At 45.8% G+C, this 1153433-nt stretch overlaps 7 protein-coding genes and 1 pseudogene across 27 annotated transcripts in view; 4 read left to right on the forward strand and 4 right to left on the reverse strand.

The window, feature by feature from the left end:
* Window positions 1-4063: 4063 nt before the first annotated feature.
* ppid (peptidylprolyl isomerase D) lies at window positions 4064-63122 on the reverse strand. Its single transcript, XM_038792307.1, has 10 exons — window positions 62957-63122; window positions 36883-37023; window positions 35992-36098; window positions 34708-34896; window positions 14874-14993; window positions 9872-9978; window positions 6963-7125; window positions 5717-5803; window positions 5527-5569; window positions 4064-5409 (listed from the first exon to the last, which is right to left on the reverse strand). The coding sequence occupies exons 1-10, from the start codon at window positions 63039-63041 to the stop codon at window positions 5321-5323; spliced, it is 1131 nt and encodes a 376-aa protein (XP_038648235.1). The 5' UTR covers window positions 63042-63122; the 3' UTR covers window positions 4064-5320.
* A 30672-nt stretch (window positions 63123-93794) lies between these two features.
* On the forward strand, window positions 93795-214661 carry LOC119963329 (folliculin-interacting protein 2-like). Of its 4 annotated transcripts, XM_038792308.1 has the most exons (19): window positions 93795-93996; window positions 126415-126444; window positions 129621-129747; window positions 151398-151517; window positions 152053-152153; window positions 152535-152606; window positions 164263-164363; window positions 164463-164552; window positions 175243-175314; window positions 175761-175896; window positions 181266-181467; window positions 181972-182060; window positions 185836-185982; window positions 191598-191767; window positions 195082-196531; window positions 203300-203456; window positions 203659-203856; window positions 205533-205648; window positions 206742-214661. In XM_038792308.1, exons 1-19 carry the CDS (start codon window positions 93908-93910, stop codon window positions 206818-206820), a joined length of 3546 nt encoding a protein of 1181 aa, XP_038648236.1. In that variant the 5' UTR covers window positions 93795-93907; the 3' UTR covers window positions 206821-214661. The 4 variants fall into 4 exon arrangements, with proteins under 4 accessions (XP_038648236.1, XP_038648238.1, XP_038648237.1 ...); XM_038792310.1 differs by lacking the exon at window positions 164463-164552; XM_038792309.1 differs by lacking the exon at window positions 126415-126444.
* Window positions 214662-237673: 23012 nt separating this feature from the next.
* Window positions 237674-277122, reverse strand: LOC119963330 (uncharacterized protein C4orf45). Its single transcript, XM_038792312.1, has 5 exons — window positions 276905-277122; window positions 262935-263167; window positions 254183-254241; window positions 243869-244028; window positions 237674-238085 (listed from the first exon to the last, which is right to left on the reverse strand). The coding sequence occupies exons 1-5, from the start codon at window positions 276963-276965 to the stop codon at window positions 237993-237995; spliced, it is 606 nt and encodes a 201-aa protein (XP_038648240.1). The 5' UTR covers window positions 276966-277122; the 3' UTR covers window positions 237674-237992.
* A 67234-nt stretch (window positions 277123-344356) lies between these two features.
* rapgef2 (Rap guanine nucleotide exchange factor (GEF) 2) lies at window positions 344357-906565 on the forward strand. Of its 14 annotated transcripts, XM_038792314.1 has the most exons (31): window positions 344357-345052; window positions 470592-470662; window positions 479437-479493; window positions 516036-516119; window positions 580751-580826; window positions 591766-591933; window positions 700678-700809; window positions 725728-725896; window positions 739074-739210; window positions 754881-755039; window positions 756179-756331; window positions 756507-756671; window positions 762838-762945; window positions 763063-763266; window positions 766807-766915; window positions 772732-772975; window positions 784279-784436; window positions 811221-811461; window positions 816034-816417; window positions 825183-825394; window positions 826773-826896; window positions 828176-828199; window positions 829480-829703; window positions 834937-835119; window positions 835378-835530; window positions 837723-837839; window positions 839799-840033; window positions 843022-843596; window positions 845305-845625; window positions 860995-861070; window positions 888791-890522. In XM_038792314.1, the coding sequence occupies exons 1-31, from the start codon at window positions 344984-344986 to the stop codon at window positions 888795-888797; spliced, it is 5139 nt and encodes a 1712-aa protein (XP_038648242.1). In that variant the 5' UTR covers window positions 344357-344983; the 3' UTR covers window positions 888798-890522. The 14 variants fall into 14 exon arrangements, with proteins under 14 accessions (XP_038648242.1, XP_038648246.1, XP_038648244.1 ...); XM_038792318.1 differs by lacking the exon at window positions 516036-516119; XM_038792316.1 differs by lacking the exons at window positions 860995-861070; window positions 888791-890522 and adding an exon at window positions 906172-906565 and having other exon boundaries at window positions 344984-345052.
* A 54660-nt stretch (window positions 906566-961225) lies between these two features.
* Window positions 961226-1012899, reverse strand: zgc:86764 (uncharacterized protein LOC797431 homolog). Of its 2 annotated transcripts, XM_038792333.1 has the most exons (14): window positions 1012737-1012899; window positions 1012371-1012503; window positions 999361-999483; window positions 997913-998143; window positions 993427-993597; window positions 993166-993306; window positions 986208-986355; window positions 984512-984648; window positions 982158-982253; window positions 981915-982055; window positions 981602-981691; window positions 978920-979003; window positions 977534-977650; window positions 961226-961991 (listed from the first exon to the last, which is right to left on the reverse strand). In XM_038792333.1, exons 1-14 carry the CDS (start codon window positions 1012748-1012750, stop codon window positions 961926-961928), a joined length of 1692 nt encoding a protein of 563 aa, XP_038648261.1. In that variant the 5' UTR covers window positions 1012751-1012899; the 3' UTR covers window positions 961226-961925. The 2 variants fall into 2 exon arrangements, with proteins under 2 accessions (XP_038648261.1, XP_038648262.1); XM_038792334.1 differs by lacking the exon at window positions 977534-977650 and having other exon boundaries at window positions 1012737-1012898.
* A 50-nt stretch (window positions 1012900-1012949) lies between these two features.
* The window catches only part of idua (alpha-L-iduronidase), a 328554-nt gene continuing 188070 nt past the window's right edge, over window positions 1012950-1153433 (forward strand). Inside the window, exons 1-4 of one of the 2 annotated variants that reach the window (XM_038792331.1) lie at window positions 1012950-1013500; window positions 1042521-1042661; window positions 1145366-1145448; window positions 1151362-1151469. In XM_038792331.1, coding sequence (XP_038648259.1) covers window positions 1013334-1013500; window positions 1042521-1042661; window positions 1145366-1145448; window positions 1151362-1151469 — 499 coding nt within the window. In that variant the 5' untranslated portion in view covers window positions 1012950-1013333. Of the gene's footprint in view, window positions 1013501-1013524; window positions 1013763-1042520; window positions 1042662-1145365; window positions 1145449-1151361; window positions 1151470-1153433 lie in introns of those variants that run through there. The other variant, XM_038792332.1, reaches the window with a different exon arrangement.
* Window positions 1053306-1120074, reverse strand: slc26a1 (solute carrier family 26 member 1). Of its 3 annotated transcripts, none has more exons than XM_038792329.1 (6): window positions 1120060-1120074; window positions 1084188-1084372; window positions 1068897-1069022; window positions 1068037-1068122; window positions 1061138-1061819; window positions 1053306-1056590 (listed from the first exon to the last, which is right to left on the reverse strand). In XM_038792329.1, exons 5-6 carry the CDS (start codon window positions 1061771-1061773, stop codon window positions 1055067-1055069), a joined length of 2160 nt encoding a protein of 719 aa, XP_038648257.1. In that variant the 5' UTR covers window positions 1061774-1061819; window positions 1068037-1068122; window positions 1068897-1069022; window positions 1084188-1084372; window positions 1120060-1120074; the 3' UTR covers window positions 1053306-1055066. The 3 variants fall into 3 exon arrangements, with proteins under 3 accessions (XP_038648257.1, XP_038648256.1, XP_038648258.1); XM_038792328.1 differs by lacking the exon at window positions 1120060-1120074 and adding an exon at window positions 1105047-1105187; XM_038792330.1 differs by lacking the exons at window positions 1084188-1084372; window positions 1120060-1120074 and adding an exon at window positions 1105047-1105160.
* Window positions 1106449-1106596, forward strand: LOC119963973 (annotated as a pseudogene).

A 1153433-nucleotide genomic window follows, 5' to 3' on the forward strand; every position in this document is an offset into this window, starting at 1 on the left:
CTCAGCGAATTTGGGGGCTTTTCTGGGTATAAGCTCAACCTGGGTAAGAGCAAGCTGTACGTTGTGCACCCGGGGGATCAGGAGAGGATTGGTAGGCTCCCGCTGAAGCAGGCAGGGAGGAGCTTTAGGTACCTCGGAGACCAGGTGGCTAGGAGCTGGGGGGCCCTGCACAAGCTCAACCTCACAAGGCTGGTGGAGCAAATGGAGGAGGAGTTTAAAAGGTGGGATATGTTACCGCTGTCACTGGCAGGGAGGGTGCAGTCTGTCACGATGACGGTGCTCCCGAGGTTTTTGCTCCTGTTCCAGTGCCTCCCCATCCTTATCCCGAAGGCCTTTTTTAGGAGGGTCAACAGGAGCATCACGGGGTTTGTATGGGCACACAGGACCCCGAAGGTGAGAAGGGTGTTTTTGGAGCGGGGCAGGGATGGGGGGGGGGGGGGGGGGGGCTGGCGCTGCCCAACCTGTGTGGGTATGACTGGGCTGCCAACGCAGCAATGGTGCGTAAGTGGGTAATGGACGGGGAGGGGGCAGCATGGAAGAGGATGGAGATGGCGTCCTGTGTGAATACGAGCCTGGAGGCGCTGGTAACGGCACCGTTGCCGCTCCCTCCAACGAGGTATACTACGAGCCCGGTGGTGGTGGCTACCCTGAAAATTTGGGGGAAATGGAGACGGCATAGGGGGGAGGTAGGGGGCTCGATGGAGTCCCCGATATGGGGGAACCACCGGTTTGTCCCGGGGAGCGTCGATGGGGGGGGGGTTTCTTAGCTGGCACAGGGTAGGTATTAGGAGGTTGAGGGACCTGTTTGTAGATGGGAGGTTTGCGAGCCTGGGTGAGTTGGAGGGGAAGTTTGGGCTCCCCCCGGGAAACATGTTTAGGTACATGCAGGTTAGGGCGTTTGCCAGGCGGCAAGTGGCGGGGTTCCCTATGTTGCCCCCGCGGGGGGTTCGGGACAGGGTGCTCTCGGGGGTGTGGGTTGGAGGGAGGGAGGATTTCGGACGTGTACCATGTTATGCAGGAGGTGGATGAGGCCTCGGTGGAGGAGCTGAAGGGTAAATGGGAAGAGGAGCTGGGTGAAGAGATTGAGGGGGTGACGTGGGTGGATGCCCTGGAAAGGGTGAACTCCTCCTCTTTTTGTGCGAGGCTTAGCCTCATACAGTTCAAAGTGCTGCATAGGGCTCATATGACTGGGACGAGGATGAGCAGGTTGTTTGGGGGCGAGGATAGGTGTACTAGGTGCTCGGGGAGCCCACCGAACCATGCCCATATGTTCTGGGCATGCCCAGAGTTGGGGGACTTTTGGAAGGGGGTAGCAAGCACGGTGTCGAGGGTGGTAGGATCCAGAGTTGAGCCAGGCTGGGGACTCGCGATATTTGGGATAGCAGCGGAGCCGGGAGTGCAGGAGGCGAAAGAGGCCGGTGTTCTGGCCTTTGCGTCCCTAGTAGCCCGGCGTAGGATTCTGTTTCAGTGGAAGGATGCGAGGCCCCCAAGCGTGGAGGCCTGGATCAATGACATGGCGGGGTTCATCAAGTTGGAGAGGGTGAAATTCGCCCAGAGGGGGTCGGTGCAAGGGTTCTTTAGGCGGTGGCAGCCTTTCCTGGACTTCCTGGCGGAACGGTAGGGAAATAGGCCGGCAGCAGCAGCAACCCGGGGGGCGGGGGGTTTGGTTCGGTGGGAGGGAGAATTCTGTACATGGGTTTGTTGGATGTAGCGGGTGTTATCTCTCCTTTTTGTTGTTTTTTGTTCTTTGGTTTTTACTATGGTTGTTTTGTTAATATCGTTTTGTTTATATTTTGTGAAAATCTTGATAAAAATTATTTTTTTTTAAAAAGAACTTGGAAACAGAGGAGGAGGGTAGTGTAGAGCTTCAAAAGGGCAGAGACAAGTTGGTGGAAAGGGTAGACAGATGGCAGACAAAGTTGAATGCGGAGAAATTTGAAGTGATTCTTTTTGGTAGGAACAAGATGGTGAGACAAGATAAAAGAAAGGGTACATCTCTAAAAGGGGCTGCAGAAACAGAGGGGCCAGGATGTACTTGTAAATAAAGGTAAAGTCGTCATAGTCCCAGATGACCAAAGACTGCTTTCCCCTTTGAGGGGGAAGAGCCGACTGGTGGTGATTTAACCTGAGGATCACCACACCTCAGGCGAGGGACAAGACTGAGAAGTCGAGCCTTCATGAATAAGCCATTGAAGATGGCAGGACGAGGGCGGCACAGTGGCGCAGCAGTGGTTAGCACTGGTTTACAGAAAGTAACCAAAATCAGTTAACTGAATTGGCAGATAAATTGGAATTACCTGCAGGGTAAGTAAAGCTAAGATTATTGAACGCATAGTGAGACATTTAAAATTGCAAGAGTTGCCTGATAGTTCAAGTTCTCTGAAAATTGAATGAAACAAAATGCAATTACAAATAGAAATGAAGAAATTAGAAATGGAGGAAAAAGAGAGCGAGCTTTTCAAAAGGAAATGAAGAAACGTGACGTGGAAATGGAGAAGTTCGAAATGGCAGAAAGGGGAAAAGAGGAAAGAGAGCAGTTCAATTTTAAATGCTGGAAGTTAAAGCAGACATTAGAAAAGGGTGAGTGAGCAAGTAATTCTCATGAACCTAGTGTTGGGGGGGGGGGGGGGGGGGGGGGGGGAAGAGAGGAGAGAAGAGGCGTTTAGATTTGTACAGGCGCTTCCAAAATTTGACAAAGAGGACATGGAGGTATTTTTAATTCATTTGAGAAAAATAGTGAGACAAATGAAATGGTCACAAGATACTTGGATAATGCTCTTACAAAGTAAACTTGTAGGGAGGGCTAGTGAAATCTATGCATCTTTGTCAGAGGAAAGATCTGGGGAGTATGATACAGTGAAGAAAGCTAGATCGATTGCTTGAGTTAGTACTGGAGGCTTAGAAACAAAAGTTTTTAAATGTAAGAAAACTATCTGGACAGACTTGTATTAAGTTTGAAAAGGTTAAACAAAGTAATTTTGATGGGTGAGAGCATTAAAAATAGAAGAAACCTATAAGGCTCTTAGAGAAGTAATTCTGTTCAAAGATTCATTACCTGGAGTGATAAGAACTCATGCGGAGGAACAAAGTTAAAACTGCAAGGCAAGCCACAGAGTTTGCAGATGATTATGAACTGGTTCATAGATCAAACCCTTTCTTTCAACACACTTTTAAATGAGAAAGATAGAAAATGGGACAGTATGAGAAAAGGCAAGTCACGCACGTGAGGGGTGGTTGTAAATTCCAAGGAGGATTCACATCAAATTAAAAAAGATGGTCCTGAGGGAATGAGAGATAAGAGGGAAGTTAGATGCTTCTATTATAATAAACTGGGACACCAAATCGTTGTGCTGGAACTTACATAGAAAGCCGGTTGGAGTTATAAGCCTTCAGAAAGGAAATAGTAAATCAGAGACTGGAGAAGAAGAGAAACTGGTAGGATTCACACACAGAAAACAAACAACAGGAGTGAATTAGGGGATTAAAATGCGTGCACAACTTTTACAGAAGCAGAGTTAACAGCAGGTGCCGAACTGTTTAAGGATTTTGTATGTGAAGATAAAAGGTTTTTCAAGTTTACCGAATGGAGGTAGATTTTAGAATTTTAAGAGATACAGGAATACATTTGGAAAGTGCTGCTTTCCTTGACAGTGCATCTAAGAAATGGTACACACACTGCTGAAACTGTCTGCTGGTTGTAGAGAGAGTAAATGTTTAACGTGGAAGGAAAAATTGGCTGTGAAATAAAAATGTTTTCAGAATAAGTTGGCAATTTATTTTCCTTTCCAACCCACTGGTTGGTGCAGTTGAACACTTTTATCGCAGCTGGGTCTGGGCTTTAGGCATCCCTCCTAATAGCCTTTCACTGTCAATCTCAATGCCAAATCACCACTTAGTGTATGGTGCTGGCTGTGGGCAACAAGCCGCTGCTGATGGATACAAGAATGAAGATGATTAATTACTGAGGGAGTAGTTTTAAGATAACAGGCACAACTTTGCAAAATAAAATTACCCTTCAATGGAGTATTCAAGCTTCTAATTTAAATTCTAAACTAAGCAAGTCTTTTATTGAAAAGACAAACATTTATTCATTTATTAGCAGATACATTGGTCAGACGTCTAAACAATGGAGTTTGTGGTAATCAGTGTTGAACATTTTTCAGTTTAACTTCTTGTAAACAATACACATCAGACTAGAGGGCAAAATATACATCAGCTTCAACTGGTGCTCTGTTTGCAACCTATGTGGGTTTAATTTGACTTTAGAAACAGTCTTTAAATAGAGATGGCCTAAATTCCACCCTGCCAGTCATGGCAAGAAGTGCAAGTTTGAACGGATTGTACATCTACTACAATACCTGCAAAAGAATAGTTTGATATCAATAAACCCTTTGTACCGACCAAACAAAATATTTTCCTTGTTGAAATGCTGATAGGGTATAATATCTCACTTGGTGTTCATCTAACTGTTGTAATATGTCTTAAGGGCTTTTTATTTTGTGTTTTTGCAGAAAAAGAGAAATGGAAAAGTTTCAAGAGTTGAGGAGCAACTGGATCAAAATTAAAGATAATGTCATCTTCAAAACAATAAAATTGAATAGCTGCAAGAGCAGAGTAGAAAAAGTCAGTTTTCAATAAAAAGGGATAATTTTCCCGTCTGTACTCAAAGCATAACGAGAATGTTAAAATTGAATGAATTCATCTTTAATCATATTTCATTCAATTTACAACTAAATTGGATCAAATTAATTTTTGGACAAACTGTGCCAAATGAAAAAATATCATACAATAGGTATAAATTTTAAACACTGTCCTCCACATATGAACTGAATAACCACAGTAAGCTTTGCTTATGAGCCATATGTAATGTAGCCCTTTGCACTCCATCAGCATCGTAGAAACACAAATAAAGACATAGTAGCTAAATTTAAAGACAACAGTTCTTCAAAGACAAGAACAGTGATTCACACATAGTATTACCTCTGCCCTATATTGCTTCGGCCACATGTTTAAGTGGGGGGGGGGGGAAACCTATAAATAGAAACATCAATATATCTTTGCAGGGAAAACAGATCAGACCTTAGTTCTTGATATTTATTATAAACGGTGATATCTTTAACAGCTCCATTGCAACAGATACTTTGCAAATAAGGTGTCAGCAGCACAGCTGAGTTGCAGTATTTGTCCACCCTCTAGTCTCTATAATTTTCTTTAAATCGTGTGCACTGGTCTGTGAAACAGTTTATATATCCAAACAAACAACCCAACACTGTTCTCAGAAGATTAAGACAAAACAGCAGTAGAAAACAAAATCATTTTATCAAGCAAACATTTTTGCATAAGTTGCCTTTTCTTTCTCTTTCTCTTCCTTTTTCTTTTGTTTCACTCGGAGTATTTCATTGCTTATAGCTGGAAGAATATAAAAAAGCAGGCTTAATACTGGTGTGCTAAGCAGATTCCCATGTTATTTTTCCAGTTATTCTTGCATGCATTGGAAGCAATCTCACTGGTGATTTTACAACTTACCTTTGTCTTCAGGTGTAATTTCCTGAGCTTTCTTAAGATCATCCTGTTTAAACAAAAAAATTTTAATTACTCTTTCCACTTTTCCAACTCATCATGGATTTATTTGAGTTCTTCAGCGTCCTTTGTTAATTTTCAGTTCAGGGTATGAAAGGATGATACCAAACCAATAGAATTTAGGATGCTACAGTACCAGTGCTTGATCGTAATCCTTCTTTGCTTGCCAGGCTTGAGCCCTTCTGTAAAGCGCCTTTGTGTTTGACTGATTTATTTCAAGAGCCTATTCAAAAAAGAAATTATGTTAGATGTGAGATGTGTTCCTCGCAGTATTTGCTAAATATTTTGCTTTTCAGTCATGGTAAAAACAAGGCATGGAAATCTAATTCACTTTTCCAAGATCCAGCAATAGGGATAAAAACAGAAAAATGTTTGAAAAACTCAGCAGGGCAGGCACATGTGTGGAGAAACGGTCAATGATGCAGGTGGTCAGAACCAACATGGAACATACAACAGAACCCACCCAATTTTATCTCTCAAATACCTGTATTTTATTATGTACCTCCTATCATCCCCGGTGACTCTCATTTCAGCCATTCAATTTTTAAAAAATATAAATTTAGAGTACCAAATTGTTTTTTGTTCCAATTAAGGGGCAATTTAGCGAGTCCAAACCACCTAACCTACATATCTTTGGGTTGTGGGGGTCAAACCCATGCAATCACGGGAAGAATGTGCAAACTCCACAGACAGTGACTCAAGGCCAGGATCAAACCCGGGCCCTCAGCGCCGTAGGCAACAGTACTAACCACTGAGCCACCGTGCCGCCCTATTTCAGCCATTCAAATGTCTGCCTTTCTCTTGTAACACAAATACTCAGACCTGCTGTGTTTCTGCCCCTTTGTTCAGCCAAATTGAATGCTGTTCATTTCAAATATGTCCAGTCCTGATGAAAGCCATTCAACATTTATAGGATTTCTTCTGTATTTTCTATTCGTGTTAAGTGGAAATAATGCTCTTTCCCTGTAAAATGGCCATTTCTAAGCAGAAAGCACCCAAAATCATACTGTGATTCAACACAAAAATGTTTTGGACCATATAGATAGAGGTTCTAAAATGTTACAATTATATAAAACAAATAAAATACAAATAACACAACCCTTCCATTGAAATTCCTACACTGTTTAGAGATATCATGGGAGTTTCACAGATCCACGGTATAAATTTTCAAATAAGTAATGTATTATAAAAGGATTTTTTAATGTGTCTTTAATATCCACAAGTATAAAAATCCCCAATGCATCCTACAAACAATGCTGGTTATCTTGAGCCATTCTATCTTGGTCTAAACCGTTATCAAATATAAAAATGTGTTAGCAATGACTTCACTTGGGTACATGAAGATAAGGTTTTGTGGTTTTAATTAAATATCAGATACTAACCTCATTGCAGCTTTCAATAGCAGCATTCCAGTCAGAGAGCTTCAGCTTGCATGCGGCAATGTTTAGATTACAACTTAACAAAATAGGTTCCAGATTTTTAACCGAGTCCAACTTCACTGTTGATTTTCCATCATCAATTTCATCTCTTAAAGTAGCTGCATATCTTAAAGGGAATATTTTAAAAGTTTAAAACCTTAATTTCTCAAGATACAAATTTCAAAGGCCAGGGCTCCTGGCAAGGGGCAGTACCAAAATCAGATACACTGGCAAACTAAAACTCCTCATAACAAAGTAGCTGTCTGGTTTAAAACAAGTTGGTTATGATTTCCTGCGACACTCCTACTCATTTTCTCTGTTGAACACAATTTCTGTAATGCTATTCTTCCCCCCCCCCCCCCCCAACCCAATCATTCTGCACCCAACCCCACCCACAGACAATTCATCCCCTATCACTTCGGGGATTACAATGCAACAGGCACCGAACGATATCCTACCAAAATAGCAAATTGTGATCCTAAACCCAGTGTAAAGAAAGAATTCATCCACAGGGGCGTTACAATCAAGACTGACCCTGTATTCATCCTCATATTAGCACATGGAAACTTCAAGTATTTATCACTGGATAGTAAACATCAATGAGGATCTTGCTGATCTTCAACCACTAGATATTGAGATGAACTCCAGCCACCAGCATTGACTCAACTAACTCAACAACGACTGGACTGGTCATGAGACTACAGTGGCTTGTATGGCTCATGAGGAAATCTATGGAATTATACACTTAAATGTCCACACTATTGAATACAGACTTGAAACATTTTATATCCATTTGGTATGGGGGGGGGGGGGGGGTGAGCTTGGGAAACAGAATCCATATTAATACGTGTAAAATGCTAGAATTTCAGTTTATAAAGTATTTATACTTTCCTATCACAACGATGAGCTAGATTTCATCATTATGGAGGAACCTCACCACTCAGGTAGTAGGTTGATAATATAATGGTCCATTGCATTAGGCCATTGAACCTAACCACAATGTTTATAAATATCTAGGAGTTAAGTGCTTTCACTTCCTCTTTTTCTCAGCAGAAAACACTGAAAATTAGGTCAGCAGCTGTCAATCATAGCTCCATGTTTATAAACATTGAGGTTATGTTCAAAGCAGGGTACTTGAGATGCATTCAAGCTTGAAGGGAATGAAAATAAACAATCCAGACACCTGGCTGACTTGAAGCTATTACCCTGCTGATTACAGCTTTCTAAAAGCTTTTTCTCTTTGAAAGTGAACAGAAGCATTGCAGATCAAAGGATCTGAGGGGGTTGAAAGCCTTGTGAAGTGATTTTGGCTTTCTATGGACAGCTGCTGTTTTGTCCACCCAATGTCTGAGGCAGCAGTTTAAAAGGACAGGTGAGTGAAAAAGCAGTGATATTTCACTGTTTCTGTCTGGACTACTCTTTAGCTTCCAGGAAAGGGTGACTGATTGGGTGTGTGTGTGTATGTGTGTGTGGGGGGGTGGGGTTCTGGTGGGAGAATTCTTCTGAATAGGAAATCCAGCCCGCTATCTTAAAAGCTGCAATGCAGTTTATCCAAATGTCAATAATAATGAAAAACAAAACATGGACATATTTCAATGACATTTTAGAGGTTTGCATGAAAAAGGTTTACTGATTTGATGATACTAAGTATTAATAATAATACCAGTTTGTTATTCACTTACCATCAGAATGGGTTTGATCAATAAAAATTGGAAGTCACACGAGTCCTTAATGAGCCACATGCAGTTCCAGAGCAAATGATTGCTGACCCCTCACCCAAAAGGACAACAGCAGCTGGCGCATGGGAACACCACCATTTGCAGGTTCGTTTACATGTCACACACCATCCAGTTTGGACATCTATCACCATTCTTTCTTAATTTCTGGGTCTAAATCCTGGAATTCCCTACTCCACAGCATTGTGAAGTACCTTCTTCACGACATGGACTGCACCGGCTCAAAAGGTCAGTTCACAAACACCTTTTCATGGGTAATTAGTGATGGGCTAAAAAATGCTGGTCTTGCTAAAGAGAAATAAGCATTGTACTGAGAGAGAAAACTTAAATGAAAAATTTAACGTGACTAAAATTGAACATCCGAACGAATGAGAGTCTACTATTGTAATGGTTTACAATTTATTTGAGGTTGATTTGCAGTCGTTAATACTTACCACATCTTTAAAACTGTACTCACACTTGAAATGGCAAGACTTAACTTTGTGGCAAGTTTAATGAGCAAATGCAGCAAAATCACAGGGAAGCTAAGATGACATAGGAACACAACTTTTGAGTTGCATATGCTCTTCACCAGAAGGTGCTGCACCATTTATGCATAAAAACAGTGAGCCATTACTTTAACATCAAATCCTGATACAACTGATCATTTACTTACAACACCACAGGCCATTTAGCTCCTCAAGTCTATACCGGCTCTCCGTGCAGCAATGCAATTGGTCCCATTCCTTTGCCCCATCCTGTAGGCTACCAAGATCATTTCCTTCAAGTGCCCACTTAATTTGTCATTGAAATCATTGATATCCTCTACTTCCACCACCCTTGTAAACAACAATTTCTAGCTCGATGCCACTGAATACAAAAATTCTTCGTCACATCCTCCAATTATTGTCCAAAATCTTAAATGTGTTCCCTACTCCTGATCCATCTTTCCCCAATGCTCTCCATCCCCTCTCCTAATACCTCTACCACATCTCCATATCGCATTCCATCCCCCTTCTACCTCATTGATGCTTCGTAGTCAACTCTCTTATCTCATTCTTTCTCTATCCCTAAAGACCCTCTTCCCACACACTTTATTGGTAGCTTTTGTTCTTGCCCTCGATTTGTGCCCAGTATCATCACTGGATCCATAACTACCTTAAAGCCTTGGTGTATTTCTTGTCTGCCATTGTCCAGTTCTGGGATTTAAAGAGGTTATTCCCAAGGTTCTTTAAGTCTTCTGCAATCCGTACAATTGTAGCCACCTGTTTAACAGAAATATATATTTTTTTAAAATGCTTTGTCAGTCAAAAAAAAGGTTAAGATAATCACGGTTTCCTGCAGAAGAGGAAAAGCTCACATGATACTCCAATTTTGATTTCAAATTACTAGTTCAATTTTTGTCACCTTCTTGATCCTTTCAGCAATTTTAAACAGCTGGATCTCTTCTGGCAGAAAGGTCAAAGGCAACCCAGTAATAGAAGGCTTGGCTGCCTTGCCAACAAAACTGGTAAGGAATGTGGTTTTCACCAGTTATTTTCTATAGAATATGGTACCACCATCCAAGTTAAATGACTCCTGCACATCTACGGCCACTTAATCTTGCATCAATTTTTCCACTGAGCAGGTCCATGCTCAATTTCAACAGCATTGGAACCAACCTAATCATCTTCTGCAAAACATACGTACCATTTAAAAGTATTGTATCTAAATACCTAGAGTGAAGCTCTAAAATTTAACATGTTGCAGCAGATAGGATCCACACTCTCCCAAATGTCTGACTTAAGTGTCCTGCACCTAGTTCTTAAGCCGAACATACTGTACTGGTACAATGCACAGCAAATACAACTCTCTGTACACCGAACTTGGTTCGGCTATTGTTTTGTATTGTAAAGCTGTTGAAAATTTGTTGAATAAAAATACATTTTTTTAAAAACTTGGTTCTGTAGCCATCTGGGATGGCCACTTACAAAGGATCCTGGGAAAATGGTACCATTCTTTACTTATTGAGCTTATTCCTGCAGCCAATTAGAAAGTCGGCAATTTAAAAGTGTGGTTTTGCCGGTCAGAAAAAAACTACAATAGAAACTATATAAACACCAGGCATCTTCTCCACTATTTTCAATACCACACTCTGGTTTCCCACGGACACACTGAAAAGGAAAGACGAGGCTAACTGTCCCTCCTTTCTTAACTTCCTTAATCAAGGTGACATTTGAAGGTTAGCACAGGCATACTCGGCACGTAGGCCACAACTTTCTTGTTGAAGCCACTACGAAACTACTTTATGATGAGAACAGAAATCATACATAGATCATACAATTTACAGTGCAGAAGTCTCCTGGCCCTGATGGAATGCATCCCAGAGTGCTAAAAGAGATTAATAGGGAAATTGCAAATGCACTAGTGATAATTTACCAAAATTCACTAGATTCTGGGGTGGTCCCAGCCGATTGGAAATTGGCAAACGTAACACCACTGTTTAAAAGAGGAGGTAGGCAGAAAGCGGGTAATTATAGGCCAGTGAGCTTAACTTGGGTAGCAGGGAAGATGCTGGAATCTATCATCAAGGAAGAAATAGTGAGGCATCTGGATTGAAACTATCCCATTGGACAGACGCAGCATGGGTTCATAAAGGGCTGGTCGTGCCTAACTAATTTAGTGGAATTTTTTTAAGAACATTACCAGTGCGGTAGATAATGGGGAGCCAATGGATGTGGTATATCTGGATTTCCAGAAAGCCTTTGACAAGGTGCCACACAAAAGGTTGCTGCATGAGATAAAGATGCATGGCATTAAGGGTAAAGCAGTAGCATGGATAGAGGATTGGTTAATTAACAGAAAGCAAAGAGTGGGGATTAATGGGTGTTTCTCTAGTTGGCAATCAGTAGCTAGAGGTGTCCCTCAGGGATCAGTGTTGGGCCCACAATTGTTCACAATTTACATAGATGATTTGGAGTTGGGGACCAAGTGCAATGTGTCCAAGTTTGCAGACGACACTAAGATGAGTGGTAAAGCAAAAGTGCAGAGGATACCGGAAGTCTACAGAGGGATTTGGATAGGCTAGGGTCTGGCAGATGGAATACAATGTTGACAAATGTGAGGTTATCCGTCTTGGTAGAAATAACAACAAAAGGGATCATTATTTAAATGATAAAATATTAAAACATGCTCTGTGCAGAGAGACCTGGGTGTGCTGGTGCACAAGTCGCAAAAAGTTGGTTTACAGGTGCAACAGGTGATTAAGAAGGCAAATGGAATTTTGTCCTTCATTGCTCGAGGGATGGAGTTTAAGACTAGGGACGTTATGCTACAATTGTATAAGGTGTTAGTGAGGCCACACCTGGAGTATTGTGTTCAGTTTTGGTCTCCTTACCTGAGAAAGGACGTACTAGCGCTGGAGGGTATGCAGAGGAGATTCACTAATCCCAGAGCTGAAGGGGTTGGATTACGAGGAGAGGTTGAGTAGACTGGGACTGTACCTGTTGGAATTTAGAAGGATGAGGGGGGATCTTATAGAAACACATAAAATTATGAAGGGAATAGATAGGATAGATGCGGGCAGGTTGTTTCCACTGGCGGGTGAAAGCAGAACTAGGGGGCATAGCCTCAAAATAAGGGGATGTAGATTTAGGAGTGAGTTTAGGAGGAACTTCTTCACCCAAAGGGTTGTGAATCTGTGGAATTCCTTGCCCAGTGAAGCAATTGAGGCTCCTTCATTAAATGTTTTTAAGATACAAATAGATAGTTTTTTGAAAAATAACGGGATTAAGGGTTATGGTGTTTGGGCCGGAAAGTGAAGCTGAGTCCACAAACGATCAGCCATGATGTCATTGAATGGCGGAACAGGCTCGAGGGGCCAAATGGCCTACTCCTAGTTCTTATGTTCTAGAAGGAGGCCATTCGGCCCATCGGGTCTGCACCGGCCCGTGGAAAGATCACCCTATCCCCGTATTCCAGGAACCCCATCTAACATTTTTTGGACACGGGCAATTTAGCATAGCCAATCCACCTAACCTTCACATCTTTGGACTGTGGAAGGAAACCGGAGCATCTGGAGGAAACCCACGCAGACATAGGAAGAACGTGCAGCCGCTCAGGACAGTGACCCAATACATTTCTCTTTGTCCCATCTAACAAATTTATCAATGAAACAGCAACAAAGGGATGCAAATTCTCCTGGTGCATCAATACATATCAGTGAGGACATCCAACTTGGTCTCAGTGCCCCTTGGCGAAAGGGAACTATAAGGCTCCTATTCATAATTGTCATCTAGGGACCCCTGCAGGATATTGTGCAAGAATATAATCACACACGGGTTTGTGCTCCCTCCAAATTAACTTTCAGTGTTGTTTGTATACAAACAATTTTATTGAGGTATTTTAGGCATATCGAAAAAGGTGACATTGTACAGTACAAAAAAAAGTCAAGACACAAATTAAACATAGTGTAAACCACGGCTCTGAACACGCACGGACCTGCCTCAATATCCCCCTACTCTACCCTAGCGCCCCCCCCCCCAACCCGCTTACTCCTGTGCAAAGAAGTTAATAAATGGCTGCGAACCTCTCAAGGTGAACTTAACATTCTTGAGGCCAAGAAAGCTCGCCATGTTGGGCAACACGGCAGCATGGGTTGGGCAACACGGTAGCATGGTGGTTAGCATAAATGCTTCACAGCTCCAGGGTCCCAGGTTCGATTCCTGGCTGGGTCACTGTCTGTGCGGAGTCTGCACGTCCTCCCAGTGTGTGCGTGGGTTTCCTCCGGGTGCTCCGGTTTCCTCCCACAGTCCAAAGATGTGCGGGTTAGGTGGATTGGCTATGCTAAATTGCCCATAGTGTCCTAAAAAAAAAGTAAAGGTTTTGGGGGGGGGGGGGGGGGGGGGGGGTGGGGTGTTGGGTTACGGGTATAGGTTGGATACGTGGGTTTGAGAAGGGTGATCATTGTTCGGCACAACATTGAGGGCCGAAGGGCCTGTTCTTTGCTGTACTGCTCTAAAAAAAAATGTCCGATAGTCATACCTCAGCCCTCGGGTGCTTTGATTCCCTCCATGCTAACAGTATTATTCGCTGGGTTACCAGGGAAACAAAGGCTGGAACGTCGGCCTCTCTCTCTTCCTGGACTCCCGGGTCCTCCAAAACCCCAAAGACTGTCACCTATGTGCTCATTACCACCCCAGTTTTCAATACCCGGGACATGACATCTGCAAATCCCTGCCAATACCCCCCGAGTTTAGGGCACGACCAGAACATGTGTACATGGTTAGCCGGCCGTCCGGCGCATTTAGTACACTTGTCCTCCAGCCCCACGGTCGATACCCCCCCGTCCATGTTCCCCGGGGCAAGTCGGTGCTTGCCGCAGATTGGGGCCCACACCGATGCTCTTACCTCCCCTACATGTCTCCTCCACTGGCCCCAGATCTGAAGAGCCGCCACGATTATCGGGCTGGTGGAGTACCGTGCCGGCGGAAGTGGCAGAGGCGCCGTGACCAGGGCTGCTAAGCTAGTGCCCCTGCACGAAGCAGCCTCCATCCGCTCCCAAACCGACTCCGCACCCACCATCCATTTCCTTATCATCGCTATGTTGGCCGCCCAGTAATAGTTGCAGAAGTTCGGCAACACCAGCCCCCCTTCATCTCTGTTCCTTTCAAGCACCACCCTCTTCACCCGCGGGGACTTCCCTGCCCATACAAATCCCTGAATCATTTTATTCAGCCTCTTAAAGAAGGACCGCGGGATAAAGATGTGGTGACACTGAAAAACAAACAAGAACCGCGGGAGAATCGTCATCTTAACAGTCTGCACCCTCCCCACCAATGACAGCGGGAGCGCATCCCACCTCCGGACCTCCTCCCTCACTCGTTCCACCAGTCGGAACAGGTTGAGCTTATGCAACTTGTCCCAGTCCCGTGCCACCTGAATCCCCAAATATCGGAAACTCTCCCCCACTAGCCTGAATGGCAACCCCTTCAGCCTACTCTCCTGAACTTTCAGTGTTGTTAATCTAGACTCGTACAGTAAATATAGTCACTGAAATGAGATACTGAAGGAGCAGCAAGGAAATGCATCCCAGTGTGCTTTTAAGGGGAAAAAAAGTTTGTCGCACAGATTCCTTCGCTAAACCACTTGAGATGAGGCAGAGAAACCATACATTACTTACATCATTCATATCTCCATCAATGTCTTCAGGAAATTCTGGATATGCATCCCCCGATCCATCAACAGGAGCTAGACCCCAGTCATCTCCTTTAATCTCTCCGCAGTTTTCTATACAACATTGCTGCCAAAGATAATCACACTTTTAGCAAACAGCCCAATATTGTACATGCTACGGTTGACCCTACATTAGGAATATCGGCAAATGAAAGAATCTACTTTTATCACAACCTCACATGTTTCCAGAAGCAAAATATTGTAGGTGCTGGAAATCTGAAATTGAACAAAAAATGCTGGAACCACTTAACAGGTCAGGCAGAGTTAATATTTCAACCTTTCATCAGAACTGGGAAGAATTAGAAATGCGATTGGTTTAGAGCAAGTAAAAGTAGGGGGAAATAGAACAAAAAGGATGGTCTGTGATAGTGTGGAAGGTAAGAAAGCTGAAGTGACAGAAAGGTTCGCAGTACAAGACCTGAGGGAATGGTAACAAATCAAACAAACAGGAGTTCTGGTGAAAGGGTCATTTATCTGAAATGTTGACTCTTGTTTCTCTCTCCAGAGATGCTGCCTGATGTGCTGAGTGTTCCCAGAATTTTCTGTTTCTATTTCAGATTTCCAGCATCTGCGGTATGTGACTTTTATGACAGAAAGAAGAAAGTGTCCAGAGGAAGCATGAATCTAGAGACGACAGTTTTACAAATATCTGCTTTCTGAAAGCAAGAGAGAGAAAAACAAGAGTGAAAAACAAACTCAGCAAAAGAAGAGAAAAGTCACAATCTAAATGGCCAAACTCAAATACTATGTCTGGAAGGCGGTAAAGTGCTTAATTGAAAGACGACGTGCTGCTTTCTAAGCTTACATTTAGATTCATGTGGAACACTGCAAGAAGCCACGGTTAGAGGACTTCCGGTTGCGGCTATGCGGAGCTAAGCCGCACGTTCGGCAGCTCCCGCCAGGAATGGACTTTTGGGCTCTTTTTAGGGCCCCCAGCGGTACTTGATCGACGGTTCCCGACGTGGGAAGGTGTCAGCAGCAGATCCCCAGTGTTCTATGGTCTGGACCAGGAGTGGGGCGAGCAAAATAGCGGTGGCAGCGCCTAGGAAAAAGCGGGGGGAAGAAAAACAAGATGGCGGCCGGCGGAGGCCTCGAGGAATGGAGGCAGATGGCGCAGGAACAGCAGGAGACTCTCCAGCGCTGCTTTCGGGAGCTCAAAGTGGAGCTGCTAGACTCGCTGAAGGCTACTACTGACAAGCTGCTGGAGACGCAGACAGCCCAGGGGGTGGCAATCCGGGAGCTCCGACAACAAGCCTCCGAAAGAGAGGATGAGGCCTCGGCCCTTGCGGTAAAGGTGGAGATGCATGAGGCGCTCCATAAGAAGTGGCAGGAGCGGTTCGAGGACATAGAACATAGAACGATACAGCGCAGTACAGGCCCTTCGGCCCTCGATGTTGCACCGACATGGAAAAAAACTAAAGGCCATCTAACCTACACTATGCCCTCAATGTTGGCGAGTTCACTACTGTTGCAGGTAGGGCATTTCCACGGCCTCACCACTCTTTGCGTAAAATACCCACCTCTGACCTCTGTCCTATATCTATTACCCCTTAATTTAAGGCTATGTCCCCTCGTGCTAGCCACCTCCATCCGCGGGAGAAGGCTCTCGCTGTCCACCCTATCTAACCCTCTGATCATTTTGTATGCCTCTATTAAGTCACCTCTTAACCTTCTTAGACAAGAGGAGATGGAGAACCGGTCAAGGCGAAAGAATTTGCGGATCCTGGGCCTCACGGAGGGGCTGGAGGGGTCTGACCTGGGGGCCTATGTGGTCATCTTGCTGAACTCGCTGATGGGAGCTGGGTCCTTCCAGGGGCCACTGGAGCTGGAGGGGGCCCACAGAATACTGGCCAGGAGGCCCAAGCCGAATGAGCCGCCACCGGCGGTGCTGGTGCGGTTCCACCGGTTCGTTGACCGAGAGTGCGTGCTTAGGTGGGCCAAGAAGGAGCGGAGTAGCAAGTGCGAGAACACGGTGGTGCGGATCTAGCAGGACTGGAGTGCGGAGGTGGCTAAGCGGAGGGCCGGGTACAACCGGACGAAGGCGGTGCTCCACAGAAAGAGTGTGAAGTTTGGCATGTTGCAGCCGGCGCGTTTGTGGGTCACCTACAAGGACCGTCACTTTTACTTTGAGTCCCCGGAGGAGGCATTGGCCTTTGTGCAGGCCGAGAAGTTGGACTCTAACTGAGGGTCGGGGGCGGGGGTTTGTATGTCACTGTGTTAATTTTTGGTGGCGGGGTTTTTGCGTGGGTTCGGTGGATGAGCTCGAGTCGGGGGGTAGATTTGGAGTGTCGGGACCTAGTGGTGGGGGCCGACAATGGGAGCTACCCTAGAGGAGGTGGGGTCGGGTAGGGTGAAAGTGCGGGTTTTTCTTTTGTTTCCCGCGCTGAGGGTGGATGGGGGGCGGGGTCGGAGCTGAGAAGCACGGGCTTTTTTCCCGCGCGAGAGCGGGAGGGGGAAGAGGAGAGTCTGCCGATGGGCATGGGGGAGAAAAAGTAGCCCCACGTTGGGAGGGGTCGGAGGTGTGGCGGGAGCCGCCAGGGTCAGCAGGCTCATGGGAGTGCTATGGGGGGAGTAACGCGGCTGGGAGGGGTCCTAGCCTGGGGGGGGGGGGGGGGGGGGGGGGGGGGGGTACCGGGGTTGCTGCTGAAATGGCCAGGAAGGAGCTGGAGTATGCAGGGGGGGCTGGGGTGGGGGTTTGCCGCCGTGGAGAACGGGCCGAGCGGGGGGCACTGGCCTGGGATGGGTTATGGCTAGTCGGCAGGGGAGGGGGGCAGGGAGCCCTCTGATCCGGCTGATAACTTGCAATGTGAGGGGGCTGAATGAGCCGATCAAACGGGCCCGGGTGTTTACGCACCTGAAGGGGCTGAAGGCGGACGTGGCTATGCTCCAGGAGACGCACCTGAAGGTGGCGGACCAGGTTAGACTGAGGAAGGGATGGGTGGGCCAAGTGTTTCATTCAGGGCTGGATGCAAAAAATCAGGGGGTGGCGATCCTGGTGGGAAAAAGGGTATCGTGTGAGGCGTCAAAGGTGGTGGCTGACAGTGGCGGGGGGTATGTGATGGTGAGCGGCAAGCTGCAGGGGGAGTGGGTGGTGCATGTCTATGCCCTGAACTGGGACGATGCGGGTTTTATGCGGCGCATGTTGGGCCGCATTCCAGATCTGGAGGCGGGGGGCCTGATATTGGAGGGGGTGACTTTAATACAGTGCTGGATCCCCCATTGGATCGATCCATGTCCAGGACGGGCAGGAGGCCCGCGGCGGCTAAGGTATTGAGGGGGTTTATGGACTAGATGGGAGGGGTGGATCCTTGTAGGTTCGCAAGGCCAAGGGAGTATTCATTTTTCTCCCACGTGCATAAAGCCTATTCCCAGATTGATTTTTTCGTTCTGAGCAGGAGGCTGATTTCGAGGGTGGAGAATGCCGAGTATTCGGCCAGAGTCATTTCGGATCATGCCCCGCACTGGGTGGACCTTGAGCTGGGGAGGAGAGGGACCAGCACCCGCTCTGGCGCCTGGAGGTGGGGCTGCTGACGGATGAGGTGGTGGGCGGGCGGGTTCGGGGGTATATCAAGAGGTACTTAGAGACCAATGATAATGGGGAGGTCCGAGTGGGGACAGTTTGGGAGGCATTGAAGGCAGTGATTAGAGGGGAGTTGATTTCCATCCGAGCCCATAGGGAGAGGGGAGAGCAAAGAGAGAGGGAGAGCTTTGTGGGGGAAGATGGTGAGGGTGGACAGGAGATACGCGGAGGCTCCGGAGGAGGGATTGCTGGGGGAGCGGCGTAATCTTCAGGCCAAGTTCGACTTACTGACCACCAGAAAGGCGGAAGCTCAGTGGAGGAAGGCACAGGGAGCGGTGTACGAATATGGGGAAAAGGCGAGTAGGATTCTGGCGCATCAGGAGATGCCGTGCGTATACTTCGTTGACCGGCCAAAGAAATTGTCCTTTCAGGATATCCATGGCCGCATCATAATCAGTTTTGTCCTTAATCATTGAATATACCACTGTGCCCACGCACGAGTGGAGACCGACGACCATCCTGCGCAGGTGTGCACGTAATTCGACCACTGCGCATGCGCATTGGCGCACGGAACGTGCTGACGTTGGTGTCATGACGTGTCCGAACTGTGGCTCCGCCCATTATAAGCGGCAATGTCCGGCAAAATCTCGACGGTGTCTACAGTGAGGGATACGGGAGGGAGTGTGGTGCAGAGGGGGGGGGGGACGTTAATGGGGTCTTCGGGGACTTTTACGGGGAATTGTACCGATCTGAACCCCCAGTGGAGGGGGGGGGGGGGGGGGGGGGGGAAATGGGGCGCTTTTTGGACAGGCTGAGATTTCCGAAGGTGGAGGAGGGGCAGGTGGAGGGGCTGGGGGCGCTGGAGGAGCTGGTAACTGGGATAGGCAGCATGCAGTCAGGGAAGGCGCCTGGGCCGGATGGGTTCCCGGTCGAATTTTATAAAATGTACGCAGACCTGCTGGGCCCCCTGTTGGTTAGGACCTTTAACGAGGCAAGGGAGGGGGGGCTTTGCCCCCGACTATGTCACGGGCACTGATTTCCTTGATCCTTAAACGGGACAAGGACCCCCTGCAGTGTGGGACATATAGGCCGATCTCGCTGTTAAATGTGGATGCCAAGCTGTTGGCGAAGATCTTGGCCACAAGGATAGAGGACTGTGTGCCGGGGGTCATTCACGAGGACCAGACGGGGTTTGTGAAGGGAAAGCAGTTGAACACCAATATACGTAGGCTTCTGAATGTTATAATGATGCCGGCGGTAGAAGGGGAGGCAGAGATAGTGGTGGCATTAGATGCGGAGAAGGCCTTTGATAGGGTTGAGTGGGGGTACTTGTGGGAGGTGCTGGAAAGGTTTGGGTTCGGGGAGGGGTTTGTCAGTTGGGTGAGGCTGTTATATGAGGCCCCGATGGCGAGTGTAGCCACGAACAGGAGGAGATCTGAATACTTTTGGTTGCACTGGGGGACGAGACAGTGGTGTCCCCTGTCCCCTTTGCTCTTTGCGTTGGCAATTGAGCCCCTAGCCATGGCGTTGAGGGAGTCGGGGGAATTGGAGGGGTCTGGTGCGGGGTGGGAAGGAGCACCGAGTGTCACTTTACGCAGATGACTTGTTGCTGTATGTGGCGGACCCAGTGGGGGGAATGCCGGAAGTGATGAAGATTCTCAGGGAATTTCGGGGCTTTTCAGGGTACAAGCTCAACCTGGGTAAGAGTGAGTTGTTCGTCGTGCACCCGGTGGATCAGGAGGAGGGGATTGGTAGGCTCCCACTGAAAAGGGCGGGGAGGAGCTTTAGGTATCTGGGAGTCCAGGTGGCTAGGAGCTGGGGGGCCCTACACAAACTTCCTCACAAGGCTGGTGGAGCAAATGTAGGAGGAGTTTAAAAGATGGAACATGTTGCCGCTGTCGCTGGCGGGCAGGGTGCAGTCAGTCAAGATGACGGTGCTCCCGAGGTTGCTGTTCCTGTTCCAGTGCCTCCCCATCCTTATCCCGAAGGCCTTTTTTAGGAGGGTCAACAGGAGTATTACGGGATTTGTATGGGCGCATGGGACTCCGAGGGTGAGAAGGGTGTTTTTGGAGCGGGGCATGGATAGGGGGGGCTGGCGCTGCCCAACCTCTGTGGGTACTATTGGGCTGCCAACGCAGTGATGGTGCGCAAGTGGACGGGGAAGGGGCAGCATGGAAGAGGATGGAGATGGCGTCCTGTGTGGACACGAGCCTGGAGGCGCTGGTAACGGCGCCGTTGCCGCTCCCTCCAACGAGGTATACCACGAGGCCGGTGGTGGCGGCTACCCTCAAAATTTGGGGGCAATGGAGACTGCATAGGGGAGAGGTGGGGGGCTCGACGGAGTCCCCGATACGGGGGAACCACCGGTTTGTTCCAGGGAGCATTGATAGCGGGTTTCTTAGCTGGCACAGGGTAGGTATAAGGAGGTTGAGGGATCTGTTTGTAGATGGGAGGTTTGGGAGCCTGGGTGAGTTAGAGGGGAAGTTTGGGATGCCCCGGGAAACATGTTTAGGTACATGCAGGTTAGGGCGTTTGCCAGGCGGCAAGTGGAGGGGTTCCCTCTGCTGCCCCCACGTGGGGTACGGGACAGGGTGCTCTCGGGGGTGTGGGTTGGAGGAGGGAGGATTTTGGACGTGTACCGCATAATGCAGGAGGTAGATGAGGCCTCGGTGGAGGAGCTGAAGGGTAAATGGGAAGAGGAGCTGGGTGAGGAGATTGAGGAGGGGACGTGGGTGGATGCCCTGGAAAGAGTGAATTCCTCCTCTTCTTGTGCGAGGCTTAGCCCAGGGCTGTTTAGCACAGGGCTAAATCGCTGGCTTTGAAAGCAGACCAAGCAGGCCAGCAGCACGGTTCGATTCCCGTAACAGCCTCCCCGAACAGGTGCCGGAATGTGGCGACTAGGGGCTTTTCACAGTAACTTCATTGAAGCCTGCTCGTGACAATAAGCGATTTACATTTTTTTCATTTCATAATACAGTTCAAGGTGCTACATAGGTCTCATATGACCGGGATGAGGATGAGCAGGTTCATCGGGGGCGAAGACAGGTGTGCTAGGTGCTCGGGGAGCCCAGCAAACCATGCCCATATGTTCTGAGCATGCCCAGCGCTGGGGGTATTTTGGAAGGGGGTAGCAAACACGGTGTCGAGGGTGGTAGGATCCAGGGTCAATCCAGGCTGGGGGCTCGCGATATTTGGGGTAGCAGTGGAGCCGGGAGTGCAGGAGGCGAAAGAGGCCGGTGTTCTGGCCTTTGCGTCCCTAGTAGCCCGGTGGAGGATTTTGCTTCAGTGGAAGGATGCGCGGCCCCCAAGCCTGGAGGCCTGGATCAATGATATGACGGGGTTCATCAAATTGGAGAGGGTGAAATTCGCCCTGAAGGGATCAGTGCAGGGGTTTTTTAGGCGGTGGCAGCCTTTCCTTGACTTCCTGGCAGAACGGTAGGAAAATAGGCCGACAGCAGCAGCAACCGGGGGGGGGGGGGGGGGGGGGGGGGGAATCTCAATAAAAAAATTTTTTTTAAAAAAAAGCCAAGGTTAGAAATATCAGAGTGGAAGCAAGTTGGGAACTAGAAGATGACTTGAAGCTTGAGGATTATGCTTGCAGACTCCAGATGTTCCACAAAGCGGTCACCCAATCTGCTTTTGGCTTCCCTAACAGAGCCTGTATAGTGAGCAATGAATCATAGAATTTACAGTGCTGAAGGAGTCCATTCGGCCCATCAAGTCTGCACCAGCCCTTGGAAAGAGCACCCCCACATAGTTTTGATCAATGTTATTCTGGCAAAGTAGACCCCATGAATAAGTGCAGGAGAGCCAATTCTTTTTTGGAAAAAAAAGACGGCAAATAAAATGCATGAAGGGCCTTGCAGGCTTAATTTTTAGATTACAACTATTGTATTCCTTATAAATTAATGACTTGAAAAAATGATTGCAAATATGGTGGACTGAATTTGCAATGCACAACCTGCTTGCTGGGGGCAGAAGAGGAAGCCATCTGTGGACCATCATTGAACCAGAGACATTTAGAGCTCACATTCAGCCTGGTGTCTGCGATGGCGTGGAACTAACCTGCCGGTCAGGATGCTTGCGTGTCCGCAGCCGCCCTGGTTGGGGGGTGAGGGGGGGGGGGGGGGGGGGGCGTTATGGGCGGCCGGGAAGTGCTTGTTGGATCTTCGGGCGCATGGCTGATCGTGGGGGGGGGGGGTACATCTTCCAGCTGCCTCCGCGGTCCGAGTCCGCCATGGCGCTCGGCGTGGCTGCTGGAGGCCGCCGCCATCCATATGCTCGGACTCGAAACCGGAAGTGCGGAAGCCCGTATCCGCTGCTAAAGCTGTGTGAAGAACTCTTGGTCCCTGCTAGCCCCCGGAAGGCGAGTGAATCAACTGTTATTTTTTTTTTTGAGGAAACTCGGGAGTGCAATGCCAGCGTTTTTACGCCGCCGTTGGGACCTAGCCCCATATTGGGAGAATCCAGTCCCCTGTCTTTAGATCTCATGGGTACATACCTAGCTTGCACTCTATTCATCTCCCCTTTGAATGTCTCCCATTTTTTATCCATTATTTTATCCACCAATCAACCTGCTCCGGGTCATCTTAAGACCCCTAAAATTTGCCTTTTTCTAGTCTGGGAACATGATCTGTGACTGATTTTTTACCTTTCCCAAAATCATATTGAACCGTATTGTATTATAATCACTATTTTCTAACTGCTCCCCCTCGGATGTTCACCACCTGGCCGGTCTCATTTCCTAGGAATAGATCCAGCATAGCTTCCTTCCTGGCAGGACTGGAAATGTACAGTTCCAGAAAGTTCTTCTGCACCCACTGCAGGAATTTCTACCCTTCCGTGCCCCACACTCTCCCCTTCTCCCAATCTACCTTAGGGTAATTGAAATCCCCAACTATCACAGCCCTACTTTTTCTGCAGATTTCCATAATCTGTCTGCAAATGCTCTCTACTACTTTCTCCCCACTATTTGGAGGTCTATAGTACCAACTAGATAACCACTCTCTTCCTGTTTCTCACATCCAACCATATAGATTCTAATTCAGGAACTGCATCCTGCCAGGAGAAGGCCGCACACAACCGCTGGGAGCAGGAAAAGACAGGAGAGGGACCGCCGGACTTGCGGTCCCTCACTGTGGCAGAGAAGAGGGCGCTGTACGTGGTCGGTGGACCGTAGGAAAGGGGGGTCACCGAGGTGGAGTTCTGCCACGGGTGAGGAAGTGAGACCTTGCTTAGTTGCGGTTCCCCATGACACGTATCAAGCCCCCCACAAACACCACCCTTACCCTCCTCGCCACACCACCCCCACCCCCAATCATGCATCTTGCCTTGCGTCTTACAGGACCTGGTGATGGGGTAGGTCCACCAGGCACCACCCCCCCCATTGAGCCAAGCAGTGACAGGGATAACAGCTCAGACACCAGTCCTCCGTCCGAGACCCGGGAGACCCCAGAGCTCGAATCGGAGGATGACACGGGTTTCCCATCATAGCTGTCTCCAACAATCTCCACCATTCCAGAGATACTCACCTCGGTTGGGCACTTTAGTAAAAGGCTCCTGAGGCACTATCTGGTGCTCACCACACGGCTGATCCGGTACAGTAGGTAGGAACACCCGAGGGGGCGGACGGTCGGAGGGCAGGACAACCCCAGGGACTAGCTGCCGTCCAGACAGGTTTCGGGCTTCTGGAACCAACAATCCCATCTACAGTGGAGATGCAGTCGCAGAGCCAGGGACTACGTGAGGGGTTCACGGTGGAGGCATTGGGGGCAACGGCCGTACTAAAATTCTGAAAGGAATGGACAAGATAGAAGCAGGGAGTTTGTTTCCGCTGGCGGGTGAAACTAGAATTAGGGGGCATAGCCTCAAAGTAAGGGGGAGCAGATTTAGGACTGAGTTGAGGAGGAACCTCTTCACCCAAAGGGTTGTGAATCTGTGGAATCCCCTGCCTGGTGAAACAGTTGAGGCTACCTCGTTGAATGTTTTTAAGACAAAGATAGAGAAGATTTTTCAACAGTAAAGGAATTAAAGGTTATGGTGAACAGGTGGGTGAATGGAGCTGAGTCCACAAAAAGATCAGCCATGATCTTATTGAATGGCGGAGCAGACTCGAGGGGCCAGATGGCCTACTCCTGCTCATAGTTTTCATGTTCTTATCGCTGGAGTCGACCTCGCTTGTTAACTGGTTTTCCATTTTGGATACTGCTGAGGGCAAAAGTTCCTCAGAGGAACACAGCAAGAACCAATTTGGTGATAACATAGATGGCTCAGCAGCACAAGAGACAGGAAAGAGAAATAGCAACAGGAGATTTGTCAGTTAAGAGAGCAGACACGCATTTCTGTGGCCATGGGTGCTATGTGCCGCCCTGGTGTCAGGCCATGGGTGCTATGTTGCCGCCCTGGTGTCAGTGTCAAGGGTGTCATAAAGTGGCTGCGGAGCATTCTTCTAAGAGAGCCACAGTCGTGGTCCACATTGGTACCAACGAATTAGGTCCTGAAAGCATATTTTAGGTTGTAACGAAAGAAATTTAAAAAAACAGGACCTCAAAAGCAGTAATCTCAGGAATAAGACGACGGAGCGATTAAACATATAGCTGGAGAACTGATATAACAGGGATGGCATCAGATTTCTGAGGCATTGGGACCACTTCTGGAGCTGGTGGGACCCGTGCAAGATGGACGGGTTGCATCTTAACAGGTATGCGGCGAACAACATCTCAAGAAGAAGTGTACAAAATTATGAGGGGAAGAGATCAGAGTGGACAGGATGAAAAAAATTTCCCTTGGCAGAGAATTCTAGAACCAGGTGACATAGATTCAAGATAAGTGGCAGAAGGTATTGAGGGGGACAGGAGGAAGAACCTTTCTACGCAGAGAGGAGTGGGAGTCTGAAAATCACTGCGGGTAGAGGCAGGGACCCTAAATTTAAACAGTACCTAGATCTGTACCTTAAGTGCTGTAAGCCATAGGGTTATGTGCCTGATACAGGAATGTGGGATTAGAATTTGATACCAAGCTCATAAAGAGATGGTCGGATAGGCCCCAGGTCCTAGACCTAGCTATCTTCAGCTTCTTCACCAATTGCTGATGATTGCGGTATCCAACACCGCAAATACTAAATTTGTTCATGCCTGCATGCAGCTGATTAGCAAGTTTGCAGATGACACTAAGATTGGTGGAGTTGCAGATAGTGAAGGGGACTTTCAGAGAATACAGCAGAATATAGATAGATTGGAGAGTTGGGCGGAGAAATGGCAGATGGAGTTCAATCTGGGCAAATGCGAGATGATGCATTTTGGAAGATCCAATTCAATAGCGAACCATACGGTAAATGAAAAAGCCCTGGGGAAAATTGATGTACAGAGAGATCTGGGTGTTCAGGTCCATTGTACCCTGAAGGTGGCTGCGCAGGTCGATAGAGTGGTCAAGAAGGCATATGGCATGCTTTCCTTCATCGGAAGGGGTATTGAGTACAAGAGTTGGCAGGTCATGTTACAGTTGTATAAGTCTTTGGCTCGGCCACATTTTGAATACTGCGTACAGTTTTGGTCGCCACATTACCAAAAGGATGTGGGTGCTTTGGAGAAGGTGCAGAGGAGGTTCACCAGGATGTTGCCTGGTATGGAGGGCGCTAGCTATGAAGAGCGGTTGAGTAGATTAGGATTATTTTCATTAGAAAGACGGAGGTTGAGGGGGGACCTCATTAAAGTCTACAAAATCATGAGGGGTATAGACAGGGTGGATAGCAAGAAGCTTCCCCCCCCCCCCCCCCCCCCCCCCCCCCCCCCCAGAGTGGGGGACTCATTTACTAGGGATCACGAGTTCAAGGTGAGAGGGGAAAAGTTTAAGGGAGATATGCGTGGAAAGTTCTTTACACAGAAGGTGATGGGTGCCTGTAATGCATTGCCGGCGGAGGTGGTAGAGGCAGGCGCGATAGCGTCATTTAAGTTGTATCTAGATAGATACATGAATGGGCAGAGAGCAGAGGGGTACAGATCCTTAGAAAATAGGCAACAGTTTTAGATAGAGGATCTGGATCGGCGCAGGCTTGGAGGGCCGAAGGGCCTGTTCCTGCGCTGTAACTTTTCTTTGTTCCAAAACCTGGACAACATTCAGTCTTGGGATGTTAAGTGGAACTTAGGCCACACAAATGACAGGCAACGATCTTCTCCAACAAGAGAGAATCGAAGCATCTCCCTTTGATATTCATAGAATCCCTACAGTGCAGGAGCCCATTTGGCCCAACGAGTCTTCACCAACCCTCCGAAAGATCACCCTTCCTCGGCCCATGTCCCTAATCTATCCCATAACCCAGTAACCCCACCTAACATTTTGAACACTAAGGCACCGTGTTCTCAGGCTAGCATAGACACGATGGACTGAACGGCCACCTTCTGTGTTGTAACTTTTCTATGGTCATAATAACTGCTTGTGCAGTTGAGGAGGGTTTAAACTAGATTGGCAGAGAGGTGGGAACCCGAGAGGGAGCTCAGGCTGGAGGGAAGCAAAGCTGATAGCAGGAAGTGTAAAAGTAGTAAGTGTGGATTTCTAGTAGCTCCCGCCGAGATCAGACATCTGGACCCTTTAACGGAGCTGTAGCGGCACTTCGGCAGTGATTTCCGGCGTAGCAAGAGGCGTTGGAGAGGTTCCCCTTATCGCTGCATGGAGGGGACCAGGAGCGGGGCCGTGAAGAGAGAAATTGCGGTGAAGCAGGTGGAAAGGGCGCAGGAGGACAAAATGGCGGCCGGCGCGGACAAGGCCCAGTGGTCGAGAGAGCAGCAGGAGTTCCTGAGAAGCTGCTTCGCAGAGCTGGAGACGGAGATGCTGGCCCCTATGAAAAAGATGGTGAGGATGAGATCCTGAGCCTGGCGGTCAGGGTGGAGGCACATGAGGCCCTGCACAAGAGATGGCAGGAGAGACTGGATGACCTCGAAAACAGATCTAGGAGGCAAAACCTGTGAATTCTGGGCCTCCCTGAAGGTGCGGAGGGGTCGGACGCGAGCGCGTACGTGACCACGATGCTGGTGACGGTGAAGGGCGCGGGGGCCTTCCCGCGGCCCTTGGAACTGGACAGGGCGCACAGAGTCCTCGCGAGGAAGCCGAGAGCGAACGAACCACCGAGGGCGATAAGATTCCACCGCTTCACAGATAAGGGGCGGAATTCTCCCAAAGGCCCGACGCCGTCGTGAAACCCGGAGAGGTTCACGACGACGTTGGAGGCCTCTCCTGGCCCCCTATTCTCCCCCCACCGGGGGGCTAGGAGGGCCGTGCCGGGAAACTCGGCCGCGGGGCCTTGTCACTGGCGTCAAGGCCCGGCGCGCCTAGAATGACGCGGCTGACGCGCCTAATGACGTCAGCCGCGCATGTGCAGGTTGGCCGGCTCCAACCCGCACATGCGCGGTTGCCGTCTTCCCCTCCACAAGACATGGCGATTTGATCTTGCGGGGCGGCGGAGGGGAAAGAGTGCGTCACATTGAGACGCCAGGCCCAACGATCGGCGGGCACCGATCGCAGGCCTGTCCCCTCCTGAGCACAGTCGTGGTGCTCAGGCCCCTCTAGGCTGCCCACAAGCCCCAAACAGGCATCTCACGCCGTGGTCACGACGGCAGCGACCAGGTGTGGTTGCCGCCGTCATGAAACGGTCGTGAACGGCAGGCCGCTCGGCCCATTCGGGTTGGAGAATCGCGGGCCGCCGTTTTAGCAGCGTGTCACAAAATGCGACACGCCATTTTGGTGAGGGTGGGAGAATCTCAGGAGGTGCGAGAGCGGACCTCCCGCAATTCTCCCACCCGGCGTGAGGAGCGGAGAATTCCGCCCAAGGAGCGTGTCTTGCGATGGGCAAAGAAGGAGCGGAGCAGTAAGTGGGAGAACTGTGAGATTCGTATATACCAGAACCTGGGAGCTGAACTGGCTAAGAGACGTGCGGGATTCAACCGGGCTAAGACGGCCCTCCAGAACAAAGGGGTGAAGTTCAGTCTGCTACATCCGGCGAGGCTTTGGGTTATGTACCAGAACCGGCACCACTATTTCGATACACCGGATGAGGCGTGAACATTTATTAAGCATGAAAAGCTGAACTCGAACTAAAGGACAGCTGTACGTTGGCGAAATGCCCTGTTGGGGATGTTTAACCGATTGTTGTCCTAATGTAAGATTGGAAGCAGAATTGAGGCTGGAGGGGGCTATGTGATGGTGAGTCGTTCTTTTCGTTTTTTGTTTCACCCTCTGGGCCCTTTTGCCACGTTCACTGATCTGGCGGAGCTCAGCCACAGAGGGGGGAGTGTGGCCCAACGGTTAGGGCTGCTCTCCAGGTGGGGGGAGTCGTTCTTTTTTCTCGGGGCGGGGCAACGTCCGGGGTGTGTTTCTTGTTTCTCGGGAATAATCTGGTTGGCTCTCTCTCTCTTACCTTTTGGGGGAGGGGAGTTGGGGGCCTGAACAAGGAGACAACAGTAAGGTTGGAGATAGAGGCAGGAGCGGCTGGGGTCAGCATAGGTCAGCTGACTTGTGGAAGTGTAATGGGGGAGAATCAGTGTTAAGTGGGGGCTTGACATGGGGGGATTGGGATTGGGGGGCCGCCGGCGGGAGGGCTCGAGTGAGCAGGGAGAGCGGGCCCATGGCTGGCCAAAAAAGGGAGATGACTAGTCGGCCATCCAGGCTAATCACGTGGAATGTGAGGGGTCTAAACGAGCCAGGCAAGAGGGCCCGTATGTTCCCGCACTTAAAGGGATTAAAAGGCGGACGTGGCCATGCTACAGGAGACACATTTAAATCTCGCTGACCAAATGAGGTTAAGGAGGGGATGGGTGGGCCTGGTGTTCCATTCGGAGCTGGACTCAAAGACCAGGGGGGTGGCAATCCTGGTTAGCAAACAGGTGGCATTCGAGGCAAGGAGTATTGTGGCGGACAAGTGGGGGGGCAGGTACATTACGGTGAGTGGAAGGCTGCAGGGGCCCGGCTGGTGCTGGTGAACGTCTATGCCCCGAACTGGGATGACATGGAATTCATGAGGCGCATGCTCGGTAAATTTTTTGTGTTGAGCAGGGCGTTAATCCCAAGGGTGGAGGGGTCGAGTATTCGGCCATTGCAGTCTCGGACCATGCCCCGCATCCAGGGAGGGTAGCGTCCTCTCTGGAGACTGGACGTGGGACTGCTAGTGGATGAAGAGGTCTGTGGGCGGATAAGGCGGAGCTTCCAAAACTATGTGACAACAAACGATATAGGGGAGGTAACAATGACTACTGTCTGAGAGGCTATGAAGGCAGTTGTCAGAGGGGAGTTGATTTCTATTAGGTCCCACAGAGAGAAGAGGGAGAGGGTGGAGAGGGAGAGGCTAGTGGGAGAGATACTTAGAGTAGACAGGAAGTACGCCCCCCGAGGAGGGACTGCTGAAGGAGTGCCGGAGACTGCAGGCGGAGTTTGATATGTTGACCACAGGGAAGGCGGAGGCGCAGCTGAGGAAGGTGAAAGGGGCAGTCTACGAGTATGGGGCAAAAGCTAGTAGGATGCTGGCACACCAACTTCGCAGGAGAGAGGCGGCCAGGGAAATTGGGGGAGTTAGGGATAAGGCAGGTAACACGGTCTCGGGCCCAGAGAAGATCAACAAAGTCTTCAAGGAGTTTTATTGTAAGCTGTACGAGTCAAGAGCCCCCGGTGGTAGGGGACGGGATGAAACAATTTATGGACCATTTGAGGTTCCCAAGGGTGGACGAGGATCTGGTAGAGGGACTGGGGACCCCTACCAGGAGGAGATAGTTAAGGGCCTGGATAGTATGCAGTCGGGCAAGGCCCCGGGACTGGATGGCTACCCTGTACAATTCTACAAGAAATTCTCGGAGCTGCTGAGCCCACTCCTGCCAAGAACCTTTAACGAGGCAAGGAGAGAGGAGCCCTCCCCCCGACGATATCGTGGGCCGTGATCACGCAAGGGCGGTGGGAGGATCCGCTACAATGTGGGTCCCACAGACCAATATCGCTCCTAAACATAGATGCCAAACTGCTGGCCAAGATTTTGGCTACTAGAATAGAGGACCGTGTCCCGGGAGGGATTGAGGAGGATCAGACAGGCTTCGTCAAGGGCAGGCAGCTGAACACAAATACGTGAGGAGGCTCCTAAACATTCATCATGATGCCCTCAGAAGGAGGGGACGCAGAAGTAGTGGCTGCAATGGATGCAGAGAAAGCCTTTGACCGGGTGGAATGGGAGTACCTGTGGGAAGCATTAAGTAGGTTTGGATTTGGTGAGGAATTCATAGGGTGGGTCAAACTACTATATCAGACCCCCGTAGCAAGTGTGTCTACGAACCGGCTGAGGTCGGAGTATTTTAGGCTACACCGAGGGACGAGGCAGGGGTGCCCCCTATCCCCGCTACTATTTGCCCCGGCGATTGAGCCGTTGGCTCCGCTTTCCCTGGCGGGAAGGGTGCAGACCGTGAAAATGACGTTCCTCCCCAGATTCCTGTTCGTTTACCAGAAGATTTGTCCCGGGCAAGATAAACGAAAGGTTTCAAAGTTGGTGCAGGGCAGGCATCAAAAGGCTGGGGGACCAGTTCATAGATGGGACTTTCTCTAGCTTGAAGGCGCTGAAGGAGAAATTCAGTCTGCCCCCTGGAAACACCTTCAAATACCTCCAGGTCCGCGCCTTTCTCAAAAAACAGATGGGGACATTTCCGTTGCAACCCCCTCGCAGGATACAGGACGGGGTGGTCTCCAGCATCTGGGTAGGGGAGGGGAAGGTGTCGGACTTTAACCATGAACTGCAGGAGGCGGAGGAGGCCCCAGTGAAGGAACTGAAGGGCAAGTGGGAGGAGGAGCTGGGCGTGGAGCTGATGAGGGCCTGTGGGCTGATGCCCTAGGCAAGGTGAATTCCTCCTCATCGTGTGCCAGGCTCAGCTTAATTCAGTTTAAGGTGGTATATCAGGCACACATGACCACGTGAATGAGCAAGCTCTTTAGGGTTGAGGACAGATGTGCGAGATGTTCAGGAAGCACAGCAAGCCGTGTCCTTATGTTCTGGGCATGCCTGGCGCTTAAAGAATTCTGGCAGGGCTTTGCAAAGGCTATGTCCAAGGTCTTATAGAATCATAGAATTCACAGTGCAGAAGGAGGCCATTAGGCCCATCGAGTCTGCACCAGCTCTTGGAAAGAGCACCCTACCCAACCGCACACCTCCACCCTATCCCCATAACTCAGTAACCCCACCCAACACTCAGGGCAATTTAGCATGGCCAATCCACCTAACCTGCACATCTATGGACCGTGGGAGGAAACCGGAGCAGCCAGAGGAAACCCATGTAGCCATCTAAGATGGCCACTGGTAACACAAAATGGAAGACTGCAAAGAGTGCAGGGTAAAACGGACATGGTCAAAAGCAAACAGTTTGCAGAAGCTTTCAGCATTGAGACACTTGCAAAAACCGGTTTCCCGACAGCTGCAGAGTTCAGGCAGCGCTGTAAATGGGAAAAGTTTACATATTAATGAGGTGATACCGGGACAGTCCCGGGCACAATAGATACACTCAAGTATCAATCGATACTTTCAATAGCGAAGCAGACACGATGGAGCCAGCGAAGCCAGGACAATGAGTCCTAAGAACCGCCCCAGCCATCAAGGAACGACCCTAGGATAGGGGGGTTCAAATCATATCAATTGGGAAAAGGCCCAATCGATCCCCAGCAGGTGAGGAAGCCCGCCCCAAGGGGCACGGACCCCCTGGGACCTATAAAAGAGAGGTTCCGCACATGGTTCAGTCTCCTGTCTCCAGCTCCAGCCTCCAGAATCCTGTCTTTTACACCAGCCGTCGAGCAGCAGCCATCCATAAGTAAGTGCCAAACGACGATCGCTACTTGACCCAGGCATTACTTATACCCTTGCCGACTGATAGTAACCCGAAGACCAGAACGGAACGAAGGCCTTGTTCCCTGACCTTGCCTGTTCCTTCTTAGATAAGTATTAGTCGTTTAATGGTAGAAGTAAGTTAGTCTTTAGCGTGTGCATGAGTGTTATTATAATTGTTTTGGACTTACTAATTGGTGGAGAGCTTTATTGCTTTGAACTTGACCTTGATACTTGTGACGGTGTCTTTTACGGCACCTGGCGACTCCAGAGCATAGAAAGAGAAACAGAGCCAAGTGAGTGTTAAGCACACTTACTCAGAACGAGCAACACCCACGTACACGGGGAGAACGTGCAGACTCCACACAGACAGTGACCCAAGCCGGGAATCGAACCTGGGACCCTGGAGCTGCGAAGCAATTGTGTTAACCACTATGCTACCGTGCTGTCGTGCTTGGACGCTCGGGTAAAGCCGAGTCCGGAGATAGTGATATTTGGGGTGTCAGAAGATCCGGGAGTGCAGGAAGCAAAGGAGGCCAACGTCCTGGCCTTTGCCTCCCTGGTCGCCCGGAGATGGATCTCGTTAATGTGGAGAGGCTCGAACATGGCTGGGTTTCTTAGTCTTGAGAGAATAAAGTTTGCCTTGAGAGGGTCCTTGCTGGGGTTCGCCCAGTGGTGGCAACCGTTCCTTGACTTTCTAGGCGAGCGTTAAAATGTCAGCAGCAGCAGAAATCCAGGGGGTGGGGAACTGTTCATTTAATATATATTCTCTTTGTGTATAATGAAAATAGCCAACTTGTTTTGTTTATTATTATTATTTTTCTCACTGGTTATGTAAAAATTCTGTTTGAGAAAAGCCTTAATAAAAACAAAATTTTTTTTTTTTAAAGTAGTGAAATTAGAAGGCAGATGAAGCGAAGGCAAGCATGAAATAGGATAAGAATGTGGAATAATGTTAAAAAGACAAAGTCAAGGGCACTCTTATCCGAAGCATTACACGGTAGCTGATTTGCAGATGCAAATAGAGGTAAATGGGCATGGTTCCCTTGTGACTTACAGAGACACGGTTACATCTTGATGTAGACAGGGCACTCAATATTCAAGGATGTTCATCATTTAGGAAGGATAGGCAAAAAGGAAATGGAGGTGGGGTAGCACTGTTAATAAGAACATTAGTGAGAGAGGATCTTAGATTGAAGGATTAAGAAGGAACCTAAAGTAGAGTAAAATTGGATTCAAAACGTTAACTCTATTTCTCTCTCCTTAGATGTTGCCAGACCCGAGTGTTTCTAGTATTTTGTTTTCATGCCGCGTGTGACATGTTTGACTCTGAACCACCCTCTGCAAGGACCGATCAAGCCACTGGGTTATACTAAACTGCTACATATATCAGAGAGACTTGGAATGCAGAGGTTAAAGATCACGGTTCACCATCACCCTCTCAAGGGCAATTAGGGATGGGCAACAAATGCTGACCGTGCCAGTAATACCCAATCCCACAAAAATGTTTTTAAAACCCCACTTGATTTGCACCCCATCCACCACCTTAAACATCCACTCGTTGCTATGGACAGAATTATTAAGTCCGCCAAGGTCATGAATGGAGGCACAGGCACTGGCCAGCTCACCTGTTTTCCAGCACACATTCTCAGTACAAGCCATTTTGGGGACCCAGCAAAACTGCCCACCCCATGACACAGGAAGCAAATTAGGCTCATTAAGAGTTTGGTTAACGGTAGGTAATGGAGGCTGACTGAGATATTCCCCATTAGCCTCCAGCTTTCTGACGTGACGGGCAACATTTCAATTGCCTGAAGGCGGCCATCCAGTAGCAATGATCCAGTTAAGCCTACAGGTCCCTACTGTCTGCCTGTGTGGGCGTGCAGCCAGAATCCGCCCAGTGTAGGGACTCTTCCCAACAGTGGTGGCCTGACTGCTTTTTTCTGTTCTTCAATAAAATCTTTTTTTTTAGTTTCCACGAAGGCACCCACATGTTTACGTCTTTTACTTATCGTTCATTGCTGACAGCTGCTTCTTTAAAGGTGGGAGGCCTCGAATTGGCCCTCCGGCTTCACAAGCCAGCCATTGGATTGGGAACCCATCTCCATGCCAATTCACCACCGTGGAAATTCCAGAGAGTGACAGCTTTCCCTTCGGAGGGCAATTTCAGGACTGGAAATAGTCCCAAAATCCTGTTTTCTGTCCCCAAAGCAAAAATTCAAACTCTCACCTTTATCACTAAATCCTAAAGAACATCTCATCTCAGCAACCAACTTCACTCAAAAGATAATGGTTAAATATAAAATTATTCAAAACACAGCAACAGTTAAACATCAGGCTCTAACCTAAAGTAAAATACAAGCAATCAAAAATCCCAAAGGATACACCTGAAACGATGATTAATTTTCTATATTTTTCCCCTCTTACCTTAACAGGCTTCTCATCTTTCACTTCTAAATTTTCCAGCATCTTTATTACTCCCATTCCTTTGATCACCTGACCACAAATCACATGTTTGTTGTCCAGGTGAGGAGTAGGCACGGTTGTAATGAAGAACTGCGAACCGTTGGTGTTTGGTCCTGCGTTGGCCATGCTAAGCAGCCCTGCCTGATCATGCTGCAAGGGTACAGACAGAAAAATCTTGTGTGAAGAATAAATACCTACATCTTAACCTTAAATTACGCAGAATTAAGATAGAAGGAACCTATTAAAAAAATGTAGTTTTAGCTATAATGACACTTCTCATATCGCACGGGCACGGAATCAAATGGAATCAATAGTTCACAGAGCAAAATCGTTTTGCATTTGCATTTCTATGCAAGTATGTTTGTCAGCTCCATTTACTTGATGAAATGTAACCAAATCTTACATGCATGTGGTTGAGAAAATCTAGGGATTTTTTTTTAATGTTCATGTGTAACCACCAGGGAGAGTTGCTTTAAGCATCTCAGGCAGCATGCATGCCAGTAATTATCTGTATAAATGAGTAACGGCTCATGTGAGAACAGCTGCACTGGTTTGAAAAAAAATCAAAAATGTACAGAGCTCTGTGCTCAATGTCAATTAACAACTGTGTAAATATTCACAGGTCAGGGTATTGCACGATCAGAAGAGTAATATTCCCTCTCGTCTCCACAACGTGGTTCAGCTCCAACCTCAGGTCAGTTACTTCTGCATCGGTGCGAGAGCTTACAATTGTCAGTTGGTGTAAAGGTATACCATGGGTCCATGCACATTGATTAAAGCCAGACTCTTCATGTATGACCCCTGCAGACAAAGGAGACTTTCATCTCTGTTTCAACTAGATTTGAACCTTTGCCCCAGAGGCAAAAAAAAGTAGCTAATCTCATCTGGTTATGTTACCATTGATCAGTACAAACAGCTATTGTTACGACAGCATGATGGTCCTTCACATTGTGCTGCGGAAAATTATGTAGCATTTTACATGTCCACTTGGAAAATATTTCTATAATCACAAAATCCATTATCTATCACCATTGATTCAGTCACTATTCCAGTTTCTAGACAAGCATTCACTACCAATTCCCTAGGGCTGGTTTAGCTCAGTGGACTAGACAGCTGGCTTATAATGCAGAACAAGGCCAGCAGCGTGGGTTTAATTACAAGCGCCAGAACGTGGCGACTAGGGGCTTTTTACAGTAACTTAGTTGAAACCTATTTGTGACAAAAAGCAATTATTATTATTTTAACCTTGTAATGAAAATTTTCGTCGTCAAATTTCTCTCCATAGATACTTTCTCCTCCAGTTCCGTTCTGGTTGGAAAAATCTCCTCCCTGTATCATAAACTTCTTTATAACTGTAAAGATCAGAAAGAATTATCAAGTTTTTTTATTTGAATGCATGGCCATTTTAAAGCAGCAGATTAAAATATTGATGGCGACACGGCCCAGCAATTTCATAAAAATTTATTTTATTGCAAACATGTATCAAAACAGGTTACAGCGAACAGACACCCAGGGAAATATGCTTCCCTACAATCAACTATACAGTCTGTACAGATTTTTCCCTCTTTCACCCCCCCCCCCCCCCCCCTCACCCGCGGCGAACAGCCCCTCAAACACTGTCACAAACATCCCCCACCTTTCCTCAACCCCCCCGCCCGAAGAGCCCCTTATACTTTTTCTTCTCTAATCGAAGGAAGTCGTACAGGTCACCTAACCAAGCTGCTACCCCCAGTGGCGATGCTGACCGCCACTCCAGCAAAATTTGCCACCATGCAATCAGAGAGGCGAAGGCCAAGACAACGGCCTTCCTCCTCTCCATGAGCTCCGGCTTCTCTGAAACCCCAAATATCGTCACCAAAGGGTCCGGGGTCCATCTCCTCCACTATCCTAGCTAAGACTGCAAACACTCCCGCCCAGAATCTTCCCAATTTTTCGCAACCCCCAAAAACATGTGCGCATGATTTTCTGGCCCCCACCCACACCTCTCACATTAATCTGCTACCCCCTGAAAGAACCCACTCACTCGCGCCAAAGTCATATGGACCCTGTGCACCACCTTAAACTGCATCAGGCTAATCCTTGCACAAGAGGAGGTCCCTTTTACCCTACCAGTGCTCGGCCCAGCAATCAACTTACTCCTATGGAAAGGGCAGCCTTTGAAATGCAGAGGTTTTCCAGTGGTTGGTCCAATTCCCTTCTCTCCAGTGCACAAAGCACGAAAATTTTCAGCTGTTTTAGGACAGACATCAGCAAACAGCTCTAGAATGATCCGTCCGGCTGCAATAAACATATCGTACATTAGATTTCAGATAAATGGACTTTTGCAAGATTATGCTGATTAAAAATATTTCAGTCAATGAAATTCCCAAGGAATCAAATAGTTGAACTAGCCATCATCAGCAGCCTACACTTTTGTACACCCATGAGCATTTAGCTTTCTTCAAAAGGTGTCCCTGAAAGAAAAAAGGACCCACCAACCATGTTAATCAAAATTTGGGTGACAAAAATATTGCCTCGTTAATGTTACTGAAACAGATTACATGAATTTATACCAGTGATGGGAAACCTAGGCTAGTGAGTGGGTTGCATGAGTGACCTTCCTTCATCTCAGTGGAACGCAAGATTCAAATCAGGCTTGCTCATGAACCCATGATTAAGATTAAGTACATTTAATACACGCCAAATATTTCATAACAAGAGAAAATGTGCAATCATTTATATATTAACAGAACTATCAACTTCAAATGGTAAAAATAAAATAAATATTTCCACTTTTGAACGCAGAGGGAGCACATGGCTTTCACAGTCAACGTTGTGTGCAATTAGCACGCACCTCACTTCATTTGACCTTGTTTTACAGGTGATAAAATACCACGTGGATGGAAAACAGTGGATTGTGGCACTGCTAAATGTGGGCAACGGTCAACATAATGTCTTGTGGGCCGCACTCAGAACCCAAAAGGGGCCACATGTAGTCCCTGGGCCGCAGGTTGCCCACCACTGATTTACATTATGCTCCTTAATACTGTACAGAATCATACAGCACCACACAACTATTGGTAAAGAATCTGAGAGATTAGCTGTAACATTTTTCACCTAATGTCAACAACCCATAAACAGATCATATGAATCCCGCAAACCAGAGTGTGGTTAATATAGAAAATGCAGCAAAGCCGAGGGAGTGAACAGAGTACTACAGTCACTTGCACTGCAGCTTACTGGACAGAATGGATACTTTAACTTAATATCAGTGGGTTTAAAAGTAATACTCTATCAGACTACGATTCAGCCTACAAACTAGGAACAAGACTATTTATCAAAAAAAAACTTCTAATTGCTTTCTCCTTTTCTTTTCCTGCTTGATCAGGTATCTACCAAAAAACTCTGAAAAGATCATTTATAATTTAGCAGTGTATATTTGCAATGATTACAAATTTCAGTAAGTACAGCTACCATTTTTGAAAAATTATGCTGCAAACACCAAAACAGTCTTGCAACTTCGGGGGTGTCTGAATAGTACAATTCTCAAACAACAGCCGCAAGTGGCGCACTATAAATCCAAGGGCCAGGTGATGAAGCCAACAAACAATTAACACAAGGTCTGGTTTAATTTCTTCTTCACTCTCTGTGGTTATCAGCTCCTTGATGTCGCACAACCCTCTGATTTGTGTAGCTAGCTCTTCTAGTTTATGGTGTTGATGTTGAAAGTTCTCAGATAAGTCTCTGATCCCAAGACATTGTTGGCCCATCAGTCTCAAAGCATGTACAACTTCTCCATGTCAAAGGTCCTTTGGAATATGCACATCTTTCTTCAATGTAGATGACAGGACGGCACGATAGCACAGTGGTTAGCACTGTTGCTTCACAGCTCCAGGGTCCCAAGTTTGTTTCCTGCTTTGGTCGCTGTCTGTGCGGAGTCTGCACGTTCTCCCAGTACCTGCATGGGTTTCCTCCCACAGTCCAAAGACGGACAGGTTAGGTGGATTGGCCATGCTAAATTACTCTGTGTCCAAAACGGTTACGTGGGGTTACTGGGTTACAGGGATCGAGTGGAGGTATGGGCTTGGGTAGGGTGCTCTTTCCAAGGGCTAGTGCAAACTTGATGGGCTGAATGGCCTCCATCTGCACTGTAAGTTCTATGACTTTGCCTCCACAGATGTCCAGTGTTCAATACACGTAACAGAAATTTTACAAACTTTAATATTCTTCAGAAAATGTCAAAATCAATTACTTGTGCGTTAGCCCTCAACATAAAAAACTGACTCTAAAAGCAAAGTTCCTCATGTGACTGTTTGCCAACATAGAACCCGAGGCATCAGAGGTAAATGCTAGTGACAGATCGCAGGTTACATAGCATATACAATAGAGAAAATGGTAATTTGGCCCAACTAATCCCTTCCAATATACAAGCTATGTCAGCCCTGACTCAGTTGAGAGCATCCACGTCTCGAAGTCAAAATGTTCCAGATTCAGGTGCCGTCCCCTGCAGGAATTGAGCATCAGCATTGATTTTTGTGCCGTACTGCAGTATTGAGGGAATGCTGCATTGTCAGAGGAGCTGCGTTTCAGATGAGATGTTAAACTGAGGCACTGTTTATCTTCCAGGTGGACGCAAAAAATTCCAAGGTACTATTTAGAAGGGGAGTTCTGCCTGTTGGCATTGCCAGTATCTCCCCCAATCAACATCACAAAAAACTAATGATTACCACATTGCTGTCCATGAGAATTTGCTGGACACAAATTAGCTGCCATGTTTCTACTCCACAACAGTGGCAAAACCTTTTTAAAAAGTACTGCTTTGTCAAGCAGTGCTCAAGAGATATTTGATGAAAATTGTTATATAAATACAAGTGTTTCCTATTTTTTTGTTTTTTCTTTCGGAGACCCTTCAGCTTCCCCTCTTCAACTTAGCTTAACAAATCCTTCTATTCCATTTTGTGCTTATGTATGTTCCCCTTAAATGTATTTATGCTACTTGCTTCAACTGTTCCGTGTGCGAGACTTACAATCTAATAACTCTGGATAAAGAACGTATTCCTGAAATCCCTGCTGAATCTACTGGTGACTATCTTACATTTATGTCTCTTAGTTTTGATTGCCAAATATAAATCCAAAACTCCTGACTACAAGGACAGTTTGCCAAATAGACCAGAGAGTTATGGCCACCCCACACACAAAGCTAACAAAGTGTCAGCTCAGACAGAGCTGTCAATCAAAACTCATACTATAAATACATCTACAGGTCATCAAATGCACAGGACGTTGACTGGTCGGGGAAATCTTTGGCAGCCTTTCAAGATCAAGGCAATTAACACATCCAGACAATTAAGAGGAATCCAATTAGAACACATCCCTGATAAAAAAAAGGGGCTGATTTTCAGACAGTAGTTTATTAATTACTGAAAACAATTGCATATTTGTGTCCACGATTCACTGCCATGTAACAAATCAGCTGTGAGCACTTCAATTTAACCGTGTTTGCTATCATTAGCAAGAAATAATTATCAATAATCATCTATAGTCCCTATTTAATCAGTCCTTTTTGACTATCAAAAAAAAACAGCTATACTGTTGTTGCACAGTACATGCCACAAACCTATTACAATAGCAAAACAGAACATATGAAAAATGACTTGGAGGAACTGTTTTGAAAGATTGGGGAGAATTTTGACAGCCTACAGGCCCAGGTGGGGAAAGAGTTGTGACAGATCAGCTCCCCAACCTGTCCCACAGCCAGTGAATTTTATCAATGGTAAGTAAGGGAGGGGCAGGCTGTATCATCAGGAGATGGAAACCCAGTTTGAATATGCAGTGGTCTTAAAATCAGCAGCGTGGTGGCAAATCACCCTCCTCTACCCCACCCTTCCTGCGCCAATGGATGGGGAGGCTGCCAGCTAAATCTAGGCAGCCGTCCAGGACCATAGGGAGGGGTTTTTTTTCAAATCAAAGAGGTGGCCGCCAGCAGGGAAGTAACTCACATGCTCTCCTTGCATCAGAGCAAATTTTGTTTTCAAGCAAACTGCAGGCCCCTTCCATCATCAGAAGGTAGAATGCCAAGGCTTGTGAGCTTCTGGCCACTCCGATTGGCTGGCTGCTCTCCGAGACAGGAGTTCCTCCCAAGTTAGGGGTAGAAATCCTGTCTCCAGCCAATTACTTATTAATGGGCTGCAGGACTCCCTGATGACATTTTTGGTGCCTCGATCTGAAAAGCCCTTCCCATTTAGTCAGCAGGCACAATGTTTCACGCCATGGTTCATGTGACATACTTGGATTAGTGATCCAGGACCTAAGCAAGAGAATAAAATTTCTACAGTGCAGAAGGAGGCCATTTAGCCCATCGGAACTGCACCGACCTTCCAAAAGAACACTCTACCTAGGGCCAGTACCCGCCCTATCCACATAACCCCACCTAATCTGCACATCTTTGGACACTGAAGGGTAATTTAGCATGGCCAATCCACCTAACCTGCAAATATTTTAACTGTGGGAGGAAACTGAGTACTCGGAGGAAACTCACGCAGACACGGGGACAACGTGCAAACTCAGACGGTGACCCAAGTTCAGGATTGAATCAGGGTCCCTGGTGCTGTACAGCAGCAGTGCTAACCACTGTGCCATCATGCATAGCTCACATTGCATTGCGCACAGCAAGTCTAGATCACTTCATTTCAAAGACATCTTGTTTTGCAAAGGAACAAGACTCACATGTCACATGTCTGTTTAGCAATGAGGCATTAAAACAAATGATCACATGCATTTGTATGATTTGTGCTGATGAATGAGCGAATGAGTAATCACCAGCTGAAGCTTGTGATTTTCACCAGTCTCCTAGAAGAGAACTGCTCACAGTTTGGTTCAGGCGAACAATTACATCATTCTACTGCCCTAATAATGTGGCAGCATTACTTCAAGATACTGGCAAGATACCGTTGTAACTGAATCTTAATTATAAAATAATAATCTTTATTATTGTCACAAGTAGGCTTACATTAACACTGCAATGAAGTTACTGTGTTGAGAGCAAAGCAATGTATTTGCTATGTCAAGGTATCTGCTAACCTATCAGAAGAACCGCTAACTGAAACAAACCATTCTTGTTCCTTCTGAATCTAGAGTTGAATGAAATGAAATGAAATGAAAAGAAAATGAAATGAAAATCGCTTATTGTCACGAGTAGGCTTCAATGAAGTTACTGTGAAAAGCCCCTAGTTGCCACTTTCCGGCGCCTGTCCGGGGAGGCTGGTACGGGAATCGAACCGTGTTGCTAGCCTGCTTGGTCTGCTTTAAACGCCAGCAATTTAGCCGAGTGAGCTAAACCAGCCCCTGGTTGGCTAACACTCAGCTCAGAAAACAGACAGGTGAATGTGGAATTGCAAAAATCAAATTTCTCTTCTGTAAAAATACAGCTATTTCTAGAAATTTTTCTGCTTCAAGTAATTTACATCCCACCATGCTTGCTCAATATACTTTCCCTTCATTGATCACATCTAACCAGTAATCACAAGGATTGGTTCACTGTCTTATGAACCGAGGAGTTACATAAGTAATGCGTGGCCGAGTGGTCTAAGGTGCTGGATTTAGGCTCCAGTCTCTACGGAGGCGTGGGTTCAAACCTCACTGCTGCCAGCACGTCAGCTGATTTGCATTTCAATCTCTTGAGCAAATTATAAAAGTGTGTATTGTGTATCTACAAACTAAGTCACTGAGCACATTGGCTTTGGGTTCAATTTGGTGGACACTCAGTAGTTGTGTAAACCAAAATCTTCAAACCTAGTCAGTTTCCTACCCATTTTGTTTGTCATCCATCTATTCCTGTGTATGAAATTAATAAATTATTTTTGCTGCAAGATGACTTTCCCATGACGACTAGTCTATAACTTAATTGTGTTAATTTACTTTTTTGAAATGGAAGTCCATTTATTTCTGACATTCTTACCAACCCTTCAAATTATTTTGTCAACATTGATGAATGTCAATGGCAGCACAACAAAGTTAGCTTAATAAATAGCTTATGTATGAAAATAAATATTTTTTCCAGAAACCTTTTGGCGCAATCCAACAAAGAGTTTGGAATCTCTAAACTCCTCACCAAGCGACCGACCTCTCGTTATCACCCCAAAAAAAACCTCAGCTAAACCTAGACTGATCCAGTTTCCTAGCAAGATGGCACTGGATAAATATCAAAGAAAAAATCCTGGCTGCTTTCTTCTGACCTAAACTCAAGATTCTAAAGCCAATTATGCTACTTCTGCCGTTATCCTCACATTTGATTAGCATTAGATGATCAAAACTGCAATATTGCAGGTCTGTGTTGTAGCCATGCTGGCCACGCAAAATGGACACTGAGCCAAACTAAAATGGAAGACAGAAGGAAAAGCCTGTTTAGTGAGAACAGACAGCCTGCTCTCAACTAATTAGCATTTTGCAAGCAGCAAACCAGTTTTCTGGCCAGGTGCAAGATCTCCAAGCCAAAGGTGTTAATGGCAAAGCGCTTAGCATTCTGATGAGGCAGCCCAGATCCAGGCACAAACAATGGCAACATTTCCATCTCAATGTAACACTTAATTGGTTGTGCAGGCAGGATGGCACCAGAGTAACGAATATCGAAACCACCCCCAACATCGAGGGAAGCCCCCACATTGGAGGATTTCGAAGGTAGCCGTTTGGAAACGCTCCAATCGGTACCGAAAGGTAGAGCCCGCCTAGAAGGGGGCAAGGACATTAGAGAGGGGTATAAAGGCAAATTCCCCACAGAGCCCGGTCTGTTAAACCCGTGCTCCGGCCCTGATAGACATCTTGCATCCTGACTCCAGCCGTTGAGCACCAGCCGCCGAAACCGTAAGTTCAACGCTCGCTACGCGATCCAAGCCCACTAGACCCCCAGTACCAGAACGCTTGCTGAAGGCTGCAGTACAAGACCAGGACGAAGGCCTCGTTCTCTGACCTTGCCTGTTCCTGTTAGATAAGTATTCTGTTCACTTAAGTTTAGTTATAGCTTAGTCTCTTAGTGTGCATGAGTATTTATTATAACTGTATAATAAATATTGATCGTTTGAACCTTATTAATCGGTGTATCGTCTTTATTACTTTGAACTTGACCTTGGAATACTTGTGACGTTGTCTATACGGCAACTGGCGACTCCAGAGCTAAATAATTACATACAACAGAGCCTAGTAGTGTTAAGCACACGTCGAACTCGGAGGCGTGTTAATACACTCCAATAAACGCGTTTTACGCCCACAGTAAAACGTGCAACAGTGTAGCTCAGAACTGAGCCATAGAGTGCATTTACTCAGAGTAAGTCTCCAACAGAATTCTTCAGCTTTGAGACGCTCGCCATAGATAAAACATACACGTAACAACTGATATTTCCAATTCAGGCAGAGGAACTTGCATTTATAAAGCACCTTTTGAGGCCTCTAAATAATCCAAAGCCCCTTTTAAACAATGAAGTACTTTTGAAGAATAGTCACTGTGATAATGCATCAAACGTGACAATTTATTTGTACATAGCAAGATCTCACAAACAACAATGAGTCAACAATGAATCTGTTTCAGTGATCTTGGTTGGATATAAAGGTTGGCCAGGATACCAGGGTAAACTCGCCTTCTCTTCTTTGAGACAGTGTCATAGATTCTTTTATGCATACCCAAAAGACACATGCAACCTCAATCTACCTTCTCATCTGAAAGACACCTTCCGCTCAAGTGTCAGCCTAGATTTTGCACTCTGAAATGGGACATCAACACACAACCAATGGATCAGTTAGTGTAACAACTGCTGTTGGGAAATGACTAGTCTTTATAATTAAGGATTGAGTGAATGATGTTGTGGGGGAATAGCATGGGAGCAAAAGGCTAGCATGGGAGGGGTGAAGACAATGATGGAACTGCTGCTGATGTATACTCATGTGACCACAAATGTTCTGTAAGTCTTTGCTAGTTTATTATATAATTATGTTTAGTGTTGAGTGGTTAAATAATTAGTTAATGAGATCTGGTATGATAACATTGAAGTTAATTTAATTGAGGATAACATTATTTAAGGGCTCTGAAACGTCAATATATTAGAGATAAATAATAAGAAAGATTTAAGTGCAATAATGAAGTCAATGAGCGGATTAGAAACGTATGGGGAGATAGTGGAGTAGTGGTAATGTCACTGGGCTAAGAATCCAAAAGCTTAGGATAAAGCTCCAGGGACAAGGGGTAGAATTCCACTAAGCCAGAGGGTGGAAAATAAAACATACATGGTTAGGGAAGAAAATCTGCCATCCTTACCCCATCTGGCCTCCATGTGACTCCAGACCCACAGCAACATGGCTAAATCTTAAAAATGCCATCTAAATGGCGAAGAAAATCACTGAGTTCAAAGTAAATTAGACACAGTCAACAAATGCTGGCTTTGCCAGAGATGCCCACATCCAATGAAAGAATACAGGAAAAAACAAGGAGCAGAGTAAAAGAATAGGAAGAGGAGCAGTTTAAAGTGCTGCCCCTAATTTAAATTAAATAATGGGGATGGCTATAACTACAGCATACAAGAGTTTGTGCAGCAAGTATTTGCATCTCTAACATCTTCAGGTCAAGAGCTGTTGGGCTAAAGTTTGAAATACAGATGCTGCAATGCAACAAGGGGAGAGTTGAGCGGACAGCTTAATCCAGCAGGTAGTCGCACTTTCTAGGTTAGGTAATGGTGCAGGTCTGGTTAATGGTAAGGGACAAGTAGGACTGAGTAGTTAAGGGACCCTAGGTGCAGTGCTGGAGGAGAGTTTGCCCTAATCTAATAAAGCTGAGATTCTTGCTGCCTGTTTGGAAGGGAGAAGCTTACAGAGTTGATTGCAAACTGGCCACAACACTGTGGTAAATGGCAGAGACTTTAAACAAGAACAATGGCAGAAGTAGTTGGGAATCTTGGATCAAGAGAGAAGGGTAACTTAAAGAAATAAGGATAAACAAACCAAGGTGCAAACTGGCCACAACACTGTGGTAAATGGCAGAGACTTTAAACAAGAACAATGGCAGAAGTAGTTGGGAATCTTGGATCAAGAGAGAAGGGTAACTTAAAGAAATAAGGATAAACAAACCAAGGTGCAAACTGGCCACAACACTGTGGTAAATGGCAGAGACTTTAAACAAGAACAATGGCAGAAGTAGTTGGGAATCTTGGATCAAGAGAGAAGGGTAACTTAAAGAAATAAGGATAAACAAACCAAGGGAGCATTAGAAAAAGAAATAAGGATAAATAATGAAATAGTACTGGAGAAATTAATATGATTAAAAGTCAACAAATCCCATGGACCTTATGGTCTACATTCGAAGGTTTTAAAAGAGAAAGCTACAGATAACTGACACATTGGTTTTCATCTTCCAGAATTCCATAGATTCTTGAACAATTTCCATGTACATGGGTTGGTTTAGCACAGTGGGCTAAACAGCTGGCTTGTAATGCAGAACAGTGCCAGCAGTGCAGGTTCAATTCCTGTACTGGCCTACCGAACAGGCGCCGGAATGTGGCAACTAGGGGCTTTTCACAGTAACTTAATTGAAGCCTACTTGTGACAATAAGCGATTATTATTATGTGTTGGAAGGAAACAAATGTAATCATGCTATATAGGAAAGACGGAGAGAAAATGAGGAACTAAAGTCCAATTAGCCAGATATCAGTAACAGGGAAGAATATTAGAAACATGGTAACAGGGTGCTTGGAAAATCATACCTTTGTTAGTCAACATAGATTTATGAAAAGAAAATTGTGTGTGAAAAATCTATTCAAGTTTGTTGAGATTGTAACAAGCAGAGCAGATAAGAGGAAACTGTAGGTTTAGAGTAATTGCATTTGTCTTTATTCTTTTACGGGATGTGGGCGTCGCTGGCTAGGTTAAACTTTATTGTCCATTGCTAATTGCCCTTGAGAATTAGGTGGTGGTGAGCTGCCTTCTTGAATCATTACAGTCCCTGTGGTGTAGGTACACCCATAGTGCTGTTCGAGAAGGAATGCCAAGATTTTGCCCAGCAACAGTAAGGGAGCAGCGATATATTTCCAAATCAGAATGGTGAGTGACTTGGAGGCAAACGTGCAGGTGGTGATGTTGCCATGTGTCCGCTGCTCTTATCCTTCTAAAAAAAAGGTGGTGGTCCAGGGTTTAGAAGGTGTTGTCTAATAGTTCCTGCAGTGCATTTTGTGCACAACGTACACACTGCCTCCACTGTGCATTTGTGGTGGAGGGAGCAAATGTTTGTGGTGCCAATCAAGCAGGTTGCTTTATCCTGGATGGTTTCAAAAAGCATTATACAAGTTGCCAAAAGAGGTTATTGGAACCCATGGGATTGGGAGTAACACATAGCTTGAGAATTGGTCAACAGTTATTTTTGGTTGACAAGCTGTAACCCATGGAATACCTCAAAGATTAATGCTTAGGTCTCAGCTATTTACAGTCTATATCAATGACTTAGATCAGGAGTAAGTATTTGCTGATGATATAAAGTTAGGTGTGGAAGTAAGTTGTGAGGAGCACACAGGGGACAGCACGGTAGTACATTGGTTAGCATCGTTGCTCCACAGCTCCAGGGTCCCAGGTTCAATTCCCGGCTTGGGTCACTGTCGGTGTGGAGTCTGCACGTTCTCCCCGTGTTTGCGTGGGCTTCCTCCGGGTGCTCAGTTTTCCTCCCACAGTCCAACGATGTGCAGATTAGGAGGATTGGCCATGCTAAAATTGCCCTTAGTGTCCAAAATGGTTAAATGGGGTTGTTGGATTATAGGGATAGGGTGCTGGAGTGGGTTCAAGTAGGGTAGGGTGCTCTTTCCAAGGGCCAGTGCAGACTCAATGGACCGAATGGCCTCCTTCTGCACTGTAAATTCCAAATTCTATGATATAGATAGTGTGAGTCTGTGGGCAAGAAATGGCAAATACAATATAATGTGGAGGGGGAGTTATCCACTTTGGAGCAAAAAAATAGAACAACATATTTTTCTAAATGGAGATATTGGAAATGTTGCTAAACACTAGGATCTGGATGTCCTTGTACATGATTCACAGAAAGTTAGCCAAGCACATACAACAAGTAATTAGGAAGGCAAATTTGCACGTTAGCCATTATTATTAAGGAATTGCAGTATTAAGGAACAGTGAATAAGTCTTCATATAATTATGTGAGATCAAGGCGAGACCACACCTGGAGTATGGTGCACAGTTTCGACCTCCTTATCAAAGGAAGGACATACTTGCCTCAGAGCGAGTGTTATGAAGGTTCACTAGACTGATTCCTGGCATGAAATTATTGTCCTAAGAGGAGAGACTGAATAAACTGGAACTATATTCCCTAGAATTTAAAAGAATGAAATAGGATTTAAACTTAAACATATAAAATTATTCAGGGACTTGACAGGGTAGAGGCTTGGAGGCCGTTACACCTGGCTGAGGTAAAATGAGGAAGAGTTCACAGTATCAGAATAAGGGGTTGGCCATTTAGGACTGATGTGAAAACGTTGTGAATCTTTGGAATTCTTTACCCCAGAGAGCTGTGAACATTCAGTCAGCGAGTGCATTCAAGACAGAGATCAAAAGATGTTTGAATACTAAGAAAATTAAGGGATACGAGGATAGTACAGGATGATGGAGGGGAGGTAGAAGATTAGCCACAATCTTATTGAATGGTTTACTCCGGCTTCTACTTCCTCTGATCTTATATCATTCAATAAAACTGCGGCTGAGTTTCCTCCTTTCCGAAAGCCAAACAATTACATTGTTCATCTTTTTGACCTTCAATTCGTTTGAGTGGAAACTATTTCTGATATAATGTAATCAGAATGATTCAGTATGCTTTTTTGAATGATGCAAACACACTGTTCCACTAAGTACTCCATGCACATTTAATCAGAAAGTTCAGAATTTCAACTAAAATTCTAGATACAAAAAAACTATTCCATTGGAAATGTTTCTTTAAAAAAAAGACTGCATGGCTCATCAAAATTAAGTTTTGCACATATTAGAGGCTGCTCTTCAATTTGCTCTGAATATTCGAGTATTTCATTGTACAAAAGAAGGGATCAATATTCCAAGGAAAGAGATTCCAAGACAATTTGTTTTTCAGCGGCTGCTGTATCCAAAATAATGTTATTTCAAGAGTCTATTTCAAGAGTCGTCAGCTTTCAGTACTCTGTATGTAATTAATTGAAAAGGTTCATCCTTAAAAGCTGCAGCCAACTAATAAAACGGCATTTACTGCTATTCCTGGTGGTAATGCAATCTTTATATGTAAATATTCTGCAAGGGAACAGTGTGAGCGAGGAGCTATGGCCTGTATTGGGAACAACAACATAGAAAGGACAGGCTTTGAGGTCTTTGAGCGAGGGAGGAAGCAAGGCCTCACATGTAGTAATCTCTGGATTATGGTGCATGCCCTAGCCAGAGCTGAAATAAGGTGCATGAAGGAATGAAAGTGTTGGGCAGCACGGTGGTGCAGTGGGTTAGCCCTGTTGCCTCACGGCGCCGAGGTCCCAGGTTCCATCCCGGCTCTGGGTCACTGTTCGTGTGGAGTTTGCACATTCTCACCGTGTTTGCGTGGGTTTCGCCCCCACAACCCAAAGATGTGCAGGGTAGGTGGATTGGCCACGCTAAATTCCCCCTTAATTGGAAAAAATGAATTGGGTACTCTAAATTTATTTTTAAAAAAGGAATGAAAGTGTTGGGATAGTTCTAGAAAAGAAAGTATTTCCATTTTAGATGGGAGTGGACTAGGAAGGAAGACAGGAATGCAAAGTCAGGATTATAATATATGTACGTCAGTGCAAAACATATGTTGAATAAGGTTGGTGCGCTACAAGCATGGTCATGTGGGAATATGATTAGCGGCAATGACAGCCTTCCTGCTAGGACTCCTTCTCCCACCCCCGAATAGTCAATCAGTAAAAACGAGAATCTGGCAACCTCACCTCTGAAGAGGAAATCGGAAGTTAGTGCTCAGGTCTCCATCACCCTCCAAAATGCCAGGCAGAGGGAGTAGCGGAGTGGATGGGGGGGGGGGGGGGGGGGGGGGGGGGGGGCAGATAAGTTCAACGGTGCCGGGGGAAGGGGGTAATCGCTCGCAGGCAATCAGCAGCCCTTCATGGCTGAAAACCTCTAGGTTTAAAGGGGTCCAACGGCTGGTAGGCAGGCAGCGCATCTAGTGTCCTCTTTGCTGAGCTCGTTGCGGTATCACCACTGAGGGATTGCTCTTCCAGAGTGACAGCTGTAAAGTGGGTGACAACAGGTGAATCTATAGGGCCAGTATTGGTAACACCCATGGGTGGGTTTCTATGGCATGCCACGTTGCATGGGCAGAGTGGGAAAGTCTAACAAGAGGTGTTTCCCAGCCGCTTGAGGCCCCTCACGCAGGCAGGGGCAGGACACCTGCAGTGAGAATAAACTCCTAAGCTCAGGCAGCACTGTGATGCCAGGGGCGTATGGAAATTCAAGTCCACTGGTTATGGAGGCCAAACTGTCAGGGATTAGGGTGTGGATGCAGAAGGCTCATTTAATCCACAGCCCTTCAAAGCTGGGAGAATGAGGGTGTCTTCTCGGGATGAGGTTGACCTGCTAATTTCAGTCTTCACAAGCATCAGGTGAGCCTCGCCTGCCACAAAGGGAAGCCAGGTGCCTAACCAGGTATCTGACCTTTCCTTGACGAGTCAACTGTGCCAATTTAGTCAGCATTGCAATGCTTGAGGGTGCCACTGATTTAATCAACTGAAAAACTGGGTGCCAAAATACCTTTGTGTTTGCACTTCAGCCCCATGCTCCTGATCTATGGGTATCCAATGCGGAGAGGGGCAGGTAAGGAGGACGTCCTTGTGAACCTGCTGCTGGGACAGGCCATACTTGCCACCAACAGATCCAGGCAGTGGGCGATTGAGGTGGCTGTCCAACCCCGACTGTCTGCCCCTCTACCCCGGCTATATTTACGGCCGGGAGTTCTTAAGAGAGGGAGCATGTGGTGTCCACTGACACCCTCAAAGCCCTCCATGCCAACTGGGCACTGCAGGGGCACGAGTGTGCCTTAATGAGCCCTTTAATCACATTTTGGTTTGATGTTTAAGTTTCATTTGTGTTTAGTTTATTGTTTAAGGCAGTTTTCCTTCAAGGGACTGACCCTTTCATTTGTCCCTCAATTTATTGGATTTGGTTTACTTGGGTTATTTGTGTGGTTCAAAATAGCTGGAAGCCTAGCTCCCAATCATTGAACTCCAAGGCTTATACTCACGAAGGATTGTGGATAGAGCACCATGGGCTGTGGAGGCTCTCAATTCCATTGCTGAAAGACTGCTACAGGCATTTGCAAGCATGAGAGAGAGAGAGAGAGAGAGAGAGAGAGAGAGAGACAAGAGCAGAACATTCTGCTGGTAAGATCTGGCCTGAAGTTCAGCCTGAGACTGGATTTAACAACTGCCTGCCTCCCTTTCTGCTTGTTTGATGGACTACTGCTGCTGACCCTTGGGAGGCAGGAGAAGGGTGGTGGCTGGTTCAACTGACTGCCTTTGGCAGGAGAGGGAGGAAGTCAGGTGTTGTGCTGCTGGTGAGGAGGGTGGCAGCCTGAATCAACTGCATCATGCTGGAGGTTTGGAGGACTAATTTACCATCTGATGCTGCTTTTGTTTGGACTGCTGTTGACAGTTTCAATGTTTGATAGCCATATGTTGTTCCTGCCGTTCCTACTTTTGTGGCCGGACCACGGGCTGGCTGGAGCAAGTGACCGGACAGTGGGACTACAGGAGGAGGGCGGTGGTGGCTCACGTCAACAAGACACCTTGGAGGCTGTAATGGCAGGTTCTTGAAGGCTGTTGGCCGCTTCCGTGTAATAATGACTGTTTCTCGTTCAAGTTTGGAACGCCATGTTAATGGCTGGTGTCTTTGTACTGTTGCATATTGTCGTTTACCGGCTTCTCATATGCCTTTTAGTGTATTTGTGCTGTTTTTTGTCTACTGTCTGGGCTGGTGTCTTCGCTATGTTTCTATTGTTTTTTGTGTTTTCTTTTGGTGCACGCTGCTGATGCTGGTGGGATATTCCCTCTCCTCCTTCCATTACCCCGCGTCAGTGAGACCTTTTCTCGGAGTGCCGTTCCACCAATGTCGAACTTAAGGACTTTTGGGCCGATACTCCCGCTACTTAAGGACTTTTGGGCCGATTTGAGGGCCCCAAACGGCGTGTTTCGACGAATCCCGGTGGGGGAAGGTGTCTAGAGGAGCATTCCCCATAATTTATGGTGCTCACCCGGAGTGGGGCAAGGGAAAAAGCTGCAGCAGCTCCCCAAGAAAAGTGGGGGAAGAAGGACAAAATGGCGGCCGGTGGAACACCCGAGGACTGGTGGAAGTGGGCGCAGGAGCAGCAAGCCTCTCTTCTGCGCTGTTTTGCGGAGCTGAAGGCTGAGTTGCTGGACTCCCTGAATGCGACTACCAACAGGCTGCTTGAGACCCAGGCGGCCCAGGAGGTATCCATTCGGGAGTTGCAGCAGCAGGCCGCTGAGTGGTAGGAGGAGGCCGTGGTCCTCGTGGGGAAAGTGGAGTTGCACGAGACACTTCACAAAAAGTGGCAAGACCGCTTGGAGGAGCTGGACGTTCGCACAGGGCGAAAGAATTTGAGGATCCTAGACCTGGCGGAGGGGTCGGATCTCCCGGCGTATGTGACCACGATGTTGAGCTCGTTGATGGGGGCGGGGTCCTTCCATTTGCCCCTGGAGCTTGAGGGAGCTCACAGTGATGGCCAGGAGGCCCAAGGCAAATGAACCCCTGCTGGTGCGATTCCATCGAATCAGCGACCGGGAATATGTGCTGCGCTGGGCGAAGAAAGAGAGGAGCAGCAAGTGGGAGAATTCGGTAGTGAGAATCTACCAGGACTGGAGTGCGGAGGTGGCTAAGCAGCGGGCCGGGTTCAACCGGACGAAGGCGGTGCTGCATGCCAAGCAGGTCAGATTTGGAATACTGCAGCCTGCACGCCTGTGGGTGACATACAAGGACCGGCACCACTACTTCGAGTCCCCGGAGGAGGCGTGGGCCTTTGTACAGGCGGAGAAGCTGGACTTGAACTAGGGCCTGGGGACACACTATGGCTGTTGCTGTTTTTCGCTGTTGCTGTTCTTTAACTTTCACATGTGTGTTTTTTATGCTGGTTTTCTTTTTGCTCTGTTTTCGGGTGGGTCTGTCTGTTGAGTACGAGTGTGTGGTATATGGGGAATGTTGGGGGTTTTGTATTTTATATGTTCTCTTCTGTACGGAGCTGGGGGTTGGGGTGAAACTGGATTTTGGGGAGCTGCGTCAGAAGGGTGGGGTGTGGCAGTGTGAAAGCGCGAGCTTTCCTCTCGTTTCCCACGCTGCGGGGCAGGGGGGCGGAGCTGGCGGTGGGGGCGTGGCAAGAGGGGGATGACCCCATGCCGGGAGGGGATGGGTTTTGGCGGGAGCTGCCGGGGTCAGCAGAAGTCAGCTGACTCACGGAAGTACCATGGAGGGTGCATCGCGGCTAGGAGGGGTCCTAGCCTGGGGGGGGGGGATACCAGGTTGCTGCTGGAGTGGCCAGGAAGGAGCTGGTGTGGGCCGGGGGGGTAGAGGAGAGGCGTTATCGCCATGGGGAACGGGTCGGGCGGGGCGAGCTGGCCTGGGGCGAGCAGTCGATAAGCTATGGCTAGCCGGCGGGGGAGGGGGGCGGGTTGCCCTCTGATCCGGCTGATTACCTGGAACGTGAGGGGGCTGAATGGGCCGGTTAAGAGAACCAGGGTATTTTCTCATCTGAAGGGGTTGAAGGCGGACGTGGCTATGCTCCAGGAGGCCCACTTGAAGGTGGCGGACCAGGTTCGTCTGAGGAAGGGGTGGGTGGGGCAGGTTTTTCACTCAGGATTGGACGCGAAGAACCGGGCGGGGTGGCAATTCTGGGGGGGGAAAGAGGGTGGCGTTCGAGGCGGCTGAGGTGGTGTCAGACAAGGAGGGCAGATATATTATGGTGAAGGGTAGGCTGCAGGGAGAGAAGGTGGTGCTGGTGAATGTATATGCCCCGAATTGGGATGATGCTGGCTTCATGAGGCGCTTGTTGGGCCGCATTCCGGACCTGGAGGCAGGGGGCCTGATCATGGGGGGAGACTTTAACACAGTGCTGGATCCCCCACTGGACCGGTCCAGTTCAAGGACGGGTAGGAGACCGGCGGCGGCCAAAGTACTGAGGGGATTCATGGACCAGATGGGAGGGGTGGATCCCTGGAGGTTTGGGAGACCGAGAGCGCGGGAGTATTCCTTTTTCTCTCATGTCCATAGGGTTTATTCCCAAATAGATTTTTTCGTCCTGAGCAGGGGATTGATCCCGAGGGTGCAGGATGCCGAGTATTCGGCCATAGCGATTTCAGACCATGCTCCGCACTGGGTTGATCTGGAGATGGGGGAGGCGTGGGACCAGCGCCCGCCCTGGCGCCTGGATGTAGGGATGCTGGCTGATGAGGAGGTGTGTAGGAGGGTCCGGAGAAGTATTGAGGGGTATCTTGATACCAATGACACGGGGGAGATCCGGGTGGGGATGGTCTGGGAGGCTCTGAAAGCAGTGATCCGGGGGGAGCTGATCTCCATCCGGGCCCATAGGGAAAGGAGGGAGAGGAAGAGACTGGTGGGGGAGCTCCTGGATGTGGAGAGGAGATACGCGGAGGCACCGGAGGAGGGGTTGCTGGGGGAACGGCGTAGTTTGCAGGCCAAATTTGACTTGTTGACCACCAGAAAGGCGGAGACACAGTGGAGGGCGCAGGGCGCGGTATACGAGTATGGTGAGAAGGCGAGCAGGATGTTGGCGCATCAGCTCCGTAGGCGAGATGCGGCTAGGGAAATTGGTGGAGTGACGGATGGGGGTGGGAATGTAGTGCAGAAGGGGACAGAAGTAAATGGGGTCTTTAGGGACTTCTACGAGGAACTGTACCGGTCGGAACCTCCGATGGGGAGAGGGGGGATGGAGAGCTTCATGAACAGGCTATGTTTCCCAAGGGTTCAAGAGGAGCTGGTAGAGCGGCTGGGGGCGCAGATAGAGTTGGAGGAGCTAGTCAGGGGGATCGGACAAATGCAGTCAGGTAAGGCCCCGGGGCCGGACGGGTTCCCGGTGGAATTTTATAAAAAGTATGCATATGTGTTCCCCACCTACCCTCGATGTCCAGCTCGCCTGTGACCATGCGACGCATGTCATGCAGGTGTATGCCCTTTTCTCGGGGAGCGTCTACAATGGCTACATCTTGGGACCCTCGCAAATCACAGCAATTTGTGAGGGAGAGCAATGGCTGGAGCGATGGCTCCTTGAGGACAAAAGGTACCCACTAAGGAGGCGGCTGACGAAGCCAGTGCGGAGGCCACAAACTACGGTTGAGATTCGCAACAAGGCTCTTGCATCATTGCAAGCACTGGACGAGCAGGCGATTGGATGACTCAACATGCAGTCCTGGTGCCTGGAGGGGGGGGGGGGGGGGGGGGGTCCGCCTCCAATGCAGTGTGGTGTCCTGCATCATAGTGGCCTTCTGCGCTCTGCAACCTGTCACTGCAGCAGGGCAGAATGAGATGAAGGAGCGCCACATCTCCTTGGATGAGGGAAATGCCGAGGAGGGCTGCAAAGGAAAAACCAGGAAGATGAAAGTACCTTGGGCGATGGCTCAGGCCCGAATGGGGAGCAGGGCTAGGGACGCCCTCACGGACTCTTGGTTTTGTGACCACCAGGACTAAGGTGCACAGGCCTCTCCCAACAGGGTCTCACTTCTTCTCATGAATGTGAAGCCCCGGGTGGAGGTGGTGGCTGAGTGGTATCTGTATCTTCACTGGACTAGTGAACCAGAGGCTCAGGTTCAAATCCTGCCATGGCAGATGGTAAGATAAAAATTAAGAATTGTCATGAATGTGAAGCCTGTGGGAGGACTTCGACATGGTCACTCCATTCATGAGCAGGGCACAAAAACAACTGATCGGATGCTGCAGGAGAATGATGATAACTTGCAATAAGGGTAAAGATGCGCTCATCTAACCATCTGAGAGAGAGCAGTTGAACACATGGCTACAGGGATGGTGCAGTAGGGAGGGTTTCAGATTCCTGGATAATTGGGGCTCATTCTGGGGTAGGTGGGACCTCTACAAACAGGATGGTCTACACCTGGACCAGAGGGGTACCAATATCCTGGAGGGGAAATTTTCTAATGCTCTTCGGGAGGGTTTAAACTAGTTCAGCAGGGGACTGGGAACCTGAATTGTAGCCCCAGTATACAGGAGGTTGAGAGTAGTGAGGTCATGAGTAAGGTTTCAAAGTTGCAGGAGTGTACCGGCAGGCAGGAAGGTGGTTTAAAGTGTGTCTACTTCAATGCCAGGAGCATCCGGAATAAGGTGGGTGAACTTGCGGCATGGGTTGGTACCTGGGACTTTGATGCTGTGGCCATTTCAGAGACACGGATAGAGCAGGGACAGGAATGGTTGTTGCAGGTGCCGGGGTTTAGATATTTCAGTAAGCTTAGGGAAGGTGGTAAAAGAGGGGGAGGGGTAGCATTGTTAGTCAAGGACAGTATTACGGTGGCAGAAAGGATGTTTGATGAGGACCCGTCTACTGAGGTAGTCTGGGCTGAGGTTAGAAACAGGAAAGGAGAGGTCACCCCGTTAGGGATTTTCTATCGGCCTCCGAAAAGTTCCAGAGATGTAGAGGAAAGGATTGCAAAGAGAATTCTGGACAGGAGCGAAAGAAACAGGGTAGTTGTTATGGGGGACTTTAACTTTCCAAATATTGCCTGGGAACGCTATAGTTCGAGTACTTTAGATGGGTCCGTTTTTGTTCAATGTGTGCAGGAGGGTTTCCTGACACAGTATGTAGATAGGCCAACGAGAGGCGAGGCCATATTGGATTTGGTACTGGATAATGAACCAGGACAGGTGTTAGATTTGGAGGTAGGTGAGCACTTTGGTGATAGTGACCACAATTCAATTACGTTTACTTTAGTGATGGAAAGGGATAGATATATACCGCAGGGCAAGAGTTATATCTGGGGAAAGGCAATTATGATGCGATGAGGTATGACATAGGATGCATCGGATGGTGAGGGAAATTGCAGGGGATGGGCACAATGGAAATGTGGAGCTTGTTCAAGGAACAGCTACTGTGTGTCCTTGATAAGTATGTACCTGTCAGGCAGGGAGGAAGTGGTCGAGCGAGGGAACCATGGTTTACTAAAGTAGTTGAAACACTTGTCAAGAGGAAGAAGGAGGCTAATGTAAAGGTGAGACGTGAAGGTTCAGTTAGGGCGCTCGAGAGTTACAAGTTGGCGAGGAAGGACCTAAAGAGCGAGCTAAGAAGAGCCAGGAGGGGACATGAGAAGTCTTTGGCAGGTAGGATCAAGGATAACCCTAAAGCTTTCTATCGATATGTCAAGAATAAAAGAATGACTAGGGTAAGAGTAGGGCCAGTCAAGGACAGTAGTGGGAAGTTGTGCGTGGAGTCCGAGGAGATAGGAGAGGTGCTAAATGAATATTTTTCGTCAGTATTCACGCAGGAAAAAGACAATGTTGTTGAGGAGAATACTGAGATACAGGCTACTAGACTAGATGGGCTTGAGGTTGTAGCCACCTGGGGTGGCCACGTCCCGATTTCAAAATGGACACTCGTGAGGAGTGTAGGGAAAATTGGCCAGCTACAGGGAACACAAGCAGGTACAAGGTTTCCTGTGTATTAAGATTTGCAGAACCCAGACAGAACCGAAACCAATAGCCATTTACATATTAATGAGCAATCTCCAGAAACAATCAGAGACATTGAAACAATCGGGACCAAGACAGACTCCCCGGCGCCAGTGGGAGCTAGGACAAAGGCAGGCCAACGAACACCTAGGGCCCGCCCAACGATCAGGGAACAACTCCAGTATTGGAGAAAATCGATGAGAACGATTGAGACCTGGTCCAATTAATTGGGACCAAGTCCGGGGACCGCCCAAAAGGGCGCGAAGCCCCTGTGGCCTATAAGATAGCGTCCCCAAGTTCAGTTCCTTCTTCTTGGCCTTGGCTCGCAACGAGGAGAGACCTGCCTAGAAGCTGCATCAATCAAGTAAGTCTTAGATCAACGCACACTACGAGATAGACGCTCCTAGCTACTATTCTGTACCAGCTCGAAGCCAACAGATTCAAAACCGGACAACGGCCATTGTTCCTCTGACCTGGTGGGCCATTCGAAGCTAAGTATAGGCTTTTAGTAATAGTGATAGTTTAGTAAGTAGAGTTTTATGCATGAGTAGTGATTGACTGTGTGTATAATAAATGTGTATTGATTTCAAACTTACTAACTGGTGTACTGAGTTATTGATCAGTACTTGGCTTTGAACCTCGTGGTGGTATCAGAAAGGTACCTGGCAAATCTAGAGCAAAGGTTATTAAAACAGAGTAATTAAGGAAAAGCATAATGAGCAACAAGGTTCATAAGGAGGAGGTGTTAGCAATTCTGGAAAGAGTGAAAATAGATGAGTCCCCTAGGCCGGATGGGATTTATCCTAGGATTCTCTGGGAAGCTAGGGAGGAGATTGCTGAGCCTTTGATTTTTAAGTCATCTTTGTCTACAGGAATAGTGCCAGAAGACTGGAGGATAGCAAATGTTGTCCCATTGTTCAAGAAGGGGAGTAGAGACAACCCCGGTAACTATAGACCAGTGAGCCTTACTTCTGTTGTGGGGAAAATCTTGGAAAGGATTATAAGAGATAGAAAGGATAATCATCTGGAAAGGAATCATTTGATTAGAGATAGTCAACATGGTTTTGTGACGGGTAGGTCGTGCCTCACAAACCTTATTGAGTTCTTTGAGAAGGTGACCAAACAGGTGGATGAGGGTAAAGCAATTGATGTGGTGTATATGGATTTCAGTAAAGTCGGAAAAAGACAAAGGGTGGTGGTTGATGGGAAATGTTCAGACTGGAGTCCAGTTACTAGTGGTGTACCACAAGTATCTGTTTTGCGGCCACTGCTGTTTGTCATTTTTATAAATGACCTGGAGGAGGGCATAGAAGGATGGGTGAGTAAATTTGCAGATGACACAAGTCGGTGGAGTTGTGGACAGTGCGGAAGGATGTTGCAGGTTACAGAGGGACATGGATAAGCTGCAGAGCTGGGCTGAGAGGTGGCAAATGGAGTTTAAGGCAGAAAAGTGTGAGGTGATTCATTTTGGAAGGAATAACAGGAAGACAGAGTACTGGGCTAATGGTAAGATTCTTGGTAGTGTGGATGAGCAGAGAGATCTCGGTGTCCATATACATAGATCCCTGAAAGTTGCCATCCAGGTTGAGCGGGTTGTTAAGAAGGCGTACGGTGTGTTAGCTTTTATTGATAGAGGGATTGAGTTTCGGAGCCATGAGGTCATGTTGCAGCTGTACAAAACTCTGGTGCGGCCGCATTTGGAGTATTGCGTGCAATTCTGGTCGCCGCATTATAGGAAGGACGTGGAAGCATTGGTAAGGGTGCAGAGGAGGTTTACCAGCATGTTGCCTGGTATGGAGGGAAGATCCTATGAGGTAAGGCTGAGGGACTTGAGGCTGCTTTCGTTAGAGAGAAGAAGGTTAAGAGGTGACTTAATAGAGGCATACAAGATGATCAGAGGATTAGATAAGGTGGACAGTGAGAGCCTTTTTCCTTGGATGGTGATGTCTAGCACGAGGGGACATAGCTTTAAATTGAGGGGAGATAGATACAGGACAGATGTCAGAGGCAGGTTCTTTACTCAGAGAGTAGTAAGGGTGTGGAATGCCCTGCCTGCAACAGTAGTGGACTCGCCAACACCAAGGGCATTCAAATGGTCATTGGATAGACATATGGATGATAAGGGAATAGTGTAGATGGGCTTTCGAGTGGTTTCATAGGTCGGCGCAACATCGAGGGCCGAAGGGCCTGTACTGCGCTGTAATGTTTTATGTTCTAAATGTCTTACTCCTTGTCCATGTGGAATTTGCACCTTCTCTTGTGTCTGCATGGGTCTCACCCCTAAAACTCAAAAGATGCGTAGGGTAGGTGAATTGGCCCCTTAACTGGATGCCTGACAGAGCTGAACATGACCTGGCACTGAATGGTGTGATCTAGGGGCCCATGGAGGCAGAATGACACATCTCAGCTGCTACTGCCTCCTCCAAGGTCTGGAGTCCTGGTGTATTTCACCACCCATGGTTTCAGCTGATGGCATCCTCATAACCAGAGGATACTGGCATACGTGGGAGGGGGCTGGGTGAACATCCATGGATTGTACAGGGGGATGGGCAGGCTAGGGGGCTTGCGCCAGGAGCAATGTGGCATGACTGCGTTATCAGTGTGGGAAATGGGAGAGACATTCTCACGCTGCACAGGGAGGAAACGTCGAGTCTGTACAAGGGTTTGCAGAACATGATGACCCGACAGTGTTTGGCAAGGTACTAGATAAAAGGATAACAAAATTGAGGCTCAAAAGATACGAGGATCAATATCCAATTGGATTTTTTTTTTTTTTTTTTAAATTGGCTTAAGGACAGAAAACAGCAAGTCATGATAAATCAGGGGTGGGCAAACTTTTCCGTGCAAGGGCCGCATTCAGAAATTCACAATTCACAAAGGGCCGCATAGTATATTAAGTAAAATAATTACTTCACCCGGTTATGATTCTGGGCGCCTCATATAGAACATAGAACAGCACAGAACAGGCCCTTCGGCCCTCGATGTTGTGCCAAGCAATGATCACCCTACTCAAGTCAACGTATCCACCCTATGCCAGTAAGTAACCCAACAGCCCCCCCACCCATTAACCTTTAAAAAAAAAAATTTTAAAAAAAAATTTTTAAAAAAAAACAATTTTTTTTTTTTTTAAATGACTTGGTGGGCCGCAGAAATACCTTTGGCGGGCCGCATGCGGCCCGCGGGCCGTAGTTTGCCCACCCCTGTGATAAATGGTTATTTAAAAGCTTGGATGATAGTAGACAATGATGTTCTCCAAGGGTCAGCATTGGGCCCATTTTCTTTTGTTGCTCTATGTGTATGACTTGGATCTTGGAAAACAGTAGTCTTTCAAAATTTGTCAATGATACCAAACTTAGAGAAGTGGGAAACAGTGAGAATGACTTGAATTGCCTAAAAAATGATATAGATAGCAGAATAAGCAGGTATGTAGCAGGTGGAATTTAATATAGCAAAGAATGAATTGATTCATTTTGGCACACGGTAAGAGAAAACGGTGGGTCGCGAAGTTCGGCCGGCGTGGGTCCCGAAGGTTGGTCGGTTGGTAAAAATAGGCCCCGGAAAAAAAATTTGAAAAATACTGCATTAGCTAATAGTGCAAGGATCAGGGACACAGATTTAAGGTTTTGGGTAAGAAATGCAGGCAGGAAGAACTTTTTTTTTTTTTTTATAAACGCCGTGAGTGATATGCCCTGGAACTGACTGCCCATGAGGGTAATGGAAGTGGAAACAATCAATGATTATGAAAGGAAATTCAATGGACATTCGAAGAAAATAAACGCTCTGGGCTACGGAGATCAAGCAAACACATGGAATTACCAGGATTGCTCTGCGGAAAGCCCAACTGGACTTTCAGGTTTGTGCTGTTGAGTGGCAAGTAATATTCACATCACAAGTGTCAGCCAATGACCATCTCCAACAAGAGAAAATGTAACCATCTCCCCATGACATTCAATAACATTACCATCTCAGAATCCACCACCATCAACATCCTGCGGGTTACCATTGAACAGAAACTGAACCAAACCAGCCATATAAATACTTTGGCTACAAGTGCAGGTCGGAGGTTAGGAACCGTATGTTTAACTCACCTCCTGATTCCCTAAAGCTTGTCCACCATCTACAACGCACAAGTCAGGAATGTGATTAAATACTCTCCACTTGCCTGGAAGAGTGCAACACCAACAACACGACAAACTTGACCTAATCTTTTGGGGGTCATTTTTCACACCATGTCTGAGGTTCTAAATGTGGGTTTGGAGCCCATATTCAGGATATCAGGCCGGTCGGAGTTGCAGGCTGATGCGGGAGTAGATGTCTTAGCCTTCACCTTGTTAATCGCTCACAGGCGCGTCCTGTTGAGGTGGAAGCTTCTCCCCTCTGTGCCTTGATGTGGCTGTGGAATCTAATGGAATTCCTGTATTTGAAGGTGAAATTTGCTCTGAGAGAGGCAGACGAGGGGTTCCACAAGAGGTGGGGTTTGTTTTGCTCACACTTTGGAGATCTGGTTGCTGTCATGGGGGGGGGGGGGGGGGGGGGGTAAACGTTGGGGTTGTTTATTTGTTGGAGAAATGTTGAAAATTTGAATTAATTATTCAAAAAAAGCTTGACACAATCCAAGACAAAGCAGCCCATTTGATTCATCCCATCCACTACCTTCAACATATGCTCCCTCCACAACTGATGCACAGTGCACTGCAACTTCTCACGAAGGCTCTTTCGACAGCACTGCCCAAATCCATGATCCCTACCATCTAGAAGGGCAACAGATGTTCTCCTCCGAGCCACACACCATCCTCACTTGGAATTGTATCGCTGTTCCCTCTCTATCACTGGGTCAAAATCCTGGAACTCCCTCCCCAAGAGCTCCGTTAGTGTGTCTACACCACATGGACCGCAGTGGTTCATGAAGGCAGCTCACCAGCACCACCTTCTCCTGGGCAATAAATGCTTGCCTGGCCACCACTCGTGAAAGAATAGAAAACACTCCCCGATTCTTCTCCGTGGCCTGCAAATTTGTGTTTCAAATAGATATCCAATTCCCTTTTGAAAACTGCAACTAAATCTCATTCCACTACCCTTTCAACCAAATCATAACTGCAGAGAGAAAAAAATCTTTCATACTGTGCCAATGATCTTACATCAGTGTCCTCCTACCAGTGAAAAAAAAACGGTAACTAAGTATAAACTGAATGCAGAAGCAGAGGGGGAGTCAAATGCTGACTGATAAATGCACAATTAACCTGTCTGACAAAGGCCTCATCCACATTTGATTGGGAATAGAAAGGACACTAATTATTTCCGAAACTTGGTTCAGGGCGTCCTGGAAAGTTCCACGGATAAGAACGGTGATAGCAGAGGAGTAACAGAGGAATGGTTTTGTCTGCTGGAGGGTTAAGAGTGGGAGAGGGTGCATGCAGATCCGAGTGGGAACCCCAGCCGGACAAAGGGTGGGCCGGAGCCCTCCGGCCGTGCGCTGACCCTGACCTCACCCTGACCCCTGATCCGGCCTACCTGTCTCCCCCCCGATGTTGACGTCCAGGTAAACCCGCGGGTTGGCCGCGTCCGACGGCTTGGCTTTCGGAGAAGGGTTCGCCATTGCCGGCCGCTTTCACTTCACACACACACACACAGAGAGAGGAGGGGACAAGACTATAAACCGACTTCCGCTCCCGGTCGGCCGCACATCCGCTCGATGCATCATCTGAGCGACCGGCGCTCAGTTTAAATTTAAAACGGTCACAGCGTGTTTAACCTCCCCCCCCCCCCCCAAAAAATAAAACATCGCAACGGTAATTTGCAGTTAATTTAAATTCAGTCACTTGATTGGTGCATCTAATCTGTGGAATCCAGAAAGGAGGGTTGCCCTGCCATCACAAATCTATTCCACCTTAACTCTGTTATCACTCGATGTGGTGATGCCGGCGATGGACTGGGGTGGGCACAGTAATAATAAGTCTTACAACACCAGATTAAAGTCAAACAGGTTTGTTTCAAATCACCAGCTTTCGGACCACTGCTCCTTCCTTAGGTGAATGAAGAGGTACGTTCCAGAAGCATTTATGCAGACAAAGTCAAAGATGCAAAACATAACACTTTACATTTTGTAAATTGGAATATGAGAACACTCGTGGATAATCTCAAGAACAACCATCCGGAAAGAAGAAAATTACAATCCTATTGTGTGAGCTATCAAGGCTCTAAATCGACATAAACACCCTCAGTCAGACCTGGGATGATGGAATCTGAAATAAGGACAGAAAATGCTGGGAAAACTCAGCCGGCCTGGCAGCATCTGTGATGACCTATCGTCTTGCATCATTGACTTTGTCTATATAAATGTTTCTGGAACGTACCTCTTCATTCACCTGAGGAAGGAGCAGTGCTCTGAAAGCTAGTAATTTGAAACAAACCTGTTGGACTTTAACCTGGTGTAAGACTTCTTACTGTTTTCCCTCCTCACAGATGCTCCCAGCATTTTCCGTCCTTATTTCAGATTCCAGCATCCCAGGTCTGACTGAGGGTGTTTATGTCGATTTGGAGCCTTGATAGCTCACACGATAGCACTGTATTTCTCTTCTTTCCAGATGGTTGTTCTTGACATTATCCACGAGTGTTCTCATATTCCAATTTACAAAATGTATAATGTTATTACTTTTACCACAAACAGGGTGATCCCGTAGGGATCTGTTCTCCAGCCAGGAGAGGGTGGCACAGCCAACTTTTAAAGCACCTTTTCTAGCCCCGGCCACATTTGGGATGAGCAGAGGGTGTCCTGAAGAAGACTGCTCAGTCACAGACGCTGCTGCCCAAAGATAACACAGGTGTCCAATGGCCTTCATACTTCAACTGCCTGAGTATTGATTCTTTCTTAAAATAAATGATGCACTATCAATTACGACAAGACGAGAGTAGAGAGTAATTCAGCCGCATTTGGAGTATTGTGTGCAGTTCTGGTCGCCACATTATAGGAAGGATGTGGAAGCATTGGAAAGGGTACAGAGGAGATTTATAAGAATGTTGCCTGGTATAGAGGGAAGATCATATGAGGAAAGGCTGAAGAACTTGAGGCTGTTTTCGTTAGAGAGAAGAAGGTTAAGAGGTGACTTAACTGAGGCATACAAGATGATCAGAGGATTAGATAGGGTGGACAGTGAGAGCCTTTTTCCTCGGATGGTGATGTCCAGCACGAGGGGACATAGCTTTAAATTGAGGGGAGATAGATATAGGACAGATGTCAGAGGTAGGTTCTTTACTCAGAGAGTAGTAAGGGCATGGAATGCCGTGCCTGCAACAGTAGTGGACTCTCCAACACCAAGGGCATTCAAATGGTCATTGGATAGGCATATGGACGATAAGGGAATAGTGTAGAGGGACTTTAGAGGGGTTTCACAGGACGACGCAACATCGTGGGCCGAAGGGCCTGTACTGCGCTGTAATGTTCTATGTTCTATGTGTAGCCTCCTGCAGCTGCTGCCGAAATGGCTGCAGCTCGGTGAGCACACACATTTATACTCTGCCTACTGGCCGGATCCGGCCAGCAGGCAGGGATCTACCCCCGTACCTGTAGTACAGGAGCCTTACCGTATTACATCTCATGTAGGTGATATATACAACAGTGGTGACTACCACATTCACCCCCTGTTAAAAAAGAGTCCAGCGGGGGTGGTGGAAAAACTAGTTACATGTATGTGAGCATTTTAAAGTGTACATTTTGGGGAAAGTTCACAAATTTAGCCAGTCGGGTGACTTGATCCTCCGTTGTGAGCGCCGGTGGCGATGCAGGCGCCAGCTCGGTCACTGGTGACTCCGGGAGCATGTAGACCTCATCTTCATCCCCGGGTGGATAGTTTGCACATTCTCTCCGTGTTTGCGTGGGTTTCGCCCCCACAACCCAAAGATGTGCAAGGTAGGTGGATTGAACACGCTAAATTGCCCCTTAATTGGAAAAACTGAATAGGGTACTCTAAATTTATTTTTAAAAAGAATAGAGAGAAATCATTCTGTCAAAACTATCGAGGTATCTCCCTCTTGTCCCTAGCAGGGAAAATCCTAACATGCATTCTCTTGAATTCCTGTGGCTGAGAAACTCCTCCGAGAGATAGAGTGTGGTTTTAGATCTTTCTGAGGAACCTCCAATGTGGTCTGTGATGCCAGACAATCCAGGAGAAATGTCAAGAACAACACCAGGAACTCTTATTTGCATTAATCAACCTGACCAAAGCATTTGGCTTAGTAAACCATGAGGCTGTATGGATTTGAATGTCCAAGAAATTTCAGCACAATCCTGCAACTGCTTCTCATGATAGGACTGCAATTGTATTGATGGAAAGATCTGAAACAGATATCTGCAAAATTCGAACTGGGGTCAAGCAAGGCTGTGTGATGGCCCCCAGATATTTACAATCTACTTGACAATGGCTGTCAGCATTAAGTAGTTTAGATGGTGTCCGTGTGGAGTTTGCACATTCTCCCCATGTCTGCGTGTGTTTCACCCTCACAACCCAAAGATGTGCAGGGTAGGTGGATTGGCCACACTAAATTGCCCCTTAATTGGAAAAAAAAACAATTGGGTCTTCTGAATTTTTTTTAAAAGGAAAAAAAAAGTAGTTTAGATGGAAAAAACTTTAATTTCCATGCCAAAACAAAATTGACCACCATGATCTGCATTTTATAGATGACTTCAGTATCACTGCCCACTCTGCACCAGATTTGCAAGCCACTCTTGATCTTTTCAATTCTGTATATATAGAACATAGAACATAGAACAGTACAGCACAGAACAGGCCCTTCGGCCCTCGATGTTGTGCCGAGCAATGATCACCCTACTCAAACCCACGTATCCACCCTATACCATACAACCCCCCCTTAACCTTACTTTTTAGGACAATTTAGCATGGCCAAATGTTGCCAAAACAGAACTTATATATCAACTCACACCTGGTCAGCCAAATATTCCAGTCCCCCACATATTTTGAAGAAGAGACTCCCATACCTGGGCAGCTACCTCTCTCAAAAGGCCACCATTGACAAGAAGACCTCACACTGACTGGATCAGCAATGCCAGTTCAGCCTTCTCCAAACTACGGCAGTGAATATTTAACAGCAAAGACCACCACAAGTCAACAAAAGTCCTGTTGTACACAGCAGTTGTCACCACACATCTGTACTGTAGTGAGACCGGGCTGTATATCAGCGACTCATAAGAGCAATAAAAGAACTCCATTAGCAATGCTTCTGCCGCATCATCCGGATTCAATGTGAAGACCACCAAACAAACTAGTGCCCTTCTTGAAGCCAGCTCCAAAAGTATTCAGGCAAGGCTCCTGCAAAATCAACTTCAATGGACTAAAAGTTGCATCCAGGTGCATCCTGTTTTCTCAATTCTAGAATGGCCAATATTTCAGGCAAGAAGAAAGAAACCCCTTTAAAGACACTCTGAAGCTCTCCTTGAAGTGCAGCAGCATTGATATTAATGACTCAGGATCTTGCTACCAATGGTTCATAATGGCAACAATTTGTCCATGAAGCTTCAACATGCTTTGTATCACAACGCCTTAAAGATGAAGCCAAATCATAGAATCATAGAATTTACAGTGCAGAAGGAGGCCATTCGGCCCATCGAGTCTGCATCGGCCCTTGGAAAGAGCACCCCACTTAAACCCAGTAACCCACCTCACCTTTTTGGATACTAAGGGCAATTTAGCTTAGCCAGTCCACCTATCCTGCACATCTTTGGACTGTGGGAGGAAACCGGAGCACCCGGAGGAAACCCATGCAGACACAGGAAGAATGTGCAGACACCACACAGACAGTGACCCAAGCCAGGAATCGAACCTGGGACCTTGGAGCTGTGAAGGAGCAGTGCTAACTACTGTGCTACCGTGCTGCCCAGGTAACAGAGAAGGAAATAAAAGGAAGCAAAACCTGCACTGTGGATCCCAGTACCATGTGGGACATCCTCCTTCATATGCCAAATTATAAGCAGATTGAGAATCATTCTGTTCAGTCACATAAAGACCCATGGAAGAAACTCACGACCATGAGTAGATTTCATCCTAGAGTCCAGGGACAGCTGACAATGACAAAGGAATATCTATCTCTTCTGACAAGTGAGTCACGAGCCAGAGGTCACACATTCAAAATAATTAGCAAAGGAGGGGAAATGAGGAGAATTTACTTCACACAGAATGATTACAATTTGAAATCCACCACCTGAAAAGGTGGTGGAAGCAGATTACATTGAAACTTCGAGAAGGCAAATGGATAAATACTGGAATAGGACCAGTTTGTAGTATTACAGGAACAGTTTTGGGTGTCGGACTAAATCGAACAGCTCCTTCAAAGAGCCGACACAAGCACATAAATTGAATATCCTCCTTTTCTGCTATCAGATTAGAAAGAATCCATAATCTCGCATAACACGGCAGAGTGGTGTTGGTTTATTTGGAGTGCTGCATTTCAGGTTCCCCATTTGCTTGTTGTGCTGGACATTGCAATCACGAAAGATCAATAATAGAAAAACAGCAAATTTCCGAATCATCCCTGTTAACATTCCTTTAACCAACACCAGAAAAGCATTAACTGTTCATTACACTTTGTGATGAATGTAGGAATTTCAGATATATTGTTTTATAAGTGAAGTAAGGATTAAAAGCCTGGGTTAGAGTGTGTTTGACTGCTGAAATCATATTTTAAAAGATTCTCAGGTTGAAAGACAACAAAGCTTTTGGGAGCCAGAGGTAGAATTAACCATTGTAAAAAGCTTAGGCTAATGCTGTTTTGTTTTGATTTAGGGGATTTCCTGGGGAGTTAATCAGCTTTCAGCTTGGTGAGATTATGCCATTGCTGGGTGGAGCTAAGGCATTGGACTTTTTGAGAAAGCATTTTCCGTTCAGTTCTGGATGAAGCTGGGATCGCAAGTCATGTTTTGCTCTCTGCAGTTTAGTTAAAAAGATGAACAATCTTTAAAGCAATGCAGACTTGTCTGAGAACAAGGGGGTATGGTGATATGTACAAATCAATGTATATAATTATCGGTTCAACGTCCGACCAGCAGGTGGTGACAGCAATCTACTATGTGACTTGAGACATCCGCCCGTTGGTAGTAAGTCATACAAGAGGATTGTCGCACATAGAGTAACCCCAGGAGAACTCACTGAACTCATTTAGTAGCCATTGTCTTTATTATAGTTGTTAGTTATCTTTCCACGTGTTTGTTAATAAATCAACCTTCTCATTAAAAAACTAGATGTTCTATGGACATCATTACCACAGTCATAAGAGAGAGCACAACAGGGGGAGCTAAAACAAGTCAGTTGAAATAGCTTTTCAAGAAATACAGCCAAAGTTCTGCATGGGTCTAACCGGAGTTAGATCTTTACTGGAAAGCAGTGTCAAAAGATTTCTCTCTCAAAGTATATCTCTATAAATCAAATATTCCTCTGTGCCATTGGTAGTTGCAATGGATTGAAGGCTGAGATATTTTTTCCTTGTTGTTTAAGTGGGAATAAAGATATTCACGGGTATTAAGTAGTATTGTTTTAGGGGAAATTATAAACTATTTTCTGATGCAATTTTAAAGATTTTAAACTTAGTAACGAAGTTTGTTTTAATATACCATATCCCTATTTCTTTGTGAAATCACTCCTGGGGTGAAGTACCCTTTCCTCACAGTCTTACAAAATTAAGGTAAAACAATGGGGCTTCTGTCCAGTATTCTAGCCGTTGGTGGGGTCTGATCTGGGATCATAATACACTCATTGCCTTTTATTTTTTTATTTTATTTTTTTTTAAATTTAGAGTACCCAATTCATTTTTTTTTCCAATTAAAGGGCAATTTAGCGTGGCCAATCCACCTGACCTGCACATCTTTTTGGGTTGTGGGGGCAAAACCCACGCAAACACGGGGAGAATGTGCAAACTCCACACGGACAGTGACCCAGAGCTCATTGCCTTTTATAAGGCCATGCTGCACATACATGCCCACAGAGCAGTCACTGTCATCTTTTTATAATGATACAAAGCCACCAATTACTCATAAGGGATTGTGTAAACATGTTGTGCTCTTATTTATTTAAACTAGGCAGATGAGCACATATATACATGGATGGAAAGCTAGACAACATCAGCAGCAGAGCTATGTGTGTGCTGTATTCTGCTTGCAATCCAAAGTGGAACTCAGTAGATCACATGACACACTTCTCCTGTCATGATGGCATGCGGCAAAGTCTGAAAGGCATATTACAAAATCCCCTTTTCTTTTGGAAGATATTTTCCCCCTTCCAAGGAGATGTAACTACTTACAATACACGTTCATGTTTACTTACCATTACATAAATGTATAGAGCTGATGAACCTATGATTCTCTAAAACAGAAGTAATCTGCTGATACCCCAAATCTTGTAATGGTAACCTTATCTGAAGGTGTGTTTAAATGTTCACAGTGATTTGTACGATTGTCATTCTTGGATGTTCTTTATTCTGGTTGTATTTTGGATCTTGTCGTAGATGCAATCGGAGTGAACAGTGGTTGATGGATCTGATTTGTCCTTGGTAACGTCTCACTGTTGCGCACATGTATGTAATGACTTAATTGGACTTTGGGTCCAAACAAATCATTGTCACCTTAGCTGGTTTCCCCATACATTCTGTGGGATTCTGAATTTAAGCTTGTTGTCCCAACTCTAAACGTGCAATTCTGTACCTGCATTTTTATCATGCACTTTGGTCATCTTCGCTTGCAGTTTTAAAAGGAATTCTCCAGTTTATAGAAGTGTAGAATGGGTACAAGAAGGTAAATTATTATGACCTGTCTGCCGGTGATTGAATAGTTGCACTTAATCGTCTCGCTGTCAGATGTAACAATGTAATGTATAGGTCTTGTTCGGTTTGTCTACGTTTTAAAATAAGGTATTTTACTGTGTAAATCATTCATTCGGGATGGCACGGTCACACAGTGGTTAGCACTGTTGCTTTACAGCGCCAGGGTCCCAGGTTCGATTTCCTGCTTGAGTCATGATCTGTGCGGAGTTTGCGTGTGTTTCCTCCGGGTGCTCCGGTTTCATCCCACAAGTCCTGAAAGATGTGCTGTTAGGTGAATTGGACATTCTGAATTCTCCCTCCATGTACCTGAACAAGCGTCGGAATGTGGTGACTAGGGGCTTTTCACAGTAACTTCATTGCAGTGTTAATGTAAGCCTACTTGCGACAATAAAGATTTTTTTTTTGAATTATTCAGCTGGGCCTTTAGGTCTAGGGTAATGAGGAGAAGTAGTAGTGTGATCGATATTCCATTTATCACACATATCCTGAAATGGCTTACCAATAAATACCAAATCTCTAGGCACATCGTATAAACTGAAAATAGCTCTCAGAGTTGTGTGAATGTAGACATCCTGAAATGAATCAGACTATCCTTCAATGATAAAATTTGCACAGGAGTAGTTTTGCCTTCCATGTCTACTAGAATTTGTAGGGGTAGTATTTTGGCACTTACCCTTGTGTTCATCTTGGCCAACTTTCTTAGGACAGATTGAAACCTGAAGAACTTGGGGTAACGCATCGCAGTGTAAGATGTAACTCCAATTTGGGATTGTAGTGGACCAGCAGCTGACTTCTCTTTTACCACATTGTCTGCCATTTTGCATTCTTCTCACCAGTACTATACCTGTTTGGCACATAACAAGGTGTGTAAAGGCTTTCATCGTGTTGCTAAATTCGGAACGAATTTGCCCTAATAATTGATTAATCCCAGAAATGACCGCTGTTGTGTTACATTTTGAGGGCGTGGTGCTTCTAAGATTGCTGTCATCTTCCAGTGTAAGATCTTCCTCATGTAAGCCAACTTTATAAATGATGTAACCCAAATAATTTATGGATGTCTAGAAAACGTTGCACTTTTCCTTTTTTAATAACCTACAATTAATAACCCACACTTCATCTTTATGCTGCTTTGTTCCTGTTTTCAGCTTCTTCTTCATGGGTTGTTCACAAGAGGCGCTGGAATTCACACCAGCACTGCTGGCAGCTGCAAGATGGAGGAATCTGTCTTCCATCTGAAACACTTCACGTCATTGTACGTTGCTTACTGCCGTTGCTTCAGGCAGGAAGACTGCATTGAATTTTTTTTAGATCTTCTCCTGGGTCAGCGTGCTGACGTCAGGAGGAGGCGGTCTTTCTCGCTGGGCTCCGGGCCTGCGCACTAATGAGCAGACACACATGGGCGGCACGGCCAGCATTCTGAAAGCCAGTCGCAGCTGACATTTTTAAAAGCCGGCTGCCACTACTTCCTGTGATCGTGAACACTGCGATGCATGGCTCCGCGACTCTCCAAACAACCGCCCATGACCCACTTGCGTGTCGTGACCCTGACTTTGAAAATGACAAATCTAGCATAGTATTTGAAAAACGCTGATCTTGGTGGCATTGCACTACATTTAGCCCACGCAAAATTTGATTCATGGATGACTGAAAAAGAGCAGAAACATCTGTTTTCGAAAGGGATGTCCCCTGTAATGGAACAGAATTAAGTGCGTCACAATAGTGAGTAGTGGCTGTGATTTTGCAGCCACATTCATTTGAAAACAGGCCTGTGATAGATCAATTTTACTGACTTTCTGAACAGATTGTTGGTGATGGTGACCCCCAGAAACCTAAAGCTATTGACCATCTCCACTTCGGAGTCATTGATGCAGACAGGAGTGTGTGCCTTGCTACGCTTCCTGAAGTTTGATGATCAGTTCCTTGGCCTTTCCGACATTTAAAGAGAGGTTGTTTTCGGTACGCCATGCAGCCAAGTGATTTATCTCCCTCCTGTAGTCTGATTCATCATTGTTTGAGGTACCACCCACCACAGCCGTAAAGTCCGCAATCTTATAGATTGAGTTGGAGTTAAATCTTGCCACACAGTCATGTGTATAGGGAGCATAGTAGAGGACTGAGGACACATTCTTGCGGGGCCCCGGTGTTGAGGACTATTATGGAGGAGGTGCTGTTTCCCACCCTGACAGATTGCGGTCTGTTGATGAGGAAGTCAAGGATCCAGCTGCACAGGGAGGGGTCAAGTCCCAAGATTGCAGAGTTTGGTTATTAGTCTTGTCGGGATATTGGTGTTGAAGGCGGAGCTGTAGTCTCTGAACAGCCGTCTTACATAGGTGTCCTTGTTGTCGAGGTGTTCGAGTGTTGATTGTAGAGCCAGGGAGATAGCATCTGCTGTGGACTGGTTGCGGTGATCGGCAAACTGCAATGGATCGAGACTGTCTGGGAGGCTCGCAGTGACTCATCTCATGACTCGCTGCTCGAAGTATTTCATGATAACAGACATCAGGGCCACCAGTGGGGTAGTAGCTGAGGCAGGCTACCTTGTTCTTCTTTGGTACTGGTATTATGGTGGTCTTCTTGAAGGTGGGGACCTCAGAACGGAGGAGTGAGGTGTTGAAGATTCTCATTGAGCCATTGCATTTCAATTGTCATGTGAGAGTTGTTGTGTTATGCTCTTGATGTAGCATAAGCGGCTTCCTTGATGTGCACTCTGACAAAAGAGGTTTAGACTTGGAGATAGATTTAACATATTTATTGAACTGTTAACGATTCTCCTACTTGGATTCGACTCTCCTGTTAATCCTGCTATAGCTACTCAGACTGACGAACCAGTCTGCTACAATCCACGTGGTGGGTGTGATGTGTTTCAATCAACTCTGTGTACTCGCTAAATGTCTCCACTGGAACGAGGAAGATCACGTGTGCTGTGTCCTTATATATGGGTTGGTGTAATGCCCTCCTGTCGTAGTGTCACCTCTGTGTGTGTCTTGAATGCCCATTGGTCGTGTCCTATCTTATTGGCCTATTGGTTGAATGCCTGTGTGTCATGTCTCTGGTGCTCCCTCTAGTGTCTAGCTAGGTGTAGTGTTCACATTAACCTCTTGTGTATTTACAGTGTCCTAGTGTATCTACATTAACTCCTTGTGTATTTACAGTGATGCATATCACCACAAGAGTACCTTTAAGAAATGGGTGTTTATCAAATAGCTGCAGTGATGCCAGAGTGTGGGAAGAGCTGGTCTGTCTGTCTGTTTTACTTTTGCTTTGAGCTAGCAGCTACAGGGTGTGTTTAGTTTTGTTCTGCAGATTGGGAGGTGCATCCAGCAAAACCAGGTGTAATTCTGATTTCTTTCTGCATGAAAGGAATGTCTTCAAATAACTTGCTAATTTAAAAGTGATAACTGCTCTCAGTAGAGAATTTAAACCAGATGTCTGTGTTAAAGAGGGTATTTGTCTTATGGATGTTGCAAGGAAAGATTAAGAGTTACTTATAGAATACTGTATCTGTGGGGATTTATTGGTGTTGATAGTTGTTAATATGTTTACTGTGGGTTTATAAAGTGTTAACTGGATTCATAAATAAACATGGTGTTTTTAAAAGTACTTTAGATCTCTGTTGCATCCCTGTAAAAGGCCCTTGTGCTTTTGACAAGGTGCCACACAAAATGTTGCTGCATAAGATAAAGATGCATGGCATTAAGGGTAACGGAGTGGTATGGATAGAGGATTGCTTAAATAATAGAAAGCAAAGAGTGGGGATTAATGGGTGTTTCTCTGGTTGGCAGTCAGTAGCTAGTGGTGTCATTCAGGGATCAGCGTTGGGCCCGCAATTGTTCACAATTTACAAAGATGATTTGGAATTGGGGACCAAGTGCAATGTGTCCAAGTTAGCAGACGACACTAAGATGAGTGGTAAAGCAAAAAGCGCAGAGGATACCGCAAGTCTGCAGAGGGATTTGGATAGGTTAAGTGAATGGGCTAGGGTCGGGCACATGGAATACAATGTTGACAAATGTGAGGTTATCCATTTTGGTAGGAATAACTGCAAAAGGGATTATTATTTAAATGATAAAATATTAAAACATGCTCTGTGCAGAGAGACCTGGGTGTGATAGTGCATGAGTCGCAAAAAGTTGGTTTACAGGTGCAACAGGTGATTAAGAAGGCAAATGGAGTTTTGTCCTTCATTGCTAGAGGGACAGAGTTTAAGACTAGGGAGGTTATGCTGCAATTGTATAAGGTGTTAGTGAGGCCACACCTGGAGTATTGTGTTCAGTTTTGGTCTCCTTACCCGGGAAAGGACGTAATGGTGCTGGAGGGTGTGCAGAGGAGATTCACTCGGTTAATCTCAGAGTTGAGGGAGTTGGATTACGAGGAGAGGTTGAGTAGACTGGGACTGTACTCATTGGAATTTAGAAGGATGCGGGGGGGAATCTTATAGAAACTATAAAATTATGAAGGGAATAGATAGGATAGATGCGGGCAGGTTGTTTCCACTGGCGGATGAAAGCAGAACTAGGGGGCATAGCCTCAAAATGAGGGGAAGTAGATTTAGGACTGAGTTTAGGAGGAACTTCTTCACCCAAAGGGTTGTGAATCTACTGAATTCCTTGCCCAGTGAAGCAATTGAGGCTCCTTCATTAAATGTTTTAAAGATAAAGATAGATAGTTTTTTGAAGAATAAAGGGATTAAGGGTTATGGTGTTCGGGCCGGAAAAAGGAGCTGAGTCCACAAAAGGTAAGCCATGGTCTCATTGTATGGCGGAGCAGGCTCGAGGGGCCAAATGGCCTCCTCCTGCTCCTAGGTCTGATGTTCTTATAACCACAATCTATTGAAAGTTGTAGGTCAGGTGAACTCCATGATACACTTTGGGCTTCTCTAAACCCTGGCCCATAACAAATTGGGGGCTTGAGGGGGATAAAAGCCTATCTCTTGGGTTGGCTTTGTGAACTTAAAGACAGCGAGGGGTGAGCATATTGTGGTTGCTTTTCAGGTGTGGTATTTCAGTTTAAGTAGCGAGTGGGTTGTGGATAATGACTCTTTCAGAGGCTCGGATGTTTTGGGGGGTGGATAAGGTCACACGCAGTACCGTACGAACAGAGACTAAGAGAAGGCTTTTAGATTTGGCAAAAATACTGCAGTTAACGTTACCTGACAGCATGCGAAAAGAAGAGATACTTATGGTGCTAGCTGAGCATTTAAAATTGCCTGAGATACAGTCTGACTCATTAGAACTGGCAAAAAATGCACTTACAAATCAAGCAACTTGAACATGACAAAGAATTAAAGCAGCTTGAATACAAAATTAGGGAAAAAGAATGAGAAAAGGAGATACAGATCAGGGAAAAAGAAAAAGAGAGTGACGAAAGAGAAAAAGAGAGAGAAAGGGAGATACAGATCAGGGAAACAAAAAGGAGAGAGAAGAAAGAAACGAAGAAAGACTAGCCCGAGCAGAACAAAAAGAAAGAGAAAGGAAGAAACAAATCAGGGAAAAAGAAAAAGAGAGAGAGGAAAGTGAAAAAGATAGAGTTTGAACTTCAGAAAATGGCCATGAAACATGACAATCAGTTAAAATTGCCGGATGTAAAGGGAAACGTACAGTTGGAGGATAGTGATGAGGATAAAGAGAAAGAGCGTCATAGTCGAAGGCTTGGTTGGTATCTATTTAAGAAGCCTTTTTCATTTCATTTGAGAAGGTGGCTAAACAAATGAAATGGCCACCGGACATGTGGATATTATTAATTCAAACAAAGCTGGTAGGTAGGGCTAGTGAAGTGTTTGCATCACTACCACAGGAGGTATCAGGGACGTATGAGGAGGTGAAAAAATCCATCTTTGGTGCATATGAACTAGTGCCTGAAGCCAACAGACAAAGGTTTAGAAATTTAAGGAAAGAACCTGGTCAAACATACATGGAGTTTGAAAGGCTGAAACAGAGTAATTTTGATAGGAGGATAAGGGCTTTGAAAATAGACCAAACGTATGAAGCTCTCAGAGAAATTATACTTTTGGAGGAGTTTAAAAATTCAATTCCTGATATAGTGAGAACTCATGTGGAAGAGCAGAGGGTTAAAACTGCGAGGTTAGCAGCAGAAATGGCAGATGATTATGAATCAGTTCATAAATAAAACCTTGGTTTCCAACATCAGTTTCAGCCTGTGAGGGATATAAACTGGGGAAAAGAGAAATACTCAAGTGGTAGAGGTAAAGGAGATCTGATAGGAGGTAAGGAGAGTGTACCTCAGATTAAAAAAGAAATCCAGGATGGTGGTTGAGAAATTAAAATTTCCCTGTAATAAACTAGGTCATGTAAAGTCACAGTGTTGGTGGTTGAAGAAAAGCACTGGGTAGGCTGATGTGGTAAAACAGGATAAGACAGTGGGGTTTGTTAAAGTGGTAAAGGAAAGCCCAAGTGAAGTGAAGGAGGTGCAAAAGATTGTATAGAATGATAAAGGGATGATTGATAAAAGGTGCCAGATCTCTTTAAAGAATTTACTTGTGTGGGAAAAGTTTACTCATGTGTATCAGGAGGAGTAGGTAAAGAAGTCACAATTTTAAGACATACGTGAGCTAGTCAATCTTGTATGGTAAGAGATGAGGAGTTATGTAGTCTGGGAAGAATATTGCCAGAAAAGGTGGTAATATGTGGAATTCAGGGTGTGAGGAGTAGTGTTCCATTATATAAGGTAAGGTTGGAAAGTCCAGTGAAGAGTGGTGAAGTGGTAGTAGGAGTAATAGATAAACTATCTTGTCCAGGAATACAGTTTATCTTGGGTAATGATATAGCTGGATAGCACGTGGGAGTGATGCCTACTATGGCTGAAAAGCCAATGGAAAATCAGACAACTGAAGTGTTGAAGGACGAATATCCTGGGATTTTTCCAGATTGTGTAGTAACAAGGTTGCAAAGTCACAGGTTCAGACAAGAGGAGAAATCAAAGAATGAAGATAAAGTTGAAGTTCAATTATTAGAAACGATTTTTGATCAGATGTTGGAAAAGAACAAGAACAGGTGGAGAATGAGGCGGAATTATTTAGTTCGGGAAAATTGGCGGAGTTACAGCAGAAAGATATAGAAATAAAACAGATGTATCAGAAAGCATACACGGAAGAGGAATCTGAGTGTATACCAGAATGTTATTACCATTAAAAAATGATGTCATGATGAGAAAATGGGGACCTTTACATATGCAGGCAGATGAAAAGTGGGCAGAAGTTCATCAAGTAGTATTGCCGGTAGGGTACAGAAAGGAGGTGTTGTGGGTAGCACATTAGGTACCAGTGGGAAATCAGTTGGAAGTAAGGAAAACTCAAGCTAAAATCCAAAAACATTTTTATTGGCCTGGACTACATAAAGATGTAGTTAAATTGTGTCACTCATGTCACACATGTCAAGTGATAGGGAAACCTCAAGCAGTGATAAAACCAGCACCCTTAATACCCATTCCAGCATGTGAGGAACCTTTTACATAGGACCGCTTCCTAAAATGAAAACTGGGAATAAGTATCTTTTGACTATAATGGATGTGTCTACTAGGTTTCCAGAGGCCATTCCAGTATGCAATATGGCAGCTAGAAAGATTGTGGAGGAGTTACTTAAATTTTTTACTAGCTATGGACTACCCACAGAAATACAATCAGGATCAATTATCAAATTTTACCTCAAGGTTATTCAAAGAAGTCATGGATAGCTTTGGAATAAAACAATTTAAATCAACTGTGTACCATCCAGAATCGCAGGGAGCGTTAGAAAGGTGGCATCAGACATTAAAGGCAATGTTGAGGGCTTATTTTCATGATTATCCAGAGGATTGTGATAAAGGAATTCCATTCGTACTGTTTGCAATTAGGGATGCACCAACTCAGTCAACCAAATTCAGTCCTTTTTAACTAATTTTTGGTCGGAAAAATTGGTGAGTGAGGAATCGGAACTTACATTATTGGATTACGTGTCAAATTTTAGGGAAAAATTAAATAGAGCAGTTTAATTGGCTAGACAGCATTTAAAAATTACAGAACATGTGTTGAAACAGGTAGCGGTCAAGAAATCGAAAGTTCGTAGTTTTGCCAGTGGAGATAAAGTTTTAGTATTATTTCCAGTGGTAGGTGAACCTTTAAAAACTAGGTTTTGTGGACCTTATCAGATTGAAAGGAAATTAAGTGAGGTGAATGATGTGATAAGAACGGCAGATAGAAGGAAAACTCACCAAGTGTGTTATGTGAATATGCTTAAAAGGTACTTTGAAAGGGAAGGAGAGCAAATGGAGGAGGTTTTAATTATTCTAACTCAAAGTGAAGAACCAAATCCAGATGACTTTGAATTGGACATCCCTCGAATTAAATTGGAAAATGAGGATATTCTTAAAAATTGGGATAAATTGTTGAGTTACCTTCCAGAGGAAAAACGAACTGACCTGAGATATTGATATCACATGGGCAAGTTTGTGGAGATACGTTGGGAAACAATAAATGGCTAGACATGATGTAGATGTGAGAAATGCTGTTCCAATTAAGCAACATCTGTAGCCATCTGAGATGGCCACTTGCAAAGAATGATGGGAATATGGCCAGGTTTGGGACACAGACAAGCTGCAGCTTGTATCTTTGCAAACGACAGCCCAGAAGTATGCAGGATATTCACACCTTCAAATGGGCCATTCAATGCAATTAAAATAACAATGGAACCACCAGGTCCATCGCATCATCTTCCAGACTAGGCAGCACTGAGATCCTGCTCGGAGCCCTCCCAGGATTGGCCACTGATGCCCACCCCAAAAGTGATGTGGCAGCCCCTGATTGGATGTGGCCAATCAGAGGGTGGAGCCCTGAGGAATTGACTGGCAATGACCCAGAAACTGCCCACAAAAGGGGCGGGGAAAACTCAAGCCAGTTAAAAGACAATGCAGCCATGATTTCGGTCTCTCTTGGATCTGGCCTATGCCAACCCAAGTGCAGCATAACGACCAGACAGATAAGTTCAAGATTAACGATCGCTACCAGACGGATGAGCCCAACAGAAACAGAGCCACTTCTTCCACCCAGCCACACAAGATCCGGACAAAGGCCTTGTCCATCTGCATTGAGCCGGTTGCCCTGAAGTTAAATATAGGTTATTGTAGTTGTTAGGTGTAGTTTAACTAGTAGTGTTTGTGCTGCATGTCAAAGTAATCCTTGTGTGTAAATAAACCATCTTTGAACTTGAACTGACTAACTGGTTGTGTGGTCCTTTGATCGATATCTGCCAAAGCCTTGTGGTGATATCATTTGATACCTGGCGACTCTGAAAAGCAATATTATCATTGATAACTGCCATATCTAGTTAATTTGGCAACGTTATTGGCAAACTCTGACGGGACTCAAATTAGAAGTGATTTTGTCACTCCGAGAGAACCCACAAACTTTGAAATCCAATTATGTGAAAGAGAAAGAACCACAAGTACAAGCCCATATCGGCCAAATCATTGAATTTCGGAAGTGTGCACTAACCCGCATGCGTACTAACAGGGATCTAAGGTAAACTCTTTAGATTGTGTCAAAACTATCGAGGGAACTGTGAACCGGAAAATAGCTTAGGCCATACCCGCAGTTGAAATCGCCGCCTTATCCCATGTCCCAAATTAATGATAGGAAACAGAGATTAATGGTAGGAACAGAGATATTAGAAGCATTGACCACAAAAGCGATGAAACGTTTAATGAACCCACAGGAACCCGAGGGTGCAGCGAGCAACAAAGCAGAGCAGTGCCCCATATGGGAAGAAGAGTTGAGGAAGTATTGAAAGGGGAAAGGATGGCCCCTTTGGTCCGATTTTTGTTCAAATGAAGAGTCAGGTCCAGGAAGCATAGGACAAACTTGGTGGGACAACCTAACCGAGGTACATAAGAAAAATGCAACGAAAGTGTGAAAGCTGATGGCAATAGTGTCCTGTTTGGCACAGTTGCGAGGCACAGAGGAGGTCGTGAGGACGCTCCGCAGACAGCTAGTTGAGAAAGAGGAGAAGAATGAGGGAAACTATAGTGAATGTGAAAAGATTAATGAGCAACTCCGGGAACAGTTGGCAGCTAAAGATGAAGAGATGGCTGATGTCAAACGGGCACACCAATCTTGTTTAGTTCACCTTAGCAGCTTTCAGACCCAGTACGATAAAGCCTACCAAGATACACAGCGCACAATTTTGGTACGAGAAGCGACAGAACAGCAGGTAGCAGAGTTAACAAGACAATGCGCTGATTTAAAGGCAGCTTTACAAGCCCTCCAGAGCTCCACTACAGAACAAAGACAGAGCACAGTAGACCACGCAAAATGTAGACGACAAATAGAGAAGTTGCAGTCACTGCTTTCAGTGCAAAATGGCTTCAGAGTTATCTTTGGACAAGATTTAGATGAGAATGGCCCGAATTGGCAAGAAATAAATGAAACCGCCCAGAGATACGAAAATCACAATAGAGCCGCCCTGGTCCCGAAAAGAAAAGCACCCGCACCACCAACTGCACAGGCAGCACACACCCCCATGAATCTGGTCACCACACAGCGCAAGTCATCGGGTCGGGCACAGAGTCTCGCTCTATGCAGATGACCTGCTGCTCTACATCTCGGACCCACAGAGCAGCATGGACGGAATCATTGCGCTCCTGAAAGAGTTTGGAGCCTTCTCGGGCTACAAACTCAACATGAGCAAAAGCGAGATCTTCCCAGTACACCCGCGGGGAGGCAGCACTAAAGGGGCTGCCGTTCACACAAGCCCGACACAAATTCCGCTACCTGGGGATCCAAATAGCCCATGACTGGAAAGGGATCCACAAATGGAACCTCACCAGTCTGACGGAGGAAGTAAAAAAGGACCTGCAAAGATGGAACACACTCCCACTCTCCCTCGCGGGGAGAGTCCAGACGATCAAAATGAACGTATTGCCCAGGTTCCTCTTCCTGTTTAGATCCATTCCGATCTACATCCCCAAGGCCTTTTTTAAAGCGCTGGACAAACTAATCATGGCGTTCGTATGGGGGGGGGTAAAAATGCTAGGATCCCAAAGAAGGTCCTACAAAAAACAAAATCCAGGGGGGGCTAGCCCTCCCAAACCTACAATTCTACCACTGGGCGGCAACAGCCGAGCGAGTAAGGGGATGGATCCAGGAGCCAGAGGCCGAGTGGGTGCGTGCGGAGGAGGCCTCCTGAATGGGGACCTCCCTCCAGGCCCTCGCCACGGCAGCACTCCCATCCCCACCCAAAAAACACTCCAGCAGCCCAGTGGTGACAGCCACCCTCCAATCCTGGAACCAACTGCGGCAGCAATTTGGCCTGACCAAAATGTCGGACAAAGCCCCATCTGCAACAACCATAGGTTCACACCAGCACTGACTGACGCCACCTTCAAAAGGTAGAGGCAGGACGGAGGGACACTGAAAGTCAGGGACCTATACACGGACGGCAGGATCGCAACACTGGACGAACTGACAGAGAAATTTCGGCTAGCCAGGGGGAGCGAGCTACGGTATCTGCAGCTCAAAAACTTCTTACGAAAGGAGACAAGGACGTACCCACAGCCGCCACAACAGACACTACTGGAAGACCTACTGGACGCAAATATCCTAAATAAAGGGAAGTGTAGCGACATGTATGACCGACTGGTAGAAAGGGACGACACCGCACTGGACGCAACAAGAAAGAAATGGGAGGATGACCTGGGGATTGAGATAGGGTGGGGACTCTGGAGCGAAGCACTGCATAGGGTCAACTCCACCTCCACGTGCGCAAGGCTCAGCCTGACGCAACTAAAAGTGGTACATAGAGCCCACTTAACAAGAAACCGTATGAGTAGGTTCTTCCCGGAGGTGGAGGACAGATGTGAACGGTGCCAAAGAGGCCCGGCCAACCACGCCCACATGTTCTGGTCTTGCCCCAGACTTGTGGAGTACTGGACAGCCTTCTTCGAGGCTATGTCCAAAGTGGTGGGGGTGAGGGTGGAGCCATGCCCGATAGTGGCGGTCTTCGGGGTTTCAGATCAGCCAGATCTATTCCTGGGGAAGGCGGACGCACTTGCCTTTGCCTCCCTGATCGCCCGCCGTAGAATCCTGTTTGGCTGGCGGTCAGCAGCACCACCCAGAGCTGCAGACTGGCTGTCCGACCTCTCGGAATCTCTGCAAATGGAGAAAATCAAATTCGCCATCCGAGGGTCAGACGACGGCTTCCACAGAACGTGGGAGCCATTCATGCAATTGTTCCGGGACCTGTTTGTGGCCAACGAACAAGAGGAAGAATAGCCGGGTGGCCAAGAATCAGGGGAAAATGGACGGGAATCGGGGGAAGGTAGCGGGGGGCGGGGGGGGGGGGGGGGGCGGCTACGGGTTTGTTATGGGGGTTTGTTCATGGTTTTATGCTTATTTCTTTTTCTTGTTAATTTATTGTTTTTGTATTGGAGGGGAGGGGTTACTGTTTTTCTCTGTTGTGATAAAATTTGTTGTTGAAAACTTGAATAAAAATTATTCAAAAAAAAAAGGAAGGACAAAGCCACAAGCGATAGGCTGATGGCAAGCTAAGGCCCAAAACCAAATTGTAAATAAATGCCTATAAACATGTGCCTCGGCCATATTGGGGAATGTAAAATATGTATGCCGGTTAAAGGGGGTGGCCACAGTTGTTATTATGAAGATGCTTGACTGTAAATATACATGTTAATTTTTGCGTGTTTTTTTCTAATAATTTGTAATTTGTTGGATATAAAATATGAAAACTCAATAAAAAAACATTTCCAAAAAAAAAGTAATTGGATCGGGAGGAGCCCGATTGCGTTTATCCCCCATTATCCATCACCCAATAAAGAACAAAAGAACAAAGAAAAGTACAGCACAGGAGGCCCTTCAAGCCAATGCTGTCCATGCTGCCCGTCTAAACTAAAATCTTCTACACTTCCTGGGTCTGTATCCCTCTATTCCCATCCTATTCATGTATTTGTCAAGATGCCCCTTAAATGTCACTATCGTCCCTGCTTCCACCACCTCCTTCGGCAGCGAGTTCCAGGCACCCACTACCCTCTGTGTAAAAAACTTGCCTTGTACATCTCCTCTAAACCTTGCCCCTCGCACCTTAAACCTATGCCCCCTAGTAATTGACCCCTCTACCCTGGGGAAAAGCCTCTGACTATCCACTCTGTCTATGCCCCTCATGATTTTGTAGACCTCTATCAGGTTGCCCCTCAACCTCCGTCGTTCCAGTGAGAACAAACTGAGTTTATTCAACCGCTCCTCATAGCTAATGCCCTCCATACCAGGCAACATCCTGGTAAATCTCTTCTTCACCCTCTCTGAAGCCTTCACATCCTTTTGGTAGTGAGGCGACCAGAATTGAATACTATACTCCAAGTGTGGCCTAACTAAGGTTTAGCTCACTCAGCTAAATCGCTGGCTTTTAAAGCAGACCAAGCAGGCCAGCAGCACGGTTCGATTCCCGTACCAGCCTCCCCGGTCAGGCGCCGGAATGTGGCGACTAGGGGCTTTTCACAGTAACTTCATTGAAGCCTACTCGTGACAATAAGCGATTTTCATTTTCTAAAGCCTCCGCATCCTTCTGGTAGTGGCGACCAGAATTTTTTAAAATTTAAAAACAAATTGTTAAAAAAAAAGTTTTTAAATTTAGAGTACCCAATTAATTTTTTTCCAATTAAGGTGCAATTTAGCGTGGCCAATCCACCTAGCCTGCACATCTTTGGGTTGTGGGGGCGAAACCCACGCAAACACAGGGAGAATGTGCAAACTCCACATGGACAGTGACCCAGAGCCGTGATCGAACCTGGAACCTCGGCGCCGTGAGGCAACAGGGCTAATCCACTGCGCCACCGTGCTGCCCTTGTGGCGACCAGAATTGAACACTATACTCCAAGTGTGGTCTAACTAAGGTTCAAAACAGCTGCAACATGACTTGCCAATTCTTATACTCAATGCCCCAGCCAATGAAGGCAAGAATGCCGTATGCCTTCTTGACTACGTTCTCCACCTGTGTTGCCCCTTTCAGTCACCTGTGGACCTGTCCACCTAGATCTCTCTGACTTTCAATACTCTTGAGGGTTCTAGACGAAAGGGAGGAAGTTAAACTTACAGTAATGAGCCTTGACCAGTCCATCAGCTCAGCTTTGCCAGAACCCCAGAATGTAGCAGGGGGAACCCTGCAGGAAATTAAAACGGCCATTTTAGATGCAATCGGGTACAAGAGAGATCCGGTAGAAGGTTTAAATCACTGTAGGCAAAAGAAGGGAGAGCATCCGACCACATTTGCAGGTCACCTTTGGATCTATTTTAAGGCAGTATTTGGGGATTTCAGGCGTGCAAACTTAAATGAGTACGGCACCACTAAATGGTCCCGCACTTTAGTCTCCCACACCACAGAAGCAGGTCAAAAGGCTTGTGTGAATTACGACCCCACAGATAATGAAGTTTGGGTTTTAAAGAGACTTTCCAGAGTTTAGGAACAATCCCTACACAGACAGGCAGATCAGGAACAGATAGAAGCAAATATGCACCCAGTTAGAACTAACCAGGGACCCGCATGGATAAACAAGGGTAGAGGAGAAGTCCAATATCCCAGGGAACCATACCCAAGGGAGAAATACACCAGAGAGCCTGCTCCACCCTACATGCCCCAGGGGTCATGTTACAACTGTAGGCAGTCAGGACACCTCGCCCGAGATTGCAGGAGACGCCCACCACCAGCTAGACTAGCCCCCAGATATGAAAGAGAACACCACCCACAGCAGCTACAAGGTCCCAGATGCCCCATGCAAACTGTGAGCGCTTACCCACCACTTCTCATAGCAGGGACACCTCAGCATTTTTGTTTCTCTCCTCCTTCCTCTCTTCTTCGGTCACAGTACACCCGCTCCATTTGCTAGTTACACCCCAGGCCAAATGTGATTGTGGCTAACAAATATATAAAACGGGCCGCCCTGAAATTCGGCTGGTTAAGATAAGCCTCAACCTCCCATGGTTGTGATTTAAGAAAGACTGGTTGAAGAAACTGTCCACCCACTCCAAGCATCGACCACAAGCTGCGAGAGTCTCTGTACTTTAAAAATTTGCATTTCTTGTCTCTCCAAAATGATATTTCAAAAAAAAAAATGAGGGAGTCACACATGGTGACAATCATAACAGGTAATTGGAGTAAGGAGAGAAGGACTAATAAAATGAGATATTAACCAAAGATAATAACAGATATTTGGGGCAGCAGGGTAGCATGGTGGTTAGCATAAATGCTTCACAGCTCCAGGGTCCCAGGTTCGATTCCCGGCTGGGTCACTGTCTGTGTGGAGTCTGCACGTCCTACCCCTGTGTGCGTGGGTTTCCTCCGGGTGCTCCGGTTTCCTCCCACAGTCCAAAGATGTGCGGGTTAGGTGGATTGGCCATGCTAAATTGCCCGTAGTGTCCTAAAAAAAGTAAAGGTTAATGGGGGGGGGTTGTTGGGTTACGGGTATAGGGTGGATACGTGGGTTTGAGTAGGGTGATCATGGCTCGGCACAACATCGAGGGCCGAAGGGCCTGTTCTGTGCTGTACTATTCTATGTTCTATATTATGCTTGCACCCCTCGGATCACACGGAACACAGAAGACAAAGTGAAGCAAGGACCACTGACATACGTTTTGATCTTCGCTGGACTTCTGGAACTGCGCGTGCAATGGGCTATTTTAATGTACACCACACCAGGCCCGAACACTACCACACATGACACCCCTAGCCCGGACACCACACCACACACAAAGACAGACACCGAAACCCCCACTTGGTGCGCAAACATTGCCAAATGGAACCCTTTCATACACAGTAGAGGCCCTTCTAGTAATTGCAATAATCTGCAGTGTCATTCAGACACTTCGACTCCGTAAATGGCGAGCAAAACCCTCCGGTCCCCGACATATACAGTTCGAGCCCCCTTTTTCGGCATTCAACAAAACTGAATTACCTGCTATAAGAATTATAACTATGTATCTCTGTAAACTTTGTGAGATTAAGTAGAAATGTAATGCTGCTGTTTAAAAAATGTTGTACTGTACATACGTTCTTTTTGATATTCACCAGCAGCATAAGAATAGTTTAGATAGTGTTAGTTAGCGATTTAGCTGTACGGATAAGTTAAATGTTTAATAGTGAAATGTTTTATGGTGACCCGTTAGAAATTAGTAATTTGTGATGTGTTAATAGAATTAGGTAAATGCCCCAAAATATAGGACAGAGAAGTGTAGAACCTTGCCTTGACCAAGGGTGACCTGTACACCGAGGATGGATAGGGATCAACTCTTTAATCCACCACGCTTCGCGTTCAGGATCAAGAGGGCGGGATGTAGTCATCTGAGATGACCACCTGCAAAGAATGATGGGAATTATGGCCAGGTTTGGGACACGGACAAGCTGCAGCTTGTATCTTTGCAAATGGCAGCCCAGAAGTATGCAGGAATTCACACCTTCAAATGGGCCATTCAATGCAATTAAAATAACAATGGGACCATCAGGTCCATCGCATCATCTTCCAGACTAGGCAGCACTGAGGTCCTGCTCGGAGCCCTCCCAGGATTGGCCACTGATGCCCACCCCAAAAGTGATGTGGCAGCCCCTGATTGGATGTGACCAATCAGAGGGTGGAGCCCTGAGGAATTGACTGACAGTGACCCAGAAACTGCCCACAAAAGGGCGGGGAAAATTCAAGCCAGTTAAAAGACAATGCAGCCATGATTTCAGTCTCTCTTGGATCCGGCCTATGCCAACCCAAGTGCAGCATAACGACCAGATAGACAAGTTCAAGATCAACGATCCCTAACAGACAGGTGAGCCCAGCAGAAACAGAGCCACTTCTTCCACCTAGCCACGCAAGATCCGGACAAAGGCCTTGTCCATCTGCATAGAGCCGGTTGCCCTGAAGTTAAGTATAGGTTATTGTAGTTGTTAGGTGTAGTTTAACTTGTAGTGTTTTGTGTTGCATGTCAAAGTAATCCTTGTGTGCAAATAAACCATCTTTGAACTTCAACTGACTAACTGGTTGTGTGGTCCTTGATCGATATCCAGTAAAGCCTTGTGATGGTATCATTTGACACCTGGCGACTCTAAAGATCATCATCATTAATTGGCAACATTATTGGTGACTCTGGTGGTGATTGGCAACACATCCATATCGACTTAACCCTTTAAATTTGGCACAGGTTAACAAGGAAATTGAAAGTATGCTTAAACAGACATAATTGAAGAGGATTACTGCCAACGGAGCTCACCCATACTGATGGTACCAAACCGGACGTACACAACGGTTGTGTGTGGACTATAGAAAGGTTAATGCAGTTACAATAACGGATTCTTATCCTATCCCACGCTTGGAGGATTGCATTGAGATGGTGGGACAAACAGCTTTTATTTCCAAATTGGATTTACTTAAAGGTTATTGGCAGGTATTTATCCAAAAGGGCGAAGATTTCAGCTTTTGTGACTCTAGATGGTATATACCCATTCAAAGTTATGCCATTTGGCATGAAAAACACCCCAGCTATATTTCAACAGTTAACTAACAAAGTTGTTTCAGGATTACCCAATTGTGCGGTATACATCGACGATCTGGTAATTTTTAGCCAGACATGGAAAGAACATTTAAAGCATTTGATAGAGTTATTCGATCGACTTTAGGACGCGGGTTTGGTGGTAAACCTAGCCAAAGTGAATTTGGAAAAGCCCAAGTCACCTTCCTGGTCCACAGGGTCGAATGGTCTCACGGGTTGTGAAAATGAAAGTTATTGGGGAGTTTCTAATACCCTCGACACGAAGGGAAATAATGCAATTTCTTGGCATGAGTGGATTCTACTGGAAATTTGTGCCGAACTTTAGCAGTGTGGTTCCTCCACTGACAGACTAGCTAAAGAAATGTAGCAAATTTAAGTGGACAGAGGAGTGTCAACAGGCATTTGACTGCCTGAAGGCTGTGTTAACCACTGCTCCTGTGTTAGCCATCCCATTTTATACAAAACCATTCAAAGTGGCTGTTGATACAAGTGATGTGGGCATAGGTGCGGTGCTTCTGTAAGACGATGACAAAGGACTAGAGCGGCCTATTGGATATTTTTCAAAGAAATTGAATTCTCAGCAGAAGTATTCAACGATTGAGAAGGAGAGTTTTTTTTATTTTTTATGATGTGGAGATGCCGGCGTTGGAGTGGGGTGAGCACAGTAAAAAGTCTTACAACACCAGGTTAAAGTGTAACAGGTGGAGCACTGCTCCTTCCTCAGGTGAATGAAGAGGTATGTTCCAGAAACGTATATATAGACAAATTCAAAGATGCAAGACAATACTTAGAATGCGAGCATTTGCAGGTAATTAAGTCTTTACAGATCCAGAGATAGGGGTAAACCCAGGTTAAAGAGGTGTACAGCAGACCGAGAGATCTGCGGTGCGGCGCAGCAGAGGAACCGAAGAGGAAAGAGTCGAATTGGACCCCTCCGAAGGCCGCTTCCCTAGACTCGACATGTATGCTGAAGCCATCAGAAGTCGTGTCAATGCCAGATTCATCAGTCGCAATTACAAGACAGCCCCGAACGTCACCCAAGCACAACGCAACGCCATTCGCGCTCTCAAGACCAACCGCAACATTGTCATTAAACCAGCAGACAAAGGAGGGGCATTACTGAACAGAACGGACTACTGCAAAGTATACTGACAACTCAACAACCAGGAACACTACAGACAGTTACCCGCAGATCCAACCATGGAACGCATCCGCCAACTCAACAGACTGATCAAGACCTTGGATCCAGACGTTCAGAGCACCCTACGTGCTCTCATCCCACATACTCCCCGTGTTGGAGATCTCTACTGCCTCCCGAAAATACACAAGGCCAACACACCAGGCCGTCCTATCGTTTCAGGCAATGGAACCCTGTGTGAGAACTGCTCTGGCTACATTGAGGGCATCTTGAAACCCATCGTACAAGGTACGCCCAGCTTCTGTTACGACACAACGGACTTCCCACAAAAACTCAGCACCCATGGACCAGTTGAACCAGGAACATTCCTCGTCACAATGGATGTTTCGGCACTCTACACCAGCATCCCCCATGACGACGGCATTGCTGCAACAGCCTCTGTACTCAACACCAACAACTGCCAATCTCCAAACATAATTCTGCAACTCATCTGCTTCATTCTGGATCACAACATCTTCACCTTCGGTAACAAGTTCTTCATCCAGATGCACGGAACAGCCATGGGGACCAAATTCGCAACTCAATATGCCAACATCTTCATGCACAAGTTTAAACAAGACCTCCTCACTGCACAGGACCTTCAACCGACGTTATACACCAGATACATCAATGACGTTTTTTTCCTTTGGACCCACAGCGAAGAATCACTGAAACGACTACACGATGACATGAAAAAGTTCCATCCCACCATCAGACTCACCATGGACTACTCTCCAAAATCGGTTGCATTCTTGGACACACTCATCTCCATCAAGGACTTTCACCTCAGCACTTTGCTTTACCGCAAGCACACAGATAACCTCACGATGCTCCACTTCTCCGGCTTCCACCCTAAACACATTAAAGAAGCCATCCCTTATGGACAAGCCCTCCGCATACACAGGATCTGCTCAGACAAGGAGGAGCGTAACAGACATCTACGTACGCTGAAAGATGCCCTCGTACGAACGGGATATGGCGCTCGACTCATCGATCGACAATTCCAACGCGCCAAGAAAATGCACCGATCTCCTCAGAAGACAAATACGGGACACAACCAATAGAGTACCCTTCGTCGTCCAGTACTTTGCCAGAGCTGAGAAACTACGACATCTTCTTCGCAGCCTTCAACACGTCATCGATGAAGATGAACATCTTGCCAAGGTGATCTCCACACCCCCACTACTTGCCTTCAAACAACCACGTAACCTCAAACAACCATTTTTTGCAGCAAACAACCCAGCCTTCAGAACAGCGACCACAACACCACACAACCCTGCCATGGCAATCTCTGCAAGACGCATCAGATCATCGACATGGATCCCATCATTACAGGTGAGAACACCACCCACCAGGTACGCGGTACATACTCGTGCGACTCGGCCAATGTTGTCTACCTCATACGCTGCAGGAAAGGATGTCCCGAAGCGTGGTACATTGGCGAGACCATGCAGACGCTGCGACAATGAATGAACAGACATAGCGCGACAATCACCAGGCAGGAATGTTCCCTTCCAGTCGGGGAACACTTCAACAGTCAAGGGCATTCAGCCTCTGATCTCCAGGTAAGCGTTCTCCAAGGCGGCCTTCAGGACGCGCGGCAATGCAGAATAGCCGAGCAGAAACTTATAGCCAAGTTCCGCACACGTGAGTGCGGCCTCAACCGGGACCTGGTATTCATGTCACATTACATTCTTCCCCCATCATCTGGCCTGGCTTGCGAAATCCTACCAACTGTCCTGGTTTGAGACAATTCACACCTCTTTAACCTGGGGTTACCCCTATCTCTGGATCTGTAAAGACTTAATTACCTGCAAATGCTTGCATTCTAAGCATTGTCTTGCATCTTTGAATTTGTCTATATATATGTTTTATTTTTTAGAGTACCCAATTCAATTTTTTCCAATTAAGGGCAATTTAGCATGGCCAATCCACCTACCCTGCACATCTTTTGGGTTGTGGGGGCGAAACCCATGCAAACACGCGGAGAATATGCAAACTCCACATGGACAGTAACCTAGAGCCGGGATCGAATCTGGGACCTCGGCACCATGAGGCAGCAGCATTAACCACTGCGCCACCGTGCTGCCATGAAGAAGGAGACTTTGAGCTTGGTGCTGGCTTTGAAACATTTTCAACTTTATGTGACCAGCAATCCGTCTGACACAATTATATATACTGATCATAATCCATTGACGTTTTTGGAGCGATTCCGAAATAACAATGCACAATTATTTCGATGGAGTTTATTGTTACAGCCATTTCATTTAAATATAATAGTAAGAACTCTTACAACACCAGGTTAAAGTCCAACAGGTTTGTTTCAAACACTAGCTTTCGGAGCACTGCTCCTTCCTCAGGTGAGGAAGGAGGTTCACCTGAGGAAAGAGCAGTGCTCCGAAAGCTAGTGTTTGAAACAAACCTGTTGGACTTTAACCTGGTATTGTAAGACTTCTTACTGTGCTCACCCCAGTCCAACACTGCATCTCCACATCATGGCTACCATTTAAATATAATACATGTGGCAAGACAAGAAAATGTGATAGCCGATGCTTTGTTACGAATGTGAAGAGAAGCAGGTTCGGTGGAGGAAGAAGAACTAAAATGGACTATGTTATTATAAATGTTTGCATGTTTTGTGTTGTTAAAAATAACGTATATTCATTGTCAATATTTCTTAAAGAAAAGTGAAAAGGTGAAAAATGAAACCATCTTGAAGTTGATGGTTTATTTCTTTTTCTTGAGGGGAGGTGTCATGTGAGAGTACCTTTAAGAAATGAGTGTTTATCAAGTAGCTGTGGTGGATGTACCTTTAAGAAATGGATGCTTATCAAACAGCTGCAGTGATGTCAGAGTGTGGGTGGAGCTCGGCTGTCTGTATGTTTTATTTCGCTTTGAGCTAGCAGCTACAGGATGTGTTTAGTTTCATTTTGCAGATTGGGAGGTGCATCCAGCAAAACCAGGTGTAATTCTGATTTATTTCTGTGAGCGGCACGGTAGGACAGTGGTTAGCACAGTTGCTGCACAGCTTCAGGGTCCCAGGTTCGATTCCCGGCTTGGGTCACTGTCTGTGCGGAGTCTGCACGTTCTCCCCATGTCTGCGTGGGTTTCCTCCGGGTGCTCCGGTTTCCTCCCACAGTCCAAAGATGTGCAGGTTAGGTGAATTGGCTATGTTAAATTACCCTTAGTGTCCAATATAGGTTAGGTGGGGTTACTGGGTCACGGATATAGGGTGGAGGTGGGGGCTTAAGTAGGGTGCTCTTTCCAAGGGCCGGTGCAGACTCAATGGGCCGAATAGCCTCCTTCTGCACTGTAAATTCTATGATATGATTCTATGAAAGGAATATGTTCAAATCACTCGCTAATTTAAAAGTGATAACTGCTCCCAGTAAAGAATTTAAACCTGATATCTGTGTTGAAGAGGGTATTTGTCTTATGGATGTTGCAAGGAAAGATTAAGGATTACTTATTGAATATCGTATCTGTGGGGATTATTGGTGTTGATAGTTGTTAAGATGTTTATAAAGTGTTAACTGGATTCATAAATAAACATGGTTCTGTTTTTAAAAGTCCTTTAGATCTCTGTTGGATCACATCTGTAAAGAGCCCTTGTGCTCCCCATAACCACAATCTATTAAAAGCTGTGGGCTAGGTGAACTCCATGATACACTTTGGGGTTCTCTAAACCATGGTCTATAACACAGTACAGGAACTATCAGTGTTGCCCAATCATTTGCAGCAACTGTTCAATGACTCCTATTTGGACTAGTATTTTGTGTTCTTTTTTACTTTTAGCCTGGTGGTGTGTGGCACGGTTCTTGCTTCGAGACATTTAGTTGTACTGTTCGGCTTGATTTAAAGTTGAACTTCAACTCCTGTGAATGAGCCCAATGAATTTTCAAACACCTTTGTATACATCTCTAGAAGTTGTTGTTGGTCACTCTATGAATCCATTCATTGATTTACTGCTCCCCAGTTGAGTTTGATTTTCTCCAAACAGGCTCTACCAAATAAAGCAGGATAATTTCCACAATGTGAAGAGACAACCCTTCTGTCTTTCCAGTTATTTCTCATTCCACCATAATGCATCCTTTTAACGGCACAACCTCTTCTGTGTATGTCCTCAGGAAAACATTTAATAATAACATGATGGTTTTAAAGGCAGATGCTTCAACTTCTAATTATAAATTGTCTCAGGTATCAATGATACAGCTGCACCCATATCAACTTCCATTTTGACTTGGTTACCATCAGGTTTTGGGAATGCCCAGAAACATTGTTGATCACCCCAAACCGTCAAAGTTGTTCGGGAAGTCGTCTCCTGAATGGTCTCTTTCTCCCCATCCTGTCCGATTCATCCTTCACTTCCCCGTTCACAGTTCCATTGGCGTCACCAAAGGTAGTCAGTAACTCTGCTTATGCCCTATGGTTTCACAGAATAATCTACTTTCAGTTCCATTCTTCCTTTGACTACCTTTTTTCTATTATTTATATCTCCAGCGGATCAGTGCCAGTTAGTGGCTGCCAGCGTGCATGCACCTTGCACACTGGCTCACCGGGTGGGCGAGCAGCTTGGAGCCCAGCCCGAGTCTCTCCCTCCTCACCTTTCAGCGGCCACGTGGGAAAGGCATGCTCCAGCTGCGCGCCGCCGCGTCGTCCAATCGCGCTGACTGTGGGACGCGTGCGTGGTGCGTTCGGGGCATCGGTCCAATGACAGCACGTCCGTTTGTCCGTTCCTGTCCAATTAGCGGGCGCGTTTCCCAGACCACGTCCAATCGGGCAGTCGCCAGCTGTCGGGCGCTAGCCAATGGGAGCGCGCGCGCCCGCGCCTGGCAGCCGCGCGCCAGTCACATGACGGCGAGGGTCTAGATGGAGTTGTTTAACTTTTACGTACAATGCTGCCGAACGCTCTTATTTTGTACCAGTAAAATGGTACAAAATGGCTCCCACCCTGCTGCAGAAGCTGTTCAATAAAAGGGCTAATGCGGCACCGCCTTCTAAAAGTTCCAAGGAGGGTCCAGGCTTTAGGTAATGTCGAGTGAAATGCCTGTGTAAGGGGAGCTGGAGCAGGTATTTGGGGACATACATGGCTGGAGGGAGGGAGCTGGGGTCTCAGTAACATTTGGTATCAGAAACAGGAGGCGTTCCCAAATGTGTTGCTATGGTCGTGAAATTCCCTTGAAGGCAGTAATAAGTGCGGGTTTATTGGTTTTAGTTTATAGTTAATCGTTGTTGCTATACAATGCTGTTTATAGCTACAAGTATTTGCTGTGATCATATAAGAGTGGTCAATATTTGATATATATGTATATAATATGCATTGTTTCTGTACGTTGATAACCACTTTTGAGTTTTCTACTTTGTGTTCGAAAACAGTGGACTGAAATATTAATTGCTGTTGCCTACCTCGAGAAATTTGATCTTTCGCGATATTGTAATAGATGTCAGTTAGCAATTAGAATGAAGATTGTTGCTTGTTGATGACATAGGAGGTTAGATTTTAATTTTCCAAAATTGGGTTGAAAATGTGTTTCTCATCATTGTATGTAATGTTTAATTTTGTTACTGTGCTACCAATCCCAAAGAAACCTTCTACTTTATCTATTGTAGGACAGTTTTGTAAATTCCTCTGTAACCCTGCAGAAAATGTTTCTTTGGAGTTCTGCAAACAAACTTTACTGAAATATAATCTTTTATTGCCACAAGTATGAAGTTACTGTGAAAAGCCCCTAGTCGCCATATTCTGGCGCCTGTTCGGGTAAGCTGGCATGGGAATTGAACCCGTGCTGCTGGCCTTGTTCTGCATCACAAACCAACTGTAGCCCACTGAGCTAATCCAGCCCATAACAGAGATTGCTGGAAAAACGCAACAGGTCTGGCAGTATTTATGTCGGGAGATTACATTGGGGCTGCAAGGTGGCACAGTGGTTAGCACTGCTGCCTCACAGCTCCAGGCTCCCAGGTTCACTTCTGGCCTCGAATGACAGTCTGTGTGGAGTTTGCACTTTCCTTGTCTGCGTGGGTTTCCTCTGGGTGCTCTGGTTTTCTCCCGCAGTCCAAACATGATTAGGTGGATTGGCTATGCTAAATTGCCCCTTAGTTTCCAAAAAGTTAGGTAGGGTTACTGGGTTATGTGGAGTTGTGGAGTGTTCTTTCCAGGGGCTGGTGCGGACCTGATGGGCTGTATGGCCACCTTCTCTACTGTTGATTCTGTGATTATGAATCTGAAAGTTTGACTCCATACTTGTAAAAGGCCTTGAATTTGTAGTTTCTCTTTGGTAGTGTTGCCAAAAATTGTAAGTGCATTTTGTGAATGGGTATTGATAATAATAATAACAGTAATAATCTTTTATTGTCACAAGTATGAAGCTACTGTGAAAAGTCCAAGAATTGTGTACATTAACTTAACAAGTACAGTTTTCATTAGTCCATGAAAAGTGGAGGCATTGACCTGCTGGTTCACTGGTGTCGCAAGTTTCATTGGCTAACTGAGGGCATTTTAGTTAATGTCCAGACACGGGTTGACCCATAATTCCCAGAAAAGCATTTTAAGGGAGCAATTTGAAGGATTTAGAATTGAACCTGTTGATGCATCAGGCCTGAAAATATTACACACACCAAATAAATTGCTAGCTTCAAGGTTTTGTGCTTAGTTTTTCAAATACGCTTGTCTGTAAAGATAAATTTATATGAGGAATTGCAGGCAAATTGTATTATATGTAGTTCAAGGCAGTAACTGTTGTTTTGTATGGCACCTGATTTTTATTCAACAGGTGACAGGAACTTAATTTTATTTATAGTTTATTAAATGGTTAGCTCTGTGTGTATTGGGGGTAGGTCCTTCATGTTCAACGTAAGATATTTAGAACATAGAACATACAGAGCAGGAGGCCATTCGGCCCATCGAATCTGCACCGACCCACTTAAGCCCTCACTTCCACCCTATCCCTTTGACCCAATAATCCCTCCTAACCTTTTTTGCTCACTATGGGAATTTATCATGGCCATTCCACCTAACCTGCACGTCTTTGGATTGTGGGAGGAAACCGGAGCACCCGGAGGAAACCCACGGAGACACTGGGAGAACGTGCAGACTCCGCACAGACAGTGACCCAGCAGCGAATCGAACCTGGGACCCTGGTGTTGTGAAGCCACAGTGCAATCCACTTGTGCTACCGTGCTGCCCTCATCTATAAGATGATGTTTCTCGCTTTTGCTGTGGTAGAGAAGCCAAGATTGCAAGATTGTGTTGAATTCTGCAAATTCTCCTGTGCCTTTTGATTCTTCCTCCCAACTCTGGGGAAGATTTTCTGGGAAAATATTGGGATTTTGTATTCGTATGTAGCATTTGACAATTTTGTTTGCTGTTAACTTCCTTCTCCCCCTCCTGAAACTATTATTCCTTTCCTGTGACTTGTGATTTCAAGAGTAACTCAACCCTTTTCTTTCTCCCACACGGCCCCAGTCTCCCTCTGGAACCCTGCTGAAGTGGCCATAGTTTGAACATCGTCATTGTTATCAGTACATTTTTCTCTAAGCGCATCATAACTCGGCTCAATGTCTATATTTTTGTTGCAAATCTTTTATTCTCCCATTCATTGCGACCCTGTACATGCTGTCATTAAAACATCTCCAATTAAGTTGTATTTGGGTTAGCTTTTGAGTTCTGATTTGTCTTTCATCTGTTGTAACAATCTTTTTATGATAAGCTTCTAGACATAGACATAGAACGTACAGTGCAGAAGGAGGTCATTCGGCCTATCGAGTCTACACCGATCCACTCTATCCCCGTAACCCAATAACCCATCATAACCTTTTTGGTCACTAAGGGCAATTTATCATGGCCAATCCACCTAACCTGCATGTGTTTGGACTGTGGGAGGAAACTGGAGCACCTGGAGGAAACCCACGCAAACACGGGGAGAACGTGCAGACTCCGCACAGACAGTGACCCAGCAGGGAATCGAATTCTAGCTCTACTAAAAATCTATCCTTGGTCACCTTCTATTTCTTATCCACATGCTGTCTTTTGGTGAATTATCTAGGTTATCACACAACATACAAAAGGTGTCCACATGTATGTTGAATGCAACCTCACCTCCACATTTCTCAACCCCTTCAATGTCTCTAAATTGTCGGACTGCTTGACGACATTGTGTTGGATAAGCAAAAACTTCCTCCAGCTAAATACTGTGGAGACCGACGCCATTATCCTTGATTCTCATCGCAAAAACACATCCTGGTCACTCATTCCATCTTTCTTTGAAATGACCTTGGGCAGAACCAGACTGTTCACAACCTCTGTTTGATCAAAGATAAATTTTCAACCACTAATCCATGCCATCACTATGACTGCCTATTTTCACCTCCATAAAATCCCACAACTTCACCCCTGCCATCTGCTGCAACCATTCTCTCTGCCATTATTATTTCCAGATTCTATTTGCTCTCCATGCTGGCTTCCCATGCTTCTACCCTTTTATAAACCTGAGGTCATCCAAAACTCTGCTGCACAGACTTCCTTCCTGCATCAAATCCCCCTTCGTATCACCCCTCTCTCCCAACTTGCATTGGCACCTCGTCAAACAATATGATGATTTTAAAATTCTCATCCTTGTTTTCAAATCCCTCCATGGCTTCCTTCCCTATCTCTGTAATCTCCAACCTTTCATCCCTCATATATGCGCTCCTTTAAATATAGCCTCTTGAGCATCTCTCACTTTTAATTGCAACAACATTGGTTACACCTTCAGTGCCTGGACCCTAAGCTGTGGAAATTTCTCGCTAAAATATTCCGCCTTGCTTTCCGTCTGCAAAATGCTCTTAAAACTTAAATCTTTCACCACAAACCTTTGGTCATCTGCCCAAATATCTCCTTTAGTAGGTTAGTGTCATATTTTGTTTAACAATGCCCCAGTGAAGTGCCTTGCAACATTTTTATTATGTTGAAGATGGTATGTAAATATAAGGTGGTCTGTTGTACTGTAATCAAACCTGAACCTGTAGGATAGCTGCCATTGTGAGCTAATGCCCAAGTATCTTTTTTTATCTCTATCTTTTTCTCCTTTAGTTGTTTGCACAAGAGTCTTAAATTATTTCATCTTTAATAAGCAAGGTTTTTTTTTAGCTGCGAATGATCTAAAACATTTTTTAAAAATCTTAAATGACGGGTGTGACAAACCTACAGTTTCAACACTCAGCGCTCTTGGACATGTTTCTGGCCTGGCAACGTTCCATTTTCTGTATAAGGGGAAGAGCATACTGTGCCTTCCTCCTGCTTCACTGTGCATGCTGATGAAGTTATGTCATGAGAAATGTTTTACAATTATACAGTGCTTACATCTGGGTTATCGCACAACATACAAAAGGCAATCTCAAGTAAAACTTTGAACAGCAATGTGGAAGCAGCGTCCATTAAAGCTGTTTGTAAGATACTTGGATCTCCAGTTCAGTTGACACTAGGGTAGGAAAGAGGGGGGAACTCGATGCGGTTGAGCAAATGAGAAAGTTATTTTCTAGCAATAGCAGAGCTGTTCTGGCTGTATCTGTGGGAATGGTTATAAGCTGATTCATGTTCCTGATTCAAAATTTTGAAATCATGGTTGCCTTTTTATTAAACAGCTTTAGTGCAAATTGGCTCCCAGGTTTTGTGATTGGCCAATTTTTTAAAGTTTGAATTAGAAACGTTTTATTTGTGACTTTCTGTGAACAATCTACAAGTAAATTGCGTTGAAACCCAGCGAATTTAAAAACATATTTAATGGACTAAATAAATAATTCAAGTATGTGCCAATTTGAGCTCTCATGTTATGAATTTTAGTATTGTATTGAATGCCTGAAACTGTTATCTGAAAGATTGTAGAATGAGATATGGAATTTCATCCCTGTTTTTCCCCACTCCCACCTTGGACTTCATGGTGCCAAAATAGAGCAGGGGAATTATCCCAATTGTCTTGGTCGATATTTAGTCGTCATCCAACACCTAGTTAGTCACATTCCTGGTCGTGGGTCCTTGCTCTCCATAGATTTGCTGTTGCAACTCTGAAATTGCGGTAGTGACTACTCTTCCAAATTACTTAATTGGCTGCATAGGGCCTTGCGACAACCTGAGGTGGTGACAGCCACTATATAAATTCAAGCATTTTATTTCTGAACATTCTGTACAAAGTAGTATCCAATCTGGCACGTATTATTTAGGTGGTGCTGTAACACAATTACTAATTGTTCTCAATTTTATGTTTGCTTTCACTAAAGCAAAGAATTTCTTCTTGGCCAATAACAGAGCAATTTCTTTGATTTGACTTCTTGAAGGTGCATGACCACGAAGTAGTCTTCTGATAATTTTCTTAGTCACATGCTGAGCCTACTGGGCCTCTAGTGTTTTTTTTAAATTTTAGAGTACCCAATTATTTTTTCTTTCCATTTTAAGGGGCAATTTAGCATGACCAATCCACCTTACCTGCTCATCTTTGGGTTGTGGGGGTGAAACCCACGCAGACATGGAGGGAATGTACAAACTCCACACGGACAGTGACCCAGGGCCGGGATTTGAACCAGGGTCCTCAGCGCAGCAGCTCTACAGGTGTTTTACCTGAGGCTCTTAGCTTGCTATTAGTATTTGAAGTATCGTGAACTAAATTTATGAACAATTTATTGCATCACCAGGCAGTGTCATAAGACAACTTCTCTAAGATTTGGATTTGATTTATTGTCATGTATACTGAGGTACAGTGAAAAGTACTATTCTGCGTACAGTCCAGACAGATTGTTCCATACATCAAAAAACATACAACATACAAAAATACATAGACACAGAGATCGGGTGAAGCATTCGGAGCGTAGTACTACTCAGTAGAGTATGTGTGAAGAGATTATTCAGTCCATAAGTGGATCATTCAGGAGTCTGGTAACAGCGGGGAAGAATCTGTTTTTGAACCTGTTAGTGCATTTTCCTAGTGCATTTTCTCAGACTTTTGTATCTCCTGCCCGATGGAAGTGGTTGGAAGAGAGAATAACCTGGGTGGGAGGGCTGCCCACTTTCCCAAGGCAGCGGGACGTCGATGGATAGGAGGCGGGTTCATGTGATGGACTGGGCTGTGTTCACAACTCTGTAATTTCTTACGGTCTTGGGCCGAGCAGTTGCCATACCAGGCTGTGATGCAGTCGGATAGGATGCTTTCTGTGGTGCATCTGTAAAAATTGATAAGCGTGAATGTGGACTTGCTGAATTTTCTTAGTTTCCTGAGGAAGTATCGGTGCTGTTATGCTTTCTTGATTGTAGCATCGACGTGGGTGGACCAGGGCATGTTGGTGATGTGCACTCTTAGGAATTTGAAGCTGTCAACCATCTCCACCTTGGCACTATTGGTGCAGACAGGGATAAGGGTTTCTTCATTTAAAAAAAAATGAAAACCCTAAAATACTTTGTTTAATTCCACAAACTAAAAATACAATTTGGTTTACCCTGTACTGGCTGGACCTGATCATACAGATACTTAAGACATTTTCCAAACCAGGAATAGTGACTTTGTTCAGCTGCACTATTGATTCATACCTATGCTAATGACCCAAAATGAACATTTTCAGCTCTGTTCTTACAAGGTTCCATATCTATATCACACTTTTCTGTTATCGTTGCTAACGATCTGCAGTATGTTAAATTCAATTCCCATGGAAACTAGTTTTTACTCCTTGGGGTGAAACAAGCTGGTGCTATTAAGTGTATAATGAAAGCACATCCTGTGTATTACATACACGCAAACCAGCTGCAGTCTGGAGTTTATTTTTAAAAAAAATAAATTTTAAGGATGTTGCCTGGTCTAGAAGGTGTTGGCGATGTGGAGAGGTTGAATAGACTCTGACTTATATTTAGAACGATAGAGGTTGAGGGGAGAGGTCTACAAGATTTATGAGGGGCATAGACAGAGTAGATGGGCAGGCACACTTTCCTAAGGTGGAGGAGTCAGTCACCAGTGGGAGTAGGTTTAAGGTCCGTAGGGCGGAGGAGATGTATGAGGCAGATGTTTTTACACAGAGGGTGGTGAGTACCTGGAATGTGTTACCAGGGGAGGTTGTGGAAACAGATATATTAATGACGTTCAAATGACAATTCGACAAATACATTGATAGGATGGGTATGGCACAAGGAAGTGCTGAGGGATTTGACCAAGGGTGGTATCATGACCAGTATAGGCTTGGAATGCCGAAGGGCCTGTTCCTGTGCTGTATTGTTCTTTGTTCTTTAAAGTGCACAATTCTTTTTTTTCCCAATTCAAGGGGCAATTTAATGTGGCCAATCCACCTACCCTGCGTATCTTTGGGTTTGGGGGGGGGGGGGGGGGGATTTAACTCGGCTCCTTGGTGCTGTGAGGCAGCAGTGCTAACCACTGTGTCACTGCCGCCTGTGGAGTTTTGTTATTAAATAATGACTTTAAACTGTTTCTTCAAGCAGTACCTAAAAATCCCATAAATGTTGTATTTGCACAGTTGCAAATTGTTGAATTGTAGGGCTCATGTACTAAGAGAAGATTACAAGTGAATGAGGCATATTCCTTTGTGTGAGGAAGACCACAAATTCAGTGCCATTGCTGAAAGTTTAGATTCCCAAATTTTATGTATTTGCAGCTGTAATTCCAAACTGGCTATCTGGTTTTCACATCCTTAGTCAAAACAAGCTAGTGATGTCATTCTTGAGGGCATCCCTCATTTCTTTTTTCTTGGGGAAAAGCATTCAGCTTGGAATGGATTTTTTAATGCTGTTTTAGAATGCTTTTATGAGGAGCTGGCAGTGCTGCACATTTTACATAGATACATACATCGAAGATAGGAGGAGGCCTTTTGGCCCTTCGAGCCTGCTCCACCATTCATCACGATCATGGCTGATCATCCAACTCAATAGCCTAATCCTGCTTTCTCACCATAGCCTTTGATCCCATTCTCCCCAAGTGCTATATCCAGCCACCTCTGATCATCCAACTCAATTCCTAATCCTGCTTTCCCCCCAAAGCCTTTGATCCCATTCTCCCCAAGTGCTATATCCAGCCGCCTCTGATCATCCAACTCAATAGCCTAATCCTGCTTTCTCCCCATAGCCTTTGATCCCATTCTCCCCAAGTGCTATATCCAGCCGCCTCTTGAATATATTCAAAATTTTAGCATCAACTACTTCCTGCGGTAATGAATTCCACAGGCTCACCACTCCTTGTGTGAAGAAATGTCTCCTTATCTCTGTCTGAAATGGTTTACCCTGAATCCTCAGGCTGTGACCCCTGGTTCTGGACATACCCACATTGGTAACATCTTCCCTGCATCTACCCTGTCTAGTCCTGTTAAAATTTTATAAGTCTCTATGAGATCCCCCCTCATTCTTCTGAACTCCAGCGAGAACAATCCCAACCTAGTTGATCTCTCCTCATATGACAGTCCTGCCATCCCTGGAATCAGTCTGGTAAACCTTCGCTGCACTCCCTCGAGAGCAAGAACATCCTTCCTCAGAGAAGGAGACCAAAACTGCACATAATACTCCAGGTGTGGCCTCGCCAAGGCCCTGTACAATTGTAGCAACACATTCCTGCTTCTATACTCAAAACCTCTTGCAATGAAGGCTAACATACCATTAGCCTTCTTTACTGCCTGCTGCACCTGCATGCTTACCTTCAGCGAATGGTGCACAAGGACACCCAGGTCCCACTGCACACTCCCCTCTCCCAATTTACATCCATTCAGGTAGTAATCTGCCTTCCTGTTTTTTGCTTCCAAAATAAATAACCTCACACTTATCCAAAATTATACTGCATCTGCCATTGGTTTGCCCACTCACCCAACCTGTCCAGATCTTGCTGTAGGATCCCTGCATCCTTGTCACAGTTCACCCTCCCACCTAATTTGGTATCATCTGCAAACTTTGAGATGTTACATTTTGTGACGAAAAGCCACCTGTTTCAAATGATCAGCAAAGAGGCTGTTTTCTTTCTGTGTGTAGCTGACAAGACAGGTCTCCAGACATCCGATAGTAGTTTAAATTTAGCATTTCTTGTAAGAAAGGCTAGCATTTAAATAGTGGCTTATCGCATCTGAGAACTATTCAGTAAGAGTACCACACATGATTTTTTGAAGTAGTCATTGTTTGCAACTTCTACAGTAAGTGTCCAGAAAACATGCATTCCCGAACACTTCATTAAATAAATGATCAGTTAATGTTTTAATGCTGTTGGCTGAGGCAAGATTATTGAGATTTATTCCCACCTCCTCTCTCTCTCTCTTTTTCTCTTTTTTTTTCTCTCTCTCTCTCACTCTCTCTCTCTCTCTCTCTCTCTCTCTCTCTCTCTCTCTCTCTCTCTCTCTCTCTCTCTCTCTCTCTCTCTCTCTCTCTCTCTCATATAATCCAGTGGTTCCCAAATTGTGGGTCGTCTTGATAGCGGGATCTACCAGAGGACAGGACCGAACATACATTCCAACAGCAAGTGACCCTAGTGACAGTGTGAAAAGATGCAGTTGTGACTGGAAGAGTGGCAAAGCAGGAGAGAGGGAACCTGTAATTGCAGAATTAGAGAGGCGGAGGAAACCTGTGATTGGAAATAGGACATCACAAATTCCTAAATGTATTACTGAGCCCGTGAATAACATTCTTTTGCTCCTCTTTGGAGTGTCGTGTATGGGTCTCGTAATCATAGTGCAGGAAGCACATCATGACACCAAAAAAGCTAGCTACAAATGGCTGGCTTTCTGATACGGCATCAAAAATCTGAGCTATACAGGGAAAGTATGGAGCATGTCTTTAGAAAAGAAAATTGAGATGGTATTTTATTAAGAGATTGATGATCCTTCAGGATAGTGGCAAGTTGAACTTTAGAAACTAAACCATGGCCCTGAGAATGAGCGAGGTGACCAGCAGCTGAACCTCGGTGAGTAGGCGAGTAGATATAACATTTTCACATTAGGCAATATGTCTCGAAAGGAATGTACAGCGACAATATGGGTCAATAATATCAATTATGTTAATAATTTAAAGAGGAAATTGGGCAGATCAGTGCTTACTGCCCTGCATTGAATCCTGGTCTGAAACACTGACTGTAAAGTTGTGGGGTTTTTGTCTTCATTTCCCTCCATGGCTTCACTGCTTCTTGTCATTGTAATCTTCTCTGGCCCTAGAAACCTCCAAGATCTCCTCCATTTCTGATTTTCTGCACGTCCCTGATTGTAATCACTCCTGCATTACAACTATGCCATGAGCCGTCGTGATTCTAAAATCTGAATACAGGAATTCCCTGTCTAAACTGCTGTCTCACAACCTCTTTTCCCTTTCAAGGAACTCCTTAAAGCTTCCGTGACTCAGTATTTCATCTGTGAAATTCCTTGGGATGTTAATGCAACAAATTGTGGGATCACTTGAGAGATTTAGGCATTGACCTGTGCATTTTGTTTCTGAGCTCTAAGCCTGTGAACTGAAATGTTTTTTTCACGTTTTTTACTGTTCGATAGCAGACAGGTAACTTACACTTTTTTGTTTTGTCTAAGTTGTTCTCAATGTGTTCGGATCCAGGTGAGTTTTTTTCCCTCCTGGTGTACATTTCTCTCCCACGTTTTTGATAGTTTTCTGATCACCTGCAGGAGCAGACTTTTTCTGGGTGTTGCAAAAATACCCAAGGCTAGGACATTGTAGAGATTGATTTTTAAAATGTCTTCTACCAATACCTACATCCTTGGCATGTTCATATAATGCAGAATTAGTTCCATGACCAGCAACATTTCCAACAAAAGACAGTGTTAGAAAGTTGTAATACACAAAATGCCTGCAGTGACTTTCCACATAGTTTACCTGAGCTTGTTTTCAGTTGTTCCTGACATGATTAAGATATTGGACTGAATTTTGCTGCAGTAATAGGCTCGGCTATTCATGTTCGCCATTATTACAGGGTAAAATCTGCATTCACAATCTGTACAATAAGAATTCTTACAACACCAGGTTAAAGTCCAACAGGTTTGTTTCGAATCACTAGCTTTTGGAGCACTGCTCCTTCCTCAGGTGAATCGCCTCATTCACCTGAGGAAGGAGCAATGCTCCGAAAGCTAGTGATTCGAAACAAACCTGTTGGACTTTAACCTGGTGTTGTAAGACTTCTTACTGTGCTCACCCCAGACCAACGCTGACATCTCCACATCACATATGTAGTTAAAGATGGAAATCCAAAAGTAGCTATCGGAGATACCCCACTCTTTCACAGGATAGGCTTGACACTGAATCACTAATAAATGAACCTGGGGTATTTAACCACTTTCCCCACACTCTCTTTGTCTTTCTTCCTTTATCACATCTGTTTTTCGCAACCATTTATTTTGTTTTCTCCATATAATAATTCTAATTTATATTTTCTGGTTTGGACTCTTGAGCACCTTGTTTCAGCTTGGTTGACTAAACCTGATGTTGCTTGCCTTGCTCACAAACGTAACAGAATCCTAGAGGGCCCTGTGCTGGAAAGGATAGCAGCTTAATGGAAGTTTCTGTTGATAACTTGTGAAAAGTCTTTGGGCAGTTGTTAATTAGGTGATGGCAATTGTCATTCCTTCGCCACTGAGAGCCAATCTGACCCCTTGAATTCTGTAGAAGCATTCTCATAGATATTAGTTAGATGTTAGTTTTTATGTTTTTTTTTATGTGTTTCATACGGAATGTGACAATGGTCCCGATAGAATTAGTATTCTTCCAACTAACACCAGAGTGCGAAGTAGAAGGATATTAGTGGTACTTCTATAATCTGTGCATTCAATTATCTGTATTTATAGACACTTAAAACCTCTCATGCTAAATCCAGTCTGGGGTAATCGTAATGCTCCAACAACTTTGTTAATACTATATCCTGTATCAAGATTATCACCAGTGATTATTAACTTTACAAGATCTATTTTTCGAGGGCATTTTAGGTTTCAATTAACTGAATGTACAGTTAAAAGTTAATGTGTAGTTAACTGTTAATTTATTGTTTCATACCTAGGACTTGTTAAATATTTGATTGCAGGAGTAATTTTTTTTTTAAAAGTGAAAGTTTACTGATTTGCTCTTGAGCAATTAAAGTATATAACAATAAACTTCCAAGTTTGATACCTATTCTGTGCTCAGTTAAGTGAACTTTGGTTGCTTAAACTCTCTTTCCTCGGGGTAGTGTCCTGGGCCCAACCATCTTCAGCTGCTTCATCAATGGCTTTCATTCCAACATGAGGTCAGATGTGCTGATGTTCACTGACTGCATAATGTTCAGCATCATCGCAGGTTACTGAAGCAGTCCATGTGCAAATGCAGCAAGACCTGGACACCAACCAGGCTTGGGCTGACGAGTGGCAAGTAACATTCGTGCCACACAAGTGCCAGGTGATGACCATCTCCTACAAGTGAAGACCTAAGCATCGCCCCATGACATTCAGTGGTTATCATCACGGAATTCCCCACGATCAACATCCTTGGGGTTACCATTGACTAGAAACTGAACTGGACTAGCCATATAGATACTGTGGTTACAAGAACAGATCAGAGGCAAGGAATGATTCATCTCCTGACTTCCCAAAGGCTGTTCACTACCTATCAAGCGCAAGTCAGGAATGTGATGGAATACTCCCGACTTGCCTGGATGAGTGCAACTCCAACAACACAAGAAGTTCGACACCAGGGCGGTACAGTGGCACAATGGTTAGCACTGCTGCCTCGTGGTGCCACGGATCCGGGTTCAATCCGGCCCTGAGTCACTGTCCATGTGGAGTTTTCACATTATCCCCGTGTCTGTGTGAGTCTCACCCGCACAGCCCAAAGATGTGTAGGGTAGGTGGATTGGCCATGCTAAATTGCCCCTCAGTTGGATTTTTAGTTTAAAAAGAAGCTCAACGCCATCCAGGACAAAGCTGCCTTCTTGATTGGCACCCCTTTAACAAACATTCACTCCCTCCGCTCCATGACTAACGAACAGTGGCAGTCATGATTTCCATCTACAAGATGCACAGTAGGAATTTACCAAGGTTCCTTAGGCAGCACCTTCCAAGCCCACAACCATTAGCATCTAGAAGGACAAGAGCAGCAGATACCGGAGAACACCACCACGATGTTCCCCTCCCAAGTCACAACATTCTGACTTTGAAATATATTGCTGTTCCTTTACTGTTGCTGGTCAAAATTCTGGAATTTCCTCCCTAACAGCACAGTGGGTGTATCTACACCACCTCAGGAAGACACACTATTTTCTTTTTTGTGTGGGCGCGAGTTCTGTTTCGTAGTTACCCTATTACGGGTGACTTTGATCAAAATGATTCTCAATAGGCAGTGCCATTTGGCTAATTTAATTCTATCCAACCCTCCATCTAATGTCCACAGACATGTATTCCTGATTAGCTACCCAATCCTGCTGATGTCTCTTCCCCCACCCTGCGCCAAAGATTAGCAATATAGGTCCCTCAAACTAATTATAAAGTGACTTTGGAAGAGAGACCAGTCCCCATACCCTTTGCTTCTTCTAGATATTGTACATCAAAATTTCAATTCAAAAATAGAATTTCCATGTAGTTGGCGTTGTCTAAATTGCACCATCATAGAGGAAGGTGTGAGGTCCTTTGGGCCATTTGGTGTCGTGATGCACTTTCAAGAACTGAATAACGTCGAATATTAGTGGTGGTGGGGGGTGCAGATTTGGGAGAAAATGTGAAAAAGGAGAATAAAAATATATTTTTTTAAAAAGTCTAACACCAACCACCAAGCATCAGGTAACGAATCAGGAGAAATATGTTGGTACTGAGATTGTGGCCATTTTAATATATTTATCTGATCCAATCCATGTTGCAGTACAATTATAGCATTGCCATATTTCGCTTCTGCCTCCTATACTTCCTGTTTGTTACAACAATAGACTCATGTCATAAAATGTTTAATGCTCTGGATTATGAATCAGAACACCTAAGACGGCTTTTATTTCTATAATGGGGGAATTCAATGGTGGATTAATGCACCTATGGAAATTGGAGCTTTTATGGATGCTACTTTGGATTTTGATCCCTATAGTGAGTCACAAACAACATGAACTTTTGGCTATGGGATTTCTTTTTCATTTTTATGGGATGTGGGCTTTGTTGGCTAGGCTAGCATTTGTTGCCCATCCCAAATTGCCCTTCAGAAGATGGTAATGAGCTGCCTTCTTGAACCGCTGCAGTCCGTGAGGTGTAGGTACACCTACTGTGCTATTAGGGAGGGAGTACCAGGACTTTGACCCAGTGACAGTGAAGGAACGGAGATATATTTCCAAGTCAGGATGGTGAGTGACTTGGAGGGTAACCTCCATGTGGTGACCTACCCCGAGGAACTGCAGAAGTGTCCTGCGACTGAGATGACTGACCTTCAACAAACACAATCCTCTTTGTTCCCTCTGATTCCCATTAACCCCAGTTTTGCTACGGCTTCTTGATGCCATTCTCAATAAAATGCTGCATTGTTGAGGCCTGTCACACTCTCCTCTACTCTGGAATTTAGTTATTTGTCCATGTTTGAGCCAAAGGCTCAAGGTAATTGGTCGGGTAGGATTTGTCCTGTTTCTTGTGTACAGGACATACCTAGACAATTTTTCACAGTGCCGGGTAGTTGCCAGTGTTGTAGCTGTACTGGAACAACTTGGCTAGGGGTGTGGCAGGTTCTGGGGCACAAATCTTCAGTAATATTGCCGGAATATTATCAGGGCCCACAGCCTTTGCAGTATCCAATTCCTTCAGCTTCTCTTGATATTGCATGGGGTGAATCGAATTGGCTAAAACTGGCATCTGGGATGCTGGGGACCTTTGGAGGAGACCGAAGTGGATCGTTCACTCGGCACTTCTGGCTGAAGATCATTGCGAATGCTTCAGCCTCGGCTTTTGCACAGATGTGCGGGCTCGTCCATCATCAAGGATAGGGATATTTGTTAAGCCTCCTCCTCCAGTGAGTTGTTTTAATTGTCCACCACCGTTCACAGCTGGATGTGGCAGGACTGCAGAGCTTGGATCTGATTCATTGGTTATGGGATCCTTAGTTCTGTCTGTCACTTGCTGCTTATGTTGTTTGGCCTGCAAGTAGTCCTGTTTTGTAGCCTTCACCAACTTGATACTTCGTTTTTTTCGGTAAGTGGGTGATATGGCAGGCCATGAGATAACAGATTGTTGTGGAGTGCTGCTGCTGATGGCCCACAGTGCCTCATGGATGCCTGGTCTTGAGTTGCTAGAACTGTACTGAATATCCCATTTAGCACAATGGTAGTACCGCACAGCATGATGGATGGTATCCTTAATGTGCAGACGGAACTTCACCTCCACAAGGACTGTCCGATACTATTATGGACAGATGCATCTGCGGCAGGCAGATTTGCGAGGATGAGGTCTAGTATGTTTTTCCCACTTGTTGGTTCCCTTGCAGACAGGTTCACCTGTCGCAGACCCAGTCTGTTAGAGCTCGGCCACTCTTGGTGATGGACATTGAAGTCCTCTACCCAGAGTAAATTCTGCGCCCTTGCCACCCACAGTGTTTCTGGGTTTTCACATGAAAGAGTACTGATTCATCAGCTGACGGTGGTCAGCAGGAGGTTTCCTTGACCATATTTGTGATGAAGACATGAGACTTCATGGGGTCCAGAGTCTATGTTGAGGACTCCCAGGGCAACTTCTACCACTGTGCTGCTGCCACCTGTCCTGGATCTGTCCTGTTGGTGGGGCAGGATATATCCAGGAATGGTGATAGTGGTGTCTGGGATGTTATCTGCAAGGTATGATTCTGTCAGTCTGAAAATGTCTGAGTCAGGGCATTAAGTGAACCAGCTAGGTTTTTTACGACCATTGACAATAGTTTTATGATCATCATAGAATCATAGAATTTACAGTGCAGAAGGAGCCTTTCCCCCATCGGGTCTGCACCAGCCCTTGGAAGGAGCACCCTACTTAAGCCCACACCTCCACCCCTTCCCCGCAACCCCATCTAACCTTTTTCTGGACACGAAGGGCAATTTATCATGGCCAAATCGCCTAACCTGCACATCTTCGGACTGTGGGAGGAAACCCACGCAGACATGAGGAGAAAGTGCAGACTCCGCACAGACAGTAACCCAAGCTGGGAATCTAACCTGGGACCCTTGTGCAGTGAAGCAACAGTGCTAACCACTGTGCTACCGTTCCGCCCTTAGATGTTTAATTCCCGATATATGTTGGATTCAATTCCCACCACCTGCTGTGGTGGGATTTGAACCAGAGTCCCCAGAGTATTACATTGGGTCCCTGGATCCCCAATCTAGTGACAATACCATAAGTCAGTGCCTCCCCATGTGATAAATTACAACATGTGATAAAGGATAGTCACGGGAAACCACAGGAATATAGCTGATGGTGTGATTTTGTTTTAAAATAGTGATTCTGCTTTTCTTTTTTGTCTCAAGCTGAGCTTTCTAATGGGAAATTCAAATTTCTGATGAGTTCAATGAAATAATTAGACTTCCAAGAGCATCCGATCTAGGCATTTTTTCAGTCCACATAAAGTGTGTTTGAATGCAGTGGCTTAATTTCAAATTAAAACTTTATGGCTCAAGCGGTGAATGCAACCACTGGGCATTGTGCATTAGATAGTAATTGTCCTCTTCTCAATAGTGTGTATTGCAATGAAGAAAAAGATATGCCTGGTAACATAGCTGCTTTATTTAGCTGTGTACTTGAATTAGATCATATCTCGTGCGTTGGACCTTGAATGCGAGGCCTGAAAGAAGGCAATGAGCAGGTTTTTCAAAGTGCTGGTTGCAATCCATGCGTAGGTCATGTACAAGTGCCAGAAGGGTTGTGGAGCTGAGGGTCATATCGGTGTTCCGGAAAGATCCCGGCAATATTGTTGAAGACTAAAGCTCAGCAGCACACAAGCCGAGCTGTTCTAACTCAGCTGCAACACTGCTATCTACCTGTAACTGTGAACAGCGATGCCCACATATCAGAGGGGCTCTTTTTGTGAGTGAGTTGTGGAGCCTTGTTAGATTCTGTTTCCACTCTGCTGGGCAGTACTGCAGTCTCTTTGGTTTCCGAAACGTAGGATTAAGATTTTCTCGATACTGATGAATGACTAGGCATTTGGAAAGCAACGGGTTCATTTCCCTTTTACTGCACTTGGGCACTCTGGTGCCACAGGACAAAAAAAGTCTTAATTTTAAAACTGCAGCTGTACCATAAATAAACTGTTGTGAATCTGTCCCACGCCAAACATAAGGTGACAAATAAGGTAAAGTGACAGATACTTAAAATGGGGCAGGTAGATTTTGAAGTACTCCATGTTTGAGTTTTAAATTATTATCAAAAGGGAACAGCCTAACTTCAGTCTCTCTCTGTATCACTACTTCTCCATATCTCTATCAATCTCCCTACATATCTTTGTAACTCTAATTCTATTTTGATATACGAGAGCACTGAAGTCAATGAGATCGGCATGATGGTGGGAGAAGTAAAAGAAAATTGTCTGACAGACGCACAGAAAATTGAAAGTCGTTTGGGAACAGGGGAAAATGAAGTGGGGGAGGGGGAAGAGTGGCTGGGCCGGATTGGAACAGAAAGTGAAACGAGCAAAACAAATTGGTGTGGCAACTGCTTTGCCCAAGACCGTAAGAAATGACAACGTTGTGAACACAGCCCAGTCCACGACGCGAATCTGCCTCCCTTCCATTGACTCTGTCTACTCCTCCCACTACCTTGGGAAACAGTAAGAAGTCTTACAACACCAGGTTAAAGTCCAACATGTTTGTTTCAAACACTTCAAACAGGTTCACCCGAAGAAGGAGCAGTGCTCCGAAAGCTAGTGTTTGAAACAAACATGTTGGACTTTAACCTGGTGTTGTAAGACTTCTTACTGTGCTCACCCTAGTCTAGTGCCGGCATCTCCACATCATACCGTGGGAAAGTGGGCAGCATAAAAGACCCCTCCCACCCAGGTTATTTTCTTTTCCAACATCTTCCATTGGGCAGAAGACACAAAAGTCTGACGGGTTCAAAAACAGCATCTTCCCCACTGTTGCCAGATGCCTGAATGATCCTCTTGTGGACTGATCTGACCTTTTCACACATCTTCTCTATTGAGTAGTACTACACTCTATGCTTCGCCCGATGTATGTCCTATGTTTTTTCATGTATGGAGTGATCTGTCTGGACAGTACGTAAAACAATACTTTTCACTGTTCCTCGATACACCTGACAAATCAAATCATATCCAAGTAAATTCCTGGTGATAAAGGGAAAATCTGGAAAAAGAATCATACATAAGGAGAAATCCAGGAGGCTTGCAGCGTGCCGGAGGCTAGCAGCGTGCGAAAAATAATATCACTGGCATGGAGATAAAAGAAAATCAAATTATGGTGGGAGATGCAGAGTAACTTGTAGCGAGATGAGCATTGATGGGGAGAGAGTGAAACTGAAATGATTATGGATAGCCCAGACATATGGGGAGGGGAGAGGACACCAGGAGTCGGATGGGGAGGACACGGGGCATCAAAGTGGCACAGTGGTTAGCACTGCTGCTGATGCCGCTGAGGGCCCGGGTTCGAATCCCGGCTCTGGGTCACTGTCTGTGTGGAGTTTGCACATTCTCCCCGTGTCTGCGTGGGTTTCACCCCCACAACCCAAAGATGTGCGGAGTAGATGGATTGGCCACACTAAATTGCCCCTTAGTTGGAAAAAAATAATTGGGAACTCAATTTTTTTTTTAAATGGATGGGGAGGACACAGGAACAGGAGGGAGAGTGAAGGGCGTAAGTTCTATGCTGTCCAGTTACACTCCACCAATGTCTATGCATGCTCCCTCCTGTCTTGCCCAACCTCAGACAAAGCCCGTGGAGTGAGATCATGAGGACCAAGCAGGCGCACCTGTCACATTAAAGATAAGCGAATGTGGCATCGCTCCTGTAGATTGACCGGTTTGGCTCCTGGGGGAAAAAAGTTTGAAAAACACGGGTATAGACCAAAAGTTCCCAAGCATGTTTTGATGAGCGCCCCTTTTGTTTTTAAGATATTTACTTGCCTAAGCTCTTTCTGTGGGTCAGTATTTGGAGAAAAGAACAGTTCAATTATTATTCCTTTTCAAAAAGAAAAAGTGGGAGGCAAAATTGTGAAGCTCAAAATGCGGTCATACAGGATTGTGCGCCTCAATAGTCAACTGCTTCAAGGATCTCCACTTTCACACACAGCATTCAGAATATTTCGCAAATGTCTTTCATCTTTCTCTTTAATGCAACCTGGCATTGTCACAGATGATAAATTGTGGAGTAATTATAGTGTGCAGAATGTTTGAATCCCTGCTGATTTCTAGAAGTGGACATTGGACCAATCTGATCTGTTTCTGGCTAAAAGTAGATGATTGCTGGCAGGAACTCTTGTCAGTCCAGTGTCCAATTTTAAAAATTGACAATTATTCTGTGCTACACTAAGCTAATAAAGGGAGGGGAACTAGTGAAAGATAGGAATATTTTGGTCATGGTGAAATGCACAAATGATTGAGGAGCCAGCAGAGAGAGCCACTGAATTTCAATGAAACCCCCACCCCTCAATGCTGTCTGCAATTTGTGATCCCTTTCCCTGTCGCACAATCCACCATCTCCCATCTGAAAGGCAAGAGGACCAGAAGGTAAACGCGGAGAGAAAAACAGCATCATCCATCTGCACGTCCCTGTACAGCTCTATAGGAAATCAGCTAATGTTCGTCTCCACTGACTTCCTGTCAACCTTTTCCACCTTTTTGTGTAAATTGTCCATATCGACTTGCCACACTAATTGCACCTCTCGAGGGAGGTCCTTTCCATTGTAATGTAAGTAGAGGAATCTGTACAGAAAATATAAAAAATAAGGGCAGAGTGGCGGTTGGCTTTAAAGTTGGGAATGATTAATATTGTCTTGCCTGCTCTAAATATCCCACAGACCCTGACCCCATTTGGTTTGAGATTGCACTGGGTGGTTACTCTGCAAGTTCAGTGTCATGGATGGTCATGTGGCTGTAATTCATCTCCAGCGTGAAGAAGACAGTTCGCATTTTTGAACTGGAATGGTGACAGTTCCCAAACAACAAAAGTTAGCATGGAGGGTAGGCCATGAAAGGAGTGCTAATATCACAATTTCAGCTCGCTACACAAATTTGCTAACACACTGATATGCGGAGCTGGCTCACTGGAAAAGTTTTACAGATGTAGTTTATATAGAGCATTGGTGAGAACACACCTGGAATATTGTGTGAAGTTTTATTCTCCTTTATCTGAGGAAGGATGTTCTTGCTATAGAGCAAGTGCAGAGGTTTACCAGACTGATTCCTGGGATGGTGGGATTTGGACTTGAGGAGAGTTTGAGTAGGCTAGGATTATATTCCCTGGAGTTCAGAAAAATGAGGGGGGAATCTCATAGAAATCTCAAATTCTGACTGGGTAGATGCAAGAAGGATGTTCCCAATGCTGGGGTATCCAGAAAAAGGGGGCATAGTCTAAGGATACTGGGTAAATCTTTTAGGACAGAAATGAGGAGAGGTTTCTTCATCCAGAGAGTGATGAGCCTGTGGAATTTGCTATCACAGGAAGCAGTCGAAGGCAAAACATTGAACATTTTCAAGAAGAAGTTCGATATGGCTGGGGCCAAAGGATATGGGGGAAAGTGGGAATAGGTTATTGAGAAGAATGATCAGCCATGGTCATATTGAACTGCAAAGCAGGCTTGAGGGGCAAATGCCTACTCCTCCTATTCCATGTTTCTATTTCTGTGCCTGCATGCTGGCACAGAGGTCTTTGGCAGGTGAAAGAAGAGCAAATGTGAACCCATTTGATGCCATTTACTTTCACACTACCACTGACCAAGTATTTATGATTGCACTGGTGTGAAACTGACTCAAATATATTTTAACTGCATTAATTCTTATAGAATCCTCTGCATATTGATGTTCAATCATGCCATCTGAGAACTTTTATGTTTATGGCAATGATCTCTCAAACTGTCACTGGGTCACAATCCTGAGCTCCCTTCCTAATAGCACTGTGGTGTACCTACACTAAATGGACTACAGTTGTTCAAGTAGGCTGCTCACCACCACCTTCTCGAGAGGACTTGGGGATGGGCAAGAAATGCTGAACTACCCAACAATGCCCACATCCCATAAATGAATATAAAAGAGCCGGGCAATATGGAAATGAACCATCATATTGAAGGTCTGGACATATGGTCATGAGCGGAAATGGGAAGTTATAGCGATGTCTGGAAGTGCGGTCAGAAGCTCATTTCAGAGTCACATATGACTTAAGGCTGTGAAGTAACCGTCAGTTGCCAGGTGAGGGGTGGAGTTTGTGGCAGAGACCGAAGACAGGTGTGGAGCCTTGTTCTTAATTTTTTGGGAAGATTTTTAAATCGACCCTTTTCAAAACAAACTTTTTTCTTTTGTCATTCTACTTCTTCGGAATCTTTCCCTCCATTTATATCTCTTTCCATGTCTAATTTGGCATAGAATTCACCCACTCTAACGCGGTAGCATGGTGGTTAGCATAAATGCTTCACAGCTCCAGGGTCCCAGGTTTGATTCCCGGCTGGGTCACTGTCTGTGCGGAGTCTGCACGTCCTCCCCATGTGTGCGTGGGTTTCCTCCGGGTGCTCCGGTTTCCTCCCACAGTCCAAAGATGTGCTGGTTAGGTGGATTGGCCATGCTAAATTGCCTGTAGTATCCTAAAAAGTAAGGTTAAGGGGGAGGGGTTGGGTTACGGGTATGGGGTGGATACGTGGGTTTGAGTGAGGTGATCATGGCTCGGCACAACATCGAGGGCCGAAGGGCCTGTTCTGTGCTGTACTGTTCTATGTTCTATACTTGCATCTTTTTGCTATTTATTCCCACTCTTGGTTACGGTGATATCCTGTCTCTTGCCCTGGCCACTAACATCTTTATTGTCACAAGTAGGCTTACATTGACACTGCAATGAAGTTACTGTTAAAAGCCCCCTAGTCGCCACATTCCGGCACCTGTTCGAGTACACAGGGAGAATTCAGAATGTCCAAATTACCTAACAGCATGTCTTTCCAGACTTGTCGGAGGAAACTGGAGCACCCGGAGGAAACCCTTGCAGACACGGGGAGAACGTGCAGACTCCACACAGACAGTGACCCAAGCCAGGAATCGAACCTGGGACCCTGGAGCTGTAAAGCAACAGTGCTACCCACTGTGTTACCGTGCTGCTCTATGGCCCAGGGTGCTAAGTTTCCCTTATTGTACACTTAACAATAGTTGTTAACAGAGAATTTTAAGCTAAAGTGTAGGAGTAAGTGTAATGAACATACACTGTTAGATGCTCTATGCTATAGCAGAAACTGCCCCAGTATTTACAATTTGACTTATTCTTCGGGAATGATCTGTGAATGCAGTTCATCTGTGTTCGCAACCATTAATTATTAAAAAGGTTTTATTGGGAAAAGATCCAAAATGCTTTGAGTCACAGGTTGTGAATAGCAAGTTTCTTTGAGACTTAATCAGTTTCCAGGTGATGAAAATCAAGCAAAACAATTTTTCACGTTTGAAAAGAAGAAACTCCGATCAAAATTTAAAAATACAATTCTACTTTAGAGATTTTCTCTCCTCCCCTCATTTCTAAAATCTGTACGTTATTCTGCAAAAAGTGCTTTTCAGGCAATAGTAAAAATAAATTAAAGGCGAAAAATAAAAAAATCTGAGAACTGCAACAACACAGTCCATATGTGTAACGATTTGAGTATGTAATCCATCATCAAAATGGGCTAGTTTGTGTATGCTGGAGAAAGCAACTCCCATTTTCTAAGCTATTTATTTTCCTTTTGCCTTTCTTTCATCTCTCAGCACAACATGCCTTCCCTGGCTGAGGTGGGCAAATGGCTTGCCACTTACAGCTGTGTTAAAAGTGAATGGTCCATCTTCTTCCATTTAGGGAATCACTTTACCCTGTTTTATTGCCTTCCAAACCTCACCCAAATCTAACATGTACCAAGCCCCAGTTAACCTTCACCCATGTGCTCACTGGCCTACGTTAGCCCCCAGTCAAGTAATCCCTTGATACAATTCTTGTCTTTACTTCAAGGCCTGCTCCTTCCTATATTTGTAACCTCCTTCATTGATACAACTCTCTGCAATCCTTCAATTCTGATCCCTTGCACATCCTCTATTTTAATTGCTCAATCATTGGTGAATGCCTTCAGTCTTCCAGGCCCGTAGCTCTAGAATATATTTTCCCTTCTCCAACTGTATCCACCTTTTTTTTTTCCTCCTTTAAGACACTCTACCGATATCTTTTGCCACGCTTTTGGTCATCTGCCCAAATCTCCTTGTGTCTTGTGTGTCAAATTTGTTAACATTTCTATGAAAGACCTTGCGATGTTTTACAATGTTTAAGGCACTACATGCAAGTTTCTAGAATTAAGATTACTGGCTCATTATTTGGAGGTCAGTACTTGCAAATTTAATCTCAGAATATTCTCTGGCACAAGGGTCCAATGGAATGCTGACGGGCATCAAAAAATACACCTAGGGGGAATTACTGATCGATTTTGTGGTCTACTCTTGTTTGAAGGACATTTCCGTTTTATTCTCATCCTTATGTTCAAACCTTTTATGGTGATGTCCTCCTCTATCTCCAATGTAAGGTAAGGGAGTGAAGCAAACTTTTAAACTTCTCTGTAGTAGCTTGTGGGCATTTTATTCTGCGATGTCAGCCAGCATTCTTTCCTTCAAGTTAAGATGGTCATGAATCTCATTGCTAATTTTGAGACTTGTTTGGAAATAGCTCCAGAATTTGTCAAAGTAGAATGTTCCGAGCTGTGATGAGGTGTTGTTTAAATACCAGTCTTTCCATGTTGACTGGTGGGTAGCAGAGTGAAGTGGCGCAAGATTAATCTTCCAACTCATTTTGGTGAAACTTTTTCAACATTTAAGCTAAAGTTCTTTTTACTTTAGAACATAGAACAAACAGTGCAGAAGGAGGCCATTCGGCCCATCGAGTGCACCCACTCACATAAGCCCTCACTTCCACCCTATCCCCGTAACCCAATAACCCCTCCTAACCTTTTTGGTCACTAAGGGCAATTTATCATGGTAAATCCACCTAACCTGTACGTCTGTTGACTGTGGGAGGAAACCCACGCAGATATGGGGAGAACAGACTCCGCACAGGCAGTGACCCAGCGGGGAATCGAACCTGGGACCCTGGCGTTGTGAAGCCACAGTGCTACTTGTGCTACCGTGCTGCCTGATACTTTGAGCAATTAAGCTTTGCAACATTCTCCAATCCCAAATTAGCTTTATTGCTGTAGCAGTTTCTTGCAAGATTGTCACAAGTAGAATATAAATTTATTTTTTTCTGGTTTCATCGTGAAGTCTATATTGAATCAGAGTCAGATTCTTTATGGTGCAGAAGGAAGCCATTTGGCCATCTGCATTTGCCCTCTGAAAGAACATTCTACCCAATCCCACAACCCTGCATTATCCACATAACTCTGCATATTAAAAAAAATATATAATCCAGTTCCCTTTGTTTTGAATACCTTGATCAAACCTGCCTCCACCACCTTTTCATAAAGTTCGTTCCAGTTCCAACTGGCCTCTGGGTGAATATTGTTTTCCTCACATAACCTTTACTCCTTTTGTCAATTTGAATCTGTCATTTAAAAAAATAAATTTTTATTCTCCTTTTTCACATTTTCATCCAAATTTACACCCACCAACAATCTACGGTAACAAATACAATCCCCTGGCCAACACTTCCTCCATCCCACCAACTCCCAAACAATCCTCAACATTTTAAATACAAACATCAAAGAAAAGGATTCAAGAATCCACCATCCACCCATACATACTCGCCAACAACGTACACAGTCCAATCCCCCCCCCCCCCCCCCCCATGTTCGATGTCATTCAATTCTTGAAAGTGCATAATAAACAAAGCCCATGAATTGTAGAACTCATCTTTCCTCCCTCTCAACGAATCTGTCATTCTTGATGCTCACTTCAGCAGGAACAGTTTCTCATTCTTTACTCTGTCCATATCCTTCAGAATCATCAATACTTCAATCAAGTCTCCTCTCGGCTTTCTTTTCTTCAAGGAAAGCAGACCCAACCTCTCCAACCTATTCTCATAGCTACAGTTCTTTATCCCTCAAAGCATATGAATCTCCTCCATTCCAATGCCTTTGCATTCTTCCTCCAGTTTGCTTGCTGTTCACTCCAATTTCTCCCTCTTTGAAGTGGGAGTAGTCCGAATCTGTTGCCAAATGCAGAGACTCATGGTAGCACAGTGGGTAGCACTGTTGCTTCACAGCACCAGGGTCCCAGGTTCAGTTGCCAGCTTGGGTCACTGTCCTTCTGAACGTTTCCCCCCTCGTGTCTGCATGAATTTCCTCTTGAGTGCTCCAGTGTCCTCCCACAAGTCTCGAAAGACATGCTGTCAGGTAATTTGGACATTCTGAATTCTCTCTGTACCCAAACAGGCGTCGGAATGTGGCGACTTGGGGCTTTTCACAGTAACTTCATTTCAATGTAAGTTGACTTGTGACAATACAATTATTTTTTTTTAAAATGTGAGTACACAGTATTTTTATCTTGTGCTCCTTGCTGAGCCAGTGTAGGCTTTTTGTTTAATGCAATGTTGATTTTAAAAGGGTTACTCTTTGAGTCCATAATCCATTTCAGCAGATTGATGTTTGTTGCTACAGTGTAGTTTAAAAAAAAAACAAGTTTGATATATTTGTATTGTGTGTGCCCTGCTGAGATCAGCAAGGTTGCTAAGAGCTATCAGATGATAGCTACTCACATGACAGCAGTTAGAGACTGCTGTTGTAGCCAATGTTTGAACAAGCTTACAGGGCCAGTCACAAAAGCATGTGTCTACAGGAGCCATACAGAAAGCACCATGTGATGCTGTGATTAGCTATTAACTGGTGACAGGAATATGCTGTGGTTTAACACTGGTTTAACCAATGAAGTGCAAGGAACACTGCAGAAGCTTAATTCATTTTAGATTTTTTTTGCCCAAATATTTATGGACATTGCAATTATAGCTTTTACATGTCTTGAATAGCGGAATCTTAAAATTATTGAATGGTATCGTTTTTTATTTTTAAAAACTGCAATTGGGTGCATTTGCACTAAAATATATCTTTTGCAAAATTAACTAGCCTTGGCTTCATCATGCAGCTTTCATTTGAGGAAATGCAACATGCGATGTTTCGGCACAATAAAGCAAAGAGATGATTGAAGGTTGGAAAGCAGATGAGAATTGGCTGTTTAAAGGATTTTTTTTGGAAAAAATGAGTTTAGGGAAACGGGTGAAATTGGCAGAGGCAAATCGGTGCACTATTGCAGCCGTGTAAAGATAGTTGAAAAAGATGAAGAGTTTCCTGTTACATCAAAATTTTAACTTTTTTTCTTGAAGTGCTGCAGCCTCTGGTACCTTGTCTACTTGGCTATCCTCCATGTGTGTGCTCTTAAAATGTACCACAAAGCTTTTTTTTTTAATTGGGTGCAATTTAGCATGGCCAATTCACCTACCCAGCACACCTTTTGGGTTGTGGGGGTGAGACCCGGAGAATGTGGAAACTCCACACGGACAGTGACCCGAGGCCACAATCAAACCCGGGCCATTGTCTCATGAGACAGCAGTTCTAACCATCGTGCTGTCCGTACCTCCAAGTTTTTTGATGAATTGAGCGCGACTGCCAAGCTTGATCCTGTTCTTGCCTAATGTCCAAAAACTGACTCAACAAGGAAAATGAGTTGAACCAAAACTGTCATATGCTAGCTAAGTTAAACTAGTTGGAGACTGACTGGATTCACACCTCGCACCATGACGTGTATGGCTTGGATCCACTGTAAGTCTTGCACTTCCAACTCAGTCGTCAGAAGATCTCAGTTGTCCATTTACTATCTGGACAACAACCAACTTGAAATGTCGAAAGCTTTATAAAACAAAACATTGAGCCACATAAGGTGGTATTAGGGCAGATGACTAAAAGCTGTATCAAACTGGTAGATTTTAAGGTGAGCCTTGAAGGAAAATGGGGTTTAGGGGGAGACTTTGGAGCTGAGGAAGTTGTAAGCATGGCCACAATACTAAAGGGAGGAGTGGAGATGTACTGAGACCTGCAGGGCTGGAGGCAATTATAAAGATAGAGGGGAGCGAGAGCAATGGGTGGATTTGAAAACGAGGAACTTCAACTGAGACATCACTTAACTAGGAGTTGATGTAATGTCAGTGAGGACAGTTGAATGAGGTGAGTTGAGAGATGGATATTAGAGTTTTGGGACCTCCAGTATTCCTTCCTATCCTCACACTTTTACTTTAGAACAAGTCACTGAAGTAAAAAAAGTGAGAAACTTGGTTGAATTTTTTTAAAACTCCCCCAGCATATGGACACACAAGCCAATTGCAGCACCTTTTTGTCATCTAGGCTTTGATGGACTAACTTAACAAAGATCAAAAATCATACTTGATACCCAAGACTCGATTTTTCACTGGCTCTTTGTCACTGTGATGGATCAGGGAGCTCCATTCTGTGATTACTAACTCACCCATAATTGGGTCTCTTTTGCATGTTTTTTAGTTTGTGAAAAAATCGTGACTAGTTTTGTATTTTTCAAACTTTTTGATTTCTTCTGGTCAGCAGTAACCAGAGACAAAATAAACTAATATTCTGCAGTATTTAGTTTAATACAGATGATGTGTTAGTTAATGTCAGCTGGAATAGCCAAAACGAACCAAGTGTGAATGTGATAACTTTATAATTCGAGAACTGCTGAATCCTATTGATGTACTTTGAGTATGCAAAGTGATTTGCATTTTGTAAGCGCCCCTGTTAACCAGATTATTTGCATGTAATTTGAATAGAAATCTGAACATTTGCTCAGTTTGATTATTTACTGTTTTGTGTGATTGTTAAACTTCTGATTTTGAAGCATTTCATCTGCCTTCCTTGGGCCTTTGTTGGGCATCGGGCTGTAGAAAACAACTCTCGACCTATTGCCAAAGTTCCCACGGCTGTTTTGAAATTGTATATAAGAACAACTCAGGACATTTTGTTGAGTATTCCCTTTCCATTTCTGAGAACATAGAACATAGAACATAGAAAATACAACACAGAACAGGCCCTTCGGCCCACGATGTTGTGCCAAACTTTTGTCCTAGATTAAGAACAAATTAATCTAAACCCATCATTCTACCATAATCCATGTACCTCTCCAATAGCCGCTTGAAGAAGATGCTTAACCTGTAACTAGTTTTCAACATGCTATGGAACTATTGTGGTGGAGCGAGGAACACCTAGCTTATATGTGGAAGGAGGCCATTCGGCCCATCGAGCCCATACCCCAGCTAACCTACACATCGTTGGATTTTACGTAAAGTATCCCATCGTGCATCACCGCATTATTACTCAGAATTATTAATCAAAGAGTTGGAGCAGAGGAAAGGCCCTATATTATAGGGCCTAGGCAGCTCAAGACATGGCTCTCAATCTTAGAATGTGGAAATCTGGAATGCACAAGAGACCAGAATTGGATGAGCACAGGGATTTCGGGAGTGTTCTAGAGCTGAAGGTAGTTAAAGGAAGAGATGAGGCCATGGAAGGGTTGGTGGGGGGGGGGGGGGGGGGGGAAGAAATGACCCCCCCCCGTATATACATATGAGGGTTTTGCAGCAGATAAAGTGAGGCATGGGCAGAGAAGAGTGATATTACAGAGGTGGAGGTAGATAGTCTTAGTGATGGAAAGGATGTGGGATTGGAAGCACATCTTGGGGTAAAACCCATTACCTGACCAGTGTGTTGCACTGTGGGATTGTATTGTAGGGAGCATGCACCACAATGGAAGTTTATGTCATTAATTTCTACAGATGGCCATATTTTTACATTCCGGAATGGCATAAAATGGTATTTGAAAGGAGGAAAAATGTTTAAAATTAAATTTAAGTTTGAGGTTGGAAACCAGCTCCTAAAATCCTTTAATTCGTGTGATGATGAGACATACACCACTGCTTGTATGGTGGCTAGATCATCCAGACCAGAACAAAATCCTGTTTTAAAATGAGTAACAGGATCTGCCACAAATCATCAAAACTATCATGTCGCTTCCTGTTGGTCAAGGTCTGTATTGGATCATTAATTGCTTCCACAATTCAGATTATTTTCCTAATATAACTCTGCTAATCTGCTACTTTAGATGGGGAAATTTTTCGCTGGGATTTATTTTGCAAATTTCTTTCCTGCCACTTGTGAAAATTAAAATAATAGCATATAATTGTAGTCTGTAAGATGAGTTGCATTGCATAATAAATCTAATTTTGATATGGGTATTAAATATCAATGCAACTAGTCAACAATACATGTCTGGATTTATACTTCAGGAGCTTTGTGTGATTTTAAACTTTTTCCCAATTTTATCCTGAAGCTTTTCTTCTGGGGAAAATTCACCTTTTGGGTTTCAATGCAAAGAAAGTCACATTGTTTGCATTCTGCAAGATATGAGCCAGATTGACTAAATTACTTTTTATTTTGCCCTTTCTTTGATAAAACAATTGCAACAGGTCAAGGGTACATAAATATGAATTTGAAACAAAATATTTTCATTATGCACCTAAATTTGTGGTAATCAAAAATCAAAGACAAGTGTTAAAATTTTCAGCGGTAAAGAGACTGTTTGAATGATAACAAGTGTGTGGGGGAAAAACAAAATGCACTAAATTATTTGAATTAAAAGCATTACCTCTTGACTATTCTGAAACATTCCCAGCCAACCTTTTAAATTCTATACCCCCATAATTTTCATTCATAACTCAAATGCCTGTGCCCTAACTTGCATCAAATGGTGGCCAACTATCACCCCTAAACTTCCAGACTCACACTCAGTCCCAAAGCCGCACTGCCTCAGTTGCATTTTTATTACATATTATCCATGTGAAGCGACTTGGGACATTTTGATATTTAAGGTGCTTATGTACAATGTGTTAAAATGGCATTGGGCAATGTTATTTCACATAATTGAATTAAGTGATAACATTTCAGCGCACTCTGGAGGAATGGGGCTAAGCCACGTTTTCTGGGGTGTTTCCCATAGAGAAATGTCTGTAGATTTATCTTTATCCATTTTACATGCCCGCACTTCAACCCCTTTCCCCAAAGATTCCCCATGAGCATGTGTACTTTCTCTGACCGAGTAGCACCAGCAGTCACAGCAGCTAGTTATATAGAACCATTTATTGTAATAAAACATCCTAAGGCACTTTACTGGAGCATTATAAAACAAAGTATGACACTGAACCGCATACGATCAGATGATCAAAAGTTTGGTCAAAAAGGTAGGTATGAAGAAGGGAGGAAAATGAGTTGGAGAGGTGAAGTGTAGCAAGGGTATTCTAGAGCTTGTGGCCTAGATAATTAAAATTATAAGCGTTCTTCAAGGCAGCCTTCAGGACGCGCGACAACGCAGAATCGCCGAGCAGAAACTTGTAGCCAAGTTCCACACACGTGAGTACGGCCTCATCCGGGACCTTGGATTTGAAGCTGGTGATTTGAAACAAACCTGTTGGACTTTAACCTGGTGTTGTAAGACTTCTTAGTGTAGATAAATAAAGGTATGGCTGCCAGTGGTGGAGCAATTATGATTGGGGATAATCAGCAAATCAAAATTAGTGCAGATAATCTTTATTAGTGTCACAAGTAAGCTTACATTAACATTGCAATGAAGCTACTGTGAAAATCCCTGAGTCGCCACATCCTAGCGCCTGTTCAGGTACAATGAGGGGGAATTTAGAATGTCCAAATTACCTAACAAGCACGTCTTTTGGAACTTGTGGGAGGAGACCGGAGCACCCGGAGGAAACCCACGCACAGGGAGAACGTGCAGACTGCACAGATAGTGGCCCAAGCCAGGAATTGAACCCGGGTCCCTGCCGCTGTGAAGCAACAGTGCTAACCACTGGGCTACCGTGCCGTCCATATATGTGGTTGTGGGGCTGGAGGAGATTACTGAGATAGAGAGGGGCAAGGCCAAGGAGGGATTTGAAAACGAGGATGGTAATTTTAAAATTGAGACGTTTCTTCACTTGGAGACATGGAGATCAGCAATTACAGGACTTGCTGTGCATTAAGACATGGGCAGCAATGTTTTGGATGACCTCAACTCTACAGAGGGAGTCGAGCCAGGAATGCATTGGAATACTCTAGATGTAACAGCAGAGGTAACAAATAATATGGCGCTAACTATTTTTAATTTGTATGTCATGTTCAAACGAATGTTTTACACGATGTTTGGAAGCTTGTGTAACATTCCCTTAATGTCTAATATTTTGAGTTAGCAACGTGAATAAGCAAGCGAAAGAAGTTTCATGCACAATGAGTAATTATAAACGTAGTGCAGAAATTAAATAGTTGGTGACTTGGGTCGGTTTTTTTTATTTGAAATGAAACTACTGCCTTTCTTGTTTGCATGGGCATAACACAAGTGATTTTATTGTTGAACTCTTAGACAATGTTCTGTAATTTAACTTCACATGAAATTCACACATTCAAACAAACCAGCTCTTAAGTGTGTGCTTGTTTTAGGTTGAAATCATTGAAAGAAAGGATGTTATGATCACCCCTAGCCCCAATTCCAGTGTTAAACTAAGTATTTTACAACAAAGTATGCAATACTTTTATGTGACTCATGTGACACTGAGCCATGCACACCAAAAGGTCCCATGTTCAAAACCCAGTCTATGCAAAAATATCTTCTACTGGGACAATAGTTAAACGCTATGATCAGTTTCAGCATATCCCTTCTGGGCATTGGGGGAGAAAATAATGGGCCTTTTTGATGCTCATTATTATGATACTCATTATTATGATACTTAGCAGTATACTGTCTAGTCTTGGATGTGAATGATGGGTACAGGGAAATTAAATTAAAGATCTCGGTTGACTAGAGACCTACCCTTGCAAGATTCTGCTTTGAGACAGTTGAAAGGGAAAACATTTATTGTGGGATCGGATCATAAGCAAAAGCTGTGCTGATGAACTGGTGAGTAAGTCAGTGAACTGTAGATGCTGCATTCTCATGACATTGGTTAAAAAATAAAAATCAGCGTGTTTTTGAGTGTTTGTGACATGCAGGAACTTTGGCAGATGTCAGCAGCCCAAGAATAGAATGTAAATGTATACAGTAGCTGAAGACTTTACTCTAGTAGCTTTCTGCCCTAAGCTATCGTCACGCTCCAGGCTCTTTGCCACTTCAGGATGGTATTGTAGCCTTCCACTGGGAGTACCATACTGGACTGTGCAAAGTGGAGTGCTGTGCCTATCGGTCAGATTAGCAGCAGGAGCTTTGCAGAGGAAGTCATCTGACAGTCTTGTGCTTTGGGATGGTTGAAAAAGCTAAAATAATAACAGCAGTGCACTCAAGGACATGTTTCTTGTGGTTAACTATAGGTGTGGAAAGATGGAGCACAGCCGCTTCAGGTAAAGTACTGGAGAAGGCTTGATGGGACAAATTTGCCAGTATAATAAATATTCTAATACATTCTGACATTGTGCACAAAATAAATTATTAGCCGGTGAAGAGTTCGTTGCTAATCTTTTTTTTTTCTCCTGCATCTTGCCTTGATTTTTGCTTGCATTGATGTATTGACTGAAAATGTTCATTTCGCTTGAGGTTTATATTTTGCTGTCGTTTTCAGATTTTACTTTACTAATGCTGCTGTGATTATCATGGTTCTGTAACTTTAATATAGCAATTAATTAGAGAATTGGTTTGAAAGCTAACATTCGGATATCACATTTGATTTTGGTGTTAGTTGCGAAGCTCTCAATTCGCGGTGAAATGATCTAGAGTAGCAGTGGGATGAGTCGAAGTTGTTAATACAACCTCTTGGTAACGGCATACATTTTAGTTGGTTTGCATGTTTTTGTTATTGGTCCAAGATGTATGTAAAGGATACACTCAATTGTGGAGCTTCTGGTATGTTGGGCAGTGAATCTGATTTAAAATTGTGAGGGGTTAGCAGCAGTAATGTTGAGGGAAGTTGCAAACAGTATTCAGGGGTATGTGATAAATGAAATACTTTAAATTCAATTTAATTTAAAAAAAAATCAGATTTTGATTTATTTCCGTATTCATGGGTTATCTTTCATAGCTTGTTTTGGGACAAACCAAACAGTAAATAGTGTTAAAGAATCGGGGAGATACTTTATGGGTTATCATTCATAGCTTGTTTTGGGACAACGCAAGCAGTAAATAGTGTTAAAGAATTAGGGGGATACTTTTAAATTTTAAAAATTGAGTTTGGTACAGTGGCACTAAGCACTATATACTTTGAAAAATTAGCTTCCATTTATATATTGTCTATTACATCCTGAAAGCACCTCAAAACAAAACCTAACGACAGAATTGTTATTGGGATGTAGTCATATTTGCATAGGCAAGCAGTGAAATATATGAGCTATCCGTCGGCTTCTTTTTGAACCATGCCAAGCCGTGGGTGTCGAGCATAAACTGCAGGGTGCCCCAACAACAAAGTGTAAATTGTAAGGGAGGATCTTGCCTAGTTCCCTTTATATATAGGTCATTGTTCGCAGGTCGTATGTCTACTCTCTTGGTTACATGTGGTGAGCCAGACAGTTAAAATTACAGGAAAAAATAAGATAAAATTATAAGAGTATGCCAAAAAATATCCCACAAAATGAAGCAATGTTAATTTATGGTGTGTGAAGAAATTTCAGGTATATTTGCTATTCCCACCTCTGCATGCAAATATTCATTTAAGCTTTAATGCAATAATACTGTGGATGGAACGCCTTTGACCATAACTAGTGTATGGCTAATTTTAATTGGTTCCACTGCAGGAGTGTAAAGTTGTGAACTTTGATTTATCATTTTGATCAGATATTTTTAAATTACATTATCGTTCATTGAAATTACATCTGTAATCCATTCTTTATACAATAGTTATACCATTTTGATGCAAATGGCAGGCTTGGGGAAGGCAAAAATGAAGTTATGTAAATAGGTCAGCATTTGTTCCTGATAATCCAGTACCTCTAGCGACGGCATCATTACATGAGTGGTCAAGGTGTTCACATCCACTGCAGATTGACCAGTGAAGTAGTTTTGCAACATTTGGTTTACTTGCTTAGCTATTGGTAAATGTGCTTTCCCCGATAGTTGCAAACTGTTCAATTTTTAAACTGGATTTCACTGAAGCAGCAATCATTCCAATATAACCTGTGCAGCTTCTTCAGTGCTGTAGTTGTTTGTTTCTCAAATTATCTTGGTCTCTCAGCGTGGTGTCCTGGGCCCAACTATCTTCAGCCGCTTCATTAATGAGCCTCCTTCCACCATAAGATCAAAAGTGGAGATATTTGCTTGCATAATGTTCAGCTTCAAATGTAACTGCTCAGATACTGAAGCAGTCCAAGCCCAAATGCAGCAAGACCTGGACATTATCCAGGCTTGGGCTTTAAGTGGCAAGTAAAATTTGTGCCGCCACAGGCGTCAGACAGTGACCATTGCCAACAAGAGAGAATCTGACCCATCGGCCCCTGACATCCCATGGCATTACCACTGCTGAATCCCCACTATCAACATCCTGGGCGTTACCATTGACCTGAAAACATAAATCCTGTCCCACCATCCATAAGATACCAGTCAGGAATGTGATGGAATACTCTCCATTGCCTGGATGAGTGCAGCTCCAACAACACAAGAAGCTGGATACTATCCAAAACAAAGCAGCTCACTTGATTGGCACCCCACCTGCAAACATTCACTCCCTCCCCCGATGTACAGCAGTAGCAGTGTGTACAATCTACTAGATGCACTGCACAAATTAATCGAGGCTCCTCAGACAGCACCTTCCAAATCCATGGCCACTGTCTTCCACAAGGACAGGGCTGCAGTAACAATGGGAACGTCACCTGCAAGTTCCCTTACGTGCTGCACACCATCCTGTCTTGGAAATATATCACCATTCTTCAGTGCCACTGGGTCAAATTCCTGGAACTCCCTTCGTAGGTGTGCCTACGTGCGTGGATTGCAGTGATTCAGGAAGGCAGCCCACCACTGCCTTCTTGAGGGCATTTAGGGAAGGGTGATAAATGCCGCCCTAGCCAGCAATCACATCCCGTGAACAATTTTTTTAAAAAAAATGCATTTCTATAATTTTATAACTGCAGTTCAAGATGGCATTTATACAGCTAATTGAAATTGTTGTAAACTACCGTACTACGCCTTAAGTGCTGCAATATTATGTACAAGCTTGATGAGGGTGGCTTATGTGATGTATTCTGAGTCCATGACATCTTTACAATTGACTTGTGTAGAACAAAATACAAAATTAAGATTGCAACCTTGAGTTCATCTCCAAAAAACATTTGACTGTCCATGTATCTCTGAATGTTCCCTAATATTCTCCTGATTTTTGGCTAAACGGGGAGTAACTACAGTTGAGCATTAAACCACATTGCACCACCCATAAATGTTCACTTCCAATCTGCAATTTCAGTCCCTCAAATTTGAAAACTATTCCTGTGGGTAACCCGTATTCCATTGTCAGTCTTCAGTTCCCTCTGCTTGGCTGAGTTGTTTGATATGTATTTACTCTGCTTTTTTTCTTAACGTCTTGTTTGCCCCATTGCAGCTGGACACCTGTGGAGTTTGAAGTTAACCAGATTCGGCTGATTGTTTACCAAGATTGTGAAAGGCGAGGCAGACATGTTCTGTTTGATTCTAAAGCTGTACGAAAAGTTGAAGGTGCCTCAGTGCAGGTAACTTTTTTTCAATAAATTTAGAATACCCATTTGTTTTTTCCAATTAAGGGGTAATTTAGCATGGCCAATTCACCTACTCTGTACATCTTTGGGTTGTGGGGGTGAGACCCACGCAACGTGGGGAGAATGTGGCAAATTACACAAGGACAATCCCGGAGCCGGGATTGAACCCAGGTCCTCGGCACTGTGAGTTCAGTGCAGGTAGCTAATGCAATTTGAAAATTTCTCAAGCTATTAAAAATGTTGAGCATCCACAATAAAACATTTTTGAGTAGGAGATGCCCATTCAATGAAATGGTAGGTACAGTATAATTGATCCAAATCATGTGTTTGATTTCCAGTCATCTCTAATGCTAATGTGTGGACATCAAATTGTTTTTAAAAATACTTCAACAACAAAGTGTCATGTCTTTGTTGCGTGAGCAAATGGATGTTTTGAACAGTGAAGGAATTGAAACATAACTAGTCGTACAGAAACAGTCTCACTGTGTTTGCATTGGTTCATTGAGTATTATGAACTGGAAAGAGTTTTTTTTAAAAACACAATCCTCCGCAGCTTTTTTAAAAAAAAGCGATCAGCCTTGATTTTTGAAGCTTTAGAATTCCTATTTTACCACCATCTGTGAAGTTGCCTGAGCAGCTGCAATTACGCAAGTCTGTTTGCATATAATTTTGAATGGTTGTACGCCCAGTTATAATCTTTTTATCAGTGATAAGATTCCGAAGTTTTCCTGTCACTGGAAACTAGTTAGGAAAATCTATCACATGTTGAGCCTAGATTAAATGAAAGTATCTCATGGTGAGTTGATTGAGAGTCAGCTGAGGAGAGAACTAGTTTTTCAAATCACTGGAGTGTTCAGTGTTTTTCTTTGTTTCCAAATGTAAATTTTTGATAAGTTTGAGAAGTGACAGGCATATACCAGGCAAAATGTTTGAGGTGGCTTTTTATATTATCAAATCTTAAGGCTTGCTTGTTAGTCACCTCCTGAAAATGCTTCTTCAATAATTTGCATTTATGTAAAACCTTTAAAGCCAATTTCAGAATCTTGCAGGAAAAACTTGTATCAAGCTGGAAAAGACTAACCAAAAGCTTACCAAAGGAATGGGAGAGTCTTAAAGGCGATTGAGAATAGTCTGTGGGTTAGGTAGAAGATTGGAGAATGGGACCTCGGTGGTTTAAGGCACGATGGAAGGAGGACCATTTGGAGAAGTGAGCACACAGCCCTTTCAAGGCAGTTTAAAAACAAAAGAGATTATGCCCATCAAAAGCATAGTAACAAAATGGGCAGCACGGTAGCACGTGGATAGCACTGTGGCTTCACAGCGCCAGGGTCCTAGGTTCGATTCCCCGCTGGGTCACTGTCTGTGCGGAGTCTGCACGTTCTCTCTGTGTCTTCGTGGGTTTCCTCCGGATGCTCCGGTTTCCTCCCACAGTCCAAAGACGTGCTGGTTAGGTGGATTGGCCATGATAAATTGTCCTTAGTGACCAAAACGTTTAGGAGGGGTTATTGGGTGACAAGAATAGGGTGGAAGTGAGGGCTTAAGTGGGTCATTGAAGACTCGATGGGGCGAATGGCCTCTTTCTGCACTGTATGTTCTATGTATCTATGTACAATTAGGCCATTCAACCCTGTGGTTTTTGTGCCATTCGGCTGGTCTGTGATGTGGAGAAACACCATCAATGTACATTCCATTCCCATACCAGCTGAAGTTACCTGAAGGCCTGCTGCCTCAACCTTGCCCCTCGCCTGAGGTGTGGCGGCCTCTGGTTAAATCACCACCAGTAAACTCTCTCTTAGTAGGATTCCTTACCCCCAGTTGGTCCTCCTCTCTCGGGTGGGTCTATTGAAGGAAGACTATGTCGGCTTTCAAACTTCTCAAGTGGTTGAAGATTCTGGATCTTTTCTCTGCGCCATTAAGTCCCCTGATATACTCGGTGGTGATCCTGGTAGGGGTTTCTGACCCCACCGGCCCTGCGGGATCAACCATACTTATCTGGTGGATATGCCCCTGCACTGGATGTGCCCCTGCACTCCGAGGTTTTCCTTTGTTAGGGGGCCGTCCAAAACGGCCACGGTCGCAGTTCTCACCATGAGGTTGGACCCCCTGTGCTCCAGTGTTTCCCTTTGTCCAAGGGGAACCCAACATGGCTGTCAACTGTATACGGCATGTGGCCATCTAAAATTGCTGCCTGCAAAGGATAATGGGAATTGTAGTCAGATTGGGACACAGACGATACACAGCCCCTGTGTATCGTGCAGAGGAAACCAGACCTACACAGAAACTTGCCCCTGCTAAAGGTCAATCACCGATCTCCCCAGGACAATGGGACTTGGATTGAAACATTACAGCAGTAACAGATTCTGAGGGGGGTGCCTATTCACCTTATTTGGGAGTGCATACGTGCCTTGGACAATAACAACTCCGACCTGCCCAGCTATCAAGGTACCCGTCCCTAATTGGCCAGAATTGATTTGGGTGATCAAAATCCTATCGATCCATTGGTTCCCGCGTTAGGACCGGCCAAAAGAGCGCAAAAGACCGGAGGATAAGTGGAACTGTGCGACCAACATTCTGTATCTTTTGGGACCGGCCTCTGCCCCACCAACTGCAGCACATTGACCAGCCAAATTCTAAGAACCGTGATCACTACCTGAAGGACGAGCCGCACCCTAGACATACCTGACAACTTCCAGCCGCCACAGGTGGGGATTCAGATAAAGGCCTTATCTAACCTGCACAGAGCCGGTTATTTGAAAGTTAAGTAAAGGTCATTTAAGCTGTTGGGTATAGTTCAGTGTTCTTCAAAGTCGGGGGCGCGACCCGCGGGTGGGTGACGAGGGCGGGTGTCTGCAACGCTTCCGATCACGGAAATCCCCGCGCAGCAGCCGGCTTTTAATAACGCCGGCTGCATGATGACTGGCGCGCATGCGCATTCTGCGAACATGCCAAAAAAAAATTTTTTTAATCGGCCGCATTGCGCATGCGTGCCCTATCATTATGCGCGCATATGCAATGTGGCAGATTTTTTTACATGTTCGCAGAATGCGCATGCGCGCCGATAATCGGGCACACATGCGCAGTGCGGCCGCTATTTTTAAAAAACCGTTGCAACTTTTTGTTTTACAAGTTCTGCAGTGGTTTTTATTCATTTTTTCATTTATTTTATTCATTTAATTTTTTTTCCATTTATTTTATTCATTTAATTTGTTGTTCATTTTATTTTATTTTTTTTCATTTATTTTATTCAATTTTTTTTTATTTTATTCAATTTTTTTTACAAATTCGGGGGAGGGGTTTATTTGATAAAAAATTACAGGAAAAATATGCAGAACTTTGGACTGGTGGAGACTCCATGTTTTCCGACACCGGAAGGCTTCACCTTCATCCAACAGGTTCCATTGGAGAAGCGTGTACGAGGGCCAAAGGGACCCAAAACCATTTCCTCCATTTTTGTCAGCAGCAAACAAGATAAGAGAAAATGGTGGGTCGCGCAGGTCGTCCGGCGTGGGTCGCGAAGGTCGGCTGGTTGGTAAAAATGGGTCCCCGGAAAAAAGTTTGAAGAACACTGGTATAGTTTAATGTGTAGCCACGTGTAGATTATTACACATAGAACCAAGCCTATGTTTAACAATAAACAATAATTGAACTAATATACTGGTTATGTGGTCATTTGTCCAGTACACGGAACGTACTTCCACCATTCTGTTCCCTTAACCTGCACCTTACCTGATGAAGCCAATTTGAAACTTGTTAATCCAGCATTTTCTTATTTTATTTCAGATTTACAGCATCTGTAATATGAAACTTGTCTCTTATCCTTTTGGTCCTCCCCTCCCCCTTATAATCCCCATCCCTCCCCTTGTGCCCCCACCAGATGCTCGTTCCCTGTCAGGAGGGGCTTCGGTTGCAGTGATCTGTGTGCCCTGTTGATCTCCAGCGGCTTGGGGAAGCTCTACCCTCCTGACTAGGATGCCCAGCATCCATGGGGTACCTGCCCTCTGGCAGACCCATGATCCAGATATTTTGGCACCGAGACTGATTCTCCTGGTCCTTGACCGTCCCGTCCAGACTCCTCGGGTTGCCACCTCCCTTTTAATTTTGGCCTACAGAGCAACAATCCTGTTGCTCTGGTCCGTCAATGCCTTTTCCAGCTCTAGGATAGTCTTCCCCACTCCATCGATCATCGTCTGCATGGCAACCTACGCCTCCGTCACAGCCACCATGACGCCACCTGGATCTCCACTTTTATCACCTCTCTTATCACCATCAATTCCTTCGTCAGGAATGTATTCCATCCAACTCCAAGTGTTTATATTCTGGAGGAGAGTCACCTGATTTGTGGCTGTTCACATCACCGTTATCAGAAGTCAAAATAATTCCAGAATAGCAAATTTGTAATGGGGGATAAGGAAATGGCAGTGAAACTAAATAAGCACTTTGTGACATAAAAGCAAAATATTACAGATGCTGTAAATCTGAAATAAAATGAGAAAATGCTGGATTAACTCGGCAGGTCTAGCAGCAACTGTAGGGAAAGAGAGACAGTTAACCTTTGAGTCCATATGCTGAACAAAAATGTAATATATATTTGGAGATGGGGCAGAACAGAATGTCAGGGATAGGTCGGAGCTAAGGAGAGATTGATGAGGGTGGTGTTAATGGTGAAATTAAGGACTGAAGAAGTGCTAACAGTGGTATAAAGGTAAGATAGAATGTGTTAATACGAGGACCAAGATCAGTGCTCGGTGAAAGTAAAACTGAAATCACAAGGGACAGATGGCCGTGTGGGGAGTGAAAGAGTTGTAATGGGACAAACCAAAGAACACCAAAAACAAAAATGGGCTCAAGATGGAGGGTAAAGTTCATGGTCTTATATTGTTGAACTCTATGTTGAGACCGGAAGTCTCTAACGTGCCTAATCAGAAGATGAGTTGTTCTTCGAGTTTCTGTTGGGCATTGCTGGAAGATTGCAACAGGCATGTGGGCATCAGAGCAAGATGCTTAGTTGAAATGGCAAGCGACTGGAAAGTTGGGGCCTACTTGCGAACTGTGCAAAGGTGTTCTGAAAAGCGGTCACCGAGTCTGCATTTAGTCTCCCTAGTGTAGACAAAACTGCATTGGGAGCAGCAAATACAGTAGACCAAATTGAGGAAAGTACAAATTAAATACTGCTTCACCTGAAAGGAGTATATGGACCCTCGGATAGTGAGGAGGGAGAAGGTAAAGGGGCACGTGTTGCACCTTCTGTGATTGCATGGGAAGAGAATGAAGGGTTGGGGGTGATGGTGGAGTGGACCGGATTATCATAGAATTTACAATGCAGAAGGAGGCCACTCGGCCCATCGAGTCTGCACCAGCTCCCGGAAAGAGCACCCCACCCAAGGTCAACACCTCCACCCTATCCCCATAACCCAGTAACCCCACCCAAATAAGGGCAATTTTGGACCTAAGGGCAATTTATCATGGCCAATCCACCTAACCTGCACATCTTTGGACTGTGGGAGGAAACCGGAGCACCCGGAGGAAACCCACGCACATACGGGGGGGGGTGCAGACTCCGCATGACAGTGACCCAAGCCGGAATCGAACCTGGGACCCTGGAGCCGTGAAGCAATTGTGCTATCCACAATGCTACACGGAGAAATGCTTGGAGGTGCAGGGGGTGCAGACCCGAGAGATTGAGAGGGTGATATTGGACCACAGCGATCGAGTGGTGGCATTGGGGGCGGAGGTGGGGCTCCGACATTTGCAAGACGTTGAGTGCAAAGGTGGAGGAGCAGGAAGATAGGTCGAGGAGGTGAAATCTGCGGATAGTGGGCCCGCCTGAAGGAGTGGAAGGTGCGAGTGCCACAAGGTACATTTTGAGAAATCTGGCGGTGCTGGTGGTGGACGGGGTCCTGGACAAGGCCCCTGAGGTGGACAGAGCGCACAGGTCTCTGAAGCAGAAGCCTAGGACGGGGGTGCCACAGACTGCGGTGATCGTGAGACTCCACAAGGTAATGGAAAAGGAGAAGATTCCCCAATGGACCTGGGGGAAGCACAACTGTGAATGGGAGGGGAACAAGATCTGAATATACCAAGACATTGGAGCTGAGCTGGCAAAACGCGTGCAGGGTTCAACATGGCCAAGGCTTTGCTGTATCAATAACGGGTCAGGTTTGGGGTGATGTACCTGGCGGAACTATGGGTGATCTATGGGAATACTATTTTGAAACCTCAGAAGCGGTCAATGACTTTATCAAGGAGCATAAACTGGGGGAGAACTGAACAATTTTGGGAGACGGAGGTGCTAACACTTTTAATAATAATTATTATTGTCACAAGTAGGCTTACATTAACAATTAAGTTACTGTGAAAATTCCCCTAGTCACTAGTAATTGTGAACATCGGTAGAGTGGGGGTTGGAGGGAAGGGATGTTTTTTCTATTCCTCTGAGTGTTTTTCCTTTTTTACTGTCGGGTTGACAATAGGTAGCAGGGGTGAAAAAAATTGTAAGTGGACGGCTGTCTCCACCCTCCTCCTGCCTGCGGCTGTGTTTTTTCTTTTTGTTTGTCTTTGGGTGAGGTGACCTACGGTTTTTGATTTATTATTGTCATATGTATTAGTATACAGTGAAAAGTATTGTTTCTTGCATGCTGTACAAACAATGCATACTGTACATGGGGAAAGAAGGAGAAACTGCAGGATATAATGTTAACAGTTATAGCAAGGTGTAGAGAAAAGATCAAGTTAATGAGGTAGGTCCATTCAACAGTCTGATGGCAGTAGGGAAGAAGCTGTTCTTGAGTCAGTTGGTACGTGACCTCAAACTTTGGTATCTTTTTCCTGACGGAAGGAGGTGGAAGAGAGTATGTCCAGGGTGCATGGGGTCCTTAATTATGCTGGCTGCCTTTCCGAGGCAGCGGGAATTATAGATAGTCAATGGATGAGAGGCTGGTTTGCATGATGGATTGAGCTACATTCACGACCTTCTGTAGTTTCCTGCGGCCTTGGGCAGAGCAGGCTCCATACCAAGCTGTGATACAACCAGAAATAATGCTTTCTATGGTGCATCTGTAGAAGTTGGTGAGGGTCGTCGTAGCTGACATGCCAAATTTCCTTGGTCTTCTGAGAAAGTAGAGTCATTAGTGGGCTTTCTTAACTATAGTGTCGGCTTGGGGGGGGACCAGGACAAGTGGTTGGTGATCTGTACACCTAAAAACTTGAAACTCTCGACCCTTTCTACTTTGTTCCCATTGTTGTAGACGGGCATGTTCTCCACTCGTTTCCTGAATTCTTGACATTGAGGGAGATTATTGTCGTCGCACCAGTTCACCAGATTCTCTATCTCATTCCTGTATTCTGTCTCGTCGTTGTTTGAAATCTGACCCACTACAGTGGTGTCATCAGCAAATTTGAAAATCGAGTTGGAGGGGAATTTGGCCACACAGTCATAGGTGTATAAGGAGTATAGTAGGGGCCTGAGGACACAGCCTTGTGGGGCACTGGTGTTGAGGATGATCGTGGAGGAGGTGTTGTTGCCTATCTTTACTGATTGTGGTCTGTGGGTTAGAAAGTTCAGGATCCAGTCGCAGAGGGAAGAGCCGAGGCCAAGGCCACGAAGCTTGGAGATGAGTTTCGTAGGAATGATGGTGTTGAAGGCTGAGCTGTAGTTGATAAATAGGAGTCTGACATGGGTGTCTTTGTTATCTAGGTGTTCCAGGGGAGTGCAGGGCCATGGAGATGGCGTCTGCTGTGGACCTGTTGCAACGGTAGGTGAACTGTAGTGGATCAAGGCAATCCGGGAGGCTGGAGTTGATTCGTGCCATGACTAATCTTTCGAAGCACTTCATGATGATGGATGTCAGAGCCACTGGACGGTAGTCATTAAGGCGAAATGAGCCTTTGTTTGGGTGGGGAGGGGGAGGTCAGCGGGGAGCCGCCTTCACCAGAACAGAAAGGTGAGGGAGGGGTGGGGTTTTGAAGGAGTTGCAGCGCTGGCAGGTAATGCTGGTGAACGGAAGTGAGGTGGGGGAGAAGGCTAAGAGATGTGACCATAGAGGGAGAGAGAGAGGGGGGGGGGGGGGGGGGGTTGTGTGTGATGCGACAAGGTGAGTTCACGTGTACTGAGGAACAGTGAAAAGTATTTTTCTACGTGCAGCTCAAACAGATCGTTTAGTACATGAAAAAAAAATACATAATAGGGAAACACAAAGTACATAATGTAAATACTTAGACACCAGCATCGGGTGAAGCATATAGGACTTTAGTAATTGTCAGATCAGTCCATAAGAGGGTCATATAGGAGTCTGGTAGCAGCAGGGAAGAAGCTGTTTTTGAATCTATTTGTGAGTGTTCTCAGACTTCTGTATCTCCTGCCCGATGGAAGAAGTTGGAAGAGTGAGTAAGCCGGGTGGGAGGGGTCTTTGATTATGCTGCCCGCTTTCCCAAGGCAGCGGGAGGTGTAGATGGAGTCAATGGATGGGAGGCAGGTTTGTGTGATGGACTGGGTGGTGTTCATGACTCTCTGAAGTTTCTTGCGGTCTTGGGCCGTGCAGTTGCCATACCAGGCTGTGATGCAGCCAGATAGGATGCTTTTTATGGTGCATCTGTAAGAGTTGGGGAGAGTCAATGTGAACATGCCGAATTTCATTAGTTTCCTGAGAAAGTATAGGCGCTTGGTGGTAGTGTCGACGTGTGTGGACCAGGACAGATTTTTGGTAATGTGCACACGTAGGAATTTGGTTAGGGGCAGAGAAAGGGGCCATCTTGGCTGGGCCAGGTACAGGGTGAAATTAATGAGAGTAGAGCTACAAGGTGAAGATGGTGGAAGGTAGAGGGGAATGGAGGCGTAAGCCTCCAGTATGGCTGATAACATGGGACGTGCGAAGGCCTCAGTGGACCGGTGAAGAGATCTCGTGTCTTTGCGCATCCTAAGGAGTTTAAAAGCGGAGGTGCTCTTTCTGCAGGAGTAAATGTACCACGCTTCAGGGCATCCTTTCCTGCAGCGTATGAGGTAGACTACATTGGTCAAGTCGCACAAGTATGTGCCGTGTACCTGGTGGGTGGTGTTTCCACGTGTAATGGTGGTATCCATGTCGATGATCTGGCATGTCTTGCAGAGATTGCCCTGCCCGATGGAAGTGTGGTGTCGTGGTCGCTGTTCTGAAGGCTGGGTAATTTGCTGCAAACAATGGTTTGTTTGAGGTTGCGCGGTTGGTTGAAGGCAATTTGTGGGGGTGTGGGGATGACCTTGGCAAGATGTTCATCTTCATTGATGATGTGTTGAAGGCTGTGAAGAAGATGTCGTAGTTTCCCCAGGAAAGTACTGGACGACGAAGGGTACTCTGTCAGTTGTGTCCCGTGTTTGTCTTCTGAGGAGGTCAGTGCGGTTTTTTGCTGTGGCGTGTTGGAACTGTCGATCAATGAGTCATACAGAGCATACAGGCTCCTTAACAGTAACCACTATGTTGGACAAAGTATGCAAGAAGAAATGTAGTGATAAATGGACAGCAATAATCATGGGTAATTTTAATCTACATATAAATTGGAAAAATCAGATTGGGTGAGGAGTTCATAGAATGCTTTCTTAGACCAGCACGTTCTGGAATCGACCAGAGAGCAGGTTATATTTGACTTGTACTATGTAATGTGACAGATTAATTAATTACCTCAGAATAAAGGCACTCCTGGAAACAGTAACTGCAATATGATTGAATTTTACAACTAGTTTCAAAAGAAAGCAGTCTTGAGACTAGTATTTCAAACTTTAAAAAAAAATAAAAAAATTTTTATTGGTTAGTATTTCAAACTTAAATAAGAGCAACTATGTGGCCATGAAAGCTGGGCTAGCTGAAGCGAACTAGGATATGAGGCTAGATAATCGATCAATTGAGAAGCTGTGGCAGACATTTATGAGGATATTCCCACCATAAAGAGGCAGCCCCATCATCCATGGGTAACTAAAGTTAAAGAAAACATGAGGAAAAAACATATAACTGTGCAAAGATGAATGGCAGGTCAGATGATTGGTCAGATTATAAAGAGTGTCATAGAATGACTAATCAGGAGGAAGAAATTATGGGTGGAAGCCAGCTAGAAATGAGTTACTCGAGGTATTTAAGAAGGAGAAGAGGAAGTAAAGTGAATGTTGATCGTATAGTGACTGACAATGGGGCGTTAACAGTAAATGTAAGACCATAAGACATAGGAGCAGAATTTAGCCACCCGGCCCATCGAGTCTGCCCCGCCATTAAATCATGGCTGATATTTTTCTCATCCACATATACACTCATTAATCAAGAACCTATCAATCTCTGTCTTAAAGTCACTGTGATTTGGCCTCCACAACCTTCTGTGGCAAAGAGTTTCACAGATTCACCATCCTCTGGCTGAAGAAATTTCTCATCTTTTTTAAAGGATCATCCTTTTAGTCTGAGATTGTGCCTCTGGTTCTAGTTTTTTCCACAAGGGGAAACATCCTCTCCACATCCACTCTATCCAGGCCTTGCAGTATCCTGTAAGTTTCAATAAGATCCCCCCCCCCCCCCCCTCATCCTTCTAAACTCCAACGAGTACAGACCCAGAGTCCTCAACCGTTCCTCATATAATGAATAAGATGAAACGAAGAAATATTTTCCTCCTATTTTAACTGTGGAAGATACAAAAAATATTCCAGTAATAGCTGTAAATTAGGAGGTGGGAAGGAGAGAGGAACTTGGTGATATTGCAATCATTAAGGATGCTGTAGTAAGCAAACTGATGTAACTGCAGGCTGACAAGTCTCTGTGTCCTGATTGAATTCATTCTAAGGTCTTCCAGAAGGTGGATAATGAGGTAGTAGATGTGTTGATAATTTTCCAAAATACATCTGGAAAGGTTCCATCAGACTGGAAAGTAGCTATTATTAAAAAAATGTTTTTTTCGAGTACTCAATTCTTTTTTCCAATTAAGGGGCAAAAGAGCCAATTCACCTACCCTGCACAACTTTGGGTTGTGGGGGCTAAACCCACACAAATATGGGGAGAATGTACAAACTCCACACAGACAGTGACCCAGAGCTGGGATCAAACCTGGAAACTCGGCGCTGTGAGGCAACAGCACTAACCACTGCGCCATCCTGCTGCCTGCAAGGAGCTATTATAACTCCTGCTATTCAAAAGAGAGAGAGAGACAGGAAACCATAGGCCAGTTAGCTTGACATCTGTTATGAGGAAAGGGATAGAATTGATTATTGAAGAGCTGTCACTAAGGAAAAATAGGTAATTGTGAAGAGTCAGCGTGGTTTTGTGAAAGGGAAATTTTTTGATGGAGTAACATGTGCTGTGGATAGAGGTTAGTCTGTAGACAAGAACAAAGAATAATATAACACAGGAACAGGCCCTTCAGACCTCCAAGCCTGCTCTGACCATGGTACCTCCCTAAACTAAAACCGTATGTACCTACGGAGTCCATATCCTTCCATTCCCACCCTATTCATATATTTGTCTAGATGCCCCTTAAATGCCGTTATCGTAACTGCTCCCACCACCTCTATAGGCAGCGTGTTCCATATATTTACCACCCTCTGTGTAAAAACACTTGCCTTGCACATCTAAACCTCGCACATCTAAACCTATGTCCCCTAATACTTGACTCTCCTATCCTAGGAAAGAGCATCTGACTATCCACTCTGTCCATGTCACCCATAATCTTGTAGACCTCTATCAGGTCGCCTCTCAATCTCTGTCGTTCCAGTGAGAACAGACTGAGTTTATCTAACCTCTCCTCATAGCTAATGCCCTCCATACCAAGCAACATCCTAGTAAATTGCTTCTGCACCCTCTCCAAAGCATCCATATCCTTCTGGTAGTGTGGCGACCAGAATTGTTCACAATATTCCAAATGAAGCCTGACTAAGGTCCTGTACAGCTGCAACATGACTTGCCAATTTTTATATTCAATGCCCTGAGCGATGAAGGCCAGCATACCTTATACCTTCTTGACCATCTTATCCACATGTGTTGCCACTTTCAATGATCGGTGGACTTGCGCATCCAGATCTCTCTGCCTGTCAATACTCGCAAGAGTTCGACCATTTACTGTGTAATTCCTCCTTGCATTGGACCTTCCAAAGTACATTCCCTCACACTTGTCTGGATTAAACTCCATCTGCCCAAGACTCCAACCAGTTTATATCCTGCTGTATCCTCTGACAATCCTCTTCACTATCCACAACTCCACCAATTTTTATATTGTCTGCGAACTTACTAATCAGACCAGCTACATTTTCTTCCAAATCATTTATATACAGTACGAACAACAAAGGTCCCAGAACTGATCCCTGTGGAATGCCGCTAGTCACGGCTTTCCATTCAGAAAAGCACTCTTCTACTGCTACCCTCGGTCTTCTGTGCTCAAGCCAGTTCTGTATCCAACTTGCCAGTTCTCCTCTGATCCCATGTGACTTCATGAGGTACCTTGTAAAAGGCTTTAGTAAAGTCCATGTATACAACATCTAATGCCTTTCCCTCATCTATGATCTTTGTCACTTCCTCAAAAAACACGATCAAATTAATGATGCACAACCTCCCCTTCACAAAACCATGCTGTCCATCACTAATAAGTCCATTTGTTTCCACATGTGAGTAAATTTTGCCTCTTAAGAATTTTTTCCAACAATTTCCCTACCACTGACGCAAGGCTCATTGGCCTATAATTTCCTGGATGATCCCTGCTGCCCTAAACAACAATGGAACAACATTGACTACTCTCCAGTCCTCTGGAACTTCACCTGTAACCAATGAGGATACAAAGATTACTGTCAAGGCCCCAGCAATTTCCTCCCTTACCTCCTTCAGTATTCTGGGGTAGATTCCATCAGGCCTTGGACTTATCTACTTATAATGCTTTATAAGATGCCTAACAGCTCCTCTTTATTAACATATAGATACACTACCCTATACTCCTCATCCACCAAGTCCTTCTCGTTGGTGAATACTGACACAAAGTATTAATTTAGTATCTCTCCCATTTCCTCTGGTTCCATACATAGATTCCCTCCAATATCCTTGAATGGACCAACCCTTTCTCTCCCTCTTCCTCTTTATATATGTATAAAACACCGTAGGATTTTCCTTAATCCTGTGTGCAAACAACATTTCATGACCCCTTTTAACCTTCCTAACTCCTACCTTCAGTCCCTTCCTTCCTACTTTCTTTATATTCTTCAAGGGCTTCATCTGTCCTAAGCCTTTTAGACCTTTTTCTTTTTGACGAGGTTCATAATATCCCTCGTTATTCAGGGTTCCCTATACTTGCCACTGTTATCTTTCGTCCTCACAGGTACATGCCGGTCCTGAATTCTATTCGACTGACATTTGGAAGCCTCCCACATGCCAGATGTTGATTTTCCCTCAAACAGCCTCACCCAGTCAACACTTTCCCACTTTCCAGACTCTGTCTAATGCTGTTGTAATTAGTCTTCCCCCAGTCTAACACCTTCACCTAAGGACCACTCTTGTCCTTCTCCATAAGCAGCTTAAAACTTAGAGAATTATGATCACTGTTGCCGAAATGATCTCCTACTGAAACATCGATCACCTGGCCGGGCTCATTCCTCAGCACCACATCTAATATGGCCCCTTCCCAAGTACATAATTGTACTTGGATTTCCAGAAGACATTTTGATAAGGTGCCATATAGACTGTTATTGCATAAAATCATTGTGTAGGGGGTAACAAAGATACAAGATTGGCTGGCTGCAAAAAACAGAGTATGCATGCATGGGAACTTTTCTGATTGGCAGAATGTGACAAGTGGAGCCCCACAGGCGTGCTGCGGCCTCCAACTTTACAAGTTATTAATGACTTCAATGAAGGAAGCAAAGGAATGGCAGCTAAATTTGCAGATGACACAAAGATAGGTAGGAAAGTTTATGTTGTGGAGATGACATGAGATGTTTGAAAATGGATATAGATGGGTAAAGTGAGTGGGCAAAAAAATCTGACAGGCGGGGTATAGTGTGGGAAAATGTGAAGTTCAGTTTAGCAGGATGAATTCAAGAGTTGAGTATTACTTACATGGAGAACACTTGCACAATTCTAAGTACAGGGGATTCTAGTGCATGAGTCACAAACAGTTAGTATGCAGTTACAGCAAGTAATTAAGAAGGCTAATGGAATGCTCTCCTTTAATACAAGAGGAATCAAACATAAAATTAAGGATCTTATGCTTCAGATATACAGAGCATTGGTGAGATCAGACCTTGAATACTCTTTGCAGATGTGGTCTCCTTATTCAAGGAAGGATGTAAATGCATTGGAGGTGGTTCAGAGGAGGTTTACTGGATTGATAACTGGAATCATCAACTTGTCGTGTGAGGTAAGGTTGGACAGATTTGCTTCTTCACACTGGAGTTTTGAAGAGTGACTTGATTAAAGTAGATAAGATCCTGAACAGTCTTTTCAAGATGGGCGTGGAAAAGGATGTTTCCTCTTGTGAACTAGGGGACACGTTTTAAAATTAGGGGTCGCCATTTTACGACTGAGATGAGAAATCTTTTGAGGGTTGTACAGCTTTTGAACTGTCTGCCTGAGAAGACAGTTGAGGTAGATGGAATTTTGTTAGTCAAGGGAATTAAAGGTAATGGGGAGGGTGGGGGGTAGATGGGAATGTTGAATTTGAAACGCGTCAGCCATCATTTTGAATAATGGAGCTGGCTCGAGGAGCTGAATGGCATACTTCTCCTATTCTGTACGTTTGTATAAAGGTTCACGAGACTAATCCCTGGTATGGCGGATTGTCCAATGAGGAAAGATTGAGGAGGCTGGTCCTGTATTCTCTAGAGTTTAGGAGAACAAGTAGCAATCTCGTTGAAGTATACAAAATTCTTCGAGTTCAACAAGGTGGATGCAGGACGGATGTTTCACTGGTTGGGTAGTCTAGACCCAGGGAATACAGTCTAAGAGGTAGGCCATTTAGAACCAAAATGAAAAGGAATTTCTTCAGTCGGAGGTGCTAAATGTTTAAAATTCTCTGCCCCAGAGGATGGTGGAGGTTCAGACATTAAGTTGTGTTCAATTTGATAAGATTCCTAGATACCAGTGACCTTCAGGGGTCATGGGGATAGTGTGTGAAGATGATGTTGCAGTACAAGATCAGCCATGATCTAGTTAAAGTGCAGAGCAGGCTTGAGGTGCTGTGTGGCTTACTCCTGTCCTTGTGTTCCTAAATAGTGAATGGGATCCCACCTTCCTACTATATGAAGTTATGTTGTCCAAATTCAGGTACTCTTTTGAATACTTGTAGTGATTCCACTCTTGCTGCACTCCATATTTATGTACCTCATTCCTTCAATGCCTTGAATGAGATTGGCAAGAAAGGTAATGAAAAGGTCCCTGTGGGACACACTTGTGGTGGTTGGTTCTCCTACATAACCGTTGCCTATCTGGAGAATGCAATAGAATCCTTATGCTGCCCACCAAACAGACGGTACTCTTTTATTTAGTAATCTATTATGTAGCACCTTGTCAAAGTCTAGGATACTGTCAGGTGGACTGTCTGGATTCACCTGCATAATAGCTTGCTCAAAATATTTCACCACGCTATGGAGAACCAATTTTTTTTTATTCAAGACGCAATACCGAAAACTTCTAGTAGCCCTCCCATTTAAAAAAAATACAAACCTCAAGTTTTTGTATATGAAAATCCATGAATAAAAAGGCAGTGTTAGCATGGCTCTATATATAAATTAGGAGCAGGCATAGGCCCCCTGGAGCCTGTTCCACCATTTGATAAGGTCATGAGTCATGACTGATATATGGCAGGAACCCTACTGTCAACTCCTCATGCCTTTGACTCCCTTGTCAATCATGAATCTTATCAAACTCTGCTTTAAAAGATATTCAATGATCTAGCCTCCGCTGCTCTCTGGACAAGAGAATTCCACAGACCAACAAACCTCAGAAAAAATATTCTCTCCATCTTAAATGGAAGCCCCTTATTTTTGAACTGTGTCCATGTTCTAGCCACTCACAGGAGGGTAAACATCCTCTTGGCTTCCATCCTGTCACATCTCAGAACATAAGTTTCAAATAGTGCTTGATAGTCCTGGGTGTATTACTGAGAAAACAGACATGCTGTCAAAGACCATGTTCACACATGCACCTTTTTCAACAGAACCTAAGTTCAGGGCAGCCTTCCCCTGGTTTATTCTCCATGCAATGCTTTGACCAATCAGTTTTTCTTTTATAACTTTGGAGTACCCAATTCATTTTTTACAATTAAGGGGCAATTTAGCTTGTCCAATCCACGTCTTTGGGATGTGGGGATGAAACCCACACAAACATGGGGAGAATGCTCAAACTCCACACGGACAGTGACCCAGAGCCAGGATCAAACCTGGGACCTCGGTGCCATGAGGTAGCAGTGCTAACCACTGTGCCACCGTGCTGCCCTAGACCAATAGAGCAATAGAATATTCCAATGCAGTACAGGCCCTTCGGCCCTCAATGTTGCGCCGACCTGTGAAAGCCCATCTACACTATTCATTAACATCCATATGTTTATCCAATGACCATTTAAATGCTCTTAATGTTGGTGAGTCCACTACTGTTGCAGGCAGGGCATTCCACGCCCTTACTACTCTCTGAGTAAAGAACTTACCTCTGACATCTGTCCTGTATCTATCTCCCCTCAATTTAAAGCTATGTCGGGCAGCACGGTGGCTCAGTGGTTAGCATTGCAGTCTCACGGCGCTGAGGTCCCAGGTTCGATTCCAGCTCTGGGTCACTGTCTGTGTGGAGTTTGCACATTCTCCCCGTGTTTGCGTGGGTTTCGCCCCCACAACACACAGATGTGCAAGGTAGGTGGATTGAACATGCTAAATTACCCCTTAAATTGGTAAAAAATGAATTGGGTACTCTAAATTTATAAAACAAAACAACAACAAAAAAGAAGAAAAATTTAAAACTATGTCCCCTCGTGCTAGCCATCACCATCCGAGGAAAAAGGTTCTCACTGTCCACCCTATCTAATCCTCTGATCATCTTGTATACCTCTATTAAGTCACCTCTTAACCTTCTTCTCTAGTCCCTCAGCCTTTCCTCATAAGATCTTCCCTCCATACCAGGCAAACTACTGGTAAATCTCCTCTGCACCCTTTCCAATGCTTCCACATCCTTCCTATAATGTGGCGACCAGAACTGCACGCAATACTCCAAATGCGGCCACACCAGAGTTTTGTACAGCTGCAACATGACATCATGGCTCCGAAACTCAGTCCCTCTACCAATAAAAGCTAACACACCGTACGCCTTCTTAACAACCCTATCAACCCGGGTGGCAACTTTCAGGGATCTATGTACATGGACACCGAGATCTCTCTGCTCATCCACACTACTAAGAATTTTACCATTAGCCCAATACTCTGTATTCCTGTTACTCCTTACAAAATGAATCACCTCACACTTTTCTGCATTAAACTCCATTTGCCACTTCTCAGCCCACTTCTGCATCTTATCTATGTCCCTTTGTAACCTGCAACATCCTTCCGCACAGTCACCGACCAATCAGAGTTGACCTCGGTTTGAATTTAAATAAAAGTTTGGAGTTACTTTCTCGCTGGTACATTCTCCATGGCAATGACTCTACCAAGTCCACTTGCTAGCTAATCTGCATTCTTAATAATAATCTTTATTGTCACACGTAGGCTTAAATTAACACTGCAATGAGGTTTGTGTAAAAAGCCCCTAGTCGCCACATTCCAGTGCCTGTTCGAGTACACGGCAGAATTCGGAATGTCCAGATGACTAACAGCACGTCTTTCGGGACTTGTGGGAGGAAACCAGAGTACCCGGAGGAAACCCACGCAGACACAGGAACGTGCAGATTCCGCGCAGACTGTGACCAACGTCGGGAATCAATCCTGGGACCTCGGCACTGTGACGCAACAGTGCTAACCACTGTGTTACCGTTCCACCCATTCTTCTCGAGCAGGATAAGTTGTTCTTCCTTTTAGAAATGGTCCTCTTGCAAATCTGTCCTGATGAGTGCAAGATGAACACCTTCTACAGCTTGTCGCTTTTCTCAGCAATGATATGTTTTAATCAGATCTGTGTTAATCAGATCATCTCACTACTTTTTTTGAATATTTTTAATAAAGATAATTTCATTTATAACAAACCGTGTACAATGTCAACATGAAAAAGGGATGTTACAGAGTGCAATATTAAAAAGGGGGGAAAAAAAAGAAGCCTCACTTTTCTGAACTCCCAACAGATACAAGCCCGACCTGTTGAATCTTTCCTTGTAAGATAGCCCCATCATCCCAGGAATCAGTCACGTGAACATTCTCTGAACTGCTAATGCAATTATATCCTTAAGTTAGAGGTTGGGGCAGCACGGTGGCACAGTGGTTAGCATTGCTGCCTACGGCGCTGAGGACCTGGGTTCGAATCCCGGCCCTGGGTCACTGTCCGCGTGGAGATTGCACATTCTCCCCGTGTCTGTGTGGGTTTCACCCCCACAACCCAAAGATGTGCAGGGTAGGCAGATTGGCCACACTAAATTGCCCCTTAATTGGAAAAAATAATTGGGTACTCTTAAAAAAAATTGTTTTTTTAAATAAATAAATAAATAAAAAAGCATACACTACTCCAGATGTGGCATCACCAGCAAGCACACTGATCAACTGTGGCAAAATTTCTCTACTTCTATATTCCATTTCCCTTGCAGCAGAAGCTAATATTCCATTTATCTTCCTAATCTCTTGCTGTATTTGCACAATAATTTTCTGATTCGTGTGCAAGGACATCCATCTGTACCCCAGAGTTCAGTAATTTTTCTCCATTTGAACAATATGTTGCTTCTCTATTCTCCTGCCAAAGTGGGCAAGTTCACATTTTCCTACATATACTCCCATCAGCCAATTTTTTGCAGACTCACCTAACCTATCTATATCCCTTTGCAGACTCCTGATGTGGACTTCACAACTTGCTTTCCTACCTATCTTTGTGTCATCAGCAAATTTCGTAGTCATACCTTCTTGAGGGTTCTAGGCCTTTTCTCATTAGAACGGAGAAGGATGAGGGGAGACTTGATAGAGGTTCCTAAAATGATCAGGCAGATAGATAGAGTAGATAGTCAGAGACTTTTTCCCCGGGTAGAACAAACCATTGCAAGGGGACATAAATTTAAGGTGAATGGTGGAAGATATAGGGGGGGATGTCAGCGGTAGGTTCTTTACCCAGAGAGTAGTGGGGGCATGGAATGCACTGCCTGTGGAAGTAGTTGAGTCGGAAACATTAGGGACCTTCAAGCGGCTATTGGATAGGTACATGGATTACGGTGGAATGATGGGGTGTGGATTATTTTGTTCTTAATCTCGGACAAAAGGTCGGCACAACATCATGGGCCGAAAGGCCTGTTCTGTGCTGTATTTTCTATGTTCTATGTTCAGTCCCTTCACCAAGTCGTTTATCTAAATTCTGAAAATTTGAGGCCCCAGCACAGATTCGTGTGACACTCCATTCTTCGCACTTTGCCAACCCCAAAATGACCCACTTTTGCCTACTTTTTTCTGTTTGGATAACCAATCCTAGATCCATGCTACTATGTTAATCCCTACATTGAGCTCTTGTTTTGCAAAGTAACCTTTTGATGTGGCACCATGTCAAATGCCTTCTGGAAATTTAAGTACACCACATCCACCGGTCCCCCCCCCCCCCCCCCCTTTACCATGTTGCTTATTACTTTCTCAAAGAGCTCCAATAAATAAATTAATCAAACATGACATCACAAGGCTATGCCCCTTTATTTTTCTAAAACAATAAAGACCTTCAGTGGGATGTAAAATAAAAGGACATTTCATATAATTAAAACATCGATTGAAACGCATAACTGTTTACAAGAGAGACATTAATGCAAAGTGCTGGATATTGAAACAATGGCTGCTCGAGACAGACCCACAGACCCTTTGGAAATAACACAACATATCAAATATAACAGGCCAGGGTACTGCCATTGCAGAGAGATTGCAAGTGACCCAGCTAGTGTCAAGGTTGTTTTCAGCAGAGGAAACCGACTGAAAAGCCATGTTCTCTTCCCCTTCTCACTTTTTTCCAAAAAATGAATGTGTCAAGAAGTCAACAGTCAGAAACCTACCAGCAAAACAAGATCTTGGAATAATGACAACATCTTCCACATCTGACTGCATCCAAGAAACCAGTTAACCTGAATCAGCCACAATGTTTAAGGCCCATGCCACAAAGGAAGTCAAAGGGCACTTAAGCGCATATTCTTTTAATTCTCATTTCTGATACCTGTTGTGAGACGGCACGATTTTATTATTTTTCTCTGGTTCAGTGGTTAATAAGTTTTATCTTTAACTTTCGAAAACCTTGTTTAATTGAGTCCTTATTGCACACTGCATGAATAGTTAAATACATTTTGATTTGGAAATGACACATCTTCGTGAAAAAGAAACTTGAACTTTTGTTGTGACCAACTGAGGAGGTGGAATAGAGGGAAGCTAGTTCGCACCTTCACACCTGGTCACAGTACGATTTAGAATAGTCCATCGAGTCCACACCGACCTCCTAAAGAGCACCCCACCCGGGTTCACTCCCCTGCCCTATCCCTGTAACCTCGCCTAACCTTTGGACACAATTTAGCATGGCCAATCCACCTAACCTGCACATCTTTGGACTGTGGGTGGAAACGGGAGCACCGAAGGAAATCCTCACAGACACGAGGAAGAAAGTACAAACTCCACACAGGTCACCCAAGACCGAATTTGAACCCAGGTCTCTGGCACTATTGAGACACTCCTTTTTATAAATAAACTTTCCCTTTTACAAAACCATGTTGACTATGCCTGATCAAATCAAACTTTTCTCAGCATCTTGCTATAACCTATTTATTTTGAATTGTAGATTGCGAATAGAGTTCATTATAATTTTTATAAAGTTTCATCCAAATATTCAGAACTTTTGTTGAGCTTATCCAAAGACAAATGATTAGCCTGCAGTTTGGAGGGGAAAGTCAATGTTTTATTATTTCTCTCCCTTTAGGTAAGTCACTCATCACTGGCCATTCTGAAAAATTTTCACTATTTGAGACGAGAGGTGATCCCTGCTTTCACCTCAGCATTGTTCTATTTCTGGAAGTTTGTAATATATTGTCGCTGCATTGTTTTGTGGACTTTTATGTTCTGAAGAGGATATTGACAATGAAGATTAGACCAGGTTTCCATCTAATCCAACCTGGGGTATTTTGAATCTAGTTCCAGCATAAACCTAATACAAAGTAAATTTACCTCCTGCTCTGCACAAAGTGAGCCTTGTGTTTAAATCCAGAAGCACAGCCCATGGTGTATAAGTGTGAATTTCCCTAATTCTCAAACCAGCCAATCTTGTGATTGTACTGTCTGTTTAATGCCAATTTGCTGGTAACGATATACAAGTGTTAAATCAGTGAACATTCTGACTGTAACAAAGTTTAAGGATTGAGATTGTACAGAAAACTCAAAGTTGTTTTGATAGATAATCTATGTTCATTCCCTTCTGCCCGCCCAAAGGTTTTATGTTAAATATACTGGAGTGTACATCAGAAAACTTATGGATTTATAAACCAGCAACATACCATACATGAAAATCCTGAAGTTAATCTTTTGCATTGTTTTCTAGAAACGTTCAGATGGTCTGTCCAAGTTACAAGGAAAATGCAACCCCACAGGTAGCAGTGGTACCTGCACCCAAAATTCCTCTTCTGCCTACACTTTCAAAGAGCAATTGCCTAGGTATCAGGTAAGCAAATGAAATTTCTACCCAACACTATTGTCATTGTCACCATTGTCGTCTTCATCATAAGGCCTGCAGTAGTTAAAGGAGAAGGACACAACCACACTTGCAGTGCGACTCGTGATGTATGATATATGTGGCCCTGCTAGCATTGCCCAGAACATCTGTTTAGAATTACTGAATTTGTTTGGTTGTCAATGCCCAAGTTTTAAGCAGCCTTCAGAAATGGAAGTAAAAAGAGAATAGCAATTTGTTTGACTATTATCCTTAAATATTGAGAAATAAAGTCCAGATTTACTTTTCATTAAATATTTGCTAAACTTTTATGGTACTAATTTCCTTTTGAATAGCGACTGATTAAGAAAACACCTCCTCACTTGGTTACATCCACTGGCAAAAACAAATAATGGGAGTTTCTTCACTCCTGATTTGGGCTTCATTTGAGCCGAAAGCAATATTACAGAAAACTTATTTCTGCTGCATTTTCTAACCCACATGAGTGATGTACAGTAATGTTCACGGTGGGGGCTTTTGTTTTCAGTATTCTCGTCCTGCTTCTGATGTCAACATGCTTGGGGAAATGATGTTCGGCTCTGTTGCAATGAGTTACAAGGGATCTACATTGAAAATACATCATATCCGGTAAGAAACATACTTGAAAGGCATTCTGATATGCTGCATTTACAATAATGGAGCACTGCATTCAGTCAAATTAAATTGATTTAATTATTTTTGAGATATTAAGATGGTTACAAAACTGTTCGCTGGAAATGGTGCACTATATTTTGGTAGCATGCTGCAAATTAATAAAGGTGGTCGATTCCTTGGTCACATCAGTGTGAGTGTTTCTGATAATTTGATTTAATATATTGATTGTTGAAGATTCTTCAGTAAACTACAAATTGTGGAGTGGTGAACATTATAGCTGAAAAGTGATTTGTTTTTAATGCTGTTAATTTCTGGCAGACCGTATTATCGATGACATTTCAGTGACGGAAATGTGTTTTTTTTCTCCCTTTTCAGCTCGCCCCCTCAGCTGATGATCACTAAGGTTTTCTCTGCCAGAATGGGCAGTACTGGCGGAAGTTCAAATATGTAAGGTTCTACTACTTGTGACTCTACTTTAAATAAAGTACAAGGGTTTTTTTCTTTTTAAAAAAAACATAGTTTTCCTGAATATATGGTTGATTGCAAACTTTCTTTCTCGTATATTAGCACAACGCGTATATGTTCAAACATCGAAGCTTTGTGAATCACTTTGTAATTTTAAGAATAAAAATTTAGCATGGTATGCATGTGCTCGGAATTTCTTTTTCTCACCTTAGGCCCTTACACCCACAGACATCTTTGTGTCATCCACAAATGCGCAAACTACTACATTGATGTCTTCATCTATCATTGATAAAAATTAAGAACTGCAAACCTAACTCCAATTCCTGAGGACTCCCCTACAATTCATTACCTTCTATGGAAATGCAATAATTCCTTTTCCAATCTAATATCTGCACTCATTCCTCGGGTCGCCACCTTATCTAGTCGTCTCTTTGAACCACCTTGTCAAATGAGTTTTGAAAACCAAGATACACAGTATCAGCTTGGCTTCTACCTACCAGCTTATAACTTCAGCAAAAGATTTAATGGTTGAGTAAGACAGAATCTTCTTTCCAAAAGCCATGTTTACATGTTATACTTATCTCCCGTCCAGATTTTCTTATTCAGAGTCTCTACAATGATTCCATCATCCTCGGCTGATTTCTATAACTAATGCAAAATCAATGGACTTGTAATTTCCTACTATTGACTTACTGCCCATTTTAAAATATGGGTACTTTTTAGGCCTCTGTCCAATCTATGTGGACAATTATATACCTCAGTGTGTTATTGAAAGTATGGGAAACTGACTCGCTGAGCACGGCAACATCTGGTGACTGGTGCTCAGATCAGCTACCTGATTCATTCTGAGATCAGTAATTGTATCCAGAAGAACATCTGCATCTAATTTTGACCTTTCAATTATAGTATCAATCCTATGATTTATTGGTCCAGTCCTATCTTTGGTAGCAACAGCTGATGCAGTGTTGCCATTTAAAAGTCTGCTGCATCATGGTAGTACACTTGAATGTACCTGGAAAAATCCCCCAATAACCTTGAAATAGTCCATGATAGCACTCTTACTTCTAACATAAAGAAGATCTTGCTCTCGTTATCACATCTAACCCCTGAATTTTTCAGTGCCCTTACTTGTTGCTAAGATAGCCACGTGCATTGCCTTCAGGTGATTTTGAGATTAACTTTGTTCTCCTGAGTATTTTCCTTAGGCCTGTAAGTATTTTTGCTCAAGTCTAGTTTGTCTTTTTGATAAAATTTGTTTTATCACCTACTCTTGCAACTTGAGCCATACATGGCTTCCCTTTGCACAGAAATAGCAGGGGGATGGTTCTGGAGAGGGAATACATAGCCTTAGCAAGCAAAAGGATATGGCAGCATTAGAAGGCAGCTTTTTAAGTAAAGATGGCCAGTGCGACAGGAAGGGATCGTGTACACAAACATTTTTTTTAAAAGCAAGTAGGGCAGCATGGTGGCGCAGTGGTTAGCACTGTGACTATGGCACTGAGGACACTGGTTCGAATCCTGGCCCTGGGTCACTGTCCGTGTGGAGTTTGCACATTCTCCCCGTGTCTGCGTGGGTTTTACCCCCACAACCCAAAGATGTGCAGGGTAGGTGGAAATTGCCCCTTAATTGGAAAAAATTTATAATTGGGTACTCGTAACTTTTTTTTTAAAAGCAAGTACAGTCAAAGGGAGAAAAAATTGTATCACAAAATTAATGGCTCTTTACTTAAATTCACACTGTATTTGGTACAGAATAAATAAATTAATGGCACAAATTGAGGTTAATTGGTATAACTGGTCACTACAGAGACTTGGTTACAAGGAGATAAAAGCAGGAAACTAAATGTTCAGGCGTATGTGACTTTCCATAAGAAAAGGCAGGAAGGAAAGGATGGGGGGGGCGGGGGGGGGGGGGGGTAGCTTTGGTACAATAACAAGAAACTATCTTGGATCGGAAGGCGTAGATTCCATATGGGGGAAATAAGAAATTACAAGGGGATGAAGACACTTGTGGGAGTAGTCAATAGGTCCCCTAATAGCCATACGGTAGGAGAATAATTCAGGAGATAATGAGAGCATGTTTTTTTTTTTAATCAGTACGTTAATCATGGGTGACTTTAATTTTCATGTGGATTGGGAAAATCAAATTGGAAGAGGTAGCCATGAGGAAGAATTCCTAGTGTATTTGTAGATCCAAACACAGATCAGGCCGTTATAGATCTGGTAATGTATAATGAAGCAGATTTAATAAACAATCTCAAAGTAAAAGATCCCAAGGAAACAGTGACCATAACATGGTAGAACTTAGCATTCAGTTTGAGAGTGAGAAACTTATGTCCTAAGCATAAGATAAAAATGAATTGCTGTGGATGCTGGAATCCAAAACAAAAACAGAAAATACTGGACAATCTCAGCAGTTCTGACAGCATCTGTGGAGCGAGAAGGGAGTTCAGAGTCTGGTTAACTCTTTGTCGAAGCTGGAAAAAGGGTGAGATTTATACTATTGGGTGGGGGGGGCTAGTGAATGTGTTGAGCAGTGGGCTGGATAGAGGGCCAGCGATAGGTGGAGATTGACTAAGATGTCATGGACAAATAAAAATACAATAACTATAATCAGAAAAAAAGTACAAGGGGAAACTAATGGGGCTAAAGTCTGATAGTCTCCTGTCCCTGATAGGTTGCATCCTAGGGTACTTGAAGAAGTAGCTAGCAGTGATAGTGGATGCATTGGTAGCAGTCATCCATAAATTCTGGAAGGTCTCAGAAGATTGGAAAACTGCCAATCTAACACACATTTATTCAAAAAGGGGACAAGACAAAAAACAGCTAATTATAGGCCAGTTAACTGAACATTTGATATTGGGGAAAACGTTGGGGTCCATTATCCAGGATGTAATAGCAGGAAAACATAATATAATCAAGCAGATTCAGCATTGCTTCATGAACGGAAAATCGTGCCTGATAAATTTATTAAATTCTTTTGAGGTGGTAACGAGCAGGATAGATATGGTGAACCAGTAGATGAGATGTAATTGGTTTTTCAAAAGGCGGTCGATAAAGTACCACACAAAAGGCTACTTAATAAGATAAGAGCCCATGGTGTTGGATGTAGTATGTTAGCATGGATAGAGGATTACCTAACTAATACCTCTTCATTCACCTGAGGAAGGAGCAGTGCTCCGGAAGCTAGTGTTTGAAACAAACATGTTGGACTTTAACCTGGTATTGTAAGACTTCTTACTGTAACTAATAGAAGACCAATTTGGGATAAGAGAGGGCTTTTCACAGTAACTTCATTTGAAGCCTACTTGTGACAATAAGCAATTTTCATTTCATTCATTTTGGGGATAGCACTAGTAGAGTGCCACAGGGATCAATGCTGGGGCCACAATTATTTACAATATATGTTAATGACTTGAACAAAAAATGCATGTATGATTGCCAAGTTTGCAGATGAGTTGAGAAGGCAAGTAGTGAAGATGACACAGAATCTACAGATAGAAGCAGACATGTTAAGTGAGTGGGCATAAACTTGGCAGTTGGAATATAATTGATGAAAATGTGAAATTATGCAGGTTTGGTAGGAAGAATAAAGGAGTTGAATATTATTTAAATAGAGGAGGACTGCAGAGAGCTGCAGCACAGAGGGATTTGGGTCCTCTTGCATAAATTATAAAAAGCTAGTCCTGCAAGTTCAGGTAATAGGGTAGGCAAATAGAATGTTGGTCTTTATTTCAAAGGGAATGGAGTATAAAAATAAGCAAATCTTGTTAAAACTAGACAAGGGACTAGTTAGACTACACCTGGAATATTGTGAACAGTTCACAGAATTACAGAATTGTTACGGCACAGAAGAAGGCCATCATGTCTGCACCAGCTCTCTACATGAGCATTATGGCTTACTGCCATTCCCTGCCTTTTTCCTGTACCTCTGAACATTGTTTCTACAGTAGTCCCCCTTTATAACGCGGGTGTTGGGGTCCAAGACAGCCACCCACGTTGTATCCGAGCCGCGGATATCCATGATGGGGGTTTTAAATTTATTTAAAAATCTATGCTAGCGCTTCCCATTGTGAGTCTACGGGGGGCGGGGGGAGAGGTCAGACCCCCGTAGACTCACAATGGGAAGCTCTAGCATAGATTTTTAAATAAATTTAAAACCCCCATCGTGGATCCAATTAAAATTTCAGCGGCCGGCTCACTTTGATCCGGAGAAGGAAGCTGCTCACTCACTGAAATCAGCCGGCCGCTGAAATTGACACTGCCCGCTGCTCTCTCCCTCCAACCCAACTTTTAAGTTTTAATGTTTCTGATTGGAGGGAGAGAGCAGCCGGCAGTGTCAATTTCTTTTTTTTTCCTCCGGCTTGCCCCCTCTCCCCCCACACCCTCCGGTCCGCCCCCTCTCCCCCCACATCCTCCAACTAGACCCCTCTCCCCCCCACACCCTCCGGCTCGCCCCCTCCCCCCCAACACCCTCCGGCTCGCCCCCTCTCCCCCCACACCCTCCGGTTCGCCCCCTCTCCCCCCACACCCTCCGGCTCGCTCCCTCTCCCCCACACCCTCCTGCTCTCCCCCACAGCGTCCAGCTCGCCCCCTCTCCCCCCACACCTTCCGGCTCGCTCCCTCTCCCCCACACCCCCTCTCCCCCACAGCGTCCAGCTCGCCCCCTGTCCCCCACACCCTCCGGCTCGCCCCCTCCCCCCCTCTCCTCCCCCGTCCCCCAACACCCGCAGGGCCCCCCTCTCTCCCCCAACACCCGCAGGGCCCTCCTCTCTCCTCCAACACCCGCAGGTCCACCCTCTCTCCCCCACACCCACAGGGGGGTCTCACCCACACCCACAGGGGGGTCTCCCCCACACCCCGCCCACACCCCGCTCCCCCCCCAACACCCCCCCCCCCCCCCAACACCCGCAGGGCCCTCCTCTCTCCCCCAACACCCGCAGGACCACCCTCTCTCCCCCACACCCCCCAGGGGGGTCTCCCCCACACCCGCCCCCTCCTCTCCCCCCCAACACCCGCCCCCCCACACCCGCACCCCCCTCAACACCCGCCCCCCCCTTACACCCGCCCCCCCCTCTACACCCGCCCCCCCCTCTACACCCGCCCCCCCACCTCTAACACCCGCCCCCCCCCTCTACAAACCCGCCCCCCCCCTCTACAACCCCCCCCCCCTCTACAACCCGCCCCCCCTCTACAACCCGCCCCCCCCCCAACACCCGCCCCCCACCCCCTCTTCTCCCCCCCCCAACACCCGCCCCCCCTCGGCAGTGTCAATTTCAGCGGCCGGCTGATTGTTTCAGTGAGGGAGCAGCTTCCCTCTCCGGATCAAAGTGAGCCAGCCGCTGAAATTGACACTGCCGGCTGCTCTCTCCCTCCAATCCAACTTTTAAGTTTTAATGTTTCTGATTGGAGGGAGAGAGCAGCCGGCAGTGTCAATTTCAGCGGCCGGCTCACTTTGATCCAGAGAGGGAAGCTGCTCTCACTGAAATAATCAGCCGGCCGCTGACATTGACACAACTGACAGTTGGGGTCCATAAGCCCCCCCCGCGGTATATCGCGAACCGCGGTAGTGCGGAGCGCGGTATAACGGGGGACTACTGTATTCAAATAATTACTTAATGCCCCCTTGACTGTCTCAATCGAACCTGCCTCCACCACACTTCCAGACAGTGCATCGCAGACCCACACCACTCGTTTGTAAAGTTTTTCTCACATCACAGTGCTTCTTTTGCAAATCACCGTAAATCTGTGCTCTTTTTTGTCATTGATCCTTATTTGAAGGGGAACAGTTTCTCCTTATCTACTCTGTCCAGTCCCCTCATGATTTTGAACATCTCGATCAAATCTCCTTTGTCATCTCTCCAAGGAGAAAAGTCTCAACATCTCCAATCTATCCTCATAACTGACGTTTCTCATCCCTGGAACCATTCTTATAAACCTCTTCTGCACTGTCTCCAATGTATTCACATCCTTATAGTGTGGCACCTAGAACTGTACACAATATTCCAGCTGAGGTCTAACTAGTGTCTTGTATGAGCTAACCATAACCTCCTTGCTCTTGTACTCTATGCCCTCCTAATAAAGCCCAGGATACTATATGCTTTATTAACTACTCTCGCCACATGTCCTGCTACCTTTAATGACATTTGCGCATTTATACTTTGGTCCCTCTGCTCCTCCACCCCATTAAGAATTTTCCCCTTTTTTTTAATATTGTCTCTCCATGTTCTTCCTGCCAAAATGCATCACACTGCTCTGCATTGAACTTTATCTGCCACCTATCTTCCCACTCCACAAATATGTCTCTGTCCTTTTGAACTTGTATACTTTCCTCTTCAGTTTACCATACTTCCAAGTTTTTTAAATCATCTGCAAACTTTGAAACTGTTCCCAGGACACCAAGATCTAGATATGAATATATAGCAGCAAAAGCAAGAGTCCTAATACCAACTCCTGGGGAACACCACTACAAACCTTCCCCCAATCTGAAAAATATTAATTGACCATTACTCTGTTTCCTATTATTCAGCCAATTTCATATCCATGTTGCTACTGTCCCTTTTATTCCATGAGCTATAAATGTTCTCAAGTCTGATGTGGCACTGTGTCGCATGCCTTCTGAAAGTCCACGAGGACCACATCAACAGCATTACCCTCATGGACCCTTTCTGTTACCTTAAAAAAAAACATCAGTTAGTTGAGCACGATTTCCTCTTTAGAAATCCATTTTGTTACTTCGTTAGCAACCCACATTTTTCCATATGACTGCTAATTTTGTCCCAAGTGATTGATTGTTTCTAGAAACTTGCACACTACTGATGTTTAACTGACTGGCCTGTAATTGCTGGGGTTATCTAACAACCTTTTTAAAATTCCGGTGTAACATTTGCAATTCTCCAGTCCTATGGCATCTCCCCCGAGTCTAAAGACTGGAGGATTATGCCCAGCGCCCGCTGCAATTTCCTTTCTCACTTCCTTCAATATCCTTGGATGCACCTCATCCACTCCAGGTTCCTTGTCAACTTTCAATACCTTTCAGTCAATCTATTCAACGCTTGCTCCTTATCAATTTTGAACCCTTCTGAGAAAGAATTTCCTTGACTGTCACTATGGCCTGAGTAGCATCTACCTCCTTGGAAAGACTGAGGCAAAGTATTCATTTAATACATCAACCACGCCCCCTGCCTCCCATGTGTGAATCTTCTTTTAGAACTCATCAACCCTACATCTTTTTTACCACCTTTTTACTACTTGTATGCCTATAGCAGGCTTTGGGATTCCCTTTTATGTTGACTGTCAGTCTATTTTCATAATCCCTGTTGCTTCTCTCATGTGCTTTTTCACCTCTCTGAACCTATATTCCTCTTGTTTCTCACATCTGCCATAAGCACACCTTTCCTTTATTTTAATTTCCCCCTCCTTTTTCATCCAGGGTGCTCTGGATTTGTTTACCCTACCTCTCCCTTTTAAAGGAATATACCTTGACTGCGTCTGACCCATTTCTGTTTCGAAGGTAAGCCCTCTCGTCTCAGTCTAACCAGCCCAGCTCCGTTCTTGCCCCATTGAAGTCGGCTCTCCCTAAGTTAATTATTTTGATTTTGGGTTGCCTATTTTCCATTTCTATCATCATCCTAAACCTTACAATACAATGATCACTGTGACTTAAATGTCCCCTGACTGGCACTTGATCTACCTGGCTCACCTCGTTTCCAAGAACCAGATCCAACAGTGAATCCTTTCTTAGTGGACTGGACACATGCTGTAGAATTTTTGCCCCTCTTTGACCTTTACACTACCACCGTCTCAGTCTACATTCAGGCAATTGAAGTCCACCATTGGAACTCTTCTATAATGTTTGCATCTCTCATCTTTTTCACCACTTTTAATCTATAGAATACACTGAGCAATATAATTGCACCCTTTTTATTTCTTGGCTCCAGCCAAATTAATTCTGTCCTTGAATCCTCTGGGATATCTTTCTTCAGCACTGTAATGCTCTGCTTAACCAATACTGCCTCCCCTCCCCCTTTCCCTTCATTTCCTGAGCCACATCTCTGTTATCGCCACAACATCATATTGCCACATGCAATCTGCACCTGTAACTCACCAATCATATTTGCCATATTTCGTCCATTCATATACGTGCACAATAACCCTGATCTCAACAACATTACTTTTTCCCTTACTCCAACTTCACTTATTAACTGACTGTATACTAGCGCTTTCTGTCCTACCCGGTATTTTGTGCATCCTGGTATTCCTCTATTATTTCCTCTGGTTCCCACACCCCTGCCGAGTCACCCTGCAAGGAACTCAATCCCAGCTCTGTTCAGATGCAACCTGTCCAGCTTGTACTAGTGCCATCTGCCCCAGAGCATGTCCCAGGAATCTAAATTCCTCCCTCCTGAACTTTATTTCCAGCCACTAATTTACCTGCTTTACCCTTTTCTTTTTCTGTACTCACTTTCATGTGGTGCTTTGAAATCCTGCTTGCTAATCTTCTGCCTAGCTCCCTAAATTCTGATTCCAGGATCCCATCCCCTCCCTCCCCCTTCCTGCTCGAGTCATTGATACCAACGTGGACCATGACCTCTGGCACCAGGGAGGCAACATACCATCCTGGAGTTATATCTATGGTCACAGAAGTGCCTATCTGTTCCCCTCTCTAATGAATCCCCTATTACTGTTGCTCTTCCCCCCTCCTTCCTTCACTCCTGTACAGCCGAGCCACTCTTAGCACGAACCTGGCTGATTGAATTTCTCCTGAGGAACCAGCACACTTGCCAGCTTCCAAAACAGAAAATCGATTTCTGAGCAGGCCCCCCACGAACCTTCTGCATCAACTGTCTAGTTCCCTTGGACTGCCTGGTGGTCGCCCATCCCCTCTCTGCCTCCAGGTCTTTAAGTTGCTGCGTGACCACCTCTCTGAACAAGCTGCCCATGTAGCTCTCGGCCTCACTGCGCCACAGTGCCTGCAGCTATTGCTCGAGTCTGAAACCCGGCGTTCCAGTTTCTGCAGCTGGCAATACTTCCTGCACATGTGATTGTCCAGGACACTGGTAGTATCCATGACTTTGTACATATCTCAGGACGTGCACTCCATGGCTGCTTGCCATGTCTTGACTTCTCTTGCGTTAACTCTCTTTTCGATTATTTGTATAACCTTACCGTGTAGGGTCTAACTTTCCCTTATTTCAGACGCTAGTTTTTCCACACACTTCCCCTCACACAGAGTACTTACTGGCCAACCCACTTACTGGTGTCCTGCGATGTCACGGTTGTATTTTTCTTATCCGCGGCTTCCTCACAACAGCTGAAATACTCGACAAATAACCAAGCAGGTTATTTACCACCTGTAGCAGGGCAAGACCACTTTCTGAAGATGAAAAAGTTAGAAAGCAAAGGAGCACCTCTTCCCCTCTGCACTGAATTTCCACTTTGCTCCAAATTCCCAAATATACTTAAACGGATTGTGTTTCACTCAAGTGATGACACTCCCAGTGCTTGAGTGCCCACTTGCTGACCATGCACTTGGGACTGTGCCTTTCTTAACTGGTTTGATCTCCTTATCTGAGGAAAGATGTATTGGCATTGGAGGCAGTCCAGGGAAGGTTCACTAGATTGATCCCGGGTATGGAGAGATTTTCTTATGTGGGACAGGTTGAGTAGGTTGGACCTGTGTGCTCATTGGGGTTTAGAAGAAAGAGAGGCAACCTTATTGAGAAATATAGGGTTCTCGGGGCTTGCTGAGAGGGCATAATCAAGAGTAAGGGATGACCCATATAAGACTGAAATCAGGAGAAATTTCTTCTCAAGAGGGTAGTAAATCTGTGGAATTCTGCAATGGGCTATTAAGGCTGGGTCATTGAGTATGTGTCTTGTAAAGTTCACCATAACCTTGGTGCAGACTCAATTGGCTCAATGGCCTCCTGCGCTGTAGGGATTTTATGATTTAAAAATCTGCCCATCACAGCACTGACCATTCTGGAGTTGAGGATCATCATATCCAATTAGCCACTGTCTAATAGATTGGAGGAGCAGACTCTGGGCCTGATGGCCTACATCTTCTGGTAACTTTAAAAACTTTCTGTATAATTTCAACATTGACAGTTTTACTGAGCAGGAATAACACCTGTATAACATCAGTCATCTTTAAATCACCGGCCATCTGGGTAGATCTGCAGTAAATTTTCAGTAACTTTGATTTGTCTGACCAAGTTTAAATATTACAATGTGGTCACTATTGCCAACCCAGAGATCTGATAACGGATCAAAATTAGGTGCAATATTCAATTCTGACTTATTTCCTTGCTTGCATGCAAGGAAACAATTGTGCATAGTATTTACAGATCCTTCACTTATCCTCATAGAATCATAGAATTTACAGTGCAGACGAAGGCCATTCGGCCCATCTAGTCTGCACTGGCCCTTGGAAAGAGCCCCCCACTTAAGCCCACACCTCCAACCCATCCCCATAACCCAGCGACCCCACCTAACCTTTTTGGACACTAAGGGCAATTTAACATGACCAGTTCACTTAATCTGCACATCTTTGGACTGAGAGAGGAAACCGGAGCACCCGGAGGAAACCCATGCAGACACAGGGAGAACGTGCAGACTCCGCATAGACAGTGACCCAAGTCGGGAATCGAACCTGGGACCCTGGAGCTGTGAAGCAACTGTGGTACCGAGCTGCCCTCCATGCTAGATGGATCACCATAGGATAATTGAATACCTAGAACATTAAAATTCCCTGATTGCACCATACATTTTTCATTTCAGTTACTTAAAATTTGTGGTCCGATTGCTTCACTGGGAATTGTTGTTACAGTTTGCTATAAAGCAAATATGGCTGACGATTTCAGCACAACAACATTTTAGCCTTTGCTGAATCAATTAGCATAACACTCAGTTCAAAACATTAATGTTGAACTATGCAATGGATAGTCTTAAGTTTGGCAACAATGCAATACTATTAATATTTCTAAGCCTATTCTGTCGGTAGAGAAGCTTCTAATCATATTCAAAATCTCACAAATGGTCAAAGATGAATCCTGCTCTTCAACAAAATGTTTCCATCTTGCCACTGTTTTAGTTACATCTCTGTGCTGATTATGGTATTGTGGTTGTATTTTCTATGAATCCTTCACAGTTGTCCCCAATTTGTAGACTTTTCTATTCCTTTGTAACTGTTATTGTGATTCTTATGTTTTGAATATTTTTGTGACTAAATTAAATTGTTATTCCTAATAAATCTCTTTGAGTTTTTATAAAGTTTACAAATTTTTTAAAACTCCCTTTCTTATAATCTAAGTGTGTACGAAACTCACCTGTCATTCTCCATTGATGCCTCAAATTTAGAATACTTTATTTTTCTTAAAAGTTGTCTTGGTGATCTTAAATGCATCAGCCACTAATAATAGATTCTATCCATCTCCAAGATAATTCCACATTTTAATTTTGTAAAAAAGCAATTCTAATTCGGTATAAATTGTGATTCAATCTTTCTGACCTATGTAGATCAGTTGCACATACAAGTATCATTCGGCGAATCTTTTTGATGAATAGCTAAACAAGTTTTGAAATATGCTTTTATCTGCTTTTCTACATAATCCTGATATGGATCAATGTTTTGCAGGCTGCAAGATAGTCTTGAATACATCAACCAAGAAAACATTACTGGAAAACCCTGCCCTGGTCAGAATGGTAACAACAACTCTCGTGCTGGCTGTAACCTGGGTAAGGGTGGATACAAGCATTTTAATTGCTACTATTGAAATTTTTGTGTGTAGTTATTATTGTAGTCACTTTTTTTTTTACCCCCACTATTAATATTAGGTCGTTTGCTGGTTTGTGGTAGCAAACTGCTACTGTGTCCCACTGACCCAGGCCCACTCCAACTCATCCGGAGTGCTTCTTTCTTTGCAGGTTTGTGTGGAATGCTGAGCACAGTGTGGACCACACAAAAGCACTTTGTTGTCCGTTTTGTTGTGATGTAAAGCAGAATACAAAGGCAGAAGGTTTTCAAATTGTTGCTTCAGTTTATAAATTTTGTTCCTAATGTGGTGATTGTTTTTCATGCACAGAAGATATTGCCAAGAATGACATGCATCTGTGAGCCTGTTCTAAATGATTGGCAAAACATCATCCTTTTTCATTTTTTAATTAATTCTGCCTATGTATTTATCAGCTATGCATACACAGTAGTTTAAGCTGGTGGATTGATTAATATTAATTTTCAGATTTTGCTTTTAAATAACAGTGCTCTGCTTCGCTGTGCATAACATTTAAATTTGCAATAATTGCTGTGTGACTAACCAATTCAACAAGTTGTATATTCTGCATCTTTAGGATAGGGGAGGGAACAAATTTGTATTCATCAATTGCACTGCTTACATTTGGGGAGCTTCACTTAATGCACTTAATTTGTAAAAGACTTGACACCGTTTTGAAAACTTCATAAACCCTGCATGTTGATTGCATTTTCTGTTGCTGGTTAAATTAATCAATTTGTTTAGTGAATTGTTGACTAATACAAACTTCTCCATAGAAGAAGGCCATTTGGTATATCATGTTTATGCTAGAGCAAGCACTATTTGGAGCAATCTATAATCCCATTTTCCTTGTATCTTTTACATATTCCCTCCAATTATTTATCAGATTCCGTCTCGTTCTGCTTGTTTCAATGGCTATCAGTGTTGTGTGCTTCATATTCTAGTAACTGGTAGATGCTACCAAAGCCATGGAGCCAGACATGGAAACTGTCCCTGGAAGGGTTCAAAAATGATGAGGAGGAAGTGTTGAATAGACTGTTGCTACTTAAAAGTTGAAAAGGCACCAGGGCCAATTGAGATCCATCCAAGGATATTGAAGGAAGTGAGAATGGAAATTGTCGGAGTGTTGTCCATAACCTTCCAGTCTTCTCTAGACTGTGGGTAGGTGCCAGAGGACTGGAGAATGGCAAATCTTATGCCCTTGTTCAAAAAAAGGTTGTAAGGATAACCCCAGCAATTGCAGACCAGTCAGTTTAACACACTGTTTGACAAGCTTCTAGAAACAATTCTTCAGGATAAAATTAGAAGTCGCATGGAGAAAAAAAAAAAGAGTTCCATGTTGTGTACATGAACTTTCAGAAGGCGTTCTATACAGTGCCACACAACAGACTTGTGAAAGTTATAGCTCCTGGAATAAAAGAGACAGTAGCAAAGATGATAAAAAATTGGCTGAATAAAAGCAAACAGTAATGATAAGTAGATATTTTTCAGGCGGGAGGCAGGTCAGTTGAGGTTTTATTGTTGGGACCCTTGTACTTCCTCACGTGTATTAATGATCTATATCTTGGAGCGGAAGGCACGGTTTGAATGTTTGCAGATGACACATAACTTGGCAATATTGTAAACTGTGAAGAGGACAGTGTAGAACTTCAAAAGAACATGGGGCAGGTTGATGGACTGGGCAGATAGGTGGCAGATGAAGTTCAATACGGAGAAGTGTGAGGTGATCATTTTTGTAGGAAGAACATGGAGAGACAATATAAAATGAAAGGTAAATTTTTGGAGGGGTGCAGAAGCAGAAGGACCTGGGTGTATATGTGTATAAGTGATTAAAGGTGACAGTGCAGGTGGAGAGAGCAGTTAACAAAACTTGTAGTAACCTGGGCTTTATTAATAGGGGCATAGGGCAAGGAGATTATTCTGAATTCATACAAGCCACCAGTTTACTTTAGCTGGAGTATTGTGTACAGTTATGGACACCACACTATAGGAAGGATGTGAATATATTGGAGAGTGTAAAAGAGGTCTACAAGAATGGTTCCAGGTGTGGGACACTTCAGTTGCTAGATTGAAGAGATTGGGACTGTTCTTTTGGAGAGAAGAAGACCAAGAGGAGATTTTATAGGGATGTTCAAAATCATGAGGGGGGCTGAATAAAGTAGATAGAGAGAAACTATTCCTGCTCATAAAAGGATCAAGAACAAGAGGGCACACACATTTTCACGCAGCGAGTGGTTGGGGTCTGAAATGCACTGTCTGGCTGGTTCAATCAAGACATTCAATAGGACATTAGATGATTATTTGAATAGAAATAATGTACAGGATTATGGGGAAAAGGCAGGAAATTGGTACCAAATTATGATGCTTGTTTGGAAAGCTGGTGCAAACATGATGGGTCAAATGGCCTCCTGCATTGTAACAATTCTGTGAACTGAAAATATTTCCTCAGATTGCTTCCTCCTTCAATAACTTGGAAGCAATCCTAATTTGCTGCCCAAATGAAAATAATCATCTCATTATTTTGAAACTATGAGTAATGTTACGTACTCCTATGGCCAAAGCTTTAAAAGCAATCTATTCCTTCACCCTGATATTCTTGGCTTCAGCAGCAGTCAGTTGTAGCATTTAAAAGTTGAGCATTTTTTGGCCTTCTCGGTTGCCCAGAAAGAGGTGATGAGCTCTCATTGGAGCACTGCAGTCTTTGGTGGAAGATCATCTCTACAATGTTGTCTGATAGGGATTTCCAAGATGTTGCCCCATTGACAATGAAGAGAGAAATCACACTTCTATTCATTTCAGGGCGGTGTGACTTCAAGGGTAATTTGAAGGTGACCATTTTCCCCATGACATTGCTGCTCATGTTCTTATAAGTGGTAGAGATCACGGGGAGTGAAAGGTTCAAATCGGATCAATATTTCCACTAAACAGCAGGCGTGCAAGGCGATGCTTCAGGCTGGGAAATTCCGCTCAGACCTTGATCCAAGTTAAATACTGTACGTGTGGGGGGAGGCATGTGGTGCAGTAGTTAGCACTGCTGCATCACAGCACCGAGGACCCGAGTTTGATTCCAGCCCCGGGTCACTGTCCATGTGGGGTTTGCACATTCTTCCCGTGTCTGCGTGGGTCTCAGTCCCACAACCCAAAGTTGTGCAGGGTAGATGGAATGGCCATGCTAAATTGCCCCTTTATTGGAGAGAAATACAGTATTGCACATGGAGTAGTGATGCAGGAAAAATTAGGTATTGCACATTTTACAAAACTGCCTCTGCACAAGGAAAAACATTTGCAGGGAATATTGATTGTCATTCTGCACATTTTAATTAATCGAGTGTCGTGGGGAAGTGCTATTGAACATGGATATTGAAATAAACTTGGTAAGTTAAAGTGTAGATCCTGCATACAGCAGCCTTGCCATGGCATGAAGGGTGGGGATCTCAGATCCAGTGGCCAGCATATCAGAAAAGTAAACTGCTCTGTTCTGAATGGTGAGCTTGTTAGATGCTGTTGTGGCTATACCCTTCCAGGTGAGCATCACTCCTGATGATCCCTCTAGATGATGGAGAGGTTTTCGGAGGTCAAGGGGAGCCAATTGACAGTGTACCCCCCTCTCTGTCCTTTTATTTGTAACCACGTCTGGTGCAGTTCAGCTTCTAAACAGTGGTGTTCTCCAGAATGTTGGTCGTGAGGGACATAATGGTGGTGCTTCTGTTAAAGGTCTGAGGACAATGAATCCCTTGTCAGAGATGATCATTGTCTGATACTTAATTCAAATTTCAGCTGCTAATTTCACAACAAATCTGGATGTTATCCAAGGGCTACTAAAGACTGGGGTGGAAAGCTTTGTTATTGAACAAATTGAATGGGACAGAATGCTATAGAATTTTCAGCAAACCATTCTACCTTGACTTTACAGAAGGAAAGTTATGGGCTAAAATACTTGATGGTAGATTAACTGATAAAGCGTCCCTGAGGAACACCTGCAGTCACTTTGAAACTGTGATGCCTGGTCTTTGACAACTGTAACGTTTTCTTTTAAGTTGGGTCTTTAACCACGAGAGAGACTTTTTGTTTGATTTCTCCTGACTTCAGTTTTACTAGGGCCCCTTAGAGCCATAATTAGTTGGATGCTGCTATAATATTCAGGGCAACCATTCTGTTGGATTCAGTCTTTGCATTTATTTGATTTTAATATTATTATTCAAATAGGACATACTTAACAGCATACAAACAATCATTCAATTACAAAATAAATACAATGCAATCCTCCTAATTTGAGATTTTGTTTTCTTTATTTCTATTAAAGCTTTGCCTTCTTCCCTCCCCACTTTTCCCACCTCCCCTTCTCCCCCTCCCGTTACCCACTGGTAACAAACAGATTTGTAAATAGAGACAAAAACAGCTTCCATCTCATCCAGAACCCCCCATCTGAGCCACAAAGGACAAAACTTAATTTTCTCAAGTTTAAGGAATTCCACATTATCCCCCAACCATGTTGATCCCTTTGGTGGATCTACTGACTTCCATTCTAATAAAATTCTCCTCTCGGCGATCAACATGGCAAAAGCTACAACATCTGCTCCTTTCTCTTCTGTTAGTCCTGGTACTGTTATGGTATCTATTTTGCTTTACCTGGAAAACTCTGATGCGTAGCATTGAATAAAGAAAAGCTTTGTTAACGAACAAAACTATAAATTTATTACACTACTAACTAAGATCCATTCACATTCCTAAAGTAGAAGGTTTCTATATTAAACTATGCTATCTCTAACTACAGACTTCTCATATACAACTGCTCCTAGGCCTGGCACTCTTCCAGCTGCCTTCTAACTCCTAACTCTCAAGATTCCCCAAAGTCACATGAGAGAGATATATATATATATATATATATATATATATTTATATTTATATATATATATATTATTTATATATATTTATATATATTTATATATATTTATATATATTTGTGTATATTTGTGTATATTTGTGTATATTTGTGTATATTTATATATATTTGTGTATATTTGTGTATATTTGTGTATATTTATATATATATTTGTGTATATATATATATATGTGTGTGTATATATATGTATATATACATATATATACATGTGTGTGTGTGTATATATATGTATATATACATATATATACATGTGTGTGTGTGTGTGTGTATATATATATATATATATGTGTGTGTATATATATGTATATATACATATATATACATGTGACTTCTGTAGTTCCCTCTAGTGGTAAGAAGCATTATCATTAACTTGTTAACTCTTTACATCCCAGTCAATATACATATCATTACACTTACGACACCCCAAAAATTGAGGTCCTGGTAATATTTCCACCTCCATAATTTTTGATAGTGTTTTAAATACAGAGACCCAGAACCCCATTAATCAGGACATGACCAGAACATGTGGACATGGTTAACTGGTCCTTCTTTCCACCTCTCACATTTATCTTCTGCCTCTGGAGAACCTGCTTATTCGATTGTGTGTCATATGGGCATTGTGAATTAGTCTTTGCATTTATGTCTGGTGCTGTGTTCTGCCAGAGCTTGAACTAAGAGCAGTGAGTAGGTTAATGGCAATTGAGTGTTATTGTTGACGTTATTAATGATTCCTTCATTTCCTTGATTGGCTAGAGGCTGATGATCAGTCATTTTCAGAGTGTGATGAATGTAGGAATTTCAGTTATAGTATTTTATGTATCCGGTGCAGGAATAGTTAAAAGCCTGGTTAGTGTGTGTATGTATCTGCTGTAGTAATGTTTTAAAAATCCTAGTTTAAAAACAGGCAGACACTTTGGCTATTGAAGGGGTAATTAAGGCTTCGTAAAAATGAGAGAACCTTATTTCAAACTATGTTCGTGTGTAAAAGGACAAGCCTAATGGATTTTTGTTATGATTTCTGGGGAGAAGGTAATTAGAGATGCTGTGTTTGAACTTAATAATCTTTATTATTGTCGCAAGTAATGACTTACAGTAACGCTGCAATGTGAAAATCTCCTAGTCGCCACATTCCAGTGCCTGTTCGGGTACACAGAGGGAGAATTCAGAACGTCCCATTCACCCAACAGCACGTCTTTTGGGACTTGTGGGAGGAAACCGGAGGACCCAGAGAAACCCACGCAGATACTGGGAGAACCTGCAGTGACGCAAACTTAGAATCGAACCTGGGATCCTGGCGCTATGAAGCAACAGTGCTAACCGCTGTGCTACCGTGCAGCCTGAAAGTAATCAGGTCATGGGATTTGAGTGGGATAAGGATGATGTAATTAATGGAGGACCCAGGAGCTGAAGCAATCAGGTTTTGAGTCGGTCAGCTTACATTTGGCTGTGAACAAAACAGCAGCTTTAGGAAATCCCCTGCTCCCCCTCCCGCTCTCGCCAAGACATTACTAAACAGCAAGTATTCCTGTGGTTGTTAACTGGATTTAAAAATGGGTTTTGACCCGAGATGGGTTTTTCTTCATTGGCGATAAAGAATGTAGCTGTTTGGAATTGATGTTTCATTTTATTGTCAAGCATTGTTTAATTGGTCATTGTAAATTTTTTATTTTATCATGAAGTTAGTTTAATACTGCGTTAATTATAAAGTTTGTTTCAATGTACCATATCCCTATTTGTGCACAGAGTCATTACTGGAGCAAAGTATCCTTTCCTCGCAGCTTTACAAATTAAAAAATTGGACATTTCTGTCCGGTAGTCATAACCAGGCCATATGATTTGATTTGGGTGAGAAAGGCCTAACAATTAAATTGATCTAATCCTTCAAGGATTTGAGATCTATCATGTACCCAGTGACTTCTTAAAAGAGAATGCATCCTACCTTCCTGGAAAACCTTTATGGATGTTGATCACTTTCTATAGCGAAGCACTACTCCGGCAGAGCTGAGAAGGAGCAGAGTTCAATGTTATGTCAGGGAAGGAGACCCGGTTGGCGAGGATATTTGGTTGAAACTGCATCTCTGGGTCAAAGACATTATCCACATTGCAAATGGTCTTGTTCACCCTTGGACAGCTGTGAGGGACAGACTAAAGTCAGCAGATTGGAGCAGAGTTTCTGTGGGGACCAAAGACCATGACTCTCAATATTTAATTGGAGGAAATCTCGGCTCAAGTACCCTGTCGAATAAGCAATCTAATGAATCAAAGCCAATGGCAGGGTCAACAGAGGGTTTTGCTGGGTTTCATCAAGTGTACCTATGGGAACTGAATGGTGTTGCTGAGGAACATCTTGCAGATGGGGTATAGGAGCAGGACAAAATGGATCCCTGGGGGACACCAGAGGTAGTTGTGCCGAAGTGAGAAGCCATTGCAGATGATTTTTCTGGCTACAATCAGCGTTTGTAACTTCGGGCAGAGGCATTAGAAGAAGGTGATGTGGTTAGCTATATCAAAGGCTGGCGACAAATGGAGAAGGATGAGAAAGGATAGTTTCCTTTTGTCATGTAGAATATCATGTTGACTTTATGATAGCCATTTAAATGTTATGAGCAGATACCTGATTCAAGGGATTAAACCAAGGCATTACAAAAACAATGGGGAATGAATTTGGAGGCAACAACTCGTTTGAGGACTTTGGAGAGGAGAAGGCGGCTAGAGATTGGACAGTATTTTGCAAAGTGGGGCAATGCAGATTTTAAAATGTATTTCTGGCTTATTACTGAGCCCAACAATTATTGTCTGTCCCTAATTGCTTTTGAGAAGATGGCATTGAACCTCCTTGGGCCTAGTTACCAAGGAAACACCTGCAGCAGTGACCGGCGGCGGATTGGCCTCCAACAACCACAACCATCTTCCTTTTTGCTAGGCAGGAATCTAACCAATGGAGAATTTTCCCCAATTTCCATTGACTTTGATTTTGTTGGAGTTTCTTGATGCCACACTCTGCGAAATGCTGTTTTGATATAATGAGAAATCACTCTCACCTCCCCTGTGGAATTTAGCTCTTTTGTTCATGTTTGGATTGAGGCTGTAAGTTGCTATGGTTTTGACAAATGCACCATGTTTGACAAATGTAGTGTTTGATGGATTTAAATGGGGTGAAGCAAGAGTGGAATGTAAACACCGGCATGGACTAGTTGGGCGGAAAGACCTGTCTCTCTGCCATATATCTTATTTAATCCTTTTTTTAAATGTTTTTATTAGAGTTTTTCATTTTATACAAAATAAAAAAATCTATGCAAACCAAATGCAACTTGCAAAAGACTAATATTAGGAATAAGCCCCTGACCCTCTTCTTTTTTTTTTATGATATAGAATGTTTTATTTATTGAGTTTTCATTATCATGCATAGCAAGGCCGTATAATGACACATATATTACATAGTGATAAATTAATCCTAGTCAGCTGCCCGTATTTACAAACATTCAGCGCCCCCCGCACAGGGTGCGATCAGCATATGTCTCCCTATTTTCTCCCCCCTTCTCCGCTTTTGTCAGTGCTGGTGGTGTCTCTGTGGGCCACTCCTCCTCTTTGCACTGTTGACTACAAACAGGTCCTGGAAGAGGTTGGTGAATGGCCTTCACGTCTTGTGGAAGCCCTCTTCCAAACCCCAAATGGTGAATTTGATATTCTCCAGTTGAAGAAATTCTGACAGGTCGGCCAGCCAGTCTGCGGATTTGGGTGGTGTTGATCACCAGCCGAGCAGGATTCTTCAGCGGGTGTAGGAAGGCAAAGGCTAGGGCGTCGGCCCCCCTCCCCATTGAGTCCTGGCTGGTTTGATACTCCAAAAACTGCCACTTTTGGGCATGGCTCCACCCTTACGCCCAAAACCTTGGGCGTTACCTCGAAGAAGACAGCCCAGTACCTGACGAATCTGGGACATGCCTAGAACATCTGGATGTGGTTGCAAAAAAAAAAATGCTGGAAATCTCAGCAGATCTGGTGGCATCTGTAGGGAGAAAAAATAGCTATCGTTTTGACAAAGCGTCACCTGGACTCGAAACGTTAGCTCTTTTCTCTCCCTACTGATGCTGCCTGATCTGCTGAGATTTTCAAGCATTTTATTTTTGATTTCAGATTCCAGCATCTGCAGTAATTTGCTTTTATCTGGATGTGGTTGCCTCCCTGGCACCGTGCACATTTGTCCTCCACCTCCGAGAAGAACCTGTTCATTCGGGTTCTAGTTGGGTGTGCTCTGTGCACTTCCTTCAGCTACATTAGGCTTAGCCGTGCACATATGTAGGTGGAGTTGACCCTGTACAGTGCTTCACTCCAGAATCCCCACCATATTTCAATCCCTAGCTCTTCCTCCCATTTTTCTCTTGTGCCTTTCCACACAACCGCCCCCACAAATCCCTGTAGTCATACCCCCCTTGACCCCCGTCCCCTGTCTCTCTTTCCCCCCCCCCCCCCAAATTGCTCAAGTCCCAACAATTCTTTTAGTAATGATTGTCCCATTGGTGTGTTGTTGGTTCCCTACGGAGGAAGCTTTTGACTTGCATGTGTCATAACCTGTTCCCCTGGTCAGTAGGAGCCCCTCTGTCACTTCTTCTAACGTTATCAGTCTATTGTCCGTGTAGAAGTCACTGTCGGTGTCTCTCTCTTTCCCCCCCCCCCCCCCCCCCCAACCCTTCCTGTCTCCACCGTTTAAAGGCGGCGTCCATTTTGGCTGGCAAGAACCTATGATTGTTCAGGTGGGGGCCATAGCGGACGTTTTGGTCAGACCAAAGTGTTGTCTTAGTTGGTTCCACATCTGGAGCGTGGCTATTACCACTGGGCCTGTTGAGTGCTTGGATGGTGGGGTAGGAGTGCTGCTGTGGCCAGGGCTCAGAGGAACGTCCCTGTGAGGGAACTGTCCTCTGTTTGTTTTTACCCATTCAGCTTCTGCCCCCCCCCCCCAATTCACTCCTGAAGACAAGGACGCTCAGCCATCAGTCCGTAACTACCTGTAGTAGTTCCCCAACTGTGAGCTTGGCCAGTGAGTGAATGGCTCTCTGCTGAAATTATCCAGCCAAAAATCACGGCTCTCTGCTGAAATTATCCAGCCAAAAATCACGGCTCTCTGCTGAAATTATCTAGCCAAAAATCACAAGAGTTGACTTCATCAGGGGTTTGGAAAAGGAATTATAGCCATTTGTTTGTTCCGTTTTCTGTGGATGGCTTTGCTTTTTACAAAAATAGCAGTTTTCTGTGCCAAGAAGAAAAGGCACAAATGAGCAACAAAGATTTGGGCGGCACGGTGGCGGAATTGTTAGCACAGCTGCCTACAGCGCTGAGGACCCGGGTTCGATCTGGCAACCCGGGTTCAATCCCGGGCCCGGGTCATTGTCTGTGTGGAGTTTGCACAATCTCCCCGTGTCTGCGTGAGTTCGTGAGTTTCACATTCATAATCCAAAGATTTGCAGGGTCGGTGGATTGGCCACACTAAATTGGCCCTTAATTGGAAAAAAATAATTGGGTACTCTAAATTTATTTTTAAAAATGGGCAACAAAGATTTTCAAAAGGAACGATGGCATGAACAATTTGATCAAGATCATTCCACTACAGGAGATGGGCAAATACTTTTTGTACATTCTACAGCATATAATTGACCTGATACCTTGACTAATGGTGAAACATCTTGTGATTGCATTCCGGCTAGATGTGTATGTTCTAACTGAGATATTTGTGTGTTAAAGATTAGTATTAAAAATTAGACAATTGTTCTGGAGATCTGAATGATGTTGCACCCATGTTTGATCTAAAAGTCTCTTATGTTATTGCTAGCAATTCTATTTAATTGGGATTCAACTTCTGACAACAAGTGAACTATGATGAGAAAATTACAATTTATTTGGAGTGCAGCAATGTGGTGAAGATCCTAATTAAACTTTATGCTTACAGCTCATAGTACACCTGTAGATATGCCAAGCCGAGGTCAAAGTGAAGATGGAGATAGTGGAATAGCACGGTCAGGTATTTATTAAATTTTTCATTTACTTTTCAAACATATGAATCCAAGTTCAGAAATCTATTTAAAGTTAATGTATTAATAGACTATTGATATTTTAAACACTGCCATCAATTGGATTTAAAGAAATGAGCTTTTCGCCAGATTTATTTGATTCATTAAAGCTGACGTTGTCTGAAACTCCTAAATTCGAAGCAGAGAAAAGGGAAAAGGTATCATGCTCAAATTTTAATCTTTTAGAGTATTTTCCTGTTTCTGAGGTTGGGAAGTTCCTTATTTTCATAACCAGTTGGATGGAATTATTTTCTATTTCAGAAGCTACGTTAGTGCAGTTGGAAAGGGACTAGATTTGTAGTACAATTATTATGTAATTTGTATGTTTGTGTTATCTTTATGAAGCACTCCATGGTTGAGGTGCATCTAATCTGTTTTTGTATGTTTTGTCCTGCAGCATCCCTAAGCAGTCTGTTAATTACACCATTCCCTTCTCCAAATTCCTCTTACTCCAGTAGCTGTGCCAGTAGTTTCCAAAGGCGCTGGCTACGCAATCAGACCACCAGTCTTGAAAATGGCATTTTTCCCAGGTGGTAAGTGTAAAGTTTATAATGTAATCAAGACATTATTGATCGAGAAGGCAAAAACAAAATATCTGAAGGAAGAAGCTGATAAAGGGCAAGAATGGCAAATCAAAACATTTTTTTTAACTAATCAAATTGGCAGGCATCTTGTGATAAAGCCTGCAGATTAAAAATGCTTACAAATCAGTGATCTCATTCAGATTGGGGAGTATATAAGAATGGCTTATGTGGAAATTGGTGGTAAAACATAGTTCTACCAGTGGGAAGGGAACCTCAAGGTATTGTTTTTAAGAGAGTGGGAAATATTTTCACTATCTGCATGGTTTATGAAATCTGACCTATAAAATAGCTTTTTGATACTTTGAGATCTTGGAAAGTGTAACGATCCATCCCGTTGATTCCCTTATTTCCTATTTATATTTTGTTATCATTTTTGATCCAAGGATTTTTAAATAGACTTGTCTTTAAGTTGAGCAGAAGAAATGCAGAAGTTGCAAACTGCAAGATTTTTGAACAGTCAAACCCAGACTTTATGGCACATGAGAGACTGGAAAGATTCACTCTGGTCGGAAGGTGGCGAATAGATTGGCCTGACAACTGACAGTAATTGGTTCCTGACAGGTGGGGTTTCAGAGGACCCAGCAGAAAACTTCAAGACTCTGAAAGGAGAAGCTGTGTTTCTCTCGCTGTCGCTCTTTCACTCTCTCTCTGCCACTGGATTCTCAAGATGGAAACAGCTCTCTCTCTCCTCTCTCCCTTTCTCTTTCTCCTCTCTCTACCTGTTGCCTCCTGTCAGAAGTCTCTGGACCCTGAGGAGTCTACAGTGAAAACATTACAGACTGAAGGCAACGGTATCATCCAACAGTAGGCCTCGACTGAAGAAAGAATCTAGCTGGAAGACGTCCATCTGAAACAGAGACTTATCCTTTTACTTTCAGTATTTTCTTTACACCTCTCTTTCCGCCCTATTTGTTTCTCCTGTATTTGTATAGAGGGTGGGACGAGTAAAAGAGGGGTGGTTAGAAATTAGATAGTAGTTAACCAGGTGTATTTGTTGCCTGTTTAGTTAATTTCAACTGTGTTGCGATTCCGGGCCAAGTGGGTCAGAATTAACTGTGCATAGCCCAGGGCGTCATATCAAGAATAATTCCAGTTGTTAAGGGCGTTAGTGACAGCCTCACTGCCGTTTCCGCTGGTGAAATATTCAGCGAACCCGGTGGTGGTCTCCACGTTGAAGATATGGAGACAGTTTCAGCAACACTTCAAAGTGGAGGGCGGTATCAAAGTTGGCAACAATCTGTGCGAACCATTTGTTTGACCCAAAGTGGCTGGATGCTAGGTTCAGGGGGAGTGGAAGGGATGAGGGATTTGTTTTTAGAGGGGCGATTTGCAAGCGTGGAGTTGTCGGAGAAATTTGGACTTTCACAGGCTGATGTTTTAGGTACCTATTGGTTCGCAACTTCGCAAAAAAATCTTCCTGACATTCATTCCCTTTGGTGCCTCCTTCCTCATTGTTGGAGAGGGTTTTGTCACTGGCAGAGACATAGGAGGGGAGCACACAGGGATTCATGGCAGGATTATGGCGGAAGAGGCAGTGTGAGTGGAGGGGGGTGAAGGGTAAGTGCGAGGTAGAGTTAGGATCAGAGATGGTGGATGGGGTGTGGTACGAGGCCCTGGGTAGGGTGCATGCAGCATTGTCATGTGCCAGGTTAGTGTTGATACAGTTGAAGGTAGTGCATAGGTCCATTTGACCAAATCCAGACTTAGTAAGTTATTTGTGAGTGTGGAGATAAGAGTAGGTAATGTGGGAGAGGCCCAGCTAATCATGTGTATATGTTCTGATCATGTCCTAAGCATGTGGACCTCTGGGTCTCCTTTAGCACTATGTAAGCGTTTCTATAAAACTGAACTGAACCCGGTCCCAGGGCCATATTTGGGGTGTCGGACCTGCCAAAGCGAACCCGGGGCTGGGGCAGGGGAAGATGTCCTGGCCTTCTCCACCCAGTACCTCCGTGTGGCTGGGAGATCTTATGGAATTCTTATATCTCGAGAAAGTTAAGTACACCATGAGGGAGGATATTGAGGGGTTCTACCAGAACTGGCACTGTTTATTCTGTGCTGTAAAGAGCTGGTCACTATTGGATGTTAGGTAGTGAGGGGAAGCTAGGGCAGGTGGGGGAACTAGGGGAGAGAGTGTATTTTTCTGTTGAGGGTGTGCAACATGGGGTGGTTTCTTATTTTATTGTGTTCCTGTTTATGTATGAAATGTAAATAAAAATACTTTTTAAAAAAAATAAATAAAAGGAATAATTCCAATCATTGCTGTTGTGATTGTGCTTTTGGTCACCTGCTGAATATCTCTTTTATGTGGCTTGGTGTCAAGTGTTTGATACCACTCTAAGCAGTGCCTTGGTGTTTTACTATTTTGGAGGTGCCATATAAGTGCACGTTATTGTTTTTGGATCTGCAAGTCATAAAATGGTTGCGGCACAGAATGAGCCTGTTATGGCTGGGCCAGCTGTATGCAAGATCGACTTGGCTACTCTGACTCCCCTTTCTTTCCCTCATGCCCCGCAGAATTTTTTCCCCCAGCTGCTATCCAGTTCCCTTTTGAAAGCTGTATTTGAATCTACCTCTACTAGACTCGGACAATGCATTCCAGCTCGAGTGCATTCCACAGCAAGTGGTTTTTCCCTCATCTAGCTGTTGAATCTTTTACCATTCACCTTGAATCAGCGTCTTCTGATTCTTGACCCCTTATGCCAGTGGAAAAAAATTCTCCCTTTATACTCTGTCCTGGCCTCTCTTGATTTTGAACACCTCACTCAAATCTCCTCTGCCTTCTCTAAGGGGAGCTTCCCCAATCTATCCCCATACCAAAATCTTTTATTCGCAGAACGATTCTTTTGCTTGAAATGTAGTGCCCAGAAATGAACATGTTACTCCAGTTGAGGCCAAACGAGTGTTTTATAAAGGTTCATTTTAAACTCCGTTGCTTTTGTACTCTATTTAGAAAGCCCGTGATTCCATAAGCCTTATTAATTGCTTTCTCAACCCACCTGTCATCTTGAGTAATTTGTGCACATATACGCCCCAGGTCCTTCTGCCCCTTTAGAATTGCAAAATTAGAATTTAGAAATGTAAAATTTTAAAGGTAACCAACTCTGGAGTGTTTCCTGAGCCATACACCTATTGGCATAGGGTCAAAGAAATTGGGGAATTAAACGCATGGCTCAGAGTGTTGTGGAAAAAATGGATTTCAATTCATTGGGGCAAGGCTGGTTTAGCACAGTGGGCTAAACAGCTGGCTTGTTAAGCAGAACAAGGCCAGTAGCGCGGGTTCAATTCCCGTACCAGCCTCCTCAAACAGGTGCCGGAATATGACGACTAGGGGCTTTTCACAGCAACTTCATTTGAAGCCTACCTGTGACAATAAGCAATTTTCATTCCAGGGAAGAGGGAGCTTCTCATGTTGGGATGGGCTGCACTTAAACCAGCAGAGACCAGTGTCCTGACCAGTCGTATAACCAGGACTGTGAATCCAACAGCAGGGGGTGGGTTCAGTAGAAGTGAGATTTCAAAATCCATAGTGAGATTCGGGCAATAGAATACTGTAGTGATGTGAGTTTAAAAACAAGCAGAGTGAGACAGGAAGGTACAGCAAGCTTACTGTAAATTGATTTTTAAAAATTAATATATGGGATTTGGGCGTTGCTGATTCAGCAAACATTTATCGCCCATCCCTAGTTGCCCTTGAGAAGGTGTAGTGAACTGCCACCTTGAACTTCTGCAGTCCTTGAGGTGTAGGTACACCCACAGTACTGTTAGGGAGGGAATTCTAGGATTTTGGCACAGTGACAGTGAAGGAATGGCGCTATATATCCAAGTCAGGATGGTGAGTAGCTTAGAGAGGAATCAGTGAATAACATTATTGCAGGGAAATGAAATTTAAAATTTTTTTTATCTGAATGCGCAAAGCATCTGTGATAAGATAGATGAATTAGTGGTACAATTAGAGGTAAATGGTTTAGATTTAATTGCCATTACAGAGACATGGTTGCAAGATGATCAGGATTGAGAAAGAAATATTCCATGCTACACAATATGTCACAAAAACAATGGTTAAGGGATGGGGTAGCCCTGATAGTAAAGGATGACATAAGGACATTAGTGGGAAAGGATCTGGTCTCTGGAGATCATTAAGTAGAATCCGTATATGTGGAAATTAGGAATCGCTAGAGTCAGAAAATGGTGGTGGGAGTAGTTTATCGGCCCCCTAACAGTAATTATATGTTGAACAGAGCATTAAACAATAAATTATTGGAGCTTCAAATGAAGTCAGTGTAGCAATTGTGGGAACTCTAATCTTGATATAGACTTGGGCAATCAGATTGACCAGAGTAGCCTAGAAGATTAGTTTGTAGAATGTTTTTGAGAGTTTCCTGGAATCGACTCGGGATGAAGCTATCATCAATCTAGTATTGTGTAATGAGGCAAAGTTATAGTATTGTGTAATGAGGCAAAGTTAATTAGTAATTTCTTAATAAAAGGTAGACTTGAAAATAGAGATCATAATACAGTGAATTACATGTTAAGTTCGAAAGTACCATTCCCCAATCACAAACAAGAATGTTATACTTAAAGCTAATTACAGAGGTATGAGGAGAGAATTGGCTAAGATAGATTGGGTAAGTAGACTAAAAGATATGGCGGTAAAGGAACAGTGGAAAACTTGAAAAATAAATTATTCAACAGGTTCGACTTAAATACCTTGCTAACTTTCTGTTTTTCAGTGAAATGAGAACAGTATCAAGTGGTAAATAGTGAGTAGGATAGCCTTGGATCACAGAACGATGTAGACTGGCTGGTCAGATGGGCTGATTAGTGGTAAATGGAATCTGGATAAGTAGGTAATGCACTTAATAGAGTGAAAGCTGAGCAGTTTTTCCTGCTGGTCAGGGGATCTAATACCCAGGATGGGGAAGGGCACATTCTTAGGATGGGTCGATCAGTTAGGACTGATGAGGAGAAATTTGTTTACTCAAAGGATTGTGAATCTTTGGAATTCTCCAGCCCAAAGGGTTGTGGATTCTCCGTAATTGAATACATTTAAGGCCAGGACAGACAGATACTTGGTCTCTCAGGGAATCGGGGGTTATGGGGAGTAGATGAGAAAGTGGAGTTAGTCCAAGATCAGCCATGATCATATTGAATGACAGAGCAGACTCGATGGGCCATATGGTCCTCTCCTGCTATTTCTTGTGACCAAACATTGGGAGCCCCTGCTGACTAGTTCAGAAATTACTAATATGCACATATATTCTTCTCATTATGATTGATTTTGGTTTGTTTGTGTTTAATGTTTCCTTATTTACAAGGTCAACTGAGGAGACATTCAGTATGGCAGATGAGAGCTTTACTTCGAACCCTCAGATGGTCCGGAGGAAGAAGATTGCTATCAGTGTTGTTTTCTCTTTGCCAGAGAAGGAAGATGGGAACAAGACTTTCCAGGAGTTCTTTTTCTCACATTTCCCTCTCTTTGAGACTCACCTGAACAAGCTAAAGAGTGCAATTGAGAAGGTACCAAACAATTACCGTTTTATAATCCATTTTTTCTATCTATTAATTTTATTAGTCTTTTCAAGCCTGTTGATTAGCCCAAGTTTGCATTTTTAAGTGCATTTTCTCCCTTGTTAATTTTGGTGCAGTTACAATGTGAGATATGTACAATATTGAATCCATTCTGGATTTATTGAATGAACCTGTCTCCCTCTTCTAAGGTCTTGCACAACTTGTTGTTCAGGTGGTCTCAACTGCATTTTCCAGACTTCATCTCCTGGACCTACTCATGGTTTGTCACAATTGGAGCTATGTTGACAGCAGGTGTAGGAAATAACATTTCCACCATGAAGGCCTCTTTCATAACTTGAGACAAGGTTGAAGTGTCTTAATGCAAAATGAAGTGTCTTGCAGACTTCTGAGCAACAAAATTGGGGGTGTTCTATTCATAAGCGTTTTGAGTACATAGTAATGCAGCAGGTCTTAATGTGTATTTCTTAAAACCTTTTCTTTTTCTCTTGGTAGGCAATGATTTCCTGCAGAAAGATTGCAGAATCTAGTCAGAGAGTTCAGGTTTACATCAGCCAGGTAATGGAAGGCCTGGGAGAATTCAGGTGAGACATGAAGGTATTTGTATAATTTTGTTCATCTGCAGTTGAGTACTAATGAACTCTTTGAATTACTAATGAATGAACTAATGAATTACTCATTACTAATGAGTAATGAACTCTTTCCCCACCAACCATTAAGTGTTGAAGGGTTGTAAGGCTAGAACTAGATTTATTACTGTTGTATGATTTCCTGCATTGATGAATTTGTCCACAGTACCAGAACTACTGTTATCATGGTTACAAATGACATCCCATGTGACTTTGACAAAAGTAAACCATCTCTGCTTGTCCTTTTTGACCTGACTGGGACTGGAGCCTATGATACAGCTGACCACACCATCCTGCTTTGATCCTTCTCCACTGTTGTTCACTCATTTGGTTCCGTTCTTAACTAATCGGAGTCCATGGAATGGGTTTTCCTCCTGCTCCCACGCCATTATCTCTTGTACGGATCTATCCTTTGTCCCTTCCTACTTAACTTGCAGGATACTGTGAGGCCTGGATAGAGTGGATGTGGAGAGGATGTTCCCCTCGTAGGAAAAACTAGGACGAGAGGGCACAGCCTCAGACTGAAGGGACGATCCTTTAAAACTGAGATGAGGAGGAATTTCTTTAGCCAGAGGGTGGTGAATCTGTGGAACTCTTTGCCACAGAAGGCTGTGGCAGCCAAATCACTGAGTGACTTTAAGACTGATAGGTTCTTGATTAAGGGGATCTTGGGGTATGGAGAGAAGGCAGGAGAATGGGGATGAGAAATCTATCAGCCATGATTGAAGGCGGTGCAGACTTGATGTGCCTAGTGGCCTTAATTTCTGCTCCTATGTCTTATGGGCCTATGGTCTTATCATCTACATACTACCTTTCAGTGACAATATCCAAAAACATTGTTAATTTTCACATGCTCACTGATGACACCCAGTTCCACCTCACCACCACCTCTTTTGACCTCCCACTATCTTTAAATTGTCAGACTGCTTCTCCAATGTCTAATACTAGATCAGCAGAAATTTTCACCAATTAAATATTGGGAAGAAGGAAACCATTGCCTTTGACCCCTGTTACAAACTCTGTTTTCTGCCCACCCATTCTACCCTTCTCCCTGCAGCTGTCTGAAGCTGAACCAATCTGTTCATAGGCTTGATTGTCAGATTTGACACCAGGATAAGCTCTGGACCACATTAATGTACCATCATCATTTCAAACACATCTAGCAAATTTCCTTTAAACATCTCTGCTCCAAGGAAAACCACCCCAGCTCCTCCATAGAACTGAAGTGCCCCATCCCTGGTACCATTCTTGTAAATCTCTTCTCCACTCTATTAGGCATTGATATTTTTCCTAAATTATGGTGGCCATAATAAACTACTGCAGCTGAGGCCAAATCGGTGTGTTTTGTAAAGGTTTTGCATAACTCCCTTTTGTATTATACCATTATTAAAAAAACATACCCTATGCTTTTTTTAACAGCTTTCTCAACTTGTTTAGCATTAACATTAATGAGTGGGAGGAGCTTGCTACTAATTGTTCAAAATGGCGACAACATGTCCATCAAGCTGCATTAGGCTTTGAGTCCGAACTCATTGAGGCAGAGCAGTGGCAGAGAAGGAAAGAAAAGGAAGCAAATCCTACTACCTCATGGGGCAGCCATTTCAACTCACTGTCCTGCTCTCCTGTCCACATGTCTGTCCTTGGCCTGCTGCAAAGTTCCAGTGAAACCCAGCACAAATGGGAGGAAGAGCCCCATATATTCCAATTAGGCACGTTACAGTCTTCCGGATTTAACATTGAGGTCAACAACTTCAGACTGTGAATTCTCCCCTCCATCTCTCTCTCTCTCTCTCTCTCTCTCTCTCTTCCCCCCCCCCACCCCCAAACCATACTTGGGCCATCTGTTTCCTGTCCCAGGTTGTCCTTTGACACTGCTCACTTTTGTTCTTCCATAAACACAGTCTGATCCCTTAGTGTGCCACTATCAGCACCCTTCTTTGACTTGATCACCACCATTTACATTCCCCTTTATCTTTTTGTCCACGGCATCATTGTCAATCTGCACACATCGCTGATCCTCAATCCAGTCCCATTCCTCCCGCCTTCCCCGCTCCACCCTGCGATCTTTCACCTACGGCAGTATGAATCTCATCCTATTTCCAGTTCTCTCTAGCTTTGACAGAAGAGACATCTAGACTCGCGTTAGCTCCGTTCACTCTCCACAGATGCTTTTGGACCTGCTGAGATTATCCAGCATTTTCTGTTTTTGTTTACCTCGTGGAACATCTTCCCTCATGTGCCCAAAGATTTGTGGGTCCAGAATCAGCCTGTTTACTCATGTGAAGACTCATGGCAGGAAATTATCACCCTGAGTAGATGTCATCCCAAATCGAGGGACAGCTGCCGACATCCTTAGTTAGCCATCCTTCTCAGAGTCTTTTGTCTCTTTTTTAATAAATTTTAAGAGTACCCAATTATCTTTTTCCAATTAAGGGGCAATTTAGGGTGGCCAATCCACCTAGCCAACATATCTTTAGGTTGTGGGGTGAGATCCACGCAGACACGGGGAGAATGTGCAAACTGTGCTGTATTGTTCTATGTTCTATGTTCCACACGGACAGTAACCCGGGGCCGGAATTGAACCCAGGACCTTGGCGCTATGAGGCAGCAGTGCTAGCCGCTGCACCCCATGCTGCCCTGGTGTCTTTTTTTCTAACTTGTCTATATCTTTGAGAACATTGGTCAAATTTCTCTTTCTTAATCCATGTACACCGAATGGATCTTCCTGGACTCTGGCTCGATTGCCCACCTGTTGAGCTGTCGTGTGTGTGTGTGTGTGTCTATTAATCTCTATTCATGTATTTTTAAGAGCTATTTGTATTTTAGAATTCATTGCGGCCAGTAATTAAATGAACTGTAAAATGTATGGTACGAGAAGCAATTTGTAAATGAGTGAATGATAGAATCCCATGTACTGTGTATTTACATTTCCTTGTCCCTTGTATGTTGGGCATCAAATCATTCTGTAGTCAGTCTTCTTTCCTGTTTAGATGTTCTTCATCTTTCACTAAATAGTTGTTTTCTACTTTTGTTAATTATGTAAAATCAGTCCAACAAGATACCTCCCTACCCTGGATCACCGAAAGTGATCAAGCGCAGACATCAAAATGTTAACAAATCAGAAAATATCCTGTGTTCCTATCCCATTTCGCAATTATTCCAACATGTATGATTCCAGTCTCCCTCATAGCACGTAAAAATTTACTGTGATGTAAACCAGCTCCTGTACATCACAGCATGGTTCCAGGCCCTTTGTACTCGCCAGCAGCCCAGACTCCACACCAGCATTAACTCCTAGTTGAACCTAATCTGATTTACAAGTTGATTTACCAGCTCTAGTTGATCTGCTTTCGTGCCCAATGTAAGTCCCCAATCTCGACATAACCTTTCCCTGCTTGAGCAATGCTTCCTGCTTTAGCCTCTTGCCCTGCTTAAGCCATGAACTCAGCCTCTTACTCCCCACTCATTTAGAAATATGCACTGGAAGTATTAACTGCTTCAATTTGTGCTGTTAAGGACTAAGGCCCATAATGTAAAACTTTATGCACGTGTGAAATATAAGATCAATTTTACATTTGTTCACAAAGCCATGATCTTTTTGCAGTAGGTATACTGTAGATTGAAAGCAACTATATTACAGCTAATTAAGGGGTTGTGCGGGTTATATGTAAGGTTCTGTGACCAGAAAATGCCTCGAGGCATGGCTCATGTTTTTTTCTTTGCTTTGTAGGACCACTATATGTAATCTTTACACAGTCCCAAGGATCACAGAACCTGCATGGCTTACCATAATGTTTAACACATCAGAGAAGAGTCGGTTATGCCGTCACTTTGTCAGAGAATTCACCTTGCTGATAGAACATATGTCAAAGAATCAGTATGTATATGGTACTCTTACGATATGTCTGTAAACTTCAATATTTTCTGACTCTATGACAATGTATTTCAAGTTTTCGAAAAGTTCTTTTGTATAGTGGTAGGCACTTGCAGCTAAATTTTCAATGTTGTCCATTTTTAACGAGTTCTGCCATCTATTCCAATATGGTTACAGCATTGGTCATATTAAACATGTTATTTTGGCTTCTTTGGCTGAGATACTGAACAAAACTCCATGAATTTGAAGCATTTAAATTTTCTCTAGCAGCAGCGTTTTTAAAAAATTAATTAATGTGATGTGAACATCACTGGCCAGGCCAGCATTTCTTGCCCATTCCTAATTGCGTTTAAGAAGGTGATGGTGGGCAGCACGGTGGCCTAGAGGTTAGCATAACCGCCTCACGGCGCTGAGGTCCCAGGTTCGATCCCGGCTCTGGGTCACTGTCCGTGTGGAGTTTGCACATTCTCCCCGTGTCTGCGTGGGTTTCGCCCCCACAACCCAAAAATGTGCAGAGTAGGTGGATTGGCCACGCTAAATTGCCCCTTAATAGAAAAAATAATTGGGTAATCTAAATTTTAAAAAAAAAAAGAAGGTGATGGTGGTGCAGTGGTTAGCACTGCTGTCTCACAGCACCGAGGACCCGGGTTCGATCCCAACCCCGGGCCACCATCAGTGTGGAGTTTGCACATTCTCACCATGTCTTCGTCGGTCTCATCCCCGCAACCCAAAGATGTGCTGCGTAGGTGGATTGGCCACGCTATATTGCCCCTTAATTGGAATTTTGCTTTGTTTAAAAAAAGGTGATTATGAACCTCCTTAAACCACGGCAGTCTGTGTGGTGAAGATACTTCCATAGTGCTGTTGAGAAGTTACAGAATTCTAAGCCTGGGACAGTGAAGGAATGGCAATATGCTCTCATGTCAGGGTGGTCTATGGTTTGGAGAGGAACTTGCAGGTTTTGATCCCATTCATCACTACCATTGTCCTTCTTGGTGTTAGTTGTTTTATAGTCATGATGTGGAGATGCCGGCATTGGACTGGGGTGAGCACAGTAAGAAGTCTTACAACACCAGGTTAAAGTCCAATAGGTTTGTTTCTAATCACTAGCTTTCTGGGTGAAGGAAGGAGCCTGAGGAAGGAGCAGTGCTCCGAAAGCTAATGATTGAAAACAAACCTGTTAGACTTTAACCTGGTGTTGTAAGACTTCTTATGTTGTTTTATAGTGATTTGGAAGGTGCTGCCAAAGAAGGGTTGATGAGTTGCTGCAGTGCATCTTGTAGATGGCACAAACTGCTGCTTCTGCAGCAGTGGGTGGAGGGACTGAAGTTTAACGGTAGCAATCAAATTGTTTTTCTCCTGGATGATGTCATGCTTTGCTACTCTAAAGGAGGGTGCTAACACAAGCCTGGTACACACACAGCTTTATATTTTTGTTTAAATTACTGTTGGTCCACACGACTTATCAACTTCGCCAAGGCAGCAACTGTCTTAACCCATTTGCTGATTTCAGCAGGATGTGAAGCTGTCTATGAATTCCAGAGTGAAATTGTCATTGTTAATAATGGTGGAGTGTCTGCATCCTGGCCCATAACTTTGGTCTTTTTGACATTCTTCGTCCAAACTGCTTGCAGGTCCCGGAGAACTGATCTCCAAGCTATTGCAAGTCAACTTCAGTATGGGATGCCAGCATGGCACTGTCAGCAAACAGCATCTCATGGATTCGAACATGGCGCACTTTGGTCTTGGCACATGGTACAGCTTGCCATCAGCTATTTTTTTAAAATAAATTTAGAGTACCCAATTCATTTTTTCCAATTAAGGGGCAATTTAGTGTGGCCAATCCACCTACCTGGCACATCTGTGGATTGTGGGGCCGAAACCCACGCGAACACTGGGAGAATGTGCAAACTCCACACGGACAGTGACCCAGAGCCGGGATCGAACCTGGGACCTCGGTGCCGTGAGGCAGCAATGCTAACCACACAATGTCTTGAATTGCTTTCTGGACAATTAAATACTTTTTGAGTTATAGCCACTGGTATAATGTAGGCAACGTTATTAAACGGTGGATAGGTTTGGGTTATTTTCCTTGAAACAAAGAAGGCTGAGGGGTGACTTAATTGAGGTGTACAAAATTATGAAGGGAAGTTAGAGTGGACAGAATAAAATTATTTCCCTTGGTGGAGAATTCTGGAACATGGGGACATAGATTCAAGATAAATGGCAGAAGGTGTAGAGACATGAGGAGGAACTTTGTTATGCAGAGGATCTAGAATTCGCTGCCCAAACTGTTGGTGGAGACAGAGACCCTAAACACTCAAGAAAAAAGTACCTTAATCTGCACTTTTAAGTGCTGTAAGCTACAGGGCTATGGACTGAGTGCAGGAAGGTAGGATTAGAAAGAGCACCTGGGTGTCCTCAGGCTGGCATGGACAAGAGGGGCCAAATGACCTCCTGTGCTGTGACTTTTCTATGGTTGTATTTTGTTGGTGGAAGCTTACTGTGAGTAGGCTTTGTGTGGTGAAGTTGCCAGTAGTGAGTAAAGGGCTTCCATAGTTAATCAGCAATCTGTTTACACTGCACAGGATTCTCAAGTCTATTTCATTAATTTCAATCTTGTCATTTTACCAACCTAAGTTGTTGATTGCAAATATATTGTAGTGAGAAGCAGCAATCAGCAGTCATCAAACGCGCTGATCAAGCAAACATGGTTCACAATTGTGTCCGTTCAGTCTTTGCCCTCTGGTCTATTAAACGTTGTGTCGCAGAGAGCGACTTTTTTTGCTCAGGAGTCCTTTGATCTTACTACTATTATGGCCAAGGTTTAGAGAACACCAAAGTATATCATGGAGTCCACCTGACCCACAATTTTTAATAGACTTTGGTTATGAGGAGCACAAGGGCCCACTTTACAGGTGTGATGCAACAGAGATCTAAAGTATTTTTAAACAAAACAATGTTTATTCTATGAATTGTTATGGGCTAGGGTTTAGAGAACCCCAAAGTGTATCATGGAGTTCACCTGATCCACAACTTTTAATAGATTGTGGTATAGGGGGCACACGGCCCACTCTACAGCAGAAATGGAAAAGTATTTTTTAAAGCAAAACAATGTTTATTCTATGAACTCAAGTTAACCTTTTTAAAACATACAGTGAACATCTTAGCCACCATCAATTCAAATATACCCCCCAAAGAATACAACGCTAAGTAATCCTTAAGCTGTCCTTTTAACATCCATAAGACTTATAAAAGAACTTTTAACAGAAGTGCATCAGGTTAAAGTCACTACTGAGAGCAGTTATTAGTTTTAAATCACCAAAGGATCAATTTACAGTTTTTAGATTTAAAGAGAGAGAGAGACTAGTACCCCTTCTGGCTGTGACTGCAGCGATCCAGCTCTGAAAACTAAACTAAAACACCCTGCAGCAAACAGCCTAAAACTAAAGTAAAAAGCTGACAGACAGCCCAGCTCCCCCACACTCTGACATCACTGATGAATACGCATTTCTTAAAGGTACTCTCACATGATAGAATCCAGTTAACATTTTATAAACACACAGTAAACATCTTATCAATTACCAACACTGATACCCCACCCCCCAAAGATACAGTACTCTATAAGTAACCCTCAGTAACTTTCCTAACAACATCCATAAGCCAAAGACCCTTTTTAACAAAGGCAGTAGATTTGCATTCCTTACAGAAACAGGTATTACTTTGAAATCATCAAGTGATCTGGAGACCTTCTTTAGCATGCAGAGAGAGACACCAAAATACACCTCCTTGGTTTGAATGCAGCTCTCCAACTGCAAACGAGACTAAAGCTCAGAGCCAAAAACAGCTTCCAGCTCAAAACTAAAGTAAAAAGCAGAGCCAGAGCCCAGCTCCACCCACACACTTACATCACTGCAGCCACTTGAGAAGACAAACATTTCTTAAAGTGACATTCCCATGACACTACCCTGTGAGATTGCTGATGAAATACAATCCAATGACACCGTTTCTATGAAATACAATCCAATGACACCGTTTCTATGAAATAATTATATTGAATAATAAGATCTTCTACAGAATGGAAAAATCTTGTTAGTTTTATCTGGATGCTAGATTGGATCTTTGCCCAGATATGAGTTTACTGCCACCGTGTTCCTATGGTGCAATGTGCAGGACAGTTAATGCGGCAGTACCGAAATCAATATTATTGTCTGCGCAGTGTTGTAAATAACTAATGAGATATTTCCATGGCAAATTAACAATATTGCACAATATTGCACAATGTTGATAAAGTCATGATGGAATCACGTTATCCCATAATATTGTTGCTGCTTTTAATATTAATGAGCCATGCTGCATATATATCGGACGGTATTTATAACCAGCTGTCATTTTACCAGGATTTTTCTGTGATTCGTGAACCCTGAAAGGGGGAAAAAGTGTTATGCATGATTGAAGGTTAAGTGGGAGTACATGGGGAATAAGAGAGACAGAAGTACCAGGGCTCCTGATCTCTCTCCCCATGGCCCTGAGGCGTATGGCCGTTGCTGTATCCTGTGCTCTAAGCCATTTCTTACTCTTGTGGTGTAAATCGAATTGGCTGAAGACTGGCATCTGTGATGCTAGAGAGTTTTTATTCATTTATGGGATGTAAGAATCACTGACTTGGTCAACATTTGTTGCCCATCCTTAATTGACCTTGCGATGGTGAACTGCCTTCATGAACAGCTGCAGTCCATGTGGTATGATTACTGATCTCTGGAGGAGACCCAGGTGGATCATCCTTTCAGCACTTTTAGCTGGAAAAGATTGCCTTTTGCACTCGTGCTTGCCATTGAATGTGATCTATTGGTTGAGAGATTGTTTAGCTCTGTCTAGAGTATGCTGCTGCTGCTGTTTAGTCCCTCGCTGTTGTTCACCAGGTTCGCACCTCCTTTTTAGATATATCAGGTGCTGCTTCAACATACTCTCTACATTTTCATTGAACAAGGCTTGATAACACTGACTGTTAATGAGGAATGTGCCAGGCTATGAGGTTGAGGAATGTGGTTTGGAAATATTCTGTTGCTGAAGGCCCAATGGCACCGCATAGATGCCCACTTCTATGCTGTTAGATAAGTCTTTGTTTCTAATTTTTGTATAATGGTAGTGCCACAGAACACAGTTGAGGGTGGCATTGGTTTGAAGACATTATGCCTCCAGAAGGACCCTTCGGTCACCGTTACTGATACTACAATATCGGAGAGCAAAATCTTTTGCTTATATTGGTTCGTTCATCACTTGTTGCAAGCCCGGTCCAGTAGCTATGCCTTTCAAAACTCAGTCAGTGAAGCTATGGTGCATGGTGATGGGCACTTGAAGTCTACAGCCAGAGTACATTCTTTGCTCTTGCTGCCTTTGATGTGTCTTCAGAATGGTGATCAGTGAAGGAGGACTGACCCGCCAGCTAAGGTTTACTCAGTCTTTTAACACAGTAAACAATTTATTCAAGGGCGTCATATGGTGATACATTATTCTGTTGTCACCTATCCAAGTGTTAGAGAAGCTAGTTTGCTGGTGTGATCAGACTGTTTTCAAAACTTTTTGTTTCTTTCCTTCCTTTCCCCTCACCAATTCAGATTCCTTTCAGCTTTGCTGACAGCTGTGCTCACATATCACCTTGCCTGGGTTCCCACAGTTATGCCAAATGACCATCCACCTATAAAGGCTTTTTATGAGAAACATGCATCACAGAATGTGGACCTGTTGGGAAAATCACATCCATACAATCCTCTCTGGGCACAACTCGGTAAGGTTCCCTGATATTTTTCACACTTGAATAACTTGACCGTATTGGAACTGTCTTTATGTATAGCAATTAGTCCCAAATGGTAAAATGGTGAGCTGTTTTGATTAATTATAAAGGATGTACAATGCAGAAAGAATGTTGTGGATAATCTTAAATTTAGACTGCTTCCCATTGACAGCTCAGCCATAATATTTATAGCAAAAATCTGTTCGAAGAGACCATTCTGCACAACATGATACACACCCCTGTTGAGGAGCAGAGGCATGACTAGCACTCATCTCATGTCAGGTACAGAATCCAATCTACACAGTCTTCAACTGGCTGTTCTCCTGTGGTATTCTCACTAATCGATCAGTTCACTTCGAAACTTGTGAATGGAAATTGGGTAGAGTAGTCTGTGTGTGGGGTGTGTGTGTTCTTATAATCTATGCCACGGTTGATGAAGGCCAGTGTCCCATATGCTGCCTTAACTACCCCATTAACCGGCTCTGACGCCAAGCACCCCAAGGTTCCTCTGAGCTTCCTAGTTTCTTGGCATTCACTACGTACTACCTTTACTCCTTCCAGAGAGCATCACTTGCACGTTTCAGGGTTGAATTCCATTTGCTACTGATTTGCCCATCTGACCAACCTGCTTTCTGCAACCCAAGACCACCGTCCTCACTATTAACCACCCTGCAGGGTGGCACTGCTGCCTAGGCGCTACGGACCCAGGTTCAATCCTGGCCCCGAGTCACTGTCTGTGTAGGTTTCACCCCCACAACCCTAAGATGTGCAGGTTTGGTGAATTGGCCACGCTACATTGTCCCTCAATTGGGAAAAAAAATAATTGGGTACTCTAATTTTATTTTATAAAACCACCATCCGCAAACTTACTTATCGTTCCTTTCCCCACCCCGTTCCCTCCCCCCACATTTTCATCTGTATCATTTATATATCACACAACAATAAGGGACCTTGCACTTATGCCACTGGACACCAGTCACACAAACACCCTTCTACCGCCGCCCTCTATCTCCTGTCACTAAACCAGTTTTTGTTCCAACTTGCCAAGTTACCCTGGATCCCATGTGCTTTTACCTTTTATCAGTCCTTATCAAAGGCTTTGCTGAAATCATATAAACTCCATCAACTATGCGACTCTCAACTACACACCTCCGTAAAATTCAATCAAACCTGGTAGGCATGACCTCCCTCTGACAAAGCCATAGGGCTGGATTTGCCATTTCTGGGGCAATGTCCCCACACCAGCGTGGGAACGGTGGTGTTTTATGCCAGAAAAAATGGCGTGAGACGACCACCGATTCCCCGTTTTACTGGGGGCTAGCATGCCGGCAGTGTAGAGCACCCAGCTCTAGCTGCTGATATGCCCCGGAGAATTGCCTGGTCTGTGGCTGCTCATGTGCACGACGGCGGCCTGCAGCGGCCATGCTGTGCTACATGGCGGAGCCCGCTCGCGGACCAGGCTCGCAAAAGTGCCCCCCTTTGTCCGGGTCACGCGCCCCTGACCACTCCCCCACAGTGCCCCCAGACCCTAATAAAGTGTCTACCCCCCCAGCCCCCGGCCTGCGGATCAGCCCTCCCCCGACTGTGGCGGCGCTGGACTGAGTCCGCAGCCTCCGCGAGTTCCTGACAGGATGGGACCACGCACGGCCCACGCCGTCGGGAACCCGGCCAGTCGGAGGCGGAGCATCGGGGGCGGGCGGGCCTGAGGCCATCGATATGTGGTGCGGCATGCTATGGAGGGGGCGGAGCGTCACGAAAGCGGCGCCGCCCCCAGTTTGGTCGGGAACTCTGATTCTCCGGCTGATCGCCGAACGCGATTACAACGCCGGCTATTAAAGAATCCAGCCCATGATAACTACTTTAGAAAAAATGTTGAATTTATTTTGTAAATGATCCTTGTCCCATGATGTACTTTTCAGCATATCATCATGATTAACTCAACAGTTCACCTTGTAACTTTGATAACAGGCCAAAATAACTGCAGGATGTTAATGCTATATCAGATCAATTACCTTTTAGCGGTGAACGGTGGTGTTCCTCCTTTAATACTTCATGCAAGTAGCAACTGTTCCATCAGCAAAATATTATTTTAAAATGCTACAATGTTGACCCCGGCTGTTAAAATGTGAACTTTAAAGGAATTTAACGCAATGCCAATCTTCATATTTAGTACAGAAACAAGTTTGGAAGCAAATGTGGAATTTGAGTTTCTCAGATTTAAAATCTTGTGACTATGTAGAAGGAGATTGTAAAGGCTGTAGTTTTTCTTTGCAGGATTCAGATAATTATCCAGGGGTTTGGAGGAAAGTAATAGAATGCAATCATAATGCAGCAGGCTTAAAGTATAAGAGCAACTATGGCACTTTATGCAACAAAAAAGAACCCCCAGGATGGAGGCAGAGCAGCTGGAACTAGAGAAAGAAGTATTGACTGTGGTGTCAGCGGCAGGAGAGCAATCTGAAACAGTCTGAGCGAGTATGAGCTATTAACACATAGGAAAAAATGGAGGCTGTTTTTAAAATAAAAATGAATAGCAGCAGTAAGTTTAGCAGGAACAGAGATAACACCGCTAGGCAGTGTGCAGGTATCTCTTTAATGATTTTTATGATTATGGATCTGGGCAGCATGGTGGCGCAGTGGTTAGCACTGCTGCCTCACGGCGCTGAGGTCCCAGGTTCGATCCCGGCTCTGGGTCACTGTCCGTGTGGAGTTTGCACATTCTTCCCGTGTCTTCGTGGGTTTCACCCCCACAACCCAAAGATGTGCAGGGTAGGTTGATTGGCCACACTAAATTGCCCCTTAATTGGAAAAAATTAATTGGGTACTCTAAAAAAAATTTTTTGATGATTATGGATCCGTTCAACCTAGTATGCTTCCCTGTTAGATTGTAGAGTCTTGGGTCTGTGCAAATTGTGTGGTCTGATGGAAGAACCTGACTTGATCTGTGCCAAAAATCCATCCTTGTTTTCATGCTTCCAGATGACCTTCCATTTATTTACCTTTCATGTCATTGGGACATCCCAAGTGCTTCACAATCAGTGAATTACTTTCAAGTGTTATGTAGGGAACACCGCGGCCAATTTGTGCTCGGTAAGGTCACACAAACACCAATGAGTTGATCTGTTCTGCTGGGGGTCAACTGTTGCTTAGGATACGGGAGAACTCCTTGTGTATGTTTCATTAATGCCTGGCATTTAAGATGAGGCAGGTTTATTTTCCAAAAGGCTGTATGATATTTTCAGCGTACCTCAGAATATTTTCTGTTTTGGTATTTATAATTGTTAGCAATTCTGTGCCTTTCTTTCAAGGTGATCTATACGGAGCAATTGGTTCTCCCGTGAGGCTCACCAGGACCGTAGTGGTCGGAAAGCGTAAGGAGCTAGTTCAACGTCTACTTTATGTCCTTAGTTACTTCATACGGTGTTCCGATCTTGAAGAGAACCAGCTATTGTGCAAGGGGAATCTACAGGAAGGTGAGAACATACAGACAGGAACTAAGATCTCCACTGCACTGGAGAAGGGAGAAGTGGAAGAATCGGAGTATGTAGTGGTCACTGTGCATAAGGATGACTCTGCTCTCATGACTCCAGTTCGATCTCTGACAAATGCTGGAAAAGGAAACATCACAGTTTTAGATAAACCAACACAAATAGATTTCAAATCCAAGACCGTCAACATCAGAAAGACTGAATCTGATGGCTATGAGAAGTGGGCTTCTGGACAATGCAGTGAATCTTCCTCAGTTGTGAATGGAGCCAAATTTGATGCTGCTAATATTTGCAGAGAAGTAACAGTTTTGGTTCAGGAGAACAGAAGAGAGGCAGTGCCGGCTGTGCAAGAGACTGAATTATGTAATGCAGAGATACAAATGCTTGGGCATGAGGCGGTCGGGTTAACTGAAGGATCTTCTTATTCTGCATCACCAACTGTAGCTAAGCTGGCAAGCAGTCCCCCAATGGAAACGTCTCCAGCTTCCAGCATCACCTCTGGAATAAATTGTCCAGACAGGTTTCATCAAAGGAGCTCACACCTGCAGGACAGAGTTCTCTTTCAGATTGGGTGTTCATTGTCACCTGATTCAGACCTTGAAATTAGAAGGAAGGAAATGGAAGAAAAGCTAGAACACTTCAGGGGTCACCAAGGTGGAGAAAATAACCATAATCAAATGCAGAAGGGTATTGACTTCTCAGAAACAGATGGAGAAGGCCAACCTGCTGAGGACCAACTGAAGCTGACTGAGGTTACAGGAAGAATGCCAGAAAAGCAGAACCGTTATGTGAGAATTCCTTCCTGCGAAGGAAGTACAAATATCTTTGAATATTTCACTGATGACAATGACATTGAAGCAAGCACAGTGGATGAGCTAGCTGACCAGGTTGCTAGCATCACCATTGATAAGGAAACACTCAAATCTTCTCGATCCTCGAGAGAAGAAAACAACTTGGCGACTATTGAAAGACTGAGGACTTTGTGCTGTGACATTGTGGAAATACCTCCTCATGAATTGGTTGACACTCGTTCTGAAAATCAGGACTATGGGGCCAGGGCCTCTGCTGATATCCCATGTGGGGAAGAGGAGAATTTGGGGAAGAACGTTAACTTGAAGATAGATGGTGACATTCCCAGAAATGAAAGTTCTGATAGCGCTCTTGGAGATAGTGATGATGAGGATGTGGCCCACGACTCACTTGCACAAGGACCTCACTGTTTTGGTGAGAGACAAGACACCATGGAGGAGTTTGAACTTCCAGCACCAAGGTAAGAATATTTATAAATTTATCGTGACAGAAGATTGGCTTGATAGAAAATTCCCCCAAAAGAGGCCATATATTGGTTCTTATAATTGTACATCAATGTATTGTCTGCCATAGATGTATACAGTCCAAGAAGATTCTTGCTTTGTGGTGAATTATTGTATCTGACTAGATCAAGTTTTCTGATGTGACTCCTTTTAGCCACGCTTTCTTCAAATTGAATAACTTAATCCATGCTGTCTTGGCTAACAGTTTAGGGCTGCAGCTTGAGTAAGCAATAGAGCACCGACAGTCCATAAGGGGTCATTGTTCTAACTTCAGGAGAGAATTTAAATAAAAGTTGGGAACATAGCAACAGAAGCGTGCCATTTAGCCATTTGTTCGTCATTTGATTAAATCATTGCATGTCTGTCATGGAGCTCTATAGATCCTTCTTTGCCCAAATCCTGAATACCCATAGTCAACAGAAATCTGTCAATCTCACCTAATGTCAATTGCTGTTTACGAAAGAATGTCCAAAATATCTGCAGCCATTTTGATGTAGAAATGTTTCCTAACTTTATTCCTGAAAGTTTCCTAACTTTATTCTACATTTTAGGTTCTAAATCTGGTTCAAAATGTTTAGGTTCAAAATTTTTTTTTAAATTTAGAGTACCCAATTATTTTTTTTTTCCAATTAAGGGGCAATTTAGCGTGGCCAATCCACCTAACCTGCCCATCTTTGGGTTGTGAGGGGTGAAACCCACACAGACACGTGGAGAATGTGCAAACGCCATATGGAGAGTAACCCAGGGCCGGGATTCGAACCCGGGTCCTCAGTGCTGTAGTTCCATTGCTAACCACTGCGCCATGTGCCGGCCTCTGGTTCTAAATTTTAGACTACGTTCCTTAGTCCAAGATTCTCCTTCCAGTGGAAATAGCTTCTTTCTCTACCCTATCTGTTCCCCTTTAATGTCTTGAAAGACTCCAGTGCATCCTTGTGGACCCCAGAAGTCGCATGCTGCCCATTGCCTCCTGCCGCTCAGGCAATCTCCTAACTAGATCAATAACTTGTCCTCACCTTCAGGAGCTTCAGCTATAGTTATCATTGTGTTAGGAGGGACTTGATCTCTATAACATATAATATATATCCCATTTGGGGAATCTAGAACTAGGAGGTACAGCTTAAAACCAAGGGCTTCTCCCATTTGAGATGGAGAGGAGGAATTTATTTTCTAAGGTCATTAGTCTTGGGAATTCTGTTCTCCAGAGAGCAGTGGAGACGTGGTCATGGAATATATTCAAGGCCGAGTTGATGTACACCACAATTGAGGCTTGAGTGTAAGTAGAAAAATGGAATTAAAGCCACAACCAGATAAGCCATGGTCTTATTTAATGATGGGCAGGTTTGATGGGCCAAATGACCCACTCCAATTTCTTATGATCTCATAAACACATGTACTATTCTGGTCCCGGACCAGACCTCAACAGTTGCTAGGATGCTGGACAGACATCCCAATATTTTATTTAATTTGTGAGAAAATGATACTTCGCTCCAGGAGTGATTCCATATAGAAATAGGGATATGATGTATTAAAACAAACTTTATTACACTAACTTTAATCTCATAAAGAAAAATGGCTTACACTTACCAATTAAGCAATGCTTAACAATGAAACACAAAATCCTCACTGCTATCTTTTAACTCCACTCAAGCAGAACCCAACTCGGGTCAAAATCCACTTTTAAGTACAGTTTTTAAAAATGTATTTTATTACAAACATGTATCAAAACAGGTTACAGCGAACAAACACCCCGGGAAACATGCTTCTACAATCAACTATACAGTCTGTACAGAATTTTCCTCTTTTTCACCCCCTCCCCTGTGGTGAACAGCTTCTCAAACACGGTCACAAACATCCCCCACCTTTCCAAAAAACCGCCTGAAGAACCCCTTAACTCATAATTTATCTTCTCTAATCTCAGGAAGTCGTACAGGTCACCCAACCAAGCCGCTACCCCCAGTGGCGATGCCGACCGCCACTCCAGCAAAATTCGCCACCGTGCAATCAGAGAGGCGAAGGCCAAGACATCGGCCTTCCTCCTCTCCGTGAGCTCCGGCTTCTCTGAGACCCCAAATATCACCACCAAAGATCCACCTCCTCCTCCTCCACTATCCTGGCTAAGACTGTGAGCACTCCCACCCAGAACCTTCCCAATTTTTCACAACCCCAAAACGTGCGCGTGATTCGCTGGCCCCCGCCCACACCTCTCACACTCATCTCCTACCCCCTGAAAGAACCCACTCATTCTCGCCCGAGTCATATGCACCCTGTGCACCACCTTAAACTGTATCAGGCTCATCCTTGCACACACTTTTAAATACAATTAGCCAGCCCAGGAATACTTGCTGTAAAGAGATGCTTTGGCTAAACCACTTTGAGAAAGAGATCCTCCAGGAAATGGCTTGCAGATTCTGCCCTGTCTCAACTCCTGTTTAAATTGCCAGCCTCGCCATCCCAGGGGCTGACGAGGGCTTCCATAAAGCATGGGGGCTATTCATCAGTCCGTTCCAAGACCTGTTCCCTGGGGGCTGGGTAGGTGCCAACAGGACCACACAATGTCAACAGGAACTGGGGTGCGGGGTGGGTGGCGGCACAAGGGTGGAACCCAGGGAAATATCAGGAGGTGACATGGGAAAAGAACGAAGAGGGGCCAGACGTGCCCCCCCAACAAAGCCATAGGGACAACAACAACAATACAAGACGAAAGACAGACTATAACATCTGGCATTGCAGCCATTCCGCCTTTGTAGCTGCTTCTTCAAGCTTTAGTGTATCCCTCCGCATGTAGTCATGGGCTTAGTAATGAGCCATCTGCAACACTCGATGGGGAACAACTGTTTGTACTAGAAGACTCGCATGTTGCAGGCAGACCAAAGCAAATCTTTCACCTAGTTGACAATCCTCCAGAAACAGCTGATGTTTGTCCCTGGGAACAACCCGTCGAGCAAGCTTATCAGCTTTTGTCAATTTATCCATTAACATATTTAGCTTTTACTGTTGTAGATGTTAGTCCCGCCCCGCCCCGCCGGGGTCGGCCTCGTCCCCTGCCCCGCCGGGGTCGGCCTCGTCCCCCGCCCCGCCGGGGTCGGCCTCGTCCCCCGCCCTGCCGGGGTCGGCCTCGTCCCCCGCCCCGCCGGGGTCGGCCTCGTCCCCCGCCCCGCCGGGGTCGGCCTCGTCCCCCGCCCCACCGGGGTCGGCCTCGTCCCCCGCCCCACCGGGGTCGGCCTCGTCCCCCGCCCCGCCGGGGTCGGCCTCGTCCCCCGCCCCACCGGGATCGGCCTCGGTCCCGTCCCCCGCCCCGCCGGAGTCGGTCCCGTCCCCCGTCCCGCCGGAGTCGGTCCCGTCCCCCGTCCCGCCGGAGTCGGTCCCGTCCCCCGCCCCGCCGGAGTCGGTCCCGTCCCCCGTCCCGCCGGAGTCGGTCCCGTCCCCCGTCCCGCCGGAGTCGGTCCCGTCCCCCGTCCCGCCGGAGTCGGTCCCGTCCCCCGTCCCGCCGGAGTCGGTCCCGTCCCGCCGGAGTCGGCCCCGGTCCCGTCCCCCGTCCCGCCGGAGTCGGTCCCGGCCCCGGCCCCCGTCCCGCCGGAGTCGGCCCCGTCCCCCGTCCCGCCGGAGTCGGCCCCGTCCACCGTCCCGCCGGAGTCGGCCCCGGCCCCGTCCCCCGTCCCGCCGGAGTCGGCCCCGGCCCCGTCCCCCGTCCCGCCGGAGTCGGCCCCGGCCCCGTCCCCCGTCCCGCCGGAGTCGGCCCCGGCCCCGTCCCCCGTCCCGCCGGAGTCGGCCCCGGCCCCGTCCCGCCGGAGTCGGCCCCGGCCCCGTCCCCCGTCCCGCCGGAGTCGGCCCCGGCCCCGTCCCCCGTCCCGCCGGAGTCGGCCCCGGCCCCGTCCCCCGTCCCGCCGGAGTCGGCCCCGGCCCCGTCCCCCGTCCCGCCGGAGTCGGCCCCGTCCCCCGTCCCGCCGGAGTCGGCCCCGTCCCCCGTCCCGCCGGAGTCGGCCCCGTCCCCCGTCCCGCCGGAGTCGGCCCCGTCCCCCGTCCCGCCGGAGTCGGCCCCGGCCCCCGTCCCGCCGGAGTCGGCCCCGGCCCCCGTCCCGCCGGAGTCGGCCCCGGCCCCCGTCCCGCCGGAGTCGGCCCCGTCCCCCGTCCCGCCGGAGTCGGCCCCGGCCCCGTCCCCCGTCCCGCCGGAGTCGGCCCCGGCCCCGTCCCCCGTCCCGCCGGAGTCGGCCCCGTCCCGCCGGAGTCGGCCCCGGTCCCGTCCCCCGTCCCGCCGGAGTCGGCCCCGGCCCCGTCCCCCGTCCCGCCGGAGTCGGCCCCGGCCCCCGTCCCGCCGGAGTCGGCCCCGGCCCCCGTCCCGCCGGAGTCGGCCCCGTCCCCCGTCCCGCCGGAGTCGGCCCCGTCCCCCGTCCCGCCGGAGTCGGCCCCGGCCCCGTCCCCCCGGAGTCGGCCCCGTCCCCCGTCCCGCCGGAGTCGGCCCCGTCCCCCGCCCCGCCGGAGTCGGCCCCGTCCCCCGCCCCGCCGGAGTCGGCCCCGTCCCCCGCCCCGCCGGAGTCGGCCCCGGCCCCGTCCCCCCGGAGTCGGCCCCGGCCCCGTCCCCCGTCCCGCCGGAGTCGGCCCCGTCCCCCGTCCCGCCGGAGTCGGCCCCGTCCCCCGTCCCGCCGGAGTCGGCCCCGTCCCCCGTCCCGCCGGAGTCGGCCCCGTCCCCCGTCCCGCCGGAGTCGGCCCCGTCCCCCGTCCCGCCGGAGTCGGCCCCGTCCCCCGTCCCGCCGGAGTCGGCCCCGTCCCCCGTCCCGCCGGAGTCGGCCCCGTCCCCCCGGAGTCGGCCCCGTCCCCCGTCCCGCCGGAGTCGGCCCCGTCCCCCGTCCCGCCGGAGTCGGCCCCGTCCCGCCGGAGTCGGCCCCGTCCCCCGTCCCGCCGGAGTCGGCCCCGTCCCCCGTCCCGCCGGAGTCGGCCCCGTCCCCCGTCCCGCCGGAGTCGGCCCCGTCCCCCGTCCCGCCGGAGTCGGCCCCGTCCCCCGTCCCGCCGGAGTCGGCCCCGTCCCCCGTCCCGCCGGAGTCGGCCCCGTCCCCCGTCCCGCCGGAGTCGGCCCCGTCCCGCCGGAGTCGGCCCCGTCCCCCGTCCCGCCGGAGTCGGCCCCGTCCCCCGTCCCGCCGGAGTCGGCCCCGTCCCCGTCCCGCCGGAGTCGGCCCCGTCCCCCGTCCCGCCGGAGTCGGCCCCGTCCCCCGTCCCGCCGGAGTCGGCCCCGTCCCCCGTCCCGCCGGAGTCGGCCCCGTCCCCCGTCCCGCCGGAGTCGGCCCGTCCCGCCGGAGTCGGCCCCGTCCCCGTCCCGCGGAGTCGGCCCCGTCCCCCGTCCCGCCGGAGTCGGCCCCGTCCCCCGTCCCGCCGGAGTCGGCCCCGTCCCCCGTCCCGCCGGAGTCGGCCCCGTCCCCCGTCCCGCCGGAGTCGGCCCCGTCCCCCGTCCCGCCGGAGTCGGCCCCGTCCCCCGTCCCGCCGGAGTCGGCCCCGGCCCCCGTCCCGCCGGAGTCGGCCCCGGTCCCGTCCCCCGTCCCGCCGGAGTCGGCCCCGGTCCCGTCCCCCGTCCCGCCGGAGTCGGCCCCGGTCCCGTCCCCCGTCCCGCCGGAGTCGGCCCCGATCCCGTCCCCCGTCCCGCCGGAGTCGGCCCCGGTCCCGTCCCCCCTCCCGCCGGAGTCGGCCCCGGTCCCGCCCCCCCTCCCGCCGGAGTCGGCCCCGGTCCCGTCCCCCGTCCCGCCGGAGTCGGCCCCCGTCCCGCCGGAGTCGGCCCCGGTCCCGTCCCCCGTCCCGCCGGAGTCGGCCCCGGTCCCGTCCCCCCTCCCCCGTCCCCCCTCCCCCGTCCCGCCGGAGTCGCCCCCGGTCCCGTCCCGCCGGAGTCGGCCTTTCCTGCAACGAGGATGTTAACAAAATCTGGCTCATTGCTTATTACATCTAATAAATTCTGCCCCCTTATTAGCTCTGGGACATATTACTGCAAAAAACTGTCCTGAACACACACAAGGAATTCGTCGCCTTTTTGACATGAAATTGTTTGCTTATCTTTTCATTTCCATATATGCATATTGAAATATACCACATCATGGAGCCTATGCACAATTACTACACAATTCATAAAGTTTCTACAGCTTGCTTGTCCCTCATTATATCCCGTTTCATGTTGATTGCAACTTAAACATTTTATTGATGAAACAGATCATCAGAGGACTTGTGATTCAGGGTGTTTTACCATATGCTTAAAGTGCTGCAATCTGAAAGGCCCCAGTTTGATTCGCAGTTGCTTGTATAGCTGATCTTGGATGTGACAACAACTCGGGTGCAATAATTAGTCCAATTAGAGAAAAGAAAAATTAGCCTCTGCTGATTATTGCTTAGTTATTTCTGTTTAAAAGTGTGTATGTTGATAACTGGGTGAGGAGCAGATGCAGTTGGCTTTGATGTCCTATAGGATTGAAAAGGCTGCATACATTTGGAGAACTCATGGATGAGTAATGACAAATCTAGCATCTTTGAATGGATGTACCTTTTGAAAACAAGTTGGAGAATTGGACAAAAAGACCCAAAGAAGGCAATCAGTATTCAAAGCTGTTTGTGTGTGTTGTCAAGTAAACATTTAAAACATTGAGCAATATATCCTACATAAGGATAAGTGAATGGTGCTGTTATGTGCCTGTCTATATGCATCAAATTATATATTTTATAAATGCAAACTTTTCCCCCTGGTTGTGTTACAGCATTAAAATGAGCAGCGGGCCAAGTATTAATAACTTTGGAAAATCTTTGTTTGGTGGCTACTGTTCTCAGTATGTCCCAGACTTGGTCTTACATGGAACTAGCTCTGATGAGAAGCTGAAGCAGTGTTTAATGGCAGATTTAGCTCATGCTGTGCAGGTAAGTGTTTTGTTAAATGTAGTATCACTAGAAAATGCTGTTTTACCATCTCCTGCTAACATATTGATTGCACTTTTCAAATTGTTTCTTATTAGCTTCCATATTTTTGAGTGGAGTTTGATTATTTACATTGTTTTCAAATGATTGTCAAGATGGAAATATGAAATGCCAGGTAATGAACATTTTCCCCTGTCTGCTTTAGCACCCTGTTTTCGATGAACCCATTGCAGAATCTATCTGTATTATTGCAGACACAGATAAGTGGTCAGTCCAAGTGGCGACAAGCCATAGGAAAATGATGGACAACAAACTGGGCAAAGAGGTGTTGGTCTCTAACCTTGTTTCGTCCCTGCTCCAGTCTATTCTTCAACTCTACAAACTACAACTTCCACCTGATTATGTAAGTAGAAGGTTACGACCAAACAATGTGTTGCAATTTGGCTGGCTGCATGGCCACAACAACCTGTGCGATAAAATAAGGTCCATTGCATTACATGAATTTACTTCCCTGGAGACAAAAGGGCAGAGCTAGTGCTAATTGACTTTTATAAGAATGCAATTGCTGTCTTGTGAGTTCACAGACTCTCAGATTTGTTACAGCGGAGAAGGAGGCCATTTGGCCCATTGTGTCTACACCAGCTTGCCAATCGATCACTATGACTTAGTGCCGTTTCCCTGCCTTTTCCCCATACCCCTGTACATTATTTCTATTCAAGTAATTATCTAATGCCCTCTTGAATACTTTAATTGAACCTGCCTCCACTACACTTCCAGGCAATGCATTCCAGACCTGAAGTCACTTTAAGTCTGTGCCCTCTCATTTTTCAATCCTTTTATGAGAGGGAACAGTTTCTCCCTATCTACTCTATCCAGCCCCTCGTGATTTTAAACATCGCTAAATCTCCACCCCGCTGCAGCCTTCTCTCCAAGGAGAACAGTCCCAACCTCTCCAATTTGTTCTCATAACTGAAGTTTCTCATCCCTGGAATCATCCTTGTAAACCTCTCATGTACTTTCTCCAATGTGTTCACATCCTTCCAAAACTATGATGCCAAGAACTGTGTGCAATATTCCAGCTCAAGTCTAACTTGTGCTTTGTATAAATTCAGCATAACCTCCTCGCTTTTGTATTCTATGCCCCTATTAATAAAGCCCAGAGTACTATATGCATTCATGTATTTTAGAAGAATCTGGAGAAAATAATGGAAGCCCTACCAAAGGAAAGAATATAAAATTGTCTAGAAACAAAAAGTACAGTAATGAATAGTAAGCATAATTCTCAAAAGGAAAAAATCTTATTTAACCAATATTATTGAATGTATTGAGGAGCTGACCAAGAAAGTCAACAAATATCATGCAGTAAATGTAATTTACCTCTATTTTCAAAAGACCTTCAATAAGATGTCCCAAAATAGACACTCAAATAAGATTAAAGAATAAGGAGTTGGGGATATCGCAGAATTGATTATGAGTTGGTTTCAAGAGATAAGGCAGAGTATGTGAATAAAGGATCGTTATGCAGTGGCTAATAGTGGGCAATGATGTTCCGCAGGAATCTGTGCTAGGAGCACTGCTGTTCATGATTTACATTAACTCTTTGGACTTTGGAATCAAAAACACAATTTCTAAATTGGCTGATGACACCAAATTGGCTGGATAGTCCACACTGAAATGGACTCTACAAATTACAGGAGAACATTAATAAACTTGCAGAATGGTATATAGTTGGCAAATGAAATTCAACACAGGTAAATGTGAGTTGGTACATTTTGGAAGAAAGAATAGGGAGATCACTTATTCTTGGAAAGTGCAAGTCTTGGTGAGATTGAGGAACAAAGACACCATGAGTACGAGTACACTCATTACTATAAGTTGTGCCACAGGTTATCAGGGCCACTTTTTGAAAAAAAAAACAAGCACCAGGCTTTGGTTATCTAGAATAATGTTAAACCTGTATTGAACCTTGTTTTATTTCGTATTACGATACATTAGTATTTCGATACATTTCCCAGCATTTATTTTTGAAATTAAGAGTTGAAGCAATTTCTGGCATTTCTTTCCTCTTTCGATTTACAGTGTGTAATCCATCTTGAGGACAGACTTCAAGAGCTTTATTTTAAAAGCAAGATGCTGTCAGAGTACCTGAAAGGCCACACTAGAGTCCATGTAAAAGAACTGGGAGTGGTGCTGGGGTAAATCAGAACCTTTGAATTAATCTGTATATTATACTCATTGACTTTAAACCTGTTGTGTCTTTGTTAAATAGTTTTCACTAAACTTGTGAAAATTATGGCGCTGTAATTTTTAAACGTATGCAGATTGTTGTGCTGAATTTTACATTTTCTTGAATTGTTTGTGTATCCTAATGAAAATTGATTTTTCTTTTCCCTTTCGCGCTACATTTACTGTTTTCAAAAGGACGTAGTCATTGAGTCATTTGTAGCACAGAAGGGGTTCACTTGGCCACTCGAATCTATGCTGGCTCCACGCAGAGCAATCCACTCTATCCCGCTCGCTCTGCGAGTTTCTTTGCTTCAAGTACTTATCCAATTTTCTTTGAAAACCAGTGACAAATATGTTTGGTTTTCCAAGTTACTGTATTACTATAAAGTTCCAGTACTGAACTACTTTTGTGTGTAAAAGAAAAAAGATTGTTCTGATGTGTCAGCCATTGATTCCCAAATTGGCAGTCTGTCTCACAAATAATGCTTACGCTCTTGTCAAGTCTGGAGCTGATCTTTTGTACCAAGTTTGTTTCAGGGTTAACATTGGGGGAATTTAGTTCCTGCACCTTTTTGTTTTTGCAGTACTCATCTAGTTTTTTAAAAAGTTTATAATGTGTGTAAATGGTCCCAAAAACTGTTCCTTGAGAAAGCGCCTTCATAAATTTGGGAGGAAGAATTACTTCAGTTTAGCAAAATGATAAAAGCTGTTTCAAATATATTTTCCTTAGTGCATTAGAATAGAATATGGTATGTTTTTTTGGTCAGGACTATTAACTCAGCCTCCAGTTGACCTTACTTAATTTGAGCCCTACAGTCCTGCAACGGTCATCTTGCCAAATTGTATACATGGCACACCTTACATAAACAAATTGATTTTATAGAAACAGGCCCCGAGAGGTGACTTGTATGTATTGTCGCTCGAGCCTATTATTTGAGATGTCATTCTATGAATTGCTATACTTTCTTTAGAATTATATATTTTCATTTTGGCTTACCGCAGAGAGTTTTATACACTCAATGTTGTTTACAGCAACTTAGCAGTTGTACTTTTCTCTTTCAGGATTGAATCAAATGACTTGCCTCTGTTGGCTGCTGTGGCAAGTACTCATTCTCCATATGTTGCCCAGATACTCTTATGAGCAAAAACCTCAGAACAGCTTTTGTCCAGAAAGGATTTTTAAAAATCAGACTGAGAGCATTGGATAGCACTGAGTTGGAAAACTTCATTGTGCACATTGACGGTTACAAGTATTACACAGAATGATGACCCGATCGGTGCTACATTGTGCATTCGGTAATCTTCTCTATGATGGTATCCTATAAACTGCAAATGTTTCCTCATCTTTCGGAAAATTTCTGGGATACATGTCCATCTATCCGTGAGGAATTTTAATGGCAAGTGTTTCAGGTTTGTTTTTTTTTAAATAGAATTTTAAGTCTGCCAAACAAACTCATCAAGAACTAAGAGTGGTTGCAATGAAAGCATGTGTTTCATACGAAGCAGACTTTTTTTTAAAAAAGAAAACGACCAGGTGCTCTCGCTATCTTGAATGCTCGCTTCTGTGGTGTTTTTCATTTCTGAGACACTTCAAATGTTGCCTTATCTGGTACATAATTATACATAGCATTCCTATTCAGAAGAATTTGAAATGACATCTATCGATTTTACATTTCTGAATCGCTAGGATACCTTACAATCCTGCAACAAAAGCACAGCAAAAAAGCTATCTGATTTAGCAGTTTACTTTATACAAATGGTTTGGTGATTTGTTTTGTGAGTTTAGTTGTCTATTCATCTTCAAAGGGACATATTAGGCAGAATTATATTTTTAAAAACTTTTACGGGGTATCTTCTTTAAACGAGCATTGTTTACAATGATTTCTTAACTTATGCAAGTTTCTGTTAGACAACATATATGGAATATTGGGGCTAACCTTGTGGCATCAGCTTTGTACAAAAAGAAACACTGCTCTTTTGCAGTTAATGAATAAGGTTATGTCAGCAATGAGGTCATGTGGAATAATTTCTGGATGGACATTTTAGAGAAGAATTCCAAGATGTTGTGACAGGAACAATGACAATTGGGGTGGAGGGAGAGAGAAGGAGCTGTATTCTTGTGTAAATGCGTATGGTACAATCTCAGCTAGTAAGAATCTCATCAGAAGTCTTATCTAGTGATACAAGTGCATTTTGAAAACCAACTGGGAGAATGTTCCAATTAAAAGCTACAAAGAATTCAATCAATGATTATCCCAAAATATGCTTTACCCTGTGAATGGGACAGAAAGGACCTATAGTATACCCATGCCAATAGTGTTCCCTGTAGAACTGGATAGTCATCTTATTGATAACTCAGCTTTGCGAAATAATGCACAGAAGACCATGGAAATGATCTTTCTGCCATTAATTTCAGCAAAATACACTAGAGTTCGCTACCTTTATACATATGTTGGCTCTATTTGTAAAATTAGTGGCTGGAAAACGTCACCTACCCTGTTCCTTAATCCAGCTTTTGCTCAAAGAAAAATCATCTCTTTAAATGTTTTATATTTTACATAAAAAGACAGGATATTTTCACTTTTTAAAGTTTTAGTTCTGAATAAACTGACGGGGCTTCTGTTAACACACAATTTTAATTTAAGTACATAGTTCATTGTCACGTAACTAGAGAGGGTCATATTTCAAGACGAGAATTATGGTGGGAATAATCCTGAAATCTCTTATCAACACGTGAGTGAAGGTTTGACGCTCATAAGCTGTTACATATTTGCGATCCTTAATGCAATACTTCCAGTTTTACCTAGAGGTTACATTTTTGACATTCTGGAAATCAGAAAAGCAGAAGGTATTAAATTTAAATTATAGCATTCCAATAAATTAACATCATACCTGAACATGAGAATATTTCTAATATAAAGTGGGTTGCTAATAATTGCTAATTATTTGGGAGAAATTGGAGACTTGATTGTTTAGGTTTTGTCCTTGAACTTTAAAATGACGCAGAAACCAGAAATGTTGTGTGTGCCACTTTCTGCGGGCAGCATACCACATTGCCACAAGCATTAGCAGCGCACTGATGTATATAACTCCACTTCTAATATTTCTTGGCGTCGAGCAAACATAAATTGACTTTTATTTTAATATTCCACCAAGTTTTTAATTTAATTTATTTCATATACTAAAGCCATGCAACTTCTCCTTGTTATAAACTAAATTATTTAAGTCTGGATATTTGCATTTCTCACTTGTTGCATAAATATGACTTTTATGTTATCCAGCATGCTTGACACCATGCTCCACAGTTTGAATATCGCCCTTGATCCCACCTTTGTTTCTTGTGCAGCAGGCCCACTTTTATTTGTAAAACCCACTGTAGCTGCGATGGAAAATGAAATACGTGGATCATGTCATCCCTAAATAGGACATACCACAGCACAGACACGAAGCCAGGGTGAAGTTTCAGCTGCCTGACTCAAAGATTAAGATCAGGATTTGGCTCCTAGATGGAATTGACATTTGTTGCTGCTTAGGCTCGCTGACCAGTAACCACACACTTTGATTCCTTGTTGTTTGGTGGCTGGACTCGGATGAAAAGCATTTTGTCAGCATTGAGTCATGGAGCTAAATCTCATCACTCTGCTGTTCGCTGCTCCAGTACATTCTGTTTCGAAATGCAGTAGCCAATGCGGTTTATTTTTCCCTATTATAGATTTTAATATCATCATCCCCTTTCTGTCAAAAGCAGATCACAAATCAATTGAGAGTATTAAAGCAGCCTTGACTACGCTCTTTCATTTTCCTGAAAATGCTCTTAAAGGAGTTAAATGCTGAATTATTCAAATTTGTGACAAAGCATTATGTAATTGCAGTTGGAACTCAAAAGTGTAAATAAAATTTAAAATGAATATCATTTAATTTTAAATATGAATAAAGATGCTGCCAAGTTGCTGGTGTTCCTAATTCTTTAGGAAGATTGCAGTTTAATTAGTTGTGGTTGCACACTTGAGCTACAATTGATCCTGTTTCCAAAATCACTGTTGTCGGCTCACTATCTTTTACAGTGGATCATGGGCAAGTGGGGAAGTATCCAAATTGATCTGACATTTTCTGACATTGCCAAGATTTTTCTACTGGACTGCCTAATTTGCTAGAATCAACTGTATTTTGCAGTTCCTTGAATGTCCTTATGTCATTGTTTAAATGCTTAGCCAACCCATGATCTTCCAAGCTTTCTGGTCATAGAACAGTGGATGACCTTGTTGTTGGGAGTTCTGGTTAAGCCAGTCTTTAATGTTGTCCAGCTGCATCCTTCCCTGTCAGCCTCTTGTTCTTCTGATAACCCTTCTTGTGGTAATCAGGCACTCCAACCCTTCTGCACAAATAACTTGCCCGATTAACTCCATTTGTTGTCTTTTATTAGTTAAGACTTATCTTGTTCGTTTGGCCTCACTCAATACCTCTTCATTTGTTCCGTCCTCCACCCACCTTACCCGTGGTATACTTCTGAAGCACCACTTTTCAAAGCTATTGATGGTCTTTTCTTCCCTTTCTCTGCTCCAAGTTTCACATCCATAATTCATCGCTGACCAGATGTAACATTTTAGTATGCACAGTAATATTTCAACACCAAAGCTGACATTTATTAGAATGTTGCTTAATTTCGTAAAAACACTTTTGGCTTTTCCAATCCTTTTTGATTTCAGTATTGCTTTTGACAAGAGATGTTACTGTGCTCCCTAAATAATTGAATTGATTGGGCTGTTCCAATTATCTTCTATGTACTGTGATGCTGCACACTGGAATGTCTTTCTTTCTTTGTCATTACCATAGTGAATATTTTCTTTCAGTGGAGTGGGAGTCCATATCTACATCCTTTTATGAATGTGTTGATTAATTTTTGCAATCCTTCATTTGTTGTAAGCAGCGTCGTCCGTTTAGTGTGGATGTTGTTGAGAATCTCCCTCTCGCCCTTTAATTACCCATCCTTCAATTCCTAAGAATGCGTTCGGTGTATAGGGAGATAGGGAGTCCTATGAGAGAATGCAGCCTTGTCTAATCCCTCTTGATTATTTGCCAGTCATAGAGTTCTTTCTCATATCTGATCTTACTACTTGATTCCAATAAATATTCCTGATGAATCAAAGATTTTTTTTCATTGATGTCTTCCAACATGATTTGGCTGTGTTGGGCTTATCAAATGCTTCAGTGTAATCAATAAAATATAGTTGGAGGTCAACGTGACTTTCTTTCTGCCAAGATTTTTAAAAGTTGGATTGTATTTTGTTTTCCTTTATCTACAAAACCACATTTGAGTATCTGCAATCTCTAATTTAATTTTATCACTAGCGCTGATTATTGGCATTCTGAGAATTATTTTTGCAACATGCTTAATTGGGTTGATTGTTCAATGTATCTCACAGACCAGGATATTCCGGGATAATGCCAGTGTTGTGGATCTTGTTGATGATGATCAGTTTTTCAGCTCCTGGCTCTTCTGCTGCTTCAATAATCTGTTATTTCAACTGGTCCTGGTCTTTTCCATTTCTTGCAAAATCTCTGGATCTGTTTTCATTTTTGGTTGGTTGTCAAGGTCCTCTGGCATCATCTTACAGTTGTTCCATATATTCACTTAATCTTTTCCTGACTTTCGTCCTTTTCCATTAGAATTAAATCCCCCTTCACTTTCAAACATCCAATGGAGTTGTTCCCTTTCCTGAATTTTCAATAACAAGTTGATGAATTTCCTTAGGATGTGGGTTTTTTATTTTCTCCATTGAAATGTGTTTGTCATTTAGCCATTTTCTTCTTCTCTGCATTTCTATTTTATTCCTTGGTTCAGCCTAATACATTCTGTCTCTGGCCATTTCAATTTTCTCCTTTTATCAACGCCATGATTTCTTCTGTATTCATCTTTGCTTGAAATACTTTGCTTTTGTTGGAACTTTAACATTCGCACTTTCCGTTAAGATCGCCCTGAACATGTTAAACTCCTCTTCTACATTCATTGTTTCTTCCACTTGCAGTGCTGGAAGGTGGTTCTTTACCTCTACTAGGAATGCTTCTTTAATGATGGGATTTTTGAGTCGTTTAAGATCCAGTCTCCTTTAATTTCCTTTAATTTGATTCGGAATTTCCAACTTGACATTCATTAGTGGCAGCCACTAGTACTTGATCTCTGTCATAGTCTGTTCTGGAATATGATTTTGACTATTCAGCGAAGTTTCTCAAAGGTCTGTTTATTGTAATAAAGTCAATCTGATTTTTTTAATTGGTCGCCTGGACCTTTCCATGTTCATCTTTCCAATGGTGATGCTTAAACCATGTGTTTGGTGCTTTTGGAACAAAATTAACCCATATGTTAACTTGGTCTTCTCCAAGATCATCTGGGCCAGCGAACTGTACACAAAAACGTTCTAGCTTTGCATAGAGATCTCCCTTGATGATATCTTGAGCACGACATTGTTTTCTTGTTCTAGTTCTTCATAGAAAGCCTCACGGTCCTCATCTGACCTGCTTTAGGTCAGGGCAAATACTTAGATAATGCTCAAGTTGGAAAGTGTACCTGCTGTTCTGACAAGGAGGATTCTCATGGAAATAGCCCAATATCTTGAAAGGGACTTGTGATGTTTTTGATCAAGATCAACTACAGCTCCTTTTTCATGATTCACTCCAGCTGCGTGGATAATGACTCCATCGTTGTGTTGATACATCCCAGCTCCCATCCACTCTATTTCACAAACCAAGAATTGACTGACAATCGGCAACAATCTTGAATGACATTTTCTCCTTTCCCTGCTTGATATGTTCTAACGTTCCAAGCAACAGTTCCTTTTGTGTCAGTTTGTATTTTCTTATCTACTCCTTGAGTTTTTTGAGGATTATGCAGTAGCAGGATAGTCTGGTTGATAGATGTCCGTACCGGATAGGAATTAACACGAGCGGCAGCAACCCCATTCAAGCCGTTGTCTTGGTAAGAACTGTATGTACTGACCATATTTGATGAGGGAAAAGGAAACATGAGGTGGTTTCCCATTGGCTTCCTTACTTGTGTATAAAGGGAATAGAAACCGACCCTTCCAGGTACTACCAGCTGAATATGGGGTTCACAAAAGGGCAGGGTCGACCAGGGCATACCCTTGCTAGCTGCTAATACCCTCCATGTATTGAAAGTTCAAAACCTATGCACATCAAGCTTCAGAAGTTCTTGTCAGATTACTTGGAGGGTTAAGTATCGCAGAGGTAAATGGTGTTAGTTCTAAATTTATGTAATGGTTTTTATTAACCACAGTTTTTATTTGTAGCACCCACACATTCACCATTAGCTACGTAAATGCACTGTTGGATCAACGGATGCAGAATGTCAACCATTGAGTGAGGTACCTTTTATCCTGAGGTACAATATTAATTTGTTTTTTAAAATAAACCATTCAATCTAAAGCTTAGCTTTCAGTTGTCAGTAATATTCTCCCAGCATAGTTTGAGAAAAACAAGAGTGCAAAGCTTGCAAGCTGAAGTAGTAAGTGAGTTTTCTCAATGATTACACTCGTGTACAGTGCCTTGATTGTCCCTTTTTAAAATGTGCTCTAGTTAGAGCAGGTCGTGGTGTATTTATTGTTCAGTCAGTCTATTAATCTGCAAACTAATCTTGCGCAAGTGGCCATTTTAAAAAATTATTCTCTGTAACCTGTTTAAGTAGGAACAACTTGAGCAACTTTTTGTTTCCTTGCTTCTCCACTTAGATTATTGCCAGATCCAGGAAGAGTACTATTGATCTGTGTTGATTTTTGCTTGCACCCGAAAATGATTGCTTTCTCATTCACCCTGCTGCAGTTTCATTCTGCAGTAACTCAGCATATTAAGTTCTTGTATAAGTACCTGGCATTTAGCACATTAAGTGCTAAATTAAGCTTTTCTACATATTGTTAAAGTTTAGTATTGTACATCAATTTTTAAAAATGTAAAACTTGAGAAACCTAAGGATTTTCATAAGTTTTTTTATTTTCAAAAATAGAAAACTCTGAAGTATGTTTCTATTTTAACTGGGAATGAACTTGCTGGCAAATTCTGAGAACTGTTTCTTGTTAAAACTACCTCAGTTGACTGACAGGAATTCAAACCTCGAGTTCATTTATGTTTTGAATGTCTTACCTGTCTAGTTTTGTCCTTCTGTGTTTTTGAATTTTGCTGTAAAAACAAATTCCTAAATTGATAAATGGCGTATTAATGAAAAGCAAGTTTTAATTATGCTCAGCATAATTACTTTATGTAAGCCGCTTTTCTGTTGTAATACCTAATAAGTGGGTATAAGATGAATTTTGAAAACATTTCTGCATGAGAAACAGTTTTGGAATGTGACTCTAGAATAATAGATGTAGCTGACACAGATATCTTTTATTTGTCATTATTGTCCATTTCAGTGTTGATGTACTAGTTTTACTCAAACCACCTCCTTCAGACACTTGAATTGTATACATAAATCCAAGCCTGCTGGTTTGCAATTTATTCTGGAAGCCAAGCGATATGTGAGACTCTGAACGTGCACACCAAGATGCCATTTTGTGGTGCATCAAATTTTTGATCTTTGACTTCAGTATTTTAGCACTGTCAAAATCATAATTTTATTAAACAGGAGTTAAACTTATCTAATTTGCTCAGAAATAGTTTTTTTAAATTTCCTGTCAGTTTGTATTAAATAGCAACTTTGCAATGTAAAAAAGTTGAGGCCTGTGTACTTTTAAGAAAAGAAAGTAATTACAAAATGTATTCCACAGAATTGGAGCTTTCAGAGTAAAATGCAATGGACTTTTCAAGTGCAGGAAATTTTACACTACCCACTACTTTGTCATTGTTATCTATTCAGTTCCATGGTGCGAGGATTGAATAGCATGTCAGGAAGAGTAGTTGTGCAGATATTTTTATGTAAATATTCAGTGTATTATTTCTAATCTCTTTATGTGCAATAAACCATTGGATTATAAACCTGTGTATTGTTTTATTGGATCAATAATATATTTTCTGTGGTATGCATTTGGTGCACTTTAAGCCTACTTCCCATGTTATTTTTGGGGGCTGCCTCCCAGTAGTTACATAATTAAGGGATAATGATGGAATCATAGAATCACTACAGTGCAGAAGGAGGCCATTCGGCCCATTGTGCCTGCAATGACCCTCTGAAGGAGCACCCTACCTAGGCCCCCACGCCCACCCTTGTTAAGTATGATAGTTACTTCAACTGGTTAAGATGAGCTTGATTGCCTTTTTGTATCCTTTTTGATTATCTTCGTCTTTCCCTCTTCTATAAAGCGCCGTGGTATATATATTTTTTTAATAAACATTTTATTGAGTTATTTTTTGGCATTGTAACAGCAGCAATATAAACAATGTACATGAAAATATGAACATAGTGCAAATACCACCTCCCTCCCCAACAGGTTCCACCATTAATTAACCCCCTAATCTATGCTAACCTAACTCCTAACTCTTCCCCCCCCCTCCCCCCCCCCCCCCCCCCCCCCACCCCACGCACACACACACACAGGATCCATGTGGTAAGCTAAAACAATGGCTCACACCTCCATTGAAAGTAACTATCTCAGGAAGCATCTGGAAAAGCATGGATGAGAGTTTCAATTGAATTAAGTGACGAATGTTTAAAACAGGCAGGTCTTACAAGTCATAACCAAGTTAAATTTTAGCATACAGCTAAAAGCAAAGTTTCACACCTTAATTGAAATTAACTCTCTTAGTAAACAGCTGGAAAGGATGGATGATGCTCAGTCGAATTTGGTGTCAATTCTAAGTGTAAAATTCTACTAACATCAAGTCAATTAAAAGAAAATTGGAGACGACCTGTCTACGAGAGACATAATTTAACGTCAAAATCAAAGGCAAAGTTATGAGCTGGGGACAATTGGAAAATTAAACGATTCAAAATCACAGAAATAAAAGTAACACCTATTGAAACCAAAGCATTACTTAATCAGATCTGAGAGGTGACGTTATGCCCAAAATGAATAATTAGTTGTATTCAAATGTTTACATCAAAGATACTTTTTAACAATCAAAGTGAAACAAGCTCATTTACAATAAAGTCGTTAAAACTTAATAACTCTTCGAAAGAGAATATAAACCCGAAGAAAGGAGATAGCCAGCTCGGTACATGGGAAGGATAGGACACAGCAACCGAGTTCACCAGCGAATACATCTAAAGAAGACTAGATTTTAAAGAAGATTGATTGTCAAGGTGGGCCTGAAGGTCCCTTCAACCAACAGGAAGGATCCAGAATCAAGAAGCAACCTTTCTGTTAAGAAAGTTTACAGCTTTAAAAAAAAATTATAATAAAATAACTTAAATGTTTTAACCTGAAACAGTGGTTATTAGCCTACTTTACTTACTTAACAACGCAGGACCCAGGACATCGATGCTACTAAGGGGTAAGTAGATAAAATTCTTCGGTGAGGGTATGGGTTATACCGGGGGATAACTTGAAAATATAGTTTGACCTGAATAGCACCCACCGAAGCCGGCATCGGAGTCAGGGAGTGAGAATCCCTGTTCACCATTTAGAATATCGACCCTTTTTTGGTATAGGGGGAATTCTAAGAATAGTGGTGAGTTTTAACTTCAAACCCGAACAGTGACCCTCTCAAGAAGAACTTAATTTTCTCCAGACAGAGGAAGCCAGCCATGTCTGATAGCCAGGTCTCCGGCTTCGGGGGCTTTGAGTCCCTCCATGTTAACAGTATCTGTCTCCGGACTACCAGGGAAGCAAAGGCTAGAACGTCTGCCTCTTTCTCCCCCTGGAATCCCGGATCCTGCGACATCCTGAAAATCGCCACTTCTGGCTCAATGCCACCCTTGTTTTTAATACCTTGGACATGACGTCAGCAAACCCCTGCTTAAATCCCCTCCGCTTTGGACATGCCCAGAACATGTGGACGTGGTTCGCTGGTCCTCCCGCACATTTTGCGCACCTATCTTGCACCCTAAAGAATCTGCTCATCCAGGCCATTGTCATATGAACCTGGTGAATGACCTTAAATTGTATCACGCTGAGCCTGGCACAAGTTGTGGTCGCGTTGACTCTACTCAACGCATCCGCCCAAAGGCCCTCTATCTCTCCTCCCAGCTCCTCCTCCTCCCATTTTCACTTCAGCTCCTCAGTCTGTGTTTCCTCTGATCCCATAAGTTCCTTATAAATGTCAGAAACGCTCCCCTCACCTATCCATCCTCTGGAAACTACACTATCCTGAATCCCTCTTAGCGGCACGAGTGGGAAGGTTGGTACCTGTCTACGCAGAAAGTCCCGCACCTGCAGATATCGTAATTCGTCCCCCTCCCCCCCCCCCCCCCCCCCACCACCAATGCAAACTTCTCTTCCAGCGCCCTCATATTCGCAAAGCTCCTTTCTATAAACAAGTCCCTCAAACCCCGCTCTTCGTCACATTCTGAACCCCCCATCCATCCTCCCTGGGGCAAACCGGTGATTATTGCAGATAGGTGACCAGACCAATGCTCCCACACATCTCCATTGTCCCCAGACTCTCAAGGCAGCCACCACCACGGGGCTGGTGGAGTACCGTGCCGGCGGGAACGGCAGAGGCGCAGTTACCAGCGCCCCCAAACTTGTTCCCTTGCAAGAAACCACCACCATACGCACCCATGCCGACCCCCCCCCCCCCCCCCTTCCTAATCATGGCTATGTTAGCCACCCAGTAATAATTGCTAAAGTTCAGCAGCGCCAGCCCTCCCTCTGCCCGACTCCGCTCCGGCATTACTCTCCTCATTTGCGGGGATTTGCCCCTCACCATACAAAACCGCCGTGGTATATTTTTATACTAAAGGTGCCATATAGATAGATACAAATTGTACTTTTATCAGCGTAATTATCTATTGATTTTGTCATAGGGAGAATATCACAGCTGTACTACAGGAGGACACCTTGGAGGGCAGTGAGGCTATATGGATACAGATCAGGAATAAGAAGGGTGCAGTCACAATGTTGGAGGTTTACTTCAGGCCTCCCAACAGCCAGCGGGAGATAGAGGAGCAGATAGGTGGACAGATTTTGGGAAGGAGTAAAAGCAACAGGATTGTTGTGATGGGAGACTTCTACTTACCCAAGATTGAGTGGGCCTCACTTAGTACTAGGGGCTTGGACGGGGCAGAGTTTGTAAGGAGCATCCAGGAGGGCTTCTTAAAACAAAATGTAGATAGTCCAACTAGGGAAGGGGCTGTACTGGACCTGGTATTGGGGAATGAGCCCGGCCAGGTGGTAGAATGGGAGCATTTCGGGAACAGTGACCACAATTCAGTAAGTTTTAAAGTGCTGGTGGACAAGGATAAGAGTGTTCCTGGGGTGAATGTTCTAAATTGGCGGAAGGCTAATTGTAACAATATTAGGCAGGAACTGAAGAACCTAGATTGGGGGCAGATGTTTGAGGGTAAATCAATATCTGACGTGGGAGGCTTTCAAATGTCAGGTGAAAGGAATTCAGGACCGGCATGTTCCTGTGCGGAAGAAGGATAAATACAGCAAATTTCAGGAACTTTGGATAACGAGAGATATTGTAGGCCTCGTCAAAAAGAAAAAGGAGGCATTTGTCAGGGCTAGAAGGCTGGGAACAGACGAAGCCTGTGTGGAATATAAGGAAAGTAGGAAGGAACTTAAGCAAGGAGTCAGGAAGGCTAAAAGGGTCACGAAAAGTCATTGGCAAATAGGGTTAAGGAAAATCCCACGGCTTTTTACACGTACCTAAAAAGCAAGAGGGTAGTCAGGGAAAGGGTTGGCCCACTGAAGGACAGGCAAGGAAATCTATGTGTGGAGCCAGAGGAAATGGGTGAGGTACTAAATGAATACTTCGCATCAGAATTCACCAAAGAGAAGGAATTGGTGGATATTTAGTCTGGAGAAGGGTGTGCAGATAGCCTGGGTCACATTGAGATCCAAAAAGACTAGGTGTTGGGCGTCTTGAAAAATATTAAGGTAGATAAGTCCCCAGAGCCTGATACCCCAGAATACTGAAGGAGGCTAGAGAGGAAATTGCTACGGCCTTGACAGAAATCTTTGGATCCTCACTGTCTTCAGGTGATGTCCCGGAGGACTGGAGAATAGCCAATGTTCTTTTGTTTAAGAAGGGTAGCAAGGATAATCCAGGGAACTACAGGCCGGTGAGCCTTACGTCAGTGGTAGGAAAATTACTGGAGAAAATTCTTCGAGACAGGATCTACTACCATTTGGAAGCAAATGGAGTAAATGGACGTATTAGTGAGAGGCAGCACAGTTTTGTGAAGGGGAGGTTGTGTCTCACTAACTCTAAAATAGAGTTTTTCAAAGAGGTCACAAAGATGATTGATGTAGTTAGGGCAGTGGATGTTGTCTATATGGACTTCAGTAAGGCCTTTGACAAGGTCCCTCATGGCAGACTGGTACAGAAGATGAAGTCACATGGGATCAGGGATGAGCTGGCAAGGTGGATACAGAACTGGCTAGGTCATAGAAGGCAGAGAGTAGCAATGGAAGGGTGCTTTTCTAATTGGAGGGCTGTGACTAGTGGTGTTCTGCAGGGATCCGTGCTGGGACCTTTGCTGTTCGTAGTATGTATAAATGATTTGGAGGAAAATGTAACTGGTCTGATTAATAAGTTTGCAGACGACACAAAGGTTGGTGGAATTGCGGATAACGATGAGGACTGTCAGAGGATACAGCAGGAGTTAGATCGCTTAGAGACTTGGGTGGAGAGATGGCAGATGGAGTTTAATCTGGACAAATGTGAGGTAATGCATTTTGGAAGGTCTAATGCAGGGAGGGAATATACAGTGAATGGTAGAACCCTCAAGAGTATTGACAGTCAGAGGGTTTGAGGTGTACAGGTCCACAGGTTACTGAAAGGAGCAACACAGGTGGAGAAGGTAGTCAAAGGTAGTCAAGAAGACTTACTGCATGCTTGCCTTCATTTGCCTGGTTTAGCTCACTGGGCTAAATCGCTGGCTTTTAAAGCAGACCAAGCAGGCCAGCAGCACGGTTCGATTCCCGTACCAGCCTCCCTGGAGAGGTGCCGGAATGTGGCGACTAGGGGCTTTTCACAGTAACTTCATTGAAGCCTACTCGTGACAATAGGCGATTATCATTGGCCGGGGCATTGAATATAAGAATTGGCAAGTCATGTTGCAGCTGTATAGAACCTTAGTTAGGCCACACTTGGAGTATAGTGTTCAATTCTGGTCGGCACACTACCAGAAGGATGTGGAGGCTTTAGAGAGGGTGCAGAAGAGATTTACCAAGATATTGCCTGGTATGGAGGGCGTTAGCTATGAGGAGTGGCTGAATAAACTATGTTTGTTCTTAGTGGAACGTTGGAGGTTGGGGGTGACCTGAAAGAGGTCTACAAAATTATGAGGGGCATAGACAGGGTGGATAATCAGAAGCTTTTTCCCAGGGTAGAGGGGTCAATTACTAGGGGGCATAGGTTTAAGGGGCGAGGTTTAGAGGAGATGTACGAGGCAAGTTTTTTTACACCGAGGGTAGTTGGTACCTGGAACTCGCTGCCAGAGGAGGTGGTGGAAGCAGGGACGATAGTGACGTTTAAGGGGCATCTTGACAAATAAATGAATAGGATGGGAATAGAGGGATACGGACCCAGGAAGTGTAGAAGATTTTAGTTTGACGGGCAGCGTGGTCGGCGCAGGCTTGGAGAGCCGAAGGGCCTCTTCTTGTGCTGTACTTTTCTTTGTTCTTTGTTTTAGTTTGTTCATCTATCTAATTGGATAACCACTCCTGTGAACTATTTCATGGACAGACCTAATAGACATGCTAGCACAGTGGTAATAGTCCTGGATTAGTAATCCAGAAAGCTGGATTGATCCTCTAGCGACATGCGTCCAAACACCTGGTGGAATTTAAATGTAAGTAATTATTAAATCTGGAATTAACGACTAGTCTCAATAATTATGTTGAAACTACCGGATTGAAGAAAAACCCGTATGGTTCATCTATTGTCCTTCAGGGAATTGAGAGAGCTGTCCCACAAATGAATCGAGCAGCTGCCTAGCGTAGTCATATTCATCATACCTTGCAACTGATGGCCCAGATTCCTTCATCACCTTCCCTCAATATATTCTATTCAACCAGTAAGGCTTGGAGATGGGAAGAGGTGAGAGGAGCAAGAACGATTATTGGGCAAGATAGTTGAGGTGGACAGGGTGTATTCGACATCCCCCTCTGTGGATGGATTTGTGAAGAGAAAGTAATTACAGGGACAGTTCGATAGGCTGACGATGGGAAGGGTGGTTGGGTAGCTAAGGAGGGCAAGGGGGTATGAATATGGAGAGAAGGTGAGCCGCAGGCTAGCCCATAAGCTATGAAGGCAGGCCACATCCAGAGAAATCCTTAGGGTACGGGCATGGTAGTGTTGGAGCAGGGGAGGATAAATGAGGTGTTTTGGAAGTATTATGAGGAATTGTACAGGGCTGATCCAGGGGGGTTGAGGATGGGGATATGGGCCAGTCTGTAGATGGTGTGTGGGGAGGGACGGGCAGATGACCGCGAGTGTGTGTGTTGGTGGGGGGGCAGATCACCGTGCAGATAGGGGGAAATGATGACCGTGAGTGTGGGGGGGGGGAGGAGAGAGAGAGAGAGATTCAGGTTGGGGATTGTGGTTTCAGAGAACGGAGCCAAGAGTTTGTGTGTGGGATGCTTTATTGGGCATCCAGGTTGGGGAGTGTTAGATTTCAGGGACAGAGCCGGAGAGAAAGAGGCGCCAGGGTTTTGGCTGCAGGGGTGTGATATTGGGTATCCCGGTTGGGAATGCTGGTTTTGCAAGGGTGGGGCCAGCAAAAATCTGCAATTGGAGCAAAATGGATCACATTATAAATACATTGATTGGAGCAAGTTATCAGATGAGTAAGGCTGGGTCAGACACAGAAATCTAAATCACAGGAAGGTTAGATGTAAATTTAGCACGCATCTACAAAGGAATTGGTAAGATATGAATTGTGAATAAGGGATTGGTGCGCAAGAGGAAATAAATCTTTCTACTGTTACACGGGGGGGGGGGGAAACATTTGAAGATTACTATGATACAATCGTACCTTATACTGAAATTGCTGTAGTATGTATTGATATAAAGAAGTCACTATTTAGATTATCAACTTTATCAATACATTTTCAAAATTAGGTTTTGACATTTTGAAGTTCCAGTGAAATGTAGTCCAAAATACTGACGCTTGTGTACAAGAATGTGCCTAAATGTTGGCAGAGCAGGCAGAGGGGCTAAATTGCCTACTCCTGCTCCTAGTTCATATTGAATGATCCTTTCAGTCCCAAATTTGCAAATCTAATCGTGATGCAACAGCCACCATTTACCTTTCCAAATTCATCCAGTTCAATGTGATTCCTGGCCATTGCTATTGGGCAATTTATTTTACCTTCACCACCATACTAAAATGATGATATGATAAGTTAGTGATGATGGGAAACATTTCAAGCCAATTTCAGATTGATGTGGAAAGATTGCGGGAAATGTGGCGAGGGTATGCAAGAGCAGGTTTACATGAAAATTAGATTGAAAAGATTTTGCCACTTGATATCACTCCTGCGGTGTAAAACAAGAAGACCAGAAAATAATGTGGACTACTTTTTTTTAATGTTTTTATTCTCCATTTTCACATTTTCCTTCAAAATTTACCCCCCATCAACAAGCAGTAAACGGTAACAAATACAGAGTCAATACCCTTAACATCAACAACGATCCCATCCTCCCACCACCCCAACGGCCCACCTGTTAATATATGCATCAAATAAAACACCCTCCCACGGTGGAAAAAAAAAACAAAGGCGAAAAAGAGAAAGGAGTCCGGAATCGCCCCATGGGCACCATTAATCTATAGAGTCATCGTTCATGCGCCGCCCCCCCCCCCCCCCCCCCCCGGACGACACTCAATGCCATCCAACCTCCAAAAGAGTACCGTAAATGACATCCAAGAGTTGTAAACCCCCCCTCCCTCCCCAACCTCGGACCCTGTTCTGCCAGGCTCCGATGGCAACAGCCCCCCCCCCCACCCCCACCTCGCCTCCGTTCACTGGCCGGCTTAAACTGGTCAGCATGGAGGCCCCCGCCCGGGTCTCTTTCCCCCTTGCACGGCCCCAGGAAAAACCCAGAAGTCCCCTTTAGCACACAAACCCCGCAGCGACACCCACACCCCAAAGAACCCTCAATACGACTGAAAGTCCCATTTCTTCCCTTATCCAAATAGTTGGCTCCTGTAGCCCGTACACCAGCACGCAGTGAAACAAAAAAAAGAAAAAATACAGTCATGAGGCTAAATTGGTGCATGACCATTTCTCAATTCTACCACATTCCTTCTGCCTTCGCAAACTCCTCCGTTGCTTCCGCAGTCCCAAAATAAAAGTCCTTGAACTTGTAGGTCACCCTCAGCGCTGGATATGCAATGCCACACTGCTCGTTACTAATATACAGTGCCCCCTTCACCCGGTTGAAGGCAGCCTGCCTTCTCGCCAGCTCCACCGTAAAGTCCTGGTACACGTGTATAGCAGCTCCAGCCCATTGCACCACCCGCTTCTGCTTGGCCCAGTACAGGACCTCCTTTGCGCTGTACCTACGGAAGCACAGAGTCACTACCCTTGGCGGCTCACTCGCCTTTGGTACAGGCCTCCACGACCAATGAGCCCAATCCAGTTCATATCAGGAGGGATCCTTCCCCTCCCCCAATAGTTTCGCCAACATCACGGCAAAATACTCAGTCGGCCTCGGGCCTTCCACTCCTTCGGGAAGCCCCACAATCCTCATTCCGTCGCCTGGATCTGTTTTCTAGGTCTTCCATTTTGCCTCGCAGATCCTTGTTGATCTCTATCACCTTCCGCATCTCCTTCCCCATCGATGTAAGTTGATCACTGTGCTGCAATAATGTCTCTTCCACTTCCTTCAGCACCTCGCCTTGCTCCCGCATCTCCGCCACTGCGCTCGCCACCGCCGTCCTCACCGGGGCAATCGCCTCCTCCACCAGCACTTTCAAAACCGCGCCCATCTTCTTTCTCATTGCCTCCATATGTTTTGTGAACTGCCTTTCGACTTCCATGGCCATCACCTTAGTTATTTCTCCAGACGTAAGCAATGCGGCCTCCTCTGGTGCTCCAGCTTCCACTTACTTTACTGACCCCGCGGTGACCTTTCCACTCCCCGACGGACTTTCAGACGCTTTTATCACGGCCGTTTTTTTGCTGACCTTTGACATTTCCCCTCCCTGTGCTGTCTCCTGACTTTTGCTGCCTCCGCTGCCCTTGGGAGTAACAAAAACACTAGTAAATTAGACTGTTTAATCCTTGGGCGCTCCTTAATAAAAACATAGAAAATAGGAGCAGGAGTAGGTCGGTCTGCCCTTCGAGCCTGCTCTGCCATTCAAATGATCATGGCCAACCCTCCATCTCAACACCATGCTCCCACCCACTCCCCAGCCTCCTCGACACCTTTAGAGTCTGAAAATCTATTTCGCAGAGGCAACATCCCTGCATCCAGTCTGTCCAGCCCTGTTCAAATTTTATACGGTTCAATTAGATCCCCTGTAAGTTCCAGTGAATACAGGTCTAGTCGGCCCAATCTCTATCGTATAACAATCCTGCCATCCCAGGAAACAATCTGGTGAACCTTCGCTACATTGCTTCCATGGCAAGTTTTTTTTAAAATGTTCCAATTAAGGGGCAATTTACTTGGCCAATCCATCCACCCTGCACATCTTTGAATTACAGGAGTGCAATCCATGTAGACACAGGGAGAATGTGCAAAGTCCACACAAACAGTGGCAGGACCGGGATCGAACTCAGGTCCTTGGCACCATGAGGCACCATGCCACCCCTCCATGGCAAGTATCCTTTCTCAGATAAGGAGACCAAAACAGCACACTCCAGGTGTGGTCTCACAAAGGCACTGTGAAGCTACAGTCATATCCTTGCCCCTGTACTCGGGTCCTTTTGCAATGAAGGCCACACACCATTTGCCTTCCTAAGTGCTTGTTGTACCTGCTTGCTTTCAGTGACTGGTGTACTAGGACACCCAGGTCCTTTGTATTTCAACATTTCCCAATCTATCACCATTTAACTAATACTCTGCCATTCGGTTTCTTCGTCCGAAGTGGATAACTTCATCGACCACGTATTTGTCTACTCATTCAACTCCTCTAAATCATCTTCAGGCCTCTTAAACATCCTCCTCGCGAATCACAGTTCCACCAAGTTTTGTGTCGTCAGCAAATTTTGGAATATTACGTTTGGTTCCCTCATCCAAATCATTAATATATATTGTGAATAGCTGAACCCAAGCACCGACCTCTGCGGGACCCCACTAGTCACCTCCTGCCACTTTGAAAAAGACACTTTCTACTTTCTGCTTCCTGTCTGCTGGCCAATTCTAAATCCATGACAATATATTACCCCCAATCCCATGAGCTTTAATTTTGCACACTGACCTCTTTACTTGGCATTGTCACTTCACGGCGCCTGGGTCCCAGGTTCGATTCCCAGCTTGGGTCACTGTCTTTGCGGAGTCTGTACGTTCTCCCTGTGTGTGCGTGGGTTTCCTCCGGGTGCTCCGGTTTCCTCCCACAAGCCGCGAAAGATGTGCTGCTAGGTAATTTGGACATTCTGAATTCTCCCTCTGTGTACCCAAACAGACGCAGGAATGTGGCGACTAGGGGCAGCCAACACATCCACTATTTTCTTGGCAACCTCCTTTTGTACACTGGGGTATAGTGTGATGAATGTAAGAAATTATTATATTTTATATTTGTTGCAGTAATGTTATTTTAAAAACCTGTTTAAGATGCATACAGCCAGTCTATCTACTTAAGCTGCGATTAAGGGGTCGTAAAAGTAAGGTAATGAAATGAAAATCGCTTATTGTCACAAGTAGGCTTCAATGAAGTTACTGTGAAAAGCCCCTAGTCGCCACATTCCGGCGCCTGTCCGGGGAGGCTGGTACGGGAATCGAACCGTGCTGCTGGCCTGCTTGGTCTGCTTTAAAAGCCAGCGATTTAGCCCAGTGAGCTAAACCAGGTAATCATTGATTTTAACCATTTACTTGTTTATAGATAGTGGGCTAATAGAATATTGTTTTGGGTTTTGGAGGATCCATGGGGTGTAGATAATTTGAGGGATTCTATTTTGGTCCTGGCTCACCAGATCATGGGCCAAGGTGTTTATGTTTTGTCCCACATGGAGAGTTAGGGGTGGATGCTTGCATGGGGGGGGATGGCAGGGTGCATTGATGTCTACTCACTCGTGCTCAGCTGTAGTCATTGACTTTTTCCGGCACTGGAGGCCAGTCCTCCTGATCACACTCATGGCGCTCACAGCCTCTGCCACCTCATCCCAGGCAATACTGGCTGTCCTATGGCGGACCCTCTGGGACCCTGGAGGAACAGGACATCCCCCCCCCCCCCCCGGCCTCCACTGTGTTCAGGAGCCTCCCCAGATCTGCATCCCCGAATCTTGGGGCGGTCTCCTGCGCGCCATTGTTGTGAGCCGGCTGGGGTTGGCTGAGCAGGTACTCCTAAATGCTGCACAACCTTGTCAGCCCCCCCCCCCCCCCCCCCACTAACAAGTGCGGTACCGGCAAATCGGCTGGCGAGCCTTCATTTGCAGTGAGAAGCCCATGAGGCCTCGTTAAGTGGACCAATTAACATTGAATTGCATTACCGGCCTTGCTGGGCTGAGCGCCAGGAAGCTCGCGGCTATTCCCGCTCGCGGCTATTCCCGCTCGCTGCCACTCTTCGGGATTTCTAAGTGTGGGCTAAACCAGTGAGAAACTCCCCAGGGCCCAAAAAGTGACTTGCATGTCATTAGATGCGGAGGGGAACTCTCAGCAAAACCCGCCACAAATGACACTTGGAAACCTTTCTGTTAGATTGTGCCCGTACTCTTATAACATGGGGAAAGGCATCTGTCAAGTTTCCCAGAGCAAAGACCCACAATAAGCAATATAATAATCTCCCAATGATCATTGCTTGCTTTGATCTTTAATGGTGTTGCTTGATCTTTTACATTCACCTGAAAAGGCAGAAAATCTCATTTGAAAGGCAGCACCTGCGATAGTGCAGCACCTCCTCAGTCGTGCGCTGAGATGCCAGTGAGACGGCTCAAGCCTCTGTAGCGGGACTTGATTAAGAGGCAAAAATGCTACCACAAGGCTGACAGTTGAGATATGCTTTTTCCATCATTGGCAAAAGTATTGACATTATTCCTTCATAATAAACCTACTGAAAGTATTGTCAGCCTTGATATATATTAAAAGATTTGCTTGTCCATTAAACCTCCACGAGACAAAAGATTAATGTATCACATGGGCTTCTTTGGAAAACAAACCTGATGGGGGGGAAAAAAGCCAGGCGTGCAGATAGAGATCCAGAATGAGCAAAAATGAGTGTGACCAAATTCTGAAAACACTGTTTGAAACAGAAGTTTCAGCAAAGCGAGCAAATGGTGAATAGCAAAATAAAAGCAAAATGCTGCAGGTGACGGATATCTGAAATGAAAGCAAAATATGCTGGGGAAACTCCGCAGCATCCGTGGAGAGAGAAACAGTTAACACTTTGAGTCTAACATGACTTCTAAAGGTGAATACGTTGGCTCAGGAAGGTGAATGTATTAAAGTGTAACTTAGGCATTAAGGGGCTGGTTTAGCTCACTGGGCTAAATCGCTGGCTTTTAAAGCAGACCAAGCAGGTCAGCAGCACGGTTCGATTCCCGTTCCAGCCTCCCCGGACAGGTGCTGGAATGTGGCGACTAGGGGCTTTTCACAGTAACTTCATTGAAGCCTACTCGTGACAATAAGCGATTTTCATTTTCAATTAAAGTTGTACATTATTTTGAAGAAAATCTATATTTGTTCATCAACAAACCAGCCTAAGACTGGAAATTAATCATTTGAGAATGTATTATTACCATGCTCTAGTGTTTCCAATGAGGCCCATTCGAATACATAGTTACAAAGGATGAATCTGCAAAAAAAACACCAAATCAATGGCTTACCAGAATTGTGAAGTTTTAAAAGGGATTTCCTGCAGAATCTAATTCTCTCCTGGATTCAAAATTGTTGTTCCCTTGAAGGCATTAAATGAAGCATATTCGCGGGAAAACATCGTGTTAATAATAATAATCTTTATTAGTGTCACAGGTAGGCTTACATTAACACTGTAATGAAGTTACTGTGAAAGCCCCTTAGTCGCCACATTCCGGCATTTGTTAGAGTACACAGAGGGTGAATTCAGGATGTCCAATTCACCTAACAAACACGTCTTTCGGGGCTTGTGGGAGGAAACCGGAGCACCCGGAGGAAACCCATGCAGACACAGGGAGAACGATCCTGATCTTACTCACAAAAAGGGAAAAACTAATAGGGTGTGTCTTATTTTGTCCTCACTGATGATTGTGGACTGCCGATTGTTGAATTAAGTGTTTTCTTCTTTCCACTTAATTAAACTTGGCATGAAGACAAGTTACAGAGGTCAGAGTACAATCAAGTGTAGCCACATGCCCTTCACAGTCTTGTACTCTTGGGTCAGGTATTTTACAACTGAGCACCAGGCATCAAGGCCTGGTTATGCATTCCAGATCCCTCTTGCCACATGACCTCATATAGTGCTCCCCCTTCAGTAAGTTTCCTTCATGCAGAACTTCCTGCCAGTTGTACCGTAATCTATCCAACACAAAGGGTAATCGACCTAAAATGTTAACCCTGTTTCTTTCTCAGCATATACCTCCAGACCTCGAGTATTTCTGACATTTCCAGCATCTGCAGTATTTTATTTTTTCATTGATCCAATAGACTATTGCGAGAATTCCTGTTTTTGCACCATAGTTAATTAAATCATCTGCTATTAGGCCAGCGAGGTACATAGATTTTTTTGTACTTTACATACATTTTGATTTTCTTTTTGTTCCCTAACCTTCTGACCATCATGCCGCTTAAAAGTCAACAATGCCATTCCCTTCTCTTCAATTTTTGGTCAGTTTCATTTAAGTTCCATGTGTTCCTTAAAACCTCTTATCTTCTCTCAGATCAGAAATTATCACTGTTTCAAAAAGAGATTCATCTCCACTCAAAGATTTGCAAATTACCCATCCCACTTTTTAGTCTTTCTCAAGGTCCCTTTAGTTAATTCATGGCTTTGTCAATGTTAATTTTCGCTTCCAAAGCTGTTTGCATAAAAGCTAATTGTTTGGTTCGCAGTGCCAGTTCTTGTCTGACCCTAAGAAGTGCAAGAGCTTGTTCTTGCAGTCCACGATCACTTAACAAGTACAGAATATTTGGGATGTTGGTGTTGCTGGCAAGGCCAGCATTTGTTGCCCGTCCATAATTTCTCTTGGATAAGTGGTGGTGAGTCACCTTCTTGACCTGCTGTAGTCCATCCGATATCTGTACCCCTACAGTCCTGTTAGTAAGGGAGTTCCAGGGGCTTGACCCAGTGATGATGAAGGAATGGTGATACAGTCCCTAGTTGGGGATGGTGTGTGGCTTGGAGAGGACCTTGCAAGTGGTGATGCTCCTAGGTTCTGGCTGTCCTTGTTCTTGGGTTTCAAGAATTTGGAAGGTGCTGTTGCGAGTTGCTGCATTGCATCTTCTATATGGTACATACTGTTGCCATTGTGCATGAGTTGTAGGGCGACTGAATATTTAAATAAGCAGATGGGTTGCTGATCAAAAGGACTTGATAAAAATACAGCCATGCATCATAATGCAATTTTGAACAGGATGTGGTTCACAGAGAGAAAAGGCTCTACAATACACAAGCCTTGACTGTGACCATCGAGACTATGCCAGCTTAACTTGGACTTGTCCAATATTCACATATCTTTCTCCAAGAAAGAGACTTGCATTAAATCCATGACCTTGACAACCTCAAAGCACTTTACAGCCAATTAAGTGCTTTTGAAATGTTAGTTGCTGTGGCAATGTGGCAAACACGTTACAATTATGAGGTTTATGAGATAATGATGTTTTAGGACTCTGTCTTTAGTTGAGGGTAAAATGAAGGGGGTCATCTGATCTATTCTGAAATTTGCCTGACAAGTCTGGATAGTTTGAAGGCCCGGATTCTTTTCCTGGGAAGAAAGTGCAAGGTATTTATGCTTGGGGAGATAAAGGCAGCATCCTGTGTGCAAACAGTGAATAGACTGCGAGTCTCCAAATTTCCATAGGAGTACTGAAAATATTGGGTTGTAAAGAGTTATCCTTTAAATTATCCATTTACTTCCAAGATGAGAGTTGAAATAACAAGGATAGCTAATTAATATCTCTATCTGAATACAGGAACATGTGATTCATGTCACCATAGTGATGCGATTTGCGATGAGATGGGTAGAGAAGAAGTCATTGTGATATCAGGTTACAGGCTTTCCCAAAGTATCATAGACAGGATCTGTCATCTATCATGGTCAAGACATGATGGAAAATATATATATATTCATCAACTGGACTATTTAGTAAAGTCAAGGACAAGGGATCCAGCTAACTATGACCAAAGGAAAACCTTCAAGTCATAATCTCCCATAACGGTGCTAATGGCCAAAGTGTCAGCAGTCCCAACACCATGGTTTTGACAGAATGATAGGTAATTTAACCTGACACCAGTGTCTCCAAACACAACAGGACTCCAATGAGACACCTAGATTCCAGCTTTGGGAATACACATTCTGTGCCCAACATAGAGGAAATATGTCACATGTCCTCCCCCAAACTGTGCTATTTGTCTGTTGGAATTGAACTCCGATAGCAGCAGAAAGACCTCAGACCCTGATCAAACCTGGCAACCTGGAACTCGTGCTTCCAGACTAACTCAAACATAATGCCTTCTCCTGTCATGGAAGTCTCATTCTGGAAAGACGGGGGGCATTCTACAACCAGCTAACCTCCCTGCGGAATGTTCTGATTTTGGGCTTTGGACACATTTTAAACCAATATTTTATTGTGTTCATATCCTGAACCCTCTTCCTTTTTCCTTATCCTCATTTATTATGTGTGTAGGTGTAGAAGATTGGAACCTTTCCAAATGTAAGGATTGAGGAAAATATGCCACTATTTATAAAGGGGGAAATCAGGATAATACAAAAAACACTTTTTAGCTTACAAAGAGCAAAGAAAAGTACAGCACAGGTGTGGCGCTAACAATTGCACTCAAAGACAAGAGACAAGTACAATCTAGGCTTTATTGCTGTGTGATGCTATTCCTCCGGCTGCAACTGTAGACTAGGGTCTGAGTGACTCACACACATATTTATACACAAGTTCCCTGTGGGTGGAGCTAGCCGGCAGGGGCTTACCGGAGGAACCTGTATTACAGGTACAGCCATACATCCCCCTACTGCAAGTATGCATATCTACAGTGGTTATCACCACATTCACCCCTGTAAAAATGAGTCCGGCGGGGGTGCCGTGTAACTATAATACAAAGGATGATATATGTACAAACGGGTTCAAACAAAGAAAACCAAGAGTCCATCCGGTTAGAAGGTTACAGGTTGAGCCGAACCGGCGGTCAAACGTTCCGTTGAGATCGGCGTAGCTGTGGTGGCAACGTCGGTGCAGGTGCTGCCTGCTGGCGGGGTGACTCCGAGAGCGAGCCAAAATCTTCCCTGTCCTCCGGTGTGGGCAGGGGGACGAGGGATGGACCTGGTGGGGACGAATAGAGGGGCGCCAGGGAAAAGGAGGGTGGCGCGGTGAGGGGAAGGGGCGTGGGCATGGGATTGGCACCTGAGGGAGCCAGGTCCCGGAGCGAGACTGTGTCCTGGCAGCCGTCGGGGAACTCCACGTAGGCATATTGAGGGTTGGCGTGGAGAAAGTGTACTTTGTCCACCAGAGGTTCCACCTTGTGGTGCTGGACATGCCTACGGAGAAGGACTGGGCCCGGAGTAGTGAGCCACGTCGGGAGCGACACCCCGGATGTAGACTTCCTAGGGAAGGCAAAAACACGTTCATGGGGTGTACTGTTAGTTGCGGTGCACAGTAGTGACCGGATGGAATGGAGCGCGTCAGGGAGGACCTGCTGCCATCGAGCGGCTGGGAGGTTCCTGGACCGTAGGACCAGCTGGACGGCCCTCCATACCATCCCGTTCTCCCTCTCTACCTGCCCGTTTTCCTGGGAGTTGTAGCTGGTCGTCCTGCTGGAGGCGATACCCCTGCTGAGCAGGAACTGACGCAGCTCATCGCTCATGAACGAGGATCCAACGGTCACTGTGGATGTAGTCGGGGAAACCGAACAGGGTGAAAATGGAATCCAGGGCCTTGATGACGGTGGCAGACGTCATATCCGGGCATGGGATGGCGAAGGGGAACCTAGAAAATTCATCGACCACACTAAGGATGTAGGTGTTGCGGTCGGTGGAGGGGAGGGACCCTTTGAAGTCCACGCTGAGGCGTTCAAAGGGGCGGGACGCTTTCCCCAGGCACGCGCGATCTGGCCGGTAGAAGTGCGGCTTGCACTCGGCACGGACCTGGCAGATTCTGGTGACTGTCCGTACTTCCTCGACGGAGTAGGGCAAATTGCGGGCTTTGATTAGATGGTACAAGCGAGTGACCCCCCGGATGGCAAAGCCTCTCGTGCAAGGCACGGAGCTGGTTCACTTGTGCGCTGGCACATGTACCTCGGGAGAGGGCGTCTGGGGGCTCGTTGAGCTTGCCGGGGCGATACAAGATCTCGTAGTTAAAGGTGGAGAGCTCGATTCTCCAGCGCAAGATTTTGTCATTCTTGATCTTGCCCCGCTGCGTGTTGTTGAACATGAAGGCTACCGACCGTTGGTCAGTGAGGAGAGTGAATCTCCTGCCTCCAGTTACGCACCGCTTCAACGATTGCCTGGGCCTCCTTTTCAACAGAGGAATGTCGGATTTCGGAGGCGTGGAGGGTGCGTGAAAAGAATGCCACGGGTCTGCCGGCCTGATTCAGCGTGGCGGCAAGTGCAACATCTGAAGCGTCGCTTTCTACTTGGAAAGGCAGTGTCTCGTCTACGGCGTGCATCCCCGCCCTGGCTATGTCAGATCGAATGCGGGCGAAGGCCTGTTGTGCCTCGGCTGAGAGGGGAAAATGTGCGGACTGGATAAGTGGGCGGGCCTTGTCCGCGTATTGTGGGACCCACTGGGCGTAATAAGAAAAGAACCCAAGGCAGCGTTTGAGGGCCTTGGGGCAGTGGGGGAGTAAAAGATCCATGAAGGGGGCGCATGCGGTCGGGGTTGAGCCCCAGTAGTCCGTTTTGGACTACGTAGCCGAGGATGGCTAAGCGGTCTGTGCGGAACACGCACTTCTCCTTGTTGTACGTGAGATTAAGGAGAGATGCGGTGTGGAGGAATTTAGCAAGGTTGGCGTCGTGGTCCTGCTGGTCATGGCCGCAGATGGTGACATTATCGAGGTACGGGAAGGTGGCCTGCAGTCCGTACCGGTCAACCATTCGGTCCATTTCTCGTTGAAATACCGAGACTCCATTCGTGACGCCGAAGGGAACCCTAAGAAATTGGTACAGACGACCGTCTGCCTCGAAGGCAGTGTAGGGACGGTCCGATTTACGGATGGGGAGCTGGTGGTAGGCGGATTTCAGGTCAATAGTAGAGAAGACCCGGTACTGTGCAATCTGATTGACCATATCAGAAATGCGGGGGAGGGGGTACGCGTCGAGCTGCGTGTACCGGTTGATGGTCTAGCTGTAGTCCACAACCATCCTGTGCTTCTCCCCGGTCTTAACCACTACCACCTGGGCTCTCCAAGGACTGTTGCTGGCCTCGATGATACCCTCCCGAAGCAGCCACTGGACTTCGGACCTGATGAAGGCCTTGTCCTGGGTGCTGTACCGTCTGCTCCTGGTGGTGACGGGCTTGCAATCTGCGGTCAGATTGGCAAAGAGTGAGAGAGGCTCGACCTTGAGGGTCACGAGGCCGCAAACGGTGAGGGGAGGTAGGGGTCCGCCGAATTTGAGGGTGAGGCTCTGGCGATTGCACTGGAAATCCAGGCCTAGTAAGAATGACGCGCAGAGGTTGAGGAGAATGTACAGACGGAAACGGTCGAATTCCACGCCCTGTACAGTAAGTTTAACCAGGAAGAAACCCCGGATCGGGACAGAGTGGGAACCGGAGGCGAGAGAGATCTGCCGGTTGGCGGGATGGACTGCAAGGGAATAGCGCCTTACCGTGTCCGGGTGGGCGAAGCTCTCGGTGCTCCCGGAGTCGATGAGGCAGGAGGTCACGTGGCCGTTGACCAGCACCGATGTGTTAGAGGGTGCCAGGTTGCGAGGACGCTACTGGTCGAGCATAACGGAGACGAGTAGCGGGCGATCGGCGGTCGAGTCAGATGAGTCCGACGAGGAGCGGTAGCGACCCGTGTCCCGTGGCCCCGTACCGGGGGAGGACAAAATGGCGCCATCTGGAGTACCTGTGTGGGAGAAGATGGCGGCGCCCATGGAGCACACATTGTGGGGTCAGGACAAAATGGCAACACCCATGGAACGCACATGGCGGTGGGGGATGAAGATGGCAGCGCCCATGGAGCGCACGTGGCAGGGGCGGTGAAAGATGTCGGCGCCCACTGATCGCACGTGGGGTCGGGGGAAGCGGACGGCAGGGCCCATTGTGCGATCAGCTGAGGCGAGGGGAAAGGGGGCGCGATAGCGGCAACCGTCCGGGACTGACACACCGCTGCAAAGTGGCCTTTCTTGCCACAAGCTTTGCAGGTCGCGGTGAGGGCCGGGCAGCGTTGGCGAGGGTGCTTCTGCTGACCACAGAAGTAACAGTGGGGACCCCCAGGGAGTGTGGTGTGGCGAGCAGCGTAGGCGTAGTGCGCGGGGGCGGCTGCTGGGGGGGGTGGTTGCGGGGTCCACGAGGGGTAGGACGGATGGGCCTGGGGGCCCTGTGCGGGGTCCACGAGGTGTAGGACGGGTGGGCCGAGCGGCTAGCAGAGTAAGATCGCGCACTACGGGAGGCGGCCATCATGGAAAGCGCCAGAGTCTTTGCGGCCGTGAGGTCGAGGGCGGCCCCTTCCAGCAGTCGTTGCCGGATGGGGTCCGATGCAATGCCTGTGACAAAGGCATCACGTATGAGTAAGTCAGAGTGTTCCGTGGCTGTGAGGGCCCGGCAGTCGCAGTCTCGTACCAGAGGTATAAGGGCCCTCCAGAAGTCCTCAATCGACTCACCCGGCTGCTGGACGCGAGTAGAGAGTTGATGCCTCGCAAACAGGGTGTTTGTCGACTGTGCATAGTTCTCCTTGAGCAGTTCCATAGCTCTGGTGTAGTCAGTAGCCTCTCAAATTAACGGAAAGACACTGGAGCTAAGTCTCGAGTACAAGAGTTGCTTCTTCTGAACCTCCGTCGGGGGAGGGTTCGCTGAAGAGATGTAGGCCTCAAAGACTGCAAGCCAGTGAACAAAGTCTTTCCTGGCATGAGGCGACTGCGGATCCAGTTGCAGATGGTCAGGCTTGATTCTGATGTCCATGGTGAACGGAAAATCACACAGCAATAAATTGTGGCACTAACAATTGCACTCAAAGACGAGAGACGAGTACAATCGAGGCTTTATTGCTGTGTGATGCTATTCCTTCGGCTGCAACTGGAGACTAGGGTCTGAGTGACTCACGCGCATATTTATACACAAGCTCCCTGTGGGCGGAGCTAGCCGGCAGGGGCTTACCGGAAGAATCTGTATTACAGGTACAGCCATACATCCCCCTACTGCAAGTATACATATCTACAGTGGTTATCACCACAACAGGAACAGGCCCTTCGGCCCTCCGAGCCTGCGACGACCATGCTGCCCATCTAAACTAAAATCTTCTACACTTCCGAGATCCATATCCCTCTATTCCGATCCTATTCATGTATTTGTCAAGATGCCCTTTAAACGGCACTATCGTCCCTGCTTCCACCACCTCCTCCAGCAGCGAGTTCCAGGCACCCACTACCCTCCGTGTAAAAAACACTTGCCTCGTACATCTCCTCTAAACCTTGCCCCTCGCACCATAAACCTATGCCCCCTAGTAATTGACCCCTCTACCCTGGGGAAAAGCCTCTTACTATCCACTCTGTCTATGCCCCTCATAATTTTGTAGACCCTCAACCTCCTTCGTTCCAGAGAGAACAAACAAAGTTTATCCAACCTCTCCTCATAGCTAATGCCCTCCATACCAGGCAACATCCTGGTAAATCTCTTCTGCACCCTCTCTAAAGCCTCCACATCCTTCTGGTAGTGTGGCGACCAGAATTGAACACTATACTCCAAGTGTGGTCTAAGGTTCTATACAGCTGCAACATGACTTGCCAATTCTTATACTCAATGCCCCAGCCAATGAAGGCAAGCCAGCCATCTGCCTTATGGATGGGTTAGAGTGGGGGAAGATCAGGACAGTTTAAATTGACCCCCCCCACCCCCTCCACCCTCCTGTCCGTGACATATCCTTACCCAGACTGGTGTACATATTACAGCAATCTGGTTGGCTCTTAACTGCCCTCTGAAATGGCCGAACAAGAGAGTTATTTGCCTTTTCCAGGACAGTTTTATACAACTAAGGATAAAGCAGGATGGACCACCAGCACCAACTGAGGCATTGGAAACAGCTCTGCCCAGTTGAACCTGAAAAGACTGCCTCACTAACATTGTGTCACAGACCTGTGCAACAGACTGACATAGTCATACTCTTCAAATCATACCTGTTACAACTGCTCAGACCTCCACTGGCAGGATAGAGCCACCAGAGGTGGCAGCACAATGGTATACAGTCAGAAGGGAGTGGCCATGAAAGTCTTCAACAGGCACCCAACATGACCCTATAAAGCTGCATCAGGTCAAACATGGGCAAGGAAACCGCCTGTTGATTACCATTTAGAAGAAACACTAAGGGTAGCAAGTGTCACTTTGGGCGGTAAAATCTGTACAAATGATTTTAATGTGAGGATCAATTCTGATGTTTTCAAATTTTCTGATGACATAAAACTAGGCAGGAATGTGAAGAGGATGCAAGGAGGATTTGAGTGGATTTGGACAGGCTAAATTAATGGGCAGATGGAATATAATTCACTTTGGTAGAAAAAGACAGAAATGCAGATTATTTCTTAAATGGTGAGCAGTTGGGAAGTGTTGATGTCGAAAGAGGCCTGGGTTCATGAGTCATTAAAAGCTAACATGCAGGTGCAGCAAACAATCAAGAACGCAAATAGTACATTGACCTTCATTGCAGGGGGATTTGACGACAGGAGCAATGATGTCTTCCTGCAGTTGTATAGAACCTCGGTGAGAGAGCACCTGGAGTATTCTGTACAAAACTCTGTACGGTCTCCTTCGCGGGGGGGGGGGGGGGGGGGGGGGGGGATTTCCAGCACACCCCCACGGCGTGTTTCTCTGCAGCGGGAAGTGAGCCACCGCTGTCCAGCGGTGGGATCTTTTCATCCTGCCGCTGTCAATGGGGTTTCCCATTGAATCCACTACCCGCCACCAAGAAATCCGCGGCAGGGGTTTGCCGTCGGTGGGGCCACAAGATCCCGCTGGCGAGAACAGCCGGAAATCACCTCGTTCCTCGGTGAGGAGGGATTTATTTACCATAGACTAAGTGGCAACGGAGGTTCAACAGACTAACCCCTGAGATGGTGGGACTGTCTAATGAAGACAGATTGAGGAGACTGTGCCTGTATTGTCTAGAACTTGGACGAATGAGAGGTGATCTCATTGAAACTTACAAAGTTCTTATCGGGCTTTACAGGATGGATGTGGATCAGATGTTTTAGCACTGGGATGAGGAGGGATTTCTTCACTCAGTGGGTGGTGAATCTTTGGAATTCTCTACCCGGGAAGCTGTGGAATCTCAATCGCCACGTATCCTCAAGACAGAAATCGATAGATGTCTGGATACTCATGACATCCAGGGATATGGAGTATAAGCCATGATCTGTTTGAATGTGGCAGTAGGATTGATGTGTCTGCTCTTATAAGCAATAAATAAATTCTGGAATTGGCGATTTCATGGCAAAATGTAGCTTTATTGTTTTTGTTAGCGTGCCAGAAATATGAATGAAAAATATGTTGAAATACATTGTTGAAATTCAACTTGTGATCATTTAAAAGTAGAATTTGCTAAACAAATTTGCTTCTATCAAGATATATAAATACCAATGACTTCAAGGTAATTAAATTAAAGATATGTCACTAAGCTAACTCCCAATCGAATCACAATTGAGTAATTAGCTTGTAGGATCTCGCACTCGCCTGAATTTTCAGTTATAGTTGTGGGAAAAGTAATGAGTTGAGAAATGAATGGGAAATCCCAGATCAACGGGACTAAGAATCATTGGCGACTAGCCCATATTCTTCCTGTTCTTCGTTAAGCGGAATAACAGCTTCTTTTTCACCGATTTGTGTTTCTTCACCATCCTGGCAAAGAAAAGAAAGGAAAATTCAAATAATTCATTTTATTCCTAAAAATAGTAAGCTACCGAATCAAAAGAGTAAGTAATAATGGCAATCAAACAAGGGTACAATATTTCTGTTCACTTCCTTCCACATCTTTACAAAATGGTTTGTTGAAGGACAACATGGTGTAGAATATCAAAGAATCCACACCATAGCACATAGCTTATGAACAAAATTAACATGAGAATGGTCTAGGTTCAAGTAAAATTCTTTTTGGTTTCTGCTAGTTTTAGATTTTTGTTTTGCATTACACTCTGGCTTTTAACAAACTTTAGTTGCATATTGATGTTCAGAAATAGATTTTAACATTTAACAGGCAATTAATGAGTATTTTCAATAAGATTTTGGAAGATGGAGAGTTACTACCTCATTCTTTGCCTCCACAGGAATTGTTCTTGCAAGAGTCCAGGTATTATAAGGTTATTATAGGCACGTTATTTTTAAATTGTTTCTCTTTCACACAGGTCACAGAGGCAGCTTTCTCTTCTCATGATGCTGAATCTTACTGGGGTCAAGTTCTGGTTCTTTCAGCTGCAGGCCCTCACAGAGGGAAACATGGCACCACTTGACCAAGGGAGCGATCAAATGCCCTCTGAAATGGCTCAGCAAGCCAGTCAATTGCACAAAACCGCGATAGATGCCAGATGGACTGCAGCAGGGGGCTCACCACAACTTTCACGAGGATAGTTAGGAATGGGCAACAAATACTGGCCTTGCCAGCGATGCCCGCATCCCAAAAGAAAAAGGAAAGTCAAACTTAATTCAGCCTAACCTGGCCTCGTGACCACATACACGCAGATCACTGATTAACAATCGAGTAGAAATCCTGATTGAATGATGTACACGCTGGTCCAATGACATTCATGCCTTGTGTAACAGTAATAACCACGTTTTCTGAGATCAACAAACTTAGCAAAGATCTATGATAGGTGCTGTCTGCACGGGTTTTCTCTGGGTGCTCTGGTTGCCTCCCACAGTCCAAAGATGCGCAGGTTAGATGGAATGGCCATGCTAAATTATGTACAGAGATGTGCAAGTTGGGTTACCAGGATAGTGTGGGGGCGTACCTAGGTAGAGTGTTCTTTTGGAGGGTCAGTGCCGACTTAATGGGCTGAATGGCCTCCTTCAGCACTGTAGGGATTCTATGAAATCAATCTGAAAGGTGTTTTACATCTTCTAAGTTTGTTCCAAGAGATTTCCTTTTTGTGTCAGTTGTCTTTCATATGTTCCTGGTCTTTGGCCTTAGAAATACCAGAAGAGTCCAGATGAAGAGTAGCCATTTTTCTATCATTTGAAATAATTGAACTGGATCCTGGCTCTAATCAGGTTATGATAATCCCACAATTATTAGGAAGGTTTAAAAAGAAACACAAGTTATGAAAAATAGATTTTTGCACTCTTATTGTAGAAGTCTGATACTAGAGTGACATTCTGAATTCAACATTCAAGATTTCTGTTTCGGGAGCGCTGTTCCATGTAACATATGGCCATTTAAAATGGCCGCCCGCAAATGATAATGGGAATTGTGGTCAGGTTCGGACACAGACGATACACAGCCCTTATGTACTGTGCAGAGGAAACCAGACCTACATAGAGACTTGCACCTGCTAAAGGTCAATCACCAATTTCCCCAGGACAATGGGACACAGATTGAAACATAGCAGCAGTAACAGACTCGGGGGCACCTATTTACCTTATTTGGGGGTGCCTACGTGCCTTAGACAGTAACAACTAGGACCCGCCCAGCTATCAAGGTACCCGGCCCTAATTGGCCAGAATCGATTAGGGTGATCAAAATCCTATTGATCCATTGGATCCCATGTTGGGACTGCCTAAAAGAGCGTGAAAGATTGGAGGATAAGAAGAATTACGCAACCGACATTCTTTCTCTTTTGGAACCGGCCTCTGCCCCTACCAACTGCAGCACATCAACCAGCCAAGTTCAAGGACCTGCGATCGCCACCTGAAGGACGAGCCGCAGCCTCAACGTACCTGACGACTCCAGCCGCCACATGTTGGGTTTCAGACAAAGGCCTTGTCTAACCTGCACAGAGTCGGTCACTTGAAAGTGTTTTTTAAAATAAATTCAGAGTACCCAATAATTTTTTCCAATTAAGGGGTAATTTAGCGTGGCCAATCCGCCTACCCTGCACATCTTTGCGTTGTGGGGGTGAAACCCACGCATACATGGGGAGAATGTGTCTTGAAAGTTAAGTAAAGGTAATTTAAACTGTTGGGTATAGTTTAATGTGCAGCCACATGTAGATTATTATGCATAGAACCAAGCCTGTGTTTAATAATAAACAATAATTGGATTAATATACTGGTTGTGTGGTCATTTATCCAATACACAGGGCAGCATGGTGGCACAACGGTTAGCACTGCTGCCTCACGGCGCCGAGGTCCCAGGTTCGATCCCGGCTCTGGGTCACTGTCCGTGTGGAGTTTGCACATTCTCCCCTGGTTTGCAAGGGTTTCGCCCCCACAACCCGAAGATGTTGAAGAGCCGAAGAGCAAGAGTTATAGCTGGGGGAAGGGCAATTATGATGCCATTAGACATGACTTAGGATGTGTTGGTTGGAGAAGTAGGCTGCAAGGGTTGGGCACACTGGATATGTGGAGCTTGTTCAAGGAACAGCTATTGCATGTTCTTGATAAGTACGTACCAGTCAGGCAGGGAGGAAGGGGTCGAGCGAGGGAACCGTGGTTTACCAAAGAAGTGGAATCTCTTGTTAAGAGGAAGAAGGAGGCCTATGTGAAGATGAGGCGTGAAGTTTCAGTTGGGGCGCTTGATAGTTACAAGGAAGCGAGGAAGGATCTAAAGAGAGAGCTGAGACGAGCAAGGAGGGGACATGAGAAGTCTTTGGCAGGTAGGATCAAGGAAAACCCAAAAGCTTTCTATAGGTATGTCAGGAATAAAAGAATGACTAGGGTAAGAGTAGGGCCAGTCAAGGACAGTGGTGGGAAGTTGTGTGTGGAGGCTGAGGAGATAAGCGAGATACTAAATGAATACTTTTCGTCAGTATTCACTCAAGAAAAAGATAATATTGAGGAGGAGAATGCTGAGACCCAGGCTATTAGAATAGATGGCATTGAGGTGCGTAGGGAAGAAGTGTTGGCAATTCTGGACAAGGTGAAAATAGATAAGTCCCCGGGGCCGGATGGGATTTATCCTAGGATTCTCTGGGAAGCCAGGGAAGAGATTGCTGAGCCTTTGGCTTTGATTTTTAGGTCATCATTGGCTACAGGAATAGTGCCAGAGGACTGGAGGATAGCAAATGTGGTCCCTTTGTTCAAGAAGGGGAGTAGAGATAACCCCGGTAACTATAGGCCGGTGAGCCTCACGTCTGTGGTGGGTAAAGTCTTGGAGAGGATTATAAAAGATACGATTTATAATCATCTAGATAGGAATAATATGATTAGGGATAGTCAGCATGGTTTTGTGAAGGGTAGGTCATGCCTCACAAACCTTATCGAGTTCTTTGAGAAGGTGACTGAACAGGTAGACGAGGGTTAGAGCAGTTGATGTGGTGTATATGGATTTCAGTAAAGCGTTTGATAAGGTTCCCCACGGTCGGCTATTGCAGAAAATACGGAGGCTGGGGATTGAGGGTGATTTAGAGATGTGGATCAGAAATTGGCTAGTTGAAAGAAGACAGAGAGTGGTAGTTGATGGGAAATGTTCAGAATGGAGTTCAGTTACGAGTGGCGTACCACAAGGATCTGTTCTGGGGCCGTTGCTGTTTGTCATTTTTATAAATGACCTAGAGGAGGGCGCAGAAGGATGGGTGAGTAAATTTGCAGACGACACTAAAGTCGGTGGAGTTGTAGACAGTGCGGAAGGATGTTGCAGGTTACAGAGGGACATAGATAAGCTGCAGAGCTGGGCTGAGAGGTGGCAAATGGAGTTTAATGTGGAGAAGTGTGAGGTGATTCACTTTGGAAAGAATAACAGGAATGCGGAATATTTGGCTAATGGTAAAATTCTTGGTAGTGTGGATGAGCAGAGGGATCTCGGTGTCCATGTACATAGATCCCTGAAAGTTGCCACCCAGGTTGATAGCGTTGTGAAGAAGGCCTATGGTGTGTTGGCCTTTATTGGTAGAGGGATTGAGTTCCGGAGCCATGAGGTCATGATGCAGCTGTACCAAACTCTGGTACGGCCGCATTTGGAGTATTGCGTACAGTTCTGGTCGCCTCATTATAGGAAGGACGTGGAAGCTTTGGAACGGGTGCAGAGGAGATTTACCAGGATGTTGCCTGGTATGGAGGGAAAATCTTATGAGGAAAGGCTGATGGACTTGAGGTTGTTTTCGTTAGAGAGAAGAAGGTTAAGAGGTGACTTAATAGAGGCATACAAAATGATCAGAGGGTTAGATAGGGTGGACAGCGAGAGCCTTCTCCCGCGGATGGAGGTGGCTAGCACGAGGGGACATAGCCTTAAATTGAGGGGTAATAGATATAGGACAGAGGTCAGAGGTGGGTTTTTTACGCAAAGAGTGGTGAGGCCGTGGAATGCCCTACCTGCAACAGTAGTGAACTCGCCAACATTGAGGGCATTTAAAAATTTATTGGATAAGCATATGGATGATAAGGGCATAGTGTAGGTTAGATGGCCTTTAGTTTTTTTTTTCTCCATGTCGGTGCAACATCGAGGGCCGAAGGGCCTGTACTGCGCTGTATCGTTCTATGTTCTATGTTCTATGTGCAGGCTAGGCAGATTGGCCATGCTAAATTGCCCCTTAATTGGAAAAAATGAATTGGGTATTCTAAATTTATATATTTTTTTAATTATCCAATACACGGAACGTACTTGTGTCTTGTGGTTCTTTATTAATAAAGATAAAAGAGCAACAAACGCTACTGATCAGCTTCACTGAAGGTATCGCCGGAGGTATCAGAAATCATTTTCCCTCTGATTTGTGCTTTTTTTCCTCATCTAAATTTTGGTATTGCACAAAATTGAAACTAAACTATTATATGGCATTTTTTTAAAAAAATGCATCTCAAGATTAGCACTTTCCCAATAAACGTTACTCATTTTGGAACTGGTGGGACAAATGACAAGATTTTCAAGCTAGAACTCGTGACAATCCTTGTTATCACAAACAAATGCAAAATAGATGGTACAATAATAGTGAAGTATTCTGGGTGCGCCCACTTCATTATATTTGGAAGCTGCAGATAGATTATCCACGTATAAGGCCAAATTGTTTTTCAGCATATTGTCCATGTATTTATTCAAATTCTGAGCAATTTTACAAAGTTGCTTGCTTGCCAGTGGCCAGGAGTGAATATTGGGAATTCAGGCACAAATCTCCTGAGATGCCATGACCTTGGATCATGAAGCATTCCTTGACTGAGGAACTGAGTGGGAAATCCATTTCCAGCTGTATCTGTACACAATTAAAATATTAATACCAGAAGCAAAAAAATCATAACAATTGTGTCAACGCCCTACTCCCCCTGCCCCTATTTTCCTTCTCTCCTCCCTCCTTCAATCTAACTGTGATACAGGGTTCTGGTCACTGAAAATGAGCAAGTTCTTTTACTGTTTCAGTCATAATCAGGGCCATGGATACATTTTGACCAAATAAGCAAAATTCCATTTTTTTTTTTTAAATTCTGTGATTTTGGCCACAGTTTTTGGAATCAAGTTCTGAAATTCCATCCATTTTCCCATCAGTCATAAATCTGTGGATAAGCAAGCAAATTGACATTCTTCGTCATAATCAAATACGTACCTGAATTTTATAAAGTGGTTCATTTCCATTTTCGCAAAATGGGCTCACTGCAGCTTTTTTACGCCATACACATTCTCCACGCTCTCTCAACCTTTTAATGGGCCATGCCAGAAAAGCTCTTCCAAGTGTTTTCTGATCAAGGACAGGTGGAGGTGGTTGCCTGACAATTTAGAGATCAAGTTAGTATTTTTCAACAGCTGAATTTAAAAAATAAAATAGCTCATCCAATCTCAAATTGGGCAATATTTATCAAAATTGTATCATGACTGTAACAAGTGGGTGGCACGGTGGCACAGTTAGCGCTGCCTCACAGCGCCAGGGTCCTGGGTTCAATTCCGGCCTTGGGTGACTGTAAGTGTGGAGTTTGCACGTTCTCCCCGTGTCTGTCTGGATTTCCTCTGGGTGCTCTGGTTTACTCACACAGTACAAAGATGTGCAGGTTAGTTGGATTGGCCATGCTAAATTGTCGCTTAGTGCCCAGGGATGTGCAGGTTAGATTACAGGGTTATGGGGATAGGGAGGAGAGGTAGGGTGGAGTGGGATAGTTCTCTTTCAGAGGGTCAGTGCAGACTCAATGGGGCAAATGTTCGCCTTCTGCACTGTAGGGATTTTATGATTGCATGTTAGATAATTAGCTGTTTTCACTTTATTAGATACCATGGGGCCGGCCCGGCCGCATTATGCCTCTTGCGAGATCGACCCAGCTTGCCACGTCACTCGAAATCTAACGCAATCTTGTTGGACATTGCGATGTGAATCCCGCTCATTTCGGGCGGATCACTTGTTAGCAAATCTACAGGCAGCGCAGTGGTTAGTGCTGCTGCCTCACGGCGCCGAGGTCCCAGGTTCGATCTCGGCTCAGGGTCACTGCCCGTGTGTAGTTTGCACATTCTCCCCGTGTTTGCGTGGGTTTTGCCCACAACCCAAAAATGTGCAGAGTAGGTGGATCGGCCACACTAAATTGTCCCTTAATTGGAAAAAATGAATTGGATACTCTAAATTTTTTTTAAAAAGCAAATCTGCATATCAAAGTGAGACAGCTAGTCTCACTCTAATATGCATTCCCATGATCTAACCAGAGCATTGGGATCTAAACCCTTCGCCTTGGAGACCTTGAATAAGGTGCCTCGATGTTGACATGTATTTGAAGGACAGTTAAGTTTATTTTCCTTTTTTTTAAATATTTGATTCAAGGCATTTTCATTTTATATACAAAGCACGCAATGCAATACAACCATCTTTAGGCCATTTTCTCAAAACAAAAACCTGTCCACCTTAAACCCCACTTTCCGCATTTAATAGCTAAAATACAATAACACAAAAGAAAATTAACTAACAAAACCACCTCTTCTTCCCCCCCCCGCCCCGCCTTTGTAGCACACACACCCCCCCACCCACCCACTAGCATTTACCAGTCCTTAAAGAAGGAGATAAACAACCACAACCTCCACCGAGAAGGAGATGAACAACCTCCATCGAGTGAACCCCTCCTCTGACCCCCTAATGGCAAACTTTACTTTCTCCAGATGCAGTAATTCTGCCAGGTCTCTAACCCAACTCCCTGCCTTGGGCAGCTCCCCAGCCCACCACCCTAATAAGATCGTGCTATGGGCTATCAAGGAGGCAATGGCCAAGACCTCAGCCTCTCTCCCCACCTGTGCTCCCAGATCCTCCAAAACCCCAAATATCACCGTCCACGGGCTCAGGGCCACCTTACCCCTAAAATCTCCGACAAGACTCCCAAAACGTCACCAAATTCGGTCAAGACCCAAACATGCGTGTGTGGTTTGCGGGCCCTCTTGAGCATCGCCCACATCTATTCTCCACTTCCAGGGAAATTTAAAAAAAAAAAAATTTAGGGTATCCAATTAATATTTTTCCAATTAAGTGGCAATTTAGCGTGGCCGATCCACCTAACCTGCACATCTTTGGGTTGTGGGGGTGAAACCCACGCGAACACAGGGAGAATGTGCAAACTCCACACGGAGAGTGATCCAGGGCCGGGATCGAACCTGGGACCTCGGCGCCGTGAGGCAGCAGTCCTAACCACTGCGCCACCGTGCTGCCCTAACTCCGGGCAAAAAAAATGACTCGTGCGCAACTTCATTGCAGTGTTAATGTAAGCCAACTTGTGAAAAATGAAAATGAAAATCGCTTATTGTCACAAGTAGGCTTCAATTAAGTTATTGTGAAAAGTCCCTAGTCGCCGCATTCCGACGCCTATTCGGGGAGGTTGATACGGGAATTGAACCTGCGCTGCTGGCCTGCCTGGGTCTGCTTTAAAAGCCAGCTATTTAGCCCACTGTGCTAAATCAGCCCCTATTTGTGACACTAATAAAGATTATTAGTATTATTATTCACGACTTTGTCATGTGTGCATCCTGTGTATCACCTTAAATTGCATTAAACTCAATCTTGCACACGAGACGTCAAATTTATCCTAGCAAGGCCTCGTTCCAAACCCCCCTTCAAATCCACCAACCAGCTCCACCTTCTACTTCCATTTTATCTCCTCCAACAAGGCCTGCTCCCGTTCCATTAACTGCCTCTAAATATCGGAGACCTTGCCCTCCCCTATCTCGATCTCAGGCACAATCTTTTTGAGTAATAAAGGGGGCGGCAACTGGGGGAAAGTAATCAGCTCCTTCCTCACAAAATCCCTGATCTGCAGATACCAAAACACATTCCCCTTCGGCAATTGAAACTTCTCTACCAGCCCTCCGAACTCTGCAAACCTGCCATCCACGAACAGATCCCCTCCCGCTCCCAAGTCCTGAATGTTGAATCCGACTCCGCTGGGATAAATCTACAGCAACATTCCCTCTATTTCAAAATGTTGCCTGAACTGATTCCACACCCTTAAATGAGGCAACCACCATGGGATTTGTGGAGTATTTCACCGGCGAGAATGGAAGAGGTGCCATCACCAGTGCCCTCAAACCTGTCGTCCAGCATGAGACCTCCTCCACACCGACTCCTCCTCCACAATCAACTTCCAGATCTTCTCAATGTTCCCTGCCCAATAATTCAATAATAATTCAGCAAACTCGGCAATGCCATGCCGCCCGTCCGCCTGTCCCTCTCTAAGAATACCTTCCTAATCCTAGGTACCTTACCCATCCATATAAAGTCCAAAATCATTCTGTTTACCCTCCCAAAAAAAGATTTTGGCAGGAAAATCGGGAGATTCTGAAACATAAACAAACTCTTCAAGAGTACCATCATCTTCACAGTCTGGACCCGCCCTGCTAGTGACAGTGGTAGAACATCTCACCTCCTAAAATGCTCCTTCACCCCATCCACCAAATTAGCTAAATTCAAGTTATGCAACTGAGCCCAACTATGTACCACCTGTATTCCTAGATAACGAAAACCCGACCTAACCAACCGAAACGGCAACTTCTCCAATTCCCTCCCCTGTAGCTGGACATTGACCGGGAACGCGTCACTCATTCCCACATTGAGCTTATACCCTGAAAACTAACCAAATTTCATCAGTACTCCTATAATCCTATCTGACTAGAAACCGGGTCTGTAATATGCAGCAGATCATCTGCACATAGGGACATTTGATGCTCCACCTATCTCTATTCCTCTCCATTCCATTGAAGCCCTAAATGCCATTGCCAATGGCTCAATCACCAATGCAAAAAATGAATGGGACAGTGAACACCCCTGCTTTGTTCTCTGATGCAAACAAAATTATTCCGAATTCATAGTACTCATGCGCACACTTGCCATGTGGGCCCTGTACAACATCCTAATCCAGCCAACAAACTCCGGTCCAAAACCAAACAGTCTCAGCACTTCAAGTAGATACTTCATTCCATCTGGTCAAACGCCTTCTCCACGTCCATGGATGTTATCACCTCCATTTCCTGACCCATAAGGGAATCCCCACATTCAACAACCTCCTTATTTGATGGAAACTATCATCCGGCACACAATCCTCCAGGCATGTTGCCAACACCTTGCCTAAAAGTTTTGCATCCATGTTCAAAAGCAATATCAGTCGACAAGACCCACATTCCTCCGGATCTTCAAAATGAGCGAAATTGAGGCTTGTGACAACATGAGCAGGAGCTCCCCTTTCTCCAACACATCATTAAACATTTCCACTAGCAAAGGCCCCAACTCAGATTACTATGTAAAGTTAAAGTGCATGGGATTACAGATGATGTCTTGAGATGGATAGAAAGCTGGTTAGCAAACAGGAAGCAAAAAGTTGGAATAAATGGGTCTTTCTCTGATTGGCAGGCAGTGACTAGTGGGGTACCGTAGGGATCTGTGCTAGGGCCCCAACTGTTCACGTTATATATTAATGTTTTTGGACAAGGGAACTAAATGTAGTATCTCCAAATTTTCCGACGTTACAAAGTTGGATGACAGGAGGATGCAGAGATGCTTTAGTGGGGTTTGGACAGGCTGAATGAGTGGGCACATGCATGGCAGATACAGCATAATGTGGATAAATGTGAGGTTGTTCACTTTGGTTGCAAAAATACGAAGGCAGATTAATATTTGAATGTGTAAATTGAGAGAGACCTTGGTATCCTCGTCCATCAGTCGCTGAAAGTAAGCACGCAGATACAGCCGGCAGTAAAGAGGGCAAATGATATGTTGGCCTTCATAGCAAGAGGATTTGAAAAAAGGAAGAGTTTTTTTTACTGTAATTATATAGGGCATTGGTGAGGCCACACCTGGAGTACTGTGCACAGTTTTGGTGTCCTTATCTGAGGAAGGATGTTCTTGCTATGGGGGGAGTGCAGCAAAGGTTTCCCAGGCTGATTCCTGGGATGGCGGGATTGTCATATGAGGACAAACTAAGCCTCTTAGGATTATATTCATTGGAGTTTAGAAGAGTGAGAGGGGATCTCATAGAAACTTACAAAATTTTAACTGGATTAGGCAGCGTAGATTGAGAAAGAATGTTCCCGATGGTGGGGGAGTCCAGAACTAGGGGTCTTAATAATAATCTTTATTAGTGTCACAAGCAGGCTTAAATCAAAACTGCAATTAACTTACTGTGAAAATCCCCGAGTCGCCACACTACGCCGCCTTTTCGGGTAAACTGAGGGAGAATTCAGAATGCCCAATTCACCTAACAAGCACGTCTTTCAAGACTTGTGGGAGGAAACCGGAGCACCTGGAGGCAACCCACGCAGACACGGGAAAAGGTGCAAACTCTGCGCAGTGACCCAAGCCGGGAATCGAACCCAGGTCCCTGGCACAGCAAATCAACAGTGCTAACCACTGTGCTACTGTACCGCCCACTCATAGTTTGAGGACAAGCTGTAAATGTTTTAGGACTGAGGTGAGGAGAAATTTCTTCACCCAGAGAGTGGTGAATCTATGGAATTTACAAAAGGTAGTTAAGACAAAACATTATGTAATTTCAAGAAGGAATTAGACATAGCTCTTAGGGCTAAAGGGATCAAGGTAAATGGAGGGAAGATGGTATTGAACTTGACGATCACCCCCCCCCCCCCCCCCCCCCTCCCTCGGGCTCTGACCTATACAGCCCCCAGCAGAAGGCTTAAAACACCCCATTCACCGTTCTTGGCTCAGTGGTCAGCCTGTCCCTAGAGTCCTTTATCTGCCCAATCTCCCACGCCGTCGCTGCCAGCCACCTCAACTGGTGCACGAGCAATCTACTGGCCTTCTCCCCGTGCTCATAAAATGCCCTCTAATCCTACGCAACTGCCCCACTGCCTTTCCCATCGACATAAGATCAAACTCCATCTGGAGCTTCTTCCACTCCTTGAACAATCCTTCTTCAGGGGTTGTTGAGTACTGTCTGTCCACTGCTAAAATGGCCTCAACCAGCCTCTGCCTTTCTATCCTTTCTACATTATCCCTGTATGCCGTAATCGACTTTAGTTCCCCCACCCCCATTACCGCCTTCAACGTTTCCCAAAACACTGAGGGAGAGACATCTCCATTTTTCTTAAACTCGACTTAGGTACCTATAGGCACTCCAACCTTTTTACACGTGCCCCCTTATCACCAACAGTCCCACATCCAACCTCCACTGTGATCACTGGGAGCCCCCCTTCTCCACACATAGATCCACAATGCGCAGCACGTGGTTCGACACAACAGTTGCTGAATTCTCCGATCCTACCACCCCTGCCAACAACATCTTATCCATTACAGAAAAATCCATTCAGTAGTATATCTAATGCACGTGCAAAAACAAAAGAAAATTCCTTCCCCTCGGGCGGCCAAACTGCTCTGGATCCACTCCCTCATCTGCTCCATGAACCATAACAACTCCTTGGCCACCCCAGACACCTTCAAAGACTTGGGACATGACCGATCCAACTTAGGTCCAGCACAGTGTTAAAATTCTCCCCCCCCCCCACCCCCACCCCCACCCCCCACCCCCCCCCACCCCTCCCCCCACCCACCCCCACCCCTCCCCCCCTCCCCCCACACCCCCAATAATCAACTGATGTGTACCTACATCCGCTGTCGTCACTAGCATTTTCTTCACAACGTCCGCATCGTCCCAATCAGGAGGATAGACATATGCGTGGAGGCGTGGCATTGTGGTATTGTCATTAAACTAGTAATCCAGAGACTTAGGGTAATAATGCTCTGGGGACCGGAGTTCGAATTCCACCATGGCCGATGGTGAAATTTGAATTCAATAAAAATCTGGAATTAAAAGTCTAATGATGACCATTAAACCTTTGTCGTAAAAACCCATCTGGTTCACTAATGTCCTTTAGAAAAGGAAATTTGTCATCCTTACCTGATCTGGCTGACATGTGACTCCAGATCCCCAGCAATGTGGTTTACTCTGTCCTCAGGGATGGGCAATAAATGCTGGTCCAGCCAGCGATGCCCACATCCAATGAACGAATAAAAAAAAAGTTCCTCTCACCATTACATACCTACCCCTGAATGTTACTCACTGAGAAAGCCACCCTCTTGTTGATCAACACTGCAGTCCCCTTCGCCTTCATATGCAACCCCGTGTGGAATACTTGTCCCACCTGCCCTTTCCTCAATCTCATTTGGTCTTTAACCCTCAGGTGAGTTTCCTGCATACAAACAATGTCTGCCTTTGACCTCTTTAAATGGGCAAACACAGAGTCTCGCAGCGCCGAGGTCTCAGGTTCGATCCCGGTTCTGGGTCACTGTCCGTGTGGAGTTTGCACATTCTCCCCGGGTTTACCTGGGTTTCGCCCCCACAACCCAAAGATGTGCAGGGCAGGTGGATTGGCTACTCTAAATTGGCCAAACACACGACACCTTTGGATTGGCCCATTCAGTCCCCTCACATGCTATTTCTATGGAACCAGTCTGCACCCACCCCCTCCTTACATCAGACATATCCAAATCTCAATGGACTTGGCCGGCCCCCATCTTGCCCATCACCTGGGATTCCGAAGGTGGCCAACTCCATCCCCCTCCATCCAACTACTCCATAAAAAAACCTTCCACATGAGCAGCTCAACCCCTCCCATCCTCTTCCCCCATCCCCAACAAAGAAACTCCAGAGTTAATATCCCAACTCAAATCAAAAACAAATAAATCAAAAGACCCAACCCATTCCCCAAATAGCCAGCCGTGGATCACCCCCCCCCCCCCCCCCCCCCCCCCCCACTTCACTTCCTTTAACTAGCATTTCTGCTAACAGGGTGACCCCCACCTGAGGCTAAGAACAAACTACATTTATACCAGGACCACTGTATTCCCCCAGCCCCTCCTTGCAAACTCATAGTACCAAGCTCCTTCATCCCCCCCCCCCCAGTGCCTCCCACTATGCCTCACTCGTACTGAATACCCCCAATACCTACCTCCAAATGAGGGGTGGCAAATGTTACAAAATTCTACTTCTACACATTAACGGTACAAAATGAGTACGAAAGAACAAAAAATAACAACCGCATGCAAAAACATACAATCCCTCACCCCCTGAGCACGCTTCCACAGTCCAGCAATTGCAGGTGAACCCATCCAAAATCTAAAGTCCTCGAACACCACCCAGTCCATGATTCCTCAATCTGGCATGTTGAAGTAATAATCATTTCCTCCATGCGTGACCCACAGACACATCAGGTACATCATGCCAAATTATACCTTGCTCCTGAAAAGAGCAGGCTTGGCCTTGTTGGAAGTCTGCTGTCATGTCTTGGTCCATACAGACCGTGTGGCCTTCCCAGGTACATTTATGAGTCTTCTTTGCCCACCTCAGGATCTTTTCCTTATCCAGGTATTCATACGATGATTGCTCGTGGGAGCTCCCTGATTCTCAGCTTCCTCTAATGACCAATGAGCTCAATCCACTTCAGGAGGGTGGTCAAGGACCCCCTCTCCCACCAACTTCTCAAACATCTTGACCACATACTGCACAGTACTTGTTCCCTCAATGCCTTCAGGCAGCCCCACAATCCTCTGATTCTGCCTCCTTGAGCAGTTCTCAAGGTCGTCTACCTTCTCCTTCAGTTTCTCTGCCCCTCTGACATCAACTACATTTCTGCCTCCAAAAAGGTGATCCGATCCTCATAGTCAGCCACCATCTCCTCCACATTCTGGATCGACGCATTCTGCGCCTCCAGTCTCTGCTCCATCTCTCCAGGGTAGCTCGAATCGGCTCAGCCACTCTCGTCAGTTCCTCTGAAGCTGCCAACCTGTTTCTTAAATTTGGCCAAGAGAATTTTGATTAGCTGCTCCATCGACCACTGTGTGGGCAATGAAGCCACAGATCCCTCCACCATCTTTTCCCCTCCACCACGCGCGTCCTCCTGCTCCGAAGAGTGCCCCTTATTCGACACACTGCTTGTCTGGTAACTCTTTGACATTACCCACCGAAAGATAATACCTAGTTCTTCAATCCTATCATGTTTTCCACCTGCAATACCCCCGTGAAATGAGCAGCAAGGGCCAAAGAACTTTACCTCAAGCAGAAGCCACCTTATGTGCGATCGCTCAAGTTAATTTTCTTTGCTAAGCTGGGTCCAGACAGGTAGGCCCCAGTGATCAGAGGGTTGAACCCTCCAGCTGAAGTGTTGGAATGCAGGGAACACCCTATACCACCAATCCATGGAACGTGGAAGATTCAGGAAGATTCCTCATCCCAGGAAACCGCTAGGATCGCACCATGGTTTACCAGGTGACCTCATCGCCTAGCAAGGGAGGGCCTATTCCAAGGTCGATAAAATGTCTTAATTGGTTGAATTGGCTGCCTACCTCTACCTGGGGGGAGTTCACACAGCTACCCTTCCATTTATTGGAAATATCCTGTGGTAATGGTATGATGTCTGGCTTCTCTCCTGTCATCTTTTACTGCCATTTCACGAGTCCTTCCAGCTCCTCACCAGACACCAGAAAGCATGTAAAATTCAGTCATAGAGTCTGCGAACTCAAACGATTCGTGCTGGCTAAGTTAAATACTGCCTTGACGGGCAGATGCCAGTACTATAGCTGGAATTTGAGTCCAATACATTATGGATACCACGAGGAAAACCTGCATTTAAGTTTGGTGTTGCCAAATAATGATGCTGCTCTGTGGATGAGCGACAACAATGGGGAGAAATTGGAACACGCACCTGAAGCCATCAGCCTAAGGCCAATTTGGCAACTGCCACATTCAGACACAAGAGATGGTGCATGGAATTCTGGAGGGATTAAACTTGTCTATGCTACAAACACTGCACAGGCTTGTAGCAAATTGGCACCCTGTTGTACACTGCCCCAGTTTTTATTTTTAGTTGACTTGTAGGAGTATTGCCAAGATTTTCAACTTCAAGCCAAGTTTAAAAGGAAGCGAGTCTCCAAAAAGAATTTGAACTATCGTCCTGTCACATATAATGTGAAGACGATCTGATGCGGTGAAGAATCGGTTGCCAATTCGCTACTTTCATGCTAATCGCAGAAACAAGTTTCACCGATAACCTTTTGCCAAGGAAATGACTGGGAGGTGATGTCGAAATGGGGATAAATTCCAAAGCAGACAATCAATGATTTCTTCTGGTGTACTCAGAAACAAAAGGTTACACTCTTATTTCTCAAGTCTTACATGAAAACCAGATATGTTTCTCGAAGTGTGTAGATTATTTCGTACAGCTTCCAGAACACAGGGGTACAAGCGATGGATAAATATGACCCTGTCAATGCAAAATGGCAGTGATTCACAAACACCAATAAAATTACACTTCTTCCCGAGTAGGTGGTTGGGACTTTGACCCCCAATCTTGAGAATAATGAAACCCAAATCATTTTAGGTAAAACCTGTGGATCTGGTTTTTAGATAGCCTCATCCAAGGTACTAGACATGTTTATGTTGCATCCAGAAATACATACCATGGACTTTGGTACCGATGAGTCAATTTGTCTTGAGCCTGCTGTCGGAATTCCCCTTGCTAAAATTGAAAAGCATGAAAAAAACTGGTGAAGAATGCACTAATATTTGCTATGTTTCAAACATTTGGAGTTACACCTACCTCTCAAAGATGAAACGGCTTGGTGAACCTGAGAATATTTTCATGAAGTTAGAAACAAAAGATTTATCTATAAAAATTCTGAAATTCATATTTGGATTTTTTGTGTAGGGTTTGGGGGGGGGGTTTCCTGATCTGTCACCCGAAAAGTCAGCAGGGAACACATCCCAGCCAATACTGCCTGCCCTATAGCCTAAGGGGCTGGTTTAGCACAGTGAGCTAAACTGCTGGCTTGTAATGCAGAACAAGGCCAGCAGCGCGGGTTCAATTCCCGTATCGGCCTCCCCGAACAGGCGCCGGAATGTGACGAGTAGGGGCTTTTCACAGTAATTTCGCTGAAGCCTACTTGTGACAATAAGCGATTATTATTTAATGCCCCATGGAGCCTTAATTGGTCGGAAATGAGGTTCACTTAAACGGAAGTCCTGCTTTAGAGAGCTGCCAGCCAGGTGAGAATGGTGGCCACTGCTGGGACAACAGTAAGTCCCCAAAAGGTGATGAAGGCCGGGCTTCAGGCAAGTGTGGGGTATCAGCTGGCAAGCCCCAGCAAGGGGAATGAGGCAGATGGAAGGAAGGCCTGGAGGGGAGGGTCAAAGGTGGGGTAAACAGGCAGGGGGCACCTCTCATGGACACGGAGGACCCCCAACAGAATTTCCACCCTCCCACCAGCTCCCAAACTTGCTCGAAACCAGCTCACCCACTAAAAGCTGCACGGCTACACAACTGGCATAGGACTCCCCAGCTGCAGGGAAAATAGCAGCAGGGGCAGGATGAAACACATAAGTTGCCAGTAATTGGGGCTGCTCAAGGGCCCCAATAAGGTTTAAAACACCATCCTATAAAATGGGAGACAGATTGGTGTCAGGTGGCGAGTGGCTGTAAAATACCAGCAGTGAATTCCAATAGTATTGTTTAACAAATATATTTGCAGCATGCACATATTAACTATATTTGATAGAACAATGCCGCAAAGGACAATTCAATCAAAGTCAGTTTTCATTGTTTTCAAAGGCAGCATTTAATTGCCCCTGAAGTGTGTGTTATAAAATGTTAAATGCATCTTTGTAACAGTGATTCTGCGCTGAATTCTTTGTTCAGTGGTATCAATGAAGTCCAAATACTGCTGCCTCACGGCACCGAGGGCGTGGGTTCGATCCTGGCCCCCGGTCACTAACCGTGTGCAGTTTGCACATTCTCCCCGTGTTTGCGTGGGCCTCATCCCCACAACCCAAAGATGTACAGGATGGGTGAATTGGCCACGCTAAATTGCCCCTATTTGGAATTTTTTTTTAAAAAGTGAAGTCCAAAATAAGAATGTTTGGTAAACCAGTCAACAAACTGCAGAACTCAACACGATTTGAGAGAGAGTCAGGAGAATGAGAAGCACAAAGGGAGCAGACCCTAGAGTTTAAACAGAACCACAGAGCAGCAAGAGAGCACAAGGAAAATGAGAGCGTCAGACATGGAACCTGTAAAAGGAATAACTGTAGTTTAGGTTGAGATTTGCGAAAGTTGGAAAGTGAGGATTCCCTTCCCTCTACCCAACATCCCAAAGATGTGCAGGTAAGATTGATTGGCCACGCTAACATAGAACATAGAACATAGAACAGTACAGCACAGAACAGGCCCTTCGGCCCTCAATGTTGTGCCGAGCCATGATCACCCTACTCAAACCCATGTATCCACCCTATACCCGTAACCCAACAACCCCCCCCCCTTAAGCTTACTTTTATTAGGACACTATGGGCAATTTAGCCTGGCCAATCCACCTAACCCGCACATCTTTGCTAAATTGCCCCTTAATTGGAAAAAAAATAATTGGGTACTCTAAATTTATTTTTTTTAAAGATGCCCAGGGTACGTGGATTGGCCATGCTAAATTGTCCCTTAATTGGACATTTTTTTTAAAACTCTGCAAGTCTTGGTCCAGCCCATTGTGGGTGAGACCCAGATCGCGACATCTCATGAGATCTTGTTAGGTCTTTTGAAGTGTATCGACCATTGGGAATCCCAGAAGACACCTCTCACGGGATCTACTGGCCACGTCCTGTTCCGATTCTGGTGGGACGCAGCCGGTAAATGATGCCCTATATCTGCATACACTTCTGTAATTGCAATTTTACACTTATGTTCAGACAGTTGACAATTCAGCACGTTCATAAAAGATCATTCAAAAATCTAAGCGGTCTGGATACCTGGTGCACGATCAATCACTATTGAAGCGAGATTGTAGTCCAATTGAAGGCTTTAATGAACAAGTAGTTACCCCAGCAGCTCTGTTACAAAATAACTGCTGTGGGTGAAACACAGACTCTTATGCTCCACCTGCTGGGCGGAACCAGCTGGCAGGTTCTACCACTCATACTACAGTGTAAGGTACATCCCACCTAGGTACCGCAATACTTCTAATATAGCCGACCACATTCACCCCCTGTTTAAAAAAAGAGTCCAGCCCGGGGCGCTTGCTTTTACAGTGGTAGAGGTTACAGCAGTACCCTTTGGTGCCTTTACATGCAATACACATATTTACATACAGACAATTATTTACAAGTTCATTTACAATGAGACTATGTGCCGAACGGGGGCCCTGGTCATCCTCTTCGATCGTTGGAGTCCTGGCGGTGATGCTGGCGTCGGCATGGGCATCCGTGGCTCTGGGAGCGTGTCGTCTTCAGCTGCATCACATCCGGATGGGGCCAGTGGGAGGACGGATCCTCCTGGGAAGGGGGCTGCGGTGATATGCGCCGGTGAAAAACTGGTTGGGGTTGGGGTTTTGGGGGGAGGGGGGGGTGTGTGATGGTGGAGCTCCAGCGGGGGCAAGATCCCGGAGGGAGACCATGTCTTGTCGGGCGTTGGGGTGCGCCAGATAGGCATACTGGGGGTTAGCATTCTCCCCGTGTTTGCGTGGGCCTCATCCCCACAACCCAAAGATGTACAGGATGGGTGAATTGGCCACGCTAAATTGCCCCTATTTGGAATTTTTTTAAAAAAAGTGAAGTCCAAAATAAGAATGTTTGGTAAACCAGTCAACAAACTGCAGAACTCAACACGATTTGAGAGAGAGTCAGGAGAATGAGAAGCACAAAGGGAGCAGACCCTAGAGTTTAAACAGAACCACAGAGCAGCAAGAGAGCACAAGGAAAATGAGAGCGTCGGACATGGAACCTGTAAAAGGAATAACTGTAGTTTAGGTTGAGATTTGCGAAAGTTGGAAAGTGAGGATTCCCTTCCCTCGACCCAACATCCTAAAGATGTGCAGGTTAGATTGATTGGCCACGCTAAATTGCCCCTTAATTGGAAAAAAAATAATTGGGTACTCTAAATTTATTTTTTAAAAAGATGCCCAGGGTACGTGGATTGGCCATGCTAAATTGCCCCTTAATTGGACATTTTTTTAAAAACTCTGCAAGTCTTGGTCCAGCCCATTGTGGGTGAGACCCAGATCGCGACATCTCATGAGATCTTGTTAGGTCTTTTGAAGTGTATCGACCATTGGGAATCCCAGAAGACACCTCTCACGAGATCTACTGGCCACGTCCTGTTGAGATTCTGGTGGGACGCAGCCGGTAAATGGTGCCCTATATCTGCATACACTTCTGTAATTGCAATTTTACACTTATGTTCAGACAGTTGACAATTCAGCACATTCATAAAAGATCATTCGAAAATCTAAGCGGTCTGGATACCTGGTGCACGATCAATCACTATTGAAGCGAGATTGTAGTCCAATTGAAGACTTTAATGAACAAGTAGTTACCCCAGCAGCTCTGTTACAAAATAACTGCTGTGGGTGAAACACAGACTCTTATGCTCCACCTGCTGGGCGGAACCAGCTGGCAGGTTCTACCACTCATACTACAGTGTAAGGTATATCCCACCTAGGTACCGCGATACTTCTAATATAGCCGACCACATTCACCCCCTGTTTAAAAAAAGAGTCCAGCGGGGGAGGGCCTTGCTTTTACAGTGGTAGAGGTTACAGCAGTACCCTTTGGTGCCTTTACATGCAATACACATATTTACATACAGACAATTATTTACAAGTTCATTTTACAATGAGACTATGTGCCGAACGGGGGCCCTGGTCATCCTCTCCGATCGTTGCAGTCCTGGCGGTGATGCTGGCGTCGGCCTGGGCATCCGTGGCTCTGGGAGCGTGTCGTCTTCAGCTGCATCACATCCGGATGGGGCCAGTGGGAGGTCGGATCCTCCTGGGAAGGAGGCTGCGGTGATGTGCGCCGGTGAAACAATGGTTGGGGTTGGGGGGGGGGGGGGGGGGGGGGGGGGGGGTGATGGTGGAGCTCCAGCGGGGGCCAGATCCCGGAGGGAGACCATGTCTTGTCGGGCGTTGGGGTGCGCCAGATAGGCATACTGGGGGTTAGCATGAAGGAGATGTACCCTCTCGACCACTGAGTCTGACTTGTGGGCCCGCACGTGTTTGCAGAGTAGGACGGGTCCGGGGGCTGCCAGCCATGTTGGGAGCGAGGTCCCCGAGGAGGACTTCCTAGGGAAGGCAAGGAGACGTTCATGAGATGTTTGGTTGGTAGTAGTGCACAGTAGTGATCGGATGGAGTGAAGTGCATCAGGGAGGACCTCCTGCCATCGGGACACTGGGAGACTCTTAGACCATAGGGCCAGTAGGACGGCCTTCCAGACCGTCCCGTTCTCCCTCTCTACCTGTCCGTTTCCCCGGGGGTTGTAACTGGTCGTCCTGCTGGAGGCAATGCCCTTGCTGAGCAGGAATTGACGCAGCTCGTCACTCATGAAGAAGGACCCTCTATCGCTATGGATGTAGGCGGGGAAACCAAACAGGGTAAAGATGCTGTGGAGGGCTTTTATGACGGTGGCAGCCGTCATGTCGGGACAGGGGATGGCAAAAGGGAACCGGGAGTACTCATCAATCACGTTTAAGAAATACGTGTAGCAGTCGGTGGAGGGAAGGGGCCCTTTGAAATCCACGCTGAGGCGTTCAAAGGGGTGAGAAGCCTTCACCAGGTGTGCTTTCTCTGGCCTGCAGAAGTGCGGCTTGCACTCCGCGCAAATTTGGCAGTTTCCGGTTACGGCCCTGACCTCCTCGATGGAGTAGGGCAGATTGCGGATTTTAACAAAGTGGAAGAACCGGGTGACCCCCAGGTGGCAGAGGTTGTCATGGAGGGTCCGGAGTAGGTCTACTTGTACACTGGCACAAGTGCCGCGGGACAGGGCATCAGGAAGCCCGTTGAGCTTCCCGGGACGATACAAGATCTCGTAATTCTAGGTGGAGAGCTCAATCCTCCACCGTAAGATCTTATCATTCTTAATTTTGCCCCACTGTGCATTGTCAAACATGGAGGCTACCGACCATTGGGCAGTGAGGAGAGTGAATCTCCTGCCGGCCAGGTAATGCCTCCAATGCCGCACAGCTTCGACGATGGCTTGGGCCTCCTTCTCGATGGAGGAATGGCGGATTTCTGAGGTGTGGAGGGTGCGTGAAAAGAAGGCCATGGGACTGCCCGCCTGATTGAGGCTGGCAGCTAGAGCTACGTCTGATGCGTCGCTCTCGACCTGGAAGGGGAGGGACTCATCGATTGCATGCACCGTGGCCCTGACAATGTCTGCTTTGATGCGAGTGAAAGCCTGGCGGGCCTCTGCCGATAGGGGAAAAAACGCGGACTGGATTAGTGGGTGGGCCTTGTCCGCATAATTGGGGACCCACTGGGCATAATAAGAAAAGAAGCCCAGGCAACGTTTCAGGGCCTTGGGGCAGTGGGAGAGGGGAAACTCCACGAGGGGGCGAATGCGTTTGGGATCTGGGCCTTTGACTCCATTATGCATTATGTAGCCAAGGATGGCTAGGCGATCGGTGCTAAACACGCATTTGTCCTTGTTATAGGTTACGGTAAGGATTTTTGCGGTATGGAGGAATTTGCGGAGGTTGGTGTCGTGGTCCTGCTGGTCGTGGCCGCAGATGGGGACATTGTCGAGGTGCGGGAACGTGGCCCGCAGACCGTATCGGTCAACCATTCGGTCCATCTCCCGTTGGAAGACCGAGACCCCATTTGTGACACCAAAGGGAACCCTTAGAAAGTGGTAGAGCCGCCCATCTGCTTCGAATGCAGTGTACTTGCGGTCGTCCGGGCGAATGGGGAGCTGGTGGTACGCTGATTTAAGGTCTACTGTGGAGAAAACCTTGTATTGCGCTTTCTGGTTGACCATTTCAGATATGCGGAGGAGAGGGTATGCGTCGAGCTGCGTATACCTGTTGATGGTCTGACTGTAGTCTATGACCATCCTATGTTTCTTCCCGGTCTTTACAACCACCACTTGAGCTCTCCAGGGGCTGTTGCTGGCCTTGATAATGCCTTCCTTTAGTAACTGTTGGACTTCCGACCTAATGAAAGTCCGGTCCTGGGCACTGTACAGTCTGCTGCTGGTGGCGATCGGTTTGCAATCGGGGGTGAGGTTTGCAAACAGGGAAGGTGGGTCGACCTTGAGGGTCGCGAGGCCGCAGACAGTGAGGGGGGGGGGGTATGGGGCCGCCGAATTTGAACATTAAACTTTGCAGGTTACACTAGAAGTCAAGTCCCAGGAGTGTGGCAGCGCAGAGATGGGGGAGGATGTAGAGCCGGAAGTAATTGAACTCCACGTCCTGGACCGTGAGGTTGGCTATGCAGTACCCCCAGATTGCCACAGAGTGGGACCCAGAGGCCAAGGAGACCTTTTGTTTAATCGGGTGTACGGTGAGGGAGCAATGTCTTACCATATTGGGATGCATGAAGCTCTCCGTGCTCCCAGAGTCAATCAAGCAGGATGTCGTGTGCCCGTTGATGAGTACCGACGTCGTAGCGGTTGAAAGCTTTCGGGGCCGAGACTGGTCCAGTGTCACTGAGGCAAGTTGTGGCGGAAGCTGAGAGATCTCATCGGGCGATACACGGCCACCCGAGTCGGGGTCCTGAGATGTCATCCAAGATGGCTGCCCCCATGAATCGCACATGGCCGGCTGGGAGATCTCATCAGGCAATACATGGCCAGCCGAGTCGGGGTCCTGGGACGTCATCCAAGGTAGCTGCCCCCATGAATCGCACATGGCCTGTGAGGAGAGGAATAGCAGCGGGCCCGGTTCGTCTGTGGAGAGCGGCAGCCGACCGGGCCTGGCATACTGCCACGAGGTGCCCCTTCTTCCTGCAGCCCTTGCAGATCGGGCCAGGCAGCGTTGCCGGGGGTATTTGTTTTGCCCACAAAAATAGCATTGCCCCCCCCCCCCCCCCCCCCGGGGTTTCCTGGCTGCCGCACTGCACAAGCTTGTGGGGAATTTAGGGGTGCTTTGGAATCGGCCGCGGGTGGGGTCCACCCTGTCCAAGGGAGTACCGCGCGGTCGGGAACGTAGGCCTGGGTGTTGCGGGAGGCTACATCTAGAGAGTGCGCAGGTTTCCGTGCCTCTTTAAGCCCTAGCGTGTCGTTTTCCAGCAGTCGCTGGTGGATTTTAGAGGACAGCATGCCTGCAACAAAAGCATCTCATATTAAGAGTTCGGTGTGGTCATTGGCTGAGACTTGTGGACAGTTACAGTTTCTACCTAACACTAACAATGCGTGGTAAAAATTGTCTAGTGATTCCCCTGGGATCTGCCGTCTGGTAGCTAAAAGATGCCGAGTTAATACTTGATTCACAGTGTGCCCTCGAAACCATCCGCGTCTTCGATAAGTGTGTAGATTTCTGGGCTCACCCTTGAGTGGAGGACTGGCATTTTCTGTTCCTCCGTGGGGGTAGTCAGGGCCGTCCTGATGTACCCGTTAAAACATGCCAGCCAATGTTTAAAAGTTGCTGCTGCATTTGCTGCCGGGAAGGGGGTTGATTTGTAGACACTCTGGCTTGATGTGGAGAGAAGCCATTCTTCAATTTTGTTAATTAAAATGATGCATGATCAATCACTACTGAAGCGAGATTGTAGTCCAATTGAAGGCTTTAATGAACAAGTAGTTACCCCAGCAGCTCCGGTACAGAATGACTGCTGTGGGTGAATCACAGACTCTTATGCTCCGCCTGCTGGGCGGAACCAGCAGGCAGGTTCTACCACTCATGCTTACAATATAAGGTACATCCCACCTAAGTAACGCGATACCCCTAATATAGCCTACCACAATGATTGACCACAGTGCAATGAAATTCCTATGAGCTTTTTTGCACCCTACTGCAACTTTGTTTAACCATGGAAACATTGTTTCTCCCAAACTTCCAAATTTGATCCAATCTGTGCTGACACGATGAAACCTCCTCTTCTGTCACGTGTCACAGTGCTAACTGAAATGTCCATTAAATGCTGAGTGAATACAGGCTCACAAACCTATCTGCACATCATAATTCAGGAGAAGTTGGCAATCTCAGTTTCAGGACAGAATAGTGGTTGGTGTAGGAAATGCAAAGAGAAACCGATGTTGACACAAGTCCTGTTTTGAGATTTGGGTTGGAGTAGTGCCCCATCTGTGGTCCATCTGTGCACTGTGGATACTGATGCCTGGAAAAGTGTCCTTCTCTCCAGCATTAACATCCCCAAGTTTGATGGACACTAAAATCGACCATCAAAGACAAATAAAATAAAAAAGATCAAATGTGTTTTCAATAGTTATAAATGTAGTACCTTGAATTGCTTGCCACTTAGGAGATTGGTTTTGTTTAGTTTTGGGCCTAAACACCAGCCCCAGCCAATCTCGCCCACATAGCTTTGCTTGGGTAGCTGATATGAACCATAAGGTGCAGCACGATATAAATAGTTTAGATTTCCAGTACTTTCAGCAGATACATGTTGATTCTCACCAATGTAGTAAGGAAAGTCAGAGAATTTTGGTCTGAAATCTCTTGAATTATCTGGTCCTGGAAAAAGTAAAATGGAAGTGTTAACAGCAATTACTTGTCATAGAACCATAGAGTGGCTACAAGTACAGAGGATTCCACTTGACACATTGTGTTTATGTTGACTTTCTACACCAGCAATTCACCTGCGGCTATCTTTTAATATGTTTGATCTATTACTCCTATCTCACGGGAACAAGAGAAGGTTATTCCGCTCATCAAGCCTTATCTACTGTTCAATTAAATCACAGCTGATCTTTGTCTTAACACTGCGCCCGCCCCCGCCATGGCTCCATATCCTTTCATGTCCTTGGTAGGTAAAAATGTGTTGATTCCAAATGTAAATATTACTTGAGTTAGTACCTACTGCTTTTTTGTGGGAGAGGGTGCCACACTTATACAAGTGTTTTCCCAACTTCTCTACTGAATGGCCTGGCTCTGAAATATAGAAATGTGGAACGATGTTGGGCATTAAAGGGGGCCATTCAGCTCATTATGTCTGTGCCAGCTGAAAAAGAGTCATCCAGTTAAATCGCCATTTCCTCCCTCTTGATCTGTAGCCCTTAAACTTAGGGTTTACAGCACATTAAGTGCATATGCAAGTGGTGGTTTTCCCCAATACCACCCTTTCAGGCAATGGGTTCCAGACCCCCTGCTAACCTCTGGCTGAAAAGAATACTCTCCAATTCCCCTCTAATCCTTCCACCAATTTCTTGAAATCTTTCCCCTGGTTATTGACCCCTCTGCCAGTGGAAACTGGTCTTTCCTATCTACTCCATCTAGGCCCTTCATAATTATATGCATGTTAATTAAATCTCCCCACTAGCCTCCTCTGTTCAATGAACAACTTAGCCCATCCAACCTTTCCTCATAGTTAAAACACTACTTACATTCTGGCAACATCACTATAAATCTCTTATGTACTCTCTCTAATGTGATCTGATCCTTTCTGCGATGCAATGACCAGAACTGTATGTGACATGTGGCCTAACTAGCGTTTTATTCAGTTTTAGCATAATCTCTTACTTTCTGTGCTGTTCCCCTCTGGGCATTGGCCAGTAAGGATGTAGAGTCTACCTTGTAGACAGATAAGTGAGCGGCAAAAAGCTGGCAGATAGAGTATAATATGGGGAAATGTGCAATTATTCACTATTACCATCAGAGTAGAAAAACTAAACATTTTTACAAGATGTGAAAATTCTAAATGTTAATGTTCAGAGAGACTCAGGTGTTCTCATAAAAGAAACACAAAGTTATCAAGTCACCCCAAACTTTCTATATACCAAAGAATACAATGCTAACTTAGGTATTTCCACTTTAGGTGACCACTTCCCGGCCCCAGGTCACTGTCCGTGTGGTTGTAGTAAAAAGGAGTGGTAGTGGTTGTAGTAAAAAGGGAAAGCATTTGTCCAGAGTAAGTGTAAATGCCAGAATAATAAATAGTTCTGTCCAAAAGAAAAAAGGTGAGAAACATGATTAAGACCAGCACATAGCAAAAAAACAGAATCAAATGGGGAACAGAGTTCATGGCCTGAAATTATTGAGTCCAAAGGGCTGTGGAGTGTCTAATCCTGTTCCTCGAGGCTACTTTGAGTTTCACTAGAACACAGCAGCAAGCTGAAGACAGAAATGTGAGGGGTGAGAGAAAAGTGGTGAATTAAAATGGCAAGCAACCGGAAACTTGGCGTCACGTTAACAGACTGAGCAGAGGTGTTCCACAAAGCAGTCACCAAATCGGAGTGTGATCTCCCCAGTGAGTAGAGACCACATTGTGAGCAGTGAATACTGGTGACCACTTTGAGAGAAGACCAAGTAAATCACCTGGAAGGAGTGTTTGGGGCCTCGGGCGGTGAGTGGAGAGAGGAGGTAAAAGAGCTGAAGTTACACTTTCTGCGATTGCAAGGAAAGGCAATGAGGTATTGGGGTGATTAAAGAATGGACCAGCAGGGCAGCACGGTGGCACAGTGGGTAGCACTGCAGTCTCATGGCGCTGAGGTCCCAGGTTCGATCCCGGCTCTGGGTCACTGTCCGCGTGGAGTTTGCACATTCTCCCCGTGTTTGCGTGGGTTTCGCCCCTACAACCCAAAGATGTATGAGGTAGGTGGATTGAACACGCTAAATTGTCCCATAATTGGAAAAAATGAATTGGGTACTCGAAATTTATTTAAAAAAAGAATGGACCAGCGTGTCGCAAAGAAAACCATCTCTTCAGAATGCTGACAGGGGAGGAGAGGGGATGTTGTGTTGGTGGGATTGGGTGGCATGGTGGCGCAGTGGTTAGCACTACTGCAAAATGGTGCCGAGGACTGTGGGTTCGATCCCACCTCTGGGTCACTACCTGTGTGGAGTTTGCACATCCTCCACATGTATGCATGGGTCTCACCCCCACAACTCAAAAGGTGTGCAGGATAGGCAGATTGGCCACGCTAAATTGCCACTTAATTGGGAAAAAAAGAATTGGGGATTTTAATTTTTTTTAAATGCTAGAGGTGGTATAAATGGTGGAGATTAGTCCTTTGAAGGTGGAGGCTGGTCGGTGGAAAGTGAGGACGAAAGGAATCCTATCGTGGTTCTGGGAGGGAGGGGGAGGAATGAGAGCAGAAGAGTAGGTCATGGATCAGATTCCGTTGCAGGCCCTGTCAACTACAGTGGTGGCGGAAGGTGGAGGGGGTGCTCCTTGGTTGAGGAGAAAGAAAGACACATCAATATTGCTGTTGTGGAATGTTGCAACACCAAAACTGATTTGACGGAGATGGAAATTCTGGGAGAATGGAACGGAATCCTTATAGGAGGCAGAGTGTGAAGAAGTCTAGTTATGGATGTTAAGGGAGTGGGTGGGCTTTCTAGTGAATATTAGTAGACAGTCTATCCCTGGAAATGGAGACAGTGAAATCAAGGAATGAATAGAAGTGTCAGTGATAAGCCACATGAAAGTGAAAGTTGATGAAGTTTTCCAGTTCTGAGTGACAGCAGCGAGCTACATTGCTACAGTCATCAATGTACTGGAAAAAGAGTTGTGGGAGGGGCATTGAGCAGGACAAGAACAAGAAATGTTCCACATGCCCACAAAAAGGACCCATACGGGGACCCATAGCAACACCTTTTATTTGGAGGAAGTGAGATAAGTTGAAGGAAAAATTATTCAACGAGAGAACAAGTTCAGTGAGGCAGAAGAGAGCATGGAGGTTGGTTAGGCCTCTGTTCGAGGAAGAAGCAAAGAGCCCTCAGACCATCCTGTGGGTAATGAAGCTGTATGGTAAATTCTGGTAAATCTGTATTGCGTGCCTTTCAGGTCAATAAATTACCTTCAATTACATGAACTTTAATATACGTCTTTTATGGTATGATGTCTAGAACTGTACACAGTACATCAGATGTGGCATAACCTGTTTTTGTGTAGCTACAGTAAAATTCCCTTCTTTTTATATTCTAACCCTCTAGTTACAAAGGGTGAGATTTTCCAGCCTCTCCCAACAGCAGGTGTCGCTGAAACTCACCGCATCTGCCGCAGGGGAACCCGCCATGGTGGGCTGGACAATTCTGGCCAAAGTCTTACATTCCAAAAACCTTTTGATTATTTTTTGTAGCTCATTGCACCATTTTAGTGTTTTGTGTTCATGGACACCTCAACCTCTTTGGACATCCAATATTTTCAGATGTTCACTATTTACAATCAAAACACGCGGATCTATATTTTTGGTCCAAAATGGATGACCCCACACTTGCTTGTGTTAAAGTGCATCTGCCACAGTTTTACCCATTCTTAACCTAGCAATGCTTCTTTGTAATATTATGCTTTGGTTTATATTACTTACGTACCACCAATCTTTCTGTCATCAGCAAACTCTGTTACATTATCTAAGTCATTAATAAATATAATGAATAATTAAGGGGCCAGCACAAATGCTTTTGAGACACCACTGGTCACTTTTTAGTCAGATTGAGCACAAGCCCATTATCCGTACTCTCCGACTTCTACCATTTAACCAGGTCAATCATTTATCTTCAATGACATGAGCTTTAATTTTCATTCATAATCTCTAAGTGGAACTTTATTGAATGCCTCCTGTAAATCCATATAGATTACATCCACAGGCATTCCCCTGTCTACTCCTTTAGTTACTTGTTCAAAAAATTCAATTAGGTTCATTAGACATGGTCTACCCTTTATCACAGAATCATCATAGAATTTGCAGTGCAGAAGGAGGCCATTCGGCACCTCGAGTCTGCACCAGCCCTTGGAAAGAGCATCCTACCTAAACCCACACCTCCACCCTATCCCCGTAACCCAGTAACCCCACCCAACCCAACCATTTTGGACACTAAGGGCAATTTATCGTGGCCAATCCACCTAACCTGCACACCTTTTGGACTGTGGGAGGAAACCGGAGCACCCGGAGGAAACCCACGCAGACACGGGGAGAACGTGCAGACTGCGCACAGACAGTGACCCAAGCTGGGAATCGTACCTGGGACCCTGGAGCTGTGAAGCAACTATGCTAACCACTGTGCTACTGTGCCCCCCCCCCCCCCCCCCCCCTTGTATAAATCCGCAAAAGGAATACTTTGGTTGCTGGCAATCTAGGCTAAAAACAGAAAGTGCTCAAAAGGTCTGGCAGATCTGTGCAGAGAGAAAAACTTTAATTCTGTTTCTCCACAAGTGCTCCCAAACCGACTAAACATTTCCAGCATTTTTCCCTGTTTACAAATCGGTGCTTTCCGATCAGCTCAAATTTCTCCAGGAGCTCAGTTACTCCCCTTAATTATAGATTCCAATAACTTCCTCACAATAGATATTAGACTAACAAGTTTGTAATTTCCTGGGTTTCTTACTGTCACACCTTTCATAAATAATTGAGTAACAATTACAACTTTCCAATCTAAAGGGGTAATTCAGGAACCAAGAGATCTTTGGAAGGTTTTGTCTAAAACTAATTCCTTTAAAGCCCTTAACATTTTCCAATATTATTTTCCTGCTACTGTTAACTTTGTGAGTTCCAGTCCCACTATCAGTATCTGGAACATCAGATATATTAGCCTTTTGTTCTTGAACATTGACACAAAAACATTATTCAAAAAGTCTTCCATTTTCTTCTTTTCATTTTGCAATATTACCCGCGTACATTTTTAAAGGACCCACCTTAACCTTGATTACCCTTTTCTTCCTAGTTTAATTGTCAAAATCTTTTGCACAAAAATAGAAAGGCTTCTGAGGTTGAAAAGTAGCTGGCATCATGAGCGGCACAGTGGCGAAGTGGGTAGCACTGCTGCCTCACAGCGCCAAGGACCTGGGTTCGATCCTGATCCTGGGTCACTGTCCATGTGGAGTTTGCGCGATTCTCCCCGTGTCTGCGTGGGTCTCCCCCCCCCCCCCCCCCCCCCACCCCCACAACCAATAATGTGCATGGTACTGTCATGGATAGATGCATCTACAGTGGGCAGGTTGGTGAATTGCCCTTTAATTGGAAAAAATTTAAAAGAGAAGTAGCTGGCACCACTGCACAACATGTTCCAGGAATATCCTTTAGGGAAGGAAATCGGCCTTCACTACCGGTCTGGCCTACATGTGACTCCAGACTCACAGCAGTGCGGTTGACTCTTAAATGCCCTCTGAAATGGCGCAGCAAGCCACTCAGTTGTATTCAACCACTACAAAAACACAAAAAAGGAAATGAAAGCAGACGGGCCACCCAGCAGCGACCCAGACATGGAAACGACAACAGCAAACCCAGCCCTGTCGACCTGCAAAGTCGTCCTTACTAACATCTGGGCACTTGTGCCAAAATTGGGAGCACTGTCTCACACACTAGCCAAGCAACCGTCTAACATAGTCATACACACAGAATCTTACCTTAGAGTCAATGTCCATTCCTCGTGTCACACCGGCAAGACTACCCAGCAGAGGTGGTAGCCACAGTAGTTTACAGTTGGGAGGGAGTTTCCCTGGGTGTCCTAAACTTCATCTCTGGACCCCATGAAGTATCCTGGCTTCAGGTTAAACATGGACAAGGAAACCTCCTGCTGATTACCATGTATCGGCCACCCATCAGGACTCCAATGTGCATCACCAAGAGTAGCTGGGTAGTAGCACTTTTGACTGAAGTGCAGGCTGGGTCCGAAAGGACATAGCTGTTAGATTGGGACTGCAGCAGATGGTGAGGGAACCAGCTAAGAGAGAAAAACATACCAGACCTCATTCTCACCAACCTGCCTATTGCAGATGCATCTTCCATGACAATATCAATAGAAGTGATCATCGCACAGTCCTTGTGGAGACAAAGTCCCATTTTCACATTGAGAATATCCTCCATCGTGTTGTATGGCACTACCATTGTGCTAAATGGGACAGACTGAGCAGATCTAGCAACTCAAGACTGGGCATCCATGAGGCGCTGTGGCCCATCAGCAGCAGCAGAATTGTACTCATCCACAATCTACAACCTCATGGCCCGGCATATCCCCCACTCTACCATTACTACCAAGCCAGGGGATCAGCCCTGATTCAATAAGGAGTGCAGGAGAGCATGCCAGGAGCAACTCCAGGCATACCTAAAAATGGGGTGTCAACCTGGTGAAGCTACAACATAGGACTACTTGTGTGCAAAACAACGTTAGCAGCAAGTAATAGACAGAGCTACAACAAACATATCAGATCTAAGCTCTGTAGTCCTGCCACACCCAGCTGCGAATGGAGGTGGACAATTAAACAACTCACTGGAGGAGGAGGTGCCGCAAATATCCTGATCCGTAATGATGGAGGAGCCCAACCCACTATGCAAAAGACAAGGCTGAGGCATTCGCAACAAACTTCAGCCAGAAGTGCCAAGTGCATGATCCATCTCGGTCTCCTCTGGAGGTCCCCAGTGTCACAGATGTCAGTCTTCAGCCAATGCGATTTATTCCACATGATATCAAGAAATGACTGAAGGCACTGGATACTGCAAAGGTTATGGGCCCTGACAATACTCAGGCAATAGTACCCGAGGACTTGTTCTCCAGAACTTGCCGCACCCCTAGCCAAGATTTTCCAGTACAGCTATAACACTACCCGGCAATATGGAAAATTGTCCAGGTTTATCTTGTACACAAAAAACAGGACAAATCCAACCCAGCCAATTAGTGCCCTTTCAGTCTACCCTCCATCATCAGCCAAGTGATGGAATGAGTCATCAACAGTGCTATTAAGTGGCACTTAGCTATATACTGCTCACGGACACTCAATTTGGGTTCTGCCAGGGTCACTCATTTTCTGATCTCATTACAGCCTTGATTCAAACATGGACAAAAGAGCTGAATGTGAGAGGTGAGGTGAGAGTGACTGTCCTTGACATCAAGGCACCATTTGATTGGGTATGGCATCAAGGAGCCCTAACTAACCTGGAGTCAATGGGAATCAGAGGGAAAACTCTACTGGTTGGAGTTATATCTGGCATAAAGGACAACTAGCCATATTAATACTGTGGCTACCAGAGCAGGTCAAAAACGAGGAATTCTACGGCGAGTAACTCACCTCCTGCCCCCCCCCCCCCCCCCCCCCCCACCCACCCAGCTTGTCCACTGTATACAAGGCACAAGTCAGGAGTGTAATGGAATACTCTCCACTTGCCTGGCTGAGTGCAGCTCCAACAACACTCAAGAAGCCTGACACCTCCAGGACAAAGCAGCCCACTTGATTGCTCCCCTTCCACAAAAGTACAAACCCTCCACCACCGACAAACAGTTGTAGCCGTGTGTACCATCTACAAGATGCACTGCAGGAACTCGCCCAAGATTCCTTAGTCAGCACCTCCAAACCCACGACAACTACCATCTAGAAGGACAAGAGAAGCAGATATCTGGAGGTTTCCTCCAAGTCAATCACCACCATGACGTGGAAATATATCGCCGTTCCTTCACTGTCGCTGGGTCAAAATCCTGGAACGCCCTCCCGAACAGCACAGGAGTGTACCTACACCTTAGGGACTTTGGCGGTTCAAAAAGGCAACTCACCACTACCTTCTGAAGGGCAACTCAGAATGGGCAAGGAATGCTGGCCTAACCAGCGACGCCCACATCCTGTGAATGATTTATTTTTCACCCGAGGGTTCAGGAGAGTAGAAAGTGCATGGCTATTTATCACAGTACGAAGAGGCAGGCAGGGGAGCACTGAGAATGTGGCACTTTCAACCCTGAATAGCAGTGATGATATCAACACGTAGGGAGTGTAGTTTAGACTACATCAACACCACAGTGGGGCAAATAACTGTGTGGGGGTGAGAGGAAGAGGCACAATAAAGGTTAGGGATTAAGTGTCATTGAAGATTCGATCGTCAAAGGAATAGAAAGACATTTCTGCATTCTCTGATGTCAGTCCAGCAGGATGTGCTACCTCCCTGAAGTCAGGGTAGGGGATATCATCAAGAGGATGTAGAGGGGGTTAGTGGGGGAGGAGAATAGCCAGAAGCTGTGATCCATGTGGGAACCAATAACATGGGAAGAAAAATGTTTGAGGTATTGCAGTCAGAGTTTCAGCAGCTGGTTAAAAAGCAGAACTGGATTATTGTAATAGAATAATAGGATAAAACAGATTAACATATTACAGGAACAATGGTGCATGAAACTTCAGATTTTTGGAGCATTGGGATCATTTCTGGGGAAGAGAACTGTTGGACGTTGGATAGGTTGTACCTCACAAATCTTGGGTCTCTGTCCTTGCAAAATGGGTATCTGTGAGGAGCGTTTAAAGCAGGCTTGTCCATTGCAGCCTGCAAAGGCCCCAGAACTACTGCTCAAAAACCAGCAAACCAGACGGTAAGTTCCAAATGCCTGCTCCAATCAGAGGCCGTTCCTTTCCAGCATTTGCTGCCGCTCAACTCACGAGGATATGTGTGTTTGTGTGTCTGAGGGGTATATGTGTAAGGGGTATGTGTATGGCGGGGGTGTTTTGGGGGGAGTGAATGGGTGGGGGGGGGGGGGGGTGACTGGGTAAGGGAGTGAATGATTGGCCTACTTACCTACCTACCTCGCTCCCTTGAGGACGGGCGGACTTTGCAATACTACCTCCAAGGCAAGTATATCCTTCCTTAAATATGGAGATCAAAACTGCACATACAATTCCAGGCTGGAGTCAATTGAGACCAAAAAGTCGATGATCCAGTATGTGGAGGATGAGGGCATGGCTGAGGTTATAATTGATTACTTAACATTTGTCTTTACTAGAGAAGAGGATGCTGGCAGTGTAGGAATAAAGGACGAGGCAACATTAGGCATGATAAAAATGAATACAGCAGGTGTACTTCAAAGATTGGCACACCTCCAAGTAGAAAAGTCATCCAATCTGCATTGGCTACATCCTAGGTTACTGAGGGAAGTAAGAGTATTAGTGTCAGAGGCTCTGGCCACAATGTTCCTATCCACCTTGGCTATGATCCCATACCCTTATAGGATTACAAATGTTACACTCCTGTTTAAAAAAGGGAAGAGGGGTAAACACAGCAACTAATAACTAGTCAGCCTAATGCTGGTGGTGGGGTAACTTAGACAATAATTAACTGGCCTTTGGAAATGTATGGCCTAATAAATGAATGTCAATATGAATCTGTGGGAGGCAAATTTATATGTCTGACTAATTTTATTGAGTTCTCTGATAAAGTAACAAAGGGAGTTTATGCTAAATACATGGGTTTAAGTAGCAGTTAATAGATATGTGAGGAAATTGAAACCAATGGAATTAAAGGGACTGTGACAGCATGGATACGCTTTTGGTTAAGTGACAGGAGTAGTGAATGATTGTTTTACAGACTGGAGGTAAGTAATAAAGTGGTGGTCCCCAGGGGTCAGAATTAGGACCTCTACTCTTTTTGAAATATGTTATTGACCAGGACTTGAATATCGAGAACAAATCTCAAAGATTGCCAATACTTCGAAACTCAGAAATATAGTAAACAATGACAAGAATAGTAACACGTTTCTCAGGAGAACATAGAGAGACTGGTAAAATAAGCTTACATGTGGCAGATGAAATGAAACAAAGAGGTGTGAAGCCATACACTTTGATGGCGAGAATAAGTCAGGCAATATGAATTAAATAATACAATTTTAAAGGGGTTACAGGATTAGAGAAACTTGGGGTTAGATATACACAAATCTTTGAAGCTGGCAGGACAAGTTGAGAAGGCTGCTGAAGAATTTGGGATCCCCGCCTTTTCAGGAGAGGATTAGAATAAAATGGAAGTTATGTTAAACCTTCAGAAAACTGCTAGGTCTTGGGTGAAGTACTTTTCCAATTATTCGCACCACATATTGGGAATGATGTCAAGGCCTTGAGAGTGCAGAAGAGATTTACCAGAATGGGACGCAGGATTAGGATCTTCAGTTATGTGGAAAGACTGGATTGATTTCCTTGGAGCAGAGGAATAAAAACAAAAAAATGCTGGAAATATTCAGCAGGCCTGGCAGCATCTGTGGAAAGGGAACCAGATTTAAACATTTCAGCTCTGGGACCTTTCATCTGAACTGGGAAAAGTTAGAAACATGGTACATTTTGAGTAAGTGAAATTGGGAAGGGTGACTAAAAGAATAAAAAGGGAAGGACTGTGATAGGGTAGAGGACAGGACATGTTAAATGGCAAAAGGGTGTTTGGTGCAAGATGAAAGGGAGTGATAATGAGTTAAATAAAAAAATATGGTGCACCCAGAGGAGGTGTGATTGGCAGAATCATGAACTGCTGCCAATTGAAAGCCAAAAAAAGAAAAGAAAAGTAAGAGACAATAACTAAAACCAGGAAAGAAAAAAAAATGAGGGCAGAGGTTATGATCTAAAATTGTGGAGCTAAACGTTGAGAACAAAAGGCTTTAAAGTGCACGGTTGAAATATGAGATGCTGGATGAGCTTCGTCAGAAGACTGCGGGAGGTGAGCGACAGAAAGGTCAAAGTGAGGGCAAGGTGAAGAATTAAAATGATAGGGGACTGGGAGTTTAGGGTCACAAAGGCTGAATGGAGGCATTATGAAAAACTGTCACACAATTTGTGTTTGGACTTTGAGATTGGGAGCCATGTAGGGGAAGATCTCCAGAGGAGATGAAATCAGTGACAATCTGGAAGCAATAGCATAAGTTTCGGCTATGAGTTCATGGTCTAGGGGGAACATAGGAGGACGTGTCGGAGAGTTGGCGTTCGGCATCTTCTAGGTAGAAGTCCACATGTCAAACAAGATCCACAGTACCCCCGTCAGCAGGTATATTTTAAATATACATTTATAGTACCCAATTCATTTCTTTGTCACCCCCACTACCCAAAGATGGGCAGGCTAAGTGGATTGGCCACACTAAATTGCCCCTTAATTGGAAAAAAGTAATTGCATACTCTAAATTTATTTTTAAAAGTTTTAAAACTGAAAATAGTTTTTAAAAATAGTTAGCAGGCTCACAGAAAAGGAAGTCTGCCAGAGTGGACTGCCTGGCCCCCATCTACACTGCTTCTGCTGCTAATTCTGTACCATCACCCACAAGATTGATTAATCTTTCTGTTCCCATCTCATCGTATAAAGTCAATGGCATCAGAAAAGTGAATTCTATAACAACAGTTTTCAGCCAGCCCATCTCCATGAAGGAATATCTCATTGGACTTTACTCTGGAATCTATGTGAAATTATATTTCTTTTGTCTGTGGTCTCTGCACTGGTTGGGCCTAGGACACTACCCTGAGGAACTCCTGTAGTGATGTGCTGCAGATGAGATGATTAATCTCCAACCACCACAAGCATCTTCCTTTGTGCCAGGTATGACTCCAACCATTGGAGAGCTTTCCTCCTGATTACCATTGACTCCAGTTTTAGGGCTTCTTGATGCCATACTCGGTCAAATGCAGCCTCAATGTCAAGGGCAGTCACTCTCACCTCACCGCATGTTTGAACCAAGGCTGTAATGAGGTCAGGAGCTGTGACCCTGGCGGAACCCAAATTGAGCATCCGTGAGTAGGTTGTTGCTGAGTAAGTGCCGCTTGATAGCACTGTTGGTGATCTTCCATCACTTTGCTGATGATGCAGAGTAGACTGATAGGGCTGGGTTGGATTGTTCTGTTTCTTGTGTACAGGACACACCTGAGCAATTTTCCACTGAGCCAGGTAGATGCCAGTGTTGTAGCTGTACAGCTTGGCCAGGCGTGTGACAAGTTCTGGAGCACAAGTCTTCAGTACTATTGCCGGAATACTGTCAGGGCCCAAAGCCTTTGCAGTATCCAGTGCCTTCAACTGTTTCTTGATATCACATGGAGTGAATCGTACTGACTAAAGACTGACATCTGGACACTAGTGCCCTGTGGGGGAGACTGAGATGGATCATCTACTCTGTACTTCTGGCTGAAGATTGTCACGAATGCTTCAGCCTTGTCTTTTGCACAGATGTGCTTAGTTGAGGATGGGGATATTTGTGGCTCCTCCTCCTCCAGTGAGTTGTTTAATTGTCCACCACCATTCACGACTGGATGTGGCTGGACTGCAGAGCTTAGATCTGAGGCTTTTGTTGTGGAATAGCTCTGTCTATTACTTGGTGCTTATGTTGTTTGGTTGTTGCTTCACCAGGTTGACACCTCATTTTTGGTATGCCTGATGTTGCTCCTGGCATGCTCTCCTGCACTCTTCATTGAACTAGGGTTGATCCCTTGGCTTGGTGGTAATGGTAGAGTGAAATGAAATGAAATGAAATGAGTGGGGGATATGCCGGTCAATGAGGTTGCAGATGGTGGTTGAATACAATTCTGCTGCAGCTGATGGCCCACAGCGCCTCATGGATGCCTGGTCTTGAGTTGCTAGATCTGTTCAAAGTCTATCCCATTTAGCACAGTGGTAGTGCCACACAACACGATGAAGGTTATCCTCAATGTGAAGACGGGACTTTGTCTCCACAAGGACTGTGCGGTACTGTCTCTACTGACACTGCCCAAACAAATTAACGCCAAATACTTTGTTGGGGTTTGGTAATTTGCTTCCATATTGATCAAAAATACAACTTTAGCCAGACCCTGTGTCCTATTCAGTGTCCTATTAACCGTGTCCACAACTCTCCTACTTGTGCCCTAACCTGCAGAATGCCCGATTTACTCATAATTTCTGTGCAGCTGACCTATATTGATTCGCTGCCTGGCAACACTTCAATTTTGAAATTCTCATCCTTGTTTTCAAATCTCTCCATGACCTCACCCCTCCATAACCTCAGTAATCTCCTCCAGTTCCACAACTCACCTCCAATCATGGACTTTGCACCCGCCCCCGCCCCCCTCAATTTGTAGCACTCCACCATTGGTGGACACATTTGCAACTGTGCAGAACCCACATTCTGAACTCCCCTGCCAAAAACTCTTTATTTCTCCACCTTTTTAACACCTCCTTTAAAAACTCCTTAAAGCCATCTGTTATAACACCTCTATGTGCCACATTTTGCTCCTGTTATGAACTTTTAGACATTTTACTATGTTATAGTTGCTATATAAATATAAGTATTTAAGTTGTTGCAAATTGAAGGAGCTGGGGGGGTGAACTCGCCATTAAATCTATCAAGCAGAAAAATACAATAGGCCACTTTCTTTACGAACAGATAGCTAGAATTAAAAACGACGTTAAATGTTATGTTTATTTTATAAATACGTGCTTTTCAATATTTATTTGCATCTGTTTAACGTCCAACCGACAAATAATTCGGGGGATGTGGTGGAAACTGTAGTTTGAGCTTTCTATGTGAAATGAAAGATCTGAAAGCCACAATAATGAAGTTATTAAATACCTGTAAATACAACCGATCCTTTGCCTGGTTCAGCCAGTTTATTGCGTGTCCGGAGAGACATTTGTTCCCAGTGAGGATTTGAGGTGCAATTTAATTGGAGACACAGAGCCCAGTGGCGCTGCAATGTCAATGACCGCCGCGAGGCTGAGTTCCAAGTGGCATTGACACCCGCGTTGCTATGGACGTCCAAATGGTTGTAGTGACAGCCCAGTGACGAGGACCTTCAGACAAGAGACACCCCCGAGGATGGGAGAGAGTCGGTTCAGAGAGCGTGGATTCAGGGAGAACGGGTTCAAAGCGTGCAGATAGAGGGAGAACAGGTTCACAGAGCGCAGAGACAGGGAGAGCAAGTTCAGAGGGCGAGATTCTCCGGACTCACGACGGGTCGGAGAATAGCGGGCGTCGGAAATTTTTACGGCGACGCTGTTCCGACGCCCTCCCGCTATTCTCCGAACCCCGCAAATTGTCGGAGTCGCGTTTCCCGACAAACGCCTCCTTCCCGCCCCTGACACGACCAGAATCGCCACTGAGAGCCCCCCCGCTATTCACCGGCCCGGATGGGCCGAAGTCCCGACGTCATGGCGCCCTGTTTGGACGTCGTGAAACACACCTGCTTTTTAAATTCGTCAACCAGTCGGCCTGGCTGACGACTGCTTGGAGGAGGTCAGGGCACCACTCTGCGCACCGCTCAGCGCACCGTTCAGCGCACCGCTCGAGTCTGGCCACAACGGGGAAGGCATCCCTGGGAACGGGAGGGGGTCCAGAACGGGGGCGGTGGGGGGGACGGAGGGGGCAGTGGGGGAGACGGAGGGGGCAGTGGGGGAGACGGAGGGGGCAGTGGGGGAGACGGAGGGGGCAGTGGGGGAGACGGAGGGGGCAGTGGGGGAGACGGAGGGAGCAGTGGGGGGCGACGGAGGGGGGGGGTTAGGTAGAGAGTGAGCCGTCCAACCCCGTAACAAAATGTCTGCCACCATGCCATGGTGTGCAGGTGACGAGGACACGGCCGCTGGTTCCCCTGTGGCTTCCGGCCACAGGCCACTGACGCACCCGTGAGGAGGACATAGTTTACTGGCCGTTGGATGCAGGAAGTGACCAGGGTTAGGCTGACCGCGTGTCAGCAGCGCGACCAGGCCACCGGGACACACTGGTATCCCATGGCTGGCGGCTGCCGAGGTGTCGACTAACGTCCGTCTAACATGTCCCGTTTCTCTGCCCCCCACCACCCTTCTGTAGGTTAGCACGATGCATGGGAACAGAACGGCTATGTTCTGCGCAGTGGTTGGGGCAGCTCTACTGGATTTGGAGATGCAGCAGCATCCACACCCACAACCCGCAGTGGCTGCAGGGCCAGCTGCAGCAGCAGAGGGAAGGGCCGAGGAGTTGCCAGTCGTCGAGCAGCATGGGGGGAAGGAGGAGGAGGAGGAGGAGGAAGAGGAAGAGGAGAGAGTGAGGGTGCAGCCACGGCGTCAGAGGCGACGACCAAAGCCGAGGGTGTACCGTGTCCGGGTCTCTTTCCTAACAATGCCGGACATCACCTGCAGGAGAAGACTCCGGCTGAGTAGGCAGACGGTGATACATATCTGCGAACTCCTGTCGCACCTCGCCCCACGTGGAACGGGGGGAGGACACGCGATCCCGGTAGCCATCAAGGTGACGGTCGCTCTGAACTTCTATGCTACCGGCTCCTTCCAGTCTCCGAGCGGGGACGTCTCTGGGATCTCCCAGTCATCGGTGCACAGGTGCATCCGGGATGTGACCGACGCCCTCTATGCCATCGCCGATCGCTACATCACCTTTCCCGAGGACCGAGCAAGTCAAGACTCACGAGCCCGTGGATTTGCCAGTGTGGCCGGGATACCGAGGGTTCAGGGGTCAATCGACTGTGTTCACGTCCCCATGCGCCCGCCTGCTGTGGACAGGGACGTGTTCACAAACAGGAGGGGGACATACTCCATTAATGTCCAGGTGGTATGCGACCCCCACATGAGGTTCATGAACGTCTGTGCAAGGTTCCCAGGGAGTGTGCATGACTCCTACATACTAGCGCAGTCGTTCATCCCTGCGATGTTTGAGGGTCGTCCCCCCCGGCTGAGGGGCTGGTTGCTAGGTGACAGGGGTTATCCGCTGAGGTCTTGGCTGATGACGCCGATACGGAGGCCTCAGACCAATGCGGAAACACGATACAACGAGGCCCATGCAGCAACCAGGGGTGTGGTGGAGCGCTGCCTTGGCCTCCTGAAGATGAGATTCAGGTGCCTGGACCGCTCCGGAGGGGCCCTGCAGTACCAGGCCGACAGGGTCGCTCGCATTGTAGTGGTCTGCTGTGCGCTGCACAACATCGCGATGCAGAGGGGAGATGACCTGTTGCAGGAGGCGGAGGGAGAAGCTAGTGGCAGTGGTGCCAGCACAGAGGAGGAGGAGGAGGAGGAGGAGGAGGAGGAGGAGGAGGAGGACGCTGGCGGAGTGGCGGGCGCAGCACGCAGACACGACCCAGGTGCTGGTGATGTCCAGGAGGCGGCACGACGGACCCGGCAAGGACGGCGGGCACGCGACGCCATGGTGGCAGCACGGTTCACGCATCGCATGTGACGTCCCCGATGAACACCAAACCACCACCTGCATCGCTAGTCATGCAGAGGGTCACCACACAACTGCCACCACCAAAACCCCCCCCCCCCCCCCCCCCCCCCCCCCCCTCAGTGTACACTGCTCCACTTCGACATGACGCTTATCACTGGGTCCAGACGGAATGGCACAACATTGATGGCTGTGTCAGCGGGTGTGATCAGTGCCATGTGGAATGATGACAGCCCGCTCTGCGAAGAGCTGTGCGCTCAGAATCGTTAGAGAGAGTCTGACCCATGGCAATAGCTGAACCATCCACCTTGGTGGCCGCTGAGTTCGTCACTGACACTCCATCACGTGCCCGCGTGGGCTAGCTGTGGGAGGGGGGTAGGGGCAGGGACTGCACACCCGGCACCGAGGTTTCACCACCCGCCACCCCCAGCGACACTCGGTCACCATCACGATTCCTGTGGCTGTGGAACAATCACACGGTATTACAAGTAAGGTGGAACAGTGTGTTTAATATTAACAATTATTTACAGGTGCCCTAGCCCCTACAACTAAACTGTGCCCTTCACCCGTGCCAACTTACTCAGTGTCTATCTTAGTTGCCTTACGGGCCCTACCACTACGTCTAAGTGAATCCCCAGATGATACAGCAGGAGTGGAGGAGGATTGCTGCGAATCGCCCCCCTCGACTCGTTTCTCCTTGGCCAAGCGTTTCCTGGGGCGACCCGGCCTTGATGGGCCAGGCTGCTCTGCGGGCGTCTCGGGTGACATTGTGCCACCCTGCTCTGCCTGCTGCCCACCCGATGCACCAGGGATGGGACGGGGGGAGGCCGAGAATTCCGGGACGTCCCGTGATGGAGTTAATGGGACGGGCCCCGAAACCTCCTCCTCCCTCGGGGAGCCCGGTGGCCCCCGGGCCTCACTTTGGGACAGAGGTGCGAGCGGGGAGGTTCCCCGTCGCACCACCGACACCTGGCGCTGCCAGTCCTGGAGGCCTGCAACGGTATCCACCAGGATCCGAAGGTTTGCAGAGACGGAGTCCAGGGAGTTAGACATTCCCGCCAGGGACTGTGCGATCTCAACCTGATTGTGCACGACGCCATCCAGCACATGTGTCAGGCGGTTGATGCTCTCGGCGACTGACTGCTGCGACTGGCCAATGACCTGCTGAGACTCGGCCATGGCCCGCAGGGCACCGGCAATGTCGGTTTGGCTCTGGCACATTGCTGCCTGTGAGAGGGCAACCCTGTCCAGGGCCGAGGATGACGCGTGCACATTAATCCCAACGTCTTGCATAACCTGACCCATTGCCTCCACCGCGGATGCCACCCGTGCGGTGTCGGACTGGGTCTCTGCCATGAGCGGCACCACTCCCTGCTCTTGGACGCGGATCGACTCCTCTAACAGCGTCTGCAGAGTCTGGAAGGAAGCCCTCACCCCGTCATTGTTTCCCTGGGTTTCCTGAGGCATCGGCTGTGCGGGTGGGTTGAGAAACTCCAGGAACTCCGAAAACGTCTGGGAGCCAGCTGCATCCTGGGCCTGGTCTGGCCTCCGCGAGTCCGGGCCCTCTGTTGCTCCGACCTCCACCTGCTGTACCTGCTCATCTGTGATGTGCCAACCAGACTGTGCCCCAGGAGACTCATCACTAAATAGGCCCGCCGGGGTGTGTATCTCTGGGATGATGGAAGTGGTGGGAGAAAGCAGTGCCGCAAGCCCGACGCTCTCAATGGTTAGGTCCTCGTCCAGGGTGTGGGGCCGCTCAGCGACAGGAGGGTTGTCCCTGGCCATTTCTGGTGGTGGTGGTGGACCTCGAACCCTCTGTGCGTCCTGGTCCGCAGATTGGGTTGGGGCAGATAGGGCTGCCCGCTGATCGGGCACCCTCTGTTGTGAGGCCCCGGGTGAGGTGGCGGCAGATTCGTGTCTCCGTCTGCAGCCAGACGGCCCTGGTCGTTCGGCATCACGTCCTAGGGAAGAGAATGAGACGGGTTATTTCGATTTGCTCGGCAGGCCACTGGACGGTCCCAGTGGGCAGGGTGTGTGAAGGGACAGAGGATGGGGAGGTGTCCCAGTGGGCAGGGTGTGTGAAGGGACAGAGGATGGGGGGGGGGGAGGGTGTTTGTCAGGGAGGGTTGTCTCACTTGCTGCAGTTCCGCCAACCTCGCATTGCGCGATATCGCGGGTGGCAGACCCCCCAACAAGGTCCAGTGCCCTCTGTTCAAAGGTGCTGAGGGGGTGCATGTTGGGCGAACCCCCTCCAGTCTTGTGCCGCTCACGGTGGTTATGACCGGCCTTGGCCTGTTGGGGGAGGAAACATAGGTAGATCATTACAAAACGGTAGGTCTCAGAAGTCCGTTCTGATACTGGCACAGTTTGGGGGGGGGGCAAGTTGTCATCAGATGATTGCATCTCTCCTCGGGGCCAGAGCGCTGGGTCTGTGACAACTTTGTGAACCACCCTCAAATAACTCTGCCCCAATCCCTCTCCCCCCCCCCCCCGGGCAGTTAAGGGGGAGGGATGGTTGTGACTAGGGGGCACCCTCATGGCACTTACCCTGGCAGACCTGGTGAGGTCATGTAGCTTCTTTCGGCACTGCTCTGCTGAGCGAGGGGTCTGCCCCACAGCACTGACGGCAGCAGCCACGTCATGCCAGGCCTGGCGTACCGTGCTGGCAGGTTGGCGATGCCCTCTCCGCGGGCGGATGATGCCCCTCCTCTGCTCCACGGCATCGAGCAGCGCCTCGACGTCTGCATCAATAAAGCGAGGTGCAGCTCGCCTAGGCTCCGACATCCTGCCCGACAGATTCTGTGGTCGCCCGCGCCTTTTTACGGCGTCACATGGGCGGGTTCGTGTCGTCGTCGCGTTCCGTCGTCATCACGCACATAATTGACGTGGCCGCGCTGCTAGCCCATTTCCAGGAAGTGAATCGGTCGGGAAATGAAGCCTTCGCGACCGTCGTAAAACGGTCCCGATTTTTACGACCGTTTGTCGACTTTCCGCGGGTGCGGAGAATTTCGCCCAGAGAGTCCAGATAGAGGGAGAACGGGTTCAGAGAGCCCAGATACTGGGAGGACAGCTTCAAAGGGTGTAGATACTGGGAGAGAGGCGGTTCAGAGAGCGCAGAGACAAGGAGAGCAAGTTAAGAGAGCGCGGATTCAGGGAGAGCCGGTACAAAGATAACAGATACAGGGAGAATCATTTCAGAGAGTGCAGAGAGACAGGGAGAGAGCTGGTTTAGAGAGCGCAGATACAGGCCAGTTCAGAGAGTGCAGAGAGACAGGGAGAGAGCTGGTTCAGAGAGCGCAGATACAGGGAGAGGAGGTTCAAAGAGTGCAAATAGAGGGAGAACAGGTTCAGAGATCAAGATACTGGGAGAGTAGGTTCAAAGGGTGCAAGGCAGGGAGAGGTCCAGTTCAGAGAGTGCAGAGACAGGGAGAGCAGGTTCAAAGAGTGCATATTAAGGGAGAGCAGCTTCAGAGAGCACAGAGACAAGAGAAGAGCCGGTTCAGAGAGCATTGATACAGTGGGAGTAGGTTCAGAGATTGCAGACACAGGGAGAGGGCTGGTTCAGAGATTCAGTTCAGAGACCGCAGACACAGGTGGTTCAGGTCGTGCAGATACAAGCTGAGCAGGTTCAGAGATTGCAGAGACAGGGAGAGGGCCGGTACAGAGATGCAGTTCAGAGACTGCAGACACAGGTGGTTCAGGTAGCGTAGGTACAAGCTGAGCAGGTTCAGAGTGTGCAGAGAGAGGGAGAGAGCCGGTTTAATGAGCGCAGATACAAGCTGAGCAGGTTCAGAGAGTGCAGAGAGAGGGAGAGAGCCGGTTTAAAGAGCGCAGATACAAGCTGAGCAGGTTCAGAGCGTGCAGAGGGAGAGAGCCGGTTTAAAGAGCGCAGATACAGGGAGGTAGCCGGTTCAGAGAGTGCAGAGACAGGGAGATAGCCGATTCAGAGAGTGCAGAGATGAGGGGAGAGCCATTTCAGATAGCACAGATACGGGGTATGGGGGGGGGGGGGGGGGGGGGGGGTGGAAGAGTGCAGGTTCACAGAGCACAGGTCAATGGAGAACAGGTCCAGAGAGCCCAGACAGAGCCGATTCAGAGAGTTCAGAGATGGGGAGGGAGCCAATTCAGAAAGTGCAGAGATGGGGAGGGAGCCAATTCAGAAAGTGCAGAGATGGGGAGGGAGCCGATTCAGAGAGTGCAGAGACCGGGAGAGACTGTTTCAGAAAGTGCAGATTAATGGGGTACATGTTCAGAGAGCGCAATCAGAGCCAGTTCAGAGAGTGCAGACACAGAGAGAGAGCTGGTTCAGAGAGCATTGATACAGTGGGAGTAGGTTCTGAGATTGCAGAGACAGGGAGAGAGCCGGTTCAGAGATTCAGTTCAGAGACCGCAGACACAGGTGGTTCAGGTCGTGCAGATACAAGCTGAGCAGGTTCAGAGATTGCAGAGACAGGGAGAGGGCCGGTACAGAGATGCAGTTCAGAGACCGCAGACACAGGTGGTTCAGGTAGCGTAGGTACAAGCTGAGCAGGTTCAGAGAGTGCAGAGAGAGGGAGAGCGCCGGTTTAAAGAGCGCAGATACAAGCTGAGCAGGTTCAGAGAGTGCAGAGAGAGGGAGAGAGCCGGTTTAAAGAGCGCAGATACAAGCTGAGCAGGTTCAGAGAGTGCAGAGAGAGGGAGAGAGCCGGTTTAAAGAGCGCAAATACAGGGAGATAGCCGGTTCAGAGAGTGCGGAGACAGGGAGATAGCCGATTCAGAGAGTGCAGAGATGAGGGGAGAGCCATTTCAGATAGCACAGATACGGGGGGGGGGGGGGGGGGGGGGGGGGGGGGGGGGGGGGGGGGGAGAGAGTGCAGGTTCACAGAGCACAGGTCAATGGAGAACAGGTTCAGAGAGCCCAGACAGAGCCGATTCAGAGAGTGCAGAGATGGGGAGGGAGCCAATTCAGAAAGTGCAGAGATGGGGAGGGAGCCGATTCAGAGAGTGCAGAGACCGGGAGAGACTGTTTCAGAAAGTGCAGATTAATGGGGTACATGTTCAGAGAGCGCAATCAGAGCCGGTTCAGAGAGTGCAGACACAGAGAGAGAGCTGGTTCAGAGAGTACAGGTACAGAGAGAGCCGGTTCAGAAAGCGCAGACAGAGCCGGTTCAGAGAGTGCAGACACAGGGAGAGAGCTGGTTCAGAGAGCACAGGTAGAGAGAGAGCCAGTTCAGAGAGCGCAGACAGAGCCGGTTCAGAGAGTGCAGACACAGGGAGAGAGCTGGTTCAGAGAGTACAGGTACAGAGAGAGCCAGTTCAGAGAGCGCAGACAGAGCTGGTTCAGAGAGTGCAGACACAGAGAGAGAGCTGGTTCAGAGAGTACAGGTACAGAGAGAGCCGGTACAGAGAGCGCAGACAGAGCCGGTTCAGAGAGTGCAGACACAGGGAGAGAGCTGGTTCAGAGAGCACAGGTAGAGAGAGAGCCGGTTCAGAGAGCGCAGACAGAGCCGGTTCAGAGAGTGCAGACACAGGGAGAGAGCTGGTTCAGAGAGTACAGATACAGAGAGAGCCGGTTCAGAGAGCGCAGACAGAGCCGGTTCAGAGAGTGCAGACACAGGGAGAGAGCTGGTTCAGAGAGTACAGATACAGAGAGAGCCGGTTCAGAGAGCGCAGACAGAGCCGGTTCAGAGAGTGCAGACACAGAGAGAGAGCTGGTTCAGAGAGTACAGGTACAGAGAGAGCCGGTACAGAGAGCGCAGACAGAGCCGGTTCAGAGAGTGCAGACACAGAGAGAGAGCTGGTTCAGAGAGTACAGGTACAGAGAGAGCCGGTTCAGAGAGCACAGACAGAGCCGGTTCAGAGAGTGCAGACACAGGGAGAGAGCTGGTTCAGAGAGTACAGATACAGAGAGAGCCGGTTCAGAGAGCGCAGACAGAGCCGGTTCAGAGAGTGCAGACACAGGGAGAGAGCTGGTTCAAAGAGTACAGGTACAGAGAGAGCCGGTTCAGAGAGTGCAGACACAGGGAGAGAGCTGGTTCAGAGAGTACAGGTACAGAGAGAGCCGGTTCAGAGAGTGCAGACACAGGGAGAGAGCTGGTTCAGAGAGTACAGGTACAGAGAGAGCCGGTTCAGAGAGTGCAGACAGAGCCTTTTTTTTCTCTTTTTTTAAAATTCAGATTACCCAATTAACTTTTTCCAATTAAGGGGCAATTTAGTATGGCCTATCCACTTACCCCGCACATTTTGGGTTGTGGGGGCGAAACCGACGCAAACACGGGGAGAATTTGGAAACTCCACACTGACAGTGACCCAGAGCCGGGATCGAACCTGGGACCTCAGCACCATGAGGCAGCAGTGCTAAACGCTGCACCACTGTTCTGCCCTCAGAGCCGGTTTTAGAGAGAGCAGATACAGGGAGAGCAAGTTCAGAGAGCGCAGCTAGAGGGAGAGAGCCTGTTCAGAAAGCAAAAATATGGGGAGAGCAGGTTCAGAGAGTGCAGAGATGGGGAGAGTTCCATTTCAGAGAGCACAGATACAGGGGTGGGGGGCAGGTTCAGGGAGTCTAGAGACAGGAAGAGAGCCTTTCAGAGAGTGCAGAGACAAGGAGAGAACTGGTTCAGAGAGTACAGGGAAAGAAAGTCCAGAGAGCACAGAGGCAGGATGTGCAGAATCAGAGAGCACGGCTATAGGGAGAGCAGGTTCAAGGAGCACAGCTACAGGGAAAGCATGTTCAGAGAGCACAACTACAGGGAGGGTAGATTCACAGAGTGCAGACAGTTGGTTTCAGAGAGTACAGATACAGTGAAAGCAGGTTCAGGAAGTGCTGTTGGAAGGAGAGAGCCTGTTCAGAAAGCACACATATGAGGAGAACAGTTCTGAGAGTGCAGGGATGGGAAGAGAGCCATTTCAGATAGTGCAGATTCAGGGGGTAGGTTCACAGAGCACAGTTCCAGGGAGAATAGGTTTAGAGAATGCGGACAGAGCCGGTTGAGAGAGTGCAGGTCCAGGGAGTGCAGAGGCAGTGAGAGAGCTGGTTAAGGGAGAGCAGGCTCAGAGAGTGCAGAGACAGGGAGAGAGCGAGTTAAGGGAGAGCCGGTTCAGAGAGTGCAGAGACAGGGAGAGAGCTGGTTCAGAGAGTGCAGGTAGAATACGAGCAGTATCAGAGAACACAGACATAGCGAGAGCAGGTTCAGAGAGCACAGATACAGGGGGTGCAGAGTCAGTGAGCGCAGAGACAGGAAGAGAGAAGGTTCAGAGAGTACGGGGACAGTGAGAGCATGTTCAGAGAGTGCAGAGACAGGGTGCGAGCCGGTTCAGAAAGCCTAGATTTAGAGAGAGCAGGTTTGCAGAGTGCAGTGAAAGGGAGAGCAGGTTCAGAGAGCACAAACAGTGTTGGTTCAGAGTGCAGATACAGAGAGAGCCAGTTCAGAGAGTGCAGATACAGGGAGAACAGGTTCAGAGAGCGCAGAGACAGAAAGAAAGCAGTTTCATAGAGCGCCGATGCATCAATAGAGCCAGTTCCGAGTTCTCAGATGCAGGGAAACAGGTTCAGGGAGTGCAAAGACAGGAAGAGAGCTGGTTCAGAACATGCAGATACAGGGAGAGCATATTCCAAGAGCACAGGCACAGCCAGTTCAGAGAGTTCAGATACAGGAAAAGCCGGTTCAGAGAATGCAGAGGCAAGGAAAAAGCATCTTCAGAGAGCAATGACTAAGGGAGAGTAAGTTCAGAGAGAGCACGTTGCTTCTACTCTCTCCCTGTTTCTGTATTCTATGTATCTATTCTCTCCTGTGTCTGCTTTTTCTAACTTCTGCTCCATTTCTTTCCAACAGGCTCGCCAAACTGCTGCTTTCATTTCTACTGATTGCTTCCAGAAAATGGATCAGAGTGTTCAGACTGTATCAGACAATCCTTCAGATGCCAAACACCTAAGTAGTTTTTGCAATACTACCTCATCAACAATGCAATAGATGCAGAACACAGCAGCATTTGTATGTATGCGTCAAGCACACATTTCTTTCGTTAGTGATCTTGAAGACAAATGTGTGAGTGAGGCTGTTTATTTGGGCCAGCAGCAATAAATTAGGAAGTAACTTGGCAAAAATAAAAAGATAAATCAAAGCCACATCGAGTGGAGTTCACTCAAATCAGAGATCCTCTGCATCCAAATTTTCAGGTGCCATGTACCAGGCTGAGTAGAAGCAGTGGGTGCAGATGCACCAAAGGCATGAATACAGAGACCGGGCAAGGGCAGAAGACAGCGCAGGCATAAAAACAGAAGGTATATTTCTGGAGATGCAACAACTGCCCTTTTACCTCCTTCCTTCCCACTTTTAAAAATTATTTTCACTGGAAGTTGGTGTCGTTGGATAGGCCAACATTTTTATTGCCCAACCCTAATTTCCCTGAGAAGGTGATGGTGCGCTGTATTTTCTTTGACCACTGCAGTCCATGTGATGTAAAGACACCAAACACCCCTTCCAGGTGAAACAGCAATTTATGTGTACTTCTTTCAATTGTGGGCGTCACGGTGGCACAGCGGTTAGCACTGCTGCTTCACAGTGCCAGGGACCCGGATTCCATTGTTTGTGTAGGTTTTGCACATTCTCCCTGTGTCAGTGTAGATTTTCTCAGTTTCCTTCAGTGCTTCAGTTTCCTCCCACAGTCCAAAAATGTGCAAATTAGGTGGATTGGCTACGCTAAATTGTCCCTTGGTGTCCAATGATGTGCAGGTCAGGTTGGGTTACGGGCATGGGCAGGGGAGTGGACTTGTGTAAGGTGCTCTTTCAGAGGATCGGTGCAGACTCGATGAGCAAAAATGGCCTCCTTCTGCACTGGAAGGATTCTATGGTACTGCATTCGCTGCCCATGAGGTGATTTTCTCCATCTGAGGGATGCACATGCGGGTGATCACTTTGCGGAGCACCTTCGTTCAGTCCAAAAGCATGACCCGGACCTGCTGTTTGCCAGTAATTTTAATTCTCTGCTCTTAACACACATCTTGGCCTCTGTTTTCAGCCTCGAACAGCCTGTTCCAATGAAATTCAGTGTGAGCTTAAGAACAGCAAGTTGGGCAGCACGGTGGCCTAGTGGTTAGCACAGCTGCCTCACGGCGCTGAGGTCCTAGGTTCGATCCCGGCTCTGGGTCACTGTCCGTGTGGGGTTTGCACATTCTCCCCGTGTCTGCGTGGGTTTCGCCCCCACAACCCAAAAATGTGTAGAGTAGGTGGATTGGCCACGCTAAATTGCCCCTTAATTGGAAAAAAATAATTGGGTACTCTAAATTTATTTTAAAAAAGAACAGCAAGTTATCTTTCAGTTTGGTACCTAACTATCTTACTGACTCAAAATTGAGATCAATAATTTCAGAACATATGATCTGCCCCTTTATTCTTCTTTTGCATTCTTTGTGGATTTTTTATTAACGACAGCGATCTCTGAATCGCAGACCTTCCTTTTTGTCTTTTCCTGTCTCCGCTTCCCTACCTCTGTACTTGCTTAAAACCTGTTAAATCTCTAATATTGTTCAGTTCTGATGCAAATGACTGAAATCGTAACTCTATTCCCTTCTTCACAGATGCTGCCATACTTCCTGAATATTCCCACCGTTTTTTGTCTTTACTTTAGATTTCCTGCATCTATAGTATTTTATTTTTGTTGTAGTCAGTGCAAACACCAGAGGAGGGCAGCAGTGAGCGCAGAGCTCTGCAGACAGCATTGGGTACAAAGACCGGGAGAGGGCAGCAGTGAGCACAGACCCTTGCAGACAGCATTGCGTTCAGAGACCTGAAAGGGGCAGCAGTAAGTACAGCTACCTGAGGAGAGCAAGAGTTGGGAGTGCAGAGGCCTGGGTAAAATCTAGTGAATACAGTAGCCAGGGTGGAGTCATTATTGTGGGTCCAAAAGTAAAACACACATCAGTATGTGGAAATAAAAATTCAAAGAAAGGAATGTTTAGGTTTCTACCTTGGGTTCCATCCACTCTCCATTTTCAGATCCTTGCCTCTTTTCAACTTCACCATGCAAGGGCAGCACGGTGGCCTAGTGGTTAGCACAACCGCCTCACGGCGCTGAGGTCCCAGGTTCGAATCCCGGCCCTGGGTCACTGTCTGTGTGGAGTTTGCACATTCTCCCCGTGTCTGCGTGGGTTTCGCCCCCACAACCCAAAAATGTGCAGAGTAGGTGGATTGGCCACACTAAATTGCCCCTTAATTGGAAAAAATAATTGGGTAATCTAAATTTATAAAAAAAAAAAAAAAACTTCACCATGCTCTTCAACTGAATGCTTCACTCTGTGTCCATCTGTATCTTTAATATTATTACAAGTAGGGGGCAGTACGGTAGCGCAGTGGTTACCACTGGGACTATGGGGCTGAGGACCCTGCTTCGAATCCCAGCCCTGGGTCACTGTCTGTGAGGAGTTCACATTATTTGGTTGTGGGGCGAGACCCACGCAGACAGAGGGAGAATGTGACCCAGGGCCGGGATTGAACCCGGGTCCTCAGCACCATGAGGCAGCAGTGCTAACCACTGCGCCACCGTACCGCCCAGCAGCAGTTAACTTTTCAAGTCCAATATGTCTCTTCTTTAGCACTGGAGAAGAACGGTTGATGGCCACCAAGTAGATTTGCCTCTTCTGGAAAGAGTGTTTGTAGAATGACAGTGGTGTTGCATCTGCTATGGTTGTGTGAAGAAATATCTGAAGAGGAGAGGGAAGAGCAGGAGTGATAAAAGAATGACTGATTCCATCTTTGGACCATGTCTTTGTGACAATTTGTATCTGATAATTACCTGAGGCAAACTGTACCCCTCAGATCTTAACATTGAATTTAACGACTTTAGACCATTTTTTCGCTCGTCCATTTCATTGCCTGCTTCTCTCATTCAGTTTCACTTCCATCTATTTCAGAAACATTTTAGTTCACTTAAATTTTCCTCATCCATTGCCGTATATCGCATAACTATTGTTATGTTCTGTGTTATCATAGATTATCATAGCATTTAGTGTAGAAGGAGACCATTCGGCCCATCGAGTCTGCACCGGCTCTTGGAAAGAGCACCCTATCCAAGTTCAACACCTCTACCATATCTCCATAACCCAGTAACCCCACCCAACACTAAGGGCAATTTTGGACACTAAGGGCAATTTATCATGGCCAATCCACCTAACCTGCACATCTTTGGACTGTGGGAGGAAACCGGAGCACCCGGAGGAAACCCACGCACACACGGGGAGGATGTGCAGACTCCGCACGGACAGTGACTCAAGCCGGAATCGAACCTGGGATTATGGCCGTGGCAATGATATACACAGAACATCTAGTGCTTTAACAAGGTGTTTTATTAACAAACACGTGGAAAGATAACTAACAAACTATAATACAGACGATGGCTAATGGTTGAATTCAGTGAATTCTCCTGGAGCTACTTCTTGTGTGACTGTCCTCTAGTACGACTTGCTACCACTGGCAGGTGTCTCAAGTCACATGGTGTATCTCTCTCGCCACTAGCTGGTTGGAGTTTGCATTGCTAACTGTATACTTTGATGGACAACTATATACAAAACTGTGCACAGGCATATCACCACAACTATCACCTTGTGATCTAAATGTTTCTGTACCAATTCTTTTTTTTATAAATGTTTTTTATTCAGTTTTCATGTTTTATATTGAACAAATTACAAATTGTTAGAGAGAGAGAAAAAAAGAACACGCAAAAATCAACATATATATTTACAGGTAAGCATCTTCGTAGTAATAACTGTGGCCTCCCCCCTTTCGCCGGCATACATATTTTACATTCCCCAACATGTTTATTGGCATTTATTTAGTTTGGTTTTGGGCCTTAGCTAGCCATCAAACCCCCGTAATGAACCCGTAGCCCCCCCCCCCCCGGCTATCTTCCCCCGACTATTCTTCCTCTTGTACGTTGGCCACAAACAGGTCCCGGAACAGTTGCATGAATGGCTCCCACGTTCTGTGGAAGCCGTCGTCCGACCCTCGGATGGCGAATTTGATTTTCTCCATTTGGAGAGAATCCGAGAGGTCGGACAGCCAGTCTGCAGCTCTGGGCGGTGCTGCTGACCGCCAGCCAAACAGGATTCTACGGCGGGCGATCAGGGAGGCAAAGGCAAGGGCGTCCGCCCTCCTCCCCAGGAATAGATCTGGCTGGTCTGAAACCCCGAAGACCGCCACTATCGGGCATGGCTCCACCCTCACCCCCACCACTTTGGACATAGCCTCGAAGAAGGCTGTCCAGTACTCCACAAGTCTGGGGCAAGACCAGAACATGTGGGCGTGGTTGGCCGGGCCTCTTTGGCACCGTTCACATCTGTCCTCCACCTCCGGGAAGAACCTACTCATACGGTTTCTCGTTAAGTGGGCTCTATGTACCACTTTTAGTTGCGTCAGGCTGAGCCTTGCGCACGTGGAGGTGGAGTTGACCCTATGCAGTGCTTCGCTCCAGAGTCCCCACCCTATCTCCATCCCCAAGTCGTCCTCCCATTTCCTTCTTGTTGCGTCCAGTACGTGTCGTCCCTTTCTACCAGTCGGTCATACATGTCGCTACAGTTCCCTTTCTCTAGGATACTTGCGTCCAGTAGGTCTTCCAGTAGTGTCTGTCGTGGCGGTTGTGGGTACGTCCTTGTCTCCTTTCGTAGGAAGTTTTTGAGCTGCAGGTACCGTAGCTCGTTCCCCCCGGCTAGCCAAAATTTCTCTGTCAGTTCGTCCAGTGTTGCGATCCTGTCGTCCGTGTATAGGTCCCTGACTGTCAGTGTCCCCCCCGTCCTGCCTCCACCTTTTGAAGGTGGCATCAGTCAGTGCTGGTTTGAACCTATGGTTGTTGCAGATGGGAGCCTTGTCCGACATTTTGTTCAGGCCAAATTGCTGCCGCAGTTGGTTCCAGGATTGGAGGGTGGCTGTCACCACTGGGCAGCTGGAGTGTTTTTTGGGTGTGATGGGAGTGCTGCCGTGGCGAGGGCCCGGAGGGAGGTCCCCATGCAGGAGGCCTCCTCCGCACGCACCCACTTGGCTTTTCTGTACCAATTCTAAAGAGAGAGGTATACCACATCATGAAAATAAGCATGTTAATTACCACTTTCTGCTTGTACCATCATCTGAAGCCATTTGATAAGACACACATACACACATTTCTTAAAGGGACACTCCCATGACAGTATTTAGTCCTAGCTAAGCAGGTCACATGACATCTTAACATAAGAACATAAGAACATAAGAACTAGGAGCAGGAGTAGGCCATCTGGCCCCTCGAGCCTGCTCCGCCATTCAATTAGATCATGGCTGATCTTTTGTGGACTCAGCTCCACTTTCCGGCCCGAACACCATAACCCTTAATCCCTTTATTCTTCAAAAAACTATCTATCTTTACCTTAAAAACATGTAATGAAGGAGCCTCAACTGCTTCACTGGGCAAGGAATTCCATAGATTCACAACCCTTTGGGTGAAGAAGTTCCTCCTAAACTCAGTCCTAAATCTACTTCCCCTTATTTTGAGGCTATGCCCCCTAGTTCTGCTGTCACCCGCCAGTGGAAACAACCTGCCCGCATCTATCCTATCTATTCCCTTCATAATTTTAAATGTTTCTATAAGATCCCCCCTCATCCTTCTAAATTCCAACGAGTACAGTCCCAGTCTACTCAACCTCTCCTCATAATCCAACCCCTTCAGCTCTGGGATTAACCTAGTGAATCTCCTCTGCACACCCTCCAGTGCCAGTACGTCCTTTCTCAAGTAAGGAGACCAAAACTGAACACAATACTCCAGGTGTGGCCGCACTAACACCTTATACAATTGCAACATAACCTCCCTAGTCTTAAACTCCATCCCTCTAGCAATGAAGGACAAAATTCCATTTGCCTTCTTAATCACCTGTTGCACTTGTAAACCAACCTTCTGTGACTCATGCACTAGCACACCCAAGTCTCTCTGAACAGCGGCATGCTTTAATATTTTATCGTTTAAATAATAATCCCGTTTGCTGTTATTCCTACCAAAATGGATAACCTCACATTTGTCAACATTGTATTCCATCTGCCAGACCCGAGCCCATTCACTTAACCTATCCAAATCCCTCTGCAGACTTCCAGTATCCTCTGCACTTTTCGCTTTACCACTCATCTTAGTGTCATCTGCAAACTTGGACACATTGCCCTTTGTCCCCAACTCCAAATCATCAATGTAAATTGTGAACAATTGTGGGCCCAACACGGATCCCTGAGGGACACCACTAGCTACTGATTGCCAACCTGAGAAACACCCATTTATCCCAACTCTTTGCTTTCTATTAATTAACCAATCCTCTATCCATGCTACTACTTTACCCTTAATGCCATGCATCTTTATCTTATGCAGCAACCTTTTGTGTGGCACCTTGTCAAAGGCTTTCTGGAAATCCAGATATACCACATCCATCGGCTCCCCGTTATCTACTGCACTGGTAATGTCCTCAAAAAATTCCACTAAATTAGTTAGGCATGACCTGCCTTTAACGAACCCATGCTGCGTCTGCCCAATGGGACAATTTCTATCCAGATGCCTCGCAATTTCTTCCTTGATGATAGATTCCAGCATCTTCCCTATTACCGAAGTTAAACTCACTGGCCTATAATTTCCTGCTTTCTGCCTACCTCCTTTTTTAAACAGTGGCGTCACGTTTGCTAATTTCCAATCCACCGGGACCACCCCAGAGTCTAGTGAATTTCGGTAAATTATCACTAGTGCATCTGCAATTTCCCTAGCCATCTCTTTTAGCACTCTGGGATGCATTCCATCAGGGCCAGGAGACTTGTCTACCTTTAGCCCCATTAGCTTGCCCATCACTCCCTCCTTAGTGATAACAATCCTCTCAAGGTCCTCACCTGTCATAGCCTCATTTCTATCAGTCGCTGGCATGTTATTTGTGTCTTCCACTGTGAAGACCGACCCAAAAAACCTGTTCAGTTCCTCAGCCATTTCCTCATTTCCCATTATTAAAACTCCCTTCTCATCCTCTAAAGGACCAATATTTACCTTAGCCACTCTTTTTTGTCTTATATATTTGTAAAAACTTTTACTGTCTGTTTTTATATTCTGAGCAAGTTTACTCTCATACTCTATCTTACTCTTCATTATAGCTTTTTTAGTAGCTTTCTGTTGCCCCCTAAAGATTCCCCAGTCCTCTAATCTCCCAGAAATCTTTGCCACTTTATATGCCTTTTCCTTCAATTTGATACTCTCCCTTATTTCCTTAGATATCCACGGTCGATTTTCCCTCTTTCTTCTGTCCTTCCTTTTTGTTGGTATAAACCTTTGCTGAGCACTGTGAAAAATCGCTTGGAAGGTTCTCCACTGTTCCTCAACTGTTCCACCATAAAGTCTTAGCTCCCAGTCTACCTTAGCTAGTTCTTCTCTCATCCTCTTGTAATCTCCTTTGTTTAAACACAAAACACTAGTATTTGATTTTACTTTCTCACCCTCCATCTGTATTTTAAATTCCACCATATTGTGATCGCTCCTTCCGAGAGGATCCCTAACTATGAGATCATGAATCAATCCTGTCTCATTACACAGGACAAGATCTAGGACCGCTTGTTCCCTCGTAGGTTCCATTACATACTGTTCTAGGAAACTATCGCGGATACATTCTATAAACTCCTCCTCACGGTTGCCTTGACCGACCTGGTTAAACCAATCGACATGTAGATTAAAATCCCCCATGATAACTGCTGTACCATTTCTACATGCATCAGTTATTTCTTTGTTTATTGCCTGCCCCACCATATCGTTACTATTTGGTGGCCGATAGACTACTCCTATCAGTGACTTTTTCGCCTTACTATTCCTGATTTCCACCCAAATGGATTCAACCTTATCCTCCATAGCACCGATGTCATCCCTTACTATTGCCCGGATGTCATCCTTAAATAACAGAGCAACACCACCTCCCTTACCATCCACTCTGTCCTTCCGAATAGTTTGATACCCTCGGATATTTAACTCCCAGTCGTGACCATCCTTTAACCATGTTTCAGTAATGGCCACTAAATCATAGTCATTTACGATGATTTGTGCCACCAACTCATTTACTTTATTCCGAATACTACGAGCATTCAGGTAAAGTACACTTATGTTGGTTTTTTTACCTCTGTTTTGAATCTTAATATCTCCAGTTTTATTCCTTTTGTTATTATTGGGCCTATTCACTGTGCTCCCCTCAGTCACTGTACCTTGTACTGTCGCCCTTATGGATTTCTGACTATGTCTTCTCTGCCTTGCACTTTTCCCCTTACTTCCTTTTGTTTCTGTCCCTGTTTTACTACCTTCCAACTTCCAGCATTGGTTCCCATCCCCCTGCCACATTAGTTTAAACCCTCCCCAACAGCTCTAGCAAACACCCCCCCTAGGACATCGGTTCCAGTCCTGCCCAAGTGCAGACCGTCCGGTTTGTACTGGTCCCACCTCCCCCAGAACCGGTCCCAATGCCCCAGGAATTTGAATCCCTCCCTCTTGAACCATCTCTCGAGCCACGCATTCATCCTATCTATCCTGACATTCCTACTCTGACTAGCTCGTGGCACTGGTAGCAATCCTGAGATTACTACCTTTGAGGTCCTACTTTTTAGTTTAACTCCTAACTCCCTGAATTCCGCTTGTAGGACCTCATCCCGTTTTTTACCTATATCGTTGGTGCCTATGTGCACCACGACAGCTGGCTGTTCACCCTCCCCCCCCAGAATGTCCTGCAGCCGCTCCGAGACATCCTTGACCCTTGCACCAGGGAGGCAACATACCATCCTGGAGTCTCGATTGCGTCCACAGAACCGCCTGTCTATTCCCCTTACGATCGAGTCCCCTATCACTATAGCCCTGCCATTTTTCTTCCTGCCCTGCTGTGCAGCAGAGCCAGCCACGGTGCCATGAACCTGGCTGCTGCTGCCTTCCCCTGGTGAGCCATCTCCCTCAACAGTATCCAAAGTGGTATATCTGTTTTGCAGGGAGATGACCGCAGGGGACACCTGCACTGCCTTCCTACTCTTGCTCTTTCTTTTGGTCACCCATTTTCTATCTCCCTCAGTAACCTTCACCTGCGGTGTGACCAACTCGCTAAACGTGCTATCCACGACCTCCTCAGCATCGCGGATGCTCCAAAGTGAGTCCATCCGCAGCTCCAGAGCCGTCAAGCGGTCTAACAAGAGCTGCAACTGAACACACTTCTTGCACGTGAAGGAGCCAGGGACAGTGGACGTGTCCCTGAGCTCCCACATCGCACACGAGGAGCATGACACGGGTCTGGGATCTCCTGCCATGTCTTAAACCCTTGGTAAACTTAAATCTTGGTGGGATACAGGTGATGTAATTAATGGGAGGGGCCAGGTCTATCTGTCGTTTTGCAGTTTGCCATAGGATTTGAGTCTGACAAGGCAGAAGGAATTTAAGTTGAACAGTTTTGCCAAATGCTGTTATGTTGAGCAGAAGTGTACTGGATCTGCTTCTGAAAGGGTTGCTTAATTGGAGTTAGTAGCAGGTATAGATAGTAAGTTTAAGTGTTTTCTTGTGTTTAAGAACTGTTTAACTGAGAATTGTAGAGATATTTTCTTTGATGTTTAATGTGGTTAATTCCGTGTTTAAATTAAAATTTGTTTTAACATAGAAGATACCAATTGGTCAGAGTCATATCCTTTCCTCATAGTGTTACAAATTTTTAAAAAATTGTTTGGGGTTCCTTTCCAGTATCCTTACAAATGTTGGGGTCTGGTCCGGTATCCTAACACTAGGCATACATTATCAAAATCCTTTCCCCATGCAGCAACCCCTTAACAATGATATACCTTCTCCGATTGTCCTTCACACAGAAGTACACATTTTTATTAACTAAATAGGACAATGTATCCCCTGTAGATTCCAGGGGCAGATTTTAAAGTAGCCCCTCCCCCTCCATCACCCACCTACGAATCATTGCCACATTCGCGGCCCAGTAATACCCACACAGGTTGGGCAACGCCAGTCCACCTACCTCCCTGCCTCGCTCCAAGAATACCCTCCTCACTCTCGGGGTCTTCTGCACCCACACGAACCCCAAAATGCTCCTATTAACCCTCCGAAAGAAAGCCTTCGGAATCATGATGGGTAAACACTGGAAGAGAAACAAAAACTTCGGGAGCACCGTCATCTTAACCAACTGGACCCTGCCCTGTAGGGAGAGTGGCAACACATCCCACCTCCTAAACTCCTCCTCCATCTGCTCCACCAGCCTCGTGAAGTTTAACCTATGCAGGGCCCCCGAGCTCCTGGCTATCTGGACTCCCAAATATCTGAAGCTCCTCTCTGCTTTTCAGCGGGAGCTCCCCTATCTCTTTCTCCTGGTCCCCCATATGCACCACAAACAATTCACTCTTCCCCATGTTGAGCTTATAGCCAGAGAAGTCACCGAACTCCCCCAGGATTCTCATCACCTCTGGCATCCCCCCCGCCGGATCCGCAATGTACAGCAGTAAGTCGTCCGCATGCAACGACAGCTGGTGCCCCCCCCCCCCCCCCCCCCCCCACCGCATAATCCCCCTCCAGTTCCTCGATCCCCTCAGTGCCATGGCCAGGGGTTCAATCGCTAACACGAAGAGCAGGGGAGACAAGGGCTGTCCCCCGGGACAGCCGAAAGTCCTCCGACCTCCTCCCATTTGTCACCACGCTCGCCACCGGAGCATCATAGAACATAGAACATAGAACATAGAACAGTACAGCACAGAACAGGCCCTTCGGCCCTCAATGTTGTGCCGAGCCATGATCACCCTACTCAAACCCACGTATCCACCCTATACCCGTAACCCAACAACCCCCCCTTAACCTTACTTTTATTAGGACACTACGGGCAATTTAGCATGGCCAATCCACCTAACCCGCACATCTTTGGACTGTGGGAGGAAACCGGAGGAAACCCACGCACACAGGGGGAGGACGTGCAGACTCCACACAGACAGTGACCCAGCCAGGAATCGAACCTGGGACCCTGGAGCTGTGAAGCATTTATGCTAACCACCATGCTACCCTGCTGCCCATACAACATACATCATACAACAGCATCACCCAACTAATGAATCCATCACCAAACCCAAATCTCCTCAACACCTCCCACAGGTAGCTCCACTCCACCCTGTCAAAAGCTTTCTCCGCATCCATTGATGCCACTATTTCCGCCTCCCCGTCCACCGCCGACATCATCATGACATTAAGAAGCCGCCGCACGTTGACATTCAGCTGCCTCCCCTTCACAAAACCCGTTTGGTCCTCGTGAATGACCTGCAGGACCACATCCTCCACGCTCCTGGCCAGTATTTTGGCCAGCAGCTTCGCGTCCACATTGAGGAGCGAGGTCGGCCTGTAAGACCCACACTGGAGGGGGTCCTTATCCCGCTTCAAGATCAGAGAAATTAGCGCTCTGGACATCGTCGGGGGCAAAGCCCCCCCCCTCCCTTGCCTCATTCAGGGTCCTCACTAACAGCGGGCCCAGCAGGTCTGAGAACTTCTTGTAAAACTCCACCGGGAACCTGTCAGGCCCCGGTGCCTTCCCTGACTGCATACTCCCCAACGCCCCGCTCAGCTCCTCCAGCTCAATTGGGGCACCCAGACCCTCCACCCGCTCCTCCCCCACTCTCGGGAACTCCGGCTTATCCAAAAAGCGGTCCATCCCACCCAGGGGGCACCAACTGGTACAGCTCCTCATAAAAGGACCTGAACACCCCATTGATGCCCCTTGCACTCCGCACCAGATTCCCTCCTACATCTCTAACTCCCCCTATCTCTCTCGCTGCCTCCCGCTTCCGGAGCTGGTGGGCCAGCATCCGACTTGCCTTCTCCCCGTACTCATATACCGCCCCCTGTGCCCTCCTCCACTGCGCCTCCGCCTTCCGGGTGGTCAATATGTCAAACTCCGCTTGGAGACTACGACGCTTCCTCAAAAGCCTCTCTTCCGGGACATCTGCATACCTCCTGTCCACCCTTACCATTTCTTCCACCAACCTCTCCCTCTCATTTTCTCCCCCCTCTCCCTGTGTGCCCTAATAGATATCAGCTCCCCTCTAACCACCGCATTCAGCGCTTCCCAGACCACCCCCACTTGCACCTCCCCATTGTGGTTAGCTTCCAAATACCCCTCTATGCACCTACGGACCCTCCCACATACTTCCTCCTCTGACAGAAGCCACACATCTAACCTCCACAGCGGGCGTTGATCCTTCCCCTCCCCCAGCTCCAGGTCCACCGAATGCGGAGCGTGGTCTGATATGGCTATCGTCAAGTACTTCGCCCCTACCACCCTCGGAATTAGTGCCCCGCTGAAGACAAAAAAGTCGATCCGGGAATAAGCCTTGTCGACGTGAGAGAAAAACGAGAACTCCCTACCTCCTGGCCTCAAAAACCTCCAAGGGTCCACCCCTCCCATCTGGTCCATGAACCCCCTCAGCACTGTGGCCGCCGCCGGCCTCTTACCCATTTTGGACCTCGAACGATCCAGAATCGGGTCCAGCACTGTATTAAAATCTCCGCCCAAAATCAAACCCCCCCCGACTCCAGGTCTGGGATCCGGCTCAGCATGCGCCGCATGAAGCCTGCATCGTCCCAATTAGGGGCGTACACATTGACCAGCACCACTCGCTCCCTTTGAAGTCTACCGCTCACCATTACATATCTGCCACTGCTATCCGCCACCACACTCGACGCCACAAACGACAAGCTCTTTCCAACCAAAATTGCCACCCCCCGGTTCCTCACATCTAACCCTGAGTGGAACACTTGTCCAACCCACCCTCTTCTCAGCCTCACCTGGGGCGAAATTCTCCGACCCCCCCGCCTCTCCTCTCCTCTCCTCTCCTGCCGCCGTGGTTTGAACCACCTCTGGTGGCGGCGGGATCGGCGGCGCGAGCGGGCCCCCGGGGTCCTGTGGGGGCGTGGGGCGATCGGACCCCGGGGGATCCAAAGGCCCTTGGAAGGACCTTGCACCCATTAGTGAGTTCAGCATCAAGGCCACATAGGCCCCCAAGTCCGAACCAAGTCGCCATGAGCTTGTCCAATGAGGCCTTAAGCGGTTCCAGGAGCTCAGCTTTCAGCTCTCTGAAGCAGCACCGAAGCAGCTCCTGCTGCCACGCTGCCGGTTCCCCGCCCACCGCCATCTTGTTTTTCCTGCCTCGCACCTTCCTCTGCTCCAAAGCCAATTTTTTGACTGCCCCGCTTCTGGTCCAGTCCATCCACCGGCAGATGATCGCAGCAGATGTGTTCCCCCACCAGGAAAAGTCCAGCCAGCGCCGCTAGGGGCCCTTAAAAGAGCCCAAAAGACCGAAAAAAGCGGGAGCCACCGAACGTGCGGCTTAGCTCCGCATCGCCGCAACCGGAAGCCGAGTATTCCTTAACTAGAAGGAGCCCACTGAAGAATAATTTTCATTAAAGACAGAAGGAAGTCCCTGCCATTCTTAAGGATAAAATGTCACTGCAGCACTCAATTGCAAAACCATCCCTGTCAGAATGAAAAATACCAACACATCATCAGGAAGGGATTATAATGACAAGGGATAGAGTCCGAATTATTCAGTGAACTGCAATCTGTTACTTCAAATTATCGCTGTCCATAGAGTTCACAAAAGACAAAGCTTTAGCTGGATTGCCGAAAGTTTTTATAGATTTCTTTATTTTTATATATTATTTTATAATAATGTCACCCTTAGTGTAGCAGGATACAGGAGGGAATATTGCACTCCAGTGGCTTTCAGATGTCTACTAACTGCATCAAACCCCATGTGTCTCTGATATATCACTTCCAACGAACCAAAAACAAATAGATTTTTGCATTATACCTAACTGCCTCCAGTACTCTTTGGTGATCCTTGAATTTATGTAAACAATTAATTATGGGCCGGGGTCGCTGGTTATCCCTTGGCCCCAGACACAGGATCTGAAATGCCCTTTCTCACTTAATGTGCCCACCTTTTGTTTCTAATTTTTTTTTTCTTTGTTTTTAGAAATTTAGAGTACCCAATTAATTTTTTCCAATTAAGGGGCAATTTAGCGTGGCCAATCCACCTAGCCTGCACATCTTTGGGTTGTGGGGGCGAAACCCACGCAAACATGGGGAGAATGTGCAAACTCCACGTGGACAGTGACCCAGAGCCGGGATCGAACCTGGGACCTCGGCGCCGTGAGGCCACAGGGCTAACTCACTGCGCCACCGTGCTGCCCATTTTTGTTTCTAAATTAAGAAGATGTGGTAGCTAGCTCTCAAAGAATTTAACTGGAAGCTTAGCCTCAGCTCCTTGTGGTAAATTGACAATCCGTACAATCTTCCTCCAACTTCGACTTTCTAGGTCGTCAAGGCATTCTGACATATTAAGGAGCTGCTTTCCCAGGATTGGAAGCGGGCCTCTACCGAGGAAGTTGCATTTTCGACTGTACTGATTCTCTCGTCCCCTTCATCAAGAATTTTACCCGTAATCTGCCCTTCTATAGTATGAGCACTAATATATTGTGCTACCAGACCGAGTTTCTCATCAATTACCTTAATAATATTAGCAGTCATCAGTTCTAATGTCTTTAAGGTGCTGGATCGAGAACCTGTTCCTTCGCCAAGTCGCCATGTTCATGAGTCGGCTACACACCAGTTAGTTTTCTTAATAAATTTAGAGTACCTAATTTTTTTTTCTAATTAAGCGGCAATTTAGCGTGGCCAATTCAACTACCCTGCACATAAGTTCATAAGTCGATAAGATATAGAAGCAGAATTAGGCCATTCGGCCCATAGAGTCTGCTTCGCCATTCAATCATGGCTGATATGTTCCTCATCTGCAGCCTCCAATGTTACAGACCAAGAGCTGGATTGCAAATTCAGCCAGAGCATCTCCTCCCTGGAACACACGGCCTAGGAGCAGGAGTAGGCAATTTAGCTTCCCGAGCCTAACACCCTCAATGTGATCCTAGCTGATCCCATCCTGGCCTCAACTCCACCGTCCTGCCCGTTCTCCATAACCCTTCATCCCATTACCAATTAAAAATCTATCCAACTACTCCTTAAATTTACTCACTGTCAGGGCAGCACGGTGGCACAGTGATTAGCACTGCAGCCTCACGGAACCATGGTCCCAGGTTCGATCCCGGTTCTGGATCACTGTGTGGAGTTTGCACATTCTCCCCATGATTGTGTGGGTTTCGCCCCCACAACCCAAAAGATGTGCAGGGTAGGTGGATTGGCCACGCTACAATTGCCCCATTATTTGGGAAAAAATGAATTAGGTATTCTAAATTTTTTTTTTAAATTACTCACTGTCCCTGCATCACCGCACTCTGGGGTAGCGAATTCGACAGATTCACAACCCTTTGGGAGAAGTTTCCTCAAAATTGTTTTAAATTTGCTACCTCTTATTCTAAGATTATGACCTCTCATTTTAGAATGCTCCACAAGAGGAAGCATCAGCTCCACGTTTACTTTATCCCTAATCCCAAGTGATCTCACCTTGTGAACTAACCTTCTGTGCGGCACCTTATCAAATGCCTTCTGGAAGTCCAAGTATACTACATCTACAGGATCCCCAATATCCACTTTACTTGTTACATCTTCAAAGAACTCAAGCAAATTAGTCAAACATAATTTGCCCTTCATAAAACCATGTTGACTCTGAAGAATAGCACTTTGACTTTCCAAATGTCCTGATATTACGTCCTTGATAACTGATTCTAACAATTTTGCAAAAACAGATGTTCAACTAACTGGTCTGTAATGTCCCACATTCTGTCTCCCTTCCTTTGTTTTAATAACTTTAGAGTACCCAATTATGTTTTCCAATTAAGGGGCAATTTAGCGTGGCCAATCCACCTACCTTGCACATCTTTGGGTTTTGGGGGTGAAACCCACACAGACATGAGGAGAATGTGCAAACTCCACACGGATAGTGATCCAGGGCCATGATTCAAACCCGGGTCCTCAGTGTCGTAGGCAGCAATGCTAACCACTGTGCCACCGTGCTGCCCTGTCTCCCTCCCTTTTTGAATAAGGGCGTTCCGTTAACATTTTCTAATCCACTGGAACCTTTCCTGTGTCCACTGAATTTTGGAATATCATAACCAATGGATCCAATATCTTTGCTGCCACTTCCTTTAACACCCTAGGATGTAGGCTATCAGGCCCTGGGGAATTGTCTGCCCTCAATCCCAAGAGTTTGTTGAGTACCGTTTCTCTATTGATGCTGATTGCTGATTTTGATTCTGATTTGGGTTGTGGGGGTGAGACCCACGCAAACACGGAGCGAATGTACAAACTTCCCACGGACAGTGACCCGGGGCTGGGATCAAACCCGGGTTCTTGGTGCCGTGAGGCAGCAGTGCTAACCACTGCATCACCTTGCCACCTGTGGCCACCTAAAATGGTGTCCAGCAAGGGATGTTGGGAAAATTGGTCATGTTTTATGGACAAGCAGAACAGATCAAACAAAGGTGCAGCATAAGGTTTTGTAGACTTCAAAAGATTTCACAGGTTGATGCGAATAACATAAGCAAATTGCCATCTTCAGGCCATCTCAGGAACTATAGAATTGTCCTGTCATTCACATTATTTACCAGACCCAGCGGCACCTAAATTCCTTATTTGAAAAGCCTACATGTTTCCAACACCTTCAGGCTTGGCCACTGAGTGCACACCCCAAAATTGATGTGACAGCCCCTGATCAATTGATTGACAAATGAGCCAGAGACCGCCTACCAAAAGGGTTACAAAATTCAAACAGCAAAAAGTTATTGCACAGATTAATTCTTTCTCTTGGAGCAGCAGCAACCAACAACGATGACTTCCACCAGCCAACGAAGGAGGCCATCCACGCTACCAACAGAAGGAAGACCAGAGCCAGAAGAGAACCAGATTGATAACCAGATTGGAAATATTGGTGTATAATGTAACCTATGATTGGGACTGTGTCATTGAATAACCATCACCATTGTGTGCACGTGTATAAATATCGTTCTGTTTTATAACCTGAGTCTCATAGTCATTTTTCCACCGTATACGGGTTAAGACACGCTGTGATTTAGACAGGCGCAACATTGGCACCACCAGATAGGACGCGATTAGAAATAACAATTATAAAAAATGACGGTCCTCCCCAGATTTCTGTTTGTCTTTCAGTGCCTCCCTATCTTCATCCCTAAGGCCTTTTTCAAGCGGGTGAATAAGATTATTTCGAGCTTTGTGTGGGCAAGAAAAACCCCGCGGGTGAAGAAAGTGTTGCTAGAGCGCAGTCGGGGGGATGGTGGGTTGGCGCTGCCGAATGTCTGCAATTATTACTGGGCGGTTAATATAGCCATGATTAGGAAGTGGGTAGTGGGGGAGGGGTCGGCCTGGGAGCGGATGGAGGCAGCGTCATGTAAAGACACCAGTCTGGGAGCATTCATAACGGCACCTCTGCCGTTCTCGCCGGCCCGATACTCCACAAGTCTGGTGGTAGTGGCGGCTCTGAGGATCTGGGACAATGGAGGAGATATAAGAGAGTGAAGGGAGCATCGATTTGGACCCTGATTTATAATAACCACAGGTTTGTACCAGGTAGGCTAGAGGGCGGGTTCCAGAGTTGGCAGAGGCAGGAATTGGAAAGATGGAGGATCTATTTATAGATAGGAGCTTTCCCAGCTTGAAAGCCTTGGAGGATAAATTTAAATTTGCAGCAGTGAATGATTTTAGGTACTTGCAGTTGCAAGACTTCCTGGAAAAAGCAGGTGCCGGCCTTTCCGTGGCTACTGCCACAGGGGATACAGGATAGAGTAGTTTCCAGTACCTGGTGGGAAAGGGGAAGGTACTGGATATTTACCAGGAGCTTTCGGAGGCAGAGGAAACTCCTGTGGAGGAGCTGAAGGGCAAGTGGGAAGATGAGCTAGGAGGAGAGATAGAGGCGGGGCTATAGGAAGATGCCCTAAGCAGGGTTAATACCTCCTCATCATGTGCCAGGCTTAGCCTGATACAATTTAAGGTAGTCCACCGGGCAGACATGACAGCGGCTAGGATGAGTAAGTTCTTCGTGGTTGAGGATAGGTGTGCGACGTGCTCGGGTAGCCCAGCAAATCATGTCCACATGTTTTGGGCATGCCCGAAGCTTAGAGGATTTTGGCAGGGTTTTGCTAAGGTGATTTCCACGGTACTAAAATCACGGGTGGTGCCGAGTCCGGAGGTCGCGATCTTTGGAGTGTCGGAAAATCCGGGAGTTCAGGGGGCGAAAGAGGCCGACGTCTTGGCCTTTGCCTCCCTGGTAATCCGGAGACGGATCTTGTTAATGTGGAGGGACTCGAAGCCCCCCAAGTGTAGAGACCTGGGTTAGTGATATGGCTGGGTTTCTCAGTCTCGAGAAAATAAAGTTTGCCTTAAGAAGCTCAATGTTAGGGTTCTCCCGGAGGTGGGAGCTGTTCGTCGACTTTCTCGGGGAAAATTAAAATGTCAGCAGATGCAGTATTCCGAGGGCGGGGGATGGGGATGGGGATGGGGATGGGGGGAACGGGGGGGGGGGGGGGGGGGGGATGGGGGGGGGGTTGTTGTATGGTTGAGGTGCGTGAAGATTAGGCTGGGGGGGGGGATGTTTGTTTTGCCATGTTGATGTAATTGTTTATGTTACTGTTCTAAAAAATTTCAAAGACCTTAATAAAATATTATTTTAAAAAAGAAGTAACAATTATTGCTCCCAAAGATCCCACAAGCCTAATTAAAAATCAGAAACCACAGGTGTATACTCCGTATTGGACAAATCGCTAATTTTGGGTTGTACTAACTGATTGTCTTATTAACAGGGAGAATAGGATAAACTCGGTTAGTTTGCACACAAACTCAGAGGGATTAGGACTGGAAAATAGCCCATAAACCGTATTCGTAGTCCAATCGACTCCCTACCCCGCCCTGTAGCCAGAGATGACAGACCGGAGTTCGCAGGTAGCAAAGTGTTCCATATGGGAGGAGAAAATTAGAGTATATATATATAAATAGAAAAGGATGGCCCCTATGGGCAGAATTATGTGAGAATGCAGAGACAGGTCCCAGAGCAATAGGACAAACCTATTGGAAAGATCTGAATAACACGCAGGGAAAGCATGCACTAAAGCATGAGAATCAATTGTGCGCTGCTTGGTGCAGCTAGTGGGAACCGAGGAGGTTCTAGCGACAGTCCACGCACAACTAGCAGACAGAAAAGAGGAAGTAAGGAAATCACAGGAGGCATTAAAAGATGAAATAAAGCCTTTAAACGAAGCACATCAGCAGGAGTTAACTGAAGTAACAAATGCCTGGAAGGAAGAAATAGGGAAGGTAAGCAGCGTATGGCAGGGAGAGGTAGATAGAATAAAGAACGAATGGCAGGGAGATACAGATCGAGCAAATCTGCTCTGTGGCAAGGAGAAGTTGATAGGGTAAACAACGAGCAGTAGATAGCAAAGCTGCAGGAGGAGATAACAAAATTAAAAGAGGAAGGGCAAAAGGAGGTAGAGAAATTAAAAGATAACAGGCAGGAGGAGGTGAAGAAATTAAAAGAGGAACAGCAGACAGATAAAAAGGTTACAAAATGAGCAGCAGGAGAGATTTGATCAAATGAGAGCTGAAAAAGACAGGGAGATTAGTGATCTAAAACGTGCAAACCACGCTAATCTGGTGCATTTAGGCAGCTTTCAAACACAATGTGAAAAAGCTTACCAAGACACACAACGGGCTGCCTTGGTAAGAGATGAAGCCGGGCAGAAGGTCACCCGCTTAGAAGCAAAGTGAACCAATTTGCAGGCGGTATTAAAAGCGCTCCATAAGACCAGTCAGGGGCAACGGCAAGTGACCGCTGACCATTCTAAGTGCCAGCACAAATTTAATAAATTAAAATCATTACTCTCAGTTCAAGACAGTTTTATGTGTACCTTCGGGACAGTTGACTTAGGGGAGGAAGAGAGGGCAGATTGGGCAGATCTTCATGAAAGGGCAAAAACGTACGTCATGAAGAGCTAGAGTTGGGACCCACCACCGCAAGGCCCAGAGATAACCATAAGGGGCTATTTAGCACAGGGCTAATTCATTGGTTTTTAAAGCAGACCAAGGCAGGCCAGTAGCACGATTCAATTCCCGTAACAGCCTCCCCGAACACAGTAATTTCATTTGAAGCCTACTTGTGACAATAAGCGATTTTCTTTTTTTTTTTCATTTCATACCGACTGCGCTCCCATTAACCACAGAGAAAGTTGTACCCGTTACACCACCGGATCCACCCTGAGTACCAATTCACCCAGTCACCACCGAGAGGAGGGTAGGGGATAGCCTAAGCCCAACAATAACCTATACAACTCTGCTTACAGTGACCCAATTGAGTAATAAAATGTAATAAAATCACCACTTTTGAACCTACAGCGGATGCATACTGCTTCTTTGAGGAGATTAGACAGCTGAAAATAATGTATGGGTTAGACCAGTGGTTCTCAACCGGGGTCCACATGGACCCTGGGGGTCCATGTAACATTACTGGGGGTCCACACAAAAAAAATACCGAACTGGGGGTCCACGGTGATATTTTAGTGGTCCATAGAGCAATTCTACTTCAGAACAATTGTTATTACTGAGAATCAAGTAGAAGAAAAAAATGTTTGTTTTCATGATGAATATTCACCTTTCTCTCTCTCTCTCTCTCTATTTCGCACTGACAAAGGTCAAAGAGAGATTATAATCTATCTAATTTACCTTGAGGTAAATACCCACGGTTGACCTGACGCTTATGCCACGTTTCTTCTTGACAAGTTTAATGAATGATTTAACACAGTAATCACTAGAACTGTGTATATTTGATATGAATTGGTTATTTTTTAGAGTAATTTAATTCAATTTAGTCAGTAAAAAGTTTTTTCCATTACTTTTCATATTAGAATAAAATACCGCTAATCCGTTTCCAACCCTCACGGTAAGGTAGATGGACTTTAGGATTAGTTTACCACGCATATAAGAAGCTTTTTTTTCTGTGGAATGGCTATGGGGGTCCACAAAAAAAAATTAAGAGGAAAAGGGGTCCATGGGTTAAAAAAGGTTGAGAACTCCTGGGTTAGACGAAAGGGAGGAAGTAAAGCTCATAGTAATGTGCCTTAGTCAGTCAGTCAGCTCAGCTTTACAATCACCCCAAAACACGGGAGAAGGAACTTTAGAGGACATGAAGGAAGCCATATCAACAGCAGGAGGATACACTAAGAGGGATCACGTAGACGATTGAAACAAATGTAGGCAAAGAAAAGGGGAACATCTGACTGCCTTTAAAGGTCGGCTCTGGATTAATTTTAAAGGAATGTATGGAGACTCCGCATTAGATGACTCTGACTCCTCCAAATAGGCATGCACGTTAATATCCCACGGTACCGAGGCAGGCAAAAAGGCTTGCATAAATTTCGACCCCACCGACCTCACGCACAATGAAGCATGGGTTCTTTGGTGCTTATCCAGAGTTTGGGAACAGTTAGTTCAGGAACACCCACCAGCACGTATCAATAAGGAGGCAATTGTGCAACGTATGAGGGCTAACCAGGGTCGTGCGTGGTAAAATGAGGGTAGAGAATCCCAGGTCGCAAGGTAAGAAATTGCTGAAGCCTTGGCAGTAATCTTTGTATCCTCATTGGCTACAGGTGAAGTTCCAGAGGACTGGAGAGTAGCCAATGTTGTCCCATTGTTTAAGAAGGGCAACAGGGATAATCCAGGAAACTATAGACCGGTGAGCCGTACGTCAATGGTAGGGAAATTATAGGAAAATATTCTTAGAGATAGGATTTGCTCACATTTGGAAACAAATGGACTTATTAGTGATGGACAGCATGGTTTTGTGAAGGGGAGGTCGTGCCTCACTAATTTGATCAAGTGTTTCGAGGAAATGAAAATGAAAATCGCTTATTGTCACGAGTAGGCTTCAATGAAGTTACTGTGAAAAGTCCCTAGTCGCCACATTCCGCCGCCTGTTCCCGGCCTCACCTCACTTGACTCCCCCCCCCACCCACCCCCATTTCACACCTAATGTGTTGTTGTGGGGCAGAACTGAGGCTTATCTGATCTGAAAGTAAAAATTAAATAAATCATTAAAGTTTGTGTTTGAAACATTGTACATTTTCAAACATAAAATTAAGGTAAAACTGAAGCAAAATATTGCTGATGCTGGAAATCTAGAATAAAAACAGAAAATGCTGCAAATACTTAGCCAATCTGGCAACACTTGTGGAGGGAGGAACAGGGTTCATGTTTCAGGTCAATTGCATTTTGTCAGAACAGAAACGTTCAGCATTCATGAATATATAAAGGAACTATCCCATAAGTACTTTAGGCATGTTTGGATTTAATAACTTCTAAAGTGCATCAATTTTTAAGATTACCAGACCAGAGTGAATCAAGGAGACATTATGGCATAGAAGGAGATCATTAGACTCATCCTGTGCATGCATGTTCTCTGTAGAGCAGGAGTTTTCAAACTGCAGGTTGCAACCCATGGGCGGGTGTTGGGAGGATCGCGGACTGATCAGTCGTGGCATTCCCAATCATGGGCGACGTGCCCAACAGCCGCGGCCAGATTTAAATTGAAAATGCCAGCAGCAACCTGCCTTTAAATATAACAATGGAGTCTTCCCACCACAAGCAGCAGCAGAGAGTAGGTCACGCACCCGGCACAAACACTGATGTCACGCACCCTGTATGTCGTACTTCGGGCATGAAATCACAGAGGAGACATTACTCCATTTTGTAGCTGCCAGCAAGCAGACAACAGGACTGTGAAGAACTGAAGATGGATTGTTTTGTAATAAGGAAGAGAAGGCCTGTAATAAGGAAGAGACATTAACAGATCAGGATTTCACAACTGAATCTGCTGGAGAGAGCTGCTCAGGAGAGCCCATGACAGGACAATGCAGTGCTGGTGTGAGCTGTATACAGAGCTCCAGAGTGAAAAACCCATTAAGAAGCAACTGAAATCAGGAACAAAGCAGTTTAACGATGATTTCTTGAGGTATGGTCTTGTTAATTGTGCCAATGCAAATTAGGATGCAAAGTCCATGTGTGTTATATGCAGGGAAGTACTGGCAAATTAAAGTATAAAACCCTCAAAACGCCAAAGCATTTGAAGACTAAACATGGCAAGAACTTAACCTCAAAATTATCAGCTGAAGTCCTTAGCAGGAATGTAACATTGAATGGCAAAGCACAATTAGCCCCTTACATAGTAGTTTACTGTGTAGCTAAAGAGAAAATGCCCCACACTATAGCAGAGAGATTAATTCTCCCTGCAGCATTAGACATAATAATAATTCTCAACAATATTGCAAATTTGGTGAGCCACTGTGTTATCACTAAGAGGGATACATTTCAGTTTTTCAGCTGACTTCTCATCAAGGGCCATACAAGCCATCCTCCGGGTGCTCTGGTTTCCTCCCAAAAGCCCCGAAAGACATGCTGTCTAGGTGAATAGCCTACTTGTGACACTAATAAACATTTTATCCAATTCATTTACATATATCTAAAAATAGTAGTCCAAGCACTGAACCTGAGGTAACACCCACCGAGCACTGAACACTAGGTAGTGCCCCCATGTTGCCGGTTTGTTGAGGTGGAAATCGTGGCTGGCGGTAGACGTCCGACGTAATGCCATGCCCCAGTGCCTCGTCAGTGGCTTCAATGCATTCTACTCCGCGCGTACAGTAAACGCCGTTGGCATATTATTACTGTGCCTGACCCGGTATTCTCCAGGACCGCCACGATGCTCCGCCTCCGCCGGGAGGAATTACCGACGGCAAGTTTCACTTGTGGTTTCAAAAATCAGGAAACAGGCATTGTGGTTGGTAACAGAGTGCAAGGAGGTAGGACATGCAGAGGCGTGGCAGTGGCTACTGGCATGGGGGGGGGGAGGGGGGGTGGGAGGTGTCTGCCAGGCCCAGGTGATTGCCCTTGGGGTCAGAATGGCACCCCCGGAACCGGAGTGTCCAGGCATGGACGGCTATTGCCGCAGCCTGCAAGGCAGCCATTTTGCTGTGCACACCACTGACCACCCTCTGAGGCCCATGGTTGCGCTGAGTGACACAGGCCGCTGGCAGGGCATCATGTGGCCCACCCAAGGGCAATGTCCACAGTAGCCCCCACAAGAGGGCGGCGGATGAGGTCGCAAGTCATACCTCTAACATGGGTAGGGCCAGCCAACGGTACCCCAGGCAGCGGGGATGGGCATCAGGGCCAGAGGCCCCCATGGTGCTGGGCACCCACGGGGCCAATGGTGCAAGGGCAGGTCCCAGGGGGGAGTGGGGGAGGGCGGGGAGTGGGACATGCTGGGGCAGGGTTGGCAGTGCAGACCGTGTAGCCGTTGGATCTGGTTGGGCATGGGGGTATGCACCATGCTAACATGTCTGACTTTCCCCATCTGCAGACAATGGCTCTTGGAATTCAACCAGGAATGGTGGTGTTCATCCTGGTTGCCCTGGCCCTAGGGGATGCACTGAGGTTGTACGAGCTGGAGCTGCTCTAGGAAGACCCTGCAGCGGCAGAGCCTGCCCCAGAGGAACAAGAGGCAGCCGGTGAGGATGGAGAACCCAGCCACCCAACAGGCTGAGGGGGTGGGAAGGAGGCACCACATAAGGCCTCCTGTATACCCGTAGCGCCTGTCATTCGAGGTCCGGGCATGCTGTCAACGTCTCCAGCAGAGCAGGGGGACCATACAGCATATTTGCCAGATCATGGCGCACCTGGCATGTGGGGATATGCGGGAGGACACCCGCTCCTGGTGGTGTCGGTGACGGTCGCCCTGAACCTTTACACCATGGGTCCTTTCAGGTGCTGAGTGGGAACCTCTCTGGGATGCCACCAAACTCGGTGCACAGGTGCATCCGTGCCAATCACGGAGGGTCTATATGCCTGGTTGGCATACTACATCTATTTCAATGTGGACCAAGCCCACCAGGATGCCCGGGCAGCGGGGTTCGCTGTCATCGCCGAGATGCCCCAGATACAGGGGGTGATCGACAGGATACATATTGCCCTCCAAACACTCTCTGTTTCCCCCCCCCCCCCCCCCACCCCCACCCAAAAGACGGTGACATATAACCATCGGGAGGGAAAAGAGCAGAGGGGGACCGCTGGATCTGCGGCACCTCACTGCAGTGGAGCAGCGGGCACTGTTCCTGGTTGGTGGGCCCAGAGGGAGGCAGTCACTGAGGGAGAGGGCAGTCACTGAGGGAGAGGGCAGTTGCTGAGGCAGAGGTCAGCACGGGCGGGCAAGTGAGATCCCGCTGAGTTGCGGTTCCCATGGCACGTATGCCACCACCAACCCCCACCACCACCATCTGGTATCCCCAACCCCAACCCCAAGCGGATAGCAGTGAGGAAGAGGAAACCCTCAAACCGCAACCCGGGACACCCCGGAGCACCAATCCAGGGATGACACGGACTTCCCAACAGAGCTGTCTTCAACACTCTCCACATCCCAGAGACACTCACCTCGTTGGGCACGTTAGTGGAGAGGCTTCTTGGGCACTACCTAGTGCGTACCACACACATGTCATGGTACATCAGGTGGAGATAAGAACCCCCGAGGGGGCGGATGGTCGGAGGGCGGCCCGACCCCAAGGACTAGCTGCCGTCCAGATGGGTTTTGACTTCTAGAAAAGGCATCCTATCAATAGTGGAGATGCAGTCACACAGACAGGGACTGCATATGGGATTGTCAGCAATCATCCACATCTGCTGGTGTAGTTGGAAGAGTCCAACCACATGCAGAGGCAGGAGGCGGTGCTGACAATGCATGCCACCCAGGCCAACACTGCATGGGTGGTATCCACATTGGAGGCCTTGGGGGCCAAGCTATCGGCTGTGGTTCAGGGATAGATCCATCTAAACGTAGCGTTAGGGTCCATAAGGCCAGAAAGGTAGATATCAGTTAAGTTGGCAGGTAAACACATATATATATATCTTGCATCATTGACTTTGTCCATACCTGTGTTTCTGGAACCCACCTCTTCATTCACCTGAGGAAGGAGCTGTGCTCCGAAAGCTGGTGATTGGAAACAAACCTGTTGGACTTTAACCTGGTGTTGTAAGACTTCTTACTTTATTATTCTTGATATTACTGGTGCATCCTGTAAGCTTTTTTTGCTATAACAAAGACAAAATTATAACTATAATTTTTCATAATTGGGGTTCTGATCATGTGGCAGCTAGCTATTCACAATCCATACTAATGAAGGAGCGATGATCTTCCACTGTTAAAACATTCAAGGTTATATTTTGCAAAGATCTGTCAATGTCAGGTGTGAAGTCCATCAGTGGAACTGCCAAGCCATGTCCCCTGGTACACCTCATTCAGAGGTTTCTAGAAACCTGGTCAATTTGTAGATCAGATGATTTCTGCAACCATTATAAAACATAGTGTAATTGCAGTTCTAGCTGTTTCTTACCTTTTAAAAAAAATCCAAGGCATTACACCAGCCAATGAAACAATGATTAATATTCCACATTGCACCCGATACATCATCATGACAGCATTATGATTCACTTTTCCCGCCAGCAGTGCATCCCCGCCTGTGGGATTGCAGACGGTGTGGTGGTTGCTGCAATGGGAAATCCCATTGACAAATGGTGGGAGGAAAAAATCCCATCGCCAAAGAACGGTGCACGGCCGAGAAACATGCGGCTGGGGAATAGAAGAATCCAGCCCTTTAAATGTTCTGCAGCAATTCAGGAAGACAGCTCAACACAACAGCCTCTTCAAGGGCAATTAGGAGTGGGCAATATATGTCGGCCTTGCCAGAAACGCCCACATTCCTCAAGCAAATTAGAAAAATGTGTTTCCTAATTTCACTCCTAAAAGGTCTGGCTCTAATGTTTAGACTCCCCAACCAGCAGAATTAATTTCTCTTGATATATCCCATCTAATCTCCTTGATTTTATAGTGTTTCATACAAACCTATACACAACCTATCAACCTATACATATTTCACAGAATCCTACAGTACAGGTGTGGTATTATGTGAAGCAAATAATGGCATGATGGGAAAACTAGTCAAGTCTTCTTGGTACAATTGAATTTAACCTAAGACACAGATACAAAATACACAGATACAGCCAAGGTCAACATGACCTGATAACTGGGTGACTCTGAAATTCTAAGATAAGGCTTGTTCGTCATGAACCTAGAAGCAGTCTCAATAAATACCAAGCTGAAAAGCTGGCTCTTCCTGTTCGTAAACAAATTTGTCCCTTTCTTAAAACAAAGACAAGATAATGATATGAAACTCCATTCCCCTAAAGGTCAGCAAGGTGACGCCATTTTAACGATTATTACTTATGTTTTACTTTCGATTAAATTCCTGACCAAGTTGTATTCATGTTATCTTGATCCTATAATGTATAAAAATCGCCTTATTCTTCTGTACTATCGCAGACTTGGGACGGACTCAGCAGTTTGTATTTGACTGCCTTCCGACTTCAAATCTCAGCCATACTGCTAGCAGTCAGTTCTAATTCGGAAATAAAGTTCAGTTTTGCTTACCTAATGAATCATGTTTGTATTTCTCTATCACAGTCAAGAAGCGGGGAAAATATTGAATATGACACAGGAGGCCATTGTTGCTCGTTCTGGGTGAGTGTGCTTAACACTCAATTTGGCTCTGTTTCGTTACTTAGCTTTGGAGTCGCCAGGTATCGTTAAGATACCGCCACAAGTTTCAAGGTCAAGTTCAAAGCAATAAAACCATACACCAATTAGTAAGTTCAAACAAATGAGTTTATTATAATACAATTATAATCTACTCATGTACACGCTAAGATGACTAAACTATTCCTACCACTAAATAAACCAATACTTATCTTAAAGGGAACTACCGGATCAGGGGACAAGGCCTCTTGCTCTGCACGTGTCTGCAGACTTCAGGTTGGTACGGGTTAAAAAGGGGTCAAGAGTGTCTATCTCTGGTAGCGATTGTTGTGAGACACTTACTTGCTGGCGGCTGCTGTCCCAAACCTCTCCTCTCTCTCGGTCAAGGTCTCCTTCGGTAAAAGGCTGGTCGAGAGGGCTGGTCCAGAGAGGAGGGCTGGTCAAGAAGAACAAACTAAGTTTGGGACCTGTCTTTTATAGGTCCTAGGGCTTCGCGCCCTTTTGGGCGGACACTCTGTCTGCTGGGGATCAATTGGGTCTCTTCCCAATCGATTTGTTTGAATCCCCCCAATACTGAGGCTGTCCCTTGGCTACTGGGCGGGCCTTCAGGTGCTTTGTCTTCGAACCCCGCTGGTGCCGGGGTGTCTGGTATCCCATACAATGTTGCAATCACTTCCCTATTTGTGTCCATTGTCCCTGGGATCGTTCCATTACCATGTTAACTGTCCCGGAGATTGCCTCATTAGTATGCGGAATGTTCGTTTCGGTGCTGTCTGCTCTCTTAGCAGACAGAATACACATTGGCTTGGTGCAGCCTGCTTGTGCTGCAAACTTTGACCATTTTAACCTGCAAGCTTTGCGTTCCTCCATTTTGTATTGAGGGAATGGCCAACTTCGGTGGCTACACCATTCGGCCCCTTAAGTCTGCACTGACTTTTTGAATGAGCACTCTATCCCTGTCCACCCCGCCATATACTGGTAACACCACAACCAAACCTGCACATCCCTGGTCACGAAGAGCCAATTTAGCATGGCCAATCCATCTAACTCATACATCTTTGAACTGTGGGAGGAAACGGAGGACCTGGAGGAAACCCACAGAGACACAAGGAGAACGTACAAACTCCACACGGACAGTGATCCAAGGCCGGAATTGAACTCGGGTCCCTGGCGCTGTGAGGCAGCAGTGCTAGCCACTGTGCTAAGCACATTCATATTTATATTACTCTCCACAATTGAATTGTCATGCCATCTGACTTATCCATTCCATGCTGTATCCCCATGTACTTATTCCTGTGTGGAGTGAATGCTGTCATAAAATTTAATAATAAGATTTTGGAAAACCCATCAATAGTGTCTATCATTTACTCTTTCTCTCACTTTATATTCCTTTGTCTCCCCTTTTCTATTTGCACTCTGTTTCCCAATAATTTTTTGTCCTCATATCTTTTTATTTTTACGCAGCTGAAGCAGAGAAGAGGAGTGAAGCAATTGCTAAGTATTGATTGCTTCGATTAAAGAGCCTAACCATCTTTCCCCAGTGCGATGCCTTCTCTTCAAATGGGAGGGAAGAGCTTTTGACATCTGGGAATCCAGGTGGCCTGGAAATGGAAGGTACTACACAAGTTAAACCAATCCCGGTTGGTAAAACAAATGGAAGGGGATTTTAAGAGATGGGACATGCTTATCACTGGCGGGTAGGGTACAGATGGTGAATATGACGGTCTTCCCCAGATTTCTGTTTGTCTTTCAGTGCCTCCTCATCTTCAACCCAAAGGCCTTTTTCAAGCGGAGAATAAGATTGTTTCGGGATTTGTGTGGGCGGGTAAAACCCTGCGAGTGAAGAAAGTGTTGCTGGAGCACAGTCGGGGGGGAGGGTGGGTTAGTGCTCCCGAACGTCTGCAATTACTACTGGGCGGCTAATATAGCCATGATTAGGAAGTGGGTAGTGGGAGAGGGCTCGGCATGGGAGCAGATGGAGGCGGCGTCATGCAAAGACACCAGTTTAGGAGTACTGATAACGGCACCTCTTCCATTCTCGCCGGCCCGATACTCCACAAGTCCGGTGGTGGTGGCGGCTCTGAGAATCTGGGGGCAATCGATGAGATATAAGAGAGTGGAGGGAGCATCGGTTTGGACCCCGATTTATAATAATCCTAGGTTTGCACCGGGTAGGCTAGATGGTGGGTTCCGGAGTTGGCAAAGGGCAGGAATTAGAAGGATGGGGGATCTATTTATAGATGGGAGCTTTCCCAGCTTGAAAGCCTTGGAGGATAAATTTGAATTGCCAGCAGGGAACAAGTTTAGGTATTTGCAGGTGCGAGGCTCCCTGAGAAAACAGGTGCCGACCTTTCTGCTGCTGCCGCCACGGGGGTTGCAGGATAGACTAGTCTCCAGTACCTGGGTGGGAGAGGGGAAGGTTTCAGATTTTACCAGGAGCTTTCGGAGGCGGAGGAAACTCCGGTGGAGGAGCTTAAAGGCAAGTGGGCGGACAAGCTAGGAGGAGAGATAGAGGTGGGTCTGTGGGCAGATGTCCTAAGCAGGGTTAATACATCCTCATCATGTGCCAGGCTTAGCCTGATACAATTCAAGGTAGTTCACCGGGCACACATGACAGCGATTAGGATGAGCAGGTTTTTCGGGGTAGAAGATAGGTGTGTGAGGTGTGCAGGAAGCCCAGCAAATCATGTCCACATGTTTTGGGCATGCCCGAACCTTGGAGGGTTTTGGCAGGATTTTGCTGAGGCAATGTCCACGGTGTTAAAAACACGGGTGGTGCCGAGTCCGGAGGTCGTGATCTTTGGAGTGTTGGAAGAGCCTGGAGTTCAGGCGTCGAAAGAGGCTGACGTCTTGGCCTTTGCCTCCCTGGTAACCCGGAGACGGATCTTGTTAATGTGGAGGGACTCGAAGTCCCCGAGTGTAGAGACCTGGGTTAGTGACATGGCTGGGTTTCTCAGTCTCGAGAAAATAAAGTTCACCTTAAGATGGTCAATAGTCAGGTTCACCCGGAGGTGGCAGCCGTTCGTCGACTTCCTTGTGGAAAATTAAAATGTGAGCAGATGCAGTATTCCAAGGGAGGGGGGTGGGGGCGGGGCACGGATTGTTGTATGGTGGGGTGTGTGAAGATTGAGATGGGGGGGAATGTTTATTATACCATGTTGATGTCATTGTCTATGTTATTTTTATTAAAAATTTCAAATACCTTAATTAAAATATTTTAAAAAAAAGACAAAAACATTGTGGAGACATATAGCCAAAAGAGAGCTGATACAATGCAAGACCACAACAGTCGATTAGCTGCTCCTTGCAGCAGAGACCCGCAATGATGAAACAATCTTATTACATATTGGTGGACAAGATCTTGTCACTCTTTAAGTAATATATCAGAGCTGTACCAGGTTTCTTACAAAAAGCAGCAAGATGACCCTGCAGAAAGCAACCTCTATGAGAAAGGATATCGGTGTTTCTGTAATCTGGTTGTAGAGGGACGAAATTTAAAGAATTGTGAGGTGGGGGGGGGGTTATGGTATATAGCGATAGTCATTTCTATGGGTCGGTTATGGGGGTTTGTTCTTATGATTCTATGTTTATTATTTTTTCTTGTTGTTAATTTATTGCTTTGTATTGGGACGGGAGGGGTTTCTGTTTTTTCTTTTTTCTTTGTTGGGATAAAATTTGTTGTTGGAAAATTTGAATAAAAATTATTATTTTAAAAAAGAATTGTGAGGTCCCTTGAATGACAAAACTAAATTGTTTCTATAAAATTCATTTTGGAGGTAGATGGCATTGAAGCTGCCTCGTTACAATCTCAAACGAAGGATGGCCAAATCTCATCCCTTCCTAAAATTTCTCAGATCAACAAGAGCGATTGTGTCTTTGTTGAAGACCTTGCGACAAATAAAGTTGTTGAGGAGGCAGTCAGCCTTCAGAAGCAAGCACAAGAAGGACCAATGCAGACACAGATACCACTTGGATCCTGGAACCACAGTTACCACCAGTGTATCAGATTCAAACTCTGATTGCCAACCCATATATCATTCTGTACTGTCACCTGAGGCACTCAATTCAAATAAGAATTCAAATAATTCCTCCACTTAGATGATCACCTACTGCTGAGGACGTAACTCTAGACGCAGCAGGTACCTAATGAGCTGTTCAGTTTCCTTGCATGGACAACAGGAACAACAAGTGAGCTTCCAGATCTCAACTCACAAATCCCAGTAGATGAAATCAACAGCTGCAAGCATTCTCCTCCTGTCAGGACATCATGAACCTGGGATTGAATGGGAGGAGGCTCTTGCCAAGATATTTGGCTTTGGCAATATGTATCAAACATGTGACTGGCTCAGCGCAGTTATTTGGGCTTCTAAATGATTTAGAGAATTGCTCTTCAAACTCTCAAGCATTAAACCAGGCCACAGCGCTGGCTGAGCTTCAGATTTGATGAGGTAAGCGATACATCCTATAAAATATCAAGCCCAGTGTACACTTGACAAGACTGGTCTGGGATAACAATGACTTTGGAGAGGTGAAATTGTCAGGAAAGGGCACAACTCACAACACAAATGGCATAATAATTCAAAAGGATGAGTCAACCGCGACAAAGCAACTGGAAGCACCTGCTCTGAAGAAAACTAAAAATGTATCCCTACAATCACCCACCCCATCCATCCATCCCCCAAGAATATTGATTGTGTAATGGAGGACAAAGGATAGATTCCAGAACAGTTTAGTGAAAGAGTATAATGAGTGCTTGCTAATCATATGCACATCCAAGAGGATACAGGCAGCTTCAATAATGCATGCTTACTCAGCAAGTTGCCAGAAATGAATCATATTTTGCCTGGATGGATTGGTTTCAATACCCTGCTTCAGAAAAATTTATTCCCTCAGAAATCAAACATTGGCTAACTCCCAATCATTGATGCTAGCCTTGCTGAGGTCAGTGAAATGAACACAATCTTGCAACAAAGTGTTGATATTGAAGACAAACTCAGACTGGATCCGATTGTTAGCAATGGACCACATCCAGAAGATTCGTTGGAGGAACACCCTCTTCATGCAGAGATATAGGGGGCGATTCTCTGCTCCGCGGACCAACTGCCCGCACCATCGTGAAGGCCATCGCGTTTCACAACGGCACAAACAGGGCCCGGGCATGACCTATTCTGGCCCCGATAGGGGGCCAGCACGGCGCTGGAGCGGTTCACGCCATTCCAGCCTCCTTGGCACCACGCCAACCCGCACATCAGCAGTTGGGCCGCTCCATCCTTCAGATGCGCTGGCCCCGACGCAATATGGCGTGGGTGTTCAGGGGCTAGCTGCGGTGGAATGTAGGCCCGGGGAGGGGGGGGGGGAGAGGCCGGCCTGCCGATCGGTGGGCACCGATCGCAGGCCAGACCCCTTCGGAGGCCCCCCCCGGTGAAGGAGCCCCCCTCCCTCTCCACCCCACAGGCCGCCCCCCCCCCCGAGCGTTCCCACAGAGTTCCCACCGGCAGCGACCTGGGGTGGACGGCGCCGGCGGGACCCTGTCGTGTCGGAGCGGCCACTCGGCCCATTCGGGCAGGAGAATCGCTGCTCGCCGTTTGTGGCGATCCTCCGAGCGGCCCGGTGCGTTTCACGCGTCGCTGGTTTCGGGGGGTGGGAGGATCGCGTGCGGGGGTTGGGGCGGCGTGGCGCAATTTGTGTGGTGCCCCGGCGATTCTCCCACCTAGCCGGGGGGGGGGGGGGGGGGGATCCCGCCCATGATACTTGCCTGGGGGATGTTCACATTGCCCTTGAGAGAAATTTATAGTTTTGAAATTAAACTTTGAGTACCCAATTTTTTTTTCCAATTAAGGGCAATTTTAGACTGCACATCTTTTTGAGTTATGGGGATGAGACCCAGCAGACATGGGGAGAATGTGCAAACTCCACACGGACAGTGACCCGGGGCTGGGATTAAACCCGGGTCTTCGGCGCCGTGAGGTAGCAGTGCTAACCACTGCACCACCTTGCCACCTTTAGAAATTTATAGTTTTAATCGGCTTACCACAGGGATCAGTGCTGGGCCTTCAAATTTTTACAATTTATATAAATGACTTGAATTAAGGGATAGAAGGTGTGGTTGCTGAATTTGCTGATGACACAAAGATAAATAGGTAAGTTGTGAAGTGCACATAAGGAGGCTGCAAGATAGGTTAAGCGAGTGGGCAAGAATTTGGTAAATGGAGTACAACATGGACCAATGGGATATTGTCGATTTTGGCATGAAGAATAAAAAAAGCTTATTATCTAAATGGTGAGAAATTGCAGACCGCTGATGTTCAGAGGGATCTGGGTGCCTAGTGCATGAATCACAAAAGGCTAATATACAGGTACAGCAAATAATTCAGAAAGCTAAAAGAATGTTATTGTTTATGGCGAGGGGAATTGAATAAAAAAAGTACAGGTTATGCTTCAGTTAAACAGGACATTGGTGATGCCACATCTGGAATACTGTGTACAGTATTGGTCTCCTTATTGAAGGAAGTATGTAAATGTTTTGGAAGCAGTTCAAAGAAGGTTTACGAGGCTAATACCTGGAATGGGCAAGTTGTTTTATGAGGAAAGGTTGAACAGGCTAGACTTGTATTCATTGGATTTTAAAAGGGTAAGAGGCGACGTGATTGAAACATATAAGATCCTGAGGGGTCTTGACAGGGTGGATGTGGAGAGGACATTTCCTCTGGTGGGAGAATCTAGAATTAGGCGTCACTGTTTAAAAACAAGTAATTGCCAGTTTAAGACAGAGATGAGAAGGTTTCTTTTTCTCAGAGTGAGTCTTTGGAATTGTCATCCTCAAAAGGAAGTGGAAACGGGGTCTTTGAATGTTTTCAATGCAGAGGTATATTGATTCTCGATAAACAAAGGGGTGACGGGTTACTGGAGGTAGGTAGGAGGTTAAAATCAGATTAGTTACTACACCCTGGACAAGTATGTGGTCAATTCCAATCCCACTTGCCCCGAGTCACAACACAAATGAATTAACCAATAATTCTTATAGAAATACCTGCAGTCTTTGCCCTTGGCTGCCCAATAATTACAGTCATCAGGTTTGCAAGTTGAAACATAATTACTGTTTGTAACAAGAATAATTATGAAATATGCAGTAAATACCATAGAACCATAGAACCATACAGCACAGAACAGGCCCTTCGGCCCTCAATGTTGTGCTGAGCCATGATCACCCTACTCAAACCCACGCATCCACCCTATACCCGTCACCCAACAACCCCCCCTTAACCTTACTTTTTTTAGGACACTACGGGCAATTTAGCATGGCCAATCCACCTAACCCGCACATCTTTGGACTGTGGGAGGAAACCGGAGCACCCGGAGGAAACCCACGCACACAGGGGGGGGGACGTGCAGACTCCACACAGACAGTGACCCAGCCGGGAATCGAACCTGGGACCCTGGAGCTGTGAAGCATGTATGCTAACCACCATGCTACCCTGCTGCCCCAAATACAACTGGATAATAACAAACTAACCTGGATAATAACAAACTAACCTACTACCCCCTTTAACTGTCCCACCCTTTACCCACACACAGAACATGGAGGGTGGAAGGGATGAAAATGATAAGGATGAAGGTGACAAAATAAGGGGCGGGTTTCTCTGTCCCACCGCACCATTTCTGGTGCGGCACGTCGTGGGATTCTCCGTTTCTCCAGCTGGTCAATGGGGTTTCCAAAAGTCTTTGCTTCCAATGGTGGTTCTTTAGGATACTTTCCTCACAGCCAGCTTGTCGATCAAAGTCTTTGGTTCACAGCCTGGAATGACTTTCTCTGTAGTTTAGAAATGTATTAATCACACCTTTTCCTGGAAAGGCCCCTTTGCTTCACATCAAAAATCCTTACAGTTTGTGGTTTCTTTCCAGGCCTTTGCCTTTCCTGGAGAGAGATGTGGTCGGTTTACACCAGTCTTTCTGCAGAAAGGGTTGGTTGGTTCTGGACTCTGCTGGCACAGTCTATAATGTTTTGCCTGTATAGTGTGTCCTGGGAGTGTTCCTTTAAGAAATGTATGTTTATCAAATAGCTTCAGTGATGTCATTGTGTGGGTGGAGCTGGGCTGTGGCTCTGGGTTTTATTTTCATTTTGAGCTGGGAGCTGGCTGTGGCATTGGCTTTTAATTTTGGTTTACACAGTTGGGAGCTGGATTCAGACAAAGAAGGCTGCTCTTCTCTCTCTCTCTCTGCATGTTAAAAGGTGTCCAGATCACTTGATAATTTAAAAGTGATAACTGTTTTCTGTAAAGAATTCAAACCTTTTTTTTAATATAAATTTGGAATACCCAATTCATTTTTTCCAATTAAGGGGCAATTTAGTGTGTCCAATCCACCTACACTGCACTTCTTTGGTTTGTGGTGTAGCCACCTGGGGTGGCCACGACCCGATTCCAAAATGGACACTCGCAAAGAGTAAAGGGAAAATCGGACAGTATTAGGAAAACAAGCAAGTGCAAGGTTTGCCTGTGGATTGGAACTTTCAGCTCCCAGACAGAACTGATACTAAAAGCCATTAGCATAGTAATGAGCTATCTCCGGGGACAAAAGAGAAACATTTAAGCAATCGGTACCAGGGCAGACTCCCCGGCGGCAGTGGAAACTAAAACAAAGGCAGGCCAACGGTTACCTAGGGCCTGCCCAGTGATCAAGGAATGACCCCTTTATTGGTGAAAAACAATACAAATGATTGGGACATGGTCCAATTAATTGGGGCCAAGTTCAGGAACCGCCCAGAAGGGCGCGAAACCCTTTGGGGTATAAAGAGGAGTCCCCAAAGACAGATCGCTCTCTTCTTCTTCACCTTGGCCTTGGCTCTCAGCGACGAGAGGCCCGCCAAGCACCAGCCAAGTAAGTCTAAGGTTAACGCACGCTACGAGATAGGCGCTCCTAGCTACTATTCTATACCAGTTCGAAGTCGGCAGTATCAGAACCGGACAACGGCCATTGTTCCTCTGACTGAGTGTGTGCCCGAAGCTAAATATAGGCTTTTAGTAGTAGTTGTAGTTTAGCGAGTAGAGTTTATGCATGAGTAATAATTGACTGTGTGTGTAAATAAATGTGCATTGATTTCAAACTTATTAACTGGTGTATCGAGTAATTGGTCAGTATTCAGTTTTGAACCTGTAGTGGTATCAGAAAGATACCTGGCGACTCTTGAGCAAAGGTAATTAAAACAGAGCAAATTAAGGAAAGCATAACGAGCAACAGTGGGAGCGAAACCCACGCAAACACGTGGAGAATGTGCAAACTCCACACGGACAGTGACCCAGAGCCGGGATCGAACCTGGGACCTCGGCTCCGTGAGGCAGCAGGGTTAACCCACTGCGCCACTGTGCTGCCCATAAAGAATTCAAACCTACCATTTTGATAAAAAGGGTTGTTCTGGTTTTATTGGATGTTGTTTTCAAGTTGAAACAGCAGAAAGCGAAGTTGTTAAGCGTTGGAGAACAGTACCTGTATGGGGTATTTATGTTTCTAGTTGATAAAAATGCTTACTGTGTGTGTGTTTATAGAAATGTTAACTGAATTCATAGTATAGACTTTGTTTTTTGATCAAAAGTGCTTAAGAGGGACAGCACGGCGGCACAGTGTTAGCATTGCTGCCTATGGCACTGAGGACCCGAGTTTGAATCCCGGCCCTGGGTCACTGTCCGTGTGGAGTTTGCACATTCTCCATGTGTCTGCATGGGTTTCACCCCCACAACCCAAAGATGTGCAGGGTAGGTGGATTGGCCATGCTAAATTTCCCCTTAATTGGAATACAATAATTGGGTGCACTAAATTTTAAAAAATAAGTGCTTAAGGCCTCTGTTGAATAACACCTGAAAGGTAGGCCCTTATGCTCCTCATAACCAAAATATATAAACATTTGTGGGTCAGGTGAACTCCATGATATGTTTTGGAGTTTTCTGAACCCTGGTCCATAACAATAGATTCATCCAGGCTCCTTGCCAGATCAGAATCACAGCCTTTCTGGGGAAAAAATGGAGAGGGGAGAGGACAGCAATCCTTTTTCTGAGCAGCCAGGAGTCAAACTGAAACCAAAAGCTCTACCCTTGAAGGTCTGAAACATTCCAGTGAGATCAGGTCTAATCATCACCTATTACCAAGCAGAGCACAGCCTTTTGTGCCAATTCATTGGCCACCAGCTAAATCAATCAAACAGAGTCATTGTTGATGCTGGCCAGTCTGCAATCATCAATTTAAATCAGCACAGCCTTCTGGAGCCTTCTGTTTGAATTAAAGGTACAGGCTGCCTTAAAGACACATATCGATGGATCAAAAATGTAACGGCAAAAATACCAGATAGGGGAAATATGGGAATTAACAGGGAATAAACAAGAATAAACAGGAAGGACCCTTAGACTAGTAATGATCTCACTGAATGCTGGAGAAGGCCTGAGAGGCCAAGTGGCCTATGCCTGCTCCCAGTTCCTAAGTGTTTAAAATATTTGCAGGTACATATTTATTATTGAATCTGAACTGGTTGCAACAGGTTTTGTCAAAGATGATGTAAGGGGTCATTATTACAACACGGGTGTTGGAACTCACAATATTGTGTGAGACTCGACAAGAGATTAAGGTGGCAGGATCGCATCAACAATTTACCAGATTTGACTTCCAACCTAGCAGTTCAACTTCAGACTGTCTTCCCTAATGATGATTTCAGTTACATCTTCAAGTTCGAGAGATTAATTAATTGTGACAATACCTTTATCAATGATAGAAAAAACAGCTTGTTTTATCAATTTCTGAGCAGTTACTTCAATATGGTAGAAGACCATGGTCGAGAGTCCCAAAGGTTGTGTTGCCTTCCTGATGCTCAGGTTCTGGATATCTCATCTCGGCTGCAGAGAAACTTGGAGTAGGAGGGTAAAGGTCCAGTTATCGTGGTCTGCATAGGTATCAATGGCATAGGTAGAATAAGGACAGATTTTCTGCTAAGGGAATTTGAGCAGATAGGGGCTAAATTAAAAAGCAGAACCAAAAAGATAATAATCTCTGGATTACTACTTGAGCCACAAGCTAATTGGCATGGGGTCAATATGATTAGGGAGGTAAATGTGAGGCTTAAAGATTGGTGTGGGTTGCCAAATCTGATGTATTATTGGGCAGCGAACACCGAAAAGTTGTGGGACTGGGGTAGGGAGCCGGAAGCAATTTGGGTGAGGATGAAGGCAGACTCGTGTAGGGGTCAGGGTTGCTGGCTTGGAGGAGTTGACAGAAAAGTTTGGGATTCCACAGGGGAGGCCTTTAGCTATATGCAGGTGCAGGATTTTGCAAGGACGTTTTTCCCAACGTTTCCGGTGACACCGTCGTTCATGTTGTTGGAGGCGGGTCGTCACTGATAGGGTTGGGGGGGGGGGGGATCATCTTCGTGATTTATGGGAGAATTCTGGAGGAGGATCCAACGTCATTGGAGGGGGTTAAGCCCAAGTAGGAGAACGAGCTGGGGGTGGTACTGGAGGAGGGGTTGTGGTTGCAGAAGGTGAATGCCTCAAGTTTGAGTGTGACATTGGGTTAATACAGTTAAAGGTGGCGCACAGAGTGCACCTGATGAGGTCAAGGAGGAGCCGGTTGTTTGAGGGGGTGGAGGGCACTTGCGGGCAGAGTGCGAGAGGCCCAGCCAATCATGTACATATGCTCTGATTCTGTCTGAAGTTGGCAAAATTTGGGGGGTCTTTTTTCAGCACCAAGTCGGCGATCTTGCACTTGGAGCCCAGTCCCCTTAAATGGCCATATTTGGGACGTCAGACCTGCCAGAGCTGCTGACGAGGGTGGATGTTTTAGCCTTTGCCTCACTGATTGCTCCGAGGCATGTCCTGTCGAGGTGGGGGTCAGCTTCTCCGCCCTGTGCCTCAGTGTGGCTGGGGGACCTGATGGAGCATCTGTATCTTGAGAAGGATAACTTCACCTTGAGGGGGCCAATTGAGGGGTTCCATAAGAGATGGGGTCTGTTTATTTTTCACTTTAAAGAGTTGGTCACCGTCAGCTGTTCAGAGGAGGGGCAGTTTGGGAGAGGGATAGGGATGGTTATTCTTTGAGTCATGTGTGTTGGTTGGTGGAGTGGGGGAGGATTCTTCTGTTACTCTTTTTGTTTTGTGTTGTTTTATGTATAAAATGTTCAAATGTTAAAAATCAAATTAACATTTGGAACGGTTTTCATCTGAATCATGCTGGGACCAGAGTCCTCGCAAATCGCATAACTAGGGCCGTAGATAGGGCGGGGGGGGGGGGGGGGGGGGGGGGGGGGGGGGGGGGGGGGGGGGGGGAGGGGGGTTGAGGGTTCCGTTGCAGGGAAAATTAGAACACTAAAATTAAAGGAGGTCGGAGTGCAGGTTCACAAAGTGGTGGATGGTTACCAGAAAATAAAGATGAGGGACAGAACAGGTAAATGTCTTTTTGCAACAAGGATTTATAAAAGAGTAAGGAAATTTGACTATAGGACAAATTTAAAAGCTTTGTATCTAAATGCACAAAGCATTTGGAACAAAATCAATGAGTTAACGGCGCAAATAAAGACAAAAGAGTATGATTTGGTGGTGATGACTGAGACATGGTTAAAAGATCAGGTCTGGGAATTGAATATTCAAGGATACTCAGTATTTCGGAAAGTTAGACTGAAAGGAAAAGGGGGTGGTGTAGCTTTGCTGGTGAAAAAAGGGGTCAGTGCTGTAATGAGAAATGATATTAGCACTGGAGATTAAGATATGGAATCAGTCTGGGTAGAAATAAGAAATAACAAAGGGAAGAAGTCCTTGGTAGGAATAATCTATAGGTCCCCAAATAGTAGTTCCGCAGTGGGGCACAACATAAACCAGGAAATACTGGGGGCTTGTAAGAAAGGTACAGCAATAATCATGGGCGATTTTAATGGTCACATAGACTGGATCAATCAAATTGACAACGGTACCCTCAAGGGAGAGTTCATTAAATGTATTAGAAATTGTTTCTTGGGACTTCCGGTGGCGGCTATGAGGGAGTAGGTCGCACATTTGGTGGCTCCCGTCTCGGTCGGACTTTTGGACCTTTTCCCCCGACTTTTTTGCGCTTTTGAGCGTGGAACTGGAAAGCAATAGTACTCAGGCACAGGACCCATACAGAATTGTATGGACCTAAGAAGCCAGAGGGACCATAAACAGCAGAAGAAGTGGTCGAGTAAGAGCACAGTGGGGGCTGTGAGAGGGGCCAGCATGGCTGGTGTTCAGAGCAAGGCGCCGATAGCAGCTGCTGCAGACTATGCAGGAGGGCTTTTTGGCTCTGAAGCGTGACAACTTGGAGCAGCTACAGAAGTCGATTGACCAGATGGAAAAAAGGCTAGATGATCAGGCTGAGAAGCTCCAGCAGTTGGAGAAGTCAGTGGAGCAGCAGGCTGACTTTCAGACGGTGGCGGATGTGGAGATTCGGAGGTTGAGGGAGCAGCAAAAAGTGCTTCTGGAAAGGCTGGAGGACCTGTATAACAGATCTCGTCGGCAGAACTTGAGAATCGTGGGCCTCCCGGAGGGAGCAGAGGGGCCGGACGCTGCTGCGTATGTGGAGGGTATGTTTGCGAAGTTGCTGGGGAACGAGGTGTTTCCATGCCTGCCCGTGGTGCACAGGGCACACAGAGTGCAGATGAGGCAGCCGCGATGGTGGTACACTTTCACAGGTACCTGGACAAGGAACGGGTGCTGCAATGGGCAAAGAGCACACAAAGCTGTACTTGGGACAATACCACCCTGCGTGTTTACCAAGATTTGAACACTGAGGTGGCCAGGAGGAGGGGAGGCTACAGGCAGGTGAAGGAGATGCTGTATAAAAACAAGGTGAAATTCGGGCTGCTTTTTCCGGCGTGATTGTGGGTTACGTATGAGGGTCAGCACCACTATTTTGAGGAACCCGAAGAGGTGATGGACTTTGTTAAGAAGCAAGGGCTGTCCCTGAGTTGAGGGCGTTTCGACTCATGTTAGAACTTTTAAGTATATGTGGTGTCTCTCCCGTTTTGAAAATTGCCTGTATGTTTGGATCTGTTTTTGTTGTTTCTTTTTTCGACTATTTTAGGGGGTTGGAAGGTGGTAGGGATGTGTTTTTTTTGCACGTGCTTTTTGCGTGGTTTACCTGAATGTTTCCTTTTTGGGCTCTTTGATTAGTTGGAGCTTGGCTGGGGGGAAAATAATAAAGAGAACAGTTAAAAGGGTTGGGTTAAGACGGATGCTTCAGGGGAACTTTGTGCAATCTGTTTCAGTGTCTGTATGGTAAGGACTGAGAGTGCCTGTTATTTCTGATCTCTTTCTTTTTTTTTGTTTTGTTTAACTTGAATTGTGCTATTGTGGGGGTTGTTTATGACTTGCATGGAGTGTTTGCTTAAGTAGGGCTGATCTGGGGAAGGGGTATGGATGGGTCAAAGGAGGAGTGACTGGGAACAATGGGTGGGAGACGCGCTGGCGCCGAGGCTGGAAGCCCCAAGCTAGCAGAGTGGGGCGAGTCAACGGAAGCCGAGGTGGGGGTGTGCATATAGTTAGATTAGAGCAGGGGTTAGGGGATAGGATGGTGTTGCTGGGGGGGGGGGGGGAGCCGTTCTGCTGATGGGGGTGTAAACTGGGCATGGCAACAGTGAGGAGGTCATGGGTGGAGCTGGTCAGGAGGTGGGCCAGATGAAGCACGACACATGGCTGGGGGGCTGGCCAAGGGAAGAGGGTGGCTGTTCGGCAAAGGAGGGGGGGGGCGAAGTGCCCCCCAACCAGGCTGATCACCTGGAATGTTAGTGGGTTAAACGGGCCAGTGAAGAGGGCATGTGTATTCGTGCATTTGCGGGTTCTGAAGGCGGACATAGTCATGCTGCAGGAGACGCATCTGAAAGTGGCAGGCCAGGTTAGGTTAAGGAAGGGCTGGGTTAGTCAGGTCTTTCATTCAGGGCTTGATTCTAAGACGAAGGGGTTGCAATCCTGATTAATAAAAGGGTACAATTTGAGGCGGAGGGCACAGTCATGGATGGGGATGGCAGGTTAGTTATGGTGAGGGGCAAGCTCGAAGGGGTGAGAGTAGTCCTGGTCAGTGTGTATTCCCCTAATTGCGGCAATGTGGATTTTATTAGGAGGATGTTAGGGAAGATCCCTGACTTGGACTCGCGAAAGCTGATCATGGGCGGAGGCTTTAATACAGTCCTGGACCCGAGCCTGGACCGGTCATGTTCAAAAACAGGCAGGTTGCCAGCGATGGCAAAGGAACTGAGCGGGTTCATGGAGCAAACGGGGGGGGGGGGGGGTGGGGGGGGGGGGGGGGCGGCAGATCCGTGGAGATTTAGCCTGCCGACGGCGAGGGAGTTCTCGTACTACTCCCACGTCCACAAGGTGCATTCCCAAATTGACTACTTTGTTGTGAGTAGGAACCTGCTGGCCGGAATGGTGGGGCAGAGTACTCGGCAATTGCCATATCGGACCATGGTCTGCACTAGGTAAACCTGCAGTTTTGTAAGGACAGCTTTCAGCGCCCACCATGGAGGCTGGAAGTTGGATTACTCGCGGGACGAGGCGGTGTGTGAGAGGCTGAGGAAATGCATGCAGAATTACCTGCAGGTGAACGATACTGGAGAAGTCTCGGCAGCGGTGCACTGGGAGGAGCTGAAGGCATGGTGAGAGGGGAGCTGATTTCAATCCGGGCGTACAGGGACAGGACAGTCAGGGCAAAGACGGACCGACTGATTAAGGAAATTCTACGGACGGAGAGGAGTTACCGCGGAATCCCCGAGGCCAGAGTTACTCAGGAAATGACAGAGGCTGCAGGCCGAATTTGGGTGGGTAAATGGCACAATTTATGAGCATGGGGAGAAGGCCAGTAGAATGCTTGTGCAACAACTAAGGAAGAGGGAAGCGGCGAGGGAAATAGGGAGGGTAGTGGATGGGGAGGGTAATCTAGTGGGTGACCCGGCAGGGCTGAACAAGGTCTTTAGGGACTTTTATAGCAAACTGTACACTTCGGAACCCCCTCGGGAACCGGGGAGATGAGGCGATTCCTGGACGGACTGACCTTTCCAAGAGTGGGGAGGGGGTTGGTGGACGGACTGGGGGCCCTGGTCAGGATCGAAGAGGTATTGGGGGGGCCTGGAGGTCATGCAGTCGGGTAAAGCCCCAGGGCCGGATGGTATCCGGTGGAGTTTTACAAAAAATTTGCCGGGATAGTGGGGCCGGTGCTGGTCAGGGTCTTTAACGAGGCAAGAGAGAGAGGGAGTTTACCCCGATGATGCCGCAGGCCACCATCTCACTTATTCTGAAATGGGATAAGGACCCTGAGGCTTGTGGGTCATACAGGCCGATCTCTTTGATCAACGTAGACGGCAAGTTACTGGCCACGATCTTGGCAACTAGAATTGAGGACTGTGTGCCGGATGTAATTGTGGAGGACTCCTAAACCGGGTTGTAAAGGGGAGGCAGCTGGTGGCCAACATACGAAGGCTGCTCAACATGATTATGATGCCCCTGGAGAGTAGGGAGGTAGTGATAGTGGTAGCTATGGAAGCTGAAAGGCTTTTGACAGGGTCGAGTGGGATTATCTGTGGGAGGTACTAGGATGGTTCGGGTTCAGGGCGGGGTTCATCAACTGGGTTAGGCTATTACATCAGGCCCTGGAGACGAGTGTGAGGACGAACAGGACGACATTGGACTACTTTAGACTGCACCGTGGGACAAGACAGGGCTGCCCTCTCTCGCCTCTGCTGTTTGCGGTGGTCATAGAGCCGCTGGCAATTGCACTGAGAGCTTCTAGGGGCTGGAAAGGGCTGGTCTGGGGGAGGGGGGGGGGTGGGTGGGGATGGAACATAGAGTCTCGTTATACGCAGACGATCTGCTGTTATATATATAGGACCCAATGGTGGGGATGGACGGTATTATGGAAATCCTGAGTGAATTTGGCCGGTTCTCAGGATATAAATTGAACATGGCTTAGAGTGAGACGTTCGTAATTCAGGCGAGGGGGCAGGAGAGTAGGCTGAAGGGGTTGCCGTTCAGGCTAGTGGGGGAGAGTTTCCGACATTTGGGGATTCAGATGGCATGGGCCTGGGGCAAGTTGCATAAGCTCAACCTGTTCCGACTGGTGGAACGAGTGAGGGAGGAGGTCCGGAGATGGGATGCGCTCCCGCTGTCATTGGCGGGGAGGGTGCAGACTGTTAAGATGACGATTCTCCCGTAGTTCTTGTTTGTTTTTCACTGTCTCCCCATCTTTATCCTGCAGTCCTTCTTTAAGAGGCTGAATAAAATGATTCTGGGATTTGTATGGGCAGGGAAGTCCCCACGGGTGAAGAGGGTGATGCTTGAAAGGAACAGAGGAGAAGGGGGGCTGGCGTTGCCGAACTTCAGCAACTATTACTGGGCGGCCAACATAGCGATGATAAGGAAATGGATGGTGGGTGCGGGGTTTGTTTGGGAGCGGATGGAGGCTACTTCGTGCAGGGGCACTAGCTCAGCGCCTCTGCCGCTCCCGCTGGCACGGTATTCCACCAGCCCGATAGTGGTGGCGGCTCTTCGGAGCTGGGGCCAGTGGAGGAGGCATGTAGGGGAGGTAAGAGCATCGGTGTGGACCCCAATCTGCGGCAACCACCGATTTGTCCCGGGGAACATGGACGGGGGTTATTGACTGTGTGAGGATGGGGGATCTGTTCCTGGAAGGGAGCTTTCCGAGCATGAGGGCGCTGGAGGAGAAGTTGGGCTAGCGAGAGGGAACGACTTTAGATACTTACAGGTGCGGGATTTTGTACGCAGACGGGTGCCGTCCTTCCCACGTCTCCCGCCGAAGGGGAGGCAGGACAGGGCGGTGTGGTGAATGTATTATGCCAATAATCCACCATTGTATTTGTATCTGTGCTGTTGCCCTTGTATTTGTATCTGTGCCAAGCTGTTGCCCTTGTGGGCTTCTCCTATGGGCCATTGTATGGCATTATCCATAGAGAAACATGTTGGGGTATGTATGGGCTCCACCCATGGCTCCTCCCCTTGAAGGGAGGTATAAAGAGCAGTCGACCTATAGGCGGTTCTCAGTATTGGATCAGTCGCAGGCAGGCACTGTTATATGTTGATTAAAGCCACGGTTTACTTCTACTCTTGTCTTGAGTGAATTGATGGTCGCATCAATTTAATTTGATTAAATTAATTTAAATTAAATTAAATTTGGGCAGCACGGTGGCGCAGTGGTTAGCATTGCTGCCTTACGGCACTGAGGTCCCAGGTTCGATCCCGGCTCTGGGTCACTGTCCATGTGGAGTTTGCACATTCTCCCCGTGTTTGCGTGGGTTCCGCCCCCACACCCCAAAGATGTGCAGGGTAGGTAGATTGGTCACGCTAAAATGCCCCTTAATTGGAAAAATGAATTGGGCACACTAAATTTATTTTAAAAGAAATTAAATTAAATTAAATGCGTTTAACTATGGAATTGGCCCTCAAACCTGACTGACTGGACCTTGATCCGCAGGCTGCAGAGGCAAAATCATTTTTTTCGCACTGGCTCCGCTGCTTCAAGGCCTATCTCGCAGCCTTCTCCACGCCTTCCGTCACCGACAAACAGAAGCTGAGCCTCCTCCACGCACGGGTGAGCCATCGAATCTCTGTTCAACTCGACGAGGCCCCCTCCCACGCAGATGCCCTCGCGATGCTCGAACGCCTCTATGTACGGCCTATGAATGAGGTCTACGCGTGACACATCCCCACCACTCACCGCCAGCGTCCCGGGCAATTGCTAGAAGACTACCCACGCGACCTAAAGTCCTCGCACGCAGCTGCAACTACCAGGCCGTTACGGCCACTCAACATATGGAACTCGCCGTCCGAGACGTCTATGTGGCGGGAGTCCGGTCCAACTACTTGAGACAGCACCTACTCGAAAAGGGGGGCCCTGGACCTGGATCAGACGGTAAAGTTAGCTTCCTCTCTGGAAGTAGAGTTCCAGAGCCTTAACGCGTTTCCGGCTGACCACGCGACCCCCTTGTGGACCCTCGACCAAAGACTACCTCAGGCATGTGCCGCGCGGCTGCCCGCCCATCATGGGGGGCTACCCTGCTATTTCTGCGGACAGTCCCAACACCCCCGGCAGCACTACCCGGCCCGTAACGCGAACTGCAGCAGCTGCGGGAGAAAAGGATATTTCGCTAAAGGTTTGCCTGGCCAGGTCCAGAGAACTCTAACTCACAGGCCGATCCAGACTCACAGGCCAGCAGACCCCGCAGTGTGGCAGCGTGTCTGCCGACTCCGCCCCCTGCAGACGCATCATCAGCCTCGTGCTATTCGTGGGGGCAGCCATCTTCCAGCCCTCACAGCACGTGTGACTCACGGGGGCCGCCATCTTGGCCATCCTCCCCACATGGCCAGCCACGTGCGATCCATGGGGCCGCCATTCTTCCTCACCGCCCGCCACGCTCAAACCAACGGGGGCTGCCATCTTGGCCACCATCTGCTACGCGGCTCGATGCGTACGATCAACAAGGCAGTCATCGTGGAACCCCCCCCCAGCACCTCCGACCACGTTGGCTACCCGCAACTCAGCACGGTCACCCTGGACCAGTCGCGACCGAAGTACCTCCGGAGCTCTATGATGACCGTCCGGGTAAACGGGCACGACACGCCTTGCCTATTCGACTCCGGGAACACAGAGGGCTTCATTCACCCGGACATGGTAAGACGTTGCTCGCTCACAATTTTCCCGGCGCACCAAATCACCTCCCTCGCCTCTGGGTCACATTTGGTGCAAATCCGAGGGTGCACTACCGCAACCTTAGCAATACAGGGCGCCGAGTACGCCAATTTTAAATGATATGTGCTCCCAGACCTCTGCGCTCCTCTCCTATTGGGACTAGATTTCTAATGCAACCTCAGGAGCCTAACCCTGAAGTTCGGGGGTCCCCTACCCCCACTCACCATATGCATTCTTGCGACCCTAAAAGTCGACCCTCCCCCACTCTTCGCAAACCTCACCGCTGACTGCAAACCAGTCGCCACCAGAAGCAGGCGGAATAGCATACAGGACAGGACTTTTATCAGGTCCGAGGTCCAGCGACTCTTGCGGGAGGGAGTCATCGAGGCCAGGAATAGCCCTGGAGAGCTCAGGTGGTGGTCGTCAAGACCAGGGAAAAGAACTGGATGGTTGTAGATTACAGCCAAACCATAAACCGGTACACGCAACTCGATGCGTACCCCCTTCCCCGGATTGCAGACATGGTAAACCAGATGGCACACTATTGGGTGTTCTCCACGGTGGATCTGAAGTCTGCATACCACCAGCTCCCAATTCGCCCGGAGGACCGCCACTACACAGGTTTTGAGGCAGACGGCCACCTTTTCCACTTCCTCCGGGTCCCCTTTGGTGTCACGAATGGGGTTTCGGTGTTCCAAAGAACAATGGACCTAATGGTGGACCAGTACGGGCTGCGAGCCACATTTCCGTACTTGGACAATGTCACTGTCTGCGGCCATGATCAGCAGGACCACGACGCCAACCTCCACAGATTTCTCCAAACCGCCCAAACCCTAAACCTCACGTACAACAAGGAGAAATGCGTTTTCCGCACAACCAGACTAGCCATCCTCGGCTACGTTGTGGAAAACGGGGTTCTAGGACCCGACCCTGACCATATGCGCTCCCTCCTGCAACTTCCCCTCCCCCACTGCCCCAAGGCCCTGAAGAGGTGCCTCGGGTTCTTTTCAAATTATGCCCAGTGGGTCCCCAACTATGCGGACAAAGCCCGCCCACTAATCAAGGCCACCATCTTCCCACTGGCAACTGAGGCCCGCCAGGCCTTCAGCTGCATCAAGGCGGACATCGCCAAAGCCGCGATGTGCGCGGTGGACGAGTCCGTCCCATTTCCAGGTGGAGAGCGACGCATCAGAGGTCGCTCTCGCCGCTTCCCTCAATCAAGCAGGCAGACCGGTAGCGTTTTTTTCGCGCACCCTCACCACCCTCCGAAATTCGGCACTCCTCAGTCAAGAAGGAGGCCCAAGCCATCGTGGATGCCGTACGGCACTGGAGGCACTACCTCGCTGGTAGGAGGTTTACCCTCGTCACTGACCAACGATCGGTAGCCTTCACGTTCGACAATACGCAGCGGGGCAAAAGCAAGAACGATAAGATCTTGAAGTGGAGGATCGAACTCTCCACCTATAATTACGATATAGTATATCGTCCTTGGAAGCTCAACGAGCCCCCAGATGCCCTGCCCCGCGGCACATGAGCCAGCACGCAAGATGACCGACTGCGGGCTATCCACGATGACCTCTGCCACCCGGGGGTCACCCGGCTTATCCACTATATCAAGGCCTGCAACCTGTCCTACTCCACCGTGAAGGTCAGAGTCATGACCAGGGACTGCCAGATCTGGGCGGAGTGTAAATTGCACTTCTATCGACCAGATAAGGCCCACCTGGTAAAGGCATCCCGGCCCTTTGAGCACCTCAGTATCGATTTCAAAGGCCCCCTCCCCTCCAATAACCACAATACATATTTCCTCAATATTATTGATGAGATTCCCCTTTGCAATCCCTTGCCCCAACATGACGACGTCCACCGTCATTAAAGCCCCACATAGTGTCTTCACCCTGTTTGGTTTCCCCAATTATGTCCACAGTGACCAGGGCTCATCGGTCATGAGCGACAAACTGCGTCAGTATCTGCTCAGTAAGGGCATCGCCTCGAGCAGGACTACCAGTTATAGCCCCAGGGGAAACAGGCAGGTGGAGAGGGAGAACGCGACATTCTGGAAGACCGTCCTACTGACCCTACTGTCCAGGAATCTCCCAGTTTCCCACTGGCAGGAGGTCCTCCCTGATGCGCTCCACTCTATTAGGACCCTACTTTGCACGGCCACAAACGAGACACCTCATAACTGCCTATTTGTTTCCCTGGAAGATCCACCTCAGTGGCCTCGCTTCCGTCCTGGCTGAAGACACCAGGGCCAGTCCTACGCAGAAAGCACGTGAGGAGCCACAAGTCCGATCCTCTGGTAGAGGGTCCAGCTCCTACACTCCAACCCCCAGTACGCTTATATCGAACACCCCGATGGCCGACAAGATATGGTCTCGCTCCGGGACCTGGCACCTGCCGGTTCCACCACCACCACCGCCCCTCCACCATATCCCGCCCCAACCTACCATGACAAGCGCCCCTGCCCCTATATGGGCCTCCCCTGCGCTCCCTCCCGCCATCCCCCTTCACCGATCCACAGGAATGAAGCTCCAGAAGAGACGCTCCCGGAGTCCACGTCTGTACCCGCACCGGCGCCCTCACTATCGATGCCAGCACGGACGAGTTCGACACCCGAACAACGCCAGAGCTTCGGCGATCACAGCGCACAATCCCTACGCCGGACCGGCTAAACTTATGAACCCGTCACCCCCCGCCGAACTTCATTTTTTTAACAGAGGATGAATGTGGTGTATGTATTATGCCAATAATCCCACCATTGTATTTGTATCTGTGCTATGCTGTTGCCCTTGTGGGCTTCTCCTATGGGCCATTGTATGGCATTATCCATAGGGGAACATGTTGGGGCATGTATGGGCTCCGCCCATGGCTCCTCCTCGTGAAGGGAGGTATAAAGAGCAGTCGACCTATAGGCGGTTCTCAGTATTGGATCAGTCACAGGCAGGCACTGTTCTAAGTTGATTAAAGCCACAGTTTACTTCTACTCGTCTCGAGGGTAGTTTCTAGGGGAGAGGTGGGAGAGGGTAGAGTCTCAGACGTCTACAAGGAACTAATGGGAGCTGAGGATACGCAGACCGAGGACCTGAAGCTTAAGTGGGAAGAGGAGCTCGGTGGGGGGGGGGGGGATGGAGGACGTTATCTGGGCAGAAGCCCTGAGCAGAGTAAACACAACCGCAACATGAGCCAGGCTCAGCCTGATCCAGTTTAAGGTCGTACACCGGGCCCACATGACGGGGGCCCAGATGAGCAGATTCTTCGGGCTGGAGGACAAGTGTGCTAGATGCGCCTGAGGGCCAGCTAACCATGTACACATGTTCTGGTCGTGCGCTAAACTCAGGGGGTATTGACAGGGATTCGCAGATGTCATGTCCCGGGTATTGAAAACTTGGGTGGTAATGAGCCCGGAGGTGGCAATCTTTGGGGTTTCGGAGGACCCGGGAGTCCAGGAAGAGAGAGATGCCGACGTTCTGGCCTTTGCTTCCCTGGTAGCCCGGCGACTAATACTGTTAGCATGGAGGGACTCAAAGCCCCCGAGGACTGAGGTATGGCTATTGGACATGGCGAGCTTTCTTGGCCTGGAGAACGTCAAGTTCGCCTTGAGAGGTTTGCTATTAGGGTTCGCCGGAAGGTGGCAGCCATTTATTGACTTCTTCGCAGAGGTGTAAACGTCAGCAGGAAGGGGGTGGGGGGGTGGGGGGGGGTGCAAGGGTAGAGCAGAGTAGAGTAGAGTAGGGGGATATTGAGGCAGGTCCGTGTGTGAACAGAGCCGTGGTTTGCACAATGTTTAATTTGTGTCTTGACTTTTTTTTTGTGTACTGTACAATGTCACTTTTTCTATATGCCTAAAATACCTCAATAAAATGGTTTGTTAAACAAAAAGAAATTTTTTCTTGGAACAATATGTTATGGAACCAACCAGGGAGCAGGATACTCTGGATTTGATATTGTGCAATGAGGAGGGATTAATTGATGACCTCATAGTTGTGAATCCTCTAGGGAATAGTGACCATAGTGTATTTCTAAATAAATTTAGAGTACCCAATTAATTTTTTCCAATTAAGGTGCAATTTAGCCTGGCCAATCCACCTAGCCCAGGCATTGTCAAACCCGCGGGCGCGACCACGGGCGGGTATCGGGAGGGTCGCGGAGCTGTCCGTTGTGGCTTTTAACTATGCCGGCTGCAAGCAGCCTTCAAAATGGCCAGGAACATATTTTAAAATTTGGCCACACTGTGCATGCGTGCCCGATCATCAGTGCGCGTGCGCAAAACTATGTGCATGCGCATCAGTGATCGGGCACGCATGCACAGTGCGGCTGCATTTTTAAAAATATGGTTGTAGCCTTTTGTTTTACAAGTTCGAGGGGCCAAAGGGACCATTCGGGCTAAAGGGTCCCAAAACCATTTCCTCCATTTTTGTCAGCAACAAACAAGGAAAGAGAAAAATGGTGGGTCGTGCAAGTCAGCCGGCGTGGGCCGCGAAGGTCAGCTGGCGTGTTCCGCAAAGGCCGGCCGGCGTGGGCCGCAAAGGCCGGCCGGCGTGGGCCGCAAAGGCCGGCCGGCGTGGGCTGCAAATTCCGGCCGGCGTGGGCCGCAAAGTCCGGCCGGTTGGTAAAAATGGATCCCCGGAAAAAAAGTTTGAAAAACACTGACCTAACCTGCACATCTTTGGGTTGTGGGGGTGAGACTCACACAGACACGGGTAGAATGTGCAAATTCCACACGGAGGGTGACTCAGGGCCAGGATCGAACCCGGGTCCTCGGCGCCGTGAGACAGCTGTGCTAACCACTGTGCCACCCTGCTTCCCTATCCTTAGTTAACTGAAGGCTTTTTTTCATTACAGGTCGAAAATCTCCAGGAGACAACGAGGGGAAATAAAAACTCCTGATAGAACTAAATTTACAAAGCACTCACCCAGAGTGCTCAGAAAAAACTAAGTCTAATTTGTTGTCTCCTCCCAAACAGCTGGAAGGCAAAGGGGGAAAAAAAACAACCCATGACATAGAGATGAATAGATGCATCACGGGGCCCTATGCTGTGACTTATTGACATATGGAAAAGTTGAAATAAAAAAGCACATTAGCTCAAAATATGAAGAGGGAAAAAAACTTGTTACTGTTTCTGACCAAGGTTATATCTGAAATGTTCTTCTGCCTTTTATCTTTTTAGAAGTCGGCGTACTCTGTATTTCAGCATGTTCTGAGTATTAGTGAGGGTTATATATTATAAATAACAAAATGTTAAAAACTTCCACCACCATTTAAGGTAGAGCCAGATAACTCCAAAAACAATTACCCTCTTCTTCCCCTAGATCTTTTAACAATAATTTTAAATCTAGGCCTATAATTATTGACCCATCAGGCAGGAGGATTTTTTTTCTATTCCCTCTAGCAAATTTCTGGTCATCTTGAAACCTATACTAAGTCACAGAACCACAGAAAATACGGTACAGAAGAGGCCCTTCAGCTTATCGAGTCTTCACCAACACACGAAAAACACCTGACTTACCTACCTAATCCCATTTGCCAGCACTTGGCCCATAGTTTTGAATGTTATGACGTGCCAAGTGCTTATCCAGGTACATTTTAAAATATGTGAGGCAATCAGCCGGTACCACCCTCACAAGCAGTGCATTCCAGACTGTCATCACCCTCTAGGTAAAAATGTTTTTCCTCACATCCCCAATAAACGTCCAGCCCTCACATTGAACGTGTCCTTTCATGACTAACCCTTTCAACTAAGGGGAACAGCTGCTCCCTATCCTTGTCCATGCCCCTCATAATCTTGTGCACCTCGATCAGGTTGCCCCTTAGTCTTCTCTGCTCCAATGAAAACAACCCAAGCCTATCCAACCTCTCTTCATAATTTAAATGTTCCATCCCAGGCAACATCCTGGTGAATCATCCCGTTGAAGTCATCTCTTAACCGACTGTGTTTCTTTTTTTTCCAGAAAATATTTTATTGATCCATTTATAATTTAAACAATTTTAAACATCAAATTTCAACAAAAACACAACATATAACCAACAAACCACCCGGGCACAAACGCCAGCTAACATGGCTTACGCAAACAATGCCACCTTCCCCAACTACCCCTCTGTTGGTTCTCCTATTCTTACTCATCTCTCCCATGTCTCCCCTCTCCCCCTCCCCTTTCTCCTTGCTGACAGCTTAACTTTACTCGAAGAAGTCGATGAGCGGCTGCCATCTCTGAGCAAACCCCTGCAACGAACCCCTCAAGGGAAATTTAATTTTTGAGTCTGAGAAACCCCGCCATGTCACTAACCCACACCCCCAACTTCGGGGGCTCAGAGTCCCTCCAACACAGTAAGATCCGTCTCCAGGCCACCAGGGAGGCAAAGGCCAGGACATCGGCCTCTCACCCCCTGGGCTTCCGGGTCTTCCGATGTACTAAGGATCGCCACCTCTGGACTCGGCACCACCCTCACTTTTAAGACCTCTGACATGACATCAGCAATCCCCTCAGCCTTGGACATGCCCAAAACATATGGACATGGATTGCAGGACCCCCTGCATACCGCCCCGCACTATCCTCCACCTCCTCAAAGAACCTGCTCATCTGGCAGAGGTGCCGTTAACAATGCCCCCAGACTACCGAGCCGGCTAGAACGGCAGAGGTGCCGTCAACAGTGCCCCCAGACAAACCGACTGTGTTTCAAGGAGATCAGTGCTAACTTTTCCAACCTATCCTCATAACTGAAGTCCCTTATTCTAGGTAATATCCTGGTAAACCTCTTCTGTATCATTTGGACACACACTTTGGACACTCTATGATCCACCTGACTGCCCATCTTTGGACATTCTAATGGCTTTACATGTTTCCTGAAGTGTAGTGCTTATAATTATTCAAAACACAATACCGAAGACCCAACAAATCATTTATAAATTTCTAGCAAGATCTCTCTGCTTTAATATTCAATCCCTCTATCTTAAACCCAACTAATCCATGTACTTTTTTGGCCACCATTTCAACTTGCTGCACTTTTAAGGATTTGTGCTCAAAAAACACCAGGATCTCTCTGCTCATCTACTCATTTCAATGTCTCTGCCTGTTTCATTGTTCTATGTCGTCCTGAAGCCAATAACTATCCTCATCATGCTCTACTACTTTGCCAAGTTTCAGATAATTTGCAAGCTTCATAATGCTGTTCCCTGAAACTGAGTTTTGACCTTTTTTGAAGATTGCAATGAGTAATTGACCTAAAGGTTACTCTTGCGGAAAGATTACTGCAAACCACTTTAGGGATGGGCAATAATGCTAGCTAGTGACGCTCACTTCCCATAAAAACCTTTAAAAAAATGCAAAATACATCCATCCACCACTCTCTGTTTCTTGAGACTGGGCCAGTTTTGTATCCAACTACCTCTTTCCCCTCAAATCCAAGGACTTCCATCTTCTTGATAAACTTTTGTGTGGTACTTTGTTGAATGCCTTTCAAAATGTCTATATATACATTTATGATGTTATCTTGATCAACCTTCTCTGCAAATTCAAAGGATTCAATCAAGTTAGTCAGACATGATTTATCTTTAACAAATCTGTGCTTGCTGTTCTTGATTCATCCATACTTTTCCAAATGAAAGTTCACTTTGTTCCTATTTTTTGTTTGCAATAACTTCCCCATCACTGATATTGGAGTGACTGGGCTGTAGTTTCTTGATTTGTCCTTCTTCCCTTTCTTGAATAGTGGCCCATCAGTTTGCTGACACTACTTCTGCATCCAATGAGGATTAGATAAAATAATTTTAAAACGTAACTCTGGAACTTAGCACAGGTAGTCAGTTAATGGGGGTCTTGTGAAGCATTGGGTAACATCCGAGTCAGTAGCTCTGGGTTCAAGTTCCCCTCTGGTCCATCAAGGCCATGGAAGGTGCATTAATAATGTCGCCAAACAAGTTAATTATCAACCTGAAAATGCTTCTAAATGTGCTTATGACAGGCATTTAGCTGCCCTCTGGAATGGCCAATCAGTTCAAGGAGCAATTAGGTTTGGGCAAGTAATGCTAGCCCATCCAGCGACCGCCATATCCCATGAAAGAATAAAGAAAAAAATAAGAGCAGGAGAGTCTCGTGGTCAGCCAGAAACTGCAAAAGGAAATGCTTTACTTCGTTAAGTATAAGCATGGCCCAATATATGGAAGTCCATGATCACCAACACCCACTTGGGGTCTGGTACCTGGAGAGAGTCAGTTGACAGCCGTGCTTTTTTAGCCGCCTAAGAATTACAAAATTCGGTATCACATTTTACTTATCGTGGCTCACTATTATGAAAACCTTTCTGTGGCTCTAGTTTGTAGAACGACTGAGGGCAGTAAAAATCTTCACAGTTTTGAGATTCTGTAAAAGTAGGAGCACATTAGGGTAGGAATTGATATAGACTTTTGAATGCAATATAATGTCACATAATGGGCCGGCTTTTATGGTCAGGAGTGAAGGAATAGCAACAGGCACTCTTCATGAATGCCATTCCTGGCAGCACGGTGGTGCAGTGGTTAGCACTGCTGCCTATGGCGCTGAGGACCCGGGTTCAATCCCGGCCCCAGGTCATTGTCTGTGTGGAGTTTGCACATTCTCCTCGTGTCTGCGTGGGTTTCACCACCGCAACCCAAAGATGTGTAGGTTAGGTGATTGGCAACGCTAAATTGCCCCTTAATTGGAATAAAATAATTGGGTACTCTAAACTTATAAAAGAAAAGAAAGTGCCATTCCCTCACAGTTGTCACACTTTGGATAGGATTTTGCACAGCACATACGGTAAATTTCATATGTACAGGTGTTCTGAAACCCCGCTGATGTTATTTGTGAGAATGTTCCAACATGAAACACTAATTTAACGTGGTGTTTTTTGGGGGATATTGGTGAGAAACGTCTGCAGAATCAGTGAGAACTCAAACCTGGGGAAAAGAGACAGAAAAACATTTTAAAATGTTGCATTTAACTTTAAAAAACTTTCAACAAAATTATTATCTCCTTTTCAATGTTTGGAACTTTATTTTTTTTTAAATCCCAACCATGCAACGGTCCTCTGTCCCCCATTAAAGCCGAATAGATTCAGTCCTGGAACGTATGGTTTCCAGTAACATCATCCTTAATGGATACTGCCACACCCAGTCTTCTTTATTCTTCTATCATTTCGGAATAATTTCACTTACAATTTGGCTTACTTACTTCGAAAATATGCAGTTTCAACGTTTTGTTAAAAAGTGTGCAAACCCCATTAACGAACAGAAAATGTTGAAATACACGGATCAGTTTAGATAAAAGGCAGGTTAACGCTTCAGATTATCAGAAACATTAATGAGTCTTTCCTCTTTTCGGCCGACCAACTGTTGCGCTTTGGATTTTAACTTTTTCATGGTTAGACAAAGTCACACTCTCGCACCTCGTGATGTTTCCTCTCATCTCTGTGGCATGTGTTGTATTTTTTTTTCCCTTTGCCCTCTGGCTGTTTGGGGAGGAGACAACAAATTAGATTTTTCTCTCTGGATGATCGGAATGAGGAGGCGGTAGAGAGTTTCTGGGTGAGTTCTTAAACCAGTTTAGTTCTGTCAGGAGTTTTTCACTCTCCTCCCCCCCCCCGGTCTCCAGGAGATTTTCAGTTTGTGATGAAACAAAGCGTCCAGTTCAGGTCGTTCGTATCCGATTGAAATTAAACAAAAAAACCCGAAATAATTTGACACCAGTGTTAGACGAGTGCTTTGTTAGTACTATTTAACACACAAAAAAAACATTTTTTTTTTTAGAAAGTACCCGATTTTTCCAGAATCTGTCGAGGACAAGACAGCGAAGCGAAGTTATTTTTCTTTGTTTTGTATTATATAAAAGTAAGAATTTGATGGATTATGAAGGATCCCAGGGAGCCAGATAGGGTTGGCTGCTGCTGTGGAGAGCCGGTGCTTTGTGCTGAGCGGGAGCGGCTGGCGCCGCGCGGACAGTGGCGGTTGCCAGGGCAGCGCCGGGTTGGCGTTCACATTCCAGAAGCCGAGAGAAGCTTCTGATCGCGGTGACGTCGCTGCGGCCGCTCGAGCTGCCCGAGGCTGGGCTCGGGCCTGAGCTGGGAGCGGGCGGAGTGCGGACAACCCCAGGCGCCTTCCCTTCGAGGATTGCCAAGGCGGCGGCAGCAGCGTCGCGGAGGGAGGCGAGAGCCGGCCCGAGGCTCCAGGCAGGCCCCCAGCGGGCGGCGGTCGGCACCATGGCGTCTTATGTGGATAACAGCTTCAGACAGGCGGTCATGAAGAACCCGGCCGAAAGGACGCAACAGGTAAATAAAGCCAAGTGTTGGTGCGTTAATAATGGGTCCCGTCTGATGGGCGCCGTCGGCCCATCGTGCCCGACTTTAACTGCTACCGGCAGGTGGGACTCTCTCCTCTTATAATGGATATTAAAAAGCATCAATCACTCTCCGGAAATATGATCCATATATTTTCAATTGCTTTCCCATTTTTCACACGTACTTCTTTGTGAGCTGAGATTTAAGCCAAGGAAATAGTTTCCTTGCCCCCGCCCCCCCCCCGGGTCTTTGTACGACGAGGAGAGATTCCAAACTGTCCACCTTTCGTAAATATTCCCCCCCATAGTTTTTCAGACCTATTCAGTTTCTACTGCCAGGAAATGCAGACTTAATTTACCATTTATGATGTTGAATTTTACTCATTGCCTCTGATTGCCAACGGCAGCTTTATGGAATTTAGGATTTTGGGTCCGGCATCGTAAAATAAATAAATACACCTGTGCTCCTTCGTGTCGTCGTTTCAACTAATAATGTGATTTTTAAATTTGCTTCAAACCGCGTCTTTGGGTACACACATTTACCTACCTTGTCCAGATTTTTTTTTTTACAAGGCAATTGAATCTTCAATGTATTTTTAAACATAGTATCGTACTGCTGGTTATTTGGTTTGCAATGGATGAGCAAGAATGCAGGATGAAATTGTGCTCTGATTTGTCAGGCAGTGTCGTCTTGTCTGATAACGAATGAATACTCATTTTCTATCAGCTCTCTCTTGGCCGTGGGAAGGCTTTTCATCAGTTCATATGTCTTCCCTACTTGTAACTATGATTGTTATTTAAGTTTCCCCATTTTATTTCACTTTTTCTGCTTTCCAATTACTTGAGAAAAGCTCTTCCTTTTATCCACCAAATGTTAGTTTATCCATAAATCTCTCAATGGTGCACTGATAGTAGGCTATTTGTCAGTGATGTTTTGCTGATTACCAACAATGGTGGTAGGACAGCTGATGGACAGCACGTGGAAAAAATATTTTAATAAGGAGATAATAGTCATCTATCATGCGATAAAGTGAAGTTAGAAAAATATTTACAGTAGCCTCAATCTTTTGTTTTGACTGTACAATATTAAATGCCTGTGAATCAGAATGTACAAGTAATTTATGATATAATAGTATCACTGACTAAAGATGATATGTTGTACCTGTCTGTACAGTAATAAAACTATTTTAAAAGATAATTTTACTGAAACTAACATCAAAACCATTTGTATATCTCATGAAACTTTGCATCCACCCACGCTTCCTGGCTTTTCATTATAAAATCTAATGTTTATAATAGAAACTGCCAATGTGAAATTGTTGCAGTGTAATTAGATCACTCTTCCCCACCCTAAGTGTTGTCTCTAAGCTGTGTGGCTGCAAGGAAACCCAAATGTTTCCATGCAGACTGTGCACAAGTTGACTCCTTTAAGTTATTCCGCATACATGGCCTTGCAAAAAATGGTTGTGCGTTAAACAAATTGCCAGAATACTGTAAAGAAAAAAAAAAAAGAGGATATGTCGCCTTCTACCAATGAGAGTGATTATCATTGTAGTGATTCAGTGAATTATAGAATCCCTACAGTGCAGAAGTTGGCTAGTGGGCCCATTGAGTCTGCATGACCCTCTGAAAGAGCACCCTATCTACACCCACTCTCCAACCCTAACCCCATAACTCCACCTAACATTTTGTACATTAAGGGACAATTTATAATGGACAATCTACCTAGCCTGCATGTCTTTGGACTGTGGGAGGAAACCAGAATACTTAGAGGAAACCCACGGGAAGAATGTGCTAACTTGACACCGAAGTGGGGATGTGTTGGACTGGGGTGAGCATAGTAAGAAGTCTTACAACACCGGGTTAAAGTCCAACAGGTTTGTTTCAAACACTAGCTTTCGGAGCACTGCTCCTTCCTCAGCTGAGGTTCACCTGAGGAAGGAGCAGTGCTTCGAAAGCTAATGTTTGAAACAAACCTTTTGGACTTTAACCTGGTGTTGTAAGACTTACTGTTGACACAGAAGGTCATCCAAGGTTGGAATTGAACCCAGGGTCCTGACACAGTAAGACAGCAGTGCTAGCCACTGTGTCACCGTGCCACCCTTCAGTTTTATATTTCTTTTTTTTTAAATTTAGAGTACCCAATTCATTTTTTCCAATTAAGAATCAATTTTTTTTATTTAAAAAAAAATATTTTTATTCTCCATTTTCCTCCAAAATTCACACCCCACCCCCAAACAGTTAACGGTAACAAATACAAAGTCAATCTCCTTAACAATAACAATGATCCCATCCTCCCACCACCCCAAATAACGGCCCACCTGCCAATGTATGCATCCAATAAAACAAACCCTCCCACGGTGGAAACAAAAAACAAAGGAGAAAAAGAGACCGCCCATGGTCACCATAGAATCCACCCACCCCCACTCAACGCCGTCCAACCTCTGAAAGAGTACCGTATACCCAAGAGTTGTAAACCCCTCCCCGCCCTCCTCTCCCCTCCAACTCCTCCCGCCCACTGCCTCATATAAAACTCCTCCCCCCCAACTTTCCACTCCGGCTAGACCCTGTTCTGCCAGGCTCCGATGGCCGCCGCCCCTCCCCCCACCTCACTCCCGTTAAACTGGCCAGCGCGAAGGCCCCCACCCGGGTCCCTTTCCCCCTTGCCCGGGTCCCTTTCCCCCTTGCCCGGCCCTAGGAAAGCCCAGAAATCCCCTTTTAGCACACACACCCCGCATATCCACCTACACCCCAAAGAGCCCTCACTTCGAGTGCAAGTACCATCACTTCCCTTGACCAAATATATACACCATTGGCTCCTTTAGCCCATACACCTGGAAGCAGTGAAACAAAAAAGAAGAAAATACAGTCCTGAGGTTACATCGGCACATGGCCATTTCTCAATTTCTCAGTTCTGCCACAGTCCTTCTGCCTTCGCAAACTCCTCCGCTGCTTCCGCCATTCCAAAATAAAAGTCCTTGAGCTTATAAGTCACCCTCAGCTTCGCTGGATATACAATACCGCACTGCACCTTGCTGATGTACAGTGCCCTCTTCACCCGGTTGAAAGCAGCCCGCCTCCTCGCCAGCTGCACCGTAAAGTCCTGGTATACACGTATACCAGCTCCAGCCCACTGCACCACCCGCTTCTGATTGGCCCAGCACAGGACCTTCTCCTTCACACAGTACCTACGGAAGCACAAAGTCACTACTCTTGGCGGCTCACCTGCCTTTGGTACAGGCCTCCCCGACCGATGAGCCTGATCCAGTTCACATTGGGAGGGATCCTCCCCCTGCCCATTAGCTTCGCCAGCATAGCGGCAAAAGGCAGCAAGGTGGCGCAGTGGGTTAGCACTGCGGCTGCACGGCGCCGAGGTCCCAGGTTCGATCCCGGCTCTGGTTCACTGTCCGTGTGGAGTTTGTACATTCTCCCCGTGTTTGCGTGGGTTTCGCCCCCACAAGCCAAAGATGCGCAGAGTAGGTGGATTGGCCACACTAAATTGCCCCTTAATTGGAAAAATGAATTGAGTACTCTAAATTTTTAAAAAAGAAAAAAAAAGCATAGCGGCAAAATACTCCGTCGGCCTCGGACCTTCAACTCCTTCGGGCAGCCCCACAATCCTCAAATTCTGTCGCCTGGACCTGTTTTCCAGGTCTTCCAATTTTCCTCGCAGATCCTTGTTCACCTACATCACTTTCCGCATCTCCTTCCCCATCGAGGTAAGTTGATCACCGTGCTGCGCCACCGTCTCCTCCACTACCTTCAGCGCCTCCCCTTGCGCCCGCACCTCTGCCACCACCGTCGTCACCGGGGAAATCGCCTCCTCCACCAGCACACTGAAAACCTCCCTCATCTCCTTCCTCATCGCCTCCAGGTGTTTTGTAAACTGCCTTTCGGATTCTGCAGTCATCACCTTGGTTATTTCTTCAGCCTTCAACAATGCGGCCTCCCCTGGTGCTCCAGCCTCCTTTTTCCCTGGTGACCCCGTGGCGACCTCTCCTCTCCCCAACGGGCCCTGAGCTGCTTTTTTAACGGCCGTTTTCTTACTGACCCGTGACATCGTCTTCTGCTGTGCCTCCTCTGCACCTTCTCCTTGCCTTTGACGCCTCCGTGGACCCTGGGACCGGGCTTAAAGCCCCGAAAATGCCCTTCCCGATCGGGAGCACTCCGTTGCGCGGCCGCCTCCTGCCCGCCCTCATCAGAAGTCCCCAGTTAAGGGGCAATTTAGCGTGTTCAATCCACTTACCTTGCACATCTTTGGGCTGTGGGGCGAAACCTACGCAAACACGGGGAGAATGTGCAAACTCCACACGGACAGAGCCGGGATCGAACCTGGGACCTCGGCGCCGTGAGACTGCAGTGCAACCACTGCGCCACCGTGGGCTGGTTTAGCACACTGGGCTAAATCGCTGGCATTTAAAGCAGACCAAGGCAGGCCAGCAGCACGGTTCAATTCCCGTACCAGCCTCCCCGAATAGGCGCCGGAATGTGGCGACTAGGGGCTTTTCACAGTAACTTCATTGAAGCCTACTCGTGACAATAAGCAATTTTCTTTCTTTCTTTCTTTCTTCTATTTTTTAGTTCCTCTGCCTGTACTTCAAACAAACTTCTTCAATGCTCCAATGGAATTCACTTCACTTCTGTGCTTCCTAAAAGATTGCATGTTTTCTTTTTTAATTTTGCATCTTACGAATCAAACTATTAAGGGCAGATTGTATAATCTCATAGTGGTCACTGAATTACATCTATTGCCTCTGATATAATTATCACCAATCCTCTAACTTTGCTTTGTTTGGCCTATTCTACATCTTGATTCCCTCTGTGCAGTGCCGCAGAAGATGACTAATAGTTTAAAATTGATTCAATACCATAGGAATATTTAAATAGCCTACCTTTTTACTAGTGCTTTGGTACCGTTTGAATCTTATTTCAGTTTGTAATCCAAAAGCCATCAGTGCTTCTGAAAAAAAGCACAGCTTACAAAAACAAATACAACATGCTTTTACAAAAGATTAATACTTCTAATCAATTTGGATGCCAGATATTCATCTGACCCCTTTAGTGCATGATTATATCAAATAATAAAAATTAAGATCCATACTGTCAGCCCATTATTTTTTGATTTGAAGAAATAATTTCAAATCAAGTAAATAATTCTGCATTTAGTATGAATGACTTTTGTATACTTGCTCTACAAACTGCTGAATAATGCTCTCTTCAAGATTGTTCACATTGTGAAAGATTGTTCCTGTTGTGAAATGTGACAAGTTACAAGGAATACATTGTAGACAACTTTAGTGAAATGTCAAGTTCATTATACTAAAAATGTACATGTTGGATACAAAATGTAATCTAATTGAGCTGAGACTAATTCAGCATATTAATGTCCCGAGCAGACACCTATGCCTTTTTATGATGCTGAAAATGTCCACCTTTTTTCTTGTTTTGATTGAAATAGTAAATTGTATTGTCTTTTGACATGGATTTTAACACCCGCTTAAGTGTCTGTTCCTCTTTCCGTTCTTGTTCTTTAGAGTTTTTAAAAGCCAGTTTTGTCTACTGGCATCATTTGAAGGACAAATGATTCCTGAAGATATATTCAAAACAGATAATATTGGTCATATTCCAAGACACATTTTATGTGAATTAGAATTTTGATGAAGCAAATTGGATTCTTCACTTCCCTTGTAATAATGACATTATCATGAGGAGCATTAGTACAATATTTGTAAATCAGAATATAAACATTAGAGATTGTCATTTAAAAAATAAATAAAAAAATTTGATGTTTTTAAATTAAAGAAAAAAAATTTAGAGTGCCCAATTCATTTTTCCAATTAAGGGGCAATTTAACGTGGCCAATCCACCTAGCCTGCGCATCTTTGGGTTGTGGGGCGAAACCCACACAAACACTGGGAGAATGTGCAAACTCCACACGGGCAGTGACCCAGAGCTAGGATTGAACCTGGGACCGATTGGACCGTGAGGCAGCAGGGCTAACCCACGGTGCCACCGTGCTGCCCAATGTTTTTAAATTGATGATAATCACTTATTGCCACAAGTAGGCTTCAATGAAGTTACTGTGAAAAGCCCCTAGTCGCCACATTTGAGCGTGTGTTAGGGGAGGCTGGTACGGGAATTGAACCTCCGCTGCTGGCATTGTTCTGCATTGCAAGCCAGCTATTTAGCCCACTGTGCTAAACTAGCCACTGATATATGTCTGACTATTTATATGTGATTTTAACTATGAGGTTGAGAGATGTAAAACATAATTTTTGAAAATCGGGTTCTGTTTCGTTCTGAGAAAGCTTTATTGCTTTTTTGATCACCGTTCTGAATTTAATCATTCAATTGGGTGGGTAATTATACTAAGTACAGCAAATAATTCTGACAATTGTATGTGTAGTTCATTGGATGGAAAGTAAATCCTGCTTGAGGAAACTTTTTCACTTATTTGTGTTTTGCTCAACTAGGCATTTGATCGCCCAGAAATTCATCGTGTTTAAAGGGCTTAAATCAACCAACATAAAATCTACTACAAAAAGTTTCAATTGACAGAGTGCACATTCTCTCCATGTAGGAATATATCCTATTTACATGAGTTGAGATCTTAGACATAGGTTGGAGAGAAGGAGCACTGGGAGTCTTGCATGTTTCTGGGTTGCTGCTGGAGTTTGACAAGGGAATATAGAATCATAGAATCTCTACGGTACAGAAGGAGGCCATTTGGCCCATTTAGTCTGCACCATCCCTTCAACTGAGCTCTCTACCAATGCCTACTCCCACCTATCCCTGGTAACCCCATCACCTAACCTGCACATCCCTGGACACATTAAGGGGCAATTTAGCATGGCCAATCCACCTAACGTGCACATCTTTGGACTGTGGGTGGAAACCGGAGCACCTGGAGTAAACCCACACGGACACTAGGAGAACGTACAAACGCCACACAGACAGTGACTCAAGGCCGGAATTGAACCCGAGTCCCTGGTGCTGTGAGGCAGCAGTGCTAACCACTGTGCCACCTTGCTATCCTTTGTTGCCTAGATGTATGGAACCTTTCATTGCCTGTGCAATTGGGAGAACTGTACCTATTGCCTTAGTGGACACAGAAGAATCCCAGCCACCATAAGAAGCAAAAGATTCTTTTAGTACATTGCGTTGTTTGGTCCATAATCCATGTTGCCCAGGAGTACTGTAATGTTCTTGATTTGGGTATTAGCTTATCTAGTCTGTCACAGTGGTTTGACTTGGTTGTGAATTTCTATCACTAAGCTTGCCACCACGGGACTACCTTGACTCAATCCCCTTCTTGAGGAGGATGACCACTAATTGATCTTTAGATAGCCAGCAATCAGAGGTTTAAGCAATTGTTAGGGGTATGAGTACCACCTCATGAGCAGCATAAATCACTGCAACACATATAATTGCAAAGCCACTGTTCTATCAAAGCATGGGCTCATTAAACCTCTTCATAAAGAACATCAACGACAACAGCTGCTTGCTTCTATATCACAATCTGACTTCCATTGGTTAGATGATATTTACCTGCAATGTGATGTTTTATAGATTCACTTTTAGATTGTTTTCATTATAGAAATATGACCATGCTACCCAAATAGTATTTGATTGTCAGTTCCACTGTTGGTTAAATAATTGCTTGCACAGACTTAATTAATTTTTACATTCATCCTACTGTAAAGTAGGTTTAATTTGTATTTTTTTTTGTGGGAAGGGAATACCATATGCAATCCTGATATATTTAGATAATTTTCCCTTAAGATGGTTATGCCAAACTACCTGTTCATGGTCATAAAATAAATTTAGAATGGTTTGTCTAGTGTTGGACGTTTGGAAGATATCTTTTAAGGGAGATTTTATGCCACCAGTGCAATTTAGACTTTTCTATTGCATTGCTGAAGCAAAGCTTGCCAACACTGCAGTAAGCTAACTGCCCCCAGTTTTCTATGGTCTGCAGACTTAAGCAATTCTTCATAGCTGATTGGGCAATTTTGGTCTTTATTAATGGGCAAGGAAGCCTAAAAGAGCATTACTTTCCAAACTTTTCCCAATGCGACCCCATTTCCAACCCAAATCCCAATTAAAACCCGAAAATTGCTGTGACCCCAGAGTCGAAGCGAAGAGAGGGGTGGAAGCTATCAGAGCAAGGGGGGGGGGGGGGGGGGGGGGGGATGCTGGGTGCTGTGAAGGCGGGGTGAGCAGAGATCTGTTAGAGTAGTAGGGGTGTGGATGAGCTGTCAGAGCGGGAGAGAGGCAACTAGAGAGCAATGGCTTTTTCCACGATTGTTTTGCAGGCACTGATGGATCCTCGGAGGAAATTCTCTTGATGTGTAGATCAAATTATGGATGGCAATAAAATTTGCATGTGCAGAACCAAAGGGCCATAGAGCCGCTTGTAGGAATTTCCTAAAAAAAAAGCCTCCGCTATATTACTGCATTGGGGCTTGTCACCCCAGTTTTTGTCCATGAGGTCACCACCATGGTTTTTGAACACTGTAGTAGAGGAAACAAAGTCTAACCTGACCATATTAAAAGGATTGATGCACTGACAGATAAGTGTCTGCTTTTGAGGACAGATGCATTGCATCATCTTTTAAAAAGCTTCAAATTAATTTGTAGTTTGCTAGCTTTTTTTCAGGGTTGTTGGGAGTGGAGAAGGTGTAAATTAAAGGAAAAACCTGATATGGAGGCACAAAACATTCTATGGACAAGTATTTGAGTGTATAGCAATTAACTCCACATGATGACTGACAAGGTACATGTGCAGGAAGGTTCACTTGTTTACTACTTCAGGGCACCCTCCCAGATAATAGCATTGTTCCTGATGATGGCACGTGGTAATCGGGCGCATTGCTGTGTACAATAGCTACAGAATCTGGAACAGATACACAATCAAATATTTTAAAGAATCTGAAAAGATGAAATTAACTGACAACACTAAATATTAGGTAGATGGTCTGACGTTGCTCGCGACAAAATGTGCCTACCAATCTGCTCCACACTTACTAGTTGCTCTCACACACTTAGAATCATAGAACCCTTACAGTGTATAAGGAGACCATTTGGCCCATTGAATCTGCACCAACCCTCTGAAAGAGCACTATTCCTGGGTCCACTCTCCTGCCCTATTACCGTTACCCACCTAAGCTACACCACTTTGGACACTTGGGCGATTTTATCATGGCAATCCACCTAACCTGCACATCCTTGTACTGAGTACGCGGAGGAAACCCACGCAGACACTGGGAGAAAGTGCAAACTCCACACCGACAGTCACCCAAGGCTGGAATTGAACCCAGGTCCCCGGTGCGATGAGGCAGCAATGCTAAGCACTTGTACAGCAACTCATGGATACCTATACCCCCCACCCCCCCGATTCAAAATCTATTGCACAGTGCAAATTTGCTAAGGTAACTAAAATCTCAATTGGTTATAAAACAACATAAATGGATAATGCATAGTCACTTATATTCAGATTTGTTTGAAAGTTGCACAGATGTCTGTTGATGTACAAATAAAATCTTTTAATTTTCAGCATTTCAAGATTACTTTAGTATTTGTACGCTAATAAAGAATATGTGAGAACGAACATCTCTGATGTACTCTGAACTGACTGCAAAATGATAGAAATGGTTTGAGTGGGTAGAAATTTGGTAGATGGGATGTAACGTGTTAAATTGAGAGGTGCCCACTTTGGCAGGAAGAATAGGAAAGCAGAATATTATTTAAATGGAGCAAGAGTACAAAATGCTGCAGTACAAATGGATCTAAGTGCCCTTATACATGAATCACAAAAAGGCAGCATACATACACAGCAAGTAATTTGAAAGGCAAAAGGAAAGTTGGCCTTTATTGCAAAGGGGTGGAGTATAAAAGCAGGGAAGTCTTTCCAGAACTGAACTAGGTGAGACCATACTTACAATACAGTGTACGGTTTTGGTCACCTTACTTAAGGAGGGATGTTCTTGCTTTGGAAGTGGTTCAGAGAATGTTCACTAGGCTGGTACTTGGGCTGAGAGGTTTGTCTTGTGAGGAGAGTTTTACGAGATTGGGCCTATACTCATTGGATCAAGAGGCAATTTTAGGGGATTTTCACAGTAACTTCACTGCAGTGTTAATGTAAGCCTACTTGTGACACTAATAAAGATTATTATGAAGCAAATACAATTCAGAAGGGGGTTAACAGCTGAGTGGATATACCCTACCATAGTGCAATCTGGAAAAATGGGGTTTAAAAATAAGGGATGCCCAATTTAAGACAGATGAGGAAGATTTTTTCTGAGGGTCTTTATCCTTTGGTATACTCTTCCCTGACAAGCAGTGGAGGCTGATTCATTGAATATATTCAAGGCTGAATTAGACAAATTTTTGATTGTCATGGATTATAAAGTGGCAGACAAGAAAATTGAGTCAAGACCACAATCATCAGCCATGAATTTATTGCATGGTAGAGCAAATGTGTGGGGCTGAATGGCCTATTGCTGCACCTAATCATGTTATTTTCAGCACGTTTGTCCTGTATCAACATTGAAAATCTTTTGTTACAAATGCGAAGGAGGAAGAGCATTTGGGTGTCATAACTACTCACTGAGTTGTTATCAGCCAGGCAAATTGAATCCTCTGTATCTCACCAAGACTTTAATTGCAGCATGTTTTTAAGAGTAGTAATTTTAACTTGGGGGAGGGGGATGCTCTGGTAATGCCACATATAGAATATTTTAGAGAAAATGCAGGAAAATCTCAGCAGGTCTGGCAGCATCTGTAGGGAGAGAAATAGCTAACGTTTCGAGTCCAGATGACCCATTTAAAAAAAATAAATAATTTTTATTGGAATTTTTACAAAATATAAACATCTCAACTCTATTAACAAAACAACCGCGGTAACACCCCAAGAACAATACCCACCCAACTTCAAAAGCAACTGCAAACAAAAGAAAAAACAAAAGAACACCCAACAACAAAAGGGAAAGAGATAACACCCGCCACATCCCACAAACCCATGTACACAGTTCTCCCTCCCACCGATCCAAACCCCCCCCCCCGGTTGCTGCCGCTGCCGGCCTATTTCCCTACCGTTCCGCCAGGAAGTCCAGGAAAGGCTGCCACCGCCTAAAGAACCCTTGTACTGATCCCCTCAGGGCGAATGTCACCGTCTCCAATTTAATGAACCCTGCCATATCATTGATCCAGGCCTCCACGATTGGGGGCCTCGCATCCTTCCATTGGAGTAAGATCCTCCGCCGGGCTACTAGGGACGCAAAGGCCAGAACACCGGCCTCTTTCGCCTCCTGCACTCCCGGCTCCACTGCAACCCCAAAAATTGCGAGTCCCCAGCCTGGCTTGACCCTGGATCCCACCACCCTCGACACCATCCTTGCTACCCCCTTCCAAAACTCCCCCAGCGCTGGGCACGCCCAAAACATATGGGCGTGGTTCACTGGGCTCCCCGAGCACCTAGAACACCTGTCCTCGCCCCCGAAAAACCTACTCGTCCCAGTCATGTGGGCCCTATGCAGCACCTTGAACTGTATGAGGCTAAGCCTCGCACAGGAAGAGGAGGTATTCACTCTCTGCAGGGCATCCGCCCACGTCCCCTCCTCAATCTCCTCACCCAGCTCCTCTTCCCATTTACCCTTCAGTTCCTCCACCGAGGCCTCGTCTACCTCCTGCATCACCCGGTATATGTCCGAAATCCTCCCTCCTCCAACCCACACCCCCGAGAGCAACCGATCCCGCACCCCTTGTGGGGGCAGCAAGGGGAACCCCTCCACCTGCTGCCTGGCAAACGCCCTCACCTGCATGTACCTAAACATGTTCCCCGGGGGGGAGCCCAAACTTCCCCTCGAACCTCCCCTCCACAAACAGGTCCCTCAACCTCCTAACCCCTGCCCTGTGCCAGCCCAGAAATCCGCCATCAATGCTCCCTGGGACAAACCGATGGTTCCCCCCGTATCGGGGCATCCATCGACCCCCTCCCCCCACTTCTCCCCTATGCTGTCTCCATTGCCCCCAAATTTTGAGGGTAGCCGCCACCACCGGGCTCGTGGTATACCTCGTTGGAGGGAGCGGCAACGGCGCCGTTACCAGCGCCTCCAGGCTCGTGCCCACACATGACGCCGCCTCCATCCTCTTCCATGCTGCCCCTTCCTCGTCCATTACCCACTTACGCACCATCGCTGCGTTGGCAGCCCAATAGTACCCACAGAGGTTGGGCAACGCCAGCCCCCCCCCCCCTGCCCTGTTCCAGGAACACTCTTCTCACCTTCGGAGTCCCATGCGCCCACACAAATCCCGTGATACTCCTGTTGACCCTCCTAAAAAAGGCCTTCGGGATAAGGATGGGGAGGCACTGGAACAGGAACAAAAACCTCGGGAGCACCGTCATCTTAACGGACTGCACCCTCCCTGCCAGTGACAGCGGTAACATATCCCACCTCTTAAACTCCTCCTCCATCTGCTCCACCAACCTTGTGAGGTTGAGCTTGTGCAGGGCCCCCCAGCTCCCAGCCACCTGGACCTCATGGTATCTGAAGCTCTTCCCTGCCTGCTTCAGTGGGAGCCTACCAATCCCCTCCTCTTGATCCCCCGGATGCACCACAAACAACTCACTCTTGCCCAGGTTCCACTTATACCCAGAGAAACCCCCGAATTCACTAAGAATCCTCATCACCTCCGGTATCCCTCCCACCGGGTCCACCACATACAGCAACAGGTCGTCCGCATACAGTGACACTCGATGCTCCACCCCACCCCGCACCAGGCCCCTCCAGTTCCCTGACTCCCTCAATGCCATGGCCAGGGGCTCAATCACCAACGCGAAGAGCAAGGGGGACAGGGGGCACCCCGTCTCGTCCCCGGTACAGCCGAAAGTACTCCGACCTCCTCCTATTTGTGGCTACACACGCCATCGGGGCCTCCCTAGAGCAGCCTCACCCACCGGATAAACCCCTCCCCAAACCCAAACCTCTCCAACACCTCCCACAAATACTCCCACTCAACCCTATCAAAGGCGTTCTCCGCATCCAATGCCACCACTATCTCCGCCTCCCCTTCCATGGCCGGCATCATAATGACATTGAGGAGCCTTTGCACGTTCGTATTCAACTGCCTTCCCTTCACAAACCCCGTCTGGTCCTCATGAATGACCCCGGGCATGCAATCCTCTATTCTAGTTGCCAGGATCTTTGCCAGCAGCTTAGCGTCGGAGTTTGTCCAGATGACCCATTGTCACCTGGACTTGAAATGTTAGCTCTGCTGCCAGACCTCCTGATGTTTTCCAGCATTTTCTCTTTGGTTTCAGATTCCAGCATCTGCAGTAATTTGCTTTTATACTACAGTTTATCAACTGTCCCACCCCTTACCCAAACCAACACTAATATATCTCGCATGGACACCAAGAAGAGTGGATTAGTACCTGTTGACCCAATTACTTTTGAAAACAAGCTGGATAGATATATGTTGAGATATTAAAATTTTAAGCAGCTGTGTCATTAGCTTGGGAATATTTGATAATACTGACTGGATGCAAACACTGCAAAATGGATTTGTTCCCATCATAGAAATCATGGCTGAAAAGTAAAAAGGTAAAGATATTTTCCAGAGTTGTGCAATAACTGCATATTTCAGAAAGAGCAGAATCTGTTTTCCAAATGTTCTGCTTTCATGCAATCCTTCATTGTGTCCAGAAAATAGCTTTGCCACAGTCTATGTTTACCGTGCACCTTTGTTACTAGAGCAATTGTGTTCAGCTCTGCAAGGTTAACTGTCTCTCCATTAGATAAAGGATGTTCATATAGATTTAAATATAGCTTGCACGGTGGAATAAAAGAACAGGTATGCATCAGCAGGTATTATAAGCATTATAATTGCATGGTAATGGAAGTAAATGGATATTCTTTTGAAACGTAACCAGTTCAGACCCACGCATTGTCGTGTCAGTCCACTTAACCGTATTCATAGAGTGTACTGGACCGTTGGTAGAGGAAAAATGAAATATGGACACCAAAGTCGATGTGTTATGATTTTTTGTTTTTCTTTATTGAAAGATTTAATTTTTTGTGAAGATAAGCTGTCAAAATTGTAAAATATGTTATATTGAAATGTATGTCAATTTAACAGTTTAGTCGTACTGTAAAAATGAAGGTTTACTGTTTTCAGAAATTTAACTGAAAGGTACAAGACATCGATCAGTATAGAACAAAATAGTTTGCAAATCCAAATAGACTTGATTTTAATATTGAAGGGGCAGCATGGTGGTGCAATGGTTAGCACTGCAGCTTCATGGCGCCGAGGTCCCAGGTTCGATCCCGGCTCTGGGCCACTGTCTGTGTGGAGTTTCCACATTCTCCCTGTGTTGCGTGGGTTTCGCCCCCACAACCCAAAGATGTACAAGCTAGGTGGATTGGCCACGCTAAATTGCCACTTAATTGGAAAAAATGAATTGGGTACTCTAAATTTTAAAAAAAATGTCAATATTCAATGGTAAAAGCTGGAAGATTTAATTACAAAAGTTAAAATCCTATAACATGCAAGTTAATGACGAGATCATCTGGAATTTTATACATACGACGCATTGAAGTTGAAAAAGTGCTGATATGCAAAGACAGAAACTTGCTGAGGCAACAATGTACATATGTTTCAGCTAAAGATTTCCTTTAGGACATTAATGATCACCAGACCTCAGCAGGAGTGAGCTTTCTTCTGAACTTTCAACTGCACAGATTCTGTACGCTTCTCTCTCTCTCTCTCTTCTCTTCCCCCCCCCCCCCCCCCCCCCCCCGACGAACTCTGCACCCTGACGGTTCTGCAAAGAAGTACCATGTATTCTGCTGAACACATGGAATATGTTTTTATTGTAGGCCTAGAAAATGTAAAATTCAACTCATTATTTGGCTGTGCTGCTGAGGTTTAACACCGGGTGTCTTGAAGGGATTTTAAAGAAGATGTTTTGCCTGAATTTGTTGTTCTTCTGTAGTGTGAATCGGTGGATGAAGAACTGTTAAATCTGATGCTTGTACAGAGGTAGGAAACTGTTGCAGCACCAGAAGACCAGATTAGATCTAATGTAATCAGCAGCTGTTGCAAAAGGCATCATATTTGTCCGGTCAGTCTTGATGGACCAGCTAGTCTTTTTCTGTCTATTTTTGTTTATATGCTAACTATTATAATTTTTCTGAGACATTCAATAGTTTGAGTAGTGATGATTAGGTTAGATATTAACATTCCAGCCTTTACTGACAGTTTCAATCTTAAACATACTGTGCAGAGTAGTATCGTGTAACATCATAGCATGATAAAATTGGATCCACCCTTTTTTTGGTAGGGCGCATCCTGTTAATCACAGATTTTGTGTCCATATTTCTGCAATGTGATCATTGTTGTTATGCACTGTTGTCTCTTGCGGTGTCCAGAATTCTGAAATCACATCAAGGTACTTTTCCAGATCTCATGTGTTGTGAAATGATACAATGTTACTTTGGTACACTGTAGTGAGTGATGTGGCACTCTGGGTGTCCATGTATACACCAACATCATCTTCAGTTTTCTGCACCAAGGCAGGACTGACCTACAGCACCATGGTCTCCGCTACGGGTAGGGAAAGGAGGCGGTTCCTGAGCCAGGATTGAACCTTGTACTGTTTGCATCAATCCGATCCACACTGGCCATCCAGGCAATTGAATCATTCAACTCCCGATGGAGTCTGAAATACTTTGGCAGTATGCATTTCCAGAGCTGTGGACAGTGGTGCGGAAGCTCCAGTTTTCCCTCCATAACATGTAATAGTTCCTATATAATTTTGGAATAATAGAACAATATAATGTCACTCTTTCTTTAAAAGTAAGAAGTCTCACAACACCAGGTTAAAGTCCAACAGGTTTGTTTCAAACACGAGCTTTCGGAGCACTGCTCCTTCCTCAGGTGAATGGAGAGATATGTTCCAGAAACATTTATACATATAGACAAAGTCAGATATGCCAGACAGTGCTTGGAATGCGAGCATTTGCGGGTAATCAAATCATTACCGATCCAGAGATGGGGGTGATCCCAGGTTAAAGAGGTGTGAATTGTCTCAAGCCAGGACAGTTGGTAGGATTTTGCAAGTCCAGGCCAGATGGTGGGGGGGTGAATGTAATGCAACATGAATCCAAGATCCCGGTTGAGGCTGCACTCATGCGTGCGGAACTTAGCTATAAGTTTTTGCTCGGCAATTCTGCGTTGTCGCGTGTCCTGAAGACCGCCTTGGAGAACGCTTAGCCAGAGATCAGAGGCTGAATGCCCTTGACTGCTGAAGTGTTCCCCGACTGGAAGGGAACATTCCTGCCTGGTGATTGTTGCACGATGCCCGTTCATTTGTTGTCGCAGTGTCTGCATGGTCTCGCCAATGTACCACGCTTCAGGACATCCTTTCCTGCAGCGTATAAGGTAGACTACATTGGTCGAGTCGCATGAGTATGTGCCTGTTGGACTTTAACCTGGTGTTGTAAGACTTCTGACTGTGCTCACCCCAGTCCAACGCCGGCATCTCCACATCATTTCTTTAAAATAAAGTTTAATATCTCTTCATATCCACATAACATTTCAGTCATTAACTTTTTTGCCTAACTATAGAAAATTTCCAATTGACATAATTAAACTTACAACTCCGAACCTAAACTTTTTTTTATAGTTTGTTTTCTTTTCTCAAGAAACATTATTCATGGTATCGCTCAGGTGGGGAAATGGTGTGCTTCCATCTCGTATGATGTGCTTGTTGCTCCTGGTGTTGTAGGAGTTTTGTTTGATGTTTTTGATGTTGTGTCCCTTGTTGGTGATGCTGCTGAAGTCTCACTTGTTAAGTGTTTCTGGTGACCTTTTCTTCTATGTTGTTCTGGTGTACGTCGAATATAGACTGTTTCTTTGGGCGGCATGGTGGCGGCCTCGGGTCATGACCGTGTGGAGTTTGCACATTCTTCCTGTGTCTGTGTGGGTCTTGCCTCCACAACTCAAAGATGTGGAAGATAGGTGGATTGGCCACACTAAATTGCCCCTTAATTTAAAAAAAAACAATTGGGCACTTTAAATGTATAAAAAAAATATACACTCTTGTTTCTTCTCATTTGCTTACTGGTTTCAATCTTGATGATGTATCATTTTGGACTCTCAGCCTCACCAACTTGTACTGGATACCAGGGTTTCAAGATTTGAATCCTATCTATGCACAATTTGTTTTCTCAACAACTCTGAGAAGGATTTGGAATGCTTGTTGAGGCGTTTACATCTTCTACCTGTGCATCAGTGAGTTATTGTCTGTCTTCCTCATCATTTGGAGAATGTATCTTGCTTGGCAAAATTGTTTTGTATTTTGTGCCATTGATCAGCTCTGAAGACAGTTTTATGTCAACTTGAGAAATGTCGATTGGAGTCAATATGTCAATAAAGCAAGATTGGAGCCATTTCATGAAGATTCTCTCGATCACCTAACATGTCTTTATATGAATGAAACTGTGTCCCCTTGGACAGTGTGTGGTGATGAAGTTAGGATGTTGAACTCATTGTGTTAAGTATATTCTTCAAAAATCCCTTAGGAGAATGGGGCTTCATTATCACATACCCTTTTCAGGAATCCCTTGCTCGGCAAATAGAACTCACTGCTGTGGTGATTGTTGTCACCTTCAATTTTTCATCTTTCTGATGAATGGAAACATGGTGTAATAGTCTGCTACTATTAAATATCGTTCTTGATTTTGTGTTAACAGGTAGGCTCCTAGAATATGCCATGGTCTGGGTGGTACTTTACAAGTTATCGTCTCTTTTTGCTGCATTTTTGTACACTTCTGCCATATGCTGCAATACCATTCTTTTGATAACTTTGTTGATGCTTATCCAGTGCACAGCAAGACGTTTCTGAAATCAGGATTATGCTTTACAGAACTGCATGGCCCTCGACTTCCTTTTACAGAGCGGGGGGCATACTCCGTTGTAGGACTAGAGTGCTGTACGTGGATTGGTGATTTCGATAAAACTATTTGGAACATAACAGAAACAAATTAAGAAGGATGGAGAAGCGGCTGGAGATATAGACAGAGACTCAGACTCAAGACTCTGTTGGGAACCGATTTGTGGGATCGAGAGTCTGATAGGCTCTTGGGGCAAGGGTATTCTAATGTAGATCAATGCTATTATTTTTATTCTTGCTTCTATTCGGATCTTGGCCACTTGATTTCAGAAACTTATTGTTCGATGATTCGAATACCATTGGCAGTCTCGTTTGCCAGTTTTTCGAAGTCCCTAGCCAAACCTCAAATTTGATCCAAGGACTCCATGATGCCGTAAAAGGGCAGTAATGTTCCACTTGATCTGGTGATGTGTATCTAAAGGGTCATTTTGCTTATTTTGTTGTGGATGTTTAGTTGGGGTCCTGCGTCCTGATGACCAGATCTGTTGTGCTTCCCACTCGGGGGCGACAAGTGGAACTTTGTGCTCAAGGCGGAAGGCTGGAAGAATGTGAGCCAATCTACAGGGCCCTTTGAATTCAGCCGGTAAATACTTGTATGCTGTACAGTTACAAACCCAGTAGGTTCCTTCTATTGATGGTAGAGCACACTTTTTGCTCGCCGTCACCAGTCGCATCAAACTTCGGGATTGTAATTGCACACTTGGGCCGTCAAGTGCCGTTGAGTCCAGGATTTCACAGTTAAGGCGTCGAGCATCAGCCCTATGGGATGTGATCATTCTTCTGACGATGAACGGTCCACGCCCCCAACGTCAATCGTGCCATTGGTATTTTCCAAACAAAAGTCAAAAGGTGTAACAATCGTCATCAGGAATCCAGATGATGGAGTGGAACATTCGTGGCACTTCCCTAGTTGGCAACCTTGCTGGTACATGTAAGGGTTTGCATCCTGCTCTTGAGAGTGGGACAAGTAGAATGATTATACAGGGTGGATGAATTTAGATGGAGCAGTTGGCACTCCACACAATTCGAGATGGGTAAAGTCATAACAGGCACGCCGGCTCCCACAGAGCGGGCGGGGTGTGGGCGTACATAGCACACACTTGTCCTTGGTCCGCTTACTTAAGTGGTCAGTAATTTGTCCGAGCCATTTACGATAGATGCTTTCCCTAAATGCCACTTTCGGTTGCTCATCTGGAACGGTTCTTCTGGTTGAACAGAAAGAGGTTTTCTACCCCGATATATTTGACAAACACTAAACTGTGTTTGTAGGTAGGTCATATCACAGAGGCAGGCATACTGCCCATACATATTGATACATGTCCCATTGCCATAGCAATGTCGTTGCATTTTCGGTGGGGATCCAAGTTGCTTCATCACTCGGCTTGCTGCTGAGGCACCCTGGGTGCTGGTCTCGGAACAAACGGTAATGCAGATGAGTCAAAGGACGATCATTTGCAATGTGAGGTGTGGATCCATCCTGGTTTTCCTTGAACTTTCACTGCGGTGTGGGTTGTCAGGAAAACCTGATGTGGGCATGTTATAGATTTCATAGAATTTACAATGCAGAAGGAGGCCATTTGGCCCATCGAGTCTGCACCGGCCCTTGGAAAGAGCACCCTACTTAAGCCACATGCCTCCACCCTATCCCCTTGATCCTCGTAACCCCACCTAACCTGCACATCTTTGGGCAGAGAGGAAACCGGAGCACCCGGAGGAAACCCACTAGGAGAACGTGCAGACGCCACACAGATAGTGACTCAAGCCGGGAATTGAACCTGAAGCTGTGAAGCCACTGTGTTAACCACTATGCTACTGTGCTGCCCACACCCTGTCCACCTTGGATCGAGGGTCTTTCAATGAAAGGCCTTTATATGGACGTGGGGTTTAGATTGTGACGATCATCTTCGGTCTGCTTCCTCTGAGCTTCTTGCACCTGTGAATAGAAACCTGACATGGTTTTGGTTAAGGCCTTCACATGTCTAAATATTGTTTCTTCCATTACATGAATATCAAGGGCTTTATCTCCCGTCAGTGGGGCTGGTTAAGGTATGCAAAGGGGTCTTCCAAAAACATGTTCTGCCAGTGTTAACTTGGCACCCTTTTGGAGGTATTTCCCATCTGCATCATAACTATAGGCACGAGTTCTGTCTATTTCAAACCTGTTTCAGTCATTAATTTAGCCAATTTATTTTTGATAGTTCGTTGGCTCTTTCCACTATCCCAGCTGATTGTGGATGGTGTGGACAATGCAGATGTTCATTAATCAGTGAGACTTTGCACAGTTCCTTGTTTATAGTGGTCACAAAATGTGGTCCATTATCGGCAGTCAGTTTCGCGGGAATACTGAACTGGGCAATAATGTTCTTCAACAATATTTTGCGCATAGTACATGCATCATTATTTCTACACTGAAATGCTTCAATCCATTTACTAAAAAGGTCCATAATCACTAAAACATATTTAAATCCACTATCATTTGGTAGCTGAATAAAATCTATTTGCATATGTTCTAAAGGTGCCTATGGTTGGGTGGCAGGAACAGTTTTAGTGACTTTGCCAAGGGGTTGGAAAATGTGGCAATTTTTCGCCATTTGTTCAGATAATACTGTTAACCCTGGTGCATACCAGATTTTCAAAACCATGTCTGCCATTCCGTCTTTTCCTGCATGTGTCCATTTATGGCAAACATGCAGTAACCATGGTAACAATAGTGAAGGCGCCACAATGCGGCCGTCATTGTGCTGCCAAACACCATCAGTGTTTCTGAAACAATAGCCAGTAAGCCATGAATTCCTCCTTCTGGGAGGCAGAAGTTTGAAAGTCAACCACATTTGTTGGATTTGTTTATTGTCACTTGTACCGACAATACAGTGAAAAGTATTTTTCTGCAAGCAGCTCAAACAGATAATTTGTACATGAAAAGAAAACCCATAATAGAACATAGAACATAGAACAGTACAGCACAGAACAGGCCCTTCGGCCTTCAATGTTGCGCCGAGCAATTATCACCCTACTCAAACCCACGTATCCACCCTATACCCGTAATCCAACAACCCCCCCCCAAACCTTACTTTTTAGGACACTACGGGCAATTTAGCATGGCCAATCCACCTAACCCGCACATCTTTGGACTTTGGGAGGAAACCGGAGCACCCGGAGGAAACCCACACACACACGGGGAGGACGTGCAGACTCCACACAGACAGTGACCCAGCCGGGAACCGAACTTGGGACCCTGGAGCTGTGAAGCATTTATGCTAACCACCATGCTACCGTGCTGCCCCAGAGCAATCACAATTTAAATACATAGACACCGGCATCGGGTGAAGCATACAGGAGTGTGGTATTAATTAGGCCAGTCAATAAGTGGGTCGTTTAGGAGTCTGGTAGTGGCAGGGAAGAAGCTGTTTTTGAATCTGCGTGTTCTCAGACTTTTGTATCTCCTGCCTGATGAAAGAAGTTGGATAAGTGAGTAAGTTGGTTGGGAGAAGTCTTTGATTATGCTGCCCACTTTCCCCAGGCAGCCGGAGGTGTAGATAGAGTCAATGGATGGGAGGCAGGTTTGTGTGATGGGCTGTGTTCACGACTCTGAAGTTTCTTGTGGTCTTGGGCCGAGCAGTTGCCATACCAGGCCTTGATGTGCAGCCAAAAAGGATGCTTTATATGGTGCATCTATAAAACTTGGGAAGAGTCGGTGAGGACATGCCAAATTTCCTTAGTTTCCTGAGGAAGTATAGGCGATGTTGTGCCTTCTTGGTGGTTGCGTCAACATGGGTGGACTAGGACAGATTTTTGGTGATGTGCACCCCTAGGAATTTGAAGCTGCCAACCATCTCTACCATGACCCTGTTAATGCAGACAGTAGTGTGTACAGTACTTTGCTACCTGATGTCAATGACCAGCTCTAGTTTTGCTGGCATTGAGGGGAAGATTGTTGTCGTTGCACCACTCTACTCTCTATCTCCCTCCTGTATTCTGACTCGTCGTTGTTTAAGATCCGACCTGGTCAGGCGGATTGGAAGGATCAAAATCCTTGATCAAAATCTAAATACTGTGAAACTTCCAGACCAGACTGGTCTGCTGCCTTGGCTACCGTGCCAGCAAAGGCATTACCATTAGAAGCATCATCTTTACCATTAGTATGCGCTGAGCATTCAATAATGGCAAGTTCATAACGAAGGTGGATAGCATCAAGTAAATTAGATACAAACTGAGCATGTGTAATCTGGGAACCAGAGGAAGTCAGAAAACCTCTGAGCTTCCAAAGATGGCCAAAATCATGAGTCACACCGAATGCGTATCTTGAGTCCGTATAAATGTTAGTTTGTTTCTCTTGCATCAATATGCATGCTCTATCTTGTGGTGCCTGTATCTACCATTTTAATTAGTTGTCCATTTACAGGGATCTCTGGGTTCGAATAAAGAAAGGTTAGTTCGTTGCAAAGCTGTTGATTGTTTGTAGATGAAGCTTTGTCCTGCTGGCACCCCTATTCCGGATATTGATTCAAGGGTTGAGTCTGGGAATCAAATGGATTATATACCGTGAAACTAGATTGCTGCAGTTTTGGTTTGACACCGTTGAAACCAAATTTGCTGAAGCGGCCATTGGTGTTGGCTCGCCTGATTTGCCTGCTTTCACTCCCCTGGAAACTGAAAAGGTTGTTGTTGGCCTTGTTGGGGATTGGGCTGAATTTGAAAAGGACAATTTCTATTCCAATTACCGGGTTGGTAGCAAGAATAGTACACTTCCATTTTACCATAGGACGGATTAAAGGGTCGGCCTCTACACGACCTCGGCCTTTATTCTAACCGAAATTGTGCTGAGAGCTGGAGACAGTATGTCGTAGAATCATACAAGTTATAGTGCAGAAGGAGGCCATTCGGGCATCGAATCTGCACCAGCCCTTGGAAAGAGCACCCTATCTAAGCCCACACATATCCACCCTATCCCCTATATATAGGCAGTATTTACAGGAGGCGCATGCTGTACAATCTAAGCCTTGTCTAAGGATTTCTTCTCATTTTTACACTGCTGCTCTTGACAGTGAACAGTAATAGGGGTTAGTTCCTTGATAGTTTTAGCTTCCCATCCCATATACAAATCTTTGGCCATCTGGGATATCCCAGGCTGGAGATTATTCATAAACTGGATGATAAATGGGTCCTGACAATCCTCCGCTTCACCCATTCCCGAATTAGTGAAGAAAATGTCCGATAATCTAGGACTGAAATCCTCTACATGTTCATGTTTCCGCCTGCAAGCACTTATCTTGCTCCAATCGATTTTTTGGTTTAAATTTTTTGTGCTTATGGTTACCAGAGGTTTCTGCCTGTTTTTTTTGTCTCTATCATTAATATCTGAAAAATATTAACAAAAAAAGGTGAGGTTAGAGTCCCAAAAGATAAATTGGGTTTGAGTATAAGAAAACACCAAGTAAATCAGCAACAGAAAACAACCCCGTATGAACGGATGGTCGGGAAACATGGTAAGACAAATATGACTAAGGAACACAAAAAGCGGGTGAAAGGAATGGAACTACCTTGGCCAACAAGAATAAGGGGTTAGTTCATAGTTTTAGCTTCCCACCCATATACAATGGGGGAGGGGGGGGGGGGGGGGAAAGACTCTAACCACTTGTTCTTACAATGGGGGGGACTCTAACCCCTTTTTTTCTTATTTCTCTTCTAATTATTTTACTATGGGTGCTCTCTTCTAATGCGCGAGTCATGAATAAAGAGTACCTGCTGTAGGTCCGTTATCTCTCGGGGATGGCATCAGTGTGAGGAGAGTAGATACAACCACTCGCAAGAATGAAACAATGTTTTTACCTTGGTGGCCGTTTAATTCAATTCAAGCTCACAGCCGCTTCTGGTCTTTCGTTCGCTTGCTGATATCAGAATGTCTGTTGCCATCCCACCGCTGCCACCAAGCTGTCGAAGAAATTGCGTCAAACAAGAGTTCAGACTTAAACACAGGCAGTCTTTACTCACGTTGGTTTTACTTGCAAGGACACACGGCTTTTAACAACACAGAGCAAGATATTCTCTCTGTTTTCCTGCAGCTACATCTGCCAAAATCTTGGAGGTGGGGATTTTTATACAGAAAAAGGCAAGCTGTAGTGTTGTTTACTGACACAAGAAATACAATGCATTGGCTTAATCCAATTTCCTATGTAAATGCAGTAACATCGATACTGCTAAAATTCCTTATCCTACAAAGATACATGGAGGTGTCATAATTTTACATAACAGAACAATTGGAACCCAGGATGGATAGATGCATCAATAATTAGTCAACAGATTTCATGTCACCACAGGATGCATTTGCATAGCAAAAGCACTATTACACAGACCGCTTTGATTCCAGGAAGCTTAGTGTAAGACAGTGATTCTCCCTTACCACAGGGATGAGTGCTGTTCTAGCAAGGTTAACAATTTTAAGATTTCTTTAATCCTTTTATTGATGAATATTCTTTCATATCAACAGCCAGCGATATTGTGAACTTGTCTTTTCCAATGAGAGCTTTTGTTTCTCGGGTTGTGCAGAACGCCCTATGAGTTAATCTACCAGTCTTTCATCTAATTTGTTGAATTCACACTTGATGGCTACACTTCTCAATCTCGTTAGGAAACGGTCAACCTGGTTTCCAATCTGAAGTTTGTGTCAATGGATTTAATGTGTTGAGTTTGGTTCGAAATTTGTACTGAATTTGTCAAATTTTGTCTTTGGTTTGACTCATTCTCACTTGTTTCTCAGCCATTGAAAAGACCTAAAGCTTTCTTTCCTGAATGTAGCTGACCCTTTCCTTTTTGCTCATGTTGTTTAGAAAACTACTGAATGTCACTCATTTTTGTTTAAACTTTTCAACTGCATCTGCGACATCCCAATTTATCACTAGGGAGCTGGGCGTGCATTGCTGTCGCAGTGGTCATCTTGTTTTTGCATGATTCACTCACCCTGACAGTTCTAGTTGATTTTTCTCAATCTACTTCAGCCTTTATTTTGTTTATAATGTTTGGGTTTAACTCACAAATACCTGCTTCTGTCATGCCGTCTTGTGGTTTCCAGACATCTGAAATAATCACACTAGAGTCAGAGTTTTTACAGCACAGAAAGAGGCCCTTTGGCCTATTGTGTCCACGTCAGCCATCAAGTACCAATTTACTCTAATCCCATTTTCCAACACTTGGTCTGTAGCTTCGCATGATATGGCATTTCAAGTGCTCACCTAAATACTCCTTAAATGTTGAGGGTTCCTGCCTCAACCAACCTTTCAGATAGTGAGTTCCAGACTCCCATCACACTCTGGTGAAAAGGTTTTTCTTCACATCTCATGTAGACCTCCTGTTCATTACCTGAAATTGATGCTCCCTGGTTTGGATCCTTCAGCTAAGGGGAAATGTTTCTACCTACCTACCCCATCTATGCCCTCATAATTTTACACCTCTCAATCAGGTCCACCCTCAATTTTCTCTGCTCCAAGGAAATCAACCCCAGCCTATCCAGTCTCTCATGATAGTTGAAATGTTCCATCCCAGGCAACATCCTGGTGAATCTCCTCTGCACCATCTCTAGTGCAATCACTTCATTCCTATAATGTGGTGACCAGAACTGCACACCGTACTGCCAACTGTGGCCTAACCAGTGTTTTATATAGCTCCATTATATAGTGGGAATCTGAACAGTATGCCAGCAAGTGTAGAGACTGGGGATGAGCATGGTATCAGGGCCAGGCTGGCTAAGGCGAAGGGCAAGTTGGGAGAGGCTAACCCGCTGGGCTTGGAGGCCTGGAGTGTATCTGCTTCAATGCACGGAGTAGAACAGGTAAGACAGATGAACTTAGAGCCTTTATTCCTGCACGGAATTTGGATGAGGATGGGGTAACGGAGACTTGGTTAAAAGAGGGACAAGACTGGCAGCTAAATATTCCTGGATATAGGTGTTATAGGTGAGACCGGGTTGCAATACTGGTTAGAGGACATCTTGGAAGAATCAAGTAACTAGGCACTGTGGGTAGAACTCAGGAAAAGGAAGGGAGCAGTCACTATGATGGATGGGGGTGTGGGGGTGTGTGTGTGTGTGTACTACAGGCTTCCCAACAGCCCACGGGAAGTTGAAGAACAAATATGTAATCAGATTCTGGATAGATGTAGAAATAATAGGGTTGTTGTAGTGGGAGATTTTTTAATTTTCCTCATATTGACTGGAAAACCCTTAAGGTAGGGGTTTTTTTTTTGAAGAATATGTGGATAGGTCAATTAGAGAGGGGGCTATACTGGACCTAGTACTAGAGAATGAGCCCGGACTGGTCATCAAGGTTGCAGTGGGGGAACATGTGGCGAACAGTGACCACAATTCCATAAGCTTTCAGATACTCCTGGAAAAGGATGAGTGTTGTCCGAGGGTTAAGGTGCTAAATTAGGCTAACTACAACCAGATTAGGCAGGATTTGGAGGCTGTTGTTTGGGTGAGGCTGTTTGAGGGTAAATCCACATTTGGCATTAAGGAGCAGTTGATGGGAGTGCAGGGCAGGCATGTGCTGATGAAAAGGAAAGGCGGGATTCAGGAACCGTGGATGACCAGGGAAATTGCGAGTCAAAGAAAAAGGATGCATACCTGAGGTCTAGGCAACTAAAAACAGATGAAGCACTTGAAGAATACAAGGAAAGTGGAAAAGAGCTCAAGCAGGGAGATGGGAGGGCATAAAAGGGTCACAAAATGTCCTTGACAGACAGGACTAGGGAGTATCCTGTCCCAAGGCATTTTATACGTATATCAGGAATAAGAGGGTAGCTAGAGAAAGAGTTGGTCCACTCGAGGACAAAGGAGGAAAATTATGCATAGAGCCAAAGGAAGTAGGTGAGATCCTCAATGAGCATTTTGGATCGGTATTCACAAAGGAGAGGGACACATTGATTGGCGGTGTCTCAAAGGGATATGTAAATACTTTAGAACAGGTCGTTATTAGGAAGGAAGTGTTAGGTGTGTTAAAAAGCATTAAGGTAGACAAATCCCCAGGGCCAGGTGGCATCTATCCCAGATTACTGAAGGAGACTAGATGAAATCGCTGGACCTCTAACAGAAATCTTTGTTTCCTCGTTGGCCACAGGTGAGATCCCAGAGGACTGGAGGACAGACAATGTCCTGTTATTTAAGAAGGGTAGCAAAGATAACCCGGATAACTCTAGGTCATTGAGCTTGACGTCGGTGATAGTGGAATTGGTGCAAAGATTCTCAGAAATACGATCTATGCACATTTGGAAATGAATGGTCTTTTAGTGACAGACAGCATGGTTTTGTACGAGGGAGGTCATGTCTCACTACTTTAATTGAGTTTTTTGAAGAGGTGACAAAAATGATTGACAAGGCTGTGGATGTTTTGGGGCAGCAGGGTAGCATGGTGGTTAGCATAAATGCTTCACAGCTCCAGGATCCCAGGTTCGATTCCCGGCTGGGTCACTGTCTGTGTGGAGTCTGCACGTCCTCCCCCTGTGTGCGTGGGTTTCCTCTGGGTGCTCCGGTTTCCTCCCACAGTCCAAAGATGTGCAGGTTAGGTGGATTGGCCATGCTAAATTGCCCGTAGTGTCCTAATAAAAGTAAGGTTAAGGGGGGGTTGTTGGGTTACGGGTAAAGGGTGGATACGTGGGTTTGAGTGGGGTGATCATGGCTCGGCACAACATTGTGGACCGAAGGGCCTGTTCTGTCCGGTACTGTTCTATGTTCTATGTTTTCTACATTGACTTTAGTAAAGCATTTGACAAGGTCCCTCATGGCAAGCTGGTGCAAAACATTAAATCACACGGGGTCAGGGGTGAACTAGCTAGATGGATTCTGAACTGGTCTGGCCTTCGAAGACAGAGGGTAGCAGTGGAAGGGTGTTTTTCCGAATGGAGGTCTGTAACTGGTGGTGTTCCGCAGGGGTCCGGTCTGGGATCTCTGCTGTTTGTAATATATATAAATGACTTGGAAGAAAATTTTATCTGACCTGATTAGCAACTTTGTGAATGATATTAAAATTGCAGGAGTTGCGGAAAGCTGATGAAGATTGTCAGAGAATACAGTAGGATATACATAGGCTGCAAAATTGGGCAGAGAAATGGCAGATAGAATTTAACCCGGACAAATGCGAGGTGATGCATTTTGGTGAATCCAATTCAGGTGGGAGCTATAAAATAAATGACAGAACCAGGCACAGATCTGGGCATGCAGATCCATAAAAGTGGCAGCACAGGTGGAAATGGTGGTAAAGAAAGCATATGGCATGCTTGCCTTCATAGGATGGGGTAGAGTATAAAAGCTCAAAAAGTAAGTTACAGTTATGTAGAATGTTGGTTAGGCCCCATTTGGAATACTGTGTTTAATTCTGGTCACCACACTACCAGGAGGTGGCTTTGGAGAGAGTACAGAAAAGGTTTACCAGGATGTTGCATGTATGGAGGGTATTAGCTATGAGGAGAGATTGAACAAACTGGGATTGTTCTCCCTGGAGAGACGGAGGCTGAGAGGCGACCTGATAGAAGTTTATAAAACTGAGGGGTATAGCTAGGGTGAACAGTTGGAGGCTTTTCCCAGGGCGGAAATGACAATTACAAGGGGGCACAAGTTCAAGGTGAGGTGGGAACGGTTCACTGGAAATGTACGGGGAAAGTTTTTTTTACACAAGAGGGTGGTGGTGTCCTGGAATGCACTGCAAAGTGAGGTGTCGAGGCAGATACCTTTTAAGAACTATCTGGATAGACACATGAATAGACTGGGTATAGAAGGGTATAGGCAGTTGGTCTAGATAGGACATGTGATTGGCTCAGGCTTGGGGGGGGGGGGCGAAGGGCCTGTTCCTGTGCTGTACTGTTCTTTGTTCTCTGCCCTTTTATTCTATGCCTTGGTTAGTAAAGGCAAGTATCCCATATGCCTACTTAACCATCTCCTCCAACTGTCTTGCTGTCTTCAGGGATCTGTGGACATGCACACCAAGGTCCTTTGGATCCTCTTTACTACTTAGGGTAGGGCCTACCATTTATTGTACATTTCCGTGCCTTGTTGCTCCTCCCAAAATGCATTACCTCACACTTCAGGGTTAAATTCCATTTTTCAATGTTTTTGCCAATTGAACCAGCTTGCCTATATTGCCCTGTAATTCGTCATACCTCCTACATTCGCATCCGGATCATTAATGTACGCTAGCAAGGGACCCAGCACCGATCCCTACGGAACTCCACTGCCACAGGCTTCCTGTCACAAAAACAACCGTTGACCATCATATTTGCCTCCTGTGATGTGACTAAGCCAATATTGGATCCAATTTGCCAAATTGCCCTGGATCCCATAGGCTCTTATCAACTTGATCAGTCTCCCTTGTGAGCCCTTGTCAAAACTCTTACTGAAGTCCATGTAAATTGCATCAACTGCACTACCCTCATCTACACCTTATAACCCCGAATAATTCAATCAAACTGTAAGACATGATCTCCCTTTGCCAAAGCCACAATGACTATTCTTGGTTAATCCTTACCTCCCCAAGTGGAGATTGATTCTGTCCCTCAGAATTTTCTCTAATAGATTTTCTACCACTGAAGTTAGACTCACTGGCCTGTACTTTCCTGTTTTTTCATGACCTATCTTCTTGAATAATGGGACGACATTAGCTGTGCTCCAGTCATCTGCATCTCTCCTGTGGCCAGAGAAGATCAGAAAATTGTCAGAGCCTCTGTAATCTCCTTCCTTGATTCCCACAACAGCCTGGGGTACATCTCATCTGGGCCTGAGGATTTATCCACTTTAAGCCTACGAAAACTATTAATACACCCTCCTCTCTCAATGTTAATTAGTTCAAGTACATCACAGTCCCCCTCCCTGATTTCTATACCTAGTGAGCACAGATGTAAAGTACTCATTTAAGCTCTCTCTATTTTCCGGCTCCACACACACATTGCCACGTTGGTCCCTAACGCATCCAACTGTTGCAACGCCCTGGGATAATGTGTGGTCAATTCCAGCCCCACTTACAATCATAGAATCCCTACAGTGCAGAAGGAGGCTATTCTGCCTATTGAGTCTGCACCGACCCTCAAATGAGCACCCATGTAGGCCCACACACACCCGCCATATCCCTGTAACCCTACCTAACCTTTTGGATACTAAGGCACAATTTGGCCTGGCCAATCCAGCTAACTTGCACATCTTTGGTCTGTAGTAATCCACGGGAGGCAGGAGTTCCGTCACCACACCAATATTTATTTACAATAACGATATTACAGGAGCAGCTACAAACAGTGCTGCTAGCAGTCCAGTCAATTTAAGACTGGCTCACAAAGCCTACACATGTGATTATATGGGCCCCCACAATGAGCTATCATTGAGGGAGCTCATACTCCAATTGGCCAACCAATAAAGCCAATTGGAGTTCATTACACCCCTCTCCCCCCAAGGTCCGAGGAATTCCTGCCAGCTGGCATTCCTCTGAGCTTCTTCCTGCTCCTCATGTCTGGATCTGTCATCTCTGTGTCGTCCGCCGGGTCGTTCTCCGAAGTGGGCGGGGTGTACCTTATAGGTGCCCGTCTTTTCCTTGACGACCTCCTTGGAAGTTGTTCTTCCTCCTCCTTGGGGAGAGGTGTCGCGGCGGCCTCGTCGAGCGTGTCCATCTCCGACTCTGACGACTGGATGACGGGGTCTGGAGAAATTGCTCGGGGCTGGGGTGGGGTATCCTTTCCATCTGGGCTATCCCAGCTTGAGGCGGTCCTGCTTCGCCTGCCTCCAGGTGTGGTTCCGCTGCCCTTATTTGGTCTAGGTGTTTCTTCAGCACCTTACCTCCTATTGAAACCTCATAGGATATGGGCCCTGTTTGGGACTCTACCGTGCCTTTGGTCCATTCCCATAATTCTTGACCTAAACCGGTGCCCCCACCTGGAAATGTCTCTGCTGCCGACTATTATCATGCCCCCTGCGTTGGGCCTCCTGTTGTTTTGGCGACTATGATTTCCCCCAAACCTTCCTGGAAGACCTCTGGGTCTTTTTGAAGTACTCCACTCAACTGCCCTCTTCCACTCTGGAAAATTTTCATCCAATCTAATTTTAGGTCTTTCAGCCAGTTCCGTCTAATTAAGCTCGGTCCGGAGCCCTCTACTATAGTCAACGGTAATCTGAGCAATTGTTTCTCATATTCCACGGGTACATGAGTCGTGCCTAGAACTTCCAGGGGTTCCCCCGTATAGGTTTTAAGTTTCGTCAATGTTTTTGTTAGGGTTAGTGGCTGGAGTCCATCTTTGATTTTTCTAAATGCTGCCACTCCCATTACTGATACGGCCGCACCCATGTCTATTTCCATTATTGTCGGCCGCCCGTTCACCCGTGGGGTAATCCTGATGGGTTCGGCTTTCTTTGTTGCAATATTATATAATTGTTCCCCTTCGGAGGAGGATGGGGCGTCTAGGTGTGTACTTCCCTGCGTCCCCACCTGCTATTCCTCTTTTGCCACCTCCTTCTAGGGTTTCTGTCGTTGTTACCCCACTCTGTCTGGTGCCAGAAATGGTCCTTCTCTGTTGGGGGAGCCTCAGCCGGTACTTCCCTCTGTCTCCAGTTAGTCCTGGCAGACTTGGGGGCAGTTCTGGGGTTTTCCTTTTTCCCTCTATTCCTCAGGTTTTTCCTGAGAGCGGCTATCTGGTAGCAGGACCCGTTGTGGTAGTCCCTCTCACAGGTATCTACCTCCATTGGCGTGCCCTGTAGTTCCTGCATCCCACTTGCTGCCTTTTCTAGGGACAGTGCGAGCTGTAAGGCCTGCCTGCAGTCTAGCTCTGTTTCCGCCAACATGCGTTTCTGTATTGTGAGGTCGTTTATACCACACACTAACCGGTCCCGAAGCATTTCATTTAGCGTCGGGCCAAACTCACATTTTTCCGCCAGCCTTCTCAGGCGGGTCAAGAAATTTGTGACTGACTCCCTGTCTTCCCGCTTCGCTGTGTAGAATCTGTACCTTAGCAAAATGAAGGGTGGTTTTTGGGTCGTAATGCTCTTTCACCAATTCCGTTACTTTTTGGAAAGTTTTTGTGTCCGGCGCATCGGGATAAGTCAGACTACGTATAATGGCGAAAGCTGAGGGTCGACACGCCGACAGCAGGATAAGCCATCTCCTTTCTTCCGTCAGTATATCATTTGCCCGGAAGAAGTAACACATTCTCTCCACATACTGGGACCAGTCCTTAATAGCCGGGTCGAATGCCTCTAACCTTCCAAAAAAACGGCATTTTAAAAATGGCAAGGCTTAGCCTCCGAGTGCGGCAGCCTTGTCTCCGCAAAATTCTTAGTTTACCTCGCCGCCACTGTAGTAATCCACGGAAGGCAGGAGTTCTGTCACCACACCAATATTTATTTACAATAACGATATTACAGGAGCAGCTACAAACAGTGCTGCTAGCAGTCCAGTCAATTTAAGACTGGCTCACAAAGCCTACACATGTGATTATATGGGCCACCTCAATGAGCTATCATTGAGGGAGCTCATACTCCAATTGGCCAACCAATAAAGCCAATTGGAGTTCATTACTGGGAGGAAACACAGAGGAAACCCACACAGACCTGGGGAGAAGGTGCAAACCTCCACACAAGAGGCACTAAAGACACAGTAAATACATATCCATCACTATTTATATATGAATTTAACTGCGAGGTTGAGAGATGCAAAACATAATTTTGACAAAATCAGGTTCTGTTTCATTTTGAGAATGCTTTATTGCTTTTTTGATCACAGTTGTAAATTGAATCATTTAATATAGTGGGCAATTATACTAAGTGGAACAAATAAATAATTCTGACAATTGTATGGGTAGTTCATTGGATAGAAAGTAAATCTTTCTTAATTTGAGGGAATGTTTTCACTTATTTATGTTTTGTTCAACTGGGCACTTGATCACCCAGAAATTCACCGTGTTTAAAGGGCTTAAATCAACCAACGTGAAATCGACTACCATACAATTTCAATTGGCAGAATACACATTCTCTCCATCTAGAGATATATCCTATTTGCATGAGTTGATATCTTAGACATAGGTCGGAGAGAAGGAGCACTGGGAACCTTGCATGTTTCTGGGGTGCTGCTGGAGTTTAATAAGGCAATGTAGAATCATAGAATTTTGGCAATGCAGAAGAAGGCCATTCGGCCCATTGAGTCTGCACAGACCCTTGAATGAGCACTCTACCCATGCCCACTCTTCCATAACCTAACCTGCACATCCCTGGACACTAAGGGAGCAATTTAGCATGGCAAAGCCACCTAACCTACCCATCTTTGGACTGTGGGAGGAAACTTATCCAGACACTGGGAGAACATCCACATAGACAGGGACCCAAGGCTGGAATTGAACCCAGGCTTGTGAGGCAACAGTGCCACCTTGCCATTCCAACTCATGACCTGGAGCTCAATGCAATTGAAATTAACTAATTCATAATACCCTAAGTCAGTGTTTTTTGGCTGCCCAATAACTACAGTCACCAGATTTGTAATTGTGAATACAATTCATTTTTATTAAAAACAATAACTATATAAATATACAGGAAATACAACTGGCTATCTAATTTCTAACCGCCCCCTCTTTAACTTGCCCTACTTTCTCTCTCTCTCTCTCTCTCTAAAATATATATATATCTCACACACACACACACACACACACACACACACACACACACACACACACACAAGAAAGACAAACATGGAGGGGGAAGAGGAGTGCAAAATAATTCTGAAAAGAAAAGGATAAGAGCCTTTGTTTCAGACAGACATCTTCCAGTACAAGTTTCTTCAATCTAGACCTTCAGTTGGAGGTTTTTATTTTCAATCTGGTATTCACTGTAGACTCAGGTTCTCTGCAGGTTCAGAAACCAACAGATAGGCAGTATTTCTGGAGAGAGAGGAAGAGAGAGACACTCGCAGCTGCTCCTCCCAGCATCCAGGATCCAACTGTCACTTCCTGCGTCCTCTGAAAACCATCTCGCTCGGGTAGGACCCAATCATCGCCTGTCGCCAGACTGAATACAACGTTTTGTCAATTCATTGGCCACTGGCCACCAGCCAACCCATCAAACCAAATCCCTCTAATATTTTGGGTACCAAAAAGTCTCGAGTTTTTCTGGTCAGAAGCTAAAGCACCGTAGCACAGTATATTATTTTGCAACTTTTGAAGTCTCCACTTTCGCTTCTTGACTTTAAAAGGTAAATATCCATGGATCAAAAAGTTGACAACAAAATAAAAGAAATGGGAAATAAGGGAATCAACAGGAGGGGCCCTTGCATTACTCTTTCCCTGGTCATCCTCTTGCCTTTAATATACTTGTGAAACACGATGGATTTTAGTTTGCCCGCCTGTGTTTTTTAATAATAATAATAATCTTTATTGTCACAAGTAGGCTTACATTAACACTGCGATGAAGTTACTGTGAAAAGCCCCAGTCGCCAGATTCCGGTCCCTGTTCAGGTACGAGGGAGGATTCCGAATGTCCAAATTACCTTGAAGCATGTCTTTTGGGACTTGGACAGGCTAGGACAGTGTTTTTCAAACTTTTTTTCCGGGGACCCATTTTTACCAACTGGCTGGCCTTTGCGACCCGAGCCAGCTGAGCTGCGCGGCCCATCATTTTCTCTTACCTTGTTTGCTGCTGACAAAAATTCAGGAAATTATTTTGGGTCCCTTTGGCCCTCATACACGCTCCTCCAGTGGAATCTGTTGGATGAAGGTGAAGCCTTCCTGTGTCGGAAAGTATGGAGTCTCCATCTGTCCAAAGTTGTGCTACGGGCAGCACAATAGCACAAGTGATAGCACTGTGGCCTCACAGCACCAGGGTCCCATGTTCAATTCACCGCTGGGTCACTGTCGGTGCGGAGTCTGCATGTTCTCCCCGTGTCTGCATGGTGCTCTGGTTTCCTCCCACAGTCCAAAGATGTGCAGGTTAGGGCGATTGGCCATGATAAATTGCCCAATAAGTGACCCAAAAAGGTTAGGAGGGGTTATTGTGTTACAGGATAGGGTGAAAATGAGGGCTTAAGTGGGTTGGTGCAGACTCGATGGGCTGAATGGCCTCCTTCTGCACTGTATGTTCTAAGTTCTGCAATATTTCCTGTAAAATTTTATCTAATTCTATTCTTAAGACTGGGGCTTAAAAAAATAAAATGAACAAAATAAATGAAGAAAATAAAGATAAAATAAATGAATAACCCCCTCTGAACTTGTAAAGCAAAAAGCTGCGACCGTATTTTAAAAAAAAAGCGGCCGCACTGCGCATGCATACCCGATCACCGGCACGCATGCGCATAGTTTTGCACATTGGCGCCGATGATCTGGCACGCATGCGCAGTGCGGCCGCATTTTTAAAACATGTTCGCGGCCATTTTGAAGACCGCCTGCAGCCGGCGTTATTAACAGCCGGCTGTTGCGCGCAGATTTGTGCGATCGAGAGCGACGGATGACTCCGCGACCCTCCTGACACTCGCCCATGACCCACTTGTGGGTCGTGCCCCCGAGTTTGACAATGCCTGGGCTAGGAGCATAGGCAAAGAAGTGGCCGATGGAATACAATGTGGAAAAGTGTGAGGTATGGACTTTGGAGTTGACCCTGTGATGAGCTTCGTTTTACACTCCTCATCCAGAATAGGACCCAATTCATCCTCCCATTTTATCTTCACCACATCCAACGTAGCCGACTCCACTGATATGATCTGATCATAAATACCCAACCCCCACCGCCGGAGCCAGCCAAGAGAAAATCCTCTTCAAATGGGAAGACAGTAGTGCCAGTGGAAAAGAAGGAAAAGTCACGAATCTGGAAGTATCTAAACAAATTGGTTGCGGGGTGTTGAAATTTTTCTGACAGCTCCTCAAAACTGACCAACCGTCCCTCCATGAACAAGTCCCCAAACCCTTTCCCTCCCATGTCCAATGTTGAGTCCAAGCTTGCCGGCACAAAGATATGATTACAATAGGTAGGGGTCAACAATGACATGGAACTAAATTTGAAATGCTGTCTTAACTGTTTCCAGATTCTCAGGGTGGACAAAACCACTGGATTCAAAGAAAATCTCGCAGGAGAGAACGGAAGCAAGGCAAAAGCACCCAAACTGGAGCCCCTACACAAACTCTCCTCCATTGCCCCCCAAATGGTACTCGGATCACTAAACCACCACACCACTTCCTCAATTTTGGCAGCCCTGCCAATGCTAGTCACCTTTCGCAAGGCAAGGCCTGGGGGGACCTATAGTGTGGGCATGGGTTTTTCGCATTTAAAGAGTTTGGGAGCCGCATGGTGTTTCCCATTTGTGGGTACGGGACCAAACTCCACTCCGGAAAGCCTGGGTGAGTCAGGTGTTTCACTCAGGCTTTGATCGGGCCCGGGGTTGCCGATTTTCATCAATAGGAGGGTACGTTTCTGGGCGGAGAAGGTCATAGCTGATCAAGGGGTTTACTTGAGGATTGAATATTTTGAGTCGGACTCTTCTCGCTGGGGTGAAGAAGGCTGAGTACTCAGTGATGGATATTTCCGACCATGCCCCGCACTGGGTGGACCTGGTGTTGGAGGTCGGTCGGGAGTGTCATAGGGGGTGCCGGTTAAATGTAGGGCTCTTGTCAACCTGGGGTTTTGCGTAAGGATTTCAAGGACCATATGGGAGTACGTAGCGCATAACGTTAACATAGTGGTCTCTCCCTTGACTTTGTGAGGCGGTGATCAGAGGAGAGATCATAGCGTATATGGCATATGTGGTCAGGGAGGTGATGGAGGAGCGACAGAAACTGTTGGATGAGATCCTGGGGGTGGATTGTACATATGAGGGACCCGACCCCTGAACCTTTGGCTTGCAAGAGAATACTGCAAATGCAGATTGACCTGCTGTCCACGGACAGGGCAGTGTTCCAATTGAGGCGGCGAAAGAAGCGGTGTACAAGTATGGGGAGAAGGCCAGCCGTCTCTTGGTTCACCAACTGAGGCGGCCAGGGAGATTGTTCAGGTTACGGATTTGGCAGGGGTTTGCGGACGTAATGTCCGAGGTGTTCAGGGTGAAGGTGGTCCCGAGTCCCGAGGTGGCGATATTTGGTGTGTGAGAAGACCCAAGAGTCCAGGGGGGTGATGGAGGCCGATGTCTGGGCCCTTGCCTCCCTGATCGTCCGAGACAGATTTTGCTTGGGTGGAGGGACCCAGCGCCACCGAAACTGGGGGTATGGGTGAGCAAACTGGCAGAGTTACTAAGGTTTGGAGAAAATCAAGTTTGCCTTGAGAGGGCCGGTCGATGGGTTTACCCGGAGATGGAAGCTGTTCATTAACTTCTTCGAGGAGGATTGAGGTGTCAGCAGAGGGGGAAGGTTGAGGGGGGGGGGGGGGGGGGGGGGGGGGGGGGTAATAAAGGGGTTAAAACAGGGAAGGCAGGATGGGAGGAGTGTATAGACCGGGGGGGGGGGGGGGGGGGGTTGGGATTGATTAGCTAATTGTTTATTATGTTCCTGTTTGTTCTTGCTCTTGGTTTTTTGCATTTACTGTTTATGTAAAAGCCTTAATAAAAATATTTTTAAAAAAAATAAGTGATTTGGAGGGGAGGCTTGAATGGCAGGTTATATTAGCTAACCTCCAATCTGTAGGAACCAGTTCAGAGTTCAGAAAATTTGGAAAAATGATCAATGGATCGACTTTGTGGGCTGGACAGTGGTTAGCACAGTTGCTTCACAGCTCCAGGGTCCCAGGTTCAATTCCCTGCTTGGGTCACTGTCTGTGCGGAGTCTGCACGTTCTACCCCTGTCTGTGTGGGTTTCCTCCGGGTGCTCTAGTTTCATCCCACAGTCCAAAGGTGTGCAGGTTAGGTGGATTGGCCATGCTAAATTGCCCTTCGTGTCCAAGAAAGGTTAGATGGGGTTACGGGTGGAGGCATGGGCTTGAGTAGGTTTCTCTTTCCAAGCGCTGGTGCAGACTCAATGGGCCAAATGGCCTCCTTCTGCATTGTAAATTCTATGATTATATGATACTATTTCTAGGGCTACTTCCTTAAATACTCTGAGATGAAGATTATCAGGACTTGGAGATTTATCCGCTTTCAATCCCATTAATTTCCCGAAAACCATTTCTCTACTAATACTAATTTCCTTCAGCTCCTCACTAAAACTTGTGTTTCTCAGAATTTCTGGACGTTATTCATATCTTCCTTTCTGAAGTCAGAAACAAAGTACTTGGCCTGTCAGGGATAATGGGAGACCATCCCATCTTTGTAGGTCTGCCTTTTGATTTTGTTATGGGCCAGGGTTTAGAGAGTCCCAAAGTGTATCATGGAGTTCACCTGACCCTAAACTTTTAATAGATTGTGGTATGGGAAGCACACGGCCCACTCTACAGGTGTGGTACAGGAGAAATGGAGAAGTATTTTTTAAAGCAATGTTTATTCTATGAACTCCAGTCAACCTTTTTAAAACATACAGTGAACATCTTAGCAACCATCAATTCAAATACAACCCCCAAAGAGTACAGCACTAAGTAATCCTTAATAACTTCCCAAACAACATCCAGAAGACAAAATAAACACCTTTTAACAGAAGTACATTGGGTTTACATTCACTACTGAAAACATTTATTATTCTGAATTCATCAAATGATGAAGAGATAGTCTTTTCATGGCAGAGAGATCAACAGTACACCTCTGTCTGGCTTCAGCTCCAACACTGAAAACAAAACTAAAACACCCTGCAGCAAACAGCCTAAAACAAAAGTAAAAAGCTGACAGACAGCCCAGCTCCAACCATTCTCTGACATCACTGATAAACACCCATTTCTTAAAGGTACTCTCACATGACAATTTGTATAGTTCAACCTCTGGAGTTTCCCCGAGTCCCTTTCTGTCTGGACCCCCAGATACCAAAAAATACTTCCTGCTAACTGGAACAGTAAACCCCTAATCCCCTTCTTCACCTTGGTGCCCCAACCACAAAGTACTCGCTCTTTCCTATATTTGGCTTATTGCCAGAAAAGACCCCAAAACACTGCAAGATCCCCAAATGTTTCCCACTGATGCCTCCAGATTACTAACATATAGCAAATCGTCTGCATAAACCCCATCTCTTACTATCCTCTCCCAAGCTTTTGAAGCCCTCAGCGCTATGACCAGTGACTCTTTTGCCAACGCAAATAACAAAGGGGACATTGATATCCCTGCCTAGTAAACCGGTATAGCAGAAAGGGCTTGGAAGTCACTTTGTTAGTCCATGTGCTGGGGCCGCATACAACAGCTGCACCCACACTAGGAAGCCTAGTCCAAACCCAAATTTCTCTTGTGTCGCGAATTTACAACGTGCCTCAATGACTACCGTCCCGTGGCCTTGACATCTATCATTATGAAGTTCGTGGAGAGGTCGGTCTTGAGACGCATGAACTGCATACTCCCAGAATGCCTTGATGCACTGCAATTCATATACTGCCACAACCAGTCCACAGCTGATGCTATCTCCCTGTCCCTACACTTATCCGTGGAACATCTTGACACCAAGGACTCCTACGTCAGACTCCTATTCGTTGACTACAGCTCTGCCTTCAACACCATAATCCCAGCCAAGCTCATACCAAAGCTCCAAAACTTAGTACTTGGCTCCTTCCTCTGGACCTGGATCCTTGCCTTCCTAACCCTTAGATCACAATCAGTAGATAAACAACAGCACCTCCACGATAACTCTCATTAACGGGACCCGCATTGCTGCAAACTTAGCCTCCTACTATACTCCCTATACACACACGACTGTGTGGAAAAATGTGGCTCCAACTCCATCTATAAATTTAGAACACAGAACATACAGTGCAGAAGGAGGTAATTCGGCCCATCGGGTCTGCACCGACCCACTTAAGCCCTCACTTCTGCCCTATCCCTGTAATCCAATAACCTCTCCTAACCTTTTTGGTCACCAAGGGCAATTTATGATGGCCAATCCACCTAATCTGCACGCCTTTGTACTGTGGGAGGAAATCGGAGCACCCGGAGGAAACCCATGCAGACCCGGGGAGAACGTGCAGACTCCGCACAGTGACCCAGCGGGGAATTGAACCTGGGACCCTGGTGCTGTGAAGCCACAGTGCTATCCACTTGTGCTACCGTGCTGCCCAGTTTGCTGATGACATGACCGTAGTGGGTCAGATCTGAAACAATGATGAGTCAGAGTACAGGAGGGAGGACCTAGTGAAATGGTAAGACGACAACAATTTATCCCTCAACGTTAACAAAACGAAGGAGCTGGTCATTGACTTCAAAGTGTCGTACACACTCCAATCTGCATCAATGGTGCCAAGGTGGAGATGGTTGACAGCTTCAAATTCCTAGGTGTGCACATCACCAACAATCTGTTCTGGTCCACCCATGCCAACGATACGTCCAAGAAAGGACAACAGTGCCTTCCTCAGGAATCTAAGGAAATTTGGCATGCCCACACGGACTCTTAACAATTTTTGCAGATGCACCATAGAAAGCATCCTTTCAGTTTTGCATGCAAAATATATTGTCTTATACGTGTCCACATTGTATTGGATTTGTCACTTTTCACTATCTAAATTGAATACGTTCTTCTGAAGTATTTTAAAGATATTTTTCTGCCATCTGTGCTTTGTGTGGAAATTTCTAATATTGTGCACTGTTTCCAAATCATGAAGAGATTCCGGAATTGAACCCTGAAGTACACTGCTTCTAATGCTTCTCCAATTTTAGTATCGTAAAACCCTTTTTTTGGGGGGTAGTGATGTTTTTGAGATGAGCAATAAATGATGGCCTAGCCAGCAATGTCCACATCCCATGAATCAATAAAAATAATTTCTATCTATTGGGTTCAGGATTTAGTTGAGTTCATACAGGATGCTATGCTTCACTTCAAACATGTTATATGACTGTCGGTTTGTGACTGTAGGGCAAAACAAGTTGTGCTTTCCTCAAGCCTTCAATGAACTGCTGATTAGCAAAATCACAGTGAGTATCCTGATGAGAAATTTGGAAGGTAGGCTAGATGGATGAGTGGTTGCCTTTGTTTAATGTTTGTTCTTGGATGCGGGAAATTCTGTCAAATTCCTACTTAATGCCCATCCCTACTTACAAAAGTTTGTGCATATTGATACAGTAAATGCATAAGAAGTTGTAGTGTGATACTAATCTGTTCAAAAACATATTCATGATGGTCTTTGTGGTTTTAGTAAAATGTTAATTTGAAGGACATCAGCTGAATGTTTTTACATCGTTAATTGATTTCTTAAATCTGTCATAAGTAGATTGTATAAATCTGAATTACCAAATGTATAATATCTCTTGTTTCACACTTTATTTTTGATCAGTCTCAGTCTATGGCACTTCACATTTTTTTCAAGGAATATTGAAGAGTTGATATGGTTGTTCCAGGTGCGAGTTTTTTTTTAACGGAGCAATTTAATGTGGCCAATCCACCTACGCTGCACATCTTTGGGTTGTAGGGATGCAACTCATGCAGTTACGGGGAGAATGTGCAAACTCCATATAGACCCGGGGCTGTATCGAATCCAGAACATACAGTGCAGAAGGAGGTAATTCGGCCCATCGGGTCTGCACCGACCCACTTAAGCCCTCACTTCTGCCCTATCCCTGTAATCCAATAACCTCTCCTAACCTTTTTGGTCACCAAGGGCAATTTATGATGGCCAATCCACCTAATCTGCACGCCTTTGTACTGTGGGAGGAAATCGGAGCACCCGGAGGAAACCCATGCAGACCCGGGGAGAACGTGCAGACTCCGCACAGTGACCCAGCGGGGAATTGAACCTGGGACCCTGGTGCTGTGAAGCCACAGTGCTATCCACTTGTGCTACCGTGCTGCCCAGTTTGCTGATGACATGACCGTAGTGGGTCAGATCTGAAACAATGATGAGTCAGAGTACAGGAGGGAGGACCTAGTGAAATGGTAAGACGACAACAATTTATCCCTCAACGTTAACAAAACGAAGGAGCTGGTCATTGACTTCAAAGTGTCGTACACACTCCAATCTGCATCAATGGTGCCAAGGTGGAGATGGTTGACAGCTTCAAATTCCTAGGTGTGCACATCACCAACAATCTGTTCTGGTCCACCCATGCCAACGATACGTCCAAGAAAGGACAACAGTGCCTTCCTCAGGAATCTAAGGAAATTTGGCATGCCCACACGGACTCTTAACAATTTTTGCAGATGCACCATAGAAAGCATCCTTTCAGTTTTGCATGCAAAATATATTGTCTTATACGTGTCCACATTGTATTGGATTTGTCACTTTTCACTATCTAAATTGAATACGTTCTTCTGAAGTATTTTAAAGATATTTTTCTGCCATCTGTGCTTTGTGTGGAAATTTCTAATATTGTGCACTGTTTCCAAATCATGAAGAGATTCCGGAATTGAACCCTGAAGTACACTGCTTCTAATGCTTCTCCAATTTTAGTATCGTAAAACCCTTTTTTTGGGGGGTAGTGATGTTTTTGAGATGAGCAATAAATGATGGCCTAGCCAGCAATGTCCACATCCCATGAATCAATAAAAATAATTTCTATCTATTGGGTTCAGGATTTAGTTGAGTTCATACAGGATGCTATGCTTCACTTCAAACATGTTATATGACTGTCGGTTTGTGACTGTAGGGCAAAACAAGTTGTGCTTTCCTCAAGCCTTCAATGAACTGCTGATTAGCAAAATCACAGTGAGTATCCTGATGAGAAATTTGGAAGGTAGGCTAGATGGATGAGTGGTTGCCTTTGTTTAATGTTTGTTCTTGGATGCGGGAAATTCTGTCAAATTCCTACTTAATGCCCATCCCTACTTACAAAAGTTTGTGCATATTGATACAGTAAATGCATAAGAAGTTGTAGTGTGATACTAATCTGTTCAAAAACATATTCATGATGGTCTTTGTGGTTTTAGTAAAATGTTAATTTGAAGGACATCAGCTGAATGTTTTTACATCGTTAATTGATTTCTTAAATCTGTCATAAGTAGATTGTATAAATCTGAATTACCAAATGTATAATATCTCTTGTTTCACACTTTATTTTTTGATCAGTCTCAGTCTATGGCACTTCACATTTTTTTCAAGGAATATTGAAGAGTTGATATGGTTGTTCCAGGTGCGAGTTTTTTTTTAACGGAGCAATTTAATGTGGCCAATCCACCTACGCTGCACATCTTTGGGTTGTAGGGATGCAACTCATGCAGTTACGGGGAGAATGTGCAAACTCCATATAGACCCGGGGCTGTATCGAATCCAGGTCCTCAGCACCGTGAGGCAGCAGTGATAGCCACTGTGCCATCGTGCGGCCCCAGGTGTGTGTCTCCTAAATCCTAGCTTTTGCTCGTCATTTCAATTTCCTGACACTTTTAGAAAAAAAACATTTTAAAATCATACCTTTGTAACCTTCTCTATTGTTACGACCCCCTGGGCTAGTGTGTGGTAGATTCCAGCTCCATTTGATCAGGAGTCACAACAAAAATTAATTAACCAATAATTATTAGAAAAATACCTGCAGTCTTTGGCCCATGACTGACTAATACAATCTGGTACTTCCCGTACCAGCCTCCCCGAACAGGCGCCGGAATGCGGCGACTAGGGGCTTTCCACAGTAACTTCATTTGAAGCCTACTCGTGACAATAAGCGATTTTCATAATAATTATTATCACCAAGTTTGTAAATTTAGACACAATTACTTTTTATTTGTAACCAGAACTATAATGAAATGTGCAGCAAATACAACTGGTTAACTATTATCTAATCCCTAATCCCGCATTTTAACCCAATCCTCTATATTTCTTTATATATAGATAATGAGAGGGATAAAAATCTTTGTTTCAGATCATAGATCATACAGTGCAGAAGGAGGCCATTCAGCCCATCGGGTCTGCACCGGCTCTTGGAAAGAGCACCCTACCCAAGGTCAACACCTACACCCTATCCCCATAACCCAGTAACCCCACCCAACACTAAGGGCAATTTTGGACACTAAGGGCAATTTATCATGGCCAATCCACCTAACCAGCACATCTTTGGACTGTGGGAGGAAACCGGAGCACCCGGAGGAAACCCACGCAGACATGGGGAGGATGTGCAGACTCCGCACAGACAGTGACCCAAGCCGGAATCGAACCTGGGACCCTGGAGCTGTGAAGCAATTGTGCTAACCACTAAGCTACCGTGCTGCCCTAGCACACTGTCCTTCAAACTAACTAGGCCTTCAGGTCAGGATTTCTGCTTTCTATCTATAATGGTTTTCACTGTAGATTAATTCAGCACTCTGCAGTTTCAGGAGAGCCTTTCTGGAGAGAGAGAGAAGAAAGCAGGTTCTTCCCTCGAGTGTCCAGGATTCAAACTGAGCTCATTGGTTCTCTGAAAATCATTTAACTTGGGCAGGAACCAATCACCATCTGTTACCGGGCAGAAGCTGATCTTCTGGCCAATTCATTGGCCACCAGGCAACCAATCAAACTAGCCCCACCTCACCTCTTGGATGTTAAAAAGTGAATTTCTTGTCCAAAGCTAGCAGAGTGTACTCTGTTGTAACTTTTAAATTCCTCAATCTCTGTGCATTTGACTTAAAGGTACGTGCCCATTAAGCATCCATGGATCAATAATGATAACAGCAAAAATAAAGGGAAAGAAAAAGAATCAAAACAAAATACCCATACAATACGTCTCCAGTGTTATTGTCCCATCATTGATGTTGCCTTTAGTTGCCTAGGCTTTATGATCTTGAATATCCACCTCCAGTTCAGCTAAAACGGTTGCACCATTTCTGTATTAGGTCTATAATACGTTTATTTATTTCTGGTCAACAAATATATACATTTCATGTTAAACATTGGACATAATATTTTGCGTTCAGTTTCCTGATCCATGTAAGGCTTAATTGCTTGTCACCACCTTCCTGTTACATTCTCATAGTGACAGAGCTGAGGTCAGGAACTGAGTGAAATGGAGAACTGAACCAAGCAGAGTGATTAATTTCTTCTGTTGTTTGGTAAGTTAAGCAGTATCATTTTGGATATTGGGGAAGTAAATAACTCTTTACTGTAATCCTCTTTGTGTAATTACCATCCCACAGCATTTTTTGAAAAAAAAAAAATATAATAGCAATAATTGTAACAACTGATAATTCACAAAGCATAATATTATAAGGCTACTAATTTTACATACGGCATGAGGACCGTAAAACAGCTATCCAAATTCTCAGCTACTCACTGGATGAACTTGCAAAGCCATGCAGACATGAAGGCCCCAGGTTCAATTACTAGTTTATTCTCAGTTAGATGATTTCAACAGGATTGGTGTGGGTGGGTTGTGGGAAGGCAGGAAAAAGAGGCCTTGGTGTCTGTTCTGAAAGGTATCTAGCAACCCATTTGGAAGTGTGCATATAAAGATGTTGGATGATAATGAGATCAAGATTAATTAAAGCTTTGGTTTGATTGGGGTTTACTGTACTGTATGTTTGGAGTATTCCCCATCAATTCACTTAATGCGCTAATGATTTAACCTCTTTAGCAAAGAGCTGGGTTAATGTGAACATAAGTGATCGAATAGTCCATTGCACACTTTGGTACTGGGATTTGGAACAATCATTTATTTACTTAAAAAGTATTTTTTATTCGAGTTTTAACACAATCTGAAACTTGACACAAGACCGAACAAGTGCAGAAAAAAGAAAAAAACAATTGAAACAGCGTATTATTTACAGGTTGTCACAATGTCTGTGACCCCAGCCCCTGGGTCGCAAATTCCTTCTTTGTTGTATTTAAATTTATAGAGATGGGAGAGTCATGTTGAAACCTTCATTTTCGAAGTGGATAGGCTTGACCGCTTCCTAGGTTCCTAAAATTGAGAGGGGCCTGTGTTTCTCCAGCCTCGGAGAAGTTGGCAAACTTTCTCCACGAGTTGTGGAATCTCTCCTCGGACCCCTGATTGAGAATTTTATCTTTTCAAGCTTTAGGAATTGCCAGACCTGAGTGCTGCTTTGGGAGATGCTGCTGACTTCCACCCCAGCAGAAGTCTCTACCAGCTGGTCAGAGAGATGAAGGCCAGGGCGTCTGCCCCCTTCCCTGTGAAGAGCTCTGGATGCTCTGACACCTCAAAGAATGCTACAAACAGGCATGGCTCCATCTTAACCCCTACGGCCCTGGACATGGCCTTGAAGAAGGCTGTCCAGGACTTCCGGTTGCGGCTATGACTAGCTAAGCCGCACATTTGGAAGCTCCTGCAACAAAGGTGTTTTTGGGCCAATTGGAGGGCCCCAACGGCGCTGAAAAAACGAATCCCGGTGGGGGAAGGTCCCCTGAGGAGAACTAGACCGATTTTATGGTCGGTACCCGGAGTGGAGCGGCAAGAAAAACGGCAGCAGCTCCCCAAAAAAAGCGGGGGAAGAAAATCAAAATGGCGGCCGGCGGTGCATCGGAGGAGTGGAAGAAATGGGCGGAGGAGCAGCAGGCCGCTCTCCTCCGTTTTTTCACGGAGATGAAAGTGGAGCTCTTAGAGTCCATGAACGCGACGGCCACCAGGTTGGTGGGAGCCCAGGCGATCCAAGAGGCGTTGATTAAAGATCTGCAGCAGGAGATGACCGCGAGGGAGGAGGAGGCCACAGTCATCGGGGCAAAGGTGGAGGTGCACGAGGCACTCCACATGAAGTGGCAGAGCCGCTTCGAGGAGCTGGACACTCGGATGAGGAGGAAAAATTTGAGGATCCTGGGCCTGGAAGAAGGCCTGGAGGGGTCGGATCTCCCGGGATATGTGGCGGAGATGTTGAGCTCCCTGATGGGGGAAGGGGCCGGTCCGGCGCCCCTGGAATTGGAAGAGGCATACCGGGTCATGGCCAGGAGGCCTAGGGCAAACGAGCCCCCGAGGGCGGTGCTGGTGCGGTTCCAGCGGCTAAGTGATCGAGAGAAAGTCCTGAGGTGGGCAAAAAGGGAGAAAAGCAGCAAGTGGCAGAACTCGACGGTAAGGGTGTACCAGGACTGGAGTGCGGAGGTGGCAAAGCGGCGGGCCCGGTACAACCGGACAAAGGCGGTGCTACACGCGAAAAAGATCAAATTTGGAATGCTGCAACCGGCGCGCTTGTGGGTCACCTACAAGGACCAACATCATTATTTCGAGTCCCCAGAGGAGGTCTGGACCTTTGTACAAGAGGAAAAGTTGGACACGAACTAAAACCTGGGAGCACCGGCGGTCGTAGCCGCCGGGGGACTCTTGATTGAGCAAGTGGCCCTTTTCTTTTTCAGGCCAGGTCGGAACTGGGTAACAGTTTCGTGGATTGTTTGGGGTGTTTTTTCTCGAACGGTTGACTTTTCTGAATATTTTGAAGGTTTCGAGTTGTTGGGTGTTTCTGTATATTTGTACTGTTGAAATCTCTATTGTGGGTCGTTGGCTTCTTATGGGGTGTTTCTTCCCGTTTCCAATTTCCCTTAGTTATTTACCCCTCTTACCCTTTTTCTTTGGGTGCTTGGGGGGGTTTTTTGTTCTTTTTTTCTTTTCGGGTTATGGTTATCGGCGGTTATTTATACTGTTTGATGGAGGGTGATGGTTGGGCACACTGTTAGTTGATAGCTAGTTAATTATTTTGTTATTTAAGTATGTAGTTAAGTATTTATGTATTTAGTTGCCATTGGGTATTTATATCGTTAAGTTGGGGAGACGGGACGGGGGGGGAGCGGGTTGATTATGCGGGTCTTTCTCGGGGGTTTTAAGGGGATCTTTCACGGGCGCAGATGGGGTGAACCGGGAGGAGTCGGAATGTGGCAGGAGCAGCCGGGTCAGCGGAGACCAGCTGACTCTCGGGAGTACGATGTGGGGTACATCGCGGCTAGGAGGGGTCCTAGCCAGGGGGGAGGGGGGGGGGAAAGGGGGGGGGGGCTGGGGGGACACACCGGGTTGCTGCTGGAAAGACCAGGGACGAGAAGGGGAGAGCGGGGGGGGGGGGGGGGGGGGGGGGGGGGGGGGCCATCGCTATGGGAAGCGGGTCAGAAAAGAAGGGATGACCCGGGGCGAGCAAGGGACAAGACATGGCCTAATCGACAGGGAGTAGGGACGGGTCGCTCTGCGACCCGATTGATCACGTGGAACGTAAGGGGGCTGAATGGGCCGGTCAAAAGATCAAGGGTCTTCTCACACCTGAAGGGACTGAAGGCTGATGTAGCAATGCTGCAGGAGACTCATTTGAGGGTAGCAGATCAGGTCCGCCTGAGAAGGGGGTGGGTGGGACAGGTGTTCCACTCAGGCTTGGATATCAAGAACCGGGGGGTGGCGATTTTGGTGGGAAAGAGGGTGTCGTTTGTGGCGGCAGAGGTGGTGGCAGACAAGGAGGGCAGGTACGTGATGGTGAGGGGTAGGCTGCAGGGAGAGAATGTGGTACTGGTAAATGTGTATGCCCCGAACTGGGACGACGCGGGTTTTATGAGGCGCCTGCTGGGCCTCATCCCGGGACTGGAGGCAGGGGGCCTGATCATGGGAGGGGACTTTAATACGGTGTTAGACCCTGGGCTGGATAGATCGAGTTCCAGGACGAATAGGAGGCCGGCAGCGGCAGAGGTGTTAAGGGGGTTCATGGAGCAGATGGGAGGGGTAGACCCATGGAGATTTGGTAGGCCTAGGGCGAGGGAGTATTCTTTTTTCTCCCACGTCCACAGAGTGTACTCTAGGATCGATTTTTTCGTATTGAACAGGGGGCTGATACCGAGAGTGCAGGACACGGAGTACTCGGCCATTGCGATATCGGACCATGCACCACATTGGGTGGACGTGGACATGGGGGAGGCGCGGGACCAACGCCCGTTGTGGCGCCTGGATGTAGGGCTGTTGGCGGACGAAGAGGTGTGCAGAAGGGTGAGAACGGGCATTGAGAACTATCTGGGTACGAATGACACAGATGAGGTGCAGGTGGGGACGGTCTGGGAGGCCTTCAAAGCAGTGATTAGAGGAGAGCTGATCTCCATAAGGGCACACAGAGAGAGGAAGGAGAGGCAGGAAAGGGAGAGGCTGGTGGGGGAGCTCCTAGAAGTAGATAGGAAATATGCGGCGGCACCAGAGGAGGGGCTATTAAGGGAGCGGCGTAGCGTGCAGGCCAGGTTCGACCTACTGACCACTAGGAAGGCGGAAATGCAGTGGAGAAGGGCGCAGGGTGCGGCGTATGAGTACGGGGAAAAGGCGAGCAGGATGCTGGCACACCAGCTTCGTAAGCGAGATGCAGCCAGAGAGATTGGGGGAGTGAGAGAGAGGGGTGGGGACGTAGTGCAGAAGGGGCAAGAGGTGAATAGGGTCTTTAGGGACTTCTATAGGGAATTGTATAGGTCTGAACCGCCGAAGAGGAGAGGGGGAATGAAGAACTTTCTCGACAAATTGGGGTTCCCAAAGGTACAGGAGGAGCTGGTGGAAGGGTTGGGGGCGCCGATAGAGCTGCAGGAGCTAATTAAAGGGATAGGCCAGATGCAGGCGGGGAAGGCGCCGGGGCCGGATGGGTTCCCGGTGGAGTTTTACAGGAAATTTGTGGACTTGGTGGGTCCAGTGCTGGTGCGAGCCTTTAATGAGGCGCGCGAGGGGGGGGTTCTGCCCCCAACAATGTCGCAGGCCCTGATCTCCTTGATTTTGAAGCGGGACAAGGACCCGGTCCAGTGCGGGTCCTACAGGCCCATCTCCCTCCTGAATGTTGACGCCAAGCTGTTAGCAAAGGTCCTGGCAACCAGGATAGAGGACTGTGTGCCAGGGGTAGTCCATGAAGACCAGACGGGGTTCGTGAAGGGACGCCAACTTAACACAAATGTCCGGAGATTGTTAAATGTGATTATGATGCCAGCAGTGGAAGGGGAGGCGGAGATAGTGGTAGCGCTGGACGCGGAGAAGGCATTTGACAGGGTGGAGTGGGAATACTTGTGGGTGACGTTGGAAAGGTTTGGGTTTGGGGAGGGATTTATCAAGTGGGTAAAACTGCTCTATTCAGCTCCGATGGCAAGTGTGGTAACAAACGGGAGGAGGTCAGAATATTTTGGGCTCCATCGAGGTACTAGGCAGGGATGTCCCCTATCTCCCTTACTCTTTGCATTAGCGATTGAGCCGTTGGCGATGGCACTGAGGGGTTCAGGGGGGTGGAGAGGACTGACAAGGGGAGGGGAGGAACATCGGGTCTCGCTCTATGCGGATGATTTGTTGTTGTATGTGGCAGACCCGGAGGGGGGAATGCCGGAGGTAATGGGGATACTAGCGGAGTTCGGGGACTTTTCGGGATATAAATTAAATCTGGGGAAAAGTGAGGTCTTTGTAATACACCCGGGAGACCAAGGGGAGGGAATTGGGAGGCTCCCCTTCAAAAGAGCAGTTAAAAGTTTTAGGTATTTGGGGGTGCAGGTGGCAAAGAACTGGGGGACCCTCCACAAGTTGAACTTTTCCAGACTGGTGGAACAGATGGAGGAGGAGTTTAAGAGGTGGGACATGGTGCCGCTGTCGCTGGCAGGGAGGGTGCAGTCAGTTAAAATGACGGTCCTCCCGAGGTTCTTGTTTTTGTTCCAGTGTCTGCCCATCTTCCTCCCCAGGGCCTTTTTCAAGAAGGTAACGAGTAGTATCATTGGGTATGTGTGGGCACATGGCACCCCGAGAGTTAGAAGGGTCTTTTTGGAGCGGAGTAGGGATAGTGGAGGGCTGGCGTTACCCAACCTTTCAGGATATTACTGGGCGGCAAATACATCGATGGTACGAAAGTGGATGATGGAAGGGGAGGGGGCAGCCTGGAAGCGCATGGAGAGGGCGTCCTGCGGCAACATAAGCTTAGGGGCACTGGTAACGGCACCATGGCCGCTCCCTCCCACGAGGTATACCACGAGCCCGGTGGTGGCGGCCACCCTCAAGATCTGGGGGCAGTGGAGGCGACACAGGGGGGAAGTGGGAGGTCTGATAGGGGCACCACTAAGAGGGAACCACAGATTTGTGCCGGGAAACACAGGAGGGGGATTCCAGAGCTGGCAGAGGGCGGGTATTAGACAACTGAGGGACTTGTTTATAGAGGGGAGGTTTGCGAGCCTGGGAGAGCTGGAGGAGAAATTTGGGCTCCCCCCGGGGAACACGTTCAGGTACCTCCAAGTGAAGGCATTTGCCAGACGACAGGTAGCGGGGTTCCCCGCGCTCCCCGACAGGGGGGTGAGTGATAGGGTGCTATCAGGGGTCTGGGTCGGGGAGGGGAAGATCTCGGACATCTATAAGATTATGCAGGAGGTGGAGGAGGTACCAGTAGAGGAGCTGAAAGATAAGTGGGAGTTAGAGCTGGGGGAACAGATAGAGGACGGGACATGGGCAGACGCCCTGGAGAGGGTCAACTCGTCGTCGTCATGTGCGAGACTAAGTCTCATTCAATTTAAGGTACTGCATAGAGCCCACATGACGGGGACAAGGATGAGTCGGTTTTTCGGGGGTGAAGACAGGTGTATTAGATGTTCGGGAAGCCCTGCGAATCATGCACATATGTTTTGGGCATGTCCGGCACTGGAGGAGTTCTGGAAGGGGGTGGCAGGGACGGTGTCGAGAGTGGTGGGGTCCAGGGTCAAGCCAGGATGGGGACTTGCGATCTTCGGGGTTGGGGTGGAACCGGGGGTACAGGAGGCGAGGGAGGCTGGAATATTAGCCTTTGCGTCCTTGGTGGCTCGGAGGAGGATCCTGATTCAGTGGAGGGACGAAAGGCCTCCGAGTGTTAACACCTGGTTAAACGACATGGCAAACTTCATCCAATTGGAAAGGATCAAATTTGCCCTGAGAGGGTCGGTGCAGGGGTTTTTCAGGCGATGGCAACCCTTCCTAGACCTCTTGGATCAGAGATAGAAACTGAGGCCGTGACAGCAGCAACCCGGGAGGGGAGGGGAGGGCGGGGGGGAGGGGGGAGGAAGGGGGGGGGGGGGAGGGGGGGACAAAGACGAAGGAAGTACGGTAGCGGTGGTGGCACGGGCAAGGCCTGCCCGAGGACGCTGCTAGAAATGATAAGTTGGTCTGACTGTCGGTTCGCCGGGGGGGGGGGGGGGACGCGCGAGTAGTGGGGGGGGGGGGACTTTTTTCTTTTTCTTGTTAAGTAGGGGGGTTTGACTTTGTTTTGTTATAAGTTAAATGTAAATGTAGGGGGGGTTAAAATGTTTGTATTTTGAAAAATTTCTTCAATAAAAATTATTTAAAAAAAAAAAAAGAAGGCTGTCCAGAACCCTTTTGAGTCTGGGGCAGGACCAGAACATGTGGGCATGGTTGGCCTCCTGAAACCATTCGTACTTGTCCTCCACCTCCAGGAAGAAACCGCTCATGCGTGACCTGGTTAGGTGTGTTCTGTGCACCACCTTGAGCTCTACAAGCTTAGCCAAGCGCACAAGGAGGTGGAGTTGACCCTGTGCAGCACCTAGATCCAGAGTCCTCTCCCTAATCCCACGCCCAGTTCCTCTCCATTGTGTTTCATCCTGGGGTCCTGGTACCCAATTCTTCTTTCTTTCCAATTAAGGGCAATTTAGCATGGCCAATTCATTTACCCTGCACATCTTTGGGTTTTGGGGGTGTCGCAGACACGGGAGAATGCGCAAACTCCACACGGACAGTGACCGGGTCCTGGATCGAACCCGGGTCCTCAATGGCATCGTTGTTTTCGTATACATTGCCCCTAAAAAGTGGGCCGTACACTTTTTAAATCACCATATCAACTTGCTCTGCCATGTTCAAAGATTTGTGTAGATGTACTTAACAGGTCCCTTGGCAATTGCATCCCCTCAAAATAGTACACTTAGATTATAAAGCTTCATCGTGTTTTCCCAAAATGCATCACTTTATACTTACCTGCATTAAATTAAATTTGCATATATTTTTCCATTTCATCAGACTATGTCCTTATAAAGTCTGCATTCATCCAATTCATTATTTGCTATGTTTCGAACACCAACCCAACAACTGAAATACTGCACAGCCTCAATGTAGCTAAGAGAGTCATGCAAAAAAAAGAGATACTGCGCAAATAAACACTGGATTAACTTGTGTCAAGATATCGAATCTGCCTGTGATGATGGATATCTACAAGCTTGAGTATGACGGGACCTAGAGGATGCTTGGTGATACCATCACTAAAATTGGTCCCCTGAAGTCAGCAGCTTGTGAAGTACTCACTGACAGAAAAAAACGATGTCCCGTTGGGGACAGTGAGCTATATTCCTTCTTTGAGATGGGCATGTTCCAGTCTGCACTTGACCATCTCCTGCAGCTTCCTGTCATGGATGAGTTAGATGAAAAAGCTTCATCAGTTGAGCTTGAGATGGCCTCAGAACACTGAATAAGATACCCAGCTAGGATGGAATTCCAACCGCATTTCTGAAGCACAAAGTTCCATCTATTGCCACACCTTAATGACCACCTCCTCAGCTGCGAAAGTGGCTGTCTTCCATAGGAGGCAAGTGTTGTAAAAACCATCACACTACGAAAAACAAAGACAACAGAGGAGACTGCAACAACTACAGGGGCACTTCACTCCTCAGCATCACAGACCATGGGCCGGATTCTCCGTCTCAGCAGCTACGTTGCCGGGAGGTTAGCGATGAAACAGTCGGTGCCGACCCCTCACTGATTCCGGGGCCGGGTGAAACTCCTGGCTCCTGCGCAAAAACGATGACTTGCTGCGGTCGCGCCGTGCAACATGTGTAGACCCTACCCGCCATCTACCACCCCCCCTGACCACCCCCACCAGCCCTTCCAAACCTCGCGGCGGCGATGGATGCAGTCCGCAGCCGCCATGCCGGGTTCGAACGGTCTGGAACTCGGCCCATCAGGAGCGGAGCATCGGGGAGGCCAGCAGATGACACGCCAACACCATTGCAACGGCGCGTGGTGCGCAAAACGATTATGTCATTTCCGAAGGTGAGGAGTAGGGCTGGCCGGCATCAAACGGATTACAATATCGGCATCGGGCAACGGAGAATTCCGCCCCATGCCTTTGCTAGGGTCCTCTATTTGCGACTGTATCCAAAAGCATAGCACAGTTTCAGTGCCAGGCCATCTGATCAGACTATGGATCTGTGGATATGATCTTACCCATACGTCAACTTGGCAATAGGTGCCAGTGCCAAAAACAACAATGCTTGGAACCTTCATTTATGACACTTCTGGCAGAAGCTGCCAATTGAGAATTAGCCTCTTCAGTCATGTTCAAAGATGTGACATATGTAGACACCCCAAATGAAATTGATTGTTGAATGTCATCTTTGCATCATTTGCAACTTCTTTAAAATTGTATTGCCTACTGGAGAGTCCAGGCCATTAATACTGTATATGGCCGGAAAAGTTTAACACCTCCTCCCAAGGGACCCAAATGCATACTTCTCTCCTATCAGAAAATCATCCATTCGTTGCTACTCCCTGGCGCTGTGAAGCAACAGTGCTAACCACTGTGCCGCCGTGCCGCCCTAGACTACCTTCAGTTGCCTTCTTTTTTACATCATTATAGACCTCTCGAGTTGTTCAGATACTGGCTGTCCCTTATTCATCTCGCTTCTCTAAGTGAGAGTTTATTTTGTCCTTGACAATGATCTCCAGTAATTTTCTACTACTGGTTTTGCACTGGTTGCCTGTGCCTTTAACAAAGGTGTAACATTTGCAATCTTCCAGTCCTCTGGAACCACACCTATATTTATGGAGAATTGGTAGATTTGTGGTCAAAGCTGTTGCTATCTTCTGCCTAACTTCGCTCCGTAGCCTTAGCATGCATCCCATGTGGACCAGGTGATTTGTTAACTTTCATGCCAACCAAATTAACATCTCTATATTTTCTTATCCTGTTCAGTATCTCTGCTGGCCTCTCCTCTATTAAGACATTGCATCTGCCTTCACAAAAGGAGATTAAAGTACTTCAATATGTCGGTCACATCCTGTTATTCTTCCCTAATCAGTGCCACCATTTCCTTCACTATCTTTTGCCTTTGTATGTGTTTAAAAAAAGGTTATTGGATTCCATTTTATGTTACCACCAGTCTTTTCTCATGCCATTATTTTATCCTGATGGTATATCCTTTTCTTTAAATTTTCACACACTGTTTTCTATCTAATTTCCTAGTGTAGTCCGTGTCCAACATTTGTCATAAATTGCTTTCTATTTCCGTTGTCATCTAGGATGCCCAAGTTTCGGATGCCCCATCTTTCCTTTTTCTGGGAATATACTTGGTTTGCATTTAAAATATCTCTGTCTTGAAAGCCTGGCATTGCTCATTTCCTGTTTTCCTGGCCTGTCACCATCTCCTGTGGTAGATCCCTTCTCAAATTACTGAAATTGACTTCCTTCGACTGTGTTTTCAATATTAATTTCTTTGTGCTTCCTAACTTTGAGAACTATTCCCCAGATGTTTTTCTGCTACAAAACACTTTATTTTCTCTATTCCAGGGCAAATGGATGTCCGATTTAGATGATACTTTGATTCTTTAAAAAAGTTAAGTATAATAACTTTGCTTGCTTGAAATTGGGAGTTTCTTGAGATTGAATTTAGTGGTTGGCTTCAGTCTTAAAGCAATTGTGGATGCTTCTAAGAATTAGGAAGAGATATGAGATATTAATTGACTGGTCAGGGATGTGACAGCCTTGTAGTGCAAATAGCTAATATTTGAACCCCAAACCACTTAAATTGTTCTGTTTGATTTCATTTTATAGCTGTTGGTGATGTATCTACCCACATTCAGCATTTTCATCTTCAGAGTGATGTCACCAGCAATCTTATCTTTCCTTCCCTCTCTGTTTTCCATTCCCTCCGCGATATGCTGGTGCATGTTTCCATCACTTCCAACAGCTGCTCCCTTTCCCCTGGCACCTTTTGCATGTAAGTGCAGAAGATTCACACCTGCCTTTTGAACTCTCCTATCCCCCTTTTCCCTACCCACCTTCCAGGCCTCAAAACTCTCCCTCTAGGTGAAACCGGGATCGACTGGTATTACTTTCAGTTTAGTATATTAATTTGTTGCTCATGATGTAGTCTCCTCTACCAAGAAAAAAGCAATTGTAGATTGGGCGAACATCTTTTTCAGTATTTAAATGTGATTCCGAGCTTCCTGTCGCTTGCTATTTTTAATTCTCCAGTCATCCAAACTCTGATCTCTCTCTCTATCCTTGTGCACCTACCCTATTTCAATAAAGCTTAATGCAAGCTCAAGGAACAGCAACCGAGTGTCATTCGGTTAGGCACTTTTTGCAACCTACTTGTTTCAAGACGGAGTTCAACAAAATCAGATCAACTTCTCCCATTTTCTTGGATAACAGCTGCTAGGAATGGTTTTGCCCTTTATTCTTGCATCATAATCTTTCTTGTTATTTAATTGCTCCTGTCCTCTACTCCAATAGACATTTCTGTTTTTGTTCCTCCCTCCACGTACTACCCGCTGCCCATGCTTTTTGTCCTTTTTATACTTGCTTATAAAGTGGTTTATCTCTCACTCCATATATTCTATAGCATATATAACACAGCCAATTACCGCTCCATAGGGATACTCTCAATCAGCAGTCAAGTGATGGAAGGGTCATCAACAACTCATCAGTCAGCACCTTCCAAACCTGTGACCACTACCATCTAGGACAAGGGCAGCAGATACATGGGAACACCACCACCTGGAATTTCCTCTCCAGGCCACTCAGAATCCTGATTTGGAAACATATCACCGTTCCTTCAGTCACTGGGTCAAAATTCCAGAATTCCTTCCCAACAGTATATATACTTCTATAGCAGTATATATTAATGTTAGTATACAATTCTGTTGCTTCTGTGCAAATTGGAATGTAAACATTGTCCTTGATACATAGATGCTCACTTTTTAATTGGCAAAATGTCTCCACAGAATTTCTGCCCTAGGTTTCAGACTAGCTGCTGACTGGGATAAAATACATTAGCCAGTGATCAATTGAATCAAAAGCGATTTAAATTGTTTTTCTCTCAAACACATTATTAGATGAACAGGCTGCCTATGATGCAGGATCTAGAGTTGTCTGAAATGGCTTGATTGAGTGAGCCACATCAAATAATTTTAATAACCTGTAAGATTCATCCTTGCCAAATTATGTCAGCAAACAACCATGCAGACCAAAACAGATGGAAGGTGTACATTAACCTGGTTAATGTCTACATCTTGGTTGTAAGGTGTAGAAATTAGCCAGACTAATGTGCAATTCTTTGCAACTTGCAGAAACAATTCTCTGCTTCTGACCTCAACTATAAGAAGCAAATAAATCTATAAATGCAGAAATGGCTAATTTTGTCACATTATGGGTGATGAATAAGACTGTACAAATATATATTTTACTGATTCTAATATTGGTGTTCATAAGTTAGATTCAGCTGAGGTGCCTATTTGGCCCATCCTGGCATGTTTAAAAAAAAATATAATTCAAGGGATGTGAGGTTCGTTGACCAGCATTTATTGCCCATCTTGAGAAAGTGGTGATGAGCTGCCTTCTTGAACTGCTGCAGTCAGGTTTTGTAGGTACACCCACAATACTGTTGGGAAGGAATTCTGGAATTTTGACCCAGTGACTGAAGGAACGGTGATATGTTTCCAAGTCAGGATGCTGAGTGGCTTGGAGAGGAAATTCCAGGTGGTGGTGTTCCCATGTATCTGCTGCCCTTGTCTTAGATGGTAGTGGTCACAGGTTTGGAAGGTGCTGACTGAGGAGTTGTTGATGACCCCATGCATCACTTGACTGTTGATTGAGAGTATCCCTATGGAGCGGTAATTGGCCGGGCTAGATTTGTCCTGTATCTTGTGTACAGGAGATACCTGGGAAATTTTCCACATGGCTGGGTAGATGTCAATGTTGTAGCTTTATTGGCACAGTCTGACTAGGGGTATGGTAAGTTCTGGAGAACAAATCTTCAGTACTATTGCCAGAATATTGTCAGGGCCATAGCTGTTGCAATACCCAGTGCCTTCAGCTGATTCTTGGTATCATGTGGAGTGAATTGAATTGACGGAACATTGACATCTTTGATGTTGGCAATCTCTGGAGGAGGCTGAGATGGATCATCCACTCGGCATTCTCTTTCACACTGATATGTTCGGGGTTATTTTGAACCCTGTTCCTCCAGTGAGTTGTTTAATTGTCAACCACCATTCACAACTGGCAGGACTGCAGCACTTTGATTGGATTTGTTAGTTGTGGAATCGTTTAGCACTAAATATCGCTTGCTGCTTATACTTTTTGGAATACAAGTAGTCCTGTGTTGTAGATTCACCAGATTGACACCTCATTTTTAGGTATACCTGGTGTTGTCCCTGGCATGCCCTCATGTACTCTTCATTGAACTAGGGTTGACCTGCTGGGTTGACAACAATGGTAGAGTGGGCGTATGCTGGACCATGAGGTTATAGATTGAGGATATTATAGATCTGTTTTAAAATCTATCACATTTAGCACAGTGGTAGTGTCACACAACATGAATATCCTTAATGTGAAGACAGGTCTTCACCTCTACAAGCACTGTGCAGTGATCACTCCTACTGACACTGTCATGGGCAGATGCATCTGCGGCAGGCAGATTGGTGAGGTTGAAGTCAAGTATGTTTTTGTCTTTTGTCAGTTCCCCTGCCACCTGTCACAGACCCAGTCTAGTACGCTATCAGTAATGGTGTTACTAATCCACTCTTAGTGAAGAAAATAGAAGCGCAAGGATAGATGTCTTTTATTGCTTGTTGTAATAGACAGATAGATTGATAAGGAAAGGTTAATTTCGAAAAGAAGCTAGCAGTGGAAAAGAAAAATTGATTGTGTCATTTTATTCTGTTAATCTCAAATGAAGATAAGTTTTTATTCCATCGGTAAGCTTCAGATTGTCTGTAGAATAAATATTTTGTAATTAAGAGATGGTCACATGTCATTGGGCTTATTCAGAGGCCCAGGCTAATGGAGACATGGGTTGAAATCACACCATGGTAGCTGGTGGAAATTAAATTTTACTATTAAATCTAGAATATAAAACCAGTCTCAGTAATGGTGACCATGAGTTTTGTATAAACCCATCTGATTCATTGATGTCCTTTAGGGAAGGAAATGTGCCACCTTGCCTGGTCTAGCCTACATGTGGCTGCAATGTAGTGACTCTTAACTACCCTCTGAAATACAGTAAGAAGTCTTACAACACCAGGTTAAAGTCCAACAGGTTTGTTTCAAACACGAGCTTTCGGAGCACTGCTCCTTCCTCAGATGACAACAGGTCACCTGTGGAAGGAGCAGTGCTCCGAAAGCTCGTGTTTGAAACAAACCTGTTGGACTTTAACCTGGTGTTGTAAGACTTCTTACTGTGCTCACCCCAGTCCAATGCCGGCATCTCCACATCATGACCCTCTGAAATGGCCTAGCAAGTCACTCAGTTCAAGGGGAATTTGGAATGTACAACAAATACTGCCCTTGCCAGTGGTGCCCATTTCCCATTCAGTAATTTAAAAAAAAGTTAAAACTAGCAAAGAAATAGCAGCATGACTAACTAGGAAAAAAATATCAGCTGGTATAATTACAGCTATTGGCAGAAGAACTTAGCTAACATTTACACCACAGAGATTAACGGTCCCTATCCAATTATCTGTCTCCTTTATTAATTTGAAATTCATCATCTCATTTTCCATCATGTCTAAGGTAATGTATGCTTCAGAGATTCAGTTACTTAGGAACTAAAATGTTTGAAGTTAAGCTGGTATTGAAAATAAAGAAATATAATATTGCAAGTAGATGTGTGACTTGTGATTTAAAAATATTAGTTCAGGGAGTAAACTCTATTGAGACATTAAGTAGACTTTTTGAGGTTATGTTTAAGCTCACTGCTCAATGGTTGGGTGTGCATACAAAAACATTTTTTCTGCAATAAGGCTGCAAATCAAATAGAGAATTAAATGCAAGTAAAGAATCTATCTATAACCTATCATGAGTATAATACTAAACAATTATACTTAAAAAGTAGTTTGCCTATGATCCGACTTTGGTTTCTGGACCAATTATTTGTGTTCATGGCTCGCTAGTTGACTTAGTATATGCAATGTTCTCTCTGTGAGTGAGTGTCTCTGTCTCATCCCCTGCCTTGCTGCCCTCACTCCCCTCTTTTTTTGTTGTTTGTCTCTTGTTACATAAGTGAGGTTTTATAAGATGGTTATATTTTAAACAGTCTCCTTTAATTCATGGTAAAACGGAATAGCGCAGAGAAACTTATGATCTCCGAGTTATGGCCAGTGAGAAGCCCATGTGACCTGGTGGGGAAGGGCCAGGTCAAGTCCTGTTGAAAGTGAGACTCATTTTTAGATACCTGGAGATAAAGGAAAAAGCAGCTTGCCTCTGCTGCCAGACGTACTGACTCGCAGAAACAGAGAGTTAGAGGCAAGAAAACAGCAGCTGATATGAACAGCAGTGGAAAAGGCTATTTTCTGTTGAGCACTAAATGGGATAGGAGTTGTTCTCTGGTCAAAGGGACATGACTTGTGGAAATTTAAAGACACTGGAGACTCTTCCTGGCGTCGTTTGGAGGAGTCATTGGAGTGGGCATTATTAGAAGTCAGTTTGTAGATTCTCGAAAGACTGGGAAACCACTTTCAACAGACACTTGACATTACGTCTTGATGAAATGAGGAGAAGCAAACCTGTTGGATGTTGGAAATAATTTTAGTAAGAAGTCTTACAACACCAGGTTAAAGTCCAACAGGTTTGTTTCAAACACTAGCTTTCGGAGCACTGCTCCTTCCTCAGGTGAATTCACCCTGGTCCAATGCCGGCATCTCTATATCCACTGGGAATTCAAATCTCTTTTTTAAAAGAATCCTGTCAGTCTCCACAGGGATCGTAACACCTGTGTTATTCTTTAAGTCGTGTTTTTTCTCTCTTTTCCCTCCACACCCTGGTGATTTCTGTTTTGAAAGGTAAAAGCTAATTGGTTGCCTTTTGCTGACTGTGTTTGGAGAAGGTGATTTGCTAGAAAAGACAAGGATTTTACTGACCTGAAATGGTTTTCAGAGAACATGTGCCTGTTGTCAAATGCAACATTGAGACTCGCATATTCTGATTTACGAATGTGCAGTCAGCTAAGGTATAATTTTTCACAACTGTTCCGAGTAGCTTTAAAATTCTGAGCATGAACTGAAGAAGAGGAAATTATTCTTAAATCCAGCTGTAACTTCCAGTTTGATAGCCAAACAGCTCCTTGTTTATACTTCAGAAACATCTTACCCACTTCCTGTGTTAGGTCATGTACCTGGGCTGCAGTTAAGCTGTTGTTACTGGCAGTTTTAGGCTCCGGTAAGCAAACTTGTATTGCAAATGATAGATAGTACTACTAAGGTGCCGTGATAATAGCATTCAGCTCTTAAAGAATGTGTGAAACAGTAATAAAAGTAAACCCTTAATCTACACTCCACATTGCTGCAATTGTTCCAAAAACTGCTTATTTGTAAATATATTTATTGAATTTCATAAATATTAACCACACTATCCTCAAACAAATAGACAAAAAATAGAAATAGAAGCAACAAGTTATATATACATCTATCCATATAACTGTAACAAAACAAATTAACCCCACTATAAACTAACCCACTGTAACAGTTGACCATGTCTAGGTTCTTAAACGGTGGTAAAATGGTTAGCATTGGTGCTAACCCTCAGTACCAGGGACCCCAATTCGATTCCGACCTAGGGTGTCTGTGGAGTGTGCACTTTCTCCCAGTGCCTGCATGGGTTTCCTCCGGGTGCTGTGGTCTCCTCCCACAGTCCAAAGATGTGCAGGTTAGCCCCCACTTCGGAACTGCATAATAAGCAGCGCTCATCATTTGTGAAACTCTTCCTTCATCCCCATCAGCTAAGACTTCACTTTCCCAAGAGTCAAAGAAATTCAAGTAGGCCCCTCCTCCCCGGCCAAGCCGTGTCACAGGATGGAGAAGTTAACCTCCACCCCGACAGGACCCGCCTCCGGGCAATCAGCAAGGCAAAGTCTAACATCTGCCCCCGCACTCCCTGTCGTCCGAACTGGTCTGACACCACAGGAAAAGGCTTCTAGGGGCCCTGGTTCCAAGTTCACAAGCACTTCTCCCGAGATGATCCTGAAAAATCTCCCTCCAACAAACCCCTCACATTCCGTGTAACTATCCTAATCTGGGGGGGTCTCTAAATGAACCCCCCCCTTCAAACACAACGCTATCTACCATCCTCATAACTCCAGACCTGCCCACTGGGCTTCCCCATCCTGTCCCATTGTTACCATCGTGCCCCACCCACCTCCTCTCAAAAACACCTCGCCCAATATCAATCCCCTCCCCAGCAATTACCACCTCCTGGGCCCATCGAAACTTGTTCTACCAGGCTTTGATGGCTGCAGCCCCTCTCCCCACCATGCTCCCGTTCACTGGACAGCTTGAGCAAGCCAGTGTGGGGCCTCTGCCAGGCCTCACTCCCCTCCAATCCCCTCCCTCTGCCCAGTCCCAGGAAAACAAAGAAAGCCCCTTCAACACACAACCCCAGTATAAACACATAAAACCATCATTGCAAAAGGAAATCCCAACTCTTACCATGTCCAAATGGGCAACTTCAACTCATTTAACACATGTCTCCATCCCCCTCCCCACCCTCTGTCCAAGACCAATCCTCAGTCCCATTTCTCACTTCTGCCCCAGTCCATCTGCCTTCACAAATGCCTCCGCCGCTTCCACCATCTCGGAATAAAAGATTTTGGAGTTGGAGGTCACCCTCAACTTAGCTGGGTACACTATGCTGGACTGCGTACTGCTGTTATACAGTGCTGTCTTCACTCGGCCGAAGGCCGCCCACCTCCTCACCAATTCCACAGTACAGTCCTGATTCCGGAAGGCTAGTGATGGGAGACGAGGAAATGGCTGGAGAACTTAATAAGTACTTTGCGTCTGTCTTCACAGTGGAAGGCATGAGTAATATCCCAAAAATTTTAGAGGGTCAGGGGGCTGAGTTGAGTATGGTTGCCATTACAAAAGAGATGGTGCTAAAAGGTCTTAAAATTGACAAATCTCCTGGCCCCGATGGGCTACACCCTAGAGTTCTGAGAGAGGTGGCTGAAGAAATAGCGGAAGCGTTGGTTGAGATCTTTCAAAAATCACTGGAGTCAGGGAAAGTCCCGGACGATTGGAAGATCGCTGTTGTAACCCCCTTGTTCAAGAAAGGATCAAGACAAAAGATGGAAAATTATAGGCCAATTAGCCTAACCTCGGTTGTTGGTAAAATTCTAGAATCAATCGTTAAGGATGAGATTTCTAAATTCTTGGAAGAGCAGGGTCGGATTAGAACAAGTCAACATGGATTTAGTAAGGGGAGGTCGTGCCTGACGAACCTGTTAGAATTCTTTGAGGAGGTGACAAGTAGGTTAGACCAGGGAAACCCAGTGGATGTGGTCTATCTGGATTTCCAAAAGGCCTTTGATAAGGTGCCACACAGGAGGCTGCTGAGTAAGGTGAGGGCCCATGGTGTTCGAGGTGAGCTACTGGCATGGGTTGAGGATTGGCTGTCTGACAGAAGGCAGAGAGTTGGGATAAAAGGTTCTTTTTCGGAATGGCAGCCGGTGACCAGCGGTGTTCCACAGGGTTCAGTGTTGGGGCCACAGCTGTTCACCATATATATTAATGATCTGGATGAAGGGACTGGGGGCATTCTAGCGAAGTTTTCCGATGATACGAAGTTAGGTGGTCAGGCAGGTAGTGCTGAGGAAGTGGGGAGGCTGCAGAAGGATCTAGACAGTTTGGGAGAGTGGTGCAGGAAATGGCTGATGCAATTCAACGTGAGAAAATGTGAGGTCTTGCACTTTGGAAAAAAGAATCCAAGCATAGACTACTTTCTAAACGGTGAGAAAATTCATAATGCCAAAGTACAAAGGGATCTGGGAGTGCTAGTCGAGGATTCCCTAAAGGTAAACATGCAGGTTGAATCTGTGATTAAGAAAGCGAATGCAATGTTGTCATTTATCTCAAGAGGGTTGGAATATAAAAGCAGCGATGTGCTACTGAGCCTTTATAAGGCTCTGGTTAGGCCCCATTTGGAGTACTGTGTCCAGTTTTGGGCCCCACATCTCAGGAAGGACATACTGGCACTGGAGCGTGTCCAGTGGAGATTCACACGGATGATCCCTGGAATGGCGGGTCTAACATATGATGAACGGCTGAGGATCCTGGGATTGTATTCATTGGAGTTTAGAAGGTTAAGGGGAGATCTAATAGAAACTTACAAGATAATACATGGCTTAGAAAGGGTGGACGCAAAGAAACTGTTTCCGTTAGGCGAGGAGACGAGGACCCGTGGGCACAGCCTTAGAATTAGAGGGGGTAAATTCAGAACAGAAATGCGGAGACATTTCTTCAGCCAGAGAGTGGTGGGCCTGTGGAATTCATTGCCGCGGAGTGCAGTGGAGGCCGGGACGCTAAATGGCTTCAAGGCAGAGATAGATAAATTCTTGATGTCGCGAGGAATTAAGGGCTACGGGGAGAATGCTGGTAGGTGGAGTTGAAATGCCCATCAGCCATGATTGAATGGCGGAGTGGACTCGATGGGCCGAATGGCCTTACTTCCACTCCTATATCTTATGGTCTTATGGTCTTATGGTCCTGGTATATACGTATACCAGCTCCAGCCCACTGCACCTCCCGCTTCTGCTTTGCCCAATACAGGACCTTCTCTTTCACGTGGTACCTATGGAAACAAATAATCACTGCTTGTGGCGGCTCATTTGTCTTTGATTTAGGCTTTCGCACCGTAAGAGCCCGATCCAGTTCGTACCGAGGGGGATCTGGCCCCCCCCCCCCTCCCCCAAAGCTCCGCCAAAATACTCCATGGCCTTGGGCCCTCCGCCCCTTCAGGCAGGCCCGCGATCCTCAGATTTTGCCACCTAGATCTATTTTCTGGGTCCTCCACTTTGGCTCACAGACCCTTGTTGGCCTCCACCATCCTCTGCAGCTGCTCCCCCATCGAGGCGAGTTGAACACTGTGTTATGACAAGGCCTCAGCCTTCTCCCGCACCTCGGCCGATGTCCTCGACACCGCCGCTTTCACCGGGCAACCTCCTCCTCACCAGAACCTTCAATGCTGCCATCATCTTCCTCATCACCTCCAGGTGCTTTGGAACTGTTTTTCAAGTTCCACAACCATCACCTCGGTCGTCTTTTCTGCCGTGAATAGTGCAGCCCCACCCAGCGACCCAGCCTCCGTCATTCTTCCAGTTGCTGAGCCGACCCTTCCACTCGACGGCGAACCTTCATTTGCCCACTTCACAGCAGCTTTCCTTTGGATTTTGGACATCCTTCTTCATTATGTCTTCCTGCACTTATTTAACAGAAAACTGCCCCTGGTACTGGGCATTAAATTCTAAAAAAAATCCGCCTCAAGCAGGAGCCATCCATTGTGCAACATCCTCAAGTTAGTGGATTGACCAAGCTAAATTGCCCCATAAGCATCCAAAGGATAGGTAGGATTACGGGGATTGGGCCTAGGTAGGCTGCTCCTGAGGGGATCAATGCAGACTAGATGAGCTGAGGGGGTCAGTGCAGACTAGATGAGCTGAACGGCTTCATTCTGCACTGCAGGAATTCTGTGATTCTATGAGATAAATGGCTACCACCTCGGGTCAAATCTCCCCACTGATCCCCTGCTATACTCTATTTTCTCCTAATGTAGAAAGGGCCCAAAGGGCCAAATTCCTCCTCCCATTTTTACTTTGCTTCCTCCAAATGAATCTGATGAAAGTACAAGGCCACACAAATATGAAATAGATCCCCTGTCCTTTCGTGCCAAGGAGAAGACCCTACCCAGCAAGTGGTGGGGTCGGGGAAAAGAAGAAAAAAAACTTGCAAGAGAAATCTTGAATTTGAAAATAATGAAAAAGGTTAGAACTGGATAACTGAAATTTGTCAGTGAGCTTCTCAAAGCTGGCAAATCTCCCTTCTAACAATAGACCCCCGAAGTGCACAAGTCCCTTTGCCCCCTCCTCAAGATCTGAACGATGGGTCCATACCTGAAGGCAAGAAGAGGTGATTACCACAAACCGGGGCCAATGAAGAGGAGAGAAAGTTGAAACGCTGCTGAAACTGGTACCAAATGCTGAGGGAGGAAATCACCTCAGGACTCGAATAGAAACCTGCAAGGGAGAAGGACAGTGGTGCAGTATAATTAATCACAAGCAACACAATAGTTTTCTAGAAGCAAAATACTGGACGCGATCTACCGACGCATTGCTCCCGAAAGGCAGCACAATGTGGCCGGTAGATCCCGGGAGATCCCTCTTCTGGGATTTACCCGCACACCACACCTCCTGAGATTTAACGCGATCTCGCGAGATGTCGCAATTTGAATCCTGCCTATTATGGGCGGGATCAGTATTTTGCAAATCTGCATAGTGGAGTGAGACTGCTCGTCTCGCTCTAATATGCTCCCCCATGATCAACCCGAAACGTTGTCTCCTCGGAGACCTTGGGCGACCGCCGTTCAGTGCTGGTTTCCACAAACGTGCACCAAATGGAACGACACTCGTAAGGATCTCCTCAGGGATCGAAGGCCCCAGATGCTCGCCCTCTGAGAGAGAGGTCCTCAATGCAGGAAACGGGACTAAGTGCGGCCTTGTTGGGGCGCTCCCTGCTGGGCTCCAAATAGCACCAGAGTCCCGGAATTTCTTGCCGCTGCAAGCGCCGGGAAACATCTGGCTCATTATGGGATTCTGTTACTATTCAGTAGATCATGCCCACTGTGTTTGCTGGAAATCTGAAATAAAAGCAGAAAATTCTGGAAATATTCATGCGAGGCAGTGATATTTTTCCATGTTGAAATGTTGCCCATACAAATTACCCAGGTGGAGCATGGATGTTTGATTTAATATATGTATTCTGCATTGATTTCCTAAGTAATATAGGTAGTTTGAAATTAAGAAACATGAAAAATAATGCCAACTTTATTCTCATGGTGTACGTTCTATTTATCTAACGTTTTATTTAGTTTGTTGGACTGTTGTTGGTGACAACTCTGAATTGCAGAAATGGGATAAAACAAAGGTGATACAGTTTATTTTGCAGGATTTAAGGTTCACCCTAGTGTTGCAAGATTGAGGGATTGTAAAAAGGCTGGCAGATTATTTTCACTACCTCAGGATGACCCAAGTGCTTTAGAGCCAATGTGCTTTTACAGTTGCTGTTGTTATGTCGGTTAATCTCTGACCAGATTAATGCATAACGCATAACAAGGTCCCAAAAACAGTAATAAAATAAAACCAGTTATTTTTTGGTATTAATTTGGCATGGAGTTTAAAAATTGGCAAGTCATGTTGCAGCTTTATAGAACCTTAGTTAGGTCGTACTTGGATTGTAGTGTTCAATTCTGGTTGCCACGCTACCAGAAGGATGTGGAGGCTTTGGAGAGGGTACAGAAAGATTTACCAGGATGCTGCCTAGAATGGAAGGCATTAGCTATGATGAGAGTTTGGAGAAACTTGGTTTGTTCTCACTGGAATGACGGAGGTTGAGGGATGACCTGATAGACGTCTACAAGATTATGAGGGGCATGGACAGAATGGATAGTCAGAAGCTTTTTCCTAGGGTAGAGGGGTCAATTACTAGGGGGCATAGGTTTAAGGTGTGAGGGGCAAGATTGAAAGGATATGTACGAGGCAAGTTGTTTTACACAGAGGGTGGTGGAAGCCTAGAACTCACTGCCAGGGGAAATAGTGGAAAAAGATTATACAGTGACTTTTAAGGTGCGTCTTGACAAATGCATGAATAGGATGGGATTAGAGGGATATGGCCCCCGAAAGCGTAAGGGTTTTAGTTCAGACGGGCAGCATGGTCGGTGCAGGCTTGGAGGGCCAAAGGGCATGTTCCTGTACTGTAATTTTCTTTGTTCTATAATTATTGACCAGGATATGACGGCCCTCCTTCAGTTAATAATAATCTTTATTGCACAAGTAGGCTTACATTAATACTGTAATGAAACACTACTGTGAAAAGCCCCTCGTTGCCACATTCCGCGCCTTTTCGGGTACATACCGGGAGCATTCAGAATGTCCAAATTACCTAACAGTACGTCTGTCGGGACTTGTGGGAGGAAACCAGAGCACTTGGAGGAAACCCACACAGACATGGGCAGAAAATGCAGAGACTCCACACAGACAGTGCCCAAGCTGGGAATCGAACCTAGGACCCCGAGCTGTGAAGCAACAGTAATAATAACTGTGCTACTGTGCCATGAGATATTTTATATCTACATTAGAGGGCAAATGGACCCTCTAAGGTTTAATGTTTAATTATTGGAATGGAGTGAGCGCCTAGATTTCGAACCCCCAATGTGGTATAAACACTGATGTCTCAAATTGGTCTGATCCAATATAAAGGTCCCCTTCTGGATCATCCTTGTAGGAAATGGACAGTCCTGTTGAAAATTACCATCACTTGATTACTGGCGTGCTCAGAATGGGCTGATGCTCCATATTCATACTGTAATTTTTCACATTAAATATCACTTGAAAACTATTAGTTTTATTTGTTTTTTACAGTTTAATTGACTTGATGCTGCAGTTTTGTCACATTGTAGGAATTTGCCAAGACACAGTCAATAAATGGCTGTCACCTTCGGGCGAACCCTAATAGCGAACCTCTCGAGGCGAACTTGACTTTCTCCAGGCCAAGAAAGCTCGCCATGTCTGATAGCCATACCTCAGCCCTCGGGGAGCTTTGAGTCCCTCCATGCTAACAATATTCGCTATGTTGGCCGCCCAGTAATAGTTGCTGAAGTTCGGCAACGCCAGCCCCCCTTCTCCTCTGTTCCTTTCAAGCATCACCCTCTTCACCCGCGGGGACTTTCCTGCCCATACAAATCCCAGAATCATTTTATTCATCCTCTTAAAGAAGGACCGCGGGATAAAGATGTGGTGACAATGAAAAACAAACGAGAACCGCGGGAGAATCGTCATCTTAACAATCTGTGGGCAGCACGGTGGCCTAGTGGTTAGCACAACCGCCTCACGGCGCTGAGGTCCCAGGTTCGATCCCGGCTCTGGGTCACTGTCCGTGTGGAGTTTGCACATTCTCCCCGTGTCTGCGTGGGTTTCGCCCCCACAACCCAAAAATGTGCAGAGTAGGTGGATTGGCCACGCTAAATTGCCCCTTAATTGGAAAAAATAATTGGGTAATCTAAATTTAAAAAAAAAAAAAAAATCTTAACAATCTGCACCCTCCCCGCCACCGCCAACGGGAGCGCATCCCACCTCCGGACCTCCTCCCTCACTCGTTCCACCAGTCGGCACAGGTTGAGCTTATGCAACCTGCCCCAGTCCCGTGTCACCTGAATCCCCAAATATTGGAAACTCTTCCCCCACTAGCCTGAACGGCAACTCCTTCAGCCTACTCTCCTGACCGCTCGCCTGAATTACGAACGTCTCGCTCTAAGCCATGTTCAATTTATATCCTGAGAACTGGCCAAATTCACTCAGGATTTCCATAATGCCGTCCATCCCCACCATTGGTTCCAATATATATAACAGCAGATCGTCTGCGTATAACGAGACTATGTTCCATCCCCCCCCCCCCCCCCCCCCCCCCGACCAGCCCTTTCCAGCCCCTAGAAGCTCTCAGTGCAATTACCAGCAGCTCTATGGCCAGCGCAAACAGCAGAGGCGAGAGAGGGCAGCCCTGTCTTGTCCCACGGTGCAGCCTAAAGTAGTCTGTTGTTGTCCTGTTTGTCCTTACACTCGCTTCCGGGGCCTGATTTAGTAGCCTACCCAGTCAATGAACCCCACCCCGTACCCCCCACAGATAATTCCACTCGACCCTGTCAAAAGCCTTTTCAGCATCCATGGCTACCACTATCACTACCTCCCTACTCTCCGGGGGCATCATAATCACGTTGAGCAGCCTTCTTAGGTTGGCTACCAGCTGCCTCCCCTTTACAAACCCGGTTTGGTCCTCCACAATTACATCCGGTACACAGTCCTCAATTCTGGTCGGCAAGATCTTGGCCAGTAACTTGGTGTCTACGTTGATCAACGAGATTGGCCTGTATGATCCACAAGCCTCCAGGTCCTTATCCCGTTTCAGAATAAGTGAGATGGTGGCCTGCGACATCGTCGGGTGTAAACTTCCACTGTCTCTTGCCTAGAAACCAAGGTTTTTAACTGTAGTTGATGTTAAAGGTGTAGATAAAGTGAGTCACCTATTGGTCTACAAATGGAACTTGGCATTACCAAAGGTGCCCTCAAGAAGTGACACTATTGAGGTTCTGGTCTCTGTTAGACTTTTCGGGATCCCTGGTTGAAAACGAAATAGGCCTGGATTTTCAGTTTAAAAATAACAGTGAGGCTATCTGCTACTTCCAGTGACCACAAATGCAGTTAAATGTGGAAACCAGGAAGTTGATGTCCGTGTTCCCTGCTCCACCAGAAGCTTAGCTTTGTATCTCGCTGAGAGACTTGCTATTTAAGCACGTGGAAGGATGTGAAGTTGTCAGACATGCCTAATAAATATCTACTAAACATGCTAGAAAAAATTATGGCTCCTCTATTTCACTGCAATTGAATTTTTAACCACACGGTAAGTCATTCTTACTTCAAGCGACTCCAAAAATGAACTTTTACAAGGATTATGCGTCACTTCTTTACACTTTGATTATTGGAGATTTGTATTAAAACTTTTGTTTCTCTCTCAATATAATCTTTTTCTTTCTCTCATTTTATTTTATGCACATGATTAGCACTGAATTAACTATTTTGATTTCTATAGATGACATTGTTTCCTGTTACCTGCAAAATCTGTGCCATAGTGTTTATAGATTCAATTACCTTTGAGTCTTTAGGCAGTTCTGTGTCTAATTTTTCTTTGATCTGAATGTTAGACATGTGAATAAATATGCACTTGAAACTTGTAAGGTTACATTCCAGACATGTTGCGCATATGCACAATGAATGTATTGTATGTGAAATATTTGGAAGAGTGATATCCAATTCTTATGCCCCCCGCAACCAGTTAATGAAAAGGGCTATAATATAAAAAAATACAGTTTTACAGATATTAAATACATTACAGAATCCTCCCATCAGTTAAGAGTGAACTCTGAATGAGCAACACTCCTTCCTGAGATGTATTTTTATACAACTACATTTAAGTGGGCTTTGTGTCTAGAGTGCAAAGATATGCTAGATGTGGAAGTTGCCTGAAATACTTATGGTTGTACATCTTCCACTTTTTTAAACAATATCCTCTTGAACCAATCTAAAATAAGTCAGGATAACCATTCAATGGATGTAGGAAGTAGCAAAAGGGTTGAAGCCAAGGTACAGGATGAGATTAGGAGTCATAAGCAGGAAGTATGATTGTCGGTGAGGGGAAATGAAAATTTCAAGCTGCTTCAAAATTATTTTCTACCCCTTGCATAAAAGGTGGCAGGTCTCACTGATTTAGCTAAAAGCAACAAGTTTCGTAAACAAAAATGACAGATAATTAACAGAATTCAGGTACCAGCTAATTATGAATAAAGTACTTTGTTTCCCAGTTTAAATTGTATGAAAGAATAGGATGAAATTGTCTTCTAATTTAGGAAATGCCTTTGATTTTTGCCTTCTGTGGAGTAATGTTAAAAACTTTATTTTACAGTGGGAACATGGCCAAGAAGCTGCATTTAATCAGTTTGGGTGTTAATCTATTATGTCCAAATATTTTAGTACAATTTCTGGGTAGATGCAACGATAGAGAGATGCCTGAATACTGTACATTTTAAATATTGCAAAAAATTGTTTATCATCAAAATGAAGGTCTGGTTTCCCCATGTTAGATACCCAAACAGCAAATAATGAATGATGCATTTTTAAACCCTTTTTGCTGTGATCATTGCACTATTACTTTATGGATGCAATAAACTGCTTCAATACGGACACTAGCAGTTGTCCGATGGTCTTCCTCTTGAATCTAGAGAATGTGGCGGAGGCATTGCCGATGGAATTTCTACAGCACTCTTTTATGTGTCACTGATACACAGTTTAGGTATGATTGCAGTACAATAGTGTGGTGACGGAAATTCCTTTGTACACTAGGACTCCTGTGATTTGTAGAAGGTTGAGCTAGTGTTCGATCTTCATGTCAATGGTGGCCTTTTGAGGGAAGTGGTTGCCAAGGTATGGAAAGTGTTCAACATAACCCAAATTATTTTCTTCCAACATTACAGGAGGTGGAATATTGGGCACAAAGGTGATTGAGGTTAAAGGTTAGGCACTTAGGCTATTAATACTGACACCAGAGGGCAGTTGATCTTTGATAAAGGGAATTACCAAGTAGATTGTGAAAAGTATGGGGGCTATCACAGAGCCTTGCCTGACCTGAGTGTGGGTTTTAAAGGTGTCTGCTTCAGATTTTGCACTCAACACAATTTCAGTTACATAATCCTGCAGTTGCTTCATCATTTTGATTAAGTATCTGAGACATCCATCTTCATCTGTGCGTGACTTTGTTTGGAACTTTGGGGTGCTGCCTTTATCTACTTGATTGTGACGGATGGGCAGCATGTGGCACAGTGGTTAGCACTGGGACTGCGGCGCTGAGGACCCGGGTTTGAATCTTGGCCCTGGGTCCCACTGTCCGTGTGGAGTTTGCACATTCTCCCCATGTCTGCATGGGTTTCACCCTCACAACCCAAAAGATGTGCTGGTTAGGTGGATTGGCCACACTAAATTTCCCCTTAACTGGAAAAGAAAATGTTATTTCTTTTAATTTAAATTTTAGAGCACCCAAATGAATTTTTACAATTAAGGAGCAATTTAGCATGGCCAATTCACCTACCCTGCACATCTTTGGGTTGTGAAGGCGAAACCTACGCAAACATGGGGAGAATTGTAAACAAAAAATAATTGGCTACTCTAAAAATTTTTTTTAAAGTGATTGTGACGGATTAGATTTTGGTGATGTGTTGTACCAGAATGACTGTGACCATCTTTCTGCTGCAACTTTTTTCTGCCTTCGCAGCCAGTGAGAGAGAGAGAGAGAGAGTCTTATGTTGCCTGTCCTGCAGATGAGTACTTCTAGGCCACACTTTGTTTGGCACCACCCCACCGACCTTGCTGCCAAACGAATCCACTACGTCAAGGTCGTGATGCTTTGTGGGTACCGATCCCACTGCCAGTGAAAAGCTTTTCTCCTTAATGTTCGGTATAATTTTGAACACCTCTATTGACTCTCCTATTAACCTCCCCTGTTTGAAGAAGTGCAACCCAAGTTTGCAAGCCTCTCCCATTACTTCATTCTGATAAAAAATCCCATTTGTGCCCTCTACAAAGCTTTGCTGTTATTCCCAACTTGTGGTGAGGTCTAACCAGTGACCTATGACGGTTAATATAGCTTCCTAACTTTTCTACTCTATATTTATAAAGCCAACGATCCTGTATGCTCTTTTTAGCAGCCTTATTAGCTTTATCTATCATCAAAGGTTTCTGTATGATAATTTGGAAAACAGCACTAGGAGCACTCTGGAGCAAGTGGTTGCCAAAGAAAGGAAAGTGAAGTGTAGAAATGCCATAACAGTGGGAATTTTAGGGCAGACTCCGGTGATGAGGGCAGGACACAGCTCGTCGAGGTGTGGGGAGGAAGGAGGCAAGACATGTCAACTGGTACTGCCTTAGGAAGAACCCCCATTGCCATCAGCTCTTTCCTGTCTTCCTGTTGGGGTCCACCTGCAGCTCTCTGCTAACTAACTACAGGAGAGCACTTGGCTTCATGTGACTATAGCGTTTAGTGACACTTGTTGATGTGCAAACTAGAAGCTAGGCTGTAGGCCACTGGTGTGAGCCAATATGCACTGTGATCTGCCACGTCTCACTCTGCATGATGTTGAGCCATTTTTTCTATGGAGGTTGTCCTCTCTGCAAATGCCCGAGACATCATGGCACTCATACTAGAGATGGTTTTCTCCATTTTCTATGCAAAGCTGTACTTATGGAAATTATTATTAATGGTATGTTAATTATATTATCAAATTTAAGGATACATGGGTGAAATGCATTGATTGATTTTGTACCTTGAGTGCACAAAGACTTCTGGAATGCAAGGTGTTATTTAGGGAGCATGCAATGCTGCATTCTGTAATTAAGTCTAAGTAAAAGATAGGCACCTGGTTGATAGCATAGTGGTTAACACTGCAGCCTCATAGTGCTAGTGACCTGGGTTTGTTTCCGTCTGCCCCTATAATTCCCACTGTTACTGCATTTCTGCACTTCACTTTCATTTCTTTGGCAACTACTTGCTCTAGAGTGCTCCTGGTGCTGTTTTCCAAATTATGCTGCCTCATAGTGCCAGTGACCTGGGTTTGTTTCCGACCTCGGGTGACTGTCTGTGGAGTTTGCACATATTCCCCGTGTCTGTGTGGTCTTCCTCTGGGTGCCCAGGTTCCTCCCACAGTCCAAAGATCTGCAGATTAGGTGGATTGGCCATGCTAAATTGTCCCTTAGGGTGGGGTTGCAGGAATAGAGTGGGAGATTGGGCCTCGATAGGGTAGTCTTTCCAGGGGTCAGTGCAGATTCGATGGGCCGAATGGCCTCCTTCTGCGCTGCAGGGATTCTACAATTCTATGATTTCTTACTTCACCATGCTTCAGAAGAAATTAACAATTCTGACAGATGCACATACATTTCCCTTTGTTTGTCAACTAGTATCCATTTAGTTTATGACCCATGTGGTTCAACATCTGTGTCCAGCTGAGCGGAACTTGGAAGGCTTCTCCAACTTCTGACTGGGGCTCTTAGCTGTTTTTGTCTCCTTCTTACATGTGATGCCATCATCATGTATCACTCTATCTAAATGAAAGCTGGACCCAGTGAGAAGCATGTCTGCACATTCCTGCAACCCCACCCTAAGGGACAATTTAGCATGGCCAATCCACCTAATCTACAGATCTTTGGACTGTGGGAGGAACCTGAGCACCCGGAGGTTGTGCAGGAACCATGTGGTGGTGCATCCTCCGAGTTCTGATCCTCTTTTGAGAACTCCATGGGCTCAAACCTCATCTCGCTCATCACCTGCCCCTGACTCTGGCAGTGTACCTGTGGGAAGTGAAATAAATGAGTAAGTGCTGTATGCAGGTGAAAGAGTTTCAAGTTAACATAGTGCATATTGTAACATTTAATGTATTGGTGACATCAATTCAACGTTGTTAGCTTCTGGCTGCTGTTGAGTAAAGAGTCAGAGTTCTGCTCCTTTTCACGAACACCTTTATTTCCCTTGAGCACACTCTATGCAAAACCCTATCACCGCATAACATACACGGGCCATCGGCAATCCCTTTACATATCAGTGTCAATTATTGGATACTTAACATCAATGAGATCAAAATGACAAGAAACTCAAAAACACAAAATTCCCCCGTCCCTTTTTTTTAAAAGAGTTATAGAAACAGGCATGCTTCATTAATAATATCCACAAGTTTCTGTGAACTGGCCCCTATAACAAAATGGCAAGTAACTCAAAAACACACGCAATTCCCCCCCCCCCCCCCCCCCTTTTTTTGGAAGAGTCACAGAAACAGACATCCTTCATTAATAATATCCACAAGCTTCTGTGTACTAGCCCCTCTATTTTTCGTAAAACAATCGGACAGTTGATAGCTACTGTCGACCCATTTAATTTTTGCTATCTCCCCTCTGTCTAACATCTGCTTCAAATTTGCAATGTCTATCCGTAACCTTTTCTCATTCACACTTTTGTAGAGTACACATTTTCCCATAGGTATTTATTGTCAATCTGACACTCAATGGGTATGTTCTCCTAATTCCAAAATGTCTGTCAATATCTGGGGTATATAAAAAGCCATATCCACTGCCTCTACAAGGCATAACGTCTCAGCGGCCAAAGTGCTTAACCCTTCCTGCCGTACGTGAATCTATCTGTAAATCCTGATCTTCAAATCCCCTTGCCACAAGCCTGGCCGTTGCCTTATAAGTTCGATCTGGAAGAACCTTTTCCGTGCAAATCCAATTGTGGGATAGAGCTCTTTTTCCCCTATCCGGTACTTCTGTGTATACCCCAAATTCACTCTAACTCTGCAGTTCTTGCTGTTTGCCATCTTTGATAACTTTTTCATCTAATTTATTGGAAGCCACCAAAATCTCATGTGCATGTGGGCTTCTACTCCTAATAGTATTCATAGTCTTACCCATGTTCTGAGACCTTGACAAACTATGCCCCCTATCCCGGCTGGTATCTTGTTCTGCCCTGCTATTTTTTGATCTTTCCCCCTGCTGTGGGATGTCCTTTCAATAGGTCTCTACCTTTTTCTGCAAACCTGTTCACTATCCGATGCACTGTCTGAACTAAAAACTGCGTTTCTGTGTCCTCCATTGTTGAACTTCGTGTTCCCAATCCATTGCCTTGACACTCTCCCCTGAATGCTGTAGTCAACCAATGTTTATACTTTGCAGTGGCCGTCCCTGCTCTACTAATAACAGTTGCATCCTATCATTGACTAGACCCTTCAGGCAAGTTATGTCACTTTTTTACCAACTTTTGGCAGTTGCCCTTTCAGAAAAATGGCCCGTTCTAATTCATCAGAAGTATTGTGTTCCTGTACAGAAACCCTGTTTATATCAATTAACTGATCCTCCTAGTTCTGTAACACGTGCGTACCAGATGACCCTGGTTCCTCATCATATCTGTTTGCTCTGTCTAAATTTGAAAATTTGTAATCTGTACCCATTATCCTTGATGAATGTACCCTAATAGTCTGATTGCCATGTTGCAAAGCAATTGTTTTGCCGTCTATGCCTATGATCTTCCCTGGGCCTTTCCATTCATTACAATTGTCTCTCTTATAGTATACTATGTTTCCTTGCCGAAAACCGGTATTTGATGGCTGTACATTATGCCTTAAAGCTACGCAAAAAAGCTTTCAGAATTCTTTCAGAGACTTGTGCTTCCAGAAAAAGCTTTTCTACTGCTATGTAATGCATTTAAATGCTCAGCAAAGGCAGAGCTAATTGTTGTCTCTTCCCAAGCTGGAGGCTGGTCATCCAAAATGGACGAAATGTTAGGATTTCTACCAAACACTAATTGATAGGGACCAACCATCTGCAATGAATTCTTTGCATGTACCACCCTTGCCAAGGCTGACTAAACTCATCATTCGCAAATTCCCCCCCATTGTCTAAGGAATTTTGCCGGTGGGCCCATTCCTGTCCCTATCCATTTTTCCACGATCTGATCCAGAAATACACTCTCTTCTTTACTTCATGCAATGGTTGATTAACTAAATTTGGTTGCTAAATCTACAAAAAGCAAAATAAATATATTGTTAGCTTTATCCCAGATCTTAAGGTCCATGGCCACAATGTCATTAAAATCCCTGGCTAAAGTAGGGTTACTATCGGTCGTGATGTTGTGTTGCACTTCCTACAAACCTCACAGCGATCACTAACCTGTTCTGTCAGCTTGGTATAGTCTTCATCCCTTACCCCTGCGTCCTTTAATAAATTTTTCCGCCTCTAAGGAGACGGATGCACAAATTGCCTATGCAGTTTTAATACAACAATCTTTTTATCTGATGAAGTTCCATTTCCAGCTGCCAATAACACATCTTTAACAACTGCACCTGAAAAACACATCCTTAACAACTGCGCCTGAAATATTATTTGTCAGTAATGGAATACAATAGTGTCTTGACTGTAAATTGTAAGTCCACCGTCTTTCCAAAAACTGTTGCCTTATCCTGTTCCATATCCAGAATATCCAGATTTCGGAGACATGAGTAGAGCAGGGACAGGAATGGTTGTTGCAGGTTCCAGGATTGTCACAAGGAGGAGGTGTTAGTAATTTTGGAAAGTGTAAAAATAGATAAATCCCCTGGGCCAGATGGGATTTATCCTAGGATTCTCTGGGAAGCCAGGGAGGAGATTGCAGAGCCTTTGTCCTTGATCTTTATGTCGTCTTTGTCGACAGGAATAGTGCCGGAAGACTGGAGGATAGCAAATGTTGTCCCCTTGTTCAAGAAGGGGAGTTGAGACAACCCTGGTAATTATAGACCTGTGAGCCTTACTTCGGTTGTGGGTAAAATGTTGGAAAAGGTTATAAGAGATAGGGTTTATAATCATCTTGAAAAGAACAAGTTGATTAGCGATAGTCAACACGGTTTTGTGAAGGGTAGGTCATGCCTCACAAACCTTATTGAGTTTTTTGAGAAGGTGACCAAACAAGGTGGATAAGGGTAAAGCGGTTGATGTGGTGTATATGGATTTCAGTAAGGCGTTTGATAAGGTTCCCCACGGTAGGCTATTGCAGAAAATAAGGAAGTATGGGATTGAAGGTGATTTAGCGGTTTGGATCAGTAATTGGCTAGCTGAAAGAAGACAGAGAGTGGTGGTTGATGGCAAATGTTCATCCTGGAGTTCAGTTACTAGTGGTGTACCGCAAGGATCAGTTTTGGGGCCACTGCTGTTTGTCATTTTTATAAATGACCTGGAAGAGGGTGTAGAAGGATGGGTTAGTAAATTTGCAGATGACACGAAGGTCGGTGGAGTTGTGGATAGTGCTGAAGGATGTTATAGGATAGAGAGGGACATGGATAAGCTGCAGAGCTGGGCTGAGAGGTGGCAGATGGAGTTTAATGCGGAAAAGTGTGAGGTGGTTCACTTTGGAAGGAGTAACAGGAATGCAGAGTACTGGGCTAATGGCAAGATTCTTGGTAGTGTAGATGAACAGAGAGATCTCGGCATCCAGGTACATAAATCCCCGAAAGGTGCCACCCAGGTTAATAGGGCTGTTAAGAAGGCATATGGTGTGCTAGCCTTTATAAGTAGGGGGATTGAGTTTCTGAGCCACAAGGTCATGCTGCAGCTGTACATAACTCTGGTGCGGCCGCTCCTGGAGTACTGCGTGCAGTTCTGGTCACCACATTATAGGAAGGATGTGGAAGCTTTGGAAAGGGTTCAGAGGAGATTTATTAGGATGTTGCCTGGTATGGAGGGAAGGTCTTACGAGGAAAGGCTCAGGGACTTGAGGTTGTTTTCATTAGAGAGGAGAAGGCTGAGAGGTGATTTAATAGAGACATATAAGATAGTCAGAGGGTTAGATGGGGTGGACAGTGAGAGTCTTTTTCCTCGGATGGTGATGACCAACACGAGGGGACATAGCTTAAAATTGAGGGGTGGTAGATATAGGACAGATGTCAGAGGCAGTTTCTTTACTCAGAGAGTAGTAGGGGTGTGGAACGCCCTGCCTGCAACAGTAGTAGACTCGTCAACTTTAAGGGCATTTAAGTGGTCACTGGATAGACATGTGGATGAAAATGGAATAGTGTAGGTCAGATAGGCTTCAGATAGTTTCACAGGTCGGCGCAACATCGAGGGCCGAAGGGCCCGTACTACGCTGTAATGTTCTATGTGTGCTTTCTTCATTGACGGTCTGCTCAGAAGCAAAGGTATCGCACTCGATCCAACATCTGTGCTAATGAAATGATTTACTCCGGCAATATTGCAAGGAATCACCACTCTTTTCAGCGACTTCAGAGTATTATCATCCCCAAACCTGAAACTTGTGGAACTTTTGAATTCCTTAAGCTTGTTACAATTTTCAACATTCAAAGAGTCCAGGTAACATTTTAATCAGTCAATTTCACACGCAGTAGATGTGCAGCCATTGTCCAGTACAGCACAATTGAAGGACCTGTAACCAACAATCTCCTTACCGGCGTAAAACTGCTTGTTAATAGGACAATGCCTTCTTTCTGGTCACTATCTTTTTCATCTTCTGACTCTTCCATGTCATGTGTAGCTTCAAACACTCTATTGTAACGTGTTGGACAGTTGAAAGCATAATGGTATTGAGAGTCACACCTAAACATCGATTTATCATACCCCGGGCATTTCTGGGGTTTATTTTCTTATTACCATTCTCCATGTCCCTACTCCTGTTGTAGGTTTTAAATGGGTTTCTGTCCTCATAATTTCCAGGTCCAGCTGCACATCTCTTTCTATTCTCTCCAAACTGTTTGTAGCTGTACGATCTCTCCATCCTATCAGTAGTGTATCTTCCATAACCTGTTTTATTGCTGACTGACCATTTTTGTGTCATAAGAGCCATAGGAATTGGATGTTTCCCTAGAGACTTTCAGGCTTCTATCATCTGATCGAATAAGGTCTCATTATCTGCAGTCGTAACCCCTGTCAAAACTAGGAGCCAGTTTCATATTGGTCACTCTAGCACAGTCCAGTAACTTAAATGCCAACAGAGAGTGTGGAAATTCCAGGCGGTGTTTGTGCAGCCGTTTGTATAGTCTGCTAAATTCCATTATATAGCCCTCAATAGAGATATCCTCTGTTTTCCAGAATCTATCAAATTCTGACCAGGCTTCATACGTACTTATCAAGTCATCCTTTTGATAAATCTTATCCATTAAAATGCAATAGAATCTCCAGACTTTCTTCTGAGTCTAACTCTCCCAATTTCAGTTCAGAAAACACTTTGCTTTGGATTTTATTCTCATAAGGTAGAGAAAGAGCCAATGCCATACCTTGTTTCCTCTTTCCTAAGGCAGTCCACATAACAACTGCACTTCTATTGGTCATACGATCCCCTTTCAGGAAATAATGGCGTATAGTCCTATCCGGACATCTTTATTCTAGGTTCAGCCATATATATATATTTTTTTCCTTTTCACTCACTCCTTGGTTGATGCAAATTTTTTTTTCTTCTTCTGGAAAAGTTATATCTTTCAACCCTTTACATTTGGACATAGACAAATACGAGCTCAACTGTGTACAGGATCCACGGACAGACAGATCAAACCCCAAATCAGTGGGGGGGGGGGAATCAAACCTAATAATAAAAGTATTAATATTTTTATTGTCACAAGTAGACTTACATTAACACTGCAATGAAGTTACTGTGAAAAGCCCCTAGTCGCCACATTCCGGCACCTATTCGGGTACACAGAGGGAGAATTCAGAATTCTTAGCTGCTATGGGAATTGAACTCTCGTTGCTGGCCTTGTTCTGCATTACAAACCAGCTGTCTAACCCGCAGAGCTAAACAGGAGAAGGAACTCTGTGTGTTCATGGAACAGATAGGGGCAGTGGACCCATAGAGGTTCACACATCCTTCCTGGTACACAGGGTGTACACCAGAATCCAAGACTTTGTAGTGGGGAAAGTGGCTTCTAGGGGTAGCAGGAGCAGAGTACTCCACAATTGTAATCACTCGTCATGCTCCACACTACATGGATGTGAGGTTGGATACTGGTCGCACTCAATGCCCCCCCCCCATGGAGGCTGGACATGGCACTCCTAGCCAATAAGGCATTCTGTGAAAGGATATCACAGACCATATACTGTGAGGGGAGGGGGGGGGGGGGGGGGGGGGGGGTGGAGGGTGAAGACTGAGAGCATAGCGTTTCACTCTGTGTGGATGACCTGCTCCTCTATATCTTGAACCCCCAAGCCAGCATGGAAGCTCCAAAAAGAGTTTGGAGCTCAATCTGAGCAAGAGTGAAATTTTCCTGGTGAACCCACAAAGGTATGGGACCAAGCTGGAGGGACTACTGTTAAAACAAGCTCAAACCAAATTCCGCTACCTGGGGACCTGCAGAGGTGAGGCGCACTCCCACTCTTGCTAGAGGGGGGGGGGGGGGGGGGGGGTGTGTGTGTGTGTGTGTGTGTGTGTGTGTGTGTGTGTGTGTGTGTGTGTGTGCAGACGATCAAAACAAACATACTGCCCAGGGTGTGCATGTGTGGTGTGTGTGCATGGGTGCGTGTCCGTCAATTAATGGTTTCCTATGTTTTGCCAGCGGATGACACAACCATTGGGTTCTCACAATTCCCTTTAACCCAAGTTGTGGTGTTTAAAGGGACAATCTTCTAGGGCGACAGTAGTTATCACTCATGCCTCACAGTGCGAAGGACCCGGGTTAGGCATTTGCCGACAAAGAGTCATTGGACTCGAAACGTTAGCTCTTTTCTCTCTCTACAGATGCTGCCAGACTTGCTGAGATTTTCCAGCATTTTCCCTTTCGTTCCATGTTAGTTCATTGTTTTCGATACCCTCTCCTTGGGTATAGTCCTCAGCGGTGCCTAACCACCATGGAATCATAAAATGTACAGTGCAGAAAGAGGTCATTCAGCCCATCGAGTCTACATTGGCCCTTGAAAGAGCACTCTACTTAAGCCCACACCTTCACCCTATCCCTGTAACCCAGTAACCCTATCTAACCGTTGGACACTAGGGGGCAATTTAGTGTGGCCAGTGCACCTAACCTGCACATCTTTGGACTGTGGGAGGACACCGGAGCACCCGGAGGAAACCCACGCAGACACGGGGAGAGAGTGCAAACTCCACACAGTCACTTGAGGCAGGAATTGAACCCAGGTCCTTGGAGCTGTGAGGCAGTAGTGCTATCCACTGTGCCACCATGCCGCCCATGTCTCTTAATCTTTTCCACTACCTCTGATTGACATACGGCTTTTCCGATGTCAATAGTAATAGACGAGCAGAAACTTCCTCCAATTAAATATTAGGACACCAGAAGCCATTATCTTGAGTTACTGCCAGAAGCCCTCTGTTCTCTACAAGGAACTACTTTTGTTTGCCTACCACTGTCAATGTCTCCTCTACCTTGGCATCCTTTTTGGATGGAATTCAGCTTCAGATCATACATGTTTCCTATCATTTCCATAAGATAAACCATCTCTGCCCCAACTCTGCTGAAACAGTCTTCTACCTCTTACCTCTAGCTTGAGTATTCCAAAGCTCTTCTGGCCAGGCTGCCACCCCACAGTGCTGTTGGGAATGGAGCTCCAGGGGTTCCAGTGAAAGACCAGCGATAATATTTTCAAATCAGGATGGTGTCTGGTTTTGAGAGGGCTTGCAGGTAGTGGTGTTCTGATGCGTCTGCTGCCCTTGCCCTTCTGCGTTGGTAATGGAAGGAGTAAATGTTTCAGGTGGTGAATAGGGTACTGATCAAGTGGGCTGCCTTGTCCTGGGTGGTGTTGAGCTTCTTGTGTGTTTTGAGAGTTGCAGTCATCTATGTAAATGAAGATTATTCCCCAAAGGAAGTATAAAAATGATTGTGTTTGACATGGCATATGCTTGTTTTCTCTGGATTACAGAAAGGCACTAAAAACCTTGAGTAGCTTCATGAAACTGTCCTGCAACACCAACTCTTCGTTATTTAATCTCTCCTGAAGTCTACCCGATCATGATCTTCCCTCATATTCTATTTCCCACACTCCCCATTTTACCTGCTTCAAACCTATTGCTTTTCCAACTTTTTGATTTGTTTTGATGAAAGATCATTGAGCTGAAGTGCTATCCGCTCTCTATAAATGCTGCCTGACCTGCTGAGTATTTCCAGCATCCTTTATTGTTATTATCAATGAAACTCTTTATGTTCTGTCAGAAAAATGATGTCGCTAGAATGCAATACTAAAAACTGCAGATGAATTGAACTGCATGCTTTGAAGATGAAATATTTTAATTGGGACCGTGGAATAAAAATGTTCTAAAGATTAGTAGGTCATAGTGTAAACAAACACCTGCTGTAAAGCAGAAATGTGGCAAAAATAATGCTGTGTGTTTAGATACGACACATTTTTGCAAAACATTTATTAAACTATATTGAGGACAGTGACATAACATTTATTACAAAACCAAGAAATAATGGCCTGAAACAATAAAAATAGTAAGAAGTCTTACAACACCAGGTTAAAGTCCAACAGGTTATTTGGAATCACTAGCTTTTGGAGCTTAGTTCCTTCACCAGGTGAGTGGCTACCCCAGTCCAACGCCGGCATCTCCACACAATAAAAATAGTGTGCCAATCTACTCTAGGGTTATTAACGAGTAGATCAGATAGTAACTTCCAGCAATTGCAAATCTGGAGTTAAATATGAAAATCGTGAATCTGTTGTTAAATATGGAAATCAGGAATGTTATTTGAGTTACCTTGCTTCTTAAGAAGCTGCACTAAAGTGGTAACTCACTGAGAGACTTGGCATTCAGATATAAGAAAAAGCATGTTCATGTGTGATAAACATGCCAGAAAAAGTTAGTTTATCCTTTCAAGTGCATGTGAGCTTTTAATTAAGTGTTACGTCTTGGCTCCAGAGATGTTGGGAGTGACTAAGTGTGGGATCTCATTCCTTCAGAGTGAATTATTGTCAGAGATGTAAAAAAAAACTATTATTTTTGCTCTTTCTCTTCATCTCTCTATCTTGATTCTGTCTTTTGTTTCCCTCCTTATTTTGCTTTCTGTACATAATCTGTCATTGTATTTGAATCAGTTACTCTTCCTGGTTCAGATTCTATGTCTGCAAAATTGGGCGTTGTAACATGGCTTGTGTCCATTCCATGGGAGCTCAGAGATCCAAAAATGGCAGTCAGTATGCTTGCTACCCCACATGGTGCTGCTGCTCTCTGCTTGCACTGGCATGGCTGTGGTGTACATGTGCCAGAAGCCAGCAGAACTGGCACATTGTGACATCGCTCAGCATCTAACGCTGCCATTTATACCTCTCTGGTCCTCTAAAACATACTCAGCTGAATTGGTGCTGTGGTATGACTGAGATATGAATCACTGACTGCAGCGAAGGACAACTACACAGAGGGAGGGGGGCTATCAATAGAAGACCAGTATTGACCTACAGCCTTAAGGGAACATTTCTGCCTTATCTAAGCCAGCAGCAGTGTCTATGGTGGCTACTATTCAAAAAGGAGGTGGTTACTGAACTGTTACGTTACCTGTAACCGGACCTACATCTGCAGGGGCAGAGACAACACAGCCAGTTGTGAATATCACTCAATTTCTTTACCGTTGAATTCTTGCAGGCTAAAGATGGTGACATATACAGTTGGCTGTGCATTGTTGCATTAGGGATGTAGCTGAGGCCCCATACATCAAGAGAGGGGTCTTCATGGATTTGTCTCTAACCAGTGAGAAACTGGAGGAACACACATGTGGTGTTGTAATGGTAGCAGGATTTCCATTGGTGCATTGAGTCAATAAATGCATATGTGCCTCTCTGAGCACCGCAACACAATGGGTAGGCACGGTGGCACAGTGGTTAGCACTGCTGCCTCACACCGCCAGGGACCCGGTTTGATTTGGGCTTGGGTGACTGTCTATGCGGAGTTTGTATGTTCTCCCAGTGTCTGCGTGGGTTTCCTCCGAGTGCTCTGGTTTCCTCCCACAGGGGGAGCTCCTATAATATCTACTGGATAATGTCTCCAAATTTGTGGTGGTCAGCTGTACATTCCACAATCAGGCTACCATTTAAAAAAAAAAAAGAAATGTTTTGCCATTCCAGTCGTGGGGGAGAGCAGAAAACGGGACCTGGAAGCACCACTAGCACTGGGAGAGATCATGGACAGCATTAGCTCCATGCAGACGGGGAAGGCGCCGGGACCGGACGGATTCCCGGCGGACTTCTACAAAAAATTCGCGACAGCACTGGCCCCGCACCTAGAACATAGAACATAGAACAGTACAGCACAGAACAGGCCCTTCGGCCCTCGATGTTGTGCCGAGCAATGATCACCCTACTTAAACCCACGTAACCCGTATACCCGTAACCCAACAATCCCCCCATTAACCTTACACTAAGGGCAATTTAGCATGGCCAATCCACCTAACCCGCACATCTTTGGACTGTGGGAGGAAACCGGAGCACCCGGAGGAAACCCACGCACACACTGGGAGGACGTGCAGACTCCACACAGACAGTGACCCAGCCGGGAATCGAACCTGGGACCCTGGAGCTGTGCAGCATTGATGCTAACCACCATGCTACCGTGAGGCATAGGGACAAGAAAATTAGGGAAGTAAACACGTGGCTAAGGGATTGGTGTGGGAAAGAGGGATTCCACTTCATGGGACATTGGCATCAGTTTTGGAACCGGGGGGATCTGTACCGTTGGGACGGTCTCCACCTGAACCAATCTGGAACCAGTGTTCTAGCGAAGAGGATAAATAGGGTGGTCAGTAGGACTTTAAACTTCTGAGTTGGGGGGAAGGGAAAGTGAAAGCGACAGGGAGCATGGAGTTAAATGGCAAGATACGCAGGAGGATAACATGTAAGCAGGTGGATTTAAGCTTGAGGCAGACTAGGAATGCAACAAAAAGGAAGGATAACTTTGGACATCTTAGGACTTCCAATATCTGTAATGATAAGAAAGTTAGCATTAAGGCACTTTACCTGAATGCTCGTAGCATTTGTAACAAAGTAGACGAACTAATGGCACAGATCATCGTGAATGATTATGATGTGGTAGGCATCACAGAGACATGGCTGCAGGGGGTTCAGGACTGGCAGTTAAACATCCAAGGATATACAACCTATCGAAAAGACAGGGAGGTGGGCCGAGGGGGTGGGGTTGCCTTGTTAGTTAAGAACAAAATTAAATCTATGGCACTAAACGACATAGGGTCGGATGATGTGGAGTCTGTGTGGGTAGAATTGAGGAACCACAAAGGCAAAAAAACCATAATGGGAGTTATGTACAGACCTCCTAACAGTGGTCAGGACCAGGGGCGCAACATGTACCGGGAAATAGAAAAGGCATGTCAGAAAGGCAAGGTCACGGTGATCATGGGGGACTTCAATATGCAGGTGGATTGGGTAAATAACGTAGCCAGTGGATCCAAAGAAAAGGAATTCATGGAATGCTTACAAGATGGCTTTTTGGAACAGCTTGTCATGGAGCCCACAAGGGAACAGGCTATTCTGGACCTAGTGCTATGTAATGAACCAGACTTTATAAAAGATCTTAAAGTAAGGGAACACTTAGGAAGCAGCGATCATAATATAGAACATAGAACATAGAACGATACAGCGCAGTACAGGCCCTTCGGCCCTCGATGTTGCACCGACATGGAAAAAATCTAAAGGCCATCTAACCTACACTATGCCCTTATCATACATATGCTTATCCAATAAATTTTTAAATGCCCTCAATGTTGGCATGTTCACTACTGTTGCAGGTAGGGCATTCCACGGCCTCACCACTCTTTGCGTAAAAAACCCACCTCTGACCTCTGTCCTATATCTATTACCCCTCAATTTAAGGCTATGTCCCCTCGTGCTAGCCACCTCCATCCGCGGGAGAAGTCTCTCACTGTCCACCCTATCTAACCCTCTGATCATTTTGTATGCCTCTATTAAGTCACCTCTTAACCTTCTTCTCTCTGACGAAAACAACCTCAAGTCCATCAGCCTTTCCTCATAAGATTTTCCCTCCATACCAGGCAACATCCTGGTAAATCTCCTCTGCACCCGTTCCAAAGCTTCCACGTCCTTCCTATAATGAGGCGACCAGAACTGTACGCAATACTCCAAATGCGGCCGTACTAGAGTTTTGTACAACTGCAACATGACCTCATGGCTCCGGAACTCAATCCCTCTACCAATAAAGGCCAACACACCATAGGCCTTCTTCACAACCCTCTCAACCTGGGTGGCAACTTTCAGGGATCTATGTACATGGACACCGAGATCCCTCTGCTCATCCACACTACCAAGAATTTTACCATTAGCCAAATATTCCGCATTTCTGTTATTCTTTCCAAAGTGAATCACCTCACACTTCTCCACATTAAACTCCATTTGCCACCTCTCAGCCCAGCTCTGCAGCTTATCTATGTCCCACCTGCGGGAGATGTTCAGACTCGCTAGCTAGGGGCACACTGCCACCTACGTTAGCACAGGCCTCAATCTCACTGATACCTAAGAAAGACAAAGACCCAACGGAAAGACCCTAGCAATCGCGCTCAGGGCAGCAAAAAATTGGAGGGGGATCCGAAGGGGAGGCAGAGAGCACAGAGTTTCACTCTATGCAGATGATCTGCTCCTCTACATCTCGGACCCACAAAGCAGCATGGATGGAATCATCGCGCTCCTGAAAGGGTTTGGAGCCTTCTCGGGGTACAAACTCAACATGAGCAAAAGCGCGATCTTCCCAGTACACTCGCAAGGGGGGGGGGCTGCCGTTCAAACAAGCCCGACACAAATTCCGCTACCTGGGGATCCAAATAGCCATGACTGGAAAGGGATCCACAAATGGAACCTCACCAGCCTGACGGAGGAAGTAAAAAAGGACCTGCAAAGATGGAATACACTCCCACTCTCCCTCGCGGGGAGAGTCCAGACGATCAAAATAAACGTACTGCCCAGGTTCCTCTTCCTGTTTAGATCCATTCCGATCTACATCCCCAAGGCCTTTTTCAAAGTGCTGGACAAACTTATCATGGCGTTCGTATGGGGGGGGGGGGTAAAAATGCTAGGATCCCAAAGAAGGTCCTACAAAAAACAAAATCCAGGGGGGGGGCTAGCCCTCCTGAATCTACAATTCTACCACTGGGCGGCAACAGCCGAGCGAGTAAGGGGATGGATCCAGGAGCCAGAAGCCGAGTGGGTGCGTGCGGAGGAGGCCTCCTGCATGGGGACCTCCCTCCGGTCCCTCGCCACGGCAGCACTCCCATCCCCACCCAAAAAACACTGTAGCAACCCAGTGGTGACAGCCACCCTCCAATCCTGGAACCAACTGCGGCAGCAATTTGGCCTGACCAAAATGTCGGACAAGGCTCCCATCTGCAACAACCATAGGTTCACACCACCACTGACTGACGCCACCTTCAAAAGGTGGAGGCAGGACGGGGGGACACTGACAGTCAGGGACCTATACATGGACGACAGGATCGCAACACTGGACGAACTGACAGAGAAATTTCAGCTAGCCAGGGGGAACGAGCTACGGTACCTGCAACTCAAAAACTTCCTACTAAAGGAGACAAGGACGTACCCACAACCGCCACGACAGACACTACTGGAAGACCTACTGGACGCAAGTATCCTAGAGAAAGGGAACTGTAGCGACATGTATGACCGACTGTAGAAAGGGACGACACCGTACTGGACGCAACAAGAATGAAATGGGAGGACGACCTGGGGATTGAGATAGGGTGGGGACTCTGGAGTGAAGCACTGCATCGGGTCAACTCCACCTCCACGTGCGCAAGGCTCAGCCTGACGCAACTAAAAGTGGTACATAGAGCCCACTTAACAAGAAACCGTATGAGTAGGTTCTTCCTGGAGGTGGAGGACAGATGTGAACGGTGCCAAAGAGGCCCGGCCAACCACGCCCACATGTTCTGGTCTTGCCCCAGACTTGTGGAGTACTGGACAGCCTTCTTCGAGGCTATGTCCAAAGTGGTGGGGGTGAGGGTGGAGCCATGCCCGATAGTGGCGGTCTTCGGGGTTTCAGACCAGCCAGATCTATTCCTGGGGAGGAGGGCGGACGTCCTTGCCTTTGCCTCCCTGATCGCCCGCCGTAGAATCCTGTTTGGCTGGCGGTCAGCAGCACCGCCCAGAGCTGCAGACTGGCTGTACGACCTCTCGGAATCTCTCCAAATGGAGAAAATCAAATTCGCCATCCGAGGGTTGGACGGCGGCTTCCACAGAACGTGGGAGCCATTCATGCAATTGTTCCGGGACCTGTTTGTGGCCAACGTACAACAGGAAGAATAGTCGCGTGGCCAAGAATCAGGGGAAAATGGACGGGAATCGGGGGAAGGTAGCCGGGGGGGGGGGGGGTGGAGGGCTACGGGTTCGTTATGGGGGTTTGATGGCTAGCTAAGGCCCAAAACCAAACTGTAAATAAGTGCCTATAAACATGTGCCTCGGCCATATTGGGGAATGTAAAATATGTAAGCCGGCTAAAGGGGGCGGCCACAGTTGTTATTACGAAGATGCTTACCTGTAAATATCCATGTTAATTTTTGCGTGTTTTGTTTTCTCTCTCTCTCTCTAATAATTTGTTATTTGTTCAATATAAAATATGAAAACTCAATAAAAAACATTTTAAAAAAAAACAGAACCATACTGCCGTTTTAGTCTAATTTGTATGCTGCAAAGAGCATAAAACTGGAAAAATTGTATAGTTATAACCAGTATTTTGAGGAATGAGCATAAACATTGCACTTTTGGGTTTAATGTTTTTGGCAACACACCATCCAAGATGACAGAAGGTTTCTATGAAGCAGGAATGCAAACCCTGTTCAGTCTGACCACAGCTAGAATATAAAAAAAATAAAATTTAGAGTATCCAATTATTATTATTTTTTTTCCAATTAAGGGACAATTTAGCATGGCCAATCCACCTAACCTGCACATCTTTGGGTTGTGGGTATGAAACCCACGAAGACATGGGGAGAATGTGCAAACTCCACACGGACAGTGACCCAGGGCTGGGATTCGAACCCGGGTCCTCAGTGCCGTAGTTCAGTGCTAACCACTGCGCCACATGCTGCCTTGATAGCTAGAATATAATGGTTCTGCATACAGCACAGCAGCGGAGGTGATGAGCCATTTTCTATCTTCAATGAGCAATGAACACTTTGGTTTCCTGTTGCCTTCCTTCTGTGCTTAAAGGAGACAAGTCCTTTTCCTGAAGCATCCTCCACCTGTAAGCAACTGTTGTTCCTCAAGGTTCTAACATTTGCTGCGTCTACCATTGTCCATAGCTTGTAACACTTGAGGAGATGACCCTCATCTGGACATGGGCTGATTTAAGAAGGGCAGGGCCGACTACTCCCGAGTGTCTCAACTGAGCTTGCTACACAGGGTATTTTTCCCCCTTCTTTATTCGTTCATGAGATGCAGGTGTTGCTGGCTGGGCTACTAGTTATTGCCTGAAGGCATTTAAGAGTGAAGCACATTTCATTTTCATTTTCATTTCATTTCATTGCTGGATTGCAGATTTCCTTCCCTACAGGACATTAGTGAAGCAGATGGGTTTTAAACAACAGTCTGCAATGGTTTCATGGTCACATTTAGACTTTTAATTCCAGACTTTTATTGAATTCAAATTCCACCAACTGCCCTTATGGGATTCAAACCCAGGTCACCAGAGCATTACCCACAGTAGCATTGTGGATAGCACAATCGCTTCACAGTTCTAGGGTCCCAGGTTCGATTCCGGCTTGGGTCACTGTCTGTGCGGAGTCTGCACATCCTCCCTGTGTGTGCGTGGGTTTCCTCCGGGTGCTCCGGTTTCCTCCCACAGTCCAAAGATGTGCAGGTTAGGTGGATTGGCCATGATAAATTGCCCTTAGTGTCCAAAATTGCCCTTTGTGTTGGGTGGGGTTACTGGGTTATGGGGATAGGGTGGAGGTGTTAACCTTGGGTAGGGTGCTCTTTCCAGGAGCCGGTGCCGACTCGATGGGCCGAATGGCCTCCTTCTGCACTGTAAATTCTATGTAAATTACTAGTCTAGCGATAATACCACTGCGCCACTGCCTCCCCTATGGTGGATGTTTTTTTACCGGACCTGGTCTATCCTAAATGGTCTGATTTTTCTGATGTGCTCGCTCTTTCTATTAGAACTTAGATGCTTGAGGAAAGTGCTAAGAGACTATTTCTGAACAAGTCATGTGTACAAGGTAGATTTTGGTCACTGTTTAGTGTCCTTTTGCACATATAATACAGCTGTAGGAAATGGACGTTTATACAGGATATCCTAGTTAAGATAAAAGCTTGTTTACGATTGGTTCTTGCCCAGGGTGGCTAACAGATGCAATATAGTGGACCGTACAGGTGCGATGCATATCCAGCAAACACATCCTGTGCTTTTCCTAATTTCCTCTTCCACTGCTGTTGAAATTTCACGACATGTGATAATCCTGTTTAAAAATTACACGGTTACTTTCGAGACCAAATTTGTGTCAAGAGGTATAGAAGTGTAGAGGATTACTGCCCTCTACCTAAATGAAGTCTTTCCAGTGTGATCTAGAATTCAACACTGGGTTCATGTACAAAACAATGGCCATTTGAAAGTGAAAAATGTTACCGTGAGCACTTTTCATGCCATGTGAAAATTTAGTTAATATTTAACTAAATATTTAATGAAAATTTAGTTTATCTTTTGTATCCCATGCGATAGAAATAAAATTCCTGAGCGGGATTCTCCGCCGGCGTGATTCTCCGTTTCGCTGGTGCCCAGGGGTTTCCTGTCGGCTTGGGGCTGCCCCACAATGGAAACCCCATTGACCGGGCGACGTAACGGAGAATCCCGCCGGCGGGTTCGGGCAGAAAAGTGGTGTGGCGGGGCAGAGAAGCCAGCCCCGTATTTATACATGTGAGATTGCACTAATGGGGAGAAATGTGATGTAAAATCTGCATTCCTTCTTCCACTTGTGGGTTTGCTGCACATCATATCACAAGTAAGTTGTTGCTATTCTCAAAATGGACAATCTTTAGTTTTGATATCCCATGCGTTAGAAAAAAAATTTCTATTTATACGTGTAGGATTGCATCACCAGGCAGAAATGAGGCAGAGGTGGGACAACTTAGAAAGTGATGTAAATGGCAAAGGGGTGTCTGAGTTCATAAGAAAGACATTTATTCAGCATAACAGCAGTATTTACACAGGACCCGGTTACACATCTTACTAATGCTGGTTAACTCACAAGCGAATCAAGGCCAGGGAACAATCACCCCCAACTGGAGGAGTCCCATGCAGGGTTATAACACACCTCCTCTTTACCCCCCCCCCCAAGTATTTCATAGATTTGCAGTGTAGAAGGAGGCCATTCGACCCATCGAGTCTGCACCGGCCATCGGAAAGAGCATCCCACTTACGCCCACCCTATCCCAGTACTCCCACCTAACCTTTTTTTGGACATGAAGGGCAATTTAGCATGGCCAATCCACCTAACCCTTTGACTGTGGGAGGAAACCAGTGTTCCCGGAGGAAACCCATGCAGACACTGGGTGAAAGTACAACCTCTGCACAGACAGGGACCCAAGCCGGGAATCTAACCTGGGACCCTGGAGCTGTGCTAAGCTACTGTGCCACCCTATTTTGTACGTTCCTCAGCGATGCCTAACCACCAAAGAATTTACAGTGCAGAAAGGGGCCATTCAGCCCATCATGACTATACTGGCCCTTGAAAAAGCACTCTACTTAAGCCCACACCTCCAGCCTTTACTGAGCTGCAAGATTCAACGGCTTCAAACAAAGAGCAAGGTTTTCACTGTACAAGAGTGAACAAAACAAACATTCGCTACTATCTATCTTATTTAACTGAGTTCAACTTGAATTAACATGGCAAATTACAGTCAAACATACCATAAACAGCAAATTCAATGTCAGCCACAAACAAGACAAATCCCCAAATCTTTCAGCAACCTATGTAGACACCACTAAGTTACAAAAACTCTCATCTTCCTCAAAAAGGATTTCAGATCCTCTCTTTTGAGGATAAAATCTCTGATTTCTATCAACAAAAGCTGCAACTCAGCCTGGAATTATCAGGCAACGAGACTCCAGCTCACATTGCCTGACTGCTCACCTCCCAGTTGCTCAATCACTTTGTCCAAGACTATTTCCCACTGCGTGGCTAGATAACATCCCAGCATCTAACCACCTGCATGATATCTGCTATCTAGTTGTACTAAGCAGACAACCCACTGCTTGCCCTGGGTTTCTTTTGCCCCAATGCCAGCTTCATGGAGCAGGAAGCATCACTTCAGTTTCACTTAGCTGATAACCACTCTAGGGCTTCTCTGAGCTCCAGCTTCACTGAGTTAACGGTCTAACCTTGTCACATGGGCTTGTTTTTTCACACTGCCTCCAAGGTCTGTGTTTGGTTTACACGCATCTGTGTGCGGAGCTTTCTCTAAGGTCAGTAGATAGCCCCATTCCTTCGCTTAGATCACGTTGCAAGAAATCAAAACTGAAATGGCCAATAAATTATAATGAGATATATTTTGCCCTCAAAGCAGACTCCAGTATTTGTTCGTGTGACTGTATTGCCAGTTGAGTTGCTGAAAATAAGGACATTGGCTTGGTATCTGCTAGGTTGCGCTGTTTTCCTCCAAAGCATTTTCCTGAAAATATGTCCAACCCGTGTGAAAAATCGCATAATTTGGAATATGACCGTTTGATATTGCACTAGCTTAAAACCCAGAGCATTAGAAGCCACCCTGCCCATAAGACTGCCATGCTCCCAGATTGAGTTAATCACCTTTGGGAGGCTCTGCTAATTGTACCCATTTGTGCTTCTTCAAGGAGGCTCTTAAATTTACACTTTGATCATAAGAGAGCGTAAGAAAGTGGACCGGGAGTAGCCAATTTGACCCATTGTTCTGCCAATTAATAAGACCATGGTTGATTTAACTGTGACCGTAATTCCACATGCCTGCCTGCTTCCACCCCATAAACTTTGACTCTGTTGTCAATCCAAAATTTGTTTTACCTGGACTTGAATATATTCAATGACCCAGGCACCACTCCTATTTGTGGAAGAGAAATCCAAAGACTACTGACACTTTGAGAGAAAAGATTTCTCCTCATTTCCATTGTAAAATGGGAAACCCCTTCATTTTAAACTGTGCCCCCTAATTCTAGATTCCCCCATAAGAGGAAACATCTTCTCAGCATCTACCCTGTCAAGGTCCCTCAGAATCTTAAATGTTTCGATAAGGTCATTCTAATTTTAAAAAATTCCAATGAGCATACTTCTAACCTTTCATCGTTTTCATTTCAGGAATTAGCTTAGTGAATTAAACTCCTTCCAATGTAAGTGAGTGGTACAGTGGTTAGAACTGTTGCCTCACAGCCCTAGAGACCCGGGTTCAATTTCGGCCTTGGGTGGAGTTTGCACTTTCTCCCCCGTCTGTGTCGATTTCCTCCTGTTTCCTCCCACAGTCCAACAGACGTGCAGGTTAGGTGGATCAGCCATGGGACGGGGAGTGGGCTCTTTCAGAGAGTTGGTGCAGACTTGATGCGCCAAATGGCCTCCTTCTTTCTGCACTGTAGGAATTCTATGTATTTCCTTAAGTAAGGAGAACAAAACTGTACACAGGTCAGCATCTATCAGGAGCTTTGACAAATGAGAATTGAAGTAATTAGTTCCTAGTTGAGGGGTGGCATGGTGGCACAGTGGTTGGCACTGATGCCACACAGTGCTGAGGACATGAGGTTGATCCCGGCCCCGGGTCACTGTCCGTGTGGAGTTTGCACATTCTCATTGTGTTTGTGTGGGTCTCACCTCCACAACCCAAAGATGTGCAGGGTAGGTGGATTAGCCATGCTAAATTGCTCCTTAGTTGGAAAAAAAGAATTAGGTACTTTAAATTATGAAAAAAATTAGTACCTAGTCAGAAAATACTAGAAATACCAGCAATTCAGGGAGCATCATGGGACACAAAAAAAAGTTAATTAGTATTTCAGGTTGAATTTTCATCAGAATTGGAAATAGTTAGAGATTTAACAGGTTTTAATGTCAGTACAGGGGTGGAAAAGGTGGGGGAAAGGAATAAAAGGGAAGATCTGTGATCGAGTGGAAAGAAAGAGTTATTAAATGACAAAGGAATGGTGGTAATGGGATAAGAAACAAATCATAGATCTAGATAGACAGTGACAACAGAAGAGCCGTCCAGAAAATGGGAAAGGGGTTACTCCACCCTTTGAATCTGTAACTTCCTCCATCCCTCTAATTCTCCAAGATATCTGTATTTCTCCAATTCTTGGGCAGTCCCAATTTTAATCGCTCCACTATTGCTAGTAATGTTTTCAGCTACCTGGGTCACATTTGGCCCATCGAGTCTACACCAACCCTTCAAATGAGCACTCAATGGGAGGGGCCCGGCCCGTCTGGTCAAAGAAGTTGCTCCCGGGGCTCTGAGCCGAGCAGGTTTTTAGCGTGGCCTTTTTTTTTAAAAAGGGTTTCTCTTCAAGAACTCTGCACCAAGATACACAAATAAAACCTGGTTGTGAACTTTATACATAAGTGGTATTGGTTGCTTTGAAACATATTGGTTGCTTAATTGTAATGCAGAGACAGGAAGCAAGTTAAGATGTTGTACCTTGTTAACTGTACAGCTATTTCTTTGTTATTGACGTGCTTAATTCTGTGTTCATATTAAAGTTTATTTTTAACATAAGCTTCCCACTGGTCAGTATCATCACTGCTGTGGTGGAGTAACATTTCCTCACATTTTTACCAATTGCAAATAGTTAGGTTGTAATCCAGGATCTTAATCAAAATTGGGGTCCTGGTCCGGATCCATAGCAGCACTCTAAGTAGAAACCTGTATAATGCTTAAATGGGAATGCAGGTGATTAACTGGCTAATGTGATATCAGTATGAAACAATGGGAGGCATTGTTAGAGAAATTAAAGACATTTCCTCACAATGTGCATGCTCTTCATAGAATTTAGAATTTACAGAGCAGAAGGAGGCCATTCGGCCCATCGAATCTGCACCGGCCCTTGGAAAGAGCACCCCTCTTAAACCCCACACCTCCACCCCAACCCGCAACTCCACCCAACCCTTTTGGCCACTAAGGGCAATCTAGCATGGCCAATCCACCTAACCTGCACATTTTTGTATTGTGGGAGGAAACCGGAGCACCTGGAGGAAACCCACACAGACACGGGGAGAACGTGCAAACGCCACACAGACAGTGACCCAAGCTGGGAATTGAACGTGGGACTCTGGAGCTGTAAAGCGACAGTGCTAACAACTGTGCTACTGTGCCGGTGATGACATGCATATGCTAATAGCACCTACCGTTGCTCCTCTCTGTTCTTGGACTGCTTCTGCAACTTTCTGAATCACAATTTTCTCCTGGGAAGTCTGAAGATATTTTGTTCAGCCTCATCTCTGTAAACTTTGGACCCTTACCACTGAATCCATATAAAATGCACAAACTCAGCCAGCCAGCATATTTCCATTGCCTGTAACATTGCCTCATCCCATCTGTTATCGAAATCCTCGTACTTGCCCTTGCCACCCTCAAATATAGCTACACCCATCTATCACTCTTCAAAATCTTCAGCTCCTCTTTTGCCCACACTCTACCCACCCATCACCTCTGTGCTCACTGATCAACATTAGCTCCCAGACTACCAATACCTCAAATATATATCATTCACATAGTCAAATCCCCTCATGGCCTCACCCCTTCCCATCTCTGTTACCTTCTCCAACACTACAACCTTGCTTGAACTCTGTGGTCTTCCAACTCTTTTGCCTCTTGTGTAATCCCTTTGTTCCACAATTAGCAAATGTGAAGGGCCTGTACTGCGCTGTTAGGTTCTATGTCTTCCTCTATCTAGCCCTCTTAAACATTGAAATTTCCTTTCTGAATTTTCCTTCTTCCCAACCTCCTTTAAACTCATCTCTTTTGCAATGCTTTTAATTACCCATTCTAATATCTCCTCAGGCTTAAATATGAATTTAGACTGATTACACTACCATGAAGCAAATTGAATCTGATATACTTGTGCAAGCTGTTATTACTGTAGAGATATGTAGAAAATGTGAATGGCTGAGGCAGTAAATTGTGATGCAGGTGCAAATGGAAGAAAGAAATTAAACTGGAAAAATTGGCAAGGCAAGCCTCTGGAGGAAAAAAGCAGTTTAACACCAAACATACATAATAAATACTCTGACAGCACTGTTCTGATAGAGGGTCCCCACTGCAAAAAACAATTCCATTTACTACCTTCCCCGCCCCCCTGCAAACACCAACCACTCTGAAATATACATGCCAACATTTCTTGCTGATGTGAAAGTGGGAGTAACCTTTCAATATGAAGTTATTAAAATTCAACATTAAGCCAGAGGGCTGCAAAGTGCCTTAATAGAAAGATAAGGCATTGTTCCTTCAGTTTAAATATTGTGGAAGGCAAAATGCAGAGACTGGGATAGAGTGAGATTAGGATTGCAGGTGAGGCAATGATAGCTCATCTTTTCTACCCACATATGCAGACTGTCCAGTGGATGGCATGGCGGCACAGTGGTTAGCACAGCTGCCACACAGCTCCAGGGACCTGGGTTCAATTCCACAGTCCAAAGATGTTTAGGTTAGATGGATTGGCCATGCTAAATTTCCCAAAAGGTTAGGTGGGGCTACTGGGTTAGGGTGGAGGTGTGGACTTGGGTGGGGTGGCTCTTTCCAATGGCCGGTGCAGACTCGGTGGGCTGAATGGCCTCCTTCTGCACTGTAAATTTTATGATTCTAAGTACTTCCAGAAACAAGGTACATGATTAGGATTGTATTTTCATCACTGCACATTTTATTCTGACAACTATGGTTTTCTATAAATGGAATTTGTCCACTTATTTACAAAATATCAAATCTCTCAAAAGAAAGTGCTAACTGGATCACAGCAACAACAACCTGTATCTATGAAGTGTCATTAACATGATAAAACACCCAAGGCACTTCACAAGAGGCATCATAACACAAGATGTGAGCAGGTGCCATATGGAGATATTGGGATAAATGAGCAAAAACCTGGTGAAAGAGATAGGTTCTAAAGAGTATCTTACTTTGCATCATATCAGATCATAGAAGGCAAGCATTTTTTGTGCTATCATGGAATAGATACTGGGGTGACTGTTGCACCAAATGCAAAATGAAAATATTGGGGACTGAAATCCAAATGCAAAATGAAAATATTGGGACTGAAATCCAATTGCCTTGATAACAATCCTCTTTAAACCCTTACATTACAATTTCTGATCCTGAAAGTATTTACATTTTTCTAAAATTAACAATTTTAGTTATTTCCATACACAGACCCAATTCGTCCTGTCACCCAGAAGCAGAACCTTTTCAATTAACTGCCAAAGCAAAGTTGAATGACCCCGAGGATTAACAATCATCCTATTTAAAACAGTCTGTGTAATTAATTAATCATTTATTCATAATTGCATGCCGTCAGTTTTTTTTAGCCTGTGCAGTAATCACTAAGCCAGGCAATAGCTTCCTCAGTATCTAAATGGAGCTCTGAATCCTCTGATGAATTTTATCAGGGGACAGTCTTCAGTGATGAGTTCTTGATTAGGGTGCATCACAGCTGCAGTCTGGCTTCCTTCGAAGGCCCCACTTGTGCCAATTTGCTGCACAAAGGCCTTGACCAGAGCAGAAATGGTTGAGGAGTGCCAAATGTTGAAGTTGGATGGGTACGTTGTGGGATCTATCATAAGGAAATGTTTTTTAATAGTGGTGTGTTGGTTCCATTCCTGCTGCCGTAGGGCCCCTGCTGTTATTCCCTGGCATGGTTGTTTTAGCCATATAGGCTTGCATGATGGGAGGCAGTAGATTGATATGGTCCTTCTGAGGTGGCAGGCTTGGGTTAATGTCGATCTTTTCCAGGAGCTTTCTTGTTATTTGAGGGGTGGGATATTGCTTCGGACTGGGAGCCAGGAAAATTGAGTTGATTGGATGGTACCTGAGATGATGGGCATCATTTTGTTAAGTTGGGTATCTACAAGACTGCTGTGTGATGCGTTGTACCATATTGGTGCACAGTAGTCTGCAGTCGAGTAGATGATGGCAAGAGCTGAGATCCTTGAGGTTTGAACTATGAAAGCCAGCAAATTTGCTGAGGAGGTTATTTTGCGTTTTGATCTTTGCTGCTATCTTGCTCGGATGTTTTTTGTGTGTCAGTCTTCGGTCAACAGTAAAACCAAGTTAAACAGAATGTTGTTCGTGATTCGGTCTCTTGCCATTCAAAGACATGTTGAGGTCCCTCTCAGCGCTGGCATCATGGAGGTGGAATGTACTTGAGACTGTTTTAGTGCTGCTAGGCTGAAGTTTTACTGTAGTTAGCCAGCTTTGCAACATTTTTTAGTGTTGCCTCGAGTTTAGAAAATGTCGGAGACTGAGAGGCACATAGATGAATGTCCGAGACAAGGTTGGAGGCAGATTGTTGATATAGTGATTGAAAAGGGCTGGAGCTTGGGACCAGTGGCAGAGCTGAGTGAGTTAAGGTTTACATTCGCACTGTTGGGGGATGGAGGTGTGCGCTTGTTTAGATTTTGGATCTTTTACTTGATCTTCGTTAGTGTTTTTTTTTCTTCCTGTTTTTTCTGTCGGGCAATTGTGTTGGGATTGTTTGTCATTGGAATATGTATGTATGAACGGGAGGGGGGAGGAACAATAGGTGGGAGACTTTTCGGCACCAGGGATGGGGGCCACCAAGCTAGCTGGGCGGGCTAGTTCACGGAAGCCTAGTGGGGGGTGTGCATATGTTAGGTTTATTAAAGGGGTCAGTTACTCTAAGGTGCGTCTCCTGCAACATTACCACGTCCATCTTGAGTCCCCTCTGATGCGCGAACATGCATACCCTCTTGACCAGCCCATTTAGCCCTCGTACATTCCAGGCGATCAGCCTAGTTGGGGGGCTCATTGCCCTCCCCTTCGCCGATCAGCCATCCCCTCTTTTGGGCCAGCCTCCATCCCGTGCTTCACGCCTTCACCAGCCCGCCCCCAGACAGCCTCCGCCCCACCCTCCTCTCTGTCCCTTAGCACAAGTCCCTCCCTCATCAACAGTGGGGAGAGGGGGCATCCCTGTCTCGTCCCCCGTGCAGTCTAAAGTAGTCCGATGTTGTCCTATTCGTCCGTACGCTTGACACAGGAGCCCGATAAAGCAACCTGACCCAGTCAGTAAAGCCCCGCCCAATCTGAACTTCAGCAGAACGGGGCTTTATTGACTGGGTCAGGTTACTGTATCAGGCTCCTGTGGCAAGCGTATGGACGAATAGGACAACATCGGACTACTTTAGACTGCACCGGGTGACGAGACAGGGATGCCCCCTCTCCCCACTGATGTTCACGCTAGCTATAGAGCCGCTGACAATTGCTCTTGAGAGCTTCAAGGGGCTGGAAGGGGCTGGTCTTGCTTCTGTATGTATCGGACCCAATAGAGGGGATGGAAGGAATCATGAGGATTCAAGGGGAATTTGGCTGGTTTTCGGGTATAACCTAAATATGGGGAAAAGTGAGATGTTTGCGGTCCAGGCGAGGGGACAGGAGAGGCGATTGGGGGAGCTGCCGTTTAGATTTATAGGGGAAGCTTTAGGTATCTAGGCATCCAAGTGGTGCGAGAATAGGACCGGCAGCATAAATTAAATCTGGTCCAACTAGTAGACCAAATGAAGGATGATTTTCAGAGATGGGACATACTTCCATTGTCACTAGCTGTTTGTATTTCAGTGTCTCCCCATTTTTATTCCACGGTCCTTTTTTAAACAGGTCAACAAAGTGATCACTGGCTTTGTTTGGGCGGGCAAGACCTCGCGAGTAAGGAAGGTAATAATTGAGCGGAGTCTGCGAGAGGGCGGGCTGGCACTGCCAAATTTTAGTAACTATTAATGGGTGGCGAATATAGCCATGATCAGGAAGTGGGCGGTGGGGAGAGGGTCGGCATGGGAGCGCATGGAGGCGGCTTTATGTAAGGGCACCAGTCTGGGGGCGTTGGTAACAGCACCTCTGCCATTCCCACCGGCACGGTACTCCACCAGCCCCGTGGTGGTGGCGGCCCTGAGAGTTTGGGGGCAATGGAAGAGACATGTGGGAGCAGTTGGAGCATCAATCTGGTCCCCAATCTGTAATAATCACCGGTTTGCCCCGGGAAGTATGGATGGGGGGTTCCGGATATGGTGGAGAGCAGTAATTGAGAGGATGGGGGATATGTTTATATAGAGGGGAGCTTTTCGAGCATGAGGGCACTGGAGAAGTTTGGGTTGGCGAGGGGAAACAAATTCAGGTATCTGCGGGTGCCGGACTTCCTACGTAGACAGGTGTCAACCTTCCCGCTCCTACCACCAAGGGGGATTCAGGACAAGGTAGTTTCTAGAGAGTGGGTAGGAGAAGGGAGCGTCTCTGACATTTACAAGGAACTTATGGGGTCAGAGGAGACGCAGACAGAGGAGCTGAAGTGCAATTGGGAGGAGAGTTAGAGGATGTTCTTTGGGTGGACACATTAAATAGAGTCAACGCGTCCGCAACATGTGCCAGGCTCAACCAGATACAGTTCAACGTCGTTCATCGGGCTCACATGATAGTGGCCCGGATGAGCAGATTCTTTGGGATTGGAAGACAGGTGTGCAACGTGTGCGAGAGGACCAGCGAACCATGTCCACATGTTCTGGACATGTCCGAAGCTTAGGGGATTTTGGCAGAGGTTTGCAGATATCATGTCCAGGGTGTTAAAAACAAGAGTGGCACCTAGTCCAGAGGTGGCAATTTTCCGGGTGTCGGAAGATCCGGGAATCCAGGAGGAGAAAGAGGCAGACGTTCTGGCATTTGCTTCCCTGGTAGCCCGGAGACGGATACTATTAGCTTGGAGGGACTCGAAGCCCCCGAAGCCGGAGACCTGGCTATCGGACATGGCTAGCTTTCTCTGTTTGGAGGAAATCAAGTTCGCCTTGAGAATGTCACTGTTAGAGTTCGCCCGGAGGCAGTGACGGTTTGTCGACTTCTTTGCGGAAAAATTAATCGTCAGCAGAAAGGGGACAGGGGTTAGTTTAGCTTAGAGTACGGGGTTAATAAAGGCGGGACCGGGGCAGCACGACGGCGCAGTGGGTTAGCCCTGTTGCCTCACGGCGCCGAGGTCCCAGGTTCGATCCCGGCTCTGGGTCACTGTCCGTGTGGAGTTTGCACATTCTCCCCGTGTTTGTATGGGTTTCGCCCCCACAACCCAAAAGATGTGCAGGGTAGGTGAATTGGCCATGCTAAATTGACCCTTAATTGGAAAAAATGAATTGGGTACTCTAAATTTTTTTTTTTTTAATTCACCTTTTAACTGTCTTTGACCATTCTTTCTTAATATATATTTAATTTCCCCCCCCCCCCCCCCCCCCCTCTACAGTTCACCCTCTGATGTTAGTTTACCTGCTGTTTGGCCTTTCACATCTTTTGTCCTCTGTGGGGACTGCCATTAGCACTCTTTCCCGGTGGTTTCTGTGGCCATTAGCACCCGGTTTCCCTGGGTTTCTGTATTAATGATTCATCCTTCATTCTCACTCCACAGTATAAATACTTCCCACTTTCACTCTTTCTCTGTCTGTTAGCTTTGACAAAGAGTCATCGGACTCGAAACGTTAACTCTTTTCACTTCCTACAGATGCTGCCAGACCTGCTAAGATTTTCCAGCATTTTCTCTTTCGTTTCAGATTCAAGCATCTGCAGTACTTTGCTTTTATCACCATTCCTTCGCTGTTGCTGGGTCAAAATCCTGGAACTCCCTCCCTAATAGCATAAAGGTGTACCTACACCACATGGACTGCAGCAGCTCAAGAATTGGCTCACCACCAACATCTCCAGGGCAATTAGGGATGGGCAACAAATGCTGGCTTAGTCAGTGAAGCCCAAATCTTGTAGAAAATGAATTTTTTTAAATGTTGGACTTTACTTAGAAAAAGAGGACTGAGAGGTGATTTGAGAAAAGTTCTCAAAATTATGACGGTCTGGACAGAGTAGATATGGAAAAATATTCCCACTCATGAAACGGGCTGGAACGAGACCTACAGATTTAAAGTAATTGGCAAACAAAGCAATGGCACCATGAGGGAAAAGCAAGTTGTTAGGATCGGGAATGCATATAATGTGTGGTGGAGCAGGTTCAATTGAGCCATTTAAAAGATAAGTTGATAGTTACCTGAAAAGGAAGAATATTCAAGATTATGGGTAGAAGGCAGTGGAATGGGACAAAGTTTATTGCTCATTCAGAGAACTGATGCAGACACTATGGGCTGAATGTGATCTAACAATTCTGTGATTCAGAGTCTGTTAATTAACAGTTTTGCAAGCCCATGGAAGGAGCAATATGTTGGGTTTTTTTAAAACTAAAAATACACTTTCAATTGAAATACCTTTGTGAGGAACAGGGAGTCAATGCACTTCAAAAACGAAAATCCCTGTCCACTAAATATTTTGTAGAAACTTTGAATCCCACCTGTTCCATGAAATATTGCAGCTCTAAACATAACATCTGGATGGAATAAAGACTGGAAAAAAGCTATGGTGTTAGAGGGAGAGAGAAGGGAACCACAACTTTAACCATTCTATTTTGCAAATTTCTACAGGCCTTTATAAATTTCCGGGCATCCTCTCTTTCAGGGTTAGTGTACCTATTTTTTCTGTTTCTTGAAATTCTGGGCTTTGCCTTACTCGACAGGCCATATGGCCTGTTCCTATTTCATATGTTCTTACAATACTTTTTGGCCTTTGTACGTGTTTGATACAGCCATTCAGCAGGCAATTCTTGCACCTATTATTAAATACGAAATGCAAAACTGCATTTGCAAAAATGCAAATGATGTGCAGTAACAAACCACCTGTTCCATTAATGCTGCAGCACACCACAATGGCCAGACCATCATGGCTCAACACCAACCTCCCTTAACCCCCCTCCTACCTCATACTATCCCTATGACCCCACAATATTTCCTTTGAGGCCAAAAACACTTCATAATGTTCTACTTCAACCTTCTCTGCAATCAAATTTGGCTAAACCTGTTGAAAAGATTTTAAAGATGTTCATTTGTTAAATACAACAAGAAACCTACATTTCTGGGTTCTCCATTTGAAAATCCTCTCTCTGCCTTCTCTTCCTGGTTTGAAGTAAATATCAGTTCAAACTGCGATGAGTGTCAATACTTAGCTGCTATGACTATGACTCTCAGCATAACCAGCACAATGTGTTATGGTATGTAAGCTACTTACTTCAGTTCTGTTGAATACAGTTAAATTGCTAGCATACCATCACAAATTCCACTTTCCCTTTCCCCCAAGAAAGTAACGCTGAGTTGAAATTGGCTAGTTGTGTGATTTGAATGTTGCATTTTGAAATATCTGAATGTTGCATTTTGAAATATCAAAGTTCAAAAACAGCCCCTGAACCACTTTAATATTTTTTATATAAATATTTTTATTCTCCTTTTTCACATTTTCATCATATTTAAAACAACAATAACAACAAATACAATGGCAATCCCTGAGCCAACAATCTCCTCATCACCCACCCTCAAACAGCTCCCAACATTTTGAATACACCTATGAAAAGAATCATTAATTAATAATTTCCAAACCCCCCCCCAATGTTCGATGTCATCCAATTTATGAAAATGCATGATGAACAAGGCCCCTGAGTTGTAGAACCCTTCCCTCAACTCTAACTTTACTTTCTCGAGTGTTAGGAACTCCAGCAGGTCCCCCGCCATGCCGAGGCACAGGGTGCAGAAGCCGACCTCCACCCCAACAGAACCCGCCTTCGGGCAATCAGTGAGGTGAAGGCTAAGACATCTGCACCTGCTTCCAATCCCGGCCGATCTGACACACCGAATATGGCTTCTAGGGGAGAACCACTTTAATATTGGTGCTCATTGATTTAAAAAAAACTGTTCTCCGAATCCCCTCCGGATATAGGTAAACCAGCCACCTTTCTAATTCTGCAAACTTCTTTTAATACCCTGGAACAAAACTATCAAGCCCTGAAGATTTGTCCATTATTATTTACTCCATTACTTTTACTTTCATTCGCTAGTACTCAGCCCTTATCACTTGCCACACACTTACACATGGCCATTAAAGTGCTATATCAGGGGTGGGCAAACTACGGGCCGCATGCGGCCCGCCAAAGGTATTTCTGCGGCCCACCAAGTCATTAAAAAAAAAAGATTAAAAAAAGGTTAATGGGGGGGGGGAGCTGTTGGGTTACTTACTGGTATAGGGTGGATACGTTGACTTGAGTAGGGTGATCTTTGCTCGGCACAACGTCGAGGGCCGAAGGGCCTGTTCTGTGCTGTACTGTTCTATGTTCTATATGAGGCGCCCAGAATCATAACCGGGTGAAGTAATTATTTTACTTAATATACTATGCGGCCCTTTGTGAATTGTGAATTTCTGAATGTGGCCCTTGCACGGAAAAGTTTGTCCACCCCTGTGCTATATACTACTGCCATCCACGTTGTTCAATGAAGCAATCCTCCAGCCTTTAGATTTCAATTACCCCTTTCAATAGTAGCCAAAAATGGAAAATTCCTACCTACATCAAACAAGAATTAAGAACTCAACAGTATACCATCACCTTGAAGCAGCATATCTTTCCAAGAGAAGAACTCAAGAAGGAGGTTCACGTCTCACTTTTAAAGAAAAAAATCTGAACCAAGTTAGGAATCCTTCCATCTTGGGAGTGGATGGATTGCGTCTGCAATGTATGTCAGTTCGGTGTTGAAAATTGTCTCTTGTGGCGGTAGAGGCTTATTCTTGAGTGGCAGTCCCTTCTGTAGCTATAGATATGAACTGCAAAATTTCATTTAGTTTTATTGGAAGGGAGAAGGCACATGCAAGGAGTTTGAACATGCAAGAAAAAAGGAAAAATGGGTTAATAACTTTGTTAAAAGGCAAATCTGAAAACTTTATGTTGTTTCAATATATGAATTTGTAATTCATTGTATTTGTTTCAATTCATTGTAAAAACCCTTTTCTTTCTCTCTGACTTGCAATAAATTTAAATCTCTGAAATCTTCATCCCAGAGTACTTAAGCAAGTGGCCCTAGAAATAATAGATCCATTGGGGGCCATTTTCCAAACTTCTTTGGACTCTGGAATGGTTCCCAGCGATTGGAGGATAGCAAATGTTACCCTTCTATTCAAAAAGGGAGGTAGTGGGCAGCACGATGATGCAGTGATTAGCACTTCTGCCTCATGACACCGAGGCCCCAGGTTCGATCCCGCCTCTGGGTTACTGTCCGTGTGGAGTTTGCACATTCTCCCCATGTTTGCATGGGTTTTGACTCCACAATTCAAAGATGTGCAAGGTAGGTTGATTGGCCATGCTAAATTGCCCCTTAATTGGAAAAAATGAATTGGGCACTCTAAAATTTAAAATAAAATAAAAACAAAAAGGGAGGTAGAGAGAAAACCGGAACTATGACCATTGAGCCGAACGTCGGTAGTAGGGAAGTTGCTGGAGTCCATTATCAAGGATTTCATAGCACAGCATTTGGAAACCAGTGGTCTAATCAGACAAAGTAAGCATGGATTTATGAAAGGAAAATCATGCATGACAAATCTACTAGACATTTTTTGAAGATGTAACTAGTAGAGTCGACCAGGGAGAACTGGTGGATGTCGTTTAGACTTTCAGAAGGCTTTCGACAAGGTCTCGCATAGCAGATTACTATGCACAGTTAAAGTGCAAGGGTACTGTCTTGAGATGGATAGAAAGCTGGTTAGCAGACAGGAAGCATAAAGTTTGAATAAATGGGTCTTTTCCGATTGTCGGGCAGTAACTAATGGAGTACCGCAGGGAAATGTGCTAGGACCCCAACTATTCACATTATGTATTAATGATTTGGACGAGGAAACTAAATGTATCATCTCCAAATTTGCCAATGATACAAAGTTGGGTGGGAGGGTGAACTTGAGAAGGATGCATAGATGGATTTGGACAGGCTTAGTGAGTGGGTACATGCATGGCAGATGCAGTATCATGTGGATAAATGTAAAGTTATCCACTTCGGTAGCAAAAATAGGCTAACAGATTATTATTTGCATGGGTGTAAATTAAGGTCAGTCGATACTCAGCAAGACTTTGGTATCAAAGAATAAAGAACAATACAGAACAGGAACAGGCCCTTCGGCGCTCCAAGCCTGTACTGGTCATGATACCAACCCGGTTGAACCCGGGTCCTGAGTGCCGCAGTTCCAGTGCTAACCACTGTGCCACATGCTGCCCTGACTCCCGTCTTTCTAATGAAAACAGTCCGAGTCTATTCAGTCTCTCCACATAGCTAACACCCTCCAGACCAGGCAACATCCTGATAAACCTCCTCTGCACCCTCTCCAAAACCGCCACATCCTTCTGTAGTGTGGCAACCAGAATTGTGCGCAGTATTCCCAGCGCACTGTACCAAGGTTCTGTACAACTGTAGTGCGACTTGCCAGTTTTTATACTCGATGCTCCGTCCAATGAAGGCAAGCATCCTGTATGCTTTCTTGACTACCTTGTCCACTTTTGTTGCCACCTTCAAAGATCTGTGGACCTGCACACCCAGATCTCTCTGACTTTCTATATTCCTAAGAGTTTTGCTATTTACGGTATATTTCCTCGCTATGTTAGACCTAACAAAATGCATTATCTCACATTTGTCTGGATTAAACTCCATTTGCCATTTCTCTGCCCAAGTCTCCAACCTAACTATGTCCTGCTGTATCTTCTGACAATTCTGCCCACTATCTGCCACTCCACCAACCTTGATCTCATCCACGAACTTGCTAATCGGACTGGCTACATTTTCCTCCAATATCCTTGTGCATCAGTCGCTGAAAGTAAGCGCGCATATACAGGAAAACAGTAAGGAAGGGAAATGGTATGTTGGCCTTCATAGCGAGAGGATTTGCAATTGCATAGGGCGTTGGTGAGGACACCTGTGGACTATTGTGTGCAGTTTTGGTGTCCTTATCTGAGGAAGGATGTTCTTGTTGTGGAGGGAGTGCAGTGAAAGTTTACCAGGCTGATTCCTGGAATGGCGGGACAGTAATATGAGGAGACACTAAGTCGGTTAAGATTATGTTCGTCGGAATTTAGAAGAGTGAGAGGAGATCTCATAGAAACTTTAAAAATTCCAACATGATTAGACAGGGTAAATTCGGGAAGAATCTTCCCGATGGAGGGGGAGTCCAGAATGTTGTGTTTTCATTCATTGACGGGCATTGTGTGGGCATCTCTGGTTAGGCCCATCCCTAGTTGCCCTTCAGAAGGTGGTGGTGAGCTGCCTTCTTGAACCGCTGCAGTCCTTGAGGTGAAGGTATACCACTGTGCTGTAGGGAGGGAGCTCTAGGATTTTGCCCCAGCGACAGTGAAGGAACGGTGATATATTTACAAGTCAGGGTGGTGAGTGACTTGGAGGGGAACCTCCAGGTGGTGGGGTTCCCAGATATCTGCTGCTCTTGTCCTTCTGGATGGAAATGGTCATGGGTTTGAAGGTCCTGTGCACCTTTTGAAGGTTTCTGCAGTGCATCTTGTAGATGGTACACAGGCAGCCGCTGTTGGTCGGTGGCGGCGGGTTTGAATGTTTGTGGAAGGGGGAGCAATCAAGCGGACTGCTTTGTCCTGGATGGTGTCAAGCTTCTTGAGTGTTGTTGGAGCTGCACTGATACAGGCAAGTGAAAAGTATTCCATTACATTCCTATGGATCATAGTTTGAGGATAAGAGTAAACCTTTTTAGGACTGAGGTGGGGAGAAATTTCCTCACCCAGAGAGTGGTGAATCTGTAGAATTCACGACCACAGAAGGTAGTTGAGGCCAAAATATTGTGTAATTTCGAGAAGGAACCAGAGAAAGTCTTGGGGCTGAAGGGATCAAGTGAAATGGGGGGAAGGCCGAACCAGGGTACTGAACTTAATGAGCAGTCATGATCATAATGAATGGTGGAGCAGGCTTGTAGGGCTCAATGGCCTCCTCCTGCTTCTATTTTCTATTCTGTTTCACGCAGTCACATTCAAAATTGGGGCTCAGTATCAAATTGCATCCATAGCTCATAATTCCTTCAAATCAATCTCTTCAAAACATTTACTTTAAAAAAAATAAATTTAGAGTATCCAATTCTTTCTTTTTTCCAATCAAGGGGCTAATTCACCTACCCTGAATATCTTCTTGGGTTGCAGGGGTGAGTAAATAATTCAACCTGGAACAGCATATTTCTATGTTGAGCTGCACAGTGGAGAAAAACTGTTGCACAGAATCAAGAGGCAATTCCCGTTACAGTTTGGAAGGGAGGTTTTGGCAAGCGAAACTGTAGACCAGTTAAAGTCAACTGGAGTGATTACAAATATAGCCGAGAAGATGAGGAAGAATTTGCTAAGGCATTCATGGAGGGATTTCAACCATACGATTTTTCTTTGCATGCGCATGCGTAAATGACATTGCAACATTTAAATTATTTCAAAAGCACAGGTTAGAGTAATCGTGAAAATATCCATTTGAGAGAAATTGTATACTTTGATACTGATATCTATTTTCTTTTTAAAAAAAATATTTTTATTCTCCTTTTTCACATTTTATCCCAAATGTACACCTACCAACAACAATCAGTAACAAATGTAATTTCAATCCCCATATCAACAACAACAATTCCACACTCCGACCAAACCAGGATCACCCATCGTCACCATTAACACCTACAGCCCCCCCCCCTCCCCAAAATGCTCGATGTAATCCAATTATCCAATTCTTGAAAATGCATAATGAATAACGCCCATGAATTGTAGAACCCCTCCATTCTTCCCCTCAGTTCAGACTTGACCTTCTCAAGGATCCACCTTCAGGCCATCAATCCCGGTTGGGTCGACACCCCGAATATGGTCTCCCGAGGGCCTGGGTCCGTTTCACATGCACTGCTTTAGAGATTGCCCTAAAAACCTCCTTCCAGTAATCCTCCAGCTTTGGGCAGGACCAAAACATATCAATGTGGCTTGTCTCCCCCCCCCCCCCCAATCCCGGGCGCAACGTTCACACACATCTTCTACTCCTCCAAAGAATCGGCTCATCCTCACCCTCGTGAGCTGTGCTCTATATACCACCTTCAGCTGTATCAGCCCCAACCTCGCGCACGAGGTGGAGGCATTCACTCTCCGGAGCACCTCACACCAGAACCCCTCCTCCATATCCGCTCCCAACTCTTCCTACCACTTTGCTTTGATCCCTTCCAGCGGTGCCTACTCCTCTTCCAAAATAGCCCCATAAGCCGCCGACACTACCCCCTTCTCCAGTCCCCCTATCGTCAGCACCTCCTCCAGCAATGTGGAGACCGGCTCCACCGGGAAGGTCTGTATCGCCTTTCTGGCAAAGTCTTGAACCTGCAAGTATCTAAATATTTCCCCCAGCTCCAGCCCATGCTTCCCTCCCAGCTCCTTCAATCCTGCAAACCGACCCGCAAGATACAAATCGTTTAGTGTCCTAATTCCTTTCTCCTCCATCTTCGAAAATTTCCATCCCACTTCCCTGGTTCAAACCTAAGGTTCCCCTGAGTCGGCATTTTCCTTGACCCTGCCCCGACCCGAAGTGCTAACGAAACTGCCTCCAAATTCTCAACAAAGCCATTACTACCGGACTCCCTGAGTATTTTCCCGGGGCCGTTGGGAGCAACGCTGTTGCTAGCGCCTTCAATCCCGACCCCCTACCCAAATTCTCTTACATTTTGACCCACTGGGAATGAACCGTTCTGACCCAGCTTCGTACCTTTTCCACATTCGCCACCCAGTAATAATACATCAGGTTCGGAAGACCCAAACCCCCTGCCTGCCTTGTTGCTCGTTCTGGGTGAGTGTGCTTTACACTCAAATGGCTCTGTTTTATTCCTTAGCTCTAGAGTCGCCAGGTATCCTTATGATACCGCCACAAGATTCAAGTTCAAGTTCAGACCAATGACTCAATACACCAGTTAGTAAGTTCAAACAAGACACGTTTATTATTACACAGTTATTTACTATTCATGCATATAACACTAAAAGACTAGGCTATTCCTACCACTAACAGGCCAATACTTATCTGGAATAAGGGAACTGCCGGATCAGGGAACAACGGCCTCTTGCTTTGTCCTGGATCCGCAGTCCAGTTGGTGTGGACTAAAGGGGTCAGGAGTGTCAATTCTCGTAGTGTGCGTTGTATGACACTTACTTGATGGCTGTTGCTGACCAGGCCTCTCTTTCTCAAGGTCTTCTGCTGCAAAGGTGTTCTGCTAGGAGGGCCGGCTGGTCAAGAAGAAGGAATCAGTCCTGGGACCTGACTTTTATAGGTCCCAGGGGCTTTGCGCCCTTCTGGGCGGACCATCTATAAACTTGCAATTGATTGGGTCTCTTCCCAATCGATTGATTTGAATTTCCCCAATAACGGGGCTGTTCCTCGATCACTGGGCGGTTCTTTCCACCTTATTTGTGTCCTTTGTTTCAGACTCCACTGGCGCCGGGATGTCTGACCTTCTATAGAATGTTTCAAACTCTTCTAATTGTTTTGTCCATTGTGCCTGGGAATCATCGGGAATTGCTTCATTAATATGCAAACTCGTTAGTTACAATGCTGTCTGGTTTCTTTAGCAGCTAGAATACACAGGGGATTCTGCAAACTGCTTGCCTCTTTGCAGCTGTCCATTTTTCCCTGTAACCTTTGCGTTCTTCCATTTTGTGTGAGGAAGTGGCCAACCCAGGTGGCTACAGCCTTCCCCTTTGTAGTAGCACCTTTCTAACTCTGGCTACCTTCCCTCCCCATATGAACAAAATAATCATTCCTTCAATCTCTCTAAGAAATGCCGTTGGCAGGAAAATCGGCAGGCATTGGAAAATAAACTGAAATCGCAGCAACAGTGACAGAGGGAGACCATCCCACCTGCCAGATCAGCTTTCACCCTCCCCACCAAATTAGAAATGTTGTACCTACGGAGTACCCCCCCCACCGAATCCCTAGCAGCCTGCACCCCCAAATATCCAAAGTGAGTTGCTGCCCTATGGCAGCCCCTCCCCACCCACGGCCGAGACACCACAAAATATTCACTCTTGTCAAGATTTAATTTGTACCCCGAGAAAGAACCAAACACGCTAAGCAGCTCCAGTATTCCCCCTATTGTCACATTTGGTTCTGACACGTATAACAACAAGTCATCGGCATACAAGGACACCCTAATCTCTACCCCCCGGCACTATCCCTTTCCATACCCCCAAACTTTTTAACGCGATGGCCAACAGCTCAAGCACGAGTGCAAACAGTAAGGGGGACATAGTACATCTCTGTCTAGTCCCACGGTGGAGGGAAAAGTATCCCGAGCTGCTGCTATTTGTGCGGATACTCGCCCTCGGCTCCTTATACAGTAGATTTATCCAGTCTGCAATCGTCGTCCAATCCTAAACCGCTCCAGAACAGCCATCAAGTACCCCCATTCTACCCTGTCAAACGCTTTCTTGCCGTCCAATGCCACAACCACCTCTGTTTCCTTCTCCTCCGCCGGTGTCATAACCACAGTTCAATACCCTCCTAATGTTTGAAAAGAGCTGCCTCCCACTCACGAACCCCGTCTGATCTTCACCTATCACCTTCGAGAGACACTCCTCCAGCCTACCTGCCAGTACCTTTGCCAATATCTTTGCGTCCACGTTTAAAAGTGATATAGAACATAGAACATACAGTGCAGAAGGAGGCCATTCGGCCCATTGAATCTGCACTTAAGCCCTCACTTCCACCCTATCCCCTTAACCCAATAATCCCTCCTAACCTTTTTGGACACTAACGGCAATTTATCATGGCCAAACCACCTAACCTGCACATCTTTGGAATGTGGGAGGAAACCCACACAGACAAGAGGAGAAAGTGCAGACTCCGCACAGACAGTGACCCAGCGGGGAATGGAACCTGCCAACCCTACTGCTGTTAAGCCATAGTGCTAACCTCTATGCTACCGTGCCGCCCTATACGACCCACGCTCCGCCAGAGCTTTATTTTTTTTAAGTAAGCGGGAAATCGATGCCTGCCCCAAAGTTTGTGGAAACACCCCTTCCCTATTGCCTCCACAAACATCCCCACCATCAGCGGTACCAACCTATCCTTGAGTTTCTTCACTCTGTGGTTGCAGTCTCTGGGAAATAGGTGTACTCGAGAGGTTCAGGTTGGCGCAATTCCATCCGTTGACCACCAGATGACGTTTCACCTAAGAATTCCAGGTCAGTGCAGTTCTCGTCGCTGCCACCAGATCATCCTGTACATAGGATGCTCAGATCAGTGCACTTCTGCCTTTCTACCACCGTTTGGCACTTTCACTTCCTTGTGAGAACAATAATACAGTTCTGGTCCAGGAAGTTGGTTTTTAGTTGCCTGATTCCTGTACAAGACCACAAATGCTTCCACAGTAAGCTTTAATTCTTCACTCTTCCCAGCCCCTGACACACACTGTTCAAAGGTTACTGACCTTTGGGAAAACTTGTACGTTCACACTCTAGACCCCTTTCCCAGGTTTGTTGGTGTCTGTGCTCCTTTAACACAGGAAAATCTTCACAGATTTGGCTACAATGCTTCTTTAAAATCGACATGCACAGAGAGAGAGACTTCTGGATCCTTGTTTGCTGGCTGCTTAACAGAACTGGACAAAAGATGACACTCTCCGGGAAAACTTGACTTCTTCTCTGAAAGTAAATGACTGGCTTTGCTAACCACTGGCCCCGATAGGAGGACATTGAAAATTCCACCTAGACCGATTGGCTGCTTACCAATTCTATCAAATGACATCTCAGATTCTGTCACAGAATCCAAAGGGGATGTTTTCGGACCCGCCCATCTGAAAGGGGGTTTGTCATAGTGTCTAAAGACTACAATTTAAACTGAAAACCCAAAGACTGCAGTAACATTGCAGCAGCCAACCCCATAGAATATATATCAGAATAGGCAGCAGGACGGGCATTGCAAGGGAACATAGGACAGACAGACAATATCCTAACACCGTGCCTAGACTTTTGAGCATTTATTTTCTTTTCCTGCTGTTTTCAGCTTGTCGAATCAGAGACTGGCTTCTCAACAGCTTTACAGTTGACAATTGTTATGGGCTAGAATTTAGAGAACCACAAAGTGTATCATGGAGTTCACCTGATCCACGACTTTTACTAGATTGTGGTATGGGGAGCACACGGCCCACTCTACAAATTGTGGTACAGCAGAGATCAAAAAGTAATTTTTAAAGCAAAGCAATGTTTATTCCATGAACTCAAGTTAACCTTTTTAAAACATACAGTGAACATCTTAGCAACCATCAATTCAAATGCAGCCCCCAAAGAATACAACACTAAGTAATCCTTAAACTTTCCTATTAACATCCATAAGACATAAAAACAACCTTTTTAACAGAAGCACATCAGGTTTAAATTCTCTACTGAGAACAGTCATCACTCTGAATTCGCCAAATGATCAAGAGATAGTCTTTACATGGCAGAGAGAACAACAATACACATTCTTTGGCTGGCTGCAGCTCCAACATTGAAACAAAACCAAAAAACACAGATACACCCAAGCTTTTCTCAAAGTGAAACTAAAAAGCAGAGCCAGAGCTCAGCTGTACCCACACTCTGACATCACTGCAGTCACATGAGCAGACAAACATTTCTTAAAGTGACATTCTCGTGACTCAATTCAAAATGTTCTTAAATAAAAGGAAAACAACTTTAATTTACTCCCTACACCTGCAACTATATATATGTAAATCAATATAGTTCAAAGCCACTTAGATGTAAAATTACCAATCAGGCTTTCTTGCTTTCCTCTGTGCAAAGACTTTGGAGAGAACCTTCCTGGACACCACCTGAACTCCTGTCTTGAGATTAAAATCCTATGGCAAACTGCAATACTACCGATAGACCTGGCTCCATCCCTTAATTATATCTTAAAGCATTCCATGGTCTCCTCCCACTAAGATGTCCCATGACCTATTTTTCCAGGAATAAGCACCATAACACAAATGCTCTACATACCAGAATCCTCCCATATTAAACAAGGTTGCATTTGCCATTGATCTGTAAACAAGTAAATGGTTAAAACCAACGATTAACACACTTTTACGACTCCTTAATCACAGTTTTAACAGATCAACTGCCTGTATGTATCTTAAGTCAGGGCTTTTAAATAACATTGCCAAAATAAATATAAAATATAACAAGTAACAATTTCCTACATTCTCACAGTGCTGTGTGCACCCAGCCAGTTTCTTCTCTGCAAAATTTGAGGAAGCAATGTTGTTAAATGTAGAACTGTAAGGTGACATTGGAATAAACTCAACAACATTGAGCAAGTGTGGGAGTACTTTCACCTCCTGGAGGTATCTGATTCACAGGACAAGGGGAGGAGTGTATTAATAAGTGTTAGTTAATAAGAGCATTAAAAATGTCATTTTATTGTCCTTTGTAAACCTTCAACTTTTAGCCAACTTGGTTCTTCTTGAATTTAAAGCTTGAATTTCAGTCTGAAAAGCTGGGATTATAAATTAAAATGAAATCTAGGTGGAGGAAATGGCATAAGTGAGAATTTGCTCAGAGCCCAAAGAGGATAGTAATTTATCTGAACTGTTAATAAACATCAGTGCTAGCTTTCTAGTGGCATGGTGCTGAAAGCTTTGCCTACTGTTCACCTAAGAAAAACGGCAATTGTATGTTTTTCGTGAGCCACTAGGAGGAGACAGAAGGCAGACAATATGCTTTTCCCCTGAGTTCTGTATGTGCTGCTGTAGCTGTAACTGCAATGCAGAGGCATTGCAAAAATAAATTACAATGACAATGAGATTTTAATGTTTTAAAATAAAAGGTCATCCCTGCCGTGTTTCCCTGAAAAACAGAAATGAGAAAATTGGCAAATGTTTGTGATTGAAAATGGAAGCCCTATCGGAGATTGTTTTATATTTTTGATTAATTCAGCTCTAATTATCTTGAAAAAGATGAGGAAAATCATGATGTTTTAAATGAATATCTTTCTTTGGAAGTGTATTTTGAATGTCTTGTGACTGGTTTAATATTTAGATAAAATTAGCAAGGTGCAGCAATCTGGCATAAACCCCATAACTGATAGATTAGATGGCAACATGATATAATCTCCTTGTCCTTGGTAGGTGATCAGACTGTGGCTCATGGTGTAAATGTAGGCAGGCTTGTTAAATATTAAACTGTTAAACGAACAGCATTAAGTAACACTTGTTTCCTTGTAAACTTTACTAATCTCGATGGCAACAAAACACTTGTCCCATGCTAAATGTCAATGTTAAACTGACCTTTGGTACACCGCACTTTTAATGGCCCATTTACCATCCTTACTCCACTGAAACTGACAGTAACTTTGGGAGTCTGCGTACACACAGAATAATGCAGAAATTCAGAAGTTCTGATGATTTTACGCCCTTCCAGAGGATGCACTGTTATCGTCCCTGCTGAGTGCAAACCGTAGAGGGATCAGTGAATTGACGGAAAGTTGCCACTTTTGCACTCTTAGTCTTGCTGTAGAATCAAGGAAGAAGAGTAGGAGGGCTCTCCACAGTGTCCTGGCCAATATTTTATATTGCTTCCATCACAAAAAATTGATTATCTAGTCATTATCAAATGGCTGTTTATGAGAGTTTGCTGTCTGCCAATTGACTGCCGCATTTCATAAAGCAGTGACTACACTTAAAAAGTACTTTTAAAAGTCTTTCACAGGATATCGGTGTGTTGTTGGCTGGCCAACATTTGTTGCCCATCACTAATTGCCTTTGAGAATGTATTGGTGAGCCGTGACCTTTAATCACTGCAGTCCATGTGATATAGCTACATCTGCAGTGCTGTGAGGGAGGAAGTTCCATGATTTTGATCCAGTGACAGAGGGAACAACACTATAGTTCCAAGCCAGGATGGTATATGGTTTGGAGGGGAACTTGCAGGTGGTGGTGTTCCCATACATCTGTTGACCTTGCCCTTCTAGTTGGTATAGGGCACTGGTTCACCAGCTGTAAAGCTCTTTCGGATGCTCTGAGGCTGTGATAAGTGCTATTTAAATGTAAGCCTATCCTTCACTTTCTCTTCTTGCTCCCTGTTGTAGAAATGCCAAATTTGATTTTCCATATGATTTACAATTTTTAGTGGGGTTTGAAGTTTCAAAATGTAAGATAATTGAAGCACCTGTTTTGGGAAGCTGGTAAATCGACCTGAAGTAATTGCAATTCAAAGGATGACTGCTTATTTATTAAGGTCTGAGATGGAAGTGTGAAAACACTAAGCAATGAGTGACCTCTTACTGAGTCTTTGTGGAGACAAAATGTCTACTTGTGAAAAAGATTATTATTATTACAGCTATCACTACAAAGGGTTTACATGTGGGTCCAAGAAAAAAGAAAAATTAGAAATAAATGGGTCAACAGGGAATATCTTAAGTATCCGTACACTTTCAGATCAAAGGACAGGTTCAACATTGGAGGTAATTGGTTTACATTTCTATCTGTAAAATCCCAGGTATGCCATGTTGTAGAAATAGATTATGCAGGGAAGCAGTACGTGGTACAGTGGTTAGTGCTGCTGTCTCAGCGCCAGGAACCCGGGTTCAATTCTGGTCTTGGGTGACTGTGTGGAGTTAGCACGTTCTCCGTGTATCTGCGTGGGTTTCTTTGGGTGTTTATGTTTCCTCCCACAGTCCAAAAATGTACAGGTTAGGTAGATTGGCCATGCTAAATCACCTCTTAATGTTCAAAGTTGTGTAGGCTAGGTGGGGTTACGGGGCTAAGGCGGGGGATTGTGGATGGGTAATGTGCTCTTTTGAAGCATTTGTGCATACTTGTTTAGTCATGATCCCAGTACTCACTGACCTACATTGATTGGTCCCTTGTCCACCAATGCTCTGGTTTTACTTTTTCTAGTCCCTACATTTCTTCAGCCTTCCCGCTTGTTACTTGTAATCTTCACCAGAAAATCAACCACTTGAGAATTCTGCATTCTCCAACTCTGGCCTTTTGTGCATCACTTACTTCCTTTGCCACCACTGGCAACTGCACATTGAGCTGCCAAGGTTATAAGCTCTTGAATTTCCACCCTAAATCACTTTCTCTCTGTTCTCTACCTCCACTTTTCTCTCCTTTGAAATGCACCTCACAATCCTACCTTTTTGGTAATCTGGATGCAGGGTGTTCAGGAAAGATGTGGAAGAAAAAAAACAAGAACAAATTACAGAGAGGTGCAAAAAATATGGAGCAGCCATAATGAGGGGCATTTACTATCCCAGTCTACATTAGGACAATTATAGTGTAAAGAATGGGGGGGGGGGGGTTTCCCGAAGTGTGTTCAGAAGAATTTTCTTGATCGATATGTTTCCAGTCCAATGAGAAAGGAGGCATTGCTGGATTTGGTTCCAGGAAATAATGTGGGTGAAGTGGATCAAGTTTCAGTCGAGCAACATTTAAGAGACAGTGACCATAGTGTCATAACGTTTAGATTAGCTATGGAATAGGACAAAGAGCAATTGAGATTAAAAATAAAATGGTCAGTTGTCAGGTGACAACAAATTTGGTCCAGGGAAATTTGAATCAATGAATGGCAGGCAAAACGTTAATGGAACAATAGGCTTCCTTTTAAAAGAGGACACGATTCGGATACAATTGCATGAAAGGAAAGGTGGGGCAAACGAAGCCACAACTCCCTGGATGATGAAAGAGATTGTGAATAAATTAAGCTGAGAAAGAGAACGTGCAAGATAGATGTCAGGCTCATAATAATAGGGAGAGTCAGGCTGAAGAGGTACTGGGAAAAGGAAATGAGCAGCAAAGTGAAAGTATGAGAAGAGACTGGCAGCTACCCTAAATAAGGAATCCAGAAGTAGTTTATAGGTATATAAATAGCAGAAGTATGGTAAAAGGAGTGGAGCCGATTAGGGAGATTAAGTATGGAGGTAGAGTATATGGCTGAAGTATCGAATAAGTATTTTTCACCTGTCTTTATCAAGAAAGATGACTCGGCAGAATCACATTGAAAGGGGAGGTGGTGCAGAGACTGGGTGGGCTAAAAAAATGCTAAAGACAAGGTATTAAAAAGGCTTTACTATACTTAAAGTTGGTAAGTCACCAGGACCGAATGAGATGCACAAGGCTACTGAGGGAAGTAAGAATGGAAATTGCGGAGGCATTGGCTACCATTTCTTATCATCTTTAGACTCTGGGGTGGTGCCAGAGAACGGGATAGTTGAAATGTTGCATCTTTGTTGAAAGAAATATGTAATTTTTGTACACAGAAGGGTATTGGATAATTCGGGCATTGTCAAACTCAGGGGCGTGACCCATGGGTGGGTCGGCGGGGGGGGTGTTAGGAGGGTTGCGGAGCCGCCCGTCACGGCACTCCCGATTGGCCAAATCCACGCGCAACAGCTGCAGCAGTCGGCTTTTCATAATGCCGGCTGCGAGTGGCCTTCAAAATGGCCAGGAACAGACAAAAAAAATTTGGCCGCACTGCGCATGCGTGCCTGATCATCGGTGCGCATGCGCATAGTTTTGTGCATGCGCACCGATGATAGGGCACACATGCGCAGTGCAGCCGCATTTTTTTATATGGTCGCAGCCCTTTTTTTTCAAGTTCGGGGGGGCCAGAGGGATAAAGGGACCATTGGGGCCAAAGGAACCAAAAACCATTTCCTCCATTTTTTGTCAGCAACAAACAAGGTAAGAGAAAATGATGGGTCACAAAGGTCGGCCGTGTTGGGTCCCGAAGGTTGGCCGGTTGGTAAAAATGGGTCCCTGGAAACAAAATTTGGAAAATACTGGGATAATTATTCAAAGAGTAAGATTTGCAGAACTAAGGGGGCAAGGTGGGGAGGTTTGATAGCTAAGTGCTGTTCCAGAGATCTGGCACAGGCACAATGGACTGAATAGTTGCCTCCTCTGCTGTAACCATTTTATTTGTCCTCATGTGTCAATCATGGCTCAGTTGGTGGAACTCTACCCCATCTGCCTGCTTGGGTAGTTGTGAAGGATCCAATGGCATCATTTTGAAGAGAGTAGTGTAGTAAGAAGTCTTACAACACCAGGTTAAAGTCCAACAGGTTTGCTCACCCCAGTCCAACGCCGGCATCTCCACATTTTGAAGAGAAGCAGGGGAGTTATACTCAGCTGTCTTGCTAATATTGATCCTTCAGTGAACATCAGAAAAACATAATCTGGTCGCGGTCACATAACTGAATTCTCCTTCAGTCTACCCAAACAGGTGCCGGAGTGTGGCGACTAGGGGCTTTTCACAGTAACTTCATTGCAGTGTTATTGTAAGCCTACTTGTGACAATAATAAAGATTATTATTATTTAGTCTGTACAATTGGCTGCCACATTTACATTACAACATTGATTATACTTCACAATGCCAGGTTGCTTGTCATTTCAGTCTTTAATAACTCAAAATTTTAAAGCAGCAATTCATAAATGTTGCATTTAAATACTGACCAACTTTCATGCACCCGTGCGATTTCTAGTATGGTATAACTTGTCAACAAAGTGAACATCAACGTATCTAACGTTATGCTCACCATATAAAACTGGGATTTAGTATGTTTGACCTATAATTCAGCTGCACGCTTTCCAATAATAAGCTTATGTTGTAGGCCTGGAGGCTCTAATGTCACGTGTGTGTCTTGGCCTCTGTTTCAGATTAAAATTTATATACTGAATAAAAAGCTTTGTGTGCACAACAGTTCTCTTGTCTCGGACAGCTGCCCCCAGATTTCCATTGTCAAAACTGCAAAATTCAAACACTTTCTTTTCAGATTCTTTCCTTGTGCCTTTGCATAATTGGAAGAAATTCAAAAATATTGCAGGTGGTCAATATGATGATTGTGTATATGTGGAGTGAGGGATAAATGTGTATATGTAGAGTGAGGGATAAATGTATTTCTGCCAATGATTCCTTAAAACAAGGAATCTCTCCTGTTGTATTTGACTGCACATCTTTCCTTTGATGTTAGGGCTGAGGAGTGAGAAAATTTGATTGATAGAATGAATACATGATGCATTGAAGCCTACTTGTGACAAGTGATTATTATTTATGGGCAGCACGGTGGCGCAGTGGATAGCACTGCTGCCTCACGGCGCAGAGGTCCCAGGTTCGATCCTGGCTCTGGGTCACTGTCCGTGTGGAGATTGCACATTCTCCCCGTGTTTGCGTGGGTTTTGCCCCCACAACCCAAAGATGTGCAGGGTAGTTGGATTAGCCACGCTAAATTGCCCCTTAATGGGAAAAAAATAATTCGGTACTCTAAAAATGTATTTAACGGGGCTGGTTTAGCACACTGGGCTAAATAGCTGGTTTGTAATGCAGAACAAGGCAGCAGCGCGGGTTCAATTCTTGTACCAGCCTCCCCGAACAGGTTTCGGAATGTGTCTACTAGGGGCTTTTCACAGTAACTTCGTTGAAGCCTACTTGTGACAATAAATGTTTATGGGCAGCACGGTAGCACAAGTGATTCACAGCGTCAGGGTCCCAGGTTCAATTCCCTGCTGGTCACTGTCTGTGTGGAGTTTGCATGTTCTCCCCGTATCTGCGTGGGTTTCCTCCAGGTGCTCCTGTTTCCTCCCACAGTCCCACAGTCCAAAGACGTGCAGGTTACGTGGATTGGCCATGATAAAAGTGCCCTCAGTGACCAAAAAAGGTTAGGAGGGGTTATTGGGTTACGGGGATAGGGTGGAAGTGAGGGCTTAAGTGGGTCGGTGCAGACTTGATGGGCCGAATGGCCTCCTGCACTGTATGTTCTATGTACTCTATGTACCATGTACTAGAATGCACGGCATCCTTTTGTAATTTAAAAACTATAATGACACACAATTATATTACCAAAAGTATCTATTTATGATGATGCATTTATGCATGTATTATTTATATAAGGCATTATTCAAACAGAATTGGTTAATGTTGCAGAATGTCCCCAAGCAATTCAGAATGGAAATTCAGAACTAAGCAGAAGGCTGTAAAAAGCCTTTAGATGTTAATGATACAATACAGGCATTTCAACATGCTCATTTTCAGCAAGTTTTTAAAAACACATTTTCGTATCTATGGCTTTGCAATAACCTTGGATGTGCAAATAATATATTAAACATAATTGAAATAGAACATAGAACATAGATCGATACAGCGCAGTACAGGCCCTTCGGCCCACGATGTTGCACCGACATGGGAAGTCAAAAACTAAAGGCCATCTAACCTACACTATGCCATTATCATCCATATGCTTATCCAATAAACTTTTAAATGCCCTCAATGTTGGCGAGTTCACGACTGTTGCAGGTAGGGCATTCCACGGCCTCACCACTCTTTGCGTAAAAAACCTACCTCTGACGTCTGTCCTATATCTATTACCCCTCAATTTAAGGCTATGTCCCCTCGTGCTAGCCACCTCCATCCGCGGGAGAAGGCTCTCACTGTCCACCCTATCTAACCCTCTGATCATTTTGTATGCCTCTATTAAGTCACCTCTTAACCTTCTTCTCTCTAACGAAAACAACCTCAAGTCCATCAGCCTTTCCTCATAAGATTTTCCCTCCATACCAGGCAACATCCTGGTAAATCTCCTCTGCACCCGTTCCAACGCTTCCACATCCTTCCTATAATGAGGCGACCAGAACTGTACGCAATACTCCAAATGCGGCCGTACCAGAGTTTTGTACAGCTGCAACATGACCTCATGGCTCCGGAACTCAATTCCTCTACCAATAAAGGCCAACACACCATAGGCCTTCTTCACAACCCTATCAACCTGGGTGGCAACTTTCAGGGATCTATGTACATGGACACCGAGATCCCTCTGCTCATCCACACTGCCAAGAATTTTACCATTAGCCAAATATTCCGCCTTCCTGTTATTCTTTCCAAAGTGAATCACCTCACACTTCTCTACATTAAACTCCATTTGCCACCTCTCAGCCCAGCTCTGCAGCTTATCTATGTCCCTCTGTAACCTGCAACATCCTTCCACACTGTCTACAACTCCACCGACTTTAGTGCCGTCTGCAAATTTACTCACCCAACCTTCTGTGCCCTCCTCTAGGTCATTTATAAAAATGACAAACAGCAACAGCCCCAGAACAGATCCTTGTGGTACGCCACTCGTAACTGAACTCCATTCTGAACATTTGCCATCAACCACCACCCTCTGTCTTCTTTCAACTAGCCAATTTCTGATCCACATCTCTAAATCACCCTCAATCCCCAGCCTCCGTATTTTCTGCAATAGCCGACCGTGGGGAACCTTATCAAACGCTTTACTGAAATCCATATACACCACATCAACTGCTCTACCCTCGTCTACCTGTTCAGTCACCTTCTCAAAGAACTCGATAAGGTTTGTGAGGCATGACCTACCCTTCACAAAACCATGCTGACTATCCCTAATCATATTATTCCTATCTAGATGATTATAAATCGTATCTCTTATAATCCTCTCCAAGACTTTACCCACAACAGATGTGAGGCTCACCGGCCTATAGTTACCGGGGTTATCTCTACTCCCCTTCTTGAACAAAGGGACCACATTTGCTACCCTCCAGTCCTCTGGCACTATTCCTGTAGCCAATTATGACATAAAAATCAAAGCCAAAGGCTCAGCAATCTCTTCCCTGGCTTCACAGAGAATCCTAGAATACACCGACCAACGTAACTACTTGAAAATACTTACTTTCAGAACAATTTTGTGGGATAGTTCAGTTTGGAGATTAAGGTAAAATCATGGATAGAATAGAATGCTTGAAAGAAAATGGACTTACCATTAAAAAGCAGATAGTTATCAAGAAAAATGGTTAAACTTTTTATTAGGCGAGGATATTGAAAGTAAGGTCTCCGGTTTCCAGAAGTTACTAACATTGTTGGGAGAGAAAATAATACGAACATTTCAGTTGAATTTAGGATTTGGATGTTTGATTAAACTAGGTCAGTTGATAACAAAGGTCAAATCGTAAGCATGGGAACAAAGTAAAGGAGTAGCTGTTGAATGGAACAGTTGTGTAAATGCTGATCGGGAAAGCGATTTGGGAATTGTTGAAAACTATCACAGTGAAAAAGACAAATTAGGTACAGTGTTGAACAAGCAGGGGGAAAGAATAGAAAACAAAAATTGGGTTATGATACTGAAGTGGTTGAAGCCTATGTGAATTTTAAGAGTATAGGTTCATCTTGCAAAGACCTTTCAGTGCTGTATATTCTTTCAGCTTAACCAGACCTTGCTGGTTTTTACGCTTCACTTGAACCTCCTCCCATTCCTCATCATCTAATCTCAATCAGCACTACCCTGTATTCCCTTCTCCCTCATATGCTTGTTGCACTTGCAAGTTGGCCTTCAGTGACTTATGAACAATAGCATCCTGGTCCCTTTGACATCAGCACGTTCCATCTCTCCTCATTTAAGAAATGTTCTGGATATTTGTTTTCCTGCCAAAGTGGATAACGTCACATTTTTCCATATGAAATTCCATCTGCTATGTCTTGCACACAATTTGTCTGTCTAAATTTCCTTGAAACTCCTTGAAACCCCGTTGTATCTTCCTCACAACTTGCATTTCCACCAGGTTTTGTCATCAAACTGGGAAATATTACATTTGGTCCAAATCATTGATATAAGGTGTGATTGTATGGCCTCTTGTGCCTGACTTGGGATGTGATGAGGCTGTTAAATCTTTCAAGAGGTCTTTTGCGAGATTTGCGATGCTCGGGGGTTCCTTGCAGGATCTAATGAGATCTGTGAGGCGTCGCGATGTGGATCTTGCCCTCACTGGGTGAGATCCAGATTTGCACATTTCAGTGCGCAGCGGGAGTGCCAGGGTTCCACCCTGCCCAGAGCCCAACCACCTAGGGACCTCCAATGGCTGGGGAGACCCTCCTCGGTGCCGTTGCAACTGGTCCACATTTGTGTGGACCAGTGCTGAATGGCGCCATGGTGACCTTGCAATTATATTTATAAAAAAAAAAACACTTTTGAAGTGGGAATTCGTACAAAATGATTTTTTACAAAGCGAAATAAACACAGAATGGTTACCAAGGAATAATACTGAAGCAAACGGTGCAAATGGATTCAAAAGAAAATTGTTTTGGTTTGTGGAAATAGCAGGTTTTTGAGAGTTGTAAACGAAGTTTAGGCTTGTGGGCAGCCCAAAAAGACCAAATGGCATCGTCTTACTGTATATTTATTGAAGAGTGAGCCTTTCATTTCAAGACTTCATGAAAAAAATGTGACAATGATTTGATCCTTTTCATAATTAGCTGAAAATGAATTTTGACAATAATAGCTAATAAATATTTTATTAACTTGCAGGATTTGGAAATTGTTTATTCTTATCTTCATGGAATGGAAGCATTGTCCAATTTGAGGGAACACCAGCTGAGGTAAGAGTGAAGCTATTTAGAAAATATAGAATATGTAAATATTTTAAGCACTTTTTTCAAAAAAATGTGTTTTATTCCAAACATGTATAAACAAGAACAGTAACAAATACAGCAACACAATCAATAACCTACAATTTGTACAGTTTTATCCTGTTTTACGTAGAAAATCATACATGTCCCCCAGCCAGGCTGCAACTCCTGGTGCCATGTCTGCCCTACAATTTAACAAAATCCTCCACCGGGTGATTAGAGAGGCAAAAGCTATAATGTCAGCATTTTTTCCTTCCACCAGCTCCAGCACCTCTGAGACCCCAAAGATTGCCACCATTGAATCTGGCCTGACCCCCACAACTTTGGATAATGTCCCAAACACCACTCCCCAGTACCGTACCAGCTTCTCACACACCCAGAACATGTGCATGTGGTTCGCCGGCCCTTGCCCACATTTTCCGCACATGCAACCACCCCACAAAAGAACCCGCTTATTCGTGCTCGAGTGATGTGCACTCTGCCCAGGCTCATCTGTGCACAAGAGGAAGTAGCATTCACCCTATGCATAGCCTCTCACCACAGACCCCTATCTATTTCTCTCCTCTCACTTGCTGTTAATCCTCATCACTTGCTCCCTAAGTAACCCGTATATGGCTCCAATCCTGTCCTTTCCAGGCTCATCTGGAAGCAGCAATTGCTCCAGCAGAGTATACCCTGGCAACTTGGGAAATGCCCTCCACTCTTTTCTTACGAAGTCAAGTACCTGCATGTACCTAAACTCTCTCCCTCCTGGAACCTCAAACCTTTCCCATGGCTCATCTAAACCCGCAAATTGCCCTTCCAGATACAGGTACCGAACCTCCTTCAGCCCCACTCCCTTCCACCATTTATACATCCCATCTATCTCCCTGGGCTTAAACCCGTGGCTCTCACACAATGGTGTCAACACTGACATCCCCTCCAATTTAAAGTGCCTCCTTAGTTGGTTCCATTGCTTGACAGTTGATTGTACCACTGGGCTCTGTGTGTACTTCCCTGATGTTATGGGAGCGGTGTTTTCAGAACCCCAAAATGTATCATGGAGTTCAACCAACCGCCCCCTTTAATGGATTGTTAGCTTTTGAAGCACATGGCTTGTTCTCCAGGTGTGGTATTACAATTATGGACACATGGGTTTTTAAACGCAAAACAATGTTTATTCCATGAACTCAACTTAACCTTTTAAATAAACATTGGATCACTTAACACCCCTTACTTCAAAGATAACCAAGAAAATAATACAACCCTAAATAATCCTTCAGTTCCTTTAAACATCCAAGAGACTTAACACCTTTAAACAGAAACACATCAGGTTAAAGACATTACTATTATGAGTTTAAATCACCCAAATTATTCAGAGATAGTCTTTCATGGCAGAGATCACAGCAGATCCAGCTCACTGCAAACACACACACCCAAGCTCTTTTCCTCAAAACTGAAACCAAAAAACAGAAGTGAGCTCAGCTCAGCTCCCCCCACCCTCTGAAATCGCTTCAGTAATATGAGCTGCTCATTTCTTTTTTTAAAAAATAATTTTTATTCAAATTTTCACAAAAAAGAAAACAATAACAGAAAATTATAAGAACAAAAGAACAGAACACCCCCCCCCCCCATATACAAAAGAGAAACAATAAATTAATGCCCGTCGTTGGCAAAAAACAGATATTCAACCCAAAACAAAGAGACAAAGCAAAAAGACCCCCCCCAGGTTGCTGCTGCTGCTGACCTTTTCTTTTTACCGTTCTGCCAGGAGATCTAGGAATGGTTGCCATCTCCTGAAAAACCCCTGCACTTAGGGCAAATTTTGCCCTCTCCAATTTAATAAACCCCGCCATATCGTTGACCCAGGCCTCCACGCTTGGGGGCCTCGCATCCTTCCACTGAAGAAGAATCCTCCGCCGGACTACTAGGGACACAAAGGCCAAAACACTGGCCGCTTTTGCCTCCTGCACTCCCGGCTCCACTGCAACCCCAAATATTGCGAGTCCCCAGCCTGGATTGACCCCGGATCCTACCACCCTCGATACCATCCTTGCTACACCCTTCCAAAATTCCCCCAGCGCTGGGTATGCCCAGAACATGTGGACATGGTTCGCTGGGCTCCCTGAGCACCTAATACACCTGTCTTCAGTCCCAAAAAACCAGCTCATCCTTGTCCCAGTCATATGAGCCCTATGCAGTACCATAAACTGTATGAGGCTATGCCTCGCATACGAAGAGGAGGCGTTCACCCTTTCTAGGGCATCCGCCCACGTCCCCTCCTCAATCTCCTCACCCAGCTCCTCCTCCCATTTATCTTTCAGCTCCTCCACCGTATCGGGGACCCCATCGAGGCCCCCACCTCCCCCCTGTGCCGCCTCCATTGCCCCCAAATCTTGCGGGTAGCTGCCACCACTGGGCTCGTGGTAGACCTCGTTGGAGGGAGCGGCAGCGGCGCCGTTGCCAGCGCTTCCAGGCTCGTGCCCACACAGGATGCCATCTCCATCCTCTTCCATGCTGCCCCCTCCCCGTCCATTACCCACTTGTGCACCATCGCTGCGTTCGCAGCCCAATAATACCACAGAGGTTGGGCAACGCCAGCCAGCCCCCGCCGCCCCCACACTCACACACACACACACACGCACACACAATCCCTGCCCCGCTCCAAGAACACCCGTCTCCCCCTTGGAGTCCCGTGTGCCCACACAAACCCCGTAATGCTCCTGTTAACCCGCCTTCGGGATAAGGATGGGGAGGCACTGGAACAGAAACCTCGGGAGTACCGTCATCTTGACTGACTGCACCCTACCCGCCAAAGACAGCGGCAACATGTCCCACCTCTTAAACTCCTCCTCCATGTGCTCCACCAGCCTTGTGAGGTTTAGCTTATGCAAGGCCCCCCAGCTCCTGGCCACCTGAACCCCCAAGTACCTGAAGCTCCTCTCCGCCCTTTACAGTGGGAGCCTCCCAATTCCCCCCTCCTGGTCCCCCGGGTGTACCACAAACAGCTTGCTTTTCCCAAAGTTAAGCTTATACCCTGAGAAACCCCCAAAATCCCAGAGAATCCCCATCACCACCGGCATTCCCCCCACCGGGTCCGCCACATACAACAATAGGTTGTCCGCATAGAGCGACACTCGGTGCTCCTCCCCACCCTGGACCAGTCCACTCCAATCCCCCGACTCCCTCAGCGCCATAGCCAGGGGTTCAATTGCCAGCGCAAAATGTAGGGGGGACCGGGGAAACCCCTGCCTCGTCCCTCGGTATAGTCTAAAATACTCCGACCTCCTCTTACTCGTGGCCACACTCGCCATCGGGGCCTCATACAACAGCCTCACCCAACTGACAAACCCCTCCCCAAACCCGAACCTTTCCAGCAACTCCCACAAGTACCCCCACTCGACCCTATCAAAGGCCTTCTCCGCATCTAGCACCACCACTATCTCTGCCTCCCCTTCTACTGCCGGCATCACAATAACGTACAAGAGCCTCTGTATATTAGTGTTCAGCTGCCTCCCTTTCACAAACCCCGTTTGATCCTCGTGGATAACCTGCGGCACACAATCTTCTATCCTCGTGGCTAAGATCTTTGGCAACAACTTGGCGTCCACATTCAGGAGTGAGATCGGCCTGTATGACCCACACTGCAGGGGATCCTTGTCTCGCTTAAGGTTCAAGGAGATCAGCGCCCGAGACATCGTCAGGGGCAAAGCACCCCCCTCCCTCGCCTCGTTGAAGGTCCTAACCAACAGGGGGCCCAGCAGGTCTGCATACGCCTTGTAAAATTCAACCGGGAACCCATCCGGCCCTGGCGCCTTCCCCGACTGCATGTTCCCTATCCCTTTAACCAGCTCCTCAAGCTCAACTGGCGTCCCCAGACCCTCCACCCGTCCCTCCTCCACCCTCTGGAATCTCAGCCGGTCCAAAAAGCGCCCCATCCCCCCTTCTCCGCCGTAAGTTCGGACCGATGTAGTCTCTCATAAAAGTCCCTGAAGACCCCATTAATGTCTACCCCCCTCCGCACCACATTTCCTCCCCGGTCCTTAACTCCACCAATCTCCCTAGCCGCATCCCGCTTACGGAGCTGGTGTGCCAGCATCCTACTCGCCTTCTCCCCATACTCGTACACCGTACCCTGAGCCTTTCTCCATTGAGCCTCCGCCTTTCTGGTGGTCAACAAGTTGAACTCAGCCCGAAGGCTGCGCTGCTCCCTCAGCAATCCCTCCTCCGGGGCCTCCGCGTACCTCCTGTCCACCCGCACCATCTCCCCCACCAATCTCTCCGCTCCCCCCTCTCTCCCTGTGGGCCCGGATGGAGATCAACTCCCCCTGAACCACCGCCTTCAGCGCCTCCCAGACCGTCCCCACTCGGACCTCCCCATTATCGTTGGCCTCCAGGTACCTCTCGATGCATCCTTGAACCCGCCCCCTCACATCCTCGTCCGCCAGCAGCCCCACCTCCAAGCGCCACAACGGGCGCTAGTCCCTCTCCTCCCCCAGCTCGAGGTCCACCCAATGCGGGGCATGGTCAGAAATGGCTATCGCCGAGTACTCAGCGTCTACTACCCTCGCAATCAGCGCCCTACTCAAAACAAATAAATCGATCCGGGAGTAGGCCTTTTGCACATGGGAGAAGTATGAAAATTCCCTGGCCCTTGGCCTTGCGAACCTCCAAGGATCCACCCCTCATAATCCCCCTCAGCACCTTAGCCGCCGCAGGCCTCCTACCCATCCTGAAACTGGATCGATCCAGTGGCGGATCCAGCACCGTGTTGAAATCTCCAAATCTGGAATCCGGCCCAACATGCGCCGCATGAAACCCGCATCATCCCAATTTGGGGCATATCCATTGCCCAACGCCACCCGCTCCCCTTGCAGCTTGCCGCTCACCATCACGTACCTCCCGCCGCTGTCTGCCACCACACTCGACGCCTCAAACGACACCCTCTTCTCCACCAGGATCACCACCCCCCGGTTTTTTGCTTCCAGCCCCGAATGAAACACTTGGCCCACCCACCCCTTCCTCAATCTAACCTGATCCGTCACCTTCAGGTGCGTCTCCTGAAGCATAGCCACGTCCGCCTTCAGTCCCCTCAGGTGCGCAAACACGCGGGACCCATTGACCGGCCCATTCAGTCCCCTCACATTCCAGGTGATCAGCCGGATCGGAGGGCCACCTCCCCCTCCTCCCCCGTCGACTAGCCATCACCCTTCCGTAATCAGCCCCTTCTTGGCCATTCTAGCAGCAACCCGGTATCCTCCCCCCTCTTCCCCCCCCGCCCCCCCAACCCTCCCCATCCTCTTTCCCCCCCCCCCCCCCCCCCCCCCCCCCAAGCTAGGGGTAATTCCGGTCATTGTACTTCCGTAAGTCAGCTGACTCCTGACCCCGGCTGCTCCCGCCACCCCAATTACCCTCCCCAGTGTCCCCCAACCATTCCCCCAATGCCGACCCCGCCCCCTGCTTCTCCAGCGCGGGAGAGAGGCCCGCGCCCCCATCCCAAGCCTCGCCCCCGACCCAAAACGCGGGAAGACTGGCACATAACCCAACAGGGCTGCGAACCCCACCCAAACCCGCAACCAGTGAAATAATAAAAATCCCAACATAATATGATAAAACACCCAAGTAAACAGATAACAGTCACGAAAAGCAGAAAAGAAAAGGCAAGACAGCAAAAAAAAAACATTGTCCAATAGAACCAAAAGAACGAAAGGATATCAAGGAGGACAAAGCCTCCGGGCTGCATACAACGTTCCCCAGCCCCCAGTCCTCAGTTCAAGTCCAGCTTCTCTGCCTGGACAAAAGTCCAGGCCTCCTCCCGGGGAGTCAAAATAAAGTTGGCGGTCTTTCTAAGTGACCAACAGGCATGCCGGCTGTAACAGGCCAAACCTGACCACCTTCTTGTGGAGAGCTGCTGATTTCTTAAAGGTACATTGCTTAAATAGCAATTTCTTAAAGGTACTCTCGCATGACACTGGGGCAAACGGTTGAGGGGCTGTCACCAAGGATCTCAGATTAGATCCTCTACAGAACTCCTTTTACATCCAAACACACTCTGCTCTCTTAACCCCCCCGCCCCATCACCAGCGCCACCTCACCACCTCCACATTTACTTTTTTTAATATGAATGTAGAGTACCAAATTCATTTTTTCAAATTAAGGGGCAATTTAGCGTGTCTAATTCATCAATCTTGCACATTTATGTTGTGTATGGGCAAAACCCACCCAAACACGAGAGAATGTGCAAACTCCAGATGGGCAGTGGCCCAGACACGGGATTGAACCTGGGATCTTGGTGCCGTGAGCCAACAGTGCTAACCACTGTGCCACCGTGCTGCCCACCACCTCCACATTTACTGCACAGTAGTGTGTACCAGGTTCGGTAGTGCCAAACCCCCTTTCTGTCTGCTTCTGCAGCAGGGCCTTCTTTACCTTCTGCACCTTCCCCACCCATACAAACTCTAAGATTATTGGAGCAGGGAGTAGGAGCTGGTGGGGGTGAGGGGGGGGGGGGGGGGGGGGGGTGGAAACAGGGCCTGTTGTGTAGATTAGAATGGCACAGGCCTCACATGTTTCAGGTGTTAAATGTTTTACTGGTGAATATTCTCCCTAGCTATGAATAGTGACCTCACCAGTATCCACTCAGTACTCCTGAAACTTCTTGATCCTCCGTGGTCTAATGCTGCATCGCGGTGTGTCCCCAGAATGCACATAACAGGTGGAGGCAGCCTGCTGCCTTTGTGCCCTGTGCCTTTGTTGCCGTTGACGGTGATCCTCTGAGGGCCTGGAATCTAAGTGCCCCAGACAACTTACCTGTAAAACAATTGTTGTCTTTTCACCCTGTTCTGCCTGCTGCTCTTAAGATGCACTGGTGTCAGGTGAGGGGGATTCAGAAGGACTGGAAACCGTCTCGAGTCTCCTGGGTGTAAAGCCGAGGGATGGACTTCAGCAATTCCTCCTCCTGAGGGTGTCCATTGGGCCCTGGGTGACTCCATGGGACAAAGGGGCAGCTGGAGTGAGCTCTAGAATCCTCTGAGTCATCTGGCACTGCCCGTACTGGAAGTCCCCTATTGTCTGCACCATGGTGTCAAAGCTCTTAGTGATGGTCCTCTGTGACTGGTCCAAGGTCTGGAGTCCCTCTGCAATATCCACCTATGTCTGGGACATGTCCCTCAGCGAATGGGACATGATGACAAGGCCCTCAGCCATGGTCATCAGAGACTCAGCCAAACCTTGGACACCACCACTCATGGCTCAGACGTCGTGTTCCAGGTTTTCCACTGCGGTCGCCAGCCTAGCAGTCTTGGCCTGGGTGCTGCAGTATGCCAGTACCATCTCCTGTGCATGAAGCCTTTTGGACTCCTCCAATAGGCCTTGCAGTCGCAGGAATGTCACTGACATCTCCACATGAATCTCATGGCTCTGGCTTATCATTTGTAGCAAATCCGGCAGAACCTTGCCCAGAGGCTTGGCATCTGGCTAGGGCCCAGCTGTTTTCTGGGATCCAGCACACCACCGACTGCTGTCTCCTTTGGATGTTCTTGCTCCACCTGATGTGCATGTGTGGTTCTCACCAGATAGTGACACAGGAGCCTGTCTGCTAATGTCACCCACCGGGGTGTGTGTTTCTGCGATGGTGGAAGGTACGGGTAATAGCTGTGAAGCATTGTTGGTGTTTTCCTCTGAGCTCTCCTCTGAGGTCGGCATCCACAAATTGGGGAGTAGGTCTCTGCGCTGCCATCTCCTGACTTGACGGGGAGTGAGTGCTCCCCCCTGTTAGTGACAAGCGACCGAGGCGCGATTCAGGCAAATCAGACCCCTGGCGACTCGGGCACGGTGAGTTTCATGTGGGGCCTTGTTTTCTTGCACTAAGTTCAGTTGGCCATTTCAGTTGGCGCAAATCACCCCTTAAATTCTGCCCATAAATACACTTGCCCATTTTTCGGGTGAATGCCGTCCAAAGTGTTGATTTCTAATCACAATTTTACTGTCACTTGACGTGATTTGTTTGTCTAGCATATACGTAGAATGGAATCATAGCAGTCTTTCTCAGATGATTGTCCAATCCTCTTTTTTCTGGGCCTTAATTGAATCTGCCTCCATCACACAATTAGGCAGTGTGATCCAAATCTTAAAACACTTGTTATTTCTATTTTACCTCATATCTTCACATTCAGAGCATCAGCTCTTTCTGAGGTTTTCTTGTTAATTACTCAAGTAACTGCAGTAACTGTAATACTTATTCATCTCCAGTCCCACAAACACAATCTCAACAAGAGACAGCAATTGACATGTACTTTCTCCAATTGAATTGGTGTTTACAGAAAATCACCAAATGCAGATAATTTGATTGTTTTAATCTCCATAAATGTTTTACTTTGGGTGGGCTTTTCAAAATCATTTCACTATTTAAATTTCCTGTACATCCACTCTTTGTGACTCTTCATTGCCTCACACAACTGATATTTTTATATGAGGTTTGTATTTCAACATTAACTTGGTCTTGGTGATCTGACAGCCTCCCTCTCTCCTCCCTTTTCCACCCCAAAAGACCTTGCTTATCCCACAAAAGGATGTGTACCTGAAAATTAAGTTGTCTTTTCTTAAATGCTGTTTTACTTGCTGTGTATTTTCAAAATATTTTTTTCCTATTTGGTAATTATAATATAGTAAATAATGAAATATTTAATTTGAAAAATTTGCCCTACATTAGATGGCAGAAAAATATTGAGAGTTTGTATGATCAAAAATATATTTTTCTGTTTCAGATTAATGTGTGAAACTGTCAGGTATGAAAGACATGAAGCAAATGAAGTCCTATACTAGTAAGTCAAGACATTTTGTTTTTGGACTGTGCATGATTTTTAAGCTATAACCGTTTAACGTTATAATCCTGCTGTTCGGGGCTTCAAAGGAGCTTTGGCTGTTTATTAAATAAGAAGTTCAGAAAACTTATTTTTCATCAGATAGAGGACTGTTTCTAAGAGTATTAGAGTGGGTACAAGGAAATCCTACAAATATCAATTATACTGAAAGAATTTGTAAGATGCAGCAGTGTTCTATATAAGTAGTGTCCAGACCTTGTGTTTAAAAAAAAAGCTGTTGTTATTTCAAAAGTGGTTTTCTGAGTGTGACATTTTAAAATCTAAAATAATAATCTTTTTGTCTGCCTGGACTGCTTTGATTGCTCACTTTAGAGTGCATGTCTGCTGGTGGGTTTATTTGGGGTGTGGTGCCTGGTGCACACGGGGTTCACAAAAACTAGAGCACGTGAAGAATATGTGGCGTCCAAAGGTTGGCAGGTGATTGCAGTGGCGGATTATGAGGTTTGGTTGGAGAACAAAAGAAAGAGAAGGTAAGGGGAGCCCGATAAGAAAGTGTCACTGTTCGAGGAGAGTGTTTCTGTAAGGGGTGGGATTGATGGGAGAGATGAAAGAAATTTAATGGAATGTTATAGGAGGGGTGGATGAGATAATGAAATTGGTTAAATGTGGTAAAATAGCAAGAACAATTATTTTATACAACTTATTATTCAAAAGCTTTCTGCAAAAAAAAAAATGATTCACTGGTTTTGAATGAAATGTTTTAGAAAAGCTGTGAGGTAAATTAAAAGAATAGAAGATGAATAGATTATAAAAACAAAGAAGATGGATTTCCAGAGATTCCATACAGACTAAAACTAATGGATATGCGGGCAGCATGGTGGTCTAGTGGTTAGCACAGCTGCCTCACGGCGCTGAGGTCCCAGGTTCGAATCCCGGCCCTGGGTCACTGTCCGTGTGGAGTTTGCACATTCTCCCCGTGTCTGCGTGGGTTTCGCCCCCACAACCCAAAAATGTGCAGAGTAGGTGAATTGGCCACGCTAAATTGCCCCTTAATTGGAAAAACTAATTGGGTAATCTAAATTAAAAAAAAAAACTAATGGATATGTTTTTAAAAAAAATAATTTTTATTGAAAAATTTTGAATTTATACAACAACATCGAACCATAATAAAATACCAACAATAACAATAATGATAGCAATCATGAACCTCCGCCCCTCCTCAATGAACAACCCAATATATTAACAACAACTTAAATTAACACACTGTTAAGTTACACAACCGTAGCGAAAAAAAATAGAAACTATAATAAGGAACCCCCCCCTCCGCCGGGCTACTAGGGACGCAAAGGCCAGGACACCGGCCTCTTTCGCCTCCTGCACTCCCGGCTCCACTGCAACTCCAAAAATCGCGAGTCCCCACCCTGGTTTGACCCTGGATCCAACCACCCTCGACACTGTCCCCGCCACCCCCCTGCAGAATTCTTCCAGTGCCGGGCATGCCCAGAACATATGGGCATGATTCGCCGGACTCCCCGAACACCTGGTGCACCTGTCCTCACCCCCAAAGAACCTACTCATCCTAGTCCCGGACATGTGGGCCCGGTGCAGCACCTTAAATTGGATGAGACTAAGCCTCGCACATGAAGAGGAAGAGTTGACTCTCTCCAAGGCATCCGCCCAAGTCCCGTCCTCTATCTGCTCCCCAAGTTCCCCCTCCCATTTAGCTTTCGGCTCCTCCACTGACGACTCCTCCACCTCCTGCATTACCGTATAAATGTCAGGCACCTTCCCCTCTCCGACCCACACCCCCGAAAGCACTCTGTCCATCGCCCCCCGCGAGGGCAGCAAAGGGAACTCCTCTACCTGTCACCTAGCAAACGCCTTTACCTGCAAGTATCCGAACATGTTCCCTTGGGGGAGGCCAAATTTATCTTCCAGTTCCCCCAGGCCCGCAAACCTCCCGCCAATAAACAGGTCCCTTAATTTACTGATGCCCACCCTTTGCCACCCCCTAAATCCCCCATCATTGTTCCCCGGGATGAACCGATGATTTCCACACAATGGAGCCTCCATCGAGCCCCCTGTTTCCCCCCCTATGCCGTCTCCACTGTCCCCAGATTCTTAGGGTTGCCGCCACCACCGGGCTTGTGGTATACCTCTTAGGAGAGAGCGGCAACGGCGCTGTTGCCAAGGCACCCAGGCTCGTACCTCTACATGATGCCATCTCCATTCTTTTCCACGCCGCCCCCCTCCCCTCCATCACCCATTTACGCACCATTGACACATTGGCCGCCCAATAGTACCCCAAAAGGTTGGGCAGCGCCAGCCCGCCTCCATCCCTCCCTCGCTCCAGGAAAACCCTCTTCACTCTCGGAGTCCCATGTGCCCACACAAAGCTCAAAATACTGCTAGTCACTCTCCTAAAGAAGGCCCTCGGGATGAAGATGGGCAGGCACTGAAAGAGGAACAAGAACCTCGGAAGCACCGTTATTTTGACAGACTGCACCCTCTCCGCCAACGACAATGGCAGCATGTCCCACCTCTTGAACTCCTCCTCCATCTGATCCACAAGGCTGGTGAAATTATGCTTGTGAAGAGTCCCCCAGTCCCTGGCCACCTGCACCCCCAGGTACCTAAAACTCTCCCCTGTCCTCCTAAGCGGGAGCCTACCAATTCCTTCCTCCTGGTCTCCAGGGTGCACCACAAACACCTCACTCTTGCCTAAATTTAGTTTATAGCCTGAAAAGGTCCCATACTCAGCTAGCAGCTCCATCACCCCCGGCATCCCTCCCACCGGGTCCGTCACATACAGTAACAGGTCATCGGCATACAACAACACCCTATGTTCCTCCCCACCTCGCACCAAACCTCTCCACCTCCCTGAATCCCTCAACGCCATCGCCAACGGCTCGATTGCCAATGCAAACAACAAGGGGGACAGGGGGCAACCCTGCCTGGTCCCTCGGTGAAGCCGGAAGTACTCCGACCTCCTCCCATTCGTGGCCACACACGCCATTGGGGCCTCGTATAGCAGCCTCACCCATCTAATAAACCCTTCACCAAATCCAAACCTCCCCAACACCTCCCATAGGTACCCCCACTCCACTCTATCGAAGGCCTTCTCTGCATCCAGTGCCACTACTATCTCTGCTTCCCCCTCAATCGCCGGCATCATGATGACATTCAACAATCTCCGCACATTCGTGTTCAGCTGCCTTCCCTTCACAAACCCTGTCTGGTCATCGTGTACAACCCGTGGCACACAGTCCTCTATCCTGGTGGCCAGGATTTTTGCCAGCACCTTGGCGTCCACATTGAGGAGAGATATGGGCCTGTATGAACCACACTGCTGGGGGTCCTTGTCCCTCTTTAAGATTAACGAAATCAGCGCCCGCGACACTGTCGGGGGCAAAGTCCCCCCTTCCCACGCTTCATTAAGTGTCCGCACCAGCAAGGGGGCCCACTAGGTCCACAAACTTTTTATAAAATTCCACCGGGAACCCATCTGGCCCCGGCGCCTTCCCTGACTGCATCTGCCCAATCCCCTTAACTAGCTCCTCCAGCTCAATCAGCGCCCCCAACCCCTCCACCTGCTCCTCCTGCACCTTCGGGAAAGAAAGCCCGTCGAGGAACCTCTCCATTCCCCTCCTCTCCACCGTTGGCTCCGACCGGTACAGTTCCCCATAAAAGTCCTTAAAAACCTCATTCACCTGTACCCACTTCCGCATCACATTCCCACTCTTGTCTCTCACTCCAGCAATTTCCTTAGCCGCATCCCGCTTGCGGAGCTGATGAGCCAGCATCCTACTCGCCTTTTCACCATGTTCGTACACTGCCCCTTGTGCCATCCTCCACTGTGCCTCCGCCTTTCTAGTGGTCAGCAAGTCAAATTTAGCCTGTAGGCTGTGCCTCTCCCCCAACAGTCCCTCCTCTGGTGCCTCTGCATACCTCCTGTCTACCTCCAGCATCTTTCCCACCAGTCTATCCCTCTCACTCCTCTCGCTCCTCTCCCTGTGTGCCCGGATGGATATCAGCTCCCCACGAATCACTGCCTTCAGGGCTTCCCAGACCATCCCCACCTGGACCTCCCCCGCATTATTCACCTCGAGGTACCCCTCAATACTTGCCCGGACCCTCCTACACACCACCTCCTCTGCCAACAACCCCACATCCAACCGCCACAATGGGCGCTGGTCCCGCACCTCCCCCATCTCCAACTCTATCCAATGCGGAGCGTGGTTGGAGATTGCAATAGCCGAATATTCGGCCTCCTCCACTCTCAGAATCAGTCCCCTACTCACCACGAAGAAGTCTATCCGAGAATAGACCCTATGTACGTGGGAGAAGAAAGAGTACTCCCTTGCCCTCGGCCTCACAAACCTCCATGGATCCACCCCTCCCATCTGGTCCGTAAACCCTCTCAGTACCTTGACCGCCGCTGGCCTCCTACCCGTCCTAGAGCTGGACCGATCCAGTGAAGGATTCAACACCGTATTGAAGTCCCCCCCCCCCCCCCCCCCCCCCATAATCAGACCTCCCGCCTCTAGATCCGGGACCCGTCCCAGCATACGCCTCATAAAGCCCGCATCGTCCCAATTTGGGGCATACATACTAGCAAATACCACCTTCTCTCCTTGTAGCCTGCCCCTAACCATAACATACCTACCCCCCTTATCCGCCACCGCCTCAGATGCCTCAAACGACACATTTTTCCCCACCAGAATCGCCACTCCCCGGTTCTTCACATCCAACCCAGAGTGGAAAACCTGCCCCACCCACCCCTTCCTCAGACGGACCTGGTCCGCCACCTTCAGGTGGGTCTCCTGAAGCATTGCCACATCTGCCTTTAGCCCCCTCAGATGAGCAAGTACCCTCAACCGCTTCACCGGCCCATGCAATCCTCTCTCATTCCAGGTGACCAACCGGATCAGCGGGCGTCCCGCCCCCCTCCCCCCGTCGACTGCCCGCCCCAGGCCAGCACCCCCCCCCCCCCCCCCCCCCCCCCCCCCGGACCCAGTCCCCACAGCGACAACACCTCACCTCTGTGTGTCTCCCCCCCCCGCCCCGCGGCTCCTTCCTGACCCTGCCAGCAGCAACCCGGTATTTCCCCCCCCCCCCCCCCCAGGCTAGGAACCCTCCTAGCCGCGAACCGTCCTCCATTGTACTTCCGTGGGTCAGCTAACTTCTGCTGACCCCGGAAACTCCCGCCAAAAACCCGACTCCTCCCAAAGTGGGATCATCCCCCATCCTATCCCCCCTCCAGGCACCGCTCCAGCGCGGGGAAGAACCAGTTAGGCCCCCCCCCCCACCCCCACCATTCTGACGCAGCTCCCAAACACCAGCCCCAGTCCATACCCCCAACCCGATATAGAATACAACAAACCCCCCCAACCCTCCCCGCAAGATTCAAAACTCAAACAATGCCCCACAACAAAAAACAGAACAACACCCCAATAAATAACCATATCAAAATTACAAAAGTACAGAAAAAGAGAACACAGCAACAGTAGAAACCAGCAATAAAGTATTACAACTGACCCCGCAACCCCCAACCCCTAGTTCGAGTCCAGTTTCTCCGTCCACACGAAGGCCCACGCCTCCTCCGGGGAATCAAAATAATAATGCCGGTCCAAATAAGTTACCCACAGGCGCGCAGGCTGCAACATTCCGAACTTTATCTTCTTCTTGTAGAGCACCTCTTTCGTCCGATTAAACCCGGACCGCCGCTTAGCCACCTCCGCATTCCAATCCTGGTAGATCCGTACTACCCCATTCTCCCAGTTGCTGTTCTTCACCTTCTTGGTCCAGCGCAGCACATACTCCCAATCACTGAACCGGTGGAACCTCACCAGCACCGCACGCGGGGGTTCATTCTCCTTAGGCCTCCTGGCCAGTACTCTGTGTGCTCCCTCCAGCTCCAAGGGCAGATGGAAAGATCCGGCCCCCACTAGCGAGTCCAGCACCGTAGCCACGTAGGTTGTCAGATCCGACCCCTCCAGCCCCTCTGCAAGGCCCAAGATCCTCAGATTTTTCCACATGCGGTGATCAAGCTCCTCGAAGCAGTCCTGCCACTTCTTGTGGAGTGCCTCGTGCCCCTCCACCTTATTCACGAGGACCACGGCCTCCTCCTCTTGTACAGTGGCCTGCGTCTGCAACGCCTTGATGGCAGCACCCTGAGTCGTCTGAATCTCCGAGAGCCTTTTGTTCGTTTCCTGCAGAGAGCTCAGTACCTCAGCCTTGAAATCTGCAAAACAGCACAGGAGAGCAGCTTGCTGCTCCTGGGCCCACTGCTTCCACTCCTCTGGTGCTCCGCCGGCCGCCATCTTGGATTCCTTCCCCCGTTTTTTCTGGGGAGCTGCTGCCGTTTTTTCCCCCTTTCCACTCCGAGTTCGAGTCATGAAATGTGGAGAAAGTCGATCAGCACACCTTCTCCCACCGGGAGACGTCGAAAAAATTCCGTTTTGGGCTCTAAAAAGAGCCGAAAAGTCCGTTTGAAGCGGGAGCTCCCAAATGTGCGGCTTCCTACATCATCGCCGCCACCGGAAGTCAACTAATGGATATATTATCGCACAAACTTTGATTCGGGGAAGTAGCAGTTATAATGTTGCTACGAAACGTGGATCCTAAATGAGGATTTTGTTATGGAACAAGATTTGAAGTTAGGAAGCCATTTTCTTTGAGGGTAGATGGCAAATGTAGTTCTGCATGGATATTTGAAGCTGTAACGGGCAGATTTCACAGAATAAGTCTGTTTATTCCTTCAGAATAATAAACCTACTGTTCCAATTCAAGACAGAATATACTGAATTTGACGTTCATATATTCTATAACTATAAACAAGATACAATGCCGCATTTTTCAAAATTTGCACACATGTTCCTGGACCTGTGTTTTCACATGAACAACTTTATTAGTGTTTTCCAGAGTGAGGAGCTTTGATTCTACTAAAGTGTTTGGTGAAATAATAACTAGCAATTTAAAGAAGTACCATTGCATTTGATAAGGTTCCCATGGGAGGCTCATTCAGAAAGTTAGGGGGCATGGGATACAGGGAAATTTGGCTGTCTGGATACAGAATTGGCTGGCCGAAAGAAGACAGTGAGTGGTAGTGGATGGAAAATATTCCGCCTGGAGGTCGGTGACCAGTGGTGTCCTGCAAGGATCAGTTCTGGGACCTCTGTTCTTTGTGGTTTTTATAAATGACTTGTATGAGGAAGTGGAAGTAGTAAGTTTGCCGATGACACGAAGGTTGGGGAAGTTGTAGATAGTGTTGAGGGTTGTTACAGGTTACAACAGGACATTGACAGGATGCAGAGCTGGACTGAGAAGTGGCAGATGGAGTTCACCTTTGATAAATGTGAAGTGATTCATTTTGGAAGGTCGAATTTGAATGCTGAATACAGGGTTAAAGGCAGGATTCTTGGAAGTGTGGAGGAACAGAGGGATCTTGGGTCCACGTACATTGATCCCTCAAAGTTGCCACCCAGGTTGATAGGGTAGTTAAGAAGGCATATGGTGTGTTGGCTTTCATTAACAGGGGGATTGCGTTTAAGAGCCGTGAGGTTTTGATGCAGCTTTATAAAACCCTAGTCAGACCACACTTGGAATATTGTGTCCAGTTCTGGTTGCCTCATTATAGGAAGGATGTGGATGCTTTGGAGAGGGTGGAGAGGGTACAGAGGAGATTTATCCGGATGCTGCCTGGACTGGAGGGCATTTCTTATGAAGAAAGATTGAGGGAGCTAGGGCTTTTCTCACTGGAGCGAAGAAGGCAGAGAGGTGACTTGATAAGAGGTGTGCAAGGTGATGAGAGGCATGGATAGAGTGGATAGCCAGAGACTTTTCCCCAGGGTGGAAATGGCTGTCACAAGGGGACATCATTTTAAGGTGATTGGAGGAAGGTATAGGGAAGATGTCAGAGGTAGATTCTTTACACAGACTGGTGGGTGTGTGGAATGCATTGCCAGCAGAGGTGGTGGAGTCAAGAGTCATTAGAGACATTTAAGTAATTCTTAGACAGGCACATTAACAGCAGTAAATTGAAGGGGTGTAGGTTAGGTTGATCTTAGATTAGGATAAGTGGTCGGCACAACATCGTGGGCTGAAGGGCCTGTACTGTGCTGTACTGTTCTATGTTCTATATTCAATAAAGATACTCATTTGACCACAAATGTTTTTTAGGCCCCTGCTGGTATAGTAATGAAATGTTTTAATTTTATTTTTATTTGATCTCAAACCTCTTCTGATAAGTTTGAACAAACCCTATGAATAGAATTGAAATGTTGAACATTTTCAACTGGGATGGTATAGAGGCTGGCTCCGACCTGCGTGCATCATACATTTGAGCTGGTGAGATTGGATGCCACATTTGGGGGTGGGAAGAGAAGGGGCTGGAAGGAATAGGGGACCTGTTCATGGGCGGCCGGTTCATGGGTTTTTAGGAGCTGTCGGAGAAATTTGGGCTCTTGCGGCCTGACTCATTCAGACACCTGCAGGTCCGCAATTTTGCGAAGTGGATGTTTCCGGCATTGCCTGTAGTACTGCCACATCGCTAATGGGGAAGATTCTTTTGTTCACAGTCGAAGGAGGGGAATACCTTGGTGGGCGGGTTCTATGGAAGGATTATGGCAGAAGACGAAACTCCCGGTGGGGGGTTAAGGTCAAGTGGGAGGCGGAGTTGGACTTGTGTTGCAGGGTGGGGTGTGGAGTGAGGCCTTGCGGAGGGTGAATGTCACGTCCCCGCATGCGATGCTTGGCTTAATATAGCTTAAAGTAGTGAATCGGACTCATTTGACTAGGTCCAGAATGAGTAGGTTTTTTTGTGGGAGTGGGGGATAAGTGTGAGCGCTGTGGGAGAGGTCTGGCTAATCATGTGCACATGTTCTGGTCGTGTGCAAAGCTTGTGGGGTTTTGGGTCTCCTTCTTTAACACCATGTTGGCGATTCTGAAAATTGAACTGGGGCCCTGTCCCTTATTGGCCATATTTGGGGTGCCAAACCTGCTGGAGCTGCAGACAGGTGTGGGGGTTAATGTCCTGGCTTTCACCTCGCTATTTGCTCGGAGGCGAGTGCTGCTGGGGTGGAGGTCAGCTTCTCAATCCAGTGCCTCAGTGTGGCTGGGTGATCTGTAAGAGTTTTTATACCTCAAGAAAGTACACCGTGATGGGAGCAATTGAGGGGTTGGCAGCCGTTTATTTTGTATTTCAAAGAGCTGGTCACTGTTAGTTGTTTTCGGGTGGGGTGGGGGGTGGGGGGGGGGGGGTGGAAATGGGGATATTATGTGGTTTGGTGTTATGTATAAAATGATAAATGTTTGAATGAAAATATTTCAAAAAAGTTTAAACTTTAATTGTGTCACTTCAGAGTCTCTATTAACCCTGCAATTATCTTGGTTGTTAAGATTAGATAATTGGGGAGGATGGGTGGGGAAGGGAGGATGGGTGGGGGAAGGGGGGGGGGGGCGGGCGGCATGTGGCACAGTGCTTAGCACTGGGACTGCGGCGCTGAGGACCCGGATTCGAATCCCGAGCCTGGGTCACTGTTTGTGTGGAGTTTGCACATTCTCCCCATGTCTGAGTGGGTTTCACCCCCACAACCCAAAGATGTGCAGGTTAGGTGGATTGGCCACGCTAAATTGCCCATTAATTGGAAAAAAAAGTAATTGGGTACTCTAAATTTATAAAAAGACATGATTAGATAATTGGAACAGAGTTCAACATTATATATTGTGTTGGCCAGAAATAGCAGCAATACAATCACTTTAGATTTCTGCACCTAGTAATGCAACTTAGTGCATGTATGTCATCTATGCCTGCAGCCGTGCACTAAACCTGTTATATAGAGATATGACTGAGACATCTTTCCTGATCATCATGTATGGCTGTACTATTGATTCTTTGCTTCAGAGCTAGCTTAACATACTGAATTACGTTTGCCATCTATATGTCTATTATTTAAAGAATTCAACACCCTAATGTATCTGGAGACATTGGGTGGAATTGAGTGCCGTCCCACGTGATGATTTTGGTGACGGGGTAATTTAGGGTGGTGGTGGTGGTGGCGGTAAGGTCTGTCGATGACTTTCCTACCCTGCCATCAATTGAGGTTCTTAAAGAGCCTTATCCAGCTGCTCCTGTCATTAACCTAATGGCAGGTGGCGTCTTCACCATGCAGAATGCATGACTAGCAAACCCACACAGCATTCCTTGCGTGCTCCCAAGGGGGCACCATCTCTTGTAATGGAAATTTGATTGTACTATTACAGCCCATCTGAATTAAGTTATTGTATATATCCAAATCCTGCACCTAACACATTTCTTTGATAAGACTTCAGGCATGCGCACGCACATTCTATGTAATGCCTACCTGATTATCTCAAATATTATATTAATAAAATAGCAAAGTCTCAGTTGTCCGGGTGGGAAAGATGCAAACCAAAAGCTATCCATCAAAATGTACAAAAACAGCAAATGCAGAAACTGTGTCCGAGTTTCTGAAGCTCTTTGATAAATTCAGGAGGGAGTTTATAATGGTGAAAATCCTACACAAAAACATAATTTGTATTATCATTAAATGTAATTATATGGTTAATTGTTTGACAAAGGAGCAGCGTATGAATGGGAGAAGGGAGAACGGGTAAGGGGAGAATGTGGAGAGAGGGACTGGATAGGAATATGTGGGGAGGGGTCTGTAGTGATGGAAAAAGATTGGATGGGGAAGAGATGTGGATGAGGCAGAGGGGATGGAGTGTGAGATGGGGATGGAGGGAGAGGAGATGGTAAGTTAGGAGTTGGAAGAGATGGACCAAGAGTAGTGGCACTGATTTAAGGCTTTAGGCAAGAAATGGAGGATGTTGGGAGATAGGTTTTTTTACACAGCGAGTGGCAATGACCAGGAATTGTTCTCGGGGATGGTAGAAGCAAAAGCAGAGCCTGCATCGACTTGATGGGCCAGATAGCCTCCTTTTGTGCTGTAAATTATTCTGATTCTGTGATTTGAAATGCATCAGTAACATTTTGATTCGGTTAGCTTTGGTTGTAAGCCTGACTCTCTTTAATCTTCTAAAATATTTTAGTGAAGAGTTTCAATTGAGTAGCAGACTCCTTTCTGTGCACCAGTACCACTTTGTGCATCTCAAACTAGTGGACAATATCTCTGACAGCCAGAAATCCCTGCTACTCGGTCCCAAAACTGACTCAGTGATTTAAAAGACCCTAGCAGTCTCTAGATATCGCTTGCTCCACCGAAGTACTTCTTGACGTCACTGATCCTATTTATTGACACCATTGATTCCACTTCTCACAGCCCAATCATCCTTCCACTCTTCACAAGCCCTATATCCCACTGCCTAAAACCTCATGCTTCCTTTTCAATTACACAACCTTCATCCAATTCTTCCTAGTCTGACCCTCACTCCCATAACTTTCAAAAATATCCATGCAGTCAGTAGAGCTCATGCCTCTGCCACACTGTACTGTTCAACTCTTCCTTGAGACTATTCCCTGCCTTTCTCTGCAACTGCAAAGAGCTTCCAAGTCTTAAAACCAATCACATCCAATAACCAACTCTGGAAACTCTGCTCACATTTTGAGAAGTGTGACCAATAGCACCATAGCAGCTGAGATAATCCACAACATGCTAAAACAAACATCATTAAAAAAAATAGTCAATATGCCCCATCTCCAAATGTTAACAGATCCACAACGTCAAAACCTAATCAGTTCTTCCTTAAACTGAAATTTTGAGTTATATTGTTTTATACTTCGCTGACAGCATTTTCCCATTCCAAACCACCTCTTATGGCACTACCTGTTTTCCTGTATACCCTGTGCTTTTTAAGAAAAGAGATTTTAAATGCATTAATAAAGAGGTAGGTGGAGGGTGCAGCATTGTGGTGCTGTGGTTAGCACTGCTGCCTCGCGGCGGTGAGGTCCCAGGTTTGATTCCGGCCTTGGGTCACTGTCTGTGTGAAGTTTGCACATTCTCCCCGTGTTTGTGTGGGTTTCCACCCCCACAACCCAAAAATGTGCAGTCTAGGTGGATTAACCACGCTAAATGCTATGGGGCTGGTTTAGCATGGGGCTAAATAGCTGGCTTTTAAAGCAGACCAAGGCAGGCCTGCAGAACGTGTTCAATTCCCGTACCAGCCTCCCCGAACAGGTGCCAGAATGTGGCGACTAGGGCCTTTTCACAGTAACTTTATTTAAAGCCGACTTGTGACAATAAACGATTTTCATTTCATTTCATTCATTTCAAATTGCCCCTTAATTGGAGAAAAAATGAATTGGGTACTCTAAATTTAAAAAGAAAACGAAGTAGGTGGAACTACCGGTGAAAGCAGGTCGCACAAAAGGTGGCTCCTGCCAAGGTCCCTGTATTTTGATCCCTTTTGCCCGGATTTTTTGGGAGATTCTGGGTTCTAGCCCAGTAGATTGGTGTGGAGAATGGAAAGGCGGCAGAGGAATGTCAAAAGCCTAGTTGAAAAAGGCCACGGGAAATAAACCCCAGGCTGGTAGTCCAGCAAAGGATTCTGTGGGGGGAAAGATGGTTGAGGCAGCTGCACCCATCACGTTGCAAAACGTTGGTTAACAGGTGATTAAGAAGGCAAATGGAATTGTGTCCTCCATTGCTAGAGGGATGGAGTTTAAGACTAGGGAGGTTATGCTGCAATTGCATAAGGTGTTAGTGAGGCCACACCTGGAGTATCGTGTTCAATTTTGGTCTCCTTATCCGAGAAAGGACTTACTGGCGCTGGAGGGTGTGCAGAGGAGATTCACTAGGTTAATCCCAGAGCTGAAGGGGTTGGATTATGAGGGGAGGTTGAGTAGACTGGGACTGTACTCATTGGAATTTGGAAGGATGAGGGGGGATCTTATAGAAACATATAAAATTATGAAGGGAATAGATAGGATAGATGTGAGCAGGTTGTTTCCACTGGTGGGTGAAAGCAGAACTAGGGGGCGTAGCCTCAAAATACGGGGAAGTAGATTTAGGACTGAGTTGAGGAGGAACTTCTTCTATGGAATTCCTTGCCCAGTGAAGCAGTTGAGGCTCCTTCATTAAATGTTTTTAAGATAAGGATAGATAGTTTTTTGAAGAATAAAGGGATTAAGGTTATGGTGTTCGGGCCAGAAAGTGGAGCTGATTCCACAAAAGATCACAGTTAGCGGTAGGAGGAGGTTCCTGGAGTGAGCCAAGAAGAGTCGGAGCATAGATTGGGATGGGCTCTCTGTGCATCTACTGGGACATTGGTACCAAACTGGCGAAGTGGCGGGCGGCCTTCAATAAGGCGGAGGTAGCGCTGTATAATAAAGGTTTGGGGTGGTGTATCCAACAAGGTTGAGAGTCACACTGCACTTGAAAGATCACTATTTTGACACGTCGGAGCAGGCTGCAACCTTCATCAAGGACCTGGAAAGCTACTTGCCAGAAGTAATCGCAGAAGATCAGACCAGGTTTGTCGAGGGCAGACCACTAATGGCGAACAGCAGACGCCTGCTGAACATGATCATTATCCCACCCGGGCAGAGGACACCAGAAGTGATCATCTCCCTGAATACTGAGAAGGCTTTCAATGAAGCCATGGACGGGCATTCAGAGAGGAGACTGGGAGCACTTCGTCTCGAACCCCATAGCCAGCCTGGGCATGATAACGGAACTCCAGAGGGAGTTTGGATCCTTTTTCGGGTTACAAATTAAATCTGAGCAAGTGCAGCTCCAGTGTCCAAGGTTCGATTCCCGGCTTGGGTCACTGTCTGTGCGGAGTCTGCGTGTTCCTCCTGTGTCTGCGTGGGTATCCTCCGGATGCTCTGGTTTCCTCCCACAACTCCCGAAAGACGTGCTGTTCGGTAATTTGAACAATGTGCCGGAATGTGGCGACTAGGAGCCTTTCACAGTAACTTCATTGCAGTGTTAATGTAAGTCTACTTGTGACAATAAAGCTTACTTTAAAAAAAATCTTCCCAGTGAACCCCCAGGAGAGAGGAGCCGAGGTCGCGACGCTGCAGTTCAAACCGGACCAAACCAAGTTCAGGTACATGGGGATCCAGATAGCTCATGACTGGGCAGGGCTCCCATCAGTGGAACCTGTCCAGCGTGGTGAAGGAGAAGAAGAGGGACCTTCCTAATGTTGCTTGCTCCCACTCTTTCTGGCGGGAAGAGTGCAAATTATAAAAATAATGAATGTGCTGCCAAGGATCCTCTTCTTGATCTTCAACCCCAGATCCTTCTCCAGCTGGGTGGATAAACTGATCATGGCCTTTGCCTCTGTGGGAAAGAATCCTAGGATGCGTAAAACTGTCCCACAAAGAGGGCGGCGTATGGGGGTTTGGCTCTTACAAGTCTTCTATTCTACCACTGGGTAGCAAATACAGAGGGGGTGTGGGGGTGGTTGGGAGAGAATGGGTGCTGATGGAGCAGGCCTCCTGTATTGGGACGTCCCTTCGGGCACTGGCCACCGCCCCACTCCCATTCCCCCCAGCCCAGTGCCAGTTGCCACACCAAGGACCTGGAACCAGCTCAGGCACCACTTCAACTCAGTAACATGTCTATTGTGGCTTCCATCTGCCAAAACCATAGATTCCTCCTGACAAAGATAGACGCCACCTACAAAGTGTGGAGAAAGGATGAAGAGGGGCTGACTGTTAGGGACTTGTATGTGGAAGGTAAAATGGCAACTGTAGGGGCTCTAGTGAAGAAGCTTCAATTCCTGAAAAGGAACAAACTCCACTACCTGCAGCTATGGCATTTCCTATGCAAGGAGACCACTATGTTCCCCCAGATACCCGGACATACCCTACTGGACAAACTATTAGCTCTGGGTGAACTAGGGGACAGTAAATGTGCCGGCAAATATGTAAGACCCCACTGGACAAGGTATGAGAAAATTGGGAGGAGAAATTGGGCATAGAGATAGTGGGAGGACTCGAAGGTCTGTACAGGGTAAACGCCACCTCCTCACGCATAAGGCTTGGCCTAAGGTGGTGGCGTACAGATTGCACCTGACCTGGAGACGGATGAGCGGGTTCTTCCCGGAGCTGGAGGATAAATGTGAGTGGTATCAGGGCTGTCAGGCCAACCACACCCACATGTTCTGGTCCTGCCCCAAGCTGAGCAGGTTCTGGACCACCTTCTTTGAGGCCATGTCCAAGATGGTGGGGGTGAGGATGGAGCTATTCAGTTAGTGGCAGTTTTCAGGGTATCGGAGCATCCAGACCTCTTTGTGGGGAGAGTGGCCGACACCCTGGCATCGCCTTCCTGATTGCCCGGCAGAGACTGCTGATTGGATGGAGGTCAGCAGTGTCACCCAGGGCCACAGACTGGCTATCCAAACGAGAAAAAATGACACTCTCCATTAGGGGATCAGAGGAAGGGGGTTCCACCACACGTGGAAGTAATTCAACTGGGATGGGGAGTAACGGGGGTGGGGGAAGAGAAATAGTCAGAGAAGGGACCAAAGGAGGTGGGGCGGGGCCGGGGGAGAACATTCAATCTACAGTGAGAAGAAAGTAAAATCTTCATAAATGTAAATAGACCACTTGTCTCTCTTTCTCTTCATAGTTTTTTTTTGTTCAACAAAAGTGTAAGTTTCGACTATATCTCAGATATGTACAGTAAAATGGTGTAATTTATTTATAACGTTAGTTATAATTGACGCAACTATGTAATTGAATTACATGTTTATCGGATTTGCCTGTCATAAACACAACTTCAATAAAAAACATTGATTTTTTTAAAAATGTGCTCGACCGTTACAGAATGGTCTGGAATATTTAATGTGAACACATAGCTTGCATTTTGGCACATCGGCCAGTACTGCTGCCTCACAGCGCCAGGGACCTGGGTTCATTTTCGGCCTTGGGTGACTGTGGAGTTTGCACTTTTTCTTCCTGTGACTGCCTGGATTTCCTCCTGGTGCCCGGCTTCCTCCTGGTGCCCGGCTTCCTCCCACAGTCAAAATATGTGCAGGTTAGGCGGGATTACAAGGATAGGGTGGGGGCCCAGGTTTGGCTGTTCTTTCAGTGGGTTAGTGCAGACTTAATGGGCTGAATGGCCTCCTTCTGCACTGTGGAAATTCTGTGGTTCTATTATAAGATAGAATGTTTCAGCTTCTTGACAACTAATACTGATATCTAAAAATAATTAATGTTTAAGACAAAGTAAAATGTATGAAGTGTTGCTCGTTCTGGGAGAGTGTGCTTTACACTCAATTTGGCTCTGTTTCGTTCCTTAGCCCTAGAGTCGCCAGGTATCGTTAAGATACCGCCACAAGTTTCAAGTTCAAGTTCAGACCAATAACTCCATACACCAGTTAGTAAGTTCAAACAAGACACGTTTATTATAATACAGTTATCTACTAATTATGCATATAAAACTACAAGACTAGGCTAATCCTACCACTAACAGGCCAATACTTATCTGGAATAAGGGAACTGCCGGATCAGGGAACAACGGCCTCTAGCGTTGTCCTGGATCTGCAGGCTTCCAGTTGGTGTGGACTAAAGGGGTCAGGAGTGTCTACTCTTGTAGCGTGCGTTGTGTGACACTAACTTGATGGCGGCTGCTGGCCAGGCCTCTCCTCTCCGTGGTCAAGTTCGAGAGCTGCTACAAAGGTGTTCTTGTCCGGCTGAGAGAGAGAGAGCTGGGGTCGGGGTCTCTGCCTTATACCCCAGGTGGCTACAGAAGTGACTGAAGGGTAAATATTACTGTAGCCTGAATGATGCAACAAAAATATGAGGTCAATGAGATTGAACCTGACTCTATCACAAGACTGCTTCTGGGAACACCAATCGACACTGAAGTAGTCTCATGCAAACACAGAATGCTACTTACATTAAAATATTGTATTTTATAACTCTAGTCAAACTTGTGAAAGGATTGGGAATGAGATGACACAAATTCAAAGTGATGGGTAGAAGAAGCAAAGGCGAGATGAGGAAAAATAAATTTACGCGGCAAGTGGTTAAGACCTAGAATGCAGTGTGTGTGGTGGAAGATTGAAACATTCAAAAGGGAATTCTATAAAAAGGAAGAATGTTCAGGGTTACTGGGCAAAGACAGTAGAATGGCACAAAGTGAATTGTGCATTTGGTGAGCATGTGCACATGGGCTGAATATTTCTGTAATTCTGTAAAAATCCTGTATATGCACCAGATGGGCAGTTCAAGAAACAGCTCATCACATTCTCAAGGACCGCATAGATGGGCATCGAATGCTGGCCTGTCAGTGATGTCCCCATCCCATGTAAGTGGTGAAAACAAAACACAGAATTAAGTGGGTTTGGAAATAAGTGAGTTGGCATGAGTGGTGCAGAATTTGTTGAGGATTGGAATAGAGTGCTCCGGTTTCCTCCCACAAATCCAGAAAGACATGCTGTTAGGTGATTTGGACATTCTGAATTTTCCCTCCGTGTACCCAAACAGGCGCCAGAGTGTGGCGACTTGGGGATTTTCACAGTAACTTCATTGAATTATTAATGTAAGCCTACTTGTGACACTAATAAAGATTATCATTATTGGGGAGGCCAGATGAAATGCCGCAGTCGCTGGGTGGCCGTGATAGAGGAGTTTATATGAAGGGAGAGGGAGGAAAGAACAGAGGGCACCTTGCTGAAAAAGTTGATGTTGGGGTATCCAGGACAGTTAGGAACAATAATTTTAAAAGAGATGCATGAGGTTTGTAACTGGTTCTTTCATTAAAAGGTATCAGAGGAGTCTGGGGGAGACCAAGGTGTGAATAACGATTCACATGTGCTTTGAGCAAGGCAGGTAATTGAAAAATAGATTGTGCGGATGGTTTGGTAAATTACAAGATGTCATCAACTTTCTTGGTATTTTAGGGTGAGGCTAATTAATTAAATTGCTGTTCTTGGGATTATCACTGAAACTATACAAAGTGTTCTGTCATTAACCAAAATCTCAAGTTTGGCAATTTATTGTGCTGCAGTCTTTTATTTTCCTGAACAAACTTTGTTCTGTTGTACAGAAGCTCCTGGTCTCCAGAAATTGAGACACTCTTGAATGTTAAGAGTGAAAAAGCTAACATTAATCTGATGACTTGAATTTGCTTAATTATTTTCTAAGATATTAAAGAGAGGGGAAGTATTTCTGACCCCTGGTAAATTCATTTACTCTGAGCTGACAAATGTTCAGAATTTACTGAGTGATGTTAAAATGCATACTTCCGGTTCCTTTAGATCCCCGTTTCAGTTTTGTAATAAAAGGGAGTGAGGCAATTTTAGATGAGCAGTTCTGAATGGGACAAGATGAAAATAATTTTATTCATAACAGTACTTTTTGTAACTTATCAATGGTTATCAATTCGATACTAAGTATATATTTTTAAAAATTTGTTTTTATTCAAAATTTTTCAATAATTTTTACAAACACTCCCGGATCGTCTGATACCCCAAATATCGCTACCCCCCAGCTCGGTTTTACCCGAGTGTCCAAGACCTTGGACATAGCTTTTGCAAAGCCTTTTCAAAATCCTGTAAGTGCCGGGCATGCCCAGAACATATGGACATGATTTGCTGGGCTCCCTGAGCACTTCATTAACCTGTCCTCCACCCCAAAGAACTTACTCATTCTCGCAACTGTCATATGCGCCCGGTGCACTACCTTAAACTGAATCAGGCTAAGCCTGCCACAAGATGAGGAGGAATTGACCCTACCCAGGGCATCAGCCCACAGGATCTCATCCAGTTCCTCACTGAGCTCCTCCTCCCACTTGCCCTTCAGCTCCTCCACCGAGGCCTCCTGCAGCTCCTGATATATTTCCGATATCTTGCCATCCCCTACCCACACGCCCGAGACCACCCTGTACTGTATCCTCCGGGCAGGCTGTAACGGGAATTCCCCCACCTGCTTTTTCACGAACACTCGAACCTGCATGTACCTCGAGGTATTCCCTGGGGGTAGCCCAAATTTCTCCTCCAGCGCCCCCAGACTAGCAAAAGTCCCATCAATGAACAAGTCCCCCGTCCTTTTGATACCCGCCCTGTGCCAACTTGGGACCCCCCCCCCCCCCCGTCTATTCTACCCGGAAGGAACCTGTGATTGTTCCGTATTGGGGCCCAGACTGAAGCCCTTGCCTCCCCCCTGTGCCGTCTCCACTGCCCCAGATCCTCAGTGTCGCCGCCACCACCGGGCTCGTGGTATACCACGTCGGCGGAAGCGGCAACGGTGCCGTTATCAGTGCCCCCAAACTAGTATCTTTACAAGACGCCGCTTCCAACCGTTTCCACGCCGCCCCCTCTCCCTCCATTACCCATTTCCGAATCATGGATATATTCGCTGCCCAGTAATAGCTGCAAAGGTTCGGCAACGCCATCCCATCCCCCCCCTCGACTGCACGCCAAGGACAGCCTCTTAACACGCGGGGACTAAGAGTATATATTTATCACAGTAAGCTTTAGAAGCAAAAGATCAGTTGGACATAGACCTTGGGGTGTGGTTCGTTTTTTGAGGCTAAATTGTAGGTAAAATTGATTAGAATGCATTAGATGAGAAAATTACCCAATAGCTGGCTTTTCAGGAGGCTTCATAAATGTATTAAGGTAAATAGACTGTAGGTGTCATTAACATTTTTACTTTATAGTATTGTCTACCAGAAATAAAAGTTGGCTCAACTTTGACAAAATGGAAACATTTGCAGAATGAGTGTGTTTTTTCATTTAAATTAAATAACTAAATACCAACTTGTTGTTAAGAGACGTGTGGTCTCAAAACATTAACTCTTTCTCTCTCCACAAGTGCTGCTAGATCTTCTGCGTTTATCCAGCATTTTCTGTTTTTATTATTATTTTTAACCTCTGGTTATTTGCGTTTGATGATCCAATGTGTGCTTGCCTACTCAAACACCTTTGTAGAGTTATATTATTTTCCCTTCAATATGTCAGTAAGAGTATATATGAGAATAAAGAACAAAGAAAAATTAAAGCAAAGAAACAGGCCCTTCGGTCCTCCAAGCCTGCGCCGATCCAGATCCTCTATCTAAAACTGTCACCTATTTTCGAAGGATCTGTATCCTTCTGCTCCCTGCCCATTCATGTATCTGTCTAGATACATCTTAAATGACGCTATCGTGCCCGCCTCTACCACCTCCGCCGGCAATACGTTCCAGGCACCCACCACCCTCTGCATAAAGAACTTTCCACGCATATTAAACTTTTCCCCTCTCACCTTGAACTCGTGACCCCTAGTAATTGAGTCCCCCACTCTGGGGGGGGGGGGGGGGGGGGGGGGGGGAAGCTTCTTGCTATCCACCCTGTCTATACCTCTCATGATTTTGTAGACCTCAATGAGGTCCCCCCTCAACCTCCGTCTTTCTAATGAAAATAATCCTAATCTACTCAACCTCTCTTCATAGCTAGCGCCCTCCATACCAGACAACATCCTGGTGAACCTCCTCTGCACCTTCTCCAAAGCATCCACATCCTTTTGCTAATGTGGCGACCGCAACTGTACGCAGTATTCCAAATGTGGCCGAACCAAAGGCTTATATAACTGTAACATGACCTGCCAACTCTTGTACTCAATACACCTTCCGATGAAGGAAAGCATGCCGTATGCCTTCTTGACCACTCTGTCGACCTGCGCAGCCACCATCAGGGTACAATGGACCTGAACACCCAGATCTCTCTGTACATCAATTTTCCCCAGGGCTTTTTCATTTACCGTATAGTTCGCTCTTGAATTGGATCTTCAAAATGCATCACCTCGCATTTGCCCGGATTGAACTTCATCTGCCATTTCTCCGCCCAACTCTCCAATCTATCTATATTCTGCTGTATTCTCTGACAGTCCCCTTCACTATCTGCTACTCCACCAATCTTGGTGTCATCTGCAAACTTGCTAATCAGACCACCTATACCTTCCTCCAGATAATTTATGTATATCACAAACAACAGTGGCCCCAGCACGGATCCCTGTGGAACACCACTGGTCACAGTTCTCCATTTTGGCAAACTCACTTCCACTACTACTCTGTCTCCTGTTGCCCAGCCAGTTCTTTATCCATCTAGCCTGGACCCCATGAGACTTCACTTTCTCCATCAGCCTACCATGGGGAGCCTTATCAAATGCCTTACTGAAGTCCATGTATATTACATCTACAGCCCTTCCCTCATCAATCAACTTTATCACTTCCTCAAATAATTCTATTAAGTTGGTAAGACATGACCTTCCCTGCACAAAACCATGTTGCCTATCACTAATAAGCCCATTTTCTTCCAAATGGGAATAGATCCTATCCCTCAGTATCTTCTCCAGCAGTTTCCCTATCACTGACGTCAGGATCACCGGTCTATAATTACCTAGATTATCCCTGCTACCCTTATTAAACAAGGGGACAACATTAGCAATTCTCCAGTCCTCCGGTACCTCACCCGTGTTCAAGAATGCTGCAAAGATATCTGTTAAGATCCCAGCTATTTCCTCTCTCACTTCCCTCCGTAACCTGGGATAGATCCCATCCGGACCTGGGGATTTGTCCACCTTAATGCCTTTCAGAATTCCCAACACACCCTCCCTCCTTACGCCGACTTGACCTAGAGTAATCAAACATCTATCCCAAACCTCAACATCCGTCGTGTCCCTCTCCTCGGTGAATACCGATGCAAAGTACTCGTTGAGAATCTCACCCATTTTCTCTGACTCCACGCATAATTTTCCTCCTTTGTCCTTGAGTGGGCCAACCCTTTCTCTAGTTACCCTCTTGCTCCTATATAAATAAAAGGCATTGGGATTTTCCTTAACCCTGTTTGCTAAAGATATTTCATGACCCCTTTTGGCCCTCTTGATTCCTCGTTTCAGATTGGTCCTACATTCCCGATATTCTTCCAAAGCTTCATCTGCCTTCAGTCGCCTAGACCTTATGTATGCTTCCTTTTTCCTCTTAGCTAGTCTCACAAATTCACCTGTCATCCATGGTTCCCTAATCTTGCCATTTCTATCCCTCATTTTCACAGGGGCATGTCTGTCCTGCACTCTAATCAACCTCTCTTTAAAAGCTTCCCACATATCAAATGTGAATTTACCTTCAAACAGCTGCTCCCAATCCACATTCCCGAGCTCCTGCCGAATTTTGTTATACTTGGCCTTTCCCCAATTTAGCACTCTTCCTTTAGGACCACTGTCGTCTTTGTCCATGAATATTCTAAAACTTATGGAATTGTGATCACTGTTCCCAAAGTAATCCCCGTCTGAAACTTCAACCACCTGGCTGGGCTCATTCCCCAACACCAGGTCCAGTATGGCCCTTTCCCGAGTTGGACTATTTACATACTGCTCTAGAAAACCCTCCTGGCTGTTCCTTACAAATTCTGCTCTATCTAGACCTCTGACACTAAGTGTCTCCCAGTCAATGTTGGGAAAATTAAAATCTCCTATCACCACCACCCTGTTGCTCCTACATCTTTCCATAATCTGTTTACATATTTGCACCTCTATCTCACGCTCGCTGTTGGGAGGTCTGTAGTACAGCCCAACATTATTACTGCACTCTTCCTATTTCTGAGCTCTGCCCATATTGCCTCACTGCTCGTGCCCTCCTTCAGCACAGCTGTGATATCCTCTCTGAATAGTAATCCAACTCCTCCACCCCTTTTACCTCTCTCTCTATCCCGCCTGAAGCATTGATATCCTGGGATATTTAGTTGCCAATCATGCCCTTCCCTCAACCAAGTCTCAGTAATAGTAGTAACATCATACTCCCAGGTACTAAACCAAGCCCTAAGTTCATCGGCCTTACCTACTACACATCTTGCATTAAAACAAATGCACCTCAGACCACCAGTCCCTTTGCGTTCATCATCTGCTCCCTGCCTACTCTTCCCCTTAGTCAGGCTGACTTCATGATCTAGTTCCTTACAGGCTTTAGTTACTACCTCCTTACTGTCCACTAACCTCCTCATTTAGTTCCCATCCCCCTGCCACTTTAGTTTAAACCCTCCCCAGCAGCGTTAGCAAAAGCACCCCCAAGGACATTGGTTCCAGGCCAGCCCAGGTGTAGACCGTCCAATTTGTAGTAGTCCCACCTCTCTCAGAACCGGTCCCAATGTCCCAAAAATCTGAACCCCTCCCACCTGCACCATCTCTCAAGCCATGCATTCACCCTGCCTATTCTTTCATTTCTACTCTGACTACCATGTGGCACTGGTAGCAATCCTGAGATTACTACCTGAGGTCCAACTTTTTAACTTGGCTCCTAACTTCTGCTTGTAGGACCTCATCCTGTTTTTTCCTACATCATTGGTGTCTATATGCACCACGACAACTGGCTGGTCACCCTCCGCCTTCAGAATGTTCTGCAGCCGATCTGAGACATCCCTGACCCGAGCACTTTGGAGGCAACATACCATTCGGGAGTCTCATTTTCGACCACAGAACCGCCTATCTACTCCCCTTACAATTGAATCCCCTATGACTATAGCCCTTCCACTCTTTTTCCCACCCTTCTGTACAGCAGAGCCAGCCATGGTGCCATGAATGGCTACTGCTGCCTTCCCCTGGTGAGCCGTCTCCCCAACAGTATCAAGAACGGTATACCTGTTTTGGAGGGAGATGACCGCAGGGGACACCTGAACTGCCTTCCTGCTTTTTCTCTGCCTTTTGGTCACACATTCCCTTTCTCTCTCAGCAATCCTAATCTGTGGTGTGACCAATTCGCTAAACGTTCTATCCACGACCTCCTCAGCATCGCGGATGCTCCAAAGCGAGTCCATCCACGGCTCCAGAGCTGTCATGCGGTCTGACAAGAGCTGCAGCTGGACACACGTCCCGCATGTGAAGGAGCCAGGGACGTCAGCCACGTCCCTGAGCTCCCACATTGAGCAAGAGGAGCATAACACGGGTCTGAGATCTCCTGCCATTTTTAATCTTAAACTTACCTTAGTCCGACTATCAAATAATAGATAAATGAAAAAGGAAAAAAAAAATAGAAATAGAAAAACCTTACCTGATCAGCACAACGCGGGGGAAAAGAAAAACTGCTTACCAGTCACCGGCCAATCACTTACCTGCTGGCTGTGACGTCACGGTTCAACTTCTTTCTACTTCTACCTGCCCTCGAGTCTCCCTCTTGATCTTTACTCGGCTGGGATCCTTACAGTGATTGTTTTTTTTGGTTAGAGGAGGAGGTAGGGAGGGAAATACTGAAGAAGTGTTTGGGGTTTAACTGCCACTTGACAATGCCTCCTCCACAAACCACCTTCTGGATACAGTGACCGCAATGCACTCATGCAAATTTTCCCCGCAACAGTCAATCAGCGGCTCCGCTCTGCTGCCCTCTGCTGGATGCTTGCCTTCACTTGAACATGGAGGGTGTCTTGCTCAGGTACACCTTCTGGATACAGTGACCTTGATGCACTGATGCAAATTTTCCCCGCCACAGCCAATCAGTGGCTGATTACCTCTGCTGCCCTCTGCTGGATCAATATGATCAAATAATTTAAAAATGTATCTTTCAGATTGGTTCCATGTACAGATGTATTTCTGATTTAAATCTATGCTTATGGAACCATGGCAACAGTGCATTTGATCACATGCTATTCTGAAAATTCTTCAGCTCCTTCCCAATTTCCTTGATGCCTTGCCAATCAAATTACCAATTACAAAGATACATAGAAAATAGGAGCAGAGAGTAGGCTATTAGACACTTTGAAGTTGCTCCCCAATTAAGTTTGATCATGGCTGATCCTATATCTCAACACCATACTGACACTACTCTCCCCATACCTCAACACCTTTAGAGTCTAGAAATCTATTTCCTTCCAAAATATATTCAGTTATTTGACCTCCACAATCTTCTGTGGTAGAAAATTTCATAAACTCACCACCCTCTGAGAGAAAAAATATCTCCTCACCTCAGAGCTAAATGACCTACCCTGATTTCTGAGACTGTGACCCGCTGTTCTGGACCAGTATTTTTCAAACCTTTTTTCCTTGGGACCCACTGTTGCCAATTTGCTGACTTTTGGGACCCCGCCACATTCGCTCACCTTTAATGTGATAGCTGAGCGGGCTTGGCCCTCACTGGACTTTGCATCCTTCCTCAGACCTGCTGAGGCAGAATGAAGGAAGGGTGCCCCTGGCTGAATGGGCGCAGAATAACTCGAGCATTGAGAACAAAGCTTTCTCTCTCTCTCTTCCACCCTCTTTCCCTTTTCAGTGTCTCTCTTGTGCATTGCAAGTCTCTTTTCTCCTCAGTTTCTCCTATTGTATAACTCTTTTCCCCATTTTTCCCTTTATCACCAGGAATCTATTTGTTTTCCTTGTTTCTCTTTCTGTTCCTATCTGACCCAGTCACTCCCTTTCTCTTCTGTCTTTGATCCCTGTTCCCAAAAAATCTTTAAATTTTCTCTGTGTCTCTCTCTGTCCGCCAATTTTGCTTTCTTCCCTTGTCATCATGTCTGTCTCAATTACCTCAGCCCTCTCATTTATCAAAGTAGAATTGGAGTTACAAAAGTATGTAGGGAGATTCGTACAGAGATATAGAGAAGTAGTGATAGCGACATATAGAGACGGAAGTTAGGCTATTCCCTTTTGATAATACAATTTAAAAACTCAACCATGGAGTGCTTCAAAATCTGCCTGCCCCATTTTGGGTATCTGTCACTGCCTCTCACCTCATGTTGGACTGTTTATTTACGGTAAGGCTGCGGTTTAAAATTAAGACTTTTTTTGTCCGGTAGCACCAGAGGTTCTCTTCACTGCAGTAAAAGGGAATTTAAGGGAAATTAGGCATCCAAGTGCGTAGTCATACATCGGTATTGAGAAAATAATCTTAATCCTACACTTTTGAAACCAAAGAGGCTGCGGTGTTGCTCAGCGATGTGAATGGAAACAGAACAGAATTGATACAAATCTCAGACCCTTTGTAACAAGGCACCACAATTCACTCCTAACACTCTCAAAAAGGGGTTACTTTCTCTGGTGTGTCGGCATCTCTGTTCACAGTTCCAGGTAGATCATAGTGTCGTAGCTGTTTTAGAACAGCTCGGCCGGGTGTGCGCATTGTCGAGCATTATTCTTCAGCAAATTGCTGAGATCTTTTGGGAACACCGCGACGACCCTCAGCTCCATGACCCTTTTGACACCCGCCTGCGACCCACTCGCGGGTCATGACCCGCACTTTGAAAAAACCCTGGGCTGGATTCTACACCCCGGCATTTCTGCCTCGACCCGCCGGCGGGATTCTCCGTTATGCCGGCCGTCAATGGGGGTTTCCCATTGTGGGGCAGCCCCACGCCATCGGGAAACCCCGGGCGCCGGAAAAACAGAGAATCCCGCCGGCAGAGAATCCAGCCCCCTGTTCTTGACCGCAACCCATTCCCCCCACACCCCCAATCCAGTCTGCCCAGTCCAATCCGAACTTTATACGTTTCAATTAGATCTCCTCCCATGCTTTTAAATTCCAGTGAATACTTGACCAAATTTCTCCTCATTTGACAATTCTATCGCAGGAATGAGTCTGGTGAACATTTGCTGCACTCCCTTCATGGCAAGTATATACTTTCTTAGAAAAGGCGACCAAAGCTGCAAACACTACTCCAGGTGTGGTCTCACCAAGACCCTAAACAGATGCAGTAAGACAATCTTGCTCCTGTATTCAAGTCCTCTTTCAATGAAGGTCAGCATACCATTTGCCTTTCTAATGTGCAGGCTTGCTTTAAATTACCGGTGTAGTGGGACACCCAGGTCCTTCTGTACATCAACATTTCCCAATCTATCACCATTTCCATTCTGTTTCTTCGTCTGAAGTGGATAACTTCACATTTATCCATGTTATAGTGCATCTGCCACTTGTTTGCCCACTCGCTCAACCTGTCTAAACCATCCTGAAGCCTCTTACCATTCTCCTCACCACTAACCTTCCCACCAAGCTTTGTGCCATCAGCAAACTTGGAAATATTACTTTTGGTTTCCTCATCCAAATCATTGATGTATATTGCGATTAGCTGGTGTGAAGCACTGATCCCTGCAGGACTCCATTAGTCACTGCCTGCTACTTTGAATTCCTATTGTTTCCTGTCTGCTGACCAATTTTCAATCCATGTCAATATATTACAGCCAATCCTATGTGCACTAGACTCTTCTGTGGGACTTTATCAAAAGCTTTCTGAAAATCCAAAGCACCAAATCCACTGGTTCACCCTTATCTATTCTACTGGTTACATCTTCAAAAATCTCCAGTAGGTTAGTCAAATATGATTTAACAGATGGCCTCTGCTGTTCTTGCCAAGCAAGAGATTTCAAGGACATTAACAGTGTTTTTCTTGGCAACTGTAGTAAACTCTCTGATTGCTGTCAAAACTGGTACTTCAAACCAAGTGCTGCCAAAACTGTATTATGTGTCTACCACCGTGACAATGCAAGAAGTCACCAAGAACTTGCCTGTACCTAAAGGGCAGCCGCATCAAGCACCACCCTAGTATGCCTACCTATCTTGGTGTCATTTTGGAGCGCACACTGACCTTCAAGTCACACCTACAGAAAGTCTCAGCTAAACTGAAGACTCCAAACAATCTGATCAGCAAGTTAGCAGGAACCTCTCTTGGGGTGCAAATACCAGAACTTTAAGAACCTCCTCTTTAACTCTGTGCTACTCAGTTGCAGAGTACCGCTCTTCTGTCTGGAAGAACTCTGCACACTGCAAACTGGTAGATGTACAGCTGAATGAGACCACAAAGAACATGTCAGCAGTAATCCGGTTAACAAAGCAAATTGGCTGCCTGCGCTCTGCAACATTGCACAACCACAAATCTGTTGTGTAGCGAGCACAGCACCATTGTTAGAAAGAGTGCACAAAATCTCGATCTGCCACTGGCAGAAGGCATCACCCACTCTCTGAGAAAGCACCACCATATCAAGATGGCCAATGTGAACCAACCTTCCAGATCTGTGCAGTTCAACGGACCTGTGGAAGGATCTGTGGCACAAGAACAACACAGCTCAGAATCAACACTTGATTGATGATCCTTTGTGGGAAATCCCAGGCTTCGACCTCCCACATGGCAAATGGGTCAAACTAAACTGGAATATAGTGTTAAATTCTGGTCGCCACACTACCAGAAGCATGTGGAGGCTTTGGAGATGGTACAGAAGAGGTTTACAAGGATGTTGCCTGGTATGGAGGGCATTGCTAAGAGGAGAGGTTGGATAAACTTGGTTTGTTCTCACTAGAACGACGCCGGTTGAGGGGCAACCTGATGGAAGTCCACAAAATTAGGAGGGGCAAGAGAGTGGATAGTCAGAAGCTTTTTCCCAGGGTAGAAGAGTCAATTACTAGGGGACATAGGTTTAAGGTGTGAAGGGCAAAGTTTAGAGGAGATGTGCGAAGCAAGGTTTTTGAAACAGAGGGTAGTGGGTGCCTGGAACTCTCTGCCGGAGGAGATGGTGGAAGCAGGTACGATAGTAATGCTTAAGGGGTATCTTGACAAATACATGAATAGGATGTGAATAGAGGGATGCAGACCCCGGAAGTGTAGAAGGTTTTAGGTCAGATGGGCTGCATGGACCTGTTCCTGTGCAGTATTTTCTTTGTTCTTTGTAAACTGGTTTCGCACGGGAGTCTTCCATTGTGAGCGTCATACCCCTGTGCAACTTTGGCAAGTGCAAATCATGATGCAGATAATCGACAAGTGCCTTGATCTGTGCTTCAGTGGCAGTCTCACTGCCTTACACCAGGCTGATAAGATACCCAACTGGTTGAAGGTTTTCAAATTTGGCATCCAGCTGTTCATCATTGCATACGATAATAGTAGTAATGAAGATTGCAGGAGGACATTACATGAACAGCACGAGGCACACCTTAAATGTGAGGTATCAACGAAGTGACGCTACAACACAGGACTAAGGACTACTTGCATGCGATAGATACAGCTAAGTGATCCCACAGCCAACAGATCCGATCTAAGCTCTGCAGTCCTGCCAGTCATTTGGGATTTAAACTAACGAGAGGAGGTTCAATAATTATCCCCATCCATCCTCACCACCTTTAGGAAAATCAGAGAGGAGATTTACCAGGATGTTGCCTGGTATGGATGGAAGATCTTATGAGGGAAGGCTGAGAGACTTGAGGCTGTTTTCATTAGAGAGAAGAAGGTTAAGAGGTGACTTAATTGAGGCATACAAGATGATCAGAGGATTAGATAGGGTGGATGTTGAGAGCCTTTTTCCTCTGATGATGATGTCTAGCATGAGGGGACATAGCTTTAAATTGGGGGGGAGATAGATATAGGACAGATGTCAGAGGTAGGTTCTTTACTCAGAGAGTAGTAAGGGCGTGGAATGCCCTGCCTGCAACAGTAGTGGACTCGCCAACACTAAACGCATTCAAATGGTCATTGGATAGGCATATGGACGATAAGGGAATAGTGTAGATGGGCTTTAGAGGGGTTTTACAGGTCGGCGCAACATCGAGGGCCGAAGGGCCTGTACTGCGCTGTTATGTTCTATGTTCTAATGATGAAGAAGCCCAATAGATAAGCGCAAAAGACGAGGCTGTAACATTTGCAATCATTTTCAACCAAAAATGCGGAGTGACTGATTCATCTCCGCCTCCTGAAATCCCCAGAATAATAGGTGTCAGTCTTCAACCAATTCAGTTCATTCCAAATGATTTCAAGAAACAGCAGAAGGCACTGGATACTGAAACGGCTATGGAGTTGGCGGGTCAAGGAATGGGATAAGTGTGAGCTACCATTGACCAGAAACTTAACTGGACCAGCCATATCAATACTGTGACTACTAGAGGCTGGGGATTCTGTAGCAAGGTACTTGCTTCACCATTCAATAAAGCCACCATCTACACAGCACAAGTCAGGAGAATGATGGAATACTCTACACTTGCCTGGATGAGTGCAACTCCAAAACTCGAGAAGCTTGACCTCATCCAGGACAATAGTAGACTGCTTGATTCTTGTCCATTCAACTGTAGCTGGAGAATCATTTTCTTTGGTTTGTCTTTCTGGACCTACGTTGTTATCCTGAGAACCACTGAGGAACTATTGTTGATCCCTTCTATTTCTCACCTGCATGCTGACCCTCAAAACAACATCGGAAATTGCATTAAGCTCCACGTGTGCACTGATGATCCCTGCCTCAACCTCGCTACTATTCATCTCAGCCTTCCCACTCTTGATTTTCCATGCAGATTGTTTGACGTCTATTATTAGAAGAGCCAAAATATCACTGAGACTATTGAGTTCCACCCGATAATTTCACGCGATTCGGCTTATCTATAGCTGAAATTCTCAACCATGTCTTTATTACTGTTAAGACCTGACTATTCCAATCCTCTCCTGGCCTGATAAAATCGGCATAAAATCAAGCTCACCTTAAAACTCTGTTCTGACCTTAAGGTCAAGTCTTGTTGATCTATCACTCCTCTGCTCTTGGTATGGTACCTTGATTTTAAAATTCTCACTCTTGTTTTCACCTCCCCCTACACAGTACGTCCCTGTTTTAAGTCATTCCACCTTAACATCAATCAGTTAATGAGGCTTTTATTCACGTTAGTGTCCGGAATTTTATTGTAACATTACTTTGTGCCAGGTCTGGTGTAGGTCACGTGACCCAATTGGTGCCGTTTTGGAAGAACTTCACCGTCAAACCCTCCTGGTCACTGCTGACCATTCCTCTTGTTCACCCTCCCAGTTGCAGCCAACTGTCTTCACTCAGCGAGCCTCCCATTTGCTGCCAAACTTCCCCTTCATCTCCAGCAGAGGCTCACCCCTACCATCCTATAACTCAAAGCTCCTCTTCCTCCCTCTCTCCCCATATCTTCTGAGACCTCACAGTGAGAGTTTGGGAGACTGAGGGTTGTGACTCTGGGAGGGAGATGCCAGCGACACTCCAGGTCTATAGCCAATGGGGGAGCCCTAGAAGCTACGGACGCAGGAGATATCGCCGGCAATGCATGACACAGAGGCCAACGCTGCTAGGGTGGCCACTGCAGTGGAGAGCCTGGTGCACAACGTTGGCAGCATTAGTAGAGGTATCCAAGGTGTGGCACAGTCGGTGGCGGCCATGGCTGAGGGCCTCGGCAGAATGTTCGACTTTCTGAGGCACATGATCCAGTACCAGGCTCACGTTGATGAGGTGCTGCGGGACATGACTCACTCTCAGATGGGAATGGTCGAGGTGCTGGGGAGCTTGTCCTAGTTGCAGGTGGACATTGCCGAGCATGGCCCAATCACTGAGGAGCATCGCCGAGGGCATCAACACGATGGTGCAGACATCGGGAAGCTTCCAGGGCTGGCAGAGCGAGATGATGCAGCCGGGTCCCGAACTAGCTGCCACTCCGTCCCGAGGTGCACCCCAGGGGCTTCTGTGCACCGTGCAGGAGGAGAGGGATCTGGATGCCAACCCGGACCCGTCCCATGGAGTGCGGTTAGTGGCCATCAGCTCTTCTGAGTTCCACCCTTCTGATGAAGCTGTGTCTCAAAGTCAGAACAGGGGACAGGGTGGCACGGCTAACCAACCAGGGGTTGGTTTAGCATACTGGGCTAAATTGCTGGCTTTTAAAGCAGACCAAGGCAGGCCAGCAGCACGGTTCAATTCCCGTACCAGCCTCCCCGAACAGGCGCCGGAATGTGGCGACTAGGGGCTTTTCACAGTAACTTCATTGAAGCCTACTCGTGACAGTAAGCGATTTGCATTTGCATGTGCCATTGACAAGTGTGCCAGGGCCCCAGAGGAAGCTTGCCAGGGGGCGTGGTAAGCAGCTGGTTGCCTCCACCTCGGATATGCTCCCTGGGGACAAATCAAGATATAGCAGAAGAGCAAGGAAGGTTAAGCACATTGAGGATCACTGAGGGCACCGGGGGAGGGGTGGGGGCATTGTTGAACACCTGTGATACATTAAAAACCCATGACCGCAAGCAGTATGACGCTTGTGTCTCTTCCGCAATGTGGGCTGATCTCTGAACCCTTGGGTCATCTGTCCAGGCATCTCCCTTCCCGGACATACCCGGTTTGAGTGAGCACTCAGCAGGCAGGCAAATGTCAGACAAGCATAGATTGAGGAGTACTGGTGCTCCGCTCTCTGCGGGTTATCATCACCCCCTTGCCCTCGACAGTGACCCGCTGATGGTGCCTAACAGTCCCAGCACTCTGGAGTCATTTCACACACTGGGTAGCGATGGGCCAGGCCACACCCTATGTGAAGCGGGCGCGTATGAGGGCCTCCCTGGTATCCCGGGCTTGCCGGACCCTCGCCGCTACCATGTATCCTGCAGCCTATGGTGGTCCTCCGGTTGATCCGCAGGCTTCCTCCAGCCCCTGCTGGTCTGGCGCCTCCTCACCATCCACGTTCTCCTCTGAGCTGGCCACACGTTCCTCATCCCCAACCTCCAGCACATTACACTGCTGCTCTGCCAGATTGTGGTGGACAGCAGACCACCACAAAGTGGACGACCCTCGGGGAGGAGGGGGGGCGGGTATACTTGGGGTGCTACCAGTGTTCGAAACATCTGAACGGCATTTTGAGCAGTCCGATGCACTGCTCAATGACAGCCCGGGTGGCCACATAGGCATCGTTGTTTTGGGTCTTTGCTTCAGTCTCTGGCCCCTGTACTTGTGTCATTAGCCAGGTCTTCAGCAGGTGCCCCTTCTCTCCCAAGAGCCAGCCTCCCATCTTGAGGTGGTTCTCAAAAGAGGCTGGGGATATCTGACTGCCCTGGGATGTAGCTGTCGTGCACACTCCCTGGGAAGTGTGCACCTATGTGCATGATCTTCATGTGGTGGTCACACACAAGCTGAATGTTCAGGGAGTGGAACGCCTTCCTGACAACGTACGGCACTCCCAGATGGCCCGGTGAGCGCAAGGCATCAGCCCCTGGATTTGGGGCATCCTGGCAATGGCGAGGAATCCTGCTGTCCGGGCATCCTGTTGGGCTTGGTCGTGTCAAAGTTTAAAAAAAATAAATTTAGAGTACCCAATTAATTTTTTCTAATTAAAGGGCAATTGAGCGTGGCCAATCCACCTACTCGGCACATCTTTGGGTTGTGGGGGTGAAACCCATGCAAACACGGGGAGAATGTGCAAACTCCACACTGACAGTGACCCAGAGCTGGGATCGAACCTGGGACCTCAGTGCCGTGAGGCAGCTCAGCTAACCACTGCTCCACCGTGCTGCCCTGTCCATGTCAAAGTTGATAGTTTTCCACCCGAGCAAATGGAGCACCCATGACCAGTCGGGTACACCTGTGAGCTGCAGCCTGCGAGATGCCACACAGGTCCCCGCTCGAGCCCTGGAAGGAACCTGAGGCATAAACGTTTAGCACTACAGTGACCTTGGCCACCGGGAGTGGATTGCTCCTCCTCCTCCATGTGATGCCAAGTCCGTGAGGACATGGCAAAGGTGCCGCACCGTCTCCTTGTTAAGGGTGAGCCTCCTGCGCCATCATCTTTTCAAACGACCAGCGATGCGTTTCTACGCTGTCGCAGGCCTCCCCCTCAGGGCTCCTTCTTGGCCTGATGGGTGGCTGGGGTGGGTCCTTGCACATGGGCGGCTGCCTCAAACATCTGCAGACGCTGCTGCTGCCTTCTCCAGTCTCAGGTTGTCAAGCCTACCAGCAGCATCCCTAGGGCCTGATTTGCGGGATCCAAAATACCATCTACACCCTTAAATATAGGAATTGGGAGAGGGATTGTTAGACTGACAAACAGCGATGGCTCCCACCCTGGAACTCTCCATTTCCCCATTGATTTTCCCTCCCCTCCTTTGCACCCGGAATGCCATGCCCATGCACTCCAGCCGCAGCGGGCCCCACTCAACGGACCCCAGACCCTCTAACCCAGACACCCGCATATAATGTCACCTGGACTGAGCGCTGGTCCCCTCCCAGTTGCACTCACCCACACTCTGTCCGTGGACATACCCCCTGAGCTGTGTCCCATCCCATCGGTGTTTGGATGTTGGCTGTTGCGTTTGTGTGGTGTTGCCTTCCGCAGTGTTCAGGCATAGAGTCCAGGATTCGTGGTCTGGCAATGACTCTACTCCCACATGCTACATGGCCCGCCCAACCATGGGAATTCACTTGGATTGTGTGAGTACTCACTAAACCATGATTGCCAATTCAGCAATAGCCTTCAGCCAGATGCCACGCAGTCTGTGGAGGTTAGGGGTGGTCGGTGGGGCAGATGGGCAGGGACAAGGAGTGCACACAATCCTGGAGTTGGCATAGTGGAGTTGCGCGTGGTTGCTTCCCCCAGCGCTCCACCCCCCTCACCTTCCTATGGTGGCCCACCCTGTCCCAGCCGAAGGTCCCCCACGCCCCAGTGAGCACTGGGACAGCAAGCCCACGCCCCCGGGCTCTTTGCCAGTGAGCAATGATGGTTACTCACCGTGGCTTCCCACCGAACCCTTCTGCCAGGTTCATTTTTTAAAAAAGGAGTACTAATCTGCGCCTGCATTCCCACTTGTTGGGAAGGCTGCCGAATTACGGGAGGCTGTTGGATATGGGATCGCTCCCGTTAATTGTGTGGAAGTAGGGCTTAAGTGGTGAGAAATGGTTTCTCACCACGCTACGGCGGGATCTTGATTTTGCCTATGGGGGGCAATCTCTGGGGGGGGGGGGGGGGGGGGGCAACCGTACATGGTTCCACCATGACAATCCCTGGATCGTGTGCACCCATTCGAGGGAAAACCCTTGTCCCTGCCCATCTATCCCACTGACCACCCTTGACCCCTGCGATTGCCGATGTGTGTGACTGAAGGTTAGTGCTGAATTTCTCAATCATGGTTAAGTGAGCACTTCACAAGGGGCAGCACAGTGGCTCAGTGGTTAGCACTGCTGCCTCATGGCACCGAGGTCCCAGGTTCGACCGTGGCTCTGTGTCACTGTCCGTGTGGAGTTTGCACATTCTCCCCATGTTTGGGTGGGTTTTGCCCCGACATCTCAAAGATATGCAGGATAGATGGATTGGCCATGCTAAATTGCCCCTAAATTGGATAAAATGAATTGTGTACTCTAAATTTATTTTAAAAAGTGAGCACTTCACTCAAATCAAGTGGATTTCCATGGGAGGGTGGGCCATGTAGCATGTGGGAGTCATTGAATCGCAAACTATTTGGCGCCTGGCGCGGTTCTCATTTTTGGCCATTCCCGCAATTCATGCCTATTGTATTCATAATCTAGTCCAGAAGAAAAGTAGGAAGCTTGTAACATAATATTTTATAGGGTTTCAGAAATGTTGAACTGATTCTAATATTAGTATAATAGATCGGCCTCTTTTGCCAGTCAATATAATTCGGCATACATGGTTTAAAAAAAATGGAAATTCTTGTTTAATACCAAATCTTACCAACCTCCTGAGTCTTCCATTGTCCCCATAAACTCTGCCAGTAGATGAAGAATCATGCTCCCCCACATTCTCTCTCTCTCTCTCTCTCTCTCTCTCTCTCTCTCTCTCTCTCCCCCCCCCACCCCCCTCCATCTCACAATCTCATTTACTTCCAGAATGTTTGTATACAAGTGGACAAAGTCCATACCATCCATGATCTTATTAATGATAATTTCATTGACTCCTGGTTTTAGCTGAAACTTGATTCGCAGCTGATACCTTACAACTTAACAAAACCTCCCTGTGTGGCTATACTTTTAAGTCACCTGCCTTGTCTAGACATTAGTGGTAGCAGTATGACCCTCATCACCAAAACATATTGGTTTATAGCCCTACTCTCTGGCACCTTGTTTCACCTGCCCCATCAATTCTAAAAGTCCTTGCTTTCAACTGCCTGCAAGACTCATCTTGCTCCCCCAGTCTGACCCCAAGATGTCCAAACTACTGCCTGAGCCATTGCACTGACCTGACGTCTGATGACTTTAATGTCCTCTTGTCCCCTCTTTAAATACCTCCCTCCATGCTAACTCTCCTACCTGTATTCATGGCCACCCTCTTCTCCACCATTGGTCTTGCTCTTCTCCACCATTGTAACCTCCACCAACCCTAAAATTCTTAAGTTCTCAGTTTCTCTGACTCTGTTCCGTTGTACATTCTTCCAGCTCATCTTTTGCAGCTATTTAGACTGCATGCACCAGAATCCCCTTTGTAAAACCGTCCTCCTTGCCAGCTTTCTCCCTTTTAACATTCCCTTGAAACCTGTTTATTTGCTCAAGCCTTTGGTCAATACTTGTATTATATTGCCATTTTGCACAATGTACAATTTTGATTCTGCCTGTAAGAAAAAAATTTTTACGCAGAAGGTTTAGGGGTTCTATTTTCACAACCTGAAAGGAGAGTAGAGGCAGAAATCCTAAACTCATTTAAAAGGTGTCTGGATATGCACCTGAAGTGACCTTGTCTGTTGGGCTATGGACCAAATGCTGAATCGGTAATGTGTAGAAATAATTGGACAGTCCTGTGTTGTACTAATATATGGAAACTTGTTTCAGTAGACCAACAGAGTGCATATATACTGATTCTCCAGGTTTATTTATATGTAGGTTTACAAATCTATCATTGCAGTTAGTTTTGTTGTAGTTTATTCCCATTTTCAGGCATTTCTGTTACTCATTTTTCCCTTCTTTATTCTAGCCCTGATGATATTGGCACATGTTGGTACATACTGTTGTCTGGTTCTGTATTCATCAAAGAGTCCATGTTTCTTCCCAGAAGCAGGTATGTTTGCTGTAAACAAACCTTTACAAAATTGTATATCGATGAGTGTTTTGACTAAGCTTTAGTTGTTTGAATATTGAATTTTATAATTGTACAGTACATGTTATAAGGCAACTAATTCCAACATGTGAAATACATTGTGTGCTTGCACGTTATTGTGTTTAAAGTGCTCAGATTACACTTATTAACATATGCTCGATTAATATGAGCTGGATTAATATGATAGTTAAATGCATGTCAAATTTTTAATAGACTGAAAATTAAAAACTTGCTAATGTAGTACTGAAGGCTCTTATTGATTTAAATTAAAATAATCTGTAAACTTCATATAAGTAAAAACTTTTGATATGTTCGGAAGAGCACTTAATAATAATTATTTTTATTAGTGTGACAAGTAGTCTTACATTAACACTGCAAAGAAGTCACTGTGAAAATCCCCTGGTAGCCACACTCCGACCCCTGTTCGGGTACACTGAAGGAGAATTCAGAACGTCCAATTCACCTAACAAGCACGTCTTTTGGGACATGTGGGAGGAAACCGGAGCACCCGGAGGAAACCCACGCAGACACTGGGACAATGTGCAGACTCCACACAGACAGTGACCCAAGCTGGGAATCGAACCCGGGTTCGTGTTGCTGTGAAGCAGCAGTGCTAACCAGTCTGCTACCATGCCAAGTAGCAACCCCAAGTAGTGTTATCCTACTATCTCACCACTCTGTGTACCCCCAGGGCATAACCTTGTCAGTCCCTTTCTGGTTCCATTCACCTCGTTGCCTGCTGACCCAGTGAAATCTACCAGTGGATCAGCTTTCATCAATCCTTTCCACATCTCCCTCCAGAATGTCAGTTGGTTGTGTGAATCAGGGGCGGGATTCTCCCATTGGGCGGCTAAGTGTCGACTCCGGCGTAAAAACGGGAGTGTTTTACTCCGGCGTCAGTGCCCGTTCCGGGACCCCATTCTCCGGCTCACAGGGGGCTAGCGCGGTGCTGGAGCGGCCCATGCCGCTCCAGCTGCCGATCCCGGCGTGAACCCGGCACCGCGGGGTCCGTGCACGCGCGGTTGGGCCGGCGCCAACTAGCGCATGCACAGTGGACTTCTTCCCCGCACCGGCCCTGACGCCAAATGGCACAGGGCTACAGGAGCTGGCGCGGAGGAAAGGAGGCCCCAGCCAGAGAGGTCATTCCGCCGAGTGGTGGGCCCTGAGCGCGGGCCAGGCCACTACGGAGCCCCCCCCCCCCAGGCCGCCCCTGGACCCGTCAATGCCAAGGTCCTGCCAGCTCAGAGGATGTTAGAACGGCACCGGCGGGACTCTGATTTTTTGTAATGGCCACTTGGCCCATCCAGGCCGGAGAGTCGGCGCATACCAAAATGTCTTCAAACTGCTTTCCCCACTCTGCCCCTGTACTGAGTGGCTTCTCATCCTGACATTTCTACCTCCATCTCAACATGTTTTGTTCTCTTTTCGAGTTCACTGCCCTCCTGTCCTCCATGAACATCTCTCTCCATGTAACCCATAGTTAGGCCCATCCCCTTGATCTTGTCATGTCATGAGACCTTCTGCGCTCATCATGCCAGTCACAAATGAGGTAATTTCTGAATACTTCCTTTTATCCTTCTCCACTTACGCTCTGCCCAACCTCACATTTTGTATCTAATCCTGGAAAACAACTTGCCCAAATTGTCAGACAGTTGCACTTGCAAATTGCCAACTGGCCAGCCTTTGGCCATCCGATCACCATGACCTTTCTGCAGCTCCTTTTTTTAAATATAAATTTAGAGTACCCAATTATATTTTTTTCCAATTAAGGGGCAATTTAGAGTGGCCAATCCACCTAACCTGCACATCTTTGGGTTGTGGGGGTGAAACCCACGCAGACACTGGGAGAATGTGCAAACTCAATACGGACACTGACCCAGGGCCAGGATTCGAATCCGGGTCCCAGTGCTAACCACTGTGCCACGTACCAGCCCTCCTTCCTGTAGCATCTTGTGTGCTCAATCACATGCTTCCCTCCACCTTTGAAGCTCTTGCACCAGTAACGTTCTCGCACTTCTCAACCTGGCCATTCATCTAGTAAAGCCGCCAATCTTCCTTGAGTCCAGCGGAAGTGGAATTGAAAGTTTATAGCTGACAACTGGTTTCCTCCCCATCCTTCGTGACTGGCCAATTGATACAGTTGACTTATGCCACCATCTCCAAGGATCCAGCAGCTGATCTAACCCTAATATTACCAGTTTCATCGTATGTTTCTCTGATTCCTGTTCTTTTTTTTTTTGTAGCTATGTTTGCTGTGTTTGTTTGCTGTGTTGATCACCGCTCTGTATTGGCTGGGCCTGGTCTTTTTCAACATCATCCTTTACTATTTCAACACTCTTCATGATTTACATTGGTGGTTCAGTGATAGAATCCGTGCATCATCCCTGTTGTACAGTTTCCCTTGCAATGTGCTCCAAGCTTCAGTGCTTCACATGTGCTTGCATTAATTTTCACATACTACCTTACTACTACCTTAGAAAGAGGGAGGAAAAAGAATGGGGCAATGGGCTTATTCAAAAATACATGGTAAGCTTAAGGGAGGAAAGAGGAAGTTTCTCGGCCTTCTTTGCTTGTTACTTCAGGGAAAGATTAAGGGGAGGTTTAAGATGGCAGTTCAAAATAATGAGGGCTTTGATGGAATGGGAAGGGGGAGTTTATTTCTCCTGGTAAGAGGGTTCGTAACCCTCTATTTAAAATAATTGAGGAAAAAATCCAACGGAAAATTACAATTTTTACGTAGTAAGCTGTTACGTTCTGAAATGCACTACCTGAAAGGTTTTGGAAGCATATTGTTGTCATTTTCGAAAGGGATTTGAATATATACTTTAAAAAAAAAAGAGACATTTGCAAAGCTATGGGAAAAGAGCAGTGGAGTGAGCCTTAATTGAACTCTTTCAGAAAACCAGCATAGCCATTATAGTGCATTTCCAAGTATTTTTTAAAAATGCTGTTAGAGTCCCTGGGGGCGATTCACTGAGCCCCAAGCCGGGCCAGAGAATCGCTGCAACGGTGCCATGAGGTACCGGCGCGCGATTTTCTGAGTTGCAGGCCCCCCCCCCTCGGGCCCCTGAACACCGACTCCATCTTGAGTCGGGGCGGGCGCGCTAAATTTGTCCCCTCCGCGCATGCGCAGGATGGCGCGGCCCAACTGTGCATGGCAGGATTGAGCTGGCCCAACTGCGCATGCGCGGGTTGGCGCGGTGCCCCTATGGGGACCAGAATCCTACGTAACCGGGCCCGGTTCGCGCCGTCATGAAACGCAACGGCATTCACGAAGGTGCGAACTCTTGGCCCAGTATTGGAGAATTGCCCCCCCTGTCTGTTATTTATCAGAGTAACACCACTGGCTGGTGTAATGTCATGTGTTACACAATGACCTCATTGGAGCGTTTTGCAGGCTTTTGTGGAGTTCACCATTGTCTTCTGTTTGAGCAGCATCTTGTAAATAAACCCCTTGCACTATGTTGTACAAACTTGACATGTGCCACCTCTTAATTCTTTTTCTTTGCGGCAACAACAAAGAAAATGATAAAAGATGGAGCGGCATGGTGGCGCAGTGGTTAGCACTGCTGCCCCTGGCGCTGAGGACCCGGGTTCGTTCCCGGCTCTGGGTCACTGTCTGTGTGGAGTTTGCAGATTCTCCCCATGTCTGCGTGGACCATTGGGAGTGAGATCGGGAGAAATATCGTTGACTTTCAAGGTGAAATCATCATTGTGACAACTAAAAATAACACTCGAGTAATCATTTGGTCACCATACAGTTTGTAGCGGGACGTGGGTGAATGATCCAGTTGATCGCGACATTTGTTAGTGCGAATAAAAGGGTTTTCAAAAAGAACAAAGAAGCTATCGGACAACTGAGAATTACTGGACTTAGTTCAAGCAGAGGATTGATGTTTTCAGTACACTTACCGTTGTAGTGGGTAGAGCTGTGAGAACCCACACGAGGCACTGAAATGGGCCGAAGGGAACAGGAAGCTACGGGGCTGCTGACTCTGCAACCTACTGCCCAGGAATTAATAGCGGGCACAGAAGCGGTCAGTCTGCTTGTGCGCTGCAAGTTTGTCTGCTTTAAACAGAGAGAAAATAAATGGCAGGGAAGATGGGCTGAAGGCTGAGTAGTACAGGTCAGGGACCTGCAATCCAAAAAAAATAGTGTGAAGAAAAGGCATCATGGTTGTGTTTGATAAGGAGGAGGAGACATGGAACTCTTATGGGAAAGTTTCCAGTCATTCCTTAAAGCCAATCAGACACCAGAAGACCCGCGTACTGCGACCCTTCTCATCTCAGTTGGAAGGAAAATATTCTTGTTGCTACAGCATTTAGTACATCCAGCTAAACCTGGAGAGAGGTCGTATGATGAATTAATGACTGTCTTGCAAGAACATTTCTCTCGCCCTCCACTGTTAATAGCTGAAAGATTCTGCTTTCACCTGCGTGCACAGGAGGAAGGGGAAAATATTTCACAATTTGTTGCATCACTGCAAAATTGAGCAAAGCACTGTGAATTTGGCCAGAGTTTGGATGATACACTTTAAGACTGATTAGTTTGTGGCCTTCGGAACAAAGACATTGTTGACTGAAGGTGCATTAACTCTAAAACCTACTCTAGAAATCGCAAAGCCTATGAAACTTACTGCAAGAGAAGCTTCGCTGATTGGTGTTCGAGTTAAAGTCCATAAGATCGAGTCTATGAGAAGCAGGTCCACCAAGAACATATAATGCCATTGCTGTAACCAAATGGCACATATGGTTGGAGATTGCTGGAGCAAGGCAACAAATGCAAAAATTGTGGTAACGTTGGTCATATTGCCAAGGCATGATGGTCACGGCAGCCTTTATCAGCACAAAAGAACTGTACCAAGAAAAATACTGCAAAGTCTACAGGGCGAGTTCACTACAGGATGAGTTTATCAGTTAAGTGATCCAATTGAAGACTCACCAAGTACAGAATGTCAGGCCAGCTTAAGGAATTAAAGTTCGGCGTTCTAGCAGTACAAGAAGACCAGCAACGATTTTGCCTCTATCCAAAAATTAAATAAGACCGCTATTAAGATGCAAGTGGATATGGCCATTACCTTATCACTTATACCTGAATCTATATACCATCAGAAATTTGAGTGTCTACTATTGCAACCATCCAATGTGGTCTTGAGGTGCTCACTTCGTCAGCTTATATACTAAAATTGGAACGATGCAGGGAAGATTAGCGATGTGGTCTTGAGGACTTATACTGAGGAGGTCGTGTCACTGAAGAGCTTCGTCAAGGTGACTGTGGAATTTAACAAGCAGAAAGTGGAGTTGACTCTTCACATTGATCAAGGAAACTCTCAGAATTGTTTGGGAGATCTTTGTTAAGAACGATTAACCTAAACTGGGACATCGTGAACCAACTTCCTGATTCTACAAACAATTTTCCGTCACTTCTGAGAAAGTATGCAAAGGTATTCGAGGAATCACTTGGATCCATGACTGGGGTCAAAGTGAAGCTCAAGATAAAGGCAGACAACCTGCCTAAGTGTTTGAAAGCTCGTACCATACCATATGTTATTCAACCTAAAGTGGAAGAAGAACTCGAGAGGTTACTGAAGATAGGAGTCATTGAGCCACCAGTGATTGGGAAACCCCAATTGTCCTGGTCTTAAAGAAGGATGGTTCAGTACAAATATACGGGGATTTGAAAATGCTATCAACCCTGTATTATGTGCTGATCAGTACTCTGTAACACTTATTGAAGATCTTTTTGCAAGCCTCTCGGGTGGCAAATAAATTAGCAAAATTGATCCCTCCCAAGCCTATCTGCAAATGAACATAGCTATTGAATCTAACTGTTACTGACCATAGTAACACACAAGGGCCTATTTCCATATCGTGGGCTTCGTTTAGGATAATGTCATCACCGCTCTCTTCCAGCAATCTATGGATCAGATCTTGAGTGGGCTATCGGGTGTGCACTGCTACCGGGACTACATTTAGATTACAGGTTTGAACGGTGTAGAGCATGTAAAGAGCCTAGAAGGTACTCTTGCAAGGTTGCAACTACATAATCTCAGGGTCAAGAAAGAGAAGTGCGAGTTTTTAAAATCTTCAATTCATTACCTACCAAGATGGTCGTCACAAAGAACCTAAGAAGATGGCGAGGATCCTGGATGCTCCATGACTGCAGAACATGACTCAGTTAAGGTTATTTCTAGGATTATTAAAGTACTTTGGAAAATTCGACCTCACTTTTTTTTTTGGAAATGTTTTTTATTGAGTTTTCATATTTTATATCCAACAAATTACAAATTATTAGAATTCGACCTCACTTAGCAACAAGGCTGAAGCCTTTGCATGCATTGCTTTGTAATAAACAACCTTGGCTAAGATTGTGAGGATGCTTACAAAAATCGGAGTTATTGGTCCATTATAACCCAAAGCTAAAGATGTAGCTTGCTTGCGATGCATCACTTGTGGGGTTGGGGCAGTTGTCTCGCATGTAATGCCTTGGGTGAAGAGCAGCATTTGCTTCCAAAACTTTGACTTGCGCTGAATTCACCTAAGCTCAACTTGAGAAAGAAGCTCTCAGAAGGGATAACCACGGGGCGCAGTGGTTAGCACTGCTGCCTACGGCGTTGAGGACCCCATTTCAAAATCCACCCCTGGGTTACTGTTAGTGTGGAGTTTGCACAATCTCCCTGTGACTGTGTGGGTCTCACTCCCACAACCCAAAGATGTGCAGGGTAGGTGGATTGGCCTGCTATCACACTAAAGACCACTAAATTGCCCTTTAATTGGGGGGGGGGGGGAATAATTTGAAAATCGCTGACCATTGTCCCTTAATGATTTTTGGACTGCTCTAGGGGATCCCTTTGCTAGCTGCTAGTCGATTACAACGTCGGCCGTTAATCTTTTGGGCACATGATTATGTCATTGAATATCTTGGCTCTGAGCAGCGCATGAACACGGACGCTTTGTCCAGGCTCCAGCTGTAAGATCAACAAGACCCAAAAGATGAGCACAAATCTGATGAACACTTCAACGATTTATTCTATCTGACTCATGTGCAAAATGTCCCAGTAATGTCTTGGGTGCAAACATTTACCCGAACAGATCCAGATCCATTCTGTGCTGTACTGTTCTGTGCTTCTGTCTGTCATGGGGAAGGTGTTGGACATGATTCAAAAAGGCACTCTTAACACAAGCACAGAAATAATCCAGACCTTAAACCCTATCTTACCAGGCAACTTGAATTGACAGTACTAAATGGGGTATTGTTATGGGATATCAGACTGATTATTCCACCGTGTCTACGAAGTAGAATCCTGGAACTGCTGCACAATGCTGTCCAGGTGCAGTTAGAATGAAGGAGTTGGCGCGAAGCTATGTCTGGTGGCCTGGGTTGGAAGCCCTCTGCATCATGGGACAGTGCCGGTCTGTCCAGCCATCCTCTGAAAGGGCAGTCCCAGAGGCAGTTCTGCAGTCGAGTTGGGATCTCTGGAGCTACTGCTGACAGTTGGGATACCTCCCCCGAGGATGATGGGGAAAGCCAGCCACATTGCCAAATATGTGGTCGGGAGAACAATTCCGCGCAGTGTCATCCATGACAGCCGCCGAAATCACCCTGAACCAGGGCCTTGCACAGATGAGGACTGTTTAATGCAGCTGAACTGCATCATGGCCTTGAAGATAGCACTGACCTGGGTCTCATTACCTAGGTCAATGGTCACCCCATGATAATGGACAATGGAGCTGCCGTACTTCATGCAGGGATTATGCTGCTGATATTGTGTGACACCAATGCAAGGTTCGCAACCGTATACTGGTGAGCCTTTGAATATCGTGGGGCCACTGTAGCTCCGGTAACGCACAGGCAGCTGTCGGTCTGTCTTCCCTTGATTGTGGTGCAGGGACCAGGGCATAATTTATTGGGATGAGACTTGTTGCGAGTCCTACGATTCAACTGGCAACGGATTTTTCAGATAGGCACCAGGAATCTGTACAATGCACTGGGCAAATACCCCGAAGTGTTATAAAGGGGGCCATGGCCCATTTCTACATGGATCCTGATGTTCAGCCCCGGTATTTTAGGGCGATGCCTGTCCCTTGCTAAGATTGAATTGGTGCTTTGGCATCTGCAGGATCTGGGGGCCATACACCCAGTGCAGTTTGCGAAATGGACCACACCCGTGGTGCTGGTAATGAAGCCTGACAAATCTGTCCAACTTTGCGGAGATTTCAAGCTCACCATGAACAGAGCTCCATGCCTGGGCCGGTACCTGATGCCTAGGATGGAGGATTTATAAGCAAAACTGGCCAGAGGATGTTCCTTCACGAAACTTGACATGAGCACTCTTATTTACAGGTGGTGCTAAACCCGAAGTCCAGGAAATTTGCAACCATAAATACTCATTGGAGGTTAGTTGAATGCAACTACCTCCCATTCGGATTTTAATTGACCCAGGCAATTTTCCAACGGGCAATGGAGAATATCTTGCCAGGCCTGCTGAAGATGGCCATCCATTTGGGTGACATGCTTATCACAGGCACCACAGAGAAGGAGCATATGGACAGCCTGCAGGAAGTTCCCGGGTGGTTTTCCCTAGTAGGTGCTCGGCTAAAGAGGGGCTAGTGTGTGTTCTGCACGAGAGCGGTTACCTATTTTGGTTACAGCATTGACAGGGTTGGTCTACGTCCAGTGGAAGGTAGGATTAGGGCTATGAAAGGGGTCCTGACCCAAAGAACACCACTGAGCCGATTAACTATGGGAAATTCAATGCAAACCTGACCACTTTAATAGCTTCACTCCATGTATAATTGAGGGAAGGACCAGGAGAAGTTCTGGCGTGTTTTTCCGGGCAAAGCATTTGTCGGTGTAAAAAAGCACCTGTTGCTCACGCAGCTCCTTCCACATTACGATCCGGCTTGGCCTCTAATCTTGACATGCGATACCTCCTCCTATGGCATTGGGGTGGTGCTGCCCCACAGATGGGACAACGGCACAGAACACACCATTGCGTTTGCTTCAAAGAACCTGGTGGACATGGCGCGATGTTACGCTCAAATTGAGAAGGAGGGCTTGACGGTAAGTTTCGGTGTCAAGAAGTTCCACAAGTACATTTATGGGCGGCATTTCGCCATTGAGACAGGCCACTGCTCGGCCTTTTTAAGGAGGATAAGGGAATCCCATCCATTGTATCGGCAAGAATTTAGTGTTGGAAGCTTCTGTTTGCTGCGTATCAGTTACTATAGTAAGCAAAGGTCAATAAGAGTTAGAAACTTAAAAATCAGTAGAAAAACCACTGCAGAAGCTTGTGAGAATAAAAGCCAACACATACAGGACCTGATGGCGCACATCTTTGGCTTCTAAAAGAGGTAGCTGCATAGATAATGGATGCACTGGTTATGATATTCCAAACTTCCTTGGATTCTAGAATGGTCTTAGTGGATTTGAAGTTAGCGAATGTAATATTGCTAGTCGAAAGAGGAACGCAAAAGAAAACTGAACTACAGGCCAGGTAAATGCTGAAATCTAATATTGCGGAAATCTTAACTGTACTTCAGAAATCTTGTATGATCAAACAAAATCAACATCATTTTACAAAAGGGTAATTTTGTTTGACCAATCTATTAGAATTTTCTGAGAAGGTAATAAGCAGGGTCGATACTAGGGAACCAGTAGATTTGGGTACAGATTCTGAAAAGACTTCCCATAAAGTGCCACACAGAATGTTACTACACAAGATAAGGGCTCGTGGAGTTGGGATGATGTATTAACATGGATGGTGGACAGACAGGAAGAAGAGAGTAGGGATAAATGGGACATTTCTAAATAGACAGGCTGTAACTCGTGGAGTGCTGGGGCTTTGACTATTTATAATTTATATTAATGACTTGGACTAAGAGACCAGGAGTAATATACCTATGTTTGCTGATGATGCAAAGTTGTTCAGAACGTAAGCTGTGAGTAGCACACATAGATTGCAAAGAGATATAGCCAGTTGAAGTGAGTGGACAGCGTGGTGGAAGATGGAATATAATATAGGGAAGAGTGAGCATTCACTTTTGTAGTAAGCATAGAAAAACAGAATATTTTCTAAAAGGCTTGAAACTTGCAAATGTTGACATTCAGAGTGACATGCACTTGTGTAAGGAATACTAAAAGTTAGGTTGTAGGTACAGCAAGCAATCAGGAAGTATTATGATCCCAGACCAGATCCCAACAGTGGCGAGGACACTGCACCAAAACCCCAATGTTTTATTTCATTTTTCAAGACTTGTGTGGAAAGAATACTTTGTTTTGAACATCCTGGATTCTGAACATACTTCATGGGGTTACCCATCGAGAGGTAGTTTTCTTTGGCAGGAGAATCTAGAACATAGAATCATAGAATTGACGTTGCAGAAAGAGGCCATTCAGCCCATCGAGTCTACACTAGCCCTTGGAACGAGCACCCCATTTAAGCGCGCAACCCTACCAAACCCTTTGGGACACTAAGGGTCAATTTAGCATGGCTAATCTGCCCATCTTTGGACTGTGGGAGGAAACCGGAGCACCCAGAGGAAACCCATGCAGAGAATGTGCAGACTCCACACAGACAGTGACCCAAGCGGGGAATCGAACCTGGAGCTGTGAAGTGACAGTGCTAGCCACTGTGCTACCCTGCCGCCCGGTACGCAGTTTCAGGATAAGAGGTTAATCATTCAGAACGGATTTAGAAATTTCTTTGCTCAGAGGGTTGTAAGTCTTTGGAAGTTTCTACCCGTGGTTGTTTGTGCATATACTATCATTGAGTGTTTTCAAAGCTGGGATAATTGGATTTTTGGTTTCTTGTGGGACAAATGGACATGGGGAGAAGGCGGAAAAGTGTATTTAATGGCAGAGAAGACCAAGTGGTTCACTCCTACTTCTCTCCATTACATTCTTATAATTTGCCTACTAACAGGGTTAGGCTTGCTGACCTAGAATTACTCCGTTTACTGGTGCTGTAAAATGAGGGCCTGGCTTCACTTCCCTCATGCTGCGCCATGAACTGGAGGGACCTGGGAGCTGCTGTGCCACACATTTCTCACCAGGCCTGGCACAGAAGATCAGATGAGAAATGTGCAGTGGCAATAAAACGGCGATCGCTGTTCCACAAAGTTCTGATCCAGTATTTTTGTTGAGACAACTTCAAATATTTTCTAGCACTAATTTGGGAGTGTTGCACTGATAAAACCTATAAATTAATGGTATTGGCAAGTGTAAGGCTCATTGCAATTCTTTTGAGTTTCCCTAAAAATATCTTCAAAAGAATAATGTGTAAAATTGATGTTTTTACAAGATACCATGTTATCATAGAAACATAGAAAATAGAAGCAGGAGGAGGCCATTTGGCCCTTCGAGGCTGCTCCGTCATTCAGTCCGCACCCCACCTGGGCCATCTGTTCCTTGTTCTTAGTTGACCTTTGACAATCTGCCTACTTTTATTCTGCCATTAATACATTCTGATCTCTTAATGTGCCACTATCAGCATCCTTCTTAGCCTTGATCACCACCATTTACATTCCCTTTCTCTTTCTGTCCACGACATCTTTGTCAATCTCCAATTATCACTGGCACCTCTATCCAGCCCCATTGCTCCCTGCCCCCCGCCACCCACAAAAGTATAAAACTGATCCTATTTCCAGTTCTCTCCAGCTTTGACAAAGAGTCACCCGGACTTGAAATGTTACCTCCCTTTTCTCTTCACAGATGCTGTCAGACCTGCTGAGATTGACCAGTATTTTCTGTTTTTGTTCCAGATTCCAGCATTTGCAGGAATTTGCTTTTATATTAAGATCCTAATTTGCTTTGGGGGAAATTGTGCTTATAATATTGTTCATGTAGAACTGATACTTCGTTCATGTATCCTACTTGTTACTTTTATTTTAATTTACACCATTTTTCTTCGAGTAGTTTTAATAAAATTGTAATTGTACAATTACAATTGTCCGGAATGAGTTGTGGTGTGTCATGAAACTTGAAACATTATGTCGCAAGGACAGGCGGATTGAATATTTATCTTTTGTGTTGTCTCACATTGTTATAGAGTGTCAGATTTGATTTGTGCTCATTTCATTGAATGAGGACATCACAAAGTTACGAAAGAAAAATAAAAAACATTGCTGTATCCTGCTTTTGCCTAGTGCTGTTTTGCTCCTTTACTTTGACATTTCACAGTGGAGCAGCTTTATTGAGCTTTTCAATGCCAACAACTGGTTTCAAATGGAATTGAATGTATAGTGAAAAGAGAATTTTTTCAGGCTGTAGGATAAAAGCAGAATGTGACTAATGGGATATTTCTTTCAGAGAGCTGATAGAAACAAGATGAGCTGGGCAGCATGGCGGTGCAGTGGTTAGCACTGCTTTCTCACAGCGCTGAGGCCCCAGGTTTGATCCCGGTTCTGGGTCACTGTCCGTGTGGAGTTTGCACATTCTCCCCGTGTTTGCGTGGGTTTCGCTCCCACAACCCAAAGATGTGCAGGGTAGGTGGATTGGCCACGCTGAATTGGAAAAAATGAATTGGGTACTGTAATTTAAATTTTTTTATAAAAGACACAAGATGAGCTGACTGGCTTCATTCTGTATGATTCCATGATCATAAGTATAAATAAAAAGACCAATACAGCACAGGAACAGGGCCTTCGGCCCTCCAAGCCTGGGAGAATTATTCCAGTCGCTTTGTATAATGACCTTATAAGCACATTGGAACTTGTTCTCCAGTATTGGTTGCCAGTCATAATTAATACTGCAAAATAACTTAAATATAATCAGATCGGAAAAGTTTAGCAAAGGAAAACAAGGTTTAGAAATCCACTTTTTGGGCATCTAAACTTGTTGGTTTGATTGATTGATTTGATTTATTGTCGCATGTATCGAAGTACAGTGAAAAGTATTTTTCTGTGGCCGAGGGAATGTACACAGTACGTACATAGTATACAAAGAGAATAATCAACAGAGAACATTGACAATGGTACATCGACAAGCAGTGATTGGTTACAGTGCGGAACAAGGGGCCAAACAAAGCAAATACATGAGCAAGAGCAGCTTTGGGGTCGTGAATAGTGTTCTTACAGGGAACAGATCAGTCCCAGGGGCAGTCTTTGAGGCGTCTAGTAGCTGTGGCATAAATTGGAAAATAATTAAATATGCAGTTGAAGTGAAGGGCAAAGTTTTTATGTGTGTTAGTAAAATCATAGATTTTAAAATCATAGTAAAATCATAGATAAAATCAAATGGATTTATGGCATGCAGCAGAACTCTCTGTTGGAGAAAGATTTTTTCGCTCTTGGTTCACTGGATATGTTTTAAAATTTCTTTCACATGAATTGCAGCTGACAGTAATCACCTGAAAGGACTAAAAGTATATTTAAAGTGACATATATTGCAATTGGAAAGGGAATTTCTAATGATCTCAGTAATTATGATGTGGAGGCAGGATGGATTTGGAAATGCTGTCCCTAACAATGTTTTTCACAGTGCTCAGCAAAAGTATATACCAGTGAAAAGGAAGGACTGGAGGAAAGGGGATAACAGACATGAATATCTAAGGAAATAAAGGAGGGTATCAAATTGAAAGAAAATGCATACAAAGTGGCAAAGATTAGTGAGAAACTAGAGGATTGGTGAAGGTTAGCAGAAAACCTGGTGTACCTCAGGGATCAGTGTTGGACCGCAGTTGTTTACAATTTACATAGATGATCTGGAGTTGGGGACCAAGTGTAAGGTGTCAAAGTTCATAGATGACACTATGATGAGTGGTAGTGCAAAGGATGCAGAGGACACAAAGCCTGCAGAGGGATATAGATAGTTAAGTGAGTGGGTAGGGGTCTGGCAGATGGAGTTCAATGCTGGTAAATATAAGGTCATCCATTTTGGTAGGAATAACAGCAAAATGGACTATTATTTAAATGGTAAAAATTTACAGCATGTTGCTATGCAGAGGGATCTGGATGTCCTTGTGCATGAATCGCAAAAGTTTGGTTTGCAGGTGCAGCAGGTAATTAAGGAGGAATTTTGTCCTCTGTTGCTGGAGGCATGGAGTTTAAAGTCTGAGAGGTTATATTGCAGCTGTATAAGGTGCTGGTAAGGCCATACCTGGAGTACTGTATACAGTTTTGATTGTCTTACTTGACAAAGGATGTACTGGCACTGGAGGGAGTGCAGAGGAGATTCACTAGCTTGATTCTGGAGTTGAGAGGATTTACTTATGAGGAGAGACTGAGTAGACTGGTACTATACTCATTGGAATTTAGAAGAATAAGGGGAGAATCTTATATAAAATTCCAAAGGGAACAGATAAGATAGAAGCAGGGAGATTGTTTTCACTGGCGGGTGATTCTAGAACTAGGGGCACAGCCTCAAAATAAGGGGGAGTCGATTTCAGACCGAGTTAAGGAGGAAATTCTTCACCCAAAGGGTTGTAAATCTTTAGAAGTTCCGTGCCCAGTGAAACAGTTGAGACTACCTCGCTGAATGTTTTTAAGACTAAGACAGATAGATTTTTGAACAGTAAAATAATTAAAGGTTGTGGTGAGCGGGCGGGTAAATGGAGCTCCACAAAAAGATTAGCCCTGATCTTATTGAATGGCGGAGCAGGCTCGAGGGGCCAGATGGAATACCCGCTCTTAGTTCTTATGTTTAAGGAAATTTAAATTCAAACCTTGACTGATTTTTTCAGCTACTTCCTCAAAGGACCTAAGCATACACCAATTTGCATTGAGAACAATGTTCTCTAATTTTCCATAGCTGTGCGACTCATTTGTTCCATTGTGAAGTCCCTTTAAAATTGCTGCAGAACTTCTAGTGTGCACATCTTAAAAAGATAGCTGCTTCTGCAGGTCCTGTTCATCCCCTGCGCCGCACAATCCCGCTTGCTGCGTGGCCACGCACCCACACAATTTAGTGGGAACATTGCTGGAGACCTTTTGAGATACACACCAAATAAGGTCTTCTACTTTGTTTTATGAATGTAACAGTTTAAACAAAAGACACTTGTATCTCATGGCCACTTGTGTTTGATGCAATTCCTATTGATAACTAAAATAAATGTTTTTGTGGCTCTTAGTGATTGCATTGTATGTTCTAATTAAATTGTCTGTAACTAAGGCCTTTAGTTTATAAATATGAAGAACAAATCATGTTACATTGTGATTGTTTGGCCCAAATGCAATAGAAATGAAACTGATCAAGGCCACAAATTCAATTAACAGCCCCCTGCACCACTAGTGCACTTCAGCTGCCTGATGTAAAGTCCCACCATCAACTGTCCTCTCATTGAAATGTGAAAATTCTACAGAATTCACTGCAGCAACTCACTAAAGTTACTTCAACAATGCCTCCATGGAGGACAAAGAACAGCACTATCATGGATGTGCATGACCTCCAAGAACCCTTTGAAGGCCGAAAGAATCCTGACATGGAAATGCGTAGCCATTGTTTCTCGGTCAATATCCTGCAATTACCTATAACACTCTGGTAGAAATATCATCAGAAAGATTGTAGTGGACCAAGGAGTTGTCCTGCCACCACCTTCTCAAGGCAACTAGAGATCGTTAGTAAATGTTTTGTGAGGGTCACGAAGAATCCAGCACGAGTTTGTAGAATCGAAAAGGAATAAGCTTATTTACAATTAAATATACACAACAGCAGTACTCCACCACTGCTCTCTCCTCTAGCTGGTTCCAAACTGGCCAGCTCTATTTATGTCGGTGACTCTAATAATTTCTTCGTCCTCCTCATTAGGGGAGCTCATACTCACGAAGGATTGTGGGATTGCCATTAGTCCCCAGCCAATAATAATCTGGCAGGTTATAACAAAATGTAACCATGGCAGTATCACCCATATCCCAAGAAAAAATAAGTAAGAAAAAGTTATTGGATAGCTCTGAACTTTAATAAGAGAGTACATTGTTCGGCTCATGCACTGGATTATATGATTCAACAAAATTGTTACTGCGTTGAGGAACAATGTAATTTATTGAACATAGAACATAGAACGATACAGCGCAGTACAGGCCCTTCGGCCCACGATGTTGCACCGACATGGGAAGTCAAAAACTAAAGGCCATCTAACCTACACTATGCCATTATCATCCATATGCTTATCCAATAAACTTTTAAATGCCCTCAATGTTGGCGAGTTCACTACTGTTGCAGGTAGGGCATTCCATGGCCTCACCACTCTTTGCTTAAAAAACCTACCTCTGACCTCTGTCCTATATCTATTACCCCTCAATTTAAGGCTATGTCCCCTCGTGCTAGCCACCTCCATCCGCGGGAGAAGGCTCTCACTGTCCACCCTATCTAACCCTCTGATCATTTTGTATGCCTCTATTAAGTCACCTCTTAACCTTCTTCTCTCTAACGAAAACAACCTCAAGTCCATCAGCCTTTCCTCAGAAGGTTTTCCCTCCATACCAGGCAACATCCTGGTAAATCTCCTCTGCACCCGTTCCAAAGCTTCCACGGCCTTCCTATAATGAGGCGACCAGAACTGTATGCAATACTCCAAATGCGGCCGTACCAGAGTTTTGTACAGCTGCAACATGACCTCATGGCTCCGGAACTCAATCCCTCTACCAATAAAGGCCAACACACCATAGGCCTTCTTCACAACCCTATCAACCTGGGTGGCAACTTTCAGGGATCTATGTACATGGCCACCGAGATCCCTCTGCTCATCCACACTACCAAGAATTTTACCATTAGCCAAATATTCCGCATTCCTGTTATTCTTTCCAAAGTGAATCACCTCACACTTCTCCACATTAAACTCCATTTGCCATCTCTCAGCCCAGCTCTGCAGCTTATCTATGTCCCTCTGTAACCTGCAACATCCTTCCACACTGTCTACAACTCCACCGACTTTAGTGTCGTCTGCAAATTTACTCACCCATCCTTCTGCGCCCTCCTCTAGGTCATTTATAAAAATGACAAACAGCAACAGCCCCAGAACAGATCCTTGTGGTATGCCACTCGTGACTGAACTCCATTCTGAACATTTCCCATCAACCACCACCCTCTGTCTTCTTTCAACTAGCCAATTTCTGATCCACATCTCTAAATCACCCTCAATCCCCAGCCTCCTTATTTTCTGCAATAGCCGACCGTGGGGAACCTTATCAAACGCTTTACTGAAATCCATATACACCACATCAACTGCTCTACCCTCGTCTACCTGTTCAGTCACCTTCTCAAAGAACTCGATAAGGTTTGTGAGGCATGACCTACCCTTCACAAAACCATGCTGACTATCCCTAATCATATTATTCCTATCTAGATGATTATAAATCGTATCTTTTATAATCCTCTCCAAGACTTTACCCACAACAGACGTGAGGCTCACCGGCCTATAGTTACCGGGGTTATCTCTACTCCCCTTCTTGAACAAAGGGACCACATTTGCTATCCTCCAGTCCTCTGGCACTATTCCTGTAGCCAATGATGACATAAAAATCAAAGCCAAAGGCTCAGCAATCTCTTCCCTGGCTTCCCAGAGAATCCTAGGATAAATCCCATCAGGCCCCAAGGACTTATCTATTTTCACCTTGTCCAGAATTGCCAACACTTCTTCCCTACGTACCTCAATGCCATCTATTCTAATAGCCTGGGTCTCAGCATTCTCCTCCACAACATTATCTTTTTCCTGAGTGAATACTGACGAAAAGTATTCATTTAGTATCTCGCTTATCTCCTCAGCCTCCACACACAACTTCCCACCACTGTCCTTGACTGGCCCTACTCTTACCCTAGTCATTCTTTTATTCCTGACATACCTATAGAAAGCTTTTGGGTTTTCCTTGATCCTACCTGCCAAAGACTTCTCATGTCCCCTCCTTGCTCGTCTTAGCTCTCTCTTTAGATCCTTCCTCGCTTCCTTGTAACTATCAAATGCCCCAACTGAAACTTCACGCCTCATCTTCACATAGGCTTCCTTCTTCCTCTTAACAAGAGATTCCACTTCTTTGGTAAACCACGGTTCCCTCGCTTGACCCCTTCCTCCCTGCCTGACTGGTATGTACTTATCAAGAACACGCAATAGCTGTTCCTTGAACAAGCTCCACATATCCAGTGTGCCCAACCCTTGCAGCCTACTTCTCCAACCTACACATCCTAAGTCATGTCTAATGGCATCATAATTGCCCTTCCCCCAGCTATAACTCTTGCCCTGCGGGGTATACTTATCCCTTTCCATCACTAACGTAAAGGTCACCGAATTGTGGTCACTGTCTCCAAAGTGCTCACCTACGTCCAGATCTAACACCTGGCCTGGTTCATTACCCAAACCAAATCCAATGTGGCCTCGCCTCTTGTTGGCCTGTTAACATATTGTGTCAGGAAACCCTCCTGCACACATTGTACAAAGAACGACCCATCTAATGTACTCGAACTATATCTTTTCCAGCCAATACACTACATCAGAGGAAATTGGAAAGGTACAGAAAATGACTACTACCATATGAAAGCAGTTTATCAATTGAAAATATCTGCAATACCTGCTATTGTTCACATAGCTGTGTTTTAATCTAATTTTTGCAGAACAATGTTGCAAAGTGGAAAAGGTTTTGTGGAGGGTCTTTGGAAATCAGTGGCAAGGAGGGATGAATCTGTAGAAATATTGGGGCATGTTGGGGGGGGGGGGGGAGTCTAAAGGCTAGCAGAAGGGTTTCAGCAACAGGGATTGGGGGTGGGTTGCTTGACTGAAAGATCATGGGTGAGTAGGTGGGGGAGGAGATAAGCTATCCCAGTGAAGGGGAGGGCTTCCCTAGTGAGACCTGGAGAAGTACTCCTACTCCACCTGGCTAACAGAGAAACTTGAAATATATCACTTGACCGTTTCTGGTCGGGGTTGTGGAATCAGAGGGGGGAACTGACACTGTTGTCTTATCTTGGATCTCGGGTTGAAATTGAAGATCCGGTCCTGATAATATAATTGGACCACTTCTGTGTATTTAAAGCAAAACCCAGCTTTCTTCTTGTAGATGATCTGTTAGCCTGCTTGAAGAGCAGGTTAATATCCAGGCACAATGGAAAGGAGGTTGTAACAATGGGAATAACTATTTTGGTTTACTTTAACTACTCCCAACCCAGTTTCCTCCAGACAAGGGCACCTAAATTGGGTGTCACCAAATCCAGTCAAGTTGCATGTCTTGGGCTTGACACTTCATGATGTCAAAACCAAGCTTTCAGAAAGTGATCAAGGGAATCCGTAAAACCTCCTGTATAATTTATGTTAAAACCTTTTTTTTGAATATTCTCAATTTCAAACGCAATCAACCCGTACCATAACTTGCAGGTTGATGGTTGCAGCTGGGCAGTGCCAAAGTGCATGCATTCCTGGAGAGGGCCAAATAGCCACCCGGCACTTAGCTTGACCACCCAGGGGTCCCCCGGTGGCCCGGGAGACCCCTGAGTGCCATTCCGCCTGGTCCACATTTGTATGAACTATCTCTGGTTAGCGCCCAGCTGCAGACTCCCTAGGAAGGTCGAAGAATTGAGGGGGACTGGTGGATCCCGTGTGAGTAGATCCTAAGTAAGTTTATGACCTACTTCCGACACCGCTGGTTGGTCACACCCATTTGGGGCGGGGTTACGACTCCGACATCTCACGGGACTTTGGAGAAGCTGTCGGGAGGCTTGCTGGAAGCCTCTCCCGACATTCTCCGGCTGCATTGCTCACAAGCGAGAGCACAACACGGCCGGAAAATCGAGTATGCCCATAGTTACTTTGAACTTCCATGACACAATTTCTAACTGAGGCTAACAATTGTGAAGCATTCAACAAAGTGTATCAAAAGTTTGTGGTTGTCGGGCAGCACGGTGGCACAGTGGGTTAGCCCTGCTGCCTCACGGCGCCAAGTTCCCAGGTTCGATCCTGGCTCTGGGTCACTGTCCGTGTGGAGTTTGCACATTCTCCCCGTGTTTGCGTGGGTTTCTCCCCCACAACCCAAAGATGTGCAGGGTAGGTGGATTGGCCACGTTAAATTGTCCCTTAATTGGAAAAATTGAATTGGGTACTCTAAAAATTTTTTAAAAGTTTGCGGTTGTCTGCTGACAACATTAATTATTGGAGATGAACAGTTCTATAAAATAGTATAAACTGCAATTTCATAATTTTCAAACTTCACTGCTGAGGGTTTTGCTTCAGCTTTCACACGTGGATTCTCTGAATTTGATGTGGTTATGTCTCATACCCATTTCTTTATTTCAACAAAGTTTAACCTCAAAGTCAGAACAGCTTCTGAATGAACAGACCACTGTCACAAATTCTTTTGACTATCACATTTTTTTTCCATGTGCCTCCTCCAAGCGCGATTGTAGTATATTCCACATATGTGGAAACTGAAAAGACGTATAAAAATATACAACTACCTCACGCAATTCAGCTGCTGTGTTGCAAATTAAATTCAAGGAATAACTGCAGCATTGGATGAATAATGCACAGGAGCTTGCATTGTTCAGTCTTGTTGTAGACCTGAATTTACTTTCCTATCATATTTGCGGCATTATCGAAGCTCTGCCCACGACAATTTTTGATGTCCAAACCTAAATTTGAAATGATATCCAAAACCGTTGTCTCTAGGCACATCAAAGTGTGGGATTGCAGCTGAACAAAACCGAGAAATCATTCTTCAATTTCACCATTTCTGGTCACATATCTTAAAATTATGCTAATTTGTCCCTATGACTACTTCATGGAATCATAGAATCGCTACAGTGCAGAAGGAGGCCATTTGGCCCATCGAGTCTGCACCGACCCCGCCCGAAAGAACACTCTAGGAGATTTACTAGAATGCTGCCTGGACTGGAGGACATGTCTTATGAAGAAAGGTTGAGGGAGCTCGGGCTTTTCTCACTGGAGCGAAGAAGGAAGAGAGGTGACTTGATGGAGGTGTACAAGGTGATGAGAGGCATGGATAGAGTGGATAGCCAGATACTTTTCCCCAGGGTGGAAATAGCTGTCATGAGGGGACATAATTTTAAGGTGACTGGAGGAGGGTATAGGGGAGATGTCAGAGGTAGGTTCTACACAGTGGTGGGTGTGTGGAATGCACTGCCAACGGAGGTGGTGGAGTCAGAGTCATTAGGGATTTTTAAGCGACTCTTGGGACAGGCACATAGACAGAAGCAAATTGAAGGGGTAGAGGTTAGGTTGATCTTAGATTAGGATAAATGGTCGGCATAACATCGTGGGCCAAATGGCCTGTACTGTGCTGTACTGTTCTATGTTCTACCTAGGCCCACCTCCCTGCATTCCTGTAACCCCATCTAACCTTTTGACACCAAGGGAAAATTTAGCATGGTCAATCAACAAAACATCTGCACATCTTTGGACTGTGGGCAAACCGGAGCACCCGGAGGAGATCCATGCAGACACGGGGAGAAAGTGCATACTCCCTGGTGCTGTGAGGCAGCAGTGCTTACCACTGTGCCACCGTGACATACCTGATGTTGAATCAACTATTATAGAATACTATTTGGCTTCTTTGACTTCATTAGTGAATTGGTTTTTGAGCCGGTCTGCCATTATAGTGATGAAGTCATCATAGGTTCTATGTGTTTAAAATGTTGGTCTTCCCTGAGCCACAATGTTGATAACTTTTCAAATGCTCTTTGTGAAGCTCGCCAAATTCATCGAGATATTCAAGGCAGGTTAGAAAATTACTTCTTCGACTCTTAACATGGATGACTCATCATGCACTCTTAAGAGGTAATCCCAAGGAAGACAGCAGTTTGACTGTGGCATCAACACGTCTCAGCACTTTCCTCCAGTAAGAATACTCCTTTTCAAACTGACCTGATAAAACAGAATTAATTCTTCCAGATAATTTATATAATTTGGAAAAAAAAGCTTAGAGTACCCAATTCATTTTTTCCAATTAAGGGGCAATTTAGTGTGGCAAATTTACCTACCCTGCACATCTTTGTGTTGTGGAGGCAAAACCAAACAAACACGGGGAGAATGTGCAAACTCCACACGGACAGTGACCCAGAGCCAAGATCAAACCTGGGACCGTGGCGCCACGAGGCAGCAGAGCTAACCACTATGCCGCCGTGCTGCCCCCAGATAATTTATGTAATTGAACAAATGCACGTATAGCCTTAATATGACTTTTGGAAGTTTTTATTTATTTTTTATTTTTATAAATATATTTAGTGTACCCAATTTATATTTTCCAATTAAGGGGTAATTTAGTGTGGCCAATCCACCTAGCCCGCACATCTTTGGGTTGTGAGGACGAAACCCACGCCAACACTGGAGAATGTGCAAGCTCCACATGGACAGTGATTGAACCTGGGACCTCGGTGCCGTGACGCAGTAGTGCTAACTACTGTGCCACTGTGCTGCCCTGACTTTTGGAAGTTTGATGATCAACAATATCTCTTTAACATTTCTAGCTGAGTACCCATCGACAAATGATTGTTTCACTTTACTAGTGTTACGGATTAATTTGCAAACATAACAGTAGACTGGCTCTGCAATCAACACTCGAACACCTCGACAACAAGGACACCTATGCTGTTCATGGACTATAGCTCCGCCTTCAACACCATTATCCCAACAAGACTAATAACCAAACTCTGCAATCTTGGACTTGACCCCTCCCTGTGCAGCTGGATCCTCGACTTCCTCACCATCAGACCGCAATCTGTCAGGATAGGCAACAGCACCTCCTCCACAACAGTCCTCAACACCGGAACCCCACAAGGATGTGTGCTCAGTCCTCTACTGTACTCCCTATACATACATGACTGTGTAGCAAGATTTAATTCCAACTCAATCTATACGTTTGCGGATGATACGACTTTGTGGGCCACATCTCAAACAACGACTAATCAGACTACAGGAGGGAGATCAATCACTTGGTTGCATGGTGTACCGAAAACAACCTCTCTCTAAATGTTGGAAAGACCAAGGAACTGATCATTGACTTCAGAAAGCGCAGCGCGACACACGCTCCCATCTGCATCGATGGCTCCGAAGTGGAGATGGTCGATAACTTTAAGTTCCTGAGGGGTCACCATCACCAGCAGTCTGTCCTGGTCCACTCACGTTGATGCAACAGTCAAGAAAGCCCAACAACGCCTCTGCTTCCTACAGAAACTAAAGAAATTTGGCATGTCTGCATTGACTCTCTCAAACTTCTACAGATGTGCGATAGAGAGCATCCTATCCGGCTGCATCACAACCTGGTATGGCAACTGCTCGGTCCAAGATCGCAAGAAACTGCAGACTGTGGTGAACTCAGCCCACAAGATCACACAAACTTGCCACCCCCACATTGATTCTGTATACATCTCTCGCTGCCTCAGGAAGGCACACAGCATTATCAGAGACCCCTCCCACCCAGTCATTGCCTTCTTCCAGACTCTTCCATCAGGCAGAAGGTACAGAAGTCTGAAGACTCATGTTGCTCGTTATGCTTTCCTTTAATTTGCTCTGTTTTAATTACCTTTGCTCTAGAGTCGCGAGGTATCTTTCTGATACCACCACAGGGTTTGAAACCAAGTACTGATCAATAACTCAATACACCAGTTAGTAAATTTGAAATCAGTACACATTTATTATACACACAGTCCATTACTACACATGCATAAACTCTATTTACTAAACTACAACTGCTACTAAAAGCCTATATTTAGCTTCGAGTGGCCCACCAGGTCAGAGGAACAATGGCCTTGGTACGGTTCTGATACTGCCGGCTTCGAACTGGTACGGAATAGTAGCTAGGAGCGTCTATCTCGTAGCGTGCGTTGACCTTAGACTTACTTAGTTGATACAGCTGTTATGCAGGTCTCTCCTCGCTGAGAGCCAAGGCCAAAGGGCGAACTGAACTTGGGACGCTATCTTATAGTCTCCAGGGGTTTCGCGCCCTTCTGGCAGACCCCGGACTTGGTCCCAATTAATTGGACCATGTCCCAATTGTTCCTATCGATTTTCTCCAATACTGGAGTTGTTCCCTGATCGTTGGGCGGGACCTATGTGTTCATTGGCCTGCCTTTGTTTTAGCTCCCACTGGCGCCGGGGAGTCTGTCTTGGTCTCGATTGTTTCAATGTCTCTTTTTGTCCCTGGAGATAGCTCATTAATATGTTAATGGCTATTGGTTTCGGTTCTGTCTGGGTTCTGAAAATCTTAATACACAGGAAACCTTGCACCTGCTTGTGTTCTCTGGTGTTGTCCATTTTTCCCTGCACTCCTTGCGAGTGTCCATTTGAATCGCGACGTGGCCACCCTAGGTGGCTACACTCCCTCCTTGTGATCCTCAACGCGAAGCATGAAGGATCACATTACTGCGATGTCTTCGTCCTCTGACCAAGCGGACACTCATGACCAGGCTCTACTCTGACCCTAACTATGCAAGAAATTTTTAACTAAATAATTTTACATACACATCATCAAAACTCTATGGGGGCGCTATGTCATTAAGGACATGCATTACAAAATAAAAAAACTGGAACCTCTAACTATCCTCAATAAACTATTCTTACTTACACCATTCAAAAATATACTAACTTCTTAACTTTACAAAAATAGCAGCATTCAAATTCTCTCTGGTTTGGTAGTCAAACACAGAGTTTTCATTCCTTTATTCCATAAACGATCACATTTCTTTATTCACAAACGAAGACACACAAACAAAAAAACAAATGAACTTTATTACATGTCATGGGGTTCGGGGGCCTGGTGGAAACCAAAAATAGGGGATCTTATTCTGTATACCAGGGTGCGAGAGCGGTAGGCTCTCCTTTGCCATTTCTTCATACGGATGGTCTGCACGATACTGCAAAGTATCGCCAGTGCTAGAAGTGCTTCAACAACATACGAGAGGGAATACCATGTGATAAACTTATCACACCATGTCAGGGTACTGTTGACTGTTACTGGGCTCTGTGTGCTATGGTGGAGTGAATCATTGACGGCCTGTGGTGTGGGGGTGAGGGGGTTCGCGTTCGCGCGCAACCAAATGCATCCAGCTATATTTTCTTATTACAAAGATGGAGGTCGTCTTCATCTTTCTCTTCTCTTCTCTTTCTTCTCTCCTCGTCTTCCAGGAGCTTCTGGGATTCTGTGAATACAAGCATAACATCTGTTATTATCTTCCTTAAGATCTCGTGTGTTTGTCTGTCTGTCCTTTAGTGCCAATTACCCTTCATAATTGGTTACCATCTGTGACTCCCTCATTTAAACAAAAAAACGAATTTCAGGACAAGACATTCTTGGAAAAGACTGACACAGTGCGAGCCGTCTCGCAGCCTGTGCGATTTACCATCCCAATGTTTGAGGATGTAAATAGCATGAGGGGAGCAACCGAAGGGTCACTTGTAAAACAAAACAAAAATTTGTGAAATGAAAGAGCCAAAATGAGGTGCCTATGGGCCGCGGCGGGTAAGAATTGGATGGGATCTCCGGGTAGGACGGGATGTGCTCTACCCGAGCTTTGCTGACCAGAGGGGAGGTCCTCAGACAGGGCGGGGGTAAGTGCCGTTTTTCCACTGCCTGAGCAACCGGCAAGAACGGGCAAGAATGTAGACATCGTGGGGGCTGCAGTACTGCCTCTACCGTCAAATCGGAAGAGCAGTTATGAACGTTTCCTGGCAAGTTCTCAGTGGTTTCGGCTGATAAGCTGGCTGGCAAGTTATCAGATGTATCTGCGGACAAGGCGTGGGGCTGTGAATCTGTTTAAATTTCAAAACACTGAACATTTAACAAACACAAACAAACAAACATGCAACGAAGATTGTGCAGATTCCATCAGAAAGGACACCGTTTCTCTCTAGCGGTTCCTTTTTAAAACATCATCTGGACACCTCAGTTTTCAGTTGCGAACAGGGTCGCAAAGGGATTTGCGTGGTGGGAGTCAGACTCACTATCATCATCTTCTCCCGGCTGCCATACTCTTGACTGTATAGGTTGTCCCAAAGCTGCATGGTGTGACTTGGGGTTCATCTCATCGTTCCTGATGAGCCTGAATGAATTGTCGGGGTGTCAGAATCGTGAGTCTAGTTGGGAGATACTGGAGCTCAGTCCGTAATCGTTGGGCGGTGGGTCTGGGTCAGGGGCTTTAATGTATGTGATCTTGAAGGGATCACTCGAATTGTTCTCAGAGTCGCTGGGAGTGGGGCCTGTTGCAGGGGGGTAGTATCGTGGTGTGCTGTGGCTGTCGTCAGTGCTTTCGCAGTCACTGTCGTTGCTGCTGCTGTCTGGGGGCAGGGAGAGGCGGAGTTGTATGTCAGGGGGCGGAGTTGAAGATGAGTCCGTGGATGGGCTGGACTGGCTGGGGGAGGGTAGGAATGCGTTTCCTGTGGGTGGGGCGAGTTCGTCTGCTGCGGCGAGCAGGATGTGGTGTGTGTGGTTGGACTGCCGTAAGCTTATATGAAACCACGCAGTCTTTCCATTGGGGTACTTTATCCTGTAGACAGAGGGGCTTACTTTGTCGGAAATGGAGTATGGACCTGAGTACTTAGGTGACAGGAATGTGCTGGGGTTGTAAAGAGAGAGCGTAACCTGCTGCCCTACTGCAAACTCAGTCGCATGCACTGTCTTGTCGAAACAAGCCTTGCTCTGTTATTTTCTTGTGTCCATTCTTACTGCGGCTGCAAGTTGTGCCGTTTTAACATTTTCGATTAGCTGTTGCACAGCATTCTCGTGGGTGAGGGCCGTCACTTCGGGGCTGGTCAAGTCTAAACCTAACAAATATTCTGTGCCTTTCATGGGGCTCCGGTCATGAGAGTGTGGGGAGTGTATCCTGTGGATGTGGATACCGTGTTACGTAAAAACATCAATGCAAATGGAAGATCTGAGTCCCCGTTGCTATTGTTCTGCTGAACCATTTTCCTAAGGGTGGCTTTTAGTGTCCTATTCATTCTCTCGACAATACCACTTGACTGGGGGTGGTACGCGATGTGAAACTTTTGGGTGATTCCAAATATTGTCAGGACGTTTTTCATAACGTATCCTGTAAAATGGGAGCCTTGATCGGACTCTATGCTGCGGTGGAGTCCCCATCTTGTATGTGGTGTGTTAGTATTTTGGCTGTGGTCTTTGCCGTGTTAGTGCGCGATGGAAATGCTTCCACCATTTTGTGAATGTGTCGATGACCACCAACACATATTTGTATCCATTTCTGCAAGGGGTAAGGGTACTATAAAGTCTATCTGGAGTTTAGTCCATGGGCCATTAACGGGGCGGGTGTGGCTAAGTTGAGCCTTTGCATATCTGTCCGGATTGTTCTGGGCACAGATCAAGCAATTCTCAACGTAGTGCGTTACGTCTGAGGTGGGCTAAAGTGGGTTCAATCCCCTGATGTCCATGATTGTCATGGAACAAACAAATGAGTTGGTTCCTGTCCTGCTCTGGAACCACATAAAGGCTATCTTTAAGAATCACACCATCATGTGTGGTCTTTGAATTCTTAAATTTGTCGTAAGGGGCTGGGAAGGTTCCCTTTAAAACTTCCCTGAGCTTCTCATCTTGTCTCTGTGCCTGCGTTAAATCTGTATGTTAGTCTGTGAGACCTGAACTGCGTGTACTGGGGCGCTTTCGGGGGGGGGGGTTCCAAAAATAACCATGCCTGGAACCTGCTTTAGCTAGGGCGTCTGCTTTTACATTTCCAGGTGGGGAAGAACGGTGGTGACTGCAAACTTTTATAATGCCATATTTCCTGTCCTTTGCCTGCTTCAAGATATGGTGGAGTAATGGGGCTGATGGTAGGGGTTTACCGTCTGATGAAACAAATCCTCTTGCTTCCCACAGGGGTAGGAATTCTGTTAAGCTGCTACAGACATTCAAGCTGTCCGAGTAGATGTCTGCTAGAGTGGGGAACGAATCTGGGTGATCAACTATATAAGCTATTGCTGCCAGTTCTGCTGCCTGCGAGCCTAAGTGTCCTGGCAACTTTAGTGAAATTTCTTCCAGGGCGCATCCCTGCGCGTCCTCTACATAAATACCGCATCCTGTTATGCGTTTGCCATCTAAACCTGTGGAGGAGCCATCCACATAGATCGTCAGGGGTGCGCACGTGTCTGTGGGCTGGGGTCTCTGGGGTGAACTACGTATCTTCCTGGGAGGTGTCTTTGGAATGAATGAGCCTGTGTTGTGATGTGTGGAGATAATCTCACGTTCATGAGGGGTGCCTGGGTACTGTAAATTGTAGGTGAGGAAAGCGTGTGTCTTTGTGCGTTTAACTGTGATGTCCCGTCCCTGTAAAAGAAGGGTCCAACGGGCTGCTCGGATCTGGCTGACTGTGCCATCTGTAAGTCGTCCGTCTAATAATAGCTGTGTAGGGGTGTGTTCTGTGAGGATTGTGATGGGGCTGAGTCCTGTTATGTATGAAAAATACTGAACTGCCCAAAAAACTGCGAGCAGGTGCCTTTCACAGGCAGAAAACCCTTGCTCGACAGGGTCTAAAACTCGGGATAGGTATGCTACGGGTCGTAATTGTTCATGCCGTTCCTGGAGGAGCACGGCCGAAAGGGTGTGGTCAGTGCTTGCTACTTCTATAGTGTAGGGCGAAAGTGGGTCTGGAACCTGTAGTGCGGGGACTGTGCTGAGGGCTCGTTTTAAAGCATCCACGGCATCTGTATGCTGCGGAAGCCATTCCCAAGGTGCTTTATTCTTGAGAAGGTCAGATAGGAGCGCTGCTTTAGTGGCTAAACCGTCAATATGGTTTCGGCAGTAGCCAACCAGTCCTAAAAACAACCGGAGGGCTGAGACGTTGTGGGGAAGGGGCAATTTGACAATCGAGTCAATCCTTTTATGCTCGATCTCGCGTTTAGTGTGCGTGATAATTGTTCCCAAATATATTACTTTTTCTTCCAAAATCTGGGCCTTTTTGGGGTTAACCTTGCATCCAATTTCTTTTAGGAGTCCTAGGAGTTCTGCTAGAAGCGAAATGTGCTCTGCCTTTGTGTACGTCTGTAGTAACAGGTCGTCTACATACTGGACCAGACATTCGGGGCGGGGAAATTTAAATAATCCATTTGCCAGCTGTCTGTGGAAAATGGAGGGGGAGTTGTGGAATCCTTGTGGAAGGCACGTCCACGTGTACTGCTGTCCTTTAAAAGTGAATGCGAATTTGTACTGGCATGCTTTAGCCAATGGAATGGACCAGAAGCCATTACTAATGTCCAAAACCATAAAGAAACGTGACTGGAGTCCCTGCTTGAGCATGGTCTCGGGACTTGTGGGGGCTGCGGCTGGGGTTACTTTAAGTTCCCGGTAATCAATGGTCAGTCGCCATGATCCATCGGGTTTTCTGACTGGCCAAATCGGAGCATTATTAACGGAGGCTACTGATCTCAGTATGCCCTGTTCTAACAAGCTGTCTATTATCTTTGAGATTTCTCCCTCTGCTTCCTGGGGAAATCTGTAGTGTTTCTGGGGTCTGGGGTCAGGACCTGTAATCTGCACTGAGCCAGTCATGCTGCCACAGTCGTGCTTGTGCTGTGCAAATGCTGCTTTATGTTCTTGCAGGACCGCCCTAACCTGTTTGTCTGAACTAATTGTCCTCGGATCAAACCAGTATTCGCCTACTGCGCTTATCCTATTAGCATAATCTCCTACTGTGAGCGTGGCGGGGGTCTCTTGCTATTTTTGCCATTCTCCAGACACATTTGTTTACTGGATCGAATGAAAGGTTGTGGGAGCTCATAAAATCGATTCCCAAAATGTGTTCTGCTGTGTGAGGTTGATCAAGTAACACTATGGGGTGTTTGGTTGTGATATTGCCGATTTCTCTGGATACAGGGGCTGTGATGTGTCCCTGCTGTGAGTGGCCTGTAAAGCCGCCGAGGGTGATGGTGTCTGTAGTGGGCCACGTGTCCTTCTGAAACATGGTGGAGGAATTGAGTGTGGTGCGGGACCCTCCTGTGTCCCAAAGAAATTCAACGGGCTGACCCCGTACTTTTGCTGCAACGGCCGGTCAGCCGGACTTATCCCAAAGGGTGTCGCAGACCCAAGTTGGGGAGACCGAACACCGCAGTCTGTGCCGTTCATGTCCCCTGGTCTGAACGGGCGCTAACACTGTGAATAGGCTTTGTCATATTCCTATTTAGGGTGCCTGTCTGTTGGGCTCTCTCTGGCTTTTGTAGGGCATTGCACTCTCGTGCAAAGTGTCCTAACTGACCACGGTTGTAACACTTCTGTGGTTTGGGCTGGGGTGGGCTGTTTCTACCCTCATTTATCCATGCGGGGTTCTGGTGTGCTTTAATTGCATGCATATCTGCATCTGCTAGCTCTTCATCGGGTTTCCTAAAATTGGTCTTGTTGTGTACGGATTGCTCCCAAGCGCGGGACAATCTTTTTAAAACCCATTTCTTGTTGTGGGCCTCATCTGAGGGGTCATAATTTGCGCAAGCTCTCTGTCCTGCCTCTGTTGCATGTGAGATCAGGATTCGAGTCCATTTTGACATGTTATCTGGGGACAAATGGGCGCGGGCTAATTCTCCAAAAACTGCAGTGAAATGGATCCACAAGCGTCCAGCAAACGCTGTGAGGTGCTCTGTCTTCTTTTGCCTGCATCTATTCAGGCCTTCCACCGGGTCTCCTCTGTTATATACGATCGCATCAAGGATCGCTGTGTGCATCTCTGCTAAGGTGCCTCCTCCTACATTCTGTGGGTCGGGAAGGGCTGCTACTGAAGGATCGAGACTCAAAACTGTGAGCTTTACCTGCTCTCTCTCATCCAGGCCGTACATAGTGGCCTGTTGTTTAACTTTCGCAAAGAATTGGTGGGGGTCTGTAGTGGGGAGGAACGGTGTGATTTTCTCGCACGGGTCCCGTAATTGGGTCACGGTTAAGGGGGCCGTATACATGAAATCTGTGTCTCCGCCTGCTGCGGCTCTGCGGTGTGTGGTTACCGGATTCATGGGGGTGTGTTCTACCTGTTCTGTAGGGGAGTGGGGTGCTCTTGGGTCTTCTCCTGCGCATATGCTCCATGTACGTATCTATGGGCTGTTTCATTTAATTCCTGCCAATCGGGGCCGTTTTCCTCCTCTAGTTGGGATCCGAATGTGCTCTGAAAGCCATTCTGGACTGAAAGTAGGGATGGCAATTCTGCAATTTGCTTCCGGCACTTTGCATGGTCTACCGAGCTCTGTCTTTGATCCGTTGTGGAAGCATGGGAGTGCTCGTAGGGCTGCCTTTAAATCGTTGCACTGCTTCTGCTGTTCTGTTTCTTATCTTACCAGGACCACACGTTGTACGTCCTGGTAGGCCTTGTCGTACTGGGTCTGGAAGCTGCTTAAGTGCGCCAGACAAGACTGGTGTGCCCTCTTGGCATCATCCACCTCTCTGTCTTTTGCTGCTAACCTCCCTTTTAACTCTCTGTTCTCCTTCTCTATCTCGCTCACATCTACTTTACTCATTCTATCTCTCTCCTCTATCTCTCGACCGAGCGTCCTAACGACCTCCTCTGTGCCTCGCAATTGTGCCAGACAGGACACGATTGCCATCGGCTTGCGAGCTTTTCCCAAGCTCTTCCTGTGAATCTGTCAGGTTCACCCACCAAGTATGTCCTATACTCCCGGGACCTGTTTCTAAGGGGCTGGTTTAGCTCACTGAGCTAAATCGCTGGCTTTTAAAGCAGACCAAGCAGGCCAGCAGCACGGTTCAATTCCCGTACCAGCCTCCCCGGACAGGCGCCGGAATGTGGCGACTAGGGGCTTTTCACAGTAACTTCATTGAAGCCTATTCGTGACAATAAGCGATTTTCATTTTATTTCATTTCATTTCATTCGCGCAAAATTTGTTCCAAAGGGGCCAACCTTTCCCTTTGAGGTACTTCCTAATTTCTTCTTCCCAAACGGGACACTGTCCTATTCTGCTGGGCGCTGCGACCTCGAATTCTTGTGGGTTCATAAGGCGTTCCATTGCCTTCATTGCCATTTTGTCTATATCTGGGTTCGTTACTAAATTTGGAACAGAGGGTTATAAAGCGGTGATGTAAACACTGGGACGGCTTACGCTAATTTCCGGCCTACAAAACTCCCGACAGTTTTACGCAACAAAATCTCTCAGGTTTACCTTATATCCCTGTTAGTACGCATGCACTAACACACTTCCGAATTCTGGAGGATTGATCAGTACTGCTTAAACACTTGTGGTTCTTCTGTTTCCAATTGGATTTGTAATTCAAATTTTGGGTTCTCTCGAAGTGAGGGGGCCACTTCTAAGTCGAATCCCATCAGAGTCGCCAGTAAACGTTGCTTGTTATGCTTTCCCTTAATTTGCTCTGTTTTAATTACCTTTGCTCTAGAGTTGCAGGTATCGTTCTGATACCACCACAGGGTTTAAAACCAAGTACTGATCAATAACTCAATACACCAGTTAGCAAGTTTGAAATCAATACACATTTATTATACACACAGTCAATTACTACTCATGCATAAACTCTATTTACTAAACTACAACTGCTACTAAAAGCCTATACTTAGCTTCGAGTGGCCCACCAGGTCAGAGGAACAATGGCTATTGCCCAGTTCTGATACTGCTGGCTACGAACTGGTACGGAATAGTAGCTAGGAGCATCTATCTCGTAGCGTGGGTTGACCTTAGACTTACTTGGTTGATGCAGCTGTTAGGCAGGTCTCTCCTCGCTGAGAGCCAAGGCCAAGAGAGCAAACTGAACTTGGGGATGCTATCTTATAGTCCCCAGGGGTTTTGCGCCCTTCTGGGCGGACCCCGGACTTGGTCCCAATTAATTGGACCATGTCCCAATCGTTCCTATCGATTTTCTCCAATACCGGAGTTGTTCCCTGATCATTGGGCTGCCTTTGTTTTAGCTCCCACTGGCGCCGGGGAGTCTGTCTTGGTCTCGATTGTTTCAATGTTTCTTTTTGTCCCCGGAGATAGCTCATTAATATGTTAATGGATATTGGTTTCAGTTCTGTCTGGGTTCTGCAAATCTTAATACACAGGAAACCTTGCACCTGCTTGTGTTCTCTGGTGTTGTCCATTTTCCCCTGCACTCCTTGCGAGTGTCCATTTGAATCGGGACATGGCCACCCCAGGTGGCTACACTCTCACATCCAGACATAGGAACAGCTTCTTCCCCACAGCTACAAGACTCCTCAACGACTCCCTCTTGGACTGATCTGTTCCCTGTAAGAACACTATTCATGACGCCCTATGCTGCTCTTGTTCATGTATTTGCTTTGTTTGGCCCCTTCTTCCGCACTGTAACCAATCACTGTTTTGTCGATGTACCATTTGTCAATGTTCTCTGTTGATTATTCTTGTGTCTACTATGTACGTTCCTCGGCCACAGAAAAATACTTTTCACTGTATTTCGGTACATGTGACAATAAATCAAATCCAATCTAATGAGACTGCCTTGTAGCTTCAACCAATTTCTCCTTTGTGTCATGCCATTTCTGTTCACCGTCAGAAAATGGGACTCATAAAGATTTCTAAATTGCTTTCAGTCTCAAACCTCAAATTCTTTCCTCAAATTTCCCATGTTACCTATGCTCTCTGAAATCAATCATACCCAGTGGAACAGATTTTGGCCATAAGGCAAAGTCTTCAGGGAGGTTTTTCCCTCACTCCAGTAGCAGAAGAACAATGAGCTTGTGCAGTATCTTGTAGTTCCATTCCCATTTTAGAGTCCACATTTTGACCAGTTTTTTCAGACGAGGTGTTGTTTCCAGAAATCGGCAAGTCAAAGTCTTTAGACAAGTCACCAAAACGTTTTGTAGATAATGTTGTGGAGGATGAATGTGCAGTATGGGCACTGCTCAATATTTCAAACCTTGTAAAATAAAGTGTTAGAATTGGTGTCAGGATTGCCAGAATTCACTGCCAAAATCCTACCAGAGTAAATGGCTGCTGGCAATGATTTTTGGGAAAACGGCGATGCCGGTGGATGGTCGAGGCACGCCGGGTATCATAAAAGACACCGCCATCGATCAGATAGCGAAATGACTGACACCAAAAAATGCAGTTAATTCAATATGCAAAAACTACAAGAAGAAAGATGTTGGTTACTGCCCAGTCCTCTCACTCTCAGCCCTGCCTGGTTGACCTCAGACCCTGGGCGAGTCAACTTCTCCTGCTGGCTGCTGCTGCCCGGATTCCTGAGACACAACGCCGGTAATTACTTGGTCTTCTTCCCACCTCTCGACTGCTGCTCTGTTCATCTCTGCTCTCGCTCGGTGGCCAGCCTAGGATCCTTGACATCCCATGATCCCAGTGCTTACCTGGCCGCCTTTGCACCTCGTGATTGCTGCTCTGCTCACCTCTCGCCCAGGTGGCCAGGTCTTGACCCTTGAAGTTCCGTGTGCTCCTGGATGGCTGCCTGTGTGCTAGTGGCTATCTAGCCTGGTGGCCTCTGTTCTTTTTGCTTGCCCGCTGCTCCCCTCGACAGCTGTTGGCCAGCAGCATCTCCTCGCCTCGCTGAAGGTTTTGCAGGCTTGCATCCTGATATTAGATTGGCAACCTCACTTTTGCCTCCAGACCAAATGTCAGAAACCTGGCTTCTGCTTTGCACCTTTACTCAATGAAAGTTCAAAAACTTCACACCAATTGAGGAGATCCAATTCTGAACTGCTCTAAATCTCCCATCACCTTTCAGAATCTGGCAAAAACTCTCTTCCCACTCTAAAGGAGAATGCAGCAATTAGAGCCTAATGTTCTGTATTGCCTGCTGAGAGGCTCAAGAATGAGCCTTTCAGTAAATTTAGAACTACCAAGGCTCTGGTCTTCCCATGGTGTTCCCACCACAACAGTCACCTCTATGCATGGTGATAGTAGGAAAATGGTGTAAGAAGTAGATGATCAACCATGATCTGTTTCACTGTGCACACTGCTTTCGCTATGCACCAGTATTGGAGGGAGTGAATATTTGAAGTGGTGAATGGGGCTGCTGATCAAGCGAGCTGCTGATCAAGCGGGCTGCTTTGTCCTGGGTAATGTTGAGCTCCTTGAGTAATGTTGGAGCTGCAATCATCCAGGCTGGAGAAGAGTATTCTTGCTTGCAATTCAATTTTCTGCCTATTTCTCTCTGCGTATGAGTATCCTGGAAATTCAGTTATATATATCATCACAAATTTGTCGCCAAAGCTTGAATAAATGAGAATATTTAACTATATTGATATGATCCAGTTATCCACTCTGATGAACAATGAGTGTTTGTTCTGTGTATGGATAAATAATCCAGAGTTGTCTTACAGTTGTTAAACACGTTGAAAGTTATTTCTTTAAAAACAAAATTAGAATACCCAATTCTTCTTTTGCCAATTAAGGGTCATTTTAGCGTGGCCAATTCACCTACCGTGCACATCTTTTGCATTGTGAGGGTGAGAAAATGTGCAAACTCCACACCAACCCAGGGCCAGAATAGAACCTGGGTCCTTGGCATTGTGATTTTGAAAGTTATTTCAGTGATTTTAATCACACATTAGTTTTCTAGACACTACTCAATAAATTGTTGCCGTGTAAATCTTTCCTCATTCATCTAACTCAATTACTATATTGTTCAGAATAAGAAAAAGTATTGATTGATTGGTACTCTTTGCAATTATTTAGTTTTACATTGCTTTATGAATTATTGTGGAAGGCATTTTTTTAATCAAGCCAGTGGAGAATTTGAATCAGCTGTTCTAACTTTTCTGGATAATTAATGCCCATGGCTATAATTACAAAAAGCATTCAAAAGTAGTGTGGATTAAGCAAAATAAATACTAAGAAAGAAAAGGAAAAAAAAACTTTGCTAATACAGTGCTTTTTAGGACCACTGTTCATTCCAAAGAACTTTTACAGGTATTGCAATACCCTTGAAGTGTAGCTACTGTTGTGATGTAGAGAATGCAGCAAAAAATTTGTACACAGCAGCAGTGTAATATTGACCAGCTAATTATTTTAGTGATGTTACTTAAGGGATAAATATTGGCTAGAAGTCCTCCACTCTTCAAAATAGTCCCATGCAATTTTTAGCGTCCAGCTATAAGGGTAGATAACGCACAAGTGTAATTCAGAAGACAGAGGGCGATATGTTGGTGCAGTGGTTAACACTGCCCCCTACGGCGCTGAGGGCCCGGGTTCGTTTCTGACCCCGGGTCACTGTCTGTGTAGAGTTTGCCCATTCGTCCCATGTCTGCGTGGGTTTCACCCCCAGAACCCAAAGATGTGCAGCGTAGGTGGATTGGCTACGCTACATCACATTGGAAAAAATATGATTGGGTACTCTAAATTCATATTTTTTTAAAATTCTGAAGACAGAACCTCCGACAGTGCTGCATTCCTTCAATTTAATGCATCTGGGTGTTGCCTTGAATTTGTGCCCGCGTCTATAGGGTGAGAGCTGAGCCACGGTATAAACTGTCTTCCCAAAGTTTACTCCTAAATTTTAACCTTTTTTGAACATACTCATTAAAATTTAGTAAATGTAATTTTATTTCAGACCAAAGTATTCACCAAATTGATATTTATTTTTCTCCTTGAGGTTTTCACATCTGTTTTCTGTCAGTTGTGGTGTTTAGATGATGCACTAAGTGCTTTGATACATTTTTTCTTTTCAGTTGATTATTTGTATTTAGTGGTTGATATTTGCTTGACAGGTGGTGGCAAAACTTAATTTAGATGCCGATGAATTAGTTTGGAATGAATAATCTAAATGGTCGTGCAAAATGAAATGACTATGAAATGTAAATCGCTTATCGTCACAAATAAGCTTCAAATGAAGTTACTGTGAAAAGCCCATAGTCGCCACATTCCGGTGCCTGTTCGGGGAGGCTGGAATGTGGCGACTAGGGGCTTTTCACAGTAACTTCATTCGAAGCCTACTTGTGACAATAAGCGAGTTTCATTTCATTTTCATTTCATTTGACACTCATTTAGATTATTCATTCCAAACTAATTCATAGGCGTCTAAATTATAGAACTGTGTTTGGTGTTGATCTCGTCATTGTTTCATAGTCCTGTTAGACTTTGAGAAGTACTGTATAAAAGAGAACTGCACATGGGCAGTCACTGAAAAGCACACTAGGAGATTCTGGATTGGCATGGGACAGGGAAGAGATTTGTGAAGGTCATGAATACGAAAGCAATGTTGTTTGACTTGTACAGATAAGCTGAGAGCTCAAACAAGGGGGGGGAGAGAGGGGGTGGTGATAATGCCCGAGACGGTCTCAATTGTTGCCATTCTGTAATGCCTTGTTTCTGGAGCCAGGGAATTAAACTATTTAAGTTTTTGTTTGCCTCGAGCCATTAGTGCTTCCTCTATTCATGTAGCAGTGCAGTCTGCAGAGGTAGTAGGACTGTTATGTAAATAGGGATTAAATGAACAAGTTTTAAAATGCAGATTGCTGTATTGTGTATCAAAGATAGCACTTTGGTTGACCTTGGAACATGTTAAAATGAGTAATCGGCCATTTCTTGAATGGCAATGTATGAGGAGCAGCTGTCAGACACCAACTGATGTAATGAAGGTGGAATGCGGAAGCAATGCGCAAGCAGCATATGCTGCACATATCTTGCAGCCAGTAGAGAGGTAGCAGGTCACCAAGGCAGGAAATGAGCCGTCCGTTGGAATTTTGGCTTTACGTGCCTCTTCACAGCAATAGAAGAGGAGGAAAGATTCCAAACTCTGCCTGGGATAAACAATGCTGCAAAGTAAAACGCCTTTTGGATAAAATGGTACAACTTTGGTTCTGATTACAAGGTACTGGTCAGATAATTGTTTTGTCACTGAAGTTCTATTTGGTTTTGTAGGTTGCTTTCTAAAACAACGAACAATTGTTGTAGTTCAGCTAATGAGCTTTTTTTTTTACAATGGCCGCATATCCATCGAATGAGTGCTGGTATAATTCGGTTGAATGGGTTAAATTTTGTCTTTGCTACTGCAGATGCCCGTAGTAAATATTTAATGAGTCTGGGAAAAAAATTAACTTTTTGCAGAATGTTGAATATTTTCAAACTGATTTGATGATTTAGTTTGTTGAAAATAACGCATGAGAAATGGGATTCACATTTGTTTTTCTTTGTTTTGTCAGCATTTATCGGAGATTGGCTGAATAAATGTTGGTAGTTACCTACATACCGTTTTATTTTATTGATTGTTAGTATATGTGTAATTGTAGAGTACAGTTAGCTATGGGCTATATTTTCCATGAGTGTCAGTGCAATGTACTCTGGAGAAAAAATCAGTGCAGTGAAGTTACCATTTCGGTCAAGAGTGAATGACGTTGTTCGGAAACAGCTGAATTCCCTTTGAATACTACTGGTGTCACTAAAAGGGGAAAATGCGTGGACTATCTAAAAATTTAACCAAATTGAAGTCTATCTTTTGCCATTGACAAAGTTAAAACTATTTGAGTTTTGTTTAACTTCTGTGCAGAAAACCGGATTAAATTGATTACATTTCTGCACCGACATTCTGATTAGTAGGCTGTGGCATGCACTGAAAAGTGTTCTGTCGAAAGCGATGGAGTCCGACAGAAGAGTACATTGTCTTGGCAACCTACTTTGCACAATTACAACATCAAACGTAAATATGAATATCCCACGGTCAGTTCTGGTTAGGTTCAATTCTCTGATGGAATCTTGGCTTCCAAACTATTCTTGTCCTGGTTTTGTCTCCATGCTGAGTAAGGATAGGGATTTTAAAGAAAAATGTACATTGTTTTTGTATCGTTGGAAATATGCATTTATTTTGGATCATGATATGGTTGTACCTTTATATAATGTTGTAAGCACATTATTCTTGCTTGCTTTATTGCCTAAAAGTGCAATGTGAAAGTGTAGCAGTAATGGTTAAAACAACATACTAACTTTGATAAATGCTGTGAAAAGTATTTAATCTGCTGCTGCTGTTATAATTATAAACTTTCATTAGTCTTGTTGATTGTTGTCTTAATGAAAAGAAGCCGCAGTGCTTAAGGATAATTAATGACTATTTGTAAATACTTTAATTCACTACTGAGAATGCACACAAAATGAAGTTTATATTGATGATGCCATAGATAGAAATAACATGGCAATGGGGGTTGGACTGCTGTGAAATTGGAATGCAGAGGCCCAGGTTAAGGGTAAAGAACTTTAAATAAATGAGTAGTCAGCCTGACTATTGTATAAGCACGAGCTATGCAATCATAAGCCAGGGATAAATTGAAGCAGTGATGTTTATTTTGAAGACTCCCATTTCTGGCGTTCTCTGAAGAAGAGGTTAAACTGTTATGACCTAACAGTGTAAGAATAGCACACTGTTTTGACAAGCTGTTTTTACTGTATTAATGCAAGGTTCTAAAATACATTAGTGTAGTAATTGCCCTTAAAGATCACAGAGATACAATAATATCAAGGGAAATTATGTGCTATTTGTATGTTTGTGTGTGTGTAAAAGTGGTTTGCCAACTACAAAAGGAATATTGTACTGCATATATTTTTAAGTATATATGAATTCTGTCATCTTATAGTGCATGAAATCAAAATTGGCATAAAACACATATAATTGAGCAAGTCTGAGTCAAGATTCCCGATCCAAGCAAAATTCTTCTCTGTGTATAACATTCCAATACATTGTACAGATTTTTTTTGAGTGACTAATGGTTTTTACAGGCTTTCCAGGAGTATATGAATATATGATTTTTTGAAAGTGTATTTTCTTTTACTTGTTGCCCCTTCCAAAAAATATACAGATAATGGGAAACTGGAATATATCAAGTTGCATTTTAGCAAAATTATTGTCATTATTAATTTTCATTTAGGCCAAGTAATTTGTTGTGTTTGATCATAGCTTTTTCAGTTGACTTTAAAAAAAGAAACATCAGTTCACATTTTTCCATTTCCTTCTTATAACTTCGCTTGATTTAACCATTAATTCTTTCTTTTAAAAATTCTGCTTTTCTTAATATAAATTTAGAGTACCCAATTATTTTTTTCAATTGATGTCCCCATTGTTGCTCCACCTGTTCTACTTAATCAGGCTCAATTCAACATGCTGTAATTGATGGCACAGTGGTTAGCACTGCTGCCGTACAGCTCCAGGTTTCCCGGTTCAATTCCGGCCTCGGGTGTCTGTGTGGAGTTTGCACATTCTCCCCTATGTCTACGTGGGTTTCGTCTGGGTGCTCCAGTTTCCTCCCACAGTCCATTGATGTGCAGGTTAGGTGGATTGACTGTGCTAAATTGCCACTTAGTTTCCAAAAGGTTAGGTGGGATTACTGGGTTACGGGGGTAGGGTGTAAGCGTAGGGCACTCTTTCCAAGGGCCGGTGCAGACCCGATAGGCCGAATGGCCTCTTTCTGCATGGTAAATTCTATGATTCAATTAAGGGGCAATTTATAGATGTGGATCAAAGCTGAAAATTGAATGATTATAAATATCTTTCTGTATTATTATCCCTTGCATTAATTGAACCTTTTGAATCTGTATATGCCTAAAGGTTTTATACTAAAAGAAGTGCAATATTCACTCGTTAAAATATAGCGTTTTCTTTTCTTATCATTAAGTCTTGCCTTTTAGTTGCTTCGAACTTCTAAGTTTAAGACGGGCATATATGTTTGTAAAATAAAAAATTATGGCATGTGACATGCAAATGCAGGTATTTTGCAATAATTATGAATCTTGCATGTGTCCTCAGAGAGACTGATAACAAAAAAAATGGAATTCTCAGTCAAATCGCATGACGAGATTTCAAATTTTAACACTTTTATTGTAATAAACAAACATAAATCAATATCAACTAAACATTGCTTAGTAAGCAACACACAAAAAATAAACTACAGAATAGTATAGTAGACAGATAACCTTCTGCTCATAAATACGTCATACCACATTCTCCGGAGAATTACAGTCTTTACAGGAAACAATCCAAAGTCATTGGCAACAGTGAATTCATTTCTCCTTGTTTCGCCGATTCAGTGACTGTGATTTCAGTTTTCTGAAAATTCCCAAATTGATTTCCAGCAATAGTGTTCACTCTGGTGATTTCTTCTCCCAGGCCCACCCAACGGAAATCTTCCAGTGTCCTTAAATCTGTACAGCTTCTTTCTCCTTGACCAGAATACCAACTTTCTGGAACATTATGCCTGGTTTTGATACCGAATAGACTTTTTTCTTCTTGCAACGGCTGCTTTCCTATCTCTTTTCCTGGGATACCCTTTTTTAAAAAATGTTTTTATTGGGGTATTTGCAAGTTTTTATAAGAATAACAATAACAGCGACGTAAACATGGCACAATAAACATTTCCACCCCCATCACAAACTTCATATCCCCCAACAATAAAACATGGGCAGCACGGTAGCATAGTGGTTAGCACAATTGGTTTACAGATCCAGGGTTCCAGGTTCGATTCCCGGCTTGGGTTACTGTCTGTGCGGAGTCTGCACATTCTCCCCGTGCCTGCGTGGGTTTCCTCCGGGTGCTCCGTTTTCCTCCCACAGTCCAAAGGTGTGCAGGTTAGGTGGATTGCCCAATGCTGAATTGTCCTTCGTGTCCAAAAAATGTTATTGGGTTACGGGGACAGGGTAGATACGTGGGCTTCAGTCGGGTGCTCTTTGTAAGGGCCGGTTCAGACTCGATGGGCTGAATGGCCTACTTTTGCACTGTAAATTCTATATCTATAATAACAGTCAGCCCCCCCCCCCCCCCCCCGAATTCTGCTTCTGCTGACATTGTATTTTTCCCCGAGAAAGTCGACGAACGGCTGCCACCTCCGGGTGAACCCTAGCATTGACCCGCTTAAGGCGAACTTTATTTTCTCAAGACTAAGAAACCCAGCCATGTCATTAACCCAGGTCTCTCACTCGGGGGTTCGAGTCCCTCCACATCAATAAGATTCATCTCTGTGCTACCAGGGAGGCAAAGGCCAAAACGTCAACCTCTTTCACCCCCTGAACTCCCGGCTCTTCCGACACTCCAAAGATCGCCACCTCCGGACTCGGCACCACCTGTGTTTTGAGTACCGTGGACATTGCCTTCGGGAAACCCTGCCAAAACCCTCTTAAGCTCCGGGCATGCCTAAAATGTGGACATGATTTGCTGGACTTCCCGTGCACCTCGCACACCTGTCCTCTACCCTGAAAAACTTGCTCATCCGGGCCACCGTCGTGTGTGCCCGGTGGACTACCTTGAATTGGATCAGGCTGAGCCTGGCACATGATGAGGATGTGTTAATCCTGCTTAGGGCATCCGCCCACAGACCCACCTCTATCTCTCCCCCCAGCTGGTCTTCCCACTTGCCCTTTAGCTCCTCTACCGGAGTTTCCTCCGATTCCATAAGTTCTTGGTAGATGTCCGATATCTTCCCCTCTCCCACCCATGTACTGGAGACTGCTCAGTCCTGTATCCCCCGTGGCGGCAGCAGCGGGAAGGCTGGAATCTGCCTTCTCAAAAAATCTCGTACCTGCGGATACCTAAACCCATTCCCTGCTGGCAATTCAAATTTATCCTCTAAAGCTTTCAAGCTGGGGAAGTTACCATCTATAAATAGATCCCCCATCCTCCTAATTCCTACCCTCTGCCATCTCCGGAACCCACCATCCAGCCCACCCGGTACAAACCGATGGTTATTATAAATTGGGGTCCAAACCGATGCTCCCTCCACTCTGTTATATCTCCTCCACTGCCCCCAGGTTCTCAGAGCCGCCACCACCACCGGACTTGTGGAGTATCGGGCCGGTGAGAACGTGAGGGGTGCCGTTATCAGTGCTCCCAAACTTGTATCTTTACATGACGCCACCTCGATTCTCTCCCACACCGACCCCTCCCCCACTACCAACTTCCTAATCATTGCTATATTTGCCACCCAGTAGTAATTACACAAGTTCGGCAGCGCCAACCCACCCTCCCCCGACTGCGCTCCAGCAACGCTTTCTTCACCCGTGGGGTTTTACTCGCCCGCACAAAGCCTGAAATAGCTTTATTCACCTGTTTATAAAAGGGCCTCGGGATGAAGATGGGGAGGCACTGAAAGACCAACAGAAATCTTGGGAGGACTACCATTTTCACGGTCTGTAGTGATAGCGGGAGCATGTCCCAACTCTAAGTCCTCCTTCATTTGTTCCACGAGCCGGGACAGGTTTATCTTGTGCAGTGCCTCCAATTCCCGAGTCACCGGGGTTCTCAAATATTGAAAGCTCCTTCCTACCATTCTAAACGGCAGCTTTCCCAGTCTCCCCCCTGCCCCCACGTCTGGATCACAAACATCTCGCTTTTCCCGATGTTCAAATTATACCCCGAAAAATTACCAAATTCCACTAAGATCCGCACAACGGGTCTGAGATATACAAGAGCAAGTCATCTGCGTAAAGTGAAACCCGGTGCTCCACCGCCCCCGAACCAGCCCTTTCCAGTACCTAGAGGCTCTTAACGCCATGGCCAGTGGTTCTATAGCCAGCGCAAACATGGCCAGTGGCTCTATGGCCAGCGGGGAGAGGGATCACCCTTGCCTAGTCCCTCGGTGTAGTTTAAAATAACCTTACCTCAACCAGTTCGTACCACACTAGCTACTGGTGCCTGATAGAGCAACCGCACCCAGTCAATGAAGCCCCCACCAAACCTAAACCTTCCCAGCACCTCCCACAGGTAATCCCACTCCACCAATCAAAAGCCTTCTCCGCATCCATCGTGACCACCACCTCCATCTCCCCTCCTTCTGAGGGCATCATAATAACATTTAGGAGCCTTCGAACATTGGCCGTGAGTTGCCTACCCTTTTACAAACCCCGTCTTTTCTTCCCCTATCACCCCCCAGTCACAATCCTCTATCCTTGTGGCCAATATCTTAGCTAGCAGTTTGGCGTCCACATTCAGTAGAGAAATTGGCCTGCATCACCCGCATTGCTCCGGATCCTTCTCCCATTTCAGGATCAATGAAATCAAGGCCTGCGATATTGTTGGGGGAGGACTCCCTTCTCTCTTGCTTCATTAAATGCCCTCACCAGCATTGGGCTCAATATTTCCGAAAACCTCTTATAGAATTCCACCGCATAGCAGTCCGATCCTGGGGCCTTGCCAGATTGCATGCCCTCCAACCCCTCCATTACTTCTTCAATTTCAATTGGGGCTCCCAGCCCTTCCACCAGATCCTCATCCACCCTCGGGAACCTCAACTGACCCAAGAATTGCCTCATCCCCTCCACCCCAGGCAGGAGTTCCGACTCACATAATTTGCTGTAATAGTCCTTTCACCCCTGCAGGGTCTAGAACTGTGATCCCGCCTCTACTCTTTACTCTTCCTATCTCCCTGGCTGCCTCCCTTTTTCTGAGCTGTTGTGCTAACCTTCTGCTTGCCTTTTCCCCATACTCATAGATCACCCCCCCCCCCCCCCCCCACCTTCCTTAGCTGTTCCACCGCCTTCCCTGTCATCTACAGCCCAAACTCCACCTGTAACCTCCGCCGCTCCCTCAGTAGGCTTCCGCGGATCTCCTGTCCACCTGGAGTGTATCCCCAACTAGCCTATCCCTCTCAGCTCATTCCACCTATTTTCTGTGGACCCGTATTGAGATTAATTCCCTTCTGACCACTGCCTTCAAAGCTTCCCAGACCGTTGCTGCAGAGACCTCTCCAGTATCATTTATTTCCAGGTAGTTCTGGATGGACTTGTTCACCCGCCCATAGACCGCTTTGTCTGTTAACAACCCCACATCCCGCCTCCATAGCGGGCGTTGTCCTCTCTCCAAGCTAACCCGTAGATCCACCCAATGTGGGGCATGATCCGATACTGCGAATGCTGAGCACTCCGTATCTGCCACCCAGGTAATAGAGCCCTGCTGAGAACAAAACAATCGATCCGAGAGTATACCTTGTGGATGTGGGAGAAAAAAAGAAAACTCCCTCGCTCTTGTCTGTCCAAACCTCTATGGGTCTACTCCCCCAACCTGTTCCATGATCCCCTTCAATTCCTTTGCTGCGGCTGGCACCCTCCCAGTCCTGGATTTTGATTGGTCCAATTCTGGATCAATGTCTGTGTTAAAATCTCTCCCCATGATCAAGTTATGTGACTGTAAGCCTGGACGACCCTCCCTCCCTCTCCACCCGGCCTTCAGCTTGCATCCCCAGCCTCCTCGAGCCTGCCCTCGGGTGTCCGCCGTCCCCAACCTCCCATTCGTGTGCCCCCCCCCCCCCCAAAAAAATCTCCCTCCTCTGGTAACAGCACCAGAACTCCAACCCCCATATCAAGCTCCAGCTCATCACCTGCTCGCCCCTACTGTGCTTCCATGAGCCAGCTGACCTGATATCTCTCACCCATGGCACCAAACGGACTGCCCCCCCCCCCCCGCACTTGACAATACATATTCGAAGCATCACATTCCTCAGTAAACAAACAGTAGAAAAAACAGTGGAAAAACACCACAGAACCCCCCCCCCCCCCCCCCCCCCCCCCCCACTCCATCCAGCTCCCAGTAAAACAAAATTTACTTTAGATCTCAAAACAGCCCCATATTGCACTTAGCACTACTTATTCAAACCAGCACAAAAGTGATTATCAACAAATCGCAATTATAATACTCTCCCCAAGGCTCCAGTGTCCTTAGTTCACATCCAGTCTTTTTTCTGTGATGAAAGTCAATGCATCGTCTGGTGTTGCAAAGTAGAATTTCCGGTCCTCATGTGACCCACAGACACGCTGGGTACAGCATCCCGAACTTTACCTCCTTCTTAAAGAGGGACGATTTTGCCTGATTAAACCCGGCTTGCCTCTTGGTCAACTCCGCGCCCAGGTCCTGATGAATGTGCAGCTCACAATTCTCCCACCTGCTGCTCCGCTCTTTCTTGGCCCACCGCCGAATGTGTTCCGTGTCCAGGAGGCAGTGCAGACGTACCACCATCGCCTTCGGCTTCTCGTTCGCTCGGGGCTTCTTCGCGAGGGCTCTATGCACTCTATCCACTTCCAGGGGCTGAGGGAAACGCCGTAGCCCCCATCAACTTCTCCAACATGTTCGTCACATAGGCCCTCGCATCCGATCCCTCACTGCCCTTAGGGAGGCCGACGATTCTCAGGTTCTGCCTCCTGGACCTGTTCTCCAAGTCCTCCAGCTTCTCCTGCATTCTTTTCTGGCAGTCATCCATCATCTCCAGCACGGTTATGTATTCCTCGCGCTCGGAAACCTTTTTCTTCACCTCCTGGATCGCACGTCCGTGGACTCCTTGATTCTGCACCACCTGATCAATCGAAGCCTTGATCGGGTCCAGTGTGTTCTTCTTAACCTTGACAAAGCATTCTTCAAAAAACTTCACCAGATGTTCCGTTGACCACTGTGCCATCTCCCCGCGGCCCTGCCTCTCCACCATGTCTTCCCACGTTGCCGGCTCTGCTCGCATCTTTCTTGTAAAACGTTGTCTTCTCACACTTCTGGTCCAATTCTCCATGCACTGGAGAGTGACTTCTCACCGTCTCACTCTCCACGATTCATCCAATAAAATCTAGAAAAAAACAGGAGAAAATAGTCCAAAAGTCCGTCACAGGCGGACCTACTCTTCCATGGCCGCCACCGGAAGTCCTGGGATACCCTTTCTATCTGTCCAAATCTCTGAGACAATGGGCAGGATTTTCTGGTCCTGTTTGCCCCGGGTAGAAATAGATTCAGGGGCACAAAATCTCACGGGAGGCAGAAACGGGCGTTATAATGGCAAAATATTTCCTGCAGCAATTGCACCCCCCCCCCCCCCCCCCCCAAACAACCACCACCACCATTTGCGTGATGCAGAATCCAGGGAACCTCCCTTGAATTCATTATTGTATCATTAGCGGACAGTCCCACGGTGACCTCCCCGATGCTCAATAATTAGACCCCGCTGTTGGGACGTCACAACAGCGTGTTTTATAACGCCTTTTTAAAAACCCAAACCTGGCGACCTCTATTCCAAAGGGGAGTTCAGAGGTAAGCAATGCAGGTCGGCAATGACAACCAAGGATTCCAAGGCGAGTGAGGGCCTGGGGGAGGATCGTAAATGGCCATGAAGGTCAGGTAGCAGGTTTGTGCATGGTGTGTACTGGGTGTGTCCAGGGCTCCAAGTCCATGAAGTATGAGGGAGACAGCCAGGCACCGGGACACTGTGGCTGATCCGGGGGGGGGGGGGGGGGGGGGGGGGGGAAAGAGAGAGAGAGGAGAGAGAGCACAAATCATGAGCAGTGTGCAGAGGGGCAGGGGTGGGTGCCTGACAGTGGCCTATCTCATAGAAGGGGGAATGTCTTGGCCTAGGCCTATCTTATAGAATGGTGAATGCCTTTGACCCCCTAAGGGTGGAAGGCTTCAGCGAAGAAACAGTTGAGAAGCCATTTCTGAAGTCCACCTGCCCTGACATTGCAAATCAGAAGAAGGATAGTCCTGAGTTTGGCTGGGCAGTGGATCAGGGAAAGGTGTCAACTGCACAAAGTTCATTATTTTTCTTTCTTTCCAAGCAGTGAATAGTGAGAGATAACTGGCTGTGATCTCACTGTGAGGCAACAAAGGCGATAGAGATGTCACATTTGGCTCTCCAAGTGCATCAGGAGCTCACACCATTAATTTTGACTTGGACTAGGGTGTGCGAGGCATGGGATTCTCCCAGATTGTGGCTTCCCACAAGTACAGGGAGCCATTGACTGTAGACACATGGCTGTCTGATCGCCTACACGTTAAGGAATCACCTTTATTAACCGCAAGGGGTTCCACTCCCTGAACGTGTAGCTAGTTTGCGACCAAAGAAAGCCCATCCTACCGGTGTGCGCTATGTTCCTGGGGATTGTCCAGGACAGCTTTAACCTTGGTCACTCACAGATACCTGAGGGTATTTGAGGGAGCGGAAATACTGCCGGGTGACTCCTTGGAGACGGGGCGTATCCCTGAGGATGTGGCTGTTGACACCTGTGAGCGCCACATTCCGGTGCCTGTTCGGCGCCATTCTGCCACTCACGTATTGGTCAAGCTTACTATTGGGATATTGGAGATGATATTCCATGCCCTGCAGTACAGCCTCCAAAGGGTGTCATGCATCCTCGTTGTGTGCTGCGACCTAGCGCTTTAACGGGGTAAGGAGCTGGCCGAGCAGGAGATGGATTAATGGCATATCTCCTCTGATGAGGAGGATGTAGAGCTGGGTGATGAGGAGGAAGTCCTAGAGGAGGCAGAATCAGACAGTCATATTGTGGGAAGGGCTAGAAGGGAGTGGAGAGTTCGGAATGCCTTAATAGCCTCACATTTCACTGATGTCCAGGATGAGGGAGACCACTAAAGCCCCATCAAGTGAGATGGCGCTTGCTGACTGTTTGCTAGCAGAGCTCACTGAAACCTAATATGGCTTATGTCTTGAGAGGGCAACAGTTGTGCCTCATCACAATGCAGCAGGTGGATAATAATAACTTGCAGAGAGGATAGAGCATTGTTCCGCAAAGAGCTACTATGAATGTATGACTCCTGTCTGACAGAAGGCAGCTCACAAACATCCAGGGGCCAGGTATATCAAGGTGATATTGCACATACAGACTCCCTCTCCTGATGCAGGCTTCTCCACAGTTAGGGTGCCCCTGAGGTTCAGTGTCACCACTGCCAGAGGCACGGTTCTCACAAGTGTCTAGGCACTGGGATTAATGTGAGGAGATCAGAGTTTTCCTATGACTCGGTTGTGTGGTGGGCCTGACCATTGTGGGGGAGCTTTGCATTACCGGGGCGACGCTGGCATTACTGATGTGCTGGGTCAGTGTGAGAGAGCACCAGCAAATGACCTGTCTACTTTGCAGAGAGGTGATGTAGGAGGCTTTGTGTGTGAGTTTCTGGCCTTTCAGTTTTAGATGGATGTAGTTGTCTCAGCAGCACTTTATGGAGAGATCTAATGAGAGTAGGGGGAGCAAAAAGTGAGGTTTACTACATTGGCAATGCTGATTTAATCCTTAGGAAGGTCACGCTTTCTAAGGTTGCCTCACACCTGTGCCACTCTGCAACTAAACTATCTTCACCTTTCTAAACCAACCTCAATGTCTCGATGTATACCCACAATCCATTGCAGATTCAATCCATTGCATTGAAGGCAGCCTTCTGTCTGCTATGTGCTGTTGCTTGTGATTACCTTGGCAGGTGTCCTCTGGAGCGCTGGGGCCTGGAGGTAGTGCCACCCTCCTCTGCGAGGCTGGAACTGGGATGCTCACAGAAGTTGGCGGGGGGGGGGGGGGGGGGGGGGCGCAGAGTATCCAGGGTGGAAGGCCCCAGGCTATGGACCAGCCCATCCTCCTCTATGGTTGCTCCTCGGCCAGCTCCTTGCCCCGTTGAGGCCCCTGGCTTCCTCCTTGGAATAATGGGGCGGCTTATGAGGCTTAGACGCCCTCTGGTCCTCTGGTGTTGGCACTTGTGGATGCTCACAAGTGCCTCCACCATGGAGTTCACTTTCTCTACCATGGAGTTCATGCTCGGCACCGTGGAGGTCATGGATTGACGATGCTAAGTTGCCCTTTTGTGTCCAAAGTTTAGGTGGGGTTAGGGTGGGGAAATGAGCCTAGGTAGGGTGCTCTTTTGGAGGGTCGGGGCAGACTCGATGGGGCAAATTTGTATTGATTCTATGATTCAGGTCACAGTGGTTCTGTACCAAGGGCTTCATTGCGGCCGCCATCCTCGCGATGTTGACATGGCTGCATCTGAGTGCCGGCATATCTTCTCAGACAGAAGGCATTGGGAAGACCCTTTGTCATCTGGACTCAAAATGTTGGCTCTCTTCTGTTCCTACAGATGCTGCCAGACCTGTTGAGATTTTCCAACATTTTCTCTTTGGTTTCAGATTTCAGCATCCACAGTAATTTGCTTTTATCCCTTCCTGTTCTTCCCTACTCTGCCTTTTGAGCTCCAATAACTGCTGGATGACTGAGTTTTTAAAAAAATTTCATTTACGGGATGTGTGCGCCACTGGTTAGGCCAGCATTTATTGCCCATCCCTAGTTGCCCTTCAGAAGGTGATAGTGAGTTGCCTTCTTAAACTGCTGCAGACCTTGAGGTGTAGGTGCATCCACTGTGCTGTTAGGCAGGGAGCTCTAGGATTTTTTGCCCCAGCAACAATGAAGGATAAGCCAGGGTAGTGAGTGACTTTGAGGGGAACTTCCAGGTGGTGGGGTTCCCAGGTATTTGCAGTTCTTGTCCTTCTAGATGGGAATGGTCGTGGGTTTGGAAGGTGCTGTCTAAGGAACTTTGGTGAGTTACTGCAGTGCATCTTGTAGATGGTACACATGGCTGCCATTGTTCGGTGGTGGAGGGTTTGAATGTTTGTGGAAGGAGGAGGAATCAAGCGGGCTGCTTTGTCCTGGATGGTGTCAAGCTACTTGAGTGTTGTTGGAGCTGCACTCATCCAGGCAAGTGGGAGAGTATTCCATTACCCTTCTGACTTGTGCCTTTTAGATGGTGGACAGGCTTTGGTGGGGTGGGGGGGGTGTCAAGAGGTGATTTACTAGGGCAGCACAGTAGTGCAGTGGGTTAGCCCTGCTGCCTCACAGCGCCGAGGTCCCAGGGTCACTGTCTGTGTGGAGTTTGCACATTCTCCCCGTGTCTGCGTGGGTTTCACCCCCACAACCCAAAGATGCGCCGGACAGGCGGATTGGCCATGCTAAATTGCCTTGGAAAAAAATGAATTGGGTACTCTAAATTTATTTTAATAAAAAGAAAAAGAGGTGAGTTGCTCGCCGTAGGATTCCTGCCTTTGACCTGCCCTGGTATCTACAGTATTAATGTTCAGTTCAGTTTCTGATCAATGGTAATCTCCAGGATGTTGATACTGGGGGATTCAATGATGGTAATGCCATTGAATGTCAAGGTTAGATCCTTTCTTGTAGAAGATGGTCATTGCCTGGCACTTGTGTGGCTTGAATGTAACTTGCCACTTGTCAGCCCAAGCTTGGTATTGACCAGTTCTTGCTGCTTTTGGACATGGACTTCTTCATTATCTGAGGAGTCGTGAATGGTGCTGAATATTGTGCAGTCATCTGCAAACATCCCCACATCTGACCTTATGATGGAAGGGAGGTCATTGATGAAGCAGTCCAGTGGCATGTCATCTGATGGGCTCATCAGAGTACTGGCGATCAACATTCCTTCGTGTGCCAGAACCCTGGGATGTCCCTGCCTTCACCTACTGTGGATCAGAAAAAGTGAGGTGCTCACCAGTTTGTGACCCCCAAAAGCCTTTCTACTACCACGCCCCGCCAAGATGTGTGTCTCTGCTGCTTGAGGATGCAGCTGAAAGCTATAACGTCTCCTGCATATGCACGTCCGAGAAATTCTCAGAGCTACTCTCTTTCCCACAGTCTGTACATGACTCTGACTGCTCCCCTGTTGTGCCTGTAAGGGAAGGGAGAAGGCATTTTGTCTGAAAGGCATAAGGATATGAGAGATGAAGCTTGCGTTGGTTTGGTCAGATTGATGATAATGTTGTGGGTCCTCGTTTTTATTTGTGTCCACTTTCTGCTCGGTGCAGGAGCGGTCCTGTTCCTCTCCGGCCAGCAGGGGGGCTTGATCCTCAAACTGAGAAACGATTTTTAACTTGGGCATTCCTCTGCCTGTCTGTGCTCTCTCCCAGCTATTGTGAAACAGCTTGTCCTGCAAGAGAACAGATGGGGAGAGTGTAAGCAGGTTGTACCAGGTCAAATGGTGCCTGGTGTGTGTGTGGCTGGTTGGTGGGAGGTGCAGTGTGATGAGGAGAGGAGCTGCATGGGATTGAGGTGTGTGTGCGCGTGCGCGCTGGAGGGTAAATGATGTGGAGCATCTCCTCCCTCTGCAAATCCTTGACTTGGAATAAGTGCTGGGGAGGCATTTAAATGGAGCTCCCCAATAATTGAAGCACTCCACTGATGGATTTCCCCCTGCCACAGAGGTGGCATGAAATCTGAGAAAACAAATGTATTTTTTCGAAACGGCTAAAAATATGGTGCGAAAACCCACCAATGCTGCCAGTGGGCATCACACAGTTTTCCTGTCCCAGTTGACACTTTGCCAAAATATTACAAAACTCCACGCAGTAATTCTGCAATAACAAAAACATCAGACTCTCCCTTTTCGCTTCAGTGTTAAACCTGGCACATGCATTTCAATAGCAATCGACCTGGGCCTCTGGATCCTATGCTAACCAAACCAAACAGGATTGTTGTTGGGCAGAACTTGGAGCAGGTCACATGATTCTCTTCATTATCCCGTTTTAGCTTGAATTAATGAGACAGTTTAAAACAAAACTCTTAGAAAACTTCATAATCAACACAGTGTCACCTTGTATATAAACACACAATACAAAGCTAAGATGTACCTGCACAAAAACAGAATTAAAAAAAATTAAAGTCTGAATAAAGAGCATGGGCAGCAGAACTTTGGATGACCTTAGGTTTATGGAGGATGTGGGAGGCTGACCAGGAATATGTTAGTTTAGCCAAACCTGGAGCGGCATGACGTCATTGGTAGATGAGGAATGGGATTGATAGAGGTGGGTGAGATGATGGAGATTGGTATTCTTAGTGATATTCTGGATGTGTAATCGGAAGCTTATCTCGGGTCAGATATGACACTGTCCATGGACACTTGTCAGTGGTTAGGAATGGGAATTGAATTCAATACTCAAAAATATTCAGTCTAACCATGTTTACAAAATAAATATTGTGCAATTTATTTTGAAAAACACAAAACACCAAAACAATGTATTTAATGACTCATGTATTTTGTGCAACATATCAGCTTTTGGTCTTGCCAATATTAAGTTGGAGGAAATGTCTCCTCCACTGGTACTGTATGCCAGACAATCAGTCTGACAATTTGGACACAATCGAGCAAGTTGGTGCTGACCTAGATCTGGATGTCATCGGCATATGTATTGAAACTGATGCTGCGATTTCTGATGATGCCACCAAAGGGCAGTGTACAGATACAGTGTGCGCAGTTGGAGGGCGCAGGATAGCCTTTTGGGATGGAAGAGCCACCAGAGCTGCTGGAGCAGGAAGAGAAGGCATACAGGTTTTCATGGATCATAGAATTTACAGTGCAGAAGGAGGCCATTCGGCCCATCGAGTCTGCACCGGCTCCTGGAAAGAGCACCCTACCTAAGGTTAACACCTCCACCCTATCCCTATAACCCAGTAACCCCACCCAACACTAAGGGCAATTTTGGACACTAAGGGCAATTTATCATACGTCCAATCCACCTAACTTGCACATCTTTGGACTGTGGGAGGAAACTGGAGCACCCGGAGGAAACCCACGCACACACGGGGAGGATGTGCAGACTCCGCACAGACAGTGACCCAAGCCGGAATCGAACGTTGGACCCTAGAGCTTTGAAGCGATTGTGCTATCCACAATGCTACCGTGCTGCCCTGTATTTTGAGTAACATTTACATGGTAGTTCAAAGGACTGAACAGATATGGTACTTCTTTTACATAGTCAAATGTAACTCATAGAATTGCCAAAATTTGTAAGAAGTTGAGCATTTCAGGATTACCCATAAACAAAATTTAAATTATATTGCTAGATGTTCAAAAAGAAAATTAAATCTGGATCTTTTCATTTTTCCTAAGAAGAGGGAGCATGTTCAAAGTTCCCAATTAGATTTAAACCAAAATCTTATCACCCCATTTTCTAAGTAAAGTTCATCATTATCAGACCATAAAGATGTAGGAGAAGTAGGCCATTCAACCCATCGAGTCTGCTCATCCATTCAATAAGATCATGACTGATTTGATATCCTCAACTCCACTTTCCCGCTTTATCCCCATAACCCTTGACTCCGTAACTGATTAAAAATCTGTCTTTCTCAGCTTAAACATACTTAATTACCCAGCCTCTTCAGCCCTCTGCGATACAAAATTTGACAGATTCACAGCTCTCCATTTTAAATGGGCAACCTATCACTCCGATTATGCCCTCTGGTTTTAGACACTCTCACTAGAGGAAACAACCTCTCAGCACCCTTGTTGCTCGTTCTGGGTGAGTGTGCTTTACACTCAATTTGGCTCTGTTTCGTTCCTTAGCTCTAGAGTCACCAGGTATCGTTAAGATACCGCCACAAGTTTCAAGTTCAAGTTCAGACCAATAACTCCAGACACCAGTTAGTAAGTTCAAACAAGACACGTTTATTATAATACAGTTATCTACTAATTATGCTTATAAAACTACAAGACTAGGCTAATCCTACCACTAATAGGCCAAATACTTAGCTGGATAAGGGAACTGCCGGATCAGGGATCAATGGTCTCTTGCTCTGCACTGGGTCCGCAGGTTTCCAGTAGTTCTGGACTAAAGTGGGTCAGGAGTGTCTACTCTCGTAGCATGCGTTGTATGACACTTGCGTGATGGCGGCTGCTGTTGGCCAGGCCTCTCCTCTCCGTGGTCAAGTTCGAGAGCTGCTACAAAGGTGTTCTTGTTGGGAGGGCCGGCTGAGAGAGCTGGTCAAGGAGAGGCTGGCGGAGAGAGAGAGAGCTGGGGTCTGGGTCTCTGTCTTATACCTCTAACAGGGTTTCGCGCCCACCTGGGCGGACCCTCTATACACTCGCAATCGATTGGGTCTCTTCCCAATCGATTGATTTGAATTTCCCCAATAACGGGGCAGTCCCTCGATCACTGGGCGGTTCTTGGGGCTTATTGTTTTGGACTTCTCTTGGCGCCGAGAAGTCTGGCCTTCTATTCACTGTAGCGATTTGAGTTAACTTGTTTCCATTGTACCTGGGAATCACCCGGTATCGCCTCATTAGCATGCTAACTTGTTTTCTTTCACAGTGCTGTCTGGTTTCTGCAGCAGTCAGAATACACAAGTGCTTTTGCAAGCTGCTTGCTTTTGCAACATGTCCGTTTTCCCTGCATTCTTTGTAATCTTCCATTTTGTGTTGGGCAGTAACATACTTAATTACCCAGCCTCTTCAGCCCTCTGCGATACAAAATTTGACAGATTCACAGCTCTCCATTTTAAATGGGCGACCTGTCACTCCGATTATGCCCTCTGGTTTTAGACACTCTCACTAGAGGAAACAACCTCTCAGCACCTTACCTCCCCTGAGAATCCTATACATCTCCATAAGGTCACCTCCCATTGTTCTAAACTCCAATGAGTAGAGGCCAACCTCTCTTCATCAGAAAAGCCCTCCTACTCAGGATCAACCTAATGAACCTTCTCTGGATTGCCTCAAATGCCAGTATATCTTCCTGAGATAAGGTTTGCTGTCAGATTTGATGTAAATTAAGATTGAAAAATTGCACTTTACAATATTGTTTGATTCTGTTCTATTGCTATGTAAGTTTTTTGAGATTAACTTGTTAAAATATGAGGTGAAATTTCTCATTTTTGAAGGAGAAAGAAAGAAATGATTAGTATGGCATTAATACAATATGTGTAAATTCTTTGTCAATGGAAACAGAATTGTGCTTTGGACTAATTCTGCAATAAAAGTAGATGACTGTAAATTTGGAGAACGGTGTGATAATTTGGAGACCAGAACTAACAAAATTGTAAGATAATTGATTTGATTGTCGATTTTTTTTTTTGTATTCCTGGTTACAAATATCTAAACTCTGCTCCTAATTTGCTTCAGCTGACTATTTCAGCATTTTATTGACCAAATTTTGGCTGGGGAGATCTTGCTTTAAGCTGCAAGTGTGAGTGAACAGAATAGATGATGCATTCAGAAAGGTCATGGAAATGGGCAATATATTTTTTAATATGTAGGCCACTGCAGCAGTTTTTTGACCATACTGTCACATGACTTGCTTTGATCCAGGACAGTGTTTTTCAAACTTCTTTCCCGGGACGCACTTTTGCCAGCTGACCAACCTTTGCGGCCCATGCCAGCCGACCTTCGTGACACATGCCATGTTCGCTTACCTTTTAATGCGAAAGGAGAGTCTGGTTGGTCCTCACCATCTCACTTGAATCAGATTCAAAGGAGAAGAGGGCAAGGTGCATATCAGGTGCAGATTTCAACCCGTTCCTATGTGCCGTCTTCATCGTTATGAAAACGGAAAATCTAACCTTGCACATGTAGGTCATCGTGAAGAGCAACAGCAACAAAATGCACTGGATTCTCCTGGTGGATGCTACTTTATAATTCTGACAGTCTTGTGATCTTTTGGCGTGTTTTTAATGTGGTATCACAGATCAGGTGCATCAACATAGCCTTTTAATTTGGAGTCAGCTCTAAGTTAATAACTGACTCTGGGGTCTCAACCTCAAAAGGAATTTTTCACCCACCACTTTTCTTTCAAAATATGAAACTTTAAATTCCTCCCATTTGCCAGTACTTCCCTGCATGCAACACACACGGGCTTTGCATCCTTATTTGCACTGGCGCAATTGCCAAAACCATACCTCAAAAAATCATCTTTATACTGCTTTGTTCCCAAGTTAGATTTCTTCTTTGTAGGCTGTTAACTAGAGGCCCTGAAACACTCTGTAAAGAGCTAACACAATCACTGCTCGGTCCTACCCTGGACTCTCCTGTGCAGCTCTCTCCAGCAGATTCTGTTATGAGATCCTGTCCAGCAGGTACACTGTATATTTGAGTCTCTGGCTATCTCTTAAACTTAAGAAAACGATCCATCCTTACTGTCCTCTTGCTTTGCTTGTCAGCAGTTACAAAATGGAAGAATTTCTCCGCCGCGATTTGGCGCCAAAAGCACCTACATAAGACGGCATTTGATGTCAAGTGTATGTGCAGGGCACGTGATCTGCTCACTGCTACTGCTTTAGTCCGGAAGACTGCACACAGCCTAATTTCTTTTCATTTAAAAGGTGGCAGTGGCCGCCATTCTCAATTTAAACGGTAGCAGCCATTTGCCGCTTCTCTCACAATCTGGAACAGCGTGACCGATCGCTCTGCGTCCCTCCCGACAACCGCCCATGGGTCACGACCCGCACTTTTAAAAATCCTGGACTAGAATTTGGTATGTAACTTTGCAACGAGGTATCTTTGCAATCACAGCACCTGTGACTGTGTGATTGTCTCTGGAAATACTTAGTGACTAAAACTAATCTCTAAAATGTACTGAAGTGTCAAAGGAAATGTTGTTCTTTGGAACGGTTAGTTGTCGTGTTGTTCGAACATTATCAGTAAGGGGGAAGGATGTTATTTGCCACGTGTACATTCTTGTTTATAAAGCAATGCAGCTCAAGTTATTGGGACATGATTGGGTCTTGGACATGGTACAAAAGGAGCAAGTTATGATGGCCCATGGGCAAATGATTGATGAGAGATACATCTTATTTTTCTTTCAGAAATAAGGTGCTCAGTCCAGTTGAAGAGGTGTCCAAAACACTCGTTATTTTTAAGAATTTACTTAATACACTTGCATAAGAACTGGATAAAAAAAACTTCGATCAAAGTAATACATAAACTTGTCAGACTACAGCGAAAAATCATTGAAACATTAACATAAGGAAAAGGTAAAGAAAATACTTCAAAAGAAATAATTTCTACGGTTGCTTCAAGAATTCCGGAAGACTAGAATTCTCCTAATAATCAATCTCACAAACATATTCATAAGGAAATCCTTGTCTATGGTTTAGCCCCTTGTTAACACTCATTGGTTCTAATTCTCAGCTGAGATCCCCTGATTCGATCAGAAAGGTGTCAATAACTTAATAGGTGATTGGTTAATTAGACATTAATAACTTCAAATTAATTATTATTTCCATGACACAACACCGTTTCCCATGTATTTTCTCCTACTGTAAAGTCTTTGCGTCGTGTCTAGTGTAGCCGTACTATGTTCCTAGATTGTTGCAATTCTTCTGAATGCGCCTTCGTATTGCTTCTTTAAGTATGCTTACAGGACACCATTTGAAACATTGTTCTTTTCTATAGATGGTCATGGTCAAGGTTCAATAGCTCACTCGATTATACTTTTGCAGGCTCAGTATTTTCCAAGAATCATTTTATTCTCCAATATATGTTTAGTTGATTTCTTAAAGGACCCCATAATAATTGGTAAATCCAATAATGAGGAAGCTTTCCTATGTCGATAGGTTGGAGAAGCTGATGCTGACCTTGGAGAAAAGAAAATTGAGATTTTATGAAGGTGTTCAAAATCATGAGGGGTCTGGACAGTGTAGATGAGGAGAAACTTCCCATTGGCAGGCACAGGTAAAGTACAGGAGACAGGAAGTAGGTACGTTTTTGCAGGGACCTGGCATGGACATGATTGGTTGAATGGCCTCCTGTGCTGTAACCATTCAATGATTCCATGACCAAAATATTTTTTGTGTGTTCTGTAAAACTTGCGAAGATCTGGTGCATGTAGAGTGAATGTGAAGTCAAGATCTCTTGAATAGTGCAAAAATGTTTACGTTATGAACAGCAGATTTCAAGCGAACATTCCATTGTTTCATTGAAGTGTAAAAAATAAAATACACATTATTCGCCTCGTCATATATAACATTCAAATTTCATTTTCAACTTGATTAAGAGACGGTAGTTTAAGATATTGTTCATTGATGCAGTTAAGAGTACTGTCTTGTGCTGTGATATTTCATATTTGTGTGGTATGACATCTAACTGACACTGAGCATACAAATTTGTTGGTGACTATTAAATGTAATTGGAAGGGGGTGTTTCTTTGCAACATTTTGATCATTGACTTATGATTATCAAGACTGAAGACAACAGAAAATTAGTAGTTCCATGAAAATGTTTACAAGGATAGAAATCCTCATTCATCTGTGGAGATTAGAAATCCTCATTCATTACGGGAATTTCAAGAATGTAAGTGAAGTTAACTGGAACTATATAATGTCTTAAATAATACAAATATGTTTGGAGTATAGTTTTGGAAAAAAAAACTTAATTTAAAGAGTAAATACAAGGCGGCATGGCGGTGCAGTGGTTAGCACTGCTGCTTCACGGCACCGAGGACCCAGTTTCGATCCCGGCCCAGGTCACTGTCTGTGTTGAGTTTGCACATTCTTGCTGTATCTGCGTGGGTCTCACCCCCACAAACCCAAAGATGTGCAGGGCAGGTGAATAGGTACTCTAAAATTGGGTACATTTAACAAAAAAATAGAAGCATAGAAAATGGGAGAAGGAGTAGGGCATTCGGCCCTTCGAACCTGTTCATGGCAGATCTTCCAGCTCAATGTCATACTCCTATGCTCTCCCCATACTCCTTTTTGCCTTTAGCAACTGGAAATCTATTTCCTTCTGAAATATAGCCTTCTACCCAAGTACAGAATTCCACCCAGGTTTGTAAGTTTAAACTTGATTACTGTTTATTTATATCAAGAACCATCATGAACTAAAGCAGTGAATACAACTGATTAAAGCTAATACCTACTACTCGCTTTAACGGTCCCACCCTCTCTTCACACACGCACAAGACAGACAAGCACAGGGTGCTGGGAAGGGGTAAATGAAGTAATAAGGACAATGGACAAAATAGTCTTTGCTTCAAATGGTGGTTCTTCAGCTATCGTTTTTCACAGCCAGATTGCTGATTAAGGTCTTTGGTTTTCAGCCGAGAATGGACTTCTTTGTAGATTAATTCATTTCTTTTTCTTTTAATTTTTTTTTAAATATTTAGAGTACCCAATTCATTTTTTCCAATTAAGGGGCAATTTAGTGTGGCCAATCCACCTATCCTGCACATCTTTGGGTTGTGGGGGTGAAACACACGCAAACACGGGGAGAATGTGCAAACTCCGCACAGACCGTGACCAAGAGCTGGGATCGAACCTGGGACCTCGGCGCCATTCATTTAGTCTCCTTGTACTTTAAAAAATCCAGTACTCACAGGCAGCGGGCTTTCTGGAGAGACACCGAATTTCTCATCAAACTGGGACTTCAGCTCGAGGTTCGCATTCAGGCCTCAATCTTTCTGGAGAGATGCTTCACATCAAACTTTGCTTTCACCTTGTGGTTTGACTTCAGGCTTCTGCAGTCTCAAGAGAACAACACCCAGACTTGCTGGAGAGAGTCAGCCCTCGTTCTGAGTCCGTGACCCCTTGTTCTAGACCTCCCCAGCTAGGGTAAACATCATCCCTGCATCAATCTGTCTGGCCCTGTCAGAACTTTATATGTTACAATTACAATTAAGGGTGGCGCAGTGGCACAGTGATAACACTTCTACCTCACAGCGCCAGGGACCCAAGTTCAATTCCCTCCTTAGGTGGCTGTCTGAGGAGTTTGCATTTTATCCCAGTGCCTGAGTGGGTTCCGGGTGCTCCGGTTTCCTCCCACAGTCCAAAGATGTGCAGGTTAGGTGGGGTTACAGGGATAGGGTGGGGGTGGGCCTAGGTGAGGTGCTCTTTCAGAGAGTCGGTGCAGACTCAATGGGCTGAATGGCCTCACTATGTACTGTAGGGATTCGATGGATTCTGCTCAATAGATCCTCTCTCATGCTTCTAAACTCGAGTGAGTACTGGTCTAATTGATACAATCTCTCTGCGTATGATAAACCTGCCATCCCGGGAATGACTCCGGTGAACATTTGCTGCATTTTCTTAGGTAAGGAGGCTAAAACTGCACACATTATTCCAGGTGTGGTCGCACCAAGGTCCTGTACAGTAGGACATTCTTGCTCCTGTACTCAAGTCCTCTTGCACGAAGGCCAATATACCATTTGTCATCTTAACTATTGCTGCAGTCTTTCAATGACTTGTGTACAAGGACACCCAGGTTCTTCTGGACGTCAATATTTCCAAATCTATCACCATTTAAATAATACTCTGCCATTCTGTTTTTCCTGCTGAAGAGGTTAACTTCACACTTCGCCACATTATACTGTATCAGCTATGTATTTGCCCATGAACTCAACGTGTCTAAATCATCTCTTAACATCCTCCTCACCACTCACATTCCCACCAAGTGTTGTGCCACCAACAAATTTGGAAATATTACATTACGTTCCTTTATCCAACTCGTAGTTGTATATTGTGAATAGCTAGGCCCCAAATATTAATCCTTGTGGAACCTCGCTAGCCACTACTACGAAAAATACCTATTTATTCCTACTTTGTTTCCTGTCTGCGAACAAATTCTCAATCCATACCAATAAATTGCCCCATTCCCATGTGCTTTAATTTTTCACACTAACCTCTGATGTGGGACCTAATCTGAAGTTTTCTGAATCCAAATGCACTGCATCCACTGATTCTCCCACGTCATTACGGCCTCAGAAAAACTCCAGTGGTTTTGTCAAACATGATTTCCTTTTCAGTAAAATCCATGTTGTCTTTGCTTGATCCCTTTGATATTTTCTAAATGTCCTGTTATCATATCCTTTATAATAAGCTCTAGCATTTTCCCTACTAATGTTAGGTTATCCATTCTAGTATTCACTGGTTTCTCCCTCCTTTTTAAAATAATGGGGTGTTACATTTGCCTCCCTCCAATCTGCTGGGACTGTTCCAGAATCCATAGAATTTTTGAAGATGACGACCAACAAGTCCACTATTTCCTGGCCACCTTTTAAGTATCCTTGGGGATTTCTCGCCTTTCAGTCCCATTAACTTTACGCGACCACACGCACCATTTCCCAGCTAACTCTTGTGACTCCACGTTACATCAGTTGTTAATTCAAGGGAAAATGGATAAATGGTTGCAAAAATCTGAATTTATTTATATAAGTGATGTACAGCCATGTGAAAGCTGATGCGTTGAGACATTTTTGCCAAACGTGTGTTATCACTCTTAAGCTCTTTTTACAATTATTTTTCAAGCTGTGAAAATTTAGGGATGTTTTGTCTTTTCTAGCTCATCCGATATTAGGGCTGAATCTATTGGTTAAAAAGGATCTCATCATGCCTCTAAAGATACCACACTAGAAGATGATGCTCTCAACATGCTGTTCATCTTCTCCCCAAGTCGATAAAAAATTGAGGTCTCTAAAAGGCTACCTGAATGAAAGATATCCAGAATCATTGAAAAGCATTGCCATTCCAGATACTAAAAATATTATTCCCACCTCACCCCGCCCACCGTTGCCCTTTCTTTTAAAAGCATTTGCAACTGTCCACACTTGCCTATCAAAGTAGAGATGGCCGGAAATTTCTTGCACTAGTAGCAATTATGTGCCGTTAAATTAGCACAATTGCTAGTCCAACTATTCCCCTGGCCCTTGGCCACCCTGTTTCTGTGAGCCATAAATAATTTTTCTCTTTAATAGATTTAATGACCCTCTTTCTTGACTGCTTGTTCTACCAAGAAACTTGTTTGCAAAAGTGCAAATAGTTCTTTTAAATCTGAGAACTACATGTATAACCATAATCTCTTGTTGAAGTAACTCTAGATTTAATAATATTATTTCCTGTCCCTACCAAAAGTGCAAAGGTGGGTTTAAGTTTTCTCACTTCAGACACTGACTTTATTAATCAGACCCAAGTTACCCGTTGAACTGTAATTACCCAGGTCTGTTTACCACTTTCTCAACCAAGTCTTTCCATTTAGCTACATTTAAATTCAATCCTTAAAACTCAAACTCTATTCCTCTAAAACATATGAATCATTAAATTAGATGTTCACAACAAGTCTGACAGTTCTGATGAAAGGCCACGACCAGTTACTGTTTCTCTCTCTCTAGAGCTGCCAAACCCTGTTGAGTATTTCCAGCGTTTTCTGTTTTGATTGCTGTACAGCCCCAACATGTTTTGGATGGAGCTGTTCATCAGTGTAAAGACCAATACTTCCCTGGGGACTTCCGTCTTCCTACTTGAACCATCTGAATCATTCCACTCTGCCCAGAGGTATTTCCTATGCAACTTGCTGTTGTGGATACTCCCATTTCTTTGCCCTCACCATCATGCCATGGTGATACTTTTTGAAAATCAAAGGAGGTGAGCATCCCCAGTGGAAAGCCCTCTCTGTAGGAATCCATCCTGGCACTAATGGAGATGTGGAATGGAGAATGTTGCATGGTGCATTGCCATAAAAAAAGATTTCTAAGCTACTTTGACATTATTCAAAGTCAGTCTATTAAATGGAAAAGCATTTTTACCTCATGTGAGGTGCAAAGTTCCAACTCCTGTTTGTTCAGCCAAAAGATCTGTTTCTAAGGTCCAGGCTACATTTCCCTCCTATCTTCGTCTTACCCAAAAAATTTCCATCATACTTGTGCAGAATGTGCAAGTAGATTGGAGGACCATAAGCTCCTGAGCCTGACAAATATAGCCTGCTATAAGACTAGAATGCATACAATCAGTTGGGAGTGGGGTGATCTATTGAATGCTTGTTCTGTTCGTAGGATTTGTAAGTGACTAATTATGTCAAACATGTTTTTAAATTGAAGTTTGAGTTTTAATAACTTGTTTGTTGGCAATTATTATGTAAATTGGTATGATTTTCTTTTAAAAGAAATTCTTAACATATTTAATAAATTACAATTTGTCAGTTTATTTGTGAACGAGGCCAAATTCAACTAAAACTTACTGACTTATTGTTGAAAGCATAATGAAAATCTGCAGCAAGTAATTGGAGAAGAAAATTGAATGTTTCTCTTAACTATGCTGTTCTTGTGAAGTCACTCCTGTGCAGTTGTAGTAAACAGTAGAGGTGAAAGGAAGTTCAAACTGGCAGAGAAGCCGTAGCTGTATTCTAATTTTACGGGGCCGACAGCCTCAGAGCTACTCTCACTTGCACTGTGTATCATGGAGGCACTGGATGTTAGGAAATATATCTTGTTGATAATATCACTGGAGAGGCTCAGTGGGTGACCCAAGCATTTTTGTAATTGAGATTATCCTGTGGTTGTTAATATTTTTCTAAAGGCATGTGGTGCAGTGGATAGCACTGGGACTGCGGTGCTGAGGTCCCGAGTTCGAATCCTTGGTGTGGAGTTTGCACATTCTCCCCATATCTGCATGGGTTTCATCCCCAAAATCCAAAGATGTGCAGGTTAGGTGGATTGGCCACGCTAAATTGCCCCTTAATTGGAAAAAAAACATAATAATTGGGTACTCTAAATTTATATTAAAAAAATGTTTTTCTATGAAAAGGAAAATAACTAACAAAAATTACCTTCCCCCATGATGCAATTATTACAGGTTAAAACAAATCCAATATTTTTGAAACTCCTTGGGTATTAAAGGGAGTTGTCATACTTCTAAAGTAGAGTAATTTTACATGATGTATTATTGATTTCAATTATTCTGCAGTAAATAATATTTTTAAAATTTCCCAATGTATAAACATATTCCAGAGTATTAGAGAAGATCATACGAACTGATTGTAAATTATTTGGAAAACACTCTTATTCAAATAAGAGAGTAGGATGGAAAGCTGATTTCACTATATGAAGCAGTGTTAATTTAGCACAGAAATTGATGAATAGTGCTAACTATCCACATTGAATATCTTGAGAGGTCGCCATGTTTGGGTTTCTGGTGAATATTCTGATTGGACTGTAACAAATGTTAAACTGAATCAACTGTCATGGAGGTTGCATCCAACAATACGGATGCATGGGCTGTTACTCTAGTTCTGACGGAGAAAAAAAAGCATTGGTGGTCAGCTTAATTTTTTTGCCAATAAAGTTGAGAATGGATTTTCATTTGACTTGCTTACAGTTTTCATTCATGTACTTTTAATGGTGATTTTCAATCAGGTAATTCCATCATAACAGGATACCTGTGTCAAAATGAATTGCAAATATGTAATAGCAAATGTTTTCTCAATCATTGCTGTTCTAATTTTGATCACATTCTTTAAATATTAATATACCTTTCCTTTCATATAGTTTTGGCAAACGATCAGCAGGGAGTTTGAGACGTGGCTGTGAATGTATTGTGTTAGAGCCTTCAGAAATGATTGTGGTAAGCTTTATCTTTTAATAGCCATTACAACGAATTAAGTTCTTTAACTCATCTAAAGAAATAATCTCTGACAGTACAGCACTCCCATAGTACCTTCTGTTTGAGGCAAGTGTGTGACACTGAACTTCGTTATTCTAGCAGTTTTAGCTAAATCTATTCCGATATTTATTTTACTGAATGCTAATTTTAACCTTTTTGTTTAAGATTTTGTATTTTGGTATCATGCTCATACCACCGTTTAAATGAAACTGTTAAGTGGCCTGATGTAACAAATTGATGCGCAATTGAATGAGTTTGTACTTTCAGTTCATTGCATAATTAATTTTTCATGTTGACCTTAGAAGATGTCCACAGGCATATTTATTTTATGAATGAAGGAACCAGCAAAGTGTAAACAACTGTTGTAATGCTCAGACCATTACAGTTGAAAAGTATACGTAGGGCAAATTCCACTCCTGGTGTTGATTGGGGACCGGTTTAACTCACTTGGCTAGACAGCTGATTTGTGATGCAGAGCACGGGTTCAATTCCTGTACTGGCTGAGGCTATTCATGAACGCCTGCCTTCTCAACCTTGCCCCTTGCCTGAGGTTTGGTGATCCTCAGGTTAAACCACCACAGTCAGCTCTCCCTCTCGATGGAAAGCAGCCGAGGGTCATCTGGACCGACGGTGACCTTACCTTTCATGGGGCAAAATATACAATGATTAGTACAAATGATTTTTGGGGAATCTCTCCACTGACTGAATTCATACCTAGCACAAAGGAAATGACTGTGGTTAATCATAGAATCCCTACAGTGCAGAAGGAGGGCATTTGACCCATCGAGTCTACTCCAGCCCTCGGAAAGAGCAGCCTATATAAGCTTAAGCCCACACCTCCACACCATCCCCGGGACCCAATAACCCCAGATATCCTTTTTTTTTTGGGGACACTAAGGGGCAATTTAGCATGGCCAATTCACCTACACTGCACATCTTTGGACGGTGGGAGGAAACCGGAGCACCCGGAGGAAACCTTTGCAGATACGGGGAAAAGGTGCAAACTCCACGCAGTCAGTCACACGAGGCCGGAGTTCAACCCGTGTTTCTGGAGCTGTGAGATAGCAGTGCTAACCACCATTCCACCCAAATTTCCTAGAGGTCATTCATCCCAGCCTGAGTGCATCGCTGCAGGAGTCCTAAGCATAGGGTCCTAAGCTCACCCATCTGCAGCAGCTCCTCCCACACTGGTGATCTCTTGTTCCAGGCACTGGCAGCTTATTGCCCTCCACTATTGGGAGCCCACCCATTATCCTTAATTGATTTACAGGTGTGCCAGCTGGCCATCGGTTTGTGACAGAGCCTAATTTGTTCTTAATGTTGGAGTTCTGGCCCAAACAGAAATTCCAGTCCCTGGTGCCATTCTTTGGATATGTTAGTAGGGACTTTTAACATCAGTATGTGGATTTAGATGTGGGCAGATGAGGAGGTTGACTTTGTGCAAAATGTCAATGCGCCTGGAAGACCGCTCCAACATTCTAATCTCAATAGAGGTGGTGGGGGGGAATGGCTCTGAGGAGGGAGGTTTACAACAAAAGGATATGGCAGCATCACAAGGCAACTATTTAGGTAATGATACCCAGAGTATGACAGGAAGGGACGGTGTACAAACATTTCTTTAAAAAGCAGCAAATAGGGTCAATGGGGGAAATAATGGTTAAAGAAAAATAATGGCTCTTTACTTAAATGTGTTTAGTATTCAGCACAAAATAAATGAATTAATGGCACAAATTGAGATTAATGCGTATGAAGTTTATAGACATTCCAGAATTGTGGTTACAAGGAGATCAAATATTCAGGGGGGTACGTGACTTTTCGTAAGGACAGACAGAAAGGAAAAGGTGGTGAGGTAGAATAAGTACAATAGCAAGAAATGATCTTGGATCAGAAGTTGTTGAATCTACATGGGTGGGGTTAAGAAATAACAAGGGGAAGAGGACACTGGTGGAGTAATCTGTAGGTTCCCTGACAATTGCTATACTGTCAGACAAATTAAATCAGGAGAGATAGAAGGCATGTAAAAAAACAGTACATTAAACATGGGTGACTTTATTCTTCATGTAGAATAGGAAAATCAAAAGTTATACACTTGGCAGGAAGAATAAAGGAGGTGAATATTATGGAGAACAACTGCAGAAAGCTGCAGCACAGAGGGATTTGAGGTTCCTCACACATTTATCACAAAAATCTAGTATGCAAGTTCAGCAGATAATTGGGAAGGCAAATGGAATATTGGCCTTTATTTCAAAGAGAATGGAGTATAAAAATAAGGAAGTAATGCTCAAACTATACAAGGCACCAGTTAGACCACACCTGGAATACTGTGAACAATTTTGGTCCCCTTATATAAGGAAAGATTTATTGGCATTGGAGGCAGTCTAGAGAAGTCTCACCTGGTTGATTCTGGGTATGGAGCGATATTCTTATGAGGAAAGGTTGAGTAGGTTGGGCATGTACTCATTGGAGTTTTAAAAAATGAGTTGTGACCTTATTGAGGCATATGGCATTCTTGGGGTCTTGACAGGGTAGATGTTGAGAGGTTGTTTGCCCTTGTGGGAGAGTCTAGGTCCAGATAGCATAATTGCAGAGCAAGGGGGGTCACCATTTAGGACAGAGATAAGGAGGAATTTCTTCTCAGAGGGTCATGAATCTGAAGAAGTCTTTGCCGCAAGAACTCTAGAGGCTGGCCCTTTAAGTATGTTCAAGGCTGAGACAGAGATTTTTAATCAGTAAGGAAATTAAGGGTTATCGGGATAAGGTGGGAAAGCGGAGTTGAGGAATATATCAAATCAGGCATGTTCTCATTGATGGTAGCGAATACTCAGTGGGCCGAATGGCCTACTACTGCTGTTACATCTTATGGATAGTTCCAACACTGTAACCTCCGGGTTTATCTTCAATGTGTTCAGTTGTGACCCAAACTAACACTAAAGTGGGGGTTTGACAACTTCATAATGTAAATCAGTGAAGTTCCGTGATATTTTACCTGCCATTTAAATTTAGGAACATATACATGGGCTTTAAGACAAATTTCAGAAAGTAAAGAATCAAGGCGAGAATAAAATGATAATTCATGGAATTCTTTTTTTTAAAAATAATTTTTATTGAAATTTTTGCAAAATAGAATACAAAATATAAACATCTTAGCTCTATTAACATACAACCGCGGTAACACCCCATGAACAATACCCCCCCCCCCCCTCCCCCCAGCTTCAATAGCAACTTCAAACAAAGAAAAAACAACAACAAAGAAAGAAAAAGAAAAGGAAGAAAAAAAAAACAAACGAGAGAGATAGGACCCTCCACAAACCCATGTGCACAATTCTTCCCCCCCCCCCCGGCTGCTGCTGCTGTCGGCCTATTTCCCTACCGTTCCGCCAGGAAGTCCAGAAACGGCTGCCACCGCCTGAAAAACCCTTGTACTGATCCCCTCGGCAAATTTCACCCTCTCCAATTTAATGAACCCCGCCATATCCGAGATCCAGGCCTCCACGCTTGGGGGCCTCGCATCCTTCCATTGAAGCAAGATCCTCCGCCGGGCTACTAGGGACGCAAAGGCCAGGACCCCGGCCTCTATCGCCTCCTCCACTCCCGGCTCCACTGCCACCCCAAAAATTGCGAGTCCCCAGCCTGGCTCGACCCTGGATCCCACCACCCTCGACATCGTCCTTGCTACCCCCTTCCAAAACTCCCCCAGCGCTGGGCACGCCCAAAACATATGGGCGTGGTTCGCTGGGCTCCCCGAGCACCTAGCACATCTGTCCTCGCCCCCGAAGAACCTACTCATCCTTGTCCCCGTCATGTGGGCCCTTTGCAGCACCTTGGACTGTATGAGGCTAAGCCTCGCACAGGAGGAGGAGGAATTCACTCTCTCCAGGGCATCCGCCCATGTCCCCTCCTCAATCTCCCTTGTCACCCAGCTCCTCTTCCCATTTACCCTTCAGTTCCTCCACCGAGGCCTTGTCTACCTCCTGCATTACCTGGTATATGTCCAAAATCCTCCCTCCTCCAACCCACACCCCCGAGAGCACCCTATCCCGCACCCCCCGTGGGGGCAGCAAGGGGAACCCCTCCACCTGCTGCCTGGCAAACGCCCTCACCTGGATGTACCTAAACATGCTCCCCGGGGGGAGCCCAAACTTCCGCTCTAACTCCCCCAAGCTCGCGAACCTCCCCTCCACAAATAGGTCCCTCAACCTCCTAACCCCTGCCTTGTGCCAGCCCCGGAATCCGCCATCAATGCTCCCTGGGACGAACCGATGGTTCCCCCGTATCGGGGCCTCCATCGAGCCCCCCATTTCTCCTCTGTGCCGTCTCCACTGCCCCCAAATTTTGAGGGTAGCCGCCACCACTGGGCTCGTGGTATACCTCGTTGGAGGGAGCGGCAGCGGCGCTGTTACCAGCACCTCCAGGCTCGTGCCCACACATGACGCCGCCTCTATCCTCTTCCATGCTGCCCTTCCTCATCCATTACCCACTTACGCACCATCGCTGCGTTGGCTGCCCAGTAGTACCCACAGAGGTTGGGCAACGCCAGCCCCCCCCATCCCTGCCTCGTTCCAGGAACACTCTTCGAACCCTTGGAGTCCCATGCGCCCACACAAATCCCGTAATACTGCTGTTGACCCTCCTAAAAAAGGCCTTTGGGATAAAGATGGGGAGGCACTGGAACAAGAACAAGAACCTCGGGAGCACTGTCATCTTGATGGACTACACCCTCCCTGCCAGTGACAGCGGTAACATATCCCACCTCTTAAACTCCTCCTCCATCTGCTCCACCAACCTTGTGAGGTTGAGCTTGTGCAGGGCCCCCCAACTCCCAGCCACCTGGACCCCATGGTACCTGAAACTCTTCCCTGCCTGCTTCAGTGGGAGCCTACCAATCCCCTCCTCTTGATCCCCCGGGTGCACCACAAACACCTCGTTCTTGCCCAGGTTCAACTTGTACCCCGAGAAACCCCCGAATTCCCCAAGGATCCTCATCACCTGCGGCATCCCCCCCACCGGGTCCGCCACATATAGCAGCAGGTCGTCCGCATACAGTGACACTCGATTGCCCCCCCCCCCCCTGCCCCGCCCCCCTGCACCATGCCCCTCCAGTTCCCTGACTCCCTCAATGCCATGGCCAGGGGCTCAATTGCCAACGCGAAGAGCAAGGGGGACAGGGGGCATCCCTGTCTCGTCCCCCGATGCAGCCGAAAGTACTCCGACCTCCTCCTATTCGTGGCTACACTTGCCATCGGTGCCTCGTAAAGCAGCCTCACCCACCGAATAAACCCCACCCCAAACCCGAACCTCTCCAACACCTCCCACAAGTACTCCCACTCCACCCTATCGAAGACCTTCTCCGCGTCCAACGCCACCACTATCTCCGCCTCCCCTTCCACCGCCGGCATCATAATGACATTGAGGAGTCTTCGCACATTTGTGTTCAGCTGCCTTCCCTTCACAAACCCCGTCTGGTCCTCATGTATGACCCCCGGCACACAATCCCCTATTCTAGTGGCCAGGATCTTTGCCAGCAGCTTAGCGTCGGCGTTCAGCAACGAAATCGGCCTATATGATCCACACTGCAGAGGGTCCTTGTCCCACTTCAGGATCAAGGAAATCAGCGCCCGCGACATAGTTGGTGGCAAGGCCCCCCCCTCCCATGCCTCGTTAAAGGTCCGGACCAACAGGGGGCCCAACAGGTCCAAATACTTTTTATAGAATTCCGCCGGAAACCCGTCCGGCCCCGGTGCCTTCCCCGACTGCATGCTCCCTATCCCTTTGACAACCTCCTCCAACTCGATCGGCGCCCCTAGTCCCTCCACCCGCTCCTCTTCCACCCTCGGGAAACGCAACCTGTCCAGGAAGCAGCCCATTCCACCCTCCTCCACCGGGGGCTCAGACCGGTACATTTCCCCATAGAAGTCCCTGAAGACCCCATTGACCTCTACCCCCCTCCGCACCACCTTCCCGGCACTATCCCTCACCTATCCCTCACTCCCCCAATCTCCCTGGCCGCGTCTCGCTTCCGGAGCTGGTGCGCCAGCATCCTGCTCGCCTTCTCCCCGTGTTCATACACCTGTACTTTCCTCCACTGGGCTTCCGCCTTTCTAGTCGTCAGTAGGTCAAATCTGGCCTGATGGCTACGCCTCTCCCCCAGCAATCCCTCCTCTGGGGCCTCCGCATACCTCCTATCCACCTGCACCATCTCCCCTATCAGTCTTTCCCTTTCCCTCTGCTCCCCCCTCTCCCTATGGGTTCGGATGGAGATCAATTTCCCCCTCATCACCGCCTTCAATGCCTCCCAGACCGTCCCCACCCGAACCTCCCCGTTATCATTGGCCTCGAGGTATCTCTCAATACACCCCCGGACCCTCCCGGCCACCTCCTCCTCTGTCAGCAGCCCCACCTCCATGCGCCAGAGCGGACGTTGGTCCCTCTCTTCCCCCAGCCCGAGGTCCATCCAGTGCGGGGCATGATCCGAAATGGCAATGGCGGAGTATTCCACTTCCTCCACCCTCGACACCAGCCCCCTGCTCAGGACAAAAAAGTCAATCCTCGAGTAGGCCTTATGTACATGGGAGAAAAACGAGTATTCCCTGGCCCTTGGCCTCGCAAGCCTCCAAGGGTCCACCCCCCCCATCTGGTCCATAAATCCCCTCAGCACCTTAGCCGACGCCGACCTCCTACCCGTCCGGGACTTGGATCGATCCAGTGGGGGATCCAGCAGAGTGTTAAAGTCTCCCCCCATGATCAGGCCCCCCCACCTCCAGGTCCGGAATGCGGCCCAGCATACGCCGCATGAACCCCGCGTCGTCCCAATTTGGGGCATAAACATTCACCAACACTACCCGCTCCCCCTGCAGCTTGCCACTCACCATCACGTACCTCCCGCCACTGTCAGCCACCACCTTCAACGCCTCAAACGACACCTTCTTCCCCACCAGGATCACCACCCCCTTCCTCTTCTCGTCCAGCCCTGAGTGGAATACCTGGCCCACCCACCCCTTTCTCAGCCGGACCTGGTCCACCACTCTCAGGTGTGTCTCCTGGAGCATGGCCACATCCGCCTTCAGCCCTTTCAGGTGCGCAACTACTCGGGCCCTCTTGACCGGCCCATTCAGCCCCCTCACATTCCAGGTTATCAGCCGGATCCGAGGGCTCCCTGCCCCCTTCCCCTGCCGGTTAGCCATACCCCCTCCCTTGCCCACCCCCGGCCAGCATCCCACGCTCTGCCAGTTTCCCACGGCGGCACCTCCCCCCCCCCCTCCAGCACCCCCGCGTCCTCCAGCTCCTTCCTGACCGTTTCAGCAGCAACCCGGTAACCCCCCCCCCCCCCCCCCCCCAAAGGCTAGGACCCCTCCTAGCCGTGCCCCCCCCTCTACAGCACTCCCGTGAGCCAGCTATCGTCTGATGACCCCGGTGGCTCCCGCCCTACTTTCGGCTCCTCCCAACGTGGGACTGCCCCTCCTCCAAAGTGCCCATCAACCTGTCCACCCTCCCCCGCTCCTGCACGGGAGAAGAAGACCCCGCCCCCTCCCTCTCCCAGCACGGGACCCCGCAGAAAGCCCGCGCTTTCGCCCTGCCGGGCCCCACCTCCTCTAGGGCCACTCCCATTGTCAGTCCCCCCCACCAGCTCCCCAAACACCCCGTTTACCCCTCAGTCCAAACCCGTCCACCCAGATCCTGCTAGAAAACCCTTAAAGAAAACACCCGTACGGCCTCACCCCACCCCCCCTACGGCCACCCCACCTCATACCCTAAACCCCGCAAATACACATACAGTATAAATAAATACAGTATTCTACAGCATCCCCCCTCCGGGGGACCCTCAGTTTGTGTCCAGTTTCTCGGCTTGCACGAAGGCCCACGCCTCCTCCGGGGACTCAAAATAGTGGTGCCGATCCTTGTAGGTGACCCACAGACGCGCCGGCTGCAGCATTCCAAATTTCACCTTCCGACTGTGGAGCACCGCCTTCGTCCGGTTAAACCCGGCCCTCCGCCTCGCCACCTCCGCACTCCAGTCCTGGAAGATCCACACCTCCATGTTCTCCCATTTGCTGCTCCGCTCCCTCTTGGCCCACCGGAGCACACACTCACGATCCACGAACCGGTGGAACCTCACCAACACCGCTCGCGGCGGCTCGTTCGGCTTGGGCCTCCTAGCCAGAATTCTGTGGGCCTCCTCCAACTCCAGGGGCCCCTGGAAGGACCCAGCCCCCATCAACGTGTTCAGCATCGTCACCACATAGGCCGCTAGGTCCGACCCCTCCAGCCCCTTCGTGAGGCCCAGGATCCGTAAATTCTTCCTCCTCGACCGGTTGTCCAACTCCTCGAATCGCTCCTGCCATTTTTTATGGAGCGCCTCGTGCACCGCCACCTTCCCCACCACGGCCGCAACCTCGTCCTCCCTCTCGGCGGCTTGCTGCTGCAGCTCCCGGATCGCAGCCCCCTGGGCTGTCTGGGTCTCCCATCAGTTCCCTGTTGGTTACCTTGATGGACTCCAGCAGCTCCACTTTCATCTCCTGGAAGCAGCGCAGCAGAGTCGTCTCAACCCACTTTTACAACTCTTCAAAACTTTCGTTTTTCGGGTCCCGATTTTTTTCTGGGTGTTTTTTCCGTCGACTCTCTCCCTGCCCCGCTCCTGGTCTCCACCATGGGACCTCTAGGGTGACTCCTGGCCTCTTCCCACGCCGGGATTCGCCTCACAAGCTCCGTTGGGGGCCTTTAAAAAAAGTCCCAAAGTCCGTTTTCTCCGGGAGCCTCCGAACGTGCGGCTCAGCTGTTCATTGCTGCTACCGGAAGTCCAATTCATGGAATTCTTTACAGGTGATATAGATACAGCAATAAATAACCAGTGCAGTCATAGAACATAGAACATGCAGTGCAAAAGGAGGCCATTCGGCCCATCGAGTCTGCACCGACCCACTTAAACCCTCACTTCCACCCTATCCCAATAACCCCTCCTAACCTTTTTGAACACAAAGGGCAATTTAGCATGGCCAATCCACCTAACCTGCACACCTTTGGACTGTGGGAGGAAACCGGAGCATCCGGAGGAAACCCACGCAGACATGGGGAGAACGTGCAGACTCCGCACAGACAGTGACCCAGTGGGGAATCGAAGCTGGCACCCTGGCATCCATAGATGTACTATTACTGAGGTGCAAGTTTTCAGAAAAATCCAGGCTGTTATGTTTAATTCCCTAAATGTTGCCCGGATTTTATGCAACACAAGAATCATAGAATACGTACAGTGCAGAAGGAGACCGTGGGCCCATTGCGTCTGCACCAACCCTCCAAAAGAAGACAATACTTCTGCCCAATCCCCTGCCCTATACCTGTAACCCTGCAACCTAGTTAACCATTGGATACTAAGGGATAATGTAGCAGGTCAATCCACCTAATCTGCACATGTTTGGACTGTGGGAGGAAACTGGACTGTGGGAGGAAACCGGAGTACCCGGAGGAAACCCACGCAGACACGGGGAGAACGTGTAAACCCCAAACAGACACTCGAAGTTGGAATCGAACCCGAGTCCCTGGCACTGAAGCAGCAGTGCTAGCCACTGTGCCACCGTGCCTAGCATTGTGGGGGATCCGGGGGGTCGATATGTAATGGTGAGTGGAAGTGTTTTTTTTTATTCGTTAATGGGACTTGGGCGTCGCTGGTTTGGCCAGCATTTATTGCCCATCCCGGAGGGCATTTAAGAGTCAAAACCATTGCTGTGGATCTGGAGTCACATGGAGGCCAGACCAGAAGGACGACAGATTTCCTTCTCTAAAGGACATGGGTTTTTACAACAATCAACAATGGTTTCATTGTCATCATTAGACTTTTAATTCCAGGTTTTGCCATGGTGGGATCAAACCCGGGTCCCCAGAGCATTATTACCGTGGATTTCTGGATTACTAGTCTAGTGACAATAGTACCACTATGCCACACCTGAGTCATGGAAGTATTAAACCCATGGCTTTCAAAATGCTTTAGAGACGAGGGTTCTATTGTGTGGCACCTTTTATTCAATTGATATCCATTTGTAAAGAATTTCCCTCTGCACTCATGAGTAATTCATCTTAGACTTATACACCAAGATATGTTTGTATTGTCAGTCTGAGATGCATAACAGTTAACAGAAACATTCATTTGAAAATGATAAGTGATCTGCTCATTACAATTGTTTATGAAAATAAAACATTTGGACACGGCTGCTTTCAAATAACATAGAATAAACCAATTAATTTACAATTATGTGTTGGTGTAAACTGCACTGTTGTAATTAATTGATTTGACCATTTTAAACACTTCTGACTGAAAAAAGCAAATCAGTCAGCAGGTTTTGAAATGCTGTCGAGTTGAGTTTTTAATTGTCGGACTGGACAGCTTGACTATTACTGTGCAACGCAATGACTTTATCTAGTAATTGCATTCTTGCTGTTGGCAATGCAATGTTGGCTGCAAATGTTTTCAATTTGTGGGCTGAAAAAATGCTTGGCATGCATTGTCAAATTTATATTATCAAAGGAATGTTGTTCGTACACTGCTTTTAGCACTCTATGAACATTGTGCAGTAGTTTGGAAGGTATATGATTGAGGAGGAAACTAGAATGTATGAAGTGAATATTATAAAAATGTATGGAATCTTAAGTTTGGAGCTGGAAGTAATCGTTATTCGAGGTTTTCAATATATTTTTTTCTTGTGAGAAGCCTTCCATCCTTTTCTCTGAAGTGAACTGTGTACGCTTAATACAGATCAAAATATTGCGGGAGGTGTTGCTGCTGCATTTCACAAGTCACTGTTGATTCAGCAAATTCACCAGTGATGACCACAAAGAGTAGGCGCTGAGGATTTTAGAATCTTGATTCAATAATAGTTTCTTCATATTCAAATAGCTTCTTGTTTGTTTGAAGGTGGACTACATGGATGAAAATGAGGAATATTTTCAGCGGCAAGCTTCTCATAGGCAGTCTCGTAGACGATTTAAAAAAATTAACCAGAAAGGGGAGCGGCAAACAATCATCGATACTGTGGATCCTTATCCAATGGGAAAGCCACCATTGCCACGTGGATATCACACGGTAAGTCTGATTAACTGTATTCACTAGATTTTTATCTTCAATAAATTGTTAATATATATTATTACGGAAGAGTCAGAAATGGATAAAAGCAAATTCCTGTTAAAGGTGGTGTCTCTGGCGCAGTTGCTTTCCATTTTATCGTTCCACCTTTCGTGCTTATGTACGTCTTGTGCCTATGTATGAATTGAACCCAGTTTGATGGTATAGAAGTCATACCTTTTGTAAGTTGATTGTGAGGCTCCTTATGAAATTAATTAGGACATTTCCTGTCAGCAGTTACCCTGACTTAGAAGTGCTTGTGTCGACCACAGATTTGACTTGATACTGAATATACCTGTTCTGATATCTCTCCAGTTTCTGAGTCGCACACAATAATAATCTTTATTATTGTCACAAGTAGGCTTACATTAACACTGCAATGAAGTTACTGTGTAAATCCCCCAGTTGCCACACTCCGACAACTGTTCGGGTACACTGAGGGAGAATTCAGAATGTCCAATTCACCTAACAAGCACGTCTTTTGGGACTTCTGTTAGGAAACCGGAGCACCCGGAGGAAACCCATACAGACACATGGAGAACGTGCAGACTCCGCACAGACAGTGACCCAAACGGGAATTGGAAACCCATACAGACACAGGGAGAATGTGCAGACTCCACACAGACAGTGACCCAAGTAGGAATCGAACCCGGGACACAGGTGCTGTTAAACAACAGTGCTAACCTCTGTGCTACCATAGCTAACTATTGACACCTGTGGAACCATAGCATAGCATGAGCTACTGTTTCCTGAAGAGGACAGGGGAAGCTAGTGAGATTGCATGGTGAAGAATGCCAGGATTTGGCAAATAAACTTGATCTTAATTAATCTGCAGCATGCTATCTGTGATGCTTCGCATATGCTTCACAATGAGAAAAGAATATCAGAGCAGGAGTCCTGTCCTCTCTGTGTATGATATATGCAATTTCAAAGTCGCAAGACAGAGACAGTGAAGAAATTTAATCAAAGATATTAATAGGAAAGCAGTCTCATAACTTTGCAAGATTATATGTTCATTCTTTGTAGTCCATGTACCCTGATGTTGAGAGGTCAAAAAAAAAAAGTGTGGTGGAGAAACACTGGTATGAATTGTTGGGCTGGATGTCCTGTTCCTGTGCTGTAAAATCTTTGTAAAACCTTGCAAGAAGGATATGCTCCCAAATAACCTCCAGTTCTGATTTTACCTGGTTTTCTGTCATCAGAGCGGTGCTGCATCAGGTTGGGAACTCAGCAGAATGTAGGATTAAATTCTCATTGCTTCTCTGCTCTTTAATGCTTGAGTATTATGTGTAATTTCAGGTATAGCACTATTTCACCATGATGTTTTCACCTTGATTGAAAATAGCCAGGTGATCTGGGATTAAGTGCAATTCCAAAAACAGTTACCCACATGTTTTGTATAACACTTTGATTCTGAAAGCATTGACAGAAGGAGAATGAATAATTGCATTAGCTAAACCTCATTCAGTAAAGGAAAATGGTTTTGAACTAAAATCAGAATTGTTTGCTTTTTGCAAAAGAAAATTATACTTCTTTTTCCGGATGTGGATAAAATGGTGGCTTCCAAGTGCTGACCAGCATTTGTAGTTTTAAAATTAAACATTCAATCAGCTGTCACAATATTGCTCGTCTTTTACTTGAAAATTGTAAACGTGATTGTATTGCTGATTGTGGGAGAGTAATAATATATCTGGATATTCTGCAGCTACATTTCTAAAACCCTTAGTCTGAAGTGGATTTTTGGTCCTGTCCCCAGGATAAAGGAGACAATTTTAGCAATGTAAATGCAACAGCAATTATATTAATGTTGGCATTTCATTCTCTGAGCCACAGAAGTACTAAATGTGAACGTATTTAAATGCTATGCTTAATGGACTCCAGTTCCTTTTCAGATCATATTTGCTTGTTGTAATTAAGTTTAATTTTTCAAGACCAAATTATTGAGTAAAATTGAGGTATGTGAAGTATAACATTGAAGCTACATGGTCCATCCACTATTTAATTTGTGGCGTGGCACACAGCGTTTTTGACACGGTATGGTTTTAACATTTTTATTCTTATGTTAATATGTTTAAAGCCTTTTGTCACCTTTTTGTAAATGTGATGGTTCTTTCTTTGCATTGTTGATGTGATAACTTTTTGAATAAGCAAAAGACAAATATGTCCTGGTGTTTTCAGTTGAAAAGATATATTTACAGATTTAGTTTGGGTAAGATTGTAAGATGCAATTCATATATTGTATCATTTTACAAGAAATGTCATTGAATGCCATGGACTATTTTCCATATGGATACTCCTTAATCTTGGTTTTGCTTACAAAAGGAAAGCTTATGAGAAGTGCAGGTTAATTCTAATTTGACCGCAAGCAAAAGAGGTATGTCATGACAATGTAAATCGCTTAGGTAAATAAATAATAACTGCCAGTCAGCCATTCTACAATTATAAAGTGAGCAATGACATGGGTGACTGCAAGTGGCTTTCAATTTCTTTTTAAGTAAGTTTTTCCAAAATGTGGGCCATGTGATTCTAAAAAATGAAAACTTGTGTAAGATCTTTTGGACTGTCAGCACTGATTAGCTGAAGTGACATTATTGTATATTCATTGAAATTAATACAATAGTGCGAAAATTATAGAATTCCTACAGTGCAGAAGGAGACCATTCAGCTCATTTAGTCTGCATCGACCCTTTGAAAGAACACCCACCTAATCTGCACATTTTTGGACTGTGGGAGGAAATCGGAGCACCCTGAGGAAACCCACATAGACACAGGGAAAACATACAAATTCCACACAGTCACCCGAGGATGGATTGAACCAGGGTCCCTAGCACCGTGAGAGAGCAGTGCTAAACACTGTACCGACCCTTAACAGTACAAATATAAATTGCGTACCTGAAACTTGAGCAAATGTCGGGGTATTGGGTGATCAGAATTGACAAATAATGAATTGCGATTGAATGTTCTCCGTTGAAAGATATGATATTTCATTAGGTGGTACTGAGCTCTATAGTACGATAGAAATAGTAAAAAACCGTACATATTCTGAAAAAAAACTCACTTTCTTGTAATTTCAAAGGTCAGTGTGGTGAATTATAATTATGTAGCCAGTTATTGAAGACCTTGCACATTCTGATAAGACTCAAATTATGTTCAATTAAGATGCAAGCTAACATTTGGCGGGCAGCACGGTGGCACAGTGGTTAGCACTGCTGTATCGCAACACCAGGGACCCGAGTTCAATTCCAGCCCTGGGTGACTGTGTGGAGTATGCACGTTCTTCCTGTGGCTGTGTGGATTTCCTCCGAGTGCTCTCGTTTCCTCCCATAGTCCAAAGATTATGCAGGTCGATTGGCTAAGCTAAGTTGCCCCTTATTGTCCAAAGTAAAGTGGAGTTATGAGGATCAGGTAGGGGAGTGGGTCAAGGTGGGGTGCTTTTTCAGAGGGTCGGTACAGACTCGATGGGCTGAATGCCCTCCTGTACTATAGGCATTCTATGATTTTAAACTTTTCCTGCATGATTAGTACAGTATTTATGGATTAGTTAAAGTAGGTTGAAGAGTGAGGTTTTTAATTTTTTGATAAAATAGCTGAAATCATAATGTTGAATATCTGGCAATGCTCCTATTTTCTTTTCCTCTTAGACCAGGTATGCATTAACTCTAACATATTGTAATTCGACACAATCTTAACTCGCCAGGACGGCATGGTGATGCAGTGGTTAGCACTGCTACCTCACGGCACTGAGGACTCTTTTTAAAAAAAATTTTTTTTCCTATTAAGGGCAATGCAGCGTGGCCAATCCACCTAGCCTGCACATCTTTCGGTTGTATTAAGAAGTCTTACAACACCAGGTTAAAGTCCAACAGGTTTGTTTCAAACACGAGCTTTCGGAGCACTGCTCCTTCGTCGGGTTCATAGAATTTACATTGCAGAAGGAGGCCATTCAGCCCATCGAGTCTGCACCGGCTCTTGGAAAGAGCACCCTACCCAAGGTCAATAACTCCACCCTATCCCCATAACCCAGTAACCCCACCCAACACTAAGGGCAATTTATCATGGCCAATCCACCTAACCTGCACATCTTTGGACTGTGGGAGGAAACCGGAGCACCGGAGGAAACCCACGCACACACTGGGAGGAAGTGCAGACTCCGCACAGACAGTGACCCAAGCCGGAATCGAACCTGGGACCCTGGAGCTGTGAAGCGATTGTGCTATCCACAATGCTACCGTGTTGCCCCAATTAGTTAGGCACGACCTGCCCTTTATGAACCCATGCTGCGTCTGCCCAATGGGACAATTTCTATCCAGACATCTTTGGGTTGTGGGGGTGAAACCCACTCAAACACGGGGAGAATGTGGAAACTCCACACGGACAGTGATCCGTGAGGTACCATGAGGCAGCAGGGCTGCCGTGCTGCCACCGTGCTGCACTGGGGAGCAGGGCTGCAGTGCTCACCACCGTGCTGCACTGAGGACTCCGGTTTCACCCCGGCCCTGAGTCGCTGTCCATGTGGAGCTGCACATTTTCCCTGTGTCTACGTGGGTCCCCCCCCCCCCCCCCCCCCCCAAACAGACGATTAATTCTCGGCGAAGAAGTCAATGAATAGCTGCCACCTCCGGGCGAACCTCGATAATGAACCTCTCAAGGCGAACTTAGCCTTTTCTAGACCGAGAAAGCTCACCATGTCCGACAGCCATGCTTCGGTCTTCGGGGGCTTTGAGTCCCTCCATGCCAACAGTATTCGCCGCCGGGCTACCAGGGAAGCAAAGGCCAAGATGTCAGCCTCCTTCTCCTCTTGGACTCCCGGGTCCTCCGACACCCCAAAGAATTCCACCTCAGGACTCATTACCACCCCAGTTTTCAAAACCCGGGACATGATGTCTGCGAATCCTTACCAGTACCCCCTGAGTCGAGGGCACGACCAGAACATGTGCACGTGATTAGCCGGCCCACCGGTGCATCTGGCACACTTGTACGACCTTAAACTGGATCAGACTGAGCCTGGCACACGTTGCGGTCATGTTTATTCTGCCCAAATACCGTCCTCCAACGCGCCCAGAGCTCCTCTTCCCACTTAAGCTTCAGGTCCTCAGTCTGTGTATCCTCTGCTCCCATTAGTTCTTTGTAAATATCTGAGATTCTAACCTCACCCAACTCCCACCTAGAAACTACCCTGTCCTGCATCACCTGTGGGAAGGACGGCACCAGTCTGCGCACGAAATACCACACCTGTAAGAATCTAAAGTCATTCCCTCCCAACAGCCCAAACATCTCCTCCAACAACTTTGTGCTTGGAAAGCTCCCTTCCAGGAACAGATAACCCGCCCTCCGCCGCAGTCGATACCCACCGTCCATTTTCCCGGGGCAAATCGGTGATTGCCGCAGATTGGGGTCCACACCGATGCTCTCACTTCCCCTATATGCCTCCTACACTGGCCCCAGATCCGCAAACCTGCCATCACTATAGGGCTAGTGGAGTACCGCGCCGGCGGGAGCGGCAGAGGCGCCGTAACCAGGCCTGCCAAACTCGTGCCCCTGCACGAAGCAGCCTCCATCCGCTACCAGACCGACCCCGTGCCCACCATCCATTTCCTTATCATCGCTATGTTGGCCACCCAGTAGTAGTTCAGCAACGTCAGCCCCCGCGCCTCTCGAGCATCACCTTCCTCACCCGCAGGGACTTCCCTGCCCAGACAAATCCCAAGATAATTTTTATTCCGCCTCTTAAAGAAGGATCTCGGGATGAAAATGGTGAGACACTGAAATATGAACAAGAATCCTGTACGAACCCAGTTTGGTCCTCCGCAATTATAGAACATAGAACATAGAACAGTACAGCACAGAACAGGCCCTTCGGCCCTCGATGTTGTGCCGAGCCATGATCACCCTACTCAAACCCACGTAACCACCCTATACCTGTAACCCAATAACCCCCCCTTAACCTTACTTTTTAGAACACTACGGGCAATTTAGCATGGCCAATCCACCTAACCCGCACATCTTTGGACTGAAGTGTACCGAATTATGTTCGGTACACAGTCCTCTATTCTAGTTGCCAAGATCTTGGCCAGTAACTTAGCGTCTGCGTTGATCAAAGAGATTGGCCTATACGACCCACAGGCCTCCGGGTCTTTATCCCGTTTCAGAATAAGTGAAATAGTGGCCTGTGACATCGCTGGGGGAAGGACCTCTCTGTCTCTTGCCTCGTTAAAAACCCTGACTGGCACCGAACCCACTATCTCGGCAAACGTTTTGTAAAACTCCACTGGATACCCACCCGGCCCTAGGACTTTACCTGACTGTATGACCTTCAGACACCCCAGTACCTCTTCGATCCCAACCAGGACTTCCAGTCCGTCTACCAACCCCCTACCCACTCTTGGGAAGGTCAGTCCATCCAGGAATCGTCTCATCCCCTCCGGTCCCCTGGGGGGTTCTGAAGTGTACAACTTACTATAAAAGTGCCTTGTTCAGCCCTGCCGGGTCCTCCACCAGATTTCCCTCCCCATCCGCTATGCTTCCTATCTCCCTAGCCGCTTCTCTCTTCCTTAGTTGTTTCGCGAGCATTCTGCTGGCCTTCTCTCCATGCTCATATATTGCGCTTTTTGCCTTTCTGAGCTGCTCTACAGCCTTGCCTGTAGTCAGCACCCCGAACTCGGCCTACAGCCACTGTCGTTTCCTGAGTAACTCTGGCCTCGGGGACTCCGCGTAGCTCCTGTCCGTCCGTAAAATTTCCAGAACCAGTCGGTCTGTTTCTGCCCTGTCTGTCATGTCCTTATGGGCCCGGATTGAGATCAGCTCCCCTCTCTCCACTGCCTTCAGTGCCTCCCAGAGCACCGCTGCTGAGACTTCTCCGGTATCATTTACCTGCAGGTAATTCTGCATGCATTTCCTGAGTCTCGCGCATCGCCTCGTCCGCTAAACTGCACACTTTTATCTTCCTTAGCTTTTTGCAACACAAAAGTCAGGCTTTGTTTTGTTGTTGTTCCAGTTTTTAGTTGGATATATTTTACTGTGGAAAAGTGTTTGCTAGTGATGAATTGAAATTGCAAAATGGGACTTAGATGATTGGAGAGGCAGATCCTCAGGTTTTATCTTTTAATTATAAGGAGTAGCTTTACATACTCGGCAAAAATTGTTAATTTTGAAATCTGAAAAATAGAAATGAGTTGTCCGATTTCAGGTATTTAAAAATATTATTGCTGAAACAAAAAGTAAAAAAGGTTATCTTTTATCTTCTAAATTTTACACATGAAAAATCATTTGGTTGTGCGCATAAATTTCTTTCTGTCTGCTTGTACAACTGCACATTATTTCTGCAATACCTTTAAGTTTACATAATGTGTAAAATGAAAAGTATCTTCTGAGTGCTTTTAAGTAGTAATTTTGAGCGTGAATTTCTGGTCCTGCAGCCGCGTGTTTCTCGGGGGAGCGCCGCTTGCTGGCGGCGAGATTATTTCTTCCCGCCTCTAGTCAGTAGGATTTCCCATTGAAGCCACCCACACTGCCAAGAAACCCACTGGCGGGAAAAGAGAATCCGAATGGCCAGAGAATTCTGACCATTTAATAACCAATCATTTTAAGAATTAAAAAAAAAATTTAGAGTACCCAATTAATTTTTTCCAATTAAGGGGCAATTTAGCGTGTTCAATCCACCTACCTTTCACATCTTTGGGTTGTGGGGGCGAAACCCACGCAAACACGGGGAGAATGTGCAAACTCCACACGGACAGTGACCCAGAGCCTGGATCGAACCTGGGACCTCAGCGCCGTGAGACTGCAGTGCTAACCCACTGAGCCACCGTGCTGCCCAATTTTAAGAATTCTAACCAAGGCTCCTTTGGTATAATCTAAAATTGGCCATGTAGCTAGGGAATTATGGAAGTCAAGTATTTGATCGTATCACAATACCAAATTTGTTTCCTAAGTGTATCCTATTGAACTAGAGAAAGGTAAGAATTTTAAGAAGTTGCAATGTATTCCTCAATTCTTTTCTATCTCAAATGCCTAACTAGTTTCCCCTTAAAAATACTATTCACCTCAACTATTCCTTCGGTAGTGATTTTCACATTCTCAGGTTTTAAAGAAATGTCTTCTGAATTCTGTAAAAATTTTTACATAGGATATATAGGTTAGAAACAGGTCATTCAACCCAATCAGTCCATGTGGTGTTTATGCTGCACTTCAGTCTCCTCTCGTCTTTCCTCATTTAACTATCAGTAAAACCTATTATTCTGTTCTCCTTCATATGCATATCTATCCGTGAAGTGCAGCTACACTCACTTCAATCACTATCTCTGGTTGAGAGTTCTGCATTCCGCCACTCTCTGGGTAAAGACGTTCCTTCTGAATTCCCTGTTTGATTTCTTGGTGGCTACCTAAATTGATGGTCTCTAGTTCTGTTCTCTTCTGGGCTGAATATTCCAAGGAGTGGCATTCATCATCGAATGCCACTCATCTCCAATTTACTTACCTTGCATTGGAGCTCCACATTTCTTGCTCGAACCTCTGAACAGGGCTGCCCTTGAATGTGGTGTGTGCCTGTTTGAGAGTCCTGCTTTCATATTGCAGAGTTGTTGGGAATAGGGAGGGGTTTGGTTGGGGAGCGGGGTAGTCAGGGAATCGGTAGCAAAGTTACCCAGGAGTTAAAACTGGTTTCAGTCCTTCTAACGTTTCCTGGGTGATTATTCTGGTAAATGAGTCCAAACCATCCATCTCCAACTTTAACTTTGTTTCAGAGGGTTCCAGATGCAAGATAATGGCCCAACGGAAGTTGAAACTTCCCAGGAAATTCCCATGGAACCTTTGCTTGGCACTTCCAAGGTGTGCCTCAGTGCATCTTCCAGTTTACCTCCAGGTTACACCCATCCGGAGACCAGAAGATCTGGGCCATTGTGTCTCTGACTTATCATAATTTTAAACACCTTAGGCCTTCTCTTTTCAACTTTCTCTGTTCAATCATTTCCTGCTCTTACCAGTTGAAAAATGTCTGGAATGATTTGATGTGAGAGGAAAAGTTATCTCTTAGTTATTCGATGATCACATTAAACTTTAGATGCAAAAATTAATCTTTAGATTGTACTGGCAGTCCAGTAGATAAGGGTGAGAGGAGTAATACTGTTTTTCTCTAGAGAGACGCATAATTTTCATGTGGAAGCTGCTCAAGTCATTTTAAGTCTATTTATGCGTGCGATTTTCCAGCCTCGTTGCGCTCTCGAGAGTAACAAGGCTGGTGAATAGCGGGAGAGGCCAAAAACGACATCCGCACAGGGCATCGAACAGTTTGCGATGCAACCGACCTGCTCCCATAGACGAAATCGGGGATCTCGTATCGTGGCGAGAAATCAATTATCACCACTTAAGCCCATTTCCATAAAATCAATGAGAGCAAACCCTATATCCAACGGCCTCACATCATTCAGCGGCCTCCCCAGCAAGTGGTCACACTGGCGCCGATTAGTATTCCTTTTGAAAAATGTGACCTGATGGAAGGGCTTCTGTGGGGAGCCGAGGAGGTGAGTAGTCATCTTTGCTCACAGGCAAAGAGCCCGGGGATGCTGGTTTTGCCACCCCAGTCCTTGGCGGAGTGGATGGGGGACCCTCCGCAGGGGTGGGCTGCTATAAGGTGAGGCATGAGACGCTGGGGGGGGCAACCACTCACAGCACCACCATGCCAACCCCTGGATCATGTGTACCTATTCTGGGGGCTACCCTTGACCCTGCCCCTCTTCCCCACCGATCACCCATAACCCCCACTGACTGCTGAGGCCTCTGTCTGCACAGCTAATAGGGAATTGCTGAGGCCTCTGGCTGCACGGCTAATAGGGAATTAAGTGAGCACTTTACACATGCTAAGTGAATTCCCGTTTAGGGTGGGCCATGTAGCACATGGGAGTCATCCCAATCACACCTTGATACCTGGACACTGTGCTTAAACACTGTGGGAGGCAACACCACACACGCAACATCCAAACACCCAAGGGATGGGACAGAGCTCCAGGGACATGCCTTGGGCTGGAGGTTGGGTGAGTGCAACGGGAAGGGGGGGATGCCTGGAGAGATGGGCAATGTTTCTGGAAGTCGGTCCACAAAGAAGTGACTGAGGCATCATAATGGTTCTGCAACAAGGTGTTTAATGTGCTGTACAATACTCCACTCCCGATGGTGCCGCCACCCTCCCAGCCCCCCTTCACCGGTGCCCTCCGTGATTATCAGTGTGTTTGGCCCTCTGAGCTCTACCACTAAGTCTAGGTGGTTCTCCAGGACGCACATCTGAGGTGGAGGTTGCCAGCTGCCTTCCTCATCCCAATGCCTTTGATGCCCCTGGCAGGCATCCTCTGGGGCCGGAGGACCCCAGCTCACTTGTCAGCGGCACATGCACAGCCGTGATGTCCTGTGCCATGTGCTGACCTCGAGACGCGTCTTCATCAGAGGGGTGGAACTCGGGGGAGCTGATGCCCACCATCGTCACTCCATTTGCCAGGTTTGGTCTGACACAGTGCCCCCTCCCAATTGGTTGGGGTCCACCTTGTGACGGAGGGGCTTCTGGTTTGAGCTCCTGTATCTTCTGGCTCTGCCAACCTTGGCGGTTCCCCATGGTCCGCACCATTGTGTCGACGCCTTCAGCAATGCTCCTCAGTGACTGGGACATGCTCTGCAGCACCTCAGCCATGCTCACCAGTGACTGCGACAATCTCCGCAGCATCTCAGCCATGCCCACCTGAGAGCGGGACATGTTCCGTAGAACCCCATCAAGATCAGCCTGGTGCTGGGTGACATCCCCCAGCGAGGTGGGCATTCTGCCAAGACCCTGAACCATGGCTGTCAATGACTGCGCAACACTTTGGACAACTTCACTCATAGTGCTGATGTTGTACACCAGGCTCTCCACTGTGGTCGCCACGCATTGCCAGCGCCATCTCCTGCACCTCTGTAGCCTCTGGGACTCCTCCAAGCTGCTATGGATCTGCTGGAGCGATGTTGACCTCCCTCTGAACATCTAGGATGCTCCTTATCATCTGCATCAGCTCCGGGTAACCCACTACCAGAAGCTTAGCGTCAGGCTGGGACCCAGCTGGATCCTGGCATCCAACAGACCTCCGACTGCTGTCTCGCCTGGGGGTACCTGCCTCCACCTGATGTACATCATCAGCAGTGTGGTGCTCACCAGATTGTACCCCAGAAGCGTGTCCATTAACGTTTCCCACCGGGAAATGTACCTATCTGCTTTGGGGGAGTAGGGATGACAGCTGTGCCACGACCATGGTGGCATCCTCGGGGCCCTCCTCCAAGGTATTCTCCTCAGACTCAGGAGATGGGGCCACCAGGGATGGGCAGTGCCTTCGGCTGGGGGACTTGTGGGAGAATGGACATGTGGTCAGTGGGAGGGTTGGGTCTGTCAGTAAGGCACTAAGAACCCGGGTGGAGGCCCACGGTTCCTCACCTCTGCGGCGTCCTCCAGCCTCTACGTTGGTGACCGCTCTGTCCTCGGCCACCCCAGTCACCTCCAGGGCCCACTCAGAGGAGGTGAGGATTCTTCTGTCTGGCACCCCTCCGCCGGTCTAGGCCCCCTCCTGCTGATTGGGGGAGAGCTTTTCTGCGGAGTAACAGAGGGGGCATTGGTTCTCAGTGGTGGGAGAGGGGTGTGAAGGCAGGATTGGGGTGGTGGGGGGGGGGGGGCTTGGGGGCGCATGGAGAGTTGGGGGTGGGTGCTCCTGTGGGAGGGGGGGGGGTGTTTGTGTTTACTCACTCATGCTGCCCGGTGTAGGGCGTTGACCACCTTCCTGCACTGCTGGTCAGTCCTCTCGGCATACTATTCGAGCTTATGCCCGCTGCCACTTCATCCTGGGCAGCACTGGCTGCCTTGTGGCTCACTCTCCAGGACTCTTGGGGGAACATGACAACCCTGCTGGTCTCTACCGCGTCCAGGAGCCTCCCCAGGTCAGCGTCCCCGAACCTTGGGACCAATCTCCTCGGTGCCATTGTTGCGAGCTGGCTGGGGTTGGCTGAGTAAGTGCAGTATAAGTCCTGCTCGATCTAGTTAGCTGGGGGCTCATGAGCCCGGTCCCGGCAAATCAGCTGGCAAGCCATTATTTGCGACGAGCAGCCCGGGAGGCCTCGTTAAGTGGTCCAATTAACAATGAATTGCATTGCCGACCTCGCTGAGGTCGAACACTGGAAGCTTGCTGCAGTTCCCACTCACTACCACACATGTTTCCGGACAATTGCGGCCTATGTATTTTTCAAAATACTGCATTAAGGAAAGAAAAGGACGATACAAAATACTGATCCAATTATTCAGCACCAATATGTGGTACAAGAAAATAACAATTCAGCGGTAAATATGCTATGGGAAATTTAGAAAAGCTGCACTTGCACCATACATTGCAGAGTTGGGAACAGTGTCATCAATTTACAGTGCTTCCAAATTCCTGGTGATGTCCATGCCCTGTTCTTTAAGCTTTTTGCCTTTTGAGGGTGACTCCATACCAGAGTGAAGCCTCGGAAAATTTATCCTGCTTGATTGATGTAAAGTTGGAGGCAGCAAGGTCACATGCAGCAATTGCTCGATTTTGAGGGCGTAGATAATAGGGGTGGCTTGTAGGCAGTACAATCCTCAGACCTGTTCTGCCATTCAGTTAGATCATGGCTGATCAGACCTCAAATCCATTTTCTTGCCCAACCCCGTACCCCATGATTCCCTTAGAATCCAACGACCAGTTGCTCTCAGCCTCAAAATACTCACAATTGAGCATTCATAACCCTCTGGGTTAGAGAATTCCAATGACTTACATTCCTCTGAATAAAGAAATTTCTCTTTGTCTCAGTCCTAAGTGACCAACCCATTATTGCTCCTATTTCGCTCTCTATCGCTAGGAGAAACATATCCTTAGCATCTACCTGGTTTAGCCCTCAAGTTACATATATTTCAATGAGATCACCTCTATTCATTCCAAGTTCCATACAGTGTGACTTTCTACTCAATCTCTCCTGATAGAACAATTTTTTCATCCCAGGAATCAATTTTGTGAACATTCATTGCATCCCCTCTAGTGCATCCTTTCTTAGGTACAAGAACTAAACCAGGCAGTGTCCAGGCCTGATCTCACCAAATGCATGTACAGTTGTAGCAATACTCAATCCAATTACAATAAAGGCCAACACATCATTTCCTTTCCTAATTGCTTGCTACACCTGCATATTAACTTTGTGTTTTGCGTACCTGGCCACTGTATCAACATTTAATAGTTACTGTTTTAAAACATATTCTGCTTTTCTAATCTTGCCAAAGTGAATAACCTCACATTTTCCCACATAATATTCCATCTATCACATTCTTGCCCACTTCTGTAACTACTTTGTCCCTTTGCAGGCTAACTGTGTCCTCGTCCCACCTTACTTCCCCACTTAGCTTTGCATCATCAGTGAACTTGGACACATTATACTCAATCCCTTAATGTAAATGATCAACACTGATTGGAAATAACTGACGCCACAACGCAGATCGTTGCAGCACCCACGATTCATAGCCTGCCAACTTGAAATTGCCCCATATATCCATACTCCTGTATCCTCTGTTAACCAGTCCTCTATTCATTATAATATATTACCACAACCCTTGCATATTAATCTCTTGTGTGGCACCTTATTGAATATCTTTGCAAATCCAGATATACTCCATCCACTGGTGGTTCTATGTCTATTGTGCTAGTTACAACAAGCATGGGTTACCGTTCATAAATCCACGCTAGTTTTTACAAACATGTGATTTTCTAAGTGCATCATATCATTCCCTTAATAATCGATTGCAGAATTTTCCTGACAATTGATGCCAGATTAACTGACCTTTAGTCCCTTATTTTCTCTCTCTCCTTTATTGAAAAGCACTGTTACATATGGTACCTTCCAATCTGTGGGGACTGTTGCGGAATCTGAGGAATTTTGAAAGATTACAACCACTCTGTCCGCTATCTCTGCAGCCCTTTTGCATCCTAATGTTCAGGTCCAGATGACTTGTCAGATTTAATTTCCATTAGCTTCTCTAGTTCATTAATTTTATCAATATTAATTACTTAAGTTTCTTACTCTCATTGTTGGATCTTTGGTTCTTCACTATTTCTGGTAAGTTTTTGTTTCCTGCCCTGTGAAGGCAGATTCAAAAATATTTGTCGTTTCCTTATTCTTCATTATAATTTTTCCTATCTCAGCTTCGAAGGAATCCACACAACTCTGTTCCTTTTCATATTCTGCTACATTTTTATTTTTTGCTAGTTTGTTCTTCTTCTATTTTTTCCATCAATTTTTCTGTCATTCTTTGCTGGTTTCTAAAACTCTCCAATTCCTCACACCGAGTCCTCTTGGCAATCTTAAAAGTCTCTTCTTTCAATCCAATAATATGTTTACCTCTTTAATTAGCGATAGATGAATGAATCACTTTATTTGTGGAAATTTTGTTTCTTAATAGAATGTAGATCTGTTGAGAATTGTAAGATATTTCTTTGAATGTTTACGATTGCTTATCAACCCTCATACCTTTTAACTAAATTCTGCAATCTATCTTTTGCCAAAACCCATGACTTGGCTCCTCACTCTGCAACTGGATCCTCGACTTTCTGACCCACAGACCACAATCAGTAAGAATAAACAACAACACCTCCTCCTCGATAGTCCTCAATACCAGGGCCCCGCAATGCTGCGTACTTAGCCCCCTACTATACTCCCTATACACGCACGACTGCGTGGCAGAATTTGGTTCCAACTCCATCTACAAGTTTGCTGATGATACAACCATAGTCAGAATACAGGAGGGAGATAGAGACCTAGTGGAGTGGTGCAGTGACAACAATCTATCCCTCAATGCCAGCAAAACTAAAGAGCTGGCCATTGACTTCAGGAAGCAAAACCTGTCCTGGTCCACCCACGTCGATGCTACCACCAAAAAACACAACAGCGCCTATACTTCCTCAGGAAATTTGGCTTGTCCACATTAACTCTTCCCAATTTTTACAGATGCATCATAGAAAGCATCCTATCTGACTGCACTACAGCCTGTTACAGCAACTGTTCAGCCCAAGACCGTAAGAAACGTCAAGAGTCATGAACACAGCCCAGTCCATCACACAAACCTGTCTCCCATCCCTTGACTCCATCTACACCTCCCGTTGCCTGGGGAAAGCGGGCAACATAATCAAAGACCCCTCCCACCCAGCTTACTCACTCTTCCAACTTCTTCCATCGGGCAGGAGATACAGAAGTCCGAGAACACGCACGAACAGACTCAAAAACAGCTTCTTCCCCGCTGTTACCAGACTCCTAAACGGCCCTCTTATGTACTGACCTCATTAACACTACACCCCTGTATGCTTCACCCGATGCTGGTGTTTATGTAGTTACATTGTGTACCTTGTATTGCCCTATTATGCATTTTCTTTTATTTTATTTTCATGTACTCAATGATCTGTTGAGCTGCTCGCAGAAAAATACTTTTCACTGTACCTCGGTGGACGTGACAATAAACAAAATCCAAAATTGCCCTTCATAGCTATGTAATTAGTTTTGTTTAAGTTTGATATTAGATTTAGACTTGCATACAACAAACTTGAACTTGGTATGGCAACTGCTTGGCCTAAGATCTCAAGAAACTGTAGAGTGTGGTGAACTCGGCTCAACGGATCACACCAGCTTGCCACCCTCCCATTGATTCTCTCCACATTTCTGCTGCCTCAGGAAGGCGGACAGCATTGTCAGAGACCCCTCCCACCCAGGCTTTGCCCTCTTTCAGACCCTTCCATCAGGCAGAAGATACAGAAGTCTGAAGACCCGCACAGCCAGACAGCCACCAAACTCCTCAATGACTCGCCCTTGGACTGATCTGTTCACTCTAAGAGTGCTATTCTCGACGCCCTATGCTGCTCTTGCTCATGTATTTTCTTTGTTTGGCCCTTGTTCCGCCCTGTAACCAGTCACTATTTGTTTATGTACTATATGTCAATGTACTTTGTCATTTATTCTTTTTGTCTGCTATGTATGTACTATGTACGTTCCCTTGACCACAGAAAAATACTTTTCACTATTCTTCGGTACATGTGACAATAAATCAATCAATCACTCGATCAACTGAGTGAATTTTCTCCTGATATGACGATGTTTTCCCAGGGGATCCCTTACCATGTGATTACAAATTAACTGTGTCTCATTAGATAAGACATGTTCTAAGATACCCTTTGCTTTAGTTAGTTCCACAATGCATTTCTTTAGGAATCTATTTCAAATGTGAATTTTCTCCTGATATGAAGATGTTTTCCCAGGGGATCCCTTACCATATGATTACAAATTAACTGTGTCTCATTAGATAAGACATGTTCTAAGATACTCTTTGCTTTAGTTAGTTCCACAATGCATTTCTTTAGGAATCTATTTCAAATGGATTCTATGACTTGTGCTCCAAACTACTTTTGTCAATTTGATTTCTCCAGCCTACATGAAGATTAAACTTCTTCCCACTGATTATTGCATTATTTTTCTTAAAGTTCTTCTTATTTCTTGATTAATAATCTCACCAACAGTATTTCTACTGTTGGGGTGCTCTTCAAATTAAGTAAACTAGCTGGGAATATAAAAACAGATCATAATTGCTTTTTAAGTATATGAAAAAGAAAAGACTAGGTAAAGTAAACATTGGTCCTAGGTTCATTAGAAGCTGAGATATGAGGAATAAGCAAATGGCAGAGACATTGAATGAATATTTTGTGTCTATCTTATAGTAGAAGGCACAAGATACATGCTGGAATTATACTGTAATCTAAGGGCTAAAATGATCAAAAATGAAAATAGTTAATATCAGCAGAGAAGAAAGTACTGGCGGCACCCGAGGGGTCATCCCCAGACCTGATGATCTACATCTATGGTCCTGAAAGAGGCATGCTACAGATAGTGGATGTGATGGTCATGATTTCCCAAAATTCCCTATGTTGTGGAATGGTCTCAAGAGATTGGAAGTTAGCAAATTTAACATTGCTATTCAAGAAAGAAAGGAACGTAGAACAGTACAGCACAGAACAGGCCCTTCGGCCCTCGATGTTGTGCCGAGCAATGATCACCCTACTCAAACCCACGTATCCACCCTATACCCGTAACCCAACAATCCCCCCTTAACCTTACTTATTTAAGACACTACGGGCAATTTAGCATGGCCAATCCACCTAACCTGCACATCTTTGGACTGTGGGAGGAAACCAGAGCACCCGGAGGAAACCCACGCACACACGGGGATGACGTGCAGACTCCACACAGACAGTGACCCAGCCGGGAATCGAACCTGGGACCCTGGAGCTGTGAAGCATTTATGCTAACCACCATGCTACCGTGCTGCCCATGAGAAAGGTAGAAGGGAGTAAACAGGGAACTATAATAATAATCTTTATTAGCAGGCTTACATTAACACTGCAATGAAGTTACTGTGAAAATCCCCTGGTCACCGCACTCCGGCACCTGTTTGGGTACACGGAGAATTCAGAATGTCCAATTCACCTAACAAGTGCGTCTTTCTGGACTTGTGGGAGGAAACCGGAACACCTGGAGGAAACCCACGCAGGCACAGGGAGAACGTGCAGACTCCGCTGGGAATTGAATCCGGGTCCCTGCCGCTGTGAAGCAACAGTACTAACCACTGCTACCTTGCCGCCCACATAATCTCCTCTGGTCCTACAACCCCTGAGTTAACTGCACTCATCAAATGCTGGGCTTTTGAGCATTCCTGATTTCAGCTGTTGGCTACCCTGTCCGCTGCAAAGACCCTAAGCTTTAGAACACCCTCTGTACAGCTTTATGCCTCTATCTTGCTTTCCTTCTTTCAGGTATTCCTTAAATCTCACCTCTTTGATCAAGCTTTTGGTCACACTTCATTTTATCTTCTAATGCGTCTTGGTGTGATTTGTTCTGTTTCTTGATGCATCTTGGGACATTTTATTCTTTTGAAGATGTTATATAAATATAGGTTGTTAATGTTGTTACACTTTAATGCCATGCACCATGTAATCAATACTTGATTATGGTCAGATCAAGTGGAGTCGGGACCAGGAACAGAATGGGCAATAAACTGACCACAAATCAAAGTGCAGGTTAAATAAATGTCGTTCACTTTTTGTGGCTGAATTTCTATTTTTGTGTCTCTGAACTTTAAACCTTTCTTTATTTTCTTGATCATAGATTTTCATCAGTTCTTGCATTTCAAGTACTGTTGACAAACCCACGTGAAATTTACTAGTGTTTATACATTTCTGTATTACCTGTATATATTATGAAATAAACAACTTTATTCGGAAAAGAGCAGCTGGAAGCGTATTCTTCTATTCACAGCAATTAATACCAGAAGGTTGGGGAAAATAAGTACAAGGGTAAATTAAAGTGCTTTATCATTAATTATCCTTCAGCCTGGTTTTGAAGGAGCCACCTCCGTGAAACTAACCTCCCTTGGTAATATTTTTTCAATGTTGATGTTGGTCTCTATATATCAGAGACCACTGTAAATTATTCCTAGTTGGCCCAGTCTGGAAATCAACATGGGCCTATGAAAGTGTAAGTAAATTACTACATTAAATAAATTTGAATTGAAAGCAAGCATTATCTTGATTTATTGAAATAAATCTGCAAATTATCTGCTCAAGAGTTGGGAAACATAATAAAAGCAAAATATTGCAGATGCTGAAAATCTAAATTTAAAAACAGAAAAATGCTGGAAAAACTCAGCAGATCTGTCAGCATCAGAGAGAAACAATTAACATTTCAAATCAATAAAACTTCTTCAGAGTGATGCGGACTTGAAATATTTAAAAAAAAAAAAAAATAAATTTGGAGTACCCAATTCATTTTTCCAATTAAGGGGCAATTTAGCGTGGCCAATCCACCTACTCTGCACATCTTTGGGTTGTGGGGGTGAGACCCACGCAAACACGGGGAGAATGTGCAAACTCCACACGGACAGTGACCCAGAGCCGGGATCGAACCTGGGACCTCGGCGCCGTGAGTGGACTTGAAATATTAACTCTTTGTCTCTCTCTGCACAGATGCTGCCAGACTGGCTGAGTTTTCCCAGCATTTTTCTGTTTTTAATTTAGATTTTCAGCATCCGCAATATTTTGCTTTTATTACGTTTCCTAACCTTTGCATGGATAGTTAGCAAATTCTTTTCAATACCATGTTCTGTTGATGCACCAGGACACTATTTTATATCTTGAGTCAAGTATCTAGATGGACAGAACCAGCTGAACAGGTTTAGTGAATTTAGAGTGGAGGAGCCAGATCCAGTGACTGATTATGCGGATTATGTAGCGCCTGCCATGACTTCAGGCTGCTTCAGGTGGTACACAGCCAATGAGGTACCTTTGAAGTCTCTTGTAATATAGGAAATATTTCAAAAATATAGAGATAATGATTTATGTTACTGTAAATCTCCTAGCAAGATAGCTGGGTGGCAATTTGATGAGTGCAAAGGAGGTTTAAGTAAAAGACACCAGTTTTCCCCCATTTATCAGAGTCAAATCAAAGCACCGAGAAATCTTGATCCTGAGGGACTGCCTTAGAAGAGAAGAGAATGCATAGTTTAAAATAAGAAATCACACACCGTTTTGAAACTTTAATTCGGAATGAATGTAAGATTCTTTGATTTTTTTTAACTCTATTTGCTTTTGGTCGTTGGATACGTTTCATTCACCTAGAGGTCTGTCGGTGTTGTTAGATTGGAAAATGGTTTTTTTTAACCTACAATCCCTCCCTCCTTGACATCCTAATGAAATTGAAGCGTTATTCTTGTGAAGCAGATTTCAAATTAGTTGTGAAGATAGCTTTCAAATGTTTAATCTTTTCAGATGCTTTGAAATACAGCTGACCATTGCCTGGAGCTGGAATATGCACCTATTTAATTAAGTAGCTACTCTTTACACAAGTCAAAGCGGAGGAGGCGAGCTGTCAGAGGCAGAATGTGAAGTCAAACAGAATCACTTTTGTGCTGCTATAGACAGTTGCATACAATTATACGTAGGAACCTGCAAAAGATTTGAACGAGAAATATTGTATGTTCGTCCTAAAAAGAAAGAAAATAGCTTGCGCAACTGCAGTAATATAGAGATCAGCATATGAAAGTTTCTTTTTTGTTTTTCCTAGCATCTCCGCTCTTTTTTCCAATTGAAAGATTGTTGTTTGGGAAAAAATGGTTCAGTTTTTGCCCAAAAAACTTGCCCATAGCAGTTAAGTAATGATTCTTAAGGAAGCGTCTATGTGTCACACGTTTATCCATTAGATAGTTAGTTAATCCATATTTCCAGCCAAGTCTAAAGTTTATTTGTCAGTCTATGGGTGCTACAATTGAGCAATGCCCAATGAGGAGGAGTAGTGTGAACAGGAGTCCGTAAAATTGAGATAGTAAATAAAAATTATGAGAAGCATTTAATTTTATTGCAGAATAGCTATTCAGATGTTGGCCATAACTTCCTCGGTGTGGTAATCATTGTCTGACTGCTATTCCATGCCTGCATACCTACCACACATATCTTCCCTGCCTGTGTCGCCTGACTTTCCAACTCTGGCCAGGTGAGATCAGGCCGTGCAGATGTCTCTGAAGCATAGCGTCAAAGGGCAGGAGAGGTGAATTGAAGGACAGCAGATAAGTTTAAAGGCCCATTTGAAAGTGATAAGCCTGGAATGTATGTAGGTGGACAGGATTTGGGAGGTGAGGGGTTGCAGGTGAGTGGGAGATCATACATTGAGCGTTGGGGGTCGTAGTGGTGTGGACATTTGGTTGGGGAAGGGAGGGCAAGATCGGACTTTGCAGGGATGCAGTAGTTGGGGGATGTGGGGAGCAGGGCATCGGGGAAGGGGGGGTGCGGACATGAAGAGGTTGACCTCCGTGTAGGATGGGTGTTGGGATAGAAGTTGTGTCAAGTCAGGGTGGTGATCAGGCTGCGGGGAGGGGGTGGAGGGTTGAACCTCAGGGTGGTGTGTGGGGTTGAGTAAGATCGGATTGGGTGGAGGGGAGAATTCTGCGGGGGTTTGTTTTGAGGTGAGGAGTGCCATGGGAGTGGGAGAATCCGGGGAGCTAGCTAGCCGGGAATGTTCTTTGGGTTCCTGGGATGTCACTTGCGGGGTCAGGCGTATGGGAGTTGTCCCTGGGTGGATCGCATGTGTGGGAGGGGGGTGTCCCATCAGGGTGTGAGTCTGCACGTTTGCAATAGTTACCCAGAGGTTAGAGGAGGTTTTAACTAATGTATTCTGAGTAACTATTGGTGCAACCCTGGCAGAGCCATTTCTAAGTTTGCAATTTAAATCACATTTTTGGTTCGTTCATGGCGCAGGGCAATTCCCCAGAGGAAGTTTGTACTTCTGGTCAATTACCGTCCAAATGCTATGCTTAGAACTATGAAGTTCTGAGAGGGATTCCTTGGCATATCCTTGGGATATCACTCTTCCTTTCTCCCAACCCCCCCTCCCTCCCCCAAATCTGATGACACTGGGAAGGTACAGCCCAATGCGATCGTCTCCAATTGAGGTTAAAAATGTCCTGAAGTGTGAGTGGTGCCAATATGTCATCATATGCAGCTTGTCATAATATAACAAAACTAAGAACATTACTGCGCTTTATATTTCACACAGTTGGCAAAACTGAAGCCCATGGGGCTATAAAGGGGCAGCACCAGCATAGATGGGAAATTGGATGAGGCACAAAGCAAAAACTAGTATAAATGGTTGTTATTCAGGTTGCAGAGAGGTATACAGTGCTGTATCTCAGGAGACAATATTAGGAGAAATGCTCTAGACTTGGACTGATGAAATGCATAGATATATACATGGGCAAATTGTGGAGGGAAGTGGTGGATTTTGGAAGGAATTATGGTTGGCACAGTATCACAGTGGGTAGCACTGTTGCTTCACAGTGCCAGGGTCCCAGGTTCGATTCCCGGCTTGGGTGACTGTGTGGAGTCTGCACATTCTCCCCGTGTCTGCGTGGGTTTCCTCCGGGTGCTCCGGTTTCGTCCCACCAGTCCCGAAAGACGTGCTGTTAGGTAATTTGGACATTCTGATTTCTCCCTCTGTGTACCCGAACAGGCGCTGGAATGTGGCGACTTTGGGCTTTTCACTAACTTCATTGCAATGTTAATGTAAGCTGACTTGTGACAGTAAAGATTATTATTTTTTAAACAGGGGGAGGTAATAAAAGCTAATTGGCACAATTTTCAGAGTGCGGAGACAGAATGACCTGGGGGTTCACGTACCTAAGTCTTTGCCAGGACAAAATGGGAAGGCTGTTTTAAAGCCCAAGTTTCTGTATTTTTTAAAAATAGAGGCAGAGAGTACAAAAGCAACGACGTTTTGCTAAACCTTACAAAACAATACTTTCTTCTCTGATTAAGAATGCAGTTGTCTGGATAGATTAGAGAAGCTGGATTTGTTCTCCTTGGAGCAGAAAGGTTGAGGTGAGATTTACATAGAACATAGAACGATACAGCGCATTTAATAGAGATGTTCAAAATTTATCAATTTTGATACGTTCGGGAGGAATTGTTTCCAATGCCAGGAGTGTCAGTAACTAGAGGGTATAGATTTCAGATGATTGGCTAATACAGGGAGATGCAAAATAATTTTACTCAACATATGATCTGGAATGCATTGCCTTAAAACATGGTAGAAGCAGATTCAGCAGTAACTTTCAGAAGAAATTGTATAAAATGTTGAAAGGTCAAATTTGCAGAGCTGTGGAGAAAGAGTTGGGGTGTCGCACTTAATTGATGGTTCTTTCAGAGAAATATCACCGCACGGGCAATTGAGCTGAGAGACCTCCTGTGCTACTAGATTTTTTTTGACTTACCACATTTTATGTTTTAGTTGATAAATGTACACTCAATTACTCATTCCAAACATTTTGGGCAATGTGAAGTTTAGTACAGTATGTTATGGGCCAAGGTTTAGAAAATTCCAAATTATGTCATGGAGTTAACCTGACCTGCAACTGTTTATTTAATTTGGCGATGATGAGCACAAGAGCCTGCCTTTCAGGTGTTATTCAACTGAGTACTTGGGCGCTTTTAATCAAAAAATAAGCTTTGTTCTACGAGTTTAGTTCACTTTGTATAAACACACATAGTAAGAATTGCTATCAACTACAAACATAAGGACCCCACACAGCTACAGTAATCTATGTATAACTCTTAATGAATTTCCCCTTAACTGTTCCAATTCAATAACAAAATCCAGAAACCCCTTTTTATTTATTTATTTTTTAATATAAAATTAGTGTACCCAATTCATTTTTCCAATTAAGGGGCAATTTAGCGTGGCCAATCCACCTAACCTGTACATCTTTTGGGTTGTGGGGTCGAAACCCAGGCAAACACTGGGAGAATGTGTAAACTCCACACGGACAGTGACCCAGAGCCGGGAACGAATCTGGGACCTTGGCGCCGTGAGGCAACAGGGCTAACCCACTGTGCCACCGTGCTGCCGTTGAAACACCTTTTTAAAGGTGTGGCCCAGCACACTGCATTCTCACTGTCTTTCAGACTTGTTAGTGATACTCTGTTCCCCTTTTAAAACAGCAGGTTTGAATTCCTTCCAGAAAGCAATTATCTCTTAAGTTATCAAGCAGTCTGGAACCGCTTTTAAAATGAAGATAGAGACACTTCTTTCAACCTGTGCAGTTAAAACCAGTCCAAACTTAAAACCAAAGTAAAACTCAGAGCCACAGCCCAGCTCCACACTGACATCATTGAAGCCATGTGATAAGACAAAAACATTCTTAAAGGGACACTCCCATGACATCGAGACACTCCCATGACAAGTACAATAAAATTGTTAAGCAGTTAATGTATATTTTTGAATAAAGCTTACTCTTCACTGCATGGAGATTATTTTAAATTGCAGTATTTAGAAAATATTGTAATTTTAACTTATTGCAATGCTACGTATGCAGACAGTGGTGGGATATAACAGACTAATTTAATCGGTTGTAAAATGTACTGGAAAGTTCCACCTTTGCTTGGAACAAGTACACCAACCATGAGTGGCACTCTTGCCAGCAGAACTCCTCAAGAAGTTCTGCAAAGAGAGGTTTCAGGATTCCGTTCAAGTCCACTGACTTTTCTTCATTCCAACCTTGCTGCATTCTTGACACCGCTGTTGAGGGCACTGATTTGCCAGTGCGAGCCAGCCAATCAAAATTTTTGGCTGTGGCATTCTTCCTCATTCTGTGCAGTGAAGTAATACAAGCCATTCGATATTTGAACGTCCAAGTAATAAATGGGAATGTTCCATGCATCATTGTTATTGGTAACTTTTTTTTTAAATATAATTTTTATTGGAATTTTTACAGAAAATATAAAACATAACGACAAACAATGAAATGCAACAAAATAACCCATAATAACTGTAACACCCCCAGACCGTATCAACACATGTATCACATCCCCCCACCCTCCCAACCCCAATGAACAACAAAAGAACTTAAAAATAAATTAAAATTAAATAAACAAACATAGTCATTGTCCGCCCCCCCCCCCCCCCCCCCCCCCCCGAGTCCCCATCCTGGCTTGACCCTGGATCCCACCACCCTCGACACCATCCTCGCCACCCCCTTCCAGAACTCCTCCAGTGCCGGGCATGCCCAGAACATATGGGCATGGTTCGCTGGACTCCCCGAGCACCTGACACACCTGTCTTCACCCCCAGAGAACCTACTCATCCTCGTCCCAGTCATGTGGGCCCGGTGCAGCACCTTGAATTGGATGAGGATAAGCTGCGCACACGAGGAGGAAGAATTAACCCTCTCCAGGGCATCAGCCCATGTCCCGTCTTCGATCTGTTCCCCCAGTTCCCCCTCCCGCTTAGCTTTCAGCTCCTCGACTGACGCCACCTCCGCCTCCTGCATAACCTTGTAGATATCAGATATCTTCCCCTCTCTGACCCAAACCCCCGAAAGCACCCTGTCGCTCACCCCCCTCGCGGGAAGCGAAGGGAATCCCTCCACCTGCCGCCTAGCAAATGCCTTTACCTGCAGATACCTGAACATGTTCCCCGGGGGGAGCCCAAATTTCTCCTCCAACTCCCCCAGGCTCGCAAACCTCCCATCAATAAACAGGTCCCTCAGCTGTCTGATGCCCGCTCTGTGCCAACCCTGAAATCCCCCATCAATGTTCCCCGGGACGAACCTATGGTTCCCCCTTAACGGAGCCTCCATCGAGCCCCCCACTTCTCCCCTATGTCGCCTCCACTGCCCCCAGATCTTGAGGGTAGCCGCCACCACCGGACTCGTGGTATACCTCGTAGGAGGGAGCGGCCACGGCGCCGTTACCAGGGCCCCCAGGCTTGTATCTCCACAGGACGCCCTCTCCATCCGTTACCATGCTGCCCCCTCCCCCTCCATTATCTACTTGCGCACCATCGACACATTGGCTGCCCAATAATACCCCGAGAGATTGGGTAACGCCAGGGTAGCTGATGCGCCAACATCCTGCTCGCCTTCTCCCCATACTCGTATACCGCGCCCTGCGACCTCCTCCACTGTGTCTCCGCCTTTCTGGTGGTCAACAAGTCAAATTTGGCCTGCAAACTACGCCGTTCCACCAGCAACCCCTCCTCCGGTGCCTCCGCGTATCTCCTGTCCACATCCAGGAGCTCCCTCACCAGTCTCTCCCTCTCCTTCCTCTCCCTCCTTTCCCTATGGGCCCGGATGGAGATCAGCTCCCCCCGGATCACTGCTTTCAGAGCCTCCCAGACCATCCCCACCCGGACCTCCCCCGTGTCGCTGGTATCCAGATACCCCTCAATACTTCCCCGGACCCTCCTACACACCTCATCAGCCAGCATCCCCACATCCAGGCGCCAGAGCGGGCGCTGGTCCCGCGCCTCCCCCATCTCCAGATCAACCCAGTGCGGAGCATGGTCTGAAATCGCTATGGCCGAATACTCTGCATCCTGCACCTTCGGGATCAATCCCCTGCTCAGGACGAAAAAATCTATTCGGGAATAAACCCTATGGACATGGGAGAAAAAGGAATACTCCCGTGCTCTCGGCCTCCCAAACCTCCAGGGATCCACCCCTCCCATCTGGTTCATAAACCCCCTCAGCACTTTGGCCGCCGCCGGTCTCCTACCCGTCCTTGAACTGGACCGGTCCAGTGGGGGATCCAGCACTGTGTTAAAGTCTCCCCCCATGATCAGGCCCCCCGCCTCCAGGTCCGGAATGCGGCCCAACAAGCGCCTCATGAAGCCGGCATCATCCCAATTCGGGGCATATACATTTACCAGCACCACCTTCTCTCCTTGCAGCCTACCCTTCACCATAATATATCTGCCCTCCTTGTCCGACACCACCTCAGCCGCCTCGAACGCCACCCTCTTCCCCACCAGAATCGCCACCCCCCGGTTCTTCGCATCCAATCCTGAGTGAAAAACCTGCCCCACCCACCCCTTCCTCAGACGAACCTTGTCCGCCACCTTCAAGTGGGTCTCCTGGAGCATAGCCACGTCCGCCTTCAGCCCCTTCAGATGAGAAAATACCCTAGTTCTCTTAACCGGCCCATTCAGTCCCCTCACGTTCCAGGTAATCAGCCGGATCAGAGGGCAACCTGCCCCTCTTCCCTGCCGGCTAGCCATAGCTTATCGACTGCTCGCCCCAGGCCAGCTCGCCCCGCCTGACCCGTTCCCCATGGCGATAACGCCTCTCCTCTACCCCCCCCCGGCCCACACCAGCTCCTTCCTGGCCACTCCAGCAGCAACCCGGTATCCCCCCCCCCCCCCAGGCTAGGACCCCTCCTAGCCGCGACGCACCCTCCATGGTACTTCCGTGAGTCAGCTGACTTCTGACCCAGCAGCTCCCGCCAAAATCCATCTCCTCCCGGCATGGGGTCATCCCCCTCTTGCCACACCTCCTTGGCACCGCTTCAGCGGGGGAAAGAAAACCAGTGAAGGTCACGTCCCCACCTCCAGCTCCGCCCCCCCCGCCCCGCAGCGCGGACATCCAGAGGAAAGCCCGCGCTTTCACATTGCCACACCCCACCCTTCTGACACAGCTCCTCAAAATCCAGTTTCACCCCAACCCCCAGCCCCGTACAGAAGAGAACATATAAAGCACATACCCCCAACGTTCCCCACATACCCCACACCCATACCCAACAGACAAACCCACCCGGAAACAGAGCAAAAAGAAAACCAGCATAAGAATAACACCTGTCAAAATTGAAGAACAGCAACAGCGAAAACAGCAACGGCCGTAGTGTGTCCCCAGACCCTAGTTTGAGTCCAGCTTCTCCGCCTGTACAAAGGCCCACGCCTCCTCCGGGGACTCGAAGTAGTGGTGCCGTTCCTTATATGTCACCCACAGATGCGCAGGCTGCAGCATTCCAAATCTGACCTGCTTGGCATGCAGCACCGCCTTCGTCCGGTTGAACCCAGCCCGCCGCTTTGCCACCTCCGCACCCCAGTCCTGGTAGATTCGCACCACCGAATTCTCCCACTTGCTGCTCCTCTCTTTCTTGGCCCAGCGCAGCACACACTCCCGGTCACTAAACCGATGGAACCGCACCAGCACCGCCCGCGGGGGTTCATTTGCCTTAGGCCTCCTGGCCATCACTCGATGAGCTCCCTCAAGCTCCAGGGGCAAATGGAAGGACCCCGCTCCCATCAACGAGCTCAACATTGTGGTCACATACGCCAGGAGATCCGACCCCTCCAGCCCCTCCGCCAGGCCCAGGATCCTCAACTTCTTTCGCCTCGTGCGAACGTCCAGCTCCTCCAAGCGGTCTTGCCACTTTTTGTGAAGTGCCTCGTGCAACTCCACTTTCCCCACGAGGACCACGGCCTCCTCCTCCCTCTCAGCGGCCTGCTGCTGCAACTCCTGAATCGACACCTCCTGTGCCGCCTGGGTCCCAAGCAGCTTGTTTGTAGTCGCATTCAGGGAGTCCAGCAACTCAGCCTTCAGCTCCGCAAAACAGCGCAGAAGAGAGGCTTGCTGCTCCTGCGCCCACTTCCACCAGTCCTCGGGTGTTCCGCCGGCCGCCATTTTGTCTTTCTTCCCCTGCTTTTCTTGGGGAACTGCTGCAGCTTTTTCCTTTGCCCCCCTCCGGGTGAGCACCATAAATTATGGGGAATGCTCCTCTAGACACCTTCCCCCACTGGGATTCGTCGGGACAGCGTTGACTGCTGCTAGAAATCAGCTTTCATAAAGGCCCTCAAGTCAGCTTGAGAAATCTGAGCTGGCCCTTCCCCCGCCTGCCTGCTTGTAGAGGCTCTTGTTTGCTGCTGCTTCCGCCCAATCTTGCACTGTTTCTGAGGGTCTGATAACCCAGAAACATACTATTCCTGGGGGAAAGTACTCCTTGAACATTCACCAACGGCTTTTCATCGAAATTCCAACCCGTGCCGCCCAAAAAAGAGCTCTTTTCTGTAACCTTGGGCAGGAGCTGCCACTGTGTGCTCACTCACGTCATGCTGCACACCGGAAGTCTTATTGGTAACTTTTTAACACCCACCTCATATCATTGAGTTGTTCACCATTAAGGAGCTTTGACTTTGCATTCATGCCTCTGGGATGCTTCCTTTGCCAATTTTAAACAATCGAGCCCAATTTTTCCAGCAAAAATACAGTTATTATGCTTTCCGTGATGTGTCTTGACAATGACGTTCAGCAGCAGCTTTTGATCTTGCATTTAAAGAAAATAATTGGCCTCTGAAAAATTTCTTCAATAAAAAGTATTTAAAAAAAAAAAAGAAAATATTTGGCTTCAACTTGTTATTACATCACCATGAAACTGGGATAAAGTTCAGGTAAGTGTGAACAGTTGCCACTTGGATTGACTGTCCCTATTGCAAGCTATGATTCTGCTATATTTATCCAGTTCCCTTTTAAAGACCATTATTGTGTTGTGTTCTGCTACTTCGGATAACACAGGCTGCTACTTGATGCAGTCTTAACTAAAGGATGCTCCAGACTCTGAAATGAGTTCAACCTGTTTATTGAACTATTAACAGTTTCCAAATGAGTTCGATTCTCTGCTAATCTAACTATAGTAACTCAGTCTAACTGTACCGGCTTGCTCTAAGCCACATGCTGGGGTGTGATACTGCTGATCAACCTGCCTAACTCTCTAGATGTCTGTGGAAAGAGGCAGCGGGCGGGATTCTTCAGAAACCGGCACAGTGGGCAACTCCGGCGCAAAGGAGTGGCATGAACCACTCCTGCGTTAGGCCGCCCCGAAGATGCAGAATCCTCCGCACCTTCAGGGGCTAGGCCGGTGGCTGAGTGGTTTGCACCGCGCCGGCCGGCATGGAAGGGGCTTGGCGCCAAGCCAACCGACGCCGAAGGGCCTCTGCCGGTTGGCGCAAGTTGGCACAGGCGCGGGAGCGCCAGCGTGTGCTGGCGTCATCCCAGCGCATGCGCAGGGGGGGGGGGGGTTAATCTCCGTGCCGGCCATCGCGGACCAGTACACCGGCTGGCGCAGAGGAATAGAGTGCCCCCCGCGGCATAGGCCCGCCCGTAGATCGGTGGGCTCCGATCTCGGGCCAGGCCACCATGGGGGCAAGATCCCCCTCCAAGGACTCCAGAGGCCGCCCGCGGAGCCAGGTCCCGCTGGTAATACCTGTCGTAACACACGCTGGCGGGACCGGCTGGAAATGGGCGGCCACTCGACCCATCGCGGGCCGGAGAATCGCCGGGGGGGGGGGGGGCGCTTCCAGCGGCTGCCGACTGGCGAGGCTCAATTCCCGCCCCCGTCAAATCCCCGATGCCGGAGAATTCGGCAGCCGGAGGGAGCAGGATTCACGCCCCGCCCGGCGATTCACCGACCAGCAGGGGGTTGGAGAATCCCGCCCAGGGTATGAGTGCCTCATCCCTTTTATAGTGTTTACGTCATGCCCCCTTGTGGTAATGCCACCTCTTGAGTGTCCTGACTGCCCATTGGTTGTGTCCTATTCAGAGTGTTCATCGGTTGCATGTTTGCATATCATGACATCCCGCCCCCTTTTTATGTTATTTTTTCATTTTATTTTGGATTTATATACATGTGAATGTGTCTGTCTAATGTGATTGACTTGGAATACAGAACAGAACAAAACAAATGCTCGTAAGTCCAGTCTCTGAGGCTTGCGTCTGATCCTCATCGACTGCCGGAGAGGTGGTGGAGGGGATGATGGTGTCTTGACAGGCGAGTGGGAGGCACAACTGGTGGCCTTGTGGTTCGAGGTGTCTGGAGGTGGCAATTCAACATGTGGAAATGGAGGGGAAGTGGCTGTGGGCAAGCAACATTTCGCAGTGCCCTTCGATTCCTTCGCACAATGGAGCCATCAGCCTGTTGAACAACGACAGCCGGAGCAGACCATCCACCATCTGGTATCTTGATCCTGACCATGTCAGCCGGGGATAGCACGTCCAGATCGGTGGCATGTGCGTCATAGCCCTGCTTCTGGTTGTCGCAAAGATGCTGCATCTTCTGCAGCACCGGGAGGTGATTAAGGTTGGGCAGGTATGTGGCTGGAAGCATCGTCCACAAGTCCCTGTTCATCAGCAGTTGAGCTGGCGACATGCCAGTGGACAAGGGAGTCACCCAGTACACAAGTAGTGCAAGTTGTATGTCGGAAGCAGAGTCCAAGGCCTTGTGGATGAGCTGCTTAACGATGTGCACCCCTTTTTCGACTTTGCCATTGGACTGCGGATACTGCGGACTGGAGGTGAAATGCCTGAAATTGTAGCTCTTGGCAAACGTGGACCATTCTCGACTGTGGAAGCACGGGCCATTGTCGCTCATGACAATGTGTCGGGATGCCATGCCGTGAGAATGTCTCTTTACACGCTTTGATGACGGTCCATGAGGTGAGGTCTGGCAGCTTCAGCACCTCAGGATAGTTTGAAAATTATTGATGATTAAGATATAGTCGCAACCATTCGCGTGGAATAGGTCAATGCTAATCTTGGACCACGGAGAAGTCTATAGGTCATGTGGTTGGAGCGTTTCCTTGCTCTGCGCTGGTTGGAACCTCTGACAGGTTTTGCAGTTCAGGACCATGTCCGTAATGTCCTGGTTGATGCCGGGCCAGTAGACAGCTTGCCGGGCCCTGCGTCTACACTTTTCTACGCTCAGGTGTCCCTCATGAATCATCCGCAGCACTATGCTCTGGAGACGTAGCGGGATGACTATCCTGTCCAGCTTGAGCAGGATGCCGTCAATCAGCATCAGGTCATCCTTGACGTTGTAGAATTGAGGGCATTGCCCTTTCTGCCAGCCATTGCTGAGGTTGTGGGTGACTCGCTGCAACAGGGGGTCTTTGGCCGTCTTTTCTCGGATGAGAATGACCTTCTCATCTGTTGCCAGGAGAGTGCTTGTACCTGCAAATCAATGTGCTGGATGATCTCCAGTGGTTCACTGGGTGAGTTGACGGAGCGGTATAATGCATCGCCGATGATGGGCTCCTTGCCAGATGTCCCAAAACAGCAATTGGATCTTTTTAGCTTGAGGCCATGTTCATGTATGCGTCGGAATACTTTCTTGAGTCGTGACACATGTTCCTCTGGGGTTGTGAACCAGATTATGATATCGTCAACTTAAACACAAACCCCTTCTATTCCCTCCATAATCTGTTCCATGATGCGATGGAAAATCTGATGCCGAGTTGACGCCAAATGGCATTCGGTTGCAGCAGAACCTGCCAAAAGGCATATTGATGGTGCAGGGCCTTCTGCTGGATTCTTCAAGTCAGATTTGCCAAAATCCTTGGGATGCGTCCAATTTTGCGAAGAAGCGCATGTGTGCTATCTCACTCGTGGTTTCGTCCCTCTTCGGGGTGGGGTAATGTCCCCGCATAATGTTTTTGTTTAGATGCTTAGGGTCAATGCAGATGCGTGGGTCCCCCGAAGGCTTCTTTACGCACACTATCGAGCTGACCCAGTCGGTTGGTTCAGTGACCTTGGAGATGATATCTTTTTGTTGTAGACTCATGAGCTCTACCTTCAGGCGCTCTCTCAGTGGGGCAGGGACTCATCGTGGTGCGTGGACCACTGGCTTGGCATCAGGCCACAGTAGAATCTTGTACTCGTACGGCAGCATGCCCATCCCGCTAAATACATCTGAGTACTGGGTTAGGATGCTGGCCTGAAGATCCGAATGGGACGGCGTCGTGTTGTAGACCCTTTGAATGAGGTTCAGTTGCTTGCAGGCGTGCGCACCTAGTAGGGATGCCCTGTCTGGTTTAACAATTTCGAAGCGTAAGCTTGCTTGTGTGTGTCGGCTGGTCACCTGCAGACGGCAGGACCCCAGTGCCTTGATTGCGTTTCCATTGTAGCCCAGAAGTTTGCAGGCAGCTGGAAGGATCGTGGGGGACTTCTTGATTCTTTTGAAGTTCACCTGCGAAATCAAGTTGGCGGAGGCACCTGTGTCCAGTTTGAACTCCATGGGGAAATGGTTGACCTTCATCACTGCATGCCATTCGTCCTCGGAATCCATGGCCAGGATTGATTGGACTTGCGATGTGTCCGGTGTGGTGCATTCGCACTTCGTAATAATGCCCACTCGGTAAGTGTTCATCATCTGGATCCGTCGCACTGCCTGGATCATCATCTGGATCCGTCGCACCTGCCTCGATCATCATCTGGATCCGTCGCACCTGCCTGGATCAGAGTCAAGCATTCGGTGTTGCACACTTCTGATGCGCCGCTGTCAGAATTGGGAGCGCTGGTTGCTGACTGGTGGTGCAGATCTGCACAGGGCTGCATAGTGGTTTGGTTTCCCACCGTTTAAACAGCGTTTGCCTCTTGCAGGGCAGGTTTTTTTTCAAAAAGTGGACGGCGCCGCAGTTCGCATACGTCATGACATCGGCGTCATGGCGCTCAGTGCGTTGTTGCGCATGCGCGGTGCGGTTGCCGGACATCTGCACCTGCGCAGTGCATTTTTCGGCCACTTCATGTTCTCGATCGCATTGCGCATGCGTTGGGCCCCGAGAAGAGCGCCCAAAATGGCTGCTTTCGTCAATGTGGAGGCGCTGCATCCGGGAGATGGCCTGAACACACTCCACCTCGTGGGAGGCTTGTTTTTCACTCTCTGCCGTTTTGTACTGTGAATAGCGATTAGAGTGCTCATGCACAGTACACGTTTCAATCGCGATTGGCAGGGTCATGTGCTTGATTTTCAACAATTGCTCTCGCGGAGGATCAGAGTGGACTCCAAAAACGATTTGGTCTCTGATCATGGAGTCAGTGATATCACCAAAGTTGCAGGATTGCGCTTGCAGTCCAAGGTTGGTTAGAAAGGAGTTGAAGGATTCGTCTTTACCTTGCATCCTCTGCTTGAAGATGTAGCGCTCGAAGATTTTGTTGGTGTCCACCTCGCAGTGGTTGTCGAATTTGTCCAGGATGGTTTGGTACTTCGTTTTGTCCTGCCATTTGGAAAAGTGAAAGGAGTTGAAGATCTCTATTGCATGGTCACCCGCAGTGGTGAGTAGAAGAGCTATCTTCCGCGCATCGGTCGCGCCATTGACGCCGGATGCTTCCACGTATAGTTGAAATTTCTGCTTAAATGATCACCAGTTGGCACTAAGATTGCCGGTGGTCCTGAGCTGATGAGCCTGAATCTTGTCCACTGTGCCTGTTTTCAGTAGCTGGTTGTCACGGAACTTGCTGAGTTGAACTAAATAGATTGAACAGTCACTCCTGGTATCATGTTGTGTTATGCTGCTTCGGATAACACAGGCTGCTACTTGATGCGGTCTTCACTAAAGGATGCTCCAGACTCTGAAATGAGTTCAACGTGTTTATTGAACTATTAACACAGTTCTCAGATGAGTTCTAGTAACTCAGTCTAACTGTACCACTTGCTCTAAGCCAAGTGCTGGGGCGTGATGCTGCTGATCAACTCTGTCTAACTCTCTAGATGTCTGTCTGTGGAAAAAGGCAGGGTGTGAGTGCCTCATCCCTTTCCTAGTGTTTATGTCATGCCCCCTTGTGGTGATGCCACCACTGAGTATCCTGACTGCCCATTGGCTGTGTCCTCTTCTGAGTGTTCAATGTTGCATGTTTGCATCGCATGACAATTTAATCTGTTTCCACCATCTTATCGGTGCATTCCAAATCCTAGCCACTGTTTTTTCATGTTGCCTCTGTTTGGCCGTTCATCTAACATTTGTACCCTTTAGTTATCAACTCTTCAGACACTGGAAATAGTTTCCCTTTACTTTAACAAAATCCTTGATGATTTTAAGCATCTCTATCAAATCTTCTCTTCCACTTGTTTTCCTTAGAGCAGAGAAGGCTATCTCCAGTCTGTTCACATAACAAATCCCTCATGCCTGGTATAATTCTCGTAAATCTGACTGTATCCTCTCCCAGGTTTTCACATCTTTTCTAAAGCATGATTCTAAAGCAAATTTTGATGCAGTACTCCAGCTAGAGCTGAACTAAAGTAAAGTCGCCATCGCCCCAGATGATCATCAGCTGTTTCCCCCTTTGAGGAGGAGAGCTGTGACTGGTGGTGATTTAACCTGAGGATCACCACAACTCCGGCGAATGACAGGGTTGAGAAGGTGGGCCTTCATGAATATCCTCAGCTGGTGTGGGAATTCAACCCATGCTGTTGCTCTTGCCCTGCATCACGAATCAGCGGTTCAGAAAACTGAGCTGAACTGGTACCCAATTATAGACTTTACATAATTCACTTTTTGTACTTTACTTCTATTTATAGACACCTCCAGCTCACACTCATCTTGCATGCCCTTTAAAATTATATAATTTTAGCATGTATTGTCTCTTATTCCACCTACCAAGATGTATTATAATAATATTTATTAATGTCACAAGTAGGCTCACATTAACACTCCAATGATGTTACTGTGAAAATCCCCTGGTTGCCTCATTCCGGCACCTGTTCGGGAACATTGAGGGAAATTTCAGAATGTCCAATTCACCTAACAAATACATCTTTCAGCTCTTACATCCTCCCACTTTTCTGCATTGAATTTTGTTTGTCATATGTCCCTTCATTCCACCAGTCTTATGTTGGCTCAAAATCTAATACCAACTTCCTCACTGTTTACTACACTTTAAGGTCATCAGCAATCATCATCAGCGCCAATCATTAATGGTATCACACTGGTTCCTATAGCGCTGAGGACCCGGGTTCGATCTTGGCCCCAGGTCACTGTCTGTGTGGAGTTTGCACATTCTCTCCATGTCTGCATGGGTTTCACTCCCACAGCCCAAAGATGTGCAGGTTAGGTGGATTGGCCACACTAAATTGCCCCTTAATTGGAAAAAGATAATTGGGGGCTCCAAATGTATTTGAAAAAAATCAAAGTATATCAAAAGAAGCAGTGGATCTGGTATTGACCCTTTGGGAGCTCCATTTCATATCTCCTTCCAGTCTAAAAAACAGCCATTCACCACTTCTGTCACTTACATAAATTTTGATCCGAATCATGTACTTTGTACCTTATATTACCTTCTTTATCCCATGGATTTCAGATTTATTTATAAGCCTAATATGTGGTACCTTTTGAAAGTCCATAAAAATAACATCAACTGTAATGCCCTCATTCCCCCTCTTTTAAACATCATAAAAATAATAGTGTCCATTATGTACCTGCTATAGAGTGTCATTTGAGTACAGACTGCTATAAGCCTTTCTCCTATGTAATTGTTTTACTGGTGTTTGTTGATGGTTCTGAGCATGTCCGAGCTTTGGCAAAGCTTTTTCAGTGCGCAAGAGGTGACCTGGAAGCAAGACCTGTTTTACTAGAGCTCCTGTTTTCACAGTAATTATGAAATGAAATGAAATGAAAATCGCTTATTGTCACGAGTAGGCTTCAATGAAGTTACTGTGAAAAGCCCCTAGTCGCCACATTCCGGCGCCTGTCCGGGGAGGCTGGTACGAGTATCGAACCGTGCTGCTGGCCTGCTTGGTCTGCTTTAAAAGCCAGCGATTTTAGCCCAGTGAGCTAAACCAGCTATTCTTCCGAGTTACTGATATTGTTAAACTTAGTTATTTGTTTATATAAAGAAGTTCCTTTTTTTAAACAATGCATTCAACTGCATGCTTTGTGGTCTCAAGTTACCATATCTTCAGCGACGAGAAAACAGCAAATAAAGAAAACAAAGCGTTTCGAAGTTCAGCGTGGCAACATGACGTTGCATTCAGTGAGTAGCTTGTATTCATTGTGGGTCTATTAGACAGAATTTCAAATTATCCCCACCATGGTAATGTTCGGGGTGGTCAATGAGTTTGATGAAAGAAGTGGGGACTTGGCTGAATACGTGGAGAGGTTGCAGTATTTGTTTTTAGCAAATGGAATAGAAGATGAGGCAATACAGTGTTCAGTTCTCCTGAGTGCATGTAAGGTGACGATGTCCAAGTTGATGAGGAACCTGGCCACGTCACAGAAGCCAGGAGAGATTTCATTTCCCATTTCAGTCGCTCTGGTCCGGAATCACCATAACCTGAAGCCCTCTGTGATTGTTCAAAGATTCAAATTTGGTGGCCATTTTTGAAAAGCGGGCCAATTAACAGCTACTTTTTTGGCAGAAATACGGCAGCTTTCAGAACTCTGATTTTGGAGCAGTTTTAGAAGATATGCTTAGAGATGAGCTGGTCTGCGACGTGAACGAGGGCAGCGTTGTGCAGCTGTTGGGTGAAACCCCACAGACCGTTAAAAGGGCGGTGGGAATTTCTGAGGGCATAGAAATGGCTGCCAGCAATGCTTGGACATATTCAGCAGGTTGATGGTGATGCCCAGCCACGGGCACTGCACCAAGTTCAGAAAGAAGCTGCAAGCAGAAAGATGAAAGTGTTTTAGGTGTGGAGGGCCAGGCTATGCAAATCAGTGCAAGTTTCTGGATACTGTCAACGATGAAACAAAAAGGAGCATTTAACAAAAAAAAGAGGTGCAAAATACAAGGCGAAGGCTGAGCAAGAACATAGAACATAGAACGATACAGCGCAGTACAGGCCCTTCGGCCCACGATGTTGCACCGACATGGGAAGTCAAAAACTAAAGGCCATCTAACCTACACTATGCCATTATCATCCATATGCTTATCCAATAAACTTTTAAATGCCCTCAATGTTGGCGTGTTCACTACTGTTGCAGGTAGGGCATTCCACGGCCTCACCACTCTTTGCGTAAAAAACCTACCTCTGACCTCTGTCCTATATCTATTACCCCTCAATTTAAGGCCATGTCCCCTCGTGCTAGCCACCTCCATCCGGGGGAGAAGGCTCTCACTGTCCACCCTATCTAACCCTCTGATTATTTTGTATGCCTCTATTAAGTCACCTCTTAACCTTCTTCTCTCTAACGAAAACAACCTCAAGTCCATCAGCCTTTCCTCAGAAGATTTTCCCTCCATACCAGGCAACATCCTGGTAAATCTTCTCTGCACCCGTTCCAAAGCTTCCACGTCCTTCCTATAATAAGGCGACCAGAACTGTACGCAATACTCCAAATGCGGCCGTACCAGAGTTTTGTACAGCTGCAACATGACCTCATGGCTCCGGAACTCAATCCCTCTACCAATAAAGGCCAACACACCATAGGCCTTCTTCACAACCCTATCAACCTGGGTGGCAACTTTCAGGGATCTATGTACATGGACACCGAGATCCCTCTGCTCATCCACACTGCTAAGAATTTTACCATTAGCCAAATATTCCGCATTCCTGTTATTCTTTCCAAAGTGAATCACCTCACACTTCTCTACATTAAACTCCATTTGCCACCTCTCAGCCCAGCTCTGCAGCTTATCTATGTCCCTCTGTAACCTGCAACATCCTTCCACACTGTCTACAACTCCACCGACTTTAGTGTCGTCTGCAAATTTACTCACCCAACCTTCTGTGCCCTCCTCTAGGTCATTTATAAAAATGACAAACAGCAACGGCCCCAGAACAGATCCTTGTGGTACGCCACTCATAACTGAACTCCATTCTGAACATTTCCCATCAACTACCACTCTCTGTCTTCTTTCAACTAGCCAATTTCTGATCCACATCTCTAAATCACCCTCAATCCCCAGCCTCCGTATTTTTTGCAATAGACGACCGTGGGGAACCTTATCAAACGCTTTACTGAAATCCATATACACCACATCAACTGCTCTACCCTCGTCTACCTGTTCAGTCACCTTCTCAAAGAACTCGATAAGGTTTGTGAGGCATGACCTACCCTTCACAAAACCATGCTGACTATCCCTAATCATATTATTCCTATCTAGATGATTATAAATCGTATCTTTTATAATCCTCTCCAAGACTTTACCCACAACAGACGTGAGGCTCACCGGCCTATAGTTACCGGGGTTATCTCTACTCCCCTTCTTGAACAAAGGGACCACATTTGCTATCCTCCAGTCCTCTGGCACTATTCCTGTAGCCAATGATGACATAAGAATCAAAGCCAAAGGCTCAGCAATCTCTTCCCTGGCTTCCCAGAGAATCCTAGGAAAATGTAAATTTGAGGAAGTCTCAAGCAGCTATGCACCTCTTGCGCAGCTTGGAGCAGGCAGAGGAGCATACTTACTTGTGTAATGTGAATGAGACACATAGAGCCTGTTTTTACAAAAGTGATGGACAATGGAAAGCAAATCAAAATGGAGCCCGCACGTCCGTAATTAGTGACCTGCAAGTCGATGTGGGGCTCGAACCAAGCGCCGGTCCTTACTCTGGCAGAGATCAACCTTCGTTTTTTATTTTAAATTTAGATTACCCAATTATTGTTTTCCAATTAAGGGACAATTTTATTATGGTCAATCCACCTAACCTGCATATCTTTGGGTTGTGGAGGTGAAATCCACGCAAATATGGGCAGAATGTGCAATCCCATACAGACAGTAAGCCGGGCCAGGATCGAACCCGGGTCCTCAGCGATGTAGGCAGCAGTGCTAAGCACCACTACCGTGCTGCCCAAGATTAATCTTTGTACTTATACCGGCGAGTCGTTACCTTTGCTCGGGGCATTGGAAGTCCATATTGCGTATAATAGTCAAGAAGTCAGGTCACACATCTCCTTGTGCTCAAAGGGAAGGGGCTGAGTTTCCTAGTGTGTGACTGGCAAAATTCCATTGAGGTAGGATGAGATTGAGCACATAAGGGTGTCCGAGGATGTTGTCTAAAAGTATCCGGACGTGGTCAAGGAGGTACATTGGGTGGTTCTACTGTGAAGTTGTACATCGATCCTCCGGCTGCTTCTCACTTTTTCAAGACCAGGGCAGTGCCCTATGCCATGAGAAGAAAAATGGAGCAGGAGTTGGAATGGCTGCAAAGGCTTGGAATCAATGAACCTATTCAGTTTTCTCGTTGGGAGGCTCCAATTGTTCATGTCCTTAAAAATGATGGTCCGGTGATCATATGTGGTGACTACAAGCTTACCATTAAACAGTTTTCCGAGTTAGATGTTTATCCATTACCTAGGGTAGAAGATTTGTCTTCAACTCTTGCATGAGGCAAGACATTTTCAAAATTGGACATGAGCCAGGCATATAAACAACTCTTGCTAGAGTAAGAATTGAAGCAGTATGTGACCATCAACATGCATAAAGGTTGTTCAAATACAGTTGTTTGGTTTTTGACATATCTTTCAGAGGACGATGGACACTCTGTTACAAGGCATTCCACAAGTGGCAATCGACTTGGATGGCATTTTAATTACAGGGAAGACTGAGGAGGAGCACCTCAGCAATCTTGATGAGTGAGGTTTTAAAAAGCTTTTCAGAGTTGGAACTGCGTCTGAAGCAGAAAAAGTGCATTTTCCTGCCGCAAGGCCACAGAATCACTGCACAAGGCTCATCTCCTGTGGAAGGGAAAGCTTGAGTGATTAAGGAGGCTCCGAGCCCAGGAATGTATCAGAGCTCAGGTTATTTTGGGCTGACAATTGAGAAGCTACGTCAAATTATTTCAACTCGTAGTCTTCCAGATTTGCTAATTTCTGATAATGGCATAGGGCAGCACGGTGGCCTCGTGGATAGCACAGCTGCCTCACGGCGCTGAGGTCCCAGGTTCGATCCCGGCTCTGGGTCCTGTCTGTGTGGAGTTTGCACGTTCTTCCCGTGTGTGTGTGTGGGTTTCACCTCCACAACCCAAAAATATGCAGAGTAGGTGGATTGGCCACACTAAATTGCCCCTTAATTGGAAAAAATAATTGGGTAATCTAAAATAGAAAATAAAAAATTCTGGTAATGGCACTACATTTACAAGTTAATTAATTCAAGAATTCATACAACAGAATGGTATACGCCATGCGCATACTGCGCCGTTTCATCCAGCTTCGAATGGTTTGGTGGAGCGAGCTGTTCAAATTTTGATGGAGGTTTTGAAGAGAATGGTAGGTGATAATTTTGAGTACAAAGCTCTCAAGATTTTCATTCCACGATCTGCGACCAGGTTGTCTCAAGCGGAATTGTTAGGTTGAGGATGAAATATTATCTGGATTTATTTCATCCAGATCTCTGAGAAAAAGTGAGCAAGAAACGAGAGAAGCAATAGAAGGGACAAACTACCATGTCAAAGAGAGGCAGTTCAAGCCAGATGACCAGATTTACATTAGGAACTTTAGTAATTACCAAGGGTGGTTACCGGGAATAATTTTAAACTAAAATGATCCAGTATCTTGGGTCATGCGAATGCAACATGGGAGAGTTGTTCGCAGCCACCAAGACCATATTTGTTTGCCTTATAACAATCGGGGAAACGGTTCAGAGGTCTGTTGAGGGTTCTGAGCATGTGCAAGCTTTGGGTGGGCCTTCGTTTGCAAGAGGTGACCTGTAAGTAAGATCTGTTTCATTTGTGCTCCTGTTTTCATAGTTATTACTGTTACTACTGTTCTGCCGAGTTACTGTTATTGTTAAATGTTGTTATTTATTTCTATAAGCAAGTTCCTTCTTTTAAGCAAGGCATTTGACTACATGATTTGTGGTCTCAAGTTACCACAGTGCCCAAGGTTGTTGACGAGTAATGTAGTATAAAATCATCTGGAACATGTGTGTCAGCTGTGGTTTAATCGGTAGCACTCTCGCTTCGGAGTCGGAAACTTGTGGATTCAAACCCAACTCCAGAGACTCGAGCACAAATCAAGGTTGACCCAAGTGCAGTACTGAGGGAGTGCTAAGCTGTCACAGTTGTACGTTTTGGGGGCTGAAACATCAAAATGGGGTTGTTTGCTCAGGTGGATCTAAAAGAGCCCATTATTGTAAGATGTGTGTAGTTTTGTAGGTCACATGAAGTTCTGAGGCATGCATAGTTTTACGGCAAAAATTAACTACTGGTAACTTTTTAAAAAATTATTTACGGGATGTGGGTGTCGCTGGTTAGGTCAGTGCTTATTGCCCATATACCTCGTTGCCCTTCAGAAGGTGATAGCGAGTTGCCTTCTTGTACCACTGCAGTCCTGGAGGTCTCTGCTCAAGAAGAGAAAAAGACTGGTTGAAGATGGCATACCTGACTTAAAGATTATTTTATAGGGGGGCATGGTGGCACAGTGATTAGCACTGCTGCATCACAGCTCCAGGGTCCCAGGTTCAATTCCGGCCTCGGGTGACTGTGTGTGGAGTTTGCACTTTCTCCCCGTGTCTGCATGGGTTTCCTCCGGGTCCTCTGGTTTCCTCCCACTGTCCAAGCAAGTGCAGGTTAGGTAGATTGGTCATGCTAGATTGCCCCTTAGTGTCCAAAAGATTAGGTGGTGTTACTGGTTACGGGGATAGTGTGGAGGCATGGACTTGGATAGGGTGCTTTCTCCAAGAGGTGGTGCAGACCCGATGGGCTGAATGGCCTCCTTCTGCACTGTAAATTCTATGACACCTTGACGGTTCCAGACTCGTGCCTGCCACTGGACATCAAATGTCTCCAGACCCATAGAGTGGCGTGTCTGCCTTTCATAGTCAGAAGCCTCTCAGCCACCGTTCCTTGTCCAAGAGGACCGTAACACTGGCGTCTTTGCCCGATTTAAAATTTGCGAGATAACCATTAACCGAGATGTCTGTGTTCCAGAATAAAAACCCATGATCTTTTACATTGTCTAAAAAGCATGGTTGTGTTTCCTCTTGATGGTGGTCCTTGATCTCATGAATCATCTTGCATAGCTTTCCGAAGCATCCTGTGCAGTTGTGTTGAGGCTGTCGGACATTGATCATGCCTTTGGTTGTCTACCTTCTAATGGTCGATTAAGGTGTTGCTTCTCTTGGCCTTAGGTGTCCCTGCTCCTCTGCTGTTTTGCTACCTGGACAATGGAGGTTGCCCTGTATCCTGACTTGCTTGTGTCCTTTTAAGGTGGATCTGTGCTGTAAATGGATTTCAGATTGCCCAAGGTCAAATCTTCCTTACCTTGAAGCATTTTGGAGAATGGATCGTCTGCCACTCCCAACAACAATTCTGTTTGTGATTAACTGAATCTAGGCCACCGTAGTCACAATCTTCAGCTGTTCTGAACAGCTCATTAATGTAGAGGTCACCAGGTTCTTTTGGCCATTGGACATGTTTTTTAAATTTTGCGCTTGCAAAGATCTTGTTGCTCAAATGAAAGTGTGTCAAATACTTTAAAATTTCAATGGAATAGTGCTGAGGCTTCATTGATTCCTTGTGTAGCTATTGTATCGTCAGCTGTTGGACCTACCGAATAAAGCGGTGTGTTAGAATGTTCAGCTTCTGTCTTTTTCTAAACCTGAAGCAATCCTGTATCTAAGGAATCTTTTTTCTCTAACCTCCCCAATTTTATAACTGGTCTGGGCCTTGCTTCTAAGCTAGTCCAGTAAGGTAGATTTTTTTGATCCATGCTCCTTTAAAGTTAAAAGTGTGGATAGCTTTACATGATGTCAGAGAACCTGAGATGGTGCTGTCGTATACTACTCCGAGGTTTCCTGTGCTTGTAGTTTTGGTGAACTCCTGCAGTAATGGTAGTTGCCGTTTCTGTGTTTTAAATTTTCAGCAGCGACTCCCTGCATGGGCCTTGTTTTTAGACTTTCCTGCTGTATCTAAGTATTTTCAGGTTGTGAAACCTTTGATTCCTGGCTTTTTCCTTTTTTAACTGCTAATTGTCTTTTTATAAATGATCCCACTTGCAGGGATGTGTTCGCAGTGCTTTTTAATATGATAATTATGGCTATGACACTGTGACTGACTTCGAAAATTTAAAAATTGAACTTTTTTAGCTCACCACTTCTTGGTCTTCTGACTCTGAGCTCTTTGGGTATTGAAGCTGGACTTCCATGGGATTCAGTGGAGTCTCCTTTTACAGTGTGGAGTTTTATTTCAGCCCTCTGTTTCCAATCTTGCTTTGGGAATTTTCTTTGGCAATCCTCTTCTGCACCTCTGCCTCTGGTACTTTCAGTTAGGTCAGAATTCTACTTTTACAATTGTTCAGGTGTTACATTTCTTCTCCAGCTTTTCTGAAGTTCTGAAATTTTGCCCACAGCTGCCACCATGTTGTAAGATGTGTGTAATTCGGTAGGTCTTGTGAAGAGGTTCTGGGTATTGTATAGTTTAACAGTGTTTCTTAATTATTAGTAACTACACACATATCTTAAGGTCTAAGCTAGGAGCTGTGTTAACACTTGCCTCTACACACATCTCTGTCTAGTACAAGAATATTCTTTTGACTTGAGTCAGGTGTTCCTTTACATCCCACCATGGACTGCATTGTACCCAGTCTCACATTATACCAGATCCTTATACTACGCCCATGGCATTACTGTGAAGAAGGAGAGCAGGAGAGTTATCCACTGTGCCCTGGCCTCTTTCGATTTTCAATGAAGCTTTGGAATACCTTCCCTACACCTCTCCAGCTTGGTTTTTATCCTTTAAGACACTGCTTAAAATCTACATATTTGACCAAGCTTTTGGTCATCTGACATATCTTTTTCTATGGCTCGGTGTCATGCATTGTTTTATAAGTACCTTGGGATGTTTCATTACATTAAAGATCCTAGAATATAAGATGTGCTGCTATATTGTTGGGATCAAATAGCTCTTTTGTGAGGGCCACGAAGAATCCAGCACGAGTTGAAGGATAGAAAGAAATAACATTTATTTACAATAACATATATATATATATATACACACACACAACAGTAGCAGTAACTCCCTTGCCGCTCACTCTCCCCTAGCTGGTTCCAAACTGACCAGCTTTATTTATGCACAGAATCTGCTAATAATTACTCCCCCACCCCCTCTCATTGGGGAAGCTCATACTCCCAAAGGATTGTGGGATTGCCATTAATCCCCAGCCAATGGTTAGCAGGCAGGTTATAACTCCCCCCCCCCCCCCCCCCCCCCCCCCCCCAACCAAAGTCCAAGGAATCCACCGAAGACCCTGGCGAAGGAGGGCGTCGGACCCGTTTTGCCGCAGGCTGGACACCATTTGTACGAGGCGCTAGATCGGGCGGCGTGTAAAGAGACGGAGAACGGCGATTCCGTGATGAACGGCGTAACGGTTGTACATCCATGGCCCGTGGACCCAAGGATTCCCCCTCTGAGGCATCCTGTGTCTCCATCTCGGAGTCGGAGTCCGCTGCCTCCGTCATCTCAGCGACTCTATCTCCACGCGGTTCTGCAACGACCTTCGCAGGCTTTGATTGCGGCACCAGAGGAAGATTGTGAGGAATACATTCCACTGTGTCTGGTCTCTGGCTGTAGAAATTAGCTCCGGGGGCGGGGAATCTTTGGAAGGGATGGTCTTCTAGACTGAACGTGGTCTACGTGCTTGCACTGGAGACGACCCTGGGCTTGCACCTGGTAAGAGATAGGGCCTGTTTGGTGAATGATTACGCCAAGGACCCGCTGGGCACCACCAGCAAAATTCTGAACGAACACTGGGTCGCCGGGCGCAAACTGCCGAATCGGGCGATGCTGAGAAAAACCATGTCCCTGCCGTTCATGTGCGCAGCGTACTTTTGCGCCAATGTCCGGGAAAACCATGCTAAGGCAGGTGCGAAGTCTCCGGCCCATTAGGAGTTCCACGGGAGCTACCCCAGTCACCACATGTGGGGTGGTCCGACATGAAAACAAAAAATGAGCCAGTCTCGTGTCCATCGACCCGGATGTCTGCTTCTTTAGGCCTCGTTTGAATGTCTGTCCTGGGCGCTCCGCCAACCCATTTGAAGCCGTGGTCTTTGTGGTGAAACTCTTCCACGGGGTGGTGCAGATGTGGTGTATGCCGTTCATCTTCATGAACCTCGCAAACTCCTGACTTGTGAACGGAGTGCCGTTGACCATGACCAGCACCTCGGGGAGGTCATGCGTACTGAAAGACAAACACATCTTCGATTGTTGCGCAGGACATTATGCCTACCATCTTATGCACCTCTAACCATTTAGACTGGGCATCAATTAATAGAAGGAACATGGATCCTTGAAAAGGGAGGACGAAATCCGCATGCAAGCGCGCCCAAGGCCGCCCTGGCCATTCCAGTGATGTTGGGGCGTGGCCAGTGATGCTCCTGGCAAATGGAGCAGTTTTGGGCCACCTTCGCAATATTGGTGTCGAGGCCTGGCCACCAGACCTAACTCCGGGCCAACATTTTCATTTTGGTCACACCCGGATGCCCATTGTGCAAGTCTCTTCGTATCAGCTCCTGTCCTTTTTCCGGGACAATCACACGCGTCCCCCACAAGAGAATACCGTCTTCCACGCTAAATTCTGACAGCTTTGAGGAAAATGTCCGCTACTCGCCTGGAAGCTGTCTATGCTGCCCACCATACAGGACTATGTGCCGAATCTTTGACAGGACTGGCTCCGTCTGGGTCCATTCATGGATCTGTGTTGCCGTGACAGGAAAGGTGTCCATGAAATTTAGGGTTGCAACCACCTCACCGGTCGTGGGGGCCAACATGGGTCCGGTCGATAAAGGCACTCTGCTCAGTGTGTCGGCATTTGCTATCTGGGTTCCTGGTTTGTGCTCCAGAGAATACTCGTAGGCAGTGAGAAACAAAGTCCAGCGATGGATCCGTGCGGAAGCAATGGGCGGTATTGGCTTATCCTCTCAGGAAAAGTCCCAGCAGAGGCTTATGATCAGTCATAATAGTGCAGTGGCGGCCATACATGTACTGGTGAAAGAGTTTCACCGCAAAGACCACCGCCAGGCTCTCCTTCTCGATCTGCGTGTACTTCTTTTCCGCTGAATTAATGTGCGGGAGGCGAATGCTATCGGATGCTCGGCCCCGTTCTCCATCTTGAGGGACAGGAAGGCCCTACGGGGATGCATCACCTGTGATGAACAAAGGCTTTCCAGGATCATCATGGATTAGTAACCCAGACAATGACAATTGTTTTACTTGCCGGAAAGCGGTTTCTTGCAGCTGACCCCAAACCCAGGTGTTATTCTTCTTTAGTAGAACATGCAACGGGGCCAGCGTATTTGCCAGATTGGGGAGGAACTTCCCGTAATAGTTTACGAGGCCGAGAAAAGAACAAAGATGTGAAGTGTCAGTCGGGGCGGTGGCCTGTTGAATTGCGCGCACCTTCTCTGCGACAGGGTGCAAACCTTCGCGGTTCACCGATAACCAAGGTGGACTACTTCCTTCGCCTGAAAGACACACTTTGTGCGATATAAACGGACTCCAGCCTCTGAAAAGTGTCTAAGGACAGCCTCTAAATTTTCCAAATGTTCCTGCACCGATGTCCCTGTAATCAAAATATCGTCTAAGTAGAAAGCGACGCGCAGTAAACCTCTCAGAATTCCCTCCATGATGCGTTGACAAACGGCGCAGGCAGAGGATACCCCAAAGGGCAACCGTGTATATTCATACAGGCCCCGGTGTGTATTAATCGTTACATATGGCCGGTAGGCAGGGTCCAGCTCCAACTGTAGGTAGGCATGACTCATATCTAATTTTGTGAACGAGGGTCCGCCTGCAAGCTTCGCGTAGCGATCCTCGATGCGAGGCATTGGATATCAGTCGAGCCGGGAAGCCGTATTCACTGTAAGTTTATAGTCACCGCACAAGCGGACTGTGGCATCTGGCTTCATTATGGGTACAATTGGTGCTGCTGAGTCAGCGAAACGGACCGGCCTAGCGTCGATCCGGATGTCGCCTCACCCAAGGTACCGCAGGGGTGCAGGGGGATGCTTTCGGACGGAAGGGGTTGCACCCCAAGGCGTGCACCACCATTCCCTGTAGCTCCTGCACTCTCACGGGACAATACTATTTGAATGGCCTGTTGAAAAGTCAATGTTGGCTCAGCTAACAACTTTCTCTGCGTGGCCGCATTGTTAATACCAAACGGTCGTGTAACATTTCTGACGAGGTCTCACCATAGTCACAGTACTCCGCAATCCTGCGTAGCCTGGATAGAAACTCGGCAAGGGATTCTTCTGGAGTACTCTCAGCGGTATTAAACCAGTAACACTGGACTATCGTGGACGGGGTTGGGTTAAAATGTTGCCCCATTAAGTTCACAGGTTCAACAAACTTTTTGGCGTCCGGTGCAGCTGAGTACGTAAGGCTCCTAATCACCCCAAACGTAAGCGGGCAGTGAGCTATATGACCACCTGGCACTCATTTTCGGTGATGTTGTTTGCCCGGAAATAGTAACGCATCCGTTGTACGTACTGGTTCCAGCTTTCCAGCGCAGCATCAAAAACATCCAAACGTCCATACAGAGGCATGGTGTAAAAGAAAACTTCCAACTTGTATCCAACAAAAATCCAGGGAGGTGGCTTCAGCAGTGTAGACAGCTATTCACTTTAACCCTCGTCGCCAGTTTTGTGAGAGCCTCGAAGAATCCAGCACCAGTGTATATATATATATACACACACAACAGTAGCAGTAACTCCGTTGCTACTCACTCTCCCCTAGCCGGTTTCAAACTGGCCAGCTTCATTTATGCTGGAAATCTGCTAATGATTTCTCTCTCTCTCTCTCTCTCTCTCTCTCTCTCTCTCTCTCTCTCTCTCTCTCTCTCTCTCTCTCTCTCTCTCTTCTCTCGCTCTCCTCCTCCTCCTCCTCCTCCTCTCTTCCCCCCCCCCCCCCCCCCCCCCCCCCATTGGGGAAGCTCATACTCCCAAAGGATTGTGGGATTGCCATTAGTCCCCAGCCAGTGGTAAACAGGCAGATTATAACAAGCTCCTTTAAGCTTAATTATGTGGATGACATCAGCATTGCTAAAAAATCAAAACTATTGGACGATGAGAATAAACAAAAGTATTTGTTATTTTAAAATAAATTTTGATGGCATTTTAATTAAAAATTAACGGAAAACTTTCTTTTTTAAATAAATTCAGAGTACCCAATTATTTTTTCCCAATGAAGGGGCAATTTTAGAGTGGCAAATTCACCTACCCTACACATCTTTGGGTTTGTGGGGCTGAGACCCACACAGACACAGGGAGAATGTGCAAACTCCACAGTGAGAATGTGCAAACTCCACACGGATAGTGACCCAGGGCCGGTATCGAACCTGGGTCCTCAGCGAAGTGAGGCAACAGTGCTAAGCATTGCACCACCGTGCCGCCAAACTGAAAAGTTCCTTACACACTTGCAAGAAATTAAAAAGGGAAAACAAATCCTAAATATATGGAACATACTTTAATGTCCTTATAGTAACGAATAAATATCAAAATGAAGGCCTCTGCTCTATACAGTATTCAAAATGCTTAAATTTTAAAGCAGGAAGTGTTTTATCATTGTGGACAGGTTGATATTCAGAACATAGTACAATGAAAACAATATAAACACATTAGATTGAGTTGCCACCTCATTGTTCAGCAGGGTGGGAACGGATAATGTCAATCAGCTCTTGAAAGCAAATGGCAGGAAATGAGTGTTGTCTCTGCTAACAAATGCTGGTGAAGTTAATACTGGCTTGTGATGGTTTGCCCAGTAATCATTCTGTGAAGCTTATCACTGGAGAAATCAATCTGTAACTGTAAATGGACATTTTTGGAAGTTTTTATTTTACAAAACAAATGTGATTGACTACACAGCTTTTTCTGTAGTATTCCACTGTGCTCCCTCAGAATAGCCATGGGTTGTATGTTATGTAAATAGATTCCCAAGAATAATGAATGGCCTGATATGTCTAGAAAGGTGGGAGGAATGTGAAGCAGAGGGCCTTTGCTAACCAGTAATCATCAAGCAGATGACTAAGGTCAAAGATGCGAGAGCAAGAAGAAAGCTCAAAAAAGCGTGCAATCCCTCATTGACCACAGACTGATCAACTGACTGATTAACAACTGACTGCTGATGTGGAATGTGGATTTTGGATTTTTTTACTTTATCAGAGTTACAAAGCCACTCTCCCCGTGTTTGCGTGGGTTTCGCCCCCCCAACCCAAAGATGTGCAGGTTAGGTGGATTGGCCACGCTAAATTGCGCCTTAATTGGAAAAAATGAATTGGGTACTCTAAATGTATTTTTAAAAAAGAAAGAAAAAAAAGAGTTACAAAGCCAGAGCTCGGAGTGTGGATAGGGGCGAACCCCTAATCCAGCTCCTTGCCTGCTCCAAAAATCAATTCAAATTCAAATTGAATCCAATTCATGGTCCCCACTGATGTGTTGGGTATGCTGGGTTTGCAAGGACTGTGTTTACTGTAGCAGTGAGAGAGACAGGCTTCCAACACTTGAAGAAATGCAACTCTATTTTATTGAACTCTTAACTATTAAATATACTTTACCTATGGGTTGACACTATGCTGAGTTGACTGGAGACCTGAGGCTAACCTGACCAGACTATCTTACTACCACATGGTGGATGTTCTAGTTGTTGCTCACAGGCTCTGACTGTCTCAGAGGCTGCATCCCAAGAGAGCGGGAAAACTAGTGCCCTCTGGCTTTATCGTGGCCGGGTCCTGTCTGGTGATTGGCTGCTGTGTTCTGTGTGTTCATTGGTCATCCTGTGTGTCAATCAATGTCTGTCTGTGCACCATCATATACTTGTGGGTATATTATGACATCTCCCCCCTTTTAAAACATGTGTATGTGTCAATAAATAGTGGGTGTGTGTATGAGCCTGACTGTACAAAGTATGTGAGCGTATTTACATGAGTAGGAGCCTGACTATATACAAAATATGTGAACGTATTTACATGGCAAGATGTCTAGTGCAGATAGAGTGCATACAACAAATTAGGAAGAAGCAATATGTACAGATGTGTAAACGAAGCACAAAGCAATGCAACATGCAGTCTATAAGTTCAGTCTCTGTGGCGGGCGATGAATTCTGGTTGACCGTAAGGGTGGCACACCACTCGTCATCCGGATCAATGCTCATCACTGGGAGTGGTTTAGCCTTTTTTGCGGAAAGCATTGTATGCTTGGTGATGATGCCCACCTGGAATGGGGATGTGAGATCCTCTGTAGGGATCTGGAACCATGTCGGAGTCGGAGTTTACAACGGTTGCTACACCCTCCGGACGTTCCTGCGCTGCAGCTGGGATCGCTGTGAGGTGGGCAGTTGAGCAGATCTGCACAGGGCTGCGCAGTGGCCAGGCTTGCCACACTGGAGACAGCGTCGAGAGTTTGCGGGACATTGCCGCTTTAAGTGGGCGGAGCCACAGTTGCACATCATGGCGCCGACGTCACGACGATTCGTGCGCTACCGCGCATGCGCGGTGTGGTCGAACGATGTGCGCACATGCACAGTTCGGTCCTTGGCCTCGCCGTCCCCTTGGTCGTTATGCGTAGGAGCCCGGGAAAAGCGCGCAAAATGGCTGCCCTCATCCAGACTCGGATCCTGGAGCTGTTTTATGGCCTGCACCCGCTCCGCATCGTGGGGGCCTTGCCGCGCCGTCTCTGCCACCTTGATATGGGAGTACTGGTTATTAGCGTGCTCATGTAGGACGCAGGTCTCGATAGTGAGGGTGAGCTGCTTAACTTTAAGGAGCTGCTAGCGAAGGGGATTGGAATGGACCCCGAAAACGATCTGGTCATTGATCATGGAGTCGGAAGTGGAGCAGTAGTTGCAGGATTGCGCGAGGATACGGAGGTGGAGTAAGGACTGAAAAGGTTCATCCTTGCCCTGTAGCCTCTGCTGGAACACATAGCGTTCAAAACTCTTGTTGACTCCGATGTCACAGTGGCTGTCGAACTTCAGCAGGACTGTTTTGAACTTTATCTTGTCCTCACCTTCAGCAAAGGTGAGGGAGTTAAAAATGTGGATAGCGTGGTCCCCGGCTGTAGAGAGAAAGAGAGCAATCTTTCTGGCATCCGATGCGGCTTCGAGGTCGGTGGATTCAAGATACAGCTGAAACTTCTGCTTAGAAAGCTTCCAGTTCGCACCGAGGGTGCTGGCGATACAGAGCGGCGGGGGAGGGCGGACGCTGTCCATGTTACTGGATGGCTGATCGCTGGTCAAAGGCAGACTATCTCAAGGTAGGTCCGTCAAACTCAAACATGACTCGCTGGTTCCATGATATGTTGGGTATGCTGGGTCTGTGAGGACTGCGTTTACTGTAGCAGTGAGAGAGACAGGCTTCCAACACTTGAAGAAATGCAACTCTATTTTATTGAACGTTTAACTATTAAACATACTCTAACTGTGGGTTGACACTATGCTGAGTTGACTGAAGACCTGAGGCTAACCTAACCAGACTATTTTACTACCACATGGTGGATGTTCTAGTTGTTGCTCACTGGCTCTGACTGTCTCAGAGGCTGCATCCCAAGAGAGCGGGAAAACTAGTGCCCTCTAGCTTTATAGTGGCTGTGTCCTGTCTTGTGATTGGCTGGCTGCTGTGTTCTGTGTGTTCATTGGTCATCCTGTGTGGCAATCAATGTCTGTCTGTGCACCATCATAAACTTGTGTGTATATTATGACACCCACAAGGGAGAAATACCAGATCCAGGCATTACACCTGATCCCTGGCTAATCTTAGCCAAAAGGCCGAGAAGCAATTCTTCTTTCCTCTTAATGCTGTTACTTTTCCTTTTCCATCTCCTTTACCTTACACTCTCTTTACCCCTATCTTTCATAGCCTCTCTTTCTTTTAATCCCTCTTTTTTTTTCCCTCTCTCGACAGTAGGACTCCTTGACAAGTGTCTTCCTCGCACCGAGACACTGCTCAGAAGAGTGATCTTAAAACAAGCAAAATATAGTCACAGCGAGGTATATGTAATTGAGAATTTTGGGTGGATCGAGTTAAAATATGCAACTATTGATTGCCTAATTAGATTGACAGAGGATGGATGCACTGTAGCTGCTAACTGCCTTAATGTCCACGATGTATCAGACAAGAATTACTTTTATGCAGTTGAGAAACCGGAAAGCCAGTGTGACGTGCAAGTTCAGAATCCAGCTGGTATTTTTGACACCAGGAATTGCTGTGTAAGTGATTGTATGTGTATGGCTCTCCTCTCTCTTTCCCCCTCCCCCCACACACTCGATTTGTCTTTTCACATTTGTCTGCAAAACATATACGGCTGTTCTTTGGCACTACGTCAGTTATGTATGATCAGTACCAACGTAAAAAAATAAAATCACCGTGTAGTTATTTACCATAAAATGAATTGTATCAGCGGAGGTTTCTGCATATTGCTTTTGGGTAGCTTTGAGATTCATATTATGCATGTGCATGTTTAGCTTTTGAAGCAAGCAGGCATCATCTGCTTGCTGGACCAGAGCACACAGCAAAATGGATACTGTGAAGCAGCTCCTGCATGGGCATATGGTCTGTGATTTAGTATGCATTTAGTGTTTCCGTGCGCTGATGTGTATGTGTACATAGAAGACTGTTCTAAGCAATTGTTGAGTCTGTTGCAGCTAATTCAGAACCTTCTCCAGGTGATGTCATTCTATTATCTGTCAAGTTATAATCCTGCTTCGTATCCAATTTGTCTAGTGATAGATTTTATTTTGAAGCGGAGCACACAATCAATGGATGGTCTCCCTGGGGGGGCTGCAAGGTTAGCTGGTAGAAAACACCCTCTTGATTATTACTTTATCCTGGCTTATCCATCTGTTAGTTCCACCTTTGCATGCGTAACTGTGTAGCTGGAGGGTGGGGGAAGATCAGTCTCTGAAACAACGCTGCCTGATTATTTCAATACAAAAATCAGTCTGGGATGCATCATGAGCATTGTGGTTCGATTTTGATTGTAGGATGTATGCTAGGCTACAGCATTGAGACTACTCGGAAGACATGGAGTGTGTTTCCTAAGGGAACGACAGACCGCTTTGTGTGAAAATTTTCTTCTGTCCTTTCTGTTTTCGAAAGGAACCTTTTTTGCTATCCAGGAAATGGCTTTTCTTGTGCGTTGCTATGCCAACTGCTTGCAGCCATGGCCTTCTAAAGTAAGCATGATCATAAAATTACTATGTAATATTTTATTTGCATCTAAATACATTTGATAGTTTATTATTTGCTTGTGACATTACTACAGCTTTAATGACTGCTAGTGCAGTGTGTTTGTTCCATGTGCAAGAAATACAAGTGTTAAGTGAAATGTCTATTGCTGTCATAATATTAAGATGAATTGTTGAAAGTTGGTGAGCTCAGCTAAGCAGGGACCAGCAGTGACCACTCTGTCAACATCGTTGGCAGCCAGGAAGGAGGTTCCTATTCATATGTACGGCCCTGATTCTTTAGTTGCAAATGTAATAGGAGTATTAACAATGCCTTGCTGAATGCTGTAGGCTGGTTTCTAGTCCTCGACTAATCTAATACTGCATTAAGCCTTTTGAGGGAGTCTGTGTGCGGTCAGCCATTTTAGCTTTCTCACAGCCATAGGATTTACTGTTGTTCTAAGGAAACTAGATGTTTACTTTTGCAGAAGGTTTTTTCCTTCCATATTTGAGGTACTCCTAGTTTGTTTAGTTTTTTCATTATGAGGAAAAAGAGGCATTTGCTCGATTGATCTTCTGTGCCAAATCAAACCCTGTTGATAGCTGCAGCTTTTTCATACTGTAATGGGTGAATTGATGAGCTGAAAAGAATCAGACCATGATGTTGAAATTCAGTTCAGCACATATTTCTTCATTATGAAACCATTAGCAATCGGAGCTAATCATCCAATCATGGGACAACAAGACAAAAACACAGTGAGTATTTTACACCTACCGCTAGCATTTAATATTAAATGGTATTAATATATTTGCATTGTCACGTTTTTAAAGTTGTTTTGGTGTTGGTAGATTTGGTGCTGGGTTTTAAGTATGATGGAGTTCAGTATGATGGAATAGCCTAATTGCAGGAGTGTTACTTAAACAACTTGTCATTCAGGTCTTTATAAAATGTTTTCTAGTACTCAAGTTATTTAATTTATTTGTTCCTCAAAGTTCGTGTTCAATGGATTCAGTTCAGAAGGAGATATCTGTGCCTTTAGTTTTCATCTAGTCATTGTATTGTCAGGTTTCAAATCTTCAAATACAGGATTTGTTGAGCAGAAGTCCAAATTGTGTAATAGATAATAAATGCCTATCAACTACTGAAAGCAAAGTGGTACTAATTTTGTGCAGTATAAAGTGGAGACAGTTATTTTCACTTTTTGGGATGTTCCGGCACTGTAGTAGTAAATCTTCAGTGTACAAAGGCTGTTGAAAACAATTGTGCAGCTTGTGCATGCATATGTTAAATGTTGGATTATTTGTCTGAAAACATTCATTTTGGAAATCATTTTAAAAGAAAAAGAATTGCTTCCTCTAGATGTCCCAGTAATTACATTTTGTACCTTGAAACATAAGAGATTTGAAAAACCCTTGCTGCATTTTTATAATTGATACCTCGAATCAGATTTGTCTTTATTATATTAGAATCCCAATACAGTTGTTCGTTTTCCATAATAGTGTATGTATGGAATATCAGGAAAGTAATTTTTTGGGGGAGAAAGTCCAGGGTCTCTGCGAGTTTATTTGCTGTCTTTGCAAGGAGCTGGTCAAAGTTAACTTGGTTTGGAAAACAAATCCTCTATGATAATTAACTAAGGTTCCTTCAGTTTAAAAATAATACGTCTACAGCAGTTTTCTCATGTAATTTATATATTAGACATAGTCGACTTAAGGAAGAAAATGAGTGGTGATCGGTTGGAATTTGTAGTGATGGTTTTTATAGGATCTGTTATGAAAACTATAATTACCTCATTGAGGAAGGAGGTCTTCATCTCCTGATGGATCTCAGATCGTGGGCATGCATGGAATGGGCTGCACATGCAGTTCTGCAGTTTCTCCTTCTGTGGGCCTAGTGAGCCTATTTAGGAAGAAAAACAAGGCAAAAGCCTGAGTCATGTGTCCAGACACAGACCACACCAAAAGACTAATGTCCTAGACAGGGGACAGAGATAGCTCCCAATGAGTAGAGGGAACAGGGAGAAATTGCTTCGAAAAAAAAAAAAGGCCCAGAGAGGGGACAGGAATAGGAAAATCCCTTGTTCAGTTAAAAAGAAAGGAGGAGCGAAACAGGCTCCAATCAGGCAGAGGGAACTGCGTGGAGCAGGTTTTACGTGAAGAAGACAGTTGAAAGGTGACCCTGCGCTGTGGACCGTTGGTGCAAAGGTACCCCTTTGGAGTGATAGTGGTTTGCTTGGCATGGCTGAGGCTCTGGAATTATGCTTCTGAATTGGTGCTTGAGTATATAGTCATAAATCCAGGGGAACGGAATCTCCAGGAAAAGATTGAAACCCTACGAGGTGGGATGTCATTGATGCTGTTCACGTCTGGTAATTGAAGATGGCCTGTGGAAGCTCTGAACATTTGGGAAGGCAGTAGGAAGTTGGTGTCTCCATGCTGCAGACTTTGCGGGAGGGGGGGGGGGGGGGCGAAAGGGTACGCCTTTGGAGTGGGTTAATGTTCTATTGGGCACAGTTGAAGTGCTGAAGTTGAGTTAGTGCTCGAGTGCATTGAGGTGAGGGCTGGAATCCCTTGTGATAGAGAGTTTCAGTGGGATTAATGATGTCTGGCTGGGTTGATGAAAAATCCGTGGACTCAGTCTTGGTTGCAGCTTCCATGTATTGTGTAATGTGGTGCGTTCAACCACAGTTGGCTATTTACTTCAAACTTAACCTGAATTTTCGAGTACAAGATGCATGTTGTAAATTGTTTTTATCCTTCTGCAGTAAAATTTTGTTTGTTTGTTCAAAACTTCTGGAATCTTGTGGCTTTATTCACTGAGCAAATATCTTGAATCTCAAACTTTGTCTACTTTAAACAAAACCTGATTGATCTCTAGTCAAATTGGACCAAAACCTAGGTATCTGGTCAAGGATCATAACAGATCATAAAAGGTACTTATTTTAAACATTAATGGAATACATTAGTCCAGATATTCTGATTATCTGGAAATGATGCAGTAAAGTTTGGAATATGGAGTTCGAATGAGCACATACGTTTTTCTTATCAATTGATTTTACGGGTTCATTAACAAGATTTTGAATAGCCTTTGGGTTGTGTTGGGTGGGGTTACTGGGATAGGTTGAAGGGTGCTCTTTCCAACGGCTGATGCAGATTTGATGGGCCGAATGGCCTCCACTGTAAATTCTATGATTCTATAATTCTATGATTCTTTTTATTCAAGGTACTAAACTAAAATGAATTAAATCAGAAAAAAATATTTGAGTTAGAGGATGCAGATATGTTTGTACTATTTTTCAAATGGAAGAAACCGAAAGCATGAATTGAACATTTACATTTTTTAAATAAATGTTTTATTATTCTCTCTTTTTACTTGACTTAGAACAGATGGTGTGCTCACTGGCCTGCCATTTCTTTGGTTGTTTCTATGACTCTTATAAGTTTTTATTAAAAAAAAGAATTTTACATGTTGTGGAAGTCACTGTCTAGGCCATCATTTATTGTTCATCCCTAATTGCTCTTGAGAAAGGTGATGAGATGCCTTCCTGAACCGCTGCATTTCCTGAGATGTGAGTACACCCATAGTGCTGTTAGGGAGGCATTCTGGAATTTTGACCTAGCAACCTAACCATAAGTTGGTGTTATTTGACCCACTTTCCAACACTTTTTAATGATCCTTGTAGAAGCCAGGTATTCAGACTTTGACTTTTAAAGTTGTGTTCAGGCTACTGTCTCAGAAGATAATTCCTGTGATTCTTTGAAGAAAATCAAATTGTCTACAAACTACCTTTTAAATGATTTTCAAGTTGTAACCAATGAACTCCAAATAAAACAATTCTTATTTGCACCTGACAAGTTTTTAACTTAATTTTCTACTGGGTTTCAGCAATGCTCAAGAACAACCGGTAACCTTAAATTGAAGCTCTACTTCACAATCATAAGTTCCATCAACCCTAAAGACAGTGAATAGAATGCACTTGTTTCAGCAGTCATGTCATAACAGCTTTGTATGAAGTCCATTGGGCTTGTGGTCTCCTCTCTTTGACTTGTTTGAAATTTGTATTTTTTCGGGAGTTCTTCCATATATGTGGATCTCTTCATCCATCCGACTCCCATGAAAAATCTATATTTTGTGTTAAGTCTTAGGGGAACACAAAAATAATGAATTAAGTTCATTTTTCTGTTCCTTGGTCCTTTGATGTCTCATTCAGGATCCTTCATTGATTGTGGTTTACCTTTTTAGATGCTTGCTGCAAGTATGTATACTGAAATAGTTACATTTTTGTATTATCTCGAGCCTTTCTAACCCCTATTTTACTTTTGAACTTTTTTTTTTTGTTCTCCGCTCTGTTTTCCCATGCTTCCCAAAATGGTATTTTATCTTTGTTTAACATTTGTTTTGTGCTCTCTAGGTTTGTAAACATAATTCATGGTTTTCTCCTACCCACTTTTTAAAAAATATTTAGATTACCCAATTTTTTTTTAGCAATTAAGGGCCAATTTAATGTGGTCAACCCACCTAACCTACACATCTTTGGGTTGTGGGATGAACGCCACGCAGGCACAGGGCGAATGTGCAAACTCCACACAGCATTTTCCTCCCCACAATAATGCTTATTTCTGTTTCCTCAATTCGTCCCTCACCAACTCAAAATCTGTCTTTTTAAAGTTGAAATTTCTTTTGCACCTTATTCTTTTAGCCGTGCACTTAGTTTCACACATGCTTCTCCTATTTGACTGCAAAATCCTTAGTCCATGCTATCTTTCAGACCTGATGTTGACTTTCTTATCTCTGCATCTTTTATCCGTAGCTACAGGATCTGCACAAGGACTACAGGTTGAGTATCCTTTATGCGAAACCCTTGGGACCAATTGCGTTTTGGTATTCGGGTATTTTCTGCTTTTGGATCCAACAGTTCAGTCACAAACCTCCTGCATGAAATGTTGGGTCCAGTCGGTGAGGTTTGTGGCAGCTTGGGTCACAGACTTCTGGCAAAAGGTTGAATTTGATCAGCAAGGTTAGTGTTAGCTCAGGCCCTGCGCATAAGGTTGGGTTCATTTGGTGATGTTCCTGTCGGCTTGTGTCATGGACTTCCCACGCAAGAGGCCAGGTCCAGTTGGTGAGGTTTGTGTCGGTTTGCGTCAGAGACTTGTCGCGCAAAAGATAGTGATGTTCGTGTTGGCTCAAATTAGGGTCCTTTCAAAAAAAAAAAGTTTGATTTCTGGATAAAGGATGCTCAACCTGTAGGTATCTCAGTCTTTGTTATAGTCATATTCTTTTCCCATTAAAAGCCACTCCACTCCAATTTGTCTTTTCTCTCTGAAAAGCAATCTGCATGCCTGTACATTTTTAAAGTTGCCAGCTTTGTTTCAAAAATACAAGATCAGAAAGTACCTGTTCATGGTTGTGAGTTACTTGTGACAACTACATTTTTGCATTTATTTACATAATCATAGAATCTACAGTGTAGAAGGAGGCCATTCAGCCCATTAAGTCTGCACCGGCTCCTGGAATGAGCACCCCATGTAAGCCCACACCTCCATCCTATCCTCATAACCCAGCAACCCCATCTAACCGAAGGGCAATTTACCATAGCCAATCCACCTAATCGGCACGTCTTTGGATGTGGGAGAAAACCGGAGCACTCGGAGGAAACCCGCGCAGACACTGGGAGAAAGTGCAGACTCCGCACAGACAGTGACCCAAGCCGGGAATCGAACCTGGGACCTGGAGCTGTAATGACTGAATGATGCAGAATTCTTTTGGAATTACATCATTTTTTCAACTTGGGGAAATTATTTTCAACAGTGATTGAGTACAAGTGGAAATTGCATCCTTCACAAAACAGTTTAGGAAAGCTTTGAGTTGTGATATTTTGTTTTCTAACTGATAATAAGCAACATGACTCCGCCTCAGTGGGAGAAAAGGAGTAATAACATCACTGTCCTTGAAGGAGCCAAGAGCACCAGCATCGAGGCCATGATCATCCAAAACCAAGAGCGCTGGGCCAAACACATACTTAGGATGCCAGAGTCCCAAAATTAATAATTGTGTGAACGTGTCAACATTGCTTCAAACATCCTTTGAATGGGAAATGCCTAGCATCTCTTGTATATAAACACATACCCTACCACTCCTGATTACAGTGGTTTAGAGCATATTTTCACCCCATATTTCTTGTGCACCAGATATAATCTGAAATTATTATTGATATTGGGTACTTTTAACTTTTTACTTGTGTGGTGGCCTAACGGAGTAGATTGCTTGCCTGCTGTAGTATTTAGAGTTAGCTTTATTATCATCTGTACCGAGGTACAGTAAAGAGTAATGATCTATGCAGTACAGGCAGATCGTTCCATACGTGAAAATCAAAGGACATACAATAAATATACAATATAAATAAATAGACATAGACATTGGGTGAAGCATTCTGAGTATAGTTCTACAACTGCAGAAAAGATGCATTAAGAGACCAGTTCAGTCAATTAAAGGGTCATTCAGGAGTCTGGTAACAGTGCGGAAGAAGCTGTTTTTAAATCTGTTAGTGCATGCTCTCAGACTTTTGTATCTTCTGTCTGATGGAAGGGGTCGGAAGAGAGAATAATCCATGTGGAAGAGGTCTATAATTATGCTGCCTGCTTTGCCAAATCAGCGGGAGGTGTAGACAGAGTCAGTGGATGGGAGGCAGTTTTGTGTGATGGACTGGGCTGTGTTTCCTTAGTTTCCTGAGGAAGTATAGGCGCTGCTATGTTTTCTTGGTTGTAGTGTCGACGTGGGTAGACCAGGACAGATTGTTGGTTATGTGTACAACTAGAAATTTGAAGCTGTCCACTATCTCCATCTCGGCATCATTGATGCAGACAGGATTGTGTACGACACTTTGCTTTCTGAAGCTGATGATCAGCTCCTTAGTTTTGCTGACATTGAGGGAGAGATTGTTGTCGTTGCACAATGCCACTATGTTCTCTATCTCCCTAGTATGTAACTATTTTTATTTCGTTGAAATCAATGAACAAGTATTTGGGTGGGCAGTTCGTGTGGGTGACCAGATGGCAGAGTTCTGGTTTTATCCTGGCTGTTAAATTCAAAATTACCACCACAATATTTTCAACGTAGTCTTTAGACTTAGTACAGTGGCACATCGTGGTAATGTATAAAAGACTGATTTCTCCACCTCTGCATCATTTAAAACCGGAAAGAAAATGTGTAGTAACACCATGTTCCAACATATAATTAAGGCATTTTTTAATGGACCTTTTCGGTGGTAATTTGGGAAGCCATTCAAGATGTACTATTAAAAAAATTGTAAAATTTAAGTTCATAAAGTACAAGTTAGGGTGTTTTGCTGAAGTTGAACAAGACATTAGTAAGGCTACACTTGGAATACTGTGTACAGTTCTGGTCACCCTATTATAGAAAGGATATTATTAAACTAGAAAGAGTGCAGCAAAAATTTACTAGGATGCTACCAGGATTTGATGGTTTGAGTTACAGAGAGAGGCTGGATAAACTGGGACTTTTTTCTGTGGAGCATAGGAGGCTTGGGGGTAATGGTCTATAAGATAATGAGGGGCATTTATAAGATAGATGGCCAATATCTTTTCCCAAAGGTAGGGGAGTCTAAATCTAGAGGGCATAGGTTTAAGGTAAGAGGGGAGAGATACAAAAGGGTCCAGAGAGCCAATTTTTTCTCTCACACAGTGGTGAGTGTCTGGAAAGAGTTGCCAGAGGCAATAATAGAGGCGAGTACAATTTTGTCTTTTAAAAAGCATTTAGACATATGGGAAAGCTTGGTATAGAGGGTTATGGATCACATGCAGGCAATTAGGAGTAGCTTAGTGGTAAAAACTGGGCGGCATGGACAAGTTGGGCCGAAGGGCCTGTTTTCATGCTGTAAACCTCTGCGACTCTAAATCTAGGATGCTGCTTGGCCCATGAGCCCATCTTGCTCATGTTCCAACTGAAATGTATAATACGTCTCATGAATGATTCCAGAGATTGTCCCTCCATTACCACTGAATTTATTCAAATATTAATCTTTCTTTCTGTTCAAAAACTGCTTCCTGGGGCGACACGATGGCTGAGTGGTTAACACTGCTGCCTCATGGTGCTGAGGTTCAAGGTCCGATCCCGGCCCCGGGTCACTCTCCGCATGGAGTTTGCACATTCTCCTTGTGTCTGGGAGGATCTCACCCCCACCTCTATGTGCAGGGTTGGTGGATTGGCCACGCTAAATTCCCCCTTAATTGGAAAAAAAGAATTGGATATTAAAAATAAATAAAATCTGTTTCCTGTTATCATTTCTGGATTTTTTTGAACCTCATTGTATCTGTATATCTTTACCTTGCATTCAGGATTTCAATGTAAGTCGTGCTCTGGATTGATCTTTATTATTGCACCTCATGTTTTATGTACCTCTGTTATGTTGCTTCATTCATTCCCTTTTGCGATTGAATAGGTTCCTTTTTACCTTTTCCCCCTAATTTAGTCCTCTGATAAGGGGTCAGCTTCCTTTTACTTCTTTGGTTCTAAAGCTCTTATGCTTTAATGCCAAGAACCAACCAGACTAAGATGTCTGCATTATGTAGTTTCACATGGTGCAATCCTCAATGACAACTTGTATTTGATAGCACCTTTAACGTAGTAAAACAACCTAATGTGCTGGACAGGGACAAAATCAAGCAAAATTGGACCGTAATCACATAAGCGATTGGGATAGTTGGTCAAATTGGTTGGTTTGAAGCTGCATCTCAAAGGAGGAAAGAGAAGCCGTGAGGCAGAAGGGTTTAGGGTAGGAATTCCAAAACTTTAGGCCTAAAAGCTGAAGGCTTGGCCGCAAATGATTTGTGATTAAAATTAGAGCACTGATATTTTGTGGATTGTAGGGAAGGTTACGGAGATAAAAATTTTTTAAAAAATTTAGAGTACCCAATTCATTTTTCTAATCAAGGGGCACTTTAGCATTGCCAATCGACCTACTCTGCACATCTTTGGGTTGAGGAGTTGAAACCCATGCAAACACAGGGAAGGATGTGCAAGCTCCACGGAGAGTGAGCCAGAGCCGGGATCAAACCTGGGACCTCAGCACCGTGAGACACCAGTGCTAACCACTGCGCCACCGTGCTGCCCTGGTTACGGAGATAAGATGATGACATGGAGGGATTTGTAAACGAGGATAAAACTTTCAAGATCTTATACAGTACTGATTTAGAAACATAGAAAATAGGAGGGGTAGGCCATTTGGCCCATCGAGCCTCTCCATTCAATATGATCAATGTTGACCTATCTCAACGCATAGATCATTAAATGGTTTTCACATTGTTAAAACCCACTGTTAACAGTCTTAAACACAAACCTCAGATTATGAGAGATTACTAGTAATGGTGACAAATGCAAACAAGCATGATCCTTAATCACTTGATTAGTTGAAAGCCATGTCTAAAGCCAAAAGCTTTTGTTCCATAACTTTGTAGCCAAATTAAATTATACTTTGTGTGGTACTTGTTGCACAATGTTAATAGCTATTCAAAGCAAACTTCTGCAAAAAATGGTTTGTTAAGCAGTTTAAAATACAAATAAACATTTTCTGTGTTCCATTCTCCCAATGTTGTCGGTTGTGTGGGCCAGTTTAGCTCAGTTGGGTGGACAGTTGGTTCGTGATGCAGAGCGAGGCCAACAGCGTGGGTTCAATTCCCGTACCGGCTGAGGTTATTCATTAAGGCTCCCCCTTCTCACCCTTCCCCCTCATTTGAGGTGTGATCCTCAGATTAAATCACCACCAGTCAGTTCTCTTCCTCAAAGGGGAAAGCAGCCTATGGTTATCTGGAACTATGGCGACTTCAATAATTTATTGGAGCTTTATTGATAAAAATCAAGTGATTACATTTGTTCAAGTCTAAAATTCCATCAACTGAGTGGCAAGACCAGGTGAGCCATTTTTGGATCCCTTGTGAATTGGATCATTCTGTAAATTATCTTTAAGAAATTTCTAAGCATAAGGTGGGCCAGGTGCCCACCAAATGTTATTTGTATTGTTTTCCCTGTTTAAGGAAAGTATATTCCTCTCTCCCCCTCCCCTTTGGGATGAGATTTTTTTTCTCCAGCAACTTGCTGTGATGATAAATGTTTGATTATCCTGGATGATGCAATAACTCACCACAATGCTTTGTGGAGTTTAAAGATTGTTTCCAAAATGAACACCAATGATCACTTGACTTTCCCCTTGTGAATTCGGCTGGAACCTCTTCAACAAACAAAGAGGAAACACCCATGGACATATACATTTAAAATTTAATGTGTTCAAAAAGAGCAACCGAAGCTCATTGGTTGGATGGAGTTTCCTCCAACTACAAAGCCAATAACTAATAAACACCTGTAAGGCATGAACAACCGTGGCCTTATGCACTACAGTTGGTTAGGAGATTTTGGCTAATTGTAATGGATTTTACATTATGGAGATTACATGGGCATTCTTGTACAGGTCACATGATAATGATGGCCATCTTGCATTACCAGCAAAAAGCATTGAAAAGGGAAGGAAATGGGCAGATAAACAGAGAACCAGCTTGAAGAAGATTGTAGCCCAGGGAGAGACTGAGACAGGCATCTTGAAACAGGCACATCTTCTGCAATAAGTAACAAGGTAGTTTGAGAGTATCACACTTGCAGTACCAGAAGAAAGGAACTTCTCCCTATAAACTCTGATTTCACCTACTAGGATCACCTGTTAAAGCCATCACTGGCAATTCAACAGTGGAAGCCACCGCAGCTACAGAGCCAAATCTTCAACCACAACACCTTCACTTCAGACAATGCAACACTTGACCTCAAAACGTACTAGGCCTGCAGAATATGGACTCGTATCGATATACGTTAAGCATGAAGTATTATGTCTTCATTTGTACCTAATCTTTGTGTGTTTGTGTTCGTAGCTTTATCTTAACTTCCAGTGTAATAGAGTGAAATAAATTAAACTCTACTTTTTGAGTTAAAAAGCTTCGCTACTGTGATATTTTAAATTGAATATCTCTCCCTATGGATAAGAAAATACACATAAATAGTGTCTGACATTTGGAGACTTTGCTCCAGCATTGAATTCACTTGCAGACCAGTCATTGCCCCTTAAAATGTGCTTGTAACTGCCCAAATGGAAGTTCAAGAGCTATTGATACCTCCCAGGAGTCGGAAACAAATGTACCTCACTCCATTGCTCAAGAAATTCCAATCCTCAGTGTGACACTCATTGAATTTTAAATGTATTTGGGGATGTCTCCTCTCTGTCTGGCTGAAGGTTTCCAGCCGGAATGCACAAGGAGAGAGTCAAGTAACTCTCAGAGCCCTTTTTGGAAACAGTCTTTAAACTCAGTCCAAGGTCCACAAAACAGTTTTTCTGAAAATTTACCATATCATAACTGTGCACTAAAGGTGATATTAGGTCAGGTGACCAAAAGATTAATCTAAGAAATGGGTTTTAGGGATATGCATAGAAGTGGTGGAGCCGCATAAAAGAGTAGGAAGGGAATTCCACCGTTTAGGGCCTACAAGCACAACTATCAATCGGCGCATGAGGCGAGAATAAAAAGCCAACAGGTTTTGGAACTTTTTATTGTAGTCAGGCTACTTTATATTTTTTTTAATGATTTTCACAGCTCATGTTAACTATTTACTTGAGGGCTCCTCACATTTTGAGGTTTAAATGCGATCATTAAGGCATGTTTCTAGCTGTTGCAAAGTGAGGTAAAGAAAGGCCGATTTCACTTAGTTGCATGCCAGAATTGCAGAAGATTGTCACCAAATTTGGGAGCAGCTCAGTTTATTATCTGAAGTTTGTGGTTTCTGTAAAATTAAATGGCAAAAGAATCCTATTGATTTGTCTTCAGAAGATTAATGCTTCCAGAATTTGATGAGTTTGAGCTCTAGTTGATTTTCATTTTCTATATATTTTTTGAAAACCTTCCTGTATTTTCGATTGGTGCTAGCAATCGTGGAAGCAAAATCCATTCTTAATGTCTGGTGTTTTTCTAAATTTTAGTATATTTTAACTTTGTTTCATGAAGCATTTTTAATCTTTGCAATGTGTTGTCGGCCATATTTTAATTTTGAGGTTAGAAAGCCAGGTTTAAAATGTAATTAAAGCAGCTGTCATAATCTTTTATGTTGTCTAAACTCACGTGTTGAGTATTCCTCTAGAGTTAGGATTGAATAAACGTTAGAATCAGTACAGGAAATCCAGTAACAATTCAAATGCTACAACTCTCCTGACCTTCAGAGTGAAATATGATAGTTTAGTCTACTGTGTTGTAAGTTGTCATGATTTTTGATCAGTTAGACTCTTAATTTAGGTATAAATTGATTGCATGTATTTATCTTTCTTGTTTCTCCATTTTCATTTTATTCATGTCTTGCTTTCTGATTGCTTGGACATAGTACAAAGATATATTAAATCACTCTTCAGCAGAGTGAACCAACTTTTCACAACTGCATGTGACCATAGTAGCTGACAAAATCTGAAACTGGTAAGTGAAAATAGGGAAGTTAAAGTTAGAAAAGATAGTGTAACTTTCCTGGGCAAAATGGAAAATGTGCAGCTCGTTAAGTAGATGTTTTTGTTGAAGTTCTTACTGTCGCCTTTTGTTTTAGAAAAATACTATAGCGAAATGAATTGTGTTAACAAAGTTCATGTTTCTGAATGATTGAGGGATTGCCAAAAATAACATCATCGGATTTTTAAAAAATAAGTCACCGTGGAAGCATGGAGCGATAAAGTGGTGATGATGACATAGAAACTTCCCACCTAATTGGCCCTGAGGCTGGGACAGCTGTTAGAATAATGTCTTCATTAGGTCAAATTCCTAAGGGGCTTGGATGCTTTCAGCAAAAAAAACCTAAATAAAATGTCTAATATAATAATCAGGAAATGTAGTGAAATATGATCCAATCTTTCTATTAAAAGAATATCACTTCGTAATTTGAATTGTTTGTTGAGTGGGACCTTGTTCTAGTATTGAGTTATATGAAAACCCGTATTTTCATTCTTTGTTTCCTTGGTACATTTCTTTGTTAATCATCATTTATTTATTTGCTTTCCATTTGGCAGTCGGCCTCATTTGCATCACACCAATGTGAAAAGACATTTCAATTGGGTGTAGCCAGTTGCAATAATTCTGTCCTTTGATACTATAATAGGAGCGTCTTAACATGAATTCCTTTGACAGGTTAAATTATGTTGTTTAATAAATTTTTCTTTATTATTTAAATATAATTGTTGAAAAAACAGCTATGATCCACTTGTTATATTATTCAGTCTGTTTCTGTTCCGTGCCAATAAGTGATTAAACTTGGGATGCGATTTACCGGGCCGCATTGCGCTTGAAAGGTGGCGCGGCGTGGGCAGGAGATCCCTCTTGCGGGATCTACCCAGTTCACTAAGCCTCACGAGATCTAACACGATCTTGCGAGATGTTGCGATCTGAATCTCACACATTGTAGGCGGATCACTATTTTGCAAATTTGCATATTAGAGTGACATATTAAGAGTGAGACAGCTAGTCTCACTCGAATATGCTCTCCCATGATATACCCCAGGCATTGGGATCTAACCTCTTCTGCAAGACCTTAGGTGAGCGCCATTCAGTGCCGATCTCCACAAGCAGGTGACCAGATAGAACGGCACTCGTGGGGGTCTCCAAGGGGATCAAAGGCCCCCAGGTGCTTGCCCTTTGGGCAGAGTGACAGCCTGGCACTCTGGCAGTGTCACCTGAGTGCCAACCTGGCACTGCCAAAGTTCCCAAACAGTACTTCCAGCTGGTAGGGCACTGCCTGGGTGCCAGCCTGGCAGTGCCAAGGTGTCAGACAGGCATTTTTCCCATGATAGACACTGGGCCTGGGGCTGTCCTGCGCAGGTGTGTTGGGGCTTTGGGGGTGGGGGTCGAGAGATTGGGCATCATTTATTCCTGGGGGCGGCATGGGGCGCAGTGGTTAGCACTGGATCTATGGCGCTGAGGGCCCAGGTTCGAATCCCGGCCCTGGGTCACTTTCCGTGTGGAGTTTGCACATTCTCCTCGTGTCTGGCTGGGTTTCACCCCCACAACCCAAAGATGTGCTGGTTAGGAGGATTGGTAATTGCTAAATTACCCCTTAATTGGAAAAAAAAATTGGGTACCCGAAATTTAAAAAAAAAAAAGGTGTCTCGATCGCTTCCTGCACTGAGGAGATCCGGCGAGCGGAGCTCACTGGAACTAAGTACAGTCTCATCGGGGCATTCCCAGAAGTGATGACAGAGTGGTATGCAGTCAGGAGCCTTGGGAGTCCTGAACAGTAATTCCGGACCCCATGAAGTCTCTTATGGCCAAGTCAAACATGGGCAATGAAGCTTCCTGCTGATTATAACATACCAACCCCCAACCGCCGTGCAGTGGTTAGCACTACTGTCTCACAACACCGAGGTCCCGGGTTTGATCCCGGCTCTGGGTCATTTTCAAGTTTGCACATTCTCCCCGTGTTTGCGTGGGTTTCGCCCCCTCAACCCAAAGATGTGCAGGGTTGGTGGACTGGCCACCCTAAATTGCCTCTTAATTGGAAAAATTGAATTGGGTACTCTAATTTTTTTTTTAATCCATATTCTTCCATGTTGAATGCGAGTTGGAAGAAGCGCTGTCGGTGACTAGGGCACAGAATGTATCCTGGGTGGGGGAGTTCCATGTCCATCACCAAGATTGGCTCAGTAGCATCACTACTAGTAAACTAGCAGAGTCCTGAAATACATAGATGCTGGACTGCTTCTGCAGAATGTAGGGAGGGAGCCAAACCGAGGACAAAACCTACTTGGTCTCGTCCCCGCCAAGCTACCTGTCACTGATATATATGTCTACGATGGTATTGGTCAGAGTCTCCTTGATGGAGTCTTATCATGACCGTGTAAGCAGGCATGGCAATGAAAACATGTTGCACTGATGCATCATAAGTGTCATGTTTTGGGAGTTTTGATCATGTTTACATAGAAAGGATTTGGAAGAAGATTTCATTTCTTTGTTTTGTTTTTAAATCAAATGTGTATTCACAAGTGTTTTCAAAAAATACTGATGCAGAAGGTTGTTAAAACGCTGAAGGCGCAGGCATTGAAGTGGTGTCCCCAAAGATTGCAAATAATGAGGAGTTTATAATTGCGATAATTAATAAATGCCTTGTACCAATTACATTGGGAGATGCCTGAAACTAGGTTCTCAACTGAGAGTTATTTGGCATCAAGCCTCCTTTTGGGTTATGAACACGAGAACATAAAGGCAGAGTCAGGTCAGAAACACGCATTGAAAGCTACATTTCTTTTAAAACTGAATCTATCGCAGACTCTATCTTTCACCTGAGGAAGGAGCAGTGCTCCGAAAGCTAGTGTTTGAAACAAACATGCTGGACTTTAACGTGGTGTTGTAAATCTTCTTACTGTGCTCACCCCAGTCCAATGCCGGCATCTCCACATTATTATTTGATTAATAATTTACGGAGGCATATGAATGGTCCAATGTGGAAGGCAAGCAAGGTGGCCCAAAGATGTCGAGGAGGATTGTATTTCTTTCATGGGATGTGAGTGTCACTGGCAAAGCCAATATTTGTTACATTCCCTAAAAAGGTGAGGGTGAAATCCTTGCTTGAACCACTGCAATCCACCTGGTGTAGATATACCCACTGTGCTGGTTGGGAAATACATTCGCTATTTTGTATTATAAGCATAGATAAATTGGTCTGATGGAAGTGAGTCTCATCATAAGTCTTGTTTTTTAGTTCACCTATTATGAATTAAGCAATTTAATCTGGTTGTGTCTTATCAAATCTTTTCATGACATGCCTTTAAAAAGATTCACGAGAAGAATTTGGGGCTATGTGTGAATGGCACAAATGTCAAGTTGTGATAATGGATATCATTACAATCCTGGGTTGCACTATCATATAGCTAGATATTGGGGAGTATGGGCACATATCTAGACATAACACTCATCTGCAAGTTGCCCCTCAGTGCCACCACTCCATATCAGGTTCCACATGCATGCTGACAACTACCAGTTCTTCCTCACTGTAACTTCACCTGATCTCTTTGTTGTCAGGCTGCTTGTCCTAAATCTATACCGGAGGAGCAGATAGTCTTCCCAATAATCTACTGCAGTAGATGAAAATACTGTCTTCAGACCCTGCCAAAAAAACTTTTCCCAAGTCATCAATTCCTTCAAAGTATGGACTGTTCACAGTCATCGATCCAATTTGATCGTGATCTGAACTTCTGACACTATCCTTTTCGTCACGAAGACCCCTGACTGCATTATTGCATATCCCAGCCCATCGCTGTCTGTGCAGAGTCTGCACATTCTCCCCGTGTCTGCGTGGGTTTCCTCTGGGTGCCCCAGTTTTCCCCCACAGTCCAAAGATGTGCAGGTTTGGTGAATTGGCCATGCTAAATTGCCCTTGGTGTCCATAAAGGTTAGGTGGGGCTACTGGGTTATGGGATAGGGCGGAGGTGTGGTCTTCGGTAGGGTGCTTTTTCCAGAAGCCGGTGCAGATTCGATGGGCCAAATGGCTTCCTTCTGCTCTGTAAATTCTATGATCAACTGCTGAAATTTTCATCCATTCAACGTTCGTACTATTCCAATGCTCTCTTGGCTGCCCCCCCCCCCCCCCCCCCCCCCCCCCCCCGCCCATTTTCGCCCACCATAACCTGAAATTATCTAAAACCCTGCTGCTTAATTGCACCCAATCATGTGCACCAATTACCTCTGTGCTCAACGACCTATGTTGGCTCCCAGTACATCAATACCTCATTTAAAATTCTAATTTTTGTTCAGATCTTTTGTGGCTTTGTTTCTCCCTATCTCTGCAGCTGCCTCCAACCCTACAATCCCCCAAGAACCCTCTGTTCCACCAATTGTACCCTCCTGCATCCCTGACGCCCTTTGTCCCACAATTGGGTTACCATTGACTGGAAGCTCAACTGGCAATAAATACCGTGGCTATCCGAGAAGATCAGAGGCTGGGAAACCTGTAACTCACCTCCCAATTCCCTAAAGCCCGTCCACCATCTACCGTGCACAAGCCAGGAATGTAATGGAATCCTCTCCACTGCCAAGAGTACAGCTGCAGCAATAATCAAGAAACTAGGCACCATCCAGTATAAAGCACCCTCTCCACCACTTTGAGCACTCACTTCCTTTATGACAGGTGCACAGTGGCAACACTGTACCACCTACAAAATGCACTGCAGCAACTCACCAAGGCTTTGACAGGACAGTCAAAATCCCCTACCTAGAAGAACAGGGGCAGCATGGGATCATCACTAGGTGCAAGTTTTTCTCCAAGTGTCACATCGTCTCGACCAGGAACTGTATTACTGTTCCGTAAATATCTCTTGGTAAAGATTGTGGGAATGTTTCTCTTCCCTCCCTCCTCCTCCTCCTCCTCCTCCTCCTCCTCCTCTCTCCCCCCCCTCCCCCCAACCCACATTCCATGAATGAATAAAAGAAAAGAGAATTAAAGTCATGGTGAAAATCAGAGATTTTGATATTTTTAGAGCAGCACTCTTTAGGTTCAATGCCAAAGCAAATTGAGTTATTGGTTGCATTCAGAGGACAATCTTTCTCTAAATTGACTCGTTATTTTGCTCTTGTAGAGGACCTTGATTAGCTGTCAGTTAGAATTCTGGTTTCAGTTTTGGTGCTCTCACAGAACGGTGATTTTGAGATTTCATTATGTACGCAAAGAGGACCACAACATTAATACTTAGTTTAAAATAACTTAGTTTCACAGAATCAAAGTCTTCCTTTCATAGTGCCTCCAGGGGGATTAGATTGTCTTCTTGGGAATAAATTATTTCACATCGATAGATTTAAGAAAGGTGATGATTCTTCAGTAGATTTGGCCTGCGTTTTTTATTTAGTTGCTTACCTCTCTTGGAAGATTACATTGCTCCAGACAGGTGAGAAGTATCTGTATTATACATAAGGCATCACTACCATATGGACCAATGAAACATTTCCTGTTGTAATTTTCATGTGCTTATAAAAATTAGAGGCACAAAGTGCACACAATATTTAACATGTTGTCGCTATTCAAGTAATGTTTGATCTTGAAATTGTCCAAAAGTAGAAATTGCAGCAAAAGTAGATTCCTACTTTTGGATCAATTAGAAAGCCACCATGGAGTCAGACTGCTTGGTTAAGGAGACAGTTAAGTTGTGTACATAAAAAGGTACCAAGAGCTGTGCTAATTGGTCTGTGACGAATAGTTTAAAAAAATAAACCACAGGCTTTAATGTTGCCAAGGAGGGGTGGGAAGGGTTGGGTTTGATAAATTTAGAATTTCAGATGTGAAATATACAATACACACTACTGTATAACTCAGCTGGATGGGCATTCATCAAGATCTTTTGAGAAAGCAAGATAATCAGTTCATGTAATTTGCTTCACTCAAAATCCTTAAATTTATGGATACTACCCACTAGTATAAATCAGTTAGAATTAGGAATGCAACAGGTTCTAATAACTTGTCAAAGTGTCTAATCTGACAGTCATTTTACTAAAATGTTTCCCTTTCAGTTTAGAAGTTAAATTTAAGTTAATTTAGCACTTACCAAAAAAATAGTTTGCTAATTAATTTGCTTGTATTATTGATATGTTAATATCTGGCTGGGATCGCTTTGAAATACCGATAGCTTCAAGAAGACAAAGATCAAGACGGTTTGGTCAACAAATCAACCCTCCATGGCACTCATAAGCTGACAAATCACTGTGCTTTAGGAGCTGGTTTATTGAGCTAGGGCTGAGGTTCTTTCTAATTGATTCCAACTACATAGTGTCCATCGAAACAGGTTGGCCTTGTTAGACGAGGAGTGTTTGCAATGCCCTGTGTACGCCAACTGTGCAGTTTAAACAAAGTCAATCCCAGTGAGAGATCTACACACGTGGGGACCTCAGCATTGACGTTTGCCAACCTGCAATTAAGCTCTCTAATATTGGGAAAGCAGGGTGCCTTCATTGACAGAGAAAGGCACTAAAAGTAACCAAAACAAAACCTCCCCTATAGCAACATTATTGGCCAATAACTTGTGCCAGCTTTACCTGCACAGTTAGGATGCTCACAAATTTGCATCATTCGATACCGGTGTCAAAAACCAAAATTGCTATTCATTATGCCAAATAGCATGGTCACCTTTCTTTAAAATTATTGATTCATGCAACATGACTATTACCTGCAAAGTTAGCATTTATTGCCTATTCCTTGAGAATGTGGTGGGAGCTGCCATCTTAAGCTGGTACAGTCTATGTGGTGAGGGTACTCTCACAGTGATGTTCGATAGGGAATTCTGGGAGTTTGACCCCGTGATGATGAAGAAATGTCAATATATTTCAAGATGTTGTGTATCTTGCAGGGGAACATGCAGTGGGCAGCGTTCCCATGCACCTGCTGTTCTTGATCTTCCAGGTTTGGAAAGTGCTATTGAAGAAGTCTTGGTGTGAGTTGCTGCAGTGCCTCTTGTCGATGGTACATGGTATGCAGGTGGTTAAGTGTGTAAAAGTGATGGATGGCGTGACAATCAAGGGGACTGGATATTGTCGATCTTCTTGGGTGTTGTAGCTGCATTGATCCAGACATGTGAAGTGAATTATTTTGTATAGTTGACGAGTACTTTATAAATGCTGGGTAGGCTTTGAGGACTTTGGAAGTGGGTCACTGGCCTCTGTCCTGCTCATGTATCCACAATATTTATGTGGCAGGTTCAGTTCAGTTTGTGGTTAATGGTAGCCCCCAGAGTGTTGATGGTGAAGAATTTTGTAATGCTGTTGAATATGAAGGTGAGGTAGTTGGACTGTCGCTGGTTGGAAATAGTTGTTGGCCAGCAATTCTTTTTTTTCTTAATTTAGAATACCCAATTTTTTTAAAAAAAATGTTTTAAGGGGTGATTTAGCGTGGCCAATTCACCTAACTTGCACGTCTTGGTTGTGGGGGTGAAACCCACATAGACATGGGGAGAATGTACAAACTCCACACGGACAGTGACCCAGGGCCGGGATTCAAACCCGGGTCCTCAGCGCTGCAGTCCCAGTGCTAATCACTGTGCCACATGCTGCACATGCCCAGCAATTATTTAATGTGAATGTTACTTGTGATTTATCAATTCAAGCCTGATTGTTGTCCAGGTATTGTATGTAGGCAAAAGCCGCTTCATTTCGGAGGAATTCTGAAAAGAACTGACCACAGTGCAATCATCAGCCTGGAACCCACTTTTGACCTTATATCAGAGGTATGGTGAAGGCTCAAATAGTTGACCTGGACCACTTCCCCCATGGAACCTGAGTGTCGTGGAGCACAAATGAAGTGCTAGGTATGACTTTAAACAAATAGAGAGTTTTCTCCCCAGTTCTGACTTCAATTTTACTCTGGCTGCTTTATACCACACTTTGTCAAAGGCTGCTTGAAGTCCAAGGTAGTTACTCTTGCGTCACCTGTTGAAACCCAGCTCCTTTGTCCATGTTTGGACCAAGGCTGCAATGAAGTCTTGAGCAAGTGCTCTTGGTGAATATTAAACTGAGCATTGGTGATTAAGTTATTGCTGTTTGGTAGGACTTTCATCACTTTCCTTGTGACGGCGCGCAGACTGTGACGATAGTTGGTTGGATTGGATTTGCTGAGATTTTGTGGGCAGGATGTATGTATGAATGGGCAATTTTCCTCATTGTCAGGTTGTAGCTATATTGGACCAACTTGGTTGGAGGCACGGCTAGTTCTGCAGCACGTCTTCAGCACTACAGTTTTAAATATTGTCAAGGCTCATATCCTTTGCTGTATTCGCTGTGATTAGCTGGTTCCTGCTATAGCTTGAAATGAATTGACACTTGTTGACAATGATGGCAAATGCTTCAGCTTGGTCTTTTGCCTGAACATGCTCAACTTCACCATCTTTGAGAAAGGAAATATTTATAGAGCTACCTTCTATTAATTGTTTATATTGTCCACCACCATTGAAATGGGATGTGGCAGGAGGACAGAGCTTTGATCCTGTTTGTTGGTTATTGGATTACTCAACTCTGGCTATAGCAGGGATGGTCAAACCTTTTGCATGCAGTCCATCGTCACCAACTCTTTCTTCATACCATTGTCAATGCCTTTTAGATTTAAGGCACTAGTTCCAGTCCCAAGTTTCTCACCTTTCGAATCTTACATTAGGTTTATCAAGTTATGATTACTCTTGATGGGACCTTCGGTGATGGGGATGTTCTGAGTGGACGCAGGAAAGGTGGCTCTCCTCCTGGAGATTTGAATGTGGCACTTTTACCCCCAAAATAGGTTACTAAGTTTGCAAAAGTGCCCCCCCCCCCCATCCTCCTTCAAGACCACCACAGTTACTGAAAAATGTCTGCAAACATTTCTAGGGGCCGAAGAAACAGCAGGATCAGTAAGAGCTTGGAAAGGTGAGACAGGGCGACGACAAGCATGCGGGGTGAGGCGGAGCTGGTTTACCCAAGCAGGCCGACCCGCTGAAGCACGTGCCGGACTACTGGCGAGTGGATGGACCTCCTAATGCAGGAGCTCCTCGAGCACAGAGATACCATCAAGTCAGAGATACTGGCAATGGTGAAGGTGGCGATCGCAGACACCCTGGCCCTCTTCAATGTGGTGCTGGAGAAGACAGAGCAATGACTGGAGGTATAGGAGGCAACCATCAGGGAGCTGGAGAAGGCAGCAACTGACCAGAGCAACTGGATCGCCTCATTGGAGTCGGAGGTGGCAAGATTGGTGGCAACCCAGGGGACGTTGAAAGGGAAGGTCGAGGACAAGGAGAACTTGTCTCAGTCCCAGAATCTCCATATTGTTGGCCTGCCAGAGAGTATTGAAGGCAGGAGCCCCACTGCCCAAAATGGGAGAGCAGCTCCAGGCCATTATCACAAAGCTATACCGGTGCCAAAACAGGGAGAAGAACCTGACCTGGGCAAGACGCAAACGGTCCTGTAACTGGAGGGACACTTGGTCCCTGTATACAGGATGTTGGGCAGAGCTGATCCAAGCGCTGGGCTGAATTCCACGCAACGAAGGCAGCTCTATACAAGAGAAAGGTGTGGTTGAGATGTTTTACCCGGCCAAGCTCCGTGTAACCTTCCAGGGTACTTCACCTCACCACCCAACGCGGATGCATTTGAGCACAGACGCAGGCAGGGAAGGTAGCAGCACCAGCACCGAATACAAACTTTAAAAAAAAAAGGTCAATTGCGCAGGATAGAAATGCCTCATTTTCGATCTGGTATGAGTCCCAGGAAGGAGAGGGTGAAAGCGGTGAGGTGCAGAAATGGATGGGGAGGAGGGGGGGGGGGGAAGGAAGGCAGCGAGTAAGAGAAGGTAAAGATCACTCCTGGGGAGGGGAGGGGTTGGGGGTGTGGGGGGGGGGGGATGACTACACTAGCGAGCAAACTAGTGCAGGGAAGTACGGAGGTTGGGGGGGAGACGGAGTGCGGGACATCTCCATAGGGGGAGAGAGTATCTGGCAGAAGAGGGAGAGGAAACTCTAGGTATGGGAAAAGAAGGGAGGAAAGATGGCAACAATAGAAACAAGTACACCAACAACAGCCATCTTGGATGGCCCCTAAGCAAAGAGAAACCCCAGAGTGCAGAGGCCCAACCACATGACGAACATGGTGATAACGGCCATCTAGAGTCGCAACCCTCGGGAACTTGTGGAGAAGTTTCCGCTCCCGAAAGGGAATGACTTGAGATCATACAGGTCAAAAACTTCCTCCGCAAGGAAATGATAACATACCCCTAGATACCAGGACAGAAAGACTATTGAATGCGGACGACCTAAGGGAGAGGACATGTATGGACAACTGTTAGAAGAGGTACGCTCACTCCTGGACGAGACAGAAGAAAACGTGGGAGGATGAACTGGGCAGGGAGATGGGGGAAGGACTCTGAATGGAAGCACTCTGTTTTTTTTCTTCCTACCCTTGAGAAATGTCAAATGGCATTGTATATTCAGTTTCAAACCTTGGCCCCTTTGCCACTATGTCTTGTAATGGCCAATCACATAGCCATATACAGTATTTCTGTTTGTGCTTTCAGTTTGTCACCTTGTTACAAATACTGTGTGCATTCGGATAAAGAGTCTTTGATTCTGTCTTTTTTTTTACTATTTCTACCTAACCTGATCCAACTTCTGATGCACTTTTAAATGTTTTTACACTCTCTGCCTTCCTGTTATACTGTAATTATCATTTTTTGCATCACTATCCAGTGCTATTGCCTTGTCCTTTAATTTATAATTCCCCACTGACACACCATCCTCCCCCACCAACTATTTTTTTTTAAATTTAGAGTACCCAATTCATTTTTTCCAATTAAGGAACAATTTAGCATGGCCAATCCACCTACCCTACAGATCTTTGGGCTGTGGGAGCGAAATCCACGCAAACATGGGGGGAATGTGCGAACTCCATACGGACAGTGTCCTAGAGCCGGGATCGAATCTGGGACCTCAGTGCCGTGAGGCAGCAGTGCTAACCACTGCACCACGGTGCTCCATCCCCCCCCCCCCCCCCCCCCCCCCCCTCGCCCACAAACTATTTTGTTACATCTGAATGATGCAGCTGCTCAACTGTCAAAATCCCATTTAATTCTTGTTGTCGAAATCTGCAACAAGGAGCTGCAATACTGGCAACTGTCATGATTTTTTTTTACATTTAATCTGGGAAAATGTTGGTGCAGATAAGTGAAGCTGAATAAATCGAGGATTTTCTGTGCCGCCTTGTGGATGTTAGAAAACCTAGATTCACTCAAAAACATGGAATCTAACCAGAATTGTATTGTTCTTTGAAGGTGATATCTTGATGTTAAATAAAAACATTGTTATAGTACTCTGCTGTTATATTTTTGCACTGTGTGGCCTTCCAATATACTTGCAGCATTATGCTGATGAGTAGTTTGAGAATCTTGGTCTTTTGTTTTCCATGATTACAATGTTGAGGGAACAGTAGATTACTATAAGAAAAGTTTAATAAATGCAACAGATAGGCAGCACGGTGGCCTAGTGGTTAGCACAGCTACATCACGGTGCTGAGGTCCCAGGTTCGATCCTGGATCTGGGTCACTCTCCGTGTGGAGTTTGCACATTCTCCCCGTGTCTGTGTGGGTTTCGCCCCCACAACCCAAAAATGTGCAGAGTAGGTGGATTGGCTACACTAAATTGCCCCTTAATTGGAAAAAATTATTGGGTAATCTAAACTTATAAAAAATAAAATAAAAAAATAAATAAATGCAACAGATGAAGCCAGAAAGACTTCTGATGTAGAGAGACAGTCAAACAGCAGTTAATGTTCTAGCCGTATATATTTGAATCTGCATGTCATCTGGAAGATGGCACCTGTGGCAGTGCTGCAGTACTGCAGTGGAGCACCAGCCTTTTTATGCTCAAGTCTGGAGTGTAATTTAAAGCTGGAATTGTCCGGCTGAGAAGCAAGAGTGGCACCAACTGAGCTACAGCTGTAACGGGATATCTGGTTTTCCATCCACTTTTGTGAACGTGCGCCAATGAGCACAGCGTGCCAGGAGCAAGGCGGATGCTAAATGGTCACCAAGGTTGCTTGTGGAGACTCGGTCACACATGTCTTCGTCTCGCTGTGGGTATTGCAACATTCATTCTTCTATATTTCAATCTCTTATCCACTGGTCGAATTATAGATTACGTTTTTACAGGCTCTGCATATCTGTTACCCTTTGACTCTTTTGCCAGTTACCTTAATTCTGTACCTCTGGTTACTAACCCTACTGCCACCAGAAACACTTTCTTATTATTCACCTAATCAGTACTCTTAATGGTTTTTAACAGCTCCATTACCATCTCTGCTCTAATGATAAGACTCCATCTTCCTATTTAACTTAAGTTCCTCATCCCTCGTAACATTATAATGGAAGCTATAAAAAATTTGAATGTAAAAAGTTGAAAGGATGTACACACAGATGCAAGATTTATTAATATAGATATATAACTATTCTTGGGTGTACAAGTACCCTTCAGTGCATTACTATTACAGCGCAGACCTGAAGGTCCCAGGTTCAAATCCTGGTCTTTGCTGATTTAAACTAGGAGAGCAATTCGTGCTGTACTGCTTTCCTCAGTATCATTAGATGGAAGGGAAGAAAGAAAATAGTGGTTACACCTGTTTGAAAGTTTGCATTGGTACGAGATAAAACAGGAGCTGGCCACAGTGCCGAACGGCATCCAACAATCACTGAGAGTGGCTGCTCAAAACCTCAGCCAGAATCAACACCTTCAGGTGAGGAAATTGGAAAATTGGGGAACAAAACTAAAATATAAGAATTAACAACTTTTTGAAAAGAGTTTAAACCTATATGAAGTTGAAGTTCTGGTGTATATATTTGGAACACCACCATGAAAATCAAAACAGCAATAATCTGGCAAGTAATCTTGAATGCACTTACAGTTTGCTCCACTCCATGTTCCTCCGAATACACTGACTCTAACATACAAAATAGACCATTCAGCCCCTTGAGCCTACTTTGCCATTTGATAGATTATGGCTAATCTGTTTATGTTTTAAGTTCTACATTCGTATCTACTTTTTTCTCAGCCTTAGTTTTCAAATTCCGCCATGTCATTCTTCTCCCATCTCCTCCCCTTCTCTATAGCCTGTTCCATCCTTAAAACTTTGAGAGATTGCGTGACTTCAATCCTCCTCTTGCCCATCCAAGATTTTAATTAAACCATAGAATTCCTACTGTGCAGAAGGAGGTTATTTGACCCATTGAGTCTGCATCACCTGAAGATGCTGAAAGAGCATTCTGCCTAGGCTTGCATCCCCGGCCTATCCCCGTAACCTCATAACCACAGCTAACCTTCGCGTTTTTGGACTCTTAAGGGGCAATTTATCATGGCCAATCCACCTAATCTGCACTTTTTTGGACTATGGGAAGAAACCAGAGGACCTGGAGGAACCCACGCAGACACAGGGAGAAAGTGCAAACTCCAAACAGTCACCCAAGGCCGGAATTGAACCCAGGACTGTGATGCTGTGAGGCAGCAGGGCTAACCACCGTGCCTCTCCTCCAGCATTGTTCCAGTATCGTCAGTATCCGAGGCCCTAAACTCTGCATTGCCCTGTCCATATTTATCCACCTCTCTACCTCCCTTTCCTCTTTTCAGATGCTTATTGAACTCTTTGACCAAACTTTTGATCACCTTTTCTTGTCTGGCTCCAGTGAAGCAACTTGGGACATTTCACAATATCAAACATTCTATGTCCTACAGAAACAGCTTCAATTTATATAACACCGTTTACCTTATTGGTGAAACTACATAAAGCACTATCTGATATGTGCCTTGCTTTAAAACACTTTCAGAATCTCATGCATGTGGGATCATTTGCACCATGACCCATGTAGACAGACAAATGATCAGCTTCATGAATACTGTGCCAAGTATCTGTGTGACAATGGATCGGTACTTCAACTCTTGTCCACCTGACAGTGCTTCAAAAAAATCCATATCCACTACCGCAAACTAAACAACTCATTTATAATGCCAGCATTTTAAATTCAAGAACAAAAGAATGTAGCAAAAGTTGTCCATTCAATCCTCAAACATGTTCTGCTATTCAGTTAGATCGTGATCTGTAATTCAGTTCTACCCACGGTTGCTCAGTATCTCTTAATGTATTTGTCAAAAGTCCATTTCAGTTTTGAATTTTTCTGGTTGCCCTAGCCTCAACACGGTGTTTGAGGGAGAGTTTGATTTCCACTACCTTTTGTGCGAAAGATTGCTCCCCAACACTAACTAGTTTCAATTAGGCCTAGTCCTAATTTGGTTCAAACTAAACAGGAAAATGATCAATGCGCCATTCAGTGTAAAAATAACTAATTGGTGGAAGGCCAATTTCGCTGGGATGGGAGTGCAAAGTTTAGTGTTTGTACCATTTGTTTTTTGTACAACTGTGTTGTGAACTGTTTTAATAATCAGAGTATCCTACCCCCTCTCCATGTACATTGGTACCAAGGGGAGGTAACCCTGTTTCTCCAACACAAAATTAGTGTTTGTACTGTTTGGCCTTGTATATATTTTTTACTGTTTTCAATAAAAAGATATGGAGATTATCCAGGTAAATTGGGAACAAATATTGGCAGGCAAAACTATTATAGGCTGCTTTTAAAGAGCAGTTGGTTTGGGTGTAATGTACATTCCCATCAGAGCTCCCTAGATAATTAAGAGGTAGGAAAAAGAAAAAGCCAAAATGGGTGCATATTGCAGATGTCAAGTTTATTATACAGCTGAAAGTTGGATTGAATATAGAAACTTCTGAGGGGAAGTGGAAAAAGAGAAGCCAAGAGAGAGTGAGAAGAGGCTAGCAGCTAACTTTAAAAATGGGACCCTGAAGTCATATAAATAGTAAAAAAGTGGCAAAAGAAGGACTGCAGCCAGCTGGGGACCAAAGGCGATTTACTCGTGGGGGCTTAGGGTACGGAAGAAGTACTAAATAAATACTTACATTTGTCTTTAGCAAGACAGAGATTACTGCACAATTCATAATAAAAGAAGAGGCAATTGAGATACTGAATGAACTAAAAATTGACAAAAGGAGGCATTGGAAGACTAGCTATACTTCAAGTTGATGAGTCACAAGGACCAAATGAAATGCATCGAAGGGGGTTCTGTTCTTTTTGTTCTTCGAATTCTCTGTTATTGTTTTCTTTTTTGTGAAAATTTGAATAAAAATTATTTTAAAAAAAAAGAATTGCTGATCCTGAGGCCGTGTTGACGCCGTCGAGAAGTGCGTCAACACTTAGGGGGAAATTCTCCGATATGGCGGCCAAGTGTTCGTGCCTTCGTCAAATGGGCACTGCGCCAACCTGCGCGTGTGCAGTTGGGCCAGCTCAATCCTGCGCATGCGCAGTTGGGCATGCGCAGGGAACCTTTTACGCGAGCCGGCCCCGACCCAACATGGGTGTTCAGGGGCCGGCTGCGGCGGAATGAAGGGTTGGGTGGCGGGGGAGGCCGGCCCGCTGATCACAGGCCAGACCCCTTCGGAGGCCAGCTGCCCCTCGAGCGTTCCCGCAGAGTTCCCACCGACAGTGACCTGGGGTGAACGGCGCCGGCAGGACTCTGTCGTGTCAGAGCGGCTGCTTGGCCCATCTGGGCTGGAGAATCGACGGGCAAACACGCTGGCGCATTGGCGGCGATTCTATGCACCTCGGAGAATCGCGCACTGGCGTCGGGGTATCATGGCGTGGTTGCCACAATTCTCCAGCCCGGCGCTGGGCTCGGAGAATCGCCCCACAGCCTCAGGATCACAGAATCCCGTTTCCCAGTTTTGAAATGTTCTTCTTTTAGCCTGGCTTCTTTTGGAATTGTGTTTCAAAGAAGTACCGCTTTAATTTGTGTGCAATCGAATAATAATTCATTATTATTCCAGTGAAAACCTGTTGCGTAACTTTGTGCACTACTTGATCAATTAAATTTAGTACAGGGTTGCATGGTGGTGCAGTGGTTAGCACTGCTGCCACACGGCACGGAAGACCCAGGTTCTATCTCGGCTCTGGGTCACTGTCCGTGTGGGGTTTGCACATTCTCCCCGTTTCTGCGTGTGTCTTACCCCCACAATCCAAAAAGATGTGCAGGATAGGTGGATTGGCCACGCTAAACTGCCCCGTAATTGGAAAAAAATGATTGGGTACTCTAAATTTTAAATAAATAAATTTGGTTTGAATTGGGGCCAGTTGTAATTTAGACAATGTTTTTAGTAAACTATCTGAATTCTAATTTACATGTTATAGTTTCATGGAGAGTGGTGAATCTGTGGAATTTGCTATCATAGAAAGTAGTTGATGCCAAAATGTGTAATTTTAAGAAGGAATTAGATATAACTCTTGGGGCTAAAGCGTTCAAGGGATATGGGGGGGAAGGCGGAGCAGGGTATTGAACTTGATGATCAGCCATGATAATCGATGGCAGAGCAGGCTTGAAGGGTTGAATGGCCTCCTCCTGCTTCTATTTTCTATATTTCTATGAATCTTGTATTCAATCAAAGTTAATTTAAAGAGATGAGACTTAACAAATGTGCGAATTTGATGTGAATTTATTTGTGTTTTATCATTTCTGGTACTGAAGTTTGCAACATATGCATAATCCAATTAAGTTTTTTCACATAGGGAATAGATTGGTTCATTTTTTTCCACACTTAATTTGCAGCGCATTAAAATGTGTACACACCTTAGTGTGACTGATAGAAAATGTTAGAAAAATCAAATTTCAGAGATTATGCACATTTTGGTTGTGAAAAATCACACTGAATAAAATAATATTTCCGGTGAACCACTGAATTTATCAGCCTTTTCCTGTGTGCCATCACACTAATGTATAGAGCCGTGTCAGAATTTTTTTTTAAACTGTTGCTCGTTCTAGGTGAGTGTGCTTAACACTCAATTTGGCTCTGTTTCGTTACTTAGCTCTGGAGTCGCCAGGTATCGTTAAGATATCGCCACAAGTTTCAAGGTCAAGTTCAAAGCAATAAAACCATACACCAATTAGTAAGTTCAAACAAATGAGTTTATTATAATACAATTATAAACTACTCATGCACACGCTAAGATGATTAAACTATTCCTACCACTAAATAAACCAATACTTATCTTAAAGGGAACTGTCGGATCAGGGGACAAGGCCTCTTGCTCTGCTCTGGGTCCGCAGACTTCAGTTTGGTACGGGTTAAAAAGGAGTCAGGAGTGTCTATCTCTGGTAGCGATCGTTGTGAGACACTTACTTGCTGGCGGCTGCTGTCCGAGCCCCTCCTCTCTCTCAGTCAAGGTCTTCTTCGGTAAAGGCTGGTCGAGAGGGCGGGTCAAGAGAGGAGGGCTGGTCAAGAAGAACAAACTAAGTTTGGGACCTGTCTTTTATAGGTCCTAGGGCTTTGCGCCCTTTTGGGCGGACCCTCTATCTGCTGGGGATCGATTGAGTCTCTTCCCAATCGATATGTTTGAATCCCCCCAATACTGAGGCTGTCCCTCGGCTACTCGGCGGGCCTTCAGGTGCTTTGTCTTCGAACCCCGCTGGTGCCGGGGTGTCTGGTATCCTATACAATGTTGCAATCACTTCCCTATTTGTGTCCATTGTCCCTGGGATCGTCCCATTACCATGTTAACTGTCCCGGAGATTGCCTCATTAGTATGCGGAATGTTCGTTTCGGTGCTGTCTGCTCTCTTAGCAGACAGAATACACATTGGCTTGGTGCAGCCTGCTTGTGCTGCAAACTTTGACCATTTTAACCTGCAAGCTTTGCGTTCCTCCATTTTGTATTGAGGGAATGGCCAACTTTGGTGGCTACAAAACAGAAAAAAATGTCCAAGAATCTGAGATATAATGATTCTCTGGATGCCACTCACTCTAGTTACAGGAAAGTCACATTGCATTCTTTCTATAACACCTGGTGTCATCTTATTTCTCCAGTGCTTTGGAGTTGGATTTAAAATTGTGTGGTATTTGTTTACCAATGTCATCCAAGTACTCAGGGGTGCTGATGCTCCTCCCAGCTCTAATCCACCACATTCTTCTTTTCATTTTGAATTCATTTTTTGCTTTCACGCAGCATGCTCCCTGGAGTTGAATCTTATTTTAAATTAATTAATCTTTTAACTTATATTTGCAGTTTTTCTAACTTCTCTTATTTGCCTACCTATACTCATTGTCACAAAACCCCTTTACTGCCCCTAGTGTTGCTGCCTTCTCCTCGTGGCCACTGGGCCTGTTGGTGTCTCCATGCTGCAGACTTTGGGGGGAAAGGGTACCCTTTGGAGTGGGTTAATGTTCTACTGGGCACAGTTGAAGTGCTGAAGACCCCCCGCCGGGTCGGAGAATCGCCGGGGGAAGGCATGAATCCCGCCCTCGCCGTCCTCCAAATTCTCCTGCCCCCCAAAAGTCGGCCCGGCGTGAGTCGCGCTGCCCGTCTCAGGGAATGGCGCGACTCAATGGGCCTCGGGGCTCCCAGAATTCTGGGGCCCGCGATGGGCTGACGTCCTGCCCGGTCTTTGCCAGTCCCGCTGGCGTAAATTGGAGTAGGTCCCTTACCGGCATGACCTGGCGGCGCGGGTGGCCTCTGGGGTTCTTGGTGGGGAGTGGATTTGACCCCCGTAGGTGCACTCACGGTGATCTGGCCCGCGATTGGGGCCCACCGATCTGCGGGCGGGTCTGTGCCGTGGGGGCACTCTATCCTTCCGCACCGGAGGCAATACCGGTCCACTATTCCTGGTGCGGAAACGAATCCCTCTGCGCATGAGCGGGGATGACACCAGCACACGATGGCGCTCCCGCGCATGCGCCAACTCGCGCCGGCCGGCGGCGGCCCTTCAGCACCGGTTGGCGTGGCGCCAACCCCATTTCCCGCCAACCGGTGGGGCGCAAACCACTCCGGGTCGGGCCTAGCCCCTGAAGGTGCAGAATTTGGGGCGGCCCAAACGGAGTGGTTCATGCCATTCCATCCCGCCGGGACCCCCAGCCCCGCCGGGTAGGGGAGAATTCTGCCCTAGATCTTCGAAGGTGGGGACTGGAATCCCTTGCGAGAGAGAGTTTCAGTGGGATTGGTTGACTCACAGTGTTAATGATGTCTGGCTGGGTTGTTGAAAAATCCGTGGACTCAATCTTGGTTGCATCTTCCATGTATTGTGTAGTGTGGTGTGTTCAACTACAGTTGGCTATTTACCTCATACTTAACCTGAATTTTCGAGTACAGGATACATACATATTGTAAATTGTTTTTATCCTTTTACAGTAAAGTTTATTTTTTTTGTTCAAAACTTCTGGAATCTTGTGGCTTTATTCACTGAGCAAATATCTTGAATCTCAAACTTTGTCTGCTTTAAACAAAACCTGATTGATCTCTCGCCAAATTGGACCAAAACCTAAGGATCTGGTCAAGGATCATAACCAATCATAAAAGGTACTTATTTTAATCATTAATAGAATACATCAATCCAGATATTCTGATTATCTGGAAATGATACAGTAAAGTTTGGAATATGGAGTTCGAATGAGCACATGCGTTTTTCTTCTCAGTTGATTTTACAGAGTTCTTTAACAAGATTTTGAATAACCTTTGGGTTGTGTTGGGTAGGATTACTGGGATAGGGTGGAAGGTGCTCTTTCCAAGGGCTGGGGCAGACTCGATGGGCCGAATGGCCTCCTACACTATAAATTCTATGATTCTGTGGTCTGGTCACCTCTGATACAGACATATCTGAACTACTCACATAGGTTTTAGGATTCTGTCCCTTTTACCTTGGTATTGCTTCTCCAAGAGCTTCTGAAATTCAATTTTCTTTCTTCCTGCCAAACAGAAAAACTGACCATTTCGAAGCAAACTTTGCTGACTTCTCTTCACATGAATTATGTGTTCCTCTTTCTTTCTCTGTCTACTTTCTCTTTGTATTTGCATCTGTGTGATAATTGCGTTCGCCCTCCAGTTCTCCTGTCCTGTAGCTCTCCTTTGTGTCTGGCTACACAGCTTCCATTTCTTAACTTCTTTCCAGTTGGCGCTGCTTCCCGGTCTAGGGTTGCACTAGAATTTCTTCATATCAGTTGATTCTTTTACAAATGATGCAAACACGTAAAATTCATTTTCAAACATTTTTAAAAAAACAATTGCGGATTTCCCAAATATTTTAAAGTGATTGCAAATTATTCTTAAATTGCTATTTTGAGTCAAAGGTTAGCATGGTCCAAATGTGTATTGTGGCTTGATGTCATATTTTGTTTGATGACATTCCTGTGAAGTTCCTTGGATATGTTATTACCGTTAAAGGCGCTAAAGAAATATAAGTTGCTATTGTTACTTGCAAAATCAGCATGCTCCAACATGATCTAATACAGGGGTGGGCAAACTTTTCCGTGCAAGGGCCACATTCAGAAATTCACAATTTTAAAGGGTGGCATAGTATATTAATTAATAGTCCCGGTTGTAACCAATTAGCGTGCGGCATATACCTCAGCGCTTCCCCCGGCGGCATCCTGCCTTTAGCACTCTTTTTCTCTACTTTTCAAAAATGGCGCTTCACCCGGTTATGATTCTGGGCGCCTCATATAGAACATAGGACAGTACAGCACAGAACAGGCCCTTCGGCCCTCGATGTTGTGCCGAGCAATGATCACCCTACTCAAGTCAACGTATCCACCCTATACCAGTAACCCAACAGCCCCCCCCATTAACCTTATTAAAAAATATATTAAAAATTAAAAATATATATATATATTTTTAAAAAATTTTTTAATTTTTTTTTAAATGACTTGATCTTGGTGGGCCGCATAAAGACCTTTGGCGGGCCGCTTGCGGCCCGCGGGCCGTAGTTTGCCCACCCCTGATCTAATACAATTAACAAAAAATTAGAAAAGAAGGGAAAGGAGCTAAAATGCTGAAAGAGTGAGATCTGAGCATATTAGTGCTGAGCATATTAGTGGATCAGTCTCTTTAATGGTTCATGATGAGCTTTGGATGCTGGGATACAATTGCAGGATAATTTCCTAGAAAATCTGGAACACTGTTTTATCTTTTCCTCAGATCTTGGTTAGGTCTACAATACTATGTCCTGATTTTTGGATTTCTCACATTGTGAATAATATTGAGGTTTTGGAATAGATGCAGAGGAGGGATAGAAGATTGAGCCCCAATTCAAAGTAACTTAGGTACCTCGATGAGCTCAAAGAATCGGGCCTCTAAATTTTAGAAATGAGAATAATGGGATGATTTGACGGAGTTTGTAAGATTATAAAATGGACTGCATCATATTTGTGTCAGTTACCAACTGCATAGGTTAAGAGAAACATGGGTCAGACTTCCATGTTTTGTCAGGACAGAACTAAGTTAGATAGTAGGAGGTTCTTTTCCCAGATAATATGGAACAGGTTGCCAGCTCATCTGATCAAATCATCTGATTTTCTGAAATCGCTTAAGTGCACACAGAAGTTAGTTCACATAGGAGGCGGGTACCATGTAACATTAATCCTTATTTTGATCACCTAAGGGAGTTGGTAAATATTTTTTGAAGTTCCTCCCCAATTGGCCTGTATTTTCTTTCAACTCTTCTCAGAATTTTTATGACTCCAGGTGGTGTATGGAGTGTATGTATTGTGAATCATAAGACATCCTAAATCAATGGACCAGGCCAGCTAGACCAAGATACATTTCCCAGTCTATCAACTTTGTGTCTTTGTATGTTTTTATATGTTAGCTTGTGAAAATCACACGGGAAAGTGGCTCATTGGATGAATATAAGAATGTGCAAAATTATGTTTAAGAAATGATCAGAGTAGCAAAGAAGAGTCTGGATAAAATCTAATGACTGAGGTCAAGTATTGCAATAAAATATGTTCTTTCAGTAAATGACATGTAAAAGTCACCACCATCCCAGAGCACCATTCTCCCTTTTGAGAGATCACTGGCGGTTATTTAACCTGAGAGTCACCACACCTCGAGCGAGGGAGGAGGTTGGGAAGGCACGGCCTTCATGAATTACCTCAACCAGTACAGGAATTAAACCACGCTTTTGGCATTGCTCCACATCATGAAGCAGCCGTCCAGCTAACTGACCCACCACAACAATAATTGCAGGCAGCACGGTAGCATAGTGGTTAGCACTGTTGCTTCACAGCTCCAGGGTCCCAGGTTTGATTCCCGGCTTGGGTCGCTGTCTGTGCGGAGTCTGCACGTTCTCCCATGTCTTTTTTTTGTTAATTACTTTTTCTGAGTTACAAAGCCAGAGCTCGGAGTGTGGACAGGGGTGAACCCCCAATCCAGCTCCTTGCCCGCTCCAAAAACCAATTCAAGTTCAAATTGAATCGAATTCATGGTCCCCACAAGAGAGACATACCAGATCCCAGCCAAAAGGCCGAGAAGCGATCCGTTCTCCCATGTCTGCATGGGTTTCCTCCGGGTGCTCCAGTTTCCTCCCACAAGTCCCCGAAAAGACGTGCTATTAAGTAATTTGGACATTCTGAATTCTCCCTCTGTGTACCCGAACAGCTGCCGGAATGTGGCAACTAGGGGCTTTTCACAGTAACTTCATTACAGTGTTAATGTAAGCCTACTTGTGACAGTAAAGATTATTATTATAACAAAAGAGCAAACAGAAGTGAAACACATCAAAAATAGAACTGGTCTTGAAGCTAAGCTGAATGCCAGACAGTAAGCATGTTAAAATAGCTGACTCAGAATTAATAAGGGAAAAAATTAGTCATATGCCCATTCCATGCAAAGATAACCTAAGTATGAGGAAACCGGAGCACATGTGTTGTGTATAGGAAGGGAATGGTTTTGAATTACTAATGAAGATGTTGGCAGTGACTTGGTGGACTGGACACTGAAAATGCCCAGCCAGTGTAGAGCAACAATCTGCAGGACGAATAGAATGTTGAACTACAAGACCAGAACAGCGGAACCTAAATCAGAGTAGATAATGTCTTTGTAAGGCTCTGCTTAAATGGCAACTAGAATATTATATAAATACTGTGGCTGCTGGAAATCTGAAATAAAAAGAGAAAATGCTGCAAGTGTTCAGGTTTGGCAGAAAAATCAGGTTGATCTTTCGCCAGAACTGGAAGACTTTTAAAGATACCACAGGTTTAAGGCAGGGGAGGGAAAAACAAAGGGGAAGGAATGTTATCAGGGTGATTTTAAATTACAAAAGAGATGGTGGTGCAAAGCAAAGAGGATAGTAATAAGACACAAAAATTGGCTTTCGAAGAAGTAGCATGGTGGTTAGCATAAATGATTCACAGCTCCAGGGTCCCAAGTTCGGTTCCCCGCTGGGTCACTGTCTGTGCGGAGTCTGCACGTCCTCCCCGTGTGTGCGTGCGTTTCCTCCGGGTGCTCCGGTTTCCCCCCACAGTCCAAAGATGTGCGGGTTAAGTGGATTGGCCATGCTAAATTGCCCGTAGTGTCCTAAAAAGTAAGGTTTGGGGGGGGGTTGTTGGATTACGGGTATAGGGTGGATACGTGGGTTTGAGTAGGGTGATCATTGCTCGGCACAACATCGAGGGCCGAAGGGCCTGTTCTGTGCTGTACTGTTCTATGTTCTATGTATAAAAGACACTGGCAGAACAATTAGCCAACAATTGCTATTTAAATTAGGGAAAAAACTCAAGAACACGAGACAGAAGTAATGATCTGAAATTGTTAAACTCCATGTTGAGTTTGGAAGGTAGTAAAATGCTTAATCGAAAAATGGGAACTCTTCTAGTTTATGTGAGTTTCACTGGAACACGAGGGGGATGAGGACAACGGTCAGATTGGGCAGGAGTGGTGTGGAAAATTAAAATAACAGGGCAAGCTTGGGTATCATGTTTGTGACTTGAACAGAAATATTCTGCAAAGCAGTCACCCAACTTGTCTTTGGGTTGCCCAATGTAGAGAGGAGGACATTGGGAACAGCAAATAAAACAAATTAAATTGAAAGAAGTACAAGAAAATCATGGTTTCCCCTGGAAGTATTTTAGGTCTTGGATGACAGGAATAATAGAATTTACAGTGCAGAAGGAGGCCATTCAGCCCATTTAGTCTGCATCTGCCCTTGGAAAAAGTGCCCTACTTAAGCCCACACCTCCACCCTATCCCCGGAACCCAGTAACCCAACCTAACTTTTTGGAGGTGTTTACTCTCCTGCATAATTCACTTGGATGGGATACTGCTTTGGCAAGGGAAAGGAGAGAGGATGCTGGAGTTCAGAGGAGGGAACATCCCCTTCAGAATATTGAAAGCGGAGGATGAGGAAGATTTGATGGCATCCTACTGGAAGTTGCAGAAATGGCAAAGGATGATCTGCTGAATATCAAGGCTGGAAGAGTGGAATGTGAAGATAACGGGAACTCTATCCTGGTTCTGGGAGAGGGCAGGAAAGAGGTGAGAGCAGAAAGGTGAGAAATAGAATGGGCTTTGTGGCGGGCCCTTTCGACCATGTTGGAAAGGAATCCTTGGTTAGGGAAAAAGAAAAACATTTGTATGGCAGCTCAAGTGTGCACCTGCATATCTCACTTTCTGCAAAGACTTTTTCATTCTCCCAGTCTCTCTGTCTCAGTCACGCCTATTCAGATACTGCACTTTTACGTACCAGCATTTCCATTATGTCCTCCTTTTTTGCACATGGGTGCCTATGCCATGGCGTGCACATGCAATTATGCTTATGAAAGCCAATTATGCTTCTGTCTCTTTACATGCAGAATATACAAGTTCTTTTTTCCCCCTCTTTTCCCTCCCTTTGAACCGGTGATGCTGACGTTTTCGAATTATGGGTGTCGGTGGTGTGGGAGGTTGAGTTAACATTAATAGCAATGGCCTTTAACCCAATATTTATGGGACTTTGGTGTTTTTTTGCTGTTTTAATGTAACTGATTTGCAATGTGTTTTTTTTTAAATTAAATTTGATTCTAATTGAGCATAATTTTTGAAATACTATTGAACCCTCCTTAAAACGATGCACCATACATAGACTGTAGTCTACAGTGGTATTTGACAATTACCACTTTGCTGCAGGAAAATTTCTTTGTGCAGTGTTGTGGAAATATGTTAATCAAAGATATCCAGTATCTCAGATTATCCTTCTAAGTTTTTAAAAATAAATTTAGGGTGTCTAATTCACTTTTTCCAATTAAGGGACAATTTAGCGTGGCCAATCCACCTAGCCTGCATATCTTTGGGTTGTGGGGGCGAAATCCACACAAACACGGGGAGAATGTGCAAACGCCACACGGACAGTGACCCAGAGCAGGAATTGAACCTCGGACCTCGGCACCGTGAGGCAGCAGGGCTAACTCACTGCACCACCGTGCTGCCCCTTATCCTTCTAAGTTAAGGTTTTTATTTGGTTGGAAAGTTGGTTTTCAGCTGACAAAACCCCCACATTTTAAGAACATCTTTGCTGCAAACTAATTGTAAAATGATTGCATTCAGGCTGTAATGCCAATTAACGTAAGCAAAAAGCACTTCACAAACAACAGGGGTGAACAAATAGTCTGTTAAATATTTTTACTGGTTATGAAAGGAATGTGGCAGGGACTATGGGACGTCTCCATACACATTTTGAGTTGTGCCTGGTAACTATCTCAGCAAGCAGATGGGATCTAGGTTAAATGTGATTCATCCTACATTGCAGCAACAACAGGGCAAACCACATGGGACCAGAACACACAGCCGTCTAAAGGTTAAACTGAGCCAAACTGATGTTCACACTATGGATCTGAACATTTTTGAATTTTTATACCCTTTGTTTGACTTGATCTGTAGGTTCTTTTATTTTATAAGATAATGAAATGGCGCACACTGTAAACATACCAAATAGGATGTAAAAATACCAAAAATATGTCTTATTTTTTGTTCAAACCTAATTGAAGAGGGTGCCCATGAAAAAGGTAAAACATAGGTGGCATGGGCTGCAATCGCCTTCCTCCCATTGCACAAATTGTCAGTTTTGCAAGGAACAGTATATTCTTCCTTGTGTATGTTTAATGCATTACATGTATGCATTTATGTGCTTACAACTTGAGTACATCATGGGGATTACTATTGACCAGAAACTGAACTGGACTAGCCATATAAATATTTTGTCTACAAGCGCAGGTTAGAGGCTAGGAATCCTGCGGCAAGTAACTTACCTGCTGATTCCCCAAAGCCTGCTCATCATCTACAAGACACAAGTCAGGAATGTGATGGAATACTCTCCTCTTGCCTGGATGAGTGCAGCCCGCAACAACACTGAAGCTCAACACCATCCAGGACAAAGTAGGCCACTTGATTAGCACTCATTTCACAAACATTCACTCCCTCCACCACCGATGAACATTAGTAGAAGTGTGTACCATCTGCAAGCTCCTTGGGCAACCCATGACCTCTAACACCTGGAAGGACAAGAGGAGCAGATACCTGGGAACACCTCCACTTGAAAGTTTCCCTTGAAGTCACTCAACATCCTGACCTGGAAATGTATTGCCTTTAACTTACTGTCGCTGGGTCAAAATCCTGGAACTCCCTTGCTAACAGAACTATGGGTGTGCCCACACCAAATGAACTGCAGCGGTTCAAGAAGGCAGCTCACCAACACCAACTCAAAAGGCAACTATGGATGGGCAATAGTTGCTGGCCCAGCCAGTGACACCCACATCCCGTATATGAATTTTTAAAAATATGCGCAATCAGTTTGCGGTTTTGTTACTGATTATGTGATGGGACAATCGGAAATGTCATTACTGTTAGCTGCCTAGTCACTCGAGTGAACCAATGGAATTTTTTTGACTTCTGATCTTTTTTTGTTGAATTCGTCAGTCCATTGTGAACATTCTGTTTTATTCTCAGCACCCCAACCCTGACCAAAATGTGGCTGCTGTGGTTTTGTCTGTCTGCTCCTCCTGACTTAAACAAATGTTAATTTCAAGAAAGCAGTTGTATTTGTGGGCATCCTGTGCCCAATGGAGTGCATTTATTAACTAGTGTCACTCAGTGTCACTCCTGGACACAGGTCACCGTGTAGTACCCTTAAAGAATGGAAACCAGCTATAATATTGAGCCAAGTAAAACTACAGAAGAACAGCTGTTATTCCAAAGCAAAAACAAAGAAGGGCCAAGACTGACGTATGTATAGAAAAGAAAACCCATGTACCTGTGATGTCCCATTACTGTTCCCTTTGGCTGTTCCCAACCAACTCTTTCCTGATTTAATGTCAATGCCCTATCACAGACCTTCCCTTTTGTTCTTTTTCCATACTCCCCTATTTAAAAGCTATTATGTTTCTAATTTTTCCCAGTTCTGATGAAAGTTCACAAACTGAAATGTGAACTGTTTCTCTCTCCAAAGATGCTGCCAGACCTGCTGGGTATTTCCAGCATTTTCACTTCACATTTCCGATTTACAGTATCTGCAGTATGTCGCTTTTGGATTATCGCCTCACTGCCTTTACTGTACTGTCTTTACCTGCTAAATTACTTCTGTATCGGAAGTTTCTAATCTAATTATGCAACCTCTGAACAGTGTCAAGAAGGCCTTCCCTTGAAATAAAGTTTATATTTTTACTATTTTATCATCATTTTAATTGGCCCTGTCATGAGCATTGTTGCATCGGCAAATGGACACCAAAGTTTTAAGCAGCCTAACAAGCAAATAAGTCTACGTATAAAAATGACACCAAAAAGAACAAAACAATAGACATTATAATTTTAGTATGCGGTATCATGTTAGTTTATCGTGCCTTTCAAAACTTGTTGCTACGTTGAACAGTCATAAATAATCATTTAATACAAATGTATAAATGTTATTAATAGATTACAAGAGAAAGGAAGTTACCTTAAAAACCGTGTTCCCCTCAATTGGAGTACTGCATCCCATTTTGTGTGCCATTGTGGAAAAATGTGAAAGCATTAGAGGGATTGCAGAAAAAAATGATGAATAGTTTCAAGAATGAAGTACTTCATTACGTAGATACATTAGAGAAATTGATAATTCCTTGAAGAAGGGACGGTCAAGTGGAGATTTGATAGTGGTATTTCAAATTATGAGCGGTCTGGACCCTTTCCCACTGGTGACCGAATCGTGAATGAGAGGGCACATATTTGAAATATTTGGCAAAAGAGAAATGGAGACATGCAAGTGAGTGGCTAAGACCTGAATGCGCTGCTTGAGAGTGTGTTGGAGGCAGGTACAATTGAGGCATTAAAGAGGAAATTTGATTATTATCTGAGAAGAAAGAATGTGCAGAGTTATAGGGAGAGAGTGGGAGGATGGCACTAGGTGAATTACTAATTTGGAGAGTTGGCGCAGATGTGATGGACCAAATAGCAGCCTCCTGTGTTATAACAATTCTATGTGCAACTTCTTGAATTTGAAAATTAGCTTTAATTGGGAATCTGTGCCAAAGTTATTAAAATATATAATTTTGGTGACAGAATCCAACATTAATTTTGCTGGAAGTATGAACATGCTGGAAATCAAGTTATTTATCAAAATACAACTGCAATGTTCTATTGACGACAATATTTGTACTTAATTTAGAATTCAATTTATGTTAACATTGATTGAACCCTTCTTCAGAAATTCTATATTTGCTTGGCATCTTTATATGAACTGTTCCTTTTCCAAAGTTATTCTCTGACCAGCACCAAATCAGGTGATCAAGTTAAAATGAAAAACAGGAGCCCACATGTTGAGCAGGTTTATGATTTGTAACTCTGCTTAAAATTCAACCTAGACATATGAAATAGAATTTTCCCTTATGTGAGTGTTCATAAAGGCTCCTATAAGCAGAATGAAAGCCAGCATCTTCCAGTTCAGCAAAACATGCTACCCAATAGTTTACAGTTTGCCAACGAAAAAATTGCCTTTAAACTCTGCTCAATCCACACTAATTTGGCAACTTTGTTCCCCAAAACCATTAAGCAACCATGGCTGATGTGTGGGAGGAAATGGAAAATTCAAGCAAATTTCAAATTGCTCAAGTCCAAGTTGGGCACACTGACCAAATAACTGCTACTTGGAAAGAGTTATGGGGGAGATAAATTCATAATCCAACACTTGGTTAATGTCATGCCTGTTTTCGGTGAACGATGCTGGTACTGTTCAGAAAATGTTTCAATCTCACGTAATGACATTCCTCACCTTATTCAGAACAAACAATCACAATAATATTTTACCACTGTTTCTCTCAAGTTAACAGATCGATGAATATGGTTTCTCCTGATTTCTTTCATGCCTTTGCATGAGTATTTGGTGGATTTTGTTATGTTTTAGTAGTGCAAGTTCAGTTGCAATGTGTTGATATTTTGATGTGGGTTCTTTTTCCAGTTGTGCATAAAAATGAAACCTAAGGCTCGTTTACAGTGGTAGGAATTTCTCTGAGTAGGCTTTGGAAAAGCACTGACTATTTATTGAATCGTATTGGGGAAAAAGAATCGGTGGCTGATTTTAAATTGCATGCAAAGGTGATTTTTTTCCCCCCTAGGGTTTCAGCAATGTGTGGCTGACTGTCGATGTTTGAAGCATGTGGAAGAAAAGCTTCTGAGCATTAAAGATATCGGTGCGATCTACCGTCTGCGTTGCGCCGGGTGCAAATACGAGCGGGCCGGTTAGATAGCGGGAAAGACCGAAATTGGGAACCACGCAGGGCACCAATCAGTTTCCGATCAGACGGCCTCCTCCTGTCGGCGAGCTCCAGATCCTGTCACTGCGTAGCAAGAAAACAATAATCTCCAATTAAGACAAATCACCATCCCATTAATGGGAAGGACCCCTATCAAATGGCCTCACGTGAACTAATAGCCTTCCCACTGACTGGTCAAGCGGGCATTATTTAGTTCACCTATTTAAAAACGTGCAGTTAACTCAATGGCTGCTGTGGGAATCTTGGAGGTGAGTAGCCATCTTTAAAATCGGCCAGTCAGCCCGATACTGACTGGTATCAGGGCCCGCTACCCCAGTGCTTTGGGGGAGAGGCTCTTCGGGCAAATGGGCCACCATTGTTGGGGGGGTCAACCTTGGGTTGAGGGGGCCCAGCGCTCATGGATGCCATGCCACCCCTTGGATCGTGTATAACTATAATGGGGGCAGCTCCAGCTGCTGCTTATCTGTCCCACCGAACGCACCTGTGACAGAGCCCAGTCCGTGGTAATATGATGACAGTCAATTTAACCCCCACTGACCTTGGCGTCCACTGGCTGCATAATTGAAGGCTATTAGAACATAGAACAGTACAGCACAGAACAGGCCCTTCGGCCCTCAATGTTGTGCCGAGCCATGATCACCCTACTCAAACCCAAGTATCCACCCTATACCCGTAACCCCCCCCTTAACCTTACTTTTATTAGGACTCTACGGGCAATTTAGCATGGCCAATCCACCTAACCCGCACATCTTTGGACTGTGGGAGGAAACCGGAGCACCCGGAGGAAACCCACGCACACAGGGGGAGGACGTGCAGACTCCACACAGACAGTGACCCAGCCAGGAATCGAACCTGGGACCCTGGAGCTGTGAAGCATTTATGCTAACCACCATGCTACCCTGCTGCCCCAATTATTGCTAATGGGGAATTGGCAATTTTAGTAATGTGAGCACCTCAGCTCCCAAATGGATCCCCATGGGTAGATGTGCCATGACGCAAGTGGTTGTTACTGTCTAGCATCCCAATCAGGCTGTGAGGCCTGGACACTTGGCTTGAACTCTGGAGGCTCAACACCACAGAGACAACAGCCAACATTCGAAACCCAGAAGCTGGGCCTCAGCACTGGGGACATCCTGGCGACCAGAGGGTGGGTGTATGGACCGGGGAGGGAACCACCTGTTTCCAGCAGGTGTCTGGGATACAGGGACTGTGATCTGGTGCCTAGGTACCACTCTTACAGGTGGGGGTACGTGTGCAAGATGTGTTGAATGGCATCCTGAGATTGGCGGGGAATATGAGGGTGAGGGACACCTGGGGCATTCGAGGGTACCGGGGTGGAAGCCATAGCTTATTGCCAGTCTCGCACCCTCCCTAATTACTTACAGACATTACATTACAGATGATATCTTGGACCCCGCGGAAGCTCACTTCACGATTGCGCTGGCAGGCCAGACGCCGGAGAAGGCGGTGGTAGCCGCTTCGACAGAGGCTCGAGCCAGCGGCCCATGTGCAGGGCGCTGCCCCACACCCTGAGGAACCGGCCACAAATCAGGCCAGAGAGCGACCTGGAGGGGGAGGGTGGCGACAGCCCAGGGTGAACAGGTGTCGCTGGTCCTTCGAAAAGATGACAGACAGCATGCGTCGCAGGAGGTCTGCCTCAACAAGGAGATAGTACAGCACCTGTGCCATGTCTTTGTGGACAGCACCAGGTGGGGGAGGAGGCCACCCGCTCCCGGTGGTCATCAAGATCTCCACAGGGCTCATTCCACGGCTCAAGCGGTGACCTGCACGTCACATCCCAACCAATAGGCCAGGTGTGCATCCGTGAAGTCATGGATGCCCTGCTTGCCTGGGCAGCCGACTACATAAACTTCGTCCTGGATCAAGACAATCAAAATGCACAGGCAGCAGGATTTTCCGACATTCCTTAGGTGCCCCAAGACGATCAGGTAATAGATGCCACGCATTTCGCTTGCGTACACCATGAGGTCCAGGAGTGCCCTTCATCAACCGGAAGGGGTTCCGCCCCCTAAATATCCAACTTGTATGCGACCACCACCTGAAGATAATGCACATGTGTGCACACTTCCCGGGGAGTGTGCACGGCAGCTACATCCTGGGGCATCTTCGAGGGACACTCCAGGGTGAACGGTAGCGATGCCCCTCTGTGCTGTGCAGTGCCTCACCAAGTCCATCTTGTTCCCAGTCCCCAGCAACCTTGACATGCCCATCTGAAAATGGGACATGTTCCACAGCAGCCCAGCAAGGCCCATCTGAGACGGGGACGCGTCCCCCAGCGATTTCGACATGCTCTGCAATGCCTCAGAAAGTTCCACCTGCGTCTACTGCATGTCCTCCAGCGACTTGGAACTGCTGTCGAGGTGCTCAGCCATGGCTGTAACTGACTGAGCTAGTGTCCAGATGGCACTGGCTGCTCGGTGGAACAGGTATCCCGTCTGGACTCAACAGCGTCCATCGGTTTAGCCAGGTCAGCATCCCCGAATTGTGGAGCTGGTTTGCGTGGTGGTATGGCTGCGTGCTGTCTGGGGTTTGCTCTGCGGGATCAGTTTAAAGTGCTTCTCCCCATCATTAGCGGGGAGCTGCCGGGCACAGTTCCAGCGAATCAGCTGACAGGACAGTATTTGCGGCGTAAAACCCGTGGGGAATCATTAAGCGCCCTAATTAATGTTAGACAAAGGTGACGGCCTCACTGGGTCGACTGTCTGGAAACTCTTGGCATGTCACGATCACTACCACACTTTCTGTTAGATCGTGCCCATCATGTTAAAAAGTAGCACTTGGCAGTAGACTGCACATCAACCCATTTTGTAGATCGACAAATTCTGGTTTTGATTGCATGTAATTCTGGTCAGTTTTAAGCATTTCTTTATAAATGGATTAGCGTGTTTGAAGTGCATCATATCCCTTCAAGGTTATGATGGAGAAGAACATAAGCATGGATGAAAATCAGGTTAATAGATTGGAGACCAGTTGATTTTGGGGGGTTGTGAATGGAACTTTGGAAAGAAAAGGGCAACAACATTGGCAAATAATGAGATAGAACAACGATTTTAAACATTTAAGATGGTGTTCAGCAAAATGCAGGAAAAATATACTTCACTACAATGAAAGGACAAACTAAACAATAGTGAGACAAATGGATGAATAAATACATCAGTGCATAACTTAGTGTTCGGAAAGAGGCATACATTAAGTGCATTGTCAGCAGAGGAACGCATAATAAGAGACTGCAAAGAGAAGTTTAAAAATAAAGGAGGGCAAAGTGGAACTATGAAATTAAATGACCAATAAACTTAACTCAAAATAGGATATTACCACCAGTAACAATAGGGAGATCAAAAAATATAAAATATTTTATTTTGTTATTTAACAAGGAGCTAGAACAAAGAACAAAGAAAAGTACAGCACAGGAACAGGCCCTTCGGCCCTCCAAGCCCGTGCCGACCATGCTGCCCGTCTAAACTAAAATCTTCTACACTTCCTGTGTCCGTATCCCTCTATTCCATCCTACTCATGTATTTGTCAAGATGCAGGTAGACGTGACATTGAGTGATGAGATGAGCAAGGAGATAAATTAATTTATATTTTAAAAAGGTGTTGAATGAACTAATTAAATTCAAAGCAGATAAAGCCTTCGTCCAAATGGATTGCATCCACATGTTTTAAAGTAATTTAGGGAAGAGATAGCATAGTCATTACTGTATATATCTAAAAATGTGTTAGAAAAAAATGTAGTACCAGAAGGCTGGAGGATAGCAAGTGTGAATTCCTACTTAAGCAGGTAGGCAGAGCATGTCCAAAGAATTATAGACCTGTCATCAGTGGTAGAAAAGTAATGAAATCACTACTAAAGAAAAGGCTGGAAGAGCATTTAGAAAACAAAAATATAATATTGAATAGTTAGCATGGATTTCAAAAGGCAAAATCTTCCTTAACCAACTTTATTGAATCTTTTAAGGAGGTAATCGAGCAATTTGGCAATGGTAATGCAGTAGATAAAATGTATCTGGATTTTTGAAAGGTCTTTGAGAAAGTGCTCCATTATAAACCTCATGAATAAGGCCAGAGTGTGTGAAGTCAAGGGAGAAGTGGCAGAATGCATCTGCTCACTGGCTAGCAGAAGGCAGAGAGTGAGAGTAAATGTTAAGTTATTCAGAGTGGCAGAAGGTGGGAAGTGATGTTTCACATGGATCAATGCAGGAATCATTGCTGTTCACAATATACATTTATGATATTGACTTCGGAATAAAAAATACAATTTCCATATTTGTGATTGACAGCAAATGGGGGGGGGGGGGAGATAGTCAATTCTAAAGCAGGCTTGCAACAAATTGCAGGAGGACATTAATAAACTTGCAAAATGGGCAAAGAATTGCCGCATGAAGATAAATGTGAGGGGTACGAAGAATACTTGGAAGATGTGGGTAGAGGAGCAAAGGGATCTCAAATACAAATAAAATAATCACTAAACGTGGCATCACAAGTTTGCACAACCATACAAAAGCAAGCACTCTGCTTTATTTCTCGAGGGATAGAATGAAAAAGTAGAAGTGTTATGCTAAACTTACATGGAACCAAGGTTAGATCAAGAAGACCTAGCAGTTCCAGTTTCCATATTAAAGAAAGGATGTCAAAGCAATGGAGAGGATGTAGAGAAGATTTGCAAGGATGATACCAGAAATTTGTGGGTATGCATGTTAAGAAAGGAGTGCAAGGAGTGACAGGCTGGGTCTCTTTTTTTCACGAAAAAGATAGCTATGGGGTGACGTCGTAGAGGTCTTTAAAATGATGGGTGTCGGAACAGCCAGAGCTGTTTATGGGGAGAGGCAGGTGCCCTCGCCTTTGCTTCCCTGATTCTCCGCTGGAGACTCCAACTAATAAGGGAGGGGGGCAGCAGGGAGAGGGAACCAAAACAGACCGAAGAAGAAGAAAAGAGAGAGGGGGAAGGGGTTATAGCAAAAGGGGAGGAAGGGAGACACCACCCAGAGTACAGAGGAAGTAGGGCAGAGGGAAGGAAAAACCCATGGGTACAGCCACAGCAAAAAACAACAGGGTACACCTTGGACTCGAAACGCGCCCCTGGTATGTTTTAATACTATGGGGCAACATGTAGACAGTTGAACAGTAAGGTTGTGGTAACCAATTACTGGGAGCCTGATGTTGATATGGCTTGTATCTGTATATATGTTTCCTATGTATTCATACCAGTTTATTTATTTTTTCCTTTTTTGTTCCTTGCATAATAAATGCAAAAAGCAATTAGAATTTATATTTTTTAAATTATGAAATGTTTTGATAAAAGTGGATGCAGAGAATTTATTTTCCTTGCAATGAAGAGCATAGCTAATGGGCATTGATTTCAGATAGTCACCAAGGAATCGAATTTAGAAGAAACTTCTTTACTCAGTATTGTGAAGATGTGAAACTCGCTACCACAGGGAGTGGTTGAAGAGAATAGTATAAGATGCATTTAAGGGGAAACGACAAGCACTTGAGTGAGAAGGGACTAAAGAGGTATAATAGATTTAGATGAGGAAAGACGCACACAAATCTAACCATCTCCCCTTGTCATTAAGTGGCATTATCATTGCTGAATGCCCCTGGGGGCATCCTGGGGGTTACTGTTAACCAGAAACTGAACTGGACTAGCCATATAAATACTATGGCTACCAGAGCAGGTCAGAGGTTTAGGTGAAGGGAGATTTAGAAATCCAAAGATAAAAGTTGAGACAATAGATAAGCATGAGATGTGGGTAAAGACAGCCTGATTGGAAAAAGAAGAAGTAGAGAGTTTAACAATAGTAGTGCATCAGAGGGTAATCCCCGTGCAGGAAATAGTAGTAAAAAAAAAAAATTAAAATTGAAGTCTTTTCAATGCGCAGAGTGTTCACGATAAGATAAATGAACTAGTGGCATAAATAGAACGTGGTTAAATAGAATCAACATTGCAGCGACATGGTTACAAGGTGGCCACGGTTGTGAAAAGAATATTCCAGGGTACGTAACCTTTTTTGACTAGACAGGATGAATGGAAAGGGAGGAGGATTAGACTATTAGACTTGATAATGAAGGATGACAGAAGGACATTGGTGAGAAAGAATATTGGCTAAGAAAAATCAGGAAGGTAAAATCCGATGGGTGCAGATTAGTAACAACAAGGTTCAGAAAATACTGGTGTGAGTAATTTAAAGGACCTTCACAGTGGTTATCCCTTCTGACAGAGCACTAAATGAGAAATTATTGGATCTTGTAACAAACACCATGTAATAGTTGTGGGGACTTTAATCTTCAGTGACCGTTTCCTGGAGAAATGAGTTGTGAAAACAACGAGGGATAAAACTATTTTAGATCTAGTATTGTGGAATGAGGTAGGATTGATTAGTAATGTCATCATAACTGGGCAGCACAGCAGCATAGTGGTCAGTGCTATGGCTTCCTCCGGGTGCTCCGGTTTCCCCCACATGTCCCAAAAGACGTGCTGTTAAGTAATTTGGACATTCTGAATTCTCCCTCTGTGTACCCGAACAGGTGCCTGAATGTGGCGACTAGGGGCTTTTCACAGTAACTTCATTGCGGTGTTAATGTAAGCCTACTTGTGACAAGAAAGATTATTATTATTATAACCATTTGGAAATAATAATACAATTGAATTCCATAATTTGAAAACTCCTATCACTTATAGTCAATTACATAGGAATGAGGGAGAACTGACCAAAATAAATTTGGTAAATAGGTGATGGGGTAAATAAACAGTGGGAAGCATATACCAATTCAAAAGGTTCGACAAAAATACATTCCCTTTTAAAACAAAAACTCAGCAAGAAAAATCCATCTGTAGCTTAAGAAGGTGAAAGAGAGGATTAAATTAAAAGAAGTGGTTTATGATGTTGCAAAGAATAGTAGCAAGTCAGGATAGGGAATTTTCAAGAAATCAACAAAGGATCACCAAAATGTTGATAAAAAGAGAAATAATAGAATATGAGAGTAACCTAGCCAGCAACATTAAAAAAAGTGATTTTAACTGCTTTTATAATTAACCGGGAAAGAGGAATATTTTGTTTCAGTCTACACAGTTGAAGACACAAGTTACATCCGAATCAGAGGGTAATCTAGGGCCTAATAAAGAGATGATATTAAGGTAATTAATATTAGCAGAGAAATCACCAGGGAAGCCTGGACTGAAAATCAGAAAATGCCCAGGACTTGGTTACCTGCATCCTCTGGTTCTAAAATAAATCACTGCAGAGATAGTGGATGTGCTGGCTAAGGTATTCCAAAATTTGCTAGATTCTATACCGGTCCAGCAGATTGGAAGTTAGCAAATGCAACACCGCTATTCAAGAAGGGAGGGAGAGAGAAAATGGAGTACTACAGGCTATTTAGCCTAAAACCAGTCATTAGGAAAATGTTGAAATCTATAATTAAGGCAGTCTTAACAATGCACTTAGAAAAGCATAGGGCGGCACCGTAGCATAGTGGTTAGCACTGCTGCTTCACAGCACCAAGGTCCCAGGTTCGATTCCTGGCTTGGATCACTGTCTGTGCTGAGACTACAGATTCTCGCTGAATCTGCACATTCTCACCGTGTCTGTGTAGGTTTCCTTCCACAAGTCCCGAATGACGTGCTTGTTAGGTGCATTGGACATTCTGAATTCTCCCTCTTGTGTACCCGAACAGGCGCCAGAATGTGATGACTCGGGGCTTTTCACAGTAACTTTATTGCAGTGTTAATGTAAGCCTACTTGTGGCGATAAAGATTATTATTATGATTAAAACAAGTCAACACGATTTTATGAAAGTGAAATCTTGTTTGGCAAATTTTTAGTGTATTTCTTTGAGGATGTAACTAGTCAGATAGATAAAGGTGAACCAGTAGATGAATCACGGTTGTATTTCCAAAAGGTATTTGATAAGATCCCATATTAAAGGTTAAATGTACAAGATAAGAGTGCATGGAGTTGGGGGTGTATATATAAGCATGGGTAGAGGATTAATTAATGGGCATGAAGCAGAGTAGGAATAAACGGGCCATTTTCAAGTTGGCACATTGACTAGTGGAGAGCAGCAAAGATTACTGTTGATTTTGATGAAGGGACAGAGAGTTATCTACCAATGTTTGCAGAAGATATAAAGCTGGGTGGGAATGCAAGCTGTGGGGAGGACTCAAAGTGGCTTCAAAGAGATATAGACAGGTTAAGTAAGTGGGCAAAAAGTAAGCAGATGGAGTACAGCGTAGGAAAGTAAGAATACAACAACAGTTTTTAAAGGCATGAAACCTGTAAATGTTAATATTCAGAGAGACTTGGGTGGACTCATTCAAGGAAAACAGAAAGTGATCTTGCAAGTAATTTGGAAATAATCATAGAATCATACAATTGACAGTGCAGAAGGAGGCCATTCGGCCCATTGAGTCTGCACCAGCTCTTGGAAAGAGCACCCTACTCCAGCCCACGCCTCCACCCTATCTGCATAACCTGACCTTTTTTGGACACAAAGGGCAATTTAGCATGGCCAATCCACCTAACCTGCACCTCTTTGGACTGTGGGAGGAAACCGGAGCAAACCCACGCATACACGGGGAGAACGTGCAGATACTGCACAGACAGTGACCCAAGCCGGGAATCGAACCTGGGACCCTGGAGCTGTGAAGCAACTGTGCTAACCACTGTGCTACCGTGCTGCTCTTATTGCAAGAGGATTAGAGTATAAGAATAAAGATCATTTTCTACAAGTGTACAGGATTTTGGTGAGTCCACACCTGAATACTGTGCAATTTTGGGCACCACTTGCAAGGTTGGTTGTACTTGTTTTGGAGACAATACAGCAAAAGTTCACTGGATTTGTCCCCAGGATGAGAAGGGTGCCCTATTTTGAAAAGCTGAGTAAATTGGGTCCATTCTGTGGGGTTTAGAGAATGGCAGGCACTCTTATTGACACATACAAGATTCTGAAGGGACTTGATAGGGTAGATGCTGAGAGATTATTTCTGCTGGTTGTGGAATCTACAGCAAGGGGACATGGGAGAAATCTCTCCCCTCAGAGTTGTGAATCATTGGAAATCTGTACCCCAGATAGTTATGGATGTATTATCATCGAATATAATTAAGGCTCAGATAAATAGATTTTTGGTGATTCGGAATCATGGATATGGGAATTTGGAGGCAAAATGGAGTTGAAGCCCAAGATCAGTCATTATCCTATTGAAAGGCTCGCCAGCCATATGGATTTCTGCCCCTGGTTATGTATTTGTGTGAATTTGCTGGGTCTGATGCTGGGAAATGAGATAGACCAAATGATGTGGACTTTGTACGGGTGATCAACGTGTCACAAGGTTTTGCTTGCGATGCAGAGCAAGGAACTATCTAAAGCTGAACTTCTAAACTGGAAGAGGGTAAAATGGAACCAGGGACTGGCAGGAAAAATTATAACAGAACAATAGGTGATCTGTAAAGTACTGTTTCAGATGCAGTATGGGTATATTCGAACATGGGTAAAAGGTAGGGGAACAAAAGCCAGGGCTCCTTGGTTCATGAGGGAGATGGAGAGTATGATGTAACAAAAAAATGATGTATGATTCATTCCTGATGAATTAATCAAGCAAGAACCAGGCCAAATACAATAAGTAGTGAGGAGAAATGAAGAGAAAAATAAGACCGGCAAAGAGAGAATATGAGAACAGAATGACAGTCAACATACAGGGGGACCCAAAAAATCTTTTACTAGTATTCAAATAGTAAGCAGGTGGTGAGAGGCAGGGTGTGTCCTATTATTGATAGTGAAGTTAATAGAAGCTTAGAGACACAAAATGAGACCTTCCTTAGAGTATGCTGTATTGTTTTTTACTAAAGATGAGGAAACTAATAAAATCTTGGAAACAGAAAAGGTGGAAGTAATGGATCAAGTGCAAATAGATGCACAATGTTTTGGAAAAGCTACTTAGAGTGAATAAATTGTCTGGACTGATTAGCTTGCATCTGAGGTTGCTAAAGGGAGTGGGAATGGAGATAACGGAAGAGTTTGCCATAACTTCCCAATCTTCCTCGATAGGGAGGAGTACCAAGGGATTAGAGCATGGAAAATGTGGTGGGGACAGTTTTAGAAACAATAATCAGAAAAAATTGGAGCAGTTTATTTTAATTAAGGGCCAGCACAAATTTGTAAAAGGCATTCTAATGGAATCTTTTGATGAAGTAACCCAAAAGTTTGATGAAGCTTGATGCAATGAATGTTATAACTATGGATTTTAAGGAAGCACTTGACAAAACAACACAGAAAAAGTTGTTTAAAGGGTTGTGGGTGGCAAAGTGGCAGAGTGGTTAGCATTGCTGCTCACAGAGCCAGGGATCTTGTTTGAATCCGACCTTGGGTGACTGTGTGGAGTTTGCACTTTCTCTTTGTGGGTTTAAATGCGTGGGTTTCCTCCGGATGCCCCGATTTCCTCCCACAGTCCAAAGATGTGCAGGTCAGGTGGATTCGCCGTGATAAAGTTGCCCCTTGGTGTCCGTAGGTTAGGTGGGGTTACAGGAATTGGCTGGAGGATTGGACCTTGGTGCAGTGGTCTTTCGATGGGTCGGTGCAGATTCGATTGGCCAAATAGCCTCCTTCTGCACTGTAGGAATTTTATTCTATTCTTAACAAAATTGAAGATCCTGGATTGGGGACAGGGGTCACCAGTGTCAGCTTGGATAAAAACAGAATGGTTTGAGGACAGAAAACCGCTATTTGTCACAAATGGTTGTTGTAGAATGGTAGATAGTGATGTTTCCCAAAGTTCAGTGCTCGGACCATTTTTTTTTTGGTAAATGATTTGGATATTGGAATACAGAGTAACATTTCAAAATTTGCTTATGGTTCCAAGCTTGAAAGGTGGCAATTAGCAAGGATGATGCATATCGTCTGCCACAGAACACAGGCTACCAAATTAGGCGGAGAAGTGCTATGATGTATTTTAGCAGAAAACATGGTGTGAGGAAATATAATGTTGTTCCAAAGAGTGTGCCAGACTATTGCAACCATGGACGAGTGTGCCAGACTAGAGCAACCATGGACCAGTGTGCACAGATCCTTGAAAGTGGCACAATCTATTGGGAGAGTAGAGTAAGAAGTCTTACAATACCAGGTTAAAGTCTAACAGGTTTGTTACAAATACTAGCTTCGGAGCACTGCTCCTTCCTCAGGTGAATGAAGAGGTATGTTCCAGAAACATATATATAGACAAATTCAAAGATGCCAGACAATGCTTAGAATGTGAGCATTTGCAGGTAATCAAGTCTTTACAGAGCCAGAGATAGGGGTAACCCCAGGTTAAAGAGGTGTGAATTGTCTCAAACCAGGACAGTTGGTTGGATTTTGCAAGCCCAGGCCAGATGGTGGGGGATGAATGTAATGCGACATGAATCGCAGGTCCCGGTTGAGGCCGCACTCATGTGTGCGGAACTTGATTATAAGTTTCTGCTCGGCGATTCTGCGTTGTCGCGTGTCCTGAAGGCCGCCTCGGAGAACGCTTACCCAGAGATCAGAGGCTGAATGCCCTTGACTGCTGAAGTGTTCCCCGACTGGAAGGGAACATTCCTGCCTCGTGATTGTCGCGCGATGTCCGTTCATTCGTTGCCGCAGCGTCTGCATGGCCTCGGCAATGTACCACGCTTCAGGACATCATGCACACGTTTGAACAAGACCTCCTCACCTCTTTAACCTGGGGTTACCCCTATCTCTGGATCTGTAAAGACTTGATTACCTGCAAATGCTCGCATTCTAAGCATTGTCTGGCATCTTTGAATTTGTCTATATATATGCATGTTTCTGGAACATACCTCTTCATTCACCTGAGGAAGGAGCAGTGCTCCGAAAGCTAGTGTTTGTAACAAACCTGTTGGACTTTAACCTGGTGTTGTAAGACTTCTTACTGCTCACCACAGTCCAATGCCGGCATCTCCACATATTGAGAGAGTAGTTAGTAAAGCATCTGGGAACTTGGGTTTCATAAGTAGAGGTATTGAGTCCAAAAGCAAGGAAGGTATGCTATATTTTTTATAAAGCTGTGGTTAGGCCACAACTAGAGTATTGCTTCCCGTTCTGGTGGTCACACTTTTAGAACCTGTGGTAGTCTGTATTAGGGGTATTACGGTACCTAGGTTGGAGGTACCTGATGCTGTAAGATCATTGGTGTTGGAGGTACCTGATACTGTAAAACCATTGGTGAAGCCTGCCTGCTGGTTCCGCCCAGAAAGGCGGAGTATAAGAGTCTGTGTTTCCCTTGCTGCTGCATTCTGTACCTGTGCTGTTGGGGGAAACATCTAGTTCAATAAAACCTTCAATTGTCCTACAATCTCGCTTCGGGAGTTATTGATCGTGCATCAGAACCACCTGAAGATTTCTTGAGAGGATGCAGAGTAGATTTACCACAATGGTTCCTGGAATGAGGGATTTTAGCTGTAAGTTTAAGTTGGAGAAGCTGGGATTGTTCCCCTTAAGAGGGTCAATTGATAAAGGTGTACAAGCTTATGACCGGTTTGGGTATGGTCGACAAAAGGAAAACTACTCCAATTAGCTGATGTATAAAACTAGAGGCAGGGCTATGGGCATAGAGACAGTATGGAATTTATTGGCCTCCATCTGTGCCATCATGACTCTACAACAGTTTTGTTTAATTTGACTTTAACATTGCTGACTACCCTTCACAATTTTTCAAGAAAACAGGTTTGATAAATTTTACTTTGGTATAACTTACTGATGGTGTATTTGTTCCCGATATTTCAATGATTGCATTCTAATTCTCATTTAGAGAATTTAAGTTTAGTAATTTCAATAGAGAACAAAAAATAATGATGATGTCTTAAAGCTATATTTATATCTGCAATAGCATTGTAGTTCTGTTAGGATATTTAAACTTGCATCACCCATTTGATTTTTTAGATAAATGTTTATTTAAAATTTAGAGTATCCAATTATTTTTTTCCAATTAAGGGGCAATTTAATGTGACCAATCCACCTACTCTGCACATCTTTAGGTTGTGGGGGTGAGACCCACTCCGATACTGGGAGAATGTGCAAACTCCACACAAACAGTGACCCAGGACCGGATCGAGCCAGGGTCCTCAGCGCTGTGAGGCAGCAGTGTTAACCACTGCGCCGCCGTGCCACCCTAGCTAAATGTTTTTTGAAAAGTTCTAAATGTATATAAAATGTTATGTGTAATTTTGTTACCTGCAACATTGGTATGATTAGCCAATACAAGAAATGCAGAACTTGAATAAGTTTCAGTCTCTCACTTTTATGTTTCTTTATCCTTTCCTTTTGCACAGCTTCCTGCAGATTTCACCAAATTACATCTCGCCGATAACCTCCATCCACAGGTCACTCATGTTTCCTCCAGCCATTCAGGATGTAGCATGACCAGTGACTCTGGCAGCAGCAGCTTATCTGACCTTTACCAGGTAAATGTCTTTTTAAATGAATGATTTGGAAAGGAACACTTAATAAACATTATCATTTATTTTTGGCCATAAAGAAATGGCACCAATATGGCCACGTGTCGGTGTGGAGACAAATTACTTTTGGGTAGGGCTAAAAGGAATGATCAAACTGCTGAGAGCCATGCTATTACATTTGAATTTTTAAATTTCTTCGTGGATGTGGGCAATGTTGGCAATGCCAGCATATTTGCCCACCCCTGATTACCCTTAAAAGGTGGTTGTAAGCTGCCTTATTAAACCACTGCATTCATATGGTATAGGTACATCCAATGTGAAGGAGGAATTCTAAAATTTTGTTGGTGCCAGTGAAGGAATAGTTTTTTTTCCCCATGTCAGAATGATGTGTGGCTTGGAGGGAAGTTGCAAAGAGTAGTGTTCCCATGGACTTGTTTCTCTTGGTGAAGAGGACGAGCTTTGGAGATCCCTTAGCAAATTGCTGCAGCACATTTTATAAATGATGTGCACTACAGCCAGTGTGCTTGTGGTGGAAATTAATGCTTCCAGCACACCCTTAATTTCTGCCTTGTAAATCAAAGATTGAGATTTTCTGACCTCTTGTAGTCATAGTCTGGTTGTTTCCTGTCAGTTGCAATTACACAAGATGTTGACGGTGGAAGTTTTAGTGATGATAATGGCTTAGAAATCAAGGGAAGGTAAGATTTTCTCATGTTGGAGATGCTCATTATCTGGCACTTGTGTGGTGCGACTATTACTTTCCATTTTGCAGCCCAAACCTGAATGCTGCTCAGATCTTGCCGCATGCAGGCACGGACTGCTTCATTATCAGAGGATATTGAATTGAACACTTTGCAATCATCGTTGAATGACCTCACTTTTGACCTGATGATGGAAGTAAGGTCGTTCAAGATGATTGACCTCAGGAACCCAGTAGCAATTTTCTAGGGCCTCCAACAGCCACAACCATTTTCCTTTGTGTAGGTATGACTCCAGCCACTGGAGGTGTCGTGCGCCCCCCCCCCCAACCCCCAAATTCCCATTTCTTCAATTTTACTCATTATTTTCATATATGGTCAAATGGCGACATGCTCATCTTGCCTATTGAATTCAGCTCTTTGATCCATGTTTGTACCAAGACTAAAATTAAGTTTGGAATCTGGCAAAACCAAAACTGTGCAACATTGAGCAGGTATTCAGTGAGTTGATACAGCTTGTCGATGGTGCTTCCATTATTTTGCCAATGGTTGAGTAAAGACAAATGGAGTGGTAATTGACCAGATTAGATTTGTCTTGCTTTTTTGAACAGGACGTGTCTGGGCAATATTGCACATTGTTGGGTAGATGCCAGTGTTCTGGTTATACTGGAACAGTTTGGCTAGGGGCACGCCTAGTTCTGGAGCTGAAGGAGCTATTTTCACTGTTCCTTTTTTTGAAATCATGTTGAATGAATTGAATTGGCTGAAGGCTGACATCCATGGTGGTGGAATCCTGAGAGGATCATCTATTCCGCATATATTCCGCACTTCTGGCTAACTGCAAATGCTTCTTGTCATTTTCACTGACATCTTGGGGGCGACACAGTGGTACAGTGGATAGCACGATTGCCTCACAGCGCTAGGAACCAAGGTTCAATTCCAGCCTTGGATGTCTGTGGAGTTTGCATGTTCTCCCTGTGTCTGTTGGTTTCCTCTGGGTGCTCCAGTTTCCACCCACAGTCCAAAGATGTGCAGGTTAGTTTGGATTGACCATGCTAAAATTGCCCTTTAGTGTCCTGGGATATGCAGGTTAGGTTGGTTTCTGGGGATAGGGCAGGTAACTGGGCCTGGGTAGGGATCGGCGAGCCCAATGGCCTCCTACACTGCAGGGATTATATGGTTCTATTCTAATATTTTAATTAGTGCCTCTTGACCTAGAGTAGGCATTATCATAGAGAAATAGAAATTAAAATGAAAACAAAAGTTTTAATGGCTTAAATGCAGATTTGTAATAAAGAACTGAAGGTTGCATTTATTTGCGCACTAGGGTTTGTATTCATACTTGGTATCATCCTATGATCTAACGTATGTGATAAAATGCATTTTCCTTTGTTTTGCCCTTGCATAATAATCGTAAGCATCAAAATATGTTTTCACGGGGACTTTCGGTGGCGGCATGTAGAAGGAAGTGATACGTTGAGTGGCTCCTGCTCGAGGTTTGATTTTATTCTTAAGGGTTTAATGCCCGGTCCCAGGGATATTGTGACAGTTGAGTGCAGGGAGATATAAGGAAGGATGGGGATGTTGAAAAACCTATAAAAATGCCACCGTGAAGGGAGCAAGTGAAGGTTCGCCATCGAGCAAAAGGGTCAGCTTGGAAGCTGGAAAGACGACGGCGCCTGGGTCACTGGGTGGGGCCGTACTGCTTACGGCAGAGAAGGTGATCGAGGTGATGGCTTTGGAACTTGAGAAACAGTTTGCAAAGCACATGGAGGTGATGGAGCTGCAGAGGGTGGTTGAGGCAAACAAAGGGCTGCAAGCTAAATTGGCGAGTCTGGAAAACAGATCGAGGCGGCAAAACTTGCAGATCGTGGGGCTGCCTGAAGGGGTGGAGGGCCCGAGGCCAACTAAGTACTTTACCAAGATGTTAGCGGAGTTGGTGGGGGAGGGAGAAGATCCCTCCCGGTATGAACTGGATCAGGCTCATCGGTCGTTGAGGCCTAAACCAGAGACGAATGAGCCGCCAAGAGCAATGATCGTTTGCTTCCACAGATACCACGTGAAAGAGAAAGTACTGAGTTGGGAGAAGCAGAAGTGGGAGGTGCAGGGGGCTGGTGCTGGTATATGTATATACCAGGACTTAACTGTGGAGGTGGCAGGCAGCCTTCGGCCGAGTGAAGACGGCACTGTATAATAGTGGGGTGCAGTTTGGCGTAGTGTACCCAGCTAAGTTGAGGGTGACCTACAGCTCCAGAGACTTTTGTTTCGAGACAGTGGAAGCAGCGGAGGCGTTTGTGAAGACGGAAGGCTTGGGGCAGAAGTGAGGAATGGGACTGAGGACTGGTCTTGGACCGGGGGGGCAGTGGGATTGAAGAGTGTATGAAGTTATATTTTTTTATTTCTTGGTGTTATATGGGTTAAATGGGGCAGAGTTGTCATTTTGCATAAGGTAGAGTGGGGGGGGGGGGGGGGGGGAGTTTTTCCGCAATTTATATGTTTGCACTGGGTTTGTCTGTTTGAAGGAGATATGTATTTTCTTGCTGTTTTCCTGGGACTGGGCGGGCAGAAGAGAGTGGAGGGGAGTAGGGCCTGGGCAGGGGCCGCCACACTAGCAAGCTTAAGTCGGCTAGTGAACGGAGGTGTGCTGGGGGAAATTGCTGATGATATTGGAGCCTGGTGAATAGGGCCTAGCAGGTGTGAAAAGGGGGAGGCGGAAGGTGACTGACACTGGATGAGGTGTTTTCGAGGAAGTGGATGGGTCGATTCTGGGAGGGGGGTGGGGTTTGATGGCAACAATGGGATGGGGCGGTGGGGAGAGCCCAGAGTTATGATGGTGGTGGCTATGAGGGGCGGGGGCTGGAGATACCCCTGGTCAGTTTAGTTACGTGGAACGTGAGTGGGTTGGGGGAGGCCAGTGAAGAGGTCGAGGGTGGTTACACACTTAAAAAGTTTAAAGGCTGATGTGGTTATGTTACGGGAGACTTATCTGAGGGTGATGGATCAAGTGATGTTCAGGAAGGACTGGGTAATAAGCCAAGTGTTTTCATTCGGGTTTGACAGAAGGGCTCGATGGGGTGGTGGTTTTATATGCAAGAGAGTAAGCTTCCAGATGGAGAAGGTGGTGGAGGACCAGGAGGGTAGATATGTGATCGTAACAGGGGCATTGGACGGGAGGTTGGTGGTGTTGGCAACTGTGTATGGCCCTCACTGGGATGATGTAGGATTCGTGAGGAAGGCGTTTGGAGGCATTCCGGATTTGGATTCACACAAGGTACTAGTGGGTGGCGACTGGAATTTGGTGCAGGAGGAAAGGCTGGACAGGTCACAACTGTGCTCGCTTGCCCAGTCCGGGGGGGGGGGGGGGGGGGGGGGGGGGCACTGACTGGTCTTATGAGGAGTGGACCCATGGCAGTTCCTTTTTTACATATAAATTTGGAGTACCCAATTTTGTTTTTCCAATTAAAGGCAATTTAGCATGGCCAATCCACTTAACCTGCACATTTTGGGTTGTGGGTGTGAAACCCACGCAGACACAGGGAGAATCTACACGGACAATGACCCAGGGCCGGGATTCGAACTCGGGTCCTCAGTGCCATAGTCCCAGTGCTAACCACTGTGCCACCGTGCTGCCCTCCGTGGAGGTTCTTGCACCTGAGGCAACGGGTGTATGCGTTTTTCTCCTCGTTACACAAGGTTTATTCGAGGATAGACTTTCTTGTAGTAGGTAAGGTGCTGTTGGCTGAGGTTAGGGGATCAGAGAATTCGGCGATAGCAATTTCAGATCATGTGCAGCATTGGGTGGACATAGGCTTGGAGAAGGGGACAGTGCAGAGACCGGGGTGGAGATTAGACGTGGGGTTGCTTTTGGATCGAAGTGTTTGTGAGAAGATCGGGAGAGTAATTGAGGAGTACGTGGGTTTATATGCAAGGGGGACATATCGCAGGCGGTGGTATGTGAGGCCCTGAAGGTGGTGGTGAGGAGGGAGGTGATGTCATTTAAGGTTAAGGTGAATAAAGAGGGTAGGGAGGAGCGTCAAAGGCTGATAGATGAGATGTTGGAGGTGGACAGGAGGTAACGCGGGGGATGCTGATCCAGCACTTTTAGACAGAAGGAGGGAGCTACAGGCTAATTTTAATCGGTTATCCACGGGGAAGGCATGTGGGCGAGGGGAGAAATTTATGGTATGGGACGAAGGTGCATGTTGGCAGGCCAACTTCGGAGGGAGGTGGCGGCGAGGGAAATTGTCCAGGTGCAGAGAGAATAGGACTGGGAAATTGGTGGTGGCCCCGAACCAACTAATAGGGTGTTTGAGGAGTTCTATGAAAATTTGTGTAGGTCGGAGACACCAGGAGAGGATCGGGGATGCAGAAATTCCTGGACAGTTTGGAGTACCCAAGGTTGGTGGAGGAAGATAGGACCACACTGGAGAGGCCAATAGGGGAACAGGAGGTAATTGGGAGGCTGCAGCCGGGGAAGGTGGCAGGACCAGATGGGTTTCCAGTGGAGTATTATAAAAAATTTAAGGACAAATTGGCGCTACTGATGGTGGGGATGTTTGAGGAGGCTGGGACAGACCTCAATCTTCTTGTGGTTGAAGAAAGATAAGGACCCTACAGAGTGTGGGTTGTACAGGCCTATATCGCTACTGAATGTGGATTCGAAGGTATTAGCAAAGGTACTGCCAGTTAGTTTGGAGGAGGTGCATCCTGAAGGTGATGGGGGAGGACCAGACGGGGTTTGTGAAAGGGAGGTAGCTAATGTCAAATATTTGGAGGGTGCTAAACGTAATCATGGCGCCGGCTGAGGGAAAAGAGACAGAGGTGGTGGTTGCGCTGGATGCAAAAAAGCTATTTGATCGAGTAGAATGAGGGTATTTGATTGCGGTTCTTGAGTGGTTTGGGATCAGGCCGAGATTCACAGACTGGGTACAGTTATTACATAAGGAACTAAGGGCAAGTGTCCGCACAAACAATGTGATTTCGGGGGAACTTTGCTCTGCACGGTGTGTGTGGGGAGGGTCAGGCAGGCATGTCCCCTCTGTTATTTGCATTAGTGATTGAGCCTTTGGCCATCACACTGAGGAGCTCGGGGTTGTGCAAGGAAATAGTACGTGAGGGGGTGGAGCATAGGGCATCTCTGTACACTGATGATTTATTAAATATATCAGAGCCGAGTGCGTTGATGGGGGATATAATAGAGCTTCTCCCAACTTTTGGGTATAAATTAAACCCGGAAAAAAGTGAATACCTTGTGATGTCCCAGCCGGGGGCCGGGGTGGGAGGGCTGCCATTCCACAGGGCGGCAACCCACTTTAGGTATTTGGGGGTGCAGGTGGCATGGGACTTGCAGGAGGCGGGCTCCGTAGGTACAATCTTACACTCTTGTTGGAGGGTGAAGGCGATTTGGCGACATGGGATAGTCTCCCACTGTCCCTGGCAGGTCAGGTGCATGAATTAAATGAATGTGTTGCCGTGATTTTTATTTTTATTCCAGTGCCTGCTGGTCTTTTTGTTGAAGGTGTTTTTCAAGAAAATGAATAAGCTGATCACCTCGTTTATTTGGGGGTGGACGGGAAGGTAGCCAGGGTTAGGAAGGTAGTTCTGCAGAGAGGGCGGCAGGCATAGGGGTTGGGCCTTATATCAGATTACTATTGGGCAGCAAATGCCGAAAAGGTGAGGAGTTGGGTTGGAGGGTGTGGGTTTAGAGTGGAGGAGAGTCAGTGTAGGGGTTTGGGGTTGAGGGCGTTGGCAACAGCGCCACTCCTGATGGCACCGGGTAAATACTCTGGGAGTCCGGTGGAGGTAGCAACGCTGATGTTTTGGAGGCCACATGTTTTAGCCAGGAAAGTTGGATGGGAGGTTTCGTAGATGGGAGAGGAGGGGGGGTTGGGGTATTAAAAGACCTGTTCCTGTGTGGACGTTTTGCAAGGTTGGGGGAGAAATATGGACTGGGGCAATGGGAAGGGTTTAGGTACCTGCAACTCTGGGACTTTGCTAGGAAGGACAGAGGTAGATAGGTTCTTGATTAATAAGGGGATCCATGGTTATGGGGAGAAGGCAGTAGAATGGGTATGAGAAAAATATCAGCCACAATTGAATGGCGGAGCAGACTCGATGGGCCAAGTGGTCTAATTCTGCTCCTATGTCTTATGGTCTAAGGAGGTTCACAGCTTCCCAATAGCGCCGGCTCCCTCATTGTTGGAAGAGGAACGGATGGCAGGGGAGACAGGGAAGGGGATGATGTCGGAAATTTAGGGGAGAATTCTGGGGGAGGGTGGGGTATCCATGAAGGAGATTGAAAACAAGTGGGAGGAGGAGTTGGGGAGACTATGGAAGACGGTTTGTTGTGTGAGGTGCTCCAGAAGGTGATCGCCTCAACCACTTGTGCAAGGCTGGGGCTGATGCAGCTGAAGGTCGTGCGTAGGGTGCATCTCACAAGGGTGGAGATGAGCTGACTCTTTGAGGGAGTAGAGGATGTATGTGAGCGCTGTGGGAGGTGGCCCGCAAACCATGTTCATATGTTTTGTTCCTGCCTGAAGCTGGAGAAATATTGGAGGGAGGTTTTCAAGGTCGTCTCGGGGGTTGTGCACGTGAGTTTGGAACCAGGGCCTCAGGTAGCCATTTTCGGGGTGTCGGACCGGCCAGTGTTGCAGGTGGGTGCGGGGGTGGATGTTTTAGCCTTCGCCTCGCTGATTGCCTGGAGGCGGGTCCTGTTGGGGTAGAGGTCAGCTTCTCCGTCCTGTGCCTCTGCTTGCTGGGGGGATCTACTGGAATTTGTGACTCTCGAAGATGAAATTTGAGCTGAGGGGGATGAAGCAGGGATTCTGCAATTCATGGGAATTATTTATCATGCACTTTCAAGAATTGGTTGCTATTGAACATTAGGGGGGTAAGGGGGGTTGCCGTTATTGTTGGTTTTGAGTACACACTTTAATGAAATGAAATGAAAATCGCTTATTGTCACGAGTAGGCTTCAATGAAGTTACTGTGAAAAGCCCCTAGTCGCCACATTCCGGCGCCTGTCCGGGGAGGCTGGTACGGGAATCGAACCGTGCTGCTGGCCTGCTTGGTCTGCTTTAAAAGCCAGCGATTTAGCCGAGTGAGCTAAACCAGCCCCTTTACAAGATGGTTGTTAATTTTCTTTTGTTTTTCTACTTGGAATGTACGGGTGATGTTTGTGTTTCTATATTGAAGGGGATGCTGTTTGCGGGATTGGTACTGTATTTGTCGTTGCTGGTTTCCTTTTGTTTATTTGATGGAAATGAGGAGAATAAAAATATTTTTTTAAATATAGATATATATATATGTTTTCACTCTTTTCCTTGTGTACCAATCCAAGTTGGTGGCAAGTAACGTATGGTGGTACTGTTAAGGTGGTACTGTTAAGGTATGTCCCTATCGTTCCATTATAATTGTGGAGAAATACAGGATAACTATTAACATTTTGTCTGTTGACTTTTGGTGCCTGAAATTAACACTGGGGTCAGATACACTGCAAATTAGGTACAATGCAGAGTCTTTACTGCAATGCGGTAGCAACGTGGCTTTGGCCCAATTTTCAGAGAGCTACACCAGTGTGAAACGACAGTGTTCTTTCTAGGTACCAGCAGTTATCCAGGAGATGCTCTACTCACAGTATGACAGCTCTGTTCTGTTTATTCTGCAAGTGTACGTATTTCACTATGAACTGCATTACAGCAGCTTGTTTCCCTACTCCAGGGAAATATTTTATTCCGTGTATCATGTGGTGAAAAATTATAACCACCTCATCGAACTGCAACTTTAGACAATCAAAGTGGCGATTTGCTATACTATATTTGTTTGAGGTGGATCCCTGGCAATATTGTTCATTTATGTGAATGAATTATACTTGCAGATCCAAGCCCATTTACTACTTCGCATCAGTTACTGCCCCATCTTAAACGTAAATAATTATTGCTCATCATTTGCCGTATAATATCTTGTTTATTTTCAGTATTTGTCGTCTGAGATGAAAATGTTAACATTAAAAAAGGTGGGAGCTGTGGGTGACATTGACTCCAGTTCCCCTTTTATTAACTTGTTCATGCAGTCACTGCTAATTACGGATTACAGTTGATTGTTGAAGGAGTTCCTGGTTTTTAATTCACATTTGATGGAAGTATTCACACTACTCTTCATGTTTTCATACTACTGCCCATTCAAATTGTATAATTAAAAAATATTGGATGACATTTTTTAAAAAACCATCTTGTTGATTTGAATCTTAAAAGGTGTAAATCTTAAGATTTCAAATTAAACTGGCATACAAAAACCCATTTAACTTGAGTGTGGTCACAGAATATTCTTGATGTATTTCAACCTCTCCAGTCTGGAATACATGGGATTAAGCCATTCCTCCATTTAAAAAATTTTTGTATTATAGAATGACATTAGAATGCCTAACCAAAAGTGTGTGAACAACAACACAGATAGAAATGTTTACCTGAAACCCAAAAAAGTGATAACACATTGTGAAGCATTAATTTTAAAGTGTATTGTACTGTATCTACCATGTCATGTCGATTTGTTACATGACCAAACTGTTGATTGGATTCTAAGCTTATTCCCATCTCTATTTTCGACCAGTCAAAATAATGCAGATACTGTGTGATGAATATAGGAATTTCAGAAATATTGTATTGTGTATTTGATGCAGTAAGTGTTGAAAGCCTGATTTAGTATGTGACTGCTGTAGTAATGTTATTAATAATTCTGGTTTGAAAGATAGCCAGTCATGTGGCTATAAAAAGAATAATTAAAGCATCGTAAAACTTGGGCAAATGGAATTTTGTTTATACAGAAGGTTTCCTGGGGCGGTAGTGAATTAGAGACATTGTGTTTAGCTTTTGTAAAATGATGCAGTTAATGGGAGGAGCCAGGTGTTGAGTTTCAGTTCAGTTAGAGATTTGACTGTGAATAGACTAGCAGCTTTTTGTCAAATACTGGCAGGTTAAACAGTAGTTTGACACAGGCAAGAATCTGCAAACCGGTTCCTGAAGAATCTCTCATTCAAATCAGTTTATCGAAGACATCTCTTATTAGCAAGTATTCTGGGTTGGCTAACTGTATTTTAAAGTCGATTTTGGCCAGAGATGTATTTTGCTTGAGTGGAGATAAAACATAGCAGATAGGATTTAGTGTTTCATTGTCATTGGTATGCATTGTTTCATGGGTAATTGTAAGCTTTTTTTGTATGATAAAGATATTCTAATTATGTGTTAGTAATAAAGTTTGTTTAGTATACCATATCCATATTTGTGCATCAAATCACTCCTGGACCAAAGTATCCTTTCCTCACAGTCTTACAAATTAAATAACATATTGGGGTTTCTGTCCGGTATCCTAACTTCTGTTGGGGTCTGTTCCGGGATGGTAATAACTGCTTAGGATTAGGCTTTTTAATTTTTTTATTGATTCATTTGTGCAATGTTGACGGCCAGGACAGCATTTATTGTCTATTTCTAGATGCCCTTGAGAAGGTGATGGTGAGCAGCCTCCTTGAACCACTGCAGTCTGTGCAGTGCTGTTAGGGAGGAAGTTTCTTTCATACCTTGAAAGTTTCCATCAAATCGCCACTTAAACCATTTAAATTCCAAGGAATACAAATGTAATTTGTATAATCTGTCTTTGTAATTTATCTCTTGAGAGTCAAGCAATAGTTCTGATAAATCTGCACTGCTCTCCCTCCAACGTTAGTATATCCTTTCAAAGTGTGTTGCCCAGAACTGCTGTCAGTACTCCAGATGTCATCTTAGCAAGTATTGCAACAACGTGACTTCTAATTCTGTAGATATAAAGGCCAACTTTCCATCAGCCTTTATGATTATTTTATGTGTCTGTTCATGACATTTGTATTTATTGTTACAATACCCTGGGGGAATGCGCGGGCAATTACAACCCCACAGAGCCTGGAGTCTGAATGTAAGTGAATTAACCAATAATTCACCAATCAGGTGGAGCTAGGTCAAGGGAGTTAAGATCAGTGCAGTTCTTATCGCCGGTCACCAGATGATGCTGTACACAGGAGGCTCAGATTGGTGCACTTCTGCCTCTCTACCACCAAATGAAGCTTGCCCCTCCCTCAGATCATTACATTCTTCCTGAGTAAACTGTTTTTGTTTCCTTTGTCTGAACTCTACACCAAAACTCTGGCCGTTCTTTAAGGAATATTCTGTTTAATCTTCAGTTTTGAGCTCTTCCCAGCCCCTGACACACACAGTTCGAAGGTTACTGACCTTTGGCAAAATGGCTTGCAGGTTCATATTAAAGATCTCTTTCCCAGTTCTGAATGCTGTCTGCGTCTGTGCCCTTATTTCTGCTGCTATGTTCTAATGAACAACCAATATGTTCCTGAAAAGAAAAACGGGTTAGTGTTGCTAAATATGTCCTTTATGATGAATTGCTGGATTTTTTTTTTAAGCCACTATTTTTAAAAAAAATAGCTTTTCATGGTTTTCAATTTTGACCTTCACGCCATCTGCATGTCAGGAGGAGGGTTTTCAAGAGATATGGAGGGTTGACGCCATGAAGGGATTTGAAAACAAGGATGGAAATTTTAAAATTGAGGCATTTCTAGGCCAGTAAATGACAGAAGAATAGGACTTGATGCAAGTTAAGTTGCAGACAGCAGAGTTTAAAGTAAGATCACATTTATGGTGCAAGGTGGGAACATAGCAACAGGAGTGGGCCATTCAATCCCTCAATCTTGTTCCATTATTCAATTACATCATGGCTGATCAGTAACTCCACCTTGTTTTGTCCTTAATGCTCAACAACTTTCTTTTTTTCAAAAAAAAATTCTTAAATTTCGAGTTCCAAATTCATTTTTTCCAATTAAGGGGAAGTTTAGTGTGGCCAATCCTCCTAGTCTGCACATCTTTGGGTTGTGGGAGCGAAACCCATGCAGAAACTGGGAGAATGTGCAAACTCCACAAGGACAGTGACCCAGAGCCGGGATCGAACCTGGGACCTCGCCGCTAACCCAATGCACCACCGTGCTGCCCTCAACAACTTTTCTAACAAAAATCTATCGATCTCAGTTTCCAATTCAGCTAGTTTTAACAGGCTTTTGGCGAAGACCCACCACGAAAGTATTAAGAGTTCAGAGGGACCATAACGTTATTATTGACAAGATAATTTCTGAATGCATATTTGTGTTGCAAGCTTCTAGTAAGAAGAACACAAGAATGCATAAAGACACCACATACCACCTGTTTTAACATTTATCTTACTGCTGGAAGATTCAGATATTCAGACCATCGTTTCCCACCTAGATCAGTAACTGCAATTCTCTGACCCCATTGCCCCACCCTTTCTTCACACAAGATAGGCCTTCACATAGTGCTTCACAAGCAACATATTGATTTTGCAGTTGAAATCGTAGGAAATTTGGTTGTTATCTTGCAAACTACTGAAAGCTTCTACAAATAGCAATAGACGATGATCAAATAATTTGTTTTATTGAGGAGGATGATATTTACCAGGACATTGCGGATACCTGCTATTTATTGAAATATTGCAACAGAATCTTTTAGTCCACCTGAGGGGACACACAGGCCTTTGGTTTAATTCTCATCTGAAATCAGCACCTCTGGCAGTTCAGCACTTCTGGCAGTTCAGCACTTCTTCAGGACTGGACTGTCAGGCTGGACTTGGTACTCAAGTTGCTGTGACTCAAGAGATAGGGGTGCAAGAAACTCATTTACGGCTATGTCTTACGCTTTTTATGCACATTTATGTTTTTCTATTCAATTACTTACCCGATTTCCTATGAAGTGATATTATTGTTTCTGCCTCAAGTCTTACTTTGGGCAAAACATTTCGGGTCCCAGTAATACTGTGTACACAAAAAGCATTCTAACTTCCTCTTCATTCTTCCAGTGCTACTGCGTTTTTGCTTTTTGAAATACAATTAATCAAAAATTAACGCAATTTTGCAATTATTTAATCTTCAAAAGTGTGTTCTCCATAAATACTTTATACTGTATATCACATTCTGCAAACTAAGCCGCTTTCAAGTTGGCTGTGATTTCTGGAGTGTAGGAAGGATCATTGCTAGACCCTCAGCAATTTACAATTCATTTTAATTTTTCGATGAAGTGACCACGAGTGATGTATCCTGATTTGCTGGCAATAAAATGTGGTAACATAAGCTGTGAGGAGTTCACAAAAAGGCTGCAAAGAGATATTGGCAGGTTAAGTGAATGGGCAACAAGATGGGAGATGAAGTACTTTGTGAGGTTGTGTGGAGTTAGTAGAGCAAAGTGTGCAGAGAACACAGTCCGCAAAAGGATATAGCTAATTAAGTGAGTGGACAAGGGTCTGGCAAATGGAGTACAATGTTGGTAAATGTGAGGTCATCCATTTTGATAGGAATAACATCAAAATGGACTATTTTTTAAATGGTAAAAAATTGCAGTATGCTGATGTGCAGAGGGACCTGGGTATCTTTGTGCATGAATTGCAAAAAGTTGGTTTGCAAGTGCAGCAGGTAATTAAGAACGCAAATGGAATTGTGTCCTTCATTGCGAGAGGGATGGAGTTTAAAAACAGGGAGATTATGTTGCAACTGTACACGGTGCTGGTGAGGCCATTTGGAGTACTGGTCTCTTTACTTGAGCAAGGATGTACCGGCACTAGAGGGGTTGCAGGGGAGATTCAGTAGGTTGATTCCAGAGTTGAGAACATGGAACGTATAGTGCAGAAGGAGGCCATTCGGCCCATCGAGTCTGCACCGACCCACTTAAGCCCTAATTTCCACCCTATCCCCGTAACCCAATAACCTCTCTCAACATTTTTGGTCACAAAAGGGCAATTTATCCTGGCCAATCCACCTAACCTGCACGTTTTTGGACTGTGGCAGGAAACCGAAGCACGCAGACACAAGAACGTGCAGACTCCGCACAGACAGTGACCCAGTGGGGAATCGAACCCAGGACCCTGGCGCTGTGAAGCCTCAGTGCTATCTACTTGTGCTACTGTGTTGCCCAAAGAGGGTTGGCTTATGAGGAGAGACTGAGTAGACTGCGACTATGCTCATCGTCTGCTGATGATTAATTTTCTGCAAAGAAGTCAACAAACGGTTGCCACCTCCGGGTGAACAATGACCCCGACAGTGAACAACCTTAAATTGTATCAGGCTGAGCCGGGCACATGTTGCGGACGCGTTGACTCCACTCAACGCGTCTGCCCATAGACCATCCCCTATCTCACCTCCCAGCTCCTCCTCCCACTTGCGCTTCAGCTCCTCGGTCTGCGTCTCTTCCGACCCCATAAGCTCCTTATAAATGTCAGAGACACTCCCTTCTCCTACCCACCCTCTGGAAACTACCCTGTCCTGAATCCCCCTTAGCGGTAGGAGCGGTAAGGTTGACACCTGTTTACAAAGGAAGTCCCGCACCTGCAGATACCTGAATTTGTTTCCCCTCTCCAACCCAAACTTTTCCTCCGATCCCCTCATACTCTGAAAGCTCTCCTCTATGAACATATCCCCCATCATCTCAATCCCCGCTCTCCGCCATAACCGGAACCCCCCGTCCATACTCCCCGGGGCAAACCGGTGATTATCACAGATTGGGGCTCAGGCCGATGTTCCCACATGCCTCCTCCATTGGCCCCAAACACTCCGGGCCGCCACCACGACTGGACTAGTGGTGTACCGTGCCAGCGGGAATGGCAAAGGCGCAGTTACCAACGCCCCCAGACTGGTGCCCTTACATGAAGCCACCTCCATACGCATCCATGCCGACCACTCCCCCACAACCCACTTCCTGATAATGGCTATATTAGCCGCCCAGTAATAGTTGCTAAAATTTGGCAGTGCCAGCCCTACCTCTCCCCGACGCTGCTCAAGCATTACCTTCCTTACTCGCGGGGTCTTGCCCACCCAGACAAAGCCGTGATCACTCTGTTGACCTGCTTGAAAAAGGACAGGTGAATAAAGATAGGCAGACAATTAAATCGTTGAATGTTTTTATGGCAAAGGTAGATAGAGTTTTGAACAGTAAAGGAATTAAGGGTTATGGTGAGCGGGCAGGTAGGTGGAGCTGAGTCCACAAAATAATAGCCATGATCTTATTGAATGGCGGAGCAGGCTCAAGGGGCCAGATGGCCTGTTTCTGCTTCTAGTTCTTATGTTCTTTTGTTAAATCACTTTGATCGTAAGAGTAGAAAATCGCAATATTTAAAAGCTGTGAAAGTTCTAAATGTCGATGTTCAGAGACTTGGCAATGACCTTTCAGAGTCCCATTGAACCCTCCCCACTCCCCATTGGAGTTTTCTCCTACTTTCCCTATATTCTTCAAATGTTTTGTCTGTTTTTAGTTGCCTAGAGCTTTTGTATGCTTCCTTTTTTTGACTAGTCTCACAATTTCTCCCATAATCCATGGTTCCCTAATCCTGCCATTTCTGTCCTTCATTTTCACAGAGACATGCCTGTCCTGGTCTTTAAAAGACTCCCAAATATCAAATTTGGATTTACTCTCAAACAGCCGCTCCCAATTCACATTCTCCAGTTCTTGCCGAATTCTGTTGCAATTAGCTTTCCCCCAATTCAGCGCCCTCGTTCGAGGACAACTCCTGTCCTAATTCATGAGTATTTGAAAACTTCCGGAATTATGATCACTATTCCCAAAATGTTCCCCATCTGAAACTTTGGTCACCTGGCTGGACTCATTCCCCAATATTAGGTCCAGTAAGGCCCCTCCCTTGTTGGACTATCAACATACTGTTTCAAAAAACCCTCTTGGGCACACCTAACAAATTGCTCTCCATCAAAACCTCTGGCACTAGGGCAGTGGAGTCCCAGTCAATAACAGGGAAATTAAAATCACCCACTACAAAAACCCTGCTGTTTTCACATCTTTCCAGAATCTTACTATATATCTGTTCCTCTGTATCCCGCTGGCTGTTGGGAGCCCTATACTACAACCCCAACATTGTGATTGCACGCTTACTATTCGTGAGTTCTAATGCCTCATAATGCCTCACAGGATCCCTCAAAGATAACCTCCCTCATTACAGCTGTCATATGTTCCCTAACCAGTAATGCAACTCCCCCACCCTTTCTGCTACTTCCTCTGTCTTGTCTAAAACATGGATATCCCGGAACGTTAAGCTGCCAGTCCTGTACCTCCTTTAACCATGTCTCCATAATATTATAATTCCCCACATTCATCCAAACTCTTAAGTACATTCATCTTGCCTGTTATTATACTTGTGTTGAAGCAAACACATTCCATACCACTGAGATCAGCAACTTTCCTCTGCCTGCTCTCCTTCTTTACTATATTAGTCTTAGTCTCGAGCTCTTCCCCAGTCTCTAGACTTGCTGGCTTGCTGCTCTGGTTCCCACCTCCCTGCCATACTAGTTTAAACCTTCCCAAACCAAACCAAATCTCCCGGCCAGGACATTGGTGCTGCTCGAGTTTAGGTGCAACCCATCCTGCTTGTATAGGTCCCACCTTCCCTGGAAGACATCCCAATGACGCACATATCTGAAGCCCTCCTCCCTGCACCAGCTCTGTAGCCACGTTTTCAACTGTAATATCTCTCTGTTCCTCATAACCCAGTAACCCCACCCGACACTAAGGTCAATTTTGGACACTAAGGGCAATTTATCATGACCAATCCACCTAACCTGCACATCTTTGGACTGTGGGAGGAAACCGGAGCACCCGGAGGAAACCCACGCACACACTGGGAGAATGTGCAGACTCCGCACAGACAGTGATCCAAGCTGGGAATCTAACCTGGGACGCTGGAGCAGTGAAGCAATTGTGCTAACCACTATGCTACTGTTCTGCCCAATGACATCTGCATGTTTGTTCGCCCGTTTCAGGATGTCCTGTACCCGCTCAGAGACACCCATGACCCTTGCACCAGGGCGGTAACACACCATCCTGGAGTTTCTTTTGCAACCACAGAAGTGCTTATCTGTGCCCCTGACTATCGAATCCCCAATTAGTATTGCTGTATTACGCTTTGCCCTTCTCTGTCCAGTAAGGCCAGCCATGGTGCCACTGCTCTGGCTACTGCTGCTGTCACCTGATGGGCGATCCCCTTCATCAGTTTCCAAAAGTCCATACTTGTTAGAGAGGGGCACAGGCAGAGGAACTCCTGTACTGTCTGCCTGCCCCATCTAGAGGTTATCCATTTTTCTTCCTGTACCTTAGGTGTGACCACATCTCTATACTTCTATCTATGATGCTTTCCGCCATTTGGTTGCTTCTTAGTACCTCCAGCTTCTGCTCAAACCAATTCATTCATTCAGTCAGCAAGTGTAGTTGGATACAGTTTCCCCAGATGTAATTGCCATTGTCAGCATTCATGATTGTCCACATGTTGTAGGCGGAATACCAAGCACCACCAACTGTCATGAGAAACCCTCTGTTAGGTATTAAATAACTTTGATACAATAAAAACACTCAAAGATGTACTCACCATTCAGCTGCCTTCTTAAAGCTGCACTCAGAAGAGTGCCCTTGCAGGTCTGGTGCTCTCCTAAAGTACTGTCTCATCCCTCTTTTTATTGGTTTGAGGAGGAATGGAAACACTACAGCAATGTTTACTTTGGGGCTTTCCATTCTTTGGCAGTGGGTCCTCCTCAATCCCCTTCCAATTTATGGTGACTGCACTGATTTCTTCCAGAATGTGTTTCAGTGTCACCACAAAGAAGGCTGGAAGTTTGACTTTTCCATCAAAATTGTGGTCAATCATCCATAATGAAAAAATGTAATCTAGCAGGTAAAAACAGATTAGCCCCTCTTCACTGCCTGAGGAGACTTTCTTTTTGAGATAGGGTTCTTTTTTTTTTTTGCTGGATAAGATGTCTTCCTCTGACATGCGGGTCCCAAATTGCCTTACTTGGCTGTCCATGGTATCAGCTCCCTCTACAGCCGATATCAGGCATGTAATGATAGTCTTGATGTATTCCATTGCACAAACAAGAGTTGAAAGCTGATGTAATTGATATGCAATGGGGAAATATTTAACATCCCATCAACAATCCAGCTATAGTCACCCTCACTGAATGACTTTATTTGAAATCCCGTGTTCGTGAATGCTGTAGGTCTGGAAGCCATTGTGATTTTAAATCTCTTCTATTGTGGAGGGTAGTCAATTAACACCTGGAACGGTGTTTGCATTTCAATTGATTGCTCAGATATGTAGCCATGTCTGTCTCTGTTGTCCAGAAAGTACAAAATAAGTCACTTAATTTTCCAGAGTTCATTTTGTGTGGGTTAAATATTAATATTCTATGTTGCTTTTTTCCAAAAGGTAAAGTGTCCATTTCCCAGTAAGCTCACAGAAAATATTTCTTGCTTTAAAACTTTTACTATAACAAAATGCTATAAGTACTAATGGCAAAGCACTATCTTTGTATGCAATTTATTATTCAGCCACAAGACAAAATACGGCATTGCTGAAAACACACTTCACATATGTACTTTGCACTGTCCTTGTAAGACATTCAATTCTACCAGAACCAGTCTTAAGGTTAGCTCCCAAGGATTTGCTATTTTCCTTTCTCAGATTAGGAACTTTTAATCTCAGAACTGTCTTTCACACTGAGTGTTTTTTTTCCTCAGTGATTCTTCCTCTAGCAAAAGCTAGGTGAATCTTTCAGCCATATAATAATATCCTTTATTAGTGTCACAAGTGACATTTATGACATTTAAGGGGCATCTTGACAAATACATGATAGGATGGGAATAGAGGGATACGGACCCAGGAAGTGTAGAAGATTGTAGTTTAGTCGGGCAGCATGGTCGGCACGGGCTTGGAGGGCCGAAGGGCCTGTTCCTGTGCTGTACTTTTCTTTGTTCTTTGTTCTAAGTAGACTTACATTAACACTGCAATGAAGTTACTGTGAAAATCCCCCAGTCACCACACTCCAACACCTGTTCGGGTACACTAAGGAGAATTCAGAATGTCAAATTCACCTAACAAGCACACAAGCAAGTCTTTCCAGACTTATGGGAGGAAACTGGAGCAACAGGAGAAAACCCACGCAGGCACGGGGAGAATGTGCAGAATCCGCCCAGACAATGGCCTAAGCCGGGAATCGAACCCTGGTCCCTGACGCTGTGAAGCAACAGTGCTAGCCACTGGTACATGCCACCCCTGTTTAACCCCTCAGGAATTTGGTCTTTTCAATTCGAGCATGAGCTCCATCTGCATCCTTGTGTGGTGAACCACAGCATTTGGTACCTTTAGCTGCTTTTCCTCTTCTGGACCCTGGCAGGCTAAGCTTGTTAGTGAGTTTCTGGGATACCTTTCCTTTCTCAAAGCCCACTTTCCATGGCAGTATGAGTCACATGGGCCTTCAATCAAGTGGAAATTCTGCACAACTATCCTTGAGACCCCAAGACAGTTTAAAGCAAACAATCAATTGCTTTTAATCCTTGTTTGGAAAATTCTTTCCACATTCTGTGATATACATCAGACACCTCAATCTGTGACACTTGGGGTAAACCTTATGCATCTGCTTAAATTTTGATTTCTATTTTACTGTTTATAATTTTACGATCAGCAGTATTACTATCAAAGAGCCTTGTCAATTTTCCAGCACTTCAATATATATTAAACAATGTAAATTAATTAATCAGAGACCTAAATTATAATATATCACAAACCTTTTGTGAGATTTTATTGTTTAGCAATCAAATCTCTTGAATATTACCAGCAATGCTAACAGCAGTAAGTCTGAAATGTGTGAAACATTTGTGGTTGTTGTACTGAAACTATAATTTTGAACAGATCACATTTATTTAGTATCACAGACAAATACATAATACATTTTAATGGGAAAGGAACCTCTGGTATGGAGCCGTCTGCAAATCGAGAGGTAGCTTTTGTTGATGACAAGAAAATGAAAATGAAACTGGGCAAACCTTCAGGACAGATCTATAAATTTCATATGTCATATATTTGCCCAATGATAGTTGGGCAGCACGGTAGAACAGTGGTTAGCACTGTGGCTTCACAGCGGCAGGGATCCCAGGTTGATTCCCCGCTGGGCCATTGTCTATGCGGAGTCTGCACGTTCTCCCGGTGTCTGCATGGGTGTCCTCCGGATGCTCCAGTTTCCTCCCACAGTCCAAAGACTTGCAGGTTAGGTGGATTGGACATGTTAAATTGCCTTTAGTGTCCAAAAAGGTTATTGGGTTACTGACGTAGGTTGCAAGTGAGAGCTTAAAGTGGGTCGGTGCAGACTTGATGGGCCCAATGGCATCCTTCTGCACTGTATGTTCTATGTTCTGTGAATGTTTAACTTTAGTAGGAAGGTGTAACAAATTTTTCATGGTAGATAATAGTTTGAATAAATCATGAAACAAAATTCTTGATTGTGTTCAACATTGATCTAAGAATTGTCGTCTTTAAATATTAATGGTATGGCTTTATTCACTGCATCAAGGGCCTTGCACCAATATATCTAGGGCAAGCAGCAGATGGTATGAAATGTGCAGGCAAAGATTCTAGGGCTGCCGTGTTATCGGAAATGTTGACAGCACAAATGGATTGGTAGTACAGAACACAAATATTGTTGAAAGGAGAGAAATGTTGCCTAAGCTTTTCGTTTTTCACTCAAGAGAAATGCAAGATTGCCAAATTTCAAATGACCATGACAATTTGTACAACAGGAGAAAGGGGGTGCCGATTGGGCAGCACGGTGGTTAGCACAGTAGCTTCACAGCTCCAGGGTCCCAGGTTCGATTCCCGGCTTGGGTCACTGTCTGTGCAGAGTCTGCACATTCTCCCTGTGTGTGCGTGGGTTTCCTCCTGGTGCTCCGGTTTCCTCCCAGTCTAAAGATGTGCAGGTTAGTTGGATTGGCCATGCTAAATTGCCTTTGGGTTAGGTGGGGTTACTGGGCTACGGAGATGTGTGGGCTTAAGTGGGGTGCTCTTTTCACGAACTGGTGCAGACTCGATGGGCCGAATGGCCTCCTGCACTGTAAATTCTATGATTGGTTAGCAGGTTGAATCTGATGCCAGAGCCAACCAGAATTATTCTGCCAACTATTTGGCACCGTTTCCTTCTGTAGTATAAATTTGTGATTGTTTGAAATTGGCATTTTTATGTTTGTCCTGATGAGTGCAAGATGAAAAGCTTCAACAACATGTCTCTTCAGCCATATTCAACAGGGTATAATATCTTCAGAATTGCCAATACAGAATCTGTTTCTATGGAACCTGGTAATAGCTATGGTGTTGAGAAAAAAGTCATTCTTCAGTTTTTCTTTTATTTATTGGTCTCTGCAGACAACTGGGACAATAGAAGTGGCTGATTATCCACATGCATAGTAGCTACAGCGACTTGCACTCATTTATATGAAAAACAGCTGACACAATAGTAGTAAATGTACTTCACGAGTCGGTTTACTTAACAGACTCATGCAGTCTCTCATTTTCACCAAAGTTCGGAATTCTGGAATGAATTTATCAGATGCAAAACAGCTCAGTGCAATTACTTCGATTGTCTAGTAGTTATGTTAGTACAATCATCAAAATAACTGCTGTCGATGTTGAACCCAATGGGATGGTGCACTTTGCTCTCCATTTAGAATGCATGATGTGCCTTATTGCAGGAATTCTCAACCAGGCATTTCACCATCTCCTAGAGCAGAGGTCTGCAATCTGTGACTCCAGAGGCTCTTGAACATCTCATCTGCGTCTCCCAACCTTTTCAAGTTGCATTGCATTAACATGAAAAACTCTAAAAAGCTTAAGTGAAGAAAAATAAGAACAATGGGCGCGATTCTCCGACCCCCACGCCGGGTGGGAGAATCACGGGAGTGCCGGGCGAATCACGCCACACCGCCCTGGCACCCCCACGCGATTCTACCACCTCCCCCAAAATGGCGTGTCGCGTTTTGCGAAAGGCCGCTCGGAGAATCACCACTCCGGTTGAGCGGCGATTCTCCGGCCCAAATGGGCCAAGCGGCCTGCCGAATCCGACCGGTTCACGCCGGCGCCAACCACACCTGGTCGCTGCTGGCGTGAACATCGCACGACCGCTGCGTGTGGGGCCTGTGGGGGGCGGAGGGAGGATCGAGCACCAGGGGCGTGCTCAGGAGGGGTCTGGCCCACGATCGGTGCCCACCGATCGTCGGGCTGGCGTCTCTGAAAGACGCACTCTTTTCCCTCCGTCGCCCCGCAAGATCAATCCGCCATGTCTTGCGGGGCAACGGAGGGGAAGACGGCAACCGCGCATGCGCGGGTTGGCGCCGGCCAACCTGCGCATGCACGGGTGACGTCATTTAGGCGCCACCGGCCGCGTCATTCAGGCCGCGCTGCTGTGGCGCAAGCGTCAAGGCCTGGCTCGTGAGATTGACGCACCGCCGCTCCTAGCCCCCGGGGGGGGGGGGGGGGGTGGCCTCCGACGCCGGAGTGAAACACTCCGGGTTTCACTCCGGTGTCGGCACTTTGTCTCCCTTTGGGAGAATTTCACCCAGTGTATCCATTGTGGGCTAATCTAAGTACCTGAATATGTATATATTGGAGAAATGAAGAAATTTTTTTTTAAGAAGATACAAAACAAAGTGCAATAATCCAATCCGGTCTAATTTAAGTTTGATTATATTTCTACTGATACATAAATTCAAGACAGTGTAGTTCATTTATTATACATGCAAATCATACTTTTGGTTTAATATTGTCAAATGTTCATCCTGAGCCTGTTTCTTATTTTAGGCATTTTTTTTTACATAAAAAGGGCTATTCAGCTTTAAAAAAAAGAGGTTGCCAACTGCTGCCCTTAAAGGTTTACACGATTTCAAGTGTTCCACAAAAAATAATGAACAGAAACTCCTGTTTCACTCATCTTCTCAATCTGCCGCCCTCCTGATCAATAATATTTGCCCAATTCTCAATTCTGGTTTAGTTGAGGCCAATCTGGATGTTTAACTCCATGTCACCTGCCCAAACTGCCAAAAACAGAGCAGCATGAGTCAGGTTGGGCCAGGGGGATCTCATTAAGCTCCAGATAAAGCATGTCCCAGCGATCCGTACAGAGAGACGGCTGGGCTAACATGGACTCTTATCACCAACAGTGTCAAAAAATAGCAAATTTCCTCCATTCATCCAGTAAAGAGCTGTAGCCGGTGAATAATAAATAACCACCAGTAAAAAAGGAACCACCAAAATGTTTACACCTACTCACTTGAGATGTTTCCAGTAAGGCTGAGGTTTAGGGCTTGTTTCAGTTCAAACTTTGAGTTAGCTTGGCCATGTCTTGGCATTAGCGGGAAGATTGCCTCTAATTTCAGTTATTGAATAAAGGAGTTGGATTTTAAATCATCTGTATAATAAAAATATCTAATTGTAATTATTCCATTCAAAAGTAAAACTTAAAGTATCTTGAGCACTGTGGCAATTTTTACACTTGTGAAATAATTTGTTGAATGTCCCAACACTGATTTATGATTTTAAGATTGTTTCCCAAATTTCCTGCTCCCTTAAGTTAATCAGACTCCAAACAACAGTGCATTGAAATCCACCAAACTAAGTTTTTTAAAAAGAAAGATCTCAAGTCACAAAGATGTTCAATACTGCATATTCAGGAGAATTTTTATGATATCCTTTGTCCTGTTGGCAGGAAACATGCTTTCCAACCTCTCCCAATGCAGCGCTCCCTCAGTACTACACTGGACATTATGGAATCAGTCTTTTGTCTCATTAAACAAGAATAATAAATATATGTTTAACTATTTAACACATTTTTGAACTGAAAATGTTGGGAGTCCACACTTTTTATGGCAGGCGGACCTCTGAAACAAAGACGTTGAGAATTCCAATTCTAATAGAGTTTCTGGTTGGCAGGTGGCAAGAGTTGCAATGTTAAATTTGCTTTAAATTTTCTGGGCATCAAAGAAATACTGAAAACAGAATGGGAGGGTGGGGGGGGGGGCGGAAGAATCACATATATGTGAATAAATGACAGTCACCCACTGTGTGATATGAGATCCAAGAATGTATCTTAAAGCAACAACAAAAAAAGGGGGGAACCAGGGAGGGGGCCGATACCAACGGAAAGGTTCTTTAATATTGTAGCCGATATACATACCCTTGTCTATTGTACAGTGTATAAAATAAATAACTGCAATAAAAGCATTTTCAAAAATGGGAAGGAGTTGGGGGTAAGAAGGGTTGGACTTTGTTTTTTGTCTTTGGTCATTGTAAATTGCATTTGGTCTGTACAGATTTGTTTATTTTGTAGTGTGTGAAATGAAAAACTCTAATAAAAACATTTTCAAAAAATAAATTGTCTGGGCATTGGAGACAGCCAACTGTAGTGGACTCCTTTAAATCTTCACAAACACCAGCTTGAGAACCACAACCCTATTGGTGTTGCTCTTTGGTTAGGCTTGCTTTTTTCAAACTTAAAGCTGCTATTCAGATGATCAAACTGACCACACTAACAGCTCTCCTCATACAATGCTGCTGGTGTTCCCTTGGTGTGTACTACCTGGGTTACACAATATTTTAGCAGATAACCAATATGTGGTAACAAATAATAATAATCGCTTCTTGTCACAAGTAGGCTTCAATGAAGTTACTGTGAAAAGCCCCTAGTCACCATATTCCGGCACACTTCGGGGAGGCCGGTATGGGAATTGAACCCGCGCTGCTGGCATTGTTCTGCATTACTAGTCAGCTAATTGGCCCACTGTGCTAAATCAGCCCCTCGGAGTAAGCAGACTGTCATTGGTACGAACCATGCATAAACGTTTAGCACTTGCAGTTTTTATGAATTAGGAGTTTTGTCTAGTGCCTAGATGATGATCACACTTAGCCTAGGAAAACCTGGGTTATATTTCCTAGAGATGAATACAGCTAAAGGTAATTTGATCTTCATGTTGAAAATAATGAAGACAATCAATAGGTAGATAGGAGAATCCAGAACGAGGGGAAATTACCGTATCTTAAATTTTAGCAAAGCTAATTTAATTGAACCTAGAAAAAACTTCAAAAAGCAAATTTTAAGAATGTGGAAAACATTACTACAATATACCATAGATGCAAAATCAGTTGTGGTGTTTAAAATAAGATGTGCTTGAAAAGTAATTATATTAATGTTCATGAAGAAAGGACAAAGAATTGCATTTTTTTAAATGCTACCATACCATATAAAATGATACAGCAGTTCTCTGTTCCTGTGTATCTTATTGCTAATCATGGTCATGTTTTTTCTTTTGTTTGGAAGGCCACAGAGAGTGATATGGACCTGAGCGGCCTGCCAGAGACTGCAGTGGATTCTGAAGATGATGATGATGAAGAGGACATTGAGAGAGCATCGGATCCGCTGATGAGCAGGGACATTGTCAGAGACTGCCTGGAAAAAGATCCTATAGATAGAACAGATGATGATATTGGTGAGTCGTGTAAAATTAGGAATAGGCAACAAGATCTAAATTTGAAAACAAAGTTAAATTTATTAAGGCCATTTAAAGCTATCTCGTGTTATGCTGTGGAAGTGAAGAGTTATAACATCTCACAGCACAGGAGGCAGTCATTCAGTTCATTTAGCCTTCTGCTGGATCTCTGAAGGAATTATCCGTTTCATCTGAGTTTTATAGCACCAAAAAAGACCCTTCGTATCTGCACTGACTATCAAGCACCTCTCTATTCTAATCCTATTTTCCAGGAGTTGGTACATATTATTTCAAGTGCTGAACTAAATGCTTCTTAAGTATAGTGAGGATTCCGACCTTCACCACCCTTTCAGGCAGTGAGTTCCAGATTACTACCATCCTCGGGTGAACAGATTTTTCCTCTAAACTGTCTACCCCTTACCTTAAATCTTTGCTCCCCCCCCCCCCCCCATGGTTATTTACCCCTCTACTAAGGTTTCTTCCTATCTACCCAATCTATATACCTTAATTTTGTAAATCTCAATCAAGTCCCCCCCCCCCCCCCTCCCCCCAGCATTCCCTGTTCTAATGAAACAACCCCAGCCTCTCTTCATGGCTGAAATGCTCCAGCCCAAGCAACTTTGTGGTGAATCTCTTCTGCACTCTTTCTAGTGCAATCACATACTGCCTAAAATGTGGCGACCAGAACTAAACACAGCACTTTAATTGTGGCCTAACAAGCGTTTTATATAGCTCCATCATAACCTCCCTGCTCTTATATTCCATTCCTTGGCTAATAAAGGCAAGCTTTTATATGCCACCTTTACCACCTTATCCAGCTGTTCTGCTACCTTCAGGGGTCTATGGGCATGCATCTTTAGTCCTTTGTACTTCCTAGCGTTCTACCGTTCATTCTGTATTTCTTTGCCTTGTTAATCCTCCCAAAGTGCATCACCTCTCTTCTAATATTCTCCCTTAAATCTTTTCCAAATAATTACCCTTTCCAGCAATTCTGGCAGAAAGTGGATTCAGTGCATTCTGTAAATTGAAATTTCTTTGCCTGTTTTTTTTTCCCTGAAGACATGATTCCTCACTGAGGTACAACTTCGACGGTGCTGGTTAGCTTCTGGTATGTAGCTCATACCACAGGATAATGATAGTTGTAGGGAGTCATTTGCTCCACCCAAATACCTTAAAGTCCTCCCCCATTTCAGTTGTTTTCTTAAAAAGTTCCAGGGTTTCGCCTCCACATTTTATTTGAACTATCATTCGTGTATGGATGACTTTCCTGATATAAGCCCTAACTCGCATAATTTGCTAGTTTGTCAGTCCCTTCTTGTTTTCTTTGAAGCATTTTAATGGAATTACTTTGTCCATTGGTGTCTGCATTTAGTGTTGAGGTTACTAAGATTCCTAGGTCACTTTCAACTTCATCTATAATTATTTCAATAACATGGAATGTTTGTGATTCATTCATGTGTGAACAGAGAGTGGAAAATGGGTATTTTTACGTAGGGATAGCTCAGCTTGATTCGGTTTTCACCTGATGTCCACACATGCACAGTTCCATTGTGCACTTTATATAATATACTGTAACAATAAGACCTCCAAATGTGGGCCTGCCTGAAGGAATGGAAGGTGTGAGTGCCATGAGGTACGTCTTGAAGATGCTGGCGGAAGGGGTGCTAGATAAGTCGGCTGAAGTGGACCGAGCGCATAGGACCCTGAGGCAAAGGGGTGGGGGGGGGAGGTTGTTGCGATGTGGCAGGGGGTGAGAGATGACATGGTCATGGGCGGCGAAAGGGGCCATCTGGGATGGGCTAGGTACAGGGTGGAATTAAAGGGGCGGGAGTGAAGTGGGGAAGATGACAGACAGTAGAGGGGATTAGAAGCATAAGCCTCCGGTAAGGCTGGTAACGTGGAATGTTCGGGACGGACTGGGCTGGTTAAAAGGTCGCGGGTGTTCGCACACCTCAGGAGCTTGAAAGCGGGGGTGATCTTTCTGCAGTGGATGCACCTCTGTGTGATGGACCACAAGTTAAGGAAGGGGTGGGTGGGGCAGGTTTTTCACTCGGGGTTTGATTCAAAATCAAGGGGTGTGCCGATTTTAACAAGCAAAAAAATGGGATTTGGAGGGCGAAGAAGGTGGGAGATATGTGATTGTGAGTGGGGTATTGGAAGGGGCACCGGTGGTGTTGGTAAATGTGTCTGCCCCAAATTGTGATGATGTGGGTTTTATGAGGGGGTTGCTGGCAGAGATCCCGGATTTGGCCACTCATCAGTTGATCATGGGAGGAGATTTTAACTGTGTCCTAGAGCCGAGGGTGGATAAGTCGAGCCCAGGGAGAGGATGGTTATGGTGGACCCATGGCGATTTCAGGATCTATGGCCGGGGTGGAGGTTTGACTCAGGGTTGTTGGCGGATGGAGGTTTTTGTGATAAGGTACGGGCAACGATTAAGGAGTATGTGGAGTTGAATCAGAATGGGGAGGTGTCACCGGCCATTTTTTTGGGAAGCACTGAAGGCAGTGGTCCAGGGGGGAAATTATTTTGTTTAAGGCTTGTGCAGATAGGTAAAGGAGGAAGGACATTGACCGTCTCGTGAGCAAGATAGGGGAGGTGGACAGGGAATATTCGAGAGTGCCCATCGTGGAGGGATTGGCGAAGAGGAAAAAGTTGGAGGAGCAGTTTGACTGGCTAACAACAGAGAGGGCGGTAAGGCAACTGCGTAGGGCAAGGGAGTGCAATACTATTATGAGGAGAAGGCGAGCCTCATGCTGGCGCACCAGCTGCGGAGGCAGGCTGCATCCAGGGAAATATTGAACATATGGACTGGGGCTGTGGATCTGGTGTCAGAACTAAAGAAGATAAATGAGGCATGTAGGGAGTACTACCATGGACATTATGAGGTGGACCCAGGAGGAAAGATGGGGGACGTGAGTGGTTTTCTGGTCAAGCTGGAATTTCCACAGGTGGAGGAAGCAAAGAGGCAGGTGTTTGAGGAGTCCCTGGGGCTGAGGGAGGTGCTGGATAGTATCAGGGGTATGAAGTTGGGGAAGGCCCCTCTGCCGGATGGGTACCCAGCGGAATTTTATAAGGAACTTGCAAAAGACCTGGCACCACATTTGTTGGAGGCGTTTAATGAAGCATTGGAGAAGTGGGAGTTGCCAGAGACGATGACGCAGGCAGTAATCACACTAATCCTGAAAAAGGGGAAGGACATGGTGGGATGTGGGTTGTATAGGCCCATATCACTATTGAACACGGAAGTGAAAGTATTGGCTAAGTTGTTGACGGGAAGGATGGAGGAGTGTGTCCACGGGGAGGTGGCAGAAAATCAAACAGGCTTCATGAAGGGCAGGCAGCTCACAAGCAGTATCAGACGGCTGTTGAATGTGGTGATGAATTTGTCGGGGGTTCTGGTACCGGAAATGGTTGTGTCCGTGGACGCGGAGAAGGCATTTGACCGGGTGGAGTGGCGGTACTTGTTCGAGGTTTTGGGAAGGTTTGGACAGAGATGTGGTATGGGTACGGTTGCTGTATGTGGCACCAAGGGGGAGGATGAGGACGAATGATATGAGCTCACAAATCTTTGACTTACACAAGGGTACGAGGCAGAGATGCCGCTGTTGCCGCTCTTGTTTGTGCTGGCCGTCGAGCCATTGGCGATGACTCTCAGGGGGTCGGCAGAGTTACGGGGGATTATGAGGGGACAGAGGAGGCATCGGTGTCGCTCTATGCCGAAGACCTCTTGCTATATATTTCGGATCTGTTGGAGAGTATGGGAAGGATTATGGGCCTGCTGGGGAGGTTTGTAGGGTTCTCTGGCTACAAGCTGAATGTAGGGAAAAGCGAGGTATTCCCAGTGAATGAGCTGGCACAGCAGGCTAATTTAGGGGGGGTGCCATTTACGGTATTGAGGGATAGGTTTAGGTATTTGGGGGATTCAGGTAGCGAGGGACTGGACAGGGCTTTGTTTTTTTTTAAATTTAGAGTACCCAGTTAATTTTTTCCAATTAAGGGGCAATTTAGCGTGGCCAATCCACCTAGCCTGCACATCTTTAGGTTGTGGGGGTGAAACCCACGCAAACACAGGGAGAATGTGCAAACTCCACACGGACAGTGACCCAGAGCCGGGATCGAACCTGGGACCTCGGCGCCATGAGGCTGCAGGGCTAACCCACGACAGGGCTTTGTTACGTGGAACTTAACAAAGCTGGTGGAGGAGGCGAGGAAGGATCTTATGAGGTGTGATAACCTGCACTTAACGCTGGCGGGGAGGGTCCAAGTGGTGAAAATGAATATTCTGCATGTTTATCTTTCAAGCTCTCCCAATCTTTATACCAAAGGCATTTTTTCAGAAAGTGGACACGATCATTTCTGACTTTGTATGGGCGGGGAGGGTACCGAGGGTGGGGAGGACCCTGCTATAGAGGCAAAGGCAGCAGGGGGGGTTGGCTTTGCCGAACTTGCTTCATTATTATTGGCGGCGAATGTGGACATGATGCGGCGGTGGTGGAAGAAAGAAAGGGTAGAGTGGGTTAGGATGGAGGAGAAATCTTGTAAGGGGTCTAGTTTGAGGGCTATGGTGACAGCAGCGTTGCCAATGGCTCTGAGTAGATATTCAGGGAGCCCAGTGGTGCAGTCCCCAGTGAAGATATGGAATTAATTGAGGCATTTTAGGGTGGAAGGGATGTCGGTGCTAACGCCACTGTCCAAGAATCATGGGTTTCAGCTGAAGGGATGGATAATGTATATAGGAGGTGGAGGGAAGTGGGGCTGGTCAAGGTCAGGGATCTGTATTTGGAGGAAGGGTTTGCCAGTCTGGAGGAGCTAAGGGAGAGGGTAGAGATGCCGGGGGGGGTGAGTTCAGGTATTTGCAGGTTAGGGACTTTGCGCGAAAGGAGGAGGTTCCCTAGGTTGCCGGGATACACCCTGCTGGAGCGACCGTTGCTTCCGGATATGGAAGGGGAGGGAAGAATTGGGGATACATAGAAGTGGCTAGGGGAGCAGGGAGGCGAGCGGGTGGTGAAGATCAAGGAGAAATGGTGGATATTGCTGGAGTGGTGGTCAGCATCGCCACCGCTTGGTTGGGTGACCTGTACGACTTCCTGCGATTAGAGATGTGAGTTAAGGGGCTCTTCAGGGGGGGTTTGAGGAAGGGTGGGGGATGCTTGTGACTGTGTTTGAAGGGCTATTTGTGCGGGGTGGGGGGGGGACCTGTGCAGACTTTATAGTTGATTGTTGGGAAGTATATTTCCCAGGGTGTTTATTTGCTGTAACCTGTTTTGATACATGTTTGTAATATAATACAATTTTTTTTATAAAACCTCCGATTTCACTTCAAAAATGGAGATTATTGATTATGATGATAGAATCCCTACAGTGCAGAAGGAGGCCATTCAGCCCATCACGTCTGCACCGACCATTTAAAAGGACCACCCTTCATAGATCCAATCCCTGTAACCCCCACCTAACCTTTTTTTAAAAATAAATTTAGAGTACCCAATTATTTTTTCCAATTAAGGGGCAATTTAGCGTGGCCAATCCACCTACCCTTCACATCTTTGGGTTGTGGGGGTGAAACTCACGCAGACACGGGGAGAATGTGCAAACTCCACACGGACAGTGATCCAGGGTCGGGATTCGAACCCGGGTCCTCAGCGCCGTAGGCAGCAATGCTAACCACTGTGCCACCGTGCTGCCCCGCCCCCACCTAACCTTTGGACACTTGGGGACAATTTAGCATGGCCAATCCACCTAACCTGCACATCTTTGGACTGTTGGAGGAAAGTGGAACACCCAGAGGAAATCACACAGACACAGAGAGAATGCTCAAACTCCATACAGCCACCTGAGGTCAGAATCGAATCCGGGTCCCTGGCACTGTGAGGCAGCACTGCTATCCACTGTGAGACCGAATGTAAATGCTAGTTCAATGTCTTGATTTATTGCATGTACTTTTATTCTTTAATTTTCATGGCTCCTAAAAGTTTAACAAACATCTACCACTTCTTGCACTTGATAGCTCTATACTTCATCTTCATCTTTCTTCATAGTTTGACATTTTTGTCCTCAACGGAACTTCCATATCCCTTCCATTTTTAAAGCTTTTTAATGCTGCAGTGCATCTTGAAAATGGTACATGGGGGTGGATGTTTTAGCTGATAGATGGGTACCCGTCAAGCAAGCTGTGATAGCGTGAATGATGACAAGCTTCTTGAGTGTTGAAGCTGCAAGTGGAGAGTATTTCATCACACTCCTGACTGATGCATTGTAGATGACAAGATAGGCTTTGGGAAGTCAAGACATGAGTTCTTGCCTCAAGAATACCCAATCTCTGACCTGCTCTTGTAGCGCAGTATTTATATGGCTGATGCAGTTCAGTTTCTGGTCACTGGTGTAGTGATCCTCGCCTGAGTGTGTACAGAAGGGGCTGATGGGAAATGGAAGTACCACCAGGGGGCAGCGCGGGGACATATAAGAGGAACGCTGAAGGCCCGCCCTCGCCCACTTGAACCGGAGGGTTAAGGAGGCAGGACGTGGAAGTGAACTCAGGGCTGCAAGTCTTTTGGGCCTAGTTGCAGAACATTGAAGAGCAGCACATTCTCTTTTTTTTTTTTTTTTTTTGACCCCACCCTCAGCACCGCCCCCCGTCATCACAGACCCCGCCCTCATCACCAACCCTCCGTCAGCACAGACCCAGCCCTGGTAAAGAGACCCTGCCCTCAGCACAGACCCCACGCTCAGCACAGACCCCACCCTCAGCACAGGCCCCACCCTCAGCACAGACCCACCCTCAGCACAGGCCCCACCCTCAGCACAGGCCCCACCCTCAGCACAGGCCCCACCCTCAGCACAGGCCCCACCCTCAGCACAGGCCCCACCCTCAGCACAGGCCCCGCCCTCAGCACAGACCCCGCCATCAGCACAGGCCCCACCCTCAGCACAGGCCCCACCCTCAGCACAGGCCCCACCCTCAGCACAGGCCCCACCCTCAGCACAGGCCCCGCCATCAGCACAGACCCCGGCCTCAGCACAGGCCCCACCCTCAGCACAGACCCCACCCTCAGCACAGACCCCACCCTCAGCACAGACCCCACCCTCAGCACAGACCCCACCCTCAGCACAGACCCAGCCCTCAGCACAGTCCCTGCCCTGGCACAGAGACCCCTCCCTCAGCAAAGACCCCTCCCTCAGCACAGACCTCCCCCCAGCACAGACCTAACCCTCAGCACAGACCCCACCCTCAGCACAGGCCGCACCCTCAGCACAGACCCTCCCTCAGCACAGACCCCACCCTCAGCACAGGCCCCACCCTCAGCACAGACCCTCCCTCAGCACAGACCCTCCCTCAGCACAGACCCTGCCCTCAGCACAGACCCCACCCTCAGCACAGGCCCCACCCTCAGCACAGACCCTCCCTCAGCACAGACCCTCCCTCAGCACAGACCCCGCCCTCAGCACAGACCCCGCCCTGGAAAAGGGACCCTGCATCTGCACAGACCCTCCCTCAGCACAGACCATGCCCTGGCACAGAGACCCCACTCTCAGCACAGACCCCGCCCTCAGCACAGACCCGTCCATCAGCAGTCCGCGCCCTGGTACAGAGGCCCCTCCCTCAGCACAGCCCCTCCCTCAGCACAGACCCGCCCTCAGCAGACCCCGCCCTCAGCACAGACCCCGCCCTCAGCACAGACCCTGCCCTCAGCACAGACCCTGCCCTCAGCACAGACCCTGCCCTCAGCACAGACCCCGCCCTCAGCACAGACCCCACCCTCAGCACAGACCCGCCCTGGAACAGGGTCCCTACCTCAGCACAGACACTGCCCTCAGCACAGACCTCACCCTCAGCACAGACCCAACCTTCAGCACAGGCCCCGCTCTCAGCACAGACCCTCCCTCAGCACAGGCCCTGCCCTGCTACAGAGATCCCGCCCTTAGCACAGACCCCGCTCTCAGCACAGACCCTCCCTCAGCACAGGCCCCACCACAGCACAGACCCCACCCTCAGCACAGGTCCCACCCTCAGCACAGACCCCGCCCTGCTACAGAGATCCCGCCCTTAGCACAGACCCCGCTCTCAGCACAGACCCTCCCTCAGCACAGGCCCCACCACAGCACAGACCCCGCCCTCAGCACAGACCCTCCCTCAGCACAGGCCCCACCACAGCACAGACCCCGCCCTCAGCACAGGTCCCACCCTCAGCACAGACCCCGCCCTGCTACAGAGATCCCGCCCTTAGCACAGACCCCGCTCTCAGCACAGACCCTCGCTCAGCACAGGCCCCACCACAGCACAGACCCCGCCCTCAGCACAGACCCTCCCTCAGCACAGGCCCCACCACAGCACAGACCCCGCCCTCAGCACAGGTCCCGCCCTCAGCACAGACCCCGCCCTGCTACAGAGATCCCGCCCTTAGCACAGACCCCGCTCTCAGCACAGACCCTCCCTCAGCACAGGCCCCACCACAGCACAGACCCCGCCCTCAGCACAGACCCTCCCTCAGCACAGGCCCCACCACAGCACAGACCCCGCCCTCAGCACAGGTCCCACCCTCAGCACAGACCCCGCCCTGCTACAGAGATACCGCCCTTAGCACAGACCCCGCTCTCAGCACAGACCCTCCCTCAGCACAGGCCCCACCACAGCACAGACCCCGCCCTCAGCACAGACCCTCCCTCAGCACAGGCCCCACCACAGCACAGACCCCGCCCTCAGCACAGGTCCCGCCCTCAGCACAGACCCCGCCCTGCTACAGAGATCCCGCCCTTAGCACAGACCCCGCTCTCAGCACAGACCCTCCCTCAGCACAGGCCCCACCACAGCACAGACCCCGCCCTCAGCACAGGTCCCGCCCTCAGCACAGGTCCGACCCTCAGCACAGACCCCGCCCTCAGCACAGACCCCACCCTCAGCACAGGCCCCGCCCTCAGCACAGACCCTGCCCTCAGCACAGACCCCGCCCACAGCACAGACCCCACCCTAGTATAGACCCCGCCCTCAGCACAGACCCTCCCTCAGCACAGACCCCACACTGGTACAGACTCCACCCTCAGCACAGGCCCCGCCCACATACACAGGCCCCGCCCCCAGTACATGGGAACGTCTATTCCCATCATGCTCTCCGCGGTGTAGTCGCCATCTTATGTGTTTCCCGGAGCCTGAGCGCGCAGCCGGAGCCGGGGCGGCAGCTGCCGGCTGGAGGATGCCTGGCGGATAAATGTGGCCCAAAGCCGACATCCCTTTGCTGTTGTTGTTTATTGCAACGGTGGCGGAGCCAGAACGACCAGGTACCTGCGTGGAGGATGGATCAAGACAGGGCCGGGCCGACCAGCGGCCTAGACTCCGGGCAGAGGGGGAGACTGGGGCGAGAGACAGAGAGAGACTGAATAAGGGAGGGAGAGAAAGTGAGAGAGACTGTATCGGGGAGAGTGAGAGAGAGAAGAGCAGCACATTCTCAAGTGCAATTCTGTAATTTATTGTGGAGCACAATAAACCATCCTTTAATTTAAAGACGACTTCGAGCATTCTTTCAAGAAGCATAACAACTGGTAATTCCGAAGTTGTTGCTGGTGGGAAATTCGAAAAATAACATTGTTGAATGTTATGGAGAGGTGATGGCTGTTTTATGGCACAAATGTTTCTTGGCATTTCACAACCTGAGCTTGAATGTTGTCCAGATCTTTTTGTATGCAGACATGGATTTACTTCGCTGCCCAAATGTAGAGTTGTCCTGGGGCTATAATATGATTAGGCAACACGATATAAAAAAAACGAGATGTACTTCAGTGGCAAGGACTAAAAACAATAATAGATAGGTGGTTGACCATGTTTATATTGATCATATTTTGAAAGCATATGTTAGTGTAAGGCATGTGATTCATAAAACAGATTAGATACTGCGGTACTTTCGGACTATATTGTGATGAATGATCAGGGCAACTCGCATATGATGTGCAGTTTTGGACCACTATCTCAGTGAAAGATATGAAACACTTCAGAAAGAATCAGTGCAAAATTAACACAATTACTGCAGGCCTCATGGACTAAGTCATAAGTAAAACCCATTCACCAGCAAAAGTACATGAAACATGCTTTCAAAGTTATTTATCTTGGAGTGAGTGCAGGACTAGAAAATAGGAGTTCAAAATTCACAAGGTTAAGAATTAGCAACAACAAAGGAATTCATAAAGAAGATACAAAAACAGAAAATACTGGACAGAGTCATCCAGACTCGAAACGTTACTTCCCTTTTCTCTCCACAGATGCTGTCAGATCTGTTGAGATTATCCAGTATTTTCTGTTTTTGTTTCAGATTCCAGCATCCGCAGTATATTGCTTTTATCTTAAAGAAAATATCCCCTTTTGGTGAAGTTTACAGATTTCAAAAGCAGCTTAATATTTGTTGAAGAGAATTGTCAGTTATAGAGATAATTGACAAAACCATCAAGAGAAGTAGAGAAAGAAAATTAATGTTTCTTTAAACTAAGGGCAGAGGCGCATTTACACTTTAATTTCTACCCCCACCCACTCCCAAATGACAGCTGATGACTGCAGCCGGCTAGCTCACCTTATGACTTTAGTCCAGAGCCTGACCTCGCTGTTGCTGGCTGACCTGCCCTCTCAGTCCTGGCTGGTTTAAGTTGCCACTCGCCTGCTCTCCTCACTGCTCAACGCCTGCTGGCCGGCTGGCTCACCTTAGCTCATGGCTTTTGCCTGATACTTCGCGCCTCGTCTTGCTGGTGCTGGCTGGCCTGCCCTCAACCCTGGGCCAAGAAACCTGCTGCGCCAACTTTTGCAAATGTAAATCGCAGGATCTTGTGCCTCTGCCCCTCTCCGTCCTTCATACATAAATGCTGTATGTTTTCTTGAAGTTTATCACTACCCTCCTCAATCTTAGCAATACTTCCAACTTTTGGATCATCTGGAGATTTTGCTCTTACACCCAACCCCCAAGATCATTGGTCCCAGCTCTGTTCAAGTGCAACCCAACAAGATGGATTCAGGGTCTCCTGCACTGTCTGCTTGACCCTCCTTGACTGCCTGCAGTTATCTATTTCTCCTCTGCCTGCATGCTCTTAATTTCCAGGATGACCACATTTATAAACCTAAAATCCACAAAACCCTCAGCCTTGTAGATGCAAGGCAGCAATGCCAGTTTGTGGCACTTGGCATGTTGTTCTCCTGGACTTGAGATTTGGTCTGGAGTGCCCACGTTGAACAGAATGTGTATTTTGGGGAACTGAGATGCGCCATCCTGCCTCTAGTTATTACACCATTAATCTTAAAGCTTAATTAAATAAAGTCTCATTAGCTAGTCAGTAGACAGCTGTTTCCCTTCTGTTGATGTTGCTTTGTTTTACTGGGAGGTAAATTAAAATATTTTATTTTAACTTTTCTTCCTGCATACCTCCTATTTTAATTTACTGATAATTAAAACTTTTTACTGTTACTATATCCTGTATTTTAATTTTATCCCGAAATCTGATTCATTCATTGAACACTTGGAATTATATAAATTATCAAATTTGTTTCAGTCTTTGCACAAATTTATTTGATAGTCTTTTTTTTTTACAGTTGATTAATAGATATTAAATTAAATGCTTACCACTATACCCACCCCACGTGACTCCTTGTCCTGTGGCATCACTTGGCAATTTTCTTTCCTCCCATGTGGTAACACTCGGATCACAGCCTGCTCCAATCCAAGCCTCCTTTATGCAAAACGCTATTTTCTCTTGTCCCGGCTTCAAAGGGATCGCATGTACTTCAGCTACTCAATCCTTTTGTATGCATGTAAAAGCTCTTGCAATCTTTATCAAGCTGCTTTGGTAAATCCAAATCTAATAGCACTTCTGTGTGTACTTAGACAAGTTCAAGCAGGTGGCTCACCACCACGTTCCCATGGGCAGTTAGGAATGGTAATAAATGCTGGCCTTCGCAACAAACATTCCTGAAGAAATAAAAAACCTTCCAAGCATGACTTCCAGCTGCATGGCATTTAGAAGAATTATCTTCACTTGCTCCCACTCTGACCTCTTTGTTCTCGACCTCCTACACTTCCAACGAAGCTCAATATAAACTTGAGGACAACATATTATTTGAGTAGACATTTTATAGCCTGACCTGTTAAAGATTTTCAACTATTATTATTTTTATTTCATATTTCCAACATCAGTAATTTTTAAAAATTTCTTAACATGAGCATATTCTGTAAATTAATAATCTACAAATCCATGCATCCAAAAATCTACGGCAATGGTCATTTTCATTTTCATTTCATTTCATTTCATTCATTGACTTCAGGAAGCAAAGAATCGTACACACCCTGTCTACATCAATAGTGCCGAGGTGGAGATGGTTGACAGCTTCAAATTCCTAGGTGTGTACATCACCAACAATTTGCCCTGATCCATCCATGTCACCACTATGACCAAGAAAACACAACAGCGCTTCTACTTCCTCAGGAAATGAAGGAGATTCAGCACATTGATTCTTAGCAATTTTTATAGATGGACCATAGAAAGCATCCTATCAACCTGCATCACGGCCTGGTATGGCAACTGCTCAGCCAAAGACTGTATGAAATTACAGAGTCGTGAACACAACCCAGTCCATCACACAAAACCGTCTCCCAACCAGTGACTCTGTCTACACCTCCTGCTGCCTTGGGAAAGCGGGCAGCATAATCAAAAACCTCTCTCATCAGGGTTATTCTCTTTTCCAACCTCTTCCATCAGGCAGGAGATACAAAAGTATGAAAATATGAACTAACCGGTTCAAAAACAGCTTCCTCACTGTTACCAGACTCCTGAATGACCCTCTTGTGGACTGAACTGATCTTGTCATACATCTTCTCTAATGAGTAGTACTATACTCTCTATGCTTCACCTGATGCCTTTGTATATGTATTTACATTGTGCATTTACGTATGGAACGAACTGTCTGGACTGTATGCAGAACAATACTTTTCACTGCACCTCAGTACACATGACAATAAATCAAAATGCAATCCAAATTCATATTTTAGGACTAATACATTTCAGCAGAGAATTGGTTTTGTTCTGCATGAACCAGTGCAGATCCGGTTTGTAAGCTGATTTCTGAAGGGAGTGTATTAGTTGAGCTTTGCAAATATTCGCTGAGTCATCCTGTTTCCAGAAGACTAATTTTGTGTTTTGTCTTTCCATGCAGAACAATTGTTGGAATTCATGCATCAGCTCCCAGCTTTTGCTAACATGACAATGTCAGTCAGAAGAGAACTTTGTGCTGTGATGGTGTTTGCAGTGGTGGAGCGGGCAGGCACTATAGTGCTCAATGATGGTGAAGAGGTGTGTATCTTCAAAGCGGTTTGCTGAATTTTGAATTCTGTTGTAAGAGCTGGAAAGTTACAATGTCAGGTTTTAATTTGTGTGCACAGATTTCCTTTCACAATATAAATTTGAAAATCCAATTAGCTCCAATTAAACAACTGAAACCCAAGGTGAAGTCTTGTTTGTCACCAATAAGATACATATTGGTAATTTTGCTGAACGTGATGTGATATTTCAGATTAGACTCTAAATTAACTATCAACAATTAGCTATATGGGAAATTAACCAAAGTTTCAAATGATTACTTGACCATTTGAATATATTTCCTTTCGAGGTTCAAACAAAGCATACTTTTTTTCTTTGCACGTGTAATTTCTGTGAATTTGTCCACTGGTTAACATAAAGAGAACTACAAAATATATACTGGATAGAATAGAAAATGTTACATTATTTTTGGTGGAAAACAACTACTAAAGCCTCAAATGAGCAGTTTCTACAAGCATTGGACAGGAACAGAAGCCCTTTAGTCCATTATTTCAGGACATTCATTTCTAAAGTTTGTCTTTTGGCTGCTTAAACTTATCATTTGAAAGCTGTTTTCTTGTTCTACAGAAGCAGTAAAAGAGTTTTTTTCCTGACATAGCTCACCAATTGTGAGAAAATACATGCAGTTCTTAATTGATTGAACCGCTAGCTATTATGAATATTTTGTTGTATCATTGCAGATTCTAAAATACAAAAGCAAAAGATGAATTGACTATTGTAATAGCACATTATCCACACGTAAGATAGGAAAAGTTGGATACACATTACCCAAAGCATTGGATCAACAATTCTTCTGAACTTATTTATTGGGATGATTGCTCCCCAACTTTCTAATTTTAATGCTGTGTAATATTGTATGAACAAAGAGGCTGAATATTTTAAAATTGTTAAAGAGTAAATGAAAGTAATAGAACATAGAACAGTACAGCACAGAACAGGCCCTTTGGCCCTCAATATTGTGCCGAGCCATGATCACCCTACTCAAACCCACGTATCCACCCTATACCCGTAACCCAACAATCCCCCCCCCCCCCTAACCTTACTTTTATTAGGACACTACGGGCAATTTAGCATGGCCAATCCACCTAACCCGCACATCTTTGGACTGTGGGAGGAAACCGGAGCACCCGGAGGAAACCCACGCACACAGGGGGAGGACGTGCAGACTCCACACAGACAGTGACCCAGCCGGGAATCGAACCTGGGACCCTGGAGCTGTGAAGCATTTATGCTAACCGCCATGCTACCCTGCTGCCCTATTAGAACATGTTTTAAGCTTACCCTTTTTAAAGGCATAGCATGCCTTGACATTTTTAGGGATAAGATTGCTAATGCCACTAATAAAGGCCAAGTAAGAATGCAACTTCATTTTCAAGAAGAGTGGAGCTTGTTCCGACAGGGGCTAATATTTTGTAGCCAGATGGATTGAGCAGATTGCGGCTGTGCAAGAATCTGCTCTGTTGGCAATCTGATGCCATTTATTGGACAGTGCCTCATAAAATATAGGGGTTATAGGCTCAATTTATGTATATTTAGGGGAGGCAATGGTACTGTCACTGGATTAGTAATCCAGAGAGCCAGGGTAAGGCTCTGAGGATCCAGGTTCAAATCCCACCATAGCAAATGGTGAAATTTAAATTCAATAAAAATCTGGAATTAAAAATCTAATGATGACCATGCAGCCATGCTCGTTTGTCGTAAAAACCTACCTGGCTCACTAATGTCCTTTAGGGAAGGAAAGCTGCCAACTTTACCTGATCTGGTCTACATGTGACTCCAGATCCACAGCAATATGTTTGACTCTTAAATGCCCTCTGAAATGACCAAACAAGCCACTCAGTTGAAGGAAAATAGGGATGGGCAACAAATATAATTAAATTAAATAACCTTTATTGTCACAAGTAGGCTTGCAATGAAATTACTATGAAAAGCCCATAGTCGCCACATTCCTGCACCTGTTCGGGTACACAGAGGGAGAATTCAGAATTCTCAGCTGGCACAGGAATTGAACCCGCGCTGCTGGCCTTGTTCTGCATCACAAACCAGCTGTTTAGTCCACTGAGCTAAACCAGCCCCCTGGTAACAACAAATGCTGGCCAAGCCAGTGACGCCCATATTACATGAATGAATAAAGAAAACTCTAGCTAATCTAAATGTGGTGGTGTCTATGTTAATTATTACTTCTAATGGAGGAACAAGGTGCCCGTCAGGGTGATGGACAACATGTTGCCAAAACTTTATCAATGCATCTTGGCAATTGAGTTTTGACGTTTGCAAGAACAATCCAGAGGTCACACTTCCTCAGTTTTCTCCCTCCTTGGCCTGCATAATAAAATTACCAATCTGTTAGGTGTGGTGTGGACATTTCCATATTGTAGAATTACAGGGAATTTTGCAACACGGGCCATTCAGGCCTTGGGATTTATGGGTTTGAGGTGGGTTGAGTTAGGATTTGAAAATGTTTTAATTTTAAATTCTGACCTTCTCTAAATCTACCCCACTTGGTGGTTACAATTAACTCATTTTCTCTTTGTCCCAACCTATCAAACCCTTACTTATCAGGTCACCTTTCAAATCTTTTTTCTGAAGATTTGAGCCTGTTCACCCTCTTTGCTCTGGCATCAGAATCTTTCTGTATGGTCTAAACTCAGTTCCTCAGAAGTTTCATTTTAATATGGAGTGTGAGATGTTGCATTTTATAAGAAGAATAGAGGTCACCTCCTCATTTAAAAGGTGACTCCAAGTGGAAAAGGCTCACATTATTAAAAGTAGAAATGTATTTAAAATATAGGAATGGAACCAAAGTACGTTTTTAGAGGAATGGAATTATAAAGGAGGAAAGTACGAACTTACAATAGCCTCATTGGACTGCCATTTCTCAGTGCCCCAATTAGCTTTTTTCATTTACTCGCAGCATCTGGCTTATGGAGTCCAACTAGTTTTTTATTCATCTAGTTCTTTTTCCATTAATGGGCATGCCATAACCATTTTTTAAGTCTTCCATAATCAAATTTCATCTGGAAAATTCAAATAAATTATATCAGTTAAATTTTTATGTTGATCCATTTGCTATATCTCCACAAAGAAATTCAGCAGGCCCAAGGCTATTGATTTTCATGAATTAAATAATATATATAGAATAGTGAAAATGTTGATTAAATGAGTGAGAAAAATGACATCATAATCATTAGTTTTTAAATAACGGTAATACATCTTGTGGCTAACTGCACTGTGAGGTACATGGAAGTCCAGCTTAATTGAGTCTTTCAAGCGACAGTTGATAAGGATTCAGGAAAACCACATTCCTGAGAAAATGAAGGATAAGTATTTGAAGTTTAGGGAGCCTTCGATAACATGGGATATTGTGAACCTCGTCAAAAAAGAAAAAGCAGACTTATATGATCGAGAAGAGTGGGAACAGTCAACCATTGAGGAGTATAAAGAAAGTAGGAAGGTACTAAAGAGGGAAATTAGGAGGGCTCATGAAAGGTCCTTGGCAAGTAGGATTAAGGTGCGTCCCAAAGCTTTTTATTCATATGTAAAATAAAGAGGGTGGCCAGGGAACCGATTGGACCACTTAAGGACAGTGGGGGAAATCTGTGTTGAGCCAGAGGAAATGGACGAGGTACTAAATGAATACTATGCATCAGAAAGGGACTTGATGATTGGTTCACAGGGCAGCTATACTCTGTAAGGTAAGAGCTGCTTGTTTTTTAGGGGTGGCAAGCTATCTTTGTACCATTTAGCAAAATCATCAATTTTAGAGGGTTCACTTGAGAGAGTAGCAGCAGTACACACATATATATTTTAAGGGCCTAACGGGTGTTTTAATCCTTTTTTTTCCCCTTTTAAATCTCTTTGAGAATTCGGATCAGAGCGGATGGAGACTAGGGCAGTTGCATGCTCCTTCTGTAGGATGTGGGTGGAAGGGACACCACTGGTGTCCCCACTGACTACACTTGCGGGAAGTGCACCCAACTCCAGCTCCTCAAAGACCTTATTAGGGAGCTGGAGCTGGATGAACTTCGGATCATCCGGAAGGCAGAGGGGGTGATCAAGAGGAGTTGCAGGGAGGTAGCCACACCCACGGTGCAGGACAAGAGTAGCAGGGTCACAGTCAGGGGAAGGAAAAGGAACGGGCAGACAGTGCAGGGATCCCTCGTGGCCATTTCCCTTCAAAACAAGTATACCGTTTTGGATGCTGTTGGGGGGTGACCTACAGGGGGGAGGCCCTAGCGGCCAGGTCTCTGGCTCTGTGGCTCAAAAGGGAAGATGGGAGAATAGAAAAGGAATAGTGATAGGAGACTCAATGGTTAGGGGAATGGATAGGAAATTCTATGGTCGTGAATGAGACTCCCAGAAGATATGTTGCCTCCTGGGTGCCAGGATCAAGTCTACAGGATTCTTAAGGGGGAGGGAGAGCAATCAGAAGTCGTGATGCACAAGGCACCAACGACATAGCTAAGAAAAGGGATGAGAATCTAAAAAGTGATTTTAGGGAGTTAGGTTGGAAGCTAAAGAGCAGGACAAGCAGAGTAGTAATCTCAGGATTGCTACCAGTGCCACATGCAAGTGAGGCAAGGAACAGAGAGTGAGTGCAGCTGAACACGTGGCTACAGGGTGGTGCAGAAGGGAAGGCTTCAGATATGTGGATCATTGGGATACCTTCTGGGGAAGGTGGGACCTGTGCATGAAGGACGGGTTGCACCTAAACTGGAGGGGCACCGATATCCTGGGTGGGAGGTTTGCTAGAGCTCTTCGGGAGGTTTTAAACTAGTTTGGCAGGGGGATGGGAACCAGAGCTATGGATCGGAGGATAGCGTAGCTGTTGAACAGGCAGAAATAGTATTCAGCGAGTCTGTGAGGAAGGATAGACAGTTGATATGCAAAGTTACACTCAGTGGAATGGGTTAAAGTGTGTCTGTTTCAATGCAAGGAGTGTTAGGAATAAGGGAGATGAACTTAGAGCATCGATCAGTACTTGGAACTACGATGTTGTGGCCATTTCGGAGACATGGATTTCACAGGGGCAGGAATGGTTGTTAGATGTTCCGGGGTTTAGATGTTTTAAGAAGAATAGGGAGGGAAGTAAAAGAGGAGGGGGAGTGGCACTGTTATTTAGGGAATGCATCACAGCTGCAGAAAAGGAGGTAGTTGAGAAGGGTTGTCTTATTGAGTCAGTATGGGTGGAAGTCAGAAACAAGAAAGGAGTAGTCACTTTATTTGGAGTTTTCTATAGACCCCCTAATAGCAGCAGAGAGTTGGAGAAACAGATTGGGTGGCAAATCTTGGAAAGATGCAGAAGTAAGAGAGTTGTTGTCATGGGTGACTTCAACTTCTCTAATATTGACTGGAACCTCCTTACTGCAAATGTTTTGGATGGGGCAGATTTTGTCAGGTGTGTCCAGGAAGGGTTCCTGACTCAATATGTAGATAGGCCGACTAGGGGGGATGCCATATTGGATTTGGTGCTTGGCAACGAACCAGGCCAGGTGTCAGATGTCTCGGTGGGACAGCATTTCGGTGACAGTGACCACAACTCCTTGGCCTTTACCATAGTCATGGAGAGGGATAGGAACAGACAGTATGGGAAGGTATTTAATTGGGGGAGGGGAAATTATACTGCGAGTAGACAAGGGCTGAGGAGCATTAAGTGGGAACACTGTTCTTGGGTTGTTTAAGGAGCACTTGCTGCGAGTGCTGGATAGTTTTGTCCCACTAAGACGAGGAAGAATGGTAAGATGAAGGAGCCTTGGATGACAAGAGAAGTGGAGCTTCTAGTCAAGAGGAAGAAGGAAGCTTACATAAGGTTGAGGAAGCAAGGATCTGGCACGGCTCTAGAGGGTTACAAGTTAGCCAGGAAGGAACTCAAAAATGGACTTAGGGGAGATAGAAGGGGGCATGAAAAAGTCCTGGCAGGAAGGATTAGGGAAAACCCTAAGGCGTTGTACACTTATGTGAGAAATAAGAGGATGATCAGGGTGAGAGTAGAGCCGATCAGTGATAGTGGAGAGAACTTGTGCCTCGAGTCTGAGGAGATAGGGGAGACCCTAAATGAATATTTTGCTTCAGCACTCACTAGCGAGAGGGACCTTGTTGCTCATGAGATCAGCGCGAACCAGGTTAATAGACTCAAACAGGTTGATATTAAGAAGGAGGATGTGCTGGAAATTTTGAAAAGCATCAGGATAGATAAGCCCCCTGGGAATTACAGACCAGTCTTACGTCTGTGGTGAGCAAAGTATTGGAAAGGATTCTGAGAGATAGGATTTATGATTATTTAGAAAAACGTAGTTCGATTAAAGATAGTCAGCATGGCTTTGTGAGGGGCAGGTCATGCCTCACAAGCCTGATGGAATTATTTGATGTTGTGACAAGTCACATTGATGAACGTCGGGCAGTGGATATGGTGTATATGGATTTCAGTAAGGCATTTAATGAGGTACCCCATGGTGGTCTCATTCAGCAATTTAGGGGGTATGGGATACAGGGAAATTTGGCTGTCTGGTTACAGAATTGGCTGGCCGATAGAAGACAGTGAGTGGTAGTGGATGGAAACTATTCCGCCTGGAGGTCGGTGACCAGTGGTTTCCCGCAAGGATCTGTTCTGGGACCTCTGCTCTTTGTGGTTTTTATAAATGGCTTGGATGAGGAAGTGGAAGGGTGGGTTAGTAAGTTTGCCGATGACACAAAGGTTGGTGGAGTTGTAGATAGTGTCGAGGGCTATTGCAGGTTACAACAGGACATTGACTGGATGCAGAGCTGGGCTGAGTAGTTCAACCTAGATAAATGTGAAGTGATTCATTTTGAAATGGCGAATTTGAATGCTGAATACAGGGTTAAAGGCAAGAACAGAGGGATCTTGGAGTCCATGTACAAAGATCCCTCAAAGTTGCCACCCAGGTTGACAGAGTTGTTAAGAAAGCGTATGGTAGAGCAGCATGGTGGCACAGTACATAGCACTAGGACTACGGCGCTGAGGCCCCAGGTTCGAATCCCGGCCCTAGGTCATTGTCCGTGTGGAGTTTGCACATTCTCCCCATGTCTGCGTGGGTTTCACCCCCACAAACCAAAAGATGTGCAGGTTAGGTGGATTGGCCACGCTAAATTGCCCCTTAATTGGGAAAAAATAATAATTGGGCACTGTAAATTTATATTAAAGAAAAGATAGCGTATGGTGTGTTGGCTTTCATTAACGGGGGATTGAGTTCAAGAGCCGCGAGGTTTTGCTGCAGCTTTATAAAACCCTGGTTTGACCACATGGAATATTGTGTCCAGTTATGGTCACCTCATTGTCGGAAGGATGCGGATGCTTTGGAGAGGGTGCAGAGGAGATTTACCAGAATGCCGCCTGGACTGGAGGGCATGTCTTATGAAGAAAGATTGAGGGAGCTAGGGCTTTTCTCACTGGAGCGAAGAAGGAAGAGAGGTGACGTGATAGAGGTGTACAAGGTGATGAGATGCATGGATAGAGTGGATAGCCAGAGACTTTTCCCCAGTGTGGAAATGTCATGAGGGGACATAATTTTACGGTGATTTGAGGAAGGTATAGGGGAGATGTCAGAGGTAGGTTATTTACACAGAAAGTGGTGGGTGTGTGGAATGCACTGCCAGCAGAGGTGTCGAGTCAGAATCATTAGGGACATTGAAGCGACTCTTGGACAGGCACATGTACAGCAGTAATTGGAAGTGGTGTAGGTTAGGTTGATCTTGGATTAGGATAAATGGTCGGCACAACTTTGTGGGCCGAAGAGCCTGTACTGTTCCATGTTCTATGATTATTGGGTAGGGTGTGTGGACCGTCTGGATCATGTTAACATCGAAAAGGAAGAGGTTCTGGGTCTTTTAAAAGATATTAAGGTAGATAAGTTTCCTGGGTCAGATGGGATTTATCCCAGAATACTGAGGGAAGCAAAGGAGGAAATTGTTGGGGTCTTGACTGACATCTTTGTATCCCCATTGGCTACAGGTGAGATCCCAGAGGACTGGAGAATAGCTAATGTGGTAGCGCTGTTTAAAAAAGGTAGCAGGGATAATCCTGGAAACTCTTAGCCGGTGAGCCTCACGTCGGTAGTAGATAAATTATTGGAGAGAATTCTCAGGGACAGGATTTATACACATTTGGAAACAAATGGACTTAAAAGTGATGGACAGCATGGTTTTGTGAAGGGGAGGTTGTGCCTCACTAACTTGATCGAATTTTGAAGAGGTAACAAAGATTATTGATGAGGGGAGGGCGGTGGATGTTGTTTACATGGACTTCAGTAAAGCCTTTGACAAGGTGCCTCACGGCAGACTGGTACAAAAGGTGAAGTCACATGGGATCAGAGGTGAGGTGGTAAGATGGATACAGCACTGGCTCAGAAGGCAAAGGGTAGCAGTAGAAGGTTGTTTTTCCGAATGGAAGGTTGTGACTAGCGATGTTCCACAGGTATCTGTCCTTGGGCCTCTGTTGTTTGTGGTGTACATAAACAATTTGGAGGAAAAATCAGCCGGTCAGATTAGTAAGTTCGCGGATGACACCAAGGTTGGTGGAGTGGCAGGTAGTGTTGAGGATTGTCAGAAGATACAACAGGACATAGATAGGTTGGAGACTTGGGCAGAGAAATGGCAAATGAAAAAATGAAAATAAAATGAAAATCGCTTATTGTCACAAGTAGGCTTCAATGAAGTTACTGTGAAAAGCCCCTAGTCGCCACATTCCGGTGCCTGTTCAGGGAGGCGGGTACGGGAATAGAGCCTGCGCTGCTGGCCTTGTTCTGGATTACAATCCAGCTGTTTAGCCCACTGTGCTAAACCAGACAATCTGGACAAATGTGAGGTAATGCATTTTAGTAGGTCTAACATAAAGATGAAATATACCGTAAATGGTAAAACGCTTAGGTATATGAAAAGTCAGAGACATCTGGGCGTGCAGGTCCACAGATCTTTGAAGGTGGCAACACAAGTGGACAAGGTAGTCAAGAAAGCATACTGAATGCTTGCCTTCATTGGACGGGGCATCGAGTATAAAAACTGGCAAGTCATGCTACAGTTGTATAGAACCTTGGTAAGGCCGCACTTGGAATATTGCGCACAGTTCTGGTCGCCACACTACCAGAAGGATGTGGAGGCTTTGGAGAGGGTGCAGAGGAGGTTTACCAGGATGTTGCGTGGTCTGGAGGGTGTTAGCTATGTGGAGAAGCTGAATAGGCTCGGACTGTTTTCGTTAGAAAGACAGAAGTTGAGGGGTGACCTGATAGAGATCTACATGATTATGAGGGGCGTGGATGGGCAGGCACTCTTTCTCAGGGTGATGGGGTCAGTCACTAGAGGGTATAGGTTTAAGGTCCATGGGGCAAAGTTTAGAGGAGATGTGCGAGGCAGGTTTTTTACGCAGAGGGTGGTGAGTGCCTGGAACGCGTTGCCAGGGGAGGCTGTGGAAGCAGATACATTAACAGCATTCAAAGGGCATCTTGACAAACATATGGATAGGTTGGGTATAGAGGGATACAACACGAGGAAGTGCTGAGGGTTTTGGCAAAGGATGGTATCATGGCTGGTACAGGCTTGAATGGCCAAAGGGCTGTTCCTGTGCTGTATTTTTCTTTGACAGCAGTTCTGCCAGGGTCACTCAGCTACTGACCTCATTAGAGCTTTGGTTCAAACATGAAGTGAGAGTGCCCTTGACATCAAGGCAGCATTTGAACATGTCTGCCATCAAGGAAGTCGATGGGAAAACAGAAGTCAATGGGAATCTGGAAGGGAAACCCTCTACTGGTTGGCATCATACCTAGCACAAAGGAAGATAGTTGTGGTTGTTGGGGACCAATTATTTCAATCCCGAGACATCACAGTAGGAGTTCCTCAGCTAGTGTCCTACACCCATCCATCATCAGCCGTTTTGTCAATGACCTTCCTTCATGAGATCAGATTGCACAATGTTCAGTACCATTTGCAACTTCTCAGATACTGATGCAGTCTCTGTATATATTAGGGCAGCACGGTAGCACAGTGGATAGCATTGTGGCTTCACAAGCGATAGGGTCCCAGGTTCGATTCCCCGCTGGGTCACTGTCTGTGCGGAGTCTGCACGTTCTCCCCATGTCTGCGTGGGTTTCCTCCGGGTGCTCCGGTTTCCTCCCACAGTCCAAAGACGTGCAGGTTAGGTGGTTTGGCCATGATAAATTGCCCTTCGTATCTAAAATGTTTAGGAGGGGTTATGGGGATAGGGTGGAAATGAGGGCTTAAGTGGGTCGTTGCAGACTCGATGGGCCAAATGGCCTCCTGCACTGTATGTTCTATATGCAGCAAAACTTGGACAATATTCAGGCTTGCACTGGCAAGCAACATTTGTGCCACACAAGTTACGGACAATGACCATCTCCAACAAGAGAGAAACCAACTTCCCCTTGAAATTCAATGGCATTACAATCGCTGAATCCCCCACAAGACCAGAAATTGAACTCTCGCAGCATATAAATAAAGGTAAAGTCGCCATAGTCCCAGATGACCATAGGCTGCTTTCCATTTTGAGGAGGAGAGCTGACTGGTGATGGTTTAACCTAAGGATCACCACGCTTCAGGCGAGCGGAGAGGTTGAGAAGATGGGGCCTTCATGGATAACTTCAGCCAGTACGGTAATTGAACCCAAGCTGCTGGCCTCAATCTGCATTACGAACCATCTGTTTAACCAACTGAGCTAAACCGCCTCCTAAGCATATAAATACAATGGTTACAAGAGCAGGTCAGAGCCTGAGAATTTTGCAGCGAGTAACTCAACTCCTGACTCCCCAAAGTGACTCCTGCAGCGAGTAACTCACCACCTGACTCCCCAAAGCCTGGCACCAGCCAGGAGTGTGATGGAATATTCTCCACTTGTCTGAATGAGTGCACCTCCAACAACACTCGGGAAGCTTGACACCAAGGGCAGCACGGTGGCGCAGTGGTTAGCACTGCTGCCTCATGGCGCCCAGGTACCAGGTTCGATCCCGGCTTTGGGTCACTGTCCGTGTGGAGTTTGCATATTCTCCTATGCTTGCGTGGGTTTCAGCCCCACAACCCAAAGATGTGCAGGGTAGGTGGATTGGCCACGCTAAATTGCGCCTTAATTGGAAAAAATGAATTGGGTACTCTAAATTTAAAAAAAAGAAGCTTGACACCATCTAAGATTAAACAGCCTACTTGATTGGCATCCCATCCACCACACTAAACTTTTGCTCCCTCCACCACCAACGCACTTTGGCAACATTGTATACCATCTTCTAGAAGATACGCTGCAGCAACTCACCAAGGCTCATTTGACAGCACCCTCCAAACCCGCGACCTGTTGACCCTAGAAGGAAAAGGGCAGCCAATAGACAGAATCACCAAGTTCCCCTCCAAGCATCCATCATCTTTACTTGAAACTGTGTTGCCATTCTGTCATTGTCGCTGGATCAACATCCTGCATCTTTTAACAGCACTCTGGGTGTACCTACACCAAATGGATTGCAGCACGAAGGCAGCTCAACGTCATATGCTTGAGGGCAATTAGGAATGGATGTTAAGTGTTGGCCTAGCCAGAAACACCCATATCCAGTAAATTAATACATTTTAAAAAGTGATTTTTAAAAAATCAAATTGAAACATATTTTGTCAGCTTGATTTTTTTTAGCATGTTCATGGGATCCAGACATCACTGGTTGAGTCAGTATTTTTTGCCCATCCCTAAATGCCCTTGAGAAAGTGGTGGTTGGCAGATTGCTTGAATGACTGCAGTCCATGTCATAGAATGATAGTCATTTATGGCACAGAGGGAGGCCATTTGACCCATTAAGTCAGTTTTGGTGGATTCCTTTGATAATGTAGATCTACCCACAATGCTATTAGGGTGAGTTCTAGGATTTTGATCCAGCGACAATGAATGAGAGGTGATATATTTCCAAGTCAGGATGGTATATGACTTAGAGGAGAATGAATTGTTGCTAGTGTTCCCATGCATCTGCTGTCCTTGTTCTTCTAGGAGATAGAGGTCAGAGGTTTGAAAGGTGTTGTCAAAGAAGCCTTGACGGGTTGCTGCAGTGCATCTTGTATGTGGTAACACTGCAACTAAGGTGCGCTTGTGGTGAAGGGAGTGAATGTTTGAGGTGGTGGAAAGGACACCAATCGTTGGCTGCTTTTTCCTGGATTCTTGACTATTGTTGGAGCTACGCTCATTCAGGTAAGTGGGAAGTATCCACCACACAACCTGACTTGTGCTTTGTAGATGGTGAACAGGTTTTGAGAGTCAGGAGGTAAGTTACTCACCACAGAATTTCTAGCCTTTGAGCCCTGTCTTGTAGCCACAGTATTTATATGGCTAATCCAGTTTAGATTCTGGTCAGTGTTCAAACCCAGGTTTCAACTTGCTCTGTTATGGACTGCAGAATTTTCTGAGGAGTCCCAAATGGTGCTGAACATTATGCAATCATCAGTGAACATTCCCATTTCTGATCTAATGATGGAGAGGAGGTCATTGATAAAGTATCTAAAGATATTGAGGTAAGACACGGCTCTGGATGTAGCAATGTCTCTGGGCTGAAATGATTAACGTCCACCAACCACAACCTTGTGCTCGGTGTTTCTCCAGCCAGTGGAGAGTTCCCCTCTGATTCCCATTGGCTTCAAATTTTCTAGGGCTCCTTGATGCCACACTTGGCTAAATGCTACCTTGTCGTGGGCAATCACACTCAATGTACCTCTAGAATTCAACTCCCGTGATCATATTTCAACCAGTGCTGGAATGATGCCGGAAGTTGATTGCAACTGGAATTTTCCTCAATTGTGGTCTGGGGTGTGGGACTGGCATTATTTCTCTTGTACCTTTATCACCTGATTATATTTCTGACAGCATTGTGTATAATTTTTTAAAAAGAACCTTGCTTACTCTTTCACATGTATCCTGATGATACCTACCTCTACCTCACTGCCACCACTCTTGATCTCTCCATTGTTTATAATCTGTCACACTATCTGGCATCCAGTACTCAATATGCAGAAATTTAAAGGAACACTGTCTTCGGCATCTCTCATAATCTCCTATTTCCTTACCTCCTATTCCACTCATAGGGAAGACAGTGGCATAGTGATACTGTCACTGGACTAGTAATCCAGAAACCTAGGCTGGTGCTCTGGGAATATGGCAGCTGGTGGAATTTAAATTCAACTAATTAATCCGAAATGAATGAATGCTACTGTAAATTCTATGATTCTAGTCTCAGTAATAATGACCATGAAGGCATAATTGATTCTCTTCTAACGTATCTGGTTCACTAATGTCCTTTAGAGGAAGGAACGTGGAGTTTGCACTTTCTCCCCGTGTCTGCGTGAGTTTCCTCCGGGTGCTCCGCTTTCCTCCCACAGTCCAAAGATGTGCAAGTTAGGTGGATTGGCCATGCTAAATTGCCCTTAGTGTCCAAAAAATGTTAAGTGTGGGTTACAGGGAGAAGGTAGATACGTGGGCTTGAGTAGGGTGCTCTTTGTAAGGGCCGGTGCAGACTCGATGGGCCAAATGGCCTCCTTCTGCACTGTAAATTCTATGATTCTATGAAATCTGTCATCTGGCCTACATGTGACTCCAGAACCACAGTAATGTTGTTGTTTCTTAAATGCCCTCAAAGGGAAATTAGGGATGGGTAGCAAAGCTGGCATTAGTTGTGAATCCCACATCCCATGAAAGAACAAAATAATTCCATCTCCATCATGTCAAACTATTCACAACTTCAGTGTCCTCTTAAACTTGGTACTGAACTTCTGAGCATATGTCTCAAGGATGAGAAATTTCTGACATTGGCGTCTCGAAAATCCACCATTTCAAATATATGTTCTGACCTTCAGGGCTAGTGCAATGAAGGTTGATTGAAAAGAAAATAGCAATTCTGCTGTCAGCCAGTGGGGGTGGGAACTGACTACAGGGATGTTGGAGGTACAGCAAGTGTGAGAGAGACTGAATCTGAGAGGAGCTGTTGCTCCTCCAATCACGTTCTGTTGCTTCCACACTGGCTCCAGCTTCTCTGTTCTGCCCCCACACCTCCAGAGACACAGGGCGAGTTTCTCCATTGGCTGGCACCGAAATCAGGAAAGGCGATTCAGCGGAGAATCGGTTCTGACGGCAAAATCGCGGCAGACGCTGATTTGACGTCAAATCGCGATTCTCCGTCACCTCGAAAATTGCGCCAATGCATTTCACTCTGTATGTACGTTTCACTCCGCGCCTTTTCCATATCACTAACGGGATCGACCCGGTACTCTCCAGGGTCTCCACGATTCTCCGCCTCCAATGGGCCATGTTCCCGACGACGTGGTTCAATTGTGCTTTTAAAAATCGTAAAATTGGCATGGCGGCTGCTGAGGGAGAGAGAAGGGGTATGGAAAGTGTCCAACATGGCCATAGTTTGCTGACAGTTGTGCCGCTGGCCGGGGGTGCGGTTTCGGCCGGGGCTGGGGGAGTTTGGGGGGTGGCCAGGAGGTGGGTTGTGGGGTCAGGGCAGACGGACACTGAGCCACATTGCAAAAGCCGGCAAGGCAGCCATGCAGCTGTGCACACCGCCTACAGCCCACTTTGTACCTGGTGCCACGGATCATATAGGTGTCCCTCCCCAGGGCACCCCTTTTGGTGCTCTCTGGCCCCAGACAACCCATCAGTTGTGTGGGCGCGCTCCACACAATCAAGGGATAAGTGTGTGTAGGGAAAGTAATGTGTATGCAGTTGCAGCTTGTCAACCTCCCGAGTGTCGATCATGGACCCAGTGTATTTCGCACCATTTTTCAATAGAATTGAGTGTGTGCTACGCGGCACCGGTGCTCGCCCCTCAACGGTAGCGGAATCGGTCCAGGTGTGGTGCCAGTTTTTCTGTCGTAAAAGTCCACGGATTCTCCGTTGCCACCAACACATAGTCTCAGAAACTGAGAATTCCACCCACAATCTCTTGATGTACATTTCTTTGTTCTTTGGGATACGGGCCGAGTAAGGGCAGAAGATTTTTCTTTAGTTCAGGCACCATGATCAGCACTACGGGCAGCACGGTGATGCAGTGGATAGCACTGCTGCCTCATGGCGCTGAGGTCCCAGGTTCGATCCCGGCTCTGGCTCACTGTCTGTGTGGAGTTTGCACATTTTCCCCGTGTTTACGTGGGTTTCACCCCCCCAACCCAAATATGTGCAGGGTAGGTGGATTGGCCACGCTAAATTGCCCGTTAATTTGAAAAAATCAATTGGGTACTCTAAATGTAGTATGTCTTGGCTGAAAGAGGGGTCATTTATACATCAAGTATATGCAAACACATTTTTGGGGCCTAAAAATTGGGGTCACCAAATAAGCTAAAAATTGTTTGCTTACAATAAATTCTGTTAACTGTAAATCTTGAACAATTTTGTTATGACACTTTGCAACTAGTGTTGTTTCAGTAAATCATGTTTAGTCACTGAAAATGTAATTAATCAAATTTTGGGGAAGTAAATAATTTAGTCTGTAGTATAAGACATTTTTGTTGAAACAAATTCAATTTTCAGTAGAAAGAAAAAGTGTTTGTGATAGAATTGCAATATTAAAAGAATGAATTATCTGGAATGTATTTTATTTGATTTTGTTGGTAGAATTTATTGGTAATGAAAGTGTTTTTGGTTTAATTTCTTTTGTGCTAGCTTGATTCTTGGTCAGTCATTTTAAATGGTTCTGTAGAAGTCACATATTCTGATGGAAGGCTCGAAATCCTGTGCATGGGCAATAGCTTTGGTGTCTCTCCTACTTTGGAGAAAGAATACATGAAAGGAGTGATGAAAACTAAGGCTGATGACTGCCAGGTAATTAAGCTTATTTGCAGTGAATATTATCTGAGTATTATTGTTGCCTACAATAATTTCTGTTAATTATAAGCCCACGATAGGGCAGCATGGTGGCGCATTGGTTAGCACTGCTGTCTCATGGAACCAAGGTCCCAGGTTCGATCCCGGCTCTGGGCCACTGCCTGTGTAGAATTTGCACAATTCTCCCCGTGTTGCGTGGGTTTCACCCCACAACCCAAAGATGTGCAGGGTAGGTGGCCACTCTAAATTGCCTCTTAATTAGAAAAAATGAATTGGATACTCTAAAATTTAAAAAATAAAATTATACACCCAAGGACTTTTTGTAATAACATATTAAACTAACGTGGTTTCAATGGTTTAGCCACTGAATATGTAATTAATCTTATGTTGGGAACAAATTAATTCCGTCTGACTTGTATGAGACATCTATTTTGTGAAATATGTTCAATTTTCAGCAGAAAAAATTCATAATAAAGCTGTGATATAAAATAATTAATGAAATGTATTTATTTGATCTTGAGATTAATAATTATAAGCATGAAAAACTTCGCTGTAAAATCAAGTAGTGTTCTCTTTGTAGAAATTCTATTACTCTTTCTTATCTGTAATTTTATGTCTAACTTAAATAACTCACATTTAAAGTCTTATTATCACTTGTTTATCAAATGCCTTTGCCTCGCTCAGTTATATACTCATAAACAAGGGGCACATGTATGCGAAAAGAACAATTCCTACTTTCAAAATATAATGGCTAAGACACACTGATCATATTGGCAACCAGGAGAATTTGCGAGTAGTTACTTGAATGATACCATAATGCTATATTTTCAATGCCATCTTTTTCCTCAATAATTGTGTGACATTTTTGGGGAGATCAACCACCCCTTTTTATGGCGTTAGAAAATTGAAATGAATTCTTAACATTATGTAAAATTGAGTTTCTGTGGTACTTGAAAGGAGAGAACAGCAGAAAGTTCCAAATTGAAGAAGTTATAGCTTAAACTATTTCTTAGTCTGTGTAAGTACAAATAACATTCATACTTAGTTATATACCAAAATAACAAATAATACTTAGATATGCAAAATAACATTTGCAAATGTGCTAATACTAAAACTTTTTCTGTGCTCTTTGGCAGTTTGTGTGCATAGCCCAGCAAGACTATTGCCGAATCCTCAACCAGGTAGAAAAGAATATGCAGAAAGTAGAGGAGGAGGGAGAGATTGTTATGGTAAAAGAACACCGAGAGTTGGATCGTACAGGAACCAGGAAAGGGCATATAGTTATAAAGGTAATTATTACCATAAAAGATAGTAAAGGAATGTTTAAACTCACCAGGTACAAATGCTGGTCTAAAAAAAGGTGCTCATCATTGTCCACTGTATTTTTTTGTGTGAAAACTAATTATGCAACTAGTAACGGTAAATGTAACTTTACTAATGAACTGTTCTCCTCTGCTTTGTTAGGGAACAGCTGAAAGGTTAACAATGCACCTGGTGGAAGAGCATTCTGTGGTGGATCCCACGTATATAGAAGATTTTCTTTTAACCTATAGGACCTTCTTATCAAGCCCAATGGAAGTTGGGAAGAAATTGCTGGAGTGGTTTAATGACCCAAGTCTCAGGGACAAGGTTAGTCAAAATTAAAAATGCGGAACTTGACTTTTAAGTTTGTAATAAATTCAACACCTAACAAGTAATTTGTGACTTGCATTTATGTTACACTTTTCACAATCACCTGACATCTCAAAGCGCTTTACAGCCGATGAAGTACATTTTGAAATGTAGTTACTGTTCTAATATAGGAGATACAGTAGCTGCTTTGCAATAATAACCCGATAATTGGCCAGAACACAGGGGATAACTCCCCTTCTTTGAACTAGTGTAATGGGGTCTTTTACATCCATTGTGGAACAGATGGATGGAGCTTTGGTTTAACATTTCATCCGAAAGACACCTCCATTAGTGCAGTGCTCCCTCAATACTGCACTGGTGTGTCAGCTGGGATTTTTATGTTCTAGCTTAGGGGTGGATCTTGAACCTGGAAACTTGTGACTCAGGCGAATATGCTATCAATTGAGCCACGGCAAAAATCCAATTAGTACCTTTTAAACACAGTGGCACAGAAATTGGAACAAAAAGGGTCATTTGTAATTGTGTTCACTGATAGTAGGCCTCGGATATTGTTTGACAGGGACAAAGTTTATACTGCTATTTATTTGACTTGAGACAGTTTTGATTTGTCATCGGTTAGTCTTGCATATATGTAACTTTATCACTTCTGTGCAGTTTCACAGTTGTTGGCAATCAATTAATTTTATCAGCCACTTGACAGCCATTTTCAGAAATTAAGCAAACCCGTTCTTATTTAACTTGCATATTTCTTGTCATTGTTGGGTTGCAGAGCAGGATGGCAACATTGTGATAATGTTACTGGGCTAGTAATCCAGAAGTGTGAGTTAATGCACCAGAGTTATGAGTTCAAATCTCACGATCGTAGTTGGGGGAATTTAAATTTAATTAATAAATCTGGAATAAAATGTTTGTCTCACTAATAATGATCACAAAGCAGCTGGATTGCTGTAAAAAAAATATTCATTTGCACATTCTTATTTCTCTAGATTTAAGTTTAGTTAGTGTATGTTACATGCATCAAACATGTTTTATGGGCAGGGGAGAGAGGCAAACTGAACTTTGTCTTCTCACCATCTGTCTGAGAAGAGGTGTTTTTAACTGTTTTAAAACCAGGCTGTCGCCTGTTTCCTTAAACCTTCAGTTTATGTGGTCCAATTTTTTAAGTAACTCACAGCAAACTCTCTTTATAAATAATTCAGATGGTTAGTTTATTTACATATTCAACCCAGGAGCTTGGTGGGGGGGGATTGAAACCTTGCAAGTACACAAACAGTAAAGAGGATAGAAAAGAGGGGGTTTCACAACTATCGGTAACAATAGTAAAAGAAAACCGCAGAAATGAATATTAGTTCACCTGATTTCCAAAATCCAGAGAGCCAAAATCCAGAGGAGATTTTTTTTGTTGAGAGGTTCCAATTCTGGTGATATCCGGACTGAAGACAGCAGGGCAAAATTGCTTTTAAGTGGAGGGCAATGCAGCAAGATGAGATTGATATTCAGAGACTTGTTCTGCTTGGCAGGCAGTGGCCAGTAGCTTCCAGATAAATGGACTTCGAAGAGCTGAGTTTTTTGTCGGACGATTGGTCAGACACCCTGCTGCTGTTGAACCATGAACAAAGAAAGGTACAGCACAGGAGCAGGCCCTTTAGCCCTCCAAGCTTGTGCCAATCATGGTGCCCTAACTAAAAAAAACTTTCTCCCTTACTTGGTCCGTATACCTCTATTTCCTCCCTATTCATGTATCTATCCAGATGCCTCTTAAATATTGCTAATGTGCCTGCTTCCATCACATCCTCTGGCAACGTGTTCCAGGCACCCACCGCCCTCCGTGAAAAAGTTGCCCCGCACATCTCCCTTAAACTTTCCCCTCTCACCTTGAACATGTGCCCCTTGTAATTGACACTTCCGTCCTTGGGAAAAAGCCTCTGACTATCCACCCCTTCTATGCCTTTCACAATCTTGTAGAACTCTATCAGGTCACCCCTCAGCCTCCGTCTTGCCTGTGAAAACAATCCTAGTTTATTCAACCTTTCCTCATAGCCAACGCACTCGAGACCAGGCAACATCCTGGTGAACCTTCTTCGCACTCTCTCCAAAGCTTCCCCATCTTTCTGACAATGTGGTGACCAGAACTGCACGCCATACTCCAAAGGCAGCCGAACCAAGGTTTTATATAGCTGCAACATGATTTCCCAACTCTTGTACTCAATGCCCCGGCTGATGAATGCAAGCATGCAATGTGCTGCCTTAATCACCTTGGCCACCTGTTTGCCACTTTTACGGAACTGTGGACCTACATGCCCAGATCCCTCTGTTTTTTTAATAAATTTAGAATGGCCAATCATTTTTTCCAATTAAGGGGCAATTTAGCATGGCCACCTACCCTGCACATCTTTGGGTTGTGGGAGTGAAACCCATGCAGACACGGGGAGAATGTATAAACTCCACACGGACAGTGAGCTGGGGCCAGGATCGAACTAGAGTCCTCAGCGCTGTAGGCAGCAGTGCTATCCCCTGCACCATTGTGCCGCGTGGCAGATCGCTTTATATGGTAATGTTCCTAAGGTTTCTGCCATTTACAGTAAAATTGATCATAGATGATCATAGAATTTACAGTGCAGAAGGAGGCCATTGGACCCATCGGGTCTGCACCGGCCCTTGGAAAGAGCACCTCACTTCAGCCCACACTTCCAACCTCTCCCAGTCACCCCACCCAACCTTTTTGGGCACTTAAGGGCAATTTAGCATGACCAATTCATGCACATTCATTTATATATACTACAAACACAGAGATCCCAGCACTGATCCCTGTGGATCACTAGCTACAGATCTTAGGGCAGCACAAATGGCTGGCACTGTGGCTTCACTTCGATTCCCCACTGGGTCACTGTCTGTGCAGAGTCTGCACGTTCTCCCCATGCCTGCATGAGTTTGCTCCGGTTTCCTCCCACAGTCCAAAGACGTGCAGGTTAGGTGGATTGGCAATGCTAAATTGCTCTTAGTGTCCAAAAGGTTAGATGGGGTTATTGGGTTACGGGGATAGGGTGGAAGTGAGGGCTTAAGAGGGTCGGTGCAGACTCGATGGGCCAAATGGCCTCCTTCTGCACTGTATGTTCTATGTTCTATCTCCATTCAAAAAAACACCCTTCCACCACTACTCTCTGTCTTCAATAACCAATCCAGTTCTGAATCCACCTAGCTAGCCCACCCTGAATCCCATGTGATTTTAGTTTTGTACCAGTCTGCCATGTGGAACCTTGTCGATCGCCTTACTAAAGTCCATATAAACTACAGCCACAACCTCTCCCTCATCAATTTTCTTTGTCGCCTCTTCAAAAAACCCAATCAAGTTGGTGAGACATGACCTTTCCTGTACAAAACCATGCTGCCTGTCACTAACTAGTCCATTTTCCTCCAAATGTGCATACCTCCTATCTCTCAGTATCTTTTCCAAAAGCTTCCCCACCACTGATGTCAGACTCACTGGTCTATACCTTGCTAGATTGACCCTGCTTCCTTTCTTAAAGAAGGGAATAATATTGGCTATTCTCCAGTTCTCTGGAACCTCGCCTGTGGTCAAAGAGGATGTGAAGATATTTGTTAAGGCCCCACCTATTTCTCCCCTTGCCTCCCGCAGAAACCTGGGATAGATCTCATCCGGCCCTGGGGACTTGTCTACCTTAATGCAATTTAGGATAATCAACACTTCCTCCTTTGATATAATGACGTTCTCAAGAGAGTTCACACACCTATGTTGACCTCAATATCCGTCATGTCCTTCTGCCTGGTGAATACAGATATAAAGTACTCATTAAGGATTTCACCCACTTCCTGTGGTTCCGCACATAACTTCCTTCCATTGTCCTTAAGTGGGCCTACTGTTTGTCTTGCTACCCTCTTGCTCCTAATATATGCATAAAAAGCCTTGGGATTCTCCTTGACCATGTTTGCTAAAGACATTTCATGGCCCCTTTTAGCCCTCCTAATTCCACATTTAAGTTCCTTCCCACTTTCACTGTACTCCTCAAGGGCTTTGTCTGTTTTTAGATGCCTAGACCTGTCGCAAGCTTCCTTTTGACTAAGCTTACAATTTCCCTTGTCATCCATGGCTCCAGAATCCTGCCATGTCTATCTTTAATTTTTGCAGGGACATGACTGTCCAGCACTTCAATCAACTGGCCTTTAAAAGCCACCCCCATGTCAGACGTGAAGTTGCCATCAAATAGCCGCTCCCAATCCATATTCCCTAGTTCCTGTCTAATTTGGATGTAATTGGCCCTCGCCCAATTAAGCACTCTCACCCGTGGGCCACTTGTCCTTATCCCCGGCTACTCAAAATCTTCTGAAATTATGGTCGCTAAGCCTAAGATGCTCCCCCACAAAAACATCAATCACCTGGCCTGGCTCATTCCCCAATACCAAGTCCAGTATGGCGCCTCCCTGGTTGGATTGTCAATATTGTATCAAAAAGCTCTCCTGGACACATCTAACAAATTGCTCTCCATCCGAGCTCTCCATCCGAGCCCCTGGCTGTAAGGGATTCTCAGTCAAGATGGGGAAAGTTAAAATCGCCCATCACAACTACCCAGCTTTTTTCACACCTTTTCAGTATCTGATTACACAACTGCTTCTCTGTCTCCTGTGGGCTGTTGGGAGGTCTATAGTACGCTCCTAATATTGTGATTTTACCCTTCTTATTCCTGAGCATCACCCATAATGCCTCACTGCATGATCCCTCCAGTGTGTCCTCCCTCAACACAGCTGTGATATGCTCCCTAATCAGCAATGCAACTCCCCCATCGCTTTTGTTTTCCTTTCTGTTCCATTTAACACAATACCCCGGAATGTTAAGCTGCCAGTCCTGTCCTTCCTTTAACCACGTCTCTCTAATTGCAATTACATTTTAGTTCCATGCTGTAATCCTGGCTCTCAGTTCATCAGTTTTACCTGCTATAATTCTTGCATTGAAGCAAACGCACTCCAGACTACACTCTGCCTGCTCTTACTCTGCGCTATGTTTATCTCAGTCTCATTTTTTTTACCCAGTCTACAATTACTGGTCTGCTGTTCCAGTTCCAGGCCCCTGCCACACTAGTTTAAACCCTCCCTATTCTTTTCAAGTTGGAGGTTAATCAGCAAACTGGCCTGCTTCTGAGCTCTTGACTATATAAAGAGATTTCAGAATGGTCACTCAAGTCAAGTGACCTTCCTCCACAATGATTTCATTTTTATTCTTTCCTTATTTAAAAAAATTTTTTTTTAGAGTAAACAATTATTTTTTTACAATTAAGTGCCAATTTAGCATGGCCAATCCACCTACCCTGCACATGTTTGGGGTGTGGGGGTGAAACCCACGCAGACACAGGGAGAATGTGAAAACTCCAGACAGACAGTGACCCGGGACTGGGATTGAACTTGGTTCCTCAGCGCTGTAGGTAGCAGTGCTAACTACCGCCACCGTGCCGCCCTACGATGATTTCATTAAGAGATGTTTAATCTGATGTCTGGGCGTAGCTTTTCTATGGCTCATGTCCCAGTCATTAGCCTCTCGCCATCCATATTGAAGACCTTGTTTCGGATAGCCATTGTCTTCATAGGCTCAGTGACTCTGCTGGAGAGCACAGTAAGAAGTCTTACAACACCAGGTTAAAGTCCAACAGGTTTGTTTCAAACACGAGCTTTCGGAGCGCAGCTCCTTCCTCAGGTGAATGGAGAGGTATGTTCCAGAAACATTGAAATAGACAAAGTCAGAGATGCTGGAGAGGTAAGCTTATCAAGATTCAAATGACATTCATTTCCTTTCAAAGATTCCAATTTTGAAATGGATCTTGCTAGTTCCAGGTGTAATAATGAAATTCAATGTCTGCGAATCCCCTGGTTTTGTGATTATAATGTGTTCTTACAATGGTGTATGAGATTCCACAAGGGTCAGAGTGGAACATTTTTGTACTTGTGACTACTGTTGGAGATTTCTGTAACAGATGGCCGATCTTGAGTCATGTGAACTGTAGCAGCTAACTTTGGTTCAGCACAAGTCCATTTTAAAATAAGCAAAAAAGAATAAAGTTTGATGTATGCTGTTTTTGATTGCTTTCGTCGCTTAATGACATATTATGTGCAATGCGTTAACAGTGAAAACTAAACTTCTCTGATCATTTTCCAGGTTACACGGGTAGTATTACTGTGGGTAAACAATCACTTCAATGATTTTGAAGGAAATTCTGCAATGACCACCTTTCTAGAAGATTTTGAAAACAATTTGGAACGAGAAGTGAGTTAATCTCGTTTAAAGTAAATATATTGATTATTTTTAAAACCCTTCTTAAACTTTTAAAAACAATTAAAGTTGGATTTAATTTTTTAATTTATATTTATTTATGTTGTGCAGAAAATGGGTGGTCACCTTAGACTGTTGAACATCGCTTGCGCAGCTAAGGCCAAGAGGCGGCTGATAACTTTAATGAAGCCATCACGAGAAGCCCCTTTGCCATTTATCCTTTTGGGAGGCACTGAGAAAGGTTTCGGGATTTTCATTGACAGCGTAGAACCTGGTAGTAAAGCGACTGAAACTGGTTTGAAACGTGGTGATCAGGTTTGTTTTTCTTCCTCTTTCGTTTTTACGTAATTAAGTAACATGCCATCAAAACATATGTCTGCATAGGACATGAGTGACAAATTTTCACACCATATTTCTGCTGATGAATAGTTTCTCAGATCTTGTTGCGCGGCACGCTTTCCTTTTCAAATGCAAAATTGAACATGCCACTAATAAAGCAGAATTATCAATCAAAAAGTTAACGATTCTAATAATGGATCAGACTATAAGAAATTTGTAGCAGTCCATCAGTACCCAAGAATATTTCACTGTTGGATTCCGTTGTGCCCATTTAACATCAAAGATTGCTGGAAACCCCTGTCTACCAGAGGTCCCCAAGGAAGGATTGCATGGCAATTGCCTGGTAACTGCAAACTTCCCATGGGCAATTACCTTACATTGGGAACCATCCAAAAGTGCGATCGAAATCTCAAACTGTGAATAGTTCCAAAAGTGTCACTGGACTCATCCTGCAACTCCGACACATCCACAGGAATCCACCTACCCCCTCCCCCGCGGCAAATTTGAGGACTATTAGTTTGCAGACATTGAAAAATAAATGAAGGCATTTACTACCTCAAGTGGATTGATTTTTATCTTGTCAGCTTGGCAATGCACCAATTCAGAGTTATGGCACAAAGGGCCAGAGGCCTGTTTTGCTGGGTATCTGCTCCTTTTGCACATATTGTATATCTCCAGGGTTTAGATGATAGAAAAATGCCTCTTCTGTCTTTGTTTGGGCTGCACGCTGGTTCCATGTCAGTTCCAAATCATGCCCATATAAACAAAGGGGCTGGTTTAGCACCGGGCTAATTAGCTGACTTTTAAAGCAGACCAGGGCAGGCCAGCAGCGCGGGTTCAATTCCCGTACCAGCCTCCCCGAACAGGTGCTGGAATGTGGCGACTAGGGGCTTTTCACAGTAACTTCATTTGAAGCCTACTTGCGACAATAAGCGATTTTCTTTTCATTTCATTTCAAATGATCACATTGCTCAGAAACTGAGTTGCATAGGAAAATAGGTATGAACGAACAAATAAGATAATTCAATCAGCAGCTTTTAAGACCATTTCTGGCCTCTTTTGTTTGCCCCCGTGAAGTGATGCAAAGCAGGACAGGCTGAGCAAGCAGTGATCTGTGTTCACCCAAATGTGTAGCTACATCCTCCAAGATGCAGCAAAAGATTGGCACAGCCATTAGTGTTTGTCAGGTGTAGGTATCAACTCAGCTGCTCTGTCTTTAAGTCATGCTGCAAAATGGACAATAAGGTATGGTCCTGCGGAGTTGCACAGTCGGGAACACTTCCTTCCAATCATCTTGTGCAGTGCCATCTCCAATTAGCAGCCATTAGACAGTGCATGTGTGCTGGCTGCTTTGTCACTTGCCTGCAGATTCCTTTCCCTTCAATTTCCCCTGTTGTTTCTTAATTCCTTGTCAGTTAAGTATTGGCAAAGACTGTTAATGAGTTGAGTGCCATTTGCACAAGCCCAGTCTGGCAAGATTAGTACCAATTCTTAATCATTTAGAATTAATCTGGACCACAAGACAAAGTTGGCCCATGTCCCTACACTTTTGAAATGAAAGCTGGTACCTTGATTTTACCTTCCATTTTGAGAAGTACTAATATTGCAATCACAAAGTGACATTATAAATCAAATTTTCTCCGATGACTAAGAGTCACAAAGCTGAAGACGTATTAATTTAGGCATATTTTTAAAAAACAAGAAAAGCATTAAAAAGAGAATATGTCACATAGCCAGCCATCTGATATTATCTCACCACCTTCAAACTTATATTTTCAGTAATCGATTAGGAGAATTGTGTTCTCATAATGTAAAGGTTACAGTCTGCTTTACTTGTGATGTTTTTAATCATTTGAATAATTACCTATGTATGACCTTGTTTTAGAATTATATTGGCTTTTGGGATTTTCTTGTTGTCAAATAACAGTTCCAAAAGAGAAAATAGAAGGCAGGAATAGTAGTTTAACTTGCATGACATTGTTTCGACATTTACCGTATATACTCGCGTAACATGCCACTTTTGAGCACCTAATTTGAAGCCTAAATTTCGGGGGTCGCATGATACGCGAGGTACAAAAATCGCGGGTGTGAAATGCTGGCCAAGATAAGTCACATAGCATCCAGCTGGCTTTACTAGCGTCGTTCAGCCACTTGCCGTTTCCATTCATAAAAACATGAATGGAAACGTCAAGTGGCTGAACATCTTCCCATCAGAATGCTGTGGTCAAAATCTGAAGAGTAGTACAGTATTCTGATGGGAAGAGTGGATTCTGCTGTGAAAGCTGTTCGCGATTCGAACAGCTTTCCAGCTGGCTTTACTCGCGTTGTTCAGCCACTTGCCGTTTCCATTCATAAAAACATGAATGGAAACGTCAAGTGGCTGAACATCTTCCCATCAGAATGCTGTGGTCAAAATCTGAAGAGTAGTACAGTATTCTGATGGGAAGAGTGGATTCTGCTGTGAAAGCTGTTTGCGATTCGAACAGTTTTCCAGCTGGCTTTACTCGCGTTGTTCAGCCACTTGCCGTTTCCATTCATAAAAACATGAATGGAAACGTCAAGTGGCTGAACATCTTCCCATCAGAATACTACTCTTCAGATTTTGACCACAGCATTCTGATGGGAAGATGTTCAGCCACTTGACGTTTCCATTCATGTTTTACGGCAAGTGGCTGAACAACGCGAGTAAAGCCAGCTGGAAAGCTGTTCGAATCGCGAACAGCTTTCACAGCAGAATCCACTCTTCTTACCATCAGAATACTACTGATTGTGACCACAGCATTCTGATGGGAAGATGTTCAGCCACTTGACGTTTCCATTCATGTTTTTATGAATGGAAACGGCAAGTGGCTGAACAACGCGAGTAAAGCCAGCTGGAAAGCTGTTCGAATCGCGAACAGCTTTCACAGCAGAATCCACTCTTCTTCCCATCTTCCCATCAGAATACTACTGATTGTGACCACAGCATTCTGATGGGAAGATGTTCAGCCAATTGACGTTTCCATTCATGTTTTTATGAATGGAAACGGCAAGTGGCTGAACAACGCGAGTAAAGCCAGCTGGAAAGCTGTTCGAATCGCGAACAGCTTTCACAGCAGAATCCACTCTTCTTCCCATCTTCCCATCAGAATACTACTGATTGTGACCACAGCATTCTGATGGGAAGATGTTCAGCCACTTGACGTTTCCATTCATGTTTTTATGAATGGAAACGGCAAGTGGCTGAACAACGCGAGTAAAGCCAGCTGGAAAGCTGTTCGAATCGCGAACAGCTTTCACAGCAGAATCAACTCTGCACACAAGAAACCACACACAATGATACCATTTGGAAGTTTTAGTTTCCAAAATTAATTTCCAAAAAAGTCACTCGCATGATACAGGAGGTATACCATAAAATCATGTTTTGGGGACGAAAATTTAGGGGTCGCATGATACGCGAGATCGAAGGATACGCGAGTATATACGGTAATTACCATTTAATGCAAATAAAAAATAACAGTGATCTTGTTTTTTCAGATAATGGAAGTTAATGGGCAAAATTTCGAGAATATTCAGCTGCCTAAAGCTTTGGAAATTCTTAGAAACAATACTCATTTGTCTATCACTGTGAAAACAAACTTGTTTGGTAGGTTTTATATAGAGTGACAATTTCATAGATGCAATTTGCATGATCCATTTGTTTTAAATATGTTTTTTCACAGTAGCTGCAGTTTGTAAGACCAGCAAAGATATATAGGTGACTGAAATAATTCTGCAGTGGTATGAAGTAACATTCTGGGCTACTGCAGATATTGTGAATAAAAAATATTTATTTTCTACCTCCTTTTCTAGGTCTTTCTTAGATGTACAATGCCTGTGGCTGAATTGATAACTTGCACCCTTGCTTCTTTAATTATTGCTCTATAAAGTGGCCAAGTGAGATTTTATGTCCAATATTTCTTACCTGAGATTTGGCCTGAGTTTGGCTATTAAATAATTTCAATATTTAGCAACTCTTTATAAATCAGTTGTACTTTCAACCCAAAGTTTTTTTTAAAAATAATGTGTGGTGCATCTAAAAAGCCTCCACACAGTCACATTGCAATTCCTGTGTTTGAGATTCATTGATGACGAATAGCCTCAGGACTGTTCAGCAACTTGGGGTCTTTCCCTGAGTTGTTACTATTGGCTGTAAGGAGACTGCACATTGCATTTAGACCATCTTGATTCCTTTTCCAGCAAGTTTAACCACAAAGTCACCCATCATTGACGTCTTTTTAGTTAACTTCTTTTAATCCATGAAAGGGAATTAGATGTCGCTGGTCAGATCAGCATACAGTGTCCATCCCTAATTGCCCTTAAGAAGGAACGGTGGTAGTGAACTCCATTCTGTTAATTGTATCTTAATTATGATTAACTGAATGCAGGTGGGATGGGCATCAACTGAGGATTCACCACTAGCACCCCTACAGTCAGACTTAAAGTTGATTGTTGATTTAGAGGGTACAGGCTTGTCTGCAGAATTGAAGAGCAAAAGAGTGTCTTCCAAATCTGTTGCAGCATGGGCAACAATGCCACGGTCATTTGAAAACTTGATTATGTATGTCTGTGCTGGTCAGTTTCACCTTGGCATGGAGGCCACTGAGGTTAGAGTTTTCCATCTAAATGGTATTTAATACTCACATCAGGGGGCAGCTTATCTTTTATAAGATGAAAAGCCACTGTCAAGTAGATTGTAAGTAGTATGGAGATTATTCCATACCTTTGCTTGACATAGGTTTGGATTTTGAAGGCATCTGATTGTAGAATTGTGATGGAATTTCCAGTACACCCCAATCTTTGGAGCACGATCCATAGAGCCTCGTGATTTACTCAGTCAAATGTATTGGTCAAGTTGATAAATGCAATTGACGTCTTTTTCTTGGATTGGTCTGGCAACTGGATCGTCCAGTCCCACCGACAATCAATGAACTTTTGGCTGGACTGTTGAATATCCTATGGCGGGTCCCGCCACAACGGGCCACAATATCCTGGCTGTTGTCAGAAGTTTGTTCCTGTGGCAGGTGTAAAAACACCGTGTCTCTGGGAAGTTTTCCTCGGCCACAGAATGCAGGCAATTCAGAAGAATGCATGTCAGCATTTTCCCTGCTATGGACATATAGTAGCGCATCTGCCTCATTCTCCGGATTAAACGGGCACACAGTTGAACAAATGCTGATGTCCTTCTTGAAGCCAGGTCCTCGAACATTCAGTCAAAACCCCAATAAAATCAACTCTGATGTACTTGACGCTGTTCAGATGACTGAAAAGCATCTCCCCATCAGGTTCTGTTTTCTCAGGTCTCAAACTCTCAGCATTCCAGAAGAGGACAACAAAAACGTTTCAAAGACATTCACATGCTCTCCTTGAAGTGCAGCAACATCAACATTAATTATTGGGAGTAGCTTGCAACCACTCCTTCAAAATAACAAAAACTTGTCCATCACGCTGCATCGTGTCTTGAGTCCGAATACCTTAGTGATGATGTAGAGAAGGGAAGAAAAGGAAGCAAATCCTGCACTTTGGATTCCACTATTTCACTCTTGCCAAAGATCTTTGGGGTCAAGCATTGGCCAGTTCAGTCAGATAAAGACACATGTCAAAAATTCACGGCCCTGAGTAGATGTCATCCTTAAAATGAAGGATAGCCAATGACGAATACACATGGCTGTACTGTTTAACACTGGGGCCCGGTGGCTAGGGGGCCCAGGCTCAGTGTTGTAAACGTTGTCCAGACTGAACTGTATACCTGCTTTAAAAAAAATCAGAAACCGAACCAATCAATCTGATATTGTTCCAGACATTGCTCAGGAGTTGTTTGGTCTTTCTACCCTGTGAGGTTACTGATAACATAATCAAATTACAACCCTTTGTTATGCCACCCTGGGCCAGTACACGGTTAATTCCAGCCCCACGTGCCCTGAGTTACAACACCACTGAATTAATCAGGAATTGTTATAAAAATTGTGGCACAATAGTGGAACAATGGCACAGTGGTTAGCACTGCTGCCTCACAGCACTAGGGACCTGAGTTTAATTCCGACCTTGGATCACTGTCTGTGTAGAGTCCATACATTCTCCCAGTGACTGAGTGGCTTTCCTCTGGTAGTTCCAGTTTCCTCCCACAGTATGTTAGGTGGATTTGCCAAGATAAATTGCCCCTTAGTGATCAGGACTATGTAGGTTTGGTTATGAGGTTATGGGGGTGGGGGAGTGGGCATGGGTAGAATGCTCATTGAAAGGATCGGTGCAGACTCGATGGGCTGAATGGCCTCCTCCTGCACTGTATGGATTCTGAAAATTCCCGAAGTCTTTGGCCTTTGGCTGCCCAATAATTACAGTTACCAGGTTTGTAAGTTGAAACACAATTAATGTTTATTTATACCAAAAACTATCACTAAGTATGCAGTAAATACAACTAGATAACAACAAGCTAATACCTACTACCCCCTTTAACTGTCGAACCCTCTACCCACACAACACAGACAAAATACAGAGGGGTGGAAACGGGTATAAAAAATGATGACATTCAAAAGTTAAGAGTCTTTGGTTCTTTAACATGTTTTCTTCTGAGCACGCAGGCTGATCAGTCTCTGGTTTACAGCTGGTCTTCCTTGCAGAGCCATTCAATCAGGATCCCTGCAGGTTAGAAAATACAGTACTTAAAGCAGGCTTTCTGGAGAGACGCTTTATTTCTTATCAAACTGGGCCTTCATCTCAAGGTGCGCCTTCAGGCTTGTATCTTTCTGGATACTGTAGACACTTTATTTCACATCAAACCTTGCTTTTGACTCGTGGTTTGACTTCAGGCCTTTGCAGTCTCAAGTGAATGACACCGAGACTTGCTGAAGAGAGAGCCGGCCCTCACTAGCCTTCTATAAAGAATTAATTGAATCTTTTTGGAGAGAGTTAGGTCGATCCCTTCATCCAGGCTGCAGAATCAAAATCGTAATCAAAGTGGAACCTCATGACTCTGAAAACATTCCAGTTAGATAATATCCATTCACCACCTTTTACCGGGTAGCGCACAGCCTTTTCGGCCCCTTCAATCAGCCAAATCAATCAAACCGAGTGATCAGTGACATGGCCAGTTTGCAGTCATCAGTCTAAAACAGCACAGCCCTGTGGAATCTGCCGTTTGAATTAAAGGTGGCCACTGCTTTCTTCTGCTTGAATTAAAGATACAGGCTGTCTTAAAGATACCTGTCCATAAATCATCCATGTAACGGAAAAAGAAAGGGTAAAAAGGGAATAAACAAGAAGGACCTTTATTCCTTATTTGAAATAATTACGTTGAATAATAGGCACCCAGGTAAGAGATAGTCTTCAACTTCTTCATAGAATGGAAATGTCTTCTGCTGTTTACTTGCGTTGCAAGTATTGAATCTTTCTCCCAAATATGAATTTACTGTCACTTTCTTCATTTGGTACAATGTACAGAGCATGTCAATGAAGGCTAAGGTACAATGTACAGAGCATGTCAATGAAGGCTAAGGCAATCACCAAAATCAATGTTATCGTCTGCAGTGTTCTAAATAATGAATGGGATATTTTCCTGTCAAATTAACAATATTTCATGATGCAGATAAAGTATAAATTGTACCCCCTGGTTTGTTAATAGACATGATGGGATCACCTACAGGTTGCACACAAAGTAAGGCTGCACCATGTCATTATCACTCTTAATATTGCTGCATATATATATCAGACTGTATTTAGTGTTAAAGGAGGATGGGGATAAGGGCCCCAGAACTAGGAAAAATCTATGATTCTGTTCTAAGTCCATGATATATATCCCTGACCCTGATTGTATACCTTTCATTTAGCTGATATGGATCAAAAAGTTTAGGACAAAAATATTTTGATTACCTTGTGGCCAGATTTAGTCTTTGTGCAATAATACATCGAGTTATAATAGACAGTTGTGGAGCATAGGATAGGAGCCAAACCTGTGTTCTGGGGCAGGGTTTAGAAAACTCCAAAGTATATCATGGAGTTCACCTGACCTACAACTGTTTATTGAATTTGGATGGATGAGCACAAGAGCCTGTCTTTCAGGAACTATTCAAAGAGTTCTTAGGCGCTTTTAATCAAAAAACAGGCTTTATTCTACAAATTTAGTTAACATTTGTATAAACACACAAAGTAAGAATTTTTATCAACTACAAACCTAAATACCCCACACAGCTACAGTAATCAATGATAACCCTTGATGAACTCCCCCTTAACTGTTCCAATTCAATAACAAAATCCAAGTAAAACCAGAAAACCCTTTTCAAAGCTGTGGCCCAGCAAACGTCATTCTTACTGTTTTGGACTTGTTAGTTTTACTCTGTTCCACTTTCCAAACAGCAGGTTTGAATTCCTTCTGGGAAGCATTGACCTCCTTTAGGTTATCAAGCAGTCTGGAAACAGCTTTTAAAATAAAAAGAGAGAGACATTCCTTTCAACCTGTACAGTTCAAAACCAGTCCAAACTCATAACGAAAGTAAAAACCCACAGAGCCACAGCCCAGCTCCACCCACACAATGTCACTGAAGCCATGTGATAAGACAAAAATATTTCTTAAAGGGACACTCCCATGACAGTAGACAGCATTGAAATTTCTGACTGATAGGTATGGAGAATTTGCCAGTTACAAGTTCAGGCACATGTGTGAAACTACAAACATCTTGGCCATGAATGCCAAGGTCCTACTATTTTTCTTTTTTTAATATAAATTTAAAGTATCCAATTATTATTTTGTTCCAATTAAGGGGCAATTTAGCATGTGCAATGCACCTAACCTGCACATCTTTGTGTTGTGGGGGTGAGACCCATGCAAACACGGGGAATATGTACAAACTCCACACGAACAGTGACCCAGATCCTCAGCGTGTGAGACAGCAGAGCTAACCACTGCGCCACCATGCCGCCCCTCCAAAGTCCTTTTGAGCAATGGACTTTGCTCAGTAAAACGCAGAATAAAAGTTTAGCTCATCAACCAGACGGCAAGTTGACCATCAGTTCGTATATGGATGAAATTCCAAATTGCTTCAGTGCTGTGCAATAGTCCTCCTGCTCTAGAAGGTACGATAATTAGTTCAGATTTTTCTGCATATTTGAATACTGTACATGTAGGGAGATGAGCTTTCATCAAGGGTACAGTCATGGAAGAAGTTTGGACAGCACTTGTATAATTCCATCTGAGGACAGGACCCGGTGCTGGTGCAGGGATACTGCCTCAAAGAAGGGGGAGCTCATCACCCCATTCACTATTTCTGCAACCCAATTGGGGACTCAGTATGGGAACTGCTAGTATTCTGGGTGCCATATTATACAGAGTTTGTTGTCCCTGAAGTGTTTTGTTCTCTTTGCTTATAAAGTAAAAGAAATGATTAGTGATCAGAATTTGGCTAATTCAATTGTATAACTTTCCCACAGTATTTAAAGAACTTCTGTCGAGACTCGCAGAAGAGAAGAGAAATGGTGCTCCACATTTACCCAAAATCGGTGATAAGAAAGGCAGCCGTTACTCCATCCCTGACCTTGCTGTTGATGTTGAACAGGTGATTGGATTGGAGAAGGCAAGCAAGAAGGCTAAGGCAAACACAGTGACAGGACGGAACAAACTGAAGAAAATACTAGACAAGACTCGAATTAGCATCCTTCCACAAAAACCTTACAAGTAAGTACAGATTTTTTTCCTGTCTTTTTTTAATGACTTTTCAAAATGGTTTTGTAAGTAGTGTGATTGAGAATAAGGTAAGTCTACATAATTACAACAATAAAATACTCGAGACAAGTTTAGTAAGACTGCTAATCAACAGTTCAAATTATTTAAGTTCCTTCTGGTGAATAGGGTATTGGAAGTGTTGAGTCAGTCCAGTGGAATTATTACCAAATATTTATCCTTCAGAAGTATGTCACGGAGCTAACAGAATCATTGAATGGTTTTCTTCGGAAATAAATCATTTAGCAAATCATGCCAGTTTTTTCAGCGCAGCTATCGATCAATTTGCCTGTTCACTCCCCCATATTATTGTAGTACGCTTTTCAAAAATTATTCAGTTTACTTTTAAATGACCTTATTGACTTACCCATAATTATTACTTTGGTAAATTATTCCACATTCTAATAAGCAACAGTGTGGCAAAAACGTCTCCTAACTTCCTCTTTCCTCCTATTGAAATAATCCTCTCCTTTCTTTGGCTCTAATATATAATCGACAAGGGGATGGACATGGTATTACAAATGTAAGCCAAAGCAATCTCCTGTGCAAATTCAATGTTAGATTATCAACAAATTCATCTCTTCATTATCTTGTTCCTTTCACCTTTTAAGATCTGGAGCATCCGTAAACCTCTGTTCCTTCACTCTCTAAGAGTCTTACTTTTGGGGAGCAATTAAAATTGTTTTCCTCAACTGTATTACTTCATATTTTTTGACATTCAAGTGGATTTATTCACTCCAGTAGCCTGTCATGAAAACAACTTCTTGTATCATTCTCAAAGTCTACCATGCCTCGTTATTTATTGTTGTCTTAACCAACTGTTAAAATTGCTCCTGTACCTATAGATAAAATCAATTTCACTTATGGATTAAATCAATTTCACCCTATTATCTGCTTTCTGGCCCAGCCATTCCGTCATCCTTGTGACTGTACGATATTTTCCGCACTATGCGTCACCATCCTCATCTTTGAGTATGACCTTTACCTTTGGTAGGACAGATTGACGAGGTGAAGATGGCACAGTGATATGCATTCAGGAGTGAGTGGCCCTGGAAGTCCTTAACATTGATTCCATATCTCATGAAATCTCATAACATCATGTAAAACATGGGCAAGAAAATCTTCTACTTAGTACTACCTACTGTCCTCCCTTAGCTGAGGATTCGTCCTCTTCCATGTTGAAAACCACTGGAAGAAATACTGACCACAGCAAGAGAACCGAATGCATTCTGGTTGGAGGGGGGGGCTTTATTATCCATTGTCGAGTATGGCTTGATTATATCACTACTGACTGTCATGATATTAGAGTGATTGTGGTAATGTACTCCAGTTTAGATATAATACGGTACACTAACCAATGCCCTCTGGTGGAGTATTCCTGAAATCCAGCAGGGCCAGGTCTCTTCCATCCACCTTTGCCTCCCTCAACAAGTTTTTATGCTTGCTTTTCGTATTAGTTCAGTTCCTGGGGTGTTCCACAGAACAGTAAAGCAGATGTTTGAAGGGTGAGAGGATGTGGAAACCTAGATTGATAATGTGCTGGTCTGGGGAGCCACACAAGAAAATCACGACCACAGACTCAGGTTGGTCCTGGCACAAGCTAAAGAATGGAACTTAAAGCTGAAGAAGGAAAAGTGCAAATTAGGTTTTCATGAAATCAAATAGTTGGGACATGTGCTGACAAGTGAGGGACTGAAGCCGAACCAGAGTAAAATTGAAGCAGACATGAACATGCCACCCCCAGAATGTACAAAAGGCTTGGAGTGGTTGTCGGGCATGGTGACCTATCTTGACAAATTCATTCCACACATGTCAGACCAGACATCACCTTTCCGAGAACTTCTACAAAATGATATGGAATGACACTGGGAATAAAGTCACCAAGAAGCTTTGACCAATCTAATGAGAACACTGACTCAGACACCAGTGTTCAAGTATTACAATGTCAGTCAGCTAGTCTAAGGTATCAGTGGCCGTTTCAAATACTGGCCTGGAAGCTTCCTCTTGCAAACTGAAGCTCCACTAACGTATGTTTCAATGGCAGTGACTGAAACAAAGCAGTATTATGCCAAATAGAAATGCGAGCAATTATGTTTGGCATCGCACATTATACCAATTGTCTATGGCAAAGGTAGAATAGGATCATAAGCCTTTGGAAGCTATACTTAAAAAGCCCCTGAACTGCGCACCACCAAGAATTCAAAGATTATTAATTTGTCTGCAGAGATACCAAGTCGGAGTTAAATACAAACCAGGCAAAGAAATGCACATTGCAGACACTGTCACGTGCATACCTATCCATCACGGAAGAAGGTGACAAAGAAATGGAAGCGTGGGTTCACATGCTGACAAAGAGCTTACTTGTGACTGTAACCAAACTAGGTGGGATCAGGGAAGTAAACAAGAACAATGCCACCCTGAGTAAACTGTAGCAAATTGTGCAAAGCTGCTGACCCACACTTCTGGTACTTAAAAATTATTTATGATCCATTTTTTATGATCCGATGTATCATCAGGGAATTTGTGAATATGCTCACAGGAGAGTAACCTCCTAATTACTTGGTGACCTCATTTTCCTCTTAATTAGAGTTCTGCATTAAAGTAGTTTATTTTCTTTGTGCTTCTGCCAACTCTTAATTAGTGTGATTATTGGATAAGCAGCCAAACTATATTCACAAGACTAGTTTCAGAAGCACAATGATTTGTCCTTTTATCACTGCATCAGAGAAAGACTAAAGTTTTATTGCGTTTTTCACAATCTGCAGATGTCTTAAGGTGCTTTACAGCCAATGAAGCACTTCTTGAAAATTTCACTAATGTAATGTAGGAAATGCAGCCACCAATTTGCCCACAGCCCCTACAATTAGCACTATGATAATGACTAGTGAATTTGTTTTTGTGATACTGATGAAATATAAATATTGCCAGGATGTCATGGATAGCACCCTTGCACTTCTTCAAAACTGTACATGAGTTAGCTTTTTGGAACTACCCAATTTTTCTTAATTTATTTGTTGCTTTATTGGCTGGATAGTGAGCAATAATTTGAGCTTCATCATATGATCAGTCAAGCAGGCTGTATAAATTGCCATGGGAATTAATTAAATGTTTTCACTTACTTTACCTAAAGAAGAGTTTTGCATATGTGTAATATGTTTTAATAGCCCAGTTTTTCTGGCCAACAGCAAGGCCAAGGTGATTGCTGCTGACCACAATAAAAACTCCATTCTTTCATTGATAATTCCTAGCAGAGTATGAAGTGTCCAACTTCATACCATTCATCAGGTGAAAAGCTGAATGAAATAAAGAAAGGGAAATAGATGTGTTTTATATTGGGATATAGCTATTGTTGACAAGTAAAGCATTTTATTAACTTCTCTTGTCTGTCCTTAGGGTCTTCTTGCTAATGCTGCGAAGGTGGTAACGGTACTTGCACAATGCTATTGGGTAGGAATTATTGGATGACTGTGTCCCAAGTTAGGATGGTGTGTGACTTCAGGGGAAACTTACTGAGGTCATGGTGGTATCATGCAACATTTTTGTCCTTGTTCTTCTAGGCTAGTGGTTGCGAGCTTTGGAAGTGTTCACCAAAGAAGCCTTCTTGAGTTGCTAGAATACAAAATGTACATAGTACTCACTGCAGTTTTGTTATTCCAATGGTGAAGGGAGTAAATATTTAAGCTGCTAATGGCAGGCTGATCAAGCAGATTTATTTTTCCTGAATGGTGTTGACACCCGAGTGTTGTCAGAGCTGTACTTATCTAGACAAATATTCAATCACAATCCAAAGTTATGCTTTATGTGGTGGACATACTCTTCTTAAACCCCTCTTTCCTGTCTCCTCCACCCTGGCCTGAGTAACTCACGGAATATTTTGCCGTCTGATCTGCAGCCTCTGTCATGCCACCCCTTATACTAGCCCACCAAACCAAGCTTCCCCTGAAGTTGTAAGGAGGAGTCAGTTGTACTCTCTCTGAAAATGCTGCCAGATCTGTTGTCTTTTTCCAGCACTTTGTTAAAGTTCCCTAGCATCTTTCTTTAGTTTCTCTACCATCTTCTGTCCTGTTCTCTCTGAACTCATTGTCCATGAGACTCTCCTGCTCCGACAACCCTATTCCCACTTTACTGATGATTCCCTCAAATTCCCCTCCTGGTACCCATGTTAGCTGATCTTTTTAATAGTTCTCTGTGGGTGCTACCCCTCTCTGCTTTAAGTCTGCTGTCATCACCTCTCTCCTCATAAAGATTACTCTTGACCTTATTGACCTGCAAACAACCGCCCAACTTTTGGTCATCTAACCTAATGGGTGGAATTTTCCCCAAAGAATGACGGTGTCATTTTCAACATTAAAATAGCTGTCATTCACCCGTGGAATCTTATAGCGTAATGGTTGAGAGTGGCCATGACCTTTATGGCCACAGGGAGTCAAGTCGGCAAGGATGTTGCACAATCACCCTGGTGAGGCGGAGTCTTCTACAGTAAAGTTGTCCCACAGCTCCATGAAGGACACTCGCATTATCTACACCCTTGGTCTCCTGTGCCTTCATTCTTCCTGCAAGGTTGGTGCGACCTCTGGCCCCTGAACCTGCCCTAAGGCCCCCTGGCTTCCTTGCAGGGTCTTCCCCAGGTGCCACTGCACTTTGCTGCTGGAGCCTGTGCTCCTGCAGCACTAATAAGTAGAATGGCCAGCTCCACTGGCTCTATACCGGTATTGATCGGATTCCCGCAAGGGATGAGAGCGAGAGAGAGAGTCAGGTTGGTGTTTCAGCTGGATAACATCATTACCTCCCCTGACCAATTGCCCTCTCAGACCTGGAAGCAGCCAGCCCCAGACCTTAACTGGTTTCAACCACATCCTCACAGATCAAGCTCCCTCCCATCTCCATTTCAGGACTGAACCCAGCCTCTGCCCTCTTCTTCTTAGACTCACTTGTGTGCTCCCATCTGGTTCTCTGAGCTCTCTAGCACTGGGGGTTCTGACAGAGGGTGACATGCTTTCACACCCCTAATGGGTACAGTCAACTGGGCGGTGGCATCCACCTGAGCAGATAATGGACCCTAACTGGCAGGCATTGGGGTCCGGCACATAAGCAAGCCCAGTGCCTCTTGATCCTTTGCAACCAAGCAATGAGCCTTGAACCCTGAGTACTCATAACTTTCCTTGACTTTGAGATGTTTTAGTAGGCATAAAAGATGGATAAATCCCCAGGGCTTGATGAGATGTATCCCAGGCTGCTTGGGGCTAGTTTAGCTCAGTGGGCTAGACAGTTGGTTTGTGATGCAGAGCAAGGCCAGCCACGCAGGTTCAATTCCCGTAGCAGCTGAAAATTCCGAATTCTCCCTCTATGTATCCAAACAGGCGCCGGAATGTGGTGACTAGGGGCTTTTCACAGTAACGTCATTGCAGTGTTAATGTAAGCCTACTTGTGACGATAAAGATTATTTATTTATTTATTATAAGAGGCAAGGGAGGAGATTATTGGGGTCCTGACAGAGATAGTGCTGGTCACAGGTGACTGGAGGATAGCTAATGTGGTACATTTATTCAAGAAGGGCAGCTGGGACAAGCCAGATAATTACAGGCCAGTTGATCTAGCATCAGTGGTTAAGAAAGTTATTGGAAACATTCCCTGACTTTGAAAATGTGGACAGATAATATTGTTCAGGGTTAACTCTTGATGGCCAGGCATATGGTGACGACATGTAAGAGCAAGATGCACCAAAAGTGGCTCCCGGCACGGCCTTTGTTATTGATCCCTTTTACCTGGCTTTTCGGAGGGCTCTGGTGTCCAAGCTCAGGTTGTTGTGTGGGTGGACTCATTCCCGACAGTGGTATGTTGAAATCATCGACTAAAAAGCCCAATAATAAGAAGGCTCACTAGACACGTCGGCCATGGTAATGGCGCAGGAGTTGACAAAATTCGGCAAACGGATGAACAAGCATTTTGAGCGGCAGGGTCTCGAGATTAAGGAATCCTTTGAAACCACTGTTGAGGAGGCTTTGGATCCAAACCACGAACAGCTGGTGAGAACTTGAACGTGGTGCGAGCACAAGGTGAGACGTTGAATGGGGTGGAGGAGGCCTTGTCGCAGCACAAGAACCGGTTTGCCTAGCTAGAGGCGGAGTTGCTGTTGGTGGCAGATAGCAATAAAGGCCTGAGGTCCACTCTGAAGGACCTGGAGTACGGATCACGGTGGCTAAACCTCAGGTTGGTGGGGCAGCCGGAGGAAGTGGAAGGCTTGAAGCTGACCCAGTACTTTGCCAAAATGTTTTCTCGATTGGTGGGAGAGGACAAAGTATTCGCCCCCTCGGAGCTGGTTAGAACACTTCAGGTGCGCAGCCAAAAGCCAAGGCCGATAGAGCCACCCCAGGCGGTGATAATCCACTTCCACAGTTATTAAAGGAAGGAGAGGATGTTGGTGTGGGTGAAGAATATTCGGAATATCGACTGGGACGGAACCAGAGTGCGGATATACCAAGACATTGGGAGTGAGCTGATGAAGAGGAGTGTGTTATAATAAGGGTGTGCGATTTGGTGTGGTGTATCCTGCGTGACTGCAGGTCACAATGACCACTGCCGGAGCAGGCAGGGGCCTTCATCAGGGAGAAGAATTTGGGACCGCTGTGAAGAGGACTGTGTTGGACTCTGTATAAAGGAGTGTTTGTAATTTGCCCCAATGCTACTATGTGTTCTGTTCTGTTATTTTTGTTCAGTTGGGGGGATGCGGTAATACAAACAAAAGGGGATTTTTACATTTCATTTGTAGGGGCGAGGGGATTATTGTTTTGCTGTGGGCTTGTGTACGATGGTAGGAGAAGGGACATGTTGGCTGTTCCTGGCAGAGACATTGGAGGGAGGCCCTGGGTGGGGGCCACTTTGCTAGCAAGAGAGGGATGGGTGGCTAGCAAACGGGGGTGTTGGGGGAGAGGCTGCGGTCGGTTGGGCCAGATTGGGTGGGGCCCAAATGGCCTAGCTGTTTATTTGTCTGGTGGGATGATGGGGGAGGTTGTGAGCCTGGCGGGGGTTATAATAGGTGTGGGGATGCTAATAGTGACCAGCTGGCTTTTCTTTGACTCACACTAGGGATAGGGTCTGTGGCCATCTTAGATGGGCCTGGGACCCAGGAATTGTGGTAGGAATATTGCAATATGGAGCAGATGGCTGACTGGTGGGGAGGGGAGGGGGGTAAGAGACCCCCGGCGAGGTTGACCACCTGGAATGTCCGGGGCTTGGAGGTACGGTGAAGAGGGAAAACGTCTTTTCCCACTTGAAATGTTTGGGGGCCAGTGTGGTGTTCCTGCAAGAAACTTACCTACGGGTGCGGGAACAGATCAGATTCCGGAAGGCCTGGGTGAGCCAGGTCTTTCACTCTGGGTATGATAGCAGGGCACCGGGGGGGTAGCGATTCTGGTTCACAGGAGGGTTTGTTTTCTGGCGGAGACGATGGAGGCTGATGATGGGGTCGCTACGTAATTGTTACAGGTCCGCTGGAGGGGTGGGCCGTGGTTTTGGTGCACATGTATGCCCCAAATTGGGACAATGTCACGTTTATGATATGGTTATTGGCTGCTATTCTGGAATTCGATACTCACCCAACTGATTTTAGGAGGGGATTTTAATTGCATTTTAGATCCAAAGTTGGACCACCCAGGCATAGATCACTGGTCCCTTTGAGGATGGTGAAGGTGTTAGCAGCATTCATGGAGGCGGTGGGGGCCCCAGATCTGTGGCGATTTATGCAGCCAGGGGGCAAGGAGTTTTTGTTTTCTGTACCGATGCTCAAGGTATACTCAAGGGTTATGGCTGCTCCCTGGGCTGAAAAGTGCGGAGTACTCGGCTGTGGCATCTCTGACCACGCGCCGCATTTGGCGGACCTGAAGTTGGGAGGCGGGTTGGGAGCAACGTATGGGTTGGAAGCTGGACCTGAGACCCAAGACTTTTATTGGATCTTGGGATTTGTTCGAAGATTTCAGGGGCTAAAGGGGACTATGTGGAATTGAACGAGAACGGGATGGTCTCACCGTTGAATGTGTGGGAGGCATTAAAAGCACTAAAACAGGGGAGGGAAGAATCACCTCGTACAAGTCACACATGGATAGGGAGACCAGGAGGGAATGTCAGGAGGTGGTGGACAAGATTTTGGGTGTAGGTGGAGAGTATGCGAACGACCCAACACCAGAGCATCGGGCACGCAGGAAGAAAGGTCAAATGCAGTTTGACCTACTATCCACGAGTCTGGTGGTGCGCCAGCTGAGGCGCTTTGAAATAATATATAGGAACAGGGAGATGGCTAGCTGCCTGTTTGCTCCTCAGTTAAGGCGACAGGAGATTGTGACGGTATGGGAGCCGGGGGGGTGGCCTAGTTTCTGCCGCAGAAAAAGTCATTGAGGTGACTACCAGGGAATACTCATCAGGAGTCTATTCTAGAACGTAAGAACTAGGAGCAGGAGTAGGCCATATGGCCCCTCGAGCCTGCTCCGCCATTCAATGAGATCATGGCTGATCTTTTGTGGACTCAGTTCCACTTTCCGGCCGGAACACCATAACCCTTAATCCCTTTATTCTTCAAAAAACTATCTATCCTTATCTTAAAAACATTTAATGAAGGAGCCTCAACTGCTTCACTGGGCAAGGAATTCCATAGATTAACAACCCTTTGGGTGAAGAAGTTCCTCCTAAACTCAGTCCTAAATCCCCTTATTTTGAGGCTATGCCCCCTAGTTCTGCTTTCACCCGCCAGTGGAAACACCCTGCCTGCATCTATCCTATCTACTCCCTTCATAATTTTATATGTTTCTATAAGATCCCCCTCTCACCCTTCTAAATGCCAACGAGTACAATCCCAGTCTACACAACCTCTCCTCGTAATCCAACCCCTTCAGCTCTAGGATTAACCTAGTGAATCTCCTCTGCACACCCTCCAGTGCCAGTACGTCCTTTCTCAGGTAAGGAGACCAAAACTGAACACGATACTCCAGGTGTGGCCTCACTAACACCTTATACAATTGCAGCATAACCTCCCTAGTCTTAAACCCCATCCCTCTAGCAATGAAGGACAAAATTCCATTTGCCTTCTTAATCACCTGTTGCGCCTGTAAACAAACTTTTTGAAACTCGTGCACGAGCACACCCAGATCTCTCTGCACAGCAGCAAGTTTTAATATTTTATCATTTAGATAATAATCCCTTTTGCTGTTATTCCTACCAAAATGGATAACCACACATTTGTCAACATTGTATTCAATCTGCCAGACCCTAGCCCATTCACGTAACCTATCCAAATCCCTCTGCAGACTTCCGGTATCCTCTGCACTTTTTGCTTTATTCTAGTAGATTTTTTAAAATTGTGGCTTATTCATTTAAGTTTTTGGTCAGTGGTTGTTTGTGTGGGACTTGTCGCCCTTGTCCGTCATTTGTGTAATGCCACTTTGCAGCCCAAACTTGGATGCTGCCCAGATCTTTCTGCATATGTGCATAGACTACTTTATTATCGGAAGATTTGCAAATGGAACACATCAATGCACATCTCCACTTCTGACCTTGTAATAGAGAGTTGGTAATTGATGAAGCATTTGGAGATGGTTGGGCTGAGGATGTGATGTTGCCCTGAGGAACCCATGCAATGATCCCCTGACATTGAGATGTGATTGATCTCCAGCTGTGGCTTTCTCCAAAAATAAGAAGGCTGAAAGGTGACTTAATAGAGGTCTTCAAAATTATGAAGAGATTTGATGGGACACATGTAGAGAACATGTTTCAACTGGCTTTAAATATAAGATGATCATTAATAAATTTAATAATGAAGTTAGGAGGAACGTTGTTACTTTGAGAGTGGTTAGAATGTGGAATTTGCTAGTTGAGCAAATATCATAGATACTTTTTAAGAGGAAGCTAGATAAGAACATAAGGAAGAAAGGAATGGAAGGATATGTTGATGTGTGAGATGAAGTCAGGTAAGAGGAAACTCATGTGGAGCATGGCCGGTATTCTGTTCACAATCTTTGTATTGTATTTGATCTGAAATCAGCTTTCAATTACATAGCCGCACCATCACTACTGCCATCTATTTCCACCTCCATGACATTAGCCAACTCCACCCTGCCTCAGCTCATCCTGCGAAACCCTTATCTATGTCTTTGTGACCTCCAACGGTTTGACTATTTCAACACATTCCTGGTCATTCTATCCTTCCTAAACCTGAGATCATTCAAAACCTTACTGCCCATGTCTTAATCCATATCAAGTCCCATTCACACATCACCTCTGTGCCCACTGACCTACATTGACTTCCAGTTATGCTGCACCTCAATTGCAAAATCTTCATCCTTATTTTCAGATCCTTCCAAGGTCTAGTTCCTCCCCATCTTTGTTATCTCTTCAAACCTCACAACCCTCCAAGGTATCTGCTGCTCTAATTCTAGACTCTTGAGAATTCCCAATTTTAATCACTTCAATATAGGTGCCCATGCCTTCAGCTGTCAAGGTCCCATGCTCTGGAGTTCCCTCCTTAAGCCATTCTGCCTCTCTACTCCTTATTATTCATTTAAGATACTCCTTAAAATTGATCTCTGGCATGGCAGCACGGTGGTGCAGGGGGTTAGCACTGCTGCCTCACAGCACCGAGGTTCCAGGTTCGATCCTGGCTCTGGGTCACTGTCTGTGAGGAGTTTGCACATTTTTCCCATGTTTGCTTGAGTTTCGCCCCCATAACCCAAAGATGTGCAGGCTAGGTGGATTGGCCATGCTAAATTGCCCCTTAATTGGAAAAAAATGAATTGGATACTCTAAAAGATTTTTTTTTTTTTAATTGATCTCTGACCAAGAATTTGGTCATCTATCCAAATATCTCCTTATTTGGCTTTGTATTTGCTTTATAATGCTCCAAGTATTGGCCTTGAGATATTTTCCGATGTTGAAGGTGCTATATAATTGCAAGTTAGAGTTATAGACCTTTTACAGCCCTCAACCCATTGTATCCATCCCAGCCATCAAGCACTTATTTAATCTAATCTCTTTTTCCAGCACTTGGCCTGTAGCCTTGTTTGCTATGGCATTTCCAAGTCCTCATCTAAATGCTTCTTAAATGTTTTCAGGGTTCCCACCTCTACCACCCTTTCAGGCAGGGAGTTCAGTTGCTATTGCATAGGCCTTTTAGGCTTAATGGTGATTTTCAGTGCTGTTGATACTATGCCAGTTTATGATTTAAGATGAACAATATTGATCCAGTATTTACTAGTGTCTCTTTTGCTTCTTAGTGACATTGGTATTGGGCAGTCCCAGGATGACAGCATTGTAGGGTTGAAGCAGTCCAGGTATATTGCACCTGCATTACCTGTAAGCGGCACCTTATCATCCAGTAATCCTGACCTGTTGCAGTCTCACCATCGCATTCTTGATTTTAACACCACACCAGGTGAGTGTTCATCTATTCCGAAATGAGCAGTTTAATAATTGTTCCATATGTGCCCTCTAATGTTTTTAAGAGTTTATTCATTGTAGTACGCAGAAATAGTTATTTGAGTCCATGATTATCGATATTAAAATAATTGGGTTCATTGTCGTGTTTGAAAGGGAGAAACAATGGGTTCTAAAATTCTCGATTTGGATGAGACTGACTTGAATGTGATGACTCAGAAACTTTCCACGGTAAACTGGAAAAACTGCTAATAAAATGAGAGAATAGGGCAGCAAGGTGGTGCGGTGGGTAGCACTGCTGCCTCACGGTGCCGAGGTCCCAGGTTCTATCCTGGCACTGTCGGTGTGGAGTTTGCACATTCTACCCGTGTTTGCATGGGTTTTGCCCCCACAGCCCAAAAATGTGCAGGCTAGGTGGATTGGTCCCTTAATTGGAAAAAATGAATTGGGTACTCTAAAATTTAAATAAATAAATAAAATGAAAGAAGATAAGTTGGAGATGTTCATTAAAATGTAATATGACACAGAACCAGTTTATGCCCTTAAGTGGAAATAGATTCAAATGCCAAACGAACAGCCATGGCTAACAAAACCGGTGACAGACAACATAAAACTAAAAGAAAAAGTATTCATAAAGGCAAACCATATCATATATCCTGGGAAATGGGAAAGATACAAAGAACAACAACAGGTGATTTAAAAAAAGATGGTGAGAGCGACAAACGGAATTTAAGTTGCAAGAGATGCTAAAGTCCATAGATTTTTTACAACGTTGGTGTCACATTTGACCCTGAGATGGGCTTCCAACCTACTATTCGCATCACCCCTAAGAACCTTTCTAGCATTTTGCTCCTGCCTCAACTCATATACTATCGAAGCCCTCCCTCAATCATGTCTTTGTTATCTCTAGGCTTGACTGTTCCAAAGTACTCTTGGTCCCCCGCATTTAAAACACCATAAACTTGAAGTCAACCAAAGTTCTGATGCTCTTGTCTTAACTTGTACCAAGACCTGTTCATCTATCACCCTTGAGTTCATTGACCTACATTGGCTCCTGGTCAAAATCAGCATTGTGATCTTAAAGGGCAGCATGGTGGTTAGCATAAATGCTTCACAGCTCCAGGGTCCCAGGTTCGATTCCCGGCTGGGTCACTGTCTGTGTGGAGTCTGCACGTCCTCCCTGTGTGTGCGTGGGTTTCCTCCGGGTGCTCCGGTTTCCTCCCACAGTCCAAAGATGTGCGGGTTAGGTGGATTGGCCATGCTAAATTGCCCGTAGTGTCCTAAAAAAAAGTAAGGTTAAGAGGGGGGGGGGGGGGTCGTTGGGTTACGGGTATAGGGTGGATACGTGGGTTTGAGTAGGGTGATCATTGCTCGGCACAACATCGAGGGCCGAAGGGCTTGTTCTGTGCTGTACTGTTCTATAATCTATATCTATATCTAAATGTCTTGAAATACTTCCATGGTTTGTAATCTTCTCCAACCCAACATATGTGATATCTGTGCTCCTCTAATTCTGGTCTCATGAGCATCACCAGTTTTAAAAGCTTTACCTTTAAAATCGTTCTTTCAGTTACTTCCGCCCCAACACTGGAATTCCCTTCCTAAATCGCTCCTTCCTGCCTCATTTTCCTCCTTTATGACACTCCTTAAAACCAATGACTTCCATCAAGCTTCTGGCCATCTGACCCAATGTCTGTATATGTGCCTTACTGTCGTATTTTGTTTCATAATGCTCCTCTGAAATCACTTGTTGAATGCACTGTACAAATATAGGTTGTTGTTGTATTATGTTCAGAAATGGACCATAAAATGATAGCACAGAAGGAGGCTGGTATTGTACCATGTTTGCTCTCTGCGAGAGCAGCTGGACTAGTTCAACTCTCCTGCCTTTGCACTGTAGCCATGTTAATCTTTTCAGGTAATTATCCGATTCATGGAATCATAGAATTTACAGTGCAGAAGGAGACCATTTGGCCCATCGTGTCCGCACGGCCCTTGGAAAGAGCACCCTACCCAAGTCCACACCTCTACCCTATTCCCATAACCCAGTAACCCCACCCCACCTTTTGGACATTAAGGACAATTTCACATGGCCAATCCACCTAACCTGCACATTTTTGGACTGTGGGAGGAAACCGGGGCACCCGGAGGAAACCCACACAGACACGGGGAGAAGGTGCAGACTCCCCCACAGACAGTGACCCAAGCTAGGAATCAAACCTGGGACCCTCGATCTCTGAAGCAACTGTGCTAACCACTGTGCTGCCTGTTGTGTTATGAATTCTGGGATAACAAAGGTTGCAACTGGATGCAGCTTTGACCAAAAGATACTCCAGACCCTGAAGTCAGTTCAATCTGATTTATTGAATCAGTAGCACAGTTAGCAAAGTTCTCTGAGTTCGACTGTCTGCTAACCTAAGTGTGGTTACTCTGTCTGATTGCACCAGATTAGCTCTTAGCCACGTGCTGGAGGTGTGATACTGTAAATACACCCTGACTCACTGTGTAGATGTTCATCAGTGGAAAGAGGCGGAGTGTGAGTGCCTCGTGCCTTTTATAGTAAGATACCTCCCCTGAGTGTCCTGCCTGCTCATTGGTCATGTCCTGTTCTCTGTGTTCATTAGCTGCCTGTCTGTACATCATTATCTGCAAGTCTGCATATCATGACATTGCCGTGCTGCCCCTTTGGAAGTCATGTTTGTCTCTACCTCCACCACTCACTCAGGCTGTGCATTCCAGATCCTAACCACTGGATAAAAATGTTTTTCCTCAGGTCATCTCTGGTCCTTTTGCCAATCGCCTTAAAATCGATATGCTTTGCTTCTTGACTCTTGCGCCAATGGGAACAGTTTCTCTCAATTTATTCTGTCCAGCCGCCTCATGATTTTTAAAAAATAAATTTAGAGTACCCAATTATTTTTTCCAATTAAGGGGCAATTTAGCGTGGCCAATTCACCTAACCTGCACATCTTTGGGTTGTGGGGGCGAAACCCACGCAGACACGGGGAGAATGTGAAAACTCCACACGGACAATGACCCAGGGCCGGGATTCGAACCCGGGTCCTCAGTGCCGTAGGCAGCAATGCTAACCACTGTGCCACCGTGCTGCCCGCCCCCTCATGATTTTGTTCACTTATCCATCAGATTTTGTCTCCACTTCCTCTTTAAGAAGAACCCCAATTTATCCTCATAACTGAAGTCCCTTATCTTTGAGGCCATTTTCATAACCTTTTCCACAACACATTTAATGCTTTGGGCATGCTATTCCAGTTATGATTGAACCAGTGTTTTTTAACATTGCATTTCCTTCTTTTTGTACTAAAACTCATCTATTTATAAAAGCTCACGGTTATGTATGCCTTATTAGCTGCTCTTTCAACCTGTCCTGCCATGTTCAATGATTTGTGCACATATACCCCCAGGTCCCTGTGCTCCTCCACTCCCTTTACAATTGTATCCTTATTTTGTATTGCCTTTCCTCATTCTTCCTACTAAAATGAATCATTTCACAAGGTGATCAGGATCCCATTGAAAAGGTCAGAATTCGCCACAAAATTAATATTGAATATGAGATAGGGACTCAACAAAAGTAACATCAGCAATGTCAAAAATAATGGAACTAAAGTGTGGAAAACTAAAAACCAGAACTAGATAGTTTCCATCCCAGGGTTTTAAAGGAAGTACGTGAAAGCATTGCAGATGGCCTAACTAGACTAAATTTCACTTGATGTGAGAGCTTTCATTGAGGTTTAAAAATTGCATACGGCACATATTTAAGAAAGATGAGAGAGGGAAAGCAGCGAATTGCAGACCAGTTAGCCAAACATCTGTTGTTGGAAATGACTAGGGTCTATAATTAAGGATAGGGCGACTGAACACATTGAAGATTTTCAGCTGATCAGAGAGAGGGACAGCAGTGATGTGTAAAGCAGTGCATCTCAAACTACCTGACGTGGCGGACCGGTAGTTTTTTTTTTTCAATGTGCCAGGGACCGTTGAGCGAAACAAGCCAATCCAGGATTACTGTCTCTTTCTTTTCTGGAAGCACTCCAAGTACCGGCAGACGATGGCTCGCGCACCGGTACACGTACCACACTTTGAGAAGCACTGGTGTAAAGGATAGGTCATGCCTGACAAACCTGATTGAATTTTTGAAGAGGTGACTCAAGTCATGGACTGGAGAATGCTGTGGATGTCTTTTATATAGACTTATAGATTGTTATCTAAAGTTGAAAGTTGAATCCCATAGAATTGGAAGGTAAATTATGGATCTGATTTGGAACTGAACTCTATTTGAAAGAATGTGATTAATGGTGTCCTGCAAATGTCTCTGTTGGGGTCCCAATTACTGGTAATGACCATGTATATTTACGAATTTCAAGATAGGGTCAGAAGCTACATTTCACAAAAATACGTGGCATTGTAAGCACTGTAAATGGAAACGCAAAATTACTGGAGTTACCGATAGGTTAAGTAAATGGGCAAAACTGTGGAAAATGGATTTCAGTGTGGACAAATGTGAGGCCAACCACTTTGGACCTAAAAATTATAGAGTACATTCTTTTTTTAAAAAACATTTTTATTAGTATTTTCCAGTTTTTACAGAGCATCCGCACAAGTGTACCTGGTATATAGAAATAAAATTGATTCTTAGTTACCTAGCCGCCCCGCCCGCCATCACCGCCACGATCACCTTTCCTCTGTTGGTAGCTTATTTTACCTTTTAGTGTTGACTCCTGCCCTGGGCATCACATACTGCGTTCACTGCCCGTGTTTATTAGTTCCTCTAGTAGTGTGTCTCTCAGGGCCCTGGGGTATCTTGCTGTTTCCTTGTGGAGAAAGTGTTTGATTTGGAGATGCCCGAGTTCCTGTCCTATCGGTAGGTCCAGGTCCTCTGTCAGTTCGCCCAGGGTCGCGAGTCTGTCCCCTACATAAAACTCCAGTCCTGGCTCCATTTTTTAATGGTGGCGTCGATCATGGCTGGTGGGAATTTGTGCTTGCCACAGATGGTGGCCACAAGGGACATCTCTGATAAACCAAAATGTTGCCTCATTTGGTTCCATCTTCAGTGTGGCGACCCCACTGGGAAGGGTGTGTACATTGTCGGGGGGGTGGAAGCGCTGCCATGGCGAGGGCCCGGAGGCTCTTTCCCTTGCAGGAGGATACCTCCAGCCTCACCCATTCCGTGTTGGGTTCTGAAATCCATCCGCTCACCCTCTCAGCTGTGGCTGCCCAGTGGTAGTATTGTAGATTCGGCAGGGCCAGACCACCCATATTTTTTCTCCTTTGCAGTGTCAGTTTACGGATTCTTGGGTTCTTACCCCCACACACACATGCCATGATTATTTTGTCTATGTCATGTTAATCGTCTGCACTCTCCCCGCCAGGGAGAGCGGAAGTGCATCCCATCTCTGTAGGTCCTTTTTAACTTCCTCTGCCAGACTGGTCAGATTCCACTTATGGATCTGTGTCCAGCCATGGGCTATCTAGATCCCCAGGTAGCTGAATTTGTTTTGGGCTAGTTTGAATGGTAGTCCCTCCAGCTCTGTCCCTCCCCCATTCGGGTTCACCAGGAATGCCTCATTCTTGCCCAGGCTGGTTTGTAGCCCAAGATGGCTCCGAACTCTTCCAGAAGTTGCATGATTGCCTTCAGGCTGTTCTGTGGGTCCGAGACGTAGAGGAGCAGGTCATCCACATAGAGCAACACTCTGTGTTCTCTGCCCCCTCTTTGCTTTTCAAGTCTCGCAGTGCGATCGCTCGGGTTTGTGTGCCAGGTCGAACAGGAGCGGGAATAGTGGGCATCCCTGCCTTGTTCCTCTGTGCAGCTGGAAGCACTCAGAGCTGGTGGTGTTGGTCCAAACGCTCGCCTTGGGGGCATTTTAAAGGAGTTTCACCCATGAAGTGAATCCTGTCCCGAGCCCAAACCACTCCAGTACCTCGAGGAGGTACTACCATTCGACTCTGTCGAAGGCCTTTTCAGCCTACAGGGAAATAATCACCTCTGGTGTTCTCTCCCCGGATGGGGTCATTAATGCATTTAGCAACTGCCTGATGTTTGCAGTTAGCTGTCCACCCTTGACAAGCCCATCTGATGCTCTGCAACCACGTCCAGTATGCAGTTCTCCAGTCTTTTGGCCAGAACTTTCACGAGTATCTTCGCGTCTACATTGAGTAGCAAAATGGGTCTGTACAATCCACATTCTGTCGGGTCTTTGTCTTTTTTTGGGTATCAACGATATGGTGGCTGTGTTAGTGTTGGAGACAGGGTGCCCCTCGCTGGGAGTCTGCATGTCCCGTAGGTGTGGGGCTAGGGCTGGTACGCATTCCTTATAGAAGTCCGCCGAGAAGCCGTTGGAACCCGGCACCTTCCCCGCCTTCATGGAGCAGATGGTCTCTATGATCTCACCCAGTGCCTCGGTGAGTACCGTCCGGTGGCCCGGACTTCAGTCGTAATAAAGTGCTTCAAGAGGTTGGTCGTGAAGTGCATCACCTCCATACTCCCAGAACGCCTTGATCAACTGCAATTCGCATACCGCCGCAAGCGAGCCACAGCAGACACCATTTCCCTGGCCCTACACACATTCCTGGAGCATCTCGACAACAAGGACTCCACATCAGACTCCTATTCATTGACTACAGCTCCGCCTTCAACACCATAATCCCAGCCAAGCTCATGTCAAAGCTCCAAAACCTAGGACTTAGCTCCTCACTCTGCAACTGGATCCTCGACTTTCTGACCCACAGACCACAATCAGTAAGAATAAACAACACCACCTCCACAATAGTCCTCAGTACCGGGGCCCCGCAAGGCTGCGTACTTAGCCCCCTACTCTACTCCCTGTACACACATGACTGCGTGGCAAAATTGGGTTCCAACTCCATCTACAAGTTTGCTGACAATACAACCATAGTGGCCCGGATCTCGAATAACGACGAGTCAGAATACAGGAGAGAGATAGAGAACCTTGTGGAGTGGTGCAGCGACAACAATCTCCCTCAATGCCAGCAAAACTAAAGAGCTGGTCATTGACTTCAGGAAGCAAAGTACTGTACACACCCCTGTCAGCATCAACGGGGCCGAGGTGAAGATGGTTAGCAGTTTCAAATTCCTAGGAGTACACATCATCAAACATCTGTCCTGGTCCACCCATGGCGATGCTACCACAATAAAGCACAACAGTGCCTATGCTTCCTCAGGAAACTAAGGAAATTCGCATGTCCACATTAACTCTTACCAACATTTACAGGTGCACCACAGAAAGCATCCTATCTGGCTGCATCACAGCCTGGTCTGGCAACTGCTCAGCCCAGGACTGCAAGAAATTTCAGACAGTCGTGAACACAGCCCAGTCCATCTCACAAACCTGTCTCCCATCTATTGACTCCATCTACACCTCCCGCTGCCTGGGGAAAGCGGGCATCATAATCAAAGACCCCTCCCACCTGGTTTACTCACTCTTCCAACTTCTTCCATCGGGCAGGAGATACAGAAGTCTGAGAACAGCTTCTTCTCCACTGTTACCAGACTCCTAAACGACCCTCATTAACACTGCACCCCTATATGCTTCACCCGATGCCTGGAGAGAACAGCATACCAAATCGCATCCCGTCCTTGTTCAAAGCCAACTTCATCTGGTTAAACTCAACCCTTTGTTTTGCCAGATCCGCCTCAATGTCCTGGTAAATTCAGATTTTGTGGCTTTCCAAGGTGCTCACATTCGTCTATCGTGGCCACCGCAGGAACCTCTCACTATCCTGATATCGGCGATCTTCCCGATGTTCACCCTCGGCCGCTCCCCGGCTTTGGTTTTCGACCTGAGCGACCTGTGTGCTCTGTCGAGTTCTGGAGGGTTGGGGAAGCTGTCTCTCCTGACTAGGTTACGCAGCATTTGGGTGACGTAGTCCATCGGATCTCTGCCCGCAATTCCTTCTGGCAGACCAACGATCCAAATATTTTGTTGTCGGGACCTATTTTCTTTCCCCTTTCAGTTCCCTTGAGTCGTCCCAACCTTTTCACTTCTGCTTCCAGGGCGATGATCCGGTCACTCTGGTCCTTTGAGGACTTTTCCAGGCCAAGGATTGTCCTCTCCTGTGCCTCCACTTTCTTCCCCTTCCCATTGATTGTCTTTTACATGGTGACCATCGCCTCTGACTGCCACCTGGATTTCTGTCCTGATCGCCTCTTTCATGATGTCAGCTCCCTCATGAGGACGTTCTTCCATCCTTCTCCTGGTGATAGAGGGGAGCTGATGCTTGGGTTGTTGGTCTCCCCCTATCCTGGGTGGCTAGGGACCCTTCACTTGTGGGTCCACCGTCTGGTCTGTCTGCTGCTCGTGGCCCGTTTTGCCAATTCTGCCGTCTCTTTGACCCCTTAAGTTCCCATTTGCTGCCATTTTTTGTGGTTGTTCTCTTCTTGCCTTTGAGGTAAATTTGCTTTCGGGTTTTCAGGCAAAATTCACCTAAAAGTGCATTTTTGGTTCCGGTCTGGAGGAGCGCCACCTGATGTGCATCCACTCAGCACATCACCGTCATCGGAAGTCTGAGCAGAGTACTTACTAAACGCCGTAAATCTAGAATAGCGGAGGTCCAAAGTGACAAGGGGTTACAGATACATAGATCGTTAAAATTTCATGAACAGGTACAGAAAATATTTGCAACGGCTAATGGAATGCTGGCCTTATATCTGGAAGATGAGAATATAAGGGTGTAGAAGTTGTGCTTCAGCCTTACAAAGCCCTGGTTAGCCCATAGGTGGAGTACTGTGAGCAATGTGGCCATCACACCTCAAAGTTTTATCAACGTTGAAGGTCATGCAGTAGAATAACTAGATTTATGACTGGACTGCATGCACAGTATTTCCCTTTGAATTTGTACAGCAAAAAGTAGTTAATGATGAATAGAGGCAACCGATTGTGAGAACTTATTCTTGTATTTTGGTTTATGGTCAAACAAATTACTTTATAGATTGATGGTTAATAACCTTTCAAACTATTTTGATCCAAAAAATTGTTTTTTAAGGAAAAAAAGGTGATGGCATAAACTTTGGAATTTGTTGTTCTTTATTGTGTCATGTATGTGCATTAATATTATTCTAGTCTAAGTAATACACTTATTTTCCTTAGCCGGCAATGGCTTTGGAATTGCATATTTAATAATAGTAATAATCTTTTATTGTCACAAGTATGAAGTTACTGTGAAAAGCCCCTCGTCGCCACATTCTGGCGCCTGTTCGGGTAAGGTGGTAAGGAATTGAACCCGTGCTGCTGGCCTTGTTCTGCATTACAAACCAGCTATCTAGCTCACTGAGCTAAACCAGCCCGTGGTTGGCCTTGTAGTTATTTTCTCTGATTGACTTAAAAGAAATCTTTCTTGGGGGAGTAAATTTAGGAAGAAGGGAAGATGAAAGTGGCAAAATAACCGATCCAGAATTTTACGTAGTCAGTAGAGGCACCTGCCAGTCTCAACGCAGCGCAAAATCGAGTGTGGTGACATCGGGACCGCTGCCTCACGGTATTTCAGTTTGCGGGTGTGGGCAAATATGAGAAGCGTGTCCACTGGCAAATAAAGAGCCAATTAAGGCCATTAAATATCCAAGTGTTTCTATTTTTGAGAGGCCCATGTGTTTTTCCACTTGGAGCATGGGCCAAATGGGTAGGCGGGATTAGCATTTTTTCAACTTTCTGGGTCCAGGACAGGATACAAGAGCCAGAATGATCAATGCTCCAACTATCAGCACCCTGGGGGGACACTGTCTCCACCGGTTCCTGAAGCGTGTATGCTCCAGAATCTTAATCCCACCATCTGCGCATTGGTGCAGATCAAGGATGTGAAGCGGATGCATCTACCTGGACTTCATCCTCTGATGTACACTGGCACAGTGGAGGGATTTCTGGGTCATTCTGTTATCTGGATGGCGTACTATTTGAGGTAGGGAAAACATATTTAGATCTCCATACAAATCAAGAGTACATGCATTCTGGACTTCCAGTGGCAACCTTGAAGTGAGTGGTCACACACAGCGTAGCTTCGGCATGAAGGCCTAGATCTGAGCTCGTTTTTTACCTGAAAATAGGAGAATTTTGATGGGAAAGTGTAGTTGAAGATGAGGAGGAGAAATTCTCCCCGTGAGTGGCATGTCTGTTGGTAATCAGACCCGGCAGAGGAAGGTGAGAGATCTGCGGCGCAGTAGCAATTGGAAAGATGGCGGAGAGGGAAGGGTGGTTGCAGGTTGGAAAACCCCAGATGGAGCAGCTGATGGCACTTATTAAAGACGAGTTTCGCCAACAAAGAAAGGTAATGCAGGAAGACCGATCGAAGGAGCGTTTGAACCCTGAAAGGCTCGATGGAGAGGGTCAAGAAGTATTTGGAGGCACAAGGATCGTAGATGTCGGACCACAGTGATCAGGTGGTGGCATTGGAGGTGGAGGTGGGGCTCCTGGGGGACCTTTACAAGTTGAGCAAAGGTGGAAGAGCAGGAGAACAGATCTAGAAGGCAGAACCTGCATATCATCAGCCTGCCTGAAGGTGTGGAATGCACAAGTGACAGGAGATATGTCTCGAGGATGCTGGCAGGGCTGGTAGCGGAGAGGGTGCTGGACAAGGCCCCAGAAGTAGAAAGAGCTCACAGGTCTCTAATGCAGAAGCCAAGAGCGGGGGAGCCAACACGGGCGTGATTGTAAGCTGTACAAGTTTGTGGAGAAGGAAAAGATCCTGCGGTGAGCCGAGGAGAAGCGGAGCTGTGAATGGGAGGCGAACAAGGTCCGAATATACCAGGACATTGGAGCGGAGCTGGCAAAAAGGCATGCTGGGTTCAACAGGGCGAAGGCAGCTCCCTCAACATCAGATCAGTTTCAGGATGCTGTACCTGCCGAAACTATGCGTGACTTTCAAAATCCGGGAGTACTATTTTGAAACCCCAGAGGAGGCTAATGAATTTATTAAATAGCATAAACTGGGGGAGAACAGAACTTTGATGGGAGACGGAGGGATTGGCACAGTGGATTTCGGAGGACACGGGTAGTGTGACGATTGGAGGGTGGACGGGCTTTTCTTTTTTCTCGGGCGAGGGGGGTTTCATTCAGATGACTATTTGTTATGGGGTAATAAGTTTGTAAGGGGGCAACTGCCATACCCCCTTCCTCCTGCCGCCTGTGCAGGAGGGATCCTGTGGGTTTGGATGTCTTTGTTTGGGTGGGGAGGGGACGTTCACAGGGAGCCACTTGCGCAGATCAACGAAAAGAGCTGGAGGGGTAGATAGGAGGAGCTTTCGGGGCCGGAACTGGACGTGAGATGGGGGAGCAGGGCAGGACGGTAGCCTTGTGGATAGCACAATTGCTTCACAGCTCCAGGGTCCCAGGTTCGATTCCGGCTTGGGTCACTGTCTGTGTGGAGTCTGCACATCCTCCCCGTGTGTGCGTGGGTTTCCTCCGAGTGCTCCGGTTTCCTCCCACAGTCCAAAAATGTGCAGGTTAGGTGGATTGGCCATGATAAATTGCCCTTAGTGTCCAAAATTGCCCTTAGTGTTGGGTGGGGTTACTGGGTTATGGGGATACAGTGGAGGTGTTGACCTTGGGTAGGGTGCTCTTTCCAAGAGCCGGCGCAGACTCGATGGGCCGAATGGCCTCCTTCTGCACTGTAAATTCTATGATAAAATGGTCGTGAGGGATGGCTTGTGGGGGGGGGGGGGGGGGGGGGGGGGGGGGGCAATTTAGCATGGCCGATCCACCTAGCCTGCACATCTTTGGAGTTGTGGGGGTGAAACCCATGCAAACACGGGGAGAATGTGCAAACTCCCACGGACAGTGACCCAGAGCCGGGATCAAACCCTGGGACCTCGGCGCCGTGAGGCAACTGTGCTAACCACTTGCGCAACGTACTGCCCTGACGTGGCAGTGTTGGAGGAGAAGTGTGGTCATGGGCGGAGAGGGGGCCATCTTGGATGGGTCCGGAATAAGGGTAAAATTAAAGGGGACAGAATCTGTAGGGGACGATGGCGGACAGTAGAGGGGAGTGGAGACGCAAGCCTCCGGTAGGACTATCACATGGAAAGTGCGGGGCTAAAAGGGCCGGTGAAGTGATCTCAAGTCTTTGTGCACGTAAGGAGTTTGAAGGCGGGGGTGGTCTTCCTGCAGGAGATGCACCTCCAGGTGAGGGATTAGGTTGGGCTGAGAAAGGGATGGGTAGGTCAGGTATTTCACTCGGGTTTGACTCGAAAGTCGCGGGGGGTGCCATTTTGCTTAGTAACAAGGCGGGGTTTGTAAGTGCTAAGGAAGTGCAGGACCCGGATGGGAAATATGTGATAGTGAGCAGGGTGTTGGAGGGGACGCCGGTGATGTTAGTGAATGCATAAGCACCGAATTGGGACGATGTGTGTTTCGTGAGGGGTCTGCTGGGAGTGATTCCATCTTGGCCACACATCAGTTGATTATGGGAGGGGACTTTAATTGTATGTTGGATCCGATGGTGGACAGATCAAGTCCTGCGGGTGGCGAAGGGGCTGGGATGGTTTATGTAAAGGATGGGTATGATGGACCTGTGGAGTTTTAAGAATCTGGGGGAGAGGGAGTACTCCTCCCCCTCGCAAGTGTATATAAGGTATACTCCAGAATCAATTTTTTTGTGGTGAGCTGTGAGGTGTTGGAGGGGATGGTGGGGGTAAAATACATGGGGATAGTAATTCCGGACCACACTCAACATTGGCTCGATGTTTAACTTAGCTCAGGACGGGAGAATAGGCTGGGATGGAGGTTGACTCGGGGCTGTTAGTGGACATGGGGTGTTGCGATAAGGTGCAGTGGGTGATTAATATTAGGTGGACTTTTTTTAAAATATAAATTTAGAGTACCCGATTCATTTTTTCCAGTTAAGGGGCAATTTGGCATGGCCAATCCACCTACCCTGCACATCTTTTAGGTTGTGGGGCGAAACCCACACATTCACAGGGAGAATGTGCAAACTCCACACAGACTGACTCAGGGCTGGGATCGAACCTGGGACCTCGGCGCCGTGAGGCAGCAGTGCTAACCACTGCACCACCATGCTGCCCTAGGATTACGTGGAATCGAAGCAAAATGGGGAAGGAGGTGGTATCGGCAGCCGCATTCTGGGAGGCATTGAAGGCAGTGGTTCGGATGGAGATTATCTCTTTCAAGGCGCACAGAAGTAGGAAAAGGAGAGAGAAGTACGAACGATTATTGGGCAAGATAGTCGAGGTGGACAGGGAGTATTCAAGGGCCCGCACCGTGGATGGATTAGTGAAGAGAAAGAAGTTACAGTGGCAGTTGGATAGGTTGACGACTGAAGGGTGGTTGGGTAGCTACGAAGGGTGAGGGTGTTGTAGTATGAATATGGAGAGAAGGCGAGCCACATGCTAGCCCATCAGCTACGGAAGCAAGCCGCGCCTAGAGAAATCTTGGGGCTACGGGTTGGGAAGAGGGTGGTAGTGTGAGCCGGGGAAGATAAATGAGGAATTGTACAGGGCAGATCCCGGGAGGTGAGGATGGGAATATGGGACGGTTCTTGGATGGGCTGGAATTTTCATGGCTGGATGAGGAGAGGAGGTGGGCGCTAAAGGAACCTCTAGGGCTGAGGGAGGTAATGGAAAGCATAAGAGGGATGAAGTGAGGTAAGGCCCCAGGGTCGGACAGTTACCCAGTGGAATTTTATAAGGAGTTTGTGATGGAGCTGGCAGCACACCTCCTGGGGGCATTTAACGAGACGCTGGAGAAGGGGGGAGCTGTCGGAGATGATTACACTAATATCAAAGAAAGGGAATGACCCGTTAGAATGTGGGTTGTACAGGCCCATACCACTGTTGAATACGGATATATTCTTCAAGATTTCCTGGTGACTCCATACTCACCCTCACAGAGCACAGAATGCGATTGACCCTCTTCCTTCACTGCATTCAGGTCCTGTGGACTACCCCATTGCCACTGACTACAAATGCCAGCCCTGACCAAGCCTACTTTGTTAAGTGTGGAGGCCTTGTCTTTCCATCCTGCCACAGCAATATCTCCCAGCAATCACTGGCACTCTCCATAGAACCCACAGGCAGTCACCCGATTGGGTTCGGCCATTTCCACCCCTTTTGGTATGACATCTGGGTCTTGAAGACATTGCTATGTCCAGGTCACACTTTTCTGATCGCTTTTTGACCTCAGTTGTCTGTCTAAAGATCACAGAAGCTGTCTGCCAGAGTTCCTCCATGCATAGCAGCCTTCAGGGAGCTGTTTTTAAACCCCCTGCCTGCAGCTACAATTATTCAGTCACCTGCCCCCTCTCAGCGTGAGTTTAACTAGCCAGCTGTTAATTAGCCAGCCAGTGCATAATTGCTCTCGGAAGCTGATTACCAGCGGGAGCGGATCCACTTCTGCTCCCACCAATTGTGCTTGTCCAATGAGTTGAGAATTCAGGCCTTTTTTTTTGAACTGTAAATGTCTGGATACCTGTAGCATCGAATAAAAATCTATCAGCTCTTTAATGAACTTTTCTTTCAATTTATTCTATAATAGCAAGACTTTAAGGAGATTGATTGGCAACGGTTTCACATATATAGTTATTTAGCATTTATTTCTCCCATCAAGAATTATTACTTTAAAAAATACACACCCAAATATCAATGCTAAAGTCCAGTGATCCATGTTTAGCAACCAAATCTATATTGGGTGTTCAAAATTCAACATAAGTCAAGGCAATTCTAACCACTGTGCCACCGTGCTGCCCCTTGTTATAATTGTCTCAAGCCATATACTAACGTTACCCCACTAAAGGCATGTAAAAAGTACATTTTAGAACATTCAAACATTTTATGTGTTGTTAATGTATCAAACTGATAATAGATTTAGCCAAGCTCTCCCTGAAAATGAAATGAAATGTAAATTTGTCTGAAAAGTTAACAGAAACAATACTACATCTATATTATTTAATAATTTTTAATTGTTGTGGAAAGATTCCTGATGGAATAAAACAAAAAATGTTGCAAATACACAGTTCATAAGTTAGTCTCAAAAAAGAAATATAATCTTGCTGAAATGTTGATCTGGCTTTCTCTTTCTGGTGACTATCCAACATCCACTTTTTTCTCTGCTTAATTATTTGTTCGTGGGATGTGCACATCACTGTTCCTAGTTGCCCTTGCGAAGGTGGTGGTGAGCCTTTGAACTGCTGCAGTCTGATAGGTACAGTGCTATCTGAGTTCCAAGTTTTTGACTCAACGTGAAGGTATGAATGGAAATAGTAGATCCATTGGTGGTAATTTTCTAAAATTCTTTGGGCTCTGGGATGGTTCCTACAGATTGGAGGGTAGCTAATATAATCCTGCTGTTCAAAAAGGAAGGTAGAGAGAAAACGGAATGATAGACCTAACATCGATAGTAGGGAAGTTGTGGAGTCCATGATCAAGGATTTCATAGCTCAGCATTTGAAAAACAGTAGGATAATCAGTCATTATGGATTTACGAAAGGGAAATCGTGCTTGACAAATCTACTGGAATTCTTTAAAGATGTAACTAGTGGAGTTGACCAGGGAGAAACAGTGGATGTGATTTATTTCGACTTTCAAAAGACTTTCAACAAGGTCTCACATAACAGATTACTATGAAAAGTTAAAGCGCGTGAGATTGCAGGTAGTGTCTTGAGGTGGATAGAAAGCTGGTTAGCAGACAGCAAGCAAAAAGTTGGAATAAAGGGTCTTTTTCCGATTGGCAGGCAGTCACTAGTGGGGTTCCGCAGGGATCTGTGCTAGGACAGATGTTTCTATGTACAAAATTGGGTACTCTAAATTCTTTTAAAAAGAAATATATTAATTCCAAAGCAGAATATTGTGTGACTTGGAGGGGAAACTTGCAATGATGGAGTTCCAATGAGTCTGCTACCCTTGTCCTTCGAAGTTGTGGATTTGGATGGTACGGCCAAAGGAGCTTTAACAAAATCCTGCTGTGGATATTGTAAATGGTACACACTTCTGCTACTGTTTGCTGGTGACGACGTGAGTAATAGTTAAGGTTGCCGATAAGCCAGCCGCATTGTATGGTGTCGCATTGCCTCATCCAGGCAAATGGAATGTATTCCATCACAGTCTGACTTATGGACAGGCTTTGAGCAGCAGCAAATGAGTATCCCACTGCAGAATTCCCAGCTTTTGGCCTGCCATTTTAACCAAGTATTTATGTGGCAGGTTCAGTTAAATCTTTGATCAATGGTATCCTCCAACATGTTGGTGGTGGGAGATTCAACAATGGTAATGCTGTTGAACATCAAGGGGAAATGGTGAGATTTTCTCTTCTTGGAAATGGTCATTGCATGGAATTTGCATAGCGCCAATGTTACTTGCTACTTATCAGCCCCCGCCTGAATGTTGTCTTGCTGCATGCAGGCATGGACTGCTTCAGTCGTGAATGATACTGAGCATTGTGCAATCGTCGGTGAACGTCCCCACGTCCGACCTTATGATGGAGAGAAGGTCACTGATGAAACAGCTAAAGATCGAAAGGCGCAGGACTCTACCCCGATGAACTCTTGCAATAATGCCTTGGGGGTGAGATGATTGGCCTTCAACAACCACAGCCGTCTTTATGCTGAATAGGGCTCCAATCTGTCGAGAGTTTTTCCTAATTCCCATTAATTTCATTTTTGCAAGGATTGATTGCTGTCACACTCAGTTAAATGCTGCCTCGATAACAAGGTTATAATTATTCCCACCTCACCACTGGAGTTTAATCTCTTCTGTCCATGTTTGGACTAAGGCTGGAATAAGATCAGGAGCTGAGTAGCCCTGCCTGAACCCAAGCTGAGCATTGGGAAGCAGGTTGCTCCTGATTACCGACAATACCACCATCACAGTGCTGATGATTGAGAAAAGATTTATGGGATAATAATTGGATTTGTCCTTCTTTTTGACAAACCCGAGCAATTTGCCACATTAGCAGGAAGGTACCAGTGTTGTGGCTGTACTGGAACAGATTGGCTAGGGACACAACTAGTTCTGGAGCACAAGCCTGTACTGCAACCTATTGCCAGGGCCCACAGCCTTTTTCTGTACCTAGTGACTTCAGGCACTTCTTGATATCACACAGAGTGAATCAAATAGGGGCTGGTTTAGCTCACTCAGCTAAATCGCTGGCTTTTAAAGCAGACCAAGCAGGCCAGCAGCACGGTTTGATTCCCGCACCAGCCTCCCCGGACAGGCGCCGGAATGTGGCGACTAGGGGCTTTTCACAGTAACTTCATTGAAGCCTACTCGTGACAATAAGCGATTTTCATTTCATTTCAAATTAATACGATTTGGGACCTCGGGAGAAGGGAGAGATGGATCATCCGCTCAACTTTTCTAGCAGAAGCTGGTTGCAAATACTTCACCTTGTCTTTTGCACTGATATGCCGTGCTGTGCTGTGCTTGACCTTTTTGAGGATGAGTATTTTTGTGGATCGTTCCCTTCCTGCTGTTATTTAATTATCCACCAGGATTCACACTCTATGTAACAGGACTGCACAGTTTTAATCTGATCTGTTGGGTGCGAGATCGCTTTGCTCTTACACTGTGCAGCATAGATGTAATCTATTGTAGCTTCACCGGGCTTGCCCCTCATTTTTAGGTACACCTGATGCTGCTCCTGAAATGCTCTGCGGTACTCCTTATTGTACTAGGGTTGGTCCCCTGGCTTAATGGAGTCAGGGGTATGTCAGACCATTAAATTGCAGATCGTGAATACAAGTGTACTGCTCCTGATAGCCCAGTAGCCCCTCAAGAGTGCTCACTCTAAATTTGTCCTATTTTCATCACCCCGATCAATACTTTTTTAGAATAATCTTTATTGTCACAAGTAGCCCCTAGTCGCCACATTCCAGCGCCTATTCGGAAGAGGGAGATTTCAGAATGTCCAAATTACCTAACAGCACATCTTTCGAGACTTGAGGGAGGAAACTGGAGCACCCGGAAGAAACCCATACAGACACATGGAGAACATGCAGACTCCGCACAGACAGTGACCCAAGCCAGGAATCGAACCTGGGACCCTGGCGCTGTGAAGCAACATTGCTAACTGTGCTATTGTGCTGCCCATGGACAGATGCATATGCAATAGGTAGATTGGTGAGCACAAAGTCAAGTAGGTTTTTCCCCTCTGTTGCTTCTCTCAGCATCTGTCACAGGCCCAACCTAGCAAATATATCCTTCATAAAATCATAGAATTTACAGTGCAGAAGGAGACCATTCGGCCCATCGCGTCTGCACTGGCTCTTGGAAAGAGCACCCTACTTAAGCCCATGCCTCCACCGTAACCCCACCTCACCTTTTTGGACTCTAAGTCAATCCACGTAACCAGCACATCTTTGGACTGCGGAAGGAAACTGGAGCACCCGGTGGAAACCCACGTAGACATGGGGAGAATGTGCAGACTCCGCACAGACAGTGACCCAAACCGGTAATCGAACCTGGGACCCTGGAGCTGTGAAGCAACTGTGCTAACCAATGTGCTGCTGTGCTGCCCTTGTGCTATTGTGCTACCCTTATGACGCCACCAGCTCAACCAGTAGCTGAGGTGCCATCAAGCCATACTTGGTGATGGACATTAAAGTCCCCACATACTGTACATTCTGAGCAGTACTGATACTTTAGCTGAGGGAGACCGCTAGGTTGCAACCAGCAGGAGGTTTCTTGCCCATGTTTGTCCTGATGCCATGAGACTTCATAGGGTTGAGTGCACCCAGGGCAATTCCCCCCTCCCCAATTGAATACCATTGTGCCACTCCCTCTGGTTTGTTTGTCATGTAAGCAAAATTGGACATGCTGATTGGTGTTGGAGGAGCCTGGGACATTGGCTGTCAGGTATGATTTGATAAGTATTACTATGGCCAGGCCATTCTGGACTAGACTGCCGGACAGCTCTTCTAATTTTGGCACAAGTCCCCAGATGTTAGTGAGGATGGCTTTGGAGAGTCAACAGGGCAGGTGTACCTTTGTTGTTTCCGGTGCTCAAGTCAATACCTGGTGTTTTGTCTTGCTTTATTCTTATTTGACTGTTCTGTAGTGGTTTGTAACAACTGAGTGGCTTGCTTGGCTAGACTGCATTGCTATGGATTTGGAGCCACGTTTAGGCTAAAGATAGTAGGTTTCCTTCCCTAAAGGGATTAGTGAACTACGTGGGCTTTTATCACAATCTGGTAGTTCCATGGTCATCATTTCTGAATCTAGCTTTTTTAAAAAAATATATTTATTGAACATTTACATTTATTACAAACATACCAAAGAAATAATCCGAGGAAGCAATTGTATCTACCAAAATACCAGATGTAAATAAAGTACATCCTTGAACTGAACATACAAGACATGTGATTAGAATGTGCAATTGTGGTAGCCATAATAACAATGTGATCAGTTTTCATTGTTGTAACAGATCGGTAACCACTATATAGCCTAAATAATACCCTGTCTACGCATTTACCGTCCCCTTATTCGTCCTGCACTAACAGTCCCAGTAGGGTGTGTCTGGGTAGCTGGTGGAACATTGCGGCCTCCTTGTGGAGGAAGTCTCGTAATTATAGGTACCGGAGCTCGTTTCCTTTCGAGGCTGGTGCCTCGCCGTTAGCTCACCCAGGGTTGCTACTCTACTGTTTACGTAGAGGTCCCTTATTGTCAGCACCCCTTCGTCCTTTCTTGAAGTGGCGTCTATTTTGCCGGAATGAAACTATGGTTTCTGCAGATGGGGGCTGTTTCTGTGTCACCCCTCCCTCCTCCTCTGGGTCAGTCATACGTACCTCATGGACATGCTCCTGCACACCTTTGTTTTTGGGCAGTCTAAAATGGTCGCCACCACCTTCCTCTTTCCAACCCACTCCACGTGTGACCTGTGTAACCAGCATTCTACCCACCCCCTCATCCCAGCTCTAACCCCCCCACCACCACCAGGCCCTCCCTTCCTCTCGGGAGATCTGCCACGGCCTCTGTCGTGATATGCAAACATGTAACCAATGGACACTCACAATAGGACACATCCAATGGGCAGTCAGGACACTCAGAAGTGGCATCACCACAAGGGGCATGATATAAACACTATAAAAGGGATGAGGCATTCATACCTTGCCTCTTTCCACAGACAGACATCTTGAGAGTTAGACAGGGTTGATCAGCAGCATCACACCCCAGCACGTGGCTTAGAGCAAGCTGGTACAGTTAGACTGAGTTACTACAGTTAGATTAGCAGAGAGTCGAACTCCTCTGAGAACTGTGTTAACAGTTCAATAAACACGTTGAACTCATTTCAGAGCCTGTAGCATCCTTTAGTTAACACTGCATCAAGTAGCAGCCTGTGTTATCCGAAGCAGCATAACACAACAGCCTCACCCTTTTTACTCCCGTCCACCAGCTTGTCCGCTAAGTGGTAGCATCCCACTGGAAAACCGAGCCTTTTGGTCCTAACCTGTACGAGTCCACAACTCCCGGCCCCTTGCCCTCGATGAGCCGACAGGCATACCTCCACAAGTGCAGTTATCACCCCCTTCCCCCAGTTTGCCCAAGTCTGTATTTTTGTGTCTTCCTGCATTATTTCCTCCCGAGCCCATTCTTCTACACAATCTCATTTGCTTCCTCTGGCATATTAAAGTAGTGTTCCCTGTCGTTGTGCGTGACCCATATTCTTTCCAAGTATAACATGCCAAATCACACCGTGTTTCTAAAGGGTGCAGCTTTGGCTGCATTAAATCCTGCCCAGCGCTTGGCCATTTTGACTCCAATGTCTTGGTAAATGCAGATAGTGTGTCCTTCCCACTTTCATGACCACGTGTTCCTTGTCCACCTCAGGACCTGTTCCTTTTCTTGGTATTTATGGAACTTCGCGATTATTGCCCATGATGGTCCCCTAACTTTGGTTTTTGGTGGAGCGACCAGTGGGCCGGGTCTATTTCTGGAGGTTTGGCAAAGCCCTCTTCCCCAACCAGTTTTACGAGCACCTTTGAGATAAATTCTGTTGGCTTCTACCCTCTCCGCCTTCTGGTAACCAAAGATCCGAAAGTTCTGTCATCCAGACCTGTCATCCACCTTCCCCTTTAGCGTCTTCTGGGTTGCCACCAACTATGTGACCTCAGCCTCAAGTGAAGCGATTGGCCTGTCCTGGTTCGTGGCCCCTTTCTCCAGGTCTTGAACCATTGCTTCTTGGTCCTCCAGTCTCCACTCCACCCTGTCCATCGCTCCCTTTATGGGGGGTTAGCGCGGCTTCTATTGCTGACTTCATTGCCACCATGAGATCCCCTTTTGCCGTCTGTCTGCCTTCGGAGTTCTGTTAAGATAAATTCCATCAGTTTCTCCGTTGATGACTGAGTCAGTGTTAGTGACCCTGCTGGGTCTGCCATGTTCCGGTCTGCGTTGCCATGCGGGTCCACCTGTTCTGGGGTTGAGGTCTTTCTCTAGTTTTTACTGGCCTTGCGGCCTGGCTGCTGATTCGCCAGAATCTCAATTGAGCGGGTTATAGCTGGAGGTTCGGTTGGTTCACTTTTACGTGTTTTTTTTTTTTTTTTTTTTTTTTTTTTTTAAAAATTTAGATTACCCAATTATTTTTTCCAATTAAGGGGCAATTTAGTGTGGCCAATCCACCTACTCTGCACATCTTTGGGTTGTGGGGGCGAAACCCACGCAGACACGGGGAGAATGTGCAAACTCCACACGGACAGTGACCCAGAGCCGGGATCGAACCTGGGACCTCAGCGCCGTGAGGCGGTTGTGCTAACCACTAGGCCACCGTGCTGCCCTCTTTTACGTGTTTTGGTGCCCTTTCAACGGGTTAAAAAGTTACAGCAAAAAGTTTCCAGGAGAGAGCCACCTTTTGTTTTTTTTTTAATTAGAAATTTAGTGTACCCAATTCATTTTTCCAATTAAGGGGCAATTTAGCATGGCCAATCCACCTAGCCTGCACATCTTTTGGGTTGTGGGGTTGAAACCCATGCAAACACGGGGAGAATGTGCAAACTCCACATGGACAGTAACCCAGAGCCGGTTCGAACCTTGAAACCCATGCAAACACGGGGAGAATGTGCAAACTCCACATGGACAGTAACCCAGAGCCGGTTCGAACCTGGGACCTCAGCGCCGTGAGGCAGCAGGGCTAACCACTGCGCCACCGTGCTGCCCGAGAGCCATCTTTTGTGCGACCACTCAGCTCATGGTCGCCACCGGAAGTCGAATCTAGCTTTTTATTCCAATTGTAACACCTCTTTTCAAGAAAGGAAGGATATAAAGCAGGAAATTATAGACTAGTTAGCGAGTACTTTAAGAAAGTAACAAGAACGATGGATAATGGGGACCCATAAGATATGCATATGAATTTCCAAAAGGCATTTGATCGGGTATTACATAAAACGACTTTTCCTCATGTCACCTCTGGCTCTTTTGCCAATCACCTTAAATCCGTGTTCTCTGGTTCTTGAATATAACGCCAATGAGAACAGTTTCTCCCTATTTAATCTGTCCAGTCTCCTCATAATTTTGAAAACATGTTTCTAAGATTTGCTCTGAACTTCTCGCTTAGTAGAACAACCCCATCATCTCCAATCTAACCTCATAACTGAAATCCCTTACCTCTGAAACATTTCTTGTAATCTTTTCGACACCCTCCTTAATACCTTGGATGCTGAACTATTTGCGATCTATATTCATGACTTGGATTATCTGATAACACAGGAAAGCATGTTGTGTAGGGGACATAAGGGATTTATAGTTAAGTAAGTGGGCAAAAATTTGGCCGATCACGTATCATGTGGGGAAAGTATGAGGTTGTCCACCTTGGCAGGAAGATACAGCGAAGCAGGTTATTTAAATTGAGAGAGGTTGCAAAAATCCTAGAAATCTAGGAATGGTGATAACTGCGCCATGGTGATGTGGCAATTGAGTCAGGTTGTCATATTGCTACTGCTGCCTCATGCCGCCGAGGACCCGGGTTCGATCCTGGCCCCGGGTCACTGTCTGTGTCGAGTTTGCACGTTCTCCCCATGTCTGCGTGGGTCTCACCCCCACAACCCAAAAGATGTGCAGGGTAGGTGGATTGGTCATACTAAATTGCCCCTTAATTGGAGATGAGAGGTGTTCCAGATTGTATCTTCACGGTACCCTCCTCAGATATAGCCCTAGAGCATAGAGGCTGTGGACCTGTATCAAAAATAAGCTAGCGTGCAGGTAGAGCAAGTGAACGGGAAGGCAAATTATGTTAGCCTTTGTTGCAAATAGAATGAATTATAAAAGTAGAGAATTGTTGCTCCAGCTGTACAGGGCCTTGGTGAGACCATATTGTGTAGTGATACAGTGGTAATATCATTGGCCCAGAAATCTGAACACCCAAGCTAATGCTCTGGAGACATAGGTTCAAATCCCGCCATGGCGGTTGGTGGAATTTAAATTCAATTAATAAAATCTGGAATTGAAAGCTAATAATGATGACTATGAAACTAGCAAAGAACAAAGAAAAGTACAACACAGAAACAGGCCTTTGGCCCTCCAAGCCAGCGCTGACCATGCTGCTCGAATAACCTAAAACCTTCTGCACTTCCGGGGTACATATCCCTCTATTCCCGTCCTATTCATGTATTTGTCAAGACTCCCCTTAAACGTCATATCATTGATTGTTGTAAAAACCCATCTGGTATACTGGAATGAAGGGTTTGTCTTATGAGAAAATTTGAGCAGTTTAGGCCTATACCCATTGGAGTGTACGCAGACTTTGGAATTCTCTTCCCCAGAGAGCAGTGAAGACTGGGAATATATTCAAGGCTGAGTTAGGCCGATTTTAACCGACAAGGGTCATGAAAGACATGCTAGAAAATTTAGTTACAGCCACATCCAGATCAGCCATGATCTTATTGAAAGGCAGAGCAGACTCAAGTGGCCCAATGGCCTACTCCCACTCCTGTTTCTTATGATCTTAGGATCTTATTCATTTATTAATTTAATTTAAATTCCACCAACTGCCATGTTCGGTTTGAATGCTCATCTCCAGAGCATTAGTCCCGTCCTCTGGAACATTACCACTGCACTATGGTTCACGACTGACCTCTGCCAGTGGTGCTCAGACTTGCCCTTTCTCACACATGAATTAACTTAAAGCCATTAGGTACAGTTAGTGTTACAATAGTTGTATAATCACAGAAAATAAAATAGAATTGCATTTCTGAAATTGCTTTTTTCCTACCTTACAGCTGATTGTACAATAAGGAAATTACTTGTATAACAACCCTAACCTTGTCAAAATAATCACTGCAGCCATCTTGACATCCTGGTTCGAAGGGAATATGCTAACAATGTTCTTTTATACCCCTGACTGACATTTATTCTCACTTGCTCCACTGTTGGTCTCAAGTAAAAAGGATTGAGTGGTCTATCCAGTTGCCTATAGACATTATTACATAGTACCCTGCTATTCTGAAGTCGACATTCAAGAACAATGTGATGGTTAAATGGAAATCTTACAGTAACGTAGTAAAATAGTTTTTGTGAGATGCAAGGAAGCTGATAGAAGAGAAGCTTTGCTATGACGTGTACTTTTGGTTCAGGTTAAAAGGTTGTGATTGCCAGGATCAGCCGGTAAAGTAGAACAATAATAGTTCTTTGCCAATGTTTTTTCTCTGCAAGCAGTTGGCTATATCTATCCAATATCCCATCTCGCAGAGAAAAACAAATCGAGAGTAAAAAATTACTCTACTTGTCAGGAATATAACCTTTCAGATTCTAAGAATAATTTCATAATCTGACTTCCAACAAGCAGCACTACTAACACTGAGTGCATTTCAGGAAACCACAGGCACACGGTGCATGATTTTCCAAGTGGCATGCTCTGTTTGAGTGCTAAATCATGGAATTAGCCTGTATGTTCTTCCGGTGAATATGACCTCAAGCAGCTCTTTGTTATCTTACGAACTTTTATCTACCTCGTTATCCGTCATCTGCAAAAGCATTTGACAAATTTAAGTTGCAGGACAGTCTTAAATTTAGATGATTTCACCTGTGTGGTTAAAAGCAGTTTTACTAAACGCAGATCATAATGTGCTAAAACTGCAAGGAGGTACCGCAAAAAACTATTAGCAAATTTTCATTGACTGGGTTTACTTTTTTTTTTAAGAGTACCCAATTATTTTTTCCAATTGGGGGGCAATTTAGCATAGCCAATCCACCTGTCCTGCACATCTTTAGGGTTGTGGGGGTGAAACCCACGCAGACACACGGGGAGAATGTGCAAACTCCTTACGGACAGTGACCCAGGGCCGGGATTCGAACCCGGGTCCTCAGCGCCGTAGGCAGCAATGCTAACCACTGTGCCACCGTGCTGCCCATGACTGGGTTTATTTATGATCAGCAGAAAAGGAGTGGCACTCATCATTTACTAAATTTACACTACTCTCACATATTTGTGGATTTCTGCAGCAATTTATAGTTATTTGGAGATTAGTGGGGCATCCTCTACAGGGACCTGTGACGTGTGGGTGAGGCAAGCAGCAGCATGTCTCTTCATCCAATCAGTTTAGAGTATCCTTGCTGAGATACACAGTCTAAAGCAGGAAATATAAATTAGGATGTCTATACCAATGTAAAATCATGTACAGGAAGTGAAATAAAGTGAGAGAAAGGATATAGAAAGGCATTTAGAGAAAAACAAGGGACAGAAGGAAAAATATTTTAATAAGTTTTAAAAACAATTCATGGCAATTACACTCTCTGCATTTGTAAATTTTCAGTGCCAGACAAGTTGTTAGCAGTAACAAAGATTTATCTTGCTGTTAAATATTCACTTGCACCTGAATGTACAAGCCCCAACTGTTTCTGACTTGTTTAGTTGATTAAGTGGTTAAATTCAGAAATTTCAACTCTTCATGTACATTAGCAGAGTCTACTGCCGTAGACTTGGAGAGGAGCAGGGAAAATAGGACAGAAAGTTTCATGTGCTGTTGACACAAAGGCTAGAATTTTATGTTCTCTGCCAGCTGGTTTGCAGTTTGTGGGGGCTCATAAAGTTCCTCTGATGACTGGCCTGCCCACCCTTACCCCAATTGAGGCCCTTAAGTGGTCAATTAATGTCCATTTAAGGATTGTTTAAAGATGGCGCAGGCAGCGCAGCAGTTGGTGCAGAAAGCGGTAACCGGGATACCAAGCTCGCCCTGGCTGCTGCTAATTACTCTGAACCCTGTCTGGCTACCTTCTGGGTATGTGGTCGGGTGGAGCCGCTCCTCCAACTTCTGGAGAAATCCCAATAGCTGTTGAAAGCTTCAAGGGTCTTGTGGCATCACCTCAGGCTAGGTATTCAGACAAATAACTGTAAAGTATGCCCTGAGGAACACACTTTGTGGCCATAGAAATTGTGATGTGATTTTACATTGGCACGGTCATTGACCGAAGACGCCTGATTGAATATAATGTCTGAACGTTACCCTGTGTTGGACCAGCATTCATTTGTAAATGAATAATATTCCCATCCAACCTCAATTTTCAGGCTGACGGAATGAGTTCAGGGACAAAGAAAGTAACCCTGCTCAGGACTCTGGTAGAAATAACAGCTAAATTATGCATTTTTATTGAATACGTAGTCCCACTACCTCACTGTGCCTTTAACTTACAAGTTGATATAGTCTTTGTCTAATAAACAAGAAGAAACCACTATAATATTGTTGTCTAATGTACAATATTGTACGCTTGATGAACCAGCTGTTTTGTTCCTGCCTATTGATTTTCTATCATTGTACAATCTTAATAATAAAGTAGTCTTCCTTTAGTCTAGCCATATATTCATTTTACTTTGGGTTTTTTTAACAGAGCTACCAGATCAAGTTTTAAGAGTTTTCAAGGCAGACCAACAAAGTCGCTACTTAATGATCAGCAGAGATACTACTGCAAAAGAAGTGGTAATTCAGGCGCTTCGAGAATTTGCAGTGACTGCTGCTCCTGAATCGTACTCGCTATGTGAAGTCTCCGTCACTCCTGAAGGTGTTATCAAACAAAGACGACTTCCAGATCAGCTGTCGAAGCTTGCTGACCGAATTCAACTTAGTGGCAGGTAAACAAGATTAAATTGCAAAAATCTATTCTTTCAAGGAAAGCAATAAGATGGCTTACCTTGCGTTACATTCAGAAAACATCACGTTTGAAGTTAAATTGAGGCATTATCTATAGGGGCAATACATGCAAGCATTGCAGCAAGTCGACCTCTGCGTCAAAACCGTCATCACCTTAGTGTATTCCTTTTCATTTTTTAAAATTCATTTTCTCATGTTTTCTTTTCCTCAAGTTATTTATTTTGTTCCCAGCCATCTGTTCAGGGGTTGACCATTGTTAGATGCTTGGAAGCTCATGGAATCATTTACTTCCTGACATTTTGGGCCTGCCCTTCATGCAATTCAAACTCAGTTTGGGAAATCACCATGGAGAAGGTTGTCAACATCCGACAACCTATTGCTACACCTCCATCCCACACCAGGATGGCCTGAGAGCCCTTCACTTCTTTCTCGACAAGAGGCCCAGACAATTCCCACCCACCACCACTCTCCTCCGTCTGGCTGAACTCGTTCTATCTCACAACAACTTCTCCTTTAACTCATCTCACTTTCTCCAAATTAAAGGTGTAGCAATGGGTACCCGCATGGGTCCTAGATACACTTGCCTTTTTATGGGGTATGTGGAACATTCCTTGTTCCAGGCATATCTAGGCCCCTTCCCACAACTCCTTTACCTATTATGGTACCTATTATGACTATTTTGGTGCCGTGTCATGCTCTCGCCCGGACCTGGAAAAATTCATCAACTTCGCTTCCAGCGGACTTCCGGTGACGGCGGGCGGGAGGCAGCTGCACATTGGAGGGCTCCTGTTCGGGAACGGCATTTTCATGGATTAGCGCCCGGTCCCAGGGGCTGCAGAGGCGGCAAAAGCAGGGAAAGGCACAGTGCAGAGAAATGTCGAAAACAAGTATTAAAAAAAAATTTTTTTAAGCGGCCGTGAAAAAAGCAGCTGAAAGCACGTCGGGGAGTGGAAAGGTCACCGTGGGGACGTCAAGGGAAGTGGAGGCTGGGGCACCAGGGGAGGCTGCATTGCCCACGGCTGAAGAAATTACTATGGTGATGGCCGCGGAACTCGAAAGGCAGTTCACAAAGCACATGGAAGCGATGAGGAAAGGGATGGGGACGGTATTGAAAGTGCTGGTGGAGGAGGCGATTGCCCTGGTGAGGGCGGCGGTATTGAGCACAGTGGCGGAGGTGCGGGAGCAAGGCGAGGCGCTGAAGGAAGTGGAAGAGACATTATTGCAGCATAGTGATCAAATTACCTCGATAAGGAAGGAAATGCGGAAGGTGATAGAGATCAACAAGGATCTGCGAGCCAAAATGGACGACTTAGAAAACCGATCCAGATGACAGAATCTGAGGATTGTGGGTCTTCCCGAAGGCGTGGATGGCCCGAGGCCGACTGAGTATTTTTCCACAATGTTGGCGAAGCTATTGGGGGAGGGGGATGACCCCTCCTGATATGAACTGGATCGGGTTCACCGGTTGTGGAGGCCTGTGCTTAAGGAGAGTGAGGTACAGCGTGAAGGAGAAGGTCGTGTGTCGGGAAAAGCAGAAGCGGTGGCGCTGGAGCTGGTATACGCATATATCAGGACTATACGGTGGAGCTGGCAAGGAGGCGGGCTGCCTTCAGCCGGGTGAAGGAGGCGCTGTGCAGCGTTGCGGCATAGTATACACAGCTAAGTTGAGGGTGACCTACAAATCCAAGGACTTTTATTTTGGGACGGCGGAAGCTGCGGAGGAGTTTGCAAAGGCAGAAGGACTGGCTGAATTGAGAAGTGGTCATGTACCGATGTAGCCTCATGTAACTGTATTTTCTCACTGCGGTTGGTGTATGTGCTAAATGAGCTAACGTTAGGATAACGTATATCCTTGGACAAGGGAAGCGATGGGACTTTTGCTTGCAATGATGGTTCTTTGAGGCTTGGGTGTGTATGCGGGGTTTGTGTGCAAAAGAGGATTTCTTGGTTTTCCTGGGACCGGACAAGGGGGAAAGAGACCCGGGCGGGGGCCACCACGCTGGCCGGTTTTAGCCGGCCAGTGAACGGGCGTGAGGTGGGGGGAGGGACTGCGTCCATCGGAGCCCGGAAAACAGGTTCCGATGAGTCTAGCCGGGGTGGAAAGATGGGGGGAAGGAACAGAGGTTGGGGATGGGGTTTTGTAAGAGGAAGCGGAGGGGAGGAATCAGGGAGGGCTTGCAATGTGTGGGTGTCATGTACGGTACTCTTCAGGGGATTGGATGGCATTGAATGTTAGGGGGGGTGACTCTATAAGTCAACGGTGACCATAGGGGATTCCTGATTCCTTTTTCGTTTTTTTCTCCTTTGATTGTCTCGCCATGGGAGGGTTTGTTTTATTTGATGCTTATATTGCCGGGGGGGTTGTTGTTTGAGGTGATGGGATCGATGTTGTTGATAAGGGAATTAACTTTGTATTTGTTACCGTTTACTGCTTGTGGGTGGGGTGTAAATTTTGAAGAAAATGTGAAAATGGAGAATAAAATATTTTACAAAAAAAAACTTTGCTTCCAGTTTCCACCCCTCCATCACTTTCACCTGGTCCATCTCAGACACTTTCTTCCCTTCCTTGATCTTTCTGTCTCCATTTCCGGCAATAGACAAGCCCACTGACTCCCACAGCTATCTGGACTACAGCTCTTCGCACCCTACACCCTGTAAGGACTCCATCCCTTTCTCGCAACTCCTTCGCCCCCATTGCATTTGTTCCGATGATGCCACTTTCCAAAATGGTGCTTCGAAAATGTGTTCCTTCTTCCTCAACCGTGATTTCCCACCTACAGTTGTGGGCAGGACCCTCAAAAGTGTGCGGTCCATCTCCCACGCCACTACTCTCGCCCCCTTCACTCCCTCCCAGAACAAGGATGGAGTCTCCCTCGTTCTCACATTCCATCCCACCAGCCTCCGTATCCAAAGCATAATCCTCCACCATTTTCCCCAACTCCACCACCAAACACATCTTCCCTTCACTCCCTCTGTCAGCAGAGTCCGTTCCCTCTGAGACAATCTAGTCCACGCCTCCACCATACCCAGTACCTCTCCCATCACCCATGGCACCTTCCCATGCAGTGGCAGAAGGTGTAACACCTGCCCCTTTACCTCTTCCATGCTTAACATCCCAGGTCAAAACACTCATTCCAGGTTAAGCAACATTTCACTTGCATCTCTTCCAATTTGGCCTACTGCATTCGCTGCTCCCAATGTGGTCTCTATATCGGAGAGACCAAACGCAGACTGGGTGATCGCTTTGCTGAGCATCTTCGGTCTGTGTGCATTCAGGCGCCTGACCTTCCTGTTGCTTGCCATTTTAACAAAAGACGCACATGTCTGCTCTTGGCCTGCTGCAATGTTCCAGTGAAGCTCAACGCAAACTGGAGGAACAACACCTCACCTTCCGGTTAGGAACGCTGCAGCCTTCCGGCCTGAACATCAAATTCAACAACTTCAGATGATCGGCTCTTCCCCACCTCGACCCATTTGTTTTCATACCATTTCATTTTAACTGTCTTTTACCATTTCTTTCTTTCTTAATATATATTTAATTACCCCCCCCCCCCCCCCAAATTGGTATCCACCTTTCCTTACCCTGTCTCCTCTTTGTTTGACCTTTCACATCTTTTGTTCTCTCTGGGGACTGCCATTAACACTCTTTCCCCTTGGTTTCTGTAGCCATTAGCACCCAGTTTCCCTGGGTTTCTGTGGCTATGACTCATCTTTCATTCTCACTCCACAGTATAAATATTTCCCACTTTCTCTGTCTGTTAGCTTTGACAAAGAGTCATCAGACTCAAAACGTTAGCTCTTTTCTCTCCCTACAGATGCTGCCAGACCTGCTGAGATTTTCCAGCATTTTTCTTTCGTTTAAGATTCCAGCATCCGCAGTAATTTGCTTTTATTTATTGCTACTGTTGTTGCACATAAAAATGTACAGTTGCAAATCTGTTTTGGGATCTAATGGTGAGTGATGTGAGAGATTTCAAAGGAACTTGTGCAGCGATAAGCATCAAGGGAAGTTCTGTTTCTACTCTATTACTAACCTGAAAGTAGCTCAAAAAATGGCAGGAATCGTAATGCTACAGTGCTGTGTGGGCAGCACGGTAGCATTGTGGATAGCACAATGGCTTCACAGCTCCAGGGTCCCAGGTTCGATTCCGGCTTGGGTCACTGTCTGTGCGGAGTCTGCACATCCTCTCCGTGTGTGCGTGGGTTTCTTCCGGGTGCTCCGGTTTCCTCCCACAGTCCAAAGATGTGCAGGTTAGGTGGATTGGCCATGATAAATTACCCTTAGTGTCCAAAATTGCCCTTAGTGTTGGTGGGGTTACTGGGTTATGGGGATAGGGTGGAGGTGTTGACCTTGGGTAGGGTGCTTTTTCCAAGAGCCGGTGCAGACTCGATGGGCTGAATGGCCTCCTTCTGCACTGTAAATTCTATGATAACTAATTGCTAGCTGGTATGAAATAAATTGAAAATAATTATTTTACACTGGAACAAGTGTTAAGTTAGTGTGATTACTGTGTTCTTTTCCATTTAGCTAGTGATTCTTTTTCCTTCTCAAGGTACTATCTGAAGAATAACATGGAAACAGAGACACTGTGCTCAGATGAAGATGCGCAGGAATTGCTTCGGGAGAGTCATATCACACTCTTACAACTAAGCATGATTGAAGTTGCCACCCAGCTCTCCATGAGGAACTTTGAACTGTTTCGTAATATTGAACCCACAGAGTACATCGATGACTTATTCAAACTTAAGGCAAAAACTGAATGTACCAATCTGAAGAAGTTTGAGAACATTATCAATCAGGAAACATTTTGGGTTGCAACAGAGATCCTTAAAGAGTCAAACCAATTAAAAAGAATGAAGATAATTAAACACTTTATCAAGATGGCACTACACTGTCGAGAATGCAAGAACTTTAACTCCATGTTTGCAATTATCAGGTAAATAATATATAGCAATAAAATCAACCCTTCTAAAAAGCATTTTTATTCACTTTTAATTCTTTTACTCAAAGTAGGAATGACAAAATTCTAATAGTGAATGTAAGTTTGTCAAAACCTTTTGCTGTAAATGGAACATCAGTACAATACATTTTAAATTATGGCATACAATCCAACAAAAGTACTGTAGGCGCTGGAAATCTGAAATAATGCAAGTTTATCCAGCATTTTCTGTTTTTATTTGTTTTCTGAAGTTCAGTTGAAAGTGTGCCCCACTATTGTGCATTTAGAATGTTTTAACTCGTATTCAGCCACATGGCATTGAAGTATCTGCCATGCAGCAGAGAAGGTTAAGTTGATTGAAATATCATGAGATGTATGGCAATAGGGATTCTGGAGGCAAATTCTACAGCAAAAAACATGTTAATTTCTATAGTAACTTTAATCTGAAAGAAAATCCCAAGACACTTCACCAAAAGGAAACCTACCATCCTTGAGCAGTCTGACCATTGTGTGATTCCAGACCTACACTTTCTCAGGGCATCTATAAATGTGCAATAAATGTCAGCCTTGCTGGTAGCCCACACCATGGGAATGAATTTAAAGAAGGATGCCAACCCAAAAGAGGGAGGAGAAAATTCAACTAAATGCTTTTAAAAAAGTGGAAGGTTTTAAGGAGTCTTAAACGATGAGAACGGTGAAGAGCGGCAGAGGGGTTTAGGAAGGGAACTCCAGAGCATCGGGTCTAGAGGGCTGAAAGCTGCCAATGTTATAGGAAAGGGAGGATTGCAGATGGGGATCAGTGTTGGAAGAATGGCTAATTCTTAAACGGTTGGTGTGATTGCAGTTATTTTGCTAGAATATGTTTGGCTGGGGAGGTGGGGGGGTGAAGTGTTGAGACCATGTAGGAATGTTAAATTTGGGATTGCAGATCTTAAACTTTCTGCTGGGGTTTTATAGATCACTTTAAAACGCAATTAATGGAAAGGCCTAACATGCACCCTGCTAAAAGGAATGCACAAACAAGAAGCAAATGAAACTACATTTATTAGAAAATGCAAAACATAGTATCGAATTATAGAAAGCTAATATACAAAATGGCAGCACAAAACTGAAATATGAATGAAAACATTGTGTGTTTCCATTCAAACTAGCAAGGGGAATTTAAGTCTTATCATTACACAAAAATTACTTTATGTGCAGGATATAAAACTGAGCAAAGGCTGTTGGCTTTAACTAACAATCTCAAAGTAACATTTAACAAGGTGGCTGTTATGTAGGGGCACAAGGCCTCATTATTTTCTTCAACCTTCTTATGTTTTACTGGCATAAATGAATATTTATTTTCAATTCACTAGGTGTTTCATGTGACCATTTACATTCCTTACAAGGCTTTATTGAATAACGGAGGGAGATGGTTATGAAAGGCAGGTTAATATGGGCCAGTACTGAACCAACCAATACAACTATACGGATGAAAGCAAGAACAGAAGGGGTTTGGGAGAATGTGTAAATGAGGAAGAGGTAGTAAATAGAAAATGACTCATGCTTGATATATTACTTAGCCTGAAATTAAGCTTCTACTGCATGGTATCTGCATGCTTACAGACAAAACCTGCAGCCAAAGGTATAATTTTCAAATGTGTTATGTAGGAGTTCACTTTGCTATCCTGGCAACTTCAAAGCACATCACAATGCTAGGAGCAATTAAATAAAAATGAACTTTCATCAAAATGGTATTTTGTAGAAGTTGCAACCAACATCTGTGATTGTTCCCTTATTTTTTCTCAACTCATTATATATTAGTGGAAATATTACAGAAGATGGAAAGGCATTGTACCACTGTAAAATTATAATAGCAGTCTTGTATTAAGATTATTCGGTGAAAGAAAATTAAAATGCGTCACTGTTCTTTCCAGCTGACTCTAAAGTGAAGCTTCGGTACCATTCATCAGATAAGGAACATATTTTCCTTCAAATGATGACTAACTCAAATAAACTTAGGGTTGTAATTCTTCACTTACAGAGTCACAGTAAACCAGCTTTGATTATGCAAATATGTTTCCTTCTATGGGAAATTATGCTTTTTATGCATTTAAAAATCTTAATGATGTATTGAATAGTAACAAAAGCTGGCGAACATTAAAACGCAATATTTATGGTTAGCATTCAAAAGTGGTTTGTGTATATAGTGCAAATATTGCAAACGTACTAGGAGGAGAGTTTAACGATTTATACAAATAGTGAATCTCTGAGATAATTTGTAATATTTGGATATCTAAATAGTTTCAATTACAAGACGGGTGTACTTAAATTGTAGTCCCAGTGCTGGAATATTGAAGGGGCAAGAGAATAAGTGGGTTAGACTTGCAAGTGAAGTTTCCGACAATCTTCTGTGCTTGCTGAAAGTGACTGTGGCCAAGGATGTTAATTTTTATTTTTTTTTTAAATAATTTTTATTGAAGAGATTTTTTACATGAAAATATTTACCCCACCTAACCATAGACTATTACAAAATATTCCCTCTCAACAAATATCCCCCCCCCCCCCCGCCCGACCCCCCGCGCGCGCTGTCCCTCCCCCTCCCCCCCCCCCCCAAAACAAACAAAGCAACAATTAACATCAAACATGAACTGCGAACAAATTTGCCCGCATTACAACCTTAAATAACCCACCACACCCGTTGTTGCCACCCCCGGGTTGCTGCTGCTGCGACCTCTGCACCCTATCTTTGAGCCAAAAAGTCGAGGAAAGGCTGCCACCGCCTGAAGAACCCTTGTACCGACCCTCTCAGGGCGAATTTGACCCTTTCCAACTGGATAAAGCTTGCCATGTCATTAATCCAAGTTTCCACGCTTGGAGGCCTCGCATCCTTCCACTGTATCAGTATCCTTCTTCGCGCAACTAGGGACGCAAAGGCCAGTACTCCCGGCCTCTCTCGCCTCCTGTACCCCCGGCTCCACCCCAACCCCAAAAATCGCTAGTCCCCATCCTGGTTTGACCCTGGATCCCACCACCCTCGACACCGTCCTTGCCACCCCCCTTCCAGAACTCCTCCAGTGCCGGACATGCCCAAAACATATGGACATGGTTCGCTGGACTTCCCGAACACCTGACACATCTGTCCTCACCCCCAAAGAACCGACTCATCCTTGTCCCCGTCATATGGGCTCTATGTAGCACCTTAAATTGAATGAGGCTAAGCCTCGCACACGAGGAGGAAGAATTAACCCTCTCCAGGGCATCAGCCCATGTCCCATCCTCTATCTGCTCTCCCAGCTCCCCCTCCCACTTGGCTTTCAGCTCCTCTACTGATGCCTCCTCAGCCTCCTGCATTACTTTGTATATGTCCGATATCCTCCCCCCTCCGACCCAGACCCCCGAGAGCACCCTATCGCTCGCCCCCCTGCTGGGGAGCAAGGGGAACCCTTCCACCTGGCGTCTAGCAAATGCCTTCACCTGCAAATGTCAAAACACGTTTCCCGGGGGGAGCCCGAATTTCTCCTCCAGCTCTCTCAGGCTCGCAAACCTCCCATCTACAAACAGATCCTTCAGCTGCCTGATGCCCACCCTGTGCCAGCTCTGGAATCCCCCGTCCATGTTCCCCGGGATGAATCTATGGTTCCCTCTTAACGGTGCCTCCATCAGACCTCCCACTTCCCCCTGTGTCGCCTCCACTGCCCCCAGATCTTGAGGGTGGCCGCCACCACCGGGCTCGTGGTGTACCTCGTGGGAGGGAGCGGCCATGGCATCGTTACTAGGGCCCCCAGGCTTATGTTGCCACAGGACGCCCTCTCCATTCGTTTCCAAGCTGCCCCCTCCCCTTCCATCATCCACTTGCGCACCATCGATACATTAGCCGCCCAGTAATACCCCGAAAGATTGGGTAATGCCAGCCCTCCACTATCCCTACTCCGCTCCAAGAAGACCCTCCTCACCCTTGGAGTGCCGTGCGCCCACACGTAGCTCATGATGCTGCTCGTCACCTTTTTGAAGAAGGCCCTAGGGAGGAAGATGGGCAAGCACTGAAATAAAAACAAAAACCTCGGGAGGACCGTCATTTTAACGGACTGCACTCTGCCCGCCAGCGACAGCGGCACCATGTCCCACCTTTTAAATTCCTCCTCCATCTGTTCCACCAGCCTGGAGAAGTTCAACTTGTGGATAGTCCCCCAGTTCCTTGCCACCTGCACCCCTAAATATCTAAAACTCTTTCCTGCTCTCTTCAACGGGAGTCTCCCGATTCCCTCTTCCTGGTCCCCTGGGTGTATCACAAATACCTCACTCTTACCCAAGTTTAGCTTGTACCCCGAAAAGACCCCGAATTCTGCTAGCAGTTCCATCACCTCCGGCATTCCCCCTTCTGGGTCTGCCACGTATAGCAGCAGGTCGTCCGCGTATAGCGATACCCGGTGCTCCTCCCCGCCCCTTGTCAGCCCTCTCCACCCCCCTGAGCCCTCAGTGCCATCGCCAACGGTTCAATTGCCAGTGCGAAGAGCAGGGGGGACAAGGGGCACCCCTGTCTGGTCCCCCGGTGGAGCCCAAAATACTCCGATCTCCTACCATTCGTCACTACACTTGCCGTCGGGGCCGAATAGAGCAGCTTCACCCATTTAATAAATCCCTCCCCAAATCCAAACCGTTCCAGCGTCTCCCACAGGTACTTCCACTCCACCCTATCAAATGCTTTCTCCGCGTCCAATGCCACCACTATCTCCGCCTCACCCTCCACTGCCGGCATCATGATGATGTTTAGCAGTCTCCGCACGTTCGTATTAAGCTGCCGCCCTTTCACAAAACCCGTCTGGTCCTCGTGTATCACCCCTGGCACACAATCCTCTATCCTGGTAGCCAGGATTTTTGCCAGCAGCTTGGCGTCCACATTCAGGAGCGAGATAGGCATATATGACCCACACTGCACGGGGTCCTTGTCCCGCTTCAAGATCAGAGAGATCAGTGCCTGCGACATTGTCGGGGGCAGAGCCCCCCCCCTCCCATGCCTCGTTGAAGGCTCGCACCAGCACAGGGCCCACCAGATCCGCATATTTTTTGTAAAATTCCACCGGGAACCCGTCTGGCCCCGGCGCCTTCCCCGACTGCATATGCCCAATCCCCTTGACTAGCTCCTCTAACCCTATCTGCGCCCCCAGCCCCTCTACCAGCTCCTCTTGGACCTTGGGGAACCTCAGTTTGTTCAAGAAGCCCTCCATCCCCCCTCCCCTCGTCGGCGGCTCTGACCGATACAGCTCCTTATAGAAGTCTCTGAAAACCCCATTTACTTCTGGCCCCTTCTGCACTATGTTCCCAACCCTCTCCCTCACTCCCCCAATTTCTCTAGCCGCATCCCGCTTGCGGAGCTGATGCGCCAACATCCTACTCGCCTTCTCTCCATACTCATAAATCGCGCCCTGCGCCCTTCTCCACTGTGTCTCCGCCTTTCTGGTGGTCAACAGGTCAAACTTAGCCTGCAAACTACGCCGTTCCCCCAGCAGCCCCTCCTCTGGTGCCTCCGCATATTTCCTATCCACGTCCAGAAGCTCCCCCACCAGCCTCTCCCTCTCCTGTCTCTCCCTCCTCTCCCTATGTGCCCGTATGGAGATCAGCTCCCCCCGGATCACCGCCTTCAGGGCCTCCCATACCATCCCCACCTGCACCTCCCCCATGTCATTAATGTCCAGATATCTTTCAATGCTCTTCCGGACCCTCTTATACACCTCCTCATCCGCCAGCAACCCCACATCCAGGCGCCACAGCGGACGCTGGTCTCGCACCTCCCCCATTTCCAAATCTACCCAGTGTGGCGCGTGGTCTGAGACCGCTATGGCCGAGTACTCCACTTCCCGTACTTTCGGGATCAGTCCCCTGCTCAATACAAAAAAGTCAATTCTAGAATAGACTCTGTGGACATGGGAGAAAAAGGAATACTCCCTCGCCCTCGGCCTCCCAAACCTCCAGGGGTCCACCCCTCCCATCTGCTCCATAAACCCCTTTAACACTTCTGCCGCTGCCGGCCTCCTACTCGTCCTTGAACTCGATCTGTCCAACACGGGGTCCAGCACTGTGTTGAAGTCCCCCCCCCATGATCAGGCCCCCTGCCTCCAGGTCCGGAATGAGGCCCAGTAGGCGCCTCATGAAGCCAGCGTCGTCCCAGTTCGGGGCATACACGTTAACCATCACCACGTTCTCCCCCTGCAGCCTACCCTTCACCATGACATATCTACCCTCTTTATCCGCCACCACCTCCGCCACCACGAACGACACCCTCTTCCCTACCAGGATCGCCACCCCTCGGTTCTTTACGTCCAGTCCTGAGTGGAACACCTGTCCCACCCACCCCCTTCTCAGGCGGACCTGGTCCGCCAACTTCAAATGGGTCTCTTGTAGCATTGCTACATCCGCCTTCAGTCCCTTCAAATGCGAGATTACTCTTGTTCTCTTGACCGGCCCATTCAGCCCCCTCACATTCCAAGTGATCAGCCGGGTCGAAGGGCAGCCCGCCCCTTTCCCCTGCCGACTAGCCATATCCTGTCACCTGCTCGCCCCGAGTCAGCCCTCCCTTTCTGACCCGCTCCCCATGGCGATGGCGCCCCCCCCCCCACCCCTCCAGTCCTCAACTTCTCCTCCCTGGCCTTTTCAGCAGCAACCCGGTGGCCCCCCCCTTCCCCCCCTCCCCTCCCCCCCCCCCCCCCCCCCCCCCCCCCCCCCCCCCAGGCTAGGACCCTTCCTAGCCGCGATGCACCCTCCATAGTACTTCCGTAAGTCAGCTGGTTTACGCTGACCCGGCTGCCCCTGCCACACTCCGGCTCCTCCCGGCATGGGGGACGTCCCCCCCCCTTACCACCCCTCCTTGACCCCGCTCCAGCGCGGGAAAGGGAGCCGTTGCTGACCACGCCCCTTACTCCCACCCCCCTCCCTCCTCTGCTCCGTGCGCGGGAAACCAGAGGAAAGCCCGCGCTTTCGCCCTGCCCCTCCCCGCCCCTCCATCTTCAGTTCCACCCCCGTCCCCGATCTCACACCGATAAATACAAAACAACCAAAAACCCCACAAGAAACACATACCCCCGGCACTCCCCCCCCCCACCCCGCCCTCCCAACATAACATCATAAATAACAGAAAAAAGAGAGAAAAAACTGGTATAGAGAACAAAAAGGGTCCAAAAATACGGCCAAGTGAAAATCCAACCAAAAGAAAGCCACGTGTCCAGCTTAAAGTACCAGAGCGGCAACGACCGCCAAGTATCCCCTAGTTCTAGTTCGAGTCCAGCTTTTCTTCCTGGACAAAGGCCCACGCCTCCTCCGGGGACTCGAAATAGTGGTGCTGGTCCTTATAGGTCACCCACAAGCGCGCTGGCTGCAGCATCCCGAATCTGATTCTCTTGGCATGCAGCACCGCCTTCGTCCGGTTGAACCGGGCCCGCCGCTTTGCCACCTCCGCACTCCAGTCCTGAAAGATCCTCACCGTCGAGTTCTCCCATTTGCTGCTCCTCTCTCTCTTGGCCCACCTCAGCACCCTCTCCCGGTCACTGAATCGCTGGAACCGAACCAGCACCGCCCTCGGGGGTTCGTTTGCTCTTGGTTTCCTGGCCATTACTCTGTCGGCCTCCTCCAATTCCAGGGGCGAAGGGACGGCCCCTGCCCCCATCAGTGAGCCCAGCATTTCTGCCACATACCCCTGGAGGTCCGACCCCTCCAGCCCTTCTGCCAGGCCCAGGATCCTCAGGTTTTTCCGCCTCATGCGGGTATCCATCTCCTCCAATCGGTTTTGCCATCTCAGGTGGAGTGCCTCGTGCACCTCCACCTTTCCCACGAGGACCGTGGCCTCCTCCTCCCTCACAGTCATCTCCTGCTGCAGCTCCCGAATTGACGCCTCTTGGGTCGCCTGTGCCCCCATCAGCCTGGTGGTCGTCGCGTTCATCGACTCCAGCAGCTCCACTTTCAGCTCCGTGAAGAAGCGCAGGAGAACGGCCTGCTGCTCCTCCGCCCATTTCCTCCAGTCCTCGGGTGCGCCGCCGGCCGCCATTTTGGATTTCTTCCCCCGCTTTTTTCGGGGAGCTGCTGCCGCTTTTTTTCCTGCCCCACTTCGGGTGACGACCATAAATTTTTCGGGGTTCTCCTCTGGGAACCTTCCCCCACCGGGAATTGCCGTTCCAGCGCCGTTAGGGGCCCTCCAATCGGCCCGAAAACACCTTCCTAACAGGAGCAGCCAAACGTGCGACTTAGCTGGTCATAGCCGCAACCGGAAGTCTCCCCAAGGATGTTAATTAACCTTCATTACTGTTTTACCTGAATTCTGTTGAAAAAGAATAGTGGGGATCAAGATTGTCAACAATATTAAAGCTAGTGCTGGATGATGCAAACAGAATGTTTGTTTTCTGCTTGAAGTTCAACAATGTAACATTTATTTTAATCTATCTTGGAAACTATGAAATTATAGTGGTATAGGTTGTGCTGTGGATCTTGATGCTCCATATGTAAATTAGGGTTCCTGTTTATAAATATATGCCACGCCTTTTGCTGAATAGCTTTGGCCGTTGATGGTATGAATTGAATCTTAACCATGGTCTTTGTTTCAAGCCATAATGCCATCCACATATTTAATGGTTCATACGAAAGAGGGGAGAAACACATTTGAAATATTGGGGTTTAGTTAAGGAAATATATTAGATGGCAACATATGTTAAGTTGATGGTTTACTTTTTAAAATACCAATTTAAATGTTGTAAGTAACACTTACTGTATTTTCTTTGTCTGCACACAAAATCTAGTGGTTTATATCTTGCACCGGTGGCAAGACTGCGGAATACTTGGGAAAAACTTCCAAATAAATATGAGAAGTTATTTCAGGACCTTCAGGACCTCTTGGATCCCTCCAGAAATATGGCTAAATACCGCAATGTTCTCAACAACGAGAACCTGCAGCCTCCCATTATTCCTCTCTTCCCAGTGATCAAGAAAGATTTAACATTCCTGCATGAAGGTAGCTCTTTTTTTTTTTAATTGTGATGGTGGCTCTATTTTTGTAGTTTGTTCTCCTTGATGTGTCACTGCTGCCTTCACACCATTCTCTTGATTTCCGAATAATTGCTACATTAGCTCAGTTTGCACTAGCATTTATTTATATTGTGTTTCACCAATCTCTTTACATTCCAAACTAAATATGCCAAATTCGAGAGAGATTTGTTGCATCTTGTTACCCTACGTGCGGCCATATACAGATTATCTATAGCATACATCTCTTTACCAGGATGTTGTATAAATTGAACATGCACTAAGCGTGTTTCATTATATCAACTGCTAATTTCTCAATAGACTTGTAATAACTACCTTATGCCACACTAGCAATACTCTGTATTTTATACATTGTTGTCCACCATGACTTGCTGCACTAGCCACAATTTATTAGTGGAATTCAATGGAGAAATGTCGCAGTTAACTTGTAGTGAGTTTTTCAGGGAGTTTCCTGCCAGCTCTGTCGGCGAGTTCCCCACTGCTATCCAATGACACTTAAGTCACTTTTTTGGGGCCTGGGGAGTTTCTCATTGGTTTAGCCCACACGTAGAATTTTTTTCAGTACTGGGGAGCTGAACTCCAAGATCGGGCCACCATTTTGAAAGGGTGCCTTGATCTCTAAGTAAGCTTGTGGGTACCCCACATGCCCCACCCATGGGAAATGTCAACTCCTAACACCCCCCCCCCTCTCACACGCACACACCCCATCCCCCCCAACCTCCCTGAGACCCCCTACTCAACTGCCCTTCTGGAGTTGATGGAGGGGAGGAAGGCCGACATTGTGGCCTTTGCCTCTCTACTTGCCCGGCGAAGGATTTTGCTAGAATGGCGTTCGGTGATGCCGCTGGGGGTGGCAGCCTGATTGGGGGACCTGTATAACTTTCTCCGGCTGGAGAAGATTAAGTTTAAATTGAGGGGATCAGCGGAGGGCTTTGAGACAGGGTGGGGACTGTTCATGACCATGTTTGAGGAATTATTCGTCATGGGGGTGGGTGGGAGCGGAGGGGGGGGGAAATCTTGTACAAACTATGAACTGAGATGTGAAGAATGCACTTCGATTTATTTATGCATCTGTACTTTCGAACGTGTTTGGAATAAAATACATTTTAAAATAGTTTATACTGGTTTATGGTCAGTGCAGTCTTCCTCCTACCAACATCCCTAGTATTGAAATCAATATATGTATGCAGTCTCATTCAGCCCTTATAACTTTAAAACATTGAAATTTCCTAATAGGGCCTTGGTCTTTCACCTGGATTCTCTGAAAGTAAATTAGACATTTTGATGTAAAATAGAGGTTTATCTGGCTGTCCTTGTCAGGAGTCATTTTATTTTTCCTTCCTTAGGGAATGATTCCAAAGTGGAAGGTTTGGTGAATTTCGAAAAGCTACGGATGATTGCCAAAGAAATCCGTCATGTTGGCCGTATGGCTTCAGTTAATATGGATCCTGCTGTGATGTTCAGAACAAGGTTAGTTTTTATCAGTTCACAGAATAATGGAATTCATAGCAATATAGGGCGAAATTCTCCGACCCCCAGCAGTGTCGAAGAATCGCCTGGGGCCGCCGAAAATCTCACCTCCGCCGTGGCAGAGATTCTCCGCCACCCGGGAAGTGCCGGTGGCGGGAATCTCGTCGCTCCGATCGGCGAGGCCCCTGCAGTGATTCTCCGGCCCGGATGGGCCAAAGTCCCGCCGCTGGGAGGCCTCTCTCGCCGCCGAGGTTTGAACCACCTCTGTAACGGTGGGATCAGCGGCGCGTGCGGGCCCCGGGGTCCTTGGGGGGGGGGGGGGGGGCGATCGAATCCCGGGGGGTGCCCCCACCGTGGCATGGCCCGCGATCGGGGCCCCCCGCTCAGACTCCGGGCCAGTGCCCTGGGTGCACTCTTTCTCCTTCCGCGGCCGCCACGGCCTCCGCCATAGCGGAAGAGAAACCCACATCGCGCATGCGCCGGTGGGTGACGTCAGCGGCAACTGGCCGCTGACGTCACTGCCGGTGCATGCGCCGACCGGCGAAAGCCTTTCGGCCAGCCCCGCTGCCGGGGGCGCCAATTTTCTGCGCCAGTCTTCTGGTGCCAACCGCTCCGGCGCGGGGCTGGCTTCCAAAGGTGGGGAGAATTCCCCACCTTTGGGGAGGCCCGACCCCTGAGTGGTTGGCGCCACTCCCCTATGCCGGGACCCTCCGTCACGCCGGGTAGGGGAGAGTCCAGCCCATAGTCTGAGTCAATTAAAATCATTCATTATAGAGATTATAATTCCTTCACAAATAGGGCTAGCTGTGGTCAAAAGTGCTTTTTGTTCTTAAAAGAATAAGCACAGGGATCATATCTATCTGGAAGTGATAGCAGTAGTGATGCTCTGAGAATACATAACTGACTTTTCATTAAAGTAATCTGTCCAATGTTTTTTACATTTACTTTATATTTATAGAGAATGGTGGCAAAACAAAATCTCCAATTAGCCTTCAATTATCCTATGAAATGTCATTATAATCATAAAGTTGTTATTAAATTACTTTTTACAGTGAAGGGTGAAAGTTCTCTGACTGCACTGGGGAATGTTTGCATTTAATTCAGTATGTTCGATCATGGTCAGCTTCTGTGTTGTGACGACTGAAGTGACCAGGCTGTGTTATGTCCCTTGGCTTCTGTTACTGCTTGTCTGAGACCTGGTCTTTTCTGTCTGAGCTTGTGATCTTTCTCTGTCTTTCTTCTTAATCCACGCTTCAATATTCATGGCTCTCACTTACAGGAAGAAGAAGTGGAGAAGTCTGGGGTAAGTGGTGTACTGCAGGCACCAAGGACATTTTTTTGTTAACAGCTTGCATTTTCCCTCTGCTTCCTTTAAGCTTTGACATTTTTCAGTTTAACCCTTTTGTGCTCTGGCCTCATATTGAATGATCTTTAACTACTCACATGAGTCTATTCTAACATTGCTTAGGCTACTAAGGTAATTTGAGTGACTTCAGAAGCAATAACTTCAGAATCATTAAAGCACCCCAGTCCCTTAGAAGTTGCACATTTAACGATGGTTTGAAAACAAAATTCATATCTATATATCCAGAGAGACAATAACTATTCAAAGTAAATATTTTATGGATAGACAATGGATTTAATTGGCAGCTGTAAATTTGTGGGCAATTATGTATTATAATTACGATATGCTTATCCTACCGTTCCTAAATCATTAGGGGGCTTGGGTTTGCCTTCTGGTTCCATCAGTGTTTCAGTTTCATGTTAGGCTTGTATCTGGTTTAATCAGTGGGTCAGTTTAATCCTGGGCTTGACAGTAGTTAATAGAGGTGCAAATTAATAAATTTGGATGCTTGTAAATGTAAACATTTGTTTTTATCTATTGTAACTTAATTTCCTTTTACAGCAAAAATTTTGATAGGTATTTATACATTTTAAAAATACTATCAATGTAATTTTTATTGTAAAGTTGTATTCTAAATATGCACCTATGATTAGGGAAACCCTGGTAACTCAGGTGATCGGAGCGATTTTTGAAGTCTCAGCATTCAGTGACTTTTGGGCTAAGCTTTGAATGGAATGCAGTGCATTACTGTATTTGTTTTTTTGATCATGTGTAGAAGTTCCAAACTACGAGAACAAAAGGGACTGCACCTTCTTGCTAACCATCAAGTGGCATAGAGTAATATTAAGACAATTTGACAATTTAGTTTTTAATGTAGTCAGGATTTATTACAGCTGCTGTTTAATATTAGTCCTGCATGAGCTTCGATCCTACTCCAACTCTTTTGCCGGAGTTGTAATTTCTTTTAAACTAGAGGGCAGAGATGCTTATAGTGGTGTAAACTTTGGTTCCCAACTTGAAGCAGAATAGGATTATCTGCAGAGTAGTTGCTGTATTTTATTTTTCTTTCACTCTTCATTCCTTTTCTTTCATTTTTGTCTGTCTGACTTATGGAATGAGGCATGTGTTATTTTGAGCTTGAACAAGACTGACCTCAATCTGACCTTTGCATGTCCCAGTCTTTGACCTTCCATGCTGAAACCAGCGGCATCTCTCTCTCTTTCTCTTCACTGTGGCAGGTCGCTTAGCCAGGGCAGTACAAATGCTGCTGTGCTGGATGTGGTACAGGCAGGGGGACACAAAAAACGGGTACGCCGCAGCTCATTTCTCAATGCCAAGAAACTCTATGAAGATGCACAGATGGCTCGGAAAGTAAAACAATACCTTGCAAACCTTACTCTGGATATGGATGAAGAAAGCCTGCAGGCACTCTCAATGCAGTGTGAGCCAAGTACTAATACGTGTAAGTCACAATTTTGTTTTAATGTTCTTTGACGAAATGTTGATTGATTTGCATTATATCAGATTTCATAAAGTTGTTAGTTAAAGGAACATTCAACTTCATTTCAGGTGTGAAAATTAATAAATTACGGTTTTGAAATAGTTGATAAAAATAACAGTAATCTTGACTTTCAATGTCACATTTTGTTAGTAATTTATATTATGGTTCTTCTGCATAATTAGAATTAGGTAATCCCTTATGAAAATAGGATTTCAAATTCTTTGTGATCATCAAGAGCAATTTATAATGTTCCAGGCTGTGTTTCAAATAAATATAATGCTTAAAGATTTCCTTTAAAAGCCAAATTTTAATTATCCGTTGAGTGAACCACATTTCATGACTAATATGCCAATCAAATTTCAAATTGAAGCTGCTGTCATTGCTGTTCATTTTGCAGATCTAAGAGAGTGACTATCTTCTTGTCTGAACCAATTTAAGCTATCAGGACTGAAATGTTCATTAATATTACAGTTCAAACCACCCCATTTCACTTCTTCAAAACCTATTATATTTCAAACTTTTCTCAGTTCTGATGAAAGGCCACCGAGCTGAAAATTTAACTCTTTTTCTTTCTCCCCAGAGGCTGCCAAGTCTGCTGAGTTTTTGCAACATTTAGTGGTTTTATTTCAGATTTTTAGGATCTGTATTGTGCTTTTGTGTCCAGAATGGACTACATGACAGTGCTGTGTTGATTAGCACCACATGGACAAATATGGCTAGGAAGGGGATGTACAGTTGTAAAGTAAAGTCAGAGGTGATAATCAAATAGCAACATGATGGCTCCCTGAGCTACTGTGTGTTTGAAAATGTCATGCCTACAAAAGTAACAGACTTGTAGTGCATAACATAGGATGTAAGATTACATAGGTGTTTGAACTTTTTTATCTCTTGGATGACTGGAAGAAAATTTCTAGGACATTTCCTTGGAGGAGAGTGCCTGGGTCAGGTTGCATCCACAGTAAACCAGATTTTACATGGTTTTACGAAAGAAATAGAAATAGTTGTTCTGGGGCATATGACTATTTCTTGATCCACATTTCATCATCTTCTTGGCATTGGTTCTTAATGAGGTTTCAACAACAATAATTTAATTTACAAGTACAGGTTCAACAATTTCAAGTCAGGTCTCTTGGCTATTTCTGCAAAATGTTTATAGTGCTGGAAGATAGATTTAAAATATGCAAAAATGTGTTAATGATAAATCTAGAATTTTTTTGAAAAGGGCTTTGAAAATGATTCTTTAGAAAATTGGTGAGCACCAATAAAACAGCAGGCAGGTACGTGGGCAGAAGCTATCTTCTTGATTGAACCAGTTTAAGCTATCAGCACCGAAATGTTCATTAATATTACAGTTCAAACCACCCCATTTCACTTCTTCAAAGCCTATTATATTTTGAACTTTCGAATTGTAACAAAATCCTTACAATTTGTAAGACTGTGAGGGAAGAGTACTGAACCATAGGAGTGATAACACTGACCAATAGGTATATTTTATGGTAAAACAAACTTTAATTTAAAAATTGAATTAACTATATCAACAGCAAGGACATAGCCTTACAATTAACAGTTAAAACGGTTCTTAAATAAAAGGGGGGGAAACTTTAACTCACTATCTACACTTGTCACTGTATATTCCAATTAAGCAACCCAATTTGGTTCAAATGCCACATAAGCTAGCAATCAAGATTTCTTTCTTCTCTGTGCAGAACTTTGGAGAGAGTCCCTTTCAGGATCAACCTGAAAATTTTCTGTCTTGTCAGACTAAAATCCTATGGCAAGCTGCAAACTACAGACAGACCTGGCTCCTCCCATTCATTACATCACCTGTATCCCAAGCATAAAGCATATATTCCATTAGTCTTCCATATGTAAACAAGTAAATAATTAAAATCAAGGATTATTTAACCTTTGCAACCCCTTAATTACAACTATCATAGACATACTGCTTGTATATATTTGAACCCAGGGTTTTAATGACATTATTACAACAAAATACAATATGTAATAATTTCCTACATTCATCACAATCACACTATCTAATGCGATCATCTTCATGGCTTATAAATTTAGTTGCACTAATCATTTTATTCATTATTTTACAATTTCAGGTAAGTATTACTATCAGCAAGAAGTAAAGAGACAGATTGATTATGTTGTAATACTGTAGACATATTGCCAAAAGTACATGTTTAAAACTCAGTTTCTGTTTTATTTGGTAGTTACAGGTCACATTTATTAACCATTCTACTGTTGCTGCATTGATTATGTGAAATTTGGTTTCAGCCATGGAAGTTTTATGTAGAAAAATAAATAGAAACACGTTTGAGTTAAACATTGCTGATGGTGTTTAAATTGGGAAACTGAGAATTTAAAGAACTGGGTAACTTATGTCTCAAATCATGGACAAGTGTGAACATCCACCAAAATATGTGCATCTTAAAACAATCAGTACTTTCATGAATTCGGGAAAATGTGCAGCCATAAGTCCTGGATGTAGTTGACATATATCATGGTAACTTCACAAAATAGTGAAATATAGAGCCAGAGTTTGATTTTTAACAATTACTACTGATTTAAAGTGGTGGTGACTCTGGGTAGTCCAAGGACTCAGACGCTTTAATGTGTTGACTTTTATATGGAGCTGTGTTTAAAATCATTTTAAGGCCACTGCTCACACGAACTGTCTGGTGAGCTTGTAGCGCACATTGAAATGAGCAGGTTCGATGTGGGCCTCACCGAGACGTGGCTTCAAGAGGATCAGAGCTGGGATCGAAATGTCCAAGGATCTGTGTCATATCAAAAGGACCGGCAGAAAGGCATAGGAGGCAGGGTATCCTGGTTCGTAAGAAATTAAATTAAATCAATATAAGGTCAGAATGCGTACAATCTGTGTGGATAGAGTTGAGGATTCGCAAAGGAAAAAAGACCCTGATGGGAGTTACATACAGGCCCCTAGCAGTAGTCAGGATGTAGGACCGAAAATAAATCAGGAGATAGAAAAGGAATACAAGACAGGGAAGTCAGGGTCAACATAAAAACTAAAGAAAAAGCATACAATGTGGCAAGGATTAGTGGGAAGCCTTTAAAAGCAAGCAGAGGACAACCAAAAAAGCAATAAAGGGAGGGGGGGGAGATGAAATATGGGTATAAGCTAGCTAGTAATATAAATGAAGAGTACAAAAGTTTTTTGGATATATAAAAGGTAAGAGAGAGGCAAGCATGGGCATTGGACCACTGGAGAATATGGCTGGAGAAGTAATAATAGGAAACAAACAATTTGCAGAGGAACTGAATAGGTACTTTGCATCAGTCTTCACAGTGGAAGACACCAATGGCATACCAGAACTTCAAGAGAATCGGTGGGCAGAGGTGAGTGTAGTGGCCATCGGTAAGGAGAAAGGCATGACACCAGGAGAAGCAGAAATGAACTTTTTGGAAGCTAAAAGGTTTGAAAGTGGATAGATCACCTGGACCAAATGGATTACGCCCCAGGGTTCTGAAGGAGATAGCTGAGGAGATTGCGGAGGCATTGGTGGTGATCTTTCAGGAATCACTGGAGGCAGGGAGGGTTCCAGAGGACTGGAAAGTGGCTAATATAACACCCTGTTTAAGAAGGGAGGGAGGCAGAAGACGGAAAATTATAGGACAGTTAGCCTGACTTCAGTCATTGGTACGATTTTAGACTCCATTATTAAAGATGAGATTTCGGAGTATTTGGAAGTGCATAGTAAAATAGGGCAACGTCAACATGGTTTTGTCAAGGGGAGGTCATGATTGAGAAACCTGTTAGAATTCTTTGAGGAGGTAACAAGGAGGTTAGACAAAGGAGAACCAGTGGACTAGTGGTGTTCCCAGGGGTCAGTTGGGACCTCAGCTATTCATAATATACATTGATGGTCTGGGAGCAGGAACTGGGGGTACTGTTGCTAAGTTTGCAGATGATACAAAGATATGCAGAGGGACAGGTTGTGTTGAGAAAGCAGGGAGGTTGCAAAAAGACCTGGACAGGTTAGATGAATAGGCAAAGAAGTGACAGATAGAATACAGTGTAGAAAAGCGTGAGTTTGTGCACTTTGATAGGAAGAATAGAGGCATAAACTATTTTCTAAATGGGAAACGGCTTCGGAAATCAGAAGCACAAAGGGACTTGGGAGTCTGAGTTCAGGATTCTCTTAAGGTTAATATGCAGGTTCAGTTGGCGGTTAGGAAGGTAAATTTAAGAAATATTTTGTTGTAAAAGTATTAGACTGGTTGGTTTACTGGGTTACAGAGCAATCTTCACTTTCTGCTCAAGCCCTAACTGAAGAAAATACATGGCTAGAATTAAGGGCTCCTTCTGGTAAAGCACACTGGCATTGCAGTTTATTCTATCTGTCTTCATAGTCATTTGTTTATTCCTTCTTCTCAACTTCTAAAACTGCAGGGCAATTATTGTGATTTAAAAAGGTCCTTTCCAACTTTCAATTAAGTCAAAGGCAGGGACGGTTGAGGTAGGCCTTCCCATCCCTAAGCCAATTAAGGTCCGTAAATGCCTCATCTCTGCCATTGATATTCTGCCACGGACCAGTGGTGGGTTCGGGTTCCCTGGAAACCTACCTGCAGGTTTGGGTGGTGGTGGCATGGGGAGGGGGTGGTATTGCAGTATCCCTCTGAATGAGCACCGGGGGGAAAATAACCGCCTGTGCCCCACAATGTGTCGAGCCCCTCACTGGCCCCAGAGAACCCAACCAACTTAATTTTCCTCTGGGCATCCAGCCTGCTCCTGGTCCTAGGCCTACTGCAGTCCCAGCAGTGGCCACCATTCAGATTAGCTCTATGAGGTGGAGTCTTTGCCTCTAAAGTCCTGGGAATCCTGATGGCAAGCAGGTATGTGCCTTTGGGATTTAATGCCATTGGGGCTTCCGTTAATAGCTTTGGAGCGTTAAGCCGGTGGGCAAGGCCACCACCCTACTCATTAAATTCAGCCCAATGTTGCACTTTTGAATCAAAAAAACAAGGACCAAAAATGAAAGTAAAATCAAGCAATATCAAAATGTTTGCAGGTAAAGCTAATTCCATCATATTTCATTACCCCAATCTGAGGTATGCATTTCTTTATAAGTGTCAGCAAACTAAGTGTTTTAAAATTGTACGTTGGAATCTTGCATTTTCAGTGTAATCTGTACACATATATTTTTTCTTCATTGCCATCTAGTACCCAAAAGCACAGGTGAAAAGAAAGTAGGAAAACTTTCAGATACATCTCCAGTCGCTGCAAGATCAGGAGTGCAACATCAGAAACAGCAACAGCAGAAAGTAAATCAGGCCCTCCAGGTCCCAGCCGTCTCATTGTATCCATCACGCAAGAAAGTGCAAGTTAAAGACCTCCCTCCATTTGGTAATAGAATTTTGAGAATAATTTTCTGCTATGCTTTTGAACTGAGTGTTTGTGATTTTTTTCCTTCCACAAATGAATGAAAATGTATGAAAACTAACCTTTCTGAAGAGTCAGTTCAGTGCAATAGGACGTTTTTCTTATAAGGACTTGAAAATTCAAATAGCTTTACTTTATAATTGTAATATTATTTTGCTTTTTGCATGTTGCACTGAAAAAGATTACCTTATCTGCATTACTACTTTAATTTCTGTCATCAAGGTACACATTCTCCTCAAGCTTTGAAGAAAATACTGTCCTTGTCTGAAGAAGCAAATTTAGATCGGAATAAAAAGCAGGCGGAAGATACTATATCAAATACATCATCTCAGCTATCGTCTCCTCCCACGTCTCCTCAGACCTCACCAAGGAAAGGTAGTATCTTAGAAAGAAAATGCACCAGATCCCATGATGGGCCCATTCCCAAATCCATGAAAAACCAGTGTATTAACTAATGAGATGTGACAGAGTCACTGGTATGATCTGAGATTTTCAGTCTACTATATGCATATTTTTGTCTACTTACCCCATTTGCCCGAAGGCACTTCTCTACCCTATGGTGGTCATTCATGTGGTATGTGCACTTGTATTAAGAGATATCTGGGGCTGGATTTCCAATCAGTTGTCATAAACCAGAGATGGCACCTAATTCCGGATTCCCACCCTACAAATGCTGTAGACATCGAGATTTTCAAATCTTCGGCCAATTAAAGGCCATGGAGCACGGTCACCATCCAATTCAAGCCTGAGGGCAGGCTTCGATTGATGGTCACACCCGACCAAGGTGACAACTGCCAATCCTGAAGATGAAGACTGCGAGGGACAAAGGAAGGTGATTTTATCCTGATGTATTAAAAAGCCACAGCTGCCTACTATGATCTTGGAAGAGTAACCCTCCAGATGACTGCAGAAACCGCAGTTGTAGCCCAGCTGTTATTCATTTGGGGAGAGGACATAGTCCAGGCCAAATGTGGGTTGCCCGCAATGCCAGCTGGAAATTGCAGTCAGTATGGGAATAGGGACTATTCAATGTCAATAATTGGCCTTAATTGACTGTACCATGCTTCCTAGCGGGCAGCAAATCCGAACCTGAGTCACCCTCCTCCAAAATCACTCAGGGCCAGGATTATGGTGGTTGGTGGCGCCAAATTGCGTACACACCTGCCTCCAATCTGGACTCAATACTACTTTAAAATCCAGTCCATGGTGCTTGCTAGTTATAAGTTACCCAATGGTTATTTTTTCAAAACGGAAAGAAGCTTCTCATAGGCTAATAAACATGGTTCTACTGACAAATGGCAAAGCTATTTTACAAATAGCTTATTACATTTAACCTACTATTATCAAATGTTGTATTAAAATATTGTACCATCTATTTTCACACCTCTGATACTATCTATTGCAACTGGCTCCAAGTGCTTTGTAAATTTTATTGTTTGTAATGATGGAAGTAATTCAGCAGTTTCTCCATTCACCATACTTCTATAGAAATAATTTAAGCTACCACAGGTGCATTTACTTTGTGCTTAAAATTTGTACCTCTTCATTTCAAACAACAATTGACCTGCACGGCAGCAATCCAATTGTAAATTGTGAGGAAAAAAAGTTCTGTTTCCCCTGTTCCACTTGTTGGCTCAGGTCTTGTATTGCATAATTATGTGACCTTGTGAGAGTATAAATGTTTAAATATTTTGCCACCATCACTGTATCAACTAATAGCTGCTTAGCTAACTAACACAGCATGATAGAGCCTAGTGTTTTACAATTGAGTTAGGTGATTTTTAGTTCAGCCTTTATGCTTCTGCTTTGAAAGGATTCGGTAAGTCCTTGAATAGAACCATCATCTCATAAGTGACCCAGAACATTTCAATAGGAATTCGCCCCACGAGCAGGTTACTTGTGGAAAACTTATTGGAAAACATTGTCCAATCCTGTTTTCCGAATCAAAGAGGTTGAAACTCCTTTCTTCCAATTTAGGAATTTTGACTTCTTCCAAGCTGTGACCCATACAAGAAAGCAGTGCTTATATTTTTCACTGTTATGTAGTTAAAGGGTGTTGTTGAAAACTATACTGACTCCAGATATTCACCAGATTACATGATTGTGAAAATGTGCATATTCTTCCTGTAAAGATTCAAGTAAATCTGGTCATGTTTTTCATTTTAAGACAAAAGTGTTAAAACATTGGCAGTGTACAAATAACCAGTATGAGGACATGCCATTTAACAATGTAGGCCTTGACCCATGCCAGGATATGACTATCTGATGTACTGTGAATTTGCCAGTTAGAGCACATGGCAGTTATTTTGTAAACATTTGGAGTTTTTGTGCGTGCAATCATTTAATATTGTAGATAATCTGGCATTTTTTTGTGGAGAGAGAAAACTTAAACTTTCTGCCATCTAATTATTCTTAGTTAAAGTCCTGAAGAACTTTCTCTGAATTAGTCAGGCTGACTTCACCGCTGTGAAGGTTGTCTGGATAAATGAGAGCCTGGTTCTGTTCAAGGGAGATTCAGTGAGTGTCAGATTTGATTTCTAAATTGGTTTTCTCATCCTGTTTGTCAGGTGGCAGTAAGCTGAGATCTCATGGCTCCAGACAGTCGGACCTATCAGGCTCTTCATCCTCTCTTGGAAGTGAAAACAGTAACAAGAATAACAATGCACCACGGACCTATGGGATAGGTGGGGTTGTTGTATAAAGAAAAATGTACCAGATTGGTTGGGGCGGGGGTTGTGGGAGGTGGTTGGTAGTCTTAGGGTATTTAAGTAGAAGACGAGAACCTACTGTCATTTTAAAGCAAGAATTTTAATTAGCCAAGATATGTATGACTAGATGACCGTATAATTACGTTTGTTTGAAAATCACAATCGCAGTATGCAGTTTTGACCTGGGTAAATAAGGAACAGAGTGGCCAGAAAAAAATCAGAGTATACTTGAACATAGATAATCATATAAAATAACACGGTTAATTTTCAGAAACTGGGTGCACTGACAATCAGAGAGGAAAATGGTCACATAACATGTCTGGAACGTCGCAGCATTTTCTGAAACTGTTTTTATCCTTCTACAAGTAGGATTCAATTGCTTAATATTTTCATAATTTATTTGTTTTATTTAACAATTCATCAGTTGTACGAAGACCTGAGCTACAACCAGCAGGAAGGGAAATAAAATGTAACCACCTCAAATGTACAGTCAGTCACCTTTTTTAAAATGCTCAAATGATTAAGAGATGCTTAAAAAGAAACTAGTAAATGCTTCATGTCTTGCATCAAGCATTAAAAAATATAAGTGAAACTTTAAAAACAAACATAGTTTACTGAATTGAGTGGGCAATATTTCTAATTGCCTCCGTTCACTTGAGCAATAGTAGAAATAATAGTCCAGAGGTGCAAATTATTCATTGTGAAGATGGCTTGCAATGTTTTGGAGCAATGTCAGATGCAATGATTAATCTCATTGAGAATTCAATCACACATTGGACTGAATTTAATGCACCAATTAATTGTGGGAAAGTCAGTCTCTCAGCTGTGGCAAAGCTGCCCTGTTTACGTGGGAGGGCAGAAGGGGCTGAAAAAGGATTCTCAGCTGCCACGACAGGATGTCAATTGTGTGAAAGACCTTCAAAATTCACCCCCTGCAAGAAGTGCAGTAATGGTTACAGCAGAGAAGGCAGCTATACAGCGCATCCTGTCTGTACCAGTGCAAACTTTTTCTCTTCAGGTAGTTATCCAGTTCCCTTTTCAAAGGTCTGATTGAATTTACCTTCACCCAATTTCGGGCAGGTATTCTTAAAAGAGCAATGTTGACGTGCAGCAATTGGTAGGTAATTATTTTACCTTGTAGTCCTACGTTTTTGAAACATTCCCTATTGCTTAATATGCTAGACTTCCAATATTTTCTATATTTGTGACAATAGTTAATTGGTCCTATGAGGTTGAAATTTTATACTACCAACCATGTAAAAGGTGGGCAGCACAGTGGCGCAGTGGTTAGCACTGCTGCCTCACGGCACCAAGGTCCCAAGTTCAATCCCGGCCCTGGGACACTGTTCGTGTGGAGTTTGTGCATTCTTCCCGTGTTTGCGTGGGTTTCGCCCCCACAACCAAAAGATGTGCAGGGTAGGTGGACTGGTCATGTTAAATTGCCCCTTAATTGAAAAAAATGAATTGGGCACTCTAAATTCTTTTTTTTTAAACATGTGAAATGGCATATTCTCTCATCTAATGCCAACGTTTCAGCACCATGAATTATTTTTCAACAATCTTATATTGCCGATATAAGATTGGCAAACGTTTGATAAAGCCCTGCTAAATAGCATGAGTTTTTATGTTCAAACCTCTTCCATTCTATCTTGGATCCAGAATTAGCTTTTTATTACCAGAAGCATGTGGATGTGAGCAACCTTGTTTTCCCCTTGGTATTTGTTCTGAGAAGTTCCTTTATTCTGAAGGCTTCCTCCACTATACTAAATATGTTTTGATTTTATACCAGTCCAGGTTTAATCAGGTCAATGGAAATGAACCAGTACTTTCGTACTAATGGAGTTCAGGCTTTTTTCACCTCCAGCTCTTCCAAGTACACAACTGGCATTAAGATTTGACTGCCGAATAATTAAACTTTTTTTTTCTCTTTTCCAGGCTTTGCATTAGCACCAAGTGCCACTGCAGATAATTTTTCAGATTCTGGACACAGTGAAATTTCTTCCCGCTCAAGCATTGTCAGCAATTCCTCCTTCGATTCAGTATCTGCCAGCCTTCATGATGACCGCCGACAGCGACATTCTGTCAGTGTTTTGGACTCCAATTTAGGCTTGGGTATAGAAAGAAGACTGGAAAAGCGATCAGCAGTTGACCCAGATCAATACTGTTTAAGGTTGGAACGCTTTTGTTGGTTTTTTTTCAAACACCTATCTATGGTTTGAAGTACTGAATTACAGAAAGTTCTCTGCTTAAGTGCTTGCTTCATTCAAGCCTACATTTTCAGCTAACTTAGCGACATTTAAACTCTGGCTAGGCCATTAAGTAGGTGGCTTGTTGAAGGTGAAAACATGAAGTCTGTCTTGTACTGCCTTTATCTGATCACATGAGGAACATTGCCATTGTAAACAGTGGCATTTTCTGTGAAGCAACCCCCTTGCTTTTATGGGAGATAGGAGCCAGCTCTAACATTGCCCTGCTATGATCATTGACTTCCCAGTACGCGCAGTTAAATACGTTGGTGTGGAGGCATAGTGGTTAGCACTGCTGCTTCACAGAGCCAGGGACCCGGATTCTATTCCGACCTTGGGTGACTGTGGAGTTTGCATGTTCTCCCCGTGTCTGGGTAGGTTTCCACCAGGTACTCTGATTTCCTCCCACAGTCCAAAAATGTGCAAGTTAGATGGATTGGCCATGTTAAATTACCCCTTTGTCCAAAGGTTAGGTAGAGTTATAGGGATAGGGTAGGGGAGTGGACCGAGGTAGGGTGCTTGTTTAGAGGTTCAGTGCAGACATCGATGGGCTGAATGGACTCTTTCTGCACTGTAGAGATTCTACAAAACAATATTTTCACGAGTAAATTACTTAATTTGTGGTAATATATAATTTCCGTGTAGTTTATCTGTTCAGAGACCAAAGATAGTTACTTTACTTAACAACTTGTATTTATATTGTGCCTTTAAACCATAAAATGTCTTGAGGTACTTCACAGGAACAGTACAAAACAAACTTTATGGTGATGGGGAACAGCCTTGGGATGGGTTAGGACATGGGCACCAGAGTTTTGGGTGATCTCGAATTTGTGGAGGTAGAATGTCCAAGGTCAGCCAGGAATGCATTGGAATAGTCAAGTCTAGAGGTAAAATGACATGGATGTGGATGTCGACAGCAGATGTACTGATTTGGGATATGATATGACACTAGGACTGTGAACAGACAGTTGCCAGGGAGCAAGATGAAGTCAGTGACTAGAGAATGAAGTTCGTGGCAGGGATCGAAAACAATGGCTTTGGTTTTTCCAATATTTGGTTGGAGAAAATTTCTGCTTATCCAGTACTGGATGTCATAAAATGAGTCTTAATTATTTAGAAACAGTGGAGGCGTCGAGAGAAATGAAGGTGAGGCAGAGTTGGGTACTATCAACTTGCTTGTGAAAACTGACGCCAGTTCTTGGATGTTGCAGGCATGTAGGTGAGAAATAAGAGGAGGCTGAGGATAGATCCTTGGGCAGCTGACACAACTCAGGGCAGGAAAAGCCAATATAGATGATCTCTGGATAAAAATGGAATCAGGCAAATATAGGCCCCCCAGTTGGGCAGGAGTGGAGAGATGTTGAAGCAGGAAATATTTAGAATTAAACATTGAGAGACTAAAGTCATCAACCTCAGACCCTGCCACAAACTCTGTAATCTTGTCATCAGCTCCATTCTCTCCCTGACCACAATTACAGTCTAAACCAGACAGTTCACTGTATCACTATCCTGTTCAAAGCTGAACTGAACTTTTGGTAAAACATCCTTTCCATCATAAATAAAATCCTTCCACTATGTAACATCTGTCCTTCCTCCGGCATCCTGCCAGTGAAACCCTAATCCATGCAGATGTCATGTTCAGGTTTGATCATTCCAATGGTCTCCAAGCTGATCTCCCATCCTCCACTGTCCAACTCTTCAAACGCTCCGCTGCTTGGATCCGATTATGCATTATGAACTATTCACCCATCACCTCTGTCTTCATTGACTTAAAAAGGCATTCAAACATCTCAAATTGAAAATTTTCAACCTTAATCTCTGTAACTTCCTCCAAAACTGTAATCACTCATCCCAACTCCATTCGCCTGACTCCAACATCTTGGGTATTATTGTCCCCTCTCTTAACACTATTAACAGCGATACCTATTATTTCAACTATTTAGCTCCATATTCTGGAATTCTGCCCTAAACTGTCTGCCTCTCCTGTTTTAACACCCTCCTTAAAACCCATATTTTTTAATGAAGCTTTTTTGGTTACCTTGCATCTCCTTCTTTGGCTCAAATTTGAACTCTGATCTCTGGCTTACCAGTTCAGTAACATAACTACTATGCTACCATTTTCTTAGGTGTGGCCTGAAGTAGGTGCCACCTCCTACCCTGGCAGCCTACTCAAACGTAGGCACGCCTGAACTTCAGGACCACAGTTTCTGCCTGATCACTGTGAAGAAATTTATTTTTTCCAGTATATTGATCATTTCAGATAGTGGCCTGCACCTATGAACTTTGCCCTCATAAAATTTCCAATTCAGACACCCAAAGATAAAGTAAATTTTTCTACAAAACCCTTGCATCTTCTGTCAGTGTTATATGTGCTTTGGACCAATCAGTTTATCTGGTGAATTATTCGGTCATTTGTGAACTGAAGTTTCAGTATTGGAGTCTTCCAATCTGAACAACAGTGATCATCTGTTTCCTCTATTTGACATTACCTAAATCTCTTACAACCGAAGATGACAGGGTGACCTCGTAGATTCATGTGTAGCCTTTTCGCCTCAGATCCTTGAGCTATGTCCAACTCAAATATTTGAGGAGGTCCCCCTTGTGGGTTTAATGCGTGGGTCCAACAGGAAATTTCAATGCAGAACAGACATTTTAAATTGGGTGAAGCTTGATTCAATGTTGAGGGAATTAAATTTTGTATTTGACCATTCCGCACCATTGATTTGGTTCACCTTTTAAAAAAAGAAAAAGCTCAAACTTCATATTTTACATTATTTCCTCATTTGGGTTGCACTACACACAAAGTGAACCAATCCAGAAAGGGTAGTGGCAACTGTTATCACTTTGCTGCTGACCGCAAATAGTGGCCGCTTTTTTTTGCCAAATGTAAATCAATGCTTTCTCTTATTTAGTTCCTACACACCAACAAGCACTGAAGGCAAAGGAAGTCTGTATGCAGGAGAAGCAGTACTGTCTTCACCGAGTATGGAGGAGTTAACCCAGGACCAGGGAGACCGAACTTCTCTTGATGCAGCAGACAGTGGTCGAGGAAGTTGGACTTCTTGTTCAAGTGGATCTCATGATAACATCCAAACAATTCAGCACCAGAAAAGTTGGGAGACACTCAGTAGTTTGGGGAATCTTCATTTTGAGACCGCTGCTGAAGGAACAGGGCTAACAACCATGTGGACTTCAGGTAACCAGATGGACCAAACCATATTCTCTGAACGTGGCACAAAATTCACCAGGCAGAGTCAAGCTAGAGATGGCATTGACCATGCTCAGTCCAGAAACAGCTGGGCATCGACAACAGGATACTGGGCAGAGGATTCTGAAGGTGACACGGGAACTATAAAACGGAGAGGTGGAAAGGATGTAGCACTTGACTCTGAAGGAAGCAGCACAGCATTAGCTCCAGAAGATCCCAAGCAGAATGTTAGGACTTCTCATATAACAGTATCTTCATCCTCCGCAAAAGGTCTCATTGGTAAGTATTACATAGAATTTGCAGCACGGACTCAAAGCATTCAGGATAGCTGATGTGTGCTTGTGTTTATGCTCCATATGGGCCTTCTTCCATCAGAATCCCGAGAAAGCATCGACAAATGAGACTTCTTTTCCAATAAGTTGTATTAAATTCTGAAAATTACAATATGATCTTCTAGTTGAAAACTCCTCCAAGATGCACCATTTACCAGTTCAGTCCCAGCTCCATTATCATTCCTGACCTTGCTTCCAGGAGGGCCGAAATAGGGCAAGGGATGGGTGATTTCCATTATATTCTCCTCCATTCTCAAGGTCTTGCCAATAGAATGGGATGTAGGTTCTGTTCAGTGGAAAGCCATAGAAGATGGATTAAAAACAAAAAGTCTTAAAATTTTACTTTAACAGAGCAATGGTCCATACTTTTAATGAGGTTGAATTTCCCCCCTCTCCTTTTCTTACCTTTCAGCACCCACTTTATTTCCCCCTATGATGGCTTCTGGTGCTCATTTGTGTAAAATTGAATCTCTGCATAGCACTTCACTTCCAGTGCTCCAGAAGTTTTACCTGTGTCCACTGATGAAGATAAACTAGTTTTACAAAGAAAACAGAAATACTCAAAGCATTAATTGTTACAAATGCGTGTGTACAGAGCAGCAGCTGTCTAGAATAAGTCTCTGTAAATCTTTTGTACATTTGATTAATAATGCAGATTATACAAATATAAACATCGCCACTAAGTTGGTTAATAGCTAATAGTACTGACTGATTGTCTTTTATTACATGTGAGAAACATGTGTTAATAAAAGTTGACAGGAGAATCAGTTTCATAAAGTAAATCAGGTAGTGCTTGAATTCACTGGATAATCTTCTGTGTAAATTATGCTTTCACAAGTGCCCTTCCAATGCAATATATATTGCTCCCAAAGGATGGGGTTGGCAGATACCCTGTTCCCAGGCCCAGTGCTGTCAAGCACTGCCATCTGACCTTGGTTTGAAATGATGTGCACTGAACCACATAGGAAGAAGAAAACCGATATCTTTCCACTATGCTCAGTAAACCACTGATTAGCATGCTATGGGTGTAAGGTATATTAACAAATGGACTTCGTCAAGTAATGGATGGTTTATACAGAGGAACAACATGTAATTTCTTTGGTCGTAGACTAATTCAACTTCATTTAAAATCAAAGATCTAAAAGCTGTTTTGTGCATTTTTATTTCTGGGAGAACTGATGATTGACTTGGTGAAATGAAAGAGGGCCCAGAAATGAGATTTAATGCAGTATCTTTATTTTACTATTGAATTTTTAAAGTACATTTCAATAAGATTACTGAACAAAGCTGTACTGAAGTCCAAGAGCTTTACTCATTCAGTTAATTTTAGAAATAATCTAACTTTAAAGCCCTGTTTCTATTTGATTAATAATATTAACAGGATTTACATATTCCTGACAAAGTATCATTTTGAATTTTTCTGCCTTCAACATCAACAATCACTTCTTAAAAGACCCAACTGCTTTATGCTTTGCTCATAGATAGCATCATTTTTTTTATTTCTTTCAATTGAAATTACAGGATTTTTTATTTTTATTTTAAGTGAAGACCACATCTGATTTTATGCTTTTCCATAGATCTGCTTTCAGTTCCTGACTTAATTGTATACCACTTTAATTAATTATCTCTAATGGTCGCATATTGTGTTACTACAGCACGAAAAGAGGGCCGATATCGAGAACCACCACCAACACCTCCAGGGTATGTTGGAATTCCCATTGCAGACTTCCAAGAAGGTCATCGACATCCAGGCATGAAACCTCCAGATTATAATGTAGCACTACAACGGTCACAGTTCGTGGCAAGACCAGGTGATCCCCATGGACTTTCATCTGTTCAAAGTGCAACTGCACATACAATCAGTCACTCACAGATCAGGCCTCTTAGTCGACCTCAGTGGCACAAACCAAATGAGTCAGACCCTAGACTAGCTCACCTACAAACCCAAGGTTCCCCATCTGAGGATGATGAGGATGGTAAGTGGCAGTTTATTATTTTGATCAATTGTGTAACTACGTAATTTAATGTACACCGGGTACGCTTGCTGTGCCCTATGTAACCTGGATAGACAGAAAATGTCAAAATTCAGTTATGAATACAGAAGAAAATAATTTCAAGTGCCAGGTTACTTTATACTTTATAGAATCTAAATTACTTGATTGGAAGATACCAAGTACTTCAGGTGAGGAATTCAGAAATCAAAGAGAACATTTGCGAAAGGAGCAGAAGAAGTCCCATACAGTCAAACCTGCTCAGCCACTCAGCATGATCATGGCTGATCTTCAGCCTCAGCTCCATTTCCTGCCTTCCCCCCATATCCCTAGATTTCCTGATTCCAAAATATCTTAGTCTTAAATATCTTCTGTGATGGAGCATCCACAACCCTCTGCGTTACAGAATTCCAAAGATTCACAATTCTTTGTGTGAAAACATTTCTCCTCACCCCAGTGAGAAATTATTATCCCTGTATCCTGAAACTGTACACCCTTGTCTTGGCCTTCCTCAACCACGGAAAAACAATGTCTGTGTAACCTGTCAAACTCCTTCATAATCTTGAATATTTCAATAACATCACCTTTCGATCTTTAATCTTCTAAGAATTTAGACTCAGTTTACTCAGCTTCATCTCAAAGGACAACCCTCTCATCCCAGGGAATACTAATGAAACTTTTCTGTACTGCATGCAACGCAAGTATGTCCTTCCTTAAATTTGGAGACCAAAATTACACATACTACTCCAGGTGTGGTCTCACCATAACCCTGCACAATTGTAGCAAGATGTTTTTAATAAACGCAGTATTTCACTTGCTTTGCTAACTGATTTCTGAACCTGCATTCTAACTTTTTGTGTTTGTTGCACATGTATACTTTGACTTCATAAATGCGAAGGGGATCAAAGGATAAGGGGGGAAGGCGGGATCAGGCTACTGAGTTGGATAATCAGCCGTGATCATAATCAATGGCAGAGCAGGCTCAACTGGCCGCCACCTCCTATTTTCTATGTTTCTATGATCCCTTTAGCCCCAAGAGCTATATCCCACTCCTCAAACTGCTTTCTGTGGTAGCGAATTCCACAGGCTCACCACTCGCTGGGTGAAGGAATTTCTCTTCATCTCAGTCCTAAATGGTTTAGGCCATATCCTTAGACTGTGACCCCCTGGTTCTGGACTCCCACGCCAATAGGAACACCCTGCCTGTATCTACCCTGTCTAGTCCTGTTAGAATTTTATATATTTCTATGAGACCCCCCCCCCCCCTCCCCCCGCTTCATTCTTCCAAACTCCAGCAAATATAATCCTAACTGACTCAATTTCTCCTCATACTTCATTCCAGCCATCCCAGGAACAGTCTCATAAACCATTGCTGCACTCCCACCAGAGCAACAACATCCGTCCTCTGATAAGGAGACCAAAATTGCGCACAATAATCCAGGTGTGGTCTCGCCAAGGCCCTATATAATCGCAGAAAGACCATCCCTACTCCTGATCTCAAATCCTCTCACTATGAAGGCCAAAATACCATTTGCCTTCTTTACCACCTGCTGCACCTGCATGCTTACTTTCAGCAACTGGTGTACAGGGACACCCAAGTCTCTTAGCCAAGGCTCCACCCAACACCGATACTTGCAGCACTCCACTGATTACAGCCTGACAAATTCAAAATGGCCCATTTTTCCCTACGCTCTGTTTCTTATCTGTTTAACAATCCTCAATCCTGCTATGTTACCCCCAACTCCATGAGCCCTTAACCTTGTGTATAACCCTTTTGTGACAACTTATCAAATGTCTTTTGGAAATTCAAGCATACGACACCCTCAAATAACTCTAAACATTTTCATTTTCATAAACTGTTCTAATCATACTATGATTTTCTAAATACATTGCTAAGACGTCCTTAATATTTTTCACGATGTGAAGATGCCGGCGTTGGACTGGGGTGAGCACAGTAAGTCTTACAACACCAGGTTAAAGTCCAGCATTCAAAGCATTGTCTTGCATCTTTGACTTTGTCTATATATATGTTTCTGGAACATATCTCTTCATTCACCTGAGGAAGGAGCAGTGCTCCAAAAGCTAGTGTTTGAAACAAACCTGTTGGACGTTAACCTGGTGTTGTAAGACTTCTTAATATTTTTCAGCACTTTCCCGATGACTGCAATGTTTAAGCAACATTGTGGCATGTCCCTAAGATTGAGTGATTTTTAACATTCTTGTGTCATTTTATTATTTTTTATAATCTGCAAGTTAAAACATGAAACAGTTTTCCATTTTTTTCTGACATTTAGCATTTATGTTTCAAATGCATCTGATTGCTGAGGAAACTGAATTCCATTGCCTATTCAAATGAGGACATTTCATTTCTGAATATTTCTGGAATAACTTTATCTAGCTAAATTTCATATCTACTCATAGAATTTTAGAATGCCAACTTTAGCTCCTGTTACTTTGTTGGAAAACGTAATTGACACATCTTTATAACACTCTTTGTTAATTTAGTGAATACCCAATTATCATATTCTTTCACCTGATAGAATTCTTTACTAACTGTAGTGGCTGAAAGAAAATTCTAATGCAGGCCACAAGGTAAATAAAGGGGTACTTGAAATAGCAAGTGCCAAAATAACGCTTTAAAAAGTGACATCCAGAAAAAAAATGTTAGTATTTTGGTTATTTGATTGGAGCCAGAAAGAGATTTCTTCCACAGGGCAAATTGTAGGACAGCAGAAAAAGGGGTGAACCAAAGCCTTTGCATCTGAGATACAGTGAATGTGTAAGGATGGCACAAGTCAGACGAAGGTGACATAGCATGACAAAAGATTTCCTGGCAGGGGTAGCTACATGCAGCAGCCCCAGTCATTGAAAATCTGAAATGGCCTGGTTAGGTTTTGCATTTACAGTAAACATCCAAGTCTTGATCAATGTTTAAACATAACTACCTCATTTTTAATTATGAGCTCAGTTCATGTTCAATTACCCATTTATCAGCCTGCTTGAAGTTATGGTCTGACATGTCACAAAGTGCTTAAGGCAGTAGAGTAAAAGAAAAAAGATATAAAACTATTTCGCCAGAATTTTACGTCGACTGGGCAGGCGCGCTCCCAACTCAAGCACGTGAAACCGCAGGTGAAGATGCTGGGTGCACATCCCAAAGTTATAACATACTCTCAATATTTTGGTCAGTGAGTGAGTGCAAGAGTTGCATGCGTGCCCACCAATAATCAAGCATGCAATTTAGTCCATTTATCATAGAATTTACAGTGCAGAAGGAGGCCATTCGGCCCATCGTGTCTGCACCGGCTCTTGGAAAGAGCACCCTACCCAAGGTCAGCACCTCCACCTTATCCCCATAACCCAGTAACCCCACCCAACACTAAGGGCAATTTTGGACACTACGGGCAATTTATCATGGCCAATCCACCCAACCTGCACATCTTTGGACTGTGGGAGGAAACCGGAGCACCCGGAGGAAACCCACGCACACACAGGGAGGATGTGCAGACTCCACACAGACAGTGACCCAAGCCGGAATCGAACCTGGGACCCTGGAGCTGTGAAGCAATTGTGCTATCCACAAGGCTACCGTGCTGCCCATTGAGAGGCCAATTGAATGCAATTTTACATGGTCCATCTGCTTTTACGGTTGATAGGCAGGCCGATTAGCCAGGTGGCCATCACACTTGAGCTGCATCCTTGATCCAGGTTGGGATGTACTGTCAGGGCTGAAATAAAATTAACAGATGTGTCTGAGGTTTGAGGTCTTACATTGATTATGTTGCCTAGATACTAATGGCAAAGTTTTAACATTGATATTTATTTTTCATGGGCCAGCAGCTCCCAGAGACAGCTCCACAGCCCCTGAGGGTACACTGTAGAAATGCCAGCCCACGCCCTTCCTTTTCTTTCTGCCCGCTTTTCACAGAGCATATTTCAGGCTGGGTGGCTGCTAATTGGCCAGCCAATGTGAAATTGCACTCCTGGACTGAACGTGGACGGGAATGTGTTTCCTGTCTGTTTTCAGACCTAGCCAGTGTGTACGCATGGTGAACAAAAAATTCAGGCCTCTGTTTTTCCATATTCCTATTTTCCTGAAGGTGGGATTAATGTGGTAACGTTTTTTTAAAAATATTCTTTTATAGGATATGAGCATCACTGGCGAGGCCAGCATTTATTGTCCATCCCTAATTGCCCTTGAGAACTTGATTCACTTGATACTGGTAGCCCTCCAATGTTGTCATTTCTCATATGACCTTGGACAGTGAGTGCTCTCTTTTCATCTGTCCAATAATAACTAATTGCAATCTCATTTTGGATTGATGTCAATAGATCCTTTTCACCATAGTTGACTTGGTAGCAATCCAAATTGATAACCCCAGATTATTTCTTCTTTAATATTCTTCCTTACTGAGACCCTCTGGAGCACCTCCATTGGCACATTGGCTAATTACAGGGATTAAACATGAAAGCTTTCTGGTGTACAAAGAACAGTACAGCACAGGAACAGGCCCTTCGGCTCTCCAAGCCTGCGCCAATCACGTCCTATCTAGACCAACCGCCTTCTATACCCCGTCTGTTCATGTGTCTATCCAGATAAGTCTTAACGGTCGTGAACGTATCTGCCTCAACCACCTCAGTTGGCAGTGCATTCCAGGCCATCACCACCCTCTGTGTATAAAAAAAAACTTCCCCCGTGCATCTCGACTGAACCTACCCCCCTCACCTTGAACTTGTGACCCCTTGTAATTGTAATTTCCGCCCTGGGAAAAAGCCTCCAACTGTTCACCCTATCTATACCCCTCATAATTTTATATAAACGTCTATCAGGTCGCCCCTCAGCCTCTATCTCTCTAGGGAGAACAATCCCAGTTTTTTCAATCTCTCCTTGCACCTAATACCCTCCAACCAGGCAACATGCAGGTAAACCTATTCTGTACTTTCTCCAAAGCCTTCATGTCGTTCTGGTAGTGTGGTGACCAGAATTGGGCACCGTATCCCAAACGTGGCCTAACCAATGTTCTATATAACTAACATAATTTGCGAGCTTTTATACTCGACACTCCGATGAAAGCAAGTATGCCATATGTCTTCTTTACCACCATTTCCACCTGTGCTGCCACTTTTAAGGAACTGTGGACCTGCTCCTGAAGGTTCTGCCATTTATTTTGTATTGAATTGGATCGACCAAAATGCATCACCTCGCATTTGGCCACGGTTAATTTCCATCTATCATTTCTCCGCCCAATTTTGCAGCCTATCCATATCCTGCTGTATTCTCTGACAATCTTCATCACTATCCGCAACTCCTGCAATCTTAGTATCATCCGCAAACTTGCTAATCAGACCAGCTACGTTTTCTTCCAAGTCATTTATATATATTACAAACAGCAGCGGTCCCAGTACCGATCCCTGCAGAACACCACTAGTTACAGACCATTCGGAAAAACATCCTTCTACTGCGATCCTCTGTATTCTATGGCCAAGCCAGTTCACCCCTGACCTTATGTGATTTCATCTTTTGCACCAGCCTGCCATGGGGTACCTTGTCAAATGCTTTACTAAAGCCCATGTGGACAGCAAAGACAGCCCTTCCCTGTCATTCTAACCACAAAATAGTACAGATGTATTGACAATAAAGCAGTAAACAACAAAGATGACATGATGACAACCATTGTAGAAGAAAAATAGAGAAATTAGGAAGTTCGTAGTTTTAACATGCTGAGGCAAAATGGGTACAGTAAGAGACTGCAATGTGACTTAAGCAGGGATTTTCTTTGGGGATGTGGAGGTGGAAGCCCCTCGACTCCCTGGCAAATCACTCCAAATTCCACTCGAAGTTTGATATTCATCTGGGCAATTAACAGCCAGTAGGGGCATATTCCAGATGCAGGCTTTGAGACAGCAGCCATCTTATCACCTGTCATGACAGGAAATGCTGATGGGACCATCAGCACCCGATTGAAATGGAGGCCTGCAAGAATCTGGCAACCTCCTTGACAGCCATCAGTCTGTAACCACCACCAGACAACCTTTGACCATCAGCCTGTCACATATAAGAGTAGATCGTTTGCGTATAGCGAGACTCTCTGTTCCACCTCCCCCCCGGACCAGTCCCTTCCAGCCCCTTTGAGACTCTCAACGCAATTGCCAGCGGCTCTATGGCCAGTGCTAACAACAGCGGGAGAGGGGGCATCCCTACCCTCTGGGAGCATCATGATAACATTTAACAACCTTCTTACGTTGGCCGCCAACTGCCTCCCCTTAGCAAATCCCGTCTGATCCTCCCCAATCACGTCCGGGATGCAGTCCTCAATCCTTGAGGACAAGATGTTAGCGAACAATTTGGCGTCTACATTTAGTAGGGAGATCGGTCTGTAGGACCCGCATAACTCCTAGTCCTTATCCCGCTTCAGGATCAATGAGATAGTGGCATGTGACATCGTCGGGGGCAGCCCCCCTCTCTCCCTTGCCTCATTAAATGTCCTCATCAGCAGTGACCCCAGCATCCCAGAGAACCTTTTGTAAAACTCCACAGGGTACCCACCTGGTCCCAGGGCTTTACCCGACTGAATTGCCTTCAGCCCATCTGCTATCTCTTCCAACCCGATCGGGGCCCCCAGCCCTTCTACCAAGTCTTCATCAACCTTCAGGAACTTCAGCCCCCCTAAGAATTGCCTCATCCCCTCTGGACCAAAGGGGAATTCCGACTCATACAGCCTGCTCAAACGCCTTATTGACCCCAGCTGAATCTCCGACTAGGTTCCCATCTCTGTCCCTTACTTTCCCAATCTCCCGGGCCACCTCCCGCTTTCTAAGCTGCTGCGCAAGCATTCTACTGGCCTTCTCCCCATATTCATAGATCGCCCCCCTCGCCTTCCTCAGCTGCTCTACCGCCTTCCCTGTAGTTAACAAGCCAAATTCCACCTGTAGCCTCCGTCGTTCCCTTGAAGCCCTGCCTCTGGGGTCTACCTCCTGTCGACCTGTAGTATTTCCTTTATCAGTCGGTCCATCTCTGCTCTGTCTGCCTTCTCCCTGTGGGCCCGTATCAATATCAGCTCCCCTCCAACCACCGCCTTCAGCGCCTCCCAGACCACTGCAGCCGAACCTTGCCCCATGTCGTTGACCTCCAGATAGTTCTGAATGCATTTCGTCAGCCGCCCACACACTTCCTCATCAGCTAAAAGTCCCACGTCCAGCCTCCAGTACGGGCGCTGGCTACTCTCCTTGCTCACCTGTAGACCAACCCAGTGTGGGGCATGATCCGTGATCGTGATCGCTGAGTACTCAGTGTCCACTACCCCCGTCAGTAAAGCCCTGTTCAGGATAAAAAAAAGTCAATCCGGGAGTATACTTTATGCACGTGAGAGTATAAGGAAAACTCCTTCACTCTTGCTCCCCGCTCCATTAAACCCCCCCCCCCCCCCCCCCCCCCCCCTCCTCTCCCCGCTCCATAAACCCCTTTAGCTCCTTTGCCATTGCTGGCACCCTGCCTGTCCTTGAGCGAGATTGGTCAAGCCTTGGGTTAATGACTGTGTTGAAGTCCCGTTTCTCCTTCCACCCCATAACCAGCTTATGCAAATTCAGGTCCGGGATCTTCCCCAACATCCTCCTTATGAACTCCACATCATCCCAATTTGGTGCGTACACATTCACGAGTACCACCGGCAGCCCCTCCAGCTTTCCACTGACCATTATTTATCGACCCCCCACGTCAGCAACTATTCTTCACGCTTCAAATGACACTTGCTTATTAATCAGGATCGTGACCCCCTCTAGTCTTTGAGTCCATCCCCGAGTGGAAAAGCTGTCCGACCCATCCCTTCCTTAGTCTGACCTAGTCAGTTACTCTAAGCTGCGTCTCCTGCAACATTGCCACGTCCGCCTTCAGTCCCCTCAGATACGCGAACACGTGCCCTCTTAACTGACCCATTTAGCCCTCTTACATTCCATATGATCAGCCTGGTTGGGGGCCTTCTCGCCCGCCATCACCTTTCTTAGGCCAGTCTCCAGCCTGCGCCCCACGGATCCGCAGGCCCGCCCAACAGCAGCCTCCATCCCCAACCTCCCTATTGTCCCACAGCAGAAGTCCCTTTCCCGTCAGCAGAACATTTCTCCCCTCCGCCCCCAGTAATAGCACTATACGCACAGCCTGCCCAGCTAGCTTGGTGGTCCCCGCCCATGGCACCAGACATTTTCCCACCTATTGTTCCCCCCCCTTCTCGGACACACGTATGCAAACATAAACAATCCCAACCCAATTTCCCAAAGGAAACACGCAAAGAAAATCAAGAAGAAGATCAAACATCGAATATCTAACATTCACACCTCCATCCCCCATCAGTGCAAATGCAAATTTGAAATCAAGCAGCTCGTACACAGACTCCAATTCAATACAAAAGGCATTACAAGTAACATCCAAAGACAAAAACTTTTCTTTTTTTTAAAAAAATAACAAGAGAAGAGAAAATATAAAAACACATGAGCACTGCAGCAAAGTTGAGTCCAAACACCTCAGTCTGCTACCAGCCCTTTCCTTCTCGCGAAGTCCATCGCTTCCTCGGGCGACTCGAAGTAGAAATGTTGCTCTTCGTGCGTAACCCTAAGGGTTACAGTAGTCCAAACTTTACCTTCTTCTTAAAAAGGGTCGATTTCATCTGGTTGAACCCTGCTCTGCTCCTGGCCACGCCCGTGCTCAGATCCTGATATATACGCAGGGCACTGTTCTCCCATTGCAGCTCCGCGTCTGCCTGGCCCACCATAGAATGCACTCCTTGTCAAGGTACCTGTGGAATCTCACCACCATTGCTCCCGGGGGTCACCCACATGCGGTTTCCTCGCTAGCGCTCTGTGTGGCCTGTCCACCTCCAAGGGTTGAGAGAATGTCCCCTCTCAAACATAGCCGCTATTATGCCCCTGCGTCCGTTCCTTCAGATCCCTCCGGGAGATCCAATGACTCTCAAGTTCTGCCGGCGGGATGTGTTCTCTAGATCCTCCACCTTCTCCTGGTGCCTTTTCTGTTGGTCTCTCAACATTCCCACCTCCAACTCCACTGCAGCTTGGTGTTCCTCCTACTCAGACAGTGCCTTCTCCACCTTCTGGATCGCCCGATCTTGAGCATCCAGTCTGAGTTCCAGTCGCACAATCGACTCCTTAATCGGGTCCAAGCATTCCTGTTTTTGCTTGGCAAAGCCCTCCTGTATAAACTGCATCAACTGCTCCGTCGACCGCTGGGTCGTCAAGCCAGAACTCCAGCCCTCCGCCATGCGTCCTCCCATTCAGCCTCAGCCCAAGCCTTCTCCATTCGCCTACTTCTTCATTTGCGAGCACGTATGGTCCATTTCTCCATGCACTGATGTAGGATTCCTCTTCACAATTGTGTCCAACATCAATTTTCCACTTCAGATCTGACAGAAAATCGGGGGATAAGGTCCAAAGTTCCGACCCGAGCGGGAGCCACCAAATGTGTAACCTACTCCTTCATAGCTGCCACCGGAAGTCGATTCGGCCTAAGTTTGTGGCGTGAGTGAAGCTGTTGTACAAGGACCCAATGGCGAGTGTGCATATAAACAAGATGAATTTGGGGTACTCCCCTTTGCACAATGGATTGTGACAGAGGTGCGCTATGTTCTCCCCTTCTGTTTTCACTGGAAATAGAGCCCTTGGCCATAGCGCTGATGTGCTCAGATAAATTTGGGGGAGGGGGACGGGGCGGGTGGAGCACAGGGTGTCCCCTGTATGCTGATGATCTGCTATTGATATTTCCAATCTGGGCTCCTCAGTGGGAATGTAATGGGACTGCTTTGGAGATTTGGGACATTTTCAGGCTACAAGATAAATTTGGGAAAAAGTGATGGTTTTGTAGTATAGGGGAGGGAGCTGGGCTGGGGGGAATTGCCATTTCAGGTGGCAACAACCCACTTTAGGTATCTGGGAATGCAGATGGCTCAGGACTGGACTCTGCTCCGTAAATTGAACTTTATAAGTTTGGTGAGCAGGGTTAAGGAGGATTTATTACGGTGGGATGGCCTTCCCCTATCGTTGGCAGGCCGAGTGCAGGCTCTTAAGATGAATATTTTGCCGCACTTTTTATTCTTGTTTCAGTGCTTGCCGAAATCATTTTTTAGGGGGTGGAGAAGTTGATTTTGTCGTTTGTGTGAGCAGTTATGGTAGCAAGGATTAAGGGGATGGTGCTCCACAGAGGGCACCAGTTCGGGGGGGTGGGGCTTGGCTTTTCCGAACTTGTTATATTATTATTCGGCGGCGAACACTGAGAAGGTGCATAGTTGGAACAGGGAGACGGAGGCATTGTGCGTGAAGATGGAGGCAGGTCGGGGTTGCATGCGCTGGCAACGGTGCCACTTCTGTTTGCCCAGAGTTATTTAGGGAGTCTGGTGGTGGTGGCCACACTGAAAATATGGAACCAGTTTTGGCAGCACTTTAAGTTTGGGGCAGGGTCAAAGTTGATGCTGATATTCTGGAAGGGGGTGGCGGGGACGGTGTCGAGAGTGGTTGGATCCAGGGTCAAACCAGGGTGGGGACTCGCGATTTTCGGAGTTGCGGTGGAGCCGGGAGTGCAGGAGGCGAAAGAGGCCGGTGTCCTGGCCTTTGCGTCCCTAGTAGCCCGGCGGAGGATCTTGCTACAGTGGAAGGATGCGAGGCCCCCAAGTGTGGAGACCTGGGTCAATGACATGGCGGGATTTATAAACTTGGAACGGGTCAAATTTGCCCTGAGAGGATCAGTACAAGGGTTCTATAAACGGTGGCAGCCTTTTCTGCACTTTCTGGCTCAAAGATAGGTATCTTGGTCAGTGGCACCAGCAACCCGGGGGGGGGGGGGGGGGGGCGTTCTTTATTTTTTTCTATGGTTATTTAACTTAATATTGTGTTAATTTAATTTGTTGTTAATATGTTTTGTTGTTCATTGAGGTTGGGCGAATGTTTATGACTTATTATTATTGTTAGTATTTTATTATTGTTCGTTATATAAAAACAAATTTTTTCAATAAAAATTATTTTTTTTTAAAAAGTTGATGCTGATTAGAGGGGCTGGGGGGATGGATATGAGGTTTTGGGGATGGGGGGAGCGAGGGGTGATGGAAATAAAAGATCTGTTTCTAGAAGGATGGTTTGCGAATTTGGAGGAGTTGGGACTGAGTTTGAGATCCTGCAGGGGGAGGGTTTCTGATGCATGCAGATTTTGTGAAAAAGTTCTGTCCGACCTTTCTGGTGGCACCGCCTTCCTCACTGCTGGAGGGGATGTTGTCGGTGATGGAGTTGGAGGGGGGTCATCTCGGCGATTTATGGGAGGCTTTTGGAGGAGGAAAGGGCATCTCTGGAGGCACTTAAGGCCAAGTGGGAAGAGGAATTGGGGGTGGCACTGTGCAAAGATTGTGGTGTGAGCTATTCCGGAGGGTGAATGCTTCGCCCTCGTGCGCTAGGTTGGGGTTGATACAGCTAAAGGTAGTACATAGAACACACCTGCAGAAGTCAAGGATGAGCCGGTTGTTTCGAGAGGGTGGAGGATAATTGTGAGTGGTGTGGGCGCGTTCCAGCCAATCACGTACACATGTTCTGGTCCTGCCCAAAGTTGGAGAAGATTTGGGGGTTGTTCTTCACCATGTGGCCGATCCTGCATGTAGACTTAGAGCCTAGATCCCTAGGGCCATATTGAGATGTTGCAGATGGTACGGGGGCAGATTGGCCCTTTGCCTTGTTGATCATTCTCCTGTTGGAGCCGAGGTCAGTTTCTTCATCCTATGCCTCAGTGTGGCAGGGGGATCTAATGAAATTCTTGTATTTGTAAATGGTGAAATTTCCTCTGAGGGGGGCGAGTGGGGGTTTAACAAAAGATGGGATCTGATTGTATTGCATTTCGGGGAGCTGGCTGCCAAGTACGATGGGGTGGGGGTAATTTGGGGGGGGAGAGCGTATCGGGGGGTGGGTTGTTTTGGGATTGTTTTATTTTGTAAATGTTATGTGTTCAATTATTAAAATGTTAAACTTTGAATAAAAATATATTTTGTCATGAAATTAAATGTCCCTGCTGGAGCATAATGAAGAGCGTCATGCGATGACGCCAGCCCAGGCACCTGAAATGTAATTTTGAGGAGACTCATGGTCCCTCTGGTGACAACATGGCCCACGCTTTAACATTCTCCTGGGCGCCCTAATTGGTTTTGTGTGGTCATATCTTTATTGGATATCTCGTGTCAGCAGGTATCCATCCTTGCAGATCTCTTGAGATTATTGAAAGGCTGCATTACCTGGGAAAACTGGATAATGATAATGACCACACCTGCAAGATCTGCTGGCAGTGGTTGCAGATAAGTTGGTAATTGAGGGAATGTAATCCCTACCAGTTAATGAAGGGCACCAGCTGCCCTGTGGAAGCATTGATGGCCTCAAGTGTGCAATTTATGAAATGTGGCATTCGGGGAATCCAGCAAACGCACCGAAATCTCTGGCTGTATTGGCCTGACTCATTGGCCTGTTCACATCAGTTTGGAAATTGATGTACTTGTTGGCACTGCTGAGGAGACCACCATTCGCTACCTTAATGTAGTGTGGTGCAGCTGATTGGAAGATTCCAATGCCAGTAGGCCCCTGACATGTAGTAGAAGTTAAGGCCTGCAGTGACCTTGAGAGAGCCACAAAATCACAATTGTTATGGTGCATTAGAAGACGACTCGGCCCAGTGTATCTGCATTAGCTCTCTGAATGAGTATTCTGACTTAGTGTGTTCCTCCTGGCTTTTCCCCATACCCTTGCATATTGTTTTAATTTAAATAATCATCTAATACGCTCCTGAATGCCTCACTTGAAACTGCCTCCACTACACTTCCAGGCAGTGCATTCCAGACCTGAGCCACTCGGTGTATGAAAAAGCTTTTTCTCACATTGCATTTGCTTCTTTTAAAATCTTATTAAAGCTATGCCCCCGTGTTTTCAATCCTTTTACGAGTAGGACAGTTTCTCCCTATCTACTCTGATAAGCCCTCTCATGATTTTGAGCACTTCTATCAAATCTCCTCTTAGCCTTCTCCTCTCCAAAAAGAAGTCCCAACATCTCCAATCTGTCCTCATAATAGAGGTTTATCAACACTGGAACCATTTTTGTAAACTTCTTCCACACTCTCTCCAATGCATTCGCATCCTTCCTGAAGTCTGTACATAATACTCCAGTTGAGGTCTAACAAGTGTCTTGTATAAGTTGGACATATCCTCTATGCCCCTATTAATACAGCCAAGTATACCGTATGCTAAATTAACTGCACTCTCCAGCTGTCCTGCCATCTTCAATGATCTATTTGTGCACATATATACTCAGGTCCCTGTTCTCCTGCACACCCCATAGATTTGTACTCTTTAGTTTATACTGTCTCCATTTCTTCCAACCAAAATTAATGGAATGGCAACCAATGCAATTAGAGCTCACCTCCACAATGACCACACACCCCCACGATCCTCTGACTCCCCCTCCAAACCTCGACTGACCCCATGACTTGCTACCCCCAGCTACCTGCCGATCCCCAACCTTTCGACTAGCTCCATTAAGTCCTGCTAAACCCCACCCACACTGACCAACCTCACACCCTTCCAACTCTACCCCCTTAGCTGCCCGCCCCGCCAGTTACCTTACCCTACCCCATACCCACTTAACCTTACCAACCATATCCCCATACCTTCTCTTCAAGCTTTTCAAAGAAGCTTTGGGACACTTAAATACTTTACTTACAGAATACATCAGCTAATGCCATAAAAAAGGGTGTGTGTTTGCTGCACAGATTCTCTCCACTGCCCCCTCTGAGGATTCCTGTGCCAATATCAAAGGGGTGTATGTGTGAAATAAGGTTTCCAACCCGGAAAGGAAGATTCAGGCCTGTATGCCAAAAAAAATTCAGTCTATATATAACTTAGCTACAATATATGTGTCTGATTTCTTGTAATATGAGTTGCATGTGCAATGACTTTGGACAGTGGTCTGCCTCCAATCTGCGGTTCAGTGCGGACTCTTTAGCTCTTGATAGTTTGAATCCATTTTGATGGCAATTGAACAGCTTGTTTCATTTTTTTTAACTTCTTGTAACATCATACTGAAGACAAAGTACCATTCAATTAACAAGTTTTTCGTAAAAGCCTTTTAAATGTTGTTGAAATATTTGTCTTTTCCATTATTACTGGCATTTGATTAACAGCATTGTAGCTCTTTAGATATTTCATTTTTCACTACATTTAAAAAAGTAATGTCTATTGTTCTTAGTTGTGGACCTCTTGCTTAGGGAATGCCTTGTGTTTCCTGCTATTTAAATGTTTCTTGAGCAAGCTTTTGCAATTCCTGCAAAAGCTGCTAAAAGATGAAACAGATAAGTTTTAGTTTTTATACTATTGTCTCTTCTCTTTTGGTTTTTTATCCACAATTTTTCAACTAATTTTGCAACTGATCAATCACTTTGTAATCTATTTTGTGTTGCTTTGAATTATGCAAATTGACTGGGACTATTTCTTTACACTTCGACTGATTTTGGTCTGAGTGCAGCATTTATGTATTCTGAATGAATAAAATTGCAGTAACTTCCATGTTATAAGCAAATAGAAGCATACATATTTATATTACAGAAGCGGCAAACATTCACTGAGGCAAAGATATGTGTAATAGCCATCAATTTAACAGTAAATCAGAGGTAATAAACTGAGAAGCATCAAAACAGTAAATAATTTTCTATTCTTGAAAGGCTTCTTAGCTTGAAAGAAATACAGTAGCGATGGTATTTCCGTTCAGGAGACCAGTTGGACATAAATAAATTCTGACACAGAGCAGACAGCTATAAAAGAATGAGTGGTACTTTCAGTAGACCTGTGAACTGTAAGAACCAACATCAATGGAGATAACTAACTGCTTTGCAATTTATATCTCCTGCTTCCTTTGACATCCCAGCATGAGTTCCGCTATTCTCAATCACAACTTCTGTTTGGTCATTACTTTATCTTTCAAGCATGCTCAAATGTTTGTTGTCTCTTATGTACTCAAATGCCTTTTATGCTTTTGTCTTTCATCATTTCCAGCACAAAAAACGTATTATTCTGTTTACTCCCCTCATTCATCATGTGGCATTACATTATCCTAATGCAGAATTGTTTGCAATATTAGCAATCTGTCTCTAATGTACAGAACTGAAATTAGCTGCAATTTTTTCCGTTCTTTATTTCTCTCACTATCTTCCTCTCTACCAATTTCTTTCCTTGCTATATTTGTTGTGTAGTGTCTGGATATTTCTTTGTTAACTGTAATTTCTTTGTATGTAATGTCTCTCTCTATCTCCTTCTTTCTCTCCTTTGCTCACATGTCGCCAGGAACAGAAAAAAAAAAGAAAATTGACAAATTTAAAAAAGAACATGAAGTGGAAAGCAGAAAGCAAAGAGCAAAAAGGTAAAGAGGAATATCATTTAGGAAACAAAATCTAAAATAGCACTGCATTGCTCCACAGGGAATCAGCATAGACTGGCTGAATGGTCTTCTCTGCTGTAAATGATCTTCTGACAAAAGAAGCATTTTTATTGAAGGAGCACTACTAGGATGACTGAACCAAATTATTTGAGTCTTACTTTGTAAAATGCTAGATACGTAACAAAGATTGCAAAGTATAATTAACTGGTTTGTAATGCAGGACAAGGCCAGCAGCGCGGGTTCAATTCCCATACTGGCTGAGAATTCCGAATTCTCCCTCTGTGTACCCGAACAGGCGCCGGAATGTGGTGACTAGGGGCTTTTCACAGTAACTTCATTGCAGTGTTAATGTAAATCTACTTGTGACAATAAAAAGATTATTATTATTATAAGACAACCAAATGTTTCCAACCCCAAAAATCCTGTTTTTTGCATATGCTCGGCATTTAGGTATGCACCCCTTTACAGCTACAACATGCAAAACTCACATTAATAGTTAGCCTCAATATTTCACCTCATAAATGCAGGTTTTGCTTACCCAGTACCTTATAACTAGCGCAAGGGAATAAACAGACAATACCAGCTTTTATACAAGGCTACTATACTAATAGCCTTGCACAATTTGAAGATTAAACCACACAAACATCAAATGGAGCAGCATGCATATTTCCACGCTTTTCTCCTTCAGCCATTCACTTATTCCATTTGATTCTTGAGTGGCTTGTTGAGGCACACACGTGGATGGTAGATCCCTAGTATAACTGCAATGTGGCTGTTATTTATTTGCAGTCTTCCCTTGATCTTGTTGGTTATAAAGGATCTAAATATGTTGCATAAGTTGCATTCTATGAGTGGGTCTCCATGACGCACTCCATCTTAGTCCACCTAACGTTTGTCATGGACTTCCGCAAATGCCGCTGCAGGAAACTTGATTTTCTGCATGGTATTACATTCAAAAATGGCCTTAAACTGTAATTTTGTTCCGTTGCCCATGCAGGCTAGTACCCCCATGAATCTTTCTTCCTCTTAATTTCCTCTCATGAACCCTGTCATTTTCACCATAACAGTTTTTGAATCTTTCTACTCCAGAGTTTGGTTGCTGGGCATATTGAAATTCATGAGGTTTTCATCACTGTTGCTGATGTGGCATAATGGGAACTCATGTTTTTGTCGCTGCCTAATGTTGTCTTGTTGGAAACTGCTAATTTTAGCATTGAAGTCTTTGGTAGTCTCAACAATCTTGGTATTCTGCCACAAAACTAGACATTTTTGTTCCATAAAGTGGCTATGCCAACATGGTGTTTCTCTGAAATCTTGGCTTCACTCGGGGTATGATTTATTCCACATATGTGCACATTGCATTTCTGGTAGCCATTCTGACGATTTTCAAGGATCCATTCCAATTCGTGCTTCTCAAGAGCAAGCATGGCTGATCCCTGTTCTCGTGGCTTATTCTTTCTTGAGCATCTTCTTCAGGATAGATTCGTCCTTCTGTCATCCTCGCTCAGCTTTTCACTAATCACAGATTCCTTTGCTGCAGCATATTTATTTGAAGAGTTGCAAATATTACAACTTTTAGCTTGAAACCAGCTTCAGTTGTTTTGTTGGAAAACTCATTTTTCTTCATTGTTGTCATGTGGGGCCTGATCTATGTGGGCATGCTTTAAATTCCCATCCATCTTTGCAACATAGAACAGAACAGCACAGTACAGATCCTTTGGCCCACGATGTAGTGCTGACCATTTATCCTAATCTGAGGTCAACCTGACCCACATCCCTTCAATTTACTGCTGTCCATATACCTGTCCAAGAGTCGCTTAAATATGCCTAATGACTCAGACTCCACCACGTCTGCTGGCAGTACATTCCACGCACCCACCACTCTGTGTAAAGAACCTACCCCTGACACCTCCCCTATACCTTCTTCCAATCACGTTAAAACTATGTCCCCTCGTGACAGCCACACCCTGGGGAAAAGTCTCTGGCTATCCACTCTATCCATGACTCTCATCACCTTGTACACCTCTATCAAGTCACCAGTCTTCCTTCTTCAATCCAGTGAGAAAAGCCCTAGCTCCCTCAATCTTTCTTCATAAGACATGCCCTCCATTCCAGGCAGCATCCTGGTAAATCTCCTCTGTACTCTCTCCAAAGCATCCACATCCTTATAATGAGGCGACCAGAACTGGACACAATATTCCAAGTGTGGTCTAACTAGGGTTTTAACTAGGGAACCTTGCAGCTCTTAAACTCAATCTCCCTGTTAATGAAAGCCAGTATTACCTGTATCTCTTGCTCAATCCTTTGCACCCAATTACAAAGCAAGTACAAACATGCATTTAGCCCCTGGGATGAGAGAACTGTCCAATGAAGAGAGGCAGATTAAATTAGCTCCATATCAGGGGTGGCATATGGCGCATTGGTTAGCACTGGGACTATGGCGTTGAGGACCCAGGCTCGAATCCCAGCCCTGGGTCACTGTTTGTGTGGAGTTTGCACATTCTCCCTTGTCTGCATGGGTTTCACCTCCACAACCCAAAGGTGGATTGGCCGCGCCAAATTGCCCCTTAATTGGAAAAAAACTAATAATTGGGTATTTTTAAATAAAAATTAGCTCCATATTTTCTGGATTTTAGCAGAAAGAGCTAAATCTGCCACCATTGAATTCAAGGAATCGAGAGATATGAGGATTGGGTTGAAGCTGGAGATCAGCCATGATCATTTTGAATGGAGGAGCAGGCTTGATAGGCCATATAGTCTACCCCTGCTCGTTATTTTATGAATATAGAAACGAGGAGCTGTAATAGTATGCATACAAGTTAATGCTTCTTGCCACTCGAGGGAACCGCAGAACAGTCATATATATCATGTGACTTTGGGGATTCTAGGAGTTAGAAGAGTGTCGGGCACAGAGAGCAGTTGTGTACTTGAGAGTTTTGTTAGTTCGAGATAGCATAATTTAATATAGAAAGCTTTTACTTTAGGAATGTGAACAAATCTTAGTAGGGTAATAAATTTATAATTATGTTCGTTAACAAAGCTTTGTGTTCTTTATTCAACACTACGCATCCAAGCTATCCAGGCAAAGCAAAATAGAGAACACAACAGGAGCAGGAGTAAAATATTCATCCCCTCGAGCCTGTTCCGCCATTTACTATATCATGGCTGATCTGATAGTAACTTCAAATCTGCATTCCACCTACCCCCAATAGCCTATCACCTCCTTGATTGCCAACAATCTATCCATCTCTGCCTTAAAAATTTTTAAGACTCTGCTTCGGCTGCCTTTTTAATTATTTTAAATCTCCAACCCAATTAAAGTCTGAAGAAATGAGACTCTACGCTTACAAGATCATTTTCAGTGCTAGAGAATGTTTGGCAATATTTATCTGACCGGTATTGTAAATTCACACCCTTCCATGTGTATTTAAGTATCATACCTCTAAGTGGGATATTGTTACCATTAATCTTCTGGAGGAGCAGGCAACTCGGACAGCAACTTCCTAAACTCCATGGGCGCGATTCTCCGCTCCCCGCGCCGGGTGGGAGAATCACGGGAGGGCAGCTCTGGCATCCCCCGGGATTCCCCCCCCAAAGGGTGTGTCGGAAAACGTGGCACGCCGCTCGGAGAATCGCCGCTTGCCGTTCTTCCCGGCGATTCTCCGGCCCGAATGGGCCGAGCGGCCTGACGACCCCGACGGGTTCACGCCGGCGGCAACCACACCTGGTGGCTGCCGGCATGAACAGCGCGCGACAGGTAAGTGTGGGGCCTGTGAGGGGCGGAGAGGGGATCGAGCACCACCGATCGTCGGGCCGGCGTCTGTAAACGAAGCACTCTTTACCCTCCGCCGCCCCGCAAGATCAAGCCGCCACATCTTGTGGGGAAACGGAGGGGAAGATGGCAACCGCGCATGCTCAGGTTGGAGCCGGCCAAACTGCGCATGCGCGGCTGACATCACTTAGGCACTGCCGGCCGCGTCATTATCGGCGCGTCGCTTTGATGCAAGCGTCAAGGCCTGGCGGTGGAGTATCCCGCAACGCCACTCATAGCCCTCGGGGGGGGGGGGGTCAATAGGGGGCGAGGAGCGGCCTCCGACGCCGGAGTGAAACACTCCGGGTTTCACTCCGGCGTCGGCGTTGCAGACAATTTTGCCCCATGTTTAACAGTTTATGTGCAACTGCCAGAAAGTATTGTGTGATTTACTATTTAACGGTGAACACTGATGTTCTCACCATTATTTTTACTGCAAAATCCTGGAAACACTAAATCGGAAAGTGACAATTTTATAGAGGAAGACGTACATCAGTCATAAGGGTGGCACGATAGCACAGTGGTTAGCATTGCAGCTTCACAGCGCCAGGGACTCGGGTCCGATTCCCGGCTCGAGTCACTGTCTGTACGGAGTCTGCACGTTCTCCCTGTGTCTGTATGGATTTCTTCGGTGCTCCAGTTTCCCATCTCAAGTCCCGAAAGACATGCTTGTTAGGTGAATTGGATATTCTGAATTCTCCCTCTGTGTACCCAAACAGGCACCGGAATGTGGCGACAAGGACCTTTTCACAGTAACTTCATCGCAGTGTTAATGTAAGCCTACTTGTGGCAATAAAGATTATTAAATGATTATACCTATCCCTCGGAATACACTTTCTTAACATTCTAATGTTAAAAATTCCGCACTAGAGTTGGCAGTATCGGTTGAAAACTGAGTGTTTTACCTTGTTGCCACAAAAATCACCAAAAATATATATTGTTATACCTTGAAAACCGTTGATGCGTTCAACCAGTTTACTTGCTCAAATGTTTTACTCAGGTGCCCTTGTTTGCGAGATGTAGAAAGGACAAAATAGGTTCACAGTATTATGCAATTTTATTCACAATTCTATGACTCAGGAAAGTATGACTCCGACTCACAGCTGAGCTTTGGGTTTTACCCGCACTTAGTAATGGAGGCTGGCAGGCTACGATCACTCGATGTTGATGTCTTCTCTGGGTTCGAAACCCAGGGCCCTTTCTTCTTGCGATGGTTGTGCCTGGGCAGCTCCCAGGTTCTCGCTCAAGATCTGTTCGATGCTGCTTTCTTATACTGGGAAGCGTGGATTACATCAGAACTAGGAGCAGGAGTAGGCCATCTGGCCCCTCGAGCCTGCTCCACCATTCAATGAGATCATGGCTGATCTTTTGTTGACTTAGCTCCACTTTCCGTCCCGAACACCATAACCCTTAATCCCTTTATTGTTCAAAAAACTATCTATCTTTATCTTAAAATTATTGAATGAAGGAGCCTCAACAAATTCACTAGGCAAGGAATTCCATAGATTCACAACCCTTTGGGTGAAGATGTTCCTCCAAAGATCAGTCCTAAATCTACTTCCCCTTATTTTGAGTCTATGCCCCCTAGATCTGCTTTCACCCGCCAGTGGAAACAACCTGCCCGCATCTATCCTTTTTATTCCCTTCATAATTTTATATGTTTCTATAAGATCCCGCCGCATCCTTCTAGATTCCAACAAGTACTGTCCCAGTCTACTCAACCTCTCCTCGTAATCCAACCCCTTCAGCTCTGGGATTAACCTAGTGAATCTCCTCTGCACACCCTCCAGCGCCAGTACATCCTTTCTCAGGTAAAGAGACCAAAACTGAACACACTACTCCAGGTGTGGCCTCGCTAACACACTATACAGTTGCAGCATAACCTCCCGAGTCTCAAACTCCATCCCTCTATCAGTGAAGGACAAAACTCCATTTGCTTTCCTAATCACCTGTTGCACCTGAAAACCAACTTTTTGCGACTCATGCACACCCAGGTCTCTCTGCACAGCGGCATGTTTTAATATTTTATCATTTAAATAATAATCCCTTTTGCTATTATTCCTACCAAAATGGATAACCTCACATTTGTCAACATTGTATTCAATCTGCCAGACCCTAGCCCATTCACTTAACCTATCTAAATCCCTCTGCAGACTTCTGTTATCCTCTGCACTTTTTGCTTTACCACTCATCTTGGTGTCATCTGCAAAATAGGACATATTGCACTTGGTCCCCAACTCCAAATCATCTATGTAAATTGTGAACAATTGTGGGCCCAACACTGATCCCTGAGGGACACCACTAGCTACTCATTGCCAACCAGAGAAACACCCATTGATCCCCACTCTTTGCTTTCTATTAATTAACCAATCCTCTATCCATGCTACTACTTTACCCTTAATGCCATGCATCTTTATCTTATGCAACAACCTTTTGTGTGGCACCTTATCAAAAGCTTTCTGGGAATCCAGATATACCACGTCCATTGGCTCCCCATTATCTACCGCGCTGGTAATGTCCTCAAAAAAATTCCACTAAATTAGTTAGGCACAACCTGCCCTTTATGAACCCATGCTGCATCTGCCCAATGGGACAATTTCCATCCAGATGCCTCGCTATTTCTTCCTTGATGATAGATTCCTGCATCTTCCCTACTACCGAAGTTAAGCTAACTGGCCTATAATTACCCGCTTTCTGCCTACCTCCTTTTTTAAACAGTGGTGTCACGTTTGCTAATTTCCAATCCACCGGGACCACCCCAGAGTCGAGTGAGTTTTGGTAAATTATCACTGGTGCATTTGCAATTTCCCTAGCCATCTCTTTTAGCACTCTGGGATGCATCAGGGCCAGGAGACTTGTCTACCTTTAGCCCCATTAGCTTGTCCATCACTACCTCCTTAGTGATAACAATCATCTCAAGGTCCTCACCTGTCAAAGCCTCATTTCCATCAGTCACTGGCATGTTATTTGTGTCTTCCACTGTGAAGACCGACCCAAACAACCTGTTCAGTTCCTCAGCCATTTCCTCATCTCCCATTATTAAGTCTCCCTTCTCATCCTCTAAAGGACCAATATTTACCTCAGCCACTCTTTTTTGTTTTATATATTTGTAGAAACTTTTACCATCTGGTTTTATATTCTGAGCAAGTTTACTCTCATAATCTATTTTACTCTTCTTTATAGCTTTTTAGTCGCTTTCTGTGGCACCCTAAAGATTTCCCAGTCCTCTAGTCTCCCACTAATCTTTGCCACTTTGTATGCTTTTTCCTTCGATTTGATGCTCTCCCTTATTTCCTTAGATATCCACGGTCGATTTTCCCTCTTTCTACCGTCCTTCCTTTTTGTTGGTATAAACCTTTACTGAGCACTGTGAAACATGGCTTGGAAGGTTCTCCACTGTTCCTCTCAACTGTTTCACCATAAAGTCTTTGCTCGCAATCTACTTTAGCTAGCTCTTCTCCCATCCCATTGTAATCTCCTTTGTTTAAGCACAAAATACTAGTGTTTGATTTTAACTTCTCACTCTCCATCTGTACTTTAAATTCCACCATATTATGATCGCTCCTTCCGAGAGGATCCCTAACTGAGATCATTAATCAATCCTGTCTCATTACGCAGGACCAGATCTAGGACCTCTTGTTCTCTTGTAGGTTCCATTACATACTGTTCTAGGAAACTATCGTGGATACATTCTATAAACTCCTCCTCCAGGCTGCCTTGACCGACCTGGTTAAATCAATCAACATGTAGATTAAAATCCCCTGTGATAACTGCGATACCATTTCTACATGCATCAGTTATTTCTTTGTTTATTGCCTGCCTCACCATAATGTTACTATTTGGTGGCCTCAGACTACTCCTATCAGTGACTTTTTCGCCTTACTATTCCTGATTTCCACCCAGATGGATTCAGCCTTATCCTCCATAGCACCGATGTCATCCCTTACTATCGCCTGGATGTCATCCTTAAATAACAGAGCAACACCACCTCCCTTACCATCCACTCTGTCCTTCTGAATAGTTTGATACCCCCTTGGATATTTAACTCCCATCGTGACCATCCTTTAACCATGTTTCAGTAATGGCCACTAAATCATAGTCATTCACGATTATTTGCGCCATCAAGTCATTTACCTTATTCCGAATACTATGAGAATTCAGGTAAAGTACACTTTTTTAAAAAATATTTTTATTGTCCTTTTTCACAATTTTTCTCCCAACTATACACCCAACAACAATCAATAACTCAACAACAAATATCTCAAACCCCATAACAGTAACAACGATCCCATCCTCCCACCATGCCCAGACATCAGCCCGCATGTTAACATAAACAAATGACAACGGTAAAAAAAGGAATTGGGGATTACCCATAGCCATCTTCAACATACACAGCCCCCCCCCCCCCCCCCCCCCCTTCAACTAATGTTCAATGTTATCCAGTTCTTGAAAGTGCATAATAAATAGTGCCCATGACTTGTAGAACCCCTCCGAGCTTCCCCTCAGTTCGAACTTAACCTTCTCAAGGGTCAGGTATTCCAACAGGTACCCTCACCACATCAGGGCACAGGGTGGAGAGGCCGCTCTCCATCCCAGCTGGATCTGCCTTCGGGCGATCAATGAGGCGAAGGCTATGATATCTGCCTCCGCACCCGTTTCCAACCCTGGCTGATCCGACACCCCGAATATGGCCTCCCGGGGACCAGGGTCCAGCTTCACATGCACCACCTTGGAAATTACCCTAAACACCTCCTTCCAGTGCTCCCCTAGCTTTGGACAGGACCAAAACATATGAACGTGATTAGCGGGGCACCCCCCGCAATGTTCACACACATCTTCTACCCCTTCAAAGAATCGGCTCATCCTTGCCCTCGTGAGGTGTGCCCTGTACACCACCTTCAGCTGTATCAGCCCCAACCTCGTACACGAGGTGGAGGCATTCACTCTCCGGAGCACCTCACACCAGACCCCCTCCTCTATAACCTCTCCCAATTCTTCCTCCCACTTTGCTTTGATCCCCTCCAGTGGTGCCTTATCCTTTTCCAACATAGCTCCGTATACCCCTGACACTGTCCCCTTCTCCAGTCCACTTGCCGCCAGCACCTCCTCCAACGACGTGGAGGCCGGTTCCTCCGGGAAACTCTGTATCTCCTTCCTGGCAAAGTCCCGAACCTGCATATACCTAAACACTTCTCCCTGCTCCAGCCCATACTTCGCTTCCAGCTCCCTCAATCCTGCAAATCGACCCCGAGGAAACAAATCTTTTAGAGTCTTAATCCCCTTCTCTTCCCATTTCCGAAAGCTTCCGTCCCACCTGCCTGGCTCAAATCTGTGGTTCTCCCGGATTGGCATTTCCCTCGACTTTGCCCCCAACCTGAAGTGTTGGCGAAACTGCCTCCAGATTTTCAATGAGGCTATTACTACCGGACTCCCTGAGTATTTCCCCAGAGCTATCGGGAGCGGTGCTGTTGCTAGTGCCTTCAGCCCTGACCCCCTGCACGAACTCGCCTCCATTCTGACCCACTGGGAATCAACCCCCCTGACCCAGCTCCGCACCTTCTCCACATTCACCACCCAGTAGTAGTACATCAGGTTCGGGAGACCCAAACCCCCTGCCTGCCTTCCCCTCTGTAGCAGCACCTTCCTCACTCTGGCCACCTTCCCTCCCCATATAAACGAGGTAATCCTCCCCTCAATCTCCCTGAAAAAGGACTTTGGCAGGAAAATCAGTAGGCATTGAAAACTAAACAGAAATCGCGGCAACACATTCATTTTAACCGCCTGCACCCGACATGCCAGTGACAGAGGGAGACCATCCCAACTCGCCAGATCAGCTTTCACTCTCCCCACCAAACTAGTGATGTTGTATCTGCAAAGCCTTCCCAACTCCCGGGCAACCTGCACCCCCAAATACCTAAAGTGATTCCCTGCCCTACGGAATAGCAGCCCCACCACCCCTGTCCCACCCCCGGTTGAGACACCACGAAATACTCACTCTTGTCCAAGTTCAGCTTGTACCCAGAGAAAGACCCAAATACCTGCAGCAGCTCCAATATTCCTCCTATCGACGCACTCGACTCCGACACATACAGCAGCAAGTCGTCGGCATACAAGGGCACCCTATGCTCTATCCCCCCCCCCCCACTCACTATTCCTTTCCATGCTCCCGAACTTCTTAATGCGATGGCCAACGTCTCAATCGCAAGCGCAAACAGCAGGGGGACATAGGACATCCCTGCCTCATCCCACGGTGGGGAGAGAACTATCTCGAACTGATATTGTTCGTGCGGACACTTGCCTTCGGCTCCTTATATAATAACTTTACTCAGTTCACAAATCTTGGTCCAAACCCAAACCGTTCCAGCACTGCCATCAGGTCCCCCCATTCCACCCAATCAACCTCCCCTAGCCTCGGGTACTCCAACCCATCCAGAAATTCCAGCATCTCACGGTCTCCCCGGGTGGCTCTGACCTGTACAACCTCTCGTAGAATTCCTCAAAAACCTTGTCAGTCAGCTCCGGAGCCACCACCAACTTCCCGGCCCTCTCCCTTACCTGAAGAATTTCCCTTGCTGCTGCCTCCCTCCGGAGCTGACCTATTAACATACTGTCTCCATGCTCATAAACTGTACCCCTCGCTCGCCTCAGTTGGCGCACCACCTTCCTGGTGGATAGTCGGTCGAAGCTCGCCTATCGTTCCTTCCTCTTTCCCAGCATCGCTGGGTCCCCATCCTCCGCATAACTCTTATCTGCCTCCAACATCTCATCTATTAGCCTCTGCCGCTCCAACCTCTCCTCTTCGTCCACCCTGGCCTTAAACAAAATTACCTCACCCCTCACTACCGCCTTTAGAGCCTCCCAGACGACTGCCATTGACACTTCACCCGTACAGTTAACTCTTACATATTCCTTAATTACCTTTTCAATTTTTTCACAGAATGCTTGGTTCCCCAAAAGCCCCACTTCCAGTTTCCACCCCGGCCTCTGCACTACCCCCTTCTCCAGCACCATATCCACCCAATGTGGTGCGTAATCTGACACAGCAATTGCAGAGTATTCCGACCCCTTGACTCCAGCCAGCAAAGCCTTTCCCACCACAAAAAAGTCAATCCGCGAGTATACCCAACGGACTGCTGAGAAAAACGAGTACTCCCGTTCCCCTGGGTGCAGGAACCTCCAAGGGTCCACCCCTCCCATTTCCACCATTAGCCCAGCTAGCGCCTTTGCCCCCCCTGATGGGACCAGCGAGCGTGGCCGTGATCTGTCCAACATTGGCTCCTGCACCAGGTTCCAGTCCCCCCCCCACAATCAGCTCGTGTGTGTCCAAGTCCGGAATGGCTCCAAACACCTTTCTCGCAAATCCCGCATCGTCCCAGTTGGGACAGTGTACACTTACCACTCTAATTCTCTAGAGTGAATTATATAGATCATCTGTAACTTCTACACACATCTTTAGTGAAATATATGCTCCAAAAAAACTACACTGAAAGAAACAACTACAAGAAAACTACTATTGGTGAATCCCAATAAAATAACTCCAACTCAGTATCCTAATAAAATAAGCCAACTAATTAACACTTGTTCTTCTAATGTTTAAAGTATGCAGAATTATATTAACAACTGCCCAGGTGCGTGTAAAATGAAAATATAACGTGGTACTAAAGAGGTGTTCAGTTCACAAAACAGTGCTAAATCTCCCTCTCAAGTACTGTTAAAGAATCTGTCAAGTGAGTAAAGGTATCAGGAATGTTAGAAACTGGATTGCTTAAGACAGAAAATGTGAAATTAGTACATGAATTAAAGCAAGTTAAAGATCCATCACTAATGAGAAATATGAATTACTGGTCAAAACGAATAGCTATACCAAACTAGTTTGTGAAATGCATTCTCACAGCTCTCTTGCACCATGTGTAAATTTTGCAAACTTTCTGTTATTTATGCATAAAACCTGTGTGAGCAAAGTATAATAAGCATATTTTTTGTTATAGGAATTAATATTGCCAATCCACAGCAATGATTGATTCATCAAGACAGAAAAGTATTTTTGCCCTTTCTGCTAGAGCAGTCGACTGCTGTAGATCCTTTTGGTATAGCTGTGAAAATGAGCACTCGGAGTTGTATGAAAAGTACAGGCTTATTAATAATCAGTTTCCTTCCCTGTAGAGGCAGACAGATTGAGAATCTAGTAGCAGCAGAATTTAGGGGTTAATTTATAGCGCCTGCAAGAGCAGGAAATGTGTGGAGGGTGACTTAATGGGATGCAAAAATCTCCATTTCCCAAGATAAAGTCATTGGTATGTTTCCATGTGTGGAGCCTCAAGCGCTCTGGCAAATTCATACTTGTATTACATTTCAATGCCATTAATACTCATTTGTGTGAAACTTTTAAAAATTATGACCTACCTTCAAAATAAAGTCAGTGACACACAAGAATCTCACAGCACCCGGTTGACATTTGTTTGAAGGTGCCATGCAACAGTTGGGGTCGGTCTGGCAAGCTAAGAACATTTGGGGCGTAAAGGGTGGTGCCAGTGCTGTCCAAATGTGCGTCCATCTCTAGGAGGTAGTCAACAAAGGCCTTAGATGGCATTCCAATTCATCTGCAACATTTTAAATATCCCGACTGAGTGTGATCTCGGGCAATGCCCTTTAAATAGAAGGGGAGACCAGCTGCATGTCCAGTCATGTCCCACACACTGGACACTAACTAACCTGAACAGATTAAAGAGTGAACAAAAAAAAATCACTGTTTCTTTCACAATGTAGGAAATGCCTTCAGCTTCTCTGTAACTGTCAGTATATGCAAACCATAAGGCAGCCGGTACATTTAATGTTCTGACCGATGCTAATCTCAACAAGTAATGATGAAGCACATATGAAAAAAGTGAAACGAACATGCTGTGAAATATTTACAAGTCAAATTTAATTGTGAAATACACTCTTGTCATCTTTGTGTTCTCAAGTTAATGGCAATAGAGTTGGTCAGGAAAATTTTGGCTGTGGTGTTTGACAAGGAGGCTCTTTTGTAGCCCACCCACAGCTGCAGTATTGTCAGCTGACAGCAGGTTTAACCACAGAAAAGCCTCACCTACCACATGATTGCACATGGTTCCCCTGTACCTCACTGATACTTTGGGGGCGATTCTCCAATATGGAGCCCAAGTGTTTGCGCCGTCGCGTTTCAAGACGGCGCGACCCGGTCCCTGGTACGACCGATTCTGGCCCCCATAGGGGTCCAGCACGGTACTGGAGCGGTTCACGCCGCTGCAGCTCCTCTCCCAGCGGCAAATGGGCACTGTGCCAACCCGCGCATGCGCAGTTGAGCCGCGCCAACCTGCGAATGCTCGGGGGGCTTCTTTGGTGCGCCGGCCCCGACTCAACGTGGAGTCGGTGTTTAGGGGCTGGCCGCACCAGAAAGTAGGCCCGGGTGGGGAAAGGCTGACCCGCCGATCGGTGGGCCCCGATCGCGGGCCAGACACCATCGGAGGCACCCTCCCCCTCCCCCCTCATTCCCCCCCCCCCCCCCCTCCCCCCTCATTCCCCCCCCCCCCCCCCCCCCCCCCCCCGGTGAAGGATCGTTTTTCCTCGCCCTACAGGCCAACATCCGGCCCTTCGCGCAGTGTTCCCACCAGCAATGACCAGGGATGAATGGCGCCGGCGCGACACTGTCGTATCGGCGCGGCCGCTCAGCCCATTCAGGCCGGAGAATCGGCGCTGCCAGCGCCGCGCCAAACGTGCCCGCGCAAATGGTGCCGATTCTCCACACCTCTGAAAATTGCGCGCCAGCATCGTGGCGCGGTTGCAGCGATTATCCGGCCTGGCGTGGGGCTCGGAGAATCACCCCCTTTAAATTTTCATTACGATTGTGTGGGAAAACGGAATGTAAGTGGGGTAAATTAAGGGAAGGACAAGACAAACCCCTCTGTATAATACAGTAAATAAACATGGCTAACAATGTACATAACTGTTTAAAATTTTGAAAATTCCAATAAAAAGTTTTTTTTTAAATGATTGTGTGGGAAATAAAAATGGTGTACACTGCCGGATATGTTGTCAGGAAAAGGTTGTTGAGAAAATCTTTCCTCCCCCCCCCCCCACCCTTACACTCACCTTTTAGGCACCATACATTGAGGCTGTAAAGATGGCTGCTGTATCAGAGAAAATGACCAGGGATGAGAGATAGTGAAGCTGGGCTTGTTCACCTAAAAGCAGAGAGGTTCAGTGATTATTTAATTGGTGTGCAAGGGAGCAGCAGGGTGGCGTAGTGCTTAGCACAGCTGCCTCACGCCGCCGACGACCCAGGTTCAATCCCGGCCCCAGGTCACTGTCCGTGTGGAGTTTGCACATTCTCCCTGTGTCTGTGTGGGTCCCACAACCCAAAAAGATGTGCACTGTAGGTGGATTAGCCTTGTGAAATTGCCCCTTAATTGGACAAAATGAATTAGGGACTCTAAATTTATAACTAAAAAATAATAATAATTGGAATGCAAAATTATGAATTGTTTTTGAGAAGAGAAGACAGATTACTGAAAAACAGTTTCCAGTGGCAGAAGATTGCCAACTAGGATACCAAATATAGCTGATTGACAACCGGGCCAGAGGCTTTTGTTTTATTCAGTGAATCATTATGATCTGGAAGACAATGGGCTGGATTCTCCCAAAATTGGACTATGTTCCCACGCAGGCGTAAAAACGCTGGCCTTTCACTCCCGAGTTTCCGATAAAAATGTTCAGCTAATTCACTCAGGGACCCAGAGTGATTCACGCAGCTGCGTTAATGGGCCCCCACACTTCTGGTTTTGAGTCCGCGAATGTGCAAGCCGGCGGCCTCCAGCGGCCGCACCGAGTGCCATGGCGGACTTGGACATCGGAGGCAGCTGCAGAATGTAGATCCCCCACCGATCGGCCGCGCGTCCAAAGATCCGACCGACCCGATCTATCCCCAGGCTGCCCCTAAGACCACCCCTCTCCGGTGCCCGACTGAGTCCGCAGCTTCCACACGAGCTTCCCGAACGATGACAGGTGGTTAGAATCACGCCGTCAGAAACTCGGTCAGTTGGGAGCGGAGGATCGCTGGTCAGGTCTCTGGCAATGGCCCCCCAGCCACGCAAAAAATTGCGCGAACATGCCAATTCCTGGGTCCTGGAGAATCGCCAGACCAGCGCTGGGCCCAATTTTGGCGTGAAATTGGTCTCCGCCACCGTGCCAAACGCGATTTCAATGTGGAGCTGTGGAGAATCCAGCCCATTGTCTGAAAGGGTGATTAAATAATAATATTCATAAGGAAAATCGGAAAATACTCTGAGGAAACATTTGCAGGGTTATAGGGAAAGTAAAATTAATTGGATAATTCCAAAGAGGTGGCACAGATGTGATGGGCTGAGTGGTCTTCTGTATAATTCTTTGATAGAATGGGCATATGGACAGGCATCTCCTTTTCTCTAACTGGGTGGACCGAAGGCATCGAGCATTTTTGAGAAAACAGGTCAAAGCAGTGCTGAGCTGAATGAAGCGGTGTCCAGAAATGAAGCAATTTTACTGTCACTGCAGTTCAGTGTGTGGGTAGCACAGTGGGTAGCACTGTCGCTTCACAGCTCCAGGGTCCCACGTTCGATTCCCGACTTTGGTCACTCTGTGCGGAGTCTGCATGTTCTCCCCGTGTCTGCGTGGGTTTCCTCCGGGTGTTCTGGTTTCCTCCCACAGTCCAAAGATGTGCAGGTTAGGTGGATTAACCATGCTAAATTGCCCCTTAGTGTCCAAAAAAGGGTCGGTGGGGTTACTGGGTTACAGGGATAGGGTGCCAGTGTGGGCTTTAAGTAGGGTGCTGTTTCCAAGGGCCAGTACAGACTCGATGGGCCGAATGGCCTCCTGCACTGTAAATTCTATGATTAAAGCAGTGCAGACTTGTCTGAGAACAAGAGGGATCTGAAACAAGCTGAGAAGCATCTTCCGAAGACATACAACCAGAGTTTCTGCGTCAATGGTAACCCCCAGGATGTTGAAAATGGGGGACTCAGTGATGCTAATACCATTGAATGTCATTGAATGGTATTTTGCCTGCAGAGAAAATTTCCCTGAATATACTTATATGTAGCTTTTAGCAAGTGTAGGTGAGCCACATTGTTAAACCTGACAGATGATCTTAAATTGGTTGTTAGTGAACTCAGGATTGTTTAGCAAGTGCTGTTCAGTTGAGGAATTATATCATTTTTCAGCAGTAATGATATATTGTAAAACTATGAATGAACTCTGATTTATGGTATGAAGGGGAGAATATGATCAAGGCAAGCATCAAAATGAATGACATTTTTGGAGCTCCATTTAATGGCAATGAGATCGGCATTCAAGCTGGCCGTAAGCTCCTGTCTTCAATTAAGAAATAAATCATGACTGGAAAGCTGCAGGAGATTACTTGGTCAATTTTAAACATAACACTTGATCCACCATCGCCTGCTGTCTGCAGAAGAAAGTTTCACACTTCTACCACTCTTTGCATGTAGAAACATTTCACTGCTGGAAGGCAGGCTCTAATTTCTAGAGTATATCTCCTAGTTTGAGTTTCCAACCAGCAGAAATTGTTCCTCTCTATCTTCTCCTTAATAGCTTAAAACCTTTGATCAAATACCTCCTGAATTCCAGGGAGTACAATCCTAATTTGTGTCATCGTTTTGTAACTAAACCTTGTGAGTCCAAATGTTATTCTAGTAAATCTATGCTGCTGTCCATCCAGGGCCAAGATATCCTTTCTAAATGTCGTGCCAAATACTGAACACTGTACTCCAGGTCTGGTCCAACTTTGTACAGCTGAAGCATGATTTCTAACCTATTGAAAAATAGTCCACTAGATATGTTGACCAGCATTCAATTAACCTTACTGATCATTTTTTGTCCCTGTCAGTGATCTATTCTCTTTATGACCAAAGTGAATGACCTCAGACTCCGCCTTTGTAATCTGTTTACCACAGTTTTTCCAATTTGGTTAATCTATTCATGCCACTTTGTAATTTTCTGCTTAAAATTCTAGTTATTTGAGCAGCAAGGTGGTGCAATGGTTAGCACTCCTGCTTCACAGCGAGGGCACCCGGCTTCGATCCTGGCCCCAGGTCACTGTCTCTGTGGAGTTTGCACATTCTTCCCGTGTCTGCGTGGGTCTCACCTCCATAACCTAAAGATGTGCAGGGTAGGTGGATTGGCCATGCGAAATTGCCCCTTAATTGGGGGGAAAAAATTGGGTACTTTAAATTTAGAAGTAAAACAGAATTCTGACTATCTTTGTGCCATTAGCAAATATGGATATGTGGCTTTCTAGCCCATCATCTTAATTCTTAATCAGTACAATGAATAATTGAGGCCCCCGATCCTATCTCTGGGGTGCCACTAATTACCCCAGCAAATAAAGTGCCTGTTTATTTTGGCTTCTGGGGGTTTCTCCCTGCCGAGGCCACACTTTAGTGAGCTCGCCAGCAGGATCAGATCCTCACAGATCAGGCTCCATTTTGATCGGCAGCACGATATTTCTCTTTCTCCCCTCATCCCCCTGCTTTATTGACCCCCTGGGTAGTGCCACCATTCACCTGTGAAACTCCCGGAGTCACCGTTATGCCTGGTCCACGTTTGTAGAGACCAGCACTAAACAGTGCACCGGTGAGGTCTTGCAAGCTCAGCTATTGATTCCCAGCCGCCGGGTGCATATGGCATCCAGGTATTTAGGCTTCTTTCAATATGCAGGACTAGATCTCATCAAGCAAGGGAGAGATCCAGGTCACACTGGGCGGAGTGAGGGGTGACTCGCAATCAGCCCAACATGGAGCCCAATTTGGGGGGCTTGCACGATTCACCCATTGTGTCTGGATCTGCGCCAGGCGTAAAACAGTCGTTGAATCGTGCCCTTTGAATAGCTGAACTTGAAATTGACTTTAAATAATAGTGACCAAGGAAGAAAGGAACCAGCAGGCGCTGGTTTGAACAAGTTTGTGGGCAGCAGTTTGGATTAACCTGTAAACTATAGTACTTGTCAGATTTATTGAATGTAAGTCAATAGCACGAAACACAACAGGGGGCACAATTTTAAAATTAGATTTAGAACATTCAGAACTGAAATGAGTAAGCACGTTTCACACAAGAGGTACTCGAAGTCTGGAATTCTGACCCCCTAAAGACTGAGTATGTTGACCTAATTTTCAAAACTAAGATTGGCAGATTTTTATTTGACAAAAAGCATATGAATCAACTGGTTCTGTTATTAATCTGAGATATTGTTGAGTGGTGAAAGTTTTCCACAGGGGCACAAATGGTCAAAACAGATAGTGAAGACATTTCCTTTCAATTAATTTTGGCGCTATTTATAAATGTTAAGCCTTATCCAAATACAAGTATGAGAATCATATTTAAAACTAGAATTAGGTTTAACAAAATAAACTAAATCTCAATTTTAATATGGTATCTTAAACCTCTTGAGCTGAAAAACAGTTCAGGTAGATAAAGCATAAAAAAGTGTTTTATTAATAGAGATATAGAGTATGAGAGAGAAAGAAACTAATGACACATTTGTACAAACCATTGGTGAGGCTCCAGTTAGAATACTATGTACAGTTTTGGGTACTGTGTTAAAGAAAATATATTGAAGCAAATGACATCACTGAACCAAGATGATGAAAGCAATGGAATTTTGATATGTAGGACTATTTCCGCTGGCACAAAAGGCAGATGGCCATCAAACTATTTAAAATTGTCAATGCCTCAAAGTAAGGGTGAGGTTCAGCAAAATTCATTCCACAGAAATTTATTAGACATGAAATACCCCTAGGAGTCGTTGAAGCTCCTTCAGCAGCACATTCCAAACCCATGACCACAACCATCCAGAAGGACAAGGTCAGCAGACACATGGGAACACCACCACCTGGAAGTTGCCCTCCAAGTCACTCAGCATCCTGACTTGGAAATATGTCGCCGCTCCCTCATTGTCGCTGAGTCAAAATCCTGGAACTTGCTGCCATACAGCACTGTGGGTGTACCTACACCAAAGGGACTACAGCAGTTCAAGAAGGCAGCTCACTACTGCCTTCTCGAAGATACTAGGGTAATAAATCCTGGCCTAGCTAGCAAAGCCCACATCTTGTAAATTAATTTTTAAAAAGCAGTGACCATGGCATATCCTAACAGAAAATTATTTTAAACATAGTCGATTGGTAATTCCAGGATATCAAAATTTATTACAGGATTGCTCTAACAAAATGTAGTCCATGATATAATTGGACAAATAGTTTCCTTCTGTGCCGCAACCTTCTATGGCTATAATTTGTGAGTACTTGATACTGAAGTTGAACATTTAGGTGTTCTGTGTCTTGGTATGTGCATGCATCACCTTAAGCAAAGTAACTCATTAAAAAAATGTGAGGGGAAAAATACAGATGAGAATTTTTTTGAAGACATGCCTTGGATTGAAATATTGACATCAGGTAGTCAATACTTTTCTTCCCTCCCATCCATCCCACGCCTCCCGCCATTGGGGATCCAGTACAGAATAGTCTCTCGGGGGGAAGGAGGGGAGGGTAGAGTCTCTGATATTTGTACGGTGCTCATGAAGGAGGAAGGGTCCCTGACGGGGGAACTGAAACTGAAATGGGAGGAGGAGCTGGACGGGGAAATGGAGGACGGGCTGTGGGCAGAAGCCCTGAGTAGGGTAAATTCGACCGCAACATGTGCCAGGCTCGGCCTGATTCAATTTAAGGTCGTTCACCGGGCCCACATGACGGTGACTCGGATGAGCAAATTCTTTGGGGTAGAGGACAAATGCACTAGGTGCGCAGGAGGACCAGCGAACCATGTACACATGTTTTGGGCATGCCCGATGCTATGGGGATACTGGGAGGGATTTGCGGGGATCATGTCCCAGGTGCTAAAAACAAGGGTGGCAATGGGTCCAGGGGTGGCAATTTTTGGGGTTTCGGAAGACCCAGGAGTCCAGGGTGAGAAAGAGGTCGATGTTTTGGCTTTTGCTTCCCTGATAGCCCGGCGACGAATATTATTGGCATGGAGAGACTCAAAGCCCCCGAAGACTGAGTTGTGGCTGACGGACATTTCAAGTTTCCTGGGTATGGAAAAAATTAAGTTCACCTTGAGGGGATCTGTACAGGGGTTCGCCCGAAGGTGGCAACCATTCATTGACTTCTATGCGGGAGAGTAGAGCGTCAGCAGGGGGGGTAGAGTAGAGTAGGAGGGATAAATTGGCGGGTAGTACCGGTGGGAGAGGAGCAGGCTTGTGCAGTATGTTACGACTGAAGTATTGAATGTACGTGGATGGTTGCACATTTTTGCCTTTTTTGCTTTCTTTCCGTTGATGTTTGTAACTGTTTACAATGCCAAAAAACTAACTCAATAAAATTGTTTGTTTAAAAAAAAAAATACTTTTCTTCCCTTTAGCATCAATATTATGAAAATATAAATGTTGAAATTCATTTTTGACATGGTGGGTAGGATTTTTAAGATGCCAAGCAGGAAACTCCAAGGAGCTTTAATTGCCTGGAGACGGGCCTTTGGCCCCTCACTCAGAAGGAATACCCACCTCTTCTGATTGGGTCATAAAGTACATACTTTCTTGTGATCATTTTCTTTTTTTAAAGTATTTTTATTAAGGTTTTGCCGAATTTTTCATAATAAAACAGTAGTAACAATAATAACAAAACAAACTAGAGTGAACATTAACATAGTGTAAAAAGTGAATATGTAGCACGGTAGCATAGTGGTTAGCATAAATGCTTCACAGCTCCAGGGTCCCAGGTTTGATTCCCGGCTGGGTCACTGTCTGTGTGGAGTCTGCACGTCCTCCCCGTGTGTGCGTGGGTTTCCTCCGGGTGCTCCGGTTTCCTCCCACAGTCCAAAGATGTGCGGGTTAGGTGGATTGGCCATGCTAAAATTGCCCGTAGTGTCCTAATAGTAAGGTTAAGGGGTGGAGTTGTTGGGTTACGGGTATGGGGTGGATACGTGGGTTTGAGTAGGGTGATCGTTGCTCGGCACAACATCGAGGGCCGAAGGGCCTGTTCTGTGCTGTAAAAATAAAAAAATTAAATAGACATTACCCCACGCGACCCAGTCTTCCCACACCATCCCAGTGAAGCACTCACCTACGGTTTGCTGCTGCTGCTGACATTTTAATTTTCCCCGAGAAAGACGACGAACGGCTGCCACCTCCGAGAGAACCCTAGCGTAGACCCTCTTAAGGCAAACTTTATTTTCTCAAAGCTGAGAAACCCAGCCATGGCGTTAACCCCAAGCCTCTACACTTGGGGGCTTCGAGACCCTCCACATTAATAAAATCTGTCTCCGGCCAACTAGGGAGGCAAAGGCCAAGACGTCGGTCTCTTTCGCCCCCTGAACTCCCGGGTCTTCTGACACTCCAAAGATCGCTATCTCTGGACTCGGCACCACCCGTGTGTTAAGCACCATGGACATTACCCTCGCGAACCCTTGCCAGAACACTCTAAGCTACGGGCTTGCCCAAAACATGTGGACATGCTTTGCAGGGCTGCCCTTGCACCTCATACAACTGTCTTCTACCCCAAAAAACGTGCTAATTCTCACTGCGTCATGTGTGCCCAGTGGACCGCCTTAAATTGAATTAGACTGAGCTTGGCACATGGTGAGGTGGAATTAACCTTGCCCAGGAGCTCTGCCCACAGACCTGCTTCCAACTCCTCACCTAGCTCCTCCTCCCACTTGCCCTTGAGCTCCCCAACGGGGTTTCCTCCGCCTCCTGTAGTTCCTGGTGGATATCCGACACCTTCCCCTCCCCCACCCAGGCCGGAGACCACCCTGTCCTGTATCCTCAGTGGCAGCAGTGTCGGAAAGGCCACTACCTGTTTTTCCAGGAAGGCTCGTACTTGCAGATACTTGAAGGCGTTTCCTGGCGGCAGATTAAATTTGTCCTCTAGCGCCTTCAAACTGGGAAAGCTTCCGTCGATGAACAGATCTCTGATGCCTGCCCTCTGCCAGCTCTGGAACCCACCATCCATCCTACCCGGGTCAAACCTGTGGTTGTTGCATATCTGGTCCAGACCGACGCTCCCTCCACCTTCTTGTACCTCCTCCGCTGTCCCGAGATCCGCAGTGTCGCCACTACCACCAGACTTGTGGAGTAACGGGTCGGCGAGAACGGCAAAGGAGCCGTTATCAAAGCTCCCAGACTAGTACCTTTACAGGATGCCACCTCCAACTGCTCCCACGCCGCTCCCCCATCCCCTACTTCCTAATCATAGCTATATTGTCCGCCCAGTAGTAGTTGCGAGAGTTCGGCAGCGAATCAATCCCCGCGAGTTCCTCGAGGCTCTCAGCTCTATAGCTAGGGCAAATAGTAACGGGGAGAGGGGACACCCCTGCCTCATTCCCCGTTGAAGCTCAAAGTACCCTGACCTCAGCCGGTTTGTACATACACTTGCTACAGGCGCCTGATACAGCAATTTCACCCAGCCAATAAAGCCCTCACCAAACCCGAACCTCCCCAGCATTTCCCACAGGTACTCCTCCATCTGGTCAAAGGCTTTCTCTGCGTCCATCACTGTTACCACCTCCGCCTCCTCTCCCTCTGAGGGCATCATAATAATATTCAAAAGTCTCCGGACATTGGTATTGAGTTGTCTGCCTTTAACAAACCCAGTCTGGTCTTCCTCTATCACCCCTGGGACGAAATCCTCAATTCTTGTGGCCAGAATCTTAGCTAGCAATTTGGCATCCACGTTTAAAAGCGAAAACAGCCTGTATGACCCGCAATGTTCCGGGTCCTCCCCTCGTTTAAGAATGAGTAAGATCAAGGCCTGTGACATTGTTGGGGGAGGGTTCCTTTCTCTCTAGCCTCATTGAAGGTCCTCATCAGGAGTGGGCTTAATATTTCTGAAAATTTCTTATAGAATTCTACCTGGTAACCGTCCTGCCCCGAGGCATTACCCAATTGCATGCACTCCGTTCCCTTGACAATCTCCTCCAATTCAATTGGGGCCCCCAGCCCCTCCAGCAGGTCCTCTTCCACCTTTGGAAACCTCAACTGGTCCAAAAATTGCCTCATCCCTTCCGTTCTCTTCGGGGGCTCCGAATCGTATAGCTTACTATAGAACTCCTTAAAGACTCCGTTCACCCCCCCCCCCGATCCAAGACCGTGTTCTCCTCCTTATTCTTTACTCCTCCGATTTCCCTAGTCGCAGTCGGTGTGCCAGCATTCTATTCGCTTTCTCCCCGCACTCATAGACTGCCCCCCTTGCCTTTCTTGATCATTTACAATATCGATTTGGATGCTGTCATCAGATTTCAAATGATATTGGGCAGCACGGTGGCATAGTGGTTAGCACAGTTGCTTCACAGCTACAGGGTCCCAGGTTAGATTCCCGGCTTGGGTCACTCTGTGGAGTCTGCACATTCTCCCCGTGACAGCGCGGGTTTCCTCCGGGTGCTCCGGTTTCCTCCCACAGTCCAAAGATGTGCAGGTTAGGTGGATTGGCCATGCTAAATTGCCCTTAGTGTTTTAAAAAAAAGGTTACTGTGTTATGTGGAGGGTGTGGGCTTGGGCAGGGTGCTCTTTTCAAGGGCCGGTGCAGACTCGATGGGCCGAATGGCCTCCTTCTGCACTGTAAATACTATGATATTCCAACGCAGCCTTTACAGATATTTCTAGTGTCTTTCTTCAAACATGATTAGAATTATGCATTATATACATTCTGCTTTTGGTGAGAAGCCAAATATGGGTAACTTTATGATTGCAATGTGATTTTACGTCATTCCACAACCCAATAAAATTGATTCAAAGAATCACATGTAACCATAACTACCACCATAACTTAAGCAGCAGTTTTGCATAAACTCTACTAAAGTTAAGGTGGTAGAATGGAACAATCTCTCAGGAAATTCCTGATGCTTAATCGGGGCCATTTTCTAGTACAGTCAAGACATGAACGATCTGCTGAAAAATTAGAGAAAGCCAAAGTAAAAACTTCAGATCATTCTGGCTGTAGCACATCCTAAAATACTTCTCTTGAGCCTTAATGAAAAAGATCAAATTAAGATAATGAAGAAAATGTGCAGGTTAGGTGCATTGGCCACACTAAAATTGTTCCTTAATTGGAAAAAATAATTGGGTACGATATTGTTTTTTAAAAGAAGAAAAAGTGTGCTTATGACAGGTGTCAGGCAGAAGATACAATTGAGAACAAAGATGAAAACCGAAGATTCAGAGGGAATGTGAAAAAAGCAGAGAAGTGAAGGCAGATTATGTGAAAAGACCTGAGAACAACATAAAGGAGAATCCCAAAATCTTGTATAGGTGTATAAATAGTAAAAGGGTGGTAAAACGAGGAGTATGGCTGAGATATGAAAAAAGGCACCTGCCTTTACCAAGGAGGTAGATCCAATCCAGGCCATAGTGACTGAAGAAATGTCTGTCACAAGAAGGGTTCAAAATTAATAAGGAGGATGTGTTGGATAGACTATCGGCACTTATGTTGACAAGGCACCACCAGGCGCGATGCATCCAAGGATATTGAAGGAAGTGACTGTGGAAATTGCAGGGGTGTTCACCATGAACTTCCCGTTTTAATTTGACTTGGGAAGTGCCAGAGGACTGGAGAATTGCAGACATCATGTCCTTATTCAAAAAAAGTTGTTCGGATAAGCCCAACAATTACAGGCTTGTCAGTATAACTTCAGTGGTAGGAAGCTTCTAGAAACAACTATTGTAGTCACATGGGAAAAAAGTGGGTTAACTATGAAGAGCCAGCATAGATTTCTCTTTTTTTAATATAAATTTAGAGTACCCAATTTATTTTTTCAAATTAAGGGGCAATTTAGCGTGGCAAATCCACCTACCCTGCACATCTTTGTGTTGTGGGGGCAAAACCCACGCAAACACAGGGAGAATGTGCAAACTCAACACAGTGACCCAGAGCCATGATCGAACCTGGTAACTTGGCGCTGTGAGACTGCAGTGCTAACCACTGCGCCACCGCACTGCCTACAGTATGGATTTCTAAAGAGGAAATCCTGTTTAACTAACTGGATGGAGATTTCTGAAGAGGTAACAGAAATGATGGATGTGGGTAATGCTCTTAATGTGGCGTTCGTGGAGTTTAAAAAGGCATTCAATACAGTGCTACATAACAGACTTGCGAGAAAAGTTATATCTCATGGAATAAAAGGGACAGTAGCTACATGGATGCAAAATTGGCTGAGTAATAGGAACAGAGTCATGGTCAAAGGATATTTTTCGGGCTGGAGGAGGTTTGTAGTGGAGTTCCCGAGGGGTCGGTATTGGGGTCATTGCTTTCCCTGATATATATTAATTATCTAGATCTTGGTGTGCAGGGGACAATTTCAAAGTTAATGGATGACACAAAACGTGGAAGCATTATAAATTGTGAGGAGGACTGTATAGAAGTTCAAAAGGACATAGATAAGTTAGTAGAGTGGGCAAGTGGGTCGCAGATGAAGTTCAATGCGGAGAAGTGTGAGGTGATGCATTTTGATAGGAAGAACATGGACAGAATATTTAAAATAAGGGTTATAACTCTTAAGGGGGTATAGAAGCAGAGGGATCTGGGTGTATATGTACATAGATCATTGAAGATAGCAGGGCAGGTGGAGAGAGCAGTTAATAAAGCAAATAGTATTCTGGGCATTATTAATAGTGGCATGGAGTACAAGAGCAAGGAGGTTATGCTGAACTTAACAAGACACTAATTAGACCTTAGCTGGAATATTATGTACAGTTCTGGGTGCCACATTATAGGAATGATGTGAACTTATTGGAAGAAATGTAGGAGGTTTTTACAAGAATGGTTTCCGAGGTGAGAAAATTCTGTTATCGAGATAGTTTGGAGATGTTTGGACTGTTCTCCTTGGAGAGAAGAAGGCTAAGAGTAAATGTGACATAGGGGTTCAAAATCATGAGGGGGCTAGTTAGAGAAGTTGGGGAGAAACTGTCCCCATTAGAAAAAGGATTGAAAACGAGGGGACACAGACTTACCAAAAGAAGCAAATATGATGAGAATATTGTTCACACTAGTTGGTTTGAGTCTGGAATGTGCCCAGAAGTGTGGTGGAGGGAGGTTCAATTGAGGCATTCAAGAGGACATTTGACGATTATTTAAATAGAAACAGTGCGCGGGGGTATGGGGAAAAGGCCGAAGAATGGCACTAAATCATAATGTCCATTTAGAGAGCCAGAGTAGACATGTTAGGCTGAATGGCTGCCTTCTGTGCTGTAGGAATTCTGTGAAGTCGCCATTCAATGGGTTTGAAGCTTTTGGGAAAGTTTAGCACCTACATTTAGAACATAGAACAGTACAGCACAGAACAGGCCCTTTGGCCCTCAATGTTGTGCCGAGCCATGATCACCCTACTCAAACCCACATATCCACCCTATACCCGTAACCCAACAACCCCACCCCCCTTAACATTACTTTTTAGGACGCTACGGGCAATTTAGCATGGCCAATCCACCTAACCCGCACATCTTTGGACTGTGGGAGGAAACCGGAGCACCCGGAGGAAACCCACGCACACAGGGGGAGGACGTGCAGACTCCACACAGACAGTGACCCAGCCGGGAATCGAACCTGGGACCCTGGAGCTGTGAAGCATTTATGCTAACCACCATGCTACCCTGCTGCCCTTTACTTTTTAAACCCTGCTGCCCTTTACTTTTTAAACTTTTTTTTAAAGGGTCCCACATAATTTGCTAATTTCTGCTTTAAGCAATTATTAAATCTGAGGAAATCACAGTTAAATACTTCACAGGAGTGCTTTGTTTTGCTCTTGTGTAATGAACTCCAATTGGCTTTATTGGTTGGCCAATTGGAGTATGAGCTCCCTCAATGATAGCTCATTGAGGGGGCCCATATAATCATCTGTGTAGGCTTTGTGAGCCAGTCTTAAGTTGACTGGACTGCTAGCAACACTGTTTGTAGCTGCTCCTGTAATATCGTTATTGTAAATAAATATTGGTGTGGTGACGGAACTCCTGCCTCCCGTGGATTACTACATCTTGCATACTTTTTATGGCTTTTACTGCACCCCTGGCAATATATAGCTCAACATTTTGTCCTGTTTCTCTGATTTTATTGGTGGAGTCTAGAGAAAATCTTATGCTCCTAATTTTCTTCATTCATTACTTATTCCTTTATGTGAAAAATACTTCTATAGGATGAAGATCTTGCAAAGTGGGTAATCTTAACTCTTCATGTTGCCCTTTAGGAACAGTATTCAACCTCTGCACTGACTAAAATTTGTTATTACTGCAGGAAGTATGGTTTAATGCAAATGGAATTGGTTGGTTCATCATCTGAAACTATTTTTTCCCCTATAGAATTCTGGTATAATGTCATCATTGCAGTTATTAGGTTAATTTCTAGATTATTCAGCTTTTGAAATATTGTCACAATCCTTGTTAAAAATGGCTTAATAGGACCCGAATGAATGCCTACTTTGTTTATTTTTACCTGTGCCTTCTACCCAGAAGGTATTGAGTGAGATCAGAAACAAGTGTCTCAGGGGCAGCAAGGTGGCGTAGTGGTTAGCCCTGCTGCCTCATGCCGCTGAGGACCTGTGTTCGAGCCCGGCCCTGGGTCACTGTCGTGTGGAATTTGCACATTCTCCCCATTTCTGTGCAGGCTAGGTGGATTAGCCACACTAAATTTCCCCTTAATTGGAAAAATAAAATAATTGGGTACTCTAAATTTATAGAAAAAAATAAACATGTGTCTTGGAAAATCTTAGGAATGGATACAACATATTGATGCAAAGCCCGTTTTTAGGTTTCTACTACTGTTGATGTGTATACTTTTAATTTTATTTATCAGAATGTTAAATTGATTTTTAATCTTTAAACTTTTAATTTTTTTTTTTCTTAACAGAAGATGAGCAAGTTTCTGCTGTCTGACCAGAGTTCACTTTTTTTTTTGTTTTTGTTGCTTCATGATACACGGCAAGCTACATTTTGGACAGCACAACAGACCATCCAGATGTAGGAACCATGGGTCTCTCTTGAATGAAATTCCTGATGCCACTTGCCTCGTTCCCTGCCTTAAAGCAGCATGGGTCTTTCCTCTCTCTCTCCCTCCCTTCCTTCCTCCCTCCCCCCCTGCCCCCCGCATGTGGAATACTGTGAAGAAACTGTCCTGGCACTTTGAAACTGTGTTGCTTTAAATGCACAGAGCTCACTCTACAGACAATTCCTGTTAATACCCACCATGAATTGTGCGCAAGAGTGCGTTTTGTAATTTTCACTGTGGAGTTGCTCTTGGTGCTTTTCTTTTCATCAACCGAGAACTTTTTAAATTCTTTTGCTGGACTTTTTAGCCATTCTAGCACAGTCATTTAAACAAAAAAAATGAAGTTTTTAACAAGAAGCAAATCATGCTAATTTTTTTTGTACAGTATTTCATCTAATTTTGAACATGTTATATTCACTTTTCGGCATGAAGCCAGATAGATTTTTAATTTATGTTGACATGTTTTGATTTTGCTTTAGAGAACAACAAATGCTACATCTCCACAATTACAGTATTATTTACACTTATAACTTATATTTTTTTTGGTTGTAGGGTTTATGAGATTGTGTTTTAAATAATTGAACTGAATGGCATTGCAGTGGATGGCACTCTGTATCCTAGAATTATGCTGGCTAGTTCTTCCCTTTTTCAAAAATGATAATGCCCTCATACTTGATGATAGGGCCACCAAGGTAAGGCTCCTTTAAAAAAAATACTTAATTTCTTTTTAAATACTTCAATACATGGTTCAGCCTTTGTAATCTGCAGTATATACAAGGAAATTAAGCTATTTCGAGCTACTTGGAGTATCACTGCATGTCTATAATGAAGGCTGAAACGTCAAAGCAAACCACCCTCTTGCTGCTATTTAAACCTTCAAGTTACTGAACTGACAACAGCATTTTTTGTTGTCATTCTACAGGCACCCAGTGGTGAAGGCTGCCAATCTGAGTAGTACTCAAATGTGAGAAATGGCTACTCTTGGATTTTGTTTGTCGTATTTCTGTTTTCCACTGAGCTCAGCTGATCATATTGATCAGTAGATAAACGTAGTTTCAATTGAAGACTGCAGTGTTTTCACTGTATTTAAAGCATCAGTGCTTTATTTAACTGTCATAAAATAATCATAGTCAGGCCCTCCATGTTTGCAAGTACTTCATATCTGTCAGTTATGCATTAGTAATGTAACTGTATTATGCATAATTTGCCAGTTTCAATATACAGTCAGTGAACATTGTGTGCATATAGGCAGACAAAAATAAATCATAGTTATATTGAAGAGTTGCACAAATAATATAAACCTAACTGTAATTGTAGAACATAGAACTGCTAATCTCATTTCAACAAATCTGTGATGTTAAGTGCAAAATGTATGATTAACTGGTGATTTCCTCATACTTTTGATACTACTTGTACCTGTATGTCTTTTAGAAAGACAATTGGTGGAGTCTGTATCCCTTTTGTATTTTTAATACAATAATTGTACATAATGGTTATATTTTGTTGAAAATGGTAGAAATGTACTACGTTTATGCCTCTACATCCAGTTTATACAGAGCTGGGAATAAATATAATTGCAAAATGTTGTTATTTATTTATGGAAGTTTGTAACCATGCTTATTGGGACATGGGCTACAGGATTCAACTTTCCAGGATTGTTGTGCAGTTTCCAGGAATTGAAGGATTAATCTTTTTTTTTTCACGCAAAGTTTTTGGGAATCCTAAATCTATAGGGGTGATGGCCATTACTGCTGCCCCCATAGTTGGGTCATGGCATGTTTAGCAGATTAGTGGGAGAAACAGATAAGCTGTGTTCGAATGGAGAAGAATGGCATCAGTAAATATTTTCAAACAAGATCCATTCGCGAGAAATAATTGGGTTCAAAACTATGCAAAATTGGTCAACTGATTTCTATTTGCAACAACACAAATAATGCATTCTCTACCCAATGAGGACATTTAGATAGTTTATAAACACAGCTCAATGCCTCTATTAAATTTTTAACTTGAAAAGTTTTCTTTTTATTAAATCCAGAATCACAATTCTGTTATATCAAATCATAATGATATTTAGGAATGAATAATGTTCTGAAATTAAAATAGTTTATTTGCCACACTGGTCAATTGTCAAATTGAACCATATCTTCCCTTGGTGAAGGTGGGAATCAGGAGGCAGGACCAATCCTGTGTTACAATCCCACCTCCATCTCCAGCCTGCCAGGAAGTGAAATTTTCCGAGGGTTGTGGCCTTGATTAGCATGGAGGCAGGCCTGCCACCCTCACTGGCAGACCTCACTAGATGTAGAGCTGGGCTGATTCCACAATGGGCTGGTTAAAAGGCCTGTCTCCATTCCTATCTATTTCCAAATATATGAGCACAATTCTTTGTTCTGTTTCATCGCAAATGTTGAGCTGAACCAGGAAGATCTCAAAATGTATTGAAAAGTAAATTTGTGAAGCAATTAACTTCCAACCACCACCCCCCACACCCACTCATTATCCACTTTATAAACATATGAACTCAAGTTATAAAAGCTCTAATGCATTCAAGAGCCCATCCCCCAAATAAACAATTTGACTCCTGTGAAAACAAAACTGTATTTATAAATGCATTATAAAAGCTGGAATGGTTCTTCCGGTGACGGCTATGTGGTGAGCGGTCACACACGCAGTGGCTCACGCCAAGGTACTTGGTTTTAAGCCCTTTCTGCCCGGTGTATGGATAATTGGAAGAAATTGGTGCAGTTTGATGGAATAAGACCCCCTTGTTGGAGTAATGTCTGGTAAAACTAAGACAAAGCCGAAATCGGACAAGGGGTTGTCGCAGACTCAAAAGGTTCCTGAGCCTTAGTAGGGGAGAACATGGTGGCTGCTTCTGCTGAGTTGGTGGCCCCTCAGAGGATGACTGAGAAGTTGGTTAGCTTCTTGACTGACGAATTTAAGAAGCAGCAGCAGGCAATCGCTGAGGAGCTGGAGAAGGCATTGGGGGGGCTTTGGCCCCAATTCTGGTGGCCATGGACAAGATGGACCAGCGGATTGTGATACAGGTGGGGGCGACAATGCAGAAGGTGGAGATGGTGCTCACTGACCGCAACGATCAGATTATCTCCCTGGAGGCAGAGATGGTGGTGCTGGCTGAGGGGCGGAGTGTGCTAAAGGCCAAGGTTGATGATCTGGAGAACCGTTCTAGACGACAGAGCTTCAGGATCGTCAGGCTGCCTGAGGACTTAACTCCATAGACTATATGCCCAAGATGTTCAGAATCTTGGTGGGGCGAAGGTGTTTCTGACCCCTCCTGTGTTGGACCGGGCCCATAGATCACTGAGACAAAAGCCCAGATTGGGGGAGCCATCTCGGACAATAATAGTCAGATTTCATTGATACCTGGATAAGGAGCAGATCCTGAGGTAGGTGAAGGACTATTGAAACAGTAGTTGAGAGGGCCATGCCATCAAAATATATGTTGGGGGGAAAGCTGACAAAAAGGCATGCGGCGTTTAATAAGGCCATGGCAAGAGCAAGGTTTGGTGATGTACTCAGTTTGTCTTCGGGTAACTTTCAAGGGCCGAGACTATTATTTTGATGCACCAGAGGATGCAAATGAATTTGACAAGAAGCACAGACTGGGATGAACTGAAGTGCTTGAGGACTATGGAATTTGTTGTTTACTCATTAAGTTCATCTGTATGTGTATATTTTGGAGGATTTTTGTAATATTGGGGAGGGCTTGGGGTTGTGCCTGGGAGATAATCTCATAATTATAAGGCACATAGGGAACTATCTGGGAAGGTGGAGAGGCAGAGACCGGTGGATACCATTCTCGAGGTGGACCCCCAGTAAATCACCCCAGTGCCAGAGTTATTGGTGAACAGAAAGAAATTGCAAATGGATTTTGAGTTGTCAACTGGTACGGCTGCGTCGCTTGAGGAGGACATTTTATGAGTATGGGGAGGAAGCTAGTTTTCTGGGCTCACCAGCTGTGGTGGGTTAGTTTCTGCCTCAGCGATGGTTAATGAGGCATTGAGGCCTTCTACCATGGACTGTATGAGTCTGAGCCTCAGTGTGGCAATTTTTGGATCCGGTAAACTTCCCAGAGGTGGAGCAGGATACGAGTCAGAAGTTGGAGACACCGATGAGGCCGGAGAACATGAGCTGTATTCAGTTAATGCAGACAGGCAAAGGACTGGGGCTGGATAGGTTCCCCATTGAATTTTACAATTTGCTGGTCAGTTGGTCCCACTTCTGCTCTATATGTTTAGTTTTAATATTTAATTTGGCATTTTCATGAAAACAAGCCGAAGCAGAAACAAAATTATACAACATTATAAATAATCAATACCCACTCCTCCTGCTCCCCGCCCCCTTCTCCTATCCTGCCTTCCTCATTTCAACCCTTCTATTCCCCTCCACCTTTGCTGACTCATTAAAGAAGTCAGTGAACGGCTTCCACCTCCGAGCAAACGGGGATTTTGACAGGTTGCTCACCCACACACCAGCTTCCGGCGGCTCCGAGTCCCTTCACCCAAGTAAGATCCATCTCTGGGCTATAAAGCAGGTAAAGGCTAAAGATTAGGTGGATTGCCAATGCTAAATTGCCCCTTAGTGTCCAAAAAGGTTAGATGGGGTTACGGGGATAGGGTGGATGAGTGGGTTTAGGTAGGATGCCCTTTCCAAGGGCCAGTGCAGACTGCATTGTAAATTCTATGATTATGATAAAACATTGGCCTCTTTCACCCCCTGCCCCCACCGAGGCACCCTCCTGTCCCAAATGTTGCCTCCACTGTCCCGACACCCTCAAGGCCAATACCATCACTGGGCTCAAAGAGTGCCTGGTTGGTGAGAACGGCAGAGGCGCTGTTAACAATGCCCTTAAGCTCATTACTCTACAAGAATCTGCCCCATGCCTACCACTCCCTCACTACCCATTTCCTAACCATGGCCATGTTTGCCGCCCATAGTAGTTAATTATATTCGGCAACATCAGCAGCCACCCCCCCCCCCCCCCCTTGCCCATACAAACCCCTGGATCAGCGCGTTAACCTTCCTTTAAAAAAAACTTCAGGGCAAAGATTGGGAGGTTCTGAAATACGAACAGGAACCTTGGTAGCATTGTCATCTTTTTTTAAAAAATAATTTTTATTAAGGTTTTCACAAAATATAAACAACAAAACAATATTAACAAAACAACCATGCTAAAAACCCAAGAACAGCACCCACCCAACTACAAAAGCAACGACTAAAACACAGAAAAAATGCAAGCAACAAAAAGGAAAGAGATAACACCCGCCACATCCAACAACCCATGTACACAATTCTCCCTCCCACCGAACCAAACCCCCACCCCCCACCCCCCCCACCCCTCTCCCCCGGGTTGCTGCTGCTGCCGGCCTATTTCCCTACCGTTCCACCAGGAAGTCCAGGAAAGGCTGCCACCGCCTAAAGAACCCCTGTACTGATCCCCTCAGGGCAAATTTCACCTTCTCCAATTTGATGAACCCCGCATTATCATTGATCCAGGCCTCCACGCTTGGGGGCCTCGCATCCTTCCATTGAAGCAAGATCCTCCGCCGGACTACTAGGGACGCAAAGGCCAGAACACTGGCCTCTTTCGCCTCCTGCACTCCCGGCTCCACTGCAACCCCAAAAATTGCGAGTCCCCAGCCTGGCTTGACCCTGGATCCCACCACCCTCGACACCGTCCTTGCTACCCCCTTCCAAAACTCCCCCAGCACTGGGCATACCCAAAACATATGGGTGTGGTTCGCTGGGCTCCCCGAGCACTTAGCACACCTGTCTTCGCCCCCGAAAAACCTACTCATCCTCGTCCCAGTCATGTGGGCCCTATGCAACACCTTGAACTGTATGAGGCTAAGCCTCGTATAGGAAGAGGAGGAATTCACTCTTTCCAGGGCATCCGCCCACGTCCCCTTCTCAATCTCCTCACCCAGCTCCTCTTCCCATTTACCCTTCAGCTCCTCCACCGAGGCCTCGTCTACCTCCTGCATTACACGGTATTTGCCCGAAATCCTCCCTCCTCCAACCCACACCCCCGAGAGCACCCCGTCCCGTACTCCACGGCGCAGCAGGGGGAACCCCTCCACCTGCCGCCTGGCAAATGCCCTAACCTGCATGTACCTAAACATGTTCCCTGGGGGAGCCCAAACCCCCCCCCCCCCCTCCAACTCCCCCAGGCTCGCGAACCCCCCATCCACAAACAGGTCCCTCAACCTCCTAATACCTACCCTGTGCCAGCCCAGAAATCCGCCATCGATGGAACAAACCGGTGGTTCCCCCGTATCGGGGACTCCATCGAGCCCCCCACCTCCCCCCTATGCTGTCTCCATTGCCATCAAATTTTGAGGGTAGCCGCCACCACCAGGCTCGTGGTATACCTCGTTGGAGGGAGCGGCAATGGCGCCATTACCAGCGCCTCCAGCTCGTGTCCACACAGGACGCCATCTCCATCCTCTTCCATGCTGCCCCTTCCCCGTCCATTACCCACTTACGCACCATCGCTGCATTGGCAGCCCAATAGTACCCACAGAGGATGGGCAGCGCCAGCCCTCCCCTATCCCTGCCCCGCTCCAAGAACACCCTTCTCACCCTCTGAGTCCCATGCGTCCATACAAATCCCGTAATACTCCTGTTGACTCTCCTAAAAAAGGCCTTCGGGATAAGGATGGGAAGGCACTGGAACAGGAACAAAAACCTCGGGAGCACCGTCATGTTGACGGACTGCACCCTCCCCGCCAGTGACAGCGGTAACATATCCCACCTTTTGAACTCCTCCTCCATTTGCTCCACCAACCTTGTGAAGTTGAGCTTGTGCTGGGCCCCCCAGCTCCTAGCCACCTGGACTCCCAGGTACCTAAAGCTCCTCCCTGCCTCCTTCAGTGGGAGCCTACCAATCCTCTCCTCCTGATCCCCCGGGTGCACCACGAACAGCTCGCTCTTACCCAGGTTGAGCTTATACCCAGAAAAGCCCCCAAATTCGCTGAGAATCCTCATCGCATTCCCCCCACCGGGTCCGCCACATACAGCAACGGGTCGTCCGCATAAAGCGACGCTCGATGATCCTCCCCACCCCGCACCAGGCCCCTCCAGTTCCCCGACTCCCTCAACGCCATGGCCAGGGGCTCAATTGCCAACGCAAAGAGCAAGGGGGACAGGGGACACCCCTGTCTCGTCCCCCGGTGCAGCCGAAAGTACTCCGACCTCCTCCTATTCGTGGCTACACTTGCCATCGGGGCCTCATAAAGCAACCTCACCCAACGGACAAACCCCTCCCCAAACCCAAACCTTTCCAACACCTCCCACAGATACCCCCACTCAACCCTATCAAAGGCCTCCTCCACATCTAATGCCACCACTATCTCCGCCTCCCCTTCCACAGCCGGCATCATAATAACGTTGAGGAGCCTTCATACATTTGTATTCAACTGCCTTCCCTTTACAAACCCCGTCTGGTCTTCGTGAATGACCTCCGGCACACAATCTTCTATTCTTGTAGCTAAGATCTTTGCCAACAGCTTGGCGTCTACATTTAGCAGCGAGATCGGCCTATATGACTCACACTGCAGAGGGTCCTTGTCCCGCTTAAGGATCAAGGAAATCAGCGCCCGTGACATAGTTGGGGGCAAAGTCCCCCCCGCCCCCCCTCCCCTCCCTTGCCTCGTTAAAGGTCCGAACTAACAGGGGGCCCAACAGGTCCGCATACATTTTATAAAATTCGGCCGGAAACCCATCCAGCCCCGGCGCCATCCCCGACTGCATGCTCCCTATCCCTTTAACCAGCTCAATCGGCGCCCCCAGTCCCTCCACCAGCCCCTCCTCCACCTTCGGAAATCGCAGCTTGTCCAAGAAGCGCCCAATTTCTCTCTCTCCCCCCCCCCCCCCCCCCCCCCCCCCTCCACCGGGGATTCAGACCGGTACAATTCCCCATAAAAGTCCCTAAAGACCCCATTAACGTCTACCCCCCTCCGCATCACCTTCCCATCTCTATCCTTCACTCCCCCAATCTCCCTGGCCGCGTCTCGCTTTTGGAGCTGGTGTGCCAGCATCCTACTCGCCTTCTCCCCGTATTCATACACCGCCCCCTGTGCTTTCCTCCACTGAGGCTCCGCCTTTCTGGTGGTCAGTAGATCGAACCTGGCCTGAAGGCTACACCGCTCCCCCAGCAATCCCTCCTCCAGAGCCTCCGCACATCTCCTATCCACCCTCACCTTCTCCCCTACCAATCTCTCCCTCTGCTCTCCCCTCTCCCTATGGGTTCGGATGGAAACAAGCTCCCCTCCAATCACTGCCCTCAATGCCTCCCAGACTGTCCCCACTCGGAACTCCCCGTCATCCCTGGCCTCAAGGCACCTCTTGATACACCCCCGAACCCTCCCGGCCACCCCCTCGTCCCCCAGCAGCCCCACCCCCAAGCGCCAGAGCGGACGCCGGTCCCCCTCCTCCCCAGCCCGAGATCCACCCAGTGCGGGGCACGATCCGAAACGGCCACGGCAGAGCACCCAGCATCCGCCACCCTCGAAACCAGCCAAGGACAAAAAAATCAATCCTGGAACAGGCCCCATGCATGTGGGAGAAAAACGAGTACTCCCTGGCCCCTGGCCTCGCAAACCTCCAGGGATCCACCCCTCCCATCCGATCCACAAACCCCCCCAACACCCCAGCTGCCGCCGGCCTCCCACCCGTCCGGGACCCGGATTGATCCAGTGGGGGATCCAGCACCGTGTTGAAGTCCACCCCCATGATCAGGCCCCCCACCTCCAGGTCCGGAATGCGGCCCAACATACGCCTCATAAACCCCGCATCGTCCCAATTTGGAGCGTAAACATTCACCAGCACCACCCGCTCCTCCTGCAGCCACCACTCACCATCACATATCTCCCACCACATTTAACGCCTCAAACGACACTCTCTTTCCCACCAGGATCGCCCCCCCCCCCCCCCCCCCCCCCGATTCCTCTCATCCAGCCCCGAATGAAATGCTTGGCCCACCCACCCATTCCTCAGTCGAACCCGGTCTGCCACCTTCAGGTGCGTCTCTTGGAGCATGGCCATATCCGCCCTCAGCCCCTTCAAGTGCGCAAACACCCGGGCCCGTTTGACCGGCCCGTTCAGCCCCCTCACATTCCAGGTTATCAGCCGGACCAGAAGGCTCCATGCCACCCTCCCCTGCCCGCCACTGGCCAGCGCCCCCCGCTCGGCCTGTTCCCCACGATGGCAACCCCCCCCCCCCCCCCCCCCCCCCCAGCACCCCCTGCATACTCCAGCTCCTTCCTGGCCATTTCAGCAGCAACCCGGTACCCCCCTCCTAGCCGCGCCCCCCCCCCCCCCCCCCATAGCACTCCCGTGAGCCAGCTGCTGACCCCGGCGATTCCCGCCACACCTCCTCCTCCTCCGTGCCCATCAGCAGGCCCTCCTCCCCCTGCTCTTGCGCGGGAAAATAACAACCAGCAAAGGCCCGCGCTTCTCAGCCCCGACCCCGCCCCCATCACCCCGCCGCGCGGGAAACCAGAGGAAAGCCCGCGCTTTCGCCCTGCCCAACCCCGCCTCCTCTAGGGCAACTCCCATTGCCAGTCCCCCACCACCAGCTCCCCGCACTCCCAGTTTACCTCCCTGCCTGAACCCGTCCACCAGACCCATACAAAAAGACATAGATATCGCCCCACCCACCCTAAAGCCGACACACATCCTGCATGAAACAGAGAACCCTCCCTCCAAAGAAAAAATTAGACACATTGCATTTACATACTAAACCCCCATCCCTGACCCTCAGTTTGAGTCCAATTTCTCAGCCTGCACAAAAGCCCACGCCTCCTCCGGGGACTCAAAATAATGGTGCCGGTCCTTGTAGGTGACCCACAGACGCGCCGGCTGCAACACGCCAAACTTTACACTCTCTCTGTGGAGCACCGCCCTCATCCGGTTGTACCCGGCCCTCCGCTTAGCCACCTCCGCACTCCAGTCCTGGAAGATCCGCACCTCCGTGTTCTCCCACTTGCTGCTCCGCTCCTTCTTGGCCCACCGGAGCACGCACTCCCGGTCAACGAACCGGTGGAACCGCACCAGCACCGCTCACGGCGGCTCATTCGGCTTGGGCCTCCTGGCCTGTATTCTGTGGGCCCCATCCAGCTCCAGGGGCCCCTGGAAGGACCCAGCTCCCATCAGCGAGTTCAGCAAAACGACCACATAGGTCGCCAGGTCCGACCCCTCCAGCCCCTCCGTGAGGCCCAGGATCTGTAAATTTTTCCGCCTCGACTGGTTGTCCAGCTCCTCGAACCGCTCCTGCCACTTTTTATGGAGCGCCTCGAGCATCTCCACCTTCCCCGCGACGGCCACGGCCTCATCCTCCCTTTCGGAGGCCTGCTGCTGCAGCTCCCGGATTGCGGCCCCCTGGGCTGTCTGAGTCTCCAGCAGCTTACCGGTGGTAGCCTTCAGCGACTCCAGCAACTCCACCTTAAGCTCCTGGAAGCAGCGCCAAAGAGTCTCCTGCTGCTCCTGCGCCCACTGCCTCCACTCCTCGAGGGCTCCGCTGGCCGCCATTTTGTTTCCCTTCCCCCGCTTTTCCAGGGGCGCTGCCACCGCTTTTCTGCTCACCCCACTCCTGGTCCGGAACATAGAACCCTGGGGATCTACTGCAGACCCCTTCCCACGTCGGGAATCGTCGAAAAAGCTCCGTTGGGGGCCCTAGCGGGAGCTGCCGAACATGCGGCTTAGCTCCGCATAGCCGCAACCGGAAGTCGGCAGCATCGTCATCTTTACTGTCTACACCCGTCCCGCCAGTGGCAGCACATCCCACCCAAGACCCCCTTCATCTGCTCCACCACCCAAGTCAAATTTAACTTGTGCAGCTGCGCCCAACCCTTTGTCACCTGAACATGCAGGTATCTAAAGCTCGCCCCCATTACCTTAAAACGGCAGCTCTCCCTGATGTGTTAGGCAGGTTGGTTCGACGTTGACTGCAACTGGATGCAGGGAAGCTAGAAACAAACGTCTGACACCGGAGATGATCCAACACTGTTTTATTTAAACTATGAACGGCTGTACATGTTCAGCTGTGGGTTGACACTCTACTAATCCTACTGACGACCTCTTACTGGCTCGACCAGACTTACTATCTACCACATGGCAATAGTGTCCACTGACTTGTGCACTCTGACTGTCTCAGTGTCTGGGTCCCGAAAAGAGCGGGAGTCTTAATGCTCTGTGGGCTTTATAGTGGTCGTGTCTTGTCTGGTGATTGGTTGTCCTGTGTTGTGTGTTCATTGGTCATCCTGTGTGTCAATCACTGCCTGTCTGCATCTCATTATATACATGAGTGGATATTATGACATCTCCCCTTTTTTTTAAATAAGTTATGGAATGTGAAGGTATATACATGCCTGACTATGTACAAGTGGTGAATTAACAAACATATGTACATGGGAAGGTGTCTGTCGTGCAGATACAGAGCAAACTGAACAAAATTTACAAAAGTAAAGTCTATAGATTCAGTCTTTGAGGCGGGCGATGAATTCTGGTCGATCACCGCAGAGACGGAGCCGGACGCGCTGGCACTTGGACTGGCGGGATTGCTGGCATTGCGGTGGTGTCATGGACAGGCTGGCAGATCGGTGTCCTCGTGGCAGGAAACGTCCGGAGGAGGTTTGACAGCCGGCGGAGCAATGCGGTTAGGCGGTGGGCAGGGAACTCCCCGCAGCGCCTTCCTGTTGCGCCGGAAAATGGAGCCGTCAGCCATTTGAATAATGAAAGACCATGGGTCGGCCTTCCTGATAACAACAGCTGGGGCCAACCAACCTCCCTCAGGCAATTGGACGCGAAGAACATCTGCAGGAGCCAGCACAGGCAGATCCGTGGCATGAGCATCATACGCGATCTTCTGCTGGTCCCTGGACCGATGCACCTTTTGCAGCACCGTGAGGTGGTCAAGGTCTGGAATATCAATGGCTGGAACAGTTGTCCTCAGGTTGCGGTTCATCAACGTTACCACTGTTCTCGCTTGTGACACACTGGGCTAATTTGCTGCCTTTTAAAGCAGACCACGCAGGCCAGCAGCACGGTTCGATTCCCGTACCAGTCTCCCCGGACAGGCACCAGAATGTGGCGACTAGGGGCTTTTCACAGTAACTTCATTGAAGCCTACTCGTGACAATAAGCGATTTTCATTTCTTCATTTCATTTCATAATGCGGCCTGCTGCCCCAGGTTTTGATACACCCGCAGCTTGTTCCTTTCCAGGTGCACTTCCTCGTCTGCCTTGTCCACTAAAGAATCTTTGCTTCATCCAGAAAGCAGTGCAACCGCACCACAATCACCCTCGGCGACCCGCCCACCTCTAGCCTCATCAGTGCCCTGTGCGCTCGGTCAACCTCCAAGGGCCGGTCAAAGGCCGATCCCCCATTAACTTCTCCAACATTTTGCCCACGTACGTGCCGGCTTTTGCATCTTTGATGTCTTTGGGCATCCCCACAATCCTCAAATTTTGCTTTCTGGAGCGATTCTCCACATTTTCCACCTTTTCCTTCAGCCTCTTTTGGGTCTCCCGCATCGCCCCTACCTTGGCCACCAACGAGGCCAACTGCCCCTCGTGGTCCCCCACAGCCTCCCCCTGCCCGGCCCTGGGACTCTAGCCTCTGCTCCATTCTCTCGATCCCTGCTCTCTCGATCCCTGCTTTAGTCGGTTCCACCACTTTGGCCAGGTCTTTCAGGGCCTCCAGATCCTCCTTCCGCTGCTGGCTGAACTTAGTGTACATAAATTGCACTAACTGCTCCATTGACCATTGGGTGGACAAAACAGCCCCTTTGCCCTCCGCCATCTTTACCTGTGGCACACCACGCAGACTCTCCAGTTCCAGCAGCTCTTCTCGTCCCACTCCAAGTGCTGGATCCATCTACCAGCCACACCCGACGAGTTACACTTTCACCTGATATTCTTACACCTCTTTCTATTCCAAAACATGGCCCTTCAGATGGGGAAAACCGAAAAATACCACCTTGAGCGGGAACCACAAAATGCACGACCACTCACTCCATGGCCGCCACTGGACAGCCTGCTGAATATGTTTATAATGATTCCGCTTCCCGGAGGGGGGGGGGGGGGGGGGGGTGCTGGCGCAGGTGTTAATTTATTTGATCCTAAAGGAGGACAAAGATCCCGTGGAATGTGGGTCGCATTGGCCTATTTCTCTACTAAATGCTGATGCTGAGGCATTGGCTACGGTGTTGGCAATACGAGTGGAGACCTGCCTAGCAGATGTAATTTCGGAGGAGGAGACCTAATCTGCACATCTTTGGATTGTGGGAGGAAACCGGAGACATGGGGAGGACGTGCAGACTCCGAAAAGAAAGTGACCCAAGCCGGGAATCAAATATGGGACCCTGGCACTGTGGTGCAACTGTGCTAACCACTGTGCTACTATGCCACTAAGAATGACCATGAAACCATTGTCAATCATCATAAAAACCCATCTGGTTCACTAATGTCCTTTAGAGAAGGAAATCTGCTATCCTTACCTGGTCTGTCCTATAAGTGACTCCAGACCCACAGCAATGTGGTTAACTCTTAAATGCCCTCGGGGATGGGCAATAAATGTTGACCCAGCCAGCGAAGCCCACATCACATGAATGAATGAATTTAAAAGAAGTGGGAGGGTCAGCTGGGTTTGGCCTTTGAGGGGGGAGTGTGGAGTGAGGCTCTTTACAGGGTCAACTTCACATCCTCATGTGCAAGGTTTTTTTAAAATTAATTAATGGGGCAATTAAGAGTCAACTACATTGCTGTAAGGACGGTTTTTAAGAAAATGGTGTCATGGCCATCATTAGACTTTCAATTCCAGATTTTTAATGAATCAGATTTCACCATCTGCAGTGGTGGGATTTGAACATGTGTCCCCAGAGCATGACTGTGGGTCTCTGGTTTATTAATCTAGTGACAATGCCACCACACCACTGTCTCCTCTGATCCAGTTCAAGGTGGTGCACAAGGCACACCTGACTAGGGCACGTGGGTCCTTCTTAGGGGTGGAGGATAGGTGTGAGCGGTGCTCTTGGGGGCCGGCAAATCACATGCACATGTTTTAGTCTTGCCCCAAGCTTGTTAGTTTCTGGGTCTCCTTTTTTGAGACTCTTTCCGGGATTTTGGGTGTTCAGCCTGTTGGTGGCCATTTCTGGAGTTTCGGATTCGCCATTGCTGCAGACGGGGACGAGGGCAGATGCCCTAGCCTTCGCCTCACTAATAGCCCGGAGGCCAGTTCTGCTTGGGTGGAGGTCCCCGGAGCAGCCGAAGGCCTCTGCTTGTTCGGGGGATCTGACGGAATTTTTGCACCTGGAGAAGATTATGAGGGGGTCGGTGGAAGAGTTCTTTCCAAGGTGGCAGCCCATCATCTCCTATTCAGGGAACTAGTTACCGTCAGCTGATGGTGGCCGGGGGGGGGGGGGGGGGGGGGGGGGGTGGTATTCTGAGTAAGGTTCTGGTCTTTTTGTGAGGAGGGAGGGGAATTGGGGGGACTGAGTGGGTGTACCTTGGGAATAATATGGGGTTGGGATTTGTTGTATTGTTATGTTGTAATAATAAAAATTTTGTTTGAATAAAAAATGTTTTTAAAGAAATAAGGGCTGGAATGCATCCAAGAGCCCACAAATTCCTCAGATTAAACTCAAAACCCTTATCTCAACAACTGTATAAACTGATAACGTAAAAGCAATCAAAAGTGCTTAAAAATTAAACATTTGTATTAATTTGCTAAGCTATACTTAATACTGTAAATTTTACATTACCGCTTCTGTCATAGATTTTTCCACATTTACAACATTGATCATTTCCTTGACAAATTGCCATGTGGCAAAAATTAACAGCAAGAATCTGGTTTAATGTTCACTTTTATGAGTAAAAGTCTCCCGGTTAGTAAGTTAGGCTGCCGATATTCACATTTCCCCATCAGAACATGGAGAGGCAACTGTTGACGTCTGGCCCTGCAACTGCCCAAAAGGAGGCGTATGTAAGGAATCGGATTACTGTTCACTGTTAGCAGTTCATTGCTCTCCTTATCATGTGCAAGTCTAATAATTCCAACAGCAATTTAATGATTTCAAGTAAAACTTTGAAAAATACATTGTTTAATGTGTGGTTAAATCTTCCATTCAAAACACTATCGTGACTCACAGTAATGGCCACAGATATAAATCGTGCTACATCCATATTTTTCTGCTGAACTGTTAAAGGCAGCAAAACCTTATTTTTGAAAACTCTCCTCGCCTCCAGTTAGCTGGTGTAAAACCTGACACCTGCTGAATCCCAGCTGCCTTGCTGAAAATCATCAAACTTTCCAGAGACAGGCTCTTATAGAATTTACAGTGCAGAAGGAGGCCATTTAGCCTATCAAGTCTGCACCAGCCCTTACAAAGAGCACCCAACTCAAGCCCACATATCTGCCTTGTCCCCATAACCCAGTAACCCCCACTTAACCATTTTTTGGACACTAAGGGCAATTTAGCACAGCCAATCCACCTTAATTGCACATGTTTGGACTGTGGGAGGAAACCGGAGGAAACCCACGCAGACATGGGGAGAACGTGCTGACTCCACACAGACAGTGACCCAGACGGGAATCGAACCTGGGACCCTGGAGCTGTGAGACAACTGTGCTAACCACTATGCTACCATGCCGCCCTCTTAATGTACTCACCGCGATTGTTCAATAGGAGCAAGACTAAAATGTAATGTAACTGCACAAATATAACTTTTAAATGATTGATTTTTCTATCCTTTTGGAATTCTCCAAGATAAGTCATGGAACATAAGTGGCAATTTGTACAAATTATATAGCTTTGGTGCATTCTATTATTGTACTGTGATGCCATTTTTTAAATATTACAATAACTTTATTCAAATCAATCTTAACATTTAAATAAAAAGATAACAGTTTGTTGAATTTTCTGTAATTACAACCTAATTTTGAAAAGTGCTAAAATTAGTTTAAAAACAACTCTTGTTGAACAGACCTCTGTCCAACCGAAGGATAATCACAATATGCATGTTCAGTCCAGGTGCTCTTAACTTTTTCCGAGTCCATTACCCAAGAAACCGGCCTGAAATTCAATAAAACATAGGGTGGAATCTTGCACCTGCATTCACTTTGGGCGCAAAATATCATGAGATTCAGAAAACCAGATTGACGTCAGCGAGATCACCATTTTATATTATCCTCGTCCCTCGCCAGTGAGGTAACAAGCTTCCGGTCCAGGAAGGTCAGGAACATCATTTCAATGCACTAACATCTCATTACAGCAGTCGCAGATTAACTTCCCCCACAATTGCAATTTGAAGCTGCGCGGGGGAGGGAATGTTGAGTGTGGGTCCGGGAGTTTTGCTTGCGGGTTGGGGGGTGCAGTGGTGGGTAGTTCTTTTGGAGGGGGCAGGAACCTTGCAATCACAGGAATCTTGGGTAGGTGGGGGTCAACAATAGAACGCTTGTTTGTAGTAGCCACAACTTTGAAGAGTGGGGTCTGCCCAGTGATGTTATCTGATCCTGTTAAGTTTAATATGGAGGCATGACAGCAATGAGCTGACCCCTGCCTGCCACAAGAGATTTATTTTGTGGCAAATCAAATAACAAATTGAAATGAATCAAATATACTGAGGGACAAATTAAAGGAATCAACTTGCCTATTAAAATTCCCAAGCCTTGATGCACCAGACAGTTATGCCCAGTTACTCAGATGTGATGTATGCTGGTGCCACTGATTGGCGCTCACACATTAACCGTTTCCATGATACACTGTCCATTCCATGATTTCCAAAGCTTGCCCTCAGCATATGCTGAGAGGGTTTGCAGATTTACTGCAACCAAATCAAGGGCCAAAATTTTCAGAGTGCACCAGACTGCCCGTGCTTTGGAGCAGCATTCTCACAGGCCATGCCCTACCTCCCCCAGAAAGTCTGCTCACAGGGCCCTGTAGTTTACCTATCGGCCTCGTGGGTTTGCCCTCAGGGAGACCTGAGTGCTAAAGAGGGGCCCAAGGTTGATGGCTATCTGTCACACCGAGTGGGGAGAGGCCTGTATGGGTTCTTGGCCAGTATGGGAGATTGTATGGGAGTGAAGCTCAGTGAGTAGGTGTGCCTAGAGTCGCTGACCATCGGTAGGGTGCTCTAGGGGCTGGATTAGAAATGGGTCAGGGCGTGGTCAGGAATCCTCATTGATCTCTCATTCTCTTTCTTCCCTTTCAATTATTGCACAGATACAATCATGGAGCCTAAAGAGTTGGCGATAATCTACTAGCAGGAGAGACAACACTGCTGTCAAACATGCAGTCGTGTGGAGGCAGGTGCAGAACCCTGAGGAGAAAGGGATGGAAGAACCTGCTCAGCTGCCAAAGGTTTCACCATGGTGTGGCCGCTTGGAGGCAATATCACCAGGCCAAAATCTACCAGAACCAGATACCATACCTGGAGATGAGTGAGAAAAGGGAAGGGATGCCAACAACAGTGCCCTCAGGCTGTCCCCTTACATGAGGCCGCCTCCAGCTGCCCCCAAACTGACCGCTCCACTGCCCATTTCTGAGCCATTGTCATATTTGCTGCCCAGTAGTAATTCAACAAGCTCAGCAATGCTACCCGATCCCCATCCCCCCCTCCATTCCCCCTCTCTCCCTCTCCAAGAACACCCTCCTCACCTGCAGAACCTTCCTCACCCACACAAACCTCAAAACCATCCCATTAACCTTCCTAAAAAAGGACTTGGAAACAAAAATCGGGAGGTTCTGGAATACAAACAAAAGCTTCGACAGCATCGTCATCTTTACCTTCTAAACCCAACCCACCAAAGACAATTGTGGTGATATGCATACATGCATATCTGTATATAACAATATAAATGTGTAAAGCCATTTATCAATGTATGTAATCAAAGGTATGACCTCCTGCCAGTGGATGGCATCAGACATGCACCATATGATTTACGGGACTGGGCAGTTGGTGGATAGCAGCTCCCTAGGAACTATGGTAACTTTGTTTGTAAACAGATCTGTTAGTTATCTTCCCACGTGTCTAACAATAAATCATCGTTCTGGTTCAACACATTTATGTTCTGTGTGTGTCTTCATCATTGGGGGATCCAGGGAACACAACTGTCATGATATGTATGTTGACTGAGATGTAAAGAGTTAACAAGTTAATGATAATGCTTCTTAGCACTAGAGGGAGCCACAGAACAATCATATATATGTCATGAGGGGCAGCGCGGTGACGCAGTGGGTTAGCCCTGCAGTCTCACGGCGCCGAGGTCCCAGGTTTGGGCTCTGGCTCACTGTCCGCATGGAGTTTGCACGTTCTCCCCATGTTTGCATGGGTTTCACCCCCACAACCCAAAGATGTGCAGGGTAGGTGGATTGGCCATGCTAAATTGCCCCTTAATTGGAAAAAGTGAATTGGGTACTCTAAAAAAAAATTTAATATGTCATGTGACTTTGGGGATTCTGGGAGTTAGAAGGCAGTAGAAGATGGTGAAGCATAGGAGCAGTTGTGTACTTGAGAGTTCTGTAGTTAGAGATAGCATAATTTAATATAGAAACCTTCTACTTTAGGAATGTGAAACAATCTTAGTCATATAAATAAAATTATAGATTTGTTTGTTAACAAAGCTTTGTGTTCTTTATTCAACACTATGCATTCAAGCCATCCAGGTAAAGCAAAATAGAGAACACAACATGGCACCAGGTCTGGTTCCTAGAATAGAATAGTCAGGTTTAGGGAGAAAGAAAGAATCTCCGTTCGAAGAAAAAAAAAACTTGTGAAAAGAAATCTCAACCGCTGGCAACAAACAGACTCCAGTGGCAACAACCTGCAGCATCGCAAAAAGAAATACCCAGCCAAAGCTTCATGAAGGGTCTGCAAACTCCAAAGTCATTCAGGATATTGGATAATGTAGATTTGTACTGGAAAATTTTCAAACATGAGTCTGAATTGTACCTCTCAGCCTTAAACCTCCAAGCAGCCAGTGAGAAGTGAAAGATTACACTGTTACTCATTTTGGCTGGACCACAGGCAATAGAATTGTACAACTCATTCCACTTTGAGGATGAAGTTGCAAAAAATAAGATTGAAGTTGTCATTGAAAAATTTGATAGCTATTGTGAGCTTAAAAGAAATGAAAAGCTGAGCGAACGACTGCAAAAGTAAAAAACAGTAAGGCTGAAAGATTCTATTAAAATGTCCCGTGTGAGTAAAGCAAATAAAAATAGGTGTTCCAGAATGTTGAATCGGAAACGTAACGTGAAAGTTCTTGACTCCGTTGAAGTTGTGGCGGAGCTAGAAATTCAGCACGCTGAAAAAGAGTGCCAGTTTGCGCAAGCTCACTAGAAAATAAAGCACGCTTTAGAAGTGGAAGAAAAGACGCGATCCGGAAGAGGACCGTTCGGTGCATGCGCACAAGGATGGGCATGCGCACTTGAAACAAGAGCACACTCCGGATCTGTTGTGGGAAAATCAACCACTTCGGGAGTCAGACTTGCTGCGTTCAATCAGTGCAGTTTATTGTTACACGAAGCTTCGGGAGAAAGCGTACGTACCCCGCGGTATGGTAGCTAACTGTTCTCGTGGTTTGAATGGCAGTCATTCATTTTATACTTCGTTCACAATGAGCCCAGATACAAAACAATTAGCACCTTGTTATCTTTAAACATTTTATAGATTGTACATCGCTATTTGTAAGCGTTTTGCCATTTACACATTGTTATAATTAAAGAGGTTTTACAGGTACTTTGGGTTCACAATGAGCCAGATACAAAACAATTATCACCTTGTTATCTTTAAACATTTTATAGATTGTACATTGCTATTTGTAAGCGTTTTGCCATTTACACATGGTTATAATTAAAGAGGTCAAACAGGTTACAGGTAGCAGCAGGAAAGCAGTATCGATTGTCCCTTTGTTTTAGGAAATGGCCCAAGACATTCGTATTAGCATATCATTGTGTACACCTTGGCTGAAGTCAGCTTTATTCAAGTGGTGTCCTGCATTTATGTATTTCTTAATCTTCCTGTCTGGCTCCCTTTGTCCTGGATCTGTTCCTATCTGTCCCACTGGCACCCCGCTGGGCTCCAGGCATCAGTTATGTCTGCTTTATTCTCTGTGTCTCCATCTTGGGTGTCAGGCAGCCATCTTCTGTGCCAAGTGCCCTTCTGAACCATTTCCCACTTCAGGATCGATTTGCGCATGCGCAATAAAAGTTTGTGCATGATGTCACGAGCATGATGACGTGTACACGTTGTGGCCGTGCCCACTTAAAGTAAAAATGCCCAGCAATCGGAAAACGATGTTTAAACTGCAGAGGACTGAATCATTTTGCCTCGCAATGCAGAACAGGGATGAAATTTAAACAAACAGCTGAACAAGACGTTTGCAGCATCAAACAACCAGTTTTCAGCATGAAACAAGAAGAAAATGTTCACAAATCTAAAAATAAGGGCAGCACGGTGGCACAGTGGTTAGCATTGCTGCCTACGGCGCTGAGGACCCGGGTTCGAATCCCGGCCCTGGGTCACTGTCCGTGAGGAGTTTTCACATTCTCCCCGTGTCTGCGTGGGTTTCACTCCCACAACCCAAAAGATGTGCAGGTTAGTTGGATTGGCCACGCTAAATTGCCCCTTAATTGGAAAAAATAATTGCGTACTCTAAATTTATTTTAAAAAACAAATCTAAAAATAAAGAGTATTAACTCAACATCGCAGAAGATGAAGTAGATTTGGAAGAAATATTCTATATGGATATAATTGAAAGTGTAGACAAAGGTACTCAGGGAATTTCAGAAGCTGGAAAAACTACATCAATCACAATTGTTCGAAATGTCAATGAATGGACAAATCCAATGATGTTGAATGTGGGTGGCACAGTAGCAGAGTGGTTAGCACTGTTGCTTCACAGCTATATGGTCCCAGGTTCGATTCTCGGCTTGGGTCACTGTCTGTGCGGAGTCTGCATGTTCTTTCTGTGTCTGTGTGGGTATCCTCTGGGTGCTCCGGTTTCCTCCCACAATCCAAAGATGTGCAGGTTAGGTGGATTGGCCATGCTAAATTGCCTCAGTGTTCAAAGAGATTAGGTGGGGTTACTGGGTTACAGGGATAGGGTGGAGATAGGGGCTGTTTAGCACACTGGGCTAAATCACTGGCTTTGAAAGCAGACCAAGCAGGCCAGCAGCACGGTTCGATTCCCATAACAGCCTCCCCGAACAGGCGCCGGAATGTGGCGACTAGGGGCTTTTCACAGTAACTTCATTGAAGCCTACTAGTGACAATAAGCAATTTTCATTTTTCATTCATTTCACGTGGACTTAAGTAGGGTGCTCTTTCCAAGGGCAGGTGCAGACTTGATGGGTCAAATGGCCTCCTTCTGCACTGTAAGTTCTAGGACTCTAGGAATGCCACATTAATCAAATGCAAGCTTGTCACTGGAACAAGTGATCATTTCCTTAGCCTCTCCGATTTGAACCACCTGAGATTTCAACCAACAGTTTTTGATCAACAGAAACGGCTGGTCGCCTACAGTGGGAATGCAATTGAAACGCTATAGATATGTAACCTAGAAGCATAGGTGCACAATTGAAGTCACATCGTGTAATTTGTTATTGTGGACACAGAGCGAAAGTCCATATTTGGAGCGGATGCGTGCAAAGCCCTGATTAGCCCTGTTAAGCGACTATAGGTTCCAGACAACGTGAAGACAGAGGATCATTATAACTGGCCATGAGATATGATGCCGCAGTCATCCAATGAGGACAGTGGTGAAACAGAAGAGGGTCTATCTAGTTAATTTGCTGAGCCAGAAGAGGAAGATTATGAAGGTCTATCCACTGTATTTGCCAGTAATGACAACAGTGAAAAAACAGATTATGGACAACAAAAAGACTGATCAGCACAGGCCTTGGAGGGCCGAAGGGCCTGTTCCTGTGCTGTATTGTTCTTTGTTCATTGACTATGACGGTCTATCCACTTTATTTGCGACTAGTGACAAAGTGGTCACAAGTAGCATACAAGCTGTACAGGACAACGGTGAGACTGACAGATCTCAGCTGGACTGTACAAAGGCTGACAATGAGAGTGCAACAGTGAACAGATTAACTGACAGCACATTAACCGTGAACAGCCTACAAGAAAATGACATCTTGGAAAAGTTGACTCCAGATGAGAAGCACCAAGAACTCAAACATAAATCAGATCATCCACAAGGAACTGATATCACAAAGTTCAAACATACATCAGATAATACAAAGGACACTGTAAAAAGGTTGAAAATGAATCAGACATGCCAAAAGAAACTGACCTTGAGCCCACAAAGAGTAACTACGGAACAACAGAATGTAGACACAGGTATGGCTGTGAAACGAAAGAACAACTAAACAACACATTGCAATTCAATGACAAGAAAGTGTTTGAAGTTGCAGTAACACTTCACAAACCATACAGTGTGGAAAGCAATCCAGATGGCAACAGAGCAAGGGACTGCGGGATAGTGTGTGAAAAACAATTGAGATAAAACAGACAAAGGCGTGTGTAGACTATACAAAGTTCACGCATGATAACAAATGCCAGGAAGAAAAGGACATTTTATAGAAAGAGAAAACATCATTTCAAAAGTCTAGAAGAGTTGGCCCTTGCTAAAATAAACAGAAAGCAAACAGGTTTTTTAGAGCAAATTAAATAAGAAATCGACACCAGAAGCACAGAAAAAGACCTGGGCCGGGAGTCTCCCCTACCCGCACCTTTAGGGGCCAAGCCCTAACATTGAGGGGCTAGGCCCGCGCCGGAGTGGTTGGCGCTCCGCCGGCTGGCGTGGAAGGCCTTTGGCGCCACGCCAGCCGGGGCCGAAGGGACTTCGCCGGCCGGTGGAAGTCCGCGCATGCGCCGGAGTGTCAGCGGCTGCTGACGTCATCCCCGCGCATGCGCAGGGGAGGGGATCACTTCCGCCTCCGCCATGGCGGAAGGAAAAGAATGCCCCCACGGCACAGGCCCGCCGGCCAATCGATGGGCCCCGATCGCGGGCCAGGCCACTGTGGGGGCACCCCCCGGGGTCAGATTGCCCCGCGCTCCCCCCAGGACCCCGGAGCCCGCCCACGCCGCCTGCTCCTGCCGATAAGGTAGGTGGTTTGATCCAAGCCAGCGGGAGAGACATGACAGACATGGGTGGAACTTCGGCCCATCGCAGGCCGGAGAATCACGGGGGGGGGGGGCAAGGCGACCGGCGTGGAGTGATTCCCACCCCCGCCAAATCTCCGGTGCCAGAGAATTCGGGACACGGTGGGGGCGGGATTGCCGCCGGCCCCCGGCGATTCTCCAACCCGGCGGGGGGTCGGAGAATCCAGCCCCTGGTCAGGCAACAAAAGTGGTTCAACCAGTTGACAATCTGATCGATGGAACTGATGACTTGTTGGTACTGTCACACACCACCAGAGTGAAGACTGAGTACAGACTCAATTTGTGGACTGTAAAAAGTTAAAAAAATGTTAACTACTGTACAATATCAGTAATCGATTACATGTAAAGAACATACAATGCTCTTAATATACATATGTTTGTAGAAATTTCCCAACACCTTTTAAAAAAGAAGGGGGGAAGTCATGAAATGTATATTGACTGGGATGTAAAGAGTTAACAAGTTAATGATAATGCTTCTTACCACTAGAGGGAACCACAGAACAGTCATATATATATATATATAGTGGTAGTCGGTATTAGGTGTATTATGGTACCCAGGTTGATGCCGTAAGACCACTGGTGTTGGAGGTACCTGAAACAGCAATATCATTGGTGAAACCTGCCTGCTGGTTCCGCCCAGTAAGGTGGAGTATAAGAGCCTGTGTCTCCCTAGCAGCTGCATTTTGTACCTGTGCTGCCGAGGGAAACATTTTGGGCAGCACGGTAGCATGGTGGTTAGCATAAATGCTTCACAGCTCCAGGGTCCCAGGTTCAATTCCCGGCTGGGTCACTGTCTGTGCGGAGTCTGCATATCCTCCCCGTGTGTGCGTGGGTTTCCTCCGGGTGCTCCGGTTTCCTCCCACAGTCCAAAGATGTGCGGGTTAGCTGGATTGGCCATGCTAAATTGCCCGTAGCGTCCTAAAAAGTAAGGTTAGGGGGGGGGGGGGGGGGGTTGTTGGGTTACTGGTATAGGGTGGATACGTGGGTTTGAGTAGGGTGATCATTGCTCGGCACAACATCGAGGGCCGAATGGCCTGTTCTGTGCTGTACTGTTCTATGTTCTATCTAGTCCAATAAAGCTTTCAATTGTCATCCAATCTCGCTTCTGAAGTTATTGATCGAGCATCAATTTATTGGACTAGTTTTTAAAGAATGGAGCTCCGAACCAAGCCGGAGGGTCTGCAACTCATCCCCCACGCGGCAAACGCAGCGGCGACCTTCAAACATTGGCTGGCGTGCTTCAAAGGGTACCTCAGGACGGCCACAACTACACCCACGGAGGACCAGAAGATGCAAGTTCTTCACTCGGGGGTGAGCCCAGAGATCTGCACCCACATCGAGGAAGCGGACAATTTCGAGGCCCTGTTGAAAGGACACTACATTCACCCAGTAAACCGGGTCTACGCCCGACATCTGCTAGCGACGAGGCGACAAATCCCTGGGGAATCGCTAGAGGAATTCTACTGTGCGCTCCTGGTATTAGGTAGGAACTGTGACTGCCCGCAAGTTTCAGCCAGCGACCACACAGAGCTTTTAATCCGGGACACATTCGTTGCAGGTATGCTGTCTTCCCAAATCCGTCAGCGGCTGCTAGAAAAAGAGACCCTAGGCCTCAAGGAGGCATGGGCCCTTGCTAGCTCCCTGGATGTAGCCTCCCGAAATGCCCGCGCCTACGTTCCCGACCGCGCGGCAGCCCCTTGGGCAGCGTGGAACTCCCCCGCGGCCGACTCGGATGCATCCCCCATCCCCCCACAAGCTTGTGCTGCGCCCGGGGGGCCCCGCTGCTATTTTTGTGGGCAAGCCAAGCACCCCCGGCAGCGCTGCCCGGCCCGCTCCTCCACCTGCAAAGGGTGCAGTAAAAAGGGCCATTTCGTGGCGGTATACCAGGCCCGTGCGGTCGCCGCGGTCTCTGGGGGCGAACCGGGACCGCCACCCCAACCCTCTCCACAAGGCACGTGCGGCCAGCGGGCGCCCCCATCTTCCTTTTCCAGAGCCACGTGCGGGCCCCGGGCGCAGCCACCTTGTTCCCCGGGGCCATGTGAGATGGATGGGCGCCGCCATCTTGCACACCCCCAGCCATGTGTCACCAGTGGGTGCCGCCATCTTGGCTGGAGTCTCAGGACCCCAATTCGGATGACCACACATCGCCCGAAGAAAACATCCAGCTTTTGCCACGACTTGCCTCGGTGACCCTGGACCAATCTCGGCGCCGAACGCTCTCAACCACCACCACGACCGTGCTCATCAATGGGCATAAATCATCTTGCCTGATTGACTCCGGGAGCACAGAGAGCTTCATACACCCCAACACGGTAAGGCGTTGTTTCCTTCCCACCCACCCAGTTAATCAAAAAATCTCCCTGGCCTCCGGGTCTCACTCTGTAGAGATCAAAGTGTTCTGTGTAGCGATCCTCACGGTCCAGGGAAGGGAATTAAAACATTTCCGGCTCTACGTCCTTCCTCACCTCTGCGCTGCTGTGCTCCTAGGGTTAGATTTCCAATGTAACCTCCAAAGTTTAACTTTTAAATTCGGTGGCCCTATAAACCCCCCTCACGGTCTGCAGCCTCGCGACCCTCAAGGGCGAGCCGCCTTCCCTTTTTGCGAACCTCACCCCGGATTGCAAACCTGTCGCCACCAGGAGCAGACGGTACAGTGCCCAGGACCGGACCTTGATTAGGTCGGACGTCCAGCGGTTACTGAAGGAAGGTATTATCGAGGCCAGCAACAGCCCCTGGAGAGCTCAAGTAGTGGTTGTAAAGACCGGGGAGAAGAACAGAATGGTCATCAATTATAGTCAGACCATCAACAGGTATACGCAGCTCGACGCGTACCCTCTCCCCTGCATATCTGATCTGGTCAATCAGATTGCACAATACAAGGTCTTCTCCACGGTGGATCTAAAATCCGCCTACCACCAGCTCCCCATCCGCCCAGCCGACCGCAAATACACAGCATGCGAAGCAGATGGGCGGCTCTACCACTTCCTAAGGGTTCCCTTCGGTGTCACAAATGGAGTCTCGGTCTTCCAACGGGAGATGGACCGAATGGTTGACCGGTACGGTTTGCAGGCCATGTTTCCGTACCTCGACAATGTCACCATCTGTGGCCCCGACCAGCAGGACCACGACACCAACCTCCATAAATTCCTCCATAGCGCAAAAATCCTTAACCTAACTTACAACAAGGACAAATACGTGTTCAGCACCGACCGTCTAGCCATCCTCGGCTACGTAGTGCATGATGGAGTTATAGGCCCAGATCCCGAACGCATGCGCCCCCTCATGGAGTTTCCCCTCCCCCACTGCTCTATGGCCCTGAAACGCTGCCTGGGATTTTTTTCATATTATGCCCAGTGGGTCCCCCACTATGCGGACAAGGCCCGCCCACTAATCCAATCCTCGGTTTTTCCCCTGTCGGCAGAGGCCCGCCAGGCCTTCAGCCGCATCAAAGCGGACATTGCAAAGGCCACGATGCACGCAATCGATGAATCTCTTCCCTTCCAAGTCGAGAGCGATGCGTCCGACGTAGCTCTGGCAGCCACCCTCAGCCAAGCGGGCCGGCCCCTGGCCTTCTTCTCCCGGACCCTCCACGCTTCAGAAATCCGCATTCCTCAGTTGAAAAGGAGGCCCAGGCCATTGTAGAAGCTGTGCGGCACTGGAGGCATTACATGGCCGGCAGGAGATTCACTCTCCTCACTGACCAATGGTCGGTTGTTTTCATGTTCATAATGCTCAGCGGGGCAAGATAAAGAACGATAAGATCTTACGGTGGAGGATCGAGCTCTCCACCTACAACTATGAGATCTTGTATCGTCTCGGAAAGCTAAACGAGCCCCCTGATGCCCTATCCCGCGGCACGTGTGCCAACGCACAAGTGGACCTCTGCCACCCGGGGGTCACTCGATTCTTCCATTTCATCAAGACCCGCAACCAGCCCGACTCCATCGAGGAGGTCAGGACGGCCACCAGGAACTGCCAAATCTGCACAGAGTGAAAGCCGCACTTCTGCAGGCCAGAGAAAACGCACCTGATAAAGGCTTCCCATCCCTTTGAGCGCCTCAGTATGGACTTCAGAGGGCCCCTCCCCTCCACCGACCGCAACATGTACTTCCTGAACATGATTGACGAGTACTCCCGGTTCCCATTCGCTATCCCCTGCCCCGACATGACCGCAGCCACCGTCACAAAAGCCCTCCACAGTATCTTTACGCTGTTCGGTTTCCCCACCTACATACACAGCGATAGGGGGTCCTCCTTTAGGAGCGACGAACTGCGTCATTTCCTGCTCAGTAAGGGCATTGCCTCGAGCAGGACGAACAGTTACAGCCCCCGGGGAAACGGACAGGTAGAGAGGGAGAACGGAGCGGTCTGGAAGACCGTCCTACTGGCCCTACGGTCCAGGAATCTCCCCGTCTCCCGCTGGCAGGAGGTCCTTCCTGATGCTCTCCACTCCATCTGATCACTGCTGTGTACCACGACCAACCAAACACCTCACGAACGTCTCCTTGTCTTCCCTAGGAAGTCCTCCTCCGGGACCTCCCTCCCAACCTGGCTGGAAGCTCCTGGACCCATCCTGCTCCGCAAACACGTGCGGGCGCACAAGTTGGACCCATTGGTCGAGAGGGTCCACCTCCTTCACGCTAACCCTCAATACGCCTACGTGGCGTACCCCGACGGCCGACAGGATACGGTCTCCCGACGGGACCCGGCACCCGCTGGATCCCCACCCACCCCCACCACCACCCCCACCCTCCCTCCCACCGGCGCACCCCACGGCCACCCGCTTCCCAGGTGGATCGGTCCTCCCACCGGTCCCATCCAGTGGTGATGAAGCTACCGAGGAAGCTTAAGCTATGCTCCCAGAGCCACAGATACCCAAGCCGGCGCCTGCATCACCACCGAAACTGCGACGATCGCAGAGAACGACCAGGGCCCCCAATCGACTAATTGCTTCATTTTGAATGTAAATAAATACTGTAAATAGTTGCAACATGTAACGAGGCAAAACACTGTACTCATGTATACCGGGTACCACCATAACCTCAACCTCTACCACTGTATAACACGAGACCATCACCCTCACCCCACAGGGGTGAATGTAGTAGTCGGTATTAGGGGTATTACGGTACCCAGGTTGATGCTGTAAGACCACTGGTGTGGGAGGTACTGAGACAGCAAGATCATTGGTGAAGCCTGCCTGCTGGTTCCGCCCAGTAAGGCAGAGTATAAGAGTCTGTGTCTCCCTAGCAGCTGCATTCTGTACCTGCGCTGCTGGGGGAAACATCTAGTCCAATAAAGCCTTCAATTGTCATCCAATCTCGCTCTGGAGTCATTGATCGAGCAACATATATATATATATATCAGTGATTTTGGGGATTCTGGGAGTTGGAAGGCAGTTAAAGATGGGGAAGCATAGGAGCAGTTGTGTACTTGAGAGTTCTGTAGTTAGCGATAGCATAGTTTAATATAGAAACCTGTACTTTAGGAATGTGAACGAATCTTAGTTAGTAGTGTAAATAAATTTATAGTTTTGTTTGTTAACAAAGCTTTGTGTTACATGCAGGTGAGGGCGTTTGTCAGGCGGCAGGTGGCGGGGTTCCCTCTGCTGCCGCCGCGTGGGGCCGAGGACAGGGTGTTCTCGGGGGTGTGGGTTGGGGAGGGGAGGATCTCGGCGGCGTACCAAGTGATGCAGGAGATGGACGAGGCCTCGGTTGAGGAGTTGAAGGGTAAATGGGAGGAGGAGATGGGTGAGGAGATTGAGGAGGAGATGTGGGCGGACGCCCTGGGGAGGGTGAACTCCTCCTCTTCTTGTGCGAGGCTTGGCCTCATACAGTTTAAGGTGCTGCACAGGGCTCACATGACCGGGACAAGGATGAGCCGGTTCTTTGGGAGTGAGGACAGGTGTATTAGGTGCTCTGGGAGCCCAGCAAATCATGCCCATATGTTAGACCATAAGACCATAAAACATAGGAGTGGAAGTAAGGCCATTCGGCCCATCGAGTCCACTCCGCCATTCAATCATGGCTGATGGGCATTTCAACTCCACCTACCAGCATTCTCCCCGTAGCCCTTAATTCCTCGCGACATCAAGAATTTATCTATCTGGGCATGTTCTGGGCATGTCCAGCATTGGGGGAATTTTGCAAGGGCGTGGCAGGGATTTTGTCGAGGGTGGTAGGATCCAGGGTCAATCCGGGCTGGGGACTTGCAGTATTTGGGGTTGCGGAGGAGCCGGGAGTGCAGGAGGCGAAAGAGGCCGGTGTTCTGGCCTTTACGTCCCTGGTAGCCCGGCGGAGGATTCTTCTTCAGTTGAAGGACGAGAGGCCCCCAAGCGTGGAGGCCTGGGTCAACGACACGGCAGGGTTTCTCAAGCTAGAGAAGGTGAAATTTGCCCTAAGGGAATCAGTGCAGGGGTTTTTCAGGAGGTGGCAGCCATTCCTGGACTTCCTGGCAGAACGATAGAAACAGGCCAGCAGCAGCAGCAACCCGGGGGGGGTGTTTTGTTGTTTTGTTCTAAAGGGACGAGCATAGTTGTTCTGTGCCAATGTCGGGCATTAATTCACTTCCTCTTCTGTGTATACGCGGGGGGGGGGGGGGGGGGGGGGGGGGGGGGGAGTGTTTCTGTCCTGTCTATTGAAGGGACGGGCAGGTGTTTTGGGGGAATGATGGATGTTAGTTTATCTCTTCCGCTGTGTATGCGGGGGGGGGGGGGGGGGGAGACGGACTGTTCTTTCTGTTCTTTGTAAAAAAAAAAATTCTCTGTCTTTTTGTTGTTGATATTATGCAAAAATTTGAATGAAAATTATTTTTTTTTAAAAACAAAGCTTTGTGTTCTTTGTTCAACACTACACATCCAAGCCATCCAGGTAAAGCAAAGTAGAGAACACAACAAGGCAGCACCTCCCATCTCTTAAAATCCGTCTTCATTCCCTCCACCAGCCGTGACAAGTTCAGCTAATGCAGCTGGGCCCAACTCAGCGCCATCTGTATAGCAAGGTAGCGAAAACCTGTCCCCACCAACCGATTCTCCCAGCCTCCTCTCCTGGCCCCGTGCATTAATTTGGAGCACCTTGCTTTTCCCCATATTCAGCTTCTACCCGAAAAATGGCCAGACTCCCCCAGAATCCCCATGATCCTATTGAAGCACCCCACCCAGGTCTCAAAAATACAACAGGAGGTCAACTGTGTACCAAGACACTCGGTGTTCGACCCCTCCCCACTCAATCCCCCTCCACCCACTAAGTGCCATTGGCAGCGGCTCAATCGCTGGGGTAAAGAGCAGCGGAGAGAGCGGGTAACCCTGCCTCGTCTCCCAGTGCAGCCCAAAATAATCCGACCTGAACTTTTTCACTCGCCCTAGGCGACATATACAGCAGCTAAATCAATCCATATTGCCCAACCCGAACCGACCTAACATCTCAAACACCCATTCGACCCAATCAAACACCTTCTCCATGGTCTCTTATGGGCAGCACGGTAGCATTGTGGATAGCACAAATGCTTCACAGCTCCAGGGTCCCAGGTTCGATTCCGGCTTGGGTTACTGTCTGTGCGGAGTCTGCACATCCTCCCCGTGTGTGCGTGGGTTTCCTCCGGGTGCTCCGGTTTCCTCCCACAGTCCAAGGATGTGCAGGTTAGATGGATTGGCCATGCTAAATTGCCCTTAGTGTCCAAAATTGCCCTTAGTGTTGGGTGGGGTTACTGGGTTATGGGGATAGGTGGAGGTGTTGATCTTGGGTAGGGTGCTCTTTCCAAGAGCCGGTGCAGACTTGATGGGCCGAATGGCCTCCTTCTGCACAGTAAATTCTATGATAACTATGTCCATTGCAACCACCACTTCCACTTTCCGGCCCTTTGAAGGTGTCACGATAACATTTTTTAAAATTTGGAGCACCCAATTATTTTTTTCCAGTTAAGGGGCAATGCAGCGTGGCCAATCCACCTAACCTGCACATCTTTGGGTTGTGGTTGCGATACCCACACAGACACGAAGAGAATCGGCAAACTCCATACGGACAGTGACCCAGACCTGGGATTGAACCCAGCCTCCAGATATTCGCCGACACTGCCACCCCTTCTCAAACCCTGTCTGTTCCTCATCTATCAGCCCAGCGCACAATCCAGTATCCATGTCGCTAGCACCTTCGCCAACAACTTTGCATCTACATTTAACAGCGAAATCGGGCGGTATGATCCACATTCCTCCGGATCTTTACCCTTCTGTATATTGAGCCTGAGATAGCGTGTATGTGTGGGGGGTGCGGGGAGCTCTCCCCTCACCATCGACTTGTTGTACATCACAACGAGCGGGGGCCCCAGCTCCAACCGACACTTCTTACAAAGGGCGATTGGGAACCCATCCGACCCCAGGGCTGCTTAATGTTATCGTGAAACCTGGGCAGCACGGTGGCACAGTGGTTAGCACTGCTGCCTACGGTGCTGAGGACCCGGGGCCTTTCCCTGCTGGCGTCGACCACACGCAATGCATCGCCTCCCTCAGCCCAATTGTAGCTCCCAGTCCCTGCACTTTCACCTCCACAACCCTCTGGCACTCCAATCCATCCAAAAACCACCTCATCCCTTCATCCCCCACTGGAGGCTCCACGTTATACAGCCTTTGATAGAATGCCTCAAAAACCCGTTTCACCCCCTGATGAGACCATCAATTCACACGACACGTGGTTAGAAGCGAACAGTGGTTTTAATCGTCTTACAACAGAGCCTGCCTGTGACGAGATGTACTCTAGATGAACTGGCAGGCAGGCTCACAACAGCAACCTTTATACTTCCGGTTAGGGGGAGGAGCCATGGGCGGAGCCAAGGGTGGAGCTCAGTACAAGCTCCATATCTCCCCCTATGGGTAGAGCCGCGCAACTACACATGATCTAGTACAAGGTACAGGCTCAACACATGTTGTACAATACAGTGTGGATTATTAGTGTTTATAATTCATCACACCCACTCCGACTCCAATACCACTGCCCGTCTCGTCTCACCCTACAAATCTCCCTCGACATCGCCTGCTTCCTCAACTGCTGCACAAGCCCCCTGCTGGCTTTTCCCCACACTCATATCATGCAATTCCCACTGCCTTTCCCTGTGGACACCAACCCAAACTCCATCTGAAGCCTTTGCCTCTCCTTTAGTATCACCTCCTCAGGCACCATCGACAATCTCCGATCCATCCTCAGAATGTCCTCCACCAGCCTCAGCCTCTGAGCCCGCTCCGCGCTCTCTCTCTGGGCCAGAATCAATATAAATTACCTCCTCAGCACCGCTGTCACCTCCCCGGGATTGTTTAGCTCCACAGAATTTTGGATGGCCACCCACACACTCTCGCACTCATCCCCTTGTCCTCTAATAACCCCACATCCAACCTCCACCGCGGCCATTGAACTTCCTCCTGCATCACCCACAAATTCACCCAATGTGGCACCTGATCAAAGATCACAGTCACCCAATACTCTGAATGGGAGTACACTTGGTGCACATGCGACAAAATACAAAAAACTCCTCCGCCCTCGGCCTCTCAAACTGCCACGGGTCTCTCTCTCTCTCTCTCTCTCTCTCTCTCTCTTCCCCCCCCCCCCCCCCCCCCCCCCCCCCCCCAATTACTCTCCATAAAACCCAACAACTCCTTTGTCATAGCCGCAACCCACAGGGGCCGAATGCACAACTGATCAAACTCAGGATCCAGAACCGCGTACAAATCTGCCCCCCCCCCCCCCCCCCCATCTTATCAGCCGGGGCGTGTCCCGGTTCGGAGTCTTTTTGAGGCGAAACCCCACCTCAAAAAATCCACATCATCCCAATTTGGGCATATACATTCACGAGCACCACAGGCGTCCCATCTAGCTTCTCGCTGACCATCACAAAATTCGCCCCTGGATTAGTTACTGCCGACCTCGAAGGCCACCCGCTTGTTGATTAGCATTACCACCGCCTCTCGTCTTCATATCCAACACTGAGTGGAAGACCTGCCCCACCCAAACCTTCATCAGCTTCGTTTGGTCCCTCAACTTCAGGCGTGTCTTCTGGAGAAACACAACATTTGCCTTCAAACTCCTTAAATGTGCGAAAACGTGCAACCATTTGACCGGGCCATTTAAACCCCAAATGTTCCACATAATCAACTGGGTCAGGGTCCCCGCCTGCCCCCCACCTCACCAATCAACCATAACCCCTCTTTAACCAGCCCCCCAGATCCATGCCTTGCACCCACTCGGGGCCTCCCCAAGATGTCCACCGCCATCACCTCTCAACCAACTGTGCCACACCAACTCTACCCATGTCAACATCCCTTCTCTGTCCCCCTCCCTTCCCCCATAGACAAAGACAAAGAAAACCCAACCCATCCCCGCTCCCTCCACAGGTCGACCCCCAACTTCACTCCCGTTAACTAGCCAACCAGCTAGCATTGTGACCTCCACTCGAGGCTTCGGCCTACCCCCCCCCCCCCCCACCACCACCACCCCCCCCCCCCCCCCCCCCAGCTGCCCTTCACCCGCATTTCCCCAAAAACAGTAAGATCAAGAAAACACAAATCCCCTCCACAACTATATCCATAAAATACAACCAACTGCCCGTCGTGTAAACCCACAGTCCCTGCTTTTTTTTAAATTTAGAGTACCCAACTAATTTTTTCCAATAAAGGGCCAATTTAGTGTGGCCAATCCACCTAGCCTGCACATCTTTGTGATGTGGGGGTGAAACCCACGCAAACACAGGGAGAATGCAAACTCCACATGGACAGTGACCCAGAGCCAGGGTCGAACCTGGGACCTCGGTTCCGTGAGACAGCAGTGCTAACCCACTGTGCCACCGCGCTGCCCACCACATTCCCCACTTTGATGTGTTGGGCAGGCTGGGTCGATGTGGACTGCACTTGATGTTAGTGTAGCAAGAGACAGACCTCTAACACTTGATAAGATGCAACACAATTTTATTTAACGTCTTAACTACTATACATGTTTAACTGTGGGTTGACACTATGCTGACTTGACTGGAGACCTGGTACTAGCCTGACCAGACTGACTAGCTGCCGCATGGTGTTTGCACTGTCTAGCTCACGAACTCTGACTGTCTCAGTGGCTGGGTCCAGAGAGAGCGGGAAACCTGGTGCCCTCTGGCTTTATAGTGGTCGTGTCCCGTCTGGTGATTGGCTGCTCTGTTCTGTGTGCTTACTGGTCATCCTGTGTGTCAATCACTGCCTGTCTGCACTCCATTATATACATAGATATATATTATGACATCTCCCCCCCTTTTTTTCATAATAAATATTAAGTTGCATGTGCATGTGGATGTCTATATGTGCCTGACTATATACAGAATATGCTAAAATGAACTTATATACATAGGATGGTGTCGCTAGTGCAGATATAGGGCAGATGAAATGGTAAAACGGTATTTACAGAGGTCAAAACGATGAGGTAGCAAGATGGACAAAAGTTCAGTCTATAAGTTTAGTCTTTGTGGTGGGCGACGAATTCTGGTTGATCGCCGCAAGGGTGGATGTGGGAGTACCGCTTGTTAGCATGTTCGTGGAGAACGCACGTCTCGGTGGCAATGGTGAGGGTGAGCTGCTTGACTTTCAGGAGCTGCTGGCGAAGGGAATCGGAGTGGACCCCGAAACCAATCTGATCCCGAATCATGGAATCAGTGTGCTTGCTGGTCATCCTGTGTGTCAATCACTGCCTGTCTCCACTCCATTATATACATAGTTGTATATTATGACACACTTTAGCATCGCCAAGGTCAGTATCCTCAGACAGCTCCCAGTCCACAGTCTCTCATAAATTCACTCCTCTCCTCCGGTGCATCAAAAAATAATTCTCGATTTTGGTGGGTGACCCACAGACAAGCTGGATCCAACACCCCAAACTTTTCCCCTTCCTTTGGAGGACAGCTTGATCCGATTCTAACCGCCCACCACTTGGCCAACTCTGCACCCAGGTCCTGGTATATCCTCAGCACATTTTCGTCGCAGGTGCACTTTGTCGTTTGCTTCACCCACCTCAATATCTTCTCCTTGTCGCAAAAATGCACCACCATTGCTTTCAGCAGCTCCCTGCCTTCCGCCTGCTCCTCAGTGCCCTATACGCTCAATCCATCTCAGGGAGATGGTCAAAGAACCACTCCCCATCACTTCTTAAACATGCTTACCACATTCTTTGCAGCCTGCGTTCCCTCGATCCCTTCAAGCAGCCCCATGATCCGGAGTTTCTGCCTCCTGGAATGGTTCTCCAGATCCTCCACTTTTTCCCTCAGCCTCTTATGACTCTCCGCCATGAGCAGCATCTCTGCCTCCAACGAGGCCAGCCAGTCCTTTTGCTCTCCCACCGACTCCTCCACCTTCTGGTGCACCAGCCCCTCCAGTCTCTGCTCCACTCTCTCGATAGCTGCCCTCAGCGGCTCCACCACCTTTGCCAGGCTCTCTGAGGCCTCCTGCCTCTGTTGCTGCCATTCAAAAAGTCCACAGGTAGACCACTGGGTAGGCAACGATGCCCCAGCACCCTCCGCCATCTTTTCCTGTGTCGCACATCGAATAAACTCTCGCCCAGGTAGTTACACTCCTCATCTGGTAAGCCATAAACTGCTATGTTCTATGGCTCCCCTGATCATGAAGACAGGCAGAGAACATGTGTGTTTGGCTACAACAAGTATTTACTATTAAACGCGTGGACAGGTGTGGTGATATGATCTGTATACTTGTCTGCCATTGGGCCAGAACGTCGGCTTACCATTGGCCCTGGTCGGTCATGTGCCTCTCGACCGATTGGCCAAGAGGCTGAGTTAACCACGCCTCTATTAACGAGGTATAAATGGTCAGACGCCTGATGATCGTCCCTTTCCATTGTAGACGATCGCAGAGCTGTGTTCTAGTCAATTAAAGCCAGACTTTGGTAAATCACTCGCCTCACGTACAATTGATGGTACATCAACAGGTAACCAACAAACCTATGTACAGACAATTACATCTAAGTTACTGTGGAGCTAAGGTAAGATGCGGCTGTCCTGTTGTCTGTCCTGGTACTGACCGCCTGCGTCTCATCAACCATCTGATCTGTATATCTGGCTCCATGTGTGTCTGGGTCCACCTACTGACAGGAGATCATAACTATCACTACATGTATTGATGATCAGCTTTATACATTGGTGCAATTATATAGTTATTTTTTATTATTTTTTTAAAATATTTTTTTATTCTCCTTTTTCACATTTTCTTCAAAATTTACACCCACCAACAATCAACGGTAACAAATGCAATGTCAATCCCCATAGCAACAACAATCCCATCCTCCCAATCCCATCAACCCCCAAACAACAACCCACATGTCAACACAAACATCAAATACAAAAGGAATCAATTGAACACGTGGCTGCAGGAATGGTGTAGGAGGGAGGGTTTCAGGTATTTGGATAATTGGAGCGCATTCTGGGGAAGGTGGGACCTGTACAAGCAGGACGGGTTGCATCTGAACCAGAGGGGCACCAATATCCTGGGGGGGAGGTTTTCTAGTAGTCTTCGGGAGGGTTTAAACTAATTTGGCAGGGGAATGGGAACTGGATTTGTAGTCCAGCAACTAAGGAAGCCGATATTCAGGACGCCAAAGCGTGTAGTGAGGCAGTGGGGAAGGTAACACTGACAAAGGAGAATACTTGCAGGCACGGAGATGGGTTGAAGTGTGTGTACTTCAATGCAAGAAGCATCAGGAATAAGGTGGGTGAACTTAAGGCATGGATCGGTACTTGGGACTACGATGTGGTGGCCATCATGGAAACTTGGATAGAAGAGGGACAGAAATGGTTGTTGGAGGTCCCTGGTTATAGATGTTTCAACAAGATTAGAGAGGATGGTAAAAGAGGTGGGGGGGGGGGGGGGGCATTATCAATTAGAGATAGTATAACAGCTGCAGAAAGTCAGTTCGAGGGGGATCTGCCTACTGAGGTAATATGGGTTGAAGTCAGAAATAGAAGGGAGCAGTCACCTTGTTGGGAGTTTTCTATAGGCCCCCCAATAGCAGCAGAGATGTGGAGGAACAGATTGGGGAACAGATTTTGGAAAGGTGCAGAAGTCACAGGGTAATAGTCATGGGTGACTTCAACTTCCCAAACATTGAGTGGAAACTCTTTAGATCAAATAGTTTGGATGGGGTAGTGTTTGTGCAGTGTGTCCAGGAAGCTTTTCTAACACAGTATATAGATTGTCCGACCAGAGGGGAGGCCATATTGGATTTGGTACTTGTTAATGAACCAGGGCAGATGATAGATTTGTTAGTGGGGGAGCATTTTGGAGGTAGTGACCACAATTCTGTGACTTTCACTTTAGTAATGGAGAGGGATAGGTGCGTGCAACAGGGCAAGGTTTACAATTGGGGGAAGGGTAAATACAATGCTGTCAGACAAGAATTGAAGTGCATAAGTTGGGAACATAGGCTGTCAGGGAAGGACACAAGTGAAATGTGGAACTTGTTCAAGGAACAGGTACTGCGTGTTTTTGATATGTATGTCCCTGTCAGGCAGGGAAGAGATGGTCGAGTGAGGGAACCATGGTTGACAAGAGAGGTTGAATGTCTTGTTAAGAGGACGAAGGCGACTTATGTAAGGCTGAGGAAACAAGGTACAGGCAGGGCGCTGGAGGGATACAAGACAGCCAGGAGGGAACTGAAGAAAGGGATTAGGAGAGCTAAGAGAGGGCATGAAAAATCTTTGGTGGGTAGGATCAAGGAAAACCCCAAGGCCTTTTACACATATGTGAGAAATATGAGAATGACTAGAGCGAGGGTAGGTCCAATCAAGGACAATAGCGGGAGATTGTGTATTGAGTCTGAAGAGATAGGAGAGGTCTTGAACAAATATTTTTCTTCAGTATTTACAAACGAGAGGGGCCATATTGTTGGAGAGGACAGTGTGAAACAGACTGATAAGCTTGAGGAGATACTTGTTAGGAAGGAAGATGTGTTGGGCATTTTGAAAAACTTGAGGATAGACAAGTCCCCGGGCCTGACGGGATATATCCAAGGATTCTATGGGAAGCAAGAAATGAAACTGCAGAGCCGTTGGCAATGATCTTTTCGTCCTCGCTGTCAACAGGGGTGGTACCAGAGGATTGGAGAGTGGCGAATGTCGTGCCTCTGTTCAAAAAAGGGAATAGGGATAACCCTGGGAATTACAGGCCAGTTAGTCTTACTTCGGCGGTAGGCAAAGTAATGGAAAGGGTACTGAGGGATAGGATTTCTGAGCATCTGGAAAGACACTGCTTGATTAGGGATAGTCAGCACGGATTTGTGAGGGGTAGGTCTTGCCTTACAAGTCTTATTGACTTCTTTGAGGAGGTGACCAAGCATGTGGATGAAGGTAAAGCAGTGGATGTAGTGTACATGGATTTTAGTAAGGCATTTGATAAGGTTCCCCATGGTAGTCTTATGCAGAAAGTAAGGAGGCATGGGATAGTGGGAAATTTGGCCAGTTGGATAACAAACTGGCTAACCGATAGAAGACAGAGAGTGGTGGTGGATGGCAAATATTCAGCCTGGAGCCCAGTTACCAGTGGCGTACCGCAGGGACCAGTTCTGAGTCCTCTGCTGTTTGTGATTTTCATTAACGACTTGGATGAGGGAGTTGAAGGGTGGGTCAGTAAATTTGCAGATGATACGAAGATTGGTGGAGTTGTGGATAGTGAGGAGGGCTGTTGTCGGCTGCAAAGAGACATAGATAGAATGCAGAGCTGGGCTGAGAAGTGGCAGATGGAGTTTAACCCTGACAAGTGTGAGGTTGTCCATTTTGGAAGGACAAATATGAATGCGGAATACAGGGTTAACGGTAGGGTTCTTGGCAATGTAGAGGAGCAGAGAGATCTTGGGGTCTATGTTCATAGATCTTTGAAAGTTGCCACTCAAGTGGATAGAGCTGTGAAGAAGGCCTGTGGTGTGCTAGCGTTCATTAGCAGAGGGATTGAATTTAAGAGCCGTGAGGTGATGATGCAGCTGTACAAAACCTTGGTCAGGCCACATTTGGAGTACTGTGTACAGTTCTGGTCACCTCATTTTAGGAAGGATGTGGAAGCTTTGGAAAAGGTGCAAAGGAGATTTACCAGGATGTTGCCTGGAATGGAGAGTATGTCTTACGAGGAAAGGTTGAGGGTGCTAGGCCTTTTCTCATTAGAACGGAGAAGGATGAGGGGCGACTTGATAGAGGTTTATAAGATGATCAGGGGAACAGATAGAATAGACAGTCAGAGACTTTTTCCCCGGGTGGAACAAACCATTACAAGGGGACATAAATTTAAGATAAATGGTGGAAGATATAGGGGGGATGTCAGAGGTAGGTTCTTTACCCAGAGAGTAGTAGGGGCATGGAATGCACTGCCTGTGGAAGTAGTTGAGTCGGAAACGTTAGGGACTTTCAAGCGGCTATTGGATAGGTACATGGATTAGGGTAGAATAATGGAATGTAGAAAATTCTTCTTAAGGGCAGCACGGTAGCATTGTGGATAGCACAATTGATTCACAGCTCCAGGGTCCCAAGTTCGATTTCGACTTGGGTCACTGTCTGTGTGGAGTCTACACATCCTCCCCGTGTGTGCGTGGGTTTCCTCCGGGTACTCCAGTTTCCTCCCACAGTCCAAAGATGTGCAGGTTGGGTGGATTGGCCATGATAAATTGCCCTTAGTGTCCAAAATTCTATGATTAACCGAGGACAATAGTTCGACACAACATCGTGGGCCGAAGGGCCTGTTCTGTGCTGTATTTCTCTATAAAGTGCATAATGAATAACGCCCATAAATTGTAGAACCCCTCCATCCTTCCTCTCAGTTCAAACTTAACCTTCTCAAGAGTTAAGAATTCCAGCAGGTCCCCCCGTCACGCCAGGGCACAGGGTGGAGAGGTTGCTCTCCAACCTATCAGGATCCGCCTTCGGGCGATCAACGAGGCGAAGGCTACAACATTCTTCCCTGTACGGCCTCTAACTGCTTGGTCCCCTGACCCCAAAAATCTTTCTCCGATCTCCTTCCCAAAACCCCAAAATAGAACTGCTCTGGTAGACCCATTGTTTCAAAATGTCCTCCAAACTGATTTTGGCCTATCTTGACTCAGATTTTCCTCCTCTCCTCCAGTCTCTTCCTATTTACATTTATGATTCTTCCAGTGCTTCCTATTACTTTTAACAGCTTCCGGTTTCCTGGTGCTAATTGTCTCTTCACTTTAGGTGGCAAATCACTCTATACAACCATCCTTTGAAAAAAGGCCCTCCTGCCTGACTAAATGACCCCCAAAATCAAACTCAAACGGGGGCATTAAAGACCATCCCTAATTTCTCTCCATTCCCTTCTTTTTTTAAATAAATTTAGTGTACCCAATCATTTTTCCAATTAAGGGGCAATTTAGCATGGCCAATCCACCTAACTTGCATGTTTTTTTTGGGTAGTGGGGGCGAAACCCACGCAGACACGGGGAGAATGTGCAAACTCCACACGGACAGTGACCCAGAGCCAGGATCGAACCTGGGACCTCAGCGCCGTGAGGCGGTTGTGCTAACCACTAGGCCACCGTGCTGCCCTCCATTCCCTTCTTAGGTTGTGTGGACTACCCTATTCTGTAGGCAAGATGTTTGGCCCGGAGAGCGAGAAACAAACTGGAAGATGAAAATAGCAAAAAAAACAGCAATTGCATATTCCAACAAAAACTGCTCAACAGTATAATACATCATCAAAACCATTGCAACCATGAAGCTGAACTGGAAAATTCAATGCAAATTAATGACCTAGAATTTTCTACAAAGTAAGTGCATTCACAGCATATGCTGCATTGAAGTTTAGAAAGTCAGTAATTTGTGATGAGAATGAAATATGGCACGTGTTACAAATTATCACCAATCAGTGTATGGTTTGTGTCATTCGTGTCGTATTTTTTATACCTTGGAGCTATGCTGCGATGACACTAGTTACTGTGTGCAAAATGGGTTTTTATGTGTTTTAAAATGTCTTCCGCTCTATGCTCACCAAGCACAGTGAGCATCATTAGTAAAGAGACTCACATAATCCAACACAGGTTGGACATAATTCCGGCTGTTGAGATTCTCTTCCCGCTGGCAGCGCCCCCGTGTGGCGTGGCTTCAATGGGAAATCCCATTGACAAGCAGCAGGAGTACAGAATCTTGCTGTAGGGTGTGCTGCTGGGAAACACACGCCTGGGGAAGCGGACAATCCAGCCTTACATCTTTTCCCTCTTGTAAAGCTAAAGACCTTTTTTTAAATTAAATCGTCCTAAACAATAAACGGTCTACATTGAGTCATTTCTTAGCGTTCAGCTTGTCTGTTCTCTCTAAGTACAGAAATAGTCTTTGAAACACAAAGGTCTCTAATGAGTGAGCTGAGATCTACAAATTTGAGGTTGTGGTTCTGCTTGAAACTGCGAGATACTGAACCTCGAAGATATGTTAATGAAAGCAGTTTGACCGTCTGCAGATGCATAGAGATTGATGACCAATCCTTATATGCTTAGCTATTGTGATGATATGATCTGCATTCTCGTCTGCCATTGGGCCAGAACGTCGGCTTACCATTGGCCCTGGTCGGTCATGTGCCTCTCGACACTCACTTCCTTCCATGTACTGGGAGACTACAGCTCCAATCGCATTCCTTGACCCATCTGCTGTGACAAATGTTTCCACACGTGATTCGAAAATTGTGAGGACTGGCAGAGAAGCTATCTTCGTCTGTAATGTAATGAATGCTGCTTGCGGTGCTATTGTCAATTCTCATTTTGTATCTTTGCGCAGTAGCTTCTCAAGATCTCTGTGTACTTCAGAACAAATTTGTGATAAAAATTGATTTTGCTATGGAATGGAGCCAACTCTTTCACATTAGACTGGCTTGGAAATGGCTTTCATTTATGTGTAAACTTTACTCCAGCTGCTGTCGCTCACTCAATCTCAGATGCTGCACATCCTGTTGAGCGTCAAATTGTGATGTGTGAACTGATTGAGCATCACTGATAATCACTGATCGTGTTCTGCCCTCTAACTTTCATGGACAACGCTCAAGTAGGTTGTGCGATTCCTCAACATCTGACAAGATGAAATGAATGATGTTCTGGAATGCACTAGGTGCTGAATTTATTCAATATGGTATTCTGCGGTACGAAATACAACTTTATCAGTAAGTAAAACTGTAAGATATCTTTAGCTGTACTCTGTTAGTGGTACCTGAAGATTGCTCCATCCCATGTCAAACTTTCATGAAATGATGTTGACAGTTCTTGGATCATAGGAAATGGATAATTGCCTGAATGATTGCTTTGCTCACTCTTTTAACTGATGCAAGGTCTAGGTTTGCCATTTTGCATTGCAATGACTAGGTTTAATATTGCTAATTTGTCGAAAGATACAGATGCAAAAGAATTGAGGGCCACTGTAACATTAAGAGCCACTGACATTGGGTGCTCACCCACCCAGTTGGAAGTGACCTACGGCCCAATCATCTGCCATAATGATGTCATGGTGTCCTCAGACGGGTGTGCCCACTCCAACAATGTAAAATTCGGTCTAAGGTTTTTTTTGGTCCAATTCCAATGTTCCATTGAATGCTGGGAGGCAAGGAGTGGGATTCTCTCTCCCGCTACACCAGTTTGCTGGTGCGACGCGCCCCTGCCGGCAGCAGGATTCTCTGTCCTACCAGCCGGCCAATGGGATTTCCCATTGCGGGGAACCCCCGGGCTTGGGTGCGCTTCCGGTTCAACGGAGAATCCCGACAGCGGAGAATCCAGCCCAAGGTTTCTAAATGTCTAAAAATTGTTTTTTTTTTAAATTTAGATTACCCAATTATTTTTTCCAATTAAGGGGCAATTTAGCGTGGCCAATCCACCTACTCTGCACATTTTTGGGTTGTGGGGGCAAAACCCACGCAAACACAGGGAGAATGTGCAAACTCCATACGGACAGTGATCCAGAGCCGGGATCGAACCTGGGACCTCAGCGCTGTGAGGCAGTTGTGCTAACCACTAGGCCACCGTGCTGCCATGTCTAAAATTTGTTAATTACAAATGGCCTTTGCGCAGTACATTCTTTGAGCTTTCAAAAGGTGTCATTATTTAAGTTCAATGTTTCCTTGCTGAAGGAATGTCTTCAGGACTTGAACCCCGAAGTGATTTGTGTTTTAACTCCTCAGAGTATCAGTCACTTTTAAACCATCTACTCTGGGGCAGCACGGTAGCACAGTGGTTAGCACAGTTGCTTCACAGCTTCAGGGTCCCAGGTTCGATTCCCGGCTTGGGTCATTGTCTCTGCGGAGTCTGCACGTTCTCCCCGTGTGTGCGTGGGTTTCTTCCAGGTGCTCCGGTTTCCTCCCACAGTCCAAAGATGTGCAGGTTAGGTAGATTGGCTATGATAAATTGCCATTAATGTCTAAAAAGGTTGGGTGGAGTTACTGGGTTACGGGGATAGGGTGGAGGCATGGGTTTAAGTAGGGGTGCTGTTTCCAAGGGCCGGTGCAGACTTGATGGGCTGAATGGCCTCATTCTGCACGGTAAATTCTATGATTCTCCTATTCTGGCTGAGCCAAGACATCAGGCATTAGCTGTTTCTTCATCATTAGTCATCTTTCCTTTGCCATCACCAGATATCGCAATTAGATCACAACGATCAATTGGATTATGACAAATATATGGGTGGGATTCTCCGTTGGGTGATGCCGGAATCGCGAAATGCGATTTCACGCCAAATCACAATTCTCCATCAACCCGACAGCGGCGTCAATGCATTCCAGAATGCATGTAAACACCGTTTGCATATTAATGCGTCCAACCTGGTATTCTCCAGGTCAACCATGATTCTCTGCCTTCAAAGGGCCGAATGGCCGATGAAACCGACGTCGTGGCTGATGAGGGAGAGAGAGAGAGGGAGTACGAAAAATGTCCAAGATCACCATAGTTTGCTGACAGTTGTGTTGAGAGCAGTGGGGCTTCTGCCGGGGCCACGGGGGGGGAGGGGGGGGGGGGAGTGGCCAGGTGTTGGGATATGGGGTCAGGGTGGATGGGCATGGAACACTATTGCTGCAGCCTGCAAGGCAGCCATGCAGCTATGCAAGCCACTGACCGCCCACTGTGAACTTGGGACCACAGGTCATATGGTGTCCACCAGGGCAATCCCCTGGCCCCAGCTGACCCATCAGTGGATGGGTGTGCTCTGGCGCAACCGTGCCATCTTGTTGTCTGGGAGGAGTGTGTGGGGAGTGTAATGTGTCTATGCGGCTGTAGCTTGTCAGCCTCCCAAGTGTCAATCACAGACCTGGCGAATCCTGTGCTGTTTTTGATTGGAATTGATTCCATGCGGTGCTGGTGCTGATTTTTGCGACGCAATTTTTATACAAGGATTTATCTCAACAATAATGCTCCAACTCCACTGATTCTAGTATAAGGACAGCAGTTTTCTTCAGTGTTTGTTTCTGTGTGAGGTTTCATGGAGCTGCCCTTAAGATGTCTGCCTCCAGAGGCCCTTCATGGCACAGTCGCATGACTACGGAGAGCCAGACGTGTCAGTCAGACTGATTACATTTCAAAACTGAATATCCACGATTATTCCCACCATGAGATTATTTTTATGTTTCATAAATCCTTCTTTAACCCACTTTGACTTTAATTTTATGTGGTGCGAGCAGGCACACCCCCATCCTGACAACACGTGAGATTGCACAAGAAGATATCAGCTACATATCCCAACATCATCGTGCACTTGCACGATACATTTTTTTTGGCGGACACGCTCGGGAGTTGGAAACGTACCCGCGGACATTTAAGCGGGAAATAATGCCCATTAAGGAGATAAATAAAAATGGTTTTACCTGTCCCACCCACTCTTCAGGTTGGTGGGTGCGTCAATCGGCCAGGTGGCCTCTATGTTTTCACTTTAACCTCGATCCAGGGCGGGATAAAATGTCTGGGATGCAATTTAATTTGCTGCATGGACACAGTTTGTGCATTTTATTCGTCACGTTTACTGTGTGCAGGTTCGCAGCTTGCTGAAACACCTCCACAGCTGCTGTCTGCCTTGAGGTTACACAGTAAAAGTGACAGCCTGCACCTTCCCATTTCCCCCTTACTGCCCACCCAGGCACCACTGAGTCTTTCGCAGTTTGGATTACATGTTAGCTGCCAGTTAATTGGCCAGTCAGTGTCAAATTGCATTTCGGGTCTGATCACGGTCACAAATTCATTTTGCATCCACTCCCAGGACCGCTAAGTGCCCAATGGTCGCAAAATTCAGGCCATTGTTTTTGCTTTAAATCCCATAATCCATGCTGGAGTTACATCAAGATTATTCAGCAATTTAGTTATTTTAGCCTGAACCTCATGTTTAAGTAGATCTATGTACATATATACATCCAAATTAGGAGCAGGAGTAGGACCCCACTCTGCCATTTGATAAGGTCATGGCTGAGCTGAGTGTAACCTCAACTCGACTTTCCTGTCTACGTCTTATAACTCCCCTGTCAATCAATAATCGATCTAAACTAGCCTTAACAATACTCAATGGGAATTTCGATGACGACATGTAGATAGATAGAGGTCACATGTTGGGTGGCTCCCACTAGAGCTTTCGATTGTCGGCCCTTTTCACCCAGGTTTGGGGGGGAAATGTTATATGAACGATCTCCGGTAAGGTTGTGGTAATCAGGAAGTCGAAGGCCCAACTGAAGAACACGGGCCAAAAAGGTTTGAGTCCGCCTGAGAGCTCGGATTTGGTGCGGAATACTGTGGGAGGAAAAGTGGTGGGAGCAAGCTAGCTGGATGGGGCTCCACCCATTACGGTGGACACGCATGACCGAGGTGATGGCGGTAGAGTTTGAGTGGCAGTTTGCCAAGCATTTTGAACGGCATGGGAAGGAGATGAAGCAAACATCAAACAGTTGGTGGACGATATGGTGGCTTTTGGAAAGATGTCGGAGATGGTGTGGGAGCTAGGAGAGGGGTTGAAGGGGGCGGAGGAGACATTGCTGTGGCACAGTGACCAGCTCGCCTCAATGGGAGAAGAGCTGCGGAAGGAGGGCGTGAGCAATAGAGGGCTGAGAGCCAAGGTGAAGGATTTGGACAATCTGCGGCGGCAGAATCTGCAGATTGTGGGACTGCCTGAGGGGTTGGAGGGCCAGAGGCCGAAGGAGTACTTCTCGGAGATGTTCGCTAAGTTGTTAGGGAGGAGGAGAACACCTCTCTTTGAGCTGGATAGGGTTCATTGGTAACTCCGGTTGAAGGCGAATGATTCACCTAGAGCTGTGATTATCTGTTTTCAAAGCTTTCAGACAAGGAGAAGGTGCTGAGATAGGCCAAGCTGAATTGAGAGGTGAGGTGGGAAGGCAGTGGTATTCATATACACTAAGATGTCACAGTGGAGCTGGCAAGATGGGGGCGGCCTTTAACAGGGCGGAGGCAGTGCTTTACAAGAGCAATGTACGGTTTGGGTGGTCTACCCAGCGGAGTTGAGAGTTATGTATAACTCCAAGGACAATCACTTTGAGACGGTGGAGAAGGCAGAGGCATTTATGAGGATTGAAGGATTGGGACTGAATTGAGTTTGGACTTTGGTTTTATTTTTTTATGTTGTGGTTGGGAGGAGATGGTTTAAGGACATTGGGGTAATGTGTTGAGTTTTCTTTCCCTTTTGTTTGGGGTTTTTCATGTGGTTTCAATGGGCAGGGTGGGCGGGGGGGGGGGGGGTTCTGTTGGTTTTGGTACAAGGTAATGTGGGGGGGACTCTGGTGGGGGTCGCATTCGCTAGCAAACTTAAGTTGGCACAGTAAGAGGTATTTCAACACCAGGTTAAAGTCCAACAGATTTGTTTGGAATCACTAGCTTTCGGAGCGCAGCTCCTTCCTCAGGTGAGTGTGAAAGTGAAGGACCTGCTATGGGCTCCAGAAGGGTTGGTGAGCCATGTGTTCGGGCTTTGATAGCAGGACCTGGGGTAGCAGTAGTCACGGGTGTGAGAGATACTTTTCAGATGGATAAGGTGGTGGCAGATCAGGGGAGGGGGGGTAGATGAGTTATAGCGATGGGTGCTTTGGAGGAGAGGTTGGTTAGCATGTACGCCCCAAATTGGAATGACGTAGGGTTTATGAAGGGGGTGTAGACTGCCATACCAAGTCTAGACACGCATTCGTTAATTTTTTTAAATAAATGTTTTTTATTGGGTTTTTGAATAAAGCATATTTACCATTATGTACACAACAGAATACAGATGTATATATACATAGAAGAGAAGGGAACATGCACAAAAAACAAAACAAACAACAACAAAAAAAAAGTTAGAATAAAATAACTGGTAGGGTATTATGTGCTAGCTCAACAACAGCAGCTCTGTACAATTGGCAGTATTGTTTTTAGCACATAAGCAGGCATCTGTTTGTGGGGGGGGCAACTGGTGGGGTACATATTAATTTGGGCACAGGGGAAACAAATACAGAACAATTACAGAGGGAAATACGCGAATGTATCTGGTGTTGGTGTTGTCACTTGCTTTCCCAGACGGTTTTCGCTGCCGTTGTCGTCACGCGATTACCTCCGCTTCAGCCGTTCGTCCCGTCTTTCGCCCGGATTTTCCTTGTTCTCTGCTCCTGTAGATGCCAAGTTTGTTATTGTTTCCCGTGCCCTCCTTCCGGCTCTCATTCCCTTGCCTTCCCCCCACCTCACTGGTTCCCCTCTATTGTTCTCCGTCTCCCTCCCCTTTCTGCCCCCTTCCCCCCCTCTCCCCCTCCTGTGGTTCGCCTTTCTTTTCTCTTAGGGTTAGCTGCTATTCCAGAGGTTGGACAGCCAGTCTGCAGCTTTGGGTGGTGCTGCTGACCGCCAACTGAACAGGATTCTACGGCGGGTGATCAGGGAGGCAAAGGCAAGGGCGTCCACCCTCCTCCCCAAGAATAGATCTGGCTGGTCTGATACCCCAAAGACCGCCACTTTCGGGCATGGCTCCACCCTCACCCCCACCACTTTGGACATTGCCTCAAAGAAGGCTGTCCAGTACCCCGCAAGTCTGGGGCAAGACCAGAACATGTGGGCGTGGTTCGCCGGGCCTCCTTGGCACCATTCACATCTACCCTCCGCCTCCGGGAAGAACCTTCTCATACGAGTTCTTGTTAAGTGGGCTCTATGTACCACTTTTAGTTGCGTCAGGCTGAGCCTTGCGCACGTGGAGGTGGAGTTGACCCTATGCAGTGTGTGGTGAATATAACATGGTAAATTCACACTGTATATTGTAAGCGCAGTAGCGTTGCCCGACAACTAGGGGGAGTAGCTCTGGGAATGCTCAGGAGCTTGTACAGGGCTTCACCCTTGGCTCCGCCCATGACTTCTCCCCCTAGTGCTGCTGTATAAATACCCTTGTCCAGAGTTAACCTGCAGTTCACAGAGAGTTCATCAACAGGTAACAGGCTGGCTCTGAAGTAAGTTGATTAAAGCCTAGATTCATATCGAAAACACGTGTCTGGTGAATTGATGGTTCCATCACAGTGCTTCGCTCCAGAGTCCCCACCCTATCTCAATCCCCAGGTCCTCCTCCCATTTCTTTCTTGTTGCGTCCAGTACGATGTCGGCCCTTTCAACCAGCCGGTCATACATGTCGTTACAGTTTCCTTTATCTAGTATGCTTGTGTCCAGTAACTCTTCCAGTAATGTCTGCCGTGGCGGTTGTGGGTACGTCCTTGTCTCCTTTCGTAGGAAGTTTTTGAGCTGCAGATACCTTAGCTCGTTCCCCCTGGCCAGCTGGAATTTCTCTGTCAGTTTGTCCATTGTTGCGACCCTGCTGTGCGTGTGTAGGTCCCTGGCTGTCAGTGTCCCTCCGTCCTGTCCCCACCTTTTGAAGGTGGCGTCAGTCAGCGCGAACCTCTGGTTGTTGCAGATGGGGGCTTTGTCCGACATTTTGGTCAGGCCAAATTGCTGCCTTAGTTGGTTCCAGGACTGGAGGGTGGCTATCACCACCAGGCTGCTGGAGTGTTTTCTGGGTGGGGATGGGAGGTCCCCGTGCAGGAGGCCTCTTCCGCGTGCACCCACTTGGCTTCTGGCTCCTTGATCCATCCCCTTATTCGCTCGGCCGCCGCCGCCCAGTGGTAGAATTGTAGTTTTGGGAGGGCTAGCCCCACCCTGGATTTTGTATTTTGTAGGACCTTCTTTGGGATCCTAGCATTCTCCCCCACCCCAATATGAACGCCATGATTAATCTGTCTAGTGCTTTGAAAAAGACCTTGGGATTGTAGATCAGGATGGACCTAAGTAGGAAAAGGTATCTGGGCAGCACGTTCATTTTGATCATCTGGACTCTCCCCTCGAGGGAGAGTGGGAGTGTGTTACATCTTTGCAGGTCCTTTTTTACTTCCTCTGGTGAGGTTCCATTTGTGGATCTCTTTCCAGTCATGGGCTATTTGGATCCCCAGGTAGCGGAATATGTGTCGGGCTTGTTTAAACGACAGTCCCGTTAGTGCTGCCCCCCCCTACTTGTGGGTGTACTGTGAAGATCTCGCTTTTGCTCATGTTGAGTTTGTAGCCCGAGAAGGCACCAAACTCTTTCAGGAGTGCGATGATTCCGACCATGCTGCTTTGTGGGTCCGAGATGTAGAGGAGCAGGTCATCTGCATAAAGGGAGACTCTGTGCTCTCTGCCTCCCCTTCGGATCCCCCTCCAGCTTTTTGCTGCTAATGGTTCGATCGCTCGAGCGAACAGCAGCGGGGACAGTGGGCATCCTTGTCTGGTGCCCCTGTGCAGCTGGAAGTATCGGGAGTTGGTGTTGTTGGTCCATGCGCTCGCCATGGGAGCGTTGTACTGTATAGGAGTTTTACCCAGAGGGTGAACCCTGTTCCAAGCCTGAACCGCTCCAGTACCTCGATGAGGTATTTCCATTCAACCCTATCAAAGGCCTTTTCTGCGTCTAGGGAGACGATCACCTCTGGTGTTCTCTCCCCGGGTGGGGTCATTTCATGTTTACCAGGCGCCTGATGTTTGAGGTTAGCTGCCTACCTTTGACAAAGCCCGTCTGGTCCTCATCGACCACCTCTGGTATGCAGTCTTCTAGCCTTTTGGCTAGGATCTTGGCTAGTATTTTGGCATCTGCGTTCAGCAGTGAGGTGGGTCTGTATGACCCACATTCTGTTGGATCTTTATCTTTTTTAGGTATCAGCAAGATTGAGGCCTGTGCTAGCGTGGGTGGCAGTGTGCCCCTCGCTAGCGAGTCTGTGAACATCTCTCACAGGTGCGGGGCCAGTGCTGTCGCAAATGTTTTGTAGAAGTCCGCCGGGAACCCGTCCGGTCCCGGCGCCTTCCTCGCCTGCATGGAGCTAATGCTGTCCACGATCTCTCCCAGTGCTAGTGGTGCTTCCAGGCCCCGTTTTCTGCCTTCCCCCACGACTGGAATGTCAAGAAACGACAAGGAACCGTTTCATCCCAGGCTCCCCCATTGGGATCAGTTAATTTATGGTGGGGACTTAACCATTGTTGTGTTGCATCCGAAGATGGATGGGTCTCGGCCTTTGGGTGGGAGGGTGGAGGGGTGTTGGCAACGTTTATAAAGAAGATGAGGAGAAGCGACCTATGGCAGTTCTTACATCCAGGTGGTAGAGAGTTTTCCTTTTTTATGCCTGTGCATAATGTATATTCGAGGATTGATTTCTTTATTATGGGGAGGTTGTTATTGTCGGGGGTGAGGAAAGTGGAATACTCGACGATTATCATTTCGGATCATGCTCTGCATTTGATGAATGTGGTCCTGGAGGAGGGGCCTGCACAGAGGTCGGTTTGGAGGTTGGATGTGGGGCTGCTTGTGGATCCGGGTTCTTGTGCAAGGATGGGAACACTGTTTGATGATTCTGTAGGGTTCAGTAAGAATGGGGAGGTCACACTGTCAGCAGTTTGGGAGGTGGTGAGGTCGGTGGCAAGAGAGGAGCGGCAGCGGCTGGTAGATGAAATCTTGGAAGTTGATGGGGAGTATGTGGAAGATCCCACTCTAGAACCTTTGGTCAGTAGAAAGGAACTGGAGGCGCAGTTTGACCTTTTGTCGACAGGGAAAATGGTACATAGGTGAGGAGGGAGAAGGGGTTAGTATATGAATAGGGGGAAATACTTGTTGGAGGGGCAGCTCCGCCGGAAGGCAGCCTCGCTAGAGATTGTTCAGGTCTGGATGGGGCGAAGGGGCTGGTGGTGGTGCCAGAGCAGGTGAGCAGGGCATTTGAGAAGTTTTATAAAAGGTTGTATTGGTCCGAGCCCCCAGCGGATCAATCAGAGGGGCTGGAGCATTCTAGAGTAGGAGAGGGCAGGGTTGGAAGAACTATGCTGTGGTTACATAGATCATAGAATTTACAGTGCAGAAGGAGGCCATTCAGCCCATCGAGTCTGCACCGGCTCTTGGAAAGAGCACCCTACCCCCTACCCAAGGTCAACACCTCCACCCTATCCCCATAACTCAGTAACCCCACCCAACACTAAGGGCAATTTATCATGGCTAATCCACCTAACATGCACATCTTTGGACTGTGGGAGGAAACCGGAGCACCCGGAGGTAACCCACGCACACACGGGGAGGATATGCAGACTCCGCACAGACAGTGACCCAAGCCAGAATCGAACCTGGGACTCTGGAGCTGTGAAGCGATTGTACTATCCACAATGCTACCGTGCTGCCCATCAATCTGGGAGGTTGATGATAAAGTCACATGGGTGTTTCCCACTGTTGACCGAGACCCTTGCTCCAGTCAATTGATAGACACAGCAACTTATATTTCAATCAAATCACATCTTTACTGAACGCAATGTAAGATCCCAATGCTTAGCACTACTACGAGACATTTCATCATACAGTGCATCGAAAACACATAAATGATTCCTATTTGGGGATTCAGGTAGTGAGGGAATGGACGGGGCTCCACAAGTGGAACTTAATGAAGCTGGTGGAGGAGGCCGGGGGGATCGTAGGAGGTGGGACACACTGCACTTAACGTTGGCAGGGAGGGTCCAAGTGGTGAAAATGAATATTCTGCCGAGGTTCTTGTTTATCATTCAGGCTCTCCAGATTTTTATACTAAAGGCCTTTTTTCGGAAAGTGGACACGATCATTTTGGACTTCATACGGGCGGGGTAGGTGCCGAGGGTGGGGATGACCCTGCTACAGAGGCAGCAGGAGGGGGGGGGTTGCCGTTGCCGAACTTGCTTCATTGTTATTGGACTGCGAATGTGGACAAGGTCCGGCGGTGGTGGGAAGGAGAAGGGGTAGAATGGGTTAGGATTGAGGAGGAATCGTGTAAGGGGGGTTAGTCTTAGGGCTATGGTGATGGCAGCATTGCCAATGGCTCCGAGTAGGTATTCAGGGAGCCCAGTGGTGGAGTCCACGGTGAAGATATGGAACCAGCTGAGGAGGCATTTTCGGGTGATGGGGATGTTGGTGCTAACGCTGCTGTGCGAGAATCATGGGTTTGAGTCGGGGGGAATGAATAGTGTATACAGGGGGTGGAGGTGGATCTTTTTAAAGCTAACTTTCCTTTTTCAACATTGTTCTCTAGCTGCAGCAGGGTATATCCCTGGTCAAGGTGAGGGACTTGTATTTGGAGGAAGGGTCCACCAGTCCACTAGTTATGGGAGGGGTTAGAGCTGCCGAGGGGGTGTGAGTTCAGGTATCTGCAGCATTAGGGACTTTGCGCGAAAGGTCTGGTGGGGTTCCCTAGGTTGCCGGGATACACCCTGTTGGAGCGACTGCTGCTTCCAGATGTGGGGAGGGGGGGGAGAATTGGGGATATATACAAATGGCTGGGGGAGCAGGGAGACGAGTGGGTGGTGAAGATCAAGGAGAAATGGGAAGCGGAGTTGGGAGGGGAGATCAATTGGGGAATATGGAGGGCGGCATTGCGTAGAGTAAACGGGACCTCCTCTTGTGCAAGGATGAGCCTGATACAGTTTAAGGAGGTGCACAGGGTGCATATGACTCGAGCAAGAGTGAGTGGGTTCCTTCAGGGGGTAGTGGATGAGTGTGAGAGATGTAGGCAGGGGCCAGCGAATCACATGCACATGCTTTGGGGTTGCGAAAAATTGGGAAGATTCTGGGCGGGAGTGTTCGCGGTCTTAGCCAGGATAGTGGAGGAGGGAGTGAACCCGGACCCTTTGGTGACGATATTTGGGGTTTCAGAGAAGCCGGAGCTCATGGAGAGGAGGAAGGTCGATGTCTTGGCCTTCGCCTCTCTGATTGCACAGCGGCGAATTTTGCTGGAGTGGCCGTCGGCATCGCCACCGTGGATAGCAGCTTGGTTGGGTGACCTGTATGACTTCCTGTAGTTAGAAAAGATAAAGTATAGGACAGCACGGTGGCGCAGTGGGTTAGCACTGCAGCCTCACGGCGCCAAGGTCCCAGGTTCGAACCCAGCTCTGGGTCACTGTCTGTGTGGAGTTTGCACATTCTCCCCGTGTTTGCATGGGTTTTGCCCCCACAACCCAAAAATGCGCAAGCTGGGTGGATTGGCCACGTTAAATTGCCCCTTAATTGGAAAAAATTAATTGGGTGCTCTACATTTAAAAAAAAAGAAAAGCTAAAGTATGAGTTAAGGGGCTCAGCAGGGGGTTTTGAGAAAAAGTGGGGGATGTTTGTGAGCGTGTGTTGTAGTTAATATTTTTCCCGCTTCTGGACTGTGATAGAAAGATTCAACAACGCTTCAACAATCCCAAGGACTTGGCACTGTAGCCTTCGTTGACAGAAAGGGTCACGTGGGGTGACACAAGTCTCGACTGACGCCATAGGCTGTGGGGTAAATCGACAAGAAATGCAGACCCTTCTTTTCCCTTAGCGAGGCCAACAAAGGAAACGGATTGTAGAGAACCGAGGGCATCTTCGTAAATGCTCTCCAAATCAGGCCAGCATCCTGTAATGGACACAGCAAATCACGTCCGGCCAGGTTGACACCGAGGACGCGAGTAACCGTGAAAGGAATGCAACATTCCCTGCCCTCAAACTGAACAGAGAGCGGCTCTGTAAGTGGGTAAACAGCACCTTCCCCCATGAAACCAGCAAGTTCCACATGCTTATCCGAAAGGTGAAAGCTATGGTTCTGAATTAATGTCCAGTCCAATGTAGAATAAGTAGCACCTGTGTCAATCAAAAAGGAGATGGGCACGCCTTCTATGTAAATCGTTGCTGTGGGCTCGTCAGAGTGGTCCGCTGAAAGGACCGGAAAGTTCGATCGGGCTATTCAATAGGGGTTAGAGGTAGTGAAGGGTGTCTGCTGACGGGGTTGAAATCTACCTTGTCGTCGGGGTGATGGACAATCCCTAGCGTAGTGGCCTATACGTTGGCAGTTGAAGCAAGTGACATTGTATTTATAAATTGAATGCGTGCTCCTCCTCATGAGCATACCAAGCCATGCAATGGGTCACTATATTCTCTCATCTGGACTTTATTGGGTGTTTTAATAGCTGTGCCCAAGGGTCATTAATCTTTTGTAAGACTTCCTGCAGTTTTTAGATTTTTTTTTAAGACAGTGGTACTCAGGGTTAATGTTCAGCTGCCAGTATAGAACACAGAGCAATCGGGCGCAGGCTCAGAAGTTATTAAATTCTGCAGCTGGTGACCTCGTATTTGAGACAGTTCTATAAACATTCCATTATCAATGCGATGTATTACCGCTCCCAAATTGCAGAGTGTCTGTCTGCCTAATAGGGTCAGGTGTCGCTAGTTGCGGTACATCCTTCCTGGGAGGGGGCTACGAATAGCACACATTTTAAGTCAATTTTCAATGATTGATTTTATAGGCATTGGCTATTCTTAGAGATGTATATTTTTTCTTTGTCAATTCAGAAAAGGTCAACTGTCTGCTGAAATGGTTAATGTTTCCTGCGGAATTTAAGGGGCGGAGAACTTGGCGTGATGCCATTTACGTCTTTTCACGTAATCTAAAAACTTATTCACAGTCAATTACTTTTATTCGTAAAGTTACTTCGGAAGGCATTTTCTTTTAAACTGAAATAGTGTGAACTGAACAACTTTGAAGAGAGAAAGCTTGGGAACATTTGCAAGAAGAAATATGAATGTTTTTAGTTTAAAAACAATTCGAGTATGCATTTTGTTGTCCTTCAGAAGAACCAATTGTTATCATAATAAGGCCAGTACAACATTCCAAGCAGTTTTTAGTTTACATTATCTTACGTATTTCATTTCGGTCAAAAACAGTGTTAAACTTTAGTCATTATTCCCAGCATGCTTCTAATTTGGTAACTCATTAACTTCCCTTCCACAATTCCCTTCTTGTGGATCTTTTAATCAACACCTTTTAGTAAATTATCATATCCTCCGTAGAGAAGGGTGGTTTATAATGTATGGAGAACGGACGTATAACAGTTCCCTGTGTGTTATGAGCCTGGCAACAAGGAGGCAAGGTCAAGGTGGCTAGGGCTGTTCTCCCGTGTCAGTAAAAAAAAAATCTTGCACAACATTACAAGGGGGAGGTGGTGGAGGAAAAGTTTCCTTCTCATTAGGTTGGAGTGATAAATCAAGAAAAGCCTGATCAACAGAGGTAAAGGGTTGTTCCATATTTACAGCTTGCGTATGTGACCGAGTGCGTGTCGCTACGGGGAACGCGTCAGCGGGAGTTTCATTGGTAATGGGATCAGAAGGGGGAGTCAGGACTTGGGACAGTGGAATTGTAGGATTGGGAAGTGCAGGATGAGGGTGGGGTCCAGGGTTCAAATCCTTCTCCTCTTCCGTATCGCCTGAATAGGGGAACATCGGCATGCCAGAGCAACTGGGAGGATCCTCCTTTCCTATAATCTTATAGGCCAGGCCTACTTTCCTGCTGACAGGAGGTTTGTTATTGCCAGATTGCTTTTTATCGTTTTGATACTTCCTATCCCAAAGCTCACATTCCAATTTTAAAGTCTCCCAATCTTTCGCTTTACCGTTCACACACTCATTAATCCCTTTTTTGCAGGTGTTATCTCTCCAACTCATTAATAGTGATTGTTCGTTGCGTTAAGTGGACTGTTTTTTTTTCCACTGTGAAATTAAACATTCAATTTGAAGCCGGCATTTTTTTTCCAGATTGCTTTTTTTTCTGCATCAATGCTATTGTCAAAGTTCCAAGATCCCCCTAGTGGCCAAATGTCATTACCCAATTTATTGTTTAAAGCAGCGCTGCAGACAGTCATGAGAAGGGTTTTCGAAACACATGAAAAATAGAGGGAATTGACCCTAGTTTTGTCTAAAGTTTGTCCCATAACGTCAGTAAAATGTGCCCCTGGCAAAAAAATGCTCAAAAAAACTCACTGGTACCAAAATCAAATTGGAGGGTAGCTGACCCAAACTTTAATTATAGCCTGTTTAAACCTGATCCGGATGGAAAACGAGATCAAAAGGTCCCTGACCTTAGGCTAATAACAAACGGGTCCCTGACCCAAGGTAAACCTGTACAGCTCTGACCTGGATTTGAAAACAAGAGTAGGAGGTCCCTGACCTCAGGTAAACAACAATCGGATCCCTGACCCTAAAACACTTTACTCACAGTCAAATTTAGATTCGAGCACCGTCACCTGTTTAGTTACTTCCGTCAGGGATGAGGGGTCGAGCCAGCAGTCCGAGAGAGAGAGAGAGACCAAGGTTAATCTTGTCTTGTGCCGGCGTCTGTCTCTTTACTCCTGCTCGTGGCTTCGATCACTTTTTTCAGTCCCCCATGGAAATTCACTCAGGGTATTGGTTTTTTGCTTGCTGCGCCAAATGTTGTAGATAATATTTTTCCCGTTTCTGGACTGTGATAGAAAGATTCAACAACGCTCGTTAAGAAAACAAAACAAGGCTTTATTTGCGAATTACAACTGCATGCAGAAATGGCTGAAACTTGGAGTCGGAGAGCAGTCAAATACAAACTGCTGGGTCCGTCCCAAGTCTGCGCTATTACAGAGAAATAGGACGATATTTATACATTATAGAATCAAGATAACCTGAATACAGCTTGGTCAGGAATTTGATCAAAAGTAAAACATAAGCAATATCATAAAACTGGCGTCACCTTGCTGACCTTCGAGGACTGGGGTCTCATATCATTATCTTGTTTTTTGATCGCATGCTTAAGAAACGGAGCAAACTTGTTTAAGTATCGAAAGAGATGAGTTCTAGCTTATCTTGTGTATTTAGACTGCTTTGGGTTATGACGACTGAGTTTTATCTGAGTCAAGTTGACCTTTTCTGCTTGTATTTGTGCCTTAGGTTATGCAAAGTCAATTTAAGTTTCATTGTATCAAGAAACTTGACTAGTTTTCCCATCATGCCATTATTTGCTTCACACAACACCACACGTGTTTGAGAAGCTGTTCATCACAGGGGGGTGGGGGTATTGGGGGGGGGGGGAGGGTGAAAAAGGGTAAAATCTGTATAGTTGATTGTTGGGAAGTATGTTTCCCGGGGTGCTTATTTGCTGTAACCTGTTTTGATACATGTTTGTAATAAAATACATTTAAAAAAAAATGATTCTACCTTCCTTTGCTACTACTACAAGTTCACAAGCATAGGCTAAACTGTTAATACTTATCGAACTTCTAGTGGTGGATTTGTAGAGGACATCACAACCCAATCACACTTAGCCAGACACAAGTGGGAATCAGCCTTTAAACAGGAGCGCTGAGGCTGCTTTTGTCTGCGATGTTATTCCTTGAGGTTTGGCTGATGAAATCTCTTTTGTCTCTTATACAGATTTCGCTGGCACTGATCTTAAGCTTCTAGTCATGTGTTCAAAGGACAGCACTAGAATCATAGAATCTACAGTACAGAAGGAGGCCATTCGGCCCATCGAGTCTGCACCAGCCCAGAAGAGCACCCTATCTAAGCCCACACCTCCATCCCAACCCCATAACCCAGCAACCTCAGCTAAATTTTTTGGACACTAAGGGCAATTTAGCATGGCCAATCCACCTAACCTGCACAGTTTTGGACTGTGGGAGAACGTGCAGACTCCACACAGACAATGACCCAAGCTGAAATTGAACCTGGGACCCTGGGGCTATGAAGAAACAGAGCTAACCACTGTGCTACCGCACAGTTTTGGTCACGGATGTTCAGTCATGGCTCACTCAGGGGTTGTATTTCTTCTCAGGAGCACAACAGACAGGGGTTTGTGTTCAATCATTGTCTGTCCAAGGCATAGCAACAGCTGCTGTTCCCCCACTGCATATGCTGATACAGAGGTAGCCTTCTTAACCATCAGGCTTTGCTGGTGCCTTTACGAATATCCATCAGGCTATAGTGTCTCTTTTAACTTGGCTATATTTAGAATAGAATAGATTTCCCAGTAGGCCTAGGGCTACATCACTTATTGGTAGCCCCCCCCTCCCCCCAGTCACTATTTCTTTCAACCATGATGTGGAGATGCCAGCGTTGGACTGGGGTGAGCACAGTAAGAAGTCTTACAGCACCAGGTTAAAGTCCAATAGGTTTGTTTCAAACACGAGCTTTCGGAGCGCAGCTCCTTCCTCAGGTGAATGGAGTTCCAGAAACATATATATAGACAAAGTCAAAGATGCAAGACGATACTTTGAATACAAGTCTTTGCAGATAATTAAGTCTTTACAGATCCAGGTGGAGCGTCTGGAGAGAGGGATAATCGCAAGTTAAAGAGGTGTGAATTGTCCCAAGCCAGGACAGTTGGTAGGATTTCGCAAGCTCAGGCCAGATGGTGGGGGATGAATGTAATGTGAAATGAATGAAAGGTCCCGGTTGAGGCCGTAATCGAGTGCGGAACTTGGCTATAAGTTTCTGCTCGGCCATTCTGCATTGCCGCGCGTCCTGAAGGCCGACTTGGAGAACGCTTACCCGAAGATCAGAATGCCCTTGACTGCTGACGTGTTCCCCGACTGGAAGGGAACATTCCTGGCTGGCGATTGTTGCGTGATGTCCGTTCATCCGTTGTCGCAGTGTCTGCATGGTCTCGCCAATGTACCAGTGTGGTGTCGTGGTCGCTGTTCTGAAGGCTGAGTAATTTGCTGCAAACAATGGTCTGTTTGAAGTTGCGCGGTTGTTTGAAGGCAAGTGGTGGGGGTGTGGGGATGACCTTGGCAAGATGTTCGTCTTCATCGATGGCGTGTTGAAGGCTGCGAAGAAGATGTCATAGTTTCTCCACTCCGGGGAAGTACTGGACGAGGAACGGTACTCTGTCGGTTGTGTCTCGTGTTTGTCTTCTGAGGAGGTTGGTGCGTTTTTTTGCTGTGCCGCATTGGAACTGTCAATCTATGAGTCGAGCGCCATATCCCGTTCGTACGAGGGCATCTTTCAGCATCTGTAGATGTTTGTTATGCTCCTCCTCGTCTGAGCAGATCCTGTGTATACGGATGGCTTGTCCATAGAGGATGGCTTCTTAAATGTGTTTAGGGAAGAAGCTGGAGAAGTGGAGCATCGTGAGGTCACCTGTGGGCTTGCGGTAAAGCGAAGTGCTGAGGTGACTGTCCTTGATGGAGATGGCTGTGTCCAAGAATGAAATGTTTCTGGAGAGTAGTCCATGGTGAGTCTGATGATGGGGTGGAACTTATTGATGTCATCGTGCAGTCGTTTCAGTGATTTTTCACCGTGTGTCCAAAGGAAAAAAATGTCATTGATGTATCTTGTGTATAACGTTGGTTGAAGGTCCTGTGCAGTGAGGAGGACTTGTTTAAACTTGTGCATGAAGATGTTGGCATATTGAGGTGTGAATTTGGTCCCCATGGCTGTTCCATGCGTCTGGATGAAGAACTTGTTGTCAGAGGTGAAGACGTTGTGATCCAGAATGAAGCGGATGAATTGCAGAATTGTGTCTGGAGATTGGCTGTTGTCAGCGTTGAGTAGTGAGGCTGTTGCAGCAATGCCGTCGTAATGGGAGAAGCTGGTGTAGCGTGTCGAGGCATCCATTGTGACGAGGAATGTTCCTGGTTCAACTGGTCCATGGGTGCTGGGTTTCTGTAAGAAGTCCGTTGTATCGTGACAGAAGCTGGGCATTCCTTGTGCGATGGTTTCAAGGTGCCCTTGATGTAGCCAGAGAGGTTCTCACACAGGGTTCCATTGCCTAATACAATAGGACGACCTGGTGTGTTGGCCTTGTGTATTTTCGGGAGGCAGTAGAGATCTCCAACACGGGGAATATGTGGGATGAGAGTACGTAGGGTGCTCTGAAGGTCTGGGTCCAAAGTCTTGATCAGTCTGTTGAGTTGGTGGGTGTGTTCCTTGATCGGATCTGAGGGTATCTGTCTGTTGTCGGTACATTTCTTTGCAGTACTCCTTCTGTGCAGTATGACGATGGCCCCTCCTTTGTCTGCTGGTTGGATGACGATGTTGCGGTTGGTCTTGAGAGCGCGGATGGTGTTGCGTTGTGCTTGGGTGACGTTCAGGGCTGTCTTGTGAATGCGACTGATGAATCTGTCATTGACGCAACGCCCGATGTCTTGAGCATACATGTCAAGTCTAGGGCAGTGGCCTTCCGGAGGGGTCCAATTCGACTCTTTCCTCTTCGGCTGCCGCCCTGCAGATCTCTCGGTCTGCTGTTCCAGTTCCTTGGTTGTCTCATTGGGTTCACTGTCGGCCTCTTGGGGTCTGAAGAACTTCCGGAGCCTCATTCGCCTGATGAATTCCTCTGTGTCTGGCACGAGACTGATGGGGTCCATTTTGGTGGTTGTGGTGCAGAAATTGAGCCCTCTTCTGAGGACTTTGATTTCGTCTGGTTGAAGGGTGTAGGCCGACAAGTTGACAATAGATTTCCCTGTATTGTTTTCTACTGTGGTACCAGGGGAGGCTTGGTTGCTGCTGGTGGTGATGCCGAGTTTCTCAAGCTTCCTGTTCTTGGTGTGCATATAGGTGGCGTAGTATTGTTGTCTCACCTGTTTGGTGGTGTTTCGCAGCTGGTCTGCTGCGTCCTGAGCACAAGTTGGGAATATGGACTGTATCTTGGTTTCCAGGTTGCGGCATCTGCTGTAGAACTGGTGGATAAGGTGGTTGAGATGTGTGAGAGAGGTGTAACGGCAGAGTCTCTCGGCGTGGTCTGTGTTCAGGTCGATTTGAGTGGATTTGTGATCTGTAGCTCTTTTGGGATTTTGTCTGCTTTCTTGCACCTTTGTAGAAACTTCATGTCAGTGTCTATATGCGCGATCTTCTTGGAGATCCTCTTCACTTTGAGCCGGCAATTTGCAGTGTCGATGGTAGCCATGATGTGGAAATGCCGGCATTGAACTTGGGTGAGCACAGTAAGAAGTCTTACAACACTAGGTTAAAGTCCAACAGGTTTGTTTTGAACCACTAGCTTTCAGAGCTTTCAACCAGTTCAAGCAGTGGGGGTATTCCCAGCCACTATTGGTGATCAGCGCCGAGGTCTCCCACCTTGAGTATATCCATGCTCTTGCTACAACCAAGCTATATGCATTAGCTGAAGGCAGACAGGTGATAGAAGGGACATATCCAACTGAACATGAGGGTTCATGGAGCCTAGAGTCAATGTTTTTTAAAAATAAATTTAGAATATCCAATTCATTTTTTCAAATTAAGAGGCAATTTAACGTGGCCAATCCACCTAGCCTGCACATCTTTTGGGTTGTGGGGGTGAAACCCACGCAGACACGGGGAGAATGTGCAAACTCCTCACAGACAGTGACCCAGGGCCGGGATTCGAACCCGGGTCCTGAGCGCCATAGGCAGCAATGCTAACCACTGTGCCACCGTGCCGCCCCTAGAGTCAATGTTAAGAACTCCCAGCACACCAGCTGCAAGGTAGAGGTACAAATTTGTAAGGAAATCATATATGTGCAAATGATATATGTGCAAAGCCTACTGTTGATGAGGGGGAAGTGGTGGAGCAAAATAGATCAGGGATAAAGGAACTATTAGCACCTGCCTTAAAGGTCATTATCAACCCCTTTGTCATGTCCATTGCATCTTAAATCTGAGCTCCCTCTCATCCTTGACCTATTTTTCTTAAAATTATTTTTATTCAAAATTTTTGTCAAAAAAACATAATTTTTGCATAACCGTGCGCAACCATTAACATAACAAAATAAAATAAAAGTTAACCATATATACAAAGAAAAGAACAGCACAACGAAACAATCCCCCCCCCCGGGATGCTGCTGCTGCTGAACATTACTGCTCTCCTAGAAAGTCGAGGAACGGCTGCCACCTCCGAGAGAACCCCGCCATGGACCCTCTCAAGGCAAACTTTATTTTCTCGACACTGAGAAACCCAGCCATGTCACTGACCCAGGTCTCTACACTTGGGGGCTTCGTGTACGTCAGCCTTTTTGGGGGACTTCCGGTGACGGCGGGCGGGAGGCAACTGTGTGTTGGAGGGCTCCCATTCGGGAACAGCATTGTCGGGGATTAATGCCTGGTCCTAGGGGCAGCGAAGGCAGTAAAAGTCAGGAGAAAGCACAGGGGAGGGAAATGTCGAGGATCAGTAAAAAAACAGCCATGAAAACAGCTGAAAGTCCGTCGGGGAGTGGAAAGGTCACCACGGGGTCGGTAAAGAAAATGGAGGCTGGAGCATCAGGGCAGGCCGCATTGCTTATGGCTGAAGAAATAACTAAGGTGATGGCCGTAGAATTCGAAAGGCAGTTTACAAAACACATGGAGACAATGAGGAAGCAGATGGGGGCGGTTTTGAAAGTGCTGGTGGAGGAGGCGATTACCCCGGTGAGGACGGCGGTGGCGAGCGCAGTGGCGGAGGTGTGGGAGCAAGGCGAGGCGCTGAAGGAAGTGGAAGAGACATTATTGCAACACAGTGATCAACTTACATCGATGGGGAAGGAGGTGCAGAAGGTGATAGAGATCAACAAGGATCTGTGAGGCAAAATGGAAGACCTGGAAAACAGATCCAGGCGACAGAATTTGAGGATTGTGGGGCTGCCCGATGGAGTGGAAGGCCCGAGGCCGACTGGGTATTTTGCCACGATGTTGGCAGCAGCGGAGGGGTTTGCGAAGGCAGAAGGACTGTGGCAGAATTGAGAAATGGTCATGTACCGATGTAGCCACAAGACTGTATTTTTTCTTTTTTGTTTCACTGCGTGCTGGTGTATGGGCTACAGGAGCCAACGTTGTGTATATTTGGACAAGGAAAGAAATAGGACTTTCAGTCGTAATGAGGGTTCTTTGGGGTGTGGGTGTGTATGCGGGGTTTGTGTGCTAAAGGGGACTTCTGGGTTTTCCTGGGGCCGGGCAAGGAGGAATGAGACCCGGGTGGGGGCCTCCATGCTGGCCAGTTTAAGCCGGCCAGTGAACGGGGGTGAGGTGGGGGGAGGGGCTGCGGCCATCGGAGCCTGGCAGAACAGGGTCCAATGAGTCTAGCCGGGGTGGAAAGTTGGGGGGAAGGTACCAAGGTTGGGGGGAGGAGATTTACAAGAGGAAGTGGAGGGGAGGAGTTGGGGGGGGGGGGGGGGGGTTAACAACTCTTGGGGGTCATTTACGGTACTCTCGGAGGCTGGATGGCATTGAGTGTGTGTGTGTGTGTGTGTGGGGGGGGGGACACTCTATAGGATAATGGTGACCATGGGCGATTCAGGACTCTTTTTTATTTTTCTCCTTTGTTTTTTTCCACTGTGGGAGGGTTTGTTTTATTTGATGCATATATTGACAGGTGGGCCGTTGGTTGGGGTGGTGGGAGGATCGGATCATTGTTGACGTTAAAGGTATTGACTTTGTATTTGTTACCGTTTACTGCTTGTTGGGGTGATGTAAATTTTGAAGGAAAATGTGAAAATGGGGAATAAAAATATATTTTTAAAAAGATTGGACTCGGCCCCACCCGCGTGTCCAAGATCTTGGACATTGCCTCAGCAAACCACTGGACTGGAGGTGTAGCGGGCATGCGAGAACGGCAGGGGTGCCGTTACAAGTGCCCCTAGGCTGGTACCTTTGCATGAGGCCACCTCTAACCGCTCCCACGTCGACCCCTCCCCAATACCCATTTCCTAATCATGGCTATGTTAGCCGCCCAATAGTAGCTGCAAAAGTTCGGCAGCACCAGCCCCCCCCCCCCCCCCCCGACTGTGCTCTATATACAGTCTTTTTACTCGTGGGTCTTATTTGCCCATACGAATCCAGAGATGATCTTGTTCACCCGCTTTAAGAAGGACTTAGGGATGAAGATGGGAAGGCACTGGAAGACAATCAGGAATCTGGGGAGAACCGTCATCGTAATGGTCTGCACCCTCCCCACTAAAGATAGCATGTCCCACCTTTTGAAGTCCCCCTCGATCTGCTCTACCAGCCGAGATAGATTAAGCTTGTGGAAGGCATCCCACTTTCGAGCCACCTGTATCCCTAGGTCCCGAAAGCTCTTCTCGACCATCTTCAGTGGAAGCTCTCCCAGTCTCTTTTCCTACCCCTTAGCTTAGATCACAAACATCTCGCTTTTCTTCTCATTTAGCTTGTACCCCAAGAAATTGCCAAAGTCCCTCTGAATCTGCATGACCTCCCACCATCCCCTCTAATAGGTCCGAGATATACAGGAGCAGATCATCCGCGTAAAGTGAGACCTGATTTGCCCCCCCCCCCCCGAACCAACCCCCACCAGTTCCTTGACACATCCTTGACCTATTTTGCTCCAACGGTATAAAACTACATTTCGACCATGCTCTTGGCTGAAAACATCTCTATTGATGGTCAGACTTGCTGAGTTTTCCCAGTACTTCCTGCTTTTACTACCAGGTAATCTGACTCCATTTTGTCCTGGTCAGAAGCTAACCAACTGGAGGTTTAGAAAAAGCATTTTGGAAAAGCTGCAGAAAGAAAGGCAGGCTTTTAGAATCCCATTTGTTTGAACTTCCTAAAGGTTGATGATATTAAATTTTGGGTTGTCAAATTCCTGCCAATTTAGTTAAACATGACAGCAGTGGTGGGAGATCAAGCCGTTAACTTACCTTTGCTACAGCAGCTATGCTTTAAACGCACATCAGGTACACCTGAAAGCCCCCAAGAAAGAATTCTACCCTCAGTATGAACCCTTTCTGTGAAAGGGTGCAGAATAAGTAATTGAATAGTTTGTTCAGTTAATAGAACAATTCTTTAAGCTCGTGCTTCCTAAAACAGCATAGGAAAGGTAACTTCTGATGGAGCTGCTGATGAGATGAGCAGTTCCAATGTTTGTGAAGCCCATGTTTAAGGATGTAACATGGTTGAGAATGTAATCTGTACTTTTATAGAGAGAAGAAATGTGCACCCTTCATAATTATAGTAATGTAGCCAGGCAAGAAGACAAGTAACTCCACTTTTCAGCAATGAATACCTATGGGGCCCCAAGATAGAGAACCATAGAATCAAAGCTGCAAGACATTGTTGGCACAGATTCACCCTTGTTCCCATTGTGACAACTCTGGCACACAGCTAAACATCAAGACGAAGACGTCACCTTATGATGTCCACATCTTGGAGAATCTAGACCCCGGGGGGGGGGGGGGGGGGGGGGGGGGGGGAATACAGGGAGGAAAGAGAGAAGAGGGGAAGATAACATCCTTGCTGTCTTCATTACACTTGCTTAAACACACCACCAAAGCCAATAACATTTGTAATAGCATAAGGTATTGGAGAGGTTTTAACTATAAATAGGCTGTTTTATATCATACAGATCTTTAATCCTCGACTCCTGCACCTTCTTGTCCTCCTCTTTCCCCTCCCACAAATAGGATCATGAGACCCATGAAAGATCATCCCTTAAAACACTACCAGGTAGAGCAGCATGATAGCTTAGTGGTTAGCACTGCTGCCTCACGACACCGAGGTCACAGGTTCGTCCCCCGCTCTCGGTCACTGTCCGAGTGGAGAGTTTAAACATTCTCAGTGTTTGGGTGGGTTTCGCCTCCACAACCCAAAGATGTGTAGGGTAGGTGTATTGGCTATGCTAAATTGTCCCCTAATTGGAAAAAATTAATTGGGTGCTCCAAATATATAAAAAGGGGTGCTCCAAATATATAAAAAGAAATGCTATCAGGTGGAGCAGGTATTCTACGGGGGTAGATTCTAAAACAATGGGAGTGGTGATTCTGATTAATAAGCAGGTGGCATTTGAAGTGGGAAGTATAGGGACAGATACATCATGGTGAGCGGGAAGTTAGAGGGGATACCGGTGGTGCCGGTGAACATTTATGCACCGAACTGGGACGATTAGAGGCGGGTATTGGGGAAGGACCCTGATCTGGACTTGCATCAGCTGTTATGGGGGAGGGGGGGGGAAGAGACTATAATATGGTTATGGATCCAAAGTTGGATCGGTCCAGTTCAAGGACAGGGAGTGTGTCAGCAGCTGTAAGGAACTAAAGGGGTTTATGGAATAGATGATCCGTGGGAGGTTTAGGCAGTCGAGAATGAAGGAGTTTTCTTTCCCCTCCCCCTCCCACGTACACAAAGTGTACTCCCAGATTGACGTTTTTCATCATGGATAGGACTTTGCTGGCGGACATGGTTGATGTAGAGTACTCGGTGATAGTAGTGTCGGTTCGCGCCCCACACTGGGTGGATTTATGGGTGAGCAAGGAGGGGGGCAAGCACCCACTGGAGATTAGATGTAGGACTATTAGGAGGTGGTGTGTGCGGGTGAGGGAGACCATTCGGAGTTATGTGAAGATAACCTCCCGGCAGCCACGGTATGGGAAACGTTGAAGGCCGTGGTGAGAGGGGAGTTTATCTTGATACGGGCAGACAGGTAGAAGGTTGAGCAGGCAGGGATGGATAGACTAGTTAAGGAGATTCTCCAGGTAGACAGGAGGTACTCTGAGGCAGGGTTGTTGAAGGAGTGGCAGAACCTGCAGGTGGAGTTTGGGTTGCTATCTACAGGGAAGACTGTGGGACAGTTGAGAAAGGCGAGAGGGGCAGTGTATGAGCTTGGGGAGAAGGCTAATAGGATGTTAGCACACTAGCTAAGGAAACAGGAGGTAGCTAGGGAAAGTGAAAGGGGGGGGGGGGGAAAACACGATCTTTGACCGAGTGGGGGTGAACAGGGTGCTTCAGGAATTTTATAGTAGGCTGTACGAGTCAGAACCCCCGGCTGGGGTGGAAGGGATGAGGTGGTTTTTGGAGGGATTGGACTTTGAGGGTGGAAGAAGAGCTGGTGGAGGGGCTAGAGGCTGTGCAGTCGGGTAAGGCCCCTGGGGCCAGACGGGTACCCGGTGGAGTTTTATAAAACCTTTTCAGGAGTGCTGAGCCCTTGCTGGTAGGGGCGTTTAATGAGGCTGGGGGTTTCCCCCCCCCCCCCCCCCCCCCCCCCAAACGATGTCAGAGGCCTTGATTTCTCTGATCCTGAAGCGGGATAAGCACCTGGAAAAATGCAGGTCATACAGGCCAAAGTCCATTCTGAATGTAGACACCAAATTGCTGGCCAAGATCTTGGTTTTGAGAAAAGAGGATTGTATGCCAAGGGTGATCGGGGAGGACCAGATGGGGTTTGTGAAAGGGGCAGCTGACGACCAACGTTAGAAGGCTGCAAAACGCGATTATGACGACCCCCACCCCCATCTCCCGAGAGAAGGGGGGTGGAGGTCACCATGGATGCGGAGAAGGCCTTTGATCAGGTGGAGTGGGAGTACCTTTTTTTTTTTGGCCACTTATTAAAAATTTATTCATACATATTTATCTTAAAACAAAAAAAGAACTGCAACATCTGTTAATTTGCACAAAGAGTTGGAAAAGTAAGGCAGTCATCCATGGAATGATTCCAGTTCACATAAAACAACTGAAGCAATAGGACATGGTTCAGAACAATGAATATTCACAAGTCAGCACAGTCATACCAATGACATTTCATTCTTCACACTTACTAACTACCATGGATCAATGAAAACCATTTCCAATTATTAGCTCTCCCATGCCCAATATTATCGCAGGCCTGTCTGCCCCTGCCGAATGTTACCCCTCTCCTGCCCCCACTAGCTGTTGCCTCCTCCCCCCATGTGTTATCCCTCCTGGCTCACTAACAGGTGCTACCCTCTCCACCCCCACTACTGAGCATCACCCCCTCGATCCACCATGGAGTTTCATGCTCCCTGTCCCCCAACCTTGCCAAGTGTCGCCTCCCCTCCATGACCCACCACAGAGTATTACCCCCTTTTTCCCAACCGCATCTTATGCGCCCCCACCCTCCCACCTACCTATTACCCCTCTCCCATTCCTGGTGCGATTTGTTTAACCAGTTACATTGAAGATCCAGGCTGCTTCTTTCGATTTCCTTTCCAATGTACATTAACAAAGCACTTTTAACCAAAAGCAGCTCTCCCCACATACAGGAGCCAGTCGAAACCCGACCAATTGAAAACACAAGACACTGAATTAGCAGGCACCAAACTCGCAGACTAACCAACCCTTTAAGACTGTAGCTGAATGTGAAAACTCTACATTTATGAATAAAATTCAGTAAAATTCTATTTCACATCCTGTGTAACAAACCCAGTGTGGAATCCCTTGGCTTGATTAATGCCATGGATTATCTAATGGACCCCAAATTCTTAGTTAATTTAGTAAGTAGCTGAATTCCATCCTTTGTACTGTTTGGTTGCAGTTACATTTGGTTAGACCAGGAAATATCTGGTTTTGTGGTGACGCAAAGACCAAAACTCAGTTGTTTTCAAAATGACTACACTGCAAGAATTCTTCCCTACTTCCTATTTGCAATCTGACCAAATTTCATTTAATTTACATTTTCAGTCCCATTTCATTTGGAATTTCACAGGGTAAAACTGAAGGAGGGGAAACCCTAACACAGGCAGCAATCCTGTTCTGGCGATATGGGACTGCTGGTACACCCTTATTATCCACACACCTCCTTACTCCTCCGCTGCTGGTTAATGGTGGTGACCCACCGAAAGGACCAATGGAATCAAGCAGCCCAGGACGAGGGTGCAAACCTCAAGTCGACTAAGTCCCTTCCCACCGGACTCGGCCTTGTGACTGTGGCCAGTGCCTCCCACCTCTGGCAGCACGTGCACAGTGGCTACGTATAGGAAAGTCCCGACTGAAAACAGCATGGCGATTCCAGTGGCATTCACTTCTGAAAGTGCTTCTTTACTGCTCTTACTCAGACCCAGGTAAGTGGAGTGGGAGTACCTGTGGGAGGTCCTGGGGTGGTTTGGGTTTGGGCAGGGTTTTGTAGACTGGGTCCAGTTGCTGTACCAGTCACTGGTGGTGAGCATGTGAACGAACCAAGCAAGCTCCGATTATTTTAAGCTGCACTGGGGGGACGAGGCAAGGATGTCCACTCTTCCCACTGTTGTTTGCCTTGGCTATAGAACCATTGGCGATGTTGCTGAATGTCTGGCGCAGTTACAAAAGTTAATTTGGCTCGGTTAGTGGAGCAGATGATGAAGGAGGACTTTTCAAAGATGGGATATGCTCCCGTTGTCAGGGGCTGGGAGGGTGCACACGGTAAAGATGATGGTTCTCCCGAGGTTAGTTTGTATTTCAGTGCCTGCCTGTATTCACCCCAGTGGCTTTTTGAAAAAAAAAGGTGGACATGGTGATCTCTTGGTTCGTATGGGCAGGTAAAAGATTTTCACACAATATTCTTTAGATATTGTAGAAGTCAGGTATTTTAAATACACTTAATATAGGTAAGAAGACTGTTTAAGACAGAAATATTAAATCCCAGTTTTAAAATGAAAGAAATATACAACTTCCAAACTCAGACATGTGTTTGGGAAAAACAGAACCACTGATAAAAACATCACATTTTTGTTCCATTACCTTATATTTTTCAAGTTCAATCCGTTCAGTTTTTGATAGCAACTTTTGGTATCTTGACTCAAACTCAAAAATTTGATTTTGTAATTCTGCTATTTGAGAAGATAACAGCTGGAGTTTAGAGGTTTTGTTTTGCAATTCTGTTCCAATTTCATCATAATGTTCAAGTTTAGATTCTGCATCTTGCAAATCTCTTTCTAAAACACATTTTTCTGCAATTAACTTTGAATTTTCAAGTACAGTTTGATCAGTTTTTGATTGTAACTGTTTGTATTTTGACTCAATTGAACTATATTGCCTTGTTTTTAATAAATGGACAGTTAAAACATCGACTCAAATATAATATATATGTATATATTTGATTCCAACATTCTCAGTGAAACAATCTTATAAAAGACAGTTTGAGTTGTATGTTCTGAATTATGCCTAGCCTAGCATGATGAGATAACATGAGGTCTCCATGGTGGCAATAGGTAGGTCAGCATTAGACCAGTTTTTGCTGGTTTTGATAAAGCACAATATCCCATGAGAAACATACCAATAAGCAACAATTAGAAGTGGCGTTACATTGTCATGATGGACGGCTTGTTATCAAATCAAATGTGTTTTGAATATAGTTTAAACCAATTAGGATTATATTGGGGTGTGATCAGATCGCTTAAGACAGATATCAAAGAGTATATCCATGGATGATTTGACCACCATTTTTAGTGAGGAGAGGAGAGAAACGGGGGCAGTGAGGAGAGAAACGGGGCGGAGAAAAGACAGGTGGAGAAAGAAAGAGACAGGAAAGAGACAAAAGAGAGAGAGAAAGTAAAGGAAGAGAATTAGAAAAGAGTTCTGTATTTCTGTATTCCTATTTCATTTTCAGCCTTTGACTTTTAAAGTTGTGTTCAGGCTATTGTCTCAGAAGATAATTCCTGTGAATTTTTGAAGAAAATCAAATTGTCTACAAACTACCTTTTAAATCATTTCCAAGTTATAACCAATGAACTTTGAATAAAACAATTCTTATTTGCACCTGACAAGTTTTAAACTTGCTTTTCTACTGAGTTTCAGCAATGTCTCACCAACAACCGGCAACCGTAAATTAAATAAAACTGGATCAAATGATATCTTTTATCTTATTCTGATATATCTCACTTGATCTTTCGATTTATCAAAGGGGCGACTGTAGAAGTCAGGTATTTTAAATACACTTAATATAGGTAAGAAGACTGTTTAAGACAGAAATATTAAATCCCAGTTTAAAAATAAAAGAAATATACAACTTCCAAACTCAGACATGTGTTTGGGAAAAACAGAACCACTGATAAAAACATCACATTTTTCCAAGGGCAAGGGCGGAATCCATAGCAACGAGGGATAAGGATGAAGGATTGTACGGTTCTCACGCCGCTCGAGATTAGGTTGAATCATATCCCATAAATTATACAAGCTAAAAAAAATATCTTGAACTATATTGCCTTGTTTTTAATAAATGGACAGTTAAAACATCGACTCAAATGTAATATATATGTATATATTTGATTCCAACATTCTCAGTGAAACAATCTTATAAAAGACAGTTTGAGTTGTAGGTTCTGAATTATGCCTAGCCTAGCATGATGAGATAACATGAGGTCTCCATGGTGGCAATAGGTAGGTCAGCATTAGACCAGTTTTTGCTGGTTTTGATAAAGTACAATATCCCATGAGAAACATACCAATAAGCAACAATTAGAAGCGGCGTTACATTGTCATGATGGACGGCTTGTTATCAAATCAAATGTGTTTTGAATATAGTTTAAACCAATTAGGATTATATTGGGGTGTGACGGGATCGCTTAAGACAGATATCAAAGAGTATATCCATGGATGATTTGACCACCATTTTTAGTGAGGAGAGGAGAGAAACGGGGGCAGTGAGGAGAGAAACGGGGCGGAGAAAAGACAGGTGGAGAAAGAAAGAGACAGGAAAGAGACAAAAGAGAGAGAGAAAGTAAAGGAAGAGAATTAGAAAAGAGTTCTGTATTCCTATTTCATTTTCAGCCTTTGACTTTTAAAGTTGTGTTCAGGCTATTGTCTCAGAAGATAATTCCTGTGAATTTTTGAAGAAAATCAAATTGTCTACAAACTACCTTTTAAATCATTTCCAAGTTATAACCAATGAACTTTGAATAAAACAATTCTTATTTGCACCTGACAAGTTTTAAACTTGCTTTTCTACTGAGTTTCAGCAATGTCTCACCAACAACCGGCAACCGTAAATTAAATAAAACTGGATCAAATCCTAAGATACTACAATTGGCGTAGTCGAATAAAACAATTCTTATTTGCACCTGACAAGTTTTAAACTTGCTTTTCTACGGAGTTTCAGCAATGTCTCACCAACAACCGGCAACCGTAAATTAAATAAAACTGGATCAAATCCTAAGATACTTCAGATATGCATTGGCCATGAGATTCTTTTGAAAGTATTTTATTGTATACCAGCAGTTCAAAACAGTTATTCAATTTAAGACATTTCCAAGAGGTTGAAAAATGACAAACTCCGTTGTTTCTAAAACACTAATTAAAAACAAGTCATTGTATATGTACCAATGATTTACAAACTGCACAGTTGGGCTTGTAATTCAAGCCAACAGTCTACACCAGAGATATCATGCAGGTAGCAGTTTCGTTACATGCATAACTTCTTCATAACTGGCTCACTACTAGTTAAAACGCACAAAATTCAGTTCTTTATTTCAAAAACAAAATCTCAATAACAAGTTTCCTTTTTGGTCCAATGTACACACAAATAAATATAAACATTTTAGCAAGCACTTGGATGATAAAGACAATTCAGTTAGATTCTGCAACATTTTAGCAAGCACTTTATTATAGACATAATTCAGTTAAATTATACAACAACTGAAATTTGAGGATATTGTCAAGACTTGAGGGACAGATGTAAGAAGATGACAAATTAAAGTTCAACATATAAAAAAGATACTCAAGAAAAAAAGGAAAAGTTGACAAACCACACAGAATGAAATTATGCAAAGTCCTCAGATCTTCATTGTGTACTTATTCTGTTCAATTACAATCACCAATTGTTAAAGTACAATGCAGAGCAAGTTTCCTGAACTTGTATGCCATGAAGAAGTGGATAGAAGACATCTTAAGGATTTTCGAGAGTTGTAGAATTGAGCTGTCCACTGACATTAGATTTTCTGGTAAAGTCACGCTGCGATTAAAAAAAAAAAGAAGATGGGAAAGTTTTAAGTCTATACAATCCTGAACAGAGTATTACAACTTTCAGATTACAGAAATGCCCTTATACAAATGGATTAAAGACAATGTGCATCAACACAATTACCTGCAATGGTGGATTAAACACAAATGCTAACTACCAAAACCCCCATACAAAACACCATTTCTGGTCAACTTTAATAAAAGACATCCGGCCATGTTTGATAACATTATCATCCATTATTATTGAAAATATCAATATATAAAACAAAATTGTACAGTCAGTATTTTTTTGTTAATTTAGAGTACCCAATTAATTTTTTCCACAAGGGGCAATTTGGCATTTTTAATCCACCTACCCTGCACATCTTTGTGTTTTGGGGGCAAAACCCACACAAACATGGAGAATGTGCAAATTCCACACGTACAGTGAGCCGGGATCGAACCTGGGACCTCAAAGATTGTACAGTAATGGTCAAAGAGTCATTCATTAGTATTGATGGCTATAATGAGTCATATTGGACATTCTGAATTCTCCCTCAGTGTACCCAAACAGGAGCTGGAGTGTGGTGACTAAGGGCTTTTCACAACAACATCATTGCAGTGTTAATGTATGCTTATTTGTAACACTAATAAAAGACTACAACAAGACTAATAGCCAAGAACCAGTGACATTTCATGAAGAACTTGTTATCCTACCCCAATGACCATTAAAATTGTCCTTCTTTTGGTCTATTGCATTGCATTTAGAAAAGACAACGCAAGCTAAACAAGGCTCGTTTTGTAGGAAGTGCACAAGAATTTTCCCACCAACAGCTAGGTGCATTGGGACCAGGAGGGAGAAGTAGGGTCAATCTCCATCTGACCACACCAGAGGAAACAAAACCAGCCATGTAAAATGGATGCCATGGGCTAATCAAAATGGGCAGGCACAAGCTAGTTGTAAAGTAGGTGGAGGTTATTGGACAGGACCAGTTAGGCTGAGAAACTGAAACACTGAATTGTCTCCTTTAGGTAGCTCATTTTGGAGGGGAGGGTTGCAGCATTGGGAAATCTGCAAGGACAGTTTAAAAGTAAAAAACATTTTTTGCCAGGGATAGGGAGGGTTCTAGTTCCAAGATGGTGCATAAAGCAGGACACAAACAGGAAGCGTTCAAATAGTGATTTGGTAGTACCGAGTGTTTGTTACCAAAACTTTGTTTGCACGTTCAACAGGGCAATTCACAGGAATACCAAATGCGAAAGGAATAACTATTTAGGGAAGTGGTTCTGGTGATGTGCATCACTGTAAATACACAAGGGGTTATTGTAAATACAGACTAATATAGACTAGATAGACACTAGAGAGAGCACCAGAGACATGACACACAGACATTCAACCAATAGGTCAGTAAGATAGGACACGACCAATGGGCATTCAAGATACACAGAGGTGACACTACCAACCCATATAAAAGGACACAGCACACATGATTCCTCTTTCCAGTGGAGACTCTTAGGGTTGATTTGAAACACATCACACCCACCACCTGGATTGTAGCAGACTGGTTCGTCAGTCTGAGTAGCTACAGCAGGATTAACAGGAGAGTCGAATTGAAGTAGGAGAATTGTTAAAAGTTTAATAAATGTGTTAAAGCTATCTCCAAGTCTGAACCTTCCTTTGTCAGAGTGCACATCAAGGAAGCAGCTTATGATATGTCAAGAGCATAACAAAACAGTGGTCACATGTAGAGAGCATGCAGGCATGATTTAGTCAGTCGAAGAACCAGGCAGGTTGTGCAAGAGTCCAGCATCAACCATGCTTGTTAATCGATTTTCCATTTGATACTGATAATGGATGATGGGGAGGACAATGAGAGTCAGAAACAACAGGGAGTAGCAGTCCTGAACAGTTTGAGTAGCTGTGGAGAAGCTCACCATAAACGAATGGGAAAAACAATGTGATGTCGTAGGAAAACAGCAAGTTCATTGGCTGGTAAATAACTGCTAATTTACATTACCTATCCCAATTTACTTTCAGTTGGAGGTAAAAAGGGGAAATAGTTTATAGGTTAGAAAGACCAAAACCAACTAGAAATTTAAATTAAGAAATTAAAAACAAGTTAAATAAAATTGAATTGCAGGGCAGGTGGTGTTGTACCTGCATGATGTGGGAGCTGGTGGGACCCCATTGTGGTTCCTAGTAAACACATCTGTGTTGGTTGCTTGAGGAACTTCAGCTCAGAGTTGATGCTCTCGTCTCTGAACTTCCGATGCTGCGACACATCAGGGGGTGTGTTACATGGATGCTGTGTTTCAAGAGGCAGTCACACCCCGTAGATTAAGTATCAGCAAATGTGTAGAGGACTGCGTGCCAAAGGTGGTAGTACGTACATTCCCCATCCAGAAACCATGATTTAATTGGGAGATCGACTCCCGACTCCCTCCTGAAGGCCAAGTCTGATCTCTCAAGATAGGCGACCCTGACCTATACAAGAAATCCAGGTACAACCTCCGCAAAGCCATCAAGGACAATATCAGACCAATCAGAGTCAGAGACTAAAGTCACAGACTCTCGTCAGTTGTGGCAAGGCTTGAACAACACAACGGTCTATCAAAGCGAAACAGTAGAATCTCCAGCAGCAACACACCCTTCCCAGATGAGCACAATGTATTCTATGCTTGGTCTGAGCAGGAAACCATCAAACCACTGTCAACTGCCCCAGCAGACTGACAAACCCATACCCATCGTCACAGGTTCAGTCAGATCAGCTCTCTTGAAAGTGAACCTGCCAAAAGAAACGGGTCCTGATGGGGGTCCCTGGTCATGCATCAGATCCTGCACAGTCCAGCAGGCAGATGTGTTCGCAGACATCTTCAACCTCTCCCTACTCCGTTCAGAGATCCCCACCTGCTTCAAGACCACCATCATACCGGTGCCAAAGAACCACCAGACTATGTGTCACAACGACTATATACTGTCAGAATGCCTAGATCCACTGCAATTCACACACCTGCACAAGTGGAACACAGCAGACATCATCTCCCTGGCCCTACACACATTCCTGGAGCATTTTGATAACAAGGACTCCTGCACATTGACACGAGCTTAGCTGGGATTATGGTTTTGAAGGCAGAGCTGTAGTCAAAGTTCCAAAACCTAAGATTTGACTCCTCACTCTGCAACTGGATCTATGGCTTTCTGATCCATAAACCACTATTAGCAAGGATAAAACACCTCCACGATAGTCCTCAATACCAGGCCCCGCAAGGCTGCGTACGCAGCCCCATACTAGACACATGCGAGTCGCAAAAAGTTGGAAAGACATCCAAAGAGGAGGCAGAGTGCACAGAGTTTCACTATGTGGATGACCTGCTCCTCAATGTCTCGAACACACAGAACAACCTGAAAGCAATCATGCAGCTCCTAGAAGAGTTCGGAGCCATCTCGGGGTACAAACCCAACCTGGGCAAGAGCAAGGCGTTCCCAGTGAACCTGAACAGGGAAGGGACTAGCATTCAAAACTAGCCCAAAACAAATTCCACTACCTGGGGATCCAGATCCAGATAGCCCATGACTGGACACGTATCTGCAAGTAGAATCTGACCAGTCTGGCAGAGGAAGTTAAAAGTACCTACAGAAAATGGGCTGCACTCCCGCTCTCCCTGGCGGGGACAGCGTAGCCAATCAAAGTGAACGTACTGCCGATGTTCCTCTTCCTGTTCAGATCCATACTGATCTTCATCCCCAAGGCCTTCTTCCATAACAGACAAATGAGTCTTCCGGGCCCTCGCCACAGCAGTGGTCTCTTCCCCTCCTTCCTTCCTTCCCCCCCCCCCCCCCATGCCCCCTGACAAAATACACCCTGCCCAGTAGTGGTAGCCACACTACACCCCAGCAGTAATAGCTACACTAAAGACATGAAACCAGATGAGGCAAATTAGGGGCGAACTCAGAATCCAGCTCCTTGCCTGGTCCAAAAACCAATTCAAATTCAAATTGAATCCAATTCATGGTCCCCACAAGAGAGACACCAGATCTGAGCCAAAAGGCTACTACACTTGATCTTAGCCAAAAGGCCAAAAAGTGTTTTGAAATGCAAAAATAACACTAGGCTTCAGGTGTTAATCTTCACTGGTCTCCTCCAACCCTCAATAAATGAGAGGAGCATCTGTTCTGCTGACTCTGCCACATGCTCACCAGAACAAATCCCCTCTGCCTCAAGTTGGCATATGTTTTTAAAAAATATTTCTTTATTCTCCTCCTTTTTCGCATTTACTCCCAAATTTACATCCACCAACAATAAACATCAGTAATAAACAATAAGTAACAAATAAGTCAATCCCCATATCAATAACAACGATCACATCCTCCCACCAAACCCAAAACATTGCCAACATGTTCACAAACAACTGACAAAAATGAATCTAGAATCACCCATAGCAACCATTAACACCCAATCGCTCCCACCCACCCCCTCCCAACTAATGTTCGATGTTATCCAGTTCTTGAAAGTGCATAATGAATAATGCCCATGAATTGTAGAACCCCTCTGTCCTTCCCCTCAATTCAAAGTTAACCTTCTCAAGAGTCAAGAATTCCAACAGTTCCCCCCGCCACGCCAGAGCACAGGGTGGAGAGGTTGCTCTCCAACCTATCAGGATTCACCTTCGGGCGATCAACGAGGCGAAGGCCAAAATATCCACCTCCCCACCCGTTTGCAACCGTGGCTGGTCAGAACCCCTCCTCCATATCCTTTTCCAACTCTTCCTCCTACTTTGCTTTGATCCCTTACAGTGTTGCCTTCTCTTCCTCCAAAATAGCTCCGTAGACCGCTGACACTACTCCCTTCTCCAGTCCCCCTGTCGTCAGCACCTTCTCCAGCAATGTGGAGGCCGGTTCCACCGGGAAGCTCCATCTCCTTTCTGGCAAAATCTCAAACCTGCATGTATCTAAACACTTACCCCAGCTCCAGCCCATACTTCACTTCCAGCTCCTTCAATCCTGCAAACCGACCCCTAAGAAACAAATCTTTCAGTGTCTTAATCCCATCTCCTCCCACTTCCGAAATTTCATCCCACCTCCCTGGCTCAAATCTGTGGTTGCCCCGAATCAGCATTTCCCTTGACCCTGGCCCCAACCTGAAGTGTTGCCGAAACTGCCTCCAAATTCTCAATGAAGCTATTATTACCAGATTCAGAGTATTTCCCCGGGGCTATCAGGAACGGCGCTGTTGCTAATGCTTTCAATCCAGACTCCCTGCACAAAGTCTCCTCCATTCTGACCCACTGGGAATCAACCCCTCTTACCCAGCTCTGCACCTTCTCCACATTTGCTGCCCAGTAGTAATATATCAGGTTCAGAAGACCCAAACCCCCTGCCTGCCTTCCCCTTAGTAGCACCTTTCTAATTCTGGCCACCTTCCCTCCCCATATGAACAACATAATCTTTCCCTCAATCCCTCTGAAAAAAGCCTTTGCCAGGAAAATCAGCAAGCATTGAAAAATAAGCAGAAATTGTGGCAACATGTTCATTTTAACCACCTGTACCTGACCCGCCACTGACAGAGGGAGACCATCCCACCGTGCCAGATCAGCTTTCACTCTCCCCACCAAACTAGAAATGTTGTACCTGCAGAGTCCCGACACCCGGCCGAGATACCACAAAATATTCACTTGTCTGGATTCAACTTGTACCCAGAGAAAGACCCAAACACTCGAAGCAGCTCCAATATTCTCCCCATCGACACACACTGTTCCAACACGTACAACAGCAAGTCATCGGTACAAGGACACCCTATGCTCTTTCCACCCCCCGCACTATTACTTTCCATGCTCCCGAACTTCTTAATGCGATGGCCAACGACTCAATCGAGAGTGCGAACAGCAGGGGGGACATAGGACATCCCTGCCTAGTCTCACGGTGGAGAGAAAAGTATCTCGAGCTGATGTTGTTTGTGCGGACACTCTCCCTCAGCTCCTTATATAGTAGCTTTACCCAATTCACAAATCTTGGTTCAATCCCAAACCGCTCCACAACTGCCATCAAGTACCCCCATTCTACCCGGTCGAATGCCTTCTCAGCGCCCAATGCCACAACCACCTCCATTTCCTTCCCCTCTGCCGGTGCCATAACGACGTTCAATACCCTTCTAATGTTTGAAAAGAGCTGCCTCCCTCTCACGAACCCAGTCTGATCCTCACCCATCACCTTCGGGAGGCACTCCTCCAGCATACCCGCCAGTACCTTCGCCAATACTTTTGCATCCACATTCAGAAGTGATATGGGCTTGTACAAACCACACTCCGTTGGATCCTTATTTTCTTTTAGCAACAGGGAAATCGATGCCTGCCCCAAGGTTTATGGCAACACCTCCTTCCCTATCGCCTCTTCAAACATCCCCACCATCAGGGGTAAGTTGGCATATTTTTAGTGTCTCATCTTCACTCATGCCCTTCAGCTTATCTGGTCCATATGAGCCACTTCCTGTTCCCTCAACCCAATTCCCAAACTGACCATCCAAGATTCCCACCCTGGTTCAATGTTTTCTTATTTAAAAAATATTTTTATTGAGGCATTAGTAACAAAGAACCAACAAGATCATAATAAATAACTAGCTAGGACTTCTGGTTGCAGCAATGAGTGAGTTAACCGCACATTCGGGGGCTCTCACTCCGGCGGGACTTAAGGACCTGGTTCCCTGGTATAGCAGGACTGTGGAGCGGTGAAAGAACGGCCACTGAGGTGCGGAGGAGCGGGCAGCGCTGTATGGAACCGCGGGAGAGCAGGAAGCAACGGAAACGGGAGAGGAAGGGACAAAGACAAGATTCAGGGGAAGCTGACCTGGGACCCAAGATGGCAGACCTAGCAAGCGCTGGAAAACATGCTGCAGGTTATTAAAAGCAGCTTTGAGTCGTTGAAGCGGGATAACTTGGACCCACTTCAGAAGGCAGTGGATCAGCTGAACCAGAGGCTGGATGCCCAGGACGAAAAGGTTAAGGAGCTGGGAGAGGCAGTGGAGGAGCAGGCGGATGCGCAGACGAAAGTTGACGGGTTGAAGGAGAGGCAGAGAAGACTGCTGGACAGAGTGGAGGAGTTGGAAAATAGAGCCCACAGACAAAATCTGAGATCATTGGCCTCCTGGAGGGGGCTGATGCCACAGCGTTTGTGCCGGACCTGTTGATGCAGCTGATGGGGGCTGAAGCCTTTCCACGACCACTGGAGCTGGAGGGGGCACACAGAGTGCAGGCGAGAAAGGTGCGTCCGGGGGGGGTCTCCCCTCCGTCCGATGGTGATTAGGTTCCACAGACTTGTGGAAAAGGAGCGGGTGCTGCGGTGGGCAAAGAGCGCCAAGAGCAGCACGTGGAATAACAGTGTTCTTCGCATCTACCAGGACCTAAGCCAGGAGGTGGCTAGGCGGCGAGCAGCCTTTAAACAGGTTAAGGTGGTGTTGTTCAAGAAGCATGTGAAGTTTGGTCTGCACTTCCCAGCCCGTCTTTGGGTTACGCATCAGGGTCAACACCACTACTTCTCCGAGCCCGAAGAAGCGATGGACTTTGCGAGGGATCAGGGGCTGGTCCCTAAAAGAGGTCCCACGAACGCAAGCTAGGGTCCAAGAACTACCGTTTGAAGGGACGCCGATTGTGCCTAGACTGTTGGTCAACTGTTTACTGTTTTAAAGGTACCATGTAGGGTATTTGTTTTTTGTGTGGGCAGTTTTTGCCTGGGGGGGGGAAGGAGGATATGTGACAGACTTTGGAAGTGTATGCAAAACTACTTGCAAGTGAACGATACGGGGGGAGGTTTCAGCAGCAACCCTGTGGGAGGCGCTGAAGGCAGTAGTGAGGAGGGAGCTGATCTCAATTCGGGCTCTCAGGGCGGACAGAGCAGAAATGGACAGATTGGATTAGGGAAATGTATCGGATAGACGAGGAGCATGCGGGGTCCCCGGGGGAGGACCTACTCAGGGAGAGGCGGAGATTACAGGCGGAACTGGTGGCGCTATCCACGAGTAGGGCCGTGGAACAACTTAGGAAGGCGAGGGGAGTGGTGTATGAGCATGGGAAGAAGCCCAGCAGATTGCTAGCGCAGCAACTCGGGAAGAGGGAGGCAGCCAGGGAAATAAGTAGAGTGATTGATGGGGAGGGGAGCAGAGTGGAGGACCCGGCAGGACTGAAGAAGGTATTCCGGGACTTCTATAGTAGGCTGTATACTTCAGAACCCCCAGAAGAGCCAGAGGAGATGAAAAGGTTCCTGGACGGGTTAACATTCCCAACAGTAGGCGGGGTACTAGTGGACGGGCTGGGGGCCCCGGTTAGAGTAGAGGTGGTATTGGGGGGCCTGAAGGCCATGCAGTCAGGGAAAGCCCCGGGGCCAGATGGATACCCAGTAGAGTTTTATGAGAATAGGACTGGTCTTGATGAGGGTTTTTAATGAGGCAAGGGACAGAGGAACCCTGCCGCCGCCGATGTTGCAAGCCACCATTTCGCTGATACTGAAGCGGGACAAGGACCCGGAGTCCTGCGGGTCATACAGGCCAATCTCCCTGATCAATGTGGATGCCAAGCTCCTGCCGATTAGAACATAGAACATAGAACAGTACAGCACAGAACAGGCCCTTCGGCCCTCAATGTTGTGCCGAGCCATGATCACCCTACTCAAACCCACGTATCCACCCTATACCCGTAACCCAACAACCCCCCCCTTAACCTTACTTTTATTAGGAGACTACGGGCAATTTAGCATGGCCAATCCACCTAACCCGCACATCTTTGGACTGTGGGAGGAAACCGGAGCACCCGGAGGAAACCCACGCACACAGGGGGAGGACGTGCAGACTCCACACAGACAGTGACCCAGCCGGGAATCGAACCTGGGACCCTGGAGCTGTGAAGCATTTATGCTAACCACCATGCTACCCTGCTGCGACAGAGGACTGCGTACCGGAGGTGATTGGGGACGATCAGACAGGGTTTGTGAAAGGCAGGCAGCTGACAGCTAATTTGAGAAGATTGCTTAATGTGATCATGATGCCCCCGACGGGCAAGGAGGTAGCAGTGGCAATGGACTCCGAGAAGGCCTTCGATCGGCTGTGGGAGGTGCTCAGACAGTTTGGGTTCGGGGAGGGACTGGTGAATTGGGTCAGACTACTGTACCAGGCCCCAAAAGCTAGCGTTAGGACGAACAGGGTAGTGTCAGATTATTTCAGACTACATCGCAGGGCCAGACAGGGATGCTCACTCTCCCCGTTGCTGTTTGCGCTGGCCATAGAGCCGTTGGCAATTGCGTTGAGAGCTGCAAAGGGATGGAAGGGAATGACCAGGAGCGGGGTGGAACATAGGGTCGCTCTCTATGCAGACGACCTGCTCCTGTACGCGTCGGACCCACTGGCCGGGATGGAAAATATACTGGAAACACTGAGGCAGTTCGGCCGGTTTTCAGGGTACAAATTAAATATGGCCAAGAGTGAGATGTTTGTGGTGTAGGCAAGGGGCCAGGAGAATAGACTGAAGGAGCTGCCACTTAGGCTGGTTGAGGAACGTTTCCGGTACTTGGGGATACATGTGGCACGAGACTGGGGCAGGTTGCACAAGTTAAATCTTTGACCAGGGTGGTGGAACAAATGAAGAGGGAGTTTCAGAGATGGGTTGCACTCCCGCTGTCACTGGCAGGGAGGGTGCAGACTGTAAAGATGACAATCCTCCCTAGATTCCTGTTCATCTTCCAGTGCCTCCTGATCTTTATCCCACAGTCCTTCTTCAAAAGGACTGGCAAAATCATCATGAGCTTTGTCTGGGCGGGAAAATCCCCGTGGGTGAACGCGATGCTTGAGAGGAGCCACAGCGAGGGAGGGCTGGCATTGCAGAGTCTGATCAATTACTACTGGGCGGCTAACATATCCATGATAAGGAAGTGGATGGTGGGTACGGGGTCTATCTGGGAGCGGGCAGAGGCGGCTTCATGTAGGTGCACCAGTTTGGCAGCCCTGGTCACGGCTCCCCTACCGCTGTCGCTGGCCAGGTACTCCACCAGCCCGGTAGTGGGGGCGGCCCTGCGGATATGGGCCCAGTGGAGGAGGCATGTAGGGGAGGTGGGTGTGTCTGTCTGGGCTCCAATATGTGAGAACCATCGATTTGCCCCCAGGAACATGGCAGCAGGCGGGGGTGAGGAGGGTGGGCGATATGTTACTTGAGGGGAGCTTTGCGAGTTTGAGGGGCTTGGAGGAGAAATTTGGTCTGGTAAGGGGAAATGATTTCAGGTACTTGGATGCGGGACTTTGTCCGCAGACAGGTCCCATCCTTCCCACGCCTCCCGCCAATAGGGATCCAGGACAGAATAGTCTCTAGAGGAGAAGGAAGAGAGGGTAGAGTCTCAGATATTTATAAGGTGCTCATGAAGGGGGAAGAGTCCCAGACGGAGGAACGGAAACTCAAATGGGAGGAGGAGCTTGGCAGGGAGATGGAGGACGGGTTGTGGGCAGAAGCCCCAAGGCCCCAAGTAGGGTAAACTCAACCGCAACATGTGCCAGGCTCAGCCTGATTCAATTTAAGGTCGCTCACCGGGCCCACATGACAGTAGCTCGGATGAGCAAATTCTTTGGGGTAGAGGATAAGTGCGCTAGATGCGGGGGATGACCAGCAAACCACGTTCACATGTTTTGGGCATGTCCTAAGCTTAGGGGGTACTGGGAGGGATTTGCGGAGATCATATCCCGGGTGCTAAAAACAAGGGTGGTGATGAGTCCAGGGGTGGCAATTTCTGGGGTTTCGGAAGACCCGGGAGAGAAAGAGGCCGATGTTCTAGTCTTTGCTTCCCTGATAGCCCGGCATCGAATACTGCTGGCATGGAGGGACTCAAAACCCCCGAAGACCGAGCTATGGCTTTTGGACATGTCAAGTTTTCTGGGTATGGAAAAAATTAAGTTCGCCTTGAGGGGATCTGTACTGGGGTTCACCCGAAGGTGGCAACCATTCATCGACTTCTTCGCGGGAGGGGGGGGTAGAGTAGGAGGGATAAATAGGCGGGTAGTGTCGATGGGAGAGGAGCAGGCTTGTGCAGTATGGTTCGATTGAAGTATTGATTTTACGTTGATGTTTGCACATTTTTGCCTTTATTATTTTTTTTGTGTTATTTGTAACTGTTTACAATGCCGAAAAATACCTCAATAAAATTGTTTGATAAAAAAAATAAATAATTAGCTAATCAACATCCCAACACCCCCCCCCCCCCCCCCCCCCCCCCCCCCCCCCCCCCCCCGGTCCTCCTCATCCTGCCTTTCCCATTTTACCCCCTTTATCTCCCCAACCCCTCCCTCTGCTGACATCTCAATCCTCCTTGAAGTCGATGACCCTCAATCGACCCTCTCAAGACAAAACTTGATTTTTTTCCAAAAATCAAGGAACTCAGTCAAGTTGTTCACCACACCCCTGATTAGAGGGGCTCTGGGCCCCTCCACACAAACAAAATCCACCTCATCAGGGAGGCAAAGGACAGTACATCAGCCTCTCTCACCCCCTGGAATCCTGGGTCTTCTGACACTCCCAAATATCGCTACCTCTGGACCACCTTCACCCCCCACCCCAGTATAAACCTGTGGTTGTCACAGATTGGTGCCCTCACCAAGGCACCTCCCAACCTCAGATGCTGCTGCCACTGCCCCCCATACCCGCAGGGACGCCACCACGACTGGGCTCATGGAGTACCTGGCCAGCGAGAATGGCAGAGGCACCAGCAACAATGACCCTAAACCCATTCCCCTATAATAGGCCACCTCTATCCGCCCCCACTATCTATTTCCTAACCATGGCTGTATTAGTAGCCCAATAATTCATTATATTTGGCAAGGCAAGGCCAACGCCCCCCTTCCAACGACACCTTCTTAACCTGCGCAGTTTACCCCATCCACACAAAATCCCAAAATCAAAGTGATAACCTTCTGAAAAAATGATTTTGGTACGAAGATAAGGAGGTTCTGAAAAACAAAGCCTTGGTAGCACTGTCATTTTCACTGTTTGCCCCAGCCCTGCCAGCGACAAGTGGCAGCACATTGCATCTTTTAAAATGTCACTTTATCTGCTCCACCAACCGAGCCAGGTTCAGTTTGTGCAACTGCACCCATCCCCACACCACTTGCCGCTGTATCTGAAGCTCTCCCTACCCACCATCTTCGAACAGTAGCTCATCTAACCGCCTCGCCTGCCCCCTGGCCTCAATTGGAACACCTCACTCATCCCTATGTTCAGCTTATATCGCCTATCTCCTCCAGGATACTCATTATTCCCCCAATGAGTCCGAAATATACAGCATCAAGTCTTCTGCATACACAAAACCATGTGCTAAACTCCCCTCCCCCACCATCCCTCTCCCAACTCCATATCGCTCAAAGCGCAATTGCCAGTTGCTGTATTTCCAATGCAAAAGCAATGTGAGTGGACACCCTGCCTTGTCCCACGATGTAACCAGAGCTCACCCGATTCATCTGCACGCTCGCTGCCGGCGCCTTGTACAACAGTCGGACCCAGTCCACAAACCCCTGCCCGAACCCAAACTGTCCTAACACTTGCTCCAACTCCACCCGAATGAAAGCCTTCTCTGCATCCATTGCCACTGCCACCTCTACATTCTGTCCTCTGGGGGCATCATTATGACATTCAATAATCCCCTAACATTCGTGAACAATTGCCCCCTCGTGACACACCCTATTTGGCCTCCCCCCATCACCCTTGGCACAGTGCGCGGTACACACACGCACGCACACCTCTATCTCGTTCAAGAAGTCCACCAGTTTCTCTGTTGACTACTGGGCAAGCAGGACAGGCCCTCTACCCTTCACCATCTTGACCCTTGGTGCACAAAAGATTCTCTTCCTCCAACTACTCCCTTCTTTTTGCCTCACTTCTGGTCCACGGATCCATCCACCAGCCACACCAGAAGAGTTCAGCTTTCTCCTGTAACCGCTGCACCTTTTTTCACCAAAAACATCTACTCCACAAGCAGGGAAAAGGTGCAAAAAAACCATCTAAAGTAGGGGCTGCCAAATGTGCAACCACTCAATCCATGGCCACCCACAAAAGAATCCACAAAAATCCTCCTCAAAATGATGGGGCCTAGCACATCTGTGCAAAAGGCTAAAAAATACATTTGTTACAATCTTTGGCCAGAGATGCCAAGTGGATGATCCATCTGCGCTTCCTCTGGTGGTCCTCAGCATCATAGATGCCAGTCTTCAGTCAATTCTATTCATTCCAGCCTTTTCTGCATGTGAAGACACTGGATGTTGCCAAGGCTATGGACCCCAGACAATATTCCAGCTATAATCCTGAAGACATGTGCTTGAGAACCCGTTACGCCTATAGCCAAGCTGTTCCGGTACAGCTGCAACACTGGCATCTATCCAACGTTGAAAATTGCCCAGTATGTCCCGTACACAAAAAAGGAAAAGTCTGATGCAGCAAATTACCAGTCCATCCATCTACTCTCAATCAAGGAGTAGAATGGATCACCACTGCTATCAAGCAGCACTTGCCTAGCGATAACCTGCTCACTGATGTGCATTTTGGGATCTGCCAGGGCCATTCAACTACTGATCTCATTTCAGCCTTGGTTCAAACATAAGCAAAAGAGCCAAATGACAGAGGAGAGGTGACTGCCTGCCCTTGACATAAAGGCCATATTTGACCAAGCGTGGCATCAAGAAGTTCTAGCAAAACTGGAGTCAATGGGAATTAGGGAAACTCTCCACTGGTTGAACTAATTCCTTTTATTTAATTTATTTTTTTTATTATAAATTTAGATTACCCAATTATTTTTTCCAATTAAGGGGGCAATTTAGTGTGGCCAATCCACCTAGCCTGCACATTTTTGGGTTGTGGGGGCGAAACCCACGCAGACACCCACACAGAGGTTGAACTCATTCCTGGCACAAAAGAGGATGGTTGTTGGAGGTCAGTCATCTCAGCTCCTGGACATCACTCAGGGAAGTGTTCTAGGCCTAAACATTTGCAGCTGTTTAAATTACCTTTGTTCCATCATATGGTCAAAAGTGGGGATTTCCATTGATGTGAACAATGCTCTTCACAACTCTCCAGACACTGAAGTAGTCCACATCCAAATGCAACAAGACCTGGACATTACCCAGGCCTGACAAGTAATATTCATGCCACACAAATGCCAGGCAATGACTAATGAGAGAATCTACCATTCGCCTTAATATTTAATGGCATTATCCGCACCCAATTCCCACACCAACATCCTGGGAGTTACCATTGAACTAGCTATATAATTACTGCAGCTACAAGAGCAGGTCAGAGGAACAGCACCTCTCAAGTCCCCAAAGCCTGTCCACCATCTACAAGGCACAAGTCAGTGTGATGGAATATTCTACACTCGTCTGGTTAACTGCAGCTCCAACAACACCCGAGCAGTTTGACAGTATCCAAGACAAAGCAGCCCGCTTGATCCACAAACACACACACTCCACCATTGACACAGTAGCAGCCATGTGTATCATCTACAAGATGATACTGTAGGAACTCACCAAGGCTCCTTTGACAGCACCTTCCAAACAGATGACCAATACTATCTAGAAGGCCAGATGCACCATCACTTGCAAGGTCCACTCCAAGTTACTCACCATCCCGACCTGGAACTAGATCACTGTTCCTTTTCCTTCACGTCTCTGGCTCAAAATCCTGGAAGTACTTCCCAACAGCACTGTGTAGGTACACCCGTGGACCGGGGGGGGGGGGGGGGGGGGGGGGGGGCACGGTAGCACAGTGGTTAACACTATTGCTTCACAGCACAGGGTCACTGGTTTGATGTCTGCACATTCTCCTTGTGTCAGTGTGGGTTTCCTACCACAAGTCCCGAAAGACATGCTGGTTAGGTGAATTGGACAGTCTGAATTTTCTGTCAGTGTACCAGAACAGGCACCAGAGTGTGGTGACCAGGGGATTTTCACAGTTACTTCATTGCAGTGTTAACGTAAGCCTACTTGTGACAATGATAAAGATTATTAAATGTTGGTCTAGCCAGAAAAACACATCCCTTGAAGTGACAATGATAAAGATTATTAAATGCTGGTCTAGCCAGAAAAACACATCCCTTGAATGAATAAAACGTATTTTTAATTCTACCAGCTTCATTTAAGATTTGAACCATTGTCTGCACAGTATTAGCTTGGGCCTCTGGATTTCTAGTCCAGTAATATTACCATGATGTCACCTTTCCTAGCTTTGGAATTCCTTCCCCAAATTTGAGTACCTCTTTCTTACTTCAAGATGCTCCTGAAAAAGTTTATCCAACCGTTGGACATCTACCCTAATACTTTGAGATTTAATCATTTTGCTTCACAATGCTCCCCTTGAAATGACTCAAATACATATTACAAACCATTCATATTGGAATGTGGAACACAAGTGGAAGAAAACAATTATGGATTTGAAAGATTAATACTTTGCAGTTAATTCAATGATGCTAAAAAAAAGAGCCATCAGTTAAAAAAGCAGTAGTTAAATTCAATTCAAGGGTAGAGAAGGATAAAAAAATGTAGACCTTACTGTAAATTCTGTATAGCTTACAGCATGGCAACTGAATTCATTGGGCTGCTGACTTACAGTAGAAACTGATGACACATCTGTTTCTGTTTGCAGAGGTGTTTTTGGTAACACATTAGTCTAATGAAGAAAAATAAAAGTCAAATCTATCCGAAAAAGAATTGCTATATACTTTGGAAACTTACAGTTGGAAGCTGCCAAAAATAGGATAGCGAATGACAGACTAAATCATGCTTAGTAAATTCCACGAAGGCATATGTGCAAGAGATCAAATATAAGAAATAAGTGAAAGCGACGTTGCTTCAAGGGGCTTAATGGCCTGCTGCTAATTTGTATGATAACAAATTCCAGAGGTTTGCATGATGGTCAGGTGAAGTGGTTAAAGGTGGGATATTATTAGGGGCATAGACCTCTGTTATACTAGAACTGTGCAGAATATTTGTACTGCACTGAGTTCTGGCCATTGTACCATAGGGCAGGGAGAGGAGATGGGGAGAGAAGAGATTTGAGGCAATTGCCTGAAATGGAATATGGACTGCATTTACAAAAAAAGAGGGGGGAAGAAAAAGAGAAGTCTTAATGGAAGTGTATAAAATTGGAGGACCAAGATAAAGTAGATAAGGACCAATTCCCTCTTCAGTCATTAGCCAGGGGCCATGGATTTAATGTAATAGCAGAGGGATTAAAGGGGAAATTGGAGAAAAGTATGTTTTCACCAAGGAGGAAGATGGGTGTTTTGGACATGGATGGTGGAGGCAGAAACTACTTGCACTTGCATGTAAAAATACTTTATATACACCAAAATACTGTAACCCGCAGGGCCACTGAGTGAGAGGGTGGATAGCTTGCTTGTGGTTGGCAGAGACAATGGGCTGCTATTTTCTTTTGTGCTGTAAATTTTCTATATTCCATGTTAAAGGATTAAGGTTGAGCGTAGAGATTGAAGACAAAATGTGGAGTGCAACTCAGCAAGTATAGGACAAAGTTTTCCCTTTCTTGTATTGGAAGGATTGGGAATCAAACCCTCTAGCTCATGATGCAAATCCACAATACAAGTTTTGTTGGTCCATCTTCAAAGTCCCCCCAAGCACAATGATTCGCATAAGGGCTGCAGACATGTTTGGAAGGAGGGCAATAAGCCAAAATAGGGGGATTAAAGCAAAATATTCAGAATTGCTTATAAATTTAAATTACAGGGACATCAGTGAGCTCATTTCAAATGTTCTGAATCTCGAAGATTAGATTTTTTGGGGAAAAGCACATCACTTTGGAAAGATTCTAGCGGAATCTAATTTTAGTTGTGCACGCTTGGATTGACACGTTGAGAATTTTGTATATATTCTTCAAAACAGATGTGCATAATTAATACTGTTGTAACACAAGACTGACCTTCTGAGCTGCAAGAGGTGGCTTTCTTGCTCGCTTGTAAGTGCTTCCACCACTATTCGATATGAAATTTGAGCTCCCATTTAACTATAAGAGAATGTAAAAATCAGACATTTCTAGAAGTGACAAGTTCTCAAAAGTAGATTATCTTGGAATCTCTCCATTAGCTCAATCACGCCAGACCAGAGTCTTTCCAGCAGTTTAAAGATAAAAATTCAGATTTACAGCATCTGCAGTACAGGCCGAGTATCCCTTACTTGAAAAGCTCTGAAATTCACACTCCGTGTTACTAGCACTGTATCCTGCTCCTGGGCTGAACACACGTGCATTTGTGTAGCCTTCCAATTGACGGCACGAGTTTGTTGCACCGAAAGATATGAACCTGGTGCCTAATTCCCTGTTGAGAGGGAAGCCACGTAGCCCCGTCAGACACAGCACCGACTGGTGACTCCGAGCAGTATCAGTGGGTCTTTGTCGCTTTGTATTCCAAAAAATCCCGGAATCGAGACATAGCCCCGAGTATTTCAAATAAGGGATACTCAACCTGTATTTTGCTTTTGCATTTGTTATCTCCTGGGAGAGATGATGTTATTCCATTTGGATCTAGCTGAATAGAAAGCAAGACATCCATTTTATGTAGTACTTTTCAAAATTGTAGAACACCTCAAAGCTCATTATAGCCAATGAAGTATTTAGTCACTGTTGTAATAAATGCTGCAGCCAGGGACTGGTTTAGCTCTTAGCTGGACAGCTGGTTCATGATGCAGTGGGAGGCCAACAGCATTGCTTCAAATTCCCATACTAGCTGAGGCAATTCTAATTAATCTCTCCGCCTTCTCAACCTTGCCCCTCGCCTGGGGTGAGACCCCCTCTGGTCTCCTCCTCAAAAGGGGAAAGCAGCCCATGGCCATTTGGGTCTATGGGGATTTACTTTCTTAAATGCCAGAGGCCATTTTCAAGCAGCAAACTCAGCAATGTGAAAATGGTCCCACAATTTATTTGCAATGTCGAGGGATAAATATTGACAAGGACACCAGGGATAAGTCCCTCATTTTTCTCCAAAATAGTAATTGAACCTTTCACGTGCAGAGGGTAGATGGGGTTTTTGGTTTAACTGCAGTGCAGTAATCGCAGCAGTGGGTGGCCCAGATACACATCGATTTACCTCTCGTCTTCAAAGAGGAAACTGTTGGCATGCTCAATACCAGTCCTCATTTGCAATTGATGCCCCTTTTGGTTACTTGAGGCTTCAGTAATTTGCTGCCGTAAGCTGAGAAAAATACACTTTTGCAAGAAGTATCCCAAGACTAAATTCTCATGCAGAAGCAAAAACATTGCAAATTCTTGCAGCTCACTCTTAGTGGACAACTTTCATAAAATGTTAAGATGTACTCGCCTGTTCTGAAACAAAGATAATCTATCGCCATTCGGAGCCTGCTCTGCCATTCAATATGATCATGGCCGATCACTAGCACTCTCTCCCCATACCCCTCGTCACCTTTTAGAGTCTAGAAATTCATTTCCTCCTTAAATATAGTAAGAAGTCTCAGAACACCAGGTTAAAAGTCCAACAGGTTTATTCTGAATCACGAGCTTTCAGAAAGTAGCTCCTTCATCAGGAGAGTGAAGGAGCTACTCTCCGAAAGCTAGTGATTCCAAATAAACCTGTTGGACTTTAACCTGGTGTTGGTGTTGTAAGACTTCTTACTATGCCCACCCCAGTCCAACGCCAGCATCTCCACATCCTTAAATATATTCAGTGATTTGGCCTTTACAGCATTCGGGGTAGAGAATTCTGTAGGTTCAGCACCCCAAGTACAGAAATGTCTCCTTATCGCAGTCCTAAACTGCCTACCCTATATCCTGAGACAATGACCTCTTGGTCTGGACCCTCCAGCCAGAGGAAACAACATCCCTGCATCCAGTCTGTCCAGACGAAACATTTGAAAGTTACAATTATATCTCCGCACATTCTAAAATCCAGTGAATGCAGGCCCAATCGACTGAATCTCACCTCATGACAGTCCTGCCACCGCCATCCCTGGAATTAGTCTGCTGAACCTTTGCTGCATTGCCTCCATGGTAAGAATGTCCTTTCTTAGATAAGTGGACCAAAGCAGCAAATACTCCAGGTGTGGTCTCAACAAAGGCCTTGTACAGCTAAAGACATGTTTGTTCCTGTATCAAGTACTCTTGCAATGAAAGCCAACATGCTCGCTGCCTTCCTAACTGCTTGCTGTACCTGCATGCTTGCTTTCAGTGACTGTACTAGGACACTCAGGTCCTTTTGTACATCATTTCCCAATCCAATTAATTTTCTGCTATTCTGAAGTGGACATCTTTTACACATCTGTCATGCATTTGTCTGATTATTAATTGGTCTAAATCACCCTGAAGCCGCTTAAAGTTTCTGGTGTGAGCTTTCTTAAAAAAAACCCAAGATCGTTTTGCCACAAATGTACTACATTCACTCTGAATAATTAAAAACAAACAAACAAAAGCCACATGCTATTAGCTAGAGTTTGCTGGGGTGGCTTTTGATGCCAAAAAAGTGTTTAGTCGCAATGATTTCACACACACGCTATATTAAAGTACTGTTGAAATAAAAATTAAAATTATATAGTCAGAAGTCAGTATTATCCTTCAAAATCAGAAGTGCAAGTAAAAAAATCATCGATGACTTACTTTTCTGATTTTGCTCTGTGGTGTACTAGATGCACCCAATGCTCGTTTTAAAGGAGTTTTGAAGCCAATCCCATCTTCCTTCTTTACACACTGGAAATAAAATCACAGGACTTGAGACTTTCACTCACATGTACCACAAAAACACTACCAACCTGTACATTTCTACTATATTTTAAAATACAATGACTTAAATTTAACCAACATGACAATGATCTGGAAATCAAACAGGAAAGGTTAGTTGGGGTAGAGATTACCAAGCCAGTAATAATATGGGAAGGAGTTGTAATTCAAAGTTGAACATCTAATAACATACTCGTTTCTCTTGAACTTTCTTGAGTCTATGTTGCTCCCATTGATCAGCAAAATAAGTGGTGAACCTTTGGCCATAAATCAGAAAGGGACAGCCGTGCTCAGTTTCCCACCTCGCCATGTACAATTTAATTTCTTCTTCCAGCTGAAGAGGAAGCACAAGTCAGGATGATGGTCTTTTTTCCTTAAATTACATTGTAGACAAGGACACAATGATCTTTAACAGCCACCAGAATGAGCAACTTGCCTTTGGTATTTTCTTCTGCAGCAAACAGCGTTCCTTCTCCTCCTTCAGTAGAGCTCCACCTCTATTAGAGAATCTGTTTGGGTCTGAAGCCTTCTTCTACATAAAGTTAAATAGAATTGTATTTACTTTTAATGTTACAATATTAAAATAAAAGAGTTTGCACGTTCTCCCCATGTCTGTGTGGGTCTCACCCCCACAACCCAAAAATGTGCCTGGTAGGTGAATTGGCCATGCTCAATTGCAAAAAAAGGAATTGGGATGCTCATTTATTTAAAAAAATAACAGATGGCATTTGGAATTGTACTTCGATTAGAATCTACTAAAGATTCATACTATATTTGCTATTCAGATCAAGAACATGTACAAGTTTCCAATTTTGTGCAATTGCTATTTTGTAAATTATTCTTTCTCCCTCTAAGCTGCCAACAAAACCCATCGTATCCCTTGATATTCAAAATGATCAACTGGAGGGGTGGCATGTAACACAGTGGTTAGCACTGGGACTGTGGCGCTGAAGACTCTGGTTCGAATCCCGGCCCTGGGTCACTGTCCGTTTGGAGTTTGCATTTTCCCCATGTCTGTGTGGGTTTCACCCCCACAACCCAAAGACGTGCAGGTTAGGCGGATTGGCCATGCTAAATTGGAGAAAAATAATTGGGTACTCATGAACAACTTGTGCAGCTAAAACAAATGGGTTTATCACAAAAAAAAACCCATTTAAAAATAACTTGGCAATTCACCAACTGCAAGGAATCCAATTAAGTTATGGAGAATCACTTAAATAAATAGTACTGTTCATGTTTAGGATACAATGAGTTCCTTAGCAATAAATAAAAAAGTGTTAAACAAAAAAAGGTACCTAGCGGGATCCTATCGCATAACTTCAAAGCACAAACTTGCAAATGGGAAAAGTTAGTCATTGGACCTGACAAGTGGCAATCGAGTCAGATAGAAGGTCTCCACTTCCCAGGCAATTGTCATGCAAACTTTACTTGGGTACTTCTGGAGGGGTTAGAACATAGAACAGTACAACACAGAACAGGCCCTTCGGCCCTCAATGTTGTGCCGAGCCATGATCACCCTACTCAAACCCACGTATCCACTCTATACCCGTAACCCAACAACCCCCCCTTAACCTTACTTTTATTAGGACACTACGGGCAATTTATCATGGCCAATCCACCTAACCCGCACATCTTTGGACTGTGGGAGGAAACCCACGCACACAGGGGGAGGACGTGCACACTCCACACAGACAGTGACTCAGCCGGGAATCGAACCAGGGACCCTGGAGCTGTGAAGCATTTATGCTAACCACCATGCTACCCAGTACAATTCCACCCAGCGGGCTCCTCCACCCCTGAAGTTACAGTCCATTATTTACCAAATGTGTTAGTTTTGTATTGGTGCTCTCAGAGTGTGATGTTTTTAAAAAGTGTCAAAGATGACAGAATCTGAGTGGCAATGAACATAGGAACAGTATGCCATTCAGCCAGTCAAGCCTGTTCCACCATTCAATACATATGGCTGATATGGACACTTTTACCCACAGTATTCCCACAACCGTTATGTGTTATTGTTAATAAGAAATCTATCAATCTCGGCCTTAAACATACACAGGACTTGGAATTTATACAACCCTCCAGGGAAGAGAATTCAAAAAAATTCACAACCATCAAAATAAATTTCTCCTCATTTTGGTCCTGGTTCCAGAGTCCCCAACCATGGGAAATATATTGCCTGCATTACCCTGTCTATTCCTTTAAGTATTTTCAGGCTTCAATTACATCTCTTTAAATACTGGCCCAGTTTGCCCAATCTCCCTTCATAAGACACTAATCATCCCCAAACATTTTGTTGCACTCCAGGCAACAACATCCCTTGAGACAAGGGACCAAGGTTAGCATATTGCATAATCAAGCATATTTGGGCTTGCAGCTCCTGCTCAAATGTGTATTTTAGTAAAATTTGACTGGCTGACATCCTAATTTAAAAAAAACAGGCAGAATGGAACTCCAAAATTTGGTAAATTCTTACATCAAAAATTCTCAAAAGGAGCATAATTTTCTTTTTCCACTATTGCAATTAAGAATCCCTGTGCAGTGACAAACCTGTCCTGGCAATACACATTATTCCAGTTTTGCAGCAAGTTACTTCTTAACCTGATGACCAAACAAAACGGAGTGGAAAACAAAATTGCACCTGTTAATTGTGCAAACCTAGCACCCAAAATTGCATGTCAGCAGTAAAAGTGTCCGCAGATATTCATAGCTATACGTGGTGTGCAAGTGATAGCCAGAGAAATGACAATAACTGTTAGATGCAAAGATACAAGTTAACCAAGAATTAAGTACCTCCAGTTCCAGGAACACCTTCCACCAATGTTCCCATTTTTCAACATTAACAAACAATTCTTGGCACTTTTGGTAATGAAGGGTAATCTTTACCAACTCCTCATCATGCACTTTCAGCAATTCTTCCGTGAAATTTTCTGCACATGAATTACATTCAACATTAACAATTGCAAAGATATTTAATCTCCAATCTTACAGGCATACCTAGCTTCTAGCCTTCTACCAATGGCGCCCTACAGATAAAACAAAACAAATTTCACACAGCAACTCCTTGGTTTTCCAGTTCCCCATCATTCCAAATGAGGAGGTTTTACAATCAATACTGCCCCCAACTGCAAAGTGTATCTTCTAAAGATCAAATTTGAAATGTGACCGACTACTTCAAATTGTCCTATTATAATATACTGCCATTGACAGAAGTGCGGTTCGCCCAGAAAACAGCTGATCACAGTGCAGTATCAATAGCAGTGCAGTATCAATAGCAATAAGATGATACCATTACATATTTGCATAAGGCATAGATGGCTATATTTCTTTGAAGCCTTTGTCCTCAGCTTACATTGGAGAATTGGTCATCTGTCAAGAAGTAGAGGGGACATTAAATAGGACATTCAAGTTGGCAGGCTGTAACTAGCAGAATGCCACAAGGAGTGGACGCTCCAGCTACTAAATATACAGGGCGGAACGGTAGCACAATTGCTTCACAGCGCCAGGTACCCGGGTTAGATTCCCGGCTTGGGTCACTGTCTGTTCTCCCAGTGTCTGCGTGGGTTTCCTTCTTCAAGTCCTGAAAGACGTGCACTTGTTAGGTGACTTGGTTCTCCCAGTGTCTGCGTGGGTTTCCTTCTTCAAGTCCTGAAAGACGTGCGCTTGTTAGGTGAATTGGACATTCGGAATTCTCCTTTGGTGTGGCGACTAGGGGATTTTCACAGTAAGTTCTTTGCAGTGTCAATGTAAGCCTACTTGTGACACTAATAAAAGATCAAATTATTTGTGTAATTATCAAAGTAGAATGTATCCAAGTTTGTTGATTTGAAGCTAGGTGGAATGCAATGAGTGTAGAACTGAAGCAGCAAATAGATTTGTACAGGGACAGATAAAATAGTGGGAAACTGGGTAGATGATGGGAGTACATTGTGGAATTAATTGCATTTTAAATTCCCCAGCTGCTGTGGTGAGATTGGATTATTAGCTGTGACTGCTGGTCCATCAATCCAGTAATTTAACCAGTATTCCTTTAAGCACCAGTGTGTCGGATACAAGAGTGGTTAGTACCTCTCTTCTGCTCCACCCATCCAACCTAGAATCAGCACCTGGGTCAGATTTGGACAGACAGCTAAAAAGAGTAAATTATTTTTTACACTATCTAGAAGTGAGAGCCTTGCATTAAGCTATTGTTCACACTATCTAATGACCTTTAAATTGGTCTTCAGTATCAGTTGGGATTCACCCCCACTAGAGTTAGATTAAAACTGCCCAAACTAATTTCACACAAGATATATTGGTGCAGTGAAGGACCACTCCAATCTATACTATAACAAAAAGAATCAGGAGCATTGTACACAAAAATAAACAAAGGGTGACAAGTTTTTGAATGTCTGAAAATTAACCTCCAATGTGAAGTTGAAAATACAATGCAGCCATAAGTAGATGGTGTGAACAATTAGCTACTAAAAACAATTGAGGAATAATATACCATCTGACAGAAAAGTAAATTCTTCTCTTTGTTCCTGGCTGTAGAAACATTTATCCCAATACGTGTTTAGTTCTTGTCTGGTGCGAGTGATGATTTGTTTGATATTCTTGGTCTGCATTTGTTGAAGTTGCTCAAGCTGCAGTTGTAACTAACAAAAAAAAAGTTGAGGGATTACAAACCAACATCAGGAAATGTTTATTCAAAAGTTAAAAGTAGATTTCATTTGGGATCATCCACGAGCACGCACACATACACCACAATAGCATTACTACCCCTCTCTTCCCCCCCCCCCCCCAAAGCATAGAGCCCAACTACCCATACATTAGATTCCCTACCTTTATTCGTCACTTCCATGACATTAGTGGGAGGCGAGGAAAGCCCAGATACTGCCTCCGGACAAAATCCTGCACCCATTCTCCCCCTGGCAACTCTGACTCCACCTCTAGCTCTTCCAAGCTCTGGAAACCCTCCTCAAATGAAGAGATCTCCAAATCTCAATCCCTGCCTGCTGCCACCTCCTGAAGCCCCCGTCCAACCTCCCCGGAGTGAACCGGTGATTGTCACAGATCGGTGACCACACCGATGCCCCCTCCATTGGCCCCACACTCAGGGCTGCCAGTACCACTGGGCTTGCGAGTACAGAGCCAGCGAGAACGGCAAAGGAGCAGTTAAAGCCTTCAGACTCGTGCCCTTGCAAGATACCACCTCCACTCGCTCCCAAACCTCCCCTCCACCCACCTCCTAATCAATCGATATATTAACCGCCCAGTAATAATTAGTAAAGTTCAGAATGGCCAACCCCCCCCCCCCCGCCTCCACTCAAGTAGGACCTTCCCCACCCCGGGGCTTTCCCGGTCCATATAAACCAGAGATTGCTGCATTCATCTTCCTAAAAACTGCCGTAGGGATGAAAATTGGAAGACACTAAACAGGAACAGCAATCTCAGGAGGACTGTCATTTTCACAGTCTGTACCCTCCCCACCAATGATAGCGGGAGCACTTCCCACCTTTGGAAGTCCCCTTTCATTTGCTCTATCATCCTGCCCAAATGTAATTTGTGAAGCTGACCCCAGTCTCTTACCACTTAAATACCCAGGTACCCAAAACTCCCTCCCACCACCTTGAATGACATCTCCCTCAAGCTGCTCTCCTGCCTTCTTGCCTGGATCGCAAAAAACCTCACCTCTTGCCCATATTAAGCTTGTAACCTGAGAACCAGCCAATTCCACCAATATCCCCATAATTCCTACAATCTCCCCCAACAGGTCCGTTATGTAAAGGAGCAGATAGTCCGCCTATGTTCCAAAACCCCCCCCCTCACTATCCCCCGCCAAATGTTCGATGCTCGCAGCGCCATTGCCAAAGTGGGGAGAGTGGACACACAGGTCTCGTTCCAGACACGTGCTAAAATATTCCGATTGAACCTCTTTTGCCCTTACCACCGGTGCCTGATATAGCAACTGGACCCAATCCATAAATCCCTGCCCAAACCTTCCCAGGATCTCCTGCAGATATTTCCACTCCACCCAATCAAAGGCCTTTTCTGCATCCATGACCACCACCACCTCAACCTCACGCCCCTCTGTGGGCATCATTATTACATTTAGGAGCCGCCTAATGTTGGATATCTGATCCTCCTCTATTACCCCCAGAATACAATCCTCTATGCGTGTGGCCAAGATCTTTGCCAGCAACTTGCATCCACATTTCGCAGGGAGATTGGCCTTTTCGACCCACAGCTCTCCAGATACTTAGCTCGTTTCAAAATAAGGGAAAATCGATGTCTGCGATAACATTCGGGGGAGCACTCCCGGCTCTTTTCACTCATTAAAAGCCTTTATCAGAAGCAGCCCCGAGACAGCACGGAAAACGTTTTGTAGAACTCAAACTGGGTATCTGCCTGGTCCCGGGGTTTGCCCGACTACATCGTCCCCAACCAGTCTATAACCTTCCCAAGCCTGAATGGGGCTCCCAAACCCCCCTCTCCCTGTATCCCTCACCTTTCCCTAGCTCTCTCACCACCTCCAGTTTCCTCAGTTGGTGCGCCAGCATCGTGCTAGCTTATTCCCCATATTCATAAACCACCCCCTTACCCTCTTCAGCTGCCCCAACCACCTACAGGTCTGTCCAACTTGCCCGCTCAGCCTTCTCCTTATGGGCCTGAATTGAGATGAAATCCCCCCCCCACCCCGATAACCACCTTCAATGTCTCCCAAACCACTCCCACTGAAACCTCACCCGTATCATTGATCCTTGTATATCCACGAATGGCCTCCCTCACACGTCTCCTCCTCCACTAGCAGCCCCACATCCAACCTCCATTGCAGGCTCTGGGCCTTTCCTTTGCTAATCTGCAAGTCCACCCAGCGCAGGGCATGGTCTGACACGACTATTGTTGGATAATTAGCATCTACTACCTCAGCCAGCAGCGTCTTATCCATATATCATAACAAAAAAAGTCTATCCGGGAATACACCTTATGCACATGATAGTAGAACAAGTATTCCTTACTCCTCGGCCTCTAAATGAAAACAAAGGCAAGAAGTAAAAAAAAAAAAACAAGCCCCTCCCAGGTCCGAACACAAAGACCCACCCCTCATCCCTTAACAAAGAACTGTAAATCAGCCTAAACCCAAAAGAAACAAAAACGAAAAAAAGAAAGAAACCCGAACACCAAAACCCCCAAAGTTTTCCAAAGTTCACAATACATGCACTCCAGTTCTCCTCCACCCAAGTTCAAAGTCCTCCTTCGCCTGCCAGTCCAATCTCCATGAAGTCCACTGCCTCCTCCACCGAGCCAGGAGCACTCATAGGTGAGCCAGGTACAGTAGACCAAACTAACGCCCTTCTAGTACATGGCCGACTTGACTTTATTAAAGCTTGCCCTCTTCTTTGCCTGCTCTGCGCCCAGGTCCTGGTACACAAATCTCGATGCCTTCCCAGGTGCATCGCCTCGTCTGCCTGACCCAGCTGATGATACATTCCTTACCCAGGAACCGATACAATCGTACCCCCGGCGGCCCCACCCACGGCTTGTGTATCAGCACCCTGTGGGCTCGATTAACCTCCAACGCCGGTCAAACGCACCTCCCCAACATACACACCCGCATCCATTCCTTCACTCTCCTCCAGCAAGCCCACGATCCAGATGTTCTGCCTACGAGAATGGTTCTCCAAGTACTGCACTTCCTCCATCAGTTGCTTCTGCTGGTCTCACATTAGTCGCATGTCATAGAGGTGGACTGTTCCTCATGCCCCCCTGCCAGCTCCTCCAACCTTTGGATCACTTGTCCCTGGGCTGCCAGTCTCGTTTCCATGCGGTCAACCACTGTCTTGATAGAGTCCACTGCCCCTGCCAGGTCCTCCAAACTTTCCTTCCGCTGCTGGGTGAACTTAGAAGCTCACAACTGATCCATTGACCACTGGGCCAGCAGGACTGGACCCTGCCCATCTGCCATCTCCACATGCGTTGCCCACTCCTCACTCGCCTCAACCAACTGGTTTGCTTTTTTCCGGGCACATCTGGTCCACAGCTCCATAAAGCTGGGGTCACTCTTCTGCTCTCATTCCTACACCTTTTTCCTGCAAAACTCCTGCTACAAACCGGGGTAAAGGCCACAAAAAGACCACCATGAGGGGGAGATGTCAAATATGCGACCACTCACTCCATGGCCGCCACTGGAAGCCGGGAATCATCTTTCAACTAAGAGGGACCACAACTCACACTTGCAAATCCAGAACAGCAATGTTCTAATAAAAATCAATGTGAAAAGGAATACAACCATTTAGCCAATCTAGGAGTTGGAGCCGCTAAGAAACTCAAGATGGCCTCTTGTTTCTCAAAATTAATTTGGAATACTTAAAGTGGTCATGTATAGAGTGGCTTGCAACCATTGATTTCATCAATTAAAAGATAAATTGTAATTGTTATAAGCGATTAAGTCTGCTGTGCTTCTTGCTTTCCTGGTGAAGCAATCTTCTACCTTGCTCGAGCAGATTTTGTCCTGCTTTGGTTTGGAGGTGGCCAGCACGTCAGCATATAGGAGTGGATAGTGGGGGAGGAGATGGGCTCAGTTCAGGGAGTGACGGCAAAGTAGGTAGAAGAGCTAGGGCCAATTGTAGAGGAGGTTTGGAGCGAGGTACTAAGGAGGGTGAACGTGACCTCAGCTAATAGTATTTTGGGCACACTTCAAAAGCTAGTATTTTGTGCACACTTCAAAAGCTAGTACGAGCCATTTTTAAAAAATGAAGTGGAAGATAGATGTGGTCTGTGTTTGAGGGAGACAGCATACCATGCGCACATATTCTGGTTGTACTCAAAGTTGGTGGGCTTCTAGAGGTTCTTTTTTGATATCATGGCAGCAATCCTGAACATGGGGTTGGAACCATGCCCACCGGTTGAGATTGTTGGGTCTAGGACAGTGGTTCTCAACCTTTTTTAACCCATGGACCCCTTTTCCTCTTAATTTTTTTTTGTGGACCCCCATAGCCATTCCACAGAATAAAAAGCTTCTTATATTTTTCACTAACAAAAAAGTAAAGGAATTGTATCAAATATTAAAGAAATAGTAAATGATTATGCTTTATTTTGAAGGAAAACTAATTTATTGCAAATAAACATATTTAACAATTAAATTCTATAGAGCATTATGTACACGAGTAAATAATTCATAATAAACCATTTTAAGATAGGCCTAAGTGAGTAATTAAGAAAAAAATGCAGATTTATCCAATGAGATCCCTGTGGTTGATGCTGCTGAGCGATTTTTTTTATATTTGGCTCCATCGCGGTCAATGATAGTCGAAGAGCACCCTTTTTCACAATGTCGAGTCTATTACGAGCTTTTGATAATAAGTGAAGAACACGACTAAATCCTGATTCAACAAGGTAAGATGATGGAAAAGCTATAACGTAGAGCTGTGCTTTATCCCAGAGTAGTGGGTACTTTTTAGCAGTGTCATTTGTTTTCCATATATTATGCTTCCCATCTTTGAATTTTGCGTGCAATATTTCATCACTTTGTAATTCAATGAGGGTCTCCTGTAAAGAAATGTCTATATCGGCAGCATTAACTTCAAAAGGAATTGCCACCCAAGTTGGTATATCCATCATGTGTAGGTCACTAAACCAAGCTTGCATATTTTCATGCAAATTTTCCAAATATTCAGCATACAATGCAAGGTCATCATCGTGCAAATCGCTGCTAATAGAGGTCAAACAAGAAAACTGTTCAAATGCACGACGTCTGATATTAATTTTGTACAGCGGCAGTTTTCTCAGAAAAGCAGTAATAGCACCTTTACTGGATATGAGATCAGAATGTTTTCCTTGGAGCTGTTTATTAAGTAAATTGATTTTTTCAAATATATCAGATAAGTAAAATACATCACATTTAGCTGCAAGCAGTTGTTCTCCAAGCTGGGTGTTAGCCAGAAATAAGACAATAGAGTCCCAAAGTTCAGTAAAACGATGAAGACAATTCCCCTTTGATAACCACCTCACCTCAGTATGCACTACAAGGCGTTCAAACTCTTCTCCATTTTCTCTGCAGAATTCACGAAAGAGGCGATCTCGAAGAGAATTTGATTTAATATGGTTAACCACTTTTATCACAACACTAAGGGCATCATGCAGACGTCCGCCCAATTGCTTTGCAACTAAGTGTTGACGGTGTATCACAGTGTATGCAAAATACTTCGGGGACAGCCTTTTTCAAGAGTGTAATAAAACCTTTGTATTTGCCAGTCATGGATGGTGCACCATCAGTAGCACATGCAATTACATTTTTGAGTGGAATATTGCTTTCCTTGAAATAAGTAACAACTTCATTAAAAATTGTTTCACCTTTTGTGTCTCTCCTAAGACTTCTGGCAAAGAGCATTTCCTCTCTGGGTCCTTGATAATCTATAAATCTCACATATGCTAATAGAATGACTTCATTATCTCTTAAGGTAGATTCATCAAGTTGGAGGGCAAACTGTTTTACTTGCAAATTAGCTATTAATTGTTTTCCTACATCCTCCGCCATTTCATCAATGCGTCGCGACAAATAAAAAAAAGATAAATTTGCACCAAATATTTATGAACCAATACTTTTAATATCTCTTATCTTGTTGTGACGGAGTTTTGCACAGAACTGAAGTGACCTGCTTGGGTCATGTCGATATTTATAGCTCCTGAGAGTTGATAGTTTCAACCGAAATCGTTTCTGCTACTAAAGAAGTTAATGCCGTTAATCCTTCCTTCATTAGCGTGGTAAACTAATCCAAGGGAGATTAGTGGGACAATTAGGGCCACAGCAAATGCACCTTTTTGGTTCTGAGCTCCTTCAACCCTCAAGGTAAATTAGATAGATTATAATCTCTCTTTGACCTTTGTCAGTGCGAGAGAGAGAGAGTCTAATTTGTTCTGAAATAGAATTGCTCTATGGACCACTAAAATATCACCGTGGACCCCCAATTCGGTATTTTATTTGTGTGGACCCCCAGTAATGTTACATGGACCCACAGGGTCCATGTGGACCCCGGTTGAGAACCATTGGTCTAGGATGTACCGGTGCTCCGGTCGGGGGCAGGGACAGATGCTCTAGTCTGTCTCACTTTTGGTAAGGGCGCGCGGATCCTCTACTGGAAGTTGACTTTGCTGCCAAGCACTTCAGCATGGCAGGATGACCTGAAGTTTTTGTTACTCAAGAAGGTCATTTTTAGGTTTTACCGTAGGTGGTGGCTGTTTGGTAAAGAGTCGGTGGAAGGAGGTGTTAGTTTACTTTGTTATGGGGGGCGGGAGCGAGGGAAAGAGAGAATTACTGTGTCTTTTTAATGTGTTAAGTTTGGTTTCGTAACTTTGTAAAAAATTGTTTAAATTTAAATTAAAATATTTCTAAAACAAACATCTGCTGTACTATCCATGCACAGGTGAAAATTAACCAAGTGCATGGTGCAGGATTCAATACCAACCGCTGTATTGACTTGATGTAGGGAACCTGTTGCACACATGTTCTGCTTCTCCAAAGGAATTTGTAAAGTGTGCCACAGAGAACAGATCTGCTTTTGAAGAGACTCTTGTGTAGCCAATAATTCTTGCTTTTTCACCTTTAACTGAAAGAAAATGAAGTGAGATTACAAAATGTGAAGTGAACATTTTAGTCAACAATCTTGGGTATATATACAAATTTAGTATGCAAATATAAAATCTAGGGAAAGTATTGGAGAGCTAACCTGGTGACGAAGCACCTCCAGTGATTTAATATTTTCATCGGAGAGGAAAAAAAGATTCTCCTCCTCAAGGACTGCATCCTTTTCAAATGTGGTATCAGGGAAATGATCAATTTCGGTCATGAGCTTTGTGATATCATTCCGGAGTCCAAGGAAAGTAGCTAAACGATGCTCCTGTTGATAGCAATCAAAAAATGATTCTGGTGTATCGTAACGAAACCTGTAGCTATGATGAGAGTTACTATTGTTGCTCCACTCATTAAGATTGAGGCACAACCCAGATCAATATATGAATGTTAACTTTTAAACACAGATTTAAAAAAAGTTGGACTCTAAATGGTTGGCATAGTTGATATTAGCTAAAGCTGAAGAGTCTGTACAAGACAGAATAAATAGTTCAATTTATGTGAAACCGGTGGATAGGACAAGTTAACAAAGGGATGGTGCAGAGGTGTAAATGGGGGCAAAAACCATTCAAAAGCAAATAAAAAAAACAAGTTGAAAATGTCAAGGCCAGAAGACTGAAAAGTGCTCAATTGAAAAAGGTACAATACTGTTCTGAGCTTCATGGGACCATGCAGGAAATAGAGTGGGGCAGAGAATTAAAAAGGCTAGTCAGCTGAAGGCTTGGGGTTATTAAGGACTGAACAGAGGTGTTCCACAAACGCAGTCACCCAATCTGAACTGGTGATTCCCCCTTGCCCATTTAAGCTTAGTACTTTTTTGAAAATATTTTTATTGATATTTAAATTAACAGTAAACAAGAAAACGAGAAAAAACCTGGGTTTCACACAAAGGATCGTACAACGACATTGGTTTGAACAGCCAGCCAAGGCCCCTCCTTATTACCATTGTCATGACTGGGGCTCCCAACGCTGGATAGTATTTACATTTGTACAACAATGTTTGATTTTCAGAACAGTCTGTTGGTTTTCACTAGGATCCCGGTCACTTAGTGGTAGGTGGTTCGGACCCTCTTATTTAGAATTTGATCCATCCAGTCTGGTGCTTTCCCCGATTGCATGGAGTTGATGCACACCACATGATTTCGCCCAGCCCTTGGGGTGTTTCCAGCGACTATTTTTTGTCTTCCCCAGTGCCTGTATGTCCAGCCAACCGACTAACTGTTCCATCCCCCAGACCTCCGGGTGCTCAGAGGATAGCCCGTTAAAAATTTGTGAAGGCGTTATTGAGCTCGTTTGGGTCTGCTACCATCCTACTGTTACTGTCCCCAATCTGAGCTCTCTTTCACAGCAGTTTTCTTAGCTGATGCACCAGCATGCGGCTGGCTTTGGCTCCATTTTCGTAGAAGGCCTCTCGTGCCTAGCAGAGCTGGTGGACTGCCTACCTGTGTGGAGAATTCCATCTGCAGCTTTTCCCTGTTCCTGTCCGTCAGCAGCCTGGAATGTGGCCCATTACAAGAGCAAGGTGTACCCTGCCAGGTTGAGGGCTGATTTTGCACATTTAATTTGGCCCAGCGTTTGGCCAGGTCCACCCCAGTGTCCTGATACACATGGATGGGATGTCCCTCCCACTCACCCATCTCAGGACCCATTCTCTCTTGATAATTGTGGGACTTGAAAATCATCGCCCATGGAGGTTTCCCGGCCCTGGGCTGGTGTCAAAGCGACCCATGGGCACGATCCACCTACGGGGCTTGGCGAAGCCCTCTTTACTGTTTACCGAACATCTCAAAGACGTATTCAGTGGGGGTTTTCCTCTCCATTCCCTCTGGCAGCCTCACTATTCCAAATTTTGGCAGCAAACCCTATTTTCTTGGTTGTCGATTTTTTCCCTTAGGCCCTTTTGAGTCTTGATCAGGCTCGTCACTTGGGTCTCCATTGGTCTGTGACAGCCTTTGCCAGGTCTCTAGTTTCAATTCCTGAGCCTCTAGCCACCGCTCCATTTTGGCCATCGCCTCCCTCATGGAGGCCGAGGCCATGGCTGCCAAGAGGACTCCTTTCTGTTCCTCTGAAGCTCAGCGGTGATGAATCCCATGAACTTGTCCATCAGCACCTGGGTCTGCGCAGACAACAGTGGGTTCAGGCCCTTCCCATGCCACCTCGTGCATCTCCAAACTCCAAGATTGAAGTTTCCCATCCCTGGTCTGCCTTCTTGGTGGCTGGCGCTTTCTCATTTTCCCCTCAGACATGGTCTGCTGGATTTAGATCTGCAGGTTGGATAATTTTGGTGCCCGTTTGATGGGGTTACAAAGTTGTTTTCAGTTTTCATAAGGGAACCACTTTGCATGCGACCACTCACTCCATGGCCATTACCAGAAGTGACCGTTTAATACGATTATTGTCACAATGTGATACTAACCCCATCTGGGAGAACACCAGAGTTGATTGTCTGCCTGGACGCAGAAAAGGTCTTCAACAGAGTCTTATTGAGGTATTGGAGTGGTTTGTGTTAAGGATTGGGTTCACCTCATGGGTGAAACTCCTGTACAATGCACCCAAGGCAAGCGTTCGGGCCAACAGCACCAGCTCTGAATACTTCTAGCTGCACAGGGGCACCAGGCAGGGATGCCTGCTGCCCCCCTCCCCTCCTCCCTCCTGTTTGCCGTGGCAATTGAACTCCTGGCGGTTGCTCTGCGAGACGCAAAAGGCTGGAAGGATATCCGAAGGAGGCAGAGAGCAGAGTCTCACTATGTGGATGACCTGCTTCTCTACATCTCGGTCCCATGGAACAACTTGAAGGAAATCATGAAGCTCCTGGAAGAGCTCGGGGCCTTTTTGGACTGCAAACTCAACCTGGGCAAGAGCGAGGTAGGCCCGATGAACCCAAAGGGGGAGGGATGGAGCTGGAGGGTCTACCATTTAAACTAGCCCAAAACAAATTCCACTACCTGGGGATCCAAATAACCCATGACTGGACATGGATCCACAAATGGAATCTGACCAGTCTGGTGGAGGAAGTCAAAAAGGACCAACAGACGGGATATGCTCCCGCTCTCCCTGATGGGGGGGGTATGCAGACGATCAAGATGAATATACGGCCAAGGTTCTTTTCTTGTTCGGATCCATACAGATCTTCAGCCCCAAGGCCTTTTTCCAAGGAATAGATGAAATGATTATGGCATTTGTGTGGGTAGGGGATTCTGAACCCTCAATACTACCACTAGGCAGCAACAGCCAAAAGAGGGAGGGGATGGGTAAGGGAACATAGCAAGGAAAGGGTGAAAACGGAGTCCTTCTGCACAGAAACGACCCTCTGAGCCCTAGCCACAACAGTGCTTTCATCCCCCACCAGCAAAGTACACATCTAGCACAGTGGTGGTAGCTACATTATAACTTTGGAACCAGATGAGACAACAGTTCGGCTTAACAGAGGTGTCCACCATGGTCATCATCTGCAGTGACAACAAATTCCCACCAGCCATGCTAGACGTCACTTTTAGAAGTAGAGACAGGACGAGGGGACCCTAGCGATTAGGGATACCTACATGGGGACAGACTTGCAAACCAGGACGAGCTGACGGAAAGGCTAGAGATACTGAACGCACAGGAGCTCTGATATTTAAAAATCAAAAACTTCTATAACGCATCTATATCAGAAAGGCCCAAGATGGCGCCCGAACAACAAAAGGTGGGTTGGGGGAATGAAAGGCGAACATGTAAATTGTACATACGAACCATCTTGTCCACCTATTGTACAGCGTATAGATGCAATATTCAATAAATATATTTCAAAATAACAAAGAGGACAGGGTGTTGAGGCAGTAGGGTCTTGGGGAATGTTTGGCTTTTGTAAATTGTAGCTGGTCTACACAGACTTGTTATTTTTGTATTGTATAAAAGATGAAAAACCAGAATAAAGAAATTTTCAAGAACAAAAAAAATTGATTATTTGCTTGCCTGGGGTCTTAGTCAGCCTCTCACCTCACTCACAGTCTCCTTGTGGCTCTGACTGGAAATATTTTAGGGGTTTGTGTGGAGGTCAGGTTTTTGAACTTTCCACATGTTCGCCATCGCTTGATTCACCTTCACCTCTGCCAGGGCTGTGGGGAAAGAGATCCTGGGCCAGGTGGAAAAGGGCCTTTTAAGAATACTTCATTGGCTGCATAGCAGTTTGGAATATCCTGAGGTCACAAGACTCTTAGTTTAAAATCTGCTTTTGCCAGATCATAGCTTGGTCTTTTGTTCTCCAACCACCATCCCCTTCTTCTGTTCTGATGCTCCTTCCTCAGGTGAATGAAGAGGTATGTCACCGGTTTTGGTGTCCTTCATTCACCGGAGGAAGGAGCAGTGCTCCGAAAGCTAGAGGTTGTAACAAACCAGGTGGGCTTTAACCTGGTGTTGCAAGACGTCTTACTGTGCTCACCCCAGTCCAACGCCAACATCTCCACATAGGTTCTGATGGAATGTTAATTGGAACACACACACACGAGGTATATAGGATTTACATTTAGATCAGCCATGATCTTATTGAATGGTGGAGGTGGAGAGGACCAACTAGCCAACTCCTGCTCCTAAGTTGTATATACCTTTTCTTTGGCTGCACTTAGCAGATGATTTTTAAGCTCCTCCAATTCTTGTAGAGATGGAACTTTGCCAGTAGGAATGTAGTATGGAGTCTTGCAGAGGTCAGTACACAAAGCTTGATCTTCTTTCAAAAGTATTTCACATTCTGCCATGCGGCTATTTTTCTCTTCAAGCAAGGCCTCTACTCTATCTCTAAGCTCCTTTTCCAATTGAAGGGGAGTAGAACTCTCAGCCTGTGAATTAATGAACATGTTCAGTTCAAGGTGCAACTGGTTATTTTCAAAGATCAGTGACAAATATTATTATGGGATTTTGAAGCATAGAGATCTCCTGGCTAAGACATTTCCAAGTAATCTAGAATATTAAGGAATAGAACACCTGTTCCATTAGGTCTTCTTCAGAAAGTTGATCTCCAACTGGAAGGAAAGGATATTTAGCCAATGCAAGTCTATCAAAATTTTCAAATGCTTTCACATTAACAGACTTGTCAAAACATGCCAATATCATATTGAATATTTTATACTTTGAAGGCTGACCAAATGTGCGAGCACCACAAGTCTAATTCTCAAAATGCTTCATGGTAAGATAATTTTCTTGGTACCTTTCAGAGGTTAGTGCAAAAGCATATGGGAAACGGAGGAATGCGCGTGATTGTGCTTTTTAAATATAAATTATATCAATTTAGCCAAACCTTGTCAACAAGAGCCTATGACATTCAGTGATATGGCAAAAACCAGTACCTCAAGCATTGAAACAGGAAAAATGATACAGAAGTAGTGAGAAACACACTGCAAATGCTTTAAAAGATGCAGGGAAACCATTTAACATGGCAACTTGAGATTGACCGATGATTGAACTAATTTTTCCAACAGTAGAACTCACAAGTTAATACTGTCTTCAAACTGTCTAATGTTTAACATTAGAAACTGCACAAAGTTGGGTTAGTGCCATCCAAAACAAAAACTTGGGGGCAATTGGATCATCAACTGTCTTAGCAAAGGATTTACTTCCTCATTTGATGGGAAGTCTGATGCGTCAGGAACCCATGAAGCATATAGGACAAGGCAAATGCTGTATGGTGGCAGTGGTTAGCACTGCTGCCTCAGGACCAGGGGCTCCAGTTCTCCCAGAGTCCAAACATGTGGGTTAAGTGGATTGGCCATTCTAAAAAAATTGTCCCTCGTGTCCAAAGCTGTGCAGGTTAGGTGGGGTTATGGGGATAGGGCAGGGGAGTGAATCTGGGTGGGGTGCTCTTTCAGAGGGTTGGTGCCGACTCAATGGGCCAAATGGCCTCCTTCTGCACTGTAGGAATTCTATGCTCTATCATGCAATTTGAGTAATAGATTTGTTTCAACATTCATCCAAAAATGTTCTTTAATGTTCTTGGTCAAAGAAAACTGTTCACCAAGGATCATATGAATTAGCTTATAAGCTTTCTAAAGTACATTACCGTATAAGGATTTAGAAGCAGCTCAAAACACAAGGCCTGTAGTTTCCCCTTCCAGTTCTTAATGGCTGCCTCCAATTGCTTTTTCATAAGCTCCTCTTCATGAATCATTTGATCTAGAAGTTCCTACCATAAAAATATAGAAAGAATGATTTTCCAAACAAAAGGATTGTGACTTCAAACATTTCTAATAGGTCAAACTTTGTTCATCTTAAGTTATGGCCATACAGAATAAACCAGCCCTCTTGATGGTACCTCAATCACCATCTTGATATTAGCTCTCCTTTCTCACCTTGGCACTAAGAAGAGGAAGGGTAGCAGATCACAAAATCCCCAACCCTAGCAACTTCCCCAAGCTATACACCATTTGATTTTGAATGCACGCTTCCTTTACTGTTACTGGGTTAAAGCCCTGGTAATCTTGACAGTACCGAGAATGTACCTATGCCATATGGACTGCATTGCTTCAAGGCAGCCACCTTTTCTTGGACAATTAGCAACGGTAATGCAGGCCTAGCAAGGGCCACACCCTGTGCAAGAAAACTACATGCTAATATACAGCCAAAAACCATTTTTTTAACCTTGCTGAATTGGAGTGGATGAACAGCTCAGCATGCCAATTTCCCCATAGCTTCCTATGCCATATGCTGCCTGGCATAACGAGATGTGAAAGTCTTTGATGCTGAAACAAAATAGACTACATAAAACAAAACGACAATTTTTGTTTTTAAAAAAAATGTGTTCCAAATGAATGAGAAGTTACAACATAAGCAATTCAGGAAACAAACTGGCCAACAAGTAGTTTGTACAAATTTTCCTCTTTCACCCCCCCCCCCCCCCCCCCCCCCCCCCACCTCGATGAACAACTACTCAAACACAGTCACGAACATCCCCCACCTTGCCTCAAAACCATCCACTGAAACCCTATAGGTTTAAAAAGTGTGAGGGGCAAGGTTTAGAGGAGCTGTACGAGGCAAGTTTATTTTTTATTACACAGAGGGTAGTGGGTACCTGGAACTCGCTGCCGGAGAAGGTGGTGGGGCAGGGACAATATAGTGAAGTTTAAGGGGCATCTTGACAAATACAGGAATAGGATGGATAGAAGTGTAGATTTTAGTTTAGACAGGCAGCATGGTCGGCACAGGCTTGGATGGGCGAACGGCCTGGTCCTGTGCTGTACTCTTTTGTTCTGAACCCCCTTAACTCATATTTGATCTTTTCCAGCTAAAGAAAGTCATACAAATTACCCAGCCAGGCCACTATCCCCGGTGGCGTTGCTGACCGCCACTCCAATAACGTTCAGCGCTGGACAATCAGAGATGCAACAGCCACAACTTTGGCCTTCCTCCCATCCATCAGCTCCAGCTTCTCCGACATCACAAATATTGCCACCAAAGCGTCCGGCAGAACCTCCTCCCCCACTGTCCTTGCCAGCACCGCAAACACCCTGCCCCCCGCGCCCCCCCCCCCCCCCCCCAGATTCTCTCCAACTTTTCGCAGACCCAGAACATACATGTGATTTGCTGGTCCCCATCCACACTTCTCTCACTCATCTTCCACCCCCTGAACGAACCCACTCCTCCTTGCCCACGTCATATGTACCCTGTGCATAACCTTAAGGTTACTGGCAGGTACTTTTATGCAGAAAGGGGAAGGAGATTTCAGCTTTTGTGGCTCCAAATGGTATATACCAATTGAAAGTTATGCCATTTGGCATGAAAAATGTCCCAGCTACATTAAAAAGAAAAAAAATTTTATTCAAGTTTTTTTAATAATAACAAATTTTCTCCCCGCAATTTAAAACAAACAAGGTGTGTTTCTGCACAAAAACAAAACCCCCTCAAAAATAAACAACAACAAATAGCAATACAAGAAAGAAAATAACATAACAAACCCACCACCACAAACCCTCCCCCCCCAGTTGCTGCAGAGACCGACCACTCTCTACCCATTCGCCAGGAAATCGAGAAAGGGCTGCCACCGCCGAAAGAACCCCTGTACCGACCCCCTCAGGGCAAATTTCATCCTCTCCAACTTGATGAACCCAGACATGTCGTTGACCCAGGTCTCCGAACTCGAGGGCCGCATATCCCTCCACTGTAACAGAATCCTGCGCCGGGCTACTAGAGACGCAAAGGCCAGAATGCCAGCCTATCTCGCCTCCTGCACTCCCGGCTCCGAAGCTACCCCAAAGATCGCGAGCCCCCAGCACGGCCTGACCCTAGACCCAACCACTTCCGACAAAATCCCCGCCACCCCCTTCCAAAACCCCTCCAGAGCCAGACATGCCCAAAACATATGGGTGTGGTTTGCCGGGCCACCCGAACACCTCCCACACCTATCGTCCCCTCCGATAATCCGGGTCATCCTTGCCCCCGTCATGTGAGCCCTGTGCAGCAACTTCAGCTGAACAGTGTGCAAGAGGGGGACGGATTCACCCTTTCCAGGGCGTCCGACCACGTCCCATCCTCAATCGCATCCCCTAGCTCTTCCAGAGAGAGCCAGAGACAGAGCGAGTGAGTGCAAACCCCAGCAGCGACTTATTCACCCTTCTTAAAAAAAAAGCCATTCGGGATCAACATGGGGAGGCACTGGAAAAGACACAAAAACCTCAGGAGCACCGTCATTTTAACCGACTGGACCCTGCCCGCCAACAAGACCAGCAGCGCATCCCACCTCCTGAACTTTTGCCCCACTAGCCTCGAAAGGTTAAGCCTATGCATAGCCCCCCAGGTCCTACCAACGTGGACCCCAAGATACCTAAAGCTCCCCTGAGCCCTCCTGAACGAGAGTTCCCCTATCTCCCTCTCCTGACGCCCCGGGTGCAGGACTAACAGCTCGCTTTTCCCCACATTTAGCTTATATCCCGACAAGTCCCCAAACACCAGGTATCCTCAGCACATCTGGCATCCCCTCAGCCGGCGCACACGCACCCTTTGAGTCCCTCAGCGCCATGACCAGGGGCTCAATTGCTAATGCGAAGAGCAGGGGAGACAAGGGGCACCCCTGCCTCGCCCCTCTGCAAAGCCGAAAGTCCTCTGACCTCCTCCCATTCGTCACCACACTCGCCACCAGGCAGCTGTACAGCAACCTCACCCAGCTAATGAACCCCTCACCAAACCTTCGCAACACCTCCCACTGGTAACTCCACTCCACCCTATCACCCTATCAAAAGCTTTCTCCGCATCCATGGACGCCACTATTTCTGACTCCCCAGCCACCGGTGCCATCATCATAACATTCAGGAGCCTCCGCACGCTGGCATTCAATTGTCTCTCCCTTACAAACCCCGTTTGGTCCTCATGAATCACCGTCGGGACCACATCCTCGACCGTCCTGGACAGCACCTTTGCCAACAACTTGACATATACGTTAAGGAGTGAGATCGGCCTATAATATCCACACTGAATGGGGTCCTTGTCCCGCTTCAGGAGCAAAGAGATAATTGCCCTGGACATAGTCGGGGGCAAAGCCCCCCCCTTCCCTGGCCTCATTCAGGGTCCTCACCAGTAGCAGGCCCAGCAAATCTGAGAATTTCTTATAAAATTCCACCGGGAACCCGTCAGGCCCCGGCGCTTTCCCTGTCTGCATGCTTCCCAGCGCCTCCACCAACTCCTCCAACTCAATAGGGGCCCCCACACCCGCCACCCGCTTGTCTCCTACTCTTGGGAACTCCAGCTTATCCAAAAAGCGGTCCATCCTGCCCGCTTCCGGGGGGGGGGGGGGGGGGGGGGGGGGGGGGGGGGGGTGTCCAGCCCGATATAGCCCCTCATAAAAGGATCTGAACACCCCACTGATGCCCTTTCCACCCCACACTAAGTTCCCACCCGCATCCGTGGCTCACCCAATTTCTCTAGCTGCCTCCCGCTTCCGGAACTGGTGAGCCAACATCCGGCTTGCCTTCTCCCCGTACTCATACACCGCCCCCTGTGCTCTCCTCCACTGCACCTCCGCCTTACGGGTGGTTAAAATGTCAAACTCCGCTTGGAGACTGTGCCGCTCCCTCAGAAGCACCTCCTCCGGGGTGTCTCCTATCCACCCTGACCATCTCCTCCACCAGCCTCTCCCTCTCGTCCCTCTCCCTGTGCACCCGAATAGATATCAGCTCCCCTCTAACTACTGCCTTTAGCGCTTCCCAAACCATCCCAACCTGCACCTCCCCGTTGTCATTGGTTTCCAGATACCCCTACGGATCCGACCGCACACTTCCGCCTCTGCCAAAAGCCCCACTTCCAACCTCCACAGCGGGCGTTCATCCTTCCCCTCCCCCAGCTCCACCAAATGTGGAGCATGATCAGAAATGGCCATCGCCGAATACTCCGCCCCCGCCACTCTCGGGATCAGCGCCCTGCTAAGCACAAAAAAGTCAATCCAGGAGTACGCCTTATGAACATGGGAGAAAAAAAGGAGAACTCCCTACCCCCCCGGCTTCAAAAACCTGCAAGGGTCCACCCCTCCCATCTGATCAATGAACCCCCTCAGCATAGAGGCCACTGCCGGCCTCCTGCCCGTCCTAGACTTCGAGCGGTCCAGAGCCGGATCCAGCACCGTGTTAAAGTCCCGACCCAGAATCAATCTCCCTGTCTCCAGGTCCGGGATCAGGCCCAGCATACGCCGCATGAAGCCCGCATCATCCCAGTTGGGGGCATAAACATTAACCAAGACCACCCGCTCCCCCTGAAGTCTCCCACTCACCATCACATATTGACCTGCACTATCCGCCACCACTTTGGACGCGACGAACGACAGGCTCTTACCCACCAACATTGCCACCCCAAGGTTCTTTGCATCAAGCCCAGAGTGAAACACCTGTCCCACCCAGCTCTTTCTTAGCCTCACCTGATCCGTAACCCTGAGGTGAGTCTCCTGGAGCATAGCCACATCCGCTCCCTGCCCCCTCAAGTGAGCCAAGACCCGGGATCGCTTCACCAGACCATTCAGCCCCCTCACGTTCCATGTGACCAACCAAACCCGAAGGGCCGTCTCCTTCCCTCTACGCCGATCAGCCATAGCCCTTCCTCAACTCACCACGTGCCTGAGGCTTCCGTTCGGCCTGGGCTTCCGCTGAAGCACTCTATGGGCGCCTTCCAGCTCCAGGGAACCACGAAACGACCCTGCACCCATCAGCGAGTTTAACATTAGGACCACATAGGCCACCAAATCCGAACCTTCCAGCCCCTCCAACAGGCCCAAAATCCGTAGATTCTTCCGGCGGGAGCGGTTCTCCATCTCCTCGTCTGCCATTTCTTGTGCAGTGCCTCGTGCAACTCCACTTTCACTGCCAGGCCCAAAAGCTCATCCTCATTCTCAGAGGCCTTGTGCCGCAGCTCCCGAATCTCCCCGGCCTGAGCCGTCTGCATCGCCACCAGTTTGTCCAGCGAGGCCTTAAACGGCTCCAAAATCTCGGCTTTGAGCTCCTTGAAGGAGCGCTGAAGCAGCTCCCGCGCCCACAGCTGCCACGCCACTTCTTCCCCGCCCGCCGCCATCTTGCCTTTAATGCCTCTTGCCGTTCTGAGGTAAACCCGATTTTTGGACCGCTCTGAAAATCCCAAAAAAGTGGGAGCTGCCGAACGTGCGGCTTAGCTCAGCATTGCCGCCACCGGAAGTCATCCCAGCTACATTTTAACAGTCAACCAAGTCATTTCAGGATTATCCAACTCTACAGAATACAAAGACGATCTGGTGATTTTTAGTCAGACATGGAAAGAACTTTGAAGCATGTGATGGAGTTATTCAATCGACTTCAGGAGGCAGGTTTGGTGGTAAACCTAGCCAAGTGAATTTGGAAAAGCCCAAGTCACGTTCCTTGGCCATAAAATTGAACATGGACAAATGGTCCCATGGGATGTGAAAACAAAGGTTATTGCGTAGCTTCCACCCTCAACACGAAGGGAAATAATGCGATTTCTTGGCATGAATTTGTGCTGAATGTTGCTCCACTGACAAACTGGTTGAAGAAGCGTAGCAAATTTCAGTAGACAGCAGAGTGTCAACAAGCATTTGAAGACCTGAAGGCTGTATTAACTGTTCCTGTTGGAGAATTACAAGAGGCTTTGTGATCGGATTGAACAAAAGTACCTGACCTCAAGGTGCAGATGCGGTAAAGAAATGGATGGACCTTGCAGAGACCTTCTTGACCAAGGAGACTGTCAATCAAGAGGGATTCCAGTTGCAGGAAGACAAAGAACTGAAATGGACCAACTTATTGAAAATGTTTGCCCGTTTTGTTTTTGTTTAAAAAAAATGTTTATTGTCAATTGTTACTAATAGGCAAGTGAAAAGGTGAAAAATGAAACCATCTTTGAAGTTGATGGTTTATTTTTGTTCCTGGTGGGAGGCGTCATGCGAGTGTCCCTTTAAGAAATGTTTTTGGCCCATCACAGCTTCAGTGAGGTCATTGTGTGGGTGGAGCTGGGCTGTGCCTCTGAGTTTTACCATTTTGCGTTTGGGCTGGCTTGAACTGCACACGTTAAAAGAAGTGTTTTTCTCTATCTTCATTTTAAAAGCTGTTCAAGACTACTTGGTAACTTATACAGAATTTCTTTCTGGTAGGAATTCACATTTGTTTGAAATGGGGAACAAGAGCATTAATAACAATAGTCTTATACCAGTGAGAATGCAGTGTGCTCTGCACGCCTTTGAAAAGAGGTTTCTGGTTTTACTTGGATTTTGATATTGAATTGGAACATTTAAGGGAGAATTCATTAAGGGTTATATATAGATGACTGTGGCTGTGTGGGTTTTATTATGTTTGTAATTGATAAAAATTGTGTTTATACAAATGTTAACCAAATTCTTAGAATAATGCTTGTTTTTTTGATTAAAATCACCCAAGAGGTCTGTTGAATAACACCAGAAAGACAGGCTCTTCTGCTCATGCTAGCCAAATTCAACAAGCAGCTATAGGTCAGATGAACTCCATAATATAAATATACTTGAGTTTTTTTAAACATTGGCCCATAACACGTGGCACCTTCCCTGCCCATACAAATCTGAAATAACCGTCAAGTTAAAAAAAAAAGGCCATCAGTAAAAAGATCGGGAGGATTTGGAATATGAACAAGAACCTCAACAGAAGGTTCATCTTCACCACTTGGACCCTCCCTACCAAAAGTCAAGTGCATAGTGTCTCACCTCGAGATTCTTCCTAGCCTCCTCCAAGTTTTGTTAATTCCAATTATGAAGCATTGCCCATTCCCTCGCTACCCAAAGCCCCAGGTATCTAAATCTGTCTTTGGCCACCTTAAATGGCACCCCCCCCCCCCCCCGACTAAGTTGACTCACCAACCCACCTCATTCACCAGGAACACTTCACTTTCCCCTACATTTAAACTTGTATCACGAGAAATGCCCCAAACTTCCTCAACAGGCCCATGATCCTCTCCAGTGGGTCCAAGACATACAATAGTACGTTGTCAGCATAGAGCAACACTCGATGATCCCTTTGTAATCCCTTGCCACTCTGCCAACCTCCCAAGAGTCATTGCCAGAGGCTCTACAGCCAGTGTAAACAGCTGCAACGACAGCAGGCACCTCTGCCTTGTTCCCCTGTGTAGTTCAACGTTCCATGAACCCATGTCATTGGTCCACATGCTCTCCCTCGGTGTCACATAACAGGCACACCAAGCCACAAACTCTGCCCAAACCCACAATTTTCCCAGGACCTCAAATAGCTACCACCACTCCACCCAGTCGAATATCTTCTCCACATCCATGGACACCACTTTCCCCAGTTTCCGAGCTCCTGACAGGTTCATAAATCACACTTAACAGCCTCCTATTACTAGAAAACTGCCTGCCCTTTACAAAGCCCGTTTGGTCCCCCACAACCACCACCGGGACACAATCTTTCATCCTTCCCGTGCCAAAGTCAGCACTTTCACGGCACATGACAGTGGCCCAGACGAGCAGGTTTTTTGAAGGGGTGGAGGAGAGGTGTGGGCAGTGTCCGGGAGGGCCCGCAAATCATGTCCACATGTTCTGGGCATGTCCTAGCTTTGAGGATTCTGGCAGGGATTTGCTGATGTCATGTCGACAGTATTAAAAACAAGGGTGGTGCTGTGTCCAGAGGTGCCACTTTTTGGAGTATCAGAAGACCCGGGAGTCCAGGGGCTGAGAGAGGCTGACGTTTCAGCCTTCGCCTCTGTGGTAGTGCGGAGGGGATTTGGGTTAGTGACATGGCTGGGTTTCTCAAGCTTGAGAAAATCAAGTTCGCCCAGAGAGGATCAATGTTAGGGTTCATCCAGAGGTGACAACTGTTTATCGACTTCTTCAGGGAAAATTAACTGTCAGCAGACACGATGTGTGGGGTGGAGGGGAATGGGGAATATAGTTTAGGTGTGATCAGTGAGTGGAGGAGGGGGGGACTGGGGAACTGTGTGTGTAAGCCATGTTGGCTGGGTATGGTTGTTGGTTGGGGGAGGAGATGTTATTTACCGAGTTAAGTTTACATTTGTAATTGTTGTTATAAAATCATAAATGCCTTGATAAAATGTTTTCAAAAAAAGTACTTGGATGAACACATCAACTCTCATAACCATCAACATTATGAGAAGTGAAATTAGTTGAGATTAGAGTAGCTTTTATTGTTATTGGTGCAGGCTTGATGGGCCGAAAGGCCTCTTCTGTACTGTGATTCTATGTCCAATCCAGCCTGCTCCAACATTCAATATGCTCCCATTATTCCAGTTTCTCTGCCCTTGTTGCATCTATTCTGATGTCACCTTCAAAATGATGCTTCTGACAGATCTGTTTTTCCCTTAACCAAGGATTCTCCCCACCTGTGGTTGACAGGGCACTCAACCAGGTTCAACCCATTTCCCACACGTCTGCCTTCACTCCTCCTCCTCCCGCCCTTCCAGAACTATGATAGGGTCACCCTGGTGCTCACTTTCCACCCCACTAGTCGCCACATTCAAAGATCATCCTCTGTAATTTCCACCAGCTTCAGCATGATGCCACCACAAAACACATCTTCCTTGAAACCAAATTATACTGCATCTCAGATTCCCACGTTACACACACAAAACAAACCCTAATAAATACTATTTCACTTTCATAAAACTATGTTGGCTTTTCCAAATAAAAGGTGCTTCTTTCCTAATCACAAGGCAATAATATATTCCAGCATTGTCAGGCTAACTGGCCTAAGCTCACCATTTTCTCTACCTTCTTCTTTTGAATAGCAGTGTAATGTTTGCCAACTTCAATCTTCTGGAACAAATTCCGGAATCTTAAATAACCAAACCAATCCTTAAAGTGAGAGTGATGCATTGACCATCGGGTCCTGGGGATTTAATTTTATCTCCAGAGTTTCTCAAAGTCTATGATAGTGCGTTGGCCACATGTAGACCAGACCAGTGCACTGGCCACATATAGGCCAGACCAGTAAGGATGGCAGATTTTCTTCACTAAAGGACATTAGCAAGTCAGATGTGTTTTTATAACAGTGGTTGCATGGTCCGTAACTTTTCATTCCAGGGAATTTTCTGATTTGGTGGAACTTACATAATCTTTATTGCCACAAGTAGGCTTACATTGCAATGTGAAAAGCCCCTAGTCGCCACATTCCGGCACCCGTTTTGGTACACGGGGGTGGTGGGGAAAGAGGAGAATTCAGAATGTCCAAATTACCTAACAGCACGTCCTTCGAGACTAGTGGGAGGAAACTGGAGCACCCGGGGGAAACCCACACAGACACGGAGAATGTGCAGACTCCGCACAGTGACCCAGCCGGGAATCAAGCCTGGGACCCTGACCTGTGAAGCCACAGTTCTAACCGCTGTGCTACCATGAATTTGAACCCAGGTCCCCAAAGTCTCTAGGTTACTAGTCCAGTGACAATAAAACTACACCATCTCCCCAATGTGCGTTCTACCCTTTTGAGTTATATCAATTGATACTCCGATATTGAAGCAAGTTCTTCTTGGCTACCAACCTCCAACATAAATCATCAAGCCAGCTGGAATGGTTAACCAGTTACTATCAGGTTCGATTCTCCGCTGGTCACTGTCTGTGCAGAGTCTGCACGCTCTCTCCGTGTCTACGTGGGTTTCCCCCTACAGTCCAAAGATGTGCAGGTTAGGTGGATTGGCAATGCTAAATTGCCCTCAAGTGTCTAAAAAAGGTTAGATGGGGTTATTGGGTTACGGGGACAGGGTGGAAGTGAGGGCTTAAGTGGGTCAGTGCAGACTCGATGGGCCAAATGGCCTCCTTCTGCACTGTACGTTCTATGATCACTAGATAACCTTATAGTTCAGTATCACTGCTTGGTTATTTACATTGTTCTGGTCAACACTTGATACTCTCCTGACCTGTATTTGGCTGTCTCCTATAGTTTCTATTGTTAACATCAGTTATTGGCCAGAAAAATGATAAAATCAGAGACATGATTAACAATGGAGCTCAGGCAAATTCTAAGTGGCCCTCAATTTCTGGAATACAAGTTAGGGAATATTTGCTCAACATCTCTTGATACCCCATTTCTCTTTATAATTTCTGCCAAGGGATCAACATTTACTCTTTAGATCCTTCTAAAAGCCCTGATCTTTATACTAAGCCAACCAAAGCACCCAAGACTTTTACTGTCATGCAATGAGTTGCTGGCGAGGCCAGCATTTGGTGCCCACCCAAGCTTCCCTAAAAAAAAAAGGAGTGGCTTGCTAGGCCAGAGGGTCATTAAAGTCAACCACATTGCTGTGTGCCTGTAGTCACATGGAGCAAACCAGGTAAAGATAACAGATTTCCTTCTCTAAAAAAGACATTTGTGAACCAGGTGGGTTTTTACAATAGTTGATAATAATGGTGACCAACTAACACTTTAATTCTTGATTTATCAATTGAAATTAAATTCTTCCAGCTGCTATGTTGGGATTTGAACCCACAACTCCCAAATTACTAATAGTGACATTACCAGTATTCCACTATTTCTCCCCCCTCTCCAACCCATTAAATCCAATACTATCTTTAATCTCTAAACTACGGACTGATCTCCCGTCGGCAAGTGGCTTTTAACACAAGTAGGATTCAGCCCCTAGAGTCTGCTCAACCTTTCAGTAAGACCATAATCAACCATGATTTAACTCCACATTGCTGCCCGACCTGTATAATCCTCAACTCTTGTAGATCAAGGTAGAATTTGAATTAAGGACCCCGTCACACAGCTCATTGGAAGAGAATTCCAAGCATCAATAACCAGAGAAGAAATTCCTTCTTCCAGGCTTAAAGGAAATTCTTATTTTAAAACTACACCCTCCTAGTTCTTCGTTCCCCCACAGGGGGAAGTATTCTCTCAGCATCCACCTGGCCAATCCCCCTCTTATTTTCCAATAAGATTGGCATTCTAAATACCAATGAATATTTTATTCATTCATTTTTTAAAAATAAATTTAGATTAGCCAATTATTTTTTCCAATTAAGGGGCAATTTTAGCGTGGCCAATCCACCTACTCTGCACATCTTTTGGTTGTGGGGGCGAAACCCACTCAGACACGGGGAGAATGTGCAAACTCCACACGGACAGTGACCCAGAGCCGGGATCGAACCTGGGACCTCAGTGCCGTGAGGTGGTTGTGCTAACCACTAGGCCACCGTGCTGCCATTTTATTCATTCATGCCAGGGCCAGCATTTACTGTCCAACAATTCCTAGGCTGGCTAGGCCATTCAGAAGGCATTTTAAGAGTCAACCACTGCTCTTAATCTTGAGTTACTTTAGGCCAGAAAGGATGGCAGGTTTCCTTCCCTAAAGGAATAGGTTTCCTTCCCTAAAAGAAAGGAGATGAACAAACCAGGTGGGATTTTGAGGACAATGTTTCTCACCACAGAGGAAACCTACACAGGCACAACCAGAACATGCAAACTCCAGTCATTCAAGGCCAGAACTGAACCTGGATCACTGGTGCTGAAGCAGTGCTAACCACTGCCATCAAGCTGCCCATGGTAATCATTACATTTTTAATTCCAGGTTTTTATTGTCCAAATTTCACTATCTGCCATGGTGGGATTTGAACCACTGGGTCTCTGGATTACTAGTCCAGTGACAATACCAATACTCCACAGTATAGGCCCAGTTTGCTCAGTCTTTTCTCACAAGATAGCCCTTTCATGAATTTCTCATCCCCAAATTTAGCCTTTTGACAGTCACCTCAATTTCTTAGTCCTACAACTTTCAATGCTCACATGCACCACGACAAGTGATTCCATCCCCTCCTACTCAAAGGGTCTTCCCCAGCCTGAATATGTCCTTAGCTCCAGCACCAGGCAGTCAATGACCTTACGATTCATGCTTCAATAGATGGCCATATTTATCCTAACGATAGTCTTCTACTACAACTAAAATCCTTTTGACTTTTTACCCTAGTTGAATAGTTCTACATACAGTGCCATATTTAGTTGCTCCACCACCCTATAGTCCCTGCTTATCTACTCAAACTGCAAGGACTAGGGATCTATGGATAATTATAGGACTTGAGGCACCTCCATTGCTGCCTTACCAGCACACCTGACCATCTCCAACCACAGAACTGTGGTATGACTGATGCAGTGTCATCAACTCCTAAGCCACAGTTCCTCAAACTGTAAACACCTACTGCAGATATGGCGGCCATGGATCACCAAATACTCACTCTAGTTTTAGACCATTTCAATGATCTAGTCATAGACACAAGAACACATCCAATTCCAGTGGTAAGTTGGCTTTTTGGTGGTACACAAAACATTGCGAATGTGCCCGTGGGAGGGAGAGGGGCAATTGGTTCAGAGAATAACACGACAATTGCACTCAGGTCATTAGCACCAATGGAATAAAGTTGGTTTATGCCAGTCTTAAAAACTATTTTAAATTACAAAGCCTGAAAATAGGTCAATAAATTAGAGGGATTACAGTATTAATTATAAACCTACACCCATAACCGATTTAGAACAGTCACCTACACATCCCAAAATATCATTAAACTCAGCTGCGTCGGACATTTCCTCCACATAAAATTTCCATTGAACGTTTCTTTAAAAGTACCTCGATACATTTCTTTGCTGATGCCATCCGCTCAAGCCGCTTGTCTTCTTGAATCCCGACATCATCCCAGATATTCTGGAGTTTCACCAATTTCGTATCCAGAAGGTGGCCTATCGATGAAGCCAGAACTTGGCTGGAATAAAATTTGCGCAGATGGGCAGACAGTTAGTTACATCAAATCCCAAGGAATATGTCTAGAGACGCATTCAAAACATTGCAGAACCCACGCTCAAAATATCCGGGGGGGGGGGGGGGGCGGGGGAAAGAGAGAGTGTGAACATGAGGATTAAAAATTTGGCGATGTTTTCTAACATTCTCCCCCTCAAACACACGACAATTTATGGGGAGGGAAAACAACATTCGCACCTTTTCCTCTCCATTGTTCCAGCAGGAGTTGAAGAGTTCCACAAGCCGAGACAGATCGTGCCGAGCCTCTCCGCTATGAACGAGCTGGCCGGAAACAGGTTCAAATTTAAATCCAACCGCCCCCGGAGGGAGCATTCAAACCATTGGTTGCCGGCAGGCAACCCGCAGCCAGACTTCCGGTCTGAGCTCGGCGGCCACGTGATCGCGCCGATGGGGTGGAGCCAGTCCCTCGGCTTCGGGGCGGACCGGAGGCTGCCGTTTCTGCTGGAAGGCGCGCGAGAGGTGGCTTCAGCGTCGGGGGCAAAAAAACCGAACCTGGTTGTCTCGAGGGGGACGGACACCCTTCCCTGTCAGAGCCCAACCAAAAGGAGAGGGAGTATCCGTGAAGCGGAGGATCTGAGTGCAGCGAAGTCTGTCAGGACAATGTTTATTCTCAGCAACAACATTTAAAGAAACTTTTCAGACCGAGGGACCCGGCAAGAAGTACATTCGGAACAGTTCCCGATTGAGGCGTTCCCCCCCCCCCCCCCAAATGCCGAGTGAGGCACTGGTGCGAGGACTTTGCAGCTCCGATCATCGATTTGTGTACACGAAATTATGAATTCCGTCTTTGTCGCTCTCGTCGGAGTGTTACTGTCCTGTACACTGCAGCGGCACGCTTCTGCACATCGTCAACAACATGCACCTCAATCTTATTCAATAACAGTGGACGCTTCGAAAACGCAAAGAGAGTTGAGGCACTTCTGGAGGAGTACGGGATTTTGGTAGGTTTTTAAAAAAAAACAATCATCTTTGCCACGGAAACCGTACAGGACTGTCACCACTCGGAAACTGAAAGGAAAGTGGAAAGTGAAGGATTGTGCGCCTGTTTGATGTAATGTCAGGTAACGAAGGCGTTAATGGATCCAAACGCTGAACAGTTCCCTGGACCTGATGGCCTGCACTGGGATTTTAAAAGCGGCGGCTGCACCGTAGCACAACGTTTGCTTTTCCAGAATTCACTAGATTCCAGAGTGGATTTGGAAGGTAGTACATGTAACCCTGCTGTTCAAAAAAGGACAGAGGGAGAAACGAAGGAACTATAGGCCAGTTAATTTGACATTGGTAGGATGAAAATACTAGATAAAAGCAAATTACTGTGGTTGCTGGAATCTGAAACGAAAGAGAAAATGCTGACCAACAGCCAGCAATCAGCAGAGACCGTTCCCTCTGAGACAATCTAGTCCACTTCTCCACCATCACCAATACCTCTCCCATCACCCATGGCACCTTCCCATGCAATCGCAGAAGGTTTAACACCTGCCCCTTTACCTCTTCCATGTTTAACATCCCAGGCCCAAAACACTCATTCCAGGTTAAGCAGCATTTCACTTGCACCTCTTTCAATTTGGTCTTTGCATTTGCTGCTCCCAATGTGGTCTCCTCTATATCAGAGAGACCAAACACAGACTGGGTGATCGCTTTGCTGAGCATCTTCGGTCTGTGTGCATTCAGGACCCTGATCTTCTTGTTTCTTGCCATTTCATCAAAAGACCCTGCTCCCATGCCCACATGTCTGTCCTTGGCCTGCTGCAATGTTCCGGTGAAGCTCAATGCAAACTGGAGGAACAACATCTCATCTTCCAGTTAGGCATGCTGCAGCCTTCCGATCTCAACATCGAATTCAACAACTTCAGATGATCAGCTCTACCCCACCTCGACCCATTTGTTTTCATCCTATTTCATTTTAACTGTCTTTTACCATTTCTTGTCTTTCTTAATGTATATTTAACCCCCCCCCCCAATCTTATCCACCTTTCCTTACCTTGTCTCCTCTGCTTCTCCCTTCCCCTCCCCCCACATCTACAGTTCACCCTCTGATGTTAGTTTCTCTGCTGTTTGGCCATTCACATCTTTTGTTCTCTCTGGGGACTGCCATTAGCACTCTTTCCCCATGAATTCTGTGGCCATTAGCACCCAGTTTCCCTGGGTTTCTGTGCTAATGACTCATCTTTCATTCTCACTCCACAGTATAAATATTTCCCACTTTGTCTGTTAGCTTTGACAGAGTCATTGGACTCGAAACGTTAGCTCTTTTCTCTCCCTACAGATGCTGGTAGACCTGCTGAGATTTTCCAGCATTTTCTCTTTCGTTGAATATACTAGAGTTTGTTATTAGGGGCATGATAACAGGACACTTAGAAAATTATAATATGGTTGGGCAGAGTAAATATGGTTTTATGAAAAGCAAATCATATTTGACAAACCTGTAAAGAGTTTTCTGAGGGCGGATCAGAGGGATTTGTTTTATGATCACGTGTACTGAGGTACAGTGAAAAGTTTTGTTCTGCGTACAGTCCAGAAAGATCATTCCATACATGAAAAAAAGATAGGACATACATAAATACACAATGTAAATACATAGACACAGTCATCGGATGAAGCATGCAGAGTGCAGTACTACTCAGTAGAGAAGATGTGTGAAGAGATCAGATCAGTCCATAAGAGTGTCATTCAGGAGTCCAGTAACACCGGGGAAGAAGCTGTTTTTTGAACCTGTTCATGCGTGTTGACTTTTGTATCTCCTGCCCGATGGCAGAAGTTGGAAGAGTGAATAGCCGGGGTGGGAAGGAGTCTTTGATTATGCTGCCTGCTTTCCCAAGGCAGCAGGAAGTGTAGACGGAGTCGATGGTTGGGAGGTGGGGTTGCATGATGGACTATGCTGTGTTCACGACTCTGTAGTTTCTTACGGTCTTGGGTTGAGCAGTTGCCATACCAGGCTGTGATGCAGCCAGATAGGACGCTTTCTATGGTGCATTTGTAAAAATTGGTAAGAGTCAATGTGCCAAATTCCCTTAGTTTATAGGCGCTGCTGTGCTTTCTTGGTTGTAGCATGACATGGTGGACCAGCACAGATTGGTGATGTGCACACCTAGAAATTTGTAGCTGTCAATCATCTCCACCTCGGCCCCGTTGATGCAGATAGGGGTGTGTACAATACTTTGCTTCCTGAAATCAATGAGTAGCTCTTTAATTTTGCTGACATTGAGGGAGAGATTGTTGTCAATACACAATTCCAGTAGGTTCTCTACCTCCCTCCTGTACTCTGACTCATCATTGTTCGTGATGGGCATGGTAGGGCAGTAGTTAGCACTGTTGCTTCTCAGCTCCAGGCTCCCTGGTTCGATTACCGGCTTGGGCCATTGTCTGTGCGGAGTCTGCACATTCTCCCTGTGTCTGCGTGAGGTTTCTTCTGGGTGCTCTGGTTTCCTCCAACAATCCAAAGATGTGCAGGTTAGGTGGATTGGCCATGCTAAATTGCCCTTAGTGTCCAAAAAAAAAGGTTAGGTTTGGTTACGGGGATAGGGTGTCCAAAAAAGGTTAGGTTGAGTTACGGGGATAGGGTGGAGGTGTGGGCGTAAGTAGGGTGTTCTTTACGAGGGTCGGCGCAGACTCAATGAGCCGAATGGCCTCTTTCTGCACTGTAAATTCTATGAAGAAAAAATCCGACCCAATACATTGGTGTCAGCAAACTTGTAGATGGAGTTGGAGCCAAATTTTGCTACACTGTTGTGTGTGTATAGGGCCTAAGTACGTAGCCTTGCGGGGCCCCGGTATTGAGGACTATCGTGGAGGAGGTGTTGTTGTTTACCTTTACTGATTGTGGCCTATGGGTCAGGAAGTCGAAGGTCCAGTTTCAGAGGGACGAGCCAAGTCCTAGGGTTTTGGAGCTATGATATGACCTTGGCTGGGATTATGGTGTTGAAGGCGGAGCTGTAGTCAATGAATAGGAGTCTGACGTAGGAGTCCCTGTTGTTGAGATGCTCCAGGGATGAGTGTAGGGCCAGGGAGATGGCATCTGCTGTGGGCCGGTTGTGGCGATATGCGAATTGCAGTGGATCAAGGCATTCTGGGAGTACGGCATTGATGTGTTTCATGAGCAACCTCTCAAAGCACTTCATAATGATAGATGTTAAGGCCACTAGACGATCATCATTGAGGCACATTGCCTGGTTCGTCTTTCGCTGTGGTATGATGGTGGTCTTCTTGAAGCAGGTTGAACCTTGGAACAGAGCAGGGAGAGGTTGAAGATGTTGCGAACACATCCGGCAGTTGGTCTGCACATGATCTGACTGCACGACCAGGGACCCCATCAGGACCACTCGCTTTCTGAGGGTTCACTTTCAAGAAGGTCGATCTGACTTTGGAAGCTGTGATGGTAGGTATGGGTGTGTCCGAGGCTGCTGGGGCAGTTGACAACGGTTTAATGGTTTCCTGCTCAAACCTAGAATGCATTGAGTTTGTCGTGGAGAGCTGCTCTGTTGCCGGAGATTCTATTCAGCTTTGCTTTGTCGCACTTATGTTGTTTAAGCCTTGCCACAACAACCAGAGTCCGTGACGTTAGTCTGTGACTCTAATTTATTCTGTCTCTTGGCATCCCTGATTACTTTGCTGAGATCGAACCTGGACTTCTTGTATAGGTCAGGGTCGCGTGACTTAAAGTCTCAGACCTGGACTTTGGTAGAGAGTGAATATCCCGATTAAACCATGGTTTCTGGTTGGGGGACGTACATACTACCTTCTTTGACAGGCAGTCTTCTACATTCTTGCTCGTGGAAGTCTGTGACGGTGGTGGCATACCTATTTAGGTTGGTCGCTGAGTTCTTGACTATGGACCAGTCCACTGACTCCAAGAAGTCACGTAGGACCTCTTCTGTTGCCTCGGACCAGCACTGCACAACCATCTTAGCCGGATTCTCCCGCTTAGGTTTCTACTTGAATAATGGGAGAAGGCATATGGTCGTCTTCTTTTCCGAAGTGCGGTTGGGGAATAGATTGGTAGGTGCCCTTGATGTTTGTGCAGCAGTGGTCAAGAATGTTGGTGCTCCTGGTGGGACAGGAGATGTGTTGGTGCAATTTTAGCAGTACACTCTTGGAATTGGCCTGGTTGAAGTCCCCGGCCACGATGAACAAGACCTCCGGGTATTCTGTTTCACTTATTTATAGAGGTGTGCAATTCATCAAGTACCGCCTTAATTTCCGCCTGGGGTGGGATGTGGACAATCCTGATAATGGCAGAAGTGAACTCCCGTGGAAGCTAGTACGGGCGGCATTTCACAGTCAGGTATTCCAGATCTGGGGAGCAGCAGTTCGCCAGGGTCGTCACGTCCGAGCACCACGAGGAGTTGATGAGGAGGCAAATCCCTCCATGCTTCGCTTTGCCTGATGACGCCGTGCATCTATCTGGTGTATTGAGAAACTGTCGGGTTGTATGGCACAGTCCAGTGAGGCATGGGTGAGCCATGTCTCTGTGAAATAGAGCACACAGCAGTCTCTTATCTGCGGATATAGTGTATTTGGATTTTCAAAAAAGCATTTGCACGAGATGACACAAAATTAGGGCTCATGGCATGGGTAGTATATTAGTATGGATTGAGGATTGGTTAACAGTTAGAAAGCAGGAATAAACAGTTTTTAAAGAAAGTGATATGTTGTAACTAGTGGGGTGTTGCAAGGATCAATGCTTGAACATACAATTTAGGTTAATACCTCTTGGACTAATTGGAAGAAGTGCAGTGGTGTGTTATGTGACAGAAAAATATCTCTGAAAGGAAGAGTCAACCAGACAGTTGTGAGACTGGCCTTGTTATAGTGCAGAGATGGGCAACGTCAATAAAGGAGGGATGCTAGCCTCATCCAATTTAAGGTTGTGCACAGAGCCCACATGATGATCTCAAGGATAAGCCGTTTCTTTTTGGCAGTGGAGGATAGGTGTTGACAGTACGCTGGGGGCACTGGTGAATCTATGCATATGTTCTGGACATGTCCAATATTGAGGTGGTTTTGGGAGGGGTTTTCAGATGTGATGTTGAAATTCTGGGCCTTGGGGCTGCCCTGAGCCTGGAGATGGCAATATATAGAAAACCTAGTGGAGTGGTGTATCCACAACAATCTCTCTCCCGATGTTAGCAAAACTAAAGAGCTGGTCATTGACTTCAGGAAGCAAAGTATTCTACACACCCCTGTCTGCATCAATGGGCCCAAGATAGAGATGGTTGACAGCTTCAAATTTCTAGGTGTGCTCATCATCAACAATCTGTCCTGGTCCACCCACATCGACACTACGACCAAGAAAGCACAAAAGCGCCTATACTTCCTCCGGAAACTAATGAAATTCGGCATGTCCACATTTACCCGTACCAACATTTACAGGTGCACCATAGAAAGCATCCTATCTGGCTGCATCACAGCCTAGTATGGCAACTGCTCGGCCCAAGACCGTAAGAAACTACGGAGTCGTGAATGCCGCCCAGTCCATCACACGAACCTGCCTTCCATTTATTGACTCTGTCTACACCTCCCACTGTCTTGGGAAAGTGGGCAGCATAATCAAAGACCTCTTCGACCCATCTTCCTCACTTCCAACTTCTTTCATCGGGCAGGAGATACAAAAGCCTGAGAACACGCACTAACAAATTCAAAAACCGCTTCTTCCCCGCTGTTACCAGACTCTTAAACGACCTTTTTATAGACTGATCTGATCTCTTCATGCATCTTCTCTACCGAATAGTACTACACTCCTGTATACTTCACCCGATGCCTGTGTCTATGTATTTACATTGTGTATTTTACGTTTGCCCTATTATGTATTTTCTTTTCATGTATGGAATGATCTGTCTAAGCTGTATGCAGAACAATACCTCGGTACACGTGGCAATAAACAAATCCAATCCAATATGAAGTGTCGGAAGGTTGGGTAGTTCAGGGAGGGAGAGAGGCCAATGTCTTGGCCTTTGCCTCCCTGATAGCCCGGAGATGGATTTTGTTGGGTCGGCGGGACTCGGAGCTGCCAAAGGTGAGGGTATGGCAGAATATTTGCACCTGGAAAAAATTAAGTTTGCCATACATGAAGTGGAAGAGAGGTTCACCCTGAGGTGCAAGGGGATTGGAAGAATGGGTTAATGATGGGAGGAGATGGAGCAGGAGGATCAACACTGCTGTGAAACCAAATAAAATGGGGAAGCTAGAAAAGATCAGTGACTTAGATGAGACAACTGGTTGTACTGCATCCAAGTTTGCTGACGATAGATGAGTGGACTGGGTGTACTGTATCTAACCGTACAAAGTTAGGTTGGAAAGTAAGCTGTGAGAAGGATGCAAAGAGGCTGCTCAAAAGATTGGACTATTAAGTGAGTAGGCAGGAATGTTCAATGAATGTTCATTCATGACCTACCCGTTACAAATCCATGCTGACTCCCTCTGATCAGCTGAACATTTTTAAGGTTGTCAGTCAACCTATTTTTAATGATAGATTCTCGTAATTACCCACCAAAGGGTGTTAGAATAACTTGTCTATAAGTCCCAGGTTTTTCCCCCTCACCTTAAATAGTGGACTCACATGCATAACTTTCTCTTCTAAAGAAAAATGGTTGCTGATTTAAAGAAGCTTTAGAATCTAATAGTTAAGGTATCTGCCATGTTTTCATTTAATTTCTTTAAAATCCTAGGTTAAAAACTATCTTATTCAGAGGACTTTGTAGTGCCATTATTTTATTTGTTGCTGTTACTTTCCTCTTGTTAACTATGTGAGTCCCTGTCCCCGATTGTCGTTTCTGGCCTACCAATCTTTTCCTGGATTGTAAATACTGCACAAGAGTCACCTTCAAACCTTCTGATGGGTGACGTGCTCTTGGATGACATCTTGGAGGTGGAGGAGCATAAGAAATGGTTCAAAGATAGATCCTTAGGGGATATCAGAGGTAAATATGCAGGAATAGAAAAGGAAGCTATTGATGGCAGTTTTCTGTCTGTGATTAGATAGATAAGAATGGAAATAGTGGATGCATTTCCACCAAGCTGGATGACGATGCAAAGCATTGGTGGAGGATGATGTCATCATCTTTGTCAAAAGGTGTAGACTTGACGAGATGTATGAGGAGGGATAGTGCCTTTGTCACAGTCACATAGGATGCCTGTAAAACAAAACAAGCTAAGGGATAGAGCAGGTGTGTGTGCCTTAGAGGAGGTTTGGCCTGGTGGCCGGGGATGGGGAGGGAAGTGACAGATAGCTGATCAGATTATCTTAATTTTGGTGATAAATAAGTTCTTGCATTTCTCACACTTGTTGGGGGTGTTGGTGATGAGGAAATGGTAGGTGGATTAAAGAGGACGGTTCCGCTGTAAAGAAAATTCATCATGGGTTATCTTTTCTCTCCGAATCATAGTCATTTACAGAAAGTGGCCACTCAGCTCAGTGTGCTTATATTGGCTCTTTGAAAGAGCAGTGGTATATAGTTCTAATTCCTGGTTTTCGTCTGTAACCCTGTCAGATTTTCATTCTCAAGTAGTTGTCCAATGCCTTTGTAAACTATTATTAAAACAGTTTTTTAATCCAGAAAGAGAGAAGGTGAAGGATGGTACCGATTTTTACTCAGTCTTGGATCTATTTGCAAAATGAAACATTGCAAACATTCACTTCTAAACTCAAGCACACCACAGTTTCAATAAATGTTTTTTTATGTGTGCTCAAGTGAAACTACAAACAATTAAACACAATTAACACTTTTGCCAACTTTTCAAGTAGAGCATTCCAGATCTCAATAGAGGGGAAAGTGAAGCATTCATCTGTCATCAGAGGAATGGAAGGTATAAATAAGAACGTATGGCATGAGAAAGTGTGAGATGCTACCATGGCTTGATTTAATGACAAAATCTTCAATTTGAATCACGGGCATGGGCACTTGGGAAGAATGGAGTTGATGGCTGCACAGAAGAAGTAGGTCATTAGGTTTGTTAAGGTAAAGGAAGGTTTAGAAATTCATCATCAAGTTCATAAATGCATGGAATAACATTTCAGCAATTATGGGGAGAAGGAGCATGTGAATTTTTAAGAATCTTTTGAATGCTAGGGTGGGGCAGGAAAGAAGAGTAAACAAATGAAGAGAACACTTGGTAGTGCATACTTCTTACAAGCTGTGTTAAAGCAGCGTTGTCACTGTTACACAGCTCTTCCTTGACACTCTTCCCTGCCTGGTTGATGCTCTGTAACGAGAAAGCCGAGTAAATAAATATTTGTGTACAAAGAGATTCTATCTCACTGAGGAGGGCTCAGGCCAATCTACATCCAACAACCTGCTCTGCAAACCCTGTTCACATTTTGACAGCTGTGATGAATTCCACCATAGCAGTTGAGGCCATCCACAACATTCTAAATAAAACAACTCAAAACCCTACAAATAAGTCAATTCAAATTCACTGTATCTCCCAATGTTAACGGATTCTTTAAAACATTCTAGTATCTGGATCCTCATCTTTGCCAAGAACTATCAAGTCTTCCTTGGGCTACACCCTATATGTGTAACACATTTAGTTGAAATCTGCATGTCAGTTTTTGAGCGATATTTTTTACATAGAAACGCAAATGGGTGAAGATTTTACCTTTGTCCATCTTTAGTGGCAAAGGTAATTAGAGTTTTTCTTTATTCTTTTGAGGGATGTGGATGTTGCTGACTTAGTCGGCACTCTTTGCCCTTGAAAAGGTGGTTGGTGAGCTGCCATCTTCAACTGCTGCAGTCCGTGTAGTCTAATTGGAGGGCTGTGACTAGTGGTGTTTCGCAGGATCAGTGCGGGGACCTTTGCTGTTCGTAGTATATATAAATGATTCGGAGGAAAATGTAACTGGTCTGATTAGTAAGTTTGCAGACGACACAAAGGTTGGTGGAATTGCGGATAGCGATGAGGACTGTCAGAGGATACAGCAGGATTTAGATCGTTTGGAGACTTAGGCGGAGAGATGGCAGATGGAGTTTAATCCGAGCAAATGTGAGGTAATGCATTTTGGAAGGTCTAATGCAGGTAGGGAATGTACAGTGAATGGTAGAACCCTCAAGAATATTGAAAGTCAGAGAGATCTAGGTGTACAGGTCCACAGGTCTCTGAAAGGGGCAACACAGGTGGAGAAGGTAGTCAAGAAGGCATAGGCATACGGCATGCTTGCCTTCATTGGCCGGGGCATTGAGTATAAGAATTGGCAAGTCATGTTGCAGCTGTATAGACCCTTAGTTCGGCCACACTAGAGTATAGTGTTCAATTCTGGTCGCCACACTACCAGAAGGATGTGGAGGCTTTAGAGAGGGTGCAGAAGAGATTTACCAGGATGTTGCCTGGTATGGAGGGCATTAGCTATGAGGAGCGGTTGAATAAACTCGGTTTGTTCTCACTGGAACAATGGAGGTTGAGGGGCGACCTGATGGAGGTCTACAAAATTATGAGGGGCATAGGCAGAGTGGATAGTCAGAGGCTTTTTCCCTGGGTAGAGGGGTCAATTACTAGGGGGCATAGGTTTAAGGTGCGAGGGGCAAGGTTCAGAAGAGATGTACGAGGCAAGTTTTTTACACAGAGTGTAGTGGGTGCCTGGAACTCGCTGCCGGAGTAGGTGGTGGAAGCAGGGACGATAGTGACATTTAAGGGGCATCTTGACAAATACATAAATAGGATGGGAATAGAGGGATATGGACAGAGGAAGTGTAGAAGATTTTAGTTTAGACGGGCAGCATGGTCGGCACAGGCTTGGAGGGCCGAAGGGCCTGATCCTGTTCTGTACTTTTCTTTGTTCTTTGTGTATGTAGGTACACCCACAGCATTGCTAGAAAGGGAGTTCTAGGATTTTGACCCACCAACAAAATGATGGAATGATATGGATAAAAAGTCAGGATGGTGTGTGGTTTTGAGAGGAACTTGCAGGTGGTGATATTCCCATGCCATTGCTGCCCTTGTCCTTGGTAGAGGTTACTGGTTTGGTTGGTGCTGTCAAAGGAAGCATGATGGGTTTCTGCAATGCGTCTTGTATGCTGCCACTGCGTCATTGGTGGTGGGAGTGAATGTTGTAAGATGGTGGATGGGGTGCTTTGTCCAATCCAGCAGGCTGGTTTGTCGTGGATGGTGTTGAGGTTCTTGAGTGATGTTGGACCTGTATTTGTCCAGGAGAGTCAAGAATATTCGATTATACATCTGACCGATGCTCTGTAAGTGGCAAACAGATTTGGGGAGTCAGGAAGCAAGTCACTTGCCACGAAACACCTAGCCTCTGACCTGCTCTTATACCACAGTACTTGTATTGCTGGTCCACTTCAGTTTCTGGTCAATAATAACCCCCAGGATGTTGATAGTGGGGGTGTTGAGACCTGGTAATGCCATTGAATGTCATGTGAAGAAGCTGAAGATGGTTGGACCGAGGATACTACCCTGAGGAACTCCTGCAGCGATGTCCTGGAACTGAGATGATTGACTTACATTTGTCATCCCCTCGAATTCTGGCCATTGAGAGTTAAGAGAACAGGACTTGGCAGGAAAGGGTTTTTCCTCTCCCAACAGTGTCTAGTCCGTTTGAAGTTCAGTTTACCTGAATACTTGTGGACCTGTCTTCAAGAAGGGACATTAGAGTTTGTTTGACGGTCCATCATCTGGATCTGGAGGCATTGCTGATGGCATTTCTCTGACATCAATACATGGTCCAGGCCTCTCTGAACTACAGAAGTGTGGTGTCAACAGCTGCTCTGTCTACTAGGATTTTTGTTGACTTATGGAGTTGTTTGTTGTCAAACAATTGTTTTTACAGTTTGCGGAAGGCTGAACTGGCACAGATGATTCAATGTTGGATCTCCTCCTTAATGGTTGCCTTCTGGGAGAAGTGGCTGCAAAGCTATTGGTGTTCAACATATCCCAGAGTCCCTCTTTCAACATATAAAGTAGGTAGAATATCTTGAACACCAGTTGTTTGTAGATATGAGTTTTGTTTTGGCAACATTCAAGGACAGGTCAAGTTTGAAGGGATAGAGAATGCCTTGCTAATCCGGTGCAGAGTGGGGCAACAACACTGCAGTCATAAGCAAACTGCAGATTATGCATATTTTTGGTGGTCAATTTAGGTTTGGCATGGGGGTCATCAAGGTTAAAGAATTTCCCATCCAGACGGTATTTAATACTGTCACCAGAGGTCTGTTGATCTTTAGTGAGGTGAATAGCCACTGTCAGGTAGATTATAAATAGAATGAGGGCTATTACAGTGCCTTGCTTTACCCCAGTCTTGATTTTGAAGATATCTGTTTAAATCTCCCATTCAGGACAGTAGAAGTCCTATCACCATGAGGCAATTGCAGGATTGTGATGAAGCTTCTTGGACATTCAAATATTTGAAACAGAATTCATAAACCCTTTCGCTAGAGTCAAATTATAGAATCCCTACAGTGTAGAAGGAGGCCTTCTGGCCCATCGAGTTTGCATCCAACCCTCTGAAAGAACATTCTACCCAGGCCCTATCCCCACTCTATCCTCATAACCCACCTGGGGCAATTAAAAAAAACAAAACATTTTTTTGATTCTCCTCCTTTTTCACATTTTCTCCCAAATTTACACCCACCAACAATAAACAATGTTCAGTAACAAATATGTCAATCCCCATATCAATAACAACGATCCCATCCTCCCACCAAACCCCAAACATGAAAATGAAAATTGCTTATTGTCACGAGTAGGCTTCAATGAAGTTACTGTGAAAAGCCCCTAGTCGCCACATTCCGGCGCCTGTCCGGGGAGGCTGATACGGGAATCGAACCGTGCTGCTGGCCTGCTTGGTCTGCTTGAAAAGCCAGCGATTTAGCTGAGTGAGCTAAACCAGCCCCATGTGAGCTAAACCAGCCCCTACTGGTTCCCATCCAGACGGTATTTAATACTGTCACCAGAGGTCTGTTGATCTTTAGTGAGGTGAATAGCCACTGTCAGGTAGATTATAAATAGAATGAGGGCTGCATCCGCCTGCATGCTCACACAAACAAATAACAAAAAGGAATTAGGCATCACCCATAGTCGTCATTAACACACAAACCCCCCCTCCCCCCAACCCTCCCACTCACACGCCCCAACTAATGTTCGATGCTATCCAGTTCTTGAAAGTGCATAATGAGTAATGCCCATGAATTGTAGAACCCCTCCATCCTTCCCCCTCAGTTCAAACTTAACCTTCTCAAGAGTCAAGAATTCCAACATGTTCCCCCCCGTCACGCCAGGGTACAGGATGGAGAGGTTGCTCTCAAACCTATCAGGATCCGCCTTTGGGCGATCAACGAGGCGAAGGTTACAACATCTGCCTCCGCACTCGTTTCCAACCCTGGCTGGTCTGACATCCCGAATATGGCCTCCCCGGGGGCCCGGGTCCAGTTTCACGTGCACCACTTTAGAAATTACCCTAAAAACCTCCTTCCAGTAATCCTCTAGCTTTGGACAGGACCAAAACATATGAACGTGATTAGCCCCCCCTGCAACCCGCAACGCTCACATGCATCTTCTACTCCTTCAAAGAATTGGCTCATCCTCGCCCTCGTGAGGTGTGCTCTGTATACCACCTTGAGCTGTATCAGCCCCAACCTCGCGCACGAGATGAAGGCATTCACTCTCCGGAGCACCTCACACCAGAACCCCTCCTTCATATCCTCTCCCAACTCTTCCTCACACTTTGCTTTGGTCCCTTCCAGTGGTGCCTTCTCCTCTTCCAAAATAGCTCCGTAAACCGCTGACCCTACCCCCCTTTTCCAGTCCCCCTGTCGTCAGCACCTCCTCCAGGAATGTGGAGGCCGGCTCCACCGGGAAGCTCTGACAAAATCTCGAACCTGCATGTATCTAAACATTTCCCCCTGCTCCAGCTCGGGCTCCTTCAATCCTGAAAACTGACCCCTAAGAAACAAATCTTTTAGTGTTTTAATCCCCTTCTCCTCCCATTTCCGAAAATTTCCATCCCACCTCCCTGGCTCAAATCTGTGGTTTCCCCCGAATCGGCATTTCCCTTGACCCTGCCCCCAACCCAAAGCGTTGGCGAAACTGCCTCCAAATTCTCAATGAAGCTATTATTACCAGACTCCCTGAGTATTTCCCCAGAGCTATCGGGAGCAGCGCTGTTGCTAGTGCTTTCATCCCGACCCCTTGCACAAACTCTCCTCCATTCTGACCCACTGGGAATCAACCCCTCTGACCCAGCTCCGCACCTTCTCCACATTTGCCGTCCAGTAGTAATACATCAGGTTCGGAAGACCCAAACCCCCTGCCTGCCTTCCCCTTTGTAGTAGCACCTTTCTAACTCTGGCCACCTTCCCTCCCCATATGTACCTAGGGGCAATTTAACATTGATCCACCTAACCTGCACATGTTTGGACTGTGGGAGGAACCCGGAGCAAACTGAGGAAACCCACGCAGACACAGGAAGAATGTGCAAACTCCACACAGAGGTTGGAATCGAACCTGGGTCTCTAGCAATGCGAGGCAGTATTGCTAGCCAACATGCTGCCCACTTTGGTTTAATTAGGTCCTGAATGCAGCGAAGAGTTCCTGGTGGTGTTCTTGACATTTTTCTTGGATTTGTCTGGCAACAAAGACCATGTCAGTGGTTCCTATGGAAGGTCTAAAGCCACACTATCTTTGGGAAGATTTCCTTAGTGATAGGCAGTAGGAGATCCTGGTGAATGCATGTCAGAGAGTTCTCTACTGCGGACAATAGGGTAAAATCTTGCTGGTTTCCATAGCATGATGTGTCTCTCTTCTTGAAGATAGTTACAATTGTCGCATTTCCAAAGTCTGTACACTTTTTATACTCCTCTTGATTTTCTGTAGTATTGATCCCTCAGTATTTGTTATACGCTTCCCCTTTTTTCTTTAACCTCTCCTTTAAGCCTCTTGACATTCTGGGGTCTTGTGTGTTAGTCCCACCCTTTTTCTTTAAGGGAACATATGCTTTGAACCTTCCATATCTTTTCCGTGAATGCCTCACATTGATCTGGCATTAATTACCCACCATGGAGCTGTTTCCAGTCCATTTTAGCTAAATCACATCTCAGTTTAGTAAAATTAGCACTTCCCCAATTGGGAACATTTTTTCTGGTCTATCTTTGTCCTTTCTTACAATAAATACAACTGAATTATGACCATTTTTACCAAAATGCTCCCCAACTGACACCTCTTCTATCAGCTTAGCTTAATTCCCTAAAACTAATTCCAAAATTGTCCCCTCCCTTGTTGGGCTTGGTACACACTGGTTTTTAAAAGTTCATCTGAATGCATTTTAAGAATTCTGCTCCCTTGTGCCTTTCACATTAAGTCTGTCCCAGTTAATATTTGGGTAGTTGAAATCTCCCACTGTTATTGCCCTATTGTTTTTGCACTTCTCAGGATTTCCCACATATTTGTTCTTCTTTCTCCCTCTGACGCGTTGGAGCTTTTTAAAAATTTAGTGTACCCCATTATTTATTTTTTCCAATTAAGGGGCATTGAGTGTGGCCAATCCACCTAACCTACACATCTTTGGGTTGTGGGGGTGACACCCACACAGACACGGGGAGAATGTGCAAACTCCACATGGACTCTTTGGAGCTTTTTAATACACTCTCAGTAGTGTGATTGCCGCTTTTTTGTTCTTCAGTTCAAGCCTTATGGTCTCATTTAATGATTTCAGGTCTGTGACCGTAGAAGGATGTGAAGGTATTAGAGAGGATACAGAAAGATTCTCGTGAATGGTCGCAGGGATTGGAAATTTTGGTTACATGGATAGATTGGAGGAGCTGGGGCAGAAGAAGGGAAAATTAAGAGGAAATTTGATAGAGGTGTTCAAAATCATGAGAGGCTGGACAGAATAGATAGGAAGAAACTGATGCTGTTAGTGGAAGAATTGAGAACCAGAGGCACCAATTTAAGATTGACTAAAGAAACAATAACGACATGAGGAAACTTTTTGTAGCAATTGGGTTCTGGGGGAGGAGGGATCTGTACGAACTGGACAGGTTACACCTGGGCAGGACTGGAACTGATGTCCTTGGGGGGGCTATTTGCTAGAGCAGTTGGGGAGGGTTTAAACTAATATGCCGGGGGATGGGAACCTACGCAAGGAGTCAGAGAAAGAGGGAGCAAGGACAAAAGCAAAAGGTTGAAAAGTGAATAAGAAAAGTGATATGTGGAGAAACCAAGGTCAAAATTCAAACAGGGCAGTAGAGAAAAATGTTGGGAGCAAGACGAGCATTGTGAAAAAGACAAACCTAAAGGCTCTGTGCCTTAATGCACGGAGCATTTGCAATAAAGTGGATGAACTTAATTGTACAGATAGATATAAATGGGTATGATATAATTGGGATTACGGAGACATGGCTGCAAGGTGAACAGGGATGGGAACTGAATGTCCCAGGGTTCTCAGTATTTAGGAAGGACAGGCATAAAAGAAAATTGGTGGCGTGGCACTGCTGGTTAAAGAGGAAATTAACACACTAGTGAGAAAGAAGATCAGCTCTGACAATGTGGAATCTGTGTGGGTAGATTCTCTGTGTGTGAGAAATACCAAGGACAAAAAACATTAGTGGTGAGGTGTTGGGAATGGCATTAAACAAGAAATTAGAGATGCATGTAATAAGGGAATATCGGTGATCATGGGTGATTTTAATCTTCACAGAGATTGGGCAAATCAAATTAGCCACAATGCTGTAGAGGAGGAATTCCTGGAGTGTATACGGGATGGTTTTCTTGACCAATATGTGAAGGAACCTGATGTGTTAGGCAGGTTGGTTCGATGTGGACCGCACTTGATGCAGGGAAGCTAGAAACAGACGTCTCACACTGGAGAAGATCCAATACTGTTTTATTCAACGATAGAACTGATAAACATATTCAGCTGTGGGTCGACACTATACTGAACTGACTGGAGACCTAGTAATAGTCTGACCAGACTTACTAGCTACCGCATGGTGTTTGCACCTGCTAGCTCGTGGACTCTGACTGTCTCAGTGGCTGGGTCCAGAGAGAGCGGGAAACCTAGTGCCCTCTGGCTTTATAGTGGGAGTGTCCTGTATGGTGATTGGCTGCACTGTGTTGTGTGCTTACTGGTCATCCTGTGTGTCAATAACTACCAGTCTGCATCTCATTATATACATGAGTGGATATTATGACAGAACCAACTAGAGAGCAGGCCATCTTAGACTGGGTACTGTGTAATGAGAAGGGAATCATTGCCAATCTGGCTGTACGATTTGCCGTGGGGATGAGCGACCATAACATGATAGAATTTTTTATCAAAATGGAGAGTGAAGTAGTTGATTCGGAGACTAGGGTGCTGAATCTTAATAAATGGAACTATGAAGATGTGAGGCATGAGTTGGTCTTGATAGATTGGGGAGAGTTACTTAAAGTGATGAGAGTGGATAGACGATGGCAAACATTCAAGGAACGCACGGAGGAACTACAGCAACTGTTCATTCCTGTCTGGCACAAAAGCAAAGGGGGTAAGAGGGCCAATCCATGGCTTACAAAGGAAATTAGAAATAGTATCCGATCCAAGGAAGAAGCATAGAGATTGGCCAAGAAAAATGATAGGTGTGAGGATTGAGAGCAGTTTAGAATTCAGCAAAGAAGGACAAAGGGATTGATTGGGGCAGCACGGTAGCATTGTGGATAGCACAATGGCTTCACAGCTCCAGGGTCCCAGGTTCGATTCCGGCTTCGGTCACTGTCTGTGCGGAGTCTGCACATCCTCCCCATGTGTGCGTGGGTTTCCTCCGGGTGCTCCGGTTTCCTCCCACAGTCCAAAGATGTGCAGGTTAGGTGGATTGGCCATGATAAATTACCCTTAGTGTCCAAAATTGCCCTTAGTGTTGGGTGGGGTTACTTGGTTATGGGGATAAGGTGGAGTTGTTGACCTTGGGTAGGGTGCTCTTTCCAAGAGCCGGTGCAGACTCGATGGGCTGAATGGCCTCCTTCTGCACTGTAAATTCTATGATTAAGAAGGGGAAAGTACAGTACATAAGGAAGCTTGCAGGGAACATAAAGACTGAAACCTATAATTCCTATAGATATGTGAAGAGAAAGAGATTGCTGAAGAGAAATGTAGGCCCACTACAGACAGAAACAGGGGAATGCATAACAAGGGACAAAGAAATGGCTGAACAATTGAATACACACTTTGGTTCTGTCTTCACAAATAAGGACACAAATCAGATCCCAGAAATGTTGGAGAATGAAAGGTTTAGTGAGAGGGAAGAATTGAGGGAGATCAACAATAGTAGAAAAATGGTGCTGAGAAAACTGATGGGATTGAAGGTGGATAAATCCCCAGGGCCTGAGAATCTGCATCCCAGAGTGCTTAATGAGGTGGCTCTGGAAATAGTGGATGCATTGGTGGTCATCTTGCTGGATTCTATAGACTCTGGAACTGTCCCTGCAGATTGGAGGGTAGCTCATGTCACTCTGATATTCAAAAAGGGAGGTAGAGAGAAAGCAGGGAATTATAGACCAGTAAGCCTAACATCGGTAGTGGGGAAAATGCTTGAATCCATTATCAAGGACTTTATAGCGAAACATTTAGAAAGCACTGGCATCATCAGTCAAAGTCAGAATGGATTTATGAAGGGAAAATCATGCTTGACAAATCTGTTGGAATTCTTTGAACAGGTTACCAGTACAGTCGACAAGGGGAGCCAGTCGATGTGGTATATTTGGACTTTCAGAAAGCGTTTGACAAAGTCCCGCATAAGAGATTATTGTGCAAAATTAAAGCGCATGGGATTGGGGGAAATGTATTGAGGTGGATAGAAAACTGGCTGGCAGAGTGGAAACAAAGGGTAGGGATTAATAGGTCCTTTTCAAATTCGCAGTCAGTAACCAGTGGGGTACCACCGGAATTGGCGCTGGAACCCCAGCTATTTACAATATATATTCATGATTTGGATGAGGGAACAAAATGTAACATCTCAAAGTTTGCAGATGATACCAAATTAGGTGGGAGGGTCAATTGTGATGAGGATGCAGGGATCCTACAGCATTATCTGGACAGGTTGGGCGAGTGGGCAAATCAATGACAGATGCAGTATAATTTGGATAAGTGTGAGGTTATTCATTTTGGAAGCAAAAACAGGAAGGCAGATTATTATCTGAATGGTTGTAAATTGGGAGAGGGGAGTGTGCAGCGGGACCTGGGTGTCCTTGTGCACCAGTCGCTGAAGGTAAGCAAGCAGGTGCAGCAGGCGGTAAAGAAGGCTAATGGTATGTTGGCCTTCATTGCAAGAGGTTTCGAGTATAGAAACAGGGACGTGTTGCTGCAATTGTACGGGGCCTATGTGAGGCCACACCTGGAGTATTGTGTGCGTTTTGGTCTCCTTCTCTGAGGAAAGATGTTCTTGCTCTCGAGGGAGTGCAGAGAAGGTTTACCAGACTGATTCCAGGGACTGTCAATGAGGAGAGATTGACTAGGTTGGGATTGTTCTCGCTGGAGTTCAGAAGAATGAGGGGGGGGGATCTCATAGAGACTTATAAAATTTTAACCGGACTAGACAGGGTAGATACAGGGAAGATGTTACCAATGATGGGTGTGTCCAGACCCAGGAGTCACAGCCTGAGGATTCAGGGTAAACCATTTCGGACAGAGATAAGGAGATATTCCTTCTCACAAAGAGTGGTGAGCCTGTGGAATTCATTACCGCAGAAAGTAGTTGATGCTAAAACTTTGAATATATTCAAGAGGCGGCTGGATGCAGCACTTGGGGAGAATGGGACCAAAGGCTATGGGGAGAAAGCAGGATTAGGCTATTGAGTTGGATGATCAGCCATGATCATGATGAATGGTGGAGCAGGCTCTAAGGGCCAAAAGGCCTCCTTCTGCTCCTATCTTCTATGTATCTATGTATGTAAGTGATTAGGACTTGGAATGCATTGCCTAAGGTGAGGCCCACGCAGATATGGGGAGAATGTGGAAAATCCACATTTGTCTCGTGGCTGCGTGGGTTTCCTTATATTTGGTATAATTAGTTTTATTGGATATAATTGTTATTTTCATCAATATGTGAAATAGGGTGTACATCTAACAATTGGCTGATTAAATCAAACACATGTTCCTTCTGTTTTTCATAATCGACAGAGTGCAAACTACTGAACCAGCACATACTTGCAAAACCCACAATAAAATGTCTGCTGTTAGATGTGATTCCATGAGTGGCAGCATTTGATGAGCTATCGGAGTGTTTTTTTTAAATAAACATTTTATTGAGGTATTTATGGTTTTACAACAACAAAAAAAAGAAATGTACGTGAATTTATAAACATAGTGCAAAAGACGTCTTCCTCCCTTACAGGTCCCATCTTTATTAACCCCCTACTCTAAGCTAAACTAACCCCTCCACCCATCGCCTCCCCCTTCTGCTGACGATTAATTTTCTGCAAAGAAGTCAACAAACGGCTGCCACCTCCGGGTGAACCCTAACATTGACCCTCTCACGGCGAACTTGATTTTCTCCAAACAGAGAAAGCTAGCCATGTCAGATAGCCAAGTCTCTGACTTTGGGGGCTTTGAGTCCCTCCAAGCTGATAATATCTGACTCCGGGCTACCAGGGAAGCAAAGGCCAGAACGTCTGCCTCTTTCTCCTACTGGATTCATCTGTTTGCCCCGGGAAGGATGGAGATGGCGGAGAGCAGGGATTGAGAAGATGGGGGATATGGCGAAAATCGACACCTCTGGACTCGCTGCCACCCTTGTTTTTTTTAACACCGTGGATATGACATCTGCAAACCCCTGCCAAAATCCCCTAAGCTTTGGACATGTCCAGAACATATGGACATGGTTCGCTGGCCCTCCCGCACAGCTTGCACACCTACTACAGCACAGAACCTGCTCATCCGGGCCACTGTCATGTGAGCCCGGTGAACAACCTTAAACTGTATCAGGCTGAGCCTGGCACATGTTGTGGACTCGTTGACTCTACTCAACGCGTCTGCCCAGAGACCATCCTCTATTTCTCCGCCAAGCTCCTCTTCCCACTTACGCTTCAGCTCCTCTGTCTGTGTCCCCTCTTACCCCATAAGTTCCTTGTAGATGTCAGAGACCCTCCCTTCTCCCACCCACACTCTGGAAACTACCCTGTCCTGTATCCCCCTTGGTGGTAGGAGCAGGAAGGTTGAAACCTGCCTGCGTAGGACGTCCCGCACCTCCAGGTACCTAAATTTGTTTCCCCTCGCCAATCCAAATTTCTCCTCCAGCTCCCTCAGGTTAGGAAAGCTCCCCTCTAAAAACATATCCCCCATCTTCTCAATCCCTGCTCTCCGCCATCTCCATCCTTCCCGCGGCAAACAGATTGGAGACCACATGGGTGCTCCCTCCGCTCCCACATGTCACCTCCATTGCCCCCAGACTCTCAGGGCTGCCACCACCTTGGGGCTGGTGGAGTACCGTGCCGGCGACGCCTCCAAGCTGGTGCCCTTGCATGAAGCCGTCTCCATACGCTATCAGTGTTTTAATAGTTATGCTCACAACCAATTTAATATCATCAGTCGAGCTCGTAACGTGACTCATTTAAGCTTGCTAGAAATGACATACATTCATTCACGGACCAGCAAAAGGTTTATGCTCAAGTCCTGCACTTTTTGTTGAATTGCCAGGTAGCTTAGGGAGCCCATAGTTCCTCCTTGTTTTCTCCATGGCAACATCATGTCTAATCAGAGTCAATTTGCCAACCAGTCAGCACCTTTTTCTCCTATAGTATAAATTGTTTAATTTGACATTTCCTGGTGAGCACTAAAGGAAAAGCATCAGCAGTGGGCAGCATTCGCACAACGGTTAGCACTGCTGCCTCACACCACCGGGGCCCAGTTTCAATTCCAGCCTTGGGTGGCTGTGTGGAGTTTGCACGTTCACCCTGTGTCTATGTGGGTTTCTTCCGGGTGCTCCGGTTTCCTCCCACAGTCCAAAGATCTGCAGGTTTGGTGGATTGGCCATGATAAATTGCCCCTTACTGTCCATGTGTGTGCAGGTTGGGTTATAGGGATAGGGCGGGAGGGGTGGACCTGGGTAGAATGCTCTTTTGAGGGTTGGTGCAGACTCGATGGGCCAAATGGCCTCCTGCACTGTAGGGATTCCACGATTCTATGATTCTGACATGTCTCTTAAAATGTCCGTCAATTTATTTTAAGCGTGCCCTGTCACACCTCTGTGCAATATTTAACTCTGTCCACCAGGTGACACTAGCAATCCATTCTTTGGTGAGCAGCAAAAATGTTGCACAAATCAAATTAGAAGCACTTTAAAGCCCAGACATTGCTGTCAAATATCCCAGTCTTGAAGAAATGGAAACTGATCCGCCATTAGCTATCTTGTTTTTAGTGTTCTGTATAAGATATTGAATCTATGTTCTAAAAGCATGCAGAAGTTTCACAGTCGCATTAGTTTTCTCGTGGATGGCCAAGTTAACTTTTGAGAATTTCAATTTTGAAGATATTTACATTTAATTCTTGCATTGACAGTGCAATAACAAAGGAAGGGGTTGCTGTCTATTTGACAAAATAAGCTGAAATGTGAACACTTTCCTGGTCTTCACTCACATGAATTTTATAATGTGGAGATGCCGGCGTTGGACTGGGGGGGCACAGTAAGAAGTATTACAACACCAACACCAGGTTAAAGTGCAGCAGGTTTGTTTCGAATCACTAGCTTTCGGAGCGCAGTACTATGATTCACCTGAGGAAGGAGCTCCACTCTGAAAGCTAGTGATTCGAAACAAACCTGTTGGACTTTAACATGGTGTTGTATGAATTTTATAGTTTCAACTTTGAATGCAGAAATATAAAAGCACTACACGATTAACTGTTGAAGTGCTGGGTTCCCAAAGACTGGTGACCAAGGATTTTTAACCAGCAATACTTTATCCACTAGTTGAGCAGCTACTTCATGCTTATACTCTGCCTGCGCTCTGGGGAAAGCACCCATGTTTCTGTCACATGACCTCTTTTATGTAACCGTATCATCACGTGACCACTCAGTCACCATCTTTCCTGTTTATTTTGGGACAACCGGTGGTACTGAGCTGTAATAGTGTACAGGAACATTAATTGTCTGCAAACCATTTTATAACATACAAATTGAACTGGCTAACAATGCATAACTGTTTACATAAGGTGAGACATGGATTGAGTTGTTGCAGCTGGTGCATAGCCAGTCGCATCCCCTCTCCCCAACATTTTGTGGAGATGCCGGCGTTGGACTGGGGTGAGCACAGTAAGAAGTCTTACAACACCAGGTTAAAGTCCAACAGGTTTTGTTGTGTAAAGATGAAAGCTAGTTGTAGACAAGTTTGTTATGTAGTCCTTTAACCATGTGCAAGAATTGGTCATATGTTCTGAGTGTGTGATTATGCCAGTTGGTTGTACTCTAGATGTTCTCGGGCTGGTATCCTCGTTGTGGATGACCTGGTGCGCTCCATCGATGTGCTCAGTAGATGCAGGGCTTGTTGCATAGTGCTCGGGAGGGGCCTCCATTTCCACTGTTCTGGGGGGCCTGTACCATAGGCTGAATGGCTGGGATACTGTGGCTTTCCATGAGGGCACCAATCACATTGGTTTCGAGTTTGGGCTGCATTGGCAGTAGGAATTGTAATCCTTCTATGCCTGGAGAACAGTTGCAGTGCTGATTATGGCAGACCCTGTCGGGCCATGTTTCGCAGGCTGAGGAATGCAGCATAATAATCTGTGTTCCCAGGCACATTTCTCTAGTAGATGCTGAGCTGAGCATCTTGCTCGTCCGCCAGGCCATTGGACTGTGGGCATATGCTCAAAGTCCCATATGTGCAATGTTTCTAAATTCAGTGGAGATGAATTGGCAGGTGTTGTCTGTGTGGTGAATGAGATTCACACGGTATTATAAGTTACCAATGTCACTCTGTTCCCATTATATATATGTATCAATATTGTAAGTGCAGTTGCACTACCTGACCACAAGAGGGAGTAGCTCCGGGAGTACTTGAGAGTTTGTACTGGGCTCCCCCCGTGGCTCCGCCCAGAACTCCTCCCCCTAGAGCTGTTGTATAAAGATCCGTGCCACAGAGTCAGTCAGCCAGCCAGTTCACCGAAAGTTCAACGGCTAACAGGCTGGCTCTGTTGTAAGTATATTAAAACCGCTATTCTAATCCTACAAGTACGTGTCCGTAGAATTGATGGTTCCATCAGTCTGTCATGTCTCTGTGGGATGCTCTGTGTGGCGAAGTGTCTCCTGAGCTTGATGATGACTATGTTACTCGTCATATTTGGCAGGCAGTCGCATTCAAACGAATTAAGACAAAATGTTACTCACCATTCCTTTTGAAAATGTTAGCTGCTGTGAATGACTATTGGGGGGGGGGGGGGAGGCGTCGGGTCCGGGACTTTGTATAGGTCCAGCTGTTCTTTTGTTTGATGTGGCTTGAGTGCATAGAATGGTGCACATCTGGAGACGTCCCTCTCCATGTTCAGTTGCATGGAGGGCCAGTATAGTGGTTCCTTGATACTGTATCGGTTGCTTCCAACCCAGGGGCCCCATGTGATATTGTTGGGTGTTATATCTCTGACGAGAAGAATCACTGGCCATGCGGTATTAGTCCACCATGTATGATTAGTTAATCTCGGATGGCGTAGAAAATGAGCAGATTTCATGGTGATTGCTAACCATTCTAACCCCACCCAAGTATGGTAATGAAAAAAAACAGCAGAGCTCAAATGGGGACAGGAGTGGTCCCTCATGTGCTATTTGGCAACCGGAACAAAAGCTTATTGATAAGATGATTCAATCTGATTCAAACTTTACTGAGTGGTGAGATTTCCTGAGAGGGGGACCCCCTCCCCCCGACTTCACACAATGTTTAAATCTTCAGTTACCGGTTACATAAGATAGATATGCCTGGCCATAGAACCCTTAGCAATGTCCCTGAGAGCAGCGAATGTCTGGCGGGGTATAGTGAGGGCGGGGGCGGTGGAACACAGGGTCACTCTCTATGCGGACGACTTGCTGCTTTATGTCATAGACCCGGTGGGGCGGATGACCAAAATCATGGCAGTATTAGGAGAATTTGGGTGATTTTCAAGCTCTAGGTTAAATATGGGAAAGAGTGAGATGTTCGTGATCCTGGCATGGGAGAGGAAAGGAGACTGAAGCCACCTTTTAAAGTGGTTGGGAGGAATTTTGGGTATCTGGGGATTCAAGTGGCCAAGGATTGGGGCCAGCTTCACAAATTAAATTTGGGTAAAGCATTGGATCAAGTGAGAAGGGATTTCCGTCGATGGGACATGCTCCCACTGACGCTGGTGGGGAGGGTTCAGACGGTGAAGATGACAGTCCTTCCGAGACTGCTTTTCTTTTTTCAATGTCTCCTGATTTTTGTCCCAAAGGCTTTTTTCAGAAATATGAACGCGGTGATATTGAAGTTTATATGGGTGGGTAAAACCCCGAGAGTAAAGAGGACACTCCTGGAACTGACCCGCGGAGAAGGGGGCTTGGCCCTCCTGAACTTTATTAACTATTACTGGGCTGCCAACATATCGATGGTCAGGAAGTGGGTAATAGGGGAGGGGTCAGTCTGGGAGCGGATGGAGGAAGCATCCTGCAAAGGTACGAGTCTAGAGGCTTTACCGACAGCGCCCATGTCATTCTCGCCAGCTCGGTACTTTACAAGTCCGGTGGTGGGGGCAGCCCTAAGGGTGTGGAGGCAATGGAGGCAGCATATGGGACTGGAGGGAGCGTCAGTGTGGTCACCGATCTGTGACAATCACCAATTTGTCCGGGGGAGCTGGATGGGGACTTTAAGGTATGGCAGCGGGCAGGAATTGAGAGATTTGGGGACCTATTCATCCAGGAGGGTTTTCCGAGACATTAGAGGAGGAGTTTGATTTGCCGGGTGGGAATGGGTTTTGGTATTTTCAAGTGCGGGACTTTGTACGGAGGCAGGTTCCAAGCTTTCCTCGTCTCCCCCTGACGGGATTACAGGATAAAGTGCTGTCAAAAACAGGGGTTGGAGGTGGGAAGGCTTTGGAGATATGCAGGGAATTGTTTGAGTGGGAAGTGGCCCCTATCCGAGAGGTGAAGAGGAAGTGGGAAGAGGTGCTAGGAGGGGAGCTGGAAACTGAACTATGGGAAAAAGCCTTGAAAAGGGTAAATGCATCCTCGTCCTGTGCTAGACTTAGCTTGATTCAGTTCAAGATAGTCCACAGGGCCCACATGACGGTAGCCTGCATGAGTAGGTTCTTCGAAGAGGTGGAGGACAGATGTGGACAGTGTGGGGGTAGCCCGGCTAACCACGTTCATGAGTTTTGGGCATGTCCGAAGCTGAGGGTCCGAAGCCTAGAGTTGGTGGCCATTCATCGATTTCTTCAACAAAAATTGAACGTCAGGGGGGAAGGGAAAAGATGGGGGGGTTGGGTGGGAGGAAACAAGGAGGCATGGTAATGTTAAATAAGGACGGGGAGCTTAGTATACGGGTAATTGGGGACAGGGCAGGAGAACTGGGGGACATGGTTTAATGTTTGTTCCCTTTGGTGGTATTTTGTGCGTTGACCCGTGCGGTTGTTTTAGAAATGTCAACATGTTAAATTGTGAAAATTACAAATGCTTCAATAAAATATTTTCTTAAAAAAAAAGAAAAAGAAAGATCAAATAAAGCTAAATCCAAAAAGACAGACATCGGGTTCATTGAGGAATGGGGAGGGGAAGATACAATGTCCCTTCACCTTGCCCAGAAGTATTGTAACCTAATTGATAAAATGTGAAAGTGGGGTGGATTTTAATAGACGCTCCACATCGCAGAAAAAAATGGCTGGAATGCTCGATTAGGTTTTTCAGAAATATCTAGCCAGTTGCTAGACACCGCAGCTAACCTGAAAAAGTTAAAACGTAAAAATTGGATCCCTGTTTAAAATAAATTCAGATTATTTCAGTTTTGCAAGATTGGATTTGGGTTTGAGATTAAGGCATTGAAGTTGTCCAGGCCTGTACTCTGAGATAAGCTTAGCAGCAATCCAATTTGAACTTTTCTAATATTTGAATTTTTAAAATATTTGAATTTTTAAAAAACTAGTAAAGTTTCTTTCAAACACTGGTTAAATAGAAAACATTGTAGGTAGGTGATGGAGGGGGAGGGTGCCGCATGGAAGAGGTTGGAGATGGCGTCCTGTGTGGGTACGAGTTTGGAGGCATTGGTGATGGCCACGCTCCCACTCCCCCCGGCAAGGTACTCTACGAGTCTGGTAGTGGTAGCTTCCCTCAAAATTTGGGGGCAGTGGAGGCGGCATGGGGGGAAGTGAAGGCCTCAGTGTGGGCCACGATACGGGGCAATCACCGGTTTGCACCAGGGAGAATAGATGGTGGATTTTTGAGTTGGCATAGGGCAGCCATCAGGCAGATGGGGGACCTTTTCCTCGATGGGAAGTTTGCCACTTTTGAGGAGTTGGAGGGGAAGTGGGGCCTCCCCCCTGGGAATGCTTTCAGGTATATGCAGATTAGGGCGTTTATCAAGCGGCAGGTGGCGGAGTTTCCGCTACTGCCGCCTAGGGGGATGCAGGACAGGGTGCTCTAGTGGACGTGGGTCGGTGAGGGTAGGATCTCGGCAATTTATCAGGTGATGCAGGAGGAGGAGGAGACCTTGGTGGAAGAGCTGAAAGCGAAGTGGGAGGAGGAGCTAGGGAAGGAGATCGACGATGGGACGTGGGCGGATGCCCTGGGGAGGGTGAACTCGTCCTCTTCTTGTGCACGGCTCAGCTTAATTCATGACGGGGGCCAGGATGAGCCGGTTCTTTGGGGGAGAGGACAGGTGTGGGAGGTGTTCGGGAGGCCCGGCGAACCACACCCACATGTTCTGGGCGTGTCCGGCGTTGGAGGGGTTTTGGAAGGGGGTGGCGGGGACTTTGTCCAAGTTGGTCGGTTCCAGGGTGGAGCCAGGCTGGGGGCTCGCGATCTTTGGGGTAGCATCGGAGCTGGGAGTGCAGGAGGCGAGAGAGGCCGGTACCCTGGCCTTTGCGTCTCTAGTAGCCCGGCGTAGGATTCTCTTACAGTGGAGGGACGCAAAGCCCCCGAGCCCGGATGCCTGGATTAATGACATGGCCGGGTTCATCAGGCTGGAGAAGGTCAAGTTTGCCCTGAGGGGGTCGGTACAAGGGATCTTCCGGCGGTGGCAGCCCTTTCTCGATTTTCTGGCGGAGGGTTAGAGGGTGGTCAATCTCAGCAGCAACCCGGTCCGGGGGGGGGTGTAAGGGGGGGTGGGTTAGGGGGCTGTCAATGGGGTTTGTTTTTGCGACGGTGTGTTTGCTATTTTCTTCTTTTTTGTATTGTTATTAATTTATTGCTTTGTATTGGGGGGGGGGTTATTCTTTCTGTTTATTTCTACACCTTGTTTACTTTATTGTTGGGAGAACATTTGTTGTTGAAAAATTTGTATAAAAATTATTTTTTTAAAAATAGCAAACATTGGAAATTGAAATCAGTCTAAAGAACAAGAAAGGACAGAGGAAAGAAATTCGAGCAGAATTAAAGGAATAGTACAAAATAAGTTTTTAAAGGGCCGCAATGGCACACCGAGTTTCTCTGCCCACTCTCCGTCCCTTTAGGTTCTGTAGGAAAAGTAACTATTTCAACAAACGGCTGATTTGTTCTAAATCACCCAAGAAATTGCATATCTATCTATGATCATGCTTTTGTGTATGTTAATTTATCGAAGGTTTAACTGTGAATTTATGGGAACTCAACATTACCAGTTAAATGTGGAAGTTTTGGGCAGCAAGGTGGCGCAGTGGTTAGCACTGCAGCCTCACGGCACCGAGGTCTCAGGTTAGATCCCGGCTCTGAGTCACTGTCCATGTGGAGTTTGCACATTCTCCCCGTGTTTGCGTGGGTTTCACCCCCACAACACAAAGATGTGCAAGGTAGGTGGATTGGCCACACTAAATTGCCCCTTAATTGGAAAAATGAATTGGGTACTCTAAATTAAAAACAAATGTGGCAGTTTTGAGTATAGTCTGGAGGAATTTGGTACAAAGGTGAAATTGTAATGTGTTAGGGCGAGAATGCTTTTGGGATTTGAGATTGGCGTTTGAGATTTTAAATCCACAATGAAAAGCTGTTGCCTATAAAATCAGTCATTGGAAATTGACTTAAATGGAATAAAATAAATCATTTAAGTTTTATTATGAAGGAGAATGGAGGATAGTATTTTAATCAAGCGATTAGGGGCGGCACAGTGGTTAGCACTACTGCCTCACCACTCCAGGGACCCGGGTTTAATTCCGGCCTTGGGTGATGTCTGTGTGGCGTTTGCACTTTATCCTCGTGACTGCGTGGGTTTCCTCTGGGTGCTTCGGTTTCCTCCCACTTTCCAAAAGATGTGCGGGTTAGGTGGATTGGCCATGATAAATTTCCACTTAGTGTCAAAAGGGTTTTGTGGGGTTACGAAGATGGAAATATTTTATTTTATTGTTATGGAGATGGATGTGCTGGGTAGGTGAATTGGCCACATTTAAATTGCTCCTTAATTGAACAAAACATTATTGGGTACTCTAAATTTATTAAAATAAAGAATCTTAACCAGCTCGATTGAATCACCCTTAATCTTTTTTAATCAGTTCAATTGAATCCGCCTTAAACTTTGTACTCAAAGTTTGACTATACAGTTTGTCATAATAATTTAACCCTTGTAACCCAGGAGCATTTTGGTGAATCTGTATTGCAGCCCTCAATTTGGATGTTGTTTATTCAACCAGACGCTGCCTTTGCCCCTGTATTTGATAGGTTTGAACATTAATCAAATTGGTTTGTGCTTTCTTTTTAACCTCTAATTGTATTCTATTCCTACATTGGAATACATTTTTTAATTTTAGACACATTATAATACTAATTATGTATGTTAAATATAGGGTTATACAATTACTTTTTCATCCAATTTTGCAACTTATATATCTTTAATAACTTTATTTATTTTTGTTATTCTCCTTTTACACATCTTTCACAGTCCCCCTCTGCCACACAACAAAGCAGATGTGTTTGACCTAAGCAGAGACCAACAACTGAACCTTGCTTATATTGCCTCGGTACCTCACACTGGCATAGAACAAGTTCGAATTCACTGGCTTTTAGAACTAGTCACAATTCGGTAAGTTTGCTGGCTCATGTTATTTTTAGAAATATATATAAAAATAGCCTGAAATGTTTCCGTGATTTTTCTTCTATCTCCAGTTATAATCTACCATTAATCCTTGATTATAAATGTATAGGTTTTACCATAAGGGGTGACATGTTTGTTATCAGAATTAGTCCATGATAGTTTATTACTAAGAATATAAATTGAATATATAAATGTATTTTATAGTAACATAGAGTGTAGACTGTGGTGGGAATAGCCGATGACATTTGTTTATTATCATTTTACTTTGGAGTTTCACGACTCTACTGCATGTGAACAGGCATGATGTGGACAGCATGATGCAATGCTCACTGACTACTTAAACGCTATAATGATGGGGACATTTGGAGTTTTCTGTTAAGTGGTAAAAAATGGAAGCAGGAAGGGCCAAGGCTATGACCAAAGTGAACAAGGTGTCCTTGGATATATTGCAAAGTGCAATTAAATGTGAGGAAAGAGGTCCTTTTTTAAAGTAATGCTTTTGGAGTGTCATATGAGAGTACCTTTAAGAAATGGATGTTTAAGCAATGTACCTTTAAGAAATGGAGCAGCTCATATTACTGAAGTGATGTCAGAGGGTGGGGGGAGCTGCTGAGCTCACTTCTGCTTTTTGGGAGTTTTAGTTTCAGTTTTGAGAAAAAGAGCTTTGGGTGTGTCTGTGTTTGCAGTAAGCTGGATCTGCGGTGATCTCTGCCATGAAAGACTATCTCTGAATCACGTGGGTGATTTAAACTCATAATAGTAATGTCTTTAACCTGATGTATTTCTGTTTAAAGGTGTTAAGTCTTTTGGAGATTTGAAGGAACATTTTGAGGGATTATTTAGTGTTGTATTATTTTCGGGGTTATCTTTGAAATAAGGGGTGTTAAGGGATCCAATGTTTATTTAAAAAGGTTAAGTTGAATTCATGGACTAAACATTGTTTTGTGTTTAAAAACCCACGTGTCCATAATTGTAATACCACACCTGGAGACCAAGCCGTGTGCTTCAAAAGCAACAATCTATTAAAGGGAGAGGTTGGTTGAACTCCATGATACATTTTGGGGTTCTGAAACCACTGTTCCCATAACGGGAGCAATAGAAAAATGGCAACCTACTTCCACCACAATGAAGGTATAGCCGGAGGTGAGCAGGAGAAGTGTTAATTATAAAGTGTTTTAATTACCTAAACAGGTCACGAGAGATAAGCAAAGTTGCAGATCGACCGACATCCTGGAGTGAACCTCCCCTCGCTTTGTCTTGCCAAGTATAATTCATTCACATCACTTCCTGTTTATTCCCTTATTTCTCCATTCTTTTATTTTGCCATTACATTTTTGAACCATGAATGATTAATGGACATGTGTCTTTAAGGCAAACCGAAGAATCCAGAAGTTGCAGGAGAGATTACTTTGCTAGTCTGTGCTGGTTTAAACAGAAGCTGCAGACTCATCAACAAACGAGGGCGATGAGGTGGCACTTGGTTTGATTGGTTGGTGGCCAATGAATTGGCCCAAAAGGCCATATTCTACCCAGTAACAGATGGTGATTAGATCGTATCCCAATGGGATGCTTTTCAGAGTCTCAAGGTGTTTTAGTTTTGATTCTGGCAACACAGAGGCGAGAAACAGCTCTTTCTCTCCAACAAAATTGTTGTGAGTGATGTTTTTCTGAAGGAAAACCATTACAGGCTGTGCAAACAAAGACCAGAACCTGCTGTCTTTCTCCAGAAGAGCTGTGAGTACTGCATTTCCAAACTACAGAGAACCTGAATGAGTGAATCTGCAGAGAAGACCATTAGAGGCCACAAACAGAAACTTTAACCTGCAATCCTGCTGTGAAGGAAGGTGTGCTAAAAAACATAAACTGAAACAAAGACTCAGTTTCCTCTTACTTATGATTTTACCCCTTTCCACCACTCTGTTTGTCTGTCTTGTGTGTGTGTGTGTGTGTCGAGTGAAAAAGTTGAGTATTAGGGATAAGATAATTAACCAGTTGTATTTGCTGCATATTTAATTGTAGTTCTTGTTATAAATAAACAGTAATTGTGTTTACATTTACAAACCTGTGACTGTAATTATTGGGAAGACAAGGGCTAAAGACTTTGGGTATTTTTCTAAGGATTATTGGTTAATTCACTTATGCTGTGACTCTGGGGCTGGAATTGAGCATGCATAGCAAGTATATACTAGTAAAAAAGAAGGACTGTAAGAAAAAGGATAATCAGCCATGGATGTCTAAGGAAATAACAATTAAAAAAAAAAAAAATATTTTATTGAAGCAGATGACAGTTAAGGACCTGGTTAAGGCGTTAGAGGGAACCTGTGGCGCGGCACAGCACCAACTTCGAGAATGACGAGGGGGGGGGGGGGGGGGTCGCTGTTGGTGGGAAAGCCTCAAATGGAGCAGTTGATGAGCTTCATCAAGGAGGAATTTTGCCAGCAAAGGAAGGAGATGCACAACGACAGGTCAAAGGTGATTGAGGGAGCAGTGGCACCTCTGCAAGGTTCATTGGATCGGGTGGAGAAGTGCCTTGAGGCGCAATTGCCAATGATACGAGAGGTGAAAAGGATGGTGTTCGACCAGAGTGATCGTACTGTGTCTTTGGAGACGAGATAGGGATCCTGAGGGATCAATGCAAGTCGCTGTGGGTGATGGTGGAGGAGCAGGTCCAGGCGGCATAACTTACGGATTGTGGGCCTGCCAGAGGGTGTGGAAGGAACAAGTGCCACAAAGCACATTTCAACGATGCTGGCCAGGTTGGTGGAGGAGAAGGTGCGGGACAAAGCCGCAGAGATGGAGAGGGCCCACAGGTCCTTGAGGCAGAAGCCGAGGGCAGGGGAGCCACCATGGGCAGTGATTGTGCAGTTGCACAAGTTCACGGACAAGGAGACGATCCTGAGGTGGGTCAGGGTGAAGTGAGTCTGTAAATGAGAGGGTAATCGAGTCCGGATTTACCAGGGCATTGGCACGGAGATGGCGAAGAGACGTGCGAGATTCAACAGGGCCAAGACTGCATTGTTCAGACAGAGGAATCTTTTTGGAGTATTGTCTCTGGCCAGACTTTGAGTAACTTTTGATGGCCGGGAGTACTATTTTGAGACACCAGAGGAGGTGACTGATTTCATAAGGGACCATAAGTTGGGGGAGAGCTGAAGGAACCATAAGTTGGGGAAGAGCTGCGTTGTGGTGTGGGATGGAGGGGTTAAGTCCACAAAAATTGGGTGTTATGGCTGTTTTGTGTTGCTGAAGGGGAGGGAGGTATTATTTGGGAGTTGTAAGTTTGTGGGGGGGGGGGGGGGGGGATGACTCCTGCCTCCCACTGTTTGGTTTGTTTTTGGGAGGAGGTTCTTGTGAATTTGGGAGTGTTTTTCTCATGTATGGGGTGTGTATGACAGGACCTTTTGGGTGGTGTTGATGGTTTTGTCAATTCAGGGGGTCAGGGGCCAGTTGTGCAGGCTAAGGAGGGACTGGTGGGAGCGGGAAGGTATGCAAGGGGGGCCTTCGGGCGTGAGTTGCCACACCAGCAAGCAATGCCAGTGAATGGAGGATAGTTGTGGAGTGGAAGAAGGCTGAGGGGTGGCCAACTTAGGAGGGAGATTTGGGGGGGACGAGGAATGCGACATGGCAGGTTTAGAGGTTGAGTGTTGTCATGGGTGGAGGGGAGCGCCATCTTGGATGGGCCTGGTTCAGGGTGGGATTAAGTGAGACAGAACTGGTGGGGGATGATAGCGGGCGGTGGAGGGGAATGGAGGCATAAGCCTCCAGTAAGAGTCATGACGTGGAACGTTTGGGGGCTGAAGGGACCGGTCAAATGGTCCTCTGAGGGGTTTGAAGGCGGAGGTGATTTTTCTACAGGAGACGCATTTTCGGGTAAAGGATCAAATTATGCTGAGGAAGGGGGTGAGTGGGCAAGTATTTCACTCAGGATTTGATTTGAAGTTGAGGGGGCTGACCATTTTGTAGAGTAAGAGAATGGGTTTTGTGTGGGCCAAGGAAGTGCGGGACCCCGGGGGGGGGGGGGGGGGGGGGGGGGGGGGGGCATTTGATAGTGAGTGGGGTGCTGGAGGGGACGCTGGTGGTGTTGGCCAATGTAAACGTGTCGAGTGGATGATGTGGGGTTTGTGGAGGGATTACTGGGAGCAATTCTCGTCTTGGATATGCATCAACTGATTATGGGTGGAGATTTTAACTGTGTAATGGAGCTGAAGGTGCACAGGTCGAGTCCCGATTCAATGGAAATGTCTGGGATGCCGAAGGAGCTTGGAGGTTTATGGAGCATATGGGGACGGTGGATCCGTGGAGGTTCAAGAACTCAGGTGGGCGGGAGTACTCCTTCTTGCACATGCATAAGGTATATTCTAGAATTTATATCTTTGTGGTGCGTCGGGGGGTGCTGATATAAGTGGTGGGGGGCGGAATCTCCGGGAATTGTGATTTCGGACCATGTGCTGCATTGGCTAGAGGTTAGGTTCAGTTTGGTCAGGTGCAGAGGCCGGGGTGGAGGTTCGATTTGGGTCTTTTGGCGGATAAGGCGTTTTGTGAAAAGGTGAGACTGACAATTGGGAATTATGTGGAGCTCAATCACCACAGGATGTCGGCGGACATGTTTTGGGAAGCGTTGAAGGAGGTGGTTCGAGAGGAGATTATTTTGTTTAAAGCTGACAGGATAGAAGGAGGAGGGAGGAGTACAGGCAGCTGCTGGGTGAGATAGTTAAGGTGGATTGGAGTGACTCGGGATGGGGGGGAGGAGGGGGCCCTCACGAAGGAGATGTTGGCGGTGAGGAAGGGCTGGGGCAGTGTGATAGGTTGACAACACTGGGCAAGGTGGTGGGGCAGCTATGGAGAGCGAGTGGGGTGCAGTATGAGTATGGAGAGAAGGTGAGCCATATGTTGGCCCATCAGTTGCGGTGGCAGGCTGCATCTAGGGAAATTGTAAGGGTACGGACGGAGATTGGGGAGGTGGTGTCGGAACCGGGTAGGATAACTGTGGTGTTCAGGGGGTATAACAAGAAGTTGTATAAGGCTGAGCCAGGTGGAGAGGAGAGGGATATGGAACGATTCTTGGATGAGTTGGAGTTCCCAGAGCTGGAGGTAGAGAAGAGAGAGGCATTGGAGGAGCTGCTGGGGCTGAGGGAGGAGATAGGAGAATGCTGATTGATTTGATGTCACATGTACAGAAGAACAGTGAAAAGCATTTTTTTGCAGCGAAGGGAACATACACAGTACCTACACAATAGAGAAAAAGAATAATCACCAAAGTACATCGACAAATAGTGATTGGTTACACTGTGGAACAAGGGCCAAACAAAGCAAATACATGAGCAAGAACAGCATAGGGTGTCGTGAATAGTATTCTTATAGGGAACCGATCAGTCTGAGGGAGAATCGCTGAGGAGTCTAGTAGCTGTGGAGATTAAGCTGTTTCTATGTCTGGATGTGCGGGTCTTCAGACTTCTGTATCTACCGCCTGATAGTAGGGTCTGAAAGAGGGCAAAGCCTGGGTGTGAGGGGTCACTGACAATGCTGTCTGCCTTTCTGAGGCAGCGGGAGATGTAGACAGAATCAATGGGAAGGTGGCAAGCTTGTGTGACGTGTTGGGCTGAGTTCACTACACTCTGCAGTTTCTTGCAATCTTGGGCTGAGCGGTTGCCATACCAAACTGTGATGCAGCCGGATAGGATGCTCTCTATGGCACATCTGTAGAAGTTTGTAAGAGTCGATGCCAAATTTCTTTAGCTTCCATAGGAAGTAGAGACGTTGTTGGCTCTTGTGACCTTTGTATCAACGTGAGTGGACCAGGACAGACAGTTGGTAATGGTGACCCCCAGGAACCTAAAGCTATCGACCATCTCCACTTAGGAGCCATTGATGTAGACCGGGGTGTGTGTCGTGCTCCGCTTCCAGAAGTCGTTGATCAGTACCTTGGTTTTGCCGACATTTAGAGAGAGATTGTTTTCGGTACACCATGCAACCAAGTGATCTATCTCCCTCCTGTAGTTTTATTCATCGTTGTTTGAAATGTGACCCACCACAGTCGTTTTATTCACAAACGTATAGATCGAATTGGAGTTGAATCTTGCCACACAGTTGAGTATACATAAGGGTTACAGTATACACTCCCTATACAACCAGAGAAACATTGAGGTGCTTCTCTCACCACCCTTCTACGATACTTCTGATATTCTGAAAGGAAACTGTAACAGTTTTATCCTTCTAAACCGTATTTCATCATTGGGTGTTAGCTCTTTGGTTAACTCCTTAAATGTGTCCTTATTACTCCCTATTATTTAATTGTTAAAATGGTTATTCAAACTGTCAACCTATATATGAATATAATGTTCTGAAATATGCCCTTAATATCTTTCCCGTTTACCCCAAATTGTATTTATTTCCGTAGAAATGATTTAAAACATTTAATAGAGGAATAGATTAATTGAGGATTAGGGGATGGCCGGCATAAACATGATGGGCCGAAGGGCCTCTTTCAGTGCTGTCAAGCTCTATGAGGTTTTTTAAAGTCTGTTTTTCTAATTTGCTAACATAAGTTTAAGAATGACTCCTAAATAAATAAGGAAAGACATTACCATCATAAAAGCTTTTAAAGTTGCTTTGAAAATTATTTATAGCTTTTTCTTATCTTTGTTTAGTGTGAAGAGAACTTTAAAGGCCCTGGTGTTACTTTCTGCATGGCTTAGATGAAGTCTGTTTAACACTTGTTGAAACAAAGCTATCTAATTGCTGGTCATGTATATACTTTGAAGCTTCTGAGTAAAAATGGCTATACTTGAATATGTGTCCACTTTCTCATTTATCAATTCTAAAGTATAATATCTTCAATACATATGAATTCTACCTATGTATGCATATATGTCCTTCATGGATACAGGTAAGAAGAATGTGAAGTGCTGTCCATTATCTCCTTAATCACAAGACTATGCAGGAGACCATTGGGAGGCATTGGGATCTGTTCTGGGGGAAGTGGAACCTGTACAAATTGGACAGGTTACACCTGGGCAGGACTGGGACTGATGTCCTAGAGGAGGGCTATTTGCTAGAGCGGTTGGGGAGGGTTTAAACTAATATGCCAGGGGGATGGGAACCTATGCAAGGGGTTAGAGAAAGGGGGAACAAGGACAAAAACAAAAGGTAAAAAAGGGAACAAGAAAAGTGATAGGTGGAGAAACCAAGGTCAAAGTTCAAACAGGGCAAAAGAGAAAAATATTAGGAGAAAGACAAACAATGTGAAAAAGACAAACTTAAAAGCTCTGTGCCTTAATGCATGGAGCATTTGCAATGAAGTGGATGAACTAATCGCGCAGATAGATATAAATGGGTACAATATAATTGGGATTATGGAGACATGGCTGCAGGGTGACCAGGGATGGGAACTGAATGTCCCAGGGTATTCAGTATTCAGGAAGGACAGGCATAAAAGAAAAGGTGGTGGCGTGGCACTGCTGGTTATAGAAATTAACACAATAGTGAGAAAGTACATTAGCTCTGACAATGTGGAGTCTGTATGGGTAGAGTTGAGAAATACCAAGGGGCAAAAAACATTAGTAGGTGTCATATATAGACCCCCAAACTGCAGTGGTGATGTTGGGAATGGCATTAGACAATGCCGTAGAGGAATTATTCCTGAAGTGTATTTGGGATGTTTTTCTTGACCAATATGTGGAAGAACCAACTAGAGAGCAGGTCATCTTAGGCTGGGTTCTGTGTAATGAGAAGGGAATCATTGCCAATCTGGCTGTGCGAGACCCCTTAGGGATGAGTGACCATAACATGATAGAATTTTCTATCAAGATGGAGAGTGAAGTAGTTGATTCGGAGACTAGGATGCTGAATCTTAATAAATGGAACTATGAAGATATGAGGCGTGAGTTGGCCTTGATAGATTGGGGAGAATTACTTAAAGGGATGACAGTGGATAGACAATGGCAAACATTCACGGAACGCATGGGGGAACAGCAGCAACTGTTCATTCCTGTCTGGCACAAAAAGCAAAATGGGTAAGAGGGCCAATCCATGGCTGACAAAGGACATTAGAAATAATATCCGATCCAAGGAAGAAAAATAGAGATTGGCCAAGAAAAATGATAGGTGTGAGGATTGAGAGCAGTTTAGAATTCAGCAAAGAAGGACCAAGGGATTGATTAAAACAGGTAAAATACAGTCCAAAGTAATCCTGCAGGGAACACAAAGACTGAAACCATGAGTTCCTATAGATATGTGAAGAGAAAGAGATTGCTGAAGAGAAATGTAGGCCCACTACAGACAGAAACAGGGGAATGCATAATAAGGGACAAAGAAATGGCTGAGCAATTGAATACATACTTTGGTTCTGTCTTCACAAAAGATGACACAAATGAGATACCAGAAATGTTGGAGAATGAAAGGTTGAGTGAAAGGGAAGAACTGAGGGAGATCAATATGAGTAGAGAAATGGTGCTGAGCAAATTGATAGGATTGAAGGCAGATAAATCCCCAGGGTTGAGAATCTGCATCCCAGAGTGCTTAATGAGGTGGCTCTGGAAATGGTGGATGCATTGGTGGTCATCTTCCAGGCTTCTATAGACTCTGGACCTGTCCCTGCAGATTGGAGGGTAGCTAATGTCACTCCAATATTCAAAAAGGGAGGTGGAGAGAAAGCAGGGAGTTATAGACCAGTAAGCCTAACATCGATAGTGGGGAAAATTCTTGAATTCATTGTCAAGGACTTTATAGTGGAACATTTAGAAAGCTGTGGCAGGATCAGTCAGAATCAGTATGGATATATGAAGGGGAAATCATGCTTGACAAATCTGTTGGAATTCTTTGAAGATGTAACCAATCCAGTTGACATGGGGGGGGGGCAGTCGACGTGGTATATTTGGACTTTCACAAGGCGTTTGATAAAGTCCCACTTGAGAGATTATTATGCAAAATTAAAGCGCATGGGATTGGGGGAAATGTATTGAGGTGGATAGAAAACTGGTTGGCAGAGAGGAAACAAAGAGTAGGAATTAATGGCTCCTTTTCAATTTGGCAGGCAGTAACTAGTGGGGTGCCACAGGGATCGGTGCTGGGACCCCAGCTATTTACAATATATATTAATGATTTGGGTGAGGGAACAAAATGTAACAGCTCAAAGTTTTCAGATGTTACCAAGTTGGGTGGGAGGGTGAACTGTGGTGAGGATGCAGAGATCCTCCAGCATGATCTGGACAGGTTGGGCGAGTGGGTAAATCAATGGCAGACGCAGTATAATTTGGATAAATGTGAAGTTATTCACTTTGGAAGCAAAAACAGGAAAGCCGTTGAATGGTTGTAAATTGTGAGGGGAATGTGCAGGGGGACTTGGGTGTGCTTGTGCATCAGTAGTTGAAGGTAAGCATGCAGGTGCAGCAGGCGGTGAAGAAGGCTAATGGTATGTTGGCCTTCATTGCGAGTGGTTTCGACTACAGAAGCAGGGATGTGTTGCTGCAATTATACAGGGCCTTGGTGAGGCTACACCTGGAATATTTTGTGCAGTTTGAGGGAGTGCAGCAAAGGTTTACCAGACTGATTCCAGGGATGGCGAGACTGTCATATGAGGAGAGATTGACTAAGTTAGGATTTCAGAAGAGTTCAGCTGGAGTTCAGAAGAATGAGGGGGTCTTATAGAGATTTATAAAATTCTAACAGGACTAGACAGCGTAGATGCAGGGAAGATGTTCCCAATGGTGGGTGTGTCCAGAACCAGTGGTCGCAGTCTGAGGATTCAGGGTAAACCATTTCCGACAGAGATGAGGAGACATTTCTTCATTCTCAAAAGAGTGGTGAGCCTGTGGAATTCATTACCATAGGAAGTAGTTGATGCTATAACATTGGATATATTCAAGAGGCAGCTGGATATTGCACTTGGGGCGAATATGATAAAAGGTTATGGGGAGAAAGCAGGATTAGGCTATTGAGTTGGATGATCAGTCATGATCGTGATAAACGGCGGAGCAGGCTCTAAGGTCCAAAAGGCCTGCTCGTGCTCCTATCTTCTATGTATGTATCTATATATAATCTCACTATGAGAAACTTTATACACTTGGCAGTTAAACCACATGTTTAGGTTTGGTTTAGGGTCAGACTTCAGTACCTTATTTCTAGTTGTAATGCAAACATTGGCGAGACTCTTTATCCCCTTATATTGTAGTAGAGGGAGACTGTTTGGAAAAGTACCGTTCTTAATCTTTGGAGAGCATTGCCACCGAGGATGCTTCAGATAGTAGAGCCTGGCATTTATAAATAGCTGTATTATTAGAAATAAGTTTTATGTTAACTTTGTCATTGTCCCTTGTCGGTTTTTGGCCCTCATTGATTTTGTTCGATATTTTGTCTGAAAACTGAATGTGAGCTCAAACTCTATCCTGTTTTCTCTGACAGCTTTAATATTTAAAGCTTTAAGGTGTGCTTTGGACCCTCAACTCTTGTAGAAGACCATAGTGGTTTATCCAGGCTTGTGCTGTTATATAGAAAATAGGGAACGATGATATTAATCTTTCCAGAATTAAGATTTTATAGACATTTTGAATCAAGCTTTCTTGCTTAGAAATGTTTACCGTCTAGCATGCTTAAAACACAAGCTGTATGTGCATTTTATTTGAATCAGAAGCTATCAGTATTTGACCATAAATCTTTATTTAGCACATTGTCAATTATATAGGTTTTAGATACAATGATGAAATTGTTACAAAAAATATTTCCATTATAAGTAAATTTGGAATTGAATACAAAATACAATAACTGTTGCAAGTTATGAAAAGTACAAAATATTCAGAAGCGCAGGTATCTGTGGTATTGCGTCATTCATAATTTCATGACATTAGCAATAGATGCTGTTTTAACTAAGTTGTCTACAACGAAAATCATCACAGTACTGTAATAATTGTTTTAGAGCACATGATAATTTAGACATTAACCTGGTTTCCCCCAAAAAACACCCTTAAGCAAAAATGAATTTCATGAATCAGTTAAATTGTAGGTGGACAAACAGTGGTTGGATTAAAGTCTGAATTGAAACTGTCCTGACTTGTAGTTTATTTTTATTCATTTACAGTTACCTGGTCAACCCTACTTCTGACTGTAATTCCAACATTGAAACTGAAGCCCAATTATGCAATAAACCAGTGCAATGTTGGAATGTGCAGACTTTTTCCAGGATTACTTGGTCCAATATGAGGGACAAAGCATTGTTAGAACACAATAGATAACAAATATAGTGCCAAAATTAAGAATAGTTAACACATTTTTTGGGTTTCAGCTTGATTGCTACCCCTGTTTTAATTCCTACATTTAAAGTATTTCATTCTTGATATGACTACAGTGATAGCTAGAATTCTGCCATTGTAGTACATGTATTCAATTATTTTTTCAAATCTCTTTTTCATTAAATCCAGTAGATACTATTGCTTCACTATACACAGCGATTGAAATCAATTAGAGGAAGACAAATTTTCATTTTTGTCCTCCTCTTTCTGCCACTATGGACTATTCTCTTTCTAAGAAAGCAGAAACATGGCCCTAACTAATTGAACCATCTTGACAATATTAGCATTTTATTTTTGAATAGAGAGGTGAGGGTGTACATTGCTAAAAGTACACCGGTAGTTTTTGTTTCTCCTTTCAAAGATGTAAACCTCCACATTTTGTTTTAAATCGCAATTCACTTTAATATCAATGGTTCTTGTTTAGTTACAGCAAAACGTATGAGAGGCTTTCCAGTTAACATGTTACATATGAAAAATAATTATGTCCATTGAGCCTGGTAGTGCATAGGCTACCATCTATCAAAGTACAGGCAGCATTTGGGAGGATTGTGCAGTCTTAATTGCACTTTGTACAATTATTTTATAAGTGAACAAAGTTTGTATTTTAATATTTAACACAAGTTTTTATGCTTGTTATTACCACTGATAAATTACTTTAATTTAAAAAAAAACTGGGTTGCTTTCATCCCTCCCCCTAAATGTGCTCACTTAATCTGGTATACACTTATATGGGCATTTGCTGCCCTCTTTGTGTCAAACAAACCCATCCATGTACAGTATCCAGTGGGAATCACTGGATAGCGAGCAGGAGCCCTGCCTATTTTTATTCTTGTTCCTCACCCAGAAACAATGAGTGAATTGCAAAATCTCCACACATGTCTGGCCGAAATCAGCTAACTCAACAGAGATCCAAATCAAAATTGGGATCTTTCTGACCTGCATAGTCACAGTGAGTGGTACATTTATTTACTGAGCTATCACTCAACTAATGAAAAAAAACTCCAAAATAGAATCCATATTTAAATAAAAATCCTTTAAGTTTGGCATATATTGCCATTTTAATAGTGCACGTCTGTACATTTGTCAATACTGGACATATATATTGAAGCTCTTAAAGAGAGGAATTACCTGGTTCAGGCCAGTTGGCTTTAGCATACTGAACAGCTACATGCACGCTATAAAACAACAAAGTGTCCATCTCCTTACAGTTTTCTCCAAAGTATCCCCCCCTACTCAGTGAGTCAATCACTGAAGGATTACAGTTGGCCAGGAGGACTCTGATACCAATCTCATTATAATCCTTCAGAACTGTCTTCAATGTATTAATGCCAACAGTATCTAAGAATTGTACTGTGGAACAGTCCAGAATAATGGTGTGAAAACTGTATACTTTAGGAATCAATTTTTTGCTGATAACAGGCTGTTCTTTATTGATGTTGCCATTGAATGCTTTTTCTTCTTTCTTTTTTATTTGCTTGCTTTCTTCCTTTTTCTGCTTTGCAACCTCCAAAGCAGGATTCAGATCAACTTTTCTCATCAGGGCACTCAGAAAAAAATCTTTATTAGCATAATATAGAGGAGCTTCAAAACGAAATATCTTAATTTGAGGAATAGATGTAAGGTTATTGTATTCTGCTTGATCTTCATACAGATTGGAACCTTGAATTTGACCCAACAGAGCTGTCCTGGGAACTTGAGTGCGAATGATGACGCACAGAAGTGAAAATGTTACCCCTGTAAATAGCCCTAGCTCTGTACTTATTAAAGTTACAGATAGCATTGTGACCCACCAAACCAGTGTGTCAATTTTGCTCATCCTCCATTGCTTTGGCAGGTCACGAAATTTCATGAGAGCTCCTCTTAAACTAACTATAATGATGGATGCTAGAACACACTTCTGCAAAGAATAGAATACAGGAGCTAAGAAAAGAAGCAACATTAATACCAACACAGCACTGACCACACTAGAGAGCTGGGTCTGACAACCATTCGAATCTTTAACAAGTGTTTTAACCAGAGTTGCACTGGAGGCATATGAATGAAAAAATGATTGAACTACATTACAAAATCCAAGCGCATAGGTCTCTTGATTGGCTTGTATTGTGTATCCATGTTTTTTTGCAAACAACTCAGACAGTGAGATTGTGAAGGCAAAGCTGATGATTGCAAGCGTTACAGCATCCATGGCAACTCTGGGTAAGAGGTGCCAATTTGGAACTTTCGGGGGTAAGAATCCAGTTGGAATTGGTCCTGTAATGCTTGAACCATATATTTCATTTAGATTTACAAAGTGGGATATTATTGTAGCTATAACTACAATGGTCAGTTCCATTGGGAAAGGGAACTTAAGCTTGTGCTTATATCGTTCACCTAATTCTTTGGAAACAATTAGCAGAGGCATACAAATAGCAGTTGTTATCAGATCACAGAAATTAGTTTTGTGAATGTTCTTAAAAATGTTTATCCAAGTTACAACAACACTGCCAGGTCCATGACTACGTGGTAGTTTTATTCCAATGAGGTACTTAACTTGCATTGTTACAATGGTAATTGAGGCACCTGTTGCAAATCCATCCAACAAGGGCTCGGATAGATACTTTGATACAAATCCGAGATTGAAAACTGCCATTAGTACCTGGAACAAAAAAAATAAGATGAGAACAGCCATGAATCATAATCATGAAATTGGACATCTGACTCCCAAAAAGGAGAGAGAGTCATGCATTTCGTATCTACAAAACTTCACGTTTTATAAAATATGACAGTACTGGAGTCCTCGGGCTCCTCTGAACTTTAGATCATGGTTGGTGCATGGCACTGGGAGAAGAGAAAATTTGCCTTTTAAAATTGTGTTTCCATTGTGCTTTCTGTTGAGAATGATTCCAGGTTTTACATTTTTTTCCCTATATTTTGATTGCAGCACTGTGATTTTGCAAAAACACCTCTGAAAAACGTGAAAAGTGCAACGTAGGATTATAGATGGGTTTATGAGCATACCAAACATAGGAGCTTTTTTGGTTGCAAAAAAAATCATATTGCAGTTTTACAAGAATGTACAGTATCTGCCTATCTACTTTATACTGTGATACCAGTTTTCCTCACAACAGTGCCCAAGTTTAAAAACACTCTCCCCTTGAAAGAGAGGTAAAAGAACATACACAATTTCTGGACACCTGAAGTAGAAAGATAAAGTGCTGTAAGTGCCTTGCAGCTGAAAGAAAAGTGAGAAGCACGGTAGTTGAGGAAACAGTTAGTGAAGAGACTTCTATTGGATGGGAACAAGGAGCAAGAGTTCAGCGGTGAAGAGTTAGTTAAGGGAGTGACCCACAGGTTTGCTAGCAGGGGTTTGGACAAAGCATTGCTGTTTCAGGCAGGACTGGTGAAGCTCCATGCAGTAAGCAGCCCATGCCTCCCTCTTAGTTGTTTGGTTTTCCAAAGCTCAGTTAACACAGCAGTTTTAAAGCAGGAAGCGTGGGGATATTTCCTCTTTAAGAAGAAGTGTCCCAGCTTCTACCTGCTGTAGTAGTATTTTCCAGATCTGGCTTGATGATAGGCTGGCAGCATCACTGTCTTGGTCTTGTGGATGATTTGTGTCCAGTTCCAATCTAAATTCAATTTTCTAACGTGCCAGCCGAGGTCTGGAGGCTACTGCTGAGTTGGGAATTTCTAGCCTATTGTTTCAGGGAAAAACAGGCTCTAAATTTCTAAAATAACCCTCTGGGAAGAAAAATCAAATTGAAGGCCATTTTGTATTGGAGATAAAATTGTCCTGACCTAGATCAGAAGAGAGCTGCAATCTGTCCTAACAGCAGTTCATCAAATTCAGAAATGTACAATCTATCATGAGCATAAACTAGGTCAACTGCAGGTATTTGTATTCCACAAGCATGAGGGCAGCTGAGAAAACCAATGGCATTTCAACCAGACTCTCAAACCATTAACAGCAGATTTTAGTAATTCTACGCTATTTAAAATCAATGCTACCTTTCTGCCAGCTGAGGAGTTATTGAACTACCTCCCTTGAGGTTATAAGTGGACTGACTCCCTTAAAGATGTCCGAACAGGATCGTTTTTATGCCAACTAGGAACGTTTCTGATTGATGACTTTCCCTAATTGTCTATGGAAAAATGCCTGCTGAGGAACTGCAACTGCTGCATGATATGACCTGCACAGACTCGAGGTCTGATTTATGGCATGATGAGGGCATCTCCTAAATGTACAGGAAAGATAAACTACCATCTTAATGTACCTACCTCACTTTTGATTTGGAGCTCTAACATCCTAATTTACAAGAAGGACCAGGAGGAACCATAGGAATGCGCAACCGGGGTTGGGGGGGGGGGGGGGGGGGGGGGGAGGAGGGAATGGAAGGAGAGGGTGGGGTTGAAGAGGAGGAAGGGCTGGAGAGGTACAAAAGAGGCAAGGTGGGAGGGAGGTGGCAAACCCCACCCCTAGCCACAGGAGAAACACGTCTGGAGCCGACGGGGTAAGAAAAGAAAGGGGGGGGGGGAGGAGAGGGGAGACGAAGGGAGGAACACACTCCCAGACCAACCAGGGATGGCACAAGGGGGGAGGGGGTGGCAGGGGGCAGGAGGGGGGGCAGAGGGGGGTGGGTTGGGGTGGCGGGAAGGACCATGCACCGAATTGGATAGCGACAGACTGTATATAGGAAAATACACAGGAAGAAAAGGACAAACCTTCCTGTATTATACAGTAAATGAACACAAACAGCAATATACATAATTTTTGATAATTCTTGAAACTACCAATAAAAAGATTTTTTCTAAAAACCCTAATTTACTAAGCATCTATCTTGACCAAACAGTTATTCACATTTGAGGGCACTCAATAGGCAATTGTAGTGGTCATCAGAGGCCTGACAGGTCAAAAAGGGCTTTCAGCAAGTTGGATTTAAGAATTTACCAACCTTACTGAGCTTTTTGAGGGGATAACAGAGAGACAATGGTAATGCAGTAGATGTAAATCCACCTACCCTGCGCATCTTTTTGGGTTGTGGGGGTGAGACCCACGCAGACACGAGGAGATTGTGCAAACTCCACACAGACAGTGACCCGGGGCCAGGATCGAACCTAGGTCCTCGGCGCCGCAGTAGATATAATTTGTCTGAATTTTCAAATGGCCTTCAATAAGGTGGACATAATAGTATAAGGTCAGAGAATGTGGACTCAGAGGACAAGTAGTAAAATGGATTGCTAGCAAGACTTCAAGACTGAAAGCAGAATAAAGGGTAATTTATACAGTGTGGGAGAAGGTGAGAAGTTGTGTTCCACATGGATCAATGTCAAAACCACTGCTTTTCACAATTTGCAATGTCCAAATCATTAACGTGATCAAAAATGCAATTTAAATTTGTAGATTACACAAAATTACAGAAGTTGGTGGGGGATGATCAATTCGGAGGAGGACTGCAACAAACTACAGGAGAACATTGCAGAAGACATTTCAGTTCGGGAAGAATTCATATTTGACCTGAAATATTTGTTTCTCTCCACAGATGCTGCCCGACCTGCTGAGTATTCCCAGAATTTTATGTTTTTATTGAAGAATTTGAGGGAGAAGGGAATAGATGGTCCCAATTATAGATTTAGATGAATAAAGATGGGAGTGGAGCATAAATACTGGCATAGATAGATTAGGCTGAATGGCGTGTTTTTGTGTCATATATCCTATGTACTCCTATGAATATTGGTGCGGATTGAAGTAAGGAAAAGAAAATCACAACTTGTATTTAACATAATAAAACATCAGGGCATGAGGACCCCGGGTTCGATCCCGGCCCCGGGTCACTGTCTGTGTGGAGGTAGCATGTTCTCCCTGTGTCTGCGTGGATCTCACCCCCATAACCAAAGGTGTGCAGATTAGGTAGATCAGCCACACTAAATTGCCCGTTAATTGAAAAAATATATAATTGGGTACTCTAAATTTATTCAAAACAAACATAATAAAACATTCACAGGAGCATTGAAAAACAAAATATAAAACTGAGCCACATGGGAGATAATGGATGAACTAACGAAAACCATGGTCAAAGATAGGTTTTAAGGAGTGTCTTTAAGGAGGAAAGTAAGACCGAGGTACAGGGAGACAATTCTGGGGCTTAGAATCTAGACAGTTGAAGGCACAGCCTCCAATGGTAGAGCAATTAAAATTTGTGTATACTCGAGAGGCCAAATAATAAGTTGAGTGTAGACATTTCAGAGCTAGACAATATGACAGAAAATAGGATTTAGTAAAGGCAACTAAGTCAGTCGAGTAAAAATAAAGTATTGGTTTATTCACAACAGAAACATATCTACTCACAGGACCCGGTTAGGCTTCACACTGGTCCTTTCTCTCTCTGGAGGCCTGTTCTAGTCTGGCCAACCTTATGTACAACAGTCCCCACCCCTTAGTTAATGAGGGAGTGCATACTCCTCAAACCATACGGGGACCATCATCAACCCTGTCCCATGTGTTCCGTGCAGGATGCTACATCAGGAAGGGTGAAAGATTTGAAAACAAGGATGAGAATTTTCAAATCAAATATCAATACCTGACTGCAACCTGTAATTACCACACATGAATGCTTTCCATCAATTTCAAGCTACTTAGTGGTCTGTGACAAAGCTACCTATTTCGAGTTGCCTTGTAAAGATCCCTTAAAGGATATGAATTTAGAAATCTGTCTCATTGTTTAGCAGCGATTACCAAATCAAGCCAATTTAAGAATAAATTGTATTATGATTTTTTGAGAAGTTATGTCTTGAAGATATGTCTTTTATATAGAGTAATAACTTTGTGCTTTACCATTGAGAGTTGAATATTAAAACAACAATGATTACCCAAGTAATCATTGCTGGCTTGGCATTGCAGTATATTAACCTATTTACATGTTGTATTGGGTAGTTAGGATAATTAACTGCATTTAGCAGAGGTAGTGCTTGTTAGTGCAACTACTGAACTCTGCCTTAATTCATTTTTCCAAAGAAAATTATTGCTACATTGAAATGGATCCTGAAACTATAATACAAGGGAGTGCTTTGTTTTCGGATTTTTAAAAACATTATTGTACATTTAATCTCATAATTATTCAGTAAGAAACTATCTGTTCTCTTCTTATATAGCACCGTGTCTGGAAGCATGAAAAGAGTTAGCACTAAACTTTTAATGAAATGCCTCACCTGATAAATACCACACATAAATGTAAGGGCAGCAGAAACACTGACAGCATAGCATTTTCTATCGCATTCGAAGTTCTGTGATCCAGGAAGGGTGAAATTCATTATCATGGTTGGATTAACGTCACTGATGTTCCAGTTATCCACACTGCCCATTGCTGTTGACATCACTTTGCTCTCCTCTTCTACATCAAATCCAGCCAGCAGAAGCTCCCGATCAACCACTTGTCCCACCAAGAGGCATATTAAACTGAAAATGCCGACTGAAATATGGCGCGAAGTACCCATCATAAAATAAATAATGCAGGAGAAGAAGGATGCGTACAAACTGGAGCTGGTTTCTAGTCCAGCAAGCAGTGCATATGCTATAGATTGAGGGACCATGACGACAGCAACAAGCAAACCTGAAATGGTATCACCCAGGATCCATTCTTTTAGTTTGTACTTTGGGAGCCATTCGAGGACGGGAAAGAAACCAGTAATCAGAGTTTTAAATTTGTCCAGTGAACATGAGCAATTTTCTTGCAGCTTCCGTTCAATGACTTTCTTCACTGCAACTTTTTCCTTCACTGTTCTTTCAATCTGTATATGAGATTCTGAATGAAGTTCCATTTTCGACAATTGTTCTTCGTTTTCCATTCTTAGGTATTGTTGGACTGCGCTATAGATGAGTAGTTCTAAAGTTCTGCAATTAAAAGGTGCATTACTTCACAGAGCAAATAAACCTTTGCTTATGCAATGCATCAGCTCTATCCAGTGATTCTTATAGTATGTAAGATTTCGGGCTCAGACAGGTATTAATTTGTGTCTGCATCATAATTGCAGGTTACTAACATAAAGATGCTAAAATTGCAATATTTTGACATAAAGCGATTCATTCAAGGTTTTGTCTGGGCTTAACAAGCGAAAGAAAATTTTGTGGTTTTTTTCTAACCTGCAGTGAACACTGCTACACTGAATTGATTGAAAGTTTTAGTTACCAGGTTTTGTGCCATGTGGAAAATGCTGAGTTGTAAAATAAATGCTGTATCTTCAAAAAATTATCATATGGATTGCCATATACTTTAAAGACGTTTGGGCCTTTCTTTAGAGAACCAATAAATAATTCCTTTGAATGCATAATAAGAATTCCATAGAATTTTCTTACTGAGGAAAATGTTTGTTAAAGCTGGTCTTCGGTAAGCATTATAATGCCTGATGGTTACAGAGCTGTGATATAAACAGTATGACTTTTAACCTGCTGCACCATATAACTGCAAGTTGATCCTTGTTCATAAGTTCATAAGATATAGGAGTGGGAGTAGGCAATTTAGCCTCCCGAACCTGCCCGTTCTCCATAACCCTTCAGCCCATTACCAATTAAAAATCTGTCCAATTCCTCCTTAAATTTACTCACTGTTTCTGCATCCACCACACTCAGGGGTAGCGAATTCCACAGCTTCACAACCCTTTGGGAGAAGTAGTTTTTCCTCAAATCTGTTTTAAATTTGCTACCTCGTATTCTAAGATTATGACTTCTCATTTTAGAATGCCCCACAAGAGGAAGTATCAGCTGCACGTCTACTTTATCCATACCTTTTAGCATCTTGTGTACCTCAATTTGATCTCCCCTCATTCTTCTAAACTCGAGAGAGTAGAGGCCTGTTCAATCTCTCTTCATAAGATAATCCCCTCATCTCTGGAATCAACCTAGTGAACCTCCTCGAACAGCCTCCAATGCCACTACAGCTTTCCTCAAATAAGGGGATCAAATAAACTGTGCACAATACTCCAGATGCGGTCTTACCAATACCGTGTATAGTTGCAACAACACTTCCTTACCTATATACTCAATTCCTTTTGTTACAAATGCCAACATTCCATTTGCTTTCCTTATTATCTGCTGCACCTGAATGCTCATTTGCTGTGACTCATGCACAAGGCCACCCAGATCCTTCTGTATCAGAGCACCACAAAGATTCTCTCCTTTTAGATAATAAGTTGCCTTACCATTTTTTCGAACAAAAATGCACAACCTCACACTTATCCCCATTAAACTCCATCTGCCACATTTTGGCCCACTCTCCTAACCTGTCTATATCCATTTGTAAGGTTCTTATTTCCTCATTGCAGCTTACTGTCCCACCTATTGTGTCATCTGCAAATTTGGCTATCGATCCTTCTATCCCTGTATCCAAGTTGTTGATATAGATTGTAAATAGCACCGAACCCTGTGGCACCCCACTAGTTATATCCTGCCATCCAGAAAAAGACCCATTTAACCTGACTCTCTGTCTCCTGTCCGTCAGCCAGTCTTCTATCCATGCTTATAAGTTACCCCTAATCCCAAGTGATCTCACCTTGTGAATTAACCTTCTGTGCGGCACCTTATCAAACGCCTTCCGGAAGTCCAGATATACTACATCTACAGGATCCCCATTAACCACTCTGCTTGTTACATCTTCGAAGCACTCAAGCAGATTAGTCAATCATGATTTTCCTTTCATAAAACCATGCTGACTTTGACGGATAGCACTTTGGCTTTCCAAATGTCTTGATATTATGTCCTTGATAATTGATTCTTACAGTTTTCCAACAACAGATGTTAAACTAACTGGTTTGTAATTTCCCACATTCCGCTTCCCTCCCTTTTCGAATAAGGGCATTTTGTTAGCATTTTTCTAATCCACTGGAACCTTCCCCATGTCCATGGAATTTCATAACCAATGGATCCACTATCTCTGCTGCCACTTCCCTGCCCTGGGGACTTGACTACCCTCAGTCCCTAGAGTTTGTTGAGTACTGTCTCCCTATTGATGCAGATTGTTCCTAGTTCCATCCTTTCTATTACCTCTGAATTGCTCGGTCCTATAGGAATGGGACTAGCATCCTTCACCGTGAAAACTGAGGCAAAGTATTGATTCAACATCTCTCAGGGCAGCACAGTGGTGCAGTGGGTTAGCACTGCGGCCTCAAGGCGCTGAGGTCCCAGAGTCGATCCCGGCTCTGGGTCACTGTCCGTGTGGAGTTTGCACATTCTCCCTGTGCTTGCGTGGGTTTCGCCCCCACACCTAAAAATGTGCAAGCTAGATGGATTGGCCACGCTAAATTGCCCCTTAATTGGAAAAAATGAATTGGGTACTCTAAATTTTTAAAAAAGATTCAGCATCTGAGTTCCCCAACATTAACTCACCAGTTTCATCTTCCAGGGGACCAACATTCAACTTAGCGACTTCCCTTTTACATACCTGTAGAAGCTTTACTATCCTTTTTGATATTCTGTGCTAGTTGTTTTTGTAATTTACCTTCGCTTTTTTTTAGTACTTTTTAATATCCCTTTGTTTATGTTTGAAAGTTCTACAATCTTCCAGTTTGCCACTGGCCTTTGCAATATGATATAACTTAGTTTTTGTCTTCATAATGTTCTTGACCTCCTTGTTCAGCCTTGTTTTACCCCTCTTGCCATCTTTCTTCCTCACTGGGATATAATAATAATAATATTAATAATCACTTATTGTCACAAGTAGGCTTCAATGAAGTTGAAGCTGTGAAAAGCCCCTAGTCGCCACATTCTGCCGCCTGTTCGGGGAGGCTGGTACGGGAATTGAACCCGTGCTGCTGGCCTTGTTCTGCTTTATAAGCCAGCTGTTTAGCCCACAGTGCTAAACCAGCCCCTAAAGTGGCATGGTTGCACAGTGGTTAGCCTCAATTGCTTACTTAAAAGATGAAGTCACTACACACAAAAGAAAACAAAGAAGGAAGTAACTATGGAGGGCTTACAATAGGTGAAGCCTGACTAAGAGAATAACAACAATGAATCTGTGCTCACACAGAGGGATAGGCTCAACATAGGAACTTCTAAACAGTATATTAATCTAATCTAATCTTGTAATTTTTGGGCATTAGATTTAATTTGGACTTATTAAACAAAGCTCAGCTGCTAAAATAATATTGTGATTAGCTAGCTGCAGTTGCTAATTTCTTCCTTTATGATCTGAATGAATATCTAACCATTTCGATTTTTAAAAGTTAACATAATGATGAGACTAATTGTGTTATCCTAAATAATGTTGAAGGCCTTGTGGTATAGTGGGTAGCGGCCCTGTTTCTGAACCAGCAGCTCCAGGTACGATCTCACTCCAGGACTTGATGGCCACAGTACTATTTGAATCTTTGGACAACTGTAGACAACAAAGCAGGCTGGACTGTATTGCAATCTATGGACTTTAGACACAAGCAATTGGGCCTGGAACTTCCTGAGGAAACATGCTGCATCAAACCCAGCAGAGGCCGCTTAACCAAAGTAAGTGCAAATGCTGTTGCTACCAAAATACTGGCCAACTCAAAGGGATCCCTCGATAGCAACACAAACAGGAAGCCAGGAAAAAAACTCAAGAGAAGCCATGGCAAGTAGATAAGAGTCTTACTCCCTGTCAAGGCAATTTTACCCTTGTAGAACTGGATGCTGGTCTAACAACCAGAAAAAGGGCAAAGCAGCTAGTATTTCACTGGACTTCCTGCACTATCCTGACCCATTGGCAAATCTGGCTACTGGTACTCTTTTCAACTGTGGCGGTGAATGGCCACATTCCCTAAATCTGAGGTGATGGTAATAGCCCTGCCAAAATCAAGGAAGCCAGCAGATGACCCTGGGAACTACAGATTCATTACATTGTTCTGTACAACCTATAAGATCCTGGAGCAACTAATTATTTTAAGACTTAGCTCTATTACCCTTCTCCAAAAGCAAGCAAGCTTTAGGCCCCAACACAGTTGCTGTGAACAAGTCTTTGTTATCACCACAATCATTGAGACAGGTTTTCACTGCAAGCTCAAGACTGGAACCACTTTCATACTTTCTTTACCCAGCCTACAATATTGTTTTAAAACATGGACTGACACCTAACCTGCCCCTGAAGCTGCAATGTGCCTAATCACTTCAGTGTTGGGGACGTTTCTGAGCAACAGAAGGATGAAGGTTTACCTCCGAGGAAAGGTCAGCACTCAATAATACTCAACAATGGTCTCCCACAAGGTAGTGTCCAGGCATTGACATGTTTTAACACCTACATAAGTGACATGCACAGCACATCATGAAAGTATTTATGGCAACGATATTGCCATGACAGCTTAGGCAAAATCTTCCAGGGTATGTAAGCCATGCTAAACTCTGACCACTCAAAATGGCTGAAGATTTCTGCAAGTGGAGTCGACAACCAAACCCAGTCAAGTCTATTGTTTCGGCATTCCACCTTGAAAATCGAAGGCTTACAACACTCTAATGCCATCTACTGTGGAGAAGAAGTGCAGTATAACGCGACTCCCACCTGTCTTGGAGCTCCCTAACTTACCATCACCACCTTCGAAGCATAGCTAACACACATCACAAGTGAACACCATCCACAAGCTCGTTTGCACAAGCTGGGGCGCAAAAACTGCTGTCCTCTGTACATCTGCGGTAGCTCTGGGCTTCTCGACAGCTGAGTGCTGCGCACTTGTGTCGACCTCAAGTAGTCACTCTAAACTGATTGACATGCAACTTCACTCAATAATGAGAATAATCTCTGGAACTCTGAGACAACTCTAGTTAAGTGGTTATCAGTCCTTTCAAATATTGCCCATCGCCCCAATCGATGGGATGCAGCAACACCCAAAGAAATAACTCGTATCAGCAGCACCTTGGACCTCCCCTTCATTAGAGACTTTAAAGACCGCCCAACTCGCCACGTGGCTCCACAAAACCCCCTCTGGATACAAATTGAACATCTCCAACTTCATAACACACATGAAACCCAGAGGAAAGTTTGGAGCATAAAATCCAGCCTCAAGTTCAAATCCTATTTGACCAGCTGGAGAACTTAAATTCAATTAAATTAATCTTGGATAAAAAACTAGTATCAGTAATGGTGAAATTGCTAGATTGAGATTAAAATTCATCTAGTTTACTCATGTTCTTTAGAGAAGGAAGTGTCCCATCCTGACCTGGTCTGGCTTATAAGTGACTCCACACCTAGATGTATCAAAACCACCTTGCAAAGCTAATCAAAAACTGTACAGATCATCCTGCATCAACCTACGCAATGGATTTGGAAGTGAAAAAGCTACACCCAGCCCTGTTGTCCCCACAAAATCCTTCTCAGTAAAATCTGGGGACTGAGGTCATAATCGGGAGAGCTGTCCCTCAGACATGTCAAGCAACTTATATAATTCAAGAAACTCAACACCATCCAGGGCAATGCAGCTTGCCTGAACCTTAAATATTCATTCTCTCTACTGTTGATGCACTGCAGTGTGTATCATATATAAGATGTACTGTAAAAAGTGACTAAGTTTTCTTCTATAGCACCCCAATCACTGAGAATAATAAGGACAGTAGGTGCATGGGAACGCCACCATCTCTGCAGTCATACATCATCCTGACTTGGAAAAATATTACCATTCTTTCATTGTCCCTAGGTCAGAATCCTAGAACTCCCTACTCTTCAGCACCGACAGAGTATCTTTGCCACATAATTGCCATGGTTTAAGAAGGCAGCTCACCACCATCCTCTCATGGGCAATTAGCAATAAACAATAAATGCTGGCGTGCCAGTGACAACTGCATCCTGTGAATAAATAAAAATGCTTAGAGCATTTTGTATATTATTCTTGTGCCTTCTACTTTAAAATCAAACTTAACTTGTTTATTATAAAAAGATAAACACTTACACGGAATTGCCAGGTGAAGGAATGCTAATATCAGCAACATGAGTTTCTGGTCTAAGTAAACACTAGGTAAAAAAATCAGTAACTGATGCCAGAAACTTTATCTATGGTCTTAATAAAACCTTCCCCCCTATAAGATTAGGGGGAATTCAAGCACAAATACAGTTTCTAAATGGTTTTGCAATAATTAGGGGTGAACTGTATTCAATCGCACTTACTTGCAGCAGAATGTTCTATTTTATTGGCGAGTTGTTAGATTTTGTTCAATCTTGATTGAGGAAAACAGTGTCTCCAGCAAAGTATTCTGTTTGGAAGAAATGTGGAGTCGCTACTAAAGTTTATACACTGATTTAAAAAAATTAACAGACCATAAATTAGTTAATTATTGCTCTCATCAAAGTTTAGTAATGCAACATGAGGACTTAGTACCAATTGATCAATAAATATAGAACTTGCGGTTAAATAGCACATTATTTATTGCATCCTCAGATTGTTCATGTCCAATTAAATACTTTTGAGGACTAGTCACTGTTATCTAAACAAACGTGGCAACCAAATTTGCACACAAAATTCAGTAGTTAATCTATTTTTAGTTGCATTGGTTAATCCCCAAAACTGAGAGTATTTCGGGTATTTCTGTGATGTGAGTTACTCACACATCAAACATTGGTGCGTGTTTGTGAGTATATAACTAGATCAATGCCAGTTCTTAAAATATTTGACATTCATTATGCACCTTTTAATTTAAAACAAAACATTGTTTACATTGGAAATAATAAGGATAATCTGTCAATTTTGAGGTTCTTTTGTTACACAATTCTTAGAACGGGCATAGATTTGCTTAATTGTTTGCAACTTGCATATCTAGATGTGTGATTGAAAAGTTGGAGTTTCAAGAGCTTACATTCATGTAATTTTGAACATTTTATTTTCAAGGTACTTGGGGCATGAATATATTAATAACCATACAGTTTGGTATCATAAACTTTTATTAAACTGCAGATTATGGATATACATAGATGTTATTGGAAATTTAATATGCTTCTGGAATCACATGTAGACATTGGCTGGGATTTACCGGCTGTTTACGCTGGTGGGAAATTCCAGACCCACACCAGAGTTTCCTGGCAACGAGGAGTACTGTCAACTGAAAATCTCATTGACAACGGCGGGACTGGTCGATCCTGCTGATGAACTGCATCCCCTACCAAAAAACAAGCAGGGTGGTCAGTAAATCTCACCCACAATCAATGCCACGGTATTTAAATCTGTTCAAACCTTGATTTTCTTTCATAAATGGGGCATTTGTGGCAAATTGTGGGCCTTTTCTAAAAGCTTTTAATAAAACTTTTTATGACAGCAAAGCATTGGCCACAAGAGGGGGCTGGAGTTTAGCTGTTTAATTTACTAATTCAACTATGGCAGTAAAAAACAAAAATCACAAACTGGCAACATAAAATCCCACACTGAAGAAAGATGATCAAACCATACCTGGCAAATACTGATATATTAACCTGACCTGACCTCAATACTTGGAAAATTAGTAAAACCAAAAATCAGAAACACTTAATGAAATCAACCAAATAAATGAGATCATCATAATTTTCAAACTTGACTGATCTCAGCATCTTTGGACATGTGATATTCTAAACTGATGATGGATGTTGGAAACCTCTATGGTACAGTGCCTTTAGTGACACACTCGTATCACTTTCTCCAACCCACATGCCTTCGCAAGATCTTGCAGGATGTCAGCATACCAGAGACAAAAGGCTAGCAGCCTCAAGAAGAAGTCTGCACCTGCTTCAACCACCATGCCCGCGAGGGCTTGATCCAAGGAGTTTGGGCGCAGAGACATGTTCTGTACTTCAGGGATGGCTCAGGGAAGCGCAGCAACCTCACCTCTCCATTGCCCAGGAGATTAGCATAGTTGGCAACTGCACCAGATGCAGCATCCAGTGTAGGAAATGGATGAATGATCTCATCTGCTCCAACAGGGGAAGTCCTCTCTCAACTCCCTCCGCTATTTAACTCTCATCATAGTCTCATGTACCCAAATGACTACTCTTCACGGATATCACGCATCCATTAACATCCATTGTTCCGCACGGGCACTTTCACATCGCAACCATCCCACCTGTCATGTTGCTCACACTCCATCTCTGGGCCCTTCTGGAGATGGCTCACCACACACAGGGGACATGCATTTTATCCAACTTTTGCACCACTCCTCTGATCTCATGCCTTTCGTCTTTGTACGGGGAACGTTGACATACAACAAACATGAGCGATCACAGACCTGGGTGGGACAGCCAACGTCGTGTCCTCATGGAATTTGAGGAGCCTGCAGCCAACTTTGTTGGGAGGACAGGGATGGCACCTGCGATGATGCGGAAATTGGCCTCTCCTAACAACCTAGTATTTAATCAAATCCTGACGATCACAGTGATTCAAAAGTACGCTGAAATATTCAACTCATCCACTAAAACTGTCATTTATTTTTGTAACGCCAGCAGACTGCGGCCATTCACGCAGCTGAGCAGCACTCCGGGCACATCTGAGTTACACCCGCATCCTCTACCAGCGCAGAGACAAATACCTTGGGGGGCATAACTCTAGATTCGACTTGGGATCACTTCCTGTGGGAAATCTTAGAGACATGTCACTGCAGCAGTCAGTGGCTGGGACAGCACAGGTATGTGGCAGTTGGAGACCAGCCAGCCACCTGCTTAACTCCAGTCAAATGATGAGCCTCTGGAAGCGGCTGCAAGCTCACTGGTGAAGATAACAGCAGGCAGTGAGACATCATGTAGAGATTCGACGGTCACTCAGCAGACTAGAGCGAATGATGGAGGAGCCTTTCCATGTTCTGACTCCAACATGCGGGCTTCTTGGGCCCATCATGGGAAGGTTGACAGCACCATTGAGACCTTGATCCAGCAGGTCAGACGGCCCTGCACTCCATGGCCAGTACACCCTGGTAGGCACTGTCAGGCTGTAGGTGGCATAGGAATGAGGGACCTTGACCTTCCTTCAGGTCCTTTATTTCATGCAGCAGTCAGGCCTGGGCCCTCTGGCACCCACAGGGAGGATGAGTGTCAACCTGTCACTCCAGGGCCCTCTACTTAGGATTCTCCAATGGTTTGTAGCCGCTCAGAGTCCACTCTGCCTGTGCCAGCCTCCACTCCAGCGTAAACCACTGAGGGGATTCGGCCCCTGAGCAGGAGATCCTTATGAGGCATGGGGCCTCCAGTACTTGGGCCACCAGAGGACGTCCTTGCAGACATCAGGACATAGTGGGCTCATTCTGTCTCTCACCAACTCCCGGGCTTCCTGCATCTCATCTTCATCTTCTGATGAGCTCTCATTCCCCTGCAGTGAACCCTTTAATGTCCCTGGCTTGGGTCACGGTCTGTGTGGAGTCTACATGTTCTCCCTGTGTCTGCGTGGGATTGCTCTCGATGCTCCAGTTTCCTCCCACAAGTCCCGAAAGATGTGTTGTTAGGTAATTTGGAGATTCTGAATTCTCCCTCTGTGTACCTGAAAAGGTGCTGGAATGTGGAGACGAGGGGCTTTTCACAGTAACTTCATTGCAGTGTTAATGTAAGCCTACTTGTGACAATTATTGTCTGCAGCCCAGTACAGAGCCCTGCACACCAAGCTGTGCATTTTTCCTGTGGATCACGTAGCCCTTGCCCCTTCCTACAACATGCTCCCAGTGATTGCTCCTGTTGCATGGCTGCTGAACTTCTGCTCTGTCTGCTATCTCTGACGTCAGACGGTGAGGCCCATAAAGCCCCTGGACTGCCTATTAGCCTGTTACCTATGACCCCTTGTCATAGTTCCCATTTCCAAAGAGGAGTATGGACGACAGTGACCTTCACAAACCACTGCAGCCATGACTTCTGTGCAGGTGCAAAGCTCACCTAGTGTGCTACTCTAATAGCCCTCACCCTATATTCTGGAGTCTCCATGCACCCCTTTCCAGTAAACTATCTGGTATCCATTTGACCTCCTTGTTAGTCTGCCTTTCACACAGCCTTGCTGGGATCCAGCTTCCCAGCCTTCTGTTTTCTCTCTGCCTTCTATTGTTTACATTTCTTATCCACCTGTTTCCCATCCCCAACACCCTCTCACAGCCTTCATTCCACATTGTCCAATTTATGTTATCCTCCCCCACCCCCAAACTTGCACAGCGCTCCTTCAACATTGCCTCCCTTATCTTTGTCATCATCGCTCTCACCTCGCATCCCATACCCTGTCAATCTTTGATCTGTTGGAGTGGAAGCTGTATGGGTCCTGCATCACATTACTGTATATAAAGACCAGAATGGCATGGAGCTGGAGGGCACAAACCAGTCTGCCTGAGTAGAGAGGCGCTCAGTGCAGCTGAAGCGGTGCAATACTATGGCAGATAACCTATAGGCGCTGGAACGTGGCAACTCTCTGTGAGCTCTCTCACACAGATCCTCTTTTTATATCTCCTATACATTGTGTACTTGATGTTTGCCCTCTTATGTATTTCCTTTTCATGTACGAAATAATCTGTTTGAGCTGCACGCAGAACAATACTTTTCAGTGTACCTCGGTGCACGTGAAAATAAACCAATTCAATCCATGTGTGTTGCACTCGCATCGAACTCTCAAGCAAACTGTGCAAGGAACTTTTTCAAACAATTTTGAGGCCGATGTAGTTTCCCGCTGGCGTGACGTGCGATTGGAATGTCTGACGAGATTCTGTCCAGCAGCTGTTTTAATGCGCATTCATAAGATGCAAGAATTTCCACCACCAGACAGCAGGGTAACTGACCCGCCATTGGGAGAATCTGAAACTGCTGTTACGCTGACGGGTTTCTGACTTTTCGCCTCCCACTAAATTCTCCGTTCCTACCCACTGCTGGCGGGATGAGAGATTTCTGCTCTGATGGTTGATGAGTCATCACTTATGGGCCAGAGTGTGTTTACCAGCTCAAAATTTTCTAATCCATTAAAATGAATGATGGGGATTTGGGAAAGCACAGGTTGGTGAACTCTGAAACAAAAAACCCAATTACCATGTTTACGCAGTTTGAGATGGCAATAAACAAGTACAATCTGGGTTATATTGTCATAAGTTGAGTCAACTGCCAAAGATTGTGCCTTAGTCAGGTTGCACTTGGTGTTTAGAATTATAAAATCTTACAGCACAAAGAGAGGGCATTCAACCCAGCATTTCCTTTGCAATCCTCTTATCACTTTGAACAAACTGTCGAGCCTACTCCCCCCCCCCCCCCTCCCCCCCCCACTCCCCCCCCCCACCCCATGACCTTGCCAATTCAATTACATGTCCAATTACTGAAAGTTTCTCCTGGAATCTGATTCCACAACTCTTTCAGTGTTCTTGATCTTAAACTTTTGAATGAAAATATTTCTTCTCATTTTCCCAATAGCTATTTTCCAAATATTTTAAATCTATGACCTCTCACTACTGATACACATACCAGAAATTTCTCTCCTTGCTCTGTCAATTTCTCAAAATTCCTTGGGGGCAATACCTCTCTTAAATCACTCTCACCACTCTGCTGTAAGGAGAACAATCCCAGCCTCTCCAATGTCTCCACATTACTGAACTTCCACATTCTTGCTTCCACTTTGATAAATCTCCACTGAACACTCTTCAAGACCTTGTCTGCCTTCCTAATGTGTGGTGCCCAGAATTTGTGACAATGCCTAACCAATGATTGTAAAGATTTAGCACGACTTTCATGTAGTTGCATGCAATGCCGCTATTTATAAAGCCAGGTATTCCATATACTTTCTGATGCACCATCAATAATAGACGAAACGAGTTATAGAACTAAATTGTGGCTTCAATACAATGAGATGTGTGCCTGCCTGCTGCTGATCCCTCACTGGGGGCAGGGCCACAGATCAGCCAACTATATACAAAGCCCGAGGGGAGGAGCCAACAGAAGCAACAACAACAATAGTAAGTAACAATGGAACAAACAATAACAGTGAATATATATATATATATATATGTATATGTAACAGTGGAATGTGGTTCACCACATTCATCCCCTGTTTAAAAAAGAAAGTCCAGCGGGGTGATGTGGACTCACAGATTGAGTTTGACAGGAGCTTTAACCTTCTGCCGTGATCGTCTCAGTCTCGGCTGTGGTGTGAGACTTTCGACTCCGGGAGCGTGCTGTCTTCTTCATCCCAATGAGCGACGAAGAGGGAGAGGGTGTAGGGGCGGGGGTGGTGGTAATGGGGACTGGGGAGGCTGCCGGTGCCAAGTCCCGAGGCAGCCGAGTGGTGGTGATGGTGGTAGACAGTGTAGGGATGGACGAGTTGGTGATAGTTGCTGGGGAAACTGCGGGTGCCAAGCCCCTGAGGGAGACTGTGTCCTGCCACCCGTCATGATGTGCCACGTAGGCATACAGTGGGTTTGCATGGAGGAGCAGTACCCTCTCGATGAGGGATATGACTTATGGCTCCTCACATGCCTCCGGAGGAGGAGGACGGGCCATGGGACTGTCAGCCAGATGGGAGAAAGACCCCTGAGGTGGACTTCCTAGGGAAGACAAACAAACGTTCATGAGGGGTCTCGTTAGTGGCAGTACATAGAAACGACCGGAGGGAGCGGAGCCCATCGGGAAGGACCTCCTGCCAGCGGGAGACTTCTAGACCGGAGGGCAAGAAGGACGGCCTTCCAGACCGTCGCGATCTCCCTCTCCACCTGTCCGTTTTCCTGGGGGTTGTAGCTGGTTGTCCTGCTTGAGGCAATGCCCTAAGCAGGAACTGATGCAGCTAATTACTCATAAAAGAGGACCCTGATCACTAGGTGATGAAGAGACTGTGCAGAGCCTTGATGGCGGCGGCAGAGGTCATGTCAGGGCATGGAATGGCAAAGGGAAAACGGGAGTACTCGTCAACGATGTTGAGGAAGTACACGTTACGGTCAGTGGAGGGGATGGGCCTTTTGAAATTGATACTGAGGCATTCAAAGGGGCGGGAGGCCCTCACCAGGTGAGCTCTGTCTGGCCGATGGAAGTGCGGTTTGCACTCCGGGCAGACTTGGCTGTGTCTGGTCATGGTCCTGACCTCCTCGGTAGAGTAAGGCAGGTTGCGGGCCTTGATGAAATGGAGGAGTTGGGTGACCCCCGGGTGACAGAGGTCATTGTGGAGGGCCCAAAGTCGGTCTGCTTGTGCATTGGCACATGTACCGTGGGATAGGGCATCTGGAGGCTCATTGAGTTTTCCAGGCCGATACACAATGTCGTAGTTATAGGTGGAGAGTTCGATCCTCCACCTCCAAGCTCTTGTCGTTCTTGATCTTGCCCTGCTCTGAATTATTGAACATGAAGGTAACCGACCCTTGGTCAGTGAGGAGAGTGAATCACCTGCCGGCCAGGTAATGCCTCCAATGCCACACAATGGCTTGTGCTTCCTTTGCGACAGAGGGATGCCGAATTTCAGAGGCATGGAGTGTACGGGAGAAGAAAGCCACGTGTCTGCCCGTCTGGTTGAGGGTAGCGGCCAGGGCAAAGTCAGATGCATCGCTCTCCACCTGGAAGGGGATGGACTTGTCTACTGTGTGCATCGTGGCCTTGGCAGTATCTGCCTTGATACGGTTGAAGGCTAGGCGGGCCTCAGCCGTCAGGGGAAAAATGGTGGCTTTGATAAGTGGGCGGGCCTTGTCCGCATAATTGGGGATGCACTGGGCATAATAGAGAAAAACCACAGGCATCACTTCAGGGCCTTGGGGAAGAGGGGGAGGGGAAGTTGCAGAAGGGGGCGCATGCGGTTGGGGTCGGGCCCTAGGACTCCGTTTCCATGACGTAGCCAAGGATGGCTAGGCGGGTTGTGCGGAAAACGTATTTCTCCTTTTATAGGTTAAATTAAGGAGCTGGGCGGTGTGGAGGAATTTCTGGAGGTTAGCGTCATGGTCCTGCTGGTTATGGCCGCAGTTGGTGACATTATCCAGTTACAGGAACGTGGCCCGCAGCCTGTACTGGTCAACCATTCGGTCCATCACTCGCTGGAAGACCGAGACCCCATTGGTGACGCTGAAGGGGACCCGGAGAAAGTGGTCGAGGTGGCCATCTGCCTCGAAGGCAGTGTATTGGTGGTACGCGGAGTTCAAGTCTACTGTGGAGAAGACCAGGTACTGGGCAATCTGGTTGACCATGTCAGATATGCGGGGAAGAGGATACGCATCGGCCTGCGTGTACTGGTTGGTCGTCTGACTGTAGTCGACGACCATCCGGTGTTTCTCCCCAGTCCTGACGACCGCCGCTTGGGCTCTCCAGGGGCTGTTACTAGCCTCAATGATCCTTTCCCGCAGGAGCCGCTGGACCGCCGACCTTATAAAGGTCTTGTCCCGGGCACTGTATCGTCTGCTCCTGGTGGCGACGAGCTTACAGTCAGCGGTGAGGTTAGCAAAGAGCGAGGGAGGGATGACCTTAAGGGTCACGAGGCTACAGACGGTGTGACGGGCAGAGGTCCACCAAACTTCAAAGTCAGGCTTCGGAGGTAACACTAGAAGTCCAGTCATAGTAACAGGGCAGCGCAGAGATGGGGGAGGACGTACAGTTTGAAGTTAGCGTACTCTACGCCCTGTACCGCAAGGTTTGCGACACAGTATCCCCGGACCTGAACAGACTGTGATCCGGAAGCTAGGGAGATAGTCTGGGACGCGGGAAAATCCGAATGAAGCTATCTGTGCTCCCGGAGTCAAACAGACAGGTCATCTCGTGCCCATTGACCCGGATGGCCATCATGGAGTTCTTGAGGTGATGGGGCCGACACTGGTCGAGTGTGACGGAGCTGAGCTGCGGAAGATGGCTGGTCTGGTCGGTGGTAGCGGAGTGGTCCCAAGATGGCCTCCATGAGTCGCACGTGGCGGGCGTCGTCGATGATGGTGGCCAAAATGGCGGCCCCCACTAGCCGCACGAGGCGGATGATGTGTCAGAAGGGGGCAGTCCCGGCAGGCAAGATGCCACGCTGCGGGACCTGTGAGCTACAAGTCGGGCCTGGTAGACTTTGGGTCTGGGAGCTTGAGGTCGGGCCTGACAGACCTTGGCAAAGTGCTCCTTCTTGCCACACTCGTTGCAGGTCGCGTTCCAAGCAGGGCAGTGCTGTCTGGGGTGCTGGCCCTGGCCGCAGAAGTACCAGTACAACCCCCCAGAGTTGGTGGGCTGCCGTGCGGCACAGGCTTGTGACTCACCCGGGCCGGGTGATGGCCGCGCCTCCGACGTCCACGAGGGTGCCGCGTGGTCAGACGTGAAGACATCCATTTTCTGGAACTCTACTTCCAAAGAGCTAGAGAGCTGCACAATGACCTTGAGGTCAAGGGTATCCCCTTCGAGCAAGCGTTGTCGGATATAATTAGACCGGACTCCGGCCACATAGATGTCCTTGATTAGGAGCTCAGAGTGCTGAACCGCCGTAACTGCCTGGCAGTTACAATTCCGGGCGAGTACTCGCAGGTCACGCAGGAATTTGGCCAGTGATCCGTCTGGGGCGCTGACGCCTCGTGACAAGGAGATGTCGAGCGAACACTTCATTCACTGCCCTCACGAACTGTCCTTTCAGCAGTGTGATCGCCTCTGCGTATGAGGCCACGTCTCTGATCAGCAGAAACATTTTGGGGCTCACCTGGGCGTTGAGGAGACGCAGCTTGTGCACCTCGGTGACAGCGTCGGTCGATGAGGCGAGGTAAGCCTCGAAACAGCTTAGCCAGTGCTCGAAGATCACAGTGGCGCAGCTGCCTGCGGGTTAAGTTCAAGTCGGTCAGGCTTAAGAGCAGCATCAATATCTCAGTGTATTAAATTGATGGACCACCAATAATAGACAAAACAAGTTATAGAACCAAATTTTGGCTTCAATACAATGAGATGTGTGCCTGTCTGCTGCTGATCCCTCACTGGGGGCAGGGCCACAGATGAGCCAACTATATACAAAGCCCGAGGGGAGGAGCAACAGGCGGAACCAACAGACGCAACAACAACAGTAAGTAACAATGGAACAAACAATAACAGTGAATATATATATACATACATACAGCAGTGAGTAACAGTGGAACGTGATTCACCACACTTTCTTAACTCATCAACTTGCTCTGCCACCTTCAAGGATATATGTATCCCCCCCCCCCCTTCCGGTCTCTCTCCTCTTGCACTCTATCCCTTAGAGTTATTTACAATTTAGATTATACGTCCTCTCCATATTGTTCCTGCAGATTAAATTGTGGGCGGAATTTACCGGCTGTTAACACCGGCAGAAGTTTCCGGTCCCACTGACTGCGCCGGGTTTCCCAGTGTTGAGGGGTGCAGTCAGCTAAATCAGAAATTCCCGCTGGTGGGCCGTCTCCACCGCTGCAAAACACGCGGTGTGTTGGTTGGAATCCCACCCGCTCCTTCCATTTGTCAGTCATTTGACCAGCCTAGTTCAGTCTTTCTGTTATTCACTGCATTGCATTGCAACGGTTTGTATCATCCACAAACTTTAAACCTGTTCTCCCTGTATCCAAGTGTAAGTCACTAATCTATAATAAGAAAAGCAATGTCCTAATTCTGACTCCTGTGATATCCTACTGTACACTTTGTTAGAAAAAAAACATCCATTCACCACATTTTCCTGCCTTTAATTTTTTAGCTAATTCTATAGTTATGTTGCTACCGTCCCTTTTAACCCATTTGCTTCTATCTTCTGAATTAGCCTGTTATGTGGTATTTTATCAAACACCTTTTTGAAAGTCTGTATGTACATCATTTATTACGCTGCCTTCATCAACCCTTTTTAGAATAGAACAGTACAGCACAGAACAGGCCCTTCGGCCCTCGATGTTGTGCCGAGCAATGATCACCCTACTTAAACCCACGTAACCCGTATACCCGTAACCCAACAATCCCCCCATTAACCTTACACTACGGGCAATTTAGCATGGCCAATCCACCTAACCCGCACATCTTTGGACTGTGGGAGGAAACCGGAGCACCCGGAGGAAACCCACGCACACACGGGGAGGACGTGCAGACTCCACACAGACAGTGACCCAGCCGGGAATCGAACCTGGGACCCTGGAGCTGTGAAGCATTGATGCTAACCACCATGCTACCGTGAGGCCACTTTCTGATACTATGTTCAAGAACTCCAGTCTGTTTAAGTAGGCGACTGTTGCCTTTAGCAAATCTGTGTTAGCTGCTCCTCCTTAACCTCTGTATCTCCAAGTGAGAATTAATTTTGCCATTGACCATGTCTCTCGTAGTTTTTCTGCCACTAATGTTAAATTGACTGGCATGTAGTAACCAGGTTTATCCCTCTCAATCTTTTTGAACACAGGTGTAACATTTGCAATCCTCAAGTTTCTAGGCACCATCGCTAGATCCAAGAAGGACGTAAAGATTGTGGCCAGAACTTCCACTATCTCCACCCTTCTTTCCCTCAGCAGCTAAGGATGAATTCCATCTAAACTGAGTGACTTGTTAACTTTGTGTGATGCCAACATATTTAAAACCTCCATTCTATCTATTTTTATCTGTTGAATATCACTACTCCAGCCCCTCTACTGCAACATTTAACTTTATACTCTTTTGTGTAGTCAAAGGAAAAATATACATTCAGTACCTCAGTCATACCTCTGCCATCCTAAAGAAGATTTTATTTTATTGTCTCCAGTTGGTTCCACCATTCCTTTAACTATTCTTTTACTTCCAATATATTTATTGAAGATTTTTGAATTTTATTTTATCTTCTTTGCCATCATGGGAGTTCTGGCTTCAAATGTCCTATTTTGCATTTTATGGCAATATGCTTGGTTTGTACCCATATTTTCTCTGACCTGAAAGCCAGTCTTGCTTAACTATTGTTTTCTTATCCATATTCTTTGTTTCCAGTCCACCTGTGCTGGATCCTTTCTCAAATCACTAAAGTTGGCTCTCTTCTAGTTGTATCATTACATTTTTCTTTGTCCCTTTCCATAATGACTATGAATAGGAGGAATAAGGAGAGTACAGTTAAACCAGTAGCAGAAACCAGGGCTAACACTGAGAGGGAAAGTTTCTATTTAAATGTCACATCAATCAAACAACACAACAGTAGCTGACAGAAGCAGCTGATAGCAATGCATTAGCAGACATGAGAAAGAATAAAAATGTATTTGTGATTGGTGATGATTTTGGTAGGCTTTGTCTTTGTAATATTGACTCCCAGCTTTTAAGAAGGTCATGAATTTTTGAGGGATTAACTTAGATGTGGGTTGTCTTTTATGTGAGTACTTATGCTGGTGAACCACAAAATATTTGTTTCTGGTAACTAAGTGATCAGTAAATATCTACGGTAGCTAAATGCAATACAGCCTTTTACAGGTAACAAATTACAGTGTGACAAGGGTAGAATGTTTCCATTTCGAGGCATTATTGTTTATATAGAACACAATCTTTGTGAAACTTTTTTTTCTCATTTTGTTCATAATTTGCTCAATGTTAATCATTTGTTTAAACATTTATGTGTTACTGTGAAATTATCCATTATGCTACCATTTACAACAAGCAAACACAGATCTTAGTGTGACAGCTCATCAAGCATGTACTACGCAAAAGCAGATAATTTTTCAGTAAGCGTTATTGTCAAATATTGGAACCTGTCTGTATTGCGCAGTTACAAGGCCAAGAGGAATTAGACAAAGTCCCCAAAAAAATATAGGAGCGATTCTAAATGGGAACAAAGCCCCATAGCAAGCGTGTTTAGCCGTGTGTTTCCCGGTGCTCGCAGCGCCACGCAGCACAAGGCTATAAAATGCGTTTGATAAGGGGCCTCAATGGGGAACGTGTGGCTGAGGCCCCACATAGCCCTGTTTTCTGCACTGGCGAGCTCCGCTCCCCGGACATCTTCACCCAGGCCCCAATGCACAATAGGAGGGTCCCAACACCCCCCCCCCCCCCCCCCAATGCCCCCACGCCCACACAGGGCACCTTGGCCCAATCACATTACACCAAAGAATGCCAGCCTGGCACCTTAGCAATGCCAACCTGGCAGTGTCCCTTCCAGCTGCCAGTGCCACCTGGACACCATGGCAGTAACAGGTGGCAGGCTGGCAACTATCAGGGTACTTGCTGGCACTGCCAGGGTGCCTGGTGGCACCAACAGTCCCAGAGTGCTATCCTCCCCAAAGGGCATACACCTGTGTACCTCAGATCCCCTAGGTGACTACCACAAGTGTCTTTCTTGGCCCCGTTTGTGGAGGCCAGTACTGAACAGCGCTCAACTGAGATCTTTGAGGCAAGGGCAACTCTCACACCTCGGGTGACTCAGGAATCTGCACATTAAAGTGAGACTAGCTGTCTCTCTTTAATATGCAGATTTGCTAAAAGGTGATACTGCCCACAACCCTGCGTTAGAGCTCATGTGGCGTTGCGGACTGGGTAGGTCCCTGGAGCAGGGTCTCCGGCTGTCATTGGCACAGCTGCTCCGCGTCGGGCTGCCTTTCCTGTGCAGCATGGTCATTAAATCGGGCCAATAATTGCTGCAAATCCTGAGAATAGAAAATGCTCATTGCAAAGCAGATCACTCAAATTCACAGAATCACAAAATTGTTAGAGCACAGAAGGAGCCATTCAGCCCATTGCGTCTGCGCTGGCTCTCTGTCAATGCAATTTACGCAGTGCCACTTTTCATTTTCTGCTCATTCTTCCATTTCAATTAGCAATTGAATTATTATTGTGCAAAATTAAAGCATATGGGATTGGGGAAATGTATTGAGGTGGATAGAAAACTGGCTGGCAGAGAGGAAACAAAGAGTACGGATTAATGGGTCCTTTTCAAATTGGCAGGCAGTAACTAGTGGGGTATCACAGGGATCGGTGCTGGAACCCCAGCTATTCTCAATTTATATTAATGATTTGGATGAGGGAACAAAATGTAACATCTTAAAGTTTGCAAATGATACCAAGGTAGGTGGGAGGGTGAATTGTACGAGGGTGCAGGGATCCTACAGCATGATCTGGACAGGTTGGGCGACTGGGCAAATCAATGGCAGATGCAGTATAATTTGGATAAATGTGAGGTTATTCACTTTGGAAGCAAAAACAGGAAGGCAGATTACTACCTGAATGGTTGTAAATTGGGAGAGGGGAGTTGTTGCCAATTCTCACCGGAGACACCAATAATGTTGCTCTTTTTAACTGGATACTGATATGACAGTTATTAATGATGATATTGCTTTTCAGAGTCGCCAGGTATCAAATGATACCACTACAAGGTTTCACCAGGTATCGATCAAAGACCAAACAACCAGTTAGTTAGTTCAAGCTCAATGATAGTTTATTTACACACAAGAATTACTTCGACATGCAACATAAAACACTACAAGCTAAATTACACCTAACACTACAACAACCTGTACTTAACTTCAGGCACCCGGCTTTATGCAGAGGAACAAGGCCTTTGTTCGGATCTTGCGTGGCTGGGTTTGGAGAAGTGACTTTGTTTCTGTTGGGCTCATCCCTCTGGTAGCGATCATTGGTCTTGACCTTGTCTTCTGGACGTGATGCTGCATTTGGTTTTAGGTGTAGGTCGGGACCAAGAGAGACTGAGCACCGGGGCCAAGAGAGACTGAACACATGGCAGTGTCTCTCTTTATCCTAATGGGGTTTTGTGCTCTTTTGGGCGGTCCTTAGCTTTGGACCCAATAATTTGGCAGGCTTCGATTACTGCCTTCGATTTTGGCTAATAAAGGGGCGGGTGCCTTGATGATGGGGCGTGTCCTGAGCAGTCATTGACCTTGGCTTTTTGGGCTCCCTGAGCAAAGGGAGTGGCGCCGATGAGTCTGTTTCTGTATCTGTTACCTGAGTACAGGTCTTTTGTCACGGGGAAATGGGCCATTAGAATGCAGAATAGCTGGGGATTTCGATAGCATCTAGTTATCTGAGTTGCCAATATACATAAGCTCTGAGCGTCTTAGTCCTGGGTTGACCATATTTCCCATGTTCCTTTGCAGGTGGCCATTTTTCCCGAGATCCTTGGTAAGTGGCCATTCCAAATGGCTACATCCGTCCTTTTGATCCTGAACGTGAAGCGTGGTGGATCACACTATTGATCCTCATCCGTCCTTGGTGTGCCGGTTACTATTGGTCAAGGACAGGTTCTACACTGCTCTGTCCTATGTTTTTGGAGCGTTTACCTAATTTTATCAACACATCATAATTCATAAACTCTAAGGGGCCACTAAAACATTTAATCATTACACATTTAACTTATTTACACAAGGGAACCTCTAACTATCATTAGCTAAGCTACTAGTTTCCTAAGTGCGAGGTGATTCATTTTGGTAGGAAAAGTTTGAATGCGGATTACAGGGTCGACGGCAGCGTTCTGAGGAATGTGGAGGAACAGAGCGATCTTGGGGTTCATGTCCACAGATCTCTGAAGGTTGCCACTCAAGTGGATAATGCCGTGAAGAAGGCCTATAGTGTGTTAGCGTTTATTAACGGAACCGTGGGATTATGGTTGAACTGTACATCACCCTGGTGAGACCACATTTGCAGTATTGTGTACAGTTCTGGTCACCTTACTATAGGGAGGATATGGAAGCATTGGAAAAGGTGCAAAGGAGATTTACGAGAATGCTGCCTGGTTTGGAGGATAGGTCTTATGAGGTAAGGTTGCGGGAGCTCGGTGTTTTCTCTTTGGAGCGGGGGAGGATGAGAAGCGACTGAATAGAGGTTTATAAGATGATGAGGGGGATAGATAGAGTGGACGTTCAGAGACCATTTCCTCGGATGGATGTAGCTGTGACAAGGAGGCACAACTATTAAGGTTCAGGGTGGGAGGGATGTCCGAGGTAGGTTCTTTACTCAGACAGTGGTTAGGGTGTGGAATGGACTGCCTACTGTGATATTGGAGTTGTACACTTTAGGAACTTTCAAGCGGTTATTGGATAGGCACATGGAGCACACCAGAATGACAAGGAGTGGGATAGCTTGATCTTGGTTTTGGACAAGGCTTGGCACAACATCGAAGGCAGGAGGGCCTGTTCTGTGCTGTACTGTTCTATGTTCTACTCTCATGCTGCTGGCAAGCATCAAAAAGAAACTTATGTACAATACAAACATTTTTAAGAAATATAAACAGTAGCATCACATCTCTATTTAATATATTACAGTCACAGAAGAAGTGCAATCTTTTTATTTTGTCAGTGAAAAAGGTTTGTGGGGTTTGTTGGATTCCAAGGAAAGGGGCTTGGAGTGTGTATATCGGGGAGCAGGAGGCTCTCCTTCGCCATGTGCGGAGTCTAAGTATCTGAATGACATTGCAGAGTATTGCTATTACCAAAAGGACTTCTACTGTATAGGAAAGGGAATACCATTATACAATGTTTTCGCACCTTGTAGGGGTATCCGTGTTTATTTTCATGTGAGGTGCGGTGTCCGGGCTAGGGGTCTCGTATTGTATGGTCATGTCCGGGGCTGGCTACAACGCGTACTGTTGTAGGATGCCAGCGATGATCACAATGGAGGTCATCAGTCCTGTCTTCATCTTATCTTTTTGTTCTTCGTTCTTCGTATATTCCTGAGGGTGCAAGCATAATATCTTATTATCATTGGTTAACATCTCGTTTTGTTTGTCTTTCTCTCTTCAACTTCAATTAACCATTAGAATCGTCACAACGTGTGACTCCCTTATTTTTTTTTGAAATAACCATTTTAGAGACAAGACATCCGGGGAAAAAAATTCTGTTTAAGTGTAAGGAATCCCACAGCTTGTGGTTAATGCGGTGACTGGGTGGACAATTTCTCTGTCCAGGGTCCAGAAGTAGTTCACGTATAGCAACAAATGCGTAGCAACAAAGTGTGTCAAACATGTAAATAGCAGTTGGGGTAGCGACCCAAGAGTCGTGGAAGGTAAAGAGTTGTGGCAAAAGGCATTCTTTAAAGCACACAAAAGGGCGGATAAGGGGAAACAAAGACCTGCCAAGGTTAGGAGGGAGTGTAAAAAAAAATTCCAGATTACTTGAAGTGATCGAAGCCTGAGGTGCGTGTGGGCCGTGGCAGGGCAAGAATGGGTGGGATTCTCCAGATAGGGTGGTGATCAGTGCCATTGCTCCACTACCCGAGCTTGGCTGACAGGACGCATTGGCGGTCCTCAGGCAGGGCGGGGATTAGTGCCGTTACTCCACTGCCTGGGTGACCTGATACGAGCGGAAAGAATTTGTAACATATGGGATCCAATAATTTGTTCGTTTAACGGTCATTGGGCAGTAAATGGTGTAAGAAGAGTAACTATGACTGTATTAAGAAATTTTGTAACTGCCCGACATTAATTAAAACCATGTGAGATCGGAAGAATAAACTGTATCAAGAAATTTTGTGTTAAGCCGACATTAATTAAAACCATGTAGCAATAAGAATGAAAGAAAGAAAGCGCGCAGGTTCCATAAGAAATAGGACACTGTAATTCACATACGGTTCCTTTTTCTCATCATCTGGATACCTTAGGGTTCCGTATCAAAAGGTGTTGCGAAAGGGTTAACGTAATGGGAGTCAGACTCTGAGTCATCACCATCTCCCGGTTGCCAAACTCGTGTCTGTCATTTCTGTGCCATGGCCGCGTGGGCGGTCATGGGATCCGAATTGTCATTCCTTACTAACTGACAAGAGTTGTCGCGGTGCCAATGGGGGGTTCGCTTGCCATGAGGGGCGGTAGCTGCAAAGGGCAAATTTCCGTTGTCGGGCAGTGGCGGTGGCTCTGGCTGTGGCAGTGAAAGTGGGCACAGGGGGCTAAACATGTCTGGTCATGGTTCCAGGGGCTGTCGCTGTCTTCCGAATCAAGCTCAAGATGGAAAGGCGTACCTGTGGGCGGAGACGAGCTCACGATGGAAAGGCGTTCCTGTGGGCGGAGACAAGGTTGGGTCTGTGGGCGTGGACGTGCTGTCCTGGCTGGGGTGGGGGGGGGGGGGGGGCTGGTCTAAGTTGTCGATGGGTGGGGTGGAATCGTCTGCTATTGCTAGGGAGACGTGGTGGGAGTGGCTACACTGGGTTCCATAAACTTTAAGCTGGTTGATATGGAACCAACCTGTTTTTCCATTGGGGTACGTTATTTTGTACACAGAGGGGCTCATTTTATCCAAAATGGAGTAGGGTCCTTCAAATTTAGGGGAGAGGAACGAACTGGGATTATACAAGGAAAACATCACTTGCTGACCGACTGTATACTCTACTGGGTGGACTGTTTTATCAAAGCAGGCCGTAATCTGCTTTTTCCTGGCGCCTAGTCGGACAGCTGCAGCGAGCTGGGCTGCTTTAATATTTTCCGTGAGTTGTTGGACTGTTTTTTCATGGATAAGGGCGGTGATTGTGGGGCTGGCCAAATCAAGTCCTAATAAATATTCGGTTCCTTTCATGGGTCGTCCGGCCATGAGGGTGTGGGGGGTGAATCCTGTGGAACTTGATACTGTGTTCCTAATAAACATAGTGCAAATGAGAGAACTATGTCCCATGTGGTGTTATGCTGTTGCACCATTTTCCTAATAACCGCTTTCAGGGTCCAATTCATATTTTACACAATTTTCAAAAAAATTCCACAATCGCTGGATTGGGGTGATAAGCAATGTGGAATTTTTGTTTTATTCCCAAAATCGTTAGGACATTCAGCATTACTCTGCGGGTGAAATAGGAACCTTGGTCTGATTCAATGCTGCGGGGTGTCCCCAGCGTGTAAATATCTGCTGTGTTAAGATCTTGCCTGTTCCCTTAGCCGTGTTTGTCCTGGAGGGAAATGCTTCCACCCATTTTGTGAAGGTGTCGATTACTACCAATACATATTTAAAACCATTTCTGCAGTGGGGGAGTGGACCAATGTAATCGAGCTGTAAATTCGTCCATGGGCCATTAACAGGTCGGGTGTGTCTTAATTGACCTTTCCCGGACTACCTTTCAGGATTATTCTGTGCGCAGATTAAACAATTCTCAACATAATGCGTGACGTCTGCTTTTAAATCGGGCCACCAGCACAAAGGTCTTAAGTGGGCAATGGTAGTTTCTATCCCCTGATGTCTGTGTCCGTCATGAACTGGCAAATTATCTGGTTTCTGTCCATTCTTTAAAATTATATTGTCCTGTACCCTCAGTGAGTCCTTGAATTTGTCATAGGGGGCTGGGTAGTTTCGATTTAAAACTTGTTTAAGAGTGTTGTCTGCCTTTTGGGCCTGGGCTAAATCTTCGATATTGGTCTGTGAAACCTGGACTGCGGTATCGGTTCACTCTCGGGGATCTGCCTTTACGTTACCGGGTTGGGCGGAACGATGATGCCTTCTGACTTTGATTAGGCCATATGTGTGGTTTTTTGCTATCTCAAGAATATGCTTCAATAATGGGGCTGAGGGTAGGGGTTTACCATTAGCGGATATGAATCCTCTAGATTCCACAGGGGCAGGAATTCTGTCAACTATTGGAGACATATAAACTGTCCGAATATATATCTGCGGGGGTCGGGTTAGAATCTGGGTGCAGCACTACATATGCGATTGCTGCTAATTCGGCTGCTTGTGATCCAAAGTGGCCTAGCAATTTTAAAGATATTTCCTCTAATGCACGTCCCTGTGCGTCTTCCACATAAATACCGCATCCTGTTATTCTTTTTCCATTGTCAATGGTGGAAGAACCATCTACATACATTTTTAAAGAGTTATCCGTGGTCGCGGGATTCTGTGTTCTGATGCCTGCTCGTGCGGGTAGTGATTTTGGAATAAAGGGTCCTGTGTGGTGTTTGGCTGCAATGATCTGACACTCATGTGGGGTTCCTTCATACTGCAGGTTGTCTGCTAAAAATGTGTGAGTCTTTGTCCGTTTAACTGTGATGTCCCTTCCTTGTAATAACAGTGTCCAGTGAGCTGCTCTGTTCTGGCTAACTGAACCGTCCTTTAACCTACCATCGAACAGTAGCTGCGTTGGGGTGTGCTTGGTTAAAATCGTTAGGGTTGAGGCCTGTGAATATGCAAAATATTGAACTGCCCAAAAGACTGCGAGTAAGTGCCTTTCGCAGGCTGAAAATCCTTGCTCCACGGGATCCAAAACTCGTGAGGCATAGGCTATGGGTCCTAAACGGTCATGTCTCTCCTGTAGTAGTACTGCAGAGAGGGTTCGGTCGGTGTCGCTACTTCTATGACATAGGGAGAGTGTGGGTCTGGTACCTGCGAGGCGGGGGCTGTGCCTTGGGCGCGCTTTAATTCATCGATGGCGTCCGTGTGGTGATGAAACCATTCCCTTAGGGCGTTCTTGTTAAGGAAGTCTGATGGTGGGACTGCTTTTGTGGCAAAACCATCTATATGGTTCCTACAATACCCAATTAATCCTAAGAATGATCGGAGTGCAGTGACATTGTGGGGCAGGGGCAATTTAACTATTGATTCAATCCGTTTCTGTTCGATCTCTCTTTTCCCATATGATACCTAAGTAAAGGACCTTTTCTTTCAGGATCTGGGCTTTTTTCGGGTTGACTTTGCATCCAATTGATTGTAAGAGACCTAGCAACTTGGAAAGAAGCTTAACATGTTCTTCATTTGTGTCCGTCTGTAGGAGTAAGTCGTCAACATACTGAATAAGGCATTTGGGTTGGGAAAATTTGGAAAGTCCGTTGGCCAATTGTCGGTGAAAGATGGAAGGGGAGTTGTGGAAACCTTGCGGGAGGCATGTCCACGTATACTGCTGTCCTTGAAATGTGAACGCAAACTTGTATTGACAGGCCACATCTGAGGGAATGGACTAAAAGCCATTGCTAATGTCCAGCACAATAAAGTACTTAGCATGTACTCCCTGCTTCAGCATGGTTTCGGGACTCGTGGCAACGATGGGGGCTGCTAATGGGGTGACCGTCTCGAGCTCTCGGTAGTCAATGGTCAATCTCCATGAACCATCGGGTTTCTTTCCGGGCCAAATTGGGGCATTGTTTGTTGAGGCTACGGGCCAAATTACTCCTTGATCTAGTAAGCTATTGATAACTTTTGCAATCTCCCCATGGCTTGCAGTGGGAAACCGTATTGCTTCTGGGGCTTGGGATCGGGACCTATAATTGTGACTGTTCCCGGACTTTTTTCCACAATCGTGCTTGTGCTTGGCGAAGAATGCTTTATGTTTTCTTAGGACCTCTCTAATCGCCTTATCTGTACTAATGGCTTGCGGATTAAACCAATAGTCGCTTACTGAGCTGATTCTATCTTCGTAGTCTCCTACTGTGAGCGTGGCGGGGGCTCTTGCTGTTCTGGCCATTTTCCATACACACTTATTCACGGGTCAAAGGAAAGGTTGTGTGCGCTAATGAAGTTGATTCCTAAAATGTGCTCTGCTGTTTGGGGCAAGTCCACTAAAACAATGGGGTGCTTGGTGTCTATGTTTCTGATTTGAATATCTACGGGGGCCGTAATGTATCCCTGCGGTACATGTCCTGTAAATCCGCTAAGAGTGGTGGTGTCTGTGGTGGGCCATTTGTCGCGCTGAAACATTGTGGAGGACTTTAAAGTCGTGTGGGACCCTCCCTATGTCCCAAAGGAACTCTACAGGGTGTCCCAGGACTGTGCCTGTGACTACTGGTCTGCCTGATTTGTCCCAGAGTGTGTCGCAGACCCAAGTTGGGGAGTCCGAACACCGTCAATCTGTGCTTTAATCACTGCATTATCTGATTGGGCACTAATGCTATGTATGGCCCTAACATTGTTCCTAGGTGGGGCGTTCGATTTCTGGTTCCGTTGCTAGTTCGGGGGGGTGTTGCATTTGTGGACATAATGACCCTTTTCTCCACAATTATAGCAACCTCATGGTGCCTGTGCTCTGGGGTGCTGACCTTCATTTCTGCCCTCATTTACCCATGTGGGGTTCTGAGTAGTCCTGACTGGATTCATATTCACTTCTACCTTCTACTAATCTGCCTTTCTATGTAGGGATAGTTCCCAAGCTCTGGAGTCTCTTAAAACCCAAACTTCATTATGTGTGGCGTCTGTGGGGTCGTAATTTACACAGGCTTTTTGACCTGCTTCTGTGGCGTGGGAGACTAAAGTACGAGCCCATTTAGTTGTGTTGTCGTTATCTAAGTTTGTGCGGTTCAATTCCCCAAATACCGCTTTAAATTGGATCCAAAGGCGACCTGCGTATGCAGTCGGATGCTCTCCCTTCTTTTGTCTACATCGGTTTAAACCTTCTACGGGATCTCCTCTTGTATCCAATTGCGTCTAAAATAGCTGCCTTCACCTCCTTGAGGCTTCTTCCTACATTCTGGGGTTCTAGTAAAGCTGAGCTAATGGACGGGTCAAGGCCCATGACTACAAGCTTAACTTCCTCCGGTTCGTCCAGGCCGTACATAACTGTTTGCTGTCGTAATCTCTCAAAGAAATTATGCGGGTCTGCTGTGGGTTCAAATGGTTCAAATTTGGCGCAGGCATCTCTCAATTGGGTGATAGTTAGTGGGGTGGTATCGATCAAATCTCCAAGATTCGGAAGTGTGTATTAACTTGCACGTGTACTAACAGGGATATAAGGTAAGCTCGTTAGATTTTGTTGCGCAAAACTATCAGGAGTATTGTGAACTGGAAAATAGCCTTGGCCATACCCACTATTCGAATCGCTGCCTTATATATATAGGTCGAATCACGTCAGATGTCGCCAATAATGTTGGCAATTCTCACCGGAGACACCAATAATGTTGCTCTGTTTAACTGGATACTGATATGACAGTTATTAATGATATTGCTTTTCGGAGTCGCCAGGTAACAAATGATACCACCCCAAGGTCTCACCAGATATCGATCAAAGACCAAACAGCCAGTTAGTTAGTTCAAGTTCAATGATTGTTTATTTACACAGAAGAATTACTTCGACATGCAACATAAAACACTACAAGCTAAATTACACCTAACACTACAACAACCTGTACTTAACTTCAGGCACCCGGCTTTATGCAGAGGAACAAGGCCTTTGTTCGGATCTTGCGTGTCTGGGTCTGGAGAAGTGACTTTGTTTCTGCTGGCCTCATCCATCTTGTAGCGATCATTGGTCTTGACCTTGTCTTCTGGACGTGATGCTGCATTTGGTTTTAGGTGTAGGTCGGGACCAAGAGAGACTGAGCACCGGGGCCAAGAGAGACTGAACACATGGCAGTGTCTCTCTTTATCCTTCTGGGGTTTTGTGCTCTTTTGGGCGGTCCTTAGCTTTGGACCCAATAATTTGACAGGCTTCGATTACTGCCTTCGATTTTGGCCAATAAAGGGGCGAGTGCCTTGATGGCAGGGCGTGTCCTGAGCAGTCATTGACCTTGGCTTTTTGGGCTCCCTGAGCAAAGGGAGTGGCGCCGATGAGTCTGTTTCGGTATCTGTTACCTGAGTAGAGGTCTTTTGTTCTGGGGAAATGGGCCATTAGGATGCAAAGTAGTTGGGGGTTTCGATAGCGTCTAGTTATCTGAATTGCCAATATGCATAAGCTCTGAGTATCTGAGTCCTGGGTTAACCATATTTCCCATGGTCCTTTGCAGGTGGCCATGGGTTTCCTCTGAGTGCTCAGATTTCCTCCCACAGTCCAAAGGTGGATTGGCCAAGCTAAATTTCCCTTTGTGTCTAAAAAGGTTAGGTGGGATTAGGTGGGGTTATGGGGATAGGGCGGAGGTGTGGGGCTTAAGTGGGGTGTCCTTTCCAAGGGCCGGTGCAGACTCGATGGGCCGAATGGCCTACTTCTGCACTGTAAATGCTATGATATTTCCCGGGATCCTTTGTAAGAGGCCATCCCAGATGGCTACAGAGTGTGCATGTGAATCAGGCTGCGCTCGTGGTGGCTTGCCCCTGATACACACGCCCCAAGAAAACATAATATCTGGAATCAGTTGGGCTGTCCTTTTAAATGCCTCCCCAGCACTTGTTCCAAGTTTAATTGGGGTATGACTTCCGGAAAGACTATACCACATTATATATGTACAGAAAGAACCCTCAGCAAACTTCTCAATGGGGCTTCAAGCAGAGTTGGGAAACCTGCGACCCAATATCAGGCAGAAGTCTATCCAGATTAGTGACCAACCCTGCTTGGGAGGCTGTGGCTGTGATTGTCAGTGCCAGCTCACTCCAAAAGACGATGGTAGCAATATGTGGCAGATATTAGGAACATGGTCCAGAAATGGGGATTCAATGTGTAGCAGACAATTTTAAAGGTTAAATAGACTGAAGGAAAATGCTGTTAGCCCGGACTCAAAGGGATACGCTCACACCTGGTTGAGTCACATGGACCCATTCAGACTTAAACCCGTTAGGGACTGCCTCAGGCGATTCACCCAAGATCCATTGTCTTTCTTGCATGACCAACCATTATCCTATTATAGAGTCTGATGACCCATCTGTCTGTTAATGGAAGATTAGTTGCATATGAATGGCATAGCTCTGGTCTTTTGTGTAAAAGGGGGTGGGCAATCAAGTAGCCCTATTACAGTCGATAAGTTCCAATTGGGACATTCCAAAGGGCTGGGCGGAGCTGAGAGCAGAAGCAATTTGGAACAGGCAAGGAAGAAAGATGGAAGCAGTCATCGAAAAGGTCATGAAAAAAGCCACAGAGAGAAGACTTTGGAGAAGGGTTCTGAGCAAACATCCCTAACAGAAGAAAGATTGCTTCCTAAATGCAAGTGTTGCCTTTGCCTGTATGTGTAATTGGAATGTGAGCCATATTTGCATGCAAAGTATTGTTACGGTTAAGAAACTGCACTGTTGCCTCACAGCGTCAGGGTTCCAGGTCCGCTCCCCGGCTTGGATCACTGTCTGTGCGGAATCTGCACGTTCTCCCTGTGTCTGTGTGGGTTTCCTCCAGGTGCTCCGGTTTCCTCCCGAAAGTTCCAAAAGACGTGCTGTTAGATGATTTGGACATTCTAAATTCTCCTTCCGTGTACCCGAACAGGTGCCGGAATGTGGTGACTAGGGGCTTTCACGGTAACTTCATTGCAGTGTTAATGTAGGTCTAATGTGACAATAAAGATTATTTTTTTAAATCCTGTGTCCTGCAGTAATGCCATCTCCTATTGCAGGTCAATCAGCGGACTTCCCGTACCATCCCTGTGGCCCCTGGAACCCGAGCAGCTCGGATTCAGACATCTTGCAGACCACACCTGACACCCGAACCCTCCACCAGCGCACCTTGGTGGATTAAGTAGTAGGCAGACTTCTGGGTCACTCACTGATGAGTACCTCACACCTGATGACCCACAGAAGGCGGGGGCAGGCATGTCGCAGGCATCCAGTATTCGGACGCGATGCCAGAGCCATAAATTCTGCTGTGCCCCAGGCCAATGATGTTCCCCTGGGTACTGTCACCCCAGAGCTGCTGGAGCTGCAAAGGAGGTTCAACAGTTGTTTATCAGCCACCTCCCGAGTGGGTGCCCGTTGTCCCTCAGGAGCCATCTCTCCAGTCACTGCTCTCCCTCAAAAATGGCTGGGATGTGCGAGCGCCACAAAATGTAACTTTCATGGATGCTCCCCGGGAAACGGGGACAAACCTGCATCTTGCACATTGTGTGGTCACAGACGAGCTGGACAGTGAGGGAGTGGTATCCCTTGCAGTTCAAAAATGGTGCTTATGCTGCCATGGGGAACGCAGAGTCAAATGGGTGCAGTCGATGACACCCTGCACTTGAGGCATTCCAATGCTGTGGCAAAATCCATGGCCCTGGCTCGTCTGGTCCCCATCCAAATTGATGTTTATGTGAGCACTCGCAAATAGTGCACACGTGACCTCCCTTCTGCATTTGTGTGCTGCTGACTGGAAACAGGTCACCCATGCAACCTGAAACCAGCCGCTAGGACTGGTGCAGACTCGATGGGCCAATTAGCCTCCTTCTGCACGTGTGGGTTCTATGATTCTAAGCCTTCCAACTGCTCAGGCTGTGGTTATGGTGCCTGGACCAGTTGGGATAGCTCTCCAAAACAGCCCTTAGGGGGTGTGTCACAGCATACTGGTCAGCTGCACTCTATACAACCTGGCACAGCAGTGTATGAGGAGGATTGTGAGGAGGGCAGCAATGGGCAACCGACGGAGGAGAAAGGACCTTGGACGATGGCAGGGCTTGCATGGGACGCCCTCATTGACTCTCAGTTTGGTGATGACCAGGACTAGGATGTGAAGACTTCTCCCAACATGGGGACTCACTTCTTCTGACTACTGCAGTCAGGAGCATCAGGAAGGGATTAGAGCATCCCTCGTCGGACTGCAAGGTCAAATGGAGGAGTACCATAGCCTTCTGTCCGAGAAGATGGTGCCATCTGTCTGACGCAACGATGCTAACACCATGAGAGTGACATTTCCAGTAAATTGGTGTAGGACATGCATTCCATGGCCGGCGATGTCCACTCCATTTTTCAGTTCATGACCACCATGGCCGAGGGCACAGAGTCCCACAGTGAAAGCCTTCAACTGCACGGTTCAGGCACTAGTGGGGGGTCTGCGGGATATCATCGACATGGTCATTCTATTCATGGGCTAAAGTCACTGACCGGACTGTGAGGACAGAGCAATGCTCATCTTAACCTCCATGAAATATCTGACTCCTGCCTGACAGAGAGCAGAATGCCACCTGCCACTGAACGGGGGGTGTTCCAGAAGCCCACAGAGGCAGAATAACACATCTCAGCTGCAGATGCCCTCTCTGATGTCAGGGGACCCGGTGTGATTTACCATCTCTTTATGAGGTGGTCAGAATCTCATGCATTTTCAGTCGATGGCATCTTCATAACTAGAGAATGCTGGCACATACGAGAGGCCTGAGAATTGATATGGGTGTGTGTGGGGACCTTCCAATGGTTGGAAGATTGAAAGGATGGTGTTGGGGGGGGGCTTGCGGCAGTAACGTGGCTTTACTGCATTGTCAGTGTGGGAGGTGGGGGAGACATTGCGCTGCCATTCTCTTTTTTAAAAAAAATGTATTTATTCAAAGTTTTTCAATAATTTTACAAAACACTCCAAAAAGGAAAATAATACTAAAAACAGGGCAACATGCCAACCAAACAGAACAACTCAACCCACTAAACAATAAACAGTTTAACAAATTAACACCCAACTCAAAACAAAATGGGGCAAGCGCCCCTTTCAAAAAGGAAAAGAAATCCCAACTCTGTTTTACCCGAGTATCCAAGACCTTGGACATAACCTTTGCAAAGCCCTTCCAAAACTCCGCAAGCACCTGGCACGCCCAGAACATATGGGCGTGGTTAGCTGTGCTCCCCGAACACCTCACACATCTGTCCTCCACCCCAAAAAACTTACTCATCCTCGCCCCTGTCATATGTGCTCTGTGTACCACTTTAAACTGGATCAGGCTGAGCCTGGCGCAAGATGAGGAATTGACCCTGCCCAGGGCGTCAGCCCATAGGCTCTCATCCAGCTCCTCACCCAGCTCCTCTTCCCACTTGCCCTTCAATTCCTCCACCGAGGCTTCCTCCACCTCCTGCAGCTCCAGGTATATCTCCGAGATCTTACCCTCTCCGACCCACACGCCCAAAATCTCCCTGTCCAGTATCCTTCGGACAGGCAGCAACGGGAATTCCCCAACCTGCTTCCTGACAAACGCTCAAACTTGCATATACCTGAAGGCATTTCCCGGGGGTAACCCAAATTTCTCCTCCAGTGCCCTCAGACTGGCAAAAGTCCCATCAATGAATAAATCTCCCATCTTTCTAATTCCCGCCCGGTGCCAGCTTTGGAACCCACCATATATCCTGCCCGGAGCAAACCTATGGTTGTTTCATATCGGGGACCACATTGAGGCCCCCGTCTCCCCCCTATGACGTCTCCATTGCCCCCAAATCCTCAGCGTCGCCGCCACCACCAGGCTCATGGTATACCGCGTCGGCGGAAGCGGCAACGGTGCCATCACCAGTGCCCCCAGGCTAGTACCTGCACAAGACGCTGCCTCTAGCCTTTTCCATGCCGCCCCCTCTCCCTCCATTATCCATTTCCGAATCATCGACATGTTTGCTGCCCAGTAATAGCTGCACAGATTTGGCAGGTCTTATTTGCCCACACAAATCCCATAATACTCTTGCTCACTCGCTTGAAAAAGGCCAAACCCCTCCAGCTTCTGGACTCCCTCAGCGTCATGGCCAATGGCTCAATCGCCAAGGCAAACAGCAGGGGGGACAGGGGACACCCCTGCCTCGTCCCACGGTACAGTCTAAAGTACTGTGACCTCAACCGGTTCGTCGATACACTCGTTACCGGGGCCTGGTGTAACAATTTAACCCACCCTATGAACCCCATCCCAAACCCAAACCTGCCCAGCACCTCCCACAGGTACTCCCACTCCACCCGGTCAAAGGCCTTCTCTGCGTCCATTGCCGCCACCTTTCTGGTAGCATGGGTGTTGCTGTGTTGGCTTCCTCGGTGTGCGGGGTTGAAGGTGTGTCACTCATGATGGTACAATGGTTAGCACTGCTGCCTCACCGCGCCAGGAACCCGGGTTCGATTCTGGCCTTGGGTGATTGTATGGAGTTTGCACATTACCCCCATGTCTGTTTGGGTTTCCTTCGGAGCTCCAATTTCCTCCCACAATCCAAAGATGTGCAGGTTAATGGATTGGACATGATCAATTGCCTCTTAGTGGCCAAAGATATGAAGGTCAGGTGGGGTTACGGGGATAGGGTGGGGGAGTGGGCCTTGGTTGAGTTTTTTCAGAGGGTCAGTGCAGACACGATGGGCTGAATGGCTTTCTTTTGCACTGTAAAAATTTTATGGTTCTAAGGGGGGGGGGGGGGGGGGGGTTTTCAAATGGCTGGACACTCCCATGCTCTAGGTGGAAGGCCCCAGGCTGCATTCCTGTCGATCCGCTTCTCTTCTGGTGCCTGGCAGTCCCTGGGATGCTACATGGGATAGAGGGGCAGCTGGACTGAGATCCAGAAGCCCTGCCTTCCAACTTGAACAGCCAGCCACCCATACACTAATCACTGACAGCCTGACCTCTATAACCAGTTGCCTTGAACTTCCATCCATATAATGCCCTCTGGTTACACAGTGCTGTCTGAGTGTGGCAGTTCATTCTCACTACAGTCATCCTCCCCCATGTGAGGGTCTTCAGACCTCACGAGGCTGGAAAACAACCCTGGTAACAAAGACGTCTATGTCAGACTCCTATTCAGCCTTCAAAAACATTATTCTGACAAAACTCATCTCCAAACTCCGTGGCCTGGGCCTCCGCTGCTCCCTCTGTGACTGGATCCTGAACTTCCTAACCCACAGGTCATAATCAGTAAGGAAAGGCATCAACACTTCCTCCACGATCATCCTCAACACCGGTGCCCCACACGGCTGTGTCCTCAGCCCCCTACTATACTCCTCATACACCTTTGACTGTGTGGCCAAATTCCCCGTCCAATTCGATTTTCAAATTTGCTGATAACACCACCGTAGAGGGTCAGATCTCAAACAATGACGAGACAGAGGACAGGAATGAAACAGAGAATCTGGTGAACTGGTGCAACGACAATAACCTTTCCCTCTCTGTCATCGACTTCAGGAAGCGTAGCGGAGAACATGCCCCTGTGTACATCAATTGGAACGAAGTAGAAAGGGTTGAGAGCTTCAAGTTTTTAGATTTCCAGATCACCAACATCCTGTCCTGGCCTCTCTATGCTGACACTATAGTTACGAAAGCCGACCAACAACTCTACTTTCTCAGAAGACAAAGGAAATTTGGCAGGTCATCTACGACTCTCATCAACCTTTACAGATGCACCATAGAAAGCATTCTTTCTGGTTGTATCATAGCTTGGTATGGATCCTGCTCTGCCCAAGACCGCAGGAAACTACAAAAGGTCGTAAATGAAGCCCAATCCATCACGCAAACCAGCCTCCCATCCATTGATTCTGCCTACAATTCCCGCTGCCTCGGAAAGGCAGCCAGCAATTAAGGACCCCATGCACCCCACACATATTCTCTTCCACCTTCTTACCTTCTTCCGCCAGGTCTTTCTTGGGATCCCACCCAAGAACCTCAAAGTCAGCCCCAGTGATGACCTTATGGATTCACCTGCTCCCACCCACTTCCAGCTTCCACTCTGGAAGGCAATCCCTCAGCAGTGATATCACCACAAGCCCAGCAAGGAAGATGCGGGAAGCGCTGCCTGCTTACCAGCCGTCAGAACCCTTGAAACCTAAAAGCATCCAGCCATGAAGGGCCACGAAGGCCTGCGAGCGACCCCTCCCCCGAGATGCCGAGTCTGAACCCCCTGTCCCTGACCCCGTGTTGAACCTATATGGGTCCCACCCATCCTCTTCACTGCCCTCTCTGGAACTGGCACCCTGGAGAATAAAGGTGACCTGAGCACTCCCCTCTAATATCCCCTTCGGAAGTGAGGTCTTCAGGTTCTCATTTTATGCATTTGTTGCACGCTGGCAACTGACAAATATCTGGCCATCATATTCATGGGCGGGATGGGATGTTCCAGCAGGAGGGCTCAGTAATGATATTCTTTTTTTAAAAATATTTTTATTCTCCTTTTTCACATTTTCTCCCAAATTTACACCCACCAACAATAAACAATAAGCAGTAACGAATATAATGTCAATCTCCATATCAACAACAACAATCCAATCCTCCCACCAACTCCCAAACAACTGCCCGCATGTTAACATAAACAAATAACAAAAAGGAATCAGGAATCACCCATAGTTACCATGAACACTCCCCCAACTCTCCCACACACTAATGTTCAATGTTATCCAATTCTTGAAAGTGCATAATGAATAACGCCCATCCTTCCCCTCAGTTCAAACTTAAGCTTCTCAAGGGTCAATAATTCCAACAGGTCCCCCCGCCACGCCAGGGCACAGGGTGGAGAGATTGCTCTCCACCTCACGCCTTCGGGCGATCAACAAGGCAAAGGCTACAGCATCTGCCTCCGCACCTGTTTCCAACCCTGGCTGGTTCAACATCCTGAATATGGCCTCCCGAGGGCCCGGGTCCAGTTTCACGTGCACCACTTTAGAGATTACCCCCAAAACCTCCTTCCAGTCATCCTCCAGCTTTGAACAGGACCAAAGCATATAAACGTGATTTGCGGGCCCCCCCCCGCAACGTTCACACACATCTTCTATCCCCTCAAAGAGCCAGCTCGTCCTCGCCCTTGTGAGGTGTGCTCTATATACCACCTTCAGATGTATCAGCCCCAACCTCGTGCACGAAGTGGAGGCGTTCACTCCCCGTAGCACGTCTCACCAGAACCCGTCCTCCATACCCTCCCAATTCTTCCTCCCACTTTGCTTTTATCCCTTCCAGTGGTGCTTCTCCTCTTTCAAAAAACCCTGTAAGCTGCCAACACTACCCCCTTCTCCAGTCCCCCTGTCGTCAGCACCTCCTTCAGCAATGTGGAGGCCGGCTCCACTGGGAAGGTCTGTATCTCCTTCCTGGCAAAATCTCGAACCTGCATGTATCTAAACATTTCCCCCTGCTCCAGCCCAGACTTCGCTCCCAGCTCCTTCAATCCTGCAAACCGACCCCCCAAAAAGACAAATCTTTTAGTGTCTTAATCCCCTTCTCCTCCCATTTCCGAAAATTTCCGTCCCACTTCCCTGGCTCAAATCTGTGGTTCCCACGAATTGGCATTTCAGTAATGATATTTGAATGTATTTAAATAAGGTTCCCGGCCTTCCATGACGGGATTCCCGTTACGCCACCGCCGAGGGCCTGGAAAATTGGAAAGTACGGTGTTGACGGTGAGTGCCACGTTTCCCGCTTCTCGCCGTATCTTGCCTGCGTTGCTGTTCTCGCTGATGGCCAACGGAGGCTCAATATTCCACCCATAGATTGGTGAAATAGTTACACGATGCAGTGAAACATTTTAGTAGGAAGACTGAGGAGACAATATGGAGTAAACAGTACAATTTGAAAAGTTGAGAAGGAATAGAAAAACCTGGGGAAGCAGTGTATGTGTCACCCGTATCTTTATTAATAAAGAAATAGAATGCAAGGAAAGTTTGCAGATGACATTAAGAAAGGACAGGGACAAGTGTGATCTCGTAAAGAGCTGTCAATCACAATCCACTATTCTAAAACCATGAATGCATTGCAGACTGTGTATCTGTGGGAACAGGCACAGCTTTCTCCTTTGAGGAAAGGACACAGGAGCTGCAAGATAAGTATTAGAGATATAGGGCTTGATTTTCCGATAATGGGGCTAAGTGTTTACGCCGCCGTAAACGCCGGAGCCTTTTATGACCATGTCACCTGGCCCCTAGGCGCAGCGATCCTGCGCCGCACAGGGGGCCAGCACGGCGCTGGAGTGCATCATGCAGCTCCAGCTGCTGATACGGGGGCCAGCACGGGTGGCGTGGGTCCGCGCATGCGCGTGGGTTGCCTTCTCTGCGCTGGCCCCCAGGCAACATGGCGGAGCCCTACAGGGGCCCGGCGCGGAGGAACACAGGCCCCCCCCCACCTTGGGATTAGCCCTCCTGCCGATCGGTAGGCCCCGATCGCGGGCCTGGCCTCCGTGGAGGCCCCCCCGGAGTCAGATAGCCCCTCCCCCACATGAGGACGGCCCCCGCAGCCAGAACGGCGAGGTCTCGCCGGGTAGGAACACACGTGAACAACGCCAGCGGGACTCGGCCAAACTCGACAGGCATTTGGCCCGTCGAGCATGGAGAATCGCCAAGGGGGGCTGCGTGGTCAGAGAATTCCGCTCATGGCAGTCTGGACTGCTGTCTAGCTTCCAGACAGGGGTCCATTTTCTAAGGGTGTCTGTCGGTGGGTGTGTGGGGGGGTCTGTGGAGGGGGCACATTTATGCAGGGTGTCCCAGTTTGGGGTCCCCCTTTTACAGGGGTTCATGTGGGGATCCTCCTATTAAAGGGGTCCTGGTGGGGGATTCCCCTATTTTTTTTTTATTCGTTAATGGGACGTGGGCATCACTGGCTGGGCCAGCATTTATTGCCCATCCCTAATTCCCCTTGAAGGGACAGTTGAGAGTCAATCACATTGTTGTGGGTCTGGAGTCACATGTAGGCCTGAGCAGGTAAGGATGGCAGAATTCCTTTCCTAAAGGACATTAGTGAACCAGATGCATTTTTACAACAATCGACAATGGTTTCATGGTCAGCATTAGACTTTTAATTCCTGTTTTTTAAAAATTGAATTCAAATTTCACCATCTGCAGTGGTGGGATTCGACCCGGGTCCCCAGAGCATTATACCTCGTGTTTCTGGTTTACGAGTCTAGTAAGAATACCACTATGCTACCCCCTCCTCCATTACAGGGATCCCTGTGAGGGTTCCCCTATTACAGGGGCCCCTGTGGGAGGTCCACCTATTACAGGGGTCCCTGTTGGGAATTCCGCTATTAAAGGGGTCCCTGTCGGGGTGCCCCCTATTACAGGGGCCCCCTATTCCAAGAGGTCCTGGAGGGGCTTCCCCCTATCACAGGGATCGCTGGAGGGGGATCCCCACTTACAGGTGTCCCGGAGAGGGGGGGGGATCACCTCTGTACTTGGGGGTGGGAGCCCAGGCAATACGGATGTAGTGTGCTGCCATGCAGTGGGTGGGGTGGTGAGGGCGGGTCAGGGCCGACTTGCAATGCAAGGGGGCTGCGGCCACGGGACTCCGCAATCGGGCCATCTGTTCAAGGTGGCAGCCCGATATTGGGATCCCCTTGGGAACCCATCATATCCCATGCCATACATAAATTTGCATGGCATGGAACATTGAATTGCATCCTGCTTTACGATGCAAGGGGATCGGAAAACTTGAGCAATTCAGCTCCAGCAGGAGACCGCAAGATTGCCACGGGCGGGACGCGGACCATGTAAAGGTCTATTGACTTTGGATGGGAATTTCCTGTGGCCAGAGAATCCCACCCATAGTCTCCGAAATGGATTTTTCAACTCAAAATGAGACATTCTGGGGTTTAAGGGTGGAGTGGGGATGGTAAACCAAACCTCTTCCTAATTTGATAAATTATAAAATATGGCATGCTTATTAAACATACAAAAGCTAAGTTCCATTATGTTTATCCATATTGAAATTAACCTTTCAGAAAGCCAATTTATAGTTATTTAGACTTGATTATGCATCTTAAATGAGGATAATTTATGACTTAGCTAAATTTCTAATCAATAATAATGTAGGGAAGAGAAAAAGCATGGGAATTGAAAATTTATCAGAAATGATCTTTTCCCACATGAAATGATTCAGGGTGTTTAAACCCCGTTTCACATGAGTGCAAGCCAGCCTATAATTATGCTGAAATTGATATACAAAGTGTTTTTTTAAATAAAGTATTTGCTTCTAGTTTAAAGTGACAGGATTTCAAGAAAGGAACTGTTCCAGACCATATGGTTTGCAATACTTCTTCCACTGTTATTTTCTTGTATTTTGTAATAAGAACTACTATTGTCAAATCTACAATTGGATATCTTTAAAGAAAAGAGTTTGAGGGTAATTTTGCAAGGTTATGTTTATTGTCTTATTCTTACAAAGCTAAGCTTTATTGGTAGTCTGATCCTAGGATCAGACTTTTGAAGCGTGACTTGTGGTTCAGACTACAAATACCTGTCAGCTATTTTTGTATACCTTGAGGAATGAGAGAATGTCTGTAAAGTAGGGTGGATCCCAACTCGGATTCAAATTCCCCTTGTAAAATGGTAAGTTATTGCATCAGAGTTGGTGATGGCTCAGTTTATCTATTGAAGAGGCAGCTATATAAACTTGACTGTGAAAGTTGAAGTTCGTGGATAAGGTCGTGTACAAATTTATGAGGACAACAATTTTTTATTACTTTATCAGAGTTACAAAGCCAGAGCTCAGAGTGTCGGCAGGGACACATCCCTAATCCAGCTCCTTGCCTGCTCCAAAAAACAATTCAAATTGAATCTAATTCATGGTCCCCACAAGAGAGACAGACCAGATCCAGGCATTACACCTGATCACACGCTCATTTTAGCCAAAAGGCAGAGAAGCGACCTGAGGACAATAACTGAATGTGCTTGAATATCTGAATGGATCAATTGGAAAAATATGTAAAATGTTAAAAAGAAAATAAACTTAGTTGTTAAATATAATCAGCCCTAAACAGTTAGGATGCAACTAAGGACATGATTATCATGTATCCTTCCATTAGCAGCTATGTTATTCCTTGGAAAAGACAACATTATTAAACCCTGGGCCAATTCAGGAAACAAAATGTGGGAAATTCCTTTTTGACTTAGTAAAGTGATGGAAAGAAGTTCAGGAGGTTTTTGTGACAATTATGCTGCATGACTAATGTCCTTTATATCTTTTGCACACGGTGGCTAGAATGTTCTCCCATGCTGGAGGCTAGGAAGAATGTGTGCAGCCCTGAAAATTTGTTGTTTAGCGTCGGCAATGATATCCATTGCCTTCCAACCTCCACAAGATGTATGTTCTTGGGGGGGGGGGGGGGGGGGGCAGCAGCATGGTGGCGCAGTGGGTTAGCACTGCAGCCTCATGGCGCCGAGGTCCCAGGTTCGATCCCGGCTCTGAGTCACTGTCCGTGTTTGCGTGGGTTTTGCCCCCATGACCCAAAAAGATGTGCAAGCTAGGTAGATTGGCCATGCTAAATTGCTCCTTAATTGGAAAGAAATGAACTGGGTATTCTAAATTTATTTAAAAAAAGATGTAAGTTCTGGCAGCAAGGCCATTGTTGACCTTCCTGTCTCACCTCCACTCGAGTTCCTTATGTAGCCAACTAACTACCACTGAAGTGCCTCTTCTCACTTCGACTGCAATCTTCCCAGCTCCGGGTGGGCCTGCCGATATGCGACCTCTATGTCTGGTAAAATAGTGTGGGTGCATGTCAGCTGGAGAGGCGGGCAGATCCCATGACCTGCACTAATCTGTACATGATCAAGGACATGGTCATGAGGCAGGGGGAGGCCAATGACAGCCACCCGTTCTACCTTGCTGCTGATTCCCACGGCTCCCCTCTCCCCACAACCGTCACCCCTTGAGACCTCGTGCTAGCCATGGCATGAAACATGTCCAGCCTTACTTTGAATGGTTGCAGCAGATTTACATCTATCATATAAGCTGATAACATATTCCCAGTATTGATAACCCTCTACCGAATGAAAACCACTTGCTATTTAACCCAAGTCTAGGCTTATGTAAGCAAATGTATGATCCCCTATTTTGTTTCCATCTCTTTGGGCATTTTTCCTACATGGGGATGGAAAGATCCCAACGAGTTGACAAATCGCAAATGTAATACCTCTATTCAAGAAAGGAGGGAGACAGGAAGCCGGAAACTTAAGGACAGTGAGCCAAACATCTGTCAGTGATACTAACAGTGATCTGCTAAAATCCATTATGAAAGAGGTAATAGCTACATTGAGAAAATTATAATACAATAAGGCAGAGGCAACATGGTTTTGTGAAACATATGAATTAGGTGCAAGAGTGGGCCATTTGGTCCATCGAACCAAACTCACTCTTAAATAAAGAAAAATTACAAAAAAATATGGAACAATAATTTGGAAGGATCTCAACTACCCTGATATTAATTAGTCAGGAGATGAAGGTAAACAGGATGGGTGGCACGGTTGCGCAGTAGTAGTTAGCACTGCTGCTTCACACTACCGAAGAGACGGGTTCGATCTTGGCCGTGGGTCACTTTCCGTGTGAAGTTTGCACAATCATCGCTTTTGTGGACTGTAGAGTTTGAGCTTCACTAATCTTTCCCCAGTGATGATCTTTACATTTAAGAATATTCCTGCTGCTTGTCTCCTCTACTATGCATGTATATTACTTCTGAATAATTATTAGCAAAATTAAACACAGCACTTCTGATATGTAATCAGAAGGTTCTAAAGTTTAATATACCTCAGTAACCTTGTATGCCACGTTGTGGCTACAACATTTTAGTATCATGTGCATACAAGTTCCCGGCTTAGGCACACGTTTGCTAACAGGATCCAGCATTAATGAAAAAATGAGTAGTGCATGAGATACGCACTTTAATGAAAAGAAAAATAAACCCTTATTGATGCTCTGACATATTTCTGATCTTTTTCATTGGCTTTCCTTGCTTTTCCACATTATTTGCATGGAACTTATGCAGTTCATTTAAATCACCTGAAATAGCCTCCGTGTATACACTCAAACTATTCTGTCACTAGCATGGCGATAGCTAAAAATCTTCACGCAATTTAAACCCACTAACCTGAATATATAATTATCCAATTTTTTATTGCAACAACATTTCTTTTAATGAAAGTATCATTTTATTTCCACTTACCAGGGTTTAGTAGATTTCTGCCACTTCAGAATGGAAGATTGTGAGTTGAGAATTGTTTTCTATTTTGTGTAAGTATAGTGCATCAACCCAGGAGTAGCTAAATATAATGTGTTACATGTACTGTCCAAGTACCAATCAGCCACTCCTGCTTTACCTGATTGCTTATATAATAGGTTGATTACTTGCGGCTGGTTTTATCAGTAGAGCGTATTAATAAAAATTATTCACCAAATCACTTGAACCAAAGTCTGCAGCCGTATTTTTATGATGTTTAATTATAGGCAAGAAACTCAGTTAAAAATACACATTTTATGAATTAACTTATATTGCAAGCGTACCATCTGGTCCTTTTTGGTGTTTTATAGATCTGGAGCAATTTCTCCAAATTTGAGTAATTCAGATACCTTTGTCCCCATTGGAGCTATTATTTTCTTGCACCCTAATCATCCCCCTGTATAATTTTCACCTCTTCCTCAGTTCACTAGCATCACAGATACCAGTCTTCATCCAATTCAGTTGGCATGTGACAGGATTCTCCATTTGGGAGACTATGTTCTCCTGCTGGAGTTGAATTGCTTCTGCTTTGCGCTGGTGCTAGGGCGGCAGCCAGATGTGATTCACTGTCCCTTGTCAGGCGAATATATGCATGGTGGAGATCGTGAGGGATTCCATCACAAATCATGCTATTGGGCCTCCATTTTGAGCAGTTGGCCTGACAGCTAGGTCTGGTGGCTGGCCCCCTTCCCCGAATGCAAACCCTGCACCCCCCCCCCCCCCCCCCCCCCCCCCGGCTGACAAGTAAGGAAATTCTGGATTGGTCAGCAGCTCACTGAGGCGGGGCTTTCGCCCCTCATTTGTGCAGTAGTACTACTCCAGCCAAAATGGATGTGGGGCTTTTATGATTGGCGGGGTGTGTTCCACGCCGACTCTTTTGGTGGCAGGGCAGGAAACTGCCTGGTTCTTTATTTCGATTCTTGTAGTTTTACCTTGTTAATTTTAGCTTTTACCATTTTCAAAGCACAGGATGCTGAAAAATCTAGTAAAGATATTTGTGATGACAGACCTTTAAAAAATATATATTTTTGAGATTGTGGTATTCTAAAAAGAATGATGTGTGTGTGTCCATGATTAATTAAATTGTGGGGGGGGGGGGGGGGGGGGGGGGGAATGTTACTGAAGCCAGCTTGTCTGTGAGAACAGGGAGATAAAAGGGTAAGGATGTTAATGAGGGGTAATGATGTGCTTGATTTAAAAGTAAATATTTTGGATCTAAAATTTGCCTTATAAGGTAAGTGGGGCTTGGCTTTTCAGCTGTTCAATTTCAAAGGAAAGTTCCGAAGTGACAAAACACTTTTATAACTTACAAAGGTGTCATAGACAAACAGAGGAGGTGTATTAAATTATATAGACCGAAAGTAAAGGCAGTGAATGATCAGGAAGGTTGAATTCCCAGGGTGAGACTATCCCATTGCACTCCGGGTATGCTGATACCTGTGATGTCCCCAAATAAGAACATAAGAACTAGGAGTAGGCTTTCGAGCCTGCTCTGCCACTCAATGAGATCATGGCTGATCTTTTGTGGATTCAGCTCCACTTTCCCACACCATAACCCTTTATTCCTTTATTCTTAAAAAAACTATCTATCTTTATCTTGAAAACATTTAATGAAGGAGCCTCAACTGCTTCATGGGCAGGGAATTCCATAGATTCACAATCCTTTGGGTGAAGAAGTTGCTCCTAAACTCAGTCCTAAATCTACTTCCCCTTACTTTGATGCTATGCCCCCTGTAGCCACCTGGGGTGGCCACGTCCCGATTTCAAAATGGACACTTGCAAAGATTAAAGGCAAAATTGGACAGTGCTAAGGAAACAAGCAGGTGCAAGGTTTGCCTGTGGATTGAAGTTTGCAGCTCCCAGACAAAACCGATACTACAAGCAATTAGCATAGTAATGAGCTTGTCCATTCGGGAGTTGCAGCAGCAGGCCGCTGAGCGGGAGGAGGAGGCCGTGGTCCTCGTGGGGAAAGTGGAGTTGCACGAGGCACTTCACAAAATCTGGCAAGACCGCTTGGAGGAGCTGGACGTTCGCACGAGGCGAAAGAATTTGAGGATCCTGGGCCTGGCGGAGGGGCTGGAGGGGTCGGATCTCCTGTCGTACGTGACCACGATGTTGAGCTCGTTGATGGGAGCGGGGTCCTTCCATTTGCCCCTGGAGTTTGAGGAAGCTCACAGAGTGCTGGCCAGGAGGCCTAAGGCAAATGAGCCCCCGAGGGCGGTGCTGGTGCGGTTCCATCGATTTAGTGACCGGGAGTGTGTGCTGTGCTGGGCCAAGAAAGAGAGGAGCAGCAAGTGGGAGAATTCGGTAGTACGAATCTACCAGGACTGGAGTGCGGAGGTGGCAAAGCGGCGGGCCGGGTTCAACCGGACGAAGGCGGTGCTGCATGCCAAGCAGATCAGATTTGGAATGCTGCAGCCTGCGCGTCTGTGGGTGACATATAAGGACCGGCACCACTACTTCAAGTCCCCGGAGGAGGCGTGGGCCTTTGTACAGGCGGAAAAGCTGGACTTGAACTAGGGTCTGGGGACACACTATGGCCGTTGCTGTTTTCGCTGTTGCTGTTCTTCAATTTTGACACGTGTTTTTTTTATGCTGGTTTTCTTTTTGCTCTGTTTCCGGGTGGGTTCGTCTGTTGGGTATGGGTGTGGGGTACGTGGGGAACGTTGGGGGTATGTGCTTTATATGTTCTCTTCTGTACGTGGCTGGGGGTTGGGGTGAAACTGGATTTTGGGGAGCTGCGTCAGAAAGGTGGGGTGTGGCAGTCTGAAAGCGCGGGCTTTCCTCTGGTTTCCCGCGCTGTGGGGCGGGGGGGCGGAGCTGGAGGTGGGGGCGTGGCCACTACTGGTTTTCTTTCCCGCGCTGAAGCGGTGCCAAGGAGGTGTGGCAAGAGGGGGATGACCCCCATGCCGGGAGGGGATGGGTTTTGGCGGGAGCTGCCGGGTCAGCAGAAGTCAGCTGACTCACGGAAGTACCATGGAGGGTGCATCGCGGCTAGGTGGGTTCCTAGCCTGGGGGGGGGGGGGGGGGGGGTGGGGGGTGGTGGGGGGGGGGAGATACTGGGTTGCTGCTGGAATGGCCAGGAAGGAGCTGGTGTGGGCCGGGGGTGTAGAGGAGAGGCATTATTGCCATGGGGAACGGGTCAGGCGGGGCGAGCTGGCCTAGGGCGAGCAGTCGATAAGCTATGGCTAGCCGGCGGGGGAGAGGGGCGGGTTGCCCTCTGATCCGGCTGATTACCTGGAACGTGAGGGGGCTGAATGGGCCGGTTAAGAGAACTAGGGTATTTTTTCATCTGAAGGGGCTGAAGGCGGACGTGGCTATGCTCCAGGAGACCCACTTGAAGGTGGCGGACCAGGTTCGTCTGAGGAAGGGGTGGGTGGGGCAGGTTTTTCACTCGGGATTGGACGCGAAGAACCAGGGCGATTCTGGTGGGGAAGAGGGTGGCGTTCGAGGCGGCTGAGGTGGTGTCGGACAAGGAGGGCAGATATATTATGGTGAAGGGTAGGCTGCAGGGAGAGAAGGTGGTGCTGGTTAATGTATATGCCCCGAATTGGGATGATGCCGGCTTCATGAGGCGCTTGTTGGGCCGCATTCCGGACCTGGAGGCAGGGGGCCTGATCATGGGGGGAGACTTTAACACAGTGCTGGATCCCCCACTGGACCTGTCCAATTCAAGGACGGATAGGAGACCGGCGGCGGCCAAAGTACTGAGGGGGTTTATGGACCAGATGGGAGGGGTGGATCCCTGGGGGTTTGGGAGGCCGAGAGCGCGGGAGTATTCCTTTTTCTCCCATGTCCATATGGTCTATTCCCGAATAGATTTTTTTCGTCCTGAGCAGGGGATTGATCCCGAAGGTGCAGGATGCAGAGTATTCAGCCATAGCGATTTCAGACCATGCTCCGCACTGGGTTGATCTGGAGATGGGGGAGGCGCGGACTAGCGCCCGCTCTGGCGCCTGGATGTGGGGATGCTGGCTGATGAGGAGGTGTGTAGGAGGGTCCGGGGAAGTATTGAGGGGTATCTTGATACCAACGACACGGGGGAGGTCCGGGTGGGGATGGTCTGGGAGGCTCTGAAAGCAGTGATCCGGGGGGAGCTGATCTCCATCCGGGCCCATAGGGAAAGGAGGGAGAGGAAGGAGAGGGAGAGACTGGTGGGGGAGCCCCCGGATGTGGACAGGAGATACGTGGAGGCACCGGAGGAGGGGATGCTGGGGGAACGGCGTAGTTTGCAGGCCAGATTTGACTGTTGACCACCAGAAAGGCGGAGACACAGTGGAGGGCGCAGGGCGCGGTATATGAGTATGGGGAGAAGGCGAGCAGGATGTTGGCGCATCAGATCCGCAGGCGAGATGCGGCTAGGGAAATTGGTGGAGTGACGGATAGGGGTGGGAATGTAGTGCAGAAGGGGACAGGGAGCATTAACCAATGCTCTATCCATGCTACTACTTTACCCTTAATGACATGCATCATTATCTTATGCAGCAACCTTTTGTGTGGCACCTTGTCAAAAGCTTTCTGGAAATCCAGATATATCACATCCATTGGCTCCTCTTTGTCCACCACACTGGTAATGTCCTCAAAAAATTCCACCAAATTAGTTAGGCACGACCTGCCGTTTATGAACCTATGCTGCGTCTGTCCAATGGGAGAATTTTCATCCAGATGTCTCGCTATTTCTTCCTTGATGATAGATTCCAGCATCTTCTCTAATACCGGAGTTAGCTAATTGGCCTATAATTACCCGCTTTTTGCCAACCTCCTTTTTTAAACAGTGGTGTCACATTTCCTCATTTCCAATCCGCTGGGACCACCCTGGAGTCGAGTGAATTTTGGTAAATTATCTCGAGTGCATTTGCAATTTCTCTAGCCATCTCTTTTAGTACTCTGGATTGCATTCCATCATGACCAGCAGACTTGTCTACCTTTAGTCCCATTAGCTTGCCCATCACTACCTCTTTAGTGATAACAATTGTCTCAAGGTCCTCACCTGTCAAAGCCTCATTTCCATCAGTCACTGTCATGGTTATTTGTGGCTTCCACTATGAAGACCGACCCAAAAAATCTGTTCAGTTCCTCAGCATACAATCCCCCCTATCCCCCCCTCCAGCTCTGCTCTCCTTGACCCCCACCCCTCCCTTCCCCCCTTTTTCACTGCTGCTCCCCATTTTGTCTAGCTGGGTTTTGCCCAACCCCCCCCCCCCAATCCCCGGTCCTCCCTTGCTTTCCTCTTTCTGTCTTGTCCTGGCTATTTCTCCCTAGCTACTGGCTATTTAATTATTTATGTGTTAGCCACAAACAGGTCTCGGAACAGTCCAGTGAATAGCTCCCATGTCTTGTGGAATCCCTCTTCCGACCCATGGATGGTGAATTTGATTTTCTCCATTTGGAGAAATTCTGATAGATCGGACAGCCAGTCTGCAGCTTTAGGTGGTGCTGCTGATCGCCAACCAAGCAGGATTCTACGGCGGGTGATCAGGGAGGCAAAGGCAAGGGTGTCATCCCTCCTCCCCATGAAGAGTTCTGGCTGGTCTGATACCCCGAAGACCGCCACTTTCGGGCATGGCTCCACCCTCATCCCCACCACTTTGGACATTGCCTTGAAGAAGGCTGTCCAGTACCCAGCAAGTCTGGGGCAAGACCAGAACATGTGGCCGTGGTTGGCCGGGCCCCCTTGGCACCGTTCACATTTATCCTCCACTTCCGGGAAGAACCTGTTCATTCGGGTTCTGGTCAAATGGGCTCTATGTACCACTTTTATCTGTGTTAGTTTGAGCCTCGCACATGCAGAGTTGGAGTTGACCCTGTGCAGTGCTTTGCTCCAGAATCCCCACCCTTTTTTGCAACCCCAAGTCTTCCTCTAATTTCCTCCTTGTCGTGCCCAGTTCGGTGTCGGCCCTCCTCTAGCAGTCATTCGTACATGTCACTACAGTTCCCTCTGCCTAGGATGTCTGCGTCCAGTAGCTCTTCTAATAGTGTCTGTCATGGTGGAGTGGGTATGTCCCTGTCTCCTTCCGTCGGAAGGTTTTAAGCTGCAGATATCTGAGTTTGTTGCCTTTAGCCAGTTGGAATCTCTGCGTCAGTTCTTCCAGTGTTGTGACCCTACCGTCAGTGTATAAGTCCCTGACTGTCAATGACCTCCGGCCCTGTCTCTACCTTTTGAAGGTGGCGTCGGTGAGTGCTGGTGTGAATCTGTGGTTATTGCAGTTGTCAAGTCAGCTCCATTCAGGTTTTTGCCCTTGAGAATATGGGACTCAGGGCAGACGGGAGACTACTGTGGGACTTCTGTCAGACTACAACGATCTCAGACTACTACAGAGGTCAGATGTAAAGGGCAGGAGGAGATTTGAGAATGTCACAGGGATAGACGGACATTACGACCAAGGAGAACAATGCGGAAGAACATTACAGGGCGGAAGATCACGAACACCAGACTACACAGACCACAAAAGATTCCTGTGGAGAAGCCAGACCAGCAGGATCGAGGTCCAGCAGCCAAATGGACCAGTCAGTTTTGAGGAAGAGCCAAAGAAACATTTGTGCCTCTTCAACTATTTTCCTGGGAGCTGTGAGTATATTCCCTCAGTTCAGAGAAATTCCCAATTAGGCTAGATTGTTGAGGGAGGGGCGGATGAGTGATATATATATATTTATGAGTGATTAGATAAACTTGTGTAAGGATAAGAATTTTCAATATGCCGTTTAGTTTCTTGCTTCCCATAGTATTTTTATAATCGTTGTTTTGTGTGTTATAATCTGAGTTGTGGAGGGCCTAATTTTCTTGAATAAATTATTTATTTGTAAATATACCATTGTTGCAGTCTGACCTTTCTTTCACTGTCCATTCTAGTTGAGTCACAATAATTGCTAGAACATAATTCCAAAGTTGAGGACCCAAAAGGAATCCGAGCACTTCGAACACGCTCACTCAAGAGAGAATACTGGTTAGGAATAAACAGTGGTCCCTCTTTCTCTCTCTCCTGTGAAGTTGCACTAGTGGGGCACTTCCGGGTGACATTTCACCATCAACAGGGGAGAGACTCACACAGGCATAGGTGGCAGTGAAGATAACTGGCATGGCATAAGGACAAACCCACTGGTTAGAATCTTCAAATTTACAGTGAAGAAGGAGGCCATTTGGCCCATCAAGTCTGCACCGGCCCTTGGAAAGAGCATCCCACTTAAGCCAACCCCCATCCCCATAACCCAGTAATCCCACCTAACCTTTTTGGACACCAAGGACAATTTACCATGGCCAATCCACCTAACCTGCACATCTTTGGACTGTGGGAGGAAACCGGAGCACCCGGAGGAAACCCACGCAGACACAGGGAGAACGTGCAGAACTGTCTCCGCAGACAGTGAACCAAGCCGGGGTTCAAACCTGGGACCCTGGAGCTGTTAGGCAACTGTGCTAACCACTGTGCTATTGTGCTGCCCTAAAGGACATAAACAGTGAGACTTGTTCTCTCTCTCTTGTGAAGCTGTCCCAGTGCAACACTTCCAGGTTGCGGTTTCAACACCTGCAGGAGAGAGACACCCACAGTTATCTGTGACACCCAATACCAGTCTGTTGTGGAGTAAAGGGAACCTTTTACAAGCCCTGAATGCTAAAAGTCCTCTTTGACCTCCTTTGCTTTCTTGGGAATCTGCTTCACAATTCCCACACCTTTTTCAGCTTTCCTGTTTGTCTGCAGGTATAGTGGGCTGGGACGAAAGGGAAAATGCTGGAAAATCTCAGCAAGCCCGGCTGCAGCTGTAGGGAGAGAAAAGAGCTAACGTTTCAAGTCCGATGACTCTTTGTCAAAGCTAGCAGACAGAGAGAGTGGGAAATATTTATACTGTGGAGTAGGAATGAAAGATGAGTCATAGCCACAGAAACCCAGGGAAACTTGGTGCTAATGGCAGTCCCCAGAGAGAACAAAAGATGTGAAAGGTCAAACAGCAGAGAAACTAACATCAGAGGATGAACTGTAGGTGTGGGGGGAGGGGAATGGGGAAGCAAAGAGGCGAAAGGTGCAGGAAAGAAAGAAAGTAAAAGACAGTTAAAATGAAATGAAAACAAATGGGTTGAGGTGGGGCTGATCATCTGAAGTTGTTGAATTTGATGTTCAGGCCGGAAGGCTGTAGCGTGCCTAACCGGAAGATGAGATGTTATTCCTCCAGTTTGCGTTGCGCTTCACTGGAACATTGCAGCAGGCCAAGAACAGACATGTGGGCACGGGAGTAGGGTCTTTTGTTAAAATGGCAAGCAACAGGAAGGTCAGGGTCCTGAATGCACACAGACCGAAGGTGCTCAGCAAAGCGATCACCCAGTCTGCGTTTGGTCTCTCCGATATAGAGGAGACCACATTGGGAGCAGCGAATGCAATAGACCAGATTGAAAGAGGTGCAAATGAACCGCTGCTTAACCTCGAATGAGTGTTTTGGGCCTGGAAGAGGTAAAGGGGCAGGTGTTACACCTTCTGCGATTGCATGGGAAGGTGCCATGGGTGATGGGAGAGGTACTGGGTATGGTGGAGAAGTGGACTAGATTGTCTCGGAGGGAACGGTCTCTGCGGAATGCTGACAGAGGGAGTGAAGGAAAGATGTGTTTGGTGGTGGCATCACGCTGGAGTTGGCGAAAATGGTGGAGGATTATGCTTTGCATCCGGAGGCTGGTGGGATGAAATGTGAGAACGAGGGCTGGAAGTGGGCTGGAAGTTACATGTGTGAAGTTATAATCATTGGCAAATTATAACCACTCCAGGCTGCTAAAACTCGGTCCATTGTCTATGACAACAGTAACTGGTATGCCATGACTGGCAAATACATTTGTCGTTGCCCTGGCAACTGAATGCGTTGTTTAGTCGGATAATTTGATAACCTGTGGAAAATTTGAGTAATAGTCAATGATTATCAAATAATCACAGCCTTGAAAGCAAAATATGTCCATGGCGACTTTTGTCCATGGTTGAGTAACTAGTTTGCTTTCCACCAAGGTTTGCTTACATTGTTCCGGTTGGTGCATTTGGCATATATAACACTGTTGAATGTAGTTGTTTATATCCTTGTTGATTCCCGCCCAATACACCGATTGCAGTGCTCTTCTTCTACATTTCTCAATGCCTTTATGTCCTTCGTGGATTTTTGCGAGAATGTCTTCTCTAAGACATGATAGAATTATAATGTGGTCCCCTTTGAATAGAAAGTCGACGATAATTGTCAGTTCTTCACTGATGGTGCGAAAGTTTGCACATTTCCCTTTAGGCCAGTCAGTATGTATATATGGTATCACTTGCTGAAGTGTCATATCTCATAGAGTTTATGCCTTGATTATTTGTAGTTTAGCATTGCCGTGATAAAGTTGGCTTGTGCTTCAATACTGAGTACTACGTCAACGACGTTGTTATTCTTGTGCATTGTGGTTCTGGATAATGTATCCGCAAGTACTAAACCTTTCGAACCAGGGAAAGATATGGCAGTGTGAATTCTCTGCATCAGGTTTAGCTGGATACATGCATCTACTCCAATAAGTGAGGATTTTGTGTCATCCACAATTTCAAAATTAAGTGGAATTTTAATTTTGCCACTCAGAACTATGAGGTAGCATGACCCTTTTGTTGCTATTTAATTTCCATTGTAGTCTATTTATGTGTCTTTTTATATTTTGGACGGGTTGCTACTTTGCCCAAATCCGATTCTGTTTTCAGATTAGTGTGTGCGCCAGTGTCCAATTTAAATTGTACCTCTGATCCATTTATTCTCAATGTTTCTATTCAATCTTAATTCCTATAGGATAATTGCCTAATTGGTCTTTCAGCAGTATCGTCTTCATTTGTTTTAGTGATTGCTTCTATTATGAAGTTGTCCAGTGAGGTAGGCATACTGAGATCAATTTTTGATTTAAAATTTTTTTTTCTTCTTCAATGTTTTGTGTAGCTTTGACTTGTTTTGCTGTTGAAATGTTTTTTTAAATAGATTCTGGTGTGTTGTTGTGTTAATCATAGAATCTGCAGTGCAGAAGGAGGTCATTTGGCCCATCAAGTCTGCACAGGCCTTGGAAACAGCACCCCACCTAAGCCCACACCTCCATCCTATCTCCGTAACCCAGTAACCCCACCCAACCTTTTTGGACACTAAGGGCAATTTAGCATGGCCATCCACCTAACCTGCACATCTTTGCACTGTGGGAGGAAACCAGAGCACCCGGAGGAAGCACACGCAGACACGGGGAGAACGTGAAGACTCCGCACAGTGACCCAAGCTGGGAATCGAACCTGGGACACAGGAGCTGTGAAGCAACTATTCTAACTACTGTGCTACCGTGCTGCCCATGGTTACATCTGCATTGTGTAGCAAAATGATTAAGTTTGTTACATATTGTACATCTTTTACCAAATGCAGGACAGTGTTGCTTTAAGTGAGTGCCCACAGCGTGTACATGTCATCACGTTGATGACATGTGTAAACCTTGCACGCATGCGCAAATTGGTCAACTTCCGGCTCATGTCCTTTTTCAAAATGTGCATCTGCGAACTGATACTGCACATGCGCAGAACGTCGAATGTCCGTTTTGTGGTCTTTTCTTACCTGCGCCTGCGCAAAACGGCTACCTGCTGCAGCGCGATTTGTTTTAAGCTGCGCCACAGAGACAATGGTGCCGACCACATTGCTGAAGTTTGCGCCTTTTTCACGGGATCTGAATTCAGCATATTCATTGGTGGCTTTTTCACTTGCTTTACAGAAGTTGATGGCTTCTTCTAAAGTTTAAGTTTGGTTTTCTTATTAAATGTTCCCACATTTTCTCTTCAAATATGCCAAACACGATTTGGTCTCGCAGTATTGATTCAGTAATTGAGGAAAATTGCAGGATTGTGCTCGGAGCCTCAAATCAGTTAGAAAAGAGTCAAAGGATTCCCCTTTTAGCTGCACCCTTTTTAAAAACATGTATCTTTCATACACCTCATTGACCTGTTTTTGCAATGAGTCAAATTTTTCCAGTACTTTCTCATACTTTTTAACTTCATTTTCTGAGAAATCAAATGAATTAAAGAGTTCAAATGTCTGCGGACCTGCCAGATTTAGTAGGACAGCTATTTTTCTAGTGTCAGGAGCTGTTTCAAGCGCAGAGGCAGAGAGAAGGACTTCAAACTGCTGCTTGAAGTTTTTCCAATTTAAATTCAGTTAAGGACATCTTGAAGTTATCTAGTTATTGCACAGTATCCATGTTGGTCTCGTTTTTTTTTCTTTGCAGATTTTGATGTGTAGCAATGCGCTGATTTATTTTCTTTCTTACTGCTTGCTTTTTGGGAATACACAACCTGGTACCATGTGGTGAGGGGTTTCCAGGATGGAAGGCGTAGTGATCACAAAGACACACAAAGCTCTTTTGAAGAACTAAACCAATTTTATCAACACTACTAAATTTGAGTTTGACACTTATTCTGAATAGCAAACGTACATGTAAGAATTAAACTACACTCACTAACACTATCGTTATCTACTAACTATAACAATTATATCAATAATAATAATATATATCGTAACTAACTCTGCAATACACTGTGAATCTTATTGTTGTCAGCTCCAGATCTAGTCTCCTCCCCGATCCCAAGAGCCAGTGCAATTTATAGTACTGTCCCTGAGCTCGCTCTAGTGGCTCGGCTTAACATAGCATTAACTTTTCACATGAATGAAATGAAATGAATGAGAAATGAAATGAAATGGAATGAAATGAAAATCGCTTAGTGTCACGAGTAGGCTTCAATGAAATTACTGTTAAAACCTCCACCCTATCCCCATAACCCTGTAACCCAGTAACCCCACCTAACACTAAGGGCAATTTACATAGAATTTACAGTGCCGAAGGAGGCCATTCAGACCATCGAGTCTGCACCGGCTCTTGGAAAGAGCACCCTACCCCCTACCCAAGTTCAACACCTCCACCCTATCCCCATAACTCAGTAACCTCATCCAACACTAAGGGCAATTTAGGACACTAAGGGCAATTTATCATGGCCAATCCACCTAACCCGCACATCTTTGGACTGTGGGGGGAAACCGGAGCACCCGGAGGAAACCCACGCACACATGGGGAGGATATGCAGACTCCGCACAGACAGTGACCCAAGCCAGGAATCAAACCTGGGACCCTGGAGCTGTGAAGCGATTGTGCTATCCACAATGCTACCGTGCTGCCTATTTGGACCCCAAGGGCAATTTACCACGACCATTCCACCTAACCTGCACATCTTTGGACTGTGGGAGGAAACCGGAGCACCCGGAGGAAACCCACGCACACACGTGGAGGATGTGCAGACTCCACACAGACAGTGACCCAAGCCGGGATTCTAACCTGGCACCCTGGAGCTGTGAAGCATTTGTGCTATCCACAATGCTAAGAAGGCAAATGGAATTTTGTCCTTCATTGCTAGAGGGATGGAGTTTAAGACTGGGAGGTTTTGTTGCAATTGAGAAAGGACGTACTGGCACTGGAGGGTGTGCAGACGAGATTCACTAGGTTAATCCCAGAGTTGAAGGGGTTGGATTATGAGGAGAGGTTGAGTAGACTGGGACTGTACTCGTTGGAATTTAGAAGGATGAGAGGGGATCTTATAGAAACATTTAAAATTATGAAGGGAATAGATAGGATAGATGCGGGCAGGTTGTTTCCACTGGCGGGTGAAAGCAGAACTAGGGGGCATAGCCTCAAAATAAGGGGAAGTAGATTTAGGACTGAGTTTAGGAGGAACTTCTTCACCCAAAGGGTTGTGAATCTATGGAATTCCTTGCCCAGTGAAGCAGTTGAGGCTCCTTCATTACATGTTTTTAAGGTAAAGATAGATAGTTTTTTGAAGAATAAAGGGATTAAGGGTTATGGTGTTCAGGCCGGAAAGTGGAGCTGAGTCCACAAAAGATCAGCCATGATCTAATTGAATGGCGGAGCAGGCTCGAGGGGCCAGATGGCCTACTCCTGCTCCTAGGTCTTATGTTCTTATGTGCTGCGCAAAAAAGTTTTTTTTGTGTTTCCCATTGTTTCTTTTGTCTGTCAACCAAAATCAGTATCCTCTGATTCATTTACGAGTGGGAATAGTTTCTCCCAATGTGCTCTAGACCCGTCAAGATTTTAAACTGCTCTCTCAAGTTACTCTACTCTAAGAAGAACAACCCAGCTTATAGAGTTTATCCACATAACTGAAGTCCTTAATCCCTGGAACAATTCTCATAAATCTTTTCTGATATATGAAGCCTTCACGTACTTCCAAAGTCTGCTGCCCAGAATTGGACATTGGATCCATCTCAACTGGAGTAGTGTGTTTTGCAAAGGTCCTTCATAACTTCCAATAAACCAATTATTAAAACTCCTGGACTGTCAGGTTATTTTTTTGTATTCTAGGATTCTTACTAAGGAACAGAAGGTGATGGTCTTCTTTTGTTTTTTAAGTTTGCAACATCACTGGAACAGCATTAAGGTAATTCTCAACACATCCAAAACAGACGATTTACCTGTCTAAAACTATTTTGTCTTGAAATCTGTGACTTTGCCGTAGTAACGTAGACAATTCTATTTGCATTTTCCCTCATTATTCCTCTTAAACTAACTGCAACATCTGGACTCTACGCGTACGCAGTTAAATGCAAATGTACTTACAGGGTGTGTCGTTGAAGCCCCTCAGAATGCAATTAAATAGAAATCAGTGAACTGACAAAAGCATTCTCTTTTTACACTGAATCCCACTGTAAAACCCCTTTAAAAAAGTTGCACATTATTGAAGGAGGTGTAACTGGATTTTTAATGGTGTACGAAGTTCCTAATTACTATTGAACAGTCCCTGAAAAACTAATAATTGGGGAGTGTCAAATCTCTCCATCATATACATAGTACATCGAACATACAGTGCAGAAGGAGGCCATTCAGCCCATCGAGTCTGCATCGACCCACCTAAGCCCTCACTTCCACTCTATCCCCGTAACCCAATAATCCCATCTAATCTTTTTGGTCACTAAGGGGAATTTGTCATAGCTAATCCACCTAACCTGCACGTCTTTGGACTGTGGAAGGAAACCGGAGCACCCGGAGGAAACCTACGCAGACACGGGAGAACGTGCAGACTCCGCATGGACAGTGACCCAGCGGGGAATCAAACCTGGGACCCTGGCGCTGTGAAGCCACAGGTGCTACTGTGCTGCCCCTAATTATGATAGAGCAGAAGTCACATTTTTAAAAAGGTTTGTTATTTCAAATTCTATCTTTATGTCTGAATGTAATTCTCTGTAAACATTTTAATTAAAAATGAAAAATTTGATGAATTTTAATTATTTGACTTACTGTCTGTGACATGTTGCTTCCCCTGCTTGATGATGTCTCTTGCTGGATGCCTAGAGATCCTTATGACATACATTGGATTCACAAGAAAATGAGAAATCTACTTAAAAGGGGTTGCTAGATCTTTGTGCAGTGTTCTTCAAGGTCAGAATTAAGTGCTGTCACTCACTATTGACTGCAAAATCTAGCCCATTATTTTACACTATATTTAAAATTATACCATATTTTCTGCAATTTTCAGATATTCATTGTTTTAACTGGTATATAACTTGAAATTAAAAGTATGTAAGTTGTTGGGTTTAAGACTTCTGTATAATATGGTATAAGTATTCTGCAGTGCCCTCCGTATATAAAGTAAGTGCCACTTTTTTCTCCACCTTGTTTTAACTAACTACTTTACTCCTTCTTTGGCTGATATCAATTTCTGAAAAGCCCTTTCTGGAGTCCTTTTGCCAGAATATCTGGGTTTCAGCTGCTGTTTGAGTGCTTGCCATTATATTTGGGATTCTTTATTGCATCCCTCATTCACTGAGCTGCTTTTACTTTGCAGTTTTGACTCACGGCAGCTGCTTTAATTCACTCTCTGATTATCCGCCCCACAACTTTATCTGTCTGGCTGAAAATAGCCTGCAAATAAAAATAAATACTTACCTGAAAAAAGTAGAATGTAGCACAGAATGTCTTGCTCGTGCTTTCAGTAGTTTAAATACATTTGAAGGCAATGCATTTTTGTCATCCCTCACTGTACACAGGCCTTTAACAGTTTTGCGCTATTTATGGAACTTCCCTTTTGTATAGTCACATCGGTTTTCTTTCACTACAAATAAGCCAAGGATTGTTCTTTAACTACCAAAAAGTAAAACATTCAATATTCATAACAGTATGTGGTTCTCTTCAACTTTGTGTTCTCTGTGACTCCTTGGGGGGTTGAATTAATTGTAAGAGTAAATTCCAATCATGATTTTCAAAGATTAACTAAGTTAACAGGCAGGTTTTTCTCACAATTTGGCTACGTCAGCATTTCCAGGGCTTACAGCAATTTTGGTATTTATAATGCGTTTTCCTTCCTATTCATCACCATGCATGAGGGGCGCGATTCTCCAACCCCCCACGCTGGGTGGGAGAATCGCGGGAGTGCCGGGCGATTCCTGCCGCACCGCCCTGGCACCCGCACGCGATTGTCCCACCCCCCCAAGACGGCGTGCCGCGTTTCACGACAGGCCGAGTGGCCTGCCCAATCCGACGGGTTCACGCCGGCGCCAACCACACCTGGTTGCTGCCGGCGTGCACAGCGCGCGAACGCTGCGTGTGTGGCCTGTGGGGGGGGAGGAGGATCAAGCACCAGGGGGGTGCTCAGTCGGGGTCTGACCCGCGATCGGTGCCCACCGATCGGCGGGCCGGCGTCTCTACAGGACGCATTATTTTCCTCCGCTGCCCAAAAAGATCAATCCTCCATGTCTTGCAGGGCGCCCGTGGGGAGGACGGCAACCGTGCATGCGCGGGTTGGCGCCGGCCGACCTGCGCATGGGCTGGTGACGTCATTTAAGTGACGCCGGCCGCGTCATTTACGCGACGCTGCTTTGACGCGGCGCCAAGGCCCGATGCGTGTAATTGACGCGGCGCCGCTCCTAGCCCCCTGGGGGTGGGAGAATAGGGGCCGAGGAGCGGCCTCCGACCCCGGAGTGAAACACTCCGGTTTTCACTCCGGCGTCTGCACTTTGTCTCCCGTTGGGAGAATTTCGCCCGAGGTTCCAGATCAGTAAAAGGGACTGTTCCTCTGTAAAACATTGTTGGCATTAGTATCAGATTGCATCTTGACTCCTGAGTTATACGATCACGTTTACCTCAGCATGAGTAGAATGCACTGTGATGTACAAGTGCTGCTTTTATAATGACGAGCTGATAGATATAACTAAAACTTAGATTATAACATTCCATTTAAAAATGCATTGAAGATTCATATGGCAGCTGATCGTTAGGGTAAAATTTTTTAAAAGTGTCCAGCAGAACCTGTGCATGGCACTCTAATTAGAGATTCAGTGGTCACTAAGCAGTTTCAAGAATCCCTATAGCTGTACATTGCTTCTCTGAGTCAAGATAATAATAATATAATCTTTATTATTGTCACAAGTAGGCTTACATTAACACCGCAATGAAGTTACTGTGAAAATTCCCTAGTTGCCACACTCTGTCGCCTGTTCAGGTATAATGAGGGAGAATTGAGAATGTACAATTCACCTAACAGCACGGGCGGTATTCTCCGCTCCTGATAAAAAACGGGATGGCCGTTGTGAAATCGGGCGAGCTTCACGATGGCCCGATACGGCCCCGCTCCCGAGCTATTCACACCCCGGAAATGGGCTAGGAGCGGGGCCGCGGGTGTCACGCGTCAAATGACGCGAAAAGACTCCCGGATTACGCCACAATGACGCCGTTCTGCGTCGTAAAATGGCGCGAGCGGCCAGAAGAACGGAGGAAGCGGCGAGGATGGTCGAGCCACGGAGGGCCGCCCCTCCCCCCTTTCTCCTTCTCCCCCCTCTCTCCTTCTACCCCTTGTCCGCTCACCTCCTCGCCAGCCAGCTCGACTGGCTGATGAATTTGAAAAGCAGGTGTGCCAGCCGGTGTACTCAACTTGCGTGCCAACGTCGGGACTTCGGCCCATCCGGGCCGGAGAATAGCGGGAGGCCGGTTTTGGCCGTTTCGGGCAATTTGACGGGGTTATTTGCGGGAAAGGCAGTCGGAAAAATTTGTGCGTTGGGGGGAATAGTGGGAGCGTGTCGGACCGGCGTCGCGGGAAAAAACGGCGCGTCCCGCTATTCTCCGCACCGGCGTGGGGTCGGAGAATTCCGCCCCACGTCTTTTGGGACTTGTGGGAGGAAACCGGTGCACCGGGAGGAAACCCATGCGGACACGGGTAGAACGTGCAGACACTGCACAGACAGTGACCCAAGTTGGAATCGAACCTGGGACCCTGGCGCTGTGGAGCAACAGTGCTAACCAGTGTGCTATCGTGTCACTCAAAGCATTTCCACACCTAAGATACCTAGATGCTTTATACGTGTTATAACTTTAAACTATCAGATTTAGAAGACCATTTTTAAATATTTGTAATGCTGCCCATGTAGCTGTCACTTTTTCAAGCGAGCTGATGCACTTTTCCAAGCTTTTACTGCATCAGTCTATGATTCCATGAAGTGCCAAATGATACATTTGGAAAGAATTTCAAGTTGAAGCAGTATAGACCAAAAGGCATGCTTTAAAAGAGAGTGCAGGAGCTGAAAGACCTGCTGGTGACATACACAAATCTTCAAAAGTGGTAGATCAAGTTAAGAAAATGGTTATGAGGTAATGCCCTTTATTTTTGAAAATATGATTTAAACTTGAACTGACTAAATTTTGCATTTGAAATTAGACATTAACAACTACTTAAAATTGTAGGGGCCCTTCCTATTGATTTCCAAGAATTCCGTTTTCTATTACTTTGTCGTTATCATCTCTAGTCCATGGATCTTTAATGGAGACCAACCTTTAAGCCAAGCAGGCGAAATGAGGAACTCAAAAGTTACAAAATAGTACACTGTGCTATGAAGATTTAGGTTTTGAACAGAAGAGCTCCGACTTTATGACACCGAAGAGATTGGAGGGATTTGGTTTGATTGGTTGGCTGGTGATCAATGAATTGGCCAGGGAGCATATGTCTGGCAACAGACATTGATTGGGTTCAGCCAGATGGGGGATTTGAGAGGACCCAGCAGAGAACACTTCTGGATGCTGAGAAGAGAGGTTGTGTGTTGTTCTCTCTCTCTCTCTCCCAAATGTTTCCTGTTTGCTGTTTCTGAGGCTGCAGAGAAGTCTGAGACCCTGATGAGTCTAAGTGAAAACCATTACAGGCTGAAAGCAAAGACATCATCCAACTGGAGGCTTAGAATGAAGAAACATCTAACTGAAAGACGGCCATCTAAAGCAGTCTCTTATCCTTTTGTCTTATGGTCTTATCTTGATTAATAAGGGGATCAGGAGTTATGGGGAGAAGGCAGGAGAATGGGGATGAGAAAAATATCAGCCATGATTAAATAGCTGAGCAGACTCGATGGGCCGAGTGGCCTAATTCTGCTCCTATGCCTTATGGTCTTTTACTTTTAGTATTAGTTTACCCAAAGAAGTCAATAAATGGCTGCCACCTCCGAATGAACCCGAACATTGATCCTCTCAGGTCGAACATAATTTTCTGAAGCCTGAGAAAACCGGCCATGTCGCTAACCCATACCCCTGATTTTGGGGGCTTCGAGTCCCTCCACGCTAGCACTATCTGACTCCAGGCTACCAAGGAGGCAAAGGCCAAAACGTCGGCCTCTTTTGCCCCTAGACTCCCGGGTCTTCCCATACTCCAAAAAATGGATTTGGTGCCACCCTTGTTTTTAGTACCGTAGACATGACATCCGCAAATCCCTGCCAGTGGAATCATAAAGTTAATAGACCAATGAATTGGATTAATTGGCCAACTGGCTCTATAGATCACTGTGGTTACTGCTTCTCGGTATAACCCTTGGCGGCAGGAAAATGTTGACAATTCCCAAAGCCCAATCTCGCCAACATTCTATTCTCACATTCCAATCTCCCAACCTACCTCCCGGTATCCCAAACACCCGAGTCCCCCTCATCAAACCCTCAAATGTCTCCTTCCGAATGGAGTTTGAACCAGCCCCTTCACTCCTGCCCATCCCTCTGCTGAAAGCGCATAAATTTGTATCTCCCAAGTCCCAATTCCACCAACACCCTCACAACAACCCTTCCTTTGGATTTGGATTTGGATTTATTTTATTGTCACCTGTACCGAGGGACAGTGAAAAGTATCGTTCTGAGTACGGTCCAGACAGAATGTTCCATACATGAAAAACATAGGACATACGAAAAATACACTTAAGTAAATACATCGACATAGACATCGGGTGAAGCATGAGGAGTGTGGTGCTACTCAGTAGAGAAGATGCACGGAGAGATTAGTCCAGTCCATATGTGGGTCATTCAGGAGTCTGGTAACAGCGGGTAAGAAGCTGTTTTTGAAACTGTTAGTGCGTGCTCTCAGACTTTTCTATCTCCTGCCCGATGGAAGAGGTTGGAAGAGAGAATAACCTGGGTGGGAAGGGTCTTTAATTATGCTGCCTGCTTTCCCAAGGCAGCGGGAGTTGTAGACAGAGTCGATGGAGGGGAGGTGGGTTCGCGTGATGGACTGGGCTGTGTTCACAACTCTCTGTAGTTTCTTACGGTCTTGGGCCGAGCAGTTGCCATACCAGGCTGTGATACAGCCAGATAGGATGCTTTCTATAGCGCACCTGTAGAAACTGGTAAGAGTCAATGTGGATATTTCCTTAGTTTCCTGAGGAAGCACAGGCGCTGTTGTGCTTTCTTATTCGTAGCGTCGACGTAGGTGGACCAGGACAGATTGTTCGTGATATGCATACCTAGAAATTTGAAGCTGTCAACTATCTCCACCTCGGTATCATTGATGCAGACAGGGGTGTGTGCGGTTTTTCACTTCCTGAAGTCGATGACCAGCTCCTTAGTTTTGCTGTCGTTGAGGGAGAGATTGTTGTTACACCACACCACTCGGTTCTCTATCTCCCTCTTGTATTCTGACACATCATTGTTTGAGATCCGATCCACTGCGGTCATGTCAAGAGCAAACTTGTGGATGGAATTTGAACCAAATTTTGTGTGTATAGAGAGTATAGTAGGGGGCTAAGTATGCAGCTTTAAGGGGCCCCGGTATTGAGGACTATTGTGGAGGCGGTGTTGTTTATCCTTACTGATTGTGGTCTATTGGTCCGGAAGTCGAGGATCCAGTTGCATCCTTTCCCACTCTTCCAGTATCTCAAGTTCCTCACTCCACTCCCAGAATCACAATTTACTGAACCCACTCACTTCATCCTCCTGAGCCTCAATCGCCATGTTTTTGTTCTTATTGGTTGAGGGAAGAAGCTTGTCAAGGCTGCTGGGACAATTCCCTGCTCATGTTTGAATAATGCCTTGGAATCTTTTAGGTCCACCTCAACACCAGGCTCTCAATTTAATAACTCATTCTGAAAATAGCACTTTCTTCAGTGCATATTACAAAACTACACAAGTGTCAGCTCCGATTATATGCTTAAATCCATAGTGGGACTTTGAAACTTGCAATTATACAGGGTAATTAATGTATTTCAAACTTTGGAAGCAAGTCAATAATTAATCTCAACACTTTTTGTTTCAACTTACAGACATCAACATATAAAAGATAATTGAGAAATACATAATTTGCTGTAGCAGAATTAAGTAGATATCCTTATCAGAAGTTGAAGTATTTATCACTATTCAATTGTTCACAACAAGCAGAAGTGGCTAACCTTGACCAAGATAAAATTGGGCTCAGCAGTTCAAAGTACTTGCTAGAAAGGTTTCCACACACCACTCTAGTAGTTTGCCAAACAAGACATGGATGGCTCTGATCCAAGTTAATTTTACTGGCCTAAAAGGAGTAGAAGTTGCTCAAGCTTCCCTTTCGGGATCGCGTTTTTTCAAGTTGTACTTAGAACATATAAAATTTAGAGTTTCGCCTTGTGGGAGAGACTTGAACTAGAGGACACCGTTTAAAACTAAGGTATCTCTCATTTAAGATGACGATGAGAAGAATTATTTTCTTCCAGGGGTTTTAAATCTCTGGAGTTCTCTTCTCCAGAGAGCGGTGGATGCTGGATAATTAAATATGGTAAGGCAGTGGTAGGTAGATTCTTGATTAAGAATGGAGTCAAAGGTTATCGGGATAGGTAGAATGTGGAGTTGAGTCTACAGTTAGATCAGCCATGATCCTATTGAATGGCAGAGCAGGCTTGAGGGGACAAATGGTCTAACCCTCCTCCTAATTGAAATGTATGTTCAAATGTCCGTACATCCAGGGAAAATTGTTGTTCAGACAGGTCTATGCTCCAGAACTCTTAACATTCTGCAGGCAGATAGGAGATTTCAAGCTTTCTAACTATGATCTAAGGATAAATACAACATCAGAGACTTTTTAAATTTGTTTATGGGATGTGAGCATCGCTGGCAAGGCATTTATTGCCTATCCCTAATTGCTCTTGAGACATTGCTGGTGAGTCACCTTCTTGAACTGCTGCAATGCAGATTGTGTAACTACATCGACAGTGGAGTTCGGTAGGACAATCCCAAGATTTAGGCCCAAAGATGAAGATGAGGCATTAATATATTTTTAAGTCAGGGTCGTGTGTGACTTGGGCAGGAACTTGAAATTGTTAGTGCTCCCAACAACCTACATTCCTTGTTCTATCCTTTTTTTTTAGAAAAAAAAAGCTAATTAAATAGTATAGGAGACTTTGGATATAATCTGACACAAAAACATCTTTCAAAAGCTTAATTTCAAATGTTTAAATTAAATGAATAAATCATGGCAGGGCAGCCCCAAGCCGTTGGTTGCTCCTCTTGCTCCATGTGGCAGACTGGGGAGAGTTCCAGTCCCCGGGGTCAGCTTGTGTGCAGGAGTTACAGCTCCTGGAATGTCAAGTTTCAGAGCTGGAGCGGTGGCTGGAGACAATGTGGAGCTTCTGCGAGTCGAAGAGCATCGTGGGATAGCACGTATAGAGAGGTGGTCATACCGCAGGCTCAGACTCCGCAGGCAGGAAGGGAATGGGTGACCACCAGACAGAGCAAGAGAGCTAGGAAGGTAGTGCAGGAATCTCATGTGGCTATTCCCCTGCAAAACAGATATACCATTTTGGATACTGTTGAAGGGAATGGCCTCTCAGGGGAAGACAGCAACAGCCAAACTCGTGGCACCACGGTTGGTTCTGCTGCAGAGAGGAGGGGTGTCATAAGTGTGTCAGTGCAATTGTTATAGGGGATTCAATTGTAAGGGGAATAGACAGGTGAATCTGTGGCCGCAAACGAGACTCCAGGATGGTATGTTGCCTCCCTGGTGCTAGGGTCAAGGATGTCTCGGAGCGGCTACAGGATATTCTGGAGGGAGATGGTGAACAGCCAGTGGTTGTGATGCACATCGGTACAAACGACATAGGTAAAAAATGGGATAAGGTCCTAAAAGCAGATTACACGGAGCTAGGAAGGAAGTTAAGAATACGGACCTCAACTACAATTCATGGGCATTATTCATTATGCACTTTCAAGAACTGGATAACATCGAACATTAGTTGGGGGGGGGGGGGGGGTGGAAGGGTTGGGGGAGGGGGGCAGTGTGTGTTAATGGTGACTATGGGTGATTCCTGATTCCTTTTTGTCATTTGTTTGTGTGAACATGCGGGCGAATGTTTGGGGTTTGGTGGGAGGATGGGATCGTTGTTATTGATATGGGGTTGACATATTTGTTACTGATTATTGTTTATTATTGGTGGGTATAAATTTGGGAGAAAATGTGAAAAAGGAGGAGAATAAAGAAATATTTGAAAAATAGAAATCGGACCTCAAAAGTAGTGATCTCAGGATTACTACTGGTGCCATGTCTAGTCAGAGTAGAAATGACAGGATATATAGGATGAATACATGGCTGAAGAGATGGTGTCAGGGGGAGGGTTGCAGATTCCTGGGGCATTGGGATCGGTTCTGGGCGAGGTGGGACCTGTACAAACTGGATGGGTTACACCTGGGCAGGACTGGAACTGATGTCCAAGGGGGGCTATTTGCTGGAGCAGTTGCGAACAAAAACAAAAAGTAGAAAAGTGAATAAGAAAAGTGATAGGTGGAGAAACCAAGTGCAAAGTTCCAACAGGGCAATAGAGAAAAATATTGGGAGCAAGACAAACAACGTGAAAAAGACAAACTTAAAGGCTCTGTACCTTAATGCACAGAGCATTTGCAATAAAGTGGATGAACTAACCGGGCAGATAGATATAAATGGGTATGATATAATTGGGATTACGGAGACATGGCTGCAAGGTGACCAGGGATGGAAACGGAATGTCCCAGGGTTCTCAGTATTTAGGAAGGACAGGCATAAAAGAAAATTGGAGGCGTGGCACTGCTGGTTAAACAGGAAATTAACACACTAGTGAGAATGGATATTAGGTCTGACAACATGGAATCTGTATGGGTAGAGTTGGGAAATACCATGGGGCAAAAAACATTAGTGGGTGCCATATATAGACCCCCAAACTGTAGTGGTGAGGTTGGGAATGGCATTAAACACGAAATTAGAGATGCATGTAACAAGGGAATATCGGTGATCATGGGTGATTTTAATCTTCACATAGATTGGGCAAATCAAATTAGCCATAATGCCATAGAGGAGGCATTCCTGGAGTGTATATGGAATGGTTTTCTTGACCGATATGTGGAGGAACCAACTAGGGAGCAGGCCATTATAGACTGGGTACTGTGTAATGAGAAGGGAATCATTGCCAATCTGGCTGTACGAGACCCCTTGGCGATGAGCGACCTTAACATGATAGAATTTTTTATCAAGATGGAGAGTGAAGTATTGATTCGGAGACTGGGGTCCTGAATCTTAATAAATGGAACTATGAAGATATGAGGCGTGAGTTGGCCTTGATAGATTGAGAATGACTTAAAGGGATGACAGTGGATAGACAATGGCAAACATTCAAGGAATGCATGGGGGTGTGGAAATGCTTCAGGAGACCCACCTGAGAGTGGCGGACCAGGTCCGCCTGAGGAAGGGATGGGTGGGGCAGGTTTTCCACTCTGGGTTGGATGTGAAGAACCGGGGAGTGGGGATCTGGTGGGGAAAAATGTGTTGTTTGAGGCATCGGAGGTGGTGGCGGATAAGGGGGGTAGGTATGTTATGGTTAGGGGCAGGCTACAAGGAGAGAAGGTGGTACTGGCTAGTGTGTATGCCCCAAATTGGGACGATGTGGGCTTTATGAGGCGTATGTTGGGACGGATCCCGGATCTGGAGGCGGGAGGTCTGATCATAGGGGGGGACTTTAATACGGTGTTGGATCCTTCACTGGATCGGTCCAGCTCTAGGACGGGTAGGAGGCCGGCGGCGGCCAAGGTACTGAGAGGGTTTGTGGATCAGATGGGTGGAGTGGATCCGTAGAGGTTTGTGAGGCCGAGGGCACGCGAGTACTCTTTCTTCTCCCACGTACATAGGGTCTACTCTCGGATAGATTTCTTCGTGGTGAGTAGGGGACTGATTCCGAGAGTAGAGAGGCCGAGTATTCGGCCATCGCAATCTCCGACCACGTTCCGCATTGGATAGAGTTGGAGATGGGAGAGGTGCGGGACCAACGTCCGTTGTGGCGGTTGGATGTGGGGTTGTTGGCGGAGGAGGAGGTGTGTAGGAGGGTCTGGGCAAGTATTGAGGGGTACCTTGAGGTGAATGATACGGGGGAGGTTCAGGTGGGGATGGTCTGGGAAGCCCTGAAGGCAGTAATTCGTGGGGAGCTGATATCCATCCGAGCACACAGGGAGAGGAGCGAGAGGAGTGAGAGGGATAGACTGGTGGGAAAGATGCTGGAGGTGGACAGGAGGTATGCAGAGGCACCAGAGGAGGGACTGTTGGGGGAGAGGCGCAGCTTGCAGGCTAAATTTGATTTGCTGACCACTAGAAAGGCGGAGGCACAGTGGAGGAAGGCACAAGGGGCAGTGTGCGAACATGGTAAAAAGGCGAGTAGGATGCTGGCTCATCAGCTCCGCAAGCGGGATGCGGCTAAGGAGATTGCTGGAGTGAGAGACAAGAGTGGGAATGTGGTGCGGAAGGGGGGTAGAGGTGAATGAGGTCTTCAAGGACTTTTACGGGGAACTGTACCGGTCGGAGCCAATGGGGGAGAGGGGGGGAATGGAGAGGTTCCTTGACAGGCTTTCTTTCCCAAAGGTGCAGGAGGAGAAGGTGGAGGGGCTGGGTGCGCCGATTGAGCTGGAGGAGCTAGTTAAGGGGATCGGGCATATGCAGTCAGGGAAGGCACCGGGGCCGGATGGGTTCCCGGTGGAATTTTATAAAAAGTTTGTGGACCTAGTGGGCCCCTTGCTGGTGCAGACACTCAATGAAGCGTGGGAAGGGGGGACTTTGCCCCCGACGATGTCGCGGGCGCTGATCTTGTTAATTTTAAAGAAGGACAAGGACCCCCAGCAGTGTGGTTCATACAGGCCCATATCTCTCCTCAACGTGGATGCTAAGGTGCTGGCAAAAATCCTGGCCACCAGGATAGAGGACTGTGTGCCAGGGGTTGTGCACGAGGACCAGACAGGTTTTGTGAAGGGAAGGCAGCTGAACACGAATGTGCGGAGATTGCTGAATGTCATCATGATGCCGGCGATTGAGGGGGAGGCGGAGATAGTGGTGGCGCTGGATGCGGAGAAGGCCTTCGATAGAGTGGAGTGGGGGTACCTATGGGAGGTGTTGGGGAGGTTTGGATTTGGTGAAGGGTTCATTAGATGGGTACGGCTGCTATATGAGGCCCCGATGGCGTGCGTGGCCACGAATAGGAGGAGGTCGGAGTACTTCCGGCTTTACCGAGGGACCAGTCAGGGTTGCCCCCTGTCCCCCTTGTTGTTTGCACTGGCAATCGAGCCGCTGGCGATGGCGTTGAGATATTCAGAGAGGTGGAGAGGCTTGGTGCGAGGTGGAGAGGAACATAGGGTGTCGTTGTATGCCGACGACCTGTTACTGTATGTGGCGGACCCGGTGGGAGGGATGCCGGGAGTGATGGAGTTGCTAGCTGAGTTTGGGACCGTTTCAGGTTATAAGTTAAATTTAGGCAAGAGCGAGGTGTTTGTGGTGCACCCTGGAGACCAGGAGGAAGGAATTGGTAGGCTCCAGCTTAGGCGGGCAGGGGAGAGCTTTAGGTACCTGGGGGTGCAGGTGGCCAGGGACTGGGGGACTCTTCACAAGCATAACTTCACCAGACTTGTAGATCCGATGGAGGAGGAGTTCAAGAGGTGGGACATGCTGCCATTGTCGTTGGCGGGGAGGGTACAGTCTGTCAAAATGACGGTGCTTCCGAGGTTCTTGTTCCTCTTTCAGTGCCTGCCCATATTTATCCCCAGGGCCTTCTTTAGGAGAGTGACTAGCAGTATTTTGAGCTTTGTGTGGGCACATGGGACTCCGAGAGTGAAGAGGGTGTTCCTGGAGCAAGGAAGGGATAGAGGCGGGCTGGCGCTGCCCAACCTTCTGGGGTACTATTGGGCAGCCAAGGTGTCAATGGTGCGTAAATGGGTGATGGAAAAGAATGGAGATGGCGTCATGTAGAGGTACGAGCCTGGGTGCCATGGCAACGGCACCGTTGCCGCTCTCCCCTAAGAGGTTTACCACGAGCCCGGTGGTGGCGGCGACCCTAAGAATCTGGGGGGTGGAGACGGCATTGGGGGGAAACAGGGGGCTCGATGGAGGCTCCACTGGGTGGCAACCATCGGTTCATCCCGGGGAACAGGGATGGGGGATTTAGGGGGTGGCAAAGGGCGGGCATCAGCAAATTGAGGGACCTGTTTATTGGCGGGAGGTTTGCGGGCCTGGGGGAACTGGAAGATAAATTTGGCCTTCCCCAAGGGAACATGTTCAGATACCTGCAGGTAAAGGCGTTTGCTAGGCGACAGGTAGAGGGATTCCCTTTGCTGCCCACGCAGGGGACGATGGACAGAGTGCTTTCGGGGGTGTGGGTCGTAGAGGGGAAGGTGTCTGACATCTATAAGGTAATGCAGGAGGTGGAGGAGTCGTCAGTGGAGGAGCTGAAGGCTAAATGGGAGGAGGAACTCGGGGAGCAGATAGAGGACGGGACTTGGGCGGATGCCTTGGGGAGAGTTAACTCTTCCTCCTCATGTGCGAGGCTTAGTCTCATCCAATTTAAGGTGCTGCACCGGGCCCACATGTCCGGGACCAGGATGAGTAAGTTCTTTGGGGGTGAGGATAGATGCACCAGATGCTCGGGGAGTCCAGCGAACCACGCCCATATGTTCTGGGCATGCCCAGCACTGGAAGAATTCTGGAAGGGGGGGGGGGGTGGCGGAGACGGTGTCGAGGGTGGTTGGATCCAGGGTCAAACCAGGGTGGGGACTTGCGATCTTTGGGGGGGGGGGGGGAGGGGGGGGAAGAGAGGAGGGGGGGTGAAGAGGAGGGGGGAGGGGAGGGGGGGAGAGGAGGGGGGAGGGGAGGGGGGGGAGGAGAGGGGAGGGGGGGAGGAGAGGGGGGAGGAGAGGGGGGGGAGGGGGAGGGGGGGAGGAGGGGGGGGGAGGAGAGGGGGGGGGAGGGGGAGGGGGGGAGGAGGGGGGGGGAGGAGGGGGGGGAGGGGGAGGGGGGAGGAGAGGGAGGGGGGGGAGGAGGGGGGGAGGGGGAGGGGGGAGGAGAGGGGGGGAGGGGGAGGGGGGGGAGGGGAGGGGGGAGGAGAGGGGGGGAGGAGAGGGGGGAGGGGGGGGGGGGAGGGGGGGGGGGAGGATAGGGGAGGGGGGGAGGATAGGGGAGGGGGGAGGAGAGGGGGGGAGGGGGAGGGGGGGAGGAGAGGGGGAGGGGAGGGGGAGGGGGAGGGGGGGAGGAGAGGGGGGGAGGGGGGGAGGAGAGGGGGAGGGGGGGAGGGGGGGAGGAGGGGGGGAGGGGGGGAGGAGGGGGGGAGGGGGGGAGGAGGGGGGGAGGAGAGGGGGAGGGGGGAGGAGAGGGGGAGGGGGGGAGGAGAGGGGGAGGGGGGGAGGAGAGGGGGGGAGGGGGGGGAGGAGAGGGGGGGGGGGGAGAAAGAGGGGGGGAAGGGGGGAGAGGGGGGGAAGGAGGGAGAGAGGGGGAGGAGAGGGGGAGGGGAGGGGGGGGGGGGAGGGGTGGAAGGGGGAGAGAGGGGGGGAAGGGGGAGAGAGGGGGGGAGGGAGGGAGGGGGTGGGGGGAGGGAGGGAGGGGGTTGGGGGAGGGAGGGAGGGGGAGGGAGGGTGGGTGGGTGCACATTGTAGTGTCTATTCTGTAACTTTATAGTGTGTTAATTTGCGTTGTTGTTAAAATGCTGTGTTGTTCATGGAGGTGGGGCGAATGTATATGATTGTTAATATTATTGTTATTTTCGGTATTTCACTAAGGTGTGTCAATGTTGCATAAAATCAAAATTTTTCAATAAAAATTATTTAAAAAAAAAAGGAATGCATGGGGGAACTACAGCAACTGTTCATCCCTGTCTGGCAGAAAAGCAAAGGGGCTAAGAGGGCCAATCCATGGCTTACAAAATAAATTAGAAATAGTATCCGATCCAAGGAAGAAGCATAGAGATTGGCCAAGAAAAATGGTAAGTCTGAGGATTGGGAGCAGTTTATAATTCAGCAAAGAAGGACGAAGGAATTGATTAAGAAGGGGAAAGTATACGACAAAAGGAAGCTTGCAGGGAACATAAAGACTGACATTAAGAGTTTCTATAGATATGTGAAGAGAAGGAGATTGGTAAAGAGAAATGTAGGTCCCGACAGACAGAAATTGGGGAATGTGTAATAATGGACAAAGAAATGGCTGAGCAATTGAATACATACTTTGGTTCTATCTTCACAAAAGAGGACACAAATCAGATATCAGAAATATTGGAGAATGAAAGGTTTAGTGAGAGGAAAGAACTGAGGGAGACCAACATTAGTAGAGAAATGGCGCTGGGAAAATTGATGGGATTGAAGGCAGATAAATCCCCAGGGCCTGAGAATCTGCATCCCAGAGTGCTTAAGGAGGGGGCTCTGGAAATAGTGGATGCATTGGTGGTCATCTTGCGGGATTCTATAGACTCTGAAACTGTTCCTGCAGGTTGGAGGGTAGCTCAGGTCACTCCGATATTCAAAAAGGGAGGTGGAGAGAAAGCAGGGAGTTATAGACCAGTAAGCCTAACATCGGTAGTGGGGAAAATGCTTGAATCCATTATCAAGGACTTTATAGTGGAACATTTAGAAAGCAGTGGCAGGATCAGTCAGAGTCAGCATGGATTTATGAAGGGAAAATCATGCTTGACAAATCTGTTGGAATTCTTTGAAGATGTAACCAGTCCAGTTGACAAGGGGGAGCCAGTCGATGTGGTACATTTGGATTTTCAGAAGGCGTTTGACAAAGTCCAGCACAAGAGATTATTGTGCAAACTTAAAGCGCATGGGATTGGGGTAAATGTATTGAGGTGGATAGAAAACTGGTTGTGCAGAGAGGAAACAAAGAGTAGGGATTCATGGCTCCTTTTCAATTTGGCAGGCAGCTACTAGTGGGGTGCCACAGGGATCGGTGCTGGGACCCCAGCTATTTACAATATATATTAATGATTTGGGGCAGCACGGTGGCGCAGTGGCTAGCATTGCTGCTGCCTCACAGTGCCGAGGTCCCAGGTTCGATCCCGGGTCTGGGTCACTGTTCGTGTGGAGTTTGCACATTTTCCCCGTGTTTGCGTGGGTTTCACCCCCACAACCCAAAAATGTGCAGGGTCGGTGGATTGGCCACACTAAATTGCCCCTTAATTGGAAAAATGAATTGGGTACTCTAAATTAATTTTTTAAAATATTAATGATTTGGATGAGGGAACAAAATGTGACATCTCAAAGTTTACAGATGATACCAAGTTAGATGGAAGGGTGAATTGTGATGAGGATGCAGGGATCCTACAGCATGATCTGGGCAGGTTGGGCGAGTGGGCAAATCAATGGCAGATGCAGTATAATTTGGATAAGTGTGAGGTTATTCACTTTGGAAGTAAAAACAGGAAGGTAGATTACTACCTGAATGGTTATAAATTGGGAGAGGAGTGTGTGCAGCGGGACCTGGGTGTCCTTGTGCACCAGTCGCTGAAGGTAATCATGCAGGTGCAGCAGGCGGTAAAGAAGGCTAATGGTATGAGTGGTTTCGAGTATAGAAGCAGGGATGTGTTGCTGCAATTAATCAGAGCCATGGTAAGGCCACATCTGGAATTTTGTTTGCAGTTTTGGTCTCTTTCTCTGAGGAAGGATGTTCTTGCTCTCGAGGGAGTGCAGCGAATGTTTACCAGACTAATTCCAGGGATGGCGGGACTGTCATATGAGGAGAGATTGACTAGGATGGGATTGTTCTCGCTGGAGTTCAGAAGAATGAGGGGGGATCTCATAGAGACTTATAAAATCTTAACGGGACTATTCAGCGTAGATGCAGGGAAGATGTTACCAATGATGGGTGTGTCCAGAACCAAGGGTCACAGTCTGAGCATTCAGGGTAAACCAATTCTGACAGATATAAGGAGACATTTCTTCACACAAAGAGTGGTGAGCCTGTGGAATTCATTACCACAGGAAGTAGTTCATGCTAAAACTTTGAATATATTCAAGAGGCGGTGTTGCCTTTTCTTTTAGTCTGTATTTTCCTCTGGCTCTTCCAATTATGGCAATCAGTGAGTTTGCCCTCCTTTCTTTTGAAACCTGTATTCTAATGCTCAGAGGCGCCAGGTATCAAATGATACCACCACAAGGTTCAACTGGCTATCGATCAAAGAGCCAAACACCAGTTAGTTAGTTCAAGATCAAGGGTAGTTTATTTACACACAATTAGTCATGCAACATAAACACTACTAGTTAACTACACCTATCGACTAAGACGACCTGTACTTAACTTCAGGCACCCAGCTTAGGTTAGAGGAACAGTGGCCACTGTTCAATTCTGGATCAATCGAGTCCGAAGGAGTAACTGCTGCTCAGCTAGGCTCATCCGTCTGATAGCGAGCGTTGAACTTGGACTTGCTTCTCGTGTTGCTGCAATTGGAGATGGTCGTGGCCAGGGTGCCAGGTCCAAGAGAGGATGAACATATGGCGAACTCTTCTTCTTATACTTGGGGGTTTTCGTGCTCTTTTGGGCGGTCCTTCAGTTTGGGCCCCACTAATTGGGTGATCCCTGATCACTCTATTTGATTCCTAACCAATAAGTGGACGGGGATCTGGATGGCTGGGCGTGTCCCAAGCAGTCACTGACCCCATTGTTGAAACTTCCCCTGAACAGGGAGTGGCGCCGAAATGTCTGTGACTGTACCGGTTACTCGAGTACCAGTCCTTTGTTCTGGTGAAGATGGGCCATCAAATGCTCATCGGCCCATCAAAATTTTAATTGGTCGGAGTTTCTATACCGTCTGGACTTCTTGCTGAAAAATATACATTTCAGGCTCTGAGCCTGCCTGAGTCTTGCCTTGTCCATTTTACCCGCTAGGCTTTGCGTGTTTCTCTGTCCCTAGTTGTAAGTGGCCATCCCAGATGGCTACAGTGGCTAGATATAGCACTTGGGGAGAATGGGATCAAAGACTATGGGGAGAAAGCAGGAATAGGCTATTGAGTTGGATGATCAGCCATGATCGTGATGAATGGCAGAGCAGGCTCGAAGGGCCAAAAGGCCTCCTCCTGTTCCTATCTTCTATGTATCTATGTATTATGTGGTAGAGGCTGCAGATTTGGAAGGTGGTGTTGAAGGAGGCTTTGGGAGTTGCAGCAGTGCATCTTGTAGATGGTAGAGAAAGGGGCTGTTTAGCACAGGGCTAAATCGCTGGCTTTAAAAGCAGACCAAGGCAGGCCAGCAGCACGGTTCAATTCCCGTACCAGCATCCCCGAACAGGCGCCAGAATGTGGCGACTCGGGGCTTTTCACAGTAACTTCATTTGAAGCCTACCTGTGACAATAAGCGATTTTCATTTCATTTTCATTTGATGTTTCTGACTGTAGCCACGGTACATCAGGGATGGAGGAATTGAATATTTAAAATGCTCTTTGCTAATTGTGTATTAATTGTATGCAGGTGGTAGGCATTAACTGGACACTTGTGTCCCAATACGAAGCAGACAACTGAAACGGTGGTTACTCGATGAGGCGGTGCATGTTTATATTATATACCTCTTGAAATATGTGCTTATATACGTATGTAAAGATTGGCTCTCATTCTGTCCTTCACCATTTGGTGTGCTGTACTATAGCATGGTATCAGAGGATGGTTGCCGAAGGGTGAAGGTTGGAAATTAAGAGAAAATCAAAACGAAAATTAAAATAAGGTGATAATTAGATGGATTGAATTTCCATCCTATTTATTGTGGACACAACATATTGGGCAATTTTCAACAATGCGGCATGGTGGCACAGCGGTTAGTAGTGCTACCTCAGCACCAGGGACCCAGATTGAATTCCGGCCTTGAGTGACTATGTGGAATTTGCACTTTCTCCCCGTGTGTGTGTGGGTTTCCTCCGGGTGCTCCAGTTTCCTCCCACAGTCCAGGGATGTGTAGGTTAGGTGGATTAGTCATGCTGAATTGCACCTTGGTGTCCAGGCATGCGTAGGTTAAGTGGGGTTGTGGGGCTATGGGGATAGAGTGGGGCTGTGGGCCAAGGTGCAGTGCTCTTTCAGAGGGTTGGCGCAGGCTCGATGGGCTGAATGGCCTCCTTCTGCACTGCAGGGGTTCTATGAAATGCCTTGATTTTACAATGATCAACCTCTTGTTCAAATTCATAACAGCTTTACCCTTTCCTATTGTTTTGATATCTTCTAGCCTGAGAGGGAAGGTGTGGCATAATAGTATTGTCATTGTATTAGTAACATAGGGGCTCAGGCTAAGGCTCTGGGGACACGGGTTCAAATCCAGCCTGTTGTACCTTTTAAACCACAGTGTGTATTTAACCCATATCCGATGGACAAATGATCACAAGTTACTTAGTACAAGAATACTTTATTTCACACACACAAAGTTAATGTCAAACAATCACACACACATACAAGTTGAACTTTAAGCGGACACACAAGACCTTAACTTAACTTTCAGGTGACTGGCAAGTACAGGGCAGATATGGCCTAATCTGGAATCCTGTTGTCTGGCAGTGCTGGACGTAGTTTGCTGGTCGTCTGTGTCCTCAGCTCTGGTCCCTCTGTGGATGGTGTGGATGGTCTTCTTCTTGGCTAGTGAAGGGGGTCACTGTTGTTGTCGTCAGTCAAATGCTGCAGTCGAGAGAGCGAGTGGTGGGCTGCGCAGCACCTTTTATCCCTTGAAAGGTTTGCGCGCTTTTGGGCGGTCCCAGGTAGATGTCCAATCGATCGATCAGGGCTTGATCACCCTGATTGATCCCAACCAATTAAGGGTTGGCACCTTGATGGCGGGGCGGGTTCCGGTCAGTCATAGTGGTTAGTGTCCGAGGCAGGTCGGCCTTCCCAAATAAGGAAACCAGACACCACCAAGTCTGCCACTTATTGTCAGTTTCTACTGGGAGCCCATTGTCCTGGGATGGCCTTTTCAGGAACTTTTTCCTGTTAGTTTCTGCAAAGCCTGGGCTGCAGCTTTTGTATATCTGCAAGCTGCAGCCTGCCTGTGTTCTGTTTTTGGCCATTTTTCCCATCAATCTTTGCAGGTGGCCATTTTAGGTGGCCACACACCTCTGATGGAATTTAAATTCAATTAGTAAATCCAGAATTAAAAGCTAGTAGACTGTGAAACCATTGTTGGTTGTCGTAAAATAATAATCTGCCCTTTAGGATGGGAAATCTGCCGTCCTTACCAGGTCTGACCTGCATGTGACTCCAGACACCCAACAACTTGACTCTTACAAGGCCTAGCAAACCACTCAGTTGTCCCAAACCGTTAGTTGTATCAAACCGTTTTGAAGTTGGAAAGGATTAGAACTAGACTGACGACCTGGCATCAACCAGAAACAACAACGGCACACTCCGCTCTTTCAACGCCATGACTAACATCTGGGGACTTATGGAAAAATTGGGACGGTTGTCTCTCAGATTAGCCAGGCAACAGCTGACATAGACATACTCCCCGAATCATATCTTCAATATCCAGGCATCACTATCACCATCCCTGGGTATGCCCCTTCTCAATGACCAGAAGTGGTAGCACAGTGGAATGCAGTTGAACATCACTTGCAGGAAGCACTGAGTGGCACAGATTGGACTCTGGATGGGGAGGCTTCAATGTGGTTTAGTACCGTCATTATTGACTGAGCTGGTGAGTCCTACAGGATGTAACTGTTAGACTGGTTCTGTGGCAGGTGTTGAGGGAACAAACGAGAGGGAAAAACCTGCTTGACCTCAATTTCATCAACCTAGCTGTTGCAGATGCACCTGGTCTACGACAGTATTGGTAGGTGTGACCACTACCCTGTGGAGACAAAGTCGCACCTTCACATTGAGTTTACCCTCTATTGTGTTGTGTGGCACTAGCTTTGTGCGAAATAGGATTGACTTCGAAAAGATCCAACAACTCAACATTGGGCATGCAACACAGAGTCGCAGTGGTTAGCACTGCTGCCTCACTGCGCCGAGGACCCGGGTTCGAACCCAGGCCGGGTCACTGTCCGTGTGGAGTTTGCACATTCTCCCCTTGCCTGCGTGGGTCTCACTCCCACAACCCAAAAAGATGTACAGGGTAAGTGAATTGGCCACTCGAAATTGCCTCTTAATTGAAAAAAAAGGAATTGGGTACTCTAAATTTATATTAAAAAAAAAAGAAAAAAAACTCAACCTTGTGCATCCATGCGGTGCTGTGGATTGTACTGAACCACGATCTGGCACTGCCAATCTGCCAAGCTGGCACTTTTGAGCTGCGGTGATTGAGCCCGGCGTTGCCCTGCGTGGGTGTGGGGATGGTGAGGAGGTGATCGCCCCAATCTCTCCCTGCACTGGGGTGTTTTAGCGAACGGGGCTCCTCAGTACAGGAAACAGGACTAAGTGCCACCTCGGCCGCACATTCCCGGCCGAGGCCCTGTATCTAACCGGAGTTATTAAAGATGTTTTTTCCAATTGTGAGGCAATTTAGCGTAGCCAATCAAGCTATCCTGCAGAAATTTTTGGGTTGGGCAGGGTTAGACCACGCAGACACGGGGAGAATGTGCAAACTCCACATGGACAGTGACCCGGTGTCAGGATTGAACCCAGGTCTTGGACAGCAGTGCTAATCACTACGCCTCCGTGCTGTCCTTCTAACCAGAGTCGTGTTAGATAGCATTGACAGTGCCAGGAAACACGCGGCGAAACACGCTCACTATGGGACATAGGGCTGGACTTTTTGGTCGCACCCATCGCAAGATCGGCACGGATGTGATGGGGATCATGTAATGGTCCGTTGACCTCAGGTGGGAATTTCCAGTTGTTGGGTGGGCGTGGCCGAAAAATCCCACCCACAGTTCCCATTTGGTTAAATCACACCCCGAATGTACCAATATTAGCATTCTCTTTTATTTACTTTTTTTTCTGTTAACCTCTATGCATCTTGATTCTCTACTGCATTGTGGACCTGAAATTTCGTATAAGGCTACTTTTTCCTCTTTCATTGTAATCCCAGTTTCTTTAATCATCCAGGGAGCTATAGCTTTTGGTGCCATCTATTTTTCCCTCGTAGGAATGGGTCTGAACTATTTCTCCCTTGAAGGCCTCCAAGTGCTCATTTACTGATAGTTTAGCAGAAGAAAGAATTGATATTTGCTCCGTGTTATATTATGGCCAGATTATTCTCAAAGCCCTTTCATTGAATGGAATACTTCTGCATTTATGTGGGAAAATGCAGCGGCCAATTAGGAGACAGTTGGCAGACTAATGAATAAGTGGCCAGATTTTCTGTTTAATTTTTTTGGTTGAGGGCCGAGTGTTGGCTAGGGACTTTGCGAGAACGGCCTGCTGTCTTTGGATAATGCATTGGGGTCTGTATTGTCCAAAGGTAGTACCTCCAGCAATGCAGCAATCAGTTCTGCACTAAAGTGTTAGCTTAGTTATGTGCCGAAATGCATTGTGAGACTTTGTACTTTATTCAAACCAATATAATTCAAGGCTGGTTAATAATTAACCTTGATGCCTTTTTGCTGAAACACTTCAAAAGTTCAGGATATAAAAGTTATTTGAGGAATATATATTATTTTACAGTAGATTTCTTATCAAAATATACTTGACTATTGCTTGTAGATTATAGCATACAGAGGCAGCTAATCTTGACAAAGATATGATTTATACTCAGAAGTTCAAGGTATTTTGTAGGAAAGTTTCCATACACCACTCTAATTAGCCAAGCAAAGTCCCAGCAGAAAGGGCAAGTAAGGACTACAAACTAATAAATAGGGGAAGGGCTCAATCAAAAACAATAGACAACTATTGGTTTGACAGAAATATGGGGCGAAATTCTCCATTTGGGAAGTGTTGACGTCAGGACGCAATTGCGTGTGGTTCGCGTTCCCATTGGTGGCGCTATTTCTGGAGCAATTCAGGCCATGCTAATAGGCCAGCACTCTGTTGCCGTGAATTCCAAGCAATTCGTGCCAGCAGCTGGGGCCAGAGTTAGCGCCAAAGAACCTGACAGTTAGAGCTGTTTTTAAGCACTCCACTTACCGCACACTCATTGCAGCCACCAAGATGACTCAGAGAAGACCTGCCCCGAGGTCAGGAGTCGGGGTGGACCCAGAGCTCCATGTCACTGAAGAGCAGTGGGCACCCTTTCTTCAGCGTGGTCCACAGCCTCAAGCCTGCCCTCCTGAACACTGCCTGGGAGGTGGTGGCAGAGGAAGTCAGCGTTGCCAGTCTCACCAGGAGGAGACAACTGGTGATTCGTAGGGATGGGGATCACTGGTGAGTCCTCTGCCCTGAGAAGGGCAGAAAACCAGACAACAGTGACCCTCTCATACCTCTCCCAACTTCTGAATCTTTATATGAATCATCCCTAATGTGCCACAGTAACAACCCTCGCTCCCACTATACATCTTCCAGTGAAAGGTGACTTTGGCTCCTTGCTTGTCAGCGTTTAATGAACCCTTGTCGGGGTCCAACCTTCCACCCCTCGGTCTTCCATCTGCTTACCATCGTGTCTCCTTCCCCTTCCCCCTCTACTGCTCTTACAGAACTTTCCTCCCCCATTGCCCTCTTTCTTCATTAGCCCCACCCTCAACTCACATCCACTCCCAAACTTTGAGTCGGTAAAAATGGAGGCTGCATAAATTCTGCAGCACAATGATATCAAGCACCAGGCACTCCCCTGCCCCAGGCACAATACTGGTCAGTGATTGAAAGAGGTGGCTGCATGAGTCCTGTAGGATAGTAGCGTCCTTGCAGAAAATGTCAACATAGAGCAGCAGGGAACTAACCGTTCAGCCCCAGCAGAGTGGTGCAGTGCAATTAGCAGGTGGGCTATGTATGTTGCATTCACCTCGAAGTCACGCGTGAACTTAGGTTTGACTTGTGCACGCCATTCATTATCAAACAAGTTTCAGGCCATTATATAATAGAATCATAGTGAAGAAGGAGGCCATTCGGCCCATTGTGTCTGCACCGACCCATGGAAAGAGTACACTATCTAGACCCACGCCCCGACCCTATCCCCGTTTGGACACTAAGGAGCAGTTTAGCATGGCCAATCTACCTAACTACATCTTTGGACTGTGGGAGGAACCCGGAGCATTTTAGGTTGCCATAACAAATGAGAGAGTCCGGGCAGGAGGCCTTTAAATTGACAGTCGTGACGAACTTCCAGTTCATGGCATAACCTCTTTCCTGTGTGATGTCCAGGCCTGGTTGTCCGATTGGGCACAGAGCGAACCCCAACCCATGCAAATAGATCTCTTTTCCTACTGGCGGCTGCCAATTGGCCTTCGGACACTTGATTTGCTGTGTTGCGACAACAGGGGTAGGAGCGAGCGGATCGATCGCTGTCAGCCTCTCTCACATCACCGAAAACTGTAAAATCCAGCCCCATGGGTTAAGTACTGGAATTTGCTTAAGTTGACAGAAACAAGAAAGTAGGATACGATAAAAATATTAGAATGACACATTTACAGTTCCTAATGGTTTCTATCCTGCGTTTTGAAGTAAGTAGGTGAGGAGATTGCAGATGCTTTGGCAATCTTCTACTGCTCTCTTGATTCTGGAATTGCCCTTTTGGAAAATTACAGATGTAACTTGAATATTTAAAGAAGGTGAGAGAGAGAAACCAAGAAATTATAGAACTAATATTCTAACGTTAGTGGTAAGAAAGCTATTGAAATCTATTATAAGAACAGAGGGACTGAGCACCTAAGGAAACTTGAGTTGAATGGAGGGAGCCAACATGAATTTGTAAAGAATAGGCTATGTCTAGTGCACCTAATTAAACTTTTGCGAGGAAGTAACTAAAGTCATAGACAGGGCAACGTCTATGGATGTAGTTTATTTGGACTTCTGAAAGGTTTTCAAGTAGGTGCAACATAAGAGACATTTCGCTAAAAGTTCAACAAAGAGGGAATTTCCTGCACCTGGATGGTGGCAAACCTTATCAAGAGGTTATTCAGGCCAAATGAGTGTGCCTGCCAAAGCTCAGTGCAAACTACAGCACTCTAAAAACACCTTGATGTAACAAGGAAATAGGTGACATTTGTCAACTGCAACTGCTTGTATAGATTCCTTGTATCCAAATTGGCTGCCACGTTTCCCTATAATTGTGGTTATAAGTTAAAAGTACTTAATTGATCATAAAACTCTTCAGTACATCTTACAGTCTTGAAAGGCACTATATAAATGCAAGTTATTTCTTCTGTCATGTTCAAGGTAAGCGGCAGGAGGTTTTGGGCAGATTTGAGGAAAAACCTTTTTTAAAAATAAATTTAGATTACCCAATCATTTTTTCCAATTAAGGGGCAATTTAGCGTGGCCAATCCACCTACCCTGCACATTTTTGGGTTGTGGGGGTTAAACGCACGCAAACACGGGGAGAACGTGCAAACTTCACACGGACAGTGATCCAGAGCCAGGATCGAACCTGGGACCTCAGCGCCGTGAGGCCACAGTGCTAACCCACTGCGCCACCGTGCTGCCCAGGAAAACTGATTTTACGCAGAGGATGTTGTTGGTCTGGAATGAACGGCCTGGGAGGGTGGTAGACGTGGATTGCCTCACAGCCTTTAAAAAGTACCTAGATGAGCACTTGGCACATCATAACATTCAAGGCTATGGGCCAGGTGCTGGCAAATGGGATTAGCTAGATAGGTCATGTGTTGATGCAGACTTGATGGGCTGAAGGGCCTCTTCTGCACTGTTTTATTCAATGGTTCTCTGATTTGGGCTTGCTTCAGATGTGGGGCACTCAAGAATGCCTGGGGGTGCCCTGCGCGGGTGGGGGGTTTATATTTGTTCATGGGGCGTAGGCCTCGCTGGCTGTGCCAGCATTTATTGGCCATCCCTAATTGCCCTTGAGGGTGCAGTTAAGAATAAACAACATTGCTGTGGGTCTGGAGTCACATGTAGACCAGACCAGGTAAGGACAACAGATTTCCTTCCCTCAAGGTCATTAGTGAAACAGATGGGTTTTTACAACAATCGACAATTGTTTCATAGTCATCATTAGACTTTTTAATTCCAGATTTTATTTAATTCAAATTTCACCTTCTGCAGTGGTGGGATTTGAACCTGCGTCTCCAGAGCATTACCCTGGGTATCTGGTTCACTAGTCCAGTGACAATACCACAACACCACTTTCTCATCACAGCGGAGCTCCTGAGTGCAGAAAACGGACCAAGTGCGGCCTCGTCGGGTGTTCCCCGCTGAGGCCCTGATTCTACTCGAATGGGAACAGAATCCCGTTCAATAACGTGGGGTTTCTCTGCAATCTGAGCGCCGGGAAACACCTGGCTAAACACGCTCGATATGGGACTCTGTTCCTATTTGGATAGATCGTGCCAGTGATTTACATTGCAATCGTTTTGCACTCGGATGTGTGTACACAATTTGTAAAATGTTGCCCTAAAATGACTATCCTAAAAGTAGTTTCTACAGTACAAAATGACTACATAGGAGCTATTTTCAAGTGATGGACCGAAAATAATGCACATCACATGGCAGTATTTCTGAAATACACTACTGGCTGAAAAGATGGCAGAAGTGTAAGAGCTGAAAGCGAACCCCTCAAATAAATAATTGTGACTCAATATTGTCGGTTTCTGTAGGTAAGAGAGACTATGAATGTATGAGTAAGATGGTAAATAGAAAGAAGATAATTTGAGTGAGCTGGCTGTTTCTAATTTACTGTACACAATAGTTAATTTTTCTTATCTCTTTTCTGAGCAGGGAAATGAATGGCAAACTTCTGTACAACTTTACACACCTGGATAATTTAATTCACCTTCTGTGGCAGAATGGGCTTATGCCAGGTGAGTCTGAATTTTTAAAAAAAAGTAGAATTTCCTGGTGGATCTTCCAACCTCTTGGCACAATATCAATGGAAAAATCGAAGGAACTCTAGTAAGCCAACTACTTGCTTATTCAATGTCTCCAGGGTTTCCAGTAACCTTTTATCAATTCTTTGGTAGCGCTTTATAAATTTTATTCCACATACAAGATAATTAATTAAAAATTAAAAATTTCCGCAATGAGAGAATTAATTTAGGGCTTCATGTTACACTTCATGGGCGAAATTCTCCGACCCCATGCAGGGTCGGAGAATCGGCCGGCAGCGGCGTTAATCCCGCTCCCGCAGGGTTTTTTATTCTCTGACCGGCCAAAAACCGGCGTTGTGCAAATCCCGCCGGCAGCCTCTGAAAACAGCTGGCGCCGGCGGGATGTCATTATATTTTTGTTTCAACAAATCTTCGGCCCGAATGGGCCGAAGTCCCGCCAACGTGGCCACGGGTCACGTCGGCGAAAAACAGAGTAGCTTTAAAACGGCATCAACCATTGATGATGGTTGGCGCCGTTCAGTGTCTGAGGGCAATTGGGGGGGGGGGGGGGGTTGCGGCATTGGGGGGGGGGGTTGCGGCTTTTGGGGGGGGGTTGCGGCATTGGGGGGGGGTTGTGGCATGGGGGGGTGCGGCATGGGGGGGGTTGCGGCATTGGGGGGGGTTGCGGCATTGGGGGGGTAGGGGTGGTGGGGAGGGGGGTAGGGGTGGTGGGGAGGGGGGTAGGGACGTTGGAGGGGGTAGGGGTGGCGGAGGGGGTAGGGGTGGTGGGTACCCACACCACCCCTCCCTCTGAAGGCCGGTACCCACACCCCCCCCCCCCCCCCTCTGAAGGCCGGTACCCACACACCCCCCCCCTCTCCCCTCCCCCCCCCCTTCCTTCCTCCTCCCCCCTTCCTTCCTCCGTTTGTGGGGGGGGGGGGGTGCGGCGTTAGTGGGGGGGGGTGCGGCGTTGAGAGAGGGGGGGGCGGCGTTGGAGGGGGGTAGGGGTGGTGGGGAGGGGGGTAGGGGTGGTGAGGGTGGGGGTTGGGGTAGGGGCAGTTGCGTGCAGACGGGGGGCGACGGTGCGTTGGCCCCGGGCATCCGTCGCCCCCTCCTCTGCACGCCGCTGCCCCTACCCCAACCCCCCCTCACCACCCCTACCCCCTTCACCACCCCTACCCCCCTCCAACGCCGCCCCCCCCTCAACTCAACGCCGCAAACCCCCCCCCCTCTCCTCTCAACTCAACGCCGCAAACCCCCCCCCCCCCCCGCTCCTCTCAACTCAATGCCGCAAACCCCCCAATGCCGGGTCTGTCTCTCTCTCTCTCTCTCTTTCCCCCCCCCCCCCCAAAATGCTGGTCTGTCTCTCTCCTCCCCCCCCCCCAAATGCCGGTCTGTCTCTCTCCTCCTCCCCCACCCCCCCCCCCCCCCCCCCCCCCCCAAATGCCGGTCTGCCGCTCTCCGTCCTCCCCCCCCAAATGCCTGGTCTGTCTCTATCCCCTCCCCCCCCCCCCCAAATGCCGGTCTGTCTCTCTCCTCCTCTCCCCCCCCCCCCCCAAATGCCGGCTGTCGCGCTCCTCCTCGCCCCTCCCCCCAATGCCGGTCTGTCTCTCTCCTCCCCCCCCCCCCACCAATGCCGGTCTGGCATCTCTCCTCCTCACCACAACCCCCCCCCCCCCAAATGCCGGTCCTGCCTCTCTCCTCCCCCCCCCCAAATGCCGGTCTGTCTCTCATCCTCCCCCCCCCCCCACAAATGCCGGTCGTCTCCTCTCCCTCCTCGCCCCCCCCCCAAATGCCGTTCGGTCATCTCTCCTCCCCCGCCCCCCACATGCCCGGTCTGTCTCTCTCCTCCCCCCCCCCCCCCCCAAATGCCGGTCTGTCTCTCTCCTCCTCCCCCCAATGCCGGGTCGCTCTTCTCCCCCCCAAATGCCGGGTCGCTCTTCTCCCCCCCCCCCCCCCCCCCCCCCCAATGCCGGGTCGCTCTTCTCCCCCCCCCCCCCCCCCCCCACCCCCCCCAATGCCGGGTCGCTCTTCTCCCCCCCCAATGCCGGGTCGCTCTTCTTCTCCCCCCACCACTGGGTCTCTCTCTCTCCCCACCACACAAACGCCGGGACTCGCCACTTCCGCAGCTGGTGAAACTGACGCCTATCGCGTCAGTCCGCTGCTGGCCCTTCCGGGAACGGAGATTGCCAGCTTAAAAGAAGGCCCGGACGCCGGAGTCATGCGCACCGCTTTTTCCCGCCGGAAATGGGCGTCACGTCGGTCCGCGGAGAATTTCGCCCCATATTACACTTCAGAGGTCCTAAATTAAGTATTAAAATCATGTTTCAGGGTATTCCAATCCACTTTGCACACAACTAATTACTCCTGCATTGCTGTCACTATTATGTAAGCAAATCTATGTGTAGCAACATATCTGCCCTCAAGAAGATCAGTGATCAAAGCTCCCCCAATTCACCCGTTGGCGGGATCTTTCGGTCCCACCAAACTCGATGGCGATTTACATGCCTCATTGTTAGGGTAGACTTCGACGTGACCCAAAGATCCCACTAACAGGAAACACTGGTGAATTCACCACCTGGTGATTTCTTGCAACTTAGAGAAGCTGTATTTTTCACCAACTATTCTACCCAACTACTATGGCAGCAGCATTGGCCATAGCTCCAAGTCACAGCTTGACTGCTCCACCATTTGTAAAAAGTAGGCCATGTTTAACAAACCTGATTGCATTTTTTGAAGAAGTGACTAAAGTAGTGGGCAGGGGGATGTCTATGGGTGTTAAATATAAATTATACCAATGCATTTGAGAAAGCCCCTCATAAGGGACTGTTAACTAAAGCCATTGAGTTTTCCCTATAAATCTGCAAATTCTTTGATTTTCAAGTATTGATCCAATTTACTTTTGAAAAGTAGCAATTGAAAGGTAGCACAGTGGTTAACACAGATGCTTCACAGCTCCAGGTCCTATGTCCGATTGCCTGCACTGTCTGTGTGGAGTCTGCACGTTCTCCCCGTGTCTGTGTGGGTTTCCTCCGGGTGTTCCAGTTTCCTCCCAAATGCTGAGTTGCCCTTAGTGTTCAAAAAGGTTAGGTGACCCAAGGCCTTTCTCAAAGCGCTGGACAAACTAATCATGGCGTTCGTATGGGGTTTGGGGGGTTGGGGGGGGGGGGGGGGGGGGGGGGGGGAAATGTTAGGATCCCAAAGAAGGTCCTACAAAAAACAAAATCTAGGGGGGGCTAGCCCTCCCAAACCTACAATTCTACCACTGGACGGCAACAACCGACGAGTAAGGGGATGGATCCAGGAGCCAGAAGCCGAGTGGGTGCGTGTGGAGGAGGCCTCCTGCATGGGGACCTCCCTCCGGGCCCTCGCCACGGCAGCACTCCCATCCCCACCCAAAAACACTCCAGCAGCCCAGTGGTGACAGCCATCCTCCAATCCTGGAACCAACTGTGGCAGCAATTTGGCCTGACCAAAATGTCGGACAAGGCTCCCATCTGCAACAACCATAGGTTCTCACCAGCACTGACTGACGCCACCTTCAAAAGGTGGAGGCAGGACGGAGGGACACTGACAGTCAGGGACCTATACACGGACGGCAGGATCGCAACACTGGACGAACTGACAGAGAAATTTTGGCTAGCTAGGGGGAACGAGCTACGGTATCTGCAGCTCAAAAACTTCTTACGAAAGGAGACAAGGACGTACCCACAACCGCTACGACAGACACTACTGGAAGACCTACTGAACGCAAGTATCCTAGATAAAGTGAACTGTAGCGACATGTATGACCGACTAGTAGAAAGGGCCGACACCGTACTGGGTGCAACAAGAAAGAAATGGGAGGAGGATCTGGGGATTGAGATAGGGTGGGGACTCTGGAGCGAGGCACTGCATAGGGTCAACTCCACCGCCACGTGTGCAAGGCTCAGCCTGACGCAACTAAAATGGTACATAGAGCCCACTGAACAAGAACCCGTATGAGTAGGTTCTTCCAGGAGGTGGAGGACAGATGTGAACGGTGCCAAAGAGGCCCGGCCAACCACGCCCACATGTTCTGGTCTTGCCCCAGACTTGTGGAGTACTGAACAGCCTTATTTCGAGGCTATGTCCAAAGTGGTGGGGGTGAGGGTGGAGCCATGCCCGATAGTGGCGGTCTTCGGGGTTTCAGACCAGCCAGATCTATTCCAGGGGAGGAGGGCGGACGCCCTTGCCTTTGCCCCCCTGATCGCCTGCCGTAGAATCCTGTTTGGCTGGCGGTCAGCAGCACGACCCAGAGCTGCAGACTGGCTGTCCGACCTCTCGGAATCTCTCCAAATGGAGAAAATCAAATTCGCCATCCGAGGGTCAGACGACGGCTTCCACAGAACGTGGAAGACATTCATGCAACTGTTCCGGGACCTGTTTGTGGCCAACGAACAAGAGGAGGAATAGCCAGGTGGCCACGAATCAGGGGAAAATGGTCGGGAGTCGGGGGAAGGTAGCCGGGGTCTGGAGGGGAGAGATGGACTGGGAGGGGGGGGGGTGGGGACGGCTAAACCTGAGGAGGGAGGGGCGAACCACGGGGGGTGGGGGGGGGGGGAGGAAGACAGCTAAACCTGGGGAAAGGGAGGCGAACCGTGGAGGGGGTGGGACGGGAGAGGAGGGCCGGCGGGGGGCAGGGAAGCGGGAGCCGGAGGGAGGACACGGGATGCCAAAATGTGAATGACATCTCCAGGAGCGGGGAACGAGGAAACTGGAGATGGAGGACGGGAGGAGCGGCAGAAGCGGGGTGAGTGTGGGACGGCAGTGAGACCCGTCCGGGAAGGGCGGGCAACAGCAACACACAGCACAGCCAAATATCGTACACTGTGATTTTCTCCCCGCCACTCAAAGGTGTGCTTGTCCCCCCCAGTCCCAGCCCCCCTGCAGGCAGTCGCCTACTTATGTGGTGTGGGTAATTTTGCCAGATGTACAGAGCTGCCGCTGTCGAGCTAGTGCACAATACCCCACCAGTTATTCCATTTCATGTTATTGTATTTTTTTTTATGTTGGGGTGTGCCCTTCTCCTCTAAATGTGTGTATATATATATGTGTTTCTTATTCTGTGTACATAATGGTAATTATACCTTGTTCAAAAAAACTCAATAAAAACATTTATTAAAAAAAAGGTTAGGTGGGGTTACGGGGTTAGGTTGGTGGTGTGGGCTTAAATGGGGTGCTTTTTCCAAGGGCCGGCGGAGTCTTGATGGGCCAAATGCCTCCTTCTGCACTGTAAATTCTATGATTATAGAACCAGCTTCTACAATTTTTTCAGGCAATGGATTCCAGATCATAAAAACTTTCTCCTCATCCACTCCCTGCTTCTTGTGTCAGTTAGCTTAAATCTGTATTCTTTGGGTTACTTATCCTCTTTAAGAAAACCGTCTCTTCTTGTCGACTCTATCATAGACCCTCAGAAATTATTTTTCACCATTTAGACACAGAACAGGGAAGTTAGAGGGAGACTTAATAGAGATGCTCTAAATTATGAGAGGTTTTGTGGCACTCTGAGTGAAATGAGAGTACTGGCATACATTTTGGTGATAACTCTTAAGGCTGTTATGTAGATTGGTGCAAACCTCTCACATTCAATTGTGGATGCAGGTTATTTCTCCACCATCCTAACCATGGATTTGGAGATATTTCTACTGTTCCACATTAACAGGGTTTCATGCAATGCTGGATTTCACATTTATGCTGTACATTTTTTCAATTAAGTAATTCCATTCATTTTTATGTTGAATGATGCATTATGGTGTAGCCTTAGTCAGGACAGTATGTTTGTATTGAACTGATAATTATACAGTTAATTCATTGCATTAATCATCAAGTCTGTTTGATAAATTATTTTGTAAAGTAACAAACTTCCTTCTTCATATTTTACAGGATTTGAGCTTATGGGAAATCCATCAGGCTACTTTACTAATTTTGAACAGAAAGTGCAGGTGTTTGAGTGGAAAAAAATGGTCACCCTTTTGGCGAGAAGGTATATCGGTAAGTGCTTAGAAAAAAGTTTGTAATACAATTAAACATATTATGTCAGAGTTATGCCTTACAGTTACTGCCCTCTCCACGGGAATTGGAGTGGTGGTGGTGGGGGGCAGAAAGGTTGACGGACCATTTACAGGTCTGGTAACTTTGGGTGGGAATTTATAGTCTCAAGGAGTGCATGATGGGAAAATACTGCCCAATGTGTCCAAAGCTGACTAAAACAATCTTATGAAATGTTCTTATTAAAATTAATTAAAATTAATCTTTAATTTTGTTTCCTTTTAAATCTCTTTGGGAATTCAGATAGGAGGGGATGGAAGTTAAGGCAGTTGCATGCTCCTCCTGTAGGATGTGGGCGGTAAGGAACACCACTAGTTTCCCCACTGTCTACACCTGTGGGAACTGCACCCAACTCCAGCTCCTCGGAGACTGCGTGAGGGAGCTGGAGCTGGGTGAACTTCGGATCATCTGGGAGGTAGAGGGGGTGATAGAGAGGAGTTACAGCGAGGTAGCCACACCCACACCCCAAGGTTCAGGACAAGAGTAGCTGGGTTACAGTCAGGGGAAGGAAGGGGAACAGTCAGACAGTGCAGGGGGTGGGAGACCGACCAGGGGAAGGTTATAGCACCAGGTCTCAGGAACTGTGGTTCAGAAGGGAAGTGGGGAGAACAGAAAACGATAGTGATAGGAGACTCAACGGTTAGGGGAACGAATAGGAGATTCTGTGGTTGCGAATGAGACTCCCGGAAGGTACGTTGCCTCCTGGGTGCCAGGATCAGGGATTTATTGGATCAAGTCTACAGGATTATTAAAAGGGGAGGGGGAGCAACAAGAAGTCGTGGGGCATATTGGCACCAACAACATAGATAAGAAAAGGCATGAGGGTCTATAAAGTGATTTTAGTGAGTTAGGTTGGAAGCTAAAGAGCAGGATGAGCAGAGCAGTAATCTCAGGATTGCTACTGGTGCCACGTGCTAGTGAGGGAAGGATCAGAGAGCTAGTGCAACTGAACACGTGGCTACAGGGCTGGTCCAGGAACAAAGGCTTCAGATATGTAGATCATTGGGATACATTCTGGAGAAGGTGAGACGTGTACATGAGGGATGGGTTGCACCTAAACTGGAGGGGCACCAATATTCTGGGCAGGAGGTTTACTAGAGCTCTTCGGGAGGGTTTAAGCTAGTTTGGCAGGGGGATGGGAACCAGAGCTACGGATCAGAGGATAGGGTAGCTGTTGAACAGGCAGAAATAGTATGCCATGAGTCTGTGAGGAAGGATAGACAGTTAATAGGGCAAAGTTGCACTCAGTGGAATGGGTTAAAGTGTGTCTGTTTCAATGCAAGGAGTGTCAGGAATAAGAGAGATGAACTTAAGAGCATGGATCACAACTTCGAACTACGATGTTGTGGCCATTACAGAGACATGGATTTCACAGGGGCAGAAGTGGTTGTTAGATGTTCCGGGGTTTCGATGTTTTAAGAAGAATAGGGAGGGAGTTAAAAAAGGAGGGGGAGTAGCACTGTTAATTAGAGAGTGCATCACAGCTGCAGAAAAGGAGGTAGTCGAGCAGGGTTTGTCTACTGAGTCAGTATGGGTGGAAGTCAGAAACAAGAAAGGAGCAGTCGCTTTATTGGGAGTTTTCTATAGACCCCCAATAGCAGCAGAGAGATGGAGGAACAGATTGGGCGGCAGATCTTGGAAAGGTGCAGAAGTAACAGAGTTGTTGTCATTGGTGTCTTCAACTTCCCTGATATTGACTGGAACATCTTTATTGCAAATGGTTTGGATGGAACATATTTTGTCAGGTGTATCCAGGAAGGATTCCTAACTCAATATGTAGATAGGCTAACTAGGGGGGAAGGCCATATTGGATTTGGTGCTTGGCAACGAACCAGGCTAGGTGTCAGATGTCTCTGTGGGAGAGCATTTCGTTGACAGTGACCACAATTCCTTGGACTATAGCATAG

The sequence above is a fragment of the Scyliorhinus canicula genome, chromosome 3, assembly GCF_902713615.1.
Source record: "Scyliorhinus canicula chromosome 3, sScyCan1.1, whole genome shotgun sequence".
Classification (NCBI taxonomy): domain Eukaryota; kingdom Metazoa; phylum Chordata; class Chondrichthyes; order Carcharhiniformes; family Scyliorhinidae; genus Scyliorhinus; species Scyliorhinus canicula.

Excerpts from the sequence above, each read along its gene's own strand:
- ppid (XM_038792307.1), bottom strand. The coding sequence starts at position 63,041 with ATGGCGAACCCTTCTCCGAAAGCCAAGCCGTCGGACGCGGCCAACCCG. Across the intron at positions 36,099-36,882 it reads AGGCTGCCCTTTCCATAGGA|TTATAAAGAAGTTTATGATA; the intron begins GTAAGTTGATTG and ends TGATCTTTACAG. Across the intron at positions 7,126-9,871 it reads AAATACACCAAGGCTTTAAG|ATATGCAGCTACTTTAAGAG; the intron begins GTAGTTATGGAT and ends ATTCCCTTTAAG.
- LOC119963329 (XM_038792308.1), top strand. The coding sequence starts at position 93,908 with ATGGCTCCCACCCTGCTGCAGAAGCTGTTCAATAAAAGGGCTAATGCG. Across the intron at positions 152,154-152,534 it reads TTGAAAATACATCATATCCG|CTCGCCCCCTCAGCTGATGA; the intron begins GTAAGAAACATA and ends CTCCCTTTTCAG. Across the intron at positions 175,315-175,760 it reads TAGTGGAATAGCACGGTCAG|CATCCCTAAGCAGTCTGTTA; the intron begins GTATTTATTAAA and ends TTTGTCCTGCAG.
- LOC119963330 (XM_038792312.1), bottom strand. The coding sequence starts at position 276,965 with ATGTCTCTCCGGACACGCAATAAACTGGCTGAACCAGGCAAAGGATCG. Across the intron at positions 244,029-254,182 it reads CATCGGTACCAAAGTCCATG|GCAACCACCTCCACCTGTCC; the intron begins GTATGTATTTCT and ends CTAAATTGTCAG. Across the intron at positions 238,086-243,868 it reads AACCACTTTATAAAATTCAG|GATGGTGAAGAAACACAAAT; the intron begins GTACGTATTTGA and ends TTTCTTTGCCAG.
- rapgef2 (XM_038792314.1), top strand. The coding sequence starts at position 344,984 with ATGGCGTCTTATGTGGATAACAGCTTCAGACAGGCGGTCATGAAGAAC. Across the intron at positions 811,462-816,033 it reads CGAATTCAACTTAGTGGCAG|GTACTATCTGAAGAATAACA; the intron begins GTAAACAAGATT and ends TTCCTTCTCAAG. Across the intron at positions 840,034-843,021 it reads CCAGATCAATACTGTTTAAG|TTCCTACACACCAACAAGCA; the intron begins GTTGGAACGCTT and ends TCTCTTATTTAG.
- zgc:86764 (XM_038792333.1), bottom strand. Across the intron at positions 998,144-999,360 it reads TGCTTCTAAATCCTTATACG|GCTGAGAGTTCTACTCCCCT; the intron begins GTAATGTACTTT and ends ATTAATTCACAG. Across the intron at positions 982,056-982,157 it reads TGCAGAAGAAAATACCAAAG|CTGGAAGAAGAAATTAAATT; the intron begins GCAAGTTGCTCA and ends CTTCCTCTTCAG.
- slc26a1 (XM_038792329.1), bottom strand. The coding sequence starts at position 1,061,773 with ATGGAAAACGAAGAACAATTGTCGAAAATGGAACTTCATTCAGAATCT. Across the intron at positions 1,056,591-1,061,137 it reads TTATGTGTGGTATTTATCAG|GTACTAATGGCAGTTTTCAA; the intron begins GTGAGGCATTTC and ends TTTTTGTTCCAG.